This window comes from Gambusia affinis, linkage group LG08 (assembly GCF_019740435.1).
Source record: "Gambusia affinis linkage group LG08, SWU_Gaff_1.0, whole genome shotgun sequence".
Taxonomy (NCBI): Eukaryota; Metazoa; Chordata; class Actinopteri; order Cyprinodontiformes; family Poeciliidae; genus Gambusia; species Gambusia affinis.
Window position 1 is genome coordinate 14,776,405 of NC_057875.1, and position 1,118,146 is coordinate 15,894,550.

At 38.0% G+C, this 1,118,146-nt stretch overlaps 27 protein-coding genes and 2 long non-coding RNA genes across 48 annotated transcripts; 13 read left to right on the forward strand and 16 right to left on the reverse strand.

Annotated features, from left to right (window-relative positions):
* Positions 1-3,043: 3,043 nt before the first annotated feature.
* On the forward strand, positions 3,044-97,153 carry ldlrad3 (low density lipoprotein receptor class A domain containing 3). The gene is made up of 6 exons (XM_044124952.1): positions 3,044-3,425; positions 37,359-37,505; positions 54,242-54,367; positions 56,271-56,405; positions 94,001-94,388; positions 95,427-97,153. The coding sequence occupies exons 1-6, from the start codon at positions 3,374-3,376 to the stop codon at positions 95,629-95,631; spliced, it is 1,053 nt and encodes a 350-aa protein (XP_043980887.1). The 5' UTR covers positions 3,044-3,373; the 3' UTR covers positions 95,632-97,153.
* A 56,897-nt stretch (positions 97,154-154,050) lies between these two features.
* Positions 154,051-156,578, reverse strand: ascl1b (achaete-scute family bHLH transcription factor 1b). Its single transcript, XM_044124968.1, has one exon. It carries the CDS (start codon positions 155,382-155,384, stop codon positions 154,782-154,784), a length of 603 nt encoding a protein of 200 aa, XP_043980903.1. The 5' UTR covers positions 155,385-156,578; the 3' UTR covers positions 154,051-154,781.
* Positions 156,579-161,936: 5,358 nt separating this feature from the next.
* On the forward strand, positions 161,937-165,041 carry irf7 (interferon regulatory factor 7). 2 transcript variants are annotated; one of them, XM_044123524.1, is made up of 10 exons: positions 161,937-162,040; positions 162,263-162,416; positions 162,649-162,820; positions 162,912-163,012; positions 163,118-163,169; positions 163,266-163,370; positions 163,462-163,667; positions 164,208-164,409; positions 164,521-164,636; positions 164,719-165,041. In XM_044123524.1, the coding sequence occupies exons 1-10, from the start codon at positions 162,033-162,035 to the stop codon at positions 164,923-164,925; spliced, it is 1,323 nt and encodes a 440-aa protein (XP_043979459.1). In that variant the 5' UTR covers positions 161,937-162,032; the 3' UTR covers positions 164,926-165,041. The 2 variants fall into 2 exon arrangements, with proteins under 2 accessions (XP_043979459.1, XP_043979460.1); XM_044123525.1 differs by having other exon boundaries at positions 163,465-163,667.
* Positions 165,042-166,392: 1,351 nt separating this feature from the next.
* Positions 166,393-182,259, reverse strand: phrf1 (PHD and ring finger domains 1). Of its 3 annotated transcripts, none has more exons than XM_044123526.1 (19): positions 182,177-182,259; positions 180,769-180,897; positions 180,547-180,666; positions 180,172-180,368; positions 179,998-180,081; positions 179,768-179,901; positions 179,573-179,664; positions 178,501-178,679; positions 178,116-178,248; positions 177,860-177,981; positions 177,539-177,732; positions 177,240-177,362; positions 176,438-176,592; positions 173,381-175,253; positions 171,713-172,881; positions 171,526-171,602; positions 169,290-169,430; positions 168,729-168,857; positions 166,393-168,613 (listed from the first exon to the last, which is right to left on the reverse strand). In XM_044123526.1, exons 2-19 carry the CDS (start codon positions 180,854-180,856, stop codon positions 168,449-168,451), a joined length of 5,175 nt encoding a protein of 1,724 aa, XP_043979461.1. In that variant the 5' UTR covers positions 180,857-180,897; positions 182,177-182,259; the 3' UTR covers positions 166,393-168,448. The 3 variants fall into 3 exon arrangements, with proteins under 3 accessions (XP_043979461.1, XP_043979463.1, XP_043979462.1); XM_044123528.1 differs by lacking the exon at positions 182,177-182,259 and adding an exon at positions 180,972-181,518 and having other exon boundaries at positions 178,516-178,679; XM_044123527.1 differs by lacking the exon at positions 182,177-182,259 and adding an exon at positions 180,972-181,517.
* Positions 182,260-185,182: 2,923 nt separating this feature from the next.
* On the reverse strand, positions 185,183-188,704 carry LOC122834948. The gene is made up of 4 exons (XR_006371251.1): positions 187,525-188,704; positions 186,047-186,095; positions 185,788-185,927; positions 185,183-185,294 (listed from the first exon to the last, which is right to left on the reverse strand). It is a non-coding gene; the product is annotated as an uncharacterized LOC122834948 (long non-coding RNA).
* Positions 188,705-196,989: 8,285 nt separating this feature from the next.
* rassf7a (Ras association domain family member 7a) lies at positions 196,990-231,551 on the reverse strand. 4 transcript variants are annotated; one of them, XM_044123532.1, is made up of 7 exons: positions 231,329-231,551; positions 222,963-223,109; positions 205,072-205,266; positions 202,911-203,821; positions 199,843-199,990; positions 199,655-199,762; positions 196,990-197,294 (listed from the first exon to the last, which is right to left on the reverse strand). In XM_044123532.1, the coding sequence occupies exons 3-7, from the start codon at positions 205,172-205,174 to the stop codon at positions 197,263-197,265; spliced, it is 1,302 nt and encodes a 433-aa protein (XP_043979467.1). In that variant the 5' UTR covers positions 205,175-205,266; positions 222,963-223,109; positions 231,329-231,551; the 3' UTR covers positions 196,990-197,262. The 4 variants fall into 4 exon arrangements, with proteins under 4 accessions (XP_043979467.1, XP_043979466.1, XP_043979465.1 ...); XM_044123531.1 differs by lacking the exon at positions 222,963-223,109; XM_044123530.1 differs by lacking the exon at positions 231,329-231,551 and having other exon boundaries at positions 222,963-223,286.
* Positions 231,552-238,754: 7,203 nt separating this feature from the next.
* lrrc56 (leucine rich repeat containing 56) lies at positions 238,755-248,027 on the reverse strand. Its single transcript, XM_044124732.1, has 12 exons — positions 247,942-248,027; positions 247,640-247,817; positions 246,946-247,033; positions 246,492-246,564; positions 245,420-245,516; positions 244,436-244,633; positions 242,623-242,795; positions 242,095-242,284; positions 241,799-241,941; positions 240,549-240,757; positions 240,126-240,438; positions 238,755-239,828 (listed from the first exon to the last, which is right to left on the reverse strand). The coding sequence occupies exons 2-12, from the start codon at positions 247,802-247,804 to the stop codon at positions 239,663-239,665; spliced, it is 1,815 nt and encodes a 604-aa protein (XP_043980667.1). The 5' UTR covers positions 247,805-247,817; positions 247,942-248,027; the 3' UTR covers positions 238,755-239,662.
* A 464-nt stretch (positions 248,028-248,491) lies between these two features.
* hrasb (HRas proto-oncogene, GTPase b) lies at positions 248,492-269,476 on the forward strand. The gene is made up of 6 exons (XM_044124617.1): positions 248,492-248,795; positions 261,242-261,380; positions 264,080-264,258; positions 265,617-265,776; positions 266,422-266,546; positions 266,824-269,476. The coding sequence occupies exons 2-5, from the start codon at positions 261,270-261,272 to the stop codon at positions 266,539-266,541; spliced, it is 570 nt and encodes a 189-aa protein (XP_043980552.1). The 5' UTR covers positions 248,492-248,795; positions 261,242-261,269; the 3' UTR covers positions 266,542-266,546; positions 266,824-269,476.
* Positions 269,477-271,896: 2,420 nt separating this feature from the next.
* Positions 271,897-273,491, forward strand: zgc:123278 (uncharacterized protein LOC641569 homolog). The gene is made up of 6 exons (XM_044124618.1): positions 271,897-272,034; positions 272,127-272,211; positions 272,322-272,387; positions 272,527-272,690; positions 272,836-272,938; positions 273,093-273,491. Exons 1-6 carry the CDS (start codon positions 271,993-271,995, stop codon positions 273,191-273,193), a joined length of 561 nt encoding a protein of 186 aa, XP_043980553.1. The 5' UTR covers positions 271,897-271,992; the 3' UTR covers positions 273,194-273,491.
* Positions 273,492-275,316: 1,825 nt separating this feature from the next.
* tsg101a (tumor susceptibility 101a) lies at positions 275,317-282,328 on the forward strand. The gene is made up of 10 exons (XM_044125066.1): positions 275,317-275,738; positions 276,551-276,638; positions 276,734-276,799; positions 277,002-277,165; positions 277,806-277,932; positions 278,470-278,527; positions 279,505-279,599; positions 280,452-280,654; positions 280,739-280,978; positions 281,067-282,328. The coding sequence occupies exons 1-10, from the start codon at positions 275,697-275,699 to the stop codon at positions 281,154-281,156; spliced, it is 1,173 nt and encodes a 390-aa protein (XP_043981001.1). The 5' UTR covers positions 275,317-275,696; the 3' UTR covers positions 281,157-282,328.
* A 362-nt stretch (positions 282,329-282,690) lies between these two features.
* On the reverse strand, positions 282,691-289,677 carry ldha (lactate dehydrogenase A4). 2 transcript variants are annotated; one of them, XM_044125067.1, is made up of 9 exons: positions 289,395-289,677; positions 288,272-288,526; positions 286,806-286,931; positions 286,041-286,158; positions 285,788-285,961; positions 285,528-285,701; positions 284,583-284,700; positions 283,878-284,001; positions 282,691-283,786 (listed from the first exon to the last, which is right to left on the reverse strand). In XM_044125067.1, exons 3-9 carry the CDS (start codon positions 286,929-286,931, stop codon positions 283,622-283,624), a joined length of 999 nt encoding a protein of 332 aa, XP_043981002.1. In that variant the 5' UTR covers positions 288,272-288,526; positions 289,395-289,677; the 3' UTR covers positions 282,691-283,621. The 2 variants fall into 2 exon arrangements, with proteins under 2 accessions (XP_043981002.1, XP_043981004.1); XM_044125069.1 differs by lacking the exon at positions 289,395-289,677 and adding an exon at positions 288,639-288,756.
* A 5,656-nt stretch (positions 289,678-295,333) lies between these two features.
* Positions 295,334-486,083, forward strand: brsk2a (BR serine/threonine kinase 2a). Of its 4 annotated transcripts, XM_044124169.1 has the most exons (21): positions 295,334-295,620; positions 307,284-307,835; positions 412,531-412,625; positions 430,077-430,162; positions 434,116-434,256; positions 446,019-446,135; positions 450,507-450,540; positions 450,669-450,737; positions 452,749-452,895; positions 456,422-456,453; positions 458,939-459,103; positions 460,103-460,200; positions 461,803-461,953; positions 463,192-463,257; positions 469,968-470,028; positions 471,974-472,181; positions 473,169-473,217; positions 474,951-475,074; positions 476,013-476,193; positions 478,710-478,799; positions 481,217-484,003. In XM_044124169.1, the coding sequence occupies exons 2-21, from the start codon at positions 307,742-307,744 to the stop codon at positions 481,387-481,389; spliced, it is 2,181 nt and encodes a 726-aa protein (XP_043980104.1). In that variant the 5' UTR covers positions 295,334-295,620; positions 307,284-307,741; the 3' UTR covers positions 481,390-484,003. The 4 variants fall into 4 exon arrangements, with proteins under 4 accessions (XP_043980104.1, XP_043980105.1, XP_043980107.1 ...); XM_044124170.1 differs by lacking the exons at positions 463,192-463,257; positions 481,217-484,003 and adding an exon at positions 485,875-486,083; XM_044124172.1 differs by lacking the exon at positions 295,334-295,620 and having other exon boundaries at positions 307,308-307,835; positions 481,683-483,999.
* Positions 485,931-526,998, reverse strand: abtb2b (ankyrin repeat and BTB (POZ) domain containing 2b). Its single transcript, XM_044124168.1, has 18 exons — positions 526,757-526,998; positions 525,640-526,661; positions 501,236-501,382; positions 498,843-499,053; positions 493,709-493,861; positions 493,179-493,344; positions 492,845-492,934; positions 492,574-492,675; positions 492,104-492,200; positions 491,343-491,478; positions 490,540-490,802; positions 490,285-490,463; positions 490,092-490,197; positions 489,850-489,952; positions 488,665-488,752; positions 488,079-488,147; positions 487,042-487,155; positions 485,931-486,940 (listed from the first exon to the last, which is right to left on the reverse strand). Exons 2-18 carry the CDS (start codon positions 526,532-526,534, stop codon positions 486,710-486,712), a joined length of 3,150 nt encoding a protein of 1,049 aa, XP_043980103.1. The 5' UTR covers positions 526,535-526,661; positions 526,757-526,998; the 3' UTR covers positions 485,931-486,709.
* Positions 526,999-531,400: 4,402 nt separating this feature from the next.
* On the reverse strand, positions 531,401-669,178 carry b4galnt4a (beta-1,4-N-acetyl-galactosaminyl transferase 4a). Its single transcript, XM_044124206.1, has 20 exons — positions 667,660-669,178; positions 621,471-621,583; positions 586,916-587,014; positions 577,626-577,721; positions 576,349-576,439; positions 575,367-575,467; positions 567,447-567,514; positions 556,818-556,896; positions 544,936-545,002; positions 542,460-542,624; positions 542,060-542,169; positions 540,197-540,297; positions 539,882-539,955; positions 538,216-539,749; positions 537,266-537,645; positions 536,995-537,148; positions 536,373-536,445; positions 535,515-535,668; positions 535,229-535,355; positions 531,401-532,614 (listed from the first exon to the last, which is right to left on the reverse strand). The coding sequence occupies exons 1-20, from the start codon at positions 667,799-667,801 to the stop codon at positions 532,500-532,502; spliced, it is 3,843 nt and encodes a 1,280-aa protein (XP_043980141.1). The 5' UTR covers positions 667,802-669,178; the 3' UTR covers positions 531,401-532,499.
* A 19,350-nt stretch (positions 669,179-688,528) lies between these two features.
* Positions 688,529-701,117, reverse strand: tmem86a (transmembrane protein 86A). 2 transcript variants are annotated; one of them, XM_044123953.1, is made up of 3 exons: positions 700,941-701,117; positions 695,140-695,404; positions 688,529-694,040 (listed from the first exon to the last, which is right to left on the reverse strand). In XM_044123953.1, the coding sequence occupies exons 1-3, from the start codon at positions 700,959-700,961 to the stop codon at positions 693,613-693,615; spliced, it is 714 nt and encodes a 237-aa protein (XP_043979888.1). In that variant the 5' UTR covers positions 700,962-701,117; the 3' UTR covers positions 688,529-693,612. The 2 variants fall into 2 exon arrangements, with proteins under 2 accessions (XP_043979888.1, XP_043979887.1); XM_044123952.1 differs by lacking the exon at positions 700,941-701,117 and adding an exon at positions 700,218-700,591.
* Positions 701,118-704,102: 2,985 nt separating this feature from the next.
* On the forward strand, positions 704,103-709,158 carry spty2d1 (SPT2 chromatin protein domain containing 1). Its single transcript, XM_044124530.1, has 6 exons — positions 704,103-704,669; positions 705,088-705,202; positions 705,641-707,182; positions 707,596-707,755; positions 708,443-708,520; positions 708,619-709,158. The coding sequence occupies exons 1-6, from the start codon at positions 704,586-704,588 to the stop codon at positions 708,707-708,709; spliced, it is 2,070 nt and encodes a 689-aa protein (XP_043980465.1). The 5' UTR covers positions 704,103-704,585; the 3' UTR covers positions 708,710-709,158.
* Positions 709,159-710,066: 908 nt separating this feature from the next.
* uevld (UEV and lactate/malate dehyrogenase domains) lies at positions 710,067-716,526 on the forward strand. The gene is made up of 12 exons (XM_044123563.1): positions 710,067-710,259; positions 711,727-711,811; positions 712,565-712,630; positions 712,704-712,867; positions 713,375-713,516; positions 713,601-713,695; positions 713,801-713,906; positions 714,129-714,299; positions 714,377-714,541; positions 715,045-715,132; positions 715,224-715,347; positions 715,825-716,526. The coding sequence occupies exons 1-12, from the start codon at positions 710,218-710,220 to the stop codon at positions 715,987-715,989; spliced, it is 1,413 nt and encodes a 470-aa protein (XP_043979498.1). The 5' UTR covers positions 710,067-710,217; the 3' UTR covers positions 715,990-716,526.
* A 132-nt stretch (positions 716,527-716,658) lies between these two features.
* si:dkeyp-19e1.3 (USP6 N-terminal-like protein) lies at positions 716,659-742,181 on the reverse strand. 2 transcript variants are annotated; one of them, XM_044123556.1, is made up of 14 exons: positions 742,093-742,181; positions 729,208-729,281; positions 728,675-728,760; positions 727,463-727,502; positions 727,291-727,371; positions 726,842-726,949; positions 726,607-726,716; positions 724,268-724,316; positions 721,711-721,831; positions 721,275-721,369; positions 721,065-721,130; positions 720,857-720,956; positions 720,352-720,504; positions 716,659-719,561 (listed from the first exon to the last, which is right to left on the reverse strand). In XM_044123556.1, the coding sequence occupies exons 2-14, from the start codon at positions 729,271-729,273 to the stop codon at positions 718,147-718,149; spliced, it is 2,490 nt and encodes an 829-aa protein (XP_043979491.1). In that variant the 5' UTR covers positions 729,274-729,281; positions 742,093-742,181; the 3' UTR covers positions 716,659-718,146. The 2 variants fall into 2 exon arrangements, with proteins under 2 accessions (XP_043979491.1, XP_043979490.1); XM_044123555.1 differs by lacking the exon at positions 742,093-742,181 and adding an exon at positions 741,708-741,822.
* A 142-nt stretch (positions 742,182-742,323) lies between these two features.
* cpt1ab (carnitine palmitoyltransferase 1Ab (liver)) lies at positions 742,324-760,784 on the forward strand. Of its 5 annotated transcripts, none has more exons than XM_044123557.1 (20): positions 742,324-742,461; positions 743,971-744,166; positions 747,132-747,296; positions 748,602-748,744; positions 749,481-749,652; positions 750,340-750,441; positions 750,614-750,751; positions 750,895-750,972; positions 751,591-751,698; positions 753,223-753,310; positions 755,147-755,342; positions 756,352-756,540; positions 756,642-756,747; positions 757,186-757,299; positions 757,410-757,574; positions 757,862-757,993; positions 758,107-758,259; positions 758,393-758,506; positions 758,946-759,038; positions 759,133-760,784. In XM_044123557.1, the coding sequence occupies exons 3-20, from the start codon at positions 747,156-747,158 to the stop codon at positions 759,217-759,219; spliced, it is 2,319 nt and encodes a 772-aa protein (XP_043979492.1). In that variant the 5' UTR covers positions 742,324-742,461; positions 743,971-744,166; positions 747,132-747,155; the 3' UTR covers positions 759,220-760,784. The 5 variants fall into 5 exon arrangements, with proteins under 5 accessions (XP_043979492.1, XP_043979496.1, XP_043979494.1 ...); XM_044123561.1 differs by lacking the exon at positions 753,223-753,310 and adding an exon at positions 753,727-753,811; XM_044123559.1 differs by having other exon boundaries at positions 743,971-744,162.
* Positions 760,785-764,603: 3,819 nt separating this feature from the next.
* Positions 764,604-790,286, reverse strand: si:ch211-236l14.4 (SITS-binding protein). The gene is made up of 11 exons (XM_044124908.1): positions 790,029-790,286; positions 789,296-789,951; positions 786,712-786,883; positions 775,974-776,181; positions 775,742-775,892; positions 773,203-773,400; positions 770,598-770,866; positions 770,376-770,512; positions 769,539-769,660; positions 766,593-766,772; positions 764,604-766,456 (listed from the first exon to the last, which is right to left on the reverse strand). The coding sequence occupies exons 2-11, from the start codon at positions 789,764-789,766 to the stop codon at positions 766,283-766,285; spliced, it is 2,082 nt and encodes a 693-aa protein (XP_043980843.1). The 5' UTR covers positions 789,767-789,951; positions 790,029-790,286; the 3' UTR covers positions 764,604-766,282.
* On the forward strand, positions 769,684-773,279 carry LOC122835674. Its single transcript, XR_006371339.1, has 4 exons — positions 769,684-770,298; positions 770,738-770,809; positions 771,736-771,835; positions 773,206-773,279. It is a non-coding gene; the product is annotated as an uncharacterized LOC122835674 (long non-coding RNA).
* A 7,370-nt stretch (positions 790,287-797,656) lies between the features above and the next one.
* mrpl23 (mitochondrial ribosomal protein L23) lies at positions 797,657-839,541 on the forward strand. Its single transcript, XM_044124693.1, has 5 exons — positions 797,657-797,833; positions 799,040-799,162; positions 814,139-814,221; positions 817,050-817,123; positions 838,736-839,541. Exons 1-5 carry the CDS (start codon positions 797,814-797,816, stop codon positions 838,898-838,900), a joined length of 465 nt encoding a protein of 154 aa, XP_043980628.1. The 5' UTR covers positions 797,657-797,813; the 3' UTR covers positions 838,901-839,541.
* Positions 839,542-953,855: 114,314 nt separating this feature from the next.
* igf2b (insulin-like growth factor 2b) lies at positions 953,856-962,235 on the reverse strand. The gene is made up of 4 exons (XM_044123625.1): positions 961,947-962,235; positions 960,883-961,033; positions 958,406-958,590; positions 953,856-957,255 (listed from the first exon to the last, which is right to left on the reverse strand). Exons 1-4 carry the CDS (start codon positions 962,031-962,033, stop codon positions 957,031-957,033), a joined length of 648 nt encoding a protein of 215 aa, XP_043979560.1. The 5' UTR covers positions 962,034-962,235; the 3' UTR covers positions 953,856-957,030.
* Positions 962,236-963,492: 1,257 nt separating this feature from the next.
* On the reverse strand, positions 963,493-972,743 carry th (tyrosine hydroxylase). Its single transcript, XM_044123624.1, has 13 exons — positions 972,598-972,743; positions 971,944-972,147; positions 971,096-971,270; positions 970,887-970,975; positions 970,684-970,751; positions 970,544-970,594; positions 968,082-968,227; positions 967,844-967,979; positions 966,046-966,115; positions 965,907-965,963; positions 965,682-965,777; positions 965,454-965,587; positions 963,493-964,975 (listed from the first exon to the last, which is right to left on the reverse strand). Exons 1-13 carry the CDS (start codon positions 972,679-972,681, stop codon positions 964,816-964,818), a joined length of 1,470 nt encoding a protein of 489 aa, XP_043979559.1. The 5' UTR covers positions 972,682-972,743; the 3' UTR covers positions 963,493-964,815.
* A 13,238-nt stretch (positions 972,744-985,981) lies between these two features.
* On the forward strand, positions 985,982-996,128 carry nap1l4a (nucleosome assembly protein 1-like 4a). Of its 2 annotated transcripts, none has more exons than XM_044124278.1 (14): positions 985,982-986,103; positions 987,275-987,315; positions 987,749-987,821; positions 989,638-989,782; positions 990,291-990,377; positions 991,422-991,556; positions 991,645-991,716; positions 991,807-991,946; positions 992,150-992,295; positions 994,003-994,022; positions 994,118-994,237; positions 994,382-994,417; positions 994,568-994,621; positions 995,838-996,128. In XM_044124278.1, the coding sequence occupies exons 2-14, from the start codon at positions 987,300-987,302 to the stop codon at positions 995,874-995,876; spliced, it is 1,083 nt and encodes a 360-aa protein (XP_043980213.1). In that variant the 5' UTR covers positions 985,982-986,103; positions 987,275-987,299; the 3' UTR covers positions 995,877-996,128. The 2 variants fall into 2 exon arrangements, with proteins under 2 accessions (XP_043980213.1, XP_043980214.1); XM_044124279.1 differs by lacking the exon at positions 995,838-996,128 and adding an exon at positions 995,444-995,478.
* Positions 996,129-1,008,599: 12,471 nt separating this feature from the next.
* Positions 1,008,600-1,009,720, forward strand: phlda2 (pleckstrin homology-like domain, family A, member 2). The gene is made up of 2 exons (XM_044123802.1): positions 1,008,600-1,009,167; positions 1,009,295-1,009,720. The coding sequence occupies exon 1, from the start codon at positions 1,008,727-1,008,729 to the stop codon at positions 1,009,126-1,009,128; it is 402 nt and encodes a 133-aa protein (XP_043979737.1). The 5' UTR covers positions 1,008,600-1,008,726; the 3' UTR covers positions 1,009,129-1,009,167; positions 1,009,295-1,009,720.
* Positions 1,009,721-1,026,168: 16,448 nt separating this feature from the next.
* Positions 1,026,169-1,065,529, reverse strand: osbpl5 (oxysterol binding protein-like 5). Its single transcript, XM_044124953.1, has 23 exons — positions 1,065,325-1,065,529; positions 1,056,842-1,056,892; positions 1,045,324-1,045,477; positions 1,044,987-1,045,060; positions 1,042,801-1,042,881; positions 1,042,444-1,042,545; positions 1,041,789-1,041,992; positions 1,040,629-1,040,713; positions 1,040,352-1,040,514; positions 1,037,238-1,037,427; positions 1,036,701-1,036,885; positions 1,036,502-1,036,583; positions 1,035,355-1,035,453; positions 1,035,072-1,035,168; positions 1,034,788-1,034,886; positions 1,033,181-1,033,278; positions 1,032,483-1,032,572; positions 1,031,948-1,032,084; positions 1,030,947-1,031,126; positions 1,030,742-1,030,871; positions 1,029,681-1,029,795; positions 1,028,605-1,028,707; positions 1,026,169-1,027,689 (listed from the first exon to the last, which is right to left on the reverse strand). The coding sequence occupies exons 3-23, from the start codon at positions 1,045,457-1,045,459 to the stop codon at positions 1,027,554-1,027,556; spliced, it is 2,586 nt and encodes an 861-aa protein (XP_043980888.1). The 5' UTR covers positions 1,045,460-1,045,477; positions 1,056,842-1,056,892; positions 1,065,325-1,065,529; the 3' UTR covers positions 1,026,169-1,027,553.
* A 1,939-nt stretch (positions 1,065,530-1,067,468) lies between these two features.
* On the reverse strand, positions 1,067,469-1,082,852 carry LOC122835701 (receptor-type tyrosine-protein phosphatase eta). Of its 3 annotated transcripts, XM_044124965.1 has the most exons (27): positions 1,082,793-1,082,852; positions 1,082,287-1,082,541; positions 1,081,878-1,082,132; positions 1,081,521-1,081,781; positions 1,079,559-1,079,813; positions 1,079,195-1,079,455; positions 1,078,836-1,079,108; positions 1,078,253-1,078,522; positions 1,077,738-1,078,004; positions 1,076,936-1,077,208; positions 1,076,353-1,076,622; positions 1,075,022-1,075,288; positions 1,074,235-1,074,498; positions 1,073,883-1,074,023; positions 1,073,573-1,073,774; positions 1,072,439-1,072,554; positions 1,072,238-1,072,325; positions 1,072,111-1,072,155; positions 1,072,009-1,072,017; positions 1,071,824-1,071,911; positions 1,070,940-1,071,030; positions 1,070,672-1,070,748; positions 1,070,321-1,070,455; positions 1,069,591-1,069,707; positions 1,069,188-1,069,348; positions 1,068,941-1,069,076; positions 1,067,469-1,068,846 (listed from the first exon to the last, which is right to left on the reverse strand). In XM_044124965.1, exons 2-27 carry the CDS (start codon positions 1,082,303-1,082,305, stop codon positions 1,068,712-1,068,714), a joined length of 4,476 nt encoding a protein of 1,491 aa, XP_043980900.1. In that variant the 5' UTR covers positions 1,082,306-1,082,541; positions 1,082,793-1,082,852; the 3' UTR covers positions 1,067,469-1,068,711. The 3 variants fall into 3 exon arrangements, with proteins under 3 accessions (XP_043980900.1, XP_043980901.1, XP_043980902.1); XM_044124966.1 differs by lacking the exon at positions 1,081,878-1,082,132 and having other exon boundaries at positions 1,067,538-1,068,846; XM_044124967.1 differs by lacking the exons at positions 1,081,521-1,081,781; positions 1,081,878-1,082,132 and having other exon boundaries at positions 1,067,538-1,068,846.
* LOC122835574 (insoluble matrix shell protein 4-like) lies at positions 1,082,795-1,083,370 on the reverse strand (the record flags this gene model as incomplete). The annotated part of the gene is made up of 1 exon (XM_044124733.1): positions 1,082,795-1,083,370. A coding segment is annotated over one exon (576 nt), but the record flags the coding sequence as incomplete, so codon positions are not given.
* Between the last annotated feature and the right edge of the window lie 34,776 nt (positions 1,083,371-1,118,146).

Consider the following 1,118,146-nt stretch of genomic DNA (forward strand, 5'->3'; position numbering starts at 1 on the left):
ATATTAGAGCTTAATGTTTCTTAATGAGTCCATTTGTTGGCCTGTAGCTAATTAGGTCCGTGCTGTTTATAGATGTCCTAAACTATTTGATGGGCATTAGTGGAACACAATGTCAATCAGGAACACATTCAAGCACATTTCTGCTTTTAGTCCTTTTGTACAGACCCACCAGTCCCCACAAAAAAAAAAAAAAAAATCCCAAAAGATTATTCTGTTCTGGTTACTGGATCAGGCTGTGTAATTTGAGAGACAGCTCAGCATTAACATTGATGATAACTCCAGGGGAGCAGAATAAAATCCATTTAACGCTGACTGACAAATCTTCTTTCTCCTCAACAAGCATTCACTTACAGTAGTGGATGATTGTATCCGGGATTTGTGTTAAGGAGACTTGTGTCTGCCTTTGTTAACTCTGGTAATCACTGAGAAATTAATGTCTGCCAACTGTAGACGGTAGACAGGAGTGGTTACTCTGTGTGCTTGCACTCCCTCATCTCCCATCAGCACTCACTGTAACATAATAAGAACACAATAATACATGAGGCCCTGCAGGCAGCAATGGGGGGAGTGGAGGACAATGGGGCCATTGCAGAAGCTATCAAACTGGGATCTTTGACAAAGTTTTGACAGATTAGGCTGACGTGACCCTTCCTTCAGAGTGTGAGCCTGCACAAGACTTTGGCTTTATTGCGTAGTCTGTGAATGAATATAAAGTGAGCTAAAGGAGTTAGATATTGGGACTCATCCCAATCACATGCCTCCAGGTTAGCATGCTGTCAAAAGGAGCAGGGTTTGTTTGAAGCAAGGTTGTGTGTCTGCACACAGCTGCAGTTGTATGATAAAGAGGAGAGGGGCCTGACAGGTGAATCCTCTCGTTTTTCTGTTCCTCCTCCTGACTTTCTACGATAGGGTTCAACCTAAATTACATTTAAACATAAATATAAAGCTTTGAAATACTTCCTTCCCTACCTTCTATTTTGTATACACAGTGCCTTGCTAAAGTGCTCATAGTTATGGAAGATTTCCACATTTTGTCATTCTACACTTCAAACTTTACTTTACTGTTCTAGGACTTTAAGTGGGGTGGTGGTGGTGGCTGTCTCCAATGGGGACAGAGTATTCTTCACATCTGTGTACACTCTTCTCTTCATCTCTGACCTAACTCCTCAATATTCCAAAACATCAAAAAAAAAAAAAAGTTATCTCCACATCACGTGTTACTCCTTACACCCTGTTCCACAATGGAGATATTTTATTCAGGCTTGTGAGTCTCGCACCTTGTTCAGTATGTTTACTGTGTTCCCTACATGATTTGTAGTCAAATGCAAAAAGAACAACTTGTGCGTTTTTTGTTGCTTTTCTTTTCTTTTTTTTTTTTTTTTTTAATAAATGACTTTCTTCTCGCCACTGTTCCATGAAGATCAAATATGAGGAGTGAATTAAGGAATAAATTACCACAGGCCTCTTGCCTGCTTCTCTGATTTATACACACTTTCCCAGGCCTGTCAGTTTACATAGACAGCCATGTCTTTGGACGTTTTGCAGTCATGCCATACTCTTTGGTGTAAAGATGCAACAATGGTTTCAATCTACCACTGACCTGTCAGTCATGTTTCTCGGTATAACAGTCATGTTAGTTATATTAACCAATGGTGTCTAACAAACCTTGCATTGGATTATATTTAGGCAAATCTGAGTAAAAGCAGTTTTCATAGTTTTACTTGCAAAAATGTTTTACAAAACATTTGATTAAAAAAAAAGGATTTAGTATAGTCAGTTTTTCTCCTCTGCTTCACATTATGATTTTATACCTAGCATTTGTCTTTCATGTAAAATCCAACTAAAATATACAAATGTTTATGGTTGAGACAAGAAAAATGTGAAGGTTCCATGGTTATAAAGACTTTTAAAACTCGTATGCATTTCCTACGCATGTGCTGCTGATTGTAAATATAAATACAGATAATTTTACAGCCTTAAGAGAACATATAATGCACTGCACGGGTTCTTTATTGACAACTACCCCTTATGTGTGTAGAAGAAAGACAAGCAAGTTCAGATCAGTTTAGTCTTTTATCCTCCCTGATACATTTATTGTAAAGCAGAAGTTAGAAAACATTAATCCACAAGATAAAACATAACATATGATATGTGAAATGACAATTTTACCTGTAAGAGTATTGCTTAAATTAGACACAAATATTATATTCCTCTTAAAAGAACTTTGGATTAAGTATCTTGTCCAAGTGACACGTGGCAGGGAAGGAAGCTGATATTGAAAAAATAATTGATGACGCTGACATAAAGGTTTCAGAGTTATTGACCAATCAGGGTATCAATGCTGACCCCTGTCCACCTCCAAAAGAACACATGTATCAAAACTGGACCATAGAGGAAGGGAAAAAAGCTTCTTTCACAGAGACAGCTGGATGGATACCACTTGTCTGGAAAACACATGGTACCAGGAACAAGCCAAGGCAGCAGAGGCAGTAGGCTATGTTGGAGGATGTTTTGGTTAGAAAGGTTCTCCCATCCATTTTTCAGTTTTTCTTTTTTTTGCAATTTTTTTTTAATCGTGGCACACATCCTACCTATCAAAGCATTGTTACAGAGCATTTAGCTACAGCTTTTCATGAAATGCCCAAAAATGCCTAAAAATATTTTTGATCTGCAGAACAAGTTTCAGAGGTGAGTTATCTACAACTCAACCCAATCGAGAATCTTAGAGTTGTACTTCATAAAGTGCTGATATTTTAATGCATTAACAAGTCAGGGCTATTTTACCATGTAGGGAGACCAACACAATATTAGACGAGTGGCCATAATGATCGGTTTAAATGCTTTAATGGAAGCCAGATTTCAGAAAAGTGAAAGATTGTGAGCGTTTTATGTCCCCCCCCATAAAGTGTCTGCAGATCAAAGTTTATTAATGAGTTTATTCATTCGTTCATTCATTTTGCGGGGGTTAGCAGTCCCCAGACCTCAGGTTTAGAGCCGCTGACCCGGACAAGCCGACCTATGGTCTCCAGTACTTTGCCTCCGGCTCCGCCTCCCTCTCAGTACCGACCGACTGCAGAGCCAGCCTGCCCGCCACCCCGAAGCCCCTTCAGCTCCGACGTGTGAGCCTCTCTCCTCCCAGTCTCCACAAACCGGACTCGGTGCCACTCTGCTAACGCGATCCGACTCCTACCGAACTTAAACGCGCTCATTGTTCCGTCGGAGGCTACAAAAGTCCAACTTTACAGGAGTTTTAGCATCAGAGAAGTTTGTTTGCTTTATTTTTTTTTTCCTTTTTGCCCCCGGATTCTGGCCCCGTAGCGGGGCAGGACAACAAAACCAGGCCAACAACGGGTGAGAAAAGAGCGACCATACGATGTGGATCTGGTACCTTCTGCTTGGTTCGGGGTCAGGCTCGAGAACTGCCGGTAAGTTTTGTTTAAGCGCTCAGGGGAACGGAGGTTGTTATCACGGCGCAGACACGCATCAGTGCGTGGGAAGAGGACAAATCTGCTTCAGGGATCTGCTGCTTTTGTCTTCAGAGAAGTTGGCTTCAACTTAAAGATAGCGTTTCTTTAAAATGAAACCCATCAAAATTATAGTATTACAAGGAAAGTGGAGTCTTATGTCTGGCAACATATTGAGAGTTTGCACAGCTTGTGTCATAGTTATATTAATGAATGTGTTAGTCTCCAATTTCCTTTTGCTGTGTTTACAAACATTAGCTTGTTGTTGACAAGACTACCTATAGGCTATAGGTAGCCTACAGGTACAAATTCGTGTTAATTTCACCATAACCACAGACATTTTAAAATGAATTAATTTGATGTCTTTAATTTTGCTTTGGATTCTATATTTTAAAGTTTGAAGTTTTGTAAAGTTAGAATTTCTAAGCCATATTTTGCGATTATTTTTATGTTTTGTGTTTACATATTCTGTTGTTTTATTGTGGTGTAAAGCCACAATAAATTTATCATAAAGCCAATACTAACCTGAAACTAAAAAGTAACAATTATCAAATTGTTGCTCTCAAGACATTATTACTTTTGGAAGTGCAACTGCTTCTAAGCCACACAATATTTCAACTGAAAATGTTAAAACTTAAACACAACATTTATCGATTATCACATTGAACCAGTTGCATAAAAATAGTTCAAACAGCAAGAGTAACAATATCAACCCTACCAAAAGTTCCTGAGATTTTACAGAATATCATTATTTTGAGTTAATAATTTTTCTCACAGGACAAATTCTTATTCAATAAGAGAAAGGAAACAAATGGCAATACTTGGGCATTACTAAGGAACATCTTTTATAGAACACGCTGCTATAGCAGAGAAATACATTGTTACTAGTTTTCATTGATGATAGTGGTTAGCCTCATGACTGAAGTTCTTCATGTAGCAATTAGCAAACATAGCTGGTTTTCATCCTTAGACCTGGAATTTGGATTGAAGCCATTTCTACATCCAAGTTCTGAGTTCAGATGTAAATGAAACACAGCATAAAAAGGCACAAACACTTGCTACAGGTTCACTGTTGTCCAGATACATTTGTACTTGAAGTTCTAGAAACATTCTCTATGCACTTCTCTTTTATGAAGTTTCCAACAAAGTGAAGATCAATATGCTTGAACAATTGGTCTTTTTATATGTCACAATCTCTTAGTTCTACTCCACAGTTTTTTTTTGTTTGTTTTTTTCTCCCCCCCTCCAGGGGGTCTTTTTTTGTGGGCTCTAGTGTCCCTTATGACAGTAGGCTGACAGGAAAGGGGGAAGGAGAGAGGGGAAGACATGCGGCAAATGTCAGTCAGGTCTGGGAATTGAACCCGCGACGGTCGCGTCGAGGACTCAAGGCCTCCAAATGTGGGTTGCGCTATCCCCCTACGCCACCATAGCACACCCAACTCCACAGTTTTTTTTATTAATGCTGCAAACAACCCTGCCAAAATTGTTTATGGGTGCCACTAAAGACAGCTCAAGAACTCCCACAGTGTGAGACCCACATCACCAGATCATCTGTTTATATGAACGAATGTAAAGAGTTTATACATGTAGGATATGCAGTGCAAGACATATTTTCCCACCCACTCTAGGAAATAACAGTTTTTAACAAAACTGTTAAAAACTGTTTTTGATGGAACAGTACAACTGCTTTTTACAATCAGGACAGGACTTTGGTTTTATTCTACTACATTTCACAAAGCCAGAGGAATATTTGGAGTTCTGGTTCATGCCTCTCTTCAACTCACTATGGAGGTTTTGTATTGGTTTTAGATCTTGGTCCTGGAAGAAGGTTGATTTTGTATCTGGTGAGCTTTTTGCCATATGTTTTGGATCACTATCCTTCTGAAAGATTCAGTATAAACCCATTTATATAGTCTATTGTTTTTAACAGTTAAATGTACTTTAATTTTTATAAGTTTGTGATGTCCAGCAGTCTAACAAAGTTCATACGGCTTTGAAGAAGAAACGGGCCGCACATCACAAATGAATTTTCAATGCATTTTATCTGGAAATTATGGTTAATGTGGAAGTTAAAAAATACAGTTGTTTCATTCAAAATAATTTTCGTTGTGTTGTTTAAAAAAAAAAAAACACAAGAAAACGATTCGAATTTTAATATATTTTTTCTTTTGAAAGGATCAAGCCCGCAGCTTGCTTTAGTGCAGTGCGAGAGCAGTTGTTGAAGGAGAATAATGGGCACTCATGATGCTGAATTGTTTCCATGCCTTTCAATCATTACTAAAAAGCTTTGAACTACATTTTTGAAACACTCAGTTGCACCTCAGTTATTGGATGTCAGGCTGAACTTCTCATTTGCATAATGTCACAGTCTGTTCTACTTAAAGGAAATCTCAATAAATAAATAAATAAATAAATAAAAATCTCCGGGACTTAAAAAGACACAATGAAACGAGGAGGTACAAAAGGTGTAGAGGTTGCACTGCACTGTAGGTCGCATGCATCTAGAAATTGTCAAACATGAGGGGGAACTGGTCCACGCTAATTTTACTCTCGTGACGTTTTCGGTTGCTTTTCAACAAACGTGGAATCTTTCAACTTTGGCTTGGAAATCTTTTAGCAGTTTCCGATGGACCATTTTCTGCGCTCTAAATTAGGGTGGTCAGAAACAACTCAGCTCTGCTGGTGAAGTGCGCAGTGAAAGAGAGATGCATGCAGGGTAAATCCAAAGTGTTGGGAGGGGTTTGCGTTGAATGAAGCATTGGACCAAAAAATACTGCATACCAAGTCATTTATATTCATCTCCTTGGCAAATAGGGTGTGGAGACATAATGGTACTGTTCACTAACCTCAACATGTATTCTTGCAGTTTTGAACCATTCAATTCCATTTGCCAAACGCAATTAAAATCACTTGTGAATAAGTTTGTTCACATGAAAAGTCATTAATAAACATGCAGTACTCTAACTTATCTTCTTTGTGGTTTGCGCCAGTGGAAACATCTTGTTGATTATGTGACTCGTGTGACGTAAGAATAGTGTTTTCATTGAAGTTTTGCTAAATAAACCAATTCTGATAAAGCCAAAGTAACCCCCTCACTTTTTAGCAAAAAACTAATCTTTTTTCTGAATTGGGGTGTTTTCTTTAAGCAAATTTGTTTTCAAAATGCCAAATTGAGAAATGACATGGTCAGTGGAAACTCAGTTCGTGGTTCATGTACATTAGCATGAGAAAAAGCTATTTATAGTCTGGAAAATGGAAATTCAATGCATAAAACATTAAACGGTACGTGCTTAAGATCAAATTTTGACAGATTGGGAAACCAGCCATTTAATAATAATGTTAATAATTTAACTTAGTTTAGTGTTGATGTAACTCCACATTAATACACCCATCAAGTGCACATGTCAGATTAGTCATAAATAAACAAAAAGACGATGGGCGTTTTAGCCTCTTCCCGGTGTATCCTGACCCACTGGATACACTGGGTCCTCATGTCCTTTGCCAAATGAGCTGCATATGAACCTTAACTGACAGTTAAGCTAATAGGTTCTGATGAGGGTCATATTGATGTTACTGCCTTTTAGCTCTGGAGCAATGTCCTTGTTCTGTTAATAACACACTGACCACTTAATACATTTTTAATTTTCAAATCAAAAATTAAATCACATCAAATCAGGGCTGCACAGTGGCACAGTTGGTAACACTCTTGCCTTGCAGCAAGAAGGTCCTGGGTTCGATTCCCGGCCCGGGGTCTTTCTGCATGGAGTTTGCATGTTCTCCCTGTGCATGGGTGGGTTCTCTTCGGTTTCTCCGGCTTCCTCCCACAGTCCAAAAACATGACTGTCAGGTTAATTGGTCTCTCTTAATTCTCTCTAGGCTCTCAACCCCATTAGGGACAAGGGTGAATAGAAAATGGATGGACGGAAATTAGATGAATCACATCAAATCAAAATTTACAATAATAAAAGATAATTACAGTTCCTATGTTAAACTTCAATCATTTGACTCATATTTTTTCTTTAAAATGTCTCCTTCATGTCCTGTTGGGTTGAATACACTCTTGATTGCTTTATGTGTCAAAACCTGGTCTTGTATTTTTAGTATTGGCACACCAGCATTTTCCATAAGGATTCACTAAAATGAGAATTTCCTTCTTAATGGGATTATGGTAGTGTTGTCCTTCAATGCTGCGTGCTTTAGAAATGTTGAACAGTATTTGTTGTAGTAAATCAATGGTAAGGTAAGGACATAAGCCACATATTGTGTTTGATTACATGTGTTGCTCTGGCATTCAGGTCAATTTGGAAGTTAGAAATCTGCACAGCTGTTAACACACACAGCTATTATCTTGTGGTGCTGTTTGTTGTGGCACTTTTCATTATAGTCATGCACAGGTCTGCGTCAAATAAATTTTTTCCACCCAGTGTGTTCTAGTTGAACATTTTGGTCATAAATTAAAAAAGTGACGGCTGTAAATCCTAAGCGGCATTCATTAGGATGTTAATCACCATTGTGACATTTGCACAGATGGCAAACTGAACATTATTTTGGCTGTATTTATTTCTCCATCTTGACAATGGCTTTTAAATTTTGTAGTTATGTAGCATATGGAGCGTGTGTTTAGTTTATGTCATTACTGTGTATGAATGTGTCCTACATTTTAGAAACTTTGCCCACATAAGCCAGGTGATTTGAACACTTTCATATTGTCCCCGGCACAGGCTATTTGGGTCATTCAGTGAACTGGATAAAATAATTACGTTCTTGCTCTGCTCATTGTTCTTTGTATTTCTGCACAGTGGCTTTGCTGAAACAAGCCACCTGACTCAATCAGTGTTTTGTGTTTGTGCTTATGTTTGCATGTCATTGGAGCAGAAAGGAGAGACGAAGGCATGTTTTCACAGCGTCCATCGTGGTTTTGTTGGGGGTTTTTCCAGCTATAGTTAAATGGCTCTGAGATAGCCTGAGATTGACCGTGGTTCTAGTTCCCATAGTCGTTAAACAAAGCCTTATGACTGGAGTCACGTTTCAGAACCCAGTGACAGAGCAGCTTTGACAGCTATCAATGTCATTCTTACTTCATCATTTCAAAGTCTAACAATACCCCTCTATTTGTTTAATAGGTTTCACCAATACAGTGTTGGTATGCTATTGGACTTTATAGTGTTGGCTGTATAAGATTATATTGTATGTCTTCTGACCAGTCTCTGTGCTTGTCTGATCAATAAATCATGGTGTGAAATATTTTATGAACTCCAGTGTAAATGGATCGAAGTAGACGGCAGAAACAAGGGGGTAAAATAAAGTGGGGAAAGGTTTTGAACATAGCTCATTATTGATTGGTTTTTAACTTTAATATACTATGGGGCAATGGTTGGGTTTTCTTGGTTCTTTATTGTATCGTTAGGGTTAGGCATTATTTATTTTTCAGTATTGTCGGGTAGAGGCAAATGTTGCATTTGAAGTCATGATCCAAAGTGTACTTTTTGTGCACACATAACTTTGTGACATTTCTCATAGTTCACTGGCAAAGTGCAGAGTCCAGTCAGCTATGCGTCTGCTCATTGTTGCACCATGAGCCCTGTCACATCCCTCACACAAGTTTTTTTCTTGTAAAAACTTGTGTAGCTCTATAGTGAGACCACCTGTTACAGACTAAGTTTTAACTCATTATAATTTTTGATGCATGCAATTAGAACTTTATCCCTTTTATGCATGCAAAAAAGAATGGATCCTACAAGCCTCCTAGCATCTTGAAATATATTCTGCTCGTCTCTGTGAAGAAAGCATTTGTCACCAGAGACATTAAACTGTTGCATTTGAAAGAAAAATAAATAAATAAATAGTTTGTGAATTGGCTCTCTACACTGGAATTGTTGATTAAAATTTCAGGCAAGACAATGACAGCTTATATATATATATATATATATATATATATATATATATATATATATATATATATATAATGCCATGCATTTTGTTCTTTTTTTATTACTTTTTTTACCACAGCAACAACAGCTAGCTGTATTAATTTGAACAAGTAATTCAAACAAATACCTAGTTGAGTATATAGGATGTTTCAGAGCTTAATCCATTACAAGAACAATCTTACTCCCTAAAGTGATATAAATAAAGCTAGAGCACAAATCGGTAGCAGAATCTACAACAGAAGCACAGTTGCAGTATTTCACTGTTATATTGCGGTTTTGTTTGAAACTGCAAATACATTAACCTTGATGTTATTTTTTTCTTATTTGATCAAAAAAGAAGGCTTGTTAGCTTCCAACTCTTTCAACAAGGGCTGAACATTAAGTCAGCTTCACTCTGCTGGATAACCTTCCTAACTTTATATACTCATCTAAGGTGACCCATCAGGGACAAAAGGAATCTGCTGTATGACTCCCCAGTGTTGCTTTGCCTGCTGTCAGAAAGGGAATGGAGGCTGGAATGGTGACAGCTGGCTCCCCTTCTGTCCCCCGTGATTAGCAGTCATTTGCTGTCCTGTGTCTCACAGCCAGCATGTCAGCCAGTGTGGACACTGGCAGGCTATTTTAGTCAGAAATTTCAGCATTCCTCTGTCAAACCAAACAAACACTACCTTAAAGGTCAACTAAACCCCATAGAGGATTAGAGATAACATCAGGGCTACTGATCCTTTGTTTGTTTGTTTGTAGACTAGAGGGAAACTATGTGTGGTATACATCTCTGAATTTTTTTCTTGACTTTAACCTTTTCCCCTTATGGTTCTGAGATTGCTATCATTAAAGATGCAAGCTACTACTGAGTTCTGATTTCTTAGTGGAATTTTTCTAATCTCACTTTTTTCTCCAATAGACTATAACATATAAGCTAGGAAAAATGTGTTACAGTTTTTCTGATACATGTAGTAATTTTGAATCCAGTAGAAAATTAAAGAATTGCAAGATTACTCTGGCTTACATCGGGAATTTAATGGTCACTTTACTGGCTACACCTAACTAGTACTGGATTGGATCTCAGTTTGCCTTAAAGGTTGACTCCTTTCTTCATGGCATAGACTGATCAAGACATTTGAAATATTCTTCAGGGGTTTTGGTCCATACCGCCACATATCCATCACACAGTTGTCACAAATTTGTCATCTGCACATCTGTAATGCAGATCTTCTATTTCACCACATCCCAAAGAAACTCTGTTGGACTGAGATCTGGTTGTTATGAAGACCAATTAAGACAGAGAACAGTAAACCAGCTGAAAATTACTAGAACTTTTTTTTAACATGGTACTATTTCTTTTTGGAAGTAGCTATCAGAAGATCGGTAGCAGACATGTGGGGATGGACATGGTCATCAACAAAGCTTAGGCAGGTCGTTGTATTTGATGTTTATTTGGTATGGAGGGACCAATAGGATGCCAAAAAATATCTTCTACACCATAAGTCCACCACCAGCCTGGAAAGATGCAATGTTTTTTATGCTAAATTCTGAGCCTATATCTGTCTAATATTATAGGATTAAAACTATAACCAAATACATGCTATAGATGGTATGATATTGCAGTAATATGAAAAATTGCTGGTTTTATGCTTTATATAAATGAATTTAGATTCAGCCATCCATCTTCTTACACCCTTATTCCATCGGGGTTGATGCTGGTGCCTATCTCCAGCTTAAATGAATTTAGATGATTTTCTAAAATTTTCTTTGTAATATTTATGTACATACTGTGAAACATTTTTTTTAAATTGATGAGTTTATGTGGTTTTAGATGAAAAACAGTCAGACTTGTCCATTTTTAAGTAGTAAATATATTGTAGCCAATTAAGACAATAATGTCAGATCCCTGGCTGATTAATTGGTGTATCTTATGAACTCAAAATGGATTTTTAAAGCCTTCCTACCATAACTTAAAAAATGTCCCTATAAAAACTAAAACTAGGGACTGTATCAGTCAGTGGATTTTCATCAGTCACTGGATTTTCCTCTTAGGCCTCTAAAAAGAAGTATAAGAAAAAGTCAACCCACTGTATTAATGTTTGCTTTTCTGCCTTAGTATATTTTTGCAGTCTTTATTATATCCATATATTGGAAGATTACACACATCAACTACAATCCCTGTGGAGGTAATTATGCAGAACTAAATCTTTGTGTGAATAAACCTTTAGCCTCATGGTTGTTTTGTGCTCCTGATATACCTAAGGCACTTTAATCACCATATTGATTGGTCCAATTTCATTCTTTCGCTTAGGTTAGTATAATGAGATGCAAGTTTCTAAAACTGGTCTATCGGTGAATGCTACCTGTGTGGATGCATTCATTGGAAGGATTATAATAATCCGTATCATTACTGTGGAACTCTTTTTCTGCTTTAATGCACAACCAGTAATTCTGATCGTTCAACGGTCTGGGACAGATTCTAACCCAAACACTAACAATCAAGCACTACTGGCACAGGAAACAAGCCCTTTGGTGAAGTGAGCCTCACAATCATAATTGAGGGGCTGCGGAGTGTGAAATTTACAGACTGTACTGAAATTCCCTTTCCCACAAGAACATAGCATATCTGTGTGTCTCATGGATATTAATTGTAGTATTTCTTTTCAGAGTTTAAATGAGATTGTGATGTGGCATCATTATCTCACAGACGTGTTCATATGGATTTGGTTCTCATATCTGTAGGAAAATATAGGCTTATGTGTCAGTAAATTACATTTGATATAAAAATTCTATACCCCATACTGGTAACTACTTTTTGTGATTGGGGGGAAAAAACAAAACAAAAAAAAAAACATTCAAGATTATTCATTTAGACTTTTTTCAGCTTTAATGTGAAATGCAACCTGTATGCAACTCAATTAAAATAACAAGCTCAAAATAATTTAGGGAGGAAATGAAAGATACAGGAAAAATAAAGTAATGTGGTTGCATAAAAATGCACACCATTTATATACATTATTGGTGTTGTGGATATGATTAGAATTGAATACCCATCACATATAAAGTAGGAATCAGTAGTACAGTTGTCAAAATATCAAATACATTTTTCAGTATAACTGATAATAAGTGGATACTTTTTTTAAAGATCTTCTTTGCACCAAAATTTGTGTGGACCCTCCTTATCTTCTGGATTTCTCACAGGAGTGTGACAGACACAGACACTAGCCCTTCCCCTCAGTTGCAGTGGCTTACCTGATGAGATATTCCTCATTTCCACAGAGGGGTATGGCCACATCACCCCCTTGTTGTACCGCTCAGTGAAAATGAGGCATAGGACTAAAGAGACTAAGATGGTGCCTGAAGTTCAAATACTCATGTAACATGACAAGTTTGCAAAAAACCAAGGCTTTTTGAACTGTTCTTCCTTTGAATGTATTTAATCTATGAGGCATGATGAAAAAAAACAAAAACTGAAGGCTATCAGTGAGCCCTTATGTAAGCTGTGGTTTCCTCCAGACAAAGCATTTGGAAGACCCACAGTCGTGCAATACAATTTGGAACATTATTCCAAATAATAAAGAAACCAGGCAGATCAAGAAATACACTGCTTATGAGACTTCTATCCAAAAGGATTTAGTGCTGTGAGACAATTCAGTGTCCAAGGCAGCCATTTCATAAATTTTTGTTACCTTTGTTCCCTCCATCAAAAGAGTTTTGTTTTTCACGGGTCACATAAAACACAGTTGTGAAATAATTTCCATCACAACCTTCTGCGTGCAGACATTTTATACCGGCTGTACCTCTGGGAGTATATGTGCTTGGTCAGGCGTGATTGAGTGAGTGGAGACGACAGCTAAATCTTGCTTGCTGTGAGATCCTGTCTGTTTCCAAAAAGCACAAGAGACATGTGATCTGCACCTCCTTCTGCAACTGATTGACATTAAGTTGACAGTGCCAATTGAATTATTTTCACCTATCACTGTGTGGTCATTCACACAGACGCGTTTAATTTAGCAGCCTTTCAGGTGAATTGTATGCCCACAGATTGAAATCTGTGGGCATAAAAGCTATTATGGACTTCTGCCTCTTTTTCCTGCAGAGTGCGTAACCCACAAGAAAGGTTAATTTAATTATATATATATATATATATATATATATATATATATATATATATATATATATATATATATATATATATATATAGGAAGTTGGGCCTGATATCAGAAAATTCCAAATTCGAAGAAGCCTATGTGTGAGCAACAACAGAGTACACAGTGTCTATAAAAAGAGTAAAATGTAATATAATGTACATTTGTGGATCCACGTTTACAAACAAATAAACAAATATTGCATGCTTTTTAAAAAGTAAATAAATAAATAAATAACCCAGTCTCTCCAATGTATCAACTGTTCAGTCAAAGTCTCTTGTCTGGTGACTTGTCGAGTTACTATCTACCCGTGCACTTGGTCCTCTGGGCTGGGGCTCACCATCCAAGTTCAGAAGAGAAGGGTCTTGGAATCTCTGGGCACTCTAGGCCAAAAGTGTGTACAAACTAAAAAAACCTGACCTGGAACAAGGCCAAAGTATCTATATCTTATCTATATTTAGGAACTTTATTTATTAACTTATTTTTTAACTTTATTACCTTTTAACTCTTATGGTAGAATAAGACATTAAATCAACATCTATTATTTTTTTTACTTGTGTTTTTAACACTGGGTTACACATAGATGGACAAATAAGATCAGTCTTAGTTCTGACTTAAGAATTGCCAATTTGTCACAATTAATCTACTCTCCAAAACTACATACCTGAAAACCAGTCCATGAAATGGAGCTGAATCTGGAGCTTCTCTGTGATAAATGGAGGATAAAAGGGTCAATATGGTAAGAGATTATTTCTCTGTTAGAAAAAAAAGGGAAAGAGAACTGGAAGTTAATGCATGGAAAAGGTGTTGCTTCACATCAGCAGCCACACAAACGAGCCTTAATTCCTTTAGCTATGAGCTCCTTTTGACTGCATATTCTATTTGATTCCCCACGGTTCTCTTTCTTTTCTGACAGCCATGACTCCTTTGAACTCACAGGCCATGTATAGTTTGTTTGCGCATGAATAAGGTATGCAGGATGGATGTGTGATATGTGTATAAGTGTGTATCGTCTCTTGGGCCAGTACCAAGGGAGGCAAAGTGCTCATCTTCACAGGAAATAATCTCCTGATTCTGCATGCTGTTTGCAGAAGCAGCTCAGCCAGCCAAAATCAAATGCAAACCTCTGCTAATTGTCTTAGTGCTGCTTCACTGTTAAGCATAAGTTGGCAACAGCCCCCAGGACTAGGCCACAAAACAAATTGTTTTCAATTCTTCATTGAATACTAAACACGAGGGAGATTCTGCTTCTTGTGAATGAGGAGTAACCAATAAATATCATGCTCTGATTTCTAGAATCCATTTCATTTGATATTATTTCCAGAGCAGGAAATAAGACAAAGTTATTGTGAATGGGACATTGGACAGAAGGTCAGGCCTAGTTTAAACCATTAACAGCTAATCTGAAAAGATTTCTGCAATGATTCCTGATTTAGCATAACTTAATTTTATAGAAAACTGCCAATAAAGTTCTGAATTTAGAGTTAAGATCAAAATGATTCATTCCCCTCAGAGATTAAGATTTACTTCTCCCAAAACATAATAGACCAATCAACAAAGGTCAAACTCTTTGAAAGCACTCTGAAAATATGGTTTTGAATCCTCCTTACCATCATACTAATGTTTAGCTCCCTCCATGAATCATCTATTGGATTCAAATTAAGACTAGCTGTATACATACAACATAATATGCAAGCACATTTTAGGCCTAATAAAATCTGTTTTAGTGAATGTTAAAATTTTGTTTTATTTTTCTAAATTCAATGTTTTACAAGTGAAGACAATTTTGTATATCCCTAGCTCATTACAAAGAGAGTTTAAGAACATAAGAGCTTAACCACATTTTTGTTTGCTAATTCTTATTGTGTAGTAGTAAACAGGTCAGTGTTTTTATAAATATGTGCCTTGTATCCATGAAAATATCTATAAGTTATGCTATTTTGCAAAAACTATATGTTTTTTTTTAAGAAAAGGATTTTCCTTTGACTAACAATGCTTCTCAACTGATGAAACAAAGCACTGGAGATAAATTTTGAGTGGATCTGCTGACACTTTCACCAACAGCCTGATATGAAACGGTTTGTTACCTTGTAATTTAAAGTAGTCCTAAAACATCAAAGCAAGCACAGCTGGACGTAGATCTTATCTGAACACTTGTCATAACCTGATGAAGGATAATGCATCTCTCATGTGCTGTCAGGTTTTTGCTGGATCTTACTCTTTGATTTTCTTTATCTGATGTAGACAGTTCAGTACGCAAATTTTAAAGCACACTACAAATTTCCTAACACTGTTTTTTATTGCTTTGTTGTAATTTTAAAACACTTCAAAAATATCTCTTTAATATCTATTAAAATACATGACAATCCAGCTCCTCCAAAGGAAAGTAAGGAAACTAATGTAAAAATAATGTGTGTATATATGATCGCAGTGTATCATCTATAGGCAATGATAAACTGAACAGACATCCTGTTTCACCAGGTGTTTTCTTATTGCTGCTGCCGTTAGTCTGGTGGAGCTGTGTGGTGGAGGTCTGGGCTGCAGTTCTCAATGGAGTTGGTTAGCAGCTTGGTTGAGGACTGCAAGGCGAAGGTTTGGGTACATAGGTAGACGTTTGCCAAAGGAGGCGCTAAGGGAATGACTACCATTGGAGATTTAAGGACTCCTCAAACATGCAGGATACAACTATGATGAGGTAATGACACTATAATATGATATAAAGCTTAAAAAAAAAAGATTTATGATTTTGCATAACCAACTATAAAGGTTCTCAGACAGTAGTTTCTCCCTCCAATTGTATAATTTATATAATGCAATGCTGGTTGATTAGGAAGAGGCTAAAGGACTGAGCAGCATTCATGAACACTGTTAAATAACTCCAGATGTTTTGAGTCCTGCAGAGTTTTAAGAATTTTTTCAAATATCAAATGTGAGTCTTTTAAACTCTTTTAAAGCTTCTCCAAATAAATACTATAACTGCTTCAATTTTCTCAGAAATGTAAGAATTGCTTCAACCTGTTTGCACTGTCTGTGAAGCTAGAAAGTTTAAAAGAAATCTCACAGAGAAACCAATAAAGCTGGTGAACATCATGATTAACCTTCATGTGATTTCTCCTCCACAGCGTGGCAGCCATAAGTCAGGAGCTCATCTATCCTGAAAAAAACCCACATGGTAGATTGTGATGGATTCTTCCCTGACCTTTGCAGTCACAGATTCCTTTCTGAATTTCTACACGTAACGACAAATGAATGGTGTTGCTGTTTGCACCACAACTTGGTCAGCACTTCAAATCAATCATTCTGACACCAACAGTAAAATGCAGTAAAAGTTTATTGTATGCCTACAATAATTTAAAAAGTGCAGAGTGAACCTTTGCCGAGTTTATCTTTCTTTTTAAAATGAACTAATTTGTAGGTTTAATTAATTCTATGCACTGATTAAGAGAGAACGATTAATTACAAAAATGGATTTTGTCTGTCAAGTTACAAGTCAAGTCAATGCTTTCTTCATTTACAAATCACTCAGAACAGTACCACTTAATGTGCCTACCTTGATTTTAGTTAAAACGGGCATATTTTGCAAAATTCTCTGTATGCACATTTTTGTACTTCTATTTGGGTCTTTAGTATTTCCAGAAAGAGTTCAAGTGCTAAAAAAAAAAAAAATCAAGAAGTAAATGTGTTGGTGTATGGAAAAGGAGCAGTTTCAAAAATGTTCCCATCATAAAATCACAATCAGCAGGCACTACCCTCACCTGAGAACGCAGGCAGAGCTCCACTCGATTATTCAAAGATGAGCATGTTTGTCAGCTGCTTTTATCGCTGTCTGTACTACACAATGGTGACTGGAAAAGCAAAGTGTTTTGTTGTTAGCTGCAATGAACAAGGCCATGCAAATTTTCCTAGTCACAAAAAAACATACCTGTATGGCTTCAATTTACTTTAATATTGTGGTTTCCATCAACATTTTTTCATGCCCATTTTGAAGTATCTCATTAGAAAAGTTTGATGTAAATGGCAAAATTAAAAACATGTAACCACAGAATCTACTCAGGTTTCTGCAGGGAATTGACTGGTGCTCATTACTAGTATGGCCTGATCCCTGTTCAGCCATCTGGGCACTAAGCTGCGAAAGCAAATCAATGTTGAGCAAAGGCCATGAGACACAGTGGCTGAAGTGGAAGAATGTTAGTCGTTTTGGTACTTTGATTTCAAAGCACTGCTGCTCTATACGTGAGTCTGCATGGAATTTCAGCAGTAGGAGGTTTGACATGGTAAATGGTTGCCCGCCATGCGAGTCCTTAAAAGCTTTTTGGAACTGTTGTGGAAACCCATTTTGCTTATTACCATGACAACATAGAGGTCTGGGTCTTTCCACATCCGAGTTAAACTTCCGATTGTGAGAGAGGGACTGAAGTGCTTGGAAAAAGGCATAAGTAGCAACGAGGAAAAACTGTTTGGATTGTAATCATCACGAGAAACTTTTAGAACATTTGATTGTATATTTACAATCAAATAAATTAGCTCTTTGGCTGAGCTAATTTATTATATCAATTTATTTGGTAGTATGATGTAAATTAGATTTTTATTAGCTACTAGTGGCAGGAATCATTTCAATGGAACAATAATATGTGACAAAATACTATCAAGGGGAACTGAATGTTAGCTTGCAGTAAACAGTGGTATTTTTGAAAAAACAACCAACAACAAAATAGACAAAATATTTGTATTTTACTGAATATTTAGTCTGATAACAGTTAATTAAAGTGCCCTAGAACAGCTGTGACCCTACAAATAAATAAATGCATTCTTACAAGAAGGGCTTCAAGATGTTAGGAAATTGGATTATGAAATTATTGCTTCCAACATTATCTATGACCTTTAGGATCTTGGACACTGTAATCTGTGTCAGCATATACGGAAAAGAGATACTTCTTTTTTTTTTTACTTAGCAAATAAATCATACTAAAATTTCTTCAGAAGGCCAACCTAGGGCTATCATAGGAACTTGCACCACAGTTTGAGGATAATAGATCTGAACAAAAATGTGGCAGGAGTGAGAAAGCATTTATAACATATCCTTTCAGAATGTTTTGAGAATAGCTTTGTTTTTTTAAGGTAGCAGAAATCTGCTCTGTTTAAATGTGTTTGTATGTATCCACGTTGAGACAACTTACGAGTGTAGTTAATCCCACAAAAGCCAAATTGAAAATTAACCAGTCCCTTATTAAAAACACAGTCATATTGATTAGTAGACATCAGAATATGTTAATTAACAACTTGAGTTGTTCTTTTTAAGTTACCGGAGGCATATTTATCTCTAGATTTCCTGACCTTCTCTCACCATAACTCATAACTTTTCCTGTCATGGCTCTTCGTCTAAGTTGACCTTTTACAGAAAGCATCTGCAAAAATCCTATTGGAATGAACTTTAGTCACAGAATCATTTCCCACTGTCAGAAGTAGTCACACATTCAATACCGTTTCAATCCCCTGCCCTCCGTTTAACTTTTTAACATTTTAGCTCATTACCACTGGAAAGATGATGTCATTAAGAGACATGACAAGAGGAGACGATCATAACAAGGGAAGATACAGAGTACATGAAATGGCCACTGGTACTTGTTTGCCCTCATCTGCATTCTGTTGAGATACACATTTTCATTGTAATGCCCTCATCATTTCCCCTTTACACTCTTCTCCTTAATAAGGAGACTCTATATCTCACGTCCTTTTATTTCTTTTCTCTCTCACCTTGCACTCTCTCTTTCAGTTCCTCTATCAATCCCTTTGCCCTCGCGCATTTGGCAGATACAGTTAATTCCCGCTGCTTTTCAACCCCTGCAGTGACTCTACGGCCTGGCTGCACAATTAGGAGCTCATTACTTGCTAATACACAGAGCGGAAGGGAGACAAAGGCAGTCTGCGCCGTTTTTGTGTTGTGTGCAGCTCACTTCTATCATTTTATCTCACTCCATCCCCAGGCACATTTTAAGCAAAAGGGTGTAATTTGTCTTTCCTCCTCCTCCTCCTCCTCACTCTAGTCGTCGTCTACAATACGTCTTCAGCGTGGTACATAATAAACCTGTGCGTGCTGGGAACAATTAACGGTTCAATTTCAGACATCTTAGCATGGTTTTCTTATAAATATTATTATGTAACAGACTTTCACCTCCTGTGATGATTACATTTTTACTTGTGATTGAGGTTTCTTTGTTTACACTCTGAAAAATTTGTGATTCATTTTGTTTTCTGACTGCAAGAAGTACACTGTGAGACGGTATTTAGGGAGTCTCTATGGATGTACCGAGAGGTCAGCTCTTGCAGATTACCACAGAGGTGCTGTCTGCATCATCTCTCCCGATCTGGCTGGCTGTGCTGAAATGCCAATTTAGTCTGTGAAGGCTCTTGCAGCATGGTGATGGATGAAGGTTATGTCCTGTTTACCAGTGTGTTCTGCCACAGTTGACTGCATGATGAAAGAGACGCAGGGGAGTGTTGACATTTCGTTGTATGAATGGAATAGATGTTTCTGTGAGAGCGGAAATGATTCCTCCAAGACTAATAAACAAAAAGCAACTTTACCAATAGTTCAAGTTCTAGATTTTATTTATTTATTTTTTTTAAGTGTTTGGGTTTGGATTTGCTTGAAGCCGTGATTGTATTGCTTTTGAAAAATATTGACCATTTTATCCAAGTCATAGCAATTTGAATATGTAATGAAACAATTAGGATTTTATATTTTACCAAATAGGATTAGTCAAATCTTCTACACAGACTAATGGAGTCTAAATAGCAAAATGAGAAAGCACTGGTGTCAGAGCTCTTTTATATTACAGACTGAAACCATGTTGTGCTGGTTTACCCTTAATAAGAATTAGTTTTAAACTTGATTCACAGGAATTATTCACATTCAATATTCAGAACTACAGGGACATCTAAAAAAAATTATGTCACTCATTTCAGAATGTGAAACTAGGAAATTACCTAGTTTCATTACACATAGAGTGAAGTATTTCAAGCTTTTATTTCTTGTAAATTTTATGATTATGGCTTATAGATAAAACAAAAAAAATCAGTGTAGAGTATATTATGAGATCAATAAGGATATCTTAATCATAAGTATCTGACTTCAGAAATGTTGGTGCATTTCTATGTACAACTTAAAGTGGAGCTCAAGCACACCAGGATTCTATACTTCTCTACTCTTGATTTGCAAACTCTATCCATTTTAAAGTGAGCATTGGACCATTGAGAAACCGTACGCAGGGAACGTCTCTGGTTTAGTAGTGGCCTACACGAAGAATATTAAATTTGTATCTAATTGCTCATTGGCTTATTACAATTCTTACTTAACAATTAACAACTTAACAATTTTTACTTAACAATCCTCTCGAGGCTGGGGTTATCCGTCTTGCTGATGCACTTTTTCCTATTACTCTTTTTCCTTCCACTCAACTTTCAATAAATATGTTTGCATTATATATGCTTGTAGTATATAGTTATATTCAACTCAGTCTGCAAAAAGCTCTAGATTTTACCTTAAAATTCCCAAATGTGCTTAAATTGTATGTGGTCCAATTTTTTGGCTTTCAGTAATCATATTGAAGTCCTTTCTCAAATTTGATTATGTGGCATGACCCCAAACAAGTCCTTCATAATCGAACACCCTTCAAAGGGTAAAAACAATCTTTTAAATGAAGGATGGGGAAAAATTATTCTGCAGTCATTGTAAATGTTTGATGGGAGTTGTTGGCATCAATGTGATGATGATGAATACTTTATTGATCCCCAAGGGGAAATTCAAGAAATGTTGGCGCAATCAGATGTCAGGTTGAATTTCTGCATGATGTGTTGGTGATTTTTGAAATCTTTTAGCCTACTTAATGCTGTTAAAAGAAAAAGACAAAAAAACAGGTTAAAACGGCACACACAAACACTGATTCTCAAAGCTACCATTTGTGCTGCAGCTACAGGAGTGAAGCTCAGATTCTATTGATTCAAAGTCAGGCACATTTTCTCTTGTTATGCTGAAGCTCTTTGAGTGGTCAGCAGAGTTTTGACCAGGTTTCTAGAAGAATTTGGTCCAAAATAAGGGTGCAGAGCATATTAAAAGCCATTGCCATGTGGATGGCAGTGTACATAATATTAATATTGTACAAAAATCCCTGGGGTGCAAGCAAGGTGACTAAAATTAATACTTTTGAGTCAATAAAATATTTGAGAAATCATATTATTTCTTTCTGCTGTAGATACCCACACCTGATTGGGAACATAGATGCTACAGCACACAAGAAGTATTTTGAGCATTTTGATAGAATGGAAAGACTGAAGACAATATAGCAATATGTACCAATATTTCATATTCCATGTTTTCCCAATGCTGTATTGTGCAGCCCTAATGCAAAAACAACAAACAATACCATCGTCTACTAGATTTCCAGCTGTTCACATTCTTCCTAAGCCACCTCACCTCCCCAATAGCTTTTCACTATGCTTTTACTTTTCCTCGCTAAAGCAAATCAGAGTTTAAGGAAGCCTTGTATCTGTGTTGACGATTGATGATGAAAGACAAGTGGACTTACCGTATATGTTGCATTACAGTGCAACATTAAAGAAAACAGGGAGTCCCAAAAGATGGGTTATTACTGAAAATGCTAATCTTTATATCTAAAAACAAATCAAGTTATGCCAGTAACATGAGGCGTGATATCAGTGCAGCCTTTAATTGGTTGGATCATCTTTCCAGCACAAGCTTTTCACAGCCTTCTTTAATGGCAGACTCTGATATCTGAGCTGTATAATCATCTAGATACATGATGTGCAGCAATTAAGGGAAATGACAAGCTGCACATGGATTGCTGATGCAACGATAGTGTAACAGCTTACATGCAAAAAAAATAAATAAATTCAAGGAGCATTTTTGCAATTCATATTATAATTCATATATACTAAAGTTATTGTGATGCAATGCAGAATTGTAAGGGGAGGGAGTCTCCTCTTTCAAAATTTATAACCATGTCTTTTTTTTTTTTGATTCTCACAGAGTTCAGGAACACTTTGTCAAAAGAAAGACCCAGCATGTCACTGAAGACATCTGATAGTGACCACATTGCCACATGCATCTCAGTCGCTCTGATAATGATGTTACTGTAGAGAAATATTTCTTTGAAATATATTATTCCACTGTGTGACTGTGTCACTTCGAGGTTGTCTATTCAATTACTGCATATACACACAGCTGAAAGATATATAGATCGAGTGAAAAAGGCCTGCTGAGTAAGAAAGCTAAACAAAAAACAACATGGTTTCTGCTGAAGAGTAAAATAATGTTGAATCTCCCTTGATCAGCACTCTGTGATTCATTCATCTACATTTTATGGCATTCAATATACGATTTGTTAGACAAAAAGACCCCATTCCGCAGACCTATTTGCCTGTAAAACTAATGATCGGAAAATGTCACGTTGACACGAGGAAACAAATCTTGAGTGTAATTGTGGTGTTTTGATCTTCTCACCCTTCCTGAATTTCTGGCTTAAAAGGTTGCAGGGTACATGCAATACACATACATGCAAGCAGCAGTTAAATTTAGTATTTATGAAATGAAATGTGTGATTTGAGCGGCTACGCTCAGGCTGAAGTGTAATCAGACCACCGCCACTGCAGTAGTGGGTGTGATGTGGCGTGCCACTGCGCCGAGAGGCATCACTGTATTAGCATATTCATAAGACTTTGAATTTTTGATGAGAAACATGGAGTAGATGTGCTTTTAATCCTTTCCATTTGTTTATTAAACATGTGTTTGTGGAGAAAGAAAACATATTTGACAAAATATTATTCATTACAGACTACTTTGTGTACATCTCTCAAGAGAGAATGTTAACCATGTAATATTTCATATTTATTAACTAGTACAAACAAGAATATAAAATTTTTAATTCTATTTTTTCATTGATTCTAGACAAACATCCAGTTTCTGTCAACATTTTCTTAAATTGTTCTAAATTATTGCTAACAGTCTTCACTGCACCATGATACTTGTACTATGTGGATGTTTGAGTTTTGGTGTTTATCGGACACTCCAGACTGAAAACTTATTTTTCTCAGGAAATTTTGCAAAAAAAAAAAAAAAAAAAAAAAAAGGAATTTCAATACAATCACACATTTCTGTTGATCATGGTCTGATCTCTGTTGATCATCAAACAGTGACTCAGGTTAAGTTCTTCATTCGAAGTGGTTGAAAAAAAACTTTGTATCTAAGAAAACCCAACAGACTCAGTTCACTTCTCCTTGAGAAGCCCGTGCAGCAATCCTTCAACCTGAGCATGCATGTCGCAACAGTGGAGAGATAAATCTCCATTATTATTGTGTGTGGATGTGCAGGTGTGTGTGTGTGAGTCTAGCATTCTTTTTTTATTATTATTTAGTAGTTTTCTTAGCCAGCTGAATTTACTTGATTTATAGTGTGTGTGTGTGTCTGTGTCTTATTTATGACTACTGTGTGAAAAAATATATCGTATTAGTTATTATCATCTATCACTTAATTAGCCTATTTTATATTGTGTAGTTTGCTAAATTAGGTAGCTGGCTTTCCTGTATGTATTGCTCAGACGTTCCTGTGTGTTTTAGCTCTGGCATGTGTGAATGCATATCAGTAATTAGGTTTGCTTAGAAATCAAATTTTTCTTCTTTCCAAACACATTAATTCTAAAGCGTGCCATATTACTTGTGCATCAGTTAATTTTTTTCTTCTTTTTAAATGGTCAGGGTGTATGTCTCTTTAAATTTAGCATGTTTTAAATTTGTTAAATTGAATCATATTGAAGCTATAATTGTACCACAGCACCTAGGTTGTTAAAATTCTTTTAGAAATTGAAGGTTATTTTTCATTTTTCTCTACATCAAAACCTAAAATTATTTCTAGGTAGATAAAGCACGTCAGAGTTATTCATGTGTTAGGAATCCTTCCCATTGCACCTACATATAAACAAGGACATCTTGTAATAAATATTTACTCCACATCTTAGCAAAACTTTTTTAAGCTTACACCTATTATTAACATTCCAGGGTATGAGGTCCAGGCAGCCTCGTAGAGCAAAATGTAAGATTTTTCATTAGGAGGAGACCACACAGCAACCAGCAGGGATCTACATGGGTGAGACTCGCTCTAAAAGCCTTGGCCTTGTTAAAGAGGCTGGATTATTGATGGTGCATCGGTGGGAAGAAATAGAGAGTCGGGTGGGGGGAATATCTGATGTTGGAGAGAAAAGGGTCATTTAGAGGGAAAAGAGCAGTTCTTTAAAGGCATAGCGGTTTTAGAAAACAACAGAACGGCTTATTATATTGACTACAGCTACAACTATTTTTTAGCACTTTTTTTAGCATTTGTAAAATGTTAAAACTTCAAATGATCTACTGATCTCTGGGGTTACTTTGAAGATCTCTTAGAAAATCCCAAATGTGGACTCTATGTGTACAGTTTGGAGAAACACTTTGTAGTTTCAGTAAAAATGTAAACTCCAGCAGAGTAAAGTAAAAGCTGAGTCAGAAATGAAAATATTGATTTTGTTTTCCCCCTGTAAGCAAATCCTTACTGTACTGGATGCCAGGTTTGGGGAAATATATGAACATTTTAATGTCAATTGAGTGTTTTAGTGTGTTTGCATGATGTATCTCTCATCTATGAAGTCATGATAATGTTTTTGAAGACTATATTTGAAGACATTTTAAGGAAAGCAAATAAGATAGAGGCTACTTACAGCTTCTTTGAAAGTATCTTTCTTTATTAGTATATCTATAAAAAAAATATCTAATATATATAAAAGCATGATATTAGTGTCAAACTATTGTCATAAAAAAGTAGATTATGTGACTGCTCAAATTTCCAAAATTTACAATCCGAATAAATAGCAAGAATATTAAAAATAGCTCCATTTCACTTTGGTATTTTTTTTGTATATGCAAAGTCATGCCCACCTGTACCAAGTATTTGTATTCATATTTAAACCTAATATGAATACAAATTAGGTTTGTAATTTGTATTCATTACAAATGACAATAAATAATCCCTAGTTAAACACAGGGATTAACTGTGTTTAATCCCTAACCTACATTACTTATTACACAGCTCTAACCAAGCTGCTACATAGATGGTCATGTATGTTGACCTATTTAAAAATATGTTTTAGGTGGATCTTAACTTTTATAAAATATGTTAACTTTGTTAAACATCAAATATTGTAATATTGTAATGCAATAAAGTATGTGTTGTTGATGGTACAAACTAGTGCATGTGTTTTGGAATAGATGGAATTGATTTGATTTTATTCAATAATTGGCTAACCAGCTGGAAATCAAAGCACAAGAATATCAGCTAAATTTAGCAGAAAATAGCTTAGACTATCCTTAAACTGGTACCCTTTCAATCATTCAGCATGCAGAGGTGAGTGAATCATCTTGGAAACCACATTTGCATAGCATGATAAGTAAATTTACTATTTGGTCACATCATAACCTTTATAGACAGAATTTGTAGGCGCAGCCAAGATGTCGGTTTCATCAGATCATAGTATTCAGATTTTTCTGGAGCAGTTTGCATCTAAGAGTGAAGTGGCTGGGATGAAAATCAGCACCTCCAAATTCAAAACCATGGTCTTGAGCCGGAAAAGGATACAATGCCCTCATTTGTTTTTGCAGTAGTAATTAGTTATGAAGACATTACTATTTTTCTAAACTTGCACCTACAGCTATCTGGCAGCATTGATAGAGCGTATTGCCTGGACTGTGTGTTATTATTATGTATTATTTAGAGGCAAATTCTTTATCAAGCAGGCCTTGCTTTTACTTTGGTGTATTCTTTGAATCTTTGGAGCAATTACTGGCTAAATTAGTCTCACTGGTGAAATTGCACTTCCTTAATCACAGGCTGTCCTCCCATTAAATGTGGGATCAGGGATCATAGTGAGCCTATAATACATTACCAACAGTTTACTTGTTGTTTATGAGTCCATCTTAACCAAGATGCAAAGTAAGGATTAAAACACAAATGCAGTACAACATAGTCTTAGTGCTAAAGTCTCTAATCTCTATTAGTCACTCTCACAATGGCAGCAAAAGGAACTTTCAGACATCTAGTTTTGTTGCATTCCTCTTTTAAGCACTTGGGTATCAGACGGGCAATTGTCCATCTAATCCTCTAAGAGATGAGAGTGGCTACATAAACACAGCCTCAGCCTATTAGTGTCAGTTCAGGATTAACATCACAGAGGATGTAGGCAAAGACGAATGTGAAGGGGAATGGGGACCGACGTGAGATATAGCTTTGTGGCAAAGCTGTTCACTGATCAAATGTGAAGGACACAAAACAAGGATCAAATGTAACCAATAAGGTTTTGTACAGCAACAAAAACAGTCAAAAATCAACCTTGAGCTCATTTTCCAAAAAGACAAAATACATAAAATAGAGTTTCAGCAAATGAGAGCATTTCAAGGTATATTAACAAGGTTTTCCACTTTCTTATCTCTGTGACACAACAGTTTAAAGCAGTTAACCTTAATCACCAAAAAGTTATACTTAGTGCAGCTGTGTACTTTAAGACCATATGTATGTATCACAACCTGCCCTTCTACAGTTATTGTTTGCCAGAGACAAAAATAACTTGATTTGATTTTTTAAAAATATGTTACAAATATGTAGGACAATGTGTAAATGGTCTGTACTAATAAAATATTTTTGGCAGAGAGTCATGTAGATCTCTGTGGAGGAATTTTGGCCCTTTTATGTTTGTTTTAAATCAGCCACATTGAAGGTTTCTAGCATCATGAATCAGCAATTTAATTGGATTTAAATCTGAAAATATGATTTTATTGATTTGAGGCTTGCAGACCCAATGATGTTTTTTGGTTCTTTATCCTACTGCATAATCCAAGTTCACCTCAGGTCACAAACTGACTTCAACCCTGAGCATCATAGTTTCATTAACATCAGGAAGTTGTCACTAGTTCAACAGAAGAAACCAAACCATCACATTACCACCAACATATTCTTGATTTTCTTTTTAGGCTGAGGAATAATTTGCTGCTTAAAACTTAATTGTGTATATGACTTAATAAGGATTTTTTATTTATTTATTTTTTGGATGAGCATTGTTTGAATAGGCTTTTCACCTAATAAGTGTATTTTGTATTTACTCTGTTGTCAACAAAGGGGAACAGAATTTTTCACAATGCTGGATGTGCTTTTTCCACACTGGAGAATTCGTTTGAAGACTGGCTGCTTGTGAGAGTATTCATGTTGCTCTTCTTATTGGGCCTTGTTGTTTAGCTGGAGCAAGCATAAAAGACAACAACGTCAAGTTTCGTTTTTGAACTTTGCCTTGGATATGAAAACCCATATCAGAGGAATTTAAGTCAAAACACAAAACGTGTTGAAATGTTCATGTCCTAACCTCTTTGATGTTCATCTACTTGGGAACAAAAAAATGTTCCTAGCTGAGTTACCCACATCAATGTGACTATTTTTTTGTTGTCATAAAGTTTATTTTTGGAATCATGCTTCATGATGGAGAAAATAAATGAAATGACCTACATACTGAAATAACCACTATCATAACAAAGTCAACACACACACACACCAAGGTTGACAATGTTAAATGGAAAATGGAGTAGACCAAATGCATACAACTTAAAAACCTTGCCACAATTTTAGCCATTAAAAGTATGCTGGGTGGCCTTTTCCATTGGAAATTAAATTAATACAAACAGATAAAATATAATAAATTGCAGGCAGTGGTACAGTTAGTAGCACCACTGTCCACTGTCTCGCCCATTGACTGCTGGAGATAGACATTTTAAAGAGCGATATATAGCCATATACAACCAGCTTGACATTTTTTTTCCTGAATTTGGTCAAAATGTGAAATAGCTTTTCATTAATGAGTTGTTGTTTTTTTTTTGTTTTGTTTTTTTTGCTTTATGTTTTTTTGTTTGCCTCCTAGAATATAAATCCTTAAAACAAATTTTTATGCATATTTTGTCGGGTCACTGGTCAATTTCCTACTTTGCCATTTTATAATTTTATCTTTCTAGTAATTTGTGCCCAATTTTTAGAGGTACAAATTTCATCCGTCTGCCACAGGTCGCTTCATCTCTGCGTTGACAATTAATGATTTAAGCTTTTCACTTTATTTTATTAATATGTGGTTCAACTGGAGGAGGTAATTAGAATTATTTTGGTTAGATCATTATAATATTTCATTACAATCAAGTGGCTCAAATAAGGATCAGAACCTAAATAAATACAGTATAAAAATCTTCTACAAAAACTGATACAATATTAGAAATATGAAATATTTGAGGAATTTCAGTATTATTTCCTAATTTTAAACTGTAGTAGTTGTAACTGTAACTGTAGCGTTTTCATCAGACATCCTCTGACTGACTGGAGTGAAGCATGGACATTTTTCTAACTTGCACTTTGTTCTTCTCACAGTAAAATTAAATTAGCTCAAATTTATTGTAGGCCTTGCTCAATTTAACTTTATTGTCAATTGCTCATTTAGCTTTTATTGCCAAATGACATTACCTACATAACAGTTCATGGAGCCAGCAATACCTCCCTGTAAACAAATGGATCCAGAGAAGAGATTTGCCCTTTGACACTGAAAGAAAATAAAATGAAACAAGCTTAACAGCAGCTCAGTAAGACAGAAGCTGGTTTCATACTTTTCCGCCTTGTTGTTTATTTCCATGGATGACTGATTTCTCTCTATCTGTGGCCATTAAGGCCTTGCTTGCTCTGATGCTCACTGCCTGAATCATGCTTCCTGTAAGTCTGTCCTTTTGAGGTGGCTCTAATTGATGCCGACCAGTTTGTTTACACTTGTGCCTATTTTTATTGAATGCTTCAGTGAGCTGAAGGAACAGAACAGAATATTCCTTTTTTTTAGAAGGTTCTCTCTCTTTCTTTCTGTCTCTCTGTCTAGCTCTCTCTCTCTCTCTCTCTAACCAACACACAAGAATATATTGTGTGGCTTGCATTGTGAAGGGAAGCGCCAGATCACCTCCACACCCCTGCTGCGCCTCAAAGCCTCGAGCTTATATTGCCAACCCATTAAAAATCATGTGTAATTGAAAAATACTTTTTTTATCCGTGAACCTGAAAGTGCTAGTTTTTATTCAGGGCTATGCTGTATTGATTCAGCCCTTCTCTATCCTCCATGGTAGCAGACCTTGTTGCCCATGTGTGAATTGATATAATCAGGCTGGAATTTAATTCGCCATGCTTTTTCATGCGCACATATATCCACCTGATTCGGTTGAGATATTTCTGATACAGACTGGTGCATTACTGGAAATGCTTACATCCGTGGTCCACAAATAAGAAGATGAGATTTATTTTTTAGGACAGAACTGGTTGATTATTTTGCATTCCTTCCCTTGGTATTACTTTCATTTTCACTCTGTCCTGCAAACTGAACAATGCCAGCCCAATCAATTGTCCGGCACTGTTTCAGTCTGAGTTAGAACCTTTATCCGAGGCTAATCAATGCGGGTCAGATGTCCAGGCCTTCTGAGAAACAGGGGGTGAAAGCCGTAACAGCCCAGTCAACAGTCTTCTCAGATTTAGATTTATATCACTGACCTTTCTTCTGCAGAGCACACGGAATGAGAGTTGCTTAGGGCAGCTATTGCTTGGGATCCAAGGGCGGAAAATGGGACCCTTCATTTTTATTAGCCTACTTCTCAACCATTTTCTTGCTTAATTGCTTAGTATGCCCTTGTCCAGTTTTTTTTTTTTTCTCGGTTCCACCCTTAGTGTTCACCATTCAAAGAATGAAACACTAAAGTCAGATTATTTGTGCATCACAAGACATATGTGCTGATTATACTTTTGTGGTCCATTTCCAATCTCCCAGAGCATTTTGTGAAACTTTGACCTTCTATTATTGATTGATATCAGCCGATATATATGTATGTATGTATGTATGTATGTATGTATGTATGTATGTATGTATGTATGTATGTATGTATGTATGTATGTATGTATGTATGTATGTATGTATGTATGTATGTATGTATGTATGTATGTATGTATGTATGTATGTATGTATGTATGTATGTATGTATGTATGTATGTATGTATGTATGTATATATGTATGTATATATATATGTATGTATGTATGTATATAAATATATGAACATATTTCAAAATTAGGGGCCGAGGAAATGTCACAGTGGGTAAAAGCAGGATTTTTCTATTACTTTATAACAAACAGAAAATTATTAAGGTGTTCATAATTTAAACTGTACTTAGCTTTTAACACTAGTTAAAATATCTGTCATTACTAATATTGCAACTTTTGTGTATTTTTTCTAGAGAATGAACTTCACTTTGAAATTTCAAACGATCTGCAGCATTTCTAAATCTATTATTTTCCATGACAAACTGAGGTTGAAAGCTCCAAAGCACAGAATAGATCACCGTTTCTGCACAGAAAGTCTTGTTCTCTCGCCGTCTTACGCAGCCTTCTTCTCACATACTACATATACGCCTCTACATTTTGTTGAAGATACTTTTTGAAATAAATTCTGACATCCCTCTGAGTTTATTTCTCAACACCTTATTAAAAATGAGTAAACTATTATCTTTTTCCCTTCATAATAACTTCCACACTGAAGAGTGATGTTGGCATGACCTTGTAGGGCTTAAGTTTTGTGTTTTTACTATTTGGCAAAAGTTCAGAGTTTAATCGTGGCTGATTAAGATGGCTTTGTCTCTCTAACTGTTCCTGATTATAAGATAAATTTTCCGCCAACAGTAAAGTGCTTGGCTTTATCTCCAATGTTCAGTTTTGCACCAGAATTTACTTCTAATAGACTTGGTCAAACAGGACTGAAAGGATATTTTAAAGAGACGCTGGGCCATCTGTATGCTTTAAAGTTTGCCATATTTTCAGTAGCTGCTGTCAAGAGTTACAGTGTAGATTAGATTTTAGATTTTTTTAATTTTACAACCAAATAGGTTGTCCAGCAACTAACTGACAGGTTGTGTAAAATATTCATAGGATTTGTAACACAGCATTATGTGCTTTAAAGAATCATACCTGCTGGAAACTTTTTTATATCCTCAAAATAGGTACAAAAAAATAATAATAATTGTCATTACTCTAAATTCAATACTTTGTAATCTAATTGGATAGATTTTTCTAAGATCGTTCCAACATTCAGTTGTATAACATGCAGTTGTTTTTGTAAAACTTAATTAGGATATATATTTTCATTTTTAATTTTAAACAAACACTTGTGACTACGGTAAGTTGCATAGAGGAATCAGTACATTGCCCTTCATCCAGAGTTTTTTGTGGAATCTGAAAACTGAGTGCAAGTTTAAAAACATAGGTGCTATAGAGAAGGTTTTACTCTAAATATCCACCCTTCAAACATTTAAAGAAAAAAGAACAGAAAAATATTGCAATTCACTCTCTACTTCCTCTTCTGAGAGGGTAGATGTGCTACCAGCTCTCCCTGTTTCGTGACGCTCTCTGTCTGAATATGATTTCTTATGATTAGATAGAAGAAAGAAGTAGAGTTAAAGCAAAGTTTGCAGGAGACAAAAACATCACACACAACAAATTTTAGAGGTAACTTCATTTTTTGTTACTGTTAAACTGAAATCTCCAGCATGGGGAAGTGGGATGATCTCGGGTTTTCTTGACAATATATATATATAATTGTTGTAGTTAACAATCATATCACTTCATTTTGACAGCAGTAGTAAAATGTTTGCTTTTCTTTTCTAATTAAAACAATTAGATTATGTTAAATATTCATGGTTTAAAACTTTTTGTAATTAGGAATGTTTAAGTGATGGGAAGACCTATTTTTTGTATTATTTTGTTAACCTACCATTTTAGGGCACTCAATATATTCTGATTTTATTCATTGACAGTTAAGACAAAATGCAAAAAAAAATTTTTTTACATTAAATAATTCTAAATACAGATTAAATCAGATGTTATGATCAAACTGTGACAGTTAATGATTATTCATTTAATTTTTTACATCATCGGCAGTTGGCATCATTTGGGTAATTATTATTATTTTTTTGTTGTTTTGCATTATTGGCTGAAAAACTAATTGGCCAGAAAAAAAAGTCTGTTCAGTGCATTTGTGATTTTTATCTTATTTTTCTTCAATACGTTAAAAAGACAGTCGTGAGGCAGAATACGGGAGTGGTGTGAAAGAGTCATGGCTCTTCTTAAAACTACTGTAGCAATATTGAAGCATGAGCTGAAAAAAAAATAAAAATTCAGCATGAACTAATTCCATATTTTCAGAATCCAGCAGTGGACCCAATATTGCATACCATTTGTCACCCAACATGTACCAATTGTTCCACTTTAACTGCTGAAATTTCAACAAATATATGCAGCAGGTAATTTAATAATCAGTTGGAGTTTTATTCAAAACCACTGGGAAATTAGACCTGAGTTCATGCTGAAAGTACTTTTTCCTTTTAAATTAGAATTAATGTATGCTCCGAAAGGTCACCAGCAATAAGAGCTGACCTGAAAAATTAGGAGGAAAGAAATTTCCCCTTAGTGATTCGCTCAGGCTTTATTTAAAACAAGAAGAAATTTAAATGCTAATTAAAAAATATTTAGCCTGTGCCTCTAGCATCTATGATTTAACAGTCTAAATATAACCTGAGAAAACTCGCAGAGATAGAAGGGGTCTGATTATGTGGAGAGGCTAAGATAGTACAGTCAATATTTACTCTGAGTAATTGGTCTACACTTCCTTCAGCAAGATACACAGCTGTCCAGAACCATCCGTGCCTTATCTCCTTCTCTTCTCCCTCATACACAAGCACTGTGCGACCACAGTTTTACACAACAGTAAAGTTTTGCTGCTGTTCACAATGCTTCTAGCTACCCACAACACAATAAGGTATATAGATTGGTTATTTTACAGAGTGTGCATGGATACCGCTTCTATAACTGTTGCAAACAACATTGTTTCTGTTTTGAAGTTATATGTAATGAGTTTGATACACTTACTTTCCTAATGAGTAACAATGTCTTGTCACCCCAGTGGTAAACAGCAGAAGCATTCAGGCTTGTTACTGTACCACTTCAACAATTTAAGGTTTTGGAATGAAATGCACACAGCTCGCCAGAAAATAGGGCTCCCAACCTGCCTACAAAAGATGTTCTGTTGGCATTATATAAAGAAACATTGGAATAGATTAGCTGTCTATCAAGCCTTCTTTCTCCTCTGCACTTTTTGTCCACACACAGTCCCTTTGCCATTTTGCCATGCCCTGAAAGCAACTTTCCAATTAACCCGCTGCCTCCCTGCAACAGTCCTTTGAAGTTATTTCCACATGGTTCTCTCTTACATTTGTTCTGCGTTCCTCTGAGTGGACATTTTTGGCATGTTTTTCCCTGGAGTGCTGTCAACACTGAGAGGCCTGAATCGACCGTATTTTTGCATAAGCTTGTTTACCTGGGTATGTTCAACAGTTTTATACTTGATTTGAAGTTTAAAATGTGTAGGCTAGCAGCACCATCGTTAATATATTCAATGAAATCAAGAGCGGAACAAGTAATCTTTATTCTGTGTACATTTTTGGTAAACTGTCTTTTGTAACAGAGTAAAATGTTTCAGCTTTATGTTATAAATAACTACTGATTTTGTTTGACCTAATAATGGATAGACAATATTAGAATTGTAATAAGACATTTACCTAGGGAGATACAGCAAGAACAATCAGGGTTTAATGAGATTTTAGGTACATTTTGGGAATAACTAAGAATACATTTAGAGTTTACAAATGGGTTAAAAGATTCTATAGTCATTGTGAAAGAATTTGATTCATATTTGACTAGTCCTTAGATTGTGTTTAGCTTAGTCCTTTAGCTCAGCAGATATTTTGGCATCATTAGAAATTAAGTATTCTCAGTTTCCAGGCTAGAAGTTGGCCATTCATATTAATTTCAAAGAGCTTACAATGCGCTTACAAAGAGACATACATTTTGTGATACATGATACATACATTTGATTTTGTTTGGCAATTTCTTCTCAAATGTGAATGTGTAATCTTTTGCTTCATGTGAATAACTACCTAAATTTGCATCTCTGTAAGGTGACCTTTAATTTGAGCGATGTTCATTTTGCAGTCGTGCTATTCTCACAGTGCAGACTTGTTGCTGGCCACTCACAGTGCTTACAAAACATTCATATCTCATCTGTCACCCTGACATAGCACTCAAAAGGCTGCCACCGTAATAATTTTAATGTGGTGAAGGTGCTTAATTTAGTTGATGTATTGTGCCCCTAAACTTAACGGAGCTTTTCTTTTTTTTTTTCTATTAGGAAGGCTTCCTTCACTGTTAGTTTTTGTAGTGATGCTATGCATTGAGATTAAAGGGTTAAATGGTAAGTTTCATTACTTTACCTTATATCCTAAATAAATAAATAACACCATTTGGAAAGGTGTAAAAATGTGTAGATAATGATGGGAAGGCTGTATCCTTCTGAGCTGGATCTGTGCAATGCAAATCTAAACAGCTTATTAAATAATATTTTTTTAAACACAAAGGGTCTTAAAAAATTTTTATTTTTTCTTTCCTTTATTCTGTTTACCTTCAGAAATGAAAATACGTCTTCAAGTCACTTTTTAAGTTATTTCTTGACTTCGCATGTCAGCAGGAAATATCTTATTGACATCCATCAATTTACTCGTGAACCGAAACCGAAAGAAGTCTGGATTCATACATGATAACATTTCTCCCTACCACCCTTGTCACAAGTGAGGTGTTGTTTACGTGAAATAGTCTGCAACATTTCTTGTGACTGATGCAATTTTGTTATCGCAAAACAAATATGAAAGATTAAACTGCCACGGAGCAATAACCCCTGTAATAACACATTTTTGAAAGCAGCAATTGCATTTTAAAAAAATATATATTGCAAGTCTTGAATAAGAGTAAAGTTAGACATAATAGAAATTATGACACTATTTTCAAATTAGTTTTTTTTTTTTTTTTTTTTTTTTTGGTCAATTTTCAGATGGAAATCCCATTTCTAAATGGCAAAAGCCAAAACAGAACTTTACATCATCTCAACAGATTATCAGAAAGGTGGTGTCATTTAAGTGAGGAGCTGTAGATAGTTTCTGGTATCTGCAAAGGTAACAAGCAGCAGAGCTGGGAATGATGTAAAAATAAGATTGTTCTGTCGTCAGTTACTCTGCCTGTCTGTTTGTACTGAGCAAATATCAGTCATGTGTAGTGTGTCAGTGAAAACTCTGGTTAGAATTTCAGAACACAATGTCAGTGTTCATTTGTATATTGAGTGTGACCAATTTTATCAAACCTACATCGCTGTTTATTGCATCATTAAAACATTAAATGTTGAAGAAAACCAAAAAGAAATCCCTTTTGCTAAGTTAATTTGTCATGCATGTGTTTTGTGAACATTTCACCTACAACTAGGCTTGGATTGATCATGAAATTTTCAACATTCACTGGAAAAAAATGTATATGTACATTGTATGCTAAAATTTCTGGTATCTCCAGCTGTCTTTTCCTTTCTTGCAAGTTTAATCAAAATAAAATGCTTCTGCTACCACGTAGTTTAATTACATAGCTAACAAAAAATCAACCTATCCATTTCATATGCACACATCATCATGTTCATGACTGTGGGGCGCTCACGCTTCCCGTCAGTAGTTAGTTGGTCAGAGGCGCAGGACAGGTCTCCTGTTCAAGACACAAAACCATTTAAGCACACTAGCACATCACAATCTCCTACTAGCATAGCATTCATGTTTATAGATTATTCATATTTTTGCAATGCTGGAAATTATTGTGTTTGCTTTATTATTTTTTATTGCTCTAAAATATTCAAATATTAAACCATACACTACAATATTTTGTAACAATTTACACAAAGTAATGAAGCTGCTAAATGCAGTTTTGTATTTAGTTCCCAGGATTTCATGTGTCACTAATCAGAAAAGTGACAAATTTTGCGCTTTTTTTTTTTTTTTTTTCATTTATTCATCTCTTGCCCTGACACTAAATTGCAGTTGCTGTAGATAGTTCAACATTGTTCTGGTTACCTTCACCACCATTTACATAAAAAGTGATCAGGACTTTTAACGGCAGGTTCACCTTTTGCATCTCATTCTGAATTTATATGAAGTGGCCCTTCAGTGGACCATAGTTTTGCTGCTGCCGGATGAGTGTTCTCCGTTCTGTCCAGAACTCCTCATTACTGTCACATAGCTTTGATTACGAGTGAAACCGCTCGCCGCACAGTGTCAACCCTCAGCCAAAAGGTCATGTTTCACATTCCAGCCTATTATGCTGCAGCTGCACTGCGTCAACTAGATCGGGCCCAACCTCGATTAGCGTGCATTCTTTGTGTGAAAGTGTCTATTTCTGGTATGTATGGGAATCAGTGCATCTATGTTGAATGTGTAAAGTGTGTGCTCTGTGTATGTGAGTGTTTACCAGTGTTTGGGTTATTATCTTTTTTCCATTAAGATATTTCCTTGCTTTAAAGGAATAGTTTTGCCAACCGATCTATTGCTCCTAAAAGACCATCTCAGTTTAAGTATTATTTTTTCTGGCATTTTGTTCCTTCTGTTTTTTAAACAAAAGCTTTCCCTTTCATATGTTTATGCCTTTAAGCGAGTCAGATCATTAAGGTTATGCGTTTTCACTGTGCTACTGATGCATCCTTAATTGATTTATTTATGGAGTGAATAAATTGTAAAATACTCTGTTTTTTTGTTGTTGTTTTTTTCCCAAATCAGAGAGCCAAAAGCTTCCTGGGAATAACTTCACCACTGAGTGTAACAGTCCTGGTAACTTCATGTGTGGAGATGGAATGTGTGTCCCAAGTGACTGGCAGTGTAACAAAGTGCTCAACTGCGTTGACGGGAGCGACGAGAAAGGCTGTCGTAAGTTCAACCCTATTATCAAAACCTGTTTTAGAGCTTTCTATCGGTGCCTTAACGTACTAAAGCCAGATTGCTTACTTAGAGCCATATAGTGATCTTTCAACTCTTGGACCTTTCTCACCACAAAGCATTGCAGTCTTCACTGCTTTTCCTACCTGGTCCACAAGGGTCAGTAAAACCTAATTCTCTGCCGACATAAATTATCTTCCCTCTTCAGCGCTCACATTGCCCTCCCCCACTGCAAGCATCCTACTCCCTTTTCCTCCATCCCTTTAGCCTCAGTTCAGTACCATGGCAAAACTTAATACCATCAAAGACAAGACCAATTACTTCGTATGTGGAAATAGAAACACATAATTTTACTCTAAGGCAATAGTGGCTCATTTTTGATCTTTGGATTTAGTTGGCTCTCATCCCTCTGGTCTGCTGCTCCTCCTTTTTCTCCCTCCCAACGTACTTTGTGCTCCACACAAAGATGTGATTGCGCATCAAGATTGACTTTGAGTTTCTAAGACGAATTGAAATCCCTATCACCCTGTTCATTTATTTCTCTGTGTATCGGCGTCTTCCTAATTTATCTTATTTGATGGTTTGGGTTTCTAATTTGCTTTGTAGAAGCTGTTCTATTAAAAACATTAAGACCACTTCTTAGAGGAGTTTTACTCTTTTTACCTGACTAAATATGTTTGGTAAGAAAAACAAAATTACAAATGGCTTATCCTCTCTTCTGTCACTTCTCTTCATTTTCTGTTCTCCCCCCTCTAGCTGTCTTTCCTCCCTCAGTTGTCTTGTGGGCAGTTTAGGGAACAGGAAGACTACTCTTGACAGTGTCCCATAGCGCAGCAGTACACAGAAACATGCGTACGGCTTAGTGTCATCAGTCATTTAAGTCTGCAGAGACTTTTTTTCTACAGATTGCAGATTTTCATCTCACTTTTAGAGCTGTACTATAATGCTATGACCCCAGCATGTTTTGCCTTCCAGCCTTGGGTAGTCATTAATTATTGATAACCAACAGCAACATCATAAAAGTGACTGTAAGAGAGCAGTCGCTTTTAAACAGCTTCTCAAAACTTATTAGAACAAAGACAAAATTATTTGGGAGTTTATACTTTATATTTGATGGATGGATTGATTTTCTAAATAGAGTTGCAGACCCTTCAATTTTAATGGTTCATAACAATATTTTCATGTTTTTTTCTTTCTGTAGCATAGTAATGTCAATATATATTTTATCATTCCTTCGTGGCTAGTAAGTGTGAAGAGCAAATATAGGTGAAAATTGTTTGATTTTGGTAATTAGCCTGATAAAATATTTTTATCAACTAACCCCCCATCCAATTTACGGTACCTGTACTAGAGACTTTAAAGTTCTGAAAAATAAAACTTGCTCTTGCGGATTCTGTACACCAGATACAGTATCTGTATGACTTTATATTCCCACAATTGTGCAGATCTGAAAAAAAAACAAAAAAAAAACATACCAAATATTAAGTGTGTCTTATGTCTGACTCAGTTTACTCGAAGATGTTTTTAAAAATAAAAGCAGGCCAGTTTTTTTTTTTTTTTTTTGCTGATATTTTGTGAAACGGCTATGCCAAAAGATCTTCAGCCATCACACTCGGCCTGCCTCTGCTGTCAGGGGACTATTTGCACTTGTTGTAGACAACTGCATTATCTCTTCTGGCGTAAGTAGGCCCTATTATCCCTAAATAGATGGCTAGTTGTCAGGCGGCTGCCTCATGAAAATGCTCTTGCTCCAAAAAGGGTCTCTGCAGACACAGACAGACAGATAAATGGAAGAATGGGTAAAAGGGAAAGTAAAGGAAGGAGAAGAGGTGCAGGAAGGACTTATTATGATAGCTTCAGCAGTAGTTCTGTCAGGAAGGGTATTATCTAAGGAGGACACAATGCCTGGAAACCTTAGGGCTTCAGTACTTTGCTCTGCAAGCAGAATCATAATTATCTGTCCCCTGCTAAGATGAAACACACACACACAAACTCATGTTTCAATATTTATTCAACAGAGGGGCATGACAGGTTGCTGTCAAAAATTACAGTTTGCTGACCCTTTGTCCGTAAGCAACACTAATGTTGTGTTACAATATTATTAATATTTTTTAAAATCACCTTAGTTATTGTAAAATATTGTTGTCAAACAGACTTTATGTTTAAAGGTTGCTAGCCAGAGTTGTATCTATCTTTATTAATATCTGCAACACATAAAAAATTGTGCAATTACTTATAGATTTACTCTGCAGAATTTCCCTCAGTTACCAAGTTTTTGAAAAAGTTAGAAATTTAATTTAAATGGAATTTCAGGTTTGCATCATATTTACGATGACTCAACATTACATGATGTAAAAAGACTCAACATTAATCAATGAGGATCGGCAGTAGGCAGTAAGGTTTCCGGTTATCAGCTTGCGTTAGTAAACACCGCAATGGATCAGGAAGCTTTATCAGCTTCTGATGAAGCGTCTAAAGCCTTTTGATCTCCTCTGTCAGACTTTTACCCCCAAGGAATACAACTTAGATAACTAAAAATATGAGCTTTAGATAAAATAAGGGTCTGAGGTCCAAAGGGTTCCACTTTGCGTGTTTTAACCAGAGTTTGACGCGGATGGTACTGGAACTATGATGCCTACATGCATGGATGGCAAAGCTAAAGCAAACATTGATTGTCTTCCTGATTGAATGTTTTCTATTTGATTAGTTTCTGTCTGTTTACCACTCACAAGTTACATTTTTCTTTTAATACTTGTTCTATACATACATGCCATGCAGGGTACAAAGTTGTGATGCACACAACTAAAGAAATAATTTGCCTGAACAAAATGTCTTTTTTTCTGGCTGCAGGGACTCAGTCCTTCCCTCTGGTGTCTGCTCTATTGATGTTTACAGCATAGGCTGTTCTTCAAGTACAGGGACGACAGGGCTAACTGGACAGATTGTTCTCATTATAGGGTTTTCTGCCTTGCTACCATCATAGCTGTAGTTATAGGGTATTCAGGTCTTGGCAGGATATAATATTTGGACTTGGAAATCATTTTTGAGTTCTGACTCCTCATCAAAAAGGCCCTTGGGTCTTGATATCAGCTTGACTCAAAATGACCTCTGCAGATCAGATGGAATCTTGCCATTTCCCTCCTCCCTGAGTCACTTCCATGTGGTTCATTGTTAACAAATTATTCTGAAATACAGTATTATAATCTGAAATGTGGCTCAGAGGTTTGGCCACAGCCATATGGGTGGTGATTACATAAAAGTTTGAATGTTTACGAGACATTTTTAATTTAAAACATGCAAATAAATGACAAACAAAAAAATAAAAATAAAGGTCACACTTAAAGAACTCTCTGACTTTTGACTTGACTTGTTTTTGAAAAGTATATTTTACTGTGACACAATAACAATTTACAATCTAAGAGGCGAAAAAAACTAGCTGCAATATAAGGTTTTAATAGTAAGCCAAGATTTACAGAGACATTGATCATACTTTACAGAAAAGGCCTGACTTTAAGTTATGTGTGTGTTGTGATTTGCATTCTCAGATGTTAGGAAAGCTTTGCACATGTTAAAATATGACATTTTTTTTCCTGTGTAACATGTGATGGGGGCTTCCATCTGAATATTTCCAATACCCACTATTTTATTGTATATCAGTATAAATGAATCCTTAGTTGTTGACGGCCTTGAAATAATGACATATTTGTAAGAAAAATCCGATTGTTGAGCTGTAGAGTTGACCATGTTGGCTGCGCCCATAAAAAAAAACTTGCCAAATCCCTCTCAGTCCAGAAATACAGATTATGCTTACATTGATAATTGTTTGATGTTGCTTATTTAACTTGGTTGATCAAAGTTTGAAGAAGCAAACCATTTTGGCAGTTTTAGCAATGTATTCACATCACATAAGAGTAAAGAGAGCTGGATGCAAAGGAGCTGGCAGGCAATAAAATAAAATGGATTGCTTACAAAAGAAGTTTCAAGAACTTACAAGGACTAAAGTCCAGGAGAATCTGTCATAGTCCACCACAAGAGCAACACAGAGCGACAAGAGTGTGCTTTTTGTGCATGAACATATATATTTCGTATGCAAAGTTTTCTCCAAATCAGTGTCTAACTTTACCGCAAGCATTTGAACCAGAAGGCAGCTGTAGTTGATCTCCTTTAAGCCCATTAGGCAGCAGATTGTGCTGATGTGGCTGTCTCAGATCCAAGGAATACTACGTTGCCTCAAGAAAAGGTCAAATGTGATTACATTTTGCTGTCTCATTAACTAAATGTCGGTTTTAAAATCAAGCATTTTGCATATTAAGCAAAATATGACTTTCACATGGCTTTGACACTTGAGAATAGCACCATTGGTAGTTTTGTCAGTATTGCTATTTAATTTGCATAAGCTTTGAAGCTTTCACTCACAGGAATGAATGAGCCCAATAAGCTGTACAAGACTTGCGAGATAGATCAACCCACACAGGAACCTCGGCAGATACATGGTGAAGGATTTCATACATTTTTATCACGAATAGTCGCTTTACCTCAAAAGTAAAGTTTGTCTGTGCCTTCTTGTTGACCTGAATGCATTATATGCCAAACTGACGCCTGTACTGAGGTTTTTAAGTGAATCAAAAAAACTTCCACTGAGTTTTCTGTCTTCGATCTATTATTCATCGCAAATGTTCCACTCTGCTAAGCCCAATGCGCCAAGCTGCGAGAATTGTCTTGAATAGTCAAGAATGTGTATTGACCAACATAAGACAAACTTCTTTCTTATTTTGCGACCCAGGACCCCTCCTTTTGTTAGCGTGTCCTTCAGATTCCTTTTTGGAAAGAAGTCATCTTTAATAAAGTTTTTCAATTCAAACTTTGGGAAGAAGCGTTCATCATGTGATGCTAAAGGATGCAACACACTGTATTAGTATCCAGCTGAGAAAGACTAGAATGTTCTTTGAGGAACATAGTGTGTTCACAGTTGATTACCCTTTCTCTCTTCATAGTCCTTCTGTTACTAATTCACAGTAACAGTACCATGCAACAGCATTCAAACCTATTAAACCTTTTCACATATTGTCACATTACAGCCTTGTAATTTAATTTAATTTGTTTTATCAGGATTTTGTTACATAGATTAGCATAAATCTGGAGTATCCAGTATACATGCAGCTGTTCTGTGAATAAATCAGAGGTGTGTTAGAGAACATGTGTGAACAAATAGCAACATGAAGACCAAGAAACACACCAGACAGTTCAAAGAGAAAAATTAATGTGGGTTAGTTTCTAAAACTATATCCCAAGCTCTAAACATCTTAGGAGGTGCCTTTAATCTTTCGTAAGAAAATGGAATCTGATACAACTTCAATACATGGCTGTCCACCTTACTTGACAAGCTGGGCAAGGAAACATTAATCAGAGAAGCAGCTAACATGGGTTCACAGGTCCAGTGAGACAGGTCCAGTGTTGACAAGAAACCTATTAATTGTGTGTTACACACATCTTGCTTTTGTGGGAGAGGGAAGAAAATCAAACAATTGAAAGCCCTATTTAAAGTTACTCATGTAGGAGCTGGCCAACATGTGGAAGAAGGTACCTTTTAAAAGTTAATGAATAGAGATGCATGCAAATTCAGTCCAATTGAGAATCTGAAAATTGCTATGCACATATGTTCTCCATTCATTTCCAAGAAAGAATTTGCCAAAAAAAAAAAATGGAACAAAATCCATCAAAAGATGGTATTGTAGTGAGAGGTGATTCTGTCAAGTGTTGACCGAGGGGGGTGACTGCAACTGGATGACACAGTTTTCTGATTTTTATTCTTATAAATAGTCATCTGTGGTCTATAATCCTAAATCTCAGAAGGTTTGTGGTGGTAACTAGACAAAAAGTTTAACAGTTCAGGGAGAATGAATCCTTTAGGAAGGCACTTCACTTGCATGGAATCAACTGTGTATCACTCCATGAGATGCTTCAGTGACTCAGATTGGAAAAAAATACATTTTGTGTTTGTGAGCGTTTAAAGTGACCATAACTGGTTGAATCTGCACCTGGAGCTTTTTATAACTTTGTGCGTCATTGTGTACTATGGAGATTACCTCCTGACAACAGAAGGAAAAAAACAAGTCATGAATAAATTGCTTTAATAAACTGTGCTCTGGGAGTTGCAGTTCTTGCTTGTGGATATGCTATCCAGGCACGTCAGATGTTGTCAGTCTGAGCTCGCAGATTTTTTTTAACTGTGTGCATATTTTTTGGACATGACTTCTTTCTTCGGATGGAAAATAGGAAAGCAAGTTTGTGCATAGCGAAAGTGTTGTGATAGATGTATAGTTATGTAAGCCTGAAGGTGAGCTTCTTTCAGAGCATCTAATAGGCTGCAGAATTTTTTCACCTCACAGAGTAGATTCAACTCAGAGTGCTTTGAACTACTGAGGTAGTAATAAAAAGCTAGTCTGGCACAATATACTACCTTCAGTGGAAAACACCAATACAAGCATTTAGCTGCATCGTTTGCTGGAACAAAATCATTAATATATTTGTTGGCATGATCAAGGGAACCTGAGGCGGAGATTAAGAGGGCATGGTCCTGAATAATTCCTCACAAAGAGGTCAAAAGTACCATCCTGCTCCCTGGTGTCCATAACACCGGCCTACGAGAGTGTCAGATGAAATGTTTGCTGACAGAAAAGAGAAAGGAGAGAGCTGACTGAGCTTACTGGGCCTCAGAGCCAGGATTAGCCTCTTTGCCCTTGTCTGAGCAAGGCATGAGCAAGCAAGACAGCAGAAACATTGCAGGGCCGAAAGTGGGAGTGGACGTGATGCATACAGCAAGAAGTGGGGAATCAAAGACATAGACCCTTGTAAAAATGGGTCTTGGACAGAGAGAGAGAAAGAAAGACTGAGAGGCACTTTTCAAAGCAGTGATTGTTCAGAAGTAGCAGACCTGCAGGCCATGGTCATGCCCTCTTTGTGTGGGAGAATTCATGTGTTCAGAACGCAGGATGTACATCCAGCTGTAAAAGTTCAGCTTTTACTTCTCTGACCATCAGCAGGACCCGTAGTGCTCAGAGACAAAAGATAAGAATGCCATGACATTAACAAATGGCTGCTTACTGGCTGCTAAGTTCCTACTAAGGATAAACAGTGTTCAGTGACTGGAATCATGACTTTAAAATGTAGATGATATTTTTAAGATTCGTAAACTGGATCTTAATAAAGGGAGATTACTTTCATGTCTCACTAGTTACAAACAGTGTTGTGCAAACACATTTATACACCTTCAAGTTTTAAAAAATATATTTATGTCACAACATTTAGTGCATTTAAATAGAATATATATCTATACCAACACACCAGTGCATAACTGTGAAGCGGGAGGGGAAAAAGATGGTTTTCAAAGCTTTTTTTTTAAATAAAAATCAGGAAACTGTGCCATATAAAGATATTAAACCCCTTTTTTGATCTCTCTAATTAAAATTCAGAGCATACAACATACCCATGATTACGGTTAAGGACCTGCAGAGATTCGTAACTCAGGCAGGGGGAACTCACATCATGACAACTCTTAGTCATGCTCTCTACAAACCTGAACAGGGAACAAGGAAAGAAAACAGCACTGTTGAATGGAAGCCATGAGGAATCCTAGTTATGGTTTGCTACAAGCAGTGTATGCAACAAAGAGAATATGGAAGCAAGTCAGGTAAATCCAAATTCAACTTTTTTTAACCTACATGCAAAACAGGTGAAGGATAGCAAATGTTCTAAAACCTGTTCTTTTGAACGTGGTACTAACATCATAATTTAACTGGATGCTTTTCACCAGCAGAGGTAGAGTAGTATACCAAAGTTGTTGGGAAGATAGATGACGTTAAACACAGGGCAATACTGGAGGAAAACCTGAGACTTGAGACTAGGGTGAAAGTTCACCTGCCAAAATTACGACAGTATTTAACATGCAAGAAAAGAATCAATTAAGTGTCTTTGAGGTAAAGGGTATATGGCAAACTTGAAAATTTATGTTCTCAAAAATCTTCCATCCAGTCTGATTGAGCTGCTTTTATTTTACAGATGATTAAAGATGCAATTTTCTACATGTGTAATGTTGATAGAAACAAATTCCATAAGACTTGCAACTATGATTGTTGTAAAATGACTCATTCTGAAGGCCTGAGTATATATGCCACATTTTTAGATTTCTGTAAATAAATAAATACAATAAAGGTTTAAAAGCAACTTAGAGTAAGGGGCAGTTGCCAAGAGATAACTGTTATGGGTTAGGTTTCTGAAAAAAATTCAAATGTATTTGCATTGCAATATGTTGTCAATATGAACTGATGACATGGGTAGATTTATCCAAATATCATCCAGCTGTGTGTTATTTAGTTTACTGAAAATATCATCTTTTTTGAAAATTATGTGATTATTTATTTATTTTTAGATTATGTATTTTGTTTATTTAAATTATTTCACTCAGTAAGGGACACTGAGTTTCCACAAAGACAGTATTATTTGTTTCAAAGTGTCTGCTTCCTAACCCAAACACTAACAGTGGGGGTTATAATTATTGGGAGTTTTGATTTCCTGCTTCCCTGTTTATTGATGTAATTATATCAACATAACATGTAGGAGCTAAGTAAATTCCTCTGTTAGATATTGTCCTATTAAAGATTATTTCTACATTATCACTTTGAGGATGAAAAACAGAAGCCTGAGCCTGGAGCCAAAGCAATTGGTTGACTTTTTTTTCCCTTGTGCATTGACCGCCACTGGATTCCTTTGAGATATTGACTTGAAAAGAGCCTCTAAATGCTTATCAACAGCAACAAGTTCTGCTTAACAGCAGGGGTGGAACATGCTCAAGAATGCTGAGGTGTTTTTTTGTTTGTTTGTTTTTTTCTGAAATTAAGATATCAAAGCTTAGATGCTGCAGTCCTTTAGCAGCCTCATCATGTAAAAGGAAAGGGTTGTCAAGGTTAGCAGGGTGTGTTCATGTGATAAGAAAAGTGGCCACGACATGAAATTTTAACACAAAGAGAAGATTGGAGTTTTAGTCTCTTAATCCGTGGAAACCTGGTCAGCTTGCTAGATGGAATTTTTTTTCTGTATTCAAATATTTGCCTTTTGAGTAGCTGTTTGTTTTTCAGGTGAGCCAAATGACACACACTCATGGATAATTCTAGCAATCAGTCAGCATTGACGTGCAGTAGCAAGAGGGTTTTTTTTTTTTCTTTTTCTCTTTCTTGGTTTCACTCTGTTCTCTTTGAGAGATAATAGCGGGCAACAGTTCTCACAAGAAAGACACTGTGTTGTTTTTGTGCTCTGTTAACTGATTGACATAGGAAACCTTGGGAAAAAAGTTAAATCACATCCTTTGGACTAAGAATGAAAGGCTGATAGAGGGTGTGTACATATTATCTCAACCTACCAACGGATGAGCCAGCTGTCCCTTACAAAAAAATCCCACGAAAATCACATGTGGTTCACACAAATTTTACTTGTGAATCATGTGAATCACATGTGAAAGCACATGAATATGTGTGATTTTGGAACGTTTCGTGGTAAAATTACATGTGATTCACATGTGAATCACACATTTCCACATGTGATTCACACATTTCCACATGTGATCACATGTGAAAATGTGTGAGTCATATGTGAATCACATGTCATTTTACCACGAAACGTTCCAAAATCACACATATTCATGTGCTTTCACATGTGATTCACATGTAAAATTTGTGTGAATCACATGTGATCACATGTGATTTTTGTGGGATAATTTTGTAAGGGGTGGGTCCCATGAGAGTAAAAAATGTTTGAAATTGAAAGTGGTAACTGATTTGTTCAAGCAACACACTGCCTTTACAAGCCCATTACCATACTAACTCTCACCACCAGAATGCTGAGCTTAACCTACTCAAGCGATGCTCCACTCTTAAGTGAGCATTTCCAAACTGTAAGAGTGACAAATCAATAGGAACACTCACTGAAGTTATTATTTGGAAAATTGTTGATTTCAATCCCAAATTAGGGGTGTGACACTACATTCAGCTCCAAAGGCAAGAATAAGCCCAATATTTACACAAGAAATGAGATTAGTCAAAGTTCAAGCGATTTTTTTTTTTTTTTCAAATTGTTTTCTGAATCGCAAATTATTATTAAAATATGTAATCATTGTAGAATAATGCAGTTCAGATGAAACAGTATACCTGCTATGGTTTTCATCCTTGTTTCTTTTTTTTCTTCTTGCCAAAATAAAAAGCTCTTCTGGGGTGCAGCGACAGCACAGGGGAAAATCGCGCCATCCATGTATGGAGAACTCAGTCTTCTACATGCTGATCTTGGGTTTGAGTCCCTACCTGTTGACCTTTGCTACAATGTCTCTCTCACAACCAACTTTCCTGTTGCTTCATTGCCAAATAAAGGCCACTATAGGCAAAAATAGACCATAAAAATATCAATGTTTTTACAAATAGAATAAAGACTATTCTTTATTCTTTAGGCAACATCTAAAGCAGTGCTTTACAGACTTTGTGTTTGTAGTATGGATTTATAGGATGTCTCTTTGGAGGGTTTCTTTTCCACTGGGATAACAACCTTGGGGCAGACACAGAACTTGTATCCTTCTATATCTCTTCTGGCCTTTGAACACTTCGACATCCACTGGAATGTGCTGCAGAAAGCGGATAAGCAGGAGAAGGAAAGGAAAGATGTTTGCTCAGTGTAGAACAATCAAATATAGATTTGATCAGTCTACATAATCATCTGAGCAAGTGATGGTCAAACCAAGTGTAATTTCCAAAAAAGAAAAAAACTGGTGTGTCCTACTAATAAAGAGTCAATATAGATAGCTGCAAAGCAAATGTTAATATATAATAAAAGTTGATTAATACACACCCTTTAACTCATTATTAAGGAAAAAGGGAGTTTATCTTTGGAAATTGTGATTCTGAAAGCTGTGCAAATACCGGTTTGAACTAAGATAGAAAAAAAAACTGAGATAAAGGTATGATAGATAAATAAAATATAAAACATTAATATAAGGGAAAGCCTGGAAATCAAACAAAGGTTTCATGAGATGTCTGGTGGATTGTATTCCCTTAATGCGTTCCTGATCAATAACCGACTGTAATTAATACATAGGAACAAGGATAAAATATTTATTAGACTTCCAGTATCATGCTTTAATTTTTTTTATCTTGCTTTGTCTCAGTCTTCTTTCTTTCTTCTTGCTAATTTGTCACATCACTAGTCACAAATTAAGAAAAGTAATTGCTTTGAATTCTTTAAACCGTTGAAATAAAGTATATTTCTTCTTGTAAGAAAACTATTGCTTAATAGGAACAACCAAAATTAGTCTGTTTAACTGTGTCGCCATTTTCTGTGTATGATGGATATTGCATTGGTTCGCGGATCTGATAAATTACACTCTGCTTTATTTTAGGTTTGCCCTTCCTTTGCTCCACTTTTTCTTTTTTTCTTTTTTTTCTTTCTTTTTACCAGGAGCTGGTAAATTATGACAGCATTCTTCTTCATGCTGTTGCTGTATGGCATACAAACTAGAATTGCTGTATCATTTACCATGAAGCTTGATAGATTTGCAGAATGCCAGTGGCCTACAAATGCTTTCCCCTGGAATTGAAAGAAGCTTTGTAGTGTAATGCCTCCTACAAAAGTCTACTCTGCTTTACAATGCTTTTATTAGGCACCACAGATGGTAAAATGTACAGAGTGATTATTTTGATCGCAGGGCCCATTTGAGTGAAACTGCCCGTTTGGTTCTTGCTTACACTGCGACTCCATTACCTATTGATTTTTCCCCCTCAGAAATGCCCAGCAAGGTCAGAGAATCCTTTGATGTCCTCAGGTGTCTCCACTCCTTCTCGCTTTCTATTATCTCGTTCCTCTGCTCTCCATGCATTCTTTCTTGTTAGTCTCTTCTCCGAGGCCTTCTCCACACTCTGTCAATCATGCACCATGACCGAGCTTACCTGTACTGAAAGTTATTCTGTTCTTGGAGGAATCAAGGAGGAAAAGAAAAGAGCGGATGGTTGTGTGTGTGTGTGTGTGTGTGTGTGTGTGTGTGTGTGTGTGTGTGTCTCGGGGCAAGGCTGTGGGGGTTGGAGGGTAAAGCGGTGGATAAGTAAACGTAGCAGAGCACAGGACCCTGAATACAAACCAGATATTAATCCTGAAGCCACAGGGGGAAGGAAAACAAACAATGATATTCTGTTTTTACTTTGACCAAGATTATGTAAAGAATGATTTTCATCTCCAACATAGAACACCCTGGACTTTGTTTTATCTTTCAGAGTGTGGAAATAGTAAAATTATCTCATGGCTTTTCAATAAAGTTGAGTTTTTCTGAAAATAAAATTTTCTGTAATTCAAATCTAAAAATTAAACTAATGTATTAAACAGAATTAGAAACTTGTTTTCTCAGAACTATAAAATATTAAATAAAAAAAACAGTAAATTCAAGAATTTGGAATCCAAAAATGTTATATTTTGACTTATACAATCGTCTGGATGACTGCTGATTCCACAGGTATCCAGCAGACACTCCTCACACCCTCCTTAATGAGGATAAGTCACAAAAGTTTATTTAGAAGGAAGCTGTCCGCTCTCATTGCTGTATCTAAGGCCATTACTGGAAGGTTTAGGGGAAGGAAAGTGTTTGGTATACAATGCTGTACAAGCAACTGGGGTTACTGCTGTCTCCAGAGTATTGAGATTAATGTCCCAGAGTCTGCAAGTAGAACAGGAAGGCACAGAATCCAAGTTGGTCCATTGTTAAGTTTCCACAGTCTGTGATAATTTGGGGAGCCATGTTATCTGCTGATATTGCTCTGTATTTTATCAAGTTCAAAGTCAGCTGCTTTTGCTCCCATCTTCTGACAAGTTTTACAAAGTTAGTGATTTTATTTTCTGCTGAACTTGGTAACTACCCAAACTGCCCAAAGTACCACTACCTGGTTTAGTGACCGTAGTGTTACTATCCTTAAATTACTAGCAAAGTGATTGGACAAACTCCAGTGGAGAATCTATGGTTTTTTGACAAGAGGAATAAGAGACACCAGGTCCAATAATGCAGATTAGCTAAAATCAACTATTAAAGAGGTAGATATATTTCCAGGCACATAGTGACATTTTATAGTATAATGAAGTAACAGTGTTACCTTCAGTTGTTATAAAAAATGTTATAGATGTATCAAACATGACTTAAAAAAAAATTGACTTCACAATTTAACACCATGTAATCCGGCCTCTGTTTCTTTAAGAAACTCCTGCTCTTTCCGACACTCCGCCTTAAGTATGTCGTCACAATAACCTCCATTCTTCATTAACTCTATAACATTACGAGTAGCTGTTATTTTAATTTGAATGGCGTAATAAACTGCCTTCTTGATGATATTCTAATGGCTTGATAAACACCTGCACAGTATAGTGCTTTTATTTATGTGGGATATAGATAAAAATAACAAACAAAAGCTGTGGAATTTGATGTAAAGTTGTTTCAGTCGAAGAAGCTTAAAGGTATTTTCAGTAGCAAGTATTAAAACAGAGAGACAATGGACAGGCTTATCTGTTTGTTTCTCTGCCTCTATGTTTGCATATGTGCGGGCGTGTGCATGTGTGTGTGGGGGTGGGCGTGTGCGTGAGGGTGTGTGTCCACCAGCTGTGTGTTTTATTGTGAAACTGCCATGTTTTTCTGCTAGTGATAGTCTTACCTCAAGGAATGAGCTCAACTGCTAACCTCATTCGTTTTCATTTGTGCTGCTTAGCTGAACATTGGAGCAAAGTTTGGAAGCAGTCCAACACTGCCTGATTTTTGTAAACAACTTCTAAAAAAAAAAACAAAAAACGGTTGAGTGGAATGGATGAATATTTGGCATCAGTAAGGCAGAAACCTCACAAAGGTTTTTTTAGCAAGGTGGAACAGAACTGATTGTCGGTAATATCAGAGTAGACAGAAATGTTTACATCCAAAGTTCAGGACTATTGAACCAGTAAACCTTCATAGAATAAAAGTCAAAAGCTAATACGTTTTTATCTTTGGCATGTCTTTTACCCTCTGCTTTCTCCATGTAATTAATTTTTCAACTTCCTGCTCTCAAAACTACTTGGCTCAGGCTATAAATGGCTAAAATGCCACAAAATACAGCTAAGCACATTAAGTTTATCCTTCCGATGGGCTCTGCGTCTCCCGCCCACAGCTTTCCACTCATGAGTTTGCCCTTCGTTTGACTTTTGAGCTAATTTGAAGCACAAACATTGACTGAGATGAATCGTAGCCAGCAGTTAAAGCGGTAATGAGGATTCAGATGAGGGAGGAAGTGACTGACGAAGCTTGCTGCAGAAAACACTTCTTTTAGCAAAGCTGGCAGAGCACCAAAAATAGAGAAAGACAAATTTGTGTGAAAGCAGAGTAGAAACTTTCAATCATAGCTGACAAGTACACAATGAAACTCTCAGGAAAAAGCATTGAAATACAGCAAATGTTAAATAAATGCAGAGAGAGAATAAAAAATTATGTTTATTTTTTGGCTAAATTAATTTTAACCTCACTCTTTTGCAGCAGCGTGTATTGTTATTATCATTATTTTATTTTGGCTTCTACTACAGCTCTGAAGCTTGTCTATTTTTCTTCCTTTGGCTCTAATGAATGTGATACAGCATGCTAAATGTGATTTGGCTGAGCAGAGCTTCCGCCATCCAGGTAAACAAAGACTCCCTAGATAACATACACATAGATTGGTTGCTATCCGGTCTTCCTCCTGCATTCAGCGGATTATGTTTCATCCCAGGGATGTACGCTCCAAACCAATGTGGTTGTTATGCGTCCTCTTCCCTCACCCTGATATACCCAGCTTGAAAGAGCTCATAAATCAGTCTGCCAAAGTATATTGTGGAGGGAAAAATGTGTGCCCCTGGCATTTGAGACAACCCTTTGCCAGCCTGTGAGAAGGCCAGTTCCAGCCTTTGTGTTCAGTACAGAAAACAAAGGGAATATACAATACACACAATACTTTGTGGGTTGTTTTTAGATTTATCGGAGGCCAATTAACTTTTTCTCTGTTTCAACTGTTTTGTTTTTTTTCTATTTTGCAGACATTGGAATATGTTTTCATGCTTTCCTGTGTTTCTTGTTGTATTATTTCAGTTTAACTTGGGATTTTATGAGCTTGGTCTATACAAAATAGTGCAAAGTAGTGGAATATGTGTGTAATTTTTACAAATACAATATAAAATGTTTAGTTGTAGATGTTTACTGTGCCTCTCCTAATTTAATACTCTTTTCCTACACCTGCAAGACTTCCACTCTCTCTACCAGCTTGTACAGACTGAAATCTTGCCCTCTCTTTGCAAAATTACTCATCCTAAGAATGTACAATGTTTGCATACAATCAGTTTTTAGATCTTGCCAAATGTTCTGAGATGAATTTAGGTCTGAACCATGTTGATTTTCACACATTTAGCATGGTGACCAAAAATACTTATTTTTGTTTCTTCTTACTCTTGTTTACTTGCTGCAACAAGGACTTCACTGGACTGTTGTATTTACACTGAAGTTAAATCACATGCAGGAGGGCTTTATTTGCTCTTAAGACGACTTCTGAAGGCAACAGTTTCAATGGAATTTTTTTAGGGGCAGGAAAGGGGAAGGATTGCAAAAGACTTCCACACTTTTAATTTGTAAAGTTTTGAAAACCATGCATCATGTCACTCCCTAATTTTCAATTATGCACTTTTTAATGTAAATCTTTAAAGTAGTTTTATACTTGATAGACCCTACCCAAAGCAATAAGATAAAAATATTTCAACAGTTTTGGATGTGACACGAGGAAAGGTTTTAAAGTTAAAGAGATAGAACTACTTTTTCAAGGCTTTGAATAACTCCGAAGCAGTTTAACAGCAACCGAAGTAAAGTAAATGAGATGTACAAGATTACTTTATTTGTAAAAACAGTAGCAATAGTGTCTTATCCATTTTTTTTATGTGTTCAGGCCTCAGCAGCCCAGTATTGTTACAGTCAACTTAGCCATATGCTATTATTTTCTGATGTCTTCACTCGCCTAAATATATATGTATATATATATTTTTCTTTTTTTCTTGCTCCCAGGGAAGATCAAGATTAGCTAAAAGCTAGTGGGGGTTTGTGCTAAACTGAGTCCAGCAAGCATTGATGTTCTACAGGCTTGTCACTCAAGGCTCAGGCCTGTCCTTGGAGATAAGACCCATGGCCTACTTAGGCTGATCGATGATGGGATCTATACAAACACTCTCCCACGCAATTTGCTCTCTTTGTCTTTGCTGTTAACTTTGTTTCACCTTTTGGTTCTTGATCTGCAGAACTATCCTTTTGTGTCATTTTTGTTCAAAAGTGAAGGTAAACCTTATGAGAAAATATTTGCTGAATAGTAATGTGCCTCTGTAACAACACATTTGTTCTAAAGTTTGGACCTTGAATATTATTTATGTGTGATTCAGAGTTTTCAGTTGGAAATACTGTTCCACAGAGTATTTGTGCAAATGGATTTATAAGACCTTGATAAAAACCCAGTTGACTTCTTTGAATAGTTCCTCCTTTTCCTTATGCATCCTATTTACAGCCAATATTGTTTCAAAATACGAGGTAGTACATTGAAAACTGCAGTTGCATCTGCTTATTATGCACAGACTAATCTTTTGTCCCCCTTTGTAACATTGTCTCCTGACTCCTTGTGTTCTGACAGCTAAGGTCAAGTCTAAGTGTGCTTCCACATTCTTCACCTGTGCTAATGGTGTCCACTGCATCATCGGAAGGTTCCGCTGCAATGGCTTCAGTGACTGTCCTGATGGGAGCGACGAGAAGAACTGCAGTGAGTCTCTCACACCATGGTGTCTAGATTCAGCAACACTCGTATGCTTCCAGGCCACATTCACAAAAAGTTATAGTCTGTTCCAAGATATACCAACGTCGGGTCATTACACTTTATGGATGAGAGAGGGCCAAAAATGTGGTTTCCTGGTATAAAATATTTAAATAGCGCTCCTGCAAAAACTGAGCAGAGTGTAAAGGTGGTGATACACACCAGTAATTTTCCAGGAAGATTTAATTTCACTTTATGAAGGGAGTTCTGGACCGGATGGCAAGATTAAGTGATCAAGTTCACTTGTAATTCCATATCAGAGATCATCTGGATTTTGTGTAAATGTGTAAAAATGATAGTGTATTGGACAGTAAAATTTATTGGACCAGGTCAATGTTTACCAAAACACTACATCAGCATTTTGATGTTTTCAATGCATAGCTTCTGACTGTCAACGATGAAGGAATGATTCATTAATTTATTAAACAAGTTTGGTTAACCACCAACTGTGTTATTGTTGTGACATACTGTTTGCCTGGCAGTACAATTGAAGAAGCAGATTTCTCTTTTGAAGGACTTTCTGCTTAGCTAAAACTTACTAAGTAGTGAAATGTTAGTGGACTATCAATGTATTGTAATAAACAAAAAATATGGTAAGAATTTTATACACTCTACTTTACATTGGCTTTTAAATGAATCAAAATCAACAAGTCAGACTTGTTTTCCAGGAGGTCACAAAGTGTCCTCACAGTTGAACAAGTTGTGGGGGTGATGGGATGCTATGTGAGCTGAGCACAAAACACATTTCCAGGAAGAAACTGTTCTTTTTAGGCTACAGACTTAAATCCAGAGTTGAATCTTTTGAACTGTCAGGTGAAACTTCTGAAGCAGAACAAAGATAAAGTCTTCAGCTAAGAACATTTGAATTTGTAATACTTGTAGTTTCTTGAAGCACTTCCCAGAGGATCACCTTTTCACTTGTCACTTTCATGTCAAATTAAGACAGGCAAAGAGGAATCTGACAATATTTTGTCACATTAGGATGTGCATCGTCTTCTCCTCTATTGTTTTTTTCTCATTTTCAATATATTTGTAGCATCTTTGACTGTAAAATCTATCCTGTTATATGTAGAACTGTTAACACTTCCAATTCTGTTACCTTTATTTAAAAAGTCAAGTCGTCTCCCCTCGTTTGAATTGCATGACTTCCAATAAGGTTTCTTCTCACAGAACCGCTTCACTACTTTCCCACTGAGAATCACTTCTATCACTCGCCATTGTCAAAGACAATGTTCTTTGCCTGCAGGGCTCACACGCAACTATCTAATCGCTCCATTTAAAGGAGCTTTGCTCCATGCTTGCAGCAAATACTGCGTCACCACTGTGTAATTGTTTGAAAGTTCTCAGAAGATGATTATGCCTCCTTTTAAGAAGAAGAATGAAGACAAAAGGACTGAACACGAGTTTAAAAGGAGTTGTGGCTCTGAGTGGGATTTAGCATGTTTTTACTATTTTCTCTGAATTTATGTTTTTATCAGAATGTACCAATCAAATCATGAACAAGTTTTCATTTTTCTTTTCATTTCCAAAAAGAAAATGCCCATCAAATGATAATATCATCTTCGATCCATTATCTGCCAAAGTCCCGGGAGATAGAGAGGGTAGCTGTAGTGGTCATCTGGCGAGAGGCTCAGTTTTATTTTATTTTAATAGAATAAAGTGGTGCCGGTTAGGAAGAAGATGAAAATAAAACGACTGCAGTTCTGCCTGTAGATTATTTGTTTATATTTAACGTGATTGAGAGCTCTCATAAATTATCTCCTGTTTTTCAGTTATAGCCACTTTAAATAGAAACTTTGCTCTAAGACCTTCTTTGAGCAAACTGCTGACCTCTGACCTTTCTCAACCACAGCAGGCAACCCCCTCGTGTGCTCAGAAACTCGCTTCAAGTGTCGAAATGGCCGTTGTGTAGACCGAAGCTTTCTGTGCAATGGCCAGGACAACTGTATGGACAACAGTGATGAAGAGTCCTGCTTGACCACAGCAGGTAGGCCTTCAAATGTATAAAGAAAACATGCTTGCATAGAAAAATGACTGCAGATCTTTGTCTTTTTGTTTCTTTTTTTACAAAACTCAAAATGGAAACTCTACCTAATCAATCAACCTAAGATTTATGGTAGATTTATAATGAAGAACTCTGAACTGCAGCAGGAAAAATGTTGAAACTATTTTCAAGCAATTTGACTTGCCTTTTTATTCAAACATACTGGTTATGCCTGATTAGGAACGTACTGTACCTTGCAAAGCTATTTATAATCCTTAAACCTTTTTACATTTTGTCATCTTACAACCACAGACGTAATGGGATTTTGTGTAGAAACAGGATTAAACTATATGTGGTTTTCAATATTCCTGACTAACATCTGGAAGGGTGCCATGCTTATGCATTCATGCCCTTGTACTATGATACCCTTGAAAAAAATGTGTACACATAAATCTGTATGTAGTGTAATCCCTGTGACTATGACTATTCTCTAAGGGTCCCAGAGGTTTGCTAGAAAATATTTGCAAAAACAAAAGTACCATGAGAACAAATGAGCACTGTGGACAGATCAAGAATAAACCTGAGGAGAAGCAATACACCAAACTTTTATCATCCACTATCTAAATATAGGAAGTGAAAAACAACAACTGCAAATTAATTCACATTACCTCCATACAAGGAAAGATATATGCTGCTTTCATTTTACTCTTTTGTCCATGAAGAACTTTCTTCACTTTCCTGGCTCAACTCAAACACACACATATGGTGGTATACACTGATGCGTAAGATACCTGCTGCTATAGGTATCCATCCAATTGGCTGGGATCTCCATTTTCTTCTAGCATTGAAAAGCCCAGCTGTCGACTACTGTCAACACTTCAGCTGTACTTTCTGCCAGTAGTCTAACCTTGACATAGATATATCCACAAGCAGCCAAATGTGGAAAAAAAAAAATCTTCCTTCTGCTCTGTCATGGTGAGGCTGTCAGGCTGATTACTGGCAGCTTGTAAATATGTTTTCAAAAAAAACAAAACAGAACATTTCTATAAGGTATCAGCAATCACAGCTAAAAATGTAACATTGTTAGTATTCAACTAGAATGTGATAAAAATGCAAAAAATAAATAAAAATTACAGTTTGTGATAGGATCGATTTTGTGGCAATAATTAAACAAACAGTAACATTATGACGCTTATAACATGTAAAAAAAAGAAATGCATCCAGCACCATTTAAATTAGGTTTTACTTGCCCTAGCTAATTACTTTAAGAAATTTTTTTCTCCCTTATATTGAAGTTGTTCGGTTTCCTCTGCCTTTGAGGGAGAGAGACAACCAAAGTGAGTCAATGCCTCATTACTAGCCGATTCTTTTCACACTCCACAACTCAATGCAGAGACTCAAAATGCTGAATGGAGCTTTATTGTGATGAAGGAGTATTGATCAGTATCTGTGTTCGCTGCACTCCATTTCCTTATTTATAAGTGAAGAATGAAAACTGCAGCGTATTCTTCAGCTGCAAATCTTCGTACTGTAGCATCCAAAGGAACTGCTAGAAGCATTTCTTTCAGCAAACACTAAAACTGTCCAGCTTTCTTCAAAGCTGCAAAGCTTATGTTACACTGGCAAAACAAAGCAAATAATCACACTATTGTCAATGCTTTATTTATGCTCTGTAATAATGTGTTTTATTAGGTTCTTTGAAAAATTTACTGAAGTAGTTTCTACTGAATTCTGCCAAGTTGATCAGACATTTTTTGATTTTTGAAACATAATCTCTTTAGATGGCTGCGGTTCATACATGACGCACATTGCAGGTTCTGAATACAGTTATGTCGCCCACATTTCAAAACATGTCCAACCACACAGAAACCTGTCTGCCTTCAAGCAGCTTTATTTCCAGATGTGGACTAAAATGAGCCTTTGCCAGGATAGTGTCGTCTCAAAAGTACTTTAAAAAAAAAAAAATTTATATGTTGTCATGCTGCAGCCACAAATGTTTTTGATTAGATTTTGCATGCCAGGCAAACGCAAAGTAGCACATAATTTAATGGAGGTTTGGGATTTTGGAAGTATGGTGTGCATTTTTGTTCAGCCCCTCCGCTTCGATGTCTCAAAATAAAATTCAGTGCAACATATTGGATTAATTAGTTACTATAGTTCACCTATGTATGATTTACTTCTCAAAGTATATACAGCAATGCTATAAAACTAAATATGAAAAAGTTAAAGGTGAATTTTACATAACCACCAGAGTATTTTTCATGTGGTCTGCCATATTTACTTCATTGTATCAGATTTTTACTAGTTCAGATATGGGTGCTCTATTGTTACAGCAGTCCCTATCGCCATGGATCTTAATATAGTCTTTGCGTGTGTCTGTGCTGAACAGGTGACCTAAATGTACTCCTGCACATTTTTGCAGCTGCCTTTGCAGAAGGTGTTGAAAGGTTGCGAGTTTCATATTTTCATGGCCTTTAGAACACATCAGAGGAGCCCAATGTTTATTTCTCCTTATATAATTTGTTTCATCCACCATACTCTGTGCTGTGGAGGAAGCGAGGGCATCGCTACAGTTTGCATTCAAACACTTGCCTCACGTTCTGCTCTGACTTTGCCTCTTTCTATAATAAGCACAGACCTGCAGGTGACAGATAAGGCTTACAATATCCGCTCTAAGCCACCTGAGCATACCATCGCCCTAATTTTCGCCTCTGCCTCGCCTCCTCAGTTCAACCCTCCCTTTTCTTACTCATAATTACTTACTTCAGTGTCAGTAGGTTTGTTGCCACTGTTTGCAGCCTTTTTGCAGCTTGTAGCATGCTGATGGACACATTGCAGCTTTTTTTTAATATTAGTTTATACGAATGGTGAAATGGTAAAATCTACATAAGCAGAATCTTCCTCCATCAGAATGGTTTGATTAGTGCTGCAAGGAGAAGTAGAGTTACTGGCACTGGTTGTTCAATCTAAGGGCCAGCTGTTGATTTTTGATATTTAACACGAACGATGGAAGTGCAAAGAGTGCTTTGCAGCGATTCAGATTTTTCTGTAAATGTGTTTGTGCAATCATCTAAAAGTGAGACGGAGGTTGCGGGATGGGGCAACTGAAATGGATACATGAGATAAAGAAATGGAAAGAGCGCCACAGGAACATAGCACAGTGAACCTGAGATGGAGTCACAAGGAAGCAATGAATAACAATGTGCAGGAAGATGGGGGTAAGCAAAAAGAGACATGTGATTTGGCAGCGAAAGGCAGGGATTTGGATAGAAGTCAGTAAGGTATACCGATAAGCTGGAGAGGATGAGCGCTGCATCCATCGAGAGCCGAGCCCCGAGGCCTGGTGGTTGTAGCTCTGGAAACAGACATGACATTAAAGCTAGTTTTGCAAAGCTGAGCTTCTCTTTGCTCCTCCCCATCCTTCTAGTCTGTTTACAGAAAAAGAACAAGACAGCCAATCTATGCACCTTATAGAAGCAACCCGTGCTCGCGCTTGAGTGCATGAACTCATGCTGATGCAATCAGACAGTCAGAGAATTCAGGTTTCTGTCAGTGGTGTCTGCATATTTGCTTGCAAAAGAAAACTTTCTGAAGGTCATTCCACTGACAACTTTAAAGAACCAAAGTGATGAGCATTGCTGCAGTGTGCTTTAAAGAAGTCCCTTTAGACTGTTTTCAGCATCATAATTGATTTGAAATGCTCACATCAGCACCTCTCATTATGCATTAATTAAGTTGAAGAGACAAACAGAGCCTAATGTGGCGATGAGACTATGATGGTAATTATGATCACATATCCTTTTAGTTAAAGAAGCGGCAGTTTTGGCCTGTTTTTGTTGACTGAAGCTTTGAAGAGAGAAACTGTAGCAGTAATGGGAACTTTAAATGATGTGAGACTAAAAACAGAAAAGAGGGCCAAAGGATGATGTGAGGGCTTCAAAAGCTCCTTGGTGTTTTAAGGGTATTTTTATTTTGAAGGCTTGGCATGCTTTCTATAGTTATACACATCAAAAGGTGTTTTTTTTTGTTTGTTTTTATGTTCATTCATATCAAAACTTTGTGAAGTTTAAAGGATTTTTTTTTTATTTTATGATGGCTTGCTCCTTCCTGAATATCAGCAAGATTATTGCCATCATTTCTGCATGCTTTGTGAAGTCTCGACATTATATTTGTAAAAGTAGCTACAAAGAAAACAGTTTTTTTAGGAGACTCATATTTGTGTAGTTCAACATTAATGTTGCAATTTACCAAGATTTTCAGAAGTTTTTATGAAAGAGCCTGTCTTCAAATCTGCTAAAGAGTCTTTACACTCTTACATTAGTCTAAAGAACCTTGCATCAGAACTGCTAGACTCCCGGTGTCCAGAGCCTCTATATTGTATTTGTAAAAATAGAAAGAACCTCTATTGGGTTCAGACAGTGTAACACCTTTTATTAAACATTGGGGTTCATCTGTGCAAGATGACAGATGATTATGTCAAGAACGTTTTCAACACCCACAACTCAGTCATTTTCAAGTGCATAATTTTTTGCATTTATGGTCCCCTAAACTGCCCCTAACCTGAACCATTTCCTCCAACTCTACACAAAAGCTACATTGATGAGATGATGAACCATTTAATGTTTATTTTTGTACAGTCAAAAATAAACATTATTTATTTTATCTCTTTCAGGTTTCGACTCGCTGTCAAAACCTGAACGAGAAACTGGAGAAATTTTCCTTTGCACATGCAGTAACTGAAACCAACGTTATAGATTAACCAGAAAATGTTTCAGAACCTTACAGTGGTGTTTGGTCTTAAAGTGGTGTGGAAACTTTCAAGTATATAGAATAGGAGGTCATTCTTGACATGGTGGAAAAGAAACCTAGCTAGAATCTAAGGCAGGAGTAAAGAATCAATTCACAGCAGGCCAAACCATGGTTGATCCTTCCATAATAACTTTATGAATGTTGGCTTCTTTAAAAATAATGGTCTGCATTAGATATTATTACACTCTGTGTCTGTTAGACTGTTGGCTACCTACCTGACATCTAACAGTCATTGGAGAATGATTAAAAAACATTAACAAATGATAATAATACTGCAACTGTGATAAATTTCAGAAATATTAACCCAGCATAATGTCTACTATCTATAATATCAAAATGTATCAAGCTTTTTTCCCCAAACACAACTGCTGATAATTAAATCTGCCAGTTTCTTTTGTACTTTTTGACAAGCCTCCGAGCTTGAATTAGTTCTTTTCACAGTCCCTGTCTGGGGAACGCAGTCTATTCTAATAGTAACTAAAACACAGCATGGTAATTAACTTTCTTTTTGCCCGCTATACGCCCAACCACCTCCCTACCCCTGCCAATAGCACAATAAGCTGTTCTAACCTCTGATTTGTGTGGTGAGCATGCAGTCTGGGATGTCAAATCCCTCATTTTGAACTCCAAGGATACTTCCCTCCCACTGAGTAATCTGCAGCTTTCTGTTTGTATTATCCTCCTTAGGCCATGTAAGAAGTCGGCGATAGATTCTCCAGCAATGCATCTGCTGTTTTGCATAAGTACTGTGCATTTGACAACCTGTCTTCAAGGCATTGCCATTTATGGGGTTAATAAACGACAGTAATTCAGAAAGGGACGTATACACAGTGGCATTCTGCTGACACCTAGCAGTAATTTCTGCCTCACCATTACGCAGCTTGTAAACTAGACATTAATGTACAGTGTCAGTCTGATATATAAAGAACAAAGAATGTCACAGTGATTAAAAGTCCCTTCACCCAGTATCCATTGCTGGTATCATTTTAGCATGCTAATAGCTGCTCACACAACCACGTCCTCCCAATTGATTGCTGCTGTGGAAATAATGTAGGTGCTGCAGATTTAAATGACAAATTTATCCACATGCAAGTGTTTGTGACGAAGATGTGTGTGACGCCTCGATGCTGATCTCCTCAAGCCCTTTGTCAGCAGCTCTCACAGAGAGCTGGCAGCGAGAGAACAGTGTAGGAGGGAGCGTGAAATAGTGTAGAGGAATATAATGGCAGGAGACTGAGGTGTGGGAGTGGAATGTAATAGTGGCAGTTTATCAGCGCCAACATACACTTGACAGGCACAAATAGAGGGGTGCTGGTGGTGAGGGGCTTGGGTTCGCATGTCACAGAGTTATGAACTTGAACTATGGAAAAGTTTGAGGTTTTTGCTTTGGGTGGTGTTATTCATTTCCGAAAGAAGTGCTGAGGGACTCTTGGTCTGAAAGTGAGGAAGGTCAAGCAGTTGGAAAAAATGTTTTTAGCTGCTGGTGGTGATGTTGGACTGTTGCATCTGTGCAGATTTCTGTCTATTTGAATTCATATTGCGGAAGATATTGATTTTTCTTGTAGCTCAGTGTGAGTTTTTATTTATATGGCAGTGTTGCAAGTTTAAAGAACCAGCACTATAAAAAAAGGGAGTGCTCTCTGCGCTTTGACTGGGGTTTTATGTGCTTTTGTTTTATCTTCAGCTGTCTCTTCCCTCATCGCCTCAGCCACCAAGGCTAAGTGCTGGTCTTTTCAGAGTGGCTGTTTTTTTAAGAGCCTTGCAGCCATTGGCTGTGCCTGTTTGAGGGTCACTCTGGGGACCAGAGCCTCTGTGATTCATCCCTGTCCTTGAATCTGGACCAGTCAACCATCATACTTAAGGCTCCCTTTGGATTAACAACCTTTTCCTCCCAAACTATCCTCCTCATATTGTCACCATGGTGATCCTGGTCAAGAAGCGCCCAGTGCCCACCGACCAGCAGAGGAATTTCCCTCTGAACAGATGTTCCTCTGTTGCAAGAGGGTTTATTTGTTCCTTTTAAAAGTTGATTCCGTTTAAACACACAAAACAGTAGTTTTCTAATAGTGCAACAAAAGAATAAATTATGAATAATTCTTATCACCAACTTATGTGGACTGTAGATACACCTGATGAGAGACCCAAACCAGCTTTTGTTATTAATATTACTGTTATTGTTATTAGTTTGTTTACCTTCGAGTACCTTCAGAAAGAAGGAGGATGATGGGGTCATCCAAAGAGTGGAGATAGACCAGACGTGTTGTTCAGGAGTGCAGTGTAATGAAGTGTGGAAGTGGGTGTTAAGGGTGATGTGTATGCAGCAGAGCAGCTTACTAAACCTTCTTCATGGCAGAACAAGTTATTTTTGAAAAATCTGGAACCCAAGGATGATTATATAAATTGTTTTATTTTATATCCAGCTTTCTGTGAATATGAGACTTAACTTTTGGAACAATTAAGAAAAAAAATATTGTAAAGAAAAAAAGAGGTGCTGTGGTCAGATGAGACTAAAATAAAAATCCTGGCCTTCATGCAAAATGCTACGTGTGGGAAAAATCTAACATTTTTCATCCTTTCAAATTAAATAGAAGTTGGATGTTAGTAAACACACGTTTGAAAGAGAACCTGTCAAATAGTTGTAGTGTAAGGTTAATGTACAGTCTCAGATATTATTGAAAGGCAAACAAATAAATAAAAAAAATCTAACAATTTAATCTGTGAGAAATTATCTACTCATAGACCAGACCCAAACAAACTTAATCTTTGGCCAGAACCCTTAATCATAGTTGATGTTGAGCTTTCTTGCAGAGAAATGCCTGTCTACATGTGAACAGCAGGTAAAGACATTGTGTAATTGACTTGAAGATGACTGAAATAATTTAATACGTATCTGTCTCTGAACTGTGAGATGTCCATGTGAAAGCAAATGTCCACATTTTGTTCTGTAGGATTTGTCTTGTGTGTTTAAAATGAGGGTTTGTTGCAATTCAAGTGGAAAATACAATTGCTGTTTGTAAAGTGAAAACTGTGAATAATTTCAAGAAAATGTTGAAATATATATTGACAGTGCCTTGTGAATTTTCCTCCTGCCTGTCAGAGATGCTGCTGTAGCACAGAGTTTGAAACAATTATCTTTGACAATTTGGGTGCAGGAATCTGAAGCTTTTACCCTGTATCTATGAGTTGTTTCACTGATTATTAAAGATTAATTCAATAATCTACTGCTTAAAATCCTTATATCTTCCCAGGATGTTCTGTTTAATTGTCTCAGGTGAAAGCGTTTTGATATCAGAAATCCACAGCTTGGATATGTTACTGTAATTGCTTTCCAACTTGATGGCCATTAAGAAACTATCAGGCTTTTTTAGAGACGTTGGCCACTTTTTTTAGGTACACCTGTTCATTTGCTTGTTAGCACAGATAGCATATCGACCAATCACATGGTAGGACCTCAGTGAATTTCTATAAATGGTTTAAAGACGAGTTAGTAACATTTTACTATTGCAGGGTGTATCTAATACTAATAAAGTGGCCTGTGACTTTAGTTCAAGTCTCATCTACTGGCTGAGCTTGTATGGTATGTGATTATGAAGCAACCAAATACTTAATAAATTAAAATTTAAAAAAAAAAATTAAAAATTATGAGCGCAAAACACAAGCTCATTAGCTTAATGATCTGCAAAAAAGTATCAGCTCAAACATGACCTCAGGTGATGCATTTCTCTCCAACCACATTTTGCCTGATTGATTTGCACCTTGCTGGCTCTGAAGATGTCTGACAGCAGAAGGTAACATCACCATTTAAAATGTTTATCGCTTGAGTGAAGCCCCCTCCACATCTCCATCTGAATTATTTAAGCATTCATAGCACATTTCACAGTGCACTTTAAATTTAGAAAATGTTGCTGTCTAGTTGGTCTTGGACATGCTCCAGACGGCTCCCGAAAGCATTATCTTCTTTATAAAATGTCCCATTATTAAAAATAAAGATCACGTTGTGTTTTTGGCCACACCGACTCTTAGAATTTTGAGTCCATTAGTAATTTTGTTAAAATCCCTAACAGCTCTAAACTAATGGAAGACATGTCTTCTTTGCAACACTGCTTCTTTGCAAAAGTTCAAAAATGATTAATGAAGTCCCCAATAAGTTCAGTGTGCTACAGAAGAAACTTAAAAGTGAAATTTAATCACTCCTTATTTGTGCGTTTCCCCTTCAGATATTTTCTTTAGGTTCCACTTTATTTTTTCAATTCAATTGTTCATTTTCAAAAGAGGAAGAAAATGCTGCCTCCACATTTTTAGTCTGCATAAGTTTTAGTTAAGTTCAGAGAAAAGTATGAAACCATACCAAAGACGTTCTATGAATAGGACTTAATTATGTTGCATGACTTTGATGAATGTTTTTTTGAAATTTGGACAAAGTAATTTTCAATGATAGTTAGGGGGTCCAGTGTCTGCGCTATTTTTACGACCGTATTATCTTTTTTCCCAAGCATGTCTAATGCACCCATCCATATATTTTGTATGAAAGTCATTCAGCTGTTTTATGGCTGTTGCCTGCTGCAGTTTCAGATGGGAAATCGGGAGCTTATCTTGAGGGAGTCATATTGGAGAAAAAAACAGGATCGCTATGCAGCCTGGGAAAAGTGCAAAAAAAGTATGAAATTTGATGTGGTTATTTTCCAGGGCTTGATAAGTATGGAAAAAGAAAATGTTTGTATAAGTTCATCCATTCATTCATCCAACCAAAGTCAGTGTTTGTATCTGTTCTTTAGAACTTCAAGAACATAAGTCTCAAAATGTTTGGACATTTCCTGACAAAAATCTGTTGAAACTGCAGCTGAATGATATTAAAGACTAAAGAAGTGGAGGTACCATTCCTAAAAATTGTAATGCTATTACGACTAGGCTACATTTTTGTTACTCTTTCCTATGATACAGTGGCCTTGACACATTTCTCTAAGCTTATTATCTCAACAACTCAGGCTACATGTAACCCAAATTGTTTTTGGGGGTTTTTTTTGCCCATATCTAACCCATATCCAACTTTGTCATGGCAATCTGAACAGAACAATTCCGATATTTTCACCCTCCCAAAAAAATTCACATTTGCGTCACTTCCATTTGTGCCACTAAATCAGATATGTAGCCAATAGTTTTCTAAACCTCTCCGATCTGAATGGTCAGGTTGCATTTTATTCGAATTTTACGTCATCGACGTGAAACACATCATAATCCTACTCCAGACTCCCATTGCTCAAGAACTTTAAAATTTATCCATAGACAAGCAGCATCCATTATTACTGTCATAAACAATGCATTGCTGTGCGACATGCATGTTCTTGAATGGCAGGGATAATGGGTTACATCACAGAAAATAACAAAATGGGGGACAATGCAAACTGGAGAGAATTGCAAAGGGAGAGGTGGAAGTGTCCAAAGAACCGGAAGAGCTAATCAGGAGGGAATAGTGCACATCAGAGGGAGAAATGAGGAGATGAACAACAGCTGTGAAGGAAAGAAGACTGAGGGAAGGTGAAAAATAGAACAAAAGGAACAAAGGAAGGGAGGTAGTAAAAAATTAAAGGCCTAAACTAATTCAGCACTCCTGCAACAGTGAGAATGTGACTGAAAATAAATAAATAATTAAAAAAACTGAACTTTTTTTTTTTTTTCTATGTGAAAAGTTGGTCCTTTAAAGCTTTGACAGAAGAGGTGTTCAAGGGGTATTAATACTTTTGAAAAACAATTGTGTTCTCATTGCGACAAATCAGCTGTCATGGCGCATGGCTGTGTAGTTAAATGGGACTTTTTTCAATGTCTAAATGAGCATTGGAGTTACTGGCCACATTACCAGCTTGTTAAAATAAGGGATAATAAATCTGCTTACTTTGTATTTTTAAAAATGTACCGATCTTGCTCGTTCTACAAAGTGCTGCTTGTAGGAAGTAAACATTGGTGGTCCTATAAGGCAAATGTGCAAAATCTGCAAATACTTTAAGCACATGCTTACCCCCATTTACTAAAGAAATCACATTGGACTGCCTTGCTACACAGTCCCAAATCTTTTCATCAAACCTTGCCATATTTAATTTGGTTGATAGCCTAGAGGGTTTTTGTTTTCAGAAGCAGATGATATTTTGAAAACTGGAAAACAGAAAGAGAGACAGAACAGAAGCAGCTCAAAAGGAGTAGCCAGCAGCTAGTCTTATATCAGGAGACATCATCATATGAGTCAGCCTTCCGGTCTGACTCATGGGGCTAGAGATTTGGATTTAGATCACCTAAAATCTTCAAGAACTGAATATTATCCCATAATACCACAATTTGCATTTATTTAATAGTCAGTCTGACAGCAAGTAATTCTGTGTTAATTACTAAGAGCCAGCATTATCTATTTGTAGCTATCAAGAATGAATTGCGTGTCAGTCAGCCGTCATTGTAATGCGATGAGCTTTTCCTGCCAATAGTTTTAGTGTGCATTTTCATATTAGGCAATTGCTAGAAAGGCATAGCTCCAAAAACTAAAAGTCTCCAGCAATTACAAAAGGTGTCCTGTGATGTAATGGCACGACTGCGGTTTAAGAGGGTTAAACATTTATGTATGTGTCTGCCTTGAATGTATCCACCAGGGAGCTGCCAAATGAAGGGTAGCTTAAATGGAACGAGAAAAGTGTAAGAGTGCCCCAGAGTGAGAAAAGAGAGATTGCATGCCAGAGAATGTGAGAAATTGATGTGTGAGAAGACAACATTGGAGGCGAGGAGGTAAAATATGAGCTAACAAAAACGTAGTGTTAGTGTGAAGACAATGGAGCGGAAGGGGAAAGCAAAGCATGAGGGACATGACGGTAAAGAATGAGAAAGCTGATTGAGATGAGAGATTAGAAAGGGAGGCAAAGCTAGATAGAAAAAGGCATTAAAGCTTCTGGGTGCACTGTATGTAGAGTCAGGGAATTAGAAGACAGACAAAGAAGTAAAGAAAAAAACTGTGATGTGAATAGAGTAAATGAGGACTGGGTCATGGTAGCTGGCAGAGGTAGAAACAAAGCACCAAGCTGAGCACGGAGAGGAGCGGTAGGAAAATGATGAGAAAGTTAGCAGGAAACAAGGTACTCACGGAAACAGGAATAAGTAGACAGCAACCTGAGAGACAGGTGCAAAAGGAAAAATAAGGGCAGAAGAGGGAGAAAAAGCATTTGGGGAAACAGGGAAGAACAAAGGGAAAGGATCCGGATCAGTGGATTGAAGATGAGCCAGAGTGGAGAAGTGGGAATGAAACAAAGCAGGTTAGACAAAAGTAGTGTGAAGGTACAGATGAAAACCACAAGCAACAAAGAAGATGAGGTATTTGAGTGATGACAGGATAATGCAAGAGTAAAAAACAAAAACAGAAGCGTTGTGAAAAGACTTTTATAAAAGGGTTCGTAGCTAAACACCAGGCTGAAAAGAAGGCTAGATTAGACCCATTATCTAAGAGTGGTTCTATTTCTATACTTCTGAGACTCTCTTATTTTCTTGTCAATCTCTTTTCTTTTTTGTTGATGCTCATGTCCCATCAGCCTTCCATCTGTTTTTGTTAGCTTTGACATTTCTCTCTAATCTCAGGTCCTTTTCATGCTATTTTTTATTTTAAATTTCACCTCAACTGCCCCACTGTCTTAACTCCCCTCATCGTGGACTTTCTTGTCTTGCTGTGTTTACAGCTCATCCCCCGGTGGTTGGCTGCATACCCTGTGTTTAAATCCACTATTATAAAACAGACGGTGCTACACAATAATTTACTAACACCTTTGCTTCCCCCATCACCCTTCTCACGTCCCCATTCAACTCTTTTATTATGTTTTAATTGTTATATGCGACCATACGGACACCCACATGCCACATACTCATTGAAACTATGCAGGGGTTTGAAAAAGCTTGGGGACAGGAGGACAACAGCTGAAATGGATTTAAGGAACAGTAGAAAGAGACCATTTTTTTGTTATTTCAAGTTTTCTGCCTCTTCTAAGCTAGTTTATTTGATCGAGAGTGTGCAGAAAGCGAGGCCAAATTTGGCATCAGGACAAATGTGTGTGCAAATTTGTGTATGCACACTTTGCATCTGGGGGAGTACAATCAGATGATGTGGTTGCAACCTAGATATACAGCCTCTAAAGTACAACAAGCCATAAATATTCTGGTACTGACATACACCTACAGGCTGCTCTATTAGTCATTGCCTCTCGTAGCAAGGAGTTTCTGCCGTTTTGTTCTCTAAATCTCCCCAAACCCAGTGTATCCATACTGATTGCTACATCAATCAATCAAATCAACCAATCAAATTTTATTTGTATAGCACATTTCAGCAGCAAGGCATTTCAAAGTGCTTTACATCAAATCAAACACAAAAACACAATGCAACATGGAATCAACAATAAAAACACAACATCAAGTCAGATTCCGTCAATAAACTTGCAATTGATTACGTTTCAAATACAACTCTAAACAAGTGGGTTTTTAGTTGAGATTTAAAGGAAGTCAGTGTTTCAGCTGTTTTACAGTTTTCTGGAAGTTTGTTCCAGATTTGTGGTGCATAGATACTGAATGCATACATCCCTGTTTGCTATGTGTCAGTGGATTTGGGATGGACATACTAATTATTAGGAGTGTTTGGTACACTAATTATAAAGTAGGCTGTGGTGTTTAAATGACACCCAACAAGGGTGTTAATGGTATTTAAGGTTTAGGTGTGCCAAATAGAAACCCCATAAATCATTACCCCACTATCAGAAGCCTAAAGTGTTTATACAAGGCAAAATGGATCAGTGTTTTCATGGTGTTTACTCCTAATTCTACCTCTACCATCTTAATGCCACAGATTTATCACACTAGCCATAAGCTGTGTTTCCATCAACAGTTTGTGTATGTGCATTTTATTTTGAAGCATTGCATTAGAAAAGGTTGATGGAAACTTCAAAAATTCAAAAGAACTTCCTCAAATTTGCAAAAATGTTTTTAAGCTTGTTTGAGGTAGTTCTTTGGAATTTTCCAAAACAGAGTTAAATGGGAGATGGGAACACATTTGCAGGATAGGTTCTGACTTAGCAAACATCCAAACATTCACTGATTGATCTGTGTTTTAATAGAGGTACGAGACTCAGGAAAATTTAAAAGACTAAACATTTAATTTAAACTGTCACAAAGTTGAGTGCTGCAAAACAATGACTCAACCATACAGTACCACAACCACTCAACCATACAGAACTTGTGAACTATACCTAATAACCAGATGTTTACTAGGAAACCAACCAATTTAAATAGACATTATGAGTGTAATCTTTTGTTTTAGTTATTATTTTTGTAGATAAGAGACAAAAACACAGCCGCTTTTTATTATTTACTTTCTCCTCTAAAACTATTTGGTATTTAACTACAATAACTTTCAATGTTTTTACTTGGGTTTCTTATTCAGTGTGTTCTCTGTTAAGTTTCAGTTACTTGGGCAAGACTGTGCTGAGTCTTTCAAGTATTTTCCACTTTTCTTATCACTGGTATTCTCTGATTTGAAACAGTAGTTCCAACTTGCAGCAGTGCACTATTATTCAAGCCTTATTCTTATACATTAGAAATTAATTTTGACTTCTGAGACAAACTCCCTCTTTTACAAATGTGCACATGTTTTACATCTTTTACATGTTTTTTGTTCTGTCCTATGCCATTCTATTCTCTACCATTATATTGAATCCCAACTCGTGAATTTCTTTAAGAACACCAGTTTTTCTTTGTGTCAGTTGTGTGTTTAAATATAGACAGAACACAGATATGTATATCTAAAAATTTGCCTTTAGAAATATCAAACAACTTCAGAAACAGCAGCAAAAATTTGGTAGTATGACAATTTTATGCTTACATCGCCCTTGAAATAGCCAATTTAATAATTTTTCATCTGATAATATTAAAATACTGCAATGTATTGCCCAACTGTTCAGTAGTTTTTTAGGAACACTATATGTATTGGGAAACCTCCTTCATTCGTTCATACACTATTTTTAAAAAACAAGCACCCCTGCTGTTTTCCTTCTTGCCTTCTTTTCATGGTCTATTCCACGTTTGTTGTTTCTTTCTTGCCAGTTTTTAACAGGACTGATTAAACTTTAGCTTTATTAATATAAAGCTACATAATTATTAACGTTTACTCAGTAATACTTTTATAACAAATTTATGTCCAGTCAAGATTTCTTGGTTAATGTCAAGTTGTCGTCACAAAGACATTTTGAATGATGTCAACTTTGTATTAAAAGTGTCATGATTTACCGAATGACACTTTATGACAACAGACATAAATATTCATGAAGACGTTCTCATTTTCATGACTGGTGTTATGTCATGTTTAGGACGGTGTCATGACAGTCTTATTCACAACCGGTCAAATAAAGTGTTACCACCAACCTTTCAAAGAAGTACTGCATGCCATCCCTTTGCAGTGTTGATGTTGGGCAATTGAGATGTCTGGCTCTTATCAGAGTAATTTATTGTTTTAATATCATCAAAGGTGGAAAAAATAGTTTTTCTGAAAAGGAAAACCATTTCCTTTTCAGATACTCCTTTTCAGTTTACACATAAATGGGGTGAAAAATTTAATTATAGAACCATAACCATACGTTAATTAAATGAACTTACACTTAATTTAATTAAGTGTAAGTTATTTGTTTATAAACTCATGGAGAGTTTTCTAGCAACATGAGTGTTTTGCTTTGTGTGCTATGTGGGTTTTTTAAAGTGAATCAGTTTGTGGGGGAACTTGGGAGTCAAAGATAAATTACAAATATTTTCCGAGAAGACATCACCATTAGTTATTCAAAGACACCAACTGATGCCTGCCAGCAACCAGCCATAATTTGTAGTGTCATTTCACTTCCTCAGTGCATAGATGGTGAGAAGCTGGAAGCTGAAATATTAATTAGACTGGCACCTGCTCTCTGCACCACAATCATATGTGTGGTCTGTCCCAGCTGTGGCTATTCAGTTGAGAGATTGTGTTTCTGTGTGTTACCTAATAAGGCCAAGTATTCCTGAGACTAGTGCTGATGGATGGCATCTTCAGCAAATGTGTGTTTTTTCAAAAGCCCTAATTACAGAGATGAAACAAAAGTACGTGAGTGCAAGGATGAGGATTGATAACACTGACGCAGCTGTGTTTCCTGACAAATAAATCAGCTGTGTGTTATTTATATAGAGTAATCCATTAACGTGGAGGAAAAAATCACTTGGGGTTCTTACTATAAGAAAAATCCACTGGTCTAAAGAAGTGCGGTAAATTGTTTGATATCTCTATGAAAAAATACATTCAACTGAGAGAAGAACAAGATTCCACTCATCAATTATTCATCACATACAAAAATATCCCTGCTTAAGAGGGGGCAGGGGTATCCTTCCAAGATGGAGTTAGTTGCCAATGTGACAATTTCAGAAATAACTAATTTAGGGTTAAGGGTTGGATGTTCTAATCAGCATTGCTTGCAGCCCATTCTGGATCATTTAAAAATAGATATTTGCTGACATTGAGTTCCTTTCCAGTACTTCATTAAAATCAATGTCATGTCTGTAAAATGCTCTATATTAGGAAATTGGTTGTGCTACACTTTACTCATGCAGTAATGCTGCTGAAGATGCAATCCGTCTTATACAGTGACTCAGTTTTTTTCAAGGTTTCTGCTTATCGGCCTCAATATGCTGCTCCAATGTGGGTTAACTGTCATTTGTTTCTAAATATCTGATTCACCACAAACAATTGCAGACCTCAACAAACTTGGTCCGCTTGTTATGTTTGTGCAGACAATGTTTTCATCTGAAGCAATTTGCTGAAGTGCTTGGCTAACATTTGCAATATAAGGTCCAGGTATTTGTATAATTCATTGATAATTTGGCTCAGGACGTATTTAGATGTGGTTATTCATTTTCATTTTCTGCAGACAGAAATGTAAACACAGCACCTTTTTCTGTGTTTCACTCTGGGTGTGCTGGAGATCTTTTAAGTCACGTGACACAGACAAGTACCTTACCACCCAATGCGGACTCTCTTTCTTTGCCAAGGAACACTTTGAGTTTCAGAACAAACCTCAATTTATAAGAACAGCAGAATATTACATGTAACTGTTATGCAGCATTACAATCAGTCTTCACCAAATGCGTTGTTATTTTTATAACTGATGTCTTGACAACCTATAATTTGCATAAACAAAAGCTCATCAAAGAGGAAAGCAATCATTTTTAAACACGAGGCAAACTTGCTGATTAATATTGACAAAGATTGTTCATGGGGCTCCTGTTCCTACTCTAGAATCTTGTTTTTTATAACTTAAGTGCGTGTCATTCTCTCTTGGGTGCACTTGGCAATATTGTACAGAAAGAAGTATTGGATTTGAGTTTGTTAGAGATCCAATTACCAATCATGTAAATAAGGACAAGATAAGATTGGGACACTCCAAGTGACTCTAATGTTGAAATTTGATGATAGAGATATTATCAAAAGAAGAGGGAAAAGGAGAATTTGAACAACTGAGGTAACATGACACCTTTAAGGCAAAAGAAGTGCAATCCGACTTAAAAAGCTTATAGAACAAAAATGGAACCTCCTTATGGACTAAAGATTGAGGAGAACAACATCCAAATCTCTAAAAAGAACTGAAAACAAGACCATTTTAGCTGGCAACTTTCTGTAAATGTGATTTATAGCAGGAATAATCAACACATACATGCTACTTGTTTAAATTAAAGCTTTGTGCAGATCCCAGTGTTTGTAGGGTACTGCTATGCTGTCCAGTCTGTCAATATATAATGGAGTATGCATGTGTTGGTATACCTCTTATGTAGCAGTGTCTGCACTTTTCTCAGAGCTTTATTCTTTTCATCACTTCAACATGAAGGGGATACAGAGTTGGAGAGAAAAGTACAAACACACGCATCCATTCAATGGGTTTCAAAAAAGGGATTGAAAACAGCACAAAACTTCAAAGGAAGCAGGGAACTGTAAGTTGCTGAATTCGTGTCCATAAATCATATTCCCTTCTATGTGCAAAGAAATATAGATTGAGCTAAATCTTTAAATATTTTTTTGACAAGACGTTTTAGTATCCTTCAGGTAATCATGGTAGCCATCATGCTAACATACTCTTTCTATCTGAAAGAGTATGTGAGGAAGAATTCATATGCCTACATATGTCTTCTTCCTACATATTAATACACCTAAGTCAAAATGTAAGATTATTGAATTCTGTAGATTGACACATTGATGTAAACTGAGATTCCCAAAGTCTACTCTGAAACAAGAAAAGTCATAACACAGCCCATCACAGATAAAGCCCTCTATTTCCGGACATCTGATCTGTAAACTAACACAGGCTCAGAAACCTTCATATCTAACACACTACAGTAAAGAAGTGGCTCACGGGAGATGTACTGACATTGTATTTGAATGAATACAAAAAAGCTGTTGATACTTTAAAGAGATTGAGAAAGGAGCTGAGTGAACAGCAAAGGAACCTTCGCATTAAAAATGAGTCTAGCCACAATCTTCAGTCTCAGTTAAAATATATACATCCTTAATGACAGATCCTCTGCAGCAATGTCAAAGTTGTATTTTTTATTTTGTTGTTTTTTCATAGCAAAGTTAGTAATCCACTAAGACAGTGTTCGCTCTCACTGCTACAACCATTTTTACCATAAGTTGTTTTAAATTGCTGAGGTCAGCTAAAACAGCCGATACTCTTAACTAACTTGGTCACCTACTGCCTTTTGTACTTTATGATTAAATCCCTTTTCCAACAACCTCAGAGTGATTAAACCATTTTCTGCTACACAAAATCTTGTGAAGCTATCTCATAGCTTCAAAGACATAAGATTGTTTTTAAAAAACCAGAACTAACCCTCTAATGTTTGCTTTATAATCTGGGGATGAAAGTTATATTCTCCAGACGCCATCTTTGAGTGCATGCTGAGTTCTGGGGGTTTTAATCACCACAAAGATTTGTAAGCAAGATATAGATGAACTAACATTATCAAGCCATTGATTCAATGTTTGTACTTTGCATATTTTATATGTTTTGACACACTACAGAACTGTTCACGTTGTCCCAAGTATTTGTGTAAACCAGTAGGTGATCAAAATCATTTGCTTAAGAGAAGGCAAAGTTGAAATGTTATTTTTGGGGCCCTATGTCTAATTGAAATTGAGATATGGTGATGCTAATGGGGTATGGAAGATTCCTGAGACAGCAGCAAACTGCTTGTCTGCTATCAGAAAAACTGAGCCTGCACACATTGACACTAGAATTTTTTTAAATTTCAAAAAAATTTCTCTTTAACATAAACCTTCTGTTGATGCTTTTGGAAGGACACCACCTCCTTATTTGTGTGGCATCAAATTTTTGTCATTTTAGTCTCACAGATTCCAAAGTTAACACATTAGTGTATCTGGAAATGAGCAAAATTTAATCAAACGTTTAATTGTTGACTCAAAGATACAAACATTTTTTTCCTTATTTACAAAACCTTGGACAACTAGAAAAGGTAGCCAGATATGTGAAATTCTAAGCAATAAATATGCATTTCTAAAGCATGAAAAATTATTTTCTCTAAGTTATCCACCCTCTGTAATGAAATATTACCAATTTGTGTTAAAAAACTAAATTTATCAAAAATTTTTGCTAGTATAAAGCAAAGTTAATAGATAGATTTATGCAATAAAATGACCATAGAACAGAAAAGAGTAGTATAACTGAAGCTTTAGTTGTGATAAGGAATGCAAGACACTAGACAGGTGGGTCAATTTTATTTTACTTATTACATGCAGTAGTCGAGCTTTTATGTAAATTGGACTCATCTTTCTCCAACATATAGAAAAATAGGAATGTTATCTCTGACATATTGTGGAACTCTGTTGCCATTTCTACTTAAAATTCCTGCCATTAAAAGGCTTTCTGGAAGCTTTTCAATGGCTTTCTGCTTTCTGCTGAGGAAGAAAAGCACTGGCAGGGGGCTAATGAGAGCTTCAACACAGCGCCTCATAAAAGAAAAAAAGTGCTCCCACTCACGTCACTGTTGACAACGCGACTCACAAGAAGCTTGCAAGTCATACAGTCATAAAAGCACAACACTCTATCCCAGTCAGCATCAGTGCAATCCGTTCCAACTAACAGGCTTTTCTCCCTGGGTTGTGATAATGTCTGTCTGACAAATCAAACAAGTTTATTTCAGGATAGATTAGAACTGTACGTCTTTCCTTTGTTGACAAGTGGAGACTTTCAGGCCATCTAGCAGATTGCCTGACCCAGTCACATGGCTGCACAACACTGGAGCCCCTCTAAGAAGAGATTATCAACTTCAAATGAAGATGGGTACCCTTCCATCCGTGTTGCCAATTATAAAGGTTAAATTTAGCCTTAACTTCTGGCTTCAATTTATCCAGGAAGGGTTTACAGTCATTTAATATACTTTATGTTATTAAGCAAAATTGATTTTTGCTTTAATCCTAACAAGATGTTAGTAAAGCGTTTCCCTTCAGCAATATGCAGGATTTACTGTACTCTCTTAATAAAGTACATGTTTGGAGGGAGGTTTTGATGCAGTCTGTCACAACCCGTGTCCTCAACTCCCTCTGACCGACATGTTTGAGATGTTTCTCTGCCTCAACACACCTAATATTAATTAATAGATAATTAGCAGGCTGAGGAGGTAATTCAGTTATTTGATGGGGTCTAAAAGTGGGTCCTAAAGAGCACAATTGAGAAATTCTCTGAGTGACAGTGTTGTGGAGCAGTTTCTGACTAGTATTTTTGTCCTAAAATAACATCTTTTATTGTGTGCTTATAAGTTCAAGTATGTAAAAGGAAACTAAGATGAAATGTGATAATAACTCTCTCAAATCTCTTGGGAGATGAGATTAAGCAAAACAAATAACAGGTAATTAGTTTTAGATTATTGTAATTTTTTTTTATAGCTATCACACTGTTCATTCTTGGTACCGATTGCACAGAATGCTTAACTTCCCGACACATTTTGGCTCCACTCTGGTTCCCACACTTCAAAGGTCAGTGACTTATCTTTGAGAATGCTCTGGATGCTTCCTTATCTCTGGCCTCCAAGTACCAGCCTCCCCTTGGGTCCATCATTCTGTACGCCTCCTCAAGCTGAACTGTCTCACTTGGGATGAATGGGTACAACTGACCATCTTGCTTCTTATCACTTGGACAGAGGCCATTGATTCCTCTTTAGCTGAGCGTAGATATGAGCGGGAACTGCAAACCTTAAGTCACGGTCTGTGTTGCTCCATTGTTTGACTTTGATAAACCTCACAGTGCTTCCTCATACCTCCACTTGCCTGACCAGGCCTATTGTTAAATGGGGGATTAAAAGATGGAATGAGCCCAAGTGTCTTGTTCTGTTACTTTACAAAGTGAAGAATAAAGCACAACTGGGGACTTACACTCTGTGGGCCTGCACACTGTAGTTCTTGTTGGCCAGTATTAGTATTGGTCTATGTCTAATACTTTTTCAGTACAAATAGTATGAATAGGTGTGACTGAATACATTTTATCCCACTATATTTAAACCAAGGGCCTGGCTTGACACCCTGTACTCTTTTTTTCCCCTCTCTGAGCTCAGATTTTATGTAGCATGACTCCCAGGATAAATTGAGCCAGTGCAGTAGGTGGATGGTGACCAATTTTTTTTTTTTGGGGGGGGGAGATTTCAAATTACCAAGCAACACCGTAAAAATTGTATATTTATTGGGTTTCCAAGTCTAGTTTGAAAATTCAATTAAATCTTTAGCACTCTGCCTATATTTATGTCTGGCCTCCAAGGACATGTACTGTATATATCAGGATTAGCCAAGTAATAAACACTTGATCTACACATGGCATTTGAAAAAATACTCGTTTTGCACAAGGATAGTATTTACTTTATGTAGGTTTTACACAACAACATGACGACATGACTAATAAAAACAGATGTTTATCAGTTTCTATCATCACATTTAATAAACTAATCTTGTCTAAAACATTTGGTAACATTTTGAATATGCATATCATGGGTACATATATGAACGTTTCCAAGCATACTGACTTCATTCCAACTTTACTTAAACCTGGTGAACTGTATGTAACATTTTTAGTAAAAGGTAGTTTGATTTTATTTTAGAGTTTAGCCAATACATCATTTTGCATTTATTTGCGTTTTATTTCTTTACTATTAACATTGCAATTTGCAACAACTTGAAGTTATCCGAGTTTTCTAATTTAACACCAGACAAATTAACATCTTTAGCAACTGATCAGAACAGCTCACAAAGACATAACTTAACTTTTGTAAAGTTAGTTTTTCCAGCGATAACTATTATAATTTAACTATTATTAGTTTTCTGCTACAGCTGTATAAATAGAGAAACTATTTTGGGAACTTCCTGATCCTTTGGATCCCATTTAAGGGACTTTTAAATGGTCAGTCTCAGAGTCCCTGAAAAATGCCACTCCATTTCTGCTGTCGGTGTACTGTCTGTAATCTAATGTCAGCTACAGACTCAGTGAGGTGTGTGGTCCTGTGTTCTGCATCCAGTTTTTTGATTCATGGCCTGTGAAAGGCTTGCAAAGATGTATTTTATGCGGTGTTCATTACTTTGTTGATGCAGTGGTCCTGATCCAGTCAGCTACTAGAGTTCTTTGGAACAAAGTGATCAGATGAGATTGTACTGTGGCAGCCCAGAGAGCACTGACAGCTTAACTGCCTCTTATGTGATCAATAAAAGAGGCATTTACACAGGGGACTCGCTCCACTTAAAACAAGTTGCAATAACCATTCTGTGGTTTGATCACTGCGCAGTGTGAACATGGGGGCAGCACCCATCAGAGTTGAACACTGCTGTACCATGTATGATGACATTTTTGACACCTCAAAGCAATATTTATCCAATTTTACAAATATTGTACTTTTCTTTGGGAGATATAACTTTTTTTTACAGTGTTTAAACATGGACTGCACCACAACACATTAGTAGATCTAAATTAGCTGTAAGGCATTAAAGGTCCGACGTCTGTAACGCGTTACAAATTAACGCGTTGCAGACATCACTGGTGATTGACACATAATATGACTGTTGTGCTGCTTGTGACAATACCCGTGTAGTTTTGTGTAACTTCTCTTTTAACAATAACCAGTTTCTGCAATAGAACTCAATTAATTATAATAAATAATTTTATTAATAAAATATAATAAGTTCAACTAATTGTCCCACGGGGCAAGGATCGGATCCTCTTCCTAGAGCGGAGTCACTCCGGATGTCTCTGCCAGGCCTGGAGAAGGAAAACCACCGGGATTAGAAACGCCGACCCAGTAAGATGTTTCTTATCTGTTTAAAAAAAAAATTCTAAAAGACAAAGTCTGGTGAATCATTTGACCCACAACATTATTCTTTTTTGGGATCTAGTGTATTTGAGCTCCTAACTGCAGACTTTTCATTGGATGATTTTCTTGTTTAATTTATTGAGAGATCTCTCTTTCAACATGAAATACATCAAATTAATGTACTGTATTTCAGAGGCTTTTTTCTTTTTCCCACCTTAATACCTGTGGGATGTTTCCATTTTTATTGGTCTGAATGAGTGAATGAGTGGTTGATTATTTTTAAACTTCCCTTTGTGCAGATTGTTGTTTGTTTTTTTTATGAAATATAGCAAGCTCTGCACACGTGCAGTTAGTCTTATTTTCAGGAACAGATCTCAGTGTCCCCAATGTTCTCTGTCATGTTTATCTTTTCACTTCTATTGAATCTCTCTATTACTGACAGCTCATTTTTCCATTGCTTACCTCTCCAAATGCCTGGAAACTGCCTGTCAATAGCAAATCAACTCCTGACATTTTGTCATTTTCATTTTTATCTGCAACATCTATCTGAAAATTAGAATGTGTTTGTGAGAAAACAAGGTTGAAATCATGCATGAATTTGACTAAGGAAAACTTTCCAAAATTTACATGTAAATTGCCCCAGTTGCAGGAATTGGAATGAAACATATTTGTAGTTAATGGCTTAGTTCTCTTTAGAGGACATGAAAACCATTTCGAGCACACTGATCAAGCTGAAAATCATTTTATCTGGGACAGTTGATGATAAAGATGATTCTGCTTCTAAGAGCTTTTCTTTGGCTGGCAGTGAGCCTTATGTGGATAGTAAAAAAAGTAAAAAAATAAATAAATAAAATCTGTTAAAGCAGTCAGTAAGAGAATAGAGAAAAAGCCCAGTGGAAAATCCTGGCCACAATGTGAGTGAGAGATGTGAGACACTAGCAGTAGAAAGCTGTAAATGTAATATCTAGTTATTAGAAAATTTGTCCTGCTGCAGAACAAAAGCACTGCTGGTGCCTGGCTGTTGGTAATTGGGCTTTGCCATAAAAGGTCTCTCCTCTGTTTTGCACTTCAAAGAAGTGTGTTTTTTTTTCCCCCCTTCAAATATCCGTGGAATAACCTCATCTTTCCATAGTAAGAACAACATTTTCTCTTATTTTCCAGCTTGGTATCAAATTTTGCTCCCTTATCTTTATGACTAAAGTCTGATAAAACCACAGTGAAACTTATTTTTTTATTTGTTTCAACATAAACTAATTGCACATTATTAGGCATGTTGCAGTTTGAGGTATTGAAGTCTAGTAAGCTTTACGCTTTCAAAACTGCAACTTTATCATTCATTCATTCTATTGAAAGATCTTGGAAAAACTGTTTATATGTTGTCATTGGCAGCCATGCTAACTAGCCTGAGCATTTATGGCAAGCTCTGCTATTGGGAAGAAGCTCTAGCGAAGCTTATTGCAAAGAGGTCAGGGGGGTGTGAGCAGCACATGCACAAGGGTGATTGACAGTGCTAAAACTTTCCTCTTTGCTCTGATTGGTGGATTCTGTCAGGGAGAAGTGCATTTCTGAGTAACCCTAACCCAGGGAGAAGGCAGAGGAGCTCAGTCTTTTTCTCAGGTTATAGTGACAGTTTTAACAAATATGTAAAAAAACAAAACCATTTTGTTTATAAATGTTACATATCGCAGCTTTAATATTAATCAAAAAGTAACCCCAATTGTTGGTATATTTTAATTGAAACCTTGAAACATGGTTCCTTTACTTTGTAAACCTATATATCTTTTTTGGATGCTAAGTAAAGTTAATGGACTGAACATGCCAGATTTCCTGTTATATAAGCATTCAATAACAAGAGGATTTTACAGGCACATTTCCATGACTATAGTGTTAAAAACTATAGATACTTTATTGCCCTAATTCATTTCCCCAGCTCTTATTAACATTCTTTGTCTTAAAGGCACTTATTAATCAGATTGTTGTCAACAAGTGTGACAGACAGGTTCTCTACATCTATATCTCCTTCCTGCAGGCTGTTCTGTCAGTGAAGCCTGCAGGCAGCAATTTATGGCTGCCGTTCTTCCATTTGCCAGAGCTAGATTAAAACTCCTGAGTAAAGATTGCTGCACAATTCACGATGCCTCCAAACAGGAATATTTGTGGCCTTAACACTCATCTGCACCACATCGGGACTTTATGTCCTTGCCTTCTGTTGTTGAGTTCTGTTTGTGTCCACATTCAAGCTTCCCAATGCCCTTCCGCTCATTCTCAGCTCACCTTTTGGTGCCAAAGAACAGTTGCCATGGAGATTTTACCCATGAGGTTTAGTGGGACAGGCTTATATTCAAAAGCCCTCAACAATACCGTGCAACCTCTCGTCCTCCCTATTCTTCCTTTTATTCCAGACAAAACATAGCAAACCCTTTTTACATTCACACTGCTCTACTAAAAGGTTTCCAAAAATAAAAATAAAAAAATGGAGAGAGGAACACTGAGTGTCACACTCTTAGTCTTTTTTGTTATTTTTTACTTTGGGAGCTGGTTAAAAAAGGCAAAACGTTTCCACTTCTGTTTGTTTCTCACATAATTCAACAAAGTGTTTTATTCTGTTCACATCTCAAAGCCTTTCTCCACTTAATTACAGCAGCCACCCGTCTGTGTCATTTCTCACTTCTCTACACGTTCCCTTATGAAATAGAGACATAAAGTGCATTTGAGTTCTTGTATTTACACAGATTTATTTGTTCTTTCCGCATCTTGCTTTTTCAGTTGCAACAGAAATGTTCTAAACTTTTAACTAAATAGTTAAAAATAAACCTCCTAGCTCCAGTTTTTGGACTTTCTTGTACAATCTAACGATCGATGATCACATTGTCGGTTCTTTATGCCATTGCAGTGCCTGACAAAAGTAGCAATACTCCTCGAACCTTTTTGCACTTTCAGTCACAATCTTCAGTGTATTTTGCAAAAGTTTGAAAACAATAGACCTACAGTGAATATTTGTAAAGAGGAAGGACAATTTTTCTAAAATTAAAAGTACAAATAAAATTCTGCAAATTAGTAGGCATTTTATTCAGCCTAATTTATTGTAATACCAATGAATATGTAATACCACGATCCAGTGCTTGCCTGCACAGTGAAGGCAGTATGAAGTTGTGGGGATGGGATGGGACCAATCTTATGAAACAAGGATGGAAATCCATATGTTGCAAAAGCCCATGGTATTAATATTTGTGCAAGCTACTATAATTTCTTGGATCCAAAAACTATGACTTCTGCTGCCAAGAAATTAAGATTTCAGGATCCTCCAAGGGCAACTTTCTTGCATTTGAGAAGCAGGTCTTCATTAAAAATCCCTCACACATTTCTGTTCAAATCATAACAATAGAGCTAAAATTAGGAGGAACATTTCTTGGTGAGAGTTTTTATTCCACCGGTGCAAAAACACCTTTGTATAGTGGTATCTGTCACAGTGTGAACATTGCCCTGTGGTTAAAAAGTCAGTGATCACATCAATAAGCTCATTAGAGTATTTTTACTACACCAACATCTGGTTCTACACTTTTGCCTGTGTTCAGTCTTCATGTGTTTTTTTTTGTTTGTTTTTTTTTCTCTTATCTATGTAGTGCTGACTTGTAAACTAGAACATCTCCCTCAGGAATGATTCACTTATAACATGTACAGAGCTTTTTCAGTATTGTATTTATTTATTTCATCGTCATTCTTTCAATCAGGGCAAAATCGATTTACTGATTTACTAAAGTTTAGTTTTACTTTTTAAAAATATATATATTTCTTTTGGTTTTATTGCTGCATTTTTAACTCATTAGAGTCACTCAGTTGTTTTCCTAAAGTCTTCCTTTAACTAATCGACTTCTCTTCCACTTTTCCCTCAGTAACAACGTTGAGTGTTATGATGAGATCCTACAGTGGTAGTCAATGGTAGAGCAAACAAGCTATTACAGGACAGCAAATAGAGACCAAAAAAAAGCATGAACCTCTTCCTTCCCCTAAATAACCACTTCTGCACAAAAATCCTATGCTGCTCAATATTAAGATATACATATTAAAACATGAGCATCTATGCTCTCTTAAGAAACTACCAAAACATAAACAAGGTCATGGAAAATAATGTACGGTCCTCTTGTGTATTAAAACCTTCTTCAATGCCAGCTAATGAGAAAAGAAACACGTGAAGTCGACCTGTAGTACAGGACAGGCCAAAAGCGAAGGAGCTGGGTGACAGCACTGAGTATAAATATTAATTGTGGGCTGCCAAAGAGAATCTGGAAAAGTGCTGCGGTTAGAGCCTTTTGCTTTGTACTGTGCTTTGGCAGAGCAGCTTTCACTCAATCAGCGTTTTATGTTCCAGGAAAGAGAACTTTGTTGGCAGAAAGGTAGGCTAAAGACCCTCTAATGCATACCAGAAGATGGTAAGGGTGATTAGTCACTTGAGTAAAGACTGCATGCACCTAAGATCTTAGGAGAGCAGGGCTTTCAAACATTTCAGTGCAGTTTTACAGCCAAGTGATCATATTATGAGAATTAACAAGCTATTTCTATTAAATCTAAAATAAAAATTTGATTTTTATCAAGAAACTACTAAAAATATAATTTTTATTTTTGGCTCAATGTATGCATGAGGGTGTTTATGCAAAGAACTTTAATTCTGGGACTTGGCCTGAGAAGACCTTGTGCCCATCAAATACCTTATTAAAAATCCAATATCCTATCCTCAAAGATATGATTGGTCTTAAGGTCATACAAGATAAAAAAAAATAAAATTCCAGTATCTCCTAAATGAAATAGACTTTAGTATTTCCCATTTTCTTGGTGATAACTCCTATATCTATAGCCATTTATCAGCTCTGCCTGAGGGGACATGTTTCATCTGTGCGATACAACAACACAAGAAAACACCATACATCTTGAGCTGATTGGTCCAAATCTGTGAACTATATGAAGGTGACGGGTTTATGTAAATAGTTATAGACTTTAATCTAATTGTCTTATCTAGATGGGTGATGTAATAAGCTGCACTTACACATTGTTGTCATAATGCAAATGAATTAATAGGCCAGTTTTAAAGATGGCCTGGATTGCAGAATAATTGATTTTATTAGATAGCCAAAAAACCAAAGACTTTGAAGATACAACTGATCAAAGTCATGCAGCATGATATTCAGTTTTAAATTAATGTGTTTACTGGGCCAGACACGCAGGAGAAGACAGAACAGTTTCAGTTTTATTTTCCTTCTTATGTTTATTGGATCGCTTTAAGAGTTTGTTTTTTATCCTCTCAACCTCAAAACTATATTGTTGCTGGAGTCAGAAGAGAGCAAAGTGATTACTGCAACCCAAGTTTCTTTTAGTGGTTTCCACCCTGTTTTTTTTTTTATCAGCTTTCACAACATGGAACGGTTCAACTGAGCTCACTTTAGTTCATGATGAAAGAGATGTTGGTATTTGTTTGTCCTGCTGTTTTTAGCCATGTGACAATCTAAAAATGGCTTGTCTGTGAATGTCTGGGTGTGCATTAACATAATTTGTCTAGTTTTTTTTTTTTTGAGACTTTCTTTCTAATCATCTTTATGAATGAATATCTGTGCATGACCGTGGACATACGGTATATTACATCTGATGTACATAAACTGTCTTGAAATCATGTGGATCTTTTTGTGGGTATTTTTCACATCTTATAGAATCTTGCCTTTCTCACACTCTTCCACCTACTGCACACCCTAAGCTCTCTCAAGTGTCTACCAAATTCTTAGCATAAAAATATGAGATTCCTGCCCCCTGGTGGCTTCTCCCTCTCCCCTTATCCTGACGAAGAGCTACATCTTTAAAGATTCCAGATCTCAAATTAGTCAACTGCTTACCATCTGCATTTATCATCAAATAGGAGATGAACATCTCCAGCAAGCTATATGCCAACAAAAATATCAAAACCTGGACAGCCAGAGTTGAATGTGTGAGATTGGATGCTTTTTTAGATGTGGATAAGTATAGAAAATGAAAATAGATTCTGAAAAACAATTGCATTTCCAGACTTTAATCCCACTACTAGTACATATCTATTAATTCATCCATCCATCTGACCTGAGCCATTTGCTCCATGTTTTCTCTTTCTACCCATTTTCCTGTCCTGTTAAACTGAATATTACCACTAGCAAAAAGAACAAAAGCAAAATGTGGTTATAAAAAGAACAGGGAGCTCCAGAAATCAGGGTCTGTAAAACTATGAAAATTTGACATAAAAAATTCAAAGGAAACTGTCCACCACCAACCCATCTACTCTGGGCTCCTTTAAAGCGTGAATTTTGTGAATATGTGAATTGTACCCTGCACCTTTTCAGCCCCCTACGTTTTTTCTCAAATGGCTGAAAACACGTCTCTCTTTTTTTCTATTCAGAAGTGTGTTAAGTGTGGCATTTATCAAATGATGGCTCTTTCTTTCAGCCCATTTTCTTTTCGTCTTATTTTGCCTGTTCACCTTCAAATGGGCCTAATCTGACAGCAGTTGATTAGCATTTTCTATGGCAGGTAGCCAAACGAGACAAAGGAGCTTGTTCCAACAACATAATGGATCTTGTATCTCAGCAACCCAACGGCTTCATCTGCATCATCATTTGATTAACTACAGACAAAAGAAAGGTTTGTTCTTGTATTAATCACTGCATGCTCAATCGCCCATTGTGCGTCTGCAAAGGCCTTAGCTTTGCTTCAGCGGAAGTAGGTGGTTCTCTGATCTTGTGTGTGGCCTCTCAGCAGACTTCTGCTTTTCTAAAACTCCTGCTAGTGCATATTTTGGGGGGGTGGTTGATATGAAAGCTATCCGTTTTATTGCTTTGGGCTGTTTTAGATTATAATGTAACTCCCTTTGGCCTTTCGAGGATGTTTTTTGAAAAAGAGTGGAGGATTTTAACATGCAGCCACACAAACAAATCGGTGTTGTTGGATATTTATGGGTGCATCCTCAATCGGCTCCTTTCAACTGGATTCTATTCTGATTTTACTCATATTCCCTTTATCATTATAATAGTGGGTATTTATGTATACAAAAAGCAGTGATCCCTCATGGCCATTCTCAGTCAGTATTCAGTATTAGTCTGCATGGCAGGCAAAGGAACTGAGTCATTACAAAGACTCAGATGGTTTCTTTCATTTCCCCTTTTAAAGAAGAAGAAGCATCTGTAGGGTCTGGGAAGGATGGCACACAGACGTTCATGCAGAAACGAGTGTGTTCCTGTTACTGAGCAAAGCACACAGTGGGGGTCTGTATTACTCAGCCTCTTATAGCAGGTTTTTGGAGCAGAAACTGTGAAGTTAAGTTTCAGGAAGCTGTGTGTAAGATTTTTCTACTGGCACTATTCATGTGTGAATCTTTTTTTTCTCCTGGTCTCTGTTTTGTTAAGTTTTTTGGGGGGTTTTCCACTGGATGTTTTTACTGTGTTGCTGGGACTGTAGCATTTAATACATATAGTCTTTCGCTCTTGTGAACTTGTCCTAATTTTGTCAAGTTTTACCTTCAAAGGCTTCCTATAGTCTTGTTTCCTTTGTTCCACTATTGGACCAAAGGAAGCTGGTCCAAGCACAATATTTACTGCTAGTGAATTGTACAATTTAAGATCAATACAACTTTATACTGTGCATTTTCTCTTGGTTTTCTCTGTGTTGTAAGTGCTTTTAGCTAATGAAACGTGCCACAGAGGATCAACCTGGAATCTGTTTATAGAGCAAATTTTGGCGCAACCCGGCTCCCCTTTCGAGTTGGGATCGGGTCAGCCCGGGGTTTTAAATCTAAACTCTAACATGCAACAATTTGCATACAGTTTGCGAATCATCGTTTAAAGCAGACATTAAAAATGTTTCTAAGGGTTTTTTCAGTCTTATGTTTTTATTGAAGAAATTGAAAACAAAATGTTCTTCAAACGTTCTTGACAGATAAGAAAAAAAAGCCTACACATACGCATTTAGAATTGTCTAATGTTTATAAAATTGTAACATAAGCTTAATTTTACAATCAAGCTAAATCAAAATAAGCTAACATCATCATCTAAAAGTAGTGAAAACAACAAAAAAAAATTTTAACAAGATAAGAACAAACAACCACTGCAAGCACAAATATTTTCTTCAAACATGCCATTTGACAGCTATCTGGCGCCTGACTCACCAAAAGCCCAGCGCCGAGCCTTCTTTCTAATAAAGCCATTGATCATGTCCTCAATGTCTAGCCAACTGGCTTTCATTGGACAATATGGCCAGACTGTAAACCCTGTCTTGAGACATAGTGGACCTCAGATGTTTTTTGTTTTTTTTCAGTTTTACTGAAAGCTCTCTCATCACCAGCACCAGTCACAGGCAATGTACAAAATATATGTAAAGCAATGCAGACCTCTCCCTAAATGTTTTCCTGTTGCAATTTGCTAATCGCATTTATCAGACCTGATCACGTCTGCATGTTTGCAGTTAACAATAGTCACCCAACTCAGCAACTTTCTTGCTATATTTAGCAACATTTCAGATGAAAATAAATAAATAAAAAATTGGTTTTGGCCAAAATCAGGCTTTTTAAAGATCGGCGATCAGCCGCAAACAGGTGCACGTCTACTTACGAGGCATTGTATTGGTGAAATCACAAGGTAAAAGACAAAATCCAAAAACTACTGGAAAGACTATTTCTGATCACAAATAGTTAAGTCCCCATCCATATATTTGTGGTGTTTTAAAACTGCAAGGTTCATGTCATCTCCGGGACAACTGAACAAAATGAAGAGGTGAAAGCTGTGAAACAGTGAAGAGGAGAGAAGAGAGCGATAGAGCTGAGAAGAGGGTGCGGGAAACAACAGAGGAGAAACAAGAGGGGGACAAAATGCACTGGGAGCAGTGGAGTGGAGGCGAAAGAGGGTAGAAGAGGGATGTGGGGAGATGGCACTCTGATGTAATTAAAGTGGCCTGTTTGAAAGGCTGCACCTCTCCCACAAGCCTCCACATATGAAAGGTTTGGGAGTTTATGAATACAGTATGGATGCAGTGGGAGAGGTGACAGTTTCACAGGGAGAAATACAGCGTGACGTTGTTAATAAGGAACTAAAGTGCATCTGTGCTGCCCCAATTACATGAAATGACTAGCTGGCAGATCAGAGGCTCATGTCTGCTTAAACTAGGATTTTCCCTCATAGCAAGTCCTTTAAGATTAGGCACCCGCTAATGTTTATTCCTAATCAGTCAAAAACAAAGCAATGTACAAATATATATTCTTCAAATCTTAGTTTAGCATTACCTCTAGGCCTCTATTTTTTTAAGAATAACGTTTTTAATAAAACTTCTTAAACATTTGCATTACCAGCAGGTGGTGATAACATCATTATTAACAACATTAGAGTTCAAAAGAATATCCTACACAAGGTTAAGCAGGTTAAGATGTGGTTTAGGTGACAAAATAGCAACAAATAATTTGTTTTTTAACATGTATATCATGCTATACATATATAACCATAGTATTTAGTAATATAATGATTTTTTTTTTTTTTTTATTAAATTTCCTGAAGAGTTAAGCTAATGTTGGTAAAATTTTCTCTGCTTTGACATGCCACAGTGACAGTTTGTCTAGTAGTTTGATTTGGTTCCAGTAAATCATGTGATGGTGGCCTGTATCAGAAGCTTAACTTTTTGTTTTGAAGATTGTACATTTTTGTTATGTTCTTTAGTTTGTTCTCTCCCACACACACAGCTGTCTGGGAAAGACATGCAGAGCAGGTCAGTGTTTTAAAAACACTCAGACAGGAAGGTGGAGTTGTAAACACCTTCCTGTCTGAGTGTTTTTAAAACAGTCAGACAGTGTTTTATTTAATATTTTTTTAATCTTAGAAAAAGATTAAATAATTTACACATTAAGCAATACACAGTACGCCCAACAGAGAATAAACCTTCATAGAGGCAAATAAGGTTGAGAACAAAGACATCTGTCACTCTTAACCTCATTTTAAAGAGCACAAAATTTCAGATTTGTTAGTTTAACAAAATAACAGGCACAACCTGCAATATAACTTTATGAGCAATGTAATTGAAAACACTGAGTTTGTAGTGAACTGCCAACTGCACACCAACAAGCAAAAGTCTGAGTTTTGCCATGGACTCTGATACTGATCAACTAAAACACAATACTATTGATCGGATCAGGACAGCAGTAGTTTAAACCTCCGATCTACTAGTTTTTCCCATTTTACCTGTTGCTTTCAGGTATGTATTTCAACAAATATTTATGCAAAGTTTGCTGCTTCATGACTAAGTAGTTGTCATTTGCTTACATCAGAAGTACTTAGTGGATTTTATACTTTCAGCTGGAAAAAGGTCAACATGGAGGGTTACTTTTTCCAAACAGCTGGGCTTTGTAAAATATTTGTTTTTATGTTGCAGCACAGAGTTTGTGTTAAGAGAATGAGGAATGTGTTTATCTTTCACTGATCAACAGTATCTTTGCAGATTGTTTAAAACTAGCTAGCTGGATGTTCATAGTACTTTTAGGAGCTAAATGCCAAAGCTGGATGTTGAACTTCCCCTGAATGAATTATATCGTAAATTATTAAAAACAGTTCCTATAATCTACAAAGCAAAACATATAAGGAAAAAGAAGATTTAAAATATAAGGTTATGCATTTACATAACCATGTCAGTTTTCTTTCCTTTTGGGTTTCAGCAGAATTTTAAAGAGATTTTGCATGTAAATCTTGCAAATAAAATCTAGAAATTCCTGTATCGTCTTTCATTGTAGCAACTACATATCTGATCATCAAAAGTGATGGAATATTAGCATACATCAGAGGAATATTGCACTCGAGTTATGTGCATTTTTGTCTTTCTTTTTATTTTTTGCCCTGCTCATATTCTTTCATGTGCCCTGTTCTCAGCATCTTTGATCAGTTCAGCCTTCCGAGACTTTGATGTGTGAAGCCATTCATTACTGTAATTCAATTTGGAGGTACCCGACAGCAAGGGTTTACAATTCGAATTGTGAAATTCCAAGTTTGATTGTGCGCTTTAAACACATTCCTGAACGGTCCTGGCTAGGGATTTGGTGTAATTTAAGCTTAGAGTTCAAAGCAAAAAGATTGAACAGGACATCCAAAGTACTGTTGGTATAAGGAACAAAACAAATCCAAATATACTGAAACAAAAAGTACATAGATTATAAATTGAGGGTTAAAGATTGTGATTGGTGCAGAGCAAGAGAGAGAAAAAGTGAAACATGTTCAAACCATAACAGCTGAAGGTACACTGTTTCAGGCAAGAGAAAGACAAAAACAGGCAATATTAAAGAACAAGGTCACACAAACACGAAGATGCAAGAGATTTTCAGCAAAAAATGAACAAAAGAGCAGTACAAGTCTGGAAAAAGGGAAATACGTGAAGTTTTTTTAGCAGCGCATATTTTGACAAACAAAATGTTATTCTACTCCCCCAACTAATTAGAGAAACCGTTGCTGTTTTTAAAATCCTTCACATTTTTTTTTTTTTTTTTTTTTGCATATAATCCTTGGAGCTTTTCTTTTTCTGTTGCTAAAACTAAAATGGTAAAAGACAGATTCCAAAACTCAATCACAGACATAGCAGGGTGCCAGAGACTCCTGGGACCCCCCTCTCCTCTGACAGAAAAGCCGGGCCTGTGCCTGTCTCCACCCTTTTTCTTTTGCCGCCTGTCTTTTCAGTCAGTGTGTCATTTGCGGCAGCCTTTCAGGGCTCCATCACAAATCTTTTCGAAGATGCTCCCATTGTTTGCGCTACAGCATTATGAGATTCCTTTGTGTGCGTTCCTCTTTGCTCCCTGAGGACTTTGCTGAATCTTGAAAGCAGCATAGATTGGCAGTGGTGGGATCTCTTTATTTTAACTTTTGGTTTTGTGTTTTTCTTTCTTCTGCTAGGTAATAATGTGAATAATTTCTCTTTGTTTTGGCCTTTCTCTGCTGAGAGTTCGGCGTGTGATTAATTGGTAGTGTAAAGCACCGACCAATTTTAAATCACAAGGGAGGGACCTGTGGTGCTCGTTTTATTGGCTGTTTTTTCTTCCCTTGGTTAGGACAGCATGCGGGTGGAGCATCTGAATTAGATTAAATTTAATTAAGGCATGGGCCCCCTGACTACAGTGGCACATTACAAAGGCTGTATGCCAGGATAGTTGTTGGTAGGTATTCAACAATGTGTGTGAACATAGTTACTCACACACTGAAGAAGCTCCCTGAGGCCCTCAAGGTCAGATAAACAGAGGAAATAAGCACTGTGGTGTCTAAAAGGAAAGGAAAATACAGAATCAGAATTTATCATTTGTAAGCATGCTTGTTTTTTCATGTTGTATTCTCGGAAAAAAAAAAAGTGTAACCTACATATCCTGAATTTATCAAGGTAAAAGAAATACCTCATTGAAATAGAATATTTCTTTCAAGACAGATCTCAGCAATTGCATCATGCTTTTAGTGACAGTTTAAAAGCATTTATACATATACAGCAAAGTGAGAGATAATCGGCGAGAGGAACTCAATCATTTGCGGTATTTCTCCTGAAGTGATGAAGCTAGTTTGCTCAGTCAAATGGAAGAAACCGTTTAAAAATATGAACTACTTTCACTGGTTGTAACAGTAAAATATAAAATTATTAAAAGCTGATTTAATTAATTATCAATATTTGACTTCAGTGTGGTTTACTTAAAATTATCTGCTTCTAGATTATATTTTAGCGATGAACACTAACATAAGCTTTATGTATTTTTTAAAAAACAACTTTCAGCTTATTTTGCCTTGGTGCCCAAAATTTGCTTTGGAAAATTTTAAATTGGGTAAGGAAAAAAATAATTATTATGCATGTCCATTTCCATAAATCATGTGGAGCGGTGTCTTCAGTTGTCTTTGTGGAATGAAATGCAAAAAGTGAATAGCAGCTTGATTTTGTATATGTTTACATTCCATTCCAGGTTTTTTTGGAAACTCTAAGTGCATGATTTGAGCCCCAGTGCGTAAACAAAGAGCATACTATCGTCAAAAGCCTTCAAAGTGACAAAGTAGATCAGAATGAGTCACATTGGTCTTCTTAATTTTGTTTTCCCTGTTCTCACTGCTCTTTAAATGTGGAACTGGTTCAAACACCATTTTATTTATAAGCCCATAAGTGTATCCATGCCTGGAATGATTCAAAGAGCTGCAAGATGGCTTCCTTCTTGCAATTTCTTGCTATCAAATCCCTCCAGAAGGAAGTGTTTTTCAGAACACTAGTTTAAACTTGAGATTTTCTGTAATGGTCATTTCCTGGCAAGCATTCTGTGGAACATCCTTAACTGCCTGCTTGATGGCTGGTAGACAGAGACTGGTTTACTTTACAGGCGATGCACATGAACTTTTAAGTAGCACCACAGAAGCCTGGAGGACGAAGCTTAGAAAGCCTCCCTTTGAGTGTTTTTTAAGCTTTTTTTATGTGACGTACAGACGTTTGATGTTCGCAGTCCCCTAAGGCAGAAGTTTAATTTGAAGTAAAACGGCAACTGTAAAATACTTTTATGTAGCTCGTTCCTCATTAGCACATGCTTTCTGCAGCTCTGTAATAAATAAGATTTCTTCCCTTCACTCTTCTTCTCTGCTTAATACAACAGTGGTGTCGGCTGATAAGCTGAAACACCATTTACACGAGCCCCATTCCAAGTGCCTGATTGAAATTCTTTCACTGTAATATCAGTCAGTGGAAATGTTTAAGTGCTATTCCCTCATCCTATCCAGAATAATAAGCTGCAGTGCTCTCTGGCTTTATAGTCGTCCCTCTCCTCCCTTAATCTAGTAGTTTGGCTCGCTGTGAGTTTGTTCCTCCTAGCCCAAGCTTTCATTGTGGCCAATAAGTTCCCTGCACTTCCAAGTGTTTTGCAGAGTCCTTATGTGACTGTGACAAACATGGTGATGTGTGACAGCTGCTGGTGTTCAGCAGGCCTTCTCTCATCGTTGATGTGGAGCGAGCAGCATTTGATGTCGGAGTGTTAGGGGTGGTTTTGTCCTCACAAAGACTCATTTACTTTCTGTCTGTGTTCTGGTTCCTTCATATTAGCCTTCAACAAGTCTCAGCAGTGATCCATGACTTGTCCTTTATGTCTCGTAGAGCTCATTGGGCCTCACCTCTCATCTCCAAGAGGGGCTTTTGTTATTGAATCACACGTAATATATTTCAAAATGATTGTGAAAACAATTTACTGCTTTGTATTCACGACTGTCTCCTTCGCTTCTGTCTCTGTTCCCCCCGGCTTTTCATCTCCACGGCTCATCTTCCTGTTTCCTCAGCCTCTGTGTCTAAATCCTTCCTTCCTACCCCTCGGCATCCCTGTTTACATCAAGCAACACACCCTATCATGTATTTTTTCTTCTCCTTTTTCTTCCACACAGAAGCTCCTGGCTTTGTGACACTGGACCATAGTCTGCGCTATTACCCCAGCATCACATACGGTGTCATTGGCAGCGCCATCATCTTCGTCCTGGTGGTGGCCCTGTTGGCCTTGGTGCTTCATCACCAGAGGAAACGGAGCGTCCTGTTGCCCAGGAGTGTAAGGGGGAGCACGCATCACCACCAGCCCCTCCTGCTGTCCCGACTAGTCATCCTGGACCGGAGCCACGCTAATGCCAGAGGTCTAGGTCTGAGCCCCGGCTCCAGCAATGCTGCGGGCCAGTACACTGCAACTCCTCAAGCTTTACATCTGCTGTCCGGGGCCATGTATCCCTCCTCAGTGTCCTTAGACTCGCCTCCCTCGTACTCTGAATCAGTTCTGGATGTCAGGTAAATGAACGTTCTTAGCATTTTGGATTTTAAAATCTGCTTAAGTAAAATACAACAGACAACTCGCATGTTGTTAAGTACAACAACTAGTCCATTATGTAGTTTATTCGACTACATAAGCCGAATAAACAGACTTATATAGCCTGTCTAAGTTCTCCCCAGCTCTTCATCGCCTCATCTTCCTGTTTCCTCAGCCTCTGTGTCTGAATCTTTCCTGCCTGCCCCTCAAATGAGGGCTGATATTTGAGCAATACAAAAAAGTTTTACAAGATTATTAAGGTTTCCTAAAATATTTTCCTGACATATGTTTTTTCTTTTAGCTATTTTACTTTCTGCTTATCTCTACTTTCTGTTTAAGAAATATACCTCGTGTATTTTTCTTAGTGATTTGACAAACTTTTCACACCCGTTGAAGTCTTATTACATACGTCATAACCACAAATGACAATAGTTTTTATTGGGATTTTGTTTACAGACTAACACAAAGTATTGTATAATTGTGAAGTGGAACAAAGGATGAGGAAGTTTCTCAAATTCCTTCACAAGAAAATGTAGCAATGTATTTATTACTTTAAAAATATATGAAAATAAAAACAGATAGTGTGTGTATTTGTACTGACACAAAATATGGACCACACAACCTTCTTATATATGATGTGTACCTTATATGTAGCAAAATGCAAACAAGAATTCTTACAGCTATTTTCAACAATCACTTTCTTCTTGCCACTCTCACACAAAGACCAGATTTATGGAGTATAATTATGAGTCTGGAGCCACAATGGACCTTGACTCCTTCTCTGATTAACACTCACTGTTCAGTTCGACTAGATGTTGTTTACAGGTATCAGAGTAAAGGGAGGTAAATACATATACACACATCACTTTTTTCATTTAGGTATTTGTTATGTAAAACTTAATTGAAGTTTGAGGTTATGATGTGAGACAATATGAAAAAGTTGATGCCGTATGAAAGCCTTTACAAGGCACTCTATGCAATTGCTTTGTAAAGTCTCATTGTGCTTTGTTTTTCCATAGTCGGCCTCCTTGGTTTGATCTTCCCCCTCCACCTTACGTCAAAGACAGCGAACTTTCTTCAGAGGGAAATCTTCCTCAGTATGACAATCTGCAGGATGGTCTGAGCCATCGCACATCGCCTGACTCCGCATCCCCACCTCCCAGGATGCTTCCCCCGGACTCGCAGACGGGTCCCAGTCCTACAGATGAGTCAGACCAGCTGTAGTCCCTGTCATATAGACTGATCAGACTTTGGACAGTCAAACAGCTGGACTCACTAATCCAGCTAATAGAGCTATCAAAGACTAAAGGACAGCCCTAAATAAAGACCCTTTGGAAAAGATTCAGGGGAGTTAATCAATTTGAAAAGGGTCCCAAACTGGCTGCCTTCACTTCAGCCTGCTGAAGCTCCTGTAGACTGAACTTGTGTGCTGGTTCCCTCTGCTGGCATGATAGATTAATTACATTTCAAAGTGTTCAGTTGGTGTTAATTCAGTTCCTTAAAGACATTTTATCTATTATACTTACCAGTGAAAATACTGAAGATTACAAAGAAGAAATCAACTGCTCATCTTCGTTGGGGTACACTTCTGATTAGCATAGGAAGAGTTTTGCTATCTTTTAAAATACTCCACAATGTGCCTATTTAGATTTAAAACATAATTAAATTAGATTTAGCTTAAATTGTTTATTTCCCAGTTCATCGAATGAACCATCATATGAGACATACAAACACAAACTAATACCTTGCTGCTTCTTTGAAACAATTTTAAATAGATCAGCTTTTTTTTTTTTTTTTTTACTCATTAAATGTTTTCCTTTGTGTCTCATCTTGCCATTTAGTTAAATACCAATAACAATATGTAATAGGACCACCTATGTTGTAGGAGACAATGTTTGTACTTAATGTTCTAAAATCATTCCTCTATGCAGAAGAACCGCGACGTTTGGAACCTGTAAGACCAACAGGGTTCATACACATTCTGCTTTATATTACATACGAATGCAAAGGGGGAAATGTGGTTTGACAAAACATGTTATTGCTTATTTGGTGTCCTAAAAGAAAAATGTATGAACTTTTAAAATAGAAAAAACTTCTGTATTTTTTTTTTCCACTAATTTAGATGCAAATTAAATTGTCACATCCCAGCTTGAGTTGAACATTTTAACCACAGTATTTTTTTTCTCTTCCATTTCCAGGATGGAACAAGTAATAACACAAACAGCCATTAGATTCTATACTACCTTTTTCTTTTCTTTCAAATTTGGAATCCATGTCCATAGCAGCAGCTGGGTGTGAGGTAGAAAAAACATTAGACTGAAATGCACATGTAAAGAAATTGTGCACAAAAGTCAAAACAAATCAATCTATTTAAAACAGAACACTACTTAGAATGTGAAGTAAAATATGATTGCGTTGTAAGATCTTCTGGTACAAAAGTAAATGAAACCAAAGATATGAATACTAAAACTTTACCAATAAAAGAAACAACTATGTGTCTGTAATTTTATCACCAAAACAACTGCAAATGTTTGATTGGGTGAAACTGGACATGAGTCTCAGGTCGAATTCCCACCAGTGTTGATTTGAGATTTTGTGGCGATCAAGTCCTTCTTTATTTCTAATTTTTAGTCCCAATTTTATCTATCTACACAAATCCCAGATCTGGGAAGTTTTCTTTCATGATTTCTTTGTTCTATGTAGTGTATACATTTGAAGTAAAACAAATTTCCGATTCATATCCTGAGTTGATATTTCTTTTTTTCTACTGTCAAAATATATTTCTTATTGGTTGTTGGTCAGGCTTTTCTATACCAATAGCTTAGAAGCATGTACTTAAGACACTAAATAATCCATAAACAGTGTGATAAAGCTATACTAATAAATAGAGACTGATTAGAAAAAGGGTTGTCAAAGTTTAGACTCTGAGAGCAAAACTCACACCAGTATGCAGATAAAAAGAACGAGGAAGAGATGGATAGAAAATGTGAACACAGCTGCTAGAACAGATCTAGGAAATACTGGATGGCAAAAGTGACGCCAGCATTAACATAATTTGGCTATATGTTTTGGTGGGGGGTTGCAAATATTCATAATAATATTGATTATATTAGTCGCAGATATATAACACAGCTGGTGGAAAAATAACCCAAACTATTTCAACAACTTTAAAAGAAGGTGTAGGCAATTTGTCACGTTTTCAGACGTACTGTAAGGATGCCAACATCTGCCTTGCTTCAATATGATTCTCTCCTGCCTCTGACACTGAAGTGTGGCTAAAAGAAATGCCACTTGTGTGACTGAATCACATCATATTTACACAGTCAGAAAATAGGAGGTTTGGGATTTGTAAATAAAAGCTCATGAGCAAGTGCTGTATGATGATATAGTTGCTGACATTACTGCCTTGCAACTAGACGGTTCTGGGTGGACAAGCCTGCAGATCCGTTCTGGTACAGAAAATTTTACTTCAATTAAACAATTAAATTACTCAAAAACGTGTTAGATTCTAACTACTGAGTTGAAGTTTAGACACAAGGAGAGTTTATCAACTTGTATTTTAATTATCAAATCAAATTTCAAAGCATCTGCACAACCTACACTTCATAAGCAGATCAACAGCAGGTACATTTCACAGAATCAGATTTCCCAAACACATCTAACATCTACAAGCTCAAATTGAGCAAATTCAGATACACATTATTAATAGAGATGTAGTTTCAAAGCTTTCTGTGTGCACACGAAAAGCTTTGTAGGTGCAATGAAACCCCCTCAGAGCAGACTCCATATTCACCAGTACCATTACTGTTTCCTCCATGTCAGGGAGAGAAAAATGAAGTGCTTTGTGACTAAAGCAGTTAAACAGTACTGAAATGGTAGAAAATATGTTTTTACTCAGTGTAATTAGGGAGCATATAAAATGGGATATCTGGTGAAACTAAATATCAATTCAATAGAAAGCAAATTAAGTCAAAGAGTGATTTATTTATTTATTTATTTATTTTAAATTATAGAGTGGTATGGGTGGTTTAATCTAGGGCATTCAGTTCCAAAACTTTCCAATAGATGTCACTAGATCACCATTCAGGACAAAATTCAGTATAGCAGGAAGTCAAAGGGATGCCTGTCTTGGATGTTTATGGATGTTTAGCACATGTGTTTTTGAACATTTTATCCATTGTTTGCTTTGCGTTTAAAGGAACAATATCTATTAAGCTGTTTTTTTCAACCATTTGACTTTAAATTTGTCCTCTGATGTATAACATTGATGGTAAACATCTACTCCATGTGTCTCACATTCAGTTTAGAATCAAACAGCGCTTAGCAGCCGCCTCAAATTTGCATTGTAATGATCCCCTTATAACCTTCCATCTCATTTTGCCATTCCCACCCTAATATCCGCATCACATTGTGACACATCAGATAACATGATACCATCTTTGACTTCCCTGCCTGTTCCCTTTGCTTGGTTTTCCCATCACTTTATCTGAACATCACTTTATTCGAACCCTTTATTCCAGCCTGCTCATCCTTTTTTTCCCCCCTTCATCCAAGCACATAACTCATTTTCATCCCTTTAATACCCCCTCCTCCATTTTCTAAAATTAACCAGTCTTCTCTGGACACTGCACTGTTCTTTACCTCATCTTAAACTCTGATGCTGGAGGCCCATGTTTGCTTAGCCTGAGCCCTTAACTACACAGACTTTAATTAAAAGCCTGCACACTTCTTTCTCTGCCTGTCGCACACTTTTTCTGGTGCACAAGCAGGATGGGAATCGTGCTATACTGCAAAGTATAGCCTACTGGTCAGGCATGCTTTATGAATGTCATGTTATGTCACATTAGTGCAGAGAGCACTAATGTAAAACAGAAGCGACAATAAACCAAGATAAGGTGAGAATCACCAAGATAAGAACTATTTCTATCCTTCAAACTGCAGTAAGTAATTTATTTATTTTTTTTTTCAATTTTTTGGTTTTTTTTGTTTGTTTGTTCGTTTTACTTATTTGTTGTGTGTCATTATGCCATGACAGAATAATATGAAACAGATGATCTGTAAAAACTGACCTCCTCTGCCTTTTTCCTTTGGTCCTACTGTCATCTGCAGAAATATACCACTAAGACACACAACCAATCAGAGCCAGAAGGAGAAAAGGAGATAATATAAAAGGTGCAATAACCTGGTTGCAAAAGTGTGCACACTGATAGTTAAATTGATCTCCTTTTGGTTCGCTTCCAGCGTTCAGTCTTTTTGGCTTCCCACTTGCCATCAATTACTGTCCTGCCAATAAGGTTCAACTTTCCCTAATTGGATTTTCCTGACATTTGATCATTTTAACCTTTTATCTTAAATCCACAGTTTTCAGATTGTTTAGAAAGGATTAAAATGGTTTGGTTGTACAAATAGTATCAGATATCAATTGGAAAAATGATACCAAAAACCCACTCCACTGTATATGGAGTGGGTTTTGACTGACATAAAGACAGTCATGCATAATTAGAGAAGCGAATGAGCAACAGTGATGTTACAGTACGTTTATTGAAGTTGATGTATGATGTTGTCGTGAACTTAAATGTCATGGCCATAAGTAAACTGCAGCAGGTCCTGAAAGGTATTTATTTGCTTACTGAGGTGTGTCAATACTAGTCTCTCCAGAACAGAGAGACTAGTATTGATGCACTAAGTCTGCGGGACAGATGCACAAGCATTCTAAGATCAAGACAGATCAAGATGTCTTCCACAGAACTGGAACCTTCTGTTGGGTCAGGCTAAGGTTGAAAAGGTGCTGCAGAATGCCACTTAACTGGTTCACAGTTCTTCAGACTCTGGGGCTGACACCGTCCAGATTTTAAATTCTAAACCTGACCTACTGAGCATAATTCAAAGGTAAATTTGAAAACTATAGATCACCAAAACACCACCATTCCCACATTAGATGATAATGCATCTTTAGGTATGACTGAGGTTTTTACCATGGTACATGACGTTATGAACATTTCTAGAAAACTGAAGATCAAGACAAATTGTATTCGGTAGGATACACGTGCCTCCAAGAACGCATTCAAATCAACAAACCAATAACTTCATGAGAGGAAGCTTAAAGCACAAGAACTGATGGCCACAGTCCATAGCTAAATTCTGCAGAAAATATTTGGGGCCACCTGAAAAGGGACAGTGGACAAGAGATGACCTCGCAAGTGGAGAACAAATATTACAGTCAAGATGCTGGATGCTGAACAGTTCCCTTCCTAGACTGAGAGCTAAATCAGAAGGGGTTTCCACAAAGTACTATAGTTTAAGAGTCAGTAAACCTACTGCACTTATGATACTGCACTTTTCTCTTTCTTTTAACAGACTTGTTTGCTGTCAGATGAATTTTTACAGGATGAATGTCCCACTACATGTTGAAAACAAATTGAAATCATTTATTATGGCTCTGAAAACTTTTGAGAGCCACTTTTTTAAATAAATTATTAAAATGAAAGTTGTTAATAGTTTGCATGGCCATATTCCAAAAAGATACAGTAAGGAGACAAGTTTTTATCTCTTGAGAGTCTTCTGTTTTCCATCGTCAATGTCTGTAGCCTTCAGATGTGGTTCTAGTTTGATAAAGCCGCCCAATGTCCCATTGGATTCTTGAAGTGACTGTGAAATACATTTTTTTATGTGTTTTCTATTAAGAAAAAGTAACTAAACTCAGCAAAGGCTGAAAATACATATAGTTCTGGGCACATGACTGTTCTCCATTCACTTTGCTTATACTCACTCAGCTCTTTCAAGGCCCCTCGCGCATACATATACCAACACACACTCCAACTAGGCTGTGGAGCCATTGCTCCAGCGAGCTGGAGATAAGACCCAGGGTTTTCACATGTAAATTGTGTGAGGATGGAGAGGAAGGAGGGTGTATTGTAAGCATGGAGCAGCTCTAAGCGGCTCCGAGGAGCTCTGCTGAGGGTTTGGCCAGTACGACCCTTATCAGATGAAGAGCAGGCCTCCGAGGGAAGGTGGGGGTCGGCGAGGGACGAGGGCCGGGTAGAGTTGAGGGGGCCAATCTGAGAATAGAACAGCTGGCGGAGTCACGCGTGCAACCCCAAAAACACACAGAACCCAGACATGCTGAGCATGGTGGGAATCTCCTCGACTAAGAGATTCACAAAATACGGCCTCTTGTGTTATTATCAGCCGCCAGCCAGCAGGGCTGAGCACATAATCACACACAGCAGTGGCAGGAAGAGATGGACGTTTAACACAATCACAGTTACACATGCTCACAACAACACAAATGAAATTCCAGGTTTCATGCATGCTTTTCACATAAGTGGTGCTAACACATGGAAAAAGAAGAACCATGGTTACCTTGGGGCACTGATAACTTACATCAACTTTCAGTAACACACTATAAGCATCTACTTCCTCCACCTGCTTTCAAATTCTTTTTTTAAATTTTTAAGCAGAAATCCAAGAATGAAACATCAACTTTTAACCTGTTAATCTGTTTTTGTTTCTACAAATATGTGTCCCTCTAATTTATCAGCATGCTGTAGTAGTTGTAAGTTAACATAAAAAGATACTTCTAACCTGATATCTGGTGGTATATTTTTTATACTAACAATGAAGCACAGTTGGGGAATGAAGTATGGATTTCCACCACCAGTAAGCAAAATCTAAGCTTTTTAACAAACAGAGTAAAGAAAGAAGTTAATTCTGCTACATGTGGGTAGATGACATCTCAAGAAGCAAGAATGGAGATCTTCAGATGGCATGAATATAGAGGATGAGTACATTTTATTGGACTTCAAGACAGATTCTGAAGTTTTTTGGTTGCAAGCAATTTGACCTTTATTTGTATGAGTTTTGACTTTTTTTCTCTCTCTGTATGCATACTATTTATATATTTATAGTGAGACAAACAGACAAATACAACAACCAGTTGTATTGGTCTTTGTAACATTCCATCAAAATGTTCATGTCAGTAGATCAAGGGAATTATAATTTCTTTATATACATGTATTTATGCATATATATGCATAAGTCAGAGCAGCATTAGCAGCTGTAACAGTAACACTTCCCTGGCTAAGAATAGGCCAGGGTGTTGGCTCTTGTCCTCTCCATTCAGGCCAGTGTTAAACACACAAACTAGAATGCTAATGGGTAATCCCTGAGGACCAGCCACCTTTGTTCCAGCCTTAAGAGGATGTCTCTCTCTGGGCACTGGGTGACAGCCACCAGCCTGCCTGCTTTGGACAGACAGCATGCTGCTAGACACTGATCCCCAGGCCTCCATAGGGATGCCAGCAGGTTGCCAGTTCATGATAGGGATGATGGGCTGAAGATTGACGTCTGGGCTGATTTTCTCTTTCTGTCTTCTAATTTTGATGGAGCAGGAGGAGGTTTGGTATCTTTCTTAGAGGGAAAAAAATGTGAAAGGCTGACATTGGGGAGTTTTGTCATGCCGCAGGTGGTTGGTATGGGTCAGCAAACGGCTCCAGTTAATATAATAGACTAAAGCAGGAATGGGCAGAGCTTTCTACATTTGCAGCTGGACCTGCAGTTTTGTTTCAGTGATCTTAACTATAAGCTAAAGAAAACCAAACAAGATTTTAAAATATTGGATTACAAAATAAAGGACTGGCAAATGCTCATTTTGCTGGCAACAGAAAGGGGCACACTTGACACTAAAATGTATTAGTGCAATAGCCTCTTAAGTAGCAAGATGTTCCCAAATAAAACCATGTCAGAAAAAGGAGAAGGGGGCTTTTTCATGCAAATTGATGAAATGTCAGAGCAGCACTAGCTCTGACATTTCCTAGAGTTATGTGAACCTTTCTCTGTTTCTCTATGGATTAGGACATTCCACACTGCAAGGTGGACAGTGGGAGAAGGAAGTGACACGGGGCTTCCATTGATTTCCTGAGATGACATTCCAGAGTGCAAGGTGCACTAAAAAGGCCAGTGAAGGAGTTGATTCTTCTGGGTATACTGTTAAAAAAAAACAACAACATATCTTTATATTTTTGATAAAAGAAATACCTCAGATGACAAGTATTCAGGAGACCATAGTTAGCTTTCAGAATTGATGACAACATCATCTGCCACATGTGTGGCATCACATGTTCTTGGGAAGAGATAGCTGTATGATAAATATTTTAAAGAATTTATCCAGCTCTGGTCCTATACTGTCCATGATGAAATATTGTGACTTCCTCCCAACTCTGCACCCTCATCTGTCTTTCTCACCCCCAGAGAACTGGGCTCGCCATACAGCAGCACCCACTGCTTTTACACACATCGTTTCAGTAGTAGGGTAGCAGGCAGTGTAACACGCAAGTATCCTTTCACTTCTACGATAAAACATCGCTCATATTACATATGTGGATGTAATTGCTAGATGTGTGCAGGTCTATATATCTATATTAAAGTGGAACTATGTGAACGATTGTTGCTTTGTTTTGTATCCTAAGCAGGTATGAAGATGTGGTAAATAAAACTAACCAGAAGTAATTAGTAACAAATCACCTCAGGCTTCTTCACTACTACAGTTTATTTGTTGGAACCCCTTTAACCTAATGTAACTGTCAGAAACAGAGCAGTATAAAAGCTATTGTAATTTAAAGGGGCAGTATTATATGTTTTCAACGCACATTGTGACATTTTATTGCATAATCAAGTAACTGTGCTAACTGCAGATAATATAAAAATACTAGATATAGCAAATATGACTTAAAATAAATTTTATTTCCCAATTTAACTGCTTCATATTGGGTCTCTGTCTCTTTAAAAACCTCTCCTTTTTACTTTGTGTTGCACGTTGGTCAAATACAACGGCAGTGAATACAGTACTATTTTCAAACAACCACATTTTAGCAACCAATATAACTTACCACTTTTTACTCCTGCACCACTAGGGCTATTAAGATATGATTATCTCATTTAGTGTAAAGGTGTTTTGGCCTTTTGGAAAGCTCCTTTTTCTGTTATATCACTAACTGCTTGCTGCTTGCAAAAAAGTTGCCTTAAAAATTATTTATTCAAACAGAAACTCAAACCATCTTCAATGTGGCTCCCATCATTCTCTGAATGATTTACCCCTAACCTGAGCCTCGAGGCCCACCCCACGCCTCGCACGTTCCTCTCAAACAGGCAGCACGACACTGGGCCCCTCTATACGGATCTACCCTGTGGGTCCCTCCCCGCTCAGCTCATACATGCCCCCTAGTAACATCCATCATATCTGCCCCCCACCCCCAACCGTTCATCATGCTTCCACAAAGACAGCTAAACCAAAGAATAGAGAAGGCAGGAAAAAAAGGGGAGAAGAATACAGCCGCTACCATGCAGAACAGTGCTGGCCACAAGGATCGTCTTTTGTTCTCAGCCATGCCGGTCTTTGCCTGGTTTCTTTTGCTAACACACCCTTTTCTACAAGGGAACAACAGCCTTGAGGCTGGGGGGTTGGAACTAGGGTGTGGTACTATCCAAATCAGTATAGTTAAGGCCCCCTAGATGGCCCCTTGGTCACCAGCAGACCTTGTGTGTTGAGCTGTCAAACGGGGCCACCCTGTCCCTCCCCTTACGTCCAGCGGAACTCCCTCTGCAGGGCAGTAAGAGCCCTGAACTGGTGACTTAAGGTCCAAGGCTCACAACGCTCTACTAACCTGACCACTGAGACTCTGTGAAGTGGAACCATGTAACTCAGGTGAAGCAGGACGGAGAGCACATCTGCATTGGAAAGATGAATAAAACATGGAATTTATATAAGCCGACTTTAAGGACAATTGAAGTTTGAATTTTGGCCTGGCTATTTCCAATTGTACAGAAGGAAACAAAAGAGCGTTTTAGTAACTAAAGAAGCTTTCTTTGCATTCATATCCCATGAACTTTTTCACATTTTCTGACGTTACAACCATAAACATGTATTTTATTGGGATGCTAGTCAAACACAAAGTGGTGCATTATTGTGAAACTGAAGAAATATGAGACAGTGTCTTACATTGGGTTAGCTTGTATTTTTATTCAGCCCCTGTTAGGTTATAAAATTAATTCCAACCTCGGGATAACTTATGAAGCACTGTTAAATCTTTTATTAATGAAAAAAATAGCATGACACATCCACCTAATTTAGTAACCCAGGCAAAGAGAGAATTTACAAAACTAACAGAAAAGATGCTCATAGTAATTATGGAAGTGTAGCAATCTATAGCTGAGGTGGGAGAATCTATTAAAAATGCAGCTAATTGTGATGGGCTTTACTTCATGGAAGAAAATAAAAAGAAACTAACTGTTGGGAGGGGAAAAAAACAAGACAAGTTCCACAAGCTTCCACAATAAGGTTGTGGAAAAAGCTGCTCTGATCGATTCTTGCAAGACAACAAACAGAAAATTGGACATAGTTACCCAAACACAAACAAGAGCGGACTTCCAGCTAGCAGCACCCTAAAGGAACCGTGACTGACCAGGCTTCAGCTCCTTTCACTCCTGGGACAATAGTGTGCTGAGGCTGCATAAAGCCAGTTCAGTGTGTGCTTTTACTTTTACTTTTGTGTGTGAGAGAGAGTGTGTCTGTTTCAGACGAGAGCCTCGTCATCAAGTGCACAGATTGTGATTTTCCCAGGTGATCTGCAACATACGGAGCGCTGCAACTTCAAGCTCATTAAAGGCGATTCTGAGCCATTAGAAAACATTCAGCAGGGGTGTGCATTCCCCCAGACTGCTCTGTCAGGGCACAGAGCCATACCCAAAGGCCCCAGGGTGGAGACCTACTCTTAATGGGCCAAGGGAACACACCAGAAGGAGCTGATCCCTTTTCTTCAGACATCACTGGTTGCTGTGTTGATGGATAGGAAGGTGGGGTGGGTGGTGCTGAGTTTAGCGATATTTGGAATAACAGCTTGTTGCGTTCCCTTTCTGGGGGAATTCAAAACTGCTGAATACAAACAAAAGTCTGATTTGATTATTTAATTTATTTTACTTCAGGCATAGAAGTTGAACATTATGAGAGCTGTAAAAATGTCCCAGGGCAAAAATTCAAAACATAATGTCTTTTTGGGGTTTTTTGTATTATTATCTAAATCTAAAACTTTAGGACGAAATAAGACTGTGGTAAAGATAGAAAAATGATCTTGTAGACAGTTGAAGTTGCTAAACTTTGATTATTTTGAAGTTTGGCAAGAAAATTGCAACTACTGAAGTATATGATAGTAAAGTCGTCTATGTGCTTTCTAGTAAATTTGAAATTTAACGTATACATGTTGGTTCATGTGTGCATACGAGGAAAAAAGAAAAGAGAACAGACAGGACCAAGAAGTAATAGGAGCCACCTCCAGCCCTGATGGTTATAAATGATTCATGTCAGGAAATGGACCTCAGGCCATCTGTGATACTCAAACAATTTTAAATGTGTTGGACAACCAAAATTTCCTATGATTGAGACTATTTCAAAAGCAAGGATTTTAAGGAAGTGCCTGTCAGTGAAATCAACCACTTTAACAAACCAGATATACTCTGTAAATGCATAAAAAAAAAACCTCTGATGATTAGATATCTGATTTGTGACCATCCTAGTAAAAATGTAAAAAAACTTTAAGGCGTATTGCTACATTCGTACGGGATTGTATTCCAAGTGAACCAATTACATTATCTTGGTATAATTGGTTTAGTTATCATTATTATTTAACCAAAGCAGCCACACAAAGTAAATCATGTGTAACTTTAAAGCTCATGTTGTTTGTTAGCATAAAAGAGAACTTTGAACATGAAAGAGGTTTGAACAAAAATTTACAGAGGAGAAAAAGTTTGACATTAACCTTACCAAAATTAACTTTTGGTGATATGAGTCTTGAATGATTTGGGACATGATGTCACATCATGAGACATTTTAAGAGCTCATTTTGCCAGATAACCAAAATAGCAAGGTAATTGCTGAGTTAGCTTATTTATTTTGCTAATATCTTAAACATCAAGACTCTTTGTACTTTATACTTAAATAAGTCTCACATTCTGAACTGACCACAGAGGAAGACACTGTGAGGGAACCGATTTCAAGCATCTAGTGCGTGAAATAATCAACTGCATAGGAATTCTGCAAGAAGCAGGGCATGCAGTGCTGGTGCAATGCTTCACTGAAAAAAAGGCTCAGATTTACTGCTGAATAAGATGTTCTGCACGGTATGTAGGATGGGCCCAAACTTTTTCTAGGCCTCCTAAAAACATGATGTATGTTCTCTTTAAGTCTATTAATCAGACGACTTGCCACCCTGTTCCCTCTGGTAAGGAGAGCAGGACTAGGCACAGCCTCCTCTCAGGGTGAGGACTAGAGGAAGGAGAGTCAAATATTTATAGAGCTGCACACCAGGATTCATTTCTCTTGCATGACATTCACTAATTCCTGTTTCATCGTATAGCACCTTGGCAGCCATCTCCAGGTAGATAAATAGCTATGTGTCCGATCACATTTGAATTTATTTTAGCACTCTTAAAAGTCAAATGTAAACGTCAACAAGCTCCCACAGAAGATTGCATCATGAATCATGTTCATAGGAAGGAAATTAAAAGTCAAAGTGACCTTTCGTGGAGCCACTAGAGACTACTACGATGAGAAGCGCTGCTATTCCTCCAATAGTTTAATGTAGAGTGGTAGGAGTAGCCAGGTTAACTTGTGGCACGATGATGTGGTGCAGACTGAGATAAAACAGAGCGTGACAGGCTTGCCACCCCAGGCTCCGAACCAGAAGAGCAACAGAAAGTACAAGAAAGAAGGAGATGAGCTGTGCTATAACTGGATAAGATGAAATGAGGGATAAGAACACATCAAAGTACAACACAGTGGAAAAATCAACCAACGTCCCTGAATCAGCAGCTCTCTCTGTCCTATTCATTGCTGCATCTCCACAATGGGCAAACAAAAGGGCTGTAAAATACCACAAAGATGGAAAATACAAAGAAAATAAAAGAAAAAAGGCCTGTAAAGGTGAAGGGTCAAAGTTGCGGCAGTTTGAACTTTTAACCTGCTGACCGGGATCTGCTACCCAATTAAAACAATACGCTCAGAAGCCTCCACAAGTGTAGCCCTGTGCACAGAGATACCTCCTGGTAGCTGTCTTTGAAAAACATCTCCATCAATAATCATGTGTCTTATCCTCCCTCCTTCTGTATCTCTCCTCTCCCAAACCTCCTCCGTCGCGGGCGCTCTTTAGCTCAACTCAAGTGGCGCTGCCTCTTTGCCAACAAAAGACATCTTTCTCTCATCCTCTTCCTCCAAGGAGACACAGAGACGGATGAAGAGACAGAGGAGCAGCAGTTCATCTCTTTAATCCAGGGTAGACATGGAGACTCTTCAGCAGTGAGGTGGAGAAATCCACTGATTAGGAGCTTAAGATGCAAACCTTGCAAAACTTCTGAGGTCCCAGTTGGGCTTGTCTCATCAGGGTGGAACATCTTGCTTTATAAAACCCACATACTAGCAAAGAAAAAAAAAACACGCAAACCTCACAAAACGCCACAAATGCCAAGTTAAATATCAATATAATATTTGTGGAAATAACCTCTTTGTAAAATGAAATCATCCAAATTTTCTGAGCAATAGTAAACAAGGTTTGCCCCTTCCCCACCTGTTACAGCTCACTGCCCATCAGCCAGCTGAGAAAAGTTGACCAAATTTGTCCCTTTGTTATGAGAACAAAAATATAAAAATATTCATGTTGAAAATTATGCTGACATTCATGATGTAGAAACTAAAGTGGTGCTACCCATTAAAATTGCAAACACTTCTGTTTGTCAATTTAGGGTAGGAAGAAAGGTGTGCAGCTGCTTTGATACAACAGTTGAAAATAGAAAGTGTTGTGTCTGTAAGGAAGCAGACTGCAGGCTAGTTGCCTCAGCAGGTAGCCCAACAGTTGCTGCAATTTTTTTGTCTGAATGCTATTTTACTGTGAAATAGTGTAAGTTTTAAGGAAGGCTATCACAACAAAATAATATCATAAGTCAGTTTCTTACATACACTAAAATGATAGCACATCTTTCATGAACCTAAATCTAAGTTCATGTATATAAACATATTTTTGTGAATTTACAGATGAGCAAATGCATCAGTGTGTGAGTCATTATGTGTGTCTGTGTCATTGTTTTTTTTTTTTTTTTCTTTTTGTTTTTTTTTGGATTTCTTCTGCTGTGTGTGCCAAGTGCAGCGAGTGTGCGTCTGCATTCAGCCTCACCCTGTGGCTAATGAGTGGCGGACCACCTCTCCAGCAGGCCTCCCGGTCCTTGGCTATGGCGCTAGAGCTGGCTGTTTTCTCATGGTAATCACACACTTTGTCCCAGGGTGGATAATCCTGCGGAGGCTTTGTCTGAGCCCCAGAGGAGAGCCCCACAAGGTCAACCTCGCCTCACAGACAGTCACAAAGACCCCGAAAGCAGCAGCAACAGCACCCTACTGCAGGCCTGTGCTCCTCAGCACACACCCAAACACGCGAACATGAACGGGACTGCATGCTTTCACACTAGCTGCTCATTAGATAGCCTCGTTTCTGGTATCTTTGTAAGTACATTTTGATCGCCTATGCAAAACCAAAGTGCTATGTTTTACTGATTTTTAGTAAAATAATTTTCAGTACTTTAGTTAAGAAAGTTAACTTAGGCATTTGCAAAGCAGCTAACATTCATTTTGCTTGTGACGTAACATCCAGGACAAAAAGGCATCAAATAAGATCACTCTGTACATTATTACCCGTAATTTATGAGTTGTTTCCAGTTCAAAAAATGGATTATAAAAAATATTGACTTTCTACATTAAAATTAACCCTTCAGCTATGACTATTTTCCCACCTTTTCATAACATTTCACTTCAAAATTATTTGATTAAATGGGTTGTATTGCTGGAGGCAACATATTCATGACTTGGCATGGCATCAGAGAGGATTGGCTCAGTCAAATATCTGGAGGGAGACTGTGAGATGATGGAGGATGTAGGGAAGGAGAGTAATAGACAGGCTCCCACATGTATCCTTTACACTCCTCTCCCAGAATCATTTACCAGTGGACCTGGAAGAGTAGCAGCTACCCCTTCTGGAGCAATAAGATTGTTGATCCTTTTTCACACAGTAAACATAACCGTCATAGTCAACGCTCAGAACAAATAGGCCTCTTTTAAATTCTGCTTTCTGCAACTTTTTTTCTTCTTGCGAAACCAATGATTAACAAGGATGAGTGCGACGAGAATCAGAAAGAAGAGATTTCTGGGTTTCCTGGTAATCAGAGCCTGGTGTTTATTGTTCAGTACAGAGGAACTATCAGGGTCTGAGCCAAGATCTGATGTCTATTTGAAGGAATGAATGTGTCTCACTGGGTCATTAGCCAGGGGAATCGAGCACTGTGGAGCAGTGTGAAGAGGCAAAAGGAGGGTTTGTAATCCCCTACGACCAATGGGACACAGCCAAATGTCTGTCTGGGGACACACTAGGACATTTTTATTCCACAAACAAGTGAGATACACACATACACACACACACACCAAGTCATGCATACATACATAAACACACAGACACAACTCTGGAGATCCAGTTCAGTAATCCTCATTGGGTATTCTGGTTGAGTTTTGCTGTGGACACCAAGTTGACAGACATAGCTGAGAAGTATAAGAGGAATGGAGGGAGAGGAGGAGGGAGAAAAGAGAGAGGAAAAGACACAAAAAACGTTCCTCTCTTTTTCTCCCCCAACAGTCATTGGTTGATGGCACAGGCTCTTTATTTCCTTTTTGCTAATTGGCCACCCAGGCGTCGCCTCTAGCATGTGCATGCCTCCTTCCCTTGGTGCCCCACTCCCCCCATCCACCTTCCCACAGCAGCTATTCTTTGCTCACCTTGCCATTTAAATGGCACACAGGATGCGAGTGACCACAGCTGAAGGACGTATTCCCTGGCGGTGACGGTGAAAACATTTTTGAAACGGGTGCAACATCAAACTTCATTTTACATAAGCAACGTATTTCCCCCCTAAGAAACTGAATTTTGGTGAGATGACAACATTGAGAGAATTAGGTGTTCTGAAACAAAGTAAAAAACAAGCCAGCTTCCCTGTCACTGCTGACGACAAGCATCCTCACAGCATTTCCCTGCCATCACCACGTCTCCCTGAAAATGATCACTGTTAAGTGTGGGATGTTCAGCTTTAGTTTTCCTCCAGTTGTTCATTTTAATGTTAAATAGCTGAGATTTTTTATGATTAATGTGCTCTGGCTTTTGTGGGGAATACCTTACTGTTCTTGGTTTTGTTAAAATAATCTACTGTTGTAAAAAGAGCAAATGGCCTTGCAAATGATCAAATACACAATGTGGGGGGACTGAAGAAGGGAATTAATGTGCCATTATTATACAAGGTGTTTTGAATGAAACTGATAGTAAAATTGATGTCGATGTTGCAGCTAAGCCTCATTTTAAATTCACAACCCTCCAACAATTGGTAAACTGAGTCAGGATTGCATCAAAGAATAATTAAGCTTAAAATGTTTAAATAAATACGTTGCTTGAATATTTATCTCCAATCATTTTTCAAGATTTGTTTGATATAAACATTGTTTGACATACACCAATCAGCCTGCTAGTGGCCAATAAGAATGGCTTTTTGTTGTTAATGTCTTGATTAGGATTAGGAATTTTCTACACATGTAAAAAATTAATTATTGAAATTTTAAAATAATAAATGCAAGAAACATCAACTGTAAAAGAAAAAGATTGCTCCTGGTCCCATAACAGAAACAGCCATTTTGAATCCAACAGAAATTAAAGGAAACAAAAAAGCTTTTTCTGTTTTGTTTTGTTTTTTATGGTAATTTGAAAAAAACAATTATTAATTTAGTAATAGAAAATGTGAGATGTTAGTTTTGAAGGATGGAAAAGTTAAATTGTACCGTATCCAACCAACCAATTATGTTATTGGTGAATCGCTAGTATTTTCTTTCTGAGAACCATTCAGTTCTTGATGGGCATTGAAAAATCTCATTATTTCATTAACCCATTAGGAGTGTTGGAATCTGTTCACATCAGTGACATGGCCTCACTGCCCTGGGCTGGTAAATGCAAAGGTCCTCACTAATTTCTTTAAGAAACAAAAAAGAAAAGACAAAGGGGGAAGAAGAAGATGACATGAGAGAAAAGTAATTTGATTGCTGCCAAGCTCCATATGGTTCGGTTGCTTTTAGGTTCACCCTTGCTGGCTGCTGGCAGACTGAACCCTTTCACTTTCAAAGCAATGACAAACTTCCCTATCCTCCCTTCATCCCACTTCTCAATATCATCCCTTCCCACCCCCCTCTAAAAAACACCCAAAATACCCTGAATCTGGTTAGAGGAATAATGGAAGAGGCAAACAATGAGGGCGAATGGGTGGGTGCTGGAAATAAGAAGGAGGGGGATGTCAAGTGACCCACAGAAAATATTATCAAACAAGACTGGAACTCTGAAGGGTTGACAATGAAGCGGCCTGCTCTTTTCTGTGCTACACCGCTGGTGAGGCAAGATAAGGGAATTCCTTAGTATAGCAGAAAGAGAAAAAAGGGGAGCCCTGCGTTTGAAAGATTCACACTCCCCCCGTAGATTATAGCTTGTGTGTTTTAAAATAAAGCGGCACTTTGTTAGACAAGTTAGCCTTGTTGGTGTTGATCTGCACAGCCATTGTGAGCAACGGTTTTATGCAATTCTGTGCAGATGACTGGAAGATTACGAAAGCCTTGGTCTACGCAGGCCTTTAAAGTTGTGATACAGAGCTTTATCACAATTATTCAAACGGTAACACAATGGCCCCAACTGCTGCAGCTGTCTGAATTTATTGAGCTTTGAAATACAACAGAGTAAGCAACGGATTTAGCTGTTGGTCCCACATTTCTTATCAGAACCTCCGATGCACTCTGTTTGACTTAAGCGCTCCAAACTAGGATGTCTGTGGTGTTTGAAAAGCCATTGCTATGGTAATCTGAAAGTCAAACAGTGGCCAAGATAGTAAAGTCGGCCTTGGGCCATATAAAGGGAAACTTTCAAGATGTGGAAAAGGGAGCATGTCAGAACCTTTCGATTTATTCTGACGTAGAGTAAAGACAGTCCACATGCAGCCCCAGGCTTTGTGGGAGCAGTTCTGCCCCGCTTTGAACAAGGTGAAACAGTTCAGGTCTGACTGTGCCAGTTTAATGTCAAACTCACAGTGTCACCGTCACAACATTCAACCTGCCCTGAACACAGAGAATCTCAGTCTCTTCGTTCACATGACCAGGACTAAAAGTAAAAAAATGCATAATTTCATCACCATAGCAACAATTTGTTCTCCTCTCCTCCAGAGGTTGATTATGTGGACCTGTCGAACCAGCAGGAAACAAGTAGCCGAATCTATCGCATAAATGTGCTTTGATCTAAACCATTCCTCCAGCTGTGGGTTTAGGGTTATTGTCCTGATGAAAGGGAACCTTCTGCTTCAGTCTCAAGTGTTTGTAGCTTGTAAGAGGTTTTCTTCCAGGATTGCTCTGTATTTTCCTCCATCCATCTCCCCTTAAATACTCATCAGCTCTCTTGTCTCTGCTGTGAAGAAGCATTCCCACAGAATAACCCTGCAACCAACATGTGGAAGGTGTGTTCAGGGCAAACAGCACTATTGTTTTGCATGTTGTTTTGCATGAAGCAAGATTTTGTCTGACCTTACAGGAGCAACATCTTCAATAAGCTTGACATGTCACTAATATGACTTATGGAAAGTTGCAAAAGGGACAAGGGCTTTCTGCTCCACACTCTTTGATAAAGGTCAAAACTATGAAGTGCATCACTATAAATTGCTCTGTTCTGTAGGTTTCTAGAGCTCCTACAGAGTTGCCACCAGTCTCTAGTGGCAACCAGAAGAAAGTTGTAGAAAGCAGAGGCCTGTTTGTTCTGAGTGTTGACAATTCTCATGGCCTGTTGGTTTGAGTAGCTAGCTGTATCTTGGTAGGTTTGCAGTTGTACCATACACTTTCCTTTTTTTATTATTATTATGGAAGTTCAACGGTATTGTTGAAAAAACTAACCCAGCTTGAAAGGGATAAGTTCTCAACCCTGTCCCTGACCTGTATGGTGTGATCCTTGGCCATGAAGAGATAAACATGATGGGTATTTGTTTTATGGATTAGGTGACTTATATACAAGGGGTAGAATATCTGTGCATGTCAAATTTTTATCTGTTATGTAACTCTTTATCCAGTTTTTTCAATACTTCAAAATGCTGTTGTGCTTTGTGCTGATTTATTAGGTGACGTCCAGGTAAAATATGTGGATTTTTCTTTTTTAATGAGACAGTGTTAAAAAGTTCAAGGGACATGAATACTTTATAAATAACTTCATAGAACATTTTAGCCTCACTAATGACTGAACCTCTGCACCTTCATATTTCAGTCTTTAAAACACTAAGGTCAAATTCCAAAAGGTAGAGGGGAAATATTGAGAAAAAGCAACAGGGGAAGGGGGATGAAAAAAGAATAAAGAATTAAAATTTTTCCGATATTTTACACAATCTTTTACCTGCATCTCTACAGATACAAACTTATTAGCTCCACTGTCGCCAGAATAACATAATCCATCCATCCATCCATCCATTTTCTTACACCCTTATTTCATTGGGGTTGGGAGGGGTGCTGGCGCCCATCTCCAGCTGTCAACGGGCGAGAGGCGGGGTACACCCTGGACAGGTTGCCAGTCCATCACAGGAATAACATAATTCCCTAAAAATATTAATCTACCACTATATCATTTTTTTTGCACTTTTACAGCAGTAATAAAACGTTTCATGCTCTTTACAACAGGCAGTTGAGACAGCATCTTATGAATAAAATCAGGCTTGCTTATCTCAGCGTTTGGGGCAGTAGGGGGCTTTACATTGCCGTGGAGCTACTCAAACATGCACTATTTGCACAGTGTACAACTCCCCAGTTGCTGCGGATTAGGCAAACAATGCAGCTCCTCCATGGCAGCCCCCTCCACCAAAAAAAGCCTCCACCCAAATTAGTCCTTCTTTGGCCAGTTATAAAGACCTGATTATGAATGAGGGTCTGTGTTAGTCCAGGCAAGATAACAAACTCACAATCAGGGGGAGCTTCCAGAGTTGTATATTCCTCTCCCTCTTCTCTGATTTTCCTACAGAGAAAGTTTTTATGCTGATAAAAGATGAAGAGACCTGATTGGTGGGTGAGCATAACTGATCTGGACAATTTGTACACCTGTCCAACAGTTAATTTTTATGATATGTGTCTATGTGTGCATGGAGCATGTCAAGACACAATATGCGTTTGAATACTTGAACATTTCTAACAGAGATAAACAGTCCTCTGGCCTCTTTAAGAAGCATCAGGGCTCAGAAGATTTTGAGATAATTTGTTTGTGTAGTTTATAAACATCAACTCTGACTAAGCTGTACAAAATAACGGACAGTTGGAAGGGGGGTGGAGAGGGCGCTATGTGGCGTAACGCATGCACCGTTGGGGTGAGGTGCGGTTGAACCACACTGACTTGATTTATGGAGTTCAGGTTGTATCTGCCATATGAGGGCGCAGATGCACCTGGAGCACATTTCTCACAGTCAAATAAAAGGCAAGACTGCCCTCTTTCAATCACTAAGTGGTGGAATAATATAACCATTTTACAACACCTGACTGTCTGAATGTTGTCACAAGAGATCAACTTCAATGGTGTCAATTTGTAAAAACAGCACACAGCTAAATTAGGACTCTTTAACAATTTTGTTTTTCTGTTTTGGTCCTTGGATGCCAAAATGTATTAGTTTAGCAGACTTCTTTTAGACTCTGACCGATTAGAAGAAAAATGGAATATGGAATCATTTCACTGCAGTATACAATAGAGTCAGCAAATACATCTTTTAACTTTTTCACAATTCTGTCTTATAACAGATATAAACTTTATGTGTTTTATTGAGATGTTATTTGATAGACCAAGATAAATGGACTGATTTATGATTGTGTGTTAAACAAAAAATTATAAGTGGATAAAATCTGAAAACTGTGCTGTGCATTCACCCTCTGCCTCCTTTCCTTAGATATTCCTAAAATAAATCCAGTCCAGCCAACTGCCTTGAAATGTTACCTAATAACATAATGTCAGTAGTGTTCAATTCATAGTGCAATTATGGAAAGAGTTTGGGACAGCAAACCCACCCAGACATGACCTGGCAAAGAATACATTCACTCAGAGAACTAGTCAAGAGGTTCATGCTAACTCTGAAGGAGCCATGGGTCAACCAGCATAGACACACTGCACAACTTGCCTTTACAAAAAGTGGAAAGGCTGCTGAATTGCTATTGCTATTGCTAATCTTAAAGAAGGTCAGAAGAATTTGCATCTGCAGTTTGCAACAAGCCACACAGGGGACCCAGCAAACTTAGAAGAAAGTGCTGAGACTACACTGGAACATTTTGGCCTCAGTGCAAAGTGGTATGTGTTGTATGAAGCCAGTCCTGCGCACACCATCCCCATCATGATAAATGGTGGTGGCAGCATCATGGTGTTACTTCAGCAGGACAAGTTGACGAGAAGGATAGAGAAGAAAACTAGCAGTTCCTTGGAGAAAACCTGTTTGTAAAACATAGGGACTTAGGCTCATGTGACATGGTTTTTACTGAAGCATAGTTTTGTGTTAGAACTGCTAAGACCTACATCTAACTGAGAATGTTTGGTGAAACCTTGATGCTCTCCATCCAGTCTGATGGAACTTAAGCTATTTTTCATTACAGAATTAAAAAAATATCAGTGTGCTGGTAGAGCCCACAGTAAATGTTTGCAACAAAAGGTCTTGGTATAAAATAACATGTTTTCCAACTTGGTCTATTACTTGAAACACTCACTGAAACGTGGTTGTAATGTAACGAAATGTGAAAATGTTCTAGGGATGTTAAAACTTTTGCAAAGGAACGTACGGGTTGATCACAATCTCTCAATGGGATGAGTATGGATATCCAAGCACGTAAGTGTATATCTCCATTTAAAGGAAACAAAGTGCAAAGAAAGACAGCAATACAAAAAAATTTTAATTAAAATCTGGAACGGGCTCTGGGTGTTTGTGATCTAAACAGCCCTCGAGCTGAAAGGAAGGATTAACATAGAGCACGGACAGGCCTGCAGCAACTGCACGCTCATTACTGCAGAATGGAAAGATAAGTTAGAGAAAGAAGGAGGAGGGAGAAGAGAAAAAAGAGCTGACAGTTGAAATGCAAAAGGTTGGTTTGAATAAAAACTCACCATGGTGTAATGAAGATGTAGAAAACAAAAGTATGTCAATACAGTACATTGAACTTGAAATTGCAGTGATTTTTCAATTGCACTTAATTTTGATAAGAAAAAAATAATATCTCTTAAAATGCAATATGATTCAAATATCACTTTATGTCTCAAGATTAAAGTGCAAAAACAGATGACAAATAAAGCATTGCAAACTAAATTAAAATTTAAAAAACAAAGCTAAATTGACGCATTAGTAAAACTGCCATTTATATTCCTATTCACTTTCAGTCTCAAGTTTGAAATACGAACAAGCTTCTTTTTTTTTTATTCAGGTCATTGATCACCCAGTACATGGAATGTTAGTTGAAGTGTATTTTTGTGTAATGTATAATATGCCAGATTCTGTGCTAAAAATCACAGTCTTTTGCAAAGGAAACAAGCACCTCACCTGTTAGCAACCACACACAAGCTTTATGTACTGGTGAGGAAAGAAAAAAGTAAGATGAAGAGGTTAATCATACCGCAAAAGGCACAGCATGTTCTATGTCCACCAGGCCACTTCCTGCTCCGCTTCTACCAATCACACATCCTAGAAGATTTGCAGAGTTTCAGTGAAAATTATTGAAGAAAACTTCTGTAAAAAAGGAATTTTACTCTCATTGCTGTTTGTGGCATAACGTCCTTCGGTGTAAAATAGGAAACTGAGAAGAAATGTTAAGTAAATCAAGTCATTGCAAAGATGAAATAAAACTCAGGGAACATGATCAAAAAGGTTGTACTTGTAGTTCTTTGATGAAATTCTTATCAATTGACATTTATGGATAAAACTGAGATTATCTATTTATTTAATATGAATTCATGAGCTCTTTTACAAATTAAAGTGAGTTATACACAAATATATATATATATATATATATATATATATATATATATATATATATATATATATATATATATATATATATATATATATATATATATATATATATATATATATATATATATATATATATATATATATATATATATATATATATAAACAAAAGTTTTTTATTAAGCAGGAAGTCAAATGACTTTCCTCACAAGGAAAGTCATTGGAGTAAAGTCATATCATACAAGCTAGTTTAAGGTCAAAGTTGTTCTGAACAAATAATAGAAAACCCAAAGGTTTGGTTAGAATAACCTTTTATCTCCAAAAAAGTTAATATTGGTTCTCATTAGACAGATATGGCGGGGCAGAGACATCAATATGGCACGCCTCTTCCCAATCACTTCTGCTCAGTGAGGCTCCTTATCTGTTTTTATCTGGCGGCACATGAGCACCTTCTGAATCCCACCACCGATAGTCTGGATGTGTGATTGTGAAAGCCCAGGCAATCACCATGACAGGGGAGACAAATTCCCAGAGAACCTGTGAATCCAATTCAAACATGTGTGTATGTGTGCGCTCATCTCTGTGTGTGTGTGTGTGTGTGTGTGTGTGTGTGTGCCAGAGCCTGTAGGATTTGGACCCAAATGAGTGCAGTGTTTGTGCATTAATGAGTAACAAACAACCCTCAAGTACAACAATAAGCCCACACATATTCACACTCCTAAAAAAAAAACACCTCGGCCCTAATGCACATCGTGGCACTGTCGCACCTCCTCCCTCCCCTCTGACATTTCAAGGCTGTGTTGGGAGCCAGAGGAGGAACTTCTTCATTTGGACTGTGAGACAATGTGGCAGGCTGGTTGGCTTTGTGCTCCTGACATCCCGCCGAGGCACAATATGGTCCCGTCAGGGATCAGTAGGAACACACAATGCCCATTACCCACGGGGCCAAGCGGACGGCCTTAGGGGCAGGGCCGGGATGGGCCAGTTTCCAGACTACAGGGTGTCTAGGCCACACTGGAAGAGAGAGATGGAAGCAGGGAAAAGATCCAAAGGGATATAGAGACAGAGAATTAAAGCTAAAAGACACGGGAAGAGATTAGATAAATGCAAAATGTTTCTGATGAGAGAAAAAAGAAAGGTTGAGGATGAAGAATCCAGAAATTGTAAAGTTATGAGAAAGAGTATCACTCAGAGTCTTGATAGCATATGAGGCTAAAAGATTAAGGATACCAAAGAGAGGGTGATGAAGGGAAATAAAATGGAAACAGGTTTTCTGCCAGTCATGGAGCCCTCTAAAAAAAAGAAGACGTTGTGCCTAGGGGGGGTTTTCCAGGAGGAATGGAGGGGTGGGGGTTGTTTGGTTTATCTTGGAGCTGAACTTGGTTTCTTAGTCACATCCAAAGTAATGACAGCCTTGAACAAACAGGCTTTGGGAATGGATGCGTTTTCTACTTCACTGCTGCTCCTTTGACTGTTTGGCTCTTTGAGAGTATGGCGTGGGTGGACAGAAGCCCCAATAGGGGTGGACATCAGGGGGCAGAAGGCCAGAGGTGCTAACTAAGGGGGACAGAGGGCACCCACAAGGACAGACCGAAAGGGACGAGGAAGAGACATGGGTCAACGAGCCAGCTGAACTTAACCATCAGTCTCCCATGAGAATCTCTCCTGTCACTTTTTTCCACCTTTCAGAAACCACTAAACTGGTTAGCTGGACAAACAATCTGCAAGTCTAGAATCTTATCTTTAAATGTTCAGGAAGGGTGGGAAAGTGTAGCAAAAAGGCATGCCATGACCTTTATGTTGAAATACTAGATTATCCTAAAGTCAACCAAACCTATTCAAATGCTACCTATGTTTTGCACATTGTTGCAATTCCACATAAAAGACCTGCAGGACACACAGGAGCTGAGCCGTTCCTGCGGCTCCAGACCAAACGTTTGCTCTCACCTTAGTTAGGGGTCAGTACAAGTCTGATTAAATGGGTCAGCGCTCACCTATTTCCAGCTACTGCTGACAGGGAGATGCATTGGTAATCTGGGAGTACTTCTCTGGAAAGAAGTGCAGAAGATAAAACTGCTGTGCCTGTGAGTTTGCATGTGCCCATAGGAACTCTCTCTGCATATCTCCCAAAGGTACATACTTCAGGTGTTAAAGGTTCCCTTATCTATATTGCATTCTAGCAGAAATGATGGGAATTTTAGTCCTACTGTGGTTTGTATTCCTTTAGAATTACCCTGGGCATATTGGGGGACTGTGCACCGAATCCCTTTTTTAACTTGGCCAGCTAAAATTGACAGATGGTTCTTCATCTTTCTTTTGCTGACTTGGATTAATTGTCTCTCAGTCTGCTTCCTGAAATGCCAACCCTTTTCTTCCCGTGTCTCTCTCGCACACACATAAATCTGGACCAAATAATCTCATGTAATTGGGATAGACAAAAGGGAACAGGGGGTTAGTTCACTGAGGGTCAGAGGGGAAGGCACTTATGGAGAATTACAGAAATGTGGCGGTACAAAACGTACAAAATTTAACTAAGGATAAAATATTTTACAATACACACTGTGCAGGCAAAACAGCATCAGACTCCTGTTGAATGTTTCCCATCAAACTCCCCTTGTTCCCAGGATGCTGCCACAGGTTTATTTAGATCTGGGGGACAAGTCCAAACTGCACAGCTTGCTTGAATGGAGGCTCACAACATGTGGCACACCCCACTCCCTCCTCACACACACAGACACACACATATTTACCATCTGGCCTGTTCCTCTCTGCAGCGTGAGTGTCCCACACAGCTCAAAGTGCACAGATGTGCAAATCAAAATATTCCCATGGTCATGCACACATGGAGACGTTCCTTGTCATGGCAACAGTTCCAGTTTCTTCTGAGTAATTTGGATATGTAATTTCATTATATTGTACTAAGGCTGTTACACACAAAAATAAATAATAAAATTTTTCAATACGGCTTGCATGAGATATCAACAGTATGACAACCTTGAGTAAAAATACTATTGTTTTGTGGCATCACCTTTTACACACAACTATTTAAAACAAACAAAATGTTGTTTTTTTTCAGTGTTTTTATTCAGTACAAAAATGTGAAAATTGTTATCAATGCAGTCAAATTATTATGCCATTTCATTGGTGTTTAATTTTTGATACATGGAGAATTGCAACATTTTAAAAGTTCGGAGCTTTTAAAGAGGGACTACATTGAAATGTATTACCTGAAATAACCAACTCCCTTGTAAAAACTCAGATTAGTCAATGGAGGTTAAAACTAACACCTAGTCTGAGAGCGGTCAAAACCAAAGCAGACCTCTACAACTACTCAAGTTTAAGAAAAAAATTTAAAAAAACTTGAATAGTTGTAGAACTACTCAAGCCTAACCCTAACCTTAATCTCAGTGGTTTATTCCAACACAATTTATGAACCTATAAACCAGTGTCATGTTTGTTTTGAGTTGTTATTTGCACAGATTATTTACACAGGAAGAGGGTGGGCAACCAATAGGTTTCTGAAACATGTACATAGCACAGACCATGTACAGCTTTTTGGACAAAAAAAATGTCCAAGAACGTTTTGTCAGAAAGTGTCCTCAAAGTCTCAGAGCTTGCTATGTCATTGTTTTTGTAACATTTTAATCTCTTCAGTTCAGTCTTGAACTGATGTTGTCTTTTTATACTATATGTAAGAAATTATACAAAAGTTTCCCAGAATGTACAAAACTTTTCTCAACTCCAGTGGGCAAAGAGGTATGGTTGTGAATTTGTCTTGGTCTTGGCAGCAATAACCTCAGCTAAAATTTCCTCACATCTCACCGCAGACAGACTGTTCTCCAACAGGCGCTCAATGCCCATAAGCATGTTGACCTTTTGGGGTCAAAAATCATTGTTTCCTCTCCTTCCAATGTGTGGTCTCTGGTGTATAATTGACATTTAATAAAGGCCTCCGTGAGCACGGGGCCATAATGGCACTGAATAAAAGAATAGAGAGAGTGGCGAGGAATAAAACAGGGGGGAACAGGACAGATTTTGGGACACATGTTGACAATGAATGTTTGCGTGAAGAGTAAAATAAAAAGAAGACAGGGCATGTGAGAGGGGGAGAGGCAGGGCGATCTTCAGAGATGGAGGACGCTAGGGGGGCGCGTAAGGGAATGAAGCCCAGAGGATGAGGGACTGTTGTCTATCTGCCAAGCCCATCTGTCTACTTTCACATCATTTCAATCAACCACAGAGAGTGAGAGTACTTCTGCAAGAGATGGAGAGATAAAAAACTTTATGGTCTTTCTTAGAAATAAAGGATGTGTTTAAAGGAGTGGCTTTTTTTTCATATGTTTTAAACCAACTGAACTTGGCTCAGTTTCAAAGTCTGCACAAGGGGAAAACCAAGTTGAATCATAATAGTCACAAAATGTGAAAAGTAAACAACTGTGTGGGCACAGTGTGGCTTGTGACTTAATGATGCTGCAGTAAAAAGAGTTTTGCCTCAGGTCGTGACTGAAGCCTCAATGAAAAGCAAGTTTCAGAAAACTGCTGTTTTCTGCCAGAGAACAACAACCTTCAGACTACAACTTCAGATCACAGTTACAGTGTCCCTTATTCACTTATTATTTGTTCGCTGTACAAAAAGTTACAGAGAAGAAGGTTGACAATAAAAGGAGACAAGAGGTAGATCCACACTGTGAGTATGGTGTTTCAAGGAATAAATGTAAAGACTTCTGATAATCTCTCAAGTAAAGAGAAAACATTCCAATCTCACATGTGAACTACATGGTTAGACATCACTGGAGCCAATTAATATTTTTTTAAATTCTTATTTTTAAATTGGCTTCACAACTCCTCTATGAACAAATTTATTTTGTAACATTGTTTAAATAGTTATGGAGAAAAGAAGAAAACAGTCTTGATAATAAACTGCTTAGCATAATTCCAACAAACACTTCCTGTAACGGCTTTTGGGTCTGTCCCAAGATCTGTTCCACTGGGACGTTTATAAAAAAAACTGGAAAAAAAAGGAAAGAGAACGCACACTTCCTAAACAGGACCTATGCTGAATATAAATTGAAGTTGGAGAAACTTTTCTACTATAATGTAAAACAAGAAGTCTGTGAAGTCATAGGCTCTAGGCTATAAAGCATCACATTACAATAGCATTATTTATTATATCTGCACAATATCACAACTGATTAAACCGCAAAGAAACAGCAGGAACGGGGCTGCTTTTGGGCAAAAGTAAATATAAGGGAGTCAACCTGGCATGTCATGAAATGCAACAAAACAGAAATAAGAATGCATAGCAGGCATGTGGTATAATTAGGCTACCGGATCACATCAGCCTGCAGGTTGGTTTCCCCTCACTGTAAAATATGCAAAGTGGCGCAGGTTCCCATATGTTTAATTCAAGTCAGTTATTTCTTTTGTAATCTATAGTAATTAAAAAAGTCCCTCCTGAAGGAGGATCCCAAAGTGGGTTCAATAAACTACGGAGGTCATAACTCAACAAGTGTGAGGTGCTGAGATCTTTTTCAGAAATGAAGGTTTTCTTTTTTGCATTTTTGAAATTATACTTATAGGCTTTGTTGAAATAACATATGAATGAAAATTTTGATGTGTCAAATACCTATTTAGATCATTCTAATGGACATTCCCAGAATTATTTAAATAACATGCTGGGTCTTTAACTGTTTTTAGCTTCTTGGATTTTTTTTTTATTATTATTTATTTATTTATTTATTTATTTGCTAATTTAGCTTTTTTCTGTTTACACAAAGTCTTTGATGCTGTCACATACACAGTGCTGTACAAAAGTAGATTTCTAGACATCTTAGCTAAGATGTCCAGATCAAGTCATGGGGAAAGCAGCCCAAGACCATCAACCTACCACCTATGTGTCTGATTGTTGGTACAGTGATTTTTTTTATGAGATCCTGTGTTGGTTTATGCCAAGTCTCTTTCAAGAAAGAAAATATGTAAAATGTTTGAGTCAGAACAAAAAAATATTTTCATAATTCAATTCAGCAATTGCCTAATTGAGACTGACCAGACATTTCACTAAGTTTTAGTCAAAACCTCTTTTGTGATTTCAAGATTAGAGGTGTTCATTTTGTTTTATGCAACAGCTGGACAGGAGTTTTATTATATTTCCTATTCATACATTCAAACAAACATCTTGTCATTATTTTTCCCTCTTTCTTCTCTCCCTCCATTAGTACCTGTAACCAGAGACTTGAAGCTGTTAACGGTCACAGTGTATGTGTGTGTGGGTGTGCGTGTGCATGGGTGAATGTTTGTTTGGAGACACGTGTTTCATATAAACAGACTTAGAGTGAAACGCCTGTCAACACCATCCCTTGTCCGCAAAGAGAGGCAAACAGTGAATCATAACCACACTTTTTTTTTCAATTTGTGGTGTGAGAAAGAAAGAGAGAGAGAGAGAGAGAGAGAGAGAGAGAGAGAGAGGCAGAGAAAATTTGCATAATTTCTTGAAGACTAACAAGTACGATGTACGGGTTTATTTCTGAGAAACAAGATTACAACAGCTACCAGCGGCTTTCACCTAGATCCCTCTGACAACATGTTCTGCCTTTTCTGCTGTTTTTCTGTCTTTTGTGCTTCTCTTGGCAATTTTTTTCAGGAGAGACTTTTCATATTCTTTGCAGAGTTGTACGTTAGGGCTTTGTGTATTCCTGACACAATGTTTAGATTTTCATATGCATAGTTAGTTAGAGTGAAGGATGGCATACAAACATCTCCTTCACTAGAGGTTATCTGTCAGCCAGCAAGTCAAGGTTTAAAGATGCTACACTTAATGCTGTTTTGTAAAATAGGAAAAAGTTTTCAAAAGATTTTAGTCAATATCAATGTTATTGACTCTAATTCCTTGTAAAAGCAATCAGCACGCATCATTCTTTAAAGAAGCATATTATTTTAGCACCTTTAGGCTTGAACCATCTGACTTCTGCCTTTGTTTGGGTCAGTTTTTCTTCCACATAATAAACACAATGCTAAATCAACTTAAATAAACAACTGATTTGAATCACCACATTGCCATTCAGTTTAGTAACACTGACAAAAATCCATGTTTTCAAAAGATATCAACATAAACCACGTGGTCACATGCATGAACACTGACTGTGTCCTTCCTGGGACTTTTAAACTTTTTAGCATACTGCTTAAATGACAGACAAAAATTCATCAACTCTGTTAATCAGATGTTTCGATTTCTTGTTGTTTGGAAATGTATTGTAACTGGTATTGTAATATTGTAATATACACTGGTATTGTAAATGTATTACTTTAAAGAAAGTATTAAAAATGTTATTTTTCCACTATTCTGCAATTTAGCAATTAGGAAAAATTAGTAATCCTGACTGACCTAGTGAAAAATCTATATAATTTAATAAAAATTTTAAAAAAGTTGTCTTTTTATACTGTATGTAAAGAGCTGGTTTTAGCTATTCTTCAAAACATGACAAACCTCCTTCATGTGATCAACATCAATAACTTTAAGCACACATACAAAGACATGGAGCTGTTTGACTCGTACCTTTTACTTTATATTTCGCACTGAATTCACAAAGCAGACTGCCCAAAATACATGAAGCAATAACACGGCCTATCATGTCTGACTGACAATTGGAGCTTATTTGAACTGTCAGGTCGCAGTAGTTCTGTCTAAACACTAATTAACTAAGACCCCCAAAATCCTGAGAGGATATTGCTTAACACTTTGAAGACATGTCAATGGAAGAATTACATTTATTAAAAGAATGAACAATCCTTTGAACCATTTTAATTGTGAATAATAAGCATTGAAAGATGTTAATCTTAATTACATGTAGTGCACATGTATACGCTAATCTAATTTCTATTTGTCAATGTCAGTGTCATTTTATTCATAAAGGTCTAGTTAAAACTTATAGTGTTGGAGTAAAGCGCCACACTGTTCAACCTCAGAATTGACTTGTTTTAAAGCACACACCACCATTCCATCATCAACTTTCTAAATGTAGCTAAGGAGTTATGGTTCCAAAAATTTATTTTTTATTTGATATGACTCATATGACATATGACGTGTTACTCTAGTCAAAATATCCTCCTGACTATTTTCTGTTACACTTGGGTTGCATGTCTTTGCTTTTCAGTTTATGGCCTTAGGCTAGGAGGGAAGCGTTAGGTGAAGAAAGTTAAAAAGGTCAAAGATGTAAAGAAGACACCGTTGTTGCCAGTCACATTTTCACGCTGATACATGCTTCACCTTCGTGAAGGTTTAGTGAAATAATGGAGGAAAAATTGCCTGGAGGGCCAAAATATTTCCCTTTAACTTCTCTCTTTTTTTTTTTTTTCCATATTTATGGAATAGAAATTCCATCTTCACAAGATGAAGATGGTATGGTTCTGCTGAAAATGTCGTACACACCTTTCACACAAACACAGAACATGTCTCTTTCCTGAATGATTTGATGGGTCCACATTCTCATGGTATTTCTATTTCCATTTTACTGTTTGAACAGATGAAAGTGGCAGTTTTTTTAAAATATGTATTTCAGGGTGTCATAGAAGGAAATGCCATCTTAAAATAGACCAACAGATGTACCTCACTTTAACTTAAATGGTAATAATAATCTTTTAGAAGCTTACTGCATGGATATATATATATATATATATATATATATATATATATATATATATATATATATATATATATATATATATATATATATATATATATATATATATATATCTGTGAAACATTTCTAAGAGTGTGAACATATATATATATATATATATATATATATATATATATATATATATATATATATATATATATCCTATATATATATATATATATACATGTAGAAAAGGTAGACTTGCAAACACACAAACTCTGACAGGATGGATCAGCAGAGTGGAATGTAAAGTGAGGCCTGGTGACGTGACCCATCTGCTGGTCCTGCTGATTTTTCCAAGAACCTGACACAAATAGAGCAGATTAAACAGAATGGTATATGACATGTGACTTCCCAGTAGCATCAGAGACAGCCAACCAAGGTAAAGTTATGAAGTTGTTCAGAATGCATTGCATTGTCCTTTTTGTAGAACGGGCATTAATAAACATCCATACTTCCTTCGGGCTACTCTAACTCAGTGATGTGTGAAGAAACGAGAGCAGACCTGCCTGTCACATCCAAAATTACAGCAGGAGAATGTAATTACTTGTCTATTTCAAATATTCAGAACTGTACAAAAGCACCATGCCAACTGTTCTGAATGAAACTTTACAGGAAGACGACTTTCAAGTAAGAATTGTTTCCTCTGACTTTTTGAAAGTTTTCCATTTCTTTGCACTTCAGCATAATTTTCACATTCCAACTAGATTATGAACCAATGTTATGTCTGCACGGAAACAATTTTAACATGAGCCTTAAATCACTTTCTTAAGACGAGCTTGTCTTAAAAGCACAGTCCATTTCTTTAAATGAAGTTCAATGAAATACCAAAACTACCAGAATATGAGGAATAACAAGAAAGCCAAGTCCTGTATGGAATTTGACAAAAGCTCAGTCACTGTTGCTGATTAACAATGAGGGTACAAGCAACTCTTATAAACGTTTGCACTGGATTGTTGTTTTCTCATAATAAAATTAAATCTAGAACATGTATCTACATAGACGTTCAGGAACAGCCAGAAAAAAAAGACATTCAGAAGAATTGAACTGTTAAACTGAAATAGTTTTCAAGACTACCTGGCATAAAAGCAAATATAACTTTTATTAAATTTAACGCTCATCAATCATCAAAATCAGCTTTATGGTTTTCTGGTTCTTTTTTTGGCCTGTTTTGAAATTATGCCAAGAAAAATAAGACATCAGCCACAGGAAACTGATTTGAATTTCGCTCTGTTCGGTTAAGATTTTCTGATATGGCGACTGGAAATGTTAAAGTCGTTGCTGAACTCTTGTTTAGTCATCAGTTTTAAATCATCAGTTATTGCGTGTCACAACAAAACAGGCCAGTATCTGTCTGCTTCTTCGTGGTTGGTGAAAACATAAGACAATGGATGGCTGGTTATGCAGTTGCAGCGTTGTGCGTGTGCTTGTGCGCTTCATTGGAAGAGACCAGGCGGTTGACCCACACTTTGATCATTTTCTGCCAACACCATATCTGTTTGTTTACTGCACAACAAGATAAGAAAAAACCAAAACATAGTAAATGCCACGCGTGCTTGGGTACTTGTAAGTTTCACTGGAATGCTGCCGCGGTTCTCAGAAGGCAACTGGATCTCTTTGGAGGAGGTGGATGTCGTTTGCTGAAATTGAAAACCATTAAACACAACCATAAACTAAAGCCGGAAAGATTTGTGCCATTCTGTTGTGAATAATGCTACTTTTTATAAGAGACAAAAATACAAAATTGTGAAGCATCAGCCACACAAGCCAGCGCTGCATTATGAACAAGATAAAGTCAGTTATTTGATTAAACAAATCTACTTCTGACTTTGATGATTTTTGCCTCAGAAAAACTGGTGAGTGAAACTACACTTCACAAATAATGGTCAAATAAAGAACCATCAAGGCCTCTTGGTACCTTTAAAAAAGATGCGAAAAAAGCCAGAAAATAAATACAACTTTTGTTGAAAAAGCACAATGTCACACTGAAAATTTTAGAAAAATTCAACTCCTAGTCTGCGTACATTTATTCAGACAGAGGTATCGCTTAACATAATGATGTTGCTATATTGCTTTGTTGTACTGTAAGTTGTATAATTTGCAACTTACTTATATAGTCTGAATGAGTTTAATAAAACATCTTAATGCCCTCTTAAATCATTTCTTCTATAATAATATTAGATAAGAATCTGTGTGTAAACATGTTGCTGATATACAGAGCCTGAATGCAATGCACTTGCATAATTATCAAACATTCCTTGGGGTCAAACCAGTTTTCTGTGATACTGATACAGTTATTGTGGAAAATACCACAGCTTTGCTGGACTTCGCCTTGTAGGCTTGTCTGGACTGTGATTGGCTGGTCTGCCTGCCAATCATGGTCGACGGCAACCTATCAGGGCCTTAATGTGTTGGAACTTTCTAGAGTGTGGCACAACAGGTGTTTTTTTTTTGTAGTAGCTTGCAGTAGTTCAATAGTCTTAGCAACTGTATTATCAGAAAGGAGTTCTAAGTGTGATATTTGCTGATCATTTGTTTCGCTGCATCAAGAATTACAAGGTGAGTGATAATAAACGGACGCCACATCTTTGACCGGATGCCTGCAGTTTTTTTCAAATACAAATCACCAAGCCCTTTAGTTCAGTTATATTCAAATAAAGAGAAGTCCCAATGTCAGATCAAACGTACCTTTTGAAAATAACCTTTGAGCAGCTATTTCATATACTTTTCTTTAAACTCACATTTCTGTAGTAAAATTATTTTTATTTGTCTGATGTAATACGAAATAAAGTGACATACAGTACAGACCAAAAGTTTGGACACACAGTTGTGTCCAAACTTTTGGTCTGTACTGTATTTCCACAAGCTGTAAACAGAAATGCATCATACATTTACAAAAGGCTTTTAAAAATCAGACTGTTTCAGTAATCTGTATGTGTGTTCACTTAGTGAATTGAGTTACTGAAATAAATTAACAAATGTAACAAATTGAATTTGTTACAGACCGAACACTGTGAAATGATCACAGGTTCATGGCTGGAACCCTGAGTTTTAATCTCTGCTCCTTTCACCTGAATAGCAAAGTTACATCCAAGTCTGCAATCGGCAGCCACCTTTCACAGTTTGTGTGAAGCCCCAACTCAAAGACAACCTGGGCTGTAGTTTTACTGCTGAAAATCACAGTTTATAATCGCAATGTGGAAGCGCTTCTCCAACTTTTAACCCTACAGCATTGTGAAGGGTTATCTGCTCAGCCCTGTTATGCACAACGGTGGCTAATAGTAGAAAAGGAGCCTTAACAGGTCCAAAAATTAAGAGACAATCTGTGTTAATTACACAGCTTATTAAAGAGGGGCTTAAACATAAATGTAAAGTACAAATTACAAGAAAAAGTAGTTTCTCACAACACACCCTTAGATAAAATAACAATATCAAATAATATACTGCCAATTTATATTGCCTCCATACAAACTGCTTCATGTTTAAGGAAGATTTTTTTTTATGTAAGTCATATAATGTACAGTAAAGCCAATGGCATCATTTCATCAGTTTTTATTTTCTCATTTTCTCTGGTACATTTACAAAAAGTGTTGCAAGGCCACTGGAGCTAATTGAGCTAATGGAAATATATATATATATATATATGTGTGTGTGTGTGTGTGTGTGTGGGTGTGTGTGTAAGCGTGTGCGCGCGTGCGGGCGTGTGTGTGTGTGTGTGTGTGTATAAAAACTTTGTCAAAGTGGAGGAATCACAGAAATATTTATCTTGTTTAAAAGTTTAAGGAGGAGAGAAAGAACCTTGGCACTAAATCCCTTAGTGAAGCAAGAGGAATGAAAAACTGCAATGTAAAAGGACCTATTAGTCTCAGAACATGGGCATTAGCATGATAGTAGACTTATCCTCAGGGCTGAAGGGGAGGGACGCTGTCTCCATGCTTTCAGCTTCCAGAGAAAGCGGGGGTTCCTATACATAGACACACACACACACACAAGCTTGGGGAAATGCAAAGTGGGGGCCTACACAGGCACATGGACAAACCCAGTAAACAAGGGGGAAAAGGAGGCGGGGAGGAGAGAGGGCGGGGCCCAGCAGTGAAGGAGAGCGATGTAGAGACTGAAGAATTAAACGTGTTCACAACAGACCAAGAAGAGGGAAACCATTAAAAGATGCAAGGAGCAATTTGTAATACTCCAAAGGATGACAATGCTCTGCAAGTTTACAAAAGAAGTTCATATCTTATATATATATATATATATATATATATATATATATATATATATATATATATATGTTAATGCATTAACAAGTAAACATTATGACTACTAAACTGTTTCAGCAAGACATGTAACCTTTGATTTTAAGAACTTTGAAAATCTGGAGTTTTCTCATGAGGTTATAGAAATAAAAAGAGAAAATTTTGAATTCAAAGGATCCAAAATCAGAAGGGTTCTAAACAATGGGCAGGGTTGACCTGTATAAAACAACTTGACCCACACTGGAAGTTTGCAATCCTGCATTCCTGTTCTAAATCGACAAACTCAAAATTGAGCAACCGAAACGCTTGTTCAATCATGTGTGTGGTCATACAAACATGCAAACAGAAGAGTTGGGCATGTGGGTGGCAGATGAAGGGCGTTTTCGTAGTTTAGAGGCACTGGGGCTGTTTATGCACAAAGCATTTGTTGATATAGTATAAAGATGGAAGTCACACAAGCAACTCATGCAGGGTGAGGGCAACGAATGTAGAGAATGAAGCTCATTGTATGGCGAGTTGAAAGATGCTGAGCATGGTGCGGCGGTTGTGTAGGTGACGGGAGGGGGCTTCTAGAGCTGAACAACAGAGTTGAAAGTGCACACTGGCATTGAAGTCTGCAGTGACTAAAACAATCAGCAGGCAGAGGCAGGAGGTTGAGGGCGCTACACTGGGGAAGACACCTCCAACGAGCCTCTGGAAATATGATAAATGGGCTGTTTAATGACAGCATTCAGAGGTTTTAGACATGGCAAGACATTGAGGGATTAGGCTATGGGAGTCAATATTAGTGTTGGTGGCATTAGGGAAAGCCTGTCTGGTTTAAACAGAGCCAGGAATAAAGCACTTCCAGCTGATGTCAATGTTTGAACAATGATTCTAATCATTTGCAAAGACATGAGGTCTGTGTTGGTTTGCCTAAGATCAGCCGACGCTAGAAAGGGCTGCAGAAAGTCGAGGCAGAAGAGTTTTATGAATAGTGCCATGAGCTAAAAATTGCTGTAAATATTATAACTGAACTAGATTTGAATTTAAAAACTATGATTTACAAAAGCCAAAGAAATATAGAGTTTCTGGATTTCTTAAGCCTTTTATTGTTTGTAATAAAAATGCATTCTTTTATTTTATTTGTATTTTTTTTGGAAGCTGGGCATCAGAAGTGACCCCTCCCAAACTGACAACTGTTGGCATGTTGAAAATCCAGCAGGGTTTCCACATTGACCAGACTTGATTTCACTGGGTTGACCATCAGGTGACTAGATACTGGGGAAAGGTCCTGCCAAGTGTTATCACTTAGATTAAGACTTAAGATCCAGACTTTAAATCTGCTATTCTATGACAGCAATATATTTTGATAAAAAAAATATTTCATTGTTTCTTTGGTTGTATTTTACTTGATGTATTTTCAGATAATGGATGGGACAGTGAAATGTTCAAAGGTTGGCATATTATTCCAACATATAACATGTTTTCTTATCCTACAGTGATGTTAATTTTTAATATCTGAGAAGCGTTGTCTATGAAACTGATGAGTCCAGGCTGAGTTTAGTCACTCAGACATCAAAAGTAAATCAGAAACTAATAGAAAACACTAGAATCAAATGAAATAAAACACATGACTTAACACACACCGACAAGGACACACAGTAACTTGTTTTGCAGGGGACTTTTCTTGCAAACAGTATATGTTTCAAATGTTTGTTTTTAATCCATATTATTTTCAGGTGAGCTTGCCCAATTTTGTAACAGCAAATTCAAAACTTCCCTACTTCCAACTGGCATTAAAGCTTCCACTGCAGCTTGGCAAGGAAATGAGGCTAAATGGCACATTGTGACAGATAATAACCAAATTTTAGTACAATCAAGATTTCACCAATACTAAATGGGAACTTCATGGAAAGTTCAACAGCTTTACAAGTGTTTGCATAAACTCAGACAATAGTGAGAAAGAACCGTGGAACCTTACAGTTTTGTGAAGGGTTGTGGTATTTGCGTGTACGTGTGTGTTTGCGCGTGTGGGTGTGGGGGCGGGGGGGAGGCGTGTGTATGCGTGTGTGTGTGTGTGTGCGTGCATGTAGAGGTATCCCTATAAGACAGAGGGAATATGCTTGGCCCGCCTACAGCTGTGATGAATGGGTCTGAGGCTTTGTACCACAATGCCCCTCACTTCATTACTGTCACATGGAACAGATGGTGCCTTTCACCGTAGCATCACATGTACGTGCACACCCCCACACACACACACACACGCACACCCGCACACCCCCACATGCACACACACACATAAATGCATCTCCTTTTTGGGGATGCCGTAGTTGCAGTGTGTGAGCACACACATACGGATGAAGGGTGGGGAGGGTTTCGAGCGGGCTTAATGAATTCTACACCACATGCAGCTTCTGTGCTCAGCTGAGGCCCAATTTACAGATCTGAAGAGCAACCAAATAAAAAATTAGATCACGGGAATGAAATGTTAAACAAACCAAAGAGGGGGTAATTGAATGAAGCCGGGAATAAACAGAGACCCGCATCTTCCAAATGGAAAATTGTTTTTGTTTTTCGGGAGGCTTAATTTGCCTGTGCCACAAGACAGAGACGCCTGATGTTTGAGGAAAAACAACGACGTGTTTATGTGTGAAGATTTGCGTGCGTGCGGGGGTGTGTGTGGGTGTGTGTGTGTGTGTGTGGGCGTGTGCCTCAGGGAGATACAGGGAGGATAACATGAAATTCAACTGGTGTTCAGAGCAAGATAAACACTCCCACTAAGTTGGAAGAGTCGTCTATTTGTTTTTCTAATGACTAAAACCACAAATACTTAAACAATCACAAAAGAAAACAGCAAGGGTATATTTTCTTTTCTCATTTTCAAAATCAAGGAGCTAAAATCTCTTTGGTTTGTTTCTTCCTCCTCCTCATTCAGACCCCAGTCTCCTGTTCATAGCCTCTGGTTGTGTGACATTTTTATGAAAGCGTATTGACTCTCTACCCACTATGGAGTTGAATGCTTCCTCAGAAAACTATTAATTCCTCTGGGACTTTTTCAAATGTATTCATGCTACAACTGAAAACTTCACTGGTATTTTATTTTTAGTACCAAATAGTAAATAATTTTAAAGCAAAAAAAAAACAACTTTCTTTCTTTGTATGCTTTCTTTTGCTAATTCCAATATGAAAAGTGTATTTTGTGCAGCATTCACAGAGATAATTTTTTAGTACTATTTCTTGTCCTTTTCAGAATTCTGCACAACTTTGTCTTCGTCTTTCCCGAAGGACGACACTGGATGAAACATGATTACATGATTAAATGTGAACCAGTTTAAGAGGCATGAGTGCATTTGCAAGCTACCGTAAAAGATTTCTCTGTCACCAGTGACCGTTATTTTTCTTCCTCCATTCTGGTCACAAATTAACAAATCTTCACTCACTGAATTGCCCAGGAGTTTCCCGAGGTGAGATAATGGAGACTGAGGCAAATCCCTTCAAGACCTTTTTATCTTATTATCCTGTTCGCTTTCCATTTTACTTCCAGTCTTGCTCATGTGGTCTAAACAGTTTCACCTGTCTCAGAAAAAGAGATGTCTGTGTACAGGGGCAAAGTTCACAAAGAAACACACTAGGTTTTAAAGTCACACCTGCCAATAAAAATGGCCAATCCAAACACTATCTTAACTTTGCGATCCACCCCCCTCTCAACACACACACAAAAAAACCCATTTTTATTCTGGTATCTAACTGAAAATCAGAACTGCTGATAGAGGAGCAGAGACTACACGCCATTCACTGCCAGATCTGACCTCTATCTTCAAATAGAGTCCAGACAACGTCTTATTATCTTGTTGGTTTAGCATTAAGCAAACTGTGGCAGCACATCGGGCCACTAACTATTGGTTCCTCTTTTCCACTATCATATTTTTGTTTGCTATCTTGAACTTCTGCTCTCTTTAAGGAGGCAATTAGGAAGGCATCTTTAAAATAAATGAACACACATATATATATATATATATATATATATATATATATATATATATATATATATATATATATATATATATATATATATAGAAGGAAAAGATAGATAAAATGTTTTAGGTAAATTACAGGAGAAGGGGTGGAATCAAATGTTTATTCTTCTTTTTCAGAAATTAAATTGAATTTATGTTATTCTTCGCCTCTTAAATTTTTCTGCTTTATTTTTTTATTTGCATTATTATGACTACTTCTTTTTGTTTACAATATTAAGAAAAAAAATCTATGCATAGTCAGAATAATATTTACAACTGCTGCTAGAACATTCAAATAAAGTAAGACAAAAAATGTACATTGGGGTGTTTTTGCAAGTTTCATAAGTTTCTGTACTCAGGTGAGGTCCATGAAAATAGGAGAGGAAGATAAAATTGGTTTTGAGAAAAGCTGATTTTTATTTATTTTTTTTTATTATTTTTTTTTTCTGCATTAATGTTCTCCCCTCTGGGAAGCAAAAAAAAAGGAGAGGCATGCAAATAAGAATCAATTTAGATGGCTAATTTAATTTTGATTAGCAACAGTGTGAATTACTCAAACAATAGTTGATAGATAGGACAAGCATGTGCTTTCTTTATAATTAATGTTTTGTCTGGGTCCAGTTGGTCGGAGATGCATCTTCCCACAAAATAACAAAAACCCCAAACCTGTGTTGTTCTTCCATCTGTAAGCAGTAAAGAAGCTCTGCAAGAAAAGCAAACTGTGTTCTTTTGTTGCCTATTGAGTTGAAATTGTCACAGGAACGGATCACCAGGAAGTTAATCAGACCTGATTTTCTGATGCCAAACCACAGAGACGCTCAGGGTGGGAGTTTGATTGATCAGGAAACAAGTGAGGCAGATTCTCTCCTCCTGGATTCCTCTGCAAAGACGAGCATCTGAATGGGAAACTTAGTTAATTTCCACACCCTGTGGCTTCATCCCTGTCAATCTTCGATAGAGTCTCTCACTCCAATCTGTCAGAAAAGGGGGAGAGTAGGGTTGTGAGGATGCTACTGTTGTTATCGGTGTAGTTCTTAGTGTCTTTCACATCAGTGAACGTGGACCCCCCAGTAGGGGTGAAAGCACATCACACATTCCTGCGTCTACAAGGAGATTAGTTATCACTGCGGTCACGCTGGATACCTCCAGGTCAAACAGAGACACGTGTGTGGTTCCACCACAACTGCACAGGAGCTTTTTCGCCAAGTGGAAAGGAGATAAAACATCTTTCCCAGCAGTCAAAACCAGGCAACGCATCATCTCAGCACATTACGTGATCATACCTGAAGGATCTTTAATAATGTCTGAGTTGAAGCCTGTTACAGCTTGAAGAGCAGAGTGTGCTTCTGGGGCACACTAAGGTTCAGAACATTCCCACTATATTTAACCTCTCTGCAGGTTTAATGGGCCAACACAAAACATGTCCTCATACATACGATGCCTATCAAATGTCTTCAAACTCTTCAGTTTGTTTGTTTTTTTGTTGTTGTTTTTTTTAGTAATGTGATAGCTGCAAAGTACAATGTGTTTCAAGGGGATTTTATGCAAAAGACATAAAATGCAAAGCAGCTTATGATATTGCAGATGAAACTAAATGCAGGGAAATTCTGGAAGAAACCCTGTTTTAGGCTGCAGAAAACTTCAGACTGGAGCCTATTTTCACCTTCTACTCCTAGTTGGACATGCATGTCAGTTCACCAGGTAAAAACCAACTCCTTGTTTTATTCCTTGCTTTTCAGAGAGAGTCTGGACCCTCAGCTATTGAAGAACAATTGCTTGTTGGAGGCATGGACTCAGTTGGATGTGATTTTATCCAGTAACCAATGTTTGACCATGACCTATGTAACGCACCAGCTCAAATGTGGAGGAAGCTACGTTATGAAGCTTACCAGAAATTGCCTGCGCTATAAACAACTGTCCACCACTGGAAAGTCAAACAAGATGGCTGTTAATAAGACCTGCTGGCTTTCGGGCACAAATTTAAAAATCAGTAGTCAAGAAAACAGTAAATTGATACGTGACGTATTTCTTTACTTCTTCCTTTGCCATTGCCAAACTACAACCATAAGCGGACAACAATTTAAATACAGCGCAGAAACTCATTCACAATTCCTCCCTCTGATTGCTGATTGGCCCGGATGAAATGCATCCTGGGAAATTGAGCTGAATGGGAAAAATCCCAGAAGAAGCACTGAATAGATATGAGTGACCAGGATATGAATCAGTACATGGCTGGTTCAAATAAAAGTAAATGTGCATGGTAGGATACTCCGGTCCTATCCAGGACATACAGCTAATGGAAAATATGTACAACTTCAAGGTTTCTGGTGACACACATTCTCCATCCAACCTCACTGAGTTTGAGCTATTTTGTGAAGAAGAATGATCAAAATGTTCAGTCTTTATAAGTTCAAAGTTGCTTTCTGCTCTCTCCCGGCGCACCTGCAACCCATTAGCTCATCAACCTACTGGTATTTCGTTCCAGTGTTCACCCTCATAGTACTGAAAACCCTCTTTTGCTCACACTCCTTGCTGGTTCCATTTGTTAAATAATGTTATTTCCTCCATTCCCTCCTTGTTTTGCCTTCTGGCCTTTTCACTGTATTTATGGTTTCTGTTCTGCTGTGGCTCCCTGTGCTCCTTGTGGTTTCTGTATTGATCATTTTCATTAAATATTTTCATCATCTACTCCACACCTCCGATGTTCTGCATTTGGGTCCACAGTCCACCTACAACCCATCATGCCACTGACCTAGGGAGTCAAATATATTAATCGTGAAGAATTTTGAAAATCATGTACCTTTTCTTGTCTTCATAGTTATGTTCTACTCTATGTTTGTATATCAGACAAAATCCCAGTAAAATGAACTAACGTTTATGGTTACACTATGACAAAATGACAAAAACAAGTGAAAGGCACTGCATTTCTGCATTAGCTGGAGTCTTTACCTCCAGCTAAATTCCTTATTTTATAAAAGCCTCCAGCATTAGCATATCAGTAACATTTTCATTATCTGGGTCGATTTAAATATGTTGACGCGCATGTGCTGTTGGGTAAATGCGTTGGCGTTCAGGCGCTGTTGGGTAGAGATACTGCCTGGCCTCTATCCAGGGAGCAGGAATGTGGGGTGATGGAGGAATAAAGAAAAATGCAGTTTCATCTTTTATTGCCCTGTGCAGACCCAGGAGTGGAATCACTTGTGTGCAGTAAAAACACGCTCGACACCTGCTGACATGTTGACTTAAAATCTTTATCACCGATATCTGCTCTGTGAGCTTCTGCCTCTGATAAATGGGCTCATGTTGGAATTTCTCCCCTCCAACTAAAAGTCATGCAAAACGCAGGTGTGTTTGGGTGTGTGTTCTGGGTGGCAGGGGTGCGTGCGTGCGTGTGCGTGTGTGTGTGTGTGTTTGACTTGTAGCAAGGATTGGGGAGAGCTTGTGCATTTAGTCACTTTGTGTTGACATGGTTAATGCTCCAGAAAGTGTAGGTGTTCAAAATTGATTCATGTGGATCGTCGACAACTGTGGAGATCATGAACCATGACAGGACATAAAGAGGCGGGAGTACAGTGGTTACCTAACAAGTAGTGATTAATGGTGGAAAAAAGAAGCAGACGTGTCCCCACATGTCTTGGAAAACGTACTGCGTACGTACAAAACAGTTTATGCTTACCACGGAGAATTATTTTAACTGAATGAAAGCGGTGAGTCACGCTTTTGTGTTCCTCTCTGCCTTTGTGACTTTCTGAGCAAAGACGGGCCATCCCCTTGCAGAGCAAAAGCCAGAAAAGAAAGAGCAATGTTCAAAGCTAAACGAAGGCGGCCAGATATCTTTAGATCGATAACAATTGTGGATTTTTTTTCAGGGGTTCCTGGATGGGATGCTAATCTCTTACACACTTCAAAGTGTTAGGATTAGACTTTTTCTCTAAAGCTAATCCCAGGAATCAAATTACAAGAACTGCCTAGATACAACTGAAGACAGCAGAGACAACAACATTTTCACGTGGCTCTGTCTCGTGAAAATGCTGGTGATGAGGGCTATCAATGAAAACTACTTTGTTTCGCAGCTGTTTAATATAGATGTAACAGAAGAGAATTCACTTGACCATTACTTTATAATACAGCCCCCTCCACATGTACTGGCCAAAGAGTATGGGAAAAATTCCAAGTTTACTCCAGTCGTTGCCTATAATTCTTTGCCAAAATTGTTAGAAAACACAACTTTTAATTTGTGAACAAATGTTTGGAAGGTAAAACAAATTCCACAGAAGAGGATACCACAGTTATTGCTTATTGATTTAAGTAAAATGTATATAATTTGAATGGGTCATTTTATCATACTCAAATTATAGATTTTTTTATTTTCAGTATGAGGTGGTACTACTGTACAAAAGAAATATATTTTAAAAATGTTTACAATGTGTCAATAAGTGTGAAGACTACATAAATATGTACTTGGCCTAATGTAAACCCGTAAGGTGATTGTAAAGATGTACAACTGCAGATCACATTTCAACATTTCAGGAGTGAGTATGGTGGAGATGGGTTTTGTCAGCAGCAGAGGAGCTATAAAGCTATAAAGACAGAGAGATAAAAAAAAAAATCTAATCTATTTTTTTCTTCCCATATTGACAGAATTATTGGCAAAAAAAAAAATAATTGTCTCAGGAATTATGCTATTGCTGTCCTTTGAGATAACTAAAGTTTTTCCATGCAAAAATCTTCAGTATATTGTATTGGAGTTTTGTGATTGATCAACATAAAGTGGTGCATAGTTGTTAACTGGAATTAAACGTTATTCATGTTACTTAAACAAAAAAATTTAGAAGGGCTGTGTGTATTTGCCCCACCTCCCCGGCTTTCACTCATTTCTATTGTCTCGCTCTGCCTTCTCCACACCTTAGTCCTAAACCTAACCCATAACCCCAAAGCAGCACTATCAAATAGAAGGCCACACACACACACACGCACACACACACGCACACACATCCAAAAGTGGTCAGTAGATAGGAGTTGTTCCAGAACAATAGACGTATGTCTCTTGTAGATGTTGCTGCTAGGATTTATAGAGGGGAGCAGCAGAGCAGACCTACATGGACTGATAGTGGTTGACCTGTTAGAAGATATAAAATCAGATGTGGAGATACAGAGGATCATCTACAAACAAGGCCACACAGGATCAAACACATTTCGACCATGTTTGTGACCCTGAGTTAACCTATGTGTCTGTTTTCCCCTTTTTGCTCAGTTCAAAGACCATTTCTGTTATTTCAAACACTGAGGACACAAACTGTTGAGTCGCTTCGTGTCAGTTAATAAGGATGAAATGGGATTACACAGACTTGCCTTTTTTTTCTACAAGTCCTGTGCTGGACCTGGTCTTTGGGTCTCAGGTCTTTAAAGCCACGCTGATGAGCTTGACTGGTCCTGTCACTTTACGGGCAGCAATAATCGCTCTTTAGGAGGCTGAGAGGCTGAAGTGAGTCCTAAGAACCCTCTCTGTCAGCTTTAACCTGCCAGCAGAAAGAAAAAGTCATAATTATGGTACTCGCAGGATTTAAATAAGGCTTTCTGTTCGGGCCCTGATAGGCACACACACACACATACACGCACACTTCCACTTCAATAAAAAGGCACTAATCAATCAGGGGTTCCCTCTTCCACGGCTTCATTGAAGCCCTCGTCTGAAAGAAGGACTGACAGCTCTCAACCTCCCAGCATTGTCAGACTAGACTGATTAGGCTTCTGACTGGCTACCTCAGCCACCAGCCAGCAAAGCACCAAGGTTAAAGGGTCTCCGTTTGAAATCGGCGAGCTCTGAAAAGTTGGGGACACCTGCTTTTTTAAAGTGATCCTTGTCTCTGAGGTTGTCTCCTCTTTTTTGTTATCTGCAATTTAAGGGCAGCACAGGAAAAAGGAGGGAGGGTAGTTGTTTGGGAGAGTGAAAAAAGGAGTGAGAGGGGTGCTCTCTGTGCATGTGTGCTTTAGTGTATGGGTGTCTGTGTGGTGTGTGTGGCTTAAGTTTTTGAAGGGGGAGCTTGGCTGTAGGCCCAAAGCTGGAACAAAGAAGGGACACTCTTTACATGCACAGCCAGACAGGGTGAACTGGCCAGCAGCCTTGGTATCAAGGCAGGCAAAAAAAAAAAAAAGGAAAAAAAAGTACCAAAACAGACTTTGTGATTGTAAAAACAGGGAACTGAGAGCAGCACTAACATCAGCTACATCCACTTTGGAAAACATTTTTAGCTTTCTTGTTTGGTTGTAGTGAGAAATGCATTGGGTGGCAAACTTGTAGGGCACTATCCAGCACAAACTGCTAAGATTTTATTGTGCTTGCAATCAATATGGAGCTTGGAGGGGTCATGGGTAAACGGAAGCTATCCCTTTGCAAACACTCCCAGGATGAACAAATATGGGCAATTTGAGCACCAGAGCAGCCAGGTGGACTAAAAGGAGATAAGACTTGTAATTTTCTTTTATGTCAATTGGCTGAAGTCAAAATATATCTAGATGTTACAGAAATCTAAAGGCAATGCACAAATTTTTTTAATTACTAATTTCTAGATAATTTGCTTTCAGTGAACCCTACTTGATTCAATTTCCTGAACAGTTCTTTAAGATTCCTGAAGATCTTTCATAGTTTTCTTTTGGACTCTTTATGCTCATTTTCTCTCAGTTTCTTCTACCAGATCATTGGAGCATATTCAGCTGAATATCTGTGCCCTAGGATAATTTATGTATAACAACAAGACTTGGAAAATCGCCATCGTCATAGTAAATGTACAAACAAAAGTCTGTTGCAAATTGAAAACGTTTCCTTCACTTTTGGAGCACAGCAAGATTTGCAGATCCTTAGGAAGATTATTACAGGCGGCAGGTTACAACCATATAACTTGTACTGTAGTTGCACGGATATTTATATCTTAGAAAATAGCAATAAATGCTACCTACAGTACAGACCAAAAGTTTGGACACACTATTGTGTGTCCAAACTTTTGGTCTGTACTGTATCTTCATTGTGGGAGGAATTTCAAAGTTCTTTCCATTTAATTTAAAGATCAAAATCTTTATAAAAAATTACATTATCCAAGCCATGGAGAGGGTAAAGCTATGAAAGTCTGTAAAAAAAGCCTTAAAGAGCCCCACATGCAAATTTTGTTTGTTAAGATTGATCATTTCCTAACGATACGTCTAAAGACGTCTTCATACAACAACATATTCTGTCAGATTTTTTTAAATCTTTAAAACAACCACAGAGAAGATAAGGGGGTTTGTTAGCTGCCTCTAAGGATTTATTCAATTTTGTGCAAAGTTATTGGGATATGAAATACGTCTACTACAGGTTAAGTAAATGCTAATGAACTATGTCTCACAAAACCTCATTTAAACAAAATTGAGCCATCCGTTTAAAGTGGACAATTGGAACTCAAGGAACAGATCTGGTAAAACTATCAACAAGTCATAAACAGAATGTGAAAGTAATGTAAAAACATCGATGATCTAACTCAGGACTTGAGGGATGCGTTGTCCTTCTGTGAATTTTCAAATAAATTAAATTTTTCAGCAACTAGCTTGTTGGCGATCTTTGTCTACAGAAACTGAAGGTTCATCATTTCAACTTTAATAAATAAAAGTTGAGACATTTATGATATAAAGAAATCCTTCTAAAATAGTCACGTGCAAGGCTGACAATTAGCAATAAAGAATTTCAAAGAAACGATTTCAAAGATTCTCAGGAAGTCTTAAGAAATGTTGCTAAAGACTACTTTGAAAGAGTTGGTGTTTAAAAAATGAAAGGTGAGTAATTTTTCAAAAGTTTTTAGTAACATTGCATGTTGGAATGTTAACATAAAAAGTACATTTTTTTGTTTCACTGAAGTTGGCCACTGCAGCCAGGTTGCAGCTTTAACTTCCATGTGGGATTTTATCAAACAAGGCATTATAGATGCCTTGTTTGATAAAATCAAGACATTTATTGATTTTATAATCAATAAAGTGGAGCAAAAGTATTTTTGCTCAACTTTCACCTCTAAAATCAGTTTAGAAAACAACTCCGCAATGGTATTCCCCTTTAAAGACGAGGGCCTCTCCATCAATGAGGAACAATAGCATATTCTGACAAAACCTCAGAGGGCATTAAGCCACCCTGCCATCACCAGGTTGCCTTCCACACAGCCTCTGCTGGTGACTGGTAAATGCCACTTTCAATCTTTCTTTCTTTCTTTTCTTGCCTCCTTCCTTTTCACCACTGCTATTCCTTGCCTTCAATGGGTGTGTTAAGTATTGTGCATCTTAATGGGGGCGGTGAGTCAGTCAGGATAATCAAAAGCAGGCCAAGCCTTTGGCCAGATCAAAATAATTAACTGGAGAGGTCACAAGCTAATGAAATGAAACGGAGGGGTGAAAGGAGTCCCTAAATGGTGCTCGCTAATCCTCCATCTACCTTGTTTCAGGGAGGGGGCAGGATTCTATAGGCCTGACCATAACTGCTGATAATAGTGTGTGGGGAGTTGGGAGGCCTGGGGGGACCATGGATTTGTATGTCAATTCATAGCATCTTTGTGTGTGTGCGTATGTGTGCGGGCATGCGTGTGTGCGTGTGTGTGTGTGTGTGTGTTAGACAGACTAAATATAATTTTGATCTACAGAGGGGGTTTTGTTTTCAAAAGATATAATATAAATACTATGTGCTTATGTATTCTTCTTGATGTATCTTTATTGTCACTGATTTAATTTAATACAGGTATTTCTGTTTTATCTTGAAATTTGTTTCTTTTTATTGTCTGTTTTTATTTTCTAATACATAAATGAAAGTTTGTATTTACAGAAAATGAAGTTATTTGTAATATTTTCATCTTGCTATGCTGTTTGACTGTCCTTTAAACTGTCGTATGGTCATAAGGGGCCATTGTCTGAAATGTAAGCCTTTTGGGGGTGAAGGTTTTGGGGTTTAAGCTGAGGACACACATTGCACATTAGCTAAGCCTATAAATGTTATAGTGTTTGGGATTTTCTTCTCGTATTTCACACTTATTGTTGAGAAATAAAGAGTGGAAGAAAGAAAGACAAAGAAAGAGAGAGAGAAAGAAAGAAACGTTAAACCTTTAAATATTTGCAAAACTATATGATGATGATGAAAAAGTGACTGACATAATAACATTTGAGTGACAAAGAGTCACACCTGTAGATTAATTTTAGGGCAAATCCTAAAACATACTCGTTCTTTGTGAGACATCATGGGGATATCATGTTACATCATTCCTTTGTTACATTTGTGGAAAAATGGCCACTTACAGAATACTGGAAGAAACACATCTCAAAGGCAGACACTGAGGTAAAACACAAAACGGGCCATTCCTCTAATCTTCAAATGTTTTTTTTTTGTGTGCTAATTTTGCTTTATAAGGAAATGAAGATGTCCAGACCTCTCTTAATATGCAAATATTAAAGGTTACCGATGTTTATTATAGATAAAATTATTTTAACAGTGACAAAGTAGACTTCAGTTTATGCTACATTGTGTTTAGGGCCCAGTGCAGCTGCTGTCACCACATCTCTGGAATCAAACTGACCCATCAAAAGCTTTACGTAACAAACTTTAAAGGTTTGCGGCTGCCTTACTTCCTCTGGTCCAATACTAGCAATTAACTGCTAGTGAATTGCACATGCAACAGTTTGCATACAGGCTCCAATTCACTATTTCAAGATATCATTCATTTTATTTAACAGGGGTCCAAAAACTATTTTTTATATTAATTTTTATGATTTTTGGAAGTTTAGGGAGTGGTCAGAGGGCCTTGGAATTGTCCTAAATCCCCCTGTCCCCTCACATGGTGCCCCTGTAGCTAGATTAAAAAGAGTACAAGAATATATCAGGGATTTAATAACAACATAGTACATCTATTAATCCAATATGCCGAAAATCAAACAGTCGAAACATAACTGCATTTAGCAACAACCAACCACCTGTTCTTCATTACTTTTATCATCTTAATCCTCTATGTGCTTTCATGTTTGTACTTAGCGTCGTCTCACACACACACACAAGCCTTTCATATCCAGGGGCAAGTGTACACTGTGCTTTTACACCATACAGAAGGTGAATCCATTGTGTCATGCTGAGATATTCAGAAGATGCATAAAGGAAAATATCCAAGTGTCCTACTGTCTGTCTGAATCAGACAATAGCAGAGTGAGCCATGTGATCTAAAGCTGAGGGCAAGACGTGTCAGAGACTGATGAAGCCGTGTTTTGTCACTGCGAACAAGTTCTCCAGGGGCAGGCTGCAGCCTGTTGAGGACCCCAGGACATGACAGTGTGTTTGTCTGCACAGGGAGGGGACAGGACTTGTAAAGAAGAGAGTAAAAAAGTGTTTTACAAAGAAAGAGGTGCAACCTTTGACATCCAGACAATGATCGATTATGCACAGTAAGCCACATGTACATAGAAACACTAAGACATGACCACAAATTGTTGAGTGAAGGAATGCACCTGATCTCAGGTGAGCCTATCGATGAAAGACTGTCCGGCATAAAGACAAAGATAGAACGTAAAAGTTGTGTTACTGTAAGCGCCCACGTTTCTTGCTTCTAGTAAACAGAGGGATGCTATTTTTCTTTGATTTTTTTCCAACACCTAATGTTTTCAGGAACACAGAGCAGAACAGAGAGTTTATAGGAGAACTTCAAGGAGAAGATACTGACAGAGCTTCAGAAATCAACAAAATTACCACTAACTGGTGAAGTTTACATATAGTATTTATACACCAGGAACTTTTTCATCTTTTGCAACATTAAGATCGCAAACTTCTATGTATTTTACTTGAAATTTCTTCTTCAACCTTTATTTAACCAAGATAAAACTCCTTGATATCAAAGATCTCTTTTACAAAGTGTCCAGATAACCAGGATATAGTTAAAACCTTTTGTGATATGCATTGCCAACCCTCCTGGAAGGACAGCACATATCCACAGCTGAAGGGGGAGAATTTGTTGCTAGAAAATCTTTATGTTGCATAAATACATTTCTCACTAATAATGACAGTCAAGTGCAACCGACTGCCTTTATAGTCCACCTAAATAGTGGACTATAAGCATAATATAATTTCATCCTACAGTGAAGGCCTCAGGTGTTTGTTGGAAAAGACTTGTGAACAAATAGCATAAAGTTAGACATAAAGTTATGAAGATGTTTATAGAAGATTTGGAGAATAAAATAAGTCCTCAAGCTTTGATCATCTCACAGACTATTGTTCAATCCATTATGTGCAATGACACAACTGTCCACCAAAACAAATAATGACAGATTTAGAGCATTAATCAGTGAAACACTAAAATGCTTTTCTACAAAGGTCTACAACCCGGATATAAGAAACTGCATTCAGGAAAAAAAAAAAAAAAAACCTATATACTTCTCAAACCTGGCTTTTATGGAGGTGAGGCAACAAACTATTAAGAGAAAGTTGTAATTTACAGAGTTGCATGTTACTGAATACAAGGGACATAGCAAACATTCTTAGGAAGGTGATCTGGCCAGTTGAGAACAAAGGTCAACTTTTTAGTTTTCATGCAAAACTTTTTCTGTGGTCCAGAACTGATTTACATACACACTTCTTATCTGATCTGTCCCAGGTCGAGGTATGTTGCAAAAGAAGAAAAAGAAGAAGGAGCAAAATATTCACCATCAAGATGAATAAAGGTGGTTGAGATATAGCGCTGCTTTAATTACCACAAAGGTGGTCCTGCTGTTGACTCGGTGAGGCTGAAGGCAGAAACACACACGCACACTTCTTAACAGATTTTTCTTTGGAAAGAAATTGGGAAAACATTTGTGCATTTTCTTCCACTTTGTGATTATACACTGCTTGCTCTATTGCATAAATTCCAATAAAATACATTATGTTACAAAATGTGAAAATGTTTATGGGGAGTGAAAATAAAAAGCTTAACAATAAAAAGTGCTGTGGATAATGCAGTTCCACTATCAACCACCGGAGGCCATAGACAACTTGCAGCACTGGGTCTTCTTTCCACAAATCTACACACTTGTAAGAACAAATTTGAATTTCAGTCTTTTTGTGTTCTCTGTACAGAAAATGATGCACAATTCTGATTACTTATTTACCTCAGATGTAAACTCGTATCTACCTACAGGTGAAGTTTAATGACTTCAGAACATGTTTTATTCTTTCACAGAAGCGTGATGTTTGTCCTGCAGCGACAGAATTCAAATTGAGCCACTGTTAAATAATATTGCTTCTTTTATGATGCACTTTTTCTTACTAAATCCCCCCCATGAGGCCTTTCTTTGCTCTATGTTCCCTAACAGCCTGAATCAGTCAAAAGGAGGGAAGAAAAAAAAGCTCTACCTCTAAAAAGTTTTACACAAGTCACCGAGTCTGCAGGCTGCAGTCTCTCTGAACCATCATTACAGTCATTAGGCAAGAATAAGCTCTGTATCACAGGCGTCCACCAGCGTCCAGTTTAACCCAGCACAATTAGCACATCCGTTGGAGTAGAATTACCCTGTAAAATGAGAATGCTCTCGACAAAAGAGGCAGCGGAGTTGGAGCTGGAAAAAAAAAGGGGTAAGTGAGGAAAAGGGGGAGAGGAGAAATAAGGGAGCACAGGGAGAGATTAAAATTGTTTGAATTGAATCCACGCTCACCCCATTCATTTGGTATTCTGCTCAAATCAGGCCTTTTGTTCAGCCTGGCGTAAAGTAGTGTCAATCATCTCGACCCGGTTTTGTAGAATGGGGAAATTTATTATGAATTTGCTCCAGCAAATAATGAGGACTACCCCCTGCCTGCTCTCTCTTTCTCCCCAAGCTACCTCTCCTGACCCCCCCCCTCCCAGCTCCTTGCCTCCACCCCTCATATCAATGCCACAGAATAGGCAATAGAAACTGAAGTTAGCAATCTCAGGGCCACTCGCACTCTGGACCCACATCAAAGTGACAGAGACGTCCAATCAGATTTGTCTTACAGGCATTACATGATGAATATGGTGCGGCCGTAGCACAAAAGCGCCTTTGTGTCTCCTCCAAGCAGAGACTATTCACAGCTCGCCACAGCCAGCCAGAGTGGAAGTAAATGGCCAAAAGGGCCCAAGCCAAAAAAAAAGCACCCAAACTTGTGCAGCACAATAGGCCATGCAAATAACTGCCCCGCCACCTCCACCCAGCCACACATCCCCACCTCTTCCATCCTTCCATCCTTCAAGCCCGAGCTTGGTTCTTCTTCTACTGGGTCATCTGAAGTTTAAGGCCTATTCACTCACACAGAGAGGTGTCAGTTAAAAGTGCCTGGCTGCACGCATTTAGAATTGCTTTTTTTTTCCCCTTTCTTTCTTTTTTTTAGTCTTCTGTTAAAAGGGAAAAGATTTCTTCTTTAGAAGAGGCAGAAGAAAATCTCGAGTTGACTTTTTGTCAGAATGTTAAAGTGACTTGGCGGCTGTGTGCCGTGCACTGGTTTGCTAAAAGTCGGAGTTGGTGGAACGTTTCAGACACACTGGTGTGTGACCTGATTGCTTGCGTTGCGGGAATTTCTGAAGTAAAATCTGATGGAATAAATTTTGCTATGGAAAAGATCTTTTGGAAAACAGATTCCACTGGAACTGTATAATGGTACTCATATTTCATATTTGTGCAGTTGATGCGCTGGTTAGAAAAATACCCATATTTATTTATTTCATTTTCTCGTGATAACCACAAGCTTATTTTACAGTTTTTTTTTATGTGATAAATCAGCACAATGTATCACATAGTTGTTAAATGGAAGGGAAGGATGCATGGTTCTAATATGTATTCATAAATGATCATCTGAAAAGTGCGGCATGCATTTATTTTCAGGTCCCTCAGTCACACCTCGCTCAGAATTCAGGAAGAGCATCTCTAATGGTAAACTGCTAATAGCACTCACATGGACTTATTTCAACAACAGCCCACATCCGGCCCACCATTTGATAATCAGTGATCAACACGACTTGGTAGAGTCTGAGTTATGTCTCCAGATGTTGTTTTATTAAGCTAGTCTTGCTACAAATTTCTCCACATTTCTATTACTGTCTGCTGTGATTTTTCTTCTTTGTGATGCTGTTTGTTTCCCAAGGTTTTTAACAAACCTCTGAGGCCTTCACAAAACAGCTTATTTATACTGAAAATACACGACACATGGAATCTCAATTTACTACTTCTAAAAACAAGTGGTTGGACAGCAATATTTTAGGGGTGTTAGATTAGCGCATACTGAATGCCAAAGCAAAGCAGAGTTTCCAATTTTTATTTGTAAAAATTCTGTAAGACCATTTATCACTTTCCTTTGACCTTCGTTCAATATTGAATGCTTTTGAAAGATGTGTTTGCTCCACATCTCATCAAAATATCTGAGTTTTATTAGAAAAGCTTCAAACATCAAACATAATCTATGTTTTCAAAACCCATGAAGACCTGCAGACTCAAGCATACAACTATTATAAATTTTAATTATAAAAAAAATATTAGAGACAAATGAAGGAATGAGAGAGAGAAGGCACATCCTTTACTTCTTTATAAGAAGATTCACATAAGAGCAATTTACAGAGACCAGGTAGTCTAATAATGATGTTTTTGAACTTTGAGAGGAAGCCGGAGTACCTGGAGAGAAACCACGCTTACAGAGGGAGAATAAGAACATTCTAACTTGTCTCTTCTCCAGCTGCTGTGTGTGTATGTGTTTTGAAAGGGGGCTCGGTGTAGAAGGTAAGTGGGTGGTGGTGGGATAAATGAGACAGCTACGTCAGTTCAGCATGCTCTCTGTCTGTGTTAAAGATAAACTCATGTGGAGATTTTGTTTAAACATTAACGTTGCGCTCAAGGCTGCACAGCATCTCGTTTTTGCACAGAGTCTGCATCTGATTCACTTTCATGTTCCATCTTCAGGTTCTTTGTTTTAAAGGACACACCATTTATTATTCATCATATTGGCTTGGATTGAAAATCTTTTTTTTTTTTTGCCCTGTACTCCCAAAAAAAAAATAATAATAATAATAATTTGTTCATTAGGGTTCAATTCTTCTAACCCCGCAACCCCCAATATGACAAAAAAGTGATGTGTTTATATTTTTGTTCAAGCAGTTAAATCGGTTTCAAAGCTAATGTCCAAAATCATATTTTCAGATTTTTTTTATATAAAAAAGTATGCTATCATTTATCACTATAAAAAGTAAATATACTGGATACTGGAAGATTTGTCTCTCTATAAATAGAAGTTGTTGTTTTTTTAAAAACTTTTTTAAAAAGTTCAATCAAACTGCGTATTGATTGAACATTACCAGTATGTAGTTTTCTAAATTTATCACAAAGAAAAAAATTTGAAATGTGTGGCATGGGTTTGTTTTCGGCTTCCACTCCATTCTAAATGCTTTGTTTTGTGGAAATTGCAGATGATTTTTTTTTTCTGAGATATGCCAAAAAATAAATAAAAATCTGTTTTTCATATTTCCAGAATCTAAACTTTGGCCAATGTTTTCTGTAAGATACCCCCAAAGCTTGCTCAGATTAGATAAAGTTTCTACAAACATCAGTTTTCAAGCCTTACCACAGATTCTCAGTTGAATTTACAGATCTGGACTTTGACTGTGTGAGTTCCTGATCCTCGGGATCCACTATCATGCATGTTTTATGAGTTTTTCTACTGCTGAACACTTGCCTTAAATGAATGAGTGAATGGCCTTTTGAGTGCCTGGTGGTGTTGCCCTTTATTTGACTCCCTCCACCACCTTGTCACCTCTGACTATAGGTTCAAAATCATTGCTGAAGAAAAGCCTCCCACAGCATGATGCTGTCACCTCCATGTTTAGCTCTGGGGATGATGTGTTCAAGCTGATGTTCAGCTTTAGTTTTTTTTTTTTTTTTTTTTTTTTTTTGTCTGTGATGGTGCCTGTTAAAATTTGGCTTTGTTTAAAGAAAACCACCTACTGCAGGACTTCATCGTTTAATAGTGGCTTTCTGTGCTACTTTGTGTTGATCTAGCTCACGACTTGAACTGAAGTTTGTGCTTTTAATTTTGACTAAAGGAGAAAAACTTAAAGAAAAGCACACATTTACTTAAAGAAGGATTATTACGTCAAGCACAACTCAATAAAATGATACAATATTTCAGAATATTTCAGGTCTTGCAGAGATAAACCAATTTTGATGAAAAGGATATAGAAGTGGTTTTGGTAAGCATTGGTCGCAGGATTTTTTGCCTCAAACATTACCCTAAAGAACTCACAATGAACGGAAACCCATCTCACCATTCTGATAGTTGCAACAGATGACCAATCAGGACTCCTGTTCACTCACGCATCAGCCCTATTGCGCAAGTAAACAGTCATGAGCAGCTAGTGATTGATGTTGAGCCAAAATTAAAACGGCCCTTATATATTATGGAGGTGAAAATGACCCATGCACAAGCTGACATGGATAAATCATTTCCCCCCTCACCTCCTCAAAGAAAGAATAGAATATCCATCCAAACGGGACGAGGGACAAGCTCTTATTTTCGCTTGGTGCCGTGGCCTCTGCCTGACACTGGGCCGCGTAAGAAACCGCATTTCGAGCCAACAATAGTGGACTAGCGGGGGTTCTTCTGCGCCTCGCATTGATTCGTCTTTTTGAGCCTCTCTGGCGTTAAAGGTTATAATGGAGAGGGTAATTAATGTCATCTATCACTTGTTTGATTCTGTCGCTGCTTCCACCTGACAGGCCTCGCATGCGCGAGCCGTAAGCCAATAGGAGTGCGAGAGGCTTTGTCACTGAACGCAGGGCACGTGTCTCACACCTGCAGGCTGGTGCGTTTGTCTTCCAGTCTGCTTTGGAAAAGGAGAAGGAGAGAGAGAGAGAGAGAGAGAAAGAGACGAACCAGAGGAAACTTTTTTTGTTTAAGTTTATAAAAAGTTGACACGATGTCTGGTTCTACCTTTTTCCTTAAAACGATCTATGTGGAAGCCCATTTCCGCCCCTTGAAATAAAAATACCATTGGACATGACGTTAAAGGTAATAAATATAAGATACATCATTATTATCTGATTTTCTTAGGTTATGTTTTTGAAATACAAATCCATATTTATAAGATAGGCTACCAATTATTTTAGATTTCAAACTCACAAGACTCAAAGAAATAAATTTGACATTCAATGTTATAATTACGAGATGCGAGTTCCATTTAAAATTTGAACACATGATTTTGATTTGGAAATGAATCAGTATGAGTTGAAGTAAGAGTTTACTTACTTTACTTACAAATTAAGTCATAACTTGACTTCTAAAATTAGGACTGGAACTTGGAATTGGGAAATTTCAAGTCACAATTGTGACCCTTTACCTCACAAATATGAGATTCAAAGTAAAATTTCTGATAATTAAAGTCACAATACGGATTTCAAAGTAACTATTCTGGGATTGATTCAATTACGACATTCAACTCATCATTTCAATTCCAAACTCGTGTATACTTTAGGAAACTTTTTACATTTAAAGTAACACTTTTGACTGCCAGAATCATAATTGTGACGTGCAAATTCCTAATTGCAGTTTTTGTCATTTCAAGCTGATAACAGATGTCCTCCATTGTCATAACTCTGATTTTACAGTCTTCTGAGATTCCGAGTTTATGTTTTTCATAATCATAAGATTCATTTTAACACTGAAAGCTATTCTATCAGTTCAACTGTAATTTGACTTTGAGACTGAGATATTCAGTCATAATTATAAGAAGTCACAAATATTGCACTTTCGAAATTATGAGCAAGCCAAATTTATCTCAATTATCACTTTCAAAGTCGAGACCTGTCCATATCCAGGTGACATGAATCCTCTTTCACTCTATTTCTGCCTCCCTGAATTAAGCTTCGGGTGTTTGTTTACCACAGAAGATCTTCCATAATTCGCATAATGAGGCGCAAAAGCTACGCACAATGGCGCTCACAATGGGGTGTTGTCCTCCCCATTTTGGCAGGAGACGGGCTTCTTGATTGGCTTGTGTGCTCCATGAAAAACACAGTCGGGGATACAAGCAGCCTTACAACCCCAGGTTTTATTTAGATTGATCTCAACCGGGCAATAAGAATTTTGACCCGCCTTATTGTCTCGCTGACTTTCCCCGAGCTATATTTCAAAGTGTCTATATGCCCTTTGAGTGAAATGAATTGCAGCCCCCACCTTCGCCTCTCCATCCTCTCCCTCCGCCCCAGGCACTCTGAGCTATTATTGGTGTATGCAAAAGAAAACAATGCGATGCATGAAACGTAATATTAATCTCCCCGCTTTGAATGCGGACAAAGCGCCGTGGAAGGTGCGCGTCAATAATGGTTATTGAGTGCTCACCCAGCTGCGCAATTTTCCCCGTGAGCACAACCAAGTCGGGAAAAGGTCACGCATGGGGCTTTGAATAGAGGAATAGAGAAGCTCCCTATAGTTTGCTCAATTACCGTCCAGCACACTTGTCTCCCCCTCTCTCTCCTTCTCACACACACACACATACACACACACACACCCACACACGCCTGCACACCCAAGATAAAGTGAATAACCAGCACACTGCAAAGACATAATATAAATAGGTTTAACTTTATTTATTAAAAAAAACTTGTTTTACACAAAATATATCTGTTAAAATCGAATATTTACATTTCGACTACGAGAAACAAGTGCATACATCAATAAAGGTTCTCTATCAAAAAGAAGAAAAACACTACAATCGGTCACAGGTAGTCATACGCGTCACACATGCCATACCTGACAGCTGCTTCTCAGGGCAACTACGCTGTCAGAAAAAAAGTGGCAGTAATAACATTTTTGTTTGGCTCATTGTACAAAAATAATGTCTCCGTGTTAAAACACTTTGTCCTATGTTACAGTGTTACAAAATGTAAGCTACTACGTCATAACTGAAAAAAGTCCGTTGACGCGTCATCTTCCAGGAGGAAGAAAAAAAAAGTGCAGCAGGTGAGGAAGGCAGTCCGTGTTTCCTGCAGGAATTTCAGCACCGTCTCTGCACTTATCCTGCTCCGTCGCAGCTTAATTGCACTTAATCAAACAGAGCGTCAACATTTTCACGCGTCAGTGTGAGTCCAGCTCCTCTCTTTCTTTCGGGGGAGGGAGGGAAGGGGAAGGTAGCCGCTGTTTATATGCGACAGGATGCTCCCTCTCTCACTTTCTCACTATTGCTTTGCTCCCTCAGAAGCTTCAAGGGATACAAATCACCTGCAAGCACAGCGCGCAGGCTGAAGAAAGCTGTGTCAGCACTTCTTGCGAGAAGCCCGATTCATGCCAAAAGAGTCTGATTGCGGCGCTGGCTGGGTCAGTATCTGTCAAACCAGGTTGTAAAGTCCAACAGTTCCTGCTCTTCCGAGCTCAGAGGCTCGTAGCCGCCTTCGTCTGACGAGTAGCTGGAGTGAGGCGACTCCGGGTCAGCGGAGTAGCTGTTGGAGAGCGTCGGGGACGGCAGCCCGCACTGGAACGCGGCTGAGACTGCGTCGTGCTCGTCGAGGAGCTGCTGCAGAGCCCTGATGTACTCCACCGCGGACCTGAGCGTCTCCACTTTGCTCATTTTCTTGTTAGCGGCGCCGTTCGGCACGTGCTGACGCAGCGTCTGGAAGCCCATGTTGACCTGCTTGACCCGGTTCCGTTCCCTCTCGTTCCGCCGGGCCACGGCCACGGGTTGCTGTTGTGGAATGGAGTAGCCGAGGCCGTTGAAGCTCAAGCGCCGCTTGCAGCGCAGCAGCTCCGGGGAGCTGGAGCGCTGTCTCTTCAGCACCTTGGTTTTGCTCTGGAAGGCGACTGCCGCGCTGGCGTTCGGGTGCGCTGCGGGTCCTGCTGCGTCCTGGGCCGGTGCGTGCAGACTGATGGTGGCGCGTCCGAAGGTGAATGCCGTCTGCGTAGTGGTGATGGTCGCAGTTTCCATCTCGCTGACAGAGCTTCTAACGTGATGAATTAAGAGAGTAAGTGAGTGGGTTGGCAGTGTTCAGCTCTCGTGTCCTTCGCGTGGGGACCGTGTGGCTAACTCTCGTCCAACTCTCTCTTGACTGCTTACACTCCACGAGCCGATCTGACCCAAACTTTGGCAGCACTCCTCTTTTTCAACACGCGCCCCAGCACGCACCCCACCCACACCCCTCTTTTTGGGGAGACGCACGCTTTTCGTGGCGATGCCCCGCCCCCGCTGTGTGATTCTCCAGCAAGCCCGACTCCCCCTCGGGCCAGGCGCGTGGCTCAGGGAGCTCAATAAACAATCCCGAGCTTTCACTGCGCCGGGAGCACGCGCTGGGCTCATTTACATTCCAATGTCTTCAACTTGAAGGCCCATTGGTCGATTCAAACGGCCTGCAACCGTGCGAAAAGAAAGAAAGGGAGAAAAATAATACAGACAGAAAGAAGAAAAAGAGTGGGGAATAAAGGGAAAAAGTGCATTCGGTTCTTTGAAATGCCTTTTGAATCCAACATTGTAACTCTGGCACGTCTTCAAATTATCAGTGACTCCACCCCCACCACCACCACCGCCACTTCCCCAGCCTCGACCATCTTTCTCCTGAAGCTATTTACAATCGTAAATACCAAGGACGCTCACTATCGTATCTAGGCGACAAAATCTGCAAAGAGAAAATAAGTTGCAAGCGTGTCTCAAAAACGCAAAAAAAAAATAAAAATAATAAGGTGACGAAGTTAGCATAATGAGAAGTTAATCAAAACATCAAATTAACTTTATGTAGATCTTTCTACATAACTTTATGTGACCTCTCTACTCAAAGTAAGTCCAGCTGAATTCAAAAAAGGTGCAAAAACGTTTTCGAAAAAACCCAGTTCTAAAGTCCGGTTTCACGAATGTGGAATTTCAGCACCACATTTCACTGGACAGTCGAAGGGCGAAAAAATAATCAGCAAGTTGTCCTCGCTTGACTTCAAAATGTGTCCATTTCATAATTATTGTACGTTTCTTTTTTTCTTTTTTCTTTTTTTTTTTTACTTTTCAAGTGTTGTCATACAACATCCAAGAAACCTGTTGTTTATGCTAAAAAGTCTCTGGCGCAAAAAATCCCTGTAGGAAATCAGTATGGAAGCGCAACAGCTCTACACTCAAAAAATAAAATGTCTCTGACACCCTCTGGTGGATTGAAAGAGACATTACACATTGTAGTCCAATTCGAAGTGAAATGAATTAATGAGGGGCTGCACAGTGGCGCAGTTGGTATAGCTGTTGCCTTGCAGCAAGAAGGTCCTGGGTTCGATTCCCGGCCCGGGGTTTTTCTGCATGGAGTTTGCATGTTCTCCCTGTGCATGCGTGGGTTCTCTCCGGGTTCTCCGGCTTCCTCCCACAGTCCAAAAACATGACTGTTAGGTTAATTGGGCTCTCTAAATTCTCCCTAGGTGTGAGTGTGTGTGCGCATGGTTGTTTGTCTTGTATGTCTTTGTGTTGCCCTGCGACAGACTGGCGACCTGTCCAGGGTGTACCCCGCCTCTCGCCCGGAACGCAGCTGGAGATAGGCACCAGCAACCCTCCTGACCCCATTAGGGAAGAAGGGTGTAAGAAAATGGATGGATGGATGGGATGAATTAATGACCCATGAATCTCAAAGAGTGGTAGTTTAACTGTACTAGAAACATATATACGAGCAACAGGTATTTCTACCTCTTGCTCGTTGTTATTTCGTCTCCCCAGGTCCATTAATGTCAGGTGTAAGAGTGAACCCAAGACGACAGCCACTGTTCAACTTCACAATCAACCAGAATTTACTAAAACAACCAAATGGATAAAATCGGACCAACATCTCAATATGATCATCAGAACCCAAAGCCACAAAGAAGAAATTATCTTAGAACAATGCAAAAATACAAAGATGCATATAAGGAGAGCGCCGTGGTGAACAAGAGTCACACACCAGTGATTTGACTAGCTGTTTTATCTCAATTGTTTTTATATCAAAGTACGTCAAGGTGGGTTTTTTGCTGTCAGATGCATTCTGACGTATTGTGGTCTCTGCCTGCGTGCAAACAGCCTGTAATGACGTGTTTGTACACCAGCGACCATGCAAGTGTTACTAAGGTCAAGGGATAAACCTATCTGCTGTCCAAGCCATCCTCCCCATGTATTTTCCCAGGGTATGAACAATAGATGTGCTTATTTCACATCTATTGTGAAAACATGGAACACTTAGAACATTTCCCATAGCCAAAGTTTATCAACTATCCATGTTATTTCATCCTTTCAAACTGCTTCAAACTGGTTCCTCAGTCCACAACAGAGCTCCCCTGACCTCTCCTCTGACCCAGGGCATTAAACAGCAGATTTTGATTGCAAAAAATTACCACCTGTTTCATATAATATTTTCAAACTCATATAAAACACACATGAGCAATTTCAATACTAAAACATCTATTACACTCAATATTTTCTGATTACGTTTTCTGCTTCTTTGGTTATAATGAGCCTGAACCTTTTTCAGATGAAAATATGACTTATACACGCTAAAGAATGTAATCTAATATTAACACTCCACTACAACTTCTATTACAAACGCTCATATACACAAAGCCATTAAAAAGCATTTTCAATGTTCCTTCATAAAACATTAAGAAATCTCTGTGCTTTCAACTCTTTCAAAGCCATTGTAATAAAATGCTTGTTTGTCATATCTGTATACCCTGTACATATCAAGTGTTGAAGGAGTTTTCCCTTACCTTTTCACCAGTAGGGGGCACTTAAGGAACTCTCTTGGTGTTCTCTAAGGACCAGCACCACCACTAACCCGGTTAGTGTTGGTGTTGTGGTATCTCTTCTGACATTTATTTGAATGTTCTGATCACAAGAGAGCCAGAAGAAACTGAATAGTTAAATTTTAAATATGACTATGACAAACCTTACAAATCTTATTAAGCTACCAGAAGGTGTGAATTTCTTAGTTAAAATGTTAGTGTTACTTCTAATTGAATGTTTGCTTTTCACACCTGTGATCTTCGCTGTGTCTTCTTGGAGCAACATTCCAGTGTCTTAAGAAACGGTTGATCCTATTTATTCAAACCGTAATATGACACTATGCGACATATTTACCATCACAATAAGTGCAGCTTAGTTTCACTTCTGTATAAAAATAGACTCATAAAGCCTGCCAGGCTTGTAGGTACAGGCAAGCAAAGGTGTGTCTGTTTACAGGAATTAAGCAGGTTCCAAGAGGCAGATATTGTTTTAGACTCAAGTCTTTCCAACAATTTGTGAAGAATGTGTACACACACAGTTTCATAGACTCACATGCAGATCAGAGATTGGCTGACTGAGATTGCGTGGCTGAGTGGGGAATCTGCACATGATAGATGAAGATAGAGCCAATATTAAAAGAGGGATGAATGAAGAATGAGTGTTTAAAAATTCCCTGCAAAAATCCCCTTTAAACAGTGACAGACTTGCAACTAACTGCAGCTGCACAATAAAAGTTTGTCCTCTAATAACTAACTTCCGTGTTTGGTTTTGGTGCCATGTAAGCCATCTTAAATCAACATACTGTTTAAAGGATTAGTTTATTTACATGGCACTAATTCACATCAAATGTTATCTAAGGGTACAAGCAGTTTCAGTTCATTTTCAGATACAAAATCAAATCCTGTCAATAAAATTCAAAATCATCAGCCCAACCCAAACATGGGCAGATTAAAATTGTGTTGCACAGATTACAATACGCCCAAATTATAATATGATAAAGTTGGATTCAGTTGATCATTTAAAACCAGCTGATATAAACTGTCTAGTGAAGCTCAGCTAACTCTTCTGGATGAATCCATCATCCTGCGCAAGCATGTGGCCAGAGTGAAACCACTCTCACTGACTAGGAAGAGATGTCCAGGAAAATAAGGCTCAATATGAAGGACCGTCTACCATGACTGGGATTACAGAAAGGGAGATAGAAAACCCCTCACAAAAGAACTGGTCTAATTGTACTTTCTACAGCAAAAGACAAAAAATTGGTGCAGAGTATGTTACAAAAATAGCCTCAACCATTAAATGCACTCTAAACTCACTAGTTTTAGAGCAAATTTGAGAATAAATGGCATCGTAAAGGCCAAGGAACACAGCAGGGTGGTTAGGAATAAGGTTGTGGAGATGTTTGAAGCTAATCTGGATTAGAAAACAATTTGTATAGTTTAGATTCTCTCATGAAGCAATGCTCAATCATCATCTAAAAATGGAGAGTAAACAGTTTGCCAAAAGCCACACAGCGGGCACAAAAAACCTGTAAAAGAATGTGCACTGGTCAGATGAGCGCAAAGTTAAACTTTCTGACCTCCTTGCGAAGGCAATGATGGTGTGATTGTAAACACCATCACTGCCACAGTAAAACATAGTGATGGCAGCATTATACTCTGGGATCCATTTAATTCATCAGCACAACAGAATGGGACAATGGATGAAGTTAAAGAAAGAAGAACCCTGGAAGAAAACCTGCGAGAGTCTACAAAAGACTTGAGACTGGACAGACGTTAGACTTGAACATTAAAGTTCATGGTTTCCTTCCAAATGGAGCCAGAGCGCTCTTTCAATAAAGTAAAACTGATATCATTTTCACAATTATGCTCAATCTGGCATTGGCATTTTTGGTTATAATGCAGCAAAATGTAGAAAATTCAATACATTTGTATTCCATGGTGTTAACATTGCGTATGCATAATAAATTAGTATTATGTAGAAGTAGAATATTATAACAATGCTCCACAACTCCACTGAGGGTTTTTCTCCATTTGGAGGGGTTGTTTGAATAGCATGCATATTATTTCCAGTGACCAGAAAAATGGAAGTGTTCCTTTATAGAGTTTGTATCGCTTCCCTATTCCTGACACATTTCTAGGCTATTTGTGCGTCTGAGAACTCTAGTTCTGACACAGTGAGGTGGAAGTATCTTCTCTAACGCGACTTGTGGTCAGGAGGACACAGTGATACATAGAGGGAGGTGTTTCCCCTCGGATGCAAAATAATAAGATGAAGTGGCGTCGCAGTGGTGACTTTCAGGATATAGGAACCTGACGTTTGACATTTTCCTAATTTTTGTGCTTGAGTTATGGAATAGAGAGCAAAAAAGAAGCAGTAGTATGCCGTGATGAAATTCTAATTCTAGAAAGAGGAAGTGGTGTCCAATTTGGATCAAGGAGCAAAACCAGTTGGTTTTTCATGCAGTTTCTCTAAAAACAACTCCTTCTCTCTGATTCAGTCTCATGACAAGTTCACACCTGCATGATTCAGATACTGAAAGTGTCAGGACCACATGAATGTTTAAATGAGTTGTCTGAATTCTGTGGAACTGGGTGGTTTTGAGGCACACCATTTTAGCAAGGATCTAAAGGTACACCTGTTCTATAAAGGTAAAGCTTCTCCTTAAAACTTTCACCTGAAACTTAGTTTTTTTTACTGCGGTGTCACATTCCTGCATCAAATGTGCCTTTAAATTAATATTACATAGTCCAGGTAAATGTTTTAACTTGGATTTTCACATGATTTTATTTAAGGAATCAATTCTTATACTTGAAACTCAAAACAAATACAACACTCGGACCTCCAATCTTAAAAATTAAAACCCCGTAAATCCCAGTGTAATTCAAGATAAAGTAAATTCCAGTGGCGCTTTAATGGTTGAAAAAGACAAAGGACAAAGAGCATACTCTGGGATGTGTGGTGATGAAAAAATAGGTGACGCAAGGCAATCCCTAAATGTGATGAAACACAATCAGCAAGAAAACTTTCAGTTTCCTATGAAGCAGGACGCTCAGGCTTTCCGCATACTGTCTCTACGTCTGAGTGGATGCCGCTCCCTTAAAAGGGGAGTTTATGGCAGGCCGTTTAAAACATAAAATCGATTTCAACGCACTGACGTTCAAGATATGTGAAGTTGGCTTATTATGAGTGACCATAAATTTTAGTAAATTAAGACATAACTACATTCAGACTATTATAATTGACGTCAGATTTACTTCTGATTTGTATGGAGGCTTCAATTTACTTTTAGCTTTTCAAAGCCTTTTTAAGTGCATTGTGTTTTGTCGCAAGTGATTAAACAAGAAAATCTTTGCAAATTTCTGAAGCAGTTTTCAAGCGCATGAAGGCATTTTCTGACAACTTTATATGTAAGGCACCCACAATTCTGCAGGCAACTGTTTGGACAGCTCAGTGGCAGCAGAAGGGGGTCGACCTTGCAATTCGTAAAAAATTACGTTAGAGATAAATTGTAAATAAAGATGTGTGACCGTCAAATAAGTGATGTCATTTGAGATTTCTCAAAAGGAATTTTGACTTGTCAACATATAGTTGAAAATATCGTTAATAATTATACTCACTAATCATACTATAAATGTAAATATCTTAACTTACTATTCAGAATAGTCAAAATGTAGTTGCGTCTAGTCAAAATGTAATTACAGGCAGACGAAACTGATTTTATGTTATAATGGCTTGCCATAGTAAATCCCCTGGTCCTCATCACGTCACAGAAGTGGGTGTATAAAACTTGTAAAATTACCGAGACAAACAACTGCAGCTGGTAGTACCGTACAGCAATATTGATATCTCGGCTCCACAATGCAAAGGTATGGTGAAACATCTGCTTTTCTGCTCTGGGCATTTACTATTTTATTTATTTTGAACTAGCGATGTTTTCAGAGGGGTCGTTAATTTTTTTTAATGCACAGAGTTCATAATAAATGTATCTGCATTATTGCTTTCTCTGCATATTCTCTCACTTCTATGTGTTGGCGCCTTTTGCTAAGTTGCTTGTCTGAACAATACGGATCTGTCGTGTTTCCTCACAGTCCGCCCAAGCCTCAGTTTGCCAGTTGGCTCATCGAGCAAGTGGAGACGGGCCAGTACAAGGGGCTGTGCTACGTGGATCAAAATAAATTCAGAGTGCCGTGGAAGCACAACTCCAGAAAAGACTGCAACGATGAGGACAGTAAAATATTCCGGGTATGTTTCAGCAGCTCGAGTATTTTTGACGTACAGTCAGACAAACAAACGTGTATGTGTGTGCGTGTGCATATATACATATAGACACACAGACAAATAGATAGATGTAGATATATGTGTCAATTAACATATTTAGCTCAGCTTTTTTAGACCAGACTTAAAAAGCTGTTTTTATCTACAATGTCAAGAGAATTCCTGCACTGTGTCTGATGCTGTGGATGTGTGTCCACAGGCCTGGGCAGTGGCGAGTGGGAAAATCAACGAGTTCCCCAATGACAAGGCCAGATGGAAAACCAACTTCCGTTGTGCTCTTAACAACCTGTCTCAGCGCTTCAAGATGGTCACAGATAATTCCAAGAATCAAGAGGACCCTCATAAAATCTATGAGATTATGAACACTGACAGTGAGTAGCTATTTGACCTTAGCTTTAGGATGTGGAGAACCTTTGTGTAAGACAAAATTCAGCAAGATTGTCTTTTTTTCTTTAACTGCAGGCAACTATGAAGGTATGCCAATGCAAGATTCCCAGGAGGAATCTGACATGACTCCAGATATATTCAGCCCAACCACCGAGTATTTTCCCACAGGAAATGAGGTGCAGGATTAACTGAAGTGAACTTTCATGTCTGTTAACAAGTTAAATATTCACAGACAGGCTGGTACTTAAATGGTAACATAATATTTTGTTCTCCCCATCTAGCACAATCTGCATCAGGACTTCATGGCCCTGGATCTTGGCAGCCAATCAGGAGGTAAAACTTATATGTAAAAGACAATATTACATTTGTCAGAGGTGTTTATGTTGAAGATTAAGTAAACAATCTTAAACGATCTTTCATTCTAAACAGAAGAGCAGTTGTGGACACAGCATAATAATCCTGTTCTAAGTTATCTCACCGCAACTGAGAACCTTCCGCAATATCTACCAGCCGATCAGACGGCTTACAGTCAAGGTATGCTTGATAAAAGAGACTAAAAAATGTTTATAACAGCATAAACATTTGCAGTGTGAGCCTCATTCATTTTATCTCTTCATATTCCAAACAGTAAATGCTTCTCCAGTCCTCAGTTCACCTCAGACGCCCAGTCTGTACGACCTGGAGATCTCCATCCATTACAGGAAGAAGGAAATGCTGAAGGCGATGCTACACACCAACCGTCTTCAGCTCCACTACCACAGCGAGGACCCCAAGTTCAACGCCTCTTATCTCTGCTTTCCTTCCACTGAGGGCCTGCTGGACCACAAACAGGTACATCTTTACATTCACTGACATTGGATGGGCTCTGAGTCAATTTGCCATGATTTTGTATCCACACTTTACTCTTAAGATTAGTCCAATGTTCTTCAAACCATTGCATAAGAGTTTTGATTTAGTTTTGCTAATCATTGCTTTGAAACGAAGGCAGACATTTTTTTAAAAATAATCAACACAAACTGAAAAGGAAATCTGTTCATTTGAAATTGGATGCCTCATTTGATGTGATTAGTTAAAGAGAAGATTTTCCTTGGGCAGCATCTGTAATTACTTTGTGTTGAACTTATGTGTTTTTAAAAAGGTAAGAGACAAAGAAATCAATGACATTTCAAATACAAAAAAGATTCCTGGATTTGAAGGAACTCACAAAGAGCTCCAAATGTTGAAAAACTCCAAGAGCCAGGTTTTTTTTTTTTTTATCTGTGTTATGTGCATGGTTTTCTTCAATATCCATGAGGGAAGGCTAGAACATGCAGTGAGCACAAACGTGATATAAAGAATTTGTTGTTCTGATTATGTCTTTCTGTGCCTCAGATTGAATACACCAACCGCATACTGAGCAGCATCCAGCGAGGTCTGCTCTTGGAGGTGCAGGAGACCGGTATCTACGCCCGGAGGCATGACAACTGCCATGTGTTTGCCAGCACCAGCGACCCCAACGTAGCCCATCCAAACCCCCAAAAATTGCCCAAAAACACAGTGGTGGAGCTCCTCAGTTTTGACAAATATGTTAATGGTTGGTTTGAACTTTCTGTCCTTTTAGAATGTTGTAGCATTTCTCATTTCTGTTGGACTTCATTAAGTAAGCACTGAGTTAAACCCACCTTCTTCCCATGTGTGTTTTTAGAGCTTAAACATTTCAAGGAGAACAATGGCCGCTCTCCTGAATACACCATCAACATGTGCTTTGGAGAGAAGTTTCCAGAGGGAAAACCGCTGGAAAAGAAGCTTGTCGTTGTGAAAGTAAGACTTTCCTGCTTATTCTGTTTGATCCTTCTCCAGTCACTTTACTAAGTGATTTAACATACATCCTCTATGCCTACAGGTGGTGCCTCTAATTTGTCGATATTTTCATGACATGGCCCAGATGGATGGGGCTTCATCTCTCCACAGCGACAACATCAGCCTGCAGATTTCACACAACAGCCTCTTTGACCTCATCAGCTCTGTGTTTTCTCTGCCAGGAGCTGAAGAGCAACTGACCATTGGTGTGCCTTTCATTGATCAGACTGGAGACTTGATTTCTCACTGATCTCTAGTCAAAGTGATAACTGCTGCAGAAAGTGAACTAGCCATTTACAATTAAGGCACAATTAAACACAGCTCATCGCCTTTTGATTTTTTGTTTGCACTATTGAAACACTGACACTTAAACCACTACAAAAGCAGAAAGTCTCCTTAACTAGTGAACTGTTACAAAATAAACCTATACACAATTACTGTAAATCTAAGATTCTCTTTATACATATATGCCAATTTGTTTTTCAGTGTCCAATTTCAGAAAATTGTTATATTGGTTTTTAGATAAGCTATAATGATATCTGTTTTATTTACCTCTGTAATAAATGTTTGTCTCTTAAGTGCTTGTAAATAGCACATCATAAGCCTAACTCAATTCCAGTTCAGTTCTACCCCAAAGAGCTCATAAACTATGTAAAATGTAAATATATTAGATTATTATTTTCTGTATTTAACTGAGAATATATTAAGTTTTCAAATGGTAAAATAAAAAAAACTGCCAAGAATCTGTGGTTTTCTTTGTTACTGTACGTAAAGTTCAGTCAAACTTTACAATAACGATTTTCAACTCTAAATGTCAGTCTTGTCAATGCAACAAATTTTGAATCAAACATAAATGTTTGTATGTTTGAAATGATTAAATGTTGAAATGAGCAAAATAAAATAATCATAGAAATAACATTCATTCCCAGAAAAAAAACCGGACAATGAATTGTGTATTTCACAAGGTGAAGTACACACAAGCCTTCAACACAACTTCAAACAACTTCAAAATGACTAAACTTAAAATAAAAAAAATAGTTGCATGCATTAAAAACCTTAAAGCACAAGGAGTTGAACAGCCTGACAGCGGAAATCAAAGTTGATTTTCAAACCGTTAGTTGTTGCTTTCACACTTCTGTAATGCCTTCCAGAAGGCAGAAGTAAGAGCAAAGAGTACTGTGTGTGAGTTCTGGTTCTGACTGTGTTTTTAGCTCTCATTGTCTTTGTGACCCGGGTGATGTAGACGTCCGGAAGTGAAGGGAGAGAAGGTCCGTAGATGAATTGTGCAGTTATAACTGAAGTTAATAGATATTGGATATTTTTGGAACTTCAGAGGAGTTTCTCTAATGTCTAAAAGGAGAGTATAAAACTAATCAAGAATCATTCATCTTTGGGTGTCAAACATAATATCCCAGAATGACTCTTTTACAAGTAGCTGAGATTATTGACATCAAAAAAAGTTTATAGAAACTCAAAAAAACCGGTGTGGCCATCATAGGCCAAGAAATGACATTCAAACTTTCCAAATTCAGTTAAGTGTTTTTTGTTTGTATCTGCAATCTAACATTAATCTATTGTAGTGTAAGGTTCCTGTAGGATTTTGTGCCTCTGCTCCTGCATTTGGCAGGTCAAGAAACTTTTGTCTAGAGACTTGACCATCTCTGAAGTTGAGAGAGACTGAGGAGAGGAAAGCACCAAAGCAACAGGAAGACCTGTATCTGACTTAGTGAGGTCACTTTATTTTGTTCAGTTGTGGTACTGGTTCAGCTCAGGTACTGATTCTGATAGATCAAAGGTGGCTCTGCATCCCTGGTTCATATGCAACCTTTGGTCTTCTCCTTCATAGTTTGAAATGAATTTTAAGCTATCAAACTATATATATATCACAGTAGTTGAATCTACACTTTACAATGGTGGTTGTGCCAGTAAATATATGCAAACTGGATAAATGTTAACCTTTAGAAATTTATTTGCAAATGTAGATGTTCTTAAGGGGTAGAAAGCCACTGCACCACAGAAGCATTTAGGATGATCTACCCGTCGCTCTAAGAACGAGGAGCAAAGTATGAAATGGGACAAAGTGTTGGCCTCTTCTGATAGTACTGCTTCAGACCACAATAATATGACCAGCAGTATTAACATGGAATCCACTATGAGCAGGTACTGGAACTTAAAATGACAAAAAAAAAAAATTGGCCATTTTTTAAACTACACAGTTTTATTTGTGTCCCATTTGAAAACCACGCAGCCTTTTCAATCAAGTTAACTGAACAGAAATCAAAAACATTCAGATAAGGAGGAGCACCTTTTCTTTTAGCATCTTCCATATTCCAGGTCCCTGGCTTTATGAAGCCTATATACACAGGTTGTAAAACCAAAGTCCAACAACCTAGCCAGTAAATCTTTACAGTAAGCAACTAATGAACAATAGATCCAACAATTCAAAATGTGTTTTGCTGTGAATATTTTAAATCAAAGTTAAGACTGAGACAAACTAAGTTTAGAACAAATACAGTAAGCCTTTATCTGCTGCAGAAGGGTTAAAACCTTTTGCTAGCAAAAGGCATGTTTACTTCAGTTGCACCTCTAGTGAGAAATATTTACAACATGTGTGAAGGTGTATAAGCTGATTTCACCAACACATACATCAATGCCAATAAATTTAGTCAATAATTAGTGAACGAGTGAACAGAGCACGAACAGCTCCAAATGAAACAAAGATATTAAAGAAAATACAAGACATGAAATCAGTAGGTTTGGATAGTGGACAAACATTTAGAAAGAAATGGAAGGTTGAAATAGTTAGTCGTTCTAACTATTACATCCATATTATGCCTTGTGAAAATGCTGTCAACTAGTTAAAAACTAAAATAAATAAACAAATTAAGTATTGTTTATTCAAAGAAATTGTTCAATTGATGTCAAAAATCTAAAAGCTGATTTCCTATATTTCTGTTACTAACTGAAACAAACCATAGACCTGGTGTTACACCCTATGGCCTCCAAACCCGCCAAAATAAGAAATGAACAAATGTTACAAACCTCGTATACAATTTTCCTTCATCCAACTACATTTAGTAGAGTTAGATGTGGAAGACACAACACCGGCTTCCAATTACAAAACTTAAATATTCTCTATTTTAAAAAAAAAAGAAAAAATTCACAACATGTAAAACGGATGAAAGAATCCCTTGGGTATTTATATCAAAACTCAATTATTTACAACTGAATCTCAAATTCCTATGAGATTCAGGTTATTTTTTTTTCTAGAAAATTGCATATCAGTGTCTTTCCGTAATGTGTCATGAATATGCATTAGCTGCATAATTTCACCACTTGAGGATAGACATTTAGTTTTACCACTTATAAATAACTAATTTTCTTTATAGAAAACAATAACACCCATAGACAACATGAAGCCAAAAAACTCTGTATCCTCAGAGTGAAATGGCAGATAAAGGAGAAGGCTACCTGATTTATATTTCCATGGGATGGTCTTGAAGTTTTGCCTCTTTAAGGCAACACTGAGGGTTCCATTTTAATGTTTCTCAACTGGACAACACAAAACAAATCACTTTTAGTCAGAGACGACCCAAGATGAAGACACAAACGGGTAATTCAAGTCACTTTTAAAGAACGTAATACATACATTAAGCAAACATTTAAGAAACTATTCCATAACTGAGTATTCATTTCAGTTTTCTCTTTTGGGGTTGCTTGAGATATAGAACACAAAACAGGGGATGTGAGGGCCAATGAGAGTTTATAGTTCCTTATGGACTGTCGGAGAGTTTTATTGGCTCACACTGATCCTCAGGGACCTTTGATGAATCGTCTCCTTTTTTATGCCTCCTTGCATGTTTGTATTTGTCCACATACGCCTTGACCAGATTTCCCACTTTCACTGGGTTGATTTCCCCACTTTTGCTGTGGCACACCTTGTGACCAGAAATAAAAGATAATCGTATAAGAATCCCATAAAAAACTAGAGTTTGTTATATCGAATTACAAAGTACTTTTTCAAAAGGAGTTTTACATTTATTTCTGACTCACCTTTTGAACAGCTTTACGCAGAATCTCTTTGTACTCGTCTTTGTTGATGTCTCTCCTTTGGTAGAAAGGCTTGATGGCTAACTTCACTTCTTCAACAGCTCTCTCCTGCATGTGCAGCTTTTTGAGGTACTGTTAGGAATAAATCATTGCTCATGTTACAACCTAATCCTCAGGTGTTTTTATATTTATTTCAGTTTACTAGGCAGCTAATATCAGCACATTACACTACAGACCACAATCTAGATGGTATTATTTAATTCTTTTACTCAGTGAAGTGCCTGTTGTGCCAACGGGACACATGCAGCTCTGCAGTGATCCGCATCAGGAAGAAGAAATGTCTTAACTTCCTTGTACAGTAAATTTTTTGCTCGTTTATGCTAGCTGGGTCAGGTGGGTTCTTGCATTTTTAATAGAAAACAAACTTAATGAAATTATGTTGAGAAAAAAAAGTTACAAAGTAAATGTGCTTAACATGAACAAAAAATTAAAGTGAATAAAAAAAAATGTATGTCTCTTTAATAACCTTATTTGAGAGATAAAATGAATAAATGTCATTTTCACCTTGTCTTTCCTTGACAAATCCCCTTCTTCTGCTTCTCTTTGCTCAGTGGTTGATAACTCCGCAGGGTTGAGGCCTCCCGAGCTGGAATTAGCACTCAGTAAACCAGCAACACTTTTCTTTGAGGAGTCACACACAGTGCTCTGTAAAAGTATGAATTATTAATTTAACCTAATATGCAAAATCAAAAGGGAAAGTCCTGCACAGTACCATTCAAAGTTATTCCCCACTATGCATTCCTTCTGTGTTTTTTGTTTTTTAGGCAGATCTAAATGTCTCAGATCAAATGTCTTTCAGCATCAGTCAATAATAATAATATGTACAAAATACAAAATGGTTTTCAACAATGATTTTATTTATAGAGACAAACTGCTATCTAAGCCCTCCTGCATTAGAGTGAAAGAGGATTCCTGCCAAATTAAACACAGGAACTCCTTGTGTGGCTCAATTGCTTGGTGGAAATTAGTGCCAACAAGAGTTTCTTGTAGTATTGCTTTGCCCCATTGTTCTTTACACAACTCCAAAGGGGAGGATTGGAGCATGACTGGCCTGTTTATAGTCATCCCACAGGATGGGAGTTTAATCACAAGAAGCACCAGGAACACATGAATGAACTTTTGGAGGGGAATGACCGTGATCTCGTAGCTCTGTAAGACGCTCATCTGTTTGGAGTTCAGGCAGCAATGAAGAAGAGAGAAACGATTCAGCTCTCATTCTGTCAGAGTTCAAATGTTGTGCTGGTTGGTTCACACCAGATCTTCGTCATATTAGTCTGGTGTGATACGCATTGTATTCTGCGATTATAATTTTCTTTTAAATAAAGTTCATCAGTGGATATTGGTTTACATCTTTTGACTGCAGTACTTAAATCCAAAAAGTTTCATGCTGAAAAAAAAAAATAATAATATGTAGATATATTTATATGCAAAGAAAAAATCATCTGCTAATCTAAACTGTTTTCATTATGTTTGGGCCAACAATGAAATATTTGGGTTTATTTGAGTTCATCAAAATCATAACTTGGAGATTTTCCATTGCTGTAGCCAGTGGAGCAACGACGGCAGCCCACGGTCCAGTCAATATTCACGCCTACAATAGCGGGGAACAAACCGTAAGGGAGGCATTATGGTCATTACGGCTGCAATAAAAAAATTCTGCAATGGGCCAAATTTCCTCCACAGCGCTGAAAAAGACTCATTATAAGCTATCGCAAAAGCTTGATATCTGTTGTTGCTGCTAATGGCGGCTCAGCAAATTATTAGGTGTTGGTTGAAATCTTTCTCATACAGGACCATATGGGTTTAGAGTTGTGTTTTTTTTTATATAAAAACTGCATTAATCTTTATTTGTGTCGTCTTTGACTAATATTTAAATTGGTTTTATGTTCTGAAACACTGTGTGACAGTGAAGTGTGACAAATGTGCAAATAAATTGGATATTAGAAAAGAAGCAAACACTTTTCAGACCACTGTAGATGTTCTATTATCCGTTTTGATATGATTGGCACCCAAGGCTATAGAGATTGTTTTATAATCTTTTATAGACTGACAGCTATTACTGACTTTGTTTTTTTATTGCTGCTGGAATCGATTTACGCTAGTGTGTATTGCTTGTGATGTTGGAGGTCATTTATGTCAAGTCAGGCAGGTTCTCTTTAAGGGATTTATGACTCCAAAGGTCTGGCAGTAATCATGTCTGAGTTTGGCTAAGGAGAATGAGTCAAACATGTTATTATTTCCAGTTACTCCATGATTTAAGAAGTTTAACAACTTTATTATAATGGCCAGAAGGTTTGTAAGCAATTTTCACTTAACTGAACTTCATATTAATATTTGATTTAAGATAATATACCTTTGCACTGCAGGATAATTTTTGTACATGTGGTCTGAATTTGCCGTTTCTATTGTTATTTCATGGTGTAAAGACATTGTGCATTTATACAAATTACTTATCATGCATGTGGACACCGACTGACACACATTAACACACATCAAAATAAGATCATAACAGTGTTTTCAATGAGTGGTAAAAGGTTTTGTGAAGAGACAAAGATCTAGTTTCGTTTCATCTGAAAATGCTTCAGAATCAGTTTCAGTTTCAACCATGTGACTTTTTCCAGAGACAGCCTTGAGGTACACACTGCCACCTGCATGTCATCACTAAAATTACATTCCATGCACTTTAAGAAAATCCATGCTGAAAAGCAAAGAAAAACACTATGAAACAGCTCTTCCTGACCTGAGTGGATGTCTGGACAGCCAAAGGGGGTTTGCGAGATCCTTCCTGCTTCAGCTTCAACTTATACAGCGCTAACTCTGTGGAAGTAAAACCAACACAAGGCCAGAGATTGAAATAGAAAACAACTTTCACTCCCATAAAAAATCTGAATGAAAATGAAGTGAAACAATCTGATGACAAGACTTACTGCTTGGAGATTTCTCTGACTGAGGTCCTTCTGGCTCCTGTATGTTCCAGGTGACACGCTTCACTTGAGTCTTGGACTTTGATCCGGCTGCAGCTGATGTCGGCTCCGCTTCTTCCTTCTCCTCCACAGCTTCTTTCTCCTCATCAGCATGTGCGCCGCTACCCTCTGCAGGCTCCGATTTGACGTGATCGAGATTGTCCAGCATTACATCCACATTAAAATCCTCATCAGACTCTGAAGGTTCCGGTTTTGATGAGTTCGCCGCTCCAGCTGTGTTTTGTTGTTGGTCAGACTCTAATGAACTTAGCTGAAACTGACATACTGAATCCTGGAGGGGGTCTTCAGCGGACAGGGTAGGAGGTGAGGAGACAGGTGGAGAAGGGCAGTCCTGTGTGGGGCTAGCCTCAGATTTGATGGTTGTTTCATACGACTCTGTCTTGTCATGACCCTCCATTACCTCATCATCGCTCTGGGACACTGACAAGGAAGGTTTATCCTTTTCTTCACTTTTAATTTCTTTACCAATGGGACAATCTTCAAACATATCCACAGGTTGCGGTTTTTCTTTTTTGATTTCCTTTCTATTTTTTAATTCTACTGGGATTTCTTTAGCCTGAATATCTCTTCTTTCAAAGTTTTTGTCTTCATCTTTTACCTGAGAAACAAACGAACAGGAAGGCAACTCTTGTTTTTTCACTCCAGCACATTTGTTCTTCTCTAAGCTTCTTTGTGTAATTTCGTTCTCCTTTTTTCTTTCCTGTGGGAGATTTGTTCCTTTCGAGGATGTCTCGTGTGAAGCTGAGGTTTTGTCTGTACTTCTGGTCGATCCTTCCTCTTTCCTTCGCCCTTTTGAGCCGGTATTAGTCCTTTGTCTCCCATCTTTAGCTCTTGAATCCACTTTATCTCTGGATGAGACTGTTGCATGTTGCCTGGCACAATCTTTCCTCCTTTCTCTAGATCTAGACCGAGATCTTGAACGAGATAAGTGACGCTTACAATCCTTAGACCTCGATCTGGATCTCGACCGTGACTTGGACCTTGATTTGGAACGTGATCGACCACGTCTTCTGTCCTTGGACACTCTGCTTTTCTCTGTGCGTTCATTTCGGTCCTTACCTTTATTCTTCTTTATCCTTGAGCGCTCTCTGCTGCTAGAGCTCGAACATGATCTACGGAACAAAATGACAAAATCCCTATGTGATCTATAACATATTTAAAACACAGAAAGTGATCAAACAAGCTGTCGCCAGTGGCTTTCAAATGTGTACCTGAGCCCTGTTAAAATGCACGGTTTTTGTGATGTTAAAAATGGGAGCAAGATAAAGCATACCATCAAATAATTGAGCACATTTGTGTTTCTTTTTTCAATAAGTGGTACATTTGTTTTGCAATCTGGATTTAATAATAATTAAAACCAACTTAACATGTAACTTATGACTGAAGTAAAATCTAATTTTTGATTTTGTTATATTATCTTTTTTCTCCTTCTAAGAAATGTATTTTTAAATTTATTTATAATAACTGTCATATATTACATGTGGAAAGTTTTAAAATGATTTACCATGGTGTCCAATTTTTTTTTGCATCACAAAAGTTTGACATTTAAACAGCAATATCTTCACTTTTGATAGCCACTGTGCTCTACAGCTTGAACAGCTTTCCACTCACCTGGATCGCCTCTTTGTCTCGTCTTTGGACTGTGATCGGGACCGCTGCCTCTTCCTGTAAACTCTGTCTGGAGAGTTGGGCTGGGAGCTGTCAGAGGTTGACTGTGCCTTCCTCCTTTCTCTTGACCTTGATCGCCTTGAGCTCCTGTCTTTCTCCCTACATTTTTCCCTTTCCTTCTTTTTGCCTTCCTTATCCAAGGCATGAAGGTCTTCTCTTATGTCTGTCTCTGAGCTACTGGGATGTTGATTCTTTGACGATTTGGAGGTTTGCTTCCTATGGCCCAAATCTCCCATCAGCGTACTGGAACAGGTTGGTGAGTCTTCTGATTTGGTCTCTTCCATCTGTTTCTTTAAGATGGAACCCGAGCAGGAAGGTGATGAATTATTCCTGTAGTTGAGAAGAGATCTACTGGACATTTCGGCAGAAAGTCCACTGTTCTGTTGAGGATTTTCCTCCGCTTTTATGTGTTTAACATGTTGATAAGAAAGTGATGTGCTGTCTGCACTCTCGATTTTTATCTCACTCTCACTTACAACCCTGTCATCAGAACTTTCACATTCATCTGAACTTGGTTCTTTTTTAATTACAGTATCAATGAAAAACTTTTGCTTCTCCTGCTTAACTTCGGCTAAATCGGATTTCTTTTCGACTTTGATACAATCTGCCGTAAACATTATTTCTGGTGTTACAGTAAGCTGCGAACTCCTGGGTACTTCCTGCGAAAACTCCGTCTCCTCTGATTCAGTTTTCACCTGAATTGCATCCCAACGTCGTGGCACTGAACCCTTGTTGCTACCTAAAGTAGAACGTTTCCCTCTGTTAGTGCCAAATTGAGAGCTGAAGTTCATGCTTGTGGGCTCAGTTTCGTCGCTCGAACTACTTGAATCAGATAGCGTGGGATTAAAAGGATCGTAAATATTGTCTTGCTCCTTGGCGACTGTACGAGACGCCAGAAGTGTTTTCTTGTCTTTGTGCATTTGCTTCTTTTTTGCTTCCTCTTCTTTTTCCCTCCACTGTTCTTTTACGTTGCTTCTGGCTGAAGAGGATGACGTTATGCTGAGCCGCCTGGCGTGCCAGGAGTTCCCACTGGAATTGATGCGAAAACTTACAGCTGAAGATGAAGAAAATGACGCATGCCGAGTCTGGCTTGCAGGAGGGGTGGAGGACGAGGAAGCGAAGGAATTTGAGAATGCTGATGATGAGCCGGCTCTTTCCGGCCTGTTCTTATGGCCATCGGAGTGGCCCTTCTGCTTATCAACACTCTGTTGCCTTCCTTTGTCCCCAGAAAGGCTGTTCATGCCACTTTTAGGCAACCCAGAACCATCGCCAGCACCAGCAGAATTCCTACTTCCTCTGCTACTGTCAGAAAGGCCACCATGACCTGTACTGTCATTTGTGACACTACTATTCTCTCTTTTTATCTTAGGTATGCGAGGAAGCACAGACACATCTACCCAAGTGGGTTTAACAGGAGCTTTCTTAGGTTGGGACAGTGACAGAGTTGTTCCTTTGTCCCTGAAGTTGGAAACCTGGATGGGGTGAGCAGATGAAGAAGGCATTTCTGTTAGGGCTCTCATGCCATTGGCTGCTACTGGTCTATTCGGATGAGGAGGCAAACTTGGATTCACTCCAGAGGTTAAGTCAGAACGTGGTCTCGGTTGGTAGTGGTTGGCAGAGGAGGGCATGAAGGAGGGTAAATGAGGTGTCAACAGTCCATTCACAGAGGTAGGTGAGGATCCTGATGGATTCCCATTGTGGTGCAGAGATGCAGAGTTGTCTCCTAAATTGTACGAACACCCTGGACTGTTGAGGGTGCTGGTATCACTTGAACTGCTGGTGTTTCTGCTGCTTGGAATTGGTGTAGGTTGCATCACTGCAATAGAAAATATGTAAAAAAAAAAACAATAACACATGGTTTATTTTAACTCAAGACGGGGTTTCTTTGTGATGGTTGAAGACAAGAATTAAACGTACTTTAGGCACATCATTAAACATTATCATGTTTGAATAAATGTGATGAACTCCTCACCAATTTTGTGCAACAGGTAAACACAAAGGCTGTGTAATCGTTCATTTTTTGAATAATCTAAATTTTTCTCTTTCCTTTAAACCACAAAAAGAAATCAAAAGGTCAACAAAGAATTGAAACACATCAAAACACAAAACAGATGATAATTATGTTTTGACTGCTGCAATAAATAAAAGAAGGCTCTTATTTTAGATTGTCAAAAATAATAAGAGTGACCTGGAAATATGGGTAATTGCTCTTGTTTTAGTCAGGAGTGACATTCCACAGAGAAAATAATCTGTTTCTGCTTTATCCCAGTGGCTCCAGGAAATACCGAACTGAAGCCAGCAAACAATAATTTTTATTCTGTCCACTGATCAATGATCTAGTCCAGATAAAAAGTAACAAAATCTGTCAAAAAGATAAATGCACACCCACAATCCAAAGATCTGTATAAGAGGATGACACCCAAGAACATAATAAACCACTTGCAGAATTCAGACATCATCGACATGAACAAAAAAGTAGCAAGTAAAGTATAAAATTTTAAAAATGACATGTTCAGTTCTTTGTCAATTTTAGATCCACCATTGATGCATTGATATCATCTGTGTATAATAATAGGATTGCTGCCAATGTTGCAGAATGCTGAGTGGCAAATTTATACTGGTGGTTTTATGAACTATTTTCAATGGTCAATGTAGAACACATAGCCTGGCAGCTGGTTAGAGAAATGGAGCCAAGTGTTTCAGGCCTTTTTTTAATCACTGTTTGTTTGTTTCTGAGGGTATTTGGCTTTAGGAAGACAGAGGATTACCATTATATTACTTATAAATGGTCTCAAAACAACAATATTATCGTTTATCGCAATAACTTCTGGAGCAATTTATCATCCGGCAAAATTTGTTATCATGACTGGCCAACTGGTGTGGACAACAAAAGCTGTGAAAAACATTTTCATATATGTTTTGATGAACATATTTTACAAAATAAACAGGTAGAGTGTATTTGCATTTTGCTGTTTTTAGAAATGTGCAAGCCACACTTACTTGGCTTTGAAGCTTTAAGAGAACCATCTCGACTAATGACGACATCAGAACTGTCCATCAGGAGCATGCTCTGTCCAGACAGGATGCTTCCCAGTAGATCAGGGACAGGGGCAGCCTCCACAACACCCGGCGAGTGAGGGACGTCCACACCTCTCCTAGTAGAGCGCCACAAATAAGATTCAATTAGAAATTTGACACAGATAAATCAATACTGAAATCACCAACAGCCAAAAAAATTTAATAGTTACACATATTTTTAAAAAAACCTTATTTTATGTATCTCAGGTCAACCTCCTCCCACTTTACAGTGTTTCTATCCATTTTCCCATTCAAACATTTTTACCAGAAATGCTCTTACAGAAGTTTGTTTATGTCATCTGCATAGTCAACAGTCATGAAATAACAAATCATTGAAGCTGGATTCTGATTTGATATTGTCTTAACAGCACTAAGCACCTGTACCTAAATCAGTTCCAGCCCAGCAATCTTAAATTAGAATAAGATAAATCATCTAAAACTCTGGTTTAAACTGGATTAAAATGGTTTAAAGATTAAAGTTAACAAAAAATTTTAAAATGTCTTTTTTTTAAATCAGTGCACATTCATTGGTGGGCTTTGTCTTGTTAGGTGGCTTAACCTGCCACCTACTGGCAGGTTAAGCCAAAGGAGTACATTCACAACAAGCAAAAGAACACGCATCTCAACAGGCATAGAAATGTGTTTTCCAAGGACTAAACTGGAACTGCAGAAGCAGAGTTACCTCTAAAATTCAAAGTTACTAAAGATAAAAACTGAGAGCTACCTGGAGAGGCCTGCAGTGACTGGACGAGCCACAGGCTGATGAGAGCGAAGGGCAGACCGAGAGATCCCTCGCCTTTTTGCCTCCAACAGCGACGTAACCTGGGCTTGCTCTTCAACCTCTTCACTGGTCAAATAAAGATCATACATCAAAATTATTATGGAATACGTATTAAATGAAAATGTCTCATCACTTGTGTGCTGTGTAACAACAAATCCTAGCTCAAGCTAAAATGCTGCCGTCTGTCAAGTAAAGTAAACAGCAAGCATTTCACATGATCAAACAGTACTATGTCTCCTTACTGGTCAACAAATGGATCCAGGTCAAATGGATCTCCATAGATGGAGAGTGATGCGGCTCCAATGTCGGCACGCATGCTACTCAATGTGTTCTCTGACGGTCGGTATACTGTTGGAAGTGAGGAGCTCTTCTTATCCTTTACAATTCCTAGATTATTGGCAATACGGCTTCTTGGAGTGGCTACCTTTCTTTCAATCTGATGGGGAAAAAAAAACATACATAACTTCAGAGAAAGACCTTACACATTGGCAACATGGCAAATAATTTTACTTATGCTTTATAAATAAAAAGAAACAAACCAATAGGGATGTTGAAACACTTACAGCTTTTTTCCTAGATTTGCTCTTCCTTGCCCTTCGTTTTCTCCTTTTGACTCCTGTTTTTTCTGCTTGACAATTTTTCCCCTTAGAAGATGTCTTCTTTCGTCTCACCTTTCTACGTTTTCCTATCAAATCAAACAAGGTTCATCATTGCCTACGACCACTAATGACAACAAACTGTCTTTTCTTCTTCAAATTTTGCCTACTTTGCTGACTTGATTGACTTAGACACTTGGAGGGCATTTACTGACTTACTTACCAGTTTTGCGTCTCCGGCTCGATGGCGCCCGAGGAGTGATGTCCCGTACATACACAGCGGTGTTGAGTCCAGCAACCACAGCATTAATGGTTTCATCCAGCCAGGTCGACTGAATCAGATATGTTGGAGCCAACTACAAAAAGTGTGTTTGCATTACTCTGCTGGGATGCTATCTAAGCCTGATATCGTGCAAAAACCAATTTCAGTACATGCACTAAACTTTTAATGTTTTAACTGAATCTTATCCAAACAGAGAACTTACTAAGCTGGAGTTACTAGTTAGTTTCAACCAGATGAGAGCACACCAAGTGCATTAAAGTTTAACACCACACAAATGCTTTGCACGGATTAGGATATTTGCCGAGACAAAAGCGTCATGCCAAACCTGCGATGTGCGTGCCTGGGTTATGCGATGTCGGTTGACGTTGGCTCGAACTCTCTCGCTCTGTTGCGTTCGGGCGATAGCCCTGGTGGGACCAGCGGTGTGAGTTCGAAACCTACTGGTGGCCGGATGGGGAGTAGAGAACAGGCTGTCTGTGTCACTGATCTCCTCAGCTGAACCTCCTAAAACACATTTTGCAGAGACTGATGAACTCTCTTCACATTTATTCCTTTTTTTAAAACTCTTTGTTATGCTCTTCAACATACCAATGGACAAACTACATGATGAAAAATCTGTTTCATTATAAATTATAGTTATAATCAAATGTGGAAATTCTCTATATTTAGATATCTGCTTTAAAGTTATATAAATGTCCTCTCCCCCAAAGTGCTATAACAATTTTACAGCATCTTTCACAATCAGGTAGGAATAGCAAGTCTATTCCTACCTGATTGTGTTCATTCCTTCAATGTTCTCTGGTTTTAAGTGTAAAGTGTGATTTTAAGTGTAAAATCAGAGAACATTAAAGAGAACCCAGATTTTAAAATCTCTGGATATTTCTAACAAATCATGATACTATGAGCTCAGACAAGAACTAGACTTATGGAATCAAATATCCTCCAACAATTTCCACATATCCATCATTTTGGCCCACTCATCTTTACAAAATTGTTCTAATTCAACCAAATTGGTGGATTTTCGAGTATGAACATCCTTTTTAAGGTCTTGCCACAGCATGACTTGACTAGTTCCAGGTCTAGGTCAAAGTCCAGATCAGGCCTTTACCTTATCTGGCAAAGCCAGGTAATTACCCCAATTGTCATTACTCCAATATCAATTGAGGAAATTGGGGTTGGCCGTCCACTGCTGGAAAGGTTCACCACTGTTCAATGTTTCCACCACTGGAGGATAATGGCTCTCACTGTGGTTCTCTAAAGCACCAAAAGCCTTAGAAACTTCTAAGGCTTGTAACTATTCCCAGACTGATAGATATCACAGGTGTATGCATTTCCACAAACTGCTATAATTTCTTTTTGCAAAATAAGTGATCTTGAAAGGTAACTTAAAGGCTTACTTGACTGGCGATTGTTGGCCTCACACTCAGGACAAAACCATTCCTCAACAGGAACAGCATCAAGAGGAGGCGTGAGGCACTCCATGTGATACCTAGGACACAAGTAAGGTTTTACTCTCATAACAATTCATTTTTAAAAGGGGTAGATGAAAACCTGCTGAGAACACTCTAGGCTTTGGTAAAACCTCATCTCACCCCGCATCACAGCCATCACAGAGCAAGAGTCGGTCCTCGCGGTCACTGCCCCCACACACCTCACAGTTGGTCTGCTCCAAGTCCAGGTCTACCGTTTCCTCCTGTCCTGCCTTCACAGGCTTCTGAACCGTGACCTGATCACACACTTTACAGAATTAGCCCACATGATACTAAAGGAAAATCTCAGTCATTTAACTTTTCAAAGTTTGTGTACAAAGAACCATACTCACAATTTTCTTTACTTTTCCTCCATAAGATTTCCTCAGATATATGTTGTCAAAGACAATGCGGTCCACAGGACATGAGTTTGCATTCTACATGAGGGAGTGAATTAATTTTTAAGATGTCATGTTCTTTAGTGTGTTTTTTTTTCTATCACTGAGTTGAAACCAATTCAGACTGACCTTAGCCCATTCTAGGATGCAGTCAAAACAGAAGTAGTGCTCACAGTTCTCTGGTGTTGCAACAGGTTGGCTACTGAATGAGTTCAGGCAGATGGGACACTTTTCTCTGTCATCGTCTGAGCTCATCTCTGCAAAGTCAGCAGAACTTCCTCCAAAGGTTCCTTTCCCTGACTTAGCATCTTCCTCCTCTTCACTATCTAGATAAAAAAAAGGAACACCATTCAATTTTTACAGTATAGCAAAAACTGTATTCACAGAGGATACAATGGAATAACTTCAGCAGAAAGAAAAAAATCCTCAAACACCATGGGTGCATATGCTTTGCCATAAAGCTCATCCATATACACAGAGAAGATCAAGCACTGTGTCCATTACCATCCTCTTCCTCACTATCTTCCTCCTCGTCGTCTTCTCCATTTGCAGTATGATCTCCTTCGTCATCATCACTATCAGAGTCTTCCTCTTCAGATTCCTCGTCGAGATCATCCGAGTCATCTATAATACATATAGAGATAATTCAATTAAAGAAGTAACAATAGGTATAAAACCTCAAGGAATATGAAATAAATTGAAGCTAAACTCATCTAAAGAAATCACCTGAGATGGCCCATAATGCAGCTCTTTTTCCTTTGCTGTGAGATGAGCTGCGGTTAATCAGCTCATCTTGGCTGTCGTCTTCATCCATGGCTGACCATCAAAACAACAGCACAGAAACTTCTCTAATGCCTAAAATTAAAGAAATTATGTAAACTCATATGACTTTTTTCATTACTATGTTGATGCTAATTTGAGAAACTGACCCAATGCTACTTCGGAATTGGACACTCAAGTGGTTTGAAGTGAGGTAGGTGGAGTTACACCATTTCAAGAGGAGAATCCACCAGCACATACACTTGATAACCTGCTCACATTCAGATAGGGGAGCAGCATACACCCACCTCAGCTATGTGGCTGATATATTCAGAGTGGGCTCATGTGGACGTTGAGATTAAAATGTTGTCTTTAGTTATTAAATTAATTCATGTAACTGGTTAAATGTTGTAAATTTTAGATATCGAACAGAATGTGAGCTTTAGCAGTTTAAATAACAATTTTATACATCTTTCATATGATTGATGAGTCATATCGTTGGCGCGACCCCTACCTAGGCCTGTCACAATAAACAATAAATTAATTAATCGCATGATAAATTGCAGCAAGCTCAATTTGTATTTGAATGCTTTATCATTTTCTCTTTCTACCAAAAACCGGAACATGTTACGCTTTATTTTTATGATTATACTGGTAAAGATCTAAGAATACTCCCACTGAGAGATAAATAAAAATATATATTCTTTTGTACTTACACAGGAAGAAAAACAAAACGTCAAAAAAGAAAGTTAAATTTTTATCTTAAATCGCCCTGCAAAAAGATCATGAGATTTTCTTTTTTTCTCTTTCATTTGCAGTCTTTCCAACTATTTACGATAGTTAAAAACAAAAATGTAAAAAGCTTTCAAAATCTGATTCCTCCGCAGTTCCTGTTAACTTATATTCAATCTTCATCAGCTAGTCAAATATTGTTACCTTTTTCATTCTAAATATTATTACCGAAGGTTACTAGTTAACGTTTAAGAGCTAACCAACAGCAGCATTATGCAAATGCTACATTTGTAAACAAAGAACAAAATTCATGACAAAGTAGTATTTTTCAGCAGTTTTCACATAAAATAAATATACAACGGAAATATGCATGTTGATTTTTAATGTTTATCTCATGACAAAAAAGATGCCCAGATTTCACGTTAGTCTTTTTTTCAAGAAATGACGCTAGCTAGTAAAATTAGCTTCAGTGTAGCTTGACAGCTAGCCTCGGAGTAGCTAAAATTAGCGAACATTAACCACTAGCCCGCTTACAATCTGTGCGAAAACCAGTCATTGTGTGGAGCGTTTTGCGTAACATTAAGTCTGCTTTCATGCACCTATCATTTCACGCAGAAGCATTTATTTATATTTTTAAACCTACCCTATTCAGTAGAGAAAGATATGTTCATAAAGGTTTGAAGTCTCCACTGCTGGTGAGTGACACCACCGGCTGGCTAAGGACGGAAATTACCGAGTGAACTTCGACATATGGGATTCTTAAAGAGACCGTGCACGTTAAAAAGATCATCATTTTCTGAATCAACATAAGAGATGCTGCATTCACGGTTCTAAAACTGTTGGTTGAGTTTAGTGTTACAAAGTTCAAAACAAATTATGTGTGATTTAGTGAAGCTAAACAAAGCAAAGCACTGTAAATGATACCTAGAGAAAAAACAACATGAACGTTTACTGTTACCTGAGCAGCAAAAAACCTCTAAATTACATATATATGAAATACATGTGTGCTTTTAGACATTTTTGTTAATTTGTGTGCACATATCTGCTAATAAAGTTTAATAATACGTTTTAAGAAAATCCAATTAAGGTAGGTCAGTACAATAGGGGATACGTTTCTCTGAAAATAGACTTGTAACTACAAATTCTGATTGTTATTCAATGAAGTTCATTAAACAAGGGAGCACAGAAAACAAATTTGGCAGCAGAAAACCCTACTCTTATCTTTCATAAATAGTTTCTTAAAACGTTCAGAAGTATATTTTACTATTATATGTAAGTTAATTTTTGAATAGGCTCTCAAAAACCTGAGATTTCTGACTAATAATAATAATAATAATAATAATAATAATAATAATAATAATAATAATAATAATAATAATAATAATAATAATAATAATAATAATAATAATAATAATAATAATAATAATAATGATAATAATAATAATAATAGAATCCCAACCTTCACTTTGGGAATAACCAACTTTTTTAGTCGATGAGTCTCTGAACATAAGTTTTGAAAAGAGCGGAATAAATCGTCCTCTAGTGACTTGAAAAAAATTACAAAAATCTACTGTTACATAACAAAGTCTCTATTCCTGGTTTGACGTTGGGCCAACATCCCAGCCAGCATACCTAGGTGGGCCCCATATGGGTTAAAAGAGGGCTGTCAATATGGGTCCCAAAAGGGTTTGTCCACGGGTTCCATGGTGGCCCCACATGGGTTTGCCCAGGTAGATTTTAATGGGCTCCGACTGGGTCTTCAGTGGGACCCAGATGGTTAACTTACATGAGGCCCATCTGTGGCCCACTAGGGTGCGTTCAGGTATATTTATCTGGGTCCCAAGTGGGTCTGAACTGGGCTAGAATATGGGTAACAAATGGGTTTGTCCACGGTTTCCATGGTGGCCCCACATGGGTTTGCCCAGGTAGATTTTAATGGGCTCTGACTGGGTCTTTAGTGGGGCCCAGATGGTTATCTTACATGAGGCCCACCTGTGGCCCACTTGGGTGCGTTCAGGTATATTTATCTGGGTCCCAAGTGGGTCTGAACTGGGCTAGAATATGGGTAACAAGTGGGTTTGTCCACGGTTTCCATGGTGGCCCCACATGAGTTTGCCCAGGTAGATTTTAATGGGCTCTGACTGGGTCTTTAGTGGGGCCCAGATGGTTATCTTACATGAGGCCCACCTGTGGCCCACTTGGGTGCTTTCAGGTATATTTATGTGGGTCCCAATTGGGTCTGAACTGGGCTAGAATATGGGTAACAAGTGGGTTTGTCCACGGTTTCCATGGTGGCCCCACATGGGTTTGCCCAGGTAGATTTTAATGGGCTCTGACTGGGTCTTTAGTGGGGCCCAGATGGTTATCTTACATGAGGCCCACCTGTGGCCCACTTGGGTGCTTTCAGGTATATTTATGTGGGTCCCAATTGGGTCTGAACTGGGCTAGAATATGGGTAACAAGTGGGTTTGTCCACGGTTTCCATGGTGGCCCCACATGGGTTTGCCCAGGTAGATTTTAATGGGCTCTGACTGGGTCTTCAGTGGGACCCAGATGGTTATCTTACATGAGACCCACGAAGGTGCCTTGAGGAATATTTACCTAGGTCCCAATTGGGTCTGATCTGGGCTAGAATATGGGTAACAAGTGGGTTTGTCCAAGGTTTCCACGGTGGCCCCACATGGGTTTGCCCAGGTAGATTTCAGTGGGCTCTGACTGGGTTTTCAGTGGGGCCCAGATGGTTATCTTACATGAGACCCATGTATGACCCACGAAGGTGCCTTGAGGAATATTTACCTAGGTCCCAATTGGGTCTGATCTGGGCTAGAATATGGGTAACAAGTGGGTTTGTCCAAGGTTTCCATGGTGGCCCCACATGGGTTTGCCCAGGTATATTTTAATGGGCTTTAACTGGGTTTTCAGTGGGACCCAGATGCCTTATCCTTGTAGGAACAATGGGGTCTTTCTCACCTAACCTGGAAGTGAATTACATTCTTAGATATGCAATCTTGATCAACAAAACAAAGGTCCTAAAATGTGTTAGCATAAAACTTGCAATAGAAAAAAAAAGAGATGAAAAATTTATTTTGGTCAAGGCGTTTTATTTTGTAATTTGAAATATTGTCAGAAGTTATTTTTTACCTCACTACAGCAATTATTAGAACTTCATTAACACTCAGCAAATGGTGCCACAACAAAAAATGCGCTGTTAAAAAAAAACAAAAAAAAAAACAATTATTCACATGGCATTTTGAAAACAGAAACTAGTTTACTATAACAAACATATAAACAGATCTATAAATATAGATTAATGAACATATATCTATAGCTGCACACATATAAAGACACCTACATATATCTGTAAAGATCTATATTAATGTATAAATCTAAATACCATCTATATAACATACAGTGCAGACCAAAAGTTTGGACACAACTGTGAGTCCAAACTTTTGGTCTGTACTGTAGATATATATGTATATACATACCCAGAGCTATATAGATCTTTCACAATACCGTTTTGTCAAACATTTTTAAGAATAACCTTCATGTCACATGCATGCTTAAACTTAGAAAGCTCTCATACATTATTGAAACTGTCCATCTTGAAAGATCTGCCCACCTGAGTTTGAACTGACAGCCTCCTAGTTGTTCTAACTTTCCTATTTCCACCAGTCACAGGCTCCAGTAAACCACTTTGAGAGTGCCTTTTCCATATCTTTGTGTGATTCTGTAGATGGATCCATTTCTTTTAAGTGTCCCTAAAATAACAAGCAAAGGTAGAAATTGTATTAGTATTTTACTTTAGTACAGTGTAAAATTTATGAGATTTGCATCTCCCCCTTCATGGGGCAAAAATGCTTGCAGAGATCTGCCATAATCAAAAGCACTCTTGAGTCATTATTATGATGTACAAAAACTATATTCTTATGGTAAATTTTAAATATATCCATCTATATAAATCAACTACTGGCATAAGAAAGGTTTTATTATGGTTTTGTAGATTTTGTTAATACTGTTTGAAAAACAAACAATATTACCTTCAAATTTTGTCATGTAACAAAACTTTTTAAGTTCTCAACACAATGAAAGTAAACTATGAAAATAAAACCAAAAATTGAAGTCTCAGTTTTAACATAAAATATTACTAAAAATACCAAACAAAAATAATATAACAAAAAAAATAAATTAACATATGTTTAAGAAAGAAAAGTGGAAAAAGAATTTACTCTGACCATTAAAATTGATATTTACCATACACAACTTCAAAGAGACGCGGGTCACGGAGCTTGTGTTTCCAATGTCGTCCAAAAAGGCTGAGCTGGACCGCCAATTCATGGGGCATGAGGACTCGCACAGCTGGACACTCCTCCAATTTCTGTAACCATGGCAACCTTAGGTATAATGACAATAATAAGACAACATTTTGAAATCAGAATACATGATACATTTTATTTTTATTAATCAGTTTGTTATTATTTCCCACTTATGCTTAATTTTTGTATTAATTTACCTTTTTCAAATCGTCAAAGGCGATCTTCACAGGTTGATGCTCTTGAAGTCTAAAAATATTTATTAGTCCAGTTAAAATAACATTTGGGCTTTTCAAAAGCCTATATATATTTAAGGCAAATCAGCCTTTGTATAGATTAATCACTGAAGCCTTATATTGTAAACACTGAACAGTTTCACTAATGCAATTATCCTCATTTATTTGGTACTGTGACAGGACTGACAGTAGTATTAATCTTAAGAGTAGTTTAGAAAAATCACTAATAAATATTACTAATAAATCCTAAAATATTGTACACATAAAAGAACAAGAGCTACACTTAAATATAAGTATATTTCACATAAGTGCTAGCAAAATATTGCAAAAATATCAGAGAAATTCTTCATCTTTCAATCATTGAATCAGGCTTGGCCACTGAAGACTAGTCTATAGACCAACACACAACAGCTGCAGACTGAAACAAATTATGAGAAAACAAAACACTTTAAAGTGTCACTTACATGATAAAACAAACATGATTTAAAAATATTAACTGCTATGCCTTTATTTTATTTACAAAAAAGCTTTTAGGCCCAATATACTGAAACCAAGTGGGCCCCATATCCATCCATCCATCCATTTTCTATACACCCTTAGGCCCTAATGGGGTCAGGAGGGTTGCTGGTGCCTATCCCCGGCTACTTTCCGGGCTGTTCACCCTGGACAGGTCGCCAGTCCATCGCAGGGGCCCCATATCTATCCCATTCCCAGTTAGCCCACATTAATGCTGAATAAGGCCCATACAATTAGCCCAAATGGGTCAACAATATGGCTCCCATCTTAGGTTAAACATATGGGGCTCATGCAGTCACCCACACAAAATCCATGCCCAATCACTACTAATCTAGCCCACAACAAAACGTTCAATGCAGTTTCATTTAAAATAAAAAAAGCAGCCTTGCATAGGTGGGTCCCAGCCAAGCCAGCATGCATGAGACCCACCCATGCATGCTGGTTTAACTGATTGTGAGAAAGATTATTAAAAGCCCATGTACATAGAATGAAATCACAATAGTTACTCTTTTTAAATCATGCAAGTGTTTTTATTGTGTCAAGACACTGAAACAAATTCTGCTAGCAACTTAGATTCTTTAGTGAACCGAATTTATTCTACCGGGTTAGCGCTCAAATGAACCAATGGTAGCTCAGCAAATAATGGCGCCGCATTATTTGAAAATGTTATGGCTCAAAACAATACGGAGTTTGAAATCGCTCTGCACCAAAATATTCTTATCTTATTGATGGTAGATTATTTATTGTGTTTTAACAATATCAGAAAAAACTGTCACAGGAAAGGATAAAAAAAAAACATAAATAATCTTTTGGGGTGCGCCGGTCATCCGATCTGTTACGACCAGCACATTTCTTTAACTGGCGATTTAAAATCTCCCTAAAATTTGATATAATACACGTAAAACAGACAGAAGAGAAGTACTTACAGATTGTTTCGTAGGACAGTCAACCTGCAGATTCCGCGCAAACGGACTGATGAGGAGAATACGTTGGAGTGTGAAACCGCATATCCATCCGCAGTTAATTTTACGTTTTCCAAGAAACACAAGATTAATTTTGAGTGTTACATCGGTTTAACAAATGTAAAACCGATGTAACACTCAAAAACGTGCTCAAACAAAAATAAATAAATACGGTCGTCCTCCTTATTCAAATGTTCTTTGGAACTATTTTCTTTAGTGGATGTGTAAAATGCCTACTTCAATTCACCAATCTTTATTGGCAAAAGTGCCAAGAGCACAAGTGTCGAACTCCAGTCCTCCATGTCCTGCAGCGTATAGATGTGCCACATGTACAGAACCCTGGAATGAAATGGTTTAATGACCTCCTCCTTGTGTAGATAAGTTCTACAGAGCCTTAATGAACTAATTATTTTATTCAGATGTGGCGCAGGAGAGGCACATCTATACGCTGCAGTACACCTGCCCTTGAGGACTGGAGTTTGACGTCGCTGCAATAGAGCAATAAAAAGGTTAAAAAGATCATTGCAACCAGATTAAAATATATAAAATTAATCATTAATAGAAATGTTAAGTTTTTATTTCATTTTATTTATGCTGACAACTTGGAAAATGTTTGCAGATATATGAAACAGATGCTCAAAATTTTAGTCTTTCTCACTTGATAATGAGTTTTGCTTAAATTTATTTTCTAAACATTTTGTAATATTTTTCACAATGGTCTGATCTGAACAATTTCTCCAAATAAGAATTAAATCCTGTTGTGAAAAAGCTGCAATAAACCCTTTGCATTAAAAAAAGCAAGGTGAAAAGTCCAGATCTGAACCTAATTTTGAGTGAGCAGAAGATTACATATACATGGTGCATATTTAAAACAGATTGTCTCAAAAATCACATCCAGACTGGACTGGACTGTTCTAGTGTAAATAATAAAAAGAAAAACCGTTAGGTGTTCAAAGTGTAGTAAGAACAATACTGAACTGTTTTAAAAAATAAAGCATTGAAGCATTATTTTTTAATGGCAATATCCTGGTCTTTTTGGAAGCGTAGTGTCATGTCGGTGTTAGTAAATGAGCCAGACACAGAGATCACATAGTGAGCATGTTTTAGGTACAAATACAATACACCTTGGTGACTTCCAAGACAAGGTAACCATCCAAGGAAAGCTTTTCCTTCTGTAGACAGAAAAGCTTATGCAATTGCTTCTACACTTCATATCAGCTACATTAGAGGCCAACTGAGTACAAATTGCCTTGGCAAGACCATCAATCTGATACTTTGGGTAATTTTTTCCAAATTTTAGTTTCTTGCTCTTGCAGCTTTTGCTTTTGACATATAGTGAAAAGTTTGAAAGTTACAGGTTAACCACATTCTCTATTAAGATGTTCCAAAGTTTTGTACCATTAACTGACATAAAAATCTATAGGGTCTACATTTCCTTGTTGAAGTCCAACTCATGTACGGCCATGTTTATGTCATGTGGGTTCGATGTGGAAAGCCCACATGGGCTTCCTATGTGGCCCATAATACTGAAACTATATGGGCCCCACACAGTGTATAACCATTTCTGTCCCATTCCCAGTTAGCCCACATAAAAAAGGACTAGGGCCTACATGTCCATGCCCAGGTCCAACCCATTGTACGGTAAGCCCATGCTTATGTGATGTGGGTTCAATGTGGTCAGCCCACATGGGCTTCCTATGTGGGGCCCATAATACTGAAACTATATGGGCCCCACACAGTGTAGCCCATTTCTGTCCCATTCCCAGTTAGCCCACATAAAAAAGGACTAGGGCCTACATATCCATGCCCAGGTCCAACCCATTGTACGGTCAGCCCATGCTTATGTGATGTGGGTTCAATGTGGTCAGCCCACATGGGCTTCCTATGTGGGGCCCATGATACTGAAACTATATGGGCCCCACACAGTGTAGCCCATTTCTGTCCCATTCCCAGTTAGCCCACATAAAAAAGGACTAGGGCCTACATATCCATGCCCAGGTCCAACCCATGTACGATCAGCCCATGTTTATGTCATGTGGGTTCAATGTGGTCAGCCCACATGGGCTTCCTATGTGGGGCCCATGATACTGAAACTATATGGGCCCCACAGAGTGCAGCCCATTTCTGTCCCATTCCCAGTTAGCCCACATAAAATAGGACTGGGGCCTACATATCCATGCCCAGGTCCAACCCATGTACGGTCAGCCCATGCTTATGTCATGTGGGTTCAATGTGGTCAGCCCACATGGGCTTCCTATGTGGGGCCCATGATACTGAAACTATATGGGCCCCACACAGTGTAGCCCATTTCTGTCCCATTCCCAGTTAGCCCACATAAAATAGGACTAGGGCCTACATATCCATGCCCAGGTCCAACCCATGTACGGTCAGCCCATGCTTATGTCATGTGGGTTCAATGTGGTCAGCCCACATGGGCTTCCTATGTGGGGCCCATGATACTGAAACTATATGGGCCCCACAGAGTGCAGCCCATTTCTGTCCCATTCCCAGTTAGCCCACATAAAAAAGGACTAGGGCCTACATATCCATGCCCAGGTCCAACCCATGTACGGTCAGCCCATGCTTATGTCATGTGGGTTCAATGTGGTCAGCCCACATGGGCTTCCTATGTGGGGCCCATGATACTGAAACTATATGGGCCCCACACAGTGTAGCCCATTTCTGTCCCATTCCCAGTTAGCCCACATAAAATAGGACTGGGGCCTACATATCCATGCCCAGGTCCAACCCATGTAGGTCAGCCCATGCTTATGTCATGTGGGTTCAATGGGCTTCCTATGTGGGGCCCATGATACTGAAACTATATGGGCCCCACACAGTGTAGCCCATTTCTGTCCCATTCCCAGTTAGCCCACATAAAAAGGACTAGGGCCTACATATCCATGCCCAGGTCCAACCCATGTACGGTCAGCCCATGCTTATGTCATGTGGGTTCAATGTGGTCAGCCCACATGGGCTTCCTATGTGGGGCCCATGATGCTGAAACTATATGGGCCCCACAGTGTAGCCCATTTCTGTCCCATTCCCAGTTAGCCCACATAAAAAAGGACTAGGGCCTACATATCCATGCCCAGGTCCAACCCATGTACGGTCAGCCCATGTTTATGTCATGTGGGTTCAATGTGGTCAGCCCACATGGGCTTCCTATGTGGGGCCCATGATACTGAAACTATATGGGCCCCACAGAGTGTAGCCCATTTCTGTCCCATTCCCAGTTAGCCCACATAAAATAGGACTGGGGCCTACATATCCATGCCCAAGTCCAACCCATGTACGGTCAGCCCATGCTTATGTCATGTGGGTTCAATGTGGTCAGCCCACATGGGCTTCCTATGTGGGGCCCATGATACTGAAACTATATGGGCCCCACAGAGTGTAGCCCATTTCTGTCCCATTCCCAGTTAGCCCACATAAAATAGGACTGGGGCCTACATATCCATGCCCAGGTCCAACCCATGTACGGTCAGCCCATGCTTATGTCATGTGGGTTCAATGTGGTCAGCCCACATGGGCTTCCTATGTGGGGCCCATGATACTGAAACTATATGGGCCCCACAGAGTGCAGCCCATTTCTGTCCCATTCCCAGTTAGCCCACATAAAATAGGACTGGGGCCTACATATCCATGCCCAGGTCCAACCCATGTACGGTCAGCCCATGCTTATGTCATGTGGGTTCAATGGGCTTCCTATGTGGGGCCCATGATACTGAAACTATATGGGCCCCACACAGTGTAGCCCATTTCTGTCCCATTCCCAGTTAGCCCACATAAAAAAGGACTTGGGCCTACATATCCATGCCCAGGTCCAACCCATGTACGGTCAGCCCATGCTTATGTCATGTGGGTTCAATGTGGTCAGCCCACATGGGCTTCCTATGTGGGGCCCATGATACTGAAACTATATGGGCCCCACAGAGTGTAGCCCATTTCTGTCCCATTCCCAGTTAGCCCACATAAAAAAGGACTAGGGCCTACATATCCATGCCCAGGTCCAACCCATGTACGGTCAGCCCTTGTTTATGACATGTGGGTTCAATGTGGTCAGCCCACATGGGCTTCCTATGTGGGGCCCATGATACTGAAACTATATGGGCCCCACAGAGTGCAGCCCATTTCTGTCCCATTCCCAGTTAGCCCACATAAAATAGGACTAGGGCCTACATATCCATGCCCAGGTCCAACCCATGTACGGTCAGCCCATGCTTATGTCATGTGGGTTCAATCTGGTCAGCCCACATGGGCTTCCTATGTGGGGCCCATAATACAGAAACCATATGGGCCCCACACAGCGTAGCCCACATCTGTCCCATTCCCAGTTAGCCCACATCACTGCTAAATAGGGCCCATACATTTAGCCCAAATGGGCCAGCCCATATGGGTCCCATGTTAGGTTAACCACATGTGTCTCATGCAGTTTTCCCAGATAAAACCCATGCCCACTCATTACCCATGTACCCCACCACAAACCCAAGTGGGGCCCACTCATGCATGCTGGCTGGGCATATCCTAACAGAGATTAGTAATAATAATAATAATAATAATAATAATAATAATAATAATAATAATAATAATAATAATAATAATAATAATAATAATAATAATAATAATAATAATAATAATAATATGTTTTAAAACGTTATTTAGAATTGCTTTAAGCTACTCAGTTTCTACACATCTGAGTACAGCGTTAACGCTGATCTTGTGACATTTAAGTGTAAATGACTGGAACTTTATTTTATGTGTACATTTCAAAACTAATTATGATGTTGTACAATGTGTTAATGATGTCAGCGCTCGTTCCTTAAATAATTGAGTGTTCCCTGTCCTCCCTTCCTCTCCGTCATCATCATCAGATCAGACTGTCATGCAGCATCCTTGGTACGTGCACAGCCACACTCCGTTCATGGCAACATAGTACACAAAGTAAGCCGAGTTCAACCACTCCACACCGGAGGGGTCGGACCGCTCTCAATCAAAACGGCTTTAAACCCACACAAACCAGCTCGAATGGCTGCTGCCGCCGAACTGAGTGTTTAATTAAGGTTAAAGGAACCTTTATAGTAAAGAGCTACTTCACTAATATGAAGCAGGGCAGGGAACTATTAACAGAAGAATGGTTTGTTCCTGAAGTACGACGTGCAGAACTGAACGCGCCGCACCCCAACTACAACTCGAACAATCGAGTGAACATGCTGTTCTTGAACGTCCCGCCCATTGAGCTCCAGATATGTCAATTATTAACAAGAGGCGGGGCATGTGACTGCAGCGCGGCCTCGGATTGGGTGAGCGGGATGCTAGTTTGCTGGACATTTGCATAACCAGGTCGGGTTGCAGAGGCATGGGAGTGGGCAGAGCGGGGGTAATGCAAGTGAACTGAACTTCTGCGGCGGTGTAGGCTTTAGAATATGCCTAAATGCGGCCAACTTTAATCTTGCGCTGAGATTCCTTTAATAGTGAAAGGTAAAAAAAAATCATTTTGAAAATATGGTCATTAAATATCACAACGATGGAGCAGGAATTAAACTTTTTTATTTTTACAAAAAAATATTCTAAAAGAAAACTTGGGATTGGTAAGTACCGCTACATTTTTAATGAACAATGTGATACATTAATCCTCGTGTAATTTTGTTATAAATGTCTTTAGTTTGTGTTTACTATTACAATGTGTGAGAATGAAACTTTCTTTATACCGTTTAGAAACAGTATGATGTGAACTATATGTTAATATACTGACTGATCCGTGGATCATGAACAGGAAGTCAAATCTCATTTCACCCTGATGATATCATTATTACGTAGTTGAGAAGATAGAATATATATTTTAAAAAGAAAAGATGTATTTTATTTTATCCAGTTGTATGACATTGCATACTAAAATGATTATTTTTGACCAGTTGATTCATCAATGAATGATGATACAGTATTTATTTATGCTCTACAGAGTGTGTGAGGCGAAAAACTGTCACTATAGCCTCTGAGATCTAAAAGCAGGTAAGCCACTGACTAACGCACATTGTGCCAGTTGCCAGTTCCACTGTGCGTGTGACAGCGGCTAACCTGGTTTTGGGAATACCGCTCACTCCGCCTCTCCTTCAGACCAGCTTCAGCCAGACAAGGCAGACACCTATATGTACATGCTGTTCTTTATCATGTCCTGTGCGCTGCTGGGAAAGGCCTGATCCACTCAAATGCCCTCCCAGTGGTTTTCACTTGTACTGAAGCCGACTTCCTCCTGTGTTGCCATACCTTATTTAGGACCCAGGTGGCTATTGCTTTGCCATCCCAGATGACCTTTTGCCATCAGTTGTGGCTGTTGGTGATTTTCGTTTCAGTTTCTTTTTCATAATTGTGGGATTGCTCAGTTTTCTTCTCAGCAACGGCGAGTTTGGGGTCTCTGGGTCTCCGGACGCCGAGGTTTTTGTTACATCAGTGGAAGGTTTTGATACGAGCGATATGGGTTTTTGTCCAGGGCAGGGTAGAATGTGAAGAGGACAATGCAGCTAAAATAGTTACCGTTTGCTCAAAAAATTGATTGATGTCCAGTTCTTGTCTTATGATTCTGTGGTAATAAAAGGGCTATGTGAGTGTTTTCTGTTTTTAATGAATAAGGAATTTGTGGTGTCATTTTTAGTACCAGAAATACTAAAAATTTCTGACACATAAAAAGACTTTAGTCCAAAAATGGCTTTTTTTGTTTGTTTTTTTGGTTTGTACATTGATTTTATCAGGCCCAATTTGAGATTTGTGAAAACTTGACTCTTTTTTAAAAAATTTACTTATTTTTGGAAAACATTTAAAAACATTGTTTTTAATACGTCCATGGCAGGAGAACTCGCCTAATTTGAGACACAGTCTAAATGCACAAATCTGGACTAAATCTACACTAAGTACAGTTTCTTTAAAACAGATTTTGTCAGGGCAACACGAGGCGCAGCGGTACAGCGGGCCCATGTGAAGAAGCCGTCAGGATTCGGCACAACCATGCAGGGGTTCAACTCCTGACCTCAGGAGCTTCGCTGGAAGTTTTATTCTTCTTTCCCACTCTTGCTCTTACTCTTGCTTCCCCATCTTATCTGAATTATCCAAACAAAGACCACCGATGTTATTTACATATTGATTTATGCAAAAGAGTATCGTTTTCACAAAATATATCTAAATCTCTTTAAAATTTATCAGTCAAGACCATCTAAGATCCAGTCAATGTTCTTTGGCTCTTAATGTATAACAGTATAAAGTTTTTTTGTGTGTGGGGTTGGGGAAGTAGGAGCTTGCCCAGGGTGCCATCCATGTTTGTTCCACAAAACCGCTGAAGCCGGCTTCAGAATGTAGTTTTTTTTCCCTGACTTTTGAATTCATGTAAATAATATTCGGCTAATTTCTGAGCGACGTCATACCGTTTGTGCATAAAATGTATTTGTGTGTGCCTGAAATGAGAAGTAAAGTTGTGACTTAAATCATTTGTTGCCTAATTGCTGCTCAATTTGTCTTGTCATGTAGAGCATGTCTTCACAGGACTTTTTTTATTTTTATTATTATTCCCACCTCATCTGTAAATGATGAGTCATTGTGACACAGAGGAAAAATGACAACGGCATCCTAATATGGGACGTGCAGACACTCACCCCCATCTTCATTGAGAAGATTGTTCTTCCAGATGCTCAGTTTGATCAGTTTTCAGTGAGAAAAAGATAACGCAAAATGCTATGCTATAAACTCCCAACACACAGAACTCTGAAAAATCTTTAGAATCCGATTTTGTATCATTATGGGAAGTTTAGCTGTCTGGGTTAAATTTAAATGAGAAATGTTGAAAAGTTCCTCTTATTAATAAAGTAAAATTCTAATCTGAGCTTCAGATCAAGTAGTGCATTTAGCTCTAGTATCCCTCAATATCAGCAATTTGAATGAGATAGTCAGTGGGGAATAATGAATCTAAAAAGTTTTGTAGTAAAACTAATATACCTGTGTAATATTCTCCATGTCCACGAGAGGGCGTTAGTGTACCACACGGCTTTGGGGTTGTCCAGACAGTGGGAACAAAACAAGGATTTGCAGCTTATCTAACCCTTACAAAGTCAGACAGTTCTAAATCTCCTCATTATAATCCAATTCTGCTTAGTGGATCATTGTATCAAAACTTTTGGTGTCGTGCTGGAAACACTGAAATGCACAGGGGGAGAATGATTTTAAGACAAAGATGAGAAGAAAGAAAGCTTGAAAAATGATGTACCTGCCCCGGGATGGCAGAGGAGGGTATTTTTAGAAGCCTACAGGGTATCAATCCGGGGTCAGCCAGAGCACATGGGGAGGCCTACGTCACTCAGAGTGTGGCAGACAGCAAATATGGTCTCCAGGATAAACAAACGGCAACTGGGTGGAGGACTAAAGTGGAGAGCAGGACCTTAGTGGATGTGTATTTGCCATGAAGATTTATGATCACTGGAGATAAGCTGCATAGTGGGACAGATTTATTAGATTTTTAGTATATTTAGGATTATTATACAAATACAAAAACTGAATAGCGTATAATTAGAGATAGGTTTTTTTAGGGTATTTCTTCAACTCTGCACTGAATCTTGTGTCCATTTGATCTTGCAAAATAACTCAAGCTGAGACAGATTGGAAAGAGTACTTGTGCACAGGTTCTTAACTCAATCCTGCTGTACTGCAGACATATTCTTATATATAATTACATTGTTGCAGCTCTGGCTTTTTATTGAGGGTCGCTGTCCTCGTGGAAGGAGAAGCTCTGCCACAATGTCAAATCTTCTGCAGCTTCTAACAGTTTTCCTTCCATGATCATCCTTTATTCGGCTTAATGTCTCATCATATCATGTAGGAAAAAGTTACCTGACAAGAGCTCCTCCTTCTGCCCCATGTTTACTATGAAGTCTTTGTGGCAAACCTTAAACCAGACTTCCTATGGCCTTTGTTCAGTCGTGATTTCCTCTTTACAACTCTTCTATACAAGACAGATTTCTGCATCATTAACAGTAATCCTGTCTCCTACCTAAATTGTGTCTCTCCACAGTTCCTCCAGAGTTACCAAGGGCCTACTGGCCTCATCTCAGAGTAAGAGTAACTTGTTCAGGGTTTTCTTTGTTAAAAAATAAAAGAAAAAAAAGAAATTAAGGCACAAGTGCACACTTGTAAGTCAATTGCTGACTGCAGCCACCCGTCCATTTTCTGTATACCCTTGTCCCTAGTGGAGTAGGGAGGTGCTGGTATCCATCACCAGCTAACGTTCCGGGCGAGAGGCGGGGTTCACCGTGGACAGGTCGCTATTCTGTCGCAGAATTGGTTACTGCAAGGATTTCAAATGCACAGTTTTCAAATAGAGTTTCCTATAATTTCATATAGAAGTTTTTGGGTTTTTTTTAAAAAAAAGAAAAACACTAGACAAAAGGATATCTAAAACATGATTGACATTTTATTATTTAAATACACAATTATAGTAATAATCTCTATTGGTCAAAGGTTCCTAAATTATTTTACATTTCCTACAGATACTTTGAAATGTTTACAGTAGCAAAATGTTGTAAATATATTTTTCTTATTTATATAAAGTACTTGTAAGGTAAATTAATAATGAATGGAAATGTTAGGAAGCAAAAGGGGTTAAACAAGAGGTGATGGTGACAGAAAAGTGACCAACTTTCCCTTGGCCCTGCTGTCCGTGTTTTATCTCCATGACGACTCTCGGGATGTCAGGACTGCAAGACACAAAAACAGGTGGGGGATGATGATACCCTTTTTTTCCTATTTAAAGGGATGGAGTAGGATTGGTGAAACATTTTCAGCTAGAAAACATCCTTCCTTGCAGGCACACACACGCCTCCAGGGAACACAGTCTGACACAGGATCGGTTTCTGGGTTAATTAATTTGCCCACTGATTTTGGGTATTACTTGAGGTCTGCGGTCAAAAAAATTCCTTTGAACACAAGTGAATATAAAAAGTGTCTGTTAAAAGAACTGATATAGGCATGTATCTCCTATCTCAAAGAAAAGTAACACTGCATATGTGAAGGAAATGCACACAAGACACACACAACAGTTTGACTGATCAGGATATTAGGAGGATTTGTCTTGAAGTCCAAAATGCTTTGAATCAGTACATAAATCTGAATTATAATGTATGAATTTCAATAGTACTGATTGAAACATTTTTAGAATTGTTATTAGGGCACACAGTGCCTTGGAGAAGTATTCATACTCTTGGAACTTTTCTGCATTTTGTCAGAGTGCAACCACAAACTCCAAAAACAATATTAAGTAGCGCATAACTGCAGAGCAGAAGGAAACTAATTTTCTTAAATACAAAGCTGAAGATGTGGAGTGGATAGCATTCAGGCCTCTGCGTAAAATCATGTGCCGTTTGATGAGGTCTGGACTTTCACAAGGCTTTTCAAACATGTGACTATGTGTATTCAAATATGTGTGTATGATTAAGACCGTTCCTTCGATGGACTGTCGACCGGTCCAGGATGTGCCCCGCCTCTCGCCTGTTGACAGCTGGAGATAGCCACCAGGACCCCTCCTGACCCCAATGGGATAAGAGTGTAAGAAAATAAATGGATGGATGGATTAAGATCGTTGTCATGCTAGAAGGTGAACCTCCACACTCCCTGATGTTCTCTTCAGCCTCTAATTCTTTTTTGCTTCAGCTGGTTTTCACTTCTATTCCTCATCTCATCAACTCTAATGCCTTGTTTCCACACAGCAGTACATCACGGGTCTATGGAGTTCAATGCGCTATTTTGTCTGTTTCCAATATAAAGGTGACTCATAACACACCATTCGTTGACCTTCTTCAGTTGTAGGACCATAGGACAATAGTACAATAGTACTGTATATTTAGGACAGAGATACAGGCTCCTAAATATGCTGGACCATAAAAAAGTGTTGGGAAGTCAGTGGAAACGATCCTTAAGTAACTTCCCTTTTCTTAATGAAAAAAAGCATCATCATTGAAGTTTGTGGTTGAAACCTGACAAAATGTGAAAAATTCAGTGAGTACAAACCCATTTACAATGCACTGTACATTATTTACCTTTATTCTACAACACAATGAGGCACATTGCAAGTTCTGAAAGGTCAAACTGTGGGTGTGAAGACAGCACAAGAACCAGGCACATCCGTCCCAGAGGAAGGAGCAGAAGAAACATCTCATCAAACCCAGTGCCTGTGGCTCTACATCGGAAATGCATCTTTTTTTTAAACAAAGATCTTGGTAAAAATAGACAATCCTTAAAAAAGTCTTCAGTAAGGGATCCAAAAAGATGTCAATACATTTCTCTGTAAGCACCCAAGGCCCTATGTTTTACAGAGGAGGAGAATTGTGAAAGGCTCTTGCACTTTGAACATCAAGCATCATCAAAGTACAAGGCATTGTGCAGAGACATGCTCCCACATGTAAATTAATGGTACTCATAAATAAAATAAAAGGTAAACTGAAATTATTTTGGCCCAAATTTTTTTCCACATCAAAGTTAAAAACAAACCCACAATCAGAAACGTCTGGCACAGTAACATGTAGTGCGATCTATAAATTACATTGAGATACAATGAAGAGCAACTGCTGGGAGTTGACTTTTGACTTGAGGGTGGGGTGGGAGGGAGGAGGCCACTCGGAATTACAAAAGGAGAGGATTAGCAGCAAATCCCAAAAATGCATTAAAGAATAACAGAAGCAGTTATGGTTAGTCCAGAAGCAAATAGTGTGAGGCAAGGAGGACATGGAAGTGCAGAGAAGATAAACCCTGGAGAATCTAAGCATAAAAGGATGAGAGAAACACTAAAAAAAGGAAGGTGGAGGACTGCAGTGAATGCAAAAGGCTATGGACAGAACTAAGAGAAAGCTGTTAAAGAGAAGCCTCTTATCCTGCAATGGTTGAACAAAGGGAAGGGAAGAAGTGGAAGAGACCACCAGTGCACTGATGGTTTAAGAATCAATCACCATTAATAAAAGCACCCGCTTTAAGCCCTAGAAAGCTGGAGCAGATATGAGGGCGAGGGGCTCTGGGACCAAGGGGATGGAGACGTGGGAAGCAGCAGGGTCTCACACATACACACCCTCAGGGTTGAGACTGGACACTAGAGGGTTTTGCAGGTTCCGAGGATGTCCTAGAAACTGCTTGGCCGTCGGGCGAGATGGAAATTCCACAGGAGTCGCACTGCGACCTGAAGGGGAAAAAAAAGAGAAAAATCTTCAGTAAATGGCCAACTTGCCATATTTACAGAATGTGTGGCATCCATACTACCTGCTGCCAGTTCCAGCTGTTCAAGCTGTTCCTGCAGCTCGGTGCGTGAGTGGGTATGAGCCGGCACGACGCCTGTCTGCTGGATAAACTGCTGCAGATTACACTGCCTCAGCTCCTTATTCAGGTCCTCCAGCTCATTCTGCTTAGCCTGAGTGGGAAAGGTGGAGAAAAATCAAATGCGACTGGGCTGTCGTTAGCTGCATTAAGCGTGACAGTATATATATATATATATTTTCTGGGTCAGTTTGATTTCTTAACAATTATTAAAAAATAATGCTTCCAGCATTTACCACAAGAGGGCAGCAGACTCTACACATCTAAACAAGTCGCTGATGCAGATTACTGCTTATCAGGTAATTATCATTCCCTTAAGCGGAGCTATATAACTGCCTGATTTTATCAGATTAACACAACATGACGCATATTTACACATCAATGCAATGTTTATCAACCAACGTTATTGAAAATATAAAGCTCTGAGCTTTTTGTTGAATAACAGACAACTTCATGCGTACAACATGAACTTTAATGCACACACGCAAGATGTCTATCTGCTTCAGTTGACTAAAACAAAGTATGCATCTACAGGACATTCCTCCCTTCCACTTCGCTGGCCTGCGTGTGCGTGTGTGTTGGGATAATTGATGTTGGACTGTGAAAGCCTGCTGAGGCAGTTCACACCTGCAGGTCTGCCTCCATTAGCCCGATGATAGGAACGCTGTGCTCATCACCGGCAACATTTTAACGCTCCGCTGGCTGCCTCGACACATTCTGCTGACTGATGAGTGACACAAGATCTTTAACATCAAAATGGACTCAGCCTTCTCATACTATTTTATGTTTAGAAGTGTTAACATTTTAAGGAAGTGAAGGCTTCCTATTTTCTCTAGCAATTACTGTAGACGTGGCAATGATTTATTTTTTTTGTCCTGCACATGCAGTGCTGCTTGCTAGTACAATATCTGATGTTTTAACAACCTATATAAAATAAAACCTAATCTTTGTTCTCTATATAAGGTACCTTTGTAAATCAGGGGTATAGTGCTGTGACAGTCTGTGACACAGTTCCTCTTGGTCCTTTTAACTAAGCAGTAAATATGCCAGATTTTGCCTTGAAAGGCACTCAGACTAAAAGTCAAATGAGCTTCCCATAACATATTTATGTTATGGGAAATTTCTGACAAAGATTCAACCTAACCGTTCTCGTTTCTGCTAAGCTATCATGAAAATGGAATTATTTTTTCTTTAATCCTTTGACCACCATAAATTTTTAAAGCGCATACTGTCAGGAGAAAATAGGAATGAAACATCTCATGAAGGGAAGGCCAATTATTGTATAATTTATTGTTATCTAGAAAAAAATGTATTATAACAAGAAGTATGACTTATTGTAAAAATTCTTAACTGTTATTGATGATGTTTAAAACTAAAACTAACAGTAAGTTTGGGGTTGTTGTTTTTGCTGGTTTTGGTTTCATGACAGCATCAATTATGGTCTATATTTTCAATTCAATTGTACCCAAGTAGCTTATTTGATCATATTTTTGTAAGTGCAGTTTTTGTGAGGTTCTGATAAAATAAAAGTTATAACTAATCTATTTTTTAAACTACTACTTCACTACTACTATTATTTTTTTAAATATATTTTCACCGTACCACAAAAGGTTCATATTGTTCCCTCCCAATAACTTTATTCAGTAAATATATTTCTAATGAGGCCAATAATCTAAGTAATATGAACACACAGTTAAATTTTAAAAAAGCAATAAATTAAACTATATTATAGGCATGAATGTCACAGGGAGTAACTATTAAATGTACAAAAAAGGGGAAGGTGCAAAAAGGCACAGAAAGCCAACAATAACTGAGATCTGTCAATATTTACAAAGCAATCCTGCTCCATACCAGTACAAAGTGATGGCCTATTAAAAGGTTCGTGGATATTGAATTGTTGCACAAAAAGTTTGTCATGAGAGGTTACAACAAAGAACTCTCTCAAAGTAAACAGAATTTTTCAATAAGAACCATTAAAGTCACTATCTGATAGGGGAATATCATTCCAGCCTGAATCAACCATGTTCCAACCTGGTTCACTTTGGCTCACTGCAAACTCTCTAACAGGAGTATAAAAAAAAAGAATCAGATGAGGACCACTGGCAGAAAAACCTGGAATTAGCAGGTGCAATTTTTTAAATGATAGCAGTAAATAATTCAGTCACTGCAGCGACTATGCATACAGAATTTATGCACTTTGTCTGTGGAAGACTTCACTGCAGAAGCAAAAGCACCTCAAAATGTGATGCAGAAAATTTAGACAGGCTGACAAACTGCTCAGAGAATTTAGGAATTCTTTTTCCTGTGCGATTCCTCTTTGTTATTCATAAGTTCATTTAGAAATCAAAAAGATTTGTTGTTTCTGCTCTGAGGACTACATGGTTTATAAACATCTGGTGGTAATTTTATGAAAAGAGGCTCAAATATTGACATGTTCAATACATATTTTCTATGCTGTGTGAGTACTGGGTTGGTTCTGGGCCTTGAGAAAGCTCAATTTTGCCTTTAAGCTGGGTTAGGCTTTTATTAGGGCACCTGTGCCAATGACTCAAAGTCAACAAATAAGACATTATACAACAATGTGTCAAGGTTAAGTAAATCCAATGAAAGGGGTTTTTGTAATCCAAATAAATTCTTTTTAATCCCATTTTCTACAGACAGTACAACCAAAGGCACACACACACTAAATATAGTGTAAACAACTTGAGTAATCATGAATTTGGAACATGAATTTCATTCAATGTGATACCTGCCAAACCAGTTTAGCTAGAATATAAATAAAACACTTCCATGAACAGGAAGATATGAGTGTCCCATAATCGTGTCGTGATACAGATAAAACAATCAGCTTTTGTTCAGAATTCATATTCCTCTTTTTTGTCTATTCACTGCTATACGCATGGCGCACTATGCAGGCAGGAGAGGGATACAGATTGTTGTGAGGCAAAATGGGGAACATCTTAACCCCTTTGAATTTATAGTCCTTTTTCCAAAATCATAACCTCTCTCCTTACCTGCAGCAGAGACTCTGCCTTCTCCAGGGCCTTGTCAGCTTCTGACACCTGTTCCTCAAAGTCGACCCCTTTCCTCTCCTGGGTCCGTAGCGCTGCCTTCACAGCATCTAATGACTCCTTGGCCCCGCTGGCTTTGCTTGCCGCCTGGCTCTCCCTCTGAATCTCCTGCTCCAGCTGGGCAGAGCGTACAGAGAAGTCATGCAGCCGCCGCCCACAGTCGTCCAGCTTGGCGTGCAGGTCCGTCAGCTTCCTTCTCATTTCTCGCTCTTTCTCCACCTCCACCTGAAGTTCCTCCTCCCAGTACTGCTCGTGGGTGAGCTCAGCATGGTTCCTTCGCATTGTCTGCTCCAAAGCATCAATCTCTTCTTGCAAGTGGGATTCTGCTACTGGCGAGGGGCTTGGAGAAGGATATGGACGATATGGTGACTCCTTCTCTAGGACCTCAAGCTGGCCCTCTATGGCTCTCAGTCTCTCTTGTTGTTGAAGGATCTTTTTAAACACTTCCTCCTTAGAAGGTCCAATAGGAGGTAGGGGGGAATGTGGGGATACGGGACTAGATGAGGGGGATGGTGAGACTCTTTGCTCTGATGAGTCCTTTGGAGACCTCTGAAATTGTTTGGGTTTGGTCTTTGGGGAAGTGGATGGCCCCAAGTTAAACGTTAGTGCTTTCTTAGGTTGGTTACGTTTCAGGGGCTCTGGCTCAGGATGTTTGGGCAGTTGAAGAGGAGACTGTCTTTCTTGTTTTGAACTAGGACCATCACTGCTGCTAGGGCCAGTACGCCGCAGGAAGAACTGAACCTCGTTGCCATGTTGGCCCAACTTGGCCAAAGACTCCAGGGGTCTCTCTGTAGCCAAAAGCTGCCTTTCAGTGTCCCTCAAACGTTGAATAAGAACATATCGACCAGTCTGACCTGGAAAACAGACAAAAAGACAGAGAGTTAAGCAGAGAAGCATTATTATTTTACTAAAACCCTTCTATATTAGAGGAAGATATACTCTAGCTTCTTTTATCTTGTGTCAATTCTTGAGAAAGCCTAAAATTGCAAAGCTTAAGATCAGTCAGATTGGATGGAGTCTGTGAATGTGCAGTTCCAAAATATTTTAAAATGTTTTCAGTTAGATTACATTTGGACTTTGAAAAGGTAATTTTATGGCATTGATATGCTTTGATCAACATCCAACATGACAAAAACTCCTCCAGTCAGTGTCCTGCATGTTTTAGATGTGTCTCTGCTCCAACACAGATAATTCAAATGGCTGAACTACTACAGAAACCTGTTAATGAATTATTTATTTGATTATGCTGTGTTAAACGATGGAGACGTCTTAGGCATGCCGGACACAAGCCCTTGAGAGTTGAAGTTGGTCACTTCTGATCTAATCCACTTTGTTGTAGTCCTGGTTGTACGTTTGGGTTGTTATCCTGTAAGATGAATCTCTGCCGCAGTCACAAGTCTTTTGCAGTCTCTGAAAGATTTTCTTCCAGAATTCCTCTTGTATTTTTTTCCACCCACCAACTCTTACTATCCTGTCTCTCCTCAAAAAAATATTTCTAGTAGTCCATGGTAGTTGTTTTATCACAAGTAAGATGAGCTTAAGGTAGTGAGTTGCACTAGTTTTCGAGCATTATCTGATTCACACTGCATGCAGTACACTGATAACAGTACAGTTATATCTCTATCAATGTGATTTGGAAAAACGTTGGATGTATACAACTCGCACAACAAGTGAAAAAAAAAAAATTCGGATAAAGTGAAGTTTCCAGAAGGATCTGGAAATTAGGGCAAACACTCCCCAATGACTTGGCAACAAGCTCACTCACAGAAGGAGGAGAGTCTAAATGCGGAGTGATGCTGTTTAATGCTGCTGCAGCATGTGGCTAGCATTAAGCCGGAGGACACAGGGATGGACGCCCTGCTGAAATCCAAGATCCAGTTAAAGACTTGATTCAGGTCAGTGAAGAGAGATAAAAAGCAAGAAAAACAGGATGTCTTCTCCCTTATTTGTTACAACACACGGCTGTATCACAATTTCATAATGCAGAAAAGGATTGTCTGATTGCTAAGGGTTTTTAGACAAACTGTGAAAAAGGAGAAAAAAAATATACAAATGCAATATGCTACTCTTGGAGGACAATAACTGTAGTGGCTGAAGTACTCACCAATGGCCTGTGCCAAAGCAATGACGACATCTTGGCAGGAAGTTTCTTGAGACAGGCCGCAGACCACGCGCACCACTCCATCCACCCACACTTTGAGCTCCATCTTGGACCAAGCAGGACACGCTGAGTGGTTAGATGGTCCTCAAAGCAGATCAGCTCAGTCAGGCTTGTCACACTCTACCGACGCATGACCCTCTGCAAAATAATACACAGCAGAGAGAGAGGTGAGTTCGTGTGACTGAATCTAATATCTAATATCACACTGCAATCTTGGTCCATCATGTTACATAACTTGTTGATACCCTAAACAAACTGCACCAATGCAGTTTGTTTAGGGTCTGTCATGATGAACGAGATGAACATACAGTGTCTTGTGAAATTCATCCCTCTTAAACAATTAAGTCATCTGTAATTTGGAAACTATATATGGTAATTAAGATTTTTTACAAATACAAAGCTAAAAGTGTGGTGTGCATTTGTCCCATCAAGATTAAAAGTTTTCCAAACCACTTCCCTGAAATGTTTTCTTCTTTTTGGAACATAGCACAGGATCAGACTGAGCCGCTGTAGACACCAATTTTCATGGTGAAACATGGTGAAACATGGTGATGTTTCACCAGCACCATGTTTCACCATGAGGCTGATGGGAGTGTTCAAGATAATGCTTGTTTTCTGGCACACCGTGTTTAGTGGTGTTTCTCTAATTAATGCTTTCCTAGCTCTGTCTATCACTTAACATTGAAGTGTATGTCTCCTATTTCTAGATGACAGATTCAACTGTGTTTTGTGGAAGGCTAAAAGCCTCGAATGTGGTTCTAGGCACCTGGACACCTCAGTGAGTAGGGGATAAGGTTATTTGATTTCCAAACAACCTTATCCTGTACATGCAAACTGTGTTTCACTGTTTGTTCATCAATGTTCTCTAATGAACCTCTGACGCTATCACAAGACAGCTGTATGTATACTGAGATTAAATTACGCACAGGAGGACACTGTTTACTAAATAGGTGGCTTGGGAAAGCAGCTGGTTGGACAAAACTATGTAGACTGATGTCGAAGTAAAGGTGGAATGCGTATCTTTTCACATTTTTCTTTGAAAAACCTTGAAAATCATTAATCGTTTCCCTTCCAATGTACAATTACTTTGTGTTGGTTACATCACATAAAATCACCACCACAGTCAAGGGAGATTAATACTTTTGCTAGTCACTATAGTTATAGGGTTGAAAACTATTGGCAATGTGTTAGTAGAGTGAAGCCAGATTATGTTATGTCTGAGTGCTTTGTTAATAGCCCTGACAGTAATTTTTAGACCTGTGAGCACAAATACTGACCTGTAGCCACTTTAAATGCTCTGTTGCCTGCCTTCAAAGCTTTTACAATAGCTTGGTGCCAAGAGGAACTGACAGGAAGGGCACAGTCAGTCACGGCTGTTTTGGATGTGTGTGTCGAGAGAAGAAAACCACAGAAAGACAAGAATGTGTATGTGCACGCTGGATTCAACTAGCCTCAGCAGGACCAGAGCTGGATTCAAACTAACTTTCCAGACCTGAGAGAAGGTTTAACCTAAAGAAATATCATTACACTACATCTATCCCCTCTGTGGGTACTTTAATAGCAATACTTCAAAACAAAGCAATAAATCCTGTGAGCGCATTTAAAAAGTGAAGTGCTGCAGGCATTTGTCTCCTGAACTTGGCATGGCAAAGGATTTTTTTTTTTTCTGTTCAGGTGGCTCAAAGAGAGCTCCTCAGTCAGTCAGACAGATGGTGTTCTCTTTCTGTCTCCCTGGTTCTCAATGGGAGGTGTTTTACTTTGAACGCCACCATTATCTTGCCCTTCATTCAAAGCGTGGCTTTGCTCCACTGGCTGCTTATTGGGAGCAGCTCTGGAGGAATGCACTGACTTCATCTTCCAGCCGGAAGAATTCCTGATTTCTTTAACAAAAGCCCTGAACTCCACCCCTGCTCCACTGCTGACCTGGTTGCCCTGCGCCACCATTGCTCTCCAATGTTTAGATGCCAAACAAAAAGTCTCCTGGGGAGCAATACGCTATCTGATGTGGCAACATTGCACGGCACATCTCAATACGACAGCACAAACAGAAAAAATAACAGTGTGACTCAAGATTTGAACCAGCAGAACGAGATTATTGGAAAACAAGAAGGCGAGATTAGCGGGTGATCACACACCAAAGGAATTTATTTGGGGGATGAAGGGGAAGACAACTTTATCTGGCAGGATATGTGATTTGAAAGAGGGGAGCTTATCAGATATCGAAGCGTTAAAATTTCAACAGCACACGTCCACCATTTTCTTTGACAGAACAGAGTGTGAACTGCTGTAATATATAATGAACTCTATCTGCATGCCATAAAGTGGGTGTAGACAATCATTCACCTCAGTGGTGAGGCTTCTTGTAAGTTTAAGAAAACAAGACAGCAGGAGGGAAACGTGTTTTTTTTAAGCCATCTGCAGCAGAATCCTAAAGTCAAAGCCCTGAGCTCATTTGTCATCTTTTTAAAACATACGTTTACCGGATTTTAAACAAGCATTTGTATCGCTTCCTTATAGTTTTGCTTGTTACAAAATAAACACACTTCAATGTAGATATCAGATCTGAATTTCATGTCCTTCAAAAATTAGTTCATGACTGAAGTGGAATAAATTTGACACAAATATTTGTGGGCTTTTGTATTAATTTGCTATGAGTCAATACTTTGCAGAACCACATTTTGCTTTAAGTACAGCTAGAAGTCTTTTGTAGAGAAATTCTACCAGCTTTGTGCAACTAGAAAATAAAATGTATGCCCATTCTTTATCGTAAAATAGCTCAAGTTCAGTCAGATTGGGTGGACAATGTTTGTAAGCATCAATTTTCAAGCCATGTATTCTCACTCAGGTTAAGGTCTGGACTAGGTCATGCTAAGACATGGATTTGCTATGATCTAAACCATCTACCGTAGCAAAGATGTACCTGTACCCAGGTAAGTATTTTGCAGCCAGGATGCAGTACCAGGATTAGCTGACATTGATTCCATCTGATGAGCACGTAGGTAAAGAAAGAAGTTTCAAATGTGCCCTAATTTGTTGCAATTTTAAGCAGTAGTACTGACATTAAATAATTATAAATTGCAAAAGAGCCGACATCTCTGGACAATTAAATCATATTTGAAACAAGGGTATTATTGAAATATTCTAATGCTATCAACCAAAGAAGCAGATACTGTGACTTTACAACAAATCTCCCAGCTCAAATTGTTATTTTCCCACAATCCTTAGCTCGTGTACCTCTGGCTATTGAAATGTGATAATCTGCACTAACAGAAAACAAACAGGTCTGTGGGTCTCAGGTTGCTGTCTGTTCCTTTGTCACAAGTAGAACGATACTGAGAACAACCTGTCTGCCTGGCTGACACAGCTCCAGAGTCTCGTGTCAGTTCCCAATGAGACATAGGCAGAAGGGGAAGCTCTTCTATGCAATATTTGAAGAACAAAGTCGTACATTGGCCTAAATCACCTACAATAGTGACAGTGGCAGGGGAATAATGCAGAATCCAACGTTCAATCAAAACCTCTTCCGGTATTAAATTGTATTGTGTAATACTTGATGTCAAATTTGACAGGAAGCTAAAAATGAGCAAACACATGCTGTAGGTGGTTTGCACATGGTGTGAGTCATAGCACACATGCTCACCCTTATCCAAACCATGAAAAGTTATTCAAAATTCACACTGCGGAGTGACTCACATGGCAACAGTCCACACCTCCCACAACCATGCCCTAACCACAAGTTGCCCTGACCCTACAATTTCCAAAGGGTAGAACACCCCACTCCAACCCCCACCCTGACTTTCACCCATGCCCCACCCATCCACACAACAGAAGACACAGTTTCAGCTGAAACTCTTTATGCTGACCTCCCATAAATCTTCTAAAAGGGGGAGGGGGAGAAACTGGTAACCCACAAGCATGAAGCAATTTACAAGTCACATTCTCTTCAGGATCTGACAAAGCGAAGAGAGAAGAAAAATGACATACTCGAGGAACTTGTGTGTTGAACCAACAAAAGAAAACTGACAAGTTATGCTACTTGTGTGATGAAAGGGAGAGGAAGACAAACTAAGATCCTGCATAAAAATGCTGACAGATACAAATAATTGGGAAAAACTAAAAAAAAGAAAGAAAAACATGATTGGAGCCATACACCTTTTTCTCTCATTATCACTCATCTATCTATCTATCTAGCTTGCTTTGTGTATTTCATCAGCCTGACTGCGTTCAGTAAGAACTCCAGCAGCTCCTCTGTGATTCAACTCAAAGCAGATCTTGGTGTTGTGGCCTTGCAGACACTTGAGGCATGACTCTGCTTGTCTCTGTGTCCCTCTAGGCGCACCGAGATGTTGAGCTGTAAATTGATGGCCCTCAAAATATCTAGTCCCTTTTTACTAGATAGGTGAGTTCTTAAAGCACACGGTTGTATTGGAATTCTGACAAAGAGTGAAGATGAATTAACATGATTTTATTTATTTATTTATGTATTTATTTATTTTTACCATTTTCCTCACACATTTTATTGTCCACTTTGTGCTTGTTGATCACATAAAATATCCATAAAATTTGACGTGAGGCAATCAATAGGAAAGAGAAAAGAATCGGTAAATGTGACAAAACATAACAAGAAAACATGAAGAAAAACAACTTTGAATGAAAACATTTTCACACGACTATATATGTCTATATAATTTGAAAAAAGTACCCCACATCTTCATTGATTCGATTATTAGTTTATGTACCTATATTGTAGCATGATAGGACAATACTGTTTATACTTAGCTGTCAGATTTATAGTAAGTAAATTGATACCAGTTTCTTTAATCACAGTTAATGTGAAATAGGATCATAATTAAATCATACAGCAAATATCTCCTGTCTTGATACGTAATTTTAATTAAAGACAAACATCTAGCACAAACAAGAACCTGTTAGAAAACAACTAATAAATCTTTCTCACCAACAGTTGCACAGTTGTATACACATCAGCAAATGTGTGTTAATCCTGCATTTGGACATATCTTTATCTTCACCTTCCATTTCTAAGAAAAATGTGCCACATTTAAATGTAGCCAGTAAGTGCCCTGCGGCTACAATGAGAGTCTGCTTACTGGGTGTGGAAAGTGGCGAACAAAACACCCAGCATTGCGTCCTGCTTGTGGTAGTGAAATGGTCAAAGGTTGCCTTGCATGCATTTAGGTCTGTATGTGCAAGTGCACGTCATTTAGTCCTATCTTTACGAGAGGCTGTTCCAGCGCAGAATGACTGTGGCGCTATCTTTGCAGCAACACAAGTGTGAGTAGAAATTGCAGGGAGTAAAGGGCAGAGTGTGCAACACACACTGCCACAGATGGACACAAAAACACAACTAATCAAGCGCAAGCAAACAGCTATTCTTATCAGGATCTGCAGAGAAAATAAAGCCCTTGCCCAGTCTGATTTCAGTTTCCATAATAAGATAGATACTGATGTTAAGGAACAATGGGCAGTGCTTAGAGAAGCTGTTGCCTCTGTGCCACTCTGTTCCATATTGGCAAAGACAATCACTCAAAGAGCCAGTAACACACTGGCACCGAGCAGCATGGGCTCATTTGTACTGCACAGACATTGTTGCTCTGGTTCTACACCAGGGAGTGAGCACTGCGTCTTTTGTGACTTCTGACATTGCTGAGTCGTCATGCCAACATTTACATCTATTCTAGTGAACTCTACCACCGATAAAACTGGTAAAAGGAAGAGCAGATATTTTTTTTTATCCTTCCTCGCCTCCTGTTTTGCATTCTTTACAGCACCTCTTTCTTTTGCACATGCCATTGCTTTGGTCCACAAGCAAGCATATTTTCACATGGATTAGACCTCACAAGAGCAAAAGTAAAGTCACTCATATTATTTATCAGCAGTTAATGTAAAAAGTTGTTGTGCATAGACTTTTGCAGGAACAGTAACTGCATTTTTTTCAGAAACTGTGTTAGGCGTGGGGAAGCTAACCAGAACAAAAGGAAAAGTCCCAATTTGTAAATATTTCCTGTTGCAAAAAAAAAGCTAATAAAAGCATAGTCATGGCGTGCTACTCACCATCCTTAATAAGGTAGTACAATTTTACACTTGGGAAGTTATGAGTTGCATGTCCGATAAATAGAAGACAGTGTTTTTCTGCTTAATATAAGATTCAAAATATCAATAAATAAATGGTAAAGATATCAGAACTGCAAAAATGAATATGCTATGTAATTTTAGCAGCAATGGGATTAATTACTGTTTTAAAGTCAGCAATTAAATCTTGATTCAGACTTTACTTTTGAACTCTACTTTAAGGCCATGACTCGATAATATTTTTAATCAAGGTTATCGTAGCGTAAGAATCTTAAACCGACGAAGGCCTCTACATCATATCTATAAGCTTAAGTGATTAAAAAAATTACAAATATTCAATTTAAAAACATCAGGTGTCCTCAGAAAAATAAAACTTGCCTGCAGCTCTAAGCCGTACTAATCCCTGTACAAAACATACAGCTGTCCTTGCTACACTCTGAAGGCATCTAGGATAAAACTCACTTTCTATAACACTCTCAAACTTTGCCTAACATTGTGTATTTAGCTCTAATGATTTTGTTTTCTTCCCAACATGTTGAATGAAACATTTTCTATTCTCCAGGAGCCTCCTTTTCCTCTCAACCACAGACAGGAGGCCTCCACCGCAGTGATCTGGCACCTGCAGGTGGGGAGCAGGGAGTGGTCCGTTTGGCATGTGAGGAAAGTAGACACAAGATCTGTGGGCTTCTATTGGGCGGTATTAAAACTTAATAACTTTCCATGGTAGGGCCAGGCTGCGGCACGCTCTTGAGACACGCTGCCTGTTAATTAGACAGCACGGACGCTCTGCTTACATAACCTTCACTGAGGTTTCAATGCACCTGACGATTCAGGTGTTTTTCTTAATAGCATCTTTGTTTGGCAGTTACTTTTCAGAAGTAACTCCAATTGCTCGTCACTGGCAAGCTCCTTAAAAGTGTCCCCAGTGAGCTTATGTCTCTCCTCTATTGACATGCTAATGACTCAGCATGAAGGAATCTGAAATGGCTCTTGTCATCTAACATGCATACAGGGCTCTTTTTGCCTGTATTCTGTCGTTTACGTTATAATAAATCCCTCATCCAAGTGTGCAATCTCAATACAAGGACCAAAAGGAGTAAATGAATGCAGGGGGCACCTTAGCTGTTAAACTAATATGAATGGGGCAGTTGGCAGTACCAGAGTCACATAGATCCAAAGTAACACCAAATGTGCATTAAAATTATTTACCTTACATTAATAATCTGAGCAATTACTGAGAAAATGCCTAATGATTAGACTGATGATGAGAGATTAAGGGTTAAAGGAAAACTTTCCACTGAAGCAGGGCATTAGAGAGTCTGCCAATCAAATCTAGCTGTCACTACCACTGCAGTCAGAAAGTGTACATAAGCACTCTGGGTGAATTTCCACTCATTATAAATGAGTAGCATTACTTTCATGGTTGGTAAGACTTGGTAAGTCTTATTACCTTATCCTGAACCACAAGAGAGAAGGAAAGCAAGATCAGCAATCTGACAACACTCTTCAGTTTAGAAGTAGCTACTGAGGGAAGAAGAAATGTAACTAGCTCATTCCAGAAGATATTTAAAAATTAAGTTAGAGAAAGCAAAAAAAAAACATACAACAAGCTATTTAAGATAAATTGCATTTTCTACAGTGGTAAGTCAATGTTTATTTTAGGCTGGGAGCAAAATCTTCATCATATAACAGGACGTATAACAGTATGACAACAAGTTCACTTATTTCATTGTTTTAAAAAAATTCAACTACTCTCTGTTACATAACATGCCTCACTTAGAAATGTTGGCTGCATTTTGAAAATCCCAAGAGTTGAAGAATGGGTCTACATTGCGTTTTTATTAGTAATGAGGGTTACTCATGTGCTAGCCGTACTTATGTGCTAGTCTGTGCTAAACTGCAACAATAAGTGTGACATTGCTTGTGCTTCTAATTCAAATTATTAGTTACTTCTTACAGCAGGAAGGCAGAAAAAAACATTTGTTTGAATCAGAATCGGTCGGTCAAACTTTTTTTTTTTTTAAAACCCCCCACTAAATTCTAAAATTACCCACAATGCTGTGATTATTACATCACCAATGAAAATATAATACAGTTTTGCTTATTTGGGATTGCTTTAAGTGGACCGTGTTTTTATTATTAAACTCTGATAACAAGAAGAAACGTTCGTAATTTATTAAAAGTTAAATATAGATAAACTACAGTGAGCGCGTAGCCACAAGAGTTTACACAGTCCTGCGTACAATGAAGTACTACTTTATTATTCATCCTGTCAGGTAAAAGACTTGTATCTGGTTTGGCAGTCAGCATTCATTTCACCTCGGACACTAAGAGAAGGTGAGCACATTACATATGAGGAATTTGTTTGCGCTGACTCATGGCTCCGCCTCCGGAGCCGGCAGCTAATGGTGAAAATGATAATAAAGGACTGCATGCAGCCCAGAGAGAACCCGGCTCAGAAAAAGAGGTTTGCTTGTCCTGCAGGGTGAGCCGTACTAGTGGAGGAGTTTACATTGATGGGTGCGCTGAGGAAGATGACTTTCAGGCTGCTGATAGGCGCACATGTGTAATTATATACTCCTGGATCTGACTCAGCACTGCTTGCAAGGGAAGGAGGGCACCGCTAGTTTCCCAGCCAATCTCACACTCGTACATGCTGCACAGAGACTACATATACACCACGTATGCACTGTGCACACAAAGAGAGGAAGATATTCTATTAGTCATAGCCAAAATCATATGTTACAAGGGCTTAAGCACAGACCGCCAATGGTCTGACTCAAATAAATGATGACGGATAGTTCTGGACAAGATCTGCTTGTAACTGAAAAGAAAATCCCTCACGTTTTCAAAGGGGAGCAATTTACACAGCACATCAGTCCAACATAGGAGTCTGAAATTCAACAGCACATATTATACATAGGTCTGGTTGTAAAGTGATAACGATTCACCTTGACCTCCTCACCCATGTGTTACTGAGCAGTCACGGCTACCACGGGCTCCAATGTCACATCTCTGAAGCGGAACTCATTAGCAATTTAGAAGCTGTTTCCACATCTGCTTATTTCAATTATTCAATTTAGTTCTCTATTTTCCTCTTTTTTCATTTTTTTTTTCCTTCGGGAAGGAAACACATCCATAAATTATAAACGAGGCAAAAACTAGACTTGTCTAGAAAAATCAAGGTTGACTTGCTAATGTAGAATTAAAATTTAACTAACAACTAGTTCCCTCCATGTTGTGGTGCTCAAACAGGTAAGGATTCATTTCAGTTATTTGTTCTACCAACACGACTTCCCTTTTAAACTGTTTGCCACAAAAATGTTGTGGACACTGAGCACTAAAAATATTGAGCTCTGTGATAGATTCCTCAGTAATTCCTGACATGAACATCACATCTAATCCATCTGACTCAAACAATATATAAGAAGAAAATATCTTTCAAATACATCCTCGCAAAAATCTACAATCCAAGAAATCCTAATGTAGGGGATTATTTAGAAATTTTAACATGGCATAGGTACAGACAACAAAATTAATTCCATGACTTGTCCAAAGCTTTTAAACCTTACTTAATCCTGTGTCATTTTTTTTCTTTTTTTATTATAAAAAAGCAATACAAGTGGTTGGTGGAGATTTACATTCCTTGAACTTATTCTTGATAATTAAATCTATTTCGGCAGTCACTTGTTTAGAATCAGTATGAAACTCCATTCAACCTATGATGTGATACAAAATTAAATGTCTCTAGATGAAATGGTTTAAAATAAAATGGTTTAGATCAAAATCATGTTAAAATACATGAAAGTTTGTCATTATAAATGAAGAAAATATGAAAAAGTTTAAAGGCAGACGAAAGACCCTTTTTTAACTTAAGGTTAGATAATTATAAATCCAGGGGGGAAAACAAACAGGTGCACATTCTTCTGTGAGCTTATAAAGGTAATATTACAACAAAAACAACCATAAAAAAGGAAACATGGGGTTCTTGACAGAATTTATGTTTTCATGGCTGACAGTGAGGAATCCCGCTCAGTTTCCTCCCAAGACATCAATCTGCCATCAAAACCATTTCACGAGTACTTCACAAACCACCACTATGACTAATCTAATCCATGCGCTGCTAGTTTTGATGCCAGTCAACCTTTGAAATGGAAAATAAGATTCCATGAACACGACAATCTTTGAGCAAGAGTCCAAAAGTTTGAGAGGCAGCCATCAGTTGTACAGTTCAGTGCCTCTGGTATGCAAAACATCCCTTCTTGCAACCTTCCTAGTATTTACCTAGGGAGTTCCAACACACCTGGCCCTTGGAGAGTGGGATACAGGCAAACACAGCCATGTAGTTGAAGAGTTGGAATGTAGACCTTTCAGTAACCTGTCACAGCTGAGCCTTGTAAAAACAAATCTTGTCGAGAATTGATGTTTTTCAATTTTGTTACCAAAATGAGCCTCATCCCATAAAAATGTTACTTGTGAATGCCTAGATAAGACCTGGGGGAGGTTTGAACAGATAACCTCAATGGTATTTATAACACATCGTGAAACTAGGTGAAATAAGACCATACAGTCACATTCCAAATAAAAAACTAACTGTGCTTTAGAAATTTGGCCTGTTGCTTTATTTAAACTAAGTACAAAAATCTTAAGAGGACCAGGAACTAAACACTATTATGAGATGACAGTCAATCAGGAGATAAATTTTTTTTTTTTTTTTGAAGTCTACATAAATATTTTGGAAGGTAGATGGTGTTATGGTAACAATGTCAAGTGTAACATAGAATACACAGAGAAATCACAAAGAACATGAAGTACATGGTTGATTCGTCGATATGGCTGACAAACATATCACGATATAAGCATCTCATATCAGTCGATATCGATAACTGTTGATTCATGTTTTTTTTTTTTTGTCTGTTTTAAATATCTGAAAAAAACCAAACTATTTTTGTTAACTGTGTGTTAACAGTGGATAAAACTTGCAAAACTGGTTTTGCAAGTGTAAGGCGGAAAAACCTTAAACTGCTTATGTGTAAGTTACTCCACAAGTTGTTGCTAGGTAGCCAAAGTTTGGGGAAACTTGAAACTGCTTATTGCCCAGCAGGTTGTTGCTAGGTAACCAACAGGTGAGTTGGTTAGTTAATGCCACCAATCGTTATTAGCTGGCAGTGAGAGGTTAACTACATCTCCCAGAATGCTGCGTGATTCTACTGAGTATTCTATAAGATATATTATCTATTGATACTAATCACGTGTCTATCACGATATATATATATAGTTATTGATTTGTTCTCCAGCCTTAGGTTGACAATGGTCACATCATTTTTACTTCCTTTGTTTGTTGTACATATTCTATTTAATTACTTTACTTCACTACTATTAGTTTAATTATTTTAAAACTAATACAAAACTGTCTTAAACATCCTTTAGAGGGAATAAAATAAAGTAAAAAAAAGAGAACAGTATATATATGGATGTACAGCCACTTTAGGCAAAAGATTAAAAAAAAAATCATATATACAGCTGTAACTAAAAGAAAATTAGGAAACAAAACAAACATTTGTTGAAACCTTCTCAACCAGCCTCAACTGTACTCTCTTAAAACACAAAGTAAAGGGTGGGGTGTTTGTGTCTCATGTGGTTCACAAGGCTTGGGTGGGCCTCTCAATAGGGTCTGATTTATAGCTAGATGGGTGGGTGTCATGCACGTCTCTGTCTCCCTGTCATTACTCCAAAGAGTAACGATCATGGCTATCAGAGCTGCAGGTTAGAGGATGTCCAGAGAGTTGAGTAAGGAGAAGGTGGGAGGGCATGGTGCAGATTTATGGCACCCTCTGAGCATCTTAGAAACTAAGATAGTATATCTGTGTGAGATGTGCCCTCAGCTCTGCAAAGCTGCCTTCCGTAACGCTCACGCATAATCACCGAGGCAACTTGGGCATGGATACCAAGCGCGTATGTGCTGATGAGGATGCTGTTGCTGAGTTAACATGAGAGAGATAAGTTGGCTGCCCCCTGGGAATGACAATGAAGGGAGACGGGAGAGGCTAGACGAGGCAGCATAAAGACAAGTGTTTGCTAAAGAGAGACTATTTAGCCAGCCACCAGACTGACTCTAAATGAGACATACCAAAAAGAAACTGGCTACGTTTCATGCACACTTTCCCCAGAGAACTCAGAAAACCTGCGTCCTGGGAAAGAGCCCAAGTCTGAATTACGCCCCATTTAAAACCACAAAGACGAGGGTAATCTGACACTGAGAAGAAGTCTTATCTGTTTTTCATCGTTATGGATGAAAAGCAGTGTCCGATGTGCTTTCTGCATCTCAGACTATGTAGTCTAAACTGTACACATAAAAAAGATAAGTGTGTATGTTAGTGCGTGCAAACTTATAGAGGACTTGTAAAATATTTTTGAGAGGTTCATGTTTCTGTCCTTTGTATCTTTAATGTCACTGGAATATTTAGTCCAACTTTTATGTAATTTTTAAATCTGGCCTCTTGTCTATTTCTCCAGGTTTGTAGGAGCTAGTTCATACATTTCCTTTGGATTTTGAATTACAAGAACAAATCGGACATTTTGGAAATATTTCAGGTAGCAAAAAACACAGTCCTAGTATGAAAAATAAAGGTAACTAGTAACTAATCTACCTAATATGAGCCTGTTAGACTCTCAGTGTTAATCTTCAGACAACTGAACTGCAATAATCAATTACCAAAGGTTCTTGTTCTGTTTCAGACAAAAGCAAATATAATATATTATACATTTCCCCAAAATTACTCCAAAATTGTGATATTTTACTTAAGTTTATTAAGTCATAAGAAATTTTTAACAACTGGTGCACTTAGCTTAAGACTGCCTAGTCAAACTCAAATTTGGGATTTGACTAAAAAGACAAACAGCAGCCCCACTGAAGTGAAGTCTCCCTTACTACTTTAAATCTAGTTTATTAAGCTAAACTGAAGGAAAAAAAATTAAAGCTGGTGTCAGGACATAGAACAGCAATGGGTAGAAAGAGCCAGACAGTTTTGACGATCTAATATCATACTGTTTACCTCTTGCATGATCAACTAAAATATGATGAACCCCTCAGATTCTGTCTCAGGTTTTAGTTCATTTTTTTCCTGACTTTTTAAGATATCATTTATGTAGAGCTCTGTAGGGCTGAGTTTCCTTCTTTTAATGACTGTCAAAGCTGTCAGAGCTCCCAAAAGCTGCCAAAGCAAAACTGTTATCATAAAATCTATTTTATTATGTAACTGATGTTATGAATATGTACATTTCGGAGAAGAAAAAAAGAACTTCTTTCTGCTTATTAACGTACATTTTTGTAACAGCAGCTATGATAAGATCAGAGCGCATTCGCTTTGTCTGTAAGCTACTTGATCAAACACATCTACTTTCACTGACAGCTTCGCCGTCAAGCCTTTCAGCATGAGTGATGGGTCTGTCAGATCCACCTGCCCATTTCTTTACAACCAGCTGATTGAGTGTCTCTGCCCCCTGAGTCAGACCTTTTTTTTTGTGCGTCTTTCCTTCTGCTGTCTTGACCAACTCCCGCCTCTTTGCGGTCCTGTCCGTGTCTTTTTGGCTGAGGTGTCATGTTATTTACAACCCAGAGAGCTCTGTGTGCTGAGGATCAACACAATATGGCTGCCCAGGCAAAGGAGCAACCTGCTGCTCACACACAGACACACACATATTTCCTCTGAGATACCAACTCAGAGTCACATGAGCATCCTGGGAGGCTGAGATGTTTACCTTCGCAACAAAAACTATATGTGAGCAATTAGCAGCCACAGAAAGAGGGACAAACAGAGAAGGGCGTTCAAAAGCCTGTGCTAGGAGCAAGTCAGTGGTCACAAAAAGTTAGAAAACACCAGAATAAGTGAAGGAAAAGACTCTGATGATGTCACGAAGAGTACAACTGAAGGCCAGGGGAAGTTCACACTGACAGAACATGACAGTATTCACTCAGGTGAACTTTACGGCTAGCTGGGTTTGACTGGGAACATGGCTCCAGGTGGAAACACTCAACATGACAATTCCAACGGTAGCTGATTTTTCCTGTGACCTTTGACATGAATATGCAGAAAAAATGAGGGAAGATTCAAGTGCCTTGCAAATGTATTCATATCCCTTAAGAATGTTTTAAACGCAAACTTCAGTGAACTTTTATTTGAGAATATGTTTATTTAAATTATAAAAACAGATCTGTAAAAGTGTAGTATGCATATGTTTCCGATAAGCAGATATGAATAAAAATCCATGCCATGTGTTTTACTTCTTAGAAAAGGCTGAAAACAAGCTATCACTTTCCTCAGTACTTTGTCTTGATCTATCAAATAAATTCACACCATAATCCGTTTGCCGTTGCAACATGACAAAACGGGAAAAATATTGAGATGTATGAATACTTTTGTAAATGCACCAGAAGTGTGGCACTCACACTCATACTTTAATTATCTTAATATTACTCCTCAAAAAAGCATGAAAGAAAACAGAAACACAAGAACAATGCCAAACACTACACCATAAATAAAAAAAAAATAAAAAAAACAGCTGGGATCATAAGTCTAATGCACTAGTTTGCTTACTTTTACAAATTTCAGTGCATACACCAGAGACGTTTTCAGGTGTGAATGTCTGAAGATCTGAAAACCTAACTGCGGTGAAATGCCTTCACTAAATCCCCTCCTTCCTCGCAGTAATTATAGACTCCCTGGTGACAAACTACAGGTCTGTCGTGTTTGTTTTCGCCTTCTTGGATAAAACAGGTGAAGAAAGGCCTGTTTGTGCTGGGCTGAATGCCAGCCTTTTACTGGTTCGGCTAGCTACCCAATTTTTATCTTGATGCAACAAAAACTCTGAGGGAAATGTCCCCAAAAGAATTGTCCCAATTTTAAAAGAATTGCAGACCTGATATAATTTCCTAATCTTTGTATCCCTGAGTATTTGTAACCCTGCAAAGTACAACACCCCACACATGAATAAGTGCTCTTCTTTTTTCAATTCTAGAAGGCCAAAGTTTACAATTGTATACTAGGCTAGGATGATTTATTTAGAGAAGTGCCAAAGATTTGATGTATTGGAAATTGGGTTGACTTTGGGTTGAAAGAGGAGGCAGGGTGTGAGGGATGAGAATGTGATGCAAGGAGGACTGGATCAATCTTTTATTACTGCAGTGTGCTTTCATCCCTAATGGATCCGGCATGAGCAGAGCACAGCGCTGCTTTCCGTCACATTGCACAGGCAGGGGAAGGACGCGGGGAAAGTAGGAGAGCAAGAAGGTAAAGACGGCAAAGGAGAAAAGCCGTGCAAGGCACCTTCCAAAAAATTATCGCAAACTTCTTCTTCTGCGGTCTGGCTGTACTGTCCTCGATTACACTCGCACCAGAGACTGTCTGCAGGAGGAGGGAAACACGGCTGATAAGAACGGCAAAAATTAAGCCACTTCTCAGCTTGAAGAGTAATTCAGACAGTTTCCATCAAGACTCCCAAAAGATAACTTGCTGAGCTCAGGCAGACCTGCTGTCTCTGCCATCCGAGCTGAGTGACAGACAAAACCGCTGACAGAGATAGAGACTGCTTTAGACAAGGAGGGAGTCCATCTGTGTATTCAAGCATTAAAGGAGCATTAAAAATAACACGGCAAAGAACAAGGTATGAGCTCTCTCATAGGACATTCTGCTCTCTCCATGCTAAACAGCCTCATTCATGCGATGGGAAATAACAAGTATCAAACCAGTGAGGGGGACATAAACGGAGGGAAGCAGAAAGAAGAGACATGCAAACTAAACAAGACTTGAGGGGGAAGGGGGGGAATTTAAAAGTTTTATGATGTATTCCAGCCGCTGACAACTTCACAGCTATCACCCTGCTGGTTTACCGCTTTAGGTGAAGTGTTCGTGGTGATGCTAAAAAAGGAGAGGCTGATGCATAATAATGTTTCTGCTTTTTTAAAGAAGCAGGAACACATAATGAGGATATTGTTGCCTAATAAAATGAAATTGTGTGATACTCTGTGGCAGTCTAGATAATTTTAATGATCAATGGTCAGGAATAGTACATTTGGACAAGTGACTAAAAAAACAAACAGTGCTCCGAAAAAGCTACCTGGTAATGGAATCCAGTTGGTTTCACCTTGATCAGTCCTGAATTAAAAAAAGAAGAAAAACTAAAACCAACTCCAAAACTAAAGTCAAAGGAGATTATCTCTACAGGCTATTCCGGCTATGACAGGAAGAAAGAAGACTTACAGTAGATAACAGGAAGGCTGAACACATGACAGAAAAGTTGCTGATAAATCTTTTTGAGCTGTCAGCCTCTCTCTTGAAACATGCTGGATGCGGAAATGTTGGAAAACTTTTTTAAATATCTTATGCTAACTGATGTAATTACACTAATAACTAATAAAAGCTGCTAATGAAAGCTTAACGTGTCAACTCTACTATAATGTGGCTTTTCCTTTTAAAATATTTGTAAAACTTGCCTTACAGTGACTTACCCAAGGGGAGTAACATCACTTTGACTCCTAATATACATTAATATTTAATAAATTAGAATATGTGTTTTGATGAGACTCATTTGTTAGATTAACCGTTATTTATTTATTTATTTATTTTTAAAAAAAAGCTTTAAGAAGGTTTTAAACTTGTCATTAAGCCCAAATTTCTGTGCAAAAATGTTTTTGGTGCTCTAATATAGTACTCTAATCTTAAATCTCTGTTTGTAATTAATCTATATAATGTGAATAACTTAATGACCTTAGTTAACAAAATGAAAGAAACATTTCAATATTACAGTTTATTCAATATGTCTTACTAACTTCTCACAGCAGGAAAACAAATGAGTAAAATAAAACTAAACTGCAGTAACACTTTAGTTATTTCATGTGTTAGTTATTTCAATTCTTACTAGCATTAATAATCTTGGCATCTCTTTGAAAACAAGCTAATTGCATGAACCACACTGTGATAGCATGAGGTACATTTATTAAGTTCCTACTGTTAGTCAGGAAAAAAAAAATCACCCCCTTGTGGGAGTGGTAGCACTCGCTGGGGTTTCAATCGATGGCCTTGATTGGATAACAAGTGCAGCCTGCTAATGAGCTCCACTGACTGACACAAAGCATGCTAGGAATTTATAAACAAGATCTTAAGCCATGCATAAAGACAAGCCAATGTTTAAACAGGCTGTATTGGAGTGAATTGGTGCATTGGATTAGCATGTTGTTGGCATTTAGGATGTGTTGCCTAAAACAGCACGAACCTGCCAGTGCACTCTCTCCATCTCTTCAATAAATTAATCTTTAAGCCTTTATCTCTTTTCGTGTACTGTAGTTCTAGTTTAGTTTTTGTTAGCAGAAAATAGACTTACGAACGGTCCATGTACACAGAGTAAATTCAAAAATGAGCAAAATTAATAATAAAACAAAATTATAAACAGTGAAGATTTAACCCAAACAGGTTTGAGTTCTTTTGTTGCACACAAGAGTACTTGGGTGGCGGGTCTAGCTTCAACAGGTGCGTACATGCAAAGACACGGTTCAACTCTGCGAACATACAACACAAACACAATTCTGTCTCTCTGCTCATCACGAAAATACTAAGTTAAATTTGTGAATCTTAATAACACCTCTGCATTTTTATATGCTGAGTTCAGCGAAAGTTCTTGAGATAAAGATTCAAACAGCTCAAACCAAGAAATGGTCAAACAATCTCTCGAGAAACCCTTATTCTCACCTTCTTGTTCTTGCTTCTTGGTGTTTTAAACTTCCAGTCTTCTTTTATTTTCTCCTTCCTTACAGCTCCTTCGGGGAAATCCTAACCTTCTCACCAGGCAGTGGTGCCGGCTGTTCAGCTGGTGTGCGAGGAAGCCTGCGAGTGAGTCTGCGAGGAAGCATGTAAGTCCAGCTGAGGTCAGTTAGATGTGAATTTAAAGAGTGTCACCACTTCTCCGCTCTGTCCTCGTTGCCTTTTTATTGCTGGCTGCCTCAGGAATGCACTTCTGCTGGATGTCCTCACCACAGGCGAGATCTGAGTGTGTGCTACAGTTCTCTCTATGTCTGCACTGCTCCTCCTCCCTCTGTCTCTCTCACCCACACAGAAACACACCCTCCCCGTCACTCTTCTCTTTCTCTCCACCCTCTTTCTATGGGCTCTGACAGATCAGATACTTCCACTTCTTCTAGGTATCTGAAAGGACAGTTTCTTCCTCACCAAAACCAATTACCATACCTATCCTTTTTCTTTTTTTTTTATTCAACATTTTCTATTCAGATGGAGATGTGCTCATAGAAAAATCCCCGCAGAAACTGGAAACTCCTTGCATATATTTACATATCTGCCTCTAATGTTTGTACGGTCAATAACCTGAGGGATCTGGCATCGAAGGTCTGCCCTCCAGTTACACAATCAGCTGATAATACAAATGAGTCTGTCAGGTGATTCTCTCTTCCTTTTCCTGGAATGAGGTCATAGTACGACAGACCAGGTGGAACAGGAGAGAGAGTGTGCAACTATTAACATTTGAGCTGGACAACGCCCTGAGAACAAAAAGGACTGTTAAGCTGCCGCACTTAAATCTGACCACTCAAGTGCAGGGAGCAGAACATTAAAATATTGCTAATGCAAAAAAAAAAAAAAAAAAACAAGCAGAAAGTGTTCAACAATAAATTCAAAGAAATTCCTGAACTGTGACCCAGTGATGGCTGCCCCATCACATACACAAGCACACATGCAGAGCTGAGAAATGCATGACCAATGTTCCAGACAGATTGTGCAGGAAGCCCAGTATGGAGAGAGAGACCCTACTATTTATTAACAACTCTCATTTTCCAAGGCAAATTCAATGTAATTCAGTTTACTTTATAAGAGATTTTTACAAACCCCAACAAAGTTTCTTCCAATCTTATAATCAAAGGTGCACTCTTAGTCGCGTTAGTTAAATTACTCCAAAACTTGTAACTAAAACTATTTAACACGGGAACTGGCAAAAGAGTGAGAACCTTCAAATAAAATCTTCAAAAACTTTGACCTACAAATTGAGCAGATTTTAGCCAACACCAACTATTGTTGTTGAAACAAACTGTAAGAGACAAGTTTAATAGCTATTACATGCTTTATTAAACAGTTCCAGCTCAACAAATAGAGATTTTTCAAAAGCAACTCTGATGAATAAATTATTTCAGTATAGTTAATAAATAATAAGCAGTTACATAACAAGTAAAGCGATGTATGTATTCTACCTTAACAAAAGCTTGTGATAAAGAAATAACACTTTGTTCATGCTAGTCATTTTGTTCCTTCCTAATTTTGCACTTTTGGAGCTTTGGTCTTTTCATATCCAGCTTTTACATATAGGTAAAGAGCTGTCAATCTATAAGATGTTTTTTTTAACAATCATGCATCAATTGACTGCCTTGGGATGTTTTGGACAAGCTTTGAAACCCATAATTTAAAGGACAAGTCTATAACCTACTTATCATCTAACTTGATGCATGAATATATTTAAATCATGGTGGCATTAATGTTTTGGATAACTCTTAGGGATGTGGTTTTGTACATGATAAACAAAAAGTTAGCTTCTTTATGGAGAAAAGCGTGATGACATCTACCCTTTAAGGCAAGAGCTTGGCGTCTGCTGTATTTAGTGTCTTAAATATTATGAAGTCTTCATTTCTGTTCTGTCAAAGGGAACTCTATTTTCTTCTCCAGAAATGTCTCTCTTTGTAAAATTACACATAACTATAGGACTGAGTTTATTTTTGCATCAATAAAGATGTGACTCATGACCAAAAAAAAAAAAGCTAATGGAGAATCTTCTACGAGATCTGGATTGAGACAAATGAATTTGCTCTGAGAGATCCTCTTAGGTTAGCATCAATCTGGTTCTTTTATTTATTTACTCTGTTTCCATGGTGAAGTCAAACAAATAAGAGAAGACAAAATTAACAGACTGTCAAATATTAACATATGATTAACAAGTACTTGGAAAATTTATACCAAAGAAATCCCACTGTTATTTTCGAACTATACTGGAAAACTATGCACTGTGTTTCCGGATTCACAATACAATAATTAAGCACCAGAGGGCCATTAAGACTAATTAGTCATTCTCCCTTTTCTTCACCTCTATCAGATGTCAGATTTTATTTTCAGCAAACTAATGAGCCCAAGCAGTCACAGCACCTGATAACCAGCGTGCACATTGCACAAAGCAGAAGTTTTCCAAAAATAGATGGCTGGCATTAATTGCATTAATTAGACGAGCTAAATCATCCAAACAAAAGTCCACACCAAAGACTGCAGCAGCTTTTAGCAAGGCTGAGTCAGAGGCCCATTGAGAGTCAGTTCACAGTTATGTGAATTGCTTCCCTGTTTGTCTATAAAGCAAAGCTTTTGGCACGTATAAGAGCTGTGTTATGACAAATCCATTAAACAACTCTCTCAAATCATATGGGAAAGAAGAATTTCTTCAGGCAGGGTGTAAGTACCAAAGGCCATTGTGAGAAAACTCTAAGGTGCCAAGCAGAAGTGACATTTTAACAGCAGGTCTTGGGGAAGTTACTACATTTTACGGGCCCTGACAGGCTTATATGATTGTTCTACATCACATTCAATTCATTTAAAGTTGAGGGAGGGGTATTATGATCCAGTGGATTATCAGGCCAAAGCCTCCCAGATTTTGCTGACACCTTCCAGGCATTCCTCAGGGCACCTCCCACTGCCGTGCCCCCCACTCACCAATCCCTCCCTTGTAAAACTCCACATATCTTCTCACTTTTCTGTGGGACTGAAACACAAACCCTTTTCTTCCCCTCCTCCAACTCTCCCTCTGCATTCAGGATAGAAGCTAAAGAGAACAATGAAAACAAACTTAAGCCTAAACTTCTTCATAATTTATTCAATTTCACAAAAACGAAATCTACAATTTGTTTTTACCAAAGCAGCTTAAAGTTCTGTTTTAATTCGAATGCAAAGTAAATATGTCAGAAGTGCCTAAATGTCGTGAGCCATAGATGGCTCTGAGACAGAGAAATAGTTTCCTTGAGAATGGGAGTGCTGAGTGGAACAAAGATGACTCAATTTCTAATTGTTGAAGGTCTTTACTAAGAACAATCTTCAGCAGGTGGCTAACAGGGACCAAAAGGCTAGAACAAGGACAGTGAACAAAATATACATTTGAAACAGCAGCACTATTCAGAAAAGCATTTCAAAATCGTAAACCTTTGTTGACACTGGTTTTCAAGCGGCAAAAGGTCGTGCCAAACAAGCCTAAATAAAGCACTGATGCGTCATTATGGTCAGACCAGGGCTGTTGCTTCAGAAGTTTAGCTGTGTAGTGTATCATGATGATGACAGGATGGTGTTTACCAGCTAAGGCAATTGCCGTGTTAGGATGTAATTATAGCAAAACATAAATTAAGACGTGACTGAGTTCTGTTTTCCTCTCAGAAACCTGGCTCAAGAGAAAATTCATGGTTTGACAGCAAACCACCATTATTTTAGTGGAAATGGTGGAGTGACTATGCATAGTTCTAAGAAATTCTGGATATTTCTTGAACTTTTTTTTACATTTTGAACAATAGAAAACATGTCTGACGTCACTCTTTCCATTTCTTTATCTAAACCCATGCTCTTTCCATCCACCTTGTGGATGTTAAAGCCACTTTCTGTGAGAATTCACCGTCTCTTGAGATAACGCGGCAACATTAGTGTCGCACTGTGCTGTTGCTATCTGTAAATGGAAATAGAATAAAAAGAGCTTAAGCAGAAAACTGGGACTGTGAGAGAGACCTAAACCTTTCGGTCAATGAAGAGATGCTGATGACAGGTCAAAGAGTCTTGTTCACTTCTTCATCTCCTCTTTTTTTGAGAAAGAGGTGCCATTTCTCCAAGAACAAAAGGAATCGGAGTCATTTAGACTGCCCTGAGCGTCTTGGGACATGTCCCGTGTCTAAGCACAGTCTTTCTTAGAACAAGGAGGAGGATGAATATAAAATTGTTGTCTGAACAAACTAGTGTATGTCCACTGATAGACAAATGAAACAAATGACTTAGGACCTGCCAGATGGGTAAGAACCAGTAATTAAATGACAATCTCAAGAACAAAAGCTAGAGAAGTGGGGCTCTGTATGGAAAGAAAATCCTGCTTTATTAAGAGAAGAGCAATCATGTGGGTGGGGGTCAAAGGTGAGAGGTGAAAAAAAGATCTATACAAGCCCACCCCAGACACAAAGTCACTGACACCCTGCCAAACCAAAATTAACCAGTTCTGCTTTGTTGCTCAACATATTTCCGTAGACACTTCCAAGTATCCTCCATGTTTACTGTTGTCCTTCCGCTTTCTAATGCAGTTTGGTACTGAATGTCTATGGGACAAAACAATCCATCCAATGTAAACACCTGCAGGAACAACAACCTTTAAAAGCTTTCACTGCAGCAGGCCTGTCATCTCTTTCCTTCAGTGGCTTTACTGGATCAAAGCAAAGCTGTCTTTTGTACTTACAATCATGCACTCTAAGCGCACACACAAAAACAGAAAAAAAATGAGTGCTTGCACACACAAACGCATGGTGATGCTGGCATATAATAGAGATGGATCTCTTTAATCATGGCATTCTAATAACAGGCATTTTAGTTGAAAGTGCTGGATGAATGCATAACCGATTTGCCAAAGTTTCAAGTGAAGACACTAGAAGATGGGTTGAATTTTAACTAGGCCGGTGAGACTGCCATTACCGTCTCTATTCAGGTTCAAGTGTGCTTGAGTGTGCGCTTGAGGGGGTATGCGCATGAGACCGAATTAATGACGTGTGTATTTGTCGACGGATATGCGGGATTATTAATCAGCGCTTAGACAAAGGCCATATGTGTGCAAGTCAGTGCATCTCTCCCACATGTCTCTTGCATATTTTGCTCCATGCTGGTATATAACACAACCAGCAAGAATGTTAGGATTGTCGGGTCAGCAGCACTGACATCATGGCAGTCAGTCAGAGGCAAGGCCCCAGCGCCAGTTTCCACCTGGTTGCATCAGTAATACAATACTAAGCTGTAGATCAATGACACAAGCTCCAACCCAACTTCCTGCTCACCCTGACTCTAAACATTTAACATAAACTTTACGCAAACTGAAAATTCATATAATTAAATCATATGCTTTGTTCTCACCAAACCCTACATCTTAACTGAAACTATCATAAAATATAAAAACAAAGCTGCACTTCATTTTAAATAATTTCTTGTACAATTATTATATAAAGTAGGGAAGGTTCAAAAAATAACAATGTTTTAAAGCAGAACTTCACTAAAATGCAAAGCCTTAAAATGTGCACAAAACATACAACAACCTTTCTGTATGGTAAATATCCAAGCCACCCAGTGGTAAAGTAGGTTGTAAGGGTAAACAGTATGGCCAATATATCGACAAACAACGATAGCTGACAAGATCTGAGTTTTAGTCATTTACTGACTACCCTGGATGAGCAAGATTCTGATATGAATTCTAAAAAATATTAATCAATTCAGATTAGCTTGAAGAATACAATGCCAACAGAGGAAGAGAATACCACTTCAGGACGGTAACTGTGCCAGAAAATCCTCTTAAAGCAACACAGTTCCAAAACAGAAGTCTCATTGTGTCCATGTCTTGATGAGTGGAGCAGGGATCATGGCCAGCTGTTGAATCTTTCATAAATAAATAAATACACTGTTCAGATCTCATTTAGGACAAAATTACTTCAGCCAATTTCATTTCTGAATGTCTTAGTGTAAATCCAGAAATAATGTCCGACCAATGATTGGTCGGACATTATTTACCAAGTGCTGAAAACTAACCAAAGCTAACCAAACTCATTTGCTGGAAACTTTATGTTTGCAACAGACTAAAGGTTTAATGAAAGGCATCAACATATCTGTAAAAAAAAAATTCAAGTAAATCAATTGTAGAGTCAAATTTATTACACTTAGTCATGAAATTATGGAAATATGTGTCAATAAATGTGAGGGACTGGCTGTTGCTCTTTCCAGCATCTGAATTCAACTTGTCACAGGTAACTTGTTTAAAAATAAAATTGATTTCTTCTAGACAAGAAACTTAGTTAATGACCTAAAATGATAAAACCATGACAAGATGTTGACTAAGATTTATTTTGTTCCATTTGAACAGAGAGGGCAAATGTAACAAAACATCTATTTATTGTCTGCATCCACTTTTTCGTTGTTAGTTTGGCTGGGGAGCTGTTTCCTATCTCCAGAAATCACTGGGCGAGAGGCAAGTATACACCCTGGACCAGTCGCCGGTACAACAGAGGACATCTCAGAGACTCAAAGGAAAAACAACCATGCACAAGCCTGTTCACTCCCAAGAGCAATTTAGAAACCATTTCAGTTAGCACGCATGTTTTCAGACTGTGGGAGAAAGCCAGAGCACACATAGAAACCTACGAGTGCATTGAGAGAAAAAAGTCTCGGTCAGAACTTGAACCCAGGAACTTCTTGCTGCAAGGCAACAGTCCTAACACCATGCATCCTCTCAGAGTTTCAAGTTGGAAAGATTACTTGTAAGCCAGTTTGAGGACGGAATTCCAAATTGGAAATTTGCAGCTCAACCCCAGGTCAAATTCAACATGGATGCTGCACATAACAAACACTGAACGTTGCAAAGGTTCACTATTTATTTGCACCTCTGCCCACATGTTCTTACAGTCCTAATCTGTAAAAACGATTCCTAACTCTGTAAATGAAAACTGTATGTTGTTTTTGGCTTTCATTGCTATCCTGATCATAATAGCAAATCCTTTTAGGGCTAGTCTCCAGCCCTAAGGCCTATCATAAAAATATATATTAGCTTGGATCTGCTCACTGTAGCTCATTGTGTTGTGCACACATTAAATCCCATTTCACAATTTCCCCAGTATGATAGCCCTATCTGTATTTAGCACTCATGCAAGGAAATTTACATTTCTCAATCTTTCTATATTCAAGGGGAATAGTGAAGAATCCTGATTTTTTATTTTTTTTGTCTACATATTTTAAAAGAAAGGGTGAGGGTATTTTCTACAAAAGAAGGGCTTTGACTTTGCCTGTAATAACTCCTTTGACATAATTTGATATTTCAAATCTGAAATCACTACTGGCTACCCTTAACCAGCACATGAATATTAAAATCAGCATTGTATTGCAGTATGCCAACAGCTGCAACAGGTACAAATGGAAAGTTTTATGTAATGTGCAATTTTTTATTTTTATTTTTTTGATGTTTGACAACTTCCCATTTACAAAATACATTGAAAGGTGTGCCCTATAAAAATGTTTTGTTTGCAACAACACTGTAATGTGTAATTTTCTGTATTCTAATCTATTACATTTGGTGGATTCGCTTTAAATAAAAAAGAATATCAACGACAGCAAGGATGTTTAAGCTTCTTGAAATGGTGTCTTTGACATTTTGTCTACTCTCTGTCACTTTGAAAGCATGCCACTAGGTATCTAGTCTCTACTAATTAAACCACCGTGGAAGAATAATGAGACAAAGAAAACTCTGAAAACGCATTAAAAGACAATTTGACTATCTTCTAAATTTAATTATAGTTCTATTAAAAATAAATAATATATTACTTTATTAGTATATGCCTGTTCTAAATAAACCGTTTAATATTAAATTAGCGGTTTTTTTGTTGTTTTTTTTATCTAGAGAGGCTTATGGGAAATAACAAAGCAGGAATATTTCAGAACAACAAAACAACAATAACACACAAAACTGACTCCACAACAATAATAATGTATCAATACTTTCTAAATTATCTTCTCATGTGTCAAACTATAGAATATCTCCATAAGTTCTGCTACGAGACAACAATCTACGTTTTCATAAAACAAGTTCCGGTTTATTAAATGATGTGGTATCAATGACTACAGAAGGAAAAACGGTTTGAAAGGTATAAAAGGTTGAAATTGCTGTTCTGTTTAAAAACATTAACTCTAATTTGTTGTAGTTTTGACAATGAAAATAACTTCAACCACATGTTCAGCAAGAGAAGTAAAAAAAAAAAAAAAAAAAAAGTTAAAAATTAACTGCAACAAAACACATTTGTTTAACTTACCTCCTGCAGTCTAATAGTCTTTATAAGCGCCTGTCCGATGAGAATACGGGAAGAGCAAGAGGAGGAAGAGGGAGCCAGGCAACTCTGTGACTGTCTGTGTTGTTCTCACATGCTACCTGATCCACCACCACAGGCTGCAGTGTCAGGGCGACTGGCTCAGAGCAATGCAGAGGGGAGGGGGGCAGCTGTAGAGAAAAGCAAAGCGGTGCCGCCATTCCCTCCCGTCACCCTGGAAACCAACGCTCTTTCAAAGAAAACCGGCCAATGGCAAACACCGGCAATTGTGTTTTCGGACAAAAAGTCACATGACTGCCCGAATACCACTCTCTTCATGCACTTGAGAGTAAGACAAATAAAAAATGAGAAATATAAAAATAAGTAAGGGCTTGGTGCACTTCAAAAGGAAAGATAAAAATGGAAGGAAAACCATTCTTATTTTATCATTCCGTTTTCGCATATATAACTAATGTAAAACTCCAGAGTTTTTACTATTTTGTCATAATTATTTGTATCAGAAGGCTTGGTATTTCTAAAGATTGTCAGATTTAAATATATCAATTCTTTAAACACATCGAAGTATAATTACATTTCAAAATAATACCATTCCAATATATATTTAAAAGACAATAATGTTTGAAATCCATTGTTAGCTTTCATGTGTTAAAGAATATACAGAATGTGGGGCTACATTACTATTTCAACAATGATACTGAATAAACACGAGTGTGTGTGTTTCCTAATAAAATGCAATCTTCATCTGGTGGGTAGATATGTGATAAGATTCTTACTGTATGACAATCTTGTGAGGAAATACTAAAAAGTCATTATTCAATAATAATTTTATTTACTTTTATAAACTGTTTTTCTTCAACATAAAATGAATGGATAACCACACAAAATTGCATCCTTTGTTGTTCTCTGTAGGTGAAAATAACCAAAATGAGCTGATGTCAACTCCATGAGCAGTTGGGCAATCTCCTCATGAAAGCAGCTCTCTGTTTAAAAAACATTTATTTGTGAAATAAGCAAACTGGCTTTGTGAATAAAGCACAACTCAGGTGGCTTTGAACTACCTTTCAATGTTACCATTGTTAGAAAAAACAATGCTTTCAGAGTGAGTCAGGTTGTGTTTTCTGTGACTGTCAATTACATTTAATCACTTGGAACAGCACCCTGAGATCCAGTGTGAACAAATGAGGGGTAGATAAAAGGCACATTCTTTGCTGGAAAGCTGATGCTGAAGCTGACCTTAGACCAAAAAGCTTCATATCTGACAAACCTAAAGCAAAGCAGATGCCAGGGCCAAAAATTGCCAATGGACACAAATCAGCTAGAAAAGCCAGTGATGCAGAAATACAATCTCAGTAGAAAACTAACAACAGAGAATACATTAATTTCTGATATTCTTTTCTCTTTAAGCTTCACCTTCTAAGATGCTTGTTTTTAGCTTGGTATTAAATCTTATCTTTAAAATTAACGTATTTGGTTTTACTTGCATTTCGACAAAAAGGGAAAAAAAGAATAACTTGCACAAAAAGTTTCCACCATACTGGAGAAGGAGCTCTCTGCTGCTACTATTTTAATTTCCTTTTAAGTCTGTTGAGTAGACAAATATATAAACATATACTGGACGATGAAATCCTTACAAAGTACAGTTCCTTGAGCTTTACAGTTGAGTCTGACATGTGCCTGAGGGGTACTTATATAGTAAACTTTCTCATGTAAATTCCTGTCATAACTAAGAGACAGTGCAGTCTTAGAGCTTTAGGGACTGGCTTTGTTGCTCAGGCTGAAATCACACATCTCACATTCTTGGCAATATACTCAGCACTTGAACACAATAATTTTTCTTGTAATACATTGCCTCGGAGCTAGTAAATTACCCTTCCTCACCAGTGGCGGCCAGGTCCGCTTTTCAGAAAAAGCAATTAGAGGAAAGAGGGGGTCCAATTGCCAGTAAATGCGACAAGAACAGTACATAACGTGTTACCAGTAGATGAAGCTCCAACCTCTGCCACTTTCCTTTTTCTTTTTTTAAAGGTGATTCAGAAAAACAGCTAAGGATTAACAATCCTACATACGCCGGCGACTGGATAACAGGTATGTTTTGGCTCCAGGCTTACAGATAATTCTTGGGATACACTTTAACCTGGAGATTGGGTTTGGTTCTAAGACGAGACCAAACAAAAGTTCATAGCTAACTTTATGCTTGTTCACAAAACATGGTCTGTCAGTTTATTTTTCTTAAAACAGCAAAGCACTAATAAACGAGAAAGGAAACTCAAGGGTGGTTGTGTGGTATACTTGCACTTCAATGAAGCCAAGTCAAAACACAGCATTTAAATTTAATCACAAGGCAAGATGCTGCATAAGTATAGTTCCCTTTTATGACAGTCTAGCACATTTGCGAGACGCAAAGAAACCAGGTATTTACAAACACTGTGTAAGAAACATGTGATCAGTTTTTTTTTTTCACTTTCTAATTTTGTTGTTGGTTTAGACAGGAAAAATAAATAATTTCAGTATTCTTTATCAAAGTGCCAAAATGTTTAATTTATTTTATTGAAATTAAGAAGTTTATAGCATATGCACCTTCAAAAGGTTTGTGATGTGATGTATTATTGTCGATGCATCACACTCCATTCACTTCCACAGACTTTTTTAAAAATTTCTTACTTATAATTTCAACCACTATTTCCTTTATCTGGCTTCTTCTGGTGCAGAATTATGATGCATGTCTCACAGCAATGGTGTAAAAGTCATATGAAATGTGAGGAGACTCTGAAATACATCAGATACGTATCTGATTTAGTACCACATATGGAAATGACACAATTTGGATTCTTATTTGAGTGAAAAAAAAATTGGAACCGGGCCATTCAGACAGCCACAAAAAAGACAGTGGTGGGTAAAAGAATTCAGATTTGGATCACATGTCCCTGATGTATGAAGGTAGCAAAAAAGGAAACGACCAAATCAATGTTTTAAAGTTGCAAAGTTGATATTTGAAAGACCATGTGCAAGCAAGGATGTTTTCTAACTTAACACAGTTTGTAGTCAACCTGACATTGACGTAGTTCTGTCTGGATGAATGGGCCAAAAGTTCATGTAAACTATTTTAAGGATTCCTGCATGTTTGACTCAAGTCACAAGGTTTGGCATTTCTACCAAATACCAATGAAATGCATGCAAACATCTAAATTTGAAAAAACAAAATCATTGTTACATTTAGCAAATGGTAATCCTGACAGAAGAAACATAAATTTAGTCAGATTTACCGTAACCTAATAGCAATAAATGTGTCTTTTTATCTGGTTTCAACTTTATGTGTACTCATGAAAGTCAATATGTCAGTGGCAGTGATGGGCTAGGAAGGTAAGGGATATTTAACATACACCACATAAAAAATTTGTGGCTGAATAAACAAAAGGTATTTGTTCTGTGGATGGTACAATGATGCAGTTGAACTCTTTGTGGCTTTTCTCTTTTGATTCCAGTCTTATGACGAAATCTCTCCTGCTTTCTGAGAGGACACATTGTAGTTTTCATGCTGTGCAAGTACTAAATCTATTTCAAACTTTAGTATTACTTATCCAGTCAAATTGTTTTTTTTCCAATCATGTTACATTTCATTGCCTAAGAAAAATCCCGCCATGACTTTTTAAAAATTTTTAAAGATTTTTAACTGTTAAGAGATATAAATGTAAAAAAATAAACAAATAAATAAATACATAAATAAATAAAGTTATGGAGGAGAACAACAATAATTTGTTATGATGTCAAGAAAAATAAAAAAGGAACTTATAGGGTGAAATTAAGGAAGTTGGACAGAAAAGGTAAAAACCCACAGAAGAAGTTCAGTAAAATATGAATAGGAGGAAACAAATAAGTTCCCCCAACAGATAAGACCAGCTATAAAGATCTTTTGTTAATGTTTACAGTAACAATTAAAAAAGAAATACAAAGGGTAAAGTATGTTTTCTAGCATTACTTTCACAGTAAGAGTAACTATTTTATGTTTTTAACACATTCTTAGGGTTTAGGGGGAATGTACCTATATATTTATTTACAAAAACTTGCTTTTTGTTCAATAAATAGTGACGGGGTGGAATCAGTGATGATAAAACATGCCAACTTGTGTGTTTATCTTGTCCAGTGCATTACTTGATGTAAGTAGCTGAAAGATGTTATGGCGTTCTGATGTAATCTCATTCTAAAATATGAAAACAATCAACCTGCCTGGCTGGAAGGTTGTGTTAGATGACAGTAGATTGCACTGTCACTGAGTTCCTCTTGGATCACTTTTGAAATTCCCCTGTCCTGACTAAATTTGATTTTATCTGAGGTTGTGCCAGCTGACGTTTCTCCCATGAGCCATGAGGTGACAAATGTTGCACGTGTTTAAAGCACATGAGTAGTAAAGTTACATTGACCTGATTAACTCAAAAAATTCTTCTATGAGTTTTGTTGCGTTGAGCTTTACTTTAACTTGTGTTATATTTTTTGTGCAGTATCATGCTTGCTTGAATACAATGTTACTCTATTTTCTTGTGCTTACTTTCATTCTGTCTGGGTTATTAAAACCTGTACAGGCTGATGTGGGTTTGTAAGCATGGCCAATATAAATAATGTAATTTTGGTTCAGATATCTGATTTTCTTTCCCACTCCAAAAATGTTTGCCTCATTCACTTGAAAAGAAGATAACCCCTTGTTCTCCTTGCCACTCCCTTCAACTGAGACGAATAACCTTGAAAGAGAATCATACTTCATTTTTTCTTGATTAGGTATAGTTAAAAAAAAAATCATTCAAATTTGTTTCACACATTGTTTCTGATCTGTTGGTTTCCAGCATGAGATTTACATATTCATCTCATATTTTACTGCATTGAAATATTGCATGATTGCACGAAAATGTTGGCATTCGACCTTAAATATAACTGTACTTTGAGTTGGTAGTGGATAATTAACATCACCACAAGAGTTGTTCCTTTGAACTTGTGTAGCAAAAGCAGAGCAAATCTTGGTTTGGCATGGAGATGGATGATGTGATCAGACAGGAAGAAGAATTCAAGTGAGTGTACAGCAGTAAATTACACTGTATTTATGCCTTTCATTTGCTATTAAGTATTCCATGTCTCCACTTGATTGTAAAGGTGTCAGCAGAAAATGAGTTACAAGGCTTTAATTCCTCAAGGAGAATGGAATGTTTCTTCCGGCAAAATCTTGCAGTAATGTACAAACACCTTTTCCTGGGCCTGTCTGAACTCACACTAAAAGTATTTTCTGTTGTGACGCTCGAGTGAAAAAAGAAGGAATCATTGCAAGTCAAAACAAAGCAATGATAATATAATTGGACTAGGATGAGTTTGTCTCTTTTAATTGTTCACACCCATCCCCTTGGCTGCAGTTACAAGAATGTGTTGCATTATTATTGTTTTGAGGAATAGAACTAGACCTTCACTAAACATGAACATAATTGATTCCACTTAGTGTCATTTGGTAATTACTTTAGTATTACTTACAGTACATGCTGACATCTTGTCTTTCTTTGAAAATAATAGTAGCGGGAGCTTTGTTCCTGTTGTAAAAAACATTTATCTATTCATTTCTCCATCTTTTTCCACTTGTCAAAGATTAGGTTGTGGGGCAAAAAGGTCAAGGAAGGAATCTCAAAGATTCCTCTCCACAGTGACACTCTGTAGTCCAAAACACATATAAAGTCCCTCGAACGGATTCTGGGTCTTCCCCTTCATCTCTTATAAGATGACCAGACCATTTACACTTATGCCTTTTGATGCAGTTGTCTTTAAGTTCCTTTAAGATGATGGAGCTCCTTGCCCTGTCTCTTAAAGCTGAGTCCTGTCACTCTTCTGTGGAATCCAATTTCAGCCACTTGTACCCAGGATCTTGTTCTTTTAATCGTGATCTGAAATGCATGACCATAACTGCAGGTGGGTCAGACTGAGAGCAATTCTACAGTCTCACTGATGGTAGACCTTTCCCCGAAGACCTAACTCTGTGGACTGGAGGTTTGCCTTAGGGGAGCAAACTGAGATTCCCACTGGCTGAGCCTTGGCTGCTGGGGATCTGCCCAAAGGAGCTTAAGGAGACTCAGTCAACGTGGACCCACCACCTGCAGAAACATTGCGCTTGGGTGTACGAGCTCCCACTAGCGTTACCTCCCAGTCACACTAAGAGTGGGGAAAAGTCCATGCAGTTAAGATTTCTTTAATGACATTATCTGTCAGAGTTAACAAATAAAATTAGCCACTCACTTCAGTGCCACCCTTGTTTTTCTTTGTATCAGATAAATTAGGAAATTTATTTATTTTTTTACAATCACCTTTTATTCAGCCAGAAAACAGCCATTTCTTGTTTGTCTCATTATCTCTAATAACTGGAGTTTTGCAAAGCTTCTCTAGGGCCAGATGTGTGAACAATGTCTGTCAGAGAAATTAGAAGATTACTTGAAGGTGAAAAGCACCGCTAGTTTCTGTCCATTCTTCTCTATCTATGTGTTGAGATGTGATTCCAAGACTTGAAACACCTGACAGGATCCAAGGGAGTGCAGTAATCCTCATTATGAAGAAACTGGATGACCCAATCATGGGAGATGGTACAGTTATGGAATTTCTTCGAAGATAAGACATAGAAAAACAGATTACATAACCACCGGGTACCATGGGCATGTTTGCACAGTTAAGGCATTCCCATAAGCATGCCATTACGTCTTAATCCGACATGAAAACTTATGCATGAAAGACCATAATATGCTGAGTGCTTATGATGTCTGTGTCTTGGTTTGCAAATGCTCATTTCAGATACTCTGGGCAAGCTTAGTAATATGAATTTTCCGGTTAAAGCAGTTCCCCTGAAATGAAACTAGACATAATGATGTTTGTGACACCTTCGAAACAAACTTGTCTCAACATTATATACCCTCGGGTACAGCAAAGATATTTAATGTGTCTTGTCCTCATCTAGTCGGTGGTTTTCAGTGAGTTATTGCGACACATCAGTCTCAGATTGTCCTTCACAGTTGAGCAGGGAGGCGATTTCCAATTACTGTAGGAAATCAGTGTGCAATAAGTCACAATAACAAAATCTGAACTTCAATTGAATTTCATTTGTTCCACTCCATTGCTTATCATGATTCAGTACATTTCTTTTTCCCTTTAAATTTCATTAGTGTGTGTTTGAAATAAGTTCTTCCAAACGTTTATGATACGTTACACTCATTTTGACTAATCTCATGGGGGCTGAAAGATAGACAAAAGGACTTGAGTTTTACAGTTTATTTCATGGATTTTCAAAAGGTTGTGAAAGCAATGTTGTTTTTCTAAAAAAGCGTACAGCTTGTGCCCTCTAGAGGCTGCATCAGATTCTTACATCAGTAAGATTAGCCACAATCGCTCCTGCAATTCCAGATGGCATTTGGGAAAATTTATTTTCATCAAGTTTTGTTTTATAGTTACACTTTCATATGTGACTGGATAGATTAATTTACTACTTTAACTGAGTAAAATCTGACTGTTTTGAGAAAAAAGAAAAAAAAAACAGTTCATAAAGTTGAAGTTTATAACAAACTTTTATTTGTGCTTATTTTCCAATAACAATACCTTCCCTCAACATGGGTATCCAGCAAGCACTCAAAACTGTTTGATAAATAAATTATTTCGAACAAATCAAGGGTACACATCTGAAAATATAAAGATTCCCTGCTTTCTCAAAACATGATGTAAAAGATTATAATTACAGACTGATGGATCAAATAGAGGGATACGTCCCATTCTGGGATATTTCACATGAGGGTTACCTTTTTTGGGGGGGGGTCTGTGTGTGTGTCTCTTTAGGTTCTCTTTCCCCAGTTCCTCTGGCTATGACCCAAAAACCAGGGTTAACACCATCTTCAAACTTATTTCTGAATTCCCACAATACTCCCCAAAGGAAGAGTGAAAAAAAAAGAGAGAACTGCTGGATAAGTATGAAGGTCTATTGATGAGATTTATGCCTGTATTTAGTGTTAAACTACAATTAAATGTCCATAACGGCCCTGAATGTGGTTTTATGCAGATACCAAACACAATAAGGAAGCAACTGTAAAACATTGGCCATCTGTATAAGTGATTCTCCGACACTGGTTTACACTTAGACGCAAGATTGTGTCATATTTTTCGGCCTGTTTCCTCAACACCTCCATTCTGTGGTTTTGTTTTCTGCTTTGCTCCCATCTGCACTGTGAGCAACTAGAAATTAACCAGAGCTGAATAAAGAATGTACAAACTGAGCAAAAATGACAAGGCCTATTGCTTAGAAGACAGGCCAGCCTGGTGTCAGTCCAGGTCTGAGCTCCCTCTGGACGGTTGGAATAGATGGTGCTGGGGATGTTTCTGCAGAACTGCTCTAGCAGTGTGAGGGCGGGATATCACTGGTCTCTGGAGGACTTTTGACATCTTGTGCTTGGAGGTCAAAGGCAGACCGGGCCTGTCCATAACCGCACTGAAAGATAATACAAGTAAAAGTTCTAATAATAATGAAAAAAATAAAATAAAAAATATATATATAGACCAATGGTAGGGATTCATATAATGATTTTGAACCCCCAATAAAGTTGTTGCCAATTGAAAAACAATTCTCCATTTGCAATAGTGTCTGGATATTCACAATTAATAAAGTTTTCAACAGATACAAATTAAATAAATGGTATCCTTGTTTGAATTGGAGTTTAACAATTTAAACAAAACAAAACAAAATAATAAAAACCAGCCTAAAAAGTAACTGTTATTATTGCCATACCTTGAAATCACCGGCTCTTCACATGGATAACTTTTCGGAGGTGGATGGGGTGAGTAAGTGGCCCTTGCCAAATGTCTCTCGGACGTCGGTTCTGTTTCTGTTGCAGCTGACGTTGTTTGAGGGGCCAAGTCTTTTCTGCTGAGCTGCTCTGGATGGGACAGAGAGAGACGAAGCTTTCGGGCACGAATGCCTGGCAGCTTCGTGTTCATAGGAGCCGCAGTGACATGAACAGGAGGAGAAGGACAAGGTGTGGTGACTGTAGACAGGGATAGTGGGACCATGTTGGGGAAAGATGTTTCTTGTTGATTCAGGTCTGACAACAATGAGAAAGAAAAATCCTTCTTAACTGTTACAGATTGGGTAATCACGTACAGAAATGTAAAACGTAGTTACTTTAGTTACTTTATGCATTCAATATTTCACCTGGGGAAAGAGACTGAAATGATGAGTCTGGTGAGCCAGTAGCTAAGCAGTCACAGAGTTTGTCTTCTTCTTGATCTTCGTCACTACTGTCGCTCTTCATACCACCAAAGCCTTCTTCTTCCTCCTCCTCACTTTTGGGCTCCTCTTCATCAGAATGGTGAATAACCAGGACCCGTGGTGATCGCTCTTTCTCTATAATTGCTAGTTGTCTGGAAAACAAGTTAGAAAAAAATACAGCAGTAGTTCCCAAACTTTTCATGATCTCTTCCACAAAATAATATGATTGGTGGGCACAGCTACAATTAGTTGAGGTATGCAATGGGGATGCATGATATAATAAAAAAGAATGTTACTGTAATATGATGTAATATCTCAATGACAAATAAATCCACATTTAACACCCCTCTCTTTTTCATGTCAACTTGCCTATTACATAAACCATTTACAGACACAGCTAGTGTTTATTTTAAATGTATAACCTCAACAGATTTGTATTGATAAGCCCCATTGTTTGGTTCTATGATATTTACAGAAAAAAATCCATTGTATGAGGAATGTCTTGAAAAGGATTTTGTGTCTCCAGATCTCATAATAATTCAAATTTCATTCCTTTTTTTAAAGTATCTTGCAATAAAAGGGCCCCCAGATTAAGAAAAATAATTTACTGTTGAGACATTTATTGCCGGATTTCATACCAATAAATTGTAAACGACTTTTGCTTGTGCAGCATTTTATCAAGTCCAGAGGAGCCCAAAGTGCTTCAAATTACATTCAGTCATTCACACAGTCACACATTGATGGTGCCAAGCTACTACACTTGTAGTCACAGTTGTTTTGCGGCAGTCTGACAGAAGTAAAGCTGCCATGCACTGGTATCACCGGGCCTTCTGACCACCACCAGCAGGCAAGGCAGGTGAAATTGCAGGATGAAATCCTACCACAATCACTCCATAAGATAAGATAACAAATATATTTTGAGCCAAGTGAAAATATTTACATTTCAGTGTATTTACAAGCACAGGCAGTCCCTAGCCCTGGGTTTCCAAGCGTGCCCTGAAAGATCTCGGTTTTCTAGCGCTTTCTCTACCTCATGGATAAAACACCCTCCCCTTGTAAAATATGGTTAAAGGCTAAAAATGTGATTCAAACACATCAGAAATGAGACGTGAGCCAAAGACTAACACAAAAAGGCTCTTACAATATTAAGCTAAGAGCATAAATAAAAGTGAGGTTTGCAATCAGTTTTGTACTTGCTGTGTTGTTCCCTCCAGGCCCGCAGCTCTGCAAACACATTGACACGCTCTTCAGGATCAGGCTCCTTTAGGTCATACGTGTGTTCTGGCACATAGATGGGAAGGTCGCGAGGGATCAAAGAGGATCTGGTTGGTGCCGTCTAAGAGACAGCAGAGCGAGATAACAAGTATTTTCTTTACTGTGAGCTTACTTTTTGTACCTTATCAGGCCAGTAATGATTTTCATCTGTATTCTTTTTATCAGTGATTGAGTGTATTGATTTGGGGAGTCAGATAGATGCATTGTTTCTCACGTTCAACTTTTCTCTCCTTGCTCGAACGGCCTGCACAGGATTCCCACAAAACAGGATCTTGCCAGCTCCTCCACCGACCAGCAGATGAGAGAGAGACAGCAGGAAATTACAAAGATATCTTGCAAGGTGATACAATGAGAGCCTCTTGGTGGCACTGTTAGGCCAGGGTGGCTGCTGTTTGGATTGTTTACTGTTTATACATTTCAAAACAGAACAGGAAAATATCACTAAAGAACTAACACATAATTATGTTTCCAAAGGGTCCAGTCAAAGTTTAACTCTATGTCCAGTTTCATTTCCGCTTGCTACATCAGAATCTGCAATTTCTTGATGACATTGTGTTGGTCTGACACATAAAATCAAATAGACAGACAGATCAATGACTATTATTAATGTGCAGTCATAGTTAATTAATTAGGACATAAGTTCCAATGAGGCTCTTTTCTTTCCTACAAAAAATAAGAAACTTTAAGCAAACAAACATATGCATTCAAACATTTATTTTATATATCTATATATATATTTTTTTTACCAGCAGTCTCGAAGGAGTTGGACTCTTGAAAAGACATTCTGAGAATGTCCCAATCTTCCTGCGTGGTGCTACAGCAAGTCAACTTGTCCTCCTCCACCTTCACATCATCTAGGTAACGCAACTGAGGGACCAACTCCCTCACTGCTGCTCTGTAATTATACTCTTCAGCCTAAGCAAAGGAGAGAAAACAATGATGAGGAGAGACGATGTAAATGTAGGGGACACATCTGTGTTTCACCTCAAAATGTATTAGGAGGAAAATATTTAAAGAACAACACATAATTATGTTTCCAAAGGGTCCAGTCAAAGTTTAACTCTATGTCCAGTTTCATTTCCTTCCTGGGTCACAATTTTCAATGACATTGTGTTGGTCTGACACATAAAATCCCCAAATAGACAGACAGATCAATGACTATTATTAATGTGCAGTCATAGTTAATTAATTAGTACATAAGTTCCAATGAGGCTCTTTTGTCTGACTAAAAGTACCTGTTGCAAATAAGAAACTTTAAGCAGGTATCAAATATAGTTTTAACTAGGGCCACTTTTCTCCATTAAAACTGTTTCTGTTTTTTGGTCTGATGAATATTTTTGAACATTTCCTGCGTTTAGTCTAAAATTATCTGAATCTAATGTCTGGAACAGGTTATTACCAGATGGAAATAATGTACCGCACTTAATGTTGATCTGCAAAGGCACACCAGTGAATTTCTTAGCTACCGAGAAATCAAACTAGGGCTCATCACTCCTGGCTTTCACTAAATCCCACAGATGCTGTGAATAAAACAAGAAAGAGAGACCGGCAAGGATAAAACCAAAAAGAAAGAGGGAAGAGAAAGATCATCTAACAGAGAGGAAGTGAGCGGCTGTGTGCATTTGTGTGTGATGGAAAGAAAGACAGAGAGAGAAGTGTTGGTTTGGGGGGGGGGAGACCAAACCCAAGAATCCCACAATTACTACAAAGCACATGCCTAATGCATATTCAGCTCAGCATCTCCACTCATTGCCCTAGTTTCCTAATTAATGCTCCACTGGTGGGTGTAAATAAACACATTCACACAGGTCCAAAAAACTCACAGCTAAATGCAGCTTGGTATCGTGCATCCAGGAAACTAACAGAGGCATAGAGGGTTGATTTATCTACTTGACATTTAGAGTGTATTGCCCTGTTTACAGTGAGATTTTGTTCTGCAACATCACAACAAACCTGTTGTTTGCTATGATGCATCGCTGTAAAACCCTGTCAGCTATTCAACTGTTAGGTTTTGGGTTTTGATATCTTTTACATGGCCAGAGGAGATCGCCACAAATACTTTCATGTGCCAGCACACTGACAGCCTGCGAGCACAGGAGACACTGGTGGATGATCACAGGCACGAGCTGCATTTGCAAGCAGGCTTTTACAACACCAACTGAATACAACACTTCCTGTTCAGGAGCTCTGCCCAGCTCCTTGCACAAGACTTATTCAACTCCAACCGTTCACAGGCTTCTTTTAGATTTTGCCAGACTACTGCCACTTTGATAGCTTCACCCTCTCGGGGGGAAAATTACCTTGAGAAATCCTAAAATACAGTAAACATACGCAGAATACATTTTCAAATGTATACTGTCAAGTTGTTGATGCACAAAACAAAGCATTTGGACTTTTGGTCCTTTACATGTTACTGATTCTATCGAAAAACAGCAAACAACATTACAATGTACATGACAAGCCAGGACAATTCTTGTCATACGGAAAAATGCAAAGTTAAATATATACAGACTGATTTAGTTGCATGCTAAGAAATACCAAAATAAATTCCCTACCTGAGGGGAAGCAGGGTTAGGGCGTTTGCTCACAGGGTTCCCCTCCAGGGTGAGAGTTTGGAGATTGGGACACAAACCCAGATACTGAATCTGGATAAGGTCGTCCACACAGTTCCCTTCCAAATCTAAAAGCTGCAGGTTCTCCAGCATGGCAACCTGACTTAGGTTGGACACATTGTTATAGGGTAGGTAGAGCTCCTGAAGCAGGAACAAGGATCACAGAAAGTGAACACACAGAAACACACAGGAAGAAACACATTGAGCAAGTTTAAATATAGAACCTTGGAAATATGTGAAAAAAAAATATATTCACGTCTTAAACGTTTTTGCATTTGTGTCACATTGCAGCAATTTCAATGTATTTTATTAGAATTTTATGTGATAGACCAACACAAAGTAGAGCAAAATCCTGAAGCTAAGCAAAAAAAGGTTGAATAGTAGTTAATATGTTCTGTACATTTTGATTTAAAAACTGTGCCATTTATTCAATCCTCCTGAGTTAGCACTTTGTAAAACCACCATTCACTGCAAATCACTACAACTACAAATGAAAGCATCATGGGCAGTCTCTCTCCACCAGTTCTGCATATCTAGAGATTTTCTTCATTCTTCTCTTCAAAACAGCTGAAGCTCAATCAGAGTTGATGGAGAGCATCTGGGAATTTCTGTCTTCACGTCTTGTCAGAGGTTCTCAACTGGATTTAGACCAGGAATCCTCAAATCCAGGCCTCGAGGGCCGGTGTCCTGCAGGACTTAGATGTGTCTCTGCCTCATCATACCTGAGTCACATACAGTTGATCTCTCACAAACCTCTGCTGTTTTATGCACATTTTACTTTGAGTTGTTCTATCACATTGAAGGTTTTTTTTATTATTATTATTTTGTTGTTGTTGTAACAGGATAAACTGAAGTTCCTGCGAACAAGGATAAATGCTAATCATAATATGAGTTTTTAAGCAATCTTCTATGACTGTTATAATCTACCTTAAGAGAATCAAAAGTAGAAATGCCGCTTAAGTCTTGAAGGCAGCAGTGAGACATCCACAGCACCTGCAGGTGAGACAGGGTGGTTCCCAGGTCTCTAGAGAGACAGAGCAGCACAAAGTAGAGGGACAGGCAGCGTAAGGAGATGATACTGCTGTCAATAATGAGAAAGGCCAAAAATCTATTTTGCTTCTCTTCTACGAATCCACCCCTATTGTACATTTTAAAAGAAGTCAGATTTAAAATATATCTAACCCTGGATCATGCTGTCTACTACAGCTCCCTTAGCCGTGAGCAGGAAGCGCTTTCAGAGGCAGCACGTGTCCAACTGGCTCCGCTCCACTGGTCTCAGGGTGGAGCAGACAAATCTTTAACTTTTTTGTTTGCTCGTCTTCATCTTCCAGACATTTCTCAAATTATAACCAGAGATTTCAATTGCCCAGATATGGCCTTCTGATTTGGCAGGACAATCTAAAAAAAACAAAAAAAAAAAAAAAAAAAACAGTGGACGATATTTTCCGTCCTTTTCTTCGAGTGTGAAATGAATACATTTGAAATGTGATACGAAACAAAACCCCCTCTATTGTGTCATTGTGAAACAGGTGGTGAAGCTTAAGCACGTGTTTCAGTAGTATCTCCAAGATTGCAGGAAACATCACACCTCTGGTAGCCTGGTTTACAAGCTGCAAACTCTACATCCTGTATTGTGGGAGAAATGGTGGAAATGTCGAGGTAAAGTACAACAGATTATAACAGCTGCACAACAGCGGAGCATTCCAGTGAACACCAACCTTCTTGATGCATTGTCTAACTCAGAGGACCATTTCTCATAGCTCAATAAGTGAAGCTTATTAGTGAATCCCCAATCATTTCCTCCTTCTCTTGATTAAGTCATAGATGTTTTATAAAAAAGATATAAATGTGAAAAAGTCAAGCAGTGCTTTTTACTTTTGGTTAAAGGAATGAAATCCTTCTTGAATAGTATGGAAGCTGTAATGTTGATTTACTGTAATTAATTTCCTTCACATCCTACGCAAAAAAAAGAAGATAACATCAGTGTTTTAGTACCTACCTTAATGACATGATGAAGCTGTTGTTCATTTTAAGCTGCTGTAATCTGGGCAAGTAAGCACCTGCAAGAAAAACTGATAAGCAAAGCCATATTTCTATCACTAATGACAGACGTATGTTGTATTTCAATACAGAAATTTCCCTCATTTTCAGTTCATATCTTCAAAAGTTTAGTCCTCTCCAACACCTATGTTAAAGGAAACATGACTAAAACATGAAACTTGTGAACTGTACATACATCAATCATGAACTCATGATGAAATCTAGGATTTTTGAGAGAACAATGATGAACGCAGCAAACATTTTCCTTTTCAGTTATCACTGTAGACATCTAAATCTGCCTGATGGAATTGTCTTTTTTAAAAGCAAATAGCTAGAACAAGTAGAGGCGTTGTTGTTTCCAAAAAGGTTTGAATGAGACCTATAATATGGCTTGAATGTAAGTTATTTCTCACCAAAGTCACCCAGTGTATTTTCTTGGGTGTCTACGCAGATCTCCAGATGGTTCACAAGAGAGAGGTCATGAGTACCGCACAACAGTTCCTGTAGAGGGACAAAAATAGTAGACATGCCATACCATAACAATGCAGCTAAATTATATGTCTCCAAAATCTGAATTCTTTAAATGGTACCATAAATGTGGTGTGAAGGTTTTTTTGTCTGGCCACATCAACTTTAAACACCACCAACAGTTCTCTCATAATAGTGCCTTGCAATAGGTATTCACACCCCTTGAACTTTCTCACATTTTTCAGATTAAAGCCACAAACGGAACTGTACTGTGGGAAGATTTTATGTGATAAACCAGCACAAAACAGTGTATAAAAGTGAAGTTCCAGAAAATGATACATGGTTTTTAAAAACATTTTTAACAAGAAATAAAAAAAGAAATGTGAATTTTAGCAACTTCTCAGAGATTCAATTTCAGAATTGTACTTTGTATTGGTCTATGACATAAAAACCTTGTAATGTATGTGACAAAATATGAACAAGTTTAAGGGGTATCAATATCTTTGCAAGGCACTGTAATTCTATGCAGCAAATCTTTAAAAGAAGATGTGTTTTACAGACTGCACACGAATAACATGAATGTTTGTCCATTAAGATGTAAAATGATTGATTTTAAGGCGTTTTTGACAGACAGAGTACCAATCTTTTTGGAGAAAGGTATGGTTCCACTGCTTTGTGTGGATCTTGATTTGGTTTACGGGCAGGAGTTGGGTTGATGCTCCCTGAACCGCTCAGCTCAGTCACTTGAACCCGTGCTGTACCAGGCCGGACCTCCTGGACCACAGAGTCATGACACACACTCATTTCTCACGACAATCTGAAGAAAGAAGCCAGGAACAATAATTATGAAGCTAACGTTTATGAAAGAGTCTATCTAACATTTCGCTGTAAACAAAGTAACAGTGCGCTGTACGTAAATCATACAAAGTTAGATATTTTACCTGACGCAAGGAATAGTCTTGTCAATACATTTTACAGATCATCTAAACAGACAAAAGTTTACTTGGCAACCGGGGTCAACTTCCTGGATACGGACCCGTGGCTCATTGGGATATGTAGTTCTCGACAGCCATATGAAGTGTTCAGGCTACCAGTCGGGGAAATAAAATAGTGCCCACTATTAAGTTGAATATTTATTAAAAATGTATCGTAATTTAAAATGTGAGCATAGCAAACGCTATGCATCCTGAAAATGTGACAATTTTTAAGTACCATAAATATTAGACTATGTGCTTTCTAGTTACAACTGTACATGTTTGCGAGATGTGTTACAGGCCACTCTATGGTTGTCTTGAGAGGATAAAAATGCAACCTTCGTCACTCATTTCGGATCAAAATAGGCCTTCGTTGTCTTTAAAACTCAAATACCTATTTGTAAACTTGAATTTATTTTTGTCGTACTTGGGCGTTTTCATGGAGTGGCCATGTTTCTTACAGTCCCTGAATGCATCTGTAACAGACCAGTAACCGGGGCGGTTCTATGTTTGATAGAGCTGGGCGTGGGCTCTGTACTCCTCATCTCCTTTGCTCCGCTCTCACTGTGGAAGCACATTGTTCTACGCGGGCTCTTCATACTGAAAACCAGTGATTCTTTTTTCTGCGTATTACCTACTGAAAAATAAATCAACTACTACATTGGCAAATAAAGGATATTGATAACGCGAAGAGACGTTTGGACAGATCTCAGGAACATTTTGTTTTTTCATCTAACTGTGGCAACGGAATTGAAAGATTTCTTTCTTCCTCTGCGACTGACGAAACATCGCTTTTGTCGGTAATTAGACCTCTGCTCGTTGTGAGTATATACTTCACATTCCTGGGTTAGAAATATGCTCAAAGGGAATTTTTTTGGGGGTATGTGTCGTCTTTTTACATGCTTTCGGTGTTTTGCACACCGCATAAAATTGCGGTCCATAGTTAAAACGTGTTAGCTAGCTATCATAACATTTTTGTTTTACTTGCCCACGGCGAGCCTAAACCTTTTCTACACAGCTCATAACTGATATTTTCTTTTATTTGTGGATGAATGATTAGACGCCGGTTTGTGTCGAGGTTTGCTAAACAGTCACAAAATAGTTGTGGTGTTAAAACTTGTGAATTAAGTGATATGATGGTCACTGGGTATCCCCTTTTATCCGACTCAGAAAGAGAAAGTGGAGGCTATTTATATCCAGAAAAAAAGTGAACGTTCTTTTTGTCAATGTTCAGTAACGTAGGGAGAATCTTTAGTATTTGCTGATATTGGAAACACAGACAAATAGGGTGACGCCCCATCTCACTCCGTAAGAATTGAACGTATCACTGCGGAAGTCAAATTGTTTCTACAAGGAATTTATAGAAACGGCATGCAACAGTCTATTTTCTGAAAATGTGTTGGAACTAAAGTTGGAAAAAAATGCAAATGGATCGATCAGTAATGTCTTTTCAGCAGTCGTAATAAGTGTGGTTTTCAAATGCACTTGAACTCTTTTTTTTTCAAATCACACAAAGATAGGTGGGTAAAATAAAAATGCAAACTTAGTGTTTTAAAAGATTGAATTTGGGATTAATCTATATATTTTAATATTGTATCATGTCGAAAGGTACGAGTCAAAAATTGCTTAATAAAAAAAAAGGTTTTTAGATGTTATTCTGAAACATTCAACTCCTTATGAATGATCTACATAATAATTTGAATAAATGTCAGCTAACTGACTTGAAACAGTGTATTTATTCAGTTTGAAGGTCATATTGCATAATATAGAATACAATTTCACCATTTAAAAACAGTGATAGAGTATTCAGAGTATGGCAGACAAACACATTCAGTTTCTGGACCAGACTTATGGGGACAGTCTGTTGCCATAGGAAAGCTTATTAGTCCACGTAGATGAAGTATAATTGTGTGGATAATCAATGCACAACTATTTAGGGGGAAAATATAGACTGACCTTTGCTACATTTGGAATGATTTACTCTTGAAAGAAAACATGCAAATCTATTTTTTTTGAAGAGGGGAGAAAAGCTGTCTTTATGTGAACAAGATTTTAAAACCTTGAAGCTGTACTTAACTACTGATCTCCTACAATTTACTTGCTTTCAATATTATTTTGCCCAGCTTGTGTAATCATGCATCAAATTGGTTGACTTTTAAGTATAAAGGTACTTGAAAATATAAATTAACAATGTGGGTGTATTCTTTTATTACTTTTTTTGTTGTTTCTTTTTTTTTCTTCATTTGACTTGTCTCAAGTCAAATCAAACTTTGATATTCAGCAACAAGTAACTGCAGAAAATGTGGAAAATACAAATTAGGGCCAGAATTGTGCATCAGAAAAATAGCATACCCACGGTGAAACATGATGATGGCAGCATCCTGATCATTTTTCTTTGTTTTTATCTATTCTGCCTGGAAACAAAAACCCAATTAAGTTCACATACTTCTTCAGATAAAGCCACATGGATATTTGAAATTACGATATTGATTGGTTCAAAAAAAAAAAATTGCGAGTGATTTCCGAATGTTCTCGCTCATAAATCTTTTCTCATAGAAAATTCTCAAAACAACAAACACAAAGATTTTTTCAGGGTTTTAGCCAGTAGTTGAATCTCTACACAGGTGACTGGAGCAAAATTCACAGTCTCTCCAGAAGTAAGATATCCAATGCTATTAAAACTACTTTTAGCTGCAACAATAAAAACGAAGCTGAAATACAAAATGTATCCAGTCACAGTAAGTATCAGGATGAACGCTACAGCCACTGCAATGCACTGTTTGGGTGCATTGTTTGCTATGGTATTATATTTCAAGTGTTATGCATCCAAGCTCTATAACCATGTAATATATTTGGATAGCTGGACTGACTTTCTCTGCCCTTGATGCACCAGACTAATATAGGTTTTTGCATCTGAGACGCTAAAGCTTTTGCTTGACAAAATACCAAAAGAGTGATGAAGAGTAGATGTGGTTTACTCCAAGCCATTGCCCTCATTGCCATATTCAGCAACAATAACACAATTATGAGTTTTCCTAATATTGTGCTGCCTTCATGTGAACATCAGGTAGTCATAAAGTCGTTTATATTGGGTTGCTTCTAAATTTCTACAGTTTTCCAGTTTTCCTTGAAAGCCAAGTAAGGAGCCAGCTGGGAAAAAGTCCAGAGATAAAGGTGTGAATATAATATGCTGTCCTGTTCTAGGAACAGATGTGGCCTTGATATTACCAAACTGCATTCCAAAAGAAGTGAGAGTTTTCCTAGTTAGAATTTTTTAACAAAAAACCCCCAAAAAAACAAGTCAAACAATGTAAGCTTACTTCCCTTTCCACATGTGCAGATTTGAAGCTCTGGAGTTATTTTAAGCCCAGTCATACTGCAGATTTATATATATATATATATATGATCTGTTTTCTACTGTAGATCAGTAATTCTAAAAAAGTGCAATTCTTGTGAAATATGACTGATAATTAGTGAAACCCTGTGTAGGTTTCTGTCTCTCTAAAACATCTGGGTTCAGGATTCACCAAGTCCTTGTAGGGTGTAACTAATGAAGAAAAAAGAAAACGACAAAACATCCCAAAACTTCAAAGTTTTGGGATGTTTGCGGTATGATAAGCCTCGAACTGGCTGGGTTTTGTGTCCGTGTGTGATATGAGGAGGGGGTCAGCTAGCCTTTTCATCTCTAGCCTGCCGCCTGTGTCGTCCCACCCTGCCCGACAAGCTGAAAGGATGACCTAGTAGGAAAAAGGTCACTTGGACTCGAGGGCCTTTCAAGAGCAGAGTGTTCTCTGCTCCTCTCATAGTACTCACACATGTAGGTGTGATCTCAAATAAGAAAATGAAAATTCCGCTTGTCTGCTCATCTCTTTAAATGAGCAGATAAGAGTTCTGCTTTCTCATTCCAACATGCTCCTTCAACTCAAATCCTCGTGTGCTTTCGTTATGTTTTGCTCAGAAAGGCGACTTGTCACTTCTTATTTGCTGGTCAGCACTTGTTTCAGTCCTGTTTAGGATGATGATGATGATGATGATGATGATGATGATGATGATGTCATTGGAGAACAGCGCGAGGGTGTGGCGGACTGTCGAGGTTTTAGCCTGGCTCTCGGAGTCTCACTTTCTGACTGATACTTCCCAGGAGAGGGTCTCCTTACCATCATTACGCCATTAAAAATCTATTATCTCTGCAGTGGTTCTGCGTGTATGGATTCTATAACCAATTAAGCACTTTAATGGAGGGAATGTATGTTTACAGAGGATATAACGGATTCAGTTGCCCTGCTTCTTGTGCATTGAATAGATCGTGATGATGTTGAGGTTTGTGTAAACTAAAATTTGTTTATTTATTTATTTTTCTTTCTGACCTATTAGTTGATATTTACACTTTTTCATACTGCTAGTGGTATCTACACATTTTCTCTTTTCCACGTTGACCCTTGTATGTGGTAGTTGTGCTCTAGGCATGCAGTGAGTCCCCTCCCACCGACCCGTTGCCTCTCCATGCCTGCGCGATCCGTAAGCTGTCATGTAAGGTTATCCTCTCGGTCCAGGCGATGCTCTAGGGTTTCAAAACGAAATGTTAATTTCCCATGCTGGAGGTGGTGTGCTATAAATACCTTTCAACTCATAGATGCTGGGGTAGTGTTCCCTCGTCTGCAAAGGTTTTTTGGAACTTTGGAACAGAAATGGACGCCACTTGGCGTGTTTGGCAGCTGCAGCGACGAAGTTGCTCTTTCCCTGTATACTATTGCTTCTTCAAAGTTGCACCTGAGCTGCACGGTTGTGTCAACTACATCACTTTATCTTTTCGTAGTCTTGTAGGGTGTAACTAATGATTATTTTAGTTACTGATTATTCTGATATTTGATTAATTGGATAGAAAATTGTCACATTCTGTCAGATTTTTTAAGGCTTTTTTAATATAACATCACAAATGCATTAATAGGTGTACATACCAAATAATTCAATTTGGTTTTTAAAATAAGACAATACACATTTTGTTTAAAATGTAATGGCAGCATTCCTGTAGTGTATTCTTTATCATTTGTAGCAAAATATGCATCTGCAGCAAAAAAACAACTACCGTACTCTACCTATAGATATAAAAGAGGCCAAATATCACTAAAAATGTTAATACTTCACACTTTGCATATCACATTTATTGCTTTAAACATCGAGGTGTCTCAGTCTGTGTTCACATAAAAGACTGCAACTGCTGTACTAACGATGCTGAAATTAGCAAAGACAATAATGAAATTAAAGGTTTGTAAACATTAAAATTTCCAGCGTCTCTAACAGAGAGCTCAGCTGCTTTCTCCTTCTCCGTGGCAGGAAAGTGGACGAGGTTTCTGCAAACACAGACGACTGTGTTTTCATGCCTCCTTTCCATCTGCACGAAGACCAGCTCGGTTTAAGCCCCCAGTGACAACAAGTGGCTTCAGGAACCAGACAGCATCCATCAATGATTCATTTTGCTCTTCATCTCCATATGTATGTGTGGATTATTAATCAGATGCTCCCATGGCCTAGTTTGTGAAGATGGCATGAGTGTCTGCTTTGCTTCCTGTAGTCTCTCAGAAGCAGACGCAGACAGGTTGAATTAGCATCTTAAGGCTCTAGATTTTGATCAAACTAGTATTGCTGTGTGAAATTTTAGCTTTCTCTGTACTAATTGTTTCTGTTGGCTTTTAAAAAAAAAATAGAATATAAAAATATTTTACATTTTATTTTAAAAAAACATTTTGGTCACAGTAGCGGTCTGTGTTTGTTAAACCAAAGGGGCCCCTCCCTATTGGTCAGATTTTTGGTGGATTGGGTTTGGTCATAACTGGACAAGGCCACAGGATTGCACATTTTAGAGCTTCGGAAATATTCCAACATTTAAACGTTTAGTTCGACATTTAGCACATTTGGGCGGCTGCATAGCAACAAAAGTACAAATATATTTGATTCTCTCAATTCAGAGAATGAGGTCAGCTATGTGTTTAAGATAGAGACCAAACCAGTTGGTGAAAAATCATTACATACAACTTGCGTCTGATTTATTTTAGTGTAATGTATTCAATTAATTACATCATTGTCACATTTTAAATGTATGAAAATTAAAATCAAACGGTTTAGTAATGAAGTTTTTGCTTAAAGGCACTTGGTCAATTGGCTGGACTTTCATGCCCAATCTTGATCTTTGTGACTAAGATGCTAAAACTCAGGGAAAGTTGTGTGGTGGTGATCAGAAAAAATACCAAATATTCTGGAATATTATTGAAAATGATATTGCTTGCAAGAATCCTATTAAAAAAGTAAAACTCAAATAGTTTAAGTACGCATTGTCATTATTTCAGCTGTTTGTTAATTTGATGATTAGAAATCCCCAAATTCTGTTTTTCAGCTAGTTCGGTTATTACATGTGACCAGTAACATATGTATCCCATAACATAAAAGAACTGCTGTGTAACTGCTGGCATAACAGTTTTCCAGTAGACGCTTTCCACGTGGAGGTGAAGCCACAAGAGGTTTAGGCCAAAGAAGCTGTTCTGTGTGCAAGCATTTTAGTGAAAGGTTTAGTGGAAGATAAAAGTATGGTATGAAAAGATGCATGAGCGTAAATAACTACAGTGTTAAGAGCATTGCGAAGCCGAACGCATTCGAAAATTTGGGTGAGTTTCACATAACCTAGGCTACGGCTTCAGTCTGTGCTTCAACAGCTTTTATACACAGATGTATGTAGGATAGGAGTGACAACTTGGCCATCACAATATATCACAAATGTATTGTTGTTGTAGTATCACTCTAAACAGCATGTGTATTGTGAAGAAGTGCCTGAGCTGCAGTAAGTGTTGGCTAATTTTTTAAGTGCCATGCATTCAGGCTCTCTGGGTCTGCAGTACATTTGGTGACCCTTGTTATTTAATGCAGCATAAAAATGTAAGTGGCCGAGTCATTAAGATGCTGCAACTCAGCTGTTTTATTGCCAAAACAGCAATGTCAGCCAGAAAAAAACTTTTTAAATAAAATGTTGTTGTTGAGATTGAAACATTTAATGTATTTTTTTTTTCCCCAGTAGCTGCATAGATTCCATAGTATCATATATTTGTTATGAACCCAAAGCAGGAACACATTAGCCCTGTTTATTTATTTGTTTATTTACCACAAATCATGTCATTATCACACCATTCATCAAATTTATCACATTTGCTAATATTGGGCGGCCTTAGTCAAAGCTGTCGCATTCATCATTTCTAGAATTTTGTACTTCTTGTTGGTTTTTCATGTAGATTGCTTTTCAATTATTATTGACAATGCAGAGTTCTGAGCTATGTTTTCTATCTCTACTAAATTCTTTAATATCTTTAATTTTCATGCAACTTCTTGCACTGGCATATAACAATAAATTGATGTTTATTGAATAATTTTTTATCATAGTAAGGTAACATTAAAGTATAACTCATTACAAAATGTATATTTGTCTGTTACACAAAATGGTGTGGTCCATTCAACTGTAACTCAGTATTGCAAATGAATGAAAGTCATACATGCATACAGTACTTTACACAAATAAACTTTAATAGTAATATAAATAGGAGCTGAATCATTGAGCTGCTGGTTAGGTAGAAATTGCTGAAGTGGTCAGGTTATTTGATTAGTTAAAGTCAAGTGTGGTTTGTTATAAACAGATTAAGTTGAAAAGACTAGGGATAATTAAAGTCGAATGTGTAATACAACTGGCTATGTATGTAACCGTATTTATCAATTACCTTTTCTGTTGCTAATAAGGTTTTTTTTGTTTGTTTTTTTCACTTTAAAAATGTGATTGTTTCAACTGGTTTAAAAAAAAAAAAATTAATAATTTTTAAAACTCAATAAATTGAAAACTATGTTAAAAGACTTTATTGTATACTGATGAAGTGCAAGTGTCCTTTCAGCAGGTTACATGCAGACATGGACCAGCATGATATTCTCATGGTATCATACCATAATTGCTTTTATTCAAAACAGAAAGAGCATCATTTATACCTTATGTTGCTCAAATAAAACACATTAATTAAAGAAGTTTGATACAGGTATTTTTTTTTCTTTAATACATAAAGTTGATGAACAAAATACTCTAAGCACAGGAAAGGTTTAGTATTCCTACGAACAGCAGTGCATAGCAGATGTGGTGAAGGAACAGTACTAAACAAATAACATAATAGAAAAATACCTGTCCAGGGTGACAGGACTGGGGACAAAGGTGTAAGAAAATGGATGGATGGTGGGATGAAAAATTTTGATTTTGTAATTGTTTTTATGTTTTCCATTTTATTCCCTTTCTTTGATATACCTTGATGACAAGACTGTACATCTGATACTTGCTCAGGTCTTTGAGATCAACTCAGAAGAAGCTACTTTAGTTGATTTTTATGGTCCACAATGAAGTTAAAAGGTTTCTCTGTGTTTTTACAAAAGGAGCATTATGTGCTACATGTTCCGCCCAGGTTTGTATATTGGGGATGTTATGCTGGAACATGAAGTGTATCATTGTGATTAAATGAGAGCAGTTAATGCCCATTTTCAGTATGGAGCCCTGCTTTCCTGTCAATCATTAACATCGTTCTGGTCGTTCTGTTGGCTAATATTAGTCTGCCCACACAGCACAGTGGCACGGTTTATATGCAAATAACACAGCCTTTTTGCTCTGAGATTCTAATAATACAACACCACACCCAAAGATAACACCGAGTGTGACAAGTTGTCGGCCGTTTTTCATTTTCAACTTGATTTGCCACATGAAGGCAGTTTCTGTAATTATTTGCTTTCTTTTTGTTTCTTTGAAGTGTTGCTCTGTTTCGGAAAATTGCTGCGCTTCTTTCTGAAACTACACTCCAGGGACGACGCTAGTGTATTTCTTCTCTTGCTAAAGAACTGAATTTTAACTAAAATCATTGGTGAGCAAAGAGTTTGTCTAATGGACGGAAAAGTGAATTTCAAATGGCAGAAGACTTATCTTTGCCCACACAAGGTTCAATGGCATATGTGACCCTTGCCTGTGATGGACCTTACCAAGCTCCGCCCACAACCGACCCACGTGACCGCAAGTCTCACAAGCAAAGCCTCGTAGCGCATTATTTCTATGTAAACCAGTGACGTGCGGTCAGGGGAGGCAGGTGAGGCAGTGCCTCACCAGCCATCATGGAAAGAAAGAAAATATATAATCATAAAGTAATTTAAATTGTTATATTCATCCGGTGGTTTGTACTAAAAAATATTTATTTTTTCATGTAGCTTCACCAATTTCGATTTTTATTTGTTCAAAATCGCTGAATTTTCTTATTTTCCCATTAACTGGCTCTGCGCTGGCTGCTAAGCGGAGAGAGCATGTTGCTGTCGGCTCAATAAAATGGTTTAAACACATTTAATATGTGAACTTATTTCCAAAACTGGTTTAAAAAAAAATAAAAATTAATAATTTTTAAAACTCAATAAATTGAAAACTATGTTAAAAGACTTTATTGTATACTGATGAAGTGCAAGTGTCCTTTCAGCAGGTTACATGCAGACATGGACCAGCATGATATTCTCATGGTATCATACCATAATTGCTTTTATTCAAAACAGAAAGAGCATCATTTATACCTTATGTTGCTCAAATAAAACACATTAATTAAAGAAGTTTGATACAGGTATTTTTTTTCTTTAATACATAAAGTTGATGAACAAAATACTCTAAGCACAGGAAAGGTTTAGTATTCCTACGAACAGCAGTGCATAGCAGATGTGGTGAAGGAACAGTACTAAACAAATAACATAATAGAAAAATGTAGCCTGCGACGGACTGGCGACCTGTCCAGGGTGACAGGATGACCGGCCTCTCGCCCGGAACGTTGGCTAGAGACAGACACCAGCACCTCCCGACCCCACTGGGGACAAAGGTGTAAGAAAATGGATGGATGAGGATGAACAAGTTTGATCATCTGAGGTTACTGGTTTTCAGTCACAAGCTGGTTGCAAACCTGAGGTCAGCAGGTGTCAGTCAGTCAGTTATGGTAGATCTGAAATTTGGTTTGATGACCTCAATATGAGAAGCTACAGACTGATAAGAGGAACCAAAGAGCTCTGTTAAGGTAAAGAAGCCATTTGTTTGTTAAAATTTTATGAAATCTATTTGATGTTTGTTTGTATATTGGGGATGTTATGCTGGAACATGAAGTGTATCATTGTGATTAAATGAGAGCAGTTAATGCCCATTTTCAGGTGATCAACTCATTTTTTAGTCTGTCTCTCTTTGTGGTTTAAGCACACCTGTTCAAGACGAGCAAAGATTACGTTAAAAACAAAACATTCAGTCCGTTACGACATCAAGTTTCCAGGCTTGATATTTATTTCTGGATTATTAAACAGCGCTTCCCTGAACACAGCGATGGTTGATTTACTAGCTGTACTTGGTGCTACAGAGGCTAACACGAGTAACAATTTAGTCCAAAGCCTTTTCTGCTAAAATAAAATCTTTAGTGTGTGTCAGATACAGTACACATTGCATATTGATCTGTTTAGCTAACGTTAGACTGTGTAGCAGACAGGCTTCAAGGTGTAGAAGTTGTACCAGAACTGCTATTATGCTGTACTTAGCTAACGGGAAGCTAGTGTTTGTGAGACGGCCACCCACGTGACCACGTAGAAAGAGCATCAGCCAATGAAAAGCGGCCCCTCTGGTAAGGTCCATAGTACCTTAATGCACTGGATACACACTGTAACAGGTGGTGTGGGTTAATGATTTTCTTTTTCAAACCTTTCACAAAACATTAGGCAAGGAGACCTTATATGCATATTAGTCCTAGCTAGCTTTTTCATTTTTATTTCTTTGAGTATTTCATCAAAACAGCAAGAAATGAGAGAAACACACCTAGGATGAAGGATTAAGGTAAAATTAAGGATTACATTTAAAAAAAAAATATGCATTAAAAAGTAACATATTTACAAATGTCACACATTTAAAACTATGATTAAATATCAATCAGTGAAGTTTGCCAAACAGGACATCTGACACAGACACCCAATTACGTACTATAAATATAACATTGATTAACATAAGATTTGTGTTTTATTGCAAAACCGAAGTTTGAATGTGCACAAATATGTCCTGCCACATCGAAAATGAAAAAATGAAGTTCTTCAGAACCATAACGTCTTGACGTCTATAGAAATCCCCGTTATTTTCCTAATTGTTGTAATGAGAGGTGACATCATGATGGCATCATCTGACGTCAAGCTGGTGCCACAGGCATTAGTCATGAACCTGTTTCTGACAAAATCATCATCTGAGGTTAGACTTTTTTTTTAAGTGAATGAATCAGTTAGGGTTTTTTTCTCTTTTGGGGAGGGGAGTAAAGGTGGGGTTGAGATTGGATAATTCTCAGGTCAGGAGGTTTAGAAACCTTTTTGTAGTTTTTCCATAAACTGAGTCACACTCTACTTCAGAGCATTGTGTAAAACATCCATATGTCTACTCACTTGCTGACACCTGGAACTTTACCGGTGAGCAGTGCAGCAGTTTGTTGATGTCATTGGATCTGTGTGACCATCTCTTCTTTCTATTAGCTTTTGTTTTCTATAAAGAGAAATACACCAATGGTATGATTTAAACTATATATGAACAAACTGTAGGTTTGTTAATCAACATCTTTCCTACTTTATGCCATTCAACCAGAAGCAAGGAAATTCTTAAACCCCTTAACTATAAGTCAATGGAGAGAACATAAGAACACTGTTGTTCTTATGACAGTTAAGGGTTTTTAAAGCTCTTATCGTTTTTTTAGATAACACCAGGATTTTTCATGCATGTCAGTGTTTGAGTTTTAAATTCTCCCAGTTATTTGAGAAGTGTTTCAATTTGATTTGGTTTTGAAGCCCATCCAGCTATTTTGATGCAAAGTGACAGTTTGTCATGATTTATTTTTGATTTTTTTTCCCTTTTTTATTGCACTGAGTAGACTTACAGCTTTATTTAATTTCATTAAGCTGAAGAGTTTCGATGTGGTTCTTTTATGTTTTTTGTAGACGTTGGCCAATCTTAGATGCACCATCAAGCAGATCAACTTGATCTGCCACCACCATTCCTGACTGTTGTTACAATGATCTTGTATCTGAAAGTCACACATTTACTCCTCTAAACATTCTTCTTGTAATTGCGGTCAAATACCTTGACTCTTGACTTCTAAAGTTTTCTCCAGAGGGCATTTGGCTTCTCTTTGTGGAGAGGAGCAAATTTCAGTCAAGATGGGTGGCATCCATTTTTAGAGCAGGTGCCTTTTTTTGTCGGTTTCCTCTGAGTCCATGGGTATGTTAAACTTATACCACTGCTAAAACAACAGTGGTGTTGAGGCCTTTTCTGGTTCTTCTTGTCAAAGTCGACTTTGGAATTGATAAAGAGGGCTAGCTCTTAGCCTCTGGAACGTCCACTGACCTCAAGTCTTTAAAAATGTCTGAACTATGCTTAAAAGCCAGGTCTGTGCCAGAAAACCAATTAAACAAATACACGTTACCTTTTCTGATGAAAAGAAAAACAAGATCGAGAACGGATTCTGTCCGAAGAATATTGGTTTTTGCAAAACTCTTCAACTAGGTATGGAACATTTAGCCAATCATTAGTGAGTGACAGGTGTGTGCTTATTTAAGAGAATACATTATTTCAACCATGCATGGATTTAAGGGTAAAAAGATTTAAACCACACTCCCCCTTAACATCTCTTAATTTTTATTCCTGCTGATGTTGACTATGGAGAAAATTTGAGGTAAAAACAAGTAAAGATTCTGTTTCATTGAATTTGTGTCTTGCTGGATCCCCGGTATTTGTCTGTGGCCTCTGTCTATCAAGGTTAAAAGGCAGGTTTTAGTAATCTGAAGCCTGAGTGATGAGGATCCGTCTGCCAGTGTCATTGTGTTCTTCCTTCTTTTCTCCTTCCTTCGCTGCTCCCACTCTCATGCTCTCTCTTTACTGTGGTCAAGGATGGGAACACTGAGTACCGTCAGCACATTTTTCACATTCCCCTTTTGAGGGGTTCGACTTCAAGCCCCCACTGAAAACCTACCCAAACACATGTAAAAATGCTGCTTCTTCTCGCCAACGGGCAGTCAGGCTGTCATCGGATGTTTTTATCTGTACCTCATGTCATGAATGACCTAATGACTTGAAAACTTTTCACAGCTTGGTTCTTAATTTAATTTTTTTACCTTTAATCTTTTCCTAACATGCTAATTTTTAACGCCCTCTTTCTTCTCTCTCCGTCAGCGTCGCGTTGTGGACGGCAGCGGCAAACATGACAGAGTATAAGCTGGTGGTGGTGGGAGCTGGAGGTGTGGGCAAGAGTGCGCTCACCATCCAGCTCATCCAGAACCACTTTGTGGACGAATACGACCCTACTATAGAGGTATGACTGCATGTTCTATTATTCCTGTGGATGTCACCCAGAGCTTGAAGTGGCACTGAGTAGATCATAATGCTAAAAAAAAGTATTAATTATTCCCTCTTGAACTGTTGTGTTTTTGTATTAGTTCTGGTTTTATCCAACAGTGGATGATTTATCTCTATTTTAAGAATCTATCTTTATAGTTTGGATATTAGGCATAGAGGCTCGAATCAGATTTTCATGGTATGGTGGCCTAATAATCCATACTAACAAAAAAATTAAACAGAAAAATGTGTAATATGTCTAATTTCATGTAATTGCCTTTATTTGTGGGCAGATTACAGCAGCAAGCTGCATTAATCTTTGGTTCTTACTGCCTGAGAAACATCAGGTCACTCAGGATCTTCGTCTGGTATGTCATTAAATGCAGTCTGAGCTGTGGAAATGCTTTGACATGACATTTTAGCGGCTTACATGGCAGAAGCATAGAGCGTTCTGTGAACCTCGCTGACATGAAGGCTTGATCTGAGCCATGTTTCTCTCACTAAATGCATTGGATCTTCTGTCGATTCTCCAAAATGTTCAGACTTTGAAGACGTTTGCTCGACCCTTATATTTTACATCATCATGGATCTCGTATAGAGAAAAAGGTTGCAATGCTTGTATCAAGAAGGCAGCCAGGGAGGATATTTCCCTCTTCTCTTTTCTCTCTTTTTCTATCAGTCTCCCCTCTCTCCCTCACTTTCTCACCACGCCTGCCTCTGGCCAGACAATGTCCTTTTTGTGTATTTGCATTCCTGGCCCCTATGCTCGAACAAACAAAGGGAGAGCACTCCATGTTTTTTTGTGCGACTGCATGTTGGAAGGCTAAACATTGGCTCTGATACTCTGCTCCTCTGATCCCCTAATTTTTCATGTGATCTGAAAATGGGCCAAGGTTTAATGGGAAGTAGAGATTGATACTCGATGACCGAAATCTAACCATGCCCATCGTTCTACTGGACATCCTTCCTCGCCCTCAGTGACCCAACAGCAAGACATGTCAGCTGGAACATGCAGCAGCCTACATCAGATCTCCCTTGAACTATTTGTTTGTAATTCACATATTTAGACAATGTCTCTTATTTATTATCATTTAATTTTCCTCCACTTGTAATACAGTGTATTACAGATAAGTATTTTAAAAATCACTAACTAACTTGAATATGGACTTCTTGAAAAAATGCCAACTGGTTTTGGCATTTTTTTCTATGAACTTGTGGGGAAAAATAATGTACATTCATGAAGGTCTTGGAAGCTAACAGGCTAGCTGTATAAATCTCCCTCATCAACTGATTTGGTGAATCAGCCAAACATGATTCCTTGGGGTTCATTCTCAGCAACAACTAGAATCCCTTGAGGCAGAGAGGATCGGAAAACATTCTCTTTGATGTTGTAGCACATCTGACAGAATCCAAAGGTTTACTTTATGTTTTTTTGCAAACACTAAAACACACTGGAATATTCCAGCCTATGTAGCGGATTGATAACACTGCCAGGCACAGTTTATGTAACTCTGTGGTCGTTGTTTGGCTGTTAAAAAGAGGTACCAAGTGCCGGTTGTGAAATTGTAGATCCTTTGAGGCTTGTAGCCCTTTGATACAAACACTTTCATTTTGAGTTGACTTAAGTTGCTAAAGTCATCAAAAGTCTGGATAGCTTGCTAGCCATTCACTGCCACACTTAAATATATATTTTTTTTAAATCTCACAAAATTATGAGTTTAGTCATTTCTCAGAAGTCAAAAGAAAAAAGATTTCATGGTCTAGCACTGATGAATAAACTTCACCAACACTAGATAGAAGCTCTAGTAAAACATGGAACGCCTTACTCGAGGTCCGACTGATTATTTTTATTATTATTTTTTTTAAAACTTGGACTGGGTCTCCGGTGATCCAGTTCCAGCATCCATCTCTGGTTGGATGAGTCCAATGTCGACGCAACAGGTGATTAATCGCTCTGGGGAAACTCCTGAGGCTGACTGGTGGTTCTGTTCCTTCCAGCATAGACACTGGATGTTTGGATAGTCACAATGTTGGGTTACGACAGAACTGGTTTGCTAATGGAGGGATTAAACAGTAATCTTACAACATTTTCAGTCTAACTTCACGCAGGTTAATTACTAAGTCTATGTACAAATTGGACAAAAAACATTTGACACAGCCGTACTAAAGGAACAGGCGATCAGCTAATTTCCTGATTTTTGTGGTGGTAGAACTTTTTTTATTTTTTATTGACAAAATAAAATTAACCTTTATAAAACTCTTTGTTCAATGTCTTCAAAGATTAACCTTCACATTCTGTTAACAATACTCAATCATCCTCGTGTTTTGAACATCCCAATCTGCCACCTGAGTTATTAAATTTGACTAAATTTGTAGTAGTGGTCTGAAAAAAGACTTTTCTGTTTAAACGAACACATTCGATGTGTGTCTTCTTAATCGTAACAGCAGCTAAGCGTTTTAAGGTATGTGTTGCAGAAAGCTAAAGGTGACAGTGTGATGGTTCTGCTTTTGATGTTGCAGCTCCTAAACTCCGATGACTCTCTAATGTCTGAGCTCAGAGATGACTCCCCTCACTGTCCTCTTCAGGGCCCTCTTTTCTGACAAATTTCTGTTGGAGTACTGTGCTTTTTTTTTTTGGCGTAAATTAAGACATTTGAGTGTCTCCTTTCTCTGAAGGACTCCTACCGGAAGCAAGTGGTGATCGACGGGGAGACATGCTTGCTGGATATCCTGGACACTGCAGGTCAGGAGGAGTACAGCGCCATGAGGGATCAGTATATGAGGACAGGAGAGGGCTTCCTCTGCGTTTTTGCAATCAACAACACCAAGTCTTTTGAGGACATTCACCAGTACAGGTGTGTTGAAGACATCCGGCTTTATACATAAATATATTTCATTGCTAGTAAATCTGATACACCTACATGTGTCTAAATGTGTACATGAATATGTTACCAGGGCTCCTATGGGGTCTGGATTCAGAGGGCTTTGTGTCAATGTGTGAGTGTGCCAGCTCTCTGCAGTAGTAGGGTGATGTCATGCTGTAGCGTTTAACACAAGCTAAAGAAAGCTTAGCCCCCAACTGGAGGCTTACAGTGTGATGCCAATGAAATTGATCCTGACTCAATTAGAGGAGCAGGCAGAGGTAACGCTCCCAAGGACGAGGAAGGAGAAAGCCAGCGGGAAGTGGGGAATTTCTGCTGGAGATGACAGGGCTCTTTATCTTCGTCAAATTTAGTCTTTCTCATCACATTAGACTGTAATTTCAGAGCTCTGTTGAAAATGGAGTGTCTTAGAGAACGCATAGAATCGGTGCTAGAATAGATCTAGGAAGAGTTTGAACTTCCGAGCTGTTAAAATAACCCTCGTCTGTTTTTATCGGCAACAGTCGAGTTTTTACTCGAGTCCTGCTGGTAGCACATGACGGTGCATTAAAATAGCAGTGCTGACTGTCTGCTGGGGAGGATCATATATGCGGGGTTCTAGTGTTAGGATGAAAATGGACTGAGCTGACAGTGGCAGAAGCTTCCTGCTGTACATGAGTTGATCTGATGTGACCCACTGCTCTCACTCAGTCGCCCCCTCCAGCCCCCAGGCTGCACAACGTTTGGCACTTGCTGCTGTAGTGATGAGGTAATGCTGTTTGCCGCCTGCCTGTTGTCTATCCCTCCACCTCCCCCCGCCTCTGTTTCTCCCCACTGTCCTCCTTCAGCAGTGCAGCACAGCCCAGCATAGACCTGCCATGGCTCTACCTCTGGGTCCTAAAGTTCCCTGGGTGATAGGTTGCCTCTCCTGCAGAGGTGCCGGGCTCTGCTTGTTTATGGAAGCAGGAGGATCCCATAGATGTAGACATGCTATTGTGGATTACTACTACAAGGACTGCACAATATGTCACAAGTGTACCGTTAGCGTTTATTGCGTGCAATATCATGATCACCGCAGACTGCTTTGAATGTAATGATTGGTGGCATTTTGTATTCAGCGTTTTAGGAATTCACGCTTTGCATATCAACAATGCTTTTGTTTTCACCATAACAGATGCAACACAACGCAGGGTACAGAAAATATGCATTTGCTGATATTGTAATCACGTGAATTCCCATCATTGTCCGTCCCTAATTAATCCTTAGATTATCTGTACAAAGGGATAGGGAGAGACAATTATTATTTTTTTTGTAAAATGTAATCTCAAATTCTACAATCTTTCAATTCACAGAGAACAGATCAAGCGTGTGAAAGACTCTGATGATGTACCCATGGTGCTTGTGGGAAACAAATGTGACCTCCCAGCACGCACAGTGGACACAAGGCAAGCCCAGGAGCTTGCTCGCTCCTACGGCATCCCTTACATTGAGACCTCAGCTAAGACACGACAAGTAGGTGTTCAGAATCTGTTTTCTATTTGGCTAAAGTAATTCAAGCTTTCAATGATATGTTTTTGTTTTTTTTTTCCATCTCCGCAAACCTTAAAGTCATTTTTTGTATCATGTATTAATTGGGCAAACGTCCATTTGCATTATGCGTTAAAATCAAATTCATTACAGCCTGCAGCACTCTAATCTGGTCTCAGCATTTTACTTTTCACATATTCAAGCACACAAAGCGGTGCACGGCCTGTGGTGTGATGTAATTTTTGTAGCCGAGAACATTTTTATTATGCTGCAGGCAGTGAGTCATGGCTAGCTTACCTTGGCCTAGAGTAGAGCTACATCACTTATAAAGCCTTCTTGAGTTCAGTTGCAGCAAAGCTCCCACTGTCTGTGACTCACTGTCACACATTATTTTTTTTAGATACTTATATTCCGACTAGAACCTGTTGATTCTTTGTCACTCACATTTTCTACCCAAAGATTTAGCATAAATCAATGCTTTGCTATAAAGTGGTGAAGGGGTTGCCATGGTAGTTTTATCAGGTGATGTGCACACCTGCTGCTACTTATAAAAGATACATATGTGGTCCTTTGGTTTTCTCGTGGTGTGAGCCTTCATTTTTCTGCAACCCTGTTTGTGTGTGCTTGCAGGGAGTGGAGGATGCCTTCTACACACTGGTGAGAGAAATAAGACAGCACAAACTGAGGAAGCTGAACCCACCTGATGAGAGCGGCCAGGACTGTATGAGTTGCAGATGTGTGGTATCGTGATGCAGGTAAAACATTATGAACTCAGTAACTGTCCCTCCGTTGGTCCCGTACAAGGCTTGCACACACACACACCATGGGCATGAATGTCATGGAAACTGTGTTGTTTATTTTTTTTAAATGATTCGTATTAAAATATCCATCCATTAATCTTGTGCAGAGTTGTATATAAACCGTTCAGCGGCCCTGCATGTGACTGCTGGAAGTTATTTTAATACAGAATTCTGTTAGTTTTTCCACAACTTACAACATTTCAGTTCTGTCTTCTGTTGTTTTATGTTTCAGCTCTCCATTCCATGTTGAGGAGAAATGCTGCAGCATAAAGTCGAAAAGCGATGGCTAAAACAACCTAAAGATGACACATGAACTTTAACTAAAGGATGATGACTGAAGTGAAAGCTCAAAGGAAACCAACACGGCTGACTGAACCATAGACTCTTTTGAAAAAAGAGGATTTTTTTTGGACTGTTGCCTGAGTGGCTAGCTGAACTGGATTGGTCCCATCTCCTAATTTCTTACCCTTGTTTTTGTTTTGTTTTGTTTTGGTCTGCATCGACCTGTGAGCGACACCACTAACGACTTGAAACAAGCTGTGTTGCTCCACGTTCCTCTTGCTAACTTATTGTTTTAAGTCTCGACACTGGTTGTGAAGAGGGGGTGTTTCCTACTCCCTCCCTCTTGCCTTGAAACCTAATCCCCCTCTCCCTACAGAGCCTCTGGAAGTACTGACGGACTTTCATTTGGGAAAACAACTGGAAAGAACTTTTACTTTTGTATTGTCACACTGCATAAATAATCAGCCTCCACACACTCACTCTACCTGTGCTGGGTTTCCTTGGGCGGCTCCTGTTATTGGACTTTTCTACTGGAGAAAAAAATAAAAACAAACATTTTTTTTTTTTTTGTACTAATTAGTGTAAACTGTAAAGGAAAAGTGTGGATTTTTGTTGTGATTGGTAGATTTGAAAGCCACTGGAACAGTGCTCATTTCACACGCCGCCTGCTTCGATATTTTTATTGACCTCTCTTGGAAATGGTAGAAGGTTCTTTTGGGATAGATGTGTTGAAGGGAGATTACTGAAATGGGTTGATTTCAAGGATGCAGCTGCATTCACTAATTACAAATGTCTCATTGTGAAATGTCTTTGCAAAATAATAATTGTGACGGCTAGCGTACGTACGTTCTGGTGCAATAGAACTCCACCCTCCCAACTCCAAGTGTTGGAAATACACCTCTTCAGACTTCTTCTCTATTTCAGTTCGGTTTCACAAGGAAAGTTGCGGTGCGTGCAAAACGTGCAAGTTAATTTTTTATTTATTTTTTTCTCCACATTTCATTTCAGTAACTGGTGTTTACAGCTCTTACTCATGAATGATTCCTATTCTCAGACTGCAAGATTTGCTTCTTTAAATCATAAAGGCTCAGGAACCAAGGTCCAGGAAGGGCTCATCTAACTTGTCCTGGCAGCCAAAGTAAGGTGTGTCAGAAGTTGGTGTTGCAGACTGTTGTAGCGCACAAGTCCTGCCTCAGAGTCCGTCAGTTTTGTTTTTTTTGTTTGTGTTTGTGTTTTTTTTTTGTTTTTTTTTTTTGCCACAAACACACACACACACACCGTTCTATCCTCAAGTTCCTCTTTCTCTGCCACCTACAGCTCTTTTAAGAGAGCAACAGCAAGTCAGGTGCTTATTTTATGAAACCATATTTACTGTACATGTGGGACTAATGTGTGAAACAGATGATGGATGGTGGGTTACAGGAGTGTGTTGCTTGGACTTTTTTTTTTTTTATGCTTCTAGGCTTGTGCTCTCCGTAACTAATTCGTTTGCTGCCTAAATGAGACTTATGTGTTTATTTTGCTTTATCTTTTATCTTTTACCTCACGCTTAGCAGCAAGCTCTACCAGAGGTGATGTTTGCTATTTTTTTTTTTTGTTGATTGATCTGAAAATATATGATTGTGTTAAACAAAATCATGAAAAAATAAAACACTACAGGTTATTATTATGTTTTGCTCTTCGGTAATAGAATCTTTCTGGATTGGATATTTACTTGTTAAAACACATGACATATATATATAAAAAATATACATTCAAAGAAAATGTACCGGATTGATTTATCAAATGTGGAAATATCTTGACCACTATCAAGTTTTGAAATTTGCTTCACTTGTGGATCTTGGGCATATTTTCAGGTTTCAGTGAATGACTACAGATTTTACTTGGCTGCATTTTATATTACATCTGGTCTTAGCTGATTGTTGTACAGTCAAAACCAGGAATATTGACCAGTCTGATTATCACGAGGATTCTGGTGGCCAGTTTGTTTTTAATTACTTGTTCATTTCTCCTCCAGAGAAAAGACACAAACTGTGAATGTGCTTGGGTCTTTTAGATTTGGTTTGAAAGACACTTTGTGTTAAGATTATGGAAATGATGTAGGGGATTATCATTGACCCCCACCTTGGGCCGTGTTGTTTAATTAGGGGGGTGGAAAAAATAGAGTTTGTAACATAAAGTTACAGTTGTGGTGAACCCCCCTCCACCCCTTTATTTTTATTTTTACAACAGTTCACCTATAGTATAATTATAGTCTCACAAATCTATGCACACAACCCCTTCCACCCCCCATCACATTAGAAAAAGCAGCAGCATGTTGTTGCAAAACTCGGCCATCAAATCACCTACATCATACGGACTTGTTTAAAGCCTTGGCAAGCATGACAAAGACTGTATGGACCATTGAGATGGGGCAGGTGATGGTTTGCACAAATGTAATGAGCTCAAAAGCTCATTTCTCCCCTTGCAAACCGTGGAATAGAGGCGTGAAAGAATTTTGTGAAAATGTCAGCTGTGTAGCTATTTAAAATGTATTTACTCTTTAAAAACAATGTGGCAAATGTATTGCAGGACAAGAATAAAGATGTCAAGATGAATCTTTCCCACTTTTCATTTTCTTTTTTCTGCTGCCATCTACGGGCCGATGTGTGTATTGCGTGAAATGAATACATTAAAGGCTGTGGCCTATATTCATCCCACCAAACTATAAATGGCCTGTATAGATATAGATTTGTTTACTGGTCATAGCATTGTAAAAAATGTATGTGAAGGACACTACAAATCCATTCAATAGATTAGAATATTATTGAAAGGTCAATTATTTTAAGAATTTTATCACTGTGTGAAACATATTCACTTAGATGGCCTTTATTTCAGGCGATTGTGAGGATTTTCTGCATACAGTTAATGAAAGTATAACATTTAAAATTATAATATTACGTCAGACCAATTTTAAAAAGAAAGATTTGTTATAAAAAGTGTGCCCTTAATAGAAAGTACATGTGATATCTGCTTGAATGTAAATTCTTAAAAGACACTTTTAAAAGAATGTCAAATGAACCAAACTCATGAAGAGTTTTTCTAGTTCTGACTCAAGCACTTTACTCTAAATCCACATTCATCTAGTTACACTTACAAACGTGCACACATTCATTTATAGATACACAGATTGTTGGGCAACTTAGATTAAGTTGTGCGTGCTGTGGTGGCGTAGGGGATATCGCAACCCACATTTGGAGGCCTTGAGTCCTCAATGCAGCCGTCGCGGGTTCAATTCTTGGACCCGGCAGACATTTGCCGCATGTCTTCCCCCCTTTCCTGTCAGCCTACTGTCATATAAGGGACACTTGAGCCCACAAAAAGACCCCCTGGTGGGGAAAAAAATGAATAACTTAGATTATGTTTCATTACTTGTTATTCACAACCTGATCTCTGAAGTTCCTGCATGATTATTTTATTTGCCTTGGTCTGCCTGTGGTTGAGATGAGACATCTTATTTAGCAATACTATCGTTTCACAATTCGGTTCTGGTTTCTAAAGAGAGGAACCACAACAATGTCTGGACTACAGCATACTAAAGATCCAGCAGTGTCCCAGGCTCAGAGTGGCATTCTTGGGCAGACAGGATACCCGTGGGAGCCAAAACTAATGGAACCCAGAGACCAAACCCAACTGGTTTCAGAGAAAGCATAAATGGTCTGTCTGTGATCACAAAGGTTCTGTGTAGAACTCAGACAGAAAGTTTGACAAGGGTCACATTGGGATACCCAGAAATCTAGGTCAGAGCATCTCTATAACTGCTGGTTTTGTTTGCATCAAACATATCCAAGGACGGTGATCGAATGACAGGGGGCATGGCTATGGGCTCTTTCAGCAATATAAAGAGTCTTGACAAAAGGCAAAAAAACCCAAAAAAAGATTCAGGACAGGTTTGAGAACCAAAACAACAATGTCATATGCTGGATGTGCTAGACAAAGACATCCAAGCAATAAGGCGCCAACTTGCAACACACAAAAATGCATGACATTAGGACAGTTTTCCGCAAACATTAAGCTATTCACATATTGTTTAAACTAGAAAACTTGTGAATTTATTTGAAAATATATAAATCATGTGAGGTGTGTAAGAATAGCTGTGTTGCTACAGCCAAATGTTACTTAAAACATGACTTAAAAAGGTTTGCTGCTAACATGGTAACAGATACTATAGCACACCCTCAGAGTTGAATCAGTCTATTAACTGGTTAGGGCTGTTTTGGGAACAAGAAGAGAATCAGCACAGTATTAGGCAGGTCATCATACTGTTATGCCTGATTATGACTGCAAAATGTAATAATACAGTGAAGCACAGTGGGTCAAGAACATATAAATATAGTTAAAACAAAGAGTTTTAGTCACATGTACAATCTGCAAAAATGTTCTTAGATGCACACATCATAGATGTTGTTTTTAATATAAACTTAAAACCTAAAGAAAGAGATCATTTAAGTGCATATTCTCTTATCAGCAAATCTTAAAGAAAGCTATGCTGTTAACCTGAAAATAGGTAATCTTTGTTATTGTGTTTTATTTTATTGCTCAACCTCAACTGGAGACAATGTTTATACAACAATATTACTCTTGGAGACAATGTTTATACAATAATATTACTCTTGTAAGTTTTTTGGAAAAGATCATCTTAGCTGTGAGTAACATTTGCCGTAGACTTATAATTGGAAATTTTGTTCGGGTAGCAGCATTTTATTGCTATCTGTAGTTTTATTTGACTGTTATCTTGCAACCTTAACAATAGTGCTGCTGAATTACTCATCTGAGATTTTGTTCTTTAAAAAGTGTTGAAAAACAAGCAAAGTCATTCATGATTGATGCGTTGCAAAATTTCTCTAAAAAGAAAAAGACATTTTCTTCTTTTTCAAAGCCATGTGGGACGTATCATTCTTTGTACATCAAGTCATTTGCATAATTGTGGGTCTGTTCACTTCCTGGCTGTCCAGGGTTATAAAAAACAGGAGACTGTCCTGAAGGTACAAGGTTGGGTTGAAAGTCGATTGCAAAGAGAGGGTCTTTCTCATTCTTTTGTTCTTTTTTAAGTGTTTTCAAAGAGAAATCTAAATTTATCATGTTATTCAATGAGGAAATGATAAGGAAAATGCTCCCTAGGGTAAGTTCTTTTTCAATTTAACTAATAGCCATGAGCATTTTTTTGTTTCAGTTTTAAAACCATATCTCGGCTCTGTTGTATTCATTCTAAAGGCATATCAGCGAAAATATGTGGCCCATCAAATTTACGTCTCCATGTCTTACTTCAAAAACCTCATGCCTGTGATGGATGAGTACGGTATGCGACAAAATAACGACTCAAATTTTTTGTCAGTCTTAACACTGTGAATCTGTACAACAGAAGAAATTATAATTTCAGATATCTGATATTTGGTTTTCTTTGAACAGTGTACACAGACGGAACCACAAAAAGCTTAATGAACCTTACGGGAACCATTCCTGTGGTGTTTTCAGGTAACTGAGTTTGTACTTTGAACCATGTAAAACAGATAACCTCATTATTGTTGCTTGACTAACAGTGAAAGACCATAAAGCAGGGCTCTTTTCTGTTGCCTGAGATATATGTATAACCTTTTTTCTGTTTTTATTAAAGGCGAAACCTACAATATCCCCATATGTGTTTGGATTGAGCCAAACTACCCCAATACCCCACCGAGGTGTTATGTGAAGCCTACACGTGAAATGATTATTGTCAAAGGAAACTACATATCCAGTGATGGCGAGGTCACAATGCCTTACTTGAAAGATTGGAAAAAGGTAAAAAAAAAATAAAAAATAAAAAAAGAAGCTATTTTTAATTGACTGAAACATGACTTTGATTAAACACATCTCTATTTTTAGGTTATTGTTTCTGGTTAGTGACACTCACACTTCACCAAGATGTTTTTCTATCCTCTACCAGGGTAAATGTGACTTACCTAGCCTACTGCAGGTGATGGCTGTCATGTTTGGAGAGTTTCCTCCACTAGCAATGCATTCCTATCCAGAACCTGAGCAAGCCTCATGTAAGTAACACTCCAACAGGGTTCAAAACAATAACTTTGAGTTAAATACCAGCTATCTTTCCAATTCTGGCACAGGCCAACATCAATCTTTTCGCTTTGAAATTATAGCTGAGTGTTTGACATGTTATTTATTGTAAACTGTTGTTTTATTTAGGTTGGCTGCAGTTCCACAAAGAAGCAGATGGGAGACATTGCATATCTATACCCAGAGGAGATGGCCAACCTTTCCAGTATGAAAATGAAACCAGTTGTTAGTTTTTTTGTATATATTTGTACAATTTGTGTAAAAAAACAAAAAAAAAATTTGATTTTACTCTATGAAAAGATAGGCTTAAAAAGCATGTATCATCCACTAACTGAAAATCCAAACCAAAACAACACAAAGTACAATGTTGTCTGCTAAAAGTTTACATATAAACATTAGGACAGTCTTTAACTAGGTCTTGTGGAAATGACTTGTCTGTCTGAGTTCTAGTTTCTTCTGTCGTGGAAAAAAAATACTATTTCCAAGCACTGTTCAGGTGAAATCACTCAATCAGGTTTATTCATATATTGTGCACAATACAGAGAGCTTGTAGGACAATCAGTAATGAAGCAGGTCTGGATGAAAAGCTCGCTAAGCTCTGCCAGGCAGAGACAACACATGAGTTTTATACCAACGATAAAGGATTAAAACAAAGGGAGAGATAGTCTGGTTCTGACGCAGCTGTGGAAAACAACTTCCAACCTTCTACATGAAACCCAAATAGTTCTTTTGGTGAGAGTTCATAAACGTTTCATATGACCTGACTAGCAGATGTGACTTTATTGTAATTTTTCCATGACACTTCTATCCACCATTTTCACACTGCCTTGAATTACTTTACAGCTAGCCTATAAAAAATCTTGTTTGCACTGACTGGGGATTTTGCATGGACCTTTGAACAGAGAAGTCATATACAACCAAATATAGCTCATGCATGTAAATATTCTTATTTTAATTTCAAAAATGTTTTGAGAGAATAAAAAAACATAGAACTGCTCAAGCTGAGCAGGCACAAAGTCTTTGATGAAACGATTGCTTTAAGTTGTTCTTTTTTTTTCATCTTTAATATCCAAGTTACTTTGCTTGAACTGTTTGGATCTTTTAACCACAACTTTTCAAAGACATAATAAGGAATATTTCTTTTCTTGGTGTAAATAAAATGCTTTAAAGAAATCACTGTTGTTTTGGATATATATGTGTCAGATAAGAAGGGACATGGTTCAGTGAAGAATTGTTACTTGAGACAAAATATTAAAAACAGAAAAAAGGAAGCTTAGTTAAAACAAACAGTCAGAGAGAATTTATGGAACAGTTTCATTTTCCATTATTTCAGAGATGAAATAATGAAAAACAAAAACAACATTTATTGTGAAAATGCCTGATAAAACTCTGGTTCTGATTTAACAACATGAAATACAAATACTTCATTTTCTGGACTTTTACTTTTTGATCAGGTTGGTATATCAACAACAACAACAACAAAAGAAATCTAGAGGAGAATTATCCAAAGAAGGATTGTGTTAGCTTTGTTGCCTAGGTAACCTCAAACTAATATCTTGATAAATTTTGATTTTTAAACTTGAAAAAAACTTGAAATGGAAAAGTGGATAAATATTGCCAAGTTAAAATATGGGTTCTACGAAGAAGGCTGGAATGAATAAATGATCAAAAGGTGCATCAGAGGTGCTTTGGTTTAAGGGTGTGTACCCTCAACTCAGTTATCACAGTTTTCTTTTAGTTTCCAAGAATGAACTCAATATTTTTCACTAAATTCATGACATGAAATCAGACTTGTAAAGCGCTTTTCAGGACCCTCAAAGACACTTTACAATGAAAGCTGTTATTTCCATTTACTCACACATTCACACGCTGATGATGGCAAGCTACTGGATTAGGATACATCACATTAACAGTGGAAGATATTCTAAAATTATCACCTTTTTAACAGGAATTTAGACTATGCTCATTTAATAATTCTGAAAACTATTCATTTTAGTGAGCATGGAGAAAAACAAGGTGTAGCATTTCTTATTATTTGGGCTTTTTTTAGAACATGCACATTTTTATTTTTGTTATTTTTATTACTGCAAATAGTTTTTTGTGAGAAATTTTACCTCTTATAACCCTATTTGCTTTTGTTTCTGCTGATCATTTATTGACAGTCAACCAAATTTCATTTCATTTTTTGAATGAAAATCCTTTTATTTTATTTTATTTTATTTTATTTTATTTTAATTCTAGCAACTTAATAGGTATTTTTGCACAGTCATAATTTTGAGTGAAAATTTGTATTGAAGTTGACCTACGGTAAGCTAATTACGAAAAAAAAAAACGTCACCATTAACGACAACAATTTACGTCATACACCGGAAATAGTTGAGAAGACACCCGGACATTTCTTTTGTACACCGTCGGAATCTAGTTTTGTATAATTTTCTAGAATTCCTAAAACAGCAAACTCCCAATTTGCTGTTTTAGCTTTTCATACTGGTTATTAAGTGGTCTATTATTAAGCTGTAACTCAGAGATATTGCTTAACTTACCTGGGATATTTTAAGGAAACGGGAGGGCTATCTGTAGTCGTCTCTGGGCTAGGCTACTATTAGCCTAGCATTTAACTCTTGCTAGCTAATAACTTCTGTTTATGTTGCTTGTCAGAGCAGCTGGGATAAAATATCAACTGTTCAGACTCAAATTATTATTTAGAGCGATTTAAATACACGTCCAAGAAATATGGCGGTTGTCAACGAAAGCGCTCTGAAGAAAATGCTGAAGGTAGGCTTTGCTCTCAACGGCTATGGTTTACGTTAGCTAGATATGACCGTGACTTAATGTAAATAGGCTAATATTCCGCAGAATTACGGTCCAGGAAACAACGTCCTTGTTACAATGTAAGGTTTTGCTTTTTCCGGTACAGTGGTCTGATCTAGTTTGTCGAGATACCTCACGCTAATGCGAGTTGTACTTTTAAAAGTATATTTAGCCGCACGTTATACGTCAACTGCAATTTTCATGTTGTGACATGATCATATTCTTTATTTGTTATTGTCCCACCTTACAGAATGAACTTTGGTACCTTTAATAATGAAAAAAAAAATGTCAAGCTACTAACATATTAGTAGCTAAGTAATGATTGAGGAAAATCTGCAATGTTGAACTAATCCACCATAGTTCGCTCAATGTTTCATATCTTTGATAAAGGTGTTAATAACTTTAATGCAGTGTATTGTTTTACCATCACAAAATGTACAAATAATCTCCCATTTTGATCATTGCATAAATGTTTCAGCTTTGTCATGAGTGTCATCTAGTTTTATGTGGAGGTAAAACAAAAATAATTAATCACAATTTTAAATTGGTATGTATAAATCTTAAGCTACAGTTTTGCTGTAGTTTTCACAATGAATTGTATCTTATATGCTATTGAACAAAAGTAAAGATAAGCAGATATTGTCTTTTATCAGCCATCAGCAAAGCAACATCATAATTCTTAGGCTCAATTTTGTCAATGGTCAAAAATTTTAACTGAACTAAGCTAAACTCGTATTCCTCACGTTCATTTCACTGCCTTTCTTTTTGTTGTTCAGCAATATAAATACAGAGATCTTACTGTTCGGGAGATTACCAACGTCATCTCCCAATACAAGGACCTGAAGCCGGTTATGGATGCTTATGGTAAACTAACTTATACCTACTTCTTTATTTTTGTCAGCTTGGTCTATTTTTACTCTGTATGCTTATATGAGGATTTGCACCTTCTTGTGTTCTAGTGTTTAATGACGGTACATCGAGAGACCTAATGAGCTTGACTGGGACTGTCCCTGTGAGTTATAGAGGTAAAATAATTTTTCTCTATTGATAATAATGATAATAAAAAAAAACTGCAAAAGAATATGTAGCATAATTGTACATTAAGTTTACATAACAGTCCACCTACAATTAATAAACAGCACAAAGTCACTGGGTATAGGGGAAAGAACAATATCCACAAACTAACCCCATTAATTTAATGGTACACTTTGTTTTAATTTTCTCTAGGCAACGTCTACAACATCCCAGTGTGTTTGTGGCTGCTGGACACATATCCATATAACCCCCCTATATGTTTTGTAAAACCAACCAGTACCATGATGATTAAGACGGGCAAGCACATTGATGCCAATGGCAAAATTTACCTCCCTTATCTGCATGAGTGGAAACATGTAAGTATGGTGTTAACAGTCAATATAATAAAACAATTAGAATAATAATTTTTTGATATCTGTAGTTCTGGTTCTGTTTGTATCTGACCAGAAGAGATGTGTGTGAAAGCTTTGAGAATATTTAGGGCTGAATGCTCAAACCGCATAACATATTAGTAGCTAGTATATATTAGTGATGTGACTCGAAAGTAAAATCTACTTCATTTTTGTGCCAAATCTGAATGGAGTGTCAGTCGATTTTGTTTTAAAAAGAAATGAGAAATTATTAAAAATATTTTCAATATTTTCTGTCAATAGTCTCCTCTGGGAGTTGGGCTGAATTCAAAGTCAAAATAATAAATTGTATATTTTACAAATATTACAAAACGTAAAACATGTTTACAAAACAATATGGTAGGCCCTGGACGGGCCGATATCACTGCAAATTACAAGCACCTCTTCAGCCACAGTTTGAAATCAGAAATTTCAAACTTGGCAGCCAGGCCCTGAAGTGCAAAAAGCCCAGTTGTGAACCACTTTATTGTAGTATTTTTATTTTTTTATTTTTTTTACCACCACAGCCAGATTAGAAAGAAAACTAGAAGAAAATTCTGACTTTTTTTTTCCTTTTTCATAAAACAAATCTCTGTCTGCTTTACAGCCTCAGTCAGACCTTTATGGCCTGATTCAGGTGATGATTGTCGTGTTTGGAGAGGAGCCACCTGTGTTTTCCCGTCCCACCACACAACCCCCCTTCCCAAGCTTTCAAGCAGCTGGACCCCCGAACTGTAAGTGAACTAACGTTTCATCTTAGTAACTATCAGTTTAACTAAAAGTTAAAATATTTTTGACATATCAATTATGTCAATGACGGTACAATTAAATAATTACTTTTTGGGATCACATAGTAAATATTCCTTATGGTAACAAAGATGACATAATATGCCCTATTTAGAGGATACAGGCTATTAAATACATTGCTTATTTAATTAAGTCTGTTTTAAGAAAGTTATAAGAATATTGTTCAAATACTATTCAAAGTCCAAAACGTTGCACAAAGTCTTATAATTTACAGCTGATAATAGGTTATATGTAGCAGTGGCTCTAATTAAGTTGGCTTTGCATCAAAATTTCTTTGGTCTTTCTCTTTCCTACCGTCATAATTCACACTCACAATTATTACCTTGAGCACCAGGGGGCGCTCACATACCATGGTAACTCATCAGGACTCAAGCTAAATCTTCCCTGGAGTTACAGGGTTTTAACTGTTTAATCCTCAAAAATATATGTTTTAATTACTCTGAAATACCTTTTGTCTTCCTCAGCTTCCTATATGCCTGGAATGCCTGCAGTCTCACCCTATGGGCCAAATCCCAATCCAGGGTAAAAGATTTCTACATTGTCAAAGCCTGCATAATGTGTTTTCTAACAAGCAAGTGTTATGCCACTTTGTGTTGTTTTTATTCATTGGATTGTCAGACAGGTGTTTTTATTATTGGTTACTTTTGTGCCTTTATATATAAATATCCACAACAAAGGCCTGCACTTCAGGAAATGTAAGGTGTGAAGTCAATAGAAATGAGAATTTGCTCTTTTTTTGTTTGTTTATTATTTGCCTCATACTGTTATGACATAGTCACAGTTTTAACAATTAGGTAAAAACCTGAAAAAATGTAGGATTTTTAAAAATGAAAGGTACGTACTGCGGCTTTAAGACTCATCATATATTTGCATAGGATTTCTATCAAGTATCTCTAAATACTGGCTTGAATTTTAACTTGTAACCAATGCATGCTAAATACTAGCAGATACTATATAGATAAATACTCACATGAAGACTTAATAAAACCAGGGTTCAAGTTTTCACAGGGACAGTGGAGGTAAACTTGGTCCAAAATCTCCCTGGTTACTCAGTTCTGAAGGAGCAGGACTCTGGTCCAAGTGACCCAGTGATCTAGTTTAACTTGGTCAAGGGTTCTTATGGTTATCAAGTTCTGGATCAAGAGAGTTCAGTCCAAGTGTACCTAGGGCTAATGGATTAATTATTGATCCTTTTCTGTTGACTTTATACTTGGTAACCGAGATCAAAGTTATTCTGAATCTCTGGTTCTGGAATAAGGGAGTTTGGAGCATTGTTAACTGATTAGTCATTATGTTAATCAGAAATTACCTTATAGGATAAAAATCCTAGAAGGACACAGTAGAGCATTATCCTGGCAAAATAGTTAAGAATATAACATGTGAGCTAAAATTAAAATAAAGCAAGGCAGAGTTTGCGTCTAGTGTTTTTATATTTAAAGTTTTGTTTTTAAGTGGAAATATATAAAGAACTGTCATTTTAATAATGCAACTCTTTTCAGAGGTTACCCAGCTTACCAGTACCCTGCTGGGAACTCTTATCCAGCCACAGCTGGACCTGGACTCTATCCAACTCAGACTCCAGTCTCCACAGTGGGTATGTTTTAGATGTAGCCTTTTTATGCTTCAGTTAGATGTCTTCTTATACGTGCATCTATGATAGCTTGAGCAGAGTTTTTCTGAAGTTTGTGCTAATATTGGGAAACGTATGCAGATTCACAAACCGTAATCATTTACACCTCATCTGGTTCTTCTTAATTTACTTTTAAAACACAGCATCTCAAGTCGTGGAATGTCTTAATTTAATCCATAAAGTTCTTTAAATCTCTGTGTTCCTCATCCAACCCTAAATGAGGACCCTTGACCTTTTTACTTACACTCTCTCACCCTCCTGGTGACTTTAGTGGTATGCTTAGTTGCTTCTGAAAGGCCACAGCTGTAACTGGAGTGGAGTGTATTAAAGGCCAAAGTGCTCCCTGCCCCCCACAAACCGTCTCAACACACACTGAGAATATCTTAAACAAAGACTGTTGTACAGTGGTGAATGCTGCTCCGTCAGCAGCATGCAGGAAGAACTTTAGGCGGCTCCTTTAGTGATGGAAGAAGCTGGTTTTGCCTGCCATAAAAGTCAGCTGACATTAATGGTACTGACTTCAGACATAAGTATCTCTTAGCTTTAGAGAAATCCATTATGTTTACAATGTATAGCCGACATTGTTTACTTCTAAACTAGTCTGTCTAAGTATTGTTAATATAAAAATAGATAAGATACAAAATATATAAATATTATACTAATAATAGTGTTAAATATAAATTTTTTTAGTCTTATTAAGACACTACAATAACTACCAATTTCAAAGGGGAGAGGTCCATGCTTAACATTCTGGTATGGTGCAGTTATGTTTTACCACACTGTATCACAGAGTATTTTCAATCTGTGTTTCCTAAGGGCCAACCAGGGATGGCACCATTGGCGAAGACACCATTCGCGCATCTCTGATTTCAGCCGTAAGTGACAAACTTCGCTGGAGGATGAAGGAAGAGATGGACAGAGCTCAGGCAGAGCTGGATGCCCTGAAGCGAACGGAGGAAGATCTGAAGAAAGGGCATCAGAAGCTGGAGGAGATGATCTCCAGACTTGACCAGGAAGTGGTAAGATCCTTTATCTGTTGTAGTATTTCTATTTTATTCCTCCTTTAATGTTTTATTGTCCTCCAATTTTGTTGCTTCCAACAGACTGATGTTGACAGGAACATTGAGCTGCTGAAGAAAAAGGATGAGGAATTAACCGAAGCCCTGGAGAAAATGGAGAACCAATCAGAGAACAATGATATAGATGATGTCATTGTGCCCACAGCTCCTCTGTACAAGCAGATTCTGAATCTGTATGCAGAAGAAAATGCAATTGAAGATACCATCTTCTACCTGGGAGAGGCCCTGCGCAGAGGTGTCATAGATCTGGAGGTTTTCCTCAAGGTAGCTCAGTGAAGAACATCCCTGCTATCTGCTGACTTGAGTTCTCTGTAGTGGTTTCCACGTTCACTCTTGTTTTCTTCTGTTGCAGCATGTGCGCCTTCTGTCCAGGAAACAGTTCCAGCTTCGAGCTCTAATGCAGAAAGCTCGTAAGACCGCTGGACTAAGTGACCTGTACTGACCCACAATGACCGCTCAGAAACATGCGTATATTCACACTCCTACTCTTCTTTCTGCTGTTTATTTCCTTTCTACAGTCTTCTTGTATACCAACCAGCTGCCTCTTTTTAACAAAAAAAGCATTTATGAAGAATTCTGTAATGTCTCAATGTGGCCTCTTTTATATTTGGCGCCATGTTAGGTCACAAACACAATCCAGATGATCAGCAATTACTTTGATTTCATAAAAAAAAACTGGTACCTTTGTGAATTTCATTGTGTGGTTGATTTAGGAAGCTGTTTGACACACATGAGCGATTGGTGTACTACAAGTTCAAGCCTGTGTGTACAGTGCATGCAGCTTCTACGACAGTAATGTTGATGCTGCAGTTGACACTGGTGATTTGTATACAGCATCCTGCACTCCATCCATTAATAAATTTTGTCATTTTGGTGAACTAGATATTTTGTCTGGTTAGCATCGATAATATTAGGGAACGATTGCTTGAACAAGTTTTGGAGTTCTGTTCCTTTCCCCACACAAATATTTATGTTTCTAAGCCAGAAACATCCACAGAGGGTCCCCTAAATGACATGGGCCAGGCCTCAAGTTGTGGGTCGTGTTTTGTAATCTTGGAATCATAGGGATAATTTTTACACAGTGAAGTTCATAACCTACATGGACTTTCTGTCACATATGGGTGAGTTACTGAGGTTCAGTTTTAGCTCCACACCATCTTATCCTCTACATTTTCTCCTTCTGTTAGTCCAAAGGTTTTAGATTATGTCTCAAACCCAGGCTTACACATCAGTTTGAGTGCATTGAAAAGTCGTTTAAGTTAAGTAGTTGTTTCACTTTGTACAGCCTTGGCATTTGTAATATTAAGGTATTTTCTCTTTATGTTTACTTTTTGGTTGGTATCCACTTATGCTCAGACCTGCTGAGAGCATTAGGTTTTCACTAAAAGGTTGTGAATAACATTGAGGGCTAAAGGGTACAAAAAGAACTATCAAACTAATCAATATATTATGTTATGTAAAGTTTTGTCTTTTAAATTAGCCTTTTACTAAATGCACTTTGAATTGTATCATAGAATCTTATTTTTCTTGTTTTCAATTCAACCATAGACCACCTGTTCTTTTATATCTGTAGATTTATGTAAAGCATTAAAAATTAAAGTTGATTTAATGAATTGTCTGAATTTGTTATGCAGTAATATTTATGAAACCAACAAATAATCTTTTGGAAGTCGGTTCTTATTCATAAATAAAAGAAGGGACATGAGAAGTACTGGGAAGCGGTAGTTATGGAAGACAAGCATAAGACATAGGTCTTCCTTTAAACATCCACAAAACATTTTTACACAAATAGGAAGGTCCAGGACTTTGAGTTTGTGCTAGTTGGGTCTGGTTTGGCACCACTGATTTTTGTGACTTTAAATGACATGAACAGAGAAAGTGGACCTAATCCCATTTGTCAGCATCCTTTAACATTTACTAAATACACCACATAGTAATTCTCTACCAGCTGGAAATAAATAAAAGACAGACATCCGTTACTATTCTGGCAGGTTTACTTGATGTTACAGCAAATAAAAATATCCAGCTGCCATGACAGAAACAGTTTCTCTTCAAGTGATACAGTATATCTGAACGCAGCAGCATTTAATATATGTTCTGCATTACAGCCTTAGATAATAATATAATCTTTATTTGGAGTTAAATATAAAACCTCTGGGCATTTCTGTGGGCAAACAGTCTCAGAACTGTAGCTCTTTTTTTAACCTAATTTTAAGGTAAATATGCTGGCTGACTAGTCTCCACTGGCTCTCTGGGTAAATTAGCTCTGGCCCACCAGTAATCTCACCTACATATCAGTGCACTTGTGGTTAGGTTTGCTTCAGTGGACTGCAGTTTTTGAAATAATAAAGGTACTTTGGTATCACAGGAGTTTGGCCCAGTGATTATATGTGGCAGTGTTGTCATGACTAAGTTGGTAATGGTCACTCCTTATAGAGAATGGAATGTCTCTGTTACGCTTACAAAACAGAGATTACCAAGTGGAAAAAAATGACTAGTTACAACCACAGAATTAACAAATACAGTGCACAGAGAACGCAGCAAAAAACAGCAACCGACAGTACACAAATTACATCCAACTAAAATGCAACGGTCTGAAGTTCTTTTAGTAGAGAGTAGTAAACAGATATCCACTCTACTCAAAACAGATTGACCTTAAATTCAGGGGGTAAACCTTTCTTGGCCACAGATGGACGAGGACAGGTGGGGGGGTTGGAAAAGCAAAATGATATCAGTGTGCGCACATATAAGTGTTACACCTATCTTAGCTATAGACACTTTGACTTTTATTATATTCAGAAGTCTTGTTGCTCTGGGAAAGATTTGGGAAGTAAGGTAGGAGGGGATCAACCACAGAGTATTTGCTGGGATTTTTCGGGAGTGTTTAAGGTTTTAAAGGAGAGCTCTTCACAGAGTGAGCTCTTTCTGCACGCCCCAAAGGGTCTCGGCGCTCTTCACCAGCTGTGTCTCCTCCTCAGGTTTCAGCGTCATGTGAATGACATCGGTCAGGCCACTGTTGCCCAGAACACACGGGATGCTCAGGAAAACCTCATCCTTCACACCATGCATTCCCTATCCAAGGGGAAGTAAAAGGAATCAGCTGTTAGGAGAACAATTCCATTTTTACTGACAATTGAAATGCACTTCTTGGTTTCGTTCATACCTGGACAAGTGTGGACACAGGGTGAACTTTGTGCAGGTTCTTCATAATGCTCTCCACTAAATCAGCCACAGACATGCCAATAGCCCAGGAGGTGTAGCCCTTCAGCTTGATGACCTCATAAGCCCTGCAATGTTCAGATACGAAGATCATTATGGCAACAACTTCAAACATCCTGAACTGATCAAGATTCAGACACTTCCACCTTTTTCCTCATGGAAAATAAATCCCTGCATCATCACAGAAACCCAGTTTTGAAAATTCAGGATTACTACCACATGCTGGCTGGTCTTTCCCAGTTGGTACCTCTTGTTGAGAAACATTGGGAAAATGTACCCTTCTTTGTTCCAAGACTCGAGTCTTTCAACACATCTGATACCTTGACATTTATGATAAGGTAACCTATTGTGTTCTACATGGCTACTCCAAGATAAGTCACATTTGGTGTTTGACAAAATAATGGCACAATGTCAGATGGAGCAATAGAGTAAACTTCTGCATCATGGACCAGCCAGAAAAGTGGCAATGCAAAGTCATGAAACACAATGTAGATTGTTGGGCCTTCATAGTTTGGTTAAATTGATTTAACTACTTTTAATTTAAAGGTTTAAGCTGGCACCAATCTTTACCATTACGTTATTTAAAAGCTCTAAAAACAATCTCAATCCAATGAATAACAGTCTGTGAGTAGGACTACATCACACTTACCCATCAACCACCTTCTTATGCACGTCCTTCCAGTTCTCGCTGTCACCATCTGCACCCATCTTTGGGTTGAGATTTTGCAGAGAAACTCCAGCAATATTCACACCACTCCACACAGCCACTGTAGAAGCAACATTTAGACTGTTACATTCTGGCAGATATGTCCTAAAACACAGTAAAATATATATAAAGACAAAAGGCTCAATGCTCCTTAAACTCTCACACAGTCTAAAACTACAATTACAAGCTTGAACGCAATTTATTGCGGCCTGTTCAGAAAGGATACAATTTTTTGTACAAATGAAAACACGTTCACGTCCCTCCACTCCCATTGCTGATATCCCAATTAAATCCAGTGCCGTTGCTTTCACAAGTCACCTAATTAGTAATCAGGTCTACCGGTGGGTAATTTAAGATTGGTCTAACGACAGCTGTTCTTCAAAGGCCTCGTGATTTTCATGGACAGAGTTGATGGGGAAAATGGATGAAGCTAAATACAGAGGAATTCCGGAAGAAAGGTCCAGTCAAAGTACAGACCTAAATGCAATTGAGTAATAAGACTAGAAAAATTCAATATGAAGAGTTTTCTTGAAAAAGGCCTGGCAAAATCTCAGTCTTAACCTGAAAATCTGGTAGAGATACTCCAAAATACTTGAAGCTGTAATGCACAGTTTTCAAATTTGCATTTCTTCTAAACTGTGAAAACAATCTCTCCCTTTCCTACCACTTTACAATTATGTGCAATGGTTTATTTTCTACAACATAAGATCCCGTCACACTGATTGTTGATCCCATAAGATTGTTAACATGTAAAATAGTTCAATAGGTGTTGTTGTTAGTGTGTATGTCAATGTCTGAACTCAAGATAGATATATACATATATATATAAAAAAAGAAAACTACAGAGGAAACTTAGAAGGTGATTTATTTTTAGAAAGACTTGCATACCACTGGAGTCTCCATGCTCTCCGATGATCCAGCCATGGCAGCTTGCAGGGTGGAGGTGGAACTTCTCTCCCATGAGGTGGCGGAAACGGGCGCTGTCCAGGTTAGTGCCAGAGCCAATGACGCGGTGACGTGGGAAACCACTCAGCTTCCATGCCACGTAGGTCAGGATGTCGACTGCAAAAGTACAAAATACATGATGAGCACATAAGCCAGTGTTTTTCCAGCGAGGATACACCTAATCTCACGATCATCTGACCAACCTGGGTTTGACACCACCAGCAGGATGCAATTGGGGCTGTATTTCACAATGTTGGGGATGATGAACTTAAAAATGTTAACGTTACGCTGCACCAGATTAAGGCGGCTCTCGCCCTCCTGCTGGCGGGCCCCTGCAGTCACCACCACCACCTTGGAGTTGGCGGTCACACTGTAGTCTGACAAAACGACAGAAAGAGCATTATGTGGTTTGCTGTTTAGAGCTCTCCTGGCAGACTTAATATTAATATCTCTCACCTTTGTCGGCCACAATCTTGTGCGTCTTGAGGAAGAGGGCTCCGTGCTGGAGGTCCATGGCTTCACCCTTCAACTTGTCCTCCATTACGTCAACCAGGGCCAGCTCATCACACAGATCCTGAGTTTACACATGCGGGTCAAGCTTTTTGTTCTGTCACAGCTACAAAGAGCTTGCTCAAATTGACCAATTTGTGATCGTCAGTATCATCGTTTGTGTGTTGTTCAAAAACTTCCGACATTTGTTCCCACATCTAGCTACGTTACAGTCCCAATCCTCACTGTAATCCAATTTTAGCTTTCTTCTTGTCACTCTACCAGCTTCAAAGACCATGCAATCAATAGTTCTCCTGTTGACTGTTTCCTCTGCCTAAGCTGTGGATGACTGCAGCTTTACGTACTTAAAATGCATATGTATTTAGGATTATTAAAACAAAGGGGACTAAATAAAAATGCACACCACACATTTCAGATTTTCAAATGACATTGAATAGACAATGGATGACTAATGACAGGCTTTTTCTGTCATCCACTTAATTCTTCTCCTGATTGGGTGCCCTGTTGCAGAAAAATACAGATGAAATGAAATACCTCTGCAGCTGCAATGTCACAAAATGTTGTACCACACTGGTTCTAATTTTCAGCCTGCACCAATTTATGACAGTAGTATTTTCTTTACAGTGCAAGCTGCTACTTTCTTGGTGTGTTTCTAACTCTCAGTGTTTGCAAAACTCTTAGAAAACTTCATCTGGAGCTGCTCATACACACCTTGAGCAGTACGCTGACGGCGGATGCCATGCCCACCATGCCGACTCCGACCACTGTCACCTTGTTCCTGCAGCCAACAGGCTCCTCCTTCATCACATGGCTGATGAGCTTTTCCTGAGTGGACATCTGTGGAAATAAATTACATAGGGAAGGAAGTTGGCAGAAGGAAAGCAACTGAAGCACTAGTATTAAGAGTCTGAGGCTTTTACCAGTGGAGTTACACCACAGACTACGTGACTTATTTCACATCCCCTCTCCAGCAGGCTGAGTGAAACCAGGATTTCATTATTAGGTCATCACTGCTAAAAGTGTGCCATTTCTGTAAGCACAAACCCTCTCGTGTCTCATCCCCATACCATGATACAGATGGGGCTCTTCAGAGCCTCTGTTCTCCTCAGTGATAGCCAATGCCCAGGGAATTCACCGCAGCAGGGACCTTCCCCTCCCCACATCACACACGGCTTCTTGCTTCCTGATTGGCCAGGCAAAGCTGAGTGTTCCCACTAGCAGATGTTTACGTCACCGTCATGACGAGGCTGGTTTTCTGCTGTAGTGTGAAGGCAAGCACGTAGTGGGGTCTCCTGGCAGGCTCACCTCATGCTAAGGGTTTTTAGTTCTAGGTGTTGCGACTCTTCACATTATTGAAGGCTGCAATAAGCATCATGGATGTATTTTAACTATTATTCTATCATTGTTTCAATCTAATGAGAGGTCTTGCCCCTCACAAGGAGACTCTTTGGGGTTACAGGATCACTCTGCATGTGCTATACAGGGTGTAGGTCAGAATGGCGCCAATTTCCCCTGCAGGGGGCAGCATTTAAATGAAAATTAGTTAGAATGTAAAAAATTAGGAGATAATGACAAAAAAAAAAAAAAAAAAAAAAAAAGAAAAAAAGATCGTGTATACATGTTTTATATATGTTTCTTTAAGTCCTTCTAAGTACCAAACATCCTTTAGAGGGATGTTTAGCATCACAGCTACAAACATGTCTCTCTCCTCATGCTGCTTTATGGTTAGACATGTTGAGCTCTTCAGGTTTTCATACAAATCGAAGCAACTGTGACGTTCTGTCTTCACTTTAATGGAGAAAATTCATATCCAGGAGCAATTTTAGTCCAGGTTTTTTTTTTTTTTTTTTTTTTTTTAGAAGAATCACTCTAGTATGACCAAGAATCATGTCAGGATGCTGGTCACCTCTATGTGGACATAGAGGGCGTACCCACTGCGTAAACCACAACAAATAGCTGCAGCCATTAAGACATGGCAAAACCACTATATCGCCTTATAGCGGTTTAAGGCGAAGCACCGGGAAAAAGTGGAGCTACGGCATCAGCAAAGTGACGCCCAAACCTTCTGATCATCAGGTTGTTTTAAAAATGCAACAAATGATACCTAAAGAGGCAGTGAATAATAAATAATATGGTTCTCTGCATCGTTGGTAAATTTTAAATCACAGATGCCTTACCTTTACGGTTTAAGTTAATAAGGTGAGAACACGAGGTGGAATGTCACGGCTCCTTCTCTCTTTCCGCACAAGTGCAGCTGCTCTTAAAGGAAGGCTGTGAGTATTTAAAGGCAGCCACCGTTTGGGGGCGGTGGCATGCGCGCTGATGATGATGATGATGATGATTAAGAGGACGTCTGGTTGGATGATGATGCTGCGGCCGTCTGGCGTGTGAAGAGTCACGTTTGCTGCAGGATGAGCCACAGATCGGGGCAACTATGGAAAGATGGTCGTTTTAAAAAAAAAGAAAAGAAGAAAAAAACATTTGTAATTTTATCATAATTTGATTCATGAAAGGGGTAAAATTGAAAAGAAAAATGCAAAATACACCGTTCTCACGTAGCCTATGTATGTGGTGGAAACACTGAGCTGGTGAACACGACGTGAATTTCCTGCCACGAGTTTATGACTCATTCTGCTCAGCCGCCTGGGTATGGGTAAAATACCTTAATAATAAATGGGTGTAGTTTAGCTATACAGAAAAAAATACTGTTATAATGTCTTTAAATTGCATGTGAGGTAACATTTATTCAGACCTGATATGAAACCAATTTACGCATGTTTTGATTGCCTTTTTGGTAATAACAGCATTTTTGCGCCATCTTGTGTCTACTCAAAATTAATGCAAGACAATGATGCAGTTTTTGTAGCCAAGAGCCTTATTCAGCCTCTTCAGTGTACATACAACTTTACATGTCAAAAGAAAGTCAGCCAGAGTAATACCATATATAATGTTGTAATATTATATATATATATATATATATATATATATATATATATATATATATATATATATATATATATATATATATATATATGTAGAGAGAGAGAGATGTAAGAGGTTAGTGATTTCACATATTTCAGCTCGACACTGCTCCAAAAAACCAACAAAAAAAATGAAAAATATGTTGGCTGAACAAAATAGGCTGCTCCAAATTTCACTTATTTTTAAAGTTGGGATGATAATACATGCAGCTACAATTTCTAACAGTAAATTATAAAACATCCATATTTTTGATTCAATGATTTTCCTCCTTCAAAAAAACAAATGAACAGAATCCAAAGGCTGACTGGGGTACCTTACATGTCATGAACTCTGGGCCGTTGGTCTTGGGTTTTGCATTACTTCCTGATTTGTCAGTCTTTTCACAGTCAGTTCAGGTTTAAAATTCCTTGCAGTTCTTTACTAGAATACATAAATATGTGCTTTCTTTTGTTTGTTCTTTGTTAGCTCTTGGTTCACATTCTATAACATTCAAGTCTGTGTATTGTTTGCTTGTGTCAGCGTCTTTGTTCCAGATCTATCTCATAGCTTCCCTCAGTGTCTCAGCTGCCTGCACTCCCAAGCTGTCTCCAATCTGTCTGGCATTCCAGTAATCAAGCCTCCCAGTCTAAGTACTACTTGGTTTTCCCATTCTGCTTGTTTTCCCCTTTAATGCCACAAGCTTGTGTCCTTGTGGTTCTGTCATACTGTATTAGTTGGGATTTGCCACTAGAATTTAGTTTTTGTAAATTCTTTTGTTATTATTATTTTTTTTAAGTAAGCTGTTATTTTTTCACCTGTTTGTCTCCTCCCTGCTGTGTTTTACTGTTTTATGGTACAATATATTTTTGTGCTGTAGTTAGGGTTGTGTAATATTGTTCCCTTTTATGTGTGTAAGGAATAATTTTATGTATGTTAGTTATAAATTATCTTGATAGTGCTCAAATTTTCTGAATATTTAATTTATTAATTGATTAGTCATGTCAGATAGGCTTGTACTGTATTGATTTGTATTATACTGAAGAATATGGTATCCCCGTGTGTATTTGGTGTAATTTTGATGTACGTAACAAAAAACATTCTTGCTACATTATAATTTAGTACACTGTTCTGTTGACTTGAGTTATCGTTCATTTTTTCTAATAGGATTCCCAAAAGTTTGATTTTTAAGAATGCATCCTTTTTAACGAAATGTTTTTTTAGTATTTTGATTCTGATTTGAATGTGACTTGAGATTATTTTTCATTCACTTCTAAAGATAACATAACACAACACAATAGTGTTGTCGGGAGAAGAATTGTTTTTGAAAATGTTTTTTTAATATTTTGAAAAAAATCTGTCTTTATATATAAAGTAAACAAACTGGACAAGCCAAAGAGCTGCAGATAAAGGCCACTTCAAATGATTACATGAAAGTCTGGCTATACGAGAGCAAAGCTGAAAAAAATAAATAAAATTGGTGCTCATTATTTGAAATTTAATGTGAAAAATTGATGGAACCTGGTTCCGTCAATTAATCTATTAAATGATGGAACCAATTAATAGATTCCTTCCATCTTCACATAGAAGAAATACTTGTCTTCACATATGTAAAGATATACGTGAAGACAAATATGTCTTCACATGTGAAGATATATTTCTGAAAGATAATAAGCAATGCTTAGTCCAAATGAAAAATCAATGACTCGTGCACTCATGATGTTAAGTTCTTTATCTATTTCACTTTCAAACCAATTCCTTACAGGTTTTGCCACATTCGCTATTCCCATTACAAAAAAGCTGCTTTCCAGAAGTCCTTGTTTTTAATTATCATGAGATAATTAAAACTGTCTTAGTACAAGTTCTCCAGCAGGGGGTGCTGTTATACAGGAAACTGCATGGCTTCCAGTAACCATGAAACAAGAGGTCTCCAATAATGTGGATGACGGCATCCTTTTTTACAATTCAAGATAAAATTACAAAAGTAGATTTTGTAATTGGCAGAATCATGTGGCAAACACATGGACTATATTTTATCTTTTTAAAATGTGTTTATGGTTTCAATAAAATGGCTAATTACCCCCTTCAAGATGTATTTTACAGATTAGGTAGTTCTTCAGTACTTTAAGTTCTGAGGAGAAATGTTCTGATTCTGCAGTTGAAAGAATATCTCCAGGGCATGCTCTTAGATTAAACCTCATCGGGTTCCTTTCGGCAAGACCCAAAAGTCTCCTCTGGAATAAAGAAAGACTTAGGTGCTGTGGTGTCAGTATAAGGTGCAGCAGAAGATGGATGAAGTTTCATTAGACCTGTTTGGGATCCAACTCTGTGTCCTGCTGTTTAATGTTCTCATTTAGCCCTCTGAGATTCACCCAAACAGCTTCTCGCTGTCCACTGTTGTCTGCCTTGTCTTTGTCTCCAGTTTGCTTCCAGTGTAGTCTCTGGAGTGTGTGCCAACACAATCACTGCGAGCAGCCCAGTGGAATAAAGAAACATCAGTTTGCCATGTTAGCTAACCTTCTTACACCACAGGGGTCAGTTTCCAACATGTTGTTATTGCGCAGGGCATTGGGACCAGGGGGTTTCCTGCTTTGAGTGATACCTGTTTCAAGCTGCCATGGTAATAGAGAGCAATCTAATCACCTTGTTGCAGCCACCTCTTCCTCCCGCAGCCCGTGTTTAGAAATAGAACTGTGGCAGAGGAACAAGGCCTCATCAATCACCAAGGGATTCTCCTGGGATGAAAATCATGCTTGCAACTCTGACAGAACACCATCCAGCTCGCTGAACTGTCCTCATTTTCCTGCTCAAACAGAAACAACCTGAACATGAGTAACTTAACTGGCATCGTGCCAGATTTCTGTCGTGTCTGATGCTCTAATCTGTGTTTTTATTTTAGCGCTTAACAAACATTTGCCTTCTTTTCCAAGTGATTTATTTATTTTTTTTAATTACTTGAAGCTCATCTTTTTCCCCTTTTCTCCTCTCTTTTCTTGGAACGTCGTTCCATGGACACCTTCTGTTGAAGGCTGATAACATCCCTGATGGAGTTCCTTTATTAGCCACCCACAAGCAGATTAACCAGAGCAATAATACACCAATCAACAGCAATTACACACTGATAAGCACAGGGAGATCTCTACAGGATCCTGTATTTGTATGATAATTGGAAGTATTTTAGTACAGCAAAAAATGATGTGTGTTTCTCTATGCGTTTACATGTCACACAAGTACATTCAATTAGGACTACTTAGGTTTGTGCCAAAGTCTTAATCTTCTCAAAATACAGACTATCATGCTCTGTAGTGAGATGAGTTGAGATATTCAGAAGGAAAACTTTGAGTTGAGTGTAAACATGATTGCAACGGCCGTGAGCCAGATTAACAAAATCTGGTATAAAACCAATTTCCCGTCATTACAGCACATAAAAAAATTGCATGAAGTGTTGGCATTTGCTACATTGTTGCACATCAAATCTAAAACAGCCAAATGGCATTCCTACTGAGCAGCTACATGATAATGAAAACGAGGGGAATCATAGTTTTTCCGCCTGCAGGCATTCGCACACCAGCCAAGTGTGATTTCAAGAACAGCTGTATGAATTTACCCTCTCCCCTCCCATATTGCTTTAGCGTCCACAAATCCTTGCGTACATGGATGAATACACAAATGAACATAGATAATGCAAAAACCAAAACACCGGACCAACAGCTTCTTCTGAGATACATGCTGGAGCAGCAAGAGGGTTCACGAGCTGATTGGGTTACTTTTATTTTTGTCATTTTCCTAGTGAACTAGTACAACTTTATTTTGATTACAGTAAATCATTTAGCTCTTTAAAGAGTGTTGCTGAGTGGAGGACAAAATATATTAGATTTTTCAGAATCAGAACCTTTAAATACATCCTAAAAAGTGAGAACGGTATTAATAGCCATAATGACCAGATGTGAATTTCTGACCACCTATCCCTGCCTGGAGATACAGTACCTCATCCCATGTCGTCCAAACATTAATCCTGCAGGAGAAAATAAAACCCAAATTCAGCATTTCAATTGGCGACAAAATTAAATACCTTTTCTTTCCCAGCTCTAATTACTTTAGAGGATTTATGTCCCTGACATGGTTATTTGTTTAAGGGCAGTGCATGCTCATGTATATTGCATTGCTGTATGTAGCCTCGCCATTTTTTTTCCATGTCAGTAGAGTAGCAACCAGAGGCTTCTGTCTCCCAGCCCAGTGACCTTAACGCCAGTGATTGATATGGGAGGAGTGTTGTGCCCGTGAACGCATCGTCTGCACATTGCACATGTGCGGGTCGGTGTGCCGACCTGTGCCCATGGATGTGTGTGTATGAAAGAGTAAGGTTAATTGAAGTTGTTAGAGTGAAAATTATTCCCTCAGGGGACGTAGCAGGTGGAGACAGTGTGTGGGGTGCAGCAATGGGTGTAGGAAAAGAGAGAGTGAGATCAGGGAAGACCGAGGATACAAAGCGTACAGCGAAGGGTGGAAGGTTGATCTACGGGATTGTTTCTGCCGCCCTGTGCTTAGAGGCAGTGATACAGGAGGGCAAAAAGATGAAATGGTTCATGTAAAGGTCACATGTGTCTTTCTGACCCTCTATGTGAACCCCTAAGATCTTCCATCTTTTGTCTTTAATCTCCTTTTCTCTTTTTTTCCTCTTAAATATGAGCAAGCTGGGGTTTTCTTTAAAAGTTTACACAGCAAAACTAAACTAAATCCACACATTCCCTCCTCTTACTGTCTACCTCACCACCTTCCTATCTCTCGTTCTGTCTGTCCCGTAGCCTGCTGTGGTCTCTCTTCTCTGCTCCCGTGCTGGCCTTCATTTCACAGATGACAGGTTGGCTGACTGTAATCCAACAGATGCCGGGGCGGGGAGGCCTGACCAACTGTTTTAACTCCAATCAGCTTTTATTGCTCTCCAGAGGAACCTCATACAACCCCCTGCCAGCCTGACATTTCAGAGAGCAGCGGAGGCTACAGAAGGAGAAAAGAACCTAGAGTGTATACATACATATATGTAACTCTATGAATGTGTGTGTGTGTGTGGTTTAAGGTAGAGGGGTGATGGAGAAAAAGGGTGACAGTCAATTCTTGCTGTGCCTGGTGTGGAGCCGAGCCGCTGGCTTCAATCAACTGAGACACATGTTATTTTGTGTGTGTGTGTGTCTGTGTGAGGCAGAGAGAGTCCGTTGTCAGCAGGGATGGAGATGTCGCTGGTAATTCATCTGCCAGTGCTGCCCGCTCCCAACAACTTGAGCCACCCTGCTCGGTCCACGTCTGTCGCCTCCCTCCTCTTCTCCATCCATCTCACTCGCTGCTCCCCACCTCCATCCACGACCCTCAACCTCACGCCATCCCTCCCACTGAGGCAGAGACAAAGAGCACCAAGAGTGACCATACACAAGCGCAATTTTTGAAGCTGCTGCCATTACTGTAAACTTTCTCCAAATGGTCTCCAGTCTTTTATGTTTAGGCCTTTTAATATTGGAGTTTTTCCCTAATGGTTAAACTGTTTTTATAAAGTTAATTTATTTCAGTCAATCAAATCAAAAAGTGAAACACATTTATATTCACATGGAGAGGTATTTGCAATAATTTTGATAGCTACGGATTTCAACTATATGTCAACTTAAAATCATTTGTTTTGTAATGAGCCAAGCAATGATGGGGAAGACTGCTGACTTGACAGATGTTCTGCTGACTATCTTTGAAACTGTTCAAAAGAAGTGTAAACCACAAAGGTAATTGCCAAACACGCTGTCAGTTCACAGGATGCTGTACACATGCATAGTAATTGAAAGTTGAGTGGAAGAAAACAGGGCAGACGAGAACAATGTTATTTTATGGTATTTTAGCAAAGCTCATTAAAGACTCTGGGAGAGGTTAGTGTTTCAAGGACCTCCACACAGAGACATTCTCTGGGAAAAGCCAACAACTGTTACATTTCTTGTGATTAGCTACTCTTTAACCTTTTTGCAAAAATGCAAATTCTCTTAAAAAATCCACTACTTCAGTATTAGCATATAGATATCTCCTGCCTCTAGAAACAGTGAGAAAAAAAAAACACCCAGCAATTTTGAGGGAATAAGTAAATGCTCTGCTGGTGTCTACAAAATTATCTATTTCCAAATTATTGAGTCAGAATTTATTTATTTGGTTATTTATTTATTTTACCTCGTGATCCCAGGCCAGGCCCAGCCCCTCACCTGGCAACCTAAATTGAGCTCCACCCACTTCATTACAGGAGACGCAAAATTTATTCTGCTGGATATGCTGTGCAATGACTGCTGGAAATTGAAAATATTTTGCTGCAGTACAGAGTGCGTGTCCATTCATTTTTCCCAGTCACACAGAACAGAGCTGTGTGGCTTCATTTTATTTCTGCTTGCGATGTCCTGGCGATGGTGCCAAAGAAAGTTTTTGCGCAAATCATTTTATGAAAGAGTCATGCGGAAACTAGCAATACACGGCAGGATTTACCAAAAGACTTGGACTGAAAGAAGGTTCTGTCCCCGTTGATCATAAATCTGCAGATGATGGCGATGTAAGTACATGATTACATCTTGTGTGTTTTTTCGGCATGTCCATGATTTGTCAGTTAGCATAAGCTAAGGCTGAACGATAGCCTCTGCTAGCCCTGTGTCTGACGTCACTTTACTCACAATATTTACTGTCGGAACTGAAAGTAGTCTGCATTGAGAAGATGGGCTGTTTGTGAAAACACGCCCGACACTCGCAGAGTACCGACATTGTCAGACTTCTTTCTTTCTTTTTCCTTTCTTTTTTGCTTGTTCAGAGAAAAAAAAAAGCAAACATCCACAATGTATATTAAGCTCATTTGCATAATTGTGACGTAGCCCTTAGTGCATTCCTTAAAAAGCTCAAAACTGGCAGAACTGATCGGGTGAAATCTCAATATCTGAGAATAATTTTGTGTATTAAATGTAATGGGCCATATTTTGTGTAGCCCACAGACCTATCCTATCGTTTGTTCAAGGAAGCGTAATAGTAAAATTTTTAATTCAAATCTTTTATTTTAAAAAAAATTTATGGATTCAACTTGCTACTGAGGAGAAGCAGAAACTCATTCTTTACAAAAACGACTGCGACTAGGACAGTTTTTAGGTATTTACTTTCCATGTGAAGTTCATTGCTGTTTGGGGCTCACCACTGGCCTGGTGGGCCCTAGCAGCGGCTCCCTTTGCTTTTGCCTAAGGCTAGCTATGGAAGATGACTAAACAGTGTGCCTCCCTGTTGGTAAAAGGGAGGTGTACAAACTATTAATAGCTGCTATATTCATAACTGTGCCACTTGTTAATCATTTTTTGTAACTTGTGTTCAGCATGTATATAAATTAAAGACAGGATTTTAAAAACATTTTACAGTGTGAGATTTTGCTGCTGCTACAACATCAGATGAATCTATTGAAAGTTTTTTTTTTTTTTTTTTTTTTTTTTAGCAGATCATTACTGAAGAATGCCAATAAATGTGACTTTACATGTAGGCATTTTGTGAAAAACGGATCTAGTGAAGATAAAAAAATATTACAGGTGATTTGATGCTGTGATTCTACGAGTCTCATGTAAATCCTCCAAGAAACTGCAAGTTGTTTGATGAATACAGTTTTTCACAACGGGAAGTTTTCTGGAAAGAATCGTAGCAAAGTTTATGGATGGGTTTCCTAGCTCATTAGATACATTTATCTAGGTGCTCTGATTCTATCCCATTGTCAACAAACTTGTAAGTTTGATTAATTAGAGACCCCAAAATAACCCTAGGTATGAATGTACAGTAAATGTTTGTGTGTCATAACCTTGAAGATGAGCTGGAACCTTATCAAGGGTGCAACTCGCCTCTCGTGACATATAAGAAATTCTCCTTCTCTGCTGCATGCACACAAACAGCAGATGGATGAATTTCTTAAGTCTGTGTAGAATGGGACATCTTCAACTCAGCAGGCGATTAAGATCAATATCAATAATATTTTTTCGTTACTGCTGCTGCCTTAAAAAAGCAATATGACTTTGGCCATGAACAGGATGTTGATTCGGCCCTTACTAACAACTAACTTGCAAATCTTCAAAAATGTGCTTGTTTATGCAAAGAGAAAATGGATTTTACAGCCATTTTTGTTTTGTAATAATTATTAAACAACCTGCACAAAAAGGTAAGGAAGTTTACTGTTTCTTAAAATGTATTTCACTTTTTTTTTTTTTTCACAATATTTGACTACAACATTCAGGTGTCATTGAAAATTTAAAGCTGATCATTTTATAATCGCTATATTCTATCTTCAGCTAATATAATGCAGCTTTCCGTGTAAAAGTTTGAGGTTTAAAACAAATAGATTGGTGCTAAACTTGGCAGAGCAGGATGGAAAACGCTGCCAACATCATTACATTGTGACGCTGCTGGGGAATAAGTTGTAGCACCACTGTAGTCAGCAGGCTGCTCATCAGAAACCAGTACCAGCTGCCTTTTCCTGAAGCTGTTTTCCTAGAAGAGTCCTGGGAAACATTTTGAATCGGCTCTCAAAATTATTCTTCTCTACTTTCCTGTTCATTCTTTGGTTAACATTTTTATGGTACTGGCAAATTCTACCATTTTTCTTTTAATATCTTTGAACTAATTCTTTTCCAATGATCTACTTGAAACTTATCTTAAATTATTGCATTTAAATGTAACCAAAAAAAAAAAGCAGTTCACTGTCTCATGCATTACCCCACTTCTTTGATATGTGCATGCTGGTAATTATTCCTCAAAAAATAGGACAGAAAACTCATGGGGGACCATGAAGGGAGTTGACTGTGGAAAGGTTAGTGGTTGCGCTTGGGGAATGATGAATAATCAGGTGTCACGCCACCACAATGTACATGATACATGATGTAGTTTATGTGTTCGCTTTAAATAAGCCCATTAGATCATGTAGCTGGCACATATGCTGTAATCAGGTTTTAAAAGCAGTGGTGACATTGCCAAGAGCAGATTCCAAATTGGCAGGAGACGAAAGCTTGTTCCAGTGTGTAACTGAGTCCTTTTCAAGGGTACAACGGCAATATACAACAGGGAAAAGGTCACCTGTGCAACTAGTTCTAAAACAAATGCTCTTAATAGCACAAAATTAAGTTAATTCTGCATAACAAGTGAAAAGTATCCATACCCATTTCGCTTTTTACTTTTTGTTTCATTACAACCACAAACCTCAGTGTATTTTACTGGGATTTCACCAACACAAAATGGTTGATAGTTGTGAAATGGAAGAACAATGATGCATAGTTCTTTAGAATTATTAGAATTAAAAATCCCAAAAGTTATGTTCTTAACACTTCCTGAGTCCAAACCATGTGGCGCTAGCTTTTGGTGCGATTGCATCTGCAACACTTCTGAGTTGTGTCTATACCTACTGCACATCAATAAGCTGACATTCTGTCCAGTCTTCTTTCCAAAAGATGCTAGGCTCATTACAATTGGATGCAAGGCATCCATTTCAAATCTTACCACTGATTCCTAATCAGATTTAGTTCTGAACATTGACTGGGGCCTCCTAGCTCATTAATCTGCTTGAAACCCCCATTGAATCCCTGGTTGTGTATTTAGGGTTGGTGTCTAACTGGAACCTTTATCTAGAGCAGGGGTCTCCAACTCCAGTTCTAGAGAGCCACTGCCCTTCAACTTTTAGGAACATCCTGACTCCAACACAGCTGATTCAGTTGACTGAATCCCCAGCATGCCATCGGGTTTGGCAGAGGCCTGGCAATGAGCCAGGTATGTTGGAGCAGGGAGAGTCTAAATGCCCCAGGTCAGTAGGTCTCGAGGACTGGAACAGGAGTCCCTACTCCAACGGGTTTTGTGGCATCAAACAGGCTGATCAGGAACATCAAATTAACGGGAGAAGGACACAAATGCACAACATATTGTTTTCTATATGTTCATCCCATAAAATCTTGATTCAACACATTGAAGACTGTGGTTGAAAACTATATGCCGTAAATGTCAAGGAGTTGACATTTACAATGTCAACTCCTTGAACAATCTGTAAATACTCTTATTCTTTCAAATGAAGAAATGGCACATTTGTGGAAGCCTAAGCAGAAACATGTAATGAACACCTGGTGATTATTGCTAATCACAGCAGCCTTTATCGCTGATTTCTCCTAATAAACCCTGGCGCGCTCACAGCGAAGGGATTGTTATGTTCTCGATGTCCATATGTGTTGTGTTTCTCCAAGCTCAAACTTGATAATGAGTGAACAGGCCAATAGGGACCGTGCATGCTGACTGAGTGATCAGTGAATTTATCACAGCTAAATGCAGTTGTTTTAGTCCTTCACTCTACGCTCCCATTAAATGTCCATGTGATTAGTGAGGCGCACACAGCAAACCTAATTATCCAGTGCCACAGCCAAACCCTTTACATGATTACCAACAGTGTGCTCCTTATACTGCAATTAAGGTTCTTCGTAATTGCAAAAAGGCTATGATTAAAGAGGAACTGCTTGATTTGAATGAGTGCGTATGTGGGCATTGTGGATGTAGAAGAATCTTGGTGGATGCGTCTATGGATATTAACCAATACACATGTTTTGTGCTTTTTATCAGCACTAATTCATAGCACCTTTGTGAATCCTCTTCTAGCATTAACCATAATAGAATGCAAGTTATTGGATTTCCACTGGTTTTCTTGAGCATGTTTTTCTGCTGTTTTGCTGCATGGGGGATGAAGTGCCAGGGTTTTTCAGCATTTAAAAGCTGCAGCGCACAGAGGAGAAACAGAAGCAAACTGGGTCAAATGACTGTGGTTGGGATTTCACAATGAGGAGTTATGTGATGCAAGAAATTCTGAAGCTAGATTTTTTTTATTTTTCTGGCATCGCCCGATGTTCTGTCTGACAAGACTGAATGATAGTTCACGCCGTCTTAAATATGAGAGAGAATTAATTGTTTTTATGAATGTTGTGAAACGGTGAAAGAAGTCCATGTTGGCAGTTTTTAGGAGTGTGAGAATGTGGTTTTCACCCGTCAGCAGGGGGCAGTGCAGCTGCAGAGGAGTGCCCCTGCAGCTGGGTGTGCAAGTGTGCACTCCCTGTGCATGGGAGGGGGAAAGAGAGGCTTACTCCCTGCAGTGAATTTTTCCTCCACAGCCTCACTTATGGGCATGTCAGTACACAGCTACCATTCAGTAGTGACATTTAAAATGAACACCAGCTGGCCACTGATCATGCTACATGAACATGGGGCATGAAGTCCACTTCTGTGTCTTGGTGATAGTTTGTTCCAGCACTTACGCATTAACATGCATGTGGCATGAGAGAGTAAGTGTCCCATTTTTCAAAAATCTTCATAAGTATCTTTGTAAATGTTTCAATTAAAGTTTCATGTTTTATTCCTTTCAGTTTTACCTTTGGAGTTGACACTATTTAGGTTTGGTTACCCTTCACCATGTATCCTGCCTGAACCTCAGCAGGAAAACCTGTATTTACTCCTGCTTTATCCTGCACATCACGGATGAACATGATGGCATATACATATGTGTTATGGCCTGAGGGAAAGGTTTATGTGAGAAAACAAAAATCCTGAAATATTATCAAACCTGCGAAGTTTGTAGGTAATAGTTACATTTGTGTTACCTGAGGAGGATTTCTTATGTAAAAAAGATGCACTTTTTGAACGACTGTTCACAAAAATTAATCTACAATACCTGTACAAGCCTTCTTCAGAAGCAGTGGTGCTTATTTGTTCAACTGAAAATATTTCCAAACATTTGCAGCTCTCTTCTTTGTAATAGAATAAAAGTATGGCAGCCCGAGTTCAGTCAGCTGACAAGTCATCTAATGTAGTGCAAAGGATGGAGCTGCAAAACTTTGCATAGAATAGAAAAATAATTTCACTCTACCATTTTTTTCTCTAGCCTCTAAATAAAGGGAGATGATTAAGTCACAGGTTTGGTATGGCAGAATGTTTTTGCATATTTGAAACTGCAAATCCCCTTGAAACAAACCCTCATTCCCATTTCATTCTTTCTCCCTTGTGCTGCTCTCTTGTATTTGTAAATATTTGCAGATGAACACTGGTAGTCTCCTCTGTATATCGATGACAAGCTAATTTGTCAAACACTGGGGCTGCCCAGTTCAGCCAGCAGCTTCCAGCAAACCGCTTGCCAGCAATAACCCATTTGTACAACTCTGAAGGGCTTTGAGTTCACCTGTGGTGGATGTTGCTGTGTGTGTAACACGAAAAAAAAAAAAAATGCAGTGCTACAAGATGAATGGTTTATGTGCAGAAATGTAATGTAAGAATGTGTTTGTGACTCTTTTGTTGAACTGGTTAGACTCTGAAATAAACCTCTACATCCCATGGCAGTGGTTAAGCTCATAATTTTGTGCCACTCACCAGATACAAGGCAGTGAAAAAGTATTTGCTCTCTTATGGGTTGTCTTTTGTTTTAGCCTTTTTGTCCAGATCAGAATGTCTTGTATGGAAAATGCATTTTCCATATAATATAAAAAAAAAACAAAAAAAAAACTAAACACACACACACACATAAAAAAAAACCCTCAGAGTAAGTAAATGCAGTTTTCAAATTGTGATTTTATTATTAAGAGTCAAAACAATTCCTTAGAGAGCCTGTCTGACAAAAGAATGTAGGATAAAAATTCTCAAAAACTTGAACATCATGCCCCAATCTAAAGAAATGTAAGAACAGGAGAAACAAAGTCAGTGACACCTGTCAGTTTGGAAATTATTTAAAAAAAATAATTTCTAAGGGTTTGGGACTTTAATCCATTGCAGTCAGAGGTATTATTGACAAATGGGGGAAACTCGGAATAGCCTTTCAAAGCATTATTCCATATCAATAACTCGTCCAGGAGCTCACAGAAGAACGTAGAACAATATCTAAAGCACTGCTGGCCTCGTTTGCCTCTGTGGAGGTCAATATTTATGATTCAATCTATGAGAGAGTTTCTTGGTAAAAGGCATTGCTGACCAAACGGAACACAAAGCCACAGCTTACATATGTCAAAAGCATCTCGATGTTCCAGAAATTATCTGCAGGCTGACTAGACAAAAGTGGAACTTTTTGGAAAGTGTCGATCCTGTCATATTATGATGGAAAGCTGGCACAGCATTTTAGCAAAAGAACACCGTACAGACAGTCAAAAACGATGCCGGTGGTGTGATGGGTTGCGCCGGCTATGCTGCTACTGGATCTGGATGACTGCTCATAAATTTTGATCTACAGCCGAAGATCTTGACGAAAAATCTCTTTTTTTTTTTTTGAGAGCTTAGGCCGACATTATAGTCACGGGTCCTAAATTAAGGCTTATGAAAGTCAGGCCTTATCAAAGTCAGGATAAGAATTTAACTGGGGCCTTTATGCTGAAGTCCTTCCAGTGCGGTTGAATTGAAACAATTTTTTAAAAATGATCGGGGTAAAACTTTCCTTATATTTTGGGGAAAATATTCTCTCTCAGGTGAGTTTGTACAGTTTTTCTTCTTAATAAAGACAAACCATCATTTAAATACTGGACTTTATGTTTACTTTGTTTGCTATTGCCTCATATTTTAACGTTGATTAATGATCTGACCTATTTATCACAGGAAAAAGGACGTGTGAAATGTGACAATACTTTTTTTTTTTTCCACAGCAGTGTTTGCTGATATACACCTCACTGTGTCAACATCTTCCTCTGTTTTTTCTCCCCTCTGCTGAGTCTCTTTAATTTCTTTGTTTCAAGCAAACACAGAAAGGTGAAAAGATCTGAAATGCAAACAATTATTCATTGTATAGACTGCTCACAGACGAAATCCCTTTTCAATATTTACACAATGTTTTTATTGCAAAAACAAAACAACTGAATCTGATCTGAAGTATGAGTATTCATTTACCTCCCACTGTAGCTGATACTGCACTGCTTACTACAAACAATTGCTTGGTAATTTCCGCCCTGCTTAATATTTAATAAACGTCCTGAAGACAAAAGGCATTTTTGCATTTTACTCTTGTTTAAATGTAGCAGTTTTATGTCCACATTGGTAAACAAGCATAAATACATATTTAAAAGCAAATCCGCACACACAGCTTAGTCTTCCCATTCATTTGCTTCGGAGGCGGCTGTAGGACGTAGGAGGCCACGAAGCAGAGGAGACGGATTGATAAGAAGCGTTGGGGTAACGGAGAAGGTGATTAAAAGCTCAGGCTGCAGATGTTTCTGGAACACTTCAAAGTGCAACACCTGCCAGCGCCAGTGCTGAGCGTGATGCATTATTGAGATGGTGCCCACCTGGCACCTGGCTCTGACATCACACGCCCTGTCCACCTGGCTCGGCGGCATGCACAGGAGTGGCATTTTGGGTCACACTTACAGAAAGCTGGCTCTCGGTGCGATGAAGGGCATCTGGGGGATACAGCGCACATTCCTAGGGCAGACCTCAAAGGCACTAAACTGGGGCATGTAAACTTAGTGTCACGCAAGAAAGTGAAGAGTGTGGGGAAAAGCTTTGCTAGTTGGGAACATGTTCTTGCTTGAATGCATTATTTATAAAACAAACGGAGTTTAAATTTTTTATTTGAGTTGTGTCTACTTGTTTCAGTTAAATATAGAGAGATTACATATATAGGGGAAGAATCATGAAGATTAAGTGTAATGAGCAACGTAAACCGGGAATGTTTTGAGTCATATCCCACTTCTTTATTTAAATTCTGAAATCTTCAAAATTATGCAGAAAATATTTCTTTAGATTATGTATTCTATTGTTTTGTCTTTTTAGCCTAGCATTAAAAAAATAGGACTTTTAAAAGTCTTTGTGCGTCATATTTTATGCATGAAGAGGTCAGCAAATAGTTATGACATACAAACAGGATGCAATGTAAAATTTGACAGAAAATATGGGCTAAACCTGGGAAACAAAGAGACGTATAAGAGGAAAATATTAAAGAAGAATAATTTATGTCGAACAATTGCCATAAATGCTAATTAACCACAGCGAAAAAAGAAAAAACTATTTACCAGTATGTGTAAATGGTAAAATAATCCAAAATCTGTATTAATTCTAACTGAAAATGCAATAAAACTACAAATAAAATTCTTTTAAAGTTAAATTAAGAATTGATATTGTTATTTACAAAAAATCAATTAAAGGCAAACAAAAGAGATAAGTCCTATGTTTGCTTTTTAAAATTTCAATAGTCCTCAAGGTCTTTGGGAACTTGTTCCACACGCAAGAGCTGAGATGGGAAAAGTATGTCTTTTTGTGACTCTTTCTTCTTTATTTGAGCATTATACAAAGACTTGAAGAAAGACTGATCCAGATCTGACCTGGATTTCTTGTACAACAAAAGTAAATCTGATAAGTATGTGGAATGCAGATCATGGAAGTTTTTGAAAGTCATTTGAGGCCTTCTTCAAATGACTTTTAAAAGTCAATTCAGTTCTAAAATGAACAGACTTCAAAAGTAGAGTGAACTCTTATATGCTCTTTGTCAGTATTTGACTTTTGAGGAGGTGCTTTCTTTTTAGGAAAAGAAAGTGTTGGTGTTAAATGTTCTGCGTGTGTTAAAAGTGCTTGTTAAAGTCTCTCAGTTGGACTGAGGAAGAAACAGTCAAACTTTCGGATTGTGTTTCAGTTGATAAAATATGCTCTAAGTAACAATTTTAATGTGAGATCAGAAAGTCAGAATAAACTACAACATTTACGATCAAATACAACGCAGATTTCTAATTCGATCTGAAAAGTTAATTCTCTGATTTTAATTTTTACTGTCACTTTATTTTTCTGAAGGTCATTTCACATTATTAAACTTTTAAATCGACTGAAGAAAAACAATTCCCAAACTCCAGGGATATTTTATGATGTTTTTCTTAAAGATCTTATTTTTACACACTTATAATTTGACGTAGAAAGTTTATTTAATCTGGCACATATCTGATTCTTAGATTATTGACATTCTCTCTCCTTTTAAGCACCAGTAGCGAAACATGCACTTTTTTTGTTAAAGGTGCAGTTTGTAACTTTTATAAAGAATATATATATATATATATTTTACATATTTGTTAAAACTGACAGAATGTTATGAGACAGGTAATCTGTGAAAAAGATAGATCTCCCCCACCTCCTCCGTGAGCTACTACTGCTGTCTGAAGAAACGTGCCGCTCCTGACCAAAAACAACAGACCAGAACCAGGAGGAAGGTCTTGGCGCTGTCAATCAATGTTGCTCAATGTGCTAATGGTGGAGAAACAACGCACCGTTACAGAAAAACTGTTTAGCATGACCGCCAATGACGGCGGATAGCTAGTCTGAACAATTTTTTTGAACGGATTATCTGTCTCATACCATACAGCCACAACATAGCAAGTATGTGAAAGTATATTTTTCATAAAAGTTGCATATTGCAGCTTTAAGTACAAGAACATAGAGAAAGCTTAAAAGCAGCAAAATTCTAAAGGAGAAATGTAAACACAAAACCATTGATCAAGATCAAAGCTTAAAAAAGACTGACTTCGAAATGAAAGAATACACACACACACCCACATGTTTGTGTATGTATATATATATAAACTCTTCTCTGTTTAATATTTCAGCAGCCCCCTTCAGTACAAATATTTTAGAGGTCACTTAGTGTGCTTTTGTGTGTGCGTTTCTCCTGCCTGTGTCCCCTGACACCTGTACTCTCGCAGGGTGTGAGGAACAGACAGAGGCCAGAGCTGCAGTCACAGGTCTCAGACCAGTGGGGTGTGAAATGAATCGCAGAGCCAACATACTCTGCCCCTGCTGCACACACTTGAAATCACCGCAAGGCCATGTTTGTGGGCCCTGCGAGAGTGAGGGGAATAAAGGATGGCGCAAAGGAAGGGCACAGAAAAGAGGAAAGAGGAGGGATGAGAAACTGTCATGTACTGTGGTTTTTCAGCAGCATTAAAACCACCCTCAGTAAAGGGAGCTTGTGTAAATATTCATGAAGGCTGGAACACTTTCTTGTGCACAGTGCTGTTTGGAGTAATTGTCGTTTTGTTTCAGTGATGCACTTTAGTTCAAGACCTTAAAGCTGCATAGCTGTAGTACACTGCCCACAGCAAACCTAAGAGCTCCAGGTTAGCTGTGCTTCAGTTACTGTTGGCACTATTTATTCATCCAGAAATTTTCACCTCCAAACATTTGTCTAAATCACCTCCCACGCTAAAGTATCTAATTATGCATATTCATCACCAACTTTAAATGATCCCCAACATTAATTCCTAACATATTCTATAATTTGCTCCAACCCAAATTCACATTACGCTGGGATGCTCAAAACAAAGGCTAAGGAATGCGATGATCAGTTTTCTGCTTAAACCTGATTTTAATTTGAGCATTAAAAACGCCTCATTTCGTAGCCTTTTTAAAGCCATGGATTATGTACCTTAACATGCAAATGTGATGTGAACTGTAGAAATTTAATATGAAAAGACTAGTGATAAACTTTTTCTATCCAGTAAACGGAATGGGCTAAACACATAAGCACCGAGTCAAGAGGACTTTGGGGCAGAACAATACAGAGTAAATGGCAGCAAGAGATTCATTAAAGGGTTTGTCAAGGAAATACTTTTAAAGATAGAAGTAGTAGTTTCAATGTCAAATAAAAGTAAAAAGAGAATACAAAAAATAATGGCGGAAATGCATTAATGAGTGGCTCAATTCTGGAATGAGATACATTTAAACAATGCAGCTCTGGGGCAGGTGTACTTTTATTTTTTATGTAGAAAAACAAAAGAAGTACTGAAAGTCAGTGGTGGCCAAAGCTGTATCAACGACTCTGTTCTGAAACAACACAGAACTGAAATTATTCTTATTAAATATTAACACAAGTAGTTACAAGAATTCCTTTCACTTAATAGGGATTCACTTCTCTTAAGATAAACAGCATGTTAGTGTCAGATTACTGAGTCGTGCCTAAAGGATAACATTAAAAAGGAGATAATTGTTTGGAACTTAAAAATATTATGAAATATTTTCCAGAATAATTTCGATAAAGTTAAAACCCGTTTTTGTAGCATTCGCGTGTCTTGTGTTTTAGATTAGTCCCTGCTCCTCTTCAGCATGCCATCAAGTTCTACAGATGATGAAGTAGGATTTGATTCAGGTGTGTTGGACCAAAACGAGCAAACGGTCTTTTTACAGAAGTATTATCGGATGTATATTGACATTAATTATATTAAACTTTCACAGACACAAGTTGGAGCTGTTCTGTGAAAAGAAACAACTGTTCTGAGGCGAAGGAACTGGTCAGCGGAGACGGTTTCTGCTCTTCGATTGGCTGAACCCACTGCTGATTATTCACGGCCGCTCGGCAGCACCTCCCACAGACGCACAGCGGCAGCGCTGCTTTTCTTTTTTCTTCTTCTTCTTCTTTTTTTTCTTAAACCCCCACAATGATATTCAAGGCACTTGTGACTCGACTGCGACTGTAGAGAGGGGGAAAGCACCCAGAAAAAGAGAGAACCTCACCTCCTCAAACAACGAATGAGGTAGGTAGGGACCAGGAGGCAGAAGAAGCGAGAGAAAGAGAAGACGAGAGGCTGTGGAGTTAAAAGAGAGGCGGCAGCGGCGGCGGCTCAAGAGCTCCAGCGAGGAGTGTCTAATTGCGTGCGCTTTATTAGAAAGTGTCTAATTTGAAGAGATTCGACATGTCATCGTCCGGGAAAGACAACAGCGTTGCCCAGCACGCCAATTACGTGGGACCTTATCGTTTGGAGAAGACGCTTGGGAAAGGACAGACAGGTTAGTTGGGACAGCTTGCTGTCCGCATCCTCCTCCTCCTCTCCCCTCCAGTCCCCCTGTTTAATTGCACAATTTGTTTTCATCGCTCTCCGCAGCCGAGTTGAAATTTGGTGTGCACAGGTGAAAGGTAACTAAATGCTTTAGTTACGAAACACCTGCCCAGTCCTCGTGTGACACTGGTGCGTTTTGCCATTTTCAGCAGTGATCTGACATAATCATTGTTCACATAGTAGGGTGAGGAAGGACTTGTGTCTGATGTTGCTTTACATGGGTTTTCCTTGTTTGTGCGTTGGCGTTGGATCGAATCTGCGTGTGGAACAGCGTCAAATAACAGACATGATGACAGAGCGATGAGCAGTGAAAATCAACTTTTTTTTTTTTATGTGTGTGTGTTTGTTATCTGGGACGGCTCCTCCTGCTTGTTTGCGCACCCTTTGAGTGTTAATCCCGATTTGCCTGATACATTGATCTATTCTTAGTCCGCAGGCACACAAGGAGAGCGAGAAAGAGAGGCAGGCGTTTCTCCTACAGGCAGCGACTGCAATTCGGAGCAGAACATCCCACCTTGACACAACATGAGCTGCTTGCAGAGCCACACTAATCTATATTCATACATCCCTCATGGGGATGTAAGTGTGGGCTTCCCGAATGAGAAGCGCATGCTTTCTGTCAAACCTGGACAGCAGTGACGGTGCATTTTTCTGAAGTTGCATATAGCACATGTGCTGTGCAGTCAGAGGATGCCCTGGGAACAGGAGCCAGTGATGTTCCATGCTCTCCTGAGGAGATGCTTGTGTGTTTCAGTGCAGCCCCGGCGCTTGCGACTGGACAGCAAGGATGCTTTGAGCTCAAATAGATGCAGCAGAGCCATGTGAAAGGATAGGCAGGTACAGTCCTGCCTGCGTGTGTGTGTAGGCAGAAAATAGCAGGACTGATTGCAGCTCCCTCTCTCAAAGCTCTCCAGCCGTTAAAATGAGGGGAGAGAGTTGGACTTTTCCTCTCCTCTGCGTCTATCTATGGGTAGATTTTCCTCCCATCTGTTGTCTAAAATGGCTACAATAGGCGTTACTTTCCCCAGCTCAGTCCAGCTGGTCACGCTGAGTTGCCATGTGTGTAAATGTTTTTTTTGTTTGTTTTTTTTTGTTTTGTTTTTTTGTGCACTCCTAAGCAGTATGCTTTCTTCCAAATATTCTCTGGGTCGATTAATTCACCTGGCCTCCAACTTGCCGTTTAGCAATGGGTCTTATCTACACTGGTTCTGTGTATGTTGTATGTATGCTGTTATAAATAATGCCATAGACATGCTTTTTTCCCCCCAACATGATAATGAAATCACTGTATTCTAATTCTATTCACAGTCACCATATCTCAGTTCAGCAGAGCAAGTTTGATATGTAGCTTGCTCTACTGATATGCAGTGGAATCAGAGATTTGTAACATTAATCAAAATCTCTAGGGAATATTCTTTGTGCCTTGTTGAACCAATGTCAAAAAACGAGCTAGTTTTAAATGCAAAGGAGGGCTGAGCTAATATGACATTTAGTTTTCCATCTGTGTTTTGTTTTACTTGTTCGTATTAACATTAAGTAATAGTAAAAACAGCTTTATAGGCAGTAGAAATAATAGTTTCTGTTTTGTTTTGAAATCAAATTATTTTAGGTCTGGTTATACTTTGTCAAATAAAAAAGTTAATTAAAGCAAAAATCACTGGTTATGATACGTTTCAGGCTGTATTGATGTTGCTTTTTGTTTTTCATTTCCATAAATGCATCCCCCTCAATTTTATCTTGCTTGCAGGAGGAGCTTTTACTCAGACTCGTCTCGCTTTCGCATTGCCCACTGCAGCCTCCCTAATGGGTGTTTGTGCTAGTATCGAGCTGGTATCGTCTGCTTGGTACAGACGTTTAATTATGTGGTGTCACTGAGATCATCGTTTCTGTTCACGGGAGAGCCAGGGCCAACTCTGATGGATTTTTCATGCTCACTTCAGACGTCAGTTCCATGTGGGTGTAAGAATGCAAGCTACAGGTCAGCCAGACATGATTGACTTCAACATATTAGAGTTTCAGGACACACGGTAAAATTCACTTTCACATGGAACACATTTGACCGAGCTTTTCAGTAACATTTTCCTTTTCTGCTTTGAACCAACTGAAAACACAGCATTATCTAAGTCTGCTTGTGCTTTGTTGGAAAAAATGATCTGGCCAATGGCATCTGAGTCTTTCCTCTATCTTGCTGCTGTGGTTTTACCCATGCCAAAAGTATTCAGATTAATACCGGTGTGTAACATCCATTTGCCTGTTAACCATTTGTTAATCTGTCAGATCTTTTTCCCAGGCCTCCGTGAAAAGGGTTGGCCTGGCAACTATGAGTGCCTGATGGGCCTGGCTCGGTTGTGACTGGCAGCAGGGACTGTCCAGTGAGCTAAATCCCTTGTGAGGGTTCCCAGGCCAGGGTTGGCTTGCGTTGACACAGGAGGGGAAGCGGAAAGCGGTCGTCTTGATCTGGATCTTCAACTCAGGAGTTGTGCAGGTCCTTTTTTCATTAAGTGATTAGAGCATGTCCTGAGTCACACACACTGCCACCATGGCGGTTCTGATTTGGATCCTCATCTAATCCTCCTACGCAGCTAAAATCCACGCAGGTCTCTCTCACAACGTTCACGTGGCACAAAGGTTGCATGGACTGTCCTCTCATAGCTTAGCACATTAGCAGTCACTGCTATGTCACTGCATACAACAGCAGATATTTACCATTCTTTTATTGCTAATAACTGGATGGTATGAATTCCAGGATCTTCTCCCAAATGCTTGTCCTGCTAGTTTGAGCAAGTATTTTTTGAAGGGGAGACCACCATTACCCTTTGGTTTCTGCAGAGTGTTTGTATGACTCCTCCTTTGTCAGGTGTGCATTCAGCCCTGAAAAGGTCTGCAGATATGGAGTGTCTGCATGGCTGCCTGCTGATTGGCGCTTAAGCTATAGAAGAATAAGGCCTGTGTTTCTGTGGTTGATTGGTAGAACCTGATCAATACAGCGTTTCCATTTGATGGACGCTGTGCAGGTTTTCTATTGTATATGACAGACATCAAAACATATTGCCTACTGACATTCAAAGTGAACAGGGATGTTATCTTGACATGTGCTGCCAACCTAAACATTTTATTGACCTATCTGACCCAGTTCATTTAACCTCTCATTGTACTCTGTGGTGTGCGCCTCAAATTTCGAAGACATTTGGTAGTCCATAAAATAATCTGTGTAATTGTTTTGATAAATACATTTAAAACCCAGGATTTAATAATTGCTTAGTGTTTCGTCCAAAAAAGGGCACAACATATTTGAAGATATGTAGGCAAAAATGAAGGTACAAAAAAATTATTTTATTTTAAAACTCTCTTGAACTTTTCTTTTGGTTCATCTGCTTTGATTTTCTGTGGAGGAAAAAAGAGAGAGAGAGTTAAATACCCTTAGTTCCCCGTGTCTCAAAAAAAAAAAAAAGAGAGGATTGAACAAAATCCCAAAAGTATTAACAGAAAGTTGGACGTGGTGAGCCGGACAAAAACAACAAAACGGTACAGCAGGGGGCCAACCCTATACAGGGCCGTCCCATCACACTACTACTACAGGGCCGTCTATTTATTATGCAACTTTTACCTGTTTCTATATACTTTTTGTGCTTCTTATTAATCTATAAAAAATAGAGAAAGTTTTATTTTGAGAAAATAAAAGAAAAATCTCAAATTTGCAACATGCTAATGGTGGAGTGTCAGACCAGGAACTTCCTAAAAAGATGGAGGCCAATTTCAAGGCATCAACTTGTGAAGTCAAATTTCTTAAGTTATTTTTGAAAAGCACAGTATTTTCATAATGACTGAAGGTAACATAGTTACTTGATTGTGCTTTGAAAGGGCACCGTGTGCCTGGAAAATGCTTAATAGCATTAAGACTGGCTGAATAACTGCTTTGTTCAGTGTTAAACACTACCCTGAGTTGCCATTACTTTGTTCCTGAGGGTTGTTTTAAAGTGGAACAGGAGGGCTGTTATTAAAAAAACACAAAAAAGACAAACGTTAAATGTTAATCCTTTGTGAATCCCTTTTTTAAAAATTGTTCTAAACACAAATGTTGACCAGCTGAGGGGTGAGGTTGGATTAAGAGGATATTTTTATACTTTTCATGAAGGTTTTGATAATAAAGTCATTTCTGCTTCAGGGACTTTGAAATTTACAATTTATTTGACAAAACAGCTGTTTGAAACATTGTTTTGATCTTTTTGTTTCTTAAGCACCCCCTGCTGGGGTCTGAGGACTTTTTGTTTGGGGTTCTCTGGTACAAGGCACTTAAACCAGTATCCTGCTGTTCTTGCTGTCTTCATGTCAGAAGAAAGACTTGCCAAGTTGTAACTCTTTCTGTGGACTTCACTGAACTTAACTCTTTGCAGCTTTGGGGTTTGCTCGTGCATTTTTTGTTTTGGTATATTGTTTAGAAAAACCTCTGACTTAACCAAATACTTGGCCTATTTCATTAATGCAAACAAGTGGATACATTAATTTGAGTTTTGATATCTGGTAAATTGTGCAGCATTTGTAAAACTGTTACAGCAGTATGGGAGGCTTAGGTCAATTGCTATTCTCAAAGATTTCCTCTCAGTTGCAAGAGAAATTCACACTCGGCACAGGGTATTCCTCAGGATGACAAGGGAGAAGGAAGCGTTTAGTTTATGCGTCAATAAAAAGTTACTTGGCAAATCTACAGTGAAGTATTGCATTTCAGTCTACATGCTTGTGTGTTGCCAATGAGCTGTGGCCGAGCTCAGGTTCTCGTTGACCTGAAGCTTTTGTGCTGTTTCACAAGATAATTGTGAAACAGGTGAAAAGTTGCTACTCCTACTTGGGGGAGGAGGAGTGGAGAACTAAAGATCTGCAATGATGGGCCTGTGTTGTTCGTGGGCTTGTTCAAACATTCAGGTCAGAGAAGCCCTGACCCAAAGGATGTTCCATGTTACTCCCAGCTGGGTTGCTCACTGTGTTAGCAGTCTGGATCAGAGCTGCAGAGCAGGAAGCCAAGCCAGCATGGTCTCAGCTGTTACACTGTCTGGTTAGAGCCAGAGCTTGACTCCCTCAGCCCTGAAATGCATCCTAAATGGTGGGATGCTGGTGTGCTTGTGTGTTAGCTACATATGCTGTCTATTTTCTCTGTGTTTTGAGCGCTGTATAAGAGGATTTACAACATTAAACTCCCCTTTTGGGACTAATTAGGTATTTTTGAACTGGATTTATCTATTTTATTTTTACTTTTATTGTGTGTGAAGCATAGATGCTGTGCACACGGTTATTGTTATTTTCAGGGGTGGCTGGTCATGGCCAAACTATTCTTTGTCTGAATCAAATCTGGATTCTCATGTCAAATTTCACTGTTTGGGACTTCTGCTGAAGGTTATGTAAGTAGGCTCGTCTCCCTCATCCTCCATGCTCCATCTCTCTTTCTCAGTCCCGTTTCCTCTGGCCAGTCCAGATTCATACAGGAATTCAGTCATGTGGTAAATCAGACAAGACCTCGGTGGAATTGCATCGATTGGAGGAATGTATGTAGCCAATGATTTTCAGAGATTAATGATGAGGAAAGAGGTGGAGAATGGGGGAGGAGCGAGGCGGGGCAAAGGGAGGGAAATGGAGTGGGAATAGAGGCGAGAAAAGCCTTGAAGTCTGAGAGGATGAAGTGGTCCTGAGCATTTCGACTGTGGAGGTTATTAATTAAGGAAATATATTGATCATCATCTTCATGACTCTCTGCTTCTCCTTGATTTTTCATCTTTATATTGGGTGGGGGGTAGAGAGCTCAATCTTTAGATGGGAGGTCAGTGAATAGAAACATCTCGGTGGGTGATTATGGATGTGTGTTTAGGGGTTTTTATGTGTATTTTTATTTTTTTGGGAAGACTCCATCATTTCCTATTTGATTCTTAACCTAGCCCAGCACACCCAGCGTTTTTTTTCTGCAATGTTATGTAGGATGGAGAACAAGGTTAGGACATCAGAGTGCTATGGTCTATTTCCCCCATGTCATGGTGAAACACGTCACACTCGCACACTCCACTTCGTCCATTTTGCCATCTGTCAAGGTTCCCACTTCTGTTTGGCTCCTGATTTCTGTAATATGACTTATTTTTTTTGCGTTACTTAGAATTTCACACATCTTGTTTTCTAGAGTGTAAAGAAGGGAATGCAAACAGAAAAACACAATTTTGTTTTTCATGCTGCTGCAAATTCTCATCATGGTTAAGTAAATGTATTTTAGCTGTTGCTTCACAGTTTTTTTTTCTTCTTTTACTTGTTTATTGCTGACAGCCATTCAGCCTGTCAAGCTGGATGTGTTTGGCATTTAAGACCTATAGCATAGAGAATTAAATGTCTGTTGCATGTACACAGCAGTAGGCTTAATCAGACTGTCTCTCTCCTCTTTCACCCAGTTGAGATTAACCCTTGCTTAGCCACTTGTCTGGCTCAGACTGTGAGAATGCTGGGTTGGTTGCCAAGGTTGGTTGCCTGGTTGTCATGGTTTCCCTGCTTCTTGATGGTTCCCAGTCTTCCCTCCTGAAGGAAGAAAGGAGGTACTCCCTCCTGCTCTCACTACTGTCAAATCACGGCGTCTCTATCTGTGGCTCAATTTTCAGATTTTTGTCTGAAGGGTGGTGGACATTCAAGGTTGAATCATAGCAATCTTGAGTGCCTAAAGCTTTGCATTTATTCAAATTGTACGATTTATGTACTTGATGTATTATAATAATATTTGATCATATGACCAAATGAGTGTAATTGTTTTCACATGCACGCTGCATGTGTACACATGCCTATGGCGGCTGTGTGTACTCAGACATACGGTGGTGGATCAGACCGGCTTGCCCTGCTCTGTGCTCTGTGTTGTGTTCCCATTTAAATCTGGGAGATTAGCACATGTGGAGAGCCTCAGAGTTAGTTGCCATCAGCTCAGCTAGCCTTGGCAGGCTTTCCTCGCAAATGGGGAGGCATGAGGAGTGGGGGTTCTTTATGAGTCTCCCCACCACTCCAGTGCTGCCTGTGCCTCTGAACTGTACCTTATCCTTCATCAGATATGTGAGTGGGCCCGGTGACCTTGACTTTGGTGCAGTTTTCTGCCATTTCTTATTCATGTAAGTCACATGGGTGTCTTTGTCATTTGCTTGGGATTAATAAAAAAAAAATAAATTGTCCAATATTGTAAAGCTCAGCCTCTAATTTGGAATATTTTTATAATTATAATCTTTTGAAAACATTTTACTAAGATAACTACTTTACAACTGCGAGTGGTAAGACTATGTAAACAGTATCTCATGAACAGAGTCTGTTTACATATTGTCTTTATATTGTCAGTGTATTGCTACATCTCTAAGTAAAAGTAATATGGTCATAAGGCATTCAATATAATTCAATATAACTGTAAAAAGAAAAAGATCTAGCTGTTTTTATGTAAAACAAAAGGACAGCAATTATTCCTGCCACTGCTAAAATTCAATGTTGATGATGTTATATTTTCACATTTGATTATTTTTTCTTCTTTTTTTAGGTTTCTGTACCATTAAACATTTTTTCTTCTTGGAGCCAACTATAAGAAGTAGGGTTTCTCTGCTTCTTAATTAAAAAACCTTGGTTGTTTAAAACATTGGTCTACTTGATGCCAAAAACGGGCCCATGACCATACACAATATTGGGCTTGAGGACGAGTGTTTTCCAAATAACTAAGAACCTCTTTAAATTTAAGCTGAGAGACTCTATCAGCAGTGTATCATAATTCAGTCAAGATTTGATCCATGTTTTTCTAAATATGGTGGTCTTAATGACACCATGTCAAAAGATTTATTTCTTTTCACAATAGTAAACCTCAAAATGTTGTTAAATCTTTATTTACTACAGTTGTCCAGTTTCAGTTTGTCCTGTTAAAGTAACTTTTGACCAGATGACCAGATGTGGCCCAGATTTTTGAAAAAACAGTGACCGTTTTTTAACTTACTAATGGTAGAAAGGTTTAAATAAGTTGCAACTTGAGAGCTACTTCGTTTCTCACTTCCGAATAAGCATTTCAAACATTGATACTAAATGGTGTCATATCTAAAGTATTCACCTTTATATCTGGTAAAAATAAATACACAGCTGATTTTATTTATTTTTTACTAGATGAAGTCATGCTGGTGTGGCAAGAAATATTGTGAAATTTTAATATCCCCCTGAGTTTGTTGTGTTGTTGCTAATCACTTTCCAGCTCATTGACGTTAAGATATTTGGATGCATAGCTATTAATACAAGCTTATTAGCTTAGCCTACTACCTTCTGGTGGCACAATACATTATTTCCCCACTATATATCTACGGGGAGTTCAGCTCTCTATAAACAAAGTTCAAGAGTGAGAGATCCTTCAAAGTGCTGGTGTTTGTAAGCTCGACGTGTTGTGTGTGTATAAGCTGTAATTAGCTAAGGCACTACTATTATTAAATTTTTTTTTTTGAGCTGGGTTACACCTGACGCCTTCATGCATAATTTATTCATTATTTTTAACATTCTGCAGGCCAAACCGGATGCCTTTGTGCTTTACAGGTTATTAATTCAATTAAAAACTTTTTAGGTCATGTTGTTATTTCAAACCATACTTCTGAATGTTAAGTCAGGTGAGTTATGACGCCTGTGAATATGCATATGGAATAACTTTTAAATTGCATGAACCAGTGAACCAGCAACTCCCTTTGGGTTGTTTCCCCGGAAAACATACACTAATGAAATTGTGAGCTCATTTAATGAGTACAGCGCATGACAGATGGCTGGGACTAGGTAATTGTGATGCTTTCAAAGTTTTCAATGGCAACGACTTGTCTTGGTTCTTCTTGTGGATTAAAAAATAAACATTGCCCTCTGCTTGAAACACCTCAGAAATTGGGCATGTGCATCTTTCAGAGCATTTGCTATCACTTCTTCGCAAACCAGAAACATGAACTGGATGATTCTCTCTGACTGATAAACTTGCCTATAATAAAGCCAGCGTTCAGCACGTTGGTCAGCTGGTCTTATTATATTGCACATTTGAAAATTGGGGAGTATTTTGGTTTTTGTAGAGTAACAGTGAAAGATTTATTTTTCAGTTTTTATAATAAGCCTGGGAGCTTATATTGAAAGACCACCAAAGACAACCTAGATAATAGTTGATGAAGCAGCAGAGTGGCAAATAAAAATAAATGTTTTCTGCCACTTGATAAGAAAAAGGGTAAGTGCTTTGAGCATGCCGCCAAGTCCCATCTGCTGTCATGTCCATGTATTGTAATAACTGGAAATGGCATTTTGATTCTGCGAGTCCAGAGTGTTTTTTATTTATTTATTTATTTATTTATTTAAATGCATCAAGCACAATCTCCTATTTGGATTTTTATTTGACTTTGGCTGAGTCCACCAACCAGTGCTTAACTTTCCCTCTGCGCTCTGATATCACATCAGCTACCAGGAGGCAAGCTAAACTATAAATCCTTTGCAATGGGAAATGAACAGTTTTCTGCTAAAAATCCCAAGAAATTTGGACTTGCTAAATATAGTATCTGACTATTGGATATCGGAGTCTGTAATGAAGGCTTTAGAGAAGTGGGAATAATTTATTAGTTCAATGACTCTGTGGCCTTTACCAATACAGCAATATATATATTTTTTTGTTTTAATTTTGCAAAGCATCAGAAATTGCTGAAGTAAAGGATGCTCAAAATTTTTTTTCTCTCACAGAATTATTTTTTTCAAAATGCATTTTTGGGTGCTTTGCTCTGTGCGTGTGGCTGAGTGTCAGTGTTTGAGTCTTTGCTGCATGTTGTTAAAGAGGCTCTCTGTAGAAACAAAAGGTTGTATTTGAGAGCTGCACCTCTTGAGACACAGGCAAACCGAGAAAAAAGAAACAAAATGAGGGGGGACAACCGCACCCAAGAAGTGTTTCTGAGGGAAGACAAATAAGTCATAGAAGTAAGGCATCTCTCAGGGTCATTGCCTCCTATTACTATTATTCAAAGCCAGCATACCCAGCTATGTTGATTCACAGTTACATATTATGCACATACTGACACACACACACACACACACACCCAGACACGAATGTGCTGTCTGTGTCTGACTGCTGTGGAGCTCATACATCGCTACTGGAGGAGATTCAGCCATGGCAGGAAGAATTGCTCCGGGCAGCTCTGCAAGCTTGACACACACTCATACACACACAGACACATAATTCCTCATGCCTTGCGGGACATTTGGAAAGATCGTCAAACCTTTCCTAACTTACCTGTCATTAATGGTAGATTGTGAGTTTTATTGTTTTTGTTTTAATTACCTTTAATTCTGCATAAGTTACATGCATTGGTAAACTTGTCTTGTCAGTGGTTCCACATGAGTGGCAATATCCAACACAGTGACCTGCTTTTATGAGGTATGGATTGTACTGTGGCCCATTTCTGAACATGTTATTTCGGTTGGTCAGCTGTCTGCTCCCACTGCTGTTTTGAGGCATTATAATTCTTGTGAGCTTAAATTAGTACTCATCCATTTGGCTATGCATCTACGCAGATCTGTTGAGCACAGCCTGAGTCATGCATTACAGTGATCATTATGGCTTTCAGTCTGTGTGACATTTTTGACTGTCTGCTTTGCTGGAGTTACAGTAGCAGGTTCGCTGCTTTATCAACAGGTCTAACAAAACGGGTTTACCAGTGCTTTCAACTCATGAGAGAAGATCGAAATGCAAGGCATGTAGTAGTAGTGTGATGGGACTGTATTTTAGATATTGAACTTGAAATCATGCATGTTTCAAGTTCATTTTCATGGCTCACAACTTAGAATTGCTTGACCAGATGTTGCAGTTAGCGCTACCTGATGGCGAAACTCTGAAGGAAATATTGTCATTTCAATCTCTTTAGATCTCTTGTTATAATAGCTTTTTTTGTGCCCTTTTTAATTATGTTTGTTGTTTTTTTTTTACTTGTTCTATCCTCTAATATATTTAAGTTGTACCACTTTGAAAAACACCCATTTGAAACATGAATGCGACAGCATTTAATTAATATGTTTTTCAGTGAATGAATGAAATTGATGAAATAACTTCCTTTCCCTTAACAATTTAAACTGATTACAGTAGGTCTTAATGGAAAATTATAGTTTACATCTCGTGCCAAATTAACTTAGATTGAAGTCGAACCATTTCTTTCAAATTTCCATTAAGCTCTTCTCTCACGCCTTGCCTCTGCCTTCATTCTTGACCCTTTTCTCCCTCTCCTCCATCGTTTCCTCTCTTTGTCCCTAATAGAGGTATTCCCCTGCAGCCCCCAGACCTCGTACTGCTATTCTGCTCAGGTAAGGCTCATTTCATGCAGCATGATTAGATCTCACTGGAAGCAATTCAGGGCCGGATAAGCCACAGTGCTGTGGGCTGCCGTCCTAGCTGAAGGAATTCAATTAAATCTTTACATAAACTCCTGCTGCAGTATATTCCTGTCATTCTGCACATGCACACAAAATGCACATAAATGTCATCACACTCACTACTAATAAGTAGTGAGTATGACTAAGTGTGGAAAAATGTATGCACTACAGTAGATATTAATTTGACCTCTTTATCTATAGCCAATCATATTTTCATGTAAAATCGCTGAATAGTGAACAATTTTCATTATTGCCTCCTCCTCTCTTGTTATCTTAATATTTTATTTTTATATTTTAATATGACAAACATAGCACATCTAATGAAAGAGCTATACTTTGTGTTGCTTCATGGGCTAACACTGGTAATTGGTTGGAATGATTGCTTTGAGCAGAACATATCATCATATTTTGACAAACTACAAGGGAGTACAGTAATTGTAATTGGACAATGATTTAAATCTGTGCATAATTTTACTGTCTAACATTTTGTTATCAGTAATTAAGGTTCTCTGGGGGTTTTTTAAGACTCAACATATGGTAAGAGTTTATGGAGCCATAAGCAGTTAGCATGTTTGTCATATCAATGAAGAAGTGAGACAATGGATAGGAAATGTCATGCCTTATTCATGTGCATAAATAAGTTAAATGAGAAATATAGACATTACTAAAATAATTTATTTAATAGTTTTTTGTGATTTTTGTTGATAGTTTCATTTAGGCCTTGTGCACAGTATGGAAGTAAAAATCTGCCATAACACAAATGAAAGAGGAAAAACATTTAGCATTTTTAAAAGTATGTAGATCTTGGTATTGATAGTGATAGTGTGCAGCATTTGTAAAAGTGTGAGAAAATTCTCATATAGTGTCCTATTGTGTGGCATGACTAAGTAAATATTTTGTTTCTATTTTAGGTATTAGGAAATATGAACAATAAAATTAAAGGTTTACAGAGATTTAATGAATGTCTTGTGCGCTATAAGTAGGAACACATTAGGTGTTATTAAGAAGGGTGTTTGATGCCCGTAAGCTTACAACTGTTTCTGTAAAACTGGCATGTGACCGGAATTTATTGCCAAGACACTTCCAGTGAAAAATCTCAACCTCTTATTTTCATGCCTTAATGAGGCTTTATGAAATATTCAGATCTTTACCTGGGGGAACTCATTGTACCTGTGAATTTGTCTTCCTACACGTGCCCTGCTCTTTATTCTGGATTCACACCCCTGAGCAGGTATTTGCATTTTTTTTGATCGCTCTTTTAGCATAGACAGATGCAACAAGACAAAAGACAGATGCTGCCAGACATTACCGAGCACCTGCAGAGAGGTGAAATTCATGTCTGTATACATGATTTGGTTTTCCAAAATTTACTGCTTTAGCTGAAGGGGTCTTGATCACGCCTATTAAGACCCTCAAGACACATGATTGTTGGCTAGGTGCATGTTGGCTTTACTGGGTTTTTCTCTTTTGGGTTACTGCTTTCGCTGTCTCTCTCTTTGACTGTCTTTCCTTGCACAATCCTGGCAGTCTGGCAAACCTCTTAATTGAAAGGCACGTCACTTGACCTTAAACATGCTATAAAAAGGGAGCTGCATGTGGATATCTTATCTGTTGAAGAGAGGGTCGGAGGTATTAACTGACCATTACCTGGTGGTGAGTGGCTCCGATGGTGGGGGAGAATGGTAGGGAGGTCCAAATGTATTGTGAGGGCCTGCTGGAAACATCTGGTAGAATCTCCTGTCAGACTGAACTTCAACTTCGACCTCTGGCATAGCTTTGAACAAATCCTGTAAAAGGCAGGGGGCATTGAGGCTGAGTAGGCCATGTTCCCTGGCTCCATTGTGGAGGTGGCTTGCCAGAGCTCTGGCCACAAGGTTGTCAGGAATACCAATACTGTTTATGCTGAGAATGTGTGCTGCTGACCTCAATTCGGGCTGTAGTGGGTCAATGGGCAGAATACTACAGTGATCTCCTCATTTTCACCAGGATGTCTTCCAGTGAGGAAGCAAAGCCTAGGAACCTCTCCAATATCTGGTGCTGATGTTGCAAAGGTGCTTAAAAAAAGCTTTTGGGTGGCAAGACCCTGTGGGTGGATGAGATTTTCCCAGAGTTCTAAAGACTCGGGATTTTGTGGGAATGTGTTAGTTGAATTGACTCTGCAATATTACGTGGACATTGGGAGCAGTTCCCATGAATTGGTAGGCCAGGGTGGTGATCCCGATATTTTAAATGGGGCACCACAGAGTGTGTTCCTACTGCAGCGGGATTATGCATCTCAGCCTCCTTGGTTAGATCTATTCAGGGTTTCTATAGAGGAAGGTCTGCCGGATAGTGAAATGTCAGATTCAGAAAGATCAGTGTGGTTTTCGTCCAAGTTGTGAAACACTGGTCTGGCTCTACACTCTTAGCAGGATCCTGGAGGATGCATGGGAGTTCAACCAACCAGTCTACATATGTTTTGTGGACTTCAGGAAGGTGTTTGACTGCATCCCTCAAGTAGTCCTGTGGGGTGTTACTTTGGGAGTACAGATACTAGCCCCATTGATACCAATTACTGTATGACCACTGAAAGAACTTGGTTTGCATAGCTGGCAGAAAGTCAGGCTCATTTCCAGTTAGAATTGGACTCCGCCAAGAAAGAATTTGTGACCAATTCATTCTGGAGAGAATTTCTAGGCGCAGTCAAGATGTTGAGGATATGTGGTGGTTTTGGGATCATGTCTAAGCTTGTTGTGGTTGATGTGGTCCTTGTGGCTTCATCAGCTCATGATCTCCAGCCTTTGCTGCACCAGTTTGCAGCCGAGTGTGAAGCAGACCTGATCAAAATCAGTGTCTCCAAATTTGAGACCATATTCTTGAGCCGGAATAAGGTAGAGTACCTTTTCTGCATCAGGAAGGGAGTCTTGTCTTAAATTAAGTTTTAGTATCTCAGGGTTTTGTTCACAAGTGAGGGGAAAATGGAGCACTGTACTGATCTTTTATAGTGAAGAGAGAGCTAAGCCAAAAGCAGAGGCTCTTGGCTTAGCCTGTTGACCTATGTTCCTACCCTCTTCTATGGTCACGAGCTTTGAGTAGTAACCCAAAAAATGAGATTGCAGATACAAGCGGGCAAAAAGAGTTATCTCATTTGAAAGTCTTGAGATTCCCCTGGCAGAGCTGGCCCAAGTGGCTGGGGAAAGGGATGTCTGAACCATTCTGCTTGGGCTGCTGACCCTGCAACACAACCTCAGATAAGTGGAAGAAAATAGATGGATGCATTACAAGACCAACACAATCACAAAGCTCTCCTCTGCCTTCTCTTTAAAGCACATATAATAGATTCCTAGTGGTACCTCTAATCAGTACTGTAAAAAGGGTTTACCAAACAAAACCTCACCCCACATATTTTTTCTTTTGTCTTAAGGATATAGATGGCATCCCACTCTAGTCTCTGGACTTTTGGAGAAGACCCTCTCTACTGCCCTCTTCCTCTTTGAAGATCACTTTAACGAGGTTCTCTTGTTGAATAATATTGTTGCAGTTTGTGCGCCTTGTATGAGGAGTGCTTTCTATAAGGCCACGGAGGTGAAAGACAAGCACAAAGAGCTCACTGGAACCCTCTCTGGAGGCTTAGAAATGTGTCCAGACTACAGAGAGCTTCATTAAGTAAGTCCCAGGACTCGCATCGAGCTTATTCCAGTTCACACGGAGACTCTTCGCTTGATATGACCCCTTACGCACATGCTGATCCCTCAAGAATTTAAGATTGATTGGTAGAAGAGAGTTTAGAGAGCCGTCTTTATTTGTTCAAACATAGGCAAGTCTGAACATTCTTGTTGTTGTTATTCTCTCTGTGGGGGGCTTTTTAATGTTTATTGGCCAATGCAAATACATGGTGCTCCTTCCAAAATGGCTTCTGGCATGTTACATTTTTAATGTTTCTTAAATGAGTTTTAAATGCATTTTATCAATTGAAAAGGAGGCTTGTATTCACAGTTTTTCAGTCATTACTGTGTGTAGTTTCCCATTAAGAAGTCAAATTAAACACAATTGAGAAAAAGTGCAATATGTACAGACTTGCATACATACAAAACAACATATGCCACAATGTGAACCTGGCCACAAGAGCAATATAACAAAGATAAAATTGAAACAATGGAAATGGACTGGAAATAATGCCAATTGAGGACATATATTAAATCACATCACATGTCCTAGTATTGTATCTAAAAGCTGTGTAAATGTTTGTTGAAAACAACTGTGAACTGATGATGGAGAGCTTTAGTGAGTGCTTGGTCACGTGTCATTTTTATCTTGAGTTTTAATCCGAGGCTTTGATAGATTAAAGCCTCTTTTGTGTTGTGCAAACTAAAGCTTTGTACTCAGGCTAAACCCTGCATGAAAGCATGACTCGGCAATGACATATATCAGACATTAAAGTTCAGACATCTTTAGGCAGGTGTTTTACAAGCGATCATTTTCTTCCTCCCCAAGTTAAAGTAATATACTTGGTTAAATTAACTGAGCAGTTGATAGGTTAAATTTTCTTTTTAAACAGTAGATGGGGAGAAGATGTGGAGAGGGGAAAGACATGCAGCAAATGGCCAGAAACTAGGAATTGAACCCAGGACAACTGTGTCGAGGACTATAGCCTCTGCACATGGTGTGTGCACTCATACCAACTGAGCCATCCAGGACCTTAATGAAATTCTTTTCAGGACTATTTTACTTGAATCTGACATTTGGCAGTGGTTTAAAACGTTCATTGCCTCAATATTTACAGCTTTAATTAGTGGAATAGGTAATTACCAAATAGAGGGCAAAAATGTTATTAAGTTGACTTGTTATTTTTAGAAAACTATACACCAAAATTTTCTTTTGAATGGAGTAAAATAAAATCAGACCTTTTAAGCCTGCTTTTGTTCTATGTGCAAATGTCTGCTGCCCACCCGACCTAATGCAGTTTTGGAAGCCTTGCAAAATGAAAACAGATTGATTGATTTAAAATTTGGCTGTTCAACACGCAACCACACAGCTTAGGGCCTTGTTGGACAAAATCAGGCAGACCAACAGGCATTGTGGAGTTTCAACTGCAGTTTAATGCCCATCATTAACAAAAGCTTTAATCGAGTTCATATTAAATGATATTTGAACTTTGTTAAAATCTACAAATTGTTAGAGAAAACTGTGGAAAGTGACAGCTTAAGAAATACATGAATGCAATTTATAAAACAGGACCTGAGAAATTGACTGAGAAGGTGTTTAATCGCCTCCAGATCAGCCAAGCAAATAATAGATAACTCAGTGTCACTTCAGACTGTACATTGCATAAAAATACACTCATACCAGATGGTTTCTTTTGAGTGGGTGCCTTTGCACGTGTACAGCAGCAATGGATTGTGAGTGTGATTAATCTCTTTGGGCCTGAGGTGCTGGGGTCAGAGTGGAGGTGCCTGTGGAGCTAATGACAGTGATTAAGATTGGGGTTGGTGGGGGCTTAACCTTCATCAGGTTCTTCTCCTCAACACGCTGTCAACTAACCAGACCAGTAACCTTATCAGAGATGAGTGCAGAACAATACTGAGACGAACCAATTTAAGTCTTTCATTTGGGAAAGGTGTCAGAATAACTAATATCAAGAATGGTTTGTTATGACTGAACTGCCAAGTAAACTATTGCTTAGTTTTTTCTTAGAGCTTGTTCAACAGTGCTAACATGTAACCACGTTAAACCCAAAATGAAAGATGTGCGTGTGTGTGCATGTGCATATAAGTTTTGAAAGTTTGGTAGGACTCTGTAATGGGATCCTACAGCACTATTGAAGGATAGCGCTCATTATTTTTAAACCTGGACATCAGTTATTCAAAGAGTTGAATCTTTTTCTATTAGCAGAAGTATTATGTGACTGATTGTCTCATTTAGCTCAACTGTACTTTGTGGGAAGCGCTGGATTGGCCTTATTCCTTTTCATCCTCATTTAAATAAATCTTGGGTAAATTGAGAGCCTTTTTTCATTTTTTATGTGTATAGGGTTTTAAATGTCATAATCCCTGAAAACCTAACAGAAGACGGTGTTCAGTAATGGGAAAGACAACGCTTGTCTTTGTTTTGTTTGAAAAAAGAAATACTTTTAAAGAATTTTGAACATTAGTCATATGGATGAGTGATTAATCCAATTTTAATAGCACAAATAATGGTCCACATTTATATTGGTACAGGCACTTAGTGAAACAAGTTAATTAAGTCAAGCCACATTACTCTATGATTATGTTATTTGGACATGTAATAGCCTGAAAAATGCCTCACTGCACACAGATTTCCAATCAAATGACACCCAACATATTTAAACCACTTGCAGCTTTGCGTTCATTTGAGCTCCTTTAAATTTCCACAAGCTTTGCAGTATTAGTTAAAGCTATATCATTCTGATTCTCAATAACAAGTATCTGAGTGAAGACTCTATTTTTTTTTAATTAGGGAGCTCCCCTTGGCTTTACTTTTTCTGTCAACTTCTTTCTAACACCCCCCCCCTCCTTTCATTTTCCCTCAGCTTTCAATCTTTACTGCCTTTCAAATTTTCCCTTCCTGTCCTCAAACCCCCTCACCATTTTCCCCGTGGCATTCAGAGTCACCCTGCCATTTCTTTCCTCCTCAGTCTCTCTGTATTACCCTTTTTCAGCCTAATGGGATCATCGGTGAGCATGTTTCCTTTTCTAGCTTTGGCCTCTAGTATATCCTCGCTTATTGCACTGAAGTTAATGAAATAGGGAGGAAGAATGACCCTCTTCATCTTTTCTTGAGCAGTTTCCTACTTATCCTCTCTAGCCAGTCTCCTCCATTTCTAAAATATGGTTCTTGAAAACTTTCTTTCTTCTGACCTTGTGTCTTTAGTATGTGCCATAGGTCCCTCCAAATATTGTCTGTATATGGCTGTAACCTCTCTCGGACATCTTATCCTATTCTTTACATAGGATTAGAAGTCTTTAGAGTGCAAAGAGGTCTATATTACATACAGTGAACAAGATTCTAAATGCATTTCCTCCCTTTTGCTACCTTTATCTACTTAAATCCTTCCTAGATATGTTTTCAACTACATGCATGCAATGTGTGCTCTATAAGATTGCACACCACCAGCCTGCCCAGTCTTCTGACCGTCTTGATGCTTTATTTGCTCTTTTTGTTTCCTCTCTCAGGCAATATTAAGCTTTTTATAGGTGCCTATTCTTTATACATAGATTTTAAGGAACAGAGTGTAAAGAGGTCTATATTTCTGTGCGTAAATATGGCTGTCATCTGAGACCTGTCAGAAAAGCCCTGCATACGTTACCAACACAGGAAGCTTTGTTGGTGGGTTTTGTATTGTGTGTGGGTGGGCGTGTGTGTGTGTGTGCGTGGGTGTGGGTGAGCATTTACTGTGTGGCTGCTGGTTTCTCATTATAATATGCAAATGTTGCTTGCAGCTTCGCTTATGTGTCAAAAAGTAAAACTCATTCGTGCATAAAACATGATGTCATGAAGACACTTTAATGCTGAATAGACACGCCATCCCCTCCCCCACACACACACCTTAACTCCGAACCTGGAATGGTGCACCTGGTGAGTTCAGACAGCATGTCAATGCAACTGGTTATGATTGAGTCTGTAGATATAATGTCAGACCCCCAGCTGCTTATGTGGAGTCACTCTACTGTGACCGAACCCATCTTCAGATTATCTGTATTTCTATAGAGCAATGATCGTTTTTGATAATTAAAACACTTCATGTAACTGAGATTGGAAGTTGAGTCTCTTTATGTATTTACTGCTCATATCTCTTTTGTTTTAGATGCACATATTTTTTGGTGGACACGGTTGTTCTGATTTTCACCATGGTAACTAATGAGAATATTTATATGTATATGACCATGCAGATGAAAAAAGTGGCACACATTGTTCCAAACACTTTATTTCCATGCCCCTGCAGCCTTTTTAGCAAAAAAAGCTTGTTTTTAAAATATATATGTATCACTGATGTAGCGATTAATATAAATGAGATGTAATTACAGTGCTTTTTTTCCCCATTCGCATTTATTTCACCTATCAATATAATGCTTTTGCAAAAGTATTTGTTTTTCTAAACTTTTTTTCTGATTTTGTCAAACTTCATTGTTAACATCATCAAAAAACCATAAATAAATGGAAAATACAGTTTTCAAATGAGGATTAAACCTGGCCCTAAATCTAATAAGTTGTGCCGCCTTTGGGGTAACAACTGCCATCAAGTGTTAGTGATAACTAGCAGTGAGCCTCTTACATTTGTGTGACTAAAATCTGCCCCAGTCTTCCTGACAAAATTTGCTTTTAATTTTGCTACAATGGTAAGTTTTTTTTTTTACTATGAACAACATGCTTAAAGAGATGCCACAGCAATCGAGCGAAAGTCCAGACTGTGACCCGTCCATTCATAGCCTGGTAAAGACCAGCTCCTTGTCCTGTGCTATTTGCTTCATACGGAATGTCTGGACTCTCAACCATTGAGAAAAAATTACTTCCTGGAGGAGTGGCTCTGTTGAGGTTTTAAATTTTGCCCAATTGGTAACGTTTGGCCGTGACCTATATAATACACCAGTTCAACGCGATGAAGCTAACTGGAAATTTACTGTGCTGCCTGTATAACCTTTGTGTGCTTGACTGTCAGCCCCAGAAATCAACACAAACATGCTTTATAGGTATGGTCTTCTTTTTCTGAAATATCATCAGTTTTACCCCAAATGTAAAGGAGTGCACACCACCAAAATTCACTTTTATCTCAATAGGACACGGAATATTTTCCTTACACTCATCAAGATATGGTTTTAGAGAATGCTTGAGATGGGCCCTTGTACTCATTTTTTACTTTGCTAGTTTGGTGATTATAGGACCTGGATGTGCTTAGTGAAATTGTAGTTGGCTTTCCAGAAGCACTTAACTGCAGTAAAATCATGTTTTTAATGAGAAGATGATGCATTTTCATCATACTGACAAGTTTGTTTGGATAGGATTTTTCACCCAAAGAAGTAAAATTATTTTAAAACTCCTCTTTTATGTTTACTCGAGTTATCCTTTTCTGATTAAAAATGTTTTAAGCTATCCATGCATCCATTATCCAACACACTTATCCTCCTTGAGGTTACGAGGGTTGCTGGTGCTTATCTCCAGATGTTTTAAGCTAAACCATTCAAATGTTTTAGTATAACAAAAAGGTAAAACAGAAGAACTCTCTAGGGGGTAAAGATTTCACAATTGAATGTTTTTCAGAAAGCTGTAGCCAGAATGTTCGAGATTTAGCTAGTCCCAGTCTTGCTAAAATGCTTTTGACTGGAGAAAATCAGTCAGAATTCTCCCTCTTTTTTGTTTTGTCTTCCCATCAGAGCTGTGTTATTCCAAGTGGTTCAAGCCTCTTTAATATTTCTGCAGGCAATTGTTTCCTGCCTGCCTGACAAGAAGTCTCAACACAAAAAGGAAACTCTATAACTAAAACTTGATATCCTATCATGCTGCCAGGTATCAGAATCTGCAATTTTTCTATTGATTTGGTTTGATCAGTACCAAGCAGAATTTTTCTTCCATTAAATGGATAAAAACAAATATCATACACTATTTTTGGTCTATGAGCACAAAATTCAGCAAAATGTGCTTCGATACATTTTATTCAGTTGAATAAAAATACATTAAAGATATATATGTGCAACCAACACATATATACCTTTATATATGTGTTGGTTGCATATATAAAGATAATCTTGTAATTCCTTAATTTTCTGTAGAATTTGAAAGCGTGCCACACAACATACACTGCATTTCAGGTTTTTCCCTTTTTTGGTTTCCTTTTTTTTTTTGCAGTTAGGGAAAGTGAATCTCAATTGGTCAATTTCTGAGTTTGTTGGTCAGACCTTTAAAATAAAACTGGAAATTGATATAAGCCAGATAAATCCAGATTGGTGCTTTTCTAAAGGAGATGGAGTCATGCTGCAAGGATTAAATCGCTCTCTGGCCAAGTGAGATTATCAACTTCCCCTCTTGATTGCTATGAAAACACAAGCAGATTAGGCACACAGAGATACACACATTTGCTCATGCACACCACCTACACCCCGTGCATGCTCATAAATACACTGTGTAATGGATTAGGTCTTGCTAACCCACGGACCAAGGTGGAGCAGATGGCTTGTCTTTGTGCTATTATGTAAGTTGACTGAGAAACGCTGTGCACACAAATGGAGTGTATGTTACCATCCCATACATAGTGCTGACACAACCTTCTATGATATTCTGTTAAATGCAATATTTTGTCACCATCAGAACTGCAAAGAATTCTTTAAAAAATTCTGATTTAGACCAAAAGAAGAATATAGAAAGAGCAAGACAGATGGAGCATCAGGTAGAAATGGGTTACTGGCAGAGCGCCAAGAGGTTTGGTGTAGTGCCAGTTACACAGGCTCACATACACATGCAAATTTGATGCACACAAAACACAGGATGCTTGGTGTAACCTGCCTATGTGTGATAGGAGGGTCAATAGGAGGGTCAAAGTGCCAACGGGGGCCTGACTGATGTGACCGTAGCAATCAGTGTCAAAGGGCGCTGGACTAGCGGGACAACTCTGAAAGGCCTGAGGCTTTTGTGTGTGTTTGTGTTGTTTGTGCTGCTGGTTATGGCACGACTTGAGTGTGTTGGAAAGTCAGATGGAGACTGTCCCTCAGAGTATTCGCTGACAAGCTGACATTGAGAAAGTCTGTATGGTACAATATGGGGTGGTTGTAGGGCAAGAAACCCATTAACTGTGCCTTCTCTGAAACAGACGTACAAGGACATCTGATGGCTCTTACAGAGAAAACACAAAGGTTTGGGGAGATCAGTGAATCATGAATTAATGCAGTGCAAGTTGTAATCTTAAAAAGGCAGTCATGGTTCCTCTGGTTGCTTCTGTACGCTAAAAAAATGTACGGTAACTGACAATTTATCAGGTATTTACTTGAGATGCCAAAAACATAGTTGATCATGTAAATACAATTCGTGAAGGTTCTACATCATAGGCTAATGTGATTTCATCACTGTAGTATTTTAACAAGTTCATTATTTTAGACTTTACTAATGATGCAGGCATGGGACCCCTGTGTCACACAGTGTGTCTTTCATTGTGTATGTGAGTAATAAACATATTAAATAAGTATAAAAATACATTATTTATATAATTATGCACATTTCATTCAGGTGAATACACAGTAAAATCTTAATTCATTTTACTAGTTGGAGTGAATCTTCTAGAATTCATGTTTGCATCATTAATAAAGTCACTGCAGGGAGTGTTTTGTCAATTTATAGAGTCTGGAAGGATTATGTCCAAAAATGTAGCAACTACAATACTATTTCATTTACAACTTGAAATTTTATTTAGTAGATTTACGTGTACATTTTTAATCATAGGTGTTAATTACAGGCTTCAAAGATACTTTAAATTGGGGCTGGGCAATATGTATGAAACTATAAGGATTTCCTATTGGTCAATATAAAGAAATATTGATGATTTTAGGTGTTTGAAATACTGGGTACATGCCTTTTCCCGTTTTATCCACAGTTTCCCTCCTTGAAATTTTTGTTTTTAAGCAATTATGAGGCTCAGTGGCAAAACCTGAAACTGCTGCTGGGCAAGTTACTCAACAGGTTGTTGCAAGGCAACCAAGTGAGCGGGTGAGTTGATGCCATCCATGGTTAGGCATTGTCACCATGGAAACTTTTCAGATGACTTTATAAAACATGCTTCTGCCAGTGTTTAATTGGTCTACGTTGTGGGGTGGATGTTAAATCTATCAGCTCAGCACAAGAAGGTCTGGACTGTGACTGAGCAGCCCCATCTGTGTGCTGTTTCCATATTCTGTTCATTGGCATGTTTTGTTTATTTATTTTTTCATGAGTGTTTCCTGGAGTAAATGTGAGCATACATTGTTTAACTCATGCATTTATATTTTGGCCCTAGGAACTGGCAGACAGCATGTCCAGGAAGTGTTGCCCTTTGACTGACCGAAATATGCAAATCAGGATGTAAAACAAGTCCCTTTTATTTAAAAATAGCCACTGTATTTTTCTGACACTTACCATAAAAAAAGATTAGGTTTGTCCTAGTAATTTGTGGAAATTATTGTTTACCTTAGCTCAACTTAATTCATCTTTAAAAAGGCTTTCACAACAGTGTGGTGGTTTAATTTGACATTTCATTGGCCATTAGGTGAGAACCTACCCTACCCTTAAGCATCTTTTTTAAATACATAGTAAAATGAGGTACTACTGTTGACATGTAAATATTCCAGTTTGATAACTGAATGATTTTTCAAGGGTGAAGAGAAGTCTAGAAGTCTATTTCACATCATCAGCCCTAATAGTCTTATTGTTGGCACCACAATCTCTCCTTCCATGTTTGCAAGTTTGAAGCATCCTTGACTGAATCTCCAGTTGTCCTGAAATATTTTGACATGTATCCTGTAGTACATTCAAAATAGTCCCTTTCTTAATCACTTAAATATCTATTTTTAAGGACTTATTCCCTCGTAAAATTCTTAGTTGAATCCCCTTGGCCTCCCTTTGTTTTGCTGTCACTATTTCTTTTGTGTGTGTGTGTGTCATTATAAGCACCAAGTAAGTTAAGAGTCTAATAAACACTGCCACCTTGTATTTTTCAGTCCGTCTGTTGCCTCAATGAAACTACAGACAGCATAGGAATCTAATTAGCCGCAGTAATTCAATGGATTTTATTATAAATTAAATACATTATGGAAGCAAAGGGTTGGGAATTATTTAACCACACCCACTTGGTCTTGATGACTTCATACTCATTTAAATATTTTCACTAACACAACACAAAAGAACTAAAGTCACTCTCCAGTTAATTCCTTTAAAAATGTGTCATTAGGACAGAAAAATCACCTAGAACTCCCCATTGTAATAATTCACACAACAAAAATATACGTTAATATACATTAATACGCGGTAGAACACACACAAATACTGAACCATCAATAGGCTCATCTGTATTCAGCTACAATGACGTGAAATATATTTGGAGGGTTATTAGTATTTTCTTTTCATTTTATTTTTATTTTCAAATCAAAAACATTTTTCCCTGATCAAATATGGCAGTGGATGTGTCACATTAAGGTTTATTTGGATACTGCAGCACTAACTAAGGCAAATAAAGTAGCCAGCTGATTGAAACTTTGGTGGCAATTGGATGTGCCAACAGGACAATATTCACTTTAAATTGAGGCTTTAATCGGAGCTTGTGTTGGATATTGTGGAAAGATGGAGAGAAGTGGGGGCTGTGAGTTTGAGTGAGACCAGTCATTGTCCTTCATACACCTGTCTTCCACAAATACTTGCATATTTGTGACACAAGCACATCAGAGCTTCCTGTGTGACATAGAGATAATGGTGTAGCATCCCCTCGTTTTCTCTGAGAGCAGTCATTACTGTCATCACTGTTCCTCTGAATCACATACTGTCGGAGCACACACTCTCTCATACACATTTTTTATGTTCTCTACCATCACAACCTGTGCTCTTATATTTCTTTTTTTTTTTTTTTTTCCTGTGCACTTCCCTTGATGTTGGTGAATCCCTGACACCGCCCCCACTTTCCTCATTTGGCCCCCCATGGTGCTCTGTCAGTCTGGAGGCGACAAGGACCTGGATACATTTGCCTTTCTAAGAAGGAATCCTTTCACTTCTTCCCCTTCACCTATATGTGTGTGTGTGTGTCTTTTTGGGTGTGTTACAGGAGAAAGCTGTTGTGGTATGGAAGTTCAGTTTAAAAGCTGACTATTGATCAGGAATACTGTAAACAGATTTTACATTCCATAATAATTCCACAAACTGACTAAAAAATTAAGGCAGATTAATAATCTTATTAAACCTACAAAAATTCTCCTCCGTAAAGCATCAAAACTGACGAGAGAAAACACAAACATTGAGTTACCAAAATATACAATAAATAAGTCATGTCTCGCACACGGTTTTGTTTGTTTAGATGTACATTTTCTTGTACATCTTTAAAAATGATTTTCCATTTTATGTCTTGAAACTAACCTTTTTATTTTTCTTTTATACTTGTTTAATTTCTGACTACCTTTGAATGCAGTTCAGAAAGAGATATATATATGTGTTTAACTCCACATGATAGAAATTTAATGCATACTATTTAATGATTATTTTCATTTGGATTATAGGTATCTGATCAATTTATTGAATATTATCTATATTGTAATACATGAGTAACTTTGTTTTAATAATTTAACCCAAAAACGTAAATTGTGGGAAAAAAAAAAACAAAACAGAAAAAGAAACTTTGGTTTGTCAGTGTAACGTTTCATCTTGAATAAGTGGGTTAAACAAAAAGATTAAAGTACAAAAAGACAGAGCACCCAGATTCATCACCTCCCTCTCCCCACTTCGAGAAGGATTTATGTTTAATACATCACTGACAGAGCAAGGTTCAGCTAGAGTTAAATGCTTTGATCAGCATGCTGATTGCACCGTAGGCATGACCTCAGTGTGTGCGTAAACCAGGGCTTCTGAATTGGTGGATGCTGGAGAAGATTTCAGCCGGGCAGACCGAGCTGCTCACCTCTTTAAGGTTGGCCGGCAAGCAGGCCGTGGGCACTTCGTCCTGAGTGGTCCCTCAGTGCTGCTCAAACTGACATAATGCTCATGCACAGGCACACACTTAAGCAGTTGTACAAGCCCACCTAGGGATTGACATATGCATACACATGCGATACACACACATGTATGCGTGAGGCTGTAACATGGACCAAAATACACATGCATGTGCACACAACAGACAGACTTGCACAGTTTGGCCCCAGGCAGTAGGGATCAGTGTGGTGCTTAGGAAGGCTGAGATAAGGGTGGAGGCTTGGTGAATACAACTCAGAGTATCAGTTTAGGTCATGGCTGCAAAAGCTCTGAACTTGCCACAGTGGATTACTGATGACACATACTGATCAGTGATCTGAGCGTTGCGATAATCACAGTAATCAGAGCAGATTTTTGAAGCGTGACAAGTACTGATTCTTATCATATAAATAATATTTTTTCGGACATGCGAGTTGTCTTATCACTGCATCTGTTAAATGGTATACAGTAGATGTTCTTGTGTTTTTCTATGCAGTTTCTGTCTTTTAATTTAGCCTTAATTTGTGCTCACTCAATGCTCTGTGTAAGTGAGGGGGGATGGTTGGAGTTAAAGGTGGTGTTAGTGGTGTTTGTGTGTGCTGCCAAAGTATGGAGCTCCAGTGAAGTTGATTCCTGTCAGGCCTATAGCACCATACTCAAGACAGGGTTTGACCAAGCGTTTAAACGCTGCTCCAGGATTTCCCGCTGGTACGGGCTGAGTGGAAGTGTCACTCGGTGAGATGTGTTTGTGTGTTTGTGATGGAGTGAGCGAGTCGATGCAGAACTGGAAAATTGAGAGAGAGGTTGCCAGTGTAGAGGTCAAAAGTCTTTGGAAGTCTAGGATTACTGACAAGACAAGGGTTTGTTTGAAAAGAAGTGGTCGATTTTTACAGAGTGGAGCATGAGGGCTTTTGGAAATGCATTAAAGTAATAAGTGGAAGTCTTTCGTTCACACTTTCACATCTCCAATGGTTTTAGGAGTAAACTGTTGATTTATTGGTCATTGCTCAGCACAATCTTTACACTCATTTAATGTAGATTTTAGTGTTGAGAAGGACTCAGTAATATGGGGTTTCTTGCAGTATAATAATGTCATATTTCCTTTGATTTAACTCAGAAATTTGATTCTTACTACAAATAAAAAAAATTATTATAGGTTTGTTGATTTTATTTAACATACATTTATTATTTTGATATATGGACATTAAAAAATATAGAATACCTGAGAATATCTGATGTTCACATGCTTATTTCATAGACTTATACATTTTTATATTTCTGCTGCATTACTCTTTTCTGCACTCAGCTGAAATTTAAAAAAGAAAAAAAAAACTCCACTCACTTTTTCTGCACTTTATTAAAAATAGCTTTATTCTCTTGGAACAATATTACTACACATTTTAGTGGTTTGGAAATCGTAACTTTTAAAAATCTTGGTAAGCCTTTAAGCTCTTAAGTGGTTCATACCTAGCGTCTAGAGGTTGCACTACAGTTTTAATATGAGCTAAATGTAAGCCCATAAATGTTTAAAGTTGAATCCTCAAGAATATGTTAATTAGATTAATTTCTAGCCCTTCACAGTAAGCCTCTTATCTAATCTAGTTGAACATTTTTGCTGGCATATTGAATTTTAGTTGAGTTCACTCCAATTTTACTATACTCAATGCTTCATGTTGCCGTTTCCCTACAGCAACACCCCCAGAAAATGCTGTCCAGTAACACTGTTGGTGATGGATGGGTCTGAAGAGTAGTGACAGTTGTGGAGGAATGAGTGTGACTGTGTGTGTGATGGGAGGGTCAGTTTGAGCTCCATGGTCTGTCAATCCGTCCATGTTGGGAAACGTGAGGATGAATGAGTCTTTTGGGTCTTTCCATGAATGGCTATCCTTTATGCGCTGCATTTTGAGACTGAAGTAGAAGTACAACTTTGTCACACTTTTTCTTTCTCTTACAGCCGCAACATATATATATATATATATATATATATATATATATATATATATATATATATATATATATATATATATATATATATATGGATATACATGGATAACTAAAAACATCCTTGTTTTTTTTTTTTTTTCTTTTAGAAAATGCATTCCATGGTATCTTGAAGATATTTTACTCTATCAAGAAAATAGTCTACTATCATCAGCAGTCTGTTGTCAGTCACAAGTGGGCATGGGCTGACGTGCTTCTCATGTTTACTTCAGGGTAAAATATCACAACTTCAAACTATTGATGCAGATATTTTGCTGTAGAAAATGAACTCATGATGGGTGGACATTTTGGCCTCTCACCTTTTTGTTATATTTGACATTTTACACTCATTCTTTTTGGGTACACCACAAGACATTTCTACCAACCAAGCATCTATTTATTCCATTTAAGTGGATGTTTCATCATTTTGACAACAACTTACAGCAACTTTCTGTAATCGACTCGGTGTAGAGACTGAGCTAACCCGGAGGTGTAGTATTGCAAAGGGTGATGGACAGGCCTGAAGAGTTGTGACAGTAGTGGAGGGATGAGTTTGAGTGTGTGGGTGATGAGAGGTCAGTTTCAGCTCCATGGCTAGTCAATCTGTCAATGCTGGGTACTGAGATTTCCAGGAAACATGAGTGTGAATGTCTAAGTCTTTTGTATGGCTGTGCCATTGAAGTCCCAGTAAAGCAGAATAAGGATGGGGGTGGTCTGACTTGCTGCTTCATAGGGGCAGCTGTTTTTGCAGAATGGGGTGAGGGGCATTTAGGGGAGCTGATGATTTGAATTTGCTTTAAGGGTACCCAAATGTTGAGAACATTAGTTGGTGGCAACAAAAGAACACTTGTGTGTGTGTGAGAGAGAGATTTATAAAAGTCTTCATACAAACATGTGTGAACTTTCTTTGTGAGTTTTTGTTTGTAAAAACTGCCAATTTTAAAATTAGAACTCTTCAGCCAGATTTGAATGATAATGGACTCATTGACCCTGAGAAAAATGCTGTATTTGCAAGAGTTCAGTCGTGATTGTGGTGGGATGGGCGGCAGTCTGTTTTGTGTGCAGACCTTTCTGTGCTGACCTGCTTTGTCCCAATCTACCAGCTGAAATGGACTGAATAGGATGAAGGTAGTCGCGGTATCTTTTTTTTGTTGTTGTTGTTGCTGTTGTTGCTGTTTTGGGGGATGGAGGGTTCTATTAGGTTCAGATTTGTGTTTATGTTGTTAGAATGTGTTTTCCTCTTTAAATTGTGTGCAGGCTTTGGAACTGCAAAAGGCACTCAAACACAATCGCTTGGCTTTTATTAGAACAGACAAAGCGCACAGTAAACCAGCTGGCATTGCAACAGCAACAATAACATTAATAAAACCTCCATCCAAACACATTAGCAGGCTTTGGGGAAATGGAGTTTTTGACCGTTTCTTCTTGTTGTCAGGGTTTAACAGTTTTAGAATCTAAATTTACAAAAGTAGGAGCTCAGTGTTGCTTTTTTTCTTTTTAGAAAAAAAAAAGAATCTTAAGCTGTGTTTTGTTTTTGAATTCTCTTTATTTCAACCATCTCCATTTTGAGCTCTTATCCCAGTATATTGTTATTGTTAATCTGTTCCCTGGCTTTGCCCTTCAAATTATGAATTTATTCAGGTTCTCCCAACTGAAATTACTGTAAACCACTCACATGTTGCACCTTAAACTTTTGCCTCTTTATTGTCACACCAGTTACATTCAACACATGGCAAACAATACCATGGTATGTCTGGTGACAGTCGAACTCAATCACAAATCCCCAAACATTAAGTGTCCCTTTTGATAACTGAAGCCGTCGCTTCAGTTCACAGTTTAACTGCATTCCTTTGATAAATTCACACATTGAATTTATGGGATTTATCACTCTGGACATTTATGCAGTTGACCTGCAACCTGTTTTATGCTCTGTGCGTACTCTGTGAGTGTTATCATGCTGAATTATTCAGTGTCTCCAGACTGATTCTGTTTACGCTGGTTGTGTCACGTGATCACTTTCTATGGAAATTAGTGCTAGTTTTTCATCATATTGTTTGAGTTAGGCTGCAAATGCCTTGTTTGATAAAGGTTAGCTGGATCTAGGCTTTCCTGTTTGATCAATCATACATGCCAGCTCCTCTAATTTCATTCTAAAGTCCCAAGGGTATTTAGGAATGTATTTAACCTGAATTATTTGTAATTGTGATTAAGTTCCCTAAGAGGAAGATCAGCAGCAGTGGTGCTTGTAAACTGTCCTTGAACTCTGTGTATTCTGCAGCTATAGATACATGTGCACACGTCTGCACATAACACTGCACTGACATACGCATTACACACTCATTAACTAAGTCACCCATCACAATTTTTCCATTATTGTTCTTAACTATAATGTTAAGAACACTCTTGTGAAAGGTTAGAAATACCTTTCAGTGTCTCTCTGTGCTTTTTTTTAAAGGACTGAGAGGCAGATATGTTTATAGTTGAAGCTGCAATAACACTCTTTAGGAAAAGACATGTATTGCAGGTCTTAGGAATATTTTAGTCTGTCAATAAGTCAGTCTGGAAACATCAGTCTTGTTTTAGTTGTGAGTAGGCACTGGCTGGTTTGAGATCACAGCATTATAAACTTAAAGAATGATGCATTCCTTAAGGTTATAATGCTGACACTAATATTTATAAATTGCTCTAGTTGCTTTTATGTATATGAAGTGTGGGAGAGGGTGACAGTTACTTTCCTTTAGGAAAAGGCATTTAGAAGATTTTTAATAAATCAGTGGCAAATGGTAAAATTAAATGTAATGTTGGTCGTTTAGATGTAGGAGTCAAGTAAGCATGCTTATTGCAGAGAGTTATCCTTTTCTATCATGCTTCTCTTTAAAGTAACACGCGTATGACAAGGTAATATTAGATGGCTAATTGGTTAAGTTATTTTCTTAGGTAGCTAAACTCTATTTTGCTGCTTTACTTGAATGCCCCTAACTGTACACTCAATATAGTGTTACCTTAATATGGGTAATGGGTGGTGCTTGTTCAGTTTTTACATAGTTTCCAAAGAGCAGATTTTTAAAATTTTTTAAAATGCAAGGGCAATAAGTGGTATTATGCCATTTATTGCTTGAATATAAGTCAGCTAGGAGTAGTGTTTTAAAACATGATTTTATCGGGGGTTTTTTCACATTAAACTTTGAAATGACTTGCATGCATAGTTCACAAAGTGGCCATTTCATTCTTCACCATTGATATAAATGGTTATGTGGATGGACCAGTTATTTATCTGCTGACTGCAAGTAGCAAGTTTTTTTTGTAATTTTTTTTATCTGGTCAAGGAAACATTATTAAGGAATTGGCTAATTGGCATTTAAAAATCAGGGGTTACCTTTTAAACACACTATTCAACTGTCTACAAAAACAAAATCTCTTCCTTGTGATATTAAAAACTTTTTTTTTTTTCAAGCTAACGGATTAGGAGCATATTTTGGATAAATATAACCTTTCGTTTTTACAGAGAAATTGGTAGATTTCAAGAAACTGATACAAAACCACAGTAGGTGCATCACTGAAAAGTAAGAAGTCATTTGTTCTTTAATGATTCTTTCATCATTTTGGCTTCCTTCAGCTTTCTCGCTTTTCTTCACTTAGATTCTTATATTTTGAAGGAAGCCTGAGGCTTGAGAAATCCAGTTTTCATTCATTGTCTCTTGCTTTTCCTTTCACAATCACTTACTCACATACGCATTAGCACAGAGGGACACATTCTCTCACACTTCCTCAGGCCCCCTTACTTTTTAGCTGCAGGTCAATCCTTATGTAATGATGTGAAATCATTTCTTAACCTTATCGTCTTTCACCGTCAGTTTGTAGATTAATGGTGTGCAGTGTAACCTGAAAACTTTGGAAAGTTTTAGAAAATGGAGGAACTTTCTAAACCTGCATATATTTTGCAATCACACACTTCTCTGCCTTTTTTGTCTTTGTTTTTGATATTTCTAGCTGACATGAAAGCTATTAGGAATGCGATGAAACTCTAAAACATATTTTCAACACATGCTGATCCAAATAGCACCTGGCACTTCAAAACACCATGTCCAATCATTTAATGTTACTGTGTTCTAACATTTTTTGCATGCCTCAATGGATCTTTTGTTCCTTTTCCTTCTCGCGAGCAAAAGGTGTCTCCACAATTCTATTTCGCAAGCAAATCATGTAATTGCTGTCACTACAAGTTCGGATTTCTGCTTGAGCATGATATTGAAAACTCTTTCACTACATTCATTTGTGAGTTATTGTCTAATCTGTTTGATGTCAGTCTGTGTTCCAGTCACCTTCACTTCAGGTTTCTCCCCAGTCTTATATTCTGCCAGACTCTCATGGCACCTTTTCTTTACTTGTGCTATTGTCTTCTCATCTCTGTGTACCCAAACTTTGTTACTCATTATTCTTTTACATGGCACAGAACATCCCTTTTTATTTGTGCTGCAAAGGAAGCATAAACCCAAGCAATCAAAGGATAGGCAAAGGGTTCACTTCCTTCTCTGAGAAAAGAATTTAATGAGTCTTTGTTTAGATTGAAGCAATTCCTTTTTAAGGACTGCCATGTCATCGTATAAACAAAGCAAGAGTTCTCTGCATTCCTGTCCAGAAGTTGGCATTTTTCCCAGTGTGAGTTGTACTTATATTGATGGAAAAGCTATGAATGTATTGTTGCAGTGGGAAAGGTGTCTGGTTTGGGAGACTTTGTTCTCATCTGTGTTGCTTGTGGATGATGTGGTGCTGTTATCATTTTACCATGGCCTTCAGCATGTACTGGGGGGATTTGAAGTCAAGTGTTGACCAGCAGGGACGTCTCATTTTCTTTAAGTCTCAACCAAACAATAAACTAGGGTACTCTTTTTTTATTTTTATTTTTTTTTTTTTTATGGTTTGAATTTCTTTTAAGGGTGCTCTGTTTTTCTATGTTCAAAGAATGAGCTGTTTCTGAATTCTTTGCACTAAGAGGAGTTTTTTTTCTCCATGTAAGTTTGACTTTCGTTCTTTTTCCACTGATCAGGTTTTTGGTGTTTGTGAACAGAATCTCTTATTTGTAGAGAAGAGGAATCTGGATCTCATCTCTGCTGTATGTTGTTCATGTATTTCTGTTGGTGACTTCAAGCCAAGACCTTCAGCATGTGCTGGAGTGATTTGCAGCCAAATGGCAGAGGTGAAAATAGTTAATTTAGGTATGAAACCATGACTTTCAACTCGAAAAAGGTTGGCTGCTCCCTCCAGGTTGGGGTCAATCTTTCCTTCAAGAGGAGGAATAAGATTCTCTGCCTTATTTACAAGTGTTTGTAGCATGGAGAGGAAGATGGAAAACATGGATTGGAATCTTATGTTTGCACTGTTCTTGACTGCTGTATTAAAGAAACATCAAGACTAGAAAGCAAAGGTCACTATTCTGCGGTCCATTTACGTTTCATCTTCCACATCTGGTTGTCAGGAATCAATCATGGCCAAAAGAATAACTTTCCAGATACAAGCTCTCGTATTTAAGAGCAACATTATACAAGGAGAGCTTAGAACTGCGTTTTCTAACTGAAAGGAGTGCACTAACATGGTTTTAGTATCTGACCAGGGTTCCTACCCCCTTTCCTTCGGATGTTCCACTGATCAGAGGGGCAAACACAGATCTTGTCTAAGGAACAATGAGCTTAAGAATGCTACTAATGAAAAGTGTATCTGGATTCCCCCCTGGATGCCCTATCTTTGTGACTTGGTCATGAATGAGCAGAACCCAATGAATGGATGAATAGGGGTTTATCTTTCACAATCTTAATGAAACTCTTGTATTGCTTAGGAATAGCTGGGACTTTGGGAAAGCAGTTTTTGATTTGAGGTTTTCATGTGTTTTCTCTGCAGTGTAGTACATTAGCTTACTAATGGTCTCTTAGCTCGATGTGTTTTACTGTCTTTTACTGGTACAGACTATCAACTGAAATCTTGAGAGAATTGGACATGGCTATCTCTGACTTGGCTCCCCCTCCCAACACTCTACACTGCCTAAAAAAAAAAAAAAATCTGTGGAAAATATTCCTGAAAAAGTTCCCCAGTGAGTAGCACTCCGAACCTTGTACACTACACCCAAAGCTATTCTTATCTGCCTCTTCCAGATGAACCTGCAAGTGTAGAGTGCTGCAATGCTTTTGGGTGTGTTTACTCAGTATAAGTGTATGTGCAGACATTTCTGTTTTTATGGAGCGTGTTTATCTATGTGTGCTGCTTCACTTTATGTGAGGTCATAAACATGTCCCTCAGTTTTAGATATTGGAGGTGCGATAATTTACCCCAGCTACTTGTGAGGCAGCTGTCAAATTCACACACGACCTGTTTCTGGACCATCATGCATCAAGTTTGAACCACATAGTCTTTGACAGCTCAGGAAGAGGGATGGAAAAGTGCAATTTGTCACAGAAAAATATAATATTTTTGCCAGAGCATAGTGGATGTTGTGGAGTGTCTCCTTCTTTTTCTCTAACCTCTGGTTTTCCTTCTAGCTACCTCCCAAATGAAATGGCTTTGTTTCCTGCCAGCAAAGTGGGGTTTCAAATGGCGCTCCTAGAAAATTGACTAAAATAGAAAATTCCACAGGGAAATGTTAAACCCCCTGCAGTATATACATCACAGGGACAATTATGAAAAAAAAAGAAGAGGCAAGGAGTTTTGCTCAGGGTTTGACTAAGTAGGTCTTCAAGTGGTAAATGGCTCTGGTTACACTGGAGTTTCGAGAAACGGCTCTGCTGGTTCTTGTGAGGATGAAGAACTCCTTTGACTGCTACTTGAGAGGTGCAATGACCTTCACTTACTTTTAATTTCTGTGCCTATTTACTGGGGCTCTAAACTTGGTTAAAGGAGAAGTGAGATTAAAAAAGAAATGACATGAAAAAAGACTTCAAAGTTGTGGGCACAAACACTTTTATTGTATACTTTTTAATTAAAATTCAAGAATTTATAAAAGTGGTGCATTTTTTCGCTTCACAAATGGGATGTCGGTTTCCAAGGATGGATTTCTCAACGATCATTATCAAAAGAATAAGATCTCATTTGTGATTGAGTTTCTTCCATAGGACAGCTCAAACATGAGGTGGCGAGGAGCTTCTTCATCTGGGAGGAACTTGAAATGGACCAGGGGTTTTGAAGGTCAGTCCTCAAGGGCAGATATCCTTCTTGTTGTTGTTCTCTCTGTGTTTCAACAGCCTGACAGTAACTACCTCCTCAGCATGCAATGTTCTTCAGAGGCCTGCTAATGAACCGTCATTTGATTCAGCTGTGTTGAACCAGATGGAGAAATAAAACATCCAGGATACCGACCTTTGAGGACTGACTTTTGACAACACAGAGAAAGTGGACTCAAACACTTGAAAGCTAAGGAGAACCTCTGACACTGTTGGCATTCATATGTCTCAGGATATATTGCAAGATTGTAATTTTTGTAGCATAAAATGGTATCTGGATCGATGTTGGGAAGGTGAGATTGTATAAAAAAAAAAAAATAAATAAGGAGACTTGTGACAAGACCATGACTGACCTTTCATCTCCTACTGAACAATATTTATTTTTTTGTAGTCAAAATAACAGGGTTCATTCCCCACCCACAGTGGCACTTCTGTTGTGAATATAGATTGGTACTAAGATGAATGCATACATAGGTGACAGGTGTAAGAAAGCAGTGGGGTGATAGACTTTCTTCTGTGGGCAGCATACAGGATGTTAGAATTACCATGTCTCGGGCTTCAAGGCAAAACCTATTTCCACCTTAATATAGGTTATCATTTCAAAAGAGCCGACATTTGTGAGTGCTGAATATTTCATATGAAACGAAGGCCAAGTACACTTAACATATTCTGTACGTAAAGTTCAACAGAATATTGTGCTTTATTGGTTTTTGTTTGGAAGACAAAGTCGCTAGAAGCAGCCTTGAAAATTAGAATTTTTGAATTTTTCCATACTAACTTTGATTCTAAACTAGACTGAAAGACATGGATCTTATCTCAATATGAGGGGCATCATTCAAAACTGCCTAAAAGCACAAAATATACAGGTTTGAACCTAAACATCTCTTAAAATCCTACAATCTGAGAATGTTCAGATTGTACGATTTTGAAGCTCACTCTAAAAATGTTTTGAAACTACTTTGTTGGAAAAAAAAAAAAATGGTATGTGCATCTTTTGCTAGCTGCTGACAGCATTAGTAGTTTTAATTCAGAAATGTAAACAGAAGACTGTCCTGATCAGGACACCATTTTAAAGATAAAGACAAAGATCAGGAAATGTCACACCAACATTTGCGTGCTGCTGCCTTTCTCCTCTATGTGAAGTCCCAATCGTTGGGAGTCTAGCACAAACCCTGACTGTGCTTCATCTTTTAATCTGCGTAGCAGTTTAAGTTCCAAAATAATAGTTGATCCATTGCTATGCATTATGCTGGGCTGGTCAGATACAACATCCTCTGGATTTTCTTTTATTCATTAACACTGCCACTTTCACTGTGACCCTAAAACACACAAGCAGTTATCACATTGTATTACACACAGAGAGTAATCCTCAAGGTCATGGTCCTCCTGTCCTTTCTGCCTCCCACCATTCATGCCTGTATAATGGAAAGTGCTGACTGGTTTAGGATAAGCTTTTTACCCCAGCAGCCCCAATTCCCCCACCCTGCCAGCAGAGGGATTTGGAAATGTGTAAAACTGTCATTAATGGCTTTCATGTGATCTGCAGTGTCTCAAATGTATTCATACCCCTTACAGCTTTTAAGGAGAATTGCCATGCTACAACCAAAAACTTCAATGTTTTTTTTTTTGTTACATTACTTTGTAACACACTGACTTTTGACGTCGGAGGGAAAAGTACAGATGGGTTAGAAAATTTATTTACAAGTGAAAATCTGACATCACCATATATAATATTAAGCTTCCAGAATCAATATTTTGTAGAACCACCTTTTGCTGCAGCTGCAGCTTGACATCGTTTGATGCACATCTATACCAGCTTGCGTGTGGAAGAAATTATATTTTTGCCTATAGGTCTTTTCAAAAATAGCTCCAGATTAGTATGAGTGTGGCTTTGTCTTGCCAGAGATTCTCAACCAAATTTATGACTGGACTTGGACTTGGCCACTTTATCATATACATAAAAGAATGTAAAGAACATGATACCTTAAATAATCACACATTTCTGTAAAGAAATAGTCTTGCTTTTACATTTGGATGTGTATGTTTGGTAAATGTAGGGTTAACCCTGCCAATTTCTCCATCTATAGCTTCTGTAACCTTGTCAGTTAGCAAGACCAGGTAATTACCTTTGAATGACAGGTCCACAGGGCAGGTTGTGTAGGCGTGTGTGCGTGTGTGTGTGGGGGAAGCCTTCACAGATGTGTACAGTCTTGTGCTTTTTCACGTTTCCCATGCTTATAGTATGTGCACAAAAACCACCGTGTTTTATTCAAGAAGATTTGCAGAGATTTCAGATGATGAGCAGCAGCATTTCTTATTCTATTAAATTCAGTCAGACGGGGCATATTGATGTGTGGCAAGGACCACTTGCTCATATATTCAGAGCACGCAGCAAGAGGCTTTCGTTTAATGCTTCACCTGAATACAACCTCCCCTAAGATCAACTCTTAATTTGTTGGTACAGTAAAATCTGCACCATTTTCCTTTTCTATTTGTACCGGTACTTTTTTCTCTGTCAAACTGAATAATCTAATTGGAAGTGAAAACTAAGGAATAGTTAAAGATCTGATGGTTTTCAGGTGTTCTTCAAATTTAAACTATGTATTTTCAGTTGGTTTGTGCAGCTTGAATTTATAGTGCATAAAGTTATCCGAAGTATTTCAAAATAAGTTAATAAATTAGCAAACGACTGTTGCCTTAAAAAGCAGAACCTCATGGTTTCAAATCTCAGATAGATTCTGTTGGAGGTTTACTTGGGTTTTCTTCAGGTACTCGGGTACAAAATATGCATTTTAGTTTATTTATTCTCTAACTTTAAGTGACAGTGTATGGCTGTTTGTCTTGTGTGTGTGTGTGTGTGTGCGTGTGTGTGTGTGTTGACCTCTGAATTTGCAGCATGTCCAGAGTTTATACCATGCCTCTCACAAAATGAAATGGGGGCAAACTTACAATATTACCTAAAACATTACCTTTTGCAAACTCACTGACGTATGCAGCTTATGAGACAAGATGATGTATGGTATTGCGTTCATAAGAATCACGCTATATTTCACCAATGTTTTTGGGAAAACTGGGATTTTTTTCCACTCCTGTTTTTCACAAGTGGAAGAAAGGTTTTACAGACTACAAAATGTATTATAAGGTGGATCGAGTTGTTTAAAAAAATAATAAAAATCCTGATTGTGTCCTTAAAAATATAATAAAGGTTCACAAATAAACAGCTTCTTTGACGACAACATTCCAGGCTCATTGGCACGTTCCGACTTTCCCAGTCAGAATTCTGATTCATTGACCAATCTTGTATCTCCTAACTGGATTCAACTTCACAATGTGTAGAGAAGACACCATAAAACGGCAATTAAATGGCCTTTTGTTTCAACCACAGTAGTCTTTTTTAAAATTGGAAGATTTAATGTCATGACCTGTTGGCAAGATAAGGCCAAAATACTGTTGTGCATGTTACTTCAGCATTTCACTATTTTGCTGCTTCGTTGTCTTTACAATGAAGTAGGATCACACTAGCTGATCTTGACGCAAGGCATCAAATTCCCCTAGCAGATGGGAGAAGATTAAACTGCTCATGAGATCACTAACAATACTGAAGGCTTTCTACTGGCATTGTTCCTTTAAAATTATGTTGAAAGAGGACAGTGAGACCCTGATGACTCCCTCAGCCAAGCTCTCTGATTTGCACAGATATGATGGAAATCATCAAGCTGCATCATATTCTTAGGAGTCTAATCAAGGAATTTTGTAGTGGTTGTAAATGTTCACTAACACATTCTGGTAAACTCTTCATTTATCTCTCTATGGGCCATTAGCGTCTTGATCTCCCTAAGCTAGCTTCCCTCCCTGGCCTTGTCCATTTAAGTAGGAATGGATTCTTTTGGTACACTCAAGTATGGAGACAGAGACTGATCTCATACAGATTTAAGCTACACCCAGGCCTCCCCAAATGGCTCCTCCATAGCAGAAAAGACTTTGTTGAAGTATCTGTATATAACAATGCCTTCGGTTCAGCATATTTCAGCACCTTAATCCACTGTGGGTTATTGAGTGGAGGGGAAGAAGGAACAGAGAGGGCAAGAATAGAGGTGGAGGGAAAAGCAGCATGCATGAGGGGGTAAAAAGGTGAAGGAAAGCCTAGATTCAGAAAGAATTATAGAGTTGAACTGGTTTCATGCAGAGTGAAAATGGGGTACTCATCGATTCTTAATACATGCCGTTTGAGGTAATACAGTTCTACTCCTTTGCATGAAATTTCCTAGAATTATTTTCAGTGAAAAATGTTTCCATTGAAACATTGAGGGGAGGAAACAGTGTTTCTATATGGTGGCAACCACAACTTTACAGCTATGCACTAATTTCCTTTTTATTCGACACATCTAGCCTAGTAGAAGACTTCTTATAAAAATATTTTTGAATATTAAATGTCAAGTTTTCTCCCCCAGGCTATGCCATCAATATGCATGTATGTTACTGAATAAACTGTTTGCTCCAAAATCTCCCAGTACAGGAATCTTAAGTGAAGCTTCAGTTCCCCTTAATCCTTCTTTCCCCTCCTGCTGCCCCATCCCCCAATCCTCTCCCTACTTCATCTGATCCTCTTTTCTGCCCGTTGACTTCTGAAGAAAGATATCTCCCCTGACCACACATCGTTCCTTAATCTCATTTATGCTGCTTCCATACTTTCTTAGCAGCTTCCGAGTTGGCACTAAGTGGCCTGAGCATTTTCAGTACTTTTGCAATTCCCTCAAGAGTTGACTTTTGTGGAGCTCTAACTCTGTTTGTGCACTGGCCTTAGTCCCATGATCACAATAATAAAACTAATTTAAAGGGCTTCCAGGAGTAATCTTTTAAGCTACACCTCCACCACATAATACCTCTCTTGTGACTGCCATTGAGAGGGTATATAAGACGTTTGTTTCTACAACTTAAGGCCTTTCATAATGACTTGAGGATCTTGTTTTGCCTGTGGGCTTCTTTAATTTACAGGAGTCAGGGAAGTTCCTTTTGCAGCTTTTTCATTTTTGTCATTAAACAATCAATGCATATCATTCAGTGTGTTCAATAAAATATGTTTGACATGCATTCAAGTCTGTGTCCTAAAGACGTAAATAAATGATTTTATTCTTGGACACGTAGAGGGATTTTTGACAGAAATTTGTGCAGTGTGCCAGATTTGTGGTGCTTATACTTGTAAAACACGGACTTAATAAAAATATTCTGCAAATAATGCTTAGAATTTCTCATTTCACAGATTAGAGAATATTCAAGTAACTGATTATACTTAACTGTTATTTCCTCGTGTATATTGACAGCACTGGAAACTAATAGGATTGTTTTCTATTATTATTATTATTATTATTATTATTATTATTTTAATAGGAGTACAGGAGGAGATCCTCTGCAATTCCGTGTAAAAATGTCTGGAACATTGAATTGAATGAACTTGAATTACCTAATGTTTCCAAAAAATGCAATCAAATGTATTTCTTTAGCCAAGGTTCACTTTACAATTTTCAGGCTTCGTCAACAAAATCTTTCATCTTGAATGAATCTAAAAAAAAATGGTTGCCTATGCAATTGAATTGGAGGTTTGTGGCGATTCAGTGTGAATCTGTTATTTGAGGTAAAATTTTCAATATGTAGATATTTTACTTGTGGAATCGTTTTCTTCGCTCTCACTTGTGAATAAGGCTAAATGCAAACCCACTTCCTGTGTAAGTGTAAACCCAGAACTGAAGCAAAAAGAGAAAATAACAAGGTTTATTTTTGGGAGAAAAGAGAAGGGAATCTAATCCAAAGCTATTCTCACTCATTGCAGCTTTCCCCAGACAGCTTTACTGGCCTTTGAAGGCTCCCTCTGTAGAGGCGGATCCTCAAAATGGGGGCCACTGGGTGAAATGAGGAGGTGGGCTGGGATAGAAAGTCTGAAGCTAGACAGCCAGATTAGTATTGCTGCAGCAGCTGTGTGTGTGTGTGTACCTTCAGTTTTATTTTTGTGTTTGTATACTGCATGTTTTCACATACTGGTATTGATCCAAAGGGATGAGAGAGAAAGAGAGAGAGGTGTGACGACCAAATGCATACATCCACACATACACACGCCAACACACACACATCCATATACATATTGATACATAAAATATTGTTACTGTAGAGCAACTAGTCAATCTGTTTTTTTTTCTCTCCAAAGAATTACCAGCACTTGCGTCTATTTTTTTTTTGTTTGTTTTATTTTTTGTGGCAGACATTATGTGAAGCTACCATTTGTCTTTTGTTTGCTTCTTCCTTTGTGCAACATATTAAATTGTCTTAATAATGTCAGTGCCTGCCACAATTGTATGATGATCAGTCTAAGCATGTTTCATATGCAGATTAAATATTTTCTTAAATGCTACTTAATACTACTATAAGGTAAAAAGAAAATACCATACAGCTCGTTAGCTTTAAGCTGAGAAATGCCATGTTCATTAGATTAACAATGTGGATTTTCTAAAATTAGCTCTGCAAAATGTGATCATTCAACTCCTGTACCATCTACAGATATGTCTAGCATAAAATCAAATGGCAGAATAATGCAGATTGGGCCATAAATGCAATTTAAAAATACCTTAACTGGTACCATTATGGTGACTTGAATAACATAGGACTCCAATCAAGACACATATAAATTACATTGTGACTTTCCACACACAACAGTGAACATTTCAGTTCACTATTATCATTTACTGTATTCTAAAATCTTTGCGGTGGCTTGCAGGTTTTTTTAAGCTTTCCTCAAACTTGAAAATGTTGTCATAGTTATATTTTTTATGAGTTGAAAAAAGATAACTTTCTTCAAAGTTATATTTTTTCAAAGTTATCACTGGGATTAGTGATAGATTTTGGTGCAATAAAATTAATTTGGTATTTGTGCCAAATGGAAATAAAAATTAAACCCTTTCTTGAACGTGCACATTGTACCCAGGATTAAATGTCAACTGAAGTGCACCTGATTATGTCTCAAATTATTTTTCCGTGGTTTGTTAAAACAAAGTGATTGTCAATGCTGAAAAACAGAACTACAAAGATATTGTGGTGTTTGTTAAATTCTGATTTGGATTAATCATTTTCATAAACAATGGGTAATTTTCAGGGTTATCATTGTTTCTTTGGAGGAAACATTTAGAGCTTTACATATTTTAATATGTCAGGATGGATCTCTCCCATCTGCACTTAACTAATGCTTCACACTGTAAATTAAAACCTTTAAACGTTTTCAGTCAGTTTCTGGCTCATGTTTATCAAATGCAATGTAAGACCAAAATATTACATATTGTGCAAAAACTGGGCTGATGTTTGTCTTGTTGCAGATATTTTTGTGCATCTCTGCATGAGCTGTAGTTACCAATGAATGGATTAGTTCCAAGCCTCATTTTCCATTCCTGTCATCCTTTGTTCAGTTCATGTTGGTTTTTCAATTTAGAGTTGCTGAATAAAACCTAAACTCATACCTCCCAGGCATGAAAGTACCCACAATGCAGCGCTCTGCATTGCTAATCCTATTGGCTCCTGACGAATCACCGGCGTCCTGCCGTGTGCGTCACTGTCGAGCAGAGAGCCAGAACAAGGCAAAGCTAAATGCTTAACTGCATTTTAAGCTCGTCAGATATGAACAAGCTGGAGGTCGGAGAATCGAGCAGAGCTGGGATTAGTGACTTTTTTTTTTTTTGGTGTGCAGAAGCCTGAACGACACTCTCTGCAGGAAAAAGTTTATGCAGCTGCAGTAAGTTGGGAAGAGGAGCATCTGATATTTGATAGGTGAACATGCCCTATCCTCCAGTGAAGTTGAATTAGCATGGCTTTAAAAAACTATTTCACATTAATGCTGCCGAATTCAGTTCCTTAATCCGCTGTGATTCCCTGCGCAGCACGGTGTTACTCTATAAGAATTCCCTGATTACTCTTCTATCACGTATATTAACGTGTATTAAACACCAAATGGTCTCAGATGTTTTTTGGATGCAATGGAGCGCACAAACTAATTTGATTAACATGTATTGAAACAATAGCATTTCTGATTTAAACTCAATACTGCAACAGTTGTTGCTCAGAAAGCAATGAAAAATCCCTTAAAGAATTATCAAATTAAGGACAAACAAAGCAATAATGCTACATGCTCAACCATCTCCCCTGCCCACCTCCTCCTAATCACTTGAGGAAGAGGGGTGAGAAAGAGGTGGGGTGCTGAGCAAGAACATGAGGGGCAGAGGCAGCGGAGGGGTTCAGGGCTCGGGATTTAATTTCCGCTTTGCACTGTGAGATAAGTCGAGCTTAATGAGCTGACAGAGAAAGATGGAGGGAGCAGAGACGTTATGAGAGCTGGGGCAAGGCAGTGCATGGGAGTAAAGGGAAGGAAGAGAAGGAAGGTTGGAGAGAAGGAAGGATGAATTGTTGCAGAGAGAGGGAGGCTATCCCACTGATCCTGTCAGGGTATGGCATACAAGATGAGAGGGAGAGGTGCCGACACCATGAGGGGTAAAAGTCAGCTGTGGTGGCTAGTAAGTGTTTCTGTGTGTGCACATATTTTTATAGTGGAAACATAAATCTGCTTTGGAAGTCATGTTGTTCAGAGAGTAAATGTGCCTAAAGGCAAAAAGCAGTTCCCTGCTACCCAAAGTCCTGCTTTTACAAAGGAAGAGATTTAGACTCCGTAAAATAAAATAAATGAATAAATAAAAATAATTCAGTCATTTGGGTGGCTTGTCTGTAACTTTATGAATTTAAACTGAGAATTGTTGAGTCTTTTTTTGTAAACATGTTATTAAACACGTTAAAGATGCCATAAATGTTGCAATGTGGGTTCTACCCCCAACAGATGCATCATTATGACCAGTGGGGGCACGAAGACTGATCTGTCGCTATGCAGCCTCATACTTAAAAAAATAAATATATATATATATATATATATATATATATATATATATATATATATATATATATGTATATGTATGTATATATATGTATGTATATTTATTAAGATACTAATCACTCCAGATCAGCAACATCCTACAAGAGATGCAGTTTTGGAGATGCTCTTAGCCAGTAGTCTAATATTACAATTTTTCCCTTGACAAACTTCTCCAAATCCTTATACATGCAAATTTCTCTCTAAAGATTTTTTGCACAATAAATAAAGCTGGCAATAAATGTGAGACCAAGACGATCAAAAAAGATTTAAAAGCCACTATCTACACTGTCAACAGGAATGTACAGAATGTTACCAGCAGGGACGAACTGAAATTTGTGCATGGAGAGTAAATTTTTCAAGAGTGGTTTATTATTAATCCATCGATGGACAGCTTGAGAAAACCACCTATATTAATACCAGTATGTTTCATGATTTTTTTATTTTTTTTTTCACATTGTCTTACTCAGAAGCTAATAATTTTTTGTCGCCTTTATTTTTTGCTTTGTTTATGTTTTAAGTTTAGCTAACTGACCCATTTGGCCTGGCCTGTTAATATTTCCTCCTCTGCCTCTTTCTGGAAACAGTCTGGATTACAGGCACTGGATGCAGTCTTTGTTACATGTCACGGTGTACACTTGAGGCAAGCATTTAAACGTGGACAGCCGAGAAAGATGTTTGGAGGCTCACAGATGGAGCTTTGGCAGAATTGTCAGAGTGCCGGTGGAGCCGGTCTGAAGCTTGGAGCTGTCCTCGGTGCTGAATAAACTTTTCCCTTTTCCTTTGACTAGACTTGGGTTTCCTCCACTTTTAGACGATTCCTAAGCTTTATTGACATGGCTTAAGTTTATTGCAAGGTGTCAATAAATCCTCCCTTTATTAGACCTCCTGTATTGATTCATGTTTGTTTTTTTTTATTATTGTTATTTTTATTTCACATCTCTAACACTGTCTACCCATTGCAGTTTAATCCTCTCTGGGTTTCTTCAGTTTTTTTTTTGTTTGTTTTTATTATTTGGCAGAAAATGTCAAACTCTCTCTCCATTTGGGAGGCTGGGTTTTCTGCAGAGGGGGATAGAAAGAGGCTGTGCAAGGGAGGAGGAAGTGACTTGTCATGAACCCTTTCTCTGGAGCTTAACATGAAGATTTGCCTAAATGCCAGCAGTACTTTGATTGGGAAGGATATTTACATTTTAACTCTTCTGGCATCATTATGGTAAAGCAAAGATGCAGCTGATTATTGGTGGACCAACAGTTTCAAGAGTTTCCATATTGCTATTCTTTGTCTCTTTTCAAAGCAAAATAATGCTCCTTTGTTTTGCCTCGCGCTGATCCGATTTCTCATGCACATAGGCACAAACCTGAGGCATCCTAACAGGTGTGCGTCAAGCTTGAATGATTTCTTGTGTGCATAAATGTGTTAACACCTGTGATGATGTTCCCCTGAGATGTGACTTCTGATGTATGACGACTTGTGGATCGGTGCACGTGTTTGCGTGAAGTGGTGTGAGTGTGATGTTAATCAGCCTGTCACGCGAAGACAGAGGACCTGCAGGGAAAAAGCCTGTTGTCTGGAGTTCTCCACAGGACAGCCCAACCACCATCACCACCCTCCTCGCACAGACAAGACACAAATGCATCTCGTCTCCCTGTTTTCTGCTGGAGAGTATAGTGAGCTGATGTTTGTAGAAGAGGAAATTTTAATAAATTACACACAGATTCTTAAACGTATTACGGTAATGGGTTCTCACCCGATTTAGTAAAGATGCCTTTTCAAACAAATTCATCATTTACTTGCGTTGACTATCTTTGCTTTATTTAGACAAACTTTTTTCCCCCCGTTGTTGTTACATTATGGAAATGATCAGATTAGTAATAGTTGATAATTTTTTGAATATCTTAATCATAAATGTAACCAAGCTTTTTGTATAAAAAGACTTCTGTAAGTCTCACCAGAGCTGCTTGATTGTGTAAGAGTAATCCCTTTTATATTTTTATTTATTTATTCCTTTTCTTTTTACAATTTGAGACAAATAATTGTACAATTTAAGGAACAATGTTTATTACGGTACCAAAGTTGTTCTTATCCATTGTATGTTTCTTAATTCAAGTTTGTAACAAAGGACAATAAAAATAGGAGATTTATCAGTAAATATTAATCTTTTAAAAGGTGTTAGAAAATCAGCTTAAGGAAAACAATATGTGTTGTCACTGTTCCAATGACATTGGAAAAAGGCTTCATATTGTTCACAGCTACATTGTCATGATGATGTATTGAATAATTGACCCAAATGCAGCAAGCAAAGAGACATGGTAGAAAATTTTATGAAAAGAACAAAGAATCAAACTTGCAAAAATATGAGAGTCCAGGGAAACAAAATCCAAAAACAAAGCCAAACCAGAGACACAGGGAGATGACAATAAGACCGGGGAGAAATGAGGAAAGTGAGGAGACAGACTAGCGATTAGTTCTAACCAGTTAGAGAAATAAAGCATGCAAGATGCCAGCCCTCAAGGAACGACTTTGGGCACCCCTGGATTAGTGACCGAGAATGAGGAGCTTAAATACTAGAAGGTTGTGGTGAGAACAGTGGAGCAGGGCTGATGAGCTAATTGATAACAGGTGTGAGTAGTTGAGTAGTAGTCAGCTGAGGGTAGAGAAGAAGGTGGCACAGGGAAGCAGGTAAGATACACAGAGGAACACAAGAGAATGAGGGAGGGAGAGCACAAGGGAGCTGGAAATAATTCTAACATTAAAGAAACACAGAGACTAAAGAAAACATGATAAACTTGAAAGAGACAAAAACAAGAGGGGGAATTAAACAGAAGTAAACAGAAACAAGGCTGATCTAAACAATGAGAACTACTAAGGAATACAGAAACTAGAATAACCAGAAGGACTAAACAAAGAAATAACCTAACTAGAATCACAAAGGAAGGCTGGCCATAGACTCAGACATGAAACAACTAAACCTAGAGTAACAAAATAAGATACCTCGACATACTATGATAGGCACTGAAACAAAGAAACGCAAGAACGAGAAAGATCAAACAAAAAACCGGTAACAACAAATAATCAAGAAGAGTAAAACAAAAAGTGAACTAAAGCATAACTGATAAATTATAAAGATGAACACCAAAACCACAGAAGTACACACAACCAAACCCAAACACCTAGAGTCTTGACATACATGGGTATTGTTCAGTGTTACTTTATTCATTTTGGTGAATTATAATGGTTTTTCTTATGATGTTGTTGTGAGTATTTGGAGCCTAAATCAAAATTAAGGTATTTAAGTGCATGTTTGCCTAAAATCATCACAGAAATAAAATGGAAAAGAAAGGTGCAACAGTCTTCCTTCCCCACCTAGTCTCAGGTGTTTCTCAGCTGAGTGGGATTTCATGCTGTGTACATCTGCACAAACACAACCTCCTCTTCAGCCCCCTCCCACTATACACACACACACACACACATATATGAAACTCAGAAGAAATTTTTTCAAATCATCACCTCGACTTAATAATTCACGTTCCAGCTGGTAAAGCCACTAGCATGCTCACAATCTTTTGCATGTCAAACATCCTCTTAATGCTGTCACAAACATGAGCTAGTGTGCAACACCATAACAAATCACACACAAATCCATATGCAGACATACTGGCCATAGGGGTTCCTTTTATCCATTATTGCTGAATGTGGCAAATGGGAGAAGAAGGAAATGACAAACAAGGCTAAGAAATTTGCGAGGATCTAAAAAATTTTTTTTTTTTTTTGTCCAACTTCTGCGTAATACACGGCTAGTAACAGACATCCTGCCTCTGTGCTGCATAGGCCAATGAACCTTTGACATTAGCATTATTAGAAGTCCCTTTTTATCTTCTTTATGGTTGTGAAGGTTACATGGTGGCATTTCTGAATGTCCTGTTAACCTCAGTCTTACTGCACTCTGTTTTCTTGTTCTATGATACAGAGTGATCTGTATGGCATTAAGAAACCAAGAATCTCTACATTTCAGTGATTTTTAGCAAGAATGACTGAAATGAAAATCTTGCAAAAGTAGTCCTGTATACTGATCTATCAAATTGGGTTAGTTTTCCATGGACTAAGTTTAGATTTAAAAGTATATGAGTGCATAAATGATGAGTTTATCTTGACTTTAGCCATTTACATTAAGCTTAAAACTCTGAAGGGTTTGAATTCATGTAATAAAATCCAGGATTCTGTCTGGTCTGAATAAAAAAATTTTTCCTTTCAGTCATCTCCTTTTTCCAGATAATACTTCATTTGGGTCTGAATCTGGACCGGAGTCTGACATTTTCAAACATCAAATAGATCACTGAACTAAAATTATTTCTATTTTTATTTTCCAGAGCCAAAATAAAAAAAGTAAGAGCTGTGACATAGTTGTCTTTAAAGCAGTCACCCAAATGGATTCTCACTTCAGAGAGCAGTGCATGGTGGGATAAGGTCATCCTGCTCTGAGAATTGGCTGCTTCATTTCCCAGAGTGCTGCTTGAGTGACTGCTTCAGTGGCTGTGTATATCTGTGTTTATGTTAGAAGTAGAGTAACGGATGTCAGGGCCCTAAGAGGACAGCCTCTTTTCTGCTGCTGTTAATCACACTCAGTCTCAGAGACTTAATGTCAGTCCCTTTGCTGCACTTTTAGCTTCCACAGCGACTTTATTTTCAAGAGTTGGTCAGTTTTTTTTTCTAACTGCTTAATTTTGTAACCATGGTTTCCAAAACCCAAAATGTTTGAACATAAAAATATATTAGTTGTTGAACCAAAATTGCTGTCTGTCTTACTGTTCATCTCCTTCACATAGAATGATATACAGAATATTGGGATATAGTATGCATCACCATGATGATTTGATAAAAAAATTAATAAAATAAAAATGCCATTTAAGCTGTAAATGTATCTCTGTAGTGCAAGAAACTGAAATTTTGCTGTATAAAATTTTCCAATAATCAGAAGTGTTACTTCACAACCATTTTATTGAGAAGTTGAATTGAACTGATGAATAGAAGACAACAATTGCCTTTTGAAACATAATAGCAGCATTCATTGAAGCTCAGAGTGGATAGATGGAAGGATGAAAGGTTCTGGGTCGTCCCCGGATACCCGGTTCAGTGGGACATGCCCAGATAACCTCCAAAGGGAAACTCCCAGGAGGCATCCTGATCAGAAGCCCGGGCCACCTCAGCCAACTCCACCTGATTCCTACTTTGAGCTTTCTTCACATGATGGAGCTCTTCACCTTATTTCTGAGGCGGAGTGCAGCTGACCTCTGAAGGATGTTCATTTTGTCCACTTGTATCTGGAATGTTGTTTTCTGTCTCATAACCAAAGGCAAGGGTTGGAATGTAGATGGGCCAGAAAAATGAAAGTGAAACGCATCAGAATTGTGTGGCCATCTTTTGATCTGTGTTTTTACTTGTATAGCTTTGACTTGCTTATATGATTTTAGGCGATTATTTCTCTTTAACTCTTTAATACAGGAACAACTTCCAAAGTATTTTTGCAGCCCCACCATGTCGTTGACAAGGAGCCTCTGTGAAAGAGAGTTCATACATTGGACAAAATCATTAGAGCTGATATTACAAACTGTCTTTAGCATATTATATTGACAATTATTGTATGTTAATGTTACTACCATTATTAAAATGTTTTTCTCCAAAAATGTAAGATTTCCAAAAAATAAAGAATATTTTGCAATACATGAAAGACGGTAATTGACTTAATAAAGCGGCATATCTTTTTTCAATATGTTAAGCATTTCTGTTAGTTTATGTTAGTTTCCATAACATAAACTTTTAGTTGTTTTAGGTTTTGGTACCTCTTTAAGCATCTTTTAAATACTTGTCTGATACTAAAAATATCCAACTTTGAGTCTAATTTACACAGTAGCAACTTTCACAACAAAGACTTTTATGGTTACCACGACCCACCTGGAACTGGGGGTGGTGCATTTTCTGGAAGAATATTGTTTTCTGCTCAGCCATCAGGGTCGATCAAGCTGAAAATGTACATTTGTTATTCTTGCTGACAAAAAGTTCAGTCGGCAGGTTAGTATCAATGAATAAAAACTAAAGTGAACACAAATACATTAAAGCCATTGTGTTACCCATCCTAAAATCCTAGAAGTTAGTTAAAAATTTGAGAGCAGCCATTCAACTATAATTTAACAATGTGACAAAAAGCAGCACAGTGAACAATATTCAGAGAATGTAGAAGTTTTGTTTTTGGCATTTTGCAAAAGAGGAAATATGCCATGATGTCTTAAAATCACTGTTGGTCTCTTTCCAGTGGGCAGCAGCACAAGAATAGTTGATAAAACGTGATGCCTGACCTTCTCAATGCAGTTCAGATACACATTTATCTAATATGCTATTAATACACCCACACAAGCTCCAAATAGCTACATGCCCAAATGGATTTTTTTATTTTTATTACATGCTCATTTGTTATGAGAAAGTGAACATTTGCTTCCACTGACATTTCTGAAAGGTCATAGCAGCATTTTGTCTTAAAATAGTTTTCTGACGTTTGCACCTCATGAGGGAAAAAAGGTTTTGCATCTTAGCTTAATGTCTAACAAGGAGGTCTATAAACTCTGCTGCAAACCCAACATTGCAGCTTCTCCTTAGTTCAGGAGGTACAGACTGTTAACAGGCAGAGTCGGGATTTGAAGAACAAAACGATAGTGAAGGGGATTACCGAGAAGGTAGTTCTTGCATTATTAATTTACAGAAATAGAGGCTTGTATAGCTGCATATAGTATTGATTAAAATATCTCTATGGGGTGTTTAAGCTAAAGTGGCAGTTGGCTTAATTGATGGGGAAACAGATAAAGTGAGAGCAAATTTTCACCTGTTTATGGCTTGAGGTGATGAAAGTAACTCTGATACTTTTAAAATCACTCGACCTTCACAAATCTGTGATGAAAGAAGCTAGAACAGTTTAGTATTGTAAGGGAGTGTGTATCAACCCCACAATATGTTACTTTGATTTCATCTCTGCACAATAGATGCAGAATACAATGACCAAAAAATGTTCTCTACATGCCTCTGTGAGAATGGAAAACCTAGTATAATACTTCCATTCTTCCAGGATTGAGCTGCGTCAGAATTGGACAAATCAGCAGTCTGTCACAAAATATCAACCTTCAAACTTTGTTTAGAGTTCATTGTCCCCACCTGTTCTCACAGTAACAGGTGGGGACAGCCAAAATGTTGGAACAGAAATTAGAACATTTGTGAAATAGAAAGGAAATCATTTAAGAGGTCAAATTTACTTGGATCAAACTCTGTGATCTGTGATCAAAGTCACAGATTTGGATTTAAGAACGCAAATAGGTACTCGCTTACTGGATTATCTTTCAACTGCAACAAGTTATTATACCCCAAATAATGCAATGAGTAGCTTCTCATTTCTTAAATAACCATGTTGAAACACACCATTTGCTCATGGAAAAGATGCTAAAGTCTGTTAAAGAAGAGTCCAATCATTGGCATTCATCAAGTAGAGAAAATATTGAAGACCACTGCAGAAAGTACTAAAACTGGGTTAAGAAATGTCCAATGCTGCATTCAAAGCTGGAAAGAAAGTTATGAATCATCATCTTTGAGGATGAAATGTGGTCGGGGAAGAAAGATCCTTCATGATTGTGAGCTGGCATCACTTATGTTAGAAATTAAATTGAAGAACAACAAAAGAGGAAATTACAACTATGTTTAAAAGTAAAAATAAGAGCACTTCCACACATACAAGGGAAAATAAATGAAGGATGGAAAAGGTGTGTAATCATAAGAAAACCACTAATCAAGAAAAAAGGTTTTATGTGGTAAAGGAGCATAAACTGGAGAAGTGGAAAGTCGTGAGGTCTGAGTCCAGATCTACCCTGTTCCAGAGCGATGGGCCCCATCAGGATAAGAAGAGAAGCAGATGAAGTGACACACCAGTTATGCCTGGTGTCTGCTGTGTGAGCTGATGGGGGCAGTGCCATGATCTGGGCTTGATACAGTTGGGCAGACCTAGGTTCAGCTTCATTAGATGACTAAAGCATGAGGTCAGCTGACTACCTGAATGTACTGAATGACCAGGTTTCTTCATGAATGGATTTTTTTTTCTCCATTCATGATGGCATTGGCATAGTCCAAGATGACAGTGACAGAATTCATTGGGTTCAAATTGAACCCAATGAGTTAAGGGAGCATGAGACATCCTTTTCACACATGGATTGATTCATTCCATCCTACACAGTCCAGATCGTAACCCCACTGAGGATTAGTGGGCTGTGATAGAGAAGGCTTTGTTCACTGGTTGGACTCTCCAATTATCATCTAGACGAAAATAAATCTTGTGACATTGCAGAAACTTCATACAGTACCACACTGAATGTATGCTATAATTAAAGCTTTCTGTATTAAGGTTTTTTATTGACCGGAAGCAATATTCTAATCTTAAAAGTTATATTTTGCATAATTAACAGAAGTAAATGTTCTATATGTTTCATTTTGAGAACTGAGTTAAAGAAATTAATGCACTAATCTTTTATTGAATGGATCTGGATTTGTTGTAATATATGCCTATGTTGGTTTGGGTAGCTTAAATAAATTTAAAACTGCATTTTGTACTACAGACTTTGCTTAATGTAAAACATTCAGGTGTGGCAATAAATTACTTTTTTTTTTCTCCAAATGTACATTATGTTTTACTATGCCGCTCAGCATAATTATCATGCCTCTATGAATTTAAGATGGAGTCTCATTCACCATTGTTGTGCAGTACCACATCTGACACATCTGAAAATGTCTGGCAAATTTTGAATTGGCAGCTTTCCTTTTGTAAAAAAAAAAACTAAACAAACTACTCTTTGCTGTTTTTGCATATCTTATAAACTTCTTTGTACATGTAAACATTACAATCAACACATAGAAAAAAATAAAAGGTGACAATGACCAAAATAATTTCTCTATATTGCATTTACTGACGACGTGTTATGGGAGGAAGATTTTAATTTTCAAGTATTTCAGGAGTAACCATGGAAGAGAATCTAAGTAAAAAGTAAATTTTTTTGTGTGTGTGCGACGCGTGGTTAATGTGCAGATTTTTGAAAAGTCCATTGCAAAAAAATTAAATATACAAGTAACATTTCAAAAATGTTAGATTTGTCACAACTTGAATTTTACCCACATAAACAGAATCCAAATTTTAAGTATTTGAAATGTTAGCTTTAAGTTGAAAATATTTTTCTTTTTTCTTGTTTACAGCCCCTGTCGAAGCTCTGATAGACTATCAGTAGTTATGTATAAATCAGATTTTTGCTTTTTGAGCACACAAACATTTCAGCTTTCAAACGTTTCAAACTCTTAACCTTCTCATGGAGCTGTAATAAGTATGTCAAATTCAGAGTCTCACATAGTTTATCTTTTGTTTTTTGTAAGTTGTTCCTAATATTGCAGCAGCTATCTGCCTTCTTCTCAACGCTGAGATCTAATCTGATATTATTAGCTTTGTTTTCTGTTCTGCATTAGCATGCAGTGTTGGCTTTCCTCCTTCGTATTGTGTAGGTGTATATAAAAACATGACACTGATAAAGGGAATCCGTAATGAGAGATGTTGATGTGCCTAAGTAATCTCACACTTCATCTCTATTGAATGATTTTAGACATGCACTAGTACACAATCACACACATGCAAAGGAGTGTAGTGGCTAGATTGTGAAGCTTGGCAAAGATTGTGTGTTGCTTTGAGTGGGAGGAGTGTGGAGTGATCCCCTCAGCTCTGTGGCAGGTCCTGTCATTGGAAAGAACAGTATCACTCTGCATTTACATTGATCCTTATTAGAGCTGGGGATTAAGTCCTTGCTGAGTGTGATTTAGCTGTAGCTGGAGCGCCTAGAAGTTTCACATAAAACATATGACACGAGCATAAATACACACACAAATGGTTCCTCAGAGAGAAAAATAATCCCCAGGTGAAATTTCTCCCCCTATATATATATATATATATATATATATATATATATATATATATATTTATATATATATATATTTATATATATATATATACATATTTTTTCCCCAAATTCATGTTTCAGCTCTAAGTCAATTCTCGTTGTGATTAAGTTCACTGTAACTGCAGCGTTTGCTGTTTTGAGCGATGAACTACAGCAGCAGAGTTGGCTGCTACAGGTTCCTACAATTTTCTGCTCTAATTAAGCTTCAGACTGGCTCCATCGGTTACCTGTTATTATTAGCTACATTAAACTCCAATGCCTGTACAACTAAACAGAAGATTAATGGAGAGGGGGTTCACCAGGTTGTTTCATTGCTCCACTATTTAGTAGCCCCCTGAGCTGTTGGATTATTAACATTTTCCTGCATTAATTCATATCGTGTTGCATGGTGCAAAACTGTGCACCTGGGAAGTGGATGTGGGCTGGGGAGCTCACATCGACAGCACACAATCATTGGGCTGTTCTTGTCCAGGCGGCTAATATTGAAACTGATGGCATTAGTGTACATCATCCAGGAACCTTGCTAATTCTCTGATGCACATGCAGGAGCTTGACTGACCTTTTTAAGTTGCACTCAAACATCAAATGTATTAACATTAGTGCACTTCGTACTTGGTATCTTTCAGCATTAAATTTTTTTTCCTGTCTGGCTTGTTGGAGGAGCACTTCCAAGCCACGATTTGTGTTCTCCTTATCAGCTGAAGAGGGTCATTTTTTTTTTTCTTTTCAAGATGTACTCACCATGTTGGCACCATGTCATGAAAAGAAATCGATTGGGATCTTCAGAAAATCCTGGAACCTACCAGGCCACAAGCCGATCATACGGTCCAATGTTACTGAAGTGAATTTTACATAAACTGAAAAGAGGCTGACCAAGAAACTAACCCCTTCCTCAAAACTTCAAGCTCAAATGAAATTGACAGCTGGTCTCAAGAACAAGAAAAATATTTTCTGGAGAAAGGCTTTATGGCCAGATGAGAAAAAGATTTACTGTTGGCGTTTTACTGCAATGACAGGAATCTAGCTTGCAAAACTACAGTAGCTTTCAAAATCAATTCACTATTCAAACCTCTGACTATGGTAGTGAATGATACTCTAATGTTGAAGGACTAACTCAATCAATTAATAAGTCACCTGAAATCAACAACCAAATGGTTCAAATATGGAGACAATTGGGCCAAATATTATTTGACATTTGTGGTAATAATTAATGTGTGGAACTCCAGTTTTTAAGTGTGTTGATATTTGTGTTTACATGGAAACATAAGCACTAGCACGAATACAAAAATCGTAAAGTTAGAAAGGGGAAACAAACAAACCCATGAGCACAGCCTGAAGCACATTCATTAAAAATTCTTGCACACTCTGAAATAGCAGCAAGGGGCAAAAAAATAATGACTTTTATGTGACACATTTAAAGAAACCTGGGTTTGTGTGTGAACACTTTCTTGCAAATAACAGGCCACATCTTATTTGGTGTAATGTTTTAGAAAACAAGGATGGAGCTGTGTCATTTATGCAGAGCACACATGTGCTACAAAAATGCCCATAAATGTGTGTTTTGCACTGATAAAGAGAGGTTTATGCATTGCTTTTTCTGTTTTTGGACCGGAAACTTAAATCATATGAATTCATACATACTTTAACTTGCATCACAGAAACATGGAGGGATAGAAAGGAGGCTGAAGAAGAGAGGGTGAATATCATTTGTTGGACATCTCACATTGTGTATTCTTCTGAGAGTGGGGAGATACAAATCAGGGTGTGCTTCTGTTCTGACATGGACGAAAAGCCGCAGAGCACAGATAGGGAGGGGACCTGTGTAAGGACAGAAGGGGGGATGGAACAAGCCTAGAGAGAGTGTTGGAGAGATACAAATCAGGACCTGGAAGCAGCACTCCTGAGTCCTGTCATAGATGAGAGGCGAGGTGATAAGCAGAACGAGCAAAGGACAGAGCGAGGAGGCCATGGAAATGGAGAGGCGAAGAAAGGGCAACATGAGGCATTTTACTACTTGTACAAATGGAGTGCTGGGTGAAAGTATCAGTCCGAGAGAAATGTCATAGTCCCCACAGTTAGTTTATTATGGAGGCAACGCCAGATTAGCAAAAACACATTTCGTTTTCCCAATCTTCCTTTGCATCATGAAAACCAATGAGGCTGTAGTTATCGGCCTTCCATGATTGTACATTTTCTACACAAAATCATTTACAGTGAAGAAGGGCGGTCTGCGTCTTGTATGAGTAAAGAGAATTTGTCTTTAAAACCGAGTTTAAGTGTGATTAATGTAAAATCATTCAACCCTGACAAATTCTGTCTAAGTCGCAATAAGGTTCTTATGGAAACATTCCAAATGACTGGAAATGATACACTAAATGTAAAAAGGAGCCGTGGAATTATCCTTTACGTTTTAGTACTTATTTAATCCATCCCCCCTTCACCTTGCATTGTTCTTGCCTTTAAAAACCACACAAGATGCATATACATTTGCTCCGCTCACAATCTTTTTGCATTCTTTTTTGATAATTAATTAGACATCATAGCTTCTTGTTCAGTATTTTAGCATTTAGTTCTCTATGAGGATGTTGATCAAAATGACAAGGCATTATTTACTCATAATGTGTAATTTATATTTTATGCAGTGCTTTGCAAATGATAATACCAATGACTCTTATGTGCACTTTATGTAATAGAAAAAAAAAATGTACTAAAAAATCTTGTGTATTTGTATTAGGTTTAATAGGTTTAATACCACAGATGCATTATGTGGATAACGATTGCATCCTCTTTATAGGTTGTGTCACAAATATTTACTGTAGAATCCGCTTAATAATGGATTTCATTTTGAACCAACATTTCAACACAGGAACTATGTAAATATTGCTTTTATTTGCACAGATGCTCTCACAAAGAATCAGCTCTGTTGGGTATCACCCTTCACATCTCGTTGCTGTTATTCCCATCCTGTTGCCCAGGAGACCGGTGGCATGTAGCTACAGGTGGGTGTGGAAGTAGGTGTTGATGCCTTCCTGCTTCCCATCAAAGCCCAAAGTCTCAAGATCACATGCTGACTCCAAACAAAAGATCCATCCACAATTTCATCACAGAGATTTGTCATACAGAATATGACTGTAGCATTGTGTCTCTCTCTCGGCTCCTGTTAATCAGTCACCCCTCTTCTGTCGGTGCCTTTCTCTCCGTCTCTCCCCTGTGTGTTGAGCATGATTATGTTACTAAGCAGAAGTCTCCTATCAGAATGTTCATTGGTCGAGCTCATCTTCGAGAGGGTATTGCATAACCACTTCCCCCTCTAATCTCAGCACTGACTTGGTTGGATCACAAGAGAAACACAAGTTAAGTTAAAGCAGAAAACTTTTCCCAGAGTTAACCACTCACACTTATTTTCTTGGCGTCTTCTGCTAGAATGTCGGCACGTTGTTTGAAATGGGGAGCAGATAGAAGCAGAAAATAAGATATGCAGATACGCTTACAAGCTTCAAAACATTGAGTGTGGAGTCAGAAGAATTTATTTAGTGACGAATGAACAATTGAGCATCATCTTTGCTTGAATCAACATCTTTTTTTTTTTTTATGCTGGATAAACTTGTGCATGTTGTGGTGGTGTATTAGAGTGAACTTATGCTCCAGTGTTCCAAAAATGTAAAGAAAGAATGTCTTCTTTTTCGTTATGGGACTTCTGGAGCCTCTCAAGCTGGAAGCAGTAAGACACTAGGATGTGTGAATTTGTTGAGACCACTCATAAAGATGCTTAAAATAAAATTGTGTTTTATTCCCACAGTCTAGAAACAGTTTTAGTTTTGCATGTTTAATCATTATGAGGTAGAAACCCCCATGTCAGGGGATGCATCAGTAATTTTCTTAAAATTACTGATGCACTCACTGGACACATTTTCCTTGACACCACACACAGTGTACTTTAATCTCTAATGATTGGAGTGCATATATTCCTATTGAGATATCTAAAGGGGTAAGTTCAGTTTTCAAAATATAAATCGGTGTTTAGCAGATTTTGGGATGGTGTGGATTGAGATAGTAGAGAGCATTCAGTAAGAGGACTCATCTAGACCGTTGAGAGCAGGGTTACTAAATTATTGTAAGTGGTATTTTCTGAACATTGGGGATTTTTCCCCTTAACATACTGTAGCTGAGTTTGCTTTTGTGAACTTTTGAAGTTGAATAATGCTTCAATATTTCAGTACTGTTTAAACGTCTTTTGATTGATGGCAATAAATGTGGTTGTACATTTAATCTTTGAACAATCGGTCCATTAGATTGTTCAATCATGAAAAGATAATTTTTTTTACAGGTTTTACTGAAGTTTTCTTAGCATCGCAGTAAATGTTTTGTCATTGTGAATATGTGCATCAGGTGTGAGATATAAAAAGGAAGAAGGTAATAATGTTTGAAGCCGCCAGCACTGAACATAAAAAGCTGGAGGTGTAAACCGCATCAAATAGACTGCTGCATCAAAGCAGCCCCATATAGTAGGTCATGACTGGTATAACTCGGGGGCGAATGACTTCAAACGTACACCAACCAAGAAACCAAAGCAGTTTCATCGGTAAAGAAATATTTGTCGTTAAATATGCGTTTTGTGTGTTGGGCTTGAATGTACGTTTCATAAACATTTTCCAGGAAATTGGTTGAAAAGCATACCTGTTTTCAGAACAATGCCCCACAAATAAATTCCTTCATGTTTTCATGTTACTCCTTCGCAATCTAGCTATAAGGTTGGCGTATTTTTCCTCTGTACCAGATGTGATGCCTGATTTTTACATTTTTTTTGCTTGCTTGTTTTTTCTTGTCCTTGTCCTTTGACTCATCTCTACTACAGGTAAAAAAAACTAAAATAAAAAAACAACCTAAATGTAGTAGTGCACGCAGACAATGGGAATGCTATTGGGTATTATGTAATTTGGCACCTTGACGTGCACATGCAGTATCAAGCTGCAATGACTTTCTTTACCCTAAAGGCTACTGGCTAGAGTCTTCAATAAAACCAATCAAACTAGCTTAACATAGTTTTTTGCATAACAAAACATCACGCTCCCTCTTTCTGTGTTTAGTGGGTGTGTTTGTCAGTTGGGAATGCTTCTGAGTGATGTGACTGGCCAGATTTTCAATTGAAATTTGGTGATGGGCAGCATGGGACTTGGCCTAATAAGAGAAGAGGTGGCAAGGAAGGACAAAAAAAGAATAAGTAGGTAAGTAAAAGTAAAGGCAAAATCAACAAACTTACCCTTTGCCTGCCTTCTTGTTATTATTTGTCCTCCCCACCTTCTCATCATCTTCCACTCTTTGAATCCACATCATGTTCTTCAACTATTAGGTAAATTCTCATGGTGGCTGTCATTAAATTTGAGCTGAAAATTTGGCCAGGAGAGTTAGTCCATTTTTCTGGCGTGTGGATCGGTGCAAAGAGCATGTTTTACTCTCTCCTTGCCATGCTGCATCCATGGACCTACAAATAAAAGGAAATGTGGCCATGATCAGATTTATGCATGCTCTCGATTAATATATGCACTGTTGTGATTTCTTATGCTCCTCTGGTGTTTGGCAGGGATGGGACGCCGTAATTGTAGTAATTTGTTCTAGGTTCTCCATTTGTGGCTTGGTGTAGCATGGCTTAGAGGCAGTCACGGTCACTCTGACTTGACCAATTAGGATTGAACTTGTTGCACTCAAATGTCCTGTGAAGTCTTCAACCTCTATAATCACAATGCACAATGTGAATTTTGTTTCTTTATTGTGGCTTTAAAAATATGTTTTGCGAATCCTTGTTGTATAAATGCATACTTAATTACCAAAGTTTGTTTTATTGTCAATGTTTGAGTTTAAAAGAAAATTGAGTTAAAAGAAAACGGCATCCGCTGTTTAGGGTTTGTCTGGTGATGGGCAGCACTTACGTTTGAGTGCTTCAAATATTCTTGCATGCAAAAATAGTTTTACAGCTTTTTTTGTTGTTGTTTTTGGTCAGAACTGTGGAAGATAAATACATACATGTTCAATCCACTTTTTTCCCATTCTCTCCTTTTTCCCCTCCTTGTTGGAGCCTTTTGAAAAATAATAGGTTTGCTCTGGGAGTGCTATTGATCTGGTTGTACCAGGCTCAGGAAAAAAAAAAAAGTGAGCTTCATCTTCTCCAAAATACAGACCAAAGAGAGAAAGATTGGCCATGTCTTAAAGGTCCTTTCGCAAACCGTTTATGGATGGTTTACTTTTTCTGCCCCTTTGTGCTCCTTGCAGTTGTTCACTTGGTTCTGGGCTTTTCTTATTAATGCCGTTTCTATTTCAGTACAAGGTCCTTGTGTTCACTCCAAACAATTTCTCTCTGCTCTGTCTTATCATATCGCTCACTCAGTTCTGCAGCTGTTTACGATGAGTCTGGGTTGGAAGTCAGACACCGAACACTTCCCAGCTTTCACCCACACACTTGCATACTGCTCTGGCTGCCCTTGTGACCCAAGTTTCAGAGAGTCTGGGTGTTGATGTGAAAAAAATATAGGCACAGACTGAAATGTGGGTGGGGGTGAATAAATGTTCACACACCTACAGGGTGGTGCTTGTGACTCTGAAGCAGTGGTTTGCCTTGGGCACTCCTACCGGCTACTGATGTAAGTTTGAGCCTAGTGGTAGGCCTTTCATGTTGCTCAGAATGTGACCATCCATGTCAAATGTTTGCAGGCATCCAGGTGGAAAGTGAAATGATAAACTTATTAACTCACCTTCAGGCATGTAAAGAAAAAAAAAAAATGTTGCAAGAAATGAGGTTATTTTTGAGTAGCACAATGAAATTAACCAAACTGGCAGTGTTCATGCAGTTAATCCTTAAAGAGTAAAAAGGCATGTCAGACCAGGACAAGTTCTCGTGTTTTGTTACATTTTTGAGACATTTTTGTTCGAGCTGCGTCTTTAAAATGATGTTCAAAATAGCAGGCATACAAAATAAAATTCACATAAAAAAAAAATACAAATTTCTCTTGTAATGCTGATAGTTTGTTTAAAAATGTCCAAGCGGGAAAAACACATGTATGTGGAAAATGACGTGATTAACATTTCACAGTATTACAAGTGAGATATATCGAAGCTGTCTAAAACTCAAGATTTGCACATGGGAAATTTGGTTTTGGAAGAATTTCAATATTATGTATCGAAATGTTTTTAAATGTGAAAATGATTTTAAATGGTAACATTTGAAATGAATAAGAAACCTTTAATATGTCATTTTTTTTCTCTCTTAATGAAATGACATTGTTTTGTAAAAAGTGAGCAAACTTTCTTTTTACCTAAACATTTTAACGCGTACTGTAGAACACGTGGGGAAGCCATATTAAAGCCATAATTTTATTAATTTTTTTTCTTATGTTGAAATTTTCCAACATGTGAACCACAGATTTTCACATGTAAGTTTTAGTGTTGTCATGAATATGTGGCCATATATTTCTCCTACTTAACTTTTCTCCCAATGTGGGACAAAAAAACACGAGTGTCGTGTATTTTCACCGTACATCGTGATTTTGAACTAATGCTTGCTTGGGCTGTTTTGCAAAATCTACTAGGAATGAGGACAACCTCTTGCTGTCTGAGAGAGGTAGCCCCCTTCTTCTGTAAGCAGCCGCCTGCGTCATCACTCTGATTAAATTGCATAAGAGGAAAAATCTGGCCTCATTTGCATCCCCTGGGAAAGAAAAAACACTGAGCGAGCTGGTAGGAGAGAAGGGGGGGAGAACACACAACAAGGTGTCCTTGTGATCACATTGCAGTACTTTGTAGGTGTTTTTCTTTTGATTTTACTTTTTTTCCAAGACATAAAAAAGCAAAGTCTGTGTAAAAGGAAATGAAGGGCAGAGGAATAGAGGGTGCTAGAGAAACTGTGCTCTATAAATACACTGTTCCCTGCAGCCTCATTGTGGCAGGGTTGACTGCAGACTTAAGTTTGTGCACAGTTTACCTGCAGCGTTTTCCCAAGCGGTAAACTGAGGTTGGTCTGTTTTTGCATGATAAACATGGTGATAATTGAAAGGTATCTGCGTTCATGGACAGCTACTCTAGAAAGTCGTCAGCTCAGCTTTGCATCTATTCAGTTTTCACCCTATCCAAAATATAAAACTATGCACAAGTTTAACTTTCATGAAGTGCATATAGTGGCACCTGCCTGCCTCCTCCTGGTGCTTTTTACTCCCCGCTATGCGGCTTCACATGGAGATGTGTGGGGCTTCTTCTGTGTTCTTGAAGGAACCTGCTTGTTTGCCATCTCTGGGGCTGCTGTCTTTCATGATGACTCAGTCGTTTATACTGAGGCTTGAAAAAGTACCAAGAAACTGAGGTTTTTGAAATTCAATCTGTTCACTTTTAACACATTTGTAATAGGTGGTTAACATGTTCATTCTTCTGTTTCTTATCAACCCAATAAATGCAATGGGAAAACTCCCAAACTCCGCTCATTGGTCCCAGATGAGACTTGAAAGTTATTGCAGCACGGAGGATTAGCGCAAAATGGTTTATGCAGTCAGAACTTTTGCCTCATCTTCTCCTGTTGGAGCAGTTTAGGTCTGTCTAAACATTTGTTTTCCCCAAGCTTCACCTTTTCCACACAACTCCTCCTTGAAGCTGCAGAATCCAAGCCGAGCCTCTGTGTAGCAGAGCTTTACACTGCCCTACTCGGCTCCTTCAAACTAGCAGCAGCAGCAATTAGGAAACAGCTGGTGGAACTACACATCTGCTGAGCTTAAAAAAAACTTGAAACTCTGGTAAAATCCCTGTTCAAGGCTTAATGGTGAAATGTTGTGATGGCGTGCTGAAGGTAGAGTGTTAGAGCGGGAGCTTCTTAAAAAGACAGAGGTCCAATTTTAAGGTGTTAAATTTGCAAAGTCAAATTTTTTTAACTCATGTTTGATATATGCAGTATTTTTATAACTGAAGTTAACATAGTTCTAATAGGGAACTATGGTCCTGAAAAATACATATGTCCCATTAGTGACATTTGTTTTCTGTTTTTAGCGGGTGGATGTATGTGGACATCTGAGCGCTGCTGGAAGAGCAGGTCACGTGATACAGACAGATGGGAAGCCTCAATAGCCTTTCCTTTTGATTTGATGAAGAAAATAATCACACGTCTACGTGAGGGTTTGGCTGACACAAAGAATAGACTGGCAGAAATTGAGTTTCCTTCCTGGCGTGGAAAAAAAAAATAAATCAAAAATTTGATTTAGAAATCCAACTGATGATACCTTGGATCAAAAGAAACTTGATAACACATTGAGGATACTTCAGCTTGAATTTTCAGACCTCATCTTTAAGCCTGCTTTAGTTGTACATGTAGTACTAAAGTGACTGCTTGGGGGGCGCGTTGTGAGGATCGAGACCGATGCAGTTGTTTCTTACTCATTCTGCTGCATGTTGGCATGCAAGACGTAACCGACAGCATCTGGTTTTGGATTTTCAAAATAAAAGCTCCTCCAGACTCAATACATAGGACGGACATATTTAATTATGTCTTGCGCGGCCTGGTACCAATTGGTCCGCGGCACGGTGGTTGGGGACCACTGTCTTAGAGTAAAGATTGACTTTGATTTCTTACACGTGTGATTTTAATGAAGTAGATGCGAACTGCTTGAAATTCACCTTCAACGAAAGGAAGGACAAAACATGTGAGAGAGGCAAATAATAGAGGAAATTAATGTGGTATGTTAACGCGTGCCATGAATGGTAAACAGCCTTTTTACAAAAAAACCAGAGAAGCAAACATAAAGGATAAGGATACCTTTCCTTTCTTGGAAGGCCTAATATTAGTGGACATCAGTTCTCTGAGGACTCGCATCTACAGATTAAACACCATTAGGACAAAATGGAATTCGATAGTTAACTCAGTTTCTAACAAGCTGATAATGGAAGCGGGGATAGTGAATGTCTGCAGTGATCAAGACATTGCGGCTGCAGTAAAATGTAGATGTTTAAAATGTCTTACTGACTCTTTATACAGTGCCAAACAATTTGATGTCGCTGCTTTAATTGATGCTGATTGTCTTTTGCATTTCTCTTTTTTTTTTTTTCCCCCCCCACCGTTTTCAGACTTTCTCGATCCTGTTCTCTCAGCCCATTAATGTAAAATAAACAAAATGTAGGAGAAAATGTGAAACGATAAAGTGGGGTTGATGGAGTAACAGGTGAGAGAGGAGGTAAAGAGGGCATAGAAAATTATAAAACTGAGCTGGTCCATTAAAAAAAATGCTTATGTAAATGTTTGAATTTCAAAGGTGCTGCTGCTGATGTGCTGCACACTACACCCCCACCCAGCTCCTTCTCTTAGCCAATCATCATAGCACTCTGCTGTATTTGGGTCATGGCAACGTGTTGCTGCTGTCTCCACTGGCAGATACATTGTGCTGTAATCTCCCAAAAAAAATAGGCTGGGGGAAACGAATGTGGAAGAGAGAGACTCACATAAATTTAAACCTGTTGTTTTTTTTTGTTTGTTTTTCTGTGATTTTATTTTTAAGAAGCAGTGGCTTTAAAGCAGTTTTGTTTCTATTTATCTATCAATCCACCCTTTCTCCTCTGTGAGCTGTTAAGGGCTTGCACACAGAGTCCCACTTACCCACCAACCTCTGTCCCTTCCCCACTCGTATTCATGAATTAATTCACACTGTGCCCATGTCATCAATAAAATCCTCTTAAAACTCGTACACCTAAATTGGATCTGAAAATGACTGGTGTTTAAGGGGGAACGTCTGAGCCATTGATTTTTCTTACTGTTTGGCAACCCTGCTGATAGTTAATGGATGATCGGTAGGGAGAGGGAATGATGGAGGGAGACGTGGTGAGATAAAGATCAAGGAGAGGGGAAAGAGTCGGATGCATGGCAGCGGAGATGAAACAATTTTTGGGGGGAATTTGGAGACGGAAATAAATTATTGAGACAGAAACAGACATCTAGTTTAACCTTCAAATAAAAGCCAAATAAAGTGGATGGAAATGCAAGCAGGTGTGATAAAACCATGATTTATGTATATATACATTAACAATATGTGCCTATGTTTAATGGAAACTTATAACAACCTGCACCTTTTAGGGATAAGGTGCAATACTACACGGGGCTTGAACAATTTAAAACAAAATTTTCAGTGATTAAACTTTTGTTTGTTTCAGTGGTCCAGAAGTGCAATAATTAATCAATTTATTTTACATTTTAGTTATTTTAAATGCGTTGTACAGTCATGTAAAAACTGAAAAGATGAGGCAGTTTACTTATAGTAAAGGAAGTTGTCACTTTCCACTGTTAATTCTTGCATTCTCAGGAGGATACATTTCTACAAACTCTATGCAAACAACTGTTCTGTAAGTTGACTTTAACACAGAAGTGAGCACAGACATGTTATAAACTCTTTTATAAAATAAAAGGAGTACAGCCACACTTTAATAGAAAACTATTTAGCAGAATTGTTGATGGTAGATGTCACATTTTAAAGATTTAGTTCTCTGTAACTCCAGTGTGGTTTTAGTTTTCTAAATTACCTACATTGTTTTTTACATTAATTATAATGTACAAAACTTGTATTATAAAAAAAAAAAAACTACCCTTTTTAACTTTTATTCAAAACATGTTTCCAGCTACTTGTAATGACAATCTATTATGGTCTCAGATGATCTTTAAACATCAACTATTGTCAGACTACCGTACATTTTGTCTGTTTGAAGTGGGAAAGCTGCTAAATCAGAATAATGAAATATTGTGGTGGCACAGTATTTCACATCTCTAAATCCCAACTGCTAATATTCCTCATGATCTCATATATAATTTAAATGAATTACACAACCTTGATGACTTGCTTTGATTTTGCCATAGAAAGCCTAGAAAGATCTGCTGTATGTCACCTGTTATTTTGCCCCCGTTGTTCAATTTAAGTAATTATTAATCGATCAGACTGACGCAAAAGAAGACGGAAGACAGATTTATTTTTTTTAGTGCACACTGCTGCTGTATGGATTCTCATAAATATGAATAGGGCTATGAGTCACACCCAGTTCAGTGGTATCTGTCTAACTTGTCTGCCTGGTCTTTGTTTAGATACTATGTGTAGAGCCAGAAAATAACGTCCGTCCCCAAAGGCATCTTCATGCAGTTTATTATACATCAGTCTCATAACGACTTGGATCTCTCCATCTCTTTTCCTTTCCATTTGTGCCCCGTCCCTCCACCCGCTTCTCCTCCCTGGTCTGTTCTGCTCCCACTCTCTCAGCGCTCAGCGTTAACAGTCGGTCTCTTGCCTATTGTTTTGTTGTTTTATTTTATTTTTTTTTTACCTCTTCTTTACAGCTCCCTCCCAGTCTTTCTGTCTTGCTCTTTCTCTCTGGTAGCTGATGTGGGATGTTGAGACCACATCACATTTATTCTTGCATCATTGGTATCTGGTGGCAGTGATAATGATGACAAGGAGGAGGGATGGAGTGGGTAGAAAGAGGAAAGAGGCGGGATGGAGTAGAGTTCCACAGCGGGTGCCAATGACTGCATTAGGCAGCCCTTGTCCATAACTGAAGCTCTGACGAGTGATATTGTCATCTGTAATATGTAATGTGCTGCTTTGTGCCTTCTCCCACACACACTGTGATTTGGATCTGGGTTTTAGTGCAGTTTAATGGCTGCTAATTGTCTTTAGGTGTGTTCATAATGAGTTGTATTGCCTTGTAAATGTATTCACACCCATTTCTGATAACTTACCAAATCATGCCTAAGCATGCTGTCAGCACTTGGTAATTGTGATTTTGTGGAATTTACTTGACCATAACTTTGATGAGAAATGAAACACTTGAAACTAGTTTATTCTGTAAATGTTTCATAATCCCATTCCTAATATTATTTTCTCCTTTTTCTCTCTTTCCAACCTTCCCTTGGTGGACTAAAACTACTTGAACGTGAACACTTCCTGTTCTCAATGGGCTCCTTTACTCAACTCCAGGTAAGGCAAAGCAAGATGTTTTACCTATAGCAGGAAAATGCACAAGCACATCCATATTTTCAAAAATATTTCACCAACACAGATAACATTTGTTCAAAATATTAGCTATGTAAATCAATGTATGAATATATTTGCATATATATGCAGTAAAAATTAATTTTTATGGCAATGCATGTACAAAAAAATGTGGATTTAATTCAAGTTCTCTCACTCAAGTAACAGTAGGAGGGTTGATCTAACGCTACAGTATTTCATATGACTCCACCCCTTCTTTTAATCACTGGTCTTATCATGCAAGCGTTTCTGAAGCCCTTCTGGGGTTCACAGCAGAAACACATGGAGTGTAGATTGATGACCCTTTCAAAGTCATCTTGGTTGTAAAAAGTTTGCCTCTGTGTAATTCAGTTTCGTCCAGAAAGGACAGGGTTGGGTATAAAAGAGTGATTTCTGGTCCATGCACACTGTAAAGGTCCATCCAGGCTCTGGCTGTGGGAGACTAGTCTTTTGCCTTTTCATATCTGTTGTAATAAACAAGAATTCAGTGTGCTAAACAAGAAATGCTTAGTCTGATGTAATGTCAGTATTAGGTGTATTTTTATGCAGTATATGTAAATATTATCTTCATCCTGTAGGCACAAATTTCCCCTCAGATAAAACGGAAATTATAATCTTTAAATTTCTACTTTTTTTTTTTTTTTTTATTAAATATTTGATGTGCAATGTCTTTCTGTTCTTGTGTATGGGGGAGGGGGGTTACTGAATGATTCCTCATCTCCTCTCATTATTTTCAGCTCTCTTTGACTCTGTAACCTCCCTCCACCTAAACCCACCGAGTCAAAAGCTTCTACTGTCTACATCTTTTTCTGACAGCCAGTCCTCTTACTGGATGACCTGGCTTCAGCTCTTAGATCGCTGATGCATTTACAGACCTGAAAGTTTACTGCAGAGCTCTCATCTGTTGCTTGACCTAGCTTTAGGTTATTGCTTCCTTAGATTTTTGTGTGTATGTGTAGCCATGCATGTATTTTTCTTTGTGTATTTGTGTGTAGGAGGGAGAGGAAATTTCTCTGTCCTGTTGGCTTTCCATTTGACTTAAACTAGTGAAGTTTTTTTCCACCATGGGATAGCGGTCACAGCTAGCCAGAGTGTTTCCAGCCAGGACAGCAGGACTTAGCAGAGGTCTAGACTCTTTGAACAGTGCTCCCAAAAGGCCTCTTTCAAATGTGTTCAACAGCTGAGCAGGGATGTAAACCACAAGTTCCCAAAGTGAAATGAACTGTGCATCCAACAGATCCTCTTTCACACCCTCTTATTCTCATTATGTCCACTCTTTCCACTTGGTGTTTTTTTTATTTTTTTTTAATTTTTTATTTCTATAACATCCTAACCCATCCAGTCTCTCTGCTCACTTCTCTTGACTTTGGGGTCTGAAAGATGCTCATTACTGAAGCCTTTAGCCCAGTGTTGGTGGCAGTGTGGCGCTCTGCAAGCTGTGAAGCAGATAGCTGTCTTGCTCTATGTCTTTATATTTCTTTCTCGAAAGCAGTGAACACTCTTCTTCCATCCTTGGAGGCTAAAGCTCCCAGGCAGTTGCTGCAGAGTGTATGAATGATACAGCTGTACTGTATGAAAGACTGGAATGACAGACAAAATGACTGGAAATGTATGTTCTTGAGTGGGATTCTGCAGTCTTTTGCCTCAAGGATACACCCACTCAGACTCTGTTGTGTTTTAACATAAACCCAACAGAATGTTTATGTTAAAAGTGTAAATGGAATTGCAACATTAGGTAAAAATAGATTAAATTTACTACCGAGGGATATTGCCTTGTGAAAATATTCATTCCCATTTAGCTTGACCAGATATTTTAGCTACACCTCATTTTATTGGGACTTTGTGACAGTCATAACAGTGCATTTTATTGTAAATTCATGGTTTTAGACATCTTTAAAAAAACGCATTCAATTTAGCTGAGTCATCACTTTATGGAAGCGCTTTTCACTTCAGTCTGAGTTGCAGGTTTAACTTGGAGACATTTGAACATATAGAGACTGAGCTCTGTCCACTCTCTTTTGCGAAATGGTTCAGATTCAGTCAGATTGAGTGGAATCTCACTTGTGCTCATTATAATTCATTTCTTGATGTAAATCATTACCTTGTACCGGTAACTCTGACTGTAGGTTTAGAAATACTTTTCTCCCACAGGTTGAACCTCTGCCTCATTCAAATCTAATGCAGCTTCTGAAAGGATCCAGTTGTTGAGCTCTGTCTGTCCTCCCACCAACTCTAATGGACTTCCCTTTCCCCATAGCATAATGGTCCCACCACCATGTTTCAACGTTTAAATGTTATGTCAGAAGTTATATATCGTTAGTTTTCCCCACACAAGATTTTGCATGTCGGCCAAAAACTTGTCCTTGTCTGACTTGCGTGCTCTTGTATGTATTTTCTGTCCCTTCTATATTACTTGAGGAAGAAAGCAAACAACATTTTTTTTTTCCTTCTCACATGAGCTGTGGGTCTTTACAGCTCTTTCTTCCAGAACTACCATAACCCTCTTTGCTGCTTCTCAGATTAATAACCTCCTTGCTTGGTTTCTCAGTTTAAGTAAATGGCCATATCTCTGTAAGCTTGGTGCTGTGACATGCTCTTTCCATTTTTGGATGATAGATTAACAGTGCTTCATGAGAAGATGAACGCTTTAATATATTTCATAAACTAACCCGGATTCTGCACATCTTTAGTAGATCTTTCTGATTTGTTTGTTGGTCTATCAGAGGTCTCAAACTCCAGTCGTGAAGCGACGCTGTCCTGCAGTTTTTAGATGTGCCACAGGTACAAAACACTGGAATGAAATGGATTAATTACCTCCTCCTTGTGTAGGTAAATTCTCCAGAGCCTTGCTAATGACCTAATTATTCTATTCAGATGTGGTGCAGAAGAGGCACATCTAAAAGCTGCAGGACTGCAGCCCTCGAGGACTGGAGTTTAAAACCCCTGATCTACATGATACTGTTCATTAGTATTTTAGAACCCCTTAGGTCAGGGGTCCCCAAACTGGGTCCTTGAGGGCCGGCCTCCTGCATGTTTTAGTTCTCTCCCTGGTTTAACACACCTGGATCAGATGATGGTTGTTAGAAGGCCTAAGAAAAACATTGACATGCTGAAAAGGTTGTTGGTGCCACCAGGAAGAGAACTAAACCATGCAGGATGCCGGCCCTCAGGGACCCATTTTGGGGTCCCCGGCCTTAGGTCTTCACAAAATGCTCATATTGAATTATACACAGATGGATGATGGTTACTACTTAGGTGAATTCTTAAGGTAATGTTCTGAATTTGACTTAACTCAAATTTTTCAAATAAATGCATACAATAGTTGTCAAATTTTTGTCCAAGTACCACTGTTAATTAAGCTTTTACATGAAACTGCAAAAAATATGTGAAATTTTGGGATTTTGATGACACAAGATGTAAAAATGTTAAGAGTGCAAATGTATTTGCAAGGCACTATTGTCTTCTCTACAGAACGAGTGTTTTCTTAAAGATGAAAGATTTACATCACTTTCAATCATACAGGGCTTTTGATGCTTCACAGTGGAAAGTAAAAGCAAATGATCCAGTCAAAAATTATAAACTTGGTTGTTTAAACAATGTAGTTTCAAGAGTGACCCCCAGAGCCTGAGGAAAGAAACTGATACAGTGCTGTCAGTTAGATTTCAGCACAGTGTCAGGTGGGAGTGGGATTTGTTTTTAATATTCTCTTGATTCTCATCTTTCCAATGTTATTAATGTTTGGCACATGTTTACAAATCACAGTTAAGAGCTTATCTCCATAATTTAGCCTTATTAGCTGGCCTCCAGTGTCGCAACTTCTTTCCTTATAGTAGGTGGACTGATATTGATTCCCAGAGACCTGGAACTTGTCACTTCTGAGATTATTAATTTCCTCCTGAAATGAACTCCGACCATCGTTTTCAGTCTGACTGACGATGGCGGCGTCATTGAGAACGCTTACAAAATGTCTCCCTTTATCTCTGTGGGCGATCATGTGTGCCGAGAGTCAACAGGGATGGCTAATCACCTAACGACCCTGAGGGACTCTGATACTGAGAATAATCTGAACTATCTATGGTCTGTTTGGGAGGAAGTAGTCCAATATCCAATTACAAGTAAGAGTTGTCAAGCCCTGAGAGAGGTGCTTGGCAACCAGAGTCCTGATGGCTTAAATATTAAATCAAATCCTTAGCATTCCCTTTTCATGTCCTTGTAAAGTTTATTTTTAAGGATTTTGCTTGAAACCATACGCTAAGGTGTGTATCAGTACAAGCAAAGGAAAGTGTAAATCCCTGAAAGAGGAGGGAGAAACTCCATTTGGAGACAATGGGACTCTCCATGTGAGCCCGTGTACTTACAAAGATGTTTGACTCTGGTATGTGTGGCAGTATTAGGTTGTAATCTAAGAATGATTAGCTGATTAGTCCCCCCCCCTATAGAGATGTAGTAGGGCTCATGCTGCTTAATGAGCAGTGGGAACAACACACACACACAGCCACATACTTTCTTCATTCACCAACAGAAAATGTTGTCTTTCTTAGCTCAGGTGTAGTTTTCACTGGTAATCCTTTAATTTTCTGCCTGAACCAGGCATTTCTATCCAAATTTGTGAATATTTTCATGTATGTAAATATGTATGTGTAACAGACCCTGAGGTATCCCACTCTGATGCATTCTGACAAGTTCATTACTTATTTTTTTCTGGGCAAAGCAGTGTTGGACTGTATCCCTCTGATTCCTGCTCAACTTTCTTCTGTGGAAAGCGGCCACAGCATCACCAGAAGCCCATCAGACTGGTAGCTGCCCAATGCCAAACTAATACATTAGATGTTTAGAGATACGGAAGTAATTATCAAGACTTTTCTATTTCAGCAAAAATACTTTTACTCCATTAAAAATGTAAGCGAATACATATTTTTATATATTACATATTCTGCATCACATATTTTAAAGTTATTTTCAATCAAATGATAATTTTCATTGTCAATGGAAAACCATACACTAAACTTTTTACATGAGACTGATAAAGTAACTATTGTTAATATGTTAAAAGAATTAATGATGCTCATAGAAATGTAACTCTTGTATGTATACTGTTTAACTTGGTATAGAAAAATAATTACTAAATCTCTTAATCTGACAACAGAGGTTGGATTTTGCCCTCATTGAAGACTCTTACAGTTTGGCTAAACTGTATTTCAGTGAAAGGCTATTTCTCTAAAAATAGACAGTATATTGAAACATACAAAGGTATCACACCAGCCTGAATAAAGGCAACAAAAACAACATCATAATGTCATGATATGTCCTACTATTTGTACATACATTTTGCCCTTCTGTCCTTATGGGAAGTTAATTTCTCCATATTTGGGGTCAAGGATGGTTTTGACAAGATTCTTCTCCATAGAGAGCGTGGCCAATGCATTGAGACGATCCATTTAATGGCAACACAATGCAAATTCACACAGCACCTATAAAAAGTAGACTATTGTTTTACATACAGAGCCTCTTCTAAGGTGTGTTCCCCACTTTTTCACAATGCAGAACTGCTATGACTTAAAACATTGCAAGACCTACACAGCACATTTAGCTTCTATCTCACCTGATGAGTCATATTTGTCTTTATCCATGGTGATTGGTACATGCAGTTAGCCAAGCCTTGTTGAGATGTTTGGCTGATCAGGTCCGAGGTCACCTCTAGCTTCTCCTGATATGTTCTCCTCTCTGAAGGTTGATTGTCAAACGGCAACTTTGTGACAGACGGCTGTGACGTCAGCCCCGACATCGGACCCATGGTGGGGGGTGGTGCTATGCAAATCAGCTATGTGTGCAGGAGTGGACCCCAGAATGCTCATATGAGTTGTGTTGAAGAGAAACTGCTGTACATGTACAACATTTAATGAGAGTCTATGGTCAAATATTTTTACGCCGTAGACAGAAATGCGTCACCAATCAGACGATGCGGATGCACAAAACAACTTAACTCATCATTAATTATAAAATATTTATCTTGCACAACTAAAAGAACATATACATATCTTTCAAGATGTTTTCATTTTTATTATTTGATTTTTATAAATTTTATTTTTATATCTTACCCAAGGTAATGTGGTGAGTAGTGAGCGATGGAGCTCCCTTGGGCCTTCAATAGGCCAGCCGCCAAAAAGTTGCTGCTGCTTAGGCATCCCAAGAGTAAAATAAAGAAGAATTACAATTACCTTTATGCACAACAATATATTGCAGTATATTAATTATCATGAGTTTTACTTGCAAGAATATATGTTACGATAATTTTTCTCAAACCTCTGACGGTAAAAAGTTACATGCCTTTTAATACGTGTGTATTTTCAACCAACTTAACTAAGTCATTAGAAAGTCATAATTTTTCTGGCGTATTTTTTTATTTATTTATTTTTTTAGCCATATTTTCTGCAGATTAACATGACAAAATCTGGAAACCAGATTACCTTCACCTGTAATTGATTGACTTCACACTAATGTGCTAATTGTGTTACAGTAGCTTACGAATGATTGGCAGAATAGATGGAAATAGTGTGGAAATAAAACACTTTGACAGCATTTGATATGAATAACTTTGATTTTACGGGGTGAGATCACAGCTGGCCACTAGCACACACTCACTCTCTTTCTTTATACAAAAGCCTCCTGAGAGAGAAGTAATGGAATATTTGGTCTCCTGCAGTTATTGAATGCTTGATATTGCTATCTATGCAGCTTTAATTTGGTTTTTGTTTCAGTTTGATCTAGTTGTGCCTCAGATTGTGAAGCAAATGACAGATTGCAAGGTTATACAATTCCTCTATAATTCCCGTCTGTATTACTTATTGTACAAACATACATTTTCTAGGATGGGTCATCTAGTTTGGGTTGTGTTAAACTATATACACTTTTATGTATTTAGTTTGCAGTATGTAAATGAATCCAGCATATTTGCATTTCTCTGCTTTTCTGCCCCTCTTCCTTCCTTTTTGTTTACATAATTTTCCTCATTGATTTCTGACCGGACTATTTGTCACCCACTTACTCAAGTCAAATTAGAAAGCAATGTTCATTGAATTCACAGTTCAATCGATTACCTGGGGAACCACTCCCAAACTAAATGTAATGAATATAATGCTTACTGAGGGGATATGGGGGGAACCTTCAAGGGTTGTGCGTCTGTATGGAATTAATCGTAAATTTCCAGCTTGACAAAGCATGAGTTATTCGGTATGCGTGTAGATGGAATGGAGCTGTGGTGCGTGGCTGGTAGGTGTAATTTATATTAGCGCGAGTCACTGCCGCTGTGGCCCTATGCTGCACATGAGCCAATGACGTCCCCCCAGAGCCTCCTGGATATGAACTGTATTCAACACAAACCTAATTAATTTGGGTGCTGTATGTTTTTTTTTTCCTCCCAGGTAATGCTTAATGAAAATTGGCTTTTTGGTTCAGAACTGAAATGATTTTATAGTTTTCCAATAATCGCTGACAAATAAAAGCTGAAAATACTTTTGGACTTCGTTTCTCTTTTTGTTAAAACCTGGTTAAATATTACTTAAAGTTGATTGTAGTACTTGATTAGGAACTATAAATGTGTACATATAAAGTATTATTGGTATAATTTTAGATGTGTACAATAGTTTTAAAGTTTCAGGAATAATTGTTGTGCCAAAGATGCTACCCATTGCTAAAGTTCTTTATTAGTGAACTCAGCCTTACAATTCCCTTCATTAGCATGGTTGCTTCTTATTTCTAATATTATTGCCCCACAGAAACACTAATCACAAGTTACAAAATCAAAGTTCTTAGACATGGAAAGCTATAGTTGAACATAAGTGAATAAGGTGCATACTGCAGACTAAATATGCTAAAGTTCTTCTTCATCTCCATCAAACTTGGATCCATGACTTTTTCTGCAGTTCTTCTTTCTATCATGTCAAGTTATTATCGGACCATTTTGTTCCGAATCAGGACATTGTGCATAAAAATATAAGGCAGGGAAAGACTTTTCAGCTGATGATGGTAACTGTAAAACTGTTCAATATTGTTTCTTCATCCACACAGAAACACAACTCTTTTTTATGGGGCACTGAAAAGTGGTGTTAATGAAGCCTTTTAGCAGAGTGGTCTTTGCAAAAGCTGCCAAACAAAGTAGGTCCTGTTGCCCCCTTCAGTAGTCACCTCTCCCACTGCAACAACCCATTACTGTCAATTAGCCCAGCTCTCAGACATGTAATGATCCCTGTTACACTTGTGCACACGCTCAGTTTCACACATCTGTTTTACAGCCAGAAATGTAAGAGTCTAAAAATAGCTAAGCAGCTGTGAAGGTGAGACTCAAGCACAAGTATTATGCTGTTCTGGAAAAATCAAACATATCAAACATTATTATTATTAATAGTAGCATTTTTTACTTTAAAAAAACATAGGTTAAAGTCAAAGCTTTTAGTTCTGGCTAGGAATACCGATTTGAATTTCATGACTGATTTCCAAGTTGATTCCTCTGTCTGAGTCAGTTACTTTTTAAAAAGTGCAACAGAAAAAGCTGCGACAGACTGGCGACCTGTCCAGGGTGAACCCTGCCTCTCGCCCGGGACGCAGCTGGAGATAGGCACCAGCAACCCTCCCGACCCCATTAGGGACAAGGGTGTTCAGAGAATGGATGGATGGATGGATGGATGGGCAACAGAAAAAGGTGTAATAACATAATTCAAATCTGGTCACAATCACTCATATTTTCTTCATTTGCATTTTGTGTTTTAGTCTTTTTTAATGGAAATAATCTTATTTCTTTATGTTCTGACTTCAATGCAGTACCATTCTCTCTACTGATATGCAAACAAAACAGACTTGCAGAAGCTCGAGCAGAATCTCTGCTGCCAATCTTTTTGTTTCTTTTTAAGGCAAACTTCTGCTTAAAGATTCTGATTATTTTAAACGTACTTTTTCTATTCCTGAATTGCGAGTGAATCTGATAAACCCTCTTCTGAGTGACTGAACTGTTGCGGCCTCAGTTAATATTCTCTGATCTTGTCAAAAGCACAATCCATTTACCAAAGATTTGTTTCTGGGAGGGTATCTGGATGTCGTGTCCCATAATCAGGTTGGGGAAAAATTTATCTCTACTCTTAAAAACAAACAAACAAAAAAAGAAAAACAAGCAAAACTCATCTATGAGAAGAAAAGTGCAGAGCGTGAAGTCACAGTGTAAACAGTGAAGATAATGCTGCCTGTACCAATCAGTTCAGCGTTCGGGCCATCAAGCATTAACCCTGATTCTTAGCAGGGGGAGCATTACACGGTGCCTGAATTTGACGAATCTAGTGGGTTAACAAATTTGGTTTCCAAGTTATCCATGAAATACAATCTTGCACAGTTTCGTTTTTTTATCTTTTTTTTATTTGGCAAGGCATGAAATAAAACATAAATGAATGAGAGGCAGGCATTAACAGGCAGAATGGGAGGCAGTTGGTTGGAATGTGATTTAGACTAAAGGGAGGTAGAAAATGGGAATAAAAGATAAATCCATATAAAAAAAACAAAGCAAAAAAATAAACTAGGCACCAGAGGTACTAAGACTCTATGGTCTCAAAGCACAGAGTCTATTTTCAGAAGTAGTTCCCATGGTGAAAGCAAATAGTCTCGGGTAAAAGAGAGTTGTAAACTGTATTGTTTGTAGTTTAGAAACAAATGTACGTTTTGTCTTCCTATGCTGTTGATTCTTCCTATGCAAGAATTAGTTCATAAAATAAATGAAGATCAAATGTAAGTGCATTAAGCTTTGTTGTTATTTTTACTTTAGTCAAAAATGTTTGACTTTGTGTCAGTCATCTTAAAAACTCAATGCCAATGAAAGATTTCTAAAGTGCAGTGACTGACTGAATGACTGTGACTCTGGCATCAGTCACTCACACATACCAATAGTCATCATAGATGTTTTTTTTTCTGCATGAGATGTTGGTGCATATAAAATTGTGCATTCAGCCACATCAGTACTTATACAAGGGAGAAAACTCAGAAGTATAGCTTCATCACAATATTTTAATAAAAAAAACCGTAAATATAAGACTTATAGCAATGCCATATTGCTTTTATTTTAGTCAGAAAAGCGAGAGTCACTGCTGCTGATAATATAAAAAACTGTTGATTCTTATTTTTATTTAGATACACAACCAAAACACAGAATAAACTATTACTGAATGTATTAGTATCTTTCAGGTTCATATTATGTAGAACATTTTACCGTTTAATCTTCCCTCTTGTTAATAGATGTCAAGCTCCAGTCCTCCAGGGCTGGTGTCCTGCAACTTTAAATCTGTCTCTACTTAAACACATAAATCAAATAACCGGGTCATTACTATCACTTCAGAGAACTTTACTCCATATGGAAGAAATCATTCAAGCGTTGGACCAGAGACGCATCTAAAAGATGTGGACACATTAGAGAGTAAAGCATTTACCAGGCTTGTATTAATCGGTTAGTAAGTCTGTCGGCACTGGTAGCGCCTGTAATCAATTGTTTAACAGACCTGCCATATTAGCTCACCAGCTGCTGTTTTACAACTGTTACATTCATAAGAGGGAAAGGTGGCACTTCCTTAGTTTACATAAATGTTGCCAAACTTTCGTTCTTTTTTACTTGCAAGCAGTGGAAAAGAGTGGGAGCCTTTCTCAGCCAGCCATTTTAACTGTTGATATGGGAAGATGGAAAATTTTCAGCAGTTTTGAAATTCAGCAATGTTTTGCTATAAAAGGAGACTTGTACCCAATCCATAAATATTCATAAGATAAATGTCGCAAAATGCTGTCTTTTTCTAAACTATGTTGACTTTGAAAAAAAAATAAACAGTAATCAAAACACACTGCACCTTGAGCGTAATGGAGCAGTATTGTAACATAACCACTATGTTTGTTTTTCCTGAATAAATACACTAAAAAGTAAACGTATTAAACTGTTCTGTAGAACAGTTTCGGTGATTTAATTGTTAAAAATTATTTCGAATTTCCAAGGTTTGTAACTGATTTGGGTGGATCATGAAGTTTTCAGGTATGTGTGTCTAATTAGTGATTTAAAAAGGGGCGTGGGCGACGGCGCGGGAGGCACAACCGGAGAGGAAGACCCTCGCCGTTAGATCTGTGCAGCGGGAGTTTTGACTCGTCTGAACGTTTAGAACTTGTAAAAATCAAAGAAAAGACATTAAATAACGATCAAAAGTTCGCCCAGCGCAGCAGATCACATTTCAGGAACTGGATCGGAGTTTGCACCCAGGAAACGCCGCCCGGTGCAAGAAGACGCCGCCAGTGCGAGAGGACGCCACCGAGGGGAAAGAAAGACGTTCCCGGTGAGATCTGGACTTTACTTTTCTTTTTGGGGATTTTTGGTGGTACCACTCTTTTTAAAAAAAAATCATTTTTGGGAGGGGTTTTTGACGCTTGGATTTTTCCATTTTGGATCGGGACTTTGGAGTAAAACGGGGGAATATTTCCAGGACTTTGTTTATTTTTCAGGATATGGAACTTTGTAGTGGACAATAATCTCTTTGGGAAAAGGAATAGAAAATTTCGGACTCTTAATTATTGATTTTTTTTTTTTTTTTTGTTTTTTTTTTTTGCTGATTCGAACTGAGTAACCATAATTATTGTTGAGGGATTTTGGTCATTGATCTCTTTATCATGATAACTATTATTATTTCATAGTATAATAATTCTTTTTTGAATAAATCATTGTTGCAGAAGATTGACAAATTCAGTGTTGAGTGGTTGAGTATTTATTTTTATCAGATTAAAGGTGTGGCATATTTTACCTGATTCCTGTGACAGATTTCCCCCTTGAGTGTATTGTGAATTCAGCTTTTAGCCAAATTTTATAATATTATGTACTCTGAAGACACAGGGCCATTTCATAGAACAACCAAGTTACATTTGGTTGTTAGAAAAATGCTCTATATACCAAATGATGCCTTAAAATTGGCCGGTGTCTTTTTAAGAAGCTCCTACTCTCTGACGCGCCACCATCAGCACAACCATAATAATCATATTGAGAAAATAAATGTTGGAAACCACCCTCAATTCCCCACCCAAAAACTATATATATATCAATAGCAGTCAGCAATTTTACACATTTAGAAAAATAATTAGTCTGCTGAATATTCCAACATTTTCAAAGGTTTGCAGGTGCAAAGTTGTTGACTCTGCTTTTCTGCATGCTATTTGGAAATGAAGGTTTCAGTCTTCACCTTTCCTACGTTTTGCTCTAGGTTATTTGGGCTGTTTTGATGTACCTTAGAGGTGAGATGTGGGAACTGATGTAAGAATAAAGAAAAGAAAGAAAAAATAAGGGAATTGCCAGCAGTGGGCTATATCTCTTCTGGGAAATACATTTCACTTTCTTCTTTGGGAGTTAAGGCATGACTGAGACTTGTTACATCACTGTGTGTTTTTTTTTTTTCTTTCTTCTTTTCAGCAGTAATTTTCTGCTCAAGCCTTTACATTTGGTAATTTGTTTATATTTCCTTTTTTAAGCTTATTAGTTTGTTGCTGACAAGATTATGCAGCTCGTACATTAGCTTGGCAAACTTGCTTAATTCCCTAGTTTCTTGAGGCAGAAACTAGGGAATGTCTACTGTTTATGTACGTAATATTTGTCAATACATCATTGTCAATACATCAAATACTGTATTGACAAATACAGCATTTGGCTTTTTGGAATAAATCTGTTAACTGAACTAATGTAGAATAGTTTTGCAGTACATCTACTTTATGTTGTAGATGTGTGTGTTCGTCTGTGCTACCTGGTGATACAGATAAAGAAAGGTTGCAGTGTGTAGCTTTGTGCTCTAGTGTGTATATATTGTCTGGAATTGATTTATACATAGCCATCGTCTGCTCCTGCTTTTCCCCTTAAGTCTCTAGTCTGGGTGCGCGTGCGTGTGTGTGTGTGTTTAGCTGAGCAGGGAATCCCAGATCCCAGTGGTATTCTTCTCAGTTCAGTGAGATGCACCTGAGCCCCGCTCTCAAGCCAATCAGACACTCATGATTCAGATCAGGTGCTTCACCTCAGGTGTCCCAGCAGTAGTGCCGGACACACACACATGCTTGCACATACCCAAACACACAACTCCTTTTGGCACTTGACTATCAGTACACATCTGTTGAGACCATTCTTTGCACAGTTACTTTATTCTGCTGTTTGCTGGGAGTAAAAGCAAATTTGAAAATTGCATTTATTGATATTTTGCTACCGTCTTCTTTGTTCAGCGTGTTACTGTGGCAGGATTAGGGATGGGCAATTATATCAATGATGTTGTGATTTGTCTTGATGGTGATGTTGTTGTTGTTTTCAACCTCAAAAACTGACTGCATCGCTAGGATAGTTACTTTTGCTAGTCAAACTATTTTATTCTATTGTTGGTTTCATAAAAGCATCCTATCGATATCAAATCATTTCAAATTGGATGCTATGTAGCAGTACAATTACTTTACTTAATGAGACTGGTTTATAGAAGGTTATTAAAATGTTATTTTCAGAGCAGCATTTGTTTGTGTGGCTCTGACTGTATCAGTTTTTAGCCACACAAATAATTCATTCTTTATTCATTGTCGTTTCTGGAATAAATAATACAAGCTACTGTGATAATTCTATATTGCACATCCCTAGGAGAGAGAAATCCCACAAGTTAGGTTGAAAAGTTTCATTAGACAATCTGCTTAAATGTCCATAAGCTTTATTGGGGACGAAATAAAATAATTTTGGGGTGTTTTTTCTTTTCTAGGTCCTGATTTATTTATTTTTTTTGTTTGTTTGTTTCCTTTTGCAAGGATACTTTGCAAAGAGGAGTTATGTACATGTTAGAAGGTCTGGTCAGGTCAGACAGAACAGCATGTCTGATTGTATGGGCTCGACAAATGCCAGCCGCTGACCTCACCTCATGACAACACGGCGCAGCACGCAACACAGCTCGGGGGCAGCAGGGCGATGGGATGGTCGGAGCGAGGTGAGGTGGTTGAAGGTAATTGGAGGAGAGAGGACAAAGAAAAACAGAAGACGCTAGTCCGGGGGAGATGGCTATCGAAAAGAAAAGGATGGGAGGAAAAAGGGTCAAATTTTTAAAAAGACACAAGAAGGAATACATAATAATAAATGCAGTTGAAAAAGATTTTTCAGAAAAACAACTATAGTATCATTATCAGAAATGTATATAGAGAATTGATTTATAAATAGATTTATAATTTTAAATATTCAAATCTTATTTGGGATCTTTTGTCCAGACTATTGAATGCACCTGAATATAAGACAATTTTGGCCCCAAAAAAATTATTCATACAGGCTGCTCTTGTCTATAAGCTGCAGATGTCCACATTGTATGTACCTTGAGATTTTCCTTTGTTTTTTTAAATTAATTAATAAAATATTTTACATTTTATTTTTTTTCTTGTTAAAATATTGGCTTTTGAGTCAAAACCTCTGCATCTGCTGATTGGGGGCAATCATGCATCCTAAGCAAAAAATTTAATGATTTGTTTACTTTTGTTCATTTGGCACCTGGTGCTTTTTCTATGAGCTAAATGTGACTGTGTAGTGAAGCCAATTAAAAATGAGTAAATTGATTTTTTTTAAAGCAGTTAAATCTTATTAAAATATTTGTCCAAAGATGTAGAAATGGAGAAAATATCTTAACTTCACCTGCTTCTCTGGATGTCATAGACAAAGGACCTTAGCCAGAAGAAGAGTTTACTTCAGATAGGTAGGCTTTGTTTTCCTCTATTATTCAGGGAAATTTGTAACAAATAGTTTATGTGTATGTATCGGGCCTCGTTTAGGTCAGACGGAGTGTTTTGGTATGCCATACATACCCTATTTGCATATTTGTGTGGGTCAGGAATTTAACGTCAGGTGGGCGATGCAACATTTATGTTCCTGTGCGGAGTGTACTGTGTGCACATGTGGCTTGTATCTGTGTGGATCAGGTGCTTTGGACTGGTTTTGTGTTCCACGTGCACTATGGACATTGGGGATACGGTTGTGTTCATGTGGTTCAGGTGCGATGATGTTTTTTGTGCGTAACTTCTGCAGGGCATCCCTGGCCTCAAACACACTTCGTCATCTCCTCTTTCGTTGTTGCTCTCCATGTCTTTTTCACGTCGCTCTTGAGCTTGTGTTGTCCACTTCATTACGCAGCAGTCTTTTCGAGTGTAAATCTAAACCGAAGACTAAAATCTGTGTGGTTAAAAAGGATTATCTTATGTTAACAAGTCAGAGTTTTTAACAAACCAGACTGTGAATAATGACTGGTTTGTCTACGATTTGTAATTTTACCAAGTCTGTTCTCGCTGTACATGTGGTGTTTTTACAAATGGAGTTTGCAGTTGGCTGTGTGGTCAAGAGCCGGTTACAGAGAGCAGCTTGTTTTAACTCTGATGGATTAGAGAGTGACGTCTAAAGCTGGAGTTGGATTAATCTCTAAAGATACCAGACCTGTTTCAGATTACACGCACAGAAAAATATACCTTTTAAACATGGACACAGTTAACCCACTTCTGCACCAAGTGTGCATGTCTTTTTAATTCCACACCTTCCATTCCTTGTCTTCATATTTCTTTTTTATTTTCTTTCAGTTTAAATGGCTTTTTTTATATTCCTGCCCTCTTCTTATTGTCTGTATCATTGCAGTTGACTTCTATAACTTGTTCTTTTAAAGCCACTTTCCTCTTAACAAGATAACTAGATTAATCTACTTATCCAATGTTTTATTAAAATTCTTACATGTATAAACATCAGTTTTGGGACACGTTGATTTTTTGAAATGTGGACTGGAGAACGAACAGAAAGCAGGCTACACCTGTGCTTTGAGATGTATTCCTCAGGTTGTACTCAGAGGACAGTTTCTTCATATCTTGAGGGGGCCAGGCTATTTTTTTCTCTCTGCCTGTACTGCACAGAGCATTTTGTACAGCAGCCTAATAAACTCAGTCAGAAGTTGTCTACACCCAAACTAATTCTGTGTTTGGGGAAAGAGAGGTTTGTCCCCACTACTTAAACATGTGCCTTTTAGAACAAACAAAATAAATCCTATATTCTTATTCAGGTGGTACAGCCAGTGAAAAAAGAAAAGTGTCAGTGTGCAAGGCTTATGTTTAACAATACAAATAAATATTAACACTGATCTGCCAGCCACATTTTATGCACAAGTGCAGTCCGGGACATGATGAAGTCTCTCTTCTTCGGAGATCTCTCATAGCCTTGGTCTGGGCTGCCCTTGGGGACAGATAAGAAAAAAGGCAATAAAAGGCCGATTGAATTTAACGGTGTGACACCACACCGTTAACCTCAGAGTGCCCCGACGCCGCACTGCGTTCCGAAGCATGACAGCTCGAGAGGCTGATGGTTGTGCTGGTTGTAAACCTTCTGACACCATTGCTGTCACTACATTTAAGTCTGACTTGTAAAACCAATGTTGCTTGTGTGGAAAAAATGTTTAATAGGATTGGCGAATGCATTTGATTAAAATGCTGCTTAACATGACCATGTAGAGAATTTTGCTTGAAGATTGGCCCTTACACACAGTGACATAATTTCTGTTGATTTTGATGATTAGGTGATTTAGATTTTATACTATATATAATACTAAACAAATCTATCACTCTATTATTTAAGACTAATTCTCTCAAAACTGTGTTTTTTTTTCTGTTTCTTATGTATCTTTGATTTTCACTTTACTTTCCAGTAATATTTGTGCATTCAGTGCTCTCTTCTGTCTTACCCTTTTAGTAGAAAATGGCATTAGCCATCTACTGAACATCTGTGAAGTCAGTAAGGCTGTACTATGTACTCAGAAGCTATGAATTACTCAGAAGCCTTACTCTGCTGAAACAGGGAAGCACCTGTAGTGAAATTTTGATGTTTCACTATGTGAAAAGGATCCACGATCCACAAGAGAACATCCAGGAAGTGGATGATTACTTCATTGAAAACTTAACACAAAGTTGCTCTTCCTCCTGGATTATGAGACCTCTACTCCACCTTCCACAAAAACAAAAATAAATAAATAAATAAAATTTTTTGATTTGTTTGAAACTATGCTTTTTCTGGATCAGTGTGTATTTCTTTGTCGCCTGTCATAGCATGTTAAAAAATTTACCTGTAAAACGTAGTCTTTGTGTGTTTGTGCACACATAGTCAGACGTTCGGCTGCTAGTGAAACATCTGTCTCTCAAGTTCAACAGCTGATTCCCTCTGTTCCATGAGTCTGAGACTGCCACAACAAAAGTTTTAAGAAGTTTTCTGTTCATCCAGATAAAACTTTATCCCTATGATCACCAGGATAGAGGCAGAGGGCTGGCGGAAGGATGAGGTAAAGTGTGTCACACTGTGTCTAGGCAATGTGGCAAAAAAACACGAAGGGAAACTTCCATTAAAAAAATAAATAAATAAGAGGAGGGCATCAACATCTGTGTGGGAACTTCAAACAACCTTTGAAAGGGAAAATGTGATTCCGTTCGGGATTCTCTAGGTTGGTAAACAATTTTTTTCCTCTCAGTTAGTGTGTGCGAGTGCATGTTTGTTTGTTGGGCAGGCGGATGCTTTGTAGAGAATGAAGGCCTGTCAGAGCTAAGATCCAGCTGGGTGACAAGAACATATTGAGAGGAGATGAGGGCTCCAGCTGCTTACAGCACCGTCTAATGATTGGCATGGATGTAAAAAAGAGTAAATCCAGTCCAGCCATAGCCTACATACTTTCCTAATCACGCTGTTGTCTGCAGTGATTCAGTGGAATCTGCTTGGTCATATATTAGAGGAAAAAAATGTCACTTGAACATCGTTTATTCTGTATATTCCTCAGTATTTCCACATGCTGGTTTTCTTTTCTCTGACACTCTCCTGCTTGCCCTTTAAGATTGAAACCACAGCACCTCATATCATTTATTTATCATTTTTATTCACCAACCAGGTGATCCACAGTCAGGTGGTAAATGATTATTTAACTAAAGTAACTACTGGGCCTTAAATTATGTTTCAATATTATAAATAAATAGAATAAATTGCACCTTGCATTCTTTGGACAGCATAAATGTTATGCTTTTTTATTACTATTATTTTAATATACATGCCATAGAGGCAGCTTGGTCTTGATGGGGAGATTAGTCATCTTGTAATCAGAAAGTTGTTATTTAGATTCCAACTTCCCACCAGGCAGAAAACCCCTATTCTGATAAAAAAATAAATAAATAACAGAATTGATGGAGATTATTGTTTTCGGACCAATTTAAGGTAATTATTGTTTTCCTTTATGGTTAAATCTTTACATTACATAAACATATGCACACATAAATTTCAGAACAATAAACCTCCCATCAGTGGTTTCTTACCATTGATTGGTCTTCGTGGACTGAAAACATTTACTGACTCAACAAAGTACCCTAGCAACATCAAACTGTGTGCTTTCAGATGGCAAGCTGGTTGCTCTTTGTCTGCATCCACTGCAAGCTCAGAGATTCAACAGCAATGCCCCACTGTTATTTATTCAGCCATTACTCACAAAACAGCAAGCAGCAGGCACAAAAAAGACTGATTTAAGCAAAGTAGAGCAAAAGGCTTCTGTCTCACCGACCTGAAATAGCCTGGTATAATTGGAACAGTAACACATTGTGAAAAGGAGAACTTTCAGTATGTTTTTAAATAATTACTTTTCTAAATGTGTTAAACATGTGCTTGACGCTTTAACAATTTTCTATAATGACAAGGTGCTGTTCAGCAAACTGTCATCAGCTTCCAACAAGGCTTCCAATGAGCCTTGATATTTGGATTTCTTTACAGTCCGAAGGGAAAAACACTGTAAACTGTAAAATCAGTTGTCATTTGTTCTAAGTATATGTGCATCTCCATTAGATTTTTTTTCTTTCTTGTTCTTCCGTGTTGTTGAGAGCGGTGGCGGTCGTTTGTATGTCTCAATGTGTGTACAGGTGTTTGTGCTCTGAAGTGGAGCACAGTTCTGCATTGAGGTGATGCTATGTGAAATCCCTGACATTACAAGAGCAGAGAGGTGTTGACTTTCCCACAACAGTGTTGTCCTTTCAGCAACAGGAGCACCATCGCATGTAACTATCACCTCTGTCTCGTGTGGCCTCCCTATTCAACAATTTTCTTCATTTCCCTTCTTTCGTCTGTGTACTCCTTTTTCCTTGTCTACTTTCCCTGCCACAGCCTTCTGTATCATCAATCAGCAAGGATGCCATCTTCTCTGAAGATTTCTGACTCTTTGAATCGGATATTTTCTGAATAATCTGTTATCTAAATATTGTCCATTTCTTGACCATGTAAAAAAAAAAAAAAAAATCTGTTTTCTAAGTCCTGCTTTAGTTTTTTGCTCATCCATGCCACTAGAGTGAGATTTCTGCTCTTTCTTATTGTTTTTATTGGTGATATTTCTGTGCATATCTGCAGTAAAACCGAGTAAAAGATTGTGGTGCCTGCAAAGAGAGAATCTCAGAGGAAGGAAGACGGACTGTTTGTAAACTTGACAGAGAGGGCTCCAAATAAGAGATAAAAGAAAGTAAAATTGAGAAGCAACAATTTAAAAAGATGTGCAAGACTCAAATATAGAATGCTCCTTGCAGGTTTGAAAAGAATCAATAAAATAAGAGGGGGAAAATTGTGAAGAATCTCAAGAGGCACTATGCATATGATAAGGAGCCCCCATCTGGCTGGAGTAGGTATTAATACCATCACCCTATCTCTCACCCCATCTACTGCTTTTCCCTGTGTGGTCTTTATCTGGTTGATTAAGACTGAACTTGTAGAGGGTATGCTCTGTAGGTCAGCTATAATCTCATATTTCCATACGGCCTATGCTGGTTTGTAGATATTTGATGAATGACAATTTTTATTGCACCTGTAGATGCTGCTGTTTTTGTATGATAAATTACACCCTTTTCTTTTTAATCTGTTTGTGTTGCATCTTTTTTCCTCAACCTCCTATTGTCCCTGTTTGCACTGGAATACCGCACCGACTCATTGTTAGTCTATTTGCGTCATCAGCTCTGGACAGAGGGTTTTTTTTAATCTGTGTCTGCATGTGTGGGTTTGACCCGAGCGCCACACATCAGGGTTAAAATTTTAGACTCCACCATCTTTGTCCCTTACTGTATCCTTGCAAAGGCCAGGGATTGACACAGAATAGGAAGCAGCAGAACTGATGTCATCTTAGCATTTATGTAAACTTCAGGGTACGCTCTCAAGTAAACACTAGTGACCTTCTTACACATAAATGCTTTTTCCCAAAATACTTCTTCTGAGAGGTCCAATGCACTTCAGTGTCTCTACTGCTACTCCTCTTTGCCATAGCAACCATCTCTCTGATCCATCAAGACGTACCTACCCTTCACTTGAACTCAAACATCCCAGACCACTCTTTGTTGGTGATTCAATCTCTGTATGCATACAGCTATTCTATGGAGACCTGAGATGTCTATCATTATTGTTTATTTATTATCATTATGCACAGGCTGCTGCCTAAAGTGAGCTGAGAAAGTATATAATTAATTAGAAAAACAGCCAAGAGGACTATGGTAACTCTGGAGGAGCTGAAAGGGTTCAAAGCTCAGGTGGAAGAAAAGCTCCTGAGAAAAGCTCAGGTCTGTTGACAGGACAGCTGTTAGTCTTATTTTGTATCTAATCTTTCTGTGAAAGTCCAATTTAGAATTTGCAACAAGTCATGCAAATCTTAAAAGATTTGCTGGTTTGTATTAGTTCTCACATAAAACGCCAAAAAGAAAAAAAAACAAAAACATTTTAAAGACAGTTCAAGGAGTATGAATGCTTTTGGTTGATTTAATTTATCCACCAAGGAGGAAGCTTCAAGCAGAAAACATTTTGTCCTTGATGGATGAATATATTGTAAGTGTATTGAATCATATCCATTTCTCTCCTTGTGACTGTTGGTGGGTATTTGATGTCGATGGTCTCTCATAGATGTCTACATTGAAGTTTAATGTGTCACAACAATATGTCATAGAAGCTATGGGAGGATTGTCATTTCTGTCCAGTGTTGTACAGCATGTACTTATGTATCTCACAAATGAATCCCATGTGTTCAGTGCTACTGTGACAGTTTCATGGGCCTTCGTGTTCTCTATAAGCATCAACGTCTTCAGTACAAATGTGTTATTTTCTGCTCCTCTCAACTGAAAGTACAATGTTGGCTTTGTCTGAAATTTGATCACAAATTGCCCGCGCTTGAAGTAAGTGATAATTGCATCCCTTTGTGAAGCAGTAAAGAACTCTGGTATCGACTTCAGACAGACACAGATCATGCTGTATGTATAAAGGAGAGGCAGACAAATACAGCTATAGAGTCCTCCTCATTAGATGGCCGTGTATCGGCGTGAGGCAGCAGAGATGTGAGAGGTGTTGGGCCTGATCAATATGCCTTCAGTCTCACTGACTGTATCATTATCATTTTAATGACTGCAGTATTTTACCCACTGATAGTCTTTGAGATGAGCAGCACCAGAGGTCTCTAAAAGTTCACAGCTGCTATTGTCTAACAGGGGCTGCATTCAGGTGTTAAGTGATGGCTGCTGACATTTTGAAAGCAGCAAGCAGCTAATGATGAAAACAACATCAACTTCAATGTTTAATGTTATAGTTGCTTCAAAATTGCCAGTTTTACTTTGTCTTCTGTCGTCAAACGTTTGTTCTGAAATGAATTTGTACAAAACAAATTTTAGTTTTACACATTAAATGAAAGAAATTATTTTCTGGCTGACACGTTGGTATATTCTACACTCTAATAGCTAAAATGACCCTCTTTTGCTGAAATACTGTCTTATGACCATTGACTGGTCTCTGCAACTCGTACGAGGAAAGTTTTGCACATTTCTCACTTTCATCTGTAGGATGTCTGGTGGGTTACTTGTATGTCCAGCCCATTTCCATTCCCCTCACATCATCCCAAAGAGGTCAAGATCTTTGCATTGTCTCTGCCCAGGATTTTCTATGTAAAGTTCTGCAGGTTCTTGATGGTTTACTTGTGTTCTGTTGTTGTCATCTTGCAGGGTGACGTTCAGCTTTAATATTTTTTTTGCAGAGGTTTTCACATTTCCCTCAACTCAGCCTCTAATAGACTGCAGAATTTATGAAGGATTCTCTTATGGTGAGCTGCCCAGTTCCTGCCGAGGCAAAACTTTCTCAAACCATTAAACACTCATTTTTGTTCATAATGTGGTTTATTTTCTTAATTACACTCAAAAAGACTGCTGCGTCATGAAGTGGAGAGCACAAGCTTAAGAGCGACGTGAAAAAGACACGGAGAGCAACAACAAAAGAGGGGATGAAATGCATAGACCTTATACTGTGACGTCTACTGTCTTTCTTCTCTGTTCTGTATTCAATTCTGTGTTTTCAATTTACTTTTCTGCTACACCAACATACTTGGGCTTCCTCCTTTTTTCCTCTTCCAGTTTTATCTTGTTTCACTTGCCATCTTGGCAGAGTTTTCCCCTTGGCTTTGTGAAGACATCTCACTCTCAGATCACTTTTTTTGTTCAGTGAAAGGCCAGGTGAAATGGACCCTCACTGAATAGCTCTGATATTCTGCTGCGTTTGCTTTCATTTGGCCATTCTCGGCGTGTGTGTGTGGGCGTGTGTGTGTGTGTCTCCTTTCTCTCTGCAGCTACACGTTTTGTACAAGGCAATGTTCCAAGCTCCTGTGACGTAAACCCAGTCTCTGGGAAAGTAGGCAATCTTGGCATTGGATTGTGGCCAGAATTGCTTTCATTTTTAGTCAGCAGTGAGATGTTACACTCCACTACATTTGTGTGCTCATTGTCCATCCGTGCTCATGTATGCATAAAACTATGCAGAATCATGGACAGTTACATATGCTGTGATTATTATTTTTTTTTCCAAACCAGGTCAATTTTCTGCTTTGGGTGCTTTACCAAGAATTATTTTAGTGCTTGATATTTTCTTGCATCATGCCTGTTATTTACACACAAACTTGTGTTAGAAATGCATGATGCAATAAAAGAGTCATTCTTTTTTATGGTTCGTTATGTATTAAGAGGTCTTAGTTAAAAAAAAAAAAATGGTCTCAAAGAATAAAAAAAAATATAAGGAGAGTGTTGGAGGTATTAGTTTGATTGTCCTAGTTTTAGTGATGTTTAACTTTAGCAGATGTGGAAATAGAATGATCATGATTTAGATTTATGACTTGATCAATATAAATATCATCTGATCAGTAGAGCATTTTTCTTAGACATAATGAGCATGATTTGATTAAAATTAATCTAATCAGTAGTTTTCAATATTAAAATCACAGTCTTAACAAGTGTGTAAGTCATATATTAATCCAAAAATGTTTTAGTGTAAATGTGTAACAGATGGTATTGAAACTGTTCATGTCTGTTCTATAAGAGTTTGAAGATCTTAGATGAAACGTGTGCCAATTTTTAGAATCAAAATCTGCTGTTTGATGCACTGGGTCAGAGGGGAGGTCAGGAGAGCTCTGTGCGGTTTAGGAACCAGTTTGAGGCAGTTCGGAAGAATGAAAAGCACAGATAGCTGATAAACTTTGGTCCCACTTTCTTGAGTAAAATGTTTTCATATGAAATGAACACATCTTTTGTTCCTACCTTGGGAAAATGCACAGGGAGGATAGCTTAGACAGATATGAATTCATCCCTTGGGCTTGGTAAAACACCTGCATGGTCGCTGGCATACGGGCAGCACGTAATGATGTGGTGCTGTTTGCAGGCAGGCATAGACCACCTCTAAATAGTACGTTAGAATGCATCAGGCGGTAAAAACATGCCTTGATGTAAAAGTAATTGTGCTAAAAGAGCTACTCAGATCGCTGGGTTGTGACCACACAGCGCTATACGGAGACGCATCTTCGCATTTTGCATTTTTTCTAAGGTAATTAATGTTTTCTTGTTGGGTTTAGCATCTTATGATCAGGTTGAGTTGTTGGTGTGAGTTATGCACTTGTTTTGTGTTTGAAATAAATTCTGGTTGATTGTGAAGTTGAACAGTGATTGTTGTCTTGGTATCGATGCCCTGGGGAGACGAGAAGTGACAACGAGCAACAGGTACATTTTTCCAGTCACAACAAGAGGAAAATAACCAAATGACTGGTCCTGCAGTAAGTGCTAAGTGGACCAAGTTAAACATCACCTTAAAGTTGGAAAGGTTAAAATGGACAGAGGGATTCTGCCTTTGGGAGAGAATATATATTCCTCTGACATATAGCTGAGATGCAGACGTGGCTCTGAACAATGAGCTAGTTGCTGCTCAGGCATTGATTTAGCCAGAAGAGTGGCTCAATTTATCCTCCACCCTGACAGTGGTGTCAACAACATCACCGGTGGCTGCCGGGGTGATTACCAGTGCTTTACTCCTACCATCCACACTTCATTGTATATTCACCTATTCTATACAGTGCACTCTCTCCACCCTTTTCGTTGACATATGTCCCTCCTCCTGGGACCTGCGTTGGTCTGATATACCAGACTCTTATGCAGAACAAGTACTGCTGCTGGAAATCCTCTACGGTGGTTCCAGTTAGCTTTTTGTCTATCTTTGCTAGAATAAAAAAAAACAACCAAAAAAACAATAGTGCCAATTATTAATAAGATGTATATGTAGCATCTAAGTCTGGACTGATTTTACATCAAACTAAGCCACACTTTCTTGATCTTTTATTATCAGAATCTGGTGAGCACATGCAAGCTGCAACCTCAATTACCGGTTTTGGTTAGACACAAGTGGCATCCTGTGCAGTCTTCTACATCTGTAGCTCATCTGGTTAGAGATAGTATTCTGAATATATTGATTTTGTTGAGTGGTAATCTGAATGACTGTTTTTTTTTTTTTTTTTTTTTTTATTGAAACCAATTTGCATATTGTCTTCTGGCCTCTGACATCAACGAGGCATTTTCATCCACACAATTGCTGCTAACTAGATTTTTTCCTCTACCCTTCAGACAATTTTTTGTAAACCCAAGGGCTAGTTGTACATGATAATCTCTGTAGATCAGCTCTTTCTGAAACATTTGGACTCACCCCTCTGGCATCAACAACAATACTACATTCAAAATCACTGAAATCCCTTCTCCCCACTTTGATGCTCTGTTTGAACTTCGGCAAGTAGCCTATGGCATCACATTTCTGCCAAAAACTCAAGGAGTTTATTAAGTAATCACAACAGAGCATATATTAACTGACAGAGCATGACACTGATCACATTTTTGTTCTTTGGTGGGCCCATAAAAGCAACCTAGTGCCTGCTGCAGTAGTAGCAGCAGTTTTTACGCTCTCACCAGAAAAATGCACTCCTCTCTGTATGCGGTGACTGTATTTCTCTGTTAAGGGTGGTAACTCCTGTGATTGATCTTATTGGCTGGATTTTCAGCTCAAAACCATTGACAGCCATAATGGAATTTGGTTTAATAGAAGAAGAGGAGAAGATGGAAAAGAATTAACACAAATGAGAAGGTATGGAAAGAAAGGGGGGGGGGGGGGCGCTAAAAAAACTCATTTTTTTTCCATCTTATTCTTCTTTTATGCTTTGAATTCACATTATATTTTTCTCATTTTCTGCCTTCCTGGCTGTCTCTTGTTTTTAGCTGAAAATCCAGCCAATCAGAAGAGTTACCAACCCCAGCTGAAAAACGCTCAATAAACAGGGTGGGTGTAATTTAGATGCTGTGGACAGGGCATGTTTTACAGCTCTGTGTACCCACATGTAAATGTGAATGCGGCTGCGATCAAAGCCAGGTGCTTTTTCGGTTCATCTGCTGTGAATGCTTAATAAGCTCCTCTGGTTTTTGGCAGAATTGTGACTCCTTACTCATCTTTACCTCTTCTAGATACCCAAATGTATTGTGCTGCTATTATGCAACTGCCTGATTTGCCATTTACATTAATAGGCAATTAAACAGGTGTACAAATTAAAGTGGTCAGTAGATATGAATACTAAGTGATTCAAGATCATTAGCTGCTTTTTATATGTTGAAAGAATTAGAGAAATGTCTTTGCCAATCCCTTATCAAAGATTGTTGTCAGATCTCAATATGATCTACTAACTTAACATTTGCAGCAATGAGTCTTTAACCCACTCTATGCAATTTGAGTAAGCAGCTTTGAGGTAAACTGCACAATAATAGTACCTTGACCGTTTATGCTTGTGGAGGACTTCAACTGCACAACAAAAACCTTTCAAAAGAGAATGAAGAGCACAGACAGGTCCTTGCTTGTTAGAATTCTTTAAGCTGTTGACTTTAATACGGCTATAATATGTGTAATATTGCTGCACAGCAGGACACTGCAGTAATATTGCTTTGTCTACATTGGTACAAGAAATCATTTGCTAACTGGTTGGTGTGGTCTTTGTCCCCCTCTTTTTTTTTCTACTGTTATACCCAATGTAGTTCCTACATATAGAATAAAGGTTAATTTAACATAATTTTATACCAGAAGGAATTGAGTTTTTGTTTGATCTGGTCACTTTCCACTGTGAAAATTTTCGTGTGTGTGCGTGTGTGTGTCCAAACCTCCTTCTGTGCCCCCAAAGTGGGTAGACTGCACCCTCTCTGGCAATTAAACTTCAATCAACAAATGAAGATGCACTGACACGTTGAATTACAGCCAACATCCTCTTCCATACGCAAGCCTATCTCTGCCAGCCATGGATTAGCTTGCAAATTAAGGTGCCGAAGAAGAGAAAATTTGAGTTGCTTGATAAGAGCCAAATAACATCCTGCTATTGTCTTGATCCAATGTTCCAACTTGGATCCAGCTTCCTGATTTCTCTTGAAGTGGGCAAATAAATTTACTTGTGTATTTCCTGGTGGACTTTGACCATCCATTTCAATCTGTTTTCTGATGAGTTACGAAGGCAGGCTGATTAAAACTCATCTCACTGAAGTCTTTTCCGGCTTGATCTGGGACTTATAATGAAGATGTTGCACAGACAACCAAAAGCTGTTAATTAATGAAATAACTCTAGTCAAATCAGAGATGAGGAAAGCTTGATTAATTGCTTCTCTTTTTTTTCTTTTTCTTTTTTTTTTTTTCTGGCCCACAGAGTTGGTCCGCTTGCACAGCATTCCTGTGTTATGTTCGCTTGTGTCAATGTGTAAAATGAAAAGACCCGAAAGTGCACATTTATCTGCACATTATGTGCTATTTATGCATTGCTTTCTGTGGTTAGAGCGTGGGTTTACAATATTACCCAGTCAGGTGTTTAATAATTTATATGCTGATGCTGTGGGTTACCTAACACATGATAGGCAGGCAGCATGCAGCTCTTTGAGGAGTGTCTAGGGCTCCTTTTAAAGCAAAGCCTGTCAAAGTTCCCGCCAAGGCATTTCATTTGACTTCTTTCTCCCAGGAGGAATGTGTCTCTTCATGTTTAGCAAACACATACCATCAGAAAGTGCCATTGCCATACAAACTTATAATGCATTTTTTTATAGTAATAATAAATAATAATAATAATAATTGTGGTTAACTCATCACATCCTGGCAAGTTCAAGTATGTGTTTCCAATTTTGTGCTGTACATTCAGTTCATGTGTTTGTGCACATGTTTGTCCCATCTTCAGCTGCTGCATTGGGGCTTGGTGTGGCCAATTAAAAGAATCCTACTTGCATTATTCATGTGTCTGTAATTATACATTCCTTTTGCTGATCCACAGCCAGAGACATTAAAAATAGATCTGAGTCTCTGTGCCCCACCCTTCTAGGCCCCATTTTCTCTGCGTGTGTTTTGACTAGGCTCTCTCAGCATCTCTCTGTGTATCTGTCCTTATGAGTGTGTCTCCATCTCCCTGTCACCAGCCTCACTGTCAAAGCCCTCTTTTTGTTCTTTCCTTCGCTCCTCTCATCTCCTCCGCAGAGTCCTCGTTCTGATGTTCCTGTTTTGGGATTCAGGCAGAACATTTGCCTGACAGCGTCTGTCCCTCTCGGATCTGTGGGCTGACCTCAAGTCACATCAGGGCAGATTGAAAACATGAGTATTAAGAATTGGCGATGACATGTCCACGGAGAGATTTAGCTGAGAAGACCTTTTGCCATCTCTGATCAATGTAGCAACAACTATTTCTCCTGAACAATAAAATCTCTACATGAAAAACCTCAAGTCCAAGTTGGAAGGAGGGATGTTGCACCTCAATAAAACTTCCTCCAGAGAAAAGTAAATCATTCAAAAGATTCAATGCCATTTTCAATGCTTAGTTTACTGTGCCAATGTGACTTGTTTCCCTTGTTGATGGAAGTGAATCTTTGAAGCATCTGATTTCCAGCATGCAGAGATTTTGAGAATATATCCTTCTGCATATTTACGTTTTGATGAGGATCATGAAGAAAGTAGGATTTATTTATTTTTTATTTTTTTACAACTAAGTGCATCATTTAGAACTTGTCACCTAAGGGTGACTCTCACAGTTGTTTCAATATCTGTTCCAAAGTATGACAAATGAATAACTGCCTTGAAAGCAGAACTTCAGTACTTCAAATCACTTTTCACTTTTGTTAGTTAATGCTACAATCTGCGCATCACTGTCATGTGCACCGTGAATAAATTCCACATCCTTGTATGTGCATTAACCCATGGCATAGATGAGATATTTGAAAGCTGAGATGCTTGCAGACTCGAACATTACTCATTCCTTATGTTTCTGTATACAAAGAAGTAGCAGGTGGATGAGAATTTGTACCAATGTGGAGACAGAAATTCTGTCTCCAATCTGCAGAAATCTGGAGATTTCTGCTTAGATGCAGAAATCTTCTTTTATCTCTATTTTGTGTGATTTATTTGCAATTTCATTTGATTATTACAAGAGACAATAACTAAGACTTCAATGTATTTGTTTACTTAAGGACGGGTGGGTAGTAACCGACACCTACTACACAAATGTGTAATGGAACACTCGGTTAATTGGGTAATATGAGTGATTTTACCGCATCAGGCTTTCTACTTCTATTTTAGTAAGATTATTTTGAATTTCAAGTATTTCATGCTTGAAATTTCACACAATTTCAAGCATGAAATTGTATTAATACTTGGATACAATTTCTGGTTACTCTACCCACCTCAGCTCACTTTACTGGATGATGAATAGTGAAGTAAGCTGTTCATCATCCATGTGAGAACTTGGTTAAAAAGCATTTAATCATCTTTTCACCAAACCTGGTTAAGTGATATGATTCAGTTCTACACAAAGCACCAGAACATGGAGTAATATTTTGTCTGTATGATTGCATCATTTCCCCAAATTGAATATGATCAAACTGCACTAAGCAAATACTCAGTGCTTAAGTACCATTTTTTTCCCCCAGAATTATTTTTTCACTCTTGGATAATCTTTTGGATAAATTTTTGTCTACTTTTGTAAAAATGTATTGAAATAGTGCTACTCTTGAGTACTGCTTCAACCCTGACTGATATAGCATTCGTGTGTTTTCATTTAAATTCTCCATGGTTTGACTTTACATGTGCTCAGCTGGATCACAGTAGTTATGTTAAACAGCGGACAACGCTGCAAGTACAATGGACCTACATTCAACTGCTGGTAGAAGGAGAGTCTCTAGAGGAAGCGCATTCCTTATAAATCTCTAAACACAAAGATCCGCCTCGAAAGGGTAACTCTTTAGTCATTTTTACAAGTCTATCAAAGATTTAATTATAATTATTAACTTTGTGTGTTCATTTTTATGTGCTTATGCTGCTGTGCTTCCGGACTCTACGTCACTGCTCTTCCTGTTTGGCGATCGCTACTCTGGGACTGTTAAAGAAAATGTGGATGCGTGTGACTGGGCTAAAAGCCTAGCCCAGGCCATGTTTGCCTATACAGTCCGCATGGATGTACAGGTTGTTATGTGCACCGAGAGAAAGGGCAACCATAAATCATGACGGCCTTTGTCTTTTGATTTAATCTCACATTTTTATACGCTAGCTTGATCTTTTGGGTGCCGAATTAGGTTCCAAAGGTGACTAATGCTACGCTAGCCGCATATTTAGCTCCGCCCAGTTTTTGCTCTTTGTTTTCTCTTTTCTTCATTTTTTTGTGCTGCAGGCTTGTTTTATAAGAATAGCCTCTTGTTTCTGACTGGAATTAGGACTGCTTAGACTTTGGCTCAGTTAATATTTGATTCAGTATTCATGGCAGGGAGAAAAGTTACTTTGTACCATGGGAGCAAGTTGACTTTTTCTGTCTTCTTTTTTTTAACCACAATGGAATCAGTATCTGAAAACTGCCTTTTCTATAAACTGTAGCTTTCTTCCAATGATATCAAAATTTGTTGATTTTTGAAGTACTGTATGACAAAAATGTAAAATCAGAAGAAATCTGTAAGTTATTATCCTTTTTACTAAGAGTTTGGGTGAGATTCACATGGTGGTGACTTCTGCTGAAGCCAACAACAATTTTAATGACACTATGCAACTTGTTATATATATATTTGAAATACCTAAACTGCTGAAGGTTTACGTCCCTGCGTTTTGATCAGGGAAATGACTTGCGACGGAGCTGTGGGGGAAATATATTATTTTACACAAGCTAAATAAACTGTTTCTTTATGCATGCGTCAGTGTGCATCCCTTCTCGCTTCAGCACTCCAGGGCTGAACTGTTCTTCCTGCTTTTGAAGATGCTTGCTTTACTGACGTTGTTGCTGTGGCTTTGGCTCACAGCAGTTACTGGGGAATTCAATCTGGGAAGACTAACGTCATGACTGACTGAAAATGTTAAGTGTGGAGGAGCAGAGGAAGCTGTATTCTGGGAAATGAGATGACAAAAGCAGTTTAAGGGGTTGAATCTGCTGAGTAGTGAGTTCACATTGTTCTATCCTACATGACTCTGCGCTAATTTCTCATACTTATAAAAATGATGAAAGTCCCCAAAATACATTTTACATTAAAGAAGACTGTTTTGTGTTGTTAAACAGACCTTGAGAATAATTTTTACATCTGTGCAATAAAAGCAGTAGCAGCATCTCAGTAGGTTAGAATTTCATAAAAAAAAAAAATGAAGCTCATGTTATATTACACAAACAGTGATATAATTTAAGCATACTTTTAGGTGATTGTGGCTTTCAATCAGTTAAAGGGAAAGCAAACATTAAGGAATAAAAATACTGAGATGTTAGGCTACCAAAAAGTATATCCATGTACTTTTACACATATCTGCCCTTGGATTGCTTTTGCCCAAACTGCATTAATGCAGCATGTCATGGAGCCACTGCTGAGATGTTGAGGAAACCCTGGTTGCTTTAATAGCAGCCTTCAGAATATCTGGATTGTCGACTTACCTTTGTTTTCAGAATACTCCATAGATTATGTATATGTGTGAAGCAAAGAGTGGTTGAGATCCAGGTGTTGGTATTGTTGGCATTGTGGACAAATAAAAATACGGTTCTGGCTTTTTCCTTCCGCATGAGGGAGCACAACGAGCCCCATAGCTTAAAAATACGGCAGCACTGGTGTCAGTTGAAGTTCAGCTGACTGTAAAGATTCAAAGTTGTTTCTTTTAGAAAAATATGGCCGTGTTCTTTAAGGTTTTTGTGTTATTTCGTTTTATTACTTTTGCATGCGTCCTGTGAAGAGCTCAAATAGGATGGTGTTTACAGCAGTGTGTACAGGTTGCTCGGTGATCAGGCTCTAGTCTGATTACTCGTTCCCATAAACTCGCTTTTCAGGCTGAATACAGAAGTGATTCAATGGAAATAAGACTGCTGGAAAGCCAGCAGTCTTACCTGTGATTGTTTAAGAGGGAATCACCTTTTCCTTTCTTGCAGCTCCACTGTGAAATCAGTTCTTTTGTTTTCATGTGATCTTGAGTCTTGACTCATTTATAAAGTAACTCATTTTTACATGTACTTTTGCTCAAGTTTTGTTAAGTATTTTTGTCTTTAATTATCGGTCTCATTCAGTTTTTGCACTTTGTATCGTTAATGACATTTTAATTTTTATACTTTGTCTTATCTTTAAATGTGCCATGAAAAAGAAAATTTCATAGCAAAATGTTATGGGACACAATTTATGGGTAAACTGAATTCTGGGTTTTCATAATTATCAAAAAAAAAATTTAACAAAATAAATAGTGAAATAAAAAGTTTAAATGTTTTGGTTATACGAAAATATTGAAAGAAAATATCTTCAGTTATATTTTCTTTTATTGGTTACATCTGTACATAAATGAGACATGTTACACAGTCGGGATTCCTGATGGGATAGAATCCCTCCTCTTGCCGTGCTGCAGGGGATTCCCACATCCTGCTCCATGGGCTTTTCATATGGTTGGAGAGAGCAGCAGGAATAAGCCCTAGCACCATGCTGGATTTCCTGTCGAATGCTGATTTCAGTGCAGAGCGGTAGTCCTGACGTAGAGCATTCAGGGTTAGAGAGCAGAAATGGAAAGCAGATCACAGATCTGCGCCTAAGGGCAATGAGCTTCTCAGAGCCACCGCCTCAGGGAGAGAAAGCTAAGCCATCGTAAGCTACTACCATCTGCCAGCAGTGGTTTAGCACCTTTGAAAGTTGGAGAGGTGTGAAAGTGCACTTCTTTCTGATCCTTTGCTCTCCTGATGTTGGTTTGGTTTCCATATAGAAATTAATCTTGTAAGGATCCTTTAAAACGCAATGATGCTGGACCATGTGTGTTTTTGTGGCCAGCAGTTGGAGACTACAGAAGTTATCCTGAACACACCGTCGTTCAGGTGCAAGGTTGCCATTGTGCTGCAGCTGTGCTAATGGGGCAGAGATAACCTAATGGTACAGGAAAACTAACAATTTGAGTTCAGTACAAACTCTGCTGTGGTGGAGGAGTTATGAAGGGAGGACTTCAGTGTAGCACAGAACAAAGAGGGAAGGACCTATAAGCTATAAACTTTTCAGTCAGTTCATGGTTTTCTCAGAACTCGAGTTTTCTCAGAACTCGCTACTGCAGCTTTAAGAAGTAGGCAAATGAAAACACAACAATAAAGGCATATTAGTAGCGCGTACGAGTAGGCCATCAGTTAGGAAAAAAAAAATCTTTGACCACATGTTAAGTATTTCTCAAAAATACTATTATGTCAAATAATAGGAATGTTTTATGGAGATTATTTATACTGTTGACCTATTGCACCCTAACCCTTCATACAAAATATCCATACACATCCAAAAAGCAGGGAAGTTGCGCTCAGTTAAGTCAATTAGATAGTTTAATAAATAGTTTGAGAACTTAAGAGTAGATGCTGTTGCCACAAATAAACTGTAGGACCCTGTTGGGATATTTTTCAGGACAGCATGTTCAGCAGTGATGCTCTTCCATGAATCAAAATAACTTATGAAGACACAGTGAAGTGGGCCGAGAAGCCCATTAAAAAATCAGTGGTGGCACATGGCACTGTGGTGTAGAGGAAGAGAATAATAATGTGCTTTACTTTATGACTTCTTCAGTACAATGTTTGAACTTTATGCATGTTTTAGTACCAATTTAGATCTGCAACTTATGAGAAAAGTAAATATATAAAAAAACTCTATTATTGTAATAAATTTTTAACTTGCAAGTTCTTTAGTCTTTGAATGTGCTGAGCTCAGCATTTGATAAAGCCTTTTCAGTCGTCCCTAACATGTCAAAGCTGCAGAGGGGTGATTGAAATCAGGACTTTGCAGCAATGAAGCACCACTTTTACAACTTTGATGCTATGAGCCATAGAGCAATGTTCTCCCTGTCTCTTCCACCAGCATTCCTTCACATTAGATCATTAATCATAGGGAGATAAAACATTGCAGAGCTGGGACAACAGCTGGTGGTAAGTCCGTGGCAAACTTTAGGTGATATTGATTTTGGAGAGGGGCAAAGAGTGAAAGACATCAATATACACTGGCACACGCCATAAACTTCATAGTGCAGCCTGCTGTTTTCCATACACTTGCTGCTTCTCCAATATGTAACCATACTAGTTCATAATTTACCTATCGTTAGTCCTGGGCTTGTTTTAATTTGGATATTTCCCATTTTGGCTAAATTTATTCATGTTTTATAACTCTTGGATCTCAGTCAGATGTTATTACAGTAGTTGGAATATGCGGAACTCTGTGTTTCAGGGGTTGAAATGAAATTAGAGCATTACATCGAAGCTGCCTCTCTGACGGTTTATCTCAGTGAGCAGGTTTGATACCTTATAAAACTGAGAGCTCCTAAACCATACAGTAGAGATTGGATATTTCTCGAGATAATTTTAAACAGTAATAAGAGATTGATTTTATAACGTTTCATACAAGCAAACAAAAAGTAAAACATCTTTAAGCTTTAAAACATATGGACACTAAGATTACAGACAACTATAATCCTTTGATAAGATTCTGTTCCCTTATGTATAAGCCAAAGTTTTGTATTTAAACCCACAAGGTCAGAGATCTTACCTGTTAACTCCAAAAAGATCCAGATGAAACCCTAGTGTTACCGAGAGCTTTCCATATATATACTGTTTATAGCAACGACAACCATCTTTGCTTACCAATTTGTCATCCAGAGCTGCAGTATTCCAGTGAGATTAGCTCTCAATCTCACCTTCCCATCTCACGCGGAAATACTTCCATCAATTCTTCTTTTTATATAGTGCCAGATTTGTAATGCAAACTCCTATTTTGAACGTTCTTAAGCTATTCTGTTGTATCCATTTAATTTTTAAGGCACAGTGTTTATGTATTTTCTGTCTCTAAGCAACCTTAGATCTTCTGTTATTGTGCTCCAAACCTCCTTGTAGCTCACAAAGTGATTGTAAAATCATAATGTGCTGTGTTCCCTGTGCACGTTTTAGTCTTCCTAATGTGGCCTCAGCTCATGAAAAGCCTGGCTCTGTCAAAAGATGGATAGTGAGGCAAACAATTCTGTTAACTTTTCAGGCATTTGCAGATATATTTTCTCTTTTAATGTGTTTATTATGACTCATGAGCTTCTCTATAGCGCCATTAACATATGATTGTCGTCTCAAAGCTAATAGCGTTGTCTGTTGTTCTCGTCTGCCTAAATCTCGTCTTTTTTCCCATCTTTAATGTTCCTTTCTTTACTGTTTTCTTCCTTTTTCTGTCATTTTCTCTCGTGCTTTCACTCTTCTGTGTGACTCCACATTCTGCCCTGCAGCTCTTCAACATCCCAGATTGAAACCTTACTCCCACACAATGCTCTCCATTATTGCTTAATTATCTGTGGCCTGCCATTTGAATAATGTGCAATCTCTCTTTAACATTTGTTTTTGCTTGCTGTTATTTTTATTTCCTTCTAACTTTCTCTTGTCTTGTGATGTCTAAGAATCATCAGAAAACGTCTTTACACCACTCCATGTTTCACATCCTCCTTACAGCCAATTGACTCACTAGTTAGTTCATAAGACTGTAAATAAGGCGCAGCGTAAAGTGTAAATAACCCCCCTCTGAAAGCGTAACCCCACCCCTGGCAAATTTTGAAAAATTCCAGCAAAGACAGCGGAGTTGAGAGACCCAGCTGAGTGTGGGGGTGAGTGGTGGGTGTGATCAGGATGAAAGGAACACTGTTGTCAACTTATCCACTTTTTCGCTATATTTAACAATTTTAAGAGTCTTCTAGTGACTTTTTTCAAAACAAGGAGGAGACCTATTCTACTATGTATCTAAGTTGCAAATAAATCACACATTTGTAAAGCTAAGTAACGCTATCGATCAATGCTCGCCATTCACCATGGCAACGCTCAGAACAACTCCTGACTCGCCACCTGGCGGGGACAATGAAGTGGGGAGGGAGCGAGCGCTGTGCTTTTATACCCAAAGTAATGAAGTTGTACCAACCTGCAACCTGAGGACAATTGACCTGCGTCAGAACCGTTTGACAGGAAAGGCCAGGAAACAGTTTTTAGACCAAACAATGGCGAATCAAAAGAATTGCACAAAAATGCCAAAATTCGCACAATACATAAAGATAATCTATTTAGATAGTTTTTCTGTTAAAAACTAGATTTGGGGGCGAGTTTCACTTTGGGAGTTTGGTAGTTGCAGCTTTGGTTGGTAAGATGTAGCAAAGTGTCATTTTTGACTAAAGACATAAAATAAACAATAACCACTGAACCAGCTCATTGCAGTCATTTCTCTCTCTCTTTCTGTATGTATATATATATGTGTGTGTGTGTGTGTGTGTTTTAAGTTGAAATCTTACCTCTCAAATTAAAAATAAATAGATAAATCTATTAAAGAAAATAATCTCAAATTAATAGAACTAGACATATAATGAAATAAATATAGTATAGCAGTTAAAAAATATTAAGGCCTTTAGAAATAATTATTTTTCAGAATTAATTCAGTTCTGTTTTTTTTTCTTCTTTAAATTCTTTGTGAGATATATCAAATTATTACCTTTATCGTCTTCTGTTCTCTGAAGCACCGTGGCACCATAGGATAATCTATTAAAAGCATGAACTGACATGTGTTTATATGGGTGCATTTGTTTCAGTTTGTTAAAAGTTACATGATTGAATTTTTTGAAATGTGTTTGTGTCTGCATGGTCCCTTCAGAAAATCAATTGAAGCTTTTCTCAGGGCTCCTCCCGTATCAAATGCACACGCTGCTTTATTCCAGTGAAAATGTGCTCTTTGCAGTCTCCCCGTCTGTTGTCTTCACTGTTTGTGACTGATCATTTACCTGAAGCTACAGTATCTAGGGACATTAAGTAACATAGAGTCGCAAAAGTGCTTTTGTGTTCAGTAGAAAACCACAAGATTTGTTTGAGATATGGGTATTATTTGTAAATGTATTCCTAGTAGAACACCAAACACGCAAATGTATTTTCTTGTTATTTTTTTTGTAAGTAAAGTGTTACTATTTCAGCTACATTGTATAAATATGTTATCGTAATCCACTTCCCTCGGCTTTATGCAATTTTCTTTTAGTGTAATAGTTAATAATGAGTACATGGCCATTGCTTTTTTAAGCTGTTTGTACTCAATTTAAATTCCAATTGTTTTCCATTGGTTTGGTACATTACAGAAATCAATAGCAGACAATACACATTCACACACTGCTTTTATGAGTCAAATAAAACTTACAAGTGCAGTTCAAGTAACTGTGTCCACTCCAGAAGTCATTATGGTCATTTTGAACATGAGTTTACAAGGCACTTTACATGTTTCTGATCAATACTCATTATTAGTCTTAGCAAAAATCTAACAATAATTTTCATCACAGTGCTATTTAATCTGCATGTTTGTAGATCCAATCACTCTTTTGTTTACTGAGTAACATTCTACACACATTTTATACAACCAGCTTGTTCATTGTTGCCATGCTCTTGCCTCAAATTAGAGAATAGACATCGTATTATTCGGAATTTCACAATAATGACCTTATTGTCTCTACTCTCTTCACAGGGTTGGTAAAGCTTGGAATTCACTGTGTGACATGCCAGAAGGTTGCCATAAAGATCGTCAACCGCGAGAAGCTCAGCGAGTCGGTACTAATGAAGGTAAAGTTCCAGACTTAAGATTTATGGTTTTAAAATCTTAACCCAGTCGAATATTTTGCATTTTTATTCTGCATTAGGTTTTGTGTTACATTGAAGAAACAGTTTTCAAAAGGCCTCATTGTTTTTTGTTGTTTAAAACAAATTATTTTGTAAAACAGATCAACATTTAATTATTTCCCCCATAGTATATCTTGTTCTTTTTATATATATTTTTTCTTCTGTTGTCAGAATCTTAAACTGCTGCATAATAATGATGGCATTATTATACCATCATTATTATGCTGGCATGTGTTTAAGTCCAGTGTAGAGGAAAGTCAAGCTGATACACACTTTGCTATGCATTTCTAGAAAAAGAAAAGGTTTTAACATCGTGGGATGTGTTGAAATGACATGCAGCACTGAACAAAAGTATTTTAAATGAGATCTTGTATCAATTCCTGAGTAAAAATGTAGCTTTCTGTCACTCTTAGATTTACAAACCGTTGTACAAGTTCAGTTTACTTCTGTTCATAACAAAAACAAGAGTTTAAGTTTGATTCATCCTCAGCAGTTCGTCATATGTGAAGCAGTCTTGGTAAAGTTGGAGCAAATTCATGTGTACAATTTTGTTAGAAAGGGTCGAGCAAACTAAACCTCCACTCCCACTCAAAAAAATCCCATTTTATCAAAGGATTTATAGTGATCTACTTGAAATATAACTGCTATTAAAGTTTCAGTGCACATCACCTGTGCAGTGCCTTGGTAGCTCAGATTTCATTTCACTGTAAAAATAAGTTGTTTTTTTTTCTTGCCAATCTTTGCTAGATACTCACCCTTACTTTATGAGTGAACAGCCAGATTTAGTTGCAAGTTGGTCACTGAGTCACTGTTTCTAAAAATGACTGTAGCACTTCTTGCAGCAGATACACTGCATGGCACCTGTGTGTGTTGTGCGCACACACAGGGTCTGACAAAAACCTCTGAGGCATCTCCAGCCTTCACCTGAATTGCATAACAGGCAATTTTTTTTTATCTTGTTCATTGTGAGAGAGATTCACTGCTACACAACACTTAAAAACAAAATAAAGTTGGGCTCTTTGCAATGCCTCTCCATAGACAAATACATGCAGATGGAAAAAGTTAGACTATTATAAAGGTTAAATGGTATATTGATTTTTTTTTTACACATTAAATCAAATATTTCAAGTCTTTTTTTTCCTTGTAATTATTTTAGCTCACATATAGTGAAATGCAGGTAAATGTTGGCGTTAAAATGCCAATAGTTTTGTTTTGTCTTTATTTAAAGTAACTTTAAGATATTCAAATCTAAATGATATGATTTTAAGATGGTGTACATATTTCAATAATTTGCACCATGTATTTCTGTAGTCTTTTGAGTCTGTTACAGGCTGCCACACCCTTCTCCATAACTGACACGGCATCATAAAACACTCAAACCACTGTTCTGGCTTCGCATCAATGTGTGCCACCTTAAAATTCTCACTCACTCCTTGCAAATATTTCTAGAGTTTCCCAAAAAGACTTAACCTTGATCACTGCTAACGTTTGAAAGCTCAAGTAAACATAATCCTTGAAAAATATCATTTTTTTTTTATTGTATAACATTTTTTATTTATGCTGTTTGAAAACAAAACACGTAAGGAAAGGAACTACATGAGACTTAACTGAAAAATGGCTATTGAAAGCTTTGAAGCTGCAACTTTAAATATATTTTTTGCTATAATCTTAAAGAGACGTATCTATACATTCCTCATTAGATGTCATGATAATTAAGTGTCAGAAACTTTGATTGGCCACTTACCGCTATTTCTCTCTCTCTCTCTCTCTCTCTCTCTTTCTCTCTCTCTTTTAATCAAGTTGTCTTCTGCTCTTTCTCATAACATCCTAGGACTCCTGCTGGGCAGCTTCATTCTATCTCGGCTCAAAATAGTCATTATATGAAATTGTCTCTTGAATTGATGGGATGGTTATAAAAAAAAAATCACAAAACTGGAGGTAACCAGGAAACAAAGGACTATTTCACAAGATGCTCCAACTTGGAAATTTTCTTTCACTGGATCCAAGCAGAGAGAAGTACTTACTGTAATTGTTGGCTTATGAGCTGGAAACAGGAAGTGAATGGGTTTGCTCACATCACAGGCCGTCTGAAATGTGAAATTCCCTCAGTTTTCATTATTTCATACAGCAACACCATTAAACTTCAGATGAAAAGCTCTTTATGCTTGGATATTGCTGTTTGATAAACATTCTGTGTAAAGCAACTCCTTGCTGTGTGGAAATCTCCCACAGTCTTGTTTTTTTGTTTTTTTTTCTTTTGCACTCACTCCACTCTTGACTCTAGAAATAACTCTTTTTCTGTCTCCTACTCCACTCAACATGCAGTCAACTATTTCCATGAAGGAAAAGACTGGCCATTTCTGTCGCCTTTGCTCTGACAGAAGTATTATTAGGTGTAGCAGAAGTGGTTGGTAGAACAGCTGCAATATGTGACAGCAGTAAGGTGGGGCAAAAACTGACAGGTCTCCGACAGGACACACACTTGCTGAAGCTGCAGTTCAGAGCCAATTACCAAGCTCTGACATTGTCATTCTTCGCCTAACTGCTGGTCCTCTGTTGGTGCGCGTGTAGCTCGCAGATGTGTACTCATGTGAAGTGTCTGCATTGAAAGACAGAACTATTAGAGAGATTATTTTAAAGATATTAATGTAATTTTTCATCAAACTGCTTCAGAGAATGGTTAGACAACCTTAGGGGACAAACAGTATCATAAAGACAGAAGAGTTTTAGAAAGGTTTTAAACAGGATTTGGTTATTAAGAAGTATTTCAATATTTGAGAATCTTAGACAGCTCCATGTAAACCAGTCAGTGGAAATTGAAAGCTTATCACCCAACTATTAAATACACTAAAAACACTTGCTGCGGACACAAAGTCTTGTCTTTGCCAGGCTAAAATGAAGGTTTCACATATAGATCACATAAAATATCAATAAAACATACAAAAGTTTGTAGTTGTACTGTGACAAAATATGAATGTTTCAAAGCACTTAAGATGCAATCTAAATTTTATAGTGTTCAGACATTTAGGATTAGTTTTGTTTGCAGCTTAATTGTTTTGGTCATGTTCTGGTAAAGTGCTTTAAGCGCATAACATCTTAACAGGACATTTTCATTTAGTATAAATCCAGGTTCGCTGAAGCCGACAGCTAGTCCAAGAGGAACCACAAAGTTCACACTTCTGCCTGGTCACAGCAACACTGAATTTGCAAATAAGATCCACAATCAAATCTCCAGTTCTGAGGTTCCTGCTGCTCCTGGACAGATGTTGACTGCATCCTCCAGCCTCTTTTTCACAGTATTCCAATTGTTTTGCACTGCAGTCTCTGTTGCTTCTTTTTGTCCTGTCTGCCTGTTTGCCTGTCAAACTGTCAAAGTCACCGGGCAGCTCTCTCCTGCTAGGCTCCGGCTGTGAAATGTCACCTTTTAATATGATAATATCTTTGGTCCCCGTGGTGCCATTAGGGAGAAAATCTGACTCCCCTGGACAGGTCTGCTGAAGATACACTCGCTAACAGCTACAGATAATAGACAGAACTGCTCAATAAGAAAATTTCCCCGGTACATATACCACACAGGGAGAGAGGCATTACTATGTCTGTGCATGTATGTGTCCTTTATGACCTGTGTCATCGCTCTCCGTCTGTCCTTCTGCTGACTGGCCTTAAGAGTCAAGGGTCTACGGAGATGAGTCGACAGGTTGAATTAATTGTCTTAGAGATGCTTGGCGGAGACCTCTCGGCTCGATTCACTGTGTTGAACTTCATCTAACTAATCTGGAACGTTTTAATCCATGGCCCTACAGGCTGTGACCTAATAGAGCAGAGAGAGCACTGAACTTTCTTGGATAATGTATTCATCGGTGAACTTCCAGTCAGTTTTCTAACAAGGGAATAAGCCTTGACTGTTCTAAAGAACAAGCAGAAGCCAGTGTTTTTATTTTAAATATAAAATGTAGCAATGTAGATACTTGAATAATAAGTGTTTCTGTCTGTGGGAAAAGCCGCCTGTCATATTTTGAAGGATGAGATAGAAACAGACACATAGAGAATAAATTTTGTGCACATATGACAGCATGTCAGCAGTATTCGGCACTGAGGGTAAACAGAACAGGGGACGGCAGCCTGATCTAAGTACTGTTGAAAATCAACCATTATTCTGTGTGCGTGTGTTTTGAGTCCATATCTGAAAGTCAGCCAGTTTCTCTGCCTATATCTGCCACAACTGGGGCCTCGGAGGATGAGACTCAGTGGGAACAGGAGGCGGGGTGAAAGAGAACAAGGCAAAATAGAGAGAGATGGACATGCTGTGTGGACCCCCCACTGAGACGAGATAACACAGATGCCTGTGTAGGGACATCACATTTCTACTTACATTTCCTCCCTAAAGTGGGAGTGTTTTCTATTGATCTGTTAACATGACATCCACACAAACAGAGCAGGCAAGTTGTCATGGTTATTACTGGGGTTGCGTGCAAATAAAATAATATCACCAATATGACAATAAAGTCTGACATTTTGCTAAGCTGAGCATGCATGTCAGACAAAGTTGGTGAACACATAAGAGATGTGCAATTTTAAGATCAAGTAAAGCACAAAAATATAGATAAGCCAACATTATTTTTTTTTACTTTGTTAGTGTGAGAAATAAAAAATCAGTGAAATAGGTATTGTGCTCTTGTGTTTTTGGCAGATTGAAACTTTCATTAAGTTGACTTTTAAAGTATATGTTTCACATATAATTTGCTCAAATGGGCTAAGAAATTTAGTTTTATCCTCCACACAAATCTGAATTGTCTAGTTAAGACTTCACTTAAGAATCTTGTTTTTTGCATCCTGTGGTCAAAAATTCTTAAAATCTTGCTGATGCAATACTATCTTTTCAATTGAATGTTTGTCATAACAAAATGGTATTTCTGTCTGAGATGGGCTGCACATGAAAAACTACAAAGGGGCCGAAGAGACCTTTTGGTCAGACAGAAAAGGAAGCAGTTTTTGAATTTTGCTCAAGTTGAGCTGAACCTTAAGAACTCAAGATAATGGGATGCAAGTACAAAGGTCACCTTCTTCTCTTTTAAAACTCAATGCAAGGAGATGGATAACAGCAGGAAGTGAAAATGACAGAAAACCCCGGAAAATAAATGATGGTGTCAAAATAATTAAAGAGCATGCAGACTGTCGCAGCATTTAGATCAATTTCTGTCTAACTTAGTTACTATGTTCTTGTTAGCAATATTTTATTTCTTATTTCGAAAAGTGGCTCAAAGAATTTGGCTTTTAGAAACCAGAAGACATGAATTACTATTTGAAAGTATGCTTCCCTCTGATCAACTTAAAAATATACTTATAATACAAAAATTGCAACTTTTTACTTTGTCAGTCATAATAAATCTACGTTGTACTTTCTCATGTCTTTTTCATGCATCATTGCAATTCTTAAAACCTTTTGTATTTTGGCCACCATTATCTGTACGAGGTGTTGATCTTTAATCTAGTAAAAGTTGGTCCAACCTACTAATTAAATTAAGAAACAAATCCAGTGACCTTCTAGTTGGATAGAGGATTATGTCCTAGATGATGGAAAATCTACACCAGTGTTAATTAATGGCAATCAGAGTGTGAAGTTATGACATATGGAAAGTAATAGCCATCATTTCCAGCTCAAAAATGCAATGGTACCTTCTTAGAAAATGTTTGAGGGCTCTCTAGGTTAAGTTGTGCTTCAGGAGATTCAATTAAATCTATAAGACAGAAATATTTTAACACATGAGAATATTGTGCATTTTTGTTGAACTTTGAGAAAGCCTCGTTCTGCTGAAGACACTGATATAGGGGAGAAGGTGGATGAAAACGAAACATTTACTGCAGCATAATATTAGCTTTACCATCTCTTATACAACACAACCTATCTTTCTAGAGAAAGGGAAAACTTTATTAAGGCGCAGCGTAGTGTAGGGCTGAGTTAAATCATTACAAGCTTGCAGCACTAACGACTGGCATAGGGAGTGGGGGTATCTTTGGCATGCAGCAGTAGGTAGTTGCTGTTGTTGCCTGCTCTGTTTCTCCCTCTGAGCCAGTGAGCTGGTGGCGGCTGCTGCTGTCGGGATAAGGACAACTAATTAGCCGAAGTGACTTTCTCTCCTCCTAAAGCTGCATGACATCAAAGTCACTCTGCTGTCCCCAAGCCCAGAGAGAGAATGGAAGAGAGGGAGAGGAGGGATGAAGAAAGGGAAAGGTGCATGTGGGGAGAGAGTTGGGATAGTGGATGAACTTGAAGTTGCAATATTTTCTGAGGATGATTTGGAATATCAATGCTTTATTTATTTTTTTAATTATGTTTTTTTTTTATTATTATTATTATTATTATTATTAAACAGAGGGGTTTTTTGTGTCTGTCTTGCCCTTGATCTAGAAAATTCTTTAACCACACTTCCCTAATTGTATTTTGCTTCATATTAGTCGAAGTTTGAATGTCATCATTTAGATTTTACACTACCAGATTATAGTTAATAAATATAGTGAACTATAAGGCAATAATATAAAAGTAATTTCTAACTCAAAAGTTGATGTGTTGAATCTACAACAAACGAGAACATAGAACTACTTAGGATGTTTTTTGCAACAACAATCAGACTGAATGGAAGATGAATTTCTATCAGACTTTGGTTGCTATTTTTTTTGTTGGCAGGGCTGTGACTTTTCTATTCTAACAAATTCACACTGATCTGAACTCCTCCATTGTAGCCTCGGCTGCATGTTTCGGGTCATGGTTCTGCTGGTATAAAAATAGCCTTAGTGTCACGTTTATTGCCTCCTCTAACATTCATGTATTTAAAAAAAACAACATATTTCTGTAGTTAGCTTCACCCATCTTCCCAACAAAAATTACTATTAGGAAGAAGTATCTATACATGGTCTCCAAATGAGGATGTTTTATTTAGGGTGACCGTTTGTTTTTTTTGTCTTTTTTTTCTTCCTGCTGCACAACTCTGTTTTTATGTAAGAAAAAGAAAAATCTTTTAATCCTCATCCAGCCAAAGCACATTCTTTCACATATATTTGCTGTTTTCTACATAACTTACGGTAAACTGTAAACAGGTACTTTTTGTGTCTTTCTTTCAACAAATTTCATTGTTTGCCATTTTTCCATAGTGACCAAGTTGATGGAGTGTTGAAATGACGGTTTTCCTTATAACAAGTATTTCCCTCGTTGCTATCAGGCTCTGCTGCTTTTCTGACCTTGCCACAAGTCTCTTGTGCATTTCTGATGCTGTTTGGTCACTAATTTTCTATAATAAACATTGAAGACTTTCATAGACCATTTGTATTTATACTGAGATTACATTATAAAACAAGTGGACTCTATTTAATAACTAGTTGACTTCTGAAAGCAAAAGGTTGCAATGTGGGTTTTTTTTAGGCCTATCAAAGTAAAATGAGCTAAAACATATATAAAACTTTTTATTTGTTTAAAAAAATCCAATTATGGGCTAATTTGTGTTGATTCACATAAAAACCCCAATGAAGTAAAACAAGATTTGGGTGTGGGACACTGTCGAGAGGAAGGGGTATGAATACTTTTTGCAAGGCTTTGTATACCAGTCGACATAAACTGTTGAGTGAGTTGAGGAGCGTAATGCTTTGACCACATGAATCAGTTTTAATCATGTTATCCTGACACCTCAGTGACTGCAACACAGCTTTTCTCTCTGCCATCTTTTCTCTTTCTCTCCTAATGATTAGATTGGCCATTTTGTATTGCTGCCAGTGGGTTGGGTAAAGAGATGCCTGTGTGTGGATTGTGCACATCCTTGCCTCAGAGCGTGCACAGACGCTGCTTGAAATAAATGGCTTTCATATGTTCTGCCCCTGCGAGCTGATCTATCAGCTTTGTATGGTTCTCAAGCAGAAGTTGGGGCTTAACTCACAGTTAGATCTTGATAGCTTGACTGCACACCAAGCCTACTGAGGTGGTTTAGCTGCTCCCTTCACTCTTTGTTTTAGTGCATTCAAGGGTTATTTTTTACCCTACAATTTATAGAGATAAAACATGAAATAGTAATCCAAAATCAGCTTCTTCTTGTTTTTTTCTTTTTGTTGTTGTTTTGTTTTTTTTTTTTTTTAGAAAGTCTACTTTACATCTTTTTGTGAGCTCATTCTTCCCACACAGCAATGTGAAGGAATGAATCTGATGTCATTGATATTTAATAACAGGTAAAGCCTTTAAACAAGCTGTTTTCTACATATGAGCCAATATGAAGACCACTCAGCATTCTGCTTCCTAATCTGGTCTCAAGTCACTGTTCATAAGTCAGTGTTTATTATGTTTATTTATTATTATTGTTTGTGTTTTTCACCAGCTTTGTTGATGAAGCTCTATTGAAATTAGAAATGTGCAATCAAGTTAATCCACAGGGTGTCAGATATTTGTAGTTTGTAGGCTATAATATTAACGTTAGCTTCACCAATGTTCCCTTTTTATTTTGGTTGTCATTGATTGAAAATGCAAAACATTAGAACACTATAAAGTGATCTCTTGATGGAGTCTTATTTTGTGCTGCTTTAAACAGCTCTTTTTGCTGTTGCTTCATGCAATGGCAAAGCTTATCAAACACACAGTCACTTTACCTTTCATATATCTTATCAAGATAAAACAGAGATGAGTGTAGACAAAATAATTAAATGGAGGTGAGCAGAACAGATGATGTAGCGGGATGCCCCATCGAGCGCGACAGGAGACAGACAGACAGACAGACGGACGTCCAAATCGATGGTGTTTGTTTCTCCTTTCAAAGGCATCAGCCGCTATGTTGTCAGATAGATGAGATATTTATTTGCTCCCTTTTTGCTATGCTTATTTATGTCATACTTATCATATCTCCTTCTTTCATAAAGAATAATGTTGTGGGATGATAACTTTTTGCTCAGTTTTTAAGAGCTTGTTTATTTCTTGGTTTTATCTTGAGGTTTGTTAATCTTTTAATATAACATTTGCTCTAGTGTGTTTGCATGCATGTTTCTGTGTGAATACACCGTAATCTCTTATCTATCACAATTTGGACTTATACATTTGGTCTTACTATTGCAAATGTTTCTTTTTCTTACAGTGCTTAGCATTTTTTTTTTTTTTTTTGCCGTAGGCGTCTCAAGTAAATGAAGACCCCCAGCACTTTTAGCATTACCTGCTGCTTTTTCTTTACACCTCTGAGCATTGATTGTTAATGACCTCATTGTGCTGACATCTCTCTACTCACTAACAAATGAGCACTGAGTTTATTTGACATGAACTCTGTAAATCCTAATTAACGAATGTGGAAGCTGAAGGGGATGTCAATTTTTAAAGTTTTTAGTTAACTCGTTGTCCATCCGATATAGGCTGAGCTGTTTGTAGCTTATGTGGCGAAAAGTAAAGCATGTAAAGTAAGTCTTTGTTTGACTTTGTATTACTTGTAATTGCTCATTCATTCTACTTTCCCCCTCATACTGATGAATTTGGCAGATATGTTGTCATATTTATATCATATATTGTGCATAGTTGCACAATAAACTTGTTTTAAAGTTTTGCAATTTTCTGACTCGGGTAGCTCAATACATCTGCGTCTTACTTGAATGATTATATTTTCTTTCACTGTTTTGCTAATAGAGATGGCCATTGACTTGCATCAGATGCCCCAGGGAAAGACACATTCTTGAATATGAAAAGAGGTCTACTTTAGGTTAATAAACATAATGATGATGATCCTCAATAATGTGTTAAATGTTAATTGGTTTATGAACCAAAATTATGAATATAATTTATATATTATTCTCAATTGTAATCTTCTCTTCTGTTTGTTTCCAACAAATTTGGCACAATAGACATTTATACCAGCAAGCTGAAGCAATATATGAAAATGTTGTGAAAAAGTTCCATATGTTTTTGTTTCCCATTTCAGAAAGTGGAACTGTTGTATTAAACAAACTTATTACACATAGCTAAATATTTGATCTTGAAACTTGAAATGTAGTATTACAGAGAATTAGAGAATTATATAAGATCAATAAAAATATATTTTAAAAAAATATCAAAAAGTGTTTTTTTATGTACTTGGTTGAGGCTCCAACGCAGCCCTTCACTCTTTCTGAAGATCCCATAAATTATCAATAATTTTGGATGACAATCTGTTTAAGGCTGTGATTATCTGGGATGCTGGTGCAGTTTTTCCTACCTTTTTCTTTCCACTCAATTGACTGTGAATACGTTTGAATAAAATGCCACAAAGTTGTATAAATCAAAGGTTTGAAATATTAAATATTTTTAATATATTCTTATTGTCCTATATGTAATGAATGTATATAAGGAGTTCACAGACTAGGGATACAAAATTATTACTACTGACTGTCTGAAAACTCAGTTGTCTTGTAAATCGCCTTTGCATCATCATGTAGTGCCACGAACGTACTCAAACACCAACATGGTCTTTACAACATGGCCATCTCCACTGTTACACCTACATAGAAGTTTATTATTACACCCATTTGTGGGAGACCTCTGCCATCACAGTCAATTAGGACCAAGGTTATCCACGGACATGTCTGTTAGTATGAAATGATGTGGCTTGTCATGAGTTTAAATGCCTTCCTGATGGATCCGTCAACAGAACAGAAACATGATTACAGAGACTGAATGAGCAAAACCAAAAGTAAATGAGGGGCAGGAGAGAAAGATGAAGGAGGGGGAAGAATACTGAAATTGGGTTTGGGTGGGAAGCAGTAATGAGGGCCATTTCAAAGGATGGTAGATGGATAAAGGATACGGATTAGCAAGCCAGCAAAGACTGTGTCCTGATTGATTTACATGTCTCTGACATTGATCAGACTCCCCAGTGTAGGGACTTTACCTGCTATGTTCAAAGGATGACTGATAAAGTGATTATCAAAACACCCCGCTGTGTTTTCTGATTGTGCATCTGTGTTTATGTGTGAAGATGTGCAGTTGTATTTCAAGAGGTTCCCAAGGTGGAGAGAAAACCAATAAGCAAAGAGCGATGAAAGTAAGGGGAAGAATCTATTTTTTCCCCCCTTCAGTTTAGCAGCTTTGACAGGAATAGAACTGTACAGATATGGTTTTATTTCATATTTGTCCTGCTCTCTGTGGGTGCAACTCAGTTGTGGAAGATAACAAAGTTACCTGTATTGACTTGTTACAGCTACAAATGTGGTTAAATCTGCGACCCTGAACTTGTCTTTGTAGATTCCTTATCCAATTTGGAAGAAACAGGTTTTTCCAAAAACAGATTTTGTCAGCATAAAGTTGAAAATGTTTTAATGAACAACAAGAGTTGCGCCTTGACTCCCTGTTACGAAGGTCTTTAAACACAGCTGTGAAGTATTTATTTGAATTGTGGACACAGAGTATCAAATTCTTCTCTATTGGCAATAAAGAAAAAGTTCACAGACACAAATCCATGTACACACCAATCTGGTCACCCTCTGCAACCGGGAGGAAGCACAATTTGTGTCCCACTGGCTCACTGACCAACATATGGATGGAAGTTGCTCGTGGCTTGCAGTGATCAGTGGTGTGTGAGTACACTGTCTGTTTCATAGTCATGTGTCCACACATCACAAGTATGAATGGATGACTCACTGACTGGTGTTGTTTGTGAGCCAGTAGCCAAGCTGTGCCATGGTCTCCCCATCTGCTCATTTACAGTTGGCTAACTGTCTTCTTCCGTCCGGTCGCTACCTCATTAATGCTCCTTCATCCACCTGTCAAGTTTACATTTATTTGATATATGCACACAAAATTGGTCTGTTTAAAACCGTATTAAAATGTCTCGAAGATTTTAAGAAAGGAAACTAGACAAAATCTTGTCTTCTGGTCAACTTATTCTTTTGGGAGAAGGTAAAATCGAGTCCAACTTTATTCCTACACTTGGACTAGATTTAAAGTAACATGAATCACTTAAGAAATAATAAAACAAATTAAAAAGGGTGAGTTTTGTATACCATATTTTTTTCCTTACTTACACTTTCTTAATCTATGGGGACATCTTTCTAATTGCTGACCGACCTTTTGCATGTTTCCACTGGTAATTTGATCATTTCTTTTTCGGGACAAGCTCAAAGTCTTTGAAGCTGAAAAGCCTCCTTGCCATTAACACAATCTTAAGCACAGATCCATAGATTCTTTTTTTTGTGTACAATTATTCTGGAGAAAAAAATTTTTTAGCACGCTGAAAAATAATTAGACCCTTTCATAATAGGCAATAAGAAATCAGTTATTGGAATTCCAGCAATTAAATGCTTTTTGGTATTTACAGACAGAAGGTAAGCTCTTTGGGCGTCTCAACTGCACCACTTCAGATCATTTATATTCCATCCACTCACACAACATATTGGTAAAATGAAACAATTAATTTGCCTCCAAATCTGCCAGGAGAAAAAAAAATCATTTTGGGCTTGACTGGTGAAATCCAAGTGAGACAACAAATAGATTGCCTACCGACATCCAAATTTGTGGCAGAGTGCATTAATCAGCAGCCATGTTGAAGTTCAAATTCAACATGGCTGCTGGGTCTTAAACTGGAGAAAGTTCTAGAAATTCACAATTATTTTTTTTTTTTCTGAGACTTTGGGTCTTGTGAAACCAGTCACACACGGTACTGTAAGTGTTAAACATCAATTTGTAAATATATCCATTTATGTTTGATAAAAAAAATAAAAATAAAAAAAATTAAAAAAAAGTTAATAGGCATTGTTATCTTAAGTGGTTAGGTTTGCTACAACAATTGGCAAGTTCTACAACCCCACCTGATTTCAAAGTTCCGAGACATATTCACTGCAAGATTAAAATTAAGAAAATTACAAAATAAATTAGTCCAAAAAAAGCAGATTCATGAATGTAGCAATATTTAAAAACCTTACTGTAGAATATTTTTAAATGTTAAAATTTTTTTGTTACACCTACATGTTGTATGTGTTGACCTGATCTCTATAAATACTGTATGTATTCAGCGTTTGTATTCAGGAGCTGTCTTAAAATGCACCGCACTTTTCAGATTTATTGGTTAAAACATGTTAAAACCTAAACAAAATTAAATGGAGTAGAATTTTTTTTCTCAAGGCACTGCTGTTGAATTAATGCCTTTCCTTTAAGTTCACAAGTTTAGCACTTTTGATTGTTTGCTCATCACCTTGTTATGACATGTTTGTTTTGCATTATGATGCTGCTGAAAAGGCGTCCGTTCATCATCTTGTATTAATTAACTACCTGCAGGACCCGAGGGGTTTTAGAGGCGGGTTGATAGAGATGGCGCTGCCTCGCTTTACTCCCAATCCTTAACATTTATTCTCATCAATGCAGAGAATTACATATTTTTCTCTTTAGAACATGCATTTAGAATATGATCTTCCAGTTTCACTCCTTCTCCCTTTGTTTATTCTATTGTTTTTGTTTTTTCTATCTACCCAGTTATTCTTGCATTTACTTTGGTCTCCATATTGGCAAGCCACCCGCATGTTTTCTTTTTTTCTTCTTTTCTGACACACATGGCTGCCCTGTTGACTTTGATCCTCAGATCTCGGTATCAAGGGACCTTTCACTGGCATGCCTGGGGGAGGTGACAGAAATATCTGTGTTTTCCTTCTGCGTGCAAGAGAGCGAATGAGGTAAAGGACTGAGACAGTGCGAGGTGCAATAATGGCTGAGTGAGAGATGACAGAGCCTGTGATCCAATATTTTTTCCCTTTGAGATTTTGGGCTGGTCCCTCTGTGTGGTCGCTCTTTGACATATGCAGCATCAATCTAATCACCTTGCATCTTTTTGCCTGTCACTGTCTTTCTTTAATCCCATGTCGTCTCTTGCTAACCACTATGATCCAACCAGTAATTTGTTTGTGCATCCATTCAGTCATTCAGGTGCAGGGCTGTAATTTAGAGAATCAATTGCCAGCTGATGGAGCGTTGCTAAAGTTGTTCTTGTACTCTGAATGTGGAGCGTCATTTTTTTATTGCCTCATTTGTCCTGATAGCCCCCACACATTCCAGTTCTTCTCACCTGTGCCTTTCATACATGACTTTATGAAAATAATACATTATCCATACCTAAAAATCAGTTTTAGGGAGGCTTTTGTCATAGCAAAAGCGAAAGGCCATGATGACAAAAATAGTAATTTTTCTAAAGGATCTGATAAAGCAAATTAATGCAGTGTCATTATAAATGTCTCTCTGGGGTTATTATGTTCTCTGGCTACCAAAAAGACCTCTGATCCTATAACTGAGCAGTTATAACATAGATATAAAGTTTCATTTTGAGAAATGTTCAGCATATTAAATCTGTGCAAAACCATTATACTAGAACTTTGGTTTACTCCACAACAAGACTTGCCGACTGATCTACTTTTGTGTGGAGGGATGTGACTCAAATTGGAAACCCTGTGCAAGTTAGAGGAGTCGGTCCCAATCTTCACATTCTCTAACAAGCTCCTCTTCTACTTAGAATCACTAAAATAATAACCATCCAAATCAACTGCCTTTGGATGATGTTTTTCCCTCTCGGTTTTGTCTTGGAGGATTGATCAAATTGGTATTTGAAATTGTGGCAAATCATAAGCGGAAGACAGAAGGCAAGAATGATAAAAAGCTAAGGTGTGTTCAGCCGACCACCTGTCCACCTGTGCTTGTGTGTGTGTGTGTGTGTGAGTGATCGGTGCTCAAGAGTCTGCTAATGAAGTGCTTTGGAGAAATGGCTGCTGAATAGAAGTGCCTACACTCACAGATGTGAAACTTAATGAGAAAGAGTGTGCTATATTCAGGATACAGGCCAAGACAGAATATGGCCACCTGGAATTTAAAACTTTTGGAGGGGGTGGATGTGTGCATTTGGCGGTCTGATAAAAAGTGAGAAAGCAATTACTCACTGTCTTATGCATGGAGTAGATGAGCAATAATTTATTCAGCAGCACAACACATTTTTTTCTCTCCTTTTGCAATTAATAGAAAGTGAGTTGTCACTGCATTTTCGAATTGTTGTGGGATAATGACTGTTGTTTAATTCAGCAGTTTTGTTTATAACATGAAAGAGCAAAACCTGGTTCACAGATTTACATTAGTGCATTAATCAGCAGCTAATCTAATAAGAAGCTGGTTTTAGTCCTAAGCCTTTACACTGAGCCTCGTTTCTCTTATTTTAATTAACAAAAGACTGGAGAGGGGAATCTTAGGAAGCCAGCGGCCTGAGTCGAAGCATTTCGGCAGCTCATCCCTGCCTGAGACCTGCTTAGCATTAGTCTCTTTGCAGGGAACCCCACTGCTAGCCAGGCACCATGGGCTTGTTCTTAATAACACACCTCAGCCTAAGGTGAGACAGTGGCAGAGTTTAGTGCTGCTGATAGAACTCATTAGTTTCTGGATTAGTCCAAGTGCTTTCATTACATGGTACTTCATGGTACTGTTAATTATGCAATTACCACTTTACCCCATTTAGATGAACTTTTGTTCTTAGATTTAACACCATTCCCACCTGTGACTTTTTAGGCTTTACTTCGTTTGCCCTGTGCGAGGCTTTTCCTCAAGAGAGATTAAATATGATCGCTCAGCAGGGAAGAGGTGTCTGTCAATGAGCTGAGAGATAGGAGCTTGACTTAAAGGAAGAGTACCTTAAAAAGGTTGTATCTTGTGAAGTGAAATCAAACAGAACTACATAGGAGGTAAAAAAAAGTGTTGGAAACAAGATAACAGATTAGAGCATGTACAGTAGAGCATGAGTAAGTTTAATTAGGCTGCATTTTCTTTTCATCATGTTTTGTGACTTGTGACCTTTTCAAGTGTGATGGTGAGCGTTGCTATCTTTGAGACAATAATTATGAATTATGTATCTAGATGGATTACAGGTAGAGCTGACAGGAGCAATTATTGGTAAATGAGATTGTTAAAAAATAATTATTTTTGAGGGGCTTTATTTCACACCCAGCTGAGCAAACAACTTCATAGGAATTTAACAGAAACATGGTGAGCCGACAGATCAAAGTTTCCTTCGCTCCACAGAAATGCTCACAAAACTCAAACACTGTGAGGAAGACATAAAAGCAACGTGAAGGCTGTCACAGGCATGGTAAAACTGACTTTGATGAAATCAAGTTAAGACAGAGGAGCCTTTAATTCACACGGTTCTTTGATCTCCATCTTTGTCAGGAAAAGTTAGAATCCATTTGAAATGTGAAACAGTAGGGTGAGCAGATAACATGGAGGAGAGCAGGTTTGCTGAGGATTAGCTGTGGCTTCTGTCAGAGTGGTTTCCCATGCTGATTTTCAGTGTCAGCTGAACATGCTGACAACTATCTCTAAAGCCTATATTGCTGACACAAGTCCAAACTGATCAGCTCTATTAGGGTGAATTTCGACTCTCACTGCTCTCAATAGTGAACTGGAAATATCTCTCAGAAGTTATAAAGTCTAGAGTCGACTCCTCGCTTGTTCTGACTTGTTCTGTCTTTATATGAACAATCAATATGTTAGACAGTTGTGGAATAAAGGAGCTACTGAAGCAGCTGTCTGGACATTTTACATTCCTTTGTACCCAGAGGCTGCAGGCTTGGTGGACAGAAATACCCGATTATGACAGGTTGCTCTCTGCGCTGCAGTCTAAACAAGCTGGGACTTATACAGCCAAAGAACACCACTGGAATATAAAATAAAATTCAGTATGTACTTTGAAAAAGTATTAGACCTGTCTTTTATTTAGTTTTTTTACTATTACAACTACAGTTTTACTGGGGTTTTCTCATGAAAATAAAATGTGAATGTATGTCGAGCCCTGTCTACTGTTTTAACAAAGCTAGCTGAAGCTCAGGTTGAATAGTTAAAAACTGTACAAAAATGCAGTTTTGTGTGTTTTTGTACCAAAAACAGGGCAAAATATCATATGTAGGAACCTGATGGATACATCCTCCTAAAACAGTTACATCTGTAATTGCATAAAAAATTTTTTGTAAAACATGCAATATGTATAATTTTACCTTTCCCCATCACAATTATTCATGACTTTGTGTTGAAACCAATTCCCTAGCATAAAACACATAAAATGTTGATCTTGTGGTGTCATTCAAAAAGGAGGTATAAACACTTTTGTAAGCCATTGGAGTTTCTATGCTTTTTTTAAGCAGCCCACATTTTTACTTGTGCTTGGAAGATAAATGGTTGAAATACGTTTTTGACTCGCATGTTCTAACTCCTGATTTACCTCACAAATGCTAACCTCAAGATAAACCCACTGGCTAGACCTCATCTTATAAAAAATAAAGAAGAAGGGTTGAGGGTTTATTCATACTTTTATTGGAATTTAACTGTGAATTTTTCAGTAATCAAATCCTCATTTGCTCTTCTCCCTCTGAATTTTTCTCTCTCTCTTACAGGTGGAGCGAGAAATAGCTATTTTGAAGCTCATAGAACACCCACATGTTTTAAAGCTTCATGATGTCTATGAAAATAAAAAATACTTGTAAGTATGAGCAATTTATTTCACCAGTCAAAACTTTCAATAAATGTTGTATTATTTTCATGAATTACAAAAATGATGTCACAAATTTTTGTTCAATTGGTTCCTACAAAGTCTGGACAAATCTAGGCAAAATATGATCTGTCTTGATACGTAGAAAAACAAGTTTGGTAAAGATATTGTACGTTCAGACTTTATCTAAATGTTCCATCTGTCCAATATTGTCCTTTTATAAATACGTTCGTCAGTGGAGCGAGCCATCCATTTGTCTTTTCTTTATTTCAAATTTTTGTTTAATGCAGTCTCAGGTTACATAAAGTATTTAAATTGTAACATCTGTAGAAATGTTCATCTGTCCACCCTTTCATTAGTTTGTCTATCCATTCATTCAGCTGCCCATTCATCTGTTTGTTCCTTTTTCAACAGTCTTGCTGACTGTTGCAGGTTGCATATCTAAATGTAGAAATGTTCGCAGTACTTTAGTTAAACAAGTGTCCTTTGAACATTGACCTAAAAGGCCTGACTGCTCTTGAAATTTAGTCTGGGAAAGTATGAAACTTTTACATGAAAAAAAAAAATCAAAATCAAAGGAACTTTATACATTATATTCACAGTTAATTATATAATTTCTCTCTCAGGTGGTCTCTTAGGAGTAGAGATTTTAATGCATCAGATCATCTTATGATTGCAGGGCAACTGTGACTGCCTTCAAGGGCTTGGATGCTCCATTAGTACTGGCATTGAGCATTTATTTGGTCACGCACACCAGGGGACTGCTAATAGCAAGGGGGAAGTCTCTGTAATAAAAACGCCATGATGCGCTTATCTGCATCAACACCACCGCATTAAAAACATTTGCCATGGAGAGCCCGCTGCAGCAGCTGTGTTTACACACTGATTCTAAATCTATTAACTAAGTTTAATAGCACTGAGTGACAACCCCATCAGTTAGTAGACCCCCTGATCTACTGAGGATTGCTTGTCAACTTAATTCAGTTACCTCTTATCTTCCGTTTATGGGTCATGTACAGTATTAAGCATGCTGAATACTGAATAAAAACTGTGCAAAAGTTTTTGCAGTGCATGCCATCCTTTTTACTAGGCTATGGCATGCAGAACATTTGAATTCAAGTCAGTAATTGGATTTTGAAAATCTCATTTTTTTGCTCATTGCTTCATCACTTTTGACAGTTGGCCACCAGTAGCATCACAGACGACAAATTACTTTACATTTGCGTAAACCGTCAGACTCCAACACATAAACTTGTATCACTAATGTGATTTTGCTCTTCACATGGCTCAAATTCCTGTTTGGATATCTCCACTTGAAAGCCATTAATTGATAGGCATGCAGCGTGTTTGGTTTTAGCCCTCCCAGGGCTTTAAAGATTTATTATTTTTGCTGGCACAAATCCTACAACAAGCTGTTAAAACTAATGTGGTGTTTATGTATAGGGGAGGTGGCGAGAATTTGATACCTAACCCAACAATAATTTATTTATAGGTTGAATGAATAAACATATTATGATACTGAGATGAATTATGCCTTTAAGAATGAAAAATGCTCACGTCTGAGACTGCAATGCATGTTAGACCCCTTGATTTGTGCGTGCGTTGTTTTCAGTTTATTTGCCTTTTGATGCTGTAGAGCTCAGGTAACAAAATAGTAGCCTCAAATTCCTTTTACATTACAAATTAAAAACATTTCATTTACTTATATGTTTTTTTCTGCAAATCTTGTAGTTTACCATAGATTTTGCAAGCCATGTTCGTTCTTTGTACAATTGGGGGGAAAAAAAAAAAAAAGAAGATCAAACCCTTAAAGAAATAACTAGTTATAAGTGTAAGCTATATTCTTGTAGGTATGGTAGCTCATACTGAACAGATATCTCTTCAAAAACCTGAATTTGGTTTGTCTTTGATTAGATTTTATGTTTACTAACCCAATATATTTATAATAGAAAATATTTTGAATGTATTGCATAACTGAAACAATAATTTAAATACCAACTCACTAAACCTAGCTTAAAGAAGTTGTGGCAAATTATGAACCACAAGGGCTGTGAGTTCTGCATAATTAAGATGTCACTGTTCCAAACACACCTGTTCTACATCACTGGCTTGTTAAAAGGCCTCTGCAGAAGTTGTTGACATGCTGAGTTGGTGATAATCCATTTGAATTGCCCAGTTCCAAATTAATGCTGTTTTTTTCCTCATATTGTTTTCTGTGTCTTATTGAACTTATACAACGTCCGTAGCTACGCATGGCCAGCGTTTCAGAAAGCTTTCTTCTAACAAAATGTGTCTCAGAGTAAGTGGTGCCTTGAAAATGTGTATTTGGCCTCGTTTAAGAACACTTCAAAGAGATTTAAAAAAAAAATGTTGTCTATATGTACATGTTATAGAAATGAACAAAAACAGTTTTATAAAGATCTACTTTGCACCAGAAGCCAGGAAAAACAGTAGAGAGTTTTTTTGTTTTTGTTTTGTCTTGCTTTGTACTATATTTCCATTAAACTTGAAATACCCTTTGATATTACATTTATAGCTGCATAATGTAATATGTAATGCAAGTATTTATTTACCTAAATCACAAAGACTGCTAACAGTCTTTGAGTTCTGATGAAATAAAAAGTTTCTATTTTAATTTTCTTTACACTGATTTAAAAAGCACTTAATCAATCTAAAAAAAAAAGAAAAAAAAAACTTGTGCAGATGACCCATATATATATAGAGTCCAAGAACTGCAATCATACAAAGTAACATAGGCCTACAGAACCCCTGTTAAATGCTAACATCTTTTAAACATGTTTTCCACTGGTTTCCTGTATAAACAAAACAATCACTGTTGTTGTAGTTTGGATCCCATAATATATAGAGAAACGTTTGGATCTTTTTATTTTATTTTTGTTCCATAAAACCTGCCTTTTCTGTATCCGTAATCTTGAATGTGCATGTTATGCACCTCTTGCGTTTCTTTTGACTAAGAAATAAACTTAACATTTACACCTAAAACAAACTCACTGGTATAAAAGTAAATTAACGTGCCTTGACTACAGGGTTCTAAAACAATTGTTGGATTGGAAAAAAACCTGTAGTGCTTTATTAAATTTTAAACCCCATGTAGATAAACATTCTTGTCAACTTTCCCCGCTTCTTAGGTTAGTGTATAGTTCATGTTTACATGTATCCTGTTTCACTTATTTAGAAGTACCGGTAAATGGCATATGTGCTGTAGTTCCAGAGGATTTACTGCAGCCAGACTTTTGGCTAAAGGGAGACCATGCTTGGTGGCCAGTACATTTGCAGCACCATATGGTAATCAGTGAAACTGAAATGATGGATGTGCACCTCATATTTTTCCCAAGTAGATAGTTAAAAAAAAAAATGCCTTTTTGTATTTCAACTTGTGCTTGTTATGAATAAAGTACTTTTTGTGCGAGACATATGAGCAGAGCGGAACTAGGGGCCAGCCGGATTTCAACCAGGAGATGAAGCTTTGTTCCTGGGTCAGTGGAGATTTATCTTCATCCTGTCCCCTCAGAGCTGCAGACTACGGCCGAGCTATATATTCAGGATGACAGACTGGCTCTGTAAAAGTCAGACCACACAGACCCGAAGGCTACCTCAGCAACAACTCTTTGAAAAAAATATGACACAGATATGTTGGCTTTCTTTTTTAAATTGATATGATTGCACAAGTGTTTGTGTAACACAGAATGTCAAAGAATCAGAATTCCCCACATATTTTGAATGTCAGGCTGCAACAAACTCATATTACATCAGTACTGACAGTAACGAAAGATCTTTGGGTTTAGTTTCTTCTTGGCTCTATCAGGGGACTTTATTATGAAATAGAAGATACATGTAACTGAGTTTCTCTTTCAGCTCTTCTGAAGCTTTTTTACACAGTTAATTGTCTCTCTGAATAATCTGTGCCCTTCTGTCTTTCTCAGGTACCTTGTGCTAGAACATGTGTCTGGTGGTGAACTGTTTGACTACTTGGTGAAGAAAGGCCGGTTAACACCAAAAGAGGCCAGAAAATTCTTTAGACAAATTATGTCTGCCCTGGATTTCTGCCACAGTCATTCAATATGGTAAGTTTTTCAATCTTGCTATTAAACGGCGTACTCCATCTGTTTATGACCGCTAAATGCTGTTGGTGGTGTAATGCTTTATTACACCACCAACTTGTGTAATAAATTTGATGTCACTGAATTTTACCTTTATGCTTTGAATTTTATGAGATATTCCAGCACACTACTATTCGCAATTGTGAAGTGCTACTTTGGAGGAGCTGCAGAGATCTGCCAAACTGGCAGAATCTCCCAATAGGACAACTAGAAATTGTGCTCGTCACAAATTTTAATGGAAAATTGGCAATGTAAAAGTTAATGTTGAAAACAAACTGTGCAAAAAAAAACCTTCCATATTTGGGAAGGTGGTCTGTCTGCGTGGGACCAATATTTTATAGCCTGCGTGAACAGTGTGTCAGAATAAAAACAGATTCTGATTGGGTGTAGATTTTGAAAATAATGTTTCCTTTCCCTCCCTCAGTTCTACCCTGCTTTGTGTTCTATTACATGAAATCCTAATGATAATTGAGATTTATTGTTGTGATGTGAAAAAAAATAGGAATATGTGGGGGTGAATATATTTACAAGACACTGCAAATAAGCAGAAAGTGGTTGCACTTTTAATTGATTTCTTTTTTTTTAAAATGTCCCGAAGTACTTAATGTGTTTAGGCCCCAATATGAGTCCAAGTGATGAGATATTTGTGGCTTTAAAAGTCACATTCCTCACATCCAATCCATAAAAATATCACTTACAACCTTACTCAGGGGGGTAGCACAGTCAATTTAGTTATCATACACCATTGAACACATAATGAGCTCTACAGTGATGAATCCTGCAATGAAACCATTTCCTCCTGAAGCGAGTCTGTGATCCAGTCTTCAGGATCTTTGGGAATACTCTTCAGCTATAAATCACACGATTTTATATAGAAAGTAAGCATAGAGAAAGCTGGATGTCACATGTTTATGTGTTTAGTATTTATAAACATCTCTTTAAAAATGTATACATTAAACTCATGAATGTGTTATGTGCTAAAATGCAAATGCAATATAACATAAATACAAATGTATTACTTACTATAAAGCAGTTTAGGTAAACAGGATTGGCTAAAAGTGAACTCTTAATTAAAGCATCACAAGTGTTAAATCTCTTTAGATATTTGTTTTCCGTTGATCCAAAGCAGCTGACACAAATTATCTCATACATTTTGTTGTCGTTCTGATCTGACACCCTGTGTGGAGCCTCAGGGGGTAATTTAAATGTTTACCAGCTCATAGACTAGAGGCAATCATATACTTCAAAAGTCAAACAAGTCAGCAGGGACTAAATTAGAGGGCTGTGTTTTGTGTTAATTTTTTTGTTTGAATGAATGTGTGCATAATTCACAGAAGCTTTTGTGATCCCAAAGCTTGAAAAGACTGTGTGCTTCTCTTGAGATTTGGTTTATAACTTTTTATAACATATGACTGCTATAACTTTGTAAAGAACATGTGAGGAAAAAAAACTGAGGAATGACAAAGACCGTATATTAATTCTTCAAATGAATTAGAGTAAAACTATTTATTTTTTAATTAAGTAAAGTAAAGCCTGGTGCAATATCTGTTATGTAAAAAATGTCACACTGTGGATAAAAAAACCTGCAAACTCAAGGATGAGATATTTAGTAATGCAAGCAACGACAGATTGAGAGTTAAGACTGGGAAATAGAATGCGTCTTTCACTCTATCTCAAACTTCTAACTTGTTTTTGTTAAACTGAGAACGGCAGTGTTTTTGCACATTAAAGTTGGACCTCTGCTGCCTCTTTTTATTTTTTTTTCCTAAGTTGAAAATAAGAGTTTGGCTTGAAGTCTGAGTGTACGTCATGGACTCAGTGATGGACCTACGCAAGCAGATTCTGGTGATGAAGTTCTGTTTTTAAAACTATCTTCTGACAGACCTGACCAGAACAGGTAGCAAAAAATATCCAAAAAGTAAAAGAGGATAATTTGACAGTGACACATTTAAAATTTGAGACTGTTTACAAAACATGAAGCATGCAGAACATGAAGCATGCAAATGTGATCTCAGATGAAATATTGCAGAACTGCCAGCACACACATGGCTAAACATGGCCACTGACCTTTACTGACCCTCTTTGTCTTGTAATCAGCTCTTCTTTCCAATTTTGTTACCTGAACCTTTCTCTGAGAGAATCTGGTATTTTGTCATCTTCATAGCATTCTTCTTAGCATTATATATTTGTCAACATTTCATCCTCAGAAATTTATTTTATTCATGTTTCATAAATGTTTGCATAATGCTTAAAAAACATTGACACAGCTTTAGCAGTTAGACATGTCAAACTATCTCTCTTTGAGAATATTACATCATTCTTTAATTCTAGAGTGATGCATTTTAGTTTGTTTAAAATTGAAAATGCATAACTGATGGATTCTGTATTGAACTCTGTGAGACCAAAAATAAGATGGGTTTTTTTCACAGCTGGGAATAGAGGAGAATTGTCCTACTTAAAGGAATTAGGTCTTTTATCAGCCTGTGTAAATAATGCCTGATAATAACTGAGAAGAACAGATTAGGCCAATTAGAGGAAAGCATCTGGGACTGACAGTGAGTGCATGCACACACATAAATGATCACAGCCCTTTTATAGCCAGACTCACCAGCATATTTATCTTTCTTGTTTTACCTTGGTGCCTTTGCTCTTCAAATCCCTTCACTAACACTCTAAGAAAATGATGCCTTGTGAATTTATCATGAGAAGGATTATTTAGGGGAGATGGGTCACCTGCTCAACCTTCATCTACCTTCCTCAATTAAGAGCAGACAGACAGAATCAGCCCTCCTCTCCTTCCTTCCATCCCTTCCTAATGAGATCCCAGCATCCCCCCCTCAACAACTTAAAAAAAGACTTTCAGCAATCATTTCTTTCGTTTCTGAGTGTTTGCGCAGGGGACCTACGTAGGCCATTAGAACTGCTCTGCTTTCTCTGTGACTCAGTATCAGGGTAAGGGCATGGGTGGGTGGGGATTTGAGGGAGAGGGTTGTCACACATGTTTCTCAGCAATCTTTTTGTGCACACCTCCCACTTTTTCTTTTTTTTTCTTCTTATTTTTACTTCATGTTGCTGTTCTCCACCCCCGTTTGATCCCCAAATATCTCTCTTGGGCCAAATTGTTTCAGATCTGTATATAACTGAGAAAGAATAAAGAAAGAAAGCCCTGTTATGACTCAGAGTTTTGCTTTCCTGACTTTTGTTCAGAAAGATTATCTTTTTCATATGGAGGGAGAGAAAGGGAAAGCATGTAAGAAAGAATCTATAGCTAGAACAAATGCATAACAAATCCTGGGGCTGTGGAAATGACCGCTGTGTTCTCTGTTCCTCTTTTTATCACTTGATAAAAAGTTTGTTGTAGAGCTACAAAGACCAGAATTTTGAGTAATTTGTAATATATGTTATTTGTATAATGTACTGCTGAGTTTAAAATAAAACTTTGGATTTCCAATCTATTATTATCTTAAAGAACTAATGTACAAGACCATACAGCTGAAACTAGATATCTTACATAAATTGTTTTATGGATTTTTTTCCCCTTTGTGACTGAAATTAAATGAGAATAAATGTTTATTTTCTTTTAGGTCTGTTAGGATCACAGAACCTATTTATATATTTTGTTTAAATCAGTTTTAATTTATTTTTTACAAAGTTAAATGTTTATATAAATTAAGATTACTGTAACTTTAAACAGTTTGGTGAAACCCCAGTAATATTTTACGCTCATTGGATTCTGATGGGTTAATACTCAAAATTTATTTAAATGAAGTCTTGCCAGTGGATATATATTTAAGTGAAGTCTTTAAACAAGGTCTGGGGAATATATCAATAACAATACATATTGCAATAGACCCATAGTCAATATTTTATAGAATATACATCCAATAGAACCTTCCAGTCCTGAACCACACAGCATTCTGGGGGATGTAGGCAGAAGAAAGGCCTTAGCCTCTCAACCTCTCACAGCCAGCTTAGCAACATGGGTGAGGTCAACTAACTCACACACTCTTTTGTTACCTAGCATCAACCTGTTGTGCTGTGGAAGTTTCAGGTTTCATCACCGTGCCTCCTAACAGTTTAAGAAAAAAATAAATAAATAGTGCTGAGTGAAATTTGGCAGTATTTCAAATATTTAAATATTAAAGATTAATCTAACCTTAATACAAAATGGTGCCAATAATTTAAAAAATGCTGAGTAAAACCCAAATGAAAAGTGAAATCTAAATAGACGTTGTTCAGACATTGGTCATTTTATGCATCTTTGTCTATGCATCTTAAAAGTTTGTAAAATCATTACATGTAATGATCATTTAAGCCAATGTCACATTGTATACTATGGGCCAACTGGTCAACAAATGGCACCAATAAAACAATTTTGACTGTTTCTGTTCTACTAACTAGGTCACAGATTAAAATTACATGCAATGACCAAGCTTCTAAAATACACACTGTCATGCATACTTGTACACGCTTCTTGAAATGCTGTATTTTCATGGTGCTGCTGCCTCTATCTGAGCATGCTGAGAAGGACCTCCTCCAGGAATCCCATTGAACCCACACAGTGTCATAATGAGGGGTCACAGAGGTTCTACTGAAAAGATTAAAATGAGCGCTAATATAACTGTGTAACTCCAGGACTGGGGGAAAAAAGTCAAAAAAGAAACTGCCAAAGGTCAACTTTGAGGGTGATTGCACAAGCAAATTAGTTTCCATCATTTCTTTAGTTGTCACAGAAAATACAGTTGTTTGCAGTGCTGTTGAGAGACATTTTGCTGAGTTGCATCAGCCAAAATATCTTAATGTTCTTGGTTGCATGATGCAGTTACTGCAAATTTGCTGGCTGCACATTCAATGACCTCTGTTGGCTTTAAATCTGGTGATGATGGAGTAGAGTAAGTTAGTCTGACATTTCAATGTTCAACTGGTGCTAAATGAAGTATGCCAAAAAATACTCCCATGCCATTGCATCAACACCAGTGGAAGTTCTCCACCTTAAATAATTATTAGAATTATTATAACTATTTGTATTTACGTGGATTTTTTTGTATTCCTTCAAGGATTTGCTAAAGGAGAACTTTTTTACAAAGCACCACCAAAACATGAACTTCACAGCTGGCAACAGTTGTTAGCCTTGTTCCCTATTCTCATTTACTTCTACATTTTATTCTCTCTGTGGCAACTTTCATGCTGCCACAGAGAGAATGATTGCTTAAATCTACTTTGTACTTTTGATATTAGAACTTGAGCAAGTCATATTTACCAAATCTAGGTACTTAAATGTGTTGAGTCCCTGTCATTATCTGATTTGCTATTGCTGTTGGGAAGCTGTTCAGCTGTACCTAATAATAAAGTGGCTCATCAGTTCAAACCTGAATTAAAACCTAAACACCTCCATTATTATGGATGGAAAGTATTCAGTTTGTGGCATGCTGCCACAGTGACTTTGATACATACACGGCCACTCTTGACAGATTCATCTCTTGAATATTTAATAATACGTTTTCTTGAAAGATGCCTGTCAGAACATTCAATGTCACCTTAGAAAAGTGAAACATTTCTTGGATTTAAAATCACATCTTTATTTCTAGTGCAGTTGTCACTTTCCAGCCGTTCCACCAGAGAAATGAAATGCTGGAATTATTCAATGGAGATATTAGATATTTATTCTCACATTCTTGGATCTGTTTGAGAGGTCACTCATGATAAAATACTTTGATAACATCTTCCTCTCTGTATTTTTTTATTTATTTATTTTTTGATAATAGCAGACGCTTTGGAATCTGAATAATATATCTGACAAATTTAAAAGAATCTGATTAAACTTCCCAAAATCTAAGATCAGGCATTCAGTGATATTTTTTTTTACATTTCCTGTGAGCAAAACACATTAGTAAAGCTGTAGTCAGCTAAAGTTTACAGCTTTAGCTGCATTATGCCACATTGTCAGAGCTGACTTAATCCGTTTGACAAAAGTGTCCTCTCATGTGAAAACATCAAGTTTGGTAAGATTTCAGTCCTCTGATGATAATTTCTCTAACGGTGCCAGTTAAACCATTTCAGTGCAACTTTAAATTGGAGAAGTTTATGTTATACTGAAATAAAATGAACAATAACAATTGAGGTTGTAGTGTGGTGTATAGTTTCTGAATAAGGGGAAAAAAATATATATTATAGTATGGGATAGATATGGTGGGAAAAGACTGAGAAGGAGAAAGGTAATAGAAAATTTAAAAAATGTAAAATAAGTTGGAAATATTGCCTAGTGTGTGTAAAAATAACAGATTGCATTTCAAAATGTATTATGATTGTCAAGTTTTCTCATCACACTTATTTAGTACAAAGTATGGATAACTACTTCAAGGAGCAACTTGTTCCAATGGTTACTGTCATTAAAGATCTTGAGTCGCTTCAGATTTTTATTATCTGTGGCAATCCTTCTGTGCTCTTCTGGCAGCTTGTTTGTTTGTTCTGCCTTGAAGGTCTGTTGCTCATCCCATCATCCCCTGTCAAACTCGTCCGGATTAAGAGAAAACGCAATGTTGCACACAAAGATTTGGCACAAATAGGACATGTTTTTTTTTTTTTTGTATGCGTTTTACAGATCTTGCTGTTATTGTAATCCCACTTCTTGGTCACTGCATTACATGCAACAATACAGGACTGGTTTAGTGTTACTCAAAATTTGAAAAGAATACAGTAAAATCCACCAAAATAAACATCAAAAGTTTCTGAAGTCAGTTAAGAAAATGGAAGTTTCCCTTTTTCTGGTTAGAAATCCAGTATAATTGCTGACTCTTTATGAGATAACTAGTAAAATTGGAACAGTCTTATTGGAGGAAATAAAAGTGTGACTGAATAAAATGCACTAAGTTTGCATCAACAAACCAAAATATTTGAAAGATTTATTTCAGTTTTTCTAGACCGAACAGACACCCATCAAAAATATAAATATACTTATATCTTTGACTTAACAAAACTATACAACAATAATGTTGGTAATTGTGATATGTATTTGAATTCATCTGTTTGCTTTAGGAAAAGTTTTATTATAGTTATGAATTTCCAAAGTCAGTCCTGCTATTAATTAAGCTGTACATATTTAAAGGATGTTGTTTTATGATTAGGTTATGTGTTAAAATGCAACAAAGCATTTGACATTTCATTGGGAAAAGCTCCTAATGAATTAATAAACTTAACAGGCAACCAGGGTAACATAATTTTAAGCAAAACAGCTCATTATATTTAACGTTCTTCAAAATATTTCAACATTTTTATTAACTGAATAGTTAAATATCTAAAAATAAGAAAAAAAAAATCTTCAATAGTATTAAATTATGGTGTATCTAACACAAGTTTCATGACATATGTTATACTGTGGAGTGTAAATGCTAGCCAACCAAAAATAAAACATTCACACACACAGTCTTTCACTGATCAGACCTTCATACTGCAGAACAATTAGTGTGTGAGCTTTTTCCTGTTCGTTTCTGTAATATTCAAAGGGGGGTGATGTGCATCGGATATGCTCAGATCATAGACACACTGTCCATGTGGATTTGCGGTGCAACAGAGAAAACAAAGCTATGTCACACTTCTTTCTGCACAGTACTATGATGGGACAGATGGGATTAATTTGATGCTCTGCGGAGAAACAAGACATTCTGATTGGCTATGTGACTTAAACTTTTTATATTTTTAAAGAATACTCCATATACTGTATCATAAAATCTTTAATAAAGTCAGTGTTGATGCATTGTGAAAATAAAGAAATAATTAGTGTACATTTTATATGTTCTGGAGGAGCCGATTTGCACCACACATATCCTGCTCCCGGCAGTGTGAGAATCAGTGTTAAAAAAATGGTTCGTGTCATGTTGGTAAATTAAATTTGAGGAATTGTAAAACATATGCATCTATTCAATTTAAGGCTTTTTAATGTTATTTCAGGGTTCTATGCTGTCAAAGAAAAAAAGTTGAATGCAATCCAGTTCAGTTCCTTTCCTTCAAATGCTGTCCAGTAGGAGACAAATACACAATGACAAGACAAATATCTTCATTAGATCTTTATGTTGAATTTAAATCATATCTATAATTGATTCTGTGTAATGAGTTAGAATGACCAGCACTGGTTAGATCAGAGAGGATGTTGTTTAATACATGAGCATAAATTTATCTCAATAAATTACAACATCAAGGCATTCAATGATTCAGTTCTAGATGTGAAACTCATGTAGGAGACAGATCCATGACACACATTCAGTGCATTTCAAGTGTTATTTCTGTTAATGGTTGTGACTTACAACCAAAGAATCCAAAATGCAGTTGTTAGGTTAAGTAAAATATTACATTTTAATTTATGGAATGTCAGTCTAGGAGAAAGTATGTCCATGTGCTGCACAGTTCATGCCAAAAATACCTTTAACATAAAAAAAAATATAATACACAATGACTCTTCTGTATAGTTGCTTCTAAGATTCATCTTCCTTTTTGTGTCTTTTGTGTTTTGTTTTGTTTTTTCTTAGCCAGGTAAAATCCTTAACACATAGAACCAACAGCTGCAGCGTGTCACCTGGATACATAAGTGCATGGTGGTTCAATTAAGCACCATTTCTTATGAATCTTATTGAAACTTGAATGGGCTTTGCTTCAAAATTCTCAGTTCTGCTCTTGTTGCCTGAGTAGCTTGGACACATTACATAAAACATTGTGACAGCCAACCGCTCTAGGAATTTATTTACAACTGAATTTTTATTTTTATTTTTTTTTGTATTTTTTTTCTTACTGTTCATAAATGCGATGTAATGAATCTTAGTTTCCCTTTTGGAATTGAATTTACTTTAATATATTTACTTTTATGTTAACACCATCACTAGTGAAAAAATATTTTTACCTTAATAGTGTCATTGGTGGTTTTTCTATGTTTTTGTTTTGTTTGTGTTGCCTGTTGTCTCATGCCTTATCTCCAGGTGTTTTGAAAATACGATTCTTGTAGACCTATTTACCTTGAAGACAATCAGTGTTACTGCTTAACATGCAAATAGCTATAACAGTAAATGTTTACTTCTCCCTCATTTGCGTTGACATTATTAACTAAAACTCTGACTGACACCACCTTCAACTGATTCCAGTACGAACTAAAAGAGGTTATAGCCTAGGGACAACTGTTTTAGATGCTATCTGTGTCTTATTTCAATTATAGCTTGGATCACAGAAACTGCCAGCATGATAACGAACCTGCTGACAGCTTCTCCCCGAGGGCAGAAAATGAGTTGTACAACAATTGATGTCGTCTGAGGTTAAATGTCCGTTCTGATGAAGCATTGTTCAAAGGCTGACGTATTCAGCTGTGGTGCCATCTCCCCTTTCCCAACATTGGCTTTAAGAGAAGATGAAAGTAAAGCTTATGACGTTTAGACAGCTCTGTGGCTTTTTAACCCCATGTGGGGACGTATTGTGAGAAGTTAAGCAAGTCTAACATTGATTAAGTTTGAAACCATGCAGCTAAATATGACACAACATTGAGCTTATTTAGTATACATGCTTAGTATAATTTGAGAGTTTTAAATAACAGGGAATGGAGAATTAAAGAAAGAGAAGACACTGCAGAATTAATAAAAAGGAATATCAAAGATTGAGCTTGACTGTAGAAGATTTTTGAGGGTGGGGCAGACTCTAGAGAAGTTCTGCACAGCTCCTCTGTCCAGCTCATGTCCTAATGTAAAATTCATTGATGAAACCTCTGAAGAAATCTTTTCCTCTGCCTTTGTCGAAGGCAGAATTTTGTCAGTGCTTTACAATGCTTTACAAACTTCAAAGGGTTGCCAACGCACATCAAAAATAGTGATTAGATATTCATAAAATTTGGTAGACTAATAAGAGAGCTTTTTAACAAGAAGAAGGAAAGTCATTTTGGAGGGTAAAAAGTTTTTTTGTTTTTTTTCCCCACAAACTCAGTGCTTCTACGACTGTACCATAGCTGGTATAACTGGTTCTTAACTGGATCTTAACTAGTTTTTTTAGAAGCTTGCTTGGTTTTTTTGTATCAACACACAGTCATGTCACAATCACATGTAAAATGTATCTTCCGTTGCGTTGCTCTTTTGCAATCTGAATTTCTTTAGATTCACATAGAAGGAACACAGTTTACAAACCAAATCACAGCATTTGTCTCATTATCAATCATATCTTAATGTCAGCACTCCAATTTATATTAATTGTTTTAGTACGCAATGTGGGTTTATCTAAATTTTACACAATGTATAAAAGCATTTTCAGAGTTGTGTTGCATATTGTACTTGGCTTTGCAAAAGTATCCATTGACATTATAAGTAGGATTTTATATGATACACCAACTCAATATAATGCTCTACTTTGATTTGGATATACAATAAGCATATATGTGTTGAGTTATCTTGAGTCAATTCAAAGTATTTACTCAAGACAATATTAAGTCAATACTTTTGTTTTAATATGGCTGCAAGTCTTATAAAGTCTCTATCAACTTTGCTGTTAAAGTTCTTTGCAAAATATCTGAAATCCACTTAGATTGGTAGGAGAGGATTTGTTCAAATCTAATTTTAAGTTTAGCTACAGCCTCTCACTTCATTCAGGTCTTGGACTTTGACTGAGCCATTCTTGCGCATTACAGTGCTTTGATTATTTTGGCTTCCATGACTCCTCCAGAGTTATCTTTAGCTTCTTGGTTGCTTCTCTGATTCACAATAGTGTTCCCTGGCTTTTTTATTATAGATGGACAGCCAGGTCTTAGGAGATTGTAGTTGTGCTACACTCTGTATTCAGGGATTGAAATGCTCTTAATAAATAGGCCTGCAGGATTCACAATCATTTGCTTCAGACCCTAGTGCCTTATTGTGGTAATTTTGCACAACTGGAAAATAATTTTTTTTATCATGCTTGAAGTGCTATGCAAATATTTTATCTTCATTTTAAGACCTTTTGGAAATGTTTTGCTTGTCCACAGAAATGAAATGCTTGACTGAAACAGTGTTTAAACATTTATGTACAGCTTTTTGGATAGTGCTGACAAAACAGATGGATTAATATCAGTGTTTGCACACACTTCTAAAGTAGTTCTCAGTCTTGGCAAACATCTCCAGAGTGGAAGAGTCTGATGTAACATAACCCCAATCCCTGAAAGGGATTCTAAATGCACAATAAAATGGTATCACAGCTCCTCTTACGGCTGTTACTCATCAAAATTGAGACTTTAACCTCAGACACCCCCTCAGCATCCACGACATGAGAAGGTTATTCCTCTCAGCGGTCCATTTTAAGTCGGAAGTTGATGTCCGCTGGATATTATCCCCCCTGCTGTGTTTAGTGGTAATGAATGGCAGTTAATGAACACCACCGCTGAGGCAGGCTTCCCCTGGTTCCCCATTTTTGCCACCCATTTGCTGGTGGCTATCTGGGAGATGAGAGGAAAGAAGACAGGGGAAAGGACACAGCAGGAGGTCTGTCACACCTTGTACTATCCCAACACTGAGGCGGGAGCTGTGTGGCTTCAACATGACAGATCAAAGAGAGATGTTGCACAGAGGAAAGGGGCAGGTTAGGATGCTTTGTTCTTTCCAGGCACAAAAATGTTTATGGAGTTTGACAGACCTTTCAATAAGACCTTTTGTTTCTCCTCAGTTTCCTTTATTAGATCCCGTAATCTTGTCTTTTTCATGTTTCATTAACTGGTTTCTGTTCCTGTTTTACAGCCACAGGGATCTAAAGCCTGAGAACCTATTGCTAGATGAAAAGAACAATATCAGGATAGCAGACTTTGGTATGGCCTCTCTTCAGGTTGGAGACAGCCTATTGGAAACCAGCTGCGGGTAAGTGCAATCAAAAGCAATTACCACTATAACGCATTAAGTCATATCATACAGTGTCGAAATCTAGCAAGCCAGAAACTGCTATAAATGTAAATATTCCTTGCAGTTTTAGTAGAGGAGTAAAAAGAAGCAGGGAATGATTAGTGGAGTGAACAGGTCAGCCTCTTTCCTAAACCTCCACAGTCTACAGTGTAAATCTACGGAGTAGAGGCTTTTGCCATCTACTGTCTCGGAGCACGGCCAGGGCCTTGGCCAAACATTACTGCTCTCCATCTCCTTCCCTCTCACAGAGGAGTTTATGATCCAACATTTACCATTTCACTAGCCTCATCAATCCTACAACTACAATGAATTTGCCTGTAGGAGAAGTCACTTTCAGAGTTGGATGGCTGTTATCAAGTAGAAGCCTGTAGTCCCCGTGTTACGAATACTCCTTTTTAAACCTGAACTGCCTGGATGAAATAACTTTTTCACAGTTTGCTTTAAAAACACCAATTACCTGCTCCTTTTTAAATCTCTTAAATGGCAGACATTACATTGTTTTTGGAAATACAGCATATCCCTTGAAAGAGGTTGAAAGTTTCAAAAAGATCAAACAACAGTATTGCTGTAGCCATTCAGACTTCTTGTTACTACCATTAGGTTTCTCACACTCTTGCTGCCTTGACCATAAATAAAATAAATGAAACAAGCCTGATCAGAATTAAAATAATTCTGTGTTTTAATGTGAATGTTGTCAGGAGTATTTTTGCTTTGTCATGTTATTGCTTTCACATATGGGTGATTTGAGGGCCCTGTGACATCTGCGCCCTGCACAGATTGTCTCTGTCCAGATTAAGCTGAAATTTCACCTCCATGCAATTTAGAAAGTGCACATGTTCACAGGGAAGAGATGACGATCTCAGTCTATCCCTCCCTCTTTCTCTGGGCTTCTCATCCTCCCATCATATGCATGGCCACTTCAGCATGATTATGCAGATGTATTCATCCAGCTGAAACTGTTGCATATATATATTTTTTTCCATCAGTTGCACTAATGCCTAAACTCTTGTGACTCATCGGTAAAGAACAGCCCAACTGTATGTGTACATATTTTCATGGCAATAGAATATGTGAATCAGAAAAAAAGTCACCTTTTAACAGTGATTACTGTGAAATAAGACATTTTTAGCACTCCTTACTCAGCAGTATCTATTAACTAAGTCCATCTGTTCTTTAATGTACTTTACCTTGCATTTTTTTTTTGGTTGAATTTCTAATGTCATCCAGGTGCATTGCATTTGCTGAGTTTAATGTTTGAGGTATGCATATTCCAAAGTAGGTCTAGAAGTTGTTTTTTTTTGGGGGGCGGGGGGGTTGCCTTCAGATCCATCATCACTCTGTGAGCATGTCTCAGAAATGTCTGGGCAGTGTGTCTACGTGTTTATCTGCAGGAGTCCAATACATGTGCCATAAACTGTAATTGTGGTTATTGATTATTCATGCTCTTCTGGTTGCCCCATCCCTAAGTGTAGATATGACACTTTTTAATTAAACAGATTTATCTGGGTGCCCTCTCACCATGCAGCAGTCTGACACAAATGTATTCCATTTGCTTTGGGTAATGGAGCCGAGTGGAGATGAGACTTGCCTCAGGTAGGGGGAGTGGGGGGGCTTCAGAGAACATCCGACACATAAACACACAGAGACCCACAGATGCGTTAAAGGAGCAGAGGAACTAGCAAGTGCTTACAAACATGGAGCAAGAGAATCACATGTCTAAACAAACTCAGCTGTGGGTTTATCCATGTTTCATAATTATTTCTGTAACATGTTTAAAGTGATAGAGGTATAAATATGGCTCCAAAGACTTACATTTGTGCATTATACCAGCACACCCATGTTTGATATGGCAGAGTATATTGTATTCATTATAGTAAAAATTTATTCAGCTGTGAGAAAAGAAAAGCAAGAGGGAAGAAGTTAAACTTAACACATACAATTCTCCTTTTATATCTTACACGGTGCCTTCCACCCATCTCTCTCCAGTAGGGAGTTTCTCTACGTTTCTCCCATCTCTGGTGAATTGGTACCTCTGTCCCTAAATCAAACCTGGTTCAAAAGAGTTTCGGTTGGAAAGAGATGAAAAAAATAACATCTTCATTGAAAACTCCGTTATCAGTTCCATAAGTATAACACCTGGTCAGAAACCTTCGTTATCAGTTCATTCTTCCCAGTAAATAAGCCAAAGTTTTATTTTCCAAGACAATTCATAGCTGTTATCACCAGGTTTGTATTTATCGAGGAGAGTTGCGATGGTGTGAAATATTAGCTTTATAAACATGTTTGCACATCTGTTGTTTTCAGCTGAATATCTACTGAATATTTCTCTAAATGTTAAGTTTTTTGTTTGTTTGTTTTTCTTTTTTTATCCAAAGCACACATAGGCGGTAAAATAAGTTGACCAATACTACCTTACTGTTTACTCTGAGATTGAAAAAAAAAGATTTGTTCCATTTCAGCTTGCTGCTTAAAAAAAGTTGCAGGACTCAGTCAGTAGAGCCGTTTCTGGGAAAGAAGCACCTCATTGATATTTCTGATCACTTAAATGGAAGGAAAGAAATTCCAGACTTTTTTGAAATGAATCCAAGATTTCAGTGGAATGGAAGGGAAAACATTTTATGACTGGCATGTTCTAGTTTCAGGTTTTTTATCAATAGAAGAGTGGAAGTGAGGAGATGGACTGGAGAAGTAGTGATACCTTTTCAAGTCTCAGATGCATCTTCTTCTATTGAAGTTATCAATGAAGTTATCCACTTTAGATTTTTGTCTACTGGAATTGCCAGACGATGAGATAATGAGCCACAAATATATCCCCAATTTGGAAGACTATTGGCAAATCCAGCAGCGCTTATTGTGACGAACTAAACACCAGGGATTTTAATCTTGACCAAAATATTTGTATTGAGCAAGCCATGGATTACGTTGAAATGTTTGAACCTTGTTTTTAGTAGTTATTTATTTGATATGTAAATTTATTGAAGGTCTATTTTTTTGGTTTTTTTTGTTAAATCTCTTAAGACTATTGTAAAACCTTAGAGGCTCCCTTTTCTTCCTACGTTGCTTTTTGAATCTGGAACTGTAAAATTGTCAGCATGTTTTTGTTGTTGTTGCGTCTGTAAGCCTCTTTTTGAGATTAAATTTCACACATTGTAACAGAGTTTTTCCATACACAGATTCTGCCTTAATAGATCATATAAGCAAACAATGTGTCTGCCAGAGCGGATCAGGGAGACAATCTGCACATGTGCTGTGAATATACAGTACAGACCACCTTGTTATTGAATTCAATTACAAGGTGTGTCCAAACTTTTGGTCTGTACTGTATCTCTGTGACAATTTTTTTATCTTCTAATACTGATGAAGGATTAATCTAAGACATTTTTTGTTTTCTCCTCTGCACTGTGACCAACCTTTACGACCTTTAAATAACAATTATATGTCTAGGCAGATTCCACTTGTGGTTTGCATACTGTGATGCTCATGACACATCGATACTACAAATGTCTATTTTTCCCCCTTCCTACTTAAATGCATTGTAGGAAGGGGGACACTTCAAATCAGGAAGGACATATTTGCATAGGCTCATATGTGAACTTACCCCATTGAAGTGCTGGTGGTGTGATTGGCCAGTATTGTGACAGCTCAAGGAGTCGGGTCATCGAGGCTAGTATTTATGAGTTTACAAAAAAAAAATAGCCCTGGATGGGCCTTCATTAACGTCAGATACCCTGGCACTAGACAGAAGGAGACGGAGCTGTGGAGGACACATCTCAAAGGGTTCACAGGTTAAAGTAGACAAATGAACGGTTTGTAACAGGCTGTTTGTTGAAGCTAATTACAGGGTGATGAAGAGATCTTACTTTTACTCCAAGTTAATTAGTTTTGAAACATGAGAATGTCGTAGTTCTGCAGAAATTTATAGAAGGAATAACAGGTTTACTCCTTAGCTGCAGCTGGAGGATTACAGAGAAGTTTTAGTGGGCTCGCTCCATAAATCTTCATATGATATTGATGTGTCAATCTAGTCATTGGCTTTACTGTCAGGCCATCCAGAGGCTGTAAAGATTAGTGGGTCTGGTTACCGTCTGCTGTCGGAAGATGCCCTTGACTGAAAAACCAAGAGGACGACATCCGAACACCCTCAGGACGTCTAAACCGTGGAAGCACCTTGATCTATGTACAGTGGATATGTTTACTATCTAATGTGTTTTAGAGAGCTGTTTGTTTATCAGACTACATTGACTGCATTACTGACTTACTTTAGAGTCTGTTGACTTTTCTCCTTTTGCTTGTTTAGTTTGTTTTTAATGCTGTTTTTCTGTTTCCCAGATCGCCACACTATGCATGTCCAGAAGTCATAAGGGTAAGAGATATATATTTTTTAACTCTTCACAATATTTTTTCAGCATCAATGTATTCATTTTTTATTAAAAATGTTGGTAATGTCAACAACCCCATCTGAACTTGATAAACAAATCCTCTTTCCTTCAGGGAGAGAAGTACGATGGGAGGAAAGCAGATGTCTGGAGCTGTGGGGTCATTCTTTTTGCTCTTTTAGTGGTGAGTCCCAACTTTTTCTTTACTGAGAGGTGGAAACCGGACTGAAAAGCTGGTTAAACTCTGTAGGGCTACTGGCCAGCATGATTTCCTTCGGGTTTCTGCTGGCAGACTATTTTTCTGCAAAATAGTCAAGGAATACAACTTGAATGAATAGACTTTTAGATGTTACCCTGCTAGAAATTAAACTTTCATCGCTGTCTCACATTGTTTAGAGCCACTAAGAGGTTTTCTTCCAGAAGTGTCCTGTGTTTAACTGTATCATCCCCACCAGTTTCTCTGTGGGTTTGGTGTGTTCAGGACCAGAGCACCTTCTGGGACTTTTTATAGATTTCTTTGAATAATATCTTTGCTCAGTGCACAACTAATAGCCAGCTTTGAGTCTGATTATTGCTCTACTTGCCTGAAATTACACGTCTCAGCCTTTCTGAGGTTGTGAAATATTTTATATTTTTGGCATAATGTTGCCAATGGTATATTGTTTTCTGATGTAAGTTGTGCAATGTCAACCTGTCTGGCGTGTTCCTTGGTCTTCATGATGAAACGTCCTCTAACAAATCTCTCCTGCCTTCACAGCCATATGAAGATAAAATTATTTATAGCCAACCTTTCTTTTACTAAATTGGTGACTTTTGAAAGCAATTAGTTGCACTTACATCATTTTTTTTTACTCCAGCAGGAGTAAAAATCAGTAATAGAAAAATGGTTTCCAATTTTTTTCAGTTTTTTCTTTGTAAAAAACATAAATAGAAAATATGTTTTCTTTCCTAGTGCGCCTCAATTGTGCAATATGTTGTGTTGGTCAATCACACAAAATCCAGATAAAATACATTGAAGTTTATGGTTCCAACTTCTCCCAAGCTCTCCTCCCAAAGTGTCAAACACATTACTTTTGCTCAATTGCAATCCAAAGCGTCTTTTCAGTGCTTATCTTGCATCCAAACACATTGCGGAATCTAAAATAAGATCTATTCTCCATCTACATTATGTCTGTGGGTCCCCCAGCCATACACCCCTTTAAGCTTTGTTGCATTAACTGCTGTACTGGAGTTCCTGCACACTTCTCCCTAATAAATAATTCATGTAGCCAAGCTGAAAGAAGGAAGCCCAAAATAAATATCAACACTGACATGGCAACTTTTTGCTACAGGGTTTGTGTATTTCTCTCTTGCTTCTTCCACTCCGTATTACTGTCTCAGACAAACTTTCGGTATGTAAACCTGGGAATGTTTACTGTTTTCTGATCTTGACCTATCTTTCACACCAAAAGAAGTTTCTTTTTTTTTTTCTTTCTTTTTTTTTTATTTTGTGGCCACTGTTTGCCTATAGAAAAACTAGAATTGTTCTTCTGTTTCCTCCTGCTGTCTGGCTGGGAGATAACCATTTGTCTGACTGTGGGAGACAGGGATACTCCCCAGCAGTTACACTGCACTCAGATCATCTGTTACACAAGTCTACCCTTTCCTTTTCTCCCCCCACTTACTCTTCATTTGTCAGTCAATCTGTCTGTCATTCCTGCCGGTTTCCTCTCCTCCATCTTGTCCTCTGATGGAGGCTGCCATTCATCACACAGCCACATCTGTGAGGTGTCAGTACTCTTTGATAAATGACTCTGATGAAAGAATGCCAAATGAATGAGGTAAACGAGAAATCAGGGTAATTGGAAAATACCCGTTTTCGACTCCCTGCTGGGGTTTTTTGTTTGTTTTGCTTTGCACTTAACAGAATGCCCGACTCTGAGAATTAAATAATTGCGGTTGGGGAAACTATTCTTGAAGACTTATAGGATTTTTGTTTGTTTGTTTGTTTGTTTGCTTGGTAGCATTGCAGATCAGTTATCTTTTTCCTCTTTCAAATTACACTTTGTTGAAGGTTGTTATTTATCTATTTCAGCATCTGTGAGTGTCTTGAGAAGTAATTTATAAATAAAATGTATTATTGCATGCTATAAACTGATTTTTTTTCCCCTTTTGCTGACTGCAACAACTGATTCTCTGCTTGCTTGCTTCTTCAGGGCGCCCTGCCATTCGACGATGACAACCTAAGGAATCTTTTGGAGAAAGTGAAGTTGGGAGTGTTTCACATGCCACATTTTATTCCTCCAGACTGTCAGAACCTTCTGCGTGGCATGATTGAAGTAGACGCATCCAAAAGACTAACGGTCAGTTCATTTCAGAGGCTCAAAGGCAGAGCAGTGGTTATTTTTGTGTTTTTGTATTTTATTTATTATTATCCAGTTTCAATTTGGTATATTTGTGTTAATCCAAGGACGTTACCAGTTTGTGGAAGGACTTTTCTTATGACATTACATTATTTACTAGATTATAACTACAATTTTCAACGTGTTTTAGGATCTTGTGACATACCGACACAAATTAGTGCATAATGTAGAAGTTAACAGAAAAGGTTGCTTTGTTCACCAAATGCTCTACATATTCAAATCAGAAAATTGTGGTGTTCATTTGTATTTAACAAACTGAGTCTGTGTGGAACCACCTTTTACTGCAGCGACCTGTAACATATTGTTTGAGTTTAGGTCTAAATGTGTGACGGTGGCTGTGGTCTTCCTGGAAGGTGAACAGCTTCCCTAGTTTTTTTTTTTTTTTTTTGATGATTAACAATTCCTTCCACTTTTCCTGTCCATGTTTGAGCAAAGCATCTCTAAAGATAACAATGTCTGAAAGTGAGAAATGTGCATTTGCTGTTTTTTTTTGCCATCTCTAGCATTTTGTAACCCAAAAGGTAAAGTATGTGTTTCATCTGACCGGAACGCCTTTTTGCACACTACCACTATGGCTGCACACCGTAAAATGAAGCAGCGGCTTTTTATACACATTCTGCATGCACACACCCTCTCGAGGCGCTCTGGTATCTTTATGAATCAGTGCAACAGTTTTCATCCTCGTGTGTGAGAGGAAATGTGGTGACACCGCAGTTGGTAAATGTTGCTGCTCCATTTCCTTTTGCCTTAGCCTACCTTTCACATTGTCAGAATAACTTTCAGGCACGATGGCAGCATTTTACAGCAAATAAAAGATGAAATTCTGTATTTTAAAAAAAGTCTATTCTATTTGCAAGTATTTTAGCTTAAAAAAAAAAAAAACCCACCTCTTTATTATGCTGTATGCACACTGTTTTGCTTATTCTCATCTCCCCTCTCTCAGATGAGGGCAGGTCACCCTGAGATCCCTGGATATGCCCACCAGAAAACAGCAGTGTCCTCGATAAAGGGTTACACTAAGACCAAACTGCTGGGAGAGAATATGGTATCTGTCTGCTCCCCGCTCCTAACTCCAAACGGAGCTCAGAGGATGTGTTGTAACCTCACAGAATGTCAAATAGCTTTTCAGAGTGAGAATCCTTAAAGATAAGTGGCGAGCAAGAGGCAAGAACACCCAAGGGCAGACAGCAAAACAAGAGGGGGTCTGAGGTTATTTGGAGAGAGCTTGTTTATTCTTGATTTTCTTCATGACAGTTTGATGGATCCATTTACAGGATAATCATACAACTGTCTGTTTGCTTTTGTTAATTCGGTTTTGCTTGCTGATGCATGAAAGATCACCTCTCATGAAGCAAAGGCTCCACAACAATAAAATCTTTCTCAACTTTCTCTCTGTGGTTAGACATCCAGAGACCAGTGGGTATTGCGGTTGTCTTGTGCTCTCTAGTCAAAGTACACAGTATCTCATTAAAACAGCTAATCATCCCAGACAGAAAATGGCCCCATGTGGAAGATACACTTTAAAGGTGGCAAGAACTAGAGTAAATGAAGTCATAAGTTTGTGTGTCAGGTCAGATAACTTAAACTCTAATCATATGATTTGCTGTTCAGACATTAATAGGACCATTTAAAACTTCTAAGTGCCAAATTGTTACAGAATCTCTTCCTGAATTAGAGTAATACTCTAATAATTAAAGCTATCTGACAGCGAAAAATAAAAAAGTTTGAATAATGATGTAATATTGATCTTTGCAACATGAGAAGGGGAAATTAATACAGATTTGAAGCCTTTTAGCGGGAAATGTAGCTTGTGTACACTTCAGTTTCAAGGAAAGGCCTACTTTATCACTTAAAGTATATTTCCTTTTCTCTGTTTGGGCAACAACTAGAGAACTTTTGTCACAGTGGTGCTGGTGTCAGTGAGTAATATGTCCATATTGCTTTCTGTAGCCATTAAAATATCAGTACAAATATTTGTTATCCTATTTTCTTGTTCAATAGAGAAGTTCTTCTTAAAGCACGAGAAAGACACAATAGATATTTGACAGAAACGTGAGCGTTCAGCTGAACTCATTGAACGCTGATGTTTAGACCACTTTAGTCTCGTCTATCTATTTTTCCTGAAGGCAGACAAGTATTTCTTCACAGAGAGAAAACTGCTAAGGTTTGACAATACCTCACCAAAAACATAGCTTTATCATTTTGTTCTAAAGATATATTTGTCAGTTTTGAATAGTTTTATGTTTTGAGTCAAATAAAACTACTGTAAACTCTTTTGGGACGGATATCCTAAAAAATTGAAAGCACTGAAACACTGAACAACTGCTCTTAAAATGAGACACAAGTCTTTTATTTTTTAGATGGAGTAACCACTTTTACTCCAGTTTTCTTTTAGAACCTTGTGCCTAATTTCCTATACAAGCCAACCAAGCAAAAGCTAATAATCAAATTTCTAAAAATACAAAAACTGAAGAATTCTTATACTTTTTCACTGCAAACCAGATAGGCTTTCCCTCAACATGTAATGGTCATGTGCAGTTAATGGTACTTTTTACTTCAAACCACATTAGTGCGTGTCATATCTCCATCCTGCCTCCAGGCCCCCAATAAAATGCAGCGAGAGTAGGTCACCCACTGGCCTGTATCTGATAGCCAGGATATCTCTGTCGATACCATGACCTCTGCAGAGGCATACACCAGTCACTGAAACTCACTAACCAGCCAGAAAGCCTCTCTGAATTGCTCTAATATCTCACACAGTCATTTATCAGTTCTGCCAAACGAAGGTAGGTCCTGTGGGATGTGGGGATGATCAAGACATTGATGGAGACATATACACATGAACTCTGAATGAGTGACAATAATTAGACTTGCTCTGTGCATCTCCTGTGGTTCTACAACAGCAGCCTGAGGAAATTCAAAAGTCCCAGCAGTGACATTGATCCTGTTTCTGTCTGTGGCTAGTTGAAGAAAGGAGGAGTCATTGAGGCAGACATCTTTCTTTGTTGCCCTTTGGCTTGCTGTTTCTGTCTCTCTTTGCTTTTGGCTCTGTAGCAGTCTACATCAGCAGAGCGATTAAGGGGGAAGCAAATCTTGTAAAACTTAAGAGAAATGGAAAAAGAATGATGAAGGAAGATTCTTCTCCAGACCAGAACGTTGTCAGGATCAGCAGTGTGTGTGTTTTAAGCTCAGTTTTGTCCTCTCGTCCTCATTCATGGCTCAATCTCTCTTCATCTCTTTTAATATCAGTAAGACTTTTTTTTCCTTGTGCCTACTTTTTAAAAGTACATTAACTATAAAATTTTGTTTTCCTGCAATATTTGGGTTAAGGGGACATAACTAACACTGTCTAACATCTCCTTTTTCTCAATTCTGACCCCACATCTGATTCTTTTTGTTATGAGACAATGTCGCAAGAATTTAATTGTACACTAATGTCTTTTTTTTTCTTTTCTTTCTTTTACAGTTAGAAAAAATCCAGAAGCACTCATGGTACATGTAAGTTTTCATCCTTTAACCAGGTTTTTACGCCCCCAATTTCATCCTTCGTTAGACTATTCTGCACCTGAAGGGAGCTTCCGCATGAAAAATGACCAAGCTTCAGCTATGTACACAAGAGTACATTTATGCAGGGCATGACTTCACTCTCGGGGACATGGGGGTAAATTGGTAGCGCATGAAAGGAAATTTGAAGCATATGGTCAAGTGAACAAGGAGAAAGCCTGAGGGAACATGCTGGGATGTGGAAACTAAACCCGTCTAACCTAAGTTTGCCCTATTGTTTGATATTAAAAGTACAATATATCCAGTGAATTCATATAAATCATAATAAACTAGCATTTAGAGAACTCTCGTTCATAAATGGAAGCATATTTCATGTCTGAACATATGATTTACACTAATAAAAAAAAAGGAACTTGCATAATGAGTTGCTAATGGAACTGAATAATTTAGTTTTAGGACAAACTTTTGTTAGTTGAAATGAAGAATCACTGAAAAAATTCATGCACTCATTCCAGTACAGCCAAACAGCTGTGTTGAATTTTCATGATTCATTCATCACAACAGTTTCAGTCTAAATATATGATTAAATCGCTGTGTACAATCCATATGTTGCCTCTTTGAGTAAAGACTGTTGTTTTTTATGCAGGTTTTCCGTTTGAAAAATGATTAATTAATTTGCATTAGTTTATTTGGACTGAAACAATTGAAGATTAATGAAAGATGAATTTAAGATTAAGCACTTGTTGATGCTAGCTCCTTGTCCCATTCAATAATAAAATGAATCAAGGCAATTATTTAAATGTATTACATTAGTATTATAATTATGTTAGCAGTTATCAGTATCTAGAGTGTCTGCAGGACAGCTCATGCTCCAACATGGGGTTAGCTCGGTTAAGAAAGTCATAAAATATTCCAAAAAACGGATCACCTGAAACTTGCATCTGCTTTTAAGGATTTCTGACTCGACACAGGAAGACAGTCTCCAATAGAACCCTGTTTTTTTTATCTGCTTACAATATTTTTAAGCTGGGACAAAAGATTACAGACAGATCAGTGAAGCTTCATAAACTTAGCTCATTGTGCTGGATGGACATCATAAAACATTTAAAGAGTAGTATTCTTCTCCCAGTCTGCAGTGAAAGTCAAATGACATACAGGAAGCTGCAGCTGACAGTACAGTTTCTTTTTTATGGTAAAAATGTTTGATCGTGGTGAAAATGACCAGAAAACAAAGATTCACTAGTTTATGAAACTACTGTGTAGTCTATAATGCAGTCTTGTAACCTTTGCATTAAACAATAGGCAGTAAAAATGATGTGCTGCACGACAGAAGACAACGTGACTCTCATGAAAGTGTGAATATCTCTCCATTTTGGCCCTTATTAAGACACCACTGCCAACTTTTATTAAGATATTTACGTCTTCTAACCAAGTTGTAACAGCTTTTGCTTCTTAATCTTAAATTAAACGTTAATAAAATTCAGAATGTATATTTGTTAATTATCCTTAAGGACAAATAGGATAAAACAGTGTTTTCTTACCTACAGCGACAGGGTAAACTACATGAGAATATTTATTTCAGCCACTGAGACTTGTGATTTGGATTGGATTTGTCCCCTTGATGACTTAAGACTTTACTGTGACTTGAGAAACATTCCTTGTAAACATGGTTTGGTGAAAAAAGAGTGACTGTCTTATTATGCAAGTACATTTTATATAAACATGGTGAAATGGTGGAAAGGGAAGTTAGTTAAGGCATTAATTTAGATCTGCTTCACAAGTTCACTGCATAGAGATAACAGAGGACGTGTTATTTTAATAGCTGCCGATGGGGTTTCTGCTTCAGTGAACTCACCAGATGAAAAATAATAGATTCAGGAAAGAAGTAATGAGGAGCATATTGAGTCAAATCTGTCTAAATGTCTGTGTGTATTGGCATGTTTGTAGAAAAGAAGACAGCATTTCTCATTGTGTTTTGTCAGAATTGAGAACTAAAACGGAAATCTTCTGGAAAATGTTGTCGGCATAATTTCGCCTTTTTTGTTGAGGCCTGCCTGCGTTCTCCCTCGAGACAGGCAGACAAAAGATGGGGAAAAGTGACATATCTGGGTATTTTAGGGGAATTGCGTAATAATGTGGAAGCTAAGTTTGTAAAGTGAACATCACTGAGAAAGGCAGCCTGCATATCTCCAGAGAATGACTGAGTCACATACTTGTCAAATGAGCGGGATTACCCATGTACTTATGTGGAAAAACTGCTAATTTTGGAGAAATATCTTGATTAGCAAAATGATCAGCTATGCATGAAATTGATATTAAAATCTTGACATATTCCATTTTTATTTGTACAATCGTAAAAGAATAATATAAAGGCTTTTATAAGAGAAAACTGACTCATACACAGACAAGAAACTGACCATAACCTTGTTTGTTTTTGTTTTCTTTTCTTTTTTGTTTGTTTGTTTTTTTGCATTATTAGTGGTGGCAAAAATGAACCGGAGCCAGAGCAGCCTGTCCCCAGAAAGGTAACAATCCGCAGCCTGCCTTCTGCAGACGACATCGACCCCGACGTACTGGACAGCATGCACTCCCTGGGCTGCTTCAGAGACAAAAACAAGCTCCTGAAAGACCTGCTCTCAGATGAGTGAGTGGATGGCGGTTCAAAAGAGAGGGATCCATAGTTGATGAGTGTGGTCTTGGGTCCTGCTTGCACACTCAGCTTTGGTTTTCCCCTGGCTCTCACAAAATCTTGTGAATCTGTCGCTTTATATGTCAGAGACCATGGATCACTTAACTGTTATCACACGGTGCTTATGTTACTTGATGTTTTTTTTTTTTGTTCTGTTTTTTAGATGTCCTGCTACTGCCAGCCTGTTTTTTTTCCTCTTCTGTGAAAATACATTTACATTCATGTCTGCTGTGAATATGAGCCCACTATTTTTTCTGTTCTTTATTTGGCCCATCCCTCCTCTTTTAATGCTAAACTGGAACTGCTCTCTCACTATGCTTTTGCTCCAACTCCTCCATTTGCTCCCTTTCTCCTGGGAAAATTTTGTAATTGTGCTGCATGGGAGGAAAATCTGTGGTCTCCATTTCCCTTCCCCTGCTTCATTTTAGCTGAAGTTGCAGGTCCTTGTCTCTTTGCCTCCCACCGCTTTCCAATCTGTCTTTATTATAGAGGCCTATTCCCTGGGTATTTTGCATAGAGAGTGCAGCACAGAGGCTAAAGACATTAGGTTTCCTGATTTGCAAAGAAAGTAAAGGTCGAACTTGTGATCTTTTCATACTTTCATTGGACTTGATGGCTTCCAGCATCGATGTATGTTGAAATATGGCTGAACATGCTAAAGAAAATATATGTGTACTATGATATGAATGCTTAATGATCTGTAAAACTAAACTTTTATTTTAAAGATGAAAACAATTTATCATCTATTTTGCTGTGCACACACAAAAAAATATTAAAGGACATTAATCACAGTGAGGGGATTTGTACTTTAATCTCACATTTATTTATTTAAATTGCTAACATTTCAGTCAGATAATGGAAACGATTGAAGACACTTACAAGGCAATTTTGTTTTAAATCTGTTAAAGTTTAGTAGTTGGCTTTCTTTTTACTTGAATTGTTCCCCCTTTGCAGTGAAAACCAAGAGAAGATGATTTACTTCTTGTTACTTGATCGTAAGGAGAGATACCCCAGTCAAGAGGATCAGAACCTTCCTCCTCGCAATGAGATTGGTGAGTCCAGATTTGTTTTGTCACAGCCTTAAAGTATAACTAACCCCCCCTGTGAAAGCATAACTCTGCTCCAGACAACTTTTGAAAAAAAAAAAAAAAACCCTCTAAAGTAGAAAGAGAGACACAACACAGCCATATGTGGGAATAAGAGGAGGGTTAGGGTTGTAGTCAGGACAAAAGAAGCACTAAATAAAAACCAGAGGCAAATCTAGTGACTGCTCTTTTCCGTATGGTAAAGGAGACCCATTCCACTCGCTACTTAAACTCTTGGCTCACCATCAGACGCCATGTGTCAAAATGAAATGGTTTTATACCCCAAAAAAGTGCTGCATGACACGAAGCTGCACCATGTGATGTAAAGTTTTAAACAATAAAATTCAACTGCTTTGATATAAAGGTGCCAGCATTAAGACAGTTTTTGTGCCAACTAATGCATAAATAAATTTAAACAAAAATTTTAAAATTCACTCTGAAACATAAAGATAGAAAAATGGTAAGTAATCCATTTAAAAAGCTTTTCTGCAAAGGAAAGGTAATTTGGGGATTAGTTAAACTTTCAAGAAAACAGTACAAAGTTTTGGATTTATTTTTCTAATGAAAATGTTGTATGGAAAATGAACTGCCATACAACATTTCACAGTAGGTGGGTCTTAGCCCATGGCAAAATGGCAAAACCTCAAGTGCTCTGAATGACTTAAGGTGGGCCTGCCTGCTCTAGAAAAACTGACGACGGTCTGCCCAGTTAAATTACAGAGAAAATGTTCAGACAACGCTGTGCCCATCAGAAAAAAACTGTTTTACATGCAAGTTTTCTTGGAATCACAATTATTTTTGGCTTATGACGACTGTCAGAATTTGGAACCTATAAATAAGTCCATGTTATTTTTCTGTGTTTATGCAATTCCAATTCTGAAACAGTGGGTTTTCTTTTCAAACAGCTGTTTATTCAAACAGAACAAACTAATTTACATAATTTAAAAAAAAAATCTTACTCATGAATGCTTTTTGTGCCTCAACCAACCTGCCGTGTTTTCCTCAATCAGAAGAAATTGGTTCAGCTCCGGCTCACGCAGACTGGCTATTCGATAAACAGATGAAAAGAGCTTTTTGTTTATTGAAAATGAATTACTCTCTCAATGAAAAACACTGGCTTTAAATAGAACGGATCAACAGGGTTTTCAAAAAGCTGTCGTCTGATTTAGGTCAAACATTATCTGATGAAATAAAATTGGTGCATCACATCAAGGGGTTGATTTTTAGTCATAGATGTCTGAGCAGGGATGTTGATGCTCTCCTTAAATTCCTTCTTTGGTTAGTTTCTGACAACAGTGTGTTCATATCTGCTGCGATACGCTGACATTTTGATAAATGGACTCCTCCCTCAGTGAATATGATACAGTCGATACAGTGGCCATTAGTTCAAGGGCTGGAAGGAAACCATTACTTATTCTCTATTAGTTAGAATGTCAATGTGTGAACAGCACTAAACATCAGTCAAACGCTTCCATTTACACAAGCCATATGCAAAACTGCTCATTACCTGCACTGATAATGTCAGGTGTTTTGTGCTTCCTTAGCATCTTTTTATTCTGCTTGATACAGATCCTCCAAAGAAGCGGGTTGACTCTCCAATGTTGAACCGTCATGGCAAGAGGAGGCCAGAGAGGAAGTCCATGGAGGTTCTGAGTGTCACTGATGGCGGTTCACCAGTACCAGCCAGAAGAGCCATCGACATGACACAACATGGGCAAAGGTATGCATGCAGTAATCAGTATGTTTTGAAATGACGGTGTATGTTTTCAATAAAGTCAATATATTTCAGTAATCCAAAAAGTGAAACTCATTCATCACAAATTATTTCTGATCTTTTTGATGATTATGGCTTACAGCTAATGGAAAATCCCATCTTTTGTTTCTCAGAAAATTAAAATATTAAATAAAACCTAGCAAAAAAAGACTTTTATTTTAAAAATATTGTCATATACAGTATTATGAACAAAATCATGGTGAGGACTGGATATTTGAAATTCAAAAGGTCATGGCAAAACCTCAACTACTTTCAAGGTGCACGAAGACAAACAAAAATCTAATTAGATGAGGAGTCCAACAACACTTTCAGCACAGAGAAACAAGGTCCTTAAAGGACAGCTGTTGATAAAATGACTAATCACAAAAAGGGCTAACCACAAACGGTAATTGTTCAAAGTGCAGGAGGCAGTTGTATTAATGAAAAGTTAAGTGAAAGGAAACGGTGTGATAGAGAAAGCTGCACAATCAACAGAAAAAACTAAACAAGCCCCATTAGAAACATTTGTAAAAGATGGAGTCTGAGCTTGTATTCAGGATGTGCTGCAACTAACAGACCAAAGACAACATCAGAAATATTGTCTTTGGCTCAGAACTAAGAAGAAAATGGACTGGACTGCTTCTCAGTGGTAGTCCACTCTTCCAGATGAAAGTAAATTTTGCTTTTCATTTGGAAGTCAAGGCCATTGTGCTGCACTGCTTTTATGCAGCAAGTTATGCCAAAGAAGCACAGACAAAATATTAAATTGATATCTTTTTCGAATGTCAGCTTCTTTTTCGTAAGCTGACATCTCTTTTAAAAATAACAAACACAATTTTATGTCAGTTTTATTTAACATTCTAGGTGAATTTTGGGTTTTCATTCACCTGTAAGTCCTAATTAACATTCATTAAAAAAAAAAAGTTTAAAAATGTAATTTGTAATGAACTCATTACAAATATATAAATTTCACTTTTTGAATGACGTTATTGAAATAAATTACCTTTTTGAGTTATTTGGTGAGTTACACCAAATCCACATGCCTCACTTTCTGAGTGTTCTGTTTGTCTGGGGATTCCCGCTGCCCAGTTTATGTTTAAGCTGCTCTGACAGTGAGTTTGCAGCCGTGTCAACAAACTGCACTGCAGACCTAAACATAAACAGAGACTGACTCTCTGCTCACTTTTTCTTCTGTCTCATCGTAGTAACTCAGTGTACAGTAAAAGCTTGGATATTCCTGACGCCAGAACAAAATGCAGCAAAGAAGAAAGGTACTCACTTGCCTTCACTTCCACATGCTCCCCCGTCCCCACACTCGCTCCATGCCCCCACCATTCAAGGACAGGAAAAAAGATGCAGAGATCCTGTGTGTTGAAGGGACAGGCTTTAAAGTTCTGTTTTAATTTGCGGCTGCTTATCGAAAACAATGAGGACATCATTTTTTAAAAGTTCACCTCCTAATTAATTTAGTTTTAAGAACTGAAGATCGGTGCACATTTAGAATTCAGAGGCTCAGTATCAACAGCCCCACTTGTTCAGGCATTAACTCAATTATCTCCTCTCCTCATAATCAGTTCTACCATAATGTGTCCTACTTTCTCTTGATGCAGAACATTTCTCCATTTTGCTATTTTGGAAATGCTGAAGTTATGCCAGGAGCGAACTCCCACAAGGCTGAGCGCTCTGATTTAAAAATCCGTTTCCACGTCTTATTTCAACAGCGAATGTATCATCACGCCACACATTTGTGCTCACGGGCAGTGACATTTGTAACAGCAGGGAAGATTGCATCAGAGTGAGTGATAGCATAAAACTGGTGAGTGTTAGTGGGACCAGTAGAGCACTGGGAAAAGCTGATGTGGTGACATCATTGCAAAACAGGCGCATTTAATTCATAAGTCTGTTGTTCATTCATCAAATGTGAGATGTTGGAGGTTTTAAATCCATTTTAATAACTTTCATTTTTATAGGAAAAAAGTCTTTCCTTTGGTGGCTTTGAACTTAAGTTTAAGATTATTCTTCTTTTGTTACATCAACTCCTCCTTCCCATTCCTTTCCTTCAGGCGTTTCCAAAATTATCTGGTTTTCATTTGAATTAGTTAAGGAACTGCTTTATTCAGCTTTTAGCCCTGACTCAACTATTTCAGTGCTCACCTAGATTGCTGGAATTTTGCCCTGATTTATTTAAGCTTTAATGACTCCTGTACCAGAACCTTGCAAAAGCATTCATTTTCCTTAAAATTGTTCCCACTGAGTCGCAACACAGTGACAATTATATATCATTTCTATTATGTGGGACAGGAAAACACAATCCAGAGCATCTTTAACAAAAACTTTAATTTAGTGTCTTAGATTTTAACTTGAGCAAAATGTTGTGAACAAATAATATAATGAAAACAATGGAGCACTGCTGACAAGTCAGGCTTAAAGTTATAGAGAAGTCTAAAGCAGAATTATCTGAAATGTACATTCAAAGTGCAGAATGTGTCCAAACCTGAGAACTAGATGTTGTCAGAAGCTTTCCATCTAATCCAACTATGCTTTACTTATTTTACAAAGAATAAGCAACATTTTCAGTTCCCAGAATACCTGGATATGTACTCCATGTTCCAAATTATTAAGGAAATTAGACTTAAGTGTCATAAAGATACAATGTTTTGTGGTGCTATTACATTTATAGATGGTATTGTGTGTCAGGGCTCTTTGAATCACTATAATTAATTTAGTTTGTCTGGTGAGCTCAATTAAAGGAAATCTTCTTAAGAAGGATGTTCCACATTATTAAGCAGGCCACAGGTTTCGAGCAATATGGGAAAGAGAAAGGATCTCTCTGCTGACACAAATTATCAGATAGTGTATTGCTGTATGACAAGGTATGAAAACATTACATATTTAACAAAAACTGAAGTGTTATCGTACTGTGAAAGTATTTGTGGCTGATTCAGAACAAAGATAGGTTTGTACAGATAAAAAGGCATAATGAGGAAGGTTTCTGTTAGACAAATTCATCGGATTAGGAGAGCTGCTGTTGTGCCGACCAATGATTAGATTACTAAATCTAAATTTAACAGATTTACAGATGACCCTAAGCTTATTTATAAACTATGCAGATTTAGATTTAGGCTAATTTCTTTCAACCAAGAAATTTGTTTCTGACAGGGAAGAACACATTTTCTCTCAAAAGACAAAATACAAGAAAAAAAAAAAAACAGAAATAAAGTATTTCTGGGGTTTTTTTTGTTGTTGTTTTCTTTTCTTTTTGCACAGATTTATGTGCAACAATGGCACATTAAAAATGGCACTTTCTCAAAAATTGAGAAAAAAAGATGACTAGGATTACAGCAAACAAATCCTTCTAACTCCTGACCAGCTTTTTTGCATGTTTCCACTGGTTTTGTGAACAATTTTATTTAATTATGAGAATCCAATTCTTTAAGGTTAAAAGGCCTTCTTGCCATCATAGTAACTTCTTCATATGCCTCTAACACAGTCTAATTGTAACTCTGGTGGAGAAAGCACACATTAATATTAATTCTAGTCCGAAGAAACTTGTTGGTAAAGTTTGAAAAAATATATTAAAGCCAAAGTCAACTGAAACGTGAGAAATGTTATGCTCTATATTTATGTAAATCTTGAGGAAAAATCCTGCCTTCACCCCACGGGGCAGCGAATGAAATAGATCTGAATCAAAATCCCGTATTTTACAAAAACAGCTTGTCTGCATCTTTCTTCTATGCTTCTATTTAGTTGGGTGTAAGTTGAACTCTTCCATCTAGTTTTCCTCCAGGAACTCCTCCTCTCCCCTCGTTTAAAGCACCTTTTTCTCTCTTTCCAGTTGTCCCTCGTGTACTGCTGACCTTCATTCCCAAACGCTCCTGCTGTTAGTGCGGAATTGCTATGCTAATGTGGAAATGCTGCTAGTTTTGCTTTGCCTGGCCTCCTATCAGTTGATACAAATTGGAGGAGGAGGGAGGTTGCGATATCGTAGCCCCTCTGCCTCCAAATCAAATCAAATCTCTTCTTTTTCTTCCTGAAAAACAAACTTTTCCATCTTTTATCTTGTGTTCGTCTTTGCTTTGTTTGATCATGCTGATGTTTTTGGGTGTGTGTGTGTGTGTGTGTGTGTGTACGAGGTCCTGGTGCTGGGAAGAACATACAGAGCAGCAAAATGTCCAAAGATTTAACTGACTTTCTCTGAACCTAACCTTATCTTGCCCCAACAGCAAACTTTTGTCGACAGCTCAGAAGATTCGCAGAACTTGAGATCAGAGGCTGTCAGAGAGAGGCCTGACTTTGAAACATGTGTTTTGACATGATACATTTCCGCCAGCAAAAATGAGTGAAAGAGAGAGGATACTGCTTTATTTTAAATTACACAGCCTAAATGTTGGAAGCTCATGCTGAGATATATCTAGTATGTTGCTCAACACTTAAAATCTGATATTTTCTGTGAAGTGTAATTGAATAGATTTGCGATAAATGCAGTTGTGGCCGTGTCGCATATTAATAGAAATGACAACATCCTCATCTGAATGTCGACTTTATTCATTTTATGCTGAAGTTGGGCTTAAAATTTATATAAAGCGTGATAAATCCGATTGATTTAACTTTGAATCCTAATAACATGCAAGAAGACATGAAGGAAGGTTAATGAGATGGAAATGAAAATGGAAAAGTGCTGTGCTGCGAAGAAGAGAATATCGATGATTTTATTTCCTACAGATGTGCTCTAGTTGTTTCATACAGTCCAAACGTAGTAGTTTAAACGGTGGTAATAAGTTAGACTCCCCTGGTCATTACAGACTCAGATTTACTTAAAAGGCTAAAATGAGTAAAAATAAAACACCTTTTACTCTGATATCTGCTGCAGAAACTGCAGGGGTTGTTCTGCGTTGCAAAGCTGTGAATATTAATGCACAAGTCCTCAGGGGGTTTTCAGGGCTCAGAGGAGGAAATGAATTTAAACCATATGTTGATTTACATGAATATTTACTCATGTTGAGAATCTCCATTGGTGGGACAGTCTGTGACAAAGGAAGAGAGGAAGTAAAGACTGAACTTTTTCCACTTACTTTTAGCCATGGAAACTTTGAAAGTCTTTTTTATTATTTTAGGTGTCAATCTAGAAAACAGAACTTTGTAAGGCATCAATAAGCTCATTCCTTAATTATGAGCTTATTCCCCTTTTTTAAACCATTGTCAATTTTTTAATCTTGACTGAATGTTTTTTGTAATCTGTGGTATTGCGATACTCAAAGACCAATTCTTTACCTTTGGTTGAGACATACTACATTTAACTTTGGTTCTTTAAGTAAATTCCCCATATGCAAAATTAGGTCAAAAAATAAACCTGAGAAGGGTCCAGCAACAGATGAAACAAAAAGAAGTTATTTTGACCTGTGCCATTTATAGTTTAATAAGTGGATGTGCCTCAGATTTACAATTCAGGTTAAGATTGGTTTTCTTTGCTTATTCTCATAAATGAAAAGTCTTAAGTGTAAACTTGGGGTCAAATTAATGTAACCATTTTTCCATCTTTACCAGTAATTTCAGCTTGGTGATATTTTATGTGTACGTTACATATATTGGATATCTATTAGAAATAAATTCCTAATAATTCAGTGTGCCGCTATCTGCAAAATGTCAGCGTATGTTTCTTTTTCTCACAGTGTCATAGGTCATTTTTTTCATTTGTCATTTTTTAGTGATGAGCTGACTGGCTTAGATTAAAAATTTAACATAAGAGATCTGATGCCTCCAACTTGTTTGCTGATTTAACCTGAAAATTGGGCAAACTCACCATTGACAAGCTAAGTATCTTTAAACGCTAAGAAAACCTAACGCTGTTATTCTAGCTCCTTTTGCTTTGCACCGATTCATATCAACATATAAAATGCTACATTAAGAGATGTAAATACAACAATTGTATAAAATGTTATTTGGGTGCGTCTTGATATCTCTGTATGCCATAGAAAGGCAAGTCAGATGCGCAACAGTTTAAGCAGGATCCTTGGCAACAATTCCTCAATTATGTTCACATTATTGGAACATAAAATGTCAGACTGTTACTTTAAACAATGTCTTTTTCAGGTAATGTTTAAATATACTTATTTGTCTCCATAATCTGTAAAATAAAACAGGTTTGAAGCTCTGAATGTCACTCATTTGAGTCTCAGTTTATACACATTTTCAAAAAGTAGGATGTATTATTTAGATTTAAATGCACCACATAACGTACTTTGAAACTCTTTTTTTCTTGTCCAAACCAGTATTGGTATATACTGCATATACCATTGTGCATGGATGCAGCTTTAAAGCAAGCAAGAAGCCATATACAGACATGCAACATGCAACTGTTGATCACACAGCGTGTCATGTATGACCTAATGATGTAGCGTCTGGGTTTTCTAATATATGATGAATGGTTCGCAAATTGTGTGTGCTGTTCATTGTAAATTAATCCCTCAACAACAATAATTCATCTTTACTGTGAAGCAGTGTTGAGCCTCTGACAGCCCATTACTGTACAGCATAACCATCTGTAACATAAGCTTTATAGACCTGCTGGTCCAACACTAACAGATGCAGAGCGCCTCGGAACAATATGCTCAAAATGGCCGGAAGTTCTGGCCATGTTCAGATTAAGTTTACAAGAATTGTAGGGGTAAGCAACCGTGGCTATGTCTCAGTGGACTGTTAGACCTCAATGTAAATGATAGCAACTGTCTGGTCTGCTCCACACAGTGAAGCAAGAAATCCCTGCCAATATGATCTCACCATCGCCTACTCATGCTCATGTGTGCATGAATGCGTGCAAAATATTCTCTCTGAAAATGGACAGTGGAAGATTGACAAATATAACTCGGCAGTCGGTGTTTCTAAATTTTGCTATTTCACATGGTAGCTTTTAGAGGACTTTTGTTATGTTTGTCTGTCTTGCTGAAGACTAAAACTGCTGTTATAATTTCTGTTTACCAAACGGAAACAACAATTCATGTACATCCACATGTTCACAACTGCATCAGCACAGAGATGCAGAGAGAAAGAAAGCGACCGAGCGAAAGAGGAGGAGGGGGGTATTATTAGACCAAATGACAAAAAGGGACAGTGTTGTGACAGTGAGCAGCTGGTGTTTCCAAGTGTTGACAGGCGCCTGTTTTCGTGTGTTTGTGTGCGTATATGTGTGTGCTTGATGGAGACAGATTGGGCTGTGATTGTTCATTTCTGAGCAAGACTCTTCTCATTGGGGGTTATTGACGGCATCTGTGAGGAAAATGACAAACATGACAAATGGCACTGAACCAAATGTTCCTCTTTATTCTGCTTCTCAAGATACTTAGCATGCCCAAAGGCATAAAAAAAACCAAAATTTGTTTGTTTTATTATTAATGTGCTGAAAGGAGGAAAACTAGTTTGAATGGTAGTCTGTAGAAAACTGGTCATGGATTTATCACATCAATATAGTTGAATCCAAAGGGTAAGTGGTGTGCAACTAATTGCTTGGAGTCGATGTTAGTAATGCAGATTGTCAAGTTGGTGCTGGTGTTTTTTTTGTTGTAGTGCATTTACTCTCCTAGTGAGATCAGCTGTTGTTTGATGCACTTAAAAGCAATATATGGTTGTATCCAGATATTTATATACACTGTATACAAAGGCACATAATATTTTTGTTTTTCTTTTACTGTCGGACAATAAATTAGAAAAAAAAAAGTTTCTTGTTTCTGTTGGGATTGAATTTTATGTCCAACAATATGAAAGAAAGGCCATGTCTTTGAGATAGCCTTTGCACAAAGCATGTGCAGACATCTGGTTTCAGCTGTATCTGTGAAGTACAATGTGCCGTTGTGCCTTCTAAACAATACGTAGGATGTAAACCAGCCTCACACCTCCCTGTATGTTTACTGAAACACGTTACAGGCCACAGGCTGATCCTTTAAATTACCTCTGCTCCTTTGTGTGTTGTCGCTTGTTTTTGCCACAGGTCGCGGTCTATTAGTGGAGCCTCTTCTGGCCTCTCCACCAGCCCCCTCAGCAGCCCACGGGTAAGTCATAAAGCTCAGACACAATCAGTCACACACTCTGTAACACACTCATACTGGTAAACGACCATCCAGCTGCTGCTGAAACCACCTTATTGGTGTTGTGTTATTGTTCAATTTGTCTGCAAATACAGTAAAGTAGCCTTTTCCATTGTATACACTGTATACCAAAGTATTCATACCCTTCAAACTTTTTAATACTTTTTTAAAAAGTATCACAACAATAAAGATTCCTTTTAATAGGTGGTATACAAATACATTTTGCAATGCAATGTATATTTTTTGGGGACAACTGGTCATTATTGCTAAAATCCACCCACCTTGACACTTTAATGTTAAATATTCTGAAGATGCCCTGTTTAATAAAATCCTTATTAATCCAATATTTTGTTTTAATTAAATTACCTTAGGCCTTGAATGAAATTGTTAGATGTCCACCAAAGTAAGGATTCCCAACATGAGTGAAAGTATAACTCCCAGAGTGGATAGCACAACAAACTTTCACCAACCCTGAAGCCTCTTATCCATCCTCTCAATCCTATATACTTACATTATCCCAGCTTCTGTTTTCTCTATTCCATTCTCTTCAGAAATCCACATATAAGAATGCTTTAGAAAATCCAACTGTCCTTGCTCAGAGCTGGGGAGCATGTGGTAAACTTTTCCAGTTGGCTAACCTTAGAAGTCTCGAGATTATCCAGGATCCAAAGACAACCCCCTTTACACAGACACACACACCACACGGGTTCTTTGAGGCTGATCTGAAAGGGAAATTGATTTCTCAGATGTACCGAAAACCAGGATTGTGCTCGCCACAGGAGACTCTATTTGGAGTTATTTCGGTAAAAGGGGGTTGGTGTCCAAGGCAAATACTGGAGTTTTGTCTCTTTGGTCGCTGCATTAAAAGTCAAATGGATCAATAAAGCTATTAAGAACCTAGAGATTCTGCAGTACAGACTCTACCTTCCGTTTATTGTTGAGTCAGTTCACACTGTGTTCATAGCTGGTATTATGTCTTTTGCATCTCTCTGTGTTTGCTTGTTTTTCTCTGCTGTCAGATCCTTGTTTGTTTTCCACAAGAGAAGCCAGTCTTATGTCTTGTTTGGACTCTACTTCACATTAGTTGTATTTTTTTCCCATGTCAGTTTAATTCTGTCTTCGTTTAATGTCACTGTTTCATGTCATGATTATTTTTTGTTTTGTCTTGTAAATTCTCTATTTTTCCTCCTACTATTCCCTCCTCACCTTTGTGTGGTTGGTGGTTATGTGTGTCTCCATGCATCCCCATGAGTTGTTTTTTTTTTTTTGTTTTTTTTTCATCCACCTGTTCTTCCTCTTGGCTGTGTTGTGCTTTGTATCCTCACATTGCTTGTTCTGAATCCAGCCAATCAGAAAGTTCTGCGTACCACCTCAGTCCCCTGACTTGTCTGAGTCCCCTAACACCAGCCCGTGTCCTTCCCCTGAACCCTGTCCAAATCGCACAGGCCCACGCATCTCCACACCTAACTCCCTGGCTCCAAACAGTGAACCACTGCCTGGAGCCCTCAACAAGACACAGACACTCCCAGCTAAGCCCAAAGTTGCCCCAAAGCCTCTGCAAGCCACTCGATCAAATCCCCTTCCTGAAACTTCCCCTGATCCAGCACCTGCTGCCAAATCAGAGCCCTCCACTCCCTGCCAGCTGCCATCACAGCCCCCCTCTGCCTCCGTGCCTCCCACTCCCACTTCTCCATGCTCACCTACTCCTTTTGCCTCCTCCATCTCCAGTACTCCCATCCCAAGCAGCCCCCAGGTACGGCGCTCTCATTATGCTGCCAACCCCCAACTCTCTGTGCCCTTCAGTCCGGTCATACCCATGTCACCCATCCGGCTACACCACTTTCACCCTGTAGTGCCTGTTCCTTCTCCATTTACTGACCACCCACCCAAATCTATCCCCCTCATACAGGTTACCCCTCACCCTTCCCCTCGAGGCAGCCCCCTCCCAACCCCAAAAGGCACTCCAGTGCACACTCCCAAGGACAGTCCTGCAGGAACTCCAACTCCCACACCGCCCCCAAGCCCATCCATTGGCGGCATGCCTTGGAGGACGCGCCTTAACTCTATCAAAAACAGCTTCCTCGGCTCACCGCGCTTCCACCGCAGGAAACTCCAAGGTACTTGCATTCCTGTTGAATTCATATTTCCTGCAAACACTGAACTAGATCACTGAACACTGAACTAGATCATATTTCCTGCAAACACTGAACTGATGCATCAAAATGCTGCATCAGTCAGCATTTTGCTTCAGATTTCTGATTTATGGTTTGTGTACACTTTGACCTGCCTATTTCAACTGATTGTGGATTCCGTGTAAGGCAGGGGTCCCCAAAGTCGGTCCTCGAGGGCCGGCCTCCTGCATGTTTCAGTTCTCTCTCTGGTTTAACGCACCTGGATCAAATGATGGCTTCTTAGAAGGCCTAAGAAGAACATTGACATGCTGAAAAGGTCGTTGGTGCCACCAGGGAGAGAACTAAAACATGCAGGATGCCGTGAGTTGAGGACCGACTTTAGAGACCCGTGGTGTAAGGTTTACAGTTTAAGAAGATAAAAGTATCACTGTAAAGTCGTATTTTATTATTTTACAATGAAGACAAAATGGTGTGGAGTTGACGTTTCAGTATTTTTAATTGGCTGTAAGTGTGACTAGCCGAAACAGTGATTCCTACACAGCAGTGTGGATCCTTTTGAGAAGATACATTCTTACCTAACTCTGAGATTTAAAAAGGCTGTCAACATTTCCTAATGAAAAGCATTGAATAACACAAACTGAAAATTTAAAAGTACAAACCAGGGAAACTTTCTTGGTATGTTTAGCCTTCCCATTATCTCATAAAATCCTTTCATTTTTTTCACTCTCTTGCATCCTGATTGAACTGCAGACCTGTGTCGTCTCATTTTAAAATGTATCTTAGATCTCTGTGTGTGTTGGATGTAGTGTTGCTTATGAAAATATGAAAATTTGGATTTTTCCAACTCCCCAATAACTAGTCGAGGCTGATTCGGTTGAAAATTGTATTGCCAACCAATGTCAAAGTTAAATGTCTGAAAGGCTCACATTAATTTGATTAACTCTGATTTCTCTGTCTCCATTTCTTCCGTAGTTCCTACGCAAGAGGAGATGTCCAGCCTCACACCAGAGTCTTCCCCAGAGTAAGTGGAAACTTGCTGATATAACTATGCATGATCTGCAATCATTCTGGGGCTTAGGTTTGATAGCACAATCATTTGAAAATGTAGCATCTGCAAATATTTTACGTCTGCCTGCATTTTTCTATGCTTGCTTAGATTGGTGTGATGACCTCAGGTCCTTGTTACGTTTCACGGTAGCAGGAGTTAGTGGGTTTAAGGGGATGCAGCTCATGTGAAGTTCCAAACTCCTGTGGGTATGATTACTGAAGGTTGGCCTAGTTATGGCTGCTGTATAGTTTCCTCATGTCCACCTGCCTAGAAAGAAAATATTAACTGTACAGATGAGTAGGAAAGACTCAGCTGTCTTTCATGCCAAATATCTTGGCATGATTTTATGGTAGCTGTCCTTTTTTACTTATTATGTTTTTAAACTCCATTGTAGACCAAGGCGGGTATCATTTTTCTGGATGAACAACACATTTAAGGTAACCAAGAGGTTACTAAGCTGACTAAACACACACACCAAGTGTTGTTTTCAGACAGGGTAAGAAAAGTACTCTGCTGCAATGAAAGTGTTTTAAAACATCAAAGTTCTGAAACTCACCTAATGAGACAATGAAAAGTATTCCTGCAGACATGAATGCCTCAAAACATATAGGTAGTCATGGGGTGTTTTCTTTTTACCAGTATCTTTCTAGAGGATGTTGTCATCTCCAAAGGACAGGTGAAAATGAACTCTTATGTCTTGCTGCTTACTTAAGGCTGTATAATGGATTTGAATCCGTACTATGGAGAAAGTTTATGACTTCACCACAGTGTGGAGAATTAATGCATAGAGAAGATAAATGGTCTCTTAGCATTTCCAGATAACTTGTAAAGGCACATAAATGCCTTTACAAGTTATCTACAGTTACAAGTTTGTCCCAGTTGCTTTAGGTGAGCATTTGGCCTGGAGCAATAAACAGATCTGGGATGGAGTCTCTTTTTTTTCAGTGGATCATTACGGGTTTGGGTTTCGGTGATGGGGATGTTTGATAACCATGTGTTCCTTTCAGACTTTAATTGTATTATCCAAAATGAATAACAAAAGTGTGTGAATAGCCAATAAAGCCCCAAGTCTGCCAACTTTGAGTTTCCCCCACACGATGAAATGGCTCAGGCTTACTCTGAAGCCTGAGAAAGCTTGCCATTTTAAAACTTGAAACTGCTATTTAAAACATGAAGTGTTTCCTTAATGACTTCTACTACCACATATTGAAAAAGGACAAACTAAAATGACTAAAATGTTTTCTTCAGAAATTGCATATTTTTTATTTTTGGCTGTTACTTATTGACTTATGTGACTTATTCCTAATTTTCTCATGGATCATCACATGACATGGCAACCTAGAGATCTTTGAACTGCAATTGGTCTAAGAAAAAAAGTATTCACTATTGGGAATTCACATTTTTTCGTTAATTGGAAAAGAAGGGCTGAGGAATACTACAGGTAGGTACTGTACTTAAATCAACGCACACCAGATGCCCACAGATAACTTTTATGTCTGCCAGGCTCCTTCGCAGCTCAGTTGAAAAGAGTTGATAGGGAGGAATACTGTGCAGTTTCTGCTTGTATGCAAGACATTTGACAGTAAAAGTAGCAATGGAAAAATGAAATATGAAAGGGAACAATATTATCCAATTTTAAATCCAAGAATTGTACAATGCTGTTTGTCAGATGATGAACTGTAATCACTTAATTTTCTTCCTTTTAGACTTGCCAAAAAATCCTGGTTTGGTAACTTCATCAGCCTGGAAAAAGAAGAGCAGATCTTTATTGTCATCAAAGACAAGCCTCTCAGCTCCATTAAGGCAGACATTGTTCAAGCCTTCCTTTCGGTAAGATCATCTTTGACTGCTTTCTACATATATATGTGCATATGGTAAGATCTTGATGTTTGTTTTCTAACATGGCTTCTTTTTATGTGGTCATTTAGTGGACTGTTTGTATTTTACTATGGACTCTGTTGAGGTCAATAGAAATAACATGCATTGATCATTAGCATATAGATGCCTTTGCCTCTACATCGTCAGCATGGGCTTACGAGCAAATTGTAAAGTTAAGTTGTAGATTGCATCTGGGTTTTAGTTTTATAATGCCGTGGATGCACATTTTGGGGCCAACATCAATAAGCTCAGAACCAGTTTGACCAAACACGCAGCTGCAGTAGTTGATATTCAGTCAACATAATTGAACAGAACCCATCCTCACCCCGGTTAAATTTAACAAAGTCTAAGTAAATGCAGCTCTGCCACCGCAGGTCAATGTCAGATCTGTTTTCCCTTCCCTGAAGGCAGTTATTTTCTCCTCTGGGTTACGCAAGCTGGTGTTCCAGACAGGAGATTGGCACCTGAATCAGTGGAATTATACCTCAGAGCACACTCACATTAATGGAATGTCAAAGCCTCCTCAGCACTGTGGCAAAACGTGACAATTTCAGTGCTCACCTGTTCGTTGGGCATAGAAATTCATTTTGGTAGGGAGAGGGCCATGTTTTGGATGACTCCAGATTATATTAGCTTAAGTCTCTCTGGCACACATGGCTACTCCCTGAGGCATTAATCTTCTTAGAGTTTCAACTGGGGCTCATGGTATGTGGAGAGTATTTTAATGAGGGCTCATTCACACTGTCATTTGTATGGTTGGGCAGCAGAAGATGATGTCACTCCTTTTCTATTTATTATCACGTTACCTGCAATTGTTAGCTACCTATTTTTAATCACAGCTGTACATGTTTGTCTTTTTTGTTTTTTGTTTTTTTGTCTTCTTCTCCCAGATTCCCAGTCTGAGCCACAGCGTCATCTCTCAAACAAGTTTCCGGGCAGAGTACAAGTCCACCGCCGGCCCCACAGTCTTCCAGAAGCCGGTCAAGTTTCAGGTGGACATCACCTACACAGAGAGCACAGCTGCCACAAAAGAGAACGGCATCTATTCAGTTACTTTTACCCTGCTCTCAGGTAAGGACTTTTCTGCACCCATAAAATTGATCTCCTATGAACAGAAACTGATCTAATATCAAAATATAGTGCTATGTAGGCACTGTTTGTATCTCCAACATTGCACAATTCTAGCAGATGCAAACGTTTAACCCTTTTATTGCTTTTTCCAAGTTAATCATGGTCAACAAAATTTGACAACAGCTTCTGGAAATTCCATTCACTGGCTAATCGATATTCCTATCTGCCACTACAGCATGAAGGCCAAAAATCAGTCCCAGCAAATCAGAGAAAAGCTGATTCAAAAGTTCAAGTCGGGAGATGGATACAAAAAAATCTTTAAGATATCTCTTACAGTTCAGTTAAATCCATCCGAAAAAAAATGGAAGGAATTTGTCACATGCAAATCTTTTAGATCGGGCTAACTGAGTGAGCATCCGAGATGCGACTACAGAGAGAGACTACCAGGTCCTTCAGTGTAAGCTACCTGTTGTGTGTTGTCACATTTGTTACTGAACTGAAGGAGTTGCAAGCTTCAGCAGCTGAAGTGGGAAAGACTCTTTACACAACTTTTCCCCAGGATCTTCATCAGTACAAAGTTTTATGAGAGAGTGGCAATGAGAAAAAAAAAATCACTGGTACATGAAATTCATATTAAGGCTCAACTAGAGCCTGTGGAGTCATACAGACTAGTAGGGTATTCTTAAATAGCCTATTTCCTCCCACATCTTTAGGCTTCTAGAAATCTAGAAGCCAAGTTTCCAAATCAAATTTTCTGAAACTTGTAACACTGCCACTTAAACTTCAAGTACAATGCTTTCATGCTTTTAACTAATGGCATCAAAACTGACTTTTTTTAAAGTACCAAACACATAAAACTAGAATGCATTCTTTTTTTTTTGGAGGGGGCTGTTTTCAAACTTGCTGCCAACATGAGCAACTGCCTGAGAGTTTCTTGGAGTTTCTGCCGCCCCGAGTGCTCGATAAGATTTTCTTCTTACCTCCCTAAGCGTAACGAAACGAGGTCTGGCAATGCAAGATTACATACCGAGCAGCCATGTGTGAATGCTTAGTTGTGTAGAAACGGATGTACGCTTTCTTTCACTCACTTTAGTCTCTTTCACTCAATCAACTACAACTACAGTAGTTTGATTCTCAGAGCTGTGGCTCAGCAAAGGAGATGGAATCTTTCACCTTGATGAGTAGGGGTTCATTTACCAGCCATGCCACGTGTGAATGCAATCTTATGAAAACACAGAAACTAGAAAAACTAAAAATGTATTTGGATAGTTTAATGGTGGGAATACATTTGAATTGCAAAGGATGAATTGGATGGATAGGTTTGCATTACCAAGAATTTCTATTAATCAAAAAGGTTTGATATGTAGGCTCAAATATTTCCCTCTCATGGTAGGATAAATGCCTCTTTAGCAGATCAGTCTAAACATGTTTTGTATCAAACATAATGAAACTTATTTAAATTGGCTGATTTTCTGGTTACAGGTTCTGCTTTGAGCCATAATTCATACATTTTCAGTAGTTTTAAGGTCTTTACCCTTCCAGTATTTTCTTATTAGTCTTCCGTTTCTTTCTTTTAAACTTCCTACACCATATGAGCAGGTAGCCTGTTGCAGCAGCTGCCACTCATTCCTGGGTTTTGTCTTTTAAGATTTAATTTTTCTATAAGTTATGTATTTTTGTCCTGACTTCCCCCACTGTCGTTTTCTACTATATCTATCCAATCAATGTGAGTTTTGATGTGTGTTTGACACAGTGACACAACTCCATTTATAGCTTATGCACCCAATTCTTGCCATAAAAACTCACTGAAATTGTGTTATAATTCCACCCTAATAAAATAACATTTCAAAACAATAATGAAAAGCCCAAATAATGCCCATAAAACATCTAATCTCTGACTGCTCCTGTATGCTAAATATATGGGCGAACTTCCATCCAGCACAACTGAATGTCACTCTTAGTTAGCTATTGTCCTCTAGCCTAAAACTGTCCCTTAGCATGCCAGTTAAGCTAGTGGAGTACTCATGGCACTATCAGTCCTGATAAACATAATTAAATCAGATCATCACAACATACAAGTCCAACTGCATGGATGTTAGTAAGAGAGTGGAGCAGACTGTAGCAGTAGTTTCTTTGTACTGGAACAAAGCAAGTCGATTTCATTCCAGCTTGCTCTATACAGTGGGATTTTGCAATTACATATATTCCTCATTTTGTCATTCTATATCTACTGTATATCTTACGGTTCAAACAGTTGACATGCTGTTAATATTGAGTCCTGACTCAAATGAACACACATTTTGACTCGTCATTGCTTGGAAACCACAGGTCTATTCATGATAGCTACATGTCACTCAGAGAAAGGTGCTGCTTTTATGCTTTTCTGTTCATTGTGATTCCCTACTGTAGTGAGTGACTGATTTGAACCACAGTTCATTTATGAACTCCAGCTGTACTTCCACCTTTGTAAATACTTCCAGGTTGATTAAGCTAATATTTTCTGCTTTTGTGTGCAGGTCCAAGCCGACGTTTTAAGCGAGTAGTTGAGACGATTCAGAGCCAGTTGTTAAGCACACATGATCAGCCTGGGGTCCAACAACTCTCTGGTGAGTGAAAATGTTTATTTCAGATGAAGAAATACCTTTTTTCCCAAACCTCCTTCCCAAATCCCCCCCTACCACCTCATCTTTCTATGCCATCCTTTAATAAACCACTCACATCTGAAGCCAAGATAGATCTTGCCCTTCTTTTTGCTCTTGTAGTCTGCTTCTTCAAAAGGCTTCCTTGGCTATGCCTGTGCCTCACTGACTTTAAAGGGGGTGGGGTTGCTCTCAAGCACTGACTGCAGCCCAAAGTATTTTTACGCTGTATGGAAGATTAAAGATTAAAACAGAGGTAGATTAACTTGATTGGCATTGGGTTATTCCTGGTTATTGCTATTTTATAGACTGATCATCCATGCCTGCTGCCATGGCAACACTGCTGTGCTTCAACACACTTCCAGAATTCACAGAGCAGCACGCCTGATAAGTGCCTCTGTCTTTTATGATGTTTTAATGCATCCAAATAAGACACCCCACCGGCCTCTTTCATATTGGCCTCTCTTGGTGTCTTAAGGCTTTAAATAACCTGGTGACAATCTGTTTATTACCTCCTTTGTGCCATTAGTTTCAAGGCTGCTCCCGTCTTTTGTTTCGCAGCAGTGTCTATATTAAGTTCTTCTAATGTATGGAGTGGAAGATGAAGAGAATAGGAAAAAAAAGCCACAGGAATCTAATTTTTCTTCCACTCTAGTATGTTTGGTCTTGTGAGTCGCCACTGTTTGTGTTATTTATTTTGCAATACCCCCATCTTCAGGTCAGCAGTGAAACTACAGATAAACTGGCGTTAATCGGCTAGAAAGTGCCTTTTTCCCTCTCAAATAACAGTTTCATCTCATGTGTAAAATATAAAAATGTTGGACACATCCTACTCCACTTTGATACTTAGTAGATATTTGCTCTATAACCCACTACATTTGTCAGAAGTGAACTCTTTGTTTGCATTGAGCCTTTTATTCACTTTTAGTGATTCCATTTTTCATAAGTGCTGTATTATAATATATATATATATATATATATATATATATATATATATATATATATATATATATATATATATATATATATATATATATATATATATATATATATATATATATATATATATATATATATAAAACTTAAGCTTACCAGTTTTTGATCTTTAGAATTGTTTAGCTCATTAACCAGACTGAGTTGTTAGAAGGGTCACATTAGGTTACATTACATTGAAGTAGGTTATGATGACTGTAAGTTGCCACACAATGAATAGAAATGAAAGCAGTTTTCGTTCCACAGTAATAACATTCACAATCATGCATGTTGTGGTCAGCCTGTCCTGATAGTGCTAAGGTACAAGGAGTTCACTCAGTTTTCAAACTAAGTTTTACTCTGGGCCTGTCAAAATATGACAGTTTTAAGCCAAATCTGGCACATTCTCAAGTTAACATGCAGAGGCATTCTGGCAAAAACACAGAGCAAATGATAATCCTTGTGAATTATATTTATTTGACTTACAGACAGTTTTCAAACAACAGATTTTCCTTTTGCAGAATAGTTTGTGCAAATACATGAAATGTGTTGCTAGCATATGTTCTCTTGTATTTTGCAAATAGCAGCTCTATGGCTGCTCACAAAATGTGTGTTTTCACTGAAACATTCCAAAGATATGACACAGTAACTAAAGACCATGACTATGCTTCCTTCATTTCTAATGTCTGGGGTTCCTATATATCTTTCTATAGAAAAAAATCCTACATACACTTTTTTCTTGATGAGTATATAGCCGATGTGTGTTGACTCATTTACATTTTAAAAAATTGCACAGACATCAAAGTTTTAATACATCATTGAGTACATGTGGTTCACTTGAACCTGGAAGCCCCTGTGTAGACAACATGTGTCATCTTTCTCAGTTTATTTAGATTGACTCTGGAAATTGGTTCTTGATTGAGTAAACTCTCAACAGTTTGGCTGAGCAAATGGGATGAAGACACTGAACTGTTTTTGTCATTCGTTGTTGACTTTTTATTGAACCTTTTTGGTGATTTATCCTAATGGTTCTGTTTAAATAAAACATCTGACCAGACTATTGATATGATTTAGGCCTATGTTTTATACAACTAACACAGTTCATAAAAACCGTTTAGACTTCTATGTGAACATTAATCTTGGATACAACAAATGCAATGTATTTTGATTGGCCATACTTTAACATACGGTGCCTGTCAGAAGTGTATCTCTTTTGTCGTTGGCATAAGTGGTCTGACAACATTTCTGTGGAACGATTATCTCTGGTCATGGAATGCTCCTTTAGTCTCTCCATCTAGCATTGGTCCCCATTGTCCTCCAGTGAACCCTGTTCTTCCTATATTTTCCCACATTTGTGTGCCTATATTGGACACTGAATAACTTATTTGATGTAATCAACCAACTTTTTTCAGATGAGAAGAATGGCCAAGTGCCCCACCCTTTCGCCATGCCCTCCAAGCACTGCCCCTCTCCCATGCACGTCCGGAGACACGAATCAGAAAACAATGACACCAAATTCCCAGCTGCAGGCCGAGACAGAGCCAAGCTGTCAGTGGCATCTGTGGGGACACAGGAAGAGACTTAGCCTGAGACAGTTTATAGATGAACCGATGCAAATCCGAACCAGGCGCAAAGACAGCATCTAGTTTACAGACATTATTAGGGTAAAATTTCTTTATGTAAGAAAATACACCACAGCTCCAGAACACATAAATAAAATGCTGCAACTCTCCGATTTGTCATTTCTCTACAGTTTCCAGCATCATTAACACTCCCTCTTCCCGACCCGCCCATCAAACCCCCCCCTATGTCCCATGCTTGTTTGTGTCCCTTTCTCCTGCTAACTTCTGTAATGTCCTGACTTGTTTTTGACACCAGGAATTATCCAGAAAACCTATTAAAGTCCCTCCTCCTGCTCCATGCTCCACTTGCCCTCCAACAACTACCCTGATCCACCCCCTTCAAATGTGCCAAGAGTGGAGGACTCCTCTCCGAGGGGTGCCGAAAAAAGACTTCCTCCTTCGACTGCACCCCAACTCCACCTTTGGCATCCATCAGTAGAAAGTAGATGAAAGTCCTTTTAGTGTTTCTTCCATAATCTTTCAAGCACACACCTACAATCACACTCTCCAACCATCAAATGGCTCATCTTCTTTTTTTTTTAAGGGATTATTTTTATCCTATTGGAAATAAAACACCAGTCAAAACACTCAAGGTACAGCATACAAAAAAAAAAAAAAAACATGGACAAAACACTCTGGGATGTACCCTATGTTGATGAAAAACATAAAATAAACCTACAAAAGACTTGCAGAAATGTGAGGAGGAGCAAAGAGAGAGCGTTGTTGCTGGAAGTCCAAACGGCCAACACAGGCGCTTGCCGGATTGTATCCGTTTGCTTTGTATTGTTCTTTCTTTGTGATGAACTGGGTTTGAATTTAAATTTTTATTAGACTTGATACAACTGCTGCAAAAATGGACTGAAATTATGATTTCAGAGAGGACGTGGCGTCAGCAAACCAGGCAACGGGGAGATGGGGGAGATAAAATGAAAGTATTGGGGGGGAAGGTGCAGGGAGGGTTATGTGGGTATTTAAAATGAATGATATATTCTCTTGTACAGACTGAAAGCATTTTTAATGTAAAAAAAAAAAATGAAATGTCTAGTTGTGACACTGTTAGATATCATAGAAACAGGCTGTTGAAGCTACGCCTGCATCATTCTGTTATTTTAAATTCTGTGTATTTTTGTTACATGATTATCGCTATCCTTGTTTGATCGACCTGGAAATTATCCAAACATTCCCTGTTCTCTGCAGCACTTTCTTTGATTTTCCATTTGTACCTCTCTCTTAGTCTCAAATACCAGCAGTAGGAGTAGAGGAACAAAAAAAAAAAAAAAATGTGATAAATGCAATTGTGAATATTTTTGTATCGTTGTCCTTATTTATTCATATCTGTTCATCTCACTGTTTAATTCCTAATTTATTATAACTTGGCTATTTATATGGACAAAGCTGTTAGGTCAGTTGAATGTTATTTACTACCCCCTTGTGTGTTGGTAAATGGGACATTTAAAGAAGAAAAAAAAAGCTGAACTTTATTTTGTTTTGTTTTTGTTTAACTTTAAACAGAAATATGTGAACTTTGACAAATTTCTTTATTTCCAGACCTCATTCAAGAGGAAACAAGAACTTGTTGGAACTCTGGAAAAATAATGGTTTTGCCAGTAATTTAAGAATGTAGACTTAGCCTCTTTTGGAAGAGGGAACATGCTCTTCTATTGATATTTGTCAGTTTCATAATATTGTGCATTGTATGCCAGGCCTGAGGAGGAGAATTTGTCAGATCGTGATCTGCTTCTTCTCTTTGTAAATAGACAGACAAGCTGTGGGGGTTGATTGTCTTCTCAACCATGCCGGGGATTCCTGCTCTATGCTTTTAGCTTGTATTGCTGTGTGCATGTCAAACATGAGCTTTTCTTTGCATGGCTTTAGTGTTTAATGTTCCACGCCAAACTCACCCCTTCGATCAGCCTTCATTAATTTTTCCCTCAACAGTACTGTATTTTAAAGTTGAAATTCCCTTCTCTCTGCTTTTAATTCTGGCCTTTTATTTTCTTACTCTACTTTCAGTCCTGCTGACTTTCTTTTCCTTCCTCCAGCTTGTGCACAAAGTTTTTAAATGATGCTTCCTTTACTTATGTACCTCTCTGCGGAAAGCTCAGAGGTTTGGGCGTTCTGTGCCTGTCTGTTGAAGAGGCACAGGGAGGGAATACCACTACTACAAAATCAAAGCAATACCTTTTATTCACCCTCCTCTTTGTTTACTACAATGGGAAGCTGACAGCACTGAGGACAAATTTTGGCCCGGATGGGTCTTTTCTTCTTTTTCTTTTTTTTTTCTTTTTGTTTTTGGACAGAGCAGGAACAAAACTTACTGATGTAATCCCCATTCTAAATAACTGTGAGCATTTTCAGTGCTGAAACAAATAAACTCATTCAGTTATGGTGTGTGTGTATGTTCTCCTTTTTTATATTGGTAAAGATAGGTCCATTCCTTTAAGAAAAAAAAAAAACCCACACACACACAAGAATTAAGGGTACACTTAAACAACTCAATGTAACTCCAAGTCAATCGCACTTCTGTCAAACCAACCTCACCTGTTAGGAAACAACACTGTGAATGTATTTCACCTGCCGCTTTGCAAATACAACAGGCAACAGGTGGTCATGAGAGGCAATTAGCCAGATGACCCTTACAAAGGACGAGTTTTATAGATGGTGACTGCAGGCCACTTGTCTGTTCCTATCCTTTCTGGCTGACATCTTGGTCACTTTTGTATGTTGTCAGTGTCCACATGCCAAGCGGTGTCATGAGACGGGAGTCGACAACTCGCTGCCAGATCCCTGCAAAAATAACCTCCAGTAGGCCATTGTGTGTATGTTTCTGCTCAAACTGTCTGATCGTACTCCTTGGTATGAGGTATGAGGGTCCGACATCCATGAGTAGGGCCTGTTCTTACACCCCAACTCTCTGCAGAGTGGTTTGCATTTGTCAGGGAGCACCAAGATTGGCGGTGTGTTCTCTTCACGAATGAGAGCACGTACAGATGTGACAAGTGTCTGGAGACGCTGTGGAGAATGTTGTGCTTTCCGCAACATGACTGGTTTGGCGGTGGGTCAGTAATGGTGCGGAGAGGTACAGTATGTCTTCGGAAGGCCACAATGGGTCTGAGGTTGAGACCTTCAGACCCATTGTGAGACCGCCTCTCGGTGCTGTGGGATCTGGGTTCCCGAGTGTTCCTCAGACCTGAATCCAATAAAGCACATTTGGGACAACATGTTTTGTTCCAACCACCAGCGACATGTTGACCTACGGACTGTGCAGCAGTTGATTGATACTTTAATCCAGATCTGGGAAGAGATCCCTCAGGAGAACACGCACTACTGAGCCTCATTTGGACTTTTCTTGAGGAATTTCTACGGAAGTTGAATAAGCTTGCAATAGGAATTTCCACTTTCTTTTGAGTGTGATTTTAAATCCATACTGTGGGATAATTTAGCTGTACGTTGATAATTTTTGCTATTTTGTTCTCAATGCTTTCAACTGAAATATTCCATTCATTGGGATCTAGAATGTGTTATTTTAGTGTTCCCTTTATTTTATTTTGAACTGTGTATCTTTTTTCATAACCTTTCCTTTCCGGCTTTTTTATAGGTTAAATTTTATTTGTACTCTTAAAGGTTGGTGCATTTAAGAGACCACTGTTTTCAGGTAAGCCCACAAAGCCATGTATAGGTTGACAAAGTGGAGCAGGAGTTAAACCTTGATATGCCTCTTCTGATCATTATGGTTTAACATAGTTTTTGCATCTTCCTGCATATTCAGGATATGCCCATGGTATTATCTCTGTAGATTATACCCATGAGGACCCTGATCATAAACCCTGACCACTTTATCAGACTCCTTTAAAAGTGGATTCTTCTTCAAGCCTCCCTTGGATAATGTAATGTCACATTCTGTTTCCAGGCCTATGTTCATATCTGATTCATATCTGATCAAAAGTGACATTTTGAATTTAAACAGACTGGTAAATCAACAAACGTCAACCATTTGTTTCTATTCATGTTGATATTTATGGTTTACAGTTAAGGAAAATCCAGAATTTTGGGTGCTAAGGAGGTGTTGTATTTGCTCAGCTTGGTTTAATTATGTCCTTTCTGCATAGTTTTTATGTTCTTGTTCATGTGTGGGTTCTCAGTTACTATGGCTTTCTCCCACAATACAAAAAAATGACTTGGGTTAATTGATCTGTAAACTGCCCTATAGGCATGAATGTCTTTGTGCAGTATTTGTCCACTGTGTGTGTGTTTCTTGATGACAGATTGGGGTGGGGGACCTGATGAATGAATATCAAGTTTAACTTTTAGATGTGCTGATTTAGTCTAACACAGCCTTGTGGAAATAAGAGCTCATTGATTAAAAATTAAGATTTTGTGGATTATTTTTTCCTTACCGCTTTTTTTGTGAGAAAGTGTTTGAATATGCATTTGCATTCCTCTTACAGGCTGTTGCAGCTGCTGCTTTCAGGTGAGTCCATACAACAACCATACAACAAAAAAGTTCCAGTCAAAGTCACAAGGTTTATTTCAGGCAAAACATTTTTTTCAAATCCTTCTGTTGTGGCTGTGTAAATATGGTAAACATCAAGATAAGCGTAATTACCTATTAGTATGCCTTCATAAACAGCTGAAGCATTTTAAAAATATTAATTAGCTTGGATTAAAAATGAAATAAAAGGGCACGCCTCATTAAATACTTTCACATCTTTTGTCCTCATTAAATAGAAAATGTCCATCCCACTTAGCAGTAAATGTCATTCTGGTCATATTTTAGTTAAAACAACAACAAAAAAAACAATATAAAAGAGTACTTGCTTTTTATTATAAAAATTTTCTTCACTACAGACTGGACTGAACTTTCCTCCCACTCTGCATCTATGGTTACTGTACATAGCTTCAGTCAAAACCCAGGAGTTGCTGCAAATTCCAGTCCTTTCATGATTTCCACTAGATGGCAGCAGTAATTAGTTTTTGAAAGTTGCCTCTCCATTTAGGTTTCCTGAGCCTTGGAGAAAAAAACAAAACCCAAACCACCCTTTTAGAAAAACTTACTGTTCATCAGAGTAACCGCCATCATGTAGTGCTTGGCACAAAATAACACTGTTCATTGTCAACAACTGCCAAATCAGTCACTGTGCCACACTGTACACAGTTTTGCAGCATTTTCTCCGAAATGTGGTTCCTACAGAACCAATCCACCTGTATTTACACAAAGCCTTCTTCTGCAACTTTCACACACTTGTTGCTTTTCGTCTCGTCTCATTGCAGCAACTCACATCTTCAGACTTGAGATGAAATGTAAAGCGATCGTAGACGCTGAGCCAGGATGGCCTCCAGCTCTTCCAGAGGTGAGTCACTGCGGCTGTGAGCCAAAGAAGTGCAGTTATTCCCCTGTCGAGTGCAGTTGGTTCCTAGTAACAGGGTTCTGAAGCCTTCTTTTTCCAGCAGTGCCGGCATCTGCTGCAGGAAGAAACTTTCGCAACATGAACTCAGGTCCACCGACCCATTTGCCTATTCAAGAAAAATAAAAAGATAAAAATATGGTTTAGCTGCTTACAAAATGTAGATTAGATTACAAAGGAGTAGCATAGCCTTCTCAAAACAGACATTACCTTGGCTGTCTTGTAGATGCTGACTGCATTGTCGAGGTTTATGTGCTTGGAGCAGATGAGCTCACAATGTCTTTGTAGTGCCCCCAGCTGGAATTGATTAGCAGCCCACAAAAGCTGTAGGGGGAAAAAAAAAATACAACATAATTTTATACATTTTTCATAATCCTTTAGTTCATAAACCCACCTGGTTGTGTCTATAGTTGTAGTCTAAGCTTAAATTTATTTATTTTTGGCCGTGGCATCCAGTTATAGAACAGAAAATTATAAGGAGCTAGATCAGTTTCACAAAGCTGCATGTGTTTGCATGTCCCCAGAAGCAGGAATACACAGAGCTGTTGCTGCCTCCGGCTGATGAATTTGTCTCAGCAGCGCCCAGAGATTTAAATCGCACTCATTAAAAAGTTGTAAATATTTTTGGAATTCTCCTGTTCTTCAGAATACATATCAAATTTCAGTTTCTATAAGTAACATAACTGAATGCTTTTTGAGGATCTGTCATGACTAGATCAGGTTTAGGAGATATCAATTCTGGATCTAAGTTCGGTTCCTCCTAACGAGGTGACATTTTGATAGTTGTTGATGGAATAAACAAGTCTATTAAGCCTACAGAATGATTTGGTGTTTGTTCTCCTCTTTCAGCAAGGTAATGTTGAATGAAAACATTTAGTTAATGAGTGTACAAATTAACTAACTTTCAAGTAAAACTAATGTCCAAATTAATTTGAACTAAACGGGTTGAAAGGTGAAAGAATACAGGGCATGAATTCACATTTCCTGTATTTATTTTGGCAAATGAGCCCAATTTCATGGAGTGAACTGGCATAAATTGGAGGAGCAAAAACATAAGTTTGATCATGTGCCTTTAGAAAATAGATTCATTTGATCCATGTCTTCTAATGAGCAGGTGCCTGTTCACCTAATATACCATAACATACTGTGATCTCACAATGACTGTGTAGTAAAAATGTGTTTTTACATAAACATTTTTATCTCTCTGTGCAGTTCAAGTCAATCTAACTAACATGATCTGTTCTCACCTCCAGTAAGTCCGTCACATTTGTTTTCAGTGATTCTGTTCCTCCACAGTACAGGTAAGACATCATCATCTGTAGAGAGGTCAAATGTCTAGTTTAGCAACATTTCATCATCAGTTCATCTAACCGTTTGCCATGCGCAGGAAAAAAAAAGAGACTACTACTACTAAAATATTTCTTTCAAATGAAATTGTCAGATTAATGTTTTCTTTTGGGGGCTGCACATCGGCATAGTTGGGTTTCATGTAAAGCATAAAGTGTTTATTTTCCTGTTTTTTGGGTTGTTTTTTTTTTTTCCCAAAATTGCCATGTTTCCATTATTTTGTCAAATAATTTGCCAACTTTGGCAATTAAATAGAAAAGCAGCTAATGTAACTGCTGATGTGATTTTCAGAGATTATAAAAATAATCTCTGACTTTCCAGTATGCTGAAAATCACATCAGTGGTTATTGACATACGGGAATTAACATGGGACTGTATATTTTTACAGTTTTTATAATTTTTTTTGTTTTCAGCGCTAGAAATTAAAAGTCATAGGGTACCCTAATCTTTTTTTTCAGATTATTGTATCCTAGATAATTTTCATACCTGAAAAATATGGTACTTGACATCACTGATCTCAATTTCTTTGCTGGGGCTGCCATCTGATCCAGAGGATGCCAGCAAAGATTTGAATCTAAAAGAAAAAAAGTTGTTTCATCAATGTCCAGTTAGGTTTTCCTCTAAAACCCTCAAACAAATTAAATGCACTGAAAAATCAGTTGCTTTTAGCTGGATTGGCCCTCACAAGTACCAACTGATCAGAAACCTAAAAACATAAGCTCAAGCAGGTAATATTGTTTACATCTCTTTGGTGTGGATGCTGAAACAGAGTTTAGCAACAATAAATGGAGAATAGCTATAAAAACGAATTCAAAAGAAAATAATTTTGACATGTTGGGATATGTCTGCAGTTCTTTCAAGTTACAACAGAGACTGTCAACGTATAATAGAGCTGAACAGTGTAGAGAGAAGTCAGAAATTCTCCGTTACGGAATATGTCCAATTTGGAAATCTCAGTCAGGAGAAGTCTTTAACCACTAAAGCGTAGGTTCCCATTTGTGGTTCTCAGTGAACTGTCCTGCATAATTTATTTGTGTCCCTGCTGCTACACACATGACTTAAAAGAATAGGAGATAAACTGAGTTCTGATCTTTTCAAAAGCCTGACCTGCTGATTTTGATTTTGGCCGATACCATTTTTTCTTGTCTGAAATGTTGCTAAATAGAAAGTTGTTGAAATGGCAACAGTGGGGTAACTATAGTTAACTGTAAATGTGCCGACACGACCTGGTGGGCCAGTCTGTTGGTCAAACCTCTCTCACTGGAGAACAGAAGAGGGCAGTGGCTGATTTTGCTAACCTTTACCCTTTGATAATTTTAATCAATTGCGCAGGAGTGCAAATGACACTAAAACATGCAGGACATTAGGTCCTAAGGGCCACAGTTGGGAATCTCTCCTCTACGGAAGACATACAGAGGCTACAGTTTTAGAAAGTACTAAAAGGTTATTCTAAGGGCAGTTTCAAACTGAGCCATTTGATCATTTTGTTCTTCCCTAAAAGTTACTTTTACAGTGACTCCTTTCACAAATGCGGTAAAATGTATTACACGTCAGTCAAGAAGACAACAAAGAAATTTGAATACATTTTGGCAGATGAAAACAAACACAAAATTCTGATCTGTGTGTCTAAAATTAATACATATTTGCAAAATGAAGAGTGGTTGCACTTACTTGTCAGAAGCACTTATCAGAAGGACTTTGTGTCCATAAAATGGTTTTCCCTCCACCAAAAATGTCACATCTGACATGTCTGGGTTGTTCAGAAAGAGTGGATCTGTAAAGATCGGATTAACAATATGTAAATGACTCAGACTTCAGCCCATCACATCCTAGTTTAATGTAATAATAGTTTATTATATTTTAGGACTGTGAACTACATTGATTCATACAGTCATCAATCAAAGTTTTCTCACCCAACTGAGCAGAAAGAGACGCCTTCATCTCAGGGATGGCTGGAAGTGGTGCTGAGCCAAAACAGTGACTAAAAATAGCTGCCAGCTGCTGTATAATGGCATCGTTCTGAAAGAAAGAACAGAAGATCAGGATTATTTCTTATTCTGAAGACTGAAAAGTGATAAACATGACAGGCTTCATGTTTGACAATACCCTGGTGGTTCGCAGGATAGTGAACATAAGGGGCAGGCCTGTGGAGACAAGTTCATCACAATAGTCCTCTTCTCGGACTGTGGTAAACTCTCTGAGAAGAGAGAGGATGGCCCCCGTCTTGGACTGCTGATGGGCACAACGAAGAGATTCCAGCCACACATGTAGTTTCCATGGCACACCTAATTAAAGTTAAGTTTTGTTTTAGCAGCATAAGTAAACAGAAGTCCTGTTGTCTTATGGCTATCTGAAAGGTACCCATTGCATGAAGCTCCATGGTGACATCAAGATATCCGTGCTCAGCACTGTAGTAGCTAGCTTCTTGAAGAGCCTTCATCCTGGCCTTGCAGAGCTTGGGTATGTCTGCATCCTGCAGTGCTGGACTGCCATTGGAAGGGGTTGGAAGATAAGGACACATCCCTGGAATTTCATTCTCCACTCCTTCTGCTAGGATCTCCTCCAGAGACAGGACATCCTCTTTGATCTGCTGGGGTTGAGTCAGTAGCTTTCTCAGGACGTTTCTGATGGAGGAAGGAAACAAGCTTTAGATCACTTATCTGTGCTCAAATGGTAAAACATACTTAAATTTCTGTGACCTTGTGATCTATGTGATTAGATAATCCATCACTCTTAGTATGGAATGTGAAGTGTTGAGTCTACACAGAGTTCACATGAACACACAGCAAACAGGTGGAGAGGATCATGCTACCAGTTGGTTTTCAAAAACAAATTGACAACACAACCCCCTGCTCACTTTGCACAATAGAAACAATGCATCTCCACTCAGAATGAACTTAAAAATAAAGTTTCAGTTAAACAATATTACATAGAAAATATAAAAAAAAAGAATTATTACAGAAATGTTATGACTTATGGCCTTCAGAAGGAGTCTAAGCCACAATAACTCATTATTAGAGATATTAGCTGATCAGAGAGCATTGTCAGTTGAGTGGACAAAAAAAGTGTGGTAGGATAAAATATGAAAATACATGAAATTTTAGTTTCTGTTTTGAATTTAAGTACCGAAAAGAAGTAATATCTCAAAATGAAATGCAACAAACCTGTGTCCATGTGCAGCAGCATGACTGAAGCAGTTCATGTCTTCATAAAGAGATGAAGAAAGAGCATTTCCATCATGGCTCCTTGATAAGGGGTCAGCGCCACATGCCAGGAGCAAAGTCACCATCTCATAGTTACCTAAGAAACACATAAGCACCTATCAACTTCTAAACACATTTTATTAAAATCAACTAAAAACTTAGCGTTGAAATTTTTGTTTTTCTCCAATTACGTTATTTTTTTAATGCACTCAATATTTATTTTCCTTTGATCAGTGAATCGCAGTTTACATTAGATTCATAAACCAGCAGCACATTCACATTAAGGCGTATGCTCACTGTCACTGCAGCTATGTGTGGACCATGTGTCTTTTACTACACTGTATGGCTTTCAGATGATCCTGTGGAGGAATGTGGGCCAGAAGGGACTAAACTACTGCAGGCAGCATTTCTTTATTCACCACCCTTTCATTTTACACTCTAATTCCACTAATCCCTCCTTTCGCTCCCACTACCCCTACACATTCACAACTTAGTGGTCTATGGGAAAAGTAGTACTGTGTGATATTGGATACCAATGAGTTATAAGATGTTTTACAGAAAGACAACAACCTTTCTCGTTAATTTCCCTTCTTACAGCTGTTTTGCATGTAGTGTATGAAATAATTACTGGCAATGAATCAAATGAGAACTCAAACCCACAGCACATAGGCAGCACTCCGACATGAGCTATGCTTTGAGCTGAAGTGTCTGCGTTTACCCACCTGCTGCAGACGCCAGCTGCAACGGGGTGTCTGCTGTGGTCTCCTGACCATTTCGGACTGCTGCCCCCTCCACATTGGCTCCCGCATCCAACAGAAGCTGCAGACAAACGTCACATCTATTTATTAAGCATGTCTTGAAAGTAGATTAAAAGGACACTAGTTTATAAACGAGGTATAAGAAAGTGGTTAATTGTGCTGAAAACGGCACATGTGAGAAGACTTTTTTGTTCACCAAAAGCAAAAACATTGTGAAAATGTTTAGGTTTTTTTTTTTAAATAGAGGTTAGGTTTTCTTTTATAGTATGAAGGAACACATTAACAGGTATTTTAACACTGTTTAGTCAGATCTATGGTTAGACAGACAGGGCTACAGCAAATGGTAAAAGTGGAAATTATAATAAGCTAAGAAAACACCATTCAGTGGAATTTTAATATAACAGTAAGAATGCTAATATGTGTATATGTTATACCTGCACTACAGGGATGTGCCCATGCAACACTGCGAAGGTGAGAGCTGTCCAGTGTCGACTGTCAGGATGTACAGACGGATACTTTGGGGAGTACAACGGAACCTGCATATACAGAAAAGATTAAAAAAGAATAAATTCTTTCAAGGCAAAGACTAGAAATGTTTACACGCATAATCAGATTGGACTTTGGATGCTGTTTTGGCAAATACATCTGTTGACAAATTGTTTGCAAATATATCGTAAAGGTTGAGGACATCTGTTCTTTATTTACCGCCACATCAAGGTTGGCTCCAGCATCAATCAGCATCTGGACAAGGGCCTCATCTCCAGCTGCACAGGCATACATCAGAGGGGTCATGCCCTGAATGACAAAAAGGAAAACTGCAAGATTAGGCAAAAAAAGAAAGCCATTTATTATGCATGCAAGCTTTACTGCCTTCAGGTGAGATTACTTTGAATTTGATGAAAACTAGTGTACTTTTATAAAGAACCCCTAATCCACAGCTGATTTGTTCTGAATCTTCCACAAAAGATAACATTTAAATCAGTGCATCTACATGCACTTGTATATAAGTCCTAACTACTAAGTAATTAAGTGCTCGTACCTGGTCGTCCATGCTGTTGACCCCATCTGGCCTGAGCAGGTCAATAGCTTGACCAATGAGATCAGTGCGTCCACAATTGAGCATTCGAAAACCCAAGTCCAGGTTGAATTTATCTATGGCAGCTTTGGAGTCCAGACGCTTGAAGGAGCTAAAGCAACACTCCGGCCTTCAAAGGAATCAAGATTTATACACCCTATTAAAAACCTTTTATAACCACCAAGTGTCTTATCTTAACATGAAATGTTTTTCTACAGAAATAAACTGTACAATAACACGACGCAGCCAGTGGATAGTAACTGGTTTGCTTTTCACCGCCTCTGCTTTTTAAACATAAAACTGAATGAGTTTACAAGTGCAAAGGTAAAAGACAACACATCTGGAGGCATAACAGATACATAGATTTAAGGGGTTTTTTCTTCTGCTTTTTTTTCTTTTTTTTAGGTCAGACAAATTGAAATGCATACATGAAATATTAATTGACTCAACAATAATTCAATTCATAAAAGGACAGCAGTTATGTGTTGATTTACTTCAGTTGTCTTGGTTCACAGTCAAGTCCTGGAAGGAGGAGCCTGGCGGTCTGTCTGACATCATCACTGTCCACCAACAAACTCTTGCGATGCTCGGCGTGAACTATGGCCACTCTCATCCACTCCATCAAAGGCGGCAGCAGCATAAATGGCCTAAAAGAAAAGATCATTCACCTTTGTTGATCTTGAAATAATAATTACTAGTATTTAAAGCCGTATTTGATTTCAAAGTCAAAAGCTTCGATGTGTACAAACCAGGCGTTCCTAAAATATTAACCATAAAATTCAAGAGCGGCCACTGAACCAAAAGATAAAAGATTTTGGGTTTGAAGATTTTGGATGATATTACACAGATTTTTCAGAAATAAGGATGGTTGTATTGTTGTAGCTATGTCTGTGACATTCTTGAATGCATCTGGATTAAACACACCCTTTTCCTTTGTCTGTTTGTCTTCATCCTCCTCCTCCGTCTGAATCAGCAAGAGATGATGTGGTCCTTAGTGATGTAATATCTAGTCAGTTATCTAGTGTTAAGCCTTTTTGTCTCCCCCTTCCTCTGACCATATGTGCGTAGAGTATGCTTGTGAACAATAGAATTTTACTGTGAATGGGATTGTTTGCTTTTGGTCCTTTGAAGCCTCAGTGACATTCTGTTAATGGTTGCATGAACACTGCCATTGTGCTATCTTAAGTTACTGGCAACTGTCTTACTCCTGCTGTGATGTTTATTCTAAGTGAGCTTACATCTGTTCTGATGTGATCCAGGGTTCAATGCAATTCATGAATACGCCTCCATTTGTATTCATGAACTGCACTGAACCCTGCACTGTGCAGCCGTAGTAAAAGACTGAAAGTCTTGCAGTATTATTCATTTTGATATGACTGCTTAGATACTATTTTGATTTTAACTGACCTTTGGCAGCTTTTTTCCTAAAATATACAAAAGATCAAAATGCATTTAAAAACCTGCAGTTAGTCTGACATGAGCACTGAAGTCTTTTTTTAGATTTTCTGTCAACTGCTGTTTTGTCAGTAGCAGATCAGTCAAGAGGGGTCTCACCGTCAGCCAAGCCTGACAGTGAACAAGCAGACTGGGAACTGATGAGCTCAAGAAGGAGGGAGGGGGTGTTAAGTGTAGCTGCTGGGTGCATATAATTAAGGTTTAAGTGTTTGGGAAACCGCTAGGAAGCAGGTGGGATATGTCAACGTGAGGCAGGGGGTTGGGAGGCAGTCTGCCACTTTTTGGATAGTGCTGCAGGCATGGAGTGATAAGAATACCATGTTTCTGAGGAGAGAAGGCCCTGTAGGTTTGGGAATCAAAGTTTATAGCTCTCTTAATGTGCTCCACTTAACAAGTTGAATTTTGCAGGTGGATGTGTTCACTCAATTCTACATTTATTTTTTTCTTTTAAAAACACAGCACTTGGAGTGCAAATTCTTTACTGTGTAGCTCTTTCCAGGCAAATTCTAAGCAAATCAACTAAAACAAAACTGTCCCATCTCCAATTTAACATATTTAGCTATTTGCACTTTACACCCACTGCTCCAGAGATTTGATGCAACAGACAAAATAAAAAAAAGATCAATAAGGCATGTAGTATGATAATAATACTGTGAGTGATAAATAATAGAAGTAATATGACTTCCAGATGTACAACTTAAAGAGAACTTTACAGCCTTTGTGATGAATAGATTTCTAAAGCTCATATAGCATAAGGGTTTAAATGGTAAAAGGTTGACAGACCTGATGAGACGAAATTTATATTGTTCTACAGTGATAGAGTAAGTACATTTAATTGGGTAAGGGTGTATACATTTATAAAATTCATAAAAATCACATTTTACTGTCAAATTTGTCTAACAAAATTGGTTAATTCCAAAATACCAGAGCAAGAGTTGATGAGGGCCAAGTTATTCAGGTAAAATCCATAGATGTCGTTTTTCACTCATGTGGATTAGCAGCCTGTGACTGACCGAAACCCCCATCACCCATAACTGGGATATGTTGGAAGAAGTCTTTACTAGGAGGTCTGAAAGATCTTTTACCAGTAAAAGATCTTAATGTATCTATGTAGAAATGCATGTTCAGCAGATGCAGCTCGTCTTCTCTTATAAGTACCCCCATCTTTCTTTCCTCTTCCCCTCATTAAACTCTTCACATGGCCGCTGAGCTAGGTTGTGCCCTTAAACCTGAAACAAAAGCTGGAGCTTTGTCAGAGATTAGATTAACATCAAAGCTTTGATGGCAGTTAACACTGAAACTAGATAGCACCCACAGCTAGCCTTGTGACCCGACATGCTGAGAGCCAAGCTCTGATAGATGCAGATGACAGATTTACACAGACTAGCATGTACAAACTTTCCCACACCTGCAAATATAAACATTGGCTTTGAATTATTGCACTTCTTCAACCATAAAAGAATGATTAGCTGAAATAATGCTCAGGTGTTTTTACTTTTCATGCAGGACAGATTGGAGTTCAAACATTTGTTGATATGCCCAGTAGGGACTAAAACTTAAAGCTTATTAATTTAAATATTTACATGCCATCTTCTCTTAATCAAATTAGTAGCAACGTGACAGACAGGTTTAATCACTCATCTAAAAGCTACGTACTTCTTTTAATCTATATTTGAAAACAAGAATCATAAAATATATCTTATCAGTTACATTTTATTAGTGCTCTAATCTTCCCTCCTAGTAAAGGGGTGTCTTTAATCATTTGAACACAGGATGATTAATAATTTCTATTCAAACATTGTTCAAAATTAAGCATATGCTCAGACCAAAGTGTTTGCCCTCCTACGTTTCATGCAGTTTAATAATCATCACATACAGCAGCTTTATTTGGGACCAAAACGAGTCAGCTCTTGTAGTAAAAGAGAATCTGCTGTTAGTCTCTCACCAGGCTCCCTATAACATTTGATGATGTGGCCCACACAGATTCTGGCAGTTTTGAGTTTCTGCCAAAGATTTTATAAAGTTTCCAATAGAGGGTGGGTCAAAGAGATTAAGAGGCCCCTCTGTAGCAGAGAACTCTGCAGCATGAACAGACTTTACCATTGTAATCACTACCAGGTTTGCACTTCCATAGCCTACCACCTGAGTTGGCTCTGTAACATTTGTAGAATGTGTGCAGTGATGAAGAAGGGCAAGTTTCCCTCTAGCAGATGCTTTTAAAGAAAAACTGAATGTTCAAATGTTTAGAAAGAGGGCTATGGTTTTATTCTGCTCACATAAAGCAGTGTGATATACAACCAACATTAAAAACATCTAAGGATTTCGAAGAAACGGCCAGGATAGGAAAAGAGAGGGGAATTTTTACTGGTCTGTTTTCTTTGATGCTAATGAGAAGTCCACCTTAGCACACTTATACTGTGTATGTTCATTATTAAATGTATCAGACCCATATGGTCTCTTACCCCTTAAACACATGCATGTAGTCTAAACACTTCTAAAAGAAGATGACGCATCATGACTTACCAATACTAAAATACCTTAATTATGTGGACAAAACTTACAAATAGAAACTATTTGCTAAAAGTACACCAATTAAAATTCTATTTAAATAATTGGGTGGTTTGGAAAAGTACCCATGCCTTAGAATTAAAGTCAATTAATTAACCTTTACACAGAGAAAAACAGTACATCTTTTCCCAGACTCAAGGACAAATGCAGAGACGGTGCAGGTCCTTATCACTTACATTTATTAACTTTCTGAGAGATTTATACCGTGGCAAAATGAAATCTGTTCATTTCAATCAATATTTTAACACATTTTAAAACAGGATTTTATACGCCCTACTTCCTGTTGAAATCAAACAGCAGAAAATATAATTTCTTCGACATTAACGCCTCACTTTAAATATGAAAGTAATTTGCAAACAGAAGAGGCTTAAAATCCAATTGCAAAAATTATGTGCAAATATCCAGAGAGTGCAAATATTTTCCAACTGCCTTTCTAGATACTCTGTACTTAGAACCGTTTAACTAAACCTAACTTAGAGCGGAATTAAAGAGACAGAATTACAGAGCACCCATGCTTCTTTAAATGCTATAAATCCCCACCGTTCTGCCTAATTTACACCTCAGGGAGCTTTTAGGTCATCCTTCAACCCAACTTAACACCTGGGAGCATTTTCTACTAGTAATTAACTTAACAAAAAATAACACTTAAATGACCAAAGGGCAATATGACTAGACATAGATTTAAAAAAAAACAAAACATAAAAAAATACGAGTTTCCACTGGAAAAGCTACTGATTTAATTTTAGAACTAAAGCAGTAATTTCAGAGGTTTAAGGGTTTTTCTATTTGCTGTGGATAAAGCTGTGGCTTTAGTTAGATCTCTGCTAAATTCATTACAAAACCTCTAATCTCTAATTCCACTAAGCGAATGTATGAAAAGAAAAATCTTGAAATAACATTTAAACTTATTTAACCTTTTTCCACATTGTGGCACTATACATACAAAACTCAATGTATTTTTGTAGATTATTCTTTGTAAAATACCCCAAGTGTGGTCAGATTGAATGGAGAGACTGCAGATGGAAATCAAGAGCCAGGGTCTGGTACCAAGCATCATTGTTTTTTTTCCATTGATGCTCTTATTTATGTCTTCTGTCAAATAATCTCAAGTTTTTGCAGACTAGCTGGGTGTCTTCCATAATTGGCCTGTATTTCTATCCATCTGTCCACTAGTTCTTCCCAGCTTTCCTTTCCTTGCTGAATAAAAGGATCCCATAGCATTACGCTACCACCATTGTGTTTCACATATCAGACGGTGTACTCAGCGCAGCATTCGGTTTTCTCTTCACACAGTGCTTTGATGTAGGCCAAAAAGCTTAGCTTCAGAATTATCTGATCAGGACTTCATCTCACATGTTTGCCAAGTTCACTAAATAACTTGGCAAACATGAACTGGAAACAAGTCCGTTCATCCTTTTTCTTAGTCTTTCAAATAAAATAAAACTAAAAAATACATGATAAAATGTTGCAATATTCAAGGATCTTAGTGTTTTTAAAAGGAAATGCATGTGTGTAAAACTTAAATTTCAATCAAACCCCGAGTTTAATTTTGATATTTAATAGCATGTTACATCCTGGCAGAGTTCAGTCAGCCATGACTCCTACCTCTCTTTGCTAAGAGCCATGCGTGGGGGATCCAGGTTGGGATTCTCCATGGACTCCATTTGCGGGCAGCGCAGGAAGTAGTAAAGGGTGTGGAGGGCGTCAGGCGACCAGGACACAGGCTGCTGGGCACGGGCGTGACGGGCAGGGCTCTGTCCTGGACGAATTGAGCTGAGACGCTGCATGTGGTGCATGGCACGGGATACCAAGTCACCTGGAACAGAGCATATACAACAACACTGAACATCAGATAAAACATTTGCTCTAATTTCTCAATTCCTGGGAGATGTGCAAAATGTTGAGTAGTAGATAAAAACGTATAATTGGAGTTATGTGTTTAGTCTCTGTGGTCTTCCAGTCAGACCGGATTTCCTCCTTTCCTCAACAACTTTCATCCATGTCTTAAATGAACTCTGCCATTAGTAGTGTCATTATCAGTAAGCAAAGCCAGACAGCCAGTCTAAAACAGTCATTCATCTTTAATCACTGAGGGGGTTAATGGGAGTACAGACAGCTGATCACTGTTCAACTGTTTATTGCCAGAACAATTAGATCACTGGAGTCAGCATATAGATCTCAGTTTCGATCATTAAAAAAAAAAAAAGATTTGTTATATAAAATCTACAATCTTATCTAAACTAGTCTTTATAAAAACATTTAAGAAAAAAAGCTCCACTATATAAACTTAGTGGGGAACGGTCAGCATTTAGATATCTGTTATCTAAGACTTGCTTAGATAACAGCAGGGGGGAAAAAACAATCAGAAAAAAAGAACAGGAAAATGTAGATACTGTTGGGAGACCACAGCCACTGTAAGAAAAAGACTAATCACACATCAGCATTACACAGGTTAAACTTGGGACAGAGTTACATTCATTTAAAATTATTATCCTCAGGTTAATGTTTAGGCACATGTTCGAAGGCACAACAAAGCTCTGTGTCCAAAGATGTAGAGTTCAGTTGTATGAGTGTGTGTTAGTCTATGCTAAGGAGTTCTTCTGGGTTCCACCATGGGGGTGCAGCTGGGTTAGACTGACCAAAACAGACCTCATGTAAAGCTGAAGGGCCTCCTTTGTGCTAACCAGCACCAAATATCCCTCCAGGAGGGCTCACTGGAATTCCTGCACTACCTGGAGAGCTTCACTTTTAGTTTTCAGTCTACATTTTCCCCCTCAACCTAAACTTAGCTCCAGACAGACATGAAATACCAATTCTTGAATTATAGATTTCACCCAAAGTCTTGTAATAGCAACAAAGTCTCTTTTTTAAATACAGATTGATATACGTCATCTCCAGAATATTTTTGATGTATGCAGCATGTTTGTATCTATGACAATATCTAGTTCAGAAATCCATCTCTACAGACGTTTCTCTAATTGGAGCCAAAGATTTCAGACAGGCAAAGTGCCAAACCTGCCGTATTTCTGTTGTATGTATGTGAAGGGGTGGACACGTGTGGGCGTGTGTGCGTGTGTGTGTGTGTGTGTGTGTGGGGGTATGTTTTTTAGTGAATGTGTGTAGATGCCAGCCCTATCCAGATTTACCCCATGTCACCCCACCAGAGAGAAATGGCACAAAGAGGCCACTGAGCAGAAGTGAGAGAAAGAGCGTGTCTGTACTTTCTTAATGCCTCACTATAACTGCGGCAACGTATGAACGTGGCCTTGTGCTGCAGGAACAAATGACAGAGTGTTGGTTCATTTGGAGTAGGAAATTTATCCCTGACCAAAACTATCCTCCATCTCTTTTCCTCCCTTAACAACATCAGTTTTCACCTTTCTACCTTTCAATCATTTTCCCGTAGAACCTTTACCCTCCATATAACTAAACTCCTATAAATCTAGTTTGCTGCCTCAAGCTACACTCCCAAACATTATAATTTTCTCTCAATTATTAATGAGTCATATTTCTCTGAGACACAAGTATCTCACTGTATTGTTCTTTTTGTGTAAAAGTGTTTAAATCGGGTTTATAAAATCTCTATAATGGTGTCCAAAATAAACCATGACCCAAGAAGGACCAAATACGGGGACAGTTTATTTGGCAAGTTAGTCTCAGAGGAGAAACTTGAGCTGGATTTAAAATATTTATACAATACATTATGCCATAGCAACAGTATTTATAATGTTCTGTTTTTGGTTTTTTTGTTTTTTTAACTTTTGATTTGCTTAGATCAGTGCATTCTGAAAGTCAATTAGGAACACCGTAGTACAATAATTGAAGGTTGAGAATTTGTAAAGGGTTTTAGGAATGTATGTTTTTATTAAAGGAAATTTGTTTTGTGTGACATTACCTAAACAACTTCCAGAATTTTCTTTTACACTTAAATGCTAACTGCAAACAAAAAAACATAAGTAGAAAGTCTGACAGGTGTAAAAGTGATTATTTTTACTCACTGAGCTCTGAGATGCTGCCCACACAAGTGGCCAGAAGAGATTGTTCCAGTGTTCTCAGCTCCAGCTGGGCGTAAGCATCCTCTCTACTGTCCACAGTCTGCTGGTTCTCTGTGTACGGACTGAAATGGGCTGGGAGTGACAAAACACCTACAGATGCAAAGACAAAAAACTTTCATGTAATTTCATGTGATAGATCTCACAAAGAAGCAGATTATTTCCAAGAGTAAAGAAAAACATTTTCAAAATTTAAACAGAATTCTGAAATTCATATTTAAACAATTTTACTTTGGTACAACTAAATGTTCCTTAAAAGTCGCACTAAATAAAATATATAGATAAATAGTGTCCACCTTTAATGTCATTAACATGACAAAGTGCTGAATTTGTAATCTTGCTAACATGTGATTCACATTCCAAAGACAAGATAAAAAAAAAAATAAAAAAAATAAAAACTTAGTGAAACTAAGGACGTGCTTTCTTTCATGTTCATGGGGCAAACAGAAAATATGCATAGTAGCATTGAGCACAGAATGAAACAAATAGTTCTCTGAAAAGAATCCAATTCTACCATCGCTACAATATTTCACATTGTAGAGATAACACTTTACACTGCATGTTTTTTTTAACCTACTCTTGTACTTTCAAGACAAAATGGATGTGTTCCCAAACAAGCATGTTCAGCAGGTTAAATAAACCAAGAAAGCATAATAAGCTTTATCCTGGTCAGTTGTGGCATTTCCTATTTCCTATTTGAATTGAACCCCTGAGGGCTCAGGAGCCCAACCCATCTTCCAACTTACTTTTTTAAGTAAACATTTCTACAGTAAACAGCAGAACTATATTTAAAATAACTCTTTCTTAAAAGGAATCTGTTGCAATCAGTCAGATCAGTTTGCCCTACGTGACCGCCTACTGTGAGTCTACACTCAGGCAAAGAGATCAGATCCTCTACATAACTTGAAGATGCCATCTTGTTCTTTCACTGCTGTAATTGTCTTCTTGATACAAGATAAAAGTAGCAGCCAATGACAAGAAGACAAACTTCAATTTTTTTTCTTTGCCTCTGTATTCCTCTGCCTCCTTCTTGTTAGCTTTTCTGCACAGCGCGTGTATAAACCAGGCTGTGTTGTAATCTGATGTAGATCAAACCGTTTAATGTGCTTGTGAGCTGCCTGAAGGACAACTTTTTTTTTTCTTGGCTCCAGAAAGAGGCATATACTTTATGCCATGCAGTGAGGTAGAGCTGCAGTGAGGTAAAGCTGCTGGTTCGGAATAGAACCAGCAGCTTTGGCCCATTTACTTCAGTAATGTGGAAATTATTTGAAATGTGGGTTTGTTTAGTTTTGGGCATAATAAAGAGAAGAAGAAAAAAGATTTCTGATATATTTATGATGCACAAAAAAGAGCTGCATCATTTTTAACTTCCACCCCTGGATATTGTCCCTAAAATTATATTCTCATGCGTTTCTGGTCCATGATATGATGTTACTCCCCATAAAGGAGACATTGTTTCAAAACGCTGATCAGAAAGGAAACAAGAAAACAATGTACAGTATATTTTTATAAAGACAAGAGTAGTGGGTTAGATGAGAAACTTCAAAAATGAAAATCAAAGAAACTCAATTACAATATTCTCTGCAGCATTGGTCTGCTGTCAAAGACTGTTCAGTCTCATTCAAAGTAACACTGCATCTATTTTTGCATACTTGTATTTTCATTGCAACCGTCTAATTTATACAATGTGCACCTTTTTGAACACACAATAGATACACAGTCTTTAAAAATAAAGTAGAAATCTAAAATTGGCTAAAGCTCATTCAGATTAGTTTGATAGAATTTAACTGCATTTTTTTAAGCTTTTCCACCAATCCTCAATTGCATTTAGCCTTTGACTGGGCCATATTCAGGGCCATATTCAATTTATTTTGATTCTACAACATTCCATTGTTGCTTTGGCTGCATGTTTAAGGTCACTTCAAGTGAAGTAGCTGGGAATGCCGACATGCAGTCAGCAGTGAACGCACACATATCCTCTACTGGCATTCAGAACAAACGTACTAAGAAATTTGAGGAACATACTTAATATAAATCATCATTGATGCGGTACCAAAGCAAAACCTGTGCTAATGTAAATAAAACTCCAATGGATTCTTTTAAAACCTATGAGTAAATGTCAGTTTTTCCCACAGTACCAATCCTCTAGTTGCTTTACCACTGAACCCCAGTCTGCGTCATTTGGACCTTATTTTGGTCTGCAAGCCAACCAGGGCCTGTCCCCACCACCACTAATACCAGCAGCTCCTCCAATCTGCACATCATTTTTTGGCACTTCTGAGCATACAAGGGAGAGAAGGGAGGTGGTGACCATGTACAGCATTTAGGAAGTGGAATGAGTCATCCAACTAAGGGAATACTTGGAGAAAAATATTGGACTGAGTTGTGTAAGGCAGAGGTTGGAGACAAGTGACACGAGGGATTCATTCTTCTGAGGCTCTTATGATTCCATTTCTGAGGTTGACCCTGCACATGTCATGTGGGAATCTCAGCTGCAAATCACAGCTGAAACTTACCACAAAGCCTGTGGCAGTTTTACACACCCATTCAAACTTTTCTCCCTCCAGCCATTTTATCTCAACTTAGCCCAACATGGTTATTACCAAGGTTAGTATACATTTACAATGTATTTGTTTTCACACAATTTTTCCATGCAACAAATGCATATCTAGCAACAACATAAATGGGAAAGGATTACTTCTTCATTTGAGTTACTGGACATGAGCAGAGGAAAGCATTTTTTTGTAAAATTGTTAAACAGATCAAGTTTCTTACTAAAACTAGAATTGTAGCTTACAAATTTGTCCTAAAAATGCAACTTTCTTTATCTCTTTTTGTAAAAAACAGAAACACAAAACATTTTAAAAAAGTAAATTCTTCATGAGGCGATGTTCCACTGCTTTTCCACCACATCACTATGCTGCATCACTTTGTTTCTAATGAATTATCTTAATATCTCTCAAGTCACCTTTTGTCTAACCAGACTCATGCGTGGGAGTATTGTTAGATAAAATAGCTAGTCTTTTGGGAATGTTCACGCTTCTCGTATCAGTTATTTAGGTTGTTATCACCATTTATTTTTTCCAGAGAACCACGCACTTGTCTCATTTTGAAAAGGACATTAATCGATACACAAAGTTTTCTTTAATGTGTGCTAGAATAGCACAAACTAAATCATAATCCTCATCTTAGCAGTGTGGGACATGCTGCTAGGATAAAGTATTTGGTAGGCTATTGTATCCTAAGAGCCATTCAGTAACACTGCTTGTCAATAAAGTACCCTTTACTCACACCTTAAGTATATAGTCGTAATTAAGATTTAAAAAGCTCTGAGAGAATGCTGGGAATACTTGAGGTGAAAAATGTGAAACAGTAGAAGTAAGTAAAGAGCAAATGGTATATTTTTCTAGACTGTGTAGGTACCCTGTTGCTACTTTTCACCAACATGTCTCAAGTTTTATGTTTGTCGTTTTTGTTGCCAAATTCTTTTCCCACCCACAAGCCATACTTACTTTGTTATGTCTACCAACGAGTGAGTGTGTCTAGGACATAATGATACAGTCATGCTAGCTTGCTCAGTAAACTCAAGGAAAACTGTCACTTAATTTAAATTGAGACAGAGGACAACATAAAAACAAAAAAATGCATCAACACATGCCACTTCTTCTTTAACAGCCACCTCATTCATTACAGAGTGGACAGATCAAAGCATTCAGGAAGAGAGGGCTTCAAAGTCACTTCCCCTGCTGAAAAAAGAAGTTCTGATTCTGGTCCAGGGAGTTGTAAGCTTCTTCCACTGCACACAACAGTACAGTGTTTGACAAGGGTGTAATGGGGTGTGTGTGTCCCTCCCACCACCTTCTGATCCCCCATCTTTCAGTGAGCGTGTCTTTTTCCACACAAGAAAAGAAACAGTTGTGCTTCATTTTTCCTCTGTGGAATCCATACGCCAGATGTGATTCCTCACTCAAAGGACCAACCTCTTGTTTTCCACATGTAAATGCTCCAAAACACCTGTTTTTCACACATCACCACATTCCTTCTCCCTGCTTTTACATTATGTGCAATACATAACTCTTTTGTCAGAAGCAATGAGCATGAGGTTCCTAGCAAAAAATGCTGACTGAAGACTAATATTATAAAAGGCACATGTATGTCTCCGAAAGTCTGAGAAGGACCGTCTTTATTCAGTTACACTAACTGCAGTGTTTGAGGATGTGAGGTTAAAAATGTGCTTGCCTGTTCTGCTAACCCTCCTTCTGATACTTATTTAAACAAACTCTTAGCAAGACAGAGGGGCATTTAGAAACATAGTGTGGTGTACTACTGTTTGGGTAAAAAAAAAATCATCATCTGACATGTTGACCTACAAGTGTGTCTTTAGAAACAGAAACTACATGAATAGATGACAGACATATTCATAACCCAAAACGGCTCATGTTTAATCTCAGATTTGACTGAAGAGCCCATTCACTGAAATACCTGAGCTCAAATAGATATGGTACTGATTTAAATGCTAAAGAAGTGGGTGTGATCTACTAAATACACAGTGACACTTTTGTGTCAGAGTTTGATAAATCACAGGTAGTGACAGACAAGCAAAATGGGGTCTGGTCGGCATCCTCCTGACACCTCTGTCGACCCTGGCTTCAAGGAGTCAGAGATGGAGCACAGCTGGGGCCTAGAGTGGAAGTAACCTTATCAGGTGTATGGAAGAGGACTTCAAGTCAGTGTCTGAATAACCACAAACATCATTAATCACCAAAATGGAACATTTAGACTAAACCAAGTGGAAACATTTGAGAGAAAACCTGCTGCTAGACAGATAACTAGAAGAGAGAAACAAAAAAACAAACAAACCAGTAATACCTTCTGATTAACTTAATTAGGACTGACCATGAAATAGTAAAGTTTAAGGCTCAAGTCCAATAATTTCCTCCTCATCAGTTAGCACACCATATCTAATGCTGCAGTAACATGTATTTGGTTTGGAAGTTTTTACAGTGTGAAAAACACTGTTATTCTAGAATAAGTAAGGTCTTTTAAAAACAAAATAAGATTCTTAAACCTTGTGTTTCCTATGGAGGGATTTTTGGAGTTTATTCAAGCTAATATTTAAAGAAACCAAAACTTCAACAGGTACTAGGAAGGTTGGATGTCTTACAATAAAGTTTCTATTTCTACTTTATGAGCTTTAAGCTTTCTCAACAAATGAGATTTCAGCTTATAATCTATGCATGGTTTTAGAAAAATTCTGCATTCTCCAGAGAAAGTAAGATACGGGTGTTTGCAATTAAAGTCAACTTACTATAAATTAGTTGTTCATATAGGATAGTAGCTTAAATTATTATCTCTGTAGTTCTTTAGTAGTTATAGTCATTTCTTATGACACTGACTGCAATGACTGCAATAACCCAATTAAGAACCAACCTTGCAAAGACATGATTTTGAGGTTGTAAATGTGATATGCAGCAACATACCAAGCAAACACCCTCAAACAAATCGCACAAATTAGGAGACGTAGGATTCAGAACGATGAGTTTTAGATCCCCACAAAATCTACAAAACTAACCGTAGTCCTCAACATGACTTCAGTTTTTTTCCTTCTTATCCTCTCCCTCCTTTACTCCCTGATCTTCCAGTCTTGTTTTACATTTTACATTCCAGGCTGTGAAAGTGGTGCCTGTGGCAATCCAGTCACATTCAAGAATCTCAATTTCCATATGTGCCACCACATCACATACTGTTCAGCAAAGGGACAATATTACTGAATGATTAGTTTTTATTGGTTCATGGTTCCCCAAACTGTATGGGATTGGAAATATGCTATATGGTAAATTGAGGTTGGGTCCGTCTCTCTAATGACACAGAATGACTGTTACTACAGGAATAACAGATTCACATAAACATCTAACCTCAAACACGCTTACTCCTAATGCAATCAACTTTTACAACGATGAAGTCACCATCAAGAACCAGTCTCAGGAGGAGAAGAGCTTGACAAGAGCAAAATGAAAAACTCTGTCACAGATCTATGAGGTACATATGATTATGTTTAAATGAATATAACAGATCAAGGCTGGATGTTTTATTTGCTCATTTCAAAAAGGAACAGTTAACCCCTATAAAGAACAAGCAAACGCCTATTTAGCTCTTAGCTAATACTACTACTACATCATTTGGACCAGAGCAAAAAAGTGTGCACGTGCATTTAGAAGAGTGTGTATTCACATTAACTGCTCTCTTTCTGTACACGTGTGACCAGCCAGTTTGCTCTCAGCAGGATCCTGGGAGTGAAAACAGGGAACCAGTCAGTTTAGATGGCAGACAACATGCCCATTGAGCAAAAGGTCTGAAGCTGAACCCAAGACTGACTCACTTTGTAAGAAATACACACAAACACAAGTAATTCACTGAATAGTGTTTAAGGGTCAGTTCATATAAATCGAGTAAAATACCTTTACATAAAATCTAGATGCCTTTTTTTCTTTCAATAAACTAGTTGTCCCAAAATGTCTGACGTTTCAAAGAACTGGATCCAAAATCCCCCCTTGTAAATCTAAAGCTGCTTTCTGCTGACTAACATTCTGGGTTGGGCTGGGAAATGAGTACACTTATGCTGCGAGTCAAACTGTAAGGAAAAAAATAAGGGTGGTGGCAAAGGGATGATTATCAGGATTAGTGAAGCATTTGTACTTAATTCCTTTTATCCTGATGTGTATCCACCCTCTTTTTTTTTTAAAGTCAGCTAATCTAAATATTTCAATTCAGTTTCACATAAAAAATAAACAAAGGTGCCATTAGGCAACATGTGATTTAGTGCACATTTAAATGTCCAAAAGCAAGAGTGAATAATGAACTCCATATTTTTACACTGACAGATCAATTCATTAAATTTTTATATAAAAGCTCTATAATGACAAACAGCTGTTTAAAATGTTTCTAGTGAAATAATGCAAACTTAATTGACATAGAGGTCTGAAAATTAACTAAATTTATTGTTCACGTAAAGCAGACACCATAAATAAATTCACTTTTCATCCCACCTAGATTCTTAGGTAATCCAAATCTGCAAAGTCAGCTCCCTACACACTGGAGCCCATTCTGTCTTTTTAAAGATAGAAACCTAATTGTACAGGAGTGCTGCATTAACCTTTCTACTACTATAAAATTCCAATCAAAGTTGCATTAAGAGAGAATACCCTGAACATTCATTCCATCCCATTAAAACTTGATGGGGGTAAGATAATAAGATAAATATGATAGGACATTGCTGCAAGTCAACATCATTTTGCTTCAGTAAAGTGAAGTGAGCAGGGCTTGGTACTGAAGGCCTGCAGCACTCTAAGAGCAGTAATGAGAAGGATTGCTTGACTCACATCTGCCCGACTCTAAAGCTAGGAGGCATTGTTGACAAGAATCACCCTCTAAGCAGAAGACTAAAAGAGTTCAATACTGGGAGGAGATGCATTATGGTCATAAAGGATAATGTTGGGAGTGGGAAGATCACCTTGTGTAATTAGTCAGGAAATCAATGCCATGGATGGAACTTGTTTTAAAGCAGTATAATAAATACTAAATCAATGGACCACCCAACTTCTGATCAACAAAGGTTTTCTGATAAGTTATGTGTGGTAAGTTTGGACACACACAAACACACAGTAGAACAACCTTTAATAATGTGACATGTCAAGTGTTCAGATATCATCCAAAGCAAAAATCATTGGGCCATGTGTCAGACTCACAGATGACTGCAGAAGAGCACATCAGGACGATGATGACCTGGGTGTGTCAGAAACCGCAAGGGTCACCTCTTTAGCAGGAGGTCGTAAAATACCTTTCACTACACCAGTCAGCTTATTCAAGAGGCTTTAGGATCCATCTGACACCCAAGTAGGTTTACAGCTAACCCCTGACTCTTATAGTCCACCCCCACACTCACACTGAACACAGAGGGAGTGCCTTTATCTCAACAGATCCTGCTAAAAATGACCTTCCTGTTATGTAGTTATGGCATCTCTTGACCCCAAAGTCAGACTTCAACACACAAAGACACATTCAGGGCATCCTCTTTAGGGTGTCAATGAGCCTACAAGTGTCCATGTGGTGGCCCGCTCTATAGAAGACCCTGAAATGCTAGACAAAGGTTTGTTGTGGTCACTTTGTCGATACAAAATTACTGTTATTTATGGTCCAAATTTTTCTTAAAGTGTGGTTTGACAAATTGGATTACAAATAAAATAATTGAAATGTGTAAATTTAATAATTTGATTAGTCTTTTTCTCCTTCAGTTATGTGTTTATTTTAGCCTATTTGTAGGAAATTATGAGATGCTGCAACTTATCATTTTTGATAATAGGAAGATATTGGTATCTATATCACATATTTAACAAGTTAGCTACAATAGCCCCATCACACAGTCCTTATAGTTTTAGGTCTTTATGGGTTGTCAGAAGAAGTTCATAGTCCTCCCCCACCTATTGCTGGGCAATTCCAGTTAGCTAACACAAAGAAGGCTCCTACATTTTCCCCTTGCTCAAGATAGAAAAAAACAAATAAAAATACTGCAATTCCCCCCGTAAATGCAGTAGGTAACTCGTTACTCTTCTTAAAAACACTTAAAACTAAAGTTGGATAGCTACACGTTATCATGTCTGTTACAATGCTGACTGCAGGCTGGATACCAGAACAGCCAACCTGATTAAATTATTCGAACTCCTGGAGTCAAGGAGAAAAACATGAAAAATATATAATCTAAATTTAGAGTGTTTATTCAACACCTATCACTCATATTAATCCATCAAACCAAGAATGCATTAAACAGTATTTCAGATAACAATCCAAGTCTCAGTGTTTGAGAATTTCAAATGCTTCAACGTTATCTATGACACCAAGTCCAAAGTATGCAGGTCCCCACCCCAAAAACTGTTAAACAAAAGCCATTTCAGACTCAGATATAATAAACCTGAGTTGCTCAAGGTACTCTTTCTGCAATCAAGTGTGATCCTCAGTCTGAAGAAAATTTGCTGTTTAGTTGCTACAATGATCACTCGCTCACACATTTCTAAGCCACAGGCTTGGCAGCAACGCAAACAAAGCTACAGGAGGCGAGAATGTGTGCACATATGTAGATGAGGTTGTATTATGATGCATTCCCAGCTGTTACTATTTCAGGTCTCAGAGACAAGCCTGACTTTGTCTCATTTATATCTTTTAAACAGACATCTAAGCACCACTTAAAATCCCTAATCCCAGTAAACTGTTTTAATGAAACTGTCTTCATAAATGTATCGCTGTGTGTATGTAGATGTACTAAAGATGTAAGAAGATTCTGTTCCATTGTTCTCCATGGGCCACCCATTAAAGCTCAGACTAAGGAAACAGGAGAAGAAAGTATATAAAAAAAGAGAAAATACAGATATTGTCAAAGAAAGATAACCTTTTTTCAAATCCTTGTGTAATTCTTAACTTGTCACATTTATTTATACCACAAAACCAGAGCACACATAATGTTTTAAGACAGAACAAACAATATAAAAGCCAGGGTCAATTTGCCTTTTGTGAGTTTAGGAAGCTGGGTAATTCACACAAGAGTCGGTGTGTACATGAGAATATGTGGGCCAATACAATTCTTCCCAAGTAGAAAAAGAAGATTCAACTTACATTTCTGTGGTGCAAATCAAACAGATTTAGTAATGGCCGACAGATTTTTACTGAATTCTAATAAACCCATTAGCACTGAAACTTGGATGTTGGCAAAACCAAGTTTGGTTTTGTTTTGGTAAAACCCTCAAAGAAAAAGATAAATCAGTATGAATGAAATGTAGACTGATTAAATCTTGATTATAATGTGAACAAAAAAAAGTGAATAGTTTCCAAGTACCTTTCACAGTAAACCACAGTAAACCAACTCTGAGTTGTGATATGTGCTGAGTATCTGAGTCTAACCACCATGGTATTGTTAGTAAATCATGACGAGTGAGAGGTGCAAGCCACATCCTGACCACACACACTAAAAACACACAAACCCCTCTATTCTTCCCAGACAGAGCACATTGCCCAGCAGCTAAAGACATTTTAAAGGAGGTGGCGTGTGTGTGAACATTTTAGGGGTAATGTTTGTGTGTAACCTACTGGGAGATGAGAGCTATTCTTGTGCACACACTGACAAAGTTCTTACACAAACAAAAAGCGTCAAGCCTGTTTTCCTTCCATTTTCCCCCCACAGTCTTTTTGAAAGCCATGATAACAGCTGAAAATCCCCACAAGACCCTCATGTCTTAATTTTGTATATGAATGTTATCCGTCAGATTAGCTAAAATAAGCTGCATCTTTAACTTCCGCATTATGTGTTACCTTATCCATTTTTTAAAGCCACCGTTACATCTTTGAACTTCCTGCCCTGTTCTAAGCCAATAACCACAAATAGGCAGACAGACAGGGGAGGAGGCTGTTGGCACATTTCGTCCAGCTGCTCGCCAACCGTTCAGGGTTGGGGTTTGGACGACGCAAAGCAATAAGCAGGAAAAATGCAAGCATTGGTTTCCCCACACTTGACAACTCCCATTCTCCAATTTCAGTCCCTGATGTCTCAAATGGGCTTTCAGAAACAGAAGGGTGATAATTACTTACATTTTACCTTTTGCCACTAGAGACACCACAACATGATAAGAACAAGCTGGGGATATGATAAGATATTCGTAATGGTGTTTGAAATAGAAATACAGGAAAAAATATATATCTTCTGCCTAAAGTGAGGTCACGCTTAGCTGATAAAAAACAAAAAAAAACCACTTTGTAATAAAATGAATAAAAACATTTAAGACTAGGTGTTCTAAATGTAGAACGGCTTTCTAAAAGAGTCCTATCTGAAGCAGGCTCCCAGGAGTCTAAAGGCAACAGAAGGTCTGTAAAGGAAATCACTGGCTCACCTTCAGCCAGGAGGGACCTGGCAAAAACAGACTGTGGCTGAGAGCCAAGAAATAGGAAAACCAGAACAAGGAGTAAAAAAGTTACAAAATAAGTGGCCAAAGAAGCTTGAATATTTCTCCGATTCATTTCTCAGATAATGGTAAGCAAAGGCCACAAAGAAAAGAGAGAACATTTTCAAGAGTATCGAATTAAAATGCAAAACACATATTTGACCATCCTGTGCTTTCAGTTAGCAGTAAACCTCATTTCGCTACCAATACCTAAACATTTTGTTTCACATAAAATTCTGGTCCATAGACTGATATAGAAGTGAATAGAAGCAAAAAAATCTCCCTTGTAGCTTGACTGCAGCTCCTCTGTGCTTAACTACAAACTTAGAGTGACCTTTGGTGGTACTCTGAATGTTTGGCATAAGCAATTGCAAAGTAAATACATTTTAACTGTGATATACAGCTATGAAAGCACTCATGGCAAAAAAGATCTGAGAGTTCAAACCTGATTTTTCCCATCCTCAAATGTCTAAAAAAGAAGTTCAGGGGAGGAAATGGGGAAGAGACAAGTCAAAAACCAGTGGGGATACCTAACAGATACACTCAGTGACCACACCAACTGGTATTAACAACAAAAGCTAATGTGTTTCAAACATTGTTCCAACATGCTCACCACAGGATGATAGATAAACCTTTTTGAGAGACTTGATGAGAATGGAAAACCTAAGGATTGCAGAAATGACCAATTTTTTGCATCCTGGACAAGCTGGACCAAAAAGTTACTCAGCCGATTTCCCCAGTGGAGCTGGCCCAAAAGTCTAAGGCTCTCTGCTTCTGCCTCTGCCACCGGACCCCGGATAAGCGGAAGATAATGGATTGATGGGTGGATACAAGATAAGCTACTAACCTAGATTTTGAAGTCAGGCTTGTAGGGAAACTACATTTTTCCAATTGAAGTTCTGACAACACTGGGATGTGTCAGCTAATTGTCTCTATTTGAAATCTGGAAATGTCAACATCTGAGTAAAAATGTTATACATTGTTAAATGGCATTTTTAAATCACATGGTACCAATAAATACAGTAGTTTTTCTTTTCTGGTTTTATGACATTACACAACAAACTGTCAAAGCACAAGTCCTATTTATAAAATCTGTCTGTATAGTAGTACTTTGAAAAATAATAAAACAATGGAGAATCACTACTTTAATGCATTTCTATACTTGAATTGCCATTGTGAACCATTCCCAAAATCCCACATTTGACACTTTTCTACTTGTGCACCTTTGTAAAAGTTCATAATGCTTTTCACTTAAAGGTGCATTAAAATCAAAGCCTCACTGAATGCACTGCCTGCTACTAGTTTCTATTACTTCCCTTTTACAAAATAGAATAATTGCATTTCAAGACTCCACTGCAGAACACATGGATCAGCAGCTGCATGTGGAGCAAAAACCAACAGAGGAAGGTCAAAGGAGTAGAAAAACTGAGAGATGAGGAGCTTGGGGGAAACTTCCAGCCTTCCACTGTGTCAAAGCAGAGCTCAGCCAAGGTTTTTCTTTCCCTGCATGGAGCTAATGGCCACAGTAATCCTTTCAAACGTGTAAGTAATAGTAAGAAAAAAAAAACACATGAAAAAGTGAATCCATTTATATTAAAATGTTTTTTCTAAGTTTGTGTTTAAGAAATTTGGGAGTACTTTACTGATTCATTTCTAAAAAACAAAACACAGTGAGTGCAGTGGAGAACTGCACGGTATGTTGTGCCATGCAGTTCTTTACATTTGAGATTAATGTTGGAAAGCAAAGATGACACCAAAAAGAGCTGACCCTTAGCCCCACCTGCTATTTCCTAAAAATAAACTAGATATCACAGATATCAAATAAAGTCCACAAATTCCATATAAAAACAAAAAACAAAAAAATAAAACACTTTCCCCATCTGTTTGTGTCTCCATCCAAATTATTTAAGTTTAGCTGAGTCAGTATGCAGTTGTATTCATTTTGTTATCTATGTCTATTCAGGCAGCAGGACAGACCCACAATGTTATCAGAGTGACAAAGAATCTCCAAGACATTTCCTCCCACTTTAAGTACACACATATGTGTTTGCCTTCCAGTCAGAAGTCCTGAGTTTTAAATCCATCATTTTCTTAAAGTCAGATCATTGCCTGTAGTTGGGAATTACTCTGTGCTTCTCATGTGAAAACAGAAACCTTTAAACATAGGAAAATAGAACGAATTTGTTTAAATGTTAGCATGACAGAACTTGGATTAGTCTGGGCTGCTCAAACTGGACCTCTCTGGGAAACAGCTGACCAACTGGGTGTGTGTTGCTTGTTTTATGACGCACTGCTCCTAAGGCTTAATACCTCCCCATTGAAACTCTAAACCACTAACACATCTGCCTCCTACACCTCCATTGTCAAGCTATACAATCCCTTCATTCGTGCAAGACTGAACTTTCCAAAAGGGGTCCTTATTTAGGGAACAGAAAGCTTCGAAAGGGAGGAGACAATTATTGAACAAAGCATCCAATTATTGGTGGAGTTGCCTAATAGAACACTGCTCCACTTATCCCTGTTAACAACTTCCTCTTGACCCCTGTTAGTGAATTTATGGCACACTACATTATAATTGCTGTCAGTGTGCCTTTACAATACTTTTATTACACTATTTAACAGCTGTATAAAGAAACGTGCAGTGTTGATGTATGCATACAGCATACATATGTATTGTTACTTAAAACGTAACCAGAAAAAAAAGATAAAAATAAACAACACAGAAATGTATGCTTGTGACTATAGATCAGTTAGATGGAGCTGATGCGTGCAATTTTTTACAGTAGCATCTAGTCGAAATTAATAAAATACACAACGTGTATTCCAGGTGTAAAGAACAATGCAGCTTTAACCCTGAAAGCTGGTTATTTCTTGCTTGCAAGACAGACAAGTTTAGCTTAGAAATATGTTTGACTGCAAACAAAACAGAAAAATCACATATTGAGAGTACGGTAGTTTTAAAACAAAGGTTACTTAAATAAGTTACCATCAGCACGTTTTTACTGGAAGTTGTTAGACCATGTCAGACCCACCACCTCAATTCTAAAGCACCTAAAAAGCAGAAATGCTCTCAGACCAAAGTTGTGGTCTGTTAAGTTTCTGTCTGACTGACTTCCTCTGCAGCCTCCATGTGCAGAGTCTGAAAAAAAAAATGGGGGAAAAAAAAACAAAAAAAAAACCTGTGCCAAATCGTGACACAGCAACGGTACTCTGGAAATGGTCGCTTGGGTGGAATGTGCTTTGGAGAAACTGGTGCAAAAGAAAACAAATGGATTCAAATTCAAGATTTGAAGAATCCAGCCAACCTGCTTCGTCACAAAACCCAAATCACATATCACAAAGTATGACATTGAGGAAGAAGGGAACATATAGGGATCATAAGAAGGTATCCTTTTGGTGAGAAATTCCAGCTTACATCACACGACCGATCTTCCACCTCCACCCATTTACATCCTCTATAAGCTGATCATACGGCCACTGAGGTAAACTTGGCCACCACTCCTGGGGTGTGGTTTGTCCAGCACTGTCTGTGACCTGAGGTGACACACAGATGGCAAACACTGCACAGTAACAGCCTGGCCAACAAAAAGTGACAGAACAGATGTCACTGAATAGACAGAGGCCATTAATTCACGCAACCCATCCAAACACAAACCAACTCTGACAAGAGCCACTCATTACAGATGTTCCCTAATTAGTTGGATGACATCCCAAGAGATCTATCATATAAGGACCACCATCACCCTAAAATGCAAAGGTAAAAGTATCTTGTTGGAGTGTCATTGCAAAAAGAAGGCAGTTTTAAGTGACTGCCTGTCACTTAAAACCCAAATCAGGTTATTATGATTATGATGATCATGTATATATAGAAAAAATGTGTTTTAGGTCTACAATAAAAATAAATAAACAGTTCCACCAAAAGATTTATATTTCACTCCTCAGCAAATTGTGACATGTTTTGTAACTGACTGCACTGAAAAGCAGACGTTTTCTTTTAGTTCCCTTTGGGAACTGAACTGTTTATTTTACTTCCTGAAAGGAGGTCCACACATGGTGGACACAAGATGCAGATATCCCGTTGAAAGAAAGGCAGCTGAACACTGTAGAAGAGTGTGTCCTACTTGATGGCGTCTGCTTTTCCTGTGCCCACATGTGTTCTCCAAATGGCCCGCTAAATGTGCTCCTTCCCTTCACCAACCACAAGAGAATTCCAGGAAGCCTTATTCTGAAGTTTGCTCCAAATATGCAGTGTGTGTGTGCACCACTGTGGCTCTGTCAATCGTACTGTATGCTCTCCAAGATGACCTTGATGTATTTTAGATGACACTATGAACAGGGGTCCATGTCTTTAGCATAAAATGGCTTTAGCATATTGTGTACTCCTAAGAAGGAACTACAAAAAGATGAGAAGTGCAACGCAAAAGTAACAGACAGAATAAAAAGATTGGGGAAAAACGGATTGCAATCAATATGAATTGAGTATAACAATGATTTTAAAAATCCAAAAATCAGATGTTGGGTGAGGTCTTAATAAAGATCAGACATTGTATGACAGCACACAGACAGAAAACCGTTCTGAGATCACAATTTAAATTAGTTCAAAACCACACTGGTGGAGTTATAGCATAAGTTTGGGAGGGAGGGGAATGCACTGTGATGTGGACAGAAAGTGGTTCAAGCAAGTTCTGTTTACACATGTGTTGTTGCTGATGAAGCTCAAAGCTTGGTCACCCAAAAAACACATTCCACAGTGAAAAGATACAGGATTGCAGAAAAAGCAGTGGGTGGTGCAAAGAACAAAATAAAAGTAGAGAGGAATTAACACTGTATTAATGTAATTATCAATGGAATTTTCAAAGAAAAGAAAAGCTAATCTCTTTCAATTTGGGACTTTCTTTCACAATGATCTGCATGTTCTTGGCTTGAGTCAAACAGCTTCTAACATAACCAGTCGCTAATTGTCACACAGACTGTATGCCTATGTTAGTCAGCATTCAAAAACCCTAAAGCAACACATGCAAACACAAAGCAGTCCCCTTATGAAGTGCAGACACCATCACAATAAGATTACAGAATGGAAATCAAAGCAAAAACTTTGGAGGAAAAATATCAAAGACAGCAGTGACCTACTTATGACAGGAGCATAATTTAGCCAAACCCATTCATTATGGGCTAGCCACTGACAGAACTTGGCACAGTGGCCAATGGACAGTGACACGCATGTTTAATTCTAGCAACAATTTTTTATGAGCTTTCTTGCACATTTTACTTTGTAACAAATTTACCTCTCGACCATTCCTCCATCTGAAGAATAAAATGACTGTTAGTGTTTTTTTTAAAACTCTCCTTGAAAAGTAAGGTGAGATATAAATTACTGCTCAACACATGAAGTGAACTGTGTTTTTTAGGCCATTTTATCATACCTGCCAACAATATTAAAAGATACAGCAGTTAGTCGCAGTATCACTTTAAGCGCTAATTCATAAGTCCCAGTCAGCTCAGCTGTTTACCTGACCACAAGGCTGTGTGACGTTAACGCCATTTGTACCTGCGCATTAGGGTTCACTGGGACTCTGTGTGCACATTAAAATCTCAGATTATTGAGACTACTCAGACTGTGCTTGCCTTCAGCAAAACATTGCTGCCACCCTTTCACTGGTAAACACACAGCAGATATAGAAAACAAAAGATAAACTAAAAGCTCTTTGTACAAGCAAAAAAAGAAACAACAAAAAAAGCTTGTTTTTAAGAAATGCAGTGAAAAGAGATCTGCAGATTTATACAGCATAGATTCTTCTTTCAAACAAAAAAATACAATTTTTAACTGATATTTGACAAGAAAAACACTATTTTCTTTATATTTATTCATTAATTTCCTCTAATAATACATAATCCAGAGTATTATAGCATCTTATCAAGCTTCTGTGAAAACCATCTCAAATTAGAACACCGTCATTCAGATAAGATAAATATGGTCTGAAGAGATGCGCGTGTGTCCACAAGGTACCAGCAGATTTGCAATTTAGAATGTGTAAACAAAACAAAAAGAAACTGAATAAACTTGGTGCTTTGCATTTAATTATGTAATGTTGTTTAATGAGCTAAAAACCAGCAAATTTTCAATTCCTGAGCACAGTAAAATAAAAAGCATATAACAGTCAAAACAGTTTGTCTTTCAGTGAGTGAGACTAACAGAAAGTCACAGAAAATTCAAACTTGTTAGCTTGACTAAATATTCCATATCAACTTAACAAAGCTCAGTTAGTTGTGTACCTTAAATGTGTGAGCTTATAACATTTCTGCCTTTTTTAAAAAAAAAAGAGGGAGTAGATATACTTTTCTAGTTAGAGTAAAACATTCAGAAGGTACATTTGTTTTTTCTTCTGATGCATACTAAAGCAATTGAAGCTTTAGTGTGCATGTATATGTGCATTTACTCCAGCAATTCGCCATCGAGAGGCTCCTCTTCAGCAGCAAAGATTTGGCTCAGACTGACCTGAGTCAGACTCAAACAAATTTCTCCAAAGAGCACAGCAAGGGGTTATTATGTCCAAACCATAGTTACGCAAATCTGGTTCCACACAGTCCCTGACACTCATATGAGCTTTCTCTCCTCATCACAAACATCCTCGTTGACTGAAATTATCAGTGATTCAATTTTACCTTGAAATCTCCAAGAAAATGCTTCAAAACTAGCAAAAACAGATTTCTTGAGTTAGCTAGCACAAAACACAGTGAAAGCAGTGTAAGTAGATGTATAATTCTTTTAAATATCCCAAACAGTGATGATTGGTACATTTTATCCTTGGAACCAGGAAACAAATTTATTTTGGTGGGTTATGAAGACCACATTACAAAGACCTCAGTTAACCATTCATGAGATCAGTGAGCTCTTTAGGAAAAAAAAAAAAGACTAAGCATTGTTTGTTTCTCCTTTTTGTCAAATCAAGCAACTTTATCTAACCATCTCTAAATAAACTTTGAGAGGGTCGAGGCTGTTGCCAGATGTTTTCTTACAAAAACTGCAGCCATTGTAGGGCATGTTGAGAACATTTATTGTTTTCTGTAGCACATGCTGCCCCCAATATGGTAATTAGGGGGTAGATGTTAAAAGTGATGAATGCACAGTCCAAATGTATAACCAGGGTCTTTGTTAAACTACGGGAAAGAAAAAAAGTGAGGCTCAATAACCTTTTAATAAACACCTGTTAAGCATTTCTAGGTTCTAAAAGACAAAGTTTTGCTTGTTAAATATAAAACCAGGTCATAGCTAGCCATGATGCTCCCCTATTTTTCCTTTATATTTTATTTAAATATTAACATGCAAACTAAGGTGTGCAAATAGTAGCAACCAAAGACATAGTGAAAAGCACCAAGACGTTAATAAATGTGTGTTTGGCTCATTCTAAAGTAAAAATGTTTTCTCAGCTTTGGCTCTGCAGATCAGTAGTTACATTATTTCAGTTTATTGTGCCATCATAAATGTTTTCACAACTTCCTCAGGATAACATCTTTGTTTTACAGCTCATGATGTTTCAGGCATTGAAATAGGACAGCAATTAGCTGTAGTCTGTTACAGCCATTACACTGCAGATTTAAAACTGCAACTAAGAACATGGGGTCTCTTGACAGAAAGTAGAAATAAATTAAAATAACAATTAACTAATCAGAAAAAAATAGAGTTAATGAGATAAAGGCCTACTTGGTGAAAAAAAAAGACATCCTTGTCAGAATTACCACATTTGTAGGGTTATGTTTGGATATCTAAAAGATCTTGGAGAATGTAAGTAAACAATACTTCATTAGTTTAGGTGCAGAGATTTTCTGAATGACACATTTAAGACTCTCAGAATATAATGACTATGCTTCGACTCATAGATACTCAGGGTTGCCTTTATTCATCCAATGGGGGTTTTCAAATTTTGTTTAACAAGAGCAACTTCTGCAAAAATGCTAAAACCTGATTTCCATTTGACTTATCCATTTGCACATACTTGTTTGTGCAAATTATCAATTTTTTGTGGTTATTAAGTTTAAATATCCATGTTTCAAGTTGGAAAAATTATGTATGAATCTCAAATAAGAAACAGGCATTCTTTTTAATCTTTTGATAACTTCCCAATAAAAAGAAAAATGCATGTGCATAGATGACCAATTCTTGCACTGTTCATGCTTACCAGCTCTCCAGTTAATTTATTCAAATTTGCTTCTTTTTATAATGAATACTAAAATGTTAACCACTAATGGTACTTCTTTTACAACTTATGATCTACAGCTTTGAAGAAAATATACCCAGGTTATCTAGTTTAGACATTTTCCATCTCTAATGTCAACAACTATTCTGATTTCACCTTTTCCATTTTAAATTGGAACTTTCCAAAAATACTTCCATGATGGTCATCTCAATTATGTGTACAAGTAAGTGAATAATACTTATCATATGCAACAAGAAATATTGCATATGATATTGTATAGAAATGCTAATTCTATACATTACAAATTAATATAACTCTTTCTATAAAGAGTAGTAAGTTAGTCTGATAGCTAGAGTGTCAATATGACATCTGATAATAATAGACAGTTTGGTCTGTAAACCAGATTGCATCCTGGGATAGTGGGATTTACTGTGAACCCTTTAAATTACTGCAATCATTAAAGCAATGCACTCGGCCATTGCAAGATTCCAGCCATCCTTCAGTCAGGCCTTTTGCTTCCCACATTAGCTAATTAGGCCGCAACCCACCATGTCAATCAGATTTCCTTAAACAAACAACAATCATTTCTTAGGTGTGGCAATCAATGTGCCACACCTAAGAAACATTTTCCAGGGAAAACAAGCAGGGACGTTTGAAGTCAATCAAGCTTCTTCAGTTCTCTGTAGGCACAGACTTTGTATCCACTGGACAGTGACTTTAAATGTACATGTGTATGGTTTACTTCATGTCCTGATCTCTGTTCAATATGTTTTTTTGAACATCTGTTATTCTCAGCTTTGTTCCTCCACATCAGTGGATTATTCTTAAGCAGCATGACTCATGGTGGTGTGATGATACAAATGGCTTTGCTGAAAGTTAAACTATATATCAAAACTGAATCAAATATTAAAACAGCTACAGATAGGAAAGTTAAAAATCTGTTAAAAATGAATATGGGTTTGGTATATTTAAGCATAACAGACTTTGCAACCTGTGTTAGTGGGTAAAAACCAGACAAATACTTTGTGGTTTCATATCTGTGAAACCATTACTCATGGTTTTACAAGAACGGCTGGTGCCCACAAAAACAAAGCTAAGCTCACAAGACGAGTGCATTCAGACACATGTGCACACCACTGACCTAATAGGGCAGTGTTTTTACAGCTGGTACCAGACAAGAACCCAGTGAAAACAGTGACATGGACCATCTCTGTGAATAGGAATAGCCCGGGGTGAACCATGCACCCTAGCATAAAGCTGACACACATTCAACCACAAACAAATTGTACTGTCTAGTGAAGGATTATCCTTTATTATTCACTAAAGACATGTTTTTGGCTTTGAACACTGCCCCGCACAGGGGGTTTACTCTGTGTCATTATAATCAGGCAAAATGCTGAGTTGGTCAAATCTATGAAAATTTACAGGGTGTGTATTCTCAAGATTTCTCCATTAAAAGTAATGTCCACATGCATTACCCCCAATCTGAATTTGATCAGCCTCCAGGTTTGTGAAACAGGGAGTGTATTTTCAGAGTGCCTCTTTCCCCATTTGTGTGACCACAGTTCTGGGCTGTTTTCATTGCATACTTCTGCCCACGGTTCCCACGCCCCTTTCTGGACTAACTACATATTTAGGGAAATACAGAGCAGCAAATCACATGGTTTTTTTTTCCCTTTTCAATGCACTCTAAGCCGCCTTTAAAAAGCAACTGAAAATTACATTTTCAGTTGAGTTTTTGGAGCTAAAAACTCAAGTTCTTACAAAATTTACTTATGTTTTAAGCTTGATCTAAATGAATCAAGCATAATTACATAATTCATATAGCTATGCAACTACATAAATTATGTAGATTCATAATTACATTTAAAGAACAATTATTTTAATAACATTCTATTTTCAATTGCATCAAGTCTAGTTGCTTACAACAGCTGTATTAATTTCTAACCTACTGCAGATGTGCATAAAAAAGATTTATAGCAAAAAAAGTACAAGCTAAGAACATAGCTAAATTCAGCTGAAGAGCACTCTTCTGGAATGTTGAACTCAAGCACACCACTATGGTCATCCATGACAAATAAAATGAGAGAAAAGAGCAAAAGTTGGATAAATGCAAGTTAAAAGTAGCTGTTGGTGGCCAATGGGCTCATATGTGGTAGTTTTCATATCAAAATTCTTTCCAATTACTTTACTAGTTTCAAAAGAAGGATGGAAAACGGTCTGAGTGAATTTTAATAAAAGCTGACGAGTACTCAAACAAGACTACAACTGGAAAATTATTGTAACATCCAGACCAAAGCTTGAAAGACATCTGCATGCCATTCATAAAGAATGAATGATTGAATAACTACTTCCACTGTCCATTAGCAAAGCTTCTACTCCGCACTTAAATGTATTCCACAGTACAAACTGTACAGGGAAGAGTTTAATCCTGTTCTTGTGTGAATAAGTGAGTGATGAGGGATTTTCTTTATAGTGGTATGGTGTAGAGGGTCCAGCCAGTGCTTTGGAGCTATTTGAACACATGCAAAACAAGGCTAAATTGGTTTCAGGAGTATGTATATGCATGTGAAAGCTTATGGGCGGATGAGTATGCGCACGAGAAATGAATGAGGTCCTGGCACATCGCAACAGAGTTCTTCTAATGCACTCTCAGCAGACCAGAAGAAGTAAACAGATAAAGATGAAGCAAATGTAAATTCAATGGTAAATGAAAAAAAAAAAAAAAGTGGGGGGATGGTGCCAGAGGTGAGAAAAATAAGTGGGACTTAGTCTGAGAGGGCAAGACAAGGGGAGGGGAGGGAGGAACGGAGAAAGTTTTGTTTTTGGAGCCGTTGAAGTCATTTCTGACTTAAACAGTTCCAGATGTAGAACCAGCATTAAAATTAAAATAAAAAATTTAAAAAAAGACAGACAAAAAGAAATTAAGTGAAATTGAGGAGATTTAATAGATGGAGCTGTATTCTATTTCTTCTAATCTCCATTGAATGGGTCTTTACTTTTTGGTGGTGGTAGTTGTGGGGTCACCAACTGTATATACTTTCAGTTGTGTGGAGTTACAGGTGGTAGAGTGGTATGTGGCTTTCATGGTCAGTATTGATTCTATAAATAGCCAGAGTGGTCAGAAGAATAGTGTGTTGTTATTGCTCACACATGCACACAGATGTTCTTTTTCCCCCTCAAAAACCTGAACTCACCAAAATAGTTCACTTAGAAAACTCAAGCAAAAGACATCTGTTTCAATAATGGACCTTTTTTTCAATGATGTAGCGCCAACTTGAGCATGTGGCAACCGTCAAGTCCAGTACATTGCAGCTGAATAGCTGATGGGGTAGTTAAAGGCACTGGAAGCTGAACAGAATCGGAAATTTAAGAAACCAGTGAAGAACTGTGCAAGTATGTATATCTAGTTAAATGCTGGCTTAGCTGGAAGTAAATGCAAGTCTTTGCTTCACATGTGGACTATATTTGCATTAAATGATGGTACTTCATAATAAAAACTTTCCTCAATGCAGGACTTTTGACGTCTATATGTACCCCTCAGTTTCTCCCTCTCATTTGTCTATAATGAACACTGGGGCATGCGCCTCCCCAGCATTTGTTTTCAATCCCTCTGTATTGGGTTAAGCTGCATGAACACACAACAAAAAAACCATTGTACCACAATAAAGAGCTCTGCTCCAGGGAGCTGGTGGTAGGCCACAAACAAAGGGTTGTTACATTGTCCCAGCGCTAGCTCATGAATCAACTCATCACTGGACTACCAACACAGTGGAAATTGTGCTATGTGGATTCTTGAATTGGAAAATTTGGATTTTTAAGCAAAGGATTTCGATGGGAGGGTGCAGGAAATTGATGACCAGAAAGCAGGATGCACAGATGGAGCTGGAATAAAGAGGTACAAGAAAGATATAAGATCTGTGAGGGTGGACATCAATTAAAGCAAGTGAAGGAAAAGTGCACAGGATGAAAATTTTAACTTTGAAACAGTGATGTGAACACTGTCAGTTAAGGACAGAGAAGTAAACGCGAGGCTGTGGCAACAAAACAGTATATTGCCTGGGTTTTAGATGACTTGTGACTTCTCCATTTCTGAAATTAATCAGAGGCAAATTTGGCTGCCTAAAGCAGAATACAGATGTCTTTTCTCTGTGGGAAGCTGCTTAGAGGGAAAATACTTTCTTTGTTCTTCATATATGCCTGATCTGTTGTTTTCCTATTCTGACAAATCAAATTAGGAACAAATCCATCAAGCGTTCATTCACAAAGAGCAGCTATTGTATGCAGCAGGAGGTTACACTTCACCTTTTCCATACAAGGGCTGTGCCAGAGTGGAAAGCTGTAACCAGCACACAGAAGGGAGACTTTATGGCAGAGCAAAAACTTTCTGATGAAGTTTTCTCATGCATGAACACACAGCAAAACAAGTCAGAGGAACATGTAAACATAGTGAGTGTTCTACAAGTAACTAAGCAGAGTTCATTTTGGGCTCAATTACAGACAAGACCATTACAAGTATAAGACTTTTTGGTGTTACGAAAGTGTTAAACTTAAATAGTATTATTCGTAACCACATGGTGAAAAGTTAACATTGTTTACTTAAAAACTGTGAAAATGTATCATCACTTCAGACAGAAGCAGAATCAAAATGACCTAAATTTATAACCCTATTGATAAGTTTTAAATAATAAATTGCATCAATACATCTGCGCTAGATGAAACCAAGGTCTCTCTGGTGCATTAAGCTGAGGCACCTAATAAGCTTTAAAGTCCAAATAATTTTCTCCTCAGTTAGTACTGAACTGCAGTTTTCTACAGTTCAATACTAGCTTAACACAAAAATTTAACAGTTGTCATTCATGCCCTGAAAACATGTGTGTGGTGGCTCTTTGACTACTGTACATCTGCCTCCACAGACCTCAGGAGTCTGTCCCAAATTCAATAATGTGCTTTTCCTTCCAGTGTTATTGTGCCTACGCTTCTTCTTGATGCTTGTGCACATTTTGAACAAAACTTTTTCCTTCCACTTAACATTCCATTTATAACCTTGCATCCAGCCTCTTTTGCCAGTCAGTTTCTTTACCATGACCTTTTGTAGCCTTACCTTTCCCATAGAGAGCATCAATGGCCCTGCTCTGGGTGTAAAACACAAACTAGTTTAAAATTTGCTTACCATTGGCGTTCTTTCCACAGATTAGGTGCTCATAATGTTGCAGGACTCCCCACAGCTCGGCATCATTGTTCACAACCGCCTCCAAGGCCTCTGCAGTTACTGGGGCACATCCTGACCCCGAGTCCGGGCCCGAATGACCTCTTTCGGCCATCAGCACCCGGAGCCCTATCTCCTCCACCAGAGCCTCCATGCACGCAGTCAGGCTGATTGCCGCGTACTCGTGGATGCGGACGGAGATGCGAGTGTCCACCATCCAGCGGAAGAACCGCCCCACGGAGAAGGAGAGGCCGCAGCGGGCAGACTTGCCCTTCCTCAGCAGCTCACCTGCGCTCATGCAGTACAGGGAGATGGCCTTTACGGTGGCAGAGACGCAATGATCCGCCAGGGCCCAGCTGAGCACCAGCCTCATGGCACTTTGCACCTCGAAACGCGTACACCGACAGTGCATGACGCTGAGCCGCTGGGCCTCTCTGGAGATGCGGATGAGAGCCCTACGGAGGAGAGCGCACAGACGTCGCACCGCTTCCTGGGAGAAAACGGAGGCAGACCCCGACTTAGCACCCCCACCACTCTCGGCCACTTTGCGCAGTATCCTGGCCACCTCCTCCTCGGTCCAAGGGAACTCCTCCAGCTCAGGTAAGCGGTGGCACTTGGAGAAGATGTCCTCCGGGTCTTCGGGGAGGACAGTATTTACAGTGTCCCAGCTGTTGTTCCTGCTGTTCATAGAGCCAGAGTAATACCACCAGTTCCCCCGGTGCGGGGTCGTCATAAAGGCCTGGGAATTTGACTTGGAGGAGGACAGGCTGAGGGACTTGCAGGAGTCCCCCGCCCCATATCCCGAATCTAGCGTCAGGTCCTCCAGGGTTTTCATGTGGACCTTGCTCAGACCTGCCATTGTTGGGAATCGAATGTCACTTCTTAGGAGTGAAGAAACCTCTGAAGTTAATCACAGCGGCCGTCGAAACTTCCCGCAAAGCTGGTTAAACTGGTTTACACAACGCAATACATCCCCGCCATGCTGACTGTTAGGAGCAGAAGAGGAAATGTGTTACTACGAACTCCGTCAAACAGTCACAATTACAACCAGCTGGGAAAGGTTGAAGCGAACCCGTCTTACCTTTCCGCCGAACTCTGTCTGGAGGGGGCTTTAAACTTTCCCCAAAGTAGAACAGTCTTTTGAAACTCGACAGACCGTGCTACCGTTGTTAATATTGCCAGACTCGGTTTAATAGATTTAAAACAGTCCGGTATAGCTGCTCGGCAGTCTGAAAATGTTTGTAAAAGACCATTTAAAAAGCCGGTTAACTGATCCTCTCTGCTTCCACAGCGGCGCTTCACGTACAATCATCAGCAGGCTCAACAACTAACTACAGATGTGCCAGAGGGCGGGGCTGCAGCTGAATGACAACACAGTAGGAGATTATCTACCAATCAGGACATGGCTAACATTTCTATCAACCAATCAAACAACTCCAAATTTGACTACAGTAGTGACTGAACGTACCTGTACTGTAAATGCATTAATTCCCATGATTAGTGACCTCCATAATGCTGCAATCACAGTAGAAGTTTGAAAGGTTTAAAGATAGAGGACCACGTCCCTTTCTTATTGTGTACATACTTTTTTTTTTTTTGCAATGTTGCATGTTGTCACTAACATAGACCTAATAAGACAATGATAAATTTAAAAAAGCCTAGCATTATGTGTTTTATTTCAAATTATTTGTCAAATATTATTTACATTTCCTGCAGTTTTCTCATTTAAGTAATACATAAATTCAAAGAATTTGGGGAAACTAGTTGTCCACACAACTATGGTGAAGCAGAAGTATAAAAAAGTGCACAAAGGTGGAAAAATAACTTATGAGTTAGTTTTATTAGTTTAATTTTTGGTTGTGAGTCTCACTAACAACAACTCATTTTTCTATTGCATTTCAGTCTGTAGTATATTGCACTGTCTGTTAGAAATGATAACAAAAGTGTCAAGCATGTGTTCAAGATATTAACCAGAAATCCAAACCAAGTTTGAAAGCCATGGAGAAAAAGAGCTATGGTGTCTAAAATGTCTTCCAACCTCAGAGATCAACTCAACTATTTAAATTATCTTAATATTGTGCCTTTATTAATATAAATTTCACATGTTAATAAATGTATTTATGTTTTCCATAATTTTTACAACTTGTATGTATCAACTTGTCTGCTACAAATTTAACTTTTCTTAGGGACGCCAGGCTCATGATGGAGAGTTGCAGAGTCATTAAAGAATAATAATAAATCTTTATTTTTTTTAGATATTTGTCATTTGAATAAATAAATTTGTTTGAGCTCTAAACATTTAAGTTGGTATCAATAACTCAGTGGTTTGTACTTGTACCATATTGTGTGTCTGGGGGAAATTCTGCTGTTTAGTCACTTGAAACTGATACATCTAACATCTGTCCACACTGTGGTAGAAACTGTCTATGTAAAGCCTGGGGATATGAAAAGTTGGTTATTTGTTTACTCTGATTTATAGAGGCTTAGGATTTTCACTGAAAGCGCATTTAAAAGCGTATACTCAATGGGAAAGGGTTTTAATAGCTTAAACATACATAGGTAAATACTTCTCTTTCTGTTTCCCCTAACAAAGTCTGCATTGATTCTTGACATAGTACTACTTCTTTATCAGCTTGTCAGAAGTAATACCCCTTAAACCTTTTTTTTTAAGCAACAAAAATTCTTAAAATCTCTTCATCTAGAATTGGTTAAACCGTTTGAAATGCTTAAAGTGAAATGAAGAAAACATGCTGATGAAATGTTTCTAACCACAGTGCACCCAGTCACACAGCAAAGTAGGGTGTGACACAACCGGGACAAGGTCCAACTGTGTTACATAATGGGTTTATGTCAGAGATGTCTAAATCAGGGGTTGTATTTCTTATAAATATACAAGTTTAAACATATTAGGAAATATCATCCCTGTACAGTGTCATGGAGAAATGTTTATACCTCTTGCTTCTTCTGATATCTTGTCATGTTAAAACTATAAACTTTAATGTATGTTGTGGAATACATTAAAGTATTCCACAACAGCAACACAACATAGTGCATAAATGTGAAGTGGAAAGAAATGTTTAACCTCATGTTAAACTTTTGAGGGTGTCCTTTACTCTGACACCCTTAAATAAAATGCAACTAACTTCTTTCAGGAGTCTCCCCATTTAAACAGATTTTCTATGAAGGCCTTGGAGATGTATTAGAGAACGTTAGTGAACAAACTGCATCATGGAGATCAAGGAACACAACAAGCGTTGGATCAAGTTATTCTGAGGTTTAAAGCAAAGCTAGGTTATGAAACAATATTTCTTATTGGTCTATGACTGAAACAACTCACAGAACACTGGTTACTTCAGTAACTAACACTCCACATCAATCAGAAAACGCCTTCCCACCACAGTGTAACATGTTGCTGGCAGCATCTTGCTGTGGGGATGCTTTTCTTCAGCAAGGACCGAAAAAATGCCAAGAGTTGATGGAAAAATTGGCTAGATCTTAATATAAAGAAATCCTGAAAGGAAACCCTTCAGAAGATGAAAAAGACTTTAGATTGAAGCACGGCTTCACTTTCTGCCAGGAGGAAGCTTGTTTAAATGTATGAAAAGTTTCCAGAACACTGTATTTAAATTGGAAAGATTTACACACGTTATATATCTACGTACTACGGTCTGAGTCATTCAGTCAGGGGAACTGGGAGGTGTAAGTTGTTCAGTCATAATAACACCAGTCTGTACTTTGCTGTTAATTAAGGCCTCTCATGAGAGTAGATCAGAAGAGGTTAACTCTTGTCTCATCCAGACTGCATGCACAATGACTAATAAGTCTTACCTCATGGTTTCTCCACGCCACACAAAACAAATCTGCAAACTCAGGGAGTGTGAGCAAATCCACAAACATTAAATGAAGTCCAAAATCATGTCAACTCTGAATAAACACACAAAATGTTTATTATTTTCCACTGCACTGCTCTTGTGATAAATTGATTTAATATTCATCTGACTGATATTCTGAAAACATATTTGCTGTATGGTGAATGTAGGGTTTTGTACTTTTTTTCATACTAGTTTCTGGAGTAGCCTATGTACATCTGTAGTTAGTGGATTGTAATTAATTTGATCATCTTTTTCCTCACAACTATATTACCCCACCCTTTAAAAAAAACTTTCTCGGACGTTTTGCTTGTTTAAGCATTCCAAACTCCCTTGTGTGCCAGTGTATGTAGTTTGAGCACCACCATGTGGCGAGATGGGGCACAACGTGTATATCACGTTATCTTCATTTCCGATTGTCAAACATCACCTGAAATAACCAATCCACTCCCCAAAGACCAAACAAATGTAAAATATTTTCCAGACATAGGCATAAAATTTTATTTGCAAAAAATGACAAATCAAAATAAAGATACAATACATTCTTAAAACCTCTTCTCTACAAAACAATTTCACAGAAATTACCTCAGAATGTATTTTCATATTTAAAGTTTTATTATATATACTGTCTTGTACTTTGTTTGTTTCTTTTATTTTTAAATAGTCACATGTCACTGTTAAATAATGTACAGCATAGGCCTTTTTTTCCTGTAGCAGATAAAAAGGTTCTTAGAGGAAATTCTGACAATCAAAAAGTCAATATCAGATCGTTAGCTCTTATACTGTATATGTCCAATCTCAAATTCCCCAGATGATGCCATTTAATATAACACCGTTAAAAGGACAGCTTGCAGACAAAATATTGGGAGCCGATGGGATCCTGTTAGACTGCAGCTTCTCCCCAATCTCAATCACCCATCTGCTCCTACTTAGTTGTTTTCAGTGTTTACGTCTACCCTTTTTCATTTAGCATGACACACGAAAATACACCGACATGTCAATAAGCCATCAAATAAAACATAGAAAATCCTCATTTTACAGTGTAACCGAGCTTACAGTGACAATACAGTTTGTTGATAAATAACTTTGTATTTCAGTCTGACCCTGCCTTCTACGGAGTTTAGAGTAATAGTAAAAAATTAAACTGCCTGCAGCCAAATCCTGATAAAGGCACACATTTGTGAAACAGCCGAGCATCAGCACATAATAAGCACATAAGCTGGTCTCTTCAACTAAAAGACAGTTGATGATTTTCGTAGCCGTTTCTGTGACATTCTCGTAAAAGTAGTTTTAATCTCTCCAAATCACAATTCTTGGTAGGCCGTGTAAAGATGCATAAAATCTTTAAAATAAATTCATCTCCTAATTCAGTTGCATTAGCTCACTTTGAAAAATATACAACTAAAAAAAAAACAACAACAAATCTTTAACTGCTAATTTCATATTGAGAGTTTGGCCCTCTTTAAAACACTGAGCATAACTAAGGGGTCAATATATATGCACATACCACTGGCAATCAACAGGTAGTGTCGAAGATCCTAAAGTCTCTGCTCAACTTAAACACATAATAAATAAATTAAAGACTATTTCAAGTTCATTAATTTGAAAGTTGTTAAAATTTTAAAGAAAACATTCGTTTTTGCACATTTTTTTTTTTTTTTTTGCTATAGAGTAAATGTATTCAAATTAAGGGAGATTTTTTTTAGAAATAAAAAAAGAAATTAGATAAAAAAAAATAAAAGAAATTTATTTTAAGGCTTTATTCACATCTTTATCAGGGTCGTTAAATATTTAGCAAATACTGTAATGCCAAAGATGCTCAGCTGTCAGTACATTAGCTCAAACACTGCAATAGATTTTTTTTTTTTACGCTGCATTTACTGCTTCTTTCTCCCGATCAGAAAGAGGTTAGGGATAGGGAGGGCATAAAGTTTCCTGTTTGAAGAGGTTAAAGATGACAACTTCAAGTGTATTCAAACAAACCGAAAAGGAGCACCCACGCATGTTACTGCATCATCACTAAATCAGGATAAATTAACCTTGTATTTAAATAACAACAGCATAAACGCAAGTAAACTTAAACCGAGTTCTCACTGATAGCCATTTGTATCTTATTCTGACATTAGAAAGCAATGTTTAGGAGCATTTAAAAATACCTTGACATCAAAAAATGACAGAGAATGAAAGTAATGGAGAATGAAGAGATTCACTAGATAAGAAAGAGATATAAAGATCATGTATCTCAATATTTTAAGGAAAAAATATTTCCCCCCCTTTTGTTATGTTTACCATTGTAAGAAGACTTTCAGCACCTCCGTCACCCAGCAAATAGTAGTTAATGCATTTAGAAATACTGCGTAACCAAACACAGCTCCTCTACTCGAGCTACCGTACGTGAATCATACTGAGATAACATTTTGATGCACATTCTATTTAGCTCTAATGTAAGAGCGAGTTAGAAAAAGGTCTTAGGTTGTTTTTTACATCTTGTTAGAAAAAAAAGGTGCTTCCTGTAATTATAGCACATAATCAGCACTCAGTCAGTCACCCACTCACACACCCATACAAAGCTCCACATACACACACATGCTTGCACACATGTGTGCACACTAAACAGCTGCTTTCCATTCTGTTTGAAAAAAATTGCACCAATTAGGACAGAGAAAGAAGACAAAAATAACTTTTCTCTGTACAGTAGGTCAGTCAGTGAGGCGAAGTGATGACTCAGGTCTGTCTGCGGAGAGAGACCTGTCTCCAAATTTCCCATTTGGACTCAGTTTCCTCACCCGGACAAATTTGCAGCAGAACCCGGTGGCGAAACAGATGAGTCTCTCATTGGAGCCAGTTCTTAAAAAACGGGCAGAGTTCAGGCAGTGAGTGAGCTCTTACTGGTCTCTCTGTAACACACAGTGGGTCTGCAGGTCGGGTTTAGGATGCTCTGGCCAAAATAAAGAGCTATCCTTTTGAAGTTTTCTTGTTCTGAGAATTCCACATGCCTCGTTTAGAGTGGTAGTAGTGAAAGAAGTTCCTTAAACGTAGTCTTTCAACTTCCAAACCGTTCTGCAGCACTCTGGAGGAAGAGATGAGGAAACATTAAGGTAAAGCATATAAACTTGCATTCAATAAGTTGCCTTACATAGTTAAGGCCAGAATTATATAAAAATCTGACAAACTAAAATATAAAATAGTTTTTATTGGATCTAAATTGGGCTTAGTGTTTAATTTTTAAAAAAAATACCGAAACACTTCTAAAAAAATTCTGCTTGTTTTTGCTGATTTTTATTTTTTTTTTGCTGGGGTTTTATTTAATTAGACTGATTAAACATTTTTATAGTATTCTAAGGCTAAAGAGAATAACAATTAAAAAAAAAAATAAAAATTGCATATATTGATGTGACGGAGGAGCCGTCACGAGCTGGGACTTAATTATAGTCAGTGTCAGCATACGAGCACGGCCGCACACACATACACAAACGCTAACTTACTTTTTGTTCCAGCTTAAACTGACGCGGTTCATCGTGGGTGCACACGCGGTGTTCCTGCTTCAGTTAACATTCATCCTAACCTGTTATTTTCAGCATCAAACATTTTCAAGCAGGGTTGTTTCCGGATTGTGGCGTGCCAGGAGGGAGTCACATGATGACGTAGTGATGTCATCAGAATGTACTGAGTGTTAAATTGAGTAAGTATTGTATTTTTGTTTACAAGTTTATTTATCTATCTCTTATTATTATTATTATTATTATTATTATTATTATTATTATTATTATTATTATTATTATTACTTTCAGTGGGTGGAACCTGTGGCTTTAAAAGCAGGGCTCCGCGCCACAGGGAGGCAGTCTATGGCTAGACTCCTGAGAAGTCACACTGAAGGTGATGGACTCTTACAATGAAGGTACTGTTGTTTGTCTGATTTTAACCTTCCTTGGATGTCCTTTGTATATATTCTGCACCTGTCATCTTTGTTCACCTGAAGAATAGCTTAATAAATTTCACTAAAGTGATCTTTGGCCTTAGCCAAAGGTAAAAACAAGTTTGCTTTCAAAACTGCTTTTGCACATTTATTTGTCTTTTCCGAATGTGCTTTATGGAATTAGAATGACTTAGAAAATATTGCAACATTATACAGTCTTTACAGGAACAAGGGGAAAATGCGATATCAAGAAGCAAACAAGTCGGGATAAAAAATAACATTTATCTATGACTGGTGACTGTAAATTTATGCATAGATTTGCTTTGTGATTTTTTTGGGGAAACTAAGTCACATTTTATGGACTCTACATAAAATCACTGTATGACTGTAAACAAGGTGATGAGTCCAACAGGTTCATTTAGTTTGGGCCCCCGCTGGCCGAATAGTCCAAGAACAATCATATTTAAGATTTACAAAGTATAATATAGCACACATAGAAAGGGAAAATTTAAAAATCTGTTTACAGAGTTTCAATAATGTATGCTGGGGTCACACGTACACCAATTTTAAATAGATAAATCTCCCTCTTCTATATTTAAAGTTAGTCTTTTTTCCAATTACTAGTGAACAAAATATTAAATCTACAATCCAACTATGGAATCTGTTATAATGGTAGAACACACCAATGTTGTTTTTCTGAGCTGCTGGTTTGTAAAACAATAAGAACATAAAGCTAGAATGACAGGGAAAGTCAGATGTCACCAAGTAGCCTTGAGCTTAAAAGGTAGCAAAGACTGCAACTATTTATCTGCACTTCCCATTGTTTGTATCACATTAAACCAGTAACACACATAATTCTGTGAATCTTATGTTTTTAAACATATTCCTCTTGAAATGTATTATCAGCTTGCATTACTGGTGGTACTTAGCACCAAATAGCAGAATCCACTGAGAATTCTGGATTTGAGCTCCCAAATCAAAAGCTGTGTTTTGCATTTAGCTGGAAGTGGGCCCCCAAATGAAATTCTACTAAAGACTTCATGCCACCTTGTGCTGACCCTGTTCACACTGACTCAGAGAGAGAAAAAGGTTTAGGAGGAATGATGCCAAAAAATGTTCAAAGGACAAGCTATCGTGTGTAGGCTGATCAATTTTCAAACTATTCCTTCATTTACTATTACGTCCAGGCTGGCCAGTTCAGAGTCACAGTGAAATGATATGGGAAAAATGTAGATGCATTATATTTTTTAAGACCATTATTATTACATTTGGAGTTATACATGGTTATGTTCATGCACATGAAATTATGAGGATCCACATCAGTTTGATGCTGTGGCGTGCTTTTTAGGGTTTCAGAAAAAAAGGTTAGAGACAGGACTGCACAATAAAAAAAATTATGCAGTGGCAACTTTATTATGACATCGGCTGCAATGAATACCCTCCTTTTCTCATCTTTTGTAACAATGCTTCCTCTCTACATGACATTTAATACCTCAGAAACTACCATTTATGATATGTGTGAGAATCTAACAGTGAAACTAAGCAGAATATTTTATTGACATGTAAAGATTGAAGTCTTTCCATTAGGAATATAAAAAGGAAAAGAAATGAAAGAAAGCAAGTGAGACACAAGTAATATGAGCAGGGAATGACAAAAACATGGCAGAAAAAATGAAGGACACATGGAAATAAAGAAAAACGGTCACAAGAAAGGGACATCATTTTTCAAAGGAAATTATTTATGTATAATTTCATTTAATGAATATACCTATCGAGAAGTTCCCAGTCCTCTCCACCCCAGCGGTCTTTGAACTCCTCGGTGTTCATTCCTCCAATCTTGTCAAAATCTGACTTGTATATTCCAAACAGCCCAAAGCCATTAACCTCCCAATAACCTGTGAGACAAAAGCAACAAAGCTCCCACTGAATAGCAGTCCAAATTGGTGAAAGAACCAAGATTGCTATATGAAGAAGAGATAAGTCAAATAAAGAATTCTTAAAAAATCTTTTAGATGTTCGTAGATTTTTAATAATTTTTTGCAGTTGTGTCTTACCATCAGGCTCCAGAGGTGAACTACCGCAGCTCAGCCTCATGACGATGGGAGCAAACGCGAGGCGTCCTTCCACGCAATGCTTCCTGATGCTTTCCAATATGTTCAGAGGGAAGTGAATGTGCAGATCACATAGAAACACTATACTGTGACTGTCCTGCAGAAGAAAAATAAAATATTCCATCAATCTTAACATCATTAGGTTTAATTATTTACATTTTTCCCCATGGGACACCACTGCTCTAAGGAAGTGCTGGAAGGATATAAATGTGAGTGATTGGTCACTTGTGTCTAATTTGGCATCTTAAGATTGAAACAGGGGAGAAGGCATCAGTAGCTTGTCTTAACGTAAATATCCCAGAGGTCATTTAGACTTGAGTGACAACTGTGTCATCTCATACTGACGGACCTGACACCCAAATGGCGGATCAACGTCTATCCAGATTTTGGGCAGCTCTCAGCCCTGTCTGGATCGGTGTGCACGGATGTGTGATCGAGAAACCAACGGAGAATGCAGCAGGGCCATATGCACACAAATAAGCCATAAAAAGAAATGGATGTGACAGCTTTGACATACACAAAACAGAGGGGATGACGCTTCCTGTCCAAGCAATTCCCTGCTATCCCAAGCTTGGCTCAGTGGGAGATGGTTAAAGGAAGCAGGAGGAGGCTCAGAGACGTGGGCGATCCGCAAAGCGTGACAGACCGGCCCCACAGTGATGGATTCATTATGCATGAGTGTTCCTTCCATCTGCCTATCAGCCATAAAAGGTTGAGTGGCCACTGCCTGACCTTGGGCAAAGGATTTTACCCTGCCAGCTCACAGAGCATGTCTTCCCTTTGTGTGTTTGTTTCTCTAACCTTAATGGTGTCCACGCCGATCTGCAGCCCTGCTGAGCGCTCAAAGTTTCCCTCTCTTCTGAGGTATTCATATCTGCCAAAACAAATCCATATAAAACCCATCAAATAAACCCTCCTGAAGGGAGCCTTAAGGCAGTGGTCCTCTAACATTTTATAACAAGTACCACCTCAGTAAATACCATGCTTTCCAAGCATCCCCACCTTGATATATTTTTAAAAAGCAGAACAAACCGATATGAGTTTTTTTGTTTCGTGTGTTAATCTTAAAAAACTAAAAAAGAAGAAAAATAAGTTTTCTACTGACATTGGTTGGTTGTGATATAATTCCAATTTCCTAAAAATTGAAATTTCTAAATTAGAAGTTGAAAGATAAGGTTTCTTTAAAAGATTTTTACTAGCCGTGGCCTGAAAAACCCGAATGACTGCCTTGTATAAAAACAGTGTGAAAACTACAACAGCCAGCCCATTACTTTACCACAACCTTCAGAAAACATGTTGATACAGTGTTAAATTGTTAAAAAATAAAAATAAAAAAAATCACAAAAATACTAACATTTCAAAATCTCTATAACCATTACGGAACTTTTAAAACTTTTAAGGAACTGCTCTAAAGATTGCTCACTTTGGCACACTGCTTTCTCTTAGAGCCTGCTCCACGTCCATGTCCTCACTCTCAAAGTCGACAATGATGATGCTGAAGTTGTCGTCCTTTGTTTGGTGGTGAAGATTTTCCATGTCAGAAATAAACTGCTGCACCCAGCGAGCCTGGTTTTTCACTACAGGACAATAATGCATACAAAAAAATGTGTCCTTTAGCTGTAAAAAGCCTATTTTAAGCAGGCTCTTTCATGATGCACTTAACATTTTTTGAGCAAGAAAAGCTTTTGACTGACCTGGCACCACAAAGTGCACCATGACATCTCGCCTCCATTGCAGCATGACAGGCTGGCAGAGAAGAGGCTTAGCATAAGCAGTGCTCCACGGTGTCGCGCCAGGCCGCACCGAGGACCTGGTAGAAGGAGACGGATGCTGGGTGGTGAAGCTGGTTGCAGACGCAGAGGGAAGAGGGGGCGGTGCAGAGGCTGGAGCCGAGTCTGTGTTCTCCACACTTTCCTCTCCTTGCCTTCCATGGTGCAGCAGCAGGTAAATGTACTCTGAAAGTCGTACCACGCTGCGTCCTCTCTCCATTAACTCCAGCTCTACCAGGTATCGGTTCCCTCTTGCCGAATCGCGGCGCTTCTCAACATTGATGATTCTTAGCAGGGTGTAGATTCTGGTGAACACACGAAGAAACCCTCAAGAAAAACTGAGAATGGTTGCTGCAAATACAATCTGTCTGAAATAGAATCTGGAACAAAAGTGGTTTGTTTATACTTGTACATTTTCTGAAATAAGATAAAGCTCCAAGAGGATTCAAATTTTTTGTTGTGTTTTAAAACATGGCTGATAAAGAGGAAAAGCAAAGGCAACTTATAATCAGTGTAATCTGAAAATTGATTTTCTTACCTTTTAGTAAGGTAAGATAACTTTGCCTTTGTAGTCATTTATTACAGCATACACACATCACACCACAGTCTCATTGCATGGGCTTATTATCTAAGCCAGCAGTACCCAACTCCATTCCTTGACTTCTGTCTTGAAACATTTGGAAGCATCCCTGCTCCAACTCACTAAAATATAATGGTTGAATTATGTCATTAATACGCCATTCAACACTGCAGACGCCTGGGTCAACCATTCTTTCAGTCATTCAAGTGTGTTGGAAAAGGGATGCATTTAAGACATGAATGGTAGTAGCATTTGAGAAAAGTTGGGAAGTCATTATCTGGACCTTTATCCTTACCCTCCATTGCGTTCATTGAGTTTTTCCATGTACTGTGCCAGCACATCCACCACTTCGCTTTCCGCCAGCTGGAGGTTGCCAGACACATTGCAGCGCAGGTCATTCCAGTCTGATCGCAGTAGCTCGAAGTCCATCGGATTAACTGAGAACGTCCTCTGCCAATTGATGCTTTCCTCTGCCCAACCTGGTCGGACTTCGACCTCCTCGTAGCTATAATCTGACATTTCTCCCTCCTCTGGTTCCAGCTCTTGCTCTGGATCAGGGTTGGGATCAGGATTAGAGTGGTTTGTATCTTGATCGATGTCTGTGAGGTGGGAGTCTGGGTTTAGCTGATGCTGAGATTCGGTAATCTCTGAGGTCCTAAGGTAAGAAGTGACCCGTAACTGACTGTGGACTGTGTTTTCTGTATAGCTTAACCTTGTTTCAGAGGCTGGGGTCGGAGGAGGCTCTTGGTGGTAGGACAAAGGGATCTGGATATCTCTTTTACTGGGCAGGTCAGCTGTGACAGTAGTCCTTAAATCTCGGGATTCCCCTTTCCTCTTGATATTCTCTGGCTGTTTTGTCATTGCTGCTTTGTTAAAAGACCTTTCTCCAGTTTCACTCTGAATGTTAACACTTTTGTTATGTGCTGATGTCTTACTGTCCTTAGTAGGAGGACTGTGCCAAAGTTGAGGGGCACCAATAAGATGCCTAACCACTGACCCACCCCTTCCACCATGTCTTCTTTGACCCATGTTTACCAGCCTTGTGGTCTTCCCAGTTTGGTACAAAAAGACTCCAGGGAAAACTTCTCTAGGATGTCGAGATGCCCTCTCTTCCCTCCTCTCCCGGCGCTGTTCCCTTTCTTTTTCTCTCTCCTTTGCAGGACGAGGCCTGGTAATGTAGATCTTGCTCTCCTCTCTCTTCTCCTTCTTGCTCCCAACAGGCTTGTTACTGTTAGTATGGGGGTAGTTGCTATGGGCAGAGTTGCTGAGGATCTGCTTCGCTCTGCTGGTGAGTGCAGATAGGGAGGTTTTTTGGGGAAAAAGGAGTGAAGACTTGCTAATTTTAGGAGGTACCTCAAGATCACCTCTCCCACCTTGTGCTTTGGCTTTCTTATTTAGGGTTTGGTCTGAAGGACCTGTATAAACCCAGGACAAAGTGCGACCCTTGACCACACTGTCCACATCTGGTAACAGAGCTACGGGTTGGTCTTCCTCAAGGCCTTTCCTTGTATTTTGTCTCATATTTCCAAGAGTATGATCCCTTCCCCAGTCTCTGTCCAGAACCCTCTCATTCTGTCTGTGAAAAGACTGTTTTCTTTTTCTGTGGCGTATTATACTGTTGACCTCTCCCACCTCCTCCTCTTCTTCTGGATCTTCTTTATCTTCCTCTTCCTCTCTGCCTGCTGGTGTGGCCCCAGTTTTTAAATGCTGACGGGAAGAATTTTGCATATGACTGGACTGACTTGGATGAGAGGGTTTTCTGGGCAAATGTGTGCCAACAATCTCTGCCTCGTCCTCTGTGTCCACGACCTCCTCTTCTTCAAGAAAGTCTGTTGTCAAATGAAGGAGATTCAGAGTTGCTACAGTGTAAATATTTGTTCAAATACAAGCTGTAGGTTTGTGTGAGGTATTTTTGTGCAGGGATTATTGTAAGGAGTATGTGTTTGCTCATTATAACTTACCATCTGGGTTGGGGAAAAAGAACGATCTGTCATCTTCCTCCTCATCCATCTTCATATATTTATAGAAACCAAATCTGGCAGACAAAAGAAGAAGAAGAAGCACCCACATATGACCACATACATTAACTGACGAGCAAATTTTGAAGGTTACTCATAGATTTATAAGTGGACACCTTAAGTAAGAGAGTTTGTATAAGCTTGTACCATGAAGGTCGCTAGGATACTTTTCTGCATGTGCAGCGTAGCTGTGTGTTTATACAAGACATAGACAAATGTTTGTTTGTCTCTCAAACAGATAAAGCTAAATGTGCTTACTTCTCCAAGTAGATAGGAGACTCTCTGTAGAAACATTTGTTTTCCCGTTCCATATGGGTGAGACGTGTGAAGTCGTTAGGGTAGACAAAAGATAGGTAGACCTGAAAAAGAGTCACATCTCAGTCCAGACTGTCATACACAACTTTATTATTGAATAAATGCTTGTTCAAGAAGATATTTTGAAATTTTAGCTGTTTTACATTTAATTCAAAAGGAAGTTTAAATCTAAGTGATTAATTATTAACCGTTTAAGCATCGCATCTAATCTACAAGTAACCAAACACTGATTCAAAGCTGCAGAACAGCCACAGAACATACATGAAGAATTTGAGTGAATTTAAGACAAAGGCCTTAAATTCATTAATATTATTGACTTTGTATCCTGTAACCATCTTTTTTACATCTCACCAGAAATTTTGACTATGTTTCAAGTCACACAACTATAATGAATACTCTTGTGTCTTTCAGGATTTCTACTGAAATCAAGCTTTGGTGGAATTTGAAATATGACTGAAATCACTGTCCTACTTGATGGTATAAGCCTATAAGTATCCCTCACAGATGGCATGGAATTTTCTCATAGGATTCCCTGATACTTGACTGAATCCCCACCATGTAGGTTTTCAGCACTAATGGAAGCAAAGCAGCCCCAGAGCTTCTCCAAGCCATTGCAAAGCATCTCTGTAGGCATGGTGTTCTTTCTGGGGGAAGCTTCATTCTTCCTCCTGTGGGCTAACCACTGATCCACTGAATCGAAACATTCCTGTTTTAATTTATGCGTACCCAGAACAGAATCGCAAAAGCCCCTTGACTTGTTTAATAAGCAGCGGGCAGAGTGGAGCTGACTTTTTTGTGCCAGGACACAATTGTGATGTAAAAAGTCCTTTAAGCCACCTTTCTCCTCAGATATTTGATGGGGACAGTTGATATCTTCCTCTTTCTAACATGCCCACTTTAAATCACTTTAAATCTTCAAACTTCAAATTAGTTGTGACTTTGTCAAAAAAAAGAGAGAGATTAAAACAGTTGATTTTCTTGCAAATACAGTAACAAGATTAATACTATTAGCTGCAATTGTATTTCGATAGAACACTTCCCATGTTTACATCTGTTGCAGTAACATCTGTACTCCCACAGAGGGGAGTAGAGCGCAATAATTGCCACTTTTACAAATTGACACAAAGAGTTTGTTGATTTTGTGTTTATGTTCACGCCTACATAATTTATGTGCTCCTATTTCTTTCTGTTTTGTGCCCTTGGTTTGGATTCAGTTTCAGAACTCCTAAATAAAGGTGTAGTTAGAATGCTGAAACAGTGGTTTATGAAACACCGACATTATAAAAAAAAAAAAAAAATACTTATTAAATTTTAATCAAATTTAATCGAAGACCACTTTACAAGACTAACAGGTTTAATTCATATATGGAAATGTATAACTAAATCAATTTAATCCAACCATTAAGACAAATTAAAAACAATTATATTTTTGATTTGGTCTTTTTTAATATAATGTGCAATCAAATTCAGTTCATAAAGGAAGATGGTAAAATGTATCAATCAAATGAAGCCCAGCCAACTGTATCAAGATGAAAAACAATACTGAAACTGAGAGCTGCTAAAATTCCTGACAGTAAAACTGAAATGTCTCCCTGCCTACTTACTGCATGTGACAAATATGACTTGACCATAAGCATTTCCTTCCAAATAAAACATCCAGACCTGTCCAAAATCTCCTCAGATCCCATGAGAAATTGCTTTGGGTTCTGATTAAATCAAACTTTAACTTTGGTCACATTTATCTGCAATAAAGTCCACAATCTCATCTATTAAGACAAAAACACATAACACTTCTTTTTGACTTACAAACTGAAGGCCTTGGTATCGGGCGATGGGAAAATCTTTGACCACATAGGTTGGAGAGTAGAGACAGGCTGGAAGAACATTTTGCAGCCGAGTGTGGTCAATCATTGGGGCTGAAGAGAGAGACAGAAATGACTCTACAGTTTGCAAAACAATTATGTGACTTGAAATTTACATAAAGTCATTATGAGTCAAGAGGGTCAAAAGTGGAAAATATAAAAAGTAGGGAACATAAAAAGAAATGCCAACAGTTTGATTAAATTACAGAAATCATGAATACAGTAAGGAGTCTGCTGGGAACCATGCAGTTAATTAGTCAGGAAGAGGAAATAAGAAGCCAGAAATTCAGGATGAAACGTTATGGAAAAGGTAAACAGGGTAAAATTCTGAATGGCAGACATACTGCTGTAGAAAGTATCCCTGGGGTCTGGCCTCAGCATATCAGCTCCATGCGGTGTGATAATGTCTCCTTCCAGACCCTGTGGCCGAAACTCTGCTGGGAGATGGATGTGACTGGCCAAAGTCTGAGGGATGTGATCCACACTGTTCATCTTCAGACTGGACTCATCTGGGAAAAATAAATCATTACTCTGTTGGTTTTGTTATCAATGTGATTTTGTCTGTTACAAAGTTTCCTTCTAATCAATAAATCCTGTCAATGTCAGTTATTGACCGGGTGCCTAAGGTCAAAAAGCTAGCAGGAGGAAGATGAGAAGAAAAAAGTAATCTGATGAATAAAGAACAACAGTAGCGAAAAAAAAAAAAGAGAAACATTGAAACATAATCTGGAGGTCAAAAGAAATCCAGAACAGAGCAGTCATAGTAACAGCAATCAATAGCAGGGAAGGAGGAGAGAGAATGTGCAATTAATGGGAGCAAGACCTGATGGAAGACATGATTTGTAATTAACAGGGTGGTCAGCACCATTTTCATCCTCTAAAGGAGTGTTCCCCAACCCTGGTCCTCAAGGCACGCTGCCCTGCATGTTTTAGGTATTTTCTTGCTTCAGTCCAGCTGATTTCAATTGATGACTGATTAACAGGCTTTTGTTGAACTGCAATCAGTTGAATCAGGCACATTAAAGCAGGAACAGGGTTGGGAAACACTGCTCTAAAGGGTCAACTGTGCAATACCCTGTGTGGGTGTGCATGTGTATAAAGTAAGCCTTTGTAAGCTTCTTTTTGTTTGACAATAAGACTTTTTAATCACTTCACTGCTTATGTCTTGAAGTAGGAAACTTCAGATTTTGTTGGGGATTTCTTTTCTTCATTGGAGCAACAACAACAACAACAACAACAACAACAACAAAAACACCAGGTCCAAATTTGGCACTTTTTAGGGTTTGGAGAAGTCAATGTGAGGAGAAGAACTTTGTAAACTGGCATGTAGATGTAGCATTATGCTGGGGGCTTCCAGTGGTACTCTTAGATGTCACAAACTGGGTGAAACAATGACATTCTTCAATTTCACCTCAAATTGACAACTAGATGGTTAAAACTTGGACATTTTTGAATGTTACAACAAGATAATAATCCCAAACACAGATCTAAAGTTTGGATTAGCTAACACATTAGTTCATGAAATGGCAATCTGAATGACAATTTAGAGAATATGCATAATATCTGCATGCTGCAAAAGCATCCTGTTTAAATCAGCTCTACTATTTCTGGCAAGATCAGAAAAGATAATTGCAGGAAATTACAGAATTTTCTTATTTAGAGTGCTCTTCAAGTTCATTGCTTCCATTGCATTGGAAAGCTATCTACTGTTTTGCATTTTTAGGTTTAATTTTCAAGATAAAACGATAAAAATCCTTTTTTATATTGAAAGGAAACCAATTTGACTTACATTCATGAGACCTAATGTGAATCTTTAATAGGCTGTCCTAAAAAGGATATTTCTTAAGGTTTAATTTTATTCAAAATGAAAACCTAATAGAATTAGTTTGATATAACTTCCCGCTCTTGTTCTTAAATTGTGCCAAGCATACATATGAACCCACACATGGTGGCATAATTTCACAAACATGAATAAATCTCAGACACTTTCTGGTCTGTGTACATAACGTAAGCAAGTGAGGAGAGAGGGTGTGACACAGGAGGACAGGATGGATGGCTGCTGGAAGATGATGAGAAGGTAATGCCTGAATCCAGCGTGTGACCTCTTAAGATGTACGAGGCCTCATTCTTCTCTGTCACAGCTCGTCATAAACAAGGCTGCGGGGTTTGGCTCACAGCCAAGCAACACTGCGGTTTTGCTCAAGTTGACAACTCTGCGCATCACTTCTGGAGCAGCAGGCATTTTCCGCTTTCAGTGTAACTGATGCCTTATGACACATTACTATTCTTGGTGCTGCTTAGGTTAAACACCTACTCAGAGTGCAGAGTTCTTAACTTTGCAGCAAATACCACGACGCAGGTAGAGCACGTGCGGTGTCGGCCACATCAAATGACACCTCTGGATTATGTATTGTATGTGAAAAACCCTGCTATAGATGTTTTTATAGCCACAGTGTAATCCTATATTTATAGCTTTTAAGATATATATTTTTTTATCATCTGCTGAACGCTGCCAGAAAACTGAAATTGAGTCTTTAAATATTTAACAGACAGACAATAAACCAACCTAGTTCTGTTGAAATTTCAACACATAGGCCTAAATTTCTAATTGTTTCTATGTGTGATAAGATTAAATGTAAGCAAAAAAAGGACCAGGTATAACAAAAAACATTCAAAATATTATAATGGTAAGCAAGCCCATTGTTGTTTAAAAGTCAAACAAACAAAACTGAACCAAATCTTAATTTTGCTTTTTAAAAATTGGTCATAAATAAACTGAAATGAAAGGTTTTTGTATTAGTAGAAATGAAAAGATCTTACCTGTGTAGAGGGAGATGTAAGCAGAGTCTATCACTTCATACTTCAGACCTGGGAGGAACGGCCGCCACTGAATGAGACACACAAGAAAGGCAACTGCGTAAGAACACAACCCGAACACGTAGAGCATGAAACTGAACAGGAATCACTCATGGCGCTTTGTCAGCTAAGTGACATTCTCTCTGTGACTGAGTATTTAAAAATCACAGGATTCGGCTGATGCTGAGTTTTTTTCTACAAATTCACTTATTCTGCGAGAGCAGAGACAGCAGACTGAAACATTTTCCAGCTAGAGTATGAAATCTGGCGCTGTAAAGAGCTAGGGAAGGGAGTAAACGAGAAAAATGAAAACAGACTGTGAACAAAACAAGAACATGAAAAAAGATGACAAAGAGTGGAGAGGAGAGGAAAAAATATACGGGAATCAACTAATGACCTGAACCAGAGAGAGGAAGGAAGAGAGACAGGCAACAATTCTCCTAAATAGATTTCACAATTACCTCGTCACTTCTATTTACCAAGGATGTAATCATGGGAGACAGGTCATTTTCCAACCTTTCCTTAGAGAGTATAAATATAAACACCCACCTCAGGCCCTATGCAAATACTCCCAGAATAGTGTTTGTACACAACAACCTCCCACTTAGATTAAGGGGCATTTCATAAACAACAAGTTATGTTCTCCCATACAGCATCTTAAGCTCATATCAGTAGTTCACAGCCATGTTGATGTGGTGACACTGAGGCACCCATACGGTGCCCACAGAAGGACATAAACATAGGAACATCAAACAAGGGCACCGCGGCAACGTCACGCTGAGTCGCAGCAGGGTGCAGCTCTACCGGCCTCAAAAGGCTTCACCATTTTGTCATTATTTCTGTCTTGAAAAGTGAGCCGGTAAAGTCAAAAGAGGACAAAGAAGTTAAAGCAACAAATGATTTTTGGAAAGGTTTGCTTTTACCCAACTGTCACGACAACACAACAAAAGTGCAGAGCGCTGTAGTGTTTTTAATACAACCTCGAGGGTTGTCGCACACAGGCAGAAACAGCTACTGCATTTCCAGTCATCAATCATTAAGGAGAAACTGGACAAAACATTAATAGCTGCTGTTATCTCCATTCTGGTAAGCCCAAAAAGCTTCCACCTTCTCTTTATGTTACATGTATGGCATGTACTGTAATCATTTGTTGATTTTTATGGTCTTTTGTTTCCCATAGCTGTGTATTGTTGGGGAAACGAGAATTGTGACAATGCTTGACTTATGTCATTTTTAAAATTTATGATTAATAATTTATTATTGATGAAATTATTGATAAAGTAAGAGCTTCTTTAATTGATTTGGGGTACCATCCAGATTACCCGGAATCATCAGAAATAAATGAATTCAACGGACAGCAGACCCTCCTCACACAGACACCAGATGGATCACAGACACTTTCCTTTCCAAGAAAGTCTGAATATTTATTAACAAACTAGCTCAACCTAACAGTCCAAACATTCTGTCAATAACTCTACACTTAAACTACCAGCATGCCTCAAACTACTGAGGAGAGAGGAAGAAAACTGAGTAAAGAGTAAAGGATCAAATCCCTAATGGATTATGATGAACAAAATGAAACACTGACATCAATTAATTGCTCAATGCACGTTATGTTGAGTACAATAGTTTGAACATGTGGCAGTTTAAACCAAGCATTTTAACAGCATGTCTTCAATAAGAAGCATTAAGCAAATATAAAACAGATGACTAAATCATCTTATTTAATTTGTCAAATCCCAGACACGTGAATATTATTATTATTATTAGTATTAGTATTATTTTGGGGTGATCAACCTCAGGTAGATTGAAACAATCTCCACAATCCACAAAAAAAGTTCAATAGCTAAAACAGCTATAAGAGTCTTTGGGGAAAGGCATTGGCTTGTTTGCTGATTTGCACGCACAAAGAAGGGAACTACAAGTCGACTCGGTCCTGAGGCTGCTCCCAACGAGCTTCTGCTGTGTGCTAGACAGCAGAAGCTCGGGCCGTTCTCAGCTCGGCCCAATTCTCAGCTCAGGCCGTTCAGAGCTTTAAAAAAGCTGAACGCACAGACAGGAATTCTTAATAGTTCTTCAGGTTACACTTCGAAGGTTTCAAAAGTCCTTCCTCTATCCAAAGAGAATGATAAAGAACAGTTCACGCATGTGTGCCTCCATCAGAGGTTACACTCCAAAGACAAATCTTATCTTTCCAGCGCAGAGTTTTACTGCGGGGGTGATATCAGCCAATGATGGTCTCCAAAGCAATGAATGCAGATACTGATATGGTCTGATCAGCTTGAGTAAGCGGAGGCCCAGCACTCTGTAATGGATAGCTTGTCAATTACAGAGTTATCTCAGGTGTGTACAGTGCAGTGAAAACATATTTGCCTCCTTATAGATTTTTTGTTTTTGCTTTTTTGGTACTCATTTTTCAGATTGTCAAACAACTATCACATAAAGATAATCCATGAAAATACAAAATTCAAATCAGAATTGAGATTATCAGAGGAAAAAAAACCTATCCTAACCAGTATGTCCATGTTTTAAATCTTTCTCTGGTCCTCAGCAGAAATATCTTGCCACACTGCAAGCTGAAATAACTGCCATCAAAAAGCTTGGGGTCTATTCACATAGAAAATTTGTAGGAAGAGCTGAAAAGGGGTGGACAAGCAAAAAATGACCTACAAACTGACTCACTTAAACCAATTCTGTCGGTAAGAATTGGACTACTACTGGGAATGGAAAACAATTTGAAATGCTTGTGGAAGAACACCCAGAACGTTTGACCCAAGTTACACAGCTTCAAATGTATTTTCACTTCATAATAAGAGAATACATGTAGAATCCAGAATTTGCTAGTGAAAACAAATTCAAATCTTATTTGCTTTAATGTCAAACAACGAGAAACAAATATGTTTTTTTTATATATATATATAATGTATTTATGTTACTTGTTTCTGGATGTATTTTTATGTAAAGCCGTGTTTGAGGGGAAGCAGCAAGAGGAAGAAATCTAAGTGCTTCTTAAAGTTCAACAGAGAGAAAAGAGAACCATTATCAACGGGGAAATATTAAAGAGCACAAAATGTTGAAAGAAAAGGCACAATTTAGCCTCGGGGTTGTCTCACTTAGCCAAGACACTGCACTGACATGAAGGTTGGTTATTACTAGAAAAGTCGGCCAAAGAGTTTATGCTGATCCTCATCACAGAGTGGTGAAAGAAGCCAGGGAATTCCTCCTTCTCATCGTCTTATTCAAATCCAATTAAATTAAAAAATAGTTTAAATATCCAAAAGGAAAATAAGTACGCTATATATATATATATATAATTGACTTTTCTTCTCTTTTTATGGACACACTCAGATGGGTTATTTACATTTTAATAATCAGAACTTTTAATCTCTGACAGAACTGACTGAAGTTCACTGAAGAATATGGTTCCTTTAATTAAACTTCCAACAAGCCAGAGGAGCTGAAGTTGGTTTCCTAATATTCACTTGAGATCAAAATTAACAGAAAGTAAAGATATCTGACAGATTTGAAAAACCAAATGTTTGCCAGGAACGTCTAGAACAACTTTAATTATAACTGTGTAATTCTTGGTAATATCTGCATGCTCCATGAAGGGCAGAGAGGTATGAGGTATACCAATTATCGCCTAAACTCTGCTTTCAAAAAGTTGGCATTGGGCCTGAAGCAACAGAGCGTAAACACAAAACTGAAATAAAATAAAATAACTGTGGGAGTCAGCAGAGTAAGACGTCAACAAACCTGATGGCACTGGCCCAAGAGAAAGTATAAAAGTGAACCAGAAAGAAATCCATCTATTTTCTTTAACCTTTATTTATAATAGAAGTTTTGACTATAAACATAAGACATTATATCTACCGATAAATCTAGTTAACCTATTATTAAAATGTTATGACAAAGATTTATTTTGAAGTTGTAAAAGCAAAGCAGATAAGTCACTTAACCAGGATAGTAGTTTCTATTGCTGTGTTTACTACTGTCTTATTCTTACTAGGCCATTAAAATAAAAATCATTAGAGGCTAATCTCTGACAAAAATGGTTGATAGATAGAAAGCTGTAAAGTATTTTTTAGAGATTTATAATTTTTGTTGTAACAAAGGATACATCCTACCTCAGTCTTAGTACATTTGGATTCCATCTGTACTAAGGTTTTTAATCTTAGTACAGATGGAATATCTACCTTTTACATTTTTAAAAAGGTAGAGATGCAGTTATCTGATAATCTTTGATCTTAAAGCTTAAAAACATTTAAAGATGTGTGTGTGAAGAAAAGAATAGAGGACTGCTAAACAATAGTAGAGAGATATATAGGCACCCTTCTGTCAAATTTTAATCGTAGTTTGATGGATTAAAGACCCTAATTAATTCCTTTTAATTTCCGGTGTCAAATTTCTGTATTGTATCACACTTGCTAGTGTGATACAAATGTTACTCATTGGTACAAGTACTTCTTAAGAATATGTAACACTTGCTAGTGTGATACATTTCAGTAAATGTTTCTCATTTGTACATGTAGTTCTTAAGAATATGTGACTGGTAGTAAACAGGCCTACGTGAGGTTCCTCAAATGTAACTTTTATCTTTCCGCAGTTAAAGTGAAAAACAACCTCTAACATCACTCCATTTCCAGAATTTGTCCTCGCGTCATTGTAAATGCTACTTTCATTCAGTTTTTTTCCTGCTGTTGAATCAACACTGATCTTCCCACTGCTTCATGCTTTCTCCAAAATAGTAAATGTTGGTTTAAATACAACTCTTGGAGCGTGGTTGTGCAATGTAAAAAAACTTTCAACTTTGGGGAAACCTGAAAGTTAAATAAGAGTATCCTCACCTCAGCCTGTTTAGTCCCCATCACATATTCCTAAGAAATAAAATTACAGACGAGGAACTTTTACTGACATGTATCACACTAGCAAGTATTACAGAAAAAAAAAAAATCTGAGTTTCAAAAGTATTCTTAAGAACTACATGTACAAATGAGAAACATTTACTGAAATGTATCACACTAGCAAGTGTTACATATTCTCAAGAAGTACTTGTACCAATGAGTAACATTTTCTGAAACGTATCACATTAGCAAGTGTTATAGAAAAAAATCATCAAATTAAAGTGATGAAGGAAATGACAAACTCATAGTCAGCATTGACTAATCGTGCTACCATAAATAATGCAGTAAAACAGTTAAACTCTAGGTTTTCTTTAGAGGTATGTGTTTACTCTTACGCAGGGATGCGCATGCGCACACGCACACACACACACACATTGCGGGGTCAGGGGGGTCAACCCCTGTCCAGCCTTCTGCCCTCTCCTGCGCAAATCCTGAGAGCTGATAACCGATGAGCACAATGACCTCAGCTCATCCTGACGGGTGAGGTCTGTCCCGCATTTTGTTTTAAAACCGGACACACATGCACAAACACAATTGACTTAGTGAGAAAAACCAGAGGTAACTACCCAAAAAAACAACAACAATGTGCTGCATCGATCAAAATAACAGATGTCCAAGGAATGTTTATCCTGTCACCGGATGGGAGGATGGGAGAGGGAAGGGGATGTAATTTGACACTGGAAATTAAAAGGAATTAATTAGGGTTTTAATCCATCAAACTCCGATTAAAATTTGACAGAAGGGTGCCTATATATCTCTCTCTAATAGTCATCATTTTTTAAAAAAAAGTAATCTGTTTTCATGTAACTTATGGGTGGTTGGGCAGAAGAAAGAGGACCACATGTGAGTGTCCACCATGTTTCAGATGAAGAACTGAATAACAGTTCCTGGCTGGGAATGACATGCTGCTAACAAGCCAAGAATTACATCTTGCAGCTGTGGTGCAAAGAAAGCAAAGTGACAATTAACACGCTAATGAAAGAACAATTAGTATAGCAAAGCATTTATCTCACTCCTTACTTACTTCAGTTGTTTGGAGTGACGCTTCATTGTAACTACTGTCAAGTAATCAGGAGAAAACAGCACTGTAAAACAACTTTTATGCCAGTCAGAAGATTTTTTTTTACTTGTATTTTTCTTCCTCTTTATTAAACAACAAAACTACTGTAATGAACAAACAGGACAAGAAAAGTGTTCATAACCACTTGAAATCTGACTGTCTTCCCCCACCTTGCTAAAAGACAGTGACAGATAAAATCTATATGTAGACCAAAAAGAAAAAAAGTGCACTCCTTCTCACTAGTGTGGAAAGAGTAGCTTGTTTTATAGCTTTAATTACCTTTTATATTTTTTACGATAATTGTGTTAGAGTTTCCTTGTCTTGTATTTATTGCTTGTATTGATTGAATTTGTTTTGTTTATTGACAAAGCGTGTGTAGTCAAATTATTTTAACTTTGTTTGCATAGCTTTGTTTTTAGCAGGAGGAATTGAGTGTTGTCCAGGAACAACAGATGGAAAATAGTCTTTTGGTCAATTCTGGAGCAAAAATGTCTTTCTCTGGAAAAGGTTTTTGTTCATTCGGCACCATCAAGAGAAACAAATGAACACCACTAGATTGAAACTCTATCCAAGTCTGTCCAAGGAGTGAACAAACTGTACAAGGTCTGTTTGGTCTGCTCATGACAGGAACCTGAGTAATGCTAAAGATATGTTTTGAGGGAGGATTTCTTTATATGAGCCAATACTAGTGTGAAGAAAAGTGAATTCTAGATTTAAATGGGTGTATGACTGGAATCAAGCCTCATAAACACCTTTCAGCGTTAAATGGACGGCACTTACAAATTAATTTCTACTCTTACTGACCCCTTAATATGCTTTAGCATCATATTTACCTATTTCAACACACAAATACACCCAAATCAGTAAACAGATGCTGCGAATTGGCAAAAAGCCTGGGGTTAAGTGCCCTGGCTAAGAACAGTTAAGCATGTGTGGGATGTAGGACTTGCACACTGCACCTGTTTGATGAAACATCGCCTTGGTGCTATGAAATAAATGAGCCAAGATTGGAGTCCTGCAGTGCATGGCTATTGTTGTGGCAGACCACCTGCCTCCTTTCGGTGGAGTGTGGAAGTGTATGGTTTGTGTGACAGATCATCTGCTATTCATTTTTTTTGGCACATTTAGCAAATGCAAAAGTTTATAGGAAGCCTAATGTGGTTGACATCTCAAAAATAGTCAATAATAAGTTTTAATGACTGCAGTGGATGGACGCACAGATGGATGAATAATAGAATGGATGGATGGCAAGAATAGCACACAGAGAAAAAGAATGAACCAAAGCAACCCAAAACTTTGCTCATGGACACCTAGATCTTCTTATATATAGATATATATTAAGGCAGGAAATAATATCTAAAATATCCCCCCCATCTCACTAGAGCTGGAAAAAATGTCTGAAAAATCAAATTTCACAAATATTTAGAGCTTAAGAACCTGTTAATGCATAGGATCAATATTGTACATGTAGACTGTTCTGACGACAAATAACAGCTGGAAATTTATATGTAGGGTAAATAAATGTAAAGTCATCTCATTATCATGAGGTGGCTTAAATAGAAAGATCAGTAATTTAGCAACAAAAAGCAAAAGATTTCTTTTGGTGGAGTATTGAAATGTGTTATGTATTAATGTAAAAATTTGCATAAAAAGGTGATGTAAACTGTATTCGAACAAATTTCAGATCTGAAAACCTTGATCCAACCAAAGGAAAAAAAACAACTACTTTTTTTAATGACCTAATTAGCCTGGGATAAATCATAAAAAAAGTAAAGCAAATTCCTGTTAAAAGAACGAGATGCTCATTGTATTTAAACACCTGGTTGCAGATCACTTTTAGTACTGCTGATTTATACCGAGGGAAATTTCATACTAGATACTGAAAGGTCTTTGTGGCCATGACTGTGCAGCTGAGCCTGTGTAAGTGCAACAGTGGAAGGAGAGTAATATTCGGTCCATCAGTCTGGGATTTGGCCCAGTAGGAGTCCTAAAACAGGGCCATTAAAATCCTGCATCTAAACCTCACACCGCTGCCTGTCCATAAAGTTGCCATTGCTAATTAAAGTGTTGCTTTCTTCTCCTCTGTCATCCCCTCAATCATTCTGTTTAATGGGCAACACTCCGTCGTCCTGTCAGGCTGCGATCAGTAGATGTTTTCCATTAGGCTGGTGGAAAAGGTCCTGTGTTTCACTGACAAAGATCCAGATGGTAATTAAGAAAGTTAATGAAACCGCAGCTCATGGAATGATTTATCATGTTAAGCAGCCACCTATAACTCTAACAAAAAATATTACTTTATTTGAAGTTAATTGGGGAAAGGGTTGAGGCAGGTGACTGCACTGGATAGGTACAGCCAAAGGGCAGAATCCCCACTGCTCCTACAAAATATGCATTTGAGTCCAAGTAACTTGGGCACTTTAAAATGGTCCCTTTTTGATTCATTATTTATGTTCCACCTTTTAGCAGCTAGCCTTCTTAAATACTAAATGCACCAAAACAGAAAGAAGCCTATCATAACATGAATGTTTCCTTCTTAGTTTCAGGCCCAAACTCTCAGAATCTCTTTTAATACAGCATGTTTCAAGTGTTCAAAGGACGAGCTGCTTAACAAATACATTCCTTGATTACAAGCCCATCTTTGACTGTACAATCACAGCTTTAGGGAGAACACGTTGTATAGAGGGGGGAAAAAAGCAATGAATTCCCACTATCTGCTCTTTAACAAATGAAGGCCTGGGTATCTGCAGATTTATGTGAGCCCTGGGCTTATGCTGTTGTGGGCTGGTCACAGTAAATCTGCTATTTTTGTCGAGGTATAAAATGTATTCCACTGTTAAATCACATACGAAAGCCTTACTCAGACGGCACATTCATACACACACACACACACACACACAACCAAGCATATAATTTCAACTTGCTGACTTTTATATTCATTACACTTTATCTACTTGGACCAATCTATTTTGAAAACACGCTGAGCGTTTCGCTTAAGAAAATAAAAGCAAAAAACTGAATGTTGTGCATTTCTACGTGGAAATTATTACTTCTCAGTATTTATTTTTTTGTTAGCTACATTTTCTTTGCTCCATTTTCTTTTTAATTTAATATGAAGCGATTAAAATGTTAGGAAAACATATTTTGTTTAAATTATTCTTCATACGTTTTTTTAAACAAAGCCCTGTACCATCGATATTTGTATTTAGATTTTGATAATCCATAAAAAAAATTATGTATAGCCCTCTTAATTATTGGGAAAAATCTTTACTGGCATCCCAGCTATCAAATCTTTCTTAAAATTGCCAATCAGCTCTTCCCATGCTTCCACTGGTAGTGTGAAGATTTACTGTTGGCACGGGGCTCCAAGTCTTTTGGGTTGGAATGTGTCGTTTCATCATTCTTTTATCAGACCGAAGTCAGGACTCTGACTGGGCAGCTTCAAAACGTTATTACATTCCAGTCAGACAAAATGTATTCACCTGGTTTCTTTAAACTAAAGTCTGCCAAGAGAAGGTCAAATAAAGCATTCTGGTTAAGATATCAGAGTGAATGACATTTATGCTTAGAGCAAGCACTTTTAAACCTTTTCTTAGCCAAATAAATAGGAGTTGCTACATATACACACAACCTTTTAAAGATTACTACAATGAAGTGCCTGTTGCTCAGACATAACCTCAAGAATAACTTGCATTTTAAAAAGCTGTAAATGATAGATCCACTTTTGCTGAAAAATATTATCTTACCATCTTTTCAGTCTTACCTGAAAAGATGGTAAGGACTGAATTGCGAATTCTATTTCATACAATTCAATATTCAGTCCAGATATTTTGCATACCATGTATTAGTTGACCAGAACCATTAATGTTAAGCTGACCAAGCTGAGATGAATTATTTTAATTTATTTTTTTTAATTACTATTATTCTGGTGCATCCTCCCCCAAAATATAGGATCTCCCTCAAATTGGATCAGACATCTACTCTAGATCAGTGATTCTCAACCCATTTCTTAAACTCTGCTGAATTGTACCTACAAAATGCAACTGATTTGTTACATACACCATTCCTCTGTTCTTTTGTTCACCACATTAAACAACATGTGCTGTTCTCAATGTGGTCCGTTAGACTGTTTTGCTGTCAGCACCACAAAGATGCAATGTGAGTCAAACTTATCTTGGGACAATGCGGTGAAATGTAGATGAAGCAGAGCGAGATCCAGTGATGAAACACCTTTGTAAAGAAGAATGTACTAGTCACTGTGGGGAAACCACAGAAAGACTGTTCTTATTCGATACACCTTGCTGCAGTATGGAGGAACATTTACCATTTACCAAAGGCTGCAACTTTTTTATTTTGCAGTACTGACGTGCACAACAACATACTTCTCTGTCCTGTCGACAGTAAATGTACTTGCCACTGGTGGAGGGAAGTTTGTTCTTTTTAGATGATATTAAGAGTCGAAATGTGACCTCAAATCATCAGTTTGTTACAAGCTTCCTGTTCTGGTGATATTTCTATCATGAAGGCTTAGACAAAGAGTGACAAAAAGTACTTGCAAAAATATTCTTACGTTTAACTGTCTGGATAACCTGACCTGCAATCAAGTCATAAGGCAGGCAGCAGACAAATGCTGTTCAGTTTAATTAACAATTTGAAGAAACTTTGAATGACCAGAGGCGAGTAGTAACTTTATGGGGGAAAAAAATGGGAGTAGTTTTATTTCAATCTACTTTTTACTTTTAGTTAAGTAACATGATTATGAAGAATTGATATTGTTAACAGCTTAAAATATTGTGTTGGGTTTACTTCAGGTTCTGAGCTCTAACTAGAGTTAATTAGTCGGGCTGTATTGAGTTCAGACAGAGTGTGGATGGAATCTGTCCGGGTCAGGTTGGATTTTTAAGCCCAATCTAAACTATACTTCACAGAACTCAAACAAAATTCCCAAAGAGTTTACAAACAACTAAGCAACTTTCTGTTCTCCTTTGGCTGTTGTATCATCTTATTAGAAACCAGTTTCCCGTATGATCTGTCTGTCATCACAGAGCTTTGCATCATCCTAATCAATATGAGAAAAGAAATTCAGAGAACATCACAGAAAAAAAAGAACTTTCTGAATCTTAGACTTTACAAACAAAACGGAAATGAGTATATAGCTGAAAAAAAGTCACAAAAGGAATGTAAGCAGTAAAATACATAAAAATGTAAGTAGGGAAAATATGACTAATTTTCAGGATGACAAAACATGAAAAAAACTACAGAAGGAGAAGATCTATCACACTGACACCGTTGGTGTTATGCCAACTGCTGACAAGGATTATAATAACTCAAATCTAGTTAAAAGATATTTCCTACATTCACACCTAAGTGATCTCTTCTTGCCACCTGCCTACATACTCAGAACAAAAGGTTATATAAGGGATGTGGGCTTTTGTTCGACACTTCATCTTGAAGTTAAGTTCCAGTTGGAGCCTTGCCTAAGGTGGAGACACCACTCTGCGGAGAAAATGGTGCATTGGATCAAATAGAAGACAGGACAAAATATTAAGGTCTTGTGGAAGACTGACAATAAAAATAAAGGAAAAAGAAGAAGTGTGTTAAAAATGCTGTGCTTTGCATTCTTTGATAGGCAAAGAATGCTAAGCCTACCAAAGGCTGAGTATTTGAATAGCTGAGATCAAATGATCTAATGAGTAAAATGAGCCAGTTCTCATCAGCTCAGTCTAAACGGGTTGATTTCTATTTGTTCGCCTGGAAACTTTTAGATGACCTTGTAGATTAACATAAGTGTGTATCTAAACAGAAAGCCATGAATTCTGATTAACAACAGCTGTGAGGAATAATAATACTAATAAAAATATAGAAGAAATTATGCGATAACTTACCCCAACCTCCACGTGGTCTGATCCCTTGTCATCTTGCTTGTGAAGAATCTCAAAATAGTATCGCCTGGATGATATCAGGCTACAGGGAAAACAGAAAACGATACAGTTAGATTATATTAGAATACACTCTAAAATAAAATCTCATTTTAAACGTAAGTAAATGTGACGAGTACAAGAACAAGTTTAGTGAAGATTGGTTCTCTGCAATTTCCTCCTCGATTACAGAAATGTATTTTAGATTTACTAAAAAATTATTTTGATTATTTTTTTAAGTAGTAGCACATAAACGTAGCTGTACTTATAACCAATAGACACTTCCTAAGGGATCCCGATGACCCCTGTTCCCGCTACCTCATTAGATTGTTTTTTTTCTCTCAAGCATGAGGAATATTCTAATATTATAAAAGGTCATGGTCATTATATTCTGCTTTTATTGAATTTTGTTTTTAACTTAACCTGCTGTTTAAGAATAATTATAAGCTTTTTTTGATTTCTTCAGCTATGATTTTTATTGACACACCAGTGAGTTATCAGTGAGTGTTTATTTTGATATAATACAACCTGCTTACTCTCGGCCTCCGAAAGCCCCCCCCACCAAAGTAGTTTTATCAGGCTTTAAAATCCTTTAACCGAATAATTTAACCGTAAAACCACAACAAAAATTATGCTTCTGTGGAATGGAGGAAGATGTGCTTAGGAAATAATTCTATGCTAGGGGCAAAATGCTAAAGTATGACTGTGAGCAGCAGCTTTATTGAATCCTGAATAAAAACCCCCCCACTCCTTTAGAGCCTGATGAAGAAAATCGATGTTCCAAATAAATAACATTTTTTTACTCATCCAGTTCACAGCTGTTTCTCTGAGAATAATTTGAAGGTTCCCCATGTATCCCCTTTTTCCCAAATCAATTTAATATGCACATAAAACAAACAATGGTTTATTCATATAAAACAATTTTTGATACAATTGGCCAGACTTCGGTTGTGGAATGAAGGACATAGCATTTCTTCACACAACATTGACTCCCAAAACAGACGTAAACACAGTCATAACCAACTGCTTGACTTCTATGCGTAGATCTATGAGCTCATCAAATGCTCCAGCAAACAACATTTGGTAGACTGTTTGGCTTTTATACGAAGACTATCTTCTGAACAATGGAACAGCACTTTAACTGGATAAAGGAGAAAATATGTCCTACAAACATTACGTTTGCTTCAGTGTAGTAACTTAAGAATTTTCAGCAATGAAAATTTGTCTTTCCGTTCGGATTTAAGGCAGTACACTTACCCATCTTCTTCTAGCTTTGATGAAAATAAAAAAGCACAATATAATAAACAACATTTGATGTGTGTGTTTTCTTTTCTACTTTTTGATGTTGCTGGCTGAGTTGGAACTGAAGGACACAGGCCTAAGGGGGTGCAGTCATGTGCTGCACCGGGCATAAGCTCTGCTGTATCATCCCACTGACAAGCTTCCTGTATAGCCAATAAATCATTGCAGGTGCAGGAGAGCAGTGACAGTATGCTATAAAGGTCACTCTTTCATAAATAGGGGATGTCTGTGTAGCTGTTGAAATTGCACCCAGCAAACCTAAGTGCCACTTGAAGTTCCTAGTTGCCCCACTTGCCCTTCCCAAAAATGATACAAACAAAGAAATTCCTATAACCATGACTTTTAGCTCACTCCTTCACTAAAGGAGTAAAAAAAGCAAAATAACAAAAAACTGATAAACAAGACATTATACATTCTCCAAAAGGCAAAGCACAAACAAATCTTTTTTTAAAGCAAGTCAATTTATTATGTCTTTCTTTCTAATAATCTAAAATTGAGTAATGTTTGTTTTATAGTTTGACTTTGTGGAGCTTTCACCCCTGACCAGACCACATTAATGCTTTTAGGAAACATCATTACATTTCCTGACCCTTCATTACACTTTGGATGTCTGACCATAATTTGACTTGATCAGGGGGATAATCTAATGGTAGAGTTGAGAGGCTTCTGTCTGCCGCCACACTGTCTCAGAGTTCCACCAAAAACAGACATAAAAACAGCTGATGCTTCATCTAAACAAAACTCTCAACATTCATCCTCAAATTTAAAAACATGGAATAATTCCCTTTAAGTCACTCCCAGAATTGGCAGAATACCCGGAGTCTATGTGCAAGATCAGATACTTTGTGAAAAATATAATAATATAAGGCTTAAATGTTAAATGTAGTAAACCTATCATGGGCTTCCCAATCTATCATGGGCTAGATGATATCCCATAGCCTATCATGGGCTATTGTCTGATTCAACTTCAGACGCTGAGGGGAAAAAAATGTGTAGGCTATGTGACTTTTTATTTCTTAGACTCAAATAAAAAATTAAACCAACTTTTAAATATGGCAATCAATCACTGCAGTTTGTTATTAGTCTCCATAAATCCTTGTTTCTAGCTTGTGCTATGAAGGAAACAATTTACAGCTGCCACAGCTTGTCATGGAGGAAATGTAGAGAAATGTCAGTACCAGTTTGATGTTACAGGCTTGGTGGATTTATTCTATTTAATTTTTTTATTTTTTTTTTTTTTTTTACAAATGACACACCAAAAACTTTAAGAATTAAAGCAAAATCGCCACGTGTTATATTGTGGGATTGGACGTAGGCGTTTCATCCTTCATAATTCAGTGAGACTAAATGAGTTTGCTAGTGTGTGTTGGATGGTTAGATGGATGAAAGAGATGGACAGATAAAGAATGGTCAAAAGAAAGATGAAGGAGTGGTAAATCGTAAATGAACTGCTTTCTTAGGAAAATGAAGATGGGATTACAGCAAATAAGCTTAAAAAGCTATTTTTTATAGTCTTTCCTTCATGAAAAGAGGCGGAAAAGATGAAAGAGCAAATGAAGGGCAAATGAGCCATGAAAGAGAAGAAGGCAGCTATTGGTATGTGATTCAAAGGATGAAGGAAGGACACAAAACAAGAGTCTAATTGCTTGACTAATTAGAGTCTTTGTTTCCCATCTCCTCTCACTGTGTGCTGAACAGATAGAGATGGACAAAGGAATCTGAATAGGATGGATAACGTAAGGCTCTGTGGGAGCCGACCAATATACCAGAGAATGTCATCACAGCCTGAAGTCTGCTTTGGCTAAGGCATTAAATTTTTATTTTGTATTAAAAATGGAGGAAGGAACCTTCCTGTTGTTGATATACACACTCTTTGACAAACATCTAGAAATCCAAAGCAACACTGAAGCAAAGCGAGGCCATTTGTCCAAAAACTTATTGACCCACAGCAACCATTTTTTGTCCCTCTCTCTTTTATCCTAAAAACCTGGAAGTGAAGTAAAGAGTTTAAACTTCCTGTCTTTGCTATTATCTTCTTATGCTATTGCACTCTCTCAGCCCACTGATGGCTTTAAGAGTCCACAGTCCAATTTTGAAGTCTGTCCTTAATCCCGAGTGTCACCCTGTCCCCATCTCCGTCCCTTTTTTGCTCTTGCCTGATTTCTTTATCTGCAATGCCCACAGGTGTCCTTTAAGTAAAAGCTTGTTCTCAGCAAAAACGTTTCTCTCAACTACATTAATGATACTAGAGTCTCGAGCTGCCCGGAGGAGGACAAAAAGCTTTTTTTCCCCTTCACACTCTCCCCTCCCTTTTTTCCTCCATTTCCCATGCATTTCTCTAATCCATCAGAGAGTGATCCCAACGCTCTTCCCTGCAGCCCCAATAAATCCTCTTTCTTCCATTTTCTCCATCCGGCTCTGTCATCCCCTGCTCTCTCCCACTGTTCTTCTGTGTCAAGTCGGCCATTTCTTTCCCGCACTTCTCTCACAGTCTACCTTTTCTGATTTGACCCCATCCAATTCCTTTACATGTAAGCATCTCATGAAAATGTTTAAGAATTACTGAGCTCAGTTTTTTTTCTTTGCTATTATTTCTATCCTTTTCCCCACGTCACTCTTATTTTCTGCCCAAAAATAGTGAATTGGGGAGAACAGTTTGTGTTCACTTTTCTTTGCTTGTCTGGTATTACTAGATTTGAAAAAGTTCTTGCTTTTCTCAATGAAACACCAGGGGGTCAAGCTTCACACAGTTTGGTTTCACCCCCCACTCCCCAGCCCTCAGCCCTAACACCCCTGGATAAAATCCAGTTCAAGCAGTTGTCTTCAGAAATCCCCTAATTACTACAAAGAGTACATCGGTGTACAATGTAACCTCCCTTGAATAGCTGTCTTTAGAAGATCTCAAAGGGTTATTAGAAAAGATTAGTCAACAAGGAACATCATAAAGACCAAGAAACACATCAAGCATAACAGAAATAAAGTACAAAAGAATACATAGGAGAAACAGCCAAATGGCCCACTATAACTCTGTAGAGATTCAGCTATTGTCTACACAGTCCAAGGCCAGTGGAAAGCCATAAAAAGTCTGGTTTGCAGATGGACACAAGCCAATCTGTGTCAAAATTCTGTGGAAAACACACTACACACACATGTTGTGTGTTTTCTAACACACAACATGTTAGAAAATGCTCTGTTAAGATGTGACCAAACTGTACTTTTTAGTCTCTCCAAAAGGCTATGTGAGGTGGAAAACTAACACTGCATTTCGTTTTGACAATGTCATCCGCATGGTGGTGGAAGCATCGTGTTGTGGGGATGACTTTTCTTTTTAAAGATTTTTCTGGTCAAAGCTGATGGGACGATGGATAGATGGAAGCGCAATTAAGCAATACTTTAGTGTCGGTTATATGAAAGTGGTTCTATAATACATTATAATTTGTAATTGTAAAGTGACAAAATGTGAAGGATTAATGTGTTTTGAAAGGCACCTTAGTTGCATTTTTGGGATAAGCAAGAAACATAATTGTGTTTTCGAATTTCTTTATGTATTTTACAAAAGAAGAGTGTCCATACTGTTGGTCTTGCGTCTCTGCTTTATTTTCTTACTTAACTTCTTAGATGTTTGGCTGAGCATATCATATAATCTACTTCTCAGTCGAGCGCTCCTAAGAATAGATGTAAATGGCATCATGGAGGAGCATTGTTGTGATGATGTGCTGAAAATGGAGTGTTGGAAAGATAGGATCTTCTTAAAGAGACAGAAGACATTTTCAAGGCGTAACATTGCCATGTTACATTTAACATATACAGCATTTTTATAACAACTGAACGTTACGTAGTTACTTGACTGTTCTACAAAACAGCACTATGTGCCTGGAAAATACAGATTACCTCTCCCTCTCCTTTTTAAACAAGCTGTTTTTGTCACAATTTAAAAAGAAGCAACATTGTTTTCTTAAATGTTGTAATCCAAACGGATAGTCCTAATTTTTAGTCCCTATCAGAGCTTCTCATCTCTTTAAACCCACTCACATTGCCATCATAATACTGACCGTTCACAGAACTGAATGGTTCAAATGGGTTTAAGCTGCTGGAAATAATTTATAGTACTGTACTAATAGTTTCAGACAGAAACAGTGTGGGAGAAGACAGAAACCTGATTACTGTCTGACCTGTGCGTGCCCGTCCGATTGTAACAGAGTTGTAAATGTCAGACTGTCACTTTTAGAAAGTGACAATTTGACATTTACAGAGACAATGACTGTGATTCTTGCATGATTTTTGCCCCCACACTGCTGATGCCAGAAAGCTGTGCAGGTTCAGCTCAGAGCATCCGACAAATGCAATTTGTCTTGTTGCTGTGATAAAATTCCCAAAGAAAGTATGTTACATAAAAGTTGAGATTCAAATGCTTGGCACAAGGAAATCCACTGCTGTGCATGTGTGGTCTTTTAAAGCAACCGTTATTTGTCTGCAAGAGTCTCTAGCAGTTAATCTTGTCTTACTGCAGACCAATAAGAATATCCTGGATATTTACTTGATCCCCTTCAAAAAGGCTTATGTATCCATTCCCAAGCCACTCACAACATAATTTCTGCTCTGCGTCGGACTAACCTGACCCCCTGTCATCATTACTGTCTCTAATCACGTTTGGCTGCAACCGGCACTGTGTTGCAGTTTGGTTACACTCAGGCATTACTGCCAATCAGATGTCTGCTGTGAAATCACGGTTTTCCACAGCTCCAAAGATGTGCATTTAAACCCCAAAGGCTTTCCGATTAGACATAAGTCACACTCCAACACAGATGTGCACGCCCACACACAGTCAAAGATATGTATACTTGCAGGCGCCCATCACTCGAACAAACAGATGGTGGACTGAAAGCCTTAGGGAAGAAAAAAAAGGACATAGGAGTCATTGCAGCTTGCTGGCAAAAAAAAAAAATGCTTTATTCTAAGATCTTCTAAGTATCTTGTGTGGAAAGAAGTTAACACTCAGAGTGGTACTCGTACTCAAATGCAATCAAGGAACTGTATGCACACAGAGACAAACACACACACACACACTATAGTGGATCCAATCAGATAGTGCAGGTGCTGAGAGCAGGTGCAGCGTTCGACTCGTCTCCATGCTAAATATGGATGCCTATGATGTCAGCTGGAAAAACACTATCCTTTCCTTTTGCTCCTCACCACCTATAATGGCCAGGAGTGTTAAAGTGATTCAATTATAGATACGGAGATCCCACAGTGAAATAACTGGACATTCTCCACTAGGCTTCCCTCACTGTTGCCTGGAAAGGAGCAACAGTAATAACTAGGAAAAGGAAAAAAAATGACCCCACATATTCCCTATAAATCTGCACATAAAATGAAGAGCTTGCATCACATTTAAAATCCTGTAAAGGATTGGAAGTGAACATCATCCTCTGCACTCTCTGAGATAAAATGGTAAAAGACATTTTAAGTAGCTTATATAATAAATCTTCTTGATAATTGGTGGATAACGTAAAGTGATGTTTGAGTGTGTATTAAAATGGACATACAGATCCAATGGAAACTTTACTCACATACAGCCTGTGCGTACATATATTCATTTAGGGCTTTTAAAGACAATTTAACTGATTTCTGAATTGGGTGCACAAGTCAACATTTATTTATGCAAGCCCTGATTTAAACACAGAGCCTTGAAACATTTTAAATGTCCTTCAGCAATCTGCAAATAATGCACATGTATGGATGGGAGTTGTCCACTTCTCTTAGTGGAAACTGGTCACTTGATTTGGGCGATAGCCGCACAATATGTTGAATAGAAGTCAACGTCATGATTTCAATGTAGCAATATTGCAATCACAAAAGACTGTTTGGATGCAGTATTTGGCACAATGTTATATGAGTCTATGCTGTGTATTTTGATACAGTAAATTGCCATCTAAATAGACTCTTTCCCAAACCTTAATGCTCACCCTTGATGTTTATCTTTTAAGTTAAAAGGTTTACTATATCATATAAATGAGGTCAGCCGATCCTAACAATGCATGTCCAAGGTGAGTGTATGTACATTTCTCATCAGTTGGCATTTGTACTCCTCAAATTTACATTTTTAGGAGCACAATCACTTGTTCTCCTAAATAAACTTTTAACTCTGAACTATTTTTGAACCATGACTCTTGTTAACATGTTATGAAGCATGTCATGAAGGATGTACTGCTCATTAGGTTTTCACATTGTTCAAACAATTTTACTTTCACAGCAATCTTCCACTTCTTGTCAATCAAATCACAGCTTAAGCTGTTCCTGAACTTCTATGACACGTCACATCAAGCGCAGCTCCGGACCAGCTCAGTATGCAGTTCGGAGCGTTTGAGTTTGTAGAACCTAAGCAAATGTCAATCTCCCAGTGTTGTCTACACAGCCAGAGGCGCTGTTAGCTGTTTCGGAAAGAGGAGATACGGCTGATGGGGGTTATCTGGGTTCCTCACCTGACAACATTACTGTCACTCATCAGGTTGTTGTGACAGCACCTAGCAGGCACTGCCAACCTATCACGTCACAGATATGAGCACAGGCGGTGACAAAACGGTGCAGTTTGAAAGTGATGCATTCATAAAAGTCATCACTGGAGAATTTAGTGGCTTCAAAAACAAACAGCTTTGTAATGTTTTTTTTTTTACTATTATTTTTCATTTCAGGTCAGTATAATTCTTCCAAAACTTGTATGCCAAGGAATGGAGAGTTATAAGCTTCAGAATGAGTGTCATTAACAATTCATTATCCAATGAAATTACTTTTCTATTAAAAAATCTATTAATAATTTGAAAAATATGAATAATTAAAAATTTTAGCTGTTAGAAGAAGTCGGCTGCAGTGATTGAAGCATCTGATTAGAATAACAGCCTATCTCCTTGTGGAGGAATTTTAAGTCCAGCTGGAATGGGACACCAGGAAAAACCAAGAACGTCCTGCAGGGATCCCTCTGGTATGGGAAGCCTGCAGGGTCTCCCATGAGGAGCCTGGAAACAGAGAAATATCTTTCTCCATACTAATGTGTGAACAGTGACAGAAAAATAAAGGAACCGCGTCAAATATTTAGTGAATTGGATCTAACTGCAGATTTGAATTGTGACTAATATGAAAATGAAGTAAGACTTGTCCTACCTATTGTTGCCTATAATTTAATATATTTATGAGATTATTATTATTCTCAAAAATCAGGGAAAGGTTTTCTCATAAATCTTCACATACATTCAATTTCTTTAATATAAAGAAGTCAAGTAATGGACATATACTTTTATGCAAACAGGATAACCTAAAGGAGATTGACTGATTAGAGAAATGTGTGCAAGTACCTTCTATAGTACCTTCTATACATCAAGTATAATGACGAAAATTGAGATTCATTGCAGAGACAGCACCATTACCCCCTCCACAGAGATACAGACTCTAATAGTGTGAGTCATTACCTCCAGGTGGTGACAGCCAGGTGGTGTGGACGGCCACCAGATCTCACTAACGTGTATCGAACTGAATCTCCTGTCCTTCCCATCTATTAAAACAGCCACATAGAAAGAAACTGCACGCTCCACAAGGATGACTCAACTAACATGATAAAAGTAGACTATGGGGCGTGCTGCGGTGGCGTAGGGCAGTGGTCCCCAACCACCGGGCCGCGGACCGGTACCGGTCCGTGGACCAATTGGTACCGGGCCGCGCAAGAAATAATTAAATATGTCCGTTCTATGTATTGAGTATGGAGGAGCTTTTATTTTGAAAATCGTACACCGGATGCCGAGGTTTGAGTCATGCGCTAGGTCACAACGCCGCACTTCTCCGCTCGATCTTCACAACGCACGCACGAACAGCCCCCCCCCCCCCCCTGGTCCGCAGGAATTTATGAAGGCTTGGCCTGGTCCGCTGTACTAAAAAGGTTGGAGACCACTGGCGTAGGGGACCCGTGTTTGGAGGCCTTGAGTCCTGAACGCAGACGTCACGGGTTCAACTCCCATGTGTGGCTGGTTAGCACAGTTGGTCAGAGAAGGGTACTCAGAATGCAAAGGTCATGGGTTCAATCCCCCCACTGGCCAACTGAAATATAAAGTCTTCAGGAAATCAATTCTTCAAAATAGCAGAAGGCTGTGTATTAAACCATTATGCACATTGATTTTGAAAAACAATAGAATAGGGGGCATCATGTGACCGGAAATTAAAAGCAATTAATTAGGGTCATTAATCACTCATCAATCATCCCCTGATTAAATTTTGACAGAAGAGTGCCTATATAGTTTTTTAGTTGGTAAAGTTCCTTTAATTATTTCTTGGAACAATATTTGGAATATTAATTACTTTACTAAGCCATTTACTTATTCCTATGTTTAATGCCATATATGTCAGAATCAGTCCTCCATAACAGACAATGGCAGAAGAGTAGCAGTCAGATTATTATGTATGTTTTGTGCAAACTCAACCACATGAGTTAGAGTGAACAATATGCTTAATCTGAGAACAAGCTAGCTCACCAAGCTAGCTCACCTGAGTCAAAACACTCCGACATCCTTAATGAGCTCTCCTTACCCCCTTCTTTAAATTGTCTTCTTTAAGGATAAACACAGTAGACTATTTATTATCCTGACTTCAGGTGTTCTGCCTGTTCCTGAACTTTCTGTGTTTTTATCAAAACTGGCCCACACTGGGCCATTTTCTTTGTCAGCCTAAGTAGACGCATCAGCTGTGAAGGTACAATTTGACAACCTCTGCTGGCTCTATTTCAGGATTTGCATGCCAGTCTGTGATCAAGGTATGTGAACTTGATTGTCAGATATAGCTGGATTTATTGGCAATAAAATTCTGGAATGTATTTGATGGATTCATATTTTTGAAAAAGTTAAAATTAGCTAGAATCACCCTGTGCTGTATTATTTTTAAAATTTATGCTGTTCTAAACATTTCTAAAGGATCACTTTCTGGATGGTTCTGAATAACACCCCTTCTGGTGCATCAGATTGCATGTGCACAGAAGAGGCCTGATTTAAAGCATTTATTGGACACTTGAGCCATCCATCTACTCATGTATGTGGGCAGTAAAAGCCTTTGCAGGCAACAAACTTGACTTGTCTAAAAGAAAAAGCAGACTGAATGAAAACAGATTATCTTTGGTACAGAGTGCTAGAGAGACTCTACAAAGCTCTTCTAGAAGCTGCACTAGTGCAGAACTGTATTCATATCCACTTTTGGTTTCTGTACTGGAGAGAAATAAATGTGCTATTAGGACATGTGGGAGTTGTCACAGGTACTTACTGCACAGATTTGGAGGATTGGGACCTGAACTTGGTGAACTCGCCTGGAGCAGTCCACTCTGCACCCAGCTGCAACAAACAAGAGAGAGAACAGAAGTCAGAGTGTGAGGGGAAAAAGAAAGAGGGAGGGAGAAAGCAGGGTTTTAAAACAGCATTAAAATGTTAGAGAGCAGTTTGCAAAGGTGTTAAAGAACCTCTAGAAGAAATAGCACTGTGCTCTTTTGAGTAGATATTGCGATGTTTAAAGTTGCTAGCTGTGACAGGGTTAGAGTGAGGCATTTTATCAGGAGCCTCAGAGATTGAAGTTATTTTACCAAGTAATACTTCCAGATTTCCATTGGAGTGGTAAGCCACTGACCAAACTCAGAGTCTTCCTGTCTTCATTTCTAACCAAAGTGATCTTGACGTTTTCCATTCATTGCACCTGGAAAGTTCAAAGTCGGAAGTGTTTGTGTTTTTCTTATTCATTTGGCAGGTCCTAAGCAGCTGCATAATTGATTCAAGAAGAAAATTAACTGATTTTTCATTCATTTTTACATTCTAACATTCTGTTTAACATCATAAATTCTACATAGAAATTTTGACTCTTTTGCCAGCATCATGTAGACCCCCCTTTTTCTCTATGTCAACTGGAGGGTTTTTCCTTTTGCCTGGTTAAATAAAGGTATAATAATATGTTTTGTCAGTCTGGATAACATTTCAGTTTGCAAATTACATTGCATGTGCACAGACTGTCGACAAAATAGCAAAAACAAAAATAACCCTAACTCACTGACTAATCTGTAGGGACAGAAATATTACAATGTGACGGTTTCAAAATAGGATTTTTTTAGTCTGGTGAATGCCAGTGAGAGCTACATGCCAGCTGAATTGGTAAAAAAAAAATGTGCTTCAAGGAGATTAAGTGGAATTTGAGTCTAAACCTATGCAAGAAGAAACTTAAACCTGAAGGACAAATCTCCCCAAAAAATAAAACATGATATAATTGCAATGCCAATGTTGAAGCCTTTTTAGGTTCACAACAGAATTGAAAACAAAACTGTAAGAGCCAGATTGCTCCTTTACTTTCGACATCGTGCAAAACTCAGGAATATCTGTGAAAACATGATAAGATACAAAATATCAAGAGGAGTTCATTAGGAGGAAAGTTCTGTAACAAGCTTGTATGTAAAAATTAATGGCTATAAAGAATGAGAAGATGAGAAAGAGGGATTCCCTGCCAATATTGACTCTTAAGAAGCGAGCTCATCAGAGTAGCTGGGAATCCCTTCATGGTTCTGGAGTCAAATCAGTGCCCATTCATTTCCTCAGCAAGCCAACACAACTAATTAGGGCCCCTGCTACTGCTGATTCATAATGGAAGAATATAGCTAAGATCACAGCGGGCATGTTTTCAATTGTTTGAGCTGGACACACTTCTATGTCTAAAACTGGCTAAAAGGACATTGTGGGGACAGATCACAGCAGTCTCTCTGACTGCAAATAGCTGCTTATCCTCGAGCTGCGCTCCACTGAGAATTAACAGAGAGAAGCACACACAGTGAGTCACACCTACAACTCGCTAGTGTTAATACAGCGGCATGTTTCAGTGTGTTTTGCCGGCATGAGAATAGAGTCACCACGGGAAAAAAAAAACAAAAAACCAGACATCAGCGCCTGTCCAGAACTAACCAGGCCCCTTGCGGTTTTTAAAGCCTCTGAGACTGTTTCTGAGGCAGCTGGCTGGAGAGAAGGCAGATACAATACACCAGTGTGCTTTCAGTCAAAACCCTGCAGCATGCCGCTGCCGCTGCTTTGGCACATTTCAATACCAACAGTGGTCAAAAATATTCCAGTCTGAACACAAAGGCAGAAAAAATGGCAGGACATTAAAGTCACTGTATGAGACCACTTCAAATATAAAATGTAGAAAATGTTCAATTATAATGTTTGTGTCAGTGATGGAAAAATCTTTTTTTCAAATACATTTTCAGGTTTATATTGCCAGTAAGATTTGCAAAAGTATCTTGCAATAGATCTTCTTGATTTTTATTTTTACCTGTTTATACATAGGAGGTTGAAGAAGAAAACAATGAGAGATATTGTGATGGTTTGGCTAAAATATCTTGAAAAGCAGTACATAATCCCACAGCCTAACAATTTCAAGAACAGATGGGAAAACAAACGTCACTGTTAGACATCTGTTAATCTGGAAAGAATTACAAAGTAATTCCCAAGGTTTTGATACTACAACAACCAAAGTGAGTGAGATCTGCATTCAACAGCAAAGGGACTGAGCAAAACTGGCATCAATGGAAGAGTCCCAAAAAAGGCCACTCATGAGCAAGTAAGCACAAAGAAAAATGAAATTTAAAAAAGCCTAAAGGCCCATCTTCCATGTGCCAAAAGCCTCTTTAGATCAACAAGATCTAAAGGTCACAAGACATGAATATTTGTGTGTGACAATAAAGAATGTATATGTATATTTTTATTTTGTACATGACAGTTATTCTAGATTGACCATCTTTGCAGAACTATACTTTAAAAATATAGTTCGTGTTTGGGGCAAGTGAGCAGAATATACTAAGTTCAAGTTTTTTTAATTTTTTTTATTTTGTGATTCTTCCTCAGTCTGGGGTTTCGAAGGTTTAACCATGATGACATTCCCGTTATGCAAGCTCTGAACAAAACTGTCTTTTTGCACACACCACATAAAGGTCAAGTCAGTGTGTGGTGGTGACTGCCTAATGAAAGCATCGCTTCAGCACTCACATCTGTAGGGATGAAAGCAAAAGGGCGCGGTTTAATTTTAGTACTTTCAGAAACAGTTTTGAAGCTGACAAAACTTCCAAAAATGTTAATGCCCTTCTTTGGATAAGTTTTTTTTTTTGACCAAATGTTAAAAGAAAAAAATAATATTAAGCTAAAGTTTGGCATGCATGTCAAATTTTAACTACTTTTAGAGACGGCTTAATAAACTAGTTTCCCATATTAAATAAAAGATTAACAGCTTAGCTTTTATCTGCAATACTCAACTTTGTAAAAGGCAATCTTTCCATTAGGACAACACTTCTTTTCATAAATATTTCACAAGTGAATCTTTGAAAAATCCTCTTAAAACAATTTCTCTTTAATTATCCATAGTTTTGGGTCATATGTTATGTGATGTGGTCTCTGTTTGCCTCACAATACAAGTTTTCCAGAAGAATTAGGTCTAGAGAACAAAACTGACAGCCGATTTAATATCTGATTAACTGCATCTTTGCTGATTTGGTCACCCTGCTGAGAGACCCAATAACGGCAGAGGCCACATTTTTTGGGATCAAAATGCTCTGATAATAGAAAGTACTAACCTTAATAGGAACTCTATAGGGTTCTTACAAATTTCTTGCTAACTTAGCAGTGCACATTAGATGTTTGCCCCATATTCCTATTTGTCTTACTTACTTATTTATTCATAAAAGCTCAATGTTGGTTTCATCTAACTCAAGCTAAATTAAGCTACATTAAATTCCCAGTAGGATTAAAGTTCATCATTCATCTTTGTGATATCAGGACAGAAGAGACATTGTATAGGCAGGCTTCCCAAAGCACCGTTTGTTGTGCTACTTTTTGTTTATAATCCCCCTGCAGTAGGCTTTGGAGACTTTGCTACCATTTTTAATGTCATGCCTGCTGTGGGTGGTCGAAAATCCTTACAAGTCTGCTAAAGACACAAAACTTGCTCTACTTGTTATATTGCTTTTATGCAAGACCATGAAGTCTTAAGTATAGACTATTTTGCGACCACCTCCATTAAGCTAACATTTTCATTTATTTAAGATTTTCAAGAAATCATCCAGTCTGGCCGGTAATTCATCACAACCGTCTTCCTGTCTGTTTTTATTGTAGTCAAAGTTACTTTACCAATAGGTGGTCACATTTTTCTAGTTCAAATGGAATGTGGTGGCCACAGTATTTCAGGAAGAATACCAGTAGAAATAGAAAAAAAAAAAAAAAAACTCACTGGATGGATTGTTAATTTTATGGACGTTAAAAGTTTTAATCTTTTGAGCATCAACTGTTTTCCCCAACAATGTTTTTTTTTTTTTACTGTAGGGATTAAAAGACAATGTGGGAGCTACGGCATTTCTAATGCAGATTTCCTCAAAGACACGAAAGAAACCTCTGAGCAATGACGACAAGCACAAAACTAAAATAGTGGATCTGAGGTGAAAGAGTAGAGAAACTATTGTTTTCAAGAACAATTTGCCCTATGAAACCATATCATTGTGCTATGAATCTGTAAATGTAAACAAACACAGTTTGGAGAAAGTATCTTCTTATGTTGCCTTAATATGCAGCCGAAGCTAAAACTGAATCATGCTTTAAATGTCACTCAGAGAGCAACTTTTTATATTTGCTCTTTTATTCTGTTTTAATTAAGTGACGACTCCAACACTTGAAGTACTGCGAAACAACTTTATCAGGGTCAATGCAAATCATCAGTTTGTGTTTAAACACACACACACACACAAAAAAAGCATAATACAGAAAAAATTAAAAGGAGCCAATCCCACATTTAGAAATAAACAATGCACCTTGGGAGTCGAAGTTGCACCTGAAACTTTTGCATCTATACTATTTTGATCACATCTTACTGACCCAGTTTACTGTGTCGTTTTCTGACAGAACTTAGCAAGACAGATAACATTTCACTGTATTAAATGCACAGAAACTGGTCCACATAAGCATACGCACATAAACAAAAATGTTTTTTCAACACCATCCAACTACTGTGATGCAGTCCCTGTGGTGAGAGGCAAATGGAAATCAATCAATTACAGCCTAGTCACTGATAAACCAAGAGACAGGAGCCAGATCACATAACTGGCCTCATGAAGAAAATCCAGTCAGATTCAAATCCAACAGATTTCACATTTCACAACAGCAAGTAACACCGTGTCATACAAAGCAGTTTTCAAAACCATTCACACAGATCTAAAGATTGGAACCTCTTGCCTGAAGCACTGAAAGAAGATAGAGCAAGATAGTGTTACCATTTCACAAACTCTTCCAACAGTACAGACAGACCGCAATGTGAGACTATCAAATACAAAGTTGGACAATAAAGCTGCCACAAATTTGGCCTGGGCTCAGACTGTCCCTTTCGACTGACACAATTGATTTCCATTTCCTTTCAAGAAAGAACAGAAATGTACTTCCACTTATCCCCTCAATAATTTGTGCAGCCAACTGCTAAGCACAAATAAAACATTGTGAAGGTTTTAGTGATAAATGTCTTGCTTTCAACTGGAAGTGGAGTTGTTTCATCACTGAAAGGTGATGAACAAACATCCTTTCATCCTTTGCTTACAATACAGGTGAAAATAAATTCTAAGGCATACGCTGCATTGCAAACACAGGCAGAACATGCACAGAAAAGCCTATTCAGCCACTGAATCACTGTGATAGCCTTTTCACGTGCAGTGAAAATCTTTTCATTTCACTTGTGCCTGGATCTTAATCTGTGTAAAGCTCTGTAGGATCTGGCTAAACATTATGACTAATGTAAAGCGTTATTGCATCTCCGCTCATTTGAGCGTGAACAGATAACATCTGAAAATGGTAACAGAGTGTCCTAATATGCAGAACTCTGTTCCAAAGATCTGGCCATGGTACGCTTACAGACAGTCTTAAGAAAAACAAACCCCCCCCAAAAAAATAAGAATACGGTAACATTCCTTTCAGTGCCTATGCACAGTCTCTTTTGTTTCTGTGTTTAAAATCAAATCCATTGTAACCATGAGTTAAATTCAGCTTTTCCTGCTGTGTTTAGGGGCCCCACTGGGAGATCAGTCATCTTCGCCAGACGATACGTAAGCTCAATACAAAATGCTGACAGAGGTCTCCATGGAAACGTCACGGAAACGCTTCAAGCTCCCCATCTTTTCACCCTGTCACAGATAAATATCTCATAGCAGCACATTCCATTTATAGCAAGTTCAGCATCGAGAATGGCACTGCTATGACAACTGAAATAGAGGACACTACGGTTGCAATAAATCATGTGTATATGTAAATATATATATATATATATATATATATATATATATATATATATATGTGTGTGTGTGTGTGTGTGTGTGTATCTATTGATTAGTCAATAGATAGATGCACAAATGCACAGTTATGTAAATACATTTACATACCTGAGCAGAATTTAAACATTTTTTTATTAGGTTGACACTAAACTTGTCTTTTAAATAAATTAATCTCTTCTTTCCAAGTGTGTTAATGTTCAAAGACACAGCTTAATAATGCGCATGAAGCTATTGCTTCAACCAAACATTGCTTCTTAATGTTTGTCTTTATTACTATCATTAGGCTTTAGGATAATATATACTGTAAGTCAAGTCACATCAAGTTTGTTTGTGTAGCACATTACAGGAAAAAGGCAGTACAAAGTGTTTTATATCATAAAAACACACAGTCACCATTACATTATGGCAAATTACATCATCAAAATCATCAGTAACTACTAATCAAAGGCCACTCTAAACAGGTGAGGTTTAGACTTGATTAAAAGGAACTTAAAGGAAATGCTTCTCCAGGTTTGGTTCAGGTCGTCGGGATTCAGCACGGCCTAGAACCAAAATACCAGAGTGGTCTGGAAGGTTGATACAACAATAACAAGTCTTTAATGTATTTTGGTGCAAAGCTGTTGGGCAATTTATAAACAAGCAGAAGGATTTAAAGTCTATTCTGTGACAATATCCTCCAACCTTGGTAGAAAACCTTTTTCCTCCAAGAGCTCAAACATTAATTCCTGTCACATATCGAGGGAAGGAGTGGACATTTAGATTTTCACCCGTGAAATGCAGTATGTCTCCAAAGACAGTGACGGCGCTGACGTCTGTCAGTCAGCCAGCGGGCAAAATGAATGATTCCTGGCCACACCACTGCTCATCTGCCACCAGATAGATGATTTCTCCGCTGCTAAATGTCACATCAATATTCACTGCCAGCTAATTAATCTCAGCTCCCATGGAACTCACTGACATCTTACATCCTGTTGGAATACAGATGGCAATATAGCAGGATCTCTGCTCTTAAAACACACACGCGTGTTATGCAGTTTGAACTTTGTGCAACCTCATGCATCCTCGCCGTCTTAAATCTTTCTGGGGCATTCAATTTAAAAAATAAATAAATAAATAAAAATCCTAATTAGAGAAAGCAGAGGCAGAACAGTTTGGCATTCATTCAGTTGCACTCACAGCACAATTTAAGGACAGATGGAAAAGGAAAACACGATTTAGGCCTCTTTTGTTCTGAGCAGCATTGTTGGTGGTAAGAAATAGCCACAGTTTTATTGAAGTGAGTGTAAGATTACTAAAAAGGTCACGCCTCTCGTTATACATCAGTTCCTGAATGATATAGGCTCATGACTGGTCAAGATTAAGCACTGAAAACACTTGTCTGAGTCTGAGCTGCTATTTTCTATAAAGCAGAATCAATTACACACAATTGAAAGGCATGAGTCAGTCTCCACCTGAATAATAGATGTGACGATAATGACTCTTATCATATCTTATCACACTTATCAAGATCACAAACTCTTATTATGAGTTGATTCACTCCAGTTATTAAACAACTGTGTTTCTACATAGGACCAGGTTGGCTTGGTTAGGTTTCTTCCCTTAAATAAACAAAGTTATCATTTCTGATTTTCTTTTATATATCATGTCATGCTATCTTTGTCTCAAATCCAATTTTACTTGAGAATCTGAAATGTTTAGGTAATAGAAAACAGTATTTTCCCAGTCACACTGGATACACTTATTGTTGGTTAATGTGTGTGTTGTGTAGAAGATGGTGTGGAAGGGGGAGGGCTGTGTGGGTGGGGTGACGGGTGTGGGTTGAGATATTGTACAACACTGCAGCTCAATTGTATGCTTACCTGTCCTACATAAACCAGCAGTCTGGCATTGAGAGGACACTCATCGGGGCTCAACCAGAACTCTGAGTTATCATCAGACGAGACGGAGAACTGGAAATCACCTGCAGGGCGAATGACATGATCAAAGAGGTTCACAGTGGGAAAAGATCTGGATGGCCCTCGATTAGTACATAACAGAATCAGACAAATGCAGCAATTTTAAATAGCTTCAGGTGTAGGAATACATCAAAAGTGTGGTGCTTCACCGCATGTTGCCTTCGACAGAGATGTCACATTCGAATTAAATTATGCATAAAGTTTTTATTGAAGCTGGACTTGCAGTTTAATATCAGTACTGCAGTGTTCTTGCAGAAAAGACTTATCAATATTTTTGTAAACACAAGGTTATTAATTTTTGTGTTTAATGTGTTGATATTACAAATTGAATTTACACAAAATTCTCTATGGCAACATTATACGTGTCATTTAAGCATTGAGAATTCTAAAAATATATCAAGGTTAAAGTTCACAGCAAATGTTGCCTGTTTAAAGCTACTGAGTTTGCACGTGTCTAAGGCAAGATGTAAATGACGAAGGCGAGGGGCCTTTGTTAGAGCTCACACTATGCTGCTGAAAACAGCATGACCTTCACAGCATCCGCTCAATAGAGCCATACTACTGGCGAAAGCAGCACGAGAGTCGAAAATGAATGGTAATCTAATTAATAGCTTCAGTTCGGCAATTTGTGTAAGGGCACTTGGACATTTGGGGTTTTCAGTTCCCATAGCAACTGGGTTTCAGGGCAGAACCATGAGGGAACCTCAACGAGATTTAACAGTGAGATTTCGGCGCTGAGCCAAGATGAAAATGTGAATATCCACTACATTAGTGGCTTGGAGGCGTTTGGATTAAGAAGGCTGAGGAAATTGCCTGTTCTGATAAAGGACACAAGCTCCAAGGCCGTCAGCCTCATATCAGGGATTGAGAAAAAAGAGCTAGTTACCATCTTTGTATGGATGAAGGAAACCAAATATTCTCAAGCCATAGTTTTTCCACTTTGGAGCCACGGCTAGCTTCTTTACTGTGGTTCTTGTCTGCAAGAAAAAGAGACATTTCATAAAATTAATGCAGATATTCAGAACTGTGTACTGAACAATAATCTGACAGCTTTAACTCTTGTCTTGCTTCTAAGTGTTGTTGTTGTCTTAAGAGAAAATAACACATACAGAATATACAAAATGCTTTACTTGATCGTTTTGTTTTTTTTGTTTGTTTTGTTTGTTTTTTCTCCCTTTTTGAGTCTATGGAGATGAGGGCTTGTGTTAGAGGGAAACCAAAACTAATGATGCAACAAATAAAGAAAGAACAGACGGGATATAGGACTGTAGGAAAAACTTTAATGGACACAAGGGAGGAACGGAGGAAGAACACAAAGGAAGGGTGGATAATGGAGATAAGAAAGGAGGGAAAGATAAAACGAAGAAAGGAAAGACAAGCAGAAGGACACAATATTCAGTCAATGGGAACGGAATTAAAGCCTGGAAAGAAAAGTATTTTCCCATACTCTTATTCAGTATCTAAGAACCAGAAATCCAGTTTGAAAGCAGAAAAAAAGCAATGAAGCCTATAAGCTCTTACTGTTTCTTTTCATGCTTTGAATGCACAGTTGTGGCTTTTGCTAAAGCTTTTTCTTCAGAGGAACTGAAGAGGTGTCAGGGTGTCCAATTCTGACACTGAAGAAGATGACTTTGGTGGTATAAGTGCACAGAAGGAAGATGTGATCAATGACTTTTCTGACAAGCTACTATATATTTTTTTTCTATTTTATAAGTTGTCGTGTTACAGGCACTGTTCAAAAAAGCATTTATGACACATATTTCTGTTTTCAGTATATATTTCATTGTAAATAATAACAAAAAAACCCTTTACGTGTAAATAGGTCATGTTACAATATGGATGCCGGTGACCTATAGACAAGTGTTGTCTTTATATGTACACTTTTTTCTTTTCAAAGTTAGTGAGTGTGGCTTATAATTAGGTGCGCTCAAAAGTTCAGAAATTACGGTATTTAAGTCATCCAATAAATCAAGAAAAATCCCTCTATTTTTCAGAAATTCCTAAATTTATCTTTCAAGTAATGCATATACACATAAATTCTAAAAACTAAGATCAACCCTGATCAGTTCTAGTGATTAGGGCACAGTAATGCTGTAAGCTACATCCGTTCCTTTTGAAACGGACACATCCTTTGATTTTACAGGCCCAAAGATTAATACTTACATGAGGATAAAGAGGGAAGTGCAGGTTCTTTCTGAGCTGGGCTATAGAGGAGCCGCACCAGTCCTCAAACACATGTAGGTTGGCCTGGCCCTTATACTGCAAACACACAAAGAGCAAACAGATTACTACATGCAGCAGCAACAGCAGTGCATCATATAAAACAAGAGATTTGTTTTGGTCTATTAGCTTTGTGATTGTTAGGTTTTGCCCAGTGTCGCTTAGCACCTTGCAAAATTGTCCAGAAAGCTCAAACTAGCTCACATTTTGTTGGTAGACCAGCACTAAGTACTGTAAAATGGCTAAATTAAATTAAGTGTAACAAATAGCCATCAGAATTTACATAATTAGTAAACTGAGTTCATTTTTGAAATTCATTCCCAGGATAAACAGCTCATCTGTAAAAGGCCTCAGAGGATTTCAATGTGAACAAATAGTATCACCATAACCAAAAGACTCAGTATGGCGGAGCTGCAAACCAATAAAGACATCGGCGTCTACCTAAACTGACAGGCAAGGAAACCATTAATCAACAAAAGAGCCAAGAAGCTTCTAGCAATACAGGTAGAGCTACAGCTAAGGCAGTCAAATCTTTCAGCTACTGTAGATAAATAAATACCAGGTAACTCATTAGAGGCTGAGCAAGGAGTAGTGTGACACAGAAGCTGCAGGTTGTACAGACAGCATGTGGAAGAAGGTGCTCTGATCATACATTACCAAAACTGAACTTCATAACCTAGACTCAAAATGCAATGTGTGGAGGAAAATTAACTCTGCATTATCTTGATTATGACATCACCACAGTGAAAGATAGTGGCAGCATCATCCTGGGAGGTAATTTTATTTAGGTAGGATTGATCAGAGTTGATAGGAAGAGGGCTAAAGTTAAAGTAGGGCAATCCTTGAAGAAAACCTGGTAAGTACTGAAAGAAACTTGAAAAGGGGCAAAGTTTCCCCTTTCAGCAAGACAACGATACTAAAAAACCAAGAGCCAGAACATCATAGTAACGGTCATAAACATGTTCATGCAGTAAAGAATCTGTGCCAGGATTTGTTAACTGTTGTTCAAAGACACTGTCCAATCTGACAGAGTTTGAGGTATTGAGAAAAATGACCAAAAATAGTTAGAAATTTCACCTACAGCTGCAGTAGAAAGCAGTTCTGCACTGCATTGACTGATTGGAGTCAAGTGCTAATGTACACCACAGTTTTTAGAATTGATGGTAGAAGAAAACACTGTTCATAATCTTCCATCAATTTCACGATTACGGGCTTTTTTGTGCTGCTCTCTCAAATAAAACATGAGATAAAACACACTGCAGTTTGTGGCTATAATGCCAGAAAAAACAAGATAAGAAAATCCAAGGTGTATGAATACTCAACCACTTGAAATTAATATATCTTTGAAAAATGTAACATTTAAGTTCCTGTGTTACCGCTGTCCTGAATAGCAAAAAGGGCTCATAATGCGCAACAGGAGGGAATGTGATCTGAGGGAGTCTGGAGCAGTTTGTCAAAGGTCATCCCCAGCCTGCAGTCTGACATTTGTCTGAATTATGGAGGGAAATCAGAAGACACGGCAAGGACAGATGGTGAAAACAGTCTGCTTTGGGGTACAGTTTCCTCCACCGCACACAAAGGTCTGGTCATCCTCAAAACAAAAAGATTTGGAAATAATGTACCTTTTACACCTTTTTACACTTTAGCAACATGCTTAGTTCAACCAATGTGTGCTTTTATGTAACATTGTAAGACGTGACGGATGTGATTTAACAAATGGCTTTTTTTATTTTTTTTACTTGACGATCAAAACACCCTTCTGCACATATGGCATGATGTTAATGTGGGACAACAGGCTCAGTGGGCTGCCTCTATAAGGCTGCCACAGACATTTAGAACATCACACAGAGCTTGAACAGAAAGCTGGCTCTCACCGAAACAACAATAGAACGGCACAGAGAGGTGCCAGTGCTAAAGCTGGCTTCCCTAGTTTGTCACCATTTCAATTGCTGAAAGAAATCTTTTGTGTGTGATGATGGCAAGAGAGTCAACAAGTGTGAGGCTGTCAAATCAATCAGTCTGGAGAAGGAAAAACATAACCCAGAACAATACAATAAACATACATACACTGTGCTTTCATGTGAGACATCATAATATGGTTTATCTCCTTAATGCTTAAAGGCACCACATTTATCTGTTCAAACTATTATAGGGCATTACAAACAACATGGTACTGAACAGCCACCTGATTGTTCAGAGGATTCTGTGCCCAAAAATAAACATGTCTAGATTGAAATGTATGTCTCAACTGCAAAACAAATGCAAAACAAAACAAAACAAAAAGTTGTGTAGAGCCTCCCTCCATCTACACAAGTAGTAATGGGTCATATATCATTTTAAAACAATTTATCACTCAAAGAGGAAGAGGCCATTTCTCTAAAAGCAATTCAAAAAACCCAGACTTGTGAACTGAAGAACTAAACTATGATCAATGTGTGAATAAATGAACTCTTCCTGAGTTAATACATTAGTACTGTTTCTAAATAAATATGAACTTGTTTTCTTTGCATTATTTGAGGTCTGAAATCACTGCATCTCTTTTGTTTTTTTGATCATTTCTCATTTCTGCAAAAATATACTACATTTTTGCTTGGAATTCATAGAATAAAAGAACAATGTTCATTTTACAAAAAAATAAACCTAAAAAAGTAAAATCAGAGAACTGATCATTTTGCAGTGGTCTCTTAATTTTTTTTCCAGAGCTACATATATATTTCTGTACGTGTATGTGCATGTGTGAAGATTTGGCTTGCAATCCTTCTGTAAGCATGGCTTATGTAAATGTTTTAATAGACCTCCTGTGGATTTTAAAATCAAACCTTCTTATACCCTGGCCCCGTCTTGCTGCTCCTGTTGCCATACAGTAATAGTCGGGCAGCTTGAAAGTCTCCAAGATTCATTTAAACATACATCAGTGTAGTCCTGGAGCTACTAGCTGTAAATTGAGCTTCCTGCTGGGGGGCACTTGTGTATAATGGACTCATTTTTACAGGAACAGCAGGGTAAGAGTGATGTCTCTGTTTGTGAACTAAATCAGTGAGAGTTATACTGAAATATTTCTTTCCTCAACCACTGTGAGAGTAACTTAACAATCGTCCTTGACGGTTTAATTGTCTTTGCTTCACCCTAAGAATAGTATTTGATATTTTGTTTATTTTATATTGTTTTTGTGTTGCATCTCTTAAGACCTTTAGTCCCACTATCCCCAATCTTGTCTTCTACCGTCTTGTATTTCCCCTGGCTTCTATTTTTCTGATTTAATCTCTCCATTGGTAAACTGCCAAATGCTGCCAGTTTCTTCTGCCTTTCGTCTTCCTCTGCACAGCTGTCAGTATTCCAGATCTGCTTTTATAAAGTCCTTCTCCCAATTCCTTTTATGGGACAGGGGTATTAGCATATTCTTGCAACAAGAAATAGTAAGTCTACATTTGATTGAATTTTTTGAGTAGCTTTTAAGATTGTGTCTGTTTCCTTTTGAAAATGCAGAAACTAAAAGTAGGTATACTTGCAATAATTGTATCTCTTGTCTTGTACATGACTGTGGTCAAATAAATATCATTCAGTTACAAAAATCAATATATTGGACAAGTAGGAGACAAAAGAAACCCCAGGGCCTTTGAAAAAAAAAAAAGAGAAAATCTGCCTCACAAACTGTTTGTGTCTATGATCTTCCTTCTCACTTCCAAATTTGTGAGCTCATCTCAGCACATCGTCTCCACAGCTCTCCAGTATCCGCTCTCTCTCTCTCCATCTGGTCGCACTGCTAACCAGCACGCAAACAGAACATTTATTTTTCTTGTTTTCTCCTTCTCTTTCCTCCAGGAGTCTGTCTCTCTTTCTCAAAATCTGGCGCAGCCTGCCACACTCCTGCTGGCACCGAGGTACAGACAAATGGTGGCAAGGTGCATCCACAGATGAGCTATCACACAAGCTGACACCGTTAGTCCCAGTAGGAAAGGAAACATAAAAGATGACATTCCAGGCAATAGCTACAAGGGTAAGACACATCTTTAGTTGTTTTAAGAAAGAAAATTTGTACAGCTGACTCAAAATGTTTACATTTTAGTACACTTTTTATTATTAAAAAATGAACTAAATCTAATTTCTTAATTGAAGGAATGCAAAATCTTGAAAGGACAAAATACTTCACCCAAATTTCATGTAATCTTGTGAATGAGGTGAGATCATTATTTTCTCCTGGCTTTCACAATGTTCTTTTAAGGTTTTGGTTGAATTTTCACTTATTTGCAGTTCACCAATTCAACAATTTTTGTTTACTTATTGATTTTATGTTGAGTTGACTGAAACCATGCAAGTCACTCCTGAATCAAATCTTGCCAGCTGTTAAAGATGCAAATGTCAACCAGATTAAGCCAAACAATGAAGCTAAAGAAACCAATGTTCCCTGCAAACAGCAGAGAAAATGTTTCTGATGTAATTGGGATACAATTGGTAATCATCCGAAAAATTATTATTTTCCAAAAAAGAAGACTTGCAGTGTCAACCTTCTACCTTTTTGCACATTTGCTGTCATGGTAGCGAGGGCTGGATCACACCGAGAGTGAGCAGGAAAGTATCCAAAATCCAAGGAAAAAACATCAAGACTATAACCTACCAAAATGTTTTAACAGAGCCAGGCTGCTTTGGAAAAAAAAAAAAAAGCAAATATTTAGACTTGGTAAATATGTTTGCACCAAACTGTGCATTTGAATAGAGAGCATTCACACTCCATAAGAAAATAAAATTAAAAGTTCACAGACAAAAGGAAAACTTTTTTTAACAAGTTTAAAATGTTTCTTGGAATAAAATAGACTGACTAATCACAGTCTTACAGGATCAGAAAAATAAATTCCACCGTTATCAACCACGGCGACAAAGATTTATATAATCTACAATTCGTCTCATGACCACTTTGATTCTGTAATGCCAAGGATGTAACATAAAGGAGGCGATGATGGTTGCACTAGATTCCTCTCACTGGGAAACATGAGGCACCTTCTTATATTTTCTGGAGAAGAAAAAAAGTGAATGAATCATTACATTTGTTGGACATGTAGCCTTTTGGTTGGACAGGCAGAACAGTCGAAATATAAAAATATCAGACCTCCTCACACCTTGCATTAAGTTAGCATGAGAAGGGAAGCAGAGACAAAAACATCAGATTCCACCTCCAGTCTCGTCACAAGTTGAACGATTGAGGAGACAAGAGTGACTGTTGCTTCCATATGAGTCATATGTCTGTGTTGAGCTTCAAAATGCTCCTCGCTTCCCTCCTAACGGGAAAAAACTGGTTGTTCAAATCATCACCAGGAAAAATGATTAAATAAAGTTATTTCTTTTTCAGTAGATCTTACCGGACAGAAATGTCAACGTATTTACTGACCTCTCCTTGTGCTCCCTTCAGTTTTATTCAACATGTACTTCACACTTTTTTCTTTTAGTATCACCTTTTCTCTGCTTCTTGCTAAATGAATTGGTTGAATTTGCCAAACCCCAAACCTTAGTTGTCAGATTGGTTGACCATTTAAATAGCCAGCCAGCACCTTTTACTCTAGTCTTCATCTCATCTCAGTGCTCGTGATACGTTGGTGCCGTTGATCGACGACACGAAGCAGAGTATCAGCACTAATCCTTTGTCCTCTCTGAGTGAGTCTGACTGGTTGTGGAGGAGCATTCTAATGAAGTCATCAAACAAAGAAAAGATACCATTTCAATCTGGCTTCAAGTAAACTAAAAATAAATAGTATTGTGACTTTTATTTTCCTTTTGCAATAACGAAGTTTCACTGAGAATGTTGTTAAGCTCTCTTAGGCATTGACAGCTGGTATACAGCTCTGTTCTACTGCAGCCAGGCTGAGTGTTTGTCTTTGACAGTTTAGTGATCCATCAGCCCTCCACCATCCTAACTGTGCACCAAAACATGTGGATTACAGGTACGCAGGACAGATAGGTCGTTAAGGCAGAAGAAGTCCCAAAGTGCTTTTTCCCCTAACTTGGCCTTGGTTTAACATTGTATCAGTGTGAACTAGAAGAAAGTTTGAGATCATCATTCCTCTACACCAGACCGTTTGAGGCAAGCTGAAATGCTGAACTTAATTTTTCATAAACACTAAGCCTCTTCCTTATGGTTGAACATTTGGACTTTGCTAGAAGTCTTGTGGTTGGTTTAAACGGAACAAAGGAAAACTACACTCTGCTATCTTTTTCTCAATAAAAAAGACAGATTTAGGCCTTATGGGAACCATGATTGTTTTCACGTGTTATCCGTAACTACCCCATCTGTTTCCACAATATGCAACAGTAAAAATAATTTTCTTCCAGAAAACAGCTCTAGTTGGGAGTTGACACTTTTCAATCAAGCCAAAACAATTGGGGTGAAGCTTTGAAGGGGAAAAGTGACAGACACTTCCGATTGGAGACGATTTCTCAGGATTATTTTTTTTTTACCCTTCTTAATTTAATCTCTGCTTTATTTAATATTTTATGTTCCTGTGAAATATGTGAAAAATTTTCATTCATAGATTTTTGCCTTTAGCTACTGGTAAAAGCAGAGAAAGAAAATTTGTCAAAGAAATGAGGCACCCTGTGCAACCTGACTGATTGAACATTTGTTAATTTTACACATATTCTTAGAATTGGGAAACATTTTTGAATCAGTTTCAGAATACAGATATTGTGAGAAAAGTCAAACGTTATTGTTTGCAGCTGCAGAACATTGGGATGCCAATGAATGTTTGTTCCTTTGCCACAACAGGAGAGATGTGAATTCTACAGTTATAAAAAAAATATTAGAAATATAAATTCTAGAGGGAAGGTAATTATGGAAATGGTTCTGATGCTCAAAGGGCAGTGATCTTGATTAATTTTTTTCATTTGTGTGATTTCTTTTGCCTCTCTCAGTGCAAATTCCCCTTACCCGACTGAAGCTGCAGGGCCCACTTTTAAATGTGATTTTTCCTAAATATTACACGTCCTGCCAATGTACAATTGAAAGGTAACAGATCAACAGATGAGAAGTGACCTCTAGTTGTTAAATCAGATGTCACATTCATGCTGGCAGGAGGAATAGAAGGGGTAAACATGTCTTCGTCTGCAGTCAAAAGCTAAATAAACATCACAGACTGAATGGCAGCAACGACTGCATCCTGATACTAAAGGCTCAGTTCATCCTTCTGACCATGTTAACACACAATACAATACTGCAAACCTGAAAATAATTAACCTTTAACTTTCATAAAGGTAATGCAGCCAAGTAAAAAAAAAAAAAAAAAAAATAACGCCTAAAGAACTGCTAATCAAGATTTCTTTTAAAGCTTAACAGAAAGTGTGACTTATTGCATATATAGTTCATAGACCTTAGAGGTTCTTTACCTTTGTACAGTATATGTGTAATTGTTCATTTGAGTTCCTGTTACATAAAACTATATACTAGCAATTATACTTTTTTCATGACTGTAGACTTGGAACCATACAGAAAACTGCACTGCTGCCGACTCCAACAAAGAAAGCTGCCCTGCATTATATAAAATGTGATATTATTATCATTTATATGCTGCAGCATTTATTTCCCTTAGAAGACTGCTTTGATTTTACAATGCACATGATAAATAAGTCAATATTGCGAAAGCATGTGCAACTCTTTGTCTACAGGAATCTCCTGTGATTTTCCCCAAACAAAACGGAAAAACAAAAAAGGAGAAGGGAAATAAGAGAGGCAAGCTGTGATTCAGCGTTAAAATCGAGTATAATTTTCTGTTTTTATACTCAATATGCTCAACGCTTTAAAGAGATGTTTGACTTTCCTCCTGCTCTGGCTGTTGTATTTCAAGGTGAATTTGCTTTTTGTAATTAAGATGGAAATAAAGACAGGAAATAAAATAATGTGCAGCAATCTAAGCAAGATGAACAAGGCTTTTGAATGTACTACAGTGATGAGAAGCAGAACAGCAATTTTGTGTCCGGCGTGTTGCATGAAATGTAAATGACATAATGGTTAATCTCAGAAAACAGTGAGAAGTTCATCTGAGAGAATGAGTTACTGTTAAATTATTGACTTCATGCTGTTTCTGCCTATTCCTGTAAGTTTCATAAAATAAAATAAGGGGTAAAAAAAATAAAAGGTGGCTGTGGGTAGGGTTCAGAAAAAAATTACAATGTCTTAGAAGATAATACTACACTGAGAAGAGAACAGGCAACAGAAAATCATTTGTTAAGCATTATTACATGAAGTGTGACTGTTGCTTTCCCAGAACTACACACAGAAGTGTTTTGCACAGATTGTTGAGCTTCACATTAGGTACAAAGAGATTCATGAATCAGATTTTACAGATCTGATTTTGAGACACAGTACGTGCCTCACGCCTTTAATTAACCTTGGCTGAGCATGTGACAAATCAAGATCTGGTTCTCTTCTTACTAATCTGCTGCTTAATTGGCCTGTCTCCTGTTCCCTTTGTTGCAGCAGGTGTGCAGACTACAATAGCAAGTGAGCTGAAAAAAATATGCACCAATCACATCAGACTTGAAATTTAGTTATTGCTTCTAAAAAATAGCCTGTCTAAGGTTTAGATTAAATATTATCATTATCTTGCAATCATTTATCAATTAAAAACACAACAAATATATCTCAATTCAGATTGCGGTCTCTACTCATAAATCAACTGATTTATAAGGAGGAAAAAAATTGCTAAATTATTGTCGTGATAATAATTTGAAACAATACCAAAACTTGCCTGATGATTACTAATCATTGAGAAAAGATTACTGTCCTTGTGTTTGTAGTTATAAATGGCTTATTATCTATGAGACTGATGTATCATGAGGTGTTGCTTAAAAAAATTGCTTTCTCTCTGTGTACTTTCCCACATTTAGTACTACAAATGGACTACATTAGATCAATCTGTAACACTTTATTTGATGGCGTGTGCATGAGACTGTCACTGACATGACAAACGTGTGTGACTTAACACACATTTGTCGTGTTAAGACATGACAAACGTGTCACGACCAAACACATTTGTCATGAAGATGAAAGAGACTTCATGAATATTTATGACTGCTGTCATAAAGTGTCATTTGGTAAATAGTGACACTTTTAATGCAAAGTTGAGAATTTTAATCAACTTTTATTGCAAGTTTTAACACAACTTTGCATTAAAAGTAATATAATTTTTTTAACCATGAATATTACAAAATATACCAAAAGCAAAAAAAGAAGCTAAGTTTGGTGTTACCTCTGGTTTCCATAGTAACTTCTTTTGCTTCTGACTGAGAAACGTTCGGATGTGGGTTTGATCTCTGCTGTCAGCCCCTCCAATGATTGGCTCATCGTCCTTCATAGAAACAAGGAGAGAAAATACGACACGTTATACTTTGTGTTAAAACATTTTGCAAAGACTAAGGACAAACTGAATCCTTCTGAGCGGATTAAACTCAGGGCAGTCCAAGTCCATCCCTGCTTGCCTGAATCACACAGATTCACGCAAGCAGGGTAATCTATCTAACCGCCACCACGACCTCAACATACGCTACATAACTCAAACATGACAGATAATAACATCAAGACGTATAGCCAAAGCATTTTCTGAGTCAATTCAAGCAAAGTAAAGTGATGATGATGATGGAAGCATGTGAACACACACCCTCATACACAGACAGACACGCAACTAAAAAGCAAGCCAAAAAACAAAACAAAACATGGAATTATATCCCCAGAAGGCAACTATTAACACCCTGCAGTTTTTTTTCCTTTCCATCATTTCATCATAATCCGGCACTTGATTTGCCAAAGCGCTAATGTCCAACATTCTTCACCCATCCAGCCAAGACCCGCTCTCCAAGAAGCCTGCACTCTCCTCCTGATCCGGGATTTGGGCCGACTCTCCAGCCAGGGAGCTACTGGGCTCCCTTCTCTGTGGTCTGCTAAGCAGCATGTCCATGTTAATGCCGGGTTGATGCGACAGGCGGGTCGAAGTGTGGAGGAGGGCAAGTTCTTAGGCAGCTGCAAGAAGATAAAAGGCTGCCTGGCTCGCAGAGGAAGGAACAAAGTCACAGAACTGTTAAGTGAGTGGCAGAGCATCCTCCATTTAGCAGAGATGTCAACAGAAGCAAGGGAACACCTCCACCGAGACCAGCAACTGAGCTTTTTAGCACCCCTGAAAAACAGGGGCTTTTGTGCAGAAGGTGCCAGTGTTTGCAATAAATTCAGGAGAGGAAAAGGAAATTTTGACAGAGAGGAAGCAAAGGAGCTGTCGGATTCCGAGCCTTTGGTTACTTTTTTAACTTCCAAGGGAGAAAGATGAAGGAGGGCAACGGAGGTAATGATGAAAAAATGTGACAAGAGGCTCCCTTCCTGTCTGCCACCAGAGGAGCACAAAGCGCCTGATGTTTGTGAGCACCAAAAGGCACACAAACAGTCTAGCTTCACCACAAACACACACGCACACGAACGCACACGCCTCCTCTCGATAAAGGCTAGAACTTTATATTGCATCAGTGGGTGTTTCGTATGACATCAAGAGAGGCAAAGAATAAAGACTGAAGAAAACAGGACTTAGTGGTCAGTAAAAAAAACACAGATGAGACGAATCACAAGGCGTTTGAACAGCGGGAGACTGCCTCTCGATACCTGCAGCAAAATTCTATTTTTTGACACATTTGCAGAAAAACTAACATGATGTTGCAGTAAATATTTCTGCGGTTTCACATCCTTATATATGGGTTCTCTCTACATCATCTTGAACAAATTGGCCAATCACCTACAAAATGTCTAAGCTCTAGTTTATTTTTTTGAGTAAAAGAGGAGATTTAATTCCCAACTTTAAATATTGCTTCTTTGTAGCTTGCTTCATGGTTTCCATTATTTATATTATTTTATTTGACCATTAAAATGTTGCTGGATGAGGGAGAAACAGGAAAACCTAGATCCAGTTTTAAGGCTGGTGCTTCTACACTCTTACCACATTTTTGTTTCATCTTTCCAAATCATGCTACCACAATGCTACCATAATGAATTTTCTCTTCAATTTGGCAAATTCCCTAATAAATGTCAAAAATTTCTGCACAACTACGACCAGTTTTGGTGGTGGAGAAACCTTGCTATGCAGAAACAAACACTGTCAGTATTTATATAAGCCCCATGGCAGAATGAAAGGATGCATTTGAAAGGGTTTACAGAGCGCTGTGCAACACAGAGCGTGCCATCCTGCATAATAATGTTAATCTGCCTGAGAGAGCCAAAAACAAAATCAGCCTTTTTTCTGACCTCTGCTAGTTAATCACACCGAGACTGTGAAGTCTAAAGTTGTGAATTTTGGTGTGACCAGTGTAATTGTATTATAAACCTATCTGTGTGCAACTTTTCCTCCTTCTCTCCCGCTGTATCTGAACTACAGCCTAAAAATAAAGTAACTTTCTTAAGTAAACTAGAATATACAAACAATTCAGAAATGTGTGAAATTATTTACTGCTGGGATCCCTATTCCATCCAGAGTAAAGGACTTGGTCATGCCACTCGTGGAGATCTTTCATTTTAAATTTCATTTGCTTGAAAAGATTGTACAGCAGGTGCAAAACTTGTCTTACTCAGTTTGTTATTGTCACTCCTCCTTCAAATTATCTGATGATCAATCTACTCTGATGCCCATGGCTCACCTGTCAAGAATAGGCAACCACTGCTGCAGCCAAGCTCTGCCACAGCATCACCGCATATGCTGACAACAACCTCACCTTATATTCTGAACAATATTTACAAAAAAATAAAAATTGCATTTCTAAGTTCATATGTATATATATATATATATATATATATATATATATATATATATATATATATATATATATATATATATATATTTTATTTTTTATTTTTTTCCACTAAAAGGAGTTGTAATTTTGAGCCAAACTGTGTTCATTACTCAGTATATTGGAAAAAAATTACACAAGTGGGATTTCACTTTCATAAAATTAACAAGCTTTGGTGCTGCAATGCTTTCAGTCACTGATCAAACCGGAAGCGACTAACAGTCGGGTTGCAGAGCCCGGTTTTCAACTTTAACAATCAGAACACGTTCGAGACAGTTTGAACGATGGCTACACATTATCCACATAGATTTCTCAGTCTATGCAAACCGACTTCAGCTTAGGGAGAAAATCTTTTAGAAATAATAGGTTACCCAGAGAGAACAACCACTCGTTTATTAGGGCCGACATTCGAAATGCTGCCTCAGCCTGATCCCACTCCAGTCTGCTTATCGATGCAATTCTAAAGGTACAGTTCGCTTATTGACCCGAGGTTGCACTTCATCCCTTATCAGCTGCATCTCTTTCTCCGGTGTAATGTGCATTGACTTAAAACTTCGACTACATGTTGACATTGCACACTCCACACTTCAAATAGGTTAAGCCTTATTTATTTATTTTTTTTAAATGAGTCATTGGTTTGGAGTTACAATCTTCTCTTCTTCCAAAGAAAATCTTAATTTATCTGGCACGAGGCCTAGAACTTTGCAATCATGTTTCACTGATAATGAAAGTTGATGCTAACTGGAGCCCGTCAGACTGAATAATAAATGGAACCCTGCACCGAGGCAAAGAGGGAATATCAGTCATACTGATAAGACTGCTCATTTATCACGTGTTTACAGTCCCATTTACCTTTTTGACTTTTACTCAAGTGGAATGACAAATTAGTTGCTGCACAGTAAACATTTATTTGTTAAGTGAGCAGTGCATCGCAGCCATAAAAGTGAAGGACTGGAACAATTAACTAAAATAAGCTGTTTCAGATCTGAGCACTCACAGGGAGCGTTGTTCAGCTGCAAAGAACTGAGCGATGGATCATCTGTCCATTACGTGACATCGTGTCACAGGGAGTCCATCAATCCAAGCAGCCAAACACCTCACTGTAGCAAGAGCTGGCTGCTCATTAGTTACTTTCCACACTCCTCTTGTTTACAGTTCAAATTTATGACACTGCTGATCCTTGCCCCGAGAAACAACTAGAAGTTGCGTCTTAGAATACCAATGAGTCTAATTAATCTGTTCTATTAAGCATACACAGCCAACTTTACAAGCAGGGAGTGTCAGAGAGAGAAAAAAAGGGTAAGAAAGAAGGCAGTGTTTAATTAATATGCGCTTTCTTCACTCAGCCTAGTCTAGTGTGAAACACAGCCAAAAGGGGACAGGTGAGAATAAGATGCTGTCCTTTCAGCTGACTTACTCAACTTTTATTTTGTTGCTGGAAATGTAATGGAACCTTCCCCAAAACAGAAGGTTACACAGAGCACAAGGTGAATGTGTACCGTTTTGACCCGATACTTAAGTTTCTACATCACAATTCGACACCTGCAATTTGCTCGTTTGGAAGTGAGAAGTGTGATTAAAGACTTATTTTGGAAAACATTTAAACAGTCCTGAGTCTGATGCAAATTCAACAAAGACTAAATAATAAATCAGATAATATTTATTTAAACCTGTTAAGAAGTTTTGTGTTCTTTTACAAGGCTGAAAATAACTCTATATTGGCCATCATAACTTTATCAGAATTTGTACTTAATTCTTTAAACTTATGTCAAGACATGTCTACTTTAGGAAAGACCCTCAGTACTCTTGAGTTTTTCAGCAAAAAAGCAGTCCACATATAAATATGAGTTTAAAATAACAAAAAATGCATAATATTCCTTTAATGTAAAGTGTTTTACCCAGTGCTTTACAATAAATCTCATCCTTACCGAGCCATTTACGCTCTCATATTATGTTCACACTGCAACACTTAAACATACAGGTCATAATTTGAATCAGACAATTTTAATACTAAATTTAGCAGTACATTTACACCACGTTAAACGTCTTTAGGCTATGTGATACTGTAGAACAAGCTATAATACAGTTTTAGAGAACAATTTACAATCTATCTATATAGCAACTCAGCCACATGGGGAGACGGGTGAGATAATGAGATAAGATGGAAAGGGAAGGAGAAAATGAGCACACAAGTAAGTACAGAAGATATATAGCGCAAGACAAATGAGCAGCGACAAATTTAAAAGACCACAAATATGCCCAGCAGTGCAGTCATGTAAAACATAAAGAGTGACAGTGATGTTTTATAGCAGCACAAAAAAAATGTGCAAGAAATTCTGTTGGGTAAAATGACTGGAGAGTCGGTCTCTTTACAACTTCTCAGTCACACACAACTGAGTCTGCTTCAAGTCAGAGACCACAAAGCTGTCTGAAGTGTTACCAGCCCTGCAGCCCACCAGGTGGGACGAGAAATCACCTACAAAGATGAACTTCCAGTTTTCAAGATATGTTGTTAAACATTGAAATGTACCATTTCTCTGAATGACAGCTGCACTGCAGAGAAACAAAACTGGTATATTTAAATAAAGATCAAAAGTTAGAGTTCTTTTTATATATGCATGCCTTTAGACTAACAATGTAAGAAGAATGGTGTGTTCTTTAATTAACACTAGGCAAACTGTAGCCTCAAAGAATAATAAAATAATAATAAAAGGTCATTTCAAAGTAGCTGACTCATGTTTATTCAAGACACCTGACATAATGGAATAATTTTTAAAATGTTTGAAATCAAGAGATTAAAATATGTATATGTAGGGCAGTAGCTTAAATATATCAGTGGATGTCACCAAAATGTTAGATTTGTTCTTTGAGTTATGGAAATTGGTAAAGTGTGTCCGTTAAAGAACGCCGTACTTGGCGTCCGTTACGGTGCGCTGGCAGTACAACGGTCAGTATTTGCTGTGAATTCTGAAGGTAAGCAATACTGACCGCCAGCTCCTCAATGTAGCCAAATGTTACTTTTAATGTCCAAATAGTTAGTTTTGTATCGTTTTGTCTTTTTCTTCTTTTTATGTTGACACGGCAGTATTTGCTGTGAATTCTGAAGTATTTGCTGTGAATTCTGAAGGCCGCTGCTGCGCTGTCGGTGGCGAATAAGCGATCTGAACCACGATCGCAACCCGTGTGTGTCCGATTCCTGCCTCCTTCCGACAACAACAATTAAAGAAAAACACAACGCAGAGTCTAAGGAACAGCGAGGTCTCATCCCACACTTAAAGGGTTACATCTTTGGTGCCGTGACCCGGATCGTGGTGCTTCAAGATCACCTAGGCAACAACGCCAGCAGCCCGGTTACCCAACGGTTTCGTTCGGGCAGTTAGTTGAGTATACAATTTGAGTTAGTGTGTGAAGCTGAAGCTGCAACATATTATTTTAGTGTCATTTTTATTGCACTGTTAAAAAAAAAAAAAAAAAAAATTGTTTTTTAAAAAAATTTTTTTTGAAATATTACATATATTTTGACGAAATAATGTTAAATTTTTGTGTCTAATTAGAATTTGTGTGAGTGCGTTAATATAATCTAATTATTTATTTATCTTTGACTTATAAAAAACAAAAAAAACAAAAAAAAGTTAATTACATGTTGTTTGAAATATTTATTATATTGTGATTATATTCTGATAATTTATATAAGTTTAACTGTAATTTTGGGAGTGATTCAAAATAACTGTGCCACAAAGTTATTTATGTATTTATTTATTCATTTATTTATTCACAATTAAACGCTAAAAAGGGAACATACACATACAAACATACTGCCTACATTAATTAAAAAAACAAAACAAACGAGAGATCTTTGAAAATAATGAATAACTACGCAGTTACCCCAATGAGGCAGATGCCCTCTATAGTAGCATCCAGCCACCTACTTACCCCTGAACCAGTACTGAGCCACAAATTCGACTCCCCAGGGGTGCCACACACCTACCTACCTGGAGGAGGAGCAACAGCTGATGCCAGCAACCAACCACCAGCAGTGAGGCCAGAGCCAACTAACCAACCCACAGGACTTAATGGCCAGCAGCTACAGTACCACACCCCAGTTCCCCAGCCCCATGATGGAGGAGTGAACACACAGCCCACCCCTGCAACCCCAATTCTGTCACCTTATGTGGATCAATATACTTCTACACCTTGGACTGGCATGCATATGACTGCAGCAATAAGCCCCTCCCTACCACCTCCGGTTATGACAGGGGGCCAGATTATGCAGCAGCCTGCTGCTCCAGCCCTCCATCCACACCCAGTAGACTTTTATCAGCCAGTGAGTCAGCATCCCACAGGTTATGCTGGATATCCCACTGTGCCTCAAGCTCCACTGTATTCATCGGCCAGTGGTCCATGGGGTGTACATCCAATGTGAATGCTGATGCCCTCTCCCGTATGTCCAACCAAGAGGTCACAGAGACTCTGCACTCATGCCCTCTGCGGGTGTGCAGCAAAAAGCCTGAACAGGATGCAAGTCAGTCCATACAAGATCCAGACAACTCCTCAAAGCAGAACACAACGACCTCAGCCAACTTGGACTCAGAATCACCAGGGTCTAATGAGCCATACAGAGACATGGGTATGGAGTCACTTCCCGCCATGACAAAGCAAGAGATCCAGGGACAGAAGGAGGATCCTGTTATTGGCCCTGTCTGGCACTACAAAAGTCGGAATGTGAAACCCAGTCGGAGTGAGAGGGTCAGTAGTGGCCGACAGATCTGTCTTCTCCTAAAAGAGTGGAAGAGGCTAGTGATCAGAGACGGTATCATGTACCGTCGCAGCCGTGATCGTCAAAGAGGAGTGGTGGAACAGCTAGTGCTACCAGAGAAGCGAGGAAGCTATGAAGGCTCTTCACAATGACTCTGGACACTTGGGTTTTGAGAGAACAGTTCAGATGTTAAAAGAGAGATTTCATTGGCCTCAGATGTTCCAAGAGATAAAGATCTGGTGTGAGCAGTGTGAGAGATGCTGCCTCAGGAAAACGCCAACATCAGGAGTCAAAGCTCCATTGGTCAGTATTCACAGTAATGCCCCCATGGAACTAGTATGCATTGACTTTTTGACTTTAGAAAAGTCAAAGGGTGGAATGGAGAATGTCCTTGTGGTCACGGATCATTTCTCACGCTACGCACAGGCATATCCCACTAAAGATCAAAAGGCCAACACAGTGGCCAGGGTGCTGTGGAGAAACTTTTTCTGCCGTTTTGGACTTCCTGCTAAGTTGCACACTGACCAGGGGCGCAACTTTGAAAGTGCTGTAGTGAAGGAGCTGTGCAAATGTATGGGCATCACTAAAACCCACACAACCCCCTACCACCCACAAGGCAATGGCATCACTGAGCGGTTCAACCGGACACTCATGAATATGCTCGACATTAGAGCCACATCTAAAACCTCGTGGCACGAGTACTTAGATGCAATGACACACGCATAATTGTTCACTCCATGACTCCACTGGGTATACACCATATTTTCTGATGTTCGGCAGACATCCTAGACTCCCAGTTGACCTCATCTTTGGGCTCCAGACTGCTAATGAACCAGGAGAATACAGTGCATATGTTCAGAGACTCCATGACTGTCTGTCACGGGCATACGCCCAAGCAAACCAGACTTCTCATCAGGCCAAAAGTCAACAGAAAAGTATTATGACCAGAAGGCAAAGGGTCAGATTTTCAACCAAGGGGACAGAGTCTTAGTCAAAGTCTGCCATGTAGAGGGAAGGCAAAACTAGGGGACAAGTGGGAGTCTCAACCTTACATTGTGATGAAAAAGCAACCCAACATACCTGTGTATCTGGTGCGACCAGAAAACAGCAATACTGAGAGGGTGGTCCACCAGAACCTTCTTACACAATGTATGTTCCTCCCAGTAGAGCAGGCAGAGGCACAGCAGAAGAGATAATGGAGAACGCAGAGGCTATGACAAGACAAGCCTCTGAATGCAGGGGATGGGGCACTCAGAGCCCGAAAAGTTGGAGGAAATTGTGGAGGAAGTCAAGAGACAACAAATAAACAGGTTGAGCAGCCTGAAATGGATGGAGTGAATATACCAGACAGAAAATTTAAAGGGTGGACGGAACATGTAACAGATGGGAGTATCACTGCAGCCCCTGGACCCAGTGCTCTTAGAAGGAACATGCAGAGGAATCGACAACCCCCAAAGAGATTTTCCTGTGAGTCACAAGTAGTGGGAACTGAAGACACTGAACAAAAGATAATAAGAGGACGGAAGCTGTGGGAGAAAGCTAAAGCCAGAAAAGCAGTAAAACACTTAGAAAATTCCACTTAATGGAGTACATGCTAGCCATTTCACTGACACATCACACAGTTTTATTTTTTTTATTTTTTTTTTATTCATTTATTTGTATGTTCATTGTTGTTTTGTGTCTAGCCTGATGACTGGGGCGCCATCAAAGAAACAACGGGTGAATGTAGGGCAGTAGCTTAAATATATCAGTGGATGTCACCAAAATGTTAGATTTGTTCTTTGAGTTATGGAAATTGGTAAAGTATGTCCGTTAAAGAACGCCGTACTTGGCGTCCGTTACGGTGCGCTGGCAGTACAACGGTCAGTATTTGCTGTGAATTCTGAAGGTAAGCAATACTGACCGCCAGCTCCTCAATGTAGCCAAATGTTACTTTTAATGTCCAAATAGTTAGTTTTGTATCGTTTTGTCTTTTTCTTCTTTTTATGTTGACACGGCAGTATTTGCTGTGAATTCTGAAGTATTTGCTGTGAATTCTGAAGGCTTCGCTGCTGTCGGGTGGCCGAATAAACGATCTGAACCACGATCGCAACCCGTGTGTGTCCGATTCCTGCCTCCTTCCGACAACAACAATTAAAGAAAAACACAACGCAGAGTCTAAGGAACAGCGAGGTCTCATCCCACACTTAAAGGGTTACATATACTTGATTGAAAGCAATTTTGTTTGTTGGGTTGTAAAAAAAAAAACTGCAAAAAAATTGGAAATTAGAAAGAAATGCTTGCATAAAATGACATGATGTGCAACAAATGAGCTCAGGAAATAAGAACATGCCTTGGGTCTTTGCCTGTTTGCTAGAAGGAATAATCTGATTTTGCACTTGTGGTTTATTTAAACAGCAGAGGAGTTTTTCAAACATGCTCCCCCTGCAAGATGAATACCTTCTTTGTGACGGCAGACATATGAAACGTGACACCAGTTCCGAAAATCTCTTAAAGATTTGGTGGTGAAATCAGCTGTCCTGGGAGACTTTTCAAGTGAAGCAGCTTCAATTTTATGCAGGAAACATCTAAAAGGTTTAACCATGATAATGTTCACTGCAGTGTTGCATCATCTTCTCTAATGTTGCAAAAAAAACTTGATTTCATCATTCTAAGTGTTAAATGCACCATTATTACATAGAGCAAAATGTCTAGAACTGGGCTTGACTACCTTTTTATACAAAAGCAAAACAAGTACATTTATTTTTGGTGTTAATACTCAAACGATTAATTCAAAAAGTTCATTTTCTGGGGTTTTAAGTTCCTTTTTGTTGTTAAAAGGTTCATATATTAAGTTCTTTCAATCAACCATCAGTTTGGTCTGCAAGCAAAATACTCCTGGAAAACGGGTTGTCGTTAAGTCATTTTAGAGGGTAATGAGCCAAAACACGGGACTGATACTAAATCCCTCTGCTCTGATTGCCACCTCAGATTTTACACTTAAATCTCACAGCAGATATTTGGAATCAGATTAAGACAAGAGGGCATGAAATGTGACCCAGGACTCTGAACCATCCGAAGGAGTGCTGTCCAAACCTTCTGAGTGGAAGTTGCTGAATTTTTGTAGATCTACTCACCACACAACTAGGATGAAAGCAGAAACCTGGTTAATGAACAAGTAATTATTTATGTTGCAGCTAATATTTTTCAAGATTTTATTTGGCTGTAAAAATGTCACCCAAAAAGATTAAATTAAATCTGCATCCGTCGCCTGAGCTTCCGGGTTCTATTTGGTCTATTCTATATTAGCTACAGCCATTTTCAGGCTAGCAAGTGGAAAAAGTGAACCGGACTCTGATAAACAATTAGCTCGACGGTCTGGTGGTGAAACGGGATTCAGGCCTATTTGAAGAGAGCTGGATCTTGTAGATCTGTCCCTTTCAAAGACTCATTAAAAAGAATGGTCACTAATATTTGTTAGCTAATGAAATGGATTGTCCTGGGAACCACCTTTGAGATCCTGAACCTGAACACCGAGAGGCTCAATGAACTGGCACCCTGATCTCACTATCAGCTGCTCTGCCCTGTTTCAGTAAGCATGACCAAATTCTTATTCCCTTTAACTAGATAATCGGGCCCACTAAATAGAAGGCACCACCAATGCATTCAGTTGAGTTACCACAGACCAAATCTCAGGAAGGAGAAAGAAGGGGGTGCACTGTAAAATGTAATAAGTTCACTTTACTTAAAAAAAGTTAGGAAACCGATTGCCTCAAAATCTTCAAGTAAAGTAGCTAATTCATTTTAAGGTGTTATTGCTAAAAATAACTATGTTTAGACCACTCAAATAAAGGCAGTAAACTTGAGTGCCGTTAACTCAAAATCATTAATTGGGTTAACTGTAAAATATTCATTCAGACAACTCATGCAATGGCAGTAAACTTGAGTGCCGTTAACTCAAAATCATTAGTAAAGTTGACTATAAAATGGCAATTATGACTACTTCAAATTGTGAGTTATGTCAATTAAGCAGTACTCATAAAAATAAGTTATACTTACACATTTAAGAGTTCACATTACTTGCAAAATATCAGGAAACCAATTGCCTTGATATGTTCAAGTAAGATGAACCAAAAGTGTTAAGTTATTGGAACGAAGAGCCAACAGACAACAGTTTGAATGGAAATTTTTTTTAAATAATTAAACAAGTTTACCTTAAATACAAGGTTCTCAAGTGTGGTTACATACACACTAACCTGGAAACAAAGTTTTTCATAGACTTTAGGGAAAAAGAATGACACGACTTTTTTTCTAGGGTAGCCTTCAATCTAATATTGAATCCTTCAAATGGCCCTCAGTCTTTAAAACTTTGAGAATCCCTGCTTAAATGTCTTTGTTGACTGGTGTGAAACAAAAACTCAATTCTCAATACTAGAGCCCAACATTTATCATAACATTGATAAAGTAAATAGTGAAGTAAAGTAATGTTTCTCCTCATTAACATAAAACCATTTAAGGTATCAACGTTGATCCATAATGTCACATCACATTCACTCATTGCATCAGAAGATTTTTGAGTGATTGTATTTTTGGTTTTAGGGATTTATGTCCAAGTGAGAGAAGCACCCTTTGGATGAAGTCAAAGGTGTACTTCAGTTGTTGAGGGTACTCCAAATTCAGAGAATAAATAAGTCCAAAGAGCAAGCACATGGCATGTGGAAGATTCCCAAGATCATTCATGACAAGACTTCCTTCCAAAATGATGGCAGTACTTGAAGACTGGAGGTGCAGTGAGTCAGTGGAGGCCTGCCTGTCCTCAGGAATGATGGTCAGGATCCCAATGGGGGTGTGAGACACTCTGGGTCTTCGCAGTCCTAACAACAATAAACACCACAATTACATATCAACGTAACACTTCTTTAGGGTGACCAGACGTCCTCTTTTTCCCGGACATGTCCTACTTTTCAGACCTAAAAAAATGTCCGGGGGGAATTTAAAAATCGTCCGGGATTTTGGTCAACTGCCTCAAAACACATTACATAGCTTACAGTGCATTGTGATTACATTGCCACTCCGTTCCACTACTCCATTCCAGGTTTCTTTGTATGGCAAAGAAATCGGTAGCACATGTACACACATGTGCTACCGATTTCTTGTGCTACCGCTGGTTCTACCCCCCCCCCCCCCCTCCCCCCCCATCTCCACCCCCAGTTGGCACATGTGTGTCCGCCGATTTTACCCCCCCGCCAACAAAAAAAGGTGTCCTCCTTTTCAGAAACCCAAATCTGGTGACCCTACACTTCTTCATCACGGCTGCTTCTCCTACAGTTTACAGCTGTCCTACCTATGGCAGTCTACTCATCATAAGCCTTCTATAACAGTACAGCGGCTTTTTTAACCCGCCAACATCTTTATCCTTATCCCTTTTCCTTTTTTTGTTTTGCGCCCCGGACAGCTTTTTTTGCTCTGCCGCTCCATCTTGTTGCCACTAAATAAACATGATATTTTCGACTAACGTTAGTCCCAGGCATCGCTAAATCATTACACTTAAAGTTAACCTCAAAACCTGGACTTACGGATGAATTACACGGCCGAGATAACGAATATAAGTTTGCTAAAAAACAGTGGGACTTACCGTGACAAAACTTAGCTGCAGCAACCGCCGTATTGTTGACAGTTTGGCGTTTCTTTCAAACACGTCGTCACTCGTCAGTGTCCAATGCGCATGTGCGTTCAACGAGAGCTGCCGAATGATGCCGAGTTTTTTGCTGGTTTTGTATATGCGTTTTGCTCACTCATAACTCCAAGTTCGGGTTACTTGCTGCTGATGAGTTTGATTACTTGCCTCAGTAGAAAGTTGTCTTTGCTAAGTTTAAGTTAGTATAGTCAACAGAGTAAGCTGGAATGAGTTCAGGTCACTTTTCTTTTTGAGTACACTTTACTTTTACATTTTACAGTGTGGAACTATTTTTGTTTCCCCGTTTGCATTATTCAGGTAAGAAATAACATGCGGGTCAATAAAATAACAGGGAAAAGGCTGAGTGAGGAAGAGGGAGCAAAATGGAACATAAATAAGAGACGGCTGCAGTCGATAATAGGAGTGATAGAGACAGGAGCTTCAATTCATTGGTTGGAAGATTAATGGTGCAGAAATGACTACAGCAAAGAGACAATAAGGGACAAAGGAGAAAAGGGAGGAAGAGATGGACAGACGAGGAGAAGAAAAACTGCCTGCAACTTTTCCTGAGGTATTTTTTTTTTATCCAAAAGGGACATTTATAGACTGCTGGTCTAAAAAGCGGTAGTGATGAACATGTTTGTGCATGTGTGAATGCTGTATTCTAGTACTGAAGAAAATAGGACAGCATGGATCTTCGCTGTTCTCATTTCTCAGTTAATATTATCAGAGGTCATATTTTTTAAATTACATTTCCCTAATAAAAGAGGCTAAACATTGTCTAGTGCTTTAACAAACTAAGGCACCGCAGGCGTTGGAACGGCTCCAGTCATCGAGGGTGGATCTGCTGCAGATCTTAGTTGTGTCCTTGTTCGTCCTTGTTCCAAAAAATCTAATTCAAATGTCTGCATGACCTTTTCTGCCTGTGTGGTTCTGCAAAGGCCTGCTAATGCTTTATACATTTAGCTCATGGCAGGCGGGGCTAGGTCCACCCAGGCGTTTTGCACAGCTAAATGGTTGCCATGGGAGATTACAGGATTTCTCAAACATGCAGGAAAGAATCATGGCAACACTCCAACTATGTTCTTGAGGAGGAAATAATATTATAACATGATTTAAAGCTCAAAAAAGTTGATTTTTTTTGTAGTACTGCCCCTTTAAATCTGTTTTAAACTTCTAAAATTTTACATGTGACATGTCTGGTGTCTTCTTTCATGCAAATGCTAGGTGTTCAGTGACATTTTACTGGTCACTGACACACCAATGTCAAAGTGTAAAAGAAAGAAATATTTGGAACTGAACAGATGCAGCTTCTTAATTTATGTGCTGGTTTCTACACACATACGTTGTAATGTGAAAAGTTTGGTGAAGAAATAAATTCACAATAGGCCTGACTTTTCCACCTAGGCTGATTACAACTGATTAGGTGTGACATGGGGCAGCTGGCAAATGGAAGAGGCAAACAGTGAAGTGCCAATCATCCCTGACCTGGTGGTGCTCAGTCTGACCTAATCATCCACGGAGACAGCTGCAGAGAAAACAAGGCAGTGTCAGCCAGGCATGGACACAGAGTTAGACACCTCCAGACACAAAGGACATATCAACGCTCACAGTGCATTTGTTGAAAATAAGCACTTTTCCTCAAACTGATGAACTGTTCCTTATATTGCTCCTTACATTTTTAGTAAGAGTACTTCCACAGGCTTTAAAAAGCTGTAGTTTCACACAAAATAATGCAGCAAGCAATAATGGTTTAATACATTGGGTAGATTCAGGAATAACATTGACAAAATAGAAAACATGGACTCGTGTTTCAGGTGAATATAAGGCAAACTTCTTGTGAGTATTGGTGAAAAATGTAAGGAGTCAATTAATAAGTCAATTGTCTGAGCAGCACAGTATAAAAGTGGGCACAAGTATAGAAAAATCCATAAAGGAATTCAGCTGCCAAGTTATGATTATGGTTAGCCTGCAGGTGGACAGAAAACAGTGACATTTATGGTCTAAATCCTATATTTGCAATGAAAGCCTCAACTAAATTATAGTAAAAGGCAGCAAAAAAGTATAATTATGTCTTTATTGCATTTGCATCTAATAAAGCCTGAAGACAAAATTTTAAAGACATTTATCAGAGTGAGTAAATGTGCCATCATTCGTTTGTTAAAAAAAGAATAAAACCAAGGAAAAGGAAAGCCAAAGGAAGAAAGCTTCATTGTGATCATTAGATTTTCCTGCTCCAGACATGTCAAGAAAGAACTATTCAATTAATGTTATTTAATACTTTTGTACTGCTCTAAACAACATAACAAAATGCATAAAAACAAACCAGGCACACAAAAAGTAGGATCTGTTGAATCCAATTTAACGTTGTCTTCTGCGTTTCAGTTCTTAGAATGATTTGTACTCAAAGTAATTCTGCTAATCCATTGTGAATGCTTTCTTTTATGTCATGGGCTGATTTCAAAGTAAAGATCTTTGGTGTTTTAGTGTCTTGTGTGTGCAGTGCTCGTTGGGCAAACTTTGTGTAACTTCCTGGAAAACAAGAATTCTAAATTCTTTCTTCTTGGACTTCCAGCTGGTTCAGATCCTTTATAGCGAGCTAAGTACAGAGTGTTAATCTTCCAACAGTTTTCAGTCTGCGCTGTGTGAGATTGGTGTGTCTTCTCCACCAGGCCTCATCTCCAAACTCCTTCTCGCTTCCCCCCGGCGATCACCCTCCGCTCTACTCAGTAAGACTCCTTATTTCTACCTACAAATCTTCACCACCAATATTTCCGTCCACATCCCTCTCTCTTCCCCAGCACCATTCAATACTGCCAGGAACCCAGATTCCAGTCATTATTACATTCATTGTCATTATTACATTCATTGTAATAAAGCTTTTAAAACTTTTTTCTGAGAGTGATCGTCCATGTCGATATCGGCATTGAAACAAAACCCAACAAATTATCTATGTAGGCAATATGAGTAGACACGCATGAGGTAGAATGAACATTAATAAAACATGGAATTCAGAAAGCTACAAATAGAATTAGAAAAATAAATGTTCAAGGGAAATAATAAAATCGGTTTTTAATCTCTACAAGTCATGACGATAAATTATTTTGATCTAATTAGCCATTTTCTTTTGCACATGTACATTATCTGGAGCAATATACTGATTGCATGTCCACAAATTCAAGGATGCCTCCCCATGACAAGGTAAGGTCCATAGTGACATGCTTTCATTACGAGGAGCAAGGGGGCGATTGGCATAGAGCTGCTCTGACAGCCGTTAAACAGGGCAACTTCCTGTATAGCCTAGAATCCAAAAATACATTGACTAAACTCATGCTCACATTCCCATTTCCTTTGCTTTCTCTCCCCATGTCTGTGCATGCTGAGAATTCAAGAATTTTTTTCCGCCTCGTGCTAGCAGGACATCAAAGAATAAAGATGCTAAAATACTCTCTAATCCCACTTCACACTGAGCCGTTCTCCTGACCTAAAACCCAGGACGTAACAAGTGGTAAATCTCCATCCATACTAAACACAGAGCTCAATCCAGGACAGCCAGCTAGTTCAAATGAAGCACATCAAAATGCTTTAATGAATTATGAAAAATAGAAGCCATGAGAAGATTAAAGGCAGACGAGTAATCGCTGATCTGGATGATACCCTTCATGATCTCAGGAACAATTAAAAATTAATAGGTATTCATGAGCACCTTACCCCATAACTAATGAAACATATTTTGACATATATCAAACAGTAAAGAGGTAACTTTGTGACGTGGAAATTGCTGCGCTCTTATAAACGTTTGGGGGAAAACAGATGTTTCATTGGCACATGAACCAGAATAAAACTGCATCAAAAGAAAAACAGCACAGTTACTTCAAGATCTCAATAGAAAATCGACTTAGTTGCACTGCTCACAACTGAGCATAGTGTTCTCTTTGGAACTCAAGAAATGTGAAGATATGCAAAAAAGGCTGTGTGTGTGTGGTTGTGTACTTAGTATCTATGAGACCAGCTGCAGGGGTCCCCAAAGGCAATCCTCGAGGGCCGGCATCCTGCATGTTTTAGTTCTCTCCCTGGTTTAACACACCTGGATCCAATGATGGCTCATTAGAAGGCCTAAGAAGAACATTAACATACTGAAAAGGTTGTTACTACCACCAGGGAAAGAACTAAAACGTGCAGGATGCCGGCCCTCAAGGACTGACTTTGGGCACCCCTATGCTAAAGGTTTCACAAGAAAGCTAAAACTGAAGCTGTAGATCAAAAAGCTCCAGGTATGAAGGTAGAATCCAGGGATTGGGCGAAAACATTCTAATTCACATCTCATAGGTACCCATGGCAGGATGGCCTTTGAAGCAGGAATTAAAACCTATTAGTTGAGTGAGGCATGGTACCACATTGAAATTTCCAAATTTGTTGCAATCCATCAATGTTTGTAAATTCTTCAAGATCCTGGAGACCATGAAGTACCTTTATCTTAACTTTAGTTATTGTGAATGGGGTGAAAATAAACCCCACATCAATACATTGCTTTTAATAAGCAGATATTTCTTTTCTCTACAACAGTCCATCTTTCACACCTGTGTAAAGATGGACTGGGTATGCTAAAGCTACCCAGCTTAATTATTGGTAATGCTACATTTTCAGTACATGACATCATCCTCAGTCATATTCCACAAAAATAAAAAAAAAAACAGCAACTGTTGAATCTTTAGTTCAAAACCTCTCAAAATATAGTAGATCTATCTGTTTAAACCAGTCAAAAGTTTGTTCAATAATCAGCTGTGCCACTGATATTGTTGTTCTTCATGGTAACAAGCGAAAACTTGTTTGTATCAGTCATAGCTAACTGGTTTTCTAACATTCTTCAGTTACTTTAAACATAATGAAAAGCAGTTTATTCTTAAAATTACAAGAAAGAAAAAGTTCAAGTGACTGTTGGACTGTGTGGCAGCCTGAATTAAACATGTCCATGTAAATAAGTATTAACTCACAGCTACTAGTAATGCAAATACCTGGCACACTTTTCAGTGTCACTGAAGAAAAGATTAAAACAATGCAGCGCTTTCATGGGCAAAGATTAAGAAAATTTGGAAATGTTTTGCCACTACTTTATTTGAGTAATTTCAATTTGCCAGTGGGGACGATGAAACAGGAGATGCTGACAAATAAAGGAGTCACACAGTATTCAATTTTTTAATGCGCCAAAGCATAAATCTGTCTGCATAACCCACAGTAACTCTGCTCTGCAGCTCCAAGCAAGAGAAATATTCAGACTGATTGCTTCACTTTCAGAAAAGCTGGACCCATTTTGGCTGCACCACATCCGTTTAACATATTGTTTGATTATCTCCTAGGCTTGTGTTGGTTCGGAGGACAGTTATCTTTAACAGTTACCTTTTAGCATTATAATCTTGAACATGCAAGTTTGGAGATCTTAGATCCATCTGTTGATTTGGTTTCAATGTTTCAGATGAAAACAAAAACAAGCAGAGAGCAGAGACTCTGGTTTCTTTTCTCGTGCATTCATCCTCAAATATCCCCCATGCCACACTGTCAGCAAGATGGCAAAAATGAAAAAAAAAAAAAAGGTAATTAAAATTGTTTAATCTCACGGTAGCCCCACTGTCACTTCACAGCAATCGGGTGCCACTGCTTGGCCCCACAGCACTTTCACATTGAGTCACTCTGTCAACAGCTGCAAATGAAGCCACTTTAATTTAAAAAGTTTAAGTAGAAATGTATCCAAATTACAAAAGTTTATTATTTGGCTTTGCAAAGTTCAGGCTGAAAAACTCTCTCCATTAGCTTCCGGGATTTGGATCAACCAAAGTCAAGCGTTTGTACAGATAGCCCTGATACAAATGATCCAGCTGCTGTGATATTCGTTTGCTTTCACAGACACCATGCACTGTGTGAACCGGGCATTTTCCACCTACGTCTAAAATGCTACAGAGGCAATTATCACAAATGTTTTCTTGGATTACCAGTTTTCTATTTTTTTCCTGCTTCAGTTTGGCTTTCCATCATTGATCTTCCTTGACATCTGCACCCACACACAAAAAAACAACTCATAACCAACTTGGTGGCACAGGTATTCAGTGATGTCTGCACATTTTAGTAGAGATGGATAGCAGCAAGAGAAGAGCAATGAATCTTAATCATTGGCCGCCACTGCTTCTCTCTCACCATACACACCCACGGTCCCAAGCTGCTCATTTGTCTTCAGGCTTTTGTTTTCACGTCTCAAATGTCATGCTTGCTTGGCGCTTTCTCCATTCTCCTTTATGCCTTACATCCATTTATCTAGCCATCCGCACGCTGACCAACTGACCAAATCATGGACACCTGCAGGGAGGCGAGAAGGTAATTTACAGCTCATTCCAGGACACTGCATCTGCCTCTTTTTGTTGTTACAGCGCGCCCACGTTGCTCTGGAGCTGCCATCAATGCGAACCAGGTGTGTGGGTTGTAATTTCATCGACCTGCAAGCATGTTGTCAGATCATGAATGTAGATTTTGGGGGGTTTTTTGCCAACAGAATTCAACAGCTTATTATACTGTGCAGAGAAACCCAAACACTGAAGGATTTTGCTCTTACATATCTTACCACACAAACACACACACAAACACACACACACATACAGAATATGTTTTTCTATCTTCACAGGGACTTTGCATCGACTTCAATTCATTTTTCATTCATTTCTATGGCCTGACACTGACGCCCAACCTAAACTGAATTATTATCCTAGACCAAAACCTAACCTCTAACCCAAAAACAGCACCTCTCCATTATAGGGCCTGGCCTATGGGCCCCATAAGGAGCAGTCAGTCCTCATGTCATAGTAATTGGAAAAATTATTCCAATACTGTATCAAATACAAACACATTTAAGAGATTTTTTTTCATATTTCATTTAATATTTCCTGTGTTCAAGATGTTTTCTTTCGTTTTTTTGGTTGAATTAGTAATGAAATTATTGCATCTCAAATTTTTATTGATTTATTGCAGACTTGTCCGTTTCTGAGAAGGACAATAATTGGCTATGGCAGAGTGATTGCTCTGAGTCAACTCTTTTAATCTTTCTCCGAGTGTCTATCACATCAACCTTCTGTCTAATCTCACGCCCATCAAGGTAATCTTTTTCATATTTTTTTGTGTCAATCAAGTTCTCTCTCAAGCTGGAGTTAGATTCTTGGTGTCGTAGCAATATATGTGTTTTTAATATGCACAGTGACTAGCAAACATGATTTTTACCGCTTGATTTTTTTCATATTTACACATTCCTCTAAGAGTGCTTCTTTGCATTGTGAAGTGACACAGGTTGACATGTTAATTATATGTTCAAAAAAAATATTGACTGAAGACTTCACCATAAAATATTGTTTACCACATTAATAAAAAAGTAAAAGGAAACACTTCCCTCCTTCGTAGCGGGCTTTGGTGTTAGATTTTACATACAGGTGGATAAATATCTTCTGGGGGAACCATTATTTATAAGATGCACATCTTCACTTTAAACTTGTTAAAAAGAAACTGAAGGCTAATGGTTGAGTCATACCAGTTTGAGGTTTATGTTGTGTTATGCCTTCAGGGCAAATTCTGCAACTCAGTTTGAATTGTGACAGCTTGTGGAAAAGTCTTCTCATGTATAAAATATGCTTATGAGGTTATTTAATGTATCTTTACATAAATAATTCGCTACTGCTTGTGAACAGAGTTAATTACTTTTGTCATGCATATTAACTTTATTTTGTTTGTTCTGGCCACTACCATATCAGTAGTTGGTAGTCTGAGGTGAGATAATCTTCGTCAGCACAGACAGAGACCTTGCCTAGAGTAGCATAAAATTAATCAGTGTAATTGTCAGATTATTGCTGCAAAGCCTTCACTTATGGTAATACAACTCCTATGTAACTGAATATTTAGAGAATGTTTTGAACTCTTCTGTATCGCTTAAATGTATTGCTGTCAAATGGTTAGCTGATTTGCTAATGGTACAGAAAATATGTGAACATTGCATAGAATATGTCTTGCCTGTCATCTCAAAGTGAAACAGTCAATTAATAGAAATTCATTACACAAAGTGATATCTTTCAAGATTTCAAGATTATTTTTTGAAATTTAATGATTATATCTTACAGGTAAAGGAACCCAAACATTCAGTGACTCCGAAGATCTCTTGCATGAATTACGGCATCAATGCACCAGAATACATCAATATATGGCTCTGCATAGGTGTAATGGAAGCCCAGATTGCTTCAGGTCGTCTGCCTTGTTGGGTCTGATGTCTCTCATCTTCCTCTTGACAAGAGCCTATTGACTCTCTATGGGGTTCATGCGGCCCATATCTAGTATTTATCTGTGTGTGGTGGCTCTTCAGACATTAATTTTGCTCAACAATCCTCTTAAGGCTGTGGTTCACATTGTTCTTAGTGTGGCGGGACATTTATTCCTGCCACTCAGTTTTCTGTTAATATGCTTGGCTGCAGAGCTCGATGTACAACCAGCTTCTTCAGCAACAATGTTTTATCACTTACCCTTCTCGTAAACGGTGTTGATGACCGTCTCCTAGACATCTGTCAGGTCAGCAGTCTTCCCCATGATTGTGTAGCCTACCAACCCGGAGTGAGAGAGCGTTTAAACACTCAGGAAATATTTGCAGGTGTTTTGAGTTAATTAGGAGAGTAGTGTGTCAGACCATGAGTTTTCATTGATGACCTTTTTCACAGTAATTTTCTGAGACACTGAATTCTGGGTTTTCATCATCAAAGTTGTAAGAAATAAAAGCTTGAAATATATCAGTCTATGTATGATGAGTCTACATAACCTACGAGTTTCACTTTCTGAGATGACTAAAAAGAAATATTTCACTTTTACACAGTATTTTTTTTTATCTTTTGTACTTGTGTCAAAATTACCTGAATTTGAGTAAAAATCAGGGTTATTAAAATGGATTAATTCAGAATTTCTCTGAGAAATTCTGAACTGAATTTCAGAGAAGTACAGTTCTCAGAGAACACAGTTCAGTTTCAGATACAAAACTTTTCCTCTTCTGTAATACCTGAAAAATGAATCAGCTTTTTCAGAATCAACAAGTGAAATATGGAGACAGGGTTGGAACCTACTAAAGCAAGACAATTGATTTAGTAGTTGCATTTAACACTGTGTTGTTGCTCTTCGAGTAGGAGCAAATTTAAAAAGCCAATGAGAATTGGTTTTCTGCTGCCCGGTGCCATCTCACAGAAGTTTAAAATAGCCCTTTTGGCCGCAACCAGGCCTCCCAGCCAGAAGCATCGACTCGCTTGTCAATACACCTGTAAACTTCTACTTGCCTAAGTGAGAAAAATCCAAGCCGCTGGTTGTTTAATGACAGAATAAATCCAGAGGGACATTCGGAGGAGCTGATATCCTGACAATAACAGAGCAAAACTGTCCACCAGAGTCAGCAGATTTATAGACTGCTTGGTTGGCCAATTTAGGCCATTAACCCAAGACGAGAAGAATAATTACCTGCTTTTCTTTATCTCAGCTTCTTCACAGTCCTTATTTAATGGCAATGTAGCTTATCATTGCAGCACAAAAGGTGCAATATATCATCCAGTGTGAGACATGCCTAAAAAAGCTCTTAAATGAGTTGTAATCATTAAGTATCTTGTAATAACTTGTAAAGGTCAAGCTCAGACTGAGATTTTGTGTAATCTGAGCTATGTGATCTGTAACTTAACTGGTTTTAATCAGAAAGAGATTAAGGTCTTAGCATTTAATTTATAGGATTTTAAAAATGATGACAGGTCAATATAATGACAAATTCAAAACCTTCCAGCTTACAAAGAGATTATGCAGATAAAAGCATAGTTGGAAAATAAAACTTTTGCAGGGACAAAAATAGAGATTCAGCAGTTTAATGTAACCCAGATCAAACAGCTGCGTACATGCTACTTTTTTATTCAACATAAAGTAAAATAAAAGATTTGCAGAGTCACATAAACATGTAGACTTTTACCTTCTGGGGCTACTGAGGGCTAATTAGCTTTTTAGCTGTAGTATTTCCAAAAAGGTCAGCTGCAAAATCTTTTTTCAATAGTTTTATTTCCATTTTTTTATGATTGAAACAAGAATTTCTTTTAAGAATAACTAGAACCATTTTTTTATAACCTCTAACTTGGAAAATAGGGTGTAGAATATGCAGTGTTAAGTGGATAATAATCCTAAATTGGCTAGAAGTTTAAATGTGAACATGCTTTTCCTTCTATTGTTGTAGCTGTGTGACAAAATGAGGACCTTTTTACAGAGGGCTTCCTGGCAAACGTCAGTTGGGATTGGTCCCAAATGCTCAGCATTGCTAAACAGGAGGAAGCGGATATAGAGAGTGGACATTTGGAAACAAGCCTGATGAGGAGACTGTGGCTCCCTGCATGGTCATGTGTTCTGGCCAGGAATCAGTTATATTGTCTCTGGATGATTTTTTTTTTTTTACATACAACAATTTTACATATAAAACTCACAGTTTATGATCCATTATACTTTTAGTCATCAAATTCCCAAAAACTTTCAATTGCAATGCTGAACTGAAAATAGTTCAAGAAGAATAAGTCCAGTTTGGTCTAGAGCCATAAATGCAGGAAAAATAACTTTTTGAACATTTTGAAGGAATATGTATTTATTTGGTAGTCACGTAAAATATTTGGTAGTCACGTAAAAAAAAAATATATATATATATATATACATATATATAGTTTAGATTAGTTTTAGAATGATGTAAAAAGATCTGAAAACAGGGGAAAAAAATTCTACTTAATTTTCAATTTTATATTCAAACTTTCTAATTTCACATTCCACCAGACAGGGTAGAAACCCTGTAGAATTCACTTTCATATCATCATGTTTAACACAAAATGTTCAAGAACCTGTTTAAATTAATCTATATTTTACCTATCAGTCATGACTGTAGATAAATCAAAGTATGGCTTGCTCAGCTCTTCATTAAGCATAATCATGCTGTGAATTCCATACAATTTCTGCATCAGCCACATCACTTTACGGCACTTATTTCAAGAAGCTATTATGATTGTTCAAATGACTTTCACTTTTAAACATCTGACTTAGGATAGACCTAACTCAGCTCTGATTTGGTTGCGGGTTTAGCACACGAGTGATAACCCAAATGTGCAACCCCTGATTGTTAGAAAAGGATATGACAAAGCAGTGCTGATGGTGGATTTAGTATCATTGCTGTGAAGAGATCACCAAGATGACTAGTGTTGCTGAATCAATCAAATATCCCAAGAAATCAATCAACTGGCGCCAAGTGCTTGGCTTCTGTCTCATAAATGTGAGAGCAACAAGAATCGATGAGAACCAAGATCCACAGGCCGCTTTACAGGAACAGACAAGACAATGTAACACATACTCTATGAGTATAAGTCAGCAATATTAATAAAACAAAATGTTCTTTGTTTTCTGTATCTTTGTGTCTCATCGTGAATGAAGTGAGTATGTGAACTCCCTTTACACGTCTTAATTTTTGAGGCCATTCTCATTAAACTAAAATGGAGTAATACTTAAAAGCTGGCACCCAGGACAAACTGTAAGGAAACACTGAAAAATTAAGAAACACACAAAGACGACTCCAATTCTTCAGAGATATGGCACTTGCACAAACTCTGGCAAACGGCGCAGTGATGAAAGCAAGAAATGTTCCCGCAGGAACGCAGACGAAGCGCATCCAACTCTCCCCGAGACCCATGGAAACAACATACCCACATTGTGATTTTTTTATTTCACTTACTCTCATCAATCCATCTATCCATCTATCCATTCAAGGTGCTGCTTCCTTATCTGTCGCACGTCAACCAAGGTTCCTAAGCAAAAGGAGATTTGGCATGAAAAACGAGGAGAGCCAGAGGAGGCTTCGGTATTTCTGTGAAGTGATTTCCAGCATCCCCTCCTCTCCTCTGTTGTTAATCAGGCCATTGTGTATAAATGGAGCAGGAGAAAAAAGGAGGCGTGCATGATTTTCATTTCCCATTGTCAAACAGAAATAGGCGCGACATTGCTCGCTTCATCTGGCAAACACACACGTATTGTTGGATTACACACCTCTATCATGCTGACTCTCACTACATTTTTGTCCAAAAAAGTTGTCCTCTAAACATACTCTGAAAATCAAACAGCTAAAAAAAAAAAAAAGGAGTTTCTTCTTAAAGTTCATTCACACAGCACCTAACACATTTAGACTAACAATCTCATGACTCCGTGGTGTTTAGAACATCCATAATTAAGAAAGAGAGGAAGACTATATGGTAGCAATTCAGAATAGCAGGAGGATTTGTAAGGAGATCTGAAGAAACAGATGGGGAGAAAATTAACACAGTTGCCAGGATACAGGAAGATGACCCTGCTACCAACCTGACAATAGATGCAGAGACAATTTTGGCAAACTTGACAAATTTCAACTGAATTTCATTTTCAATTTATTTTAATAAATCACAGACAATTTTAGTTCAATTATACTTAAACTAGGAGTCAAGAAACAGACCTTTAAAATGGATCTTTCAAATTAACCATCTTCATAAACTCAGAAATTGGCCGAGACTCAAATCCGGGATGAAGGGTTTCAGTCTGTGGTAAACCAGTTGAGCTAAGCAACTGTGTGTTCTTACAGCACAGGCACAACATGTTGTTGATCTTAAGTAACAGCCTTCCACTTTGTTGGTATCTCATTGTGAACAGCACAGTACACAGCAGCTGGAACCCTGGAAGCCTGCCTTAGAGTTTATTTGGTGGCTCGTGGCTTTGCTCCGCTGCCTGGAAGGACCAACACAAAGCTGAAAAACATGCCTGAGAGGTGATGGTGACAAAGAGAGAAAGCCCTGTGACACCCTGAGGAAATATAATTCTGGACTGAATCCTTAAATAGCCCATTATAACCGAGCTGTCAACACCCACGAGTTTATAAAACAACAGGCAAGGATTCACCACGGGTCGAGCTGTAGCTACTTACAAACTACTTTGGGCTGAAAAAATTTATTCAAAGTGATCTAAATTTTGGGGAATATATCCATTATCAAAGGAAAGGGGATAGCTGGGTTAAATGGATCAACCCTGCATTAGGACTTAAATCAAATATTCATCACAGCATCACAATTTCAGTTTTGTAGTGAACCAATGACACTACATTCTGATATCTGGACAGAAGATTGATTGCCAGCCCACTACTGCCTACAACTGGATTCAGAGAGACATTCTGAAGCAGTAGGTAAAAAAGCATAATCAAGAAGTTTATTTTTCAATGTAAACTTGTCACCTTCACATCAGCAGAACCTTGAGTACCTTGTCTCATCATGCTTTTAGTAAATCAATTTGGGTTTTTCTTCACTCACATGCTTTTGTCAAGTCTCCTTCAAAAAAAAAAGAAACTCCTTGAATCTCCTTTTATTAAGCAGGTTATGTATAAAGGATGGCAGGATGCATTTTGAGAAGTTACTCTTAGTACTCTTGTGGATAGAAATGTTCGTACCTGCAGATTTAAAAAATGTACGCCTTTACTTTAGCCAGATAGTCGTCTCTCTTTGTCCAGTCATAGAAGGCATGTTAGCTAATAGCCAATAACAAGGCTCTTTGCTAGTTTTTTATTTTTTATTTTTTTTGGAAGAGGAGTTGACACATCCCTTGGAAGTGCACCAAAATTCAGGCGACGGACACTCAATCCTTTGTATCTCTTACTTTGTAGGATATCCATTTCCACCTGACTAGCTGCAGATCCAATCAGCTTGCAGGACAAAACTTGATCAAATGTCAGAGTTAAAGCCACTGAGTCACCATTAACTAACCATCAAGTGTCATTTCAGCTGCTGAAAACATCTGAAAGGCAAAATGTAATGTGATACATTTGTGATATGTCACAGCTCAGAAATGTGAATGTGAATTATGCTGTGACACTAATACATCAGTGGCTCCATTTACAGATTAAGTGAGGACGTTTAATAGTTTGATAGGATAGAAAGCTCTCAATCAGCGTATGCATTGCCATTTAGTGTGCTTGACGAGCAAACATATGTCTGTTTACTAGTCACTTCATGCTCCATGCTCCTCATTATTTCCAGGGGAAGTCTCCCACTGCCATCAACACATTTAGTGCATCCTCCCATAAACTATCAGCAAGGCCACAGCGATGCGAGGCGGCCATATTTACAGCCCTGAAAGAAATTGGAGGTTAACAATGAGGCCTGGCTGCTGCAGTTTATAGGGTGTTGTAAAATTGCCACTATGATTAAAATTCTCTGTCAGGTGAAAGACAATCGGCAGCCCTTTCTCTTGGGATGCTATCTTCACACTCTCATCCTCGCCCTCTCACCCTGTTATGTCAGTGGCCTTATTTGAAAAGGTGTCTTTTTTTTTCTGCCCCTTTGACATTCCGGACAAAAGTTTTAGAAGTGGACTTATTGCACAAGTGGCATCCAACCAGATGGAATAGACCCTGTCCACATGGACATGGACTCTGTACGTTTTTGATAACAATTAAGAAAAAATGTGCACCCACATGACAGGATGTAGCACCACAAAAAATGCTGTATTAGTAGGCATGCCGGGCCAATTGATGTCACATTAACACAGCGAATGATGCAAAACACACCAAACACTGAACTCTGCTATGTTTGTAATTTGTGAGAGTGAGGCGCATGCAGGTTACACAGTTTTCAGAAAAAGACAGATTGCAAGTAAACACTGAAACATGAAGCCGTCGTTTTGAAATGTATCCACTCTGGGACCCGTTTTCAAAATGGTCTTTCTGGTCCTGGTAGGTGCATAGCTTAAATGACGAAAATACGTTTAGGGATATATTGCGTCCTCTCTTTCTGTGGGTGGGAATTACAAAATGTGTGCAGAGGCAGTACGCATGCCTCGGTACTTGATTTTGCACAGGTGTGGCTATGGAAGTGATTGTAAATCCTCAATGCAATAATTTTAAAGGGGAAGCAAATACCTGTCACATTTTATTTCAGATTTTTTTTGTCTTTTCTTGGGAATTTTTGTTTTTGCTGAAAGATCTTTATTACTATTTTGGGTAATGTGGCAGTAGTGCACACCGGAGCAAACCTGCATTTAAAATATTTAAAAGAAATTCTTAAATTATCAAAACCCTTAAATAAAGAGACAGAATACGGAAAACAATAAAATTACTAATACCAACACAAATTGTCCTAAGCCTAATTAGGTCAGTATTAGTTGTTTTTTTTTTTAATATAATGTAACTACTGTTACTATTGCTCCATCCCTATTGATTATTGATATTTATTTACAGAAGAAATACTTTTTGTTTCATTTATTTATTTCAGTTTGTTTGTTGCTGGGTTAATTGGGTCTATCTGGTGTCTCTCTTCAGAAGGGTGGAGCAGAAAAGGAGACCAGTGCACCAGGAGCAGTTAAAAAGCTCCTGGAGCATACCATGTCAACTAAGAGGGGCAAAGCTCCGAAAGTTATATTAAGTTTAATTTAATTTCTTGATTGACCTTAAGATTAGTTTGTTTCTAATTTGCATGCATGTAAATATTTATTTGTACCATTTATTTTGTGTTGGGTCTGTGTAAATTATTTCTTGTTTGTTTGTCACTCCTTCACCTGGTGTGGGTGGAATTGGCCAAAGGATAAAGCCGGCTTCTTTGTTTCGCCGTTCAAAATGGGTGTCGGTGTAATGGTGACCTGCAGCACCAAATAAATCTACTCCAACTATATTTTCTTGCCTTGCCTCACCTCCTTTCGATGCAGTGCCTTCGTCGGTCGAAGTGACAGTTACCCTTTTATAATTTGAGACTCCAAATTGGACTTAAGTTGCAATCACATTTAGACTGCATGGATGCATATCTAAAAATATACAGCCATCATAAAATTCTGCATAATTGGATTTCCTTTTTGGCATTACTCAGTGAAAAGTAAAAAAAAAAAAAAGTTCCACAAGTTAAATGTCAATATTTCTTTTTCTTTAATGCAACATATTGAGTCCGAGTTGTTTTTAGGTGTGCTTCTTCCCGCTTGAGTTTTTTTTTAAAGCCTTTTTCATCCACAGCTTTTCTCTTCCGCCTCCATTGTTTTTTCCTGTCATCAGGGTTAGACCTATAGAAGCAACCTGAGCAACATGCAGCTGTCAGGTGAAGAGCAGAATGCAGAGCAAAGAATAAATCTAATCCATAATTAACAACAGATCCACACACACAAACATACTCTCTCGTATCACCATAAACATATGAATATGTATGCACCAAATGGCGTAAGGACAAAATGCACACCTTGCATTAAATGGCCTAAATGCCAAACTGTCAGCCTGTCAGAAAATAACTGGAAACCACCTGGAGGGTCTGATGGGGGTGGTACACACACAAACAACCACAGCACACACACACACACACATTCACTCAAAGCAGCTTCTGTAATTGCCAAGCATGACACACACACTGTCAACTACTTAAGCTGCAATTTTAGCAATCTGCAGATAAAGAAAGAAAAGGTGCAGAACAAACATTTGCCATCTTTTCACTGAAGCAGAGCGGAGCACAATTACCTCCTCTGGAAAAAGGACGAACTCTTCAGCTTCTTACCTGTCATTAACTCAGATTTTTTCTTGTTCCTTCTACCGAATCATGTCCTTCCTTTTGTTTGCCTTGTCCATGCACTCTCACCAATCTTTATTTACTTCTTGCTAAACATTATCAGTGTCTCTTCCATAGAGCCACAACCTTTTTCTGTACCTCCAACAACAAACAAACAAAAGAAGTGCAGCATGCGCGTTCCAACACTTTTATCTGAAATTCGCAGCCTTGCTCACACTGAGGTGTTGCAGGTCTTCCCGTGTGTGTTTAATTAATTTTTAACAGAGCTGGGTACAGCAATATCTTTCTCCCAAGCACGAGAGGGCCTTTGTACTGAGTGTCCCCGCTGTCTGAGCCTGACTGCCCCATGCTGTGTGATTGCAATGAGGTCGTTTCAGTTTTTCCCGGACTATTATCTTCACTGAGAACCACCTTGAGGGATTTTCTGTTTGTTTTTCTCTAAGGCGTTTTACTTTCATTGTCACGGATTTCTAAAAACGGGAGATAGCGTACGTTTTTTGGCGGAGCACAATAGATTTGTTTAACAAAAGGAGTAAACAAGAGAAAGGAGATTCCATGCACCACAGTCCATCATAAAGCGTACAAACCCTTCTGGCTTTTTCTGCGACATACATTTACACTGAAGACACATAACTTCAAATATCGGAAGATTTGTCAAAGATCTTCAAAAACATTCAGAATATTTTTCAAAAGAGATGTTGAAGGTGAGAGTGACAAAAGCATACCGAAATGATAAAGTTCATACTGCAAATATATATTTGATGCAAGTACAGGTGTACAATCTTGCTCAAACGTTGTCTGAGAGTGACAGGGGACTATGAGGTTTGTCAAATTTCTAAATTAGTTCATGACCTATTTTTTCTAAATTAGGTCATAATTAATATTAAGCTAATCAGGTATTGATGTTTAATTGATTCACAATCACTTGAGTGATCAATCACTCTATTATAATTTCTGTATTTTGTTGAGGAACTTTGATTCAGAGTTACAACTCTAATGTTAACTTTAACTGGTATTCATCTTTATTACATCTAGTGTTACATGCTTTTCCATCTATCAGACAAAAAAAAACATGAGCTTAAGTTCTTTGACCTTTGAAAAAAATATAATATAATTACATAATTACATTGCCACAGAAGCAGCTTCAAGACAGAATGAAACATCATCTTTAGCATCAAATGAGAAGCAATGATGTGGAGAAAAGATAAAAAAAAAACAAAAAAAAACAACTTGGGCAAACACAAACAGATGCATGAACAGAGTGACTAAGAGGTCAAGAACTGCAGGAACAAAGAGCCTCTAAATGGGCACATTAATTATAGATGAAGAGAGATGCTTTTATAGAGCTGAACACAAAAATCTTAAGGGTATGCCTTGTTAACATGCACGCACACACAGACACATGCACTCATCAAATGAAAGTACAATGTTTGCACAAAACGCTTCCAAATGAAACACTCTTATCCATATTCATAGTGTCCAAGAGAATTCTGCATAGACCGTAAATTGAAATAAGCACCTTCTGCAATGCATCGCTTCTTCTGATTCCAGTAAAATTATGATGATGACTTAGTGTGTGTTTACTGCAGAACGATGACTACAAAACATTTGAGCTGTCATCATTCTAAGCTGGCGAAATCTATCACTTGCAATTTAGCGAACACATGACAAAATAAAATGCAAATCAATTTCCTAAAGATTCCGCTACAAACTTTCTGACACATTTTAGCGACTTTAGCAAAGTGCTTACAGAGCAGCCGAATATTTGAGCCTCAGGGCACAAGCCTGATTCATTTACAGCGCAGATTTCATTTGAGTTCTACAGAGAAGCTTTAACACCATCAAGCAGGTTTAAAGTTTGGAGGCAGGTTATTGAAAAGAAAAAAAAAAAAAAAAAACTGCCAGCTTTCCTTCACGACTCTTATCTTGCCAAGCACATTTCCTAAAGCTCTTGCTTAAATCAATTCTGAAGACGACTGCATTTTATGAAATAAGATATATCGCCGCTTCCTCTCTCAGTTGGTCTCCACTGCAAGTCAACAGCTGCGTCGCAAAATCGTAACTATTTGGAATTGATGTTGAACCTTCTTGCGATCTTTAAATCCTGCAGCTACTGCCTGTATGTTCTAGGAGTTATAACTGATCTTTTTTTTTTTTTTTTTTTACAATGTCGGGTCCAGGAGCGACAGTGGTAAGTTAATGTAAAATAACCTTTGGAATCACCCGATTTTCTTTTCTGATCTGGTTAAAATACACAGAGAATAAATGTGCTAAAATACACAAACAATTCTAAACTAAAATCAGCTAATTTAAAATGCAGACAGGCTATAACAGCTATACTGACCACCTTTCTTGTGTAAAATTATCAAGGAGAGTATTGAGTATATTATCGCCAAGGCCATTTCTTCATGCTTCATTTAGTTGCATGTGCTCATTTTTGTCTGCCGATCAAATCAGTGCAGAGACTCTGCGGCAGGCAGCCAACCGTGTCCATGCAGACGCTTGCACAACCGTGGAAAATGCTCCATAAAAGGAACCAAAGGAAATCAGCCTGGTAAAGTAGCGTTGTTGTTCTGTTTATTTTGTTAAAACTGAATCAAATGTGACTCACTTTGATTAATATGTTTTTCTTATGGCATTCTTTTTCTTTTCTTTGTTTGCAATGAGCCCAACAGCCTCAGTGAGATTTCGCATCTCAGTCACTTAACTTTATATCAGCTACAGCCGACTATATTCAGTCTTTTGAATTTGTGATTCTGTACGTTTTGATATGACAACAGTGATACATTGTGACCCGTTTACTACAATTTGAGTCATTTTTACTACCTTCACACCTACGTAACTAATACAGACATTAAAGACAAAAATATAGAGTGAATGTTTAATAACTACAAACCATCTTCCTTCACATCCTAATTCTTTCATACCTCAAGGTGTTTTGATGACACCAGAGGGAAGAGGAAACATTCAGGTAGACTGCCTGTCAACATGAGTGGCAAGAGATCTGATATCATCTTTGATAAGAAATCAATAATAAATTGCCCTTCCGAGCCTGTGATGATGAATGAGTGTAAAATTATTTTTTTTTCCTTTACTATAAAGAAAAGTTAAACTCCGGAACAAAAGATTTAAGATGAACCAAAACATGTTTGTCTGTTTTGAATACAAGCATGTCTAAATCTACTTTGAAAGACACATACTTCTATTGGCGTCAGGGGAGAGAAATAAGTATTGCATTTATTGCCAAGTTAAGATGAATATTGGCTTTTGCAAGAGCATCTTAACATCTAATGAAAGTAACAGTACAGAGAGCAAAGGAACCTCTGTGCTGTTACTTTCAGTAGTATATACCTCTACAGTTTTAACAGCTAAATATCTTTAATAGCAGTAGGATAGCACACATTGTATTTCTTCTTTAAATAAAATAAAAATCATAATTAGAATTTGAATTAATTTTTCCAATTGGAAAAAAAAAATCAATGATGGGAAATAATTGTCTCTCCCAGTCATAACTGCCACAACCATGGCACCTTTAGCCTTTACCTCTCCTTCATAACAAGCAAATGGGTCATTCGCAAAAAAATATATTTTTTAATTTCTTATTGGTTAGCACTAGTCTGCTTATCTTGTAAAACATATTTTAGATCAACAACGGGGGGAACAGCTTACTATAGCAATACTGGGAATGCTACATGGTGAGATTTCCTTTTTAAAATTGAATACCTTCCTCTGATTAGCATATGTGCACCACAAGTCCTTTGGTCTGAACCAGAATCACATGCAAAGTCTGTAACTTCAAGCCGTCACATAGCAGCACCAGAATCGCATGCAACGACCTTGATGATGACATTCCTTTTTATACGGTTGTATAGACAATTGTATGTCCTTGAATAATAAGATGTGAATCATAATATTGTAAAAGCAGGTTTGTAGCATTAAAGTTGTTCAGCAGGGAGTCAAGTCTCAAAATTGTTATCAAAGGTGAACCAATCAGGCTTTTCAAGCCCAGTACTTATTCCCATTGTCTTAGATGTTGGCTCTGCATAACCAAAGTTTTTTTGTCCCCAAAGCGTTGTAATGCATAAGAAAACAATTATGCTGCTGGTTCTCATAAAGAGGTAGAAGTTTTAAATCTCAAAGCAATGCGGGGAACACACGATCTTTTCCAGTGCATGCTCTTAGGTGATGCACTCATACAAAACATGGAAAAAGTTCTCAGATTTGATTCAGTTAGTGAACTGAAATACAAAATCTGGTTCTTCCCCTGTCAATCACTGACTACAAATCAGTGGTTGACAGGAGAATAAGGAAAAATTTGCCAATTAATTTATGCGTCTCTAATGACATGCAATGTGTCTATACCCCGTGTTTTAAATGCCTGATTGTGTTCACGCCAACAGTGTTGCACCAATCTAAAAATCAAAATTTCAAACTCTTGATTTAAAACTATAACAGGAGTGAAAGCTCGGAGGTTTGACTGCACAGCGCGCTCAAAATGTAATTTACGCTGTGGCCTCCCCGTGCAGGAAATATCATTAAAATTCACAGCAGTTGGTGAGAACAAGAGGCTAAACTGTAAGATTTGCTTCAGGTCAAAAAAAAAAGAAAATGCCTAAAATAAAACAATCTCGCAAATGTTTTATCTTTTATTTTCATGTGCCATGATATAATAGCTTTAAATCCAATTGAAAGAAGGTGTAATTTGAGACACTGTTAAGGTAATGCAAAAGTTGCTGAACGAACAGGATCAGAGGTCTTCTCGGAGGGTGATTATTAAAGAGCACAAATATGATTCCTTCTGCCATGAGGTGCTTCTCTACACACAGATGGAAAAAACCTTGCTGCTGCCGGTTAGTCAGAGAGATGTGGGTGGTGTGGTGAATATGCATTAAGACAGGGACATCTCTCTGATAGTTTCAGCGTGAGGGAACAAAACAAAATTTTGCAAGAGAGAGACTCACTGCCGCCTCGTCCTCCCTACTGTCACTGGTGTCCTCGCTCTTGTGGTGTCCGGCTGAGGAGCGAGTGTCCCTCTTTCGGCTGGCGTCCGTCCCGTCCGTCTGTCTCTCTCCATCTGGACAGGAAAAAGCAAACATTAAACTGTTCAGTCAGCCAGCGATCATCATTATCTTGACAAATTTTATTGCCTTTGTTATCCTCATGATTAAAATCAACATCTTCATTTTAATCACTGGCATTAATTGGGGACATTTCCCTCCTAATCTCAGTCACGTTTATTGACATCAGTACATTTAAAATTACAAACATCACTGTTTCCATCTATACCATGGTCAAAAATCAATTTCTTCCCAGTTATCAGACAGAAATTGATATTTTCAAACAAAATAATAATAAGGTGGATTGGTTTGTGTGATTGCAATTAGAGAACAAAGCAACAGAGGAAAGTAAAAATAATAGTCTAGAGACAAAATGTGAGGAGGAGGAAGGGTAATATAAAAAGGAAGTTTTCAACAAATAACGTCCCATGCAATGAAACTAGAGTGTTGTTCTGTCACAGATGGAATATGATGGTTTTGATGCATAATGGTGACAATTGCCTTGGCTGGAAGTAAACAAACAATACTTATTCCGTAGAATACTTATTCTATGCATGCTCTTGAAAGTGTGTTTTTTTTTTGTTGTCAGAGCATCGGTAAAAAAAAAAAAAAAAAAAAGCAAATGATCTCTCTGTTCTGCCAGCAAACACAGACACACAGTTATGGTTGGTCAAATCGATACAGGATTTGCAGCAACTTATGAGGGTCTGGTTTTACTGAGCAACAAGAACCAAACATGTCCCCATAAGACTTGCTGTAAACATTTGCAGCGCATATAAAAGAGGGAGAGTCTATTCCCCTATTTGACTTCATTTGATCCCATTTGGCTGACATGGCTCAGGAATGCACAACACTGTCGCTGCAAGGAAGGGATGCAATAAAAGATGGCGCCTGTGCTCTTGACTCCCTCATAAAAGTGATGGTGACTGAATGTGTGAGGGGTGAGGGTGACTTTGTGCTCTCCTAAAGCTGAATGCATTACAGCACAATTGGTTCATTACTGTCTGCCTGACGGTGGTGGCTGTAGTTTACACACACAAACACACGCCCACGCACGCTTTAAAGAAGAGTGGCTTAGCAGGATCACACACACACACCACACAAATACGCACACAAGGGAAGCGAATGTGATTAAAAGAGAAAATGGAGAGAATGGTTAGCTATAAAGCATAATGAGCACTAATAGTTTTCCAATATGTTCCCTTAACAACAAGTCTGAGTGGGTTGGATTGGATGCAATGATTGAAGAAGGGGTGGAGCTGTGGGGAGACTGTCGAATATTGAAGGACAACCACAGTGTTGTTGATTTTTCTTCCTCACTCAGACACAAAAACAATGAAGCACAGCAGAGACGGTCTAACCAAAGTTGCAAAAAATAATAGTTTGTTGATTACTTCAAGCTACTATTTGAAAATTTCCAGCAAATGCAATCTGCGCTAATGATTTCCTTTCCACATTTGCTTGGAGATCATCTTGCCTGTCCTGCTCTGTTTCCAGACAGCTGTAATCAGATATGCTTTGATCTGAGGAAGAACATTTACAGCTCACAATAAATTACCTATCCATTTTTTTCCCCATCTCTTTCTCTCGAAAAGACATGCGATACTATCAAATAGAAATTAGCAAAATAAATAAATAAAAACACTGAGCAAGTTTAGATTACAAACATGTTTACTATAAGAGTTGGCACTCTGAAAGCTGCCCTAATTAACTTTGGCTCATGAAAGCATTGACTTATGAGGAACTGAAGGAGGTCATGAGTTTTAACTTTATATTTAAATACTCTTTGCCCAAATTATTTTTAGGCCAAGCTGATGTGTGAAGAGTTTCCAGCTTTCACATCATTGCTTTATGCAAATGATGTGGTACTGATAACTTTAAAGTGCGGACATCAAGGCAGTTTTCAAGTAAGTTTAAAGAATTTGTGAGGAGAATTACAGTAGCAGATTCAATTAAAAAGGCCATGGTCTCAAGGTGGAAATGGATGCACTGCTAACTCCCGTGCAGCTTGAGTTGTTGTATTGGTTTGTAACATTTCAAGATGGTATTAAAGATTTCTGAGCCTAACATTTACACTATATTTTATCCTGACACTAAACCTCCTATGCAGGGTGAATTTATCTGTTCACCTCAAGGTGAGAATCTCCAAGTAAAGTCACATTTAAGAAGACAACTGAATTTTTTTAGGCACTTGGTGAGGTGGGTTAGGCAGAGGGATACAAAGGTTGCATTATCCTAAGAGAAGAAGTCAGTTAGCATAAACTAGGACGGACATAGTCAGCAAAAAAAAAAAACAAAAAAAAAATTGTATGACCTTAGTGATGCTCAGTTTATATTATACCTAGCAAATATTCTCCTTATTGGACTCCCACACCAGCCTTTTGATCATCTGGAACTTCTTTCACAAATTTTATCCACATAACTGTTGTAAACTGGCTGTTTTCTCATGTCTAAGTGTCCTCTGCAAACCTGGGGAGTCAGTACTTTAAGACTCAGCCCATCAGGTACAAAAAAAACTATCTCCTATTCAAAGTCATTTCAATTTCTTTTCTTCCCCATTATGGTGTGCAGTACTCTTCATCAACCCTCACTGCTTTAATACATTGGCTGGCTACTATTTGATTGGTGATTCACTATTTGTTAACTATTTATGTTGACAAGAACCTGCCATCTTCATTAGGTACATAAAATGTACCTAATGAAGTGGCCAGTGAGGGCATCACCTCCTTTTAGGTGAGGACTACATTAAACAAAACCCCAAAACTTAATTTCAAGCACACTTGAGAATAAGATACAGCTTTTAGCTCTTAACATCTCTAAAAATCACTACCTGAACAGCAGCCAGGTGTCAAAGAGTGAAGGATCAATAAAAGCAGGATGCATTCAATTGATCATTCAGACATGACATATTCTTCAAATATGGAGCAAATATTTATGAATTCTCCCATTGTGTTAGAATATTTTGTCGAACACGATCTTTAGTCTGTGCACTTATCCAGGGTTGTAGAAAACTAAACTTAATTCACCGTAACAGAAAATGTTCTCTGATTTGTTCACTCAAGTTTTTCAACAGTCCCAAAAAAATCTGAAAAAGCTTGCCAATTTTGTTGTTTATGTATTTGTGTATGTTAATGTGAGCATACTGGAACATGCATCAAGACTCTCGATTTGTTTATGTGTTTATCTGTTCACACATATGAAAATGGGAATTAAGTTTGGATTTGCTCTTGTGTAGCTTTTCAGACGTCTTTGTTGCTGCAGCCACATATTTCTTATATTCCTTGTTTAGTACGTTTGCCTTCATTGAAGCTGCAATGCATGACTTCCATTCGTAGTTTATTGAAACCAAGTTTCAAAGAAAAGGACGCATGCAAAGACATCTCACATGCTCTCTGCAGCAAGCTCAAAGTCAGTGCCTGCTCTGTGACTTCCTCAAGTCTTTGTACTACCTTTAATGAAGTAATGAAGAGTGGACTGGCAGGTTAATGGAAGCCAATTGACTACAAGCTCTGCCACCAGCGGGAAATCACGCAGCATACTAATGATTAAAGAGTCACCTGTCTTATGTTCTGCTTAATCAGTTCATGGCCTCCAGTTCTAAACCAGCAGAAATATTTAATGTGCAGATGAAGTGACTGAGTGCAACTTCTTCAACTTTGAGAGGACACAGGCGAGCTCACCGTTTTAAGCTTTTTGTACATTGCATCACAGAGGCCACAACTCAGGGGAGTTTTATATAAAAAGTTTACGTGGAGGAGGCATCTTGGCACACAAACATTTAGGAAAAACTTTCTCTCAGGTTCAGCTGTTTTTAAGAAGCGAGTAATGAGCTTGCCTTTCCTGGCATGCCTTTAAAACTACTGGTATTCTAAACTTTAAAGAGTTCACCCGACCGCAGCTGTCAGAGCTCACATTAGAGTTGAGGAGGTGTCAGGTTATATGTATATATGTGTGTAGATCAACGTGCTTGTGTGCATATGCGCACGGCATATGGAAATGCTTGTGTACGTGTGTCTGCAAGAATGACAAGAACACAGAGTTTACTGTGAGGTGGTTTTTCTCTGTTTGCTAAGTGATGAGCAGCAAGGTGATACAGCAGTATGCTAATCACAGAATCAGAGAAGATGCTGCAGCAGAAGCTAAAACTATGGCAAAGAAAGAGAAGAATGGCAGGCAGGAGGTTGTGAAGCATAGCTACACATTTCATATTTAAAGGGGAAAAAGTAACATCTTATAGCACAATCAAGTGACTACATTATGTGTAGTTCTTGTAAAAGTGCTGTATATATCAAACACGACAGCATTTGGTCTTTATGCTCCACTAATCAGGAACTTCCAGAAAACTGCAAAACAGTGAGAACACTGGAGTTCCTTAAAACCAATGCTAAAAACCAACTGGTATACAGTTGCCTTTAATTAATAATAACTGGAACATTGGTCATTATATTTGATGTGTATTTGTATATATGACTTTGATGATGGCATTTGACGAAGTGAAATGTTTATTGCTTACTGCATTGTCTTTTTATGGTGTAAAGAGCTTTAAACTGCCTAGTTGCTAAACTGTGCTACACAAATCAATCTGAGTTTAGAAGTGTAATCTTGCAATACAAAAAGGAATGGTTCATGGCAGGTAGCCATACAGACATTTTTGTGCAAGCAAAACTAATAGGCATTCAGAAAAACCACTTTTTCTGGGATAATTGTTGAGAGTTTGGAGATTCTGGCATGGAATAAGAGGTGTTAAATGCTGTTAAAGGACCATCTGGGGACATGCATTGTAACTAGCCAAGGCCATAAATGTTATAATGTTTAGTATTTGTTTATACTTAACATTTGTCCCCATGCAAATTGACAATAAAAGGTAGGTTTACTGCACCTTCTGCATATAAAAAAATTCAAACGCGGTGTCTCTGAGCGCACTGCAATTGATTCATGCGGAGATACATAAATGAGCATCAATGGGTTTAGTTTGAACACATGTGATGAACCCAAGTCAATAAAAAATTGATAATAACAAGCGGTTGTCCGGAAGCCATCAGGATTTGTTCTTTGGAATAATCCCAGTAAGAGTGATAGAACAGCAAAATAAAAAATAAAAAATCAATCATACTAGCTCACAACATTTAGAGCGCAATGCCAGTTCCTCTTCCTGCAATTGATTTACAAGTGTTGTCTCAAGAGGGTCTCTTATGTGGTCAAATTATGAAACAGAGAACAGAAGAAGCACACATTAAAGTATGTTATTGTTAGTTGTCTAAAAAGGCTTTCAAAAATCTATTTGAAACAAATATTTAATGCTGCCAGCCATCTGTGTTCCTCCATTCCACATGGAGGAACACATTTCAAATGGGTTGAGAATGTGTGGAAAAAGACATTATGAGAATGTCTTTTTTCACACCAGTGATTTTGATTTTTATTGTAGAAATGAATGTGCATGGCTGTGTGTGTTTTTGAAGTAAAATAGAATAGAAATAATATATTTTGTAGCAACAGAAACATGATTTGATATTTAAATTTCAAGTGTTTTTTTATTAGTAAATCCATTCAATAAAAGAGTGATTGTGTCTTTGAATATTAGTAGAAAATTAACCCTAGTTAAAAATGTACATATGTTACCATTCATTTCTGCACATCCCGAAAGAAAATATCTTAGATTAGTTACCAAATTATCTGTTCAATTACTGGCAGTGGGCAACCACAAACAATGCTAAAGTTAGCATACGCTTAATAGCTTCCTATTGGCGTTTAACCACAATTTTGGGTCGGGATCATATGTGATCGTCTCCATCGCTGATACTTAAACTGGTCAAACCTGAGCCGACCCCATGACACTGAAAAGAAATTATTTAACACACACAAGGTTTTGTAAAAAAATAAAGGTTTTACAAAACCTTTATTTTGTTTCTAGGAAGACAAAAATCTTCTAGCATAAACAGAGGAGCAACTGTAAATATCAGATCGAGGTCATCAATGAATCAGCAAACAAGTTTGTAAATCAGTTACACAATCAGTCAGTGAAGGTTTGCTGTTGTCCTCAGCAAACGTGAGGTGTGCTGAATGACTGAGACAATTGCTTTATGACAAAACTTTTCTCTTGCTTGCCTTCCTGAGTACAAAGTGTAAAATCATGCACAAAGTTGTCTGAGCTTCAGTCACAAACTCTCAAGGGGTTTAGCATCAGTACCCAGGTCTTCTGTCTAAGTCCAGCGCCATTTGTTCATTGTGTCTTTATTAATATCTTCCCCTGGCTAAATATGCTTGTGGTACATGCTCAGTGCCAATTCCCAGAATGGAAAGCACCGACCCTGAATGGCGGTGGCAGAAGGAATGAAGTACTGCTGGATCTGAATCAAAGTTTTGATTCAGAAAGACCTGTCCTGTTTTCGGTTGGCTAGTAAGCTTGTCTCATGTGGTTGGGCGTGAATGCTATGCCTCTGTTGGATTCAGAGAAATGTCTCATGAACCTCTATGCAAGCAAGGTTTTATTTTTTTGCCGGCACACCGGAGATTCAGCATAGCCCCACATAAACATTGGTCCTGTATGTATGTGATAATATTTTGGTAGCTAAAAAGATGGACAGTAGCAATATTTCACCAGCTAGTGACAAATAAAACACTAAATGTGTTTCCAAGGTGGTTAAGTTTGTGCAATATTACTCGTGGTTACCACAACCTCTCTTCTCCTAACCTTGAGCAGAATGGTACAGAGTTCACCTTAATTTACTCTTGCATTTTCAGAGCCAGGTCTGAAAGTCAAATGAGAAAGGATAAAGTATGCAAACTTTCACCATGACACAAACATGGACGTCTGATGTTGCTAACTCAAAGCTTAGTAAGGTGAATTTCCTTCTGCAAATTACTGTTGTACTCAGCTGCTCACAGGCGTACCGACCTGTCTGTAAACTTGAGCAAGTTCCTCCATAAGCCCCTGACCTTCCTTATTGCCAAGGTGGGTTTGCGTGCTTAACTGCAGCTGACAGCATGTTTTGCTTTTTTTTTTATTGCACTAAAATCTCTAGAGACCTACTGTTTCTCAGTTGCTGACACAACAACATCTGTATGTGAAACCACCGTATTTCACTCATCGTTAGCATGCCTATGTGTTTTGCCTTTACTCTTGAGAAATGTGCTTACCAAAGACCCTCTTGGCTCTTCTTACAGTAATATTGTCCAGATATAAATAAATAATTGATGTCTTTTTTGGGAAGGCTTTTCCACAAATGAGCTTGGCAATTGCGGATTTAATTGTTTAGTGAAGGACATTAGAAGGAAATTGAAGAAAAATGTAAATATAGAAATAAGAAAGGCAGAAAAAAAAGAACAAACAAAAGGTTTATAGAAAGAGAAGACTGCAGATGTGTGCACCACACAACAACACACTCTGTAAATAATAGACGGGTTGGTCTTGTCTGCTCAGTGAATACTGTATGACTTCATCTTTGTGACGCAGACTGTTCTCCCTTTGTGTTTGGAGCATCCTAATGTGGGAACTCTACAGATCCCTCTGCTCCCCATCCTCTATTTGGTAGGAGATTAAAATTGCATAAGAAGACAAAACAAGAGGATGCAGCTTTTAGAGCTGCAATAGTGGAAATAAAAAAAAAAGGTTAAGTGGGAAAAGGATGGTTGTAAATGGAGGAAACACGTGGGTATTAGGGATGAGATGAAATGAAATCAAGGGGGAGATTATAACTCTGAAAAAGGCTGGAAAAGAAACTTGAATTTATACGCCAAAAAAACTGCAGAGTGAATTATTTAACACAAATGGGCAGTTTATGCTGTTAGAACAAAAAACAGAAGTGTTTTTTGTTTGCTTTTAGGTTTTTTTTGTTTTTGTTTTTTTTTACCAAATATTGTGTCAAGAAATATTACCTAGTTTGTTCTAAGTATGTTCACAAAGTGTAATTTTAACAAAACAACAACCAGATATTGCTTTAGTATTTTAATAAAAGTCTTATTACACATTATAGAGTTTTTGTTATTATTGTTTAATCTGATCATTTCAAGATCAGACTAAAGATAATGAACATAACATTACGTTCAAATATCACATGGTAAGTAAGCAATTCTTCATATTACTTCACTCTTTGAAATACATGAAAAACCTCTAACTTTAACCCCTTTTTGAAGAACTGAAAACCAAAACCAGCAGTTCTGCATATAGCTGAAACAAGATATTGGCACATTGTACAGAAAGCCAATAATCATTTTTGCCCCTCAGTGTCTTAAAACTGCCTAAACATTTCCTAATTTTCAAAATTTCAGTTTAGTTAAGATAACTCAAAATATTGACAATTGCTAAATGTCAGAATTATATGACACAAGAATCTCATAAGTATTCCCTTTAGATTTGGTATCGTTACCCTTACTCTAATGGCATATATTGGGATTTCAAGGCATCCTTCCAAACGTTTGTCTCAAAGGTTTACGCCAGTCCCTCCAGCAGCAAAACACTCCCACAATACGGCGCCAACCCTGTTCATCACTTTGGATGGTGTTCTCTAGTTTCCAAGTTTCACTCTATTTTATCCAAATGTGAGAATGCACACGATGGTCAAACACCTAAATTTTATTTTCATTGCGTATTTCCACAAAGTGCAGTATTTGAGTCTGAGTGTATTTGCAAGCAGTAATTTGTTTCTCTATGTTCCTTTTGGAGTAACCTCCTCTTCCTCTCTGAGTGGCCTTTCAGACAATTTCTGTGTCAGACTCATTTTGCTCCAACTATAACATTTTTTTTTTTTTTTTTACCAGCTTCAGGGGAAATCTTCACAAGGTCTTTTTTTCTTTGCTCTGGATGTGATGTGCACATTTCTGCATCAAAACACTCTGGGGCACATAACCAGCATCCTTCCGGAACAGTATGATGGCAGGACACTGTGTTTTGTATTTGTATATAACTGTTTGAACAGACAAATGTAAACCCTCAGGCTTGGTATCCTAGGATGAACCAGACTTCTGGAGCGCCACAGTTCTCTTCTATATATCATCCCTGATTTCTCTGAATTTTTTTTTATGATGCCACACAACAAAGCAGTTTGATTTGAGGCGTGCTTGAGAATACATCCACAGGTGATTATTGCTTAATTTAATTCTAACATTGTGAATTATCCTGTCTGAGGCCTACAAAGCTATTACATCACCATCTGTATTTTATTAAACATTTTTAAAGACATGATAATTGTGACCGAAAAGAACAATAGAAACATGACACAGTTGGATGTTGCTCATGCTAACATACATATAACAGTTAACAGCTAACATGAATAACTCAAACTTGATTTTTTTTAATGCAGTAGTGTTCACAGTGGCCCCACATGCTCACATCCATTACTTGACTGGCTATTCAAAGACTTTATTCAATGGCACATTTTTTTAAAATCAGAATTTGAGTTTGAGTATATGCTTTTAACTGGTGGAGAGTTTACACAGTTTTACAAGGTGTTTTACTCTGCAATCACGCATGACAATATGAGACATGGTTGAGAAAAGGCAGTGGAGGATTTAAAGCTTCTAATTGACTCGCTTAACACAGAACGACCAGGCATCCATGCATGCACACAGGCAGGGTGGCATGGCAGGGGGCAGCATAAGTGTTGCAGAGTTTGCTTGGGCTGTACTGGGCAAATGGAGCCAGCTAATTATAGCAAATAAACTGCACTGATCTGTGCCATTAGCCAGTCAGTAACGAAGCTGAGTGGAGGGCTGCTGTGACACTGATGAATAGGCCCGGCTTTGAGTGCTGCACTCTCTGGCCTTTAGCTTAGCTCTAACAACAAGGCCTTCTGAGAAAAGAGAGAGCACATTAAGACGAGAGGCGTAACAAGGCTTCAGACACGAGAGAAGATGAGATAAATAGAGACAAAGAGGCTGTGATCATGAGGAGCAGGAAATGGCAAAAGGAGAGATGAAAAACTTGAAAGAGAACATGCAGAGTGAAGAGGGAAAGTTGAAGGCCTTTGGGTATGTTGGAGAAAAAAGAAGCAACATTGCATAAAAATGCATAATGTGCTGTTATATGGGTCAGGGGCAATGAAGTCCCACAATCTCTTCTCTTCACTCCTAGATTGCTATAGACTTCACTAAAGTGCTGCTAAAGGGATTTAGGATCATTTAAATAACATAAAACAAAATGCCTGGATGGGAACAAACGCTGGCGGCACACACATTTAATAGACAGCCTGAAAGAAAATGGTATGATCTTGTGGCAGATGAGGACAAATAACACACACACAAGTCAGATGCAAACACACCTTCAGTAAAAATAAAATAATATACTGTGAGTAAAAACACAATAGGATTAATTTTGCATCCTTATTTTAAGGAAAATTTCTAACAGTGGCATTCAGAGTGAGATCATGAAAGGATGTTATTTACATCCAGTTAGCACAATTTCTAAATCTGCAATATTAATAGGTCCTGGTGTAGAAAGATTTTTAACCTCTAACTTTCCTCCTGGGAAATGTCACAACAATCTGCAGATCTATGCAGTGCCATTAATGAATCTTCAAAATAGGAATATTTTTATGCCACAAAATTGTTATGATTAAATACAATTTAATAACTGTCACATTTGTTATTTTATCTGAATTTTCTTATTTTGCCCCCCTTAGAAACACAGAAACCTTCAAAGGAATTCATAAAATGGCAACATTTCTACAAACTAGTCAAAGTCCTGACCTCCGTATGTGATGTATTTTCATTATGAAGTTAAGAAAAAAAAAGTTATTTCATGATTTATTTTACAATAATTGATAAACATTCCTCTTAGTGCAATGAAAGCTGTACTGATTTATTCCCTAGAAAACGAATGTTTTCGTTGAGGAAACACACGTTTCTCTTGCGGTTTTCCAGTTCTATGTATTTTCAATTGATTTTTGTTGGTCTACAAGTGAGTAAGCGGTGCCAAAAATACTATACATGTGGTGTATTATAAATGCTCTGATGTTCCCTCATACTACATGCTTTCTATCTCCATTATTGATCTGTCTTCCTTTTTATTCTTTACTGAATCCGTCTTTACTGGGACGGAATCAGAAAGCTGGCAACTTAGGTCACAATGAGCAAACAGTAAAAAAGGAAAGCATGTAATTCTATCAAGCTCCCATGTGGTTGGAGTTTGGCCACAAGCTGTGTACCAAATCAGTCTGATTCCTCCACAAACTGCCAGAAAACACTCACAGTTCGTTTCTAAATGGCTTTCTGCTTCCGCCCAGCTCCTCCTGCTGCTTAATGCCCAGGGCCTTTGTGAACTCCACTGGCTCACTGGAGGCCTTGAAGGTCAGCTTTGCCCCTTTTGATGGATTACCATGGTGATAGGATAGAAAAATTGGAAAAATTACCTTCATGATTTTTTGACAAAGAAAATACAAAAACTGAGTTTTGATGGATACGAAGGTTAAAGAAAGTTATAACAACCTCTCGGATAGATTCTCAAATATTTTTAAAGATGTTTTCAAGTGGAAATAAAGTCAGATTAAAAGAACCGCTGTGGCCAGCATTTTAATATGAGGATTATAAATTAAAGGAACCGTATAATGGAGAACATCGATGGAATAGAATCAGTTTCTAGTTTTGAGGTGAACAAATGTTTGAAAAAAGACTCAACAGCCTTTAATCCTTAGAGTTGCCAGAGACACACAGCATAACATCTTCAATCAAAGTGAAGGTAAGACCGAGGCATTCAAATCCTGTGCAGATGTCATGCCGTGCACATCACTAGGGAACTGAATTAGAAGAAACAGACAAAGGTTGCATGCATCACCCATTAGCAAGCATTTGTAAACAAAGAAGACATGGCACCTATAGGGCCTCAGCATTGGCCTACGCAGTGTTGCATTGTTAGCGAGAGTCACAACCAGACAGAGCAACTAAATGAGGTGAGAAGTTTGTAGGAGACCTTTCTATGATCCTTCATCCATCTTCTGCGCCCCTGACAGCTGAACTGCTACATTACGAGACAGTGAGTGAGGAGCCCGGGGTGTCTGCACCCAGTCTGCATCCAAAAGAGAAACGTACAAAAGATAAACCTGACACTCGAGGCCAAAGCTTCATCTCTTGTGGCACCAAGCAATGCGAGTCAGAAATAAATTTCAAAAGGGATGCGGTTCTTATGGGAGCAGCAGAAAAGGACGATTCAACAGCGTCAGACAAGGAGAGCGGGGGGAAAAGAGGAGTAGTTCATCCCCCTTCCTTATGTTACAACTATTCTACCTTCTCAATCACTTTCTTCAAACATCTGATAAGTTGGCAGCAATTATTACTTGAATGTGGTTTCAATGTAGAACTCCAATGTGGTCATTATCCTCCACTGAGTACCATATTATCATTGTTGGAAAGAGTCATTACTTTCCTGATAATATCACCTTTGTCCAGCGTGGAAGAGAGGTATAGAGAGAGAGAGGGCTGGTGAAGGAAAGAGGACAGATATAGCAGACTTAACAGGTGACTAGAAAAATGAAGGTGTTACAGCAGGAGAAGGGTTCTGACAAGAGAGGAAAAGATGGAGGAAGGCAGGAGAAGGTGAAAGTGGGTAGAGCAAGGATGAAAGAAGACAGACGAGAAAACTCAAGAGAAAAGGAGAAGGTGATGTGTTACATACAAGAAGAAGAGGGGATGGAGGGGGATGGGGATGAAGAAGGAGGAGGACAGAAACAATAATAGCCTTGTCTTATCACCGTACAGTGATAAATTTCCCCTCTCGTCAGGGAGTCCAGGCCCAAGCTGGGACCGCGCCAGATGACAAACCACTTCCACCCTGCGCCGCAGTCCTGGCTATTTACGAGCAGGCAGCTCATGGAAACCAGCTGGGCCTCGATTCATCTCGCTTTGGTGGTGTCACACTTTGGCCCTGGTGACAACCTTAAATGAGGCTACTCGGCTGCACTCTGCCAGCTCTAACACTGCCCTCAACAGTGACAGACATTCAGGTGATCCTCCCCTCGTTATTAGTGAATGACTCTGCTCTGGACAATTTTCAGCTCCGGGACGTCAAAGAGGCAGATGCAACAGACTGGCTCAAATTGAAAAACTAAACAGGATTGGTTTAAGGCTTTCCCTGCTGGTTACCGATTTCAGGTTTTCTCCATGTCTGATCTTCCAATTCTGTTTTTCCTTAACACTATAACGGGAGGACAGAGAAAAAGATATATTAGTTTCCTTGAAGAGGTTGTAGTTTTTAGTCCAGTAGAGGTTGAGAAAATTACAGGACTGGCCCGTTTTTGCATTAATGCATTATCTTTAATCATCAACTTAATGATTGTTTTCATCTTGCCTGTCTTCTCGGATTGCAAGAGTAACAGAGTAACAACCCCAAACATCCCTGTCTCCGTAGCGACACACTCCAACGCATTTCAGGTCAGAAGGGATACGTATTCCCTTCAGTGTTTTCTGGACACGTCCTGTTTTTTTTTTTTTTTTAACCACTGGGCATGGCCAGAAAACTACCAAAAGGATTTGTTCAGGAGCCAACATGGTCAGATGCCAGAACTACAACCACTGATTCCTTCTGATGCAGAGGAGCAGCAGCTGTACTTTCGAGTCCCACTGGATGAGCTAGTTTACTCTGTAAGACTGAATCCAGTGCTAGGGATTTTTATCCAATTGTATCCAGCATCCCTTGGTTTTCGTTCTTACCTGTAACTCACGACCATAGGTAAATCTGGGTTGGTAAATTGAAAACAAAATTTACAAAGTGTCCATCACTTTTACCTAATTTTTGAATAACTCTGGAAAATATCTCAGAGTACAGGCTGTTAGCTGCTGCATTTATAGGATGAATATGATGGCAAGTTTGATGCTTAATGATCACAGATGTAAAACAACAAATCAGATTCCAGGGGAAATTGTTCAAATCTAATCTGATCCCATAGATGGGTGCAAACTGAGGATGTTTTATATACGACTTAAATGAGAAATAACCCTTAGTAAATTATATAAAAACCTGAATCAACTCCTGCATGAAATTCTATTCTTATTCCCACTTAAGCAAAGTGTATTTACTCTCCAAGCACAAAACAAATTTCTCTCTTTTACCCTGAGTCGGTCACCAAGGACAGAGTGCTCTAATAAGCCGGACGCTCCGCCAACCAATTAATTCATGCAAGCTGCTGCAATTTTTCGTGCTTTGTTTCTTCTGTCTGTTTACCCATTCACATATTCTAGCAATGTGTAAATTATTCATGGGTGTTCATTTTTGGATCTTCCAGTGACAGCAAAGTCTGGTTTCACTGCAAATCCAAAGGCAAGGAACTTCAATCCAGCTTCAGTGATGATGTTATGTTATTTATATTTACACCAGTAACACTGGTTTTACTGCAATGAATGCAAAGAACACCACATATTAGCTGTATGAAACCTCAAGATTCATTTATTTTTGCAGCTTTCACCTTTGTTTAATGTGCTTAAATTATGTACTTCCACCATCTGTTTGTTTACTAAAAAGACTAATGTACAAACCTAGACTGTCTTCACATATTAGAAGCATAGATTTTCAAGACAAAGTGAGAACATTTTATTCTATATTTTCTTCCTCAGTTATTGTTCACAGAGACTGTGATGTGTGGGAGTTTTGTGTTGATGATGTGCTCCATCAAGTGGAAGTAGAAGGGATGAGATAAAAAGGAAAAGTCTGTCTGAGGAGGCATGTGGAAACCTCAGTTTTCCTTAAAATACATCAAGAATGGTGTGTGATGCTCACTGGTGAATGGCGTTATACTGATAATTACTGCTTGTGGATAACATATCAGCAAAGAATAAAGTTGCCTCTGATATCAGTACACACCTTTGGTCACTCACTCTCTTCTCTTCTAGGAAGAGTGGACAGTGTAACACAATCATTTCTGTGTCCTTAATTGAACAGATGTTCAACTCATTCAGTGCAGGAACAAAGACAGGGCTCTAATCAATGCATTTTTCCACTGATGTGAAAAACCACAATGTGTTCATGCGTGGTGTGAGATTACCTCAGGCTCCTGCGTCACTCTGCGTGGCTCAACAATAGAATGATGCATGTATTTTAAAGGCTGACATTGATTAAAACGTGCTCAAAGTAGGATACTGATCCAATTCCAATTTTATATTTTGTGCAACAGGTGGTTTAACGGAATAAAAAACAACATTGCTGCGCACATTGTTCAGTTTCTTAAATATAAAATAAACCTTCACATTATGGTGATGCAAAGAAGAGCTGCAACTGTTTATTCATCTGTGATCAATATACAATTTGTTCTGACTTGCATTTGAACTCTTGCCACCACACAGGTCCATGTGATAGATATTTAGATTAGACCTCTGTAAACACAGAAACTATACAGCACTGCACTAAAGAACCTTTCTAATGATCTTTATTATACAGAAAAAATATGAACAAATGGAAACCGACAGCTTATACTTGACAAAAACATCAGGCACCCTGCATTTCCTTGTGGTGCAGCACAATCTGTGTAGACCATTGCACTCATCTCCCTGGGCAACCAGTAATGCACCCTGTAGGAGGATTTAATGCTAAAACCCATAGCCTTGAGCAAACACACTGACCCGAGCATAAGCTGGAGGCAGAGAAGCATATTTTGATGTGTTACTCTTAGCAACACTAACCGCACCATCCTGTTTTCTTTTTCTGTGTACACAGAAAACAACTTGTTCTTTTTAGATTTTGTACAAACGTTGCATGTCAAAAGTCTAAACTATTCCAGACATAATTCATAATTCCCCAGAAGTCGTAGTACGTTTTAAGCACATTTTCAAAATACGTATACAAAACTGTGACACATGGACAGGTGGGACTTACACCTTGTAGACATTGGAATAAGGAATAAATGGGAAGACAAATATTTTTTCCAGTCTCTTTTTGTATTTTCCATAATTATCCAGACATGGAAAATGCTTTGATCAAATTTCAGACTTATTCAGAAGGCGGAGGAACCCTGAGTATCCTTATTTGGTAACAAAGATTCTTATCCTTTGTTGCGATCGAAATATAAGTAACAAAAATTTAAAAAAAACTGGATGACCTTTTGACAGATTTTGCTGAGCATAAAGTGGGACTTTATGCCCACTTTAAAGTGTGGGCATAGAGTCAAATGGGGGCACAATCTGTAAAGACTACAATAATTCAATTGTCTGGTCTGGTTTAACAGCCATAACGCTAAGCTCTTTGCCTCATCTTACGAAGGCTCTCAAAACTGACATCAGGTTTGCCAAGGAAGCAGAAAAGTTTAAGACGCTAATTTGATTGTGGAGTACTGTTAGAGAAAGAACGTCATTGCTGGAGACAAAAACCCACTTTGCTCAGTGTAGACTCTCTGAGAAAGTGCTCTTTGAAAAAGGTTATGCAAAGGAAGAGGGCATTCAAATGCCCAACAACACAGCAGCGTAGGAAACAAGAGGTTACCCAGATTGACACGCTGCTATTGTTGCTAAACACATTTCTATGCATGAGGAACAGAGGGGGAAGGTCGGCACAGGCCCACGCTGCAGGGTCACTGAAATGACAGCGATTGAAACTACACATGCACACTGTGCTCATGTTGCATATATTTGCTCTCCACCATTGGCAGTGGAAGAACAGTGGAGTCTTGATTAAACAAATATAAAGGTGTTTTTAGAGGGTGAAGGGAAAGAACAAGACAAACACTGACAAAATAAAGGAGCAAAGCAAACACTATAAAACAGACCAACCAGGAAGAGGCATCACAAAAAGGCTGCAAAAGACATGAGAGGACAATGGCACAAAAAAATAATGAGATGAGAAAGAGGGTGACCTTAATCAGCCACTTGCCTGCGTGTACACGTATGTGTATACACACACTTACACACGTACACAAAAAAAAATCCTTTAAATCTATTGAGTGTGCATGTGTGTTTGCACAGCCGTGGTCTTCGTTTCATTACAAGCCCATTTCCACCAACTAATACCCAGACAGGAGCTGGCGATAAGGAATGTACACACTTCTCTTTCGTACACAACATCTCATTTTGGGAGAGGAAATTGGAAAGAAGAGGAGAAAGGAGTGGAGCGCACAGAGGTGAGAGGGACGGTAAAAGCACCGAGAGGAGCAGCGGAGGACAGCAATGGCGAATGAATGTTTGCAAGAAGACAGATAAGACTGGTTCACTTCTGGAAAAGTGCCCATCTGAGAAAGGGAATATAAGCAGAGGAGAGCGAGGTTCCATGTTTTTCATTTTGGAATGTTATGGAAAATGTTTAAAACATGAAAGAAAAACTCCACAATGAAGCTCTGGCAAATATATAGGAATTAAAAAAAAAAAAAACACATACCGGTATATGCATGCAAGGATCAGATTGTGTTAGTTTTAAAACAGGAGGACTACAAATGAAAATAAAGAAAATGAACATTCAAAACTGGATACATCTCCGATACTGTTAATTCTACAACTTCTAATATCTTTTTAAGAGAATAAAGCTAAAGTAAGATAAATTTTTTTAATTCTCTGAGATAAAATCTAATGCAAATTCAAATCAAACAATTTTCACTGATTCAACATAAATCAATTTACAATCAAGTCTAAGCGTCCTTATTCTTTAGACAAACCAGTAAGGGTAGTACGGGAAGGGAAGCAGCACGTACCAACTGACAGGGATGCGACACCAGCTCTGCTAAAACAACTTAAGGCCGAACTGAGGGGTCAAAGGCAACAAAAACAAGTAGGACGGAGGCAAACAGAGCAGCAAAAATGTTCATGATGATCATTGCTTGGGACAACACGCCTGCAGCAGTTACACTTCTGCCTGCATTGGGGGTCACAAGAAAACACAGGAGAGTGGTGTGACAATATTACTTTTAACACGAAATAAAATCACTATTGGCTCCGTCAGGGGAAATGAGTAATGCCAAAATCCTGCCGGGAGCAGACCAATGTCTGACTTAGAAGATCACAGAAATTACTCACTACAGAATATCTAGCCATAAGGAACTCGGTTTGTATTCATATCTATAAACAAGGCCAAACAAGCAAGAAAGATACACGCATACACGCAGTCTTCAGGGTCCTTGCTGTGGGCACTAAAATACGCATCATGATATATAAGGACAGAATTTAACAAGAGTGCCAACACAAGCAGAAGCAAAGCCTTTTTCTTAGTCCAGAGAACACAGTTAAAATTTTTATGCATACCTTTTTTTTCTCACCGTCATTCACTCACATCACTAAACTTGTTCTGCTTTGTCTCAGTTAGGATGACTAAAATTACTTACACTTGCCAAATGCCAGAACAAGAAAGATTTTTTTTTTTACACTTCAAAACACACTGCTTTCTTGTGCGACATGGGAAAAAATCTCATTTTAAAAATTTGAACCTCAACAAGTCTGCTTCCTTTTTGTTTAATTAGATAAACATTGCACCTTCAAACGTCTGGAAGTTTCATTCAATTACACGCAATTATTTTTATCGTTTGAATGAGTGGCTGACAGGGAAGAGGTGGGCGCTGTGTTCCAGAGACAATCATGTCTTGATGCCAAACGTATTTATCAGCCACACAGTAAATGCAAAAGAGTTTGTGAACATGGTGGCTGATGCTGGGAAGAAGGTTTCATTACCCACTTTAGGAGGAAGGCATTCCTCCAAAACCAACATAAAATCAATTGTAGTTTAATTATTCCCTTGATGACAAAGAGCTCCTTTTTTTTTGCCTGATTTTAATTGGTGCGTTGAGACTAAGCTTAAAATGTTTACCTATAACTAATAGAAGATTTGAAGAAAAAAGTAGAAAACTTGTAAGCCTAAAAGCCTTTCCAACTATGAAGTACATGGAAAGGTAGAATGATGTGAAGATGTTTTGATGTATGACAAGCTGTGAACTTTACAAAATACACAGCGAGTAAATAACATTAGGTTAAGATACTGAATTGAATGAATAATTGAACTTAGGTATCAAACAAAAACAAAGTGGCTTAAGAACAAGAAAGATTTGGGGTTGTCATGACAAAACGCTGCTATCACTGCATCAAATAGTTGGTGGGTAGGTTTGAAAAGGTGTGATTGAGCAAGGCGGCCGACATTTAATCTGAATTAATTACATCAGTTCCATGAAAAGGAATGGCCAATCATTCCAGTTATTGATAAAAGACAAAATTCTCACTCCTTTTCTCTGGCATTTCGCTGATGATAATTTTCAAGAAAATCAAAAATCCAAATTATAGTAAAAGGGCAAAACATTAGTATTATTAGATATTAGTAAAAAAGTATTTCATTCATCATATGCAACTTCTGGTTTCAACTGCAACTGGCTCATGCATTTTTACAGTTTGAAAGTCTATTCAGCAATGTTCACAAAACATAACGGTGGGTAATGCAGAAACAAATGGCAGTGGAAAATCCATGCTGTTATGAAATCATATGCTATGGATGAATTCCTGCTGAAAAGAACTCCATTTCCATCCAGCGGCCCTCGCCCATCTGCTCGCCGTGTATAAAGCATCCATCTCAGGGCCTAATGGTGGTTCGATACTGTCAAACCCCCACCTCTGAGGATGAATAGCGCACACACTCACCATCTCTGACCACGCAGGTGCTTGACTTTAGAAACCAGGTCAACTTCTCAGAAGATGAAGAGGCCCTCTGATCACACACACACACATACACACACACACGGCAACACATGAAAACAAAATGACATTCATGTAACTGCACACGCAAACACACACATGCAGTTTACTTGGTGAATCATTTATAACTCGATTCCTGCCTGAGATGTGTAGCGCAAACAAAGTGCTAAATCTGAAATCAAATGTGGGGAGAAAGGGATTTCTCCTGGTAATTTTCTGTTCGTGCACAGGGGAGCCTCCGGTGAAGCCCCCACCCAGCTACACATTTTTTTCCACGGTTAAAATAAGACTGAAGAAAAGATGACATCTTACCGAGGTGCCTTGAGACAATCAGACAAAGGAGATCCACCATTGTTATCATCACATGGCTTTAGGATGTGATTACAGCCTGTGCCAGCCAATTACATTGAAGCCACAATTGTCGAGACTTGCTGTTTTGCTCTGTAATTCCTCAGACAGCTGTGAAGAAAACAACCGGTCAGAAGCTCCTGGGGTACTTGAAGAGTTGATTAAAAAGGCAAAAAGGAAGAAGATGAGGAAGGTATGGGGGAGAAAAAAAGATCAGCTCCTTTGCTTAGCTCCAAAAAGTAAAGAGGAAGTGAGAAGTAGAAAAATCTCCTGGGTAACTTTCTGGGACACTTCTGGTCATCAGGAAAATTAGAAAACTATAGGATCCAACTCGGGCATCTTGCTGTCATATCTCTGATTTTCTTAAATTCAGATGGCTGACAGGAAAACACACAACCTCAGGAAGCCATTTAAAATGCTCAAAAAGGTACTTCGGCTCTGGCAAGGGCCCTTAGAGATTTGGTCTAATCCTGCTGTAACTCTCCAAATGGCAAAGCTTTTGTTCAGGCATGGATGAACAAATCTTACATAAACTGGTGTGGAAATGTACAAGGATTAGCTGTGTATAAGTGAGATCCAAGAATACCGTTGGCTGTGGCTCTTTTAACTTACTTATATAGTTTAATCCAGTTCAAGTTTGTTTTACAACATTCCAGTGTATTGGTTTGCAGACACAGAAACGTGTTTCTGTAAAAAGGTTCTAAAATAATAACTCCAACAGCAAACAATAACTTTTTTTTTTAAACAGACAACCAGTGAATTTCAGGACTAATTCAAATGTTTAGTTGAGTTGAAGTAATTGAGAAAATATATGATTTTGCCAAGGTTTTTTATAAATAGGATAACTTTCTCTAATGTATGTTTTGTGAATTGAATAATGTTTTTAATCTCTTAAATTGCAAAACTGCTATGTTTTGCATTTTATATTGAAAATGTTTGTTATTTCCTAAATTTTGTCTCAATCACATTTTTTTCTTTCAAAAGAACGGGGTGACGTGTGATGAAGCATTCATGAGGCCAAATACACCTGGATGCCTCACACCATTCTGACACATCTGTAAAATAATTTGAAACCTTTGGCTCGGTTTCCCTACATTTCACATAAATACGCCACTTTGTGTGAATCTACCACAGACAAACCAGTAAAAGTCTTTGATGGTTGCAGCTGGGATAAGAAAAAATAAATAAAAAAATCGTGGAAAAGTTGCAAAGTTCAATACCTTTACAGTAATACGTTTTTAAAACCTTAAACCAAACTGTTCCTTATCAGGCACAGAAAATAGAAACTTTGTTAAAAACTAAAAAATATTTAAATGTAAGAGACTCAAGGATAAATATTAAAAGGTGGCATAGATGAAAATATTTACATCAAACAGGGCTTTGGAAAAGCAGATGATATGCTAGATTTCATCAGATTGTACTGGGAGGGATTGACGTGTTAGAACTACATGATAACAGGCTGTTCCTTAGTTTCTTGACTGACGCTTCCTCTTTTTATTAAACCCAGCATGGAGCCAAGTTTATCTCCAAATCTTGTATCAGAGCATTAACAACTCTCAGGAAAAAGAAAAATATTACAGACTGCCACTAATTCCCAACCCACCTTGTCTCTGCCTCATTGGGTCAAAGTTAAGTAATTAGCTTGGCAAAAAGTGCTCACCTATAAAGACCCGTAGGGCAATACTCAACAGAAAACACTTAGACATACTCTAATACCACAACAAATCTCTGCCACTAAGCATGTGTGAAACTAATGTACTTATAGGATCACTGGGGGAGAGAGGACATGTACACAGTGCTAGCCACAGTCATTGCCATCTATGGTCAAAAGATTCAAATAATTTAGATTTAGAATAATTTAGAAATGTCCAAATTTTAATTTGGGGACATATATCTTCATTAACAAAAATATGTATTGTCAATAGTAACATAATTATTAGTACGTCTGCTGTCTATCCTTTGGACTAACGTTTGCTTTAGTAATTTGAAAAAAAAATCAGTTCTTTGTTGATTTGGCCATGTTTGCCATTATTGTGATGAACGATAATGACATAGGATACAGAATTAGGATTGATATAGAATCCTGACCTATAAAGACCCACCATCACAAATTTTCCTCTCAGTTTTCTGGGAGTGCTCACCATACACATGTTTCCTGGTACTTCAATAACTTCAAGAGAGTAATTTACAGGTTCCTATACCCAGAAAAACAAGTACAATGGATGTTGAGAGCCAAACAGTGGAAAAGAGTTGTTCTTTGTTTCACTCCAAACCCACCTAGAGTGTTTGTTGCTGAAAAGTGATAAAATCCCTCGTCATCCAGCCTCTTCAAACCAAAGGACAGAGTTTCACATAGGTTTATAAAAACTCTACGCATTTCTGTTTGGGAATGTAGGTCAGGAAAGGCCACAATTTTTCATCCAGAAAACAGTTAGTGGTTGTCGTGGATACTTGGTAACTCGAAGATGCCACTATTACATCAGGCAAAGAGGAATTACAGGTTATTTGTAATTATTTTTACTTGTTACTTGTATTTATTGTAAAGGAATAGGTAGCAAGAATAACAATGAATCCATCAGAGATTTTGCAAAAAGATCTTAAGGTAATTTTTTCTTCACTGAATGAAAAATGTAGAAGAATCCAACCTATATTTCAGTAAATTCTGCTTAATATTACTGCAATAAAAGCCTAAATTATATTGAGGCTACTTAAGCGTCTTTACCAGAAGTGCCACTAAATGTTGCAAGCACTGTATGATTGCATTGCACATTTCTGTGCTTCAGACAAACAGCTCAAGTCAGGAAGCATTTAATTAAATGCTTTTACTCCCTCCTGAATTGCTGTTCTTCTGAGTGAAAAAACAATGATTTCCACATTGCCTCCACAAAAAAAAAAAAAAAAAAAAAGAGAATGAATAAGTGTCTCAACCAAAACTAAGTTTACATTGATCCCCGGTTGGTGTGAAAGAATCCGGTCTGATCCGACAGAGGGTCAGTGAGCTTCAACCAGTCATTCTGAGGGCTACTAATCAAGTAGGCAAGCTGCAAGCTACAAGCTGCACACATGGTGAGTCCTCGCAGAACACTGACACGGCTCTGTCATTGGAACTCTGCAGGCTTTTCCTCTTCTTTTATCTGGCTGTGGTAAAAGCAGATTAAGATCTAATTTTTAGGAGTGATCCTGAAGGGCACCAGCACAGCTGTGGCAACACAAAAAGCTGGACTTTGAAAAAAATAAATAAAAAATGTATAACAGAATCTAATAAATGGGGGATGGTCATACATGTCGCAGCTGCTGAATTAAATTTTATATTCATAATCCGAGTTCTAATCCACATATAGAGTTTTACTTTCTGGTGCTGGAAAACAAATATTTTGTTTCCACATGATACATAGATGAACCAAATCATACATCAAGGAAAATCTTAATTTCCCCACACATTTTTATCTGACATCTCAAAAGAGAAGCAGCAGAAGTGAAGATTTTAAGAGTTTCTTGTTAAAATACTAACAATGCAAACCTAGTTTCTAAATAACTATGTTAAAGTAGGTCTACTGAAAGGTTGGTTCGATAGAATTAAGCTGAGATTATAACAAGCACATTTTGTTTGGCAACAGAAACATACAGTTATCAAAGCAATCCTGAGTCAGTTTCAAATTCTAAAAGAAATTATATTTATGTCAATGTGCAAGCTAATGAAAAAAAATACTAAGGCGATATACAGTACAGAACAAAGGTTTGGACACAGTTGTGTCCAAACCTTTGTTTTAATCTGTACTATTGTGAGATATCTAAATATATAGATTTTTTTTAAGGTTTCAATGTCCAACTGGAATTAGAATTGGAATTGATTTTACACAATGTATTTTGTAATGGTATACTTTTCAACGTCTATTGCAAATAATTGATTAAACACTGGCAAGTTAAAAAAAAAGATCAAAAGTCTAAGCATGACATGAAAGCATGAAGAGACAAATTAGTAGAAAAACGTAAATGAAAACTGTTGGAAGATTAGTCACTCGCTTAATTTTGTAAATATATGTAAAAAAAAAAAAAAAAAGAATGCTCGTCATTTTTTTTACAGTATCCATTCTTTGTAAATTAAAGTATTAAATTAAAGTTATAGAATTGCTTAATATTAAAGACAAACAAGGAATCCTCCTTCAAATTGCATTGTCAAGACTAATACCTACACCAGTCTCCATAGTGAATGAGTCTGCATTTTAAAACAATAGTGTGTTTGCAGATTGTGGCTCCTGACTGATTGACAGGAAACATGGCCCCATCAAGAGAGCTTGAAAAGGTTTAGAAATCTGTCAAGGAGGACACAGTGAGATGGAGTATAGAGGTTTCCAGTCTCTTGGGTATAAAATATAGACTAATTACAACCTATCTGTAGTTAGTCTATAATAATTTTTAATAACAAAATTCTCATTTTTAATAATGAGAATTTTGTTTTTCGTTAGTGAAATCCATGAGGAAAGCTGGTTCAGTTATTGGTTGACCCCTCCATAACTTCTTTTCTCAGAAAGAAAATAACATTTTTGAACTAAGACGATTATTTTTCCTTCATCTGAAAAACATGAAGCATTAGTTCCTGTGATCTAATATTTGTGAGTTTACAAAGCCAGAATGTGCAGTTGTGAAATAAAACACGCCGTCATATCTGTGTGGTGGGATCTTTTTACAAAGTAAAACAACTGACTGAACATTATCCAAGTGTAGAGCTTTCATATTTATTTATTTTTTGCCAGGGGTTGTGTAAGGTACCCGTCATTGTCTCATTGTGTTTCCCGTGGCTCCCAGTTATATCATCAGTTTCCTTCCTTTGGCGCACATTGAATCTCTGTGCCACAGAGGGGAGGGGTGGCAGCAAGGGGCCAGAGAGGGCAAAACCCAGCAGTGAAATCAAAGCTCTTTCTCTCCTTTTGTGTGATTCAATATCACGCTTGTGTACCCATGAATGGATGCCAAGACATTTGAGGTTAGAGCCAAGGAACTAGCCGCTGCCATGCATGGCCCTAACACAGAACCAGCCTAATGGGGAGAGTCTTGGAAGGTTGGCGTGCAGATGTTCATAAGTATACAGCAAATACAAAGCTGAGAAAGAAATATAGGAAGAAATTTAAAGTAGAGGGGAAAAACTCTTACTGCGGGAGAGAGTCAGTAAGGTTAACATTTAGAAATAATTGAAACGGCACAAAGAAAGTAAACACAACCCTGAATGTGGCAGGTGCACAGAGAATTAAAAGGCCCATCTTTGCCGCTGACAGTACAGAAAAAAGCCTGGTTTACATTTAAAAGCCTGAAGACCTTGAGCCAGTCACTTCAGAACTCCGTGGGTAGATAAAGAACTTGTTACTGCCAGAACTTCTCAAGAAGATAATTTTTAAAAAAAATTTTCTTCTGCATTCAGAGCAGCCGGCTGCACAAAACCCTCCGGTCCTTCTGGTAACTCTCAGTCCACACACATGCGTGAATATCCCCAAGTGCTCCTGCTGCTTCCAGCCTGGCAAGCGAATAAGAGAGGGGGAATAGTGTATTGTGAAATTGGATTATGAGTTCGGGAATTCACTGAGCCCCATATTGTCTGTCAGATACTCCGGAGAATAGTGAAAAAGGAAAATGTATTCAGAAAAAAGGACAGAGCTTCTCTAACGGCACACTGGAGAGCAAAAAAAAAAACAAAAAAAAAAAAACATGTGGACACTTGAATGGTTATTAGAAGGCTTTATGTGAGTAACATGTACTGAAGTCAAAAAAAATAAATGCCAGTTTAGAGACAACTCCAAGCGGGAATGTGTGCAGCATCTGCACATCGCTGAGGGCCAGAAGAGCCCAACGCCTGCAGCCCTTCTGACATCCCAATCAGATGAAATTTTACTTAACAAATAAAGGAGATAAAAGAAAAACACTGGAAGGAACATTGGAAGGCAAAAAATAGTAAAGGCAAGAAATTATAAATGGAAAGCACCAGAAGAGCAGAGAGAGAAAGATATTCAAAGCCGCATCTGAGAGGAAATTTGCATGGGGGATAGTGGATGCATTTACCAACATATCAAAAGCTGCACACTTCTTACACAAAATCTCACTGCATTAAATAACCCGTGTACCTAAGTATGCAAAGAAAATCCATCCTGCTGAAAATTTTTAGATTCTAATCACACTTGTTAGTCAATGCAAGTCAGACAACTAGGGATAGAAACGCCCACATGCTTACCTATTTTGTTTTGTGTGCTTATGAGAGTTTTGACACATTTTCTAGACTCAAATTTAAATTTTTGCTCATATCTTGAATATAAATGCACAGTTTTATACCTTAGAATGATGTAATAAAACATTTTAACTGTTATTCTATAGAGGTCAGTGTCTAAAAAAATAGCATAAAACAAATATAAGAGAAGGAACTATCCGGCAGGACATGGATTTCATCCAGTGTCACCACAGCTGCCTTTGTTATTCAAAATCAATGTGACCAAAAATATCTGATTAGGTGTTCTGACAGTAACACCTGATGGAAGAAAAACCTGAAAGCATATAATACTGTAGCTTTGCTAGGAAGGTAGAGCCTCCACAGGAAGGAGAGCACAAACAAGATAAGTAAAACCTTTCCAGAGAACGGGATGCTTTGACAGGCATCTAAGGTTTACGTCCAGATTTATGCTTCCCACCCTCTGGAGGTGAAATTGTACATCAAACCTGAATACTCACTGTCACTCCAAAGCTTTTGTTGCCTGTGAAGAGCAAAAGGAAAAGACTGCTCTGGTTTCTCAAGGGTTGCTCAGAATTCAGTGAGGATAACCTACGGCTCTAATGGTAATCGATCAAACACAGGTCCAAGTCCAGGTTTTATGGCAACAACAAAAAAAAAATCTTTGCTTCTCCGGACTAAGCAGTTACATCAATTCAGTCCTCCATTACCTGGATTATACAACATTTGTGGTAAAAAAGTAAAAAAGCCACAGTGCCTAGCAAACGTATTCCTTTCCTTTGAAGAGGTGTGCCAGCCCAGAACTAAAATCTTCCATTTCTCTCCATTTCTGGGTTTTGGCTCTGAAACAGAATGTTTGAAGTTTTCTATTGGATAAATGTCCAGGGCTTCTTGTATTTCTCTGCCACACCTATACAAAGTTTTTTGCCATGTAGAAATATATTTTTATCAAAGGTCGGTAATGGATTTGGACTGGATTCATTTTTGACACATGAGCATGACATTGATTCAGTTAACTTAACTGCAGTATCAAATTTGAAATTAGTTTGAGCAAATGCTTGATCTTATATTGCTCAGTTGAAGGAGTGTCCCAATGAGGACTCTTATTATTATTCGGCTGTCCTACAAGGTCAGCTAAAAATGGCAGTAGGAAACATTTGTTCTCTGCTCTGAACAACGTAAAGCACTGAAAAGACGGAGACTCGACCAAACGGACAGGATAAAGGTCACAAGCCAAGACGTCTGAGATTCTCAATCAAGTACAAACAAGCACATCGTGTGTGATGAACGGTGAGGAGGAAGCGAGGTCACATTCAGCTTGACTTTTAATCTAATGTCAACTCTCTTCCTCTCCTGACTGTTGCTGTTCTTCTGACTCTATTGTGTTTCCTATGAGCCACTGTGTTTGTGATTTTCTCCGTTCACGGGCGTCAAACTCGACTGACTCATGCACCTGTGTGAGTCAACCTCCTGACAGGAAAATGTAGCAGCTGAGAGCCGATATACCCTTCAGGTGCTTTCGCTGCCATTTATATAAGCCCTGCAGCAGAGACACTTATGAACTACATGCACACAGAGAACTGCTATGTGGCCCCATAACACTTGATTTCTGAGACCACTATCTGAGTTCTACAGCTGTTCAGCAGGTTTTTAGGGTTTTCTATTCCAACATTTTGCATATAATAAAATAAACCAAAGTTGTTTTTGTTTATGTAGGGAAAACAATTGTAGTCTCTTTGAAATCCAATAAAGCCTCAATGCCCAGTAGACCGGTGGGTTTTTAAAATATGCAGTCTACTTCAAACTTCAATAAAAGCAAGTCTCGCTTGGCAAATGGAGCCTGATAATACTGTCTTTCCCCAATTTGTCATGGTGCCTCCACAGCTCCTGCACCTATTTTCCTCGCAGCTGGAACTGAGAGGGCAAATGTGAATGCCTCAAGAGTTTGGTTCCCCGCTGCCAAAATAGAAGGGTACGCAAGTATATTCAGCCAATGAATGTAGGCGTGCGTGTGCGCGTGTGTGCGTGTGTGATGTGTGTGTGTGTGTTGTTCCCCACAGGTGCAGACTCCCCCAAAACCCCGGAAGGAAAAGAACCAAGGCAGCAAAATAAAAATCCTGAGTTGCATATGAATGAGCCGTGCGCGCTTAAATGAGAGAAATGAATAGAGCAGTGGACCAAAGTGCTGCAGCACCAGCACAGATATTATCCAAAGCAGCGGAACAGCAGCCTGTAGCAGAATCGCGGCCGAAACAGCCTCACATACGGGCTGATTTTTTTTTTTATATATATAGCACAGACAGAGAAAGTGAAGCGTGAGGGGGTGAGAGTGTCAGATGGTGAGCTGCCTGTCGAAGCCCATTGGAATATCGGACGGTCAACACAGGCAATAAAAGGAAACCAAAATCCAATTCCATGAAGAAGAAGAAAAACACAAAATAATAAGAAGAAGCTGAAAAGAACCAGAATTATATCCAAATGTCCATTAAGATGGAATGCTTGATTAATCATCTAATGAAGCAAGTCTAAAATGTTTGCTGTAGTGACAACAACTGTTACACAAGGTAAGGCTCAGTATAATATAGAACTGAACCTCGGTGTAATTATTTAAACATCATTCATTCCTAATATTGCTAAAATATGACAGTCATTGTTACGGCTGTAATAGTCTTAGAACATTTGGCCATGCTTTGGAACTTAAATATTGCATTAAAGAAACATATGGAATAAAATTTGGGTAAAATTGTTAGTCTCAAGGGTGTGCTGTGGTGACGTAGGGGATAGGTGACCCACATTTGGAGGCCTTCAGTCCTCGACGCGGCGGTTGCAGATTTGATTCCCGGACCCGGCCGACGTTTGCCGCATGTCTTTCCCCCTCTACTTCCCCCTTTCTTGTCAGCCTATTGTCATATAAGGGACACTAGAGCCCACAAAAGACCCCCTGGCAGGGGAAAAAAAGTAAAAAAATTGTTAGCCTCAAGTGTATTTTGGCTCCTTTGTTCTTGTAGTTTTGCTCCTCTATACTTTCCACAGGTAAAACAAGCAACACACAGACAAGATTGTGGGTATTTTTCTGTTAATGAACAAAAATACCACAATGGCTACTGTTTGACAAAGTGATTTAGTTCATTTTTACCACTTGTCCTTTAAATATATTTTCGGATTAATTTCAAATTTCTATAGTTGCTCATAATGCTTTAATTTAAACATTGCTTTGACTAGCCCAGGTTTGTTTGTGGTAGCGTTACGTTGCAGTTTATCCATCCATCCATCCATTTTCTTACACCCTTCTTCCCTAATGGGGTCGGGAGGGTCGCTGGTGCCTATCTCCAGCTGCGTCCTGGGCGAGAGGCGGGGTACACCCTGAACAGGTCGCCAGTCTGTCGCAGACGTTGCAGTTTACATTTATGTATTTTTTTAGTTAAAGCTGACACCTTTAGACCAACGGATGAATATGAATGTTTCTTTTGTTTCAAGCTACATTTCTTAAATAGTTTTTTTCTTCTGTTTACTCACCATTGTTTGTTCCTTTTAGATCAGGGGTCTCAAACTCCAGTCCTCAAGGGCCGCTGTCCTGCAGCTTTTAGATGTGCCACAGGTAAAAAACACTGGATGAAATGGCTTAATTACCTCCTCCTTGTGTAGATCAGTTGTCCAGCGTCTTGCTAATGACCTGATTATTCTATTCAGGTGTGGTGCAGCAGAGGCACATCTAAAAGTTGCAGGACAGCGGACCTTGAGGACTGGCGTTTGACACCCCTGTTTTAGATGCTACAGCCTGAGCAGGTGTATGGGAGGGGCCGGCCCAACATTGCATCACTGGATTCTACTAACTGGAGGATTTTCATATATATATATATATATATATATATATATATATAACTTTTTTACTTTTTTCTTTTTCTTTAAAGTAACCTCTTGAGTTGCCCTGTATTAAATATTTTATTCTGTGGACTGTTTGGATAAGTTTGTAAATTAGATTAAAATCTTATTCCTGTTTCTTTGTTTAGTTGTTTTTTTTTTGTTTGTTTATTTGGCTTGACCTGTTCTATTATGGTATAGTCTAATGAAGTGCAGACTAGTAAGGTTTCAGATGCTCCAGATGGTTGCCAGAGCCAAATAAAAGGCTAAACAATAAAATTCACCAGGAGGACATGGTGCATTAGTGTTTTTTGTTCACTTGTTTTGACCATGTCCATGAGGACACTGGCGTTCTCATGACAGATGTGAGGTTTCATAATAAATAAAAATATACTGGAAATTAATCAATGAAAAATCAGACACTGCTTTAAACTGTGGCTGAAAAACAAACTAGTGTATATTAGCTGAGTCTGGTCACTAGTATCACAGATATTGAGTTCTTAGCTTGCCAGCTGTAGATTTGAATAAGCACTGCCTTAAGTAGAGGGATGAATGGGGCTCACTAAGTTTTCAGAAGTGTAGCAGCCTTGTTTTAGGTGGCTTACCAGCAGTGCACAGCAGGATTTATGGCATTTATTTCTATTGACACAAATGGAAATGTATATTTATACTGTATAAATTTCAATAATGCAAAATTTTGCATCTATGTTTTTATTTTGTTTGGCTGCTTTGCTTACATTAATTACAAATTATTTACAAGATAATCCTAAGGAATGCCTCTCATATTTACATGATTTCTTAAGGGGAAAAGTCCAGAACTTAGAGAATCACTCTTGCCAAGTTACAAGCTACCCCATCTGACCACAGCACTATCATTTAGGCAAATCAGGATCCCGTACTGGTTGTTGAGGTCTAGTTTTTTATATCAACAACTAGCAAAGATATCACCTTTTTACTCTGTATCCACGTTTTCAGCTTCTTTCATCTAGCAGGTCTAAACATACCCAAATATTTTCGTCTATAAATAATTGACATTTATATACAGTAGTGTCAGTTCTTAACGAATGTCATCATAAGGCGTTAGAAAAAAAAAACGTTTTCTTTGCACACCAATATACATAGTCAATTCAGTCTAATTATAGACGGATGCAAAGTCATTTCACATACATTCCAATTCAGTCCTAGTTATTAAACAATGAAGTGAAGTTCAGGATTTCTCAAATTGACTAAGAGTTTTTTATATCAGTAAATCCAGGCAATTTCATCAAGTCGCTGACTTTTTATCACTCCTAAAAGAACATATAGAGACAGTGGATCATTGATTGTATAGAGTCATTAATATGTTACAGAATTGTTTCAGCGCCAGAGTGATCAGTATCGACTCCTACATTTACTTTTCTGTATTATCTTTACTAAAGGTTGATTTTTTTTTTTTTTTTACATAATGAAAAAAAATCCAGGTTAATCAATATTGGAAAATATACACAAGACATGAAAAGAGCAGATTCAACATTTAAAATGATTGCCAGTACTGTCAGATTAATACATGTTTGATCAATAAAAAAAAAAAATGCCCTAAGTGAGCTGAACAGAACTAATACGAGCAGACTGGATGTTTCAGCATGATCAAAGTGATGAGCAGAATCCACTTCAGTCTGTGATGACTTCATTTGTAAGGCAAAGACTTAGATTTACCAGCAAACACGCTTTGATGATTGAATGATTCTTTCATATGGAGCAGCAGCAAAGTGTTAAGGGCACTCATAAAAACTAAATTGATGAATCTACTTTTTGCATGTGCATGAAGAGTGTGTATTTCATCCTGCAGATGTGTGGGTTGAAAGGAGATTTGTATAAAAGAAGCACTCTAATCAGGATTCCTTTAAAGCTGGGTAAAAAAGAAAAAACAAAGTGTGTAAAAAAAAAAAAGCTAAAAATCAGAGAACACCAGGTCCACCCTTTGTTATTATACCGCAATATCTACTTTTATAGAGAAGCCAAGTTACACTATTCATTGCTTCATCACAGGAATGGTGTTTTTAAATGAACGGGGGGGAAAGACTTTATTTGTCAAGCCTTAAGCGCACACAAAAATAGGAGTCTGCATTGACTTCCATTCATTTTAGAAGCTGCATTTGTGCATAACACAAACACTTACCTTTACCCTAACCAATACCAGCATATCTCTAACCAAAACTTAAGTGACATCATCTCTAAGCTTACCCTCTAACTGTAAAAATAGGCTCCACGGTTCTTTTGCCCGTAAAAGGAACCATCGGTCTGCAGAAGGCTAGTGAATAAGCCAGAGAAGGTCCTCAATACAATAACTAAGCGAGTACACGCACACACACACATAAAATGTCATTGGAGTTTTGGTACTGCAAACTTTTAAGCTTAATAAGTATTGCCACAGTGTGAATAGAAATCTGTTTTTAAGCATCTTCGCTGCTGCTGTTATGGAAGCCTTTAGCCACAGAACGCAGTGAGCAGGAAGCTTAAACTGATAAACAATCAGATGAAGGCTTTTGTGTAGTTTTGACAAGACGCTACAACCTTGAACATCCACTTGCTAGAGTTATAATGTGAAATGCCTAATTAAGTGGGAGATGAAATAGTAGAATATGTGCAGGAGCCCAATTTGTTTTCTCTCTAATTAGCGCTGACTAAGTGAATGAAGCAGCGATGTTTTGAAGTCGAGACCGGTTGAAGAACCTTCAGCACCAACGTGACTCGTTACAAAACAGGAATGTCAGCTAACACAGAAAGCTGCATTCCACAATGTGGCGTGAAGAATAAATGAATTAGTCATGCTTTGCTTCTAAGTGCACAAACACTTTAAAAAGGAAACAAAAAACAAGTATGCAGACTTATGGAAATTATTTCTTCTGTTCGGTGCACAGTCAGTGTAATAAACATTATAAAACTATAGTTAAATCTGTTTCAAATAAAAAAATAAGAAGAATAACTGTTCTTTTTCAAGCTTTTATGGACAGACTAAAGATCCTCCACATTTGATAGAAGTCCTGATGGATGGAGATCAGGCTTTGTGATTGTCACTAATTTGGTGTATGCTTATTGTCACTCTCTACTCGGAAGACCCACTTGTGCCTAAGCTTTAACCTGCTGGTTGATGCTGTGAGAATCTGATTCAGTATTTCTAGCATAATATTTCTGATGATGATACCGATGCTGAGACATACCACCGGTCTGTGAAATGCCCAAGCCCTTTGGCAGCAAAACAAAGCCACAACATAAAGTCGCCACCTATGTACTTCATAGTGTAGATGAGATTATCAAGCTGACAACCTTTCTCCTTTCCCCCTCGAATTGTAGCAATGGTTATTATTATAATGGTCATCATTGAGTTTCCTCTCCTTCTGTTGGTCTTTTCACCATCTTCCCTGCTTAAGACACTGACTAAAACTCCTCCACGCTGCTCCTAACATCCTGTCGCTTCAGGAGCTCTAATGCCTAAGGTGCTTTGTGAAATTCTAAGAAAACCCTTAGAATTCAAGACATTGAGATTTTTCCTAAAATTACGTCAGTAGATGCTACTTTTAGTCTTAGGATTCTTTGAGAATACGCGCCCTGGTTTCTAGTGTCTAAAAGTTTGAAGCTGTCAAATCATAGCAGCAGGAAAGTCTGTGGGACGTATGTATTTACAGACCCATTCAATAATTTGGAATATTATTCCAAATTCCAAATGAAATAAAACCCTTGTGTAGGAACACGGATTTTATTTGAATTATGAGACCAATTAATGTATTTCCATTTGTTTTTGTTTTTTTTATTTTATTTTATTTTTCAATAATTCACATGTGAAAGCATGTTGCACAAAAGTATGAGAACAGATTGGTACAGCCATTCAATGCACACAGCTTGAATCCTGCATTCTGGTAAGTACACACTTGGCCTTAGTTGTTTTCTCTCGCAGCCAAACAGTGTGATTACATGTCCACAGAAAGAGGTAGACCCGGGTATTATAGCCTGCAGCTGATGGCTAGTCCTCCTATCCTCTCTAGCAAAGTGAAAAAAACGCACCTCATTTCCACCAGCAGCGCAGGTAGTGGCAGCATTCAGAATTTGACAGAAAGGTAATAGAGTTGAATCGCTGTGAGGGAAAAGAAACTCCAAGAGAACAGCTTGTGTTTGCCCCTTGTTGCATTTGTAGATGTAAAATGTGAACTACAACTAGAGAGTGGAGATGATGTGAAACAGTATTTTATTGTAGAAAAAAGGAATAGAAATAAAACAGAAAAAACAGCAAGAACAGAAGTGACAAGAGGACAATGAAGGAAAAAGGAGGGAATCTATGTGATGTTAAGTGTATAGTACTCCTCTATAAAGATAAACCTTTTAAAAAAATGTTCTCGATGTGCCACTGTGCAAAACGAAGCAACAGAAAACAAGACGTGAATTTGCAAATGCTAAATGAAAGTCAAGACTGCTGCAAGTACAGTTCTACTATATTATAGAGCAGCAGCTATTTGCTTTAGGCTGTATCCAATGATGGATTTAGAATTAAAAATATAGCCAAGGCAATTGTAATACTTTTCTCGCCATTGCAAAAATTATTGCAATAATATTAACATTGCTCATCCCTACTTATATGTGGGCAAATCATTGAGAAGTAAAGAGGTATAAGTCATGATTTAAGTCCTAAGACCAGGGAAGAGACAGTTCTTCCCTAGTTTGCATTTTGTGCAAATAGATCAAAACCAGGTTCTAAGTAGAACTGCGAAAAGCAGGAAGAAAAGAGATCATGGCAATTACTAAAAACTGCTGTTGAACTCAAACAGGCTATTCACTGATCAAACGTTTTGGCACAAGAAGTAGTTTTTGAAAGTGGCCTCATGATCCCATTTGATCACTTTGCATTTTTAAGCTCAACTCCCAACTTGGTTATTATCGCATGCCATGAAATATTCATCCTTTTTTATTTATCTTCTGTCTTAAGATTTTGATACAAGCGTAGTTTATTTGTTCCTTTTTTACATCAATGGGCTTGCTCTCACCATACTATCAAAAGGTAATTTGACACAGTACTACTGCGGACTGCGGAGTCAATAGGATTTTTAAATCAGTGGGGTTTATAAATCCCTCTGAATAAATTTGGACAGAAACAAAAATAATCAAGTTCATTTAATGGAAAGTGCATGTCTGAAAGGAGCTTCAGTAGTTTAGAAATAGGTTGTTTAATGTGCATAAGAACTGATTGATTAACCTTGAGCTCAGTTTTCCATTTGATGACTAGCAATAGAGAACAAACGTCTGGAGTGTTTGCTTTCAGTTCATGCTGCTGTGAGCCGTTTAGTCTTCTAATGAATGCACTAGAAAATCTGAATATACAACCATAAAAACTTGACTGAGGGTATGAACTCTTAAGGAAAAACATATTAACGGTCAATTAAGACTAGAAAAGACTGCCATAAAAAAAAACCATCAAGAACAATTTCACAATTTCATTTATGAACAAATTTACATTTGGACTTCAGCTGCTACCATTTTTAAGCGGAAACCAATTGCTTTGTTTTCATCTTCCAGCTTTCCTCGGAACAAGTTCTTTTTAAATGAGTGAATATATGCAAAAATTAAACCAGCTATCATGGCAATTACGTCTCCCAAAGCCAGCATGCGCAGTTAAACCATGAAAAACCGTGCTCCAGAATAAACTGAACTTTCCTTGGATCTTGAATACCGTTCCTCGTGAGCGAGAACGGGAGCAGTGTTTGATAGCCTCTCAGAGTGGAAAGTCGCACTCCTCACAAAGCTGCTCACATAATAATCAAGCCAACGGGTGAGCCTTGTAGACACAAGAGAATCACAAAGTGCTGCCCTTGTCCTTTTTCCCCCTTTCACTTTCAAAGGCTTTTGTTTCCAACAAATTCCCCAATGCTTCTTAGAAAACTAGATAAATATGGAGACAGTCAGAAAGCAAGAAAAAAAAACAACCAAACACGTGGGATTTGATAAACACGCGTTGAGTTAAAAAGAAGTCAAGTTGAGAATATAAGGTTTTTATTATTCAGCTCTGTTAGAAAAAAGTGAGATTTTTACATTTGTATCCAACCAGCTTTGAAGCAGCGGGGAGCCTTATCATCACAAGCATCAGTTCTTTGGTTTTTCTTCATTCAAGCTTTATTATTACAACAAATTCAAAGGAGACTTTATGTCAATCTAAATGGCAGCCAAACATGCCAGCAAAAAGCCCTTAAATGTCAGTTTTAGAGAGAAAAAAAACCATAAAAACCTTTCCCATTAGGAAATGTATATAAAACTATTTATATAGTTTTATATGCCGTTTAAAAAGACTTTTTTCCCTCACCAGCATTAAATCAGACTGAAATTAGGTTAGTTAGGACAGAACAATACCTCAGATTATTTGTAGTTTTAAAGTCAGTTTTAAAGAAACAGGAAATGAATCTAAACCTTTTTCTTCTCGCAGCGTTTCTCAGAACATAATCTTTTTAAATAAAATTAAAAACTAATACAAATGAATTACAAATCTTTATTGTTCTTTCATTTACTAAACAGGATCGCCTAAATAATTCCTAACCATCCAGAAAGTTTGATATAATGTCAGAGAGAATAAAGAGAAAATGTTGGGGGGCGGGAGGTTGCAGTGTATGTAAATAATAGCTTTTTTTCACAGCTTGACAAATGTGTAAATATTCATAAGTGTATAATGAAGAGTCAGAATGAAAATTAAAGTGATTTCATAATAAGCTTACAGGAAACACAACAAAGACAGAAGCACACAGGGAGGGGCAGGTTCTGGTCACATTTACAATCTTATATCAAGTGTTTCATCTTAGTAGTTTTTCAGCAAGGCAGGAAAAAAAAAAAAAAAAAAAAAAACACACAAAGCTGATTTCAATGCAGCCAACACCTCTGTCTGCCAAAAAGTCAGTCTTTTCCGTCTCTGTGGTTAAGCCGTTCGCTATCCTCTGATCTTCCCTTTCTTTGTTTCAAGCCACTATAGCCTCAGAGAGAGGTGACCTTTTCCCATTTACTACCTCTACAGGATAGCTCATTCTGGGCAGCAGGGAGCGCACAGACACTCACTCTTTGATGATTGATTGAAATCCCACAAGGTCCGGATCACTTACTGTAAGGCAATACCAGAGCCGATACAGGGCAGTGCTGCAAAGAAACCCCATGAAAGAAAATCCCTCTGCAGAGGTGGGGAGTAGAGAGCAGAACCAAGGTAGAGTTTGGGGAAACTGACAAATCCCATCATGACATGGATCACGATCGCCTTCAGTTGATGTTCCCGCCCGTCTCCTGTCTCTGTTTTCCAGCTCATAAAACTGCCAGCTCATTCCCTCTGCTTTCTGACTGGCGCTCCCCTTCTCTGTGTCTCCCAGCTGTGTCCTAATAAATTGTCCAAACTGAGAGGCTTTTTATGGGTCTCTGCTGAGAAAATTGACCTTAATTAAGTTTTAATGGCATTGTTTAACAAAAGTAAGTCCTGCATTCTAAGGCAGTCTGCTGAAGCTACACCTAAACAGATCTACACAGTTACAGTATCTATAGAAACACATTCAAATCCCTTGAACTTCTCCAGATTTTGTCCTGAAGCAACTTTAGGCTTCAGTCAAAGTTATTGAAATTTTAAGTTACAGACCAACATAAATCAGCTATTCATATTTATGTATATATCTTTTTTTAACAGCAAAAGATCTGAAAGGTGTAGCACAGATACGTGTTTAGAATATTTTGCACAGCTTTGACTTTCATACAACATAAAAGCTTTAAACATGTACAATAAACAAACTGGCAGTTTCTCTCCATTGCTTTCAAAATAGCTCACGTTCAGTCAGACTACATGATAACGATTTCCTATTGCCACAACTTCTCCAATGGACTTAGCTCTATTTCAGCCACTGTCGCTCTCAGTTTGGAGCCGTTTTACTGCTGGAAGGTGAAACTACTGTCCCCACATCATAGACTGAAAGCAAAAAAATCAAAGACTTGATTTATTTACCAGAAGAAAAAAAAAAAGTTTGAATACATGTAAGCCACACCACCAAAAAATAGAAAGCAGAAAGGAAGCAGAAATAAATTTGGCCAAACTTCATAAAGACCAAATTTATGAAATGCATGACAATTAGTTTTTCTAATTCTCCACAGCTTTATGCCTCACCTGTGTGGTGGGTCAGCTGGTTTTCCTGATGATACTTGTTCACTAACGTATGCGACACAACATACAAAAGAAAATGCGAAGAAGAAAAAAAATCGGGACTTTTAAATGCTTTCGCAAGGCAATATCTCCAACGTAATGTGTGCACGGCCCATGAGCTAAGCGAACAGATGACGCCGACTGCGCACCACACCCATTGGAGGCCTGAAGTTATCACAAATCATGGTTACATCTTCTCCTGCTGCGTGTCCCACCTGTTGCGTGAGGAAGGACTCCTTCCTTCTTCGGCCTAAACAGCATCCACCCCCCGCCTCCATCCACCAACAATGTTCAGTGCGATGGTGCCAGCGGGCAGACAGTGCCATCATTCAGCTGCTTCCTCTTCCGCTTGGCTAAGCACTGGGCCTAAAGTGAAGGCAGCAGCGAGAGTGGGAAGGTGTGCAATAACAAAACCACAAAACTACATGGGCCCTCTTTCACACAAAATCTCTCCATTTCACCGGCACACCCTCACACGTACACAAACAAATCTCCTGCGGCAGAGGATGTGGCGCCAGGCCAGAGTGTTCATCTGAATGGGCAAGAGTTGGTACCTTGATGCTGGCTTGTTAGGCAGGAAAGTGCAAATTTCATTAACCCAGAGGTTAGCACTCTGGAGCAAGCAGGTTCCTGTTTTTTTAACCGACCCCTCATCCCAGATTCTCTCTACCTCTCCATCCTTAATACATACTGCACCTACAAGTGCTGAAATAAACTGAGTGTGGAATGGTTAAAAGCTCAAATTTTTCATGCACCAACGAACAGAAGTTTTCTTACCAGAAGGCACAAAACTCAGCACAATCAGAGGAAGGACTTGACTCACTCAATAAAACCTGACAACATGCACATAAGAATAGAGGGAGGTATCATTTTCGAGTCTTAATCCATCTGTTGTCTGCACCTCCGCCATGTGCTCTAGGCTACATCCTGAGCGCACTCGGGATGCTGCGAGAGTTGCCGTGGGGACATTGTTCATCCTCGCCATGGAATTACCAGAGAGATTTACTGTGTCGGTCAGATAAGCTGCAGGGCTAAAATGATGGCCAAGGCTGTGATGGAGCCCAAAGCCGACCTAAAGATCCAAGCTAACAGCAACACACTGCTGGACACATCAATATAGTCCTTTAAATGATACACAATGTCATATATATTCAAATAATATCATTCAAAAAAAGTGGGAGTTTCCCGATTTCTGCAGCAATCTGCTAAATTAGAGAATCCATTTTAGATCACGACCATCAATGTTCTTCAGTACGGCACTAAAAATATATAAAGGGCATTACACAAAAAGTTTGCATTTCAAAGTTTCTGGTAACAAGGTAATAATAAATTTCACCATCATCTGATATCCAACTTCCTTCTACTTGGATAAAAAAAAAATTCTGCATGCAGAAAAACCCGTGGGGAGGTAATGTTTAAAAATAAACACCACTCTACTGGGTTCACACAGAATCCCTGCATTAATGTCCCAAAATCTCTTTGTTAATGTGGACTACAAGTCCACTGTTGAGCTCCCCTATAACTCGCTCCGACATGATGTATGTGATATATGATGGAGTAAGAAGTGAAGAGGTTAAAACCTTGGGATAAAAGTAACAGGCCAGTTACAAATATGACAAGTTAATTGATCATCTTCACTGATGCATGATTAAATAATATTCAAAAGGTGGTGAATATTCTCCTGTGGGTGGGTTTATGTCTCACTACAACCCTAATTTTAAGTAACATGGAGAAATCATGAGAATTTGTACTTGCAAATCTGAAAAGTTGTAGGTACAGAAAACCCTCTGAAGGGTGTTCCAGCTGAAAGCTTATCAAGAACCCAAATCCAACCTACAAGCAAACAACGTACAAACGCAAAGGGATTTCTATCTGACTGGTGTGACTCTTCTTGGAGTAGAAATCAAAGTAAGAAAAAAGGATTTAAAAACAATCATCCTCCACAAGTTTTGCTTGACTTTTGACTAGTATTAAAATGCATGCTTCATTAGAACCTACTAATGTTCCAGTGAAGATGAAATAAACTACACACACTACAAGCTCCTCTCCCATATGTTGTCTCCATGGGCAACCGAGGCACCAATCTGTCGAGGCCCCTGAGACATCCCTTCCTTCACAGATCTCCTCCTCCTACTTTAAAGTGCTGACGATATGAGGTTGCTTTATATATATATATATATATATATATATATATATATATATATATATATATATATATATATATATATGTATATGTATATGTATAATAAAAGGCAACAGATTTGTGTTTGTATGCGCCGACATGTGTGCCCCCCCTTCGTGTGCGTAATCATACTTAATCAATAGAGGCCTGTGTGTGGAGGCCAGCCTTTTTCCTCCTCAGAGGACCTGTTGATGCTGAAAAACAGGGGGACCGCTGTACAACTGGGTGGCCACAGAAATGTGGCACTCATCTAAAATGCAGCAGAACACCGCCTGCCAACACGCTTCCTCATTGAAATTCTGATTAAATAAGGCCAGGCTGGCCGACCAGCACTCGGAAAACTGTTTAATTGCACCTTCCTGGCTCTTCTTCCCGTCTTAGGTGCAACAGCAACTGGGCATATAAATAAATCATCTATGGTCTATATATGCTCACTTATATGTTTAATGGAAGTCTCTTAAATTATGTAATCTAAAGAGGTTTTACAAATATTTAAAGTTGTAGAGCCTTTTTTGTTACAAAGTATACTTTAGTAAAAGTATAAATCAATAAGTCCCTCTCTGTGCCGCAAAAAAAATTACATTTTTCCTTCCTAAATTTACTGTTCTTGTGTTACCATTTAAAAAGAAAAATTCCCCACAACTCTCCAGCTACGTGTTTGTACTGCCTATCGCTATTCTGTCACCGTTTTATCACAGAGCTCCATCGTGTACTAAATTATTTACCTGCAGAAAATGATGGCTCTTTACAACACAGATGAGGCCAGCTTAAGCCACCAAACGATGACAAATCTCAACCAAAACGCCCCGATGTGAATTACTTGCGACCAGTTTCTTTGCATTTAAAGCATGGCATAAAATATTAACACTCATAGCTGTTTAACCTTGAGTAAGGTTAACAATCAGTAAAAGGTCGATCACAATAAAAGCTAACCTCATTTCGTTTTGAAGCACGGCTAAACAAGAAAGAAAAAGAAACACTTTTTGAAATGTTGCAACTATAAACTGTTGTGCTTTATGTGGGACATTATGTAGCAGATCAACACAGATAATTCATAGATATGGTTTCACAAGAATAGAAAACGCTTTTTTTTTCCCCAAAATAAAACTCTGACAAGCATGGCATTTAATAATGTAATTTGATCCAAGTACAAATTCAGCATTTCGGTGAAGGCATCATGTTTTTGGAGAATTTTATTGAACAAAAAGCATCAAGAAGACTAAAGAACACATCCAATAGGTCAGGATCAAAGTTGTGAAGAAGTTAAAAGCAGAGTTTGGTCATAAAACCAGATCCCAAGCTTTAAATTTATAATGAGACATAGGTGGAGGTTCAGCTTCCAGTAGGATTAAGATCACAAACCTAACACGATAGACATAAGAGAATGTTTTAGAAAGCATAACCGTGTTTTATAGCAAACATAATTCCTATAAGGAATATCTAGACTCAATTAATGTTCACAGATCCAATTTTACTTGGCTTAAGCTGTTTTCCAAAGAAGAACAGGAAAAGATTTCACTTTCAAAATGTGCAGAGTTGGTTCTACGATTGAATCCCACATTTTTTCGACCTTTGTTTGAAAAAGAACTTTGTCAACCATGTGCCATTATTCTTCCACTTCATAGTTATGGACTACATTGTATTGCTCTGTCAAACTAAATCACCATAAAACACAAAAGTTTATAGCTGTAATGTGATTAAAGTGAAAAAGTTAAAGTGGTATGAAAGCTCTGCAAGCTTTTCACTGGCTGAATTCAGATAATCCGTTTCTCCACATTAAATTTTATATGACAGTGTAATGACTGATGATGATGACAAACATTTCATAGATTTCATAGATTATTTGCTGTTAGACAGACAAAGCCCAAGAGCGGTTTATGCCAACATGTCTTTATTTTTCTACGTGGATGAAGGTCAAGGATCAGAAAATCGTCTCCCAAACGGGTACAAATCAAAAGCAAATTGGACAATCATTCAAATAATCCACCAAAAGACAAATTAGGTTACTCTAGCCATTCTCATGTTGGCACTGTTATATACTTGTTTGGTAGCAAAGATAAAAAAAAAAAAATCCTTCTAGCCTGATGAGAATATTAACACACTTGACGCAGGCGCCCACTTTCAGCAGTGGCTACATCTCACTTAGAAACCCCTTCTTCCAAGAGACGACAGGGTTATTCATGAGAGGTTAAGTGATTTGACCTGCTCAGATGCCTGCTAAATGGAAGACAGTCAATTAAGAAAGGAGAAAAAAAAAAAAAAAAAAAAAAAAACAAGACAAGAAAACAAGCCAGTGAGGCCCAACATAACAACTCCCTTTCCTCGGCTGACGGCCACAGCAGATGAGTCACAAAGACTGGCTATTAGCGGAAGCCCTAAAATGTGGAAAGCGGTGCTGTCAAAAATCATCATTGTGCGTTTGTGTCTCTGCTTTCAGGAAATGTAAAGGCAGTGTCACACTGTTGTGCACGTTAGCAGGAGTTTTCTAGCAATGATGGCAAAATTACAACAAACTGATGGTGTGATGTTTGCAAACAATTTTCATGCACAAGAATGTTATTTTACCAATTCTGAAGTTGTAGTTAAACGCACCTCTAAACCAGGAAAACAATTATGAAGAAGATTTATTAACTTTTGGAACTCGAATTAGATCCACAAACTTGTGGATCTAACTCTCTATTTGCTTTCATCCTCACAAATCCACAATTATGCACATAAACTCAAATGATATTTGGATAAATGCTGATGACCAAGCTGCAGAAAAACCACATCATCAAGCTTCTGACATAACCTTGGCTGCGTTTTCGACCACTCCACTCATCAGAAATGGTAGAGTTTATTAAGTAGTTGGACTCCTGACAAAGAGCTGGCTTTTACATATTGGCCATAAATTTTCAGATGGACTGAGGTCAAGGCCATTCTAGAAATTTAGTGTTAGTCTGATTTATTCGCTATAAAATCAGTTTCCTCGTGTGCATTTGTGATCATACTCCCTTCAGAGCACTGTATTGTGTCCTGATACTTTGAGACCCAAATTGTCACCATCAGATGAAAGGCAACCAGCTAGAATGACCTGAAACAACCCAGGAGTAACCCAGGTACAGACATTTATCTTTGTCTGGACAGATTATTTAAGATCAAACATAACTTTGACTGTTTGGCCAAAATGACAAGAAGAACATTAGGGCCAAAATGAAGTTGTTGACAGACAGAACTCCATACCAACCGTGAATCATGCAAAGGGATGCTTTTGAGAGAAAAACATTTATTCATATAAATATGCTTTTATCCTGTCCTTCATAATCCCTATTTTCTTTTAATTACTGGTGGCCCGTCCTCAAATGATACCATGATCATATATTAACATCAAAACTGGGAGAGGTGAAGTGTTGTAAAATCATGGATACAAGATTTATTGAGGGGCTAAAAAATGCATTTTCTAAAATTGGAAATAAGCTGTTTTTTTTTATATCGGCACTTAAAAACAACTTGGTGTTTTGCAAAAGGATGACTCTGCTACAGAAAACCGATAATGTTCATTAAGAAAAGTTTGCCACATGCAATTATAGTAATTACTCATAAATCCTGATGCAGCCTCCAAGCTGCCCTCAGCATGATTCAGGGGACCAGTCATCAGAAAACTATACCCAGGAAAACCCCAGACATTAAAATGATCGCTGTGTGTCAGTCAGCTGTGTGTATGAGAGTGCCGCGAACACTCTTCAAGGACATCACAATCATTAGGTATCACCTTACATCGGCAGCTGCGGCAGATACGAGAAGCCCATCAGCGTCAGGAATGCAGGGAGCCATGCTTCCAATCAGGTTCATCACTTCAGATCAGGCATTTGCTGTCATTTCCTGCGTCATCTTACAACAACCACCGCAATTAAGCTCTGGTAATATGAAGCGGGTAAATAAATGAAAATAAAACATCTGCCCACGATGTGATATATACCTCCAAGCAGCCTCAGACCTCTGAGGTCATAAAAAGCCCTTCGATTATTAACGTGGAAAGCGACGGCCCAGCTCTGGACCTGGCCCCGGACGGCGTTGCTCTTTACTTAGCCTCTGGGAGGAAGCTATTGTTAATTTATCAGACCTGCACCCTTCTCTTTGTTACTTCTTCATGCACTATAGGGTCATCTGCACCTGCAGGGCTAGAGTTTCTTGACAGGATTTTTACTGGGCCTATGAAACTAATAGATATTTATATTTCCGTAAAGACAACACTGACCTCATCACAACTTGTGTGATGTCTGATGACTTGCGATTGTTTCCTCCCTGATCCACAGCTGCAGCTATTTACCATAGCTGCTGCTCTGCTGACTGTGGCAGCTTTAGCGGGGTTTTATCCTTCCTTCTGGAATGGTTTGTCATTTTATTACACCACCCCACCATAAAAAAAACAACTTATGTAGGGTATTAAAAATATGTTAATCAGACATTTTTTATTGTAAATGTAATGTTCAATAACGAAGCTCGAACAAAGGTTGAGGAGGCTAATGATTATCTTCAGAACATTAACTGACACAAGTCTGTTTACATGTCTATTTGTATTTTCTATGTGTCTGGTACCCATGTTTGCTGACCGCTCCTAAAATGATTGAATATATTTGCCTCTTATCCCTGGGAGGACAGCATTAGAGTAGCAGCGGATACCAAAACAAGCAATGACTCAAGATGCATTTCTGTAAATCAGAATATCATGGAAGAGATTATTTATTTTAGTAATTTGATAAAGTAAAACTTATTTTATTGAGGTTTACTGCACACAGAGTGATACAGTCCGAGTCTTTATTTCTGTTTGTTTTTATTTTTACTGCTTATAGCTAATGATGCCCAAACACATACTTTCTTAGACAAGCAGAACATTACTTAAATCCAACAAAAAATAAAATAACATAAAGTAAAATACAGAAACATGTCCCCATACTTTCTGCAGTTTATGCAGTTAATGCTTGGTGGGGGTTCAGTTTGGGTTGACTGATTATTTCACTCTGGTCAGGAATGGAGGCCATCAGTCTAAAGTGCTTGAAAGTTTCCTGATTAAAAGGTGCACTGTGGACTTAAAGAAACCTATGAATAAAAAGCAAAAAACTTCACACAGTCCTTCAGATAACATGGATTCTGTTTCTCAATTCTTCTGCCAGACTCTAAGACCATAAATCTAAACTGGGAAAAGACAAAAAAACATTTGCATCTTTCTTCTTATCTTTAATCTGGTAGATGATTTTTGGACCACTGAGTTCATTGACTTTCCTGTTGGCTTTTACTCAAATTCTTGGCCGTATTTTGTTTCACAATCCTCTCGAGGTTGTGGTTATTCCAACTGTTGTGCACGTTTTTTGTTCTGCTACGCTTTTTCCTTCCACTCAACTTTCCATTATATGCATGGACATAGAGCATTCTCTAACAACCAGCTTCTTTGACAGAGACCGTTTTGGCTTGGAGATTGTCAATGACTGACTGGTCAACTGTCAAGTCTGTCCCATTACATGTAATTCTGGAGTTTTATGAATAGCATAAAATAAAATAAAAGAATAAAACAAATGCAGGGTGTAACAAATCTAAATAACTTTTAAGATAGAAATAATGAATTAAGTTACCTTTTAGATGAATAAGAATTACTTAATTTGATTGATTTCACAGAAAGGTCTGACTAGTGACTTTAAGCAAAATGAGCTCAAGTCACCACTTAAAGCTCCAGATTTTTTTTTTTGTGAATGGATTCTACCTTTTCCGTAGTTGAAGTGCAGCTTGATGGTTTTGCTCTGGTTGATGTGCAGGTAGGTGAACCACACGGCCGAGGTGAGCAGCACCAGCAGCAGCAGGAGCTTGAACTGCTTCCGGATCTTCTTCACGGGGAAGCGCAGCATCCTCGCTGAAACATCCTCCGGTGGATAGGAGACAAAACGGGTCCGGGGAAAGTGGTCCTTGAAGGCGCTGCTGTTTGACTCTTCGCTGGGCTCTCTCTGCTTGGCGGACCACTCTCTCCTGAAGTCACGGCGAAGGCATCCCGCGGCACGGACTGCTGACTACAACCCCGAGGCGCGTCTCATCCCCCCACATCCGCGGGGTGACGGCACGCTGGTGGTGTCCTCTGATCTGGATCCAAACACGTCTGTGCAAGGCATTGCTTGCACATTCACCCCAGTTTCTCTCTCTCTCTCTCTCTCTTCGTCTCTGCTCCCTTTCTTTAGCTTTAGAGTTTACACGCACTTGGGCGAAAGCAGTGAAAAGGCTGCAGCTCCAAAGCCGCTAAATTCTGTTGAGAGTGTGACCGGGTGAGCAAAATAGCACTCTAGCGATAATCTATCCAAATCCCCTGGAGCTCAAGCCCTTTGCTGACACCACGACGCTGATTATTTCATCGGCCACTCAAGGATCATCCCCGCCGGTCATGGGTTTAGCGCAAAGCATCAAAGAGGAGCAAGGGGAGGGAATTTAAGTTTCCTTCCATGTGGAGAGGTGAGCCCGTTAACGGAGGGTCTGATCTTTGTAAATGAGAAACGAATCAGTGATGCAGTCTGATGGCGTTTGTGTGAAATCTTTGACAGAACGTGAGGAGTGAAGAACCCGACGAGGAGGAAGCCAAACGCCACAGCCCCGTGCGCTCCATCTATTGTCACACACAGCTGAGAAGAAGGCGGCTCACTCAGTTGGAGCGCCTTTTTATCCCGGTCGAGGGAGAGGAGGGGCGATCAGCTGTCATCCTCGCACTCGGATGGGTTCGCGTAACCCCCGAGATGAGTAAAAAAACAAAAACAAAAAAACAATTAAAACTGTTAACACTCCATGGCGGCGTGACAAGGGCGCAGGTTACTCAGGTCTGACAGTCTGACGTGAGGTCCAGGAGGAGATCCGTCCATGTGCTTCGGTTCCGTTCCTTCTCACGACAGGTGCAATTCCCCCAAAGTGTCCGAGTACGCCATGCGTACGTAGAAAGACCCCAATCAAACAAGCTCACCTGAATTAAAGTGATGCACGCTGGTGTGCTGCTGCTGCTAGCCGCGATGCGCTGCCCTGTGTTGTTGTTCCTGTCATGAGCTTTCTTTCACTCCCCCTTTACAACGGCCGCAACAACAGAGCGAGAGCCGCTTGGCAAGCAGTGCGGGGGGAGTAAAAACAGCGGATCTCCGGGAGGCTTTTGCCGCAGAGAACGCAAACGCAGACAGAAACGAAGATGGTTTTTGTTGTGCTGTACAATGGGAAAACGTAAGGGTATCCTTCTTCTATACGCCCATCAATTGAGCAGCATCACAACGGTACGGAGCAACCTAACCTGGGTGGACGGGGAGTGGCAAGCCAGCCGACCAATTGCAAGTCTGCAAACGGGGTTAGGGGAGGCGGGATCACGACGTTCAACCTGACCGGTTCTTCTTTTTTTTTTTTTTTTTTTTTTGGGGGGGTAGCGTGCTAGTATGATCCATCATTCAATGAATAAATTCATAACCTTAAACATATCCAGCTCTTCCACAGGAAACAGATGTATAGTGTTGATCTTTTGTTTATGGTAAACTGAACTGAAAAAAGACAGTAAGGTCTGTCTCAATAAGCAACTAATGGCATGATAAATTGAAATAAGCTCAATTATTTCCGTTTGCATGATTTGTCGTTTTTCTGTTTTTTTCTCACTCTTTCTACCTAAAAATGGATGACGTCTTCAGTCTGGTGCTTCGTCTTTTTTGAAGGACAATACACAGACTACATAATTCCTCTTATGAATTTTTATTTATTTTGGATACTTAAAATGTCTTCCAGTTTCAGTGTTAAATATTCGTTGGAATTGAGAGTTTATCTTAACTGCAGCAATGTTTTCTCGCATTATTATCCATCCATCCATTTTCTAACACCCTTGTCCCAAGTGGGGTCAGGAGGAGTGCTATCTCCAGCTAATATTTTATATATATAACATATGTTATAAAACATATATAGACATTTACTTGTGTTTCAATAGAAACAATTTGTGCATCGACATCACAGATTGTTGTCAATCTAGAACACTTGCCATTCATGTTCGATTCACTCTTTAGTTGCTTTAGAGCTAACAATGTTTTTATGTTTAGTTCTTATGTTTCAACATTCTTGAAGGGTTTATCTGAATTTTGACCCTTTCATGTAAGAAACGTGTGTTTTCCATGTTAGCACCATCAGGCCCTCCGTCTACCACCAGTAGGTGTGGCGGGTGAAGAGTCTCACCCAAGGACACAATGACAGAGACGGACCAGGTGGAGTCTTGCCACACGCATGCGCACGCCCACACACATATAATATTCAACAATCAGTATCTGCAAGTAAAGGCAATGAACTGAATAGCAGTCATGATATTTAGATGCACCCTTTCTCCAACACACCTGAATTATATGGAGTGTCTATTGATTGACTATTTAAAGTTGACACACAACCACTCTGGGAATAGGATGTGGTGAGGATGCAATTCAAGCAGATTTTTAAACTGTCCATTTGAGACGGTGCTGAGCCCGTCTTAGGGTGGATGCCCTTCTAGTTTTACTGAAATGGATTGATTGTCAAGTGGGCCAATCAATCTTGTTTATTTATAGCACATTTCAGCAACAAGGCAGTTGAAAGGCCAACACATAATACAAACATAATACAGCAACAAACAATAAATGTTTGTTGTTTGTGAAGTGCTATCATCAAAATCATCAATACACATCAAATATGTTGGTCAATGCTGCAGTGATTCATCTTGATCCCTGATTGTTTAAGCGTTTTAGAGGTGTGATTTATTTATTCTACCTTGAGTATTCTGTGTTCTTATTCTTTGATAAGATCAGTGTTGTTTTTGTTTTATTTTAGTTCAGTTATACTTAGTGCTTCTAGTTATATTTATTTCTTCTGTCTAGTTACTGTAGTTTTATTATAATTTCTTTATTGGTATATTTATTTACTAGCCCCCTCTGTACTCTCCCTCACCCTCTGTGCCTCTTACTTTCTCTATCTCTCTTCATCCTGTTTTCTACTCTCCCCTCACACCTGCAACCAGTTTCTAATCTGTTTCTTGTTCAGTAATCAACCTCCCTAGTACTTATACAACTCGTTCTTGCTGTTTCCTCCCTCTATCCTGCGTTCTCCTCAAGTCTCCATGCTGATTTTTTTTTTCTTCTTTTCGCCCTGGCTTCCTGTGTTCCCTGTGGGTGGGTTTTTGTAAGCTTTTTATCATTTTCTTCATTAAACATTCAGCATGCTCCCAGCTCCAGTCTGCATCTTGGTTCACCCAACAACTCACATTTCATGACAATTATAGGTTGAAAGCAACTTTATGCAGATGGCTTTTTAGCCTTGATTTAAAGAAGCTCTGTTTCAGCTGTTCTGTAGTTTTCTGGAAGCTTGTTCCAGACTTGTGGTGCACAGAAGCTGAATGCTGCTTTTACATGTTCTGACTCTGAGAATACAGAGCAAAACAGAACCAGAAGACCTGAGTGGCCTGGAGGGTTGATGGAACAGTTAATGAATTTCAGCGCTAAGCCATCCAGTGATTCATAAACTATGCTTATTATGATATTATTTTAAAGTATTTTAAAGTGTCTTTGAATTACAGGGAGCCAGTGTAAGGATTTTAAAACTTGGGTGATGATCTCTATCCTCCTGGTTTTAGCGAGAAGGTGAGCAGCAGTGTTCTGGATCAACTGCATATGTCTGTTTCAGTAATCAGCGTGATTTAAGATGAACACACATTAGATTTTCGGTCCTGAAAATGTTCTTCAGGTGATAGAAGGCTGACTTTGTAATCATCTTATGAAGGTTCAAGTCTGAGTCTATAACTACACCCATATTTTGGGCCTGATCCTTGGTTTCTACGAGTAACAACTGAAGCTGTGCACTGACTCTAGATCATTCCTCTTTGAGCCCTGTACAAAAATCTGAGTCCAGGCACACCATACCAGCAAGCCTGACGAAAATGAATAGGGATGGTGGGTTTGGTTGTTTCTCAGCATCAGATCAGATTTTTTCAGCAAAAATTGGAAAGTGAGATGTTGCTGACTGGATGGAGTAACTTAATTGACTCAATGGCACAGCGAATCCGAATCTGATTCAGGCAACTGGACAGTGCACACCAAATATAAGGAGGAGAGTAAAGAATAATAGAAAAATAAGATTTAATAAAAGACAAATAATTTGATTTAATTCCCTAAAAACTTGATATTGTAAACAAAATGAGAATAAAGCAATCTAAAAAAGAGGTCTAGAGGTAATCTTTTCCACACATCTAACAATTAGTTGCTACTCATGTTTGTGTGACAGACCATTCTATGTGAACGCAAGACTGCCGTCTGGTGGTAGAATGCAAATTAAAGACAAGCCATGCTTGCCTGTTTTAAGTAGGGCAACAGTCTGCAGTAACTGCACTGCTGATGTAAGGTGTTTGAAATTATTGGAAAATTTTATATAAATTAAAAGTTTGTTTAATCTCCTACATTATGTCTTTGTGGGGAGTTTGTTTTTTTTCATAGAGTGTATTGATTTATTTTCATTTAAGTTTCATTTTCCCAGAGAAAATGTGTGGGAACCAGGTCTGAATTTGATCACCATGTAAATGTTGATCTCACTCTTTATGTTACGTTATCAGGTCTATCAGTTGTTAGCTTTCCAGTTTGGAGTCATGTCACATTGTAAGAATTTGCTAAAGATCATAAATAAAGAAGTAAGTTGGTTCTTTGTTGCATCATGCTATTACTAATATAACAACATTTAATATGGTTGAGAAAAATATCATATTTCCAGTCCAACTTAAAAATATGACATTGACATAAAATTTTCCAATAACTAAAACAAACAATACTGTCATGTAAAATTAGTCCTATTAGGGAACAGTTACTTAAAAATTTAAAGAAAACTGAAAAGCTGAAGTCCAGGGTTTCAAGTCTGACTTACTGTTATATTTATATATCTTCATAATTTCAGCCCTTGACATCCTGACTATAAGATGGACTATTATCCTCAATCTATTCTGCATTTTAAGCACAGTGGGAATAAAACATGTCTTGTTAATTAGGATTTGAAATACTGTTGGAGATTCTGACATCTGCAAATTTAAGCATCTCACGAAAATAGAATGAAGTCTCTTTTTCCATCCTTTTTTAAAACAGCCTCATCCATTGTCTATGTATACCAATTTTTTATTCATTTCACTATCCTGCTGTAAAGCATTATTTATTCACGTTCTGTTTTTGTATATTGGGAGCATTTTGTTGGTTTCTTCAGTTATTCTAATTTGGTTTTGGAGTCTTGCTTTCTTCATAAGATGTATTCTGGTTATTAAAGACTCGGCTCATTTCCACCACAGTTAGTTTCTGCATTTGGGTCCAGCATTTTACTACAAACTATGACACTTTCTTTAATTGCCTTCACAATCATGTTATCTCTCATCTTATATATTCTACATTATGTTATTTGACCTCAGATTTCACAACAATATCATATTTTTTTCATGAAAAAACTAATCAAAAACAATGATGTCGTCTGTGAAATACCGAAGCTCAGAAACAAACAAATCTCAGCCAAAGGAGAGAAGAAAACATGTCAGTTTCGAAACTGTCAGTTCTCAAAGGCATTGAATGTTGCAAGGTAAGGTGATGCAACACTGTGGTAAACTTTCAGCTCTTTCTGCTTTCCTGCATTGATGAGAGTCTGTATGCACACACACGCCCAGGCTTCTACACACATATATATACGGTATGTATAATAAAAACTCTAATAATATCATCTTTTGAGCAAAAGAATTCTTCGCTTTTTACCTTTGACCTACTTCGGTTTACAGTGTGACCTCACATTTGAAGTGAAACTAACTTTATCATAGGCTTTAAAGCAGGGGTCTCAAACTCCAGGCCTCGAGGGCCGCAGTCCTGCAGTTTTTAGATGTGCCACAGGTACAAAACGCTGGAATGAAATGGCTTAATTACCTCCTCCTTGTGTAGATCAATTAATTATTCTATTCAGGTGTGGTACAGCAGAGGCACATCTAAAAGTTGCAGGACTGCGGCCCTCGAGGACTGAAGTTTGAGACCCCTGCTTTAAAGTCATGTCCTGTTGTGTGAAATCTGTAGCTGTTGATCACATTCACAGGTTTTGATAAAAATAATAAAAAAAAACATTTAAAATGCTTCCCCCTCCATCACCTGGCTGAAGCACACCATTAGTTATACAATCATATTTGATTGCATAACTTATTTTCACCCGACTGGAAAGAGAAACTTATTAAATGTCTTTCTTTTGTTTTTGAGTTTATTTCAACTTAAACACAGCAGGGGAGGTGCAGACTTTTAACTTGCATTAACAATGGACCCATTAAAACTTCAAAGACCACATGTGGCTCAATTTACTGGCAATTAGTGGTGTGAAATAGAAGACAAAAAATAGGCTTTATAGTCTATTTATGCAGGCAAACATGCCTTCCCCCATCAAAGAAGCATTTGGTACCTTTCCATCTCCCTTCAAGGATCTGTATGCTTGGGTGAAGAAAGAAGCAGCGTTGTGCATCAGAATAATACAGACAAGGTTGGAGGCTGATGGAGGTGGGTGAGTTGCTGTTTCATTGTGTATTCCAGCGACTGTGCCCACACACGAGTCTCTGTCCAGTTGGTTGTGACAGGTGTCTGAGAGTGCAGCTGAAGTTGTGATATGATCTGCCACTGAGGACCGCCATGGGGGGATTGCAGCACTGTCTCAAAGTATGGTGATATTCAGATGTTTAGCTCTGAGAGAGATGACACTGTTCAGCTTCAGTTTTGCTGTAAGCTCTTTTAAGTCTTCACATCACACGCATCCAACATCTGCCTGAATGCTTTTGTCTGCTTTCCTGTCCTTCAGCTTTCACCTTCTTTTCATCACTCTCTCACAAATGCCCCGCCTCACTGTTTTCCTGGGCAGCACAGCCGCTCACACGGTTTGATGAGAGGTCTGAGCTGAAATGTCAGAGGCATTAAGACGTTTTGACCACTGCATCCCTTTCGGGTCAACTCTGGCTGCCCTGTGCGTTTGAGTTTCTTCCTCCATTGAACGAGTGCAGAGTGACATTTCCTCCTGCTGTGTTGTGTCATATTAAGCTGCTTTCTGTGGTAGCATGTCAGTGAAACAGCAATAGAAAAGAAATACTAAAAGAAAAAAGTAGTAAGCTCACTGTATTTTTCTAAAACAAATGAGTAAAATAATCGTTGGTGTGAATGCTGTAGGCATTCCTCCACTTTGTCCCATTGTAAGGATTTGGTTTTCTCTGTGTTGATTTGAGTTTTTCTGTGTGTTTATTTTGGCTTTCTGTGTCTTTTGAGTCTGGTGTTGTCCTGTCTACCCCTTGATTGTTCCCTGGTGTGTCTCGTTCCATGATTACCCTCTTTGTATTTAATGCCACCTGTGTTTCTGTGTCTTTGTCGAGTCCTTGTCATACCAGTCTGTTTAATCTGGCTTGCTGTTTAGCTGTCCCATCTAGTCTAATTTCTACTCTTGTATCATTAATTAAACTCTGAAATGTGAAGTGTGTATTTAGCCCCACTGAGTCAATACTTTGTCAAACTACCAGTTGCTGCAATTGCAGCAGGTCTTTTGAAGTATATTTCTCCCAGTTTAAATATTTGCCTAAGCTCAGTCAGACTGAATGAAGCCTACCTGTGAACAGCATTCTTGTAGTCCTGTAGCAGGTTCTCAACTGAATTTAGGCCTGGATGTTAACGAGAGCTTTCTAAGACATGAACATAGGCTTCAGTCAGAACCATTTTCTTGTAGCTCTGACCCTATTGGTCACGTTTATGGTGACAAATAGAAACTGAACATTGCCAAGTCTCACACAGGCTTTCTTCTGGGAGCTTCCTTTATTTAACACAATTCTTCTTATCGTTTTCCATAATCATCTTCCCTGTAACTTCTAAAGAAAAAAGTAACCTCATGTTGTGATGGTGGCACTGAAATCTGTAACAGCATGCAGTAGAGATGCTTTTCATATTCATGTGCAGAGCTATTTTTCTGCTATCAAAGTGTTTTACACATAGGCCTGTCTGTATGGATCTCTGAGGTTTCTCTAGGGTCACTATGAGCTTCTTCATAGCTTCTCTAGAATAATGGGCTCTTGAATTCAAAGCTTGAAGTATTGTTTTATAACCTGACCCTGCTTCTAACTCTTCCACAACTTTTTTTCCTGTCCCATTTTCCTTCTACATCTTCATAAAGGTGTTTGTTTACTAATGTTCTCTAACAATCCTCTGAGGCCTTCACAGAACAACTAGATTTCTAAAGAGCATCTATGTGAACTCTTGCTACCAATTCGGTGACTCATTAAGTAAAGTGGTTGCTTCTGTTGTATTTAGGGCATTAGACCAGCAAGAGCTGAAACAAATAGAATTCTCGTACAGAACATTTGAAATTTGTGGTTCTAATATGTGAAAATGAAGAAAATGCACTATAATAATAACCTCAGAAAACCAGTTTAACACCACAGTTTTCTTATGAGTCAGACACTGGTTTGTTACTGTCTCATTTGACAGAGTGCAAAACACCCTGTCTACAGCGCCTTGACATTTATTTATTGCTACTACTGTAATTCATTTCGCAGCTTACGCATTTTGTCGATGGTGTGAATGTTGCGAATTTCATTGCATGTTCCCAAAAACAAAAAGCTCAAAAATAGTTCTCCCAACAGTGTTACATTAGCCTGAAACACATTAAGATGTGAATCCGTCAGATTTGCTAATTGCGGTGGGTTTGTTTAGGAAGCAGGAATTATCAAAGGACAACATCAGTTTGACTTGTCAAGTCTATATCTGAAAACATGACTGCATTCATTTTAAATCTTCTAAAAAAATTTGAAACCAAAGTGACTAGTGGCCTCAAACTTTCTCTACTTCACGGATGAAAGAAACAGTCTAAAATAAAACTGAACCAACTCATTCGTTGTGATTTGGACTGTAAAGACGCAAGTCTGCTTCGAAAGAAATCTAGGTCATTCCCCTATCATTAATATGCCAACCAGGTGAAGCACAAAGAGGATTAGAGAGAAGTAATGCCGCCAGGGCTCCTTGTATCTATCTCCCTTATTTTTTTCAATCTTTTTTTTCTTTTTAACCAAACAATAACATGTAAGTGTTCCCCTGTGTCAGCTCGAAAAGAATATTATTAGTGGCAGAACAGAACTGTAATAAAATATCCTGGCATGAACCTTGAGAGATTGTTTTCAAACCTGGGATGAGGATTTTGCCCGTAGATTCTATTGAATGTTAGGTTTTTTAGGCATAGTTACACTTACTCTCTTTAATGGAGCACATGAACATGATAATTGTTTGTATAAACATTATTGATTGTATGAATATCAATAATGCAATTTTACTTGTTTGCATATTTGATACTACTATAGGTATGATCTGATCTCTCAGACATTTATACATATAAACATTTTTTTAAACCCAGTATATTAATAAACCCTTAGAGTTCTATGTAAATAGTTGTCAAATAAATTATTTTAGGCATTCATATGATATACTTAAAACTTGAGTCACATTAACTGCAATAGCTCTACTTATGTCCGGGGGCCAATTTGTCTACAACTTCTATAAAAACTGAAAGAAACATTATGGAGGTGAGTGCAGAAAACAACCAGCTATAATAAAAAATAATAAAAAATAATTAAAAAAAAGACTTTTAGAGGTATTTAAATTCATTGGCAGCACCTTGGCACATATGGTAAAACTGTTACCTTGCAGCAAGAAGGTTGTGAGTTCAAATTCCTACCTTGAAAACAAATCTCTTTCATCAAAGTAAAGTTGTCAATAAAATAATTTCATGTAAGTAAGACATTTATTTCTCATGATCGCACCACAAAACCCCAGTGAAAAACTGAAAATCGATCAATTATATAAAATTTCATCAAGTTTAACAACCAAAACAATGAAACACTGACGCTCTTGTTCTCTGAAAAACAGACAATGATTGGATATAATAATGTTTGATGTGTTTTGAAATACTTGTATCGCCTATTTAATGACACAGAGAAGAAAATCTGCCTCGAAGGACATGACTGTTTGACATATCAGCAACTCACCTGTATAACATATTGCCTCAATGTATGTTTTTCAGCTCAGAGCACACTGTGTGCAGATCAAAGAGTTATTTGTCTGGAGACGTAACTCAGCAGGTGCTCAAGCTGAGTGTTTCATCTTGGCTCATCCGACCAAAAAGGAACCAATAAAGCAGTGCTGGACCCTACTGAGAGGGAAGCAGTTAGTGGAGTGAAAACATCTGAGGAGGAGAAATGTGTGCTGGGAGCAGCTGAACTGAAAACCTGGGGCACCAGCTAAATCTGTTAGAAAGTAAAAGCTTTGCTGTATGGCTTGTTGTTTTTTTTATTTCTGAAATATTAGAACCAGGAGTGAAGTTAAAAAAAAAAAAAAATCACTTTACAAAGAAAAGTAGGCAGAGGGAGAAAGGATGCTGTAGTGTGGCACTCGCAGTGAGGTATAAACCTGTTTGGTGCTTTGTAGCTTCCAGTTACTTTCAACTCGTTCATACTGCTGAGTTATACCATCAAAGGCTTTTCTGTGGCTGCTCAAAACAACTTCCCCTGGTAGGTATCAAAGCTCACCAAACTAATTAGCTTCCTTGCCTCAACATTCTCCTCGAGCAGCCATAACACACATAAAACACTGTGGATTTACACTTCTTGTTTTGTGGTTAATTTTTCTCTACATTGACTTGTGAAGGCACAGTTCATAGTAAATATTGGGTGGAAAAGTGAGTATATATTTCTGAGGATTAATTCTGAAATTTGAAAGTATCTAAAGTCTAGGATATCTCCCGACTAGCTCAATGTAAAAAAATTTTTTGATGTTTTTAGACAACTTCTAAAAATACTGAAAGAATCACATTATGGAAGTGAGTCCAGAAAACCAACTACAATTAAAAAAAAAATTTTTTTAGAGGTATTTAAATTCATTGGCAGCACCTTGGCACATATGGTAAAACTGTTACCTTGCAGCAAGAAGGTTGTGAGTTCAAATTTCTACCTGGGGTCTTTCTGCATGGGGTCCCCATGCTCTGTCTTTCTGTGCAGTGAACTGGCAACCTGTCCAGGCTGTACCCACCTCCTGCCCAATGACTAGAAAATAGTCTGGAACTAATACATTAATATCTACCTCGAGCTAATATTTAAAAAATAAAAATAAAAAAATAAAAATAAAATAATATAATATATATATAAAATATATATATACATAATGTTTAAAAATCTAGGCTTTTAATTAAATCAGTGCAATACATAAAAATTGGGTCATTTCTGAGCTTGGTGTTTCACAAGAGCAATATAACCTACAATTCAGAATGTTGGTGTGTACACAAATAAAAATGTAGATAGAAATGAATATAGATCCTCCACATAATGAGGGCATAGCTTACCAAGAGGTAGCTCACAAAGTAATCTGCACAACTGCTGTGTGAGTAAAAGCTACCTCACACAGCAGTTGTGTGTATTACTCTTTTAATCGGATTTGTCTGAGATAGCAGAAGGCAAAGGTCTTCAATGAAGGATGACAAAGCACAGGACAACAGGGATTTTGCAATTATTTCCTAAAGAAACTCACAGAAACTGAATAATAGAATCCTGACATTCAAGTATAGGAACATAATGTGCTCTAATTGTTCTTTTCTTCAATTATCCCTAACAGCAATTTAAAGAAATTCAAAACGTTCTGTAGCCATGGTTCTCAATCTGCTCTGTGCAGATCAGCCCCGTCCATAAACACAGGAGGTCGAGTGTTTATATTAGGATGGAGCAGCAGATGGACACATGGTTCGTGGCATCAGTTGACTTTCCGAAGGTCAAGTCAATTATTAACTTCAAATACCACAGGAGGTGTCCAGGATGTGCATCAGACCATTCTCAATTCAATTCTTGGTCCTCATTTGTGGTGAAGTCCTACAGCTCGGTGCAGAATCCTTGAAGATTTCAGATGGAGAGCTTGCTCCACTTTTGAGGACACCTTCCCCCAGTACTGACCAACAGAGAGAACCATTTTTTTCCTTTAAGCGCAACCTGAGATTTCCCTTTATATCCTACATTCATAATACATTATAAACACTGTAAACCCTTCAGATTGCTTTGTCTAATCTAATTTTAGATACTCTTCTGTAGTTTGCCCAGAAACTCAGACTTCTGTTTCCCTAGAAGGAAAAAAAAAGTCAGTCATAGTTCAAACAAAGGAAAAAAACTTTTCTCAATAGGAGTAAAAAAGACCCCACAACACCCTAAAAGTGCTCAAACAGAAGATTCCTGCCGCCAAAGAAAGACTTTGTTGTTTTTAATGAATACGGGTGTCTGCTCTGCTTGAACTGTGGGCTTTTGAACCCGACTCACTCTGCTGCTACCTGTGAATTATATATTAAGAAAACTGTAGAAGATAGCCTGTCAAAGTGCATACAAAACTGACAAGCAGCCAGAGTGCTAGCATTTCTTTCTTATTGTCAAAGGAAAACAGAAAAAAAGAAAAGAAGGATCATTATTAATCTGTGTTTTTCTTTATTTGAGTTAAAATTAAAATTATGCTCTAATGTATGTAATAGCTACCAGATTGCTAATTAACCTTGATTATTGTAATTATTTGTTGCTTCTCTTATAAGACAATTTTCAAAGCAGTGAAAGGGATTTCTCAGGTCAATGTCAGATTAAGATGATTGCAGCCTAACAACTGATGAATCAAAATCATCTTATCAATAATAAAGCATTCATGTTTTGGTTTTTGGGTCGAAGCAACCTAATATCTGTTGCCTCCCACAGATATTATGTATTTGTATCTGCGTTAGCCTTATTGAAAGACCTTTCTGTTTAACCAAAAACATTTCATTTGCCTTGGTTTGATCATCGGTCCTTTTTTGTGAAACGCAACAAGGCAATAACTCTTCATGCCTTTCTAAAATTGGTTTTCATATATTTTTCATATTACAAACGGTGCTCCAGATCTATCTCAGAGTAATAAAAGACACTCCAGTTCTTCAGGAATCATGAGCGATATTGAGCCAGATATGGATGATTTGATCAGGAAAAGTAGCTTGTTTGTTTGCTTGATGCATAATCTAATTCAACAATGAATCTTGATAGAGCCGTGTTCCGTTGTCTGATCATGATAAATAAATAAATAGTACGCATGTAACATTACACTCTGCTGTTTATGTTTTTAAACAGAGCTAAAACCTAATCTATGCACGATGATAAAGAGATGTGAACATGAGTGTGACAGTAGAAGGGCTTTATTTGGATATGAGAAAGTGTCAAATGCGTTTCTGTAAAGGTTCTGTAGAGGAGGCACGAATAAATCATTATGAAAAGTAGAAATAAAAACATAATTTTATCTTTTTTATCTATAATCAGCCTGGAGTGGATTTTCTCACCATCAGCAGGGGAACTTAAGCGAAGCTTAAATAGCTATTATAAAGCAATTAACTTGTGGGTGTTGACATAATATGCATCTCCTTTTGCCATCTGTTTTTCCTGGTAAGGGTGACTGGTAAATTTCAGTATTTAATGTAGACAGGGGTTCTCAGCACGCCACTGCCTCCTACTGCTGGGATTAAGAATTACTGAAGGAAATTCAAAAATAAGGTGACCGTAATGACAGCCAGAGTTAATGCGTCACAGAAAAAGTAAGCGAGCAGTTTATATTTCTTTACTCATTGTGTAATTTTTCCACTTCCTACTTCCTATCAAACTAAACTAGGTTTCGGAAAATATGTTTGCTTTGCAAAGAAGCCACTTTTGATTTATCTGTATTACAGATACACTGGATCTTCATAGTGTGCTCACATCTCCAGGTTTTCTTGTGAAAGAAATCACTAAGATAAATCCTTTATAAGCTTTACACATTTAATGTAGCCTATCCTGTACAACAATTTAACTGAAGCACAAACAAATTGGGTTTCAAAGTCTGTGAAAACACATTTTGTTCCATTTTCGGCATTCAATCTTATCAGAAGCTCCATTGACTGTGGCCTGAAGGTTTGAGGTAAAACTTCCTGGTATTGACTGTTCACAATTTCCTCCACTGCAACAAAAACCCAGAGCATGATGCTACCACCACCATGTTTCACTGAGTGTGGCCTCTTTTGGTTCATACACGAGGTTATTTTCTATAAGGTTTCAGACCATAACATTCACTAAAAACAATGTGGGAGTTATTAACCAGACTTTAATGTTTTCTTTGGAAGAAAAGGCTTCTATGGAAGCTTAGCTTTGTGAAAATATTTTGTGAAAACAGGAGTTTGTTATCACATATATAGTGCACAACAGTTGTTTAAAATTCAACAAAACACTGAGAAGTATTGAGAAGCTTTTCGCTCAGTGCAAGTTCTGTGTTCATCGAGTGCATCAAAGAGATGTTTCTTCTTGTTACCAAATTTAGAAACAAACCCAATAAAAAATGCTACAAAAACCAGAGGAACACAAGTTTGTTGGCTCATCCCAGCAATGAGACTCCCAGAACCTGTCAAAAGTGTGATGAGACTCATGGTAATCCCGTCCATGTCCCTGTTTTCTTTCATGCATCCAGAAACATCAATGGGACAGCAGCCATAGAGCTGCACCCTTTGCCAATGTTCCCACTGGGACAGAAGATGCTGCGGAAGCTGCTTCTTTATATACGTGCACCTTCAGTCATACATGCACGCCTATAAACACACAACTGAGCTCTGTTTGCAACAGTTTGGAAAAGAAAGAAGAGAATAAACCCCCTACGGTGAAAGAGATGTTACAGATCCTGGCTGGAGCTGTCAACAAGGACAATGAGAGGATCCATGCTGAGTTTGTGCTGCACTGACTTCAGACATCTTGTCAAAAAGCTAATAGAGATGAAAAATAAAGTTAAAATAAAACTGGGCCTGCCACATATGGTTTGTTTACATGTCACAGGATCACACAGTGAAGAGAAAGTTTGTGATGTGATAAAGAACAACAGCTCAAAATAGACAAGAAAAACAAGGAGCGAGACGGAAAAGTTAAACAGGATGGTAAGAGAGTAACAGAGGTGACATCAGGCTACGTAAAGATGAAAATATCCCTGTTTTATAGACTATTTAAAACCTGCATTTTCTGAACTTTTGATCTTTTACTGACTGTCTGATTTTCTCCCTGTGGTGATTTGTTAGAATATAATAGATTTATTTATTTCTAGTTGTGTAAAGTAAATTTCCTTACCATGTAAAATTATAATTTAAGAGGAATTTTATGACATTTTCATTTCTATGTCAACCAGGTCAACATAGCTGAGTTCCCTTGAGACTAATTTTGGCTGCTTTAAGTTCACTTATGTTTATTTGCCCCAAGACGACTTCTGAGTTTTTAATTTGTGATTAATTATAGGTCACTTTACCCAGGGCAACATATGTCTAACGCCCTTCTTCAGAGACTTTGGCCAGGTCATCCCACAAAGAAGTCAACACAGTGACAGTAAGGTGCTCAGGTCCTACGGCTCTAAGAGAAAATCCTTCACACTTGGCAGGTGATGAGAGGTGTAGATATGCTGTTTGTAAATGCAAATTGTGATGCTGTGTATTTCTGTTCTTGAACTCTTGCGATTGATTCAAATGCAGCCTTGCAAAGATACCAGATAGTCCTCCAATGTTCTTTGTAGCGAAAAGAGCTTTTCTCCTAGCAACTCTTCTCAGCCAATATTATTCATTCATTTTCTAAGTGTAAGGTTATGAACTTTGACATTTAACTGTGGCCTGTAGAGACTAAGATGGAGCTCGGTACTTTGCACAGTCTGACCTTTTTGCTAGGAAAGTCACTCCTGGGAAGGCTGGTAACTACTTGGAGGAAGGGATTTTAAACAGACTTAAATCCTTACCAGATTAATGAGCAGTGCTAAGTGTTTAGCTAAGATTATGGCTGACTTCACCAACATGCTCAAGATCGGCAAACTGATTTTTTTTTGGAGGTGGTCACATTTTTTTGTAATCAGTCAGCGACTACTGATTCTTTCCCTCTTAGAAGCAACAAAAGTTTACAAGATATTTTTTTTTTATTAACAGCTTTTCCATTTTGACATCATCAAAGTTTATGACTACTTCAGGAACAGATTATATTTTCATATCAGGTCCTGATGTATAAAATTGAAATCAGAATAGGGTGTAGTTTTGTTACCGTAATTTGAGTGCTTGCTATTCTTCACATTATTGTGCTGTTTTACATAAAGTATGGGGGGAAAAGGGTAACAGATTTATTTATTTTTTTTCACCATTATAAAAACTTTTGGAATTTTTGTTTATGTTGTCATTTTATTCAAAAGGCTATTTTGGTGAGGCTCATACTGCTGCCTCCTCCCCAGAGACTAAGAAGCTCTGTTCCCCCAAGCAACATTAAACACATTACCCGTCATCGTCCCTCTCACCCAAATTACATTTGCATGATGATTTTCCCCTCCTGGTGCCGAGTTGAAAGTAATCCCAGCAAATCCCTCTTCACAACAAACTCATTTATTGCAGCTCTGTCCAACAAGATGTTTGGTTGCCCAAGGTGCAACTTTAAGGCATGTAAATATTATCACAAGGACATGTGCTCTCTGGGTTCCAGAAACAGGGGAGGCATATTAATTCAGATTGTGTTAATTATAGATGTTCTCAAGAAAACTTTCTTTCAAGCATGAGCTCAAATCCATCATCTTCTTCATATGTAGAAAGTACCCAAATGAGAACAATTTGTCTTTAAAGATGTATACAATTTTTTTAGAACTTATATTCCCTGGAGGAACAGATTTTTGTTTGAATTTATTTTTGCTTCTAATATGCGGAGTACACACAGGGCCTGAGCTAATTTTGCTGAATTGCATAAAACACAAAAATTATTCAACTTTTGCCTGTCATAACAACAACGGTTTCATGTGATCTCGCAAGTAATTGCTTTACAATTTTGAACAGGTGTTTTGCTCCTTTCAGGTTCTCTCGCCTCCATATGGGCATTCTCCAAAGAACTGGTGAACTTGACAGGAATCCCTGAATAAAATTAGACATGTTTTGTAAATATCTCCTGTTTTTAAGATTCCCAGGCACATTTTTTGAAATCAAAACCACATAGACTGGTTGTTAATCAAAACATCCAAACACCTCTTTAGGTGTTGAAAGAAAAATGTCTTATATTCCGCCTTTCAGTGGTTGAAAGTGTTTCTCCAGCATTTTACAAAAAAATGTGTGAAGAGGTTTTGGTTGGGCTGATTTGTTCCCATGATATGTGTTGAACAAATCCATGCTGTGCAGCAGCCGACTCCTAATAACCTCGACTTTCTTCTGCCCTTTCTTCAAATGCCACGGTAAGGTTGGCATTTGTAGTTTGAAAGAAAGTCTCATTAACTCTTTAAGGGATTACGGTGAAATGTTATTCACACCTTTAAGTTGACCTCAATATGTCTCTTTTAAACCTGCTTTAATTTTCATTCAGCGTCATGATCACTGAATGGTTTTATTTCACTCAAGATAGCATATAGGATCACCCCCAGGGCTAAGTGTTCTTTAGTACATGTAATTTTAATACACATAGAAGAAATTAGAAAAAAATACTTCTAAATAAACTGCAAAGTTTTCCAATGCTCTGTTTTGTGAATTGGTACAGATCGATGAGTTTTCTAGGGAACTTTGAGATGAAGAGGGATGAGAAAAATAAGGATAAGGAGTAAAGGAGGTACGGATTTGGGATGAAGGTAAAAGGAATAAAGGGGATAAGAATGAGAAAAAATATCTCAGGGATAAAGGAGGCAGAGCTGAGCAATAAATGGGGGAGGGTTGTGGGATGATTGATGAAGAAAGAAGGGATGAATGAAGGGTATAAATGACAAACATCAAAATGAGTGATGAAGGAGGTAGAAAAAAAGGAATGAAAGAGGCAGGGATGAAAGATAAAGGCAGTACAAAGGAATGTGGGAGATCGACTCATCTTGCAAAGATATACCCATTATGATAAGATAAGATACGTCATTCTGTCACAGTAACAATTTAGAACTTATATAGAGTCATTACAAAACCCATAGAAAAGTGTAATTGTAAGTAATTTAAAAAGGATTTCACCAAATGCAGACTTGTAATGTTCTCCCATTTATTGGAGCAACATGAGATTGCTCCAAATCTAACAAGACTGGCTTTCAATCTTGTCAGGATTGAACCGCAGTGTTTCTAGCCGTAAGCTTACAGTAATTTAGTAACATTCATGTACTTGATAAATAAAACATGAGTGATGTGTCCAGAGGGAACATAAACCACATTCATGCTGAAGCACCTTTGTTTATAAAATATTGTGAATGATCCACTGAGATTGTGTTTATTTTTATTAGTGCTTCAAAACATAACTTGAAGTTTTATAACATTACTTTAAATGTATGAGTTACTTATTTTGTCCCTCACAGATGTTCATGATTTAGGTTTTATTAGAGTTAAGTGAACAGAAAATATGAACTGTTGGCACTTCTAAACTGATATGTTTAAATTTATTGCTGAAGTTTAATGCTGAAATACTAAGTGTTTCAAATTTCTTAAAAAAAAATATAAACACTTAGTGATCTATCTACAGCATTTCTTCTAAATGTTCCTGGTACTTGCAAGTACTTGTTCCATAACAGGAAATTTTTTGTGGTCAATTTGTGTTCTGGACATTTTCCTAAGTCCATTAAACCTAGTTGAAATGCAACATTGGCCCAGTATTTCTTTGAGCTTATTTATGATAGAGTAAGGTATTATTATAACTATGATTATTATTGTGATTATTTTTATTATTGTCATGATTACAATTATTATTATAAATTTATTTTATTGATACTTGATAATTAATTAAATGGACACTAGATGTCAGTGTTCCATTTTCTGTCTTCAGTTGCAGATTAATGCTGCATGTTGAGGGCTGTTGCCTTTGCAGTTCTTGTCTAACAGCATTTTCTCTGTCAGATTAGATGCAAGACTGATAAAGTAGAAAAATGTAAGTCTGCATAGAAAACCAATGCAGCAATCACTAAGTATGACAAGGCTTTGTTCACTCTGCCATTAAAGTCAAAAAGACCTTTTTTACAAGCGTTTTATTCTGGTTTTGACAAGAACTGCACTTAATAGATTTTCCCTCTCTATTTTTATAGAGACTAGACTTGTGTCAGCAAGTGACTAAACAGGTGAGTTGAATTCAGCACGTTTACTCCTCAGGACTGATGTTCTTCTGATCTGCTGTGTTCTAGGTGTACGTGTAAATTGATGGATTCTGTTGTGCTGGATAGCGTCTTTAAAAGCCATTGCTTTGAAAAGAGGCCTTCTTGCTCCCTAAGAATGAGTGTGTTCTGGTATTTAGCTGTCAATCTGAGAGAACAAAGTTACTCCTTACATCACCGGTCCTGTTTCCCACTGCACCAATTCTAAGGACCCACCAGAGACTGGTCAAGTCAGCTTGCCAGTTCAAATCAATTAAGCCCCAACAGGCTCTTCGGTGGTGAAGAATAAAGTGGAAGTGAAGTGAAACCTTGAATACAGAACCTGGAGACTGCTGCCCAGGGGGAAAAACATAAAAGAGTGTTGTCAGAGTTTAAGATGCAAACCTTTTTAGTTTACTTGAGAATGAGATTGTTGCATTAAACACACATTTATTATGTGTTTTAATGAATTCGCATGATGATAGTGTGTTTCACAAAGAGGTAACATCTGTGAAGTTCTTTGATTACATGACTTAATCTGCACGTGAAAGGCAGACATTCAAAAGAGTCAAAGGGGACGGGACAGGAGTAGCTTAGATATTGGAATAACCTATTTGCTACCTTCACAGGTTGTGCAGACACACAAAGACAACCTGGATAAATACAAAACTTAGTTTTTGAATGATGGTTTCATTGAATAAAGACAAAAAGTTAGCCAAGTGAACCAGATCCTATCTGAAAAATGTATTACCTCCGGTTCTAATAACTGGGTGGACCTTTCATGGTGGGAACCGCTGTGATCAAGATTAGTGCCAATGACTCCTACAAGTATTTTTGGCCCACTGTTCACTGCAGAATTGTTTAATTTAAACTCCATTAAAGGGGTTTTGAAAATAAACAGCTTCAGGTAACAACACGTTTTTTTTTGTTAATGTTTCTGTTCTTAAATGTCTTTCACTCTGGGCACAATATGTTGTTTTTGGGCATCTTTTAGACTGTTTCATGAAGTCCAGTTTAAGTGATTTGTTTTTCTTTACAGACTAGTAGATGTGGTTAACTAAAACTGGATTTTGTGTTTATTCAGTTAATCTCTGTCTCAATTTTAGTTTATGTGCGTCAGATATTGAAAAACAAAACAAATATGTAAGTGGCTAAATAGTTTTTCACATCGTTGTAAATAGAAAATGAGGACATAGAGCGAGAGTCAGAGAGTCCCTGGTTTCAAGGGTTAAAGGGTGCTGAAAGCAAATTTTCCACCTCAGTGGGACAACAGAGCGCAGCAGTTACCAGAACAGAGCTTTCTGTTGTCCCCCAGCCCTTTCTGCCATCACGGCACTTTAGCAGCTGAGGACCAGCAGCTTCAAACTAAACACAAAACACTGCAGTTATAAATATCAGCTGACATTTTCAACGCAGAACCTCTTGTTTCCAGGAAAGGACAAAGCTCAAACGACATTGTGCTGTAGTTGCATTGCAATTGCATTTATTTCTCCAACAGATATTCACATTCATTGCAGAGTTTCACAACAGCAAACAAATTATATAGTCTCCACAGTCATAGGAAAAAAAAAATAAAAAATCAATCTCAAAGTGAAAATCCAGGACAATAAGTAAACTGTAAGAAATGATGCATGTTTATTGGGTTTAATAACTATTTTTATTTGTTTGTGGAAATAAACATTGTTTTACACAAAAAAAAAACTAATGACAAAATTTATATTTTAGGTTCTCACTTTCTGGAACTGAAAGGATAATACTTTAAAGGAAGTTGTACACATCACGGTTGATAACACTTCAAAGGAAAGGAATCTTCTTTTAAAATTACTTTTCTTTTTTTTGTTGTTTTCCAGCAAAAGAAAGAAAATAAATTGATTTAAATTGATAAGGTACACAAAAAAATGTCTGTTTTAAGATCAAGTTTTAAAGACTGACTGGCCTTTCCCTGGTTATAAAAAAGTGCAGCACACAGCAGCTTGAATACAAAGAGAAGGTGGCAATTTACATACTTCTCATAAACTCGTACTGATGCTGGAGAACTATCATCATAAGACCTCTGGGTGTTTAGTGCTTCAATCACATGGAGAATGTATTCAATCTGTCATGCAGGAGTAAAGACCAAAAACTTTCCAGCTCATTATATTCAGTGTCACCTGCTGATGGTCATGAGCACAGTACATTAACAGCAAATGTTTCAAAGTAAAAATAACAAGAGAATTGATTAAAAACACAGGCGAAAGAGAAATAGAAACTCAAAGGATTGCATTTTTCAGAACACACATATTTTTATAATGCAACAGCAATTGGTTCCAGCTTAACTCAGGCCAAAAGCATTCAGACTCTCCCAGGTCTCCATTTGTCTGAGCATGAATAGCTCAGAACAACAGTGTTGTTGACAGAGCGGGGTAAAGTGATGCGCCTGCTGGTCTGCCACCTGTGGGGGAACAGGATGGGAACTAACCTGATGGATGGGGGGGAGAATCTTCCCGCTGTGTGTCATATTTCAGCGGCTCACCTTATTCCAAGCGAAATGCCACTCAATAACATCCCTGGGGCAAAGGACGGCTATATGCAACGCTGAGCTGGAGACAAAAGGGTGTTTGATACACGAGATCCAGTACTATGAACAGTTTCTTGTTACTTCTCCCTCAATCAAATATCCAGTGCCTTGCAAAAGATTTATTACCTCGATATAAATGTCCACGTTTCATATTGCAACAAGAAACCAGAGTATTTTATTCAGATTATATGTTATAGACCAAAACAAAGCAAGTTATGATTCTGTGAAGGTGAATCATAAATGGTTTTCTAAATTTTGATCCCACAAAAAATATGGAAAGTGTGGTACGCATATGCATTTGGCCCCTTTCACCCTAACATAAAATCCATTCCAATTAGCTGACTTCAAAGGTCAGGTTATTAGAAAAGCGATCTTGTATCTGAAGGTCTCGGAGGTTTGTCAGATAAGATTAGAGAAAATCTTGGCGATCATGGAGCAAACTGGACAGGTCAGGGATAAAGATGTGGAGAAATCTAAAGAAGGATTTAAATCTCTAAACTTGCCAAAAGTGGCAGCCAAGAGCAAGGAAAGCATTAATTAGAGTGATTTCATTCAAGAGGTCTGTGATACCTCCGGATGAGCTGCAGAGATCCACAAGTCAGTGTTCAAAATGCTAACACTCTGGACCCATCATGAAACATGTTGGTGGCAGCATTATGCTGTGAAGACGCTTTGCTGCAGAGAATCTGAATGGGCAGGAAGATGATGGGGAGAAAAAGGAAATCTCCGAGGCAAATTGGAGGGCCTGCAGGAGGTTCATTCTCTCTTCACACGTCAAATAACCTGCAGCAAAGTATTGACCCGATGGGGCTGAATAGATGTTGACGGCACAATTTTATGATTATTTGTGATCACTTCCTTTTTCAACTAAATCACAAAGAATCTTTGTCAAAGATGTCAAAAATCCCATCAAAACACACTGAGATTTGTGGCTGTTATGACAAGTGTCAAAAGGTTCAAGAGGTTTTAATACTTTTGCAACGCATTTGATGACCCAATGAAAAAAAGATTTAAAAAGGACAACTTAAACATGACCATGCAACGCTCTCTAAAAATACTTGTTTCAAAAGACATATGCTTCCTCAAGAATATTTTAGGAATACTTCCGTGAATCGTGCTTCTAGCGTGGGACCATTCCAGAAGAAGGAACAAAAGTCAGACGGCTTTTTCTGGCTCCGTACAAAGAAGCAGTGCTTACATAAATTGCCCACACACTGAGGATAAATAGGACTGCCTGGCTTAATATTACCAGCCCCCTCTTTGTTCAACTCGAGACTGTATGCTAGAATCATCCGTGTTATCCATCTTCTCTACTTCACTTCTTTATTCACTCCACTTGCTCTGTCTTATTAGGACGGAGGCAGACTAGCGCGTGTCTTCTACTAGACCTCTGCAAGCTTCTAAGCGCAAAGGTTTATTTTTATCAGAGTGGAAAACTCTGTGCAAGAACTCTGCAATGCCGGGAGGATTAATTAAAACATGGAACACAAGACTAGTGCTCATATGTGCAGAGCAGTGAAAGAGATCGGCAGACAAAGCAGAACGATAGTGCTGACGAACGCACTAACACGGCGAAAGGAGATTGAGGAACTGTCTGATAAAGCAGTGATAAAAAATGGCTGCTGGAAACTGGTGTTTTCCTTGGTCAGGCATCTGTCTGCAGATCTCGTTACGGTGGCTCATGTGATGCAAACATATTTTGATGTGGGTGTGTGTTTTTGATGATACTGGCAGCTTGTGTGGGTCACTGACCCAGAGTGAGGAGCAATCATTTTCCATGCCTGTTTATAGAGTAAACATTCTTCACACAGGTTATTCCATGTCCGCCTTTGTAATCCTCTCGGCTCCTAAAGCATATTCTTACAGGACAAAATGTGATCCCTCAGTAGTTCTGTCGAAAGTTTTTTCAGGACTTCTGAAATGCTGACCGCTCAGGTGGGAGAATCTGCTGACAGGGCAACTATTGGTTGAGCTTCCAAACAATGAAATTCAGTTAAATCAAAAATGCTTTGTTTGTTTCTCAGGGAAATTAACTTAAATTAAATTGCTGATGGACGGGGCGATGGATGGAGTTAAATTCAAGATAATTCTGAAAGAAAACCTCTTGGATCGGTTGTAAGAAAATGGACGTTCCCAACATGGGAGAGAAAGCTGGTAGAGAAACACGCTAGAAGAGTTTTATGACATAGATATGTCCTTCTTTGTGTTAGTCTGTCACATAAAATATATCCAAGATTCGTCGTTGCAAATATGGAAAATTTCAAGATAGTAATACCAAGGCGCTGCATTGTAAAGCAAAGTACGCCCAGAAACAGAAACAGTAAAGTCCAGAGTTCGGATCTGTTCAGCCAAAACTAATCAAAACTGAAAGTTTCTTTTACTTATATAACACAGCTACAGTTAGAAAGAGGAGTGAGTAAAAAGAGAGAGTTGAGAGTCTTTATACGAATACTTGAACATACCCAGTGTGTCCGTTTCATCTGTCGGGTTGCAGTATTTGAGCTGGGTCTGACTTCCACTCAACAGTTAAGACGAAGACACTCACACTCTAAAAGGCGTGCAAAAAGGTAGAGTTAGTTCAGTAAGACACTTCAAAATGAAAGAAACAACAGTGGGAATGAAGGGGAAAAAACTAGTCTTGTCGGGGATAAGCTGTAGTGGATTTTTCAGAGATTTCCCGTGCGAGGGAAGAATCTGGAATAATGGGATAACTGTTCCCCTGCACGACAAGACGCTTTCTCTTATCTCCCTGTTTCTGCCAAGCCGACCCGCTTTTTTTTAATTCACGCGTTGCGTAAATCTGTGTGCGTGTCGTTCCGAATGAGTGAATGCCTTCATAGTTGCAGATTCTGCCGGCAGAGTTTATCAACAAAATGAGTCCAGCCGGCGACAAAGCCCTTTCTTTTTATGTTTTCATAACACGGCCTATCAACAGCACGGGTCAGCTGACTGAGTCAGACAACAAGACCCCCAAGGAACCTCCCTAATAACTAAACCAGCATGATGTGTTAAGTGTCAGGTGTGGTGATGTTGAAGGTGTAACTTCTAGAGGTGATGCATGTACAATGAAACATGTTGCACCTGCAGGACCTTACCAGCAGCGCCAATTAGATCCTAAAACCAACATGTACTACTCATCTTATTTTCATCTAGTTATTCAATGGGTTCTTAAAGGAAGAAAAAAAATATTCTATTCATTTAAGCAGACTCAGTCGGAGTGTAAAGAGCATATTTAACCAAAAGAAGAGAGGTTGTTACCAATGAAATGAAAGGGACTGCAGGTAATTAATTAAATAGGTATGTACATGCCCTTAGCTCCAAGATAAGCACCCTTAGTGAAGGGGTACCTAGAGCCACAGATAAGGGCAATGGTTTGTATAAAAAATATCCCTTTTGGAAGAATTTACATGACTAAAGCAAAAACAAGAAATGCATCGGTAAATTATCTTAATGGACCACTCAAAGTACAAATGTGTAGCATTATATCTGTATGGAGACTGTGCGTCAAAGCACTGTATGGACAGTGAGGTAACAGTGTAAATCAATCACAAAACTGCAAATACACACTCACAGAAAACCACTCTCTCATACACACTACTTGAAGGTGGCCCGGAAATTGCTCCCCTTAAATCAACCTAGTTGCAAGTAAATTAATGCGTTCTATAGAAGGATATTAATTCTACACTTGCCTTCTTAATAACTTGGTTGAGACACAGCATTTTTTAAGGTTTGATTGCACTCGAGAGAAGCAAGAGTAATACTACAGTATCTTCTTTTCGAAGATATACATATGAGACTACCATACTAGTGGGATCACAGGGAGACCATCGTGTAGTGGATCGGTTGCCATGATAACAATTTTGTGGGCGCGCCACACCAAGATGAAGGCTGGGGGTTCGAGATCTGGCAGTGAGGTGCGTCCATGATCACTCAAGGCCGGAGATGGAGCCATCTCCCCAGCCTGGTGTTTCCTGGAGACCGCGTCACCTCATGTTCTCTTCCGGGAAACCTCCGCATCCTGGCACTCGACGACGGACAGAGCTATTAGCATCTGGGCGGCGTAGTAGGTGGCCATGATGATGGCTCGGGAGTGGGGCACGGGGAAGCAGAACTTGTTGACGGCGATGGTGAGATCAGAGACTATGAAGAGCACGGCGCCCAGGCAGGCCGACAGCTTGGTCCAGGTCCAGAGGTCGTTGGTCAGCTGCAGGCCCGCGATGGCTCTCCAACCCATGAAGCCAATCAGAGCGATGTAGACGGCCACCAGGTAGGTGAAGGGTCCGGACAGGTAGGGGTACAGCAGGAGGTAGCACAGGGCTGACACCGCAGTGATCACCAGGCCAGCGCGCACGTTTATTGGCTTCATCCCAAAGGCGGATGAATAAAGGATGTGGGTGATGGCGAACATGAGAAGACCTGCAAGGCATAGAAGAAGCAGAAGAATCAGCACTTTCAACAGAATAGAAAATTGCCTTTTTTGATTGACTCAGAAACACTGAGCAGAAATGGCTGGGGGTGGGAGGTTGTGTGCTTTTTACAAACACTATATTTCATAAAGTTTTGTTGTTGAAATCCATATGTGATCACCCAGTTTTGACTTTATTGCCAGGGTATGTTTGCTACAAAAAATAAAAATAAAAAATCACAGCTGGATTGTATCTTTAAATTATGCAATTGAATGACTCACTTTACTGGGTACACAGGAAAATGTAGTAAATAAACCCAGATGTAGTGAGTTTTTGAAAAGCAACCAATAGTTGGTAATCAAAAAGAAAATTTTAACTACGCCTGTCTGCAGCCTCTGAAATGTAAGGATGCTTTAATTTTTTCACTTTTCCATTAATGTTGAGTTGTTTATTTGTGGGCTGGAGATAAAGTGGACCACCACCACTTAGCACCCAACACTGTTAAACCTTGGTAGAAATATTTTGCTGCTCACATGGGGGTTATTTTTCCTTGTAGCAATCCTTAAAGCAGGGTTCTTGACTTGTACTCTCAAACTGAGATTTTAATCAAGATGAAAACATGGCAAACCAGTAAAACCAGTCACAAATACAGTTGTTGGTATCTCTCATGTTAATATTGCAGACAACCTTCATTTTTGGTGTCACGTGTCTGGGTCTTCTTATATGCACTCTTTATCTCGTTTAGCTGGTTTTCTACTGGACTTAGGTGTGATGATTGCGATCTGTATCTCAACTGGTCAAAGCACAAATTTCCAGTAAAGGTTCCAGTAGAGTTTAGCCAAGTCTAAACATCTTAATGTTTGTGATGATGGGCTAACTTTTTGCTTATCTGAGATCCCTCTTAAACAACTGGCTTGTTTAAGAGGGATTATGTAGACATATAGACTTGCTCACCAAAGGATCTCACATTTTAAGGAGGTTTTCTAAAAGTGGTCTTTAAAGTTTTTTTACAAAAATGTTTTCAAACGTTTTACAGAGCAGTAGCTAGCTGTTGGGCAAGGAATCATGTTTGATCTCTGTTAAAAATATATTACAGCTATTCTTCTCACCATGGACGAAGTATCCCTGCTCCTGCCAGATGAGAAAGGCATCACCCAGAGCTGAAAAGATGAGACCAGCCAGAATCTTGCGGGCGCTGGAGTGAGCACCGAGGAAGCTGAATCCATGAGCCAGCAGAAACACCCACAGGCAGAAGATGGGCAGACATTTGATGAGGGCACTGAACCAGGAAGGGCTCGAGGTGGGCAGCCACAGGACGAAGTAAACACAGGTTGCCTTGAAGAACGGCACCAGTTTGGGACCTTCGCTCTTCACCTGGAAGGAGATTTAGCATTTAATTATAACAGGAGTGGCTAAAACACTTTTTTTGAGTGTGACGTAGAGAAATTCAAAAATATTTTGCCAAAAAAATTTTTTAAAAGTAGCATGGGTTGGGTTAAAAGTGCATAGGTCATGTTTGGTTTGCATATAATTCATACTAGACATGCACGTGTCTTGCTGCTTAGCCTAAGAGCTAAAGGGAAAATGCAAACCTAAAAGGGAAATGAAAAAGTCTACAGCCACATGCCATTGACTCTAAGTAACCTTTCTCTTTTCTGAAGTTCTTAAGAAATATATTCAGTCTCATGTTCCAGTTCCCTAATGCACTATCAGTCTGATTGTTTTTCCTGTTAAAAGAAAAAAGGCCCAGCAGGATTAAAAAGCGTAGACCATCGAATGTTCTGGGAATTATTCTCAAGCCAGAGCAGCGGACAAACACAAAGTGGAAAAGTCGTGTTGAGAGGAAAAGGAATTAAGTGAGGGTTCACTGAAGCAGAAGTAAGGAGGATAAAAGTGGGACAAAAAAAACAGATAGGAAAGAAGGGAGAACAGTGCTTGTGAAAAATGAATGACAAGACAGGGCAAAAGATGTTGATTTGTAAAAGGAAAACTGCAAGAGTTCAAATAAAGGTGAAGGAAAAGAATGACAAAAGAAGGACCAGGAGGTCTTTTGGGGTAGGAGTACAATATCAGCTTTTAAATGGCAGCAGGGGGAAACGGGATGTGAAGACGGGAACAGAAGGTGAGAGAGAATCAGGGGTTACTGTCGGTCATACAGCCTATTCTCCCAGAGGAAAGAGAGGACATAGATTGCACAACACCTCAATACAAAAGTGAACTAAATTACACTACAGGATGGGGTACGATATATGAGATTGCCCTGGTGTGTCTAATATATCCAGCAGCAAGCAGGAAAACAACAGGGAACAGACACACACCTTAACATATGTCCACAAACACGCTAGAGCAAAATTTGAGAAACCAGCATGAAGCTGACACTTTAATTAAGAAGAATAACAAGGAAGCATATATCATGTACAGAAATTTCTACAAAAACACAATCTTTTCAGAGTTTTAGATCAAAACTAAAAACCGACTTATTACTTCAGCTTCTTTGAAGCAAAAGAAGGATAAGGAAGCTAAAAGCAGGACCTCTTATGAAGCTTATTACTACGGCTAAACGGGCACCAGCCTTTCTATATGCTTAAACTCAGGTTGTAAACTATGCTGCTACACCAGCCAGGTCTGCAACCTGTGGCTCCAGCAAATAAGTTATACAGTCATGCCAATATGGAACAAACACTGAAAGGGAGGTTGGTGATAGCTAATTAAATCCATACCATGAAGAATCAGGGCAGCTCTTAAGACAAAAAGAGGTCCAACCTGGTAGAGTAAGGTGTACCTAATAAAGTGGCAATAGGCTTTATCTCTCTGGACCATAAAGGGTGAATGATCATATCTAGGATTTCTTATTCTTATTTTAAATAAGTACAATTCTGTGCTGAAACCAGTTATTTAATTATGCTAAAACATACATTAAATAGTTTTTTATTAAGAAAAATGACATTTGAAGAAGAATTATGAATCCAGGTTAAATATCTAAATGACAGTTTTTCCTATCAGTTTTAATTTTTTTTTTTTTTTGAACTTCAAATTTACAGAATCAGTCAAGTTGCAATTTTGCAGACAGAAGAACCCTGGAACTTTAAATGTGACTATAAGTCACATTTCAGCATTATGAACTTTGCCGTACTGTGCGTGAGGGTCCATGTTGCGGCTACCGAGGCCAAAAGGGAGCCGAACGGAGACATAAACAGAGTCAGTAGTATCAGATTAGCCAACATCCCTGCCATGTTTATCATGTGTCTGTACAGCAAATCCATAACACATTCATGTTGCATTGTTTGTCATTCATTAATAAGCAATAAGTAATAGTGTTTTGCTTGAGATAGAATACAAATGTATGTGTTTGGTGTCAAAAGGGTGAAAATATAGTTAAGAGAGGTAAGATATTTAAAAAAAAACCAAACACTTCAATGAAATTAATGAATGTGAATATCCAAGAAGAACGGAAAAATCACTGCTTGCTAAAATTACCAGCAGTATTTTATATATTTATATTATTTCTCTTGGGACTGATCCCGTTTTTCTGTTCTGAGATTTCGGCTAATACTGTTGATATTGTTGATACCGTCTCAACGTGTACAACTTGAAGTTCATCGAGACACAAAGTTTGTCTATCTATAGTTTTACTTTCCATGAGACATAAGTTTGTCTGTGCGAACCCTGCAGACAGAGAGGTGTTAACGACAACAGTAAGTCCTGTGAGACAGTCGGCTGTCGCCTGTCTTAATTTAGACACGAGCAAAATTTACATTTTTACTAGTATGTAGACGTTTGATTAATGTCACAATAAAATAAAATTTGTTACTGTACAGAGGTTGCTTTGACACATACAGCTCCATCCACATTACTAGAACCAGTGGAAAATATGTTTTTTTTTTAAATCTTAAAATAATTTAAATCAAAGTTATCTAGTAGTGTGATTAATTTAAAACAATTAAAAATGTTTCTGCTACATTTATTTAATAGGAATTTTAAGATGTGCAGCACTGACGCACCAATTAAAATGTACATGCATAGTGATCGTGTTAAAAGTTATATATTTTTGCATGACAAGTTTATATTAAATGCATGAAACGCTTAATTTATTTTAAAGCCTTTTATATGCATTTACCAGGGGTGTCAATAAATATTAATCTGCATGGCAAATACCTGTCTCCCTGTTGACTGTTGAACCATAACACTGTTAATGATTGGCTTGACAGTTACAAGAAAGCCATGGGATATTTTGGTGGAGTGATCAACCAGGTGGAACCGCCACACAAAGTAAAAATATCCAATAACTGAAATAAATTTTTTTTAAAATCATATTTTTTCTTGGTCTCAGTTATGAGATATATTTTCCAGACATGTGCAGGTTGTATTTCTAAGGCTACATGAAACAACAACCGGTGCAGGTTACAGGTTAAAAAACAAACACTAAACAGAAAACCTTAAGGACACAAATGGAAGTGGCTGACAAACTGTTATGTCCATGAGTAACTTCTCTGAGGTCTGATTTAGCCTGGAAGATTTAGTCCAGGAACAAACAAGAAACTACCATAGCAGCCAACACAGACTAGCCACTCTGAAGTGCCAAATAAGATCCATCCAGGATGGCATCTACCCAACCACTGTGGGTGTGTAACATGATGCACAGAAATATTTAAAGACACTCAGATACTCAATCTGGAAGAGGGCAAGCGTAATACAAGCAAGAACCTAGCAGGCACAGCTGGCGTTTTAATCATATGACAATGCTCATTTTCAGAAAGACCATTTTAATGCAACAAACACGTATTACTTTTATGTTAAAGATGTCTAGAAAATCACCTAATTAGATCAAATGGATAATGATGGTCCTACACAAAAAAATAATTCTTGGTGACAGGGGTGGAAATATTTTTCTATGAAACTGTGTTTGATTTGATGAAATCTGCGGATGGACAAAAACTTGATGACTTCCCTTATGAGCACACAACAGTTGGTTTGGCAGATGGTGCTGAGCATGGCAGTGTTTATCAAAATCTAGTTTAGAGACAGAAATAAAAACAAGGGCAAAAATGTAGGCTCCTCTGCACACAAATGATACAAATGATGGCATTTATGGGATAATAAACACCTTCATATGTTTCATTTGATACTTTTCAAATGAAACAAAGTATCATTTGATACTTTGATACTTATCATTTTAAGAGCTTCACAACTTAAAGCAAAGCTTTGCAAAAGTGCCAGTTCCCCTTTATATTTTCCCCCCAATTTGCTGGAACCACAAACTTGAATGTCTACTGTACATAGCAAGTAAGTGATGATTACTTGTACCTATATATGTCTGTGATTTAGATCAAATAAAGCAACATATGAAGTGAAAGGAAGATGACTCAGAGATTTTTGGCAGTTTTTTTTAGAAATAAAAATATAGACTCTGACGTCTCTAACTAAAAACTAGAACATGTAACAGCCCACGGAGGTCAGTTAGCACATAATCCTGTTGTATTGTGAAAACCTCGGATGTCTTTAGGAGAATGCTGAGTGAAGAAATAATCATGAAGACAAAAGAACACAACGTAATATAAAGTTGTGTAGAAGTTTAAAGATAAACTGAAGGCATTGTGGTGAAAGGGGACAAAATTAAAATTTTAAAAAAGAAATATTAGTAGGGGCAGGAAATGTTAGACATGGGAAGATGGATGGAGCTACAGCACAGTTTAATTCTAAAAGAAAACCTGGTTTAAGCTGCATATGACTTGGGACTGTGGCGGAAGGTCACCGTACGGCACAATGACTATAAATATACAGCCAGAATTGAAAGAGGACGGTTTACATCAAAGCTTATTGTGTTAGAATAATGCATTCCCAGGCCTGACCTTCATCAAGTGCGGAGATTTGAAAATGATTTTCAGAGGCACTCTAGAACAGTTCTGGAAAAATTAGTCTCTAGATGTTCGATGCTTCCCCAGAGTGCTGAATACCAGGCATTTAGTTGTTTGGAAAACAACAAAAATCATTTATCATTATCCTTCCACATCAAAATGATGCACTACTTAGAGTATTGAAATTAATACAAGTTTAAAAGGATAAAAACTGATTACTCTTAAGTCATGTAAAGTTTTTACTAGTAGCTTCCCTTTAAAGGCTTTGAAAACAGTTTCAAGGGATTTCCATGGAACTGCAATTCCTAGTTATAATAGGGAAAACTGCCGACCTGCACAACATCCTTATCACTCAGGCAGCTCGTCTGTATGGCAGACATTCCTCAACACAGGCTCTCCTCACACATCGGGGTTTACCACAGGCCAAGACACCCCATACCATTTTTCAAGGCCCCTCCACACGGGGTAACATTTCATCGAGGCTCTTTCAAAGTAAGGAGAGGCTGGGTTCGCGTAAATTATTCATGAGCGTCTTGTTGTTTTTTTGTCAAAATAAAACGATTTCCCGGGTTATGTCGACGTAAAGCTGTGCTAAAGCAAAGGAGATGGAAGAAAAGCCATATGCGGACACTGCTTGGCGCATGCGTTTACTGAGAGATACAGGAAAGAAAATAAAGCAAAGAACGGCTCGACTGAGTCACATGATTAGGCGCTTTCTTCCTTTTTTAGTCGGGGGTGCATTCTGAAATATGAGCAATCTTCTCAAAACTGGCAGAACCGCTGCAACGCCAAAATGACAAATGAAACAGATACGAGGAAAAAAAACAAAGTTTCCGTGTTGTGTTCCCAGAACACATGCAGGAACTACATTTCTATTATTATTATTATTAGCGATTAAATAATCATCCAGAAAGCATGCGCTGACTTCCCCAATCTACAACATGCGCTGAATGTGCCTGAAACAGAGGATGTTACGCTGTGGAAAAATAAACTGACGTTGCTTTTCTTATCCGTACGTGACTATTTAAAACGCCGGTTTTGACGCTGATACTCACCACTGTTACCGGAGACACCATTTCTCCCCTGAAGCTGTCGTGTCGATTGAAAGATAAAAACAGTTTAAATGTATCTAAACGCTTTTTAATACGCTTCTATCTCCTTGTTTGCGCAGCACTGCCAGAGGGATGCCGATTGTTTTTGTCCTCGATCCTGTGGGCGGTCCAACATCCCGGAAGGAGGGAACAGAAGCACGTTAACCGAGGGCAGGCCTACAAATTTGACCAATAGGAGCAGGGAGTGGTGGTAAAATGGGCGGGTCCAGTCGTTAGAGACGTTCTGATTGGAGGAGTCAGAATGGTGTTTACATAGTGAAGCAGATGGCCTTTATTTACATTTTCAGAAATGGAGCTTTTCGGCATCAGAGGCTGAGCTTATAGTCGATTTTGTAAGACAATCCTTAGCTATACTGGACTAAATCGGATCAAGGAAAGATTTCAGAAGGACAAACCCATCATAGTGCCATCCCTATGTTTCACAGAGAGGATGTTATCCACTACACATAACGCTTTGGCTTTAGGCCAGAAAGTACTCTTTTGTTTTATTTACATGAACCACCTTCTTCCATAATGCTTTGCCACATGACTTATGGCGTGATAAAAGCTCCATTTTGAATGGGATTCTTTCAATAGGTTAGCATTTTTCATAATCTTCCATAAAGGCCAGACTTACATACTGCACAACTAAAAATCTCTCAACAGGTCCTTCCACCTAAGTTATGGATCTCTGCAGCTCCTCCAGAGTTAACATGAACCTCTTGGCTGTGTCTCTGGCTTATGCTCTTCCTCAGCCTGTCACTCATAATAAGGCTTCACCCAGAACTAACTTCTATATGTATTTCATTATGCATATTTAACACGAAAATAAAACCAAATGAGACACAGATCCTATTCTTCCAAGCATTTTCTTCCTCAACATTTAGTTTCAGCAGAAAATGTCAAACCTATACAAGAAAACTAGTTAGAAACAACTCCCTTTCAGGTCAGTAGCTCTCTCCTGAACAATTACCCTACGATACCCAAGCAGGTGACTGTAAGTCACTCCCCACCACAACACAGCTTTAAACTTTCCCACAACTAAATCCATGACCTGTCTGTTGTTTCCTCTGTCTTCATGATGCTGTTTGCATACTAATGTCCACTAACTAACTTAAGAAATATTTACAGAACAACTGTATTTAGACTAAGAAAAAAGAATGTGAGTGGAGGGAGTGTCAGGTTTATTTTCTGGCATCCTGACAGTGATATGTTATTATTAATATTAAATATACACTTTACCTCTTCTTTTGCAACGTTACAAAGTGTTCCACAAAAAAGATTAATGGAGAAAAGATTATCAGCAAAGAGACTATATCTGACTTCAGGGGTCAGAGGTTAAAATAGAATGGGCCCTGTAATGGAACTAAATCAAAGCTCCCTTTGTCTCAAACTGTTATCTAAATACTAACAAGAAGCTACCTGGTTAGGAGAAGTTGATAAGTCTGAAATTTATTTAGGCTGTTGCTGAACTGGAACAAGTGTGCATAAATGTAAGTGTTCAGTCAATGCCTTGAGATGCTTACAGGTTTATAAACAGTTTAATCTGAAATGCTTCTTGATTATTGGAAGATTAAAGAAGCAAAATTCATTTCAGACCCACAAATCGGCTTATTTGTTTATTTATTTATTCATTTCCTTAATCTTTGATATATTTATTGCTTATTTTTGACAGACAGCCCCAGGCTTGGCATCCATTGACATAGAAATGGAAACAATTTGATAAAGTTAAGCCATATAAGAAGATTAAAGAGACAAAAGGTATTTGGAAGTTAAAACCTCAAAGGTATTACCCTCTCCACTGCAGAGTAGAGAAAAATTGCATCTTTTCCATCAGAAAACAGGTTTTATGGCAAACTCTGCCCCCTGAAGTCAGATACACATTACTGCTCTGGAAAAGCTTCAGAAACCTTTTTTCTTCTTCACATTTTATCACATTACAAGTAAATAAATAAATAAAAGGCCACACATTTTAATGTTGTGTACTATAATTTTGTGTAGTAAAAAGGTAGAAATGTAAACTATTTAAAACTTTAAACTGATATAAAAATACTGTTACATATATTCCATTGTAGCTTGCATCGCAAGAGTATTGATGCTCTGTGAACTTTTCTTTTTGTTTATTTACAATCACAAACTTCAGTCCAGACACAAATAGAGTGTATTGCCTAAATAATAGGCAATGTGCCGTTGGTTGCCTTCCAGTAAAGCAGTTTGTGAAAGTATTCATATTCTTTCAATAATTTGTAATTTGCCACTTTACAATTACAAATGTCAACCTATTCTAATGGGATTTTCTGTCATAAACCAACTCAAAATGGTGTACACTTTACTTACCTCGTCAATCTATTTTGTCAGCATTTTGACAGAAACAATATTATTTCTTGTTTGTAATGTTATAAAACTTGTAGTATTCCATAATGTAAAGACAATATTTATTTCAAAATGCTAAAACATCAAAAATAAATGGGTAGTGTGGAGGAGAAAAAAAGAATATAAACTGCTTACTTAGAAATTTATTTTCTGCACTCCAGAAGTACCTCTTGGATATCTTTAGGAAAAACTACATTCTGCTGCGTTTTGGTATAGAAGTGACTTTTTTAACTGCTATGTAAATGTAGAGATTAGTGGACAGTAATCACTTTTTTTTCTGTCATAAGACTACACAAGTTACACCTAATAGACGACGTAAAAGCTTTATCTATGCAAAGAAATTTCCAGAGCTTTCGAGATTGTCCAAGAAGTGGCGACATCAAGTGGTTCTTTACTGTAAAAAAAATAAATAAATGTTTGCGGAAGGATATTGCGTATGGCGAATAGAAGAAGTTTTGTCAAACGTAAAATACGGATTGAATACTTCAAATGGATTGGATTCACTTTGAAGCCGTACGCAAAAGCACTGACGATATTACTATACTACATATACTATCAACAAACTAAAATAAAATAAATTCCACAGATTTTCGATTAATTTAAAGAAATCCTCGTTTTGTACCTATTATTCATCCAAGAATGGTCGATTATAGTACATGTGCGTACTTATAGTCAAGATAGATCCCCCCTGCCTACGTCCACTGATTTACATCGAGACGATATGATTCTACACACACTCTTTGCTCATAAGCAAAAGCGGAAGTATGTAGAGTGAACTATGTCACTTCTGCACTATCCGGTTTGGCCGTTTAATTTTGTCGTTCTTAGTCACTGTTTGGCTTTAAATCGTCTCAGAATTAAAAATGATAGATTTTTTTTAGCTATGTGATTTTAGTGTAATTTAGTCAGACACGTATTTTGATGGATGTTGCGTTGTTTTCGTTCGTACAAAGAGGAAGTTGGTCCTCCTGGAATCTCAGTTAGGTGACGTTAACAGCTGTGGAGCCACGGTTAGCTAAATGCTCTAGCGTATGCTATCTTAAAAAGTGATAAAGTAAATGAAGTCTGCTCCGTTAAGATAAGGGTTTGAGTCCCCGTAGCGTTGGTTCAACAACGTACGGTCCTCTTTGTGTAGCTGTCAAGATAAACGTGGTTTGATAGTGTGACTATCTAAATCCTAAACGTGAACCACGATTCTGGTTGCTGTGGGTTGCTTGATTGGCTTCAGGCAGACGAATGTCATCATCTACTGCCAAAATGATGGACTTCGATAATATATTGGACATCGCTTCGCAAAACCAGGGTCTCAGCAGTGTACAAGTAAGTTAAAGATGATTACTTGGAAATATGTTCGTAATTGGGAAGCAGTGTTACAATTCCGTGTGTTCCATCTGTAAGTGTCAGTGAAGATCCCATAGTACAGCTGGTTGCTAAACTTACAATAGCATGACCCTGCATGGCTTCTGCCTCAAATACGTTATTACTTTTGGTTTTATATATATATATATATATATATATATATATATATATATATATATATATATATATATATATATATATATATATATATATATATATATATATATATATATATATATATATATATATATATACCTCGTTAGTTTTATGGTTTTAAAAACACATCTAGAACTTTGAAATTAGTTTATTTAAAAATACCATATGTACTTTAACAGTTCAATGAAGTTCTTATGTCTCATCCTTGTCTTTCTTTGTGCAGAAGAGATACAGCCTTCAGGCGGGACCACCCAAAAAGGATCCAAAGTCTAAAGGTGTAAACCCTGCTGCTGTGCAGGCACTTCTAAAAAAGCGGCAAAATGACACAAAACAGAAAGGTATCTATGACATTAAGCCAGTTTACACAGTAATACTCAAATTAGAGGTCTACAGCTCTGTCTGCTGGAGATTGAATTGTGCCAGTTTTCTCTAGTTTTGCCTCTGATCTGAAGGTCAGATTCCAAACTTTCACAATTTTACTATTTAGTACATGTGTTTATGTAGTTTTGACTTTGATAAAGATCTGATACAGTTTAGGCAAATATGCATTTCAAGGTAAACTTTTAATTTTCCTATTTTGTGTTGGATTCAAGGCTACCATCGCTATCAAAGAACCTAGAACAGATTTCTTATCTCATTTCTAACTCGTAGTCTTTCAGAAGAAAAGATCAGGCCTCTAAAATTGGATATTTGTCTCAGTCAGGAAAAGCCCTATTGGTACAATTTTGACTGAAATCTGTACTGATACAGGTAATCTCTGTTCTTTTTCTTCTCAGAAATAGAAAGTATGAAACAAAAAGAGCAGCTATTGGCAAAGAGGGTTGAGTTGAAGTCGGATCGTAAAGCACGAGCCATGGCATCCAGAACCAAGGACAATTTCAAAGGCTACAACGGCATTCCAGTGGTAGAGACTCCGAAAAAGAGGGGCTCAAAAGGAGATAAGCAGCAAGATCATCCAAATGACTCTGAAAGATTTAGGAATAATGCACTAGACGATGAAGATAATTACGAGTATGAGCAGACAGATTCAGAGGGAGAGCCGGAGCCAGAGATGATGAGGCCACAGAAGACTGTGGGTGTCAGTGGGCCCAGTAAACCTGTTTCTAAAAAAATTTCTGGCCCACCCAAACCTCCTCCCCCTGCCATGAACTTTGCGGATTTACTCAGACTGGCGGAAAAGAAGCAATTTGAGCCAGTTGAGCTAAAACCTAAGGTGAAAAAGGAAGAAAGGCTTCGCACAGCCGAAGAGATACGTGAACTGGAGATGGAGCGCAAGGCTAAGAGACCTGACAAAAGCAGGGACTCAAAGGTAGACGGTGGAAGAGAGGGCCGGTCTTTGTCCACTTCTAGTTCAGTTAGAAAAAACACTACAGAAAAGGAACAAAAACACAACAAACTGCAAAGGAACTCTGCAGAAAAGCCAAGTCTGCCCAGTAGATCAGGAAATAAGGTTCAATCAGCTGGAACAAGTGACAAAGGCCTCTCCTTTTCCAAACCCAAGATGAGCATTTCTGCTTCATCAGTTGCTACACTTAGTAAAAACCCTTCAAAAGCCCCCTCATCTCAGGTCTCAGCCAAACACGTAAGCTCCAGGATGGCACTTACCCAAAAACCCAGCACCTCAAGTGACCTTAGCTCAAGAAAAGACAGTTTGTCCTTTCATCAAAAAGGAGCTTCAGGTATTCAAGGGAACAAGCATTCTAGTGGAGTTGGAGCTGGCCAGAGGGCTCAACATGCAGCCTCACAGCAGACGAGACCCATTCAGGGCAGTTCATTAAAGCAGGGGTCTATAGCTGGAGAGATGAAATCCAACAGAGGAGACCCACAAAGCTCTGGAAATAATCCTCTGGTGAGATCAAATGGTAATTCACTGAGGCCGTCTTTGGGTGGTCCTTCTAAGGCAGGGAAGCAGTTTCAGGGGAGGCCTGTGGGCATACCCCCAAATAAACCTGGTGGTGGGCCACAGACTAGGCCGGGTGGCAGCGGTGCTGAAAGAGGTGGATCCCGACCTCCAGGACCTTTTAGACCTGGTAATGGAGGACAGGCACCAGGGCGGCCAAACAGTAACCTTGGGTCAGGGCCGGGCAGACCTAAGTGCACCGTTGTGTCGGAGACCATCTCATCCAAGAATGTGGGTGGACCTAGGCCAGGGGTCTCCCCTCGGCCAGGCATGCAACAGAGACCTGGGATGATGCCTGGGATGAGACCTGGGATGATGCCTGGGATGAGACCTGGGATGATGCCTGGGATGAGACCTGGGATGATGCCGGGAATCAGACCCGGAATTCCACCCAGACCTATGATGAACAGACCACCAGGTGAGAACCTGGAAATGCATGATGTTATTAGTGAAGATTTGTAAATGGTTTGTTAAATTTTTAAAAGCTTTAATGAAAAGGCAAAATTATCGCTGATAAATGTATTACCTGAAGCTGGTTAAAGTTTGGTTTTGTTCTTGCTAATGGACTTTTGCTTTCAGCAGCCCATAAAAACGAACTTACCAATTTCTTATTTTGCTAAAATCACTATGTTTTCCAAATGATCTTTAAATTTGACCAGACTGTGATAAGTTTGTCATTAACACATCCACAAAGATGTTTAAAATGTGTCAACGTCAGCAGTCTTTGAGTGGAGTTTAATCTTTTCTTTTGACCATCAAAAATAATCAAATCACATCTCAAGTCTCTAAGAACAAGGTCTGTTGCCAACAACTTTTGTATTTTCTTTCCAGGAACCATGTTACCACCCATCACAATTGCATACAAGAGGAAGTTTGAGGATGAGGAGGAAGAGTATGACCCTGAAATGGACGACTTCATTGATGATGGAGGTGAAGAACAAGACGAAATCTCCAGGCACATTAAGGAGATCTTTGGTTATGACCGAAAGAGGTGAGTGTTCTCTTCATGGTGTCTGGTGTTAATGGGGTATTGTGACAAATGGGTTTGCACTTGGTATTCACACACGTACAGTAAAGATTTAGATTTCTGAAACAAGTCCAGATACAGTAATAATGCAAATAACTTGCTGTTAAACATGGCCAGGTTGTTATTCTACCTTGTGCACTGGTTTTGCACAAGGTAGTATTGTGATATGAGAGTCCAGAAAGATATGATTATTGTTTATTTCTGACTCGAGGGGCATCGCAATTAATTTGATTATAATTGAAAAGCTATTGACAGTTCTTCTGGCCAAACAGTGAATCTCACAGATTCATTAAACACCATATTTCACATCTTGAATTCTTAGTTTTGATAAATATGACTTGTAGTTGATCTGAAAATATCAATACTTCATTGGACTAATTAAAAAGTAGTTGCTAGAAAAACTGGTAGTCACTCACTCACTCACTCACTCACTCACTCACTCACTCACTTACTCACTCACTCACTCACGCTGATGCACACCTTTCTATGGAGAAAATCCTGAAACATGTTTTTTTAGTTAATTTATTTTTTTTTTCACACAGTTTTCATCTACAAATACATATTCAATATAGATTTCTCTTTTATGTTAAACCAATTGATTTGTCAAAATATCAATTTACTACTTCTTTGTCTTTTTTTTCTCTCTCCCAGATACAAAGATGAAAGTGACTATGCTCTTAAATTTATGGAGAGCAGCTGGAAAGACCTGCAGAAAGAAGAAGCCAGGAGGTATTAAAATAGACTTTTTGGCAATTTTTGTCTCCTGATTAAAAGTTATTGTAACCGGTAACATAAATTTTCATACTTTTACGTTTGTCTTACTTTAGTCTGAGAATGGCTGTGCAAGAGGACCTGGAGGAAGAGAAGCGCGAGGAAGAAGAGCTAAGAAAAAAGGCCAAGAGGAAAAAAATCAACTGAAGCTCCATTCCTGTTTTGATAAATAAATAAAAAAATCCTTTGTCCTCTGAACGATGGGACAGTGGCTTGGCGATCCTAAAGCATCAAGCCCACATTTGACCATGTGTTTTGATGGAGAAAGTAATTTGAAAGATTATCTATCAAAAGACGATATGCAAAACCCATTGAAAGCATTTAGAAAATAATGAGAAATTCTCAAGTCCATATTTATTTCCTCTACAAAGTTCTGGACTTACAATCTGGAAAGAATTGAACTTTTAACAAACATGAATCTGTTTTTCTCATGTTACCAATAACAGTGACAGTTTTCAACATATTTTCTGTTACTTTTTTCAATCAATTATTTGAACATGTTAGAAAACATATTGTGCAGAAAACATGACCAATTCATATGTTGTGTAAAATATTTTGACAGTAACAATTGCATAAATGCTTTTATTTAACAATAATGTATGATGTCAATTTTTCTCAGATTAAGGCTATTTTGGTAAATTTCTATATGCAGAAATTTGGTTCCATTTTTCTTTTTGATTGATTAAATCTAGTGGTTTTGTCTGTCTTAAAATGAGCAAAAATATTTTACTATTTTCGTACTGCTTTATATCTTGATGTGTAGTGGATGCAATTTTACTGCTGATCAAATCAATTTTTCATCTCCCTAGAATATTATCAGTTCTACCCACAATCACATCTTGCACAATCCAATGACACTTCTCCAAGGACAAACTACTTTAAAATATTAGATATCATGTTCAGCTTTCTTAATTGGATCCAGTAGACATTACAGATAGGCGAAGAGGCATTCTTATCAAGAAACACTCATATTTTAACTACATTTTTAGTCCTAATTGTAAATTCCCAAAATATGAAGAAAAACTTTCAGAACATTGTTTTATGATCAAAGTATAAAGCACTCCCTTGAGATGTTTAAAAATGGCTTAGCACTATCTGAAGCTGAAAGGATTCTAGATGAAAAAACACAAAATGATGTGAACAGTCTGAGCCTGAATAATGTTTATAGTGTAAAATGTTGGCCAGTATAGTTCTTTATACAATTGTCTATTTGACAAATAATTGTCATTGTTAAATGACAAATATCAAGTTTTACCATAAAATTATCAAAATGTAGGCATTTCCTTTTAGGGTTTTAATTTTTGCCTAAATGTCATTAATTAAAATCCTGATTTTAGCTATTAGGATTGGTGTTTCTATTCGTAATTTTAATGGTAATTACCTATAGTAGGGATGTTATGACTATGACTGCTTGTTTTGACACCTGGTTGTATATGACGATGCCTTGCCATGTCTCTGGTGTAGGGGATTTTTTCAAAGAGGGAGGGGCTTGAGTCGGTAGTGACATCAGTGTCACCTAGCTACGCCTTTGGCTGCTCCTCCAAGTTTGCGGAAGTTTATCAATAGAGCTGAAATTATACAACTGGTAGGAGCATCAAACCTAAAGGATAACTAGTATATTCATATTTCTTTTGGCTAATCACCGGGTGAAGTAGATGGACCTCAAGTCAGAGAAAATACAGCGGATCCTTACAAAGGTTAGTTTGAACAAATGACAACTTGGAAATGTGTCCAGTCTAAACTTTCATTTGTTAAAGCCTGCTAGCTTTGTAGGCTAGTTTCTATTAGCTTCTTCCAGCCTGAGCAAACTGGAAGAACCGGCTTAGTTACTTAAATCCATGAAAGGAACTTAAATAAGATTACAAGGTGAGAGTGCAATTATTCTTTTTGGATGGATTTGCAAAATATTAAGTTGTTGAATTGAGCAACTTAATTATATTTACCTGTACAGAAAACTATTAAAATAAAGTTTAGGCTGTTTTTCCTGTCTTACCATTACTATGACAATGAGCAAAAAGAAATGTAAAATATAACAGTAAAATATTTAGAATTTGTGTAGAAAATTATAAATATTTAATTGGCCAATTCTTTCAAGAAACTGACAGTTTTAGTAAAAAAAAAAAATCCCTGCTCATTTGTAAAATGACTGAAATTTGTGGCAGAAGTTTTAATAGTGCTTACTCTTTTGAGTTAATTGTACAGATGTGTTAATTATCAAGATTTTAATAATACCTTAAAAAATGTTTTAACAAGTTGTTAAGTGCTGTACAAGATTTAAAAATAATCAAGTGGAGAAATAAAAATTTAAAAACAACATTATAGTAAAAATAACACAGGACAATATATATATGAATAATTATTCATAAGTTAAAAAAAAAAGGGTTATTAAAAAGAGCGTAATCTAAAGTTAAAGAAAATACCACACGAGTGCAAATCAATGTGGGAGCATCGAATATGGCTGCTCCCAAAAATAACAGGTTTTAAAAGATGAAAGTTAATTTGTCGATGCTTTTTTCATTAATATTTCCTTACAAATAAAGGTTAGAAAAATATTTTTCTCTATTACAATCCTGCTCATGTCTGCATCTCCATCCAGATATTTGAATGTCTTGTGGTGCATCTTAATCTTTAATATATAATTGATTTTTTAAAAAGCTGAACGTGCTTCGTTGCCTTTCTCGCTCTAAATCAATTATGACATTGTGTTGATTTGAAATGACTACATTTCAAAAAACTTCTTTTTTTTTGTCAGCTGTTAAAATCAAACTCATGTGACATCAGATGTGCAACAGAACAGGACATATTACACCATGTCCAGATTTATTTTGAGTGACTTGGAAAACTAAGTACATCCTTACTGCTGAATGACTTTTGAACGATGAAAGGTCGAGTCATGTATCTAATAATAGGCAATATTGTCTCCTAACCCTGAGTTAAGAATATTGAGTTTGGTTGAATTTTGACCTCAGTAAGATAAGGGTCAGAAACTGAGGATCATTCTTGAAGAGAATCCAGACTTTTATTGTGCAAGTCATAACAAAAACTTGAGTGAACACTTAGCACAAAAAAACTTGACTATGTTGGAAAAGCTTAAAATTAAAAAAAATTATCCTTTATAAATCTTATGCATGCTTTTACAAATAATTTCTTTTCCCCTCTACTAGTACAAATTTGGAGATGTCACAGTTGACGAACTTCAAAAAATCAACCGCATCTTCCCAGACATGAAACCACACACTGGCATGTACAGTAAGTTTTTGTGCTACCTTTACATTTCTGTGACAAAATACATTCTGGTGAAAATGTATTTGCTCCCCGACATATTTCTGCTCATTAATCACATTTTGATATCAGGAAGATTACCTGAGTAAATACGAACAGCAAATGACGATTTCATTTAATAAGGTAAAACAAGCTATCAAATCCAACCGTGGCCTATGTAAAAAAAGTGATTGACCCCCAAACCTCATCAGTTGCTCCAACTAACTTCCATCTACTGTTTTCTAATACTCACAGTGAGTCTTTTGCCTCTCTGTGCAAGAATTATAGTCACCTCTTCTTCCAGAATTGGTTTTAATTCAGCCCCATTGGAAGGTTTTTGTGCAAGATAAAATTGTTTCAGGACATTCTACTGCATCTCAATACGATTTCTCTCCAGACTTTGACTAGACCAATCCAAAATCATGATTTTTTTTTTTTTTTTTTGTAGCAGTTCGGTGGTGGCTTGCTGGTGTGTCTGAGCTCAAGGTCACAAATCTTTGATCAAACAATCTTCAAGGGGTTTTTTTCTGGTAGAGGACTGAATTGGTCAATTAGTGATGTCTAATTGACCAACTGACCTGATGCCAGGTCCTGATGCACAGTATTACCAACATGTTTGCACGTCAGAATGATGTAGCTTTCCTAAAATGCTCTGTTATGTAACTAGAAGCAGATCTAAGGGGGCAAATACATTTCACAATACTGTGTTAACTAACAGGTGATATATATTGTGCTTTTCAGCTCTCTCTGATAACACCCAGATGGAGCTCCTGAAATTAACCGGCGTCATTCCTGTAAAGTATGAAGGTAAGAGTTTTACAAACACTGTCTCTGCAGTTTTATGTCGGAGGATGTTCTAATGGCAGCCTCTCCCCTTAAGGTCGCTCCTACAACTTCCCCATCGAGCTGTGGCTTCTGTACTCGTTCCCGTTCACGCCTCCAGTATGCCTCCTGAGGCCCACCTCCAACATGGTGATCAGAGAGGGAAAACATGTCGACGCGAGGGGACGGATCCACCTGCCGGTACTTCACAACTGGGATCATGTAAGCTGTTGCATTTGCTATCTATATTTTAAAATTGCACTAGTGTCTAATTTGGCATTGGACCTTCACTGTCTCATAATCTCGAGTAAAAATACCATGATTTCACATGTCTGTTACAATAAAATCTATTGCAGAATTATTTTTTTGGTGAAAAATTTGAAAGCATTTATTCCTACTGCTTCTAAAATTATATATTGTTACTGGTATAATACTGCTATGCTGTTTGATTACTCTCATGTTAGTAAATAGACCAAAGCAAAAATATAAAGACAGTGCTGAACTTACAAGTATTCCATGTTCTATGAAGCAACACAAGTATAGGAAACCGGTAACTTAGTGAGTCTATCTGCTGGATTAGCTAGCCTGTAGTCTGCTGATTATCTTACAGCCTTGGGTTTTTGGGATCTTTTGGAACTATTGAAACAGTACATTTGAAACTGTATGTCTCATAACAATAACTATCACAAGCCTAGCTGTGATTTTCTCATCAGCCTTACTCTGTTACAGCCCAGGTCATCCGTAGTGGGTATCCTGAATGAGATGATTTCCAAATTTGAGGAAGACCCTCCGCTATCTTCCAGGACCACAGAAGACACCAAGGACCCCCATGAGCTCATGGCTTATGTCTCTAATCTGAAGATCAATGATGGTGCTTCTCTTTAGATTCACTCTTAATTTTTACCTTCACAAATCTAACTTTTAAAAAAAAAACATTATTTTATATTAACTTTAGGTGGGATCAGGCATCAAGACCAGCAAAACATCATCGTTTCAGTTGTTGGAGGAGGAGATTTGGGCATGGCATGTGTGATGAGCATTTTATCTAAGGTAGCTACCTTAGTTTTTGACAGTGTAGCAGATAAAAATTTCTTGGTTTTGTCAGATCTGTTAATGGTACTGAGGCAATGCTTATCTCTTTTTCACATGGTGTAGTGTAATGTGGACAAACTAGTTTTTATCGACATTGCTGAAAGCTCCTCCAAAGGCGGCGCTACGGATCTGGAAATCTTCAACCTGCCGAAGGTGCAGGTATCCAGAGGTACGTCACTTTCTGCTCTGTCATGTTATGACTCATCTGTCCTTTTTGGCCAACAATACTTTTGGTATTTGAAAAGACTCCTGGAATTGTGCTGACAAGGTCTTTCCATGGTGACTCATCACCTTGTTTGCTTAGTTTAGCAACAAGTTTTTAAGATGTGCTTGTGTTCCTATAAGGTTTTGAGGATTAAGTACTGACCATGGTAAATGTTTTATTTTGTAGATATTTCATCTTCGGCGGGTTCCAAGGTTATAGTGGTGACAGCCAACTCATGGAGCAACGACGAGTCATATGTAAAGGTGGTCCAGACCAATGTAGATTTGTATCGAGGAATAATCCCCAATCTGGTGCATCTTAGCCCCAATGCCATCCTGCTTATTGCCTCACAACCAGGTCAGTAACAGACGCTTCTTCAAAGTTTTAGGTTTTTTTTTATTGCTGTTGTATAACCTCAGTTCCTACCGATTCAGTGGACATCATGACACACGTTGCTTGGAGGCAAAGCGGTCTCCCTCCAACACGGGTGATTGGAGCAGGGTGTAACCTGGACTCCGAGCGTCTGAGCCACGTTCTGGATATCAATCTGAATACACACAAACCTGCCTGGGTCATAGGAGAGCTCTCGGACAATAAAGGTGAGTGGGGAGGAACTGAAGAATCTATTAGACAGTTACATAAAGGTTTATGTTAATGCTGTTGTCACAAAGAACTGGCTTAACATTTACCCCGATGGATCTTTGAGTCAGAGTGTACAGGTGCATCTCGATATATGTTAATTTACTTTAATAATAAACAAAATAAATTTAAAGTGAAGTTTATATATGGATTCATTACACTTTCTGTAATACTTCAAATGTATTTGGTTCTGATGTCTCTCATCTTTCTATTGACAAAGCTACATAGATTCTCTTTGGGATTTATACGTTGCAATAATCCATGTTCCTTGTCACACCTTTTCCTTCCACACAGTTTTCCGTTAAAATGCTTGGATATGGTATTTTTTGAATAGCCAGTTTCTTTAGCAGTGTCTTTTGTGGCAAGTTATGTAGTTCTTCCAGCAGATCTTGCATGTGGCAAGCCAACTGTACATCATGCATACCATTAAGCTTACCAGTGTTTTTTGTGTGTGTTTTGATAGTTCCTGTAATAAGTAGCGTCGGACTGAGTTCTAACGGAGCACTTGAGATCGTCTCAGGATCTAATTCTACAAAGCCGTTGCTAGACAGGTACTTTTGCTACAAACATGGAATTAAGGCATAGCTTTTATTAATGTCTTATCATTATACATATTTTTATTTTTTGATTTTTCCCATTCAGAGCATTTGATCTCATGAAAAACCGAGGCCAGCGGTCCTGGTCTGTAGGTCTTTCTGTTGCGGACATCACCAACACCATCCTGACAGATAAGATGAAGATTCACTCCATCTCAACACTGGCTCAGGTAGCTCTTAAGTTATTAAAACAATAGGACCTCTATTACCAAGTCTTGAACTACAGGTGTACTTCAGTGAATTACAGTCTCACTGAAAAGGTCATTTTAGTAGTTCCATTCGAACAGTGCAGCTCTCTATAGTCATTCGTTACATCTCAGTTGTATGGCAGTCAGTTATTGTGTCAGTCAAGGAGGGTAAGCTAAAATAGGACATTAGTAAGACTCATAATGCTGTATCCACGTGTAGGAACAATGGTGGTAGAAAAGGTACACAACCAACCATACAGCCTTCAGAATCAAAATTAAAAATTTTGTTTAATAGATTTTGAGTTATTCACAATGCATGGACCGAAGCTGAGAAAATGAGTAATACACAAAAGTATAAATGATACAAATTCTCAAACAAAGTGGCATTGCACTATTCATCCAGGTGACTATATTTGAATTTATATATTTTTTTTCTAAATCTGCATTTTGCTTTCTTAGGGCTGGAGTGGTATAGGCGCAGAGGTGTTCCTCAGCTTGCCGTGCATTATGGGAGCAAAAGGATCCGCTCGGTTGGCTGGAGTGACACTGGGACCTGAAGAAGACTCCAAGCTCAGGGAAAGCGTCAACTCGCTCTTTGTCCTCATGAGTCAGATCAGAATATGAATGTCATGAGAACTCTGGGAATACTTGCTGCTACATAGTCAGCGATGGACAGTGATTGCACTGAAGTTTAGGAAAAAGCCATGTAATTACCTATGCCTATTTCTTCTTAAAACATGGACATTGTGTACTAAATCATTGTAAAAAAAAAATTACATATATATATATATATGTATATATATATATATATAATATGCACCTTTTTTTTTTAGCTTGGAAGCATTGAAAGCTTCTTTTGCACATATGTTGCATTGAGGTAATGTTTCATTTTCTCTTAAAGCCAAGGTATTTCACGCAGAACATTGGAAAGATGAGTGCAGTCTTGGGGAAACAACTCAATGTGGCAAGTGCTATTCGGGATATTTTGTCTATTTATGCAAACTAATATAATTCTGAGTAAATCAGTGTCGGATTATGAAGATGAATTATGCATATAGTAACCCAAAGAGGGTGTGGGTTATAGACCAGTAGACTAACTTAAATTAAGCTTTTGTAACTACTGTAATCCTGTATCCTTGCTCTTAATGTACTCTTTATGCAAAAAAATATTTTTGCATAATTTGTACAGAAGCTTCTAAAGACTTGTATATTTTGTAAAACTACATTATTTTGTTGGTATGCAATAAACATTTGAAAGCACACATGATTGCTTGAAGAACACAACAAGACATGTGTAGTTAATCTCTTTATAAAACTCAAGTAGTTGCATATATGCAGGTATGCTTTGGTCTTAGCCTCAGTTATCATAATGACAAAATTCCTTAAATAAGCAGTAATGTGTAATATGTTATGACATTCAACAGCAAAGCTCCAATACTCTGTCATGACAAACATGCATGTATGAATGACAAAACAGTATTTTATAGTGAGGCAATGCAAACACAGACCAAAGTAAAGTAAGCAGAAGACTTTGATAGAAAAACAAAGCTGCAACAGCTGCGAAGTGTCAAAAAAAAAAAAAAAAAAATACTGACTTTTAGACCCAAAATAGTATAACTTAATATTTGACTATGCTTAGCCTTCCCTGATCTGTTATGGCTCGGCCTCCAAGTCTAAAAATTACTTTTTCTATTTAAATAAATAAATGACACACACACACAAACTACAGCTTTTTTTTTTCTTTGAATTGCACACTGAACTCTCCCATGTTACTTGTATTGAAACTTGCTTTCTAAAAATTAACATTACTTGTATTGAAACTTGCTTTCTAAAAATTAACATAACACTGACCGGTAATAAAAAGGTATAGCTTTGTGGGGTGTGTTTTGTTTTCTCACCACTAGATGGAGCCATCTTCAAATGTGTCAACTTCTACTGAAAAACAAACGGCCTGTGCCAATATATTACATTAGGTCCCCAACGTTAATATATACATGAGCATATACATAGTATATCCGTGCTGTAAAAATATATCTAACTGAAAGAGCTTTCTCCCCCAAACCCCAAAAATGTGTTTTGTAACATATTTTATTTATAAAGGAGCTCCAGAGTACCCACTGCAACCTCCCAGGGAAAGAACCTGAAATGGCAACATGTCTAAAATACTGTGGTTTACATTTACATTTGTCATTTATTACAGCGCCCTTGCTGCTGATGATGTTTACAACTTTAAGGAAATTGCAGTTTTATTAGCACTCCATGAATACACTCTGGTTTAGTAGAAACCCCACGTTTTGCTATACTAGGCTAATGACATTTTCTCAGTTTGACCAAGGAAATATTTGTGAGCCTGCTCACACTTTACTATAAACTCCAGCTGAATACTTTGACTGTATTGACGGTGTTAACTGGTAGCCCTTTTGTCCATGTTAAGATTAAGACACCTTTTTGGAACAAAATTAACCTAGCTTCGGGTGTAAGAATGGTGATATGTACAGTTGTGATGAGAACACTACTCTTCCGTTCAAAAGGAAAACCAAATGTTTCCTTATGACTAACTGAGGGGCACTCACACTTCTTGATATCATTATTAAATACAAGTTTGACAGCACTTCCATTAGAAACATGGTACAATTTTCGCAGAAGTGGGTACAATAGCTGGAGATGAAAAATGCTATATCACACATGCACGCAGAAATACTTGTCAGATATTGGAACTACTGGCCCTTTTATCTTTACAACAGCTTTGAAAATCAATTAGATGAATTATCAACTGCCCAATCAAAAAGTCACTGATTTGGGAAGTTTTTGTCCAACAGGAGGCGTCCTACAGGAGTTCGGGCTGGACTGTTCCCCTGCCATACCCACCGGCGACTGTCCTGAGGACCTGGAGTGAGCTGGGGGAGACCCTGTGTATAGCAAAGGTGCAGGGAAGGCAGAATGGTCTCTGGGGGCTCTGGAGAAATTCTTAGAGTAAGAAGGTGATGAGGACCTGTTTGGGTCTGAGCAGAGGGCAGAGGTGCACTGAAATGGGGCGAGTTTGTCTGCAAAGCTGGGTGGTGGAGGAGGGATGATGGAATCATCCACCCAGCTGGTGTCTCCTTTATATTCTGGCTCTTGAGGCAACTTAGGGAGGCCGCACATCACAGGGGGAAGACGAGAGGGGGAAGGAGGAATGAAGAGAGGAGGTGGAGGAACGGGAAAGAAGGTAGGGTCATAGGCTCTGTCAGTAGCATGGTTGGAGTTGCTGTGCATGCAAAGGAATTCCTCAGGAGTAGAGGCAAGCAGTCTTTCCACCAAGCGATCATCATCATCAACTTCAGAGAGATTATCGTACTGAGATGTGTTGGAGGGCCTCCTGTCACCCATAGACCCAGGAACATTAAGGGAAACTGGGAACTTTGTTGGCTTTGGGGGTGGGACATTGGAAGGTGATGGGGAGGGTGATGTGTGAACAAAGTGAGAGGAAGATTTTGTAGGAGAAGTATTTTTATTTGTGAAGTTGTGCGGGGAAGGTTTTGGACTAGGTTTTGGTGATGGCTTCAGTGGAACAACCAGCGGTGAGGCTGACCGAGGGGAAGGAGCGTGACGATGCAGGTCAGGATGAGTCCCAGGTCCCAGGCTGGGTGATTCCCGGCCCAGAGACCTTAGGTCAATCTGCTCAGGGTAAAACAAAGGTGGAGGTGGTAGGTCAGGAAGATCCATGAGTTCCTCCTCTGTTTGCATAGTCACAGCATCCAAAGGAGAGGGTTCATAGGGGGGAGGCCAATCCATGGACTCCTCCTGAAACTCTACGTCAGTTGTCTGGTTCTCATGTTTTCTATACTCTTGGCAAACCTCTGGGACTGAAGTCTTCATATGTCTACCCAAATCTATGAGAATTGATGGTTTGTTTTCTTTTGGAGGTACTGGAGGTGATTTACAATGCCTCAGGGAAGAAGGTGTTCCCTGTGTGGGGAATGCTCGTGCAGACATTGAAAATGTGTTTGCTCCAGAGAGGCTCATTGAATTCTGGAGTTCAGAAGGAGAATGAATCTGATGATTGGTGGTTGCATCTGTTTTCTGGGTCTCTATTATAGGCTTGCTGTTGGTCTGCAGGTTTATTTTGACCTCCGGATGCAAGTTAGGCTGCAGCGGCACAAGGACAATTGGTCTCTCCTGACCCAGAGGCTTCTTTGGGAGCTCATCTGACTTGGCTAAAAAAAGAGAAAGAGAAAACAGGCATGAGAAGGAAACAGAAAAATACAGTGCTTCTTGAGAATCATATTTTGTCACATTTCCCTCAGTGTACTTTCAATAGATATTTTATTCACTAGAGCAATACAAAATAGTTACAAAGTGGAAGTAAAAATATATGTGGTTTTCAAAATGTTTACATATGAAAATACAAAAAAATCAGTGATGCATTTTTATTAACCATATTTTATCTTGAAACACCTAAATAAAATCAAGTGCAAGGAATTACCTCAGAAGTCACAGAAGTACATAGAGTTCACCTTGTTGTAAAATAATGTCTGCATAAATATTGATGTTCTGTGAAGGCCTCAGTGGTTAATTGGAGAACATTTATTGAACAACATGTCAGGGCACTGTCCAGTACATCTTTTGAAAATCAAGAGTATGGGCACACTACAAACCCACTATAACATGGCTGTCCAACTAACCTGACAGGCCAGGAAACCAGATCATTAAGCAGAGAATCAGCCAAGAGGCTCATGGGAACTCTGGAGAAGATCCAGAGCTGAGTTGAAGGAATTAAGTTTCACAGCAATCCAGAAGGTTGACAAACACTGAATAATTTTCTAGATAAATAAATCAGCAGGTGTAGCACTGTGGCAGAATTTTACTTATTTATTTTACTTTGTGATATTGATTTAGAAATGTTTTATCTTTTCTGTAACTTTACAACCGCCTAAGCAGCACTGCTTTTCAGACAAAGTGATCCATGAGACTTAAGAACATGAAGACAATGAAAGACTGTTGCACCTGGAGGAGGTTGATCCACCTTTCTACTGCGCAGCTCTGACATCGCCAGCTGTAGCTGTTCCACCACCAGATCGTCCAGCAGGAGGAATGAATCCGCCAGCTGCTCCTGGAGAAACTCCCTCAAGTCCTCTAGCTGGAGCTTCATGAGGCGTTCTGATTAAACACAAGATATTGATGTAAAAATAGCTAAATTATTCTATCTTATAATGTTTTATTCCTGGTGAGGGGTAAATTAAAGATAGAAATGCTTGTTGTCAATTCAACCATCTATTTAAATGGAAGAAATCAACCAATATGCTGAGAAAATGCTCATCTGTGCATCCAATGAAAAGTCTGCTTTTGATTCTTCTCCACAGCAACGGGCCACTTGTGTTATACCAGGAAGCTTGCCTTGTAATCCACACAATGACACTCAGAAATCAGACAAGATGCCCAGATACAGAAGTAACTCCCTCAGCACAGCACATAAAGACAAAGATAAAACATACATGAGCTTCTGACTCACTTTTGTGTAACTTGAGGATTGTATAAGCCATGGCGGTTAGTATCTTCTCTCCTTCCAGTATGTAGATGTCCCATAAGCGGAGGGTGAGGGTGAATGGCGTCTGTTATGGAAACAGCAAAGTGGGAAAAATTTAATAAATAACTACAAACAACAGCAACAATTCAGACGGTTCATGTTTGAAAAGCTGAAAAAACATCCAGATACTGACTCTGTCGATAAAGCACTGGAGAAACCATTTGGTGGAGTAAATCCCTGTCGTCATCTGCTCCTTGTCCTGTGGGGACACAAATCAACATGAAACCGAGTCTCAGAGTAAATGTTCCAACAGAACTTGTTATAAATCTCAGTTTTCAAGCCAGCTGAACATCATGATGAATCCACCGAGCTTAAACATCAGTCAGACATGCATGCAACTCACCAGGTGTTTCTTCAGCTTAGGCAGCATTCTGGAGAGGATGACTTCATGATGAGCCTGGAAACGTTGCAACTTGGGAAATCCAGGAATGAAAAATCCTACAAGATAGAAAAAAAAAAACTGACTGTAAGTGATCATACAGTGTGCAGTGATGACTGCAGCATTAACACTGCTGTGAAAAAGTATTTCCCACAAAACATTTCTTTAGTTTTTTTTATTTTTTGTAACACTCAGATGCCTAAATCAAACACACTTTTCCACCAGACAAACATAACCTGAATTAAAACGTGCAGTTTTCACATGAAGATTAATTCTTTAATCTGTAAATTAAAGAAATCTCCATTGAGGGTGATTTTGGCCACTGCCAAAGATAGTTAAAAAAAACAACATTCGTCAGGTTTTTTATTTTTGTACATCTGTGTCTTCTCATTATTGTTACCGTGCATGGAGTGCTTGCAGTCGGTTAGGAGCTGGGATAAAGCCCAGAAGGCATCTTCCTCGTTTAGGTACATGAGTAGAATTGCAGCGATCTGACTCATCCCCTGGCAGTAACTGACCTCCTGGAACAAAAACAGCAGAGCAAAATGTTTTAAGTCAAACAGAGTGAACAAATGAGAGGGACTCACCATAATTTAATAAAGCACATTTATATAGGTCAAAATATAACGGCTAGATAGCACCTGAAAGTCTGATGCAACACTATAAACAAACTGAATAGCTCTACTTAATTTTTAAGCAACAATTTACAGTGAATATTTTCAAATATTTACAGTGGCACACATACATTCTCAGTATTGTTATGTTTTCCTGTTGAATTACCATTAAGCTGACATCAGGATGATTCACTGATTTACATGAAACAAGCCCTTGGCAAACAGTCACACACATGGTATCTGTCCATATTAAGGAGTATTTGCTTTGCAGATAGAAATAGAAGCCCAAAGTGGATCCTTTCAAGGCCAAACGGTAAGTATAATTAGGGTTAAAGAGAGGTTAAACTGCACATTCCCTACACTTTTCTCTACCAGCACATATGTGAAAAAGTCAAACATCCTCCTCTCTATTTTGCCTTTCCTTTTTCTCTCTTAGCTCTCCCACTGACCCAATTTCTTTTGAGCATTGTGTGAGAAGAGTGGGAAAGGGAGAAAAAAGGAGCAACGCATGCCCATTTCCTCTGGCTCATGTACCCCTCTACCACAGAGGAACTGATGAAAAATCCCCCCTCAGAAAAACAGTCCTGGGTGTGGGGTAGTATTTAGACTGCTAGGTAGACAACAGCCGTCTTTATCTAGACAAACGTTAACTAGATCCTCTTAAACACGGGAGTGCATTTCTGAACATTTATTGGATGCAGAAATCTGAGGGCCTTAAAGTGGATACAAGAAATGTTCAGTCTGGTAGGCTTCAGAAATAGTAACAGCTGTTGCATAATTTCCTGTGAAGCTATTAGTGGCTGAATTTACTGGAAGAATATTTCTTCTGTCATGAAAAGATACGGTGGTCAGATCTTCTAGAATAATCTGTAAATAGATGAGATGAAATAAGCATTTAGCATTTACAGATGAGAATAAATTTGTAGCCCAAGGCTTGTTGCAGTACCGTATTGTCATGCCGAGAATTGTAGAGAAGTAAAATCTTTAATTTGAGTTATTTTATTCAGTTGGGGGAGAAAACAGTTAAGAAATATGTTTTATCACTAAGAGGCGACCATGCGTCTTAGTGAAAACCATACATCTCTGAATGGAGCGAGATCATTCAGCTGAGTTTGAAATAGTATAAACAGGGGTGATCATTTGTTTATATGGTCCAAACAGTTCACGACCACAGACAGGCAGAGGTATGTTTAGACCTAAGTAGTAGGAGCGCAAATATGGATTTTTATCCAGCCCAGTGGCTAAAAAAAAACTAGCCTCTGAATCAGGTCATATTTCTACACCGAAGGGAAATAGAAATCTATGGATTATTAATGAGTTTAAATCAAAGTATAACTATACAAAATACTTTAATTTCTTTGAAAGAGATTGTAAAGGGAATTAATATTTGTGGCACCAGTAAATTTGTTAAAACCTATAAACAGAATTAGTTTTTTCTCTACTTTTTGTTTTAGTTTGTGACCATGCTACTGCTGTAAAATTGTACTTGTTTCAAGGCTTTACACATCTTAGGACAGGCATGGGAGAAAAGTTGTCAATATCTATACCTGTGTAAAATAATCTCATTATCAGATATGGGTTTAACGAGGAAGAGATTTAATAATAGAGCAAAGATAGAAATGAAAATAGTGTAAAATGTCAATACTGTAAACATACTAGTTGCACAATTATCCCGTTTCTGGCTAAGCGCCACACACGAGAAAAACAAGTCCAAGAATGTGTGACTGCAGAGTTATAATTACCAAATAGATATATTTACATAGTGATATTACCTCTAAATCTAACTGATTGAATAATGAATCACTTTCATCAGAGAGAATTCGTTCAACAAGACTTTCTTTTTCTTTTTAATATTGGTAATAGCAGGATACTTGATTTCATAGAAATACAGTAACTGAGTTTACAATGACAAATTAGGATGGTGAACATTATTGGATCATATGTTTGGTTAGAAGCATAGATTATTTATTAGAGAATAGTTTGTCCTTGAAAATGAAAACAAGAGCAATGTCATTATTACCTCATTTCAGTTATATAAACTTGAATTATGCACGTAGATGAATAGTTGCTGGTGGTCGAACTGGTAAATTCTGATGGAACAGATTCAGGCTTAACCACAATCATAAATAAAAGCTCCAAATACAGAGCAAGAACAGATGGGTCTATAATGCTTAGCCAGCTCTACCGAAACTGAAAAGACACCAATGCCACTGATGGACTTGTGGTCGATGCTCTACCGATGTGTTACTTTCAAATGCAAGGCAAGTGCACGCAAAAAGAAAAAAAGAAACTCATGTTGCACAACACTGGGTTTGCACATTTAGATTGTCAGAAAACACTTACCGTGTTGTAGACAGAGTAAGCGGCCAGTACGTGAAACAGTGCCTGCTGCCTGGAGAGGGAACAGAGAAAAACAAAACAAAAGAAAAACTGATTAAACAAGGATGTGGTTCCTGAGACATAATCATGAGAGCAGTGAAACTCACAGGATTATTGTCCTGAGGGATTATATAGAACCGTTTTAAGTGCTCACTATGTTAATGTTAGGTCTTTTACGTTACATTTATATGTATGTTAGTTCATGTTACTACTACTACTGCATGTATGTTTTTAAATTAACAAGTTCAGTTGCTTTTGGTGATGAGCAATTTTCAAGTCTTGCAACACATTCTCATCTGAATTTGGGTCTGGACTCTGACCACTGCTATGCAGCTCTGGCTCTGTGTGTTGGGTTGTTGTTCTACTGGCTGTTGAGGTTCCCACTAAAGTCATTTCATTTTCAGCCTCTCACTGATTTTATTTTTTTTTCTCCAGCTATTGCCCTGCACCTATTCATCCTCAAATCTACTCCCCCAGTTGGAGAAAAGTGTTTCTAGCATGATGCTGCCACCACTGCTACCATCTTATATGTGGGGATTTTACAGTATGTTCAGATAATGTTACTTTTTTTCAGCCAGACACTACACTTTGAGTGTAGGGCAAAATGTTCTCTTTTGGTCTCCTCTAACCAGAACTTCTTCCACATGTTTGTTATTTTTATTCATATAGTTTCTCAGAAATCACAAAAAGAACTTTTTATGGTTTTCTGTCAATAGTACATTTCTTCTCACCACTTGTCCATCAAGAGCAGCTTTGTGGAAACCACAAGTAATAGTTCTTGTCCTGTCAACAGATTCTCCCACATGAGCTATGGATCTCTCCAGCCCTTCCTGAGCTAGTATGGGCCTCCTGCCTGCTTCTTTGATTAATCTTCCTGCCCTGTCTATCAGTATAGGTGGACAGGTCATGCCTTGGTAGGTTTGAAGTTGGGCCATCCTCTTTATTTACAGATAATGGATTGAATGTTACTCAGTCACATTTTTAAAGATTGGGATTTTGTTTCATAACCTCACGAAACTTCCCTATAACCTTATCACTGACCTGTGTGGTGTGACCTGTCTAATGAGATGTCTGAGGTCTCATTAGAAGAGCTGCAATTATACTGAGACTGAAAAAATATTGGGCTCTTTTTCATAATTAGGTGATAGTGCAGGAGGCAATTTTCTTTTTCCATGGATACGTGAATAAAGGAAGTTAAACATGCCATTTCCTTTTACGTTCCAATTATATTATACTTTTTTTCCCCTTAAAATCTTAATAAGAAACAATAAGAGGGATAAACAATTCTGCAAAACTCTACAATCTTGCATCTTCAATCAAGCCTTTCTGACTCAAGCATTTTGTGGTGTGCATCTGTCGGATTACATCTTGAGACTGAAGAGCTTTAGACAGTCGGCACAAAGCACCCATTGTTTGCACATGGGAATGTGTTTGTGAGTGAGGGCAGAGGGGGGCATTAAGAAAAACATCATGTAAATGTTAAGAGGATGTTTCCCCTGTAGGCCTCAATGACAAATACATGTCCAGTGTCAGAGACAGGAAAGGAGCTTTAAATAGCTGTCAGTGTCTCAGTGTCTGTGAGGCAGCTGTTGACTCGCAGGGAAGGAGTGGGTAGTCAGGCAGGATGAAACAGTGTTTTGGTCTGTTTTGGCCTTAGCAGCTATGAATTCAAGGGGAAGTACATTACAAAGGAAAAGATGAGAGCACTCTTCTATAATCAGAGATACAAAAAGTGGTTTCTGCAACTGCTTCTAACAAAAAAAAAATAATAACAGAAAAATATAAAGTTTTGAATAGGTTTTTGAATTGGTGTGAAATCTGTCACTGTTTGCTGCAGGAGTATTTTTGCACATGTGCCTTTGTACCGGTGCACATTCTGTGTGAGCGCCATTTCCTGTGGGGCTTTGTGCGCTGACAGGAAGGCTAATAAAATGCTGAGAGAAGGAAACCACCACTCTGGTTTTTTTGTAACTGCGTTGTGTGCTTTATAGTTTTGGCCAGAGGTCACACCCTGCAGGAATCCCGCTTGGGGCAAATCAAAAAAACACGTGAGATGTCAGAAAACAACAATACACAGCAGCTTACATGGAAACAAAAGGAAGTCCTGCAAGTCTATTTACATTTACACAAACTACCCAACACAGTATGTCAAAAGTAATATTGTCTACAAGTAGATGTTTGGATTAAGCCAAAAACAGGAAGTTGAAATTATTAAATTCATATTTTAATAATATTGAAAAAATGTTGTAAACAATAAAGTGAATAATAATAATAGAAAACTGAAATGCAAATGAAGAACTCACTTCACTCCAAAGCGATCCATGAACATGATGTGGTTCCTGAATGTTCTGTTGACGTCCAGGTCTATCTGCTTGATCTCTGTTGAGAAGTTTCGAGCCTGCTGCTTCATTTTCTGGACCACAGAAGATTTTTCCACAATACCTTCCATCAGTTGTTAAAATCCAAACTTTCTTGAAAGTGTATTTAAACACTACCAACTATTATTCTTGCAATAATAATAATAAAAAAAAAACATACCTCATATTTTCCCGGATTGTCTTTTTTGACTCTTTCGGTCTCCAAAAGCAAGGCCCACGCTTGGCCTCTCAGCTGCAGAGGAATGCCTTTATATACACGCTTCGCCAGCTGAAATACACAATACATAACAATATGCATTCATTCTTTACCACAGCAATCACAGGAGAAAGGCGCAGATTCATGTATATTCCACTTCCAAATCTCAAAGTTTAAGAACTTTTGCTTGCAGTAATTTTTCTTTTGTGGCTGACCACAGAAATTGGGGGAAAGATGGTGGTGGTGGGTGGGTGGTAAATAAGAAAATGAGCAACGCTTTAAAAGGTAATGGAAAATAGATTATAAAAAGGCATGGAAATTAAACATCCCACAGCAGAATGAAAAAAAAATAGAAGACGCAAAGATGCTAAATTGAGATGGCATGCTGGTATCTCGTGGGAGCCGCTCTTAACCTTTTCACTGTTTTTGTATTTCTCCCATTTCTTCAGCATCTTCAGCCATTTCTCCACTCGCTCCAACTCCAGTTGTTTTTGCTGAAAAGGCAAAACATAGAACATCATAAGTGCCCAATGCATGAGTGAGAGGGCAAAAATGTATTACATGAGCAGTAAAGAAAGTCCCTACCTTCTCTTCAAGTGCAGTGGGTGTTGGCAGTTCTTCCTCACTGGAGCAGAAATACACGAGTATCAGTGATGCAATTATTCGCTTCAAATAGTTATAAATGAAGTGAAAAATTCAAAAGACAGAAAGTTGTAAAAAAGCAGATGCTATGGTCAGGAGTATAGATACACTGTTCATACACAGGAATTTTGTGATTATAGTGATGCATTTGAATTATTGTTTTTTTATACAATAATGATATACATTGGCTTTTTTATGAATTGTTTAAGTTTAAATTTAGCACTAAGTTTAATCTACAAACTGGACTAAATTAAACAAACAATGAAATAAAATTTCAAATATATTAATAGATCATTGATAATGTATGGTTAAAAGTCTCACATAGCAAATTTTACATTGACCAAATGCTTTTTGTACCAATCAACAAATAATAAAATTTTGATGGGTAAAGTTATCACCTTCTAGCTTTCCATTGCAAAACCAGCTTTGATTTTCATTTGGGATCAATATCTAGTTTATTGTCCGAGATTTCACTGTCTGGCTGTTTATGTGGGAGAAAGTTGAAGAAATTAAAGCTAATTCCAGCATTTCATTCTACTTGGCGCAGCACACCAGAACCAGTTGCAGAAAAACATCCTTACAGCCTAATGCTACCACCACCACCATGACTGACGCATGGTGTTTGTTCCTAAGATCGACAGCCTCACCTCGAATCCTAAACATAATTTTTACCTTCCGTCAAATATCGTGTTTGTTATTTTCTGACCAAGGTTCGATGTGTTTAACTACAAATTTCAATCAATCTTGATGGCAGCAAAACTCCAGTTAAAATTTTGCTAAGAGTTTTTTGATGGTTAAAAAATTCATGTGGTTTCACTGTAAAAAAAACCCAACAAAAAACGAAGAGGTTTTTAACCAAATTTCTGGGCAGATATTTACATGCATGCATATTTTGTCTTGTGTGGGCATAATCTTATCCTATTGATCACAGGAAATTCTGAATGAATTAAAACTTGAAAATTCTTTCTTTTCTTTTTTTTCAACCTTTAAAGTTGTTAGTTGTGTAATCATTCCCCAGGAAAAGCAACAATTCCAAGTCATTAAGAGCCGGAAAGCAGTTACATTTATACTATTAATGAGTAGACAGAAAAATCTCACTTGTGAATTTCACATTCTGAAATAAAATGACAATAACCCAGTTTTAAAGTTACTTACTGCAGGAAGCCGAAGCGGTCAGTGACTTTGTAGATGCTAAAGTCAGCGTCCTCCCATGGGTTAATGCTGACGCCCTCTTGCCTTCCCTAAAGAAACAAAACACATGTAGTCCAGATTGAGAAGATTAGTGCATGCTGCTTTGTCACTAAATATTTACCCTTAACCCATTTTATTCCATCTTAAGGTTTATATACATGGAAAGCCATCTGAAACAAATTTGCCTTTTTCATTAACTGCCCCACAGTTTAGGGATTCATTGTGAATTCTAATTCCACTGAAGCTGGTTGACATGAAGCCGGATATTTTTGAGATTCTGAAGAAAATCCAGCCATTAAATTTGAAGACTGACATCATATCATTCTGACTCAATATGAAGTGGTTAGTGATTTCATTGTCACTCTAAAAGAAACCTCATTTGTAATTGCCTAGTGAAATATTTTCCAATATCGATTTATAAACCACACATCCAAATGGATCATCTGTTCACAATGTACAAAAGATAAAATTGTAGGCCATCCCTATCATCAACTTACCTTGTCATATTTACTGATAATTTCTGCCCGTTCTTCTGCTATCAATGCATCTATATCCTTCTTCATGTCAAAATCTAGAAGCAGGCAGAAAAACAAGGTCTTGGTTAATGCAATTGACATCCAAATATGAAAAGAACAATTTTTCTCATAGAGTAAACTAAATTGTTTTCAGAAGCTGTTTTGATATGAAGGCATGTAAATGGAATAATCTACAAAAAGGTGTACGGCATGATGAATATAGCTGATAAAATTCATATATTATCATACTGTGCTCTTTATAGACTACTGATGGAAAAGATCTTTTGGAGATATCGTCATTATTATACATCTATTTCATTATCAGAAAGCACTTGATGCCTACTGAATTGGCGTCAGATCTTACGACCACATTACTAACAAAGACACTGGCTTTGATTCAGCTTGAAAAAAGAATATGGAACAAAAACCCACACTACATTTTCAAAGAGGGCTAACAGAAACAACAATTAGAATGTATAATTAACTGCTATCTTCAGTTAATTATAATTCATAAATTATGTATAATTTCGATTCAATTATGAATAAAATAAATTCCAGAGAAACTAATCTAAATTTAAAAGCGTGCAAAGTACAGCATGTTCCCTTTGACACAATAACTTTGAACACTAAAGGCTGTGCTACAAGACCACAATATCTTCATCCAACAAGATCTTGGATGAACATTCAACTTCCAGCTAATGTCTTATCTTGTGCTTTGCAAAAGCATTATAATTCTTGATTTTTTTCTTTGTCACAAGCCTCTGTGTCTTATGTCAGCATTTTATATGGCAGGCCAACACAATGTAATGAAGAATTGCAAGAAAGATACATGAATATTTTTATTTTAAAAGCATGACATTTGAAAAACATGCATTTGCAATCAATTGCCTTGATTCTGAGACTTCCAAATAAAATGTAGTGTGTTTAGTGCATGTCAGACTTTGGCAGTTATGTTTTCTTTTTTTTTTTTATTTGTGATGTATATCTTAAAAACATCTGTTCTCCTCTGCTTCCCATTTTCTGTAGTACTTTGTGTGAAATCACAGTGAAATAGTTTGTCATTTGTGACAAAATGTGAAAATGGTCAAGGTGTATGTGTGCTTGTGAACGGTACAGTGCATACAGTCTTTAACTGTGAAGTGATAAACTCTGAACATCGGATTGTTGATAGAGTAGTTTCTGATATCAACGTATTTTTAGGAATGCACACTAGTCTTTCAAAAGAATGTTGATGTGTTTGGTCATGATAACAAACATTTAGGAATCATTATGTCTCAGTTTTGATATGTTTATTAAAGCAGAAGATAATGTCCTGTTTGGAAAGTTTTAAAACCAGTTCCTTTTGTAAACTGTCAACGAATCATTTAATCTGTTACAACACAGAGTAACTGTGTGGAATATTTCCAAACAGGTTTTCAACTCTGTCTCCCCTCTTTGCAGAAGTATGGTGTAAAACTGCAAAATAATCTTCCTAAGTTTCATCATACTGTGACACGGTCAAGCAGTTTTCAGGAAGCAGCGCTTAAATTTACTTGATACAAATAGAGAAAGTATGCCCATAGTAACCAATGACTTTACAGAGAATGTAAGGGTCTGATAGCAAATATTCCCATAAGGTGTGAAACAGACTGACCTATAATAGTTTGTTTCATACACATAGTTGTGTGCACACACGCATACAGTAACACTAATATTAATTCACGCAGCCCATTATATACACAACAAAAACTGACATGATTATGAAGAAAGATGAAACCATACCACAAAGAGAAATAAATATTCAAATAAAACAAAAGATCCTTCTTCATTTTTTAAATTCTTTTTTATTTACCATAATCTGAAGTCTGGCCTCACTCTCTAGCTTTCCATGACTGTGTGCTTCAGTAAAGTGGTTTCAGAGTGAGAGTGGCCTTGTGGTTTATTTAGTCAATCAGCATTTAAAAGTCATGTTTGGATAAGAAAAACACAAATTCTTTCCCATGCCTCCAAAACCTATTGGAAGATAAAAGAGCCACATAGCATGTAGAGTATTGGACATTCTTCCTCTTTTTAGTGCAACAACTATAGATGATAAAGAATCAGCTAAAGAACCTCCACCAATGCTGATACTCATTTTAGGCAGCAAAAAAAAAGAAAGAAAAAAAGAAAACTAAACATATGTGCAGGAAACCTATTTTCTACATAGGCAGGAAAACACCAAAAAACCATGCAAGCAAACATTACCGCTAATCAGATATACTTTAGTACTCTTCCTAACTTTGTGGGGGAGATGGTGTTTGTTTTAAAGAATCATATAGAGTCTAAAAATGAATGCATGACAATAAATGGTATATCCTGGGGAACACCGTTAATGACTCTTGATCAAGGCAAACATCATGCCCTGTGCGCCATGCCAAAAGGCGGCAGATGGGAGAACAGTTGTTTCCTCAAACAATAACCTTTTCTTTTTCGTCTGACATAGTTCAAAGCCTTTTTTGTTTCAATTTGAAAAAACCTAAGATGCGACATAAATCCCAAAAACAAGACAAACACACTTTTGTCAAAAATAGCTTTTGTTTTTTTGTAATATGTTGTTTATATACAACTATAACATGCTATTAGGTACTGTTAGTTTTGGGCTGTTGAGAGGAAGTGCTAAAATATAGCACCTAACTACTGTAAGCATTGTTTTTGGTTTTTCTTAAAGTTTGCCGTTTTCAAAGCTGCAATTCTCTGCTGTTAAAACATCAGAGTCTTTACTCTTCACAGATGGTCACTGCATGCTAAGAATTTATCAGATGCTCTCAGCTGCTTTATGTTTTTTTTTTTTTCTTTTCTTACAACTTCCCTTTTCATATCTATCTCAGCTCTGATTCTCAGAGCTTCAATATTCTGTGAACCCTGAAAACAGTCTGAGGAGATACCACTGACCTGACAATAACCTCGTCTATTTTGAGAGACCCAGCTGAACAATCCAATATGTTGGGTAAGGTGTTAATAAAAAAAAAAAAAAAAACATTTTCCTGGGTTTTAATATTCATTTGTTATGCTGCAACACATGAACAACATATTTAAACAAAGTTCTACCCTAACACATGATTCAGCTACTCATTAAGCTCCTTTTTACTGATGCCAACTAGATAAATTACCATAAAAGGCCTGCTGTTTTTTTTGTTTTGTTTTTTTTACTTGGGTAGTGGACGCGTACTTCCTGTGGTGAGTCTCCTGAACGCTGATACTATTGTGTTAGGAAGAAAGGAAACCAGTGGCTGCCACTCCTTCAATAACAGGTTTAGTAAGGACAATAATGGGACAACAAACTGGGTTATTCTACTGGCAAAGCCTTTTTCTGGCCAATGGCAGACTTTGCTTTTAAAACACAAGTTATGCTCACTTCACATGAAATTTATCATACATAGTCTACATATTAGAAAAGATGAAACAAACAAATGAAAGCAAATGGTTGACAGGAAGCTGAGAAGTTCACAGACTTGGGGCTGAGGGGCAACAAATACCGAACTACCAGCAGAATGGGGTGTCTACAGTATGTATTGTGTGGATAGAGAACAGACTGAATGCTTATAGATAATAAACATACAATGAAAGAAAGGTTTTTTTCACAGAGCAAAGATTTTGCAGACTTGTTTGTTGACAGGACGAGCTGCCTTGAGCCTCTTGCTGTTGTGACATCATTTCCTGTTATGACATAGAGCTCTAAACTGAGCTTGCGTATATAAGCTCTCAGTGCCTCGTTGCAACCACAAACATCTTGCAAAGCATTCTGAATCACACTCAGCTAATCACAGGGTTGTAGAAAGAGGGGCGGCAGTCAAGACTTCCTTTACTAATTTATCAACAAAATTTCCTCTCCGTGTTTTGCACACTGCGCATTAAAAGCATCATGAAAGAAGTCAGAGGTAAAACAGACAAACAAACAAAACATCAGTTGGTAAAAACATGGGTGGGTAGAATAAATAAGATAACAATGTAATTACACTGTAAATGGATAACAAAACTGTAATTAATTATCTTGTCCAACAGAAAACTTATTTGGTAAACTAACTTAAATGAAAAACACATCACTAGCTATCCTGAAAAAAATGATGTGCTTTTTCTGGTCATATTTAAACTTTTTTGTCATCTGTCTTTTGGTCTTTAATCAGTCTTAATCTGTATGGAATCCGATTTGAGGATTATACAACAGCATGAGAAGAATGAAAGCCTGAGATTAGAAAGAGTCTGGAAACAGTCAGAAAACTGTGGGGCTATGGAAACAGTCAGCACAAGAGCTGTGCTGTACAGTAAGGTGTGTGTGTATTCATGTGTGTTCAGTGTGTGCTTTAGAGGGTGAAACCCAAAACAACCTCAGGGTGTGGTGAAGGCAGAAGGTTGTTAATCTAACGTGACTCTTCTTTACCAAGTACGGTAGGTAGTTGTTGCATTAAAACCTCAAAAGATTGGTTTATGGATTAGCGAATTCAGATTAAATTTTAATTCAGGCTGCTTGACTAGCACTCAAAAGCTAACCCCAAAATGTTGATTGCATGGCTCAGAGGAGGGCAGACGCTTAGGACTTCTTACCACAGGATGAGTAGAAAATTGTACAGAAGCCAAAGAACACTGACTCAGACCAAACAAGCTGCGGATATGGAGTCAGACAACATACAAATCCTTATTGGATTATTTTCTTATCTCCATAGTACAATCTGCATAATCTGTGACTAATGTTAACTCACTTGGGGATGACAACTTTAAGCACATGTGCAATGAGGACACTCTTAATGGCTTTTGATTTCATTACACGTAAAATGTTTCAGATCTACTAAAAATTACAGAGAAACCGGGACAATAAAAAAGCTTTTTTGATTTATTAAGAATAAAAAAGCTATCCAGGTTTCAGAAGCAATTCATTTTCACAGGTCCAGATTGGGTTGGAAAACGTTCGCTCCATAAGTGAAATTTTGTATTTTCCCAGATTATATTTATTTGATATTAAATTTTAAATCATTCAGCCTGTCAAAAAAAACCAGACATGTGAGTGAGTAAATACTTTTTTAGCATTTAAGTTACATAAACTATGTCAACTTATGACATGTCACATGCATTCTGTCAGGTTGCATTTGTATGACTAAGGTACTTTTTATGTTTTAAAAACCCACCCATATTAAATTTGGGTTTATTGCACTTTTTACGCTGGTCAGTATAGAACCCTTCCATGTTATTAAGAAATAAAAATGCCTTCCAATGCAGTGTATGGTTTTATCCTCATCATGACATTAGCTTAATGCCGAGCTTCATGGTGGTAAACACCACTCAAATCATTCCATTTGAAAGAAGTAAGCTAACAAGCTGCCACATGACTTCAATTCCCACATGAAGAGGTTTCTGGTCCCAGATGGCTTCAGAGCTCTAGATTTGTAATGGGAGTCAGAAGTACAAAGTATCCATTAAAGTGTGCTTGTGTTCAGCCCAAACCAAAAATAAAAGAGAGCAAGAGAGCAGCAAGAGAGCAGCAAGAGAGCGCTAGGATCACAGTGAGGTGATGTTTCTATTCTTAGCAAGTAGTAAAGAAATGTAAGTAATGGAGTTTCTATCCAAGGTCCATATAATTTCACACTTACTCTCACAATCAAGGTTACCCTGACCACATTTTTTGTTGACTTTTCTTTCGCCACATAAACATGTTCTGGCATTTTATAAGATCAACGTAATTAAAAGGAAGCCCCTAAAGAAAAAAAAAACATGAATTACCAAGTCACCCCACAGCAAATCAAAGCAAGCTCTCACAAGATGCTCAACAGCTGTCTCTTTCTTTAGAGGAAGGTTCAGAATGAGATTCTCAGGAACAGCACAGCCTCCAGTGTGCTGTTCCTGAGAATTTTCTTTAAGTTCAATATGCTTAAAGAACATATTAAGGCAAAGTATTTGTGCTCTTGAAAATTTTAGGTAATGTCACAACCACAAACTAAGACGTATCATATTATTGTCATAGACGAACACAAAGAGTTCCAAAACTACATCGTAAGCTTTGAACATCTCACAGTCCATTGTTAAATTGTTCTCTGCAAACTGAAAAGAGGATGGCAGTCCATTTAAACTAACTGGAAATGATCAAGAATAAGGCTTGTGGTAACTCTGGAGGAGCTTCAGAAATACAGAGATCTGGTAGGAGAATCTACTGACGGTGGTACAAGTGATGCACACCCCAGATCTTCCCTTTAAGGATTACTGGCTAGTAAAAACCTGTAAGAAGCTAATTTTTCAGTTTGTAACAAGCAATGTAGAGTAATATAAAACAACGTGCTCTAAACAGGTATAAACTGTCCCCCACTGTGACACATGGCAGTTGAGGAATCATGCTATCGGGGTGATTACGTGTTTGGAAGAAAAATGGTTATCCTAGAACAAGATTTCAATTAAAAAAATATCTTAAAATAGTTAAAACTCACACCAATATCTTATTTAACAAAACTAAAACCATTATATGTTGCATAAAAAGCATTACTGTTTGCTTTTGTCTCCATTTTTATGATGCTTGATGACTGCACAATAAGCATTTAGTGGAAAAGCGACACTGCCATCAGCCTTCTTCAGACAAAACAACTGAAGCCTCTCCCAAGCAGACATGTTTCTTCTTAGTGTGACAGTGAAGACCTGTTTGCCTTACCCCTGGGTTCCTCAAAGTACTTTCTCATACAGTCTGTTGACTCACAACAAAGCAGAACAAATTGTACATGAACTTAATCTTCTTTGTACAAAAACTGAAGCAAACTATGCTACAACAGAAATTAGAAGTTGATGTTTAAAAATGCAATTAATGTATAATACTCTGTTGGACTAGTGACATAAAATACTACTTCTGGGAATTTTTAGAGACAACCACAGTGGAGTCTTCCTGTACTGTTTATGCATAGAAAATAGAAAGAACACATGAACTACGCAGACATCCAGAGCAAGGCAACTTGGGAATGGCACAGGACTCAGAATAACTGTGTTCCCAAGGGGGTTTCTGTCCAGCCTGATGCTCTATTCCTATTTTCCCAATGCTTTTTGACTTAAATAGCTAAAAAAAACAAAAATTCCCCCAGTAATAATACCTACATTCAAGCACCAAAACACTTTTTTTTTTTACATTTGCAAAGGGAAATAACATGCTGGAGGCAGAGGAAGTTGGGTTGGGTTACCCCACCTTGCATCTGACCCAACCTTAAAGCAGTTTCCAGTTGAAGAAAATGAAGGCGGGGGAGTCTATTTATAATAACAGAAAGGTTAAGATGTTTGATAATAATGAGCCCATCAGGGAAGGCCTTGCTTTCTGGTGCAGCAGGACGCTTGGAAAGTGTGGTATGAAGAGGACAGAAATGTCAAGGGAACAGTATTCATAAACACACAAAACCACCGGACACTGTTGGGAAAGCCACATTCTCGTAACTGGATCTTCAAACTGGCATTATTGCAGCCATAACATAAGCATTGAGACTATAAGAAAAAACTTTTATCCTATTATTACAAGAAGTACACAATGTGCTTTATTTGCGACATACATCACATCTTGTTTTCTTGAAGCTGCTTTTTTATTAAGAGAACAAACTGTTCTCTTCAGATCTGATTTATTATTCAAATTTTGTGATTTATTTTATAAAACACAAAATCAGAAATAAAGTTCATATTCCATGTGCATGAGATATCAAAGTGGAATAACTTTTACACACGGGAAAAATAATTCAATAAATCCCAAAGCGAACAATGTAAGTTACCCAACTACAGCCTTTAACTACTTACGTTAAAGGCCAATCATAAATGACAAACTGTTTTGTGAGTTTGGATGGAATTAATGTTTAAAAGAACAAAAGAAGAAACAAAAACATCTGAAGTACTTGCAAAGGAAACAGCCGTGAACGGGAGGGAATGTGTCGCTTCCTTAACAACAAAAGGAGATTGAGTATTCGGAGCAAAAACTAAGTCAAAGTGGCATGTAAAAAAGAGACAGAGTGACCTGACATGATCATAACATGAAGGGGAAATTCCAAGATAACCAAATATAGCCTTTACAGAAATGCCAAAGAATGCTCGGTCTACAACTATTATCCCATGGAGCTACCACTCATTTCTTAAGAGATGGTGACAACTCACACTCTAAAACAGTGTGACATCAACAACCCCAGTGATAAGTAGCTGGAAATAGCTTTATGTAATGGAAACCAAAGAATCACAGGACAAATTTACTCCGTTTTGTACGAGGCAGGCCAATTTATTGCAATGCAGAACTACCAGTAAGCACAGGGCTAGCTGAATTCTACGTAGGAAACACAGCAGATATGTGAAAAAAGTTGTTCTGATCAAATAAGGTCAAAATGCAAAAGTTTTAGCATACATTCAAAACACTATGTGCAGCAGAAAATAAACACTACGTACTGCTTCAAACACATCATTCACACTCTGACACTTGGTAGCGACATCCTGATCTGGAGCTGTTTATTTGAAATAGGGAGATGGAGTCTGGTCAGAGTTGATGGGAAAATGGATCATAAACTAAATACAAAGAAATCCTGGAAGACTTGTTAGAGGCTGCAAAAATCAGCTTTGTGTAGGACAGTGACCAGTAGCAAACAGGCAAAGCAACAGTTGGATGGTTCAGACCAAAGCACCTTCACATCTAAGAGGGGTCAAAAGTTCACTACTAAATCAAGTCGAGAATTTGGTGCAAAACTTGAAATGTGATGGCTGACTGGTGTTCTCCATCCAATCTCATTAGCACTGAACAAACTTGCCAAGAAGAAGTTTAAAGATTTAGAGACATCCCCAAAAGATCTGCGACAACTGCAATAAAAGCTGGTTTTGGAATCCAAATCCACAACATAATTTTCCTGATTTCTCTGAGCAGAAAACAACTTCATATTGTCTCTCATTTCTCACTTGTGCAGCACTTTGTGTCAGAAAATACACTAAATGTTGTGATTGCATTGTGACAAAATATGAAACATTTCAAGGGGTATAAAGGCTTTTGCAAACCACCATGAATTTTGATGACTCTGAAAGACCTTTGCCTGCTTTGAGCTGGCATGTCTTCCTGTTGGCAAGCACAAAGTCTGCTTTCAGCAAACTGGACAGGACCCAATAAAGAAAAAGTACAATTTCACAGTAGAGACTTTAGTCAGCAGAAATCGGGATAAAATTTAAGCCTGACATACTGTTCAACACTCCCAATACAAATGTGCAGCTAAATTAATTTTCATGCTGACACTGGAAAAAACATATTTTTAGTAAAATGCTGAATAATGAAGAAATTGACTAGCAACAAGCAATATTGACAGATCAGAGTGGGTAAAAATATTAATTTTTATCTGGAGTAACACACGTGCAGATTTAATCTAGAGAAGACAATTAGGTGTGAGTTTGACCGTTTGTCTCCAAGAGGAAATCCTGTAATAGGCCGTGTGGTCCAGCATAGACCAGTAGTTATTTTCCAGTGCACAGAAAAGTCCAAAGTTCTTTTTAAAACATCTGAAGAGACCAGACTAAAATTTGAAAATTTTTGAGCCACAAAGCAAGAAGAATGCCTGTTTTTATAGTTGGCTTAAAGCATCAGTATTTGGTGCATTTTGGGAGACTGGTACATTTGTAGCCCTTTGACATCCATCATAAAGCCTCCATTCAAGCAGAGAAAAAGGCTATTGTTGCCTTCCTTGTGAAATAATATTATCACATGTGAATACAATGTATGCTACTGACTGAAGGCTTTTGGCAGAACCAGAAAAGGAAGAAAAAAACTTTCTATTCCTACTGTCTCGTTATTAGTTAACAACTTATTTATAGCTGAATTAAAATGCACTTCTGGTTCTTGCTTCCACAGCAGCTCTCTGTGCTTAAATGCTTTTACACAAAGTCAGAGAGTAAAGCTGACTTTGACTAAGAGTAATGAAACTTCAATCATAGATTCTAGCTTGAAAAAAAAAAGTTTGGTAAAGAGACTAATATTGCCAGAAGCTTATTCACAAGCAAAAATAAGATCACATGCGTTGCCACGCATGTGACTTCAGCTGGTCAAAGAGCGGTTTGTCTGATCATTGTCTAAAAACAAAGTTTTATACTTCTTGAACTCACACACCTCTATTCCAACTCAAAGCTAAAGGTTTTCAGTAGATTTTAAGAAGAAAGAAAACTAGACTTTGAATACTTAACTACTGTTTTTTGTCAGCGACTGAAGAGATATTCAGTGTACAAGTGACTCACAAGCACTAAGCACTTTTCTCCCCAAACAGTTCTGACCCAACGAGACATGGACTTCACCAGAGCTCTGTTGGTGTGCTGTAGAATCTGGCACCAAGATGTTAGCAGCAAATCTTTTAAGTCCTGCAAGTTGTGACGTGAGGCAGTCATGGATCAGATTTGTTCATCCAGCCCATCTCACATCTACGCGACTGGAGTAAGATTTGTGGAATCTGGAGGCCAAGTAAACAGCTAAAACTTCTAATTTCTGAACCATTTTTTATTTTTTGCTTTGAAGCAGGATGCATTGATCTATTGAAATAGACCACTGCGTACATGCCACTTGACATCAACAGTAGCTAGTTCATTCAAGGTGACACCTCAAAATATCAAACTGATAATGCATCTTATGGCAAATTCGTGCCAACGTCCAACACATATTTCATTTGTGGCACTCAGAAGCAACCATGACAAGTTCCAGTCCACACAATATGTGGATCCCTGATGCTGGCTTCATTCGTCAAAAATAACATCTGTGCAGAACATGGCTGGCTTGAATGGTTGAAGACTTTCTGTACACGTGAAAATAACCATGTGATATTGTGATGCTAGTAAGTCAAAGTCATTTAAAATCTTTAAACAGTTTCACTTTATTAAGTTGGCAAATAAGTTCATGGTTAACAAACTGCATGACGGAATTTATGCTGAGAATGGTTCAAATCTGGGGAGTTTGAAATTTGATCCGAGTGTGACATCGTGTTACAAACAATCTTTGTCATTCTGTTTTTACGGAAACATGACTGAGTGATCTCTCTAAGAAGCAAACTATCTTTGACCATTTATCTCCGGTAACCTTGTCAACAAGAATTTAGCCATTCAGGAGAACGTAAACGGCTCATGAACACTCTGAATTTACTTTATACGCCTTGTACCTTGGAAAACGTTCATCCTTGTAAGTATTTATTTGTTTGGAAGACACTCAGAGTTGTTTTTTCTTTATTTGATAAAATGTAGAGCAATAACTTAGAGTATAGCATTAAGATTGGCTAGAAATGTATTTTTCGTTCTGTTTCAGTTACAGAAACGTTTTCAGTGTAGCATTGAAGCTGCAGTATGCAACTTTTTTCTTCTTCTTTTTTAAACATGGCTTTTACACATTTGTAAAAACCGTCACAATGTTGTGTCAGAATGGGACAGATAATCTGTGAGAAATTAATTCCCTTATTGTTTGTATCTTCTCCCTGCCTCTCTCCCAGTCAATGACAGTAACACACCACCAACCAATCAAAGCGAAGAGCAGGGTCTTAGTACTGTCAATCATGCTTGTACACACTGCTCATATCCTCCCAGTTGTTTTCTGCTGTTATAGCTCCTTCCCAATAGCAGAGCCTGTCAGCATGGTCGCCAATGAAGGTGTATAAATGAAGGTGTATAAGCAGTTTTCCTGGAATGGAAAGTTGTTTCTCCACCATTTGTACATTGAGTAACATCTGCATGACCGTGACTGACAGAGCTAAGACCTTCCTCCTGGCTCAGTGGCTCTGACTGGTTGTTTTTGACCAGGAACTGTGCAGTTCTGCTGATGGCAGTAGAAGCACTGGGAGGAAGTGTAAGAGCTCGATATTTTATTTATTTATGTTGCATAATATCGGTCTCATACCTTCCTGTCATCATAGTAGCAGGAAAGTGCTTTAACAAATATCTAAAGATCAAATTTTTTAGTAGAAGTTACATACTGCAGCTTTAAGATGTATATTACTGGTTACTGATTATTTAAGAAAGTTGCTATGTAATGTGGCAAATTAGGGGGGGAAATTCCATCTATTCCAAGATAAAACTCTGTCTTGATAAAAGCAATGTTTGGAACTTTCAGAATCTTATAGACGAGAGGAGAAGTGTCTTTAGAAACTAAAAATGGAAAGCGGAGCTGCCATAAACACTTATAATCGACTGTAAAAGACAAGAGGCATGTAATGGTAAAGGAAAGCTGCATCCTGATGGAGACTCTTCACCCAGACTGTAGCCTCCCCCACCCCACATTTAACACTCTGAGATAGCCGGCTTTACCCTTTCAAAGAAGACCACACATGGCATGTGACACACTCACCAGTCACTGGCCTACTTCTGATTGCTGGAGAATCTATCTCTGTAATCCTTCTTATTCAAAGGCCTAAGAGCATGTTTACTTTTGGTATTTAATCCATCTGAAGATGTGAAGTTATGCTTCCTGATTTCGCTATACTCAGAACAGTGAGTTTCGAGAATAAATGCCAACATAGGGCCTACACATTTACCTTCTTTCCTCACCACAGTGAACTCGGCATTTCGACCCGCTGGAAAGCCCAAAGAGAGTGTTGCAGAATCAGAAATTCCCCTAGAGAAGTCCTTATTCATAGCTCCTACCGCAGAGAGAAAATTACGGTATCCGTCTACACTTAAATTCAATCGTAACAGTTTATAGAAAAAACAACAACATTTCTAATGGATTACATTGGCAGGGGCTATACACGTGTGATCAATCGCTGCATTCTCTCTAAACTGATTTCTTAACTTGCTTGGAAATAGAGCAAACATGACAGGTCCATATTAGGAAATTAGTCTCTTGAGCGCTCAAACAGCGCTTCTAGCTCCAATTTCAAAACTTACAACGTGCTAACATTCACCGTCGCCACTGCTTACCTTAAGGAGTGACTTTTCCTCTTCTCGTCTGTACCTACAGGAAGAAACTAAATTCTCTATTCTCATTCTCTCCCTCGCTGTCAAAGGGGAGCCGCCACACAGATGTTGTCGCAGAGATAAAAGCTTCTGCCCCGGCTCTGTGTACGGACAAGCTTTGCTGGAATCGATGCAAGTCAAACGGACCGAGTCACCCGGCTCCCCTGCCAAGCTCTGAACAAGCCGCGAGGCGAAGCGCGAGCTGGATGCAGCTGTCTGACAAACGGCTGAACAGCGACAGTTGCTCACGCGAGGGGCGTGTCTCGCGGACCTGAGAATGGAGCTCTGAGCGTGGGTTATCGTGTATGTTTGCAGGAACTGACCTGAGCCGCGGTAGGTTGTGACTCATGCATTCGACACAAAAAAGAAGAAAAAGAAAAGAAAAAAACCAGAAAGAAGTTGAATTGAAATTGTATCAGTTCCCCTATTGTTTGTATCTCCTCCAACCAATTTAATACTAATGGTGGTGAAGTATTTGCATACTTGTTTTTGTGATATTTAATAGCAGTTCAACACATATACGTTTTCAATGTTCTATGTAAAACACACATATATGTTTTAAAATTTTACTGACATAAATCATCTTCCCTAGAGGAAGTTACTTGTCGCCATCTGCTGGTCAAACAGTAGTATACATGTTGTGTTGACTTAACATTCACCAAAATTCAGGAATGAGAAATTGTGTTGATGTCAACATAATTTAGACAGTGATTCATTATACAACTGTTCCTTTCTTTACTGGAGGACCTGGATTCTTTAAATATTTAACAAATAATTTGTACTTGCTACTTAAATTATCATTTTGCCAGTGTAGACTGGATTTGGGTTTTGGCTTTTGCTTTGCATTTGAAGTGATTTATTTATTTATTTATTTATTTTACAATCAAGCGCACATAGTGAAAAAATGCTTTATACTGAAAGAAAAGAAAGAAAGAAAGAACTACTTACATGTCATTTTATATAAGTAATTCTTTAGATTTGTGAAAATGCTGTCGATGGTATGTGGCAGGATGATAATCATGTTTGCAATTGAATATCTTATATTTACTAAATCAAAATCAAATCAAATTTTATTTGTATAGCACATTTCAGCAGCAAGGCATTTCAAAGTGCTTTACATCAAATCAAACACAAAAACATAATGCAACATGGAATCAACAATAAAAACACAATATCAAGTCAGATTTCATCAATAAATTTGCAATGGATTACATTTCAAATACAACTCTAAACAAGTGGGGTTTTAGTTGAGATTTAAAGGACTATTAGTTATATTGTGGATTAAGCCCATCCATCCATCCATTTTCTGTTCACCCTTGGTCGGGAGGATTGCTGGTGCCTATCTCCAGCTACGGTCCAGGCGAAAGACAGGGTAAACCCTGGACAGGTCACCACTCTGTCGGAGGGCAACACAGAGACATATAGGACACACAACCATTCACACACACACTCACACCTAGGGAGAATTTAGAGAGACTAATTAACCTGACAGTCATGTTTTTTTGGACTGTGGGAAGAAGCCGGAGAACCCGGAGAGAACCCACACAGGGAGAACATGCAAACTCCGTGCAGAAAGACCCCGGGATCGAACCCAGGACCTTCTGGCTGAAGGCCACAGCTCTACCAACTGCGCCACTGTGCGGCGGCCAAATATTGAAAATAATATTTTTTTAAGAGTGAAACCAAGACAATAAATGATTATATTTACTGCATTTATCCAAAGTCAGATACTACTTAACAGCCTGGGGGAACAGAATGAACATTATGTTCTTCAGGCAATCTACACTATCACATTATCCCAGTTCTTACCTGTTCAAGATGAGCATGCAACATTTTCCACAGGGGCGTAGCCGCCAGGGGGCGCTGCTTCCTCCACTCTAAAAGGAGTCATACGTGAAGGGGGGAAGGCCTTGAGTGCAAGTCTTCGCTCCCATTCATGTAGAGTGCTGAGTGTTAGCAGCCATCGCAGACAGACCAGGCGTTCCACATCTTCGGCAAAGCAGAGAGCCTCGTCCTCCCAGACAGAAAGAAAGTGTAGGTGAGAAATGTATCTTCTTTTTAGGAAGGCCGCTTGTCTAATGTTGGGGGTTTCTTGCATTTTCTCTTTTGTCGTAGTCGAGGTCCAGACGGTTGCTGCAGGGCTTTGAGAAAGGAGAAGCAATAGCTTAGATAAGTGAGAGGAAGCCATGTGAAAAAACATTTCCATACTCAACCCCACAGTCAGCATAAACGTCAGTTTGTTGTATTTCCTTCTTGAGGTTGAATTGGGTTAAAGGTTGTTGCTAAAAGACTTCGCGTCGTCATGACCTGAGGGCTTGGGAGCTTGTTTGGCCTGCAGACTCCACAAGACAAAGTTTGCGCTTTTTAGTTGCCGAAATGCACAATTCAGTGCTACGCCTACTGTGACAGCCGGCTAAATATTTTATCTTTAAAATTCCTCTACTAAAATAATAATAATAATAATAATAATAATAATAATAATAATAATAACAATAATAACAATAATAATACATTAGGGAAGTGGCTCGACTGTTATTTTATTGTATTTTGTTTTAGGATTAATTTAATAACCTGCATGTAAATATTGTTGCCATTGCTCAGAGCATGAATGTAGGCAAAAGTCCAAGTAGAGGTCATTCACTGGACAAATCACTTGTCAGTTTCTTTACAGCACATAATTTATCCTGTTATTAAGTAATGTTATAATGCGAAGTTTGGACAATTTTCTTCGCATCTAATTATGGCAGTGTTGCAACTTTTAGAAATGTTAAAATGTCACCTGCCTGTTGAAGGTCAGTAATACCTGTCTGGTCACTGTGTCCTCAAGGTGCGAGCATGATCAGAGTTCAAACAAAACTCAATGCTTGCCAACATAAGGGATTTGTTTTAGTATGGAAATGGATGTACAAATGACCCTCTTTTAAGTTTACCACGTGGGCGGCTTGGGTGATGAATAACGGACACTTACCTATGTATTTTATGGTAAAATTGCTAATAAAAATGTTCCAGCTGATGTTAGGTGCTGTAAAAAGGTTTTAGCAAGTGGACGCTGACGTTTCTAGCAGCATAATTCAAATCTTCTCTACACAGCGTCTGGAAACAGGAGGGTGAACCACATATTTTATCAGCGTTTGCCTTTGTTTTCGTATCTGCTTTTTCAAACAGAAAGGAAAAAAAAACGTAATCTGTTTGTTTTTCAACCATAAAGCCAACAGTGCCCTCCTGATTGCTGCATCGTCATCACAAATGACCGGGTTTGCTGGTTTACGAGGCGTTTTGCTCACTGTTGCCAGTTTTCTCCCTGTTTCTAAGCGGCGCAGCGCTGCGACCTTTCCCCTAGTTTCTGCAGCACAGGGTGGATCATGTGATGCTTCAGAGTGGCTGGGGGAAGGGACTGGCTGCTCAAACACTGCTGCTCCGCTCCTTCCGACCACTGCTAGCGTAGAAACGACGCGTCCTGATTTCAGAATGCACAAATCAAACCGCGAAATAGCAGCTTTGCAGGGACGTGCAGATGTATTCCTCTCTTCAAAAATGGCTGAAACGGGGGAAATATAACTAAAGCTCTAGATTCTGAAATATGTTTCTCGTCACAGAAGTTGACAAACTTGCAGTATTTAATATTCTTGATGCGCTGACCATGTGATATCTGATCTTCTGTGAGGTCTGACCAATTTTAGTTCCAAAGGCTATAACACATATGGAGGAAAAAAGGTGCCAGAATGCAAAAGAGTATTCCCCTGTTGTACATCAAATATGATGTCTGCAACTATCTGATGTAAATCAAACTAAAAGAGCCAATTCAAGTACATGCTGGTGGTCTATCTATGCATTCGTAGACTTATAGTGTAGTGCAACTTATTGGTGATACAATTCAAAATAATTATTAGATATCCTTCAATATAGCCCATTTTGCAGATAATCCGATGTGATTGAATTTGAGGAATGCCCACTGTTATCATGGAATGTGAACTAGTGACTTTAAAGAACTGTGGCAGATGCTGATCAATATGAGACATTGTTCTCTTTTTTTTTCTGGGCTATTTCCAGCCTCATGCAGATATCCACATATTGAGACTGAATGTGTGCTATGATGCAACAGTTCTGGAAATCACCTAACCATGTTTAACGCTGATCTTCACACTGTATAATTATTTCATCTACATAGTTATTAAACAGAAATGTTGCAGAAAAAGGAGTAGGACTGCATGGCATTATTAAAATGTCAGATATGTTGCATTTAAAATGGTTAAATTCCTGAGTCACAATATGAGTTACAATAAAGTGATTACATTTAAGGGTGTTTTTATTCAATCAATACATTTTTGTGTTACTTGAAATGACATAGGCATCAACCACAAGATAAAACAATGTACAAAGAACAATTCATTAATTTTATCTACAGCAATAAATTGCTTGTAAAAGAATTTACACCCTTCTCAGTAATTAATACAAAATCTATTTTGCTATCAGAGCAACCAAACTTTTTATTGTTGTCCACCTTTTTGCTTGTTTCACTGGTATTTTGACAATTTTTCTTTGTTGAGTTCAATATCTGAGGATGGAATGCCTCCTTTCATCACCTTAATCTTTAGCTTTCTTCACAGATTCTCCATTGGCTTCCAGTCAGGAATGAGATGAAAAAATATGACTGGAAAATATTTACATTTTGTCAAATTAAAATGTTAATTTTAATCTGTCAGGGGTATAAATACGTTTGTGCCTAATTGTAAATGGCAACATGGGAAACCATTGCATTTTGCAATGTGAAAAAAGAACTCAGTTGAGCTTCTAAGTGTAATACAGTTTCTAAATGTATTGGCCAAACATCTTAATGTATTTTAAAACCTCTGCTACTGTAAACAAAAGCTAATTGCATTTCACTCTTATAATTAACTAATGTTATTTGCTTTCCAAGTAGTTCTTTGCAGTATTGATAGTAGGCAAACTCAAGCTGTTGAATGATGCACATTGTAACCTATTTGTTTTATTTGTTCTTTCAGTGACTTTACTTTAGAGCAGCCACCATGGCAGAAGCGCATCAGGCGGTGGCCTTTCAGTTCACTGTCGGCCCTGATGGCATCGACCTGCATCTGTGCCACGAGGCTCTACGCCAGGTCTACCTCTCTGGCATCCACTCCTGGAAGAAAAGGTTCGTTCGCTTCAAGGTAAGAGTTCCTGGATATGCTGACGGGCAATGTCCACATGGTTATTGCAAAGAAAACACAGTATTGACAAAGTAATTCCTTTATCTGGTTGAAAAAATTAACCAGAACTCCTTTTGCACTACAGAGCCTGGCTTCAAAGCCGGGCTGAGTGTTTTTGCATTAGCACTTCATATCCTGTCCCACTCTAGTCTCGAGCCTGCCAGACAGGTCTGGTTTGGAGTCAGATGTTGATTGGTGCATTTGGCTGCAGGGCGGGACAGAGCAGAGTCTTCTTCCAGATATCTGGATCAGAGGAGCACTCTTTCTCGATGTCTGTATTTTTAAAAGGCGGCACCAAAATATCCCCATCATATTCTATTTTTACCTGTAAGTTTTTAAACAATAATGATGATGTGTTCAATTGCATTTTATTTTATTTCATTTCGGTTTAAATAATATTCAAAAAGCTGTACGGAGGATCCATATCATGTCATCACACATCAAGCAGATAAATGTATGTAGCTTTTTTTCGGCAGTGAAAAAAAAAAAAAAAAAACATACATTGATGTATGTCCAATGACTACATAAAGACAATAAAATTAAATGATTGCAAAAAATTCTGAGGTAAATGTTTCCCTCAGGTTTCTCACTGACAAATACAGAAAGAGCTGGACGCGACAAACAAAAACAAAAGTATTCCTCGATCTCTGGGGAAATCATTTCGGCAGCTTTAGCTGAAATTTGATTGACATGACCGTCCCTGGTCACCTTCGAAGCGACAAATTGCTCAATGCAAAACAACCAGGGCCGAAGCACTATAAGGCCAGGCTGAAGGGGGCCAGGCTGCAGTGCAAAAAGGCCTCTTGTCCAGTTTCTGGGTTTCTTTGTGCCTTAGTTTACAGGCAACAGAAGCGTTCAACGCGACTGTGCACAGCACTATTCTGCCATACTGTAAATCTGTTAACTGTGGTCTTACTGTAAACTGTTGAACCAAAAGGTCACCCCTGTCTGACACGAACTGCAAACAGTGACAACAACCTTCCTGAGTGTTCTTTTTGTCCTAACCTTTAGCCTAGCGGTTTGTTTACACACAGTCACGCTGAATCATTCAAAGACCTGCGAACTGCAAACAGTGACAACAACCTTCCTGAGTGTTCTTTTTGTCCTAACCTTTAGCCTAGTGGTTTGTTTACACACAGTCACGCTGAATCATTCAAAGACCTGCCACCTTTTTTTGATAGGCAATTAGTGTCTTTATCAGCACGTGTGTTACAACATTTTACAGATTGTTATCACAGCTTCTGAGTTTTTGTTTCATTTTTACAGAATGGGGTGATGACTGGTGTGTACCCGGGCAGCCCGAGTGGGTTCATGGTAGTGGTCGTGTCATACATGTCGTACACCAATTACAAACAACTGGATCCTTCGTTGGGATTGATTACCAGACTTGGCCAACACATACCTATCAGGTGAGTATGGTGTTGTTATCAGTAACTAAACAGAAATTGTAACAACACCAATAAAACAACATTCCTATGAAGATTGGCCAAGAACTGTCAGGAATATTATTTTATCCACAACACTTCCTTATTAGTTTTCTTCCACACCTTCTGTTTGATAACAATGTTTATCCTGATTAGGGAACATGTTGTGCTCTTTTGAATAGTACACCCTTTATCAACACAGATGAGTTGTCCCCTGATTCAGGTTTTATTCTATAACCTGTATCAGGTTATAGAATGACCTGATTCAGGTCATTACAAGGGATTTCTTTGGGCACTAGAAATCCCTTGTAGTTTTGTTTTGTTGCATAATCTAAGAATATGTGGTGATGAAAGTCCTGCGTTTTTTTAATAACAAATACACAGTGTTTTTGATTTAATGAGTTGTGTGGTGTGTCTGCATGTGCATGTTGGTTTGAATAATGCAACTGTTATCACTCAGAATGCAAGTAGTCTTTGTTGACTTTAGACTAGGCCTTGTCCCACAGCTGCTGTGTGGCTCTTATTCTCCTGTGTTAATTGCGTGCTGCACAATACACTAGACTGGGATTTTTTCCTAAAAGTTCAATTCTCCAAGGATCTTAGACACAATATCATCAGTCATATTTATTTTTATCACATTTTACTTTCTAGTGAACCATTTTTTTTATAACACTAAGATGTGCCACTGAAAGCTTTTTTTATTCTTCTCCTCTACCTGCAGCCGATACATGTCCACAGATAGCCAGAAGATAGTTGGAGGGGTTCTGGTGGGCACGGGCCTCTGGATCACCATCATAATGATCATGAGGAATGTTCTGAGGTGCCTGCTGTCATGGCACGGCTGGATGGATTCACGCCACGGCTCTCTGCCTTTTGGTACTCGTCTGTGGCTGGTGAGATGTTGACGTCCTTTTTCAGCCTTACAAGGATCAGCTTAAGAAAAAAAAATATGTGAATAATATCTGCCTATAACAAAAGGTACATTTGACACTTTTTCTACTTCTAACTTTTCATTAGACTTATTTGTTTTGCATAATTTGATGTAAATGCTCTATATGCTTTCTTTTTTATAATGGTGGGGGAAAGTATGCAATTTAATTTGAGTATTTTCCAGGTTTGGAGGAATGTGGAAGAAAATAAAAGTACTAAAACATTTCTTTATTTGCAGCATTTATTTTCCATCTCATTACATAAAAACTCCATCGATCCCTTCTTCTAAAACATTCGTTCTGTGGTTTTACACATTACTTTTTTTTTTTAAGCCTGACCAGTGTACAAATATGTCATAAGTTCATAGTAAACACTTTTGCTTGCATTATAAAAAGGATTAATACGTTGGAATATTTAAGTTTAGGAAAGTACGGAGTTGGGAAATATCAAAGGGTTAGAAATGTAATGTCTGTTAATATTGTTGATAATTTAAATCCTGTTTGGTCTTATCAAAATTACAAACTAGCTTGTTGTTTTTTAGCCCTTTTTAGCTTAAGGCTTTTAGTGCATTTTTACATTTTGTATGCTATTCTGCAAAGTACAGATAAAACAGAACTCTAACTTTGTCCTTATCTTTTCTATGTGTTCAGATATTGGTGAAGGTGTTCTCTGGCAGAAAGCCATTGCTCTACAGTTTCCAGAACTCTCTCCCTCGGCTACCTCTTCCCTCTGTCAAGGACACATGCAGAAGGGTGATCTTCCATTCCACTTGCTTTTGAGTTTGTGCCTATTTTTTGTTTTTGCCTATTTTTATATATAGTATAGAGTTAGGGTTATGGTTAGTCACAGCACTTTCCATGCAGCTGTCTTTCTAACACAAGCGAATTCCTTTGTATCTCCCCATGGGACTCTTTTTGTTTACAGTACCTGGAGTCGGTGCGCCCACTGATGGATGACGAGCAGTTTGAAAGGATGACGACCTTGTCAAAAGACTTTGAGAAGAATCTGGGACCCAGGGTGCAGTGGTACCTCAAACTCAAGTCCTGGTGGACATCCAACTATGTAAGCCAGAAGGAATTTTTTCTCCTTTATGCTTTTGTTATAATTTTGCACAAGGTCCTTATTGAATAAGCTACATAATTAAAAGCAGGTTGTCTGATAATGTTACACTATTGCTTTTTATCCTTTCTGCATTTCTGGCACAGGTTAGTGACTGGTGGGAAGAGTATATTTACCTGAGAGGCCGTGGACCCATCATGGTCAACAGCAACTATTATGCCATGGTGAGTCAACTGTCTTAAGATTGCAAGAAGTGATCTGGTTTCCCTTTTTTTTGTTTCTCTTTTTAAAAATTTATTAAACTATTTTTGCCTCTTCTTTATTTTCAGAACTTGTTAAACTTTTTTTTCAAAATAAATTCAACATTTATTTCTCCAGTTTCAAAAGATTAACTGTCAGATTAACATTTTGAAACAAATCTCACATTTCTCATCGGTTTGTCATGTTCTAACAGTGAGGCATAAATTATGTATCCGTTAGCCCAAAGAAAGCTTCACTATTATAATACACTTTAATTTCTTAATTTTCTTAATTTTCTGGATGAGATGTCAAATATCCAGCAATAATTATGTCACAATCCTGTTGATGGCTACAAAAAAAAACTCTTGTGAATGATACGCAACTTGCTTTTTTATTCTGGAAGAAGAACTGTTCACATGCATCATTAAAAGTTAAAATTTATTTGACATTTATGCCCATAGTGAGTACACGCAAACTTCTGGCCAAACTCAGTCATTATAGTGATTACAAAGAATATCGTACTGCCCTTACCTTTTTTGTAAACGTATCCAACTGAAATGCAACTGCTGATTGATTCATTAATAAGTTCATCTTTTTTGCAGGACTTTTTGTACGTGTTCCCCACATCCAGCCAGGCTGCCCGGGCAGGTAATGCTATTCATGCCATCATGCTCTACAGGAGAAAACTGGACAGAGCTCAGATCAAACCAGTGAGTACAGAGCCAGTTGGTCTTTTGCCTCAATCAATTCCTTTACTAAGTTGTACTTTATCTACGCCAATCAAGCTGTAAATGAATAATTAATAACATTATATAGGAATATGTTTGACCATACCTTAGTTTATAAATGTTTAGCTTTCTTTAATACATTTTATCTCAGTGGGTCTGTCCTTTAAGTTCACATTAAGAACTTATTTTTCACAACCTTTTTCTTTTTGCACTTTTAGGCAAACTTGTAATCCGCAATCCTACTAATTCTGTCAATATTAGGCATGGGCTGGTTTTTAAGTCCTTAAAGTGTGAAAACCTGTTGTAAAAATACCAAAATATTTACACAAAAATCTAAAACATAATGCGACAGCTTTATTTAAAAAGCAATAATAATTTTCACAACTTTTAAATCAATAAAACTTACAGATCATTATGAGAATAATGACGCAGTGGCCACTTTCTGTTTTTGTGTCATTCTCATTTAAATAATCACTTCTAGCATTTATTATTCTGCTTCAAAGTCTTTTGTCAAAGACTAGAAAAACAATTAGATTTTTCTGTATTTGTCCTGCTGTTTAGATTTAATTCAGATCTCTGATCAATTGATTAGTAAATATCTGTGAAATGTATTTATTTTAAGCCAAACTTGTGTTAAAAATTGGAACAAAGTTTTACTCTTCTATAATTTTAAATGTTTACGGTTTGGATTATAATTATTTTGTGTTGTACTTTTTATGAAGCGGCAATAATAGAACTGGCTGGTTAATTGATCCTGTTTTCAACTATTTATCTGTAATGCTATTAGTTTGCAAATAGTTTCAAAATAGTGTCACCTTATTAAAAATGTGTTTTAGTTTTCAAACACGATTGTTCATTGATTTCACAAAACATTTTCAAACGGACAATTTTTTTCTTTTTTGTCAGTAAGGGGGCAGGGTAGTAGACTTCTTTCAACCAGCTGACTAGCAGTGCGCAGCAACAGTTGGAGTGAGGGAGTTTGGTCTTGCTCTCAGCTTGAAAACGCCAGAGGAAAATAAAATCATCCAGAAATTCCTCTGGCATCTTATAAACAGCCTTTAAAATGTATAAATAGAATGACAAAAGATTTTAACAGTTTTGAAACTGTAACATTTTAAAACCTTTATATACCTCGATGCTAGTAACTAGCCCATACCTGATGCATATTAATCCAGCTGATTGTCCTACTCTTAACTTTTAAAACCTCTGAGCTGTTTTGCTTTTCCTACCGGAAACACACAGTAGTGATAGCCGGTAGTGCTTTGTTGTTTCCAGTTGCTAACACTAACTCACCACCATTGGTTTAATTTTTTGATTGTGAGCTTTTCAGCATGCCTGTTAGAATTTTCATTATTACCACAAAGTCGAAATGAATAGTTTGTTCTAAAATCAGTCATTTGAATTTATATACAAACTCAAATGCATGAGCTCGCTATGTTACACGCTCACGTTTGGTTGTTTCTGTTCTACTGTTTTGTTTTTTCGTTTTGACGGACGCTGCGTTAGATATACTTGCTGGCCAACAAGGTACCACTGTGTTCTGCTCAGTGGGAGCGAATGTTTAACACCTCCCGCATCCCCGGTGTGGAGACAGGTAAGAGGAGGGCACAGCCGCCTTGCCCTCAGATCCGCAGCCATGTGACCCTACAGCCCTTGGAAACAGTGACTCTATCACTCATTCCCATCAGCACAACCCTGAAACAGTCTCATAGATCTCATAGTACTATTTCAATTAGGTTTTAATTGTCAAAAGTCTATTTAGTTGTAAGTAAAACCTTCTCGTTGCAACAGGGTTTTGATGGTGGCATTGAGATGGCAGCCAACTGGTTTCTGGTCCCTGCCTCTTTTCCTCTGAGGCTCTCCTTACTAAATCCATTTTAATTCCTACTCCACTACATCCATGCTCTCCTCCATTTAGTCGTGTGTCTGCTGCTTCGTCGTCTCTGGGGTTTAGTGATTTACTTTTATCATCTCTGTGTTTTTTTTTCACTCTCCCCTTTTGCTTTTCAGCTCATGCTCCTACAAACTATTCCCATGTGCTCATCCCAATACGAGCGTATGTTCAACACAAGTCGTGTCCCAGGTGTAGAGACAGGTAGAGTCTTTAGCAGTGTCACCTCCTCCACTCTTCTCCTGCTGTCCTTAACAACAGGGCGTTTCTGTGTTTGAATTAGAAATATTCAAATTTCCATGAATTAATAATGCATGCGTGCATAAAAACGCACATTCAAGTTTTAATTTGCATGAGACTCGAAACCAGTTTCTTCTTTGACTTCAGGTGTTCCAATCAGGTTCCAGTCAAACTTAGACATGTAGGCGTAAAAGACTAGGTTGCTCTCAGAAACAGCTGCTGAGGCCATAGTGAACAGAGGTAGCCAACTTTCTGCAGAGTTAAATCTGATTTAGTCTTCAGATTAGCTGAACAGCATGGAGTGGACTTTGATGGCCAACTATTTGCATTCGAAGCTTATATCACTACAATGCAAATTGTTGGACTTCACTCTAATGTGTTCAACTTAATGTGTACCAGAAATGTCTGAATCACATGATATTTCTGATATTGCGCTGGCCCATTTCAGAAGATTTATGTGAATAACAAAAATCAGGACTACCACCAAAGTGTAGTGGCAATAGTCACTAATCTTATAGATTAGTTAGGGTATAAGTAGATATTTCAACATATATGTAAAAAAACAAACAAAAAAAAGGAAACGTTCGCCAATGTTACTGCACATTGCATGATATCCTAATACCATGCCACCATACTTAGGTTGTTTTCTTGTGGTTTCCTCCTGGGTTTAAATACCATCTGTTTATATTCTTGTCTGCTACATAAGCAATGCTTGTTTGAACACTTGGTGTCATCAGTGAACTCAAAACTCAAAAGTAATTCTCTAAATGTGTTTGTCTAGTTATGCCCTGTGCTGTTCAAACAAGCATTGCTGTAGTTCAATGTATTCCAGCCCAACCCTTTCCCTAAGTGGCTTTCCCGTTTCATTTCACTTCCTTCATGTCCCTTTTCAAGTCTCTTTTTTTGTTTTGTAATTCGATGTTCGTTAGCCACAAACTGGACTTCTCCTGTAAATATCACATATTAAATGTTTATTTCATAAAAACTAAACTGTTCATGTCACATTGTTTTATTTATCAGTGTTGAATGGATTACTAACACAGTTAGTGTTTTTAGAAATGGAACAATGTGACATTCATTGTCTGTGCCTCAGTGTCTTTAAAACAAAACAGACAAAAGTTTCTAAAATTCAAACATTATTAACTTCAAAATGTAGTGATTGCAAACATAATGATAAGCATGAACTTAAAAAATATAGTTTGACTGTCACCAAACCACATCTTTTCTCGAAACATGGCTCCAATTGTATTTTGCATCTTTACTTCTCTTCTTTTCCCCTCCCATGGGAACCTGTATCAGATACACTCCAGCACATGAACGAGAGCAAACACATTGCTGTGTACCATAAGGGCCGTTTCTTCAAGGTGTGGATGTTTTACGACGGACGGCTGCTGTTGCCACGGGAGATCGAGCAGCAGATGGAGAGGATCTTGGCAGATCAGTCTGAGCCGATGCCAGGAGAGGAGAAACTAGCTGCACTTACTGCAGGAGAAAGGTAGGTGGAGCAAGAGATGAAGGAGACTGCATCTCTTCCAAAGCAAAGTCTATTGACTACAATGGCTACAAAAAGAACATTCAAAGATTTTCTTTCAGTTTAGAGCGTAAGGGTTTTTTTACAGGATCATAAAGTTTTCAGGTTATTCATTTTAACATTGGGCTTCAAAAAGTCTTAAAAACATCAAAGTTTTCTGTTCTGGATTCTAGATTTAAGGTAATTATATCTTGGATTTGAACATTTATTCATAATATTTTTCTTCAGTTAATAATTTTTGATTCTTATTTTATTATTTTTTTAGCAATATGTTTACTGCCTTTCTTCATTCTGGGGTATTGTAGTTCCTACTGAGAAATAGAGATGTTATGCTGAAGGAAAGCGACAATGGCGCATAATTCAGAGCAGCAACCGGCGCTGTCCAGAAGCAATTCCAAAACATTCAGCATTCCCCTCTGAAACTGGATTATTGTAGATTTTTCATGATCTAACAAAAGAAAGGGAGGGCTAGCTCTTCTTTCTACAAAAATGAAACGGACGCAGAGAAACTTTGTAGTTCCTGTCGGTTTATGCAGAGACCTTTTATTCTTTTGCATAACCTAATAAGTTGACGTTACAATGTGTTTCTGAGATGATGGCCAGTTTTGTTTGTGTTTGTTAAGATGGAGCTTAACATCCTTGTTAGTTTGTTTATTTTATGACTAAAATGCTTGTGATAGGCATGTTTTATAATGACTGACTTTTTCTTCATTTTTTTTTTTAAATGTGAATCTGTGTTGTAATGCGGTATTGCCAGAAAATATGAAGTGATAAGATTGTTCAGCTGATAATATGGGAGCAAATGTATTTTACAGAATGCAGCACAAACACTTTCTTTCACCACACCTGGCCATGAAAACATACATAATTTATTTTTTGTTAGTAAATGCAAAACCTTGTTTCCAGCCTTCCTGCTCTCTGCATTTAATACAATATCAACGCTTCCTTTTTCTGCTCTTTTTTTTTTCTTCAGGACCCCATGGGCAAAGGTCCGAGAGGAGTTCTTCAAAAGCGGTAAAAACAAGCAGTCCCTGGATGCCATCGAGAAGGCGGCCTTCTTTGTAAGCCTTGATGACACCGAGCAGCGTTACGATCTAAACAACCAAGTCAAGTCTCTGGACAGTTACGCCAAGTCCCTGCTCCATGGAAAGTGCTATGACAGGTGAAGAATAACAAATAAAGATTTTTTTATTGTGTCATGAACCATATTCAAAATGTTTATTAGTGGGCCTTGGATGTTGATTGGTTATATTTTTCTTTCAGGTGGTTTGATAAGTCCTTCAATCTGATTGTCTACAAGAACGGCACCATGGGACTAAATGCAGAGCACTCCTGGGCTGATGCTCCAATCGTTGGTCATCTGTGGGAGGTTCGACAGATGCTTTCTATGTTTTTATTGTTTAAATCAGTGCCTTGCAACAGCTTTCCTTCTTTGAACCTTTTTTACATTATAAACTCTAACCACTAGCTATATTGTTGCTAAGCTAATGGTATGCATGATGGAAAACTAACTCTTCCTTGTCCAGAGTTGATGGATGGAGCTTTACAGATGTACACTACACATCTGGCTTTTTATTTGCCAAAGGTTATGAAAACACTATTTTGGTCTATTGCATAAAATCTTAACACATTATATTGAATTTTATAAAATGTGAAAATGTTCACATGCTAGGAACATTTTTCAAAGCACTAAAACAAGAAAACACATTCAGTAACTATTGATCATTAATACACAGAAATAAATGAATGTGGGAAAAAAAATACTAAAAAGCATATCACAGTCTTTGCATCTTTTCTTTTAAACCAGCATGTGCTGTCCATGGATCCTAAGCTGGGCTATACTGAGGATGGTCACTGCCAAGGGAAACCTCACCCAAACCTTCCTGGACCCCAGAGGCTGCAATGGGACATCGCCACAGAGGTAACATTGGATACTTTACTTTTCTGAGTTAAACAGTGCATGTGTTTTATTTATGCTCATCTTGGCTCATATTTTACTAACCAAACACCCGACTTTGTCCGATCTCATAGTGTCAGGAGGCCATCGAGAGCTCACTGACAGTAGCCAGGTCTCTGGCAGATGATGTGGACTGCCACATTATCCCCTTCAATGACTTTGGAAAGGGGCTGATTAAGAAGTGCCGCACTAGTCCAGACGCCTTCATCCAGATTGCCTTGCAGCTGGCCCATTTCAGAGTAAGTCCCAGTTGTATTTTCAGTTTCACTTTCCATGTACCAATTTACTGTACCAAAACACAAAACTCACCAGGGTGTGAGCCAGTGTGTTTGGCAATTGATGCAATTTCTGTAATTTCAAATGATCAACACTAGAGGGTAGTAACAACCAGGCCAAGACCCAAAGCGATTATTAAACCATTGCACCTTATGTATAAAAGAAAACAACTTCTTAATGTTGTGGTTCAGTTATAATATTTGTGGTATCAATGTTGAAACTGACTGTAGAAAATGTTCTTTCCCAACAGGACAAAGGGAAGTTCTGCCTGACATATGAAGCCTCCATGACACGGCTCTTCCGTGAGGGTCGAACAGAAACCGTGCGTTCCTGCACCATGGAGACCTGTGACTTTGTTCGTTCCATGATCAGGCAGGAGACAGTGAGTTTTACTGAACCCCTTAAACTTTTTTTGCAGTGCTACAGAGGGAGAATTGTTGCAATAAGAAAATCATCATCTCATTGGGGTTTTCTTCTTAACTCCTGACTTTGTAGAGAGAAGAGCGCCTCAACTTGCTTAAAGTGGCAGCAGAGAAACACCAAAACATGTACCGCTTGGCAATGACGGGGCAGGGCATCGATCGGCACCTTTTCTGTCTCTATCTGGTTTCTAAATACCTTGGAGAGGAATCACCCTTCCTCAAGGAGGTCTGAGCTATGTCTAAATATTTTTTCTGTACTTGTAAAAAAAATTTTTTGTTTTTTCTTTACACTGAAGAACAATGTGTGTGTTGTTTTTTTTTTCTGAAAATGGGAATAAGTTTAATAACTTCATGTGCAGGTCTTGTCTGAGCCATGGAGGTTGTCCACCAGTCAGACTCCTCTACAGCAGGTTGAGTTGTTTGATCTGGCCAGACATCCAGAGATGGTGTCCTCTGGAGGCGGATTTGGTCCAGTAAGTCCAATTTTCAATTGTCTGGAAAGTCATATTTGAGGTTTGAGGGAATGGGGGACTGTCTGTCCATCTAATGAGGCAAATTCTGTACTTTACAGTATCTTTAAAAAGTTTCCATTCCCCTTAAAGGGGACATATCATGCAAAATCCTTTAACCATCAATTGCAAGTTTTAGGAGGGCCTCTTGTGACTTTCTCTGGATTTTTTTCTCACATGTGGCAACTAATAAATGGATATCTATAGTTTCTCCATAGTTCCCATTGCTCTCCTTTCTTCAGTTTAGGTGAATGGCCATATCTTTGTAGGTTTGGAGCTCTTCCGTGCGCTTTTAAATTTCTAATTATTGAGTAAAAACCAAGAGTTAGTTGCTGTTTGCATCCTTTGTATGTAGAATCTCCCAAAGAATTTTGAGATAAAATATCAGATTTTTTTTTATTAGGTGGCTGATGATGGGTATGGTGTCTCCTACATCATCCTCGGTGAAGATCTCATCAACTTTCACATCTCCAGCAAGTACTCAAGTCCAGAAACTGTGAGTTTCCTAGTTTTAAGGCATATCTTGTGCTCTTCTTTCAGGTATTTTGTCTTTCTAAAACAACCTTTTCTCTCTCGTTTTGGTGTTTCAGGATTCACGTCGTTTTGGTGACAACATCAAACGGTCCATGCTGGACATACGGGATCTCTTCCAGATAGAGAAGAAGGTGCCCAAGTGATGATTTTCACCATTTTTTTATTTTTTTTTCTGGTTTTCTGATTTATCAAATCTTCCTGTAGATTGTACAGAATCATTTTGTGGAATTGGGATTTCTATGTTAATTAATGTTACATAAATAAGGAAGGCATTAAAATGAGTCACTGTCAATATGTTGTGAAGAGATTTGCGTGTACAGATTGGTTTAGGTGAGCCTCCAGCACAGGTGGTGTGCAGATCAAAGTATGTATTTGCAAAACTGAACTTTAGCGGTGCCTTAGTGACCCACTAATGTAAAAGAGAAAGGGAGGAGAACATTCTAGTCTGGGAACAAATCTGTGCTGTAACACTGAATAATATTTTGGTTGAAGATTTGTTCAGCAGCATCATCCAATTTATAATGATGTTTTAAGTTGTAAGATGGTGCAATACTTTTATTAGTTTCCACCCTGTGCATGTGGGGATCATTTGCTTCCTTCTGTTGCAGCTTTTGACTCACCATTACTGACTCATACAGCAAACGTGATGTTAAATATCAGCTCGTTTTGAGGTTACACAGTGTCCACCTATTTCACTTGGTCCAGCAGGTTAGATGAAAGTAGATTCTCTTGGTGGTGAAATTGTATATCTGTAATCACAAGAATCATAGATGGGAAGCTTTGATCTGATATGTAACTCTGTGTCAGTGTGATTCTGAACAAAACGTAAGACAGGAAACGGGTGCCACTGTCTATTTTCCATGGCCTTTCTGTACAGTCTGTTCAGTTTGAGCTGCTATGATTTTTTTTTTTTTATGAGGTTGCCATGAAAGCAGTTCTGATGTGTGCGTTTCATTTTCATACTCAGGTTTCACTAAGCTACCCTGTTATCATAAGGTGCTTTCTGCAGCGCTCATTCTGGTTTCTGCGGACGATGACCCTGTTAAGTTTGTCGCTGGCATTAAGTAAAGTTTGTTAGAGAGTGAGAACTGGAATAACATGAGAGGAGAGGAAACTTGACACAATATGCTTAACCTTAACTTTTTATTCTCATTATTTAAGAAAATAATCTTTGAGATGATTTGTGAACTTTTATGGGCTGTGTGTCGATGTGTTGGTTGGTGGTAGTCGTATGGCTGTTGTTGCCTCGTCGAAGTGTTGCAGAACCATAGCAGCTTGTTGGTCTCCAGAACTGTAGGAAAACTGAAGTTTCTCTCGAATAAACTCTCAAAAATGTTAGGTTTAAGTTGGGGGTTTTATTTATATGTTGTCAATCCATTATTGTTTTTGTTTTGTTTAAACCTTCCTAATTCACACAAACATGCATATTTACCAGCTGAATGTGGTGAATGCTGAGCACTAAGTTGAAGCTTGTTTTGATCTATGAAGAGAAGTCATTTTTTGAACATGACATTTTTGTTATGGTACTTTGCCAGTATGTCGTAGTTGTTTGACTTTTTATCTCAGTAGATCTCATGTTTACACTGCTGCATGTTATTTGGAGATGAAGCTGTACATGTTTGCCTTTTAATTTTAAGTTGTGTAAAAAGACAAGCAGCTGATATACCAAACAAAGTTTTAACAATAAAGTGAATGTCAGATAGCTGTATTGGTTTCATTTAGACTCTTATTTCCAGTGTGCTTTACCAAATTTTCAAATTAACTTTATACTGAAAACCAGTAGTTGGCATTTAGTTCATCTATTGTAATTAAAAACATTGGTTTAATCACTTAATTAAATCGGGATAAATTTTATGATTACTATTGAAGTAAATTTCTATTCTGCTCATTGTGTTGTGTAGGTAAGTGGCATATAAATAATACCTGTTAATTGGTCGCTATCACCAACTTTGGTTCCCCAGAGAACATTATTAATTAAGTACTATTTGGGGAACGTGACAAACTGGCCAGATGCTCTTTGCATCTCAGAAGAAGGTTTAATTGGTCTCTGTAGAGTTTGATTACTCAGTGTTTTGCTCACAGTAGACAGAGTTCAGAAAAACCTTCAAATGGAGGAACAGATTAGTTCTCACCTGAAAGTCGGGCTAGCCTTGTCAGAGTGGGAACAATTCTGTCCGACAAGAGTACCGTAAATTGTTTCAATATCACAAACATTTTTGTGATATTGAAACAATTTGATTTGAATAAAGTCTTAATTCTTTCAAAAATATTTGGGAGACTTGTATTTAACAGCCTACAGATTAAAAGGTTAATTAAGACCATGCTTCTCAAAAATGTTCCATATATGAAACGAGTAATACTTCAGACTTGTTCAGTTTTGCTCAGAGTAAATATTTAAGGGAAGAAGTTTCAGTAGTAATGATTTTGCAACATGTGATCTGTACTGTCTTTGCATTGTTTCTCCTTGCAAAAAGTTGTTTTGGATTGAAGATTGCTGCAAACGAACCAAAGAAACGTAAGTGTATCAAGTGGGGAACTCAAGATATTTGGCTGCAGTCAGTAATGACGCCAGAAGGGCACTAGAGGGAGCTATAGCTTCCCCTTGATAAGTCAGCGTCTTCATAGTGCCTTCAAGAAAATATTTGTGGTCTGTGTGGTCCCTGGCAAAAACACAAAAATTAAAACGTGTCAAATTCTGCTGTATTTGTCCAACTCATAGCAATAATTCCTCTGTTTATGTGAGAAACAAACTAAAGTCGCAATGTATTTAACCATTAACACAGACGATTTCTAAGGGTGCTGGGTGGCTCAGTTGGTAGAGCACCCTCTCAATCTGCAGAAACAATGTGGGTATCCAGGGTTGGATTCTTTGCTACTTCCTGACAATTTATTGTTCAATAAAGGCCACCAGTGCCATAATATATTGCTGTATAAAATTTTTATCTTTCCATTCTCTTTAATCTCTATTTAAAGGGAAACTGGCTGGGGGCATTACACTGACAAGTGGACAGGTGGCTTGGCTCATGTGGTTGTCACCCAGGAGCCAGTTCTGGCTTTAAGGGTAGCCTACTAATAATTTATTTGTCTGAGCTCTAACAATATGTTTTCAGATTAAATTTATAGAAAAGCTTTTTGCAAGTGAAAATTGAGCAGAAAGCAACTGATCACATGTGAGATTTTCTATTTCACTTCCAACATACCTTGACAATAGCACCTCCTTCCTCTTACTGTCGCCCCTCCCTCAGCTTCCGATGTGAGGCTGACATTTCCACCATGCATGCCTAAGGTCTTCCCAGGAGCTTACTGTGGGAATACACAAGGTCAAATCAGGAGTAAAGGGCTATAACTCATATCTTTCTTAGTTTATCGTGCTTTATGATTTTAACAAGATCTTGAAGTGCACATGTTTCAAGCAGATTAAGAAATAATCTAGGAAAAAGTGGCAAACAGTTCTTTCTGAGAATAAAATTCAAGACATGCGTAAACAAACCCACAACGAATTGATGGCCGATTGTGCACGAGCTTTTAAACCAAATCGCACATCTAATTGGCAAACTGGAAAAGCCGTTTGTTCGTGAGCAGACACTGAAACCTAAAACCTTGACTTGCACTTTCTAAAAGTAGACTTTGGAGAGATCCACAGCCTCCACTTGTCACCGGTTTAATTCATGTGCCTCCTGCTCCACAACACACTCAAAGAAAAGTGTGGAGCCAGTGTGGCCCTATCTTGTTTTATGAGCTTTTCATGCACGCACCTGATGACTTTATTCCATTTTGTCACTCATAGTTGTTAACGGAGGAGAATGACATTGTTCAAATTGTTGCTACTGTATGTAGCTTATATGTGCCATTCTTGATTTGGTTCTTTGGCAGGACAGCTTGTTTTTCTCGGTCCGTTGGAGAGGTTACGTAATTCTCTCTTATGCTCAAAAGTAATTGGGTTGAATGTTAAATGTTCAGTGAATATGCAGAACTTCTGTGTTCTGCAGCCAGCAGTCTAAGGGTGGGTGCCTTAAACCACAGCTTTTCTCGAAAGAGATCGACTATTGTGGTGGGCATTAACTTAAAATGTTTCCCAAGCTCTAGACGGAAGAATCAGTAACGAACACATTCCTTTTCTTTCCATAAATAGCTCCAAAGAAAACTAAAGTTACGATGATTTATAAAAAGAAGCTGCAAAATGAATGAAAATGAGAATAACAAGGTTAAGGTTTTGTCCATTTGAAATAAGTTCGCTCAAGTCTCTCACACTGCGACTCCATCACCTCACAAACCACAGAGCCACACCAGCATACCAGGAGAACCTTATCTGACTGAGAACTGCACCAATTTTAAGAAGAGCCACATGAATCTGTGCGATGAAGTAAAGGGTGTAAGCGGAGAGGGGGAGCTCAGTGGCTGGCGAGGAGGAACCCTGCAAGTCTGCCACCAGCTGCACCTGTCTAAGAAGCAGGGACTGACTGGGGCCTCAAGATGGAGCTTGGCCAAGTGGAAGGTAAAGAGGGAAAGCTGAGAGACGGCAAGGCTGAATATAAACCCACTGAGGATCTCTCCCTCAGCCTCCACCAGACCTATAAATAACCTCCAGTAGATTCAAGTGGAAATCTGTCTCCTGTGGAGAGCTGAACTGAAAAGAGACATCAGATTCAGTATCTTGCTCCTCCTCCTTTGTTCTATAAACGCATGGACTTGGCTAATGAAACAAATCTGTTTTCTGACATGTTCTCACATTCTCATCATAGTTGGCTGATCATAGATACACGTAAAACATGAAATTCACGTCTCTTTTGACCAAAAAAAATATAACACTTATTAATGGTAGTTTGAAAGTTTTAATCATTGCCAGATACTTTTCCAATGTACACCTGGAAAGGTATGTAGTTGCTGTGGGGTTGCAACCAGGGGCTGTTGCTTGTCACGTGGTGCTTACTCAGAAACAGAAATGACCAAAAACTAAGTATTTTTCAGTGCATGCTGCCACTGCCGTGTTCCAACTTGAGGAGAGAATATTTGAGGTAATGTGTAGTTTTACACACATTGTATTTTGCAAAGTGTTGGCCAATTTTATGGCCAACATTTTGGTCTCATCTGAGCAAAGCATCTTTTTCCTCAAGGTTATTGTGTCCCTTTTATTGCTTATGCCTAATTGCAAACATGCAATTAGTAATATCAGTAGTTTGAGTCTTCAAAGAAAGTGGCACTCAAAAAAATACTTGAGAATAAAAAGGTGCATAATGCCATAAAGACAATTTGGGCACAGTTGGAATCTGCCACTCTTGCAAAGAAAAAGCTTGAGAATGCGACAAGGAAGAAGAGGCAAAAATGACCAAAGGACAAAAAGAGATTTTTCTAGAAATCCCTGCAGTGGAAGGTTCTGGAACCAAACTTTTTCCATTTCGTTTTGATAATGTTTATGCCATGTGAAAGTCATTCTATCGGTTATTGTCTAATAAATGCTGCCAGTGATTCTGCGACCCCCTCCGTGTCATGAAACAAACATGAACTTAAAAAATTGGAGGACCTGAAATAAGAAAATGTAAACTTTATTGCATCATTCTACAATCCTAATTTACAGAAAAGAGAAAAGATAAACACATGTAATGGCACAGTTGCTAATACTGCAATAGTCCAGAAACACGTCTTAGTGTGAATTTTAAGTTTAGCACATTAATAAGGCATCTGGTTCGTTCCATCTGTACATTAAAGGACCGACACGCAAAAGCTCTTCCTGCAACACGTTTAAAAAAGAGCAAAAACATTCTTTTAAAATTTCTCATCGGAACTAGAACTTCTCACCAGAATGGCTTTGGAAAATCCTTGTGTGCACATTGTACATTCTGCTCTGTGACAGATTAAGACATCAGTGTGATCACAATATGCTACGCTGCTATAAGACATTTGGTGAACTGATAAGCTTCATTAGACCTGAGTGTATTAGCTGATTAGTACTGATATCTGCTCAGCTAATTTATACGGAGACACAAAGGCTGTAATATCACTGCTGGCCAGTTAAGATAGTTTTGCAGAGAGCAAATCAGTTATGAAAAACTTTTCTAAACATCTACAACATTCATAAAAAAAAAATACAGAGTGATTAATTATGAAGTAAAAAAATCTTTCTTTTTTTTCTGGGCAGATTTTAAATTTAAACACAAATCTGGTTCAGAATATTAATAAGCTATCAAACCGAAGAGGGTGACATATGTGAATGAGGCCGTCTAAAGGACTTACTAAAATACAGACTGTATTTGTGACAAGCATCCTATCAGAAAATTTCCAAAGTTTTACCAATAAATGCTTAGTTCTTGCACTAACAAAACATTCTAAATTCATCACCAACTCTAATCAATTGTTTAAAACAAAAAAAATCAGCTCTAAATGCAGAAATATGCACAGTAATAAAAAAGAGTGGCTTGGCCTCAAGTTCATGTGAATACAGTACTAAGAATGTCCAACAGAGCTGTACTAAATTAGTTAAGCTATTCACTGAAAACATGCTTGTTGGTGATGAACTGTTGTAACAGATTCACAAAGCAGTGAGCATCCAAAATCTGAGGTACATTCATAAAGCATCTGCCTCTCAGCTCTTTTGGTTCAAGTAAAAGCCTTTTTTTCCAATGACTGAGCAAGTCCTCCAATACCATAGTGCTAATATCCCAATTTGTGACTTTTGGTGTGTGACCCAGTTTTCTTCTACTAAGCAGTTCCCTCAAAAACAGCTGTTTCAAAAGTCTTCCTGTATTTTTCCATTTCTTCATTTGGTCTTCTTGAGAGATTCTTTTAAGCCAACAATGTTTTGTTCCTCTTTATGAAGAGAACCAGCAGCAACAACAACAACAACAAAAATTTAAAGACTGTTGAAAGGCAGTATGTAAACACACAGATCTTTCAGGAACTATACACAGAAGAAAGATGATTGAATAAAAAATAAAAGCCCAGAAAATCAGCCGGGAGGTAACACTGATTAACTTAAAAAATGAAGAAAACATATCACAAAGAGAAAAGGGTAACAATTTCAAACTTTAAAGTGCAAGTATAAAAAAAAACAGTCTTTCTACATGTCATCTCAAGTCAGACGTTGAGACAGCGTCAATGGTCTTTAGTGGAAAAGTGCAAGTTGAGATCAGAACACTTTCAGAAAAATATTTTTTTAAGAATTTGATTCAAAACAGTAACAATTGGACGACTAAAGATGTTAGTCAGGACTCAGCTTCTCCGTAAGAAAACAGCCACCTCCTCCAGAGGAACAGGGTAATCCTCCAGAAACGTCCCGCCATCAAACACCTGCTCACTCTGGCTGTCTTGCCACTGGAAGCCCCCATCTGGTAAATAAATATCCCTCTGGACTGCCCCCTTCTCCACTATCGGTGCCACCAGGACCTGAAAGCACAAGAGTTCAAAGCAGTTCATTTTACCAAAACTGATCTGGTGGCCAATTGGAAGTTGGATGGGGATCAGAGGCTGAAAACGTAAACTGGATCCTCTCCCATCAGAGAGGGATCGGGTCACTAGTCACCTCGTCTCCAATTAGAAACTGGTCATCGGTGGTGAAAGTCATGGGGTCACTGGGACTGAGCCACCACAAAGGACGGTAGATGGGGTTTCCAGTCAACTGCCACTCCTCTGCATACTTCTGTAGTAGTGGAACCACATCCGTCTGGTGCTTTGTGATATAAATCCGGGTCAGATTTAACACCTGGAGGGTTGACACATCATAAAATTAATGCGTATGGGCTTGTTCTCTGGCACAACACCACACAGCGTAACTACCAGTACACTGCAATGTAGTCTCTCTCTTTCACTTCTATGACTTCTTTCTTGATTCACTGTCAGATGGTAAACCAAAGTAATGGAGCATTACTGCCCCCAGTTGTTGTTGAGCTGCATGTAAGCCCTATGTAATCTCTGAACAGGCCAACTATTATTTGGCTGCTCCACAAATTTGGTTGATATGGCGAAACCACTGTTGAAAAATAAAACTTAAGATGCTCTGCTGGGATAAGACTAAAGCAATTCATTTTAGACCAACAGATATGCACACATTGTGTAAAACTATCACCTTAAGCACACCATTCCAATGGGAAAACACGGTAGTGGCAGCAGCATGTTTTGTGGATGCTTTTTTTTTTCCAGCAAGGATAAGAAAGCTGGTCAAAGTTGAAGGTTCATCTTTCAGCAAAGCAAACTGAACATACAGCAGGAGCTGCAATGCAATAGTGCTGATCAAAGCATTATTCCTCTACTTGGATGACCTAGTCAAATCCAGACCTAAGACGAACTGAGAATTGCATCCACTTGCCAGTTATGCACCACTTTGTGATGATCTATAATCATACCACTAAGATACATTAATGGCTGTGACTGTAAAGTGAAAAATGTGAAATAATTTAAGGGGTATAAATACTTTATCAGCGTCCTGTGTTTAATAAAACAGTGCCTGCCAGGGCAGAGTGCTTCATTTTTCCTTACAGTGGCTCCACTGTCCAAGCCCAGCTCTGGACTGCGTTTAGCCAAACGAATGTAGCATTCCTAAAAAGGTCACATCCTCCTCAGTGTCCCGTGACAAAAACCTAATTTGACCACATCTATTAAAAAGAAAATGTATTTTCATGAGCTGGGGATTGGGAACATTTGGAATGAGCTTGAACTGCTGCCCAGGTTTGAGTGAATCTTGCTCTAATTGAGAATCCAGGCGTGTGTGTGGCTTTGAGGTTTTCGCTGCTATTTGACTCCGCTGCAGTTGTTGCTGTGACCTGTCTGTGACTGTATAACGTCTCACAGATTCTGAAAACAAGGTGCACCAAAGTGCAGTAAAAAATGCCATATTAAAGTTATTTACAACATGTATTTCAGCAGACTGTTTTACAGTACACGTCACTTCAGTCTTGAATCATTCAACTTTATAAGCTGAATGCTGCTCTACATGCCAAAGTGGAAAACTTGCTGCTGTCTAATGTCTAGCAGAACTGTCCAAAAGCTCTATTTTTACTTTTGTCAGTGCGCTTCCCTGCTTCCGTCCTAATTGCTATTAGTACTGAAAAAGCAATTCATCATTTTATTGTCTATCATTAATGGAAACCTTCATTGCGACAGTAAAATATTTTTGCCAGAATTTGCCTTGGAATCATTATTCCAGTAGAGGTGACCCTAGAGAGTGAGAGTGAGCCATAAATCCAGAACAGGGATAGTAATTCAGAACAGATGGACTCTCAACCACAGGTGATTGAGATGACGAAAGACTGGAAGAACAGAAGGAGGGGTGAAACAGCTGACATCCTCTAGAAATAAATAAAAAATATATTTTCAGAAATCTGAGCTCTTGCAAGTTGTTAAGAAAAGCATCATGAACCATCACTGGAGATTGGTCACCCTGAGTTCCTGCTGAGATTTGTGAATTGCTAATTTTTCTTTCCTGTGTAGAAAAACGTTACGGCGCTACAAAAGCATCAATGAGAACAACTGCCAGTACGCTACTTCTTTACTATCTTTGTTTAAAAGTAGCCGCCACTGCCGCTTAATCCTTTTAAGACTTTAAATAAGCAGACAATCCACCTCTCTTTACACTGAATTTTATTCCTTTTGGAGAAAATTGCTATCAAAATGTGAACTTAAATTTTCTCACCTTAAAAAGTGGCGCAGCTCAGTAAACTGGAATATCTTTGAATTTTTTCATTCCAGTATTTCAAATCAGGGGAAGACCATATATATAATACAGATTCATTGTGTACAACCTGTGCAGTGAGGATTTATTTTTATTTTTTTATGATTATGGATTACAGCCAAGGAATCCCCAAGATTAATTAGAATATTACCAATTAAGATGAATTAAAAGGATTTTTAAAAGAACCCAGAATTCTCAGATTACTACAAGGTATGTCTGGAGAAACGTCACAGTGGACTGTGTCACTGTGATCTAAGTTGGGCCCTTTTTCTCCTTAGCCCCGGTGAGACTCCACCAAGTAGTCTCCAGGTAGAAATGTTTTAGCGGAGGAAATGCAGCAGCTCTCATCTATGTCCTCTGCTTCTACCAAGCTGTTGGGGTGTTTCACGTCACAATACTCGCAAAGCAGATCTTTTCCCTGCTGATGGACAACTTTTCTACCATGTCTTCCTTCCACTCAACTTTCCATTATTCTACAACCAAGATTGTGGAGAGTATAAGTGACTGTTCGCAAGCCAGCAGTTTTACCCAGAATCATTTGGGCCACAAGGTAACATTTTTGACAACAAAAAGCACTTTTATTGTGATTATATATTTGAGAAGATACATTTTGGCATTTTCATTAGTTGTATGACATAAACACGTGAAATGTAATTACTGACAACTTAGTGATTCTAAGATTAATTCTGCTTTAATTATGCATAATTAAAGCAGAATTAATCTGCTTTAACTATGCAGATTAAAGCTGGAATGTATGGTCTGTGATGGTTAAGAGTATTGTTGGATTACAGTTGCATATACCTGGTCCTCACCAAAGACCCAGGGTGGCGTATGGAAGCTGAGAACAGGAAGAAAAGCTGCTATCTCCAGCCACCGGATAAACAGCTCTTTATCTGTGACCAGGTCTCCAGACAGAGAGCCTCCTAAGAGAATAATAAGACACGACTCAGGGGCTAATAATTGTTCTAGAGCTAATACACTAAATACAAAAACATAAAATTTTTGAAAAAGACAGGAATAGATATGTATTACATAGACTTTGACTTTATAAAAGTTGGGCTCTATTTACAAAAGTAGGAGAGCAATAATGCCTTAAATATTTACACAAAGACTTTAAAATCAACTACAACTTTGTATGTAAGGTTTACATTAGACCAGTGAGTTTTGACTTTGCTCCTCAGTGCTGCCAGTTCTTCATGTTTCAGATGAGTCTCTGCTCCAGCACACCTGATTCAAATGATTTAATCAACTCCTCATACTATAATTAAATGCTGCAGAAGCCCATTAACCACTGGTTAGTTTCAGTCAGGTGTGTGTCAGCAGGGAAACACCTAAACACACAGCACAGTCGGCTCTGAGGGCCTGAGAGAAACACTGAATTAGACTTAAGACAAATTAATGGATCACACTTTTTTTTTTTCCAGAAAGTGCCTCTTTTCTCCACTTCAAAGAAAATAGTTTTCACCCAGACATCATCTGTCTGCTTGGCTGCAAGCCACCGTTGAAGGAATTTAGAAAAGGGCTGGTGTATGCTTGATTTACTTTTTTGCCAAAAACCAAGGTTTGTGTATTTAAAAAAAAAGCATCTTACTGAAACATTACATTGCAAAAAATGTACTAAAGAGGCTGTTGTATTACCTACTGCATCGGGAATGAGGAAGTTGTATCCCACCAAGGCATGGTGCAACAGTGAGGGAATGATTGCCCTCAAACCCGTTGGACTCCAGTCGGATTGTAAGAGTGCCATGTTGATGAACAGAGGCATGTGGCTTGATCTGAGACACAAAATGTTTGTAATTAACATACCTTGATGTGAAAATATAAATGTCACATACTTACTTGAACAGAAAGATGCATTACCTAGTTCCAGCTGTCATGATGGTGGAGTCTCCTATACTTTTGGCCACGTCAGCCAGAAGTTCAATGTATTTATCTCCACTCAGAACCAGCGGTGTTCGCAGGGCCTGCTCCTCGAACAGATTCCCCTCTCCCCCCTCCAGGACGACGTACTCCATCCCTAAATGGGCCTGCAGGGACTCCACTCTGTCCAGGAACCAGCTCACAGCGGCTGGGTTAGTGAGGTTCAGCTTCACGCAGAACTTTCCTCGCCACTGGGTCAGCACAGGAATCTGCAGAAATGGACCAGGAAAACAGTGCAAGTGAAATGCCACTGTAGCATTTCAGTTTTGTAAAATCTAAATAATACCTTGATAGATTTTATGAATGTGGTTATATTCTTTTTTTGACTGTGCATAGCTTAAAATATTTACTTTTAGAATATTTGGTATCTATTTCACAATTTGAATGCCATTTATTTTAAAACCAGAACAGGATCAAGTGCTGTACAAGTAATCAAGTACATATAAAAAAAAAAGAAAATCAGACAAGTTTATTTTTGCATTCTTTATTTGCAATGATCAAATGTGTGCTTATCATCTTTGGATACATTTTTGCAATTCAAAGTCATTCTTACTGACTGTTGATCCAAGCCTTAAAATGTAGAGAAGTCCCCAGACTGAAGACGTTAACTTCGAGATTTCTTTTTTTAATATCTATGATAAACTGCATGTTGTCCCAGGTTTTCTACAGCACTATCTGTTCTTCCACTGTTAATAAGGAGGGCATATCATTTTTCCTGGGTCAACTTACCCCTATGCCAATTCATAATTCACAAGCAAGCCCATAATCATTTATCGTTCTGCGTTTGATAGGTGCTTTTATTCAAAGCAACTTAAACATGAGGATATTACAATGCAGTTAATATTAAAACCTTCATGGTTGGGGCAGATTTAGATAGTGGTGGTTTTAATTTGGCCGTAAACCTTGCATTAGATCAGCAAAAGATGCAGGCGTTTCTCAAAAAATAACCAAGTCTTGTATTATGAGTGCCAATTTTGAAAGTGCAGGTTTCTGTTTATATCCACACCTTTGTGTTTTGACAATTTGTTGTTGCTGAAGAGCTTCTGCTTTTCACCCTAATCTTTATTTCCCTTCACAGATTTCTGATCAGAGTCCAATCCAGACTCTGGCTGCAACATCTGGCTGGAGGTGGCGTTGGACCCAAACGCAGACGTGAAAATGGTCACCTCATGTTCATGGTAAAGGAATTTATTTAAAAAAATACTTACAAGAACCGAAGAACTGGCACAGAAGGACCAAGGAGTAAACTAACTGGGATGAACAACTGAAGAACCAGCATGAGGGGAAACAAATGATGGAAAACTCAAGAATCCAGTGAGGTGGTGAGAAAACTGACAATCTTTTAACTACAGGATGATGGATAATTGGCATAAGAACCTGTTATGACTAAACAAATGAATCCAGTGCAGCTAGAGAGGATCCTAACCAGGGAGAACAAACAAATGAGCTGAAAATGAAGGCAGAGGGAACGACCACAAAATGGAATCTGAACCACAAACTAAAGATCAACACTTAGAGAAGGAACTACAGTAGCACACAATAAGCAGAACACCAAAAAGAACTAAACAACTCAACACAAAGTAATTAATCAAGTATTCAACACCCTTAATGTCAGCAATGAACTGCTCAAAATAATACAAAAACACAATCTAGTGAAAACCAGGAACAGAAAATCCCCATTCATTATGTCACTGGCTCAGCTGCCCTACAGCAGTCAGCAGAAACATTTTTGTAAAATTAAAAGATTACTTTAAACCTAAATGTTCCAGGAATATGAGTACTTTTGGGCTTTACTTTCTGTGCCTTTCTGTTCAAGTTTAAAACTCACATCATCACCATTACATAAACCATTTTTGTATCAGGTTATTTCTTATGATAATCAAGTATGTTTTATTATTTTTGATTTTTTTTTAAAACTACACAGTAAAAATCCAATACATAACTTTACTCAACTGTCCATTATCTTTACAGTTGATTCTTATGAAATTTGATAAATTATTAATCTTTGTCAAAGCGAAATTAAACTAAGTGACTCCCTGTTGTTAGATACATTCATTGGAATCACAAAGCAACATATTTTTGCGGCAGGCTCTAAATACAATGTGGAGAAGTCTTTTAAATTACTGGGTCAAAGAAGGTACATAACGTCCCTGTGGCAGATCCAAACTCACAGAGGGTCACTACAAAATTAATCGTTTGTCTGGTAATTACTTTACCACATAAAATGAATCACTTTCTCAAAATCTGTGAGTGATATAGTTAATTTAAAAACCGAGTCACTGAATATAATTTTTTAACATAGGTACAAATAAGAAAAAAAAACCTACTAATATTTAATGATTCCCTTTAGACATCATGAGACACATTTCTTTACTTTCACTTGAGGCATTATTTGCAAAAAAATAAATAAATGTAATATGTAGGGGAGTAAATACTTTTTCACATGGAATATGGAAACTAATAAATCTAGTTTAGGGGAAATACTGTAAATTTTAAAAGGTGTGACTGGTGAACATGGTGAATGTTTTTTCTGCTTGGTTCTCACCAGCTTCCCCTGAGTGGCTGAGGGAAGACTGAGCCAGTAGTCCTCTGTGCCGTCAGTGAGGGAGGTGTGGAACTGCGTGGTGTCCACGCCCAGGAAAGGAGACAGGGTGATGGAAATGTTAAGAAGCTTGACAAGTGGGAGGTCCCTGGTCAGTCTCTTGGACATCCCTCTTTTCCTGCTGTTGAGGTAGTCATGGTCCTATAGAAAGGAACAGAGATGCAGAAGCCAACAAAAAACATTCAACATGAGTTCTCACGAATGGAGATTTCACATTACGTAAGTGTGCAACCAAAGCTCTTAAGAATATAAAGTTTTATCCCAGGATGTGAATGAACTGTGGAAGCAAAAGATAGATTAACTTATATTGTGTAAGTTTCTGGGTTTGCTTTGTAAATTATGTATGAAAGCATGATTAGTTTACATAAGAAGAAACAAGAAAAACAAAAGCTCAACTCTAACCTTGATCTTTGTTCAGAAAGGTGACAAACAATGAAAGGAAATAAAATATGGAGAGCCAGTGTAGCTGATAAAAATCTTTGTAGGAACCAAAAAGGAAGGGCAAAGTCCAGCTAATGATCTACTTACTCTTCTACAATATTGGATTCCTTTCAACTATGCTTGTAAAAGTTTTCCATAACACACTGTAGGACTTCTTGCATCTACCGTGTATCAAAATAGGGGATGAGGAGAGGAGAGGAGATTTTAGAAACGTCTCGTTCACCAACTACAGATATGTTATTACTCCCACGATATACCTCCTCCCTTTATCACGTCACACCTACTGATCTGTAAAAAAGGAACATACAGTTACCATTGTGTATTTACAGTACAAACACAGATCCATGAACTCCTCATCTTTCCGCTCCAGTGCCGACTCCCAGTCAGATCGCAGCATCGCACTGGTGTCAGGATCACCTGCTGGAGTTGATCTTGGCTGGGATCCCTTTGAACCTCAGCACACCCAGTTCTTCGCCATCCTGCAGTTACCACACTCTCAGCAACCTGAGATCCTTCTGAGTGGGAGGCTCTGTTTATTTTCTCCAAACTATATTTGATTTGTAATGGAACATCACCAGGTATTGACATGGATCCACTTAACTGTGGTGTATGTTTCTGTGCAGTTTGGAATATCACTCAGAGGATGCTACTTGATGGACATGAAACCATAACATGCAATTCATAATATGCAAGTTATATCCCAAAATTATTACAAAATCTTTGAGGATGTTGTAGGAAGTTTTAGACAGTTTTTTTCTTTGCTTTGCCATTTCAGCGAATCTGTTCCCCCTCTTTTGTTCCCTGCCTGTTTCAGTCACAGTGGAGGTCCACTTAAAAATATTCCTTCAGCTGTGTCAGTTTTATGCACATGACCTCACCAACCTCACTGCTCTGACTGTTAATTAGGAAGATCATGAGAGCCACACATTTTAGAAAAAGAACAAATGAGTGAAAAAGCAAAACCCTAAAAAGAAAAAGTTGGACATCTTCAGTCAGTGGCTGACGTTGGTGTCTACTTTTTTTTTCTGAAGCATGAATATAAAATTGGTGTGGCAGTCAGACAGGGATAAACTTGAATCACCTTGAAAGCTTGTAAATCACTAAAGTGAAAGATATCATTGAACTTCACCCAGTAACACGGTTGTTCAAGAAACCTTCTTGAGTTCATTACATTACAGCTTGCAGCTTCTATACTGTAAGCTGTAACATTTAAAAAACCTGACCTTATTATATGAACATATTATGATGCCAGTAAGTGTGTTATCTGAGTTGTAAATGTGTCACATCAAAATAAACAATGTTTTAATGTTACACACACTCTCTACTGCATTAGCCTGGCTTTCCTCTAAATGCTGCATAAAAACTGGGGGACTGTAACTGTATTATTCAAATCAGAGGTTAATTTATGAATTTTTATATTTAAATAACCAAAATGCATTTTAGGTGTCAGGATGTTACTGTAGCTTTCTCAACCTACTTGAACCCAGTCGTACCAATTTGTCGAGGACAACATGCAGAATCTCCAGTTGGGATAAAACATTTGACAGGAGAGTCTGCAGGATCGGATGAGGAAGTGACTGTTCTTAAATGTGTCAAGTCAGTGTCAAGAGATTAAAAATCTCTGCCACACATTTCTCGGTGAAGACCACTTCCTGTTAATGGACTACTTATCGTCAAAGCATATTCAACACATTCAAAGGATCATAGATGAAACTGTTTGCTGCTATCTAGAAGTTAGAGTTACACCTAAACATGCCAAATTAGCTACTTTGGGTATCTAATGGCAAAATTATATTTTATTATATTGTTTTAAATACATTCAGCTTCTGCATTTGTAGTTATGTTGTAACATGATTGTGTTTTTGCAGAAAAGCAGTTTTGCAATGATTATGATCTTAACGTACTAAGACTTTAAATCAAAATGTAAATCTGTCCCTCATTTGAAAAGGCTTTTAAAAGGAAACTATTTAAAATCTAAACCTGAGAATCGATTTAGACTTAAAAGTCTAAGTCGGTTCAGAGACGAGTGTTCAGCATGTACCATTTCTGAAAGGAGGGTGGTGGAATGTTCATTGAGGCTAATGACTCCCTCCCCCAACTGGTGTCTCTTCAGACGATTGGAGAAGGTCCTCAGTTCCTTCTCCACTTTCGGCCCCGTGTCCACATTGGTGAGGAACTTCCAGAACGGCAGCCTGTCAGAAACACAGGGCTTGTTTATGACTCATGACAACTGAAGGCAAATAAATTAAAATCTTTGTCTAGCCCGAACTCACCACAACGTTTTCATGTTTGGCAGCTCCCTGCTAAGCTCGGAAAGCTGTTGCACGGCTTCCAGGTGAGCGGCTTTAACGTTGCGGGCCACACACACAGTGTACTGGAGAGGGAGACGCTCCATACTAGGCAGCGACTTCAAGCAGAACTGCTGTCTGCAGTCCAACCCGAGCTGCATGGGGATGTCAGGGGACACAAGCACTGTGACTCCTGCATAGTGGGAAAAAGACAGGGCAGGGGGTCGTTTGTTGTCAGAACCAAATAAATATTACATTTGGCAACCTTTCGCACGGATTTTACAAAACAGAGCTGACACGGGGACTTAGCCACACACTTTGTATTTAGTTCTCTAGTTGGCTTCAAACTGGAGGTAGTGCAAGGGAGACGATCCGTTACAGATTCCACTTCCATGACATAGTGTACGAGTGTTACTGAGACCTGGATGAGTGCGGCAGATTGTTGTGGGAGGCAGAGAGCGGGGCTGTGTCAGCTGATATCAGATGTAAGAAAGACACTGCCTGAGATGAGCAGTGGCAGCAGCGCGCCGTTGAAGGAGTGTGGCAGCAGGTTGCACTGCACACCTAGGGTAAAAGAGTCAGTCGGGTAGTTGGGAAAATCCCTTTGCTAGTAAGAAATTCACCAGTAGTGAAAATGCAGCTGACTAATTCATGTTTTCGACTGACACAAGCGATGAAGTTTGGAAGAGAGACCTTCTATACTTATGTATACATACGCAACACTATGAGTGGTAGAACACCATTGATATTATGAGACATAATGCTGGCTGCGTCATACTGTGGGAATAATTTTCCAGCAGCTTACAGGGAGGCCAGTCGCGATGTCAAGGCGATCACAGAAGAAAATCTGAAAAAACTGAAAGCCTGTAAGATGCATCTCTTATTGTTTGTTGTTGTACAACGATAAAGTATGTAAAGGTTCATGGGGTGTGAATACTGTAGTGAGGCACAGCGACAGACATGAAGATAGTTTGGCTTTGAAAATTTAAAGCAGTGAGGGACAAATCAAGGCTTTTGTTGTGTAGTGAGAGTGTCCCATGAGCAACAGTGTAGATGGTCCTTGCAAGCAGTGAAACAATAAAAAATCCATGAGAAAATTTTGTCCCCAGATGTAATTGTTGCCCTGCAAGGAATGTCTTGTCCATCTCAGGTTACCCCTCCCCTCACCACTCTCCTGCTTTAAGCACCCGCTCTACCTCTCTGTTCTGTCCGGCTCCGGGCCATTCCCATCTAAGGCCAGCGAAATCTGCTATCGATCAGTGCCGTTAACCCAGACTCTGACCCCGGCCCCTGACTCAGGTTTTTGGAGATTTTTTTGCCACAAGCTGCTTAAAGTGCCCAACCTGAGGATTTCAGATTCTGCAGCTGGTTTACGAAGAGATTAAATAGTCTGAGAAGCTGGTGAGCGCTTGGCCTGCTTCCGCCACCCTCTCTGGTTTCAATGCACTTACTGTTCTCATGGAGGCCACCACCAAAAGCGGGCAGGGTACACATGTACCCGTTTATAATCAGATTAATAGTTTCAGAGATCCACATTTAAGTGCTGCATAAGGCCGGTGAAGAGCCTTTAACCTGAAGGTAATTCTCATGTGTTTGCAATGGATAATGTCAAAGAGATACTGGTAACACCTCAGCTGCTTCTCACAAGGTATTAGGTCACCACTTCTCTCCGTCATACAGATTTATAGAGCTAAATGTTGATTTTTGCTGATAAACATTGTGAAATAAATTTGTAATTTACACAGCATAACCCATGACACCTGTACATGAATTGTACTGAATTGAATAGTAAAATACTACAGAAGAATCTTGCTGAATTAGTCTGCACTGAAGCAAATGTGTAGAGTGTAGCTGAAAGTGGAGCAGTGTAGAAAATGTTATGGCTTCACAATGGGATGAAAGTGAAACGCAGGCAGTGAAAACCGATGAAGTGAGAGTAAACCAAACACCAAGTAGATGCACAGAATGATGAGCAGATAACGCAGGCTGCTGCATGCTGTGCTTTACTAAAAGTGTGCACAGGACGGAACGTGTCGCTTGAGTGTGACTTCCAAAGATGCTTACAGTTGAAACCAGATATTTACATACAGCACGCTGTACAGGAATATATGTAATCATATATTCACACCAAACGTTTTGCAGTTTATGATTGAGCAAAATTGCTGATATTTACAAAATGGTGGAATAACAACACAATTCATATTTCTAGATCTTTTACTTAAATTTAGATGTTTGCATTAATTTCTTTACTAATTAGAATTTATTAACCACAATAGTTTGGTCTATCCCTCCTTGTAGAACTTATGTAGCTTTACCTGCCTTCAAGACTGCCTTGCTCACATTCACCTTTTAAACCCTTTCCCAAAATCTTCTATTAAAGTACGACCAGGACGCAGTGCTGGCCACTCCAAAGCACCAACTTTGTTGTCCTTAAGGCATTTAGAAAATAATTTTATTCTATTCTTAGGGAAATTGGTAATTTGAAAGCTATAGATTGTCTCCAATCTTTAGCTTCCAGGCTGATTTCTTGAGATGTTCCTCATAAAGCAATATATTTATGCACTGGCCTTCCTTGTAGCCAAACATCCCCAAAACAACGTGCCGTATATTTCATACACTCTATGTAAATAACTAGTTTCAACTGTAATTCTTACTGGCAGTAAAACAGAAGTGAGTCAAGGAAATAGGACAGCATCATCCAAAACTGCAGCTAACCCTACAGATCCAAAGTTGTACTAAATCTTATTTTCTATTTTTATACAATCTAACTCCCTTTGCATACAGAATGATGCTTTTTGCTGTCTAAGCAGAGTCTTACAAGCTCTTTGCTTCGTTAAAAAAACATCGCATATCTCCAAATTCAGCACACGAGAGCAGGAAATGTAGAAAATGACGCAAATTTGAGACCTTGGGTAACAGCCAAGGTGGGATACTGGGGAGGAAGCAATAGGGGCGACCCTATTTTTGGAACAATTATTTAAATGTTCTGAGCTTCCCATAAAAAGAAAAAAATACCCACCAGCTCTCAAAGGTGAAATTATTTGCCTTACTGGAAGTATCCTCTTACTTTCAAAGCAGCAGCACAATTTAATGGGCACAAATGAGCGATTTGACACAGGCATTCCTCAATTTTACAGTTTGTGAGCAAGCGCACAAATCAAGTAGCTTTCTCACACATGGAGATGCATGCATTCACTCACACACTCACGTACACTTTCTTTAGTGGAAAACTACAGACATCCAAGAAAAACAGGGTAGGTGTTATGACACCATAAAGGCTCCATGCACTTCCTTTTTGCTGGGGCAGAGGTGAACACTTGGAGGTGGCATGTGGAGATAGATTGGTACTCTTTCTTAGGGGTCAGAAAGATTTTAATGGGGCATCTAGGGCCTCTAAAAGAGGAAAAAACAAAAAACAAAACTGCTGCCTAAGTTCCTCCTGCTGCAGACCAGATGGGCTGCACTCCTTTACCTGTCATATTTATACTGTTATTTATGATGCCAGTGCACCCTGACAAACCTGACTTCAGTTTTAAAAATGTGCACAATGCTCAATGTGTGTGCAGGGGTGTGTGCGTGTGTGTGCGTGTGTGTCAAGGCATGAATTTCCTTAACAATGGAAATTTAGTTTCTGTGCCCAACCTCAAGTAATTGATAGCCACAAAACTGGGTTCCTGCCATGTTAGTAAATTTCCAATCCCCCCTTATTGAAACAATAATGACACAATGAGGAACCTTCATAGCTCGACTCCGCTCATCACTCCACTTTATTACTTTCATGATTCTGATGAAAATAAAAGGCGGTGGACTGGAAAATGTTTCAGATTAATGTTTGTCAAAACGAGTAGAGTTTGAGTTTCACCGTAAACTTACTGGTGATCTAATAAGGCAATTAAAACACATGACTGGTTCTAAACATCTCCACTCAAAAGTATAAAAGAAGCTAGACAAAACATGAGCATTTTTACATACAAGCTTTATCAAATATTTCTTCTTAAGTAGTTTAAATATAACTGTAACTAGATGGTTACATATGCTGTATAAAAATACCCAGGCTTGTTTGCCATAGTCTGAGATTACATAAATCTGAACCTTTCCTGTTTTTGTCATAATTCACAGCTGTTTCTGTTTTGGTTGTCACTTATATAATTTAGATATTTAGATCATCTTAATGTAATTTTTTTCTTCCAACCTAAAACCTAAAACATACAAGATATGTCAAACAATAAGAGGAAGGTATTTCAGTTTTCAGCTTTGTTACCTCTATTATATATTAAGAGTTTTCATGCTTTTGAAAAGTACTTATGCAAGCCTGAGTATTGTATATATACTTATACATTGTATATGTATAAGTACATATACAATGTATATTGTACTTACCGTATACATTCTGCTTCTGCTCTCCAGTTTTCCATTCATTGCTGCTATTTCAGTTGTTTGCTGTATGTTCTCTCTTAGTTTTTGAGATGCTACATTTCTGGCACTTGGTTTATCTGTGGCTCCTTTCATAACAGGGGGAATTAGACGAGCTTCTGCTGCCAATAACTTAACATTGTCATTCTATAGATGAGAGTCTTGACCTGGTCTTTTAGTGTCTCTCTCCTAGACACTGACATTGGTTGAGCCTTTAATGCAACTAACAGTCTGTGCTCTTACAATCTGAAACCAGCTCAAAGCTTATCAAGTTCACTATGTTTTTCTCTGCGATGAAGCCACTAAAGGAGCTATAACTGCCATTAACTTTTCTTTGTACTCCTAGATCAGTGCATCTGTTTCTTTTTTTGTGTGTGTGTCATGCTCTGTCTTCTCAAATCCCCCGTCGGTCATTGTGGCAGATGGCCGTTCACACTGAGCCAGGTTCTGTTTTCATTTCCTCTGTCGTTACATGCATGCTCAGTATGAGGGGGAAGGAACTGTCAGCGACACAAAAACAAGCAGCTGACCACGGTCACTTTATGCTCGTCCAGGAGGAGTGACTGCTGCAAGTCAGTGACATAATGCAATCTTTTTTTTTATGAAGTGCCTTGAGATTACATGTGTTGTGAATTTGTGCTAAATAAACTGAATTCAAATGAATTGAAACAAAAAAAACAACAGATATTTTAATGTGATTTTATGTGATAAAGGAACACAAACCACTCCTTAACTTGTGCTGGTTCAAACACATGAAATTACAATAAAGCCCATTAAAGTTTGTGGTTATAATTAAACTAAGTTGAGCTATATAATGAAAGTAGCTTAACGGGTGAATTGTCAACAGATAATCTTTTACCTTCTGTTTTAGTGGTTTTATTGCATCTTGTGTTTGTGCTTTCAATAAAACTTTAAGAAAATACTTTCACGTTTTTATCAGCGTTCAAAAAGCTCAGTTTGATTGCAATGGAGTCAATGCAAAAGAGTCAAAATCAAATGCATGACGGTTTTACAGCTCTTATCTCTGACTCCGTCATACTTGGCTCCTGCCTACTTGAACACGCAAACCGTAAAGGAGCAGCAATCAGCTGTCATCCCACATGGAAAGACTGAGTCAGAGAAGGAAACAAAGAAACATGGAAAAGAAATAATATTTCGAAGAGTTGTAGTTTTAAAAAAACAAGACAAGCTGAATTTCGATCTAATTTCTCCTCTGTGTCTAGATATATGCAGACAACAGAAAAAAAAGTACTGACTCAGCACAACTTTTCCACATTTTTTTTTTTTACTGTTACAACCACAAACTTTGATGTTTGTTTTTTTACCGTGATTTTATGGGATAGATCAATTCATAAAATCGTAAGCTGGAAGAAATAGGATACAGATTTCTCAGCTGGATTTAGATCTGGACTTGGACTGAGGCATTAAAACAGATAAAAATGCTTTGAGCTAAACAATTCTGTCGTGTGTCTGTTTACAGTTGTCCTGCTACATGGTGAACCATCGCCCAAGCTTCAGGTCCTTTGTAGCGTCTGACAGGGTTTCTTTCTGGACTACCTTGAATTTATCTCCACCATTCCTCCAATGAGTCCTGACCAACTTCCCTGTCACTGACAAACAGCATAATGCCTCCACCACCATGATTTATGGTGGTGTAAGATGTCGTGTCAAGGTGTTGTGCTGAGGTGTTAGTTTGCCTCCACATATTACATATTACGCTATTACATTTTACAAGCAGATTTCTGTGCTGTGCCACAAACTGCACAAAACTTAATCACAAAGGGTAAATTGCCTGTAATTGGGTGACTCTTTACCAAATCCAGAGGATCCTAAAGCACTTCACTCTAAATTCACTGCACCATTCACATGCTGATAGTGGCAAGCAGTTGGATTGTAGCAACAGCTGCCCTGGAGCAGATTGGCCAGTCCTAGAATAAATTAAATCTTAAATTGACTGTTTCTATATTATTATTATTATAATTGGATAGCCTCTGTGTGGACAATAGATGTATGACCAGCACCATCTTTGTATAGAAGCGTTGTACTAAAGGTGGCTCAACAGTGCCACAAATGTTAGCACGTTTGTTTTGTAGCACGAAGGTTCCAGGTTCAATTCCTGGCTTTCACTCTCTGCCCTTCTTCCTTTTCTCCTACTAATGATTCTCTGTCTGGATGATCTCAGATTCCTTTTGAGGATATATGGCTGGAGCAGTTCCGTTAAATAAATGGGTGCCAAACAATTTAACACTTTAAAGCTAACTATATTCTTGGAAAGTCTGAAGTTAGAAGACCTCGTTATCATCACCCTAATCTTTCTCTCCCTTCACTGATTCTCAATGGTTGGTAAAACTAAATAACTTTGAAACCACATGCATTATTTTGGCCTCTGCTGTATGTTCATTATTTGCTTACATGTGTGGAATTAGATTAGATTACAACCTTTCAAAATAGATGCATCTCCCGACAGGGAAAACAACGTTTTTAGGTGTTCCTCATAAATGTTATTGTTACTTTACATGCCGCCGATGCCGGTTTGGTAATAAGCGTTTTGCATTTGTAACAGAGTAAAATCCTACCTCAGCTTGAGCAAAATGTTGTAATATTGACTGATCTGCTCCTCACAGCTCAGTTATGTTTGTATGGATAAAGACAGGTGGAGCTGCGAGACGTTCCTCTAGCTGCCAGTATTCTCAGATATCAGCCACTCCTATACTTCCATATATCCTCTATCTAATCTTTCTGCATCTCTGCAAACACCTCTGCCCTCTTGGTTCTGCTCAGTACATCTGTGCCAACAGCCGTCCGATATTTGTGTGTCAGCAACAAAATCTTCAGTTTCTTTGACTCCCAGAGGTCCTATTAGGTTGCACATGTCACTCAGACCCTACCACATTTATAATGTGCTCCACTGACTAACTAAAGTAAGTGAAGACAGGTCACATGCACGGACCTCGTGTGTAATGGTCAAGGAGTTCAAGCAGCTGTCCTAATATTATATTAAAGCTACAATGTATTTGTTCCCCTAAAGCTGAAATGGAAAGTAAGAGGCTTCAAGCCTTCAGTAGGACTACAGTCTACTGAAGGCTTGAAGCCGAGATGGAATTTCTTAATGACATTAAATAGTTATATCACTCAGCGGAATGTTGTGGAGCTGTGGTCGCTGTTTTACATTTGGTTATTTTTGGAGTATTTCTTGAATCTGCTAAAGGAAAACATTCAGACAGCGAGTCTCAGATGAAACCAAAACAAAGTAGAAAACACCCCCAACATTCTTTTGATTTCATTAGTTAAAAACTTAGTAACTCAGTTGAAACTTCTCAACACTGTGGAGGAGCCCATTGATTATACCATCAAGTAAAGCAATTATTTTTACATTTTAAATCAGTATGTTATCAGTATCAAGTATTGAACCATGCTGCTGGGATCTCTGAAGAAACTGAATCATTTTTGAAGCTTGTTAGTTGATAGGGTGATGGCAAAACGTACAGCAGACACAGTATGACTTGGAGGCAATAGTGCAATAGTCGGGTATGCATTATATGCAACTGCCTTTGATCAGTAACAGAGTCACAGCACTGATTAGGGACCCTTCCGTTCCTTGATCTCTCCTCCTGTCCCTTTGTTCCACACACACTAAAGGTGATCCAATGCATGCCCTTTTGAGATCACGCTGTGGTGAGCCTGTTCTCATTTGAACCTTGTTGTCATCTGATGATATGGAGCTAAATATGGAGAGGCAAAAGAAAAAGTTCTTTGTGCGGAAAACCGAAGCGACATAAGAATAACAATGTTATAGGGATATAAAAAAAAAGGTTTCCAAAACGGTTCAAAGACAGTAGATAGGTTATGCAGGTGTACGAAGAGGAGGCTTTTAAATATTTGGTCACTTTTGTCTTGCAACTACGGCAGATTATAACAAGAACAAAGAAGGAGCTTGTTTCGAGTAATTTTGTTGTTCAGGCAGTAATAATGTGTTTAAATGGTGAATTATAAAAGAGATAAATTTATAGAACTTGGCAGTGAAACACTTGAGTTTAAATGTCTTCACTCAGTATTAAACTGCAGCACTGTTGTGCTATGTTGTCTGATAAGTCTGACCAGATGTAGCAACCAGACAGTAACTGTTATCCAACAATTTAAAGTTAAAAGTCCTCTTAAAATGAAAAGCTCATGGTTTTTTTATGGTTTGAGAGCTGTATTCTTTAAACCTACTAAATACAAAGTTCATATCATTAATCTATGAAGATGGAGAGAAAGAAAAAAGAAAGAGAAGAATCAGGACAGACAGCAACATGAATTAACATTCTTCCAGAGTCCAGGCTGGTGTTCAAAAGTCATAATTTAACATTTCCACTCCACAGGGTGCATGGAGCACTGGGTGCTGCTACTGTTACATTTTATTAAATTATCACACAATTTATTTTTTGTTTTTGTTGAGCTAATCACCTGCTGCAACAAAAAACTAAAGTCCATAAGGGTTATGCACTAGAACATTGAGGACCATATTGTGTCAAAATGCTCCTCATGATGTACACAGTTGTCCTACTGCGTGCAGGTTTACAGATGTTTGAAAATTATTGTCAACGTAAATAGCTTTATGATAACAAGCTTGTGTGTGCTGAAAACCTAATCTGAATAGCAACAGAGTAAACCAATACAAATACTTGATGCTGCTTGGTTTCTTATTTGACTTTTCATTGAAGTTCTTGTTCAGTTCTTCTCCAAGTACTTAAGAGTCTAAAGAGCTTCATACAAAGTGTTTCTTGTTAAGGCTGCATTGGTTATGTAACACACTGAAATGTGTGGATTTACGCTATATGAACAGTAGTGATTGTGGTATAGAAGGAAAATTGTGCAGATTCTATTTTAGCAAGTAATAATCTGAAAATTATAGCTTGCCTTTGTTTTCAGCCCTCAGAGTTTGCTTTACATGTCTTTGTTTTCAACAGATTTTCCGCTAGGACTGTTCAGAATATGCAGTAGCTTCATCCGTCTCTTCATCAACTCTTTCCTGCCTTCTGAAAGTGGCATGATGCTGCTGCCAGCACTAAATGTTATGTTTTACATGTAAACAAATTCATTTTAGGTCCATTTGCCCAGAGCACCTGCTTCTGGATGTTTGCTGTGTCCCCTCCATGACTTGCAGCAAACTGCAACAGGGACGTCTAAGAGTTATTGTTCAAAACTTCCTTTCTCTTGGCACTTTTTCAAAAAGCTCAGGTTTATGGAGTTTAAATAGTTAATAGTTAATAATAGTTAGGTTTAACAATAGCTAAATGGGATGAATAGACGTATACCAACAGATTTTAAGATCCGGTCTACTAACAGTCGGTTTGTTACATGGTGATCTGCAAAAAAGATTTGGAAAGTTATATAAGACACCTTTGAAAAATCATGACATGACACCACCTTAATTATCACTGCCTTGCATAATAAAATATACTTATTCAGTTTTAAATCTTTGAGGAACAAGATTTAATTTGTCGAAGACACGAGATTAAGACAACTTGAGAATATTACGTTGCCAAGGTTAATGCTGCACTTTACCACACAAGCACATGTACACATTCCCCATCAGTCACATTAACCATTTACATCCGCTGGGGGTTACTGCGTTCCCGCTTTGCCCCCTGTATAAAATCTAACACCTCCCAAAAATAACCCAGGGAGTTAAACAAGGCAGGAGGGCTCTCTTCCAAAACTGTCCTTTTAATAGAGACAAAAGGCAATTACGCCTGGATCCCAAAGGGTTAATTTAAGATGCCAAAGGTGGTTTGTGTCCCTTTGTGGTTTAATCCTAAATTTAATATAGCGAGATGCCACAGACAGGATTATGTTACTCTCTATTTGTGGGTCAGACAACATACCAAATCAGCATTGTGATTTTTAAGTGCTGCCTTGAGAGCTGTTTATTATTATTATTATTATTATTATTATTATTATTATTATTTTGAATATTTTTATTGGTTTTCAACAAAGTAGATTACTAACCCAAACATTCAAATCCACACATCCGTTACATATTATTATTATTATTATTATTATTATTATTATTATTATTATTATTTTTAAACACAAACACGTGAGGAGTTTCATATGCACTAAAACACAACAAACAACACAACAGTCTCCGCTGGGCTTCCCTCACACTCTGCGATTGCAAATCTGCTAGTGCTGAGTCAGATTTCTACAATCCTTGATAGAAGTGTGCAGAAACAGCTGACTCTGTGTCATGTTACGCAATAGAAAATATATCTCTGTTTGTGTGTTTATTTTGTGTGTGTGTGTGTGTCTAATAAAGGCACCTTACCCGATGAACCCAGGAAGTAGCGTTCCAGTGGAGAGCCATATCCAGAGGGAGTGTCCTTCAGATTGCTGACGATGTAGGGCTGCATTGTGATGTTCTGATCATTAATGGGCCAAGTCTGACCCTGGACATTCGCGCCGCCGTACCAGGAGACATTGGCCATGGAGAAGCAGTCCTGACAGGATACAGTCAAACAATGAACCACAACTTGCAAGCAAAAGTCATACAAATACAGCTAAAGACGCGTAACAATAAGTTTAAATGTAGAAAGAATCAGCAGTGCTTTTCTTGATAGGGAAACTCTGACATTTTGCAAAGCGTGTCAGTCCGTCAGTGACTCTAAAAAACCTTTCTGTCACAATGATAAAGAGCGTAGATTCCTTTTCAGCGCTAAATTACAAACACTGCAGCTGATCATGTCTACTTCTTAATCTAAACAACTGACTGAGTTAGGCCTTAATGTGATAATTTCCCAAAGAATAGTTCTTCAAAACTTGGTTTAATATTTAGAAATGCTTAATTCTACTTGTAAAAACAATTCATTCAAGAACCATCACTTTGGGTAACGAAGGAAGACTTGGAAATACAACAGAAAGCAATAAAAAAGATACAATACAACTATTACTACCACTCTTAAAGGTAGAATAAATGATTAGAATATTTATGCTGAAACACAAACGTGGGTCACATTAGGGCTGTAGTGTAATTAAATTAGGCCTCAAAGATAGTTAGAAATGCATCTTAAAAATATCCTGTGTCCCCTTTAGTCTTTTTAGACACATGCTTCGTGTTTTAACATATTAAAATGAAGAAACCTGACTCCAGAACTGAAGAACCCAAAGTGCTGTGCAATGCAGGTACATGAAGCCGTCTAAGAAAGTACAGCACGCAGCAGGGGTCGAATGACCAAGGGGTTTCTAAAGGAAAGCCTTCATGTAAAATGTACAAACATGTCAGCAAAACTGGCCTCCGTAGCCAAACGGTCACCTGAGAGGCTCTGCAGACGGCAGGGTTTGAAAAATTAGGACAACATGGGCGACCTGGGCACAAAGGGATTTGCTGGGAACAGTCACGCCACAAGTTATATGGTGAGGAATGTTCCAGTGGGAACAGATTAACCTCCCTAAACATCATAAGGGCTTCTGAAATTTAAGATGGAGAGAGGGATGGGTGGATTACAGTGAGTAGACTATTGGATGTAAAGTTCTTAAAAGGTGCAATTCAATGGACTGCAGCTGTACTGTGGAGGCTTTTATATAAAAAAGGAACTGCGCCGACTGCATTGTGATTTTTGCAAATGCCAATTATTCTGATTTGACTTGCTTTATTTTAAAATAATGCAACAACTGAATTAATTTTTAAAATGGAAAAACAGATCACAAGAGCACACATTGGCATTTACCGAAGTTCAACTTGCTAGAAAGTTTGTCTGGAGCAAACAAGTTAAAGTTAAAAACAAACTTAAAGCCAGTAGGGGTAAAATCATTTCCTTTTAGCAACAATAAATTTTATACCATACAAAAACAAACTTCCATATCCACATGAAATGACATCACAATATTGATTGTGCTTCTTTTGAGTAGAGCCATTCATATTTTCTAGTGTCTTTCTTTATAATTGCATTTATATTTGTCACTGTCTTCTTTTGAGAGAACCACAGAAAAACATTTTAGAGTGTTGCGTGGAATTATTTTAAGCAAAACTGTATGAAGACGACATATATATCAATGTTTAAGAATGTTTCCCCAAGTCCTAACAAGTTCTTCAAGCCCCACTATGGCTTCCAACACTTTGACTTAAGCATAGCTGAAACCTTAATAACTAAGATGAAGCTCAAATGCCTTAGAATCTGAGGCAAAATTTTCCAAAAGTTACAGGCCTGACATAAAATTTACAAATGCAAACCAATTAGCTCAATTGATGCGTCTTTGTGATGTCAGCATCATCATTTCTCCGTTGTAAAGCTTTGTATTTAGTGAAAATCCTTATTGCATTATCCTGTGGTGTTTTTCATTGTTTGCATATATTTTTTTAGTGACAAACACACACCACTGAATTGTATCTTGAAATTCTTTCTTTAGCTTCTCATCAGCAAGTCAACTCTTCTAGTATGTTTTTTTTTCTTCATTAAATTAAATCCTAATAAACAAATCAGTCTGACTCTCTCTGGGATGGAAATCCAACAAGTCGAACAAGAATTCCGGTTTCCTGCAACTACATCTTCAGATGCATTCTAATAATAGTTTTCAGGGAGGATTGTTGATATTGAACATTGCACACTGTGCTTAATAAAAAAAAAAAAAAATGAATGGTTTTTTTACGGTAAAGTTTAATATCCGACACAGTCAAATTATTTAACCACATGGCTTGATCTGTAATTGCTAGTTTAACTATGTTGCAAAGGTCTGAATGACACATTTCTCACAATTATTTTTGGACAAAATTAACTGAATTTGCACATGGAGTCAGTAGCTGATAAAACAAATTCAATGCGCGCAAAGTGAAGCTGGAAACGTTTTATTAGTCTTATGCTGTGCGGAGTGAGATTTTCCTCTGTGGACTGACTGAATCTTGACCGAACACCTACCTTCAGCTCCACATGACAGTTCACCGGCGTCCAGGCCATGCTGTAGCACTCCGTCTCTGCATCCTCGCTCACCTCCAGCGAGATCTTCACCTCGGCCACCGAGTCCCAGGTGTAGCAGAACTCTGTTTTATTAAGCCAGCACAGGTTCCTCACAAAGGGAACCTCGATGTCGGGGTTCCCCACGTTCCCGACGTCTATCTCCACGTAGGTCCTGTCCTCCATCAGAGTCTGTATGACCAGCGAATGGGTTCTTCTCTCCCAGATCAGTCCGCTGAAAGTTCCCCTGAGGATCCAGTTCTTGTTGGGCTGGTCCACCACTTGCCAGTAAATAATCCCGATGGTCATTACAAAGAAGACAGCCACCCCCAGACAGGCTATTGCCCCTTTCCACGTCTCGTTCATCTCCTTCAGTCCCGTGTCCCATGTTACCTCCGGGATGGGACTGGGGTTCCTATTTCGAGCGTGGGGCATGTTTGTTTTTCAGATCAACAAAAAATCAAACTTCAAAAATGCAAAAACATCCGTGTGTCAAAAATCTCTGTAGCATCATCATATCATACTCTTTTTGTTCAAACCAGTAAACCAGTCTACTCCTTATCTGTACACCGTTTACGCTCCTGCTCTGTTTTGCGCGTAATTGTGCCAGCAACAGTGACCTGTCATGTGAAGAAAGCTGTGAGAAAAATGAACCCTTGCGAGGAGACGAACAAGCATGAATTAACAATTGACTTACCGCATACTGTCGCTGCTTTAAAAAGCTTGTGTTTTTATATTGCATTGGCTGCAGTGAGCTCGGGAGCAGCCCCGAGCCGGGTTTGGCAGCAGCATCTACGTTTAGCTCCTCCGAGTCTGCCTGTCTTGCACTGTCTGACGTAACACCGGGTTTTTCGGGGGAACGGCGGAGGGGGAAGTGGGGGATCAAAAAGGGGTTGACAGAGTCGTGGAGTTGCCCACTGCGGGTGAGGAAGGCGCGGGCAGCCCGGAGAGAAGGAACCCCTCTCCCCTCCCAGTTCAGGTGCGTGCGCAACGTCTCCTTGCGCTCTCCGTGCGTAAAAACAGTTGAGAGATGTTATATTGAGAGTGAGGGGTCTGATTTTTACGTGACATTGCTAGGGTACATGTTAAAAATCGGATCTTGCGATGGTAAGCATCCATAAGTACATCTCAATAACTTAGAGTATGAACAAAAAGTTTATTTATTTAAAAAAAATAAAAAATTAAAAAATAAAAAAAGTCGATTACATATATTACACAGATTCATTCCTGTGTAACAGAGGAATATTACACAGTTTTGATATCAGCTTTGATGATTATAAATTGTATTTTTATTACGAAAATGTCAAATTATGGCCAAATACACAATCATGGGGAAGTCTGTTGCTCTCCATGAGACCCTCCACAACAGAGGTAGTGACCATTGACAATGTATTGACTTTGCTGTATGCCAGCACATTTTTCCAATGATATGTGGAAGAAAATCACGAGTTTGAAAAATGTGCACACACAACAGGGTACAGAAGAAGAATATGAGGCAAAACCCATTCAAAATAATGGAGAAGATTCACAACTTTAAGTCAGGACTTAAGTGACGGCTAGCTGGATGATTTAAGGTGAAAACACAGAGATCACCACTGAGGGCAACATGTTTAATGTACAATTTCTCTGTGCATCATTAAGACTTAAAGACCAGTCACATTGGTTCACCAGGATGAAACAGATCCTTGTACTTTAGTCAAGAACAGTTCTTGTAAGTTATCTACAGAGCAAAACATAAAAGGTGTCACTCACCTTTGACATATGTCCAATCTTTTATTAGTTGTCTGATACTTTTATATTTATTGTATTGACCTGAGTGATTTCTCCTTTGGCTTTCCAGTGTTTGCAGTCTCACGTGTTTGGGATATTACATGCATGATTTGTGATTTCTGAATGATCTGAAAGCTCAACAGAGTTTTTGACAGATGTTTTGTGACAGTCAGAGTCTCCACAGTCCATTTCTGAAGAAGCTAGTTGTTCACAGTTTTAGCATGAATTAAAGCGTCAGTCCAGTGAGGGATGAATGTGCTCAGTGTGGCATCGCTGCGGCATTAAGGAAACTAAGAGGTGGTTGATGTTGTCTCTGGTTAAGGAGGGTTTTCACACAATGAATGTGAGAGTTGCATGTGATGTGCATGTATGTGGTGGCTCTCAATGCTCTGACACCAGTTTTACCTTATGAATCTACCCCAAATACTTCACTGGGGTTTGCTTCACAAGGCTGTGTTATCCCTGCTGCTTGTGCTTTTCTTGTCCAGGCTCTGCTTTTTTGCAGCACTATTTTTTTCTTCAACTTGACTTTCCTTCAGTTTAGTGTTTTTGCACACATCACTGTGTGAACACCCAGATTTTTTATTTTTTTTTTGCAGTGGCTTTCTTTTCGCGTGGATCGTGTCACTGACTTTGTTGTTAATTCGGCAGTCTCTCCCATGATTGTAAAAGCGATAATTCAAGCGATAAGTCATTGCTGTATATATTTTTCTTATACATTTGATTTTTTATCCAAAGCTAAATTTTGGGCTTTTATTAGACAGCCCATAACCTTATAATGCTCTTCTTGTATTATAATACATATTAATAATAATATTAACTTATTTACTGACATAAATGCATTTTCAGTGATATTCTGATTTATTTTCATGCATTTGCATAGTTTTGCTCTTATCATAACAATGACAAAAAGAAAGAAAAATCGATAGATAGATAGATAGATAGATAGATAGATAGATAGATAGATAGATAGATAGATAGATAGATAGATAGATAGATAGATAGATAGATAGATAGATAGATAGATAGATAGATAGATAGATAGATAGATAGATAGATAGATAGATAGATAGATAGATAGATTTATTGAATGATATTCTAAATATTTTTGTCTTCAATTCAAAATGTGATATCTTTTCAAATCTAAGCATGTTGCTTAACATGCATAATCAGGGTTGTTTTATGTTATCATTTAAAAAAAAAAATCTTACTGACGCAGAAGAAAGAAGAAGAAAATTCTGTTACACTACAGTGACAAAATCGATTTGAACATTTCCTAAAAACTGATGTTGGCGTGTTCAATAGTATGTAAGAAGTTCATTGTTCCTTTAGGTTCTTGTTATCCAGAGGATAAATTGGCACCAAAACTATTTCATCATGATGAGTCAAAGTTCATGTAATAATGCACAGCTATTATGCATATCCATATTCTTAACTCTAACTTGATTAAACCTGAACTATTTCATTCCATGTCAGTGTCATTCTGTTTCTTTCAAGTTGTTCTTCGTGTACTATTTTAATGAGTACTAGCATGTCATCCGGTGTGAAGAAAAAGAGTAAGACAGGAGAAGCCATAACATTAACAATGTTGCCATAATTTCAGATTGAGGTCTTCAGTGGTACTGTCCACCAGATATCTTAAGAGTGTCGCCTGACGTACCTTGCAGATCAGTTGTCCTGTCCCTGTTTATGCATTTCAACCCCCCGATCCATCACATAACCCTGGCAGCAACGGAGACACTGGATAAGGCTGTGGGAATCCGTGCAAGCACTTCTTCACTATCTATCTAAAAACAATCCTCAGGCTGTTGGTGATTTTTAAATAGATTTCAAATTTGTTTAGTGCATTGATAATGTAGAGAAACTTTTGTTTCTTGCTTTTAGCAAGAAACAAAAGTGATTTTATGTTCACTAAGTTGTTTCATCACAAGAGACAGAGAACAGAGACAGAAAAGCACCACAGTCAGTGGCCTCCTTTGTCATGTGATGATGACTGGATCACAGAGAATGAATGTAGTAAGTGTTCACTACCCTTTGTGTCTTATCTAAACTGCTTTTTGCCTCAAACAGCCTGTTGGATTTCAGCAGATCAAATCTTGCACATTCACAGTACATACATATGACTAAGTCTTTGCAAGTCTGTGACCGCTCGTGTTGCATTTGTACTTCTAAACCTCAAGTTCACCAAAGGTCCTGTGGCAGCCATGCTCCTGGGTCAGAGGTCGAACTTATGACTTCAATGGAACATCCACGGGGAAAGGTCTAAATTTAAACGCCATCCAGATTGTCCATGACCCTGGCAGCTATTATTAGTTAGAGTATTGCTGCGTGGCATGCAGACCCTCGCTTTGACTATATGAACACAGGGCATGAAAAAAAGAGAAGAATCTGACTGGAGCTGGCCACAACCTCTAACCGCCCATTTGGTGATGGCAAGGAGGCAAGAGTTTAATTAAGAGCGGTGTGAACAGATTAATGGTTTATGTTTTGTAGGTCAAAGTGGATTGACCCACTTATGTGGACTACAGCAAGCTGCAAGCTACTATAATACAGAAATGAAATTCTTGGAACTAATTTAATGGCAACAGTAATGATAATCTTCAACTATGACTCCAGGAACAATTCTGAAATGCTATGTTAATTTAAAGACAGGGGGGAAAAAATAACAAGAGGGCTATATCATTGCTCTACAGTGACAAAAAATGTATCTTAAGGCATCTGAATAATTTTAATTTATAGGCCAAACACACTACTCTGGGTTTATAGAATACAGTTAAAAAGTGCTAAGCTTTAGCAAAGTAGTTCTGATAAATAAACACGCGTATGGTAAAACTAACCTATTGACATTTACCCAATAATACATAAGTCTTGATTTATGGAAATTATGTATTTTTTATAGTTTCAAAGTGAGTGTTTTAGGTTGACATAAAATACAACTCTGCACGTAATTAAAGTTATACATTATATCATTAAAGTATATTTGAATGTGAATATACTTTTTAAAAAGGTGTGATTTTTATTAACAGGTTAAATTCTCTGCTCAGTATTCAAAAATGTATTGGTAAGGAACTGCTGAACTTTAATAACAGTAACTAACAGTATTTTAAATGGTAAATTATGATTTTAAATATGAACCTTTGTGTGTAGACATTCTGCTCCTAGTTTAATTTATCCATAAAAATGTTTCCTAAGTTTATGTTTTGTTTACAGTGTAGGCTTAATATTTGTATTACAACATCATGCTAAGAGATTATGTCTGTCATGTAGCCGACACACAACTTCATTATTGAGTCACCACATGAACATAGCAAATAACAGTCACTGAGTCTGTCTCTTATATCGACTGTTGGATGGGTTTCTTCACTCCTGATGCAGAAGAAATGGATGTGGCTCAATATTTTTGGTCCCAATAAAGCAAAGGACACTCAGCTAGTATTTATTATGCTTCTTGATTTCAATGTAATTTTTGTGTGACTCTTTTGTCACAGACCACTTTGAATTACAATGCATGAAAAGAGCACACCACAAATATTATCGTCATGAGGTAAGTTGAGTAGATGGACTGATCTTATCAAAGAAAGAGACTAAAAAACACGAAATAATTCAACCTCAAAATCAATTCAAAACAACCCAGGCCATAACAATTATGAGGTTGCAGCCACAAGAAAAATAAATGTTGCACATAAAAAAGTGTATAGTCTTGGTTATGTTATGATTTTTAGTTATTAGCTACAATATACTACAAACAGAACATAAGTTTTGATAAAGAATAACCAATCTTTTATTTTATTTTTTTACTTACTTTTAATTCACAGTATCATTTTCAAATGCTTTAGTCTAGTCACAGCACAACTTGTGCCATGCAAAACTATTTGCTTCGGCTGACGAACTTTTCCGTCTTCATGTCTGGATCTTCAATTTACTGCTACCATTTTTTTCCTTCTCTTGGATATTCAATACCAACAACTTCTCCTCTGACTGCCTGAGCGTTAGAGGGGGAAAGTTTCCATGCGGCCTTCAGGCTGGATGTTGGCGGGACAATCCCACTGTTTCCCCCCTGTTCACCTCTGCAGCTAGTGCGCTCACTTCTTTACCAGAACTTTTTTCCTCTCTGGGCTGTCGCTGAAACAGTTTTCCTCTGCCCCAGACCTGAACCTTCAATATTTTCTCTTTCTGCTTCTATCTTTTTTTTTTTTTTTTTTTTTTTTTGCACACATGCACAGCAAACTGTTGTGTGAGTTAAATGTAGTTGAAGTTTAAAAAAAAAAAAAAAAAGATTATTGCAATGCTCTCAATTAAGAGAAAATGAGTCAGGGTTAATTTGATTATGTCAGAGGCTGTGTGCATATTTCAGAGTTAAGGGTAGGTGTTGCAAATTAAGCATGTGTCAGTAAAAATACCAAGCACACACAAAGCAAAGACATTTATCAGAGTCTAACTACTGCAAAACTAATCTATGTTAACATACAAAAAGGAATGGGATCAGTTAAGTTACTCCACAGCAAGCTATCAACCAGTTTTTGAAGAAACCAATAAAATCTTTCGAATAAAGTTCTTAATCTCTTTGTACCCAAAAGGTTATAAAGTTAGATTATATAATTAGTTTATTTGTTTAAGGATCCCCATTGGTCTCTTCCACAATAGGAACTATTCATCCTGGAGTTCACATAATAAAATCCTACTTTTACACACTTTCATAAACACTAAAAAGACATTAGTGTTTATGACACTCAAAGGAAGAGTGAATTGCGGTCTCCCGGTGATCCTCAAAACCCTGACTTGATGCTGGCTGGGCAATTGCTGCCAGCAGAAACTCATACTGAGGTACTGAAGCTACTACTACTCCTCACCAGTAAACACCTGATTTCAGGCCAAGTGAAAGGAAATGCTGTAAATCTTACATGGAACAACTGTGGACTTACAAAACACAAACTGAAGTGGATTTGCAATTTATAAGTCAGAACATAGCTTTTGATGTACATCTCCCCACCACTGACTCACCACCTTTAGTACTAAAACATGCTCTCTCCTATTAGCTGTCAGATGAATCATTTCAAAGGCAGCAAGCAAGTAAACAAGAAACTGTGGAAAACTCTTTCTAAAGGAATTAAAGCTTTTTTTAAATATTTTTTTTTAACAAAACTGCATTGATCATATTCTCATAGTGGGACAGAATACCTGTGATAACTCTTAAATATTACACCCACCTAATAATAAAAACCTGACTTCTCTCCAGCACCCTCATCTACCTTCATACACTCCATCTTAAGTGACGGAGGCTTCCCTCCAAAGCACAGTGTTGACTGTCACTGTGGCCCATTTCCATCTAGGTCTGAACTGTTTGAGCCCGAGACTCGAGTTCCAGTCATGGCCATGGGTTTAAATCATTCCGCCACAGCATCAACTGGGAGAGGCTGGAGCAGAGATGGGACAAGCTCTCCCTCTGCTGCTGTAGCCTTGAGAAAAAGAACACAACAACAATCTGGACAAAAAGGGATTGAGTATTCATTCCTCTGTGTACACACAACACTTCCAAATACTCTGTTTATTTACAAAAATAACATGTCATGAGTTTTGCACATGCTTATCCTAGTGAAAATGAAAGAACGAAGACTAACTCTGTGTTGTTGTTTTTTATTTAACAAAAAACCCTAGAAGGTGTAGAATTCAAATTGGGAAAGAAACCAAGAACATTGCTTCTGTTTTAGATTTGAACAATAATTCACTGATGTCCTCTTTGTCTTCAATTTTTACTTTGGTGTCTTTTATATTATTAAAAACACTTCCTTGAGTTACATATTCTGATCAGCAGTAATTTTAACCTTTCCAAAGGTGCAATTTGTCTGTGTTGCTCTTGAAAGAGCCAATTTGTTATGCCAGCACATTTGCTACATAAACAGTTGAAACTCCAGTCTAAAGAAAATAGTAAGCATTTACTTTGATGATATAGATTCATAATGTGCTGCAGCATGGCACAATGTAATTAACTGCACAGTAAAATCTGTATTTTTGAAACAAAGAAAATATTTAATGACATACTTCACTAGCAATATATTGAAAACAGGTTAAGTATGTATTTAGTAGGCTAAGCATTTATGATTTTTTTTAATTCATAGAATTAGGACAGTTTTTTTCTTTAGATATGGACAGTCAGTAGAACTAATATTGCTGATTAGTCCCGAGATTACTTACTGTGAAGTGTACCCAACAAGATTTGTTTCTGATTTAGACACATCAGTTTAAATTCTTTTATGGAACTATATACACAGGAAATATTGAGTATTTGAATAAATTTGTAATTAAAAATAATAATAATATTTTTTTTCTTTTTACATAATTGAAACATATAATGAAGTAACATGTTTAAGTATAATTTTATGTTATGTATTAGGTGGATTATTTACACATTTAAACATAGATTTCTTTCATATAATTAGTTTCATCTTAATAAGATGTCTACATACCTACATATTAATTCAATTATTTTATCACAAATGCCACTTTTGGCTCTCTCAGTTTAGGAACCAAAAGACACAGCTCTTTTTTAAACGAAGCCATGTGACTCGGATCTCGGAAAAAATCCGGAATTCCCATCGCTACAGCGCTCTGCTCCCCCGGAAGCACATCGATTCACGTGTAGCATTTCTCAACCTTGAAAAACAACATAGTAGAGTTGTTAGCATTTCATCTGTCTGATTCTATTTCTACAGTGATGTCAGTATCAAGAATGATGTAAGTAATAAGTGTTTATTTCTACTGTATGATCTGAAACCTCGTTGCGTAATGGTAGTCACCGTTTGTTTTCATTCTGTAATCTATCAATTACCTACGGTTGGGATCTAACATTGTCCTAGCCCTTGTTTTATATGTCCTCGTGTTAGTTTATCAAATACTCTAAAAACGTGTTTTATTTATTTTTTTTACTTTTAACTGTAAATTGACAGCTTCTGCACGGCAAGATGGTAGTTAGCGTTAGCAAGCTAAACTAAAAACAGTCAACACGCAGCTCTAATATCTTAAGTTTATACTTTAGAAGAATATATTTTTTCTCTTAATTATGTTAAGCATCTTTCCGAATTAGGTTCAGCTAACAGTGCAGATTTAAGAGACTCTTGTAGGCATACTCTTTGAGAAGAGCGCTGTAATATTTGGCATTATTTTCCGTAAATGTTAAAGAATTAGTGTTTATTATATCACGTGGTTTTAGATAGGATAATCTTTAATGTCCAAATGTAGTTCTGCAGGGAAATATTTTACATTTTTTATCAGAGCTGCTCGTGACTTTGCTGCGTTCCTGTCTTTGAACGAAAACACTCAGCTCTTCTGCTGATTGTTCTTATAAAAACGTCTGAAGATTTGTTTTAAAAAGCAAATATTAATACAACTTCCAAATCCCAATAGCTTATATGTTTGCGGTACCTGAAAAGTATGCAAATGAATTTGCCTCATATCAATTATTTTCATATTTTGACTACATGAAGAACCAATATGTTTTGTCGTGCCGTCCTCTCAGACATCATGAAACATGAAATAAGGTCATAGCACCTACATGTTTTTTTAAAATTCAGCATTTATACTCAGATTTAAGAATACTTTGTTAATCCCCTCATAGAAATTCTCAATTTACAAATCTTGCAAAACCATAATTAACAGTTAATGATTCATAGTCAGTTTCACGTGAGCAATCATTTTTCTGAACACTGTGAAGAACAACATTACCATAGACACTGGCTATTATTTGGATTGTAGGAAACAATTAAAAATGATCACATTTAGTTGTTGTTTAATTTAGACAGCTTAACATTAAACATTTGTAAATAATTAATTTATTCTCATCAGAATAAAAAATAAAAGAGGATTTTTTTTTATTTTATTTTATTTTACACAATTTTATTTTTAACATTTGAAAATATTTCATCGTTTCATGTCTTGTCTCAGCTACCCTCTCTACCAGCTGGGAAACCCCCAGCTGAGGATCTTCAGACCCAACTGGTTTCTGACTCTGGTGAGGCCGGGAAAGGAGCAACCTCCTGATACTGTCCAGTTTCGTATCCCAATGGAGTAAGTTTTTAGTACTAAAAATACTGTCTCATTCTATTATGAGGTTTTTGGACAATCGTGCACCATTACATTGACTGTTGTAAAAAGCTTTTTTAGTACAAATAGTTCATTTTTGAGGTGACAAAATGTAACATGTTTTACTGTACTCAGTTTTCAAAAAACAAGATCACAAGAAGGAATTACGCAAATCACCCCTTTGAGTCTGTTCTTTGGAGATTATAAAAAAATCAAGTGAAAGGTTTCTTTGTATGGTTCTTGTTAGTCTAAGTTGCTCCCTCTGTATGTTATATATATATATATATATAACATACAGAGAGAGACTTGAATGAATAATAAATGTTGTGGTGAAGTTTTGGGTCTACATATTATGGCCTCTTTAATGTGAAACATGAGAGATTATTGCCTTATTACTTACATTTATTGATTTATTTCACTGTCACTGGACTCCATTTGGCTAACATGTAATCATTTTGAGGGTGACAGCTAAGGTGTTAAATAAACTGTGAACTTAACTGTATTGGCCACCAGATGGCATGATCACTTCAAGAATAGAAAAAGTCAAGAGTGAACTGTATGTACTCAATACTGTACAAATCTTAAATATTTGAGCACAACAGTTTCAGTGATGTCATTTGAAACACTGTCAAGACGAGCAATATAGGTGATGATTTTCAAAGTGCTTTTCTGTAGCGAGATTGTGGAAGTTTAGAGGAAGTTGTTGACGGCAAGATGTCCAACATCAGTCACCACCAGGAGCCAATACTAACACCTCTGGGCAAAAGAAAATGTTCTCAAACGTTCTCCAAATGTCAAATCTAATGCAGTACGCTAAATGTTTTACCACAAGACTGCTTCCAGGGTTTGCATTATATTGCTCCTGTGATGAATTTGTGTAAAAGTCCAATATTTAGTAATAAATGCATATAAAGTTTTACAGTGATGGTTTTGGACAGTTCATATTCTGCGATAAAGCTCTTACGCATGACTACTGCTCATCTGTAGTCATCCCAACTACAGATGAGCAGATTTTTGGGTACATCTGTGAGCCAAGGTTGCTGAGGCTTGTAGTGTTCCTCAGGCGAAGAGAGGCCCAGAACCCATGCTAAGGAGAAAAATTTAAGTTTGCAGCAGATCGTCTATGTGTCTCTGGTGGGGTTTAGACCATAATCTGTTCATCCAGGTGCTTGGCCTCCCACTCTGATTTTTGCCTCCTCTCTGCCAAACTCCTAGGGTGCTTATGTAATTGTGTGTATGCGTGTGTGCACATGCACCGTTGTCAGTGTGGGCGAGTCGGTTAGTGAGAATGGTGTGCGTCTCTGTGTACACATGCGCAAAAGTGGGTAAGTGCAGGGTGCATGTGTGTTTTGAAAAGGGTGTGTAATGTTATTTTTCCTTCCAGTCTTTGATGCCTGCGAGAGGTACACAGCTGATTGATACGCTGCTGGGGCCTCATTGTGTGCTCAAAATGTTGTTATTTTTCTGTATTTATTCAAACCTGTAGTATGAGTTCCCACATTGAGAGACAATGACACAAACTAAATATCACTCCCACTCCCAGCTTATTGATGAGTGAGTCAGGAAGGCAGTGAAAACTGTTGTAGGCGTGGAAGCGTGAGTACACTCTTGAATTGAGCAGCTGTTAATGAGAGCTAGTGATGATTGCATCATGAAGCCAGTTGGTACTATAAGGCCATCTTTATTTTAATGACACCCAGGAGTTACAGTCCATCAAAGTATTCATAACCTCTCGAACTTCTGTACATTTTGCCACATTGCATTGGCAAACTTTGATATATTTTTATTTGGAGTTTATCTGGTAGTCCATCACAAAATAGTAATGGATTATGAAGTAGAATGAGAAGAATAATGGTTTACATTCTTAGTTACAAAAATGCTAAAAAATATAATGTGAATTAGTGTTACTCGTTATTCTAGCGCCGCTTAATAAAATCCAGTGTAATCAGTCGCCTTCAGAAGTAACCTAAATAGAAAATGTGGTTCTTCTTTTGAAGGACTTAGAGGTTTCTTAGAGAACATTAGTGAACAGAAAGACTCCTAAAGACCAAGGAGCACATCAGAACAGTCAAAAAAGTATGGCACAACTTCAAACTTACCAAGACATGGTCGTCCAGCTAAACTGATTAGCCAGGCAAGGAGAGCATCAATGAATAGTCCATAATAACCCTGAAGGAGCTGTAGCAGGACTTGAATAGTGTTTCGGTGACAGTCCGTCCAGTCAAATACATCGGACGAACTGTTAATTGATTAAATAGAGAAACCAGGCCATACATGAAAATATTCTTACTATTAGCCATTTGTAGCTCAGCCTGGTAAAAACCAGCCCCTTTTTCTATGGTTTGCTTTTGTACAAGGGGTCTAGACCTTTGGCTTTTGAGAAACAATTGCTTGCTGGTAGGTATGGACTGTCTTGAGGTTTTAAATTTTACCTAATCGCTAATGGTTGCCCGTGATGCATGCAATGTGCCACATTGATTGTGAAGGAAGATACTCTATGAAACTGTACGCACTGTAAACAACCATCCCCAGCTCTTGCTCTAAATTTAATTGCACAATATTTGAAAACGTGGCCAACAAGAACTGAATGGTTTCTTTCACTTCTTCCCCTGCCATTGCCAAACTACAACCATGATCACTTAATTTATTTATAAAGTTAATTTTATTTGAACTAACTATATTAATTTCAACATTAAACCCTGTATACATGTGTTTTTCTTTCTGAAGTTGAAGGAGTGTGACTTACAGACAATCTCATGATTTCTCTGCTTTGGCGGGTCTACAACATTTTCTTAATATTTCATAAGCTAAATCTGTTATTTCTGACCCTTACTTTGTGCTGTGTAGACTTCCTCAGCTTATTTTGCTATAATTTTTTTCTCCTCTAATTGTCAAGTGCTATTGTTAGCACTTGACCCTGAGCTTTACTTTTTTCTGCTTTCTTAAATACTACATATCTAAAACCAATCTCTCTTGTTTGAAACACCTGGGTAGTTTTTGTTTTCTTTCAATTCTGTTTCTGCCTGTGGGAGGGTAACATTTGTTCATCTTTATGATTGTTCTCGAGCCTTTTGTGCACTGTAAGTATTTCCTCTCTGCTCTAGGACATCATCAAATTTCCAGGTTTACACCCACATATACACGCACTCACCCCTCTTGTATCTCACCTGGCAGTGGCCTTAGGCCATCAGAGTTGAACACAATACATCACACAATGGCAATCGCCCACCATAAATGTTCCACTTAAACTCATTGTTGAAACAAGGTCATTGTTTAGGCTAATGAATTTTGAATACTGATTGTCTAAAGCCTCTACACTCCCTCTATATGAGTGTAATGAGCTTTACAGAGAACCGTCTTTACGTAAAACGTTCAGTCACTCCTGTATTTGGTGTTTTGCTGAATGATTATTAGACCCAAATACCGAACAATAAATGTAATCCTTCACACGCTGCTCTTTTACTCCAATCTTCTCAACTGTCTCTTCTCTCACCGAAGTCTCAGGTTCCTCGATGGCTTTCCTCCAAACAATATCTATTATGATCTTGATACTTAGTGTTGAGCAACTTCATCTATTGTTCTCCACTGATGGGAGGGTAAAAGCGTAGAGTGTGCATATCTCAACCCTGCCTGACAAAGGGTAAACCAACAACGAGGAGCGGCTTTCTTTTGCCTTTCATCTGCGTTGAACACAACTCTGCTGTTTCTTTTGCACCACTAAGCCACTTTGATACTATGCACATCATAAGTGCACATGTGCTGTGTGTAGCTTTGTTTATAGAGTCACATTGAAAAATTAGGTCACTCCATGTGGTTCTCAAACATCTTTGGAGAAATGTATTGTGAAAATTAGCAATACAAAATAAATGTATTATTGTATGTAGCTAAGCAATTAAAGAAAAAGAGGGTAAAACTGCTTAAAATGTTCTTGTCATACATAACTAAAAAAACACAATGTGCAATATTTTGCAGAATAAGGTGTGCCCTATTTAAACCTCAGGTGTGTAGTCCTTTGCGCTACCAGCTGGGCAAGATGAAAACTTTTGCACTCTAAGGCTGCTTCCCCATGATCAAGTTTCACTCTAGCTGGTTAATATCTGGTTCATGTTGGTTTGGAGTGTGTTCATTGGAGTCTATTTCCCTCTACTGTGGGTGTGAATATGGGTAGGAAAGTAGGAACTTGGGCACGCTGTGAACGCACGGGAGCTCTGGTCATTGCTCCGATTATGTTTTTTTGTTTGTTTTGTTTTTTTTTTGCAGTGAGACTTCGCAGTGGAGAACCTTGAGGTTGTGTTTTTTATGGACTCCCACAGCTATTTCCGTTTTTCTTACTGAAATTCAATATTGGCCCAAACATAATAAATTACAATCGTTTAAATGACGTATTTATTTATTTAATTTCCCTTTAAGGAAAAATAAAGTACTCGGATTAGTTATACAGTTTGCTCTACGTATAAATCTGTCTGTATTGTGACATTTTCCTTTTAATAGGCAACCTTTTTTGGATTTAGGTAACGCAGTCAAAAGACATAAACCAATAGTCAAAAATGAAAAGAAGATTCCAAACATCACACCAAACTAATAAGTAGATCCGGTGTTTCACGCTGGTCGATGTAAAAAATGTAACTTCCACAGAACGTTGACCAAAGCTGCACCCTTTCTCTCTTCTTCATTGCGTATGCGTTCTTCAGAGAGAAATTACGGTCAACTGCTCCCAAGGTTGACTCATGTGCTCCTGCAGCTGCTCAAGGTTACACTCATGATTACGCTCCTCCACACTGCGGTGGTTGAGATGTTGCTTAGAGTTTTCAGTGACGTAAAATCACGGGCAAATCAAAAAATGCAGTCTGCTGTCGATCAACGTGATTGTGCCGAATACGGTGTGGTTTGTGCTTCCCCAGAAAAGTCGTGCAGAACTGCGAAAGATCTGCTAATGGAGATTAATCCGGCTGGGACGAACTGAAGATGAATGGTTTTAACCCGCTCCCGTGGATGAGCTGCTTAAGAAATTTGCCAGACAAACACCACGAGTTCTGGAATCACGTTTGGACAGAAAAGTCTAAAATAGAATAATTTATGCACCAAAACATAATGCACGCTTGAGTGTTCCGTTTTGAGGTTCTTGTCTAGGAAATGAACATGCCAGCTGTGAAGTGTGGAGATGAAGATGGGCATATTTGACCTTGCTAGATCACAGTTATAAAATTCATCCAGAAAATACATTCTTTGGCTAACACAAGGTTAGTTGTTTTTTTTTCTTGCCTGCTCTTAAGTCACATTTGTCAGAGATTAATTTAAAAAAACTAGACAGTGGAGTGTCAAAATTTCTTAATAAAGAACTCATTGTTATTTTTTTCACATTTATATAATGTGTTAAGGGAGGTCATGTATTGCGACTCATGAGATAACATTTCGTATTTAAACATTGTATTGTTTTGGAAAAAGAGTCCCGGTTGAGTTTGTCTTGTGCTTGGCATATATCATATATCATCATGGCATTTATTTTCCACTAGTCTTATTACACAATTTTTCTGTATTAGCTCACCTAAGAGCAATTTAGTTTATGGATTCTGTCAACAAATTAATATCTGTGTCAACTTGAGCACTGTTTGGCTGTCACTTATTTGATAAACGGTTTTCTTGGGGAACATGAGCCTTATGGTATGAGATTCTTCCAGAATGCAGTAAGTGCCTGTCGTCTGCAGCTTTGCAACACCTCCATTTGTAACAATGTCCTCCTCCCTGGCTTTCCCAGGGAATTCTTATATTTCATTCACCAACCAGTAAAGAACTATAAAAAGCCTCAAAGTAGATTTAACCAAACTTGTATCAAACAAGGAGCCACATAAAAAAGCCTTCCAGTGGTTTGCCAAGTCAACTTGCTAAAACAGGCAGCCTTTCTTAAAAGGAATCGTGGTAGCCACAAGAGTCATGAGGGTTTCTGAATCATCCCAGTGCCAAGGAAAGTTCATGTGGAAGCAAGGAAAGGAAAACATGACTTGAGGAAATCTCCGTTCCTTGTTTCATATATTTGCTCAGTTTTTATTTTTTTTTATTTTTTTTTTTATTTCATTATTCTTGAATAAAACAATCAACACAGAGCTCAAACCAGAGCACACAATGGTCCAGGCCACTGCAAGAGTTTAATATTGGTCCATGTGTTGTTTTGTCAGAACTGTATTTGGTGCCAGGGGTTAAGTTCCTCTGTTTTGAGTTTGTGTACCTCAAACAATGACAGCAGTGTCAAATTAGTTGATTTAATTGAGTTACTGCAATGCTCAAGAGAGAACGTCCAAGGACATGTTGTGTATGTGTGTTTTTTGTGAGCTATCAACTATTTAAATGAGAGCGTGCTTGTACATGAGTTTTGTTGGGTTATTGTGTGTAATAATTAAAATGAGCACAATTGCAGGCTGTTTCTCCTGGTTTTACAGAGGTATTTTCTTAATGATAAACTAGGTTACATAATAAACTTGTTTAATTTGGAAAAAAGTTATGTATGCTTGTTGGACAGGGATAAACGAAATAAAATTTTTTATAATTTGTCTTACCTAACATGCTCTAATTAAGAGTTTAGATTAATTTATGCCTCATGTTTGACTCCACTACCAACTAGGGTTACCACAGCTGTTGCACATTGTGTCTATGGGGGTCAACACTGTCCCCCATCTGTGCGGCATCACACTGTCTGCTTCACCCTATGTACATTACTGCTGATTTATGGCTGATCAATGAGATTAAATATGTCACACAGAGTTATTAAATATTTTAGAAAGAAGACTGGAACATTAACATGTTGTACACGATGCTATTAAACATGTACATTGCCAATATTAAGACAACCAGCAATGGGAATGGGCCAACTGTCAGAAAGGAAATATTGGCGTTGAAATAAATAATTGTAACCAAAAATATTAACACTGACTCTGAAATAAATATATTGAAAAGTTTTCCATTGACAATAAAGAAAAAAGAATTCCGTAGTGAAAAAGATTCAACTCTGAATCAACTGCAAGTTGTATTAAATGAAACTCTGAAACAACTGGCTTACAACCAAGTTTTGACACAAAGTTTTATTTACGCTATTTGTCAGTTTTGATCTTGTGATTGTTTTGGCATCCTTGGCTGAGCTTGAGGAATGGTCTTCAGAGCCTCATATCACGTACAAATGTACAGAGACCAACTCTAGTGCTGACCAATGATTCAGAGGTTTAGTCCAATGGGACAGCAGAGAATGAGATTACTTATCTGCATTTTAGAGTTTTCAGTTTAAGTGGAAGTAGCCATTGTATTTCTTTTAGCTGGAGAAAGAGTATAGCTTACATGTGTGTGGACAGGATGTGTAATTATCACAAACTACTTTTTTGTATGTGATCAAAGTAGAAAAAGTGAGCTACTTTCCAAAACGTTGTTTGCTTTTTATGATGTGTTTTTCAGACCTTTGTTAATATTCTTATTGTTTAGACCTAGAAATGCTTATAGTTCCACTATTGATAAAATTTTTTTAAATTCTTCTGATTAAGCTTATTATGAGATGGGCTTTGACATATGCTTGGACAGTTTTTAGGACGGTGACAATAATTATCAGCTTTAAATGTTAACATGCTCAGTCAACTCATGCTGCCATGCATAATGATCTTTAAAAGAAACATGAGATACAGCTTGCCACTGCTTATAGGTTCATCAGATTTACATGCTGCTTCATATTTGTACTCTCATTTGACCAGTGTTGGGCGCCAAGTTGATCACACTAAAGGGGTCTGGCATTCACATAGTCACACCTCAGAGTGAGCTCATCGTTTTCAAAATATGAATCACCACGCTGACCAATAATTCCACCCAAATGGAGGTAGACACCAGATCATCATTGTTTCACACAGTATTTATTCGACTGCCCACTCGCCATCTGCCAAACCAATTGTGTTGTTGCTAACTGTATGAAAGGGTTTACATCAGTTTGCCTTGTCTGTCTTAAAACGGATTATTTTAGGTCAAACTTGCAGTTAAAAAGGGATTTCCTACGCAAACTTGAAATGTATGGACATTTTTTTTTTAGCCTTATCAAAGTCTTAAAAAAACCCACACACACACTTTCTTGTTGCCTTTAGTTTTAGAGAAAGAATTGATTAATATGCAGTTGATATACTTTAGTTTTGATTTATTTTGATTTGAACATTTTAGCCATCAATGATTTGACCTTTGACTTACTAACTGAATCCACAAAATTTATTAAAGATTAAAACCAAGTCTAAGGCTGCAATTCTTTGGGGCTCCAAGAAAGATATCAAAAAAGGATCCCAAGTTCATAAATGCGTCTTTAAATGAGGTTAATTCATGACAGGATTCTCCAGTCTTGATTTGGCGAGTTCAAAAGTGTGTTCAGGTCCTAGTTAGCAGTAACATGGTCCTGTACCACATTCTTTAAGTTTTAGCATTTTGTTTTTTTTTATTTACTTTGAAACTAATGAATATAGCAAACACTTTTACTCCGTTGTTCAGAATGTTATAAAAATGACTGGAAAAAATCTAAAAAGTGTAATCTGAAAAAATGTTGGAATCTTGAACTAAAAAGTGTGCAGTTGTAATTTTGCTAATAGCTGTTTAAGGCAAGAAAAGCAAAAATATAAGCATTTTATTTTATTTTATTTTTTTTACATTTTGTCCAAAAATATAATAATAATGCAAAGGCACTTATGGATAAAATAATTATGCAGTATTTGTTGGCAATAGTGCATCACTGAATGTCATTTAAAATCAGTCAAAGCTGCCCCTGCCCTCTGTTTCACTTCTGAGTTTCTAACTGTGGCCTTTCACCTCCTTCTCTCGTGTTTTTGGAGCACAGGTGCTAATGAACCACATTAAACTGTTGTAAATGATACTCATAATCCTCTCGGGTTAGCGTGAGTTTACACACATTTAAAAATAGGAAATATCCAAGAGCATGTAGATTAATGCTGATGAGGGGTTGCGTATTAAAGCAGTTTAAAGATGAGATGTATGGTCTAATCTGTAAATTGACATATTATTGGCTGTGTTTAAGCAACTGTTTTATTGAGGTAGATTCCAAGTTGTTTTTCTTGTCCTTTTGTGCACACAGTCATAAATATCTCCCATTTGCACTTTTTCCTCAAATGACGGAACAAAATAAGTTTTAAAAAATGATTTTTGTCATCAAGTCCAGTGTTCTCAGCCTAAGCTTGCTTGGCAACAACAGACCAAAATTGAACCCCAACACTGGTTTGCGTCACCTGATTCCCTTCTAGGTTTTGTGCTTGGAGTTCTTTCATCGTCTCAGTCGAGGAATCGTTCTCGCACTTGCGTTTGCTTATAAATATATACCAGTTGGTGTGGAACGATGCCTCCGGCCTCAGCAGTTGCTCGAGACTGGTTTTTATTCTTAAGAGGCAGAAGTGTGAAAGGTTAGCTTGTGGAGTCGGGTGGTTGTTTATACTGGGATGATGATCAGATGTTGCCTGCATCATTTTTAGGGACACCACACCCTTTGTCTAAGTTTAGCCTTGTTTATGTACAGTTGCAACTTGACATTTTCTCCTCAACTTTCAGCCGAGGGCTTTTTCCAGACTAAATTCTAGTTTGTAGCCATGATGGGAGACTTAAATTGATTGAGGTTTGTGAGAAAAAGGTTTTCTGATACAACATTGCCTGTTGTAATCATATACATGGTAGCAATGAGCAATATGGACTTGAAGTTTTATCATGATACTTTGGGATATTTCTTGCAATGAGCATAAAGAAGAACATAAAGGGCTTTAAAACAACTCCATTAATAATTTGTCACTGCCAACAGTCAGTCTTGCAAACCAAATGGTCAAAAATAAAGTTCAAAAATTGTTTACTTTTCTAATTTAGTTAGATTAGATGTAAAGATGCAACCTTGCAGGCCTGCAGATCAGAAGTTGAACAACGGCTAGTTAACTGATGTTGAGGGAATGCACCCAGACTCTCTTGTTATTGTTCTTGGGGATTTTTACAGTGCAAATCTTTCCAATGTACTTCCAAAATACAGATATTGTACCCCTACAGCAATTTAAAAACACAGTGGACTACTGTAACATGGCTTTGAAAGATACATATCCGGCTGTCACCAGGGCCACTTTGGGACTTTCTGATCATGGTCTGCTTCGTCTCATTCCAACTTGAAGGCAGAAACTAAAGACCTCTAATCCTGTCGTCAGGAAGTTGATGGAGCAATCAAAGCAGATGATATAGGCTTGTTTTGACCATATCTTTTGAGGTGTTTCTGAAGCTTCAGCCACAGACCTGAATAGAATTGCTGAAACTATCCTCATCTGGCAAACGACCTTAACAGCTTCTACTGCAGGTTTGGAAGGCAGCCATTCATACCTCCTACCAACTCATCCATGTATCACTCTGAGACAGGAGCTCTCCTTACACCAAACACTCTACTCTCCTCAGACCCCCTACCTGAACTTATGGTCTCTGATGTAGAAGTGAATAGGCTCTTTTAACATCAGAAGATTAAGAAAGGGACATGAGACATACTCTTTATGGACTTCAGCATGGTTTTTGACTCCATTAACCCAGACATCTTTCTCCACAATGTCACCTAATTCACAATCCCGGCCTCCACCTGTCAGTGGATCACCAGCTTCCTGACTGAGCGGCATCTTCTCCTGTACAAGTTTTACACTATACACAGATGACTGCACTCAGTAGATCTGTCTGTGAAACTACTTAAGTTCACAGATAACACCACTGTTAAAGGTCTAATCCAGGACAGTTATGAGTATCCATGCAGATAGGAAGTTGCTCATCTGGTCCACTAGTGCTGTCAGAACCACCTGTAACTCAACACGTTTAAGCCTGTATACATAACCATTCATTTTCTTTAAACTCTCTGCGCACCCTTTTCTCAAGAACACTACATGTACCGTGCCTCCCTTAAGGTTCATAGGAGCTATGCTAAGAAAGGATACTGAGATATTTTTGAGAAATAGACACTTTTCGGAAATAGGTCCAGCAGAGACTTCCACTTCCTGTGACAAAACGTACAACCCGCCACGGGAGCTGCTAAGTCTTTTACACTGCCTTTATTTAGTCTGTTCTGTGTTCATCCATCACTATGGTTTGGCTCATCCACAATATGGGACAGGTCCAAATTGCAATTAATAATTAGGTCTGCAGAAAGGATCATTGAGGCTGATCTTTCCTCCATCCAGGAGTTGTGAAGCTCTAGGGTTAGGAAAAAGACAGCTAAAATCTCTGCACCGAAAGTCAATTTTCTTGTTTGTGTTCACAAACCTGGTGAACAAACATGATTCTGATGGTTATTCTTATCATATTAACTATTTTTGCCAGAACACAATAAACTATGTTCTACTGTTAATACCTAGGGAAATGACATTAATTTGTGCTTTCTAAGTGCATGTACACTGATTAAAAAAAACTGAGTTTTACTAAATAGTGGCAGGAACTACTTTCATATTTTAATTCAGCAGCCTTCATCAATATTTCTGAGTACTGCAGAAGGTTTCTCAGCTAAAAGTGGCTTTAAATTAGTTCTTATCCAAGTTGACTGTTAAGATAAATGTGTTCATCCTTTGTTGCTACAAAGACAAATTTGGTGATGTAAATGGGGAAAAAAAAGGTTGCATCTTTTCTAACACGATACTATTTAGACCTTTTCTTTGACCACAGCTTTGACGTGCTGTTCTAAAATTCTTTTACTAAGTTTCACTGACTATGTTGGGCCTCTTAGTTTGTTTTTATAACTCCTTGGTCTTGTCATCACAGAGAATAATTGTTTAACTCTATGACGATATACCTGAATGTTTAGAGTAGTTGTCTTACTGTATATGGATTTAATGTAACTTTCTATATACATTAGGAGAGAGGGAACAGAATTCTTTGAAATCTACTTGGGAATCATCATCTGTTAACAGCTAGTTTTGATTTACATCTGAACATTTAATCCATTTCAATGTATGAGTTCCATGTATCCTCTTTCTCATATCTGCTTTCATTTCAATTCATGCCTTTTCTTACATGGACTAACACTTTATATTTTACAGACAGTAAAGAAAGGCATTCCCAACATGGAAGAAGTTTCTTGCTTGTAAAAAATATGTTGATGTCTGCAAATGTTTTGTTTATACGTTGAAAATAAATGCCTTTAGCTTTGCTCTCCAAGGGAGGAGGGGGGAAGGATCACATTTTCCTCTTCTTTCTTTGAGAGAAGATGCAAAGCTTTTTCCAAAAAAATCTTGTTAGCTGGCAGCTGTTTAAGATGATGTTTCTTGATGTTTTATTTTCAGTTCCTGAGCTATGTCAAGTACCTATTCATTAACTACAAGCATTGCAAAAGTCATGACTGTGCCAAGATCTCATGTATACCATCTGCTGGTTTGTGGTGGCTGGATATCTGAAGTGTTAAAAGCACTGCCTATTTAGAAAACGTTCTTCTCATTAATCAGGATCAGTGTTCGTCCTGCTAATGATCCACATGAGACTCAACAGACCTCAAGCTACTTCCCTCTCCTCCAGTTCCCCGACCCTGCTTTCTAGGAAAACCCATCTCTCTAAGCAATTACTCTTTCCAGCTCTCATGGAGTCAAGTACCCCTGGTCACTCCGCTCTGCTTTGCTTCCCTCTGGCACACTCTCTGTGAGACGTGGTTATTGGGAGAGGTGGGTGCAAATGGAGCAGAAAGGCTCATCTGTGTATTACATCTTGGGATCCTTTGTTCTAAATTGGCATAGGAAAAAAACCAAAGGTTCAGTGGGTGCTCTCTTATAAGCATCTACTCTAACCCTAACCCCAAACCTAAAAGACAAAACATTATAACCATCCATCTTCTATTTAGAAGAGTTTGTGAATTTGGGCACAATAAAACTAACACTCACAATATAGTCTGTTTATTTATAAGTTTTACAGACTTCAGCTTTTATGATTGTATCTGTGAGCAGAGTACACTGATTTTAAGACATCATGTTTAATTTAAGGAAACCTTGAAAATGCTGAGATTACTGGCAGATCAAGCAGATCCAACTTAATTGTTTGAGGGGGGGGGGAAAAAAACACAAAACATTTGTGATGTTTATTACCAAATAAGGTTCCAGTTGTATTGTACTAAGTCTCTTGTTCTGTCACCAGTGGATGACCGAGGCTCAGTTGGAATAGTAGTTGTTTTGCTATCTAAAAATTGTGGATTGGATTCCAGTTTCCTCCTTCCACGTGTCAATATTTCCTTTTGCAAAGCGCTCAACCTCAAGTTGTCTATTAATCTGTCAGTGTATGAATTTGTGCAATAGGTTAGATTTCAGAGTAAAATACTTTGAGTGGTTAATATGATTGGTACTAGATATATTTGCTATATAAATTTATAACATTTATAATTTACAAGGCCTGGTATAAAACTTTTTGTTGTAGGGGATGACTAGTGCAATGAAAACACTAACAGTGCTGATTAGCCACTTAGTACAAGAGTATCTATGCACCATAGCCAAAGAGTTGACCATTTTCAATATAGTTTACGGTGAATACATTTTGGGTTCAGATTGCCAAATGTTAAGGTGCATCTTTTTTGCTTCAGATTGTGGACAGAACAATTGTAGCTGACTGGCGAAGACGTAGACGTTACTCCTATTGATTTTTTCCTAAAAAAACCCCGTAATTTACTATTGAACCCAAAACAACTACAAAAACGTAGACTTTTTTTTATTGAAGTCAAGCAGTAGATGAAGAATTAAAAGACTGAGATGTTTTTGTGGAAAATGTCTTATGTTTATTTTCTTTTCTCTAAAGGTTTTATTTTTATGTTTTCACTTTCTATATATTTCTAGTTGAAATGTTGCTGTTCGCACAGATTTTCTAACTAAAAGGATAAAAAAAAAAAAAATCTAAGTGAGAGCTGGGAAGTTCTTTTGTTTCTTTCACCAAACACCCGCGGTTGTCTCAAATCATCGTTAACTCAGAGATCTTAACAACTCATTCTTTATGAAGTGAAAGAAAAGCCTTAGGAAGTAACGGAAATTATTGTGAATGAATGGAATCAAATATGGAAACATGTAATCATTTCAAAGTTGAGCCCACCTTTTTCCATGCTCTCAAAATGCAAACATTGTCTTTCTACTTTACTGTGAGCTTTGCCAAAGCTTAACTTATTATGGAGGAACAGCAATTGTTATTTACATGGAAACAAATATTACATCACTCTTTGGTACAAAGAGTCTTTGTATTCACAGATGGGTTTTTTCTCAAGCAGATCTTTGCTTCGTCTTATATTGTTACTGAATACTCAAGGTGTCGAGCTGTTTACTTTACAAACAGTGAAAATTACTGTGTCCTACACTGTCAAAGAAACATATGAGGTGATAGAAGACACCACATCCGAGGCTCTCTTGTCAGACCACAACGTCGCTATTAAGCACTTTGTCTGACGCATTTGAGAAGGGCTTTCTACTGGGCTAATTCAATTGACTAGATTGATTAGCAGTTAAAAGCCTTTCTTCCTCTGGGCAGAGGAATCTGTTCCCAGTGCTACCCAGTGGGCTACCTTGAGCTAGGCCAGCCCACCAGATCAGTTGGTGCCAGGTCCACTTCCTGTGTAGAATTTCACTGGGCACGATCAATACTCCTAGACAGTTAATTGGATGAACACTGACACTCACATTTCTCCTCGCCCCACTTTGGTCCATTCAGTAGGAGCTGAATGGGTTTTCTCATGAGTGTCTTGTCCCTTTACAGCACATGATATAACTGCAGAAATGATTGTAATGCAGTTTGGAAATGGGCTACATTATTCCTATATTAAGGTGGATGAAGTGAATATGGTGTTAGATGATGAAGTGTCATACCTGAATGTGAAGTCACATCACACATGTATTGAGATGGCTCTTCATGGCAGTTAAATTGTGATCCTGCTGACATCTCATGACCTTTGCTTTGATCTGTTTTCTTTTTCCTGTTTGTTCTGAACAGCATGACCAAGTATGATGTGAAGAACTACTTGGAGAAGATCTATAACGTCCCAGTTGGAGTAATTCGCACCAGGATACAATTTGGTGAGGTTTCCTAGATATTTGCACCAAAACCTATTGTCTACCAAATACTCTAACCTTTAAACCTTTTTAACCATAAAAATAAAAGAACAATTAATTTCTATATCTTGAAAACTATGTATAAATTTAACTGAGCCTGCATTTTCTAGTAATTTGACAGAAAACTGAATAAAGAACTTGCAAATCAGCTGTTGCATTTTTAGCTATCCCATTTTTCTTAAACAAAATGTTTAATAGAGTTAAAAGAAATTCTTCCATTTAGGTTCTGCAAAGGTTACAGAAAGAGTGTTTTTGGAAGCATAAAGTCAAATCAATTCTGTTTAAAAGACATTTAACAGTGATTAGCAGTTTCATCTTATGTGCACAATTTTCTATTGAAATGCAGCCACAAGAGTGTTTTTCAGCGGCCAATTGCGGTATTGGTTCTCATGCCTGGTCCTCCTTTTTCTGTGCACACACACACAGCTGCTTATCTGACAATCTGCTGTTGCAGCACTCTGGCCTCCAGCTGTTCCAGAACACACCATGCTTCCTCCAGACATGCACATACAGTTCACAGTCTACCTAACTTAAGGATCCTCTATTAGCAGTGTTGATTATCTCTTTGCCAAAAATGATTACGCAATCAAGATTAGTGCTATTTCACCGAATTAACAATGCTTTCTAACATCTTTTTTTTTTCCTTAAGGAAGAAAAATGTAGCCAAGTATTTTTTTTACAGACTAATTTGGTTGCTCCATACAGAGAGCAAACAAATTAAAAAGCTGTTTGCTTTCTTTTTTTTGTTGTTCCTAAACTTCCACTGTCTACCTGTGAAGGAGGTAGAGATTGGTCAGTCAAGCCAGTCAGACCAAGAAGGTATCATGGGGAGAGAGGCGCCTAGCATATAGAGTGGAGAAGCAATTAACACTGTTTATTAGGATTGTGTCAGAGGCTACAGGAGGAAAGAATGCTCCTTGTTGCAGCGAGTTCAAGGAAAGCAGCGAGTCTTCAAGGGATGAAGTGAGATGGAGAACAAAGGGCAGCTGAAGGGCCCTGGTATTCCCGAGGTGCGTCAGAGAAGGTATCCCTGTCTGCGTCAGGGGTTCCACTCTATTGGCAGTGTAAAGACGGGACTGGACCAAGAAGAGTGAGGGGTGCAAGCAACTCTTTCTTCCCTCTTGTGCGGCAAGGGTATTTTGGAAGGTGTTACCATGGCTACCTCTCCAGTCTGGGATTTGTAACGTGATAGCTGGTTGCCAGACCGCAATCTCAATGTGGGAGAAGTTGTGCTTGCGTTTGCGAGTGTTCTGTGAAAGCTCTGTCTGTGTGTCTTTTTGTTAGGAAAAACCTTCAAGAGGCGAAATACGTGGTTTGGTGTCTTTTCAAGGTGTGCAGTTATGTTTTTGATTTGTCATAACATTGCCGTACAAGAGTTGTAGTAGTTTCCTTTTGGTTTTCCTCAGCAACCTGAACACATACACGAATGTGCAAACACACATTGGCACATACACTTGGTTACCTCTGTGTCCCACCCACACAGGGGCCTCCATTTAAGCATGGTGGTGTGGAGGGGGTGTTTTACAACCCTGCTTAGGGCTTTCCCTGAGCTGTGCGCTGCCTAGCTAGTGATTACTAGCTATATAGTGTGTGTGTTTTTGTGTGTGTGGCACAAAGCACACACAGGCACACACTTATGTACAAATGAGTCATTACAGGGGAATGTTTCCCTTGTTTTTCATGTCATAAACCGTTCCCATGGCAGTGGCAGTTACTCCATGGGCCTGTGGACTTGACCACCAGGGTCTTATTGAGATTTGCATCTCAAGGAGGGAGAATCTATTTGATTATTTGCCATTGTCCTTCACTGACAGTACCATTTGTCAAACGCACACCTGTGTGAAATCCCTTGAAGATATAGGAATTAATTAATCTCAGTTTGACGAAATGGTGCCCCACTCCCACAAGTGTACACATTTGCAACAGTTAGCAGCTCAGCATGTCCCCTGTTTTCTAGACTTGAAGGTATGTGAAGAATGAGACAGAAGAGGTTGATGCTATTATCTGAAGTTGATAAGGAGCATAATCTATGCCACACTCTCATTGGGATGTAGCATTTTCAAGCATTTACACCAGGAGGGAAAATAATATTTTTTTTGTTATTCAATCACCCACAATGGCTGGTTAAGAGAAAAAAATACGTTTTAACTACGGGTGGTACTGACTGACTTAACATTGGGTTATCGGTGGCAAATGAAAATGATTGTATCCACCAATTTTATACATCTTTGCAAAGGTCTGAAAATCGGCCACTGTCCGTTTTTGCTCGTCAGTGAGAAAGGGCTGACTGACTGATCTGACTACTGGATCAGGTCTGTGTGTGGATAATGACAGTTAATGTTTGTCACTTTTATTTAGCAAATTTTCCGACAGCTCGACGGTGTCAGTTATTGGAAAAAAAAACAGTATCAGCCACAATCCGAGCTGGCGGGTCAGGCTTTTTAATTATCGGGAGTGGCAAGAAAAGTCCAGTCGGTGCACCTTTAGTGGATGCAAACATCCACTATCTTTTCAAGCACACATTTATACAGTATTTGTCATGGATTCAATTTAATTTATTATTTTATTCACTCATTCACCTCCATATGTTAAAAAAAAGGTATACGATATTACGTGACATATATTCTATAGAGCTCAAAACATTTTAAAGCATGCAATTTTAAACTGTTGAAGTGAAAAATATATTTTTTTTCTTCTTCTTGTAAAGCTCCTCACAGTTATTAATAAGTAGTGAGGTAATAAGAATGGCACGCATTTTGCATTTAAAACCCATTTTGCTCTGTGTTTTTCAGGGTCCAACAAAAAGAGGAATCACCTCAACCAGAAGGTTAAGAAGCCAGATTACAAAGTGGCCTATGTTCAGCTGGTGAGAACTCATGTTACCATTTCAGCCTTTCAGAAGTATTCATTCCTGCATGTGTTTTATTGCATGTCATCATGTGGATGGAAATTAATGCATGTTTTTTACAAATTCTTTGCAACTAAATATTTGACAAGTGGGGTGCTTTTGTAGTAAGCCTCTTCTATTCTAATACCTTAAATATGATCCAGTGCAACCTACTGCCTTTTTATATGAGAGTCTGAGAAATTTGGTTGATTAGATCGTTAATGTTGACTGACTATAATAGTCAATCTCACATTGACTAAAGCTCTAATAGGCTTCCTTTATGTTATCTGAGCTAATTGGTACTTTGAAAAAATACCAAACTGAATTGCATTTTCATTTTCATTTGTCATCAGGTTAATTAAACCAAAGCAGCTTAGGGTGAATGGTACTAAACTTGCATTTTATCTGCTTTTTCTCTGGTTAGTGTTTTGCGTAAGCAGGATTATTTTACTAACTCCTGTGAAGTACACAGTGGGAGGCAGAGACCTCGCCACATTAACAACCAGCACTCCCTCCTTTTTTGTTTTAGTTATAAATCATTTACACTGCTGTGAAAAAAAGTATTTCAGAAATCTGCCATGGGGGCCACCGACATGTTTCTAATCGCCAACAAGGAGGAAAGACGATCAAAATTCAGTTTCTTATTTTTAAAACATTTCATTTATTGAAGAAAAACATCTAGCCGAACCAACTTGGCCATTAGTGAAAAAGTAATTACTGCCTGTGCCACATTTGGTGCTAATAAATACCACGAAGCATTTGCAATAACTGGAGTCTTACACATTGATGTGGAGCAATTTGTCCCCCCCCTCTTCTCTGTTATGTGGGAAAAAGCCACACTGGGGTGTTTTTGACCATGAATGGCCTGTTTAAGGTCATGCCACATCATCTCTCTCAGTTCAACTGAGAGTTTGACTTTTGCCACATCAAATTGTACTTCAGCTAGCTTTTTAAGACATTCAAAGCTCCACAGGACAGCTTGCTGCTGGTTTTTATCCTTCTAAAGCAAGGTCTTGCAGGATCAGGAAACCCCTTGTTCAGAGAGACTTGATGACTTCTGATCTCTTCAGTGGGAGAAATCTTCCCTGAACTTTGTTTGAAGTGAGGCTCGTAATTCCAGTCTTCATGGCAGATCAACATCAAAACACCCATGATAGGTTGCCTGTCCAAGGCAAAGGTCTGAAACCCTATGACGATAGCCTGCGCAGCAAGTCCCCTTGAGACATTTTGTTACGCACAAGCGGGTAAGAAATTCAAGTTCATGAGAACCAGGAGGCAGTTGTGTGCGTTCAGACTACAGCAGGTAAATGGCTCTTAAGTGTAATCGTTTAATTTCATTGTTTATATGTAGTTCCAGGGGCCACAGTCAGTGATTTTTATCACTGCAGAGAAAAAAGCTGCATGTATTTCTCTGCTTAATGTGGTGGCACAATTTGTATTCTTGGTTCAGCTTGTTGGAACTGAACATTAAATTTTAAAAATGTCGTTATCATTTTTAAAATTGACGCACGTCGATTGTAACTGGGCTGTTTTGACCCCATCTGTCAAAATGACGGGCAGTAAAAACGTCTACCACAACCTCTGCTTCTGGCTCTCACTGTGGTTCTCTGAAGTTCAAAAGCTTTAAAAATTACTTGAAAACCATTTTTAGACTGATGGATGTTAATGACTTTGTTTCCCATCTGTCCTTTGGTTTCTTTTTAATGGGGCGTGACATGTTTAAACTACTTCATGTTATCTTAAATTTACAGTTCTTGCATTAATCAGAAATAGAATGGCTAATTAAAATAACCCCAGCCTTTATAAATATATAAGCACATCCATTATTTCATAAGAGAAATTATGTTTTTTTGTGTGTGTGTGTGTGTTGTCAGTTTGGTTTAGATAGATATTTTTCTTAATGAACTCCACGTTTAGAAGCTACGTATTGTATTTAGTCGGGTTACCTTTGATATTAAAATTGATAACAGAAAAGGAAGAACAAAACTGGCAAATGTCATTAAATGTTTTTTGTGGGAAAAATCTGCTGGGGAAGGAGAAGAGATGGTGAGTAGTGGTCAATTCTCACAAGCTTAATTGGGCAATTGTTGTTGTGGAAGGTGAGTTTTGACTTGCTTTTCATTAAATACTCTCATACAATTTGCACAAAAACATTTTTATTTTCCATGTTTCTCTTTAGTGGCTTATTTACTCTATCTGCCCTTCTGAGTTCTCAGAGCCTAAGGTGGTTTTCTTTGGTTCCAGACTTTTACTGTCAATATGGAGATGGTATTATGTGGTGTACTTCTTCCACTGAGGTTTGTTCATTGTGCCACACATTAATTGTACAAAACTGATGCCATTTCATAGCAGTATATCGGCTTTGATTAAATTCAGGGAACCCATCCTTCCTAATTTTGGTTAAGTTTGAGGTTTGCCAATTTTTAAGACTGCTTTAACTCCAACCCCCCCGAAATAATTTGTCAACTGCTCCTGATGCTTACATGAAACACAAAGGGCCTTTGTTTTATGATAGATATTTTCGACTTGCTCAAATGAATCGGATGTGGTGTAGACACTTCTTTACCTCACATCATGAGGCACCTTGGAGCCATCAATCATGAAAGGATGAATAATGAAAACTGTTTAAACAAGACAGTTTGAAAGGTGATACATAATTGATCTGGTAATGAATCTTTTAAAGAGAAGACTTCCTCTTGTTTGACAACAAGGAGGTGGCTTGTAATTTTTATTTTATTTTTTTTGGGCGGGGGGTGACTGGTTTTTCCAGCTGGACCAGACAATGACAGGTAGGAGGCTGTGGAACACACACCCACATGTGCACATCTGAGACCTGCGCCATCATTCATTTACTGATGTTTGTTCTTCAGTGACTTGCCTGACTCTCTGGATGAAATCCCGTTTAGGTTTCTCTAGACATGCTCATTTAGGGATGAACAGCATGCAGGCATGCTGAGATGCAAACGCTTTGTGCATAAAATGGCTTGATACAAAACCAAATATCCGGCCTATTTCTCTGGCAGGTTTTCAGAAAAACATGTTCCCTCAACTCCCTTTCCTACCACACACTTTTCTAGGTCCACTCACACAATCTCACGCACACACACACACACACACGCACACACACCCCAAGAAAAACCCTCCCTTCTTTTGCAGCGGTCGGGAGAAAACAAGATTGTTCCTAATTGACTCCACATGTCCAAGAGTGTTCTGTGGGTAGATGCTCACACCGCAGTCCCCCCTGTTCAACAACCCTCATCCTTCCCGCTCCCCCTTTCTCTTCCCCTGTTCCCTCCATCAGCTAGTGTTGCAGCAGTAATAGATTTGTGCACTTTCTCTTGCTCCTTGCTCTTAGGTTTTGGTTGAGGGGAGGCCTCCCAATAGCGGGGTTCCGTGACGGCCATTTTCCTCAGGCTGAGAGGGGGGACCCCAGTATTGGGGCAAGAGATAGCATCTGCATGTGTGAAATTTGCGCTGCGTGTGGGGAAACTGTGTATATATGTGTGCGAGGGGCTGCAAGGGGTAACCGGGGGTGGTGACTAAGGCCATGATGGAGTTATGCCAGAACAGGGAGGTCCAGAGATGGGGCAAAGCTCTCGGGCAGAGGAGGAGGAAGCTGAATGTAAGAGAAGGAAGGGGTGGTGTTGGGGTGACAAAAACAGCAGCAGAAAATGAAAAAACCTGGAGTCTGACCCTGCAACTTTTAGGCCTTATTGCCTTGTAGTAGGACTGTTGGGTTCAAACTCAGACTGCTTTTACCCAACACTGTGCCCAGGGTAACACTTGGTTCAGATTTTCACACCCCACTCATATTGTTCCGTCTGTTTGATGCTGTAATGGGTGGATGCTGGAAAATCTGATCCTGGATTGCTCTTTTTGACCTCTGTGGTAGACATTACTTCATGTACAGTTGGTATAATTAGATTTGTCTGGTCCACGGTTCGTTCGAATAACAAAATTGTTATGAGGCTTTAAATAACCTCTGAAATTTTAAAAATGGCAGTACGTTTATCAGAGAATCCTGGGTAGAATGTGTGCCGCAAAGCCTTTTTCAAAAATTAATTCTGTTGCTTTAAAGCTTTTTTTTGCTGTGATGTATTCTTATTTCAAACCTTGTGGTTGGCCTTTATTAAATTACCTGGGTTAATCTCATCCATCTAACATATGTTACCCCTCCATTTTAAGTAATTGTTTTTCCTATTTAAAACCTACAGGTTTTTTTTTTTTTAGATAATATAATTTCCAAACATTTACAATTTTAGTCCTCCCGTGCTTTGTTTGACAAAAGTATTCTACACTTTTTTGGAGACTTTGTCATTTCAACTAACTGAGCAGCGAAGATCGCATCAGTTAGATGCAAGCTTCACCAACTGGGACAAGCAGCAGCACTTCAGTGGGTTGAGTGCTCGAAGTGCAAGTTGAAAGCTGTTGAAGGGCGATGCTGAGAGTATAGGACATGTGACCATACCCGTCTTTTCAGTTTACTGTTACACTGCTGAAAATGTCATCTGAGCCAATTTCAGAAAAGCAACGGTGCCTTTTGGAGAATGTGCAGAGTTTTATGCTCATCTTTTCTCACCGGTTTCTGTTCATATATGCGTTTTGCTGTGGGAAATCCTTCACTGTTGATCCGTTGACATGACAGTGAGATGCATCTTTATAGAAATTTGGTTACATTTACACTTGCACTTTTGCAGGACATTCACACACCTCACTAAGCAAATAGTACTTTTGTCTTATGATTCTTATGTCTTAAACGTGTGTGTCGTTTTACAATGACTCTGCAGAAATGAACCACAGAAGGTCTCGGGCAATACATTTTCTACCACCGAAATAGTTCCAGTGCTAGATCATAGCTTGTGCAAATATGCAAACCATTTATTTTTATTTTTACTTTTAAATGAAAGAAATATTTGCAGCATCCAACAAGTTCAACAGCAAAGACCTATTTTAGTTTGGGTATATGGCTGTGGCCTTATTAAAAAAATAGATTTATGATGAGAAGATAAAACTTGTGGAGGATATATAGAACAGTGGTATTCTGATAACTGGGTTGCTGTTTTACATTATTCATTGCTATATAATTAATTTAGAAATAAGTTTTTAAGGGTTGAGCACCATTTAAAACAGCAACTATCCAATGTAGTAGAAATTGTAAATAATTTAATAATTATCTTTTACTTACAATGTAGTCTATAATATATAATTTTATCATTGCAGTCTACAACTGTTATTTACAGTCTATCATATTACAGTTAAGTGTTTCAAAGGGCTCTAAGTGACTTAGCTCCCACACCACATCTTGACGTTGCACCTCTATGTGATGAGCAAATATTTCCTTTTCCTCCCAGTTCTGATATCTTATACAAAAAGATGCAGTGTGCACAAAAACACTGGCCTGGTAAAATCCAGCTCCTTATTCTACGATGACTTGAAACTTGTTTCACTTGTCTTTGTTTCCTCACAAAATACCAAAGGTTTAAAACATTACAAAACTGTAGCTATTTTTTTGAGTATATCTGATGTTTTTACAGGCTGCTGGTTGTAAATAAGGTATATACATTATCCGCTAGCTTAATCACACATTACATATTATAAACATGTCTTTATTTATTAAAGAAACATTGAGCCAAAATAAAAAAGTGTAGAAAAATAAAGTACATCCCAAAAAAATCAAAATATGTATAAACGATATAAAACCCTTAAATGTAATGAGGGGGTACTTTTTTTTATCATGACTGTAACTAATGACCGCTCACAGCAGGGAAGGCTTGTTAAATTTCATAGCATGGTTACAATAAAATGAATGAATGATTTAACAATGTAGCAAGTCTAATAATAAATCTGAGTTTTTGCACACACGTTGTGAATAAGCCAGAGTTTTAAATGCAAGGCTTTTGGAAAATAAAAAAACCCATTTGTGATATGATGTACATTTATGTTTTGAGGTGTGCGTTAATGTTTTAACCTGTCACCCTGGTACCTTGTGGAAATCACTTATTTAAAGACCGTTCCGATATTTGTGGATTTATGGTCAGCAAGAGAAAGAAAGCTCTTCAACATTGACTTAGAAGACTTGTAAGAAAAAGAAGATTATTATGAACAGGCGACTTTTCATACAACCACACATGAGAAGAAAATACTTTAAAAATCAAATGACAAAAAATTCTTCAAAATTGTTATTAGCAGGCTAGAGCTTTACACAAATTCAAAACTGCTTTGGAAAAATGTACATCTCTCTGCTCCTAGTTCTTTAAATTGTATTTAAAGAACTACTACTCAGTTTTATTAGCCAATCCCACTGTGCTCCTCCCTGGACCTTCTGTCCTCAAGCCGAGCTCCCGCCCCACTGAGGACCCCTTACCCACACAGCTCCACCAGACTAGCAGCAGCAATTGGCACACACCTGGAAGCTGAGCTAACTGAGCTAATCATGCAAACTGCAGTGCTCCAAATAACAGTAAATGGCACAATGGGGAAGCATCATTGTGATGATGTTCTTAAAGCGAGTGGGAGCTTCTTAAAGAGACAGAACAATTTCAAGGCGTCAAATTGCAAAGTCAGATGTCTTAAGTTATGTTTCAAATATACCACATTTTTATAGCGATTATTGCTGTTATTGTGAGGTGTAGCTGATCTTGCAGCGTATGTTTAGACAAGTGCTTTGTTGAAGGAGTTAGAAGTATGTCATGGTTGATTCTAAATTTTATAGAAAGTGACCAGCCTTCTGATGACAACACAAGTCATTGTTCTCAGAATTGAAGAAATGTTAAGTTGTATTTTTACTTTGATGAAAATTCAGTGCATTCTCTTTGGTTTCCTTTGGTTCCATAACTTGCTTCATCAATGCCCAGGTAAGTTGAGAGTTGTATCAAATGAGAATAGGCAGCTGTAAGAGGGGAAAAAAAAGACATTAGAAACTGGAAAGCTGTGTCTCAACTCTCAGAGGAGTTAAGACGCAGCTCAAATGGGAGAAGTGGGGGGAGGAAACAGCTGTATTCAGAATGATGATGACAGTAAGGCTAAGTCATGTTTGCCTAACACTAGATGGCAACGTTTTGCTGTATAGTGTCCTTTACAGGACTTCATTTATCTCCTATCTGTTATTGACTGTGTTGCTTAATAATGGACAAGAGTTGTGTGACTTGGTATGTGTGTGTGTGTGTGTTTAGCTAGGCTGACTAAGGGTGATGACAGAGGGGCACACGTTGGGGAAGGAGGGCTTTTAAATCCCCAGAGACCCCGAACACCATGTCTCCCCTTCGTTCAGCTCTGAAGCAAAGTTTCTGGCTTTATGAAGCCGGAGGTGCTGAATCGGGGCTGAGTGGGAAATCTTGCTTATCTGTGAGGAATTTTATTATTTTCAAGTATTTGGATCAAAATTGCTCCTGCTCTCCCTCGTTCCTTTCCCTTTTCACCTTGTCACGCAAACGCAGGCTTTCCTCACACAGGCCTGCCTGTCTGCCGCTGAGCTTCCTTCCCTTTCCTGTGCTGCCTCACCCTTGCTTATCGCACCAATTAACATTTTTAACGTTTGCCACTTTTCTTTCAGAGCTTTCTTCCCTTGGTGTGCCTCTCATTTTTCAGCTATGAAAATTTGGGATTTTATTTGTACCTGAAGATGTATTTTGTTAAAATTCCTGGCTGACCAGCTGCTTTTCACTTAATGTCACAGTTTCTATGCTTCAATATTGTTAAAAAAAAAAAAAAGTTAAATATATATGGTATATAGAAATATTTGCTAAAATCTTTATATCCATCTTCAAAAAGGAAACAAATGATCTATTTACATATCAGTTGTAATTTTTTGTTTACGATCAATGGCTATTATGATATCAACAATTTTTTTATTATTTTTACATGACAATACTAATCCTGTGTACCTATGTTTAAAATTATTTTATTGGTTTAATGCATTAGTACTTGATGTTATGAACTTAATAAGTAAATGGGTACATATATAGAATGGGAGAAAGGGATAGACTTTTAATCAATTTTACCTTTCATGCTATTATTTTCCTAGTATAGTGTTAGCTACAGCACAGAAATGTGGGTCTTAAAAAAATAAAAGGATTTGTTCAAATTGGGATTGGCAAATCAGATATCTAAGAAAATTGGAAATCGGTATTGGTTTGATCGGTGGATTTCTTATTTGCTTTTATTCAAGTGCCAAGTGCCTGTTTTGGTGGTTATTAGCTTGTCAGCTAGAACAAATATACTCAGTAGTAATGGGATGTGTATTTACTGCCCACCCTGTGTGAATTTGGTCATTAAAAACACATCCTGTCTTTTGAAGGGGAGGTGGGTTTTTGTACATTTTTGTTGAAATAAGATCTGAAAATATTAGTGAAAATGTAGCTATTATTCAGTTAAACCAATCAATTGGGCACTTGTGTGTTTGGTTTTCAGTTTCACCAACCAACAGGTTGTATTTTTATGCACTGGTTTTTAAGTTTTATAAACAATCATATTACCGGTAATGTTTATTCTTTGACCTCTTACACCCTAAGCGAGCCGAGGTCACATGGCAGCTGGACCCACCGGTGGGTCCGTCGGGTTCTAGAGGTTAATGCATTAATGAGGATAATATCACGAACCCTTAATTTACTGCTAGCTTTAAAACTAAAGCGTTGACCAAGGAAATATGGATTGTTGCAGCTCTTCAAAACAAATAAAAATAATTTTCTTGTTTCTAACAAAGAAACTGTGATTTACGTAATTTCTTCTTCTGTTCACGTTTAGTGAACGGAAATGCGATGAAATTGGGAGTCTCGGGGAAAACCCACCTTTCTAAGTGTTTCATTCTGTTTTAGTAGATTGCAATAATTTGACAGTTGTAGGCAATGATCAGTAGCCTGGATTTCAGATGGTATAAGACATTAAGGGCTAACTTCCTGATATCTTTTGCTGCAATGATGGACGAACAGCTGGTGGGGCCAGCAGCAGGGTTGTGAGGAGCTCTGATGGACTACCAATGAGGCTGCTTCTGTACACTTAGACTGAGAAAAATTCGCCTCAATAAAAAGTTTAACAAAAATGTGGTTGGATAATAAAGTTATTTGTCATCCAGTTTTTATGCAATGCAGCTTTCGTTTCTCTTGAAAGTACTTGTTAGTATTGTAGGTTTGGAGGCCAACAGAAGAAAGGAATGATCTAGCGGACTCACTCATTGCATTTGTAGATGGTGAGGCCAATCAAAAGAGAAGCTTTTGGTACTGCTGAAACGTTGCTGAACTCTACTTTGATTTGGAGATTTCTCTCAAGTAAAATTTTGTGTTTATGTGGCTTGTTAGGTGTGTGTGCGTGTGTGTGTGTGGGCGTGTGTGGGTGTGTGTGTGTGTGCAGGTTTCATAAGAGCTTGGTGGGGAGAGAACATGAATTATGGAGAACAGAGCAGGATGGGTTTTTTTTTTGAAGGTTGAAGCTCTTTGCAGTAAATTTGTTTCAAGTCAACTCATCACCATATAAAATACTGATGCAGTAAAGAAATGATTATCAGTATAGAAATGCAGAGCAAATGAACCCCTCTTTTTCTCTCTCAAATATTTTCAATATTTCTGCAATTTGTCTCAACACTGTCTTCTGCATCTTTCTTTATCTTTTTTTTCTGTTATTTGATCCTCAATTTGAGTTTGCAGCATTTTCTATTGCTACCCGCATTTCCTTCAGTTTCCCCTTATCTATATATCACTCATTTACACACCCATGCACGTAATTTTTTTCTTGAGTTGCGTGCATGCGACTCACCTCTCAACACAGCTTTCTCTTTGATCAACCAGTCATCCATGGCACCACCCATGTTCTCCGAAGGGTTGCCACCAGCCTGATAAAGCCCTCTGATAGGCCCCAGTGATGCATTTCCTGTTTTGGTGTTCTACGTTTTTTATTTTCTCAACCAGCTGGTCCCAGCATTCCTGTTAGTGTCAGGGAGGGGGCAGGGGTGTAGCTTGGATGTTTATGTTCAAGTGCAAAGTAGGAGTGAGTCTGTGAGGTTTTGTTTAAGGGTCTCATGGTGTGTGGGTGTGTGTGTGTTTGGTAGCCTGGATGTTTGGGTCTGAAGATGAGAGGTGGGTGGGGTTGGTGGAGGGGTGCTTGAAATTGAGGGGGAGGGTAGGTAAGGGTTGTTTTTGTGAAAGAAATGGGGTACATTGTGGGGGTTGTAGGGGTGAATGACATACATGAGGGGGGGATAATGGTGGTGAACAGATGTTTACGTATATGTTTATTTGTGTTTTATGAGAAGTAGCTGCAAAAATAAGGTTGAGGTGTCATATGGCCTTAAGGTTTAAGGACTAGGTAGGAATCGCTGAAGTTGAAATGGTTTTTTGCCATCGCTCTTGTGTTGTTGATCATCACCGTTAATGTGGACAGATTTACTAATGTTATTATTGGCTACTGTTGTTGTTCTCCTAGAAGTGTCCAGTTCAAGACCAGATTGATGGGAATGTCTTTGTGGGTGGCTCGGTGTGTATTTAGATGGTGATGATCTTTTCCTGAGAGCTCTGTTACCAGGGTCCGATGTCTCCAGTAGCAGGCTGGAAGCAGACATGCCCAGACATGAAAACTACCATGCACACACACACGCATGCACGCACACACATTTGTTCACGCACTCCCACTATTTGTCTCTGGGCAGAAGTGTGTGCTTGTGCACCACCATACGTCAAGGGGGTTTCTGCGATAGATCAAGTATTTTCAGCTGAGCACCAGAGGCGGTGTTTACCCATCTTTCCGACCCCTGGTCTTTTTCCCAGTAATCTTGTACACATTAGCGCTGGAATCTTATCATCCCAAACAATTAGATAAAACTGAAGCACATTTTTCTTCTGCATGACGTCATGATATAAAGGCTTGTGCAATATGAAAAAAATAAATAAAGATTAAGAAAAATATGCTATTCACCACACATTTTACTGGAAATGGACAATCATTTGTTTTTTTTAGAATGACCTGGTTTCTAGCAGAAAACTTGCAAATTTAATCATCTCTATAAACTGAACTGCATATGAAGTTTATTTTCATGTAAATAACCTAATTTCATGCAGTTTTATTGATAATAAGGTGCAAACTCTCAACTTTATATATATATATATATATATATATATATATATATATATAAGAATAATTCTCACGTCACTATTTATTGTCATTAAAAGGTATCCACCAACAAAATCTCTAATTCAGTGCAACTCTTTTACATTTTTTTTTATCACTCTTTCCACCAATTTTGCAAAGAGCGCTTAGTCCATGGGGGTGTAATAATGCCGAATACACATGTAAAGAAACAAGACATGATATTGAGTTTTAAAGAATGACAGAGATTGATATTTTTGAAGAAAACTTCAGAGATAAAAATTTATTCTTCAAAAAAGCCTTTATTGCGTGTTTTTATGGATTTTGCCGCAAACTCAAGTAACTGATTTTCATGATTTCTTTTTATCTCTTCAGACCTTCGACAGTGTTTTAACTATGCATGGTGTGCAGTACAACATTTCATAGTTTTGATAAGAGTGTACTGTGATTGTTATGCTGCTCAACGTACCCTCATTTGGTTGTTATAGAAACGTTTTCTGCCTCTTTCAGCATATGAACAACTTGGTCGTGCGAACACGTTTCTGGTGTCTTGTTTGTTCCTCTGTTGCATATATAGCTCCCACTGGAAACCCAAAGCTCTGCTTAACAAATGACTGAAGTGTTGTTGGGGGCATCTTCTATTCCAGCTTCATGAGGTGGAGCCATGCTGACCGCAGCTGGCTGGTGCTCATGAGTCATCTTAGTTGGAAACATTGTGGTGTTTTAATATCACAAGATTTGGGGTGCGGTGGTGGCGCAGGGGATAAAGCACAACCCAATTATGGAGGCCTTCGTCCTTGACGCGGCCATCGCAGGTTCGATTCCCGACCTTTGCCGCATGTCTTCCCCCTTCTCTCATTACCCACTTTCCTGTCAATTTACTATCAAAATAAAGGCCACTGGTGCCAAAAAAAACCTTTAAAGTAAAAATCGCAAGATCTTGCTACACACCTACTAGTCATCCAGTCCTAACAAACACTTATCTAATATTTTTATATTATTATAACTAATGCATTTTTCCATGCTAAGCAGGCGAAGGCCTGCGTAATATTCTTGTATTATTATAACATTGAGTGAAAAATATAATAGTTTTATGGGACATTTTCACAAAAATTGCTGCCAATTTACTACTTTTGTTTGAAAATTGAAAAACGGGTATTTCTGCTTCTTAGTTATTTCTGAGTTAATTAAAGAATAATATTTAAGTTAGAAGAGTGTTTATTACATTGTAAATGTTCAGATCATTCTAGAGTGACACAATCGTGTCTAGCTAGCCAGAATGCAGTCTCCTACTTAACAGAAACGCACCTTACAGCTTGTATTGAATTGAATTAGTTTGGTGATAGCTCAAATGAGTGCAACACTAGCACTTTATGACCACAATCAAGTATGTATCATGCAAACTCCACGGTCAGCTAATTCTCAAATGTATGAATTTAAACAACCAGTGTTCAGACAGCATCCAAAACATTGTTATGTCATCATCATGTGAACCATATGTCACCATTAATATGAATGACACAGAGGCATGCACAAACATACACTGCTGTGAGCCAAAGCCCACTAAGTTATTTGACCACTGGCGGGATGTGGACATTTCTCTGTAATTGGCAGGAGCGCCGGGTTCATGACCCTGAGTGAACTCGTAGCAGGATGCTCTTGGTTAGTGGTCTACTCTCACTGCCACATACTTTTACAGACTGATGGTTTTACTTTTCTCCCGCTCTCATGCTCATGCTCTCATGCATTATTTTTCTCAAAGTCTTCTTCATACAAAGAGTTGGACGTTTGACTCTTTAATACCAGTTTAGGTTTCCGAAGGAAGTTTAAACACATTTTAAGTTGGAGAGAGTTTTTCTTTGACAGTCTGTCCCTGCAAAGGAAGAAAGTTGCTCTGTTTGCCTTTTTGATACTGACATTCTTTACCCCTGCAGTCTGTTTTCCATTCAGGTTTCTCAGTTTCCTTTTCCTTGTTTTTATCAGAGCACTAAAGGAGGCACCACTCTAATATTGTGTCTATGAGATAAAGGGAGACTGAATGTGTGGTCCACCCAGAAGCCTTGTTGTAGGAATTCTCTGTAATCATCAGACTGTTTGTGTTATCCTGCTCTTTGTTAGTCATTAGGTTTTTAAATCTTCTTTTTTTTTTAGATAATGCTATATGGGTTTAAGAGGAGGAATTGATTATAGTTGTCATTGAAGAAAAAATAATCATGTATGGTCAAAGTTTCCAAGGCATTTGAAAGAACTTAATTGATTTTAATGTATTTATTTAACATGGACGAAACAAACACGAATGTAAACAAGATGCATTGTATTTGAGCTTTCTCGCAAACATGCACATTTTCAACACTAGTCCATGTAAAGCGGTTTTCTATATAAAAAGAGAAAATTATATGAAACTTTCATATTTTGGGTCGGCTATATAATGAATAAAAGATGAGAAACAAGATTTTAATATGGCTTTGTGTTGGACATGAGAAATGTTTTGGAAGCAGCACAGACAAATTCTTAATTTTTAAAAAATATATATATATTATTCTGCTGAGTTTAATATTTGATGAATGGCCTAAAGCAGCTATTTCTTTATTTATTTTTTAAATAAAACCATACAATAATTTTATTGTTAATTCTTGCATTTTCACCTAATTTTGTTGGCCTAAAAAGTGTTTTAAGATTACGTCCATCACCAACAAGAGCTTTTTTCAAAACCCCCTGCTATAGTTAGCCCAGTTAAATAATGAGTCCCCAAGACTCTTTTTGACTAAAAGTCTCTGTATGTTATTCTACTTAAAACTCTAGTGAAGCACAAAAACATGGCGAGCAATTTATTTTTTTTTTCTGTTTTATACTTTGTTCATTTAAGAAGAGCCATATTTGTCACTGAAAGTCTCACCCTGATCTCCAGACGTTGTCCATCTGCATCAGCTCTAGTTGACTGGAGGAACAAATTTTCACCGTGAACTTGAACTGCGGCCGGGGCCACACAAAATTATTTCAAGGGCTACAAATGCCACCAAGCATCACTTTGGACAGCCCTTGCGTAAAGATATTTCTTGATAACTTAATAAGTTATAATAAAGCAAATATTTCTTGTTGGATTGTGTGTTTGATTCCAGCTTGGGTAAAACTCTGATTTCCAGGCTGTCCTCAGATCTGCATTTCAAACTGTAAACATCATTTGGAGTGGGTAATTGAGATGTGGAGTGTAAACACGGAGGGGAATCTAAAATACAGAAGATATAAAAAAAAATTGCCATGGTGCACCAGAAAGTCCACAAACTATCACCATTGCTTCTCAGCCCAGTTTGTTTGCTCTGAATTCACATTTGGTCTTGAGAGGTTTACTGAGATTTCACGTCTTGACATCTGAATGTTGGTGAGTGATTTTGTGTGTGTGTGTGTGCGTGTGGTGTGTTGTTCCTGTCATGAAGCTCAACACCACACATTGTATGACCAAACCCGTTATTCCTTAGATACTTAATCGTCATGTGTGTGGTCTCTCGGGTTTTGAAAATTGGCCGCTAGCTGTAAAATCTTGCCATGTGATCTAGGCAGTACCTGGTGTCTTACCTTTTCTTTAACTATTTTCTCCTGAAGATCCCAGCATGATTACTCAAGTCATGCACATATTTAGGGGTTGAACGACTACATATTTTTTAAGGTCGACTACATCATGATAATAGTCGAGTCGATGTCGACTAGTCGCGGTGACGTCATAGTGACGTAAGCGCAAAAACCCTTCACAACTACTCGGAGGCTTTATTAGCTATTTTCACGCCAAATATTGACTCCCCCCCCCCCCACACACACACACACACACTCTCCCCTTCTCCTGCTTTTACTAAGTCTATTATGGAGAATTAAAAGAGCAATAAACAGATCATTCTTCGTGAGCAGCGGGGAAAAGTTTGTTGCACAAAGTCGGGTCTGACTTTTTTTTCTAAACACCGGCTGATGCTGATGATCTCTGGATAGTTACTATAGGAGTCAAATTATCACACTGACTACATGGTGCTTTTGGAACATCACAAGCCAAACTTGTTATGAACGGATCCCGTTTGGTTACAGCTGAATTCAACGAAACCACCTGCTTCTCCTCCGCCCGATGCGCGGCAGGAAGCTCTGCTGACTCAGCAGATTGAACGATTTAAGATATTTTCTAGTCAACGTCAACATGATAAAAGTCGAGTCGATGTCGAGTTGACTAGTCGTTGTGACGTCATAGCAACGCAAGACGCAAAGCTTTGGAGTAACGTACAGGCTTTATTACCCGTTTTCACGGAAAAATACGGCATTTACACAAAACAGCAACAAGTGAAACAACAAAACATCGGGATAGTTTATGATAAATAATAAGTTGCTGGGAAACCAACATTCAAAAGGAAACGCACATCTTTTAGATGGCATTACCACAGATCTTTATTTAATCAGCAACATAACATCATAATGTATTAGTTAGATCGTGACAAAGACACTCGCGAGCCGGCTAAGTGACATCCATAGCGGGAAGGGGGCGAGTTTTAGACGGCTCGTGTTTTGTAGTCGACTGCAGCTGCAACTCCATCTCCTTTTAAAAACACTGTAAAACCACAAATATGCATCCATCTACATATCATTTAAACTAATGTATTAACTTATTTTTCTTGTGTCTTGTGGCTTATACTGTGCTGTCAGATCAGCACAGGCTGTCACCACGGCAATCACATGACTGCGACTAGTCGACATGAAATGTAAAAACTCGCGAGACGTCCGAGAGTCGACTAGTCGACTAATTGGTTCAACCCCTAGCACATATATGACTGCTTTTGCCTCACAGTGTGCCCAAATCAGACTAATGATCATGAAAACCGTTTCTTGTTATTTGGAAACATTTGTCTGAAGTAGTTCTGCCTCAGATGTTTGTCCTAACCACAAGCAAGTCAGTTGTAACGTCTGCTGAATGTAACTGCTAAGAAAACAATGAGGCACCAATTGTTTACTCATTTTGGCAGCTGTTGTCAATTAACAGGTTAAAAGTGTGACTGTGGTCCCTAAATGTGATGCAGCGCAGAAAAACACAATAAATTCTCACTTTCTGAAACAAAACAAGACCTGAAATTTGGGCTTATTAAAGACTTATGTATATATTCGCAGAAATAAAGAACACACAAAGTGTACATTATTCCTTTAATCCTTATTCCATTCCATTGCTCTACACTACTTCTCCTCCTTTTCCCCTGTTGAGGGAAACTGTGGGTGTAATGGGTTGCTCATGTGCGTAAGAGGAGTATATTTATATAGCTAGCAGTCTGAGGCCTCTTCCCTGTGTTCCTGGATAGCAACGAGATTCCATTGGTGGCAACACAAAGATCATGGTAGAGTCAGTGAAAGTATCCCCTTCCCCAATTTGTTGTGTAGGAAGTATAGGGAACAAAAATAAATCCCTTGGAGGCTCATAATAACTTAATTTCTTTCTCTGCTTTTGTCCTTCTTGGCCAGTCCTTGCAGGTCCCCGCCATAAATCAATCAACATACACACTGTATATGACATGCACATACACAGGGAGAGGTGGAGTCAGGAAAGATTGTTTTAAACATGAGTTCATGGAGATGGAGAGGACATGGGCATTTGCTTCTGCTGTGGTGTGATGTACATATTTCAAAGAAAAATATGAATGCTCTCTGGCAGCACTTATACTGGCTGCGGAAATCTGTCCAGCAGACATTGGATATACACACACGCGGGCTGTAGTCTGCTGCCAATAATAAGACTTGTTTAATGAGTCTCATCGCTTTGTTGATTTCATTCTCAGGGCTTTGTTGTTCTTGTGAATCGCACTCTCTGAGGCCGGTATTAATCTTCACTGAGTGTATACATAAGGCGTCCAAGGCAGCGTTGTTAACTGGGAGTTGTCATGCGACAATGTTTGGTTCAAGTTTGGAGAAGTCTTGTTTGGTTCAATGCTTCATTGGTCAACTTGTTTCCAGGTCTGGTGTTTATAGCACAGGGGTAGACCCTTTTTTTTATGTCACCTCTGCTTACTTCTTCTCCCAGCCTTCTCCTTTCATCCATCAAAATATTTCCCTCTGCTTCTTGGTGTCCTCCTTTTAACTCCTGCAGCAAACTTGCCTTTGCCTGATTCAGTGTTTGTACTCGGGATTCCTCAATGGCAGTGTGTGCAGAAAGACACAGAGGACTTTGGCCATGCTGCTGGTTTCCAGGTGCTGCTGTGGTGTTTGGCAGCTCTCTGCTTGTGCTTGACTAAGCTCTTTTTCTTACAACAGGGTTTGCAAATTTGGCTTTTTTCACGAGAAAACCTCCTGTAGCTTGAATTTCAAGTGTTGCTGCAAAACAGAAGCAGAAAGGGGTGGATTTTTATCAGAAGGTTGCTGGGGTTTTTTTAAAGCTTTTGTTGTAGTAAAATAGACGGTTAACTATAGAGAATGGAGGATGACACATCTTTTAACACCATACACCTTTCTATAGTATTACTGGTTTATCCATGTTTAGTATCTGCCTAAATAAGGGTGCATCTCAATAAATAATATCATTGTAAAAAAAGTTTATCTCTGTAGTTGGATTCAAAAAGCAAGACTCAAATAAGACTTACTTCAAAAATAAGAGCATTTGCTTTGGGGAAATTACAGCTTTTGAATAAAACTTCTAAAATAGAAAAATATATTTGACACCAAAGATGACGTATACAGATGATAAAAATCATAAATGGGTTATACAAATACCTCTAATGCTATTGGAAAGAATGATTTTTAATTTTATTTTATTTTTTTTAATATATGTGTGTGTGTGTGTGTATTGCGTTGCTGACCAGTAGGACTCTGTATCTCTGACCCAATGGGAGGAAGGGATCCTAAGGTTCAGGCTGCCTTCACTGATCACAATGTGCTTTGACAGATGGGACACTGAAATTTGTGATGAAGCAGTTATTTGCTTTATTTGCTCTATGTGAGAGTTTGGTTTCTATTTGTGAGTGATAAAGTTATACTGAAATGTATAATTGAAGGCAAAAATGGATTCTATAGGTGAGTGATAAACCATGAATGAAATCTTTTTGCTAACCTTAAAATCACACAAAGATGGAGGAAGAGATCCTCATTTATTCTCAGTTATTGTTATTATTTGAAAAGACCTTCAGGTGTCCATCTTTTTTCCCCAGATACCTAAAACATTGTACCTGGTTAATTTGCTTTCCATGAATAAACAGGTATCTTTGAAACAACTGTTTGAATCCCATAAATGGGACTATTGGGACTGTACTTGTATACTGAGCAGCAGAGTGAGCAACTCTTTTGCTACTGAGCCTGGTTCTGCTGTTTATCGGATTTCATTATTCATTTTGAATACATTTGAGTGCCTGACATTTTTGAGTTATTAATTTATTATCCAGGGTCCTAAGTAGAAACCCTGCACACACCCATAACACCCTGTTAACGCCTCCTCATTGTAACAGTCTGCGGTTGAAGTGGACTGATGTTGGTCACCAGTTTGGTCCAAATATGCTGAGGTGGGATTGTTGCAATTTAACAAATGTAGTTGTGCTTTTCATTCTGGCACAAATGGCAAGTTGATACCACAGATTAAAATGATTATGTGATCTGAGATCTTATGAGACTTTTCCATTCCCCCCTATTCCAGATTCTGGAGGTAGTCTGTGCTAAACTCTTCCTGACGGAGGGGACTGTTAACATGTTGGAGGATATAGTTTGATCCCAGACTGTGAAGATATTGGATTGCCGAGTCTTATCTCCTGGCATTGAGATTAACTAGTTTTCAAGTCATTGATTATGCCTCCCCACATCATCACACAGCCTCTACCAAAAGCTGCTACCCTATTGGTACCGAAATCTGTGTAGCTTTATTTATTTATTTATTTATTTATTTATTTATTTATTTATTTTTTATTTAAATGTGTAGACAAAATCTGGACACAACATTGAAAACCCTAATACTTAAAAAAAAAAAATTTTTTAAAATAAACAAAGAAAATAAAGTATACAAGTTTTTTTTTTTGTTGAAATTCTAAATACAAAGTTCATAGTTTTGGGGTCACAGATTTGGTTTTGGTTCACTTTTTTGTCAACATTCCATGAATGCCATAAATCAGCCTTAAATTATCCACCATTTATGGTTTACAAAATGCTTTACTCTCAAGGGCATGTCATGTTTGGCATCAGCACGTTATTGTGACAGCCTGAGGTTAAAGCTGGCTGTGATTTTTATATGCTAAATGAGGAGATGTTGCTAATTTCAAAATGCTTTTAATTTCCTTGGCAAAAAGAGTTTGCAAATTTTTACATAAAATTTTTTTTTTGCTTTGAGCTTTACTAGATAAGCACTCTCGCAAACCAAACTGTTAGTGGATCTGTAGAATACAGAGACGGAAACGACTCAGATTTACAGGCTGTTTTTGGTCTGACAACTATTTATAAAGAGAAATATAATTTGGTTATGGGACTGTGCAAAAACATATGATGGATGTCATTTCTTTTACTCCGCAATTTCCCCAAATTCAAAAGAACAATTTCAAATTTGTTGTTAAAAATGACTGCACAAAATATCTAGAGATAAATCTTGGATGCCTCCCGACTAAACATATATAGATACATATGCAGTTCAGATACTGTGCAATTGTTCCAACTGTACTCTACAACCTACAATACCCACGCCGTTGTCCAGGGGCATGTAGTGGGATCTGGGCTTTAAATATTTCTAGAGTAAACAAAAGCTTGCATCTCTGCGTCTCCCACGTTAGGAATTAAAACATGCTGCATGTAATTACATGCATGTTTCTTTTAGTATTTTGGGGGTTGGACACAAAGTAACATTCACATTAGAGCCACACCATTCTTTGACACTGACCCAAGCAAAACTATTTCATATATTCAAGTTGAACGGTTGATTGACAGATTTGTTCACTGAAGCATTTTAATTTTTTGGTGGTGGGCCACTCTAAAGTTGTTGAAAAGTTTATGACTCGCATCCAGACATTGAGCTGAAGCCGCTGGTGTAAAATCTGTCGTTTGTGATCTTTAATCCCTTTGGTGTATTTGGTGAGCATTAACATTTTGCATGAAATACTGACACAGTATTGTTGACATGTTTATATGAAATAAAAATGTCATATAAAAGTGCTACAAAAGATTTAAGCAAACTTTATGGAGTTGTTCTCAAAAGTCTAAATAACCCCTGTTTTGTGACTGGTAAGACCGTAATGCATAAATTCAAGAACTTTCTTTCTATCCATCCATCCATCCATACATCCATTTTCTATTCACCCTTTGTCCCTAATGGGGTCGGGAGGGTTGCTGGTGCCTATCCCCAGCTAAGGTTCTGGGCGAGAGGCGGGGTTCACCCTGGACAGGTCGCCAGTCTGTCGCAGGCTTTCTTTACATATGTGCAGTTATTCCATTCAGTATCACTGAAAATAGGTGCAATAACCCAGCAGCATAATTCTGCACAGCCTTCTGTTTGTGCAGCTTATCCTCATCTCAGTTTTTGATATTTGCCTTAGATGGTTTTGGAGAAACATCAAGTCACTGTATTATTGCATTTTCATAATCGGACATTTTTATACCCATCTGCTGACAGGCACCATTGTATTATAATTATCAGTTTTATCCTTTATAACTTCTCGACTAACTATTTAGCTAAAAGATGTAAGCATGGATATCTCATGAAAATCCTACATCTGAACATTATTCAAGCGTCTTCAGATTCCAGATTGCTGATGTCGGGTATGACCTCAAGAAGGAGCTTCGTTAAGCACTACTTTAATGGGTGCACACACTTTTGCAACCAGGCAATAGCACCTTTTTTTAAAAATGTTCTATATCCCCTTCCCAACGGTTTGTTTCTCAGATGAATTATACTTCATAAATGTCACAATATGTGGAAAATGTTGTTTTTAACCATTTTAATATGGGCTTGTTTTTGTTGTTTTTGTCACAAAAATGCATATGGGTGTGTGCATCTTTAGAAGTCCAGTGCAATTGATGAAACGTGTCGGTGTAGCTTTTGTTGCCAGGTGTGCTTGGAAGAAACTGAGAGTGATATAATAGGCGTGTTCATACCTGCACTGTATGACCTCTTATCTTTTACTTAGCATTGTTGCGTGTATGTGTACTGTACTCTATAGCACCCTGACACAGACTACAGTTGGACCAGTAATGCATTAGCTATGGCCAGAGACGGATTGGTATGGAATAAATAATGGATACCATCCTTTCCCTCTAAATAAATCAGGACCAGAGAAATGGAGAGAGATGAGAGATTAAATGTGGGAGAGAGTTGGAGACATTCAATGCCAGATATAAAGAGAGGATTTGTGTAACTGGAAGAAGAATATAGTGGCAGAAATAGTGTCCTGAGTTCCAGATGGGTATCTCATTTCTCTTGTTCGTGTTTTATTAATTTACATTCAGTAGAAAACTGAAGTGTAGCTGTTGCTATTAAGTTTTTTTGTGTGTGGTTTTTTTTTTTAAAAAAAGCAAAACATTCACAGCTTATTTTATTCCCAGGCACAAGGCCAGACATTCACCTTCCCCGACATCTTCCCAGAAAAGGACCGGACGCCGAAAGAGGGTTCCATGGAAGAAATGCAGGAGAAGTTCATGGAGGACGAGAAGCAGAGACAGAAACTCGACCCCAGGAGAGGAGGGGTCACCGAGTGGTTTGGACTCTGAACCAGGGGGCCCTTGGAGCAACGTGTATTGATTTGAAATGCAACCTCTGTGATGTCACTTTTATTTCACTGCTGAAACAGGAGCGTGGAGCGAAAAAGAGCAAGTGTGCGTGTGTGTGTGGGATATGGCAGACGTCTGTTCAGTGTGTTTGTGAGGCTGGAGTCCAAGAACCAAAAGACAAGAGGAATTGGAGAAGGAGAGCAGCAAGGCTTCGTCTTTAATGAAACAAGCCCACCACACACATTGTCCATCACCTCAGATAACCTCTTCTTCTTTCTCGTCCTAATGTTCTTCCCATACGTATGCCGCATTTGTTTCTTTTCGGTTTTTGTTTTGTCAAAGTATTCTTTCCCCTCTGTCAACCCTGTAGTCTCTCTTGTCTTTATCTTTCTGCGACATACTTGATCCTCAGCCCCAGGAGAAAGCAGCATATATATATATATTTCCAGCTGGTTGGATCCAACTGCCTGAACAGTCACATCATTTCCTCTTCTTGGAGTTTGTCTTGGATTAATTTCCTGGATTTGGTAAACAAAAGATGGGATGTTGTTTCAGAAAGCAGATATGTGCAGTTTGCAGTGGCATCAATATATTTTGTGGTAACAACTATTGCCCCGACCACAAATAAAGCCTTTACTCGATGTTTGTCTGTGTGTGTTTAAATGTTAAAGTTGTTTTCATAGGAACTATTAAACGGTCACCTTTCCAAAAGCACGCTGCCTGCTCTCTCACTGATGCCGTGCCGAGAAACTGGCACTTCGAGAAGCTGTTTGCAATGCAAGCTGGGCTTCGCAAGTGCCAATGTGGTCTGGTAGCTGTTTTGACAAAGTAATGATCTGTGTTTTGAATCGGGCCAGTGAAGGACTGAGTTCTCTTACCGTAATAAAGCCCATAAAGCAGAGGGTGGGGAGACCTCTTCTGGGCTCTCTCAGACCCTCCATTGTGCTTAGAGGCCAAAGTTACAGTAAGTGTCCCCCAGCCATGACCGCTAATGTCGGCTGGCTAACAGAAAGGTCCGGTCCCTGACCTCATCCAGCTAACTCATCTATCACTAAGGAGAATGTCAATATTGATCCTGTTGGCCCATTGTCTGCTGCCTGGAACCCCACCATCCTCCGCCGTTACTATAAAGCAATCAGATTTTGAACAAAACAAGCTTCTTGTTTCACCATTAGTCTGTTCCTTTTTTCTCTGCCTTCTCTCTCTTCCTCCATCTCGTCTGTTGCCTAGTTTTGAACCTGTGAGAAACAGCTGAAAAACCAACTAAGGTGGGAAACCAAATTCATTTTCTTTCACACCTCCTGGCCTGAACAGACCCCTTTATGATAGTTGGATAATCAAGTTCTGATGATTGCCAAACCATAATCTTTCCCTGTTGTCCCCTTGATCTTTGTGCTGGGGATACCCTGTTCCTCTTAAAACCAGCAACACATACCTAACACAATTGTTTCTCATTAAAGTCCTGATTAAATCACTTCTTTTTTAAAGCCTGTTAGGAGTTTTGGTTGTGTAGTGTTTTGCGTAAATTATTTTACTGCTTTGCGATTAAAAAAAAATAAAACAACTACAGTTTTTCTCAGACACACTTTGTTAATGATCTAATGTCTTGACTAAATGGGTACAACAAATGGAATGGGAAAACAATTTGATGTAGGAGTGAAATAACACAAAAACAAAGATGAGTCAAGTTTGCTTGAATTGTACGTGACAGACCAACTCAAACAGTCTGGTGGGGCAGGGAAAGGATGCAGGATTCATATTTGAATTGCAAAGAAAAATCAAAAAAATTGTGAACATTTAGTACAGATGAAACCAGAAATTTACATACGCAATATAAAAATACAATATATGCATTGTTTTCACATTGAAGTGAAATCACAATGAAGTTTACTGCTTTAGGTCAGTGAGAATATCAAAAAAATTTCCCACTTGGTAAATGCCAGAATAATGAGAAAGAGACTTTTTGTGGCAATTTATATTACTTTCTTTAAAGTAAAAAGTTTAAGTACACTTAATTAGTATTTGGCACTGTTGCCCTTAAACTATATAACTCTTGGATATCCTTCCACAAGCTTCTCACGATAGTAGGCAGGAATTTATTTTGCCCGTTTCTCCTCATAGAAGTGGTGGAACTGAGGCTCATTTGTAGGCTGCCTTGCTCGCACATGCCTTTTCAATTTAAAAGCTGAAGTGCCTTTTCAGCTTTTAAGTTTTTGATAGGATTGAGATCAGGGCTTTGTGATGGTCACTCCAAAACATTGACCTTGTTATCCTTAAACCACGTTGTGACCAGTTTGGCAGTATGCTTCAAGTCATTGTTCATCAGGAAGGCACATTGGTGCCCAAGCTTTAACTTCCGGGCCTTGAGAAAACGTTTTGGTAAGATTAATTTACCAAAAACGGGAAAACCTTATTCTGATAAAAAAAAAAATACTATTAGGGCTGAAACGATTCCTCGAATGATTCGAGTACCTCGATTGTTAAAATTCCTTGAGGAAAATGTATCTGCCTCAAAGCTACTTTAAGGAAGACACCAAAAGTCCTGCCCCTGTTATTGCACCAAAAGGTGGCTCCACCTTTTGGTGCAATAACACCAAAAGGTGGTGTTATTGCAACTCTACGATTTGTTTTTCTCCAGGTGGGATGAATATACTCAAACCAGAAGTTCATACACTAGCCTACTACATACACTACATAATAAGACACATATTTATTTTAGGGCTGGCGGGATTATTTATACAGGTGAGCGGATAGACTGAACACTAGGGGTGGCTGTGCTTTAAATGCGTAGTTTTACTGATTAACCGGAAAATAAATGTCATATCTTCCTGTTCGCAACAAAGGGGCGGCAGAGCTGGTAGAGTTTCTATGTGTGACGAATACAGGTGTCAAATCCCGTCGCTATAGACACAAGCGACAAGGCTGGACAAGGTGAGAGTTAATCTATTAAATTGACTGAAGATGAATACGTCATAAACCAAAAGCTGGGGTGTAGACATTTTTTTATAAGCGTATTTGTGAGCCTGTCTATTATTAAATTGAATATAATTTCTGATTTTTGTACAACGTTTCTTCAGGTTAATTTAGAAAGTAAGCTATTATTTCGATTATTGTTAACTTTGTTAACAAAGTTATTGTTAACAAAGTTATTGTTAGGGAAGTGGAAATGTGAAAAAATTGCACTGATGTTTATATCTGATAGTAACACTGCTGTTATGTTAGATTTATCAAAGTTTTATTTAATCTTTTTTTTTTTATCCGATTACTTGATTAATCATAAGAATAATAAAGAGATTACCCAATTACTAAAATATTCCTTTACAACAGCCCTAAAATAAATATGTGTCTTATTATGTAGTGTATGTAGTAGGCTAGTGTATGAACTTCTAGTTTGAGTATATTCATCCCACCTGGAGAAAAACAAATCGTAGAGCTGCAATAACACCACCTTTTGGTGTTATTGAACCAAAAGGTGGAGCCACCTTTAGGTGCAATAACAGGGGCAGGACTTTTGGTGTCTTCCTTTTAATAGCTTCTTCTTTTGAAATTAACTCCAGCTCTGATTGGATGGAAGCATCTGTAAATAGAAATTTTGAAATCTGGTTCTACAATTTATTACATTGTTCCTTGACATCAGAGACTCCTTGAAATTACATTTTATTTATTTTTTCTTGGGAATGTACCCACATCAGCGGGGAAAGTTTGTTTGCACGGTGCACTTAAGGACAAGTGCTTCGGCAAACTCCGCCAATATCGAGAGGGATTTTCCGAAATACCTCATTTGATTGAGGGTCAGTTCCTTCTCTCTGTGGAAACAAGGTACACAACAGAGCAGTAAGCTCCAAATAATACTAAAATAACAGGAAAGCTTATTTTAGACATGAATTTCGTGTGTTGATAAGATCCTGGTCATTGTGCCTTCTGTGTCTGTTAGCGCTGTGTGCTATATCTGCCTCGTTGAGGATGTAATTGAACAGATTGTGAATATTGCAATAACACCATTGTGATGCATTAATTTGAATTGATGGTTCTGCAGGTTTATCGTCTTCATTCTCCTGCTCTGGGTCAGACTCTGGCTCCAGACTCTGGCTTTGTGATGTAAGGTTGGATGGACAAGTCTTCTGGTGTTGAGTTCTCTATTGCTGACAATTGTATTGCTGCTGTGAAACTACAAAAATGGGCGAACAGGGCGGAGTCAAAAGCTCTGCGAACTGGAGTGGGGCAGGGCGTGAAATGTTTCATCAATATTTAAAAAAGACGCAGCAAGGCGAGTTGTTCTAAAATGCAGGGGTCTGTGGAGCTACAATAATAATGAATTTAGACCACATATACATGTACAGTTCTACTTTATGTAATCCATAAAGTAGAACTTATCGCCTTGCCATAAGTAAATGGTTTATATGTTAAGCATTAAAAGCATGTCCTCCTTAGCTTCAGACAGTGAGAAAAAACTGTCTTTTATACTTTTAGTCTTTTTAGTTGCAGATGTGAAATATCACAATGTTCTGCAAATCAGAGTTGTACGCTGAAATATTTTTTTGACATTGTCAAAAGAGGTTTTTATGCCTCGTCATCCCCGCGTCTTTTCAAGCCACATGAAAAGCTGTTGACGCCAAAACAGACCCGTTCTGTGTCCGTGTTTGTTTATGGTGCGTTCTTGTCTGTGAAAGACAAGTAGGCGTGCCATGCACTTCCTACTTCAATCACACTAAAAATAAGTGCACGCAGCTCCTGATTTCTATTTGATCTCTGTTTGGAGAATACCACCATATTGTTATGCACCACACGTTGTGCAATTGCAGAGGAGAGGAAGAGCGAGCTTGTTTCGTGCAAGATGCGGAAAGCTCAGGAAGGCCGCAGTGAGAAAGCAGGAGGTGAGGAAGCTGGATGACATCACTGAGAAAATGCTGAGCTGGATTTAAGGGCTACTGGATAAAACAGGTCTGATCCCACAGTGCTACCACCCCGCAACCCCCACACCCTCCTGCCTCCATCTCCTCTCACTTTCTCTTGAGACATACAGTGCAGGCAGTGTTCTCTTCCCTACATGATGAGTTAATGGAAGGGGGGTTGAATATTTTAAACTGTGCTTCACTCGCATCCTTCCTCTCCTTGCTCGTCTGTCTTTTTTTTTTTTTTTTTTTCCTCCTCCTTCAGCTGTGCATTAGTAGAGTGCACACATGACCCTGTTTCTGTCACTGCAGTCCACTTTTGGAATCCGCATGACATCATTTTGTATTTTTGGGATGAGCAGTGGTACAGTGAGTGTTCTGCCTCTATGCAGCTGAGGGAGGCTGCAGAACTCTTCTTTTTTTTGCTGGCTGTAAAAACAGCCTTTGCTAAAGGTCTGCGCCTACGGCTGGTTGTCTGTATCAAATAGCTGTTAAAGACTTTACTATATGCAAAACGGACACAAGTCGACTAAAGCGCATTTTGTTTAACAAAAAAGAAAGGACAAACCGAAGAACTTCAACACATTTATTTGCGCTCTCTGGAAAGTTACATGTACACATTCAGTAAGACCATTATTACTCCTACCAGTTCCTTGTGCAGATGCACAGACTCTCACACACTCACTTCTGTTCTCTAAGACAACCGGGATTGCCTGCTGAGGATTCTGACGGCCTCTCTTGGACTATCGCCATACGCATTCCTCCTTCCCCAGGTTGCCGTTGGTTCATCTGAGCTCAGCCAGTGCACTCTGTCACCCCATACGTGTGTGCATACATGCGTGCGTGGGCGTGTGTGTGTGTGTGTGTGTGTGTGTGTGTGTGTGTGTGTGTGCATGCGTGTTCCAGTGTGGGTCCATGTTCTGCATGCATCTTTAACTTAATAGAAAGTTATCTTCAGCATTTGTGTACACACAAAGGCATGTTTGTATGATTTTATTCATTGCTTCTTGTGAACCACTCAGCCATGCAGAAAATTACCATGATATGGCCCTCTGTGCAGGGGCTGACTGCACTCACTACTGTGTGCGCGCTGGCTTGGAGCCAGGAGCAACAACTAAAGGAGTGCGCAGCAGAAAACAGGTCAACTGGATGTATCGTTGCTGAGATGAAAATAAATCAATATGCAATTGAGTTTAACAATTGTTTTTCTAATGATGAGAAGGCTAAATTTATGTAAGCTATTCGTTTAGCTTGAAAGTGGAATCTGCGTTTCAATTGTGCTTTTGCAATTATATGAGTGCCAAGCCAAAGTATTCGTGGCTCTTGAGTGTTTTCACATTTTATCCAGTTACTACAACAAACGACAAGACTAAGAAAAAGAGGTGAACATACAGAAAGACAAAAAAAAAAGTGCAAAAAAATTAAGAGTCCAGTTTTGTTCATTTACAATGGACATTTCAGCATGTGCCCTGCGACAGACTGGCGACCTGTCCAGGGTGAACCCCGCCTCTCGCTTGGAACGTAGCTGGAGATAGACACCAGCAACCCTCCCGACCCCATTAGGGACAAGGGTGAACAGAAAATGGATGGATGGATGGATGGATGGATGGATGGATGGATGGATGGATGGATTTCAGCATGTGTGTTAATTGATATGCCAGATATCAATTAACACACAGTAGGAATGTACTATTGTATAAACTATAAAAAATAGCTAAAATGAAGTCAGACATAATTTGGTATAGAACACATTTAAAGAACCTCAGAAAGAGACTATCACAGACATATGGCTACTTTTCACTCATTAGTTTATCAAATTGTGAAGGAAATAGGCTATTTCAAAAATAATAAAACTTCTAACAGCTGTGCAGCAGGTTTCTGTGCTAGTTAAATAATGCAAAGCAGGAATAAAAAGCACAATTTTAGTCATCTTTAGCATTACTATGCTAACATTATGGTATCCAATATAAACATAGAAAAAATGTTCAACGGCAGCATTTCAGAATTTAAACCTTGTCATATTCTTTTATTAAAAATGTCTGCATTCAATTATGTTGTCTTGATTTTATTTTATTGTTCCTTAAATAAATTCAACCTTGAGATATTGCTTGAGATTTGTGCATTCATAAAATATTTTATCTATGTGACAAAAACCAACTCTATGATATTACGTGTCCTCTCACCGTAAGGGCATTTTAAATGAAATATTCTCAGGTAGTTGGCACCGAGAAAAAGATTATAGAATGATCAGGCTTTTGTCTAAAAAGGAAGAATATATAGTTTGACTCTACGTTTCGACTGACTCTCTACGGTACGGGTGGCCCTGTTGCTGCCAGCTGTTGGAACAACATTTTTTTATTTTAAATAACTTGATAACAGTGATACATACACAAGAAGGAGCGAAGGAATCGAAGGCAGCTGGTTTAATCTGCACACTGTGCGTGCATGTCAGAGAGAGAGGAAAATGAGTTCAGCTCAACAAAAATCAACTGGGACCTGGCCACCCATCTGGACTACAAAGCACTTAGCTCCGGTCTACACACATACACATATGTGCACTTGTCAGTGAACCCCTCGCCGGTGGAATCATACTGGCGGGAGTTGTTGCCAAGTCAATAACACAGACTGATCCCTGATGCTGAACTTCTTGGAAGTCCAGGCTCGTCTCAGTGCTTCATGAACCTGTACAGAGGTCCAGCTGCTGCCCGGCTAAAAGGTGAACAGAAGAGATCAGAAGAGAACAGAAGAGATCAGAAGAGATCTATCACCCCCTCTGCTCCTGCCCGCAGGTCACCCTTACTGGAAACACACTTCAGAGAAGAGATCATGGGAGCAATGAGCCTCTGAGATTGGTTGCATTCATTTCCTTGGATCAATGAGCTCTCATGTACTTTTACCAAAGGTGTTTTTTATTTTCCTGCTCTGCACAATGACATTGGAATAATCAACGTTTTTTATATGACCCGAGAATCTCGTCTTGCCTGATTTTGCTTTGTCTGGCAGGTTTGTCAAAATAACAGGTTTTTGTACAAAGTCTCAATTTATATGGCTCTTTTCTCTCCGTACTGATTGTTGAAATCGCTTTACATTGGAGGTGCCATCGAAATGTGACAAGAGGGATCTGGAATCGAAGTTCCATTGCAGGAAATCTTTATTATCCAGATGGCAAAGAAAAATTACCTTTAATGAGATGTATGTGACATTGTAACTTACAAACAAACAACTGCATTAGACCAAATATTAAAAAAAAGAAGCAACATCCTAGTTTCATATATATATATATATATATATATATATATATATATATATATATATATATATATATATATATATATATATATATATATATATATATATATATTTACATATAAATAAGTAAGCAAATTTTATTTATAAAGCACCTTTGAGAGATAAAAATCACAAAGTGCTTCACTGATAAAATATAATAACACAAAGTAAAACAAGACAGCCATTCTTCTCAGGAAACCCAGCAGATTGCATAGACTCATTCATCAATATTGGAAGAAAATTTGGATCAACAGAGACATTTCTAAAACTGGACGTTTCTCTGTAACTGATACTGGAAACTTGTCAAAAAGCTGGAGGAGCAACAAGAAATTCTTGTGAATAGTGATTGTGTTTAATATTGTATGAGACAAATCCCTTGTATTCACCATAAGTCTGTATTAGAGTCAGAAAGACAGAAGCCTTTTCTTTCTAAAGAAAACATTAAGGCCTCAGTGAAATCTCCCAATAGCTTCTGGAAGGACATGTTACAGTCTGAATAAAGCAAATTTGTATATTTGGATACAATTCCAAAAATGTAATGTGGCACCAAAACGAGACCATACCATCTGGGGTTACCTTTCTTCAGGTTGAACTAGACTTTTCATCAGAATAGGCAATATTTTAAACAGTTTCAAACACAAATAAGTGTTAAATCATTACCTTCTGGTGTGTCCTGCAAAGTTGTAATAATGAAAGATTGAATTTTTTTAGAGTCACAGTGAGTCCAGGAAACAAACAAACAAACAAAAAACAACAAAAGAATACCTTTCCCAAAAGAGCATTTAAATTATGAAATTACTCAGAAAAATTTAAGTATTAATTTTGACATTAAATCAGCGGGTTTGGCTAAGGAGGGCTAAGAGATTTTTTTCACAATACAATTGGTCTTGAAAACATATGCAGACATAAGAAAATAACAGTAAGCCATCTCTTACCCAAAACAATGAAAAGCTAATTTGTAGTAATGCTGCTGTAGGCCAGGCTACTGGACGATAAACTGACCACCTGCTCTCCCTTTCTTCTTCTACTACTCTCCAGTTTGCATTATGTTATTTCAAATGTTAGCTTTTTGTTTTCTTTTCATAGAAGCTACACCTGGTCTGGCGATCCATGTGGCTTTGGTACCTCCCTGGAGGAGGGCATCGGCTAAGATGATGTTCCCATCAACTGTAATCATTCTCCCTCTCCTGATGTGGACTTTTTAACTTTCATGAACATCAAAAATAATCCAATATCAGTTCTTTTTTCTCAAGCAATTTGCTCTGTCTTCTCAAAGCCCCAGTCGGTCATGGCAGGTTCCAGGATTTGCTAGAGGTTTCTTCCTATTAAGAGGGAGATTTTCCTCTCCACTGTCGCTGCATGGATGTTCAGTTTGAGGGATTGCTGTAAAGTCAATGGCTCAACACAAGCTATTGTCACTATGTGCTTGCCCAGGAGAAGTGACTTCTCCAAGTCAGTGACTCAATGCAATCTGCATGGTTTCATTAGACAGAAACTTTTTAAAGTATTTTGAATAATCGATTGATCATGCTGTACTGTTCGATAACTAGGATCAATTGGAATGTATGTGTGATTGAATGGAAATGATCAGTTTTTTGTAAAGTACCTTGAGATTTGTTGTGAATTGAATATATACAAACTGAATTCAATTGAATTTAAAACTGCTTAGCCGGACAGTTTTTTTCTGGTTTCATCTCATCAACCACAAGGTTTAAATACTAATTTATTTAAATATTGTAGACATGTTGTCATATAAAAAGGTTTGACTTGACAGACCTTGTATGACCATCAGAGGATGTAACTAACTTGAGCTTGAAAGATATGTCCTCTCAGGCGCGGACCAGAGACTGGGTACTCAACTAGGATGACCTGAATTTGACTGTCTGGCTCCCACTGATCTGACACAGGTTCAGGCGACAGTGTTTGACTGGTATGGCCTGAGTTCATCAAATGGAGGCCGAGTTTTTGGCCTGGGCTCATGAGACCGAGCTCAACTAGTGTGGGCTTTGCGGATGCATGGATCTCTGTGTGATTGAGGATGTGTTTGCTTTCCAAGCTGTAGGAAAGACACTGGTGGCGGTATTACTCCTGCAGAAGAGATAACCTAACATGGAGAGTCAATAAAAAATGACTCTCCGTGGTTACCTCTCATATGCCCTTGTGATCTCACTGCTTCAGGTGGAAAGGAGAAGAGATAGTCTATAGATCTGAGCTGGACGGGAGGGGGAATCTTGTGGTTTAGGTTCGATCTGTAAAGGGCAGGTCTAAGAGAACTGTTGTTGGTGGCAAGAGAATTGAGTGAAATCAAACAGGGTTGAATAATAAACTTTTGCCTGTTTTCTTCAGAGCAGTTTGTTCGGTTTCCAACATAGTTCGATTCACAGAGCTTTCAGAAGGTTTCCATTTTATAACCTTGTGTATATGTTATAACGCATGTAGTTTTGCATTTTTTTTACAAATAAAATTAGGACAGCTTAGCACACAGCAATATTCAGATACCTTTACTCTGATGCTACTAAATAAAAATCTATCTATCTATCTATCTATCTATCTATCTATCTATCTATCTATCTATCTATCTATCTATCTATCTATCTATCTATCTATCTATCTATCTATCTATCTATCTATCTATCTATCTATCTATCTATCTATCTATCTATCTATCTATCTATCTATCTATCTATCTATCTATCTATCTATCTATCTATCTATCTATCTATCTAAAATGTGAAAAGAAAGTTGACAGGGTGATAGAAAGGGAGTCTTGTCGTCTGAGAGGTGGTGTGGTTCGGGTTAGATTGTGGTTGAAGTCTTGAGGAGGGGAGGCGCAGGGGGCAGGCAAGGCAGCGCATACCCGCAGCATTCAAATGGAGCTCCCATTGGGAGGTTTTACGCTTCAAAATGGTTTCCTGTGACGTGGATTGTGTGTTTGATTTGAGCTTTGAGGGGTTTGTGTTATTCTCGGGAGGGGAGAATCTAGCACGCTCTCATTTCCGCACTGCCAACAGCCAGCAGAAAGTTGGCAAGTCAAAACAGGGGGATTGTAAAGACAGATTTTTCTCCCCCTACTTGTATGAACCACATTTTTTTCCTGCTTTCACTTTTTTTTTTTTTTTTTTTGCCATGTTTTTCTGCTGAGCCTGCTCCATGGCTTAGCCTGCATATTGATCGATAGGTCTTAATAATTACCCCTGGTAAGACCTTGGTCCTTGCATAACTTTCTCAGACTGCCTGATTTTCTGCTGATCATCAAATACCCCAAATATGTTTGTATTCTGATGCGTACGCACATTCGCTGCCTGGCACACACATGAATAAAGTGAGAAAAGAACAAGCAAGTTTGCACGTATACAAGTGCGCATGCTGTCAAACACATGCCTTAGAAGTAATTGCAAACAATGGATGCCAGCTGGGCAGTAGGTGAAGCAAAAAGCACAAATGGATCCAGGTTCATTGTTGTTTGGTGTTGTTTTTGGTTTTTTTCCATCTAATTTCGAGGAACAAAAAAGAGAATTAATGGCATGTTACTGAATGAGGCAAAGTTCAGACGTGAGAGAAGGCAAAGGCGGCCACAGAAGTATGGAAAGGGCACATTCTGTGGCAGAAGGTAACCACCTCCAACACCAGACCAACCAGTTACACAAAACCTTCTGAGAACTTACTGTTCCACCAGCTACTGTACCTCACAGAGCCAAGAAAAAAAAAAAAATCATAACTGGAGGTGTTTGTGTTGGGGGAATTGTCAAACCCCTCTCTTTCCTGATCAGCCCTTTTTTTTCCTTCCCTCCCTTCTCTGTCTCTCAACATGCCTCTCCTCTTTATTTTCTTACTGTAAATACTGCATAAGAGCGTTCGGTGACGTAAAAAAGCCAATTATTTAAACAGCGTTTTTACTGTGTGGTACAAATGGAAAAGCTAACCACTGTGAGCCAATTTTCTCCATTAAGTTATATAAACAGTGTTGATGGAATGAATAGGCTTTCCCCAAAATGTGGGGGGTATAACAGGGTCTGAGGGGTTCCGCTGACATTCTAGTTTTGAACCCTAACCCTCCCTCAATAAGCAATTCCTCAAACATATAAACAGCTCTGCTATACAGTTATACAGAATTTGTTGCAGTATTACATAATAATGTGTTGGCGTACGCAGCCATCAATTCTAAGATTGAGCGTCTGCAGTCTTCAAGAGGTGTGTTTCTGAGCTTTTTTCACGTTTGCTTTTATTGTATGTTAGTCAATATATAATATTTTTTGACTTAAAGATGTAACTGTTGCATTTTAGTCTCGTTTGAATAGAAAATTTTCTCAGTACTTTGTTTTTGAAATTCAAGTCCAAAACTTTCTTGATCCTCAAAATTATATTAGTATTGCTTATTAGGACAATGCTGGACTATATTTTACCATGTTATGAAAAGTAAAATTAAAACCATAATTTAAGCCAGTGAAACATCAGTGTTGAGCAACTGCGAAAATGTTTCTGTTTCAGAATTACTCTATTTCTAGACGTGGGGTATGTTAAAAGAAGAGGTGGCCAAAAACTGTGAGGAAAATATTTACACTTTTAACAGAAAAGAAACTAACAAGCCAAGTCAATACCTGATACAGAATGGAGGCCTGAGCAAAGACTGTGCTCTTTCAGTTTGAAAAATGTTACTTTCATAAAATTTGTGAACTCTACATGTACAAGACATACAGTGCAAACAATTTTTTTTAAAACTGTGGATGCTTTTTAACATTTGCATATTAACAATATGTAAGTGTACACTTATATTAAGTGTATTTTAACAAGAGTTATTAACAAGAGAAACAGTCACAGAGCATTATAGAGATTCCCTCATAATCTGGGCCATTAGGTGATTTTCCATAATAATGTGTTTCACACTAGATCAACCTAGATAATTTTTTATTGAAAAGCCTAAGCTTCGTCTCGTCTAGCCAGCTAACTACTGTTAGCAAATCCCATAAAGAGAGGGATCTGTCCTTCCATGCAAATGATGCAGCATGTAGATAGTTCCTATTGGCTGTTTCTGAGACTTTGTGGTTCCAAGATGCCATTGTTTGGGTCACATCTTAAACAGCAACCATCTGTCGCATTTCCAAGTTGTTTTAAATATTTTCAGTATTGCGCAGACTGAAGCTATGTAGAAGTTGCTATCTTCCTGATTAATAAAACTAAACACATAAGTCTTGGTTGAATATTGGAATTTCCTGTTTTAGCCACTTTAAAGTGTTCATCATAGTTAGTAAATGATAAATTAATAAGGGTGTCAGTTGCATTTAATTTATATGAATTGTTAGGCTTGCCAGTAAGGTGGTGATTAATTGCCCTGTCACACCACTGCATTACTATCTTAAGTTTTAATGCAACTGGAGACACAATGTCATGGGAAAATAATGTTTTTTATGCCACCTTTTTATGGATTTGATGCTATTGCATCTGCATTTTGATCACCAGATAAGCCAGGCTGCTTCAGATGTTTTGTTAACATAGTTACAAATTCTGCCACTTTAGTGCCGCTGCTCTCGCACACCATGAAAACTATGCATACAGGGTTAATGCAGTGATTAAATATTAACATCTCTTAATCTAGAGCTACACTATCCAGATGGTTCACCAACTTGAAGACACCAGCATGCTTTAAACTGAAAGCAAAACAACACCATGCTACCTGAAATATTTACAATTGCATTAATTTTAAATGAGATGGTGATGTCACAGAAAAGTATTGTACAACATTGTGACCCAACAGAGCACTGTGAATTCCTCCTGTATGTGCATTTCTTGGAACAGAATCATGTCAAAAGTGACACATGTGCTGTACTTCAAAGATGTGACAGGGCTTGATGTCCGACAAAACAAAACATTACTTCACTATGTTTAGACTCATGTAACCTTTGCTCCAATACTCAACACACATACACACACACACGCCTACGCACCCCCACACACACCAATATATTACATAGGATTAGTTACCCAACCAACAAAAATTAAAGGACAGATTGTAACAATCATATTTACTGTACTTTATAAGTTTTATTAAAAATATTTGTTACTGTCTGTCCTTCCATAAAGGCTCAATGTATTTTAACCCTCTCGCAGTCTTAGCGCGACTCACAGGAAGAACATGACAGATGTCACGTTCGGAAAACGGGGAAGCTCACGCAGGGTCTGTCGGACCCCCTTTTAAGGCCACAGGAGGGCTAAGACTGTTTGTTGGTATTTATCAGGCATGTCAAAATGCGAGGTGTACAGTTAATATGCAGTATGTTTTTTAAAAAAACATACTGTATATGTACCTATTTACATTCTTAACTGCAGTAAATAGTCTCAAACATCTCAGTGGGGATTCTTGTCGTAACTAGTGACGCACAAGAGCAACAGAGGCTGATCCAACAATGACAGAGACCCGTTGCCTGAGTAAAAGAACACTCTCTGGCTGATCTCCCATCCCTTCCTTTTGCAAATTAGTCGCTGATTGTCCACAGACATTGCTGTTGGTGCTCCTCTGTACCAATAAAGCCCTGTGTAGAGCAGTGTTGGAGCCCTCCAGGTCTTGTTATTGTAACCAAAGTGTGTTTTGGCCAGGGTTCCTGTTCTCAGCACGAAAAACAACAATAACAACATCAGCAGCAACACACAAGCCTCCCAAGTCAGAGGCAGGCCAGAAGAGGGTGGGTGCCCCGTGAATGTTGCTCTCTGTTCTTCCAGTGGAACACAACACTTCAGGTTCTAAAGTGACTGGAACTTCGATTGACACCCTAGGTTCACAGAAAAACAAGCCAAACAATGTGCACCAGTTCAAAATTCATGTGCATGCCTTCCCGGTATCCTCCTTCCCACATGTTTCCTTTTGCTGTATACAGATCACCAGAGCAAGAGAGATTCCTGGGTTTCCTTAAAACAAACAAAAGAGAAAGGAATCCACACAAGTCTCGAAAACAAAATAGAGGGAGTTTACACAAAGACCACACAACAACATCACAGTGGTCTAATCTATTTGTAATTAGAAAGTTTGTTCTGTAGTGACCTCGCCCAGACAACAGATCCATCTTTCGTTGGCCTTGTTATGATCTTGGCCCCTTTTTTCCTCCTTTCCCCTTATGCTCTCTGTTGTTGTCCCTGTAACAGAATACTTGTTTGTGCGTGTGTATAAAAGATCCCTCTGTTGTGTTGATGACATGACGAGAAGTCAGAATGTGACCCACTTAGAGGCTCAGGAAAAAATTGAATATTAAAGTCATTTTGACCTTGCTCCAAATCAAATATTATTATAATATTATTATAAATGACCCCTGAACCGTAAGGATATTTAATTAATACATTTCAGTAACCCTGGTCAATTCTTTTTCTCTAAATAATTTCACTTTATCTCTCCATTTATGGACTAATTTATTCTTTATTTGTATGTATGGAAAGAGTTGCTTCTGACATCTGGCAGGAATTTAATTCCAATAACCACTTTACAAATTCATTTCATGAAAAAAAAAAATCTTGATAATTTCAATACTTGTTTATCCCACTGTGGCCTTTCGTTTTCTGATGTTCAACTTCAAAGGCAGAATGATAAAATACAAAAGAACAGCAAGAAATTGAATGAAGAGTTACTGTACATAGAGGGAGTTACAGAGCAAGAGGGCTGAAGTGACTCAGCTTTCCCCTGGCAAGAAGCAAGGGAGCCGGGAGTTTGAGCCCCCCCAAAGTTTTACTAGAACAGTGGCTTTTTAACAGTAGGGAAAAACAATGTTATAACAGCTTCCTGCACCACTCGGTGTTCCCCACCAATAAATACAACAAGGATTGGGTCATAATAGTATGGTTTGGCATCAGGTGAATACTGTGTACTCCCCTCTGCCCCCCAACACCACCCACCAACCCATCAACCCCCTCACCCTTTCCATCATTTCCCCTTCAACCCGACTCTTATGCTATTTTCCATTAGGAGTAATAGGCTGCAGTGTTAGAGAAATATCAGTCATTGGAGTCATTGCCTACTCACTTACTCCATCCTTCTGCAGTACCACTCCACAGACTCTTTGTGTTAAGAAACACTGTTATAGTGCTTTCCTTTTCCATTTCTCTCACCTCTTGTTCTGTCTGTTTGCTTTTGCGCTTTTTCTTTTAAATGCCACTAATTAATTTACAACCATGCTTGAGCCATTTGCTGTTAAAATATGAGAATCTACATTGTCATGAGTACATGTGGAAGTTTCCTTGTGTGTAAATAACTCAAGGTTATGGCACAAAGGTGCTCTGTGAGATTCAGTGCTATGGATCGGGTTTCCTAGCAGCTGACTCTGGGACAGTAGCTGTTAAAACAAACAGAAGTAAGAGTTTTTCTGGAAAAATGGCAGCTATGGCAATACCGGGAACCGATCCAGTTTCCATACTATGTTGCATTTGGCAGAGGGGGGAAATGGCAAAGGGGTAGAATAACATAAAGGCATCTGTAATGGGATACTGTAAGAGGGTGATTTAGGAGCATGTGTTCTTATGAAGGCTTACATTGTATCTTGTTGATACAGCTTGTGATGCATAGTCAAAAATAGTTATTGTATCTATGAGTATGTGGCAGCTGTGGAACTATAGTTGAACCCTATTTCCCTAAAACCTCCGTCATCCCCTATCCTTACCATTATCTACAGATTTTATATTTTATTTGTCCTAAATGAGATTTAGATGGCTATTTAGTTCAAGTTAGAGGGGATAATGGATACAACAAACCAGCTCAAATTGGGACTCAGCTTCAGGAATAATTGATCCATTTGCAATTGTTTCCATTATCCAAACAGATGTTGTGATTTTTTTCGTTTGATACAGTAGTATTAGCTTGGAGTGGTGGTAGAAAAGAACCTTAAAAATCTGTACATATTTAATTATTTGGCACTGGGTAATCAGTGCCAAATAATTAATCAAGGGATCTTTGATGTGTTTTAGCAGAGGACTTATAAAATATACAAATTTACCTATTACTTTAATTCATAAAATAAATTACATTAATATGTATCCTATTCAGGCTGCAGTATCTCTTCCAGTCACTACCCATTCCAGTATCTCGTAATTTCTTTAAAAATCTCAATAAACGTATCAGAACATTCATGTGTAATGGTTAATCCCCAAGGGTCTCATTAGAAAATCTTACTTGGGATCATAAACTTGGTGGTCTTACGTTACCTAACTTGGAAAAGTATTACTTGGCTGCTGAAATGCGATTTGCCTCCTTTTAGTCAGAAAAATAAAATGTACCTTCCTGGAATTATTTGGCCTCAAAGAACGTTTATCCCCAGACTTCATCTATAAATGGACACCTACAACTAACAGAACGGACAACTCTGTTGAAATTCATTTGATTAAAAATGTGACACAGAACTCAAAGAGCCATTGAACTAGAGGACATTATTTCACCTCATACACCCTTGAAGAAAATTGACTCATTCCTACTTCACCAAATAAGATTCTGGAACAATGGTATCAGAAAGCCAGTCATACATCAAGGACTGGTATGAGAATGGATTCCTGATGTCTGTCCTATAAAAACCTGTGGAAAAAGTATGATCTGTAAAGTTGATTATTTGTCTTTTATTTCCAGCTGAGATCCTTTCTTAAATTTCTTTAAGTCCAAAGATGACTCTACCTGCTCTGAGTGACCTAGAAAAACTGCTTCATGAGAGAAACTTGCCTTGTCTTGTCTCTCAAAAATATATTTTGTCTCAACATGTGCTGTTTCAAAGTTGGGGTTACAGGTCAAGTCAAGGGAGGAATTGGAGATCAAGTTACATGTTGCAATTAATGAGCAATAATAGTCTGAATTATGTCAAAAATGTTCAATTGTGACCATTGACTGTAGATACACGTCAACCTATTGAAACGCTCTTCATCAAACCTACAATACGTCACAAAAATTACATAGATCCAGACAAGAGTTGTTTCATCCATGTTTTAGAAGTGGCATTGAAGAGGGTTCAATATTCAATTTCCCCAAAAAATTACAGAGGATCCTTATGCTCTGTAAAAATGTTTGCAGGAAACTTTATAAATATGGGTAAACAATAAAAAATAATTCAACAGAAATTCTTGAATTTGACGCTTTATGTTGCCAGGAAATGTATAGCTTTTATGCGGTTTAAAAATCAAGGGTAAACACTTTTTTATTTGCTGTTTCCTACACTTCACAAATATTTTTTTAATTTTATTTGATTTTATTTTTAAATAAGCTAACCTAAATATTTTTTGATGTGTTTTATCTTAAAATATGCTGTTTTTAACTTCTGTGTATAAACACTTTGACTCGTCTTTGGACCTGTTTAGACCCACATAAAACATGCTTTATGCCAGACATACAGTATATATTTAGATAAGAACAGGTCTTGAGAGAGCGCTTTGCTTCCCCAACAGAGGATGATTTCTGTGCAATACCTTGATTTTGAGATACCACTAGGCCATCAGTTAGCACAAAACCAGTAGGCTAAATGTGAAAGCAACTATTTTTCTCATAGATTCTTGGGAAGTAGCTGACCGTAAAACTCTCTTGCTAGATAGGATCTGGAGATCCACTGACAAATAATTTTCCTGTTTTGGAATCTCTCCTGATCCATGCTTGATAATGAATATTTAAAACATTAGATAATACTTGGCTGGACGTAGATGTATTTATTGTTTTTCTGGCAGGTGATCAGTTGAGTAACTTAATTCATAAATGAATAGGAGCCATGTGCAAAAGTTCCTGTCCATCGTATGTAATGGGTCATCCCCTCACTGTTTCACGTAATTATTTGAGATCAGATAGACCGTGCCGTGGAGCTAGCTGGGGGTTGTTTTTGTGTCAGTGGTGTGCGTGGAGTGGGGTATGGGAAAGAACTCACCCCTGAGGGCTTGTTTTCCTTTGGTCAGAGTCAGACAAACAGTCATAATCGGCTCTCCGTTATCTCATGTCTGAAGCGTCCAGATGAGAGCCAAGCTGCCAAGTGAACACATTTGAATGGCCTGAGTCATTCTGCACATGTGTGCATGCTTTTCTGTCTTTGTGAGGACTTAGTAAGAGGTTTACAGATCTGTGGGAAGGACTGTATCAATGTTAAGTCTCAGAATTTAGTTTTTGGTTCGATTCCAGCTTATAGTCAATTCATAGATCTTGGAAATTAAGCTTGTCTGAGACCATCTTTATAAAAGTTGTATAAGATTAATTTAAATGTGCTTGTGTGTGTTTTAGTTAGTACAATAACCAGCATATCCCTGGCCTGAAACATGCTGAGCTCATCTGAGGGGGGACGGTGGTGTGTGTTGGCGTGTGTGTGTGGATGTGGGTATATGGGGGGAGGGGGTTCTAATAAATTCACTGCAGGTGATGAATACATAGCTGCAATCTAAAACTGGAACACGTAAAAACAGCTTTGCGATTTGGTTTCATTGCCCAAGTATGTTGTAAAGACTAGAGGATTATCCGGTTGACTTTCTTCATTAAACGACTGCCAAGAAGGGACCCTGTGCAGTTCAGACTCTAATCATTATTTAAACTGGAACATCCTGTGCTGTACAGTATGTGAACTGATTATTCATGGGGTGCATGATGCTCACTAGTCTGAGTTACATGTGTGAAATTTTCATCGGAGAACTGAAGAGCTTCATTCCATGGCCACGAAACATCGAGGAGCTTTTAAGGCAGCAGGCTTGTCTCGATGGCTAAATTCCACAGAGGAGCACGGCCTTCCCACAGCCTCCTCAGAAAGTGATCTCATTTCTGTTTATCTCTCCTGCAGAGTGCAGATTGTCTTATTGACAAAAATTTGGCCAAATCCTGCTACGTTACAAGAAGAGCAGTTCACCTAATAAGGTTGGAGCAGTGTAACAGGACACAGTTACTATAAGGACATTAAAACTACTATCACTTTTTTTTTTCTCCCAAGGGATAGTCAGCATTTGATGATATCTGATTTTATCTAATGTATTTTGGTGCCAATGAGATTTAAGGCCTAATGCTTCTTCTAAAATGCTTGAGGGGTTATCAAAAATAGTGTTTTACAGAGCACTTGCATACAATAGATTTACACTTTCTCCTGGTGAAGCCTTCAAAATGCCTTCTCTAGAAGTCCCACCAGTTCTATGAGTGAAACTACAGCCCGGTTTTGGACAACAACAAGGTGCAGTTCTGATTCTGACGGCTGACTAAGCTTCTAAAATCTTGAAATACTTCATTTCTTTCTTTCCTGTCAGACTGACATAGAGCGAGATGAGCTCTTTAAAATGTTTGATGTTTAATGAAAGTCTTGTGAAATACATCTCGACTTGTCTGTTTTATTTGAAGTAGAGATTGCTCAATGGATGGCAAAATAAATAATCATCTGGTAGATTTTCAGATTGATTTATTCATTGTAATTCAATTTTTGCATCTATTTACAAAATCAGCCTCTAGTAACAATAAACATGTGTCCATCAGACCCAGTGGCTGAAATACCAGTAACTCTCCACTCGTAGCCTTAAGGGCAACAGGAAAAAAGCCGTAACACGCAGCGCACGTACCATCACCCTGAACTCCAGTAGCATTGTTTTCTAAATACTGCCTCCATCAGGTTGCAGATGTAGATTCATCTCCTTAACATAAGCAGCACTGTGGCAGGTATTTTACACACAGTATTTTGTAACCAATAATGGTCATGTATAAAATTGTTTTTTTGTCATGCAGACATGTAGGAATCACATTTTTGGCATGCATGTGTTCACATGAGCCCATAAATTTATTTACAAGTTTTTTTTACAGACAGATTTGTGCTTAGACTTCTAGAATGTCCAACCATAGAGAAAACTGCAACCCTACTGGAAAAAAAAAAAACAAAACAAAAAAACAAGCTCAGACCAGTTTTAGTTGGTGTTAGTAGAGCCAGACTGGTTTTGCTGCTTTCACTGAAGTAAGCCTTAAGCTATTGCTTGTCTCCGCTGAGGACAACGGCCAGCTGGGTCCGTTGACTGTCCACCAAAGCTACTAAGTTGGTCACTGAACCTAAATCCTTGTTGGATACATTAATAGGGCTGAAACGATTCCTTGAATGACTTGAGTACCTTGATTATTAAAATTCCTCTAGGAAAATTTACCTGCCTTAAAGCTTCGTTAATTTATGTTTTATTATTAAGCGCACTGTGTCCCCGCCGAAACATTATCTGTGTTGCACGGAGCTCTGACGTCTGCCTCTGAGTTGTTGACGAAAGGTAAGTGTTAGTGGCATACCGTCCAATTTTCAAGTTCAGCCCATGGGGATTTTATTGATTGTCATCAATAAACGGGAGGTGGAAATCATCGTGGTGGTACATGGATGGTAGATGAGTTTCTGAGTGTGACGTACGAAGGTGCCGAAAATATCCTGTATTGACCCCCCCCCCCCACCTCTCACCCCCTCCCTGGCTTTCGTCCCCTGGCCTACCAGTCCCCGGACTTACATTCGTCTGTCCCCTGGTCTATTTCCTCCCCTCCACCCCCCATCTTATGTTCGTTTGCTCGCCTGTCTCCCACTCCCCATCCCAAGCCCCCCACTTCAGTCGACACTTCCCGTAAGCTCAAACCCAAAGCTTGACAGGTATGGGGCAAGGTGAGAGTTCATCTATTAAACTGACTGAAGATAATACATAAACTAAAAGCTGGATCAAAAATGTCTAAGAATAATCATAGACATTTTTATAAGCGTATTTATGAGCCTGCCTCTTTATTATTAAATTGAATAGAATTTCAGATCTTTGTATAACTTTTCTTCAGGTTAACTTGAAAAGTGAGTTATTATTGTTACAGGTTAGATTTCTAAACTACAGAAAAGTAACTGTTAGGGATGCTCAAAAATGAAAAATTATATTGACATGTGATAGTAACACCGGTGTTATGCCAGATTTACCAATATTTAAAAAAATTTTTTATCCGATTACTCAATTAATTGTAAGAATAATCGATAGATTACTCGTTTACAAAATTATTTGTTTACAATAGCCCTAATCAGTGCATAACCATCCTTATAATTGGTTGTACATTTTAAAGTCAAATAGTTTCAACAATTTATTGAGATGGATTTGGTTCTTTTTTCTGCATATGCTGATCATCATCTTTAGATTGTAGAAATGAAAGCAAAATATTTTTCAGATAAATTAGGTACTTTACCAAAGTTACATCCACTGGAAAAAAATGCCACAAAATAAAGGAAAATTTATAGATTTAAGGAATCACAGAGACCGACTTCTGCTTGTAGTCAAAAATACGTCTACCAAATATTCAACTAGAACTAATCTTCTACCACAATAAAAAGTGTACTCCAACATAGTTAATGTGACGTGATGAATTTTTTACTGTAACTGTAAGTGTAACTTCAAGATTATCCTATAATGACCACACATTTCAGTCCATTCCTGATCGTCTTATAGTCCTCCTTTTCCCAGGAAAGACTAACAGCAGACATTACTCCATCTCCCCCACATTCCATTAACATCTTATAATGTTTAGCTCTATCTTTTGAAAGCTCTCCAGTTTTTAACTGGGCTCAAAGCATGTGAAGTCAGTCTAGAGATCTTCTGTAAAACATGCCATATTTGGTGCTATCTCTTAAAGGGGCAGTATTATGTATTTTGTCAGGCATATAGTGCCATTTTATAGTGCAATCAAGTAAAATCAGATAAAATAAAAATGGTGTATATATGAAACGTGACTTAGAAATTTGAAATAGCCATTAATTTAAGGTATTGAAATTGGGTCTCTGTGTTTTTAAGAAGCCACTGCTCTTTCCGACAGTCCGCCTGCTGGGTGTCATCTCAACAACATCTCTGTTAATCTGTTTATAAATGTTCTTCGAAGCATTGAGAAGTAGTTCCTGTGATGATCTCAGCAGGTGTGCAGTTCCACCAGGTGTTTGCTAATTGCTGCTGTAGCTTGTCTGAGGAGCAAATGGGAAAGGACAAGAGGAGCTGTGTTTGGTGAGAGCAAGTGTTTAGGCAACCACGAATGGTTGATACTGGAGATTCAATGATTTCTCAAATATGCATGAAAGAATAAAAGGGACACGACATATATGTTTCTGGTGAAGGAATAACATAACAACATGACATAAAGCTCAAAGTTGATTTTTCATCATACTGCAGTGAATACATGCACATTGTCTGTAATCTGTGGAACCTTTGCTTTATTGAGATTCTATAGCTTTTCTAAATATGGCTAAAATGTTCCTGGGGGTTTTTTTGCATTTATTTTTATATTTCTTAGTAAATTAGAACTGTTGTAAACGATTAATTTGTTGATTAATTATTAATCTTATCTTGTTTTGATAATTAATCTTAATCTTACTTTGACAATTAACCAAGTATCCAACTAAAAACTTGTCCCATTTTGTAGTAAGTACTTATAGTGTCACTGACATGATAAAACCACTTACACGATTTAAGAAGCTGAACTATTGTGCTTTCATTCTGTGTACACAAAAGCTTTTAATAATAAACATTTCTCATAGAATACTATAAATGCAGTGTCCCTGATTTTGTGTGTAGTTAGCCTTATATCACCTGAAGAATATTTCCAGGATAAAGGACTAATGTCCCAGCCAGATCTAGGGAAACTCAGGATTTGTTCAAGCAATCCTGCTACCAATCAAGGTTGGTTCACAGACTAAGTTACAGTAGGAAGTCGACTAGGGATAACGGCTATCTGGCTTTCTGTAACTGAAACATAGGTTATGCTCATAGTTATCCAAGAATTTACTCAGGATTTTCACTTATCCTGCTTTCTGAAATGGAGCCCAGATGTACACCATGTTAGACCGGCAGTACAGATAAAAGTTAGAGGCTTTTGCTAAGAGAATCATAACGTCACCTGCTAGCAGCCATAAACAAGATGAATGTTTCCTGTTGAGGTGTTTGAAAAGCATTGATGATGTGCTATTGTGAAACGCCAATTCAGTTTTTCAGCACATACGCTAAAGTGTGTTATCTTTTCTATTTAGTTTCAGGTAATGCTTTGACACTTTTTGCTTCTTTTTGTTTGCAGTCTGTCACCATAGCTACTCATAGCTCTTAGCATGTCGACAACTCATTGATGGTAGAAAGAGTGATAAAAAAAATAATCCAGCTGGAAAACATGGTACTGCAAAGTTAAACATCATGTTACAAAGCCACAAGGCAGATAAGTTGTCTCAAGGAATTGAAAAAAATGAGGTAATTGAATCATTTGATGAAATGTTACAGCCCTAAAGTAAGAACACGTACGTTTATTTTATAATTTAATATTCTTTTTGTATATTCAAGCAGTGGTGTTAAGTATTGTGAAATACATGTGCAACACTGTCCTCTTGAAAATCTCAACTTTTGTGTTTTGTTTTTTTTTCTGCACAACACAGCAAATTCATCTGAACTGAGCGTTGAAAATATTTCTATTGCAGAATAAGGTTGAAACTTTGAACGAGCCGCTGATAAATCTTCATCTGACATACACATGTGCAGAGTCACACAGAACTCAGATTTGTAAAGCGTAATTGCTGCAGTGTTTTGGTTTCAGAATCTCTTTCCTCATCTAGACACAAGTACAGTGGATGTCCACTCAGTGGGGTTCCATTCATCAAGTAAAATACTAACAAGTCACACATTGAGCTTTTTGATTTATGTTGTGAAGTACATATGAGCCACAAGGTTGCATTACATTGTGTGGTTGACGAAAGCATTTGGCACAAGCTCTGTAAAATATGTTTTGTGGACCAGCTTTTCCTCACGGCTTCATATTTTACAGACATACATAGAGCTTGCATAAATAATGTGGTTTATATAAGAATCATTATCATTAGCCTCTGCATGTCTTATAGTAAATTTGTGCGTAAAAGTAAGTGTTTGTGTGATGGAAAGTACAGGGATACTTCTTGTTTTATCCTTGCATTTGTGCAAAAGTTATTTTAGAGTCTTCACTCTATTTATTTTACAGTGCAACTAATTTTCTGTGTAGAGGTTCTACACATTGCTTTCAACTACACACAGTTATGCTATTTGTTTGATGTCTAGAGTTATGCTGACAGTGCCACCCCGGATTTACACTGCATGCGTTTCTGCTCCTCTCCACCTTGTGTTGTGCTGAACAGAACCCTTCCTGGCTACCTTGATTTAGAAAACGGACATCGATAGAGACATACAAACCATGGTTGACAGATTCCGAGAGTTTGTTGAAAAGCAGGTAACCAAATATGTATCACTGGGTCATATTGTCAAAATGGATGAGGTACTGCTCACGTATGACAATGTCTAAATAAGTGTGACATGTTTTATCCTCATCCCAATGCATTTTTTGATTGATGCGACTTATACTCCTGATGGTGCAGAAAATACCGTAGTTGCACATGATTTTACTTAGAAATATAATATAAAAATTCTACACTTGAAACAACTGAAAACCATGAGTCCTTTTCTTTCCATTTCATAGCTATGTCCCACTTTGTGAAGATGCATCACGAACAATCCTAAGGAAGTACACTGGTGCCGTGGTTGATACATTTATAGAGGCAAAAAGGTTTATGAACAATTAAGGTTTATGAAAGGTACTTTAATTAATTTACTTATTTATTTTATATATTTATATAATGAATATCTTTATTGAGAGCAAAGCAGAAATAAGGTCAGTTTCCTTGTTTGTATGCACATGCTTGACAAATATAGCGGATTCTGTTTCTGATTATTGGAGCGCTCCTTTCCCTTTGTTTGATTTTGTCTTAGCTGGAGCACCTTGGCTAAACAATGCCCGACTGAAATAAATGAGCGGAGCGGTTGTTTTTAGCTTTTACCAGGAAAGAAGTGTTTTAGAGAGGATTTCCTCTTTGGAGACATCTCTCTGGTATAGGGTGATCCAGGGGTCAGAGGACCGGCTTGAACCCAGCTGTGTCCGCTTCCCCCCTTTCCTTTTCCTGGGGACGCTCCCCAGGATGCCAACCTGACACAAAAACCTGCCTGTTAATCAAGATAGTCTTTTGTCAGCTGCAGGGTCAGCGAGGCTCAAATTTTTATAAAGGATGTGTTTTTAATCAAATGCTGTTTTTAGCCTGACGTGTTTTTCAGGAACTCTGTGTTTTTTCACAGTCTGGTGTTTGGATATCCTGGAGAGCCTTTTTTTTTTAAATATATATACATCTATCGGGAGGACAGGTGTTGAGTTTTCCAAGAAGATAAGTTTACCATTTCAAAGCTGTGGATTTGACATGTTTAAAGAGCACTGTAAAAATTAAACACCATCTCCTGAACTATGTATGTAATTTATTTTTGTGACATTCTGGAACACTATGAACATAAAACTTGAACTCAAGTTGCTGCTTCTGAGCATTTTTTTTCTTTTGCAACATTTTGGTCACATTCCCCTAACCAAAGTAATTTTATGTCGATGCACAGGAACACAGTGTCCTGAATCATAAATTCAAATTTCACCTCTGCAGTGGTGCATTCCCACATGAGTCAATAAAATATTGCCTAAATATTGCATTACCCCTCATCAATTTACGCTTAGACAAGGGAAAATATGAGACTGAAATAAAATTAAATTTAACAGTCAAGGCTTTAAGAGAACATGCAGTCAATGTGAAAACTATTATGCGTTGAGGAGTTTAATTTATTTAGAGAAAAGGAACTAAAGCTCAACAGATTACTATATTTGGTGTAAAAAAAATTATATTGTGAACAACAAATTTCACTGAGCATTTCCAGTGTATTTAACTGATTCTCTTGATCTAATACTTCCTAAATTTTGAAATTAATGTAAGAAACTAAAATGTTATTAAACCTTTAAAGTTGCAGTAGCTAACTTACATAAAAATGTGATTTTACATACTTGCTTAAATTGTCACCATGTTCTGACATTAAAATTTGAGGCAAATAATCCGCAAAAAAAAAAAAAAAAAAGGATAAAAAGAGCTTCTCCGCCTCCTCCCAGTGGTCCAACTGCCATCAGCAGAAATATACCGCCTCTGGTCAGAAACAATGAATCACAGCCAGGAGGACTATCTTAGCAGTGTCAATCATGGCCTTATGCATGTTGGGGGACAGCAGGACTTTATAATTGTTTTCATTCATGTTAACTGATGAACAAGCCTCCGGTCACAAGGTGGCAGCAGTGTTCAAACTAATCAACAGCCAGTAGAAGTAGATACACTGCACAGTTGTAGACGAGCAGATAAAAAAAATACGGAGCGAAGGATACAAGCGCGGATGTTTTGAAATATATCTACTGTCGTAGAGGAGAGATGGAGAAGTTTGACAGTGAGAAGAAAAACGGAAGCAGAGGTGAGAAAAAAATTGTGATCCCTAGGGAGGCCATGACAGAAAATAATTGAGAAACACTGATAATGTAAGAAACACCAATAATTTTTTTTAAAAAAAGCTAGGGATTCCAAACATAGGCTGATTAGTGCACAATAATCAATTGTGTGTTCATGAAGGTGCACTGCTGCTAACTCCTCAGTAAGAAACTTAGCTATTTGCTATCCTAAAACTTTATGGAAGTTGCGAAATTACATCACCACCCAATTTGCATAATCATCCCTGCTACAGCAGACTACGCAAGACAGGAGAATAATGTCAGAGAAAGGTGAAAAGGTGACAAAATGTGAGTTAAAAGACATACCTACAGAACTACTTATTTGCAAATCGTGTTTCTTCAACGTCACAAAGATGGATTGCCGCCTGCAGGTTGGGGATCAGTCTTTCCTTCTAGCAGGAGAGTTAAAGTATTTTGGTGTCTTGTTCACAAACGATGGTAGGCTGGAGTGTTAGATGAATAGACAGATTGGGGCCTCATCCGAGGGAATGCGGGCGTTGCTCTGGACTGTCGGAGTGAAGAGAGAGCTCAGCCAAAAGTGAAGCTCTTGATTTACCGTTCTGTTTACGTTCTAACTTTCCCCTATGGTCATGAGATATGGATCACGACAGAAAAAATGAGATCCCAGATGCAAAAATGTGTTTTCTCCATAGGGAGCTCAGCCTTATAGATAGGGTGGGGACCTCCTCTGGATTCAAAGGAGGTGTTTGGGCATATAATCAGGATGCCCCATTTGTCTGGTTACATCCCATTGTGAGGAGAAACCAGTTAATGTGCTGGAGAACAATGATAATCATCCAAAACTGTGGACACTTTGGGATCCCCTATAATGTGTTTGATGTTGTAAAGGAACAAGATCTGTGGGTTCCCTATAAGACCAGCTTATCCTGTGATTCTTTTTGAGATAAGTGTAAGACAATGGATGAATGGAGAATTCAATGGATGTATAGGAAAATCCCACTTTCTATGGACTGGGGGAAGGCTTGTGACAGGACTTGAAAAGAGTCAGAACATCAACAACACCAAATATGCAATAGTTAATGTCATGACTCCAAAACGTGTTGCCTGAATCCTCTAACCAGAGACAGAAACAAAGATGAGCAAAGCTGTAAGCAACCTCAATTGGCAGCTTGAGATGCACAACCCCATCTCTTCACTACCTCAATGTAGTCAACAAATTCTGCATGTTACAATGAGTGTCTCAGGTCTTCTGGTTCTGGTCTGCTCTGCATCCCCAGAACCAGAACCAAACGAGGAGAAGCGGCATTTAGCATCTATGCACCAAAAATCTGGAACAAACTTCCAGAAAACTGTAAAACAGCTGAAACACTGACTTCCTTTAAATCTCAACTAAAAACCCACTTGTTTAGAGTTGTATTCGAAACGTAATCAATTGCAAATTTATTGACGGAATCTGACTATGTTGTGTTTTTATTGTTGATTCTATGTTGCATTGTATTTTTGTGTTTGATTTGATGTAAAGCACTTTGAAATGCCTTGCTGCTGAAATGTTCTATACAAATAAAGTTTGATTGATTGATTGATTGATTAAGTGAGCCTCAATATTACGTTCACCTTCTGTTTGGTTCAGGAGAAAAGTATTTAACATTTGAGGGAGATTTATTCTTTTTGATGAAAGCTGCAGCCACTTTCTGCGTGGTAGTGAAGCATTAATGTAAACTTTTGAATTTTTGAAATGTAATTTGAAAATATTATCTATTATTAGAGAAAGTGGGGACAGGCTAAAGTGATGTCATCAATGTACCATGCCTGTTGAACAGTCGACCCAGAGAAAGCACACAAATTTGTTGTCTCTTTTACAATGGATCAGGAATATGTAACCGTTTTAAATATTGTAGTAGTGAATGAAGTCGATTTACATGCCAATGTAATAACAATCAGCTGCTTAGGGGTTGATAAAGATCATTCACATGCAGCGTGGAGCAAATTGTATCATAATTTAGAGCCAATTGGCGAGATATCGAAATTTGCTGCTCCGCCACGCCACACAGTCCGGACAACAGTCACTTTTCAGAGTGCCACCTTGTTTTGTGTCATCAGACACAACTTGAAACCTTAATGAGTCAGAGCAGTGGTCCCCAACCTTTTTAGTTGCTGTTCTTTCTTACGACAGGGGGAAGTGGGGTTAGGATTTTCAAAATAAATGCTCCTCCAGACTCAATACATAGAACGGACATATTTAATTATTTCTTGCGCGGCCCAGTATCAACCAGTGGTTGGGGACCACTGAGTTAGAGCATGGAGAGAGGATGTCCACCAGTGAAACAAGTCACTTCCTGTTTTAACAGGGAGGAGCAAATGAGCATGTGATTGGGTTGAACGTTCTGGGATAACACAGCATGTTAGGCACAGCTTTGCCCTTCTGTGTGTGAAAGTTATTGCGCCTTTACTTTTTATGGCGTGTGTGCCCACATTCTTTGATGGAGCAAAAAAGCTTTTAACAGCTTTTGATCCCCAATGCCCTAAGACTATAACGGCTAATTTTCAAGTCTGTAAGTCAAAAGCTCTAGGAGTTCCTTCAGATACGTGTGTAAAAGGCACTTTCTGTGGGGCTTGGATGATGGCTCCATGATGTCACAGATCAGTATGAACTGTGAATTTTAAGAAAAACAAGTTTGGATCAATTTGTAAATTAGGTCAAATTAGAGTTTCAACTAAATCAGGTTAGTTTGCACCAGTGTAATCCGTGGATTATTCACACAGCAACACCAGCATATTTAAGGACGTAGAGTATATCATGGACCTGGTTGGTTCAGGATATACATGTCTTATTTTTGGACTTTGATCTGCAAAGGTTTACAAATAAGGAGTGCTTATTACTGGCCATGCAATTAAAACCATTGCATGGTCAGTAAGTGTGCATGCTGCATGCAGTCTACAGAGATTGCTCATGCAGTTGATTACATGTGCAAAACCACCCTCTTTTACTGAGGTCTTTGCGTGTGCTATTGGCTGCTTTGAACTGCTGTCTGTCCTGAACTCTTTTCTGATTATCATAGATAAAATAAAACTTTCTATTAAAAGTAACTCATTCACCAACATTAATATCTGTCCACATTATATATGTTTTTTAATTAGCTTTTAGTTGTACTGAGCCATGTACATTGTGTGACTGAAGTACTTAATGTATTTGCTTCTGTCGAATGTAATACAAAAGAGCAGCTTGTGGTGTTCAAAGAAATTTTTGTCATGAAACACTGGAAGGTGAAATAATCGTGTTTAATTGTTATTTAGATTAATCTATAACATTTTCTATGACAAAGGTTGTTGCTTAATATGCATAAATTCCATTTGAAAAAGTGTGATATCTACACTTCTGAGCTTTTCCTTCAGGACAACATTATTTGATGAGGTAAAAACCCAACATACACCAAGCAGTGGACCATTTACTTATGAATTAGAAAACATCTTACACTTGGCAAACAAAACACCATCAGCTTGAAAGACTTACATAAGATGTTTCACAAATGATCCAAAGAAACCAAAGTTCAGAGGAGGGATGACACACTTGTGAATTTCTATCATCTTTAGCAACTGGAACTTCAAAAATGTCAAAGCTATATATAGCATTTCACACTATATTGTGCAGTTTTGCACATCTCTGACTGTCGTTTTCTAAACAGAGAACGCACTGACTGCAGTCTACGGTAGAAAAGAGACTTACTATTTATAAGTGATTCACACAACCCATCTTGAAAGAATCTGATCCATTCTGTTATTTTTCCTTTATGCCGTCTGAGTGAACTTACACCTTTAACAAGAGGTTTTCACATGTAAGAGGAAAAAAGCTCTTGATATATTTAAATTACCATGAGCTGTGGGTTTTCTTTTATTCTGTTAATAAAAATTATGTAATATTCAGTACCTTACAAAAGTCTGTTGAACTTCTATACATTTTGTCACGCTTCAAACACAAATTTTATTGAATATTTTTAGGATTTGATGTAATAGACCGACACTGGTGTATAGAAGGAAAGAGGTGCATCGTTTTCAATTGTTTTGCAAGCTAAAATCTGGAAATGCAGTGTAAATTTGCATTCATATTTATTCATTACTCTGACACCCCAAAATAAAATCTGAACTTCAAGATAAGAGTTGGGTTCTTAAATATTATTTCATCAGTCAAATCAAACAGCTTTTAGTTGCACAGTGTCATATTCACACTATGAAAAGAAGCTGAATATCATTGGAGAAGTGCTCATCAAATGCAAAGAAAGCTAGTAGTTTTAAAAGTAGTTTTACCAAAACATTCTGCCCTTTGAGGACATTGTTGATCTTCACATGGCATGAAATAAAAATACGTTTTGACACCCCTGCTTTAAAGGAGCAAGCTGACATCATCAACTCTCTTCAGGACTTCAAAGCTCTGGTTGGACAGTTTGGGAGGGGACAGACCTGTTTGAGACAATGTGGTACTGGACCAGTCCACTGTGGGTGGCCTTCTGGTCAGAGCTTCCACTAGGATGCTGAACGTAGTGCAGACTGTGGTCCAGCTCAGACATTACCTGTTAACTAGGGACGTTTATCTTAATTATCCTTGAACATCAGAAAGCATCTCTTTGTGAGAGCCTGTCTCACTCATCTCTACTGCTCTGTTGCTCAGCTGAGTCATTGGGCTGAACAGGTGTTTATGTGGGGCGTGTCCCAGAACAGGGAGGAGTCTTCAGAGAGTGTTACCACGGTGATCAGGGAGTGCTGAGTACTGTCAGTGTGAGGACATATATCTGAGGTGTCCCAGTTAAGATAGACAGTGGATTGAGTCATTGACATATAATACTATTCATGTATATTGATGAACTGAACCTGTTACTATGTCTTCTGTCACACTTTGTCCCGCTCTGTCTATTTGTCTATGTCTGGACTTCTTCCTTGCTGTTGCTGAAGCTGCTGTCTGTCCTCTGTTTCTCTATGATGGGCATTTAGACAGATGTTTTATCCACTCATGCTGCTACTGTAGCCTTCAGGAATTGGTCTGATTGGTCAAAGAGAAATGAAAAAGCTCCACTCTCTTGTCTCATCTTGAGTCACATTCAGAGGATTTCAATAAAAAGGAGACATCAGATGGGACATAAACCTGCAGTGGTCTTTCAGACAAGAACCCGGGGTGAAAACTGAATTCGACAGCGTTACCAAACACTTCTTTTGCAGTCACCAAATGTTCCAGAACCATGTTAATCACCCATTCATTTAAGCAACATGTTCAGAAGCAGAAAGACACCTAAAACATGCAGGGCAGGTGCACATGATGATCAGGGACTGCTCTATATGTAGAACTTTCTTGGTTGCGCTACATTGCATTTAACGTGGCAGTTATAAAAGCAATCACACATTTGTCACTCTAGTTTTAAGCACTGGCGAGTTTGATGATTGTACTGTGTCCCAGGGTTCTGAAAAGTTTAACAAAAACAAACAGCACTGTAGCCAACATATTTATATTCAAAACCAGCAGAGAGATATTTGATTAGGGGGAACTTTCCCTTTAAATAGTAATACATGAGGGGCACCAACTGGGGTTTGTTGCTTGCAGTACTTTCAGTGAAGCAAGCATTCTGTTTAAATCCCTGCTTTATTAGAGCATCAGCTAAAAGATGAAGATGAAAACCTTATTGAGTGATCATTGTGGGGAGTCTGTCCTCCATAAGATTCCTGTTCCAAAGCTCTGTTACATGCTCCCCCGCTCATTTCCAGACATCCTCTTTCTTTCCATAAGGGCTCCAGAACAGAAGGAAAATACCTGTTAAAATTAAAACCGTTAAGACTTTTCCATGTAACTGCTAAGTTTGACCAGACGGGTACTAACCCCTGTCTGAGAAAATGGGCTGCTGAGGTCTTATCTAAATCAGGACCAGTTGCAGTGCCACGGTGTTGACCTTGAGACTGAAATAATAAACAGCCCCTGTCTTACACATGCAAGCACACAAACGCACGCTCATGCATACATCATACCCACAAGGGACACCCTTAGGAAAAAACACATCTGCCTTTCACTGTCGAATGACTTGATAGTTCATGGTGGTAGGGGTTACTGAGGTGGGGGGTGTTGTTTTTACAGGAACCACATGTTTCAGAGATGACTGTTGGCTGCTGAATATCTGTTAATGTAGCTGCCCTCTGACAGGAGCCTCCAGTTCCACATCAGAACCCGGTGACTTGTACTTTCCTTGATAAAGTCATGCTTGTTTTTCCCAGGAAGCTCAAAGAATCCAGGTCGTTTGTTCCCTCCAGCAAGTGGGCTGAGCTGTGAGAGCCAAGCTTTACCACTCGCTCTCTTTCATATAAGTTCCCCAATAACTCTTAAATGCTTTCATGGGACCCCATGAGCCACGCATTACTAGAAGCACATTTTACACAGTAATCTACACATGCAAAAGTGTAAAATTAATGTTTAAATGTAAAGAAAGACGCATCAATATGAATATTAACCTACCCTTGGGAGACTTATTGTTGTTTTATTCAGGTAATAACATTCATTTATTAGAGAAAGGGAAAAAGTAGCCTTGTAAAAACTAGCCCCTTTTTCTATGTTTTGTTTTGTACAGAGGGTCTGGACATTCGGCTATTGAACAGCGATTGCTTCCTGGAGGTGTGGACTCTATTGAAGCTTTACACTTTACCCAATCGCTAACCATAATGTATGTAGTGTTCCAGTTTGACGCTATGAAGCTTGCCAGAAAATTTGAGTGCTGTAAGCAACCATCCTCCACTGGAAGAAGGAAGTGCCGAGTAAAATGTGGTCAACCCGAACTGAACGGCTCCGTTGACTTTCTCCACTGCCATTGATAAAACTACAGGTAGACTACAGTTCTAACACAGCGCAGCTCAACGGCTTCATTCACAACTTCTCCTTTTGAATACTAATTGGCCCTCTTGAAATACTTCCAGAAAAATCCAGCTCAAAGGGAAAATTGAGCGGAATTGACATGACGCCGGCTCCGCCCCCAAGCGGAGGTAGAGCAGACTTCCGACAACCTCACTGTTATTAAGGCAGACTAACGGAGCTCAATGCATTACCCTAGACATTTTTTGAGTCATTTTGCCTTATAAACCAACATTGAGGCAAAGACAGTGGGCAAGAAAATTCTGTAACTAGTCCTACGTCAGGTTTGTAAGGTTATTAACGAGAAATAACGGAGAAATCAACGATAAAGCCCAAGAAGGCAAATGAGGGACAAAAAAGTCTGATTGGATGTAAGTGTGAACGCTGTGGGACAAAATGGGTGACCAATTACTTGAATAGTACTGGCTTGTGAAAATCTGCCTTCAGGAAAATGCTTAGAAATAAACAGTCGTAAGAAAGGGTGTTGAAATGCCAATATAGCAGTTAGCGCAGTCTGTTTTTATACTGCCATAGAGCTACCTTTGGAATCTACACATAAAATCCAGCATAACTACCTTCACTTATTGATCTGGAAATGATTAGATGTTTAGCGTTGCTTTTTTAATTTAACTGAGTTGTGAGTCGATAGCACGGAGCTATCAGTAAGTTTCGTTACGACAAAAATCCGGATGTTTACTACCAGTTACCTTCGTGGTGCTGACTAACATGGTAGTTTCCGTCCATCAGTTTCATGCAACTGGAGGTGAGGTGGGCTGCAGTCCGTGATCCATTTCTTGCCTTATTCCAGACTCCTTTTTGATTTTGCAAATGTAATAAATTGTATCCCGCCCTGGGTGATGACTGTCAGGATTGCATATTACCCACCAACAACTTAGACCGTGATTATCTATTATTTTCCTCAAAATCTCTCTGACTGCAGCATGTTTTCTATGATAAATACTGTCTATATTGGCAGAGTACTGTACTTGGACCGCTGATTGGTCAGTTGCTGACAAGTGCCCTGAAATGATTGGGGGAGGATTGCTCTACATTAGCATGGGGGCGGAGCCGGCGTCATGTCAATTGGATAGGAAGACAATGGCCAGACAAGGGTAAAGGTCATTGTCTGGGGCCTTTTCCTGTAGGTTAAAAAGTAACTTCCCCCAAATATCTGTTAGTCTTATTTATGACAACTGGCAATGTGTCTTTAACATCAATCGGGAGAAATTGTGGCTCACTCTTCTTTGCAAAATTGGTTTAATTTAGCCAGACGGAAGAATTGTTTAGCTTTAATGGCCTGTGCAGGGTCATACCAAAGCATTTTTACAAGATTTAAGTCCAAAAATGTAGTAGAAAACTCTCCAAAATAACTTCTTTTAAGTAATCAGTGTTGGACTTCCTGATGTCCTTCAAATCAACGTTCTTCTTCAGATTTTCATAAATTCATTAATCAATCAATGTAGCCCCAAATCATTTCATTGCTATGAGTATGATGTCCTTTTTTAAGTACTATGATAGTTTTCCGCCAAACTTAAATCGATGAACACCTATCCAAAGGTTTCACTTAGTCTATTTTGTTTTTTTCTAATACATGTTCTTTTGAATTATGTATATTTTTATCTTGTATGTCTAAGAATAAGCAGGCCCATCTGGCAATAGTGAAACTCTGTTTTACCAAAAAAGTTATTTATATTTAGTCCTGAAATCATCATTGGAAATCTGCCTTTTGTTTTCATTTAAGATACCTGTTACTGAAATGACATTTAGTCTCATGATCCCAAACATTGCATATAACAAATTAGCAGAAACAAAGGCAATATCTAAGCATGTGAATTTCTAAGTTCTTTAAACAGAGCGCCATTTTAAAGCATCACATATTGAAAATTGAATTGTTTTATGAAAACTCCCCAAAATTGTCTGTATTGGGTTAAATTTTAAATGCAAAGTTCCCCAAAATATTATATGCTAACGATTAATTATAAAATCAATTTATTTGCTCATTAATTGATGTTTAAACTGAATGCTTTTTTTTCTTAATGATATTAGGCAGATTAAAAGCAAAATTGACTTGCGGTGCAAGTCAGTTTTCAGAGGATTTCAATAACTAACATTTTAGTTAGTTATTGCTCTCCAACTTGCATAAGAAATCTTGGCCAAAGAAGAGATTTTGTCACATTTCAGAACTTACCTCAATAATGTGATATACTTCCATAATTGAGGAAATAATTGAAATTGAAAATGACACCTAACACTCCAACTATTGTAATCTTGCTCCAAAAGTTTTCAGTTTGCTTTTCTGCTCATTTTATGTTGAACATTTTTTGAATGAAGATTCTGTATTTTTCAAAAGATGGTGGCAAACCCTGGGAAATAGGCCTGAGTTAGACAGATGATTGGATTAGAAAAATGGGAAATTGAGACAAAAAAGGCAAACACAGAAGTAAATCGATGAGAACAAAACAAATAAAAAAATCACAAGATGGACAGAATAAAGGAGGCTCCTTCAGGGGAATATAACATTTTTTTTTCCTATTTTTCTCCAATGTTTTTTACAGGCCAGTTGATGGTTTTTTTTCCCCTTTCCATTCCTTCTTTTTTAGACACAGGCAGTCAAAACTGGATCGCCCGAGTAAAACCACCTGGTGTGTCACCCTCCCTTTCCACAGCTTTAATCCTGTATATGCACTCAGTGACCATCATCATCCCTGGCTACATGCCAGGAATCCTTGGCAGCTTCAGCCTATTACAGTCTCAATGGAAATATTTTTTCCTAATTTTTGTTATCTTTCTCTTTCCAGCTAGTACCACAGTACCCTTTCATAAAGTATTTTTGTTGTTTTTCCTTTAGTTTAGTTTTTTTTAGTTTTCCTCTAACCCATATATACCAAGTATTTCCCTTCTCCGCAGAGCGCGGTAAAGAAAATGTGCAGCTTGCTTTAAACTTTAAGAGTTGCACAGCTTGCAGCTGGTCTTTATTACTTCCCATTTGGTTCATTGAAGCATAATTACATTCTGACTTCATCCCAACCTTAGCATGACCTCTGCTCTCCAGTCAGACATTCTGGCAACCCTAGACGCTCACCCACAAACAAACTCACATATATGCACAGCCACTGGTGCAAATGTAAACTCAGGATATTACTCGCACACTTTTGCATGGTCCCACACACATGGTGAAGCACAAACACACGTGCAGACTGAGAAGACTCACATGCACGTATAGAAAATCCCACCTACAAACAGGCAGACACAAACATTTAGCTTCAGTCTGAGCTGAGATCATACTCAACTAATATAATAGTGTAAGTGAGCCCAAACACAAATTGAGCTCCTGCTGGAAAACTCTGCTCCATGCAACGTTTTGTTTGTGTGTGTGTTTGAGGATTGCCGGATGAGAATGAACCCCAGCGACCTTGTCTTTCCCTCCCTTCGGTTTTCCTGTCCTTTACTGTTGTGAATGGAAATGGTTTATCATCAGTCGCAAATTATAACGTATACCTCCCTCTCTTTATGTACTTATTTACCTGTATATCTTTCATTTTTAATATATGCAGTGATTTCTGTCCTTATACCCTCCCAATGCAATGTCATATTTGTTGTGTCTTACCTGAATAACCATTGCATTCCTAAGCATTTCACAGGTTTATATAATTGGATCATCAGACTGTCACAGGTTCTTTTAGAATACCCCATAAAATTCCTCATCATAAGTGCTGCTTGCTCTAGAACGCCATACTGAAAAGTCGCCCCTCACCGCTGCAGCATTTATTCAACTCCCACTGAAATATCTCTTACTAAATCCAAACATTGTGTAAACTTTCAATCTGTATAAAGACTCTCTCGCATTAGAATACTGCACACTCAAAACTGAAAGTGTAACTTATGGCATAACCTACTTTCTGATTCGTCTGGCATTATTACCTGAGAACTTGGAACCTCTCTTGAACCACTTAAGTATCTCTTCCAGAAGGTCAGTTCATCTTTAAATGTTGGAAGAGAAATAATACTGGAACATTACAGCAATAGACAGACATTTCAATCACATCTAAATGGTACTCTGATCCGACTATGACCCAAGTAGAAAGCTGAAGAAGCAGATTTATACTTTATTGATTGCTTATATGTTACACATTTCAAGCTCAAGGATGTAAAACCAAAGGAGATAACATGGTAAAGAGAAGTTTTCATTATATCCTGTGAAAGTGAGCAAACCTTGCTACTAAACGTCAAGCATCACGTTTTACACATTCTTATTGATACTCCGCCCTTCATCTTGTTATAAATTCTTCTGCCATTTTTTATTCTTACAATAAGCACAATAGAAAGAGACTTTTTGGGCCAACATTATGGACCTAAAATGCAACCAGACACTTCATTTTCTCACATTTAGACACACAATTTTTTTGATTGTCTAACATGGCAAGGTAGGAAACAGTCTGACATCAGCTGCACTTTTTGGGTGACAGTATTATGGGTTTTCCAGACTATAACTTTTCATTTTCTAAGTCTTTCAGTAGGTCAACACTACATTGCCCCACATCTGTTGTGTGGTGAAAGTGCAAACATAAAAATGACTTAAGGAAGGTCTTTGGAGAGCCTCTTAATTGTCTTTTGTTAATGTAAAATAACATGGAGAACAGCCAGATTATTGGAGTGTTCTCTCCATTGTGCTCCAATAGAGTTGAACAGGGGACACAGGTTGTATTGGGGTTGTTTATGGGGTGATGCTGGACTGGCTAGGCTTGTTAAACATCATTAAGAGCCCCTGACGTCACCGGGCTAATGTTTGGGAAACACAAAATATCCCTCTGATGTGCCGATGCCATGCTACTCAACTCACAGCAAATATTTACCAGCGCGAAAGCCACACTGCTGGCAAGCCCGAGTCGGTGCAGAGCCAAGTAATCTATTTGATTACTCTTGGTTTTTATTCCATGACAGTCATTATAAAGATTCCCGTTCAGCTTCTAGTTTGGACTAAAAAAAATCAGGACTCATCAGCACTGTGCTGTAAATTCAAAAGGACTTGTGTAATTGGATTGGAGCCCTACAATGAAATCACTTTTGCTTGGATCCATCAGTGTTAGGTGGACTTATTGGCATCGTAAAGGAAGCAACGGAGTCAAAGGCTTACGTCATGTGGCATCTCTCCTTGCCAGTCTTTGTAAAATCATGTCATTCGGTTATATGAGATTATTATCGTGCAGTGAAAGAGACATCAGGGTGCCGTCCGCACTGTACTATGATCCAAAGTCTCCATCAGGACTTTTCTTAATTTAGAAGTGAGATCATTTTCATATGACAACACAATTCTAACTTTAAACCTGGTCTGGTCCACTGTTTTCCCCACTCCACCCTTCAACCACACCAGGAATACCCGTCAGTGATGTTGTCTGAGAACACAGTTCTATATATGTGTGTATAGTTTGTGCTGGTGTGTGCGTGTGTGTGTGTGTGTGAATACGCATGATGGTAAAAAAAAAAGAGTGAGGGTTCAACAGTGAAGCAGAGTGTGACACTATCACATTCTCAGAATAAAACAGGGCTCTGTTTGTTATGTGGACACGCCTTAGTAAGTGATGTCAGATAGATTTTTATAAGTATTCAGCTGTAAGATTTCTTTGTATTTCTACCACTACTTTGAAAAAAACAAGCAAAAAAACATTTTAGCTCTTCACCAGCCATGTCAGTGTTTTTGTGAGGATTATGATGAGTAATATTCACAATGTTCCTTCCTTTCTTCTCTGCCTGTTGTCTGCACTTTTCACTTTGTAAGTGTCCAAATTTAGCTGCATGCCTATGGTTGGATGATAATTTTTTTGATGGTGCTTTGTTTAAGAAGGTGTGCTAGTGCAGCGGAGACCTTGAAACAACAAATTCATCTGTAACTCTGTATTTTTAGTATTCTATTCATTTCATTCCTCCACCTTTAATTTAATTTCTTCCTTTCTTCTATTTTAAGGATCCAACCATGGGTGTACATTTCTAAAAGACAAAACACCAAATTACTGTAAAGTTGCATTTATACATCTTTGTCAGGGTATTGAAGAGCACACACATTGAGGGATCAAATGAGCTTATGCTTAAAGCTATGTAAATATCCACAATATTTTACTGGCAACATCTACAGAATCTAAAAACAGCAACCACATCAACAACAACAACACAAAACTACGTCTTCTGTGTTTGCAAATGAGCTCATTCTGACTTTGTGTAACCCTGACCTTCACTCTACGGTGGAGTTTTATTCTGGTTAAGCGAGGCGTTATCTTTGATTATCAGGTGCTCTTGTCTGAGGCGCTACAGAAGGAGCTGATTGAAAAAAGAAAAGGTCTCAATTAATCGGGTTCACCTGTGATCATGAGATTTGGATCATGACCAAGAAAAAAACAAAAAACATCTGGATACAATCAGATGTAAGGAGGTTCACTCTTTAAGATAACATGAGAAGTTCAGTCATCTGATTGGGACACCTCCTGACTCCCTCTGTTTGGAGGTTTGCCCACTAAGTAATACGCTTGAATACCTCGGGCCAAACTCTAAATCTGCTGAAGGGAATTGCATATTTCTTCTGTCTTGAAAACATCTCAGGGTTACCCCTGGAGGAAATACAGAGTGTTACTCAGGAGGGGATGTCTGGGTTATTACTACTGTTAATGCTGCAGAAGCTGAAAAAACTGGGTACATTGATACACGTACACATATATTTATCTTAAATATTTTATTTGTGTTCAATGTAAGTGGCAAATAGTTACCATCAAAAAAATAACTGCTTTTTACATATTTGCTTAAAATATGTAAATATGGGACAGAAAATTTGTGGGCAAAAAATATTATACTGCTTCACTGCTCCTGCTCAGAAACAACCAATCAGAGCAAGGACGAAGGTCTTAGTGCTGTCAATCACCTCTGTGTAGGTGCTACTCACTGTACTGATGGTGTAGAAACAATGTACCCTTTCAGGAAAACTGTTTTTCTGTTGTCATGAGTGGCCATGCTGACTATCCTGACCATTTGTGGCAGACTCTGCTCTGGGAAACTGGTGGTAGTGTAGATGAGAGCAAAGAAAGGGTGCGAGTAGCACATACACAAGCTTAATTGACAATCCCAAGACAATAATGTTGGCTCTTATTGGTTATTCAGAACACTCGATAACCTTCCACGAACAATATTTACAATGGAAAATGGAGGTAATTACCAGAATGTGTTCTGGTTAACAAAATTAAAACATCCATTTGAAGTGAAGCTGGACGTTTCTCATTAGTACAAATGGGGTCCCTATTGACTGCCCTTATCCCTAGTGTGTTTATTTGAGATTTAAGGTTTTATCTTTGCCTCTGCTGTTTCCTTTGCCACTCATTATCTAAAGACAGTGCATCCATGAGCTGAGGTAATATGTTTTTCCACATTCTGAAACCACCAAAACCGACTTGTCAGCATTAAACTTAACTGCTGTCTGTACATTTTTAGCTGAAATAATTGTGAAAGGGCTGATAAAATATTGCTTCTGACCAGCGTGTCTCCTAACTTGCAAATAAAGCAAATTTGTAGGATTTCCTCTGGTCAGTTACACAATATTGACAAAAATAGGAACATTCTGTCTCAGAGGGATGCAGAACTACTACTTAAATTTCTTAGTTTCATAAGTGCATTGATATGCTGTCACATCAAAAATTCTCACACTGATTATTTCTTTGTAAATGAACACACAACTGATTCACTAACCTTTCCCCTTGACAAATTGCATGAGTTAGTTACAAAGAGTGCTAAAACAGCAATTGTTTTCCTAAATTTCCAAAAAGCATCAAGAACATCATATCTGTGTTTTCATAGAATAACTATCTTAATTAGTCTATTTCAAAGTCTAATAGTAGATGCTTTTTAACTCAGAAAGTGATTAGCAGTTTTTAAATATCAGGGTCAAAAACAAGAACTCTTGTCATTTTACGAGAAACACCACTTTGGCCCCAAGATGCGTCTCTAGTGCAGTTTTGCATTCTTGCTCACTGCGGATGATGGAAGGATCATTTCCAACATCCTGAACACACCATCCTTGAAGCAGCAGCATCACGCTGCGGTTATGATGCTCTTGAAAAGGAACAAGGAAGCTGGTCAGAGATGATGGAAAGAAGAATGGAGTCACAGACAGGGCAGAGTCCTGGAAGAGTGTGGCAGATGTTCATACTCCACCAATGAGACAAAAAAACCGTAACAAAATTAATAGAGCAGTGGAATAGTTTAGAACAAATTTAGATTTATATGATATGGGGAAAGCCAAAGCCTTGACCTAAATTTAATCTGTGGCAGCACTTGAAAGCTGTTGGTCCATGGAGTCTAATCAAACCTGAGCTACATTACGAAGACAAATGAGACACATTTTCAGGTTCAAGATAGGAAAAGTTAGTAGAGACACGGCTTAGCTTTGATTGTAGCAAAGTATGGTTTTACAAAGTTTATATGTAAAAAAAATTGAAGTCTTTTATCAATCTCTTTATGTCTAAATAATGTCCTACATTATGCTAGTATATTACTTAAAATATAAACAAAATACACTTAAATGTGTGGTTGCAAAATGACAAAAAAGTGAAAAAGAATAGAGAAGCTTGTGAGGAACTGTGTTAGGTGTTTGTATAATGTTGTTTTGCAATAATAAATGGCACCTAGAAAGAGTTGCCAATGTAGATTTAATGTGTTCTTTGTAACTATACCTACATTAAGTGAAAAGCTTGTCAACAAGTATTTTGTTTTTAACTAAGAGACTATCTTAATATGAGGCAAGCTGCCATTTATTTTGCTATGTTTTTCAGCCACATTTGTTCCTGCCGGGAGTACATGAGTACATGAGTACATGAAGAGGTCAAATGTGACCTGAGCAGCTAATTCAAAAAAGGGATGACATCATTCTTTGAGAGAACATGATCTAAACTATGCCCTCTCAGATGATTCCTCTGCTTCAGGAGTAGCCACAACAAAATCCTGTTCTGGCTGCTCATTTGCCTAACATGTGTCTACAGCATGTCACATGATCCACAACATATGCTGGGTACATCTGCAACTGTATTTGAGATGAAATCAATTCTTCCTATTTTCTCTGCTCTCTTTCCCCACATCCATTTTCTCAAGATAGCATTTCCCATCCTGATGTGTGGCAGGGATAGGTTTCTGATAAACGGTGCGACCCAGCAGACATTTGGGTGTGTGTCCGGTTGTTTGCAGGTCTAGGGGCCTTGAAGGGAGCTGCAGTTCAATCCAAATGAATGGGCCCATTATGTAAGTGCTTACAACATCAAGAAATTATGTAAATGGATCCGTTGCTACACAACAATGCTCCCCTTGTCAAAACATAAACAACATTGTGCAAATGGCCAAATGCTAACAATGTTGAAATATGATGAAATATGCCCCAGACTTGGTACATGATTTTATGTGCTCACATCAGGGACTCAGAACTCATTTACAAAGACTCCTCTTAAATTATTGAATTATACAGAGTTCCAGTGAAATGAACATTTTGATCAGCACCCAGTTAAAAGAAGTTTTTAAGTGTCTGGGAAAGAACAACTTTGGGTATGTGGTCTGCTTAGTTCATCCTCATTGCTTTAGGTGATGTGGGGAGGTCCAGCTGTGAGCCATCATCGAACACAGTACTGTCCCCTCTCTTACACCCTTTTTGCGTCACTAGCTGTTTGAATTTGGCTGGATGTTTTTATTTGGTTATGCCTGTAAATCATAGAGGGTCAGGTAAACAGCTCCAGTGGAGGTAAACAACCTGAGGGATAGGTTTCCCTCAGGGGCCTTCAACAGCTGAACGTCAGACACAATTACTCCTAAAAAATTAGGGTGCTGATTAACTTCTCATGCCTCTTTTGCACTTGCCGTTGTGGGTTCAGCTCCAGGCTGTGAGTCACAACTTTCAGAGATCTTGTCCTTTAGTTTTCACAATGAACTTTGCTTTCCTTTGCACTCTTTCCTTCGTAAAAAAACAACTTTCGCGTTACCTAATCTGAGTATGAAACAGAGAAAGAGGGGCAAAGAGCTCGAGAGAGGATCAAAGCCAGCGAGCGGGATGGATTCTCCGAAATGAATAGTGCTCGAGGATGTTGCTTTAACCTTTGTCCAAAGCACCGTGCTCAGGGACCTCCCTGTTTGTTTTAACGGCTCAGAGTTGGGAAGGGTCCCTCCAGCACAGTGGAAGGAATCCAGACTAATGAGACATATTCAATGAAGTTGAGCGGGTGTTTCGTGTCAGAAGAAGTCAGTTGTCTATGAGCTGCTTCCTCCTCTTTCGTAAACATAATATATAATATTAATGCGTTTTTGTGGTCGGCTGAATATTTTGGCATTCAGTCATCATCAGGCGGTTTGATCGTTCGCGCCGTCACATGCTCAGTGGTCTTTTATTCAAAGGGGAGATCAGAAGTCTGTTCATGCTGTGCCTAAACCACAACTACATTTGACTACGATTTATTTGTTTTGGGCCCATCTACTTCACAGGGAGTGTGAGGCAATCAATAATGTTTCCCTGCCACTCCTTGTTTTGATCAAAAATCACAAGATAAATGTGGAAGCGCTTTAGGATGTTTGTGTTTGTTGTACACTTATGACTCTGGGAGCTGCTCTGCTTTCATTTTGTTGCCAGTAGATTGTGATGATATTGGGGGGCTTTGGTGGGACCCCACTGCTGTCATCACTGTCTGTGTCATTACCCTTACCACAATTTAAAGAACAAACTGAAAGATGTTTCACACACAGCAGTAGCACGCTCTGTGGACCAATTGGAGTGCAGTTCCTCTTGTCATATGGTTGACCAAATGCTTTGAAGCTGTGTGTGATACAAGCATGCTGAATGTATATGTTTTTAATGACTGTGAATGAGAGCTTGCAATATTTCAGCTGCCTTTGACTGAGTCAACACCTTTAGCTTTGAAGGATTTTACACTTGCATGCATATTCATAATGCAACATTTCCCCAAATGTGTGACTTTCACTGGAACTTCAACTTTTGTTCTCTTATTTTTCAAGAATACCTTTGAAGCTTTTTGAAGGTAAGTAGCTTTTTGGAAATTATGTTTCTTGTCAAACCTGTTACTGTCCTGACAATATTATATAATAAAAATCAAGCAGTGTGTACTTGAGCATGATTGGCAGTGCAGCTGAGATAAAATCTTAGAGCTCAGGAGATGAGTGCAGTTAAAAACCCTATTAGTCAAAACGGCATTGATCAAGATGATATAATCCACATTTAAGGTTTATCAGGAGCCTCTTAATGTAAAGGTATTACAATTTTAGTCTGGAATTATCTACATATATATAATTACAATACAAATTAGCATTTTTATGTTTAACAGCTGAACTGTCTTGATGATACCAACGTCCTCACATAAGGTGACATTTAAAGCTGCAGAAGGTAACTTTTATAAAAATGTGTTTTTTAAATATTTGTTAAAACTCTGGAAAAAAAAGAGCTCCTCTGCCTCTTCTTAGTGGTCCTACTGACATCTGCAGAAATATACCACTACGCATCAAAACATAAATTCAGAGCTAGGAGGAGTGTCTTAATGTCCATCATGCTTGTGTGTGGGCTGCTCAGTGTAAGCTGTGGGTACAACCTCAAAGTTGCTGGTTTGCTGCATCTGTGCTACTGGCAGAGGAACATCTTACTGCTATAGAAAAACTGTTTATCCGCTGCCATCGGTGGCAATGCTAACTAGACTGCGCATTCACGGCACACTGCGCTGTCGGGAACAAGCTGTAGTGCTGCATTGAGGAAGGGGCAGGGTGCGGGCAGCATATACATGGGCATGTCTGACAGCGCTACGACCCTCCTCCTGGATCTGATTGGTTGGTCCTGACCAGGAGCGCTGCATTTCTACAGATAGCACTGGGAGGACTGAGAGAAGACAGAGGAGTTCATTTTTTCACAGATTATCTGTCTCATGTACTTTCAGTGTCAGTTTTAACAAATATGTAAAAAGAAAAAAAAAAGCATATGGTTCATACAAGTTACCTACTGAAGCTTCAGTGTTTCATGTCATATGACCTCCTTGGGACATAAGAAGTTAGGGGATGAGGTTTTAGGCAGCAAAGAGCAAAATCAGGGCTCAAAGATGGCAGAATAAACAGTTGGTTAGAATAACAGTTTGGAAATGCAAACACTCTTGTTGTGGCACACTAAATTGGCTTCTCTAACTCAGTTGTCTTTCTTTAAAATGCTGTGGGACATATTGAAACCCTTAGTTTGTTCTCTCTTTTAACTAATAATCAGCCCCTCTACACTGGGCCTCCCTGTATCCCTCCTCTCCTACCATGACTGCCCCTGCTTACCCACAGCTGCAATGCAGCCCTCTGTGTGGGAATAACACACAGGGTTCCTGAAGTCTGGAGAGTATGGGATTTGATTTAAGTTTGGGGTTTTTTCAGATCTACAGAAGGTATGAAAAAATATTTTTATTTCCATCTATCTAGGAATTATATTCAGGCATCTGCTGGTCCATCCATCAGTCCGTCCATCCATCCATCTCTCCAGAGAAACGGTTCATCTTGTTGGATCCCAGAGAATTATGAGACCAGACAGGTGATGTAGTCCCATCTTCTGGCAAACTAATTGCACCGACCGTGCTGCCACTCCTTCCCTCTACTTTTTGCCATCTTTGCTCATGCTGACATTTCAAAACACGACTGCTTTAAAAATGAAGGATTAGTTCCTTTTCAGGATTCCAAAAGAGTGAAAGTATGCATCAGACAGGAGACATTACAATACTGCCAAAAGTTTTCAGTATTTTTGGCCAAATATAAAAATGCTAATAGATAAGAGGCTTGGCACTTTAGTCAGTGTCTTTGGAGCATCCCTTTTTCCTGAAATAGGTAACAGGAGTAAAAACCTACTAACCTGTATTTTTTCTCAGAAAGCCACACCCAATAATGATATTGTACAGCAATACATTATTAGCTTGCATTGTTAATGATAGGAAGCTTAGTCAGTGAGTGGATCAATAGCTGTAGTTAAGGTGGATGTGATGTAATTCCCACATCCAAAATTTATTTACAGAAGTAAACAAGATTCAGCTTTTATGTACGAACCTACTAGAAGTGTTCTACTGGTCAAATCTGAAAATCCTGGACAAAATTTGGTAAAATTCTGAAAGATTTATGGCTTGCTCTCTGAGGTATGCAGAAAGATGATTTGTCAAGAGTAATTTCACTGACAAGGCATTGATAATAAAAGGTTTGAAAATCATATGCAGCATCGCTTTAATTTTTTTGTCTCTTATCTCTGTCTCTTGAGGATACTCTTCATGCCTGTGGTCATGGCCCTGGAGACTCTGGATTCCTACTGCTAAACAATTCATTGAGTTAGCCTTGTATAAATCTGCCTGGGTGGGAAACAATTTGTGGGTGATGACATGTTTCTTGCATTCATTCCAGTGGATCCAGCATCTTGTTGGATTTACATATTCACAAAACTTCATGAAATCTCTAAACAGATAACTTTTTTTGTGTGTGCATAAAATAATCAAAGATGTATGACTTTCAGATTTCTCACTTAAAGTTTAACATAATTTTATGTTCAGTTGGTGAAGCTCAATTCCAACCAAGCCAGGTGATTTCATTTTGCCTGCTGATCTCAGAGGTCAGAGAGGGTGTGTGGGTAGGGGCCGGGGTAATAACTTACTGAGGTCACACACTCCTCTAAAACAGCAAAACAAGCCCCACATCAAGGGAGCTTTGAGAAGGAAATGAGCAACAAAAGAGAAGCACACAGCAGGAGTCAGTGAAGCCGCATTTCCAATTTATTAATATATTTCAAAATAACACACACTTATAGTGGATTATGAGAAAGTTTTGAGTGAAAGACAAGGTGGCCGGTAAAAGGTTTATTTTCTTCAATTTTCAAAATGTGTACATACATGACAAATAAAGGAGTGGTTTGAGTTAGATCAAAGCTGAAATCTGAATGAGAACATTACCTTTTTAACAGCAAAAATGGAACTGGTGCTTTGGCTAAAAAAAAACAAAAAACATCCTTAACTCAGAGGTTGTCGTTTTCATTCAGACTTTGGTTTTCTTTCATCTAAAAGCAAGCTCCGCTGACCAAAGAGCTATTTTAATACTGGACACACAGGCTGGAACTCCCAAGCTTGAAGCAAACACTGCTCTAATGGACATAAGATTACCCAGTGAGAAAAAGAAAACGCTAAAACACAATGCAAGTAATGCAATGCAGAAAGAGAGCTTCATGTGGTTGTAAATAATAGTCTGGAGTTGTTTCAACAATAACAGCCCTCTGAAACCAGAGCCATATTAACAAACCTCTAGATTTCCCCTCACTGAAAGGATGTTTTTCTCTCTGCTCCGTTGGGAAACACTGTTGTAGTGATGGGATAAGTTGTCACATTTAGCTAGTTGTGTACAACGTGGAGGTCCATCTTGCTTCAATTAAAAGCTCCAACACGTCTGGTTTTGATTAGGGGTCCTGGCAAACCCAAGGTGATTCCTTTCTTAATGAAAACCACCATAGAGGTTGAGCAGTGCTAAAAAAACTGGTTAACAAAGAATAATAGTTGAGAAGAGAAGGTATCTTGCTCTCATCCTTCTTCCTAGGCCATTTCCTTCCTTCTGGCCTATATAGTTTACACGCCAGATGGACAGACATAACAATAATGTGGGTGACGGGGGAAGGCGCTGAATAGTTCATGAAATACATCCGTCTCCTTCTAACACTTCTTTATCCGCTTCATTCTTGCAGATTTTGCCTCATTCCCCGCTTATTCATTCACCTCGCTCTTCTCCATCCGTTTAAGCTTCGTGTGGGTTTTTATGAAGCCACTCTGTCTCACCAGAAGCAAACTTCTGCTTCTGGTTAGAGGGCCTGAAGATTTGCTCCAGAGCGTTGGTCTGTTTTTTGAGATTTGACACTGAACGATTGGTTTCCATCCTTGGCCACACAGTCACCTCATCCCTCATCAGGAGACCAATGGTATTTATTATTTCCAATACCACTACATCTTATCTTGCGACCTTGTCACACTGTAAGTTCAGATTCCAGGAGGACCACTACCACAGATGCTGAATTTAAACTGTTAGGCTTGTTGTAAATGCTGAGACTGACAAAGCTCTTCAGTGAAGAGGATCTTCAGCAAGGAGGGAGGTAATGGGTAACTGACAGACAGTGACAAGATAATGTATGGCTCTCTAGTATCATATACGTCACAGTATACTTCAATAGCCACAAGACTTTCTCCAACACTGTGTTTTGGCCTCTGTAAAGGTCATGAAAATGTGTTGTGGAACAGGAGTGGAGAAATGTGTTTGGAGCCAAAGGCAGACGGAAAGTTTGGATGGGAAAAGATGCACACCGCAGTGTCGTCTCCTAACATTGGGCGTTTCTCAAAATGTGGTCTGTTCTGATCTAATGAGCAATTCAGTCAGTGACGCAGCGATCCTTTCTTTCATCTTGTCATCTCTTTTATTCTCTTTATCTCTGATTGTCTCTCTTCCCTTTATCTCTGTGATTAGGTCGTCCATAGGGCAGCACGTCTGTGTCTCACCGCCCTCCATCTCAAAGCTCAAAGGAGAGGAAGCCTGGAGAAGACAGGACAATAAAATATGACGATGACAAACCCACAGACAGACTCCATCTGATAGAGTTAAAAAGTATTCAGGATGCATGATGCATTCTGGATGCTGACAAAGACCCATCCCATCATTGAAGAATACATTTCAAAAGCAAAAAGGAATAATTAAGGCTCAAAACTTTGTGATAAAGACCCAATTGAACAATGTGTGTAATGTGAGTAATGTCTGGGATCTTGCTTAGAAATCCATGAAAATGTGTAATCATAAAGCGTTTGAAAGAAAAACTTAAATCTGTTCGCATTCTCTCATTGTTAATAAATCTGAACTCAGCTCATGTAGCAGCTGAAACTAGTCAAGGCAACATCTGAGCTAAAATAAGATAAAACAACTACAAACAAAACTTTAGAAATAAATACATCAGCACAAGCAATAAACAAACTACAAAACATAATGTGATGGATAAATAGGCAAAGGAAATAAAGCTAGCTTGCTAGCATCAAAATCATTTTCTTTACTGCAGACATGAAATGCTTTTAAATCATATCATGTCATCTTATTTTTGCAGAGCAGGGTCAGTTTCAGTTTTTAGGCCACAAAGAAAAGCTTATTGATAAGAAGGATGAATGATCAAAAATCTACAGAATCCAACTTCCCACCTTCACCTGAGGTCATTTGTTCCCCCATTTTGTAATAAATTATTTTAATATTCTTTTACACTAAGTATTGTGCCTCAAAACTATTTAGACCCCTTTAACATCTTTATATTTAATCACTTTACAAACACAAAATTACATCTCTGTGATAAACATCTAGCAGTATGTGTCTGAAAGCCTTGCACATTAAGAAACAGAAACATTTCCCATTGTTTTTAAAATACCGGTAACTCAAGCTCAGTCAGAATTGGATGGTGAACATGGCTCATCACCGGGTTTCACCTTGTGTTTGTGTGTTGGGGTTATTTGTTATTTGGCCAAGAAGTTTTGGTAAATTTTGGTATTTTCTCCCCACAGATCCTTCTTCCAGATGTTTACCAAGCCTCTAAATGGCTTGAGGAGAGTTTTAAGCATTTATGGTTATCTTCAAAATTCTCTCCTAAAAACCCCCACTTTTGTAGAGTGCTTGATTTATAGTCTTTATAGCAACATGTCTCACCTGGTTGTTGTTCTGTAGCCAAACATTGCTTCAAGGTTTTTCCCAACTGTCTCACTCACCCTTCTGCTGTGTTCCCAGTTTGGGTTTATTTGGATAGCACATTTCAGCAACAATGCAGTTCAAAGTTTCTTGGTCTCAGTGATGCTGTTTGTTCACCGATGTTCTCTAATAAACACACAAGGCCTTCACTGAGCAGCTGTATTTATACTGGGATCAAATTACATACAAGTAGACTCTATTTACTATGTAAATAACCTGAAGGCACTGGTAGCAGTGGATTTTATTTAGAAATATCTGAGTAAAAGGGGTTGGATACAAATGCATGGTACAGTTTTAAAGTTTGTAGTTTATAAAAACACTAATTCTTTTCTGACACCTTCACAATTATCCATTAAGTTGTGTTGGTATATCGCACAAAATCCTCGTTGGAGTTTGGGGTTGTAATATAGCAAAGTGTGAAAATGTGATTATCACCAGGCCTGACACTTATTTACATCACACAGATGTTTAATTGACAAGTTAGTAGTTACAATGTGAGAAGCTTTGTTTGAGGCTGGTCCCCAGCCCTCTAGTGGTCAGAATTCCCAACATACAAATTTAATTTAAATACATCACTGCAAGTCACCTTCTAAATCAAGTCACTGACACTTTATCAAAAACTCGGCTCCTCTAAGAAAACAGATGGAGCTGTCAAAAGTGCAGACATAATTATGAATGGTTGTAAAATTCTTCTAAGTAATTAGACAGAGGCCAGAAGAGTTTGTTTTTGCATCAAATGAAATATGCCTGCTGACACTTCATTGCGACCCGGCTATTATAAAGCTTTCCGAAATTGCTGTTTAGCCAAAACCAAACAGCAATTTCAAACTATTAAGTTTTATGACAATGAATATGTGATAAGTAACTTTCTTTTTGTCTAACAGAAGGGCTCAGTCAGTCCTTCTGGGTTTTTCCAAAAACTAGTTGATCCTTACTATTTTTTTTTTTTTTCAGCAATATTTTAAGTGGACTTGTGGGAAGCAGTTAAGGTCTGTTCTGCCGTAGAGGTCAGCGTGACCAGCTTGATGCTCTCAGTTAGGAGAAGCAGGAAAGTTCTGCGATGGGAGAGCAGAACTAATTACTGCTCAGAACTGGGCCTCAAGGGGTCAGCTAGACAGAGCATTGGCTCAGAGAGTGGGCACTCAACTGTTAAGAGAACCAGGCCGTCTTCCTGGGTGTCCACAGCTCCAGAGCCTTTTGGTGTCAACAAAACCCTGTCTGATGCCAGAGTTGTCTCCGAGAGCTGGGATAAATGCTGCTTTAGGACTTTGCCACCTCATTAGATGAACTAGGGGGCCTTAAAGTTGCTGTCTGGTGATACTACCTCCAAATGGAGAGGCACACATTACAGACGAAAACAAAGCATGGAAGCCAATTTTTCAACAATTAAAAATATAAAGGGTTGATATCTGAAAACAATTTCTGGCCAATTTATTAGATTACTTCATTTAAATGAGGAATCATTTAAATGATCTCTGGCTTTGAATGAAGCCAGAGATGGTGAAGATGACTTGCTAAAATTCAAACTGAGCATCACAATAATTAAGAAGTGGCTGTGCTGCTGGACTGGAAGCTGTTTTATTTGTTTTTTCTCTCTTTCTTTCTTGGAGTGACCAACTTTATGTTATCCTTATTTCAATTTGATACAGCTCTTCTTGTACCTGTGCCCTTTGTCCACTGCACATTTTTCAGCCGTTACAACTGTATAATCCATTGTTATCATATCATAAAGTGTTTTTCCAAGTCGCCTTAAAATACAACAAAAATGTTAAGATGCTCACGTTGGATTTACACCTGTGCAGCAGCGAGGAGACATGCTGGTGTGCAGAGCTCCATGCCCGTGTGTGTTAGAATCATGGCAGGATACCAGCAAAAAGCAAAGAACAGTTTTCTTTCCAAACAACTGAGTTGAGTAATGTTAGATGCACATAAAGTTAGCTAAATGATGACTAGCTAGGCTGGCCATTCCCTTTCTGTGCAAAAAAATCACGCTTTCATCAAAGACTGGGCCTTCTCCCCTTGACTCAGATTGTTTCCAGTAGATTTTTTTACAGGGTCGATCAGGGAACAGAAGAAGTTGTGAATGAAGAAACAGTCAATTTTCTGCACTGTTTTTAGAATTGTAATCTGCCTGTATTTTTAGCAATGGCCGTGGAGGAAGTAAACGAAGCTGTTCAGTCTGTGTTGCCTATGCTTCCGAATACTGAATGAACATTAACATCTGCCTCATTCAGATTGTTTTTTCTCTCTTTGCAGTGGAGCCCGGTTGGCTACAGCGCAATCAACATCTTAGCTTATATAGAACCTTGTAGCAAATGTGCTACAGCAGGAGTCGACAATGGTGGGCTAATCCGGTCAGTTATCAGTCCAATTTACTCAAAACTCACAAAACCTGGAGACTAACAGATAGGAGAGATGTCTCCTGGTCCATTGTGACTTGATTTTAACAGTAACCTTCAGTCAGAATTCGTCATAAATTACTCTGCAGTCCACCGTCCATGGATGTTTCATGATCTGTCTTGGCTCTCTTAATTGAACTTTGTTTCAGTGCCATAACCTACTGGAGAATTGTTACTCATTCAAATATTACATTTTGTGTTCTCATTAATTAACTGTGAGCAGAAAATCATCTTATTAGCTAAAATACATCAGTCTGTGTTTAAATCATCTATCTAATGTGTTTCACTTTGTGAATTGAGTTAATTTATTAGATGGGTCCATAGTGACATTTCTGCTTAATATTACTTACTTTCAACTAATCATTGTTTTTATGTATGTATTCTTAAAATTATATTGACATTTTGGTTTTGCCTGAACAAATTTAGCTTAAACAAAGAAACCAAAAGTCCTGCTGTTTTAGCCCATTAGATTAATTGTACCAAAACCAGCCGCACTTATACATTAGTGGACGTCTTACTCAATATTTCACCTTTCACTTTTGGAGCACTGCTGGCCTTTGTTAAGTCTTTTTAATTTGGTTCAAGACAGAATTAAATGTGTTATTTTATTTGTTAACCTCTAATTCTGTTAATTTGTTTTGGGTTTTTTCAGCTGTGCTACCGTTCATGATTATGTTTGATATTTTTTTACCATGAATGTGGTAATGGCAGATATAATCTTAAGCACTTTATCAGACTAATGAGAAGAGTCAAGCTTGCACAAGCCCAAAGAAAATAAATGATCTGTGCAAATAGTTTAGTTTTGCACTAACGTGGGTTTTTGAGACTTCTTATATCGTTTTGGAAGGTGAACAACAACCATAGACTGTGGAGAAATAAAGAATTGATGCGGCCTGCTAGGCATTAAAGGACTGAAGTAAGGTTTCTCATGAAATATTAAGACTAGAGATAAGGCCAAAGTAAGTCATGTACCCTTTTCTTCAACTAACCCACAAGCCAAAATCTTACAAACTTAGGAAAACAGCTAAAGAGTTGTTTTCCTAAGTTTGTAAGATGAGCGAGCATTTATTGTAGAAATCTACAATTTCTGGCTCCGACCAACGGTATTAGGAGCTCTTCTGTGCACTGATAAAAAAGAAGTTTAACTGTTAATTCACATAGTGATTTAAAAATAAAAGAATATGTGATTTTAATAAATGTATTCATAACAATGCACATAATCTTAATGTAAAATAAGAAGGAATATTTGATAAGAAGGAATATGTTTAATATATGAAAGACAAATTAAATCAGAGGAGAATCAGGTATGAAGTGAGCTATTTTCTCAATTTCCTCCAAATCCAACTTGCAATAAACAATAAAAATATTTGGAACACATTTTGATCACATTTTTTGACTTTGACTTAATTTTTAAATGGATGCATACTGCTGAATTCAAATATGTGAAAACAGTTTATCCCAAGGGAGCTGCATTTTGTTCATTAGCACTATTTTAGGCTCAGATTTAAATTTAGAATTAGAGAGGGCAATCTCCTGTTTAAGCATTGCTCCATGCAAACAGCTTTGTGAATTTACCTCCAATTTATTTATTATTTATATGTTACTGAAGGGAGATTTGCAGTACAAACTTTTCTCAAAAACCCATCTACTTCCCCCATTTCATAAAAAAAAGCTAAAGTGATTATGAGTAATCTCAGTGGAAACAAGAGAAAACAAACAAAAACAAACTATCAATAGCAACAAAAGTGTCTGTCATCCAGTGGAAGAGGAAGGTGACAAACCATCCAAAAGCTTTGACCTTTGGATGGTTGCATGCTCTCAATTTGAGTTCCTCTGACCATTATGTATGAGGGATACAATCAATCATCATGCAACACGAGCCCCATCATGCTGTTGTTTTCACAAATACATTGAAAGAAAAAAAAAATCATGGAAACAGAGCAACCTCGACAACCATAATTGTTGTTAATTGCTCATAAACATCCCCCTATCAGCTGGCACATGCAATGGCACGAACTGGGAAAAACAGAATCAACAGCAGAGGACCCATGCAGATGAAGCAAACAGGGATGGATTATGTATTTGTTGGGGTCATTAGGAGCTCATGGTGGCCCAGTGAGCCACAGCATTAGAGCAGCAACAAGGCCAAGGCTCTTCCTTGCTTGGCTTGCTGTGCAAGCATGTGAAGAGCCAATTGGCCCTCACTGATAGCCCCCATTTCCTAGAAACCAATGCTTGCTGACCCTCAAACAAAATGAGAGAGAGAGAGTGATTATTGGCTCTTTGCCTTTCAAAGTTTTGTTTGTGGCAGAATGAATGTAATCACTGGTTATAGTATAAAATTGTATAGTAATCTCAAAAACTGGATTTAAATAATATAAAAATATATACTGTAAAAAAATATAGCTTGATCAAATTGGTGTTAAGAAGAGAATGATTCTGAATTTATTATTTAGCCAGTATACTTTAGGGCAATAATAAACATTTTATTTATTAGGAGCTTTATGTGTTGTGGCATTATTCTTGTTTTCCACAGTCAGCTCTAATAGGTTCAGAACAGTATGTATTCAAACCTTATTTTTCAGTTTCCATGGTTTTGATCTTGCTGCTGCAACAGAGAGGTGCAAAGAGAAACCTATTTCAGAAAGCAGGGTCAACAAGTCCCGAATAGAAGGCAGATTCTCTGAATGAACCTACCAGCTCTGTGATAGTCAGGGTTTTCGGTTTCAGAGCAGGAGATATCAACTAGCTGACTCAATTCTGAGTCAAGTTACTCCTGAGTTAAGCTTGAGTGCTACACTAGAAGTCCTCATCAGTGAGATGCAGATAAAGCAATTCAGCATGGCAACGGGAGAAAAAAAGAAGAAGCTCGAAAATCTGTATTACTCACCAATAAAATTAGAAATTTTAATGAGGGCATAAGGAGAATATCAAAACATATTTAAAAGCGTAACTAATCTTCCTCTGAAAGTTTAATGTAGAAAATTCCAGCTAAGTGGGCGGAGTCAAGAGACACGGCCAAGTGTGGAGATTAACGGAGCGGGTCAGATCAAGACGAAAGAAGCACTGTTTTCAATTTATCCACTTTGTTGCTATGCTTATGGATTTTTCAGACTCCTCTAGTGACTTTTTTTTTAAAAAACAACTAGTGATAAGTCTGGCATCTATTTTCTGTGATGTTATTGGAAACTTTTATGGCAACAGCGTTCGTCAGCTCGGCTGCAGTCCTGAGTGAGCAACCATTAGCCGCCATTAGCTTCTCCTTCTTCACGCTGTGCTTTTATACCCAAAGTGTCGAAGATGTACCAAACCTAAAGCTGCAACCAGAGGAAAACTCAACTGCCGAAGAACCATTTGACCAAAAAGAGGTGAGTCAGACGAACTGGAAGAATTGCACAAATATGTCAAAATCCGCACTGAAATATAAAGATAGAACTCTAAATGGTATATTTAGATAGTTTATCAGGGGGAAAATGTTGATCTGGGGGTAAATGTCGCTTTAACAAAAAATACAAAACCAAAAAACAGCAATGCTGTCGCTGCTACAAAATAGTGAGAGAGGCAGAGACTAAGTCAATGTGTGAAGTGTGATTTAGCAGAGAATTAGTAATATCCTTGACACTACAGTAATTTAACATCCAAAATATATTAATAGTTTAAGTGCTGCAGTAACATTTCTGACATTATCTTGTTGGTATTAACACAAAATGCAGCATAAAGAATGTAATCTTTGTCAAGCGAGTGATGTACAGGCTGAAATATCTTTGCGGCGAAAGATGGTAACGCTAGAAAATATATTAATCTGGGAATCATAACATCTAGTTGTTGTGTGTTCACCCTCTGCTGACAGAGTTTTCTACAGAGTATTTACTCTCCAACATCTGAATGATCCCCCAGAAAAGGATATGCCATTTCTGACATTTTCTTTATGCCAGGTCTCATCTTTCTCATCTGGAAAGTGGAAAAAACTCAGGATTTGTTCAAACAATCCTGCTACAGAGCAAGGTTGGTTCACAGAGTAAGTTGTAGTAGTAAGTTCAGCCAGGATAACAGCTACCTGGCTTTCTGACACCAAAAACCTAAGACATGCTCATAGTTACCCGAGATACCCTAGAACTTGCTCAGGATTTTCACTTACCCTGCTTTCTGAAATGAGGCCCAGATGTGTTAAGCAGTCACCAGCCTTGAAATTTGTGTTCTTGTTTGAGGTAAATAACGGCATTAATGTATTTCGCAGCAAAGAGGATAATTTTATGACCTCACAGGAATGATTTTTTTTACTCTGATCCATGTGCGCAGTTAATGTGAATGGGTTTTGCTGCTCTGCTGAGTAAACTTACAAAGCTTATCATTTTTAAATCGAGGGCATTTTTGGTTAATCTCGAAGGCCCGTTGCTTTTATTGCAAAAGAGCAGAGAAATTAAGCAGCCAAAGAGAAGTGGGCAGATGAAAAGTAAACAGTGTTTTGCAACCCTTCTGCATGTTGTCAAACTGATACACCATATCCCCACAGCTGCAAGTTTATAAACATGTGCACTATTGTTTTTGCCATTTTTGTTATTGACTGGAAAGGGAGGCTTTTGTTGTACCATAAAGGCGGCGCGTTATTGTACAAGGTCTTAATTATGGCGTGAAAAATGAGTACATGCAAAGAACTGGGCTGACAGAAACCGAACACCTCCAACCAAGCAGCACTCTGACAAAGGAGGTCAGTACCAAGTCCGATAACGTTTATTTATGTATTTATAAAAATCCCTTCCATTGATGTCTGCAACACCCAGAAAATATCCCCACTTTGCTTATTTACTCAGAGTCCAGCCACCGAACAGCTCTCATTCAGCACTTAATATCCATAACGCCTTGGGTAATTGCTGTTTTCCTCTGCCTCTGAGATCTCACCACTTCACAAGACTAAGCTCCTCTGTCCTCTTGTTTATTTTCAAAGGCCTCAACCAGGACAAATACCCTCAGGTCAGCTTCAGCAGGCTCACAGCCATGTGTGCACCTCAAAAGTGCCCTGGAAATCTGTTGAGCTGACATAAATTTGTTCCAGTTGCATGAAGGGGTAAGAAGAATGTGGATGGCTGGGAGAGGGAGAGAAGAGTCTTGGTGGTGGGGACTGACTCAGGTCTTGCCCAGAGTGGGGCTTACAGCAGGGATCGCAGAGCTTCGGTCAGCTCTTCCCTGCTTCAAAGGCTGGGAGGAGAGGTTTTGTAAAATCATACAATAACAGTGAATATAACCACCCTTTCAAAACACAACTGGATTGAACTGGATAGCTTGGAACGAAACAGAAGGAAGGGATGGGGTTTCATTGCTGATACAAAGAAAGACAAGAACATATTTGCTGCTGTCCTCTGAGCTGTGGGAACGCACAGGTGCATCTCAAAAAATTTGAATCTCAGCTAAAAGTTAATACAGTCTTTCAAAACAAAAATTAAACTTATGCAACATAGATTCATTGCACACATAATATATTAAAAATGTTTTACTTCTGCCTTTTTTTGTATTGCATTATACCTAGTGATAGATTTTGTGGTGGGTGAAATGGCCCGTGGGGTGCCACATGTCAAAAAAATAAAGCTGTCATTTTCCCAGATAAAAGTTATTATTTCCCAGTTAATGGACATATATTCGGTAAATTACAGTTCGGGACTTCTAGAGCTTTTATTCAAAATAAGAAAACAAAAATATCATGTAATCCTCCTTTGGCATCATGAACACACTTGGTTGATGAATTTATGTTACATCATTAGTTTTTATTCAGTGTTTCTGTTTAGTTAGTAAAATCTTTAGAAAATAGATGATCAGGAAATTGGGGAGGCTCAAGGAATGATTTTCTTTTTTTTTCAGGATGCTATTCTTGCTGGAACTTCCACTGTGTACATATAAAGAAAAATCCCAAGTTCTTTTAATTTCATTTAAGATATTACATACGACAGTTTTGATACAAAAATATTGTCCTACTGAAATGTATGTCAGTGTACTGTCAGGTTTATGCAATGTGTTCTTGTTCCTCGGTCCCATCAATGCGTAACAGTCCAGTTGTTTTTTTGCCTTTGCCAACATGAGGCAGTTTTGATGTTGTTTGGCTCATGAGTGGCTTAACATGAGTAATCTGACGGTTTTAAATGTGACGCGTGAGATGGCACTTGGAACGCAGATTCCATCTGCACTGCATGCCTTGTAAGTCTCCCCTGACTTCTTGAATGGACTTTGCTTTTCAACCCTCTCTAGGCAACAGTTATCCTAGTTGTTCGTCCAGCTATTTCACACTTTGTCCTTCCCCTCAACTTTCCATTGCTATGTTGGTTTACAACCCTAATGCTTAGTTGCTATGGCAAGATTTTAAAATTGTTGTCTGTTTTTCAAAACTTGACAGACTACACGCATAACAATTCTGTTACCTGAAAAATTGTAAGTATAATAGGATAGGTCATGTAATGCGTGGTGTGAAACCTCATTGCAGGAGCAACACACAACTCATAAACTGATTTCACTCACAAACATTCAGATGTCAGACTGGGAAATCATGCAGAACCTCTCAAGACCAAATGTGACTCCAGAGTAAACAAACATGGCTGACTGGGAAGAAGCAATGGTTATAGCCAAGCCAACTTCATTCATGAGCAATTTTAAGACAGCAAAACTGACCAAAGTGCAGAGTGATGGCTTGTGTACGATGTTTAACAGAAAACAAACAATAGAAAAATGACATCTCCAACATCCACCAGACTTCCTGGCGCACCAAGGCAGTATTTTATCTTCTGTATTTTGTTCCCATCACCTTGTTTTCTGGCTACACGTCACATTCCACAGACTGCATTCTGGTTTGTCCTTGGGGTGCACCCCACACATTGCAATATTGGGCCAAGACAATCCAACATGTTGAATATTCCAGATTTTAGATCGGAACGGTCCTGAAGTCCTTCAAGTGAACCAGATCACACAGCAGGATTCTTTCTTAAGCTTATCCTAAGAGTCATACCGATAATTGGGCTATCCTTAAGATTGCTTTAAAGGGAAATTGGTACAAAAATCTGCATTAAAATAATGCCATGTCAAATAAGCAGTATGGAGCACCATGCTGAACAACTGTCTTCCTAAAGATTTTATACATCATTCTCTTCTCAAAAGCCATTTTTAATGGTTGGATGTTATAGTTAAATTTTCAGAAAACCTCCCCAACAATTTTGCTGTTTTTATTAGCTTTAAGACGTAATCATTAAAAACATCAGGGATAAATGTTTCAAATACATCAATAGCTAACTGAATAATATAAACTTTTTAAGAATGCACCAAATTATTAGAAAGCCCCTTATGTATAGATGTTGCAGATGTAGTCTGTCCTGCATGTTAAAAGAATGAAAGAAAAAATACCTGCATAATTGTGTGAAAGTGCTGATGCACGTATGTGGTGGGAACAAGCACAAGCTTGTTCACACATGGATGATACTGTAAGTGCTGCAGCTGTACAGTGATTCTGTAGTTCTTCAAGCTGTGTCCCAGTTCAAGAGGATGCATCTTTTGACGCGGCAGCCAGCAGATTCCAAAACTATGCCCAGGTCTAGTGACTACATCATGATGGCTCTCCGTACCAGCTGCTCCTGCCCATGTGATTTGTCTCACGAAGCCAGGCTTGGTTGACGCAAACATTTAGCAAATCTCAAAGAAACAGGACCAGCATTTATTTATTTTACGTTTGTGCTTGTTTGTGCAGAATGTTTTTGGTTTGATGCAAGTTGGAAAATACAAAAGATTTCCCAGATCTGTGATCAAGCTAACGTCTCTCAAGTAGTGGTTGTTTTGATCTTCCTGGGTTTCTTCTACAAAACAATATGAAAGAAACATTGCATCTGTCATCCTAAGAATAGTCCTTCCTCTCTAATCTGTGATCGCATTTACTTTCTAATAAAATTGTGCAAGCGTTACGTCACCATTTTTGTCCTGTTCCTGATCTATTTAGGTCAACATAACATAGTGTTTGTATTTTCCGGCTCCGCAGTGCAAACAAAATAGCTGCAGAATTGCGAAAAACGGTGAAGTCAGCCTGTTATTTATAGCAGCAAGAAAGTCTCAGACACAGTAGAGCTTTTTGGAAAGTCTTCTCTCAGGTGTTTAGGCTAATGTGTGCAGGGTTTGTGATTTTATTGTGTGCTAGAAAATGCGAGAGGCGCAATAGACCTCAGAAACAGGACTAAAATATTCCTCCTCTCCCTGGTGCAAGTCCAGGTTGTGGCGCCCTTGGCCCACCAGAGCATGATCTCATCAACATGAATGGTTTATAGTTTCTTTGTCAATGGGGGCTTTTCTAAAGGGGGAGACATTTTTGGGGGATGCCACTGTGTCGGGTCGCCCTTCCTGTTGCACAGAAAAGGTAAATATCACTGCTGAGCTACCACACATGGAAGCCATCAGAATGGACTGGAAGCTTGTGGAGCTGAAGAAGGCGCCTCCAGATACATGTAAAGTGTAGGGATATATCAGTTTACAAAAGATCCATAGCGCACATTTAACAACGTATTTCTGCAGAGAGTGGCTGTGAAATCTGTGTAGCTTGTATTTGGAGTACCTTTGACTTGTGCAAGCTCCTGTTTTTTCCCCCTCTCTGACAGCTAAATTGGGGGCCTCCTTCCTTCCATGTCCGTAACCTCTGAAGTTCATTTGTTCATATTTTCCCCTCAAACTGTGTGGGGCTGGTTTCCGGTGACAAGGCTTCAGTGTGTTTTATAGATATACTACAAGTCACCCCATAAATGGGTCAGCTGTCTGAAGTGTAATGTGTCATGTGTGCCTTTCTAGCTCTGAAATGTCTTCTCTAATGAGCCCTTGTAATTTTGGAGAGGAAAACACCACATCCCTTTTTCCAATAAAGCTCCTCTCTGAGCCTCGCATGACAGAAACAAAAGCTGTTTGTCCTTTTGGGGATTTGTGTGTGTGCGTGTTGGGGTGTGTGTGTGGACTGTATATGCACGTGTCTGTCTCTACCATTCTTTGTTCTCTTTCTTGATGCTCAGTCTAACACTTTTATCAGTGAAGTTAATGTATTGAATCTCCAACTATGACTAGGCTTTTATGAGATTAGTAGTCATTTGCAAGATAAATGAAGTGAAACCAAGAAGATTTGTATCAAATTTGTATCAAATCTTTAAATCTAGGGAAATATATATATGTATAATATCAGTAAATAATGATAGCAATATATCAGTATTGGATATCAATATCTGTCAAAGTTTTCAATAAGTTCAATCAATTACTCTTCTTTAGCTTAGAAACCTAAACTCCAACAATAACAGCTCACCTTTTAACTAAACATGGACAAAAATTAAAACAGGAATTTGTTTAATGAAATAATAAAAATACAAAACAGAAGTCTCAAACAGACACTGTTGTGACATCTGCATGTACTCTAGTGTTTCTCACGTCGCAAAAACTTTGTATAGTTTTTGTGTTAATGTGATTGATGGTATCTTAAGAACTTTTGGCAAATCTGTCATGTAGAAGTACATAAGCTGCCAGCTAAGTGTACGGAGCACTCTGTGCCCATTTATTGTGACAAGGACAGTGTGAAGAAAATTTATCTTCTGGTTTGTCTTTAGAGCAGAATCCCAATTGCTACGACTGCAAACCAGACAGGACAGTAAGTTGTGAAATTAAAAGACAAAGGAACTTTGTCAGGATAAAAAATTTCATCTGGTTGGGAAGAGAGAAAGAACAAGAGGAAATATTTCAGGAGGAGCATGGAGCACTCACAGCATCATAAAGAACATTGTGCCTATTTCAGCTTATGAGCCAGGAGAACAAATTTCAGTATGAATGGGACTATAATGGGCTCAGAGCCAAATGAGCTGCCTAGTTATCTTCCAAAGTTCTCTCAGGACAACCTAGGATCACCATGCAGCTTGTGGTGATCTGTTTATAGCATGACTGTGTTCACGTCTGCCCTTTTCTTTTCCATCTGTCCCCTGTTCCATCGGTTCACACAGCCCCCTTTCCTGTCGTTTCACCCAATACAACTTCAAAAACACAAAGGGGTCACAGTATCAGTTCTGCCTGTTGCTATACCAAAAACAGCACGGTTCCCCTAATTTCTTTCTCTATGATACCTGCTACGGTTTGGGGTTAAGGGTTTGAAAAAATCTTATCTATTAAATTGAAGTAAGCTGTGATTTATAGCCTAATTTGGTCAACTTTGTTCATATGCATGTTTTAAAAAAGCAAAAAACAGTATTGAGCAAGGAAGAAAAATAAAGCAAATATGACAAAATAAGAGAAAAAAAATGCATAATAAATTATAGATGGATGGAATGGGAAAAAAACAGCTACATAGGTGAATTCCTTGATAGTTGGGGCAATTCTTATATAAAGGGATAGGGATTACTGGAAATAAAAATATTTTTCAGCACTTTTCTAGACACAAGAACATACAGTACTCAAATTTCACAGTCACTTTCCACACCACATGTGGGATTTTAAAAACTTTCAAAGTTAAAAGTAATGTAAGATGCAAACTCTCAGGGTCCAATCAACAAGCACAGATGTAAAAATTGAACATTTATTCTGCAAGATTTGTTCAACATGGGATAGTATGATAGCAAAGGGGTTTTACAAAAAGTAGGCAGATGTTTACTTTGTAAAACTTTATTCGTATTATTAAAATAGCCCACATCAAACTTGGTTTAGGTGGAATTTTTGATTTTACATCATTTACTCAAAGCCTCTGCCTACTGCGTTTGGGACGTCCATCTCCACTGCTAACATCATGACACAACTGACGAGAAGAATGTAATTTCACATTTATTCAGAACTAACCTAATCTACAGGAGAAAGGTACTGGTCCAAGAATCAGTCAAAGGATATGTGACTATTCACAAGTTAATGACTAATAGCACATAAAGTTCAGTGGTATAAAATTTTATGTGAGATGAGCAGAAATAAAGTCCAGAATGCAGGACATTTGACAGACTGAAATGAAATGTAAAATATGAAGGAGTTTCAGAAACTTCAAGAAGTTTTGAAGCTTCTACATCTGAAATGCTGATGATCACTGTGCCATGAATACTAGCTTTAAAATAAGATTTTCTCCCCTTCCCAGAAATGCGTATTATTGACTCATGACAGAGGGTATGTTGATGGGAAATCTATGTTTTTCTTTTGATTGTTGGTGTTTTTTTCCCCCCTCTGCCTTACATTTCTTGGGAAAGCCTGCAGTATTAATCAGTGACAGACAAATGCGTATAACTCCCAGGAGCCTTTGATTCAACAGAATCAGCCAACAATTTCCAGATCCTATTCTGATTTTCATAGAACATTTGAAGAAAACAATCTTTTACTGGTACCAGGGATTATGTCATATCAGACATTTGTACAGACCTTATTCTACTATAACACCTCCTGAATGGAAGAGTGGCCGTTTGGGGAAATCAGTGACATCAAGACATTCAAAGGGAGATTCTTCTAAAAGTTTTGACACAGCTATGCAAGTAATAGCTTTCTTCGAGTATTAATGTTGGTGATTTGGACCCAGTTTTCCTGAATCAAAAGGCTCAAGTTGACAGCACCAAAGTGGACTTTCACCTTATTTAAAAAAATAACTTTGCATTTAGTTGTTGTGTACATTTGGATACAGATGGCATTGACTATTTAAAATAGAAATGGACATGTATGGTAGTGCACAATCAATGAACGTCCTGTGTAAAGCTTGTATGGAAATATAATATGAAAAAATATTTCAGTCAAAATAACAGATTTTGTGGTGCACTTTAGAAATATTTGCAAGAAGTTTCTCAATATATTTCCTCATTAAATCCCTTGCAAAATCTCCGTGTAGAAGGAAAATATGAGAAATAATAAGACAGTCCGATTGGCCACATAATTTTGTTCTTTAAAAAACTTAAATAGCTCAATTGTTGTTACGATATCAGTCACAGATTATAACATAAGGCTGATCCAGCAGTTTAGCAGAAATACTGCCCCCTGCAGATGGGAGACAGTACTCACTTTAACTCGATGTTTTTGACAGTTTGTGAGGAAAATTTGCAAGAAACTCTATCTCTAGATTTTATGCGGTTGCTGTTCAGGATGGAGAAGTCACTCGGTTTGGAAGGCTGATGATTCTGGTTCAGTTTATTAAATACTCTAGTTATTTCCTTACTTCCTTACTAAACATTTACCCCAACCTAATCTGACAAGTTGATCAAGCCATCATGATTTTTTGGTCGTTCTGTCATCTGCTCATACCACACCTTTTGTTTCTGCTACAATCAGCTCATGATTTCTTCCACCTATGCAGTGTCTTATTTAGACCCAGCTAGACTCAGCTAGAATCATAACAAGGGCTTGATTCGTCAATCAGAAGCAAACTCTGGATAACACATGGCCACACAGTGGCAGTCAGTCAATAACAAAAATAGTTTCCTCATTTGTTTTCTTCCATATTGTTTAAATCACTGTGCATGGTGATTTACAATGTGTGTTTTCCCCATGTGACAACTAGAGAAAGGTACCAGTTATCATCTCCCACCCCCAAACAGCCACCTTGTATTAATTTTATTGAGCATTTAGTCGAACTCATAACCAACGTTTAACATAATAAGCACCATTTAGACTCAGCTAAACATAGACCAACTTTATAGTTGTTTGGGAAAATTTCTAAGTTGGCAAAACATAATCATTTCTGTATGAGATATGTATTCACACACATTCACAAACATTCACTTCAGCATAACATTTCACTCTTGATATTTTAAGGTCTCAGGATGCCATCAGTATACTATAAGAGGCTGCTGTGGATAATCTCGTATGATTAGTCGAGCAAGCACATTTTAAAGGACCATGGGTAAAGCAGTTAGATTTATGCAAAACTGCAGGGTTTGTGTTCTTTTCATATTCAAAATGAAAAGGTTATGTGTTGTAATAACTTAAGATTGTTTTTGAATAGACTTGCTTAAATAATTATTATTGATTTTATCACTCTAACAAAGTTCCATAGTCAAAAAACTAAACCATATGCTTAAGTTTTAACAGGTCTTGATTCCCAGTAATCAACATAAAATGATGCTGACCTGACGACCTGCTACTAATCTGAACAATTGCTGCATCAAAGGAGCTTTTAGAGTGAACCTGAATAACATTCGGTTCTGCATAATCAGCCTGCCAATTCGGAGAAACGTGTCTATGTAGGGCCATTATGACATGGAGGATAATGAGGATAGCTTCTGTCAAAATGACCTCTTGCACATTTGGGCAAATAAAACTTTACTGGCCGGCAGAACATATTCACTCCAAGTCTGTGACTTGGAGCAGATGCCAAACAAGTCATACTGCACCCTGCTGATGGCCATCTTTGTTCTTCCAATGTAAAGAACAAAGATGACTGAAACTGCTTGTACATTGTGTAGAGTTGCCTTAAGGTCACAAAGGCACTGAATGTGGGCCCCATTGGTCTGAGGGTACGGCCATGGTTCAGTAATCCTTTCATTTTGTCATTCTTTCAATCATGAATTCTGCTTTCTTTCATTTGATGAGAAACAAAAGGTTTTTGGTTTTTGATCCCAGTTCATCATTCCTCGAGACTCTCTGCATAAACCAAGTCTGGAGGCATGGCTTCCCAGACCTCACCTCACAGCACTGTGGAGTTTGCACAAAAGTTCATTACCTGACTCATTAACCTCTAAATTGGCTCTGCAGTGGGGAGGAACTTAATCTGTCTTTGACCACACAGGCACTTTAATTCCCTCACACGTGCTCACAAACAAACACATGCACACACACACAAGTTTAACTGTGCACGCATTAGCTTGTTTAAAGGCACCCAAAAGGTCAAGGGGCAGGATTTGACCATCAGTGCTGCCGACACTGAACTCATTTAACTCCCCACTGAATGATGTGTCCATTGTGGCTCTTTGATTGGATGTATGCGGAAGAGAGACAAGGACAACTGAGGAAAAGGAACCGATGAACAGAGGAGAGAAGGCACTTTCTCCTTGTTGGGAATTCACAAGGGGAATTCAGATGTATAAGGTTCTGGGAGCTCCCATAGTGTTTTAGTCAATGGAATTTTTGGTTAATCCTCATTGAAACTGGGAGCTCCTTTCATGTTAGGACGCTAAAGTGACCCACTGTGACCTTTTGTCCTCCCTCTTTGAGGCCTCACACTAACGATTAGCCCATGCTCACAATGCCGACGCATGGAGAGCCAGAGACCAGTGTTCCTAGGACTCCAATACCCCTTCAGGGTCCCAGGAGCTCCATCCTCACCAACTAAACTGGCACATCCTCAATCAAAACAGCCTTAGGAAAAGAAGAATGAGAGTAAGAGAGAAGGAGGAGGGTGGGGAAAAGTGGAGTAAAACAAGTGAATAATGAAGGAAATCCTTAAGACTGGTGATGGAGGGAAAAGAGGAGGATGAGGGGAGAGGAAGAAAGAGTGGGAAACAGAAAAATACCAGCGCAGCAGTCAGCATGGCGGATAAAAGCCAGTCTAAAGATAAGGTTGGCACAAATATGCTCTTGATTGTTTTTGGGGTCCTCGGATAGCTTTTAGAGGAACTGCTAAGACACAATCACATACAAGCACAGATGTGTGAGTTAATAATGCTCAGAAAACACACGTAGGCGATGGGCAAATTACCTTACATGGTTGTGTCTTTCACAGAAGACTTCAGCGATGTGGGAGAGAAATCCCACACACAGACATATCATGCACGTCCACAACGCCATTGGCACAAATTATGTAGATAGACAACATCAGAGTTCCAATTGTTCTATCACAAATCTCTGACCTTTCTGTTCAAAGATTACAAAATCAAGACAAATTGCTTTCAGTGTCTGTGTTTATTTAACGGGATTGCATGTGGCTAGGTATGTGTGAAACACAAAGAGGGTATTTACGTCTGTGAGTTCATGTAGACGCTAACACACATGCACGTATTTATCACAAATGTGTGTGAATGCTTGCCAAAAACATATCGTTCAAACAAAGGCCATTTTTTGGTGCGCGAGTGTCTGCGTGTGTGTGTACACTTCAAAAACACATACTCGCTGAACTCCTGTCATACCCTTCCAACATATGCTATGAGTTTGGCACACGTCCTGAGGAGCGCTGCCATGTGAGTGAAAGCCCAGACAGCCCCAAACAATCAAACTGTACGAACGCCGAGCTGCACTCGAGCAGTGGAGGCATGCGTTCATGCAGTGTAGGATTCAGACATGTAGCCATTAGTCCCACTGAAATGATTGCTTTTCATCTTTGTGGCCTCAGAGCTGGAAACATATTTCAGGTTTTGGTAAAAGAAACCTCAGGTTCTCCCTGGTATCAGTTGAATTTTCTCTTGAGTTGTAAATCCTTCCAAGAGGCCTTGGGACATTTCCAAGTAGTAGTGCAGAGCACAGTTTTACTCACTCAGTTGAATAAACAGTGCTCAAACACTTTTTTTGGTTACTGTGCAAATGAATTGGGGTTAAGACATTGGTCCGTACACAAAGGTCTCAGTGTAAATTTTCAGTGTAATTTCCTTAGAAATTTCTCCACAAACGCAAATTAAAATTTCATGCTGTATTCCAGCACAAAGGTTTGCTTAATTACCTGGTGGACGGGCAATGACGCATAATTATTATTTATTTATTTATTTATTTATTTTTGGGAATGAATTCTCTGTATCCATCACTTTTCACTGATTTTAGTAGCTCAAATGCACACATTTTGGATTGAGACTATGAAAAACTATTTGTAACTTTGCCATGAATTCTGACATGAATGGCTGAGTCTGGAGCTCAACATGCCTCAGTTAAAACGTACAATGGCGAATTGACTCGTTACAGTAAATATTCTTTTCCAGTGAGAGATCACGTTGGATTAAATTAACAAGCCAGGTTCCGGAGCATTGTCTCCTTGCTCTCCCGACTGTGATATGTGATACTTGTTTTCGGCAGAAGAAACAATGAAAGTATTTAGTCAGATGTCATGCAGGGCGAGTTTGTCTCCTTTGCAATTCAAACCTTTGTTCATTCGAGGCTTTCTCGCACACATGCATATTTCACTTTCTCTTGGTAGCTGGGCTTTCTAAGTCAGTGCTCTTTTGTGTGTTTTCAATTATTCGCTCTCTGATCACCCTCTCCTCTGCAACAGATTCCTTCCAGTCTATAGCCTGCCCAGCACATATGCAACTATATTATAAGTTGAGAGAGGAAGGGCAGTAATAGTGAGGGGTTGTATGGTAATAAGGCCTGCCAAAAAACACTCTGCCTTTCTCTCGCTCACATAAACACCCATGCACACAAAAGAGCTCTTGTTTCCTTGTAGTCCTTTGAAGCAGGTTGTGATAACGTGGCTGTCAGTACAGCTGTGTGTACTGCATATTATTCTGACATAACACTGAACAGCCACATAAATGCACACACAGACGTAATGAGATGAATGGGAATGCACCTCTTAGGTTCCTGTGGGTATCCAATGCATTTACCTCCCCATTCACCATTCATTCCTTTCTGTCTTTCTATTGTTGCTATTTTTTCCTTTCTACAGCCCATGAATCAGTATGTTGCTGTCTCACTTGTGTTTGGATAATGTTTCAGAGCTTCATCAAAGACTTCAAAGAACTTTGCGCACCAAATCTTCTTTAATTGTCTGGAGCCATTGTGTTGACGGTATGATTATGACATTGTGCCTTTATCCTAAATCTCTGCAACGCCGAAGACAGTTAAGGGTGATCCAGTCAGCAAACATGCTGAGCAACACTACTTAACTCCCTCGGCAGCTTAACAAAGCATGGCCTGTCTCCTTACTTTTTCTAGCCTAAATGAAGGGTTATCAAGTAGTCCTTTCCCCTTCATCCGTGCTTGTTACCATACACACTCGCACTGAGAACCACGCGTACAATTTCTGATCTGTATTTCTGTGAATGAATCTGATAAATGCGCTTTGCTCATGTCTTGGATGTTAATCATCAGCTATTATCTGAGTCTGTCTGAGAAAAACTAAAAAAAAATGTCTAAACGTTTACTGAGCCACTTAACACCGCTTGGGGGAAAGTAATCTTCCTAGCCAAGTAAAATATCTTTGTTCACTGTTCAGACAGCTATATCCAGCTTCAGCTTGGAGTTGCTTGAAACACATTGGCAGGAAAGCATGTTGTTTTCATCTTTCCCTCTTGTGATTCGGAGTATTTATCTGAACAGAACCCACCCTAGCTGACTCCCGCTGTACTCTCTTTAACCCTCAAAGACTAAGAAGAGGAGTTGTTATTTCGAGGAACACTTCATTCTGCCTCATTCACAGTGAGACACAATGAAATCCCTCTTTGATGAATAAATCGATCAAAAAACCTCAGTTTATGGCGAATTGGTTGGGGGGGAAAGTACACCGTGTACTAGGTGTTTGATGGCCAAGTCTTCTCTTTCTCTAAGCTCCCCCTCTTTGCTTTTATGCTCTCATCTTTCCTTTTTCCCTATCAGTTTTTCAAAGGACCCGTCTTCCCTGACATCCTCGCCTGACTGCATTGCCACCAAAACTGATTTATGCAGTGGCCATCACAAGAAAGCAACCATTCTAGGCTGTGGCCGGAGAGAGATAAAACCACACCATAAAGACAGCATTGTTTCCAGTCCTGCAAACAGCCACAAGTGGGATAAATACTGGTGCCTTTTTTCAAGGCCTCCTCAAGGATTTGCATCAACATGGGCTCAATACTGATCTTCCCCAGATCTCATGGTGGAAGCTGGTAATGCGCTGATTACCAACCAGACCAAAAAGCAATTGAAGTTCTGAGAAATTACATTTAGAAATTACTGCAAGATGATCAGCTCATATCTTTTGAAACTAGGTTTCTGATCTAGTGTGAGTAGTCAATATCTTAGCTTGAGTGTATGGCTCAATATAGAAAAAACAGACTAGATGTCACGGAGGAGTCAAAATAATGGCCAGTCAGAAAGAAGTCAGTTGAAAAGCAACACTGCACATCATCCCAACTTTGTTAGAATTGTTGTACATAGCACCTTTTACAGATAAAAATTACAGTGCTTCACAAATAAAATAAGCCAAGACACATTGATAGTCAGATAAAACATAACACACAATAAAACATCAAGTTTATTAGTTAAAAGCTTTTCTGTATAAAAATGTCTTCAGTTGCTTTTTAAAACATTCTCTAACAAACGGACCCAAAACCAAGGTCACAAAGGGGAAAATTGCATAAAACCCTATTTAGGTCATTAGGGCATTGCCTGGAGTCAGCACCAAAATTATAATGGTTTAGGGTTGTTTTTTTTTTTTTTACATATTTGTTAAGAGTCTATGTCATGACAGTGTAATATAAGATAAATGATCTGTGAAAAGATTGAGCTCCTCAACCTCCTATTGTCGTCTAAAGAAATGCACTAAATGCACTGCTCCCGGTCAAACCAAACAATCAGAGCCAGAAGGTGGGTCTTAGTACTGTCAATCATGCTCATGTTTGTACTGCTCACTGTGAACATTGTAGAAAACAACCAGGAAAACAGCTTATTCGCCATCATTGGTTGCCATGTTTGCTTGACTGAGCATTTTTGGCAAGCTTTGTTGTGGGGAACTAGCAGTAGCATAGCACAGAGCAAAGGGGAGGGTGTGAGCAGCACATACTGGCATGGATAAACATCTCAAATTCAGCTTTTAACACCAGCAGTCTAAGTTTTGAGATGCTCCTAAGGTTATAAAATTTGTTCCTTACCAACCAAAAATGGATTTCAGTATGACCTCTGATTGACTAAGGACATGGCCTGTATATGAATGCTTTGGCCAAATATCCTAAATTAATGTTTATCACTGCATTGAGATTTTCAACAGTTTTTTTTTTTTTTTTCTGCCTAGGTTCCCCTTTCAAATGAAATCTAGATCACTATAGGGTTTAACCTGGTTAAATAAAGGAAATGAAATGAACTGTTTGAAGTGATGCTCAAAAGACATCGAACTATCAAAAACGATTCCCAAATTTTAAAAATGTTATTTATCAGAAAAGCAAAAAAAGCTCATGTATATTTTATGTCTGGGGTTAAGTTGTTTGGAGCTATTACTGTAGTTTCAGTTTTCTTGTTTACCTGAAGAACGTTCCTTAAAGGAGACAGTTTATATAAAATTCACTTGGATGTTTTTGTACTTCTGTTTAGGACTCTTCTGCCTCTAGAAACAATTCAGGTGCGAAAAGTTGTTTTCTGGCAAACATTTAATGTATGATGTGTCCACTGAAGAAAACCTCCTGATACTGACGTTACAGTCGGTGGGCACTGCCCCTTATTTAGCAACCCCAGCCGAACTCACCCCTTCACATAGCAATGGCCACTTCATTCATTCAGCTGACCATTATTGGAAAAACATTTTATCTCACATTCTTTTACAGTGAAAAATAGTGTTTCAATGTAAAAATACTTTTCATATACTATACCTGCAGCAAGGTAGGTCTAGTTACCATTAGAAGTAACTACAACATTCAAGCATACCCACTTTTAAATACTGCACAGATATAAATTTTGCAACAATGTTACTTTCATTAGAAACTCTTGTTGTGTTTCCCTTTCTGGAAGTGACTCAACAAGTATTTATATAAGTTAAACTCACTGAGACTGCTTCCTTTATCCATGTGCGACATAATAAGGCTAACATGAGCAATTACTTGGCATATCGCAATCTGAACAAAACCAAAACACTTTAGATTTATAAGCAGAAAAAACCACAACACAAGCTGGCAACCAGCGCTATGAAATTTTGGTATTTTGCTTGACATGCAAACACTGTAGGGAGTAAGGCCTTTGTTTTAAATTGAGGATACAATTGTTTTTGCTCTAAGCAGCGTCTGGAAGAAATGAGGCGAAGAAATTCCTCTGTTGCCCATGTTGTCTGATCTACCTCGCAATGGTGATCTCTCACGTTAATGTGTGAAAGAGGCTTGAACACAGCCAGAGGAAAAAGAAAAACAAAGTGCTTGCCAGAATGTTATTTGTCCTGTATGTAAAATATGAACTTGTGAGGTTGTTGTTTTTTTTTTTTTACTTTCTCATTCAGTTAGGGTTGTAAAAGTATAAGAACATAGACCAGTACCAACAGTATAATATACTGATGATAGGAAATTCTCCAAGGTTCAGAATGCCCATTAAAAGTAAAAGAAAAAAGAAAAGAAAAATACAAACAAAAAAAAACTGTTTGACTCGGCAACAATGAAAAACACGGACTTATAAAACATGAAACACATTGAGGTGCATAAAGGTGTGTTATATAGCGCATAAAAAAGTTTGGATAAATTATTTTATAGGCTGCGTAAAGGTTCAAAGAACTTTAAAATTGCCAATTTTCATGACATGTTATCCCACTATGTCTAAGACAAAAAGTTTTTTGTCTGTTGTTAAAAGCGGCTCTCTAAGCCCACAGTAATAACCTCCTTTTGGTTGCCTTCCTAATCTGTCTCCAAGAAAAAGCAATAAATTTTACATATGCTAAAACGGCACTTACAAATACTCTCATATTATTGCATTCTGTCATAATCTTTGTAAAGAGTTATTGAGTGAAGAGGGTTTAAAACACAAGGAAGAAAATTTTACCTTACAACATGTAGTAATCTAAAAACTGTTTGAGTTATATAATGAACTGGAAAGAGGTTTCATTTTGTTTGAGGAATGGAAAAGCAAACTTGGTAAAGTGTTTATTCAACAATAATCAGAAAATAGGAGACTTTGGTCTGAGAGACATTTTAAGCAGTTTCATTAGTCAAATTCAAAGTGCGTTTTCATTGAATCGCTGTACATCGCTGTCATATAGGGTTTTTTTACATTGAAGTGGCCAAGATGAAAATCGGCACCTCCAAACCCTAGACCACAGTGTTGAGCTGGAAAAGGGCAGAGTGGCTTCTCTGAATCAGGGACGGGGATGTAGTTCTTCCCCTAGTGGAGGAGTTCAAGTTCAATCTCAGGGTCTTTTTTTATGAATGAGGGAAAACTGGAGCAGGAGATCAATAGGTGTATTGGTGCTGCATTTGCAGTGATGGTTTGTCATGATGGAGAGATCTGAGCTAAAGAGGTGAAGCTCTCAAGTTACCAGTTTATCTATATTCCTACCCTTGTCTATAGTCGCAAGCTCTGTCTAATGACTTGAAAGAATGAGATTGTGGAGGAAACAGTTGAGGTGCCTCTGGTTGGGATACTTCCTGAATGCCTTCCTTTTCTGGGCATGTCCCACTGGGACGAGACCCGAGGCTAGTAGTTGCTTGACATCTTAGGGACACCCATAGACTACATCTAAGACAACTTTCATCTCCCGACCAATGAGTGAGATGTTGGTGTCACTGTTCAAGTACAAGTAATGTACCCCATCCTTCAAAAGGAGCTTCATGTCTTCATTTCTTTACTCGCACTGAGACAAACTCTTTGGTTTGTTGGTTCAGTTAGTAAAAGGAAGACATTATTTAAAAGGAGTGTTGATTGCTTCTTCTAGGTTTTCCTGGTAACTGTTGTTTTTCTGAAGGCGTGGTCATGTCCAGTCAGTTCAGTATGGTAAGTTGCATGTTGTTGCTCAGACCTCTCCTAAGCCTGCAGAGGTAGTCAACAGATGCTGGTAGGAGTGAATCACACAGCAGTGAATATACCACATGTCTGGAATACAATGACCACTCAGTCCAGACACAATACCCACACATAAACACTCCAAATGTGCCAACTCACTGGCAACTTGGCCTAAGACACACTCTGCTTCCACGATCAAACACACAATACACACATTGAACACACAAACAGAAGGAAAAACAGAGGGGTTGCCCCATCTTTTCTCTGTTATTATGACATTTGCAGATGCCAGACATTTATTGGTTTTTCTGAATCATCTTTCCAATGCCAACTATGTCATTTGCCCTCTTATTCTGTCATTGTTTTCTAATGTTACTGGAAGCTTATTTGGACACGCAGCCAGACAGCAGTGATTCAGTTAGATATGAAGCCGTGAGATAAACGACAACTTATGTGCTTTATTGGTTAGATGTTGCTATGGCTAGAGGATGTGGGGATGTTGGGTAGTCAAGGGGTGGTCACTCTGACGTCTGCCAATCCGGAAAAGACCCTTTTCACCATCGCCCTGGGGGCTCTAAGTCATTTCCAGCCCTGAAAGGAACATTTCACACGTTGGTTAAGAAGGGCGTTTAGTCACCCGCACAGTAATGCGGACACACAAACACAATTACAAACTTATTGGACTGCACACAAACAACCAGCAGTCAAACACACAAATGGACACGTGCACACACTCACAGATGACAGCCTAATTATACACAGAAGTTTCTAAGGCCGTCTCCAAGAGGATATTTACACTTGTATTTATTTGTCTTCCTTCAAATATTCGATTTATTTCTCGGGCTTACTGGAAGTGCATGCTTGCATCTGCCAGGGGAAGCATTTGGGTCCACTTTAGAAATGATATGAGGCCAGACAGACGGGGAGATGAAAGCAGTCACGGTGAAACAAACAAAACACAATGAAATACCATAAAACAGATCAGAATGTGGAGGGAGCAAGAAGGGAAGAGGAGATGAAAAAATGAAAAAAAGAGAAGGAGGGAGGAAGGAACAATTTGCTGTAAACGTCTTGGTAGTAAATCGCAACCAAATGGCCTGGAGAATGTGCGGTGCGAGGGAGAAAGTGCAGAGAGAGATCCTTTGCTGTGATGGCTGTACGGATGGATGAGAGGGGGCTGCGTGTGATAATAAACTGTAAAAGGCTTGCCCATCACTTTCCAGGAAGTACAGCAGTCGGCACTGTTAACATGATCTCTGCCAGCGGTGCCTTGCTGAGAACAGACTGCAATTTGATATTCTTGAATTCAATACAACATGTTGAAATTGAATGAGCGCAAGTTTTTGTTTCTGTGTGAGCATTATGGCCCCTGTCTTCTGCTCAAATTACCACTAACTGTTTCGCAGCAATGAGTCGGTCGAGTCCCGTGGCGAGGTCTCTCCCCCTGAGCTTGGCAACGCACACCCACATGCTCACAGGGGAGGCTTCAACAGTGGCTAGAGGAGGGCAAAATCCAGCAGCATTTTCTTATTTATGACCTATAAAATGCCATGTAATGTGGTGGTTAACTTTAATGGGTAATGGGTGAAATCCCTCTTTGTCTTCCTCTTTAATCGCTTCCACAATTGGGGCGACAGTCAAATTAAGATGATGTCATTATGTTAAGTCACCACTTGTTGCCACCATCCAGCACTTGACTTTAATCATGTACAATGTACAGTATATATCTCTCCGGGTTCTCCAGCTTCCTCCCACAGTCCAAAAACATGACTGTCAGGTTAATTGGTCTCTCTAAATTCTCCCTAGGTGTGAGTGTGTGTGTGAATGGTTGTGTGTCCTGTATGTCTCTGTGTTGCCCTGCGACAGACTGGCAACCTGTCCAGGGTGAACCCCGCCTCTCGCCCAGAACGTAGCTGGAGATAGACACCAGCAACCCTCCCGACCCCATTAGGGACAAGGGTGAACAGAAAATGGATGGATGGATGTACAGTATATATAGCTTTTGAGAAAGTTTTTTCTTGTGTGTCTTAAGCAGGTAACTACGAGGACATACTTTTTCTAAACTCTAAGCTGAAGTTTCATAATAACTGTTAATTTAACATTAATTTGGAGGCATTAACAAGATTTCAAAAGAAGCCCTTATTTTCCAGCATTTGTAATTTTGCAACACAAATGTCTACTGATTTTGTTGACATACGTAAGGCCTTCAATTATGAATCAAAATAAAAATTATCCTTTTTTTTTGACAAGCAAAAGTCTGTAAGCTTCATTGCTGTAATTACATGTGCAACCTTGTTGTTTATTCGTCTTTGTGAGATAGATCAAGCCCAATCAAATTGGTTAAACAGCATACCATGAAAGAAACTCTTCAGATTTGGCTCTGCTTTTCACTGGGACCAGAGTAACACATACATCTAGTTTGATCGATCATTCCATTTTAGCTATGGCTCCATGTTAGACGTAATTTTGCTGCTACCAGGTAAACATCCAACCCAGTCTTAAGTTTTTTGGATGTCTGTTGGGTTAATCCATCTCCCCGGTATAACTTCCTTATGTCTTCAGAAAATCAGACTGTCCGCGATGCTGCCACCACAGTGTTTTGTTGTAGGGATAGAGTGGTCAGGATGATGTGAAGTGTTACTTTTTACATGTAGGCCAAGAAATCCAAGTTCAATCTCATCTGACCAAAGGTCCTTCTTCCCCATGTTTCCTGTCTCTACAACACAGTTTGTGGAAACTGGAATTCTTTCGGCTTCCCACTCTTTCAAAAATGACCCCGATTTATGGAGTAAAGTTCTTTTTTTTTGTCCCTTAAACGTATGGAAAAAATACTTTTGCTGGGAAAGTTAGAAATAAAGCCTAAGCTGAAAGCACAATTTATTGTTTCCACCAGATTTTAAGTAACAAAATTTTATGTAGACATTGAAACTTTCCTGTATTTGCTGTGGTTGTAAAGAAGTTCATCCAGAAGTACAAAACAATGAGGTAGTTTGGGGCCATGCTAAGTTGAGTTAGACCACCGAGAGAGAAAGAATGACTCTTAAATGGTTTTCTCAGAGGGAAATATATTTTCATTCTTCTACCAGTGAGCATCAGCCAGAGTTTGATCTCAGATCTGTTGATCTGAGCAGTTGAAGCTAGATCACAATATGTGGTGATGGACAGATGGATTCATCAAAAGAGCTGCCAAGTATTCTTTGAAAGCAATTTTCAAAACTGCATCAAACAAAAACTTCCCAGATGGCAGTGTGACACAAACCATATGGCACATCAGGTTTAAAAGCTGCACACGAGCCCTCAAATATACTTTAAGCAAACATTTTGATGCTTAATCATAACGGCTTCTTATTGCTCTACACTTGACTCTCAGGTTTCTGAAATTGATTGATTTCCCTTTGAAAGACCACTGTGGTCAATGTGATAAATGGCCTTTGTGCAAGCTGATTTCATTCTTGCTTCATACAAAAAGAAAATACTTTCATATCAATTGTGAAGAAAAGCAAAAAATAAATTAAAACAAAATGAAAAGTATACTTGGCAGAGACCTATTTTTCCAAAATGTATAATAAATAACTTAATTAAAACAAGTTAAAACAATCAGACGCTACTAAAGCAGAGCAAAAGCTTTTTCTTAATCCAGAGGATAAAAGGCTGAAACAAACAAAGGGGAATTTTCACAAAGTAAACTTGGGTTCAGTGAGTAAGACTCAAAAAACCTCTTTCAAGTTGGAAGATATTTAAACTTAGAGGTGAAGCAATTTGTGTAAATTTGAGCTCCACACGTCAACCTTTTGTTTGAGAGAAACAAACCTTTACATGTGAACAGGCTTGAGTTTGTCAGCACGTACTGCATTCTTTCTCACCGTAAGACCTACTTGCTGAACAGGCTTAACAGCTCATTTGATGAAATGAAAGGCACCAGCTGGAACAAACTAGCGCCAGTGTTTTTGAAGCTAAGGGAAGGTTTAATTAAGATGAGCTAGGAGCTTTAAAATTGTTTTCTGAGATACTTTCACCTTTTGTTTGCAGAGTCTACATGTAATAGATGTCCGTGTTGTTTGAGGAGTTTTAGGTTTTTGACATTTGAGAGAGCGTCACTAAATGATGGGGTCAAATGAGGCGATCCATCGTGCAACAAATTAATCAAAGGCAGACTATGGCAGGTAACATTGATTAGGTCACGTCTACGTGCTCAAATTTTAGAATTTTCTTCTGCAGTTTTTGTTGTACAGTCTTGGTTTAGGTGACAATATCTCTTAACTTTTTCTGTCATTTTTAGTTACAAAATTTTAATGAAAAGTTTGGAAAACATTTTCCACATAGCTTATCCCCATTTCATTATTTGTGTCACAAAAATCTAATTACATACTTGTATGAAGCTTTTTAGATAAGTAAGTGCTTTCTCCTGTTCTCAGGCTTAGTTTGCTTTTGCTTTTTTATGTCAATAGCCAAAAAAATGAAAACCCACTCATAAATTTGTCTCCGGCTCATCACAGATTAATTAATCAGTGACTCATCTTGGGGGATCTCAAGGCACTTTCAGGCTAGAATTAACATACAGTCCCTCTGACGTGATCATGATCGGCCCCTGCAGTCTCCACTTGGTGGGATGTCTCCAGGAAATCTCCAAAGTTATATGTCAATGAGAAGTCCAGAACAACTCAACTGACGTCTTCTTTCGAAGCGGAGGAGTAGCCGCTCTACTCCAGACTGCGAACCTTCGGATGACAGATCTCCTCATCCAATCTATAGGACTGAGACCAGCCAACTTCATAATTTCCATGTTCTGTAAGTTATGTAAATGAATAATTCAGTGGCTGGCGATTATTATTGTTTTGTACTAAATATATTTGACAATTAATTGCCAATTTTCTGCCTAACTTCAATGCACACCAAACTCTCTTAACCTTTTTGAAATAACTTGACTTTGCCTATTTTTTCCAGTCTCATTTACTCTCATGTTGACCTGTGTTATCTGGTTAAGTTCAATGTACAGACTAGATTTGGTTTGAACTTTTCTAAACCAGTTTAAACCTGTCCTGTCAGTGCATGCACTGTCCCCTTGACCTCTGACATTTTTTGCCAGATATTTTAACTTGCATTTCAGCATTATTTTGAAAGGTGTGTGTATTATTATCAACAGAAATGACAAAACCTGGATAGAATTTTATATGGACTAAAGTTTCCTCCAGTTTCTCAGATTTACTGTTGCACTGTGTGGTTTCCAGGACTCTAATCTTACCTGACAAAATCTGTAAAACACATAAGGGCAGAGTAACCGTGGCAACATTAACAATGAGGTCTGTCAGCGCAATTTTACCTACACACGACCTTTGCTGGAGCTACGACGAGTACTACGTGACCATTTCTGGGTGTTCTTGGAGCTGCTGTTCCAGCTCTTGTTCTTGTTTTTTTCCTCCAGTTTTTTCTTCTACTTTGAGAGCACATTCAAGTGTGCAGTTGAGAGAGAGTTACACCATAAAGAGAGTTTTAAGAAGAGCTCAGTACATTCTGTTTGTTAAAGAGGCAGAGGTCACGGTTTATCCATACATTGACCCTTGAAAGCAAACATCATATATTCCTGCTCTCTGATCACCATTCACTATTCATTATGTGCCATGCGCTGTGAAAGAGTTACAACCACTGAGGTTTCACAGATTTAATCATTAATTTAACTGCTGTGATTTTTATTTTTTTTGTTTAAAATTGAAATATTTAGACAATAATCTGATGTTAAATGTTGAGTCCATACTCCTCTTGAGGAATGAATACTTGTGTATCCAGACTACCTCAAAGAGTGTTTTAACAAGTAAAGGACTGGGTGCAGTCCTTAAAAGTCAGCTAGGGAGATGACAATGCTGACAGGAAGAAGTTAAAAGACAACATGTCAGAGCAATTATTTTATTCACCACTGACAACTTAAATGAACAATAAAGGAATCTAAACTTCATAATCCTAAAATAATCCCTGTTGCTTGCACACGTTTTTGCAACTTTCAGATGGGTCTCTGCTTCAACACACCTGAGTCAAATAATTATGTCATTAGCTGGACTTTGGGGAACTTGACAGCACCAAGGAGGTAATTCAGCCATTCGGTTTGGTGTGTTGGACCGAAGACACATGAATTGTTGCAGGAGACAGGATCCTCGAGGCTGGGGTTTGAAGGTCCCTAGTGTAGCTCATAAAATGATTAGGCGGCAAGATTTTTTTTCTATCTAATCCTTTTTAATAGTCTTATGCTGCGTTTGAATTTTCTAAATTAAAATTTAGTTTAATTTTCTCTTATACACTTCATTGTAAGTTATAATCTTCAAATAAAAAAAAACCCAAAAACTTAAAATAAGGCATATACTCAGTTTTTAACAAATTTACAGTACCAAACTACTGAAGAGAATATTTGTTGATATTCCAATTTATTTATATACTTGACAATTACACTTATATTTAATAAAGTAGAAAATTATTTCACATGAGACTCATTTGTCAGATTAAAAGTAACTTTTGAAAAAAAACAACTTTTAAGCAGATATTAAACATACTTTTAACTAAAACCACATTTTTGTAATATTTTTTTGTATGATGTAATGTTCTGTTATTCCAATAAAATTATCATAATCAACAAAAATAAGTGTTTGAAAACACAAAAATTCTTTTCAGTTTGAAAATTAAGTTACTAAAACAAATGAGCTTTTAAATAACATTCTAATTTATTTCATTTAATCATGTTTGTTGAAGACATTAAACACTGGACCTCATGCTTGTTAGTTGTAGTACAAGTTCTGCAAGCTGAACACTAGCTTGGTCAATGTTTGATAAGGTTTTTTTTAGATTTAGTAGATGTTGCTCTTTAAAATATAGTTTGGAAGAGAGGTTAAAGGAAACATAGTCATTTACTGATTTTATTGCCAGCATAAAACTGGTGTCAGGTTTTGTAGGTGTATATTACAGTTACTGGATAAGTTGCACCTACAGTCAAAGGCTAAGGAGTTTTATAGATTCCTTTTAGATTTTGATAGTGAGTAGCTCTTCCTTTATTTAGACTGTTCACTAGTACGCTTGAATTGGTATAATTTTCTGAACATGTATGTAATCTGTTTGCCAGTGTATTTCAGAAATAACAGCTATAAAACTTAAGCACATGAACTAGCTTGATTTATTTTGTAATCTTTTTAGTGTTCCCTGCATGGATTTGCAAGACATTGCAGCCCGTTGTAACAAATAATGATGCAGATTGCCCTGTTCCTTGTATGCTTCTTGTTGTTGTGGGAACTGGAATTTAAAAAATTGAAGTTTGGCAAACAAAACCGCCATGAAAATGTATTATTGTATCATGTCATGACCTGATAAATCTTACATCTGACATTTACAACATGTAAAGCACAAAGAGAACGCTTTGTTCAAAATGCCTGGCTATTGAAATGTAACCTTGGCTCCATGCAGCATAGATCAACCCAACAGAGTAGACACATGAATTTTACAGTGAAGTTGTGATTGCTTTAATCCAGGATGATACTATCACATCATGCACACGTTTACAACGGACTCCACACTGTAAAAAGCAATACAACTGCAGATGGCAGTGTTCCACTACAGCCTTTGAAATCCAGGAGGCAGTTCTCCAAAAGCATCTAAGTACGCATCAGCAAAAGAAATGCCTTTGAGTTTCTGTTGCTCTGCGCTGACATAGATGGTCGTGTCAAATCAGTAAAGTTCATCCACTGGACTCAGCGACTGTTCCAAGTAATCCCAGTCCTCCTTTTACTGCTGTTACTGGGATAACTCCTAATACAGCTCATGTCACTACGACCCAGGCAAAATCTCCAGTGGACGCCAAGAAAGACGTCTGCCGTATGAGAATCCTCCGGATGGCAGTGCGCAGACTTCAGGGGTGGTTGGAAATATCAAATTTCACAGCTGGATGAAATCTACTCTCACATTATTAAAGTTCAGTATGTTTTTAGTAAGACAATGATGACTGTCTCAGACTTGACATGACCAGTCAGAGGAATGTCTTGCTATCTAGTAGGTGCCACTGATTTTCTCGTCTGATCTGTTTGAGGTCTTATCCAGGATGACGTCATAGCACAATCTTTATACTTGAAATATTTTACATGGAAAGAATGACTTCATTTTTAAATGTCACTGTAATCCACTCCCAATTAGAATAGGAACTTTGATGGCAAAGAAAATATATATTTCCATTTAAAGTAGTTAAAAGAAATGTCATAACAGTCTTCATTTCTATTCTGGGAAAAGCACTTTGAACACCGACCTTTCATTTGTAAATCATCCCATTAAGAAATATTGATTAAATTTTTTTGTCAACATATTAAAAGCAAGGAACCAGAAATATCTGCGTGTTCAGAAAGATATACAAACGTGTGAATTTTACTTTACAGATAATGCTTTCACTGTGTCTGCTGAAAAGTAAGTGAAGATTTAGATTTCCTGTGAACTAATATTTAGCTGCATGACCACTGTCTCTGAGAACTGCTTCTGTGTTGCACGAAGATGACCAAAATGGACTAAGGTCTGTGGATTGGACTGGCTACAATACAATTAATCTTGTTGGTCTGGAACCAAGATGCTTTTCACTTACTGGTATGTTTGAGGTCACTGTCAAGTTGAAACATTTATTTTGAGAGCCTTTATAGAAGGCAACACAATCTCCTCAAGTGATCCCTAGTATGTGATAAAGAGGCCCAACACTATAGCACAAGAAAAAAGTCCCATTGCTTGATGCCATGGCCACCCTGTTTCACTGCATTGTGACTTGAATTTCACGTTTGGTGGGTCGTGACAAACAGTCTGCCCCCCTGTTGCTTTATTTCTCTTCTGGCCAGTCATTGTTTATGGCCAAATTGCAACCTCTTCACAATGTCATTTGTTCAGCAATAGGACTGCAGGGGTTTCTTGGATGGATGGCTTGGCTTGGCTTCATATAGACAGCTTTTATTTCCTGCAGAACTCACAGAACCTGGAGCTAATCCTGGCCTGAACTGTTACCGTTTTGGCTTTTCTTGGCTTTTCTTCTGCTATGCCTTTCTGGTTTTCGCCTATCTGCACTTTTTATACAGATTTCCCTTTGCAATCAACCTTTTCAATTTAAGCACGCCTTTCTTCTTAATAATGTGCAGAACGATCCATTTTACTGAAATGTTCTGAGTACCGTAATTCAGTTCCGCTTACCTGTACAGTGGCATTTCACAACATGTTGTCCTAAGGCACTTTACAAAAAGAAAAGCCAGTTCAGAAGAGCCTCTATAGCCAGCATGTGCTACATTTGCTGACTTCAGTTGGTAAATAGGGACCACCTGTTTTCCTCCTGTTTTTTTTCAGAGAATGAATGACACTGTCAGTGACTGAACTCCACTTTGATTCTGTTTTGAACATTTCTCTTTCAGTTAAGGATTCTCTGACACAATCAGCAGCAAATTATCTGACTGTGTAACTTTCTACTCAGTTCTGTGTATTCATGCTCATTGTTTCATTTTGTATCAGATATTTCTACTTTTTGCTGATTTGATTCTCTGTCCTCTAAGATTACTTTTATTTTATTTTATCTTGTTAAAAGCACATGATAGTAAAGTGACATCACAAAAAGATAAAGCCAGTCTGTTGATCCACGTGATTCCTGTGCGTTTATTTCCCAGGAGATCTCTAAATCTAAAGTCCAAAATCTGGCAAACCAAACAAACCTATCTGCTCAAGGGCAACATTTGCTAAGCAAAGGTTTTTGCTCCCTGCTTGGAAACTTGATTCACTTGAAAGTGGCTGCTGTCGAAATGTGAGCACATGAGGTTTGTGCTTGTGCATGAACATATGTAAGCATGTCATGTCCCCCAGTGCAGGAATGTAGATATTTCTGTGCAGGTATGCACGTACATGCATCTGAGATCTATAAAGTTTGTTGCATTGTTCACAACAAGACAGAAAGGAAAGGGATTTTGCAATAAAATTGTCCATTAGTCTCTTAAAACTTGTTTCTCTTCACCAGTATTGTTTCAGCTTTTGGTTAGTGTTTTGTTGCATCCACATTTTACATATTACTCAATAAAGGGATTCATTTTCACAATATTTCATTTGACTTTAGATTTAGTAACAATTTATTGTTAATTTTGCATTGGAAAGTTCTGTATGAAATTGTTCTTATTCAGCACAACAACTGTGCCATTTCTGAAATGATTTTTGCTGTCAGTGAACTTCATTTTCTAAATAAAAGTTTTTGAGAATATGAGTCAGGGTCAAAGTCTATCTGACTGGGAGGGATGCTGAAGTGTGGGCAATTGAGGTAGTTTATCAGCAGGATGTTAGCAGAATGACTTCCTGGAGTTTATTATCGCGTAATCTGTTCAACTTTCTGGTTGGTTGCCCGTTTTTCATAATCTGCACATGGATAGGATCGTGCAGTGTGAGCCTGAAAATGTCCACTTTAAAGAAAAAAAAAAATGCTTATGGTGCATTCCAGAGGGTTTGGCTTCAAAAACGTTAATGAAAACCTTAGACTGGAAATATTCTTTTTTGTAAAAAATAATTCTTCTCTACTATAAATTGACTGGAGGATGGTGTACCTGAAAATATTCTAATATATTAAGACATACCTGCAGAACAATGCGTGGCTAAACTATTCTTGCCTCTTGAACTATTTAATTTTCACATAGCAACCCTACAAAGGGTGACTTGGAAAGAAAACAAAAAGAAATATATATATGCTTATAAGCATATGTGCATATATATATATATATATATATATTATTATTATTATTATTTTTACAACTAATAAAATATAAAAGGTGTGGCATCAACACACTTTGTAGAGGCACGTTTTGCTGCTGGTCTTTTGAGATATTTTTCTACCAGCTTTGCATGGAGAGCAATGAATATAAATTTTCAAGACGCAAATCCAATTTTGTTGCATTCAGGCATGGAGTTTGACTAGGCCATTCTAAAAATACATTCATATGAATTCCATTGTAGCTCTGGCTGTATGTTTTGCATCTTTGGATATATATATATATATATATATATATATATATATATATATATATATATATATATATATATATATATATATATATATATATATATATATATATGAGGGCGAACCAACCAGACATAGTCGTGGTGGATAAACAACAGAGGAAAGCCGTTGTGGTGGATGTGGCAATACCAAGTGACTGCAACATCAGGAAAAAGGAGCATGAGAAACTAGAGAAATACCAGGGCCTAAGGGAGGAACTGGAGAGGGCCTGGAAGGTGAAGACCACAGTGGTGCCTGTGGTCATCGGGACCCTCGGGGCAGTCACCCCCAAACTGGAACAGTGGCTACAACAGATCCCAGGAACAACATCAGACATCTCAGTCCAGAAATGTGCAGTCCTAGGCACAGCCAAGATACTGCGCAGAACCCTCAAGCTCCCAGGCCTCTGGTAGAGGACCCGAGCTAAGAGGAAGAAGAATCACCACCCGCGGTGGGTGAGAAGGGAATTTTTTTTTTTTTTTTTTATATATATATATATATATATATTTATTTTTTTTGTTCAAGTGCTTGCACTAGATCTTGTTTAGGGGTACCAGTGGAGAGGTAACTAAGTACAAAAGCAACACCTTTTAGAATTTTATTTGTAAAGACATTTGAAAACACTTCATACAAATTTCCTTCCAGTGCACAGTTGTACAATACTTCCAGTTGACAAAAACAATATACAAACTAACTTGCAGTTATGAAATGGTTAACCATGAAAATCTGCAATAGATATAAATGCATGTAAAAGGATTTCACACTTATGTTTAAATCAAATGTAAAACTTGAAATGCAGCAAAACAAACAAAAAAAAAACTGTTTCTTTGTGTCTTAAAATAATTTGAAACATCTTGCATGATATTCTACAAGTTACATTTCTCATTCAGTTAGTCAGTGTGTGCAATAACTCTAACTGAATGGAGTGTTTGCTTAATTTCCACACGGGTTGAGATGGCACTTGAATTGTGATTAAAGGTTAAGAGGTCAGAGGAAGAGAGCAATCACCAGAAAGAACATCTCAAATAGTCAGACAGAACAAAGTCAATCAATTAACCTCCCTGTTCTGTGAAAAGTCAGGTTGCTGCAGAAGCATTGGTGTTTCATAATGCTGTGTTAGTGTCAATGATCTCCTCTTGTGTTTGACTTATCAGCTCAGCCAGAAGATCTTATCAAAATTCTCGTAAATCATTGAGCGACCACAGCAAGTTGGAGCTTATGATATTGGAAGGGTCAATGCTGGCAACTTTTATTCCCCTGTACCTTGTGGCTGGAGGCTCAAAGAAATCAGATGAAGACAGGGAACATTTTTTCAAAGAAAATCAAGCTTTTTTCCCTGAATGTCATGTGAATGTTCACTGTGGTTGCCTCAAACGGCATCATGTCTCTTACACTGAGTGTTATAGTGGACGTGGAACTGACAAAAGATTCTAAACAAGACTCTTAAAAGTACAATGTTATTGTATGCCAAACTCTAGAGCAGGAAATAACTGTACACATGACCACACACACAGACAGCAGTCTTTGTCAGCATTGTGTTTACCATAACATAACATTTCAGTGGACATATGTAAGCATGTCATGTCCCCGACTGCAGGAATGTAGATATTTCTGTGCAAGTATGCACGTACATGCATCCGAGATCTTTAAAATGTGTCACACTTTTCAAAACAAGACAGAAAGGAAAGGGATTTTGGAGGAGAAAATTTCTTTTTGCAACAAAATTGTTCATTAGTCTCTTAAAACTCTTGTTTCTCTTCACCAGTATTGTTTCAGCTGGTAAAAATACATCTTTATTGGTCTTAACACCTTTCTTTGTGGAGAAACTGCTTGCTGAGTGTTAATTACGTGTGATTCCTAAGCATAAAATTAACTATATTAACTGGTTTGTTAAGAAAGCTACACAATACAGGAGCTTCACTTTCTTTTTTTATTGGATTACTTAAAATAAAGTAACTTTTCAATAAAATCCTATGTTGATGAGATCCACCTATTTTCTTAAATGCAATGATGATGGGGAATGCTTTAATCCCGTCACACCCTCTAGGACAGGGGAGTCCATCTCTGAGCTACCACACCTGGGTCGAGTGATTGATTTATGTCTTCGTGTTATATAGCAGCCTACTAATGAGCCTCTAACTTGTTTCAGATGTGTCAGGGTTGGGTTGTGTCCACACCATTCAATACTGGATTTGGAGACAATCATCACAAGCTCAAGTCTATTGAAATGTTGTCAATCAAACACAAGCGCATTAGGCTACGTATAAGTTTGTATTTGTAACCAGGCAAACTGTAAAACGTTGAGGCCATTTTAAGTTGGAACTTGGATTTCTATCACAGCTGTTCTGTGCTTCCCTTTGCGTGTCACTTATACTAAAATATCCCCATTCAGAGGAACAAAAACGGAATATTCTGTCTATTTTGTTTTGCTACCTTGCAATGCATTGTAGTCTTATTCTTCGTCTTGCCTGCACATATTTCTGCTGCTACTGCAGCAGATAAAACAGCAGTTTTTGACATAACACAGGCTTCGTTGTGGGTTTGTATCATGGTGGAAAGGCAATGGTAAAACAATTACTGCTATTTTTGACCAGGAATCATCACATCTGCCTGATTTTTCAACAAAATATGTTTGATTTCTTTGTGAGTCCTGCCTGAAGCAAAATTTAGGTGAAATTCAGACACTAATACTAGTTTGTTACAACGAGAAAGGGGCTATGTTAACATTTAAAAAGGATTTATTCAATAAATTGTAAAGGATATCTTGATAAATAATTGACAAGTGGTGACGGTGAGATAAAAGGCTGAAGACATCAAAGTCAAATTAGTAGCTTGTTAATGTAAATTCTGTAGGTTTTTAGAGGCAGCATTTATTGGAAACTCAAAATGTTTCGGGAAGTCTTGTAGTTTCAGATAAGACATTTACACACATTAAAGCAACTCACAAAAGTCAATAATCAAGACCTGATGCCAGTCCTATGCATATTCAACGTAGCCCTTTCAGTTGTTTCAGAACTCAACGATCCATAAATTCAGAAAAGATAAATATTTTATTTTCAATTCCTGAAAGCTTATTAAAATATTTGAGGGTCTAAGATGTTTATATTAAAAAATAAAAACATGAACACTAGACATTTATAAGGGGGCAAATGCTGTACTTGTTTCATAACACTGAAAATTAGCGTATTTCTTTGGTCTAAAACTTTGGTCACACTTTTTTGACCAAAGCGTGGTCACTTATGTAAACCTAAAGTGAATTTCTGATACATATTAACCAGATATTAGTTCTTCACATCTAGCTTATCAAACTGTGCTTGTTGTTAATCTCAAGCTGTTGCGTATGAACTCATTAATGAACTTTTCTATTTCTGCTTGTTTGCTTTTACATGACATTCATGATGTTTCCTTTGAAACACAGTTAAAGGCTTTATTCAAAAAATAAAATAAAATTCAAATGAATATAGATTTCTTTAGTGATGATGGTAGCACAATATATTGGTGTTAAATTTTCACTGCATAATTTGAACACAAATTAATGCAATCTTACTAAGTAAGAGTGCTTCTATGGACTACAAAGTGAAAGTATTTTTGACCGATTATTTAGGTGGCAAAATAAAACTAAATATCAAAATAAACTACTTAAAAGGCATACTACAAGACAGTATTCCTGTGAATAAAATAAACTGTTCTTTGATCAAACAATAAGGCTAGAAAACAATTTAATCAGTAGACTTGACTTTGTGTTCCTTCCATTGGAGGAAAAACAAAAGTCATTTCACTTGTTTTTGCTAGTTAAACATTTACCTCAAAATTTCAAAATCTTTTGTTGTTTTTTTTTTTCTCACTTTTTCCATGTACTTTGCCCAACGTAATCTTTGAACTGGTCTTTCCTGATATCTATAACAAAACTCTCTGAACTTAAAATGGATCTCCAGCAATATGCCAGTTTTTCCACAGAGGCCATCAGCACCTGGCTATAGTTAGAGCCTAAACAAGATCAATGCTGAGTGACTGTTTATTCTTTCAAGCAGGCCCCCTAAGGTACTTCATCAACTGCTGGACAGATGAGCAAACATTTTTTGTAACCATAAAATGAGCTCACCCTGGACTTACACTGACTTAGGGAAAGGTTATTAGGGTTGAAGGTCAGGAGCTCACAGCAGGTTTATGGCCTGAGGCTTTAAGTGAGTAAGGATGTGTGTGTGTGTGTCCACATCCGAAGCACATCACAGGTACCCTTTAAAAAAAAAAAAAAAAAAAAAAAAAAAAAAACTAAGAAAGTTGTCTGATAAACTGATGCCGTTAACATCTGTGCCGCCAGTTGCTTGCAACGCAGCTCGGCAGCTTGTATCTCTGTTAGTCATGCATGCAGAGAAAAAAAATAAAAAATTAAAACTCCAAGCTCGCCAGACAGCAAATTTACAGCATGTCATTTAACTTTCAGCAAGCAGGATGTTTCATAGATTCAAACACTTCCTGTTGCTGTGTTTACTGAGGATGTCTCCTCATGCATTATGTGAGTGGATGCCATTTGAGATGAGTGCTCTGTTCTTCCCGGCACACTTACTTTTCCTTTTTGCCATCTCAGGAGATGTGAGGAGAAGCTGAAAACAAAGGAAGACTGCGTGGTCTTTCAGAAGCAGAGGACAGAGAACTGACGGGATGCTGTGCACTAGATGGCTCAATCTGTTTACATTATACTTTTAACTTTTAAACTTTAAACAGATTTTAAATCTTTCATTAGATCTGAAGTGAGTCTGTACGTGTTTATGCAGAAGGTTTCTCAAATTGTATCAGCTGTGAGGAAGCACTTCTTCAGGTAGTAGCATTTCTGTTTTGTAAAAGATAAAACAAAAAATGTTTAAAACTATCCATTTCAAGACTGATCTTTTTCAGACAACTGCCTGCATTCTTGGGTAAATTGTTGGTAGATTCGTTGGTGTTGTCTGTTCTATTTGCTCCGGCTCTATGGGTGTAGATGAGTGGTTCAGCACCACGGACAGAGGCTCTGACACTCTGGTATTGAATGTTCTGCTGCTGTAGCCCCTCCTTCCTTTTTTTTTTTTTTTTTTTTTTTTTTTTTTTTTGCTAACATTCAAAAGAATATTTACTGCACGTTAAACAGATCGGGTTTTGCTTCAACATACACAAAGGATGATTTCTTGGTTTCAATCTTAAAGTCTTTATCATTGCACAGGTTTTGTAGATTTTCAAAACAGGAGACGCGTGACATTGAAGAGCCAAACAAAGCCTGATTCTTAGATTTGCTCCAATGTACAAGACTAAATCAATTCACAAGAAATATTTATATTTTATTGTATGTCTTAAACTCGCATTTAACACAAATATCTTTGTGCTTTCATGCAGACACTTTATTTCTCCCCGGGGTTTTTGTCTTTTTCTCCAAAGACTCTGTGGTCATAACAGAAGCACAATGGGATTAGATGTTTTCTTGCTGAATGTCTTCCACTCACATGACAAATCACTGGATGAATCATGCTTTCTTTAGCTTCCTCGGTTGCACTAAGGTGGCACCCATTTCCCAGCTCTTAGGGAAGTAAAAACACTTTTACATGTCCCTCAGTGGTTTCTCAATAGTTCCTGCAACTTTGCTGATTTCACAGTTTAAATGCGCATCTGCAGGAAACAGTCGGTATCTGCGGGAAATAAACAGATCAGGCCCAATTTGCTTTCAGAAAAGTTGAATGAAGCTTATCGCCGTAGTTGCATTTAATTATAACCTCAATCTTTTCTTGTTTATTATCCAATCCATAGAGGTTGTTGGTCAATCAAAACTGAAATTTTCACTTAAATATTTCTGAAATAAAAGCATAGTAATGCTGAGCGATCTAGAGTTAAAAGTTGTATCTATTATTATTTAAATGAATCCATCTACATTAGTGCACTCTATTTTGAGGTGACAGTGTTTTGCTGGTGTGCATGACTGGATCAAATCAGACTGAAAAGAACATTTACAATGCCAAGAAAAAGTGCTCACATGCCTTGAACTTTTTTCCAATTTGTCACATTACAACCAAGTATTGTAGTGTTTATTTTATTGGACAGACCAATAAAGATTTGGCATGGAAGAAAAAAGATGCGTGGTTTTGAAATATTTAACAAAAAAAAGGTGGTTCATATAAATGTCCATAAATAAAAATCTAGTCAGAGCAACATCTTTGAGAAATTATCTAAATATTAATTAGGTTCAGCTGTCGAGCTGTTCTCTGATGGCCTCAAATGTTTGTTACAGAATATTGGAGAGTTAACAGCAAGATGAAGACAAAAGAAGAAAGGAAAGGAAATTTTTGGGAGAAATTTAAACAAGTTTAAGTCGTTCAACTGTATAACAATCCTCAAACATCTCACAGAGTTTTGTTCAATCCATCATATGGACATTAAAATAAGATGATAAAACTTCAGTCTACCAGTAGATAACCATCCCTTTAAATTCACAGGCGTTCAGAGAAGACAAGCGGTAACTTTGGATGAGCTGGAAGAATCAGTCAGCAGGAAGAATATCACAGGTGCACTCCACGACTCTGACCATTATGTTAAGCATGTCAAGAAGAAATCCATTGTTGAAAAAAAACGAAACCAGAAGCTCAGTTTGCAGTTCACTACAAGGTGATCTGTCAGATGAGACCAAAACTGGACTCTCTGACCTGTATGCACAATGCCATGTGTGGGATAAGCTAACACTGCAGTCATGACCTGGTCTAGCTCAACGTCCAACAGACGTCCAGCAACCAGGCAAAGCATAGTTCTTCAGTGTGTTGACTCTTTATCACACTGCACTCTTCAGATTTACTTTTCTTTTTTCTAATGGATGGATGATGTCACTTCTATTTCACACTAAGGCCCTAGTACACTAATTTGTATTGGTCTATCATTATTAAAATACGTAGAATTTTGTGGCTGTGACAACAAAACCAGAATGTTTTAGTAAGTGTTAAACAGACACGGAGAAAATTACAACACAGACAAATTCACGTTGCAACTTTGAATAATTTTCCCCTAATCTTTTTCTTATCAAAACTAGCTTATCTCATTAGTTCTGTTTTTCTTCTCAAGCAGACACACCAGGACGTGCAGCAAAAGATATATTGTTGCAGGGCTCCAATTACTGTAAGGAATCACTGTTGATTCTGAACAATACTTTCTGCACCTGTGAACCAACCTGAGACTCCTTCGGTCCGTCTCATCTCCTCCATCTCAGGCCTTTTCATTTTCTCCGTCCGTCTCCATCTGTCGTCCTCCACAGTGGAGCCCACTGTTCATTGCCAGGCTTTCTGCGCCAGCGAGAGCGGCTGCTCATTACATTTCCACATCTGTACTCAATAACAAGCCAAGCTCTGCATGAATAACAGCAGTGTTGAAGACATGAGCAGAATGTCAGAGGAAGACTTTATTACTCGCACTCCGAGGACTGTGTGTTTTTTCTGTGTCTTCAGGTCTCCGCTGGTATAGTGCAAAGATTATGGGTGAGGTGGTGGGCCGGAGGGGTGAGGGAGGTGTCAGCCTGGCTTAACCTCTGACCCTACTCTTCCCCCAGTGTAACCCTGCCCCTTGCCCCCTCCTGAACCCCTTTTAGCCCCTCTGCCCCCTCGGTTTCTGGCAGAGATGGATGAGAGGGAGTCCGACGAGAGATCACACGCATTCTGCACCCCTCCTCAGGAAAAACAAAGCGTGTGGCATTTAAAGGAAGAGCAAGAGAGCGGACCTTTAATCTGACAGAATGACAGGCCGGGGCGCCCTCAGACAGACCTTGGGAACAGCTGAAGAACACACACAGAGGGGAAAGACGAAGGTGGGGGGTAAGCGACCCCTGATAGAGACGTTCCCCCGCATTCCTCCTGTTGTCCGAGCAAGCAGTAAATATTTGTCAACGGCCCACAACATGTCTTTACCTTTCCCTGCTGTTTCTTCCGAACGAGCCACATATCAGAGATGCCTGTCTGAGCAGCGGGACACGCAGTGTTTCAGACAGACACAAGGGTCCCCTCTTTATGTCAGTGTTTGGTTTCCCCAAAAGCACCTCGGTCGGCTTGTTTGCCCTTCAAGTAAAGAAGTAAAACATGGCCTTTCACTTTTACAACACAAAATTGTGGGAATAATGGAGCAAAGGCGGAGAAGGATGTGGAGTGGTGACCCGCCTGTCAGGACGTCTAAACAAAGAGGGAGTGGAGGGTCAATCAGGCAGACCTGATAAGCCTGGTCCAGGCCTCTGCTAGCCACTGTTTATTCTGTGGACATACCACTGATCCACAGTCACTTCCTTCCAAGTGGGTCGTGGGCACGGAAAGTGATGAATGAGGAAAACATGTGAAGCTATGGTGATATGTCCAGGTTGCTTTGTTAAAACATCTAAAGAATTAAGTAAGAAAAGTATCCTGAAAACAGAGTAGGAAGGTGAAGAATAACCACTGTTGCGGATAAAGTCCAATGGGAAATTTTAATTTCATATTCATAATTTCATAAATGTTGATTTTATAAAGTGGATTTTATTTTTCTTTGAATTGAGACATGTATTACTTTTGTTTTCATTAGAAGTTACCTATAAGTGGATTTTTAAGAGCTTTACAAAAGCCTTTGGGGGTGTTGGGAGTTATTCTTAATGGATTTTATACATCAAACACATTGCTAAATGCTTTTTTTTAGGTTAAAGAATGTTTTTTTTTTTTTTGCAAGACATGGGACTCAGAAAATTATAGAAAAAAACCCCCACATGAATTTGAAAAAAAGAAAGTAGAATGAAAAGCACAATTAATAATAGCAATTTTATGAGGTCATAGTCCTTAATCAGCTCAATAATCTACCTTTAATGAGCTGCTTATGACCTCATACGTTTCTGTAATTTTTAACAGTAAAGCATAATAAGACACTTTAACATAAATTTAAATATCTGTATACTTTTTATGCTTCAGGAAAGCATATTCCTCAAGTTTTAAATTTAAGTTAATTTATTATAAACATATATATTTAAAAAAAATAATAATAATAATAATATGAGGCACTATTGACCTTTACTAGAAGTTTTCATATAGGAAATTTACAGAGACAGAGGTTATGGGTGTAACTCTGATCAAAAACCCTTTTTGTGTAGCATTCTTACAACATGTTTCTCATTGGTGGGACGCTACCTCCTGTGTCTATTTCCTGTGTAATTAACCAGTGACTTCTGCATAAATAACCACTAAATGTAAACGGGACACTTTAGCAGCTCATAAAATAACACTTGTAAAAAAAAAAAAAAAAAAACTGCTATTATGCTTTTTGAGATTGAAAATGTTTTAACACCAGTCTAAAGGAGGTCTTGGCCTCAGTTAAACTGGCTCTTAGCTGGAGCATCTAATTTGTGTGTATGCTAAATAAAGACGCCAAGATGGCTAGTAATATACTATCTAACATAACCTTTCAACTAATTATCACCCCAATAATCCTGAAAAGTCCTGCTTTAGGCATCTCCCGATCTGTGGCTTTGCAAGTCTTAATTTCTGCTACTGAATGAAAGAAGGAGAGCGAATAAAAGCGAGGAAAAGGAATGCAACAGCTGAGCCTTGATTTCACAATTGGGACCTGGAAAAGTGATGTAATTCTGAGAGAATGGTTGCGGTTGCCTTTACTGTGAGAGGTTTACTGGCCCCAGGCTAGCTGTCTAGAGGGTCCTCACATCTATTTGCAGAGAGCGGGAAACACAGTGCTGTAAAACCAAAAGAGCTTATGTTCAGAGCACCTCATAAATTAGAGCCTAATAGCAATGAAATAATGCCCCGAAACATCCATAATAAAGAAAGATGTGTAAACATTCTGCATGGCATGCTCTGTCAGAACCTGCCAGTCTCTGAAATCCTATCGTCTCTGTGGATAATTATTTTCAGTGGTGTCCTGAGAAGACTGCTTGGCTTTTCTTTTCATCTTACTCTCTCGTGCTTTAGATTTTGACCCCACCAACGGGGTCTCCCTGCTCTGTTTTAACACACGCCGCCTCGAAAATTAGCCAGCTGAGATTTATCACAGCACAAGACGTCTCACTTTGAAGGTATTTCCTGATCTACATTTTCCATTCTCATCGTAGGTGGTGGGGCTTGGGGTCGAGGCTCCTCTCATCCCTGATAACATATTATCTATTGGCTTAAGAAGCTGACAGGAAACAAATTCCTCGGGATGACAAAAGCCTGGAATGTGCTACAAGGAGGTTGTCTCCCACACTCCCCCTGCAAACCCACTCCTCCCCTCCTTTCTGGTCGCCCCTCATCCCCTTCCATCTGAAGGATGTTTTTGTTGGGTAACTGGGTCGAATGAAGCATTAAAAAATCCGACCTCACAGAGCGGCAGGCAGGTTGGGAAGGGTGGTGGGGGTGGAGGGCAAGGGGGGGGTTGAATCAATTATCTTGAGAACACCTGAAAAGGGAGGATTAATCAGTCTTTTTTTTTTCTCCTTTTCTGTTCTCACGTTTTCTGTTTTTCTTGCCTCTCACCCCTCCTCCAGCTCTGTTTTCCTTTATTCATCTTCACTTGTCTGAGTGAGTGCGTGTGTTTTCACCATTAGGAACTCATAAAATTTCGGGAATGAGCACAAAGCCTGAAATGCAAGTGTTACAGACGGTCTGTTTCCCCAACCGCAAATTAGACCGTGTGACAGCGCAGCTCCGACATCTTTAATTCATCACATTAATCGTCCTCTAATGTTTGAGATTTGTGTGAGACTCGGACAGCCAAAGGTGTGGTGAAGGTTAAGAAAGTGAAAACAGTTTGGCAGACGGTTAAGGTTTACGGCTGTGGTTTGTTTTTTGAGCGCCCACAGTCTTGATTGAATTAGAGGAAAAGTCACCACAACAGCATTTTGGTGTTTACCTTCTGTCTGTTTCAGTTCTACCAGGTCACATCAGGTTTTTCTGCGTTGCCTGTGTTTTTTGGTGCAGTTTCTCAAAGTTTAAGATGATCTTCTATAAATTAAATACAAAACACAAAAAACAGTGCTTTGCAAAAATTCCCCAGGCCTTTTCCAGCTTTTTATGTTGCAACCGCTAATTTATTATTTTATTTTCCAAAGAGTTTATGTGAGAGACTAATGGAAAACAAACAAAAATATATACATATATATATATATATATAAAAAATTCTAAATTTTGTCAGATTACATTTTTACAACTGTGGTGCCTGTTGGTATTTGGCTCCTCTTTATTGTGGCATCTTCAAAAAAACAGAATCAAAATGAAACACCCTGACGTTTGCTGTTGTAAAATGACAAAATAAGGGGTGTGAATACCTTTGCAAGCCAGTACAAATTACAATTATAATCCACCTCATCTGTACCAGGCTTACGCTGGACAGACTTTGGCTTCTTTGGTGTAGACTGATGTCATGGGTCGAATTCCTGTCCAGAAGTAGGCCAGAGCCCTGTATGATAGCAGATTGCTGACTAATCATAGGGAACAAGCCGGGGAGGAGACAATGCGCAAGCTCAAAGGAGCTTTGTACTGACAGCAACTCTGTGAGTGAATCAAGGCTGCCGGGGGCCTCAGCTGCTCTGTGTCCAGTTCAGAAAGTTTGTCACTGCTTGACGGAACCTGTAAACTGTTCCATCGACATCTTTTCTTGTTTGGACAAAAGAATGTGATTGTGTGTGTTTCTGCTGCACCTGTCTTGTGTCTTTTAGCTAAAAATCCGTTACTGTGCAAAGACGAAGCCCAGTGTAGCCGGACTGTGTTTATTGCTTCGCTGCTGAGCAGATCTCTCGCTGTGGCCTCTTAGAACGTGGAGATGCCTTTCCATTGTGAGAGGGGGTAGAGGAGAAAAAAAAAACAACAACAACAAAAGGAAGGGGGCTGGGGACTGTCTGCTTGTTGTGCTGGTCTGGTGTGCGAGTGCATAGGCCTGTGTGCGTGTGTGTGTGTGTGTGTGTGTGTGTGTGTGTGTTGGAAACGTGTTGTGTAAGGGTGAAGTTGCCCAGAGGGGGTTTGGGCTCGCCTGCTCCGAGGGCTAGGCATGTTCCTCGAATGCCGACCCTGCATTCCACACCCGAGGTCAAGATTTGTATTTCCAATCCCTCTTTAAGCCTTTCCTCAAAACACGCATGTTCTCATGTCCCTGATATTCTGCTGACCAGGGCAGTGAAATAGACTTTGTAAGAGAAGTATCCACTCATATGCTAAGGTGGGTCAAAAGGAATTTGCTTCGGGCAACATATTTTCCACTAATCATATTCACCAAAACAGGACTATCAGATAAAGCAGTTACAAGTTCTGTCATGCAAAGTGTTGTTCCAAGGTTCATTTTGGGTAAAAAATAAATAAATAAATAAAATAAGATAAAAACAATTGATACTGTAATTCTTAAAACAAAATTAGAGATAAGTCTATTAAAACTGATATAATGTTTCCTGATCATGACCTATTGTACTGGCGGTGATCGCCACTCCGTCCTTATTTTTAAATGACTTAGCAAAACATTGTAAAAATGATAAATGATTTTTATTTTTATTTTCTGCGAAACTAGGGTTACTTACATTGTTTATTGTGATTGAAAAAGTATAAATTTTAGCCTTTGTCCTGTCAGAGGTGAGCCTCAAATTCAAAATGCATTCATAATAAACAATGTGCTTTTTGCTTGTTGTTTATGTTTTTTAGTACTATAAAAGCAGTTTTTTCTGTTGTTTTTGAGCCAAAAAAAAAAAAAAATTATTTCCATCTTAATTTACCATGTAAGCCTAACTTACTTGGGATTAAGTATAGTTCCAGTAAATTAAAAAAATTTATTTTTATTTAAAGTCTCAGTTGTGTGAAATATTTAAAAATAATTCAATTTATTAGTTATTTTTGTTTAAAAAGTTGCAACACTGCAATACGTTTTTGCAATATTCCATTTTTTTGTGTTGGTAAAAGTATATAAATGTTACTTCTAGCAAGCTGTAATTCTCTTTTCCAGTTTGCTGGACGTGTCGATCTTTATGTTACATTCTTCCCTTGTGCTTAAGGCGCTTTTTGTATCCTCCTGCTCAGAAACATGCAGTTCACGAGCAATGTCTCAGAGTTTGAAGTTCACTCTCGCAGTCAAGTCATGTCAATGCACATCTTCAGCACATACCCTGTGACTTTCCAGCACGATGAAAGGTTTATGGAAAAAGTCAATTAGGGGGCGATCAGCTGCTCCAGTATCTGTGTTCAGGAACTTTTTGGGAACGGCAGTAGAAGTGAAACTCTCAGCAAAATGTGTTGGAGGTCGGCCCAGCTCTATGAGCTACGCTGGGAAATGAACAGCCTCGCATGGAAAATGACCTCAATAACTTTTAATATAATGGCTTCTATAAAAAGGACCATACATTTTGATTGGATGTTGTAAAAAGTGTTTATTGTCTGTCTTGTCACACAGTATATTTGATTTTAGGTAATTTACAGTGAGCCTAAACATATTCTCTATAAATATTGGGTATGTATTGAGGATAACCAAGCTTGTAAGCTCTCTTAGTCACTGTGTTTGAATACAGAATGCTTTTGCTTTCGACAAGTACTGCTGCTACTTTATTAAAGATGCAACCCTAATAATACCCTAAGTAAAAAACAAAGTAATGAAAAAAATGTGAAGTGACATTGCCGTTATATTCAAAAAGTTTGAATATTATTGGAAAGTTCATGCATTTCAGTAACTCAAATAAATTATATGAATCTCACACAGATGGATGTTTTAAAGCTTTTCTGTTGTTTTTATCAATGATGAGGATTTTTATCATACCACTAATGAAAAAATTTGAATATTACAATATTATGTTATATATTTTATATAACATTAATAATATAATATAATATTAGAATGTTACATCATTCTTAATGCAGAAGTGTGGGTCTAATTAAAAACATACTTCATATCTTCTTAAAAGTTCTTATTTCCAAAGGAAATGAACCTCATCAGAACCCATATTCCAATTTATTGAATATGACTATATGCTTATGCAAAGACCGCCATGTTTGTTGAAGCTCTTATTAAGTTGTGCAAACAATAAATAATCTTATATTTTGGTAGCATAGCCTCGTTGTATTTTCTAACTTTATGAGGAAGGGGATCTTCACCCGTGTAATTTTGCATAATTTTTCTCAGTCTTCTGAACTATTTATGTATTGGATGACCTCATTGACCACATGAGTCCATCTGGACTATGTTAGCTGTTTCTGCACTAGATCATCCAGAGCTCAGGGCCTTTATTCTCTCTTCTCTTCAGCTCCTCTCACAAAAGTTTTATAGGATTTGAGTCAGGAGATCAAGATTGCTTTTGAGTCTGACTAACTATTTCTGTGTTAATTTGCCCATGTGTTTTGGGTTAGTATCCTACTGAAAAACACAATTATGACACATTTTCAGTTTTCCGAAACTGAAAATTTCAGAAAATGTTCAGTTTCAGATGGAACAGTATATATTTTAAATGTCCAGAATTCATGATGCTTAGCAGCTCTCCATTCTGAAGAGCTGCTAAGAGAAATTGACTGTGAAATGTGTCCCAGCATATTTAGACCCCAAATCCACAGGAAGTCATGAATTACTAAGAACCATCAACCTTGGAGACGGTTTCAGAGAAGCTGGGAACATGTATGTCTTCACACTGAGGGAGGAGGCCATGCATCCCAGAAAGCATCTTTGCATGCATGAGAACTCCATGCAGAACAGCGTTGATCAGGACTCTAACGCAGGTCCTTCTTGCTGCAAGGCGATGGCTTTGACAACTGCAGAACCATGCAGTGCATAAAAAAAGTATTTTATTTCCGTGTGCTATTTTGTCTTTAGTGAACAAATTAACTAAGTAAAGTTTGGGTTTAAAAATCATTTGTACGATTATGATACTACAACTCGTTTATGATTTGCAAATCTTTACAATGGGTGACGACAGCTGCGTGCTCTTTTAGAAACTGAAATGAAACTGGTTTAAAGGTGCTTTCTGGAATTACCCAACCTTGTTCAAAACAAAGTTGCATTCTACATATTTAATGGACATTCAGGAAAAATGTCCCATGGACACATCTGTGATGTACCAGCAGTAGCAAAAGCAGGAACGATTTCAAGGAACAGGCTGGCTCTCACTCTCACTCCCACTCGTACCGGGATCGAACGCTCCTCTCAACCCGAAACAGTTGAGAAATTGGAAAAGTGTCAGCTGATTGACGATAATCACTGTTTGCTTAGTAATCTGCTACAGTGTCAGCATCTGTCTCATGTGTTGCTGTCAGTGATGTTACACACACACTGACGAGCAAACACCGCGCCGCGGACCTTTTCCATGTCTCCTACTGTTTCCCAGGAATTTGTGTTGAAGCTCTGCGAACACACTCTAGCAGACAGACACACGTGCACATTGCGCACACACACACACACACACACACACACGCAGTCTGACATGCGTTTGGGCCTAATGAACATAACAGAGCAGCAAGCCATTACACATACCTCATTCATTTCCCTCCACTGTTTTGCTTTGTCACACACACAGACAGCTGCAGATGCTGCGTGTACACACACATGTGCATCCTCTTAGGCACGCTTCTATCAACAACACACATTATTGCACACAGTCACCGTACCAGCGTGCTCAAAATTACACGCTGTCCCATTTTAAATTTTTTTTATGTTTGTTTCTGCACAAGCAGGAAGTTTGACTGAGCTAGCTCCCTGCCTTTATGTCATGTTATATTTGGCACCTGTTTGGATAACCATCCATAAACACACACACACGCACACAGCCTTGTCAATCGGAGATAATAAAACTCTTCTTGCTTTTCTTCCAAGATGTCTGAGGTTTTCAAAACACGTTGCTCTGTTCTGCAAGTTGGAATTGCAGAACAAAATTGTTTTCCTTTGTGGGAGCTGAAGTTAAAATCTTGGTTGGTCAAAAAGACTCGAGTAAAAACCCTGAAAAAGAGCAACAACAAAAACCTATGATGTACAGTGTTTATTGTTTTCTTTATATTCACATATTTTCAGACGTGCAAGATAACAAAAAAAAGTGGCTGAGTACTTTAATCTCCCCCGTTATCCGTTATAAAAAATAAAAAAAATGTATTAATTTTAAAAAAAAAGACCAATATTGTTGACTCGGGGGAGCCAAGCTGAGCTGACAGGCGCAACATCCCTTATTATCAGACTGCTGGGAAGCCTGGGACAGAGAACCCTGCTGGACAGTCTCTGTGGGGTTCACAGCTGAGCAGGTGATACTGCTGGAATGTGGACCAGGACAGGTGGAGAGGAATATTCAGGGGAAGAGGGAGGGGAAAGGCCCTGTGGCGTCATCTCTTATCCCCCGCACCGCACGCTTCCCCTCAACGTCTGCTGGCGAACGTCTGACAACAGTCCTGGATCCGGTGTCGTGTTTAGTTTGGCCGGTGTGTTTATTTTCATTGAAAGGACATCTTTATTGATAAAACTTTGTCTGTTGTCTGGGGATGTTTTGCTCCATGTTTTTGTTTGCTTTGCCAGTCTGTCGCAAGAACTCTGTCTCTCCTCTGACCTGCGGGAGATCCATAGTAAGAAGGCTTTTTTCCCCTCTTATTTTGAGGGAAATTATTCTTGTCCTCAAAAAACCCTTAGTAGAACCAAAAAAAGGAAAATAATAAACAGTGTTATGCAAGTATTCATATCCCTTGAACTTTTTCAGAAATGGTGATTTTTATTTTTTATTTTTTTTCAACCTTAGTTAGAATGGCTGGAGAGCATTGTGAGCAATAGTTTTCTAACCTTGCCAAGATGTTAAGTTATTGTGGCATTAATGTTTATGGTCACCAATGTACATAATGTTTTTGGTATTAATGTTGCATCTCACTTTTACAATATTATTGTCTTATCTTTTCTTCTTATTTGCTGTCTGGCATTTTTGAACTTGCAACATTGAAAAAGGTTGAAACAAAACAAACTGGGGGAATTTCAGGAATCTGTTCACTTCTCCCCATCTGTATAACCTCAGTCCTTGTCAATACTGTGAGAGTAAAGCTGAGCACCTGTCTGTGCGGTTTCGCATGTTAAAAAGGGCCCAGAGCAGAAGGACAGGTACAATTTTTTACAGAAACTCGCAGCTGGTTGTCGAGAACAGGAGCTGAGGAGGCCTCTTTGTTTACAAGAGCGATGACTCCAGGTGGCCGAACCTGTGGGGCCAATAAAGTACAACTTTGCAACACACTGCCTCGCTGTCCTAGAGAAGGAAAACCAGTAGTACAACCTTTTATTTCCAAATGTTCAATAATTTGTTTCAGCAGGCGCAGCTTAAATAAAGACAGATTGTTATTTGCAGGGATGACCTGGCAGTAATTGCTACTAGTGGGCACCTGATTCACCGAGCGACAGTTTGTCTGTTTAACCTGGTCTCAGACAGCTGGCTAACTCTCGCTTTAATGATAATAATAAGGTTAACTCGGTGTAGCCTCGCTCCCCGTTGAGCCCACAATTACTGCCCATGGCACACTGTGTACGCACGGTCTGTCTGAGGAGCAAGCCACCGGATAATTCCTGGTTACCTGTCAAAGAAACTTCTAATAAACACATTTTACACACAAACATCTGAGAAAAAAAACATTAAAAATTCTGTTAAAAAAAAATTTAAAAAAAATGAAAACACATGGGCAGGCATGCGTTCAGGGAACATGCACTTTTACAATGATAGGAATTAGCCAACACGCAGAAGGGGACAAACCAGGATTTTGTTGGCCAAAAATGTTTGTTGAGGTTGAAGTCATTATGGTTACATCATCTCTAGGTCATTCAAAACCTCATGGCGTGCTAGAGCTGCAGCAACAAGAGGAAGTAACTCATGATGTTCTGGGTTAATGATGTTAAAAGAAACACAGATTAGTAAGGTTTCATAGCTTTGTTTTTCATTCACAAAAAATGAAAAACAAAGCTATGAAGTCAAGTAGTAAAACCCCAGGGAACTTTTCGTTTTTAAAGATTTTTTCAGCCTTTAGTAAACAGTAATTTGACAGGAAAGAGAGTAGAGCAAGAAGGGAAAGTCATCAAATGGCCCGAAACCGGGAAACAAACCCATGACAACCGCATTGGGGGCTATACGCTCTCCACATTCTGCAGCTGATTTACTAATTCAGCTGCAAAGAACCACAGACCCCCAGAAACCTTCAAATCTAAGAACTTAACCTACTAATGAGTTGTCAATTTGTTATAAACAAAAGAATCCACTTGTGTTTACTACAACAAATGCGTCAGAAGAAAGCAGGAGAAAGTGATGCATGCATACAAGTGCATGCACTACTTTTTTGAAAGCCGTGTATTCTCCTTCCACCCTACAATGATTCACTCTTGGTCTATCATATAAAATCCTGAGAAAGTGTACTGAAATTTCCAGTAATTGGGACAACATCTAAAAATGTTCAGGGGGTATGGATGATTTTCATAAGGTGGAAAAATCCACTGTGTAGACTAGAAATATTTCTTTCGTCTGGACAGAGCACATAATTGGCATGTCAATTCAAAGTTTACCCACAACCGCGATTAGCATAAAGTGGCCTTAGCAAAACAAAACAGCCTGTGAAACATGGTCATTTTCTCTTTTCTAGGTCTGTTTTTTATTTTGTACCTCATAACAACAGAGAAGTCCAAAAAGGTTTCACAATCATGTGTTGAACTGAAAGTGACCCAGCTAAAAAAGTCAGGGTAGTTTTCCTTGTTACTATCATAATAATCTATCGGTCCATCCATCCATCCATCCATCCATCATCTATACCCATTTATTCTTGAAGGGTCGAGGGGGGCCTAGTGCCTACCTAATTACAGTCTTTGTAAAACAGTGATGATAGTAGTGGTTGATTTAATTTTCATTGAACAAAATAAGGTTTCCTGACCACATGCTCTGGTACAAGCTCCACATGTACTCTCCACCTAAATCACTCATCTGAAGTGTCGCTCTCAGTCTCAATCACAACAGCCTGTGTACTCATTACCCCTACGAGGTCTATAAATCCACATTATCTCTCATTCGCCAACTTTTATGACTCAGCCACATCCTCCCATTTAGCATTATGTGGCTGAACATTAATCAAGCCCATCCATGCTGCACACTTGCCCTATTTATCTCAGATTATCTCTTTTCCCATAATGACCAGTGATTTTTGTACCATTGGGTAGACTATGGACCCTGTGACCTGTGAGGTTACTGGCGACGTGCTGATGCAATATGGGCATGAGGGCAAACTGTTTTTACAACCACAGTCCATAGGACAGGTTTAAAAGACTCTCCAGTCTCTTAGTACATAAGATATATCAAACAGATTAAATTTTTTTGTTCAAATGTATCAAAATTTTCAGATTACGTTTTGGAAATAACACAGAGTTAAGCATGTTTTTCATTAAGCTCTGATTAATGTTTAAAAAGTGGTATATAGACAGGTTGATAGGCAGTTTGGTATCAGAAATTGAAGTAGTTTTGCCAGCTAAAGTAATAAATTTCATTTAATAACTGCAGACGTTAACAAATAGTTTCCATCCTTCTCTTCATATCTGCTTATCAACTTTGTTTAAGTGGTGCAATATAACAGCTGATAAAAGCTGTTTAACAGGAGTTGTTTATGTTTGATTGCTGTTGTTTTACCACCTCAGGGCCACGAATAGCATGAGCTCCTTCCATCTGCTGGTATTACATTCTTGAACGCACACTATCACCCAGCAGCAATTCTCCAAAGTTGATGGGACGAACATTTTGAGGCAAATTGTCACTTCTGGCATCCTTTGTGAAAAGCAGTTGCCTCCCAATCCTGTTTCATTTATTCTTTTATCTCAATCTGAATGTCACAACACTGACCGGAATGATCTGAACTTCTCTTCATATGTTAAAATGCCACCAGCTGGGATAAAAATCTGTTCCTCCAACATGTCTTCCATTGTTCTGCATACGTTCTCCGCTGCGGCATGGTTTTGCTGGTCTCTCAAAGGCAAACCCTTAATTGCTTGGCGCCTCTCAAGAAAAAGAAAAGGAAAAAAAAAAATAAACAAACAAACAAAGAAACAGTTTTGTTAATAGCTTGCTGCTGTTGGCTGCTGATTTGGCCCAAGTAGCAATGCCAATTCTTTTGGAGCACACACAAACATCAAACTGCCACCCATCATTAGCAGGGCTCCATGAACACAAATAAGTGTGTTTCTGTGTGTATGAAGCGACACCGACATGTTCATACTTGGTTGATTTTAAATATACATGCATATTCAAGTACTGCATCCATATTTGCTTTTGTGTGAGTTGAACAGCAGAAGTAGTTAGCAAAAACTGTTGCTTCTTTACTCTGCCCCCAAATTTACATCTTTCTGCCCTCTTTACTGAAGAATGAGATTAAATTGACAATCTCAGGCCGAAAGGTAGCACAGCAAACACAGACAAGTGCAGCTTTCATGACAGGTCTCAAAGGAGAATAGCTTGGTGCAATGGGAGCAATTTCCCAACAAATATCTCCATCCTTTTGTCATGTTGTTTCAAATGAACATGCGTCAATTAATGGAAATATTTTCATGCCATTCTTGTCGTCGTAATTGTCCCAAGGTGAAACTGTGTTGTTGTTGTATATTTGTGCTTTACCTGGTTTTATCTGCATGGTTTTGATTTGAAATGTAAGCCTTTCCCTTTTTACTTCACCGTGCTGATTTCACCTGGTGACTCGAGTAACCAATAGGGAGTCAGCAGTCTGGCAAAAAAAAACAACAATATGAAGTGGCAAAGAAGGGCAATTAAGAGGGAAAATGACGAGCAAAAATGGGAAGACCTCTTCATCCCGGGTAAATGGGTCAGGAGATCAAGAGCAGCAACACCAGCAGGAGCAGAAACAACAATGGTACAGGAAAACTGAATCAGAGTCTAGCACTTTGCCCCTGAAAGTACCCAGAGTAATCCCCATCCTCCCACACAAAAGATTTCTGCAGATTAATAATCAAAAGTTGGTGGCAATGTTGTTATGGACGATTTTTTTGCGCATCAAGACAGTTTCAGCAGAAGTCCTTGCAACACATTAAAACAGAAGTTGCACAAAAAAGTAAAAGGTCAAAGAGAGGAAGAGAAAGACACAGAAGGAATGAACTTTATAACCCCTGAGAGCTGGTGAGGGTCAGTATAGAACTTCTTTCACTCGGTTTGGGAAGATAACTACAACATTCATCGGACTAGAGACAAGACAAACATCCATATTGTGCCTACAGTGTTAGCTGGGGGGTATAGGAGCCTGTTTGTGTGTCTGAAGGAATGACAGCTGGAAACACATGCTGGAACTCATTCAAGTGTTGCACAAACATCCAACTAAACACTTGTCAATTGAAAGAGCGTCCTGAGGGAACTGTTTGTGATTTTTAAATGTTGGGTGGAAAACAACTAAATACGCTGCTGGCATAATTGGTTGATTTCAAAAAAAGGTTTCACATATTTCCAAACCTGATCCCTGATTGAAAATGTAAATATCTTCTTTTATGAGAAATCATATTTTAATCAATAAACATTTCTTTATCTTTAAGATCTGAGTTCAGTTCATACGTAAAAGATGAACCCTTTTTGGCTTTTACCAAGAAGAGTTTTAAGTGATTTTCAAGAAAGCACTTTAAAAGAAAACATAAAGTAGGGGAAAAGATCACAAAAAGTGACATACCATACCTAGATCTACAAATTTTCAAGTCAAATGAAATCATAGAAATAGTAGTTGAAGTCATTACAGGCTCACAAAACAATTTTTAAAGCTTTAAGACTGCAGCCTTTTCAAGAGTGGATAGACCACCAAAATTACTGAAAGAGCACATTGACAAGTCAATCAGGTGGTAACAAAAGAACACAGAAAAATATTTAACCGTCCCATTGACTTATTGCGACACTCAGGGGGAGTGCAGCAAATGTCACGGTTGGACAGCAGCGAAACCGGTGGACCGGCAGTTCCCGAAACCATACACACAAAAAAACCTCATAAGAGCGCATGCAGGGTCAGCGTGACCCTGCCGGACCGCGTGCAGTGTGGGGTCTAATAGACCCATCTCTTAAGACTGCGGGAGGGTTAAAGAGGTCACTGTTCATGATTTAGAAAAAAGAAAGAAATTAGGAATTCAAAGATAAATAGAAATTCTTGCAGGCCAAAGAGAAATCAAAGGTTTTCCTTACATTGCTATTGCTATTCAATATCTGTACGCTCCTTCTAGCTCAGGTTATAACATAAAACAAGATCAGCTATGACACCTACGCTGATGATACACACCTCTGCATTACAGGAACAATCTAGCGTCAACACACAACGTCAACTATTACAACTAGAAACTAGCAATCAGGCCCCAAACTGGAGTGTAGTGATGGATTCAGACCTGAATTTTCAGAGCCACATTAAGACAATCGTAAAGTCAGTCTTCTAGCAAACAGAGAACATTTACAGGATTAAAATACTAATATCCCAGCAAGAGAAACTCAAGTGTTAATCTGTAGACGCAAATTAAATAATATGAAACATGTAAGCACAACAGAAGAAATATGCAAAGGGACACATTTACTTTACAGCACTGTAGATTTTAGTTTAACAGAAATTTTTAGGAACCAAAATTATTTATTTTATTGTTTGGTGATTTGTGTGTTATTACACATGGCAATGTTGCCACCCTCTGAGCTCTTCACATCTACCTGAACAGAAACATTATTGCCAGCTAACCCAACTCACTCATGCAGCACAGGGTTTTGAAGTGAGGGAGAGGTATGGATCATAGTCTGCCTTGTAATTAACAGAGATTGCTATTTTCCCCTCAGAATGGGCTCTCCTTTCCTGATCTGTAATTATATGTTGTTCAAACATTGAGGGGAGTGTCCCTGGTGATTGTGAAGCCTGCTTTATTGTGTCTCCACTGGCACGACAAGTGCCAGCATCACTCATTTTCTGTCTTTGCTTTTAAAGATTAAATTCTTCACGCTTCATCGTTATTGTTATATCGAGTGAATTCGTTTATCTGCTTCAGTTTTACTGTGGTTATGAGGATAATGGATCATTGCTCAGCATGTCTGTTTGGGCTTCAGGTAGTGTCTCAGTGACCTCTGCACGGCAACACTGGCATGAAGCAACGATACATTAAGTAAGGCGTCGTCTAGGTAATGTTAATGTAAAGAACACTTAGATGTTACAAGACGCTGACCTTTAACTACATTTAATTAAGAGCAATATTTAGCTTTTAATGAAATACAAACAGGTGGATCGGCATCAATCTGTGTATAATGTAATCTTTCTATAAATGCAAATGTTCTGTGAAGGTTACACAAGTTTGTCAAAGAGCTATAGAGAACAAAAAGCATTGGTAAGTCCAGTAAAGCCACTGGACAGAACAGAATTGGCATTGTGGAGATGTCCTAAAGAGGATTTGGCTATGGAAGCCACCATTCAATCCATAATCCAGAAAAGAAAAACATTATGGCATTAATGGCTGTTCAAAGAAGCAGCCAGGATACAATTTACAACAATGGAGGACCTACAGATATCCACAAATATCAGTAATCAGACTTTATGGAAGTGTGATTGAAAGTCAGCAATTTTCAAATGAAAACTACAATAATTTACATTCACAGTTTACCACACGTTAAGTAGGGAATAAATCAAACAGCTAATCAGGCTGGCAAAAAACTTAAAAAAAAAAAAAAACACCATGTGGAGGAAAAACACTAACACAGCACATCTGACTGAAAAGATGTCTCCACTGGGAAACACAATGGTGGAAGTATTATGCTGTGGTACTTAAGTCTTCAGAGAAAACATGTTTGCTGCTGGAAAAGGCTTGTGACTGAGTTTGAGGATCAACTTGCAGGATTTTGTGCCAAAATCTCTTGTAGCAAGCTGACTAGTTTGCTACAAGAGATTGGTTTATGTCAGTCTTAATCAGTCCTTAAGGGTTGGTCTCCTGTATGTTTTATGTGATATAGTCACTTGACACATTAGAACCAAATTTCTTGCTAACAGACCTCTATAGAGCATGGCAACATGGTAAAAAATGTCAATAAGCAATTTGAAGAAAAGGGACATCTAAAACCTATAGAGTTCTTGAGTTTAGATTGATAAATTTCTCTTTGTTCAAAAGGACAAATCAATGTCCAGACCTAAATCCACCTGAGAATCTATGAACTTGTTTTCTTTGAACTTTAGTTCATAGAAAACAGCTCTTTTTTTTAAGAGCTGACTGCACTTGAGAGGAAGAGACAAACATTTCAGCCTCTAGATGTGCAAAGCTGGTCCATACCCCTAAAGGGTTGCAGCTGAAATTGCAGTAAAAATTACATTCAGGGAATCAGCATGACAGTTTTTTTGTTTTGTTTTTTGGGGGGTTTTTTTTGTTATTGTCATTGAAAACATTGAAACCCATGTAGGATTTCCCCTCCACTTAACATTTACACGCTACTTTGTGTTTTCCTGAAACATGGATACATTGATGTTTGTGGTTATAATGTGACAAAAATGCTAAGTTCAAAAACGTTTATGTTTGCTCTGACATTTTGGACTTGACCAGATTGAGGTCACAGAAGGTAACTTTTGGATTTTGAAAGTAAGTATCAACTAAACATAGATTGTGCCACACAGAAAACATTTGAGCATGAAGTTAACCCCTAGATTTTTATCTGGAGGAAATTGTCCTGTAGTGACACAGTCACCACACCACTAGAAACCACTTCCCCGATTGTTATGATTTTGTTGTTGTCGCTGTTGTTATACGGCAAAACCACCCCATGTTCCATATTTTAACCCTGCAGAACAACATGTTTTAGTCACATCCACATTGCTCTGCCATGTCTCTGACCTTTCAGTGTTTGGTAAAAAAAAAAAAAAAAAAAAAAAAAAAAACAGAAAGCCTCAGAATTGCAAAACTTTACAAATGCAGCATCTGAGGCTTTCTATGTTTAGTGTGTGAGTGGGATGTATGAATTCTTCTGATGCTTTTTTTGGAACTAACAAATAAAACAAACACTGGCATTGTACAGTTGCTTGGTTGCCCCCAGGAATGTTTTTTTTTCTTTTTGTTTCACCCATGAAGCAATCACCTCTGAACCCATGCAAACATAACATTTTTAATGTCAAGGTTTTTTGGGGGGGGGTTTTTTACTTCAAACTTATCTTTGTAGCTGGATTACAGTATTAGAACCTTAATGAACAGGACAACAAGAATGCTGAAAATCTCAAGGAGACCCCATAGCCTCTTTCCATACCTTTTGGCATTTTTCCTCTTCTTTCCTCGCTGTTTCAATCTGCTTGAAATCCACTAAAATTTCCATCACCCTGTTAATATGTCAGAACCTGAGGTTATGTAATTACAAAAGCCTTGTCACAACTCCTAGCTGATTAGAAATTGACAATTAGACAGTTTTGTGGGGCACTGAAGAAACACAATTCGCTCTTTATGCTCAGTTTCTGCAGCAATCACCTCGGAGCCCATGCAAAGATGTCGACAGATTTATGTTTCACATTATAAACTCTTGGAGTTGAAAGCATCCATATGGTTGTGTTTCTGATTAATTACCTAAAACAGGGAACACTGAATGCTTACGCTTTTACACACCGTGAATGCACTTGACTATCACAGGGAGCCAGTACAGTTTGTTCTGGCAATTGAGGTGCTGCGGTATGACCCCTTTTTCTCCTAATTCTCTCTCTCACTGTCTCATTCTCTCAATCTCATTGCCTTCCCTCCATCCTCTTTTCAGTCCACAGCAATTAGAGAGGAAAAAGTGGGCAAAGGAGGAATGTGCAACCATGCTTTGTGAGGACTGAGAGATGGAGAGAGGGAGCGCACAAGAGACAAAGTAATAGATAAAGAGAGGGAAGTGAGAGATAGAGAGACAGAAGGGGAGAGGAGAAGAAAGGAGCAGAGGAGGGCTATCTTAATTGGCCTGTGTAGCCACGCTGAGCTGCGATGGTCCGGACCTGCCAAACCCTGTGCCTCAATTGTTGGCCAGGCCTAACATGCATCCCGTGCATCCGGCCAACCACAACTAACTCCAGTGTGCTCTTTGGCAGTCTCCAATGTCAAGCCTGGAGGAGCAGTGCCACCCACATCTACACTCTGCTCTGAAGTTCTCAAAGCCTCTATGATAGGGATGGATGTAAAATATCATGTTGCTCAACTCATTTAGCTCCAGCAGTTAAATTAAAGGTGAGGCATCATTGGTCAGGCAGTCCTAGATGCACAATATTTCTATGAATGAAATTTAAGGAGTAAAGGATAAGTTTTGATCATTTATGCATTTCTTTATTCTTTTTTTTTTTCTTATTTATTCCCGTTTTCTATTTTATCCTTCATAGCGTCCCCGTTTTTGTCTTTCACTCTGGTCCTGGCCCACTTCTTAAATAATGCCAGGATCACATCTCCAGGTAAAAGAAAATAAGAAAATAGAAGGGCTATGGGGTTATTTCATTTTATGCAATTTTTCAGGTGGCAAGAGGAGCGTGTAAGAAAGTAAATGTTTAGCACATTTTTAGAAATTTGAATCTAACTCAAAGTCTTTTACACAAACACCACAAAGCTTGTTCAAATAATAAAAAAGTATAAAAATCCATTCAAAGTACAATGAGCATTGCAAAGTCCAAAAGAACATATGGTTGAATTTTATGTTTGAATTAGAACACATAAAAACAACAATAATGCAACTAATAATGATCCCTAAAAGCTGAGGTAAAATGATAATCTTGAGCCATAATATTGTTTAATGAATTAGCTTCCAAAGCATCACTTAGCAAGTATTTTACACCCATTTTTACATAGTATTATGTTCTGAAGTGTATGCAATATATTTACAATGAAAGTTCATAATGTAAATCGGCCTAAGTCCATAAAGAGCTTTCAATGTCATACTAAGGACCTTAAAATCAATTCTACAAGCAACAAGAAGCCTGTGTAAGGCAGCTAAGTTGTAACATATCAAATCAGCTAATTTGATAGTATATTTGTACTTCAAAACAAAATATCAGGTTGTTTCAGAATTATGATGCAAGCTTTATTTATTTATTTAGCTACATTTTAACATCTGCCACAGTGATATATAACCAATTAAAATTATACATCACTGTGGCTTTTCCCAGCCTTTTTAGTGGCCCACGCCCCATCTGGCCACCTCACATAGAACATTAATGAGATGCCCCTTGGCATCTCATTAATGTTTAGTCATTTCTGGTGACTTCACAATCCTGGCCTCAGATGCATCTTGACTTTGTCAAAAATACGCTTCTTTTATTTGCATGCATACCACACACCCAGTTCCTTTGAGATGTTTGCACAACTGCTAGATTCATAACTCCTTTATATTTTAATCACCCCTTTGAAGCTATGCCACTAAAACACGTCACCAGCTTCACGGGCCCTGACAGCTTGGCTTGTTTCAGGTTGATTTATGTCATGCCAGGCAGTGTCCTGTCATGAAAGGAAATTGATCGTATCTTTACAATTTAGAGTCACTCTAGGCATATGCAGGAAGCAGGTTTTCCAGAATACACACATGTGTTATATCTTTCTATCTTCACAAGGGCCCTATTGACTTCCATTCATTTTTTTAAATTAATTTCTAGTTATAAGCCTGACCCTAACCCAAACCTAACCATCCCCAGTATATGCCTAATTCTAAAATAAAATCAGTTAAAATATTTGTCCTAACCTCCAACCCAAAAACAGCACTTCCTCATATGTGGCCCCATATGGAGTATTGAGTTCTCACTAGGTAGTATTTGTGGGGCTAAAGGGCCTTTACAAAAAGAAAGTGCTAAAACAGGCAAACACACACATTCACCTGAACAAAAAAAAACATCTATTGGTTTCACTTTTAAAGAATTATGTTTTCTCAGCATAGATAAATAAAATCAATACTTCCAGAACTCAATACATTTCAGCTGAGCAAACATATTTCTGTTTCTTGTTGATTCAACATGTGCCTTTTTATTTTCCTCTAAAGCACACAGTCAATGAAAGTTACTTATTAAACAGTCAGCGCCAATACTTCATTCATCAATCAAACCACATGAATGAAAAAAAAAAAAAAACTGTATTCATTTGCTTAGAGAGTAAACTCATGGAAATTTTTATATGATCACATGCGAATGCTTGGTATGTACCTGATGTGTGCAAACGTGCACCATCTGTCCTGTCTCAAAGGTGATTTAATAGAGCAATTTATGACCATAAAACACAGAACATGAGCTCTTGCAACGATAGCCAAACATGCCTCTCCACTTTGCCAGCGAGAACACGTGCATCTCATCACTGCAAGACAAAAACCTTACTTTATGGCTAGAGGAAAAATAGATTCTTCCATTTCTGGCTGCTAAGTCCAAACGTTTTTGAGCCAAGCTAAAACTTAGAATGAAAATCTCCCGTGAACTGTGGCAAACTTGAGATAACCTTAGTCCCTCGTTAAGTCTGAAAATCTGCCTAGTAACAGATATCCCACGAGAGGGTGCGTGGCTCCATATTCACTAATGAAAAGATGCGCTGTTTTCAGGATGCATGTGATAATTTCAGAACTACCAGTTGCTAAACTAAGCTGCCTGGCACTGAAAGACACACAATAGAGGATGGACGGGCGTGTCAGACGCTCCAAAAAAACAATAGGTACGATTTAGGGGATGCATGCAGAGAAGGAATAACAGAGGAGTTGTGGGCATCCTACTTGAAATTTTGTGGGTACTGATTTAAGGAATAAGTGACAGACAGACAGGAACAGACAAGCAGCTGCGCAGGCAGGCAGATGACTAAACGAAAACAGGGAGAGGAGGGAAAAAAGATGAGCTTAAAACAGCCGGAGATTCTTTGCGACATCTCAAAATGTAGCAAATCATTTGAACGGTGCTCGAAGTTTAAGTGATGTAAAAATATCCCAGAAGTTCCCCTGAGGCTCACCACAAACATAAAGCTGAAAACACACATCAAACATGAAAGAAAAAACAACAAAAACCACATAGTAAATTCTTTAGCCACAAGTATGTTTGATAAAATGTTTTTTTTTATTGATATTAAAAATGAAAGTACATGAATTGTGCATTTCGGACGATCTAGCGTGCAGAGATTAAATCAATAAAATACACAGGCTTGAATGAGCTACCGACAGACAAATGTTGCCTTCGCTCTGTGAGTCGTCTCTTCATATTCAGCGAAAAGAAGAAGTGGTTGTCTTTCACGCCATTCATAACAACACTAGAGTAGCCTGTTTGAACATTACAATAGTGAATGAATGCAGTCCTAGCAGGAAAAATATAAAATATAATAATAATATAACATTTATTATAATTGCACTGCCTGCTTTTGTTGCACAACTGAAGTAAAATATAATCAGACACTCAGATCTCTCAAACAGAAATAAGACGTAAAGTGTTCTCTCCACTCTACGCCACAGTACTTTATGGCGAGCATCCATTTAGTCTCAGTTCCAGGGCGGGCCGTTTGACCCAGACGAGGAGAGGAGGTGAAAACTATCGTGGCACAAATATATGTCATTTACTTATTCATTTGTTTTTACTAACGTGGCCCCCGTCAGTGGTTTGTCAACAGAAGAAAGCGGCATCATGACCAGATAAGGGTAGCAACAAGAAGGAGATTTTTACTTTAACTCAGCAGCAACTCAACATCTTAGCCTGAATGCATCAGAAATGCTTCAGAGTGATAGCCCTTCATCGAATGCATAATGGATGCATTAGTGGGATTATGAGGAGTGAATGTAACCCAACACGTTTCCAACGCCATGGAGAAAATGACACAGACAGACAGACAGACAGACAGTTTCCTCTAGTTCACACTCGTTTGTTGCTTTCATCACCGTGACATCATCAGGGCACCAATACAATGACTTGTCCGAGTCACATGTAAGTTAAACCAAAAAGACGGTCCTCACAAGATCATTGGATGTCTTTCCCATTTAATTACACCTGGTCATCAATACTAAAGTGGCTTCAAAAACATAGTGGGTTTGATTTACAATCAACATTAACCAATAATCGGGGGGGGAAAAGGAAGAAGCTCCCACGCTGACGCTTCTGGAAATCCATGCTGATCGTCCTATTTAAGAGTATATGTGCCTATTTCTGTGAAACATTACACCTTAATCAATCCACGCTATATGCTGCTGTTAAAAAAAAAAAAAAAAAAAAAAATTAATTTATGGTAACTACTTCAAAATGAGGAAAAAAAAAAAAGGAAAAAGACATTATTTTTGGTACAAAGCATCTACAAAAAAGCCTTACAACTCCAATTGGAAAAACAGAGATCATACAAAATAAATCTGTCAGTTGAGCATCAGTGCTACGTATATTATTTGGACCAATTTTCTTCAAATATATTTTATAACAAAATAAATAATGCCTTTATACAGTGCCCTTATTTGTATTTCAACAAACAAAAAAAAGAAACACAAAAGCTTGGCGGCTCATTATGCAAGATACAGCTCAGACTAAAAGGAAAATAACATCCCTGGAAACTAATTATATTTCTATATATATATCTATATATATCCTTATATGCATTTATACATACATAGATATATATACTGTATTTTCAAGTATTTGTTTTCAGGCAAAAGCAGGTGAATACTACTGATATAAAATAAAAATGTTAGTTGACAATATTGCTGTTTTTTTCCCTTTGAATTAACATTTTGTGCCTTTCTTTTAAACTGTAAAATGATATAATAACAATAACCATGAAAACAAACCAAAAAAAATTTAAAATGCCTAACTTGGAAAAACAGGAATGTCACGGTACCAGAAACTGAACAGGGTTTTCCTTTTTTTTTTTTTTTTTTTCTTTTTCAATGAGACATTGATATGAAAAAAGACAAAATAAAATATAACCATTATTATTATCATCCCACTTTGTTCTTTGTCCATGCCGTGTCAGTTCCTGTGGAAGCAGTCTGCAAAAGCATGGCAAACAGGAAGTACTGTCTCACAGCTATAGTCCAGAGGGTCCACGGTGTCCCACGTGTGTCCAAGGTTGTGCTCCATGTTGTCCAGCAGCGTCAGAGGGACAGGAGAACAAAGAACCGAGTCTGGGGCCACCTCTCCATGCTGCTAATGCTGGCGAACTAAGAATGAGCAGCCACTAGAACTCGCCATGAGACGAGATGCCAACACAGCCCGTTTTTTTTTTCGTTTTTCCTCAGTGACTCTTCCCCCCTTTTTGACAGCGCCACTGCCAGGAGCTCCCCCATATCCTTTATTTTCCTTTCTTTATTTTAAAGTCACACTTTCCTTAAAACGGAAAGCTTAATATTCATTCAAAAAAAAGGAAAACAAAAACATGCTTTCAACCTCTTCTTTGAGTCCATTCCCAAAGCTAGCACCATGACATTTATTTTTTAAGCTACACGTTCATTGTTCATAAAAAAATAGTGCCTTTTTTTTTTCTTTACTTTGACGTAATCCGTGGCAATGTGCAATTCTGCAGACTCTTTTCTGCTTTTTGTTTGTGATCAAAAAAGGTGCTGGAACAGGAATCTAATTTTGCAAAATAATTCCTTACAGTGTGGAAGTCCCTTTATAGGTAGAGGTGCAAACTAATAGAGAAAAAAAGAACTAAGAGCGGTTTTCTTTTGCCTCAGGAAAAGCAATTTTAAAAAAAGATGTGGAATGGATTCTTTCATGCAAGTCGTTCTTCACTTTCAGTTGTCTTCCACCGGGATAAGAAAAGAAAAAAAAAAACCCATTATGATAGGTGTCCTCTTGACACTTGCAAACACAGATCTCTTTCATCTTCCTTCTCCCTCCCCTTGCTTTTTACTTCTCTTTTTGCTCGGGAATCCACCTGAATTGCATTCAGCTGAATTGTTAGAGTTCTGTTCAACTCTTGTGTTTGTTCCTTTTGTATCGGTGACTGAAAGAGGAGGGGAGCGAAGAGGGGGCAGGAAGATTGTGAAGGCATGTTCGTATGCCAGAGGAGGGTGGCTGAGGTTTAGGTGGAAGGGGGGGTTCGGGGGCATTAGGAAAGGGCCAGGGGTTCAAGACGTACTGGACAAGAGCAGGGGGGAGGGACTGGTGGGCCCGGACAGGGCAAGGGAGGTCAAAGAGGACTGCCACAGAAATGACGTCAGAGACAAAGCTATAATCCCCTAGTCTTTTTTTGTCACCCTCATACTCTTGTCTGTGCAAAAGGGCTGGCAGCGGGCTCACTTGTGGTTGACAAAGTTGTCCGTGGTGTGCAACACCGGGGGCAGTTTGCTGGGAAGGCTGATCAAGGGCCGGTGGAAGATGGCCTGCTCCTTGGCTTTACCCTTTTCTGTCTGCCTCCGAAACTTTTTGGACCTCAGGATGGCAGGGACACCCCTCCGGAGCCGCTGGGCCGCGCTCTTCTGCCACGCCACGTACTTATCATGCGCCTTCCTTGGGGCTTCCTATTGTGGCGTGCAGGAAGAAAAAAGGGAGAGGAGGAAGTCAGTTCATTAGTGCAGATAAGATGACTGTTCAAGTGCTTGTTACAATGGAGGAAAGCCTTGTTTATTACCCGAAAACATTTGGTCATTGTTTGGATCGCTGAAATGGAAATCGAATGTCATTCTTATGGAGCTGAACGTCAAAACAACCTCGCCTCGCCTCCAGCCTGCCCTTGTTTTGGCTTCCTCAAGTGAGAGAAACTGTCAATAAGTGCTTGGGCTTTTTAGCATACGGTAACAAAGGAAAGGCGGTCACTCTCCATCATATACATATGGGTTGCATGCTATCACTCAAACAAAGGAAGCTCATTTTAGACCATCTATGCTAATGCTGACAAACAGTTGTAGGTGTTGTTGTGAGCACCAGAGATTGAGACAAGTGGGAGCCCTGGCAGCTGAGCTAGCTGGGATTTATGCGTGAGTAGCCAGTGCTTCATGTGAATAGCTTGTTTTGGTCCTGCCACTTGAAGAGTGTTTACCGCCCCTCCCCATTCACTACAGAGCTGCTCAATAGCCCCAAGAACAGCTGGCCCTCGGAGCAGGCTGTACCCATCAACTCTCCCCACTGAGACAAACTGGAGACATGTCCAAACTAATTCCCCAGCAGCCTGTTTTTGGTTCCCGTCAAAGAGAGAATTCGCATCTTAAAGCTGCATAATTTATGCTTCTTCTTCGCATATCTCGACTATTAACCATTTTAAGATTGCCTTGAAGATGCCTTCAGCAGTTGAGTCTTTAAGCTATTCCACGTTTCAAGTATATTCCAATAAAGCTCTTCAGGCCATAATAGGTGTTTTCGGATTGGAATATTTTTAGACAGCTTGCTGTTCTTTGAAAATCATAACACGCTGTTTTTGTTCCATATCAGCACACAGGCACTCAACCATGAGATTATTGACAATGCGATCTCTAGAATAAAATGTACTGCGACTGTGCTAATGTTTTCCACAATGGTCAGCACTTTGCAACTGCTTAGCAATGCAAACTTAACAAGATAAACCTGTTTTTGTGTAGACTTCTGTCTGCACTCTGTGTTTCAGGTGAGATGGAAGGGCAGATAAGAGACCTGGACAAGCCTTTGTGTTTTTGTTGTTGCTGCTTTTGGACCCACCTGCTTTAGTGTGGGCACGACGGGCATGCCCTGCATAGAGGAGGACGACACGTCCCTCTCGGACTTGGCTGGTTTGGCACAATATTGCTCCAGCAGGTTGAGGTCACAGCTACGGAAACAACACTCCTCTACAATCCCACGGTTCTGGGGGCGCCGATGATTGCTATTCCTGCTGTTTGGCCTACCTGAGGAGAAACAAAGCAGGAATGTAAGAAAGGCGACGAGGGTTGAGGCCTGAAAAAAAAAAAAAAACACACATGGCCTGCGATAACGAATTGAGGTTGTTTTTTGCAGGATTACTTCAACAATTGTAGCAGACCTTGGAGAAAAGAGGATAAAGGAAAAGCTGTGACAAACAGCAACAAATATTTTGGGTTGTAAGGGATAATCTGATTAAGCATATCTGGGCATCCCAAAATGAGAGTGTTTCAAGTAAACACCATGTTCAAAGGAACCAGAAATCAGAGATAGTGGTAGAAAATACTTCAGAATAATCAAATATTTTACTTCTGCTTTGTCAAATTGTCAATGAATGGGGATAAACACAAAGATAAGAAACAACAGAAGAAGATGCAACACTTAGCTGGCAAAGGTGAGGGGGTTGCACAAAGTAACATTACATATGATTAATAAAGGCCTTGTCTGAAGCCTGGCAGCCCTCACTAACCTGGAGAGATCTCACATGAAGGACAGCTAGATTTGATTACAGGAAGAGCTGGTCATCCAGGGAGAAAGAGGAATGATTGAGTAAAGTTTTGGGATAAACGCAAGATTCTGCTCATTTGTCCAAAGGCAAAATGAGAGTCTGCACAGCTTAGCCTGGCTGGACTGTTTATCATTATCAACGTAAACTTCAGGGTTGAACTGAGCCAGTTTTAACACTACCGAAACTTTCTGTCAGAACACTGCTTACAGCTGCACACTGACGGTCAGCTTGCTTAAATCAATGTCAAATTCCGATGTTTGGAAATATGTACCGTTTCACACAGAGAGGATGCCATTTTGGAATTGCAGTGGGCATGTCAACCAGCAGACTGCAGGCTGGATACCTAAGTAGACAGCCTGACTAAACAAACCAGCCTTTATGAACTTGTTACACTTGTGCTCCTCCTCACAGGGCAAAATACGCACTTGAATACCATCATTGATTTATTGTATGCATTAAGCCCAGATAAGAATAATAAAGTTTTACATTTATTATTTAAACTCTATCCCAAATGAAGTTTGGGATAAAGGTCCCAAAGCTTTCCAGCTTCTGACACACAAAGAATCAGTCGAAGAGATTTGTGATCCCAAATATAAGATTTAGTACGAAAGGTTAAACAGTCAGTCAGTGAAGCAGAAGTATAACACAATGCAAATAACATCAACAACTAATGAATTATTTGTATCAATTTACAACAACCGCTTTTTGAATTAGAGGGTGTTTATAGGTTCACTTTGATTTCTGAAGATAATCTTAAGACCCTACGCTCTGATTCACGCCCTGTGAAATATCCCAGCCAAACTTTGGCAACAGCCAACAAATAACTTTATAATAACAGCAATTATAAATATTTTTATTTTATTTTAGCGCGAGTAGGACAGCTGTGTGGCAAATGTTAATATTCCATGCCTAAATGAATCCAGTTTGTTTCAGGGGAACTTATGTACATCACATGCATTGGCGACAGAGAAAACAGAAGCTTATCCTGGCGAGGATTAACGGCAATGCTCCTCATAAAGCCATTCAGCCAGCCCCACCATCAATACAATGGAAGCAACAATCAGAAATGATAAAATCACGTTGACGATCTTTTCTGTACTCCGGCATTAACAATCTCTCTCTCTCTCTTTCTCTCTCTCTCTCTCTCTCTCCCTCCGTGTGTGTGGGTGTGTCTCTCCATTTTGTCTCTCCTTGCAGCTCATCAGTGTGGTCTCCTGGCCTGGGAATAGTGGTGCTGAGGTGACTGGTAATGCCTCTTGGGGTGCTATTACTTTACTGATAAACAAGCAGCCCATTGTGTCGCCGGGGTCGTGTATGTTCCTCCGCAGCTCGCCAGCCCGGCCCTTTCATATGCAATGAGAGGTGCAGGCTGTACGAGCAGACTCAGCAGAGCAGACCTGGAGAGGCACAGCTGGCTGCAATCTCTCTCTCTCTCTTTCTTTCTATTTCTCTCTCTCCCTCTCTTTCTCTCTTTCTGACGCTGTTTGCGCGCACGGTCTTGCGTGTGATTGCGTGTGATTGTATGTGTGTGTGTGTGTGCATGGGCGTCAGTGCGTGAGAAAGAAAAATAGCAAACACGCATACCACGCAGCCACAGACAGTCTCAGCTATCCAAACAGATGTGAAACAACAAAGAGAGTAGGAGAGGGGCGAGAGAGGGGGAAATAAAAAAAAAAATTTTTTTTAAAGTCGGCAAACCAACATTTTCGCCGGCCGTTTTTGGAGGAACTTGCACAGCTCTGAAGAAAAGGAAAGAAAAAAAAGAACCTACTGAAATAGAAGCCTCTGTCTTCGCAGACAAACTGCAGTGCATCCACCAGCTCTCCCCCACACAACGTCTCTGCCGAGGCCATTTCCACAACGTAGAGCGTGAGAGCCAGCGCAAAGAGCGACGCACGGCTGGTCGAGCACATCTTCTTGACCTGCAGGGGTGAAAAAAAAAAAAACACACACACACACACACACACACATTAAAGCATAAAGACATAAGATGTGGACAACTGCCAGATTTGTGATGCGTTATTATGATAATAAAAAAGAAAACAGTATATGAAAACTAAAATCATAGCCAGATGTTTTGTTTTGTAATGTAAGAGATTAAAGTCTTAAAAGCTGTTTTACGCACTGACCTAGTAACTCATGGGGTGGTGGTGGTGGGGGGGGGGGGGGGGGTCTGCTCTGTGAGTCAAATGAAATCAAGTAAGCACACTCAAATACCAAGTACCCGATTTTTATCAGCTGCTGTCATGTGTTTGGCACCTGGAAGAAGTGCTTATACTAAAGGAAAAAATTGTCGCCAGTAATTCTAAGCTTTCACTCTCTTACACAACCCCCCCTCCCTCCCTCCCCCCGCCCCTACCCTCTACATCCCAGAAAGTTGCAAGGCCGGCTGCTCGATAGTTAACTACCCCAGAAAGACAGACTCAGCATATAATTTCCCCTTGCTCACCCCGGAGTGAGCTCAATGACCCTCAGACCTACCGCCCCCTGTCTGCTGGCAAGGCGACCAGCTGTTCTTGCGCCCGTGTCCGGCAAACGGCGCACCATCCAGGTCAGGGGAGATTAAAACCAAAGCTTTCGTTTCTTGGCTTTTTTTGGTCGTGGCATAAAAACCCATGCTCTCTTTGTAGTTTGTGCATCCTGAACTTTCTCTTGCTGCATGCAAATCAAGAAATCCCGCTTGTTCAAAATGCAGAAAACTGATGCCATCAAGCATCTATGTCCCCCCCCCATACCCACTACCCCGCCATCCGCAACAAATATCCACTCTTCCCACAGCCTGAGCCCTCTCAAGGCTCAAACGGGGGGGTCTGAAACTATCTGTGCTCCAGTTACCTTCATCCTGCAGCTCTCCGTTCTTCGGCAGGTGTGGCAAAGTGAGTGGTGTCCGGATCTTTGCTGGGTTTCCATGTCAGATGGCATCAGAGTTGTCAAAGTCGCGGGGAGTTATTTTGGTAGGCGATCTTGCAGGTGAGTTATTTTCCCAGTTGGTTTGGCTATAATAGAGATGATGTGTGAGAGGCTGTCCCAAAGACCAGGCGACAGGCAAAACTTCTCCGGGAGAACTATTATATACTAAAACACGCCCCTTACACCCATCCTCGTTCTCGCTCCTCCTCTTGATAAAAAAAAATGGCCCAGAGATGTTGGAAAAGTGCTTACAGGAAAAAAGAAAAAAAATCGCGCAAAAGAGGGAAGAAGAAGAGGGAGAGAGCGAGAGTCGCCAAATTTGGAACTCTTCCACTGGCATTTTCTGCGTTTACGCTCTGTAACCTACAATCACACTGTTTACACAGGGCGCAGACTGAACGAGAATAGTTCGTAATTCCTGCGACTCCAAGAAAAATGTCAATGTCTCCGCCCTGCTGTAATTAAGATTAAGATTGAGTGGAATCATTGTGCACAGAGTCTGCGGGCTGTCCTCTGACTCAGGTGTGCAAATAAAAGTAAATAGGGGGAGTCAAAGGTGGCCTGACCATGGAAAGTGGAGGATTGGACTGTGGTTTACCGTCCCGATGCTGATGCCCAGAGGCAGGATGCAGCAGGGACTCTAAAACAGCCATCAATTGGAGCCATCAGGGAGTGTAAAAAAATAAGAATCCGGATTTGTGGCATTAAACGCAGCAAACAAGTCAAATTTTCTTTAAACAAGATCCCAGGATTTTAACTTATCAAGAGGAGCAGCTTTAGTGTAAAGAAAATATCTTAAACTTTATAGATAACAAGGGAGATCACATCATTTTGTAAATTAGAACGTACAAGGGGTCCCCTCTGCAAGTGTCTTCTTCAGAAAAAAAGGTAGAAATCTCCAAAGTCAGACTGACACCTACTGGTCCAGATCGCGAAGCTCCGTTTGTTTGTCTCGCGGCTTGAAATCAACAACAAATGCTGCCGAACCGCTGATCCAGAATCTGATTTACAGCCTCGTTCTCGACCGGGCAGTAGGTGATGTGTCCGGACAAAATCCTCCACAGAGTGCCGAGGCATTTGAAATCCAATGTTGTATTGTCTTGTCACAGGACCAGACACAAAGAGCAGCCAACAAGAAAGCTCCATCTATCAATCCTTTGAGTGCACTAAAAAAATTACTTTAGAGGGGAGTACATTTTTGACAACTAATGTCTTGAAATTTTTATATTCTTAGCATAATAAATTAGTTGATACTTAATTGATGTTTTCGCAACTTACAACAGTTGTTTAGGATTGTGGAAGATGTTTCTCGACTGCGCTCATTTGATAGTGTCCAACATAAAATTTAAGGCTGATATGATCATGAATTGTACAAAAGTATTATAAGAAGCTGAACTTATTTCAGTAATTCAGCTTAAAAAGATTCATTTCAGACAGAGAGATATATTTCAAGCATTTATTTCTGGTCGTTTTGATGATGATCAAGGCTTACAGATGAAGAAAGTCTCAAGTTCAGGTTCTCAAAAAATATATAAACAACACACATACCTCACTTTTTCCTGCCACTCAGTTTTCCGTTTAATAGTTTGAATACGCCAGTCTGTGACTAGTCAACCTCTTTGGGATGAGCCTTTTTTTTTTTGGCTTAACCATCCGTAAAATTTGATAAATAAATTTTCTGTGTTTCAACTTTTTCATGTAGTTTAATTTATTGAGCCAGACCTGTATCACAAATTTATTTAATAAAAATTAGGAATGGTAATTTATCCACTCGTAACTTCTTCAGTTACACTGTAATTAGGAAAAATAATTAGAATGAAGCTAATTAATTTGTCTTCAGCCATTACACTTATCTAGAACACTTGAATAACGCTTAAAATCTCCTGTAAAAGCAATTCAATTCTAACAGTTTGTTTTATGGTGTAGGTGCAGACATACAGTTCAGTATAGAAAAGGAAACCATAATACAAAGTATTAGATTTGGAAAAACAGAATATTGTGGGTTTTGCCTGGATGAATGAACAAGATTTGTTTGATCAGATAATCTCCATAGTAAAACCGTAAAACTTTACAATCAGACATTTTCAACCTGTAGGAGTGCTCCCTCTTGTGGCATATAGATGAGAACGTCTTATTTGATTGATTTATTTATTTATTTTTTGACAATTTACACAGTGCAAAACCCAAGTAAACTAACAACAGTTAGTTAACAATGCTTATTTGCAATTGTTATTGGATGTACCTTTTTCGTTTTTTACTCGTTTTCCATCATGCATGTATAACCAAATGAGGCAAATACAGCACACACAAATTAATGTGAAAACCCCTATTCAATGCAGAAAAATAAATAATTTAAGAAGCACTTACAATATATTTAAATATAGATATTTTTGGTAAAACAAAGGACTAAAATATACACTTTGAAATACAATCTCCACTAAGCTGCTACATTTCTTTGATTTTAAAATAATTCATATTATTTATTTCATTTTCTTTGAATACATTCACAAATACAACTCTCATTGATTGTGCCTCCGGTGTTAGTACATGTGAACACTTTTACATATTAAAGCATGAATTTTTCCAGTCAAGTAGAACCACAGTACATTGTTCCACACGTGCATTCACACTGGGGGAAGTGGTCAACATTGTTGGCCCTTTCCCTGCACACACAAACTGCAACAACTCAACATCATACTGGATTTACAGCACATTAAGATACGCACGTTAGTCTCGTCACACTTTGGACACTCCAGAGCTCAGCGTAGAGAAAGCTAACAACCGGCAGAGGCCGTCATGACAAAACGGCGAGGGCGTCGGTTAGCACCTTGATCTCATCTTTCACACCCTCCAGACCGCCTTGGATCTTCAGAGGATTGTCCAGCACCTCGACGCTGCATGTGTACGGATCGTACCTCACCGAGAAAGGACGCTTGATACCTGCTACGTATGTTCTGGTAAAAAATTGTGAGAGTATCAAGTGAGATAATATCGATGCATGAAAGCGCTTTATAAAAGAATAAGAAAACATTGCCCTACAAAGTAGGTAAAAAACGTTCTTTGTCCTACTTTTTTTGTTTTTCCAAACATCTCCATGCTGACTATCTTCTCATCTAGTTCTTATGTCATTTACTGTATCCCACTGGAGACTAAAGACTGTCAAAACACTCGCTGAAGCTACTTGTTTTGCAGAGCAACATTATCTGTTTGCCAAATAAAACTGCAGAGTTTTGCCTTGGTAGGAAAGGCTATATTAGTAACAGCTGTCTTCTGGCTGCTATGGCTGACCTACAAAAGTTTGTGGCCTCGGGCTTGGCTGGCTGTTCTCTGACCTTGTCCTCACACAACCTCTTGTTCTTTTTCTTTTCTGTTTCTTTCTTTTCCTTTCATATGGCCCTATATATCTGTATAAGTCAATAAAGAATTAAGTACCTGAACTTCTCCTTGGCATCTGGAAAGCTCTCTGAAACGAAGTAGACTGGCTGGTAGGTCTGGTCTTGATAGGGCTGCAACGCTGCAGCCTCTGGATCAAACTCCCGCACCTCTGGTTCATCAGAGAGAGAATGCTGAAAGGAGGTGACAAGGAAAAAGAGTTTCATGAGAGCTCACTTGGCTGTGTTTTCTTGTTTTTTAAAGAAAGACAAATATGCTGGAACGCACCACAAGCTCTCCATAGGAAGAAAGCAGCCCAGCCCCATAAGCCTTAACCTCACCGTTTTGCTTACAGAGACCATATTCGACTGTAAACCAGTACAGCTGGTGAGAGAAACAACAAAGAATAGTGTCAATATTAACAACATTAACTGCATGTGTCACTTACTAGAACATTATAGCATAAACACAGTCTTTTCAGTGATTTTGTTGCAGTCAGAAGAAGAGTCTTACTGTAGACAGTTTCTCTATGTCTTCATCTGATGCTCCTAGTGATGCCAGACCAAGGTTCTGCAGAACAAAACCACAAAACGTCATGAAACATTAACGCTCCACACTGTAGAAAATAATCTGAAATCTGTTGGACTCTGACCTGTGAAAACTGGGCAAAAGTGCGATCAGCCAACATGGGGACATGGCCCAGGAGTTCATGGACACAGTCCCTGAAAATAAAGACAAATTCAACTTTGAACATACAAAGAAAAATCTGAGGAAACATACCTAGATGACTTTTACTGAATGCTGGTGACTCCATGTAAACGTAATTTACTATCAAACAAATAGGAAAACTGTAGAAGCAAAAGGAAGTTTTCTCATTTATTCCTTGAAAGTAATTTGTGTGGAACTTTATTAAAAATGAACTCTGCTAAATAATTTTAACTAACTTTTTTGGGGCAAAAACAGCAGTTCTACACTTTGCTCTGCATTTTGTGTTTATTGTTGTATCATTTGCTGATCCAACATTCATTTCATGAAGCACAGAAATTATAACACAATCTGGACCTCAATGAAAAATAAACACCTCAGACCGTATAAAAAGGCCCATAACCAAAAGTTGTCTCTGACATTAAATCAGACCAAGCTTTCTTGGTTTTAGCTCAGACAGGATTACCAAAATATGATCTATTTGCTATATGCTAGAATAATGAACAATATATTTTTAGAGATGTTTTCAAATCTTATTTAATTTAGGAGAGATTTTGCAGAAGCTTCTTGTTGGGTATTTTAACCTGTACATATAAAGAACCACACAGAGAGTGGTATCACTTCAGCCTTTGCAAAGGGGGAGAATCTCAGAGGTGCCTCAGGACAACTCCAACTTGTGCCCCTGCAGCCTGGCTTTATTCAAAGCGGGGTGGGGGTCAGTCATAAAACAGAAACTTAAAGATAAGGAGTAGGTGGGTCTCTCTGAACTAGCTAAAACCGGTTTCTCCAAGAACAGGATGGTCCACCTCATCCTGTTTCCAGCTTAGAGTAGAAAGACAAACAACTTATTCAGGAGATAAATATTTGCAAAACTCTGACACTTCTCAGATTAGTTTGCTGGAATATTTAGTCTACTCATTGGGAAAGAGTGGGTATACCCAAGTCAGGTTAACAAGATGCCTTGTGAGCACTCATACTTTGAGCTTTGCCCACAAATCTTAGAGCAGAGTGGAGTTAAAATCAGAACAAAACATTGACTTTGTTCAGTCTATAAGTCACTTTGTATCTAATTTGACCCGTTTGTTGCAAGCTTTTAACTTTCTGGCTGATGTCTGGAGAAGCTGCTGTAATATTTCCCACATAATGTTCATTCTCCATGATGTCAACCCATTTGCGAAGGGCACAAGTTTCCCTTGCAGGAAAACACCTACACAACACGATGCTGCCACCATCATACTTCACGTTTGTGGTTGGTGTTCTCAGTCATACAAGCTTCTCAATTTTATTCCAAGTATAGGCCAGTCTGGTCAACCTTCAGTTTTAGTCTCATCCAACCATGGAACATGACTCCAAAGGAGTTTTTACCCAAATGTGCATTTGCAAGATGGATGTGGTTTTTTGTGTTGCCTTTGGAGAATGGCTTTTTCCTTCCTGAGAGACTTTTCAGTCAACATAGGAAGGACTTGTCATAAACATAATCAGTTGGGCTTTCCTAAAGCTTTTCAGAGCATAGTTACTTTAGTATATACCAACTTCTAAATTTAACCAAAGTAATAAAGAATTGTCTGAAAAACAATTATAATTTTGGCATTTGGCAAATACATTTGGTAATCCTAACCAACATAAAAAGGAAGTTACAGTCTTTAGTATCAGACAGTAGGAAAATAAAGGTACTGCGTTCATTTTATATAGTATGTACAGCTAGTTTCAACTTTGGGCCCCAATAGAATCACATTAATACTCACGGTTCTGGGGAATGATTAGGGGAAGAAGCATGTCGGATGTACTGGGTGCACTGGAACACGCGATATGCCAGACTTGCCAGAAAGTCTCTGGCTGAGAGGAGCCCTGCCACCGGACGCAGCTGAAACCCTGTGCGTTCTGCGTCAGTTCAAAACATTTTATAAACACACCAAGACTGTGTAATCACACAACATCTGTGCTTAGGTTTCATTCCTTTCATAGATTACATTCAGATGATACCTTTAAGGAAGCGTGACACGTCTTCCAACTGGGGAATGTTGTCTGGACTGTAGCCGCAGTGCTTCTCCAGCAGACGAAAGGCCTCGAGGTGTTCTTTGCAGGCGTGGGTGATGTACAAGTCTCTAAGGGTCGAATAGACTTGACGCCTAAATGAAATAAAACAAAGTGAAACCCCAATTTCCTAAAGCTTCTTGGCTTTAAAAGTGAGGATGCTAACTGAGGACTGAAAATGTTGTCAAACTGGTTAGAAAATTTGTACTGAATTTACTTCTCACTCGATCAGACTTATCGAGTGAGATAATAATGTTTTTTGTTTCAGCACTGGTCTTTAGCACTGTGTTAAATCCATTTATGAACAGGAGTGTCTACAGCTATTCAAGAACAAGTTTCTTTCTCTAATAGCTTGGGCCCAAGTTTTAGAATTAGTTGTTTCATTACATTTCACTGAGTCACGCCTCTCACTGCCACCTGCTGGAGTAAGTTCACAAAAATTCTCCAAACACAGCCTGGATCTTGCCAGTCCCTTCAGTGTGAGACTGTTACTGTTGTGATCCTGTTCTGTGAGACATCTTTCTTTTAGAGGATCTCTGCAGGGGGGCTCAGAAGCCGGGCGCTGCCAGCACACCTGTAAAGAATCATCTTCATCTGGTCTGTCGTTGTTTATAAGAAACTGCCGGACAAACAACCATTCAGCGTCTGACGATGAACCTCAGTTTGATATCAACAAATCTTCCACGTATAATCGATGTTCTATGGTCCGAGTTCCTGAAATGAATTCACTTCGTCTCCTTCGTGTATATAGGTTACCCGTCCTCTTGAGTTGTAATGATTTAACACCTCTCTGTTTCCTGTCTGAAGCTGTCCAGACTCGCTCGCTCCTGGTTGTCCTCCTGCAGCAGATCCGCCAAGACGCTCCTGCCTGCCCGCTCACCTCCGAGCCGCGCTACCCCTGAATCCACCGCTGTAAACCGCACTCAGGATCACACCTCTTCCCCGAGCCTCAAAGAGCTCCGTAAGAAATAACTGTTGCCAGTCTTCCCGTCTCATCCTCAGGAGCCGTCCTTATACGGACCTTTATCAGAACCTGTAAAATAAATCTTCTTAAACTATCTCAATTGTCCGTGTCCGATTCTGGATTCCTCACAACACGACACTTGCATGTTGCAATCAGAACTTTTTCAAATTTCACGACTTACTAAGGACGCTGATTTCTTAAGTATTATTTTTACAATGAGGACGAATCTGTTGTCTATTTTTTAGTTAATAGAAATGCCACGAGTCACTGACTAAATCCGTAGCAATACTGGTACTATGCTGATCTTAAACATACTTTTACAGTTACTTTTTTTGTTACCAAAAGGTTTCAGCATCTGGAGATGTGTAAAAATAAAATATTTAATTTGTAACTAAAATAGTTGGTTTAATGAATTTTTATACCCATAATCAATCAATCCATATAACATTATGAACACTAAAAGGTCAAATAAGGAACCCTAATCATTTTTCTTCAGTTTAACATTCTGCATAAAAACCTGAATTCTGGCATTTATAGGCAGAACCACAGCAGGATATTAAGAAGCTGTGAAAAACTTGCGAAAAATAATATTGTTTATTGTGAGACACACCCGGACTACTGTAAACTGAATGCTCCTCTACTGTCCTCTGGCTGTGCATCAGTTACAGGAGAATTCAGAATATCTTGCACAAAAATATGATTTGATATTATTCATGATCACTAGCAATTCCATACCGTGGTGTAATTCTTCAGCTGCCCCAAATCCAACGACTCTCATATCCAGATTAAGTCTGAAAAATGTTTAACTCTGGAACTTATCAGAAACATTAAAAACTGCTACTAACCTAATATTGAGAGAGATAGGCAGGTAGATAGTCTAGAATATATAATGTGCTTTTGGAACCTTTCCAATTCTAAGGTGATCCTAATCTTAAAAAAAAAAAAAAAGAATAAATGTTACATTTTTTTCTTACCGTGGTTTTAAAAAATCTAAATTGTCTCAAAGAATGTTGCTCCGTGGAGAATCATCGATTTAAAAAAAGTAACTTATTGAACTATAAAAGGTAAAACATGGTTCAGACTCCTGAATAAATACAGAAATATCCCCTTTTGTAGCACTAACCCTTGAGCTGCAAATTACATCAATTGCAGCATTATCAGATTCTTTTTAGTGCTTACACTCTGCACACCGCAGGGGGCACCCTCTCCCATTGACTTAACATTCAAATAAGCTATGCCAAAGTAGCTTAAGTTTTTAATGTTTTGTTTTATTTGGTTGATTTTTCACCTCTTGGTTCCCCCAAACGCCACGTTACACATATCAACAACTACCACAATTAAAGATTGAACTTCTTAGAAGCAAGAGTGAATTTACTCTGTGGAAGAATGAATGTGGAAAAAAAACAATGTTTGTAATGTCGACCATTATTTCTTTGTAAATTCTTACCATGTGCTAATCTCCTCTTCTGTGTACTCCACTCTGGGAATTGGTTGCCCACTGCAGACACAGGTATATACACATTTGTCAGAAAATCTCAGAGTATTTCTGCTCTTCTCTGTCTGTGAGGTTAAACGGCTTTTTCTCACTGTTTGTATGTGAACGCAATGTCCCCGATCAGTTTTCTTCTCTGTCTGTAGGCAGGGTCTCTGTATCCCTGGTCAAATCAAATATATCAAAAACACTGGTCAGACTGTCTGCGTTATGACATAATGGCACAAAGTCATAACAGCCCCTGGTACTGTGATCTGTATTCCTGCTCTTCCTTACTCCTGGCAAATGCATTACTTACAGGATGATCTTCATCTAGGTCTGGATCAAATTTTGTGACCAGATGATGGCATCTATCCAGATCTGCTATTTTCTTTGGGAACCAGTGAACTGGTACGGAAGAAGTAGAAAGAAAACATAGAAATTTAATGATACTTTGTGGTTCTTATTTGAGCAAAACAGCAGATTTTTATACAAATGATCTCTGAAGTAAAAAAAATATATGATTACATTTGACTTCTTTGGTGGTTTTGACATCCTCTGCATTTCTCTTGATAGAGCTGACCAGAGTACTGACATCTGAGAGGTGCAGCTCACAGCGCACAAAGTACTCCAGGCCCTGAAGGTTCTCCCTCAACTTCCTAGATGGTCGAGTTTCCAAGTGATGAATTTTGGCTTCAAACGTCTGAAATACAGTCAGCACACTTATGAGGAGTGGACGACACATAATTCTTCCACAGTAGCCACAAGTCCGTTGTACAATGGTGATATATTTTTTTTAATTTTTACATTTCTCCTCTCTATTAAACAAACTGGTCTTATAAATGCAAATAATTTTGCGTAGTGTAAGCTATCTTTCAGACTCACCACAATACCCTGTCAATATATATATATATATATATATATATATATATATATATATATATATATATATATATATATATATATATATATATATATATATATATATATATATATATATATATATATATAAAGAGTATCTGAAATTTATTTTAAAAAAAGTTATATATAAATTATAGATTTATTATATATAGTTGTGTATATATATCTGAAATACATTTGTGGATAACGTATCATTCAAAAAGTCTATAAATTGCTCACACACACATTTGTTTTATTTTTTGTTATTTATTTATTTAAGTACAGAATTTTATTTCTAACTTGAAAAACGTTGATTTAAGACTGACTGAAATAGCGTGGGAGGTTTCAACACACATCGCTCATATAAGAGCCTTGGCTAATAGCCTATATGAATCACATCTGAACGTTTATACAACTCAAGCTAACAAAGTCGCATTGAGTTCCATTTTTAAGTCTCAAATTAATCTGCCTCGTACCTCGAAGACTTTGAGTGTCTTAGACAGCGCAGGTGCTTTCGAGTTCCTCAAAGTGAAGAAGATGTTCAGCAGCGCTTTTCCGTCCTCCTCCTCAAACACGATCTGCTCGGTGGCCTCCGCTGCTTCCGCCGCTGCCGCGGCAGCTTCTCTCTCCTTCCGCGCATCCTCGATCAAACTCTGCCGTCTTCCGACGAATCTCTGAGACTGTTAGAGGAGCAACAATGTCCCTCCTGCATTATGTGATTTCATCTCCCAGGCAGAACGCACAAACACACAACATCAGATACAGGCAGCTGTTTTTCTATTCTTACTTTTTGGACTTGTCTTTTGGACGGGAGCGCTTTACATCTCCAAATGCGCATTGGGACAGCAATGCATTCGAGGTAAACCCTAAAACATAACTATACCACAGTATATATTTTAGCATTCTTTCGGGCAGGACTGAGGGGCGCTTTTGATTTTTTTAAACAAAACACCTTACGCGCAGTCAGCACCGCATGGCGTTGCGTAAATTCGGTTTTGCGCTTAATTCTAGACGTATCCAAGTATAGTGGTCCGAATTTTGACATCTTGCTAAAAGCGTAAATACACCGAGACTCTTCTAAATGAGCAAACGTGATCATTATTATAACTTTTTTTCATAGTTTCTCTTACCGTGATGGAATCCGATCTCTCCAGCTCGGACGCGGCTCTGCGGATGCTCTTGGTGGAGGACGTGGAGCTGCTAGAAAGAGGCATCTTCAGGCTTTAAGATAGACGATCAGCTGTAGCAGAGGTGAAAGTGTGTTTGCGGCTCTCTGTGCCGGGAGGTCTTTCACGTTTTTTTAGCGGACAGGTTTACTCTTTTTATAGCATCATTTGTTTGCAGTTTCTGACGTCAAACGCGCTAATCTCACTCGAATCAATCAGTGCACTGAATCAGACTCAGTCTCGCTTGAATCTGTCCACATGTATAACCGTTTTAACCCTATTTCGGAGCAGTATTTAGGTTTGAAATAGGACGTTTTTCAGTTAGGCTATATGTTTTTATGTACACCATAGTCATAATTTTCAAACAATTCAGTGTTCATTCTATAAATAAACCACAAAATATATTCTCCACCCATTAATTGGGAACATTGTATTATCTTTAAACAAAAATCAAAGCTTTGACCTCAGGCCTTTATTTTAAAGGTTAGACGAAAGAAAAGTCAACTGTAGAAAATTAAGTCACTTTATCAACTCAATCCAATTTCCACAGCTCCTGACAAATTAGATTTGATCACAATAGAAAAAAAAAAAAACGACTTTACACCTGCTCCAAACAGGCTAGAGAACAACATGTTGTTTTTTCCCCTTGCAGGTACTCTGCCAGTATCTTACCTCAGCAACAACCACATCAAGTGAATTTGCAGCGCTTTAGGCTGATTACTTTAGTGGTTTAACATGATTGCGAATGATGTACAATGCCCACAGGCAAAATTTGGTAAAGGGATTATCTGTGGACCTCTGGCCACATGATGCAGTATCACGACCTTGTAAGGGTGCAGAGAACTCAAGCGAGATCCTGTGTGTCTCTTACCTAAACCTGAACGCTCAGGCTGAAAATGCTAAAGAGCACCAATGTAACCCTGAGAGGGTGAAAAAATGCGGCTTCATCGTTTGTTGGATGATAGGACTGACAACCTAAAGATTAAAGAAAATGCTAAACTAAATAACGTAAGAGTCATAGGAGCTACAGTGCTTTGGGAAAGTAATCAGACCTTTACACTTGTTTTGTTACAAACACAAACTTCTAAGCTTCTAAAAAGTGCTTCTTTTGTTACCCACCGTCATTTGCATAATAGCTTAGGCTAAGTCAGATTACATAGTAAGAGAACATGAACACAATTTTTGAGTCGTGTCACAGACTCAACGCTATTTCAGTCTGAACTGCAACACATGGAAATGCCTAATCTAAACCATTTAATTTGGACGGAATGCCTAAAAATCATCTGTCAGGTAACTGAACCAGCAGCCCAGTCTCAAGTATTTGGGTACTTTAGCAGTTTGGAGAAGTTTTTTTTTTTCTTTTTGTAATGTCTCAATACTTAACTTCAGCTCTGACCAGCTCCTCTGTTTCCGCTGAAAAACAATTTTCTGCAACTTTATGATCTATTTGTTGCTTTTTATTTTCTTCTTTATGTTGTTTTTTTGCTAATGTTTTATGAAAAATAATTTCCGAAATACTTTCATTGAACATATGAAGGTTTTGTTGTTCTGTTTTTTATGCAATGTTACAAAAATATGTGAGTCACTGTAATATACAATCATATCAGGGGCTGCATTGTGGAGAAATGCAGGAAGGAAGTCCTGGGTTTGAATCCCGCCTATTGTTTTTCTGGATGGAGTTTGCATGTTCTCCTTCTGCATGCTTGGCTTCTCTCTGGGTACTCCAGCTTCCTGTCATGGTCCAAAATCCTGACCGATTTTGGACCATTTTGAAGAGAGGCTAAGATAAGAGCCATTTTATAAGTACCGGACTATGGCCTCTATTTATACATTGCTTCATCTAGTCTAGGGACTCCAAAGCGTGTTAGTCATTCACACAAGTCATCATATGGTGGCAGTCTACTACATTGTAGCTACATCTGCTCTGTGACAGTCCAAAATTAATTGCTCTCTCTTAAATTATCCATAGTTGTGCTTGCATGGTTGTGTATCCTGTGAGGAACTGACCCTGCCTCTTCCCCAATGAGCACTGGATATAGGCACCAGCGACTCTGCATTGATAACGATGAATAAAGAAATTATGTTTATTAATACAAGTGATAGTGTTCATTCTAAAATATAACAATGATAGATGCTGTGCTTTTTTAAAAAGTCAAGATTTTCCTCCTCTTTACAGTTATGTGCCAGGTTGTGTTGGTCTTTCACATAAAATCTCAAGAAAATACACTGAAGTTTGTGTTTGTTACCTGACAAAGTTAAGGGGGTGAGAAAATGAGCAAGGCAGAGTTTCTTTATGTGCATCTTTATAAAGGGTTTTTTAAAGGGGTTTTTTGTTTTTAATATGTTGGCCTTTTTGTGAAAGTGGCATGACATAAAAGGCAGAGTAAGAGACAGAAGCTTGACATTTATCCAGAGATAGGAACAATTACCAATTTTATGCTCTCTTCCACCCATCTCTTTTTAGAAGCTTGAGTATATTTTGAGGAAATCAGATTGGAGATAAGAGACAGAAAGACACACGCAGTACTGTTTGTCATTCTAATTTATGATCACTGCTGAGTATTTATAACCATACAAGTTTCTATTTGTATATTTATAAAAACAAGAAAAGAAATTATGCTTCCTAGATTCTTTTTTTTTTCTAGTCTTACTCAAATTTATATCTGAAATTTAATTCATATATATGCTAGTCCTTATATAACAGAGAACAGGAGCTGTAAGGCTCAAGATTGATCCTCCTTCCTGACTTCTACAAATTCCCTCTGTCTAATTTGTCCAAATACATTTAAATAAATTAGATTGAAGCCTAAAAACTGCTTATTAAAAGATTAGATCTTCTCACTCTCATTCTAGATTGTTTATAAATAAGTACAGAAAGACGTAGACGTTCTAAGGAGGGGTTTTAATCTCAGTTAAAATACTCATTTTGTGTAATCAGTATGGATATATTGCTTTAACTGAAACAGCAAGAAACAAGCAGAGCATGTATCTGACAAATTTACAAGCTACTTATCATCAAAAACTTTTACTTTTTCCTGACTGTGGCATAAAAATATTGTAAATAACAAATTTATCAGTTTATACCAATTATGGTTCACTAGTTAAAATGGTCCTAAAAAGTAAAGAAATGTACACTACGTAGAAAATCCTACTTTCTCCAGAAAAGGTTTTAGGTAATTACAATATATTATAAAAACTCTTCAACGTGACTTTTGATTCTGTGGAAAAGATTAGCTCCAAGAAACTTTTGGAAGCATTTAGATTTCCGATGGTGAGTTGTGTCTCTTTGCTGTTCACGCCAGGTATCAAGGCTACCTTTTGTTACAACCGTCGCACTTGAGAAAGCAACGCCCTCTGCCATTTAAAGCCTCTGTGTTTATCCAATTCCATCTTCTTCACTGGAATTGCCGACATGTCCACAAATGACACCAGGATGATAATTATTACAATTATGTATTGATTCAGCTGCAGCATTGTGGCTTTGTGTCAGCTTTTCTCTGTATAATTGTCAGACTTCACATGGACTAATTGCAGCTAACGCGGCCAGCTGGGCTATTATTCATCATCCTCCACGTTTCTTTTCTCCGACTGTCTGCTGAGCAACGTTTGTCACCTCAGTGAAGTTCATCACACTCATTCAGCTGATTAGGAGAAAACCCCAAAATAAATATCCTATTAACGGTAATAATGTTGGGTAAACACCACCATATCACACACACTATAAGCATTGTAACTCCCTGTGTCAGTGTAAGTCCCCATGAAGGCAAATACAGAAATAGTCTACTGAGTCCCTTATTTTGTTTTAGAAGTACAAAATTGTTTTGTTTATTTACTCAACATTTAGAGAATAAAAAAGTGATGATAGATTTTGCTGCTTCTTAATTCCTGACCAGCTGTTTAAATGGTTTCTGCAGGGAATAAATTTGTTATATATTTTCATCAAAAACAATAAGAATCAGTAAGACAAATATATATATATACATATATATATATATATATATATATATATATATATATATATGTATATATATATATATATATATATATTTATATATAACTTGATATCATCAGTGTTTTCTGTATATTCTGTAAAAAAAAAAAAAAAACGACTGATGAGTTCTATCCTCATTGGTACCACAGTGAAGAAAAGAGTGATAAAGAAAAGGTAGCTACACAGCAGAGAATGGATAATGGAAATCCATTTTCTGTAGCGGAAAAGAAAAAATCAAGAAGATCAAAAAAACAAATCAAAAGAAGCACGAGGCATCCTCAGAAGATTATGAATGTTTGTGGTTGGTGTGTGTAGACATCTTCTCACACAGCCAATTGAGACAAGGGTCAAATACAATGCAAGAAATAGGCACACATGTCTGTCAGTCCATGTCTGGTCTGTTGTGAAAAATTGTAATATACACCCATGCAAAGAAGGACATGTCCAAGAAAACAAATCTATATAATCTAAAGGAAGTTTTGCAATTTTAAGAGAATCATTTTAGAAAATATTCATCACTGTGATTCTCAGTGATCAAATCAAATTTTCCAATGTATAATTTTAAAACATGCATGTATATAATTCATTTTAAACTATCAAGAAAAGTAGTTTCTTATTCTCCACGTTCCCCCGTCTTTTATTACAGAGAGTGTGTGTTGATGACTGTGATTGTTTTGCATGTGTCAAAATACAGCTGCCAAGTGGAATGCATAATCACACAGAGTGCTCTTCCAGTGTTTCTGTCTGCATGTGTAATGACAGCGGTGGCATAAAGTGTTCCTCGGGTGGGCGAGTGGCTGGGGGGACTGATGCTCAATGGCTTGTGACGACTGTCCTCATCACTTTAGTGCCAGGGTGGCCGGTAACTACAGAGTGACACAGCTGTGTCTGTGACATGACCATCCAGCATAACCAGCAAGAGGCTGTTAATTCCACATAATTCACTTCCACAGGCAAACATACAGTGTCCTCAACACATATTGTTGCTCCCACTTGCCTGAGCATGTGTAAGAAAGCTTTAACATAAATATCCAAAATGTAGTAATTTTATTTAGTGGGGAAAGTTTTGCATATATCCAACCATTTTCTGTACACCCTTGTCCCTAGTGGGATCGGTGCTTATCTCCAGCTAAAGTTTCTAAGAATGGATTTTCTTTATTCAGAAATGTACCGACCACTTTAGGTTTTCTGCCTTTAAGGCAAGGCAACTTTATTTATATAGCACCTTTCAGCCAAGGACAATTCAAAGTCCTTGTACAAAAACAAGTTAAGAACAACATACAACAAGAAGATAATAAAAAGAAAGTAAATTAAAGATCAAGCAGATTAAAAAGGAACAAAATAAACATTGCAGTTTTGAATTCAGATAACAAAACAAACATTCAAGAAGAGGCAATGTCAAATAAGTAGGTTTTTAACCTTGTTTTAAATAAACTCAAGGTAGGGGCAGTCTTACAGTGAGCAGGAAGTTTATTCCAGAGTGTTGGAGCATAAAAACTAAAAGCTGCTTCGCCATGTTTAGTTCTGACTCTCGGAATAGTTAGAAGGTTTGATTCTGATGATCTTAAAGGTCTCAGTGGTATATATGGTTGAAGAAGATCAGAAATGTAGTCTGGGTTTTTATTATGAAGTGCTTTGTAAACCATTAAGGAGATTTTAAATTCTATTCTTTGAGTAACAGGCAGCCGGTGCAGGGATCTTAGAACTGGACTGATACGCTGATCTCTTTTTGTTCTAGTCAGGAGTCTTGCAGCGGCATTCTGGAGAAGCTGGAGCGGTATTATTGCTTTTTTTGATAATCCAGTAAAAATAGCGTTGCAGTAATCGAATCTACTAAAAACAAAGGCATGAACTAATTTTTCAGAGTCTTGTGGGGACTGTGCCAGTCACGCTAATAATTTCCCCAGGAAACGTTCCAAGACAAATAAACCCACAGTCAAACAGATCCTCCACCATGGGCATTACGTGCTTAACCACACACTCATGCTTTGGTTTATGCGAAAATGGATTAAATTTTTAATGGACTTAACTTTTATAGTGCTTTTCCAATCGTTTTCACCAGTCAAAGCACTTTATGCTAAAGTCATATTCACCCATTCGCACTCACATTTATATACCGATATGCAGATTGGTAGGCAATTTGGTGATAAGTGCCTTAACCAGTGGCGCATCAACATGCGGCAGGAGGAAGCTGGACTCAAACCTACAACCTCCAGATCACAAGATGGCTGCTCTCGCCACAGAGCCACAGTTGCCCATTGATCAAAGCAGAACACTGCAGTTCCAGTAGGTTTAGCAAATTCCATACATTTATGTTTAAAATGATCTGACAGAATTTTTTCCTGTTTTTCCCATTTTGAAGAGAGGCTAAGATAAGAGCCATTTTATAAGTACCGGTCTATGGCCTCTATTTATACATTGCTTCATCTAGTCCAGGGACTCCAAAGTGTGTTAGTCATTCACACAAGTCATCATATGGTGGCAGTCTACTACATTGTAGCTACATCTGCCCTGTGACAGTCCAACAGAAGTAAGAGTGCCAAACAGTGGCATCAGCAGGCCCTCTGAAAAGCCACCAGCAGGCGAGGCGGGTGAAGAGTCTTAACCCAGGATACAACCACTGAGACAGACATAGCAGGAGCATGGAGACCCACAGGATGAACTCCTACCATTGTTGCCGCTGTAACCCTATATACATACCAGTGAAACAAGAAATCAGTGGTAGTTAATCAAACATTTTTTTCAAGCCTTTTATTAGAAAAATCCCACATATCAATCCAAAAATAAACGCAGAATTGATTTTCTTCCCTTTTTCAGATTTGGGATTATGCTACTGCAGTAAAAGATTTTTCATTGAATTCTATTTGCACGTCTTTACCAAGGGTGTTAAGGTGGTGTGTGTTGTGAACTTGCTGTCGCCCGCTAGTCTTCACATAATGTTCAAATGTGAATTGATGTGACTCCATTATAGCTGAACGGTGCAGGTTAATTGAAGATTTCCAATTTAAGTACACAAAAGACTGCACTGATTATCTTGTCCATCTGATTTTGCAGTTAAGGTTTGTAGATGGATAAAAAGAGCAGCAGGTCCTGGTGATAAGGAGCCATAAGGGAAGAAGAAAAATCACCAACTGGGACTTTTAATTAAAACACTTCAAAATATTCCACCAGCTAATTTCAAAAACATCAAAAAGGACGTTGTGACTTAAACAACTTTAGATTTTCATTGATGACTATCCACCACTTCCTAAGGCTGAACATGCTGTGCTTCTCTTTTTTTAGAGTGTTCTTTTGTAAATGTCACATCAGATAAGTTTGATAGTGCTCTGAACGCATCCAGGCATGTTTGTATTTTTTTTTTCCTTCTAGACATTCCCAGCAGGATGCAAGGATTATTGGAAATCACATGAAATTAGTAATAATTTCAGACAGACACTCAGGGTAGTCTACTGATTCTCATCATGGTAAGTGGATTCATTGAGTCTTTTTCTAATACTGCTTTTTTCATCTTGGGGATGTTTTTAACTTTTAGTCATTTAATATAAATTTTTTATTTTATCAGTTTGAACCCCAATATCCCAACCCCCACAACTCAGCATAAAAAAACACAACTTGGTGCCATGATTTAGCTCATTGGGTGATGCTAGGGTCACAGAGCCAAGTCACTGGTGTAACATTCTTTTTTCCCCTCCAGCAAAGACACAGGGCATAGTGGCTGTTGAGACTCCTAATTAGATTTACCTTTCCATAATGGGCCCCTGTCATCTGTAGCCGCCTACAGGGTCACGTTACTTCAGCTCGCAATAATAGAAGAAGAAAAAAAAGACAAGCACGTCGAGTTGCAGATGAACATCACCTGCCGTGCTGCAGCTTCTTAGTTAGCATTGTCCCAAATACAAGTTATTTCACTTACTATTATATGAAAAGCTTATAGAGATAAACTTGACATGACATGCCGGTAAGAAACAAACAAGATGATCCTACAAGATAGAGGAGGACAAACAAGATGTGTTGTTGTTGTCACAATGAACACAAAAGCTAGGAGAAAACCTGATTCAACTGATTCACACTGAAGTCCCTGTCAAATAGCATCTTTAAAAAGGTCACCCAGCTTTTGATCCTGTATGCCAAGAGGGCAATACCAGACAATACAAATTAGCATAGCACAGCCTACCCATTTTTGTACTGTGACATGCTTGTTATCTAATCTGAGGCAAATTATTTTGAAGGACTACAATTATAAAAGAGCCCTATCCACATCAAAATAACTAGTTTGTCATCTATAAAAATTTATTCAAATAAATCAGTCAGCTTCTGTCATTGCAGTTGTAGCTGAAAATCAGGCAACGGTAGCACACTTGGACATACATTAAAATATTTGCTTAACCAGCTGAGTCAATATTTAATTGAATTCAACAGCATCAGTCTGTTAACTATTGATGTAAAATAAATAAATATTTGACCTTGAATTAACATTAAATGATTTTGCAATCAAGTATATTATTGTTTAACTTATATTTTGTCTTTTTTTTTTATGATCTGAAAATAATTTCCTTTGCAACCTCAGTGGAAAATGTTTTATTTTGGAATCACTAGTAAAAATATTGCCGGTTGACAATTCAATTATTATTTTTATGTTATATTTGCTACAGGGCTCTGAAACACGTACCATGAATCTGTTTGTAAAATACAGATTTGGAACAGCAAAGAAGCTGAACCTAGTAGCACCACCAAACCACTTTAACAGTGTTTATTACAAAAGAAAGGGTTAAATGTGCCCTTGATAAAAAATCCTCTACTGTCAAAATCTGAATAAGCCCTGTTTCATTGTCATATTTTTTGAGAGTTAAATTATAGGGAAAAACAGTCACAACACACAAAACGTGTCACTGTGGAGTCTGTGCATGTGATAGCAGGTGTTATGGGTTGTTATTTTTGGTAAAGTGTCATTGTGGATTCAAAACAATGATGACGACAGAGGAAAACACACACGACACAACAGACAAACAGGATGTTGTGATAGATATTGCTTATTGGTGCAGATTAAAGTAAATTGCACTCAAATTGTTGAAAGCGGTAGCATAAAAGTCAGACTGCCATAAGTTGGATCGATGGCTCTCCTAAATTTGTTACTCATGCAGGTCTTTGTGACAGTCACCTTTAATAGTTCTGCTCTTTCACGTTCATCCTCCCCCCCCACCCTTTGCAAATAATGGCCACAGCTGCATCAACGTAGCGACTAACCACTTGATTGTGTGTTTGATTTTGATGGCTTTTTACAGTCGGTGGTGTTTTTGTGACTGATTATGGCATATGGATAGGTCATTACCCATGTATCACCAAGAGAGGGGCTTAATGGACGGCAGGGGATGCAAGCAGAGGACGGCTGCCCTCTCCTTCCAGCCAAATCAAAACAACCAGCTGGGAGTTTGACCACTTCATTCACAAAACCAATACCCCAGTGAAAGAAAAACACCAGAAGCGGGCACTGTTCAATCAAAGAAAGGGACGAGGGCTATCACGATTGTCACACTTAGGGTGTCAATTTTTTTCCTTATTGGATTTTCATGTGAATCTGTTTCAGAAAGCAAAACAATCGAACAACAGGAGCCGTAATGAGACTCTCTTGGCCAAGGTCACACAACAGAGTTTGTGCTTTTATCTTTTTTGGTAAATATATTGATTTCATGTCTTCAAAAACAAGTGATTTTTTTCTGATTCATTTTAAATCTAAGGTAGGAAACTGCCAATGAAATGACTTTTGAGATTAAGAAGCCACAAAGATTGCAAATGAGGGTGCACTTTTTCATTTACATTTATCAAGTGAGATGTGCTTTTGAATGCACCCATTTTCACTCTGGCACAGTTCAATGGCACCAAGCCCAACCAATGTCTTGAATTGTCACTTAGGTTTCTTAGTGTAAATACATTTGTACTGTGAAGGCCTTGTGGTTTAAACAAACAAATAAACAGCAACAAGCAGCATCACAAAAACCAAGAAACGCACCAGATAGGTCAGGATTACAGCATGCAAGATATTAAAGCAGGGCTCGGTTTTACAACGACATTCCAAGCTTTGAACATCACACAGAGTATCAGTTAGCCATTCTCCTAAAACAGAAATCATATAGAACAACTGCAAACCTACAAAGACTTGAGGGTCCACCTAAACTAACAGGCCGAGCTAGGAGAACAAGAATCAGAGAAGCAGTCAAAAGGCCAATGGTAACTCTGGAGGAGGTACTGAGATCCACAGGTCAGGTGAGAGAATTTGTTAGTAAAACAATTGTTAGAATAGAATAGAAATAACCCTTTTGACAGCCCTATTCATTCAGACTGTGGGCTACCAGTGAGGGAGTCCAGTATTCACTGGGACATATGATGGTGCACTTGATGAATGTTTATGGTGTCGCTCATTTTAACTTCATCTGTTGGTTTTGCGCTTTTGAACAGAAAGAGACTGTTGGGAATTGCTGGGGTGTGAAGAGACGCATTTAACAGCGACGCTATGAAACTGACCTAATTCTTGAAATTAAACTTGAAAGACTTCATCCGAGTGTTAGAATGGCAAAGTCCAGTACCCACAATGTTAGTGTTACTGAAGACATTTGGGATTGTTCTACTATAGTCATACGTATTCTGAGCCAATGAGTTTGTTCTGTAGTTGGACCTTTGCAGACTTCAGAAGTGTAATAAAGGTTCCCAATTACATTAAGCTCATTTTCATAATCTGAGAGAAGATTTTATGTTTGTAGATGTTGAAGAACTCCTAAAGAACCAGGTGCACACCTCCTCCCACAAGAAGGATGGGCAGGGAAAGAAGCATGGTGTGAAGGCTGTAATATGTGAACATTTACAGCTTTCCAGGTGTTTCTATAGGCTTGAAAAATATAGACTCCTATTGAAGACCACAAAGTAATTAGTCGTACTTATTGATTTGAAGTCCTCTTTCTATTTATTTTAATAAGTAATAACATAAAGAGCCTCATCTTGCTGTGGTCTCATAATTTTAATCTAAAGTAATAACAACTTTGTTCTTGTTTCTTGAATCCTGCTCCATCCCAAATGCTACGCAATCACATCTGATTTCTTCTGTGGGTACAGACCATTCTGGTAAATGTCACACAGTGACAGGGACAGAGCCTGGTCACAACAATACTACCCCGAGGGGCTCCAGTGCTGTCACTTCCTCTCAAGTGAGCAGACTACACAGTGGTTGATCGCAAACTGAGAGAAGACCGGATTTCAGATTTTATGTCTGTTCCCAAACTTGACCTCTTCCACAAGAAGCACATTTAATGTTCACCAGCTCTTGTTTTTAAATCTGGTACAAAGACTTATTTGCTTTAGACTGGCAACAAAACATTTGCGCTTGACTTCCTGTTTTCAAAACCCGCAATGTGGGAATCATGTGGATCTGGGATGTAGTTTTCAAACTTAAGTGAGAAAGAAAAGCATTACTCTCTTTTAATTTGTAAAAGATGAGCTGTTTCTCAACTTTTTCTGCTTTCAGCCTTTAAACTTGAAGGTAATTTCTAGGAGCAAAATCCTTTATTTGTAATTTATTTATTTATTTATTTATTTATTTATTTATTTATTTATTTATTTATTTATTTATTTATTTTTAAAAAGGTCATTCATTGATATTTCGGTTTCAATCACATGAATCAATATTCTAGCCAGTATAGGTATTGGGCAATTAGTTTTTCTTTATCATATTAGTTTATCTTGAAGAACCTGAAAAATAACTTGTCTTCTATTAATTAAATTACTATTAATCCATCTACATGTGCTTTTTAAAAAAGGAAACTCAAAGGTGTAAGCACTGCTTTGTGAAAAGGCAAAAAAGTATTTATTTCTGTTCCGTGAAAAATTTAAAATACATTAGCCCTTTCGGTTTCAAAACCCTTAAGCAATTTTGTTTGTTGCAAAACATAGGTAGAAGGAGCCCCCTAGTGGCGTGCATGCGATATGGACAATCAAAAACAACCCAAGTTTATTTGTCTCTTGGTCGAAAGAGACTGTGAAAATTCATCAACTAAATAAATAAATAAATAAACATTTAAATATAAATGTATTCTAATATGAAAATTGTAGGAAAAGACATTGGGAACAAGTCGCAATGCCTTTTTTCAAAATAAGACATTGGCACAAATTGTTAATTGCTTAAAGGCTTTCCTTGACTATTAATTAAATGCTTAAACATATGAAAAACACCAATATCCAACAAATCAACACTCATGTGATCTTTTGTCTTTTTTTTGTTTTACTTTACTTTATGTAAATAGTAATTTACAAGTGTGTCTGTTGTTGTTTATCTACAAATACACATGCATATCTTTTTTTAAATCAGCTTCTTAGTTGCACATTTCTTTGAAATCCGAGAAAAATTATCTAAGTTCATTTACTTGAGTTTATTTGAAAGGTTATGTTTTCATATTATTATTTTGTGCGTTGTTTACTTTGTTCATTTCTCTTGTGGCACATTATTACTTGTTTTTTGGGTGTTGCTTGGGGGATAGAAACGTTTACACATTCCTGTGTCCTCAGCCGCTTTGGTCATTAACTGCTTGTGTTAACAGCTTCCTGATGAAACTGATTGGTGACGGTCAGCCTCGTGCCCTTGTAAGGGCAGGTCCACAGAAGGTTCCAGATCATCCTGTAGTAAAAGTCTTTGATCCATTCTTTGTGTGACTGTGTGAAAAAGCCCAACCTCCTTCCTTGTAATCATAATAAAAGACAGTTGGGGACAGAGCCGACGGAGTTGACGACAGACAGTGTTCAACGGCGGTTCTCCGCGTCTGGCCTCAATTTCCCTTTTCTGCAGAAAAGCAATTTGTGTTTTTGGTTGATTCGTTGCAGGTTAGGAACTAAAATGGACCCAACAGCTACGATGAACATTTGCCCTTTCTGTACAATCTGCTATTCTTACTTTCTGTCTTGATAAATTTTTTATTTGTTTAAATCTACCTGCTTTGATTTGCCTGTCACTTTGCTGCTGGTGCACTTGAATTTCACTGTTAAAAGAAATAAAGACTTGTTTTGTTCTATTCTCTATCTATTCTATTTTCTATTCTCCAAAATAAGCAGGTGATACTATAAATAAAGTTGTATATTGCGAATAATAATAATAATAATAATAATAATAATAATAATAATAATAATAATAATAATAATAATAATAATAATAATAATAATAATAATAATAATAATAATAATAATAATAATAATAATAATAATAATAATAATAATAAATGTGTTAGCTACTAATCTGGAACCATTATAGTTCCTGCAGAGGAAACACCTTTTTAATTTCGTGGATGTTTTGGCAAAAGAAATTATTCCACGGCACTTGAATGCAGCACAACTCTCACTTTCACCAATTGTCCAATGAGATTGGGGGATACTGGGAAGCGTGTGTTTCTTGCTCGTGGTGCTAGCACCGTAGACGCGTGAGCGAGGAGACTAGCTTGATAAAGGTAAGCTTGTCGAAATGTTGCATACTTAATCACCAAGAGCATTTATCGTTCCTTCCGAACATCATTCATCGACCCTATAAGGTATTTAGTAGAACGCAGTGAAGTGTCTTCGTGTCGGTTTTCGTAAACCCGTTTTCTTTTATTAACCCGCGAGCTAACGGTTGCTAGATACTAGCTTTTTTATAGCGGCCGGCTAGTAGCATTACACAGTCATCAACCAGCTTAATTAAGTCACATAATGAAAACTTTTTTTGTATTTAAGGTTTTCTTTTTCGTGCCCATGTACTAACTAGCAATTGAAGCAACAAAGGGGTTAAGCTTGTCCCGTTTTGTTTGCTAAAACGTTGTTCTTAGCATGCCGTTAGCCAGTTTGCTCGTACGGTTAACTGTCAGATGTTTGGAACCGCCCATACCAGTATAGGGATTTGTTATAATTACTTTTTGATATTTGGATGGAAGGATAGAACGGTGCATATTTATTTATCTTGGAGTCCACATTGACTCACAGTCATCGTCAGACGTTTTTGTATTGTAAAAACAGATATGCTAGCTGTAGATCTCCTGTCATTATGTCAATGCGTCATCGGATTGTTGCTCAACACTCCAATCTATCTTGAAATCTGCAAGCCCAACTTGCCTTACCATATTTTATTGCAGTGTTATGTTTAACGTTAAAAAACCACTTTGCTGACAACGTTTTTCAAATGAAACACGATGTTGTCCTTTGAAAAACAATTAAATTAGGCTATTAATTCTTTTCAATCTTCTCTGGATTTAAACACATTTCCAAGGTGTAAAATCGATAGACATTTTTATTCTAAAGAGCTATATAGATTAATAGACGGTTTACTTGATTTAAAACAAATTACTGATCTTTAACTAAATTAACCTTGGTTTATATCAATAATAGGACTGAATAAAAATGGACAATGAATGTGTTTGGAATGTTTCTCTTATGTGGGTATACTTAAAATTGTGTACCAAATATTATAAGTCGTTTTTGAGTCTTTGGCATTTGTAGCCAAAAACACCTATTTTTCATTATCACTTTGTGGTTTTGCCATTATTCTGAACTGTTTATTCCAATTATTGCTTTTAAGGCTCCTAATAACTACCGTTATATGGAATTATGTTTTTATATATTTTATTTGTTTATTTATTTATTTTACAGAGGAAGGCAGTGACACTTGGTCATCATGGATGCAAGTAAAGGTATAGACAACAATAAAACCATTGCAACTTTCAATGGTTTCATCCCTGCAACCTGTCTTTCATCACTTGTGAAATGTTGATGTTCCCATGTTGTGCACCAGATAATTGTACAGAGATGATAGATGATCTCAGGCATACTTAAAGAAGTAGGTTAAATGTAATGTTGACAGTCTTTGTAGAGAGGAAAACGTTGAAGTTTTAAAATCTTCATATACACTGAAATATATTTTCTTATTCTACTGATATTTCTGGACATTCTCCTCTGAATACTCTTCCTAAATATTTTGATTGTAGTTTCTTTCCTCCTTATGAAATCCCATTAATGATGAATATTTTATAGCTTTAAATGCTACTTCCACTTACTTCTGAACCAACAGAGATGAATAACTCTCAAGTTAAAAGCACAATTTGTGTTTGTTCTTTATCTTTGCAGGTAAAGGGGATGAAACAATGCCAAATCCAGGTGGTCAGATGGGCAAACCTGTCGGATTCCCCTTTTTGGAAAAGTCAGTGACAATTGTCTTAACTACATTCCAAGTTTAACACATTTGATTACATCTTATTACATGTGCTGCACACATAATTGTGCTGCATTGTCTAATTGCCACATAGCCACAAGAAGCAAATGAAAGGAAACAAATACATTATCATTAATCTGTTTCCAGTCTATTTAATACTTTAACAGGTGCCTTTAGTATATGTGTAGGCATATTGTGCTTCTCTGTGAATTGCATTGGTCAGAATTTTTTTTTTTCTTCAGCCAAAAGTTGGTTAGTTTTGGTTTCCTTGTCACTCCTGTCAGATAATGTCACAAACAACAAATACAACTGTCTATTCTTGTGCTGAGTGACATATTTCTGTGTATTCATTTTGCTGTTTATAACACGTTAATTTTTTGGTAGACACGGTTCTCTAAAATAGTTTCTTACTACAGAGCTCAAATATGTGCAAGGCATTTCACAGAAGGTTATAGACTTTCAGTAGTTTGATTAAAAATAAAAAATACTTTTTTGCTTCAAATTTAGTCTGTTCTTATTACTTGCTTGATTTCGCTGACAAAGTAGAACAAACCTAATTTATTCTTTGTTAAATGGCTGGAATTTAGCAAAATTCCAGCCATTTAACTTTGTTCAAGTTGAAAGCTGTTAGTAGCATCTCCCAATAAATTCATGATTTTAAACTGGGTTTCCTTTTGCATGCACTTAATTTGCTTTTGCTATTTTAGTCAATTTAATAAAATGTGAAATGTACTCAGTTCCACTTTTGAGACAGCTCTCAGGCTCTGCATTGCTCTAACTTTAGCATGACGTGAAACCTAAATAAGGTTGTCTTTAATGCTTTCTGTTTTTGGTCTTGTCTAAGAAGCCAACTTGATGTGCAACTTGTTTTTTTTTTTGTGTTGTTTTGCTTTGTTTTTACTGCGTCTCAGAAATCACTGGTAGTCAACAGATTAGCATAAATTAGGTTGCTCATAAACTCTTCTAATTTGTTCATGTTTGCTTTAAGATAAAATTAGGAATGGACTGCATTTTTTTTATTTAATCTGCAGGAATGATGATTCAGGACTTGTTTTGCAGCTACAGGACATGATCTCGATTAGTCTGAAGTCCCCGTCATTCAGCTGTGACTAAAAGTGGGTCATCTGGCAAGAAAACCTTCCATACAACAACAATTTTGTTATAAAGCAGTTTATAAAAATGAAAAACATTGTGTTAGATTATTTTTATCAAACTCCAGATCTCAACTTTTTTGAAATTTCTTTAAATTCTAACAAATCTATAAAGAATTAGCAAAGATTCCTCCTATTTGACCAAAATCATTTGGATAACTATGTCGGACTGTTAATGCTACTGCTAGTTGTACAACCCATGGAGTCATGCCGTGGACTTGATTATTCCTCATGCAGACCTTTGTATTTTGTTTTTGCTTGCTTTTTGACTTACATTCAGTAAGTTATATCGAAATCTGCATGTTTTCACATCATTAAAGTTGAACTAATTTCAGAACCAGAGAAATGTCAGATTATTTGTTATTCATTATACTAGAATTCAAAGAGTGTGTACTTTTACCTTGCCTGTATTTAAGTAACTGTGATCACAACCTGCTGTTCACATCAACAACGACTTGAGAAGACAAAAAGATTCAGATTTTTTTTTTTTTGCTTCAGAAAAAAAACAACTAACCCAGCATTCACCTTAAATTGGGTTTTGAAGAAATGTGGGCTATGTTTCACTTTTACTGTAATAGTAAATATCTGGCAAAACCAAATATGGGAATCATTTTAATCCTCATTTAAAATTTCTTGTTTTCTTTTTCATCTAGCATGCTTCCCAAAGCAGTGAAGAGGCGAGTGCACGCCTTAAAGAGACTACAGGAACAATGTGCTCACATTGAGGCCAAATTCTACGAAGAGGTTCACGAGCTAGAGAGAAAGTATGCAACTCTATATCAGCCACTATTTGACAAGGTAATTTCAAACCACCAACATACCTGACACTTCGACATTCTCAGTGCGTGAAAGCGAACAGACTTTCCCAGAAAACAAAAGTTTTAGTCAAATTTCCAATGTGATCCAATACAACAGAATGTCTTATCTGCACCAATGAAATGTTGTCTCTTTGAACTGATCTGAGGTCAGTGACATTACATACCTGGTGCTAAACGATAACTGTCTAAACGAGTAGTCGGCTGTGCTTTGTCAGTCCAGGCTATTTCCAGCGATAGTGACAAGGGCCGTGCAGTTCCTGAACACATGAGAGAGTGACAGCTGTGGCCTGTTGCACACACACCCGTTCATGTTCGGGTGTGCAGGGGTGTGTCTGTGTGTGTGTGTTCATTCGCTTACGTGACCAATATGCTTACTGAAAAAAATTTAGTCTGCCTGAATTCGTATTTATTGAAAAGGATGTTTCATGGTAGAATACCTCAGTCCTTCTCTTAACTCTGATTTTCTAATAATATTTGTCTTGTAACAGAGAAGAGAGATTGTCACAGGAGCAGTCGAACCCACAGATGAGGAGTGTGAATGGCCTACTGATGAGGATGAAGAGGAGGAGCTTGCTGTAAGTTTATGTTTGATTTTTGTCTTTGGAGCCTGGTCTGTCCTCTGGCTTTAGACGACAAAATAAAACATATTCTCACAACTGGGACAAGATGTCATGATTAATTTTAGTGGGATGCTTCCTTTGGATTCAGTATAAGTAATATATTCACCAGTTTTTTTAACTTCTAAATTGTATTACAACAGGATTGAGATCTGTGGTGATGGGGTTGACAAATTAAATAAAATGTAGTTATTGTCGTGTTGAGGCGTTGGGCATCATCTGTTGTGTTTAAGTATGCTGAACGCATGAGCTAGATTGAAATTCTTTCATTTAAACCAGCATATCCGCTTAAGTATTTTAAACAAAATGATATACAATTATCCAGTATCTAAAATTAAAACAGGAAAAGTTATATTCCTACTTATTTTGATGTAATTTGACATAAATGATCATAGTTATAATGTTCAATTTAACATTTAGTTTTTCCTTTGATAAATAGACTGGGTAAGGAAGGTTGGCAGCTGTGTCGTAGCCTCCCTACAGCCACAGATACTACAGCACTAGTGAGATTTGTATCTAATTTTGTTAAAATGACTTTTAAGACTTAAGAAAGATTTTTGACAAAGCCTTATGAATTTTGCATCAAGCTATATACCTTGATGAAATTAACTGGCCCATTACTATCCTTTTTAGTCGAGATAATTTTGCACAGGACATTCATTTAATTTTATTTATATATGTTCTTTAAGCCTGACACCCACCTGAATCCACTCCTTGGTCTTCTGCCATATTGATTTTTATTTCTGCCATAATTATGTCATGTACCTGTTTTTGTCACTGCAGTTGAACATTGAGTGTAGTCCTGAATATGAAACGTTCTTCTGCAGTCATTGCAGTGCAGTTTATTTATGGTATACTCTTACCAATTGGGGAAAAGCTAGTCTAGCATGCAAGTCCTTTGAGTACATTCCCAGTCTCTTGCATCTTTACCCAAATGTGACTCATAATGAAACGTTAAGAGAACTAAGAGGAACTTTGATCATTTCTTCTAATTGTTGATAGGAGGAAGTAAAGGAAAAGGCTACCATTGAGGATGTAAAGAAGGAGGAAGCCACACCAGAAGAAAACCCAAAAGGCATCCCCGACTTCTGGCTCACCATTTTCAAGAGTGTTGACATGCTCAGTGACATGGTGCAGGTGTGGATTCATCTCGGACTTTTGAAATTTAGTCTTATGCTGGAAGAGTGTATTGAGTTTTTGAAATGAATTTTGAAATGTCCACCAGGAACATGATGAACCCATCCTAAAGCACCTGAGAGATATTCAAGTAAAGTTTTCTGAACCAGGACAGCCAATGGTCAGTATCAACGTCCACCTTTTTCATCAAAATGTCTTTCATTACTAAATTAAGTGTAAAATATGTGCATCTTTTTCCTATGTCCGACAGAGCTTTACATTAGAGTTCCACTTTGAGCCCAATGGCTATTTCAACAACGCAGTCCTTACTAAAGTCTACAAGATGAAATCAGAGCCTGAAACATCAGATCCTTTCTCATTTGAGGGCCCAGAGATCATTGACTGTGAAGGGTAGGACTCAGTAAACTGTTACAGTTTTCAAATGTTATTTTGAGTTTCAGGTATGAAATAGATTTTGCGTGGTTTGACAAACATTTCTGCACAGTTGTTCTAAATTAATCTCCTCTGACCTCGCATCCCACGTATCAGCCTCCTCTCCTCGTGTTTGCAGCCGTGGTTTCAGCTTGTTCTTGCTTTGTGCACGCTTTCTCTAGATGTCAGATAGATTGGCACAGGGGGAAGGATGTGACGGTGAAAATTATAAAGAAGAAGCAGAAGCATAAAGGTCGCGGCACGGTCCGCACCGTTACCAAACAGGTTCCCAATGACTCGTTCTTCAACTTTTTTAATCCTGTCAAAGGTGAGAACGAACACACACCAGTTCACACACATTTGGATTAGATTTATCTAGTAGTTGTCTTGTACCATTTATGAAACAAGTTCAAACTGTTTTGCTCTTTATCTTTTTACCTCCTTCATTGGATTCATTTTATGAGCAAATTAAATAATTCCTTTGAAATCAAGGACTTTGTGGTTTACCAAGAATTGTTGATTTTTAAAGTTAAACATGTGTTAATATTAGCCATATAATAGCTAATATTAATCATTATGTGGTTTAATATATGGTTAATATTCTGTATAATGGCTAATATTAACAGCAAGGGATGTGGAAATTGCAGTGAAGATTTAATTTGTTAAAAAAAATAAAACAGCTCTAATATTTGCTTTTATATTTAATATTCTGAAAATTAATTTTTTTTCAGTCCTCCTAGCTATTTTTAGAAACGTAATCCGATTATTAGTGTTTCAGTTGTTGGTACCTCAGCTGTCAACACTGTCTACCGCCGTTTCTTCACAGTAGGTCAGCACTTCTTTGTCCTCTAAAGCATCTGACAGATTTGGAGGTTGGACTGAGGGATCTAACATCCCTTCAGATTGTCTTGACAGGGTTATTTATCTTCTGCTCTTTAGCTCTCCTATATGATGGGTAGATTTGCTGTATGGTTTGCTGTGTGTTTAATTAAACCCATATACTGAAGCAAACCGTTTTGCCTTCAAACTCACCAGCAGGTGGCACCAAACTCTCATAAACCGAACAGCTACATTTCAACAGCATCTTCCTGTTGCCAACTAAAGCTGAGTTAGAAGGAAGTCATTTGGGGATTTTTATTTACAGCATTTTCATGACTCCCTTCACTTTCACTGTGATAGTTTTCTTTTCTGGTTTTCACCAGTGATTCAGTTGCTACCTGGGAGTTGAGTCAGGATTTAAAGTGGTTATTTCCTAACATTTAGCTGTATGTTTGACAGTTTATCCCATATTACACATATTAGATATGTTTTCTTTTTGTGATTTTGTTTTACAGAGAAAATATATGAAGGTGGTTTATGCTTTACTGATTAAAATTTGCCCGGAAAGAGATTTTCTTTAGATATCTTAAATAAACCAATTGATTCTGTTGCAGTTTTTATTTATTTATTTATTTATTTTTACCTTTTTCATCCTTCTTTTATAACACCCTATCAGACATGTCTGGATTTGCATCGACTCAAAGATGAGCAGTTATCAGTCTTTCTGGTTCTGCCATAATTATGGTGTGTCACTTGAATATAAATATCACCGTGTCAGCTTTGGCGGTGGGATGTGTGGCGTGGCGGTGAAAATTGAGTCACATGATAATTTGAGTCATTTATGTGACTCAACCTTTCTTTACCCCATTGAATTAACGGTTCGATTTCTGGACTACGTTTATTTTTCTCCATTTATTAAGTCAGAGAATCCTGCTTTAAGTAAACCAGGGTTGGAGGGGTGAGAAATGTCACCTCTGATCATTTTGCATTTAGGGTTGAGCTTTTTTTTTTATTTTATTTTTTTAAAGATGTGAGAAACAGATTTATGATTTGAAGTCATGATGCATTTCTTGTTGTCTTGAAATATGACAACTCTGCATGCCGAGCTACTTAAAGAAATGTAGCACCAATTTCTGGCTTTAAGTTAAATAAAATGAACGTAAAATTGCTGTTCTCCCTTTTTTAAAAAGACCTTACATGTTTCTTTATCTTGCAGCTTCATCAGACGGAGAAATGGTGAGTAAACACGAACATGTTCATCATAAAGTTGTAGTTTTATCGTTTTTTTTTTTTTTTTTTTGGCTAAACTGCTGAAACTTTTTGTCTTACAGGATGAAGACTCTGAGTTCAACCTAGCCACAGACTTTGAGATCGGTCATTTCTTCCGTGAGAGAATAGTTCCCAGAGCAGTGCTTTACTTTACTGGCGAGGCTCTGGAAGACGACGAGAGCGTAAGTCCTACACCCACAAACACACCTGCAGACAGGATTATAGAAAATCTGATTTATATAATGGGAAGTTTACAGACTGAACGAGGATACAAAAGCTAGGCATGTGCTGACTGTTGGTTGTTTTTGTCCTTATTTGTGTTGCAGTTTGAAGAGGAGGAACTGGAAGAGGGAGATGAAGAGGTTAGTAATAATAGCAGGGAAAGATTAAAGCCTCTGAGATTTGAAATACAAGTCTATCCACTTAGGTGACACTTGGGTGTGCAGCTTTAACCCCTCACTGCCTCACTTCCTTTAAACTCGTGTCGCTAAAGATTCCTTTTTGTGTTCCAGGATCAAGATGAGGAGGGTGATGACGATGACGAAGAGGGAGATACCGACCCCAAGGTCAGTTTGCACCGTAATCGTGAAGCTTTAACCTTTTATTTCGAGTGACAAACATCTGCAAAAAATGATGATGTGCTGAGTGCAGCATTATGCAGCACCCCACACCATCCAGAGCAGGATTAGGGTGGCCTGGGGGTCTAACTATATAAAAACCAGCTAGGGAAAAGTATGTACTGGCTTTCTATCAGCCAGCTGATCAGCAATGCTCAGCAACATGTGAAGAAATTGAAGTGTGGATCTCCTTTAAGCTGCATACAGCCAGAGGAAAAATGGATCAGTCCAGTGTTTTGTCCATTAAATGGACTGTAAATGACAGGAATGGCCATATGCACCATTCCTAATGTTGACATATATTAGGCATTAAAATGTATCATATCTTAATCATTCTCATATGTATATGGTTACCTTCATCCTAAGAAATATTTGCACTCTGTCAAAGATTTAACTGAAAACAGTTCTCTGTACTGAGGCCAACTTCAGAGAACAGGAACCGACTGTTCGGTAATGTTCAGAGTCCAGAGGTGAATTTGTTTGTCTTCTATCAAAACAAAGTAGATTTTCTGTATTTTAAAGGCTCTGAGTATAAGGAGTCGGAACATTTTCAGTAAAATCTGTTCTAAAGTTGACTGAAATTTTGGACTTTGTAAACAGTTACTTGGAGGTGAGGTGTCTTTGTTAATCAGCTACTGATTTTTGCTGTGATGGCTCTTTGACCAACTCCTGCAATGTTTCACTTTATGTTCACTTTCATCTGTGAATGTGACAATTAATCCTTTCCATGCCGTTGTCTCTCCCTTACCCTGGATCTCCTCTTCATTACAGGCATAATCAATCATTCTCACTCCATGCATTTCTAGGTAAGGGGGAAGTAAAGATGGCGCCCCATATTCTTTGCATACCCTTTATGGGGGCTTTGGTTGTTATTCCTTCTTTATTTTTCTCTATGCCTATTATTCTCCTTGCAGCTTAGTTTTAACCTCCAACTCACATCTTGGGTTGAATGAGAAAGCTTCTCTCTTTGTCATGTTTTCTCCTCATTTGTTCCCTCTTGTTTTACCATCCCAGGTTTCTAACATTACCTTTACTTCACCAAGCCAGGCGCCTTCAGTCTTCCGCATTTGCTTTCTTAGTAGACCTCTTCTTCATGCTCGCTGACGCTCAAGAAGGCTTTCTAAGCTTTGTTGTTTCCTAACCATCTTGTTTTCTGTGTCCACAGAAAGAACAGCCTCAACCTGCCGAATGCAAGCAGCAGTAACCGTGACGATCAGGGGAAGTGGAGACCTGCTGCCCATAAAATCTGTCCTCGGCCTGTCCATCTGACCTCCTACTGCTGCAGGCTCCACCCTTTTACAAACTCTCATCGGAACGCAATAGAACCCAAACCTATGTTTTTACTATGTGCATGACTTCTTTTTCTACAGTCTTGCAGCATCTCACCCTGTTCATTTGGCTTCATTTGTCATCACAGCCAGAATCAACTCTTAATAAATTACCATGGTATCACATAGGTACAGTCTTGTTCTTCTATTGAGTTAGGTGTCTGCTTAAAACTCAGAGCAATTATTTAGAGGAAGATCAGAAAGGAATCGCTTGCAACTTTATTTTTCATGGAAATAGGTCAACTACTCAGGGGTTTTTAATGCCAACAAGCAAATTGAGTTTACTAGGAAACTGCTGATCAAGTTCGACATAATTTATCACTGGGGTTGTTTTTCTTTATCTTTTTTTTTTTTTGTATTATTTCTTAAGACATACAATGTACCATTTTTATTTTAATTTGCTGTTTTACATGTTCATTGTTTTGTCATTGGACTATTTATTGTGGTGTCATGCAGCTGGATGTGACTTCATGGTGAGGGAATGCTTCAAGGCATTAAAAGGCTCATTATAATTGGCTTAAATCCCCCTTTTGTCTTTTTCCCCCCTTTTAACAAAACATAAATGATGCCAATCTGCATCTGTTTATATCTGCTCACTTCTGGCTTACTTAGCTGGGCATAACAAGGATTTAAGCTGAGCACAATGCTAGACAGGACAGATATGTAGGTGCAGCTCTAAAACTATCGTACATTTCTCTTTCTCTTTCCCTTCAGCCCTGGAATGCTCTTGGAACTGATGCCATGGATGGAAACGTGTGACAAAGACACATTTTTCTTTATATTTTCAGATTTCAGATGATTGGATATTGTGAGCTTAAACATGATGTGTATTAAAGACTTCAGAGTTCATAGATGAAAGCAGACTGACTTAACTTTTTGTAACGATTTGTATAAAATAGCTTCTTTTATGCATCTTATTCCTAACAAATTTCAGACAGAGTAATGTGATAGTGCAGGAAGCTTGGATCAAAGTTCTGTTGCCAAGAAGCCAAATGTAAAGACAAACCATGTGGACTTTTAAAATCGTTTGCTAGTTGAATAATGTAACCTAATACAACATTTAAAGTTGTTAAACTGCATATATACACATTTTTATTTCTTGATGTCTAATGGTTCGGTGGAAATTTTCATGGAACAGGGTGCCAATGTATGTTCTCCTCTGCACATGGATTTTGGCTATTTATTTGGACACATTTGCCTGATGACTGTTCATCGATAGTAGTGACAGCATTCCCCATCCTCTCCCCTTCCCTCTTTTTGAAAAGAACGATTGTACTTCTCATCAGATGATGGTTCTCTCAAAGGCCACGGTTCACATTTTCAAATCCCATCAAGCCGTGCGCTAGCGATGGCCTTAACTGGTTCTTATTCACAGTTTGTTACTTGCGCAATGTTTCTTTTCAATTTGTACAGAGTTAGTTAAAATATTCTATTAAAGTTGTGCGATATGGTGATGTTTTGGTTGTTTTTTTTTTATTTTATTTTGAAATCTGAACTATATTACATTACATGCACTTGCTATGCCTTTGAAGATCGCAATGAGATCAACACACTCTGATTTCTGACTAGTAGGAAAAGCTGAGCAGTTTTTTTTTTCCATCATAATGTGACCTCTGTGCGCTGATAACTTTCTTCGGGTGATTGCACCTGCTGCTGACAGCACAATGTGGCACGACAAACACTAACTTGACCATTAAACATCAGCTGATGGTTTGCAAATGATTGCAAAGTGCTTAGAGCCGAGTCTGCAGTCCGCTGATCCCTGGAGAGCAACGGAAACACCTGAAGTCGCATCTCACATTCTGATCCTGTCTCTGTTAAAGTGTTTTGTCATGAGGGGATTTTACCGAAAGGTCCTGGGCAGCACGGCTTGTAACGGCAGTGTTTTTTTTTTTTTTTTATTATATTTTATTTTTTACCTGTCACCAAGTGTTCAGATGTCCATGCTTCTGTCTTCATAGGAACAGAGGTGTTAACATGAGGGAGTGAGAAGACAGGAGTCTGGATGACCTCAAGATAATGAGATCCCAGTTACCATCAAAGGCTTCTTTTAGAGCTGCTCGCGGTGGCATTTCATGTAATGGAGAAAATAAATGGGTGAATTCTCCAGAGAAGACAAAACTAACACCAAAATGTCATGTTCTGTAGCTTTCAGATTTTGCTTCACATGAACAAGAAGCTATTCATGCTGAGGCTGCTGTGTGGGGTTGCGGACTGCCTCGCTGCAACAAGGAGAACAATTGTGACTCGTGGCTCATTTAGCCAGAGAAACTGAGCTGGAAAGTTGAGTTATGAGAGTCATGTTTATACTTACAGCTGCGAAAATAAAAGTATTTGGATAGTTTGACATATGGATATCCAATATCAATATAGAAAGATGTAGGCAAAAGTGTTTTTGTTCTGTTTCTCATTAGAAATAGGGAAAACCCCACACTCATTCATTTCAAAAATAAATTCACCGTGTTTAAGCCTCAAATATTTCGATTGCTCTGCTCCTCCTTGTGAGAGATTGAAAGATCTGTCTGAGGCTTTCAAAAGGAACAATATTAGCAGTTCATGAGTCTGGTGAGGGGTTTAAATAAAACATTTTGAAATAAACCGTGCCTCTGTACCTGAAAACAACCTGCAGGTGGAAGACAATCAAAGTATCAGCCAGCACACACAGTTCTGGCAATAAAAGCAGGTTAACCCTGAGACCAGGTTGAAAGATGGTGGGGGAACAAAAGTCTTCAAAACCTCTAAAGTCCTATTATGAGACTTGAAGCAGATTCTCACAGCTGTTCATATGAGAGTCGGTGCCTCTACAATGATCACTGCTGCTAACACTGGAAAATACAGTTAGGCTTTGTATTCATCATCTGTTTGATGTTCATGGGTGTGTGTGGACAAAGAGGGAGCTTAACAACAACAAATGCAGAAGAAGCCAGTGTAATGGACTGAAACGGAGACCACCTCCATGTTGTGCTGAGGCACCAAGGACAGGGGTGGAACAAAAACACATTCACACTGACTGAGTTATTCCATTTGCGAGTCGTCTCATCCTCATCCAGCAGGACTGTGAAGAGACGTCGTCTCCTGACCTTCATCCTCACTGCAGCTGCACCCAACACAACTTCTCGGCCTCAAGGTGCATTTTCCCAACTGCTGTATTTGTGAGCACACTTGGGAGAGAGAGGGCGAGCGGGGTTTTTCTGTGTGGCGTCCTCTGTGCCGCTTCTTCCGGAGCGGATGTGATGTGAGCCAGAGCGGTTAAGGGAATAGAGAGAGGCTTTATGCTGCTTTTGCCTGGTTGGTGTTCAGACCTGAATGAGCTGAGCAAGCAGCCCGATGAAGACACAATGGACTGAACCCAAACTAAGAAACACTGACCACAAACTAACTCTGTTGAGGTGAAATGCATGCCCTACTTTTCAGGTTTTGTTCTTTCACAGCTATATGACATCTTCTCCGCTTCAAGATTTATGCTGTTTTGCTTAAGCCTGTTACATCACACACAAAGAAAATACTTGGTTGCAACATGGCAACAGTGTACGGGGTGAAAGAGGGCAAACCTAAAGTGGTAAATATTCTTGTTCCATGCAGCTTCAGCCCACGCTAATCATATTCGGAGCCAGTAGATTACCACAGCCTCCTCCTCCCACAGCATTTCCACGGCACACTCCACTCTGCAACACCGTTCAGGCAGGCCGGCTTCCCAAAGTTTGTGAGAGGGGCAAAGCCTCCTCCAGGAACGAGACCAAACATGGCCGTGACTCAACACGTCGGGCTTGGTTCACAGTAAATCTTTGTGCTCAGATGTTGTACGTGGGCGTTAAGAAACGGAGAAGTGGCAGAAGTTTGGCAGATCTTGGCCAAAGCTCAACCCTCTTATATGTTATTTCATGTCTGTCCCAACTCACATTTGGAAAGAGTTGTTGCTCCAGACTGTGGGAGGAAAAGTAAAGAAAATCCAAGCTGATATGCAAAACCTTTGTTAAGGCACATTCAGTGATACAACAATGAATCCCTTACTGTGGGAATTAAAAAAAAAAAAAAATCATCCTCAAGTTCCACCCATTCTCTCATGTTAAAAGCTCACTTTGTTCTCTTCTGTCTGTGAATGTGCTTAAAGGTCAGTTATCAATAATAGCACAAACTAATCTTAGCTTTTTTATGCATTATCTCCAACTTCCTATTTGCCTTAGATGTGTGTGAAAATGAGTTCCACGCCCAGACCCAGCGCTGTAGCACTCCTCTGTTTGGATTTATGAATGGATCAGTGAATGAACAGGTACTTAGGTGTGGCGCATTTAACCTGAATCCGTCTGTTTGACTTCTGCGCACCAAGAGAAACCAGTTCATGCAGCCCAGCTCTGACTGGGCTGCATGAACTGGTTTCAAGTTGCATAATGGGACGATGCCAGCCAAGCCTGTTTTAAATAAATTCAAATAATATGTATATGTGTTATGGTGAATCATGCTGAGAACAGCATATGATCAGGTTTGGTTGGTTTTTTATCAGCACACCTTTCTAAGACTGCATCGTTTTTCTTAGAGGAAAAAGGTGAAGTTTAACCTCATTACAGTAACCAAATTTGGTAACTTATTAGCCTATTCCTTCATTATTATCTAAAAAACAATTCATATTGCATTAGGATCATATTTTTTGGCAGTTATCTCAGAAAGTGAAACTCATATCGTAAACTCATATATTATATCCAAGCACACAGAGTGATACGTTCCTAGCCTTTGTTTCTTGTAATTTTGGTGATGATGACTTACAGATAGCGAAAACCCAAAATTCAGAGCCCCAGAAAATTAGAGTACCGCAAAAAAGGAAATGAATGAAAACTCGTGGAGTCACACCCTACACCACTAATTATCTCAAAACACCTGCAAGTGTTTCCTGAGCATTTAAACGCTCTTATCACTCTGGGTTGGTAGGCTGTGCAATCCTGGTGGAGAATGATGACCTGACGGATGTCGAGGAGACCATCATCAACACCCTTTACAAGGAGGGTAAGCGATGAAAAGTCATTTGCTGAAAAAGCTTGTTGTTCACAGAGTTTTGCATCCAAGCATATGAACGAAACACTCAAACAAAGAAGTTTGATAGAAAAAGGTGCAACGGCAACAAAGAGAACAAAGAGCCTTCAGAAGATTGTCAAGTGAAATCTGTTCCAGAATTTGGGGGACTTTCAGAAGAAGTGAACTGTGACAAAAACATGTAGATGAATAACAGGCATGTGCTAAGAATGTCAAGCCAGTGGTAACACCAGAGACACCTTACTTGTTTTAAGGTAGAAACTGAACTTGACTGCTGCGTAATGGTTCAGACTCCTGTTTTAAGGTTAAAGTAAATTCACTATTTTATTTAGAAATTGAGATACTAGGGTCTGGAGGAAGAGTAGAGGCACAGAGTCCACAATGCTTGAAGTCCAGTGTGAATTTTCCACAGTCAGCGATGGTTTGAGGTGCCATCTCTTCTGTCAGTGCTGCTCCACTGTGTTTTCTGAAGTACACCAGTCAATGCAGATGTCTACCATGACATTCCAGAGCACTTTAAAGCAATCTGGACTTCCATTACACCAATTCAGACTTTTAGACGTGCTAGTGGGGAAAATGATTAAAGTCACAGTAGGTCTTGCTGACAAGGTCACAAAGGCTGAAATACAAACAGGAAAAAAAATTTAAACTGTCAAGTCTCCCACTACAGATAAGATTAATACCTTGGAAAGACTCTTGGTTTATCATACAAGGCTCAGTAAAGCTATGCAGAAGGCAGAGTGAAAGCAGCATTCCTCACTGAGAAGAAATGCAGACCTGCATACCAACCATTCTTTGCAACATCAAGATGTCAAGAGTAACATCCTGGGCCTACCAAGGAATCCACTGACCACGCCTCTCAACCGTTCATAAACTCATAGAAGGAAGTAGGTCTGTGTTTACACATTTCTCAGTTGAAATATGTGTGGGAATTACAGTTAAGCATGACAGGTGGATTGTTGGTTATACATTCATGAGATGCTTCTTTTGGGCCGATCAGCATTTTGGAGTCATGAGCGTCTGTCACTAACTAAAAAATTACCTCTAGATGAAAGGCTTGGAGCCTAATGGCACTCATCTGACAGAGAACACCTGGCAGGTTTCATTTCTGCAAAGTTAAGACAACAGATTTAGTAAGATTTAAAACCAACATTAAAATCTTAATTTTGATGCAGCACTGTAATCTCACACTGAAAATTTTCGAAAAAAATAAATTCTTAATGGGGAAATTCTTGACACCCCAAAGAATCCCCTCAAAGTAAATGTATTTGTAGTTTTGTGATTTAAACTAAGCTTTATAAGTTGCTAAAGCTTATATGAATCTCTAAATAGTATTTCATTCATTCTTGTTTATCTGCAGTGTACACATGACAAAGACCTCCGTTTCTCGGAGAGAAGCAAAATAATCTCCAAAGCTTACTCTTAGAGAAAGTCACAAATTCTCACAACTGTTAGACTCTTGTTTTATGCTAACTAGTTGATTAATGTTGTCTGTCAGAAAGGAAAAAAAAGTAGAAAAATGTCAAGTCTGTTTGGACTTTAATTGGAATAGTGTGGTTTAGACATGTCAGCCACCACCAGCGTCCTCCTCAAGAGGTTGGGGAGGTGTTGGCTTGATAAGTAACAGGGTCTTTGTGCTGGATGGCCAAGTTTGAGTTTTACTGTTTTCAAAATCTTCTTAAACACAAAAGTCCACTGAGTTGCTCCTCCTTTATTGTTTATTGTAGTGATTGGTTTTCACTGCCAGAACTATTTTTGCAAATGGTGAAGAGAAGATTTAGAGCTCTGTGTGTTTCTGACATTGCCTTGGCTTCTCACAGGAATTTTGGTCGGCAGAAACATTTTGGTATTTAGATCGGGTTGATGAGGAAAATGATAAGAAAAGTAACTGGCATATGAAAAGGAATACAAACCAGATTTTAGATTTGTCACTCTTTAGTATCTCTACCTGCTACGACACACTGTCCACAGGTTCTGCAGCCATGCCTTATTTCATTGTTCCTCGGGCAGCATGGTATTCGCTCAAAGGCCTCACCAACCATTTGTTCTTTTTCCCACGGTGTGGAATGCCAGCGTGGACACACACACACACACACGTGTGCCCGCATGTGCGCATACACACGCACTCACATGCACTCACACACACAAAAGGCTTACAGGAACAATGCCTCGAATAGCTGAAGAGTCTCATCACTGGGCTTTGTGCACAAAGAGCAAGAAGAAGAGGATGTGTGGGTTTTTGTGCATGTGAGCGACAGCAGCTGTTACCTGCGGACTCTGCTGGATTTGTCAACGACTCGTCAAATGCAGCCCATCCATACTGCTCCCATTGTTTGGTGCACTATGTATAGTTTACTGTTAGAGGGAGGTTTTCACCACCGTTCACAGTGTTCAAAAAGGTAAATCCAATGCTTTATCATGCACACTAATCGGTGCCACAAACGTGTCAAAAAGTTCACAAGTTTCAGAACCTTCACGGGACATTTATGGGTGTATGTTGGAGCAGATTTGCAGCAAAAATAAAATGTCACCTTAGTTCTGTATTAGTTTTACTGGCAGAACTCATTCCAACAAATAAATATTTTACCAAGTGAACTTTTTTACATGTCGGGTCATTCTGATCCAATTCTTATAGGTATTTGATTGGGATTATTTATGATAGAACAACACAATGTAAAACATAACTGTGAGGTGAAAGGAACATATTATTTATAGCAAAACCTATTTACAAAAAACCCAAAATAAAATCTCATGTGTTCAACTCTTTTGAATCAGATTTTAGGTTACAACACCAGATTCCAAGCAAAAGAAACTCCAAACTCATCTGACAATACCAAGACACGGTTGTCCACCTAAGCTAACAAAGGCCAAAGTAAAGAAGGAGATAAGTTGACAACAGTAACTCTGGAGGAGCTGCAGATATTCACATTTAAGATCTGAGATTCTTTTGAAAAATGTCCATTAGTTGTGTGGTCTATAAATCCTAATTTAAATGTTTTCCCAACCCAAGTCATAAACATCACATCCTTACGACACAGGGATGAATCAGCCAAAGACCTGCAACAGGAACTGCAAGACCGACTTTAATGCCAAGTTTTAGGCAATCGCTCCTTGTTAATCACCTTGTTGTTGCAAAGACACCTGTTTATGCCATCCTTGTTATTTGTAAAGTTTTCTATTGTGTGTAGACACAACACAGGTCAATCCCTTAAGTTCATGATCCTTTTTGGTGCTTGGATGTTTCATAAGTCAGAATTATGTGGCTAAGGAAAAATCAACTGAATGTGGCTTTTAGAAATGGAAGAATAGAAGCCATTTCTAAGAACTGGAAGCCACAGGATGCTCCTCCTGAAAAATAAATGAGTTTTCCCTTCATTATTCAGCCCTTGTTTCTCAAATGCAACATTTGTATATAAAATGCATATAAAATGCAAGTATATAAAATGCACCCCTCACTTTATCTTAACAGTATTTTTCCTCTTGTAATGTTAAATGGAGACAGACATGCACAGTCAGTATTAAAGACTCAGAGTTTAGTGTTATTATTGAAACTGTGATTCACTGAAACTGTCTGCTCTTATGATAGTTTTGTGTCAGCATATATAATTAGTTTTAATTAATAAATTGTACACAGATTCAAAACAAAAGTTGGGTTCTCTGCAGTTTAACAAGGACCCTGTTCTATGAAACCGATCAGATCTCTAATTAGACCCCTGAAGTTCTGTATTACGTTGCACAACACTCTTAAATATGACATCCAAACACGTCTCGTTTTATTTCCAACCTTTATGATCATCTGCAGAATTCACAGAGTGTTAATTATGAGGCTCATTGTAAACACTGTGCAGCTTCATGTCTCAACATGTCCTCCAAGCTCTGGGACGTTCCGGTCCTTCCACTCTCCATCCTGTCACACCCATGAGCCCACGGCTGCAAGGCTGCACAACTCTGAAACAAACATGGGAGACGAAAACAGGAGCATAAACGTTCAGTCCTTTGGCCTTCATTCTTACTTTTGTCCGTATGAATTTATCAAGAGCCGTCCTCTGTTGTTGCAGGTGATGCCTTATCTGACTTCCTCTCTGAAGGACTGTTTAGTCTGCGGGGAGACAGTGAGATCCTGAAGCCACTGATTTAAACTGGAGGTTGTCACAACACACATCCAGAAATCCTCCACGTGAGCCAATCGCCTCCAGAGATGGTTGTGCTTTCCCACAAACTGTGATAAAGGAAGGGTGACGCTTTCAAGTTTTACTATAGATAACTTGTATGTAGTTAATTCTTCCCTTTATTAAATAGTGTACATAAATGTACTCTAGCCTAACTTTATGCATAAGGAAATTGAAATTTTAATTTGTTGGTAAAGATGTGTAAAAAGTCTTAGAATTGTTATTTTTTCTTAAGTAAAAATATCTGGTTAAGCACCTGATGTCCATATTTAAGTATGGTAGAGGATCTGTGATGCTGTGGGCCTTTTTCTCTTGTTAACCTTCTTAAAGTGTGCTGCACCAAGAATTCTTTGAAAAGGCAGAAGATTTAAACAATGTGGTGAATACTTTTTGAAACATGAAATTGGGTCATCTTTAGGCCTTTTCATATCCAAACCACATGAGCAAAGCAACACGACAAAACATTCACAAGAAACAACCAAACAAACAAACAAAAGAGCCCTTGCTTTCATCGTCATGTAAATTCCCAGACAGGTGAGCCGGAGAGCATAAGAGAAGATCCATGTTGATTAAAGCCGTCCTATAAAGATGGGTTGGTGGAAGACCCCTCTCTCTGAATGCTTCAATCTTGATAAATTGAAGCATTCAGATAATTGAAGCAGGAGATTAAGAAAACTTAATCTCCTATTGGCAGATGAGCGCTACGCCAAATATTAACATGTGAATTACCAGTCTTTATTTCTTCTTCATTCCGTCAACCTTTTCTGGATCAAATGATCTCCTGTCGACAGATTCTCTAAAAAAACTCAAACCATGATCAGTAATAAATATCATACACACGCAGACAAACCATTGTAAAAACCACCTGACCCTCCTTTGGCAAGCAAACCCCTTCAAACTGCTCAGGCAGTTCTGAGTCACTGCCTGGGCATGTCCGTGAGCTTCCGCCTCAAAGCTCACTCAAACCAAAACTCAAACATACACACTTCACCTCAGGCAAACAACACCAGATAACTAAACAGAGAGAAAAAAGTCCCAGAAACAAAGAGAAGAGAAAGGCAGGAGGTGAAGAGGCGGCGATGCCGTTTCACTCATCACAAGGCAGCAGGCTGTCAGGCCCTCTGCACACGTGTGCTTTTGTCTTCTTTCAGGTCGGCGTAGAGCGCGGACCACCACATCCTGCTCCAGTGTCACCACAAGTTCAGGAACAGAAATGTTTAAAGTGGTTCACTGTGGTTTTGTCTGCAATTGCTTTTGATCCCAAAAGATGTGGCTGTGTGAAGGGCAGTGTTCTGTAAATGCACAATCCCCGGCTTTCAGCTCATACAGATAAAAATTGAGATCATTTAACAACTTTAAAATTTAGAGCAAAGCAAGTTTTTCCAATAAAAGTCAGGAAATTAGCGGGATGCATTACATTAACCTTTACATACTGGTTACTTTGTTACCTCATACCTCTATTTGATTGTCTTCTGCTCTTTGTAGCCTCATAAAGCGTTTTGTAATTTGGTCAAATTCAAAACAACATTTATCTTATTCAGTTAAGATATGAACAATGCCTTTAAATAAATAAAAAAACCAATGACTAAATCATTCTACAAGATGCAAAAATGTGTTAAACCTTTGAAGAACATCAGATAAGCTGGTTGCTGTTGTGCATTTGGACTGAAACCAAACAAGTCCCCACAGATTTTTTAGAAAGCAGGAAGAGCCAGGACTGAGTCAGTCAGCTGACCGGCAGGGTGGCGCTGCGGTCAGGAGCCGTTAGAGGAGCGCACAGCGGATGTCAGGAAGATAAGAGAGGAGCCACACCTCAGGAGTCATATCAAAGTTTGTTCATAGTGCTTTCCCTTCACTGTTTCATTTTTTTCACTATGATTTTATATAAATGAGAAGAAACTTGTAAACGCCATAAAGTCTTTGGATTCTCTCTTTGCTTTTGAGATTCTACTTAACAATGAAAAGGTCTGATTTAAGGTCAGCTATGTCTCCAAAGATTCACTTATCTTGATAAAAAAACTTTATAAATATTTGACCATTTGAGGTTGATTTTGCTTTACTTTCTGACATTTAATTAAAAGTAATTAAAGGTTAATTAAAAATAAGCAGAAACTCCTGATTATCTAGTATTTCACAGGCTGGTCAGGATATTTTGGAAGATAATTATGGAAGATAATAATGAACCTTATGGAAGATAATAATGAACCTTATGGAAGATAATAATGAACCTTTGCTCCAGTAAACTCCCTATGAGCCTGACATTGTAGCTTTATTATTTCAAATAAACAAGTGGTCCAACAAATAAACAGATTGATAAGCTTTGATTCATTTTAAATTGTTTTACAACCTTTTTATTTCATATTAAGTTGCTTTAAAACAAAAATGGTTGCTTGGTTACATGGAAACCTAATTGGCAAACTAATGTCTACAAAATGCCTGATAAGTTATTGGTGAATGGTGAATTTATTTCATGTTATTAGATGATTAGTTACTGAGTATGCGCAGAATCGATCAAGAAACAAGTAGGTGTCCATTTAATTAAATAAAATTAAACTCATAGCTACAAGAGAAAAGTCTACAGCAGTCTAAAGTAAACAACTTAAGTATCGTTTGGTTTGTAATTTGTTCGATTTCACTTTGAGGGGATTTTTAACTAATCATTCAGTTATCAGTTTTGAGTTGAAACACAGATCAACATGACAGAGCACACTAAGCACAGTTTTTTTCTGAAGGCTTCCAAAAACACACCTGTGCCACAATATGAGGGTATGACAGTATGGCTCAATCTTGTTCAAACATGACACATGGATGAGCAGGGAAAAAACTTTACTGGTCTTGCCTCAAAACCTTTGGGATTCATTTTAGCAGAGACTCTGAAGCAGCCCATCTCGACCAACGTCAGTGTCTAATCCCACAAATGCATTTTGTCAAAAATGGTCCAAAATCCAATACACATTCTTAAGGCTTCCCAGAGAAGTCGACAAGAAGCCGTTATTGCCAGGATGGGCCAACATCATATTAAACCATATGGATTAAAATCATGTGAGTCAAGTTCAGATGAAGTGATTTAGATCTGACTGAACTGCAATTTTTTATTTCTTTATATATATATATTATTATTTTTTTTAAACAGTTTTTATGATCTTTTATACATTCCCAATATCAGTGTGAACGGGCACATCTGGCGATCCCTAAAGAATGGGCAAATATTTGGACAAACTCCACAGTGGGATGTGGATTACAAATTAACATGTCGGCAGCGTAATTAGGTCCACTTCCTCCTCCAACTGCATGCGCCACAGCTTCCGCCCACACTCGGCCTTGAATTATTCCTCTGGCAGCTGCATTCCCAAACAGCAGCTGACGTCAGGAGGGAGGGGTTGCGACTATAAAAACCCGGGGAGCCTCTTTCATTCACAGTCACATTCTGGATTACTACGATAGCTGCAGAGAAGCTCCTTCTTCGGAGTCTTCGGACGGAAACGCAGAGGAGGAGTGCGCCCCCCATCCCCTTTGTTTTGACAAGAAAACAATGAAAATGCCAGCGGAGGAAATCATCAAGGAGGGAGACCTGGAGAAGAGGAGCGACAGCTTCCTCCAGTTCTGGAAGAAAAAGACGTGCGTCCTGACCAAGGACAGCCTCAATATGTACGCGGACGTAAAGCGCTCCAAGGTCAAAGAGCTCAAGCTGCAGTCCATCAAGAAGGTGGACTGTGTGGAGCGCACCGAAAAGTTCATGTATTTCACCATCGTTACCAAAGATGACAAAGAGATCGACTTCCGGTACTCCACGGAGCAAGCCTGCTGGCACGCGGAGATCACCCTGGCCCTGATTAATTACCAGAACAGAGAAGCCGTCCAGGACTTCAAGACACGGCAGGACAAAGAGAGCGCATCGCCCGGACAGGAGAGGCGCATGGCTAGGGCGCCTTGAACCGCTCCAAGGCGCAGGATCGGAACTGCTCCAAATATGGTGAGATACGCTCCAGGATGCTGGATCTCCCTGTATATGAATGTAAACATGATTATGGGGGGGCTTCAAGCGCAAACTCATAACGCTTTTTTTTTTCTTTTTTTTTTTTGTCTTTTAAATCCTCTAGAGTTTACACGGACCATTGAGGAAAAATGGGAAAACGGATCGACGGAAGCCTTGGTCATCCGGTCCGGTCCAGAGACGAAGGACTGTTCGGGACTGAGCTCCCTCAGAGACGGGACAACTGATCCAAATCGACACACGAACTTTTAGAAGTTCAAAGTGGACTGAACTGTCAGAACTATTTCATGTTTACTCTTCATAGAGAAATGGCGCCTGAAATCATGTTAATTTATTTTTGTTTCCAGGACCTATGGTGCTACTGGTAAACTGCTTGTGTTTAAATTATTTTCTGCTTAAATGTGTTTATTTAAATAAATATCTATTTGCTTTTGCCATAACTCCATCCTCCTATTTTTTCTTTTTTTTTTTTTACTTTGAAAATGTTTTCTTAAGGTCTGTTAATGTTTAGACTTGCATGATTCAAGGGGGGGGAAAAGCACCTGACATGCACTGATACCTTTCACCAGCACTATTTCTTAAATGCCACACATGCAACCGTAAAAAGGGAGTGGAGGACCGGGAAGTCCCTCTTCCGCTCTGGCGTCAAGTGGAATGTGACCTTTTGTTGTCGCTGGGAGGGTTTGGGGCCTGAGTCATGACTGATAGCAAGTTCAGTCGGCATCAACGGACACTTTGAAGACTCGGTGGTGTCACTGAACACACCTGTTTCCAAGGTGTGGTGACCTTTATGGCTCCTGGCACAATCTGATAATGGAAATATAAAATGAGCGTATCTGAAGAAAATTAAAATCATCAAAAGATTCGGTGTTTCTCTTGGTGTGGTACTAAAGATTACTATTCTGAGACCTTATTGTGTCCCTGATAATATACAATGTTTTTAAATCTTTTTTTTTTTTTTTGGTAGAAATGGTGGACAAAGGTTTTTAATTGTTGGGAGGGTGGAACTGTTTAGTGATAAACTGCAGGATAAAGTAAATGGAAAAGCTACTTGGGTTACAGTCATTAAATGAGTCACTTTACAACAACAGTATCTGAGCATCTGGCCATAAAATGAGCAGAGTATTATGCTGGCTTTAGCCTACTACAATTTAACAAGAAAATTAGTTTCTCAATTTTTTTGTACTTTATTTAGCCAGATATTACCTGACAGTTTCTTTATAGAAATAATTAAAATTGAACAGCTAACAGACCTAACCTTCATTAATGTAATGTGGTCACTGCTGCCGTTTTCAATTAGACAATTGTTTAGGGGAAACACTTTTCCCAAAAATTCTGATAAATTCTTTGAACAAACAAATTTAAAGGTTTGAGTGATCATTAAATTTACTTCCTCTAATAAATTGGCATATTCAACAATTCATAGCCAGCAGGACAACAGTGATATTTAAGAGGTTGAGTCCAGAATGATCTGTTCATGGTTAGTTATTAGAAAGTAGAGTCCCAAAAGGTAACTTCAAACATTTAGCCGATTTCACCAAGTTGATTGTTGGTACATCGAGACAAAATCACCTTGCTGATTCTCAAAATGATATTTAATGTTCTGTCAAAGTATCTTATGTACTGTTTTTATAGATTCAGTAAAATAAATTGAAATCAATTGTATTTTTTTTTCTTGCGGCTTGCATCTTTGTTAATGACTAAATTATCTGTGTTGTATACAATACATTGGACATTTCTTGTGGTTTAACCTCTTTATGACTTAATGTTTCATAGGCGGTAATCTAAACAGCCAAACTGATAAAACAAAACGTTCAGATACTCCACACTAGTAAAAAAAAAAAAAACAACACCAACTTCTTCCATATAGTTGGAAGAAGCAGGTTAAGAGCTCCAGAAAACTGTTAACCACAGGAGTTTGTCTCCCTTCCAGTGAGACTTAGAAACACAAAACGAAGGATGAGCAAGAGCCAAAGTTCCTGTAAGACTGCTACACAAATGATTAGCATACAATATGAGAGAAACCTCAAGTAAAGAAAAAGAAAAACTGCACCATTCAAAGAAAACATTTTATAATTCTAAGCAGCTATTTCAAAATGAGGTGAATTTTTTCCAGCACTTAAGTCAGACCTGCCCTTCTCCACCTAAATATCTGCAGCTGAGGATCCTCCATGGAGGGGAAGTGTGTCATGAGCACACACATTCAGAGGTCAGAGGTGACACTGAGTCAGATCGTTAGCCAGGAATAATGAAACATATCGTAGGATCCCCCCTCCCACAGTCAGATCCCATCCATGTGCAAAGCTTTGAAGTGGGATCACGCTACAATGAATGCATCGAAGTCTTGATCTGTGGAGTATTACAGAAGCGGATGGGCCCTCTTTTCATCTAAAAATACTGCTTCACAAATTGGCACCACGTTAATCTTACACACACGCACACACACACACACACGCACATGCACACACACCTTTAGCCTCTGATCAAAGGGCAAACAGGGTATTTTTTTTGTCACCAGAGCTCTTAGTTGAGGCCTGTTGTTAAATAAATCTGTCTAGTTCTGAACATTTGACTCTAAAACATATCGGTAACAGTTATTCCAATCTACTCTACATCTCTCCATATTATACACCGGAAGGTTTTCTTTCAGAGAAACTCACAAAATATCTCCTTCATGGCATTCGGCTATGGTTTGTCATTACAGCAGCGGAAAGTTCACATTGTGCGATGCAAGGTCTGACATCTTTGGACAGTCTTCTGGGATTTTCTTTTTCCTTCAAGAAGCGAGAGCAGGAGAGAATGTGTCATTCAGGGGCAGTTCTAGCAAACAGAAGACGCCGCGCTGATAAGAAGAGGCAGGGTGACGACAGGGTGGAAGAAACATGTTTCAAGTTCTTTCATCACTCAGATAATTTCAACAACACTCCCACTCAGTATCTCTTCTTATCTTCTTCTAAGAGAAGTAACTCATTAATCCGGAGCGAGGTGTCTATTATTAATGCGACTCTTGAAGGAGTGGTTGGCCCTTATACTTTTGAAAGTGTGAGAAAACAATCAAATCAAACTAAAACGGTCGTTTTCTCCACACATTTACTTGTTACATGTTACTTTGATGGATTTTAGACAACGAATCTGAACCTTCTTCTCCAGCATGAAACAAAAGATTTAAACAATAATAAAAATAAAAAGCGGCATTTTGAATTTCTTCCGAATGGAAAGTGTCTGTCTTTATGTATGCAGGTTGGTTTATTCCCCAGGATTTTGTTATTTGGCTGATCATATGAAACGGTCCGTCCAAAATGTTGTTGCACGTTAAATGGAAAAGCAAACTGATTGTTAGACCATGTTTTGTTCCCTATTTCTAGACGTGATGCTATACATAAAGGCGGTTTTTGGGTTTAGGAAAATAAATAAGGCAGTATTAGCAAAGTTCATTCTCTTTGTATATGACAGAGAAAACATATTTGCTAAAAGAGACGTTTCTTTCAGATATTAGCATGTTAGCATCTGACTGGGACTCAGTCAGCATGATCCACCTGACAGTCCATCATTTTGCCAAAGTAAGTCAGCAGCAGTATATATTCTCTATCCTTTTGAAAATCTTGGTACTCTTGTTTTTCTTAACACAAACATTGTTATTTATTTTTTTTACAAAAGTTTTAAAATGATATTCTATTCTTCATACTTTGCCTCCAAGAACCAGTGTACTTCGGACGTTTTTTTAAAATGGTCCATATTAATATTTGTCGAGGTCTTCAGAAGGTTTTTCTTAGTTTTTCATTAAACTTTGGTAACTGTTGTAGTTCAGGGATCAAATTCCGTTTTAATGGTTTGAAAGTGAACGTTTCTCATGTGAACGCGTGAAATGTAAATTGCCAAATGTGATAAAATATTTACAGTTTGCCAACCTTCCCTCCTGTAAGAAACAACATAGCAAACGATAATATGAAAAGCTCTAATAGCCTGTTGATGGATTGTAAGATCAGCAGCTCAGGCTGGAAAATCTACAAAATTCTTTTAAAGCCTTTAAAAAGCACTTTCTCTCAGAAACAGCTCCAACTTAGAGCTCATCCAAATCTTGACCAAATCTTCACACTAAACTCACTTCCCTCACAAGTTTTTCCAGGTGTGCATGATGACTCATTTCTGCGTGAGGATGATGATGATGAGGGCTTCTTTCTGTTTCCTGTAAACCCTTTCCTTACAGTGTAAAAACCTCTAATCTCTGAGTCGCTTTTGAACTGAGTTATTTCCTAACTCGCTCTTCCAGTCAGAGTCTAATCTGACGCCAATAGGACACAACACTAAGGCTTTATGTAAACAGAAGCCTTCTAAACCCAAACAGAGGAGGACGTAAAGCAAGGTCTCAGCGGATGCTCTAATTACAAACAGCCTCTTCAAGATTAGGGTCGTGTTAACAGCCCAGTGACATAAGAGAGCTTTAGACGTTACAACAAGCTGAAAAGGCCGGCGATAATGCACCGCTTTGTCAATCCTCAGGAATGAAGTCATCTAAGAGAGGCGCTATTGATGGGCTTGGTTTACTTGAATACGTTTCTGTAAGTATGCCGGCTGTGAGGCATGACTCAGGTGAGCAAACGCCTGAGAATTTACCTAATTTAGACGCACCCTCCTCAGGTCATAGGTGTAGGGTTGGGTTGCCAGACCCAACACTGCAGCCGGGTCTGGCTCACCACATTTTCAGAGGTAAAAAAACTTCTTGACTCTAAGATTTGGACCAAAACTCAAACTTTCTACGCAACAATGATTCCCATTTCTTAATCTAAGCAAAGGTTGTCTCGTTTCTAGAAATTGTGAACAGCATGCTGCCGTGAATGGTTCCCTGGTTGAGCACTGCCTGTGGCCTCAGTTCGAACATAGATACTTTTCCACAAAACACACTAACTTTTAATCATATACTATGAAATGGAATAGATTATTTTGTCATTAGAACCGTTGGTTAATGAAAAATGTACAATTAATTTAAAGCCTGATGTTTTTGCTTTAGAGAAGTAAAAGAATCAGGCTTTTTTGTCTAATTGAAAATATGCTTTGATATTAATGTTATGCGATACAGCTTACAGTCACATGCCCGTGTAAATGTTTTTTGGTCTTTACGTTTTCAAGCACAATATTGTGTTCATGTGGCAGAAAGAGATGATAATAATTTGTTTGTTTTTTTCAAAATAATAATCTGTGTTTCAAAGAAAGCAAATTTTTTTCTTCCCAAAATGCTTGTGGCCATCCCCTGGACAAAACGGCACCCTGGGTGGTGAGCCATGCTACCCATGAAACCAACACATAAAATGAACAAATATTCTCCGCTCATCGTATCCACAAAATAGCCGTCACATTTGTCTGCGGCCATGACAACCATGTTTGTTTTCGCCTCTCTGCCGAATCACAAGGAGAAAATTCCTCATGTACTCATCGTTATCTGTGTGCGTCCATTCATTCGCGGTCATTGGGGCAAACCCGAGGAATTTCAGCAACACTGGAGCCAGAATGTCGCATCACATGTGTGACTATGACATCAAATTTTTCTAAGTGTTTTCTCAGCAGTTGACAACGGTGAGAAAATAAATTCCAATGAAAATACTGCGAGTGTGTTTTTTTGAGAACCAATGAACACTGAAAGTATCACAAGCTAAAAAAAAGAAAAGTATTTTCAAAAGGAGACATAAACTGCAAATTTTGCGTAATTAGAATAAAAAGAGCCACAAGAATCAAGTTAATCCGGTGACTTTTGTAAACATAGTGACTGGTGACTTTGACTCTGATGATGCCCTCAGCATCTATTACAGTGATATTCTCCAGCACTTTATCTGAACTGACTGTTTAAAGTTTGTAAAATGAGTAAATGCCAGCTTCTACTAATATTGCCTCAAGGAGTTACGATATTTTTTCCGTACAATTTATGGACACCAAAGCTATCTGAGATCTATGCAGCGCTCTCACATAGAGTTCAAATGCTTTCCTGCATAAATGCACAAAATTAGCGAACAACTTGGAAGAAATAAAATATAGAGCAACCCAAGAAAAATTCAAATTTACCAACTAAAGAGACTACTACGTCATGTCTTTACGATGACGTCACCAGAGGCATGTGAGCTTGTTTCTGGAACCGTGGGCTTTATCTTGATTGTGTCCTAACTTACAGAAAAATAACAAAACATTGTCAAAAACCGATCATAACACACTGTTCCACAAATGGCAAACTATATTTCAAGTATGTTTGGTTGATTTTCCCCTAAAAATGTTTAATCTGATCTAATAAACTTCATTTCTCTGCATCCACGACGTTCCATATAACGAAAATAAAGCAATGGGTTTTCTATACACTGAATCAGTTCACAACACTTTAAAAGCAAACTCTTTTCAGTTTAACACCTACTTTTACCTAAGCCACGTGTATATCTGATAGAGATCAGTATGCTACACAAGCAGCAAACATTCAGTGTATACAAAATACTGCCGGGGGTCTCCCTGGTGAGTGGGGATCGTGTTGCCTCAGAGCCAGCTGTCGGGACCGAAGCCTCAGCCGTGGAGAGGAGACGCTGTCAGGAATGTCTGAGCGGCGTGGGGGTGGAGGGCCTGGGATGAACGAGCTCCTCGTGCTATTCTGCAGCCTCGGGAAGCAGGAAGTCAGCGGAGATCAGTGTCAGTGGTCAGTGTTACGGCCTCACTAAGTCCATAACAAAATCCAGCTTTTGAATTGGACTTTGAGAGAATATTTCTGATTGCTTTTATTGTACATTTCGAAGGCTGAAAAGTAGATACCGACACCGAAGACCCAAGATTAAAGCAGCTCCGCTATTTACCGTCTGATTTGTTTTGTCTTTCCATTTGTTTAGAGTTAGCAGTCTGCAGAGAAGCCATTTTTAGCGCTTTAAACCATAGAGTCATGGTGCAGCGAAACATTCAGAATATGCAGGTTGGCATTGTCTTGCTGAACTATGTATACTTTTGATTAAAAGATGCATCTCAAGAAAAAAACTAAATTGCAAACTTAAATTTTTCACAACACAACGTAGCTTTCTATTTTTAGTTAGTATAGATAATTTTTACACAATAATTTTAACTTCTAATTATGGCCTATGTTAACTGAACCCATGCTGCCTTCAACTCTGGGAACTATTGTTTCTCTTCTGTATTAAAGTACTTCTGGCTCAGGACTTCTGTGTTTCCCTTGATAGAGCAAATAATGCAGGGAAGCAGCAAAGAGTACTTTCAATGAGAAAGAAAAATAACCAAAATAAAAACAGTGAAATTCGCATTAAAAGTTCAGCTTTTACCAAAATTACAATTGTGTTTCTTCAGAATTAAAAATATGCTCCAACAATTTGTGAAAACCCTTCACATACAGATGCAGAAATCTTCAGCCAAACTTGAGTCTGTGGTTGCATTTAGATGAAGTCATCCTTCAGCATGTTCACAGAGTATTGTGGCTCACAGAGGCAGACTGCAGCAGCTGGAGTTCAGGTCTGGATCTGCTCTGAGAGATCAGAGTCTCGGCTCCAGAGGGGAGGTTGAGTTACAAGCACCGGTCTGAGTGGGTGTGAGAAGAAATGACCACAAACCGTCTACAAAAGCATTAAATCTCCCCGTCTGGTCTGATGTAAGCCTGTAGATAAGTTTGATTCAAATCACTGCGGGGCCATGATTACTGTTATATAAACCCCAAAATGCTGGTGAAACTTAGCACCAGCAGATTGCGAGTTCTTGTACGGAGAATCAAATTTCCAATCCAGCTAATGAGGCAGTAACCTGATCAACTTGGCCTGACAAGGCCCTGCAGGTGAAACAAATGGCTGTAATAACCTGTAATGATGACCCTGGGTGCAGAGCCGTTATCAGAGTGAGAGGAAATGAGTCCAGAGCAGATATTGCATGAGGTTGGGAGGATGGAAAAGAAAAGATAAATGGCCTCATTAAGGGACGGAAACATTGCAGCACAGAGAGTGAAATTATTAACCAGAAGAATTGGATGAGTTTGCTGAGAGGAGAAAAATGGGTTGAGGAATTCTCCAGTGCAACAGCTGGGAAAGCAGCATCACAGGAATTATCAGATTATCATCAGGGATCCTAGTCCCTTCATCAGCAATCAACCAAATGGTTTCCAGTCATACAACTGGTCTTTGCTAAAGAAAAATATCCTTCCAAAAGTTAACACTGACAGCTAGTTTGAGAGAGTCCACATGCTGCTTTTAATGAAAAAGGCCAAGAGATTATCGATTCAATTCAATTACAAAATGCCTCAATCCCAAATGGAAATTAGATTAACATTTTTTAAATTAAGGTAACAGATAATAGATTAGTTGTTCAAACATTTTTTTTATTTACAAAGAACAAGTGTGAATCTGTTCAGTAATGTTGCTTGTAGCCTATAAAATACTTTCAAAGATGTGCTGTTGAAAATGTGTACAAAGGACCTTGTGATGCCTTTCATAAAAAATTAAATAATTTTTTTTTTTTAAATCATTCCAATAGCAGCAACGTGTCTCCCTGAAAAATTTCAAAAAGTTCAACATTTAATTTGGGTTTATTATTTAAGGTAAACAATTGATCATTATGTTCAGGTACTTTTAATTAGAAATACATGACTTCCCATTTCCTCATGGTTGCACTGAGGTCTGCTGTCTTAGAACAGACCCAGCTTCTCAAATCCAAAAGACATGAAAATAAAAAACAAGGCTTATTTCCCTCACAATCACTGTTAGTGAGGAGGATGGCAAGAATTTCTTGTCTTTTTTTAAATCCAATAAAAAAATAAAACAAAAAATGCATATGTTGGAATTCATTCTCATACTTAGAGCAGTGGATGACCTGTGATGCTGTGGGCTTGCTCTTCTTTTAAAAGACAGTTGAAAATAAATCTGATAGTCCATGATAGAAAACTGAAAATGGGTCGTTATTAGTTCTTCATACAGTACAAAGATTCAACAAGTATGGCCTAACAACACAAAAATGGCTCAACAGAATGAAAATCCACCTTCTTTTCCTGGCCATACCCAGCCCAAAGCCACAAATCCTAGAGGAAAGTTGTGGGTTGATATGGGTACAGTGCACAGAATGCAGAATATGTACAGAATACAACATAAGAAAAGACCTTAGCCTCCGGATGCCCTGGGAGGAAGAGGAATTGCCAGTGATCCTTCCTTCTACATGCTCAGACCTTGAGAAAAGTTATAATATAAATTATTAAGTACACTAGAAATTAATGAAAACATCAGGAACGTTCTATCACATGTCATAATCTGTCCAAAATGTCTCAGTTCTCAGGTTAAACCTTTGGGTAAAGTTATGTTTTAAACCATATCAGTTATAAAATGTCTGTGAAAGTAATTCTCGGTTTAATGGGAACACAAGACGGTGTGTAGGAAGTGGGACAGTCCCTCCATAAGAGAGCAGCTTTTCACACAACGCATTCCAGCATTCCCACATCCGCTGTTCTGTCTCACCGCGTGGTAACCGACTCTATGATCACTTTCACAGCACATTATTGAAACAACAAATGTCTCCATCAGTCACAGAAGAGCTCACAGGGCTGACTTAGTAATAGAGATCACAGAGTATTTAATCACTGCCTGTTGGGTGTGTGAGGTTGGATACCTTCACTCTGCGTAGGTTGATCTTTAAAGAATGGAGAGAGCGGAAGGTTTGAACAACAGGAAACTGATCAAATATAAAAATTCCCAGTTTTATATTTTTATGTTTTTTCATTCAAATCAGTGGTTGATTTTTGGCCCCGAGTATAATTTTATGTCTTTAAAATGTTTTCCCCAAGAGCTCTCCTGGTTCCTCATCACCTTGCCAAGGAGTCATTCAGGCAAAGTCCCAACCTGGCCCTATGAGACTCGATCTGATTCAAGTCTTGCTTCACAGCTCAGTCTGGGTTTTCTCCCATTCACTTGGATTACTCTGATAGACCAGGGCCAATCGACATAAAGGAGAAGAAGTTGTAAATGATGACATTAGTTTTCTGCTCATGTTGGTCACGCTTCCAAGTACTGAATTAACATCAGCAGCCGAATCGTTCGGCTCCACACTTCTCCCTTCTCAGTCAGTGAGGGATGTTTACAGCACAGGCAACTTCCTGTAAGCTACATGGCGTCAAACTGGTGCATACATCACATCAAAGACAAATGTTAGGGTTTGGGTAAAGTTTCAAACTTCAACAGAGTCCAAGCCTCCAGGAAGCAATCATTTTTCAGTAGCCCAGAGCCCAGACCTTCTGTACAAAGCAAAAAGCACAGAACAAGATTCTGGATTTACCGGGCTGGTAAACACCAGACTATTTTTGGAATTTCTTCTAAAAACTCAAATTGGTCCATTATAAAAATAAAAAAAACATTAAAAACATACACTATATATAGCTGAGTTATATTTTAAGAATTTATGGCAACACCAGCTATTAGTTTCTGTTTCAAATAAGCTCCCCTGCAGCAAGAGGAAACAGGACAACTTAAGGATGAAAAACGAGGAAGTGTTGTTCATCATGTCTCAAGGGTCTTTCCCAAGAAGCAGTGCCACTCACAAAGCTCCTCTGTGTTCACAGATAACGAGCACAGAAACAACCTTCCGCCACAAAGGCAGCAGCTTCACGGGAGGTTAAAAATAAATCAAGTTAGAAACCTCACTTAAAACGCTCTTCAGAAAAGCAAACATGTATCAGCTAGATATCCGAATGTTTAGAAATAATCCAGAAAGATGTAATCCTATTCAATAAATTAGAATGTTAATATATTTAAGTAACTCAGTTCAGGAAGTGAAGCATACCACAGAAATTAATTATGGACTGATGTTTTCAAGCCTTTGTTTCTGGTGAGTTTCCTCTTACAGCTACATTTAAGATTATAGTTTTACATGAGACCAATGAAGAAAACATTTTAATGCAGAACGGTGGGCTTATCAAAATGGTGTTTAATCCCTGATTAAAGCCACTAGGTTGCTAACTTGCTATTTTCAATTTCAGTTTTAGTCTGACAAAGTAGTGTAAGTTACCGAATATGAGATGTGTTAACATAAAGATTTTTTGTTTTTAAAATTAGTAAAAATGTCAAGTTTAAAGCAAAAAAAAATCAATTTAGTTGAGGTCTGAATTACAACAACAACGTAATATTGTGCCCTTCTCTGGACTGGTTCAATGCCATGCTTCCTTCTATTCTCTGTTTTACGTTTCACATTTAATACATCAGAAAAAGGCTGCAGGCTTTTCGTCCATCTTCAGACTAATTTGAAACGACATCAAGCGAGAGCCCAGCGTACAATCTGTCTCGGTGGCATTGCAGCTTGTCTACTTTGCTCTTTGCAGGAAGTTCAGGATTGGGATTTATCTCGCGTGAGATGTTGGTGCAGCTTTCCTGAAATCCCCCAAAGGAAACAAGGGAACGAAACTGAGCAGAGTCAGCTGAAATGTATTTTACGTGACGTTGGCATGCCTAGTTCATGACAGCACACGTGAGTGTGCACACATACATGGAGCTTCCTGAGACAGAGTCTCTTTTCTTCAGTCCACCAACAGTGAACATACGCATCTGTGCCAGCTACCCGAGCCAAAGGACAAGAAGCAAGGGGACTGAGATGGAGCAAGGAAGTAGATGTTTGGAGGGTGTAGAGGACATGACGACTGGGTGGATTGCTGGGTAATGAGTCACTGGAGCCTCTTTCAAAGCCTGCTCTCCAACCTCAACACCCCTTCAACTCCCAAGCAGGGAGGTCCGCTGGAATCCGGGCCGATGGGTGGAAGAGCTTGAGTGGACAGACGACATACAGTGTGCACACAGTGGTAGTGTTACATACACACACATACTCATATAATCCTACTCCAACTGGGGTCAGGATCTCACTGCCAAGGACACGGCCCAAGTGACAAAGACTTCTATAGAAAGTCTGAACCAAGTCCTTCATTGTGTAGCGCAATGCAATTTATAATTTTTTCATGGCAGGCTAGTAAAATTATGATTTACAGTATATACAGCTAGCACAGATAAATACACACACTGTATAAAAAGACACAGTCTATCTTTTACTGACATTAAATTAGACTCAACCTTTCCTGTTTAAAGTCAAATAGGATTTCCAAAATTATTTCTATTTTCTAAAAACCAAGAATAATGAGAGAGACATTTCTTTAGGGTATTTTTTTTTACTACTTTCTTTGAGTCGAGAGGTTTAAATACTCTTAGATAAAACAATTTAAGAAAGCCCAATGGATGCTTTGTAAGCTTCTTTGTTTTAAAGTCCAAACAGATGACTGTTTAGTTAATTGGTGTTTCTAAACTCTCATTAGGTTTGGGTGTATGCATGTGTGCGTGGTTGTTTGTCCCGTCTGTCTCTGTGTTGCCTGACCTGTCCACAGTGACAGGTAATTTCCCAGTAACCGCTGGAGATAGGCACCAGCATCAAGTCCGGACGGTGGATCGATGGATACCTCAAAAGAAGTTCACGCACATTGTGAGTCTCGTTTACTGATGCCCATTGAGACTTTGATTTTGCATAACTTCTCTAGTTGCTCTTTGGGATCTTGGTGCTTTTCCATCTTCTAAGGTTTTGGTTTTTGTGATTTGCTGTGATTTGTATTATTAATCCTGTCTGTCTTTTTCCACAGCTGATGCTGTTTGCTAAGCCTGCTCCAGCTTTAAGTAGGGTTGTGGTGACCACCCTCTAATCAACTCCCTGCTTGCCCCAGTCAGTGGTACAGTCAGATGAGAGTTTCTGGACAAGCCTCGACATGAGCAGCAGCTCCATATGGCAGTCTCCAAGACGGGCAGCGTTAGCAGCACAGCAACGAGTCAAAGCGTGACACCCTGGAAACTAAGCACATCTCCTGTGAAGGCTCATACCTCCCACATGATCTATAAACAGTGGATAGGAAATCTTCTTTTTCTTATTTACAACATGTTACACCTTCCTGCCTCCACACAATGACCTCCCCCCATTCTAGTCTTTGTAACTCACTCAAAGGATGTTGTTTATTGGCATGGCAACAGACAGCCACAAATAATTGCACAGTTTCAAAGGGTTTTCCTTTTGAACGGTGAGACTTTGTGAGTCACCCTTCAAACATCAGTTTATTTTTAATGACTCAACTTAAATGTAAAGAAAGAGGAAGTGGGATTTTATTATCTCTGCACGGAAATTGGCCACTTCAGAGTGAGATGGTACTGAGGAGGCAGACATCAAACCACCACAAGAGCCTGATTGGCTGATCTTTTTAATTACTTTCCGTTACATTTATTACAATTGTTAAGTAAATCTATGAAAAATATCACAAAGAATAACGCAGCACCAATGACTCATGAAGAGTTTCTCTGTCTGGTATTTTGTATTTTTCCTCTGTTCTTGATTATACAGACATTACAGCGTAAAAAGCTACAGGGCTTTGAGGAGGTAAATAAAACATGCCACACCTAAGTTCATTTCAAAAATATACTGTTGAAATTTGGATTAGAATTATTTCAATTAAAGTACAAAAACAATTTTTGGACAACATATTCTCAAATAAGTAAGTATAAATTAATACCTACGGTACCAAATGTTTTTGAAGTGGTAGTGGGGGAAAAATGTCCAAATAGATTTAAATTCTCTTAGTTCATAAAACTCATTTGAGGTTCTAGAATAGCACAAAAGCTTCAGGAAAGATTATTACTTTGGAGTCCAGGTCAATAGAAAAGTACTTCCATTGCAGTATTTTAAGTGACATTTTTTTAATTGGAGTCACAGACAATGGAGTAAAATATTGTCAACTCTTCTTGGTTTAGCATTTGATAAAGAATGAGAGTCTTCTCAATTACATCAGCTTTAGAGAAAGAGTCATTGGTGCGTAAAAAAGCAGATACCCAGCAAACGACCAAGAATACCTGAGACAGAAACCGATACGCAGAAAGGAATGTGTCTGTGGTTTTGGATAGACTCGAGGTATTTTAGCCTCAACTCTAGATTCAAACTTCCTGCCTGTCAAAGAAATATGTAATTCATAAAAAGAATTAAACTTGACTGACAAGTCGGGTTTGCTCCTGAACTTATCGAGGATCAAACTTGGATGAAACTGCTGTAACATTCAGCAGTTTCATTGACTGGTGGACGTTACAATGAAACATCTAGCAGTCATTATAATGCTAACGTATGTGGATGATCTCAAAATTCATTCCGTGCATTACTCTTTCACGTTCTCCTTTCATAGGAACACAGAACAAACCCGGCACCAAAAGAGTACCAGACTGTTTGTCCATTATTTCTGATGGTGGTTCAATATCGGTATGCACTTTATCCACATTCATAAAGACATTTAAAACCAGCTTATTGATTTACAAACTGGTCTTAATCAATCTAAAATACTCTAAAGACAAAGTCTAAATGAAAGCACCTAAAATGCACTTTTGTTGCATTTACAAATAGAAAAAAAAAAAGTTTCAAGAATTCACAAACTGTATTATAAAAATGCACTATTTGACACAAGGTCCAGCATTTGTCTGGTAACCTTGTGTTGGAACTTAGCCTGCTTTGTCCAGACATGGCAGAGACAGCCAGCCACTTCTGAGTTTGTCTTCAATAAAAGTATCGTTTGTGAAAGCATGATTAAGAAGTCTGCATTTCCAGGTATGGATTTCACAAAAAATGCTGTTTTCTTTAAGCACCTTTTACAATAAATGCGGTAACACTTTATTTGACGGGTTGTGAATAAGACTGTCATGACGCCGTCATAAACATGAGTAAGTCTTCATGACTATTTATGACTGTTGTCATAAAGTGTCATTCGGTAAATCATGACACTTTTAATACAAAGTTGACAAAGCTGATTAAACTTTAATAATTATGTAGCTTTCTGTTATTAAAGCTAAAGTTTAATCAGTAATACTTTTATAACAAATTTATGTCAGATCATGATTTCTTGGCTAATGTCAAGTTGTCATAAGAAAGACATTTTGAATGATGTCAACTTTATATTAAAAGTGTCATTAGATTACCATCAAAACAAAGCAGGAACAATTCAAGAATATTTAGCAGCTCCCAATACAATTAATAAAAATGAAAAAAAAAAAAACATAATTGAAGGACAAATCTGTGATTGAATTAAAAGTAATCAACAGCGCTCTTGTGAGTTGATGTATTTCTGTTGTGATGTCACCAGAAAAGTGGCAATGCTTTAAGAAGATTTCATTAAGATAAGGATTTACAGATAAAATTAGAAAACTAATAGAAGAACTGACAAACACCTAAATTACTCAGATTATAAAACCTTTAAAAATTATGAGGAATATATTTTTTCTAGTATATGTAACTTTACTATAATTATTGTTATAAATTGGCCTTTTTACTGACTCAAGACGAAAAAAATCATTTTGAGTATAGCTAAGCCAGAAGAAAGGCAACAATGTATCCGGTTTTTGGGGTTTTTTTGTTTGTTTTTTTTTAATCAAATATTTCCAAGTGGTACAAATTGGTGCTATAGGTCAAAATATCTGTAAGCTCCACTCATACAAACTGTTGTACTCTGTGTTCAATGTCCTCTGCAAACCGTTGATCTGTTTTTTCTCCCCAGGTAAGCAAGTGCGAGGCCAGCTGCAGTGAGGCGTGATGCTTGTTTTGGCTGAAGGGCAGAAGGATTCAGGCTGGATGTTTGCTGTGTGGGACGACTCTCTGTTGCGGCTCAGGCGTGTCTGGAATGGACCGAGCCGTGCTCAGAGGCAGGCGGCAGGCGGAGACAGAGGACTTGTCTGGGCTTGTCCTCCAGCAGAGCAGGAAGGAGAGAGGGAGCAACTCTGGTGATCTGAGGCAGCTTCGTGTGGATACAATGTGTCTGCATCTGATCACATTCTTTTCAGGGCCAATCAGTAAACACGTCAATCATAGCCGAGATGTAGATTGGAACCTCAGTCTTGCGACACTGGGAAATATTTGCTGCTTGCTACTATTTACTGCAAATGTTAGTGCTTCACTTCTCTGGGATTTTTAAAGAATTTGGGCGTTCCAGCAGTTGACACAAAAACCACTGATGGTCCAAATATCCATGTTTCTGTTCTGTTACAACTTCTATTGGGTAAACATTTTATCAGCTGTTGTAGCATTTATTTGAGAGTGGTCAGACAGGAAAGCGGCTAACGAGTTCCCAGTTCCCATTCTGGTTCCCAGATCTTAACTGGGATGTAAGGCCTCCATATGTGGGTTGTGCTTCACCTCTGCACCACCGTTTAAAACGTTTTGGAAATGTCCTCATACTAGCTGTTTGAGCTACTTCATATATGAGCGATAAAAAATAGTTTCATGTTTTAGAGTTTTATTTTTGTAAATTACATGGTTTTACCTTTAAGTATGAGGTCAGCTCAAAAGTGATGTTCTGTAAGTGAGTAATGAGAGACTACTTCAGAATCTTCTTCCAGAATGTTCTAAGAAAATCAACATTTCTCAAGAACTTTAAGACTGGGTTCAATTTTAAGTTTAAAAAACTCAAAGTGTTAAATATTATTTGAACTAAATACACGTACAAAGCAAGATAGCAATAATTTAGCTCAAATACTGTTCAAACTTGTAGTTTCTTCCTGCTTTTTTATTTTCTGTAAGCTAAACTATCTTCTGTTATTGAACTATTGGTCTCCACCAATTTTTGACGCTCTTTGAGTGGATTCTGCTTTTTGATTTTCTCTCATCTGCCCTTAGCTTGCATCTCAGAGGATACTGAGTACTTCCGGGTGTAAAAAAAAAAAAAAAAAAGAGAGAGAAGTGGACTAGTGGAGGCTAAAGAAAAAAGTGTCAACATGCAGATAAAAAGTGTTTAAGACTTATGTCTCTAAAATGTGGTCAATTGTTTTCCAATGATGATTCATTTATGCTATGGGAAGTTGTGTGAAAAGTGTTTTTCAGTCCCACGGAGATCTGACTTTGTGCATGAATGTATCGCCATCTGGTGGATAGTTAGTAAAAGAACAACTTACATCTACAGAAAAAGTTTGCGTGTCAAGTGATGTTCACACAGAGAGCTCCAGGGATAAAACATGTTTACTGTAGTATTACAGTATCCAACATATCAATGAAAACATTACCAAGGTGTGTCATTTTGTTCCATACAAGAAGAAAATATCTGTAGAATCCCTACAACATGGTAGTAGAGTAGAAAACACGAGAAGATGTGCTCAATCACACTCAAGCACACAAGTGGACGAACTGACCAACCGTCAGAGAGCGATTGTTGTTCCAGGTCCTTTGTATTGAATTTGTGAAGACACGGTGAATCTCCTAATAAATACATTCTCAAATCTCTTCGAAACCCGACAAATATATACAAACTGATTCAAAGTGAAAACTCTTTTTTTTTTTTTTTTTTCTTTTTGTGTCTTTTGTTACTGTTTACATCTAAGACAGTCATTTGCAGGTGGTGAAGACCAAAATGCACACAGAAATCCCTTCTCTTAGGCTCATATGGTCATGCTTCCCTGTGTTCCTTCCTTCACAAGCGGTGACTGATTGTACACACTAGTTAGTGGCCAAGACCAACATCATCTACCATTCCTTCAGATACAGCAGGCACACAAATATAAAGACACTCTGTTTGGCTCGCTGCCCTGCCTTATCATCTTTTATCCTTCGCTTCCGATGTGTCACAGAAAGCACATCCAGTTTTCCCTGTAAACAAGTACTCTTTGTCCTTTCGGATCATAAATACTGTTTTGGTAAAATCATCATTAAAAAGATGAGACAGAGTGTTTTTGAGTGAACATTGATACAAAAAAAAAAAAAAAATAAAATACACAATTGCACTGTTTTGAAGATGTTCTTTCTTCATTTCTATAATTATTTCTGGTACTTTTCCTCTTTTTGGCTTCATTATTAAGGCCCAAAGTCTGGAGTGGAAGGGAAGCAGGAGAAGTCCAAGACGTGATCTGCTTGTGCCCATAGGGCCTACTGATAATACCCACATCACACATACAGAGGCACGCTCACAGATGAACAGTATTGCAGGGCAATATATATATATATAGATATGTATAAAAAAAGACACTAGGGAATGGTGAAAACATCCTCTCTGTCATTTCTTTTATCAAAATCTTTCCACGTTTTTCATTTTTCTAGTCGTGCTCATAATATCCCTTTCCTGTCCAAAGTGCGCGGGTGCCGGTGCTGTTTCAGTCTGGCTACGCTAGGAGGTGCCGTTCCTCTCTGCAGGTGACTGACAGACGGTTGTTGTGGCTGTGTTTATTGCTATAAAGTCTGTGCTCCTCCTCCTATGAAGGACACAAAAGGGAGCAAGTTTCCCTCCGAGCGATGATCTGAGGTCTCTGTCGGCGTGATCGGAGTCTGTGTGCTTTTTCTTGGAAGCTTTAAAGCCAGACCGGCGCTGGAGGGAAACTTCTCCCGTAGGAGCTGGCTCAGGTGAAGACGTAGTTGAGGAGAAGCTGGGAGAGGAGCAGAACGCAGAGGATGAGGCAGTGACGGCCGGTTAAGGACATGCCGTCATCTGTCTGCCTCTGCCGAGACAGCTGGCGACCCAGAGCCGCCAGGTTCCTACAAACAGAGGTCAACTGGGTTAAGAGTTTCTCAATTACAGCTCCTGTAACAAGTCCTAAACAGTTATATTAACACATTTTATATTGCTAATCTACTGGTAACACAATAGCACTAGCAGCAATATTAGTATCACAAAGAACAGCCTGGACTGCGATAAATATTAGCTAATTAACAAAGTGCAAAGGTATTGAGGTTCTCTGTGTCAGTAACATGTTTAGTGATGCTTGTTGGAAGCAGAAGGAAAAATGTTTTACAAGGTGAAATGATAGTAATGTGTAGAAGTCATTAGGAAATCACTTCTAATAGAAAAGAACCCAAAACCAATAGACAATAAAATCACATGCTTTCCTAGCATCATACATCCATCCATCCATTTTCTTTACACCCTTCTTCCCTAAATGGGGTCGGGAGGGTTGCTGGTGCCAATCTCCAGCTGCGTCCCGGGCGAGAGGCGGGGTTCACCCTGGACAGGTCACCAGTCTGTCGCAGTAGCATCATACAGTCCTACCTTAAAGCAATCTTTTAACTTTACCAACATGTTTCTTCTAACTGGGACTAATATTCATATTTTTAAGTGGCTCGGCCAAATTCCCGACTTGAATCTGAGCAGGGAGACGAACTTTAGGGGGACGGCCAGGAGGTCTTCAAAAGGTTTGGAGCTTATTACATATAGATGATGGTTTCTATCATTATTGCTTAATAACACTTTTTTTTGTAAAGTTGACATTCGTTCTGCAAAGTGCTACCATCTTCCTAGAGTTGGTCATTTAATTTCTTGATAGAATCAAACTTACTGGTTGAATTGAAGTAATTTTAAATCTAAATCTGCCAGTGACAGAAATGTCTGTTTTAACTGGTTTTCAGATAAATCATTAAGATTTCATTCACTAAAGTGCAATGCGGTTTTCTGACCTTTGAATATCCTGCTGCGTCCTCTGTATGGATGTGATGGAGGCCTCGATCAGAGCAATGTCCTTCACCTCTTTACTGCAGCGAGCGCATTGGCTGGAGAAGCCTGGGTAGAAAACACAGATGAGAATGAAACATTAAAGCTTATTCTACGAAGCTTAAAGATGAAGAAAAATGAAAACCTTTGAACGACACAATTTGATTCATGTAATTATTTTTGAACTCTAAATTTTAAATCACCTGTAATATTAAATGTTTAAATATAAAGTAACTCAAAATGCCTGAAACAGGGAACAACAGTCATATTTCATAGTTACTTGTGTTTATCATCATACTTCTTGTTAGAAAAATATTTAAGGTTACTACTGAAAATTTCCTTAAATCATCCAGTTTTTGAATATTTAAATAAAAGTCTATAATATTTTTTAATTGATGTTCCTTTGCACCCCAGTCAGGACCTGTTTCTCATTTTCTGTTTTTAAAGATGTACAGAATATCTTTACATTTTTACATTTGTTAGTTTTTATACAAGTCAAAGTAAATTATAAAAAAATAAGAATTTCTTAGTCAAAAATATAAATATTAACATATATTTATTTGTCCAAATTTGCAGTTAATATGCGGTAAAGATCTAAATAAAATTGTTCAGTACCTTTCATGGACTGGTTGCTCCTCAAGCAGAGTTGTGATAACATCTAATTGGTTAACTTACACAATCCAAATATACAGAAAATAAATTAATTCATGTGGTGCAGAACACCACCATAAAGTATTTACATCATTAGCGACATAAGTATAGGTGGAATAAAATTATTATTTCTATGAGAGACATATTTTTGTTACACATTCAATAAACATGTTTTTCTAAGATTAAGTTAAGATCTGTCGATGTATTTAAACCTCTACAGTAAATATTTACAAAATCAATAATCCGACTTCTCTCTGGCAACCTCTGTTATGAAGATTTCAACTGCTACACAAAACAAACAAATAATAATTAATTCGTGGTGCAAACCAGTGGCTGAATTTACAAGAGATTATACAAAGCTTCTCTGGCTTGTGTGCAAATGAACCCTCACCTTCATTGTCAGAAGACTCATGTGTTGGTTCTGGAGTGGTGCTGCTGCTCTCAGTGTTCTGGCTACAAGTAGACGGCTGGCTGCTGGCCTTCCTGTGCTTCCCATTTACCTCCGCCTGTAAATAATGTATGTGTTTCCTCTTTTTAATGCATAAAAACTAAGAGAAAACTAGAATAATTTGCATTTTCTGTGAAAATGCAGTGCGAATACTGTTCCTATTTTAGTGAAAAGTCAAATGCAGAAGATTTGCAGAAATCTAAGAAATAGACAAAAGCAGCAGAATAATGTAAAAAGAGCCTGTAAAACCTAAATAGAAAAACCATAGAAGAAGAGTGAAAACTTTTGGCTTATAATGGCTTATAATCTAAAATGATCTAAAAAGCTGAAGCTAGCTTCTTTAGGGTTGGAATTAAGGTTGCAAGGGTTAGATTGGGAAACCTCAGAGCGAGTGGGCTAGCTTTCTTTTCTGAAGATTGAGCAAAATGCAAACAAAAACTTGAAGAGGGGTTTTATGAAACCTGCGGAAGATATGAAAAAGCTGAAATAAACAGAAGTAGATGAATGACATGACTACATTATAAAATATGAATGGTGTTTCTAGCTAAAAGTACATGGAAGTAATTAGTTTTGAAAAGAGCAAAGATTTTAGCAGAATGTTTTAGAAGTTATGGCATGTTCTATTCATTACAATGGGTCACAAAAACATCAGAAAAAGCTGAATATTTCATAAACCACAGGACATGTCAATACCAAAAAACATAGCTGTAATGTCCTAAACAAGCAGAATGTGGTAAAACTTCAAGTTGCACAAAGTCTACAGCATTCACACTAATTACAGACTGATAAAACAGTTTTTTTTTGGTTATATAAGTGGATTATTATTTGGGAAAAACCAAACAGGAAAAAAGCCTGTCTTTAGAATCTCAAATGGGCAGTTCAGTCTGACTAATTTTCTAGGACTGTTCTGTTCATGCTATTCTATTAATCATATTTAAAAAAAAAGCCAAAACAAAGCTTGTGTGTGGGTGAGCACTCTGTGCTGACTTTAATCTGTAGTTCACCTTGTGTTGCCTGGTCCAGCTGTGGTTGTAAGAAAGCCCGTTGTGTTGTCTCTGCATTTTCTCCTGAGTCTGAATCACTCCATCCTTCTCAAACTGAACGAGACAAGCCTCAGCGTCCCACGGACGAGTGCTGGAAAGGAAAAACATGCTGCAAAAGCTGATCTTTTATTTGTTCTAGTTGTTTTGAGTAGGACAGCGTTCATACTCAAGGTGCTTGTAGGTCCACTCGGAGGTGACAGGATCCTGCTGGAAAAGTTTAGGGATCCAGTGTCTTTCTCCTCTCTCCTTCGCTTCTTTCCGCTGAGCCTCCTCCAGGACAAACTTCTCCTGCGTTGCCCTCATTTGGTCCCGATCCATGATGGCGCTGGTCACGTGCTGCCATAGTCTGTTGGAACATCACAGATCAGATGCTTAATGATAAATAAATAAAATAATACAACAAACTGAAAACATTGAAAATGTATAATTTTGCATTTCTCAAATCAAACTTGTGCATTTTTATTGAACAATGACTACAGTTACTGGGTTAGTTTGGCTCTATGGAGGTGTTTCAATACTTTTGACTATAGGGAAGTGTTTCCACTGCAGGAACCAGCACAGTTTACTAGGGAAGTTTTTGTTTCCCTTGCATTTCCACTGCAGGCTGAATCAGACAAAAGTCGGTTGAAAACAGCCATGGTTGGCATCTAGGACAGTTTTAACATATTAAAAGGTGGCGCTACATGGTGGAAGGATCCACAAAATTTATCACTGGTTGAATAACCTACAAGTATTGTCTTCTGCAACTAATATGTTATGTTACCTTTAAATAACACAACACAAATTCTGTATCTTTTAGCATTCAGCCACCCATACTGAATATCAGTGTTTTACAGAGTTTGCATCCACATTCATTGAAAAAAAATGATCCGACCTTCGTTAAGGAGTTGCAGACATCTACTTTTAGCATATCCATAAAAACAGTGATGAGACAGATTTTGGCTCTCACCAAAATCCATTTAACAATTTTTTAAACCAATGAAATCGTTTTGTGTTCTGTAATACAAAATAAATCAATAGAGGTTTTACTGATCTTACAAATAATTTTTCCAGAAAAGTACCTCACACTAAATCCTTCTGGAAGCACGCACAAAAACAGGAAGACAGAAAGGTTCTGGGAAATTACGTTCCGGAGAGAAAACCTTTGGTAGCCCATTAGAGGTTTACCTTTCAGACTCAAACTCCCCCTGCTGCTCTAACTGGACCACTTGTCGTTTGAGACGCCTGCTGCGGATTTCTTTTGTTGGGTTCCACAGAGTTTCCTGCTGACTGGAGCGCTTCTCTTGAATAAACACCTCGCTGTCCTGATTTGAAAAAAATACAGAAAAAGATCAGGCTTACAAACATCTTCAAGTCACAATGCAACCCTTTCACTGTTCCTTAATATCAGCCTGATATATGATGTCAACGATAAAGTGATGATAATGTTTAAAGTTTCCAGGGACTCTGTGTCAGAAAAAGGTTTTTTAGTGTTTCCTAAAGCCTTGACACTCCTGCCCCGGATATGAGACGCTAAATTACGGCCTTTTTCCTGCAGTGTCTGCCTTCTGCTCTTGAACCTATAATTACCAATTCTGTTCCTAATTAGAGATGAGAATAACTGAATACCCAAGAGCAACAAATGTGAGGTGAACAGGGATGCTGGAAGAGAAGCAGAATGGAAGAGACACAAATTGAAGCAGTTAGGTAGAAGAGCTCTCACCCAGTGTCCATCAATGGTGGCCAATAATTCATCTCCCATAACGATCTTCCCACTGATCTGATTTACTGAGCTGGCGCCTCCGAGGAAAGGCTAGAGAACGGACAGGAAAAACAAGTTTCAGGAAAGCCGATAAATACTTCCTACAGGGCTGTTTGCTGCTCTGCACCCAACTTCTCCAGCTTGAATTACAACACGTCAGACAAAAGAATTATCTAAAAATATATATTTATGGAAGATATAAAACCTGACCTTAGCAATGGCCTGAAAAATCTCATTTGAAATTTTCAAGACACCCGCAGAAACACACTTCTAGTTAGATTTAATATTTACTGAACTGTTATTTCCTCTTTTGCAAGCTGGTTTAGGTGAAAGTATCTGCCAACTGAATAAACATGAACAGAGGCTCAGCATGATTTAGGAGCTCACAACATCATCATGCTCTTTAGTCAACTAGAGAGCTCCCAACAAAATCCTTAAACTGAGAGAATGGGAGACAGATTTCTGTCATAAAATTATTTCAATATACATTTATTCATGACATTCATTCAAATTTTCACATCGTGAATCCCAATAAGTAAACTTGTTTTACATAGCACTTTTCACAGATAAAATAACTAAGTGCTTCACAGAAAGCAAGAGTCGTTAATTATCAAATTATTTATTTGCCGGCTCCATTTTTAACTTGTTCAAAGACGTACCTTTAATTTAAACTCCAGTTCTGCAAAACATTTTGTCTTTTCACATTCGATGGTAACTTTCCCTCCCAACTCTAGTGTCATAGTGCCATACAGGAAACCTACGGGAGACAAGGCATTGCGTCATTAGATACACAACCCATCGGATAACTTTACATTTTGCCTGTAATAGATACGATTTTAATTCCCTATTCCCTAATCTAAAGCAGTCCTGCATTAGGTCATGGTTATTATCCCACCATTTACTCTGAATGCATTCCAAAACTGGGCTGTAAAATTTCCCTCTTGACAATATATAAACATGTGAGCTGATTTTGACTACATCAAAATCTTGCGTAATTCAGAATATGGATCATGGTAGGAATACATTTCAAATAACTGCGTAATTTCTCGTAACTCTGACATGTCGGCTGCAGCAGATGGTTGTAAAAGAGGCAGTATACACATGATTCGTCTGAACAGAAAGATGTCTTTGTAAACAGGGCAAATGAATTTCCATATTAGTCTCCTGTATTCTCAGTCAGTTGAAGAAGCGATGAACTATGAGGTGAGTTCAACAAGAAATAAATGCAGGAGGCCAGCATTGATTTTTTTATTCAAAATAAAAGTGGAAATGTAGGAGTTAATTGCATGGTAAAAGCTATAACAATGTTTATATAGTTAACATAGGCTTAGTATTTTTTTAGCTCTGGGTTTGTCTACAAAATCTGTGCACGGCTGAGTTTACAAGCAGCAAATGTAATGGTTGCTGCCCTGCCTCTAGACACAGACTTATGAAGGGAATGGAAATTGAAGACACATCTTGTCTTGTCTGTTGTTCCATTTAGCTGCAAAATCTTCCTGCAGGGTGACACTGGCCAAGTTACTTCTGGAAATAACTTTGTCTTCTCTTCCTTTAGTTAATGTACCTGGCTGTATTTCTGTGTTTAAACCCCTCTCAGACATAGACAAAGCCATGTGCTGCCTTTCATCCTATAACAACAGGATGTGCACCTGATTAGCTGTGTTACTCTCCCAAATAAAGCCACTCAAAGAGTCATTACTGCCATTCACTAATTTCCATAAAGTACTTTTGAATCAGTGCTTCTGTGGACGTTTATTCCTCATCACTGAACTTGCACGCTCAGTATGCAGGATTGTTGCAAAGTTAAAGACTTAAGTGAATGTTTGCTGTCACTACATGCTTGTTTAGGTGGAGTAGTGCTGCAGGAGTCTGCAACTTTTGCAATTTAAAGAGACATTTTAGTCCTCAGTCCAACAAACTAACATTTAATTAAAATTGTAAGCATTAGATGCCCTTTTGAAAAAGACAACTTATAATTTTTGATAAATATCTACTATAGGGAATTTGTTCTCATATTTAAAGAACAAACATTTTTATTAAAGTCTATTTACTATTTTGGATTTATAAATATAAAAGAAAAACAAACATTTTTCAAAGAGAGGACAGATATTTTTTTTTACATGAGATGTTGATTTATGTGGAAAAGTACGTAAATAAGAGCAATCTCCCTGAGACTTCTTTCAGTCACAAAGAGAAAAAAGGGACCATGGTTGACAAAATAGATAGTACAAGAGATTGTCAAGTGTTTTTGTAATAGAAATATTACCTTTGCAGTGAGCGTAGGGCATGGTGATGGCATACTCCTCGTCTCTGCTCAGGAACAGAAGTCTAGCTTTGCCATCTAGAATAGCTGATAGAGAGTTACCTGCAAGAGAAAACAATGGACTGTTACTTACTCTTCTTAATAATTCTTGATACTAGTATTAAGTTGTCTAAACACTGCGATCAAAATGGCTGTGGTTATATCCCAATTTAAATTATTGTATAAACTAGTCGTTGATGAGGTTACTTTAGTTTTGATGAACAAGACATATATAATAGGTTGTGTACCATAGAACTTGGACTTGGCCAGGATGCTTCCCCCGATACAGAAACCGTCCTTCCGGTTGCAGACATAAAATGCAGAGATGGGAGGATGGTGTGACACCTGATGGAAAACACAAGGAGAGAAATATTTAAGCAGCAGAGCGAGACAACCCAAGTGTCGGATACCAAGCTTTAAAATTTATAGCAGCTGTGTGCTTTGCCCCATTTTGTTTGTCATTCTGTGCAAGACATTTCACACAATGGATGAGTCATTCCCCGCTTTTTAGAGCTTTAAATCTGGGTTAACCTGCTCGGCTATGTAGAACGTGCAGCTGTCAGTCTGAGGATGGAGCCAGCAGCACCGAAATGTCTCCCCCAGAATTGGATTGTAAGGCTTTTTCAGACCCTGGAAATGCAAAAATAGTCTCAATTAAAAACACCATGTAACATGACTATCCTTCATGTTAGTTTATTTAATTAATCAAAGTAGAAGTAAAAAAGTAAAAGTAAAATATAGTCAAATATTCTGACTAAAGCATCAGTAACAAGGGGCCATCTGTAGGCTGTATAACAACAGATAATGAGTCCATGAATCCATGTATATGTATGGTTCAAAAGGAGTCAGCAACAAAATTGCTGAGTAAGGCTGGATTGATCTACAGCCATTTTCTACTGGCTGCAGTGCTGCCTCCACACAGCAAATAAATCCCCAACAAGTGGAAGCGAGAGGAAAATGTCTTCCTGACATTTTTACTGTAGAAATTTGTTAGGCAGCTCACACATAAAATGTCACTTGATGTCTTTTGTGGTAATTTCAGGGTAATTGATGAGCCCTGAAATAAGACTCATCTTTGGCTATTTGCAAAAATGCAAATAGCCAAAGATGTTGCTGTGCAGCCGAGTACAAGAGTCTAACTGAGAACAAGGAGACCAGAGGATGTTGTAGTTATCAAACAGCAAATTCTCTTATATTTAGATAAAAATCACTGAGCCTCAGTAAGATGATCATTTGATCAGCTAATCAGGTTCCTTGTTTTAATGGATAGTCATAAAACTCTATACATAAGTGTTTTCAGATTGGACTAACAAGGCTTTTCATTGTTGCTGAAGAAATAACACTCAAAGGAAACAACCTTTTAGTATCAGTAGAGAAAAGAAGTCAGAAGAAAAACAGAAATTTATTATTATTTAAAAAGAAACTTTACATTACAGCTTTTCATTCAAGTTGTGACAAAGGGAGAGAGAGCAAGACTTTCAGCAGATAACAGGAAGGTTGTCATGGAACATGCTGGATTTGTAAATGCTGCCAGCCTTCTGGAAAACTCAGTTAAAATAAGAACAGGCAGGGAAAACACAGGAAGTCAATTGACTGGCAATGCTAGCCACGGTAACTCCTCCGTTTGATTTAATGCAAAACTAAAATAATAGGCTCTAACAATTAAAAGTGATCATACCTTTGGCTTTTTGTAGAAGCCAGACAAATACCATCTCAGCACCTGCTTGATCCGACCGTATGCACTTTCTTCTAGAGAAGCCCTTCGATTAAGTTGGGAAAAGAACATTTCCAAAGATGAAGGAAAATGCAAGACATAGTTAGAATGTAAATTGTTTACCTAGTTTTGAATAAACATTTATGAATAAAACATTACTAACTGTGATAGCAGATCAGCATGATAATAGTAGTCAGACAGCTTGTCCAGGAAGGAGCGAGGTTCCAGGATGAAGGTCGGTAGCACCACCTTTGACAAGTCCATGCCTGGTCGCAGCTGTTTCAGCAGGCCCCAGATTAGACCTTTGTTCTCCTCTGATACAGTCTCAACCTGAGAAGCTTCACCAGCCTAAACAAACACAAAGCCACCAGCAACAAGAATGTATGCAGTGACTTGCTGATTTCAACCGAGAATGACAGTGAAGTTATTCTGGTTGTTCAAATGAGGTGTGGTTTCAAGCTTTATAAAACATTGGTCACTATAACTGAGGAATGGTTTTGAGAAAGCCATTCTCAAAACCATTGCTCAGATGGCACTCTTGGGCACTCATTGCTCAGATGGCACTCTTGGGCACTCATTGCTCAGATGGCACTCTTGGGCCATCTGAGCAATGGCCCAAGAGTGCATAATCATGAATAGATGGGATGAGGAGGAGAGCTTCCGTTCAAACAGAGCCTAATCCCAGAACCAGCCCGTTTACCTCAGCCATGTCCTCCGTACTCTGCTCCACATAAGCTGTAGCTTGTGGCCCGGGTGGCATTTCTTCTGAAGGCTCTATGTCGCTCTCCTCCGTCAGCCTCCCGCCGTTCTCATTGCCCGTTGTATCCCAGTCATCATGAGTCTCACGCTCCGATTTGTCTGAAGAACCATCATGCTCCATGTGACTCAACCTGAGAAAAGCAGAGAAAAAGCACAAAGCTAAGTAATATGCTCCAATCAGTCCAGAGAAACAACCAGATCACAGCTTTCTCCTGTTGAAAATTATGCTGTTTTTTTAACTGTAAAATTTCAATTATTTTGAAATGAGAGGCAAGCTTTGTAGCTCCTGGAAATAATATTTAGGGTGGATCACATTTCAAATAGAGTCTGTTCCTATATCTTTATGTTATGGAAGATGACAATAATCAACCCACATTTAGTGTTTACGCTATACTGGATTTTATTAAAAAGGGAATAACAAACATCAGACTTAATGAACTAAAATTAATTTCACAAGACCAGACTGTATTTAGAGATGGAGATTGTTGCTCACAGAGTTATAAACTGCATTTGTTTAACGATGCAGATGCCTACAACAAATATTTGTTGTACCCACCTGGAAATTGTACGCTATTTGAGAATAAATAACCCATGGTAATAATAAAGCGGATCAATGTAACATTTATTAAACTAAATTAGTGTAGGCTTTGTTGGCATGGCAGCAAAAAACTGACCACTATCTAAGTGGTTAAGATCTTAAAGAGACAGCGACTCTATAAATCGTACGTGTGAAGACACGTATGGCAACATCCAATTCTAATTCAAGCTGCATCTAATGCAGACTAAACTAATCAAACCTCAGATCCGCAGGCAGAAAACCAGAATACTGGCAGAAAAAAAAAATGAATAGAAAAAGTCATTCATCAGCCTACGAATCACCACATAAAACAGATGTGAGAATGAGAATTATGAGCAGCGATGATGGGTGGCATGAGAGAACCGTCCTTTGGCCATTTATTACCTTCGATCGAAAGCCGCAGAATATAAACGGTGCATGTGATTAAAGCGAACGCAGTAAAACTGAAAGTTAAACAGACCGTCGTCACAGTCGCTCTCGGTAGTGACTATGTCATAAATCCTGCACCTATCCTGGGAATAGTGGACGGCAATTGCACTATCACCTGCTTTCGAAGCCAGACTCAGTTATGTAACTATGGTCAAAGACAACCAGGAAGCAGCTCATGTTCTTTAACAATGGAAGACAGTTCAGTTATTTCGAAACTCCCCCAGGGCATGGCAGTCCTGAAGAACTACATTCCGGCAGAATTACTACCTAAACCACAGAGTTATCTGTTAGTCCAAACACAATAATGCAAACTGCTTTCTCTTACCGTCAAACTAAACAGCATAGGGAGAAGTTCTTCCACAAGAATCCAACAACTGATAATTTTATCAGCAAATCCAAGCACAGATGTAGCCTGGCTTTCTCTCCCCTTCTCTCCTGTGTGCGTGAATGGCTTCTGTCCGCTGACAACAGGCTCAGCTTTGTCCCTCTAACACTCCTCTACCTGCTTCCTGAATGTGCCTGTGAAAAGCACTGCCTGTGAGGCAAGGTGTGTATGAAAATCCTGCAATGGCTGATTTGCTTTTTAGGTGGTGTGCTCCATCTTCCTGCTCCCTTGTCAGTCATGTGAACGAATAGAGTGCTGAGATTGGTCAGTCTCAGGGTGCTGAGGAAAGAGAGGAGGGGCTGCAGGAAGGGATGGCTAGAGCGAGGGCTTGAGGGAGGGTTCAGGCATGGAGACAGCGAGAGCGAAGCATGAGGAGGGGAGCTAATGTAAGATGTGAACAGCGCACAATGGAGAAAGATGGGGGCTGCAACAATCACAGGTAGCAATTCAATGAGAATTCAACTGGAATATTTAGAGTAAAAATTACCATTTTACAATTGTTTACCACACAAAATAATCTAAAACAAAAATGATTGGCAATCATCTGCTGGCTACATATTGGCATACTGTCAGTAGTAACCTAGAGACCTAGAGAATCCTAGGTCTCTGCTGAGTAAAAGTGATAGATTTTCTTTTCCTGTCCACACTGAAAGCTCACTTATTGAGGCAGAGCTGCTAAGACTGCAGTCATGATCAGGTAAAAGTACTACACCAAAAAAAGTTGTGAAAAAGCAACCAAAGAATTATTTTTGTTTTAAATCCTTAAAAACTCTGAGGCGATATTGTTCAAGACCACTTTAAACAGGCTGGCAAGGACCTTTGCACAATATAATTTAGATTAGGCTTTTCTTACTACAACTCAGATATTTCAACTTATCCTCCAGTCACAACAAGCTGTCATCTTCAGCTACTTTAGATGAAGACACTGAAATAGTTTTGCGCAAACATATGGACAGTTTGATGTGAAAGCACAGCTGTTAGATGTGAAAGCACAGCAGATGCACATAAACAAATCTTCAGTGTTTAAGAAAAGAGAACCGCTTTAAAGATACAATCGTCCCTCAACGAGTGTGCTGACAGATTTGAAAGTCAATAAAGCATTTACCATGAACCAAAACTGCTAAATAAAATGGTAAACATGTATAGCGCTTTAGCATGTCCAGAAGATCCCAAACCGCTTCACACTACATACAGTCATTCACCCATTCATGCACACACCCACACGCTGATGGCGGAGAGCTACTGGATAGTAGCCACAGCTGCCATTTAAATCATGAATTTATATGATTTATTAACCACATTCTTTAACATAATCACAGGGAAGAGTAAGGAGAGAGAATCCAGCATTGTATTTTCTCTGATTGATACCAAATTTGGAGAAAAGCAGATCATTTCTGGCCGAGGAAGCTAATAGACATGTGCATACAAATATTTATGGAGCTATTTGTAAAATCACTGTGCACATTGTGGACTCATTGGACAGATGGATTGAGAGATGATTGTCAGTCAGCATGTCCTGCTGAGATAGAAAGAACAGACTAGTGGTACATACAGAAGGTTTCCCCAGTGAATCCATGATTTTTATCCTACTATTCTAAGCTGTTCATAAGGATGTATTGAAGATATACTTCACACAGAGCATGTGGTAGTTGTGTATTACTCACTCTTGCAGCTCTGTCGCAGTGAGTGGAGAAGACTGCAGCAGCTGGAGTATATGTGAAGAATCTGAAGCCATACAGATATCGCCCTCCTTTTCAGGTCTGGGAGATATTTTGTAGAGAGTGGAACTGCTTAGAGCCAGCTCCAGGGCATCCATCCAGCACCGGCCTGCAGGCAAAAGATCCAAGAAGGGAAAACTGTGTTATTAGTATGTTCTAATGTCCAAAAAACTTTGTATAATGCATGAAGCAATATAGAACTCAAAGAGTAACAACAGCCCACCATCAGACTCAGATGCAGCTCTGAAGATCAGGTAGTTGCTGGGTAAAGGCTGCGTGATGGAACCGACATTTTCTCCTTTTGGACCCTAAAGAGAGAAATCAAACACAATGACTTATGAGAAAACAGTCGAAGCTTTTGGTCATTTCAATGAAAGAAAGGTATGATACTTGTTCAGAAAATAGAGTGAAAGAATAGTAGGTTTGAGATTTATTGCTGTCTGAGTGTGATCATCTGTACCGAAACGGCATATTATACTATTTATTCACTTGTGTAGATATAAATTTGTGTTTATCCATGTCTAGAGACTGCTTCATGCAAACATAGAGAGTTAGTTATCATTTGATGTTGTTTAAGCTTATACAAACCCTATAGCAGTGCAGAACTACCCCTCGCATACCTATTGGTGCACACTTTTGTTTAGCGGTGGAAATAGTGTTATTACACTAGCTCCTAACTAAAGGAGATAGTGGGCAACAAAGCAAGATAATCAGTCTTATTTAGACAACACTGTTTCAAATGTAATGTCAGTAAACTAAAGGAAGAAGAATTCTTGATGGCGTATATCAGTTAGAGACAGTGCTATTTTCTAAAGAGCAAAATATTAAAAATGAATAGCATTTTGTGCACCTAGCTTAACTTAGTAGGTTTATTCTATTTTTGTTTAGTCAATGTTTTATGCTAAAGACTATGGGTCTGTTGAATTTGAATTTTAGCTCCGTGTTGCTAAACCAAAAACTCCTTCAGTTAATTTGTCCTTCATCAAACGTGTATCTTCTGTAACACATTTAGTGTTTATATATATATATATATCTATATATATATGTATATATATATAATATATATATGTATATATATATAACATATATATATATACATATATATATATATATAGATAGATATATATATCTATATATCTAGATATATATATCTATATATATCTATATATATATATATATTTCTTTTTTTTCTCTTTCATTGCTGTAAAATGCTACTCCATGTTATCAATTGGTAATGTGTCATTAATTTAGGATATTTTGTCTCAGTCTTTATCAACTCCAATTCAAAGTAATTATCACAACTACCAAAAACGTCTTTCAGAACTGATTTGAACCTTGACCCCAAATCCCAGTTTGACCAGTAAGTCATTAAACATGCCAAACCTTGACAGCCCAGATGGATTTCTCCAGTGGATGGTAGAGCTTGAAGCAGAAGCCGTCTTTCTTGGACGGTCTCTCGATCAGCTTGCATGCACTAAGAAGGATGGTGCCCACCCAGTGGTCTGGGGTTGGTGTCTTATAGATCAGCAGCACACCAGGCCTTAAGGCACACCACAACTTGGTCCAACTCTTTAAAGAACCACGAATCTAAAGTAGTCACATGAATGAAATAAGTAACATGTACAACAAAAACTAGATATTAAAAAAAAAAGAAAAGAAAATGTCTAAAAACAACCTGTTTATCCTAGACCCAAAATATTTAACACAAGTCATGCAGTGTAAAAAGCTATTGTATCAACTGCTATGGAAATGTATGTAAACTTCTTAATTTGAAATTTAGCAAAGCAAATAATATGACTGGCCTCAAACAACAAAAGGTTTAGTCAGTGAAACAAAAGGCTGGTTGGATAAGTTAATACATATGTAAATATCTCATTTCAGTTGAATAAAAATGCATCTAATAAACTACCATGACTAGGTTTTAAGCATACTTATTAAGACAACATTAAATAATATTAAGAGCAACATTTTAAATGCAAAATGATTAGCAATTGTGTAATCAATCATAAATATTGTCCTGCTTGAGCCATTCTCAGACCTTGAGCCAATTGGACATGACAACAACACTGGGGTCCTTAAGAGCAGTGGAGAGTTCCTTCGCTGCCCGCTTCTTCTCTTGCCGATAATTTTGCTTTTGAACCTGAAGAGAAAAATAAAATGATACCGAGTCATCAGTCTCACAGAGAGAAAACGATGTCGTATAAGCCAACACTAGGTGGAAGCAGAGTCAAACTAGCTGAAATATTCATTTGAGACGTGTCACACAAATCGAAAGCATTAAATAGCGTTTTAAAAGGTTCCCAAATAGCCACTTGACCTACTTAATGACAAAGAAACTGTGGCACAATAAGGCTCAACATTTTCTCAGTTTCTCAGGCAAGGAAGTGACGTGTACCTTGAGAGACTCCTTTCGAGCCAGCTTCTCGGTGGGGGAGGGGCTGTCCTTTTCAACGCCATTAAACATCCTGGACTCAGACTGGAGTCAAGAGGGAAAGAAAGTAAAAAGAACCTCTTTGAAACAAACAAACCCTGAAAGCTGCAACCGCCTTGGAAAAGATTTAATTTTAAATGGGAAAAATTACCTTGCAGAAGCTCATATTGAACCATACAGACTAAAAAAGATTTTGGGATTGAGCTTTTTAATATCGCTGAGAACTAAAAATGTTCTGCTATGAAGGCTTATTAAGTTTGCATTTGATCACACTCAGGACAAAATGTTCCCTAACGCTTGTCAGAAGCAAGAATGTGGCTTTTTCTATGAGTTGTGAAACTGTGGCCACAAACCAATAAACCTTAATGTTTAAAGTCGCAGAAGGCAAAAAGTGCATATCAGTTACCTGCCAAACATGCCAATTAATTTTCTGTAATGTTTTATATATATATTTAAACTTCTGTAAGTGCAACAAATAATAATCATTACACAAAATATATCCTTGTGTAAGTGAAAGTATGCAACAACAGAACTGTTCTCAGTCCAGGTTGTTCTTTATGGGCATATAGGATAGATGACAAGGAAAAGGACCGGTGATGCAACTGCACACAGGCTTATTATCTTATATAAGGTATAAGGCAAAATAGTGAGGATGAGCAAGGCAAAGCGACATGTGGGCAGGGGACGAGACAAGATGAGATCAAATGGTTACCACTTGCAACTTTTGTGAGAAGCCATATCATCTTATCACATAACAATAAGAAAAGATTGTCTTGCAAAAGCAGTTTCAAGATGGGTCAATGTTGTCAATCATTTGCCTTGAGGCAGTAAAAGACACAGTTCCCACCACGGCCTTGATGTATAAAATGCAGCTTTGCAATAATTTTACAAAACAAGCAGCCATTTGCATTTTTGGGTTACTTACAGTGGCTTGCAAAAGTTTTGATACCTCTTAAAACTTTTTTCATATTTTGCCGTGTTTGAACTTCAAATTGTCTTTTGGAGATTTTAAGTGATATGTGTTTGGTATATCCCCATCGGAATATAAAGACTGAAATGTATGACCATTTCTTTCTTTCTTATTTTTTTTTTTCCCCAAAATTGCTTGTCGTAAATTTATTCAGATTGGATTTGTAAGTCCTGCTACAGGTTCTCAATTAGATTTATGTCTCGACACTATTTAGTACTCACAAAGGTGAGCCTTGGTCACAGTCTCACGTTTTTAGCAGTCTCTTAAAGTTCTCTTCAAGGATTTTCCAAAATTTGATTCCTTGCATCCTTTCATGGAATTTGACTCCATATCTGACCAGTTTGCATGTTCCTATTGAAGAAAAACCTTCTCTCAGGGTTACTATGTCTACCCCATGTTTTGTTCCTACATCATGTTTTGAAGTAAGAATTGTGTGTTCAGGGCAATGGGCTGATTTAGTTCTTTTAAACGTAGCATAAAATGTAGAGCATTTAAACCTAGTTTGCTTACATGCCTGTTGCAAACTACAGAGTTCCTAAGGCTTTCTATCAATAGTAGCTATTTGACCATAGTAGTCAGCCTAGTTTACCTTGAACAGATTCTCCCTGTTTGCTCACTAATGTTCTCTAAAAAATCTTTAAGGCCTTCATAGAACAGCTGCATTTTTAGTTATAGAAATTAGATTATGCATAGGTGGTGTCTATTTACTAATAAGGACTCTCATAAAGCCTGTTTACTACAGGCTTTAGAAGATTTAATAGAAACAACTTAAAAGTACCTAAATACAAATGTACAGCAACACACTTTCTATAGCATTATTTTCAAAATATTTTTTTCTTTTTTTAGGTGTACACTGAAATTAGTTATTTTAAACTGTGAAAAAGTTTGCGTGAAAACATTTGCAAGGCTTTGAATATTGGCTTTATATGCATTTGATTATAACTTTCTAAAAAGGGCCTAAAAGTACTTCAGTTCACAAATGAAGGCATCAAAAACCGAAAGCTTTTTGATGCACAAGCTGTACAAGCTGGAACATGCCAGCTTGTACATGTTCCAAATTGTTAAAGAAACAATGAAAAGAAATGATGCTAGAATGTAAGAGCAGCTGTGTTCCTGCCTAAGGAGGAGATTTATTGTCATGTAGGTTGGGGAACTGCCCAATCAGGAAATGCAGTCTTACCTTGCTGTCTGGTGATTGGGCAGGACTAAGTTCACTACTCAGCATGGAGAGAGCATTCCTGTCTGTCTCACTGCCTGGTGGGAACCCACAACACACAGTCACATACAAATGCGCTCAGTGATTAAACCTGCAGACAAACAATTAAAGCGCAGCAGCCACCAAAGCATCTAACAAGCAGCAGGTCATGTTTGTTCATTTATTAATGGGATAAATACTCTGCAGCACAGCACGGCATATTTTCACAAACACAGGATTCCACCAGCAAAGGTTTCTGAAATATCACCTAATTTCACACACAAATTTACATTTCACAATTGTCAGCTTAAAAGCCTCTTACCTGTGCTGAAGTTGTAGATGTCATTGTCTCCTCCATAAGACAAGTTCCGGGTGAGTGTGCGGGGGTCAATTTTAGGTGGAGAGGTGGCGGTAGGGCAAAGAGAAAGCCTCCGTTGGAGCAAATTCTCCTCCTTCATCCTGACAACTTGCTTGTCCTTTATAGAAATAAACAAAGCAAGACAACAAAGCTAAGTCATTCAAACGCACTCCTTTTTCGTGTAGATCTATGTGCCCTTTCATTCTTCCCCAACACTAACAAAGCCATACTGTACACGAACATGCCAGCCTGCTCACATAGCGACACGGAGCATGGCAGTGACAAGCAGTTCAGACTGAACATTGCCAGGGTCAGAGACAGAAGGAGGCCTCTAACCCACTCCAGTGCGTCTGTCCGCACTGATTCGGCCATTCAGTGATCCCAAACGCAACAGCCACAACTTTTCTAATGTCTAAACTGATTTGTGCAAACACAGAAAGCTTTCACTGACATTGTTTCATTACCACACAAAAAAAAATAAAAAATCTACAATTGAATTGTATGAATTACTACAAATGTCTACAAAATGAAATCGTGAATATGCAGGTTGTAATTACTGTTGTGCCGCAATTTGTCCTGTAGAGCATGACACCTGAAAGTACATCAAAGCATCTAATAAGCATCTTTCTCCCCTTCCTTTCATATTTCTGCATTTTAATTTTGGTGATTCTTTTTGTGCATATTATTTTGATAAATATATGCAGAAACATTCACTATTTTCATAACAAAAAAATCCTTACAAGGACAGAATTAATCAGATTGACTATTTATGGGACTCATTTTTGATCTAGTGTGCCACCGATTGATTTGTGAACTTTTAATATACTCAATCAGTTCAATATAGTTAGAAGAAGAATATTACATTATATTGCAAAAATACTGTGATTGCAATATCAGTGTGTGCTTTGTTTACATCACAAGGACTGTTTGGAGAGCAAACATTGCTGACTAATATATTTTAAGAGCTCTGAAGTTGCTATTTTCATGTGAATGTAATATTTGGCCAATAGGACAGATTCTTACCCTAGCAAAAGCTCGATACACCAATTTCCCTAATGATATTCCCAAAAATGCTAATGGTCACATGGAGCAGGAAGAACAGATTAGAAAGAGGAGGAATAAAAAAAAACAAAAAACAAACAGGAATATATTGTATCTGATATTGTCATCACATTATTTACAGTATATTCATCGTAAGATTTTCTAGTGTATGCATGTATGTAAACTTTATTTAACCAGGTATGTCTTCTTGAAATAAAAAATCTTTCAAAAGACCTGGGCTAATATTGTACAGCCCTAGAGAAGAACAATCATGGCTACACTTAGTGCATGTCTATTGATTTTATATTTGAACATAAAACAGCAGAGAAGGAAAACAAAACAACAACCCTTGTTTTGATTTCCTCCTCCACTGAGCTAGCCTTTATGTTGAAACTATTCATAGCACACAATTAGCAACTGCTGAGGGTCACAGCTGCTTCCAGACAGGATCATAGCACTTGTTTCAACAGGGTCTGAGCTGGTTACTGCGATTTAGGTGTAATGCTAAAACAGTGCGGTTAATGCAGGATATCCGTTACCATTTGGGTGTGTGTGTGTGTGTGTGAAAAGCCATGCTCCATTCCAATCAATGCAGTCCTATTCATTTCCACTAGAAGACGAAGCACGTATAGCAGAATACACCCTCTGACACTCAGCCTACAGAGTCAACTTTCCTGCAGCTCCTAATTTGCAACATTCAAGAAAAATCCTGCAGAAATCACTGATTCATATTTTTCACCTCCCACATTACTCCACTGTGAATATATTGAGGATTATGAAGTATGTCATATTACTACACTGAGGTAATATTTGGGGCACAAAAACCTGAACTTTAACAATGACTGGAAGTCTGAAACGTGAAACCGCAGGACAGGCTGTTGAAATTCTAACCACTTAAGTGAGCCCTCCTACTACAAGTACATTCCTATGCATATCAATAATACAAAAAGCATATTCACATCCTCACCATTCCCACTCCCCACTTCTACCCATTGTCTACTCTGCCTGGGTGACTCATTCTATCATCATCCTAACTGTGCTTTCATCTCAAATGTTCCAGTTTTTTTTAAGGTTTGATTTTTATCCTCCACTCTAAAAAAAACAATCAAGTAGAAATTTAAAAGGTAGGGAAAAGGGTCAATTTAAATAGACCTTTATTTGCCTTTGTGGGGCAGGTCTATAAATAGCTCACTTCTGCTGCAGTGCATACGTGCATGTGTAGTACAGTGCTGAACCCTGTGTGGGGTGCGAGCAGCATGGGAAAAATCTAGAAGCTTTAGCATTACGCAATGGGAGCACAATGGCAATCCCACCGTACAGAATCTCAGAATTAAAAACCATTTGCTGACCATCGATCTGATTATGAGCGAAGACATACAGATAGCAGGAACAGCAAACGCAGCTAATCAAGCTCAAGGTGCAAAGCTTGAACAGAAAAATAACCCCACCATTTGAGCTCATTAGGAGTACATTACATGACCTACACTGAACATGACAGTGGCATTTTTTGTGACAAAAAGGTATGAAAAGTCCTTACTAAAGAGTAAAAGAGTGAAATTACACCGAAGCCACTTTTACTTAAGACCCAAAATATTAAAATATTAGTAAAATCATCATACTGTTCGGTGGACCCACATGAAGACAACAGAAAGAAATGGAGGAGGATCAGGTTACATGATAAAACTAGGGATAAATTTAAACTGTTATTTCCATACTCTCAGTTTCCCTAACCTCGTTTCGACACAAATACAACGTGGAACTATGCAAGAACTCAATCCTCACCACTCACAGTACACAATGAGTAAAGTTTGACAAACTAAGCCAACATTTACTCAATCTACAATGCAATACTGTGCAGGTGCTGGGCTAATATTTATCTTGAGATACAAGCCCCTTGTGGAAACTTCAATGGTACCGGAACATGAGACCAGTAAGAAACATATACTCTACTGCCAGAAAGATTCAAACCATGGAAAAAGAAAACATAAACATACCGTAAAAATTCAAAAACAACAAGTTCCTTACCAATCGTTAAACTGTCGAGGTGAATCGCTTGACATGGAGCCTGTTTGTTTTAGTAATCATTGCACGACCTGGGTGGAGGCGGGGATGAAAGGTAACACTGACATGTTCCAACCTGCATGTTTTATTAAGCTTCGATGAGCTGACTCAGATAAATATTAGCCTCAATAGTGATCATACAAGTTTGGGCTGCAAAATAAAGGCTGAAAGCTTGAATAGAGAGGATTTCTTGTTGAGAACAATTTCAGCTGCTAAATATAAGAATAAAAAAACTGTACCTCTACTTAAAAACCCTGTGAAATTATCTGGATGCAACAGACCTGATTATTAATTTGTGCTGTCCATAAACGGCACAAACAGGGCAGATCCAGAATAATGTTTCAACAGACACAGACTTCTGGTGTGTTGTGGCAAAACATTTGAGGTTTCAACTCTTTCTGTAACCGTCTACATTTACAGAAGAAATTAGATGAGAAACTAAAGCTGTTATTAATTTGTCCCTGCAGGTTGAAAGGAGGCTTAAAAAAAAGTCAACATCATATAGTTTCATCAGTATGAGCAGCACGCTGAAATCTCTATACAAGAGACAAATCCAACAGAACAGAAGAAGAAGCCTGAGAGGGAGAGACGGTCCAACTGTTTTGGTTAGAAAGAGAGCAAACAATTGCAAGGACTTAAAAGTTTTCAGACCAAATTAAAGTCTGTAAATCATCCATTAATTCTTCGCTTCGGTTGGTTTGATAGTTCACTTGTTTAGTCTGCACAAGACTCATCATGAATGTTAACACCTGCCCAAACGAAGAGGCCTACATGAGAAAGATGACAAAAAAACCTCTGGTGTGAAAGTACCCTTTTAATCCTGGTGTTACACTATAAAGAGCAGAAAAACAAAAACATATAATATTAAATTACTTGTAAAGTGTTTTTTTTTCTACATTGTTGCTTATGTCTTTGAATAAAAACAAAAATACCCCCCAAAAAAACATGTACTATGAAATTATTAAATCTTTACTGATGTTCTGATATTATCATTTTACTACAGTCGCTAACTGTAGTGAGTTATTACATATAATGTAAATCCCCCAAAAAGTCAATCATTCATAAGTTGGATCATTTTAGCAGCAATTGTTGTTTTACTGTTTAGATAAAAGTAGATGTTAATAGTATACATGTTCTGTGTAAATACTGTCAAACAATGATATGGAATCTCATACAGGTCTATGCCTAGTGCAAACTGAACACAAATGCACTGTTGTCTTGGAGAGAACAAAAAAAACAAAACCCTAACACTGCATATTTCGTCCAATAGTTTAAAGTAGAAGAGGCTTCACAAAGTGACCACCAGCATCAAGCCATCAAGCTGTTCCAGGGCATAGATTAACTCGAGACACTCTCATCTATCCATTTATGTCCCACCATGTTAACCCCCCCCCATCAACAGTGACTAATGGCTGGTTACATGACCCAGATATTCACCAATGGGATGTTGCCAAGAGCAGCTTCTAGGATAAACAATGGAGACTGATGTCTACAGAAGCAAATACAATGCTTGCATAAGAACGTTTATCATCCTACTATATGGAAGATGTTTTATTTTCTCCCCGACTGCAACATGTATTCATTTTATTCACCCAAGTAACCTCTCATCATTTAAGAAGACAACAGGGTTGTAGTAATAGCAATGATGTCTAACTGAAAGATTAGACATTTTCAACTTAATCAGCAGACATAATGGATTTTAAATAAAAAGTACAACTTTAAGAAAATGTGTACAAGTCAACAACTAACTTAAAACAAGCAGAAGACAGTCTAGTGTATCTTTAAAGAAGATGTATAAGGTCTAATTTTGTGACAGACTGTGGGAGGATATGTGATTTAGTTGTTCTATTCTAAGTCCTCTGGTATTTCAGGATTATTTTAGAGGAACTGATGAGACAAAAATACCCTCTTACCAGACCTCCTATTGACCCTATTAAAAGCAGGCAGCCTCTCTCAGAGTACTTCCTGTCAGCTGAGATGTTGGCTCATTTATAGTTCTTTTTAAAATCTGAAATCAAATTAACTTGGTAAGGGAAGTTTCTGATTTATCTGTTTCAAAATAATAAACAAATAAGTAAAATCTTATTTTTAAAAAATATGTGGATACATTCTTATACACAGAGTAATTTTAAGTGCAGAAACATTCTCAGAGGTTATGCACAAAGCTGTTCTTTGAACTTCAGGTTACACTGGCAAGAGACTCAACCTCCCTTGGTACACACAGTTCCTAAGAGGGTTCAGTGTGAGATCAATGAAAAAGCACAGCAATTAAAGCGTGGAAAGTGAACCTTTCAAAGGAGTTCCGAACAAACTGTGACAACTGGGACACGTACACAAAATTAAAACAAATATAAGGTTTGCAAAAGAATTTTTTTCAATGAACCATAGACTCATCAAATATTTGACTTATTACAGAATGCATTTGTATTTCTAAATTCTACCATCATCTACAAGTATGACAGACGTAACCAAATTCAAAATGTTCAAGCTCCTACCAAATGCCATATTCAAGTATTATATCCTAACTATTGTTATGAAAGGCATAAAACTCCTAGACAACTTTGTTTTTAAATACTCAAACCTGATGTTTAGATTGAGCTTATTACTGGTTCTCATTCACAGACTATGTTTGAATAACAGAACAGGTCCCAAGACAAACTGCAGCCATGTTTGACCTGGTAAACAGACGGAGCCAGCTGGCTGTGTTTATGGCTGGAATCAAGCCAGGGCTTGCTGTGTGTGAGAACCAGCCAACTGCAGGCCTTGCCAGGCACAACTAAGGCAAAAAGGGACCTTAAGTGAGAACTAGAGATAGTTGCTCTTATTACATTAAAATGCAGCAGCAGACAAGTTTGCATGTACTCAGAAACTCACACGTACAGGTATACCCTTTGAGACTTGTGCTGACTAATCTAAAGTATCAAGGGACTGCAGTAATGTGCTTAGTGAGCTGCAGCTCAGACTCTAACGTCTTTTAACACATCTGACCTGACTTGCATTTTCCACTGAACAACTGGAGATCTTAATGAAGTCACTTTAACAGAATGAAAGACACTTTATACAGTAGCTGAATTGGGAGGAGTTACCCCACTGATAATTTCAACTAAAATATGGCATGTACAAAAAACAAACACTTTCCAAAAACAGAGTAGAGTTTCTACAAGTCACTGTCTAAACACTTTATAATCAGTCTGAAATACAGGAAATAATATTAGCTACCATAACTATGCAGATGACACACAGCTCTACATTATGATGTCACCAGGGGACTCAGAACCCATCCAATCACTGAACAGATGCATAGAACAGATAAATGTGTGGATGTGCCAAAACTTACTCCAGCTGAACAGAAACAACACTGAAGTTATTATTTTTGGACCTAAAGAGGAACGATCTAGAGTCAGTGCACAGCTTCAGTTATTTCAACTAAAAACCAGCGATCAGGCCCGAAACCTGAGAGTAGTGATGGACTATGGCCTGAACATCCAGAGCCACATAAAGACAATCACAAAGTCGGCCTTCTATCACCTGAAGAACATTTCCAGGATTAAAGGACTAATGTCTCAGCCAGATCTAGAGAAACTCATTCATGCATTTATCTTCAGTCACATTGATTACTGTAACAGCGTCTTCACAGGTCTGTCCAACAAATCAATCAAACAACTGCAGCTGATCCAGAATGCTGCTGCTCGCGTTCTAACTAAAACCAGGAAGATAGAGCACATAACACCAGTTTTAAAGTCCCTCCACTGGCCCCCTGTAGCTCAAAGAATAGACTTTAAAATACTGTTGCTAGTTTACAAATCACTGAACGGTTTAGCACCACAATACATTAAAGATCTGTACAATTGTACAGATGTACTGTAATATTCATGCAGAACCCCATTTAAAGTGGTCCTGAAGAAAACAATTGTTGTTTTCATGCCCACTTTAGAGATTACATTTTATTTCTCTAACAAAACACCAACTGACCAATCAGACTGTATTACATTTCTGAACTGTAAATGGAGGAGACAATTCTTATGTTACGAAGATATTAAAAAGACAAAAAAAAAAAAAAAAAAATCTTAAAATCTAAACAAAAAACCCATTAAGTCCTACTTTGGCAAAGAATTGTTGACACTGAAAATGAACTAAATGACTTCTAGAAAGGGGCTGTACGTGACTAATCGCTTCTCTATCAAGACATCTTTGCACAAGGACATTAAGGATGAGAAGGGATATAAGGCAATTTACTTGATGAGATACAATGTATTTAAAAGGCCAAACCTTGTGCCTAACCCAGCGTAGTATAGGGCAACAATGACTAAAGAACAGCCACTACTACAAAAGGCTGAATGTTAAAAAAAATAATTGATTTTAATTCTGGCCTTGATGTGTATATAAATCAAATAAGCCATTTGTGTTAAAAATAGACTTTAGAACACCACAAAGACTTTTTTTTTTAGCTCCAAATGCCACTTCTGCATCTTTCTTTGGAAAAAAAACAAACAATGCCTCTGCAGATTTTGCTTCCTCATTGTGCGCTGAATTATACAATGCAACTATGCAAATTAGACCCTTTCTTTTGCTCTAATCAGGTAGCTGCATGAATTTAAGATGCCCTATTCGATTATGAAAAAGACTTTTTATGGAACTGAAAACCCTCGGTGGCAGAAATGGTATGAAAAACCAAGCAAAATACTCTGGGTCCTACATAGTTAGCTGGCCTAAGGATTTCCCTCAACGGAAAGTGTTCGAGAAGGATCCCACTGTCTGTCTGTTAGTGAGACAGCAGCTACTAGGAGAGAAAAAGAAGCATGGCAATAAGAAGATTAAGGCTGCAACTCTTGCTTGAAAACTAATCTAGAAATAACACATATCTAGGAGTCAAAACAAGTAGCTTTAATTAATAATGCTGAAATATGCAGTTCTGCATGGCACAGAAAGTAAAGGTCAGCTATAAATAACTTTCTAAAATCTACTATAACTACTCTGGGTAGCCTTACAGAAACAGTAAACTAATAATGGTTAACACTATTTCAACTGAAGCAAACAACTCTGTAATCTTCAACATATTGGCCTTTATCATCTAAATCAGGTGAGGGAGTATAGAAGCGAGTCCTTCTTACTGTTCCAAATTATTACCGTCACGTGGAGAAAACAATTGTAGCTTACAAAGACTCTCGAGGTAATAAATGTTATTCATTTTTATGGTCCATTTCGACCATCCATTGTTCATCGGAAGCTCCAGAAAAGATCTGAGATCCAAGGTGTCCATGAACAAGAAAACTACTAAAACTCTAGTGTCACTTTTCACACTGAATGATGAAACAAACCTCAACACTGTTAGAAATTGGTGGATAGCATTTGAGTCTTTGACAGAAAATAAATCAATATAACATTTTCCCAAGAGGAGTATTTCAACAATTTTTGAGACGCATATCAACAAGATGTTTGGTGACTGAGCTACTTTATCTGAAGGCTGGTATTTTTCCAACATAGGCCACATCAAAATAATAACTTTGGTCAATACACCCCCTAAAAAAGGTTTTTCAAAACGAATTTCAAGTATATCCACAAGATGCATACAACTTAAAAGCATTTTAAAAAAATAAATAGACTACTTACTAAACTTATGAGCTGTTTATAGAAGATTTGTTTTCTCAAGAAAATGTGGACATTAATAACTCTACGGTCAATGAATGCAGTAAGCTACAACTTTTTAGAAGTGGATGATAATCTGTAACAACAGGAAATAAAAATGAGAAAGCACAACAGTTGAAAAAAAACAAAACAAGTTACTTCCTGTAACATAAACGCCCACAACCACTTCAGGCAAAATATCTTAATACATTGTTCCCAGTTCTGTAAAACCAAAAGCTCTGTGCTCATAATCAAATAAGCCATAACTAAAACAGTGGTAATACATTTTTAGGCTGATAAACACATTCACCTGGAGCAAACAAGGAAGACGAAAATGTGATTTTACCCCTAACACAGGTTAAGACAAGCCTTCCACTACATTTTTCATTATTGAGAAGACATTTAGGTAGAAATCAACTGGGTTATCCACTGAGCCCTCAAAATTGCATTTACACTTCATGTCAAAAAAGCAAACTTTTTAACCTGTGAAGCATTGGGGTAAAAAGCATGAATGGTTTTAATTTGCAGGCTCAGTAGACTGCAAAGAGTATAAAAAAATTGTAGAATTGAAGAAGAACTTTTTCTACCAGCTGGGGGTGAGCTATGCGAGGTTACGCCTAGGAACGAGGAAACCGACATACTGAAAGCAGTTCCTAGTGTAAATGTTTCACTTTTGATGGCTCATGCTAACCGAAAAACTCATCACTGTGCCTGTCTGTGTGAAAAATGAGACAGCCTGTTAATTATAACTATAACAAATTAAAAGAAAAAATGTACTTTGACAGACAGACCCTCCAACTTCAAGCTTTGCTGCCATTACCGTACATGAAATGGAAAGAGTTTTTGTTTAATCTAGCTTTGCAAAAAACTTCTGCTATATTTCCCAGAATATGCACCACTGAGAGGTATACAGGGGTTTGTTGCTTTTTTTTGCATATGACAGGCTTCCATATGCGAGTAATACAATAAGGATTTACAGCGTTCAACAAACAAAATGAATGCAAAATCTGAAAATGTTTGCCAACTGTGGTAGCATTGGCTAAAAGTCCAGTTGACTAATTTTAAAACCAGGCATTCTCAATGCTTTACTAGAGTCTACCTGCAATGCATGTGGATCCAACTCCTCCTTTGCTCCAACTGCATTGGCAATTTATCAATTCAGTTGAACTGTTCTGTTCAAAATGTGACATCATTTGTTGCAATGAGCAGAAATTTAGTTCATGTTTTGTCATCCTCTTGTTCAAACCTACACAGCAACAGAAAAGTGTCATATTTTATTCAATTCCATCATTCAATTTCATACCACATCATGACTAATATGGAGAAATCTGCAGGAATTGACTATATATCTAATAGTGTTTCAATCTATATAAGCATTTTCTTGCAACTGCCTTGAGTTGTAATCGTTGAAAATGCTAACATATTTATAAAAAAATATATATTTTAATATTTTAAAATAGTTTGAAAGTTTAGTCAGACACAATTCTTGATGTATATTATACACATGATTACACTTTATATGCAAGCACCAAACTTTTAATGTGTATTGAATGAAATAGAGAACGTTAGATTGCAGTTGAGAAGAAATGTGAAAAGAAAAATCTCAATAAATACGATGAACCAAACTGTATCAAATATTTCTGTTAATCTTACTGGTCGAAGGCCAAAGAGATACGTTGTTTATGTAGTTAAGTATGGTAGTTAGAGTTTATCAATGCTGTTATTTTGCACATACTCTGAATGCACACACAGGGCTTTTGAAAAGAAAAATTACTCCAAGTACAATCTGTCGAGAATTTTTTTGGAGTTAATAAGTAATCTCTTGACTTGTATTCATGCAAAGATAAGCAGGCCAGCTGGATTACAACACTTCATACCTTATTTTACAGCAATAACAGGCTGCTGGATGCAGAAACAGCACAATAAATGTAATATCATAATACAGTAAACAGAAATTATTGCAGAGAGGATCCTTCAATAGAGACAAAATATAAACACAGTTTAATATGATGTAAAATGTGCCAAACACCTCCTATGATGAATGCAGGACACCATGCAGAACCCCCCCCCAAAAAAACTGTATACTCAGAAATTTTAAGAACAGTATTTATCACATCTTTACCACTACTGTAGGAAAAATTAACATGTAGATGCAACAGACTTTTTCTCTATGATGTAAAGTATCACTCAAAAGTCAACTGTTCTTGTGAAACCCCAGACATTCACTCCCTTCTAACCAAACGGATTCTGACACACCCTGTAAGCTGCTGATGTCAGTGTTGTCAAACTGTTTCCCCCTTCTTGGTAAGCCTAGCTGTGCACCATCTTTAAAATTCTGACACATGATAATCTGCCGTGGGAAATGAAGTGTACTATTTTGACGCTGTGATGGCAAAACTGTAGAACGATATTTTCTTTAAATTAAAGAAAGTCTGCATTATCACCTAAGAGACATGCCCCAATTCTCTCTGCTGCTCAGAAAGTTGGATATCCCTTCAGGCACCAATGAGTAAAAATGAGTATGCATATGTGTCATATTTTAAAAGTAGACTGATCCCCTGAGAAAATTTACTCCACTAATTTAAAGAGCACAACAAATGTATTTAAGCGCAAAACTTAAAACCGTGTCCCAAAAATCTTACATGTAAATCATTTGATTAGAACACACAAAGGAGACAGCTGGTCAATTTAAAGGTTAATTTGCATTATTACATATGAAGTGCTATTCTCCCCCAGCTGGACAAGCTCAGCTTACCTTTCAGGAGCAACAGCATCCAGAGTCCTCTGTTAGAGCCGCCCGTCTCACCTGCAGACATACAAAAGTAAGAATAAGGTTTCACTTTAACTCTCACAAACGAACAAAAACGGCCTCTCCCCCTGGCGTCTCTCCTTCCCTTGCTCCTCCTGTTCACACCACTGTACAAAAGCCCCACCCAGTTTAATCCTAGTTACCAAGGGAACTACCAACACCTCTTAGTTTTCTTTGACACACACAACACTAGTTAATTAGATATCTATTGTACGAGGTAAGTGCGTAACATTATAAACAAACAAAAATGTCCTCTGTGATAGACAACTACGAGAAAGATTAAAATGACGCACAAATAAAACAACGCATCATTTTAATGGGGTGATTGTACTTTTATTCTAAACACTGATAGCAAGTGGACAGATTGTTGTCATACAGCAGGAATCTGGAAGACACCTAATTATAATATTTACAAAAACAGAAGTGTGAATTTATTTAAACATTAAACCAGAGCCCAGGTAAGAAGGCATTATCCCCGTTTCTGATTCTATCCGTGTTTTCACTTAAAATTACTTTTAGTCTTGCTTGTGAAATTACTTTGGATTCTTTGGGATATCTGATAAACTCCATACGAAAACAAACATTCACACAGAGCAATTCGAACAGCACAATGTCCCTATTTACAGCAGAATTTCATTTCAACATTTTGAGACCAGTTACAGACATCAAACGCTGCAGTTTATATTTTACACCAGATCTAACTAATTGATCTTTGGATCAGAGTTTAAAATAAAAATTGGACAGGTTTTATGAATCACATGCTAACCACAAAGACATCGACTACCTTGGCAAATGCTTTAGAGGCATAGCAAGCTAATGCTCACTGGTTGATAAAACACTGTTGTGAAGAACATTGACATCAGCACTATGTAGGTCTGCATGATAGCGTGTGTCCAAATATATTGTTGCCATACACTGTGTAAATGCCTGGTTCTTGTACTAATTATAATACCCTAAAAAAATTACATAATCCAAACAGTTCTTTGCAAATTGCAATATTCCACACTTTGACATTTTGAAATGATTGCAAATAGGGTCGCAGTCATTGCAGTTTTCTGGTCATTGCTAAAAGCTAACAATTTGAGCCGACAGTTACTGTACATTCAATCCAAAGTAAGTGCTCAGAAGAGACACTCAGCACATGAAGAAAAGTGTAGTATGTTTAAGAACAGAAGTACCATTCAGCTAAAAATCGGAATCGGTTAATATTTGCTTAATTGGTTCTGATTTGACATCAGACAGTCAGTCACAAACAAAAACTTATATTTTTTCCCTGTTTGTAAAATACTTCAAAACAAAATCTCACAATTTTTGATCTAATACTAATAGCTTTTGTTCACTTTTTTTTCAAAGTTTAACAAGAATCAGATAAAGGTAGGAGACCTACACTTTGATGTATAAATATAGGTAAATAAATCTGGGTAAAAACTGGCAAATTTAAAGGAGCTGAGCTGATATTCTTGTATCCTACCCAAACAATTCACAACACACATTTTATCCAGAAAGGCACAAATTAACTTTATGGTCCGTTGGGAGGAATGGTTCTCAGAGAAGGTAAAATGTGCTCATAAGTTAACAGCTCCAGATCTCCATAGATAAATGTCACATAAAAGGTGCTACAAATATAGCTAATGTCTTAAAGTTAAAAAAAAAATCTTAAAGTCAAAAACAAATGAAAATATACTCAAAGCAAAATGCTAGTGACACACCACAGTTAAGGGAGTCAAAGATGTTTACTACCAGTGTAGTATGGAAATCAAGAAATCAAGAACAATCATAAATTTCCACTTCAATATAACGTGGCATTAATCTGAAGTATCACGGCAGAAAGCCAAGACTGACTCACGTGAGAAAGTCCAAGCTTGGGTAATAATCAACTGGAAAATCAACAGCTGTAAAAAGGACAGGGAAGTTATGGCAGAACTTTCCAATCTGTGCCTTACATTCCAACTCCGAGCAAAAGGGGAGCCAATAACAGTGAGGCATGTATAACCCCTATTCTAAGTGAAATGACAGAAAAAAAAAACAAAAAACATGACAGGCCTTGTGGAACAAACACAACACAGAGAGGAAGAAGTGGAGATAAGATGGAGCCAAACAGCATAACACAAGAGCAAAATACTGAGCAAGTATCTCAAAGTAAACATAAACTCAGAATTATTGAGGGTTTTTTTCCCTTAAGAAAAAGAAGGGAAAAAATATGCAAGTACAAAGTATGCAAACTAGAAGTAAGGAAACCATGACCCAGAAAGTGACAGGGTTTAGGTGGAAGGCTGCCATAGCTACAGAAGCACTAACACTCTTCAAGCTGTCCTACATTTCCTCAACCACACCAGATGTTTTAGAATCTTCTCTAGGGACGGATTTACCATACAAAGTCAACATTTTGCCACACGGAAATGATGCTCTGCTCTTTTCTTAAACTGTTCTACTTTCTACTCATTGCATATTAGTCCAACTTCTCCTCATGAGCTTCATATAAGCAAAAGTTAAACCCAAAAGCCCCGAAGGTTGAAAACCATGAAACACTGTTGCATTCATTTTGTATACACAGCATTCTGCATGCTCTTATTTAAGCATACAAGTAAGCAACATTTGCATAATGGCACTGCCAGTTTGCCAGCTCTCACAATAGAAAGTTAAGAGCGATGATGTCGTGGGGGAGTGGGGGTGAAAGCCACATCCTGTCCAGAAATGTATTATCTGCTGACTTGGACATGAGTCCAGAAAACAATCAGCATGATGAATGAAAACTCTGAGCGAAACGTGGGTGCCTGGAATAAGAATTACCGTATAGAAAGCTTGATATGTAATATTTAACATTTTCCTTAACTTCTCTTAGAGGGCATGTTTTCATCCATACCTTGATGCAGCCAAGAGAGATGGATGGAAAAGGGAGGAAGGCTGGTTAGTTGCAGGATGGAATCTTTGCACTATAGCATGAGAACGTTGGCTGCCTAGTAGGTAGAAAGACTTTGGTTAGTAGCAAGACCTTTTGAAATCACCAGGCATGAGGTGTTTGTGGCTGAGGGTGGAAACAAGAGTTCCAAACACCCATGAGCCTCTAGAGTTCCACCAATGAAATACAAGGGTGAGGTTTTGAGCCACAAGACCAAATAACTGTCTACTTCTATTGCAAACTTCTACATGGACAAACTGGTTATGCTGTTTGTATTCCTGCATTAGAATTAGGAAGACAAATACTGTGTGTGTGTGTGTGTGTGTGTGTGTGTGTAGGTGTGTGTGTGTGTGTGCGTGTGTGTGTGTGTGTGTTTGAGTGTGGGGGTGTGTGTGCGTGTGTGGGTGTGTGTGTGCGTGTGTGAGTTCAAGCAAAAAGCAAATTGGCTATCGTAAATGCTAGGGGAAGTCCCCAGTTCACACTCACTCTCAAAGTCGGCTCTGTGACAACCACCCTTTGCAGAATAAAAGACCATATTTCTGGCATGATCTCAGGTTAATTTCAGCCCCACCACCTCCATCCTCGCATTAATCACACTGAGACGGCAAGAATTCCTGAAGGTGTCCTGTGAAAAGGGTCTATTAAAGCAAATATGGACAGCCACACAAAAACGTAAAGGGTTTTTATTCATGCTTTTCTGCATTATGCTTTGCCAGTTTCCATTTGAAACCATTGTAACATATAAAGGTTTATAGCTTTTCACTCTTATAGATGCAAGCTGAGCATCGGATAGCTCAAAGAACAATTTTGGCAAGGGTATCCCATTTAAACTGCAGTCAGATGATGATCCCATGCTGTGGAAAACAGCCAGAGTCTGAAACCAAAGGACAATCTCAAAGGATTTGCTATCTTAGAATTGCTTGACATGGACAGTTAAAGTTTGGAGTCACAAGTTTCCATTTTGTGGAACATAAAAGTGTCACTCTTCCCACCCGAATAAATATTTGATTAGCTTTATATAGCCTATAATCTCAAAATTTCCACCCTGATAGAATTAATTTCCTAAAGCAGCAAAGACGCAAAAAATTAATAATCGGTTGAAAGGTCGGCAGCTAATGAAATTTCATTATTTGAAAAAAAGAAATCCACAGCCAGAAACCAAAAATTAGGGTTAATCTGATTCTGAACACAGCAGCACGATGACCCTCCAAGAGAGGGTTTAAAAGGCTGATGACGTAAATCTCCTGGCAGCCCCCATTTCATAATAAATCAGAGCTAAAGCAAGAAAAAAATTCCTGAAACAACCTTGCTGTAATCTCTGGATGTTATCTCATAAAATAGCAGATTATCACCTTTTTATAGTTTGTTCGCAAAGCGCTGGACAATAATATGAATTTAACAAACAAAAAACAATGAAGTAACCGATACATATATGCACAAATCTGAAATAGATTTGTGCATATATGTATACAGAAAATACATAATACAGTTATGTATTTTCACAAATACATAACTGTACATGGTTCACATAGTTTAATGCTATGTGATAAAAATAGACAGAAACTTTGCAAAGTTAGGTCACAATGTAAACAAGCAAATTATTTTTGAAGTTAGCATGGAATGTTATAAAATATTTAATGGGTAGGTGAGCTCGAGTGAAAATACATTAGACGTTCACATTATTTAGAAAAAAAGGCAACTATATTTTTATCTTAATATAAAAAGAGACGCAACAATTACTCATGTATTGCATTTCTGATTTAGATAGATAAAAGAGACATGTTTCTCTTTTTTTTTGTTGATAAAATGAGGTATTTTGAGACATAAATAAGTGGTTTCACCCACAAAGACCTGACTACAGCTGTAAGGTAATGCAGAACAAAAAAAAAAAAATTGCAGAGGAGGGAAATGTTGGCCCACTAAATATCATTTGCTGCCCTGAAGTAGCAAGACAGTTTCTGTATGGAACGTTTTAGTCTAGATTCTCCGGCTAGATGTCGGGGAAAGCATTTCCATCTCAAGGGAGCTGAAGAGGTGCAGATCCACTTATATAACCAGAAGTAGTACTTCTTGCACTGAAAAGAGCAGTCACTTTCAAACAGTTGGAAGGCTGTATTTCCCATAAAAACCCCTAGAAAGTTTCTTGTTTGCTTATTTTTGTAAAGAATAAATGTTCTTTTTTTCAGTATTCATGCAGGCTTTTTGTGTGAAATCATTAGAGAAATTCTTTAGCGTAAAATAAAAGTAGAGGTTCAACTACACCAGAGAAAGGGTACTTTTGCAACAGCTGGGAATTATTGGCTTCAACCCCTCGAAAACCAGGACACCCCCACTCTTAAATGAAAATTTGATCAGCAGCTAGTGGTTAAAGACACAATACCTGCAATAAAAGAGCAGAATTTAATACATATAGGCATCGTCCACCCACTGAACGTTTCTTAAACAGCTCTTCAAACCTTCTGCTTCCTTCCTGTCGTTGTTTCATTCACAACAACACTCTCTCGTTTTGTCATTTACAGCAGAGCAAAGCCACAGTTCTACTTGATAGGCTTAAGGCCCAACACCATTATATATCCCCACCTGATTAGGACAAGGCAGACAATCACATGACACAACCAGACATTAGGTGTTCACAGATAAGCAAAGCTTGGGCCAAGTAGTAAAATGTAATAGATGTTTAATGATCCGGTTATTGAGCATCTACTCTATCTGAAGACTCATTACAACTGATACTATTTAAGGCAGCACAGGCTCACAGGAATCTGATATGCAAATTCTAACAGAGTATGTTGTCAATGATTTAATGACCCACTTCCATTTCGTCACACAATATTTATGACCTTGAAAGGCTTTCCGATGCCATCTCGGATATCGACAGCCTGAAACTGCAGATATAAACAAACTCATGACTGATGCTAGTCTAAAGCAGAGTGAAAATAAAGAGTATGAATCCTTTACCGTCTGAAAAAGATTGCATGAATGCAGAACACAAAGAGAAAATCTTCATAACCTGTGTTTTTCCACAGTCTGCGGCTATTTTCCAGGTACCATCCAGGAGCTCACTTCCAGGACTTTTAGTAATCATTTCCTCCTACAACAATACCTACCTCCTGCATCCTAATAAATTTTTTTGGTCATTTAGTTTGAGTAACAAATTCCAACACTGTTATCTTAATTTAAATACTTAAACTAAATGCCGATCACATTTATTTGAGGTTTTCGAGAGTTAAGTACAAAGCGCTCTCTCTTTTTGCTAGTCTGTAGTTTATAGAGTAACATAAGAGAAAAAGTAAGTTAGCTGTTGAATTAGTGACAATGAAAGTTAGCACATTAATTACCAGTCTTTTATTCATTACCTCTTTTAATACAGATGAAGGTGTTCCTGTAGTTTTTATACCAAAGCTGTCTGTGTTTTTGCAACAGAAAAAAAAAAAAAAAAAAATCAAAAAAGTTAAATTTGTCCTTCCTGAAATTAGAGAATTTTTTCTTGCTTCTTTCAGCCGGCTCACAGACATTATTCATCATGGAAAAAGCAGCTCTGAGCTCCCGAATGCTTTGTACAGCCAGATTAAAAATCTGATTAAATTTTTTTTCCCCCCCCTTTGTTATCTCATTAAAAGTCGATATTAAACAGAATATTAGCTCTTCTGTCTTAATTTGTGCAGGGAATGTGGAGAAACTGATAAGATGAAGGTTGTACACAATGTTGGTGCATTTGTTTCTACTTAAGTTGTCTTACCACTGTAGAGTTTCTGAAATCATCTCAGACCAATTTGGTCTGACATGTAAACTCACTGGCCTGTTCCTAATGATTTCCTCAGCCTTCATGTGATGCTCGAGTAGTTTTAAATTCCAAAAACTACCTGCTAAGTAGGTTTTTGTGATAAAAATTGAGAAAGGTATGTGAAGAGACACTTTGCTGTCATTTCTGACCTTCTTCTGAGACACTGAAGCTCAGGACAGCTGGGCTTGTGATGCTGCCCCCACAGGAGACATGTGGGTAACGTGTCACATCAAGGTCAAGAGTAACGCCTGTGCATTTTTGCTTCATTTATTGAGGACATCGCTTGAACTCAAGTATACAATTATAACTGAGACGCAACGACCAGGTGTTTCCTGGTTTAATTTACTTTTCTTGTTTGTTCTGTTGGCTTGGTAGGTTCATTTTAGATGTAACCTGTTAATTTGAATGCACATTCATTCAGATTTTTTAAGGACAACATAACAGAAAGGACAAACATGTGCTGTAGGTTCTTTGATAGGGGTGGCAGTCTTAAATCTAACAACTCAAAAAGGCATGCTATTAAATTCATTCAAAATATTGGGATTTCTTATATCTGATGCATTTAATGAAAAGGAAAATCAGATTTTTCAATACCTGAATAACTGATCACTGACTACAGCTTATCAAGGAAAAAAATTATGATCTTTGGCTGATCGGTTGTCTACTTACAATTGTCAGTGAAAGGGAGCAACACCATATTTTTCAAGGACACAGAGTAAAAACTCCGCTAAGATAAGAGGAGGATTGCAATTTGCAGTTGACAAATAAACCTCATGGCTATAAAAATCCTGGCACTTCTGCATTGACGTTTCATTTACTCTGGAGCGTTACATAAGCCAGTACAAAATCTCCAACGTTTATTCTAGAAACAAACGCCACTATTAATTATTGCCCAGCTAATTGCATGATCACAATCCTAAAAAAGAGCTTCATGCTAGAGGCAGGGAAGTACAGACGCCTACTGGTGTTGATCAACATACGGAATCAGAAAAAGTGAAAATATGTCAAAGGCTAGTACTTTAAATGTCTACAGATCTCATTTCAATTATCTAGATTTTCCGCTGAGATCTAAAGCAACATGATGGGAAATTCAAGCCACTGCAAGGATTCACAGACAGCGAGAATTTTGGTAATACAGACCAAAATGAGGCTGATTGAAAGTAAACAAAACGAGTATGGTTATTTCGATGAGTGTTCGGCCATACGGGCTGTTACAGTAAAAACAGAGGAACGTTAACGCGCTTCGATTGGTCATGTTTACGAATTCTGCTTGCTGCACCTACAGTACATGGTAACAGTAAAGTAAAGCGGAATACGCATAAAGACAAATTAAGCAAATTGCCCTTGCTTCCTAGCAATCGTGTGCACAAGCTTGACTCCCTGTTATGCAAAGACGGTGACAGCAAGAAAAGCTGCAGCCGCATGGGGCACGGTTTGGTCCGCTAATGTGGAGGTGAGGGTTAAGTTTGGGGGAAAAGCTTCTAACGTTAGCCCCCCTGACCACTTAATCAGACAGCCAAATACACTGTGATGTTACAGAAAAAAATACAGCGAAATACAACGAGTCCATGATGTCTGAAAATACCGACAAACCCTCCCCGTTCCCTGTAACGGACACAGGAGCTGCCATGGCTAGCTACAAGTTAGCACATAAAAACCTATGGTAGTTGAATAATTCGGAGTCACTAAAAATAGTTATCCTTCTCGTTTTGCTGCCATTGTGTAGCAGAGAAGAGACAAACTTACCGTTTTTCTGGATAAGGCAGCACTCATACAGTTTCACAGACCCATTCCCAGTCAAGGGTCATAGCAGGGCGATGTGGAACCAGCTGGGGTGGTGGGGGACGCACGGACGGTTGGAGTCAGCCGGAGAACTTGCTCCGTTTCAACATGGAGAGCGCAGAACGGGCTCTACATTCTGGTTGCTGCGGTTGCCCTGGCTGCTGCCACGCAATGGGCTCTGGCGACACCCGTGGTCACAAATAGGTACTACATATACTGCATGGGCTCTACAATGCCTTCCAAACGTTCTTCCCCTCTGTTGTCATGTTACAACCATACGTTGTAAAGCACTTTCATGAAATAAACTAACACAAAGGCACACACAATTACGAGGAAAAGAATATAAATTCGGAAAAGTGTCACATTTGTATTCAGCTAAGCCTTTTGGGTTATGGTTCTACAAGGTATGCACATTAAGACACTGAAATAGCTTGCAAAATAGTTCAATATCAGTCAGACTGAAACGGAGAGTGTCTGTTAACAGCAATTTTTAAGGCTTGATTATAAATTCTTAGGAGTTACTTTTAAAGTTTGACTGAGACTGTAACACAAAGATAGTGTATTTTGATCCAACCCATTTTTGTTGTGGCTGTACATGTCCTTGTGAAAGGCAAATGGTTAAAGTCATTTGCATCCACTTTCAGGACTTGTCCTGTATTTAGCTCCATTCATCTTTCAGTCAAATCTGACCAGTTTGGTTGAACATGTAAAAAGTACACACACATACACACAAACACACACACAAAAAAACAATCAAAGCATTATGCTTTAAAGTGAGAATTGTAAACATTTTTATTGATATAAATAATGATTCACAAGTAGGACAAAAAATGCTTTTTTTCTCTCATCTGACCAGAGCTCCTTCTTCCATATGTTTTATGTATTTTCTATGTAACTTTGCACACTCCAAATTCACACCAGTCATCCATAATGGCAAGACTTCAGGAGTACATAGCCAAAAAAATATCCCGTCTATTGGAGAAGTGGAGTTCTTCATTATTATTTTTTTCTTTTTAACAATTTGTTATTTACAACTGCAGGCTAAGCAAAAGGCAGGGTTCATTTCTTTTGACAATGAGCTGTTAAGTAAAATAAAATTACTGGTTTATTTTATAGACTGATTTTGATTGCATTCCCAGTGGAATATCTATACTCTTAGTATGGCAAGCTCACCAGCCTGGTGAAGTGAGGGAGACCAATGGGGAAAACAGGGAGGGGCTCCTTGAAGCCCTACATTCTGGTAGAGTCTTATTTTACCACCACCTTGATACCTCAAAGTAGTTCAATATAAAGTACACAAGAGCTACAGGTCTTTGTTTGTTTGTTTAGGCCTGCAAATGTTTCAAGTCTGTTTGTCCAGAGAGAAAAGAATCAGAAAGTCAGTGTTTATGTCTTTCAGGTAGGTATCAGTGCAGATATCAGTGCAGATACCTACCTGAAACTTAAAGGCTTATTGTTGCAGAGATGTGCTGGACCATCCTCCCCAGCATCATCTTTCCTTATGATTAATTCAATTCAAAATATAGAGAAATGTAGAAATATATAGTGCAGAAATCATTTGATTTATTAGTGGGTTGCAAAAATGATAAAACTATCAACATAAAACTATCCTAAGTTCTGAGAATATTGTGAAACATTGTACAATCAATCACCAAAAAATGACAGGAGTATGGCACCACTGAAAATTTACCAAATATGTGGGAATACAACTAAACTGACAGATCCAGCTAAGAGAACATTTATCAGGTAGCAGCTAAGACGCCTGTTGTAACTCTGAAGGAGGCGCTTAGGTGGGTGAATATGTTGACAGGCTAAATATTAAATGTGCACTCCATAAATGTGACATTTTTGGAATAACTGCATTCTCTATATCAAACACATTTAAAAACGTTCTAATTTTCCATCCACTTCAGAATTATGTGCTACTTGCTGCAACTTTGTGACACAAAGTTAAAAACAAAATTCATCAATTATAGTGACTGAATCTGATAAATCACTATAAATTATCAATAACTGTGATAATTTGTGCAATAAATCTAACATCAGCTTTTAAAAATGCAAAGAAAAAAAAGTGATAAAATATGCATAAAAATCAACACCAAAACACATTTTAGCAAGACAGTTTAGCTTTATTGGCATTGAAGCAAATAGCTTTTAATAAAGATTAGATTGTTGCCACAATGTTGCAACATCTTTAATCCCATTTAATTTGACATATTTAAGAAGTACACATCTTCAGCTCATTTTACATAGTTGCATTGAACCAGCAAGCATCTCATAAAGCATTTTAAAACATCCTAAAAAATTTACTATTTCATGTTCCTATTTCTCATTAAAACATAAGTGCTTTAAATCAAACTATATATAAAAAAAGAAACGTACCAAGCTAATGGAAAATCCTGCTGTTTGGAAGATTGACAAAAATATGCTTCTCCAGTGACTTTTTATACAGAGGAAGTGACCATAGCTGGATAAGAGATGTCACAGGAAATGAAATAACATGTTTTTCTAAAGCATGTACAGCATAGGAAAGAGCAAAAAAAGACAATTGAACTAATGTCTTAATTAATAATACAAACTGGTGCATTATATATATTTTAACACAAATACAGCCAGTAACATGCTCTTCATAAAAGAAGTTCCTGAGATGAAATGAGAAATAAGATAGATATTTCATTTCAAGAACCACTGGCCAGAATGTAATATAAACTATTTGAAAAGAAACACCTTTAATGTTTACAGTGGACAGGGTGGGACAAATGAATAAAAGCATCGAGTGCATTCGTCACATTGCAGCGCATATAAATACAAAAAGAGACAAAAACAAATAAACTCCTTCATAAAAATACATTGCACAGTTCATATTGGCTTTCAGTTAGTCAGGCAAGGAGAGAATAACTTAAAGTTCCTTTAAAATATCACATTATCCCTGTTTAATAACTAGAACAAATAAGACAAGTGTGCCCTCTACTGGTGCAAACGCATGAATGCTCTTTTTAAGGCACATACCACCAGCCTTTGTATTGTGCAGTTAAAATTTAAAAGTTGATTTAAAAATACCAACACAGTATACAATAAAACTACCTGAGCAAAATAAAATCTGTGAGTCATTTACAGTTGAAAGCAATTTTATAATAATTGTGCAGTGCAAAGAATATGCATGTATGAAAATTGAAGGCAGGAGCATAAAAAACTGCTGTTTCCTCTATTTTTTAACAAATAAAAATAAAAAAAGAGGATTAAACCCTTAACGGTTGATGTTTCTTACAAACGTATTCCCTTTAAACTTGTTTGCTCAGTTATTTCTCACCCAAAAAGAGAGGGAGAGCTGTAAAGAAATGAAAAAGCAGACTAATATCCCCTTTTGGGTTCTACGTTTTCATAAATTGAGATGGCAGCTGTGTTCTGGTAGATTAGATCCACATTGTTCCCAGTTCTCGCCCGGATGATGTCCAAGGCACACTGGTTTAGGAAGACATACTGGTCCTGCAGCAATAAAACAAAAATAAAAATCAGAAAGTGTTTGTGATGTGAAACAATGTAAAAAAAACAAAGCAGAGTATATGTGTGGTATTCCTACTTCAGTCTGCACCATAAGGGGCCGGTGCATTCGCAGATCATGTACAATGCCGTACACATCTACAGTGTTTTCCCTCTCGATCTGGAAGATCAAGCGATCGATGGCTATGAAGGTGCCTGTGCGCCCGACTCCAGCACTGAGCGCAAATATCAAAACAGAAAGGCGGAAAATGACAGGAGACGGCAGGTTATTTTGTACACTTCCAACTAAATGAAAACATTTGTAAATGTGGGCTGTTGTGTCCAACCTGCAGTGAACCACTGTGGGGGAGTTTCTGGAATACTGGTTCATGTGCTCTCTGACCAGATGTCTGAAACTGATCAGAAGCTCTGTGGTTTCTGGAACGCCGTGATCAGGCCAGGCTGTGAAATGGAAGTGGCGGACTGAGCGGACCTCTGTTGTTTTCACCTGAGGCAAAAGGAGGTCAGCGTTGAAACAGCAGTTACAAGAAGACGAATAATCAAGACGGGGCACATCAAAAACCCTTGACTTAGAACTTCGAATTACAAATCATCTGCAAAGAACACTTTATGCATTCCTTTTGTTGCATAATGTTAGCAAAACAACCATATGATTACTGAGATTCTGTGTGCATGTGTGTGTGTGTGTGTGGGTGTTTTGGGGAAGGGTGGGTTTCAACATAAAGTTACATTTTTTATGTCAAAATCCCTGATGGTCCAGTCTTCAAGTTGGATTTCAGAGGTTGTTGTCACAATGATGTCTTCACAGTGTTTGGTGCCAGAACTCCAGTACTGCTCACATTTAACCTGAAAGATAGTTCATTTGCATTTAGTTTATGTCTTATATAGAAACTTTTATCTTTGCTATATTATATTGCAGCTGATTTTTTTTCCCACAGATGTCCCTGGACTTACCGGTATATATGCTGCATCTAGGTAAGTTTACTTTGGCAAACACACTGAAACAAAAAATATTCCTCTTCTGCTTCAACAATTTTTTTTAAATGCCTATTCATATTTATTTAGATTCATCCTTTATTAAGAATGGAAACTCCAGTGTGAGAAAATATAGATTTTTAACACTGGTTGTTATTCAGGTTAATTATGTGGATAAAGGTATTCATTTTTCTTAGCGCAAATTTTGCTTTTATGGAGCCTCTGATGGGACGTGGGGGAAATTTTTTTTCTATTAGACTCCCTCGCAAAATTATTGCATTTCCATGCAGTACTTTTGCGTTATCTTGCAAAATTTTTGCATTCACATGCAACAAGTTTTGGATTCCAGTATGGTTTCCCACAATATATTTTGCATTCTCTCGCTGTAATGTACTAGTCAGTTCATGCGACATCTTGAATACTGAAGGTCTTTCTGCTACAGAAACAGTTACGATACAAAGTATTTCTTTATGTTCAAACTCACCCTTCCTTGTTCATTACAGCGTGTTAGCATGACCAGAGTTTGGACGTTCTTCTCCCAGACCATCCTCCAGAACTCGTTGACTGTTGCAGGCAAAGGTCCCTGAGCTGCGATGTACTCCTTCCTGGAAAGGTAACCCTAACGTGCAAAAAAACCCAACAACAAACAAACAAAAAAAATCAGTATAAAACATCCATAAAGTTAAGTTTTCACAAAGATTCTCAAATGGGGAATGAATGTAGATTTGATTCAAAGTGAACCCAAGAAACAAATGAAGTGAGTTATAATGGGATCATAAGATGCTGTAAGGTGAAGTAATGACCAAAAGCAGCTGTAAATGGTGTCAGTACGCACCGGCATGTAGTTAGCATTGATGTAATCTTCGTTTGGACTTCCATGGACAACAGAGAGTTTCACTCTCGAGGAGTCATCTAGGAGATGAATAAGTATGTAAATGAAGTATGGATGATTCATTTATGAGTTAAAATTAAAGTGTTAGATGGTAAAAATGCTCATTACAAGCAGAAACAGTGGGGCGTTCCATGTGTTATAGCTAAAATATTATTGTTTGAAGAACAAGGATTAATTTTTTTGAATGACAGGAAAAGTTAAGGTGACTTACAAGGAAGCACGTTGTTGTAGCGATTTTTAGGCTTGTTTTCAAGAGCCAGTGCATGCAGTTTTGCCTGAGCTGTACCAACAGGCTTCAGGTCCTTTAAAAAACAGTTTGGAAGATTAACTTGTGGGTACAAAAGAAATAAAAAAACAGTTACTTTAAAACTATAAATTGCTTCATATGTGTGACTTTATGAAGTTTAATTGTTTGTAAATCCTGTTGAGATGTCTTTATGTATGTGGGTCCAGTGTCAAATGTATTTATAGACAAGTATTAATGGAAAACAAACAGATTATTGATCTATTCTAGCCCAACAATTATACATTAACTTGGTGAGTTGAAAACAGTTCATTCTTCTCTTGTTTATTCCAACAACTGGTGTGTTTTGCTGTCTTTGATGCATGTTCCACTGTTTTTCATCAATCTGTTGTATGTTATATATAAAGGCATTACTGCACAAATCAGAATAGCTGTCTCTTGTCAGCTTTAATGATAAAAATTATACTAAAATGAAAAATAAGGCAGAAACCAGGACATTATCAGCTCCACGAAAAAAATAAAAAGTCAGTTTTCCCAAAATCAGTGATGTTCCCTTGTCAGTCATTCTAGCAGGTGAGATGTAGTGTTGCAATTTTCTGTAACACTACATCTCACTATCTATCTATTGGTCCGTCCGTCGGTCCGTCTATCTGTCCGTGTGTGTGTGTATAGTGTGTGTGGAGTAAGGTAATTTAGAAACAATTCAGAACAATAAACATATAACATTATGATTTACAAATTTTTGTGAGAAATAAAATACACTTTTCCTGATGTCAAGGAACTGTCAGGTACCAATATACAGAAAGTAATTAACAGATTAGGAATGCCTAAAAATGTTTGTGATGCTTTACCTCAAATTCTTCAGCAAAGCCACAGCTGGAGTCAGCTTTCTGCTTCCTGTAGTAAGCTTCAAAGTCCTCCACTCTCACAGCCACACTTCTGCTCATATATGCAACATTGTTCAGAGGGGAGAAAAAATATTCTCCAGAAAGATGCAATATACACATATGTATTAATTTAAATGTCTTATACTTACACTTTCCCCCTAAGAAAATAAAGAAAATGTAACAATTACATAAACAATTGTGGACTTTGAGTTTGAAATAATAATCATTTGGCAAAAATCTTAAATACTCACCCCATCGACTGAATCTGGATGTCAGGAGACTCCTTACGGGATAACCTGCAGAATACAATATATGAATAATATTGAACATCTCATTCAATAACATTGTTTTATTTTCATTGGTACGAAGAATAAAAACCTTCTCCAATAGATGATGAAACCAATAAGGATGACAAAGAGAAATCCAAAAATTCCCAACGTTACTCCAACAGCAATATAGGTGATAGCTATAATTTTATAAAACCAAAGATTATAGAGTCAATCTTGAGAAAAAAACAATTAAATTACATCAGTATTAAAATAAGCACATAAAATCGAATTTTGGTTCTTTCCATAATACCTGGATCTTTGTCGAGAATAATCACAGTAGACAAATCTGATATAGAACAAACTGATTTGCTGGTGTCAATTCTTCTTGAATCCACAACCAAATAGGTACAAACCACAACAGCATATCTGTAGGACAAAAACAAGAAACATAGTTTATATATTCTTAATAAATTTCTACATTTCAAAATGCCATATTTGCAGTGTATTTTTCTTTTACAGTATGCTCTTAGTTTAAACTTTGATCTCATACTGGTATAACTTTTGGAGTTTATAGAGTTTTTATCCATTTCGTTCTCATCTTCATTATCAGTCTTCATTAAAACAATTGAAGGACACAAAAATTTAAGTATAACGAGAACACAATTAATGTACCCAACTTTCTAGTTCAAATATCTTAGTACACCTGAAATAAGACTCATTATGTCTTATTTCAAGACGATATATACGAACGGACACAATTTTCCACAACATTGAGCTAGGTTAGAGTCAATGATTCCTTAATATTGATGAAAAAGTTCTGAATCTAATGGCAGGTTAAAAAATCTCTTGTTATAAATGAAAAAAAATCTGCCAATGTAACTAATACTTTTTCATAAATATTAAGCAACTATTGACTTAAAACTAGCCCCTATGTCTTGCTGAAAAGTTACTTGTAAGTTAAGTTTATACTCAACTGAAAAGTACTTTAAATGTTAATATGGTACGTTTACTTTTACTAGAGTGTACATTTTAGTTTGATTATTTTTACTTTGAGTACTTTCATCATTGTATCTTACAAACTAGAGAGATCAAATACATTGGTAGAAATAAAGTGTATTTTCAGTCTATAATTTATTTTTAGTAATTAAGATTTTTGTTTTTGGTTATGAAAAAAGATTAAGCATAAAATAAACATTTTCTATACTCACTTTTCTGTTTCAATACGTATCTTGGCTCAGAGAAAATTAAAAAAATATATTAATCTAAAATGATCAAGATTGCATAAACTCTACAAAACAATCCTGTAAAAATTGCTGGAATCAAATGGTAAATAAAGCAAACTAAAATACATTGCAATTTCACAAAATACACCATCAGCCAGTAAAGTTGCCAAAGATTTTCATGTAAAAGGAAATCTTTTTTTATTTAAGTGTGGTTTTCTTACCTATAACTTCCAGATGGATCCAGAGGATCATTAGCATAGCCTTCCCATGTTGATCCTTTTCCTATCTCAAAGTCTAAGGGAGTAGAACTTCTAAGGAACGTTTGGGTATAGTTCATTACTGTTGCAAGATATGCTATTGCAGACTTTGATTTCCATTCACTGTATGTTTTCGCCAGGAAATTTTCAATATCAGGAATTTTGGCTTAAAGAAAACAAAACAGATATTACAGCATTGTAATATTTTTCAAATCTATTTCTTGCAGGGTTACAGGAGCACATCTTGATGTTAAGAAAAAAGAAATAAACCTACCACTGTCATCGCTTGTTACCAGAATCCCAACATGAGTCACTGGTCCTTTAGAGTTGCTTATCAGGTCAGTTTTAACTTGAAGGGTGAATGTAGTGTGAGTTTTAGACACCTGCTTCGCAAAGTCTGATGGAATGGGGGGCTCTGTATAAAATTAAGAGAGGAATCAAAAACCAATGTATCAAACTTATAGTGAGTAATATTAGCTAATGATGAAAAACAATCATTGAAAAAATATATATAAATGGAGCTAATAATGGATCCTGCTTCACTGACCTAAAATCTTAACATTTTCTACATATTATTTACATGCAATAATTATTCAAATATTCGGTAAAAAAGGAAACAAACTTACTTGTGACACCTGTCTGACATGTTATCCACTGAGGAGGGCTAGAATTTCCACAACTCTGAGTCTCTACTGTAATACTATAAGTAGAATGGTAAGTAAGATTAGAAATAATGTGTTCAAAACTATTCGTATAAGAAAGGGTGGAAGTGTTGGTTACAGTAAACTTGAAATTATAGTATTTTCCTTTGGGCTCGTTCCAATTCAGAATAAGTTTTGCATCTCCAGAGTTTGGTCCATCACATCTTAAGTTATTCACAGGACTTGCATCTGTCGAATGAAGTAGATCAATTAATCAATCAAATTTTATTTGTATAGTACATTTCAGCAGCAAGGCATTTCAAAGTTCTTTACATCAAATCAAACACAGAAACACAATGCAACATAGAATCAACAAAATAAGTCAAGTTCCATCAATAAATTTGTAATTGATTACGTTTTAAATACATCCTAAACAGGTTGGTTTTTAGTCGAGTTTGCATCCATAAAAGGTTTACCGGTTTCACTTCTACTGTCTTATATGGAACAAAATACCTATTGCTATTTTTATTCCCACTCACGCTCACAATCACACAGTTTAAAAGGATGTAAATATTTTTTCATATCGTATATTTTAATATACGATGTAGATATAAATATTAGTAAAAAAAAAGTTATTGGTTAAACGTTTGCAACAAAATTTTTATTTCCTATATTTTTGATTTTGTATTCAAAACATAAAAAACAGATAAATTCACACAAGACCCAATGTCATGCATATAAGACTATAAAAGATGGAATGTTGTGAGCATACTTGTGCAGCCGGACATCTTCTCTGTGGCAGATTCTGTTCCATCAGAGGTCTTGGTGATGATGAAGATGTTGTAGTTAGTACCAGGCGTCAGTCCAGTGATGTTATATAAAGTTTTATTACTTGTGGTGTTCGTAGGATAAGCCCAATCACGGCTTTGCCAGGCGACAAAAAAACGATAGGTTTCCTTATACTCATCAGGTTGGGTCCAATTTAAATTGATATGTTCCTCGCCAGGATCAAGTGTGACAGACTTCACATTGTGAGGTCCTGATGGTTTAATAAACAAATGAGAAATGTTAGTGTCCGCAGTGTCCGGTAATCCAGACATTGCAGTGCCTGTCAACAAACAATATGTTTTATGTGAATTTTTTCAAAGTAGTGGATAAACAAATGTGGTTTGATCTGAACCATTCAATGGCTTTTTCTTAAAGTTGTTTTCCAGTCAATAGGTTGGACCTACAATCCAATCTCAAGTCAACTGCAGACTCAAAAACATATAATGTATGATTGCCATGTATTTAGCCCACTTTATCTTCTAATCAACTCAGTAAATTCCCTGTTCCTGCTGGAAATGTGCAATGCCAGTGTTTACAGTTTATGCATGTCAAAAACTGTAATTTTAGTCACATTTGGCCAGAGTCATCTTTCACATGTTTTCTATATCCCCTCCTTGTCCACAAAGGACATATTTTTGCCCTTAACAAATAGCTGTTGTGTCAAACAATCCTCCCACTTCAGCTTTGAATTTGTGGAGCTCTTCCAAAGTTACCATGCACGTCATGGCTGCTTCTCTGATTAATGCGCTTTTAGGTTTACAGTTAAGTTTTACAGCACTATTTCACTAGGTTTGCAGTTGGGCCACTCTTTCCATCCTTGGATGGAGAATCAAACAGTGGTGTTTGAGATCCTTACAGCTCAGAGCATTGTTTTATCCACACTAAATCCACAACAAATGTCTTCACACTTTTATCCCTGAACCTCTCTGCTGTGTTTCTTGGTCCATATGATGCTTTTTGGTAACTGATTCACGCTATTAAACCTTTGAGCACATAAGAGCTCTTTTTTTTTTTACCCAGATTATATTCCAAAATATAATCTTTACTCACTAAACAGGTAATCTGTAATGGCAACCCAATGAACAAAATTCTATTTAGGGACATGGTAAATACAAATTTAAATCTTGTGCTACACTGTGTTGGTCTGTAGCATAAATTGAAATACACTGAAGTTTGTGGTTGCAAAAGATTTTGGAAAGTTTTTTTTTTTTTTAACAAGATGTTGTGAGAGTAATTGATATAGGAGATTAATGATAAATAAAATAAGATTCTTACTTGTGGTCACGTATATGTAAACAGATTTACTCTCAAAATACATTGGTCCCACAGTTGTCACAGAAATGTTGTAGGAGGTCCCAGAAGGAAGTTGGGACAAACTGTAATTTGTCTTGTCAGAAGGGATTTTTATATCGTCCAGAGAACGATTGAAGGTCAGCTTGTAGCTGTAGTTGAATGCATATTCCATATCAGGTGCTTTTCCCCATTGCAGTTCAATAGAACTGGTTGTCTGCTTCTGGATGTCAATATTCCCAGGAGGATTTGGGTCTGCAAGGACAGAATTCATCACAAGTACAATTAATCATGTATGCATTATCGCAAACATATTGGGGGCTGGTTGATACTTTTTATGGCACACTGAGTTTAACAACATATTTACGGAGTGTCTGAGGGTCAAGTAGATAAGACAGCTAAAATATTCCCCAATAGTGGAGAGTTGATAAGACATAGAGAGGCAATTTGTATTGCTATTACTATTATTTCTGTCATTATTATTTCTATTATTTGTTGTAGTAATATTTACTGGGGAGACTAGTAAGAAATACATAAGAAATACATAAAGGTTATTTTTAATACTCACAAGTTGCAGTTGTAACAATTTCAGATGGTACTTTGAATGTTCCACTGTTAGAAATCATCACAGCACTGCAGAGCTCTGCAGCATGCAGGTTATAAAACCTGTAAGTGTTGTTAAAACTGCGCTTTTCTATTGGAGTTGCTGTTTGATTTGGACTGGAGGAGCAGTTTAGATGAAGGTCATATTTCTCCACATTTCCACGAGGGTTGGTCCATGATACCAGGACTGAATTATTGGATCCCTCATTGGAGATATTGAGCAAAGCCACCTGGGGTTCTGTTGATGTGCAGCCATAAAAAATTCAAATAATTCAACAATGATACAAGTCAAAGAAAAAATAAGGGAAGACAGTAAAGCCCTACGTGTGTACTGAGTACACAGAAACACAATGCAACATAGAATCAACAAAATAAGTCAAGTTCCATCAATAAATTTGTAATTGATTACGTTTTAAATACATCCTAAACAGGTTGGTTTTTAGTCGAGTTTGCATCCATAAAAGGTTTACCGGTTTCACTTCTACTGTCTTATATGGAACAAAATACCTATTGCTATTTTTATTCCCACTCATGATCACAATCACACAGTTTAAAAGGATGTAAATATTTTTTCATATCGTATATTTTAATATACGATGTAGATATAAATATTAGTAAAAAAAAGTTATTGGTTAAACGTTTGCAACAAAATTTTTATTTCCTATATTTTTGATTTTGTATTCAAAACATAAAAAACAGATAAATTCACACAAGACCCAATGTCATGCATATAAGACTGTATAAAAGATGGAATGTTGTGAACATACTTGTGCAGCCGGACATCTTCTCTGTGGCAGATTCTGTTCCATCAGAGGTCTTGGTGATGATGAAGATGTTGTAGTTAGTACCAGGCGTCAGTCCAGTGATGTTATATGAAGTTTTATTACTTGTGGTGTTCGTAGGATAAGCCCCATCATGGCTTTGCCAGGCGACAAAAAAACGATAGGTTTCCTTATACTCATCAGGTAGGATCCAATTTAAATTGATATGTTCCTCGCCAGGATCAAGTGTGACAGACTTCACATTGTGAGGTCCTGATGGTTTAATAAACAAATGAAAAACGTTAGTGTCCGCAGTGTTCGGTAATCCAGACATTGCAGTCCAGCCATAAAAAATTCAAATAATTCAACAATGATACAAGTCAAAGAAAAAATAAGGGAAGACAGTAAAGCCCTATGTGTGTACTGAGTTCAACAGATTTTGGAAAGTTTTTTTTTTTTTTTAACAAGATGTGAGAGTAATTGATATAGGAGATTAATGATAAATAAAATAAGATTCTTACTTGTGGTCACGTATATGTAAACAGATTTACTCTCAAAATTCATTGGTCCCACAGTTGTCACAGAAATGTTGTAGGAGGTCCCAGACAGAAGTTGGGAAAAATTGTAATTTGTCTTGATAGAAGGGATTTTTATATCGTTCAGAGAACGATTGTAGGTCAGCTTGTAGCTGTAGTTGAATGCATATTCCATATCAGGTGCTTTTCCCCATTGCAGTTCAATAGAACTGGTTGTCTGCTTCTGGATGTCAATATTCCCAGGAGGATTTGGGTCTGCAAGGACAGAATTCATTACAAGTACAATTAATCATGTATGCATTATCGCAAACATATTGGGGGCTGGTTGATACTTTTTATGGCACACTGAGTTTAACAACATATTTACGGAGTGTCTGAGGGTCAAGTAGATAAGACAGCTAAAATATTGCCCAATAGTGGAGAGCTGATAAGACATAGAGAGGCAATTTGTATTGCTATTACTATTATTTCTGTCATTATTATTTCTATTATTTGTTGTAGTAATATTTACAGGGGAGACCAGTAAGAAATACATAAGAAATACATATAGGTTATTTTTAATACTCACAAGTTGCAGTTGTAACAATTTCAGATGGTACTTTGAATGTTCCACTGTTAGAAATCATCACAGCACTGCAGAGCTCTGCAGCATGCAGGTTATAAAACCTGTAAGTGTTGTTAAAACTGCGCTTTTCTATTGGAGTTGCTGTTTGATTTGGACTGGAGGAGCAGTTTAGATGAAGGTCATATTTCTCCACATTTCCAGGAAGGTTGGTCCATGATACCAGGACTGAATTATTGGATCCCTCATTGGCGATATTGAGCAAAGCCACCTGGGGTTCTGTTGATGTGCAGCCATAAAAAATTCAAATAATTCAACAATGATACAAGTCAAAGAAAAAATAAGGGAAGACAGTAAAGCCCTACGTGTGTACTGAGTGGTGCAGGTCTCTTTCCCTTCAGTGCCATCCTCTGCCATGACAGTAACACAGAAGCTGCAGTTGGTTCCAGAGGTGAGACCTGAGAAGGTCACACTTTCTCCTTTTGAGCTGGTATTTTGGTTGTGACAGCCCGTTGTCTCCACCCAATATTTGAAGTCATCCTTGTACTCGTATGGTCTTGTCCAGTTTAGGTAAATAGCAGTTGTGCTTAAGGTAAAAGCATTTAAAACTGTGATATTATAAGGCCCTGAAAGCAAGACGATAAACTGTTTTGTTTTTGGAGAAAAAACCCCCCGAACTTATTTGCACAAGTCATTGTAGCATGCTCTTACAAGCTACGATGCACTTACTTGTATAGTAGAAAACCGTCACAGACTCTGCTCGAGTGTAATCTTCTGTCATTGTAGTGACGGTAAAAGTGTATTTGCTCCCAGACTTAAGACTATCAAATGTAAACGTTGTAGTGTTTACCACTTTTGGCTGTGATTCACTTTCAAGCTGCACTTCATAAAGGTATGGTGGTTTGCTGTTTGTCTGATTCCACTTCAGGGTTACTGAACTAGTGGTGATTTCCGTCTTTGTCAGACCCGTCACCGAATTTGGTCCTAAAAAACAGGATAAAAGTGATCAGAGTAGAAATGTTTATTAAAGTCTTTTTAGGTTCGATCACACAGGAGGAACAATTGTAGAAAAACTAACACAAGATCATACTTTAGGAAAAAAAGTTTAGTATCAGTACTGTCAATCAATTAATCAGAATAATCACTCCTTGGTGCTATAATTATATAGATACCTATATTTATGTATATATATATAATTTTAAATATATACATTTTTTTACTTAAGATTTTACCTAAAATGTTCAGCAAAGTACGGTAAATAAATTAGTGAATGATATTCTTAACAGTCCTGATTAATAACAGGACAGATGCAAGCGTTTGTTAAAACAATTTGTCTCTGAGGATATACAAGAGCATCTAAAAACAGCAACCAGAATCTCATTATTTTTTATAGTTACCAAAGGCTTAGAAGCCATTTTGGAATCATAATTTGGGATCCCTACTTGGTTGGGCCAGGATATTTCACAATTTCCCATTACAGAAACCTGTTCACCTGTTCAGCTCAAGTCAATTAACTAACCAATGTCAGTATTTAAAAAGGAGTCAAATCAATAATCAATAATTCTCAACCCTGGTCCTCGGGACCCACTGTCCTGCCACACACCTGACTGAAATGAATGAGTGACTGACTGATTTCTGAAACCCTTAATGCGGTAAATCAATAATTTGAGTCAGGTGTGTTGTTGAACATATTACGCATCCAAAACATGAAGGCTTGTATGCAGGTACAATAATAATGAGGGATATTTAATAATGGGACATTCTACAAATAGCAACAGACACAAAGGGAAAAACTAAGGTGCAAACCATATCTATGAATAAAAGAACATGCTAAGAAAATCAGGAGAAACAGGGATGCTGTGGTGGTGCAGGGGTAAAGCGCAACCCACATATGGAGGCCTTGGCCCTCAACACAAATTGCACAAAACTGTGGGATGAAAATGACAGGAAACTAAAGAAATCGGAAAAGTAAATTGCAATATTATTCAAGTACAAATATATAAAAACCAAAATGCCTAAAGAAATTTGAAGTTAAAAGCATCACTGCACTATCTGTTTTTGTACATGTCATTTGTCTCCACAAATTGTAGAACAATGTTACTTGTGGAAAATCCTAAATAATGAATAATCGATCCAGCTACAAGTAAAAGAATAAATTCATTATTTCCATCTCAACAAAGTTTTACTGAAAAGTTGTTTGTAGGCAATATTTTCTTATTGTATTCAGTTAATGACTTCTACACCTTACTGCCTCATTTTTTTCTAAAAACACTTTTATGCTGCATTAAGAAACACCAAACTATCCCCAAATACATTGCAAGCAAGCAAAGCCTAAAAGACTTAAATAATTAAGTATTTTCTTGAAATCCAGGCAGTCTTTTTTTATGCATATTGTATACAGTAATATGAAAGTGACAATAAACTTGTGGGATATTGTGCAGAAGCTACAGGAGAGACATTTACATTTGACCTCCAGGTCATATTTCCATCTGTCCACTGTAAGGAAGTTTTTCCCAATAATGTGATGGCATTTGGTATTTCAGTGACATAAAGATGTGGAACACCTGAGGATTTGTGATAAATGATATATCTTCCAGAAAGACAAAAGGATGAAAAAAGTTTCTGACATTAATTCTTGTTGTAACTGCAAAATGTTGCATCCATCCATCCATATGATTGAGAATTACTTACTTGTGTATTTCAAAGCAATCTCACTCTTTCCTTCAGTGAGTTTATCAGCAGCTACAGCAGTTACAGTTATTGTATACTGCTCACCAGCAGTCAGATTAGAAATGGTCAGAGATGTCTCAGATACATTTCTTTGGTCATTTATTTCCCCACCTTTCCACTGAACTCTATAGAAAGAGCTGCTTCCCTTTGGTTTTGTCCAGTTCACAAATAGAGATGACGTTGTTACCTCAGTGACAGTAAGACTGTTGACTGCTTCAGGCTCTGTGAGCAGAAATCAATATGTTGCAAACATTTTAAAACCAAAAGGATGAAAAACTTGTCAAAGTGTGACAATTAAAAGCAGGCTCATAATCTTACTTGTATATTGACAAATTTTTCTCTCATCACTCTCTGTTTTGTTGTCTCTAGCCACAGCTGTGACATTAAAACAGTAGTTCTTTCCAGGAGTCAGCTCAGTCACTTTCACCTGAGTCTCACTTGTATTCAAATGTTTGTTTTCATTTTCCCACTTTACTGTATAAAACTGTCTTTCCCCATCAGGTTCAGTCCAATTCAGAGACAACGAGGTTGTTGTTACCTCAGTGACAGTAAGACTGTTGACTGCTTCAGGCTCTATTCATGACAGAGAGCAGTGTAAAGCATACCAAAGGTCAGTTATTATTCAATATTATTAATCAATTGGTAACTTTAACAACATTTATAATCAATCACAAAGAAAATCACACTTTTTGCACACAGTTAAAGACAAATTTATAGGTGGACTTACTTGTGTAGACAGTCACCATGTCAGGATGTCCTTCAGTGATATTATTATATGCAACAGCAGTAACATTTATAATGTACTGAACCCCAGGATCTAGTCCTGTGATGATTTTGAAATTTTGTGTTACTGTGTCACTGCTGGTATTTTTTCCATTTGTCCAGTATACTCGGTAGGTTGATTCATCCGTTTTGGTCCAGATCACTTTCACAGAGGATGTTGTGATACTTTCCACATGGAGATTCGACACATTTCCAGGTACTGTGAACCAAAGACAAGTCACAATAACAGTTCATATTATTGTCTATCTTAACATAATAGCAATTATTTAATCAGGACTGTACATTCAAAAATATAACTGTTAGAAGAAAAAAATGGAAAAGTATAGTCCTTTGCCTTCTTCAGGGCATGACACAGTACAATGTAACCAGGTTACAGTTACTTTGTACTGCGTCATGTGGACAGATGTCAGTTTAGGGGTTCATGCTAGTTACCATTAGACGTTAACACACCCTTAATTGTAGTAGTTGGTTGAGCCGTGGTTGTTGGTTGAGCCGTGGTTGTTGGTTGAGCCGTGGTTGTTGGTTGAGCCGTGGTTGTTGGTTGAGCCGTGGTTGTTGGTTGAGCCGTGGTTGTTGGTTGAGCCGTCGTTGTTGGTTGAGCCGTCGTTGTTGGTTGAGCCGTCGTTGTTGGTTGAGCGGTCGTTGTTGGTTGAGCGGTCGTTGTTGGTTGAGCGGTCGTTGTTGGTTGAGCCGTCATTGTTGGTTGAGCCGTCGTTGTTGGTTGAGCCGTCGTTGTTGGTTGAGCGGCCGTTGTTGGTTGAGCCGTCGTTGTTGGTTGAGCCGTCGTTGTTGGTTGAGCCGTCGTTGTTGGTTGAGCGGTCGTTGTTGGTTGAGCCGTCGTTGTTGGTTGAGCCGTCGTTGTTGGTTGAGCCGTCGTTGTTGGTTGAGCCGTCGTTGTTGGTTGAGCCGTCGTTGTTGGTTGAGCCGTCGTTGTTGGTTGAGCCGTCGTTGTTGGTTGAGCCGTCGTTGTTGTAGGGGTAGCAGTTATTGGGGTTGCTGTGGTTGAAAGGGTAGCAGTTATTGTGGTTTCTCTATTTGTTGAGGCAGCTGTTATTGTGGTTTCTGTGATTGTAGGTGCATCTGTTGAAGTTCTTGGTGCAGCGGGTAAAGTTGTTGATGCAGCGGTTGAAGTTGTTGGAGCAGTTAAAGTTGTTGGTGCAGCGGATGAAGTTGTTGATGGAGAGGTTAAAGTCGTTGATGCAGAGGTTAAAGTTGTTGGTGCAGCGGTTAAAGTTGTTGATGCAGCGGTTGAAGTTGTTGGATTTAAAGTTGTTGGTGCAGCGGTTAAAGTTGTTGGTGCAGCGGTTAAAGTTGTTGGTGCAGAGGTTAAAGTCGTTGATGCAGAGGTTAAAGTTGTTGGTGCAGCGGTTAAAGTTGTTGGTGCAGAGGTTAAAGTTGTTGGTGCAGAGGTTAAAGTCGTTGATGCAGAGGTTAAAGTTGTTGGTGCAGTTGTTGCTGTGCTAACAGCTGCACCAACAACTGTTGCAGTTGTAGGAACAAGTGTTTCTGTGGTTGTAGCTGCAGATGTAGTTGCGGTTAAAGTTGTTGATGCAGCGGTTGAAGTTGTTGGAGCAGTTAAAGTTGTTGGTGCAGAGGTTAAAGTCGTTGATGCAGAGGTTAAAGTTGTTGGTGCAGCGGTTGAAGTTGTTGGAGCAGTTAAAGTTGTTGGTGCAGTTGTTGAAGTTGTTGGAGTAGTTAAAGTTGTTGGAGCAGTTAAAGTTGTTGGTGCAGTTGTTGCTGTGCTAACAGATGCACCAACAACTATTGCAGTTGTAGGAACAAGTGTTTCTGTGGTTGTAGCTGCAGATGTAGTTGCGGTTAAAGTTGTTGATGCAGCGGTTGAAGTTGTTGGAGCAGTTAAAGTTGTTGGTGCAGAGGTTAAAGTTGTTGGTGCAGAGGTTGAAGTTGTTGGAGCAGTTAAAGTTGTTGGTGCAGCGGTTAAAGTTGTTGGTGCAGAGGTTAAAGTTGTTGGTGCAGAGGTTAAAGTCGTTGATGCAGAGGTTAAAGTTGTTGGTGCAGCGGTTGAAGTTGTTGGAGCAGTTAAAGTTGTTGGTGCAGTTGTTGCTGTGCTAACAGATGCACCAACAACTATTGCAGTTGTAGGAAGAAGTGTTTCTGTGGTTGTAGCTGCAGATGTAGTTGCGGTTTCTATTGGAGCTGGTGTAGCTATATTTGTCCAATTGATAAAGCAAAAAAGATGAGCACAAGAAGGAAAGCAACAGTAAATAAAAGCACAACTCAAGCAGTGAAAATGTGTTTTAAGAGCATTTTAAGACCTTGGGTGTTAACTGTTGTTAACTGTTGTGGTAATTGTATTAATTAAACCTATTAATAGAAAATAGGTTTAATTTGCTATTAATAAAGATAGCAAATTAAACCCCAATAATGTGCTACATATGAAATTTCATGACAATAAATAGAAAGAAAAAAAGCAAGCAGTTGAAACCAAAACAGGAGAAAAAGTTGTACTTACAATCCTGAGCCTCAATGTTCTGCAATAAAAGACAAACAAAAAAAACACAGTGAAGCAACTTGTACCACGAGGGGGCAGCATTTCGTTTTAAAAAAACAGAGACCATCAACTTTAAATCAAGCCACTTGTTCAATGTTACAGTGAGCTGAATGACTTTACAACTGCTGCCTAAAAACAACAAATACAAAAAAACTGAATTACATATATTTAATCAGTTTCCTCTAGATTATATATTTGCAACTGGAGATCTTCCATTTAAATATGAATATGGCATTTTTCATCATGTTGACCAAATGCAGAACAAAAAAATAACCTCCCTTAATTATCTTTTGTGATTCAAGTGTAGACATTGTTTAAGAAGTTAGGTGCCAGTCCTCCCTGCATATTTCTGGTATATAATTTGATTATTTTAATCAAGAGGAAGCTCTGTGAAGCAGGCTGGCTTCACATAGCTTGTCAGCCTGCTTCTTTAGTTTTGATCTGGAAAACAGTTACCTATTCTGCCATCAAACATGACCAAGTATATAATAGGGGGAAATAACTATTATTAACACAGAAGTAACACTTTACACATTTTGAAATTCAGCAAATTTTATTCTTAAACATTAGTTATAAAATATAGAAGAACAGTATATTATCAGCATATAGGCTAATTTGTAGAGTAAAATAATCTATTTTAATTTAATTTATGTCATCTTGTCAAACAACTGAGAGGGGTTTAGTAAGGGCAACAAAAATTTATGAGAGGAAAAAAATACTTTAAAATCATTACTGCCAACCACGTTAACTTTTCATCTGTTATTTATGTAATGTATGTAACTATATTTTATCTTTATGCATATTTCTGGTGAATAATTTGATTAATAACAATAATGAGAAAAGTATTATAACATGGTGGTAATCAGTTACGCATTGAATAATCAAACATTAACTAGACTGAACCAGAAAACTTTTTTTGACTTGAATTTTTGACATAGAAGTAACAATTAGTTTTATGTTTAAAAATTGTTCCCGGGTAAATTGATTTTGATTCATCAACTACATTTATTGAATAATACTTTTAATTTTGGATAATCAAAAAAACAAAAACAAAAAACAATAAAGAAGAAATGCTAAAAGTTTAATAGAAATACTACCAACATACATCAAGCTTCCAAAGCTTGATGTATGTTGGGTATCTCATGCAACAACCTCAGAAGTGCAACTTCACACGGTCCTGTGTGCACCTTACCTTCAGATTTGCTCTGGTATTAGAGAATAGCACATGGTGCTGATTACATATTAACTATTAGCTAAAATTCAAACAAGCCTTCCAGACTGTTTGCTTCTCTGCTGAACATTAAACACATGGCATCACCACTAAAACCTGAATCATTCTCCCCCAAACAAAGAATGCAAAGAAAGGAGTCACAGCAGATGGGCACAAAATCATTCTGAGCCTGGCTCCCTTGGAAGTTTCCTTTTGCTAAAATGGAGTTGTTATTTTATATTACACTATTATGCTTTGGCTAAGAGATTGCTGAAAACTCTATGGTTCCTGAGTCGCACAAATAAAGTAGTCAGGGTCCCGCATCAGCTAAAATATGTTGGACCAAATCCATATTAGAAGCTGAAGTACCGATGACGTGATCACAGAATCTAAAACGGTAAAACAAGACTAAGAACATATGCATGGAGAGCAAGTGGGTATAATTCAAATTTACAGCATTTACTTGACAAACATTGGGATTGTTACACTGACATTTACAGTGTTGAAAAGAATGGCACTGGCAGACCTCTGAGAGACATTGTTAATACAGTACCACGCTTTCTGTAATGCTGCACTCCCAGCTTCATTTCTGAAAGAGAACTGAGGCATGTTAATGATGTGAATGTTTTGTAAAACCGACTAATGGTGACATTTTCCAATTAGAATTTTATGAATAATTGAATTTGGCTGTATTGCAACATTTATTAGACAGAACTGAACTATCTGTAATTGGATTGAGTGGGAATTACATTTTTGAGTTATTTGGGAGTTAGAACATACACCACTTTTCGTCCAATGACCACTGGAGGTAGTCTAAAAGTCTGCAAGGATAGGCGGGGGCCTTTTTCCTCTCACAAGTACTAGGCACAACTAAACCTTTCAAGTCAGATTACATTTTTTAAGAAATCATGGATTAAAAAAGCTAAACATCTATTTCATAAGATGAAATAGATGTTTCATTTCAGTTGGACAAATTCCAGGCTAAAACTCTACGTTGGACATACAAAATATCACCTACCAACAGCTAACATTAAAATTTCAACACCATATTTTAATCATTCTCATATTTTCAAACCAATAGTCATGTTAAAATGAACTCTTTGGAATCAAAAGCACTTTAACTTACAACTCCCAAAAGTTTTATTTTTCCTGGCCCTTTTCCTTGGAGTCACTTTTTTTTTCCACTTGCTAAATAAACAAAATATCTAAAACTATCATGCTTTGGCGCTGTATCAGACACCAAGAATAATACAAAACTACAGTCACTTTTGGAAATAATGGCATACAAATATTAGTTTAAATAAGCAGCGTTTTATTTCTCTGCTCTTTCCTGTTTATAGAGTTTTGATAAAATCCTCTTGATCCTTTATGGTCTTATTCCGTCTTTTTTGTGAAAACAAGGTAAATGCTCTGTTTGTTCCAGCTTCTTCTACCATTAATATTTGTGTACATGTCTTAGAACTCTTAGATTTTAGCATTAGCAACATTAGCTGGGAATTTTTTGGGAAAAACACGCAGTACTGGGACTCAGCCAATGCCCCTGTCGATCTGTACGGTATCAATCCCCTTTGACTGTGCCTGTCTGCGGGAGTGGGAGGAGGAGGAGGAGGAGAAAATGGCTCTACTGACCACTACGTAAACATTACATCATCCTTACAGGCCGCCTGCCTTTCTCTGATTCCCTCAGATTCCGAAGTCAGCCTCTCGATAACACCCAGATTCCTTCCTGAATAATAACAGTCGGGAACTCACCTTAAAGGCTGTTTGTTCTGGGTTCAACCCTTAAACACAGACTCGATCTGATAATGTTGAACAAAAGAAAAATCTACAAAACATTCTGGGTACATTCTGCAATAGACATGTTTCTGTCTTAACTAAGTGTGGATAACTTTGGACAGGTGCTCCTTACAAAGAGAGCAAAGAAGAAGAAAAGCTGAAAAAGCTTTTTAAAAATGGTATGAGGTAAAAGTTGGGGAAAAAACTGGCTTGAGGTTTTCAAGATCATTACAAGATTTTCATAGAAATAAAAAGAATCATCAGATGTGTATTGAGACAGAAAATTGGCAAGGACTTCAGCTGTGGGTATTTTTATCATGTTTCGAGTACAGTGATTGGAACAAGACTAAAAAGTATGACCTAGAAGGGTGAACCTGCAATCATTCATTTGGCATCTAATAAAGAAAAATAAATAGTCAAAGAAACAAAATCCACTTGAAATGTAATTTTCTTTTTACCTACTTTGTACATACTTTTGAGATTAACTCGGAGAGATGTCATTCACAGATCCAATCTCCAACTTCCAAGATAAAAACAAAACTTCAGACCCAGTTGTTAACATCTTCCCTTGTTATGCATCTTTAGACCAAAAGCTGAATGAACAAAGCTCACCCTGGAGTTCAGTGATGAATGTACGGCAGGTTGAGGTGCAAATAGAAGAGTTTTATAAAAATGAATCCCTATGTAGACAATCTATATGTTGAAAAGGTGGAAAGCCATTGATCATGATGATGGATCTGCGTTGCACTAAAAGCATCAACAAAACTGGCTCTGATAGTGAGAAAAACATAAAGGGAGGAAAAGTTCTGGCTTCACAGACACAAGTAATTACACCTGATTACACCTGGCAATTGACTTATAATATATATTGTTACTAGGTAATTATCTATATAAATCCTTAAACTCAGCCTGACAAGAGTAACCTGAAAGTTTCAGTTTTCTGTTCATGACCACCTAATATGTTACGTTGCTTTATAAAACATGCAAATATTTTTCAGTAAAATACAGTAATTTCTGCATTCAGCTCTGTAGACAGACTGAGTAAAGATTAACAGCTAGATCCTCTCTGCTAACTTTCCTCTTTAAAATGAGGAAGCTGGTCTTCTAGTTAAAATTCAAAACGTTGCAACACCAAAGATGCCATTCTTCTCCCTGCTTCTCTTTTCCAACACAGTGGCAGGTTTGTTCTCCATCTAAAAGTTCATTTCCCATAGCACTTGGTACCTACTTATTGTGTGTTGTTCTAAGAAAACTTCCTGTACTTCCTGTGCTCACCCAGAGACCTTTGACAATGCACCGAGACAGCATCAAGGATGCTTAAGTTAAGCGACGTGTCTTGCTTCGGACCTCTGCCTAATTAAGGTCAAACAGCGAAAAATGAGAACCACACGACAACGGCTCAAAAAGCAATTTAGGCCTCGCTTTCACAGGTTATGAGCTGTTTGTTGTGTTATTCAGCTTGTTTTTTTGTTTTTTATTGATGAGACAGATTTTACTTTTGCCAAAGCTACACTCTACATCAGCTTGAATCAGTCAATTTAACAACCTTTAACAAGTAAGATATTTACTTCCACAGACAGCTAACATATTAGGCCTAAAATATGAAAGTAATAGTGTTTGTAAGTGGGGTCATTTGGTGTTCATATTAGAAGTGAGTATTTTACAATTAGTAGACAGCAGAACTGTTCTAAATCATTTCAGTTTTGAGCAGAAACAGTCGAATCATTGGCAAATCAACCTGGAGAGTATTCTAAAGCGGATCCCATAACAACTTCAACGTGATGTTTACACCATCATCATTTCACATTACACGCTTCTTTAAATCAAGGTCTATGGTTATTTTCACTGAGGACATGTGTTGAAGAACAACGATCCATTACATACAAGGTGTTGTAACACAAAGTGCTTTGCATGACGTGGACACAATACAGCTGATGGAAAGCAAGTGCCTTGTAAAATTCAATAATACACAATATTACCATGGCATTATTTTCTCCCCTTGTCAAGTTGCACCTCTATGTTCTCCCAGCAGCTCTTGCAAATGTAATATTCTTACATATAGACCAACTCAGTCTTTGTTGTAAATACCTCTAAACCTCAATGTAAATAACAGTTTTCTGGTCAGAATTGCTGTTATTTTTAAGCTGAGGGAACTCAGGGTACTAAATATATGGCACTGACTGCTGAGAACAATTCCCCAGAAGTACAGAAAACAAATCCAAATGATCCCTTTAAGATCTTTGCCGCTTATTTAAAACGTGGAGTTTCTGGCTTCAGTACTTCATCTACAAAACATGGAATTTATAGTCAACTCAGTTTGGAGGAACGATTACAAATTCTGCTCACACACTTAGGTTCGCAACTAGTCAGAGGGCTAAAAATTTGATAAAAACAGCCATTACAATGAAAAGGTATTACAATAGAAACAGAAAGCGTTGAGTAGAATCTGTTTAATAACATAAAGCTACATAATTTTTTAAAATTTAATCAGTAACACTTTTATAACAAATTTATGTCAGATCATGATTTCTTGGTTAATGTCAAGTTGACAACAGTCATAAATATTCCTGAAGACTTTCTCATGTTCATGACGGGTGTTATGTCATGTTTATGACGGTGTCATGACAGTCTTATTCATAACCCGTCAAATAAAGCGTTACCTGATTCGTAAACATATGTCAACACGTTTGATTAAATAATCACAGACTTCTTTGTGAATACCTCCCTAATAGTCAAACCTGTCAACCTGTCCAGGGTGAACCCCGCTTCTCGCCCGGAACGATAGCTGGAGATGGGCACCAGCAGCCCTCCCGACCCCATTAGGGACAAGGGTTAACAGAAAATGGATAGATGGATGGATGAAGTTATTTCAACTCACTACTGATAAAAACTCCACAGAAACATACTTTTAAAAGAAATTCAAAGCGTCCCTGGAACATCTTTGTCTTTTTCAGGTGAGGTTCAATGGAGATATAATTGGCAGTTTGGGTCATGCTCAGGGGCGAATGGAGTACTCAGAAATATACTCACGAGTACAAAATAACCATCTCAGAAATTATGCAAGATGTATTTTCGTAGACGGCTACTTCAGTGTTGAGAAACTGATCACAGCATCTTTATAAGTTTTAAACTTGACAGACATCATTACATATTATCATCAGTCATTATTAATGGGGTAATGTAAAATTAGGGCTTCTAATTTATCCATTATTTAGGTTTTTTGGCAACTTTTCACCTTCATGGAATAATTTACAAATTAGTTTTAACTATGATCAAATAAACATCTCAAATTTTCCTCATGTTATCCTCAATGATTCTGAAAAACTTTTAACTTTAATGTCATTCTACTTTTTCTTGCCATATGGAATATCAGAAAATAATAGATAAATATATTATTTAAATCATTTTTAAAAAGTAAATTTCATTAGTTTTAACTTTTACAGCACAAAGTGTCTGGCTGGTTCCATTTTTGAATCGCGTACCACTTAAGCACGTGGTGTATTCACACCTTTAACACACATCTTTTCTCTCTCAGTAAAACTGGCCAATCGAAATTACACAGAAGCCAAACACATGCAGACACATGATTCATGAAAATGAGCTGAGTCTAAAAATACACCGACTGCCTTCAACAAAAAAAAACAAAATAGTCTTCAGCAAGGTAGCTTTAGCTATGAGCGCGTTTGTCTCCAGGTATCAGCCTCCCACAGCGCCGTCCTGCCGCTGCTATCCCACGCCACATCAGTCTATGAAAATGAGTCACGTGGTATTTACTGACCGACTCTCACTGCGCTGCAGAGCCGCACAGCTGCTGGCAGCAGATACCCATCGCTGTACTCTGTGCCTGCAGTCAGAGCTTCCTCATGATGCTGGTGGAAATCGCGGTTCACCGAGCACACACCCACACCCATGGGCTCAAGCCACTGTAGCAGACACGCTGAAGCGTGATCAGGGTGAGCGGTGTGAAAGAGAAAAGAGGAGTATAAATGTGTGACTGAAGAGAACAACCACAATGAAGAATATGTGCTATTACTGACTGGCTTCTTTCTGCTTTTCTCACCATGTAATTACAGTCTTAATATGTTAAAAGGAAGTTTGATGTTCAGTGCAAGTATTAAGAAATTATTCTCAGTTTAAAATTAGACTTCAGGCCCAAAGTGGATTTTATCTGCTTCACCTTCTTCACGGCTTCAACAATCTATGTCCTCTTCTCTACTTGAAACAGGAACTCTACTTTTGTTTTTACAGAAGGTTTTGACCTATTTAGTTTCAACAGCTACTGTAAATGTTACGTCTTTCCAGTCAAAACTGAAGTTTCAGTGCAGAGCACATTCTTAAAGGGTCAACTGCTCAGATATTTCTTAATGCGGCTAAGATACAAAGTTTAAGAAAAAAGGCTGCAACATGGATCAAAGGCACAGTTCAGTGATTGTAAAAAAAGGTAAAAAAACAAACAAAAAAAAAACAGCAGATAAATAAATCTAGCTAACTTGTTTCCTGAGACCCTGACTGTATCTGTCATGCGATGTACACTAATCAGGCACAACATTATTACCAACAATTGGTGACGTGAACAACACTCCTGCTACTTATTGAAATGGCTTGGATCTAAAGCTGCATCTCAATAAATTAAATTTTTTTTAAAAGATACTTCAATTTATATCTGCTATTTGTGTAAGAAAAAAAAAGTATTATATCTTCAGAAAAAAGTGATATAATTTGTGCTTGGTAGATTATTTCTCTGTTGTAACAATGCTTCTTAACAAGAAATCCTATAGGGCAGGGATGAAGCTTCAATATGTTCTGTTTCTAAAGACGGCAATCATTTTATTTGATAAACAATGGCAAACAAATCAATAGTAGAATAAACTGGCATTGGAAGGGCATCTAATAACTTTTCATAGATGCTATATATATATACATATAATATTATGGCTTATGTTTTAGATACATCACATCGTCAGAAGCGAAGTTGAGAGTCAAAAATAAACAGCAGGTATAACTGTGTTACGGCGTAAGGATTGATGCACCATAATAACCAAACCTGCTTATTATTTTTGGTGATTCTCAGAAAAATGTACGTTTGTATTTGAGTAACCTTAGACTTGTCCCAAGTAGTTAAAGTTTGGGAATGAAATGACAACTATTTTAAAGGAACTTTATATACTTGAAGAGCATGTGAGAAGGTATGGACATCTAGTGATATACACTATCCATCCATTATCTGAACACTCTTCTTCCCTAATGGGGTTGGGAGGGTTGCTGGTGTCTATCTCCAGCTGCGTCCCGGGCGAGAGGCGGGGTACACCCTGGACAGGTCGCCAGTCTGTCGCAGGGCAACACAAAGACATACAAGACAAACAACCATTCACACACACACTCACACCTAGGGAGAATTTAGAGAGACCAATTAACCTGACAATCATGTTTTTGGACTGTGGGAGGAAGCTGGAGAACCCGGAGGGAACCCACCATGCACAGGGAGAACATGCAAACATGCAAACTCCATGCAGAAAAACCCCGGGCCGGGAATCGAACCCAGGACCTTCTTGCTGCAAGGCAACAGCTCTACCAACTGCGCCACTGTGCAGCCCCATGATATACACTATAAAAAAGAAAACAGAAAATGTTATTTACCCTCTTTTATGTGCTGTATTTCCAAATGGGTCGTTTTAATTTCAAAGCATTTAAATCAGTTAACCTGGTGTGAAAGTATAAACCAGATTATGGTAAATCATTCAAAAGGAGAGAAAAATAATTTCTTATATAACACTCACAGCGTTTTCTCATTAACTTATTCAGAGGCCACTGATAAAATGATAACCATCTCCTGGACAATACAGTCTTTCAGGCTGCCAGAGAAGCCTGTGTCTCATTTACATGAATGGGGAACTGTGACTCTTTGTAATTCATTTTGCACTGAACATGTATGGCTTCCAGTTACATTCCTGGTCAAAAAGCAGCATCTTTTACGGATGGTAATCTGAAACTGAGCCACCCTGAAGAAGATGAGAGGGCGGCCAAGAGTGGGTGGGACGTCCCACAAAGGAGGGCTTGATTTTTGACTCATCCACTTGAACGCAACAATGCGAGGCCAGCAGAAGTGTGCCTTGCAATTTAAATAATAGCAATATGAGTGCACTGAGAAAGAGAAGTGGATCTGATGTCACAGATTAAAATGTGCGTCATTCCGCACCATTCCTGTTTTAAACAACTGCACGAAATTAATTCAGTTGCATTAAATTTGTTCCTCACACAGCATCAATTCTTTTAGTAGTAGAAAAATCTCACATTCCTTTTGGTCCAAGACGCTTACAGAAATGTCACTACTCTCTAGTTTCTACAAGCTGCGATGGAATGAGAGAGGAAGCGACAGAATTAGTCGGAACAGGGAAAAGCTGCACGGCATGATAAACTTATGCAAAGTGTTATACTTTTCCTGCTCATTAATAGGTTGGGGTTTAAGCTATGATAATGCATGCACACTGATGTAAATATACACTAGCGGAACAAGTCAGAGTCGGCCGGGGGCGGGGGTAATGACCGGGCCCTTTATACCCAAATAATAAAGCTCATGATAATTCAACTTTACAACATAGACATGCCCGCAACAACGGAGCTCACAAGTTTCACCACCACAGAGAGCGACCATGTCATTCTGAAATCATTCTCACATGAAGTAGGCTACAACAAACCAAGAGAACAACAGAAACATCAGGTTACTGGTCACTAATGACGAAACAACACAAATTCAAATCAGTTCAAAACCGCGGATAGTGATCGGATCATTTTGACACTTTATCAATTTCAACTCAAGAGCCTGAAGCCTGGTTGACTCGTTGAACCTGCACGCAACAGCGCGCGTTGAAGCGGGTACGCAGAGGCACGTGCTGCACGCGCAGCGTGTCGCAGCATTTCCTGCACCTCTGGATGTTTGTAACTCAGGGCGGAACGCGCGCGCCGTCGTTCACACAAACTGGACGATCTGGAAGATGCTCTTCCAGGAGGCTCCAATGTAAACCTTAACTATAAACGCCATACTGCTGTCTTGGCTCAAAACCGCGCTCAACCCGAGCTGTTAAAAGCAACCATAACTCAGCCTTCAGCCCGTGACATCACCGCTGTACCACAGACAGACAGAAAAGGGGGTGTAAGCTAGGCGGTTGGGCTGATACAATTTACAATCAGTCTACAACTAACTCAAACTTTGTGAATAATGTCAGAGTTGCTACCTGTACCTAGTCCGGCTCCTTCGCTGGGCTGGCAGTTTTGGCGGGTCTGAATCTTGCAACAAAAAAGTCCGGTTCGTCTCTAAGACGAGAAACAAAATATGTGTCCATTTTTTAGCTTGTCCTTGCTCTCTGTTAACATAAGCTCCACGCATGTTAACTTAGTCCGTAAAAACGCTCTAGCTAGTTTGCCAAGTGACTGTTGATGACATTGGTGGACAGCTGGTGACAAGCTTTACCCAGAATACACTTGGAGACAATATGGACGATCCACTTGTAGTTTTGTGTGTCATAAAGTTAAATGTAAGAGTGAAATTAAAGCCAGTCTTGTGGCAGAACATTTTAGTCAATATTTTACATCCACTATGTCACTAAAATTAGTCGATCTTGTAAAGTTTTTAGCAACCATGAGTCAACAATGACAGGGGCAGCCTACTATATAACATACTGGGGCATATACATAGTATCTAGTTTACTTATATTACTTATACCCTACTCAACCTACTCAACAGAAGACATACACCTCAAACTTTCATCATACTTGCTGAAGGATGAAAGTTAGGATCCTTGAAGTTATATTTTGCCCCCCCTCATACTTTGTTTTGTATCAGCACATCCACCAACAACAATGGCCTAGTTAAAGCATAGATTTGGATCAAATGAAGATGCTAGACAGTTTAGGCTTGAAACTCTCCAATTAAAACTAATTCAGATTCAGTCTGTCTGCTATGAAAACTATGTTGAATTTTCTGAGTGTTAGGAGGCAATAACTTATTTACATAAAGGTACAGATTGTATTGGATGGCTTTCTTCCCTTACTAAATGCAATTATCAAGTGAAAATTGCTTTTAGCAGTTACTTATTTAATCTTTAGTTGATATTGAAATTTGTCTGATAATCTTTAACATGGAAGTGTGACAAACAAGTAAAACCATAAGAAATATGTAAAGAGGTAATTCAACCTGAAGAAAATAATAATAATGAAAAACAACTAGATTATACACACTTCCAGATTTCATGTAATGTTTTAATAACAAAGAAAAAAATATTTAGATAATTTTGATTCAGGTTCAGGTCATTTCGCTTCTTGGTCAATTTTTACTCATGGTTACCAACAAACTAATACTATTTCATCCAGACCTCAGAATTTAAAATAATGGATCTTGGGGCATGGATCCTGTTGTTTTTATTTTCTTTATTTGAACTAGTTTGCACTTATATCACCAATCATGACCAGGGATCAGATAAAAACTGCCAAAAAGTGGTCTCTAGGTGGCAGAAAAAATAGAAGCCCTTTATTGTCACTGTAACCTTGTACAATGAGATTATATGTTTTCTAGTCGCATCATCACATTTTCACACTTCAGACTACGAGTACGTTATAAAAAGTCATATACAAAAGAGGGTAAAAACTGAATTAATTCCGGCTTGGCAAAATGTTGACTTAATCTGTATTAATTGAACAGACTGAAGCAAACACCACTGCAGAGTTATATGGTTGAAAAACGGCAAGTAGTCATTTCATAGACAAGATTTTTGTATGCTGATGTAAGCGGACATTTCTTGTTTTTTGAAAGTGGAAAATGCTAGAACTGTGTGTATGGAAAATACGTAAAACAAATTCCAAAGAAGGAAGCTAAATATTTCCCCTTTTCTAGTTCTACTCTTTTAAGCGCTTAGAGTTTTTGCATCCAAATTAGCATCTTATGCAACATACAACTAAATTAAATTTCTGACTCTCGAATCTGCAAACAATAGTTGCTGATGCAATTTGAATGAATTTCATCTGATCCGGCTTTTCTTCCCACAGTTGTTAAAATATTTGCTCATTTTGTCGTCATCATGTGTTTCTGTAATCTGAGATGAAAACGGCGAGGATTGGCAGAGTTTGTTAAATCAATTTATGGATCTCCATTTTGGGAGGATAAACTTTAAGAGATAGAGATTCTATGTGACTGAACATCAAAGTAGACCGTTATGCAAGTCTGAAAGTTTGTTCATCTTTTAACAGCACTAAAAACCAGCAGTGTCGCTGTCAAACTCTCATTTGCATGCGTGAGCCTATCATCTCTGCCCAGAGGGTTTGGTCTTCATAGAAGCTAATTTAATCAATGGTACAATGAACTTTCACTTCCCCTTCAAAAATAAAACAGGTATCGTATCGTCTGATCAGACTTTTGCACGCCACAGTGAGAGAAATAGTCAGTGTTCCAACAAAAAGAGCTACTGAGAGTTGGACATCGTCATAATCTAAAGCTGAGATCCAGAGAGGTCAAGAGGTGCGTGCTCTGGGAAGGTCCTTCATCCAGTAACTTCTGGGTTGGTTGGAGAATTTCAAGAGATGGGAAGACATAAAAAGCTGGCCATTTAGACAAACAAACCAGTTGTCTCTGCGTAAATGAATGATTTCCAGAATTTACCAAGAAACAATGAGTAACTAGCTTGGAACCTGCATTACACAGGGACTTTAATTATAACGTGGACATGAATTGAACACAGAAGTCAAGTTTTACAGTTAGTAATTAATGATCAGTTTCCATTTATTTCAGATATTCCACCTAAATCTTATCACGTTATGTATCTTGTGACAAAAACAACCTTTGTTAATAAAAATGTTTGTTCCGTTTATTTGTTTCTGGGTAACCGTGTTTGAGTCGAGTCAGTTCCACATTTGCTCATGTTACCTATGTTGATATCATGAGATGTTCCGTGCTGATGAACAAACAGGTGTTCATTGACGCAGTGGGGGGAAAAAAAAGAGAGAGAGAGAACAGAGCGGCTTTACAGAGTCACAGAGTGAATTGGTCCGTTTGTGCAGAACTAAAAATATACATTTGAACAGGGAACCGAAGTTTTTGTTACTGCAAATCTTGCATGAGTTCTCTTTGAGATTTTCTCAACATAATAGCCTTGAGAAAAAATACTAGTTCCCAGTTCCTAGTTAGTTCCCAATCTGAATTGACTTTATTCAAACCAGAAAAGAAAATATTATTCCTACCACTGTGACCCACTGCGACATAGTTATTGTAATTTAGATTTTTGATCGGCAGCTGGTTAGAAATATTAGCTGGTTTAGAAAGTTATGTTCTTAGCTTCTACAACGTAACTGTTTGTGTTTCTGAGGTCAGAAACATTTCCAAAAGGCATAATAGTTTTTTTTTGGTAAGCAATAAAAAAAGCAGTTTAGCAGTTATTTTTTCATTCAGCTGAACAGCAGTGCCCAGCAAGAGGTAGGGGAGGGACTGCACTGAGGTACTCTGTTCTAGATAGCTGGAGAAAACTTCTCTGTCAACACATTTAACTTTACAGGACTTTGAAAAGACTTGATGTAGTTTTTTCCCCCTTTTTTAAGTGTTGGTGTTTGGTTTATTCTTCCATGTTCAAAGGGGAAAAAAAACATATATTGTTCGGCTACAAAATTCAGAAAACCCTGCCCAGCTTTCACATTTAGTATTGCTGAAGTTCTGCTTCTAGATGCTCTTTCTCTGATTGCACAAACTAAACTAGACCAGCACAAACTAAACTAGACCAGCCCTGGACATAAAAGGAGCACATCTTCCAGTAAAAACAGATTCCTGAGTAATTCTTTAGCCAAAACCTCAAAGCATTGGTTCGACCATTCTACTGGCTCTGGACCAGACTTGGCTGAAAAAGGGGGTCTGAGCAGGACCTCATTCCGTTCCTGACCCCCTTTGTGTTGGCCACACGTCTCCTCACATGCCATTCTCAACCTCTGTCACTCCTCCATCCGTCCCTCACCAGACAGAACAGTGGGACGAGGACAGGTGGATCTCAGGGAGGCTGCTTGGATGCCACTGACTCTTTGTTATGATAGTTCCCTGGCTGGGAGGACAGCATTTTTAAAATTATTTCACCCTAGAAACTTCTAAAAAAAGAAAAAAAAACAAAAAAACAAAATTGTCTCATTTGTCTATATTTTGTGCTTAGAGGGAAGTTTTCAAAAAAAAATTGGATGAGTTTTTTTGACTGTAAACTGTAATAAATCAGTACAGTTTTTGAATTTTCCACCTGAATCAAGATGAGTCCAAAAAAAAAAATATCAAGTTAATTATCTTATCTTCATAGGTAAAAAATAATAATGATAAGAAATTTACTCAACTGCAGAGTGTAGTTGCATCTACGTGCGTTTAAAAGCAGCTCAATGTGACATCCATCCATCCATCCATTTTCTATACACCCTTCTTCCCTAATGGGGTCGGGAGGGTTGCTGGTGTCTATCTCCAGCTGCGTCCCGGGCGAGAGGCGGTATACACCCTGAACAGGTCGCCAGTCTGTCGCAGGGCAACACAAAGACATACAAGACAAACAAACATTCACACACACACTCACACCCAGGGAGAATTTAGAGAAACCAATTAACCTGACAGTCATGTTTTTGGACTGTGGGAGGAAGCCAGAGAACCTGGAGAGAAACCACGCATGCACAGGGAGAACATACAAACTCCATGCAGAAAGACCCCGGGCCGGGAATCGAACCCAGGACCTTCTTGCTGCAAGGCAACAGCTCTACCAACTGCACCACTGTGCAGCCCTCAATGTGACATATTTTTCTCAATTAATTCTCATTAATGTTAACTCCAGACACCTCCAACTGAAATAGGTTATATAACTTACCAATGTCCACTAAATACTGTCTGTATATGCTGACATCTTGCAGTCTGTTCTCAGGGTGAACTTGCTGGACAGCCGGTTCTGGTCATGTTGTGGATTTTACTTTGAATCGTTTCTCCATTTTTAAATTATCTTTATTTTCAGACCTCTTAAACTACTGTGAAGCTACTGTCTTCTTTCTGGAGGCATCAGACAGATGATTGATCTCATCATGGCGTTCACGCTAACTTCAACATTTAGGAACACATCGAATCAAATGTCTGAGGTTTAAACATGACAAACCCTCCTTAAAACTGCAAAGTAATGATGTTCTCATCATGCACCTTGTGCATTGATTCTAGTGGAAATACATAGGGAGGTGTCCTAATATATTCCTGAACAGAAATTGGATTTTGGTTATTTACATGTTTAGAAGATAATTATATATTTTTTAGTTCTGCTGCTAACGTGAATTTGCCAGAATTAACTGATTTTAAAAAAGGTATTCACACAGGTTGTCTTCCTTTTTTTTGTCACAAATGTAAATATAACTTGATTAGTATATTTTCTGTTTGAGTCTCAATAGTTTATCACAGTTAAATCTTTCCATCTTAATCAGTTAAAACTTTACATCTCTTCATCTCACCACAGATATATATATATTTTTTTACACTTTTTGTACATATTCTTCACAGTAATCATGTCAAACCGGGTCTAGCTAGTATTTTAGTTACATGCATCGATCTGAGTCCAGCTGTAAAGTTACCCGCTTCAGTCTTTTACAGTCTAAAATAATCAAACTTTTTTCAAGTGCATGTAGATATTTCAATACATGTCCAACTACTGTACATTCTTTACGACACCAAATAAACAGTCGACCATAATAAGTTCATTGAGTCCAAACAGATTTTTGGTTCAAGCAAAACTCAGCCACTAGCTGTTATGAATCAAAGAACCTTTTTAAACTGAAAGGACGTCAAATTACAATAGATTAGTATTTTCTCTGACTTCTGGTAAATAGTTCAAGACGGCTAACTGCAGTTTTATGTGCTGCCTTGATTTGTTTGATGCCAGTTTACATCCTTATAATATTTCAACAACAGAAACATTTTTGACACTTCTAAGCATATTTGAGACTAAAATGTAAGAAACAATAACGCCACAGTTTATTTGCCTTGTCAGCACCCACGAACGGCTTACCAACTTCAATTTTCTCCAGATTTATTAATTATTTTCGTCAATCTGAAAGTAGCAAGAGCTCTACAATTATACCTACTTTAAGCTATTGTGAGCTAAGCAAAACCTTCTTAATCAATGTTTGTGCATTTTTGTATCTAGAAGTCTGTTAAATTATAAAAAAACACCACAACTCTCCATAATTTAAAACTAAAACTCTAGTGTCCTAAATTTGGTTTGTTCTATATCTAAAATTTATGTAACTTACCTACTTCCTTACCTACTACTGGGAAGGAGACACTTTTTTTTTGCAATGTATGTAGCTATAAATATGTTAGCCCATATATGTTCCCTTTATTAAATAAAATCCTGTCAAAAGTATATATTTCTCATGACTTCGTATATATATTCCGCTGATGATGAAACATTTCTAATCCAACCAGGCTTTATTAGTGACCTACAAGTAATCTCTATATCGTTCACACCCACCAATACCTCAGAACAAAGCAATATACGGAACAAAGACTCTTTCCTGTCTTGATCTAAATGTTTCCAACCATAATTAAGTGTATTTTTTTTCTCACATATCATCTGCTTTTCCTAGAAAAGCTAGAACTGAAAAAAAATTCAGTTCTAACCCTAAACTTTTTTCTTTTTCTTTTTTTTTCTTTTATTTTGGCTTTTGAAATGTATGTACAGTTTCTGGTTGTAAAGAAGTAGTTACTATTTCTGTCCAATAAATAGTTTCTTCAATTCAACACTTCCCTGATAAAACCAACATAGGAACAAAAGCTCATATTTGTTCTCATATTATCTTCTGTTGAACTTCCCAAATAAAGGTCCTAGTTTTACTGTCTGTGTGGAGTTCTACCTGCGCAACAGGTGCAGTCACACCTGTCAGATTAAACCTGACTTGACTCTTAAAACAACAACAACAGCAACAACAACAAAACAATCTGTTACTCCTATACTTTTTGGTGGAATGATTTCTAAAAGCTTACCATCTTGTTTAAGTTTGGGTAAAATGTTGAAATAAAAGAAGTTTTCCTACCGGGAGGAGAGCGCTGAAAACCAGAAGAGTCCACAGAGTGAAGCTGAAGCGCCGGAGCGGCTTCATGATGCCGCACTCTGGATGGGCTCAAAAACAAAAGCAAAAAAGATTCTTGGTGCCTTTGCTTCCTTCTACTCGCTGAGGGTCTTCATGCTCAAACTTCCTGGCTTGAAAACGCTCGCCCTCCTGGTCCCTACTCTTCTCTTTCGCACGGACGCCAGCGACATCAGTAAAGTTAAAAGTGAGAGTAGAGAAAGTTTTTCCTCCTCGCTGGTTAACGGAGGGGCGGAGCGTCATGACTGTGCCACTCCTCTCATCATCAGCAGCAGCAGTTTTTATCAGCGTTATTCAGGCGTCTTGAGGGGAAATGCTCGATTCCGTAAGCCTTCGAGGGAAGGCCTCTTCGTGTACACGCGTTTCAACCGAGAAGGCACAACGAGTCACCCCGCATGCTCGCTATAGCCTCAAGTGAAGGAATGCGGCCTGGAGACCTTTCGGCCTGCAGAGCGGATGAATTCAGGCTGTTTCTGCTAGAGGCGGCTCGGCTCCTGACAGGTGATGCTGCCGCTACTTTGGGCTTCACACGAGCACACGACCACGAGTGCGTGGAAAGAATTGGTGGGTTTTTCAGACTTGAGTCAGTGCGGGACAAATGCGTGTCATGGGGCTCCTCATGTGATTCCCAGCGAGGGGTCGGTCTTATTCAAGACAACAACAACAAAAAAAAAAAATACAAAAAAACATAAATACATTTCATCTGAGTTGAGGGTACATTTGCTTGTAATTCAGTGTCTGAAAAACAGCCACTTAATTTAGTGTTTTCTTCACTAATTAATTTATGGAGACAGCAGCACAACACACCTCTGCAGCACAATTTACAGAAGTTTACACAACTCCTCCTTGTGTTTGCAAACACGTTCATCCCTCTTGAACAGGCTTCAGTGTATTTTATGTGATGGATCATCAGATATTTTTTTTATACAGTAGATCTGAGAAGTCCATCAGTTCTACACATAAAGAAGGCATGAATATATGTATTTTTTGGTCCAATACCATACAAACTCAATAAAGCCCAGTCATTGTGATTGTGACAAAAATGTGTAAAAGTTTAATGCGTGTAAATACACTAAATAGGGCAGTCCTTCTTGCCTTTTAAAAAAAGTTTTCTTCCTTTTTTGTTTTGCTTTTTGTTTTTTCTGAATATCTTTCCAGACTCGGATCTTCAAAGCTGATTTCAAGTATGAATTCAGAAGAGGACAAACAACACGCAGAGAGAGCACCTGAGTTCAACAGGAACATCTTTGAAAGGAAACCTAAATATTATTGAGGTTTTGAATCCCACTCTTGTTAGTGATGCACTGGCCACAGATTGCATGCCAACAGCAGCTTTAGATAATGATGGCATGCAAATTGTGAGGAAGAGATGAAAAAAACCAGGAAGAGCAACAGCTTCTCTTTTGGCAGCAGGTGAGGACTAACTGTCCCATTACACCAGAAAACACAAGTCCAGAAAGACGGAGAATTTATGGATTATTATGAGCATTAATTGAGTTACATTTTAGTTCCTGTCATCAAGCTTTTAAACAGTAGCCTGAGAAAGTCGTCACATTTTTTAAAAATTATTATTATTATTATTATGAAACATTCTATCTATGAAGGACATGGAGGTTCACTCTGTATTTTAATTAGTCAAATGTATCCAACTTGTTGATTTATTGCCAGGCAATTTATGTGTCCTATGAGTAAAGATGGAGACAATCACAACAAATCTATAGTTCACAGGGGATAAATCACACTTTATGGCATTTGTCTCGAGACGGTGATCACAGGGCAACACAGAGACACTCGGGACAGAAAACCATGGACACACACTGACACTTAAGGGGAATTTAGAGCAACTCATTAATCTAATGTTCTTCAACTGTGGGAGAAAGCCAGAGTGCCCTGTATGAACTCACGCTTACACTGGGAGAACATGCAAGCTCCAGAAGGGAGCAGAAGGCCAACAAGTCCTGAGAAATTAAGATGAGCATCAGAAGAAACATTTATCAAAGCAGCTATGGTTGTTTCCTCATATTGTGTTTGTAGCACAGTGTTAAAAGGTCAACCAGTAAATGTTCATTACTGCCGGTATAAGTGGCCAAATTTGTCACATTATGGCAAAAGAAAGGAACAGTCCTCAAACAGTAAGGCACATCGGTTTGTCTTCTGGTATCATAAACAGATTTACAACGAGAAAAAAAACATCAAGTTGACTTTAAAAACTTAACAGCACAGCAGGCCATATTGGAGGACTATCAGCTACTAAAGAAACGTTTATAAGGTTCTGAATTTTAAAGAAGTAAAAGTGAATTTCTAAAAAACAGTCTATCATTATTTGGGCATTTAACAAGTAGAAATATTTATTTACACACATGTTGTCAAACTGTATCATTTATGGCCATGCATACACACAAAATGTGAATACTTTCCAGTAGGAGCGTCGCTCAAAGCAGACGATGCAAGAGAGAAATGGACAGAGCAGAGCTGCATGGAGGGGAAGGGAATTGCTAACTTTAACATATTGTAATTGCTGCATGCATCATCTGACCCGATTTTCCATCAGGTCTAAATCCGTGATGAGAAATGTTGCGAACCCAAGAACTTAAATCTTAATTTCTAAATAAAACTGTAAAATTTTTAAAGAAAGCCATGCATTTATTTTCTTTCTGTGACTACGCCAAACCTTTCATTTAAATATTCAATAGAAGATATGGAACAACCTGTCCATTTCTGTCAAATTTGTTGTGATGATGATTAAAGCTGCTCCTCCTACCCAAAACACTGCAGCTCCCTTTGACGTGCCTCTCACCCCACACTGCAGCAGCTCTCCTGAAATTTAAATAAAAATAATACGTGTGCTATTATGTGCTATTATGCGCTACGATTAAATGCAACGTTGCATCGAAACACAGAGTGCAGAACAAAACACAGCTGTTTATACACATTTTTTCAGGAAATTACAAGCTATAAAACATTTATTTTGTAATACCAACAGTCACTCTGTGATGTTATAAACTGCTGACCGTTGTATGCTGCAGGCCGAATCTCAAAAAATGGAATGTGATCAGTTATTTAAATCTTTCATAAAGTCTCTATTTTTTGCTTTGAAATCCTTTTCAGTTTTACTTTCTGGGCATAAAATGGAAAAAACAAAACAAAACAGCCAAAGCAAGAAAGGATGAATGGATCTTGCTGCAGAACAAGCTTTTCTCTTTCGCAACACTGCAAAAACTATTTAGAGTGCGGGTTTTATTACATGCAACGCTTAGATACTGAAGGGGAAGTTTTGGAAGGAAATATCTGGAGAATCAAAATGACTTCGCAGTTCGCATAACTTGAAAATAGGAAGGGTGCTTTTCTGGCTGAGAATCTTTCTAATGTTCCTTTTGCAAAATTAACACTTCTTAATTCTTGTGCCGCTAAAGATGTGTGGTGTTGAGTGGGTGATTTGCCGACCTTTAAATAGTTCGCTGGATGCCGGAGCTGCCAGTGCTTTGTGACAGATAGTTTCATAATGGCTGCTAAAGGAGGCCTGCCGATGGTATCTAATGGAGACCGAGATGAGATGAACTGGTCGCTGTGACCACCATTCCCAAGGAAATGTTATGTAACCCTCCTGGGATTGTTGCAACTCACAATGCCTTTTTTTCTTCTGTAAGTTTCTCTTTCCTTTGGCACATTTGTTGGAAGCTGCAGGTTTTAGGCATGTGTTTTTGAAATGTTTGCGCTGAGTGTGCTCTGTCATGTGATCAAGAGTGGAGTATTTTCGTGTGAGAGAAGATGCTCAGGGACAGAAGGAATGCGATGCTATCTGGATGGATTTGTAAACATGTGCACAGTCATTAAATTTGTGGCGTAAACCTCACAGTTTGATTAAACTGCTTGGAGGTCGTACCTAGAAATGTAATCCTCAGCTTTTTCGTGTCCCACAGGCGTTTATTATTTAATCTTAACAAGTGATTTCATCACGTTTAAGTCAACGTTGTCAATAATTTGAACACAGTGTCCTAAAATTAGTTTAATTTTCGGCAGTTTTTTTATTTTTTTAAATTTTGTAGTTTTATTTTCTCTAAATAATAGTTATGTAATTGCTGTTAAAATATCAGCATGTTAAATTGTAACATATTTTCCAGACATAAAGCTAAGCTCCTATAGATCCAGGAGTGCTTTTCAATGTGAATGCACTGTGTGTCTGTGCTGTATTCTCAAATCCCAGATCAGTTTCAGCAAGTTGGACGCTCATCTGATGCAGATTCAACTGAAGATTTCTTCCTGGTAAAGAGAAGTTTTTCTTTCCAGTGTCGCCACATGCTTGTAACGTGGGATAGGTGCGAAGCTAACAACTAAAAGGAGTCAACTGTCTTCTTCATCTGGAGGAGGGATTGCTGCAAAGTCCGAGCTTCAATCCAATTGGCTTGGTTTCCTTTAATTCGGCGGTGGTAGTAACAATCTCTTCAGCATGTCAATGTTCTTCTTAGATCCCTAATGAGCCATCATTCGATCCAGGTGCGTTAAAACAGGGAGGGAACTAAAACACGCAGGTTGCCGGCCCTCTAGGACCCACTTTGATCCATTTGGCTTTAATTGAAGGCTTTTAAAAAAAAAAAAAGTGGCAAAAAAGCGTAGATCAAAACCATAAATCATTTTCCCTCTTCACAACTATGCACTTCTTTGTGCTGGTTATATAATCTGGAACGATTAAAGCCGTGTGAAAACGTTTGCAAAGCAGAAGTTGGCACGTTGATGGATGGTCAACCTATCAAGGGTGCTGGCCACCCTGTTTCTCACAAAGGACTGTTGGAACTGCCTCTTGTGACCATAAACATGTAAAATGGAAAGTTTCCATTTAAAAGAAACATGAAGGAATATAATCAGACCGGAAAACTATAAATCTAAGATAAAGAACACATTCAACCAGTTGCTAAATGTTCAGTTTTTAATGCTGGAGGGTTCAGTACACAATGAGACAACAACAAAACGGAAGAAATTGAGCTTTTAAAATGCTCTCATAATAATGGCAATAATACTGAAACGTTTATATTCTTTTCTCTGTAAAAAGATGGTTATTGTATCAAAAAAACCTCTGAGAAGTATGTCTTTTCCTTTAAATTTGCTTACATTGTCAAACACAATGTGCTGAGTTTCAAACCTCAGTCAAACCAGTTGGGTTGGAAGTTGCACTGTAGTGGTGATGTCTCACCACAATGCTAATGACGTGGTGCGTTATCACTTTTAATCACAGGTCTTTAGTTTAGCAGACCTTCACTTACTAAGACCAAAGAACAAAAAATTGTTAAGACATTTTGTTAGTCTATGCTTGCTCCTTTGAGCTTTAGCATGTTTCAGGCTAAAGCATTGCATGACCCTTTCTACTTTGAATAGATGTAAATGCACAACACAGTTGTGTTTGTGTTTCACTCTTTCACAAAGCCAAATTGTGACGCACAAACCCCGACATATCAGCAGTGTCATAAACTACTGTAACTCAAAGACAATGCATGTCAGTGCTCTTGTTGATGCTGCTCTTCTTTAGACTACACCAAGCTTGGGAGCATAAACCTGTCTGTCAATGCTGACTTCGGGTGAAGAGACATTATCACATTTGTATGTCGGGATAAACTCTTCTGTTTCATCACAGTTGTGCTGCTAGATGACAATGAAGGAATAGTTAATTCAGACTTCCATTTTAAGGGAGATTTTGGGGATCTGTTAAATGCAATCAAGGATTGTTTCTCATCACAGCGTTTTGCTAACAGTTTGCCAAAGTTGGTCCATTTCTAGGACATTTCCGCCATTTCTGAGCAGGTGTAATCGCAAAACTTTAGCCGGGGTCAGGTGAATACAGGATTGTTGATTCTGACTCTGCCTTGTTTGTCTGTCGGACTGTCAGTCTGTTATGTCAGGTTTACTATGATCTTGTATTGTTTGTGTTATAGTCCGTGAAATAGCAGAAGTATAATACTCACATTGAAATCTAACAGTAACCTTTTGATATTTTCTTCCTATCCACTATTGTCCTCTTTACTGTATTTGCTTGCAAGAGAAACCCATGTTTGTCAAAGTGCAGTAATAAACACAATGAACTGCAGTCATGAGCAGGTTTAGCTGGCTAGGTCATTTCAGTTTCAGAGACGGGTTTCAGTGTGGCATCATATTTATGATGCAGGGAAACTAAAAGTCATTAATAAGTGATTTATTGTACTTTGACAGGCCCTTTCAATTAAAAACATAAATTCTGAATTTTGTTTAACCAATAAAAGAACATCATTGAAATGTTAATAAGTGTGGCAGCTGGATGAAACGGTTTCTATCTGGGAGGTTTGGAAGATCTTCAAAGTCCAGCACAAACAAACACAGAGTGACCCTGCTCCAGTTCTCCAACCAGACCTGAAAAAGCTGCTAAGTTAAATGTTTGCTGTATTTGCTTTAAAGAAGATATCATCAGCGAGCGAACCAAAACATTCAAACTTTCAGGTCTAAAAATATATATAATGGAGAACTTCCTAATTCAGCCAAGTTCGGTGGAGCTTGTAGCCTGACAGCCAAAAATGTAAGCCAAAGTGTTTATCAGCGATGACAGATGCAAGCGGGCGATATTTAGAAGTGGTGCTTCGCTATCAGAATTGTAGGAGGAAGTGTAAAGATGAAAGCATTTTGTTCACGATTGAGGATAAAAAGGGATGATGTTTCCAGACAGCATTCCCCACCTATTCCTCAATCATTTGTGTGATAAAACGTTCCTTCTCTGAAATAGATTATCAGCGTCTGTCTTTCCAGAATAGGAAAAAAAAGAAAAAAAAAACAACAAAACGCCAGTGTTTGAAGCTCCTCTCAATCTGCATCCAGCTCAGATAACGTGTCTCCTTCACAGCCTGGGAAGCAGTCCAGAGGCGGCTCCTCTTCTAAATCTTTTTACACGTTTGTTAAAATTTTTAACAACAGGTGCTAAGCCATGGTATTTATAAAAAGGGAAAAAAACTGAACTTTTTGAAATGCAACCGGTTACTGGTATTGGTACAGAGAATGGAGAAGCCAGCATTGATGAGTCACCACAGCAGAGTGTGATGGGCCGGGACGTCTATCAGCAGCACTGTTATGTGGTAAGATCCACCCTGCAAAAACCTCACTGTTAGGATACACACATAAAAAGAAAAACACCGTCAGATATGCTCTTATGTTTTTTACTTTTTAACCATAAATCATTATACATCTCCTTTTCTTTAACCCATTCATCTTTTTACCTTTCAAGAACTCCACATTTTTTGGAAATCAAAGTAGGCTTAATTAAAGACTTCTTCTGAGCTCTTATTTTCAGTTTCGGTGTGAAATTTTGTTTTCATCTGATAACATTTTCCTTTGACCGAACCACATCTCAGCTCTCCCTCTCTCCCCGCTTCCTGACAGGGTTTAAGTAGCCTTGGAATGAGGGAGGAGCTGCCCTCTGTAGGTCATTACTCAGTGAGATGGGATCCACACTGTGAGGTTTACACAGAGCCTCCAGGGAGCTCCCATAGAGACTGAAACCACCCTGTGCAGAATGTGTATAAAAACTCAGCTCCACTTCTCTTTTTTTTTTTTTTCTGCCAGTGTACAGCTTGTCAAGCTACTGGAGTGTGTATCCGTAGTATTGTAATTTATAGCACTTAACAACAACTACATTACTCAATAATTAGCCACAAAAACACAATTGACATGCTTGGAGTTTCCTAACACAGCATGAAAGAAACTGGATGAAGATCGGTCATCATGCTGCCTGAAAATCTGTAAACAAATTTGAAATGACTTTAGTGTTTCATGAACAAAAAGATTTAGGTTGTCACTTCACAATGACCCTCTTTTAATAGTCATACCAGTTAGTCATTCTGTGAGTGAATGAATGAATGAATAAACCTAGTTTGGAAGAGAAACACTTTTATTTCAGAAAAGCATTAATTAAATTGTGAGTGAAGTTTTTACAACTCAATTAATTATGATATGATTAACTATTCACAAATCCTTCATGAACTTTATTGTAGTTCCACAGTGAGTGAACTAGAAAAATATTTAAATGGTTAAATTACAAAAACCTTTGGTATATTTAGCTATTTAGAAGTCAAATTGTCTTTTAAAGGCACTTTGATTTAAGATCCACGATAGTAATGGATCTTACTATTACTATTACTATTTATCATTTGTGTGCCATCATTTGTATGGCACACAAATGATAAAAAATTGCACATTTATAATTTTCACGTAAACATATTCTAACAAACATGATCAAGAGTTAAATAACAGACTCAAAATAAGCTGTGTTTGAGTTATCCTAAAAGGAAGCCAGAACTTATATTTATTTTCCATTTCATTAATATAGACACTAATGTTCTCTAGTTGGATGAGAGATCATATCTCAGTGAAAAACTGGGACGTGACTTTAAAGTCCTGGATTTAAATTGATGAAATATGAAGACTGAATTTTTTTTGGACAATTCAATGTGTTGGCAGAAATGACTTCATTACATATTAATAAGAACAGTAAACAGCAGTGTGCCTCTAAAGGCCACACTGCTGTTAAAATGCTAAGCTGTAAAAAACCCCCAAAAAAACAATGCCCCAGTTATAACCTCCCAGTGTTTGTCTCCACGATTCACAGGAACAAACACGACATATTTCCTGTAATTTGTAGTTCCACAGAAATCCAGAGTCAAGGATCAAAGCCCCTCTGTTTGACTGCTGTTTGTTTTATTCAAAGCGCGAAACTTAACTCCATTTTTCTATCGGCATGGTTCTCATTTGTGCGTTCACATTGCGTAAATGCTCATACTCACTCTTTTGAGTTTTGAGCCTGAGAGTTTACGTTGCTGCCATTAGGGCTTGTTGTTTATGTCTGAATGCTGGCGTAAACAGGACTCCTTATCTTAGAATTTTAAAGTACACAACGTTGAAACGATGCCTTTGCTGATGTGGTGAGATCATTTGTGACAGAGCCCTGCAGTGAGGGTGGAGATGTTCTGTTTGCAGCTTCAACCGGAAAAGGCATTGAAATCCCCAGATGTGGGTCGTTTGGCCCTTCTCTTGAAGTCACAAACACAAAAACTAGACAAGTAATTTGAAAAGAAATCAGTTTCATGTGAAGTCATTCGTTTTGAGAATAAACTTAAACATTATTTAAAGCACAGTACTTATTTTTTTCTTTTTGAAACGATCTTGTTTAGAGAAATGCATATTTTAAGCTAATAAAACCTCTTAAACTAAAACAAAACATTGAATCTTGATTCAAGTAGAAATACGGTATTTAGGTTATGTGAAAAGGCACTGTACAAAATCCATGATGATTTGTTATGGAAATTTTGTGATATAAATGTGTGAAAGTACTCTGTTTTGCATTATATTACATTAAAAAGGAACTAAGTAGAGGCTTTTCTGCTGAAGATCACCATAAACAAAAATACTTTAAAAAAAAAAGAGCATAGTGGCGATGAAAGAAGCAGGACAGAAATAAATTAGAAATGAATGATGCACTATGAGTCAAAATTACTAAATGCCTTGAAATCAAGGACTAATCATGAGTAAAGATCAGGATAACCCCTGACCCTACTCAAAATTAACCATTCATTGAATCCAGACTGGATTAAGAAAAGTGTCACGATGATGAAACTTTGCAAAACTGAACTCACTGCACCACAGCATTAACATGTTTGATCTCACCTTATTTACCTCGTCATTACTTTGATTTCTTCTTGCTTCCCGCCATGCTGGTTGTTTTACTTTGTCATCTATTTGATATTAATCTAGATCCTCAGCTGTCAGCAGCTTGCTGTGATTGCCTGCTTGCAGAAAGTTGTTTGATCTTGTGAAAAGACTGACATAAAATGGGACAGCTAAAGACATGGAAACCAAACAAGACAGAGGAGTAATGCCTGCTGCTGGAACAACGACATCCATTTTATGGACAATGTCTCTGTAACGGTCTTCCTGCCTTCTTCCCTGCTTAAGAGGCTCTTAGGCTCAGTAAAAATCCTCCTCACTATTCTTAGCATTTTGTCACTTTGGGATCTGTGAAAGGTCTAAAGTGATTTGTGAATAACTTGTAAAATTCAAAAAAAAAAAAAAAGAATTAAAGAATTTGAGAAAGTCTGAGAATTTTTCTACAATGACGCCAATAGGAGATGCTTTTTTTGAAAATATGGGCCCTGGTATGGTACTGATCACAAATGACATCAAACTATTGAAATTAAAACAGCTCACAAGACCGTATTAGTTTCAGACAAACAAGAGAGATAAAGTGTGATTTTGTATGTGATCAGCTAATTTAATAATTAAATTATTAACGTAGGATTTAATGGCCACCAATAGTTGTTGGCTAATTCAAGGCGAAGAGCTGGTTAGATGTAGTGTCACTAGATATAGTTTCAGTGTGAGCCGCTCACAACAGTGTTGCTCACCATGGTGCAACAGGAGACTTGTTTCATTCAGAGGCCTTTCCAAATTGTTTTCTATTTGAAAGATTTAACTGCAAATCATTGATGAATCAATATTTTTGAGAACTTGGCAAGATAGGCCCAGATACGTTGGTACCAGCAAGTGCTAGCTACTACACTTGTGTAGCCAGATAAAAAAGCAAAATAAAGAGAAAATAAAAACTGCCTTTGAAGCAACGCTGGCTTCTTTCCAAACATTTTGATTCTTCTGCATTTCAACCATTGTTTAAGTGAGTTAAGTTTAGAGACCGGTTGACGGGACAAAGTCCCCCCGCATCCAGTGTCTCTCTACTTTGTATAGAGATCCTGGGAATACATCCTCTGGATAGTATCTGGAGAATTTGTTGCTCAAAAGTTTCATTATTTTCATGTGGACAAAGTAAATGTTTCTAGGTGATGTGTCACAACGAATGGTGCCGGAAACAACAAGCAGGAAGTAGACAGAATTTACAGAATTTACAAACAGGCAAATTTACTGGAGGTGAGGAACCATTGGAATAAATCCAGGATGTAACAGGTTGAATATTTGGCAGGAAAAAACAAGAGAATCTGACAAAGGAGTAATGTAAAAGGCAGGCTTCAGTGCCGGAGGGTCGATTTCTAGAATAAGTAAGTCTAGGATGCTCTGCAGGACATCAGTAAAGACTAGGAAACCAGAAAACTGAAAGCCTAGAAAATATGACATGAGCATATGTACGGAGATATTTCTGTCTTCATCCTGCTATCAACTCTAAACCACTGCAAAGGATTTTTAAGGCATGTTTTTAAAAAATGCCTTAAAAAGTCATTAAAAAGTCCTGGTAAAAAACCTTTACGAGGACTGCAAATAGTTGTAGTTGTAGAGGACCATGTCTGTTTGCCGTAATAGAATATTTCAGAATTTTCCCATTACCAAAATATGCCTTTTCCAAAATAAGACAAAGTGGGTATAGAAGAATTGCTGTATTTTAAGTGTTACAAATCATCTCAAAGGGCATTTTGCATCATGTCCTCCATCTTTTAGCCTCTAACATGTTGCCATGTTGTAAAGATTAGTTACTTATATTTGCACAATAAAACCTGTAAAATTTATCTGGAATCTCTAGCAGATTTCATCAGAACATGAAACGAAAAGTCAACCCCTGGTTAGAAAACTCACAAAGTGCGAGAGGAAAATTCAACATGGTTATGGTTTTGCACATTTCCAGGAAATACGGCACCTTTGTTAGATGCTTACTGACTGTCACGAGCATAATTATTTATAGGCTTCAGTTTCAAAATCCCCCAAAAACATGCGTCCGTCTTTTGCGAATTTAGAAATCACAAGGCATTACTGTTTCTCAGTGCGTCCAGGCAGTAGAGAATGAAACTGCAGAGTTGTTTTAACCGTGAACAGAGTTTTAGTTAGCAGATCTGTCCGAATAAAATCACACGATATCCTGTGTCAAATACCTCTAATTTGCATTTATTGTTTTAACTTGCAAATATGGAGGTATATATAACCTTCTGTGAGGTGGTATCATGTCACCACAGACAAATGTATTTTTTTTTTGTTTGTTTTGATGCCAAATTTGTGTTAGATGTGGTCATAATGAACTTACGGGTAGGAACTGCATTTTGTTCAGCAGTACGAACAAAGATAGCATGCCCCCACAGATCTCAGGACAGCTCCCTAATTCCCTCTGATGCAAATATGCATCGAGATTAGACTGTCTGTCTGCGTTAGACTGTGCAGTTCGGCTGCAGATAGACGAGCTGCCTTGGATGTGACATGATGAGTCACAGTCAAATCTGAGATTGGCATCAGTTTAGTAAGAGTCGGGAAGACTATCAGCCTAATTAACTTGTTAGAATTTGTGACATAAAATATCATTTGGCTAAATGTTCCACAGATATGCAACAATGACACCCATGTGGGTATTTCCTTCATTTGTGAAAATACCTGCAGTGAGTCTGTAAGACCACTAGATGTCTCTACTTGTTACCACAGGAATTTCTGCACTATTGTCTCTTTGACAAACGCTGAAATGTTTTTATTGTGTGGAATTATATTTATTGGCTTAATTGTGTGCAGGGTCTCATTCACTTCCACAACCACAATTGCAGCATCTGCTAGTGAAATAAAAATAGTAAATAAAGTCGGTGAAATGGCTCAGGGAATTGGAAAGTCACGTTAAGATTTTCATTCAGGACTGGTCACGGCCACAGGAACGCAGCTTCTCTTTCTCTTTTCTTTAATTAGGTCAGATAATACTTTTGTCCTTGTGGAAAAAACAAAAGAGAGATAAGGAAGGCCACTGGAGGTCATTTAGCTGATTGGAGCGGGGCAAAGACAAGGACCCGTGGGAGAGATATATAGAGACTGAGAGATTACTGTGAAGTGAATAATAAAGGGGTTTTTTTGACTTAAAAAAATTGTAGTGACTTGGCTTCATAAAAAAATGCAAATTCCCAACATATATCACCATCTCGTTTGTGTGCTGAATTATAATCAGAAAGGAAATCTTTGGGTTTTAAAACCACAGCTGGCGTCTTTACACTTGGCTCATCTCGACACAGTGGGATCTCACTTCAAGTATCTCACAACTTTAGCTTTCAGACGTACTTTACACTCTATATTCACTATCAACAGTCTTCACTCATATAAACGCCTGTTCATTTGACTTTTACAATAGTCATCAGATGCTATTTAACATAATCACTGAGCAGTAATCTCACATTAACACAGATTATCACCATCCTTGACTGCCAAATCTACGTATATACATGTAAAAATAAAATGTTCATGGACATATTGCCTTACATTTTTAGATGATTTAATTAGATGAAACAGAACGTTTAATCATGTGCAACTTTATAAATAAAACACTTCATTTAATTCCATGTTTTTTTCTGCAACTGTAACATATTGCAATTACTGTTGCTTTGTAATTCACATTACTCTTTTCCTTAACTTATTACTCTCCAGACCTGGTCCAAGCGTACAGTCGACTCAACGAAAGAGAATCAAAGCAAATATGTTTTGAAATGACCTGAGTCAAACCTCAGAGCTGATTGTGACTAAAATAAATATCTGCTTTGTGAACAAAAGCTGTCCTCACAATCTCAGGAATTTGAGAAATTTTTCCAAGGTTAAAAGAGCAAATATTACTTAGTCACAAAGTGGGACGCTGACAGATTCCTAAATGCTTTTATCAGTGGTCTTCCCCTGACTGTAGATAATAAAATTCTGGAGAGAGGTCCAGCTAAAGTTCTAACTTCAATCAGACAGAAAATCTCTGGAGAAAGCTCATTGTTGGGATGTTGACAAGAAGACCTTGCAAACACATGAAGCCCATCAACAAAACCATAAACTGTCAAATACCAGAGGAAACATTCAATATGCTGGTCAGCAGTTATAAAAGGTTCTGTTTTGTACATAAATGGTTTCTCCATTGAACATTTAGAAACATGTAAGCATGCTACTTTAAGATGCTTTTTTATGCTGTTTGTTTTAATTGATACTGCTTTAACATTGTTTGATGATTTAAAAAGGTTGTTTAATGATCACAAACACACTTATGAAAAAGATTAAAGGTTTCATTATTCTCAAACAGTTTCAAAGCATCTCCTGTGAGTGCAGAGTAATCAGTAATCCAAGTTATGTTTGACAAATCCATAATTTATAGATTTTAAGCAAGGTGTGAACTAATGCAGTACAGATTTCTGAGTCTTTAAGCAGCATTATGATTTGTATAATGTTTAGTATGTAGAATCAAGGACTGGACAACATGTTTTATTTTCAAAATGGAAGTATATTTTGCATGATACCAACATTTTTTAAAAAATATTCTAATATTACATCACCCACTTGCATTAACTTGCACATTAAAAAAAAATCTTTGTATTTCTCCCATGCTTCAGATCAGTGTAAGTATTTTTTGCAAAAGAAAAGGAGAACTATTTCAAAAAGTGAGATCCAGTGCTTGTATTTCCTGCCCCAGCATTTGTTTTGATCCTATAGTTGCTGTTTTCTGCGGGTGAGTTCAGAGAGATGACAGGGGAAAGGATACCATATGGCCAGGCAGGAAGGAGGGAGAGGAAAGAGAGAGAGAGAGAGAGAAAGAGAGAGAGAGCACGATTCACTAAAAGAGGGAGAGACAAGAAATGACAATCAGTCTTAGAGGAGAAAAAGAAAATCAGAGAGAGTAGGTATCAGGAAATGATGAAGATGATGGAGAGAACAGAGCTGGGTAGTGGTGATCAGGGGGCAGGAGGGGTGGTTGAGATAAGGTGGGTGGGCAGAGCCTGCAGCTTGGAGCAGAGGAGGCGACAGTCGGGGGTGTTCACTGCTCAGTGATGTGTTATGATGTGACGCTCTCCTCTTTACACACACACTCACGTCTTTGTCACTTAGGAGGACAGTGACTCTGTCATTTATTAATTAAGCTATGTTGTAAAATATTAAAAAGGAAACATTGGAAGACATCTATTTACATAGCAGGGAGTGTTTTGGTACTTTTGCTATATATACATCAGACATCATTGGTTCTTGAAACAGAGGAAGGTTGCTGCTTTCACATAGCTGGAGGGAATTTTAACCAGTTTTTACGTTGATAACTTATCTGGTTGCTCTGTCAATGGATAACTCATCATGAACTGTTCTAGTTATTGAGCTAAATAAGGTAAATTATAATTGGTTACTTTGCTAAAACTTCTGTGGATTTGAGCTGCATTCCGTTTGATTCCAAATGGATCAAGGAATGCACATTGCTCAGACAATAACCAATCAATATCCACATAAATTCACAATTTATCACAGATTAGACAGCAGTGGAAATAATTAAATTGTCCTTTGTTTTGAATCTCGTGGGATTTTCGCTTTTTTTTTCTGTGAGTTAGGTTTTGCTTGCACAAGGTGATCTCAACATCTTTCTCTGAATTTCCTGTTTGCGTGGAATTGATTTAATTAAATCAATTATTAATGGATTATTATTAGGTTCTGTGAGGAACACAGCTGTGTCAGATTATAAGGTTGGAGGCATGACAACTGATTTTGAAAACTTGGATCTCAGGATTTTGATCTTCCCCATTAAGGATTTGAGAATGACTTTATGCAAATTGACAAGAATCTCTCTCGCTAAAAAAAAATGCTTGTTTTATTTAATTGTACTTTAAGAAACATTTTCTGATTTATTACTACTTAAAAGGTCAGAGCTTTTTACCTACCTCAACCTAAAAATAATATATGGCGTTTGCTAAGTAGTAGTTGCTGTTCAATTCCCTCTAAAATTTTAATCTCTTTGAATTTTTTTTTTTTCAAACATATGACAAAACAACCTCTATCAGAGAATATGTTTGACTAACACAGACAGAAAATGACTTTGCTCATATTCCTAAAGTTCATATATTGGCCACTAGGTGCAACATTTACAAATGCCGCTGGTTTTCAGACTTGCTACATGGACACCATTACCTTTTTGGTTGTGATATCATTCCCAGTTCCAAGTTCAGATTAAACTGAATACAACATCACTGCCAGGAAAAGGTGAAGGCTTGTTTTCTCCCCAAAAAGGTGGGCGCATGGGGCAAAGGCAGATCACCTGCACATGTTGCTCTGATCTGTAATGTGAAGTGTGATTCACAATCGGTCTAGAGGTGAGTGCTGATGGAACCAAGATGGCATATGACATTTACTGCCGCCCAGCCCAAGCTTGGGCTGCTGTTTATTCATGTTAGTTTATGAATAAACTAACATGAATAAACTATGTTAGTTTATTCA

Bases quoted from the DNA above. Each gene is read 5' to 3' on its own strand.
- ascl1b (XM_044124968.1), bottom strand. From the start codon at position 155,384: ATGGAAACTGCGACCATCACCACTACGCAGACGGCATTCACCTTCGGA.
- osbpl5 (XM_044124953.1), bottom strand. From the start codon at position 1,045,459: ATGAAGGAGGAGAATTTGCTCCAACGGAGGCTTTCTCTTTGCCCTACC. The intron at 1,032,085-1,032,482 runs GTGAGAGCTCTT...TTTTCAAATCAG, and splicing joins CCACCATTGATGGACACTGG to GACAGCGAGGTGTTTATTCA. The intron at 1,027,690-1,028,604 runs GTCAGAAAACCG...CTCTGTTTGTAG, and splicing joins ACGCAGCAGGATATTCAAAG to GAACCTGGCGGCTCTGGGTC.
- nap1l4a (XM_044124278.1), top strand. The intron at 994,418-994,567 runs GTTAGTAATAAT...TTTGTGTTCCAG, and splicing joins TGGAAGAGGGAGATGAAGAG to GATCAAGATGAGGAGGGTGA. The intron at 994,622-995,837 runs GTCAGTTTGCAC...CTGTGTCCACAG, and splicing joins AGGGAGATACCGACCCCAAG to AAAGAACAGCCTCAACCTGC.
- ldlrad3 (XM_044124952.1), top strand. From the start codon at position 3,374: ATGTGGATCTGGTACCTTCTGCTTGGTTCGGGGTCAGGCTCGAGAACT. The intron at 37,506-54,241 runs GTAAGTTCAACC...GTGTTCTGACAG, and splicing joins GAGCGACGAGAAAGGCTGTC to CTAAGGTCAAGTCTAAGTGT. The intron at 56,406-94,000 runs GTAGGCCTTCAA...TCTTCCACACAG, and splicing joins GTCCTGCTTGACCACAGCAG to AAGCTCCTGGCTTTGTGACA.
- lrrc56 (XM_044124732.1), bottom strand. From the start codon at position 247,804: ATGAGTGTGTGTCATGACTCTGTGGTCCAGGAGGTCCGGCCTGGTACA. The intron at 247,034-247,639 runs GTACTCTGTCTG...GTCCCTCTACAG, and splicing joins ACCTTTCTCCAAAAAGATTG to GAACTGTTGTGCGGTACTCA. The intron at 239,829-240,125 runs GTATGGCAATAA...ATTATCTTTCAG, and splicing joins GAAGAGCCGGTGATTTCAAG to TGCGGTTATGGACAGGCCCG.
- brsk2a (XM_044124169.1), top strand. From the start codon at position 307,742: ATGTCATCGTCCGGGAAAGACAACAGCGTTGCCCAGCACGCCAATTAC. The intron at 452,896-456,421 runs GTCAGTTCATTT...TTTCTTTTACAG, and splicing joins ACGCATCCAAAAGACTAACG to TTAGAAAAAATCCAGAAGCA. The intron at 459,104-460,102 runs GTGAGTGGATGG...CCCCCTTTGCAG, and splicing joins AAAGACCTGCTCTCAGATGA to TGAAAACCAAGAGAAGATGA.
- igf2b (XM_044123625.1), bottom strand. From the start codon at position 962,033: ATGCCATCTGACATGGAAACCCAGCAAAGATCCGGACACCACTCACTT. The intron at 961,034-961,946 runs GTAACTGGAGCA...TCACCCCTGCAG, and splicing joins CGGAGAGCTGCAGGATGAAG to GTCAAGAAGATGTGCTCGAC. The intron at 957,256-958,405 runs GTGGGTCCAAAA...ACGCCACAATAG, and splicing joins TCGTGCCCACACTAAAGCAG to GAAGCCCCAAGGAAGGCGCA.
- phrf1 (XM_044123526.1), bottom strand. From the start codon at position 180,856: ATGGATGAAGACGACAGCCAAGATGAGCTGATTAACCGCAGCTCATCT. The intron at 180,082-180,171 runs GTCAGTCTGAAT...TCCCTCATGTAG, and splicing joins GCATCCTAGAATGGGCTAAG to AATGCAAACTCATGTCCTGT. The intron at 176,593-177,239 runs GTAGCTCTCAGT...GCGCTCTACTAG, and splicing joins GTCACTGCAGGCCTCTCCAG to GAGAGGTGTGGACGTCCCTC.
- rassf7a (XM_044123531.1), bottom strand. From the start codon at position 205,174: ATGGAGCTCAAAGTGTGGGTGGATGGAGTGGTGCGCGTGGTCTGCGGC. The intron at 203,822-205,071 runs GTGAGTACTTCA...TCTGTTTTCCAG, and splicing joins TGCTTTGGCACAGGCCATTG to GTCAGACTGGTCGATATGTT. The intron at 197,295-199,654 runs GTGTGTATGTGT...TGTGTCTTGCAG, and splicing joins GTCCAGTCTCAACCCTGAGG to TCCTGACATCCCGAGAGTCG.
- si:ch211-236l14.4 (XM_044124908.1), bottom strand. From the start codon at position 789,766: ATGCCCCACGCTCGAAATAGGAACCCCAGTCCCATCCCGGAGGTAACA. The intron at 775,893-775,973 runs GTGAGTTCGGGC...TGTTTCTGACAG, and splicing joins CCAAACATGAAAACGTTGTG to GCTGCCGTTCTGGAAGTTCC. The intron at 766,773-769,538 runs GTATATGCAACT...TCAACCCTCCAG, and splicing joins GGGTCTTTGGTGAGGACCAG to GTGTTAAATCTGACCCGGAT.
- b4galnt4a (XM_044124206.1), bottom strand. From the start codon at position 667,801: ATGCTGCGCTTCCCCGTGAAGAAGATCCGGAAGCAGTTCAAGCTCCTG. The intron at 587,015-621,470 runs GTGAGTCTCTCT...GTTTCTATGAAG, and splicing joins GTAGGGAGGACGAGGCGGCA to GACGATGAGCCAATCATTGG. The intron at 542,170-542,459 runs GTATGTCTGCCA...CTCTCTCTTCAG, and splicing joins CAGGGATACTTTCTACAGCA to CCCCAATGATTGACCACACT.
- zgc:123278 (XM_044124618.1), top strand. From the start codon at position 271,993: ATGTTATTCAATGAGGAAATGATAAGGAAAATGCTCCCTAGG. The intron at 272,388-272,526 runs GTAACTGAGTTT...TTTTTATTAAAG, and splicing joins CATTCCTGTGGTGTTTTCAG to GCGAAACCTACAATATCCCC. The intron at 272,691-272,835 runs GTAAAAAAAAAA...ATCCTCTACCAG, and splicing joins ACTTGAAAGATTGGAAAAAG to GGTAAATGTGACTTACCTAG.
- tsg101a (XM_044125066.1), top strand. From the start codon at position 275,697: ATGGCGGTTGTCAACGAAAGCGCTCTGAAGAAAATGCTGAAG. The intron at 279,600-280,451 runs GTATGTTTTAGA...GTGTTTCCTAAG, and splicing joins GACTCCAGTCTCCACAGTGG to GGCCAACCAGGGATGGCACC. The intron at 280,979-281,066 runs GTAGCTCAGTGA...CTTCTGTTGCAG, and splicing joins ATCTGGAGGTTTTCCTCAAG to CATGTGCGCCTTCTGTCCAG.
- LOC122835701 (XM_044124965.1), bottom strand. The intron at 1,078,523-1,078,835 runs GTGAGTATTAAA...CTGTCCTTGCAG, and splicing joins AATTGTTACAACTGCAACTT to ACCCAAATCCTCCTGGGAAT. The intron at 1,072,326-1,072,438 runs GTATTATGGAAA...ATAAAATTATAG, and splicing joins TATTCTCGACAAAGATCCAG to CTATCACCTATATTGCTGTT.
- mrpl23 (XM_044124693.1), top strand. From the start codon at position 797,814: ATGTCAGTATCAAGAATGAT. The intron at 814,222-817,049 runs GTGAGGTTTCCT...TGTGTTTTTCAG, and splicing joins TCGCACCAGGATACAATTTG to GGTCCAACAAAAAGAGGAAT. The intron at 817,124-838,735 runs GTGAGAACTCAT...TTTTATTCCCAG, and splicing joins AAGTGGCCTATGTTCAGCTG to GCACAAGGCCAGACATTCAC.
- si:dkeyp-19e1.3 (XM_044123555.1), bottom strand. From the start codon at position 741,807: ATGAATAAGGACTTCTCTAGGGGAATTTCTGATTCTGCAACACTCTCT. The intron at 726,717-726,841 runs GTATGTTTTTTT...TCTGTGGTCCAG, and splicing joins ACAATCCGGGAAAATATGAG to AAAATGAAGCAGCAGGCTCG. The intron at 724,317-726,606 runs GTGAGTTCTTCA...TTCCCTCTCCAG, and splicing joins ATGGATCGCTTTGGAGTGAA to GCAGCAGGCACTGTTTCACG.
- uevld (XM_044123563.1), top strand. From the start codon at position 710,218: ATGGACCTCAAGTCAGAGAAAATACAGCGGATCCTTACAAAG. The intron at 713,517-713,600 runs GTGCTTCTCTTT...TATTAACTTTAG, and splicing joins TAATCTGAAGATCAATGATG to GTGGGATCAGGCATCAAGAC. The intron at 713,696-713,800 runs GTAGCTACCTTA...CACATGGTGTAG, and splicing joins TGATGAGCATTTTATCTAAG to TGTAATGTGGACAAACTAGT.
- phlda2 (XM_044123802.1), top strand. From the start codon at position 1,008,727: ATGAAAATGCCAGCGGAGGAAATCATCAAGGAGGGAGACCTGGAGAAG.
- tmem86a (XM_044123952.1), bottom strand. From the start codon at position 700,265: ATGTCTGCCATACAGACGAGCTGCCTGAGTGATAAGGATGTTGTGCAG. The intron at 695,405-700,217 runs GTCGGCAGTTTT...ATCTCCTTCCAG, and splicing joins GTGATAAGGATGTTGTGCAG to GTGAAGAGCGAAGGTCCCAA. The intron at 694,041-695,139 runs GTGAGAAGAATA...TATGCCTTGCAG, and splicing joins GCAGGGATACTTCGTCCATG to GTCTTCTCATGTTCGCCATC.
- irf7 (XM_044123524.1), top strand. The intron at 162,417-162,648 runs GTATGTTTCAGC...GTGTGTCCACAG, and splicing joins AGGACAGTAAAATATTCCGG to GCCTGGGCAGTGGCGAGTGG. The intron at 163,371-163,461 runs GTATGCTTGATA...TCATATTCCAAA, and splicing joins TCAGACGGCTTACAGTCAAG to CAGTAAATGCTTCTCCAGTC.
- spty2d1 (XM_044124530.1), top strand. From the start codon at position 704,586: ATGTCATCATCTACTGCCAAAATGATGGACTTCGATAATATATTGGAC. The intron at 704,670-705,087 runs GTAAGTTAAAGA...TTCTTTGTGCAG, and splicing joins AGGGTCTCAGCAGTGTACAA to AAGAGATACAGCCTTCAGGC. The intron at 707,183-707,595 runs GTGAGAACCTGG...TTTTCTTTCCAG, and splicing joins TATGATGAACAGACCACCAG to GAACCATGTTACCACCCATC.
- hrasb (XM_044124617.1), top strand. From the start codon at position 261,270: ATGACAGAGTATAAGCTGGTGGTGGTGGGAGCTGGAGGTGTGGGCAAG. The intron at 261,381-264,079 runs GTATGACTGCAT...CTTTCTCTGAAG, and splicing joins AATACGACCCTACTATAGAG to GACTCCTACCGGAAGCAAGT. The intron at 265,777-266,421 runs GTAGGTGTTCAG...GTGTGCTTGCAG, and splicing joins CCTCAGCTAAGACACGACAA to GGAGTGGAGGATGCCTTCTA.
- th (XM_044123624.1), bottom strand. From the start codon at position 972,681: ATGCCTCTTTCTAGCAGCTCCACGTCCTCCACCAAGAGCATCCGCAGA. The intron at 970,976-971,095 runs GTAATCATATAT...CTTCCGTACCAG, and splicing joins AACCACCAAAGAAGTCAAAT to TTCACTGGTTCCCAAAGAAA. The intron at 965,964-966,045 runs GTCAGAGTCCAA...TTTGTTCTGCAG, and splicing joins CTTTTGCCCAGTTTTCACAG to AACCTTGGTCTGGCATCACT.
- abtb2b (XM_044124168.1), bottom strand. From the start codon at position 526,534: ATGGCAGGTCTGAGCAAGGTCCACATGAAAACCCTGGAGGACCTGACG. The intron at 492,935-493,178 runs GTACGAGCACTT...TTTGTCATTCAG, and splicing joins TCAACAGCATGGACGACCAG to GGCATGACCCCTCTGATGTA. The intron at 491,479-492,103 runs GTGGGTAAACGC...TGTGTTTCTTAG, and splicing joins GCAGCTGGCGTCTGCAGCAG to GTAACTATGAGATGGTGACT.
- ldha (XM_044125067.1), bottom strand. From the start codon at position 286,931: ATGTCCACTCAGGAAAAGCTCATCAGCCATGTGATGAAGGAGGAGCCT. The intron at 284,002-284,582 runs GTAAGTGTGATG...TGAACATTGCAG, and splicing joins CATAAGAAGGTGGTTGATGG to GGCTTATGAGGTCATCAAGC. The intron at 283,787-283,877 runs GTATGAACGAAA...CCCCTTGGATAG, and splicing joins CTGTGTCCACACTTGTCCAG to GGAATGCATGGTGTGAAGGA.
- cpt1ab (XM_044123557.1), top strand. From the start codon at position 747,156: ATGGCAGAAGCGCATCAGGCGGTGGCCTTTCAGTTCACTGTCGGCCCT. The intron at 757,994-758,106 runs GTGAGTTTTACT...CTGACTTTGTAG, and splicing joins CCATGATCAGGCAGGAGACA to AGAGAAGAGCGCCTCAACTT. The intron at 759,039-759,132 runs GTGAGTTTCCTA...TTGGTGTTTCAG, and splicing joins AGTACTCAAGTCCAGAAACT to GATTCACGTCGTTTTGGTGA.